The sequence below is a fragment of the Schistocerca serialis genome, chromosome 3, assembly GCF_023864345.2.
Source record: "Schistocerca serialis cubense isolate TAMUIC-IGC-003099 chromosome 3, iqSchSeri2.2, whole genome shotgun sequence".
NCBI lineage: Eukaryota > Metazoa > Arthropoda > Insecta > Orthoptera > Acrididae > Schistocerca > Schistocerca serialis.
Genome location: NC_064640.1, coordinates 202,481,611 through 203,635,043, shown reverse-complemented (window position 1 = coordinate 203,635,043; position 1,153,433 = coordinate 202,481,611). Strand labels below are relative to the sequence as shown.

At 42.7% G+C, this 1,153,433-nt stretch overlaps 1 protein-coding gene and 1 non-coding gene across 5 annotated transcripts; one reads left to right on the top strand and one right to left on the bottom strand.

Moving 5' to 3' along the window:
- Positions 1–186,176: 186,176 nt before the first annotated feature.
- Positions 186,177–1,039,788, bottom strand: LOC126469917 (ras-related protein Rab-3). 4 transcript variants are annotated; one of them, XM_050097304.1, is made up of 6 exons: positions 1,005,251–1,005,395; positions 863,877–863,921; positions 448,060–448,284; positions 222,518–222,636; positions 219,640–219,811; positions 186,177–187,868 (listed from the first exon to the last, which is right to left on the bottom strand). In XM_050097304.1, exons 1-6 carry the CDS (start codon positions 1,005,284–1,005,286, stop codon positions 187,722–187,724), a joined length of 744 nt encoding a protein of 247 aa, XP_049953261.1. In that variant the 5' UTR covers positions 1,005,287–1,005,395; the 3' UTR covers positions 186,177–187,721. The 4 variants fall into 4 exon arrangements, with proteins under 4 accessions (XP_049953261.1, XP_049953263.1, XP_049953262.1 ...); XM_050097306.1 differs by lacking the exons at positions 863,877–863,921; positions 1,005,251–1,005,395 and adding an exon at positions 1,039,717–1,039,788; XM_050097305.1 differs by lacking the exon at positions 863,877–863,921 and having other exon boundaries at positions 1,005,251–1,005,398.
- Trnat-ugu (transfer RNA threonine (anticodon UGU)) lies at positions 746,869–746,942 on the top strand. The gene has a single exon. It is a non-coding gene; the product is annotated as a tRNA-Thr (tRNA).
- Positions 1,039,789–1,153,433: the final 113,645 nt, after the last annotated feature.

Below are 1,153,433 nucleotides of genomic sequence, written 5' to 3'. Positions count from 1 at the left end.
TTGACATATTTTGCATCTTTTCATTCAATAATATCATGTGGAATACTGTTCTGGGGTAATTTATCATTAAGAAAGATAGTATTCATAGCTCAAAAATGTGCTGTAAGAATAATATGTGATGATCACCCATGCTCATCTGGTAGACACCTGTTTAAGGAGTTGGACATTCTGACTAGTTCTTCAGACTGTACAGGATACCTCATTAAGTTTATTGTAAATAATCCACTATAGTTCAAAAGGAACAATGATGTACACAATTACAATACCAGAAGGAAAAATGACATTCATTACTCCACATTAAGGTTGTCTTTATCACAAAAAGGGGCCCACATTGCTGCACCAAGAATGTGTGTTCTCTTACCCAGTGATATAAAACGTCTGACAGCCAGCAAACAAAAATTTAAAAATAAACCAGATATATTTCTCATTGGTAACTACCCCTATTCCACAGAAGAACTGAATGTGTAAAAGATAGCGGGCATCAATTACTAACTCACATCTGTCCTTTAATCAGACTGGAATCCATATGATCTCATTATGCACAGCATAAGTGAATATAGACACTGGAGAAAAGAACAGAAATTGATTGTGAAATCCATCATTTTATCACAGAATATCTAGATTTTATCTATTACATAGTTATCTTCAGTGCATATAACACTGACCATGACCATTGTTACACACCCGTGTGCTCTGCACCGCCAATGCTGTTCACTACATGACACTTTGGACTAATTATATAATAATACTACTAATAATAAAAGTAATAATAATATATTGGATTCAGATTTAAAAAGCACATTCCTCCTTTCTTCATTGTCCATTTTCATTGTCGATTCCACAATAAGCAGGCCCAGTTCATAAAGTCTGTGAATGGCATACTCAGTGGACCCTCCACTATTGAAGCCAACTGCTCTGAGCTACTAACACACAGTTTACCTGATTAACACAACTTTGCAGACATTTATATTACAAATATTAATTTTTGTTATGCAGTTAAAGCAGATATCAGTTCTATTTTGCGATGGTTACTCATAGTCTGGTATACACCGCAATTTTCCATTGTCTGTGAAGTGAGAGTGCAACCTGTCTCTGACCTGATTTGAGGTTCAAAACAAGATTCAAATATCTTTGTGATATTACATTGTGGACTTGGTGGATAGAATACAATCCAACCATACAGAAAATGCTAACATGACAGGCATTATGTATCTAATGCTTTGTTTTCAGTGTCTTTGAACCATATGTCTACTCAAAGCAAGACGTAGATTCGTACTATTTTGGTTTGTGGTATAATCCTGATGGCCATTTACTCTTGTCATCCACCTTTGTTCTTACAATTTTCATCATTTTTTTGAATTATGATTAATGTCTAAACCCTATACCAACATAGACAACTGGGAGTTTTGGACTTTTTGTTTTTAGGTGCCTTTTCCAACTGCATCAACTAAGGACCTTTGTGGCAGTACTGGAGTGGGGAGGGGGGGAAAGATTGCTCCAGTGCCTCAGCAATACAAGTAGCCATATTGTAGGTGCAACCATGATGGAGGGGTATTTATGGAAGCACCAAACATGTATGTTGTCCCTGATGAGGGACAGCAGCCTTTTCAGTTGTTGCAGGGGTAACAGTGTGGATTATTGATTGTACTGACCTTGTAAAGTTAGCCAGCATGGTCATGCTGTGATGGTACTGTGAACATCAGAAAGCAAGGAGAAGCTATAGCCATTATTTTCCTCTAAGGGCATACATCTCTTCTTTATGGTTAAATGATGAGGCTATCCTGGGTAAAACATTCGTGTGAAAATTAGTCCCCCATTCAAATCTCAGTGCAGGAACATCTTAGGAGGAGATAGTCATCAGGGGAAAAAAATTGTATGGGTCTGAGCCTTGAATGTTAAAAACCTTAATCAGGTAGGGAGGTTAGAGAATTTAAAAAGGGAAGTGGGTAGGCTGAAGTTAGATATAGTAGGAATTATTGAAGTGTGGTTGTGGAAAGAACAGGACTTCTGGTCATATGAGTACAGGGTTACAAATACATAATCAAATAGTGGTAAAGCAGGAGTATGTCTGATAATGAATAAGAAAGTAGAAATGTGGGTAAGCTACTATGAACAGCATAATGATGACATTATCATAGCTAAAATAGACACAAAGCTGGTCCCACCACAGTAGTTTAAGTTTATGTGATAACTATTTCTGCAGATGATGATGAGCTTGAGAGAATGTAAGATGAGATAAAAGAAATAATGCAGATAGTTAAGGAAGAGAAAAATTTTATTGTGATGGGAAACTGGAATTTGAATGTAGTAAAAGGAAGAGAAGAAAAATATGTAGGAGGTTATGGACTAGGGGAAAGAAATGAAAGAGTAACACAACTGATAGAATGTTGTGCAGAGCATAATTTAAACAATGGTGACACTTGGTTCAAGAATCATGTAAGAAGGTTGTATACTTAGGAGGGACCTGTAGACACTGTAAGGTTTTAGACTTCTTATACAATGGTGAGGCAGAGATTTTGAAACCAGATTTTAAACTGCAAGATATTTCCAGGGGCAGATGTGGACTTGGACCACAATTTATTGGTTATGAACCATAGATGAAAATTTAAGAAATTGAAAACAGATAATAAATTAAGACAATTGGACCTGGATAACCCGAAGGAACCAGAAATTATTGAGCTTTTCAAAGAGAGCATTAGGCAAAGTTCACTGAAACAGGGAAGTGAATACGGTGGAAGATGAATTGGTAGTTTTGAGAGATGAAGTGGGGAAGGCATCAGAGAATATGAAAGACAAGGCCGAGTAGAAATCCATGGATAATACAGGGGATAAAGAGTTTATCTGAAGAACATCTGTATCTACATGACTGCTGTATCATTCACACTTAAATGCCTGGCAGCCACCTTCAGACTCTTTCTCTGCTGTCCTACACAGCACACGGGAAAAATGAACACTTAAATCTTTCTGTACGAGCTCCAGATTTCTCTTTCCCAATATAGGTTGGCTACAGTAAAATATTTTCAGATTCAGAGGAGAAAGTTGGTGATTGAAATTTCGTGAAAAGATCCACCCACAATGAAAAAGTCTTTGTTTTAATGATTGTGGCCACAATTCACATAACATACCTGTGACACTCACTCCGTAGTTTGCGATAATACAAAACGAGCCACCCTTCCTTGCAATTCCTCAGTGTCCTTCAACCCTGTCTGTAAGGTGCATCTTCAAAGTGGTGTGTTAGTAAAATTTAGTTTTTAGTTTGCCTTCCACACAACATTATTTATGTGATCGCTCCAATTAAGTGCTTCGTAATTGTAATTGCTAGGTATTTAGTTGAATTCAAAATCTTTAGATTTGTGTGCTTTATCATGAAACTGAGGCAACGGCCTTGCCGCAGTGGTTACACCGATTCCCACGAGATCACCAAAGTTAAGCGATGTCGGGTGTGACCGGCACTTGGATGGGTGACCATCCAGGCCGCCATGCATTGTTGCCATTTTTCGGGGTGCACTCAGCCTCATGATGCCAATTGAGGAGCTACTCGACCGAATAATAGCGGCTTCGGTCGGACAAGAATACCATCATAACCACCGGGAGAGTGGTGTGATGACCCCTCCGAACCTCCTATCCGCATCCTCCACGGTTGGATGACACGACGGTCAGATGGTCCCGGTAGGCCACTCGTAGCCTGAAGATGGAGTGCTTTTTTTTAAATCATGAAACTGAAATGTAATGGTTTCCTTTTAGTGCTCGTATGGATGACTTCACACATTTCATAATTTACAGACAATTGTCACTTTTTATGCAACACATATATCATGTATAAGTCATTTTGCAATTGGTTTTGATCTTTTGATGACTTTACTAGACGCTAAATGACAGTTACACACTCAAATACTCTGAGAGATGTGCTCAGATTGTCTCAGGAACAGCAGACAGCCTGTAACACTTCCTTCGGGAATGCCAATATCACTTCTGTTTTATTCAATGATCACTAAGTACAGTGACCTTTCTGAGTGGAAATAACGAATCCAGTCGCATAACTGAAGCGATACTCCATAGACATGCAATTTGATTAGAAGTCTCATGTGAGGAACAGTATCAAATGCCTTCTATAGATCTAGATATGTGGAATCAATTTGGTATGCTCTGTTGACAGCACTAATTACTAGTACAAATGAAGCAATAGTTGTCTTTTGTGAAGGAATTTCGGAAAACTATGTATAATAACTCTCTCTTATTTTCGCTGACATTGGTAATATTACTATTGGTATCGCACAATGAAGGTCCTAATTGTCTTGCTGATGGTGTGCTTTACATGTGACCAGAATCTCTTTGGATTTTCTGTCAAGCATCTCATGTTGAAGTCTGTACTAAGTTTCGAATTCGGTAAAACATAGCTAAACTTGGAGATTTTATGTTCCTTTAAATTTCAGGGTGTATACGACACGGGATCACCGGAAATCCGGGAAAAACCCGGGAATTTTTCATCCAGGAGAAAACCAGGAAAAACCCCGGAATTTTTCTGAATTCCGGGAATTTTTCATTGTTTTAGCTTTCAGTTAAATTTTTGTAATTTTGACTGGTAAAAATTGATTCTGTAGCAAAGAATGTTACTCTATTCTGCTACTGGAGAATGATACTGCAGCAATAAAATATGAACGAGAGGGGAAAAAAATAAAACTTTAGTGGCAAAGCAAATGCGCCATTTGCAACAACAAAACACCGTGCACGCACAAACGTCTGCAAACAGCAAAAGTATGTCAAAGGCCTTAGGGCGAAGACTATGTAATACTTCGTAGCAGTAACCTGCTTTCTATGAGCGTGACGTCACAACGGACACATTAGGTTCGTTTGACCAGTTGCCAGCGGGCTCTTGCGCATGCCCAGTTGATCCGCTTATGAGCAATACCTTCTCCCGCTTCCCGCTACTTGAAGTGTGGCTGTTGGCTGTATCGGCAGCAAGCAGCCAGATGCTAACGAGAAAAATTCTTCTCACGCGGCCTAGCTGCCAGATTCGCGCATATGCAGAGTTCTCTGAGTTGTAATGGGGAGGGGGTTAGTCTCCACCTGACCCCTGTTTGCGTTAAGTGATTTTGCTGTTTCATCTTCGTTTACAGCTCCCACGTCAAATGAAAACAAAACGGATTTCTGCGGCCGGGAGCTAGCGATTGATTTATAATACGTTCACATAATTATGGAGGGCAAAAATATATTATTAGTTTCAGTTTTCTGATTTTATGTTATTTCCAAATTGTTAGCAGTCAAGCATTAATCACCTTGCAGAACAATGACGTTATTTTTGCCAGTTTGCTAAAGAAATTTGTCGTTATTAATCTTTCCGCTGAGGCAATCAATTTATTTGAAACAAAGTGTTTCGTTCCATAGCATTGGCTAGTTCCAACTGTTCGCTGAATTTCAAGTGCACGTTTTCATCTTCTGCCATGTATGGCATTATGCCATAATAAAAAACTAAATATGACATACTACAGTACTGTTACTCCAAGAAAATGTACATACCAAAAACCACACTGAAAAGCTTGATATCACTGTGAATCTCGTAAAAACCAATGTGCACTTCAAGCCGAATTATGCATTTCAGTATGGTTTACTAAACTTCGATGCTCTTGGAGTATCCTCTGACGTCCTGTTTCTTTTGTGGCGTAATGTAAGCTTTCTTAGTTCATATGGTTCAAATGGCTGTGAGCAGTATGGGACTTAACATCTGAGGTCATGAGTCCCCTAGAACTACATAAACCTAACTAACCTAAGGACAGCACCCACATCTATGCCCGAGGCAGGATTCGAACCTGCGACCGTAGCGGTCTCGCCGTTCCAGACTGAAACGCCTAGAACCGCTCGGCCACTCAAGCCGGCGCTCTCATAGTGCTTTTACATACGAATATGCGGGCTTCCAACACCACTGCAGCTGCGCACGCGCAATAAGGCCTCTCTTTCTGGCGCTCTCTGGCAACTGCTAAATCGAACCAACACTACTGGCCATTAAAATTGCTACACAAAGAAGAAATGCAGTTGATAAATGAGCATTTATTGGACAAATATATTACACTAGAACTGACATGTGATTACATTTTCACGCAATTTGAGTGCATTGATCCTAAGAAATCAGTACCCAGAACAACCACCTCTGGCCGTAATAACGGCCTTGATACGCCTGGGCATTGAGTCAAACAGAGCTTGGATGGCGTGTACAGGTTCAGCTGCCCATGCAGCTTCAACACGATACCACAGTTCATCAAGAGTAGTGACTGGCGTATTGTGACGAGCCAGTTGCTCGGCCACCATTGACCAGACGTTTTCTATTGGTGAGAGATCTGGATAATGTGCTGGCCAGGGCAGCAGTCGAACATTTTCTGTATCTAGAAAGGCCCGTACAGCACCTGCAACATGCGGTCGGGCATTATCCTGCCGAAATGTAGGGTTTCGCAGGGATCGAATGAAGGGTCGAGCCACATGTCGTAACACATCTGAAATGTAACGTCCACTGTTCAAAGTGCCGTCAATGCGAACAAGAGGTGACCGAGACGTGTAACCAATGGCACCCCATACCATCACGCCGGGTGATACCACAATATGGCGATGACGAATACACACTTCCAATGTGCGTTCACCGCCATGTCGCCAAACACGGATGCGACCATCATGATGCAGTAAACAGAACATGGATTCATCCGAACAAATGACGTTTTGCCATTCGTCCACCCAGGTTCGTCGTTGAGTACACCATCGCAGGCGCTCCTGTCTGTGATGCAGCGTCAAGGGTAACGCAGCCATGGTCTCCGAGCTGATAGCCCATGCTGCTGCAAACGTCGTCGAACTGTTCGTGGAGATGGTTGTTGTCTTGAAAACGTTCCCATCTGTTGACTCAGGGATCGAGACGTGGCTGCACGATCCGTTACAGCCATGCAGATAAGATGCCTGTCATCTCGACTGCTAGTGATACGAGGCCGTTTGGATCCAGCACGGCGTTCCGTGTTACCCTCCTGAACCCACCGATTCCATATTCTGCTAACAGTCATTGGATCTCGACCAACGCGAGCAGCAATGTGGCGATTCGATAAACCGAAATCGCGATAGGCTACAATCCGACCTTTATCAAAGTCGGAAACGCGATGGTACGCACTTCTCCTCCTTACACGAGGCATCACAACAACGTTTCACCAGGCAACGCCGGTCAACTGCTGTTTGTGTATGAGAAATCGGTTGGAAACTTTCCTCATGTCAGCACGTTGTAGGTGTCGCTCTGAAAAGCTAATCATTTTCGTATCACAGCATCTTCTTCCTGTCGGTTAAATTTCGCGTCCGCAGCACGTCATCTTCGTGATGTAGCAATTTTAATGGTCAGTAGTGTATTTCTAACAGTCTCGGGATAGCATTGCGATCTGTGGCTCGAAAAGCGTTACTTTCAAAGTAAACTTCTTTTTACGCAAGATGAATTATGTTAACTGTGAGGAAGTCGGATGAATTTCTTAAATCACAGAGCGTTTAAAACTGAACACTTTGAGGACCAGCCACGTCGAAAAATTTCGAACCCAGAAGACCAGATTTTTACGATATAATTTTAAATTTACTGGCACATTTGTGTGGTAAAGTATAACACACGCAAAATAGATCAATATTTCATGTGAAAGCGTAACTTCTCTTGTAGCTTATTAATCATCGAGACCAATATTATATGTGAAAGCTTAGCTTTTCTTGTAGCTATACTATGTATGTTAATGTAAACCATTAACTTTTCCTCTTTGTGTATTCACACTACGTAACAGTGATCTTGCTATTGGTTGACTACATCGCGTGTCCGATGCTCTGAATATCTGCTGTCATCGGCTGGCAATATCACGTGGCATGAGATATGACTGGCTTACAAAAGGACATCGCAATCTCGATTTCAACGCTCCGGAAACTAACGTGCTGTGTTTGGTGCAATTCGAATTAATACTTTCGTAATACGAAAATATGCAGCGTATATGTTGCTGCGCATCAAAACTTCTCTACCTTTTTTTTTTTCATCAAAAGTCTCTCCAAAACCCCCCCCCCCTGTTTTTTTTTTGTTTTTTTTTTCCTCGGGAAGTTCTACGCTAGTGTATAAAACGTTAATCATTCAAAGGAGTGATAAGTTTTACAGTTCCAAAGGAAAAATCTACAGAAAACCGAATGTCACTTAGCACGGAAAAAGTGTATTTTCGCCTGGGAAAAAGTATGTTTTTTAAACGGAATATCCGGGAATAATCCGGGAATTTTTTTTCCTTGTCCACGTATACACCCTGAATTTGCCATGCATTTTTCGTTGCTCCTATGACGGTGTTCTGACCTGTTTTGTGTACCATGAGGGATGAGTGCCATCTTTCATTCATTTATTCGGTATAAATCTCTCAGTCGATGCAGATGCTATTTCCGTGAATTTAAGCCACATCAGGTGTACACATACAGGGGTAGAAAGGCGTGGGGACTATCTCTTAGAAACGTGTCAAACGAATTTTTATCTCTCTTTATTTTTTTAATGGATATATTTGGTTTTTGCTTTTGCTGGTTTTGGATGTTGCAGTGGTCAGCCTCGCTACAGTGACATGTAGTCACTAATCTCTGTATACATACTAATGTTGCCTATTTGCTCAGGATTATTTGTGACTAAGAGGTCAAGTATGTTTCCATAACCATATGCACTTCGAGTGGCCTCCTGAACTAGTAGCTCAAAATAATTTTTTGAGAAAGCATTTAGCACAATTCCTAACTGAGGAGGAGAATATGTCCTATCAACCAATCTGATCTTTTAGTCAAGTTATGCCAGAAATTTCTTTTCATTAGATACGTGATGTACACATCTAATCCTTAGCATCTTTCCTAGCACCAATTTTCAAAAGGTTCTCTTCTCTTCTTGTATAAACTTTTTGTCGTTCTTGTTTCACTTCCATGCATGCATGCACTCCATAGAAATACCTTCAGAACCTTCTGAGCCCCTGATTCGTACCCTCCACTCGATCGTGTACAGAAGGTCCACAGTCGGTCGTGTCATCGATTCTCCACAGTGAGCTCTGCCTTCGTCTCACAAGCACAGTCTTTACCACATCAGATAGCTGCCCGAAACCAGGGAGACTATCTTCTCATCCAAAATGACACACCCTGTTAATACTAAAACAACCACCTTCAGCTTGGCATGGCATCCGAAAGCACTCATCCCACATTTGGAATGACTCCTCGTTGTATATACGGAGAGTGCATAGTGGATTTCTTTGCCTCCATGGTAGCCAAATACTTAAAGGGCTGGCTGGCCCTGTTATGTGTCTGACATTGGCACTCCCAGCTAACAGTAACCCCATGCACCGTGAATGCACAGATGTTGTGGGCTGAGTGGCTTCCTCTGGATCAGGGCGAGCGACAGCATCTGGCTTGGGATCTTTGTCAGCCACAGGTATCGCCCAAAACATGTTCGTCAGACAAACTTGGGAGGCTCATAGGAAAGTCTTGTTGTCTGCCACATCCAGAAATGTGGGGGCTCATCCTTAACACAGGTGGCAACTGGGACCGATCACAGTAGTGGATTAGATGACATGAAGAACGTGGTGGATGTACAGTCTGAGACATAAAACATTGCCGCCAGCTGGCTGCCGCAGTGACTTAGTTGCAGTCATTCAGGTGGCCAACATAACCGGCCACCCCTCAGAATACCAAGTCCGGCCATATACACGATCTGGCAACACTGTAGGATGCGGAAGTGTATGGAGAAAGTGCTGTCACCCTTCATTAGCCATTACGGCACTCTGTGTGCTCGCGATGTCGTGGTAAGCGTTGTGCAGTGTGGATATGAAGTCTCGATTTCGAGTCTACTCCTTTCCATATATTTTTGAATCGCATTTTGCTTTACTGCAACAGTTGTCAGTCTGATGGAACATCAAAGATAATTAGCTTCACTTTCTAACCCCCAGAAACCATTCCGTCAAACAGCTCGCAGCAGTGTCAAGATCAGTTTATGAGCAAGAGTTTCCTTCTCCACAGCGACTACCAGCTACCTGCTACCGGCTGACGGTCACACGCAGCTCGCCTCCGGACATCAGGTGCTTTCCGACTATAGTTCAATTCTTTTATCTTGGCGGTTCGCGCATGCCCACCGAAACGCGGGAGATTGCTGCATTGCCAGTTGCACGTGCCAAGAGAAGCAGCGCCATAGTATAGTTCGCAAACTTACGTTTAGGGGGGAGCACTCAGTTTATGAAGTAAAGCCACCATGGCCGCATTAACCCTTTCGCTGCTACAGAGATGTGCTCCCCGCATTCCGCGCTGTGCACGATTTTGTCATCACTGCACTGCTCGCCTGTGCAGACACATGGTGTTTCGACTGCTTTGACACACTTTATCATTCGATTTCACAAAAACTATTTGGCCCAAAAATTTGATTTTTACGCATCTTCTTGACTGATACCTTCCCCAATGACTTAATTTTGTTTCGATGTTCAACACAGTAATTGTGCAGCATTAGATGTAGTAAATCACTGCACAAAATTTTGAAGAGTTTGCAGAGGGAAAAGTTCATAGCGTATATTTTCCGTATGGTCGATTTTAGTTTCCACTAGAAATTTCAAAAAATTACATTCAAACGAATAAAATTCATTAAGTAAGACACTTTGATATTGTTTTTAAATAAAGAAAATATTAAGCACTGAACAAGGTTTGAACTTTTTTTTTTTTTTTTTTTTTTTTTTCATTAAAACATTTATTAAAAAAACAATGTTACACATTCCAAATACATACTAAGTTATACATACATGAAGTTATTTAAACAAAACAGTTTGATCATTTCAATTATGCTGACGTTAAGGAAAGACAACAGAACATTGTGTTACTGACTAAATTACCAGAAAGAATTACGTTAAACATTACTATAGGAAATAAACAATTACCGCTGTTCTTTATTGCGAAAAAGCGGTTAGTGAGAATGATAAAAACACCTTTCCTTGCCATCGCCTGAATTAGGAGGCTTATTGCTTGTTTGGTTTAATTAATTAAAAGAATATGAAGCAATTGGTATAAAGAATGCTTTTTCCAAGCTTTCTATAAAAGAAAGTCTGCTATCAAGACTTTGCTTTTGTTCAATTACTTTATTTATGACTGAAAGTTTCTAAAACTGAAGACACTTGTCCATGCTCTGCACTGCAGTCGAGTTCTGGCAACGTCGTTCCCTGTTCATTGGCTGACTGTGTTTTGTGACGTCAGATGCGCAGAACGAACCTAAACTCGGCCGCCGTCGTAAATGACGCGCACTTTAGGTGACCGCAGCGCTATGAGTGTATTTATTAAGTGCCATTGTCTTATTTGAAGTTGTAGTCTTCATTTTGCAGTTACGTTTTGGAGTTTCCATACTTGAAACTTGTGAATGTAAACACCTTAGGATTAATGGAGACCACTGAAAGGAAAACAGAAATGTTGAGTCGCCGATAGGCACACAAAAGAGGAAGACGACTTGCTAGCTTTCTGATTTTATCCTTTGACGAGACAGAGTAAAATAAATCACGCACGCACACACACAAGCCTATGCTGCTACATGGTGACAGCTAGACTGACTGTGAGAGGAACGACCGACAAAACTGTCACATGTTGCTACTACACAGTAACGCACTCTGCTCATTTCACAAACAAAACTATCCAGAATTTGTATGAGACGTCATTTGTTACACACGTATTCTTCTCACGTTATGCCCTCTAATGTTTTACCTTTCTCGCTCTTTAACGAAAAACAGTCGAAATAATTCCCTTCAGGATGAAACTACACTTCCAACCTGGTTTGACAACATTTTTATCTCAGGCTCATTAGTTTTCCACAGGTGTGGAACCGGTAAACTGCTGCCAGACTGTTTTAGGTAATGTGAGAGAACATACTGTTGTTGATAGATTTGTGTCTCAGGTTTGCTGTTGCATTCAACAAACTAATGGAAAACGCTATAATAATGTGCACTGTACTAATAGAAATGAAATACAGCGTATCACAATAACCTTACGTCGAAATTCCATTTTAATAAAATATAAGGTACCCGTAACCTACATCAGCACAAATTTGTAAGATATCACTCACTCTGCACTTTGAAACGGTCTATGTGTACTTGCTGTCCAGGGTCACTCTGAATGTGTATGAAAATCTGGCATTTCATAAACAAAATAATTACGATTCCCTTTTTGATTTTCGATCTGGTTGCCTGTAGCTCTGTCACAAAACTGCTAAAAATTTAACCTTCAGCGAGACAGGAAGCACAATGCAAAGCAGTCTTCGACTTATAGGCAACCATGTGACTAGAGAGAATTACGGCATACGTCTCTCCCGTATTGCCCAATGGGTGGCTAGGACTGCTAAAGCGGAACGTAAGGGACGAAACTGTGACAATTCTCGTGTGTAACGAGTTTCCTGGACTTGAAACCATAAACTGCTAACCTTATTTCACATCTTGTGTTAAAATCACTCAGATTATTCAATGTAAATTATAAAAATATATCTTCTGAATTTAGCAGCATAATTCTGTGCCATCCAGGAAATGACTCATCGGTCACAGAATTGCCAAACATATCATATGTTGTTGCCAAGATTGTTATACTACTACCAGGAAGGATGCCAGCCGATGTGATCCTGGGACAGGCTGGACAGTGACCATAGCTAGTGTCTCGAAGACATAGCTGCCAAGGGCCAGAATAGCCATAGAATACGTCAGTGAGTCTTCTTCGCTTTTCAAAATGGTTCAAATGGCTCTGAGCACTATAGGACTTAACATCTGAAGTCATCAGTCCCCTAGAACTTAGAACTACTTAAACCTAACTAACCTAAGGACATCACACACATCCATGCCCGAGGCAGGATTCGAACCTGCGACCGTAGCAGTCGTGCGGTTCCAGACTGAAGCGCCTAGAACCCCTCGGCCACCTAGACCGGCTATTCGCTTTTCAGGAGCTAGGTTTAGGGACTAGGGTGTAGTTGTAAACTCCTAGACTTTTCCAGCGATTTGTTGTTCCAGATAGACTGTAGTTACTAACAGTACTCAGATGCACAGATTGGACACTAAACGTCATAAATTAGTAAGTGTTACAATTGAAGGGCAGCTGTCTGTGAAGGATAGACCTTTCACATTATTTGTGTTTGTCTGCCTTAAGCCTACTAAAAGCTAAAAAGGTCACTCACCAGACTCGATTCACACTTTTGGAGAATTTCCAGTTGTTTTTTCGTAAACATTATGAGTAGGTAGCAGATGTTAGTAGGACTATATGGCGGTTTCTGGCTGAGATAATGATCTTAACGCATCCAGTGTCATATTACAAATACTTTGTCAGGTTACGAACTTGGCCTCTTTGCTTTGCTCACTCCCTCTCCCTCGGGAAACGATCGGAAATTCATCAGGGTCACCCAGGCAATTGTCATTTGACATAAAAATAGCAGGAGCCCCCTCTGAGCCAGTGAGAGTCATGCACCCTCTCTACACTTTCATCTTTTATAACTGGGACACTTGTACGGAAGTAGTTACTCAGGAGCTGGCAAGAAGAGGGAGAGGATGTGTTTATTTGCTAACCACAAATTACGTTAAGTCACGCCACGTTAGTCCTATTCGTTAATAACTATATTACGTGGTTCCAGTAGAGACCTCACCTAGGAAGATATGTAAGTACTCCGTTTTACATATTTTTCTCAATTTTACGTATTTTTACAGGTATTTCCAAAATTTTACGTATTTTGTCCACTAAACTAAAACAATCTCGATATGCCACAGACGTCATACTGTTGTCAGCTTTGGTCCCGGTTTATGTATCATTGCTAAGCTATCACTCCATTACTAGGGTGTAACATCATAGTGTTAGAAACGAACACATTGACATCACAGAGTATTTTGTAAGCCAAAGATATTCTTTAAGAAATAGCACACTACATTAATAGATTATGTGCTGTCATGGTAAAATTCTGGTACCTCCAACAAAAGATACCGTATTTGTAGCACACCTCTAGAGAGAATCGTCCAGTATCTGTGACAACCTCAGCGAAAATCATGTCACGTGCTGGAGGTTAGATCACCTCCCTCCGACTTCGACGTGCTGTGTGTAATCACGAACGCCGATAATCGCGCACACACAGTGCCCAGCAGTTGCTGAGAAAGTTGCAGTTCGTGCCTAATATTGATGGGCGAGAGATCTCCCGCTTGCGGTAATAATGGCAAACAGATCCCAAGACATTTGTATTTGTCAGACAATGCCGATATGGTGTGGGACTCCGCGTACGATCGTGGCAACTGGGTTGTGAACGGGGGAGACCCACATGTCAGTCTAACACTACGCCAGACCATCTCCCCAGGTGTGGTAGAGAAATTTGAACAACGCTATGTTTAATCTTCTCCGACCTAGCAGCTGTCGCAAATGACGCACAGTCATCCAAGAAGTGTGTGTCCCGCCACATCAAAATCTTCTGTAGATTGTGGATGCCTTTGGAGATAAACACTGCCAACAGTTTAAACACCAAGCACTCCTCTCCCCGCCCATCCATAATTTCCCTATGGATCACCTAGACAAACTAGTCATAACTCGCAGACATCTACATGATCACCAGAGGAAATATATGGGCTCCTGTGCCGATAAACACATTGCTAACAGTGCATTAATAATGAGTATCCCTTAAACGCGAGCAGGACTGGCACAACCACATTTCCACCCACTACACGGGTATATCGGAGAAAAAAATTAGCGACTAAAATACAATTCAAGGGCCACATCGAAGGTGGCGGATAGATCTGCCATTTATGTAACTCTCGTGGTGTTAGTATACGACGTCACTATAAGACTCACAGATAGCTGTGGAAATAATCATATATGACTTTGCCACGTGCAGATGTGTCTGAGAAATGGTCACAGTGCAACAAAAAGTAAACTCTTCCTACATGCAAAATCATAGACTCGCAGAGGTCACAGTACTATTAAATACGACCTCAGAGATCGAGCACCATGTAGTGATAAGTGAATCTTCCAAAGACCAGTTACCAGCGTGATTCAGAAATGTGAACAACACTCGCGACTTGTTGTCGAAGTGTTGCACATTGAAAAACAAGTTAACACCAGCAGGCAGAAGACCGCATTCGACGAGTCCAGTTTTGTGAATGGCTTTTACACCAAGTGGAAGATAACCAACATTTTATCAATTAACTTGATATAGACTGACGAATCTAACATCACTCGTGAAGGTCTTCAGCTTCCACAACAACCATTATTGGCCATAACACAAGATACATGTTACCCACGAACGTGGCTTTTAGGCAAGCTTTGGCATAAACCTGCGAGCTGGAATCGTGGGAGGAGTTCTTCTCGGCCCTTATTTATTGCCGGACAAGCTGACTGCGTCCCTGTATCGTACGTTTCTTTGTAATACTGTGCCTGACTCACTGGAAAACTTTCCACTTGACTTTCGGCGACAGCTATGGTTTCAGTATGTTGATGCCACACTTTGGAACGAATGTGCGTTAACTATTTAAATGAAACGTTTCCAGGAAAATGGATAGTTCGTGGAGGTTCAGTGTACTGGCCTCCATGTTCCCCGGAAATTAATCCACTATATTTTTATTTTTGGTGACACTTAAAGGGACAAATTTATAGTACTCCACCCATGGATGTACGCAACCTAATAGCTCGCGTGCATGGCACTTCAGCAAGGTGGATGAAGATGTGTTGCGTAGGGTATCGGAAAGTATGATCCAGCGTGCGACCAAGTTTCTGCTAATGGAAGGCGGTCGCTTTCAACATCTCTAAAGTCAACGTTGTTCATACAGGTAGGTACCGGGTCCGTGAAGACAAGCATGGGCTTCAAAGGTGTAGCATGGAATTTTTGTGTGCAACATAATGCGCACTCTAGCGTAGCCTACCTACTGTTTTTTGTGCCTAGTTGGATACAGATGATGTTACTGTATCCACAAATATTTTCTATTGGCCTTATATGTGTCAAGACGAAACAAAGTGGCCGTTTACATCTGAAGGAAGTTAATGTTATATCTTAATGTTTAAATAAAGGTAAGAGTAACAGAAGGAAACACACAAGATGTCGCATTGTGGAAGTGTAAATTGGATTCAATTTGATGGCTTTAACTGAAGAAAAACGCCTGGCGCGAAAACGATTTGAACATCGGCAAGACTGCATATTTCCCACAAATTACCTCTGAAGTTGGTCGGGGTGGATGTAATGCGATACCTGAATGAGATTTTCACTCTGCAGCGGAGTATGCGCTGATATGAAACTTCCTGGCAGATTAAAACTGTATGCAGGACCGAGATGATGACTGGAAAAGCGAGTTGCATATACCTGGTACCAGTGCAGTCAGCACCATATTTATCACAACATCCTGCTCATATGTGCAAGCGCTACAGATCTAGGTAGCACGAGGGCCGACATTGCCACTCTCAGGCTACAGACAAGCCTGAGAATACTGACTAGTCTTCGGTCATGCAACACCTCTCTCGCATGTCCCAGACAGAGAGTCATCTCATTGGCTCCAAGTAACCACGGAAAAAAATCATACACTGAGAGATGGGGTAATCACCGAGGAGTAACAATCTACAATTGTTTTCCAATGGCTTTCGTCTTATAAGCAGCACCGCCTCGGTCACAGCTCTGCAGTTGAAACAGTAGCCGAGGATCGTCCACCTGGCGCCTATATCAGAAGCAGCTGGTGATTTATAATGTTGACAGTGTGTGCCGCCCGGCGAAGACCTGTAACAGCCAGAAGAATAAGAACGTATGAAAATTAATTTGTATTACATTCCTGTGAGGTGCAGTATACGGTCTTATTAACAAAAACAAAACATTATTAACAAGAACGCTCCATACTTGTACTAATTACAGTTATATCAGCAAATGTTGGACGTTAAGATTTTACCACTTATCCGCCTCTCGCATATCTTTAGAGGGCTGACAACACAATGTTGTCTATCACAAATCAGGTAATATTGGAGTCTAATGCTTCTCAGTGTGATGGTCCCAGAGCCTGCCTGCACAGTGATATTTTATAAAGTTGGTTGCACTAGGAGAAAGACGTTCCAAGACAAATATGCAGTAACTTGGGTCATGTTTACTATGGTAATGGGATTCATTAAAAACAGCGTTCTGACAATGTATATAGTGTTACATTACGATCGATATGTTACAAGACAGACTTATACGCTGATTCCCACAAGAAGACAAAAGTGCTATGATCAACCAATGTGTTTTACACTACTGGCCATTAAAATTGCTACACCAAGAAGAAATGCAGATGATAAACGGGTATTCATTGGACAAATATAATATATGTGATTACATTTTCATGCAATTTGCGTGCATAGATGCTGAGAAATCAGTACCCAGAACAACCACCTCTGACCGTAATAACGGCGTTGATACGCCTGGGCATTGAGTCAAACAGAGCTTGGATGGCGTGTACAGGTACAGCTGCCCATGCAGCTTCAACACGATACCACAGTTCATCAAGAGTAGTGACCGGCGTATTGTGACGAGCCAGTTGCTCGGCCACCATTGACCAGATGTTTTCAATTGGTGAGAGATCTGGAGAATGCGCTGGCGATGGCAGCAGTCGAACATTTTTTGTATCCAGAAAGGCCCGTACAGGACCTGCAACATGCGGTCGTGCATTATCCTGTTGAAATGTAGGGTTTCCCAGGGATCGAACGAAGGGTACAGCCACGGGTCGTAACACATCTGAAATGTAACGTCCACTGTTTAAAGTGCCGTCAATGCAAACAAGAGGTGACCGAGACGTGTAACCAATAGCACCTCATACCATCACGCCGGGTGATACGCCACTATGGCAATGATGAATACACGCTTCCAATGTGCGTTCACCGCCATGTCGCCAAACACGGATGCGACCATCATGATGCAGTAAACAGAGCCTGGATTCATCCGAACAAATGACTTTTGCCATTCGTGGACCCAGGTTCGTCGTTGAGTACACCATCGCAGGCGCTCCTGTCTGTGATGCAGCGTCAAGGGTAAACGCAGCCATGGTCTCCGAGCTGATAGTCCATGCTGCTGCAAACGTCGTCGAACTGTTCGTGCAGATGGTTGTTGTCTTTCAAAAGTCCCCATCTGTTGACACAGGGATCGAGACGTGGCTGCACGATCCGTTACAGCCATGCAGATAAGATGCCTTTCATCGCGACTGCTAGTGATACGAAGCCATTGGGATCCAGCACGGCGTTCCGTATTACCCTCCTGAACCCACCTTTCCCATATTCTGCTAACAGTCATTGGATCTCGACCAACACGAGCAGCAATGTCCCGATACGATAAACCGCAATCGCGATAGGCTACAATCCGACCTTTATCAAAGTCGGAAACGTGATGGCACGCATTTCTCCTCCTTGCACGAGTCATCACAACAACGTTTCACCAGGCACCGCCAGTAAACTGCTGTTTGTGTATGAGAAATCGGTTGGAAACTTTCTTCATGGCAGCACGTTGTAGGTGTCACCACCGGCGTCAACCTTGTGTGAATGCTCTGGAAAGCTAATCATTTGCATATCACAGGCTCTTCTTCCTGTCGGTTAAATTTCGCGTCTGTAGCACGTCATCTTCGTGGTGTAGCAATTTTAATGGCCAGTAGTATATAAGGTTGCTGACTTAGTGGCAGTGACTCTTTTGTCACATTTTTTGGTAAACCATTATAGGTCCTGATTCTCATTTTGCTGTAGAATATCGAGGTATTGCATCCTACCATTACTGAATACATTGAAACTACAGTCGTCCACATTATGTACACATCCAGATACAAAAAGATGTATTCGAATTTTAGGATCCATAGCGAGAAAAGACGTCACGACCGAGTCCATCAGAGGTAGTATTTACTCACCTTCAGTACACAAAATTGCAGAACGATCTTAGGTATACATCTTCGGTAATTTTAATACGTCTGCTCGATAAACATCACCTCCCATACATATACACTCCTGGAAATGGAAAAAAGAACACATTGACACCGGTGTGTCAGACCCACCATACTTGCTCCGGACACTGCGAGAGGGCTGTACAAGCAATGATCAGACGCACGGCACAGCGGACACACCAGGAACCGCGGTGTTGGCCGTCGAATGGCGCTAGCTGCGCAGCATTTGTGCACCGCCGCCGTCAGTGTCAGCCAGTTTACCGTGGCATACGGAGCTCCATCGCAGTCTTTAACACTGGTAGCATGCCGCGACAGCGTGGACGTGAACCGTATGTGCAGTTGACGGACTTTGAGCGAGGGCGTATAGTGGGCATGCGGGAGGCCGGGTGGACGTACCACCGAATTGCTCAACACGTGGGGCGTGAGGTCTCCACAGTACATCGATGTTGTCGCCAGTGGTCGGCGGAAGGTGCACGTGCCCGTCGACCTGGGACCGGACCGCAGCGACGCACGGATGCACGCCAAGACCGTAGGATCCTACGCAGTGCCGTAGGGGACCGCACCGCCACTTCCCAGCAAATTAGGGACACTGTTGCTCCTGGGGTATCGGTGAGGACCATTCGCAACCGTCTCCATGAAGCTGGGCTACGGTCCCGCACACCGTTAGGCCGTCTTCCGCTCACGCCCCAACATCGTGCAGCCCGCCTCCAGTGGTGTCGCGACAGGCATGAATGGAGGGACGAATGGAGACGTGTCGTCTTCAGCGATGAGAGTCGCTTCTGCCTTGGTGCCAATGATGGTCGAATGCGTGTTTGGCGCCGTGCAGGTGAGCGCCACAATCAGGACTGCATACGACCGAGGCACACAGGGCCAACACCCGGCATCATGGTGTGGGGAAGTATCTCCTACACTGGCCGTACACCACTGGTGATCGTCGAGGGGACACTGAATAGTGCACGGTACATCCAAACCGTCATCGAACCCATCGTTCTACCATTCCTAGACCGGCAAGGGAACTTGCTGTTCCAACAGGACAATGCACGTCCGCATGTATCCCGTGCCACCCAACGTGCTCTAGAAGGTGTAAGTCAACTACCCTGGCCAGCAAGATCTCCGGATCTGTCCCCCATTGAGCATGTTTGGGACTGGATGAAGCGTCGTCTCACGCGGTCTGCACGTCCAGCACGAACGCTGGTCCAACTGAGGCGCCAGGTGGAAATGGCACGGCAAGCCGTTCCACAGGACTACATCCAGCATCTCTACGATCGTCTCCATAGGAGAATAGCAACCTGCATTGCTGCGAAAGGTGGATATATACTGTACTAGTGCCGACATTGTGCATGCTCTATTGCCTGTGTCTATGTGCCTGTGGTTCTGTCAGTGTGATCATGTGATGTATCTGACCCCAGGAATGTGTCAATAAAGTTTCCCCTTCCTGGGACAATGAATTCACGGTGTTCTTATTTCAATTTCCAGGAGTGTAAGTAGGGCATAATTTATTTATGTCACAACCAGGCGGACACTTTCAAGCAGATATGTAGTTGTTCTGTGCATTCTCAGATTTAGTCTCACTAGAATTTTCCATACCGATTTTCTTACGCCAAAGTGTCAGTCATCTGGATGTGCAGGATCGAAATGAAATGAGACGGTCGTGTCGCATTGATGGCCGGGAGGCCCCATCCGTGGAAGTTCGGCCGCTGGGTGCAATTTTATTTCAGGTGACGCCACAACGGCGACTTGCGAGTTGATTATGATGAAATGATGATGAGGACGGCGCAACACCCAGTCCACGAGTGGAGAAAAATCTCCAACCCTTCCGGGGATGGAACACGGGCCTGCTAGATGGTAGACAAACACGTCATCACTTCTTTTTTTGTCGATCTCATTTTGTTCCATATCGTTCATTGAATTTGTTCGGGGCGGACGTCCGATGACACCCGTTCAGGCTGTTCATTGATCCGTTCACTCAGTTTTTTTTGTTACAGAGGGTAGCTAACCCTCTGACCGAACACGCTGAGCTACCGTGCCGGCGTTACTCTGTTAAGCAGATGGACGTCCAGGATGAAATATTATGTATACAGCTCACAGTTTTGTAGATCATTGTAGGTCCTGAATGCCTTTTTTTTTAAGTAGAGTACCAACGTATTACATCCTACAGTAACGTTACGCATTTTAGGCGAGCTAATCGGCCGCCCATTATTGGTAAGAGATGAATTTGCTTGTACGGCTGAACGCTAGCGCCCCAGGTGTCAGTCAATACGTGCTGCGGAAGTTCCGGCTTCCAGCTAGGTGACTGGCACAAAGACTAGCAGCGTCGCTTGAAATGGAGAAAATTTCCAAGCTGGGAATTTGTATGGCTGTTACTCGCATACTATTTGTGCAGGAGATGCTCAAAGAAATGGCCGAGAGTCAGAGAATCCTAACAATGGGTAAATTACAGCTCTTAGAGACGCGACAATAACTCACATCAAATATAAATGCGAACCTGAATACATTTGTCATTTCAGAAAAATGAGGAGTATGTAGTGACACAACACTATCTCAATATCTTTAAAACTACAGAAAATAATATTTCACAGCAAGTAAACATTTTCACCATGACCCTCTGAATTAACACCTTTTAATGGCTTCATGCGATTTCAGCACATGTTATTCCAGATGATAGAATTGCACTGTACCTATCATCCCTGAAAGCTACGTGCCTGTATCTATTATTATTACTATTATTTTTTTAATTAACGACGTCTGTTACATCTTTTTCATTGTGCAAATGTTTGCGAGAACATCATATTCTCCATATTTGCACAGCTAATGAATGGAGCATAAATATCTCATATTTTGTCATACTTGTGTTTTTATTTAATGAATGGTGTACCATTGTGCCAGTAACTTTATTTAAATGTTGGATGCAAGTGCTATTAAAAAACTGTGCCAGTTTAAAAGTGATCAACCGCATGTGTTAGGAGACACCACAATTGAAAAGAGAAGCAAAACACACTTCAGGTAAGAAAGCATAAATAACTGTTTAAACAATACAATAATCTGTTGCCATTTTTTGTGAGCACAATTGCGCAAGAATGCTGGCTTATTTATTTATGAACCAACTATAACTTATATTTATTGTAAATGATATGAGTGCAACCAAATGTTTATGGCATTTCTTTATTTAAATATTGTGGTAATACATTAATGTAGTCTAGGAAGTAGTCAACTTGAATCAAATCATGTCTGTAGAGCTTAAGGACAATGATTTTTCGTTGGAATGGCCTTCAGCAAATGGAAAAGCAGATAGTAGCGGAACACAACAGAAGTCAAGTGGCAATTGGGACTTATGGAGTGAAGAGCCCATGGAAGCGATTTTGAACACTTTTACACGAGTTCTGGGGCCCTATTCTGTATCTTTATCGACACGCGTCCAAAGTGTGGACCGCTAACACGGTACCAAACACATCCGAAAATCGAGACGCATATGCTCTGTGGCATTATTTACCGTCTAGCCACCACGAAAAACATAAAGTGACATACATCCGTCCCTTGGACAGTGTACAAGAAACCACGGAAAGTAAACAGAATCAATTTCATCGACCATGATGATAATTATGAAGGCTTTTCTACGAGTATGCTATGACAGAGTACGACGCTCAATTGCGGAAATCGGACAACTGTGAGGCCCAAAGAAATGGTTCAAATGGCTCTGAGCACTATGGGACTTAACATCTATGGTTATCAGTCCCCTAGAACTTAGAACTACTTAAACCTAACTAACCTAAGGACAGCACACAACACCCAGTCATCACGAGGCAGAGAAAATTCCTGACCTCGCCGGGAATCGAACCCGGGAACCCGGGCGTGGGAAGCGAGAACGCTACCGCACGACCACGAGCTGCGGACACCCAAAGAAATAATAGCAGTATTCAGTTGTTTGGAGTACTCAGTATTGCAACGTGCCTGGTTTGGTATGCCACAAAAAGTGCCAACTGGTGATTACATATAACTAGCAACGGAATTTTAATTCAGTCTGACAGCTTCCTGTAAATGTTGGTGTGAGCATGTCACAAATACGCAACTCATTTGACCACGTTCAACAAGGACTAATGCTGAAAACTAATGGAAATGACGCCGGCCGCGGTGGTCTAGCGGTTCTAGGCGCGCAGTCTGGAACCGCGCGACCGCTATGGTCGCAGGTTCGAATCTTGCCTCGGGCATGGATGTTTGTGATGCCCTTAGGTTAGTTAGGTTTAATTAGTTCTAAGTTCTAGGGGACTGATGACCACAGTAGTTAAGTTCCATAGCGCTCAGAGCCATAATGGAAATGACAAACAAACAAAATAACACTGAAATGTAACAAATCGAAAATTACGCTAAGCAACACAATATCAACATTAAATTATGCCAAACTGTTCATCCATGGAGACTATTTACATTCTGCACCTTCTCTTCCCTTTGCAGTTCTCTTGTATCTTCATACTCTAACAGGTTAACATCGCTCATTCCGATAGTTTCTGCAGCATTGTTTCGAGCTGAGTCCGCAGCGGCTGTTTATCAATTCCTGTTTGAATTTTCTCTTCGCGACCCCTGCGATGGGTTAGGCGTTAGGTGGCCTCAATTCCACATATTCGGTACGTTGGTAATTCCATTGACCTTGACCGTTGTATGTCCTGCTATTGCTTTGCTGTTGGTCCCTAGAATCTTGTTGATCCTGGTTCGAGTTCTGTTGCTATCTCCAGTTTCCGTTTCGTAGGTAGTTGTTGTTGTTATGATTATAATTTCCTCGTCTTCTTCTATTTTCCATGATGACTGGTTATTCCCACTGAAGTTTGAATTTTGGTTTCGATTCGATCGATGTTTTCCCCCATTTCGTCCATCGTCATTCCTCTCTGGCAAATATGGCCAGTTACGCTCATTATTTCTACTTCTTTCCCGCGAGTTGTGAATTTCATTCACGTACTCGAGTTCGCACAGCGCACACTTGAAATCTGCGATTGGATGGTTGCATCAACCGATGAGCAGTTGCTAGTAATGTAAAGGTAACTTAAGGGGACCACACCCTGCCTATCTAACCCATGTTAATTTAGGCAAGTATTTGACCCATTTCTGAAAAAACTACTTGATGCAGGACCTTAATATTTTTACTGTATGTTACATGATGCTAATAGAGCCAACTGCACTAAAATCTGCTTTATCCATTTTATACTTTCTAAGAACTACTTTTTTAAATTTATGAACAAAAAATATTAAATTTTTTCTGCAGGAAATATATTTTGGTGAACTCCCTAATGGGGGAATATTAATTAATGTACCAGAGGTGGATTTTTATGTTATGCAGAGTCTCTGAAAATTTCATTCATTTATCTATGATAGTTTTTTTATATAATGGGGCATATGTACTGAAAATTTTGTTTGCAGAAAATTGACTTTAAAGAAAAAAATTTTGAAATTTGTTACTTACAGTTAATTAAAACTGCCCTGCTGCATATGATGGCCCGTCTTTGGCCTCTAGCAGATCTTCCAGCTTCTTTTTCACCTTCCTGGATGTTTGTCTTACTTTCTTTGCCATATTAGATGCAGAATTGTCTTCATCGGCTATCCTCATTTTATCGCAACGTTGCAGCCCAGTGATCATATTTTCACCAGGATTAATTCCCAGCTTTTTCAGTACCCAACACTTGCCGATATTACCACAACTGAATGTAATAACACCATCATGAACTCCTAGTTTCGTTGTATGCACGCCTACAAATACAGTTTTAGGAAGGCGGTTCCAAATTATGCTGTTGAAACATTCATTTGGGTTCTGTGTCTGCCCATGCAGACATTTCCTTAGAATGTCAGGATGAGCCAAGTCTCTGAAAATAAGTTTAATTGCTGTAATAACAGCAGCAGGAAGAGAATTCTGGTAAAAAAAAAATGGAAATGTCGTGTGGCTAGGGCCTCCCGTCGGGTAGACCGTTCGCCTGGTGCAGGTCTTTCGATTTGACGCCACTTCGGCGACCTGCGCGTCGATGGGGATGAAATGATGATGATTAGGACAACACAACACCCAGTCCCTGAGCGGAGAAAATCTCCGACCCAGCCGGGAATCGAACCCGGGCCCTTAGGATTGACAGTCTGTCACGCTGACCACTTTTTTTTTTTATTAAAACATTTATTAAAAAAACAATGTTACACATTCCAAATACGTACTAAGTTATACATACATGAAGTTATTTAAACAAAACAGTTTGATCATTTCAATTATGCTGACGTTAAGGAAAGACAACAGAACATTGTGTTACTGACTAAATTACCAGAAAGAATTACGTTAAACATCAAGAAAAAAAATTTTTTTAAGGCATTTAAACTTCAACCTGAAGAAGTAAAATCTGCACTTTGAATTACATGAGCTGCAATCTTTACAGAAGCATAATTTCTTTATGATGGATATCAACAAGTTCGTGGGATAATTTTAAATATAAAACAATTTAATAATCATATTAGGCAATTTCTGAAATACTTGAGAATGGCGGAAAGGAGATATATATTACATTTATCAGATAGAATCTCATGGTTTTAACCAATCGATAAGGACATTTCTATAAAAACTGTCTATTTCCAAATTTCTAGTATAACCAATAATGCACCTTCAAGGTATTGTGTTTTGACACTATTAGTCACACATCCCAATGTCACATAAGTTCTGTACATTAGCTTAAAAATTTCAAACACTACTCTCTGAAGTAGAAAAAGCACACATCATAAATATACTGTAAAATCGTAAATAGTATCCTTAAGGTAACTACAATACATCATTGTCAACACAGCCTTCTTTTTTATATTAACCAATGCCCATTCTTTCAAATACAATTTTTAACATATTGCCGAACTTTTTCTTGTGATTCGAATAGTTTCTAATTTTGTGGAACTCACACAGCATGTATACCTTGAACTCTATGAGGCTATCGGATCCTAATTTGTTAAGGACGTAGTTAATAAAGTTTCCCAGCAACCAGTACACAGCGTTACTTTTTGCTTCTGGGAAATAGCGTGCTTCAGGCCTGTGTATCAATGACAGCGATACATACTCAGGGGATGTTCTTGTAATCAGAGCTATTTGCTCCCGGATCCACTTCCAACTATTCATGTGACCACTCCAAGTATATCTATGAATTACTGTGTCAACTAGATGGCATTGTTGACATAAATTTGTTTCACAGAGTCCGATTGCATGCAGTCTTTCATTGGTGCAAACTATGTTGTTAACCGTCTTGTACCATGACGTTTTTATATTAGACGTGAGCACATTAGAACTAATGTTCTTCCAAATCTCAGTCCACTCAATGTTTGGAAATTGTCGTTCTATTTTGTTCCTTCCTTCGCTTTTCTTTCGTTCCCGCATTATGGCTCTCGATGTTAAGTGTCGGGACTGCCTGAGTTCGACACTGACATAACTAAACTCAACATAGAAAATCCTCACGTGCTGTAAGCGACTGTTGATATTCTGCACGTCAATCGGGGGAAGCAGGCTTGGAGGTTTAATGATTTCGAAAAGTTGGCTGGTTATGCTTTCTCGCGAGTCTCTTATTAAATTAACTTGCCTTTTGATAAAAAGAGCAGAGGCTTTATCCGTTATATCAGTTAATCCTAGTCCACCATTTTTAGGATCTAAAGTGGCTACTTTAGCAGGTACTCTGAACACTTCACCTCTCCACAAAAAGTTGGTGATTTTAGACATTATTCTCCTCGCTATCATTCTCGGTATTGGAAACAGCTGGGCAGTATAATAAGCCTTAGCAAGGATGCATGAGTTGATATACTGTGTTCTTTGAACTTGGTTCATATAACGAGTTAAATTCTCTACAATGGCTCCTTGCACTTTATCTGCTGCAACTTTCCAATTTAAAGCCGTCATTTTCATAGGGCATGCTGTCAGGGTGATCCCAAGTGTTTTATGTTGTGGGACTAATTTTGCCCACTCGACGTTTATATTATCAAAACCTCTGAGATTTAACATCTTACTTTTTTTTTCGTTTGCATTGGCTCCAGATGCTCTACAGTACGAATCAATCACTGTTGCTAGCGTGGTTACCTCATCATTGTTCCTTATAATGACCCCTATATCGTCAGCATAGGCTCTTATAACGGTTTTATTTCCTGATAATGTTAAGCCTTTTAATCTAGCATGGACATGGCGGAGGAAAGGTTCCAGCGAAATGGCGAAGAGCGACATGGACAGAGGACTTCCTTGAGGAACACCTCGTTGTATTTGCATCGGCCTGGATTGTTGACAATTCACCGCTATTTTAGCATTTATTCCAGTTGCTATGTTCTTAATCAACTGTATGACCCTATCGTTGAAACCTATTTTCTTCAATGTCTGTAGAAGATATTCATGATTTACTACATCGAACGCTTTATAAAAATCTAAAAACAATAAAGCACACTTTATATTTGTTACCGAAGTTATAGCAATGATATCCCTGAATTCCGATAGATTTTGAAAAATGGTTCTGCCTTGCGCACAGTTCTGATGTTGACTAATAATTTTATCTGTAAGGCATGAAATTCTCTTGTTTATTATTCTAGCTATTAATTTATAATCAGAATTCAGCAGTGAAATTGGACGAAAATTATTTAAATCTTTTTTTCCATTATTTTTGGGCACCAGAACAATTTTACTCTCCTTAAACTCAGCCGGAATCATTTTACCCTGAATAACCTCATTTACAATGTCCGTGATTTTCGCACCTACTATTGGCCAGTAACGGATGTAAAACTCTGCTGGCAGACCATCCGGTCCTGGGGATTTTTTTGGTGGTGAGGCGCACAGAGTCTCATACACGTCTTCTTCACTGACAACCTCTAGAAAATTTTCGTTGTCATCTTCTGTCAGCTGTGGGGCTAGGATGTCAAGGAATTCTTCCAAGGAAGCATCACTACTTTGATGTACAGAATATAGCTCGCAATAGTAGCGATAAATCTCGTTCATGATATCGTGCTGGGTTCTGAGAGTCGTACCGTGTTTTGTTCGAATTTCATCAATAAAAGTCCTTCTCCCGTTTTTCGTATGCTTCACTAAATGATATAGGGAAGTAATTTCATCTTCTGACACCGAATTTGCCTTCGATTTTATTTTCAACCCTTCCATTTGACTTCTCTTGATATTAAGTAACTTGGCTTTGACTTTTTTGATGTCTGCTATCCGAAGTGAGGAACCTGCGGAGACTTGATCATATAGATCTCTTAAAACGGAATAGTAATACTCTATAGTGCATTTCATTTCCCTTGCGCTCTGGGCACTGTATTGAATAAGAACTTTCTTCAACTTTGGCTTTGCCATTTTAACCCACCAGTCAATAGCAGTGGCATATCTACTACTGGCTCGCAGGCATATTGCCCATGTTTCTTTAATCAGATCTTCTAAATCATGATTTACTAACAAGGAAGTGTTCAAATTCCACTGATTCTTGAATCGGTGAACCGGCTGTCTTTTTAGATTTATGCAAGCTAAGACACTTGAATGGTCTGAAAAGTACGTAGGAATGGTTTCTACTTTTGTCACGGAAGTTTCAAGATTTTTAGAAATATATTGTCTATCAATCCTGCTACCTGATGTTGCCGTGACTTAAGTGAACTCAACAGTGGAGGGGTATTTGATTTCCCATATATCTTTTAATTCTAAACCAGTGACTAGTAGTTTTAGTTCACTTGAGAAATTAAAATTAGGTAACTGATCTTTTCGATTTAAAACACAATTAAAATCACCTCCTAGTAATAACTGTCTTGGCGATTTCCTTAACAAGTATATCAGGTCATCTTTGAAGAAACGTGCCCTGTCAGCTCGATGAGAACTTCCTGAAGGGGCGTACAAATTGATGATAGTCACATCATAGATATTTAGTCCTATTCCCCTTCCGGATTCCAGTCGTTCCACCTCGCTTACTGTAATCCCTTCCCTCACCAAAATAGCTGTTCCAACACTTGTTTCGGGAGACACATTTATGTAACTGACAAAGCCGGGAATTACCAACTCCGAAACTAGAACTTCTTGTAATAGGGCAATATCAGTCGCGGATTCGTACAGAAATTCCTTAAGGGCCGATAATTTCAAACCGGTCGTGATTTTATTTATGTTTATAGTGGTGACAGAATAAGATTGCGTCATTGTGTTTTCACTATGTAGTTGTTTTGATGAACTAATTTAGTTTCCTTTGGTTCAGGGTTCAGCTAAGCTGTAACAGTTTTCTCGGAAGGCTGAACATGGAATAACACTTCCATCTGTTTATTAGTTACTGTCCCGTTTTTTTCTGCTTCTGATGTTTTCTCTTGTAACGCAAGCAGAATGATTTCCTGGTAAACTTTCTGATTTTTCCTCCAGTGATTCGTGTACGACCGTTTCGGACTGAACATTCTTTGGGCTTGGGTCGCCCCTACCGGATTTTCCCTTCCCTTGGTTACGAGCTACATTCTCATTTGGTTGCGTCGGTATTTTACTTCGCGGCTTATCTGGAGCAGCAGCAGACGCTTTCACAATTTCGGTTGCCGGCGCCTGCCCTGAGGTGTTGACCGTGATTTCAGTTTGGCCACCACTTCCTCGTTCTTTATGAATTTCACTCACTTTCTGATCGAGGGAAACAAATGGAGACTGCAGTTTTGCAACCTCTCCCTGAATTTGTTTATTATCAGATAGATTCTGATCTTTGCAATCGCCTACTGCACCTGTTGTTTCTTGCAAATTAATGCTGTTTACACCCCCTTCATTTTCTGGTACCGTATGTGTATTATCTTTCTGTTCATTAGTTTCCATTCGCATTTTGCCTTCAGGTTCCTCTGCCTCCTCATCGCACTGTTTTTGCTTGCGTAGTGAGGGAGTGGGACAAGACAGCTCGTCCTCTGAACAACTATCAGTTATCTCCAGAGGTCGTTTTTTCGGTTGCGTTTCAGTTTCACGAGTAGTGGCAACAGGGTTTCCTTTTGTTGTTAACGGGGGAAATTGACTGTTATCGTGAAGGGACACATCAGTTTGGCCTGCTGCGTTAACATCCTCAACCAGTTGTTCCGGGCTATTCTTTGGTAACAGATCATTTAAGGTAAGCTTCTGACGCTGTATCAAATTACTTTTAAGAACAACAGTTCGCCGCGGACATTCCTGTCTGAAGTGGCCGGTTTCGTTACATATATGACATGTAGCTTCCTGACCTGTATAAACAATTTGTGCCTTATACCCACAAACAGTTATGTGGGACGGAATATTCGTCTTAACGTCCATCTCTACACTGCGGACACCGTTAAAGCACTGCAGTTTAAAGCGAGGCGACCATCTTTCATTTGCAATTGATTTAACGTCTCCGTAGTTTGAAAGAGCTTCCTTAATCTTATCATTTTCAATTTCAATGGGAAGATTCAAGACACGAACGGTTTTGTAATGAATGTCCGCTCTATAGATGGAAACCTTACTTTTATAACCATTTCTATGCACAAAATCTACTTCATAGCCCCACTTTCGTAACACTTTATCAACAGTCGAAGCACTGATTAACTTGACAAAAACACAGTATTTTTCCTGATCCAGTTGCCAGGTATGAACGGTTTCAGAATTTAGTCCAATTACCTGTGTAATCCAGTCATCTATTTCCAGGGATGTCGGCTGAACAGGACGGGATTCCTTGTCAAACGCAAATACCAGAGTATTCTTCCTGAGGTTTGTAGCCATGGTTAATTCAGCGAAGCAATTTCGGTTAAACAACCGAAATTCCACGTAGCAGCAGCAAGACCAGAAAGAGCGATCAGATCACAAGGAACAGGAACGAACACGGAGATTAACGGACGGACAGCACTCGGCGAAGCACAAGTACAGCGATGTAAGCGACCACTCAGCTACCGGGGCGGACAGAGAATTCTGGTGCGAATAAGATTCTCCAGTTGCCTGAGCCCTATTGTATTTGCACCACGAATTTTCTCCTGATAGACACAATTCATGTCATGGACGTAAGGACATGGACATAAGGAAGAATATGGCCCAAACATCTCTCTTCATTGCCTCCAGATTTTCTTTATTTCTCCTAATTGCCTGCCCAAAGTATACCTGCAAGTTTTCTACTTCAGTTTTAGTTAACCAGCCCTGTCAAGTCAACAATTTTCCATCTTCTAATTTTTTTTCCTCTCATATCAACAGTCAGTTTTCTCAACCTTGTTCCCAAACGTTTTTGAACATGGCCTACACATTCTATTTTGCTAATAATGGCATCTCCATATGGCTTAGAGTTCACCACATTGTTGTATGCCTAAATGTCACTATCACCCAAGTATTTGGTGTACTGTACACCTCTTGTTTCCACAGAGCGATGAAATGTTAGTTGTATTCCATGAACTTCCATACCACCACTTGTTCCTCTAAAATTAGCCACACAGTTGTGTTCTTAATGTTCATTGACTTTATAACATTTGCAATATTTAGCAATATTTAGACATTATCTCCACATCTAACACTTTACCAGTGTCTACAGTCGTGGCAGTCACTACTCCGTTCAGAGAAGTATGTCCTCTTTTCTGCCAACTTCCATCAAGTGCAACGGCAATATCCGAACATCCATCATTTTCTTCCGCTGCTTCCCTGGCAACCAGTTTCATGCTTTCCTCACTGACCTCACATACAGCTTTCTCTAATATTACAATTAGAAACATCGTTGCCAGGCGACATAACCTCTTGTACAGAAAACTTTCGAAACTTGTTTCCTCTAAATTGTCGTTTCTTGAAAATGCCTTTACGTGTCGTCGTCTTCAATAAAAACAACAAAACACATGTAAACAAGCACTGCAAACGTAAGTATAACAGCTACTCGCAATCACACTTGAACAAAACTAAATGCGTGTTTGAAAGCGTGAACAAAAGAATACCGACCGTTGCATTCCAAGGATAGCCAACAAAGTCGTGAGAAAAAAAAAAAAAAAAAAAAAACTAACGTGCAATGTAGGGGATATAAAGATCTAAAATATATGCAGAAAAGTGGGTGTGGCACATAAACATACGTGGTAGGAAAATGCTCTTTAAATGCTCGAAAATTTTTTTTTTCAACGGAGTCCTTTTCAGAGTACTTAAATAAAACGTTAATCTATGGGAATATGATGAAAACCGAAAATCGATTTTTTCGACCTGAACCACAGTTTGGTCCCCTTAATGTAGCAGTGCCTTATAATTTCCTTGGGACTGTACGGTTGATCCAAGAAACGGTTCTTCTTGACCAGGGATTCGAAGAATTTGAAAAGAATGCGGAATCCTGACGCTTCCAAGTCCTTAAATTCTTGGTAGGAGCGACAACTCTCCGCTCCACGAATATATTCTGCAATCGACCCTTCTAAGAAACCACAGATAAACTGGAGCTTGTACTTCAGTGGCCAAGATTCTGGTAGCACGTGATCATACTGTGCCATTCAGGTCTTTGGATATAGTGCGTTGTTTGACTCCTTGTACACTTGAAAATTCTGGATGGTCAAGAAAAGTTTGTGGTCGAAAGGTTCCACGTATCCGCCGTATGAATTTTCCTTCTCGTCTGCAGGCCTGTACTCAGCGTATCCGTGCCCCAACGATCCTCGTGCATTGTTATGGTATCCCCTCATGTTGACAGATTCTTGTAATAACGATTCTGACCTCCATAGACGTGCACAGTTGTTTCCGGGCTCGGTCTCTGACATGCTGCGTGTTACCGACGGAGCATTTCCTATTAAGCATTCCGCCACGGCAGAAGCATAATCCTGCTGCATTAGCCCAATGTGCAGGGGTGTGTCCACATATAGAAGTTCGGAGAGTCGCAAAACATTTTCTTCGCTTCTGTGATTCTCTCAATGGCGCTCTACCGGACGGGATTGTATTTGCAATTGCGCGACCCGCTGATGTGCCTGCTGAACGTCCTCAGCCAACTCGTTTTGTTGCGCGGCGACTCGGGTCGGGTGATCTTTAACTTCGGAGATTTCGACCTGTTTGATTTCTATCTGTTCAATTCGCTTCACAGCCTCACTCATTTTTTCCTGCGTTTCTTGAACTATTTTCTTACCTTGCTTTAGGATATTTGCAAGTGCCTTTTTTTTGTCTTACACACCTCAGTTCTTGACAGTTTAACTTGTTATTTGACCACTGATGCGTCCTTTCGTGTTACTTGCGCTACCAATCACGCTGTTTTGGCATTGCGCTTCGCCTGGTCCACGACCTTGCGCGTTTCTACTGTCGTTTTCTTGACATTCTCTAGCTCTTCTTGGATTCCTGCGATCTCTTTCTTGACTCCATCTATACTTTCTGTGACCCGTTATTATGACTAAACACCGAGCGAGGTGGCGCAGTGGTTAGCACACTGGACTCGCATTCGGGAGGACGACGGTTCAATCCCGCGTCCGGCCGTCCTGATTTAGGTTTTCCGTGATTTCCCTAACTCGCTTCAGGCAAATGCCTGGATGGTTCCTTAAAAAGGGCACGGCCGATTTCCTTCCCCATCCTTCCCTCACCCGAGCTTGTGCTCCGTCTCTAATGACCACGTTGTCGACGGGACGTTAAACAGTAATCTCCTCCTCCTCCTCTCCTCCTCTTATGACTAATTTGTGTCTTTCCTCTTCTTCCTCCCGTCTCTTTTTCTCTGCCTCTTGCCTCTTCCTTTCTGCCTCTTGCCTCTTCCTGTCTGCCTCTTGCATGAATTGCATGAGAGCCTCAAACTGAGATCCAACGCTAACACCTTCCGGTCTAGATGAACGAGATTCCATCATTCTATGACGTTTCGTTCGTGATTCTGGTCTACCTTTGTCACTGACGGTGCGTCTCGTACCAGCAGCCTGACTGAGACATGTCGTCATACTCTGCAGGTTCTACATTCGATATTTCTGCCGGGTCTGCAACCCTGAGAATCCTGTGTAATATCTGCCTGGTCACCGTTAATGATCTGACGTGGATTCATGAATAATTAAACACAATTACTTCCGCTACTCTGTAGCAAACGTACCTTGCTTCTTGTAAGCATGCACTCTAACTCTGACCCAAACGAATTTAAACACTACACATTCCTATGCCTCTCAGATTCTACTATAAATTACGCTCCCGTGAGCTATTGATTCCCAGTTCCTGACAACGAATTCAAATAACAGTACGCTTGCAATACTCACAAACGGAAATCTCAATCCTAACAAATCAGCACAACGCCGTTCGCCGTTAGAAACAAACAATCAAGCGACACACAAGTCACAACCACAACATGAAAATACAATAATTAAATATTAGTACTATGTCTAGGCGCCAGTAACGCGAATCTATTCTACCCAGTATACCACATTAAACACGGGGAACAGAAATTTCACTATGCAACGCTATCACAGAAGGTGCCATCAAACCGAGATCCTGGTAGGGGACGCCACAATGAACGGTAACACTGTTTGGACTATACAGGATGGTCCATTGATAGTGACTGGGCCAAATTTCTCACGAAATAAGCATCAAACGAAAAAACTACAAAGAACGAAACTATGCTTGATTGAAGGGGGGAACCAGATAGCGCTATGGTTGGCCCGTTGGATGGCGCTGCCATAGGTCAAACGGATATCAACTGCGTTTTTTAAAAATAGGAACCCCCATTTTTTATTATATATTCGTGTAGTACGCAAAGAAATATGAATGTTTTAGTTGCACCACTTTTTTCGCTTTGTGATAGATGGCGCTGTGATAGTCACAAACATATGGCTCACAATTTTAGACGAACGGTTGGTAACAGGTAGGTCTTTTAAATTAAAATACGGAACGTAGGTACGTTTCAATATTTTATTTCGATTGTTCCAATGTGATACATGTACCTTTGCGAACTTATCATTTCTGGGAACGCATGCTGTTACAGCGTGATTACCTGTAAACACCACATTAATGCAATAAATGCTCAAAATGATGTCCGTCAACCTCAATGCATTTAAAAATTAGGTGTAACGACATTCCTCTCAACAACGAGTAGTTCGCCTTCCGTAATGTTCGCACATGCATTGACAATGCGCTGACGCATGTTGTCAGGCGTTGTCGGTGAATCACCATAGCAAATATCCTTCAACTTTCCCCATAGAAAGAAATCCGGGGACGTCAGTTCCGGTGAACGTGCGGGCCATGGCATGGTGCTTCGACGACCAATCCACCTGTCGTGAAATATGCTATTCAATACCGCTTCAACCGCACTCGAGTTATGTGCCGGGCATCCATCTTATTGGGAGTACAGTCTTAGAGATGTCTCTAAATACAATTTCAAAAATATCGCTGAGTCGTAGCGAGCTTCAATTTTGCGATGTATACCGCCACACTTGAACACAGACTCTAAAAAGGTCGCGGCAGGTTCTGGAACACATTTGTGAAACCTCTCAGTCTTCATCCCTGAGACATTTCGCGCTTTTGCGGGAAATAGATCCCGAAACCGATATCAGCTGCAATATCCGATTTTACACCGCAAAATGACAATATTTGGAAGTCGAAATAAATATCTCTGTAACTCTAAACAGGGCACCCACCACTTTTCGAGTTTTAGCTGCTTGTTTGAAGCCGCTACCAGAGAGAGAAAGATTTACGAGTCCTACAGCTGTTCTGATGTTCATCACTTTTCTGAAACGCTAAGAAGGCTTAGCTTATATTTACTGCTGGAGTCAGGGATGTTAAGGCTCTTATATTTTACATTCTTCACTTCTCGAAGCGCGTTGGTGTCTAAGCACAGACGTGAAAATCAAAACAATTACGTATCTAAAAGTTCATGACATATTCGGGACCCCACAACAGATCGTGAAAGAAAACACAAACAGAATTCGAAGTAGTGTCCTACAGACGAGAAAAATGGCTCGAATTCTCGGTAAATTTTCGATGTCCTACAACCGCCGGTCTGGAGATGCTCTAAAGCCACAATGGCGCGCGGGGGACTGCATCCCGTCTGTCCAAACCGGAGAAGGGTAATCTGCTTGGGCTTGTCTCTGAATACCCGAACAAAGAAGACATCACGTGACTCTCAGACGTCGCAGAACTTTCCGTAGAAACCTTGCCCCTGTCTAGTCTGCAGAGGCTCCTATACCCCACACAAAGGATGTCTTGTGGCTCTCTGCCGTCATAGAACTTCCTTTGAACAGAGCATTCTGATCAGTGCTCACTGAATTTACCCGCCAAACTGCTGTTGCCGGTGTAGGAGCACTGTCCACCACTTCCTGCAGATGGACAAATTACGAGACTTTCAGCGTCAAACTATTTTGTACAGTCGAAAACCAGAGAGCAGTCCCATTGCACTGACAGTTAAACCCTGAAAAAATGGTCTACAGATTACGAAATACGGAAACACTATGTGTGCTTAGGTAAAGAGCGTGATTATGGTTTTGTAACTGCTACCGTGATGCTTTACACTGCTGTTCACAACATTCTTCCTCGACTACTATTGAGCATTTCCTGTAAAGAACATCATCTTTGCTTTGTCTTACTTTGTTATGCTAATTATTGCTATTCTGATCAGATGAAGTGCCATAAACCTGTAGTCATGCACTGCTTGAATGTATTACAGCGGAAGAAAAGCAATGTGTCAAACGACAACACAGGGATTCTCTTTATGACTGATGGTCTATGGGATATTGTCCACCTACAGTACAGGTGATGAGACTTTACACTGGTATGTGCAAGCGACTTCGATCACTGGCCACCTGCTCCAGTGGATCAATACATGTGTATTTAATACGATCGCCACATATACTCAACGCCAGCACACAGACGGTATTTGTTTCCCAATATATTGGAAGAGAGAGATGTGGTAAAATTTAACTGAGTTCTCTATCGGATGATGTTAGTGGAGGTTTTATAGTTCGTAGTTTTCCTCTGTTGGATGGTACAAAATAACAATAATAGAATGTTTGGGTGGCAGTCATGAATGCACCCTGAGGGACTCAGATCTCCTTTGAACGGTAGTACCTGTCTGTAGTATGGAGACGCACTGCAATGCAGTAGGAAAATCGTCGTTCCCATAACTGCTTGTACTGTCTTTTCTACTGTCTCATGTTGGAGGAGAAAGCTTTGTTTGGCGCTGGCCTTACACGCTGTGTACAGTTGGCAGAGCTACGACAATATGTTCCCAATTCCACCAAGCGGTCAGAAAACAGTCCTGTCACATTAACACAGCTCACTCTGTTTCTCCACGTGTTGCAGAAGGTGGTAGATATAGCACTCTCCGACTTCTGCTAAGTTCCGACTTAAATTGTGACGATCACATGGACAAAACTGCAGGGAGGGTGGGGTAGAGCGTGAGGAACAGCTAGAAGATGCAGAGGAACTGTCTAAAACCACGTTGGAATTTTATTGCATTGGGTCCTTAGCAGATAGGTTCGAAAAAGTGGACTCGTTTCGAGATATGAAAGTGCCACGAATATGATTCATTTATAGTGGCTGTAATCATTAAAAGACATCTCCATAGGATCCAGTGCAAGTATTTGGTTGAATGGAAATACTTGATTCCAAATCACAGACAGCATATATACTTAAAAGCGAAACACTGTAACTCTGAAAAGCCAATGCACTCGTCATAGGATTTGGTACATTTCTTACGACCTCAAGCTAGTGTTGCATTTTTTTTTGAGTGATTTGTCACATAGCTCACCATCTACTGTATGTGATCATTCTCAATCAACCATTATCCTCCCATGCCTATAGCCCAGTGGACATATCACACAACCTCTGACATGGCATCGAGATAGAGTGTGTTGCAAATACTGTTTGTTTGCGTGAGAAATATCTAGCGGCCTCATGAAGAAGTTGGGTATATTGGCTTAATACCACGTTCCTTAGTCTAATCACTTTCTAAATTCGGAGGGAATGCTGATTTTATTACGATCTTACACCGCTGGCGACGCACACCTGCGTTTTCATCCTGTTAATACACACCCCAGCGATCATCGTCTATATACGAGGGTGAGTCAAATGAAAACCTTTAATATTTTTTAAAATATTATTTATTGTATAGAATTGGTAAAAAGCTGTATCACTTTTCAACATAATCTCCCCCGCACTCAATGCAAGTCCTCTAGCGCTTACAAAGTGCATAAATTCCTTTAGAAAAAAATTCTTTTGGTAGTCTGCGCAACCACTCATGTACCTTGTGGCGTACCTCTTCATCAGAACGGAACTTCTTTCCTCCCATTGCGTCTCTGAGTGATGCAAACATATGGAAATCACTTGGGGCAAGGTCTGGTGTGTACGGTGGATGAGGAAGACACTCAAAATGCGGGTCTGTGATTGTTACAACTGTTGGACGGGCAGTGTGGGGCCTTTCATTGTCATGTTGCAATAGGACACCTGCTGACAGCAATCCACATCGCTTTGATTTGATTGCAGACCGCAGATGATTTTTTAGGAGATCTGTGTATGATGTACTGGTAACACTGGTCCCTCTAGGCATGTAATGCTCCAAAATGACGCCTTTTTCGTCCCAAAAGAGAGTCAGCATAACCTTCCCTCCTGATGGTTCTGTTCGAAACTTCTTTGGTTTTGGTGATGAGGAATGGCGTCATTCCTTGCTCGCTCTCTTCGTTTCCGGTTGGTGGAAGTGAACCCAGCTTTCGTCCCCAGTAACGATTCTTGCAAGGAAGCCATCATCTTCTCGTTAAAAGCGCCTAAGAAGTTCTTCACAAGCATCAACACGTCGTTCTCTAATTTCAGGAGTCAGCTGCCGTGGCACCCATCTTGCAGACACTTTATGAAACTGGAGCACATCATGCACAATGTGGTGCGCTGACCCATGAATAATCTGTACGGTATTTGTTCATCTGCACCATTCTGCCACCTACAGGCCATTCTCCACGCTGTCTGTAGCACGCTTACCAGCTTACAGGATAACGGCGTGAAATTTCGATTTGTTATTACAAATTTAAGGTTTTCATTTGACTCACCCTCGTACAATGTCGCTGTATTTGTGTGGAACACCACTTCATTCGGAGGTGATGCCATATCTCGATTTATAAAGCTTGTTTAGTTTTCAACATGATTCTTGTTAGCGATACTTATGTTCGCCCGTAGAGCCAGGACCACTTTTATGCAGGATGACAGTAACATAGTCATTGCGATCGTGTTTTTTAATAGCTGGTCGCTTCTAAGACGGTTACATGTCTCTTCCTCAGACACACCAGTACCATGCACAAGAAAAACAAATGAGACATCTCCATACATCGTGGATTTTCGCTCAATATTTTTTTCTTATCACCAGCACTCAGTTATTGGCGAAATATTATACTTAGTAGGGGAAGTATGATACACTTCTGGAAATGGAAAAAAGAACACATTGACACCGGTGTGTCAGACCCACCATACTTGCTGCGGACACTGCGAGAGGGCTGTACAAGCAATGATCACACGCACGGCACAGCGGACACACCAGGAACCGCGGTGGTGGCCGTCGAATGGAGCTAGCTGCGCAGCATTTGTGCACCGCCGCCGTCAGTGTCAGCCAGTTTGCCGTGGCATACGGAGCTCCATCGCAGTCTTTAACACTGGTAGCATGCCGCGACAGCGTGGACGTGAACCGTATGTGCAGTTGACGGACTTTGAGCGAGGGCGTATAGTGGGCATGTGGGAGGCTGGGTGGACGTACCGCCGAATTGCTCAACACGTGGGGCGTGAGGTCTCCACAGTACATCGATGTTGTCGCCAGTGGTCGGCGGAAGGTGCACGTGCCCGTCGACCTGGGACCGGACCGCAGCGACGCACGGATGCACGCCAAGACCGTAGGATCCTACGCAGTGCCGTAGGGGACCGCACCGCCACTTCCCAGCAAATTAGGGACACTGTTGCTCCTGGGGTATCGGCGAGGACCATTCGCAGCCGTCTCCATGAAGCTGGGCTACGGTCCCGCACACCGTTAGGCCGTCTTCCGCTCACGCCCCAACATCGTGCAGCCCGCCTCCAGTGGTGTCGCGACAGGCGTGAATGGAGGGACGAATGGAGACGTGTCGTCTTCAGCGATGAGAGTCGCTTCTGCCTTGGTGCCAATGATGGTCGTATGCGTGTTTGGCGCCGTGCAGGTGAGCGCCACAATCAGGACTGCATACGACCGAGGCACACAGGGCCAACACCCGGCATCATGGTGTGGGGAGCGATCTCCTACACTGGCCGTACACCACTGGTGATCGTCGAGGGGACACTGAATAGTGCACGGTACATCCAAACCGTCATCGAACCCATCGTTCTACCATTCCTAGACCGGCAAGGGAACTTGCTGTTCCAACAGGACAATGCACGTCCGCATGTATCCCGTGCCACCCAACGTGCTCTAGAAGGTGTAAGTCAACTACCCTGGCCTGCAAGATCTCCGGATCTGTCCTCCATTGAGCATGTTTGGGACTGGATGAAGCGTCGTCTCACGCGGTCTGCACGTCCAGCACGAACGCTGGTCCAACTGAGGCGCCAGGTGGAAATGGCATGGCAAGCCGTTCCACAGGACTACATCCAGCATCTCTACGATCGTCTCCATGGGAGAATAGCAGCCTGCATTGCTGCGAAAGGTGGATATACACTGTACTAGTGCCGACATTGTGCATGCTCTGTTGCCTGTGTCTATGTTCCTGTGGTTCTGTCAGTGTGATCATGTGATGTATCTGACCCCAGGAATGTGTCAATAAAGTTTCCCCTTCCTGGGACAATGAATTCACGGTGTTCTTATTTCAATTTCCAGGAGTGTAGATTCTCTGTGATTAGAAGGCTTATAAAGAACGTGTTGGGGCTTAAAGATGTTGTGGTCAGTATTACAACATGTGCAAAGAAAATGATTCTGTACTGTCGTAAGGGGCGGAATGGAATTGAAGTGAAGAATTGTGATTTCAGTACATTGATAGCTGTAAGGGAGGATGAAAGATTTTATGTGTAAAATTATGTCCAGTCATGAGGAGGACGTAAATATCTATATTTCCAAAGCAACAGCTGTCAGGAGGGGGTATTTCCATTACTTCGTTCATTGTGGAATGTCCTCAGATTGAACCGTGCGAGGTGGCGCAGTGGCTAGCACACATGACTCGCATTCGGGAGGACGACGGTTTAATCCCGTGTCCAGCCATCCTGATTTAGGTTTTCCGTGATTTCCCTAAATCGCTCCAGGCAAATGCCGGGATGGTTCCCTTGAAAGGGCACCGCCGACTTCCTTCCCCGTCATTAAAAAAAAATGGCTCTGAGCACTATGGGACCTAACAGCTGAAGTCATCAGTCCCCTAGAACTTAGAACTACTTAAACCTAACTAACCTAAGGACATCACACACATCCATGCCCGAGGCAGGATTCGAACCTGCGACCGTAGCGGTCGCGCGGTTCCAGACTCTAGCGCCTAGAACCGCTCGGCCACACCGGCCGGCCCCCGTCATTCCCTAATTCGATGAGACCGATGACCTCGCTGTCTGGTCTCTTCTCCCAAACAACCCAGCCCTCATCAGAGTGAGGCTGAAATCGTAATATTTAATTGTAAATACAGTGATAAGTACGTTGCTGGTTACCTAGGACGATTCTGCCTGGCGTGCGGGAGTGTGTGGAGGAGGTAGCCTGTGGCCAGAACAACTGACATTTCCGTCTTACAGCGGGAGCCGCCCAAACTGGAGAGCTTGGCGTATAAGAATGCAGCTGACCTAATCACGTCTCTCTCTAGGCGGGTGAATAGCGAACTAATCCTCAGTATGTGTTGGGCAGCCTTTGCGATTGCATGTGGTGTGAGTATTCTCCATGGAAATTTGAGAAGATCCAATACAGGCAAGTGTTTGGCCTGGACAATTATTCCCTCCCATGTAAACTGACCAGTTGACTGCTTGTGCTGCCATTCTACACGTTTCCCATATTTGTTTGGTTGAGAGAATATCAGTTGTGATGTGTGTTGTGTGCATCTATGTGGTGAAAAACAGGCGGAAGAGACATTTGCCGGTCCTCTAAACATGAGAAACACATACTATTATAAGTATTAAGACCATAGTTGACTTTGTTAAGTAGTAGGTTGATCTGGATTCTGTTATACCACTGACATCGGTGTTCGTTAGAAATACGAGTGGAACTACCAGTTTTCTCTGTTTCGTGTTTTCACGTAAAAGCGGCAATTGACTTGTGACCATTTGCGAGGTGGATGACCGACTGACCTCGTGGGATATCTAGTGCTGTGAGTACATATAGTGCGTGTGCTTATGTTTTCTGGGCTCTATCTGCCTCCACGGTGAATGTATGAGTGTTGGTGATCGATAGCTATATGCAGGAAGCAGAAGTAATGATTTTGTATGGTGCAGGATACGAAAAATGGTTCAAATGGCTCTGAGCACTATGGGACTTAACATCTGAGGTCATCAGTCCCCTAGAACTTAGAACTACTTAAACCTAAGGACATTACACACATCCATGCCCGAGGCAGGATTCGAACCTGCGACCATAGCAGTCGCGCGGTTCCGGACTGAAGCGCCTAGAACCGCTCGGCCACCGCGGCCAGCGCAGGATACGAATTGTGTTTACTACATCGATATGGTACGGTGTTACAGTCGTTTGCGGTGATATACCTTGATTGCATATTTGTTTCACGTCGAAAAATTCAAGCTTTCCTCGACAGTAGCAGAGCAGTATAATTGAGGAAGTATCTTTGGCGATAGTTTCTGTATTTCATAATATGTAGCCTACATTTTCAGGGTTTAACTATCAGTACAATATGACTGGTCTATGTTTTCGATCTGTGCAAAATAGTTTGTCGCTGAAACTCTCGTAATTTGTCCACCTTCAGTAAGTGGTGGACAGAGCTCCCACAGAAGCGTCAGCAGTTTGGTGGGTAAATACAGTGAAAACCAAACAGAATGCTCCATTCACAGGAAGTTCCATGACTTCAGAAAGTCACAAGACATCCTTTGTGTGGGGCACAGGAGCCTCTACAGATTGGTTCGAACACGATGGAGCCAAGGTATCTACGGAGAGTTCTGTGAAGTTTGAGAATCACGTGATGTCTTCTTTGTTCGAGTGCTCAGAGAGAAGCCCAAGCAGACCATCCTCCTCTGCTTCAGACAGGCGGGATGCTGTTGCCCACCGGCCATTGTGGTTTTAGAGCATCTCCAGGCTAGCAGTTGTAGGACATCGAAAATTCACCGAAAATTCCAGCCATTTTTATGGCCTGTGGGACAGTACATCGAATTCTGTTTGGTTTTATTTTATTTCATTTTTTTTAACGATGTGTTGTGGGATCCGAAATATGTCATGAACTTTTAGATATGTAATTGTGCTTCGAGAAGTGAAGAATATAAAATATAAGAGCCTTAACATCGCTGACTCCAACAGCAAATATAAACTTAGCCCGCTCGGCGTTTCGGATAAGTGACGAACACCACAGCAACTGTAGAAATTTTTCTCTCTCTGGCAGCGCCTTCAAACAAGCAACTAAAACTCGAAAAGTGGTGACTGTACTGTTTAGAGCTATAGTGATATTTATTTCGACTTTCAAATATCGCCGTTTTGGGGTGTAAAAGCGGATATTGCAGCTGATATAGGTTTCGGGATCTATTTCCCACAAAAGCGCGAAGTGTGTCAGGAATGAAGACTGAGAAATGTCACACATGTGTGTCAGAACCTGCCGCGATCTTTTTAGAGTCTGTGTTCAAGTGTGGCGGCATACATCGCAAAATTGAGGCAAACTACTGTGCCTCGATCTTTTTGAAAGTGTATTTAGAGACACGTTCAATTAGATTTAAAAACTCCTGATGGAGCTCACGCTGAAAGACAAGGGAGTGCTGTGGTATTTCCCACAAAAGCGCGTGAAGTGTCTCAGGGATGAAGTGTACATAGGCAGGGAAGGGGGAAAAGGTTGTTCTATTTTGCTTATGATGACACTGTACAGGAGGTCGTGCTGTCAGGACTCGTAAGTGGGCATCCAAGGCTGCCCTTCAATGAAAGAACAGAAAATGACCTAAAATATAGAGAATATATTTCAATGTATGGTATACAAGGTGCGCGCCTACGGAGGAAGTTACCAGGTTTGGGCCAGTGTAGGAGGTCGAACAACTAATTGAAGTGGGTAATGGAATGGAGGGTGGTGCATTTTAATTGATGTCCGTGGTCAGTCGTGAAACGCAGAGACGGAGGCTCTGCCTCTCACGAAAGATGTCTGTTCTGCTTGAGGTCTGGATCACAAGAGAGAGAAGCGGCTGTGTTCTGTACTGCAGAATCCTCCAGAGTGACATATGTGAACCGTATCCCACGCTAAAACCGATGGCGTGAATTTGCTAGCAGTTTCAGCAGAGACCTTAAGACACCTTTGTCAGCAGCTTTAACTGGACAGAACTGCCTCGATTCTGACAGGCAGGTAACTTGTGCCACATAGGCACAGCAGCAGTTGCTCTGGGAGAAAACTAGTCAAGATTTGACTGGGACTTTAAAAAACTTTTTTTTAAACCAATTACCTAAAATATTCCTTGACTGGCTGCCAACTTGTACAGAAGACTGGGAGGTTTCACATCACACCCTCATCCATTATCTTTTCTCTCCAATCATTGTGTAGGAGGCTATGGATACAGTTCTCAGCTATGTACTTGCGTGTAGTACACTTATTAAATTCATCCCTACTCATCAGCAGCATTTCCTCAATTGTACACATGGATGTTGCGCCGACTTGGGGGAGCGTCTTGCCTCTTGTGCTTTGCAAGACTGATTGTACACTTATCGAATGATTCACAGTTATAGCACACGCATTTATCAGAATGAGTTGTGAAGTGTAATTTAGCCCCATCCTGCTGCATCTTCATTATTTGATGAAGTGTATTCATCTTCTTCATAAATTCGCCAAATCTCATCATTTTCTAAACATCATGCAAGTGGCTATGGATACAGCCCTCAGCTGCAAGATTATAGCTAATATACTGGTTAAACTCCTCCTTCTCTAGCACAGATATCTCATCCACTGAACACGTAGTACACAGTAAACAATTATGCCCATCCTCTCAGGAAGCTTAGCACAGACTGAGCGAATACTCCGCCATTTTTCTCTGGACCGCCATCTTGCATTATGCCATAGCAGGGGAGGGGAGGGGAGAGGGAAGAGCTAACAGTGCCCTCTGGCGGTGGTGGTGTAAACCAGGTCAGTTGGCCTCTGCACATCAAAGCAAACACACTTGATGGGACTACTGTCTAGTGCTCAATCAATAACAACTCAAATTGTTTAAACAAACAATGTACCACACTGTATTCAAAATAAAGGCTTAGATCCATCCTATGTGTCAGCCAATCACAGACTGATTCATTTTCCCACTAATTTGCATTGAGTGAGGGGAGGGGGGGGGGGAGAGGCTGTTTGATTTAGGTTAGTGGAGGTAGCCCAACTGACCTATTTTGCAGCCAAAATTAGAATTTCCCGCTATGACGTCAGTGCAACATTTCCACATCTATGGCCACCATCTGGAAACGGCCATTTTGAATAAATTTGGCAACAATGTAGAGTGGGGCGACGCCACTGTTGCCCCACTACTATAGCAAGTGTGCCGTATGTCACGATCCCTCTTTTGCTTTATGCCCAGTGACACATGAACTGGCCACTGTCAGCCACCTACTCTCGAGTGTGGTTAGATCGATCAGATGTTGCATATCAAAAGATGTAGCGACACCATCTGGGTCACCAGGGGATTCCAACGGCACCAAAACCTAGATGTCGCCGCAGCTTTGAACATTAGCCAGAAGCATGTCGACGGTAGACAACGCAGCTTCTAGCTGTTTGTGGACAGCAGCCAATTCTCCCTGTGTCCGCTCACAACAAGCACAGTACCTAGCCATATCGAAGTGTGTAAAAAATAGATACAAGATTTCAAATTGTGCTACTGAGTTTGGAATGTACGCAAAATATGATGAGGAGAGTAAAGAAACACTAAAAATTGCTCTAGAGATTTCTCACTATACACTGAGATGGTAAGCTCTTAAACAGAAATATATGAAGCTTTACGAGACAGAGGCTATCGTTGTGGCTTGGCGGTTCATCCTTCAAGAATCAGGCACTGCATGGAGTTTGACAGCAACCCATACTATCACGCCACACTCAACTATAAGAAGAGCTATTGCGCTAATTTTAATTACCTGCTGACTCGCGAAGCCCCAAGTATGGTAGTTGTTCAACTGCCGGTAGGGGTATCATACTATCAGAAGTATGCAGTAGATACTCGAAGTCATAGTATAATCAGTGTTTAGAGACTGAAGGCGGCTGACCAGACTCCATGGTACTGTGATAGAAGGAGATATGTGGATTGAACTTCTGAACTATCTCATATTTGGAGACTGACTTCTGCTGTTACTGTAATAAGCGTCTCGCAGTACCGATAACCTCAGCAGTTTGGTCCCTTACGAATTCACATCTATCACATCTCGCAATTGTGGATGCATTCCTAGACCTCTGCTATTACATTTGTAAGTTGTGGCTGCTTGAAGTAGTGTGACAGAACTCCACCTGTATGCAATAGAGCCCTTTTTTCTTTGTTTTGACGTATTTCTTTTCTTGACCTCCTGGTTTCTTGTCTTGAGACTTGTTTCTTGAATTTGTTTCCTTTCGTGCGTTCAGATCTTCTTACTTGTGCTCTTCTGAGTCTTCTGTCTTGTTTTGGTACCAAGTTTGGTTTTAGGATGGTTCTACTTATGATAGTGTAAAGTTTTAAATGGAATCATTGCCCAAGTACAGAAGTTAGCGCTTCCTATACCTTTGTGTTTGCTAGCAAGACCTAGGTAAGAAGAGACATTGTCACATTAGAATATTGCCTTGTACCCACCTAAGTAGCCTGTTATTACTGATGAGGACTATAGACTGACGTAATTGTGGTATGAAACTTCCTGGCAGATTAAAACTGTGTGCCGGACCGAGACTCGAACTCGGGAACTTTGCCTTTTGCGGGCAAGTGCTCTACCATCAGAGCTACCCAAGCACGACTCACGCCCCGTCCTCACAGCTTTACGTCCGCCAGTACCTCGTCTCCTACTTTGTGAACTTCACAGAAGCTCTTCTGCGAACCTTGCAGAACGAACACTCGTGGGAGAATAATCTGGCAATTGTGGTAGTTTAACAGCGTCTGTCTCTTCTCATTTTTATCAGAATTGTGAAAATCTGCATATCCAGAGATCCGGGTCAGTGTGGCTTTAATAGTGCGCCCTTCGCATCCTCTTCTGACGCCGCCTGCCTGCACCCAGAATACCTGCTCCGCCAGTGGCGCACGCTGCGGCACAGATGCTGCCGCTCTGCTTGTCAAAGGCACTCCACGGGGGTTGCCACAGGCCACCTCCTTCTGGCCCCGGCGCATTTTTCTTCTCATGTGGTCAGTTGCATAAGAGCCCTTAGATGTCCACCCTGTCCCCATCTGGTCTCCTGTTACAGCCTCCTCTGCTTTCACTGTGTGTGTGTTCTGCTAGCTGCTAGGCTTTGGTCACCGTTGCTCACCCTCTCCAACATTCTACACACAAAAGCTGAGATGGTAACGTAAAATATCTCAGTAAATAAACTTAAAAGTGCTATGTACCATTTACAGTTAATGTTTCCCCTTCTAGTTTCATCTGTAGTTCCTTCTTTCCCATTCTTCGATTCCTGGTCATTCCCAGTTGTTTCTCCCCGTTATTTCTCAAGTCAGTTATGTCTCAAACCTTCTGAACATTCCTACATTGATTTTAAAATATTACACATGACAAATCTTGTTTTTGTACAGACTTACACTATATTATCCTTGTAACATTATAAGACTATTTTCTCTTCCTACCCGCATCAAACGAACTCTCTCCTCCTTCTTACCGCCATGTGTTTCCTCAAATAAACTTCCGCGCACTGCAAACAAGCCCTCTGAAACTTCAATAAAAGCCATCGCCCTCACTTCAATGGCTCTGAGCACTATGGGACTCAACTGCTGTGGTCATAAGTCCCCTAGAACATAGAACTACTTAAACCTAACTAACCTAAGGACATCACACACATCCATGCCCGAGGCAGGATTCGAACCTGCGACCGTAGCGGTCGGGCGGTTCCAGACTGTAGCGCCTTTAACCGCTCGGCCAGCCCTCACTTCAACACACTTCATAAAGTGGTCTTTTCATGTCGGTCTCTCTCGGTAAGAAATACAGTAATAATGAAGCCACTCTAATTTGACCAAGAAACACCTGACGCCATTACGTCATCCAAACTGGAAAATCTTAAGTTTTTGTTGTCTTTCAAATACACAGGTTACCTGCATGATCTGACTCCTGACGAAGATTTCGTCATATCGAAGGCAGTATTAAGTTCGTTTGCCTTCGACTTACGATGTTTCATTACACCTCTCTGGGTAAAGTGCGTTGTCCAAACGGTTGACACATTACTTTTCACTGAACTCATGTTTGCAGTACCTGGGATGGCCGCCCATTTTAAAAGAAACATAGCTGTCTTTAATTATACTGGTTTAAAAGTGCCCTGATGTAAGTATAGTGTTTTACACCTCAAACATCTTCATTGTCGTTATGACAGTTCTTCTGATATCCCAGATGAGCACATTTTAATATTTTCGTGCGTATGACAGTTCTTATGACACCCCAAATGAACATATTTCATTACTTTTCGTAAGTACTAACTTATCCTATAGTATTTATAAGTTCCTAATCTATTTACAATTTAATCTTAACATTTTCAGATGACTGCTTCCGATTTCTGTTTGGGGTACGTCTGCAATCATGCCCGCCTTGCATTCTCATCATATCTGTTCTCCTTCTTGGATTCGGTGGACAGACCTCTCTACGATCTGAACTTCGGGCTGTGTCTCATTTCATGCAGGCTCGTTACGCTGAAAACGCGACCCATCATTTCATTGACTTACTTTCCAGTTCCGTCCATTGTCATTTTGGTTTCAGAATTGTGAAGTGTTAAGGTGTGGCCTGGTCTCATTACCTTGTCAGCTGTTTGGTTTCTTAAAATTGCCCTGGTTATATAATTTCGCATTGACCAAACTTTGTGTCATGCTGTCGTCTTTTGTTTGTGCCTGTTCCTAATTCGGCACAAGTTCTACCTCACACAAAATTCCTATGAATCCCTTGACATTATCCACATATTATACTTCTTGAAGTACATGCGGATGATTTCGCTGTCGCTACATGGTAAATCGAGGTACTGATTCTTCTTGGTCACCTAGTCGAAAAACTTTATTGAGCATTTAAATCCAGAAGATTCCACATCTCTGTGCATCATAAGCTCGTGTTTTATTCTGTCTTGGGTGGTGCAAGACCATGAGGCGTCGCACTAGGGCGCGATCGCCAATTTGTCTATCAAAGCTTTTTGTATGAATGTATGTGGGCTCCAGTGTAAGCAGTCAGAATCTTATACGATTTGCAACGAGCGAGATGTGTCATGCAGACGTGCGTCATGACCAATGGCGTGAATGCAGCGTGTGCAAGTAGCGGAGAGGCGCTTACAGAGTAGTTACATTCTCTGGAACTGTAAAAGTTAATAACTGATCAAGATATAGCCTGAGGAACTTCATATTAGGTACATAACCTTCTGTTGTGTAAAGGATCAATCTATCAAAATCTGAAGTCAATAACTGTCATAATTTATAAGTTACAAAAAAAGGAAAGTCAGTAAAAATCGCAATTATCCGACACTTAAGAAACTATATATATATATATATATATATATATATATATATATATATATATATATATAGGGTGTTTCAAAAATGACCGGTATATTTGAAACGGCAATAAAAACTAAACGGGCAGCGATAGAAATACACCGTTTGTTGCAATATGCTTGGGACAACAGTACATTTTCAGGCAGACAAACTTTCGAAATCACAGTACTTACAATTTTCAACAACAGATGGCGCTGCGGTCTGGGAAACTCTATAGTACGATATTTTCCACATATCCACCATGCGTAGCAATAACATGGCGTAGTCTCTGAATGAAATTACCCGAAACCTTTGACAACGTGTCTGGCGGAATGGCTTCACATGCAGATGAGATGTACTGCTTCAGCTGTTCAATTGTTTCTGGATTCTGGCGGTACACCTGGTCTTTCAAGTGTCCCCACAGAAAGAAGTCACAGGGGTTCATGTCTGGCGAATAGGGAGGCCAATCCACGCCGCCTCCTGTATGTTTCGGATAGCCCAAAGCAATCACACGATCATCGAAATATTCATTCAGGGAATTAAAGACGTCGGCCGTGCGATGTGGTCGGGCACCATCTTACATAAACCACGAGGTGTTCTCAGTGTCGTCTAAGGCAGTTTGTACCGCCACAAATTCACGAAGAATGTCCAGATAGCGTGATGCAGTAATCGTTTCGGATCTGAAAAATGGGCCAATGATTCCTTTGGAAGAAATGGCGGCCCAGACCAGTACTTTTTGAGGATGCAGGGACGATGGGACTGCAACATGGGGCTTTTCGGTTCCCCATATGCGCCAGTTCTGTTTATTGATGAAGCCGTCCAGGTAAAAATAAGCTTCGTCAGTAAACTAAATGCTGCCCACATGCATATCGCCGTCTTCAATCCTGTGCACTATATCGTTAGCGAATGTCTCTCGTGCAGCAATGGTAGCGGCGCTGAGGGGTTGCCGCGTTTGAATTTTGTATGGATAGAGGTGTAAACTCTGGCGCATGAGACGATACGTGGACTTTGGCGTCATTTGGACCGCAGCTGCAACACGGCGAACGGAAACCCGAGGCCGCTGTTGGATCACGTGCTGCACTAGCTGCACGTTGCCCTCTGTGGTTGCCGTACGCGGTCGCCCTACCTTTCCAGCACATTCACCCGTCACGTTCCCAGTCCGTTGAAATTTTTCAAACAGATCCTTTATTGTATCGCTTTGGTTACATTAAACCTCCGTTGAAAACTTCGTCTTGTTGCAACAACACTGTGTTCTAGGCAGTGGAATTCCAACACCAGAAAAATCCTCTGTTCTAAGGAATAAACCATGTTGTCTACAGCACACTTGCACATTGTGAACAGCACACGCTTACAGCAGAAAGACGACGTACAGAATGGCGCACCCACAGACTGCGTTGTCTTCTATATCTTTCACATCACTTGCAGCGCCATCTGTTGTTGAAAATTGTAACTACTGTAATTTCGAAAGTTTGTCCGCCTGAAAATGTACTGTTGTCCCAAGCATATTGCAACAAACGGTGTATTTCTATCGCTGCTCGTTTAGTTTTTATTGCCGTTTCAAATATACCGGTCATTTTTGAAACACCCTGTATATATATATATATATATACAGGGTGAGTCACCTAATATTACCGCTGGATATATTTCGTAAACCACATCAAATACTGACGAATCGATTCCACAGACCGATCGTGAGGAGAGGGGCTAGTGTAATTGGTTAATACAAACCATAAAAAAATGCACGGAAGTATGTTTTTTAACACAAACCTACGTTTTTTTAAATGGAACCCCGTTAGTTTTGTTAGCACATCTGAACGTATAAACAAATACGTAATCAGTGCCGTTTGTTGCATTGTAAAATGTTAATTACATGCGGAGATATTGTAACCTAAAGTTGACGCTTGAGTACCACTCCTACGCTGTTCGATCGTGTGTATCGGAGAGCACCGAATTACGTAGGGATCCAAAGGGAACGGTGATGGACCTTAGGTATACAGAAGAGACTGGAACAGCACATTACGTCCACATGCTAATACCTTTTTATTGGTCTTTTTCACTGACGCACATGTACATTACCATCAGGGGTGAGGTACACGTACACACGTGGTTTCCGTTTTCAATCACGGAGTGGAATAGAGTGTGTCCCGACATGTCAGGCCAATAGATGTTCAATGTGGTGGCCATCATTTGCTGCACACAATTGCAATCTCTGGCGTAATGAATGTCGTACACGCCGCAGTACATCTGGTGTAATGTCGCCGCAGGCTGCCACAATACGTTGTTTCATATCCTCTGGGGTTATAGGCACATCACGGTACACATTCTCCTTTAACGTACCCCACAGAAAGAAGTCCAGAAGTGTAAGATCAGGAGAACGGGCTGGCCAATTTATGCGTCCTCCACGTCCTATGAAACGCCCGTCGAACATCCTGTCAAGGGTCAGCCTAGTGTTAATTGCGGTATGTGCAGGTGCACCATCATGCTGATACCACATACGTTGACGCGTTTCCAGTGGGACATTTTCGAGCAACGTTGGCAGATCATTCTGTAGAAACGCGATGTATGTTGCAGCTGTTTGGGCCCCTGCAATGAAGTGAGGACCAATGAGGTGGTCGCCAATGATTCGGCATCAGACATTTACAGTCCACAGACCAAACCACAACAGTGCACTACAGCCACACTCGTAAACACGGTCGTCATCGTAAACATGTCCCTGCAGATGCTGCTCGCCGACCGTGGCCCGTGTTTGGCTCTGAGCACTATGGGACTTAACATCTGTGGTCATTAGTCCCCTAGAACTTAGAACTACTTAAATCTAACTAACCTAAGGACATCACACACATCCATGCCCGAGGCAGGATTCGAACCTGCGACCGGAGCGGTCACGCGGTTCCAGACTGAAGCGCCTAGACCGCACGGCCACACTGGCTGGCTGGCCAGTGTTTGTTACAACACGCAACTGAACGTCAGAGATTTCAAGCGTCAACTTTAGGTTACAATATCTCCGGATGTAATTAACATTTTACAATGCAACAAACGGCACTGATTACGTATTTGTTTATATGTTCAGATGTGCTAACAAAACTAACGGGGTTCCATTTAAAAAATGTAGGTTTGTGTTAAAAACATACTTCCGTGCATTTTTGTATGGTTTGTATTAAACAATTACACTAGGCCATCTCCTCACGTTCGGTCTGTGGAATCGGTTCGTCAGTATTTGATGTGGTTTACGAAATATATCCAGCGGTAACGTAAGGTGACTCACCCTGTAAGTAGTTCACCAACTTCGACTATTTGAAAAGATATGATAACACCTTCAGTGTTTAGATTCAAATTTGGGAAGTTCTCATTTTAGAAAACCTTTCGTAATTTTGCTGTAGTAATAACTTCAAGAATTTCAAGTAGATATTTATTTTTTGTGTTAGGGTGAGTGTGAAAGAGAGTACTTGTGTGAGTGTATGCGGGACATTCGCCAGTATTAAATTTTCAGTTTGTAATTCTCTATAGGAATTCGCAAGTGTTCTAGCTTTGTATCATGGGAACGAATCCACCAGTGGTTCCCCTACTAGTGGATGACGGATGTCCAAGTATGTTTGAATATGTAACAGACAGCCAGAACGTTCGCGACAATATAGTTAAATTCCAGACGTAAAGTACAGCTTAAAGTTTATTTCATTTTATTTTTTTAACAAGAGAGGTTTAATGACGTCAATGAGCTGAGAGCAGTGGTTGGTTCTTGCTAGATATTGGCGCGAGCCGCACTCTGAAAGTCAGTTCTGATTGGTCGTGATTCTGAACAGCAAATAAGAAGTGAGACGGTTTTGCCACCTAACGCATGAGACAGAGGGGCTGGTAGAGGCAGAGAGACGAAGGAAGCGGTGGACTAGCTTTCGAAGGAGCTGGTCATGCTGGAAGTGTCCGAACGCATTATGTGTGAAATGAAGTGATATTTTGACTTCCGCGTTTTGGTACAGTGATAAATGTAGCTGGTGTTTACCATTAACTATTTGTGAAATTTTAAGATTCGAGAGATATTTTGCTCTGGAGAAAATCGCGTGTGTAAACTTTGAACTAAAAGCGTGGCGGTACTAAGTAAATTTATTTTACTTAGTATTTATGGCGAGCAAAAACTTTATTTAAAGACAACCACTGAATGCCGAGTGCAAAAGAAAATAGCAGTTTATTGACTGTGTTACTCTCGTAAATGATTTCGGAATTGGATAGGAAAAGTTCCGGCTGTTTGAGTGTGACGAGGACTGTGAACAGGAACTTTAATGATTTGAACTTATGTGGGCTGATGATTTTGCTCAATGCCAGTAAAAAAAATCCTAATGCGAGTTTAAAAGGACCTTTCAACTTAGAAATTTGAACAGCAATCCATTTCCGATTTATTCTTTAGAGTTGACAAGAGTATTTTCTGCTTTTTGTGCTTATAGCGGCCTCCGACGTGTAGTTATGATATCTTAGTTTCTTCAACACTGCTTTTTTGAGATCTCTTAAATAGCTGCAGTCAGGAGTTACGTGTGCAGATCTGCAGCAGTATCGAGGTAAGTGGACAATTTAGGTTGCAAATTCACGTCGTTGTGAGAAAGAGCCCGTTATGTCGCAACCAGTAGCTTCAAGAACACCTGTTTAAACTCGTCATACGTTGTGCATGACATTGTCACTTTTCGCATGGTCCCTGCAATCACACCTTCTAGATGCACAAATATAAAATGTACTTTTTTCTGCACTGGCCAATATTGAGGTATGGTTTCCCCAAACTGCTCTGGCTGATACAAGCAAGCTTTTGACACCAAATTAAATGAATAATTAATAAAACGGGATAATTAATTACCCTAACCCCCCCTGGGAAAACCTTCAGGCCTTCCCTCCCCTCCACCACCCTCTTCTTCTCTCCCCAACCTGGAAACAGGCGGGAGAAAGACTGAATCTGTGCTGGAGAGGAAGGATTTCACGATACGAAACTGAAATCAATCTGAATTAAGCCTAGTTTACACGTCTAAATTGAGTTGAGCCACTCGCTGCGTGGAATGAGTTGCACGCAAATTGTTTCATATTTGACTGTAGACACGGCGAAACCAGTATATACTTCAGTTTCGTCGTTTTGTGGGTTCCTGAGTCGTGCCTGAAATGAAAGTTTTGCAGCTGCACGTCACACGAGTTGTGATGGAGTTAAAGCTTGTCGCGTGGGATCGCTGCAGAAGGAAAAACGAGAAACATGTTTCGATTCGTGACTGTATGAAGAAAAGACATCAGCTCTATTGCTGAGCATCCTTTCTGAAATAATTTGTAATGGAAGACCCAAGAAGTTCATTTAATTATCTTAGAATGTCACCAGAACTGTTAACGTTCCTTCTAAATAGAGTTAATTGTGCGATAAGGAACAAAGATATTGTAATGCATGAAGCACTGTCGCCAGAACTGAAATTACATATCACACTACATGCATTACAATCGAGAACACTTGGCATGCTGTAAGATGCGGTTTCAGTTGGTGATGACGCTTTTTCATTAACACCAATAATTATTAACATTAACTGTAACAATTATTAACATTGACAGCAGTAATTATTCGAAGCAGGCCGCATTAAGAAGAGAATGGTTTGCAAACTTCTCTCTTGAAGATAGATCTGTACAGTGGCAATATTTCAAAATTCAAACATATGTCAATGGGGAGCACTGCTGCGACGTTTTAAATAGATGAATATTGAATAAAGACTGTAGCTTCTTGATTTGTGTGGCCTTCCCTCCTGTCAACAATATTCCTTAAAAAAAGGAGTCAGCCAACTCGACCGATGGGATTTTAGTCTTGTAGACAATTGCATTTCTACAGCTAGAATTACATTTGCTTGTATTTTTCTTAATTCAGTTGAATATGTGCTCCTAATTCAATAAATTTTACCCTGCAGTTCAAATATAGTCAAACTATCTATGTTCTGATCGCACATGACGGTCTCAGGAGTAGCAATATGTTGCTTATTTTTGTAATCGGCATCACTGAAAATCCACAAACACCTATGCAAAGCATATCTATCCAAAAAGCAAACATCATTCTCCATTCCCCACTTCATATTTCAGTTTGTATACATTCTACGAACACACATAACCTCAAAACCCATGCAGCTAGTGTCATCATAGTTGGAAAACGCCGAAACTGCTTAGTTTCACCTAGGAGCTGCGCAAACTCGTGGCGTGCATGTGCAGTGGCCGGTAGCGCAGTTGCCTGCAACCTAGTGTCGTCGTGTAAACTAGGCTTTACATAGCGGAGGATATATTGTTTATTTATAACACCTAATTTGCAGGGTCGGATCTCTCTTTTATTTGTTGCAAAATGCTCACATCCATCAACCACATGTCTGAATTGCATAATTACAATGAGGTAAATCCACCTAAGAGCTCTATCCTGATCCTATCCCAAACCTACCCTTTGCCATGTTAAACAATTTCTGGTAGACAAGGCAATGTGCGGAATATTGTTTATTTAAACAATTCGTGGGCTATGGGATGGTGTATGGGATACAGTTTACTTACTTATTTAAAGAATGTAATAGGAAACTGAGTGCAGTGCATGGAATACTGTTTATATAACAGTTTGTGGATGAGAAGGTAGTATGTAATATTTAAACAATTGCGGCGCTTTTTTATTCCGCTCACCAAAGGAATAACACCATGAAACACTCACCACACGTAATTACACTGTTACAGATCGCGCTAAATGTATCTAGCGAAAAAAAACTCCTGATCATGTATGACTGCCAGGCTGATCACACTGGCTACTACACACACTACCGGCAAGGGACCGCTACAACTGCTGGACCGCGCTAGTCATCTGCAAACCAAGCATCAGATAGCGGCATACCTTTGAAATTTGGTACCAGACTCACATCCCGACTCTCACTCTCCCTGTCTCAAGTTGTTACTTCCTGTTTGTGTGAACCAACATATGCAGACACACACAGACCCAGATGTCCTCCCCACCCCTCCTCCCTTCCATCGCCCCCCCCCCTGCCCCCTCACCACTCATGCAGACCTGACACTGGTAGTCATCATGTCACTTTGTTCTCACACTTCCACCGCAATGAAAACATGTAGAGGGTGGAATGAAGACATTGGAGGAGGAGGAGGAGATTACTGTTTAACGTCCCGTCGACAACGAGGTCATTAGAGACAGACCACAAGCTCGGATTACGGAAGGATGGGGAAGGAAATCGTCCGTGCCCTTTCTAAGGAACCATCCTGGCATTTGCCTGAAGCGATTTAGGGAAATCACAGAAAACCATCAGACTGACTGACTAATTAATTAAAATGATACTCTCTGTGTGGGACAGGTTTTCCTTGATTCCTGGTGGTTGATACTAGGACTGGAATATTGGGCATGGTTAGATCCTAAAACCACACAGTTTCAAAGACTACTCTTCCCTCCTCTGGATTTTCCTCCTTGCTTCCTATTGGTGGATATTGCCACAATTAGGTCATTTGGTTAGAAGTCCTTGACGATGGACATAGCTGTGTCCTTAGAAAATCTGTGGAGGGGTTTGACTGATTTGTGTGTTTGCTAGTAGAACATTTTTGCTGGTTCTAGGACTCTAAGACAAACTTAAAATAAATTCTATATTTTATAAATAAAACAACTGATTTTTTAGTTCTAGGACACTAGGACAAAATTAAAATAAATTCTGTATTTTATAAATAAAAAAACTGATTTTTAATTCTAGGACACTAGGACAACTTTAAACTAAATTCTGTATTTTATAAATAAAACAACTGATGTTTTAAAAATTCAGTATATTTAATCAATTAAACCGATTTTATAACATTAACTAACTATCTGTTTTTTTATGACATGATTTTAGCGCAATAATATGTATTAGTTAACAAAAGTAAGTATTTTTAAAAATTTTAAACTCTGCACAAGTAAATGAATGAAATTGTATTATTTAACGGTTCCTGAAGAGGGGCAACAGCCTTTTCAATAGTTTCAGGGGCAAAAGTCTGGATGATTGACTGATCTGGCCTTGTAACAATAACCAAAACGGCTTTGCTGTGCTGGTACTGCAAAGAGCTGAAAGCAAGGGGAAACTACAGCCATAACTTTTCCTGAAGGCATGCAGCTTTACTGTATGATTAAATGATGATGGCGTCCTCTTGGGTAAAATAATCCAGAGGTAAAATAGTCCCCCATTCGGATCTCCGGGCGGGGACTACTCAAGAGGATGTCGTTACCAGGAGAAAGAAAACTGGCGTTCTACGGATCGGAGTGTGGAATGTCAGATCCCTTAATCGGGCAGGTAGGTTAGAAAATTTAAAAAGGGAAATGGATAGGTTAAAGTTAGATATAGTGGGAATTAGTGAAGTTCGGTGGCAGGAGGAACAAGACTTCTCTTCAGGTGACTACAGGGTTATCAACATAAAATCAAATAGGGGTAATGCAGGAGTAGGTTTAATAATGAATAGGAAAATAGGAATGTGGGTAAGCTACTACAAACAGCACAGCGAATGCATTGTTGTGGCCGAGATAGATACGAAGTCCACACCTACTACCGTAGTACAAGTTTATATACCTACTAGCTCTGCAGATGACAAAGAAATTGAAGAAATGTATGATGAAATAAAAGAAATTATTCAGATAGTGAAGGGAGGCGAAAATTTAATAGTCATGGGTGACTGGAATTCGAGTGTAGGAAAAGGGAGAGAAGGAAACATAGTAGGTGAATATGGATTGGGGCTAAGAAATGAAAGAGGAAGCCGCCTGGTAGAATTTTTCACAGAGCACAACATAATCATAGCTAAAACTTTTTTAAGAATCATGAAAGAAGGTTGTATACATGGAAGAACCCTGGAGATACTAAAAGCTATCAGATTGATTATATAATGGTAAGACAGAGATTTAGGAACCAGGTTTTAAATTGTAAGACATTTCCAGGGGCAGATGTAGACTCTGACCACAATCTGTTGGTTATGACCTGTAGATAAAAGCTGAAGAAACTGCAAAAAGGTGGGAATATAAGGAGATGGGACCTGGATAAAGTGAAAGAACCAGAGGTTATACAGAGTTTCAGGGAGAGCATAAGGGAACAATTGACAGGAATGGGGGAAAGAAATACAGTAGAAGAAGAATGGGTAGCTTTGAGGGATGAAGTAGTGAAGGCAGCAGAGGATCAAGTAGGTAAAAAGACGAGGGCTAGTAGAAATCCTTGGGTAACAGAAGAAATACTGAACTTAATTGATGAAAGGAGAAAATATAAAAATGCAGTAAATGAAGCAGGCAAAAAGGAATACAAATGTCTCAAAAATGAGATCGACAGGAAGTGCAAAATGGCTAAGCAGGGATGGCTAGAGGACAAATGTAAGGATGTAGAGGCTTATCTCACTAGGAGTAAGATAGATACTGCCTACAGGAAAATTAAAGAGACCTTTGGAGATAATAGAAACACTTGTATGAACATCAAGAGCTCAGATGGAAACCCAGTTCTAAGCAAAGAAGGGAAAGCAGAAAGGTGGAAGGAGTATATAGAGGGTCTATACAAGGGCGATGTACTTGAGGAAAATATTATGGAAATGGGAGAGGATGTAGATGAAAGTGAAATGGGAGATATGATAGTGCGTGAAGAGTTTGACAGAGCACTGAAAGACCTGAATCGGAACAAGGCCCCCGGAGTAGACAACATTACATTGGAACTACTGACGGCCTTGGGAGAGCCAGTCCTGTCAAAACTCTACCATCTGGTGAGCAAGATGTATGAAACAGGCGTAATACCCTCAGACTTCAAGAAGAATATAATAATTCCAATCCCAAAGATAGCAGGTGTTGGCAGATATGAAAATTACGGAACTATCAGTTTAATAAGCCACAGCTGCAAAATACTAACGCGAATTCTTTACAGACGAATGGAAAAACTAGTAGAAGCTGACCTCGGGGAAGATCAGTTTCGATTCCGTAGAAACACTGGAACACGTGAGGCAATACTGACCTTATGACTTATCTCAGAAGAAAGATTAAGGTAAGGCAAACCTATGTTTATAGCATTTGTAGACTTAGAGAAAGGTTTTGACAATGTTGACTGGAATACTCTCTTTCAAATTCTGAAGGTGGCAGGGGTAAAATACAGGGAGTGAAATGCTATTTACAATTTGTACAGAAACCAGATGAAAGTTGTAAGAGTCGAGAGACATGAAAGGGAAGCAGTGGTTGGGAAGGGAGTAAGATAGGGTGTTAGCCTCTCCCTGATGTTATTCAATCTGTATACTGAGCAAGCAGTAAAGGAAACAAAAGAAAAATTCGGTGTAGGTATTAAAATCCATGGAGAAGAAATAAAAACTTTTAGGTTCGCCGATGACATTGTAATTCTGTCAGAGACAGCAAAGGGCTTGGAAGAGCAGTTGAATGGAATGGACAGTGTCTTGAAAGGAGGATATAAGATGAACATCAACAAAAGCAAAACGAGGAGAATGGAATGTAGTCGAAATAAGTCGGGTGATGCTGAGGGAATTACATTAGGAAATGAGACACTTAAAGTAGTAAAGGAGTTTTGCTATTTGGGGAGCAAAATAACTGATGATGGTCGAAGTATAGAGGATATAAAATGTAGACTGGTAATGGCAAGGAAAGCGTTTCTGAAGAAGAGAAATTTGTTAACATCGAGTATAGATTTAAGTGTCAGGAAGTCATTTCTGAAAGTATTTGTATGGAGTGTAGCCATGTATAGAAGTGAAACATGGATGATAAATAGTTTGGACAAGAAGAGAATAGAAGCTTTCGAAATGTGGTGCTGCAGAAGAATGCTGAAGATTAGATGGGTGGATCACATAAGTAATGAGGAAGTATTGAATAGGATTGGGGAGAAGAGAAGTTTGTGGCACAACTTGACCGGAAGAAGGGATCGGTTGGTAGGACATGTTCTGAGGCATCAACTGATCACCAATTTAGTATTGGAGGGCAGCGCAGAGGGTAAAAATCGTAGAGGGAGACCAAGAGATGAATACATTAAGCAGATTCAGAAGGATGTAGGTTGCATCAAACCAGTCTCAGGACTGAAGACCACAACAACAACATTATTAAAAAAATTTACACTGTGAAAGTAAGTAAATTAATTAAAATGTATTATTTAATGAAGTAAATTATTTTAAAAATCACATGGAGAATGTAAGTAAATAAATAAAGTCTATTAGTTAATGAAGTACATTATTTTAAAAATCGTGTTGTGAAGGTAAGTAAATAATTGAAATGTATTAGTTGTAACAAAAGTTTTAATAATTTTAGATTGTGAACATAAGTAAATAAATAAAAATGTATTAGTTAACAAAAGTAAATATTATTAAAATTTTCATTTTTTATTTTTTCTATCTTTCTTAAAATGTTTCAGAAATGTATATAAACATGAAGTTAACACTTTTATAAATTTTGTAGGTTTTTCATTCATTTATATAGAATAATTAAAAACTCTCAGTAAGTATTGTATGTTGTGAATCATATGTAAGATTCTTTTTACCATACATAATTACAGAAGCAAGTGTATCATTAGGAATTTTATCATTAAATGTTGCACAAAGTTTCATATTTGTTTTATGTAGTGCTATAACATTCTTTATACATGTCATATTGCTTACATAAATTGGATAATTACGTATAAAACTAAATGGAGTAGTATCAATATCTGATTTTAGTAAAGTAATTCCTTTAAAATCAAGAAATGCACCATACGTTTTTAGAAAATTATTTGGTGGATTAATATTCCACATCTCTTGAGGAAAAACTTCACTTTTAGTATTATATATATATATATATATATATATATATATATATATATATATATATTCTCTCATTTAACATGATCAAATAATGATGAATCAACGAACTGATTAGTTTTACGATTTGTCTGAAATACAACAGAAACAAATTAAGGCATGTAAAAGTCTATAGAGTTATAGTAATTTGTTATATCTAGTTCGAAATTGTCTTTACCAGATAATCCAACAACTTCTTCTGTTTGAAGTTCATAAAAAGGAATAGGAATTTTACGATTTATTAAAATATTTTCACATTGTTCAAGTTCATAATTTGGTTCATATTTAACAACAGGTACACGAATTTCCATAGATTCTATAACTATTTTTCCTTCTTTAGGAAGTGTATCTTTTATTTCAACACCAGCATCATTTTTATCAAACCAACGTAAAATTGCATCTCCAGAACATGAACTACGTGTAAAAACTACAGTTAAGTTTCCTTCAAACATAATTTCTTTATAATCTTTAAAAAATCCACCAACTAATGACAATGGATTATGTACTTCATTTCTTTTACTATCTATTTTTCTTGTATTAAGAATATGTCCTTCTAAACTTATTTTGTCAGTAACAGATGAAGTTAGATGTAGTAAAAGGATGTTCAATTCTAGATAATATATTATTTCGTTTTTTATTGTTATAAAGTCAAACAAATTAGTTACATAATTATCAATTAATTATTAGTTTAATTTTCCATTATAAGTTGAATAATCTCTACCATCATTTCCAATACTACAAAAATTCATGTATAACTGTGCATGATTTGGATGTAGACAACCATCACCAATATTTAGTTCAATTTCTGCATCTTTGTTAGGAAGATTTAAATTATTTTTAGTTTTTTCATTAACAGGAAACGAACAAAACTGATAACTTTCAATTTTATTCATGACTTATTAAGTAAAACTTTATTAAGATCAATTAAATTATCTTTGTCATCAGATATAGTAACTTGTCTATGTTGAACTGTATTAAAAATAGGAACATGTACAGGATAATTTCTTTCATAAGTTATTGTTTCACCAAACTCTGCATTATATTTAAATAAAGCAATAATATTAGTTTCTTTATGAAAAAGATCACTATATTTTACATATTTTCTGTCAGCAATATAAAAATTTATATTGATTAACTAAAAAGCAATTATTTTTGGAACATCTTAAGCTACAGCTTTTTCATTAGCATGAACAATTTGATTATTAAAAACAAGTAAACTCACAATACTATCTGCTATATCCATATACAACTTTATATCGCTTTCAATAACAATTCTGTTTAAAATTTCATCTGTTTAATTGTGTATATTAGGTTTTTTCAAATGTATAATTTTTTAAAAAATTTCACACTATATTCATCTACAGGAATTTATATTGTTTCTCCATCACAATAAAGTTTATTATTTTTTTTGTAATATTTGGTGTTAAAAAGTTGAATAAAAGGCTAATGAAACAATAGTATAATTATTACATATTGGAACAATTAATCGTTTTCTAAGTATAGAAGATTTATCACTAACTTGATATAATCTACTTATTTACTACTGAAAAAATTATTAATATACGACAAAATTATTAATAATAGAAAAAATTATTAATATATGACAAATATTAATAAATGAAAGAAAATATTTATAAATGAAAAAAATATTAATAAATGAACAGAATGGATTGGGAACCACAAGTAAGAATTTCAGAAAATAAGTTATAAAACAAGCATGGTAAACTTTTACCAAATACTATAAGATGTGCATTAGTTGGACTAAGTGGTTGTGGAAAAACAATGCTAATGATTGATCATTATATTTCAGCTTCACGATGGTTAAATTGTGACAAACTTAAAGATTTATATGTTTCTTCAAAAAGCTTAGAACAACCAAAATATCAAGAATTATTAAAGAATGTAAAAAAATTGAATAAATAATTAATAAACAAATTGTTAGATGTTTTAAAATAATGAAGAAATTATTCTATTAGATGATTGTGAAGAAAATGCAGGTGTTGTATTTGATGACTTTATATTGGAAAATCAAGAGATTGTAAGAGAATATTTTACGAGAGGTGGACAAAAGGTATAGATCGTTTTAATTTAGCTCAGTCTTATTCAAATGTACCAAAACACTCAGTTAAAGACAATTTAAATTTTTTGAATGTTTTTAGACAAGACGATACAAATTTAAATCGTATTTACCATGAATTTGTTGGTGGAGGTTAAAAGTTAAGTAATTTTAAAGAATTCAATAGTAATCGTTGGAATGATGAATTTGGATTTTTTAACAATAGAAATGTCTAGAAAACCAAATACTATGTTTAGAAATGAAATACAACAGTTCTTAGCAATATAAACATTAACAAACCTTAAACACCTAACTTTATCTTCACATTTGAGATTAACATTCACATTAAACAAAAATATAAACATGAATATTAACATAAACATAATCATAATTAATGTTTTTTCTTCAATAATAAATGTTTGCAAAGTATGATGAAAAAGTTGTTAGACAAGCTAAACGAAACAGAAAGAATTTTTAACAACTAAAAGAACAATTTAAACTTTGGAAAAATCAACCAAGAACAGAACATGAAAAATATAAAAAGGATGATCAACCTGTTATTGGTGCTATTGAATTAGTATAACAAGGTATTGAAGGTTTAGGTGATAATGTTTTAAAAGCAAATGAAGATAATAGGGAAGTTGAAATACAAATGACTCCATATCATCATATAGAAAATTTTGAAGTTTTATCACCAATTGAGAAATTAACAGATTGGTCTGATGATATTCTTCGAAAATATGATTATACATTAAGTGAAACAGAAGTTAAAGATACATTTAATAAATACCAAGAAGAAAACGAAACAAAAAGATAAATGAAAGTAAAAAGATGTTAGTGAAAGAATGTAAAGTATATTAATAATAGTGATGATAATGTATTTGATTTAAAACCTGTTGGTATGTTTAAATATGTTAGTAATTTTCTTGTAGAATGCAATGGAGATAAATTAACCAATGGTAAAAATTATATGAAGGCACAGATGGATTAATGAGACATATAACTGAAAACAAATTACAATAGATGATTTCAATGAGAAGTTTAATAGTGAAGATCTATCAAATAATGCAGATATATTATTAACTTCAGGAACTTTAAATTTTGATAATAATCAAAATAAAATAAGATCAAGTTAGGGTAATATATATTGATATTTAATAAAATCAATTGTGTATGAATATTTTCCACACTTAAGAAGAAGAACAACTATAGTCTCTTCAGAACAAAGTTCGCCTGAAAGACAAAACATAGGTGAAGGTTTAGTTAAAAAATATACAGATAAATCAATTGAATATGTTTGGTTAAATGATGTTAGACAATAATTGATAGATTAGCTGCAAATAATGGTTATCATAATGATAAAGTTAGTATGTAAAAATGTTAACAAAAAAAGTTAGTGGTTTTATAATTGGTAAGCCAAAAGGAATTCCATTATTAATTATAATTTTAAATAGTCTTCCACATACACTTTCGAAAAGTGATAAATATAGAAAAAGATTAGTAAATACTGTAATTTAAAAATTGTCATTGGAAGGGCATCCTCCAGGCTATAAATTATGTGGTAAAGGTACAAATATAGAAGAAAGATTAGCTAAAGGTGATAAAGGTATAAATCCATTAGATGAAGAGTGTAAAAAACATGATATTGCTTATAGAGATAATACAGTTTTAGAAAAAAGACATATAGCTGATAATGAACTTCAGTTAGCTGCAAAAGAATCTGTTCAAATTATGCTTCATTTGGTGAAAACGTTGCAGCAACAGCTGATAGAGGAATAATGTATGGAAAAAGAAAATTAGGTTTGGGAAATTAATGCTACTATTGATGAAAATGGTTTGAAATAAAAAAATCTGTATACATTTTTAAACTATACAAAAAACTTTAAAAATTTTTAACAATATAAAAAAATCAATACTAAATTCCTAAATATATTAATGAATAAATGCACAATTGATAATACTTTGCTGCCTAGTGGTAAAACTAAAACAAAGTCAATTAAATTAAAGTTAAGTAACGAACAATTAAATGCAATTGTACCATTTTTAATTAAACCACAAAAAATTAAAAGATAAAAAACTGGTGGTAATTTACTTATAACAATAGATATTCCTGTTAAAAAAATTATTGAATGTTTAACAAAAAAGAAAGATGGTAAAAAAATAACACAACATGGTGGTGGATTTTTACCATTAGTATTAGCTGCATTACCATATTTAACGGCAATTGGTTCGTTAGCTGGAGGATCTGCAGCAATTGTAAATGGAGTATTAAACAAAAAGAAAAATAATAGGGAATCAGAAGAACGAAAACGACATAACTTAGAAATAGAAAAATGTTGGTTAGGGAATAAAGAAAACAAAAAAATTTAGAAGTAATTGATAAATATCCTAATTGATTAAGTAATTTTGATATATACAAAAACTAACTAAACAATAAAAAATTAAATACTTTTGTGGTGTATATGTGATTGATGTATTAAAAAATAAACCATTAAAAACTAGATGTGTTACAGTAAATTTTGGATACATCTGATAATCCTGGTACTCATTTGATATGGTATTATTAAAATAATCATAAAAATTTTGTTTTGATTCATTTATTACAATATACCAAAACAATTACTTATCTATTTAGGAAAAAATTAACTATTTTACAATATAGAATTAATAATACATTTTGATGAAATAATATGTGGTCATTTATGCTTACTTGTTTTAAAATTGCGTTTTTTAGGATTGTAATTTTAATGATTTTTAGATTTAGTGAATGAATATTGTTGGAAATAAGATACTTCTAACTAAACAAGCTGAACAAGTATTTAATACACGTATATTCACTTTAGAAAAGATTGGAAAAATTGAAAAAATTGAAAATATTATTAAACAACTTCAATCATCAATAAATACAAAGGTAACTAATGGAATTAAACAATTTTAAAAAATTTATTCTATTTTTAAAATAACTAATGTTTATATTGGTTTTAAAAATAGAATACTTGCTATTGTAAATGATCCAATGGATGTAAAAGATGTAGTTAACAAACCGTATCTAGAAAAAGAGTATGTTAAATATCCAGAACACACTAGCATTTAAACACAATTTAATAACTTTTTACCACAAAAGATTTAATAATTTTCTTACAGAAAACGTAGATTATGTAGCTAAAATCATTAAAGAGATAAATAATCTTAAGGAAAAAGTACATGGTAAAGAAAAAATTGAAGTTACTTTTGCAACAAGTGGTGAAGTAAAAAAGTACGATTCTGAATATAATTTCATACTTAAAAAGATTATTGTTGTTGGTAAAAATATTAATAGATTTTTAAACTTTGATGATTTTAGGTAAACAAAGGCACTCCATCAATAATAGTACTAAAATCAAGTTTTTTCATTGTAACATTGAAACATTATGTTAAAACTGTTTCTGTAGATGTAAATATAACTGTATTTGGTGAAGTAAATTTGATAAATTTTTTATCTATATAAATGAATAATCACAATTCTTATTTAGTTCCTTAAGACGATCATATTTATTGTTTAAAGTTTACTGAAACACATAATCCACATAGAATAACAACTAAATATGGAAAACAAAGAACTAAAGATTTTATTACAATTTCTTAATTTAAAAAACATATCCATAAAAAAATTTGGTAGATGGCGAAGATTTAAATATTATCTTTGAAAGTATAGTTAATGAAATACATAAATCAATTTGAAGGAATTTTTAAAGAAGATACATTTTCTTTTATTATTGATGATTTATGGCAAGCTGATGTAGTTGAAATGGATTCAGGTAATTTAAAAGTAATTTCAAAGATAAACAAAGGTTATAAATATTTATTAACAATAATTGATGTTTTTTCAAAGTATGCATTTGGTGTGCCTATTAAAGATAAAAAAGCAAAAAATTTAGTTGATGCTTAGGAAAAAATTTTAATAGTTACAACACCAAATAATTTACAAACAGATAATGGTTAATAATACTTTAACAAAGAATTTAAAGAATTAATGAAGAAATATGGCATTTATGATTATTCAACTTTTTGAGAATTAAAAGCATCTGTTGTTGAAATATTCATCAGAATACATAAAGAAAAAATGTGGAAGTAATTTGCTTTTCAAGGAAATTGTAAATGGTTAAATTAAGTAAAAAATCTAATTGATATATACAATAATACAAAAATTCTACAATAAAAGTTAAACCAATAGGATTTCATGAAAAAAATTTCAAAATAAGTAACATTGTATCTAATGTAGAACCTAAATTTAAAAAAGTTGGCAAAGTTAGAATTAGTAAACTCAGAGGTCTTTTTGAAAAAAGGATATGCAGCTAATTGGTCAACAGAAATAGTAGAAATTACATATAAATTAAAAGATATAAAAGGAAATTTTTGTGAACAAGAACTACAGAAATCAAAATATCCAGATGTATACTAAGTTAAAAAAGTTTTAAAAAAGAAAGGTAATCAAATTTATGTTAAATGGTTACGTTTTTATAATTCATACAACAGTTGGATAAATAAAGATAAGGTATTTTATAACGAAGTAGCTTATTATTTAGTTTAGCAATAATTAGTTCTTAAGTAATTGCTTTTTTCAATGAATTAGTTTACTATTTTGTTGATAAATCAATTAGTTTTTAAACAATTAGATTTTAAATGAATTAGTTTACTATTTAGTTTAACAGTCAATTAATTTTTTAATAAGTATGCATTATTTCCATCAAATTTGATCATATTTTCCTTTAATAAATTCATCTTTTACTTTAATAGTTTCATATTTTCTTTTAATTCTATCATCGTTTATTTTAATTGTGTCAATGCTTATTTTATTCAATGTTTGTATTTTTGTAAACAGAAATCTTAGTGTTTTTTTGCTTTTTGTAAAAAGTTTCCATTTGTATAGAAAATATTTTATACATAAAAGATTTTATTAATTTTATGTAGAAATAATTTTATAATATTATAGATAAAAAATTTTATTACATTTGTAATAACTGTTAATGACCATATCATAGTGTATCTGCTTTATTTTCCAATACTTATCTTTTATTGTCATGAGGCCTTAGTGCTTTTTTTATTTACTCGAATTGTATGTATTTCATTTTTTTCACTTTTCATTAAATTAATTTTTCTGTATTGCTCTATATTGTTAAGGAATCTATGTAATCTTCTAAACTTCTTTTGTTTTTATCAACATATTTTTCAATTCCTTTAAATTTTTTCTCTTTTTTGTCACCAACTTTATAGCATACATTTTTTCTAGTATACCTCAAAATTCGTCACTTACTTTTCCATTGCATTCTTATTTCCTTTTACCAATTATGTTTTTGATTATTTGTGGAGTATTTTGTATGTTATCTGTTGGATAGTCACTTGTATTAAAATAATCAATCATTGATCTTATATCTTCATAGAAATCTTCAGTTTTAATGTTATAAATTTAACTATCTGTATCTAGATAACATAATTCAATATTTAGGTTCTCAACTCTATAGTCAAAATCCTACATTAATTCTTTAGATAAATTAAGTATACTTAATCCAACATAAATGGGTTTATCAAAGTAATTTTAGTTTTATACTTATGAAGATCTTCAAGATTTTCATTAAATATACTTCTACATTTGAAGTTTGGTTTAGCTACAAGTTTGTCACATACTTTACTATTTGAAACTAATTTTACAGCTCATCTATTTCTTATACTCTTCATTCTTTTACCAAATACATAGTTATTTATTAGTTTATAGCAATCTTTCTCAAAATTTTTTGTAGCTTTAGTTCTTAACTGTGTGTTTAAATCTATATACACCTTTAAACAATTTTTTTAAATTTAGAACATTATGTTTTTTTGGAAATTGCATTGCTACAGATAAATATTGTTGAAGATTTCTATAATATGCTTCTTAATTATATTTTTATTTAAAGTAGTTATAAATTTACTTTCATTTGTACCTGACACAATTTTGATTCGGGAGCTAACGGTAAATCATTATGTAAATCATGTAATTCTTTTGGATATTCTAAATCTTTTTCAAATATGTAACCATTTTCGCAATTTTTGTACAGTTAAAATTATTTCGTTCATCCCATTGAAATCCACTATATGGAAAATCTTGGTTGATAGCGTAAACATACAAACTATTTGCATCTAGATATGTTATTTAATTTGATATTTCTATATTATTAAAATCTTTTAAATATTTATTATTTGGTTTTAGATATCACTTACAAAATTGTGAAATTCCTCCTCTTATTCCCATTCCAACCATTAAAAGCAGATCATAGTCATATAATAATTCAAGTTCGTGTTCAGTAATTTTTAATATTGCATCCCAAGATAAACCTGGTGCTGTAAAAAATCAAGAAGGATCTAGATTATGTTTGTATACATGTTTTTCTATAATATTCATAAACATCATTTAACAATAATACATCAGTGTTCAGATACAAATCATGAGATACCCAATTTTTTTGGATTGAATTTTTCTCAAACTTATTTTGCATGCTCATAATCTTCATCAGTTATATTACAATCATTTCATTTATTGTAAAATATTGCTTTTGTTGGTATTTTTGTTACTTTAATTTTTTCCAAGAATCAATACAATCATTTGGACAAACACCTTTTCTAATTACTAAATTAAATAATTCTGGTGAAAAATAGTTATTAATATTTTTTAACTGAATTTTCTTTTAATTTGTTGAAAGTTTATCAAGTGATGGAAGCGTAAATGTAAATGCATCAACAAATCTCATTTTTAAGTTTTTAGTATTCTTACCAAAATTTATGTATTTATATTCATTGTTTGGTATTAGTTCTATTGCTTTATTATCATAACTAAGGTCTTTTACAGAAAAATGTTAATCATAACCAGATAAATTATGTACATAAATAGGTACAAAAGCAGATTGTTGTAGTTTTGAATAACAGTGGAGCAATGTATTTTCCAGTTATATGATCATGGTGACGGACTTCTTTATTATATTTACACAATTTAGAATTATCATGTATTTTGTTTTCTTCAAATGTAAGTGGTTTCATTTCTTCAATTTCAGAATAAATTTTTCCAAATTCTTCAGCTCACTGGTTTACACATTCAATAAGTTTTTTTTATGTCAATTTGGTCCTCTATAAACAACAGGGTCTTTACTTTCCATATATGAATTTTATGTAGTAACAAAATCCTCTTGGTTCATGTTTTTGATATTTCATTGTATTTGCTTATTCTGATTTCTTCCACAATGGTCCATATTTAAAAATTAACTGTCCAAATCAACATAAATAACAAATGGAAGTTTTTGTGTATATTGATAAATTTTAAAATAAACACATGTTCCTTTATTTAGGATTTTAACCTTTAATTTTTTATTTATATAATTTGGTGTACGATTATCTAATTCTCCTTTGCTATTGAAATGTAGTTAACGTAAGTCACAATCTTTGAACTGTGATGTACTTTCAAATAATCTTTACAAATCTGAAAATTTTTGTTTTTGCTGTAATTAAGATATGATTAAGGTCAAATACATCTATACAATTTTCAAAATTTATAGTTTTTAATATGTTTTCAAATGTTTTTTCAAGTAAGTATTCTTTAATTGTTTTTCCATCTCTTGTTTTCAGTTTTATAAATATATTTGTAGAAAATGGGAATATTCTTTTTAATGGTTTATCTTCTTTAGTTAGAAAAAGTTATTAAAATACGATAACTTTTCCCAATAATTATTACTTACTTCAGATGTATAATTTCTAACAATATTTGTTTAGGTTTATAAGTTTATAAATATTTGGTAACTTTATCCAAAAATTATCATTACTTCTGCCATATAATTTCTAACAATTTTTGTTTGATTATCACTTACTTCAGGCGAATAATTTTGAAGAATATTTGTACAATTTTCACTTACTTCAGGTGCATAATTTTTAACAATGTTTGGTAACTTTTTCCAAAAATTTTATCTTACTTTATATGTATAATTTCTAACAATGTTTGTTTGATTTTCACTTACTTCAGGTGTTAATTTTTAACAATAAAATTTTTATTTTCTTCTCTATTTCTAGCATTAAATGAATTATTTCTAATAATAAATCTAATTAAATGAGCTTTACGTAATTTGAATATCCTTGTCAGTTATTTATTCTACAAAATTCACGAAGACTTGCAACAGTAAGTTGTTGTAGCTGATAAGCAATGTATGTTTCCGTTTTGCTATTTTATTTATTACTAAAAATTTGTTAGATTTGTAAAGAAATTTTTTAAGAAAATGATAATTATTTCATAGATGGAGAAGAATTATTATTTAATAAATAATTATCCAAAAAAAGATAATTAGTTTAATATTTAGTTTAACAATCAATTAGGTTTGTTGATTTATTTAACTAATCAAAATATATTATTATTTAGTAAATAATTAATCATTAAGTTAATGCTTTCTAATCGCATATATATTCTAAAGGACACTTGTTATATTTATTATTATGTTTATGTGTAGAATTTATATAAAAGCTATTTAAATCTAATTTCTTGACAACCTTCACATTTCTTTGTGGTTGTAGATGTTTCTTCGGCTACAACTTCTTCGTTATTCATTGTAGAAGTAGATTTTTCTCATTATTCATTTTTAATGATGTTTTTGAATGTTTGTTACTTGGATTTCGTCCTAAATGTTCTTTGTAATAATATGTAGCAACACTTTTTCCACGTACAAAAGAATTCTATTTTTATTGTAATTTTTTACATGATATTTATTTGTACATGATTTACATATAGTTCTATAAGCATCTTTTGTATATTTCTGTAACTAATTTTTATAATTTTTACATTTTAAATATTTAATTAATCTAAACCATAATAATATGCTGCTTCACTATAATATAGTGCTAAAATGCTGCTTGATTTTCAGCATCAAACATAGCATTTATATGAATTATTTAAATTTTTTCTGGTACTTTATTTATGTTCATAGTTCAATAAAGTTGACAATTTTCTTTTTCCTTTAACCATTTATCAATATGTTCTTTATGAAAAATATGTTTGCAATTTGTTGTAACAAATTGATTATTGTTTTTATTACTTAAACAAATAGGACATTCAATATTTTTTTCAGATTGTTCAATTAGTTGATAAGTTCCTTTTAGTTTAGATTGCATTTCGTTTAGGTTCTTCATCTATAAGAAATAATTTTTTGATTTATAAAGAATGAAAAAGGATAATTTTCAATGAATCCTTTTGCCATAAGCTTAAAATTAAAATTTTTTAAAAATATGATGAATACAAACTTGAAATTTATTTTTGTAAAATCAATAAAAATTTTCTTTATAAATAGAAACTACTTTAATCAAGAAGCTCAACAATACAAGTATTTCTAAAGAACTTAAAAAAGTAAATGGGCTTGAGAGAAATGTTTTATATAACATTACGAACTGTGAGTATTTAAATATTAGATATGGAGAACAACTATGACCTGAACTTAATTATGATTTTGAAGGTATTTTAAAAAATAGATTTTCTGAATTAATTGATGATTTGATTTTGAAATAATTAAAAAAGGACAAATGAAATCGAAGTATAAAGGAATGGTGAAATTTAAAAATAGAAATAATGAATTTCGTGATATAGAGTTTTTAATCTAAAGTTTTTAAAATAATTTACTTTTGTTAAATAATTCAATTAATTTGTTTACTTACCTTCACAATTTAAAATTTTTAATATAATTTACTTTTTGTAACTAATACATTTTAATTATTTTTTTCTTTCACAATGTTATTTTTTAAAATGATGTACTTTATTAACTAATACATTTTAATTAATTTACTTACATTCACAGTGTACATTTTTAAGTTAATGTACTTTATTAAAATAATGTACTTTGTTAAATAACACAATTTGATTAATTTACTTACATTCACAGTGCAAAATTTTTAAAAATAAATTAGTTTTGTCAACTAATACATATTATTGTGTTAAAATCATGTAAAAATAGGTATTTAGTTAACATTATAAAATCGGCTTAGTTAAATAAATATACTGTATTTTAAAAAAAATCTGTTCTTTTATTTATAAAATACAGAATTTAGTTTAAAGTTGTCCTAGTGTCCTAGAACCTATTTATAAAATTCAGAATTTATTTTAATTTTGTCCTCATGTCCTAGAACTAAAAATTCAGTTGTTTTATTTATGAAAGACACAATTTATTTTAAGTTTATCTTAGTGTCCTAGAACTGACAAAAGTATTCTTCCCTCACTGTACAAATATTGGATATAATAAACTGATCAGTCGGGAATTTTATGTTGCGGTTAGGTTTTTAAAGTTCTGTATAGTCCCTAAGTTGGTCCTCTCAGCTACACCAAGATGGATAATGCGGAGGAAGAAGAGGAGGATGAATGGAGGAGGAAGGGTCTAATGAACTTGGCCCGCCGGTAAATACCTCCTGCTGTGGATTGTGTCCAGTACAACTGTAGTAGTAATAATGCGGTTGTTATCAATATGTCAAGTGGCAACACTTGTCAGTGATCGGTACTGAATCATCCTAAATATCCATGTACAACAGAACACTTGCAACACACGCGATCTCGAAGGCTGTCCAACGCATGCTGAGTATTAGTTCGCTAATCCCCTGGCCAGAGGGCGACACGGTTGTATCTGCCTGACCAGTTCGTGAGGCTTAGCGGCGGAGGAGGAAATGTCCATTCCTTCCAATCACTGGCTACCTGTGCTGTGCACCCAGATGGCTGGCAGAGTCCTCCTCAGAAATTAGCCACATATTTATCAATATAATTACAATCAAATATTTCGAACATAGTGCCAATCTGGTGACATTTGACAATGAGAGAATTATCTAAATACTTCCTCCTGACGACTGTGGGTCTGGAAATATCTATACCACTCTTATTACTGGACATAATTTTCAACATAATATCTTTCATCCCCCTTACAGCTATTGATGCTTTGATAATGCAATTTCCCATGTCAAGTATATAGTTCCCGTACAACCAGACGAAGTCATTTTCTTTGCACATGTTGTAACACTGACTACAGCAACATCATACTCTAACAGATACACATTTCCTGTTATCATTTAGATGTATATAGCATCTGAAAAAAATGATATATCCACACTCACGCCAGCTATGAGTCTCGATTCTCCTCAGTTCTACAAAATTATTTGACATTCAGTTCTTCCAGGCAATCAGATTCGTGAAAGCATGTGTTTTCAGTCAGCACTTTTTGAAGACTCTCAGGTGTTGCAAAACACAGGCGTCTGGCATGATGTGATAATCAACAGCACTCCCGCAGACAAAAGGCGTGGAAAAACATTACCGATATGGGTTGGGGTACTGTAATAAACTTCGCAGTTGATAGTGCAGTAGAGAACAGGTGAGGGTCCGTCTAGGGGAGCCTATGAGAGGACGTTCTGTGTATCCGTTTTGTTACAGCCGTGTTGGCCACACTGCTATATTGCGCAGCTGTTTACGAAATGAATCTGTCACCCCAGTGTGGTTGGGTATACTCCACAATGTGTTGAAATCACCATTTCATCATCATCATCATGTATTGTACATAACAGGCCATAAAGGCCCATGACAGAAAGCAAAAGCAATATTACAAACCTGAGTAACACACTATACAAAGATCACTAACCCAATCAGTGACACAGGAAGGACCATTGTTCCGATCACAGTTGCAGGTATTTCTGGCAGATGTTGTTTCACTTTCTTCTGTCCATTGCATCTTCCAGGGACGCTGTAGGTTCTACCTTCCGCAACGCCCTCATCACCTTGTCTTTCCCCCTAGTCCTTGGACGACCTGTTGGACGTCTTCCAATCAGCTGGGAATTAAACAATTGGTTGGGTATAGATTCTCCAGATCTTAAGACATGTCCCAACCACTGGAATCGTCGTCCTCTGATGGTCCTACCAACGTCAGCTTTCCCAAAACGTTGGTATAAGTCTTCTTTTTGCCTCCTTTCCCATCTTCCATTTTCTCTGTTGAATGTAAGCCCCTAAATCTTTCTGAGCACTTTCCTTTCAAATGCACAAATGCGCTCTTCGAGTGTTCGTGAAGTCGCCCATGTCTCGCTACCATATAACAGAACCGGTTATACCAGTATCATGTAAGGTTTGATCCTGCTGTTTTGTGAGACCAAGCATGACTTGAATAAGTTATTGACACTGAAGAAGTCACGATTAGCATTAATTATTCTCTGTTGTATCTCTTTCTCAAACTCGCTTTTATTAGATAGAATCGATCCCAGGTACTTAAATTTCTCTACTCATTCAAAATTGTGTCTATCTATATTGATAGTGGTAGGGAAGTCCTTTCAGCGTGAGATGATCTATATTTGGTTTTCTTGTTGTTGACAACTTATCCCACTTTGCTCGCCTCTTTCATGAACCTAGTGGTGTCAGACACTATTTGATTAAGTGGGTCTCCTACAATCACCAAATCATCCGCAAAGGCTAAGACTGTGTCAGTTCCAATCATATCCATCTCCCTGTCATTACCAATGTCACATTGTGCCTTTCCCAATGCAATGTTGAATAGCACTGGGGACAAAGGATCTCCTTGTCCCAAACCGTGTTGAACAGTGAAAGGCTCTGACATTTTGTTTCCAAACCATACTTGGCAGCTTGTATCTGTATAACATATTTCAATCACTTTGATGTATTTTCTTGTGGTGCCAAACTCCTGCATTATCCTCCATAATACCTTCCGATTAATGCTGTCATAGGCCTGTCGGAAATCTATATTTATGAGGTGTAATTCGCTATCAAATTCATAGTTCTTTACCATTAGCTGTCGTAGCGTAAAGTTGTGATCTGTGGTTGAGCGTCCTGCCATGAATCCACATTGATGTGATCCTATAATCTCTTGTAGAGAAGGTTTCAGGCGACTAAGTAACAGGGAGGTTAAGACCTCATAACCTCTCTCAAGTAGCGAGATTCCTCGATAATTGTCTACTTTTGTGGCATCTCCTTTTTTAAAAATTGGACATACAATTTCTCTCTTCCATGCAACTGGAATCTCCTCTGATGAACTGATTTTGACAATAAGCTGTCTTAGCGTCTCCAATAACACTTGCCCTTCGCTTCTAGTCAGTTCTGCACTAATACCACTACCACCTGGCGCTTTATTGGTTTTGCATGACTCTACAGTTGTTCTTATCTCCTCCACTGAAGGTTCAGGTACTTCCTCTTCCTCTGTATTTAACTCCCATTCTTGTTCTATACTTCCTTCTGAAGTTTCTACATTTAGCAGTTTTCTGAAATGCTCTGCAAACTGATCTGCTTGTTCCAAAGGAGGTACCACATTCCTTTCTTCATCTGTTAGGATTAAAGTTTCCTGTTTGTAGTCACCTCGAGCAAAAGCTGCCAACTTGAAAAAGCAGTGCTGTGTTTTCTTCGATTCCTCAACTGCCACCAATAGTTTCTTCCCACATTCTCATTTCTTCCTTCTAATGAGCCTGTCTGTCAGTCGTCTCACTTGCTTGTGAGTCTTCTGGTGGGTGATTTAACCACTTTAATCTCTTCTCCATTCTATCTTTAACAGCCGATTGGCATTCATCATTAAACCATGGTTTGTTGTTGGGTTTACGTTGCCATCCCAGTTCTTCCTTTGCACTCTGGATAACCACTTCCTTCAGTCATGTCCATACTCCTTGTACATTATCTGGGGCCTCTGTTGACAAAAGCGAGCCAGTGACTACCTTGGTATTGCTGCCTTACTTGCTCATTTGAAAGTTTGTCCTTATCATGACGAACTATTCCTTACCTTTTTTCTTTGCCATTTTATAGAGAGTTGTAGACAGATATTCAAAACTACTAAAAAGTGGTCTGAATTCATAACAGCACCACTGTATATTCGTACTTGCTTGACGCATCCACAATGCCTTCCATCCACCAATGCATGATCAATCTGGTTTTTCGTCTTAGCGTTTGATGATATCCATGTGGCTTTATGTATCTCTTTCTGTGGGAAGTAGGTGATACTAATGATCATTCTTCTAAGTTCAGCAAAATTTATCAACCTAACACTGTTATCGTTGGTCACTTCCTGTAGGCTATTCAGCCCAATTGTGAGACGATATTCATTTTCTTATCCAATTTGTGCATTGACATCACCCAGGACTAAACGGATCAAATGCCCCGGTAGTCTGTCAGTAGTGTCCGCCAAATCAGCATAAAAGTTGTTCTGTATCTCATCATCCGTGTCCTCCGATGGTGCATGACAGTTAAGAACGCAAATCTTGTGTGGTGATGCCTTCAGAATCATCGCACAAATGCGATCATTTATTGGGATCCATTTAATAACCGCTGAGAACACCTTGTTGTGAACAGAAAATCCCATTTCAGAGGTCCAATCTGGCAGTTCCTCATTGCTGTTGAATAATGTGTAGTGATCTCCAACCTTCATGATTCCTTGACAGAATCACCATTACCCATGTCAAATCTATCCTCCTGTTAAGACTAGACATACGTAATTTTTTACATGAGTAGTAGTCTGATCACTTATACATTCGGACCGCTAAGCTGTAGTTTGTGTTAGTACATATGACCATTATGCCGTGTTTAAGCGCTTAACTATTGTAGACCTAACACACAGATCTTACAAATTTCTCCACTAAGTTATCACTCCGAATGAAAAATACTAGAGTATGGCCATCTGGGGTTAATTTCAGGGGCCAAGCAAACATGTAGAGAAATGTTTGCATATCACAAAACTGTTCTGTATTGAGTTTAAGCACATTTGAAGTTGCTCTTGCTAAGCACTATATCTGTTTAACACTTTGGAGGAGGAGGAACCCGAGATAGATATGGTGCAGCTGGCAAAAACGGGTTTGTTAAAAAAAAAGAAAAAAAAAGAAACCTGTTACAAAGGTTTCGTTTGTTACATGTGCGACAGACAGTAACTTAATGATATATATTAAACATGTGTTTGTTTAGATTCTATAACATGTGTATTGAAGCTGAATTTTCAAAAGGAAACCTCCTATAGGCTTGAATACAGATAATGCTTTATTCCAAGCGTACAATATACTTTTGTTTGTGACTTCAGTAATCCGACTGTATGTAACTGAATAACCACTGTGAATCCATCGTCATTCAGTGTAGGACGTCTGTGAATAAGATGATGCTGTTTGAGGCTAGGAGGAACATTAGCAGCACCATATTTCTAGTAGTGAATCTGAACAGTGATAGTGAGTGTATTGTGCAAAGTATGGTCGTGGATGTTGAGATTCATGCTTAAATTATCTCTGTTTCAGAGCTGTTAAAGGTGAATAGTGACTGCACGACTCTGCTTTATTCAAGAACATGTATTTTACGACGGTTAGGCTTAAGGACAACGGATTCACTGGGAAAAGAGAATGTTACTGCTTAGAACACGTTTGAATTGGTGAAATCATGACATGTGTGTAATGTGCGCTTGGATATTTATATGAAATTGTTTAAAAATCGTTACCACTTGAACGCTCTTGATTACATGTTTGCTAGACGACTTATACCATTATTGTTGTTGCTGTTGTGGTCTTCAGTCCAGAGACTGGTTTGATACAGCCCTCCATGTTACTCTATCATGCGCAAGCTTCTTCATCTCCAAGTAACTAATGTGAAATCTGGTTTCACAGGACAGAGCGGATCAGGTTATAGTTGTGGAAAGGGGCCAAAATCAGTTACTGTCAGTTGCACAAAACATCCAAACTTTATTTTCCTAAAACACTGAATCACACATGCCCTTAAGAGCATTCAAAAACAATACAGCTGAAGGCCCAAACACAAGTTATCAAAATTGCCTTAAGGAATGCACACGGCTGAAGGCCTAAATTACAAAATTTTACATAAAAATCGGCTGAATGCCCACACTGTAGATAGAAGGACTGAGGGCTTAAGGCAAGGATAACAAGAATTTCAGATAGAGAAAAATATTCTCGGAGTTTGAAACAAGTGATTTTTTTCTAATTTTAATTTAAGACAGCTGAAGGCCTTATCTTAAAAATATTTGACATAAAAGCTCTGCTGAAGGCCACTTACTGAACAAATGGCTCTGAGCACTGTGGGACTTAACTTCTGAGGTCATCAGTCCCTAGAACTTAGAACTACTTAAACCTAATTAACCTAAGGACATCACACACAGCCATGCCCGAGGCAGGATTCGAACCTGTGACCGTAGCGGTCACGCGGTTCCAAACTGAAGCGCTTAGAACCGCACGACCACACCGCACTTACTGAACATAGAACAACTAATGGTTCTAATGGCTCTGAGCGCTATGGGACTTAACATCTGAGGCCATCAGTCCCCTAGAACTTAGAACTACTTAAACCTAACTAACCTAAGGACATTACACACATCCATGCCCGAGGCAGGATTCGAACCTGTGACCGTAGTGGTCATGTGGTTCCAGACTGAAGCGCCTAGAACCGCATACAACAAATCACGGCTTACGGCTTGGATAACAAAGATTTGCGATAGAGCAAAATTCCCCTTTTTTATTTAAAAAAAATTAGTTCAAACAAGAATCATCCAAGCTTTACCTTAAGACGGCTGAAGGCCTTATTTTAAAATTAAAACAAACTAAATTAATAGGCGGCTGAAGACCTCACACTGTATTTCAGACAAAAATCACAATCTAAAACCAACAGAACAATGGTGCTCAGAAGTGTTCAGGGGGTCGGCCGGAGGATGGCAACCCCACCCAGGGACGGTTGAAGGACCTACCAACAACCTAATCAATTCCGCTGCGCCGACCAACGGCAACGGAAAATATCAGCCGAGGACAATGATACCAGCAGCACTATGTCTTCAAAATTGGCGTCTAAAAACGGCCAAGGCACAATAACCACTCAAAAATATGAACAACACCAAAGACCGTCAAACTACACGCAATACGGACAGCATCAACACGGCGAGGAAAAACACACTGCGGAACACTACGCTAATGCCCTCGTCGTGGAGACTTCCTCGCTGCTCTGTCCCAACCGACCGACTGCCTACTCCAGTACGCAGACATTATTAACATAACTGCTCAGTCGAAATTACACCAGCTAGATACAGTTCCTCGAAAACACTTCCAAAAGAACTTGAACAATCGTTAAAGCAATCACTGTAGAACAACCAGGACGAATGACAAGTCGACACACACAGAGAACCCGAAGCGGTCGGTGACCAAATATACGTCGTCCAATGAGACGACCGACTGGACGACCAATCAAGGTCGTCCCCACTCAAGTCATGTGTGTCAGCAACAGTCGGCGAGTCTTGGCTGTCCGGACCTCACTGCAGCTCCACCCTTACTCAACTCCATGTCCGCTCGGAACTCGGAGACACGAAGACCCGGGCAGACTGGCTCAGACCCAACCATGCAGAGGTAACTCTTGCACATTGGCCACTCAACATCTCTGCACAAGGATGGGACCGATCCACGTCCAGCAAGATGACCAACTGTCGAGGCCCAGAAACTGTCAAAAGACCAAATACACGTCGCCTGATGAGACGACCGACCGAACGACCAACCAACGGTCGTTCCTGCTCCAGTCTCCTTCCATCGGACACTGAATGCGTGTCGCAAGTGGTCCGGGAGTACTGGCGGTCCGGACCTCACTGGTGCTGCGTCCCAACTGAACCCCTGACACACGAAAAGCCGGAAATACTAGCGGTCGCTTCAAAGATAATACTACAGTGTTCTTATCGATACTCGCTGCTGCTGCCACTGACGGGCAGGCAAGCCAGCAACTTAGTGACGCCAGTAAATCGAATAAGAAACGAGGGGACTGTTCTGTAAAGAGAAGCTGTCAAGCAAGAAACGGCATGAACACAAGCCACGTACGGCTCATACTGCAACCTACATCCTTATCAATCTGCTTAGTGTATTCAGCTCCTGGACTCCCTCTATGGTTTTTATCCTCCACGCTGCCCCTCAATACTAAACTGGTGATCCCTTGATACCTCAGAACATGTCCTACCAACCGATCCCTTCTTCTAGTCAAGTTGTGCCACAAATTCCTCGCCTCCGCAGTTCTATTTAGTACCTCCTCATTAGTTATGTGATCTACCCATCTAATCTTCATCATTCTTCTGTAACACCACATTTCGAAAACTTCTATTCTCTTCTTGTCTAAACTAGTTATCGTCCATGTTTCACTTCCATAATGGCTACACTTCATAAAAATACTTTGAGGAAATGACTCTCTGACACTTAAATCTATACTCCATGCTAAATTTCTCTTCTTCAGAAACGTTTTCCTTGCTATTGTCAGTCTACATTTTACATCCTCTCTACTTCTAACATAATCAGTTATTTTGCTCCCCAAATAACAAAACTCATGTACTACTTTAAGTGCTTCATTTCCTAATCTAATTCCCTCAGCATCATCTGATTTAGTTCGACTACATTCCACTATCCTCGTTTTGCTTTTATTGATGTTCGTCTCATATCCTCCATTCAAGACACCGTCCATTCTGTTCAACTGCTCTTAAAAGTCCTTTGCTGTCTCTGACAGTATTACAATGTCATCAGCAAACTGCAAAGTTTTTATTTCTTCTCCGTGAATTTTAATTCCTACTCCGATCGTTTCTTTTGTTTCCTTCACTGTTTTCTCATTATGCAGATTGAATAACATCGGGGATAGGCTACAACCCTTTCGCAATCCCTTCCCAATCGCTGGGAACTGTCATACTCCACAACTCTTACAACTGCCATCTGGTTTCTGTACAAATTGTAAATAGTTTTTTGCTCCCTGTATTTGACCCATGCCACCCTCCAGAATTTGAAAGAGAGTATTCCAGTCATCATTGACAAAAGGCTTCTTTCTTTCTTTCTTTTGCTACTGCCTTTATCCCGCATTGCATGCAGGGTCAGCAGGGTTAAGTACGGATTTGGAATGGTGAATGTTAAGGGTGGCCGCATGCCATTCCTGCCACCACGCCATACCCCCGGGACGGAATTAGCGTACCCCTGCTGTCTGGATCTAGCGTAAATCGTGAAATAGCGTGAATGTGTGCCAAATGTCTGCGAGTCGTGTAACTGAGGCGGGACGTGGGGACCAGCCAGGTATTCACCTAGTAGGATGTGGGAAACGGCCTAAAAACCACATCCAGGCTGGCCGGCACACCGGCCTTCGCTGTTAATCCTCCGGGCGGATTCGATCTGTGGCCGGCGCGCCTACCTGAGTCCAGGAAGCAGCGCGTTAGCACTCTCGGCTATCCTGGCGGGTTGACAAAAGCCTTCTCTAAGTCTACAAATGCTAGAAGTGTAGGTTTGCCTTTCCTTAATCTATCTTCTAAACTTATCTTAGTCAGTATTGCCTCACGTGTTCCAACATTTCAACGGAATCCAGACTGATCCTCCCCGAGGTCTGTGTCTACCACTTTTTCCATTCGTCTGTAAACATTTCGTGTTAGTATTTTGCAACAGTGACTTATTAAACTGATAGTTTTACATACTTTCTTTGGGATTCCTATTAATATATTCGTCTTGAAGTCTGAGAGTATTATACCTTTACCATTTGTTATATTACACAGATTCAGTTTGCTACCTGGCGTGTTTAAAAGGGATGAACTCATTTCAAAGTGTGAGACCTGCTTGAAACACTGTGAATCAAATGCGCGATGTCAGGTCGATGGCCCTCCATCAGTTAAGATGTGTTGTGTGGCTGTAAGCTGAAATGATCAATAATAAATCGTAATGTCTATTCTGTAGTCACAGCAGCCAAGTAAGATGCTACTACTTTCTTTAATAACCAATTGCTTTACTTCGTGGTTTCTGTTATGATGACCGTAGACTGTTCGTATTTGAAGATATTGCATTCACAGAAAATACTGGTATAAAAGAGACGTTCTCATCAAACACTGCATGGTCGAGTTCTTTTAAGGATGTGAAGTGCACAAAAACACAGAAGAGTGCAAAGTGGTCACCATGGAATTCACTGGTATCCCTTATAAAGGTATGGTGATGTCGCTTCGATTATTCGACCATCTAAGAGAAGGAGAAGTCTGCTTCTATTCGAGACGTGGAATTCTACTGCTGCCGTGCTCTCCATCGACTCAAGAAGATGTGTGAAAACAGTGTTATTGTATCTGGTTATGAAAATGTAAAATTACCTTTAAGTTGGATGAGAAATAAATGATTTTTTTTTACCTCACGATCTGTATATGATTTCTCTTCACCCTGTTCCCACTTCGATAGTATACGGATTTCTTGAAGCCCAGGAGTTCACGATAGGCGTAATCCCATGCAACCAATCTATATATTGTTATCTTCCATTCTAAATTCCACCTCCTTAATAGCACTCATCTTCAGAAAACTAATGTCATTTGTTTCATGCACATCCTTTATATACACAATGCAATAGGGGATAGGTGTTTTTTATTTGCAAACGACAAAGCCGTGTGGTAACGAATTTTTTCATTTATTCAATTCACACATATACAATTTGATTTTTGAGGTACAATTCAGTTCCTGCGGAACAGATCAGTTCTTGAGGAACAGTTCTTGAGATACGGTTTAACTCTGATATTTCAGTGCAGAGATACTTTTAACTCACGTGCTGTTAATGATAACTAGGAATTTTTTTCCAGTAGCTCTGCATGAGAGTATATACAAGTTTTATAAATCTATGCTAAAAACTGCTGCAGAGGTACATTTTTCTTACAGCAACTTAAGTCCACAGTCCGAATAGCAAAGGTTTTATAATAATTCTGATGGACTGTGAGTTATATACACCTAAAACCTAATCATTCTTTGACAGCTAGCGTCAGATGAAACTTAAAAACTTATTCTATTTACATAACGCACATAGTGCGTAGATATAGTCACATGTGTGTGTACACAGTACATATACGCTGTGTATGACTATATAAATATTTAGATGACATGAATTTGTTTATGCTTTTTAAAAATTTTTTGAAATGTTTTGTAATTTTTCTTTTCACAGAACATAGACACAGATGGTGTGCGTATATATATATAGCTCTCAGCTCTCTCTCTCTCTCTCTCTCTCTCTCTCTCTCTCTCTATATATATATATATATATATATATATATATATACAAATAATTAGTTGGGTTATGTCCTAGAAGAGTGGATTTAGACTAAACTTCATGTCCATTTCCCTGTTGTTTTCTCTTTACGTTCAGCCCAAACTTCCTTCATTCGTGTGCTGTGTTCTGTGTTTCTGCTTCCGTTCTTCGGTCCACTTTAGGTCCTGTGTTCTCTTCGGCTTCTCTTTTCTCCTGTTCGCCCAGTGTTGCTTCATCCTCTCGCTGTGTTCTTGTCGTCTCTGTTCGGTCCATTGTATTCGTTTGTTGTGTGGTGTCTCTTGTAGGTTGTTGTTTGTTTCTTCTGATCAGGTTCCTAAGGAGTGTTTTGTTTTGTATTGTTTCCTGTGTGATGTTGAGTTGTTCCATGTCATTTCTTACTTCATTCATCCATGTGTTGTATTTCCGTGTGCTAACCCAGTCCAAGATCTGTCTCGTTATCCTATATGGTGCCATTCTGCTGAGGTGTCCGTAAAACTGCAGTCTTCGTTTCATGACTTGGTCTATTATTTTCTCTGTGTGTTCGTATAGTTATTCAGCTGGCCTCTTTATCCGTATCCCGTCTTTTTACGTCGCCCCGAATATTTTCCTGGGAATTTTTCTTTCAGTCTTCTCTATCTGTTTGATTCGTGTCTGTCCATGTACTGCTGTGGTCTCGGCTGCATATAGTGCTTCTGGTAGCACCACCGTCTCGTAGTGTTGTAGCTTGGCCTTTCGAGAAATAGCTTTGTTATTGTAGTGATTCCAAGTTAGTCTGTGGGCCTTCTCTAGTTTCGCTCTTCTCTCTTCATTAGATACCTTATTTCTTCCTGTAATCTGCATTGTTTCTCGCAAGTACTTGAAGTTTTCTGTTCTGTGTATTGTCCCATATTTTATGTGTAGTGATGGGTGTTTTTGGGTGCTCATGAACTATGTTTTTTCGTATGATATCTGTAGTCCGGTCTTGGCTGCGATTTCGTGTAGTTCCTCTGTGGCTCTTTTTGTTTCTGTTTCTCGTACCGTTACGATGGCTAAATCGTCTGCGAACGCTATGCAGTTGATTCTTACTTTTCCTAGCAGGACTCCTTTCTGTGTTTTTCCCATTCCCTCACTATTTTGTCCAGTACTATGTTGAACAGCAATGGCGAGGGGCCGTCGCCCTGCCTGACTCCTGTTCTGATTTCGAATTGTTCTGAGAGCTCTCCACAGAAATTCCCTTTAGATGTCGTGTTTGTTAGTATTAGGTGAATTATGGTTAGCGTCTTCCTATCTACTCAGTACTCTTTGAGAATTTTAAGGAGGGTTTCTCTGTCTATTGAGTCGTACGCGTTCTTCAAGTCAACGAAGGTGATGGTATGTTCTGTTTGTGTTGCAGTACCATCTTAAGGTTCCATATCTGTCCAGCGTGATTACGAAACCCAGCCCATCAGGTGGTCTGTTTGCTTCTCTAATCTATTTAGCAGTGCTTTCGAAAGTATCTTATATGTGACAGGTAACAGTGACATGCCCCTAATAGTTGTTTGGGTCCGACTTATCCCCTTTCATGTGTAGAAGGTGTATCAGTGATATGCGCCATTCTTTCGGTATCTCTTCTGTTTCCCATATCTGTTTCATGAAGTTGTGTATCTGTTCTGTGAGATCCGGGTCTTGTAGCTTCCAGAATTCCACGATGACTCCATTCTCTCCTGGTGCTCTATTGTTCTTGAGGTTCTTGATGATTTCTCTTACTTCTTCCATCAATGGCGGTTCGCTATCTGGGTTTGGTGCGGGTTCCTCTGTGTCCAGTTTGTCTGTTCGAGATTCTGCGTTTAGAAGTTTCCCGAAGTTCTTTGCTAGGAGGTTACAGTTGTTCTTGGTATTGGTCTCTAGTGTGCCGTCCAGCCTCCTAAAGCAGACGTTCGGTGCTTGGTATTTCATCATGTTTTCTGTGAACGTCCTCTAGATATTCCTCGTGTTGTTCCTTGTGAATTCTGCTTCTATCTCTTCTAGTTTCTGTTTGTCGTAGTTTCGTATTTCTTTACGGATAATTTTACTTGTCTGTTTCTATGTTTTGAGAAATTCTTGCCAGTTTTCTGCTATCTTGTTGATATTGAACTTCTTCCTTGTGTTTATTCGTATTTCGATTGCTAGGTCACATGTGTGGTTCCACCAGCGGTGTTTCCTGGTACACGCTGCTACTGCTAATTTCACGGCTTGTTGAAGCTTTCCTGATAGCTGTTGCCAGTTTTGCGTTGTTCCCATCTTAATTTTCTCCAGTACTTTCTCTTGGTTGAGTGTTAAATATTCTGGTCTAGTCTAATGACCTTAGTTTTTCTGTTGTTTCCTCTTAGGGATTGGGCATGTCTTTATCTGTAGTATGTGGTGATCCGAATCAAAGTAGCCCTTTCGTGTGTCGATGTTCTGGATTTCCCTTTGTGCTTCTCTTTGTATTATGACGTGGTCGATTGGTAATTCTCTCTTGGCATTTGGGAGTATCCACGTGGTTAATTTTTTATGGGTTTCTTGAAGTTCGTTGACATCACTTTGAGGTCATGAGTTTCGCAGAATTCTATCATTTGCTCAAATGGTTCAAATGTCTCTGAGCACTATGCGACTTAAATTCTGAGAACTAATTAAACCTAACTAATCTGAGGACATCACACACATCCATGCCCGAGGCAAGATTCGAACCCGCGACCGGAGCGGTCGCTCGGCTCCAGACTGTAGCGCCTAGAACCGCACGGCCACTCCGGCCGGGTCTATCATTTGTCTCCCGTTTAGGTTTGTCTCACGGTGTGGTGTGTATCTTCCTGTAGGCTAATGTGTCCGTATTTTTGTTCTTTCCCTAGTTTTGCGTTGAAGTCTCCTAGAATAATTTTAGTTCGGTGTGTAGGTATTTTCTTGCTTATCTCCTCCATTACTGTCCAAAAGTCCTCAATGGCGACTGGTTCCTTCCTGTTGTGGTCATTTGTTGGTGCGTGTGCGTTTATGATCGTGTATGCCCTGTTTGCCGACTTAATGGTCAGTGTGCTGATTAATTCTTTGGGCGATGTGAAGTCTATTACTGCGTCTGTTATCGTCCTGTGCACTGCGAACCCTGTGCCATAGAGCCTGAGGTTCTTCCTCTGTACCGATGGTTTTCCCTTGTATATGCTGTAGTTCCCTGTGTTGAAATGGTCCTCATCTGGGAATCTTGTTTCTTGTAGTGAGCAAATTTTGATCTTGAAAGTGTCTAAAGTATCTGTGGGCTGTTTCATCTTGCCCGTCTTGATTAGTATGTTCACGTTGAGAGTTGCGATGTAGTGTTTCTGTTTTGTCTTGAGGGAGTTTGAGAAGCTCCGATTCTTCTCATGACGTCCATGAGCCGCCGGAATCCGATGCTCACGATTGTTCCAGTCTGTTGACTGGGGCCTAGGATACCGAAACTTTCCTCGGTTTTCCATCATGAGGTTTAGTGGTTGGATTTGTGACGTGTTGCCGAGTGCAACCTGATTTTCCAGATCAGGAAGTTGGTTGAGGCCACCACTAACATGTGATACAGACGACTTTTGTAGCCGCCGATTGTGGGAACCGACGCTGCTGACAGTTTTGGTCCGCCCCGAGTATTTCATTTCCTCGGTACCACCTATATCTAGGAGGTATTCCCCTATCCGCCAACTGGGACGGCGCCCGGTTGCGGGTCTATCAACCGTACACATTCCTCCCGTAAATAAATAAATAAATATTTATATCACACACACACACACACACACACACACACACACACACACACATTCTCACTCATTCTCTCCCTCTCACTCAGAATCCCCCTCCCCTTCTCTTGCTACAAGTGAATAGTGTTGAGTATGGGAGAGTTTCAGTCCAGTCATCACAAAGACCCTTTTATCGTCATGAGACGACAGGCTGATCTTAGACTGCAGCACAGTGTACCCCTCGCGTCTTCTTAATCGAATGCTAGTTTTCCATATCAAATGTGGCAGCTGCGGTGCAGCACCATGAACACCACTGCACAGCCACCGCAAACAGTCTTCGATAGAGAGGGCTCTCGGTGCCGTACAATGCACACCCTTAGCTTGCCTCTGGGTGGCACCTTACAATGTGTGATACGCATACATTTTTGACTCCAGACCTACAAACTCCACATTCGCCAGCATGCCAAATTCAGAAAAACGCAAAATCCCCAAGACTGGCTAAGTTTCACGGAAGCTCGAAATTTTTTGCGGACGTCAATGCGAGATGCTTTTAATAGTTTCCGCAATGAAATGTTGTCACAAAATATGGTAGAAAACCCAAAGAGATTCTGGTCGTATGTAGAGTACACCAGTGGCAAAGACAGTCAATACCGTCACTGCGCGATAGCGATGGAAATGTTACCGATGGTGGTGCCACTAAAGCGGAGTTACTAAATACAGTTTTCCGTAATTCCTTCACGAAAGAAGAAGAAGTAAATATTCCAGAATTCGAAACCAGAACAGCTTTTAGCTTGAGTGGCATAAAAGTAGATATCTTAGGTGTTGCGAAACAACTAAAATCACTTAAGAAAGGCAAGTCTTCCGGTCCAGATGGTATACCAATCAGGTTTCTCTCAGAGTATGCAGACACAACAGCGCCTTTCTTAGCAATCATATACAGCCGCTCACTTGACGAAAGGTCTGTTCCTAAAGACTGGAAAGCAGCACAGGTCACACCAATATTCAAGAAAGGAAATAGGAGTAACCCATTGAATTACAGACCCATATCACTGACCTCAATTTGCAGTAGGATTTTGGAGCATATACTGTATTCGAACATTATGAATCGCCTTGAAGAAAATGACTTATTGATACATAACCAACGCGGATTCAGAAAATATCGTTCTTGTGCAACATGAAGTAATGAGTGCTGTCGACAAGGGCTCTCAGATCGATTCCATATTCCTAGATTTCCAGAAGGCTTTTGATACCGTTCATCACAAGCGACTATTAATCAAATTTAGTATCGCCTCAGTTGTGTGACTGGATTCGTGATTTCCTCTCAGAGAAGTCACAGTTCGTAGCGATAGACGGTAAATCATCGAGTAGAACACAAATGATATCTGGTGTTCCGCAAGGTAGTGTCATAGTGCTGTGCCTAATTTATATAAATGATCTAAGTGATAATTTGAGCAGCCCCCTTAGTTTGTTTGCTGATGACGCTGTAATTTACCGTCTAGTAAAAGCATCAGACGATCAATTTCAATTACTAAATGATCTAGAGAGAATTGCTGTATGGTGCGAAAAGTCGCAATTAGCACTAAACAAAGAAATGCGCGAGGTCATCCACATGGGTACGAAAAGAAATCCAATAAATTTTGGGTATACGATAAGTCGTACAAATCAAAACACTGTCAATTCGACTAAATACCTAGGAATTACAATTACGCCCAACTTAAATTGGAAAGATCACATAGATAATGTTGTGGGTAAGGCGAAACAAAGCCTGCGCTTTGTTGGCAGAATACTTTAGAAGATGCGACAAACCCACTAAAGAGACAGCCTACATTACACTTGTCTGTCCTCTGCTGGAATATTGCTGCGCGGTATGGGATCCTTACCAGGTAAGATTGACGGAGGACATCGAAAAAGTGCAAAGAAGGGCAGCTCGTTTCGTGTTATCGCGCAATAGGGGTGAGAGTGTCACTAATATGATACGCGAGTTGGGGTGGCAGTCATTGAAACAAAGGTGTTTTTCTTTGCGGCGAGATCTGTTTACGAAATTTCAATCACGAACTTTGTCTTCCGAATGAGTAAATATTTTGTTGACACTCACCTATGTAGGGAGAAATGATCATCATAATAAAATAAGAGAAATCAGAGCCCGAATGGAAAGATTTAGGTGTTCCTTTTTCCCACGCGCCATTCGAGATTGGAATGGTAGAGAAGTAGTATGAAAATGGTTCGATGAACCCTCTGCCAGGCACTTACATGTCAATTGCAGAGTAACCATGTAGATGTAGACGTAGATCTTTCATAAGGTCGATAAATTTCCCATCTCCACAGCAACAAAGTTCTCATTGAATATGATGACCTGTTTAAAATCTGGTCTAGTGCTGAATTTTCTTACGCCCCATTGCCCATACCATTCGTGGGCTGTTTGCCTTGGCGTGCCTATGGAAACATTGGCAAAGTCCCCCACAGATCCTTCGCTCAAAGAAAAGAAGAACATCTGGATCAGTCAATAATTCGATGCCGTGCATCATTTTCTTGAGCATGGCGTCCCAAGACAACATAAGTGCCGAGTAATGAAAGGCGGGATCCAGAGAACATTTGGTTATGCATAGACTCTGGAATTTCTCGAAAACGTCCACAAGCTAGCACATATCTGCGTCCATGTAAAGCCATGCATACTCTTATCAAGTGATGATGTTGAATTCCCGCCAGACATACACAGCATCTTCGAACTCTGCATCCGTTATGGCATTGCCTGTAAGGTTGCTGGAGAATGCAGTTTGTCATGTAACCTGGTTTCGTAGAGGTTTGCCATAATATCCAGATACTCATGTGGGAAAACCCTCTTCCTAGTTACAAATTTAAACTTTTCGTGGGACTGCAGCTCGAGTAATGAGCATATCCTCCTCAGGTAGAGTTTCAATGAGTTTCTGGAGTGGTACCTACACGAAACATAGCGAGTCAAGGAAGTGGAGAGTAATTCTTGGCGTCATTCGTTTGGAGAATGAAATGTATTTCTCGACGCTCTCAGTTAGGGCACTAATCTCATTATTATCCATACTGAAATCAGGAAAGTGCTCAGCAATAAAGTGAGCGTGATACTCATTTAAATTATCAAAGGAAACAGGTATGTGCCTTGCTAACTGGCACTTCAGACTGCATGTATTGTGAGCTGCACCACAGAACTTCCCCATAAAAGAGGACAATGATTCCTATGAGGAGTTTCCGCTTGTCTATCTAATGGCAGCCCACAAATACGACAGTCAGCAGCATTATTACACAAATCTTCGTTCTCCTTTGATTTTGTCATGAGAACGTTGTCGCTGCAAATCCTATTAACTTCCCAAGAAAGTTTTCGAGCTCAGTGACAAGCCAAAATGCAAGATTATCCCTGACAATAGGTTTTTATCAGTTAAAACTCGAACAATAAGACGCTGCCGCATATGGTAAGTGTTTTTATGTGAAGGTAGTAGTATATGAGGCTGTTGGGTCACTTTCACTGCGGGTCACAGGAGCGAGGAGGCATTCAAAGCCGGCGTACATCACAAACAGGCATGGATTCTGATGGTGAGCACTCTTAAACATTGTCAATTTATTTTCCTCAGTAGACATAAAACATGTACTGGGTCCTTCGAAGCGCAATCTTCTACGTGCTTTGTGCTAAATACTTGCTCGTGGAAAAATAATTCAAACATTTTAAGCAAATATGCTTTACACAATCGTTGTTTGACAATTAGGAGGAAAGGAGCCAGGACATGTCTTTGATCCAAACATAAACATAATAGTCTTCCTTCTTATTTTTCTCATCAGAGAGTTACAGCATATTTACATACATCTTACGCTCACTGGCAAATTTTGAGAAATGGAGGGAGCCAAAAACTGTATGCTTGTTCTTCTCACCTGACTTGCCTTTCTCCAGGCCATAAACATGAACGGATATACCGGTATTCTGCGCCTCAAATTTACGCATGAGCCAGATTTTAATGAATAACTTGATACTGTCAAAGTTATGCTCCCTGGGGATAGTATCTTTAGGCACATGGTACATACCAGGACACTCAGAAGTATCCATGTAATTGTAATTTCTCTCACATGACACGACTGACCATGCAAAACAAGCCTGATGCTTTTTATTTTCGACATTAATGCATGCCCTCTTAATAGCTATACCTTTAGGGAGTTTCATATAGCTGGACGTCAGTTTACCGGATCATAGACATGGGTATGAATGCCCAGGTGTGGTATTCGGCTGAGCGCTTTAGCTGACCCCCTAACTTCCATCTCAGAAAACTTGGTCAGTTAGCTCTCAAGGTGGACTCACAAAACCATTCGTTGATTTATATGCTCGACGTTATCATGCGATTATCCCCCTCTCCCTCCTCCCCCCTCCCCCCCCCCCCACCTAGAGACAACGAATACTTGTCTCTTCAACGCCAGACGCAATTTTGGGGGAGGGGAGTGAGTGCAATAGTTTGATGCACAGTACTGCCCCGCATTTAATGGAATGGCTGGATACTGCGGATAACAGTCTTGAGAAGCTCCGTTTCCATGGCAGGAAGGCATCCTCTTCGAAACCCAACAGGATCCGGTACCCCACTGCCGAATTCTCGATTCTAGGGAACGAGATTTGCTCGTCAAAGGCATCTCCAATCACCAATTATTCTAACTGAAATATGGTGTGTCCGCAGCTCGTGGTCGTGCGATAGCGTTTTCGCTTCCCACCCCCGGGTTCCCGGGTTCGATTCCCGGCGGGGTCAGGGATTTTCTCTGCCTCGTGATGACTAGGTGTTGTGTGATGTCCTTAGGTTTAAGTAGTTCTAAGTTCTAGGGGACTGATGACCATAGATGTTAAGTCCCATAGTGCTCAGAGCCATTTGAACCATTTTTTTTGAAATATGGTGTGACTGACCTGATGTCCTTCACTTAAAGGACAGGAGAGGAAACTGCCGCTAGCCACAACTATCACTACTAAAAGTAAATGCCGAAGTCATTTGTAGTGAGGTGACGAGGGTTAAGTGCCCATACCTTGCGAGATCGGCGAGGACGAGAAGGTGGAGAAGGAAGCGACATTGTGGTATTGTGCCAGTGCGAGCAGCCCAGCTGTGGCTGTTGCTGCTGCTCCGACCCCGACTCGCTTGTGGGAGGGAGAGTGGCCCACGGATGCCAGAGCGGAGCTGGTGTGAGAGAGGTGGTGGGGGCTGCGGCAGTGGTGGCGGACGATTATCACATAGCGGGCCATTGCTTTGGTAAAGCAGGAATCGGCCCCGGTACCCATGCCAAAGCCACGGTGTGCTGAGGGAATTGTTCCCCTAACACAGCGCCCGTAGAAGAGAGAGGAGAGAATAACGAAAATTAAGTACAACATTCCAGACATCACTTTCTACTGCAAGGAAAGAAAGAATACTGGTTATTTGTAAATAAATTACCTATTTCGCTCTGGCTCCTTTGCATCTCTCTCAGATCATCCGACACCACCTCATGGTGACACAGCCCCCTTGCCATCTCCTCCGCCCATTGTGCCATATTTTCCTCGGCTCAAACGGTGCAGAGCCCCTGATCCATCTCATTGACACCACGTGCAACAGAAAAATATTGATTAAATAAAAAACCATTTTTTTTACAATATGCACCTACAGAAGATCTGAAATGGCTCCTACATGTTCTTAGTGCATACCCCTCCCTATTCTTCTTCTGCCAGGAAATCCTTTACAACAACAACAAAGAACATGCACCATATTACATATACGGTGAAATGTTTGTAAAACAGCAACATATTACATATACACAGTACTACGAAGGGGAAATTTGTATATACTACTCAAAATGCTGTTTTTTGGCTTTCAGCGGGCATATCCTGATACAGTAAGACGACATGTATTCCATACTACGAATTTCTTTGTGAAAAAGTTACATTTATCGATTTTGGTCCCTGAAAATCATCTAAAACAAACTCCGACACGGTGGTCGTAACGAATTACGTATACTATGAAGAGGAGGAAGAAAATACACTCCTGGAAATTGAAATAAGAACACCGTGAATTCATTGTCCCAGGAAGGGGAAACTTTATTGACACATTCCTGGGGTCAGATACATCACATGATCACACTGACAGAACCACAGGCACATAGACACAGGCAACAGAGCATGCACAATGTCGGCACTAGTACAGTGTATATCCACCTTTCTCAGCAATGCAGGCTGCTATTCTCCCATGGAGACGATCGTAGAGATGCTGGATGTAGTCCTGTGGAACGGCTTGCCATGCCATTTCCACCTGGCGCCTCAGTTGGACCAGCGTTCGTGCTGGACGTGCAGACCGCGTGAGACGACGCTTCAGCCAGTCCCAAACATGCTCAATGGGGGACAGATGCGGGGATCTTGCTGGCCAGGGTAGTTGACTTACACCTTCTAGAGCACGTTGGGTGGCACGGGATACATGCGGACGTGCATTGTCCTGTTGGAACAGCAAGTTCCCTTGCCGGTCTAGGAATGGTAGAACTATGGGTTCGATGACGGTTTGGATGTACCGTGCACTATTCAGTGTCCCCTCGACGATCACCAGCGGTGTGCGGCCAGTGTAGGAGATCGCTCCCCACACCATGATGCCGGGTGTTGGCCCTGTGTGCCTCGGTCGTATGCAGTCCTGATTGTGGCGCTCACCTGCACGGCGCCAAACACGCATACGACCATCATTGGCACCAAGGCAGAAGCGACTCTCATCGCTGAAGACGACACGTCTCCATTCGTCCCTCCATTCACGCCTGTCGCGACACCACTGGAGGCGGGCTGCACGATGTTGGAGAGTGAGCGGAAGACGGCCTAACGGTGTGCGGGACCGTAGCCCAGCTTCATGGAGACGGTTGCGAATGGTCCTCGCCGATACCCCAGGAGCAACAGTGTCCCTAATTTGCTGGGAAGTGGCGGTGCGGTCCCCTACGGCACTGCGTAGTATCCTACGGTATTGGCGTGCATCCGTGCGTCGCTGCGGTCCGGTCCCAGGTCGACGGGCACGTGCGCCTTCCGCCGACCACTGGCGACAACATCGATGTACTGTGGAGACCTCACGCCCCACGTGTTGAGCAATTCGGCGGTACGTCCACCCGGCCTCCCGCATGCCCACTATACGCCCTCGCTCAAAGTCCGTCAACTGCACATACGGTTCACGTCCACGCTGTCGCGGCATGCTACCAGTGTTAAAGACTGCGATGGAGCTCCGTATGCCACGGCAAACTGGCTGACACTGACGGCGGCGGTGCACAAATGCTGCACAGCTAGCGCCATTCGACGGCGAACACCGCGGTTCCTGGTGTGTCCGCTGTGCCGTGCGTGTGATCATTGCTTGTACAGCCCTCTCGCAGTGTCCGGAGCAAGTATGGTGGGTCTGACACACTGGTGTCAATGTGTTCTTTTTTCCATTTCCAGGAGTGTATATACTTACAGTGATGTAACTGCTGCTGTTACTGCCACTGATGCATCCGTCGCTGCTGCTAGTGGTGCTGATGCATCTCAGCGCTTTGTTCATCAGAGATTCGGTGGATATATGCTGAAACAATAAAACGACATGCATTCAATACAACGAAATTCTTAGTGAAAAAAAGAGGCAGTTTTCGATTTGAATCTGTACTTACCAGGTAATTCTACATCCTCCTCTAACGGTCTCTGCCGCTTTCCGCCACTGGCACTGCTGCTGCTTGAGGCTGATGAATGCTTCCTGTGGTGTCACCGCCAGACACCACACTTGCTCGGTGGTAGCCTTTGACTCGTCCGCGGTCCATTAGTACATGTCGGACCCGCGTGTCGCCACTGTCAGTGATAGCAGACCGAGCGCCACCACACGGCAGGTCTAGAGAGACTTACTAGCACTCGCCCCAGTTGTACAGCCGACTTTGCCAGAGATGGATCACTGACGACTACGCTCTCATTTGCCGAGACGATAGTTAGCATAGCCTTCAGCTACGTCATTTGCTACGACCTAGCAAGGCGCCATAGCATTGGATATTATTTTATATTGTGGTTATAACATGTACCGTCAAGAGCTATGTTCTCCAATTGTGGATTAAAGTTAAGTATTCCAAGAACTACGTTCTTTTCTTGATAGAATAACTCCTTTAACTGTTCCAGACCTCACGCCAATTTGCGTGAGCTTAAGCGCGTGCCTTTCGGCTTCCTCTCATTGTGACTTGGCTGTCTTGCCAAGTCACAACACTTCCTGTTAGATCAAGGACGAATCATACTAACAACTAACGCACACGAGCGAGAACAAGACAATCGACTTCACACAATGGATGGCGGCGAATGAAGGCAGAATGAGAATGGGTGTGGAGGAGGTAGGGTTTATGTGCCTTCACTGATTCAGCGTCAGCCAATACGAACACAGTATTCTGGGACACCTGAATCACCATTAGGCAATAGGAGCGCAGTATTCTGAGACAATTTGGTCTAGTGGTTTGAGGTATATGTGCTGCAACTGGAAGCATCCACTTGACATGGCAAAGGACGTCACCATGCACAAAGGGGACTGCTGCTGCAGGGTGACCTGGCTGCCAGACGGTCACAAAAAATGCAGCTTACATCCAATGTCGCAGGGCGCATAACTCTCTCAGGGCATGCAGAATGCATCGTGTAATTTCAATACTGATCGAAGTCATCGTATTCCAGCACATGTGACAAAACTTGTTTGAGAGAGCCTTTGTGGGATACAGCACCTTCTGGAAGTTATGGCTGAAAGTACATGCAGTATATTTTCGAATCTGACTGGCTGCAAGACTTGAACGTCAAATAACTCCCTAGAACTGAAGAGAATCGAGACACCTAGCCGATGTGGGTGCGGACATATCAATTTTTTCAGATGCTATGCATATTTAAACGATAAACGGAAATTTCTGTGTGTTAGAGTGTAAAGTTTCTGTGGTCAGTGTTCCGATATGTGCAAAGAAACTGACTGTCCGGTCGTATGGGAGGTGTAGATTTGATGTGGAAAATTGCGACTTCAGAGTATCGATAGCTGTAAGGGGGATGAAAGATTTTACATGGAAAATTGTGTCCAGTAATAAGAATGATATAGATATTGATATTTCTAGAGCCACAGTCGTCAGGAGGAGGTATTTACAATACTTTACTCGTTGTCAAATGTCGCCAGATCGTTACTACGCCCGCATGTCGTGGTCGTGCGGTAGCGTTCTCGCTTCCCATGCCCGGGTTTCCGGGTTCGACTCCCGGCGGGGTCAGGGATTTTCTCTGCCTCGTGATGGCTGGGTGTTGTGTGATGTCCTTAGGTTAGTTAGGTTTAAGTAGTTCTAAGTTCTAGGGGACTGATGGCCATAGATGTTAAGTCCCATAGTGCTCAGAGCCATTTGAACCATTTTTGTTACTATGGACGTAATATTCAATAATAATTGCAATGATAAATATGTGGCTGCCTGCCATGTGGGTGCGTGGCGGAGGCAGTCGGTGACCAACGGTGACGAACGGACATTACCGTCTTTAAGTACGATATCACAGTGCCTGTATTATACTGATTACGATGCATGCATGCATGGCCAAAGGACCGTTGCATTGTGATCAGAATAACACACGTACTGCAATGTCTTATTTATCTGCCGATACTGGGCACAAGCTTCCATGTACAACGTCTGACGTGTGCGGGAATAGACATAATGGATGTACGAGTATAGGTCGTAGACGCGTGGTTGACGGTATATTGGAGTCTTGGAAAACGGTGGCAACAAATGCAGCTTGACTCTCTGGCATGGGGCGCTCTGTGTGGACGTGGGAATATGACCGCGTGTTTCAGTGATCTCCGACATCTAACCGTCACACCTACTACTCCGGAATGGAACATGACTTAAGTGTGTGGTGTTTACTGCCTCTCAGTATATTCCTGCGGACTCTGTCTTGCACCGGAAAGGTGGGAGTGGTATTCGTTGTTGTTACTATGCTATCAGGTAGTAGACCCTTCCTCCTTCTCCTCCTCCTTTTCCTCCTCATTCATCGTCCTGGTGTAGCTGAGAGAACCAACTTAGGGATCATATAGTACTTTCAAAAAAACCAATCGATACGTCAGATTCTCGATTCATAAATTTATTGTTTCTGATTGTGCTATGCAAGGCCACATACCAAATCAACCCCTCTGAAGATTGTTTAAGGACATAGCATGCAACTAAGCTAAAATTTTCAGCAACCTTCAACGTAATGGACTTTCTACCAAATGGTCTAACTGTGCCAGTATCCACTAATAGGAAGGAAGGGAAGAAAAAGTAGAAGAGGCAAAGTAGGGTTTGGAAACTGCGCGGCTGCAAGATCGAATCCTGCCAAATATTCCAGTCCTAGCATCCACCAATAGGAAGCGAGGAAAAACTGTCCCACACAGAGTATAAATTTGATTAATAAGTCAGTAAATCTGATAGAGGAGGTAATATTTCCAAGACATCTACAACCTTCCATTTTCGGAAGGCCTGGGGATTTTCCAGGTATGTGCCGCTTAGTTCAGGACGAAGGAGGGGCTAGTATAGCACGCGGCAGATGTTATCCACTTCTTCTCAAATAATTTTGTGAAATCCGCTACAGGTGTGCATAGAAGTGGAAGTGTGAGAACAGAGGGATATGCCTACTACCAGCGACAGGTCTGCATTAGTGGCGAGGGGTGCAGGGGAGGAGGATGCCTTGTCACCAACAAATTGTTTAAATAAACAGCATTCCATAGACTGCAGTCCATTTCCCTACAAACTCTTTAAAAAAATAAGTGAACTGTACTCCATACACTGTCCTGCATCCCATAAATTCTTTAAATAAACAATATTCCACACGTTTCCTTGTCTGCCAGAAATTGTTTAACATGGCACAGTGTAGGTTCGGGATAGGATGAGGATAGAGCTCTTAGTTGGATCCACCGCAGTGTAATTACGGAATTAGTACATGTAGTTGCTGGATGTGAGCTTTGCCCACCAAATAAATGAGCTATCCAAGCCTTGCAAATTAGGTTTAAAAATAAACAATGTACCCTCTGCTATGTGATTCAGATTGATTTCAATTTCTTCTCGTAAGATCCTTTCCCTCCAGCATAGATTGAGTCTTTCTCCTGCCAGTTTCCAGATGATGGAGGAGAGGGGAGAGTAAGGGAGGAAAAGGAGGAGCTGAGGGAGTTCCAGGTGGGAGAGGGGGTAATTAATCGATCAATTTAATTAATTAGTCAATTAATTTGAATTAAAAAGTGTGTTTGTCTCGGCCAGGGGGAGGGGGGAGGGTTAGGGATTCCCAGAGGGGTATGGGAGGATGAGAGGGAGCGGGAAGGGTGGTTTTTCTTTCACAACAATGAATTATCCCCATAGGGTCAGAAATCAACCCTAGGGGATCATAAATCAATGAGCATAACAGCAGGTTAAGGGGAGGTTGAGGGGTTCATAAATCAATCAAGTTCGTCTCTGAATGTATGTTTGCCCCTTATACGAAAATTACCACACTACTGATCACTCCCCACTCTCTGCATTGCGGTTATTTTTCAGCAACCCGATCATGTAGCTGATAAAAAAGTACGCTGAAGAAAAGGCTCTCAACACTCTTAGTAATAATGAGTGGTCCCTAAACCTGAAAGAACTCGATGCTTTCATTGGATTACTCTGCATTTCTGGAGCATACGGTGCGCACGGTATTTCACACGAAGACTTATGGAGCAATACGTGGGGGCCTCCTTTCTGTCAATGAAAATATCAAGGAACAGATTTGAAGAAATATGCAGTCATCCCTCAGTTGTGATCGTAATAGCTCTGTGAAACTGTCAGATGAGCTGAAACAAAAAGGAACAAGTTTATTTGACACTTTTCGGACATCACTTAAAGAGGTCCATCCTGCCTTGTATGTCGTCAAGGAGGCAACGCAAACAAACTGACAAATTTTGCCTTGTTTCAGAAATATGGAATTTATTTACTGGCAATTGCACTGCCTGCCACAAGCCAGGCGAGAACATGAGTGTCGACAAGCAGCTGTACCCTTGCAAGTGCAGGTGCCCGTGCATGCAGTATATGTCGAGGACACCTGATGAGCATTGGATAAAATACTACTTTTTATGTGTTGCTGACAAGCGCTACTTCCTGAACGGCTTCCCTTATCGTGACCAAATTGCAACTTGTGATCCGAGCAAGCATCTTGATCACCATGTCGTTATGAATTTGGGACAGCCATTCCTCTGTTGTGGTAGTAGTATCACGACTGACAACTTCTTCGCCTCTCTGAAACTGTCGGATGAGCTGAAACAAAAAGAAACAAGTTTAATTGGCACCTTTTGGACATCACTGAAAGAGGTACCTCCTGCAGTGAGAGGCGGAGACGATGTATTTTACGTAACACATTTGTAAAGTTCAGACGACAGTCTTCCCACATTAAACCAATGGCAAAAAAAAGAGTCCTTATTCTCAGTGACATGCATGCTGAATGTTAGATAATTGAAAATGTTGAGAAGAAACTTCCAGAAACTACGAAGTTTTGGTCCGAGCTAGCAAACACCGATGGCGTGTGTGTTCTTGACCTTGGCATTATCAATGCTCACACAGTTTTTAAGTTACTTACCTCCAAGTAGATTTAGCAGAGAGGAGTCAATTTCCCCTTGCAGGCACTCGATTTTGGCGCTGGCCAACCTGGAAATCTGCGAAAGGCTCAAAATCTTCACCATTATTCTGGAGTAAAGTGGACAGTCACTCTCCGTTATAACTGATGCCTCTTCTATTTGAGTTGCGCTCTGCTAACTCCTTAGCTAAGATATCAAATGTAGCATCGCGTAAGGCATCCACCGTTCTACATAGGTGTGCACGTCACCAGAAAATTCTAAAAAAAAGCTATTTGGGCAGGAGTGAGAGTGTCCTACGTCTTGGAAATTCTGCAAAAAGGTGGTAACATTCTCGCCAGGTCTGCCTGAAAAGGAGGGTCACAAAAGAGACTGCAGGAAGGGTGCTAGCAACATTTGGTACATAAGATACCGCCTCCCCTGCAGCGGCTCTAGAGATGCTTGCTGTAATTCTACTAGCTGCCTGCCTAGTTTCACGTTCACGTTGTTGTATTAGATTAGCAACATGCTCCTGTAACTGAAATTTTTGTAGCAATAATGCATTAACCGGCTCTTGAAGTAGAGCGGCATTATGTACCTCAGCATTTCCAGCAGTAGCTCCTTATTGCCGTTCTGGCAAATCACGAGAGCGTGTATCAAGCATGGTTAAAAAATGGTTCAAATGGCTCTGAGCACTATGGGACTTAACATCTGTGGTCATCAGTCCACTAGAACTTAGAACTACTAACTAACCTAAGGACATCACCCACATCCATGCCCGAGGCAGGATTCGAACCTGCGACCGTAGCGATAACGCGATTCCAGACTGAAGCGCCTGGAACCGCACGGCCACACCGGCCGGCAAGCATGGTTACAAATTCTAGAGTCACAAACAAGACTTTAACATAAGAGAAAAGGTCTCAACGTGTAAATGAACAGGGAAACTTAACAGCGACGGATTCTGACGGCGGCAATCTGCAGAAAGGCAGCAGCAAGGAGTAGGCACGCATGGCAGCGAGACTTCTTCAGTTTTCCCCGCGTCAATTGAAGCAGCATGAAGAAGTATAGGTTCTGGCTCACTTTATGATAAGAAAACTCGCTCGCTCGTTCACTCGTTTTCCTATAAAAAAACTTACCAAAAACCTACACTTATGTACTGCTATCCCCACTTTATTAGCCATGGCTTACTATTTTCTTATAAAATTCAATTTGTTTCTGAAAATGTGATCGTAAGGAAGAAAACTTGACTTTTTATGAAAAAAAGATGATTGTAAGGAAAAAAATCGAATTTAAGAAAATAAGGGAAACGAACCCTGGCTTTCTATTTTCTTATAAAAACTTAATTTTTTCCGAAGACAGTGAATGTAAGATAAACATTTGAGTTTAAGAAAATAAGGGAAGCAAATCACATTATTACAATAAATCTTATTTATCCAAAGCTTTCCTAAATAAAATTTAGTTGAACGCAGTAGACTTAGTTTAAATAATAATTTATTCCCAAAAAGTGCAAAACCTTCAGCGCCTTTTGAAGAAAAGCCCCCGTTTTTTTTTTCTTTTTTTCTGAACGTCGCTGTTGGACTGCGGCTTGGACGCTAATTGTTGTCCACCATTCCACCCTTCTTCTTCCGTTGCATATTTTCCAGCGTGCATTGGTATGCACTGGATGAGCTGCTTCTTGATGGGTTCGAGCTGTGGACGACGTTAGCAGATAACAACAGTATTGGCCAGCCAAACCAGTTCACCTGTGCCCCGCAGGGCAACGAGATTGCTTCACAAGCCGTATACAGGGTGTTACAAAAAGGTACGGCCAAACTTTCAGGAAACATTCCTCACACACAAAGAAAGAAAATATGTTATGTGGACATGTGCCCGGAAACGCTTACTTTCCATGTTAGAGCTCATTTTATTGCTTCTCTTCAAATCACATTAATCATGGAGTGGAAACACACAGCAACAGAACGTACCAGCGTGACTTCAAACACTTTGTTACAGGAAATGTTCAAAATGTCCTCCGTTAGCGAGGATACATGCATCCACCCTCCGTCTCAGGGAATCCCTGATGCGCTGATGCAGCCCTGGAGAATGGCGTATTGTATCACAGCCGTCCACAATACGAGCACGAAGAGTTTCTACATTTGGTACCGGGGTTGCGTAGACAAGAGCTTTCAAATGCCCCCATAAATGAAAGTCAAGAGGGTTGAGGTCAGGAGAGCTTGGAGGCCATGGAATTGGTCCGCCTCTACCAATCCATCGGCCACCTAATCTGTTGTTGAGAAGCGTACGAACACTTCGACTGAAATGTGCAGCAGCTCCTTCGTGCATGAACCACATGTTGTGTCGTACCTGTAAAGGCACATGTTCTAGCAGCACAGGTGGAGTATCCCGTATGAAATCATGATAACGTGCTCCATTGAGCGTAGGTGGAAGAACATGGGGCCCAATCAAGACATCACCAACAATGCCTGCCCAAACGTTCACATACTGACGAAACTAAAATGAGCTGTAGCATGGAAAATAAGCGTTTCCGGACACATGTCCACATAACATCTTTTCTTTATTTGTGTGTGAGGAATGTTTCCTGAAAGTTTGGCCGTACCTTTTTGTAACACCCTGTATACAGTTGGTATTTCAGAAAAGATGTTGATTCGAGAACAAAAATGAGACGTCTGTTAGTGATTTCGTGAACCAGGAAACGGGCGTTTGATAGTACATCGCAACTTCTGTCCGTGGCGTTCAGTCAATCACGAGCCTCTTTAGAGACAGGAGCTACTATCTTATCTCGCTCAGTCTTCACCTCGATTCGGCAGCTGGCTTTCACTCTCTGTTACCGCTACCGTTGTGGTAACTGCTACTTCACGAAAGAGGCGGCCGCAGTTGCCGTGCGGTTCTAGGCGCTACAGTCTGGAGCCGAGCGACCGCTACGGTCGCAGGTTCGAATCCTGCCTCGGGCATGGATGTGTGTGATGTCCTTAGGTTAGTTAGGTTTAATTAGTTCTAAGTTCTAGGTGACTGATGACCTCAGATGTTAAGTCGCATAATACTCAGAGCCATTTGAACCATTTTTTCACGAAAGAACTGTTCAACCGATTTTAAAAATCAAAATGCTGCCACAATCTAAATGAAAAGGGATGTTCAAACTACATATGCAATTTTTCGGTTTAAAAATTCTCAGTTAAAATTCTGTGTTGCTTGTCGTAAGTGAGGTTATTTTTACAATACATAACTACATATGCTAGAGAATCTGCAAGAATCTTTTCATTAAAATTTGCAACTAATTTCATTGTTGTCTTCTGAGTTGTCACAATATTTTTCCTATGAGTGATGTTAATCACACAGGATAGTTCATTCCGAAATTATATGGACCTACATCAGTGTCTACTTCGATTAGTGTAACTCGTTTAATATCGAGAAATGCATCATATGCTTTGAGAAAATTAATTGATGGATAAATATTCCACATCTCTTGAAGCAAATCTTCGTTTCTTCTATTTTTCAGGTACATATTCTGTAGCTCAACATGATGGAATAATGAAGAGTCAAGCAACTGATTATTTTTACGATTTGTTTGAGATCCAAAAAATAGGAAATATCGCATATCAAACTCTACAGAGTATAGAAATTCGTAATATCTATCTCAAAATTTTTCTCAACAGTCATTCCAGCAACTTTTGCAGTTTTCAGTTTATAAAAAGATATGGGACTTTTAAGATTTTTCATTATATTTCCTCATTGTTCTTATTCGTAATTAGGCTCATACTTAACGATTGGTATCCGAATTTCAATAGAGTCTGTTACAAGTTTTCTTTGTTTCGGAATTGTAACTTTTATTTTGACTCCAGGCTGATTATAATTGGGCCATCTAAGAAGAGCATCTCCAGAAGTGGAACTCAAAGTAAAAATTACTGTAAGATCTCCTTTCTACAAAATTTCGTTATAGTCCTCAAAGAAACCACCAAGCATGTTCAGTGGATTAAGCGCTTCGTTTTGTATGAAGTATATGTCCTTCCATACTTATTTTGTCGGTAACAGATGAAGTCAAATACAATAAAACTGATGAAATGAAAGGATGTTCAATTCTAGATAAAATATTATTTCTATTCTTTGGGTTACAAAATCAAATAGCTTTGGTACATAATTATCAATTAATTTTTTATTGGATTTTCCATTGTATGTATGATAATCTGTATCATCAGTTCCATATTTGAGCATGGCTAGGATGTATCCATCCATCACCAATGTTTATGTTAATCTCTGTATCCTTGATTGGTACATTTAAATTATTTTTGGATATCTCATTCACAGGGAATAATTAGAAATCATAGCTCTCTATCTTGTTCATTATTTATTAAGGAATAGCTTTTATTAAGCGTTAGCAAAAAGTCTATGACAAAGCCATTTCTGAATAAAATGTTCGCAGTTTTTCAACCGCATCAATTCGAACAAAATCATCGAACTTCCGATGGCCATCTCCGCCACCGTTGTCAGGAGTTCTCTGACTGCCGGGGCTGTTTTTTTTTTTTCTTTATTGTATTTCAGTTCCCCATTGGGGCGGGCTGGCAGCAGCATATGCGCTGCTCTTCAGCCGAAAGACATAGAACAAACAATAGAAGACATTTAAAAATAACAAAGGAGAGAATATGGTGAACATAGATATAAAAAAGGGGGAACATCATGGAAGGCAATAGACAAAAAAAACGGGGTGACCGTAAAATGGAGATAAAAAACTGTGAAAACTGTTTAAAAGTAGCACACACACAAAGCCACACACTGCGACAATTAAAAGAACACAAGGCACAGTATGACTGGAGCATAAAAGGTATCGACGGATGGTGTAGCACATAACAAACACTAACGGCGAACCTCAAGGCAGTACACAATTAAAATCACACCTCTAGACGCACAGGAGAAACAGCACTAAATACAACACTGATGTGGCACACTGACGATGATCAAAACAGAGGATCTGCCAGGCGCAAGGAGATGAGGGAGACTGGAAGAAGGGAGGGAGGGGAAGAGATGGGGGAGAGGAGTGGGGGGCGCGCTGAAGAGGGCCAGGTAGGGAGGGATGTGGGAAGGAATAGAGGCAAGTATGGGGTGCAGGGTCCCAGGGGAGGGGGGCAGGAGGAAAATCCGCTCTGGGAGAAGGAGGGAAGAGGAAAAAAGGGGGCCCTGGGGAGGGGGGGGGGGGAACAAGGCCAGGTTATAGTTGGAAGGAAGGGTAGATGTCACGGCGAAGTTCGTCATCCGGGAGGGGGAGGCGTTGGAAATTGCCCTGATGAAGGAGATGGAGGGTGTGGTGGAGGAGAGAGGGAGGGATACAGCGATAGAAGCGCGGCAACAGGCGCGGGGTGGAGAGGAAGCAGGAAACCAGAGGGTGGGGGGGATCAAGCCTGCGGTCAATGTAAAGGATGCAGAGATGTTGGAGGAACAGGAGGAGGTGGAGGAAGGGGATCAGTTCATACAGGAGCCGTATGGGGGAAGGAAGGCAGATACGGAAGGCAAGGCGGAGCGCATGGCGTTCAAGGATTTGGAGGGCCTTGTAAAAGCGGGTGGGAGCGGAGATCCAGGCAATGCTGGCATAACAGAGGATAGGACGGATGAGGGATTTGTAGGTGTGGAGGATGGTAGAAGGATGCAATCCCCATGTCCGGCCAGACAGGAGTTTCAGAAGGCGGAGGCGGGAATGGGCTTTCTGCTGGACAGTCTGGAGATGAGGGGTCCAGGTGAGGTGTCAGTCAAGGGTGAGGCCAAGGTATTTCAGGGTGGGGGTGAGCTGGATGGGACAACCATAAAAGGTGAGGTAGAAATCATGGAGGCGAAAGGAGCGAGTGGTGCGGCCTATGATGATTTCCTGGGTTTTGGAGGGGTTGAGATGGAGGAACCACTGGTTACACCAAGTGGTGAACTGGTTAAGGTGGGTTTGGAGGGTACGTTGAGACCGTTGAAGGGTAGGATAGAGAGCCAGGAAGGCGGTGTCATCAGCATACTGGAGAAGGTGGACTGGTGGGGGTGGCTTCGGCATATCAGCTGTATACAAGAGATAAAGGAGAGGGGAGAGGACAGAACCCTGGGGGATGCCAGCCGTGGGATAAAAGATACGGGAGTTGGTGTTGTGGAGGGTGACATAGGAAGGACGGTGTGAGAGGAAGGAAGCGACCAGACAGACAAAATTGATAGGCAGGGTGTAGGTTTGGAGTTTAAAGAGGAGACCGGGATGCCATACACGGTCATAGGCATTTTGGAGGTCAAGGGAAACAAAAATGGCAGAGCGACGGGAGTTGAGCTTGAGGGACAGAAGGTGAACAAGGTTGAGGAGTTGGTCTTCAGCAGAGAAGGAGGGTCGGAAGCCACACTGGGTAAGGGGGAGGAGGTGGTGTTGAGCAAGGCGCTGATGGATATGGTGGGAGAGGATGGATCCAAGGACCTTACTGAAGACGGAGGTGAGGCAGATGGGACGATAGGAAGAGGTGGCAGAAGGGGGTTTGTCGGGTTTGAGGAATAAGAGGACGCGGGAGGTCTTCCACAGGTCACGGTAGAAGCCAGTAGAGAGGATGACATTATAGAGATGGGCGAGGACAGTCAGGAAGTAATAGGGGCTTTCTCAAAGGTGACGGTAGGTGACACAGTCGTGACCAGTGGCCGTGTTGTGTTTGGACTGGAGGATAAGTTTAATGTCTTGTGCTGTGATGGGAGTGTTTATGTCAGAGGGGGGCAACTGCCCCAAGTACTGGAGACTAGGAGCAAGTGGAGCGACTGAGGTATCGGCACGTTCCATGACGGTGGGGAAAGAGAATAATCAAAGTGGGGATCATCGGGGATGGAGAAGACCTCGGAAAGGTGGGAAGCGAAGTGATTGGCCTTACTGAGGTTGTGAGGAAGGGGGCGATCGTTATGGAGAAGGGGGTAGTGGGGAGTGGAAAGGGAACCAGTAAGGCGATGGAAGGTGGACCAGTACTTGGAGGAGTTGATAGGGAGGGTGGCGTTGAGTCATGTGCAGGTCTGGCGCCAGTCTCGGCGTTTCGTTGCTGTAATAAGGTTTCGTACGTGTCGCTGTATTTGCTGGTGACGTTGCAGTGTATCCCTGTCACAAGTGCGCAGGAAGGAGCGATAGAGGCAGCGGGATTCACGGAGGAGGAGGACAGCCCGCAGAGGGAGAGTGGGCCCGCGGAGGGAGAGTGGGACGGTGTGGGTGGATGGTTTTAGTAGGAACATGGGCCTCCACGGCGTCAGTAATTACCTTCTGGAAGAAGGACGAGGCGTGGATGATGTCATCAGGATGGCGATAGGTAAAAGGGTGGCTTTCGAGCCAGGTGGAGATGGAGTCCCGGTAGGCATCCCAGTTGGCACGGCGATAGTCATGGATGACCTTGGGAGGGGGTGCAGGGTGTGGAGCCGGAGGGGGGCGCTGAGGAGACATTATGGTGAGAAGGACAGGGAGGTGATCGCTACCTGTGGGGTCAAGGACGGCGACAGCGATATGCCCAAGGAGGTTGGCGGAGGCAATGACAACATCGGGGGTGGTGTCACTTTCGGGTCAGGTGTGCTGGGGAAGGGGAACAAGGTCACCTTGGATTGTGGAGAGGAACTGATGCCACCGCCGAAGGGCAGCAGGAGTGCGGCTATGGATGTTGAGGTCGGCGGCAATCACATAGTTGGAGAAGGTGCGGTCAATGTGCGAGATGAAGTCATAAGGAAGAGGAGCAGTGGAGCGGACATAGATGGTGGCACAGGTTATGGTGAGGGAGGGGAGGAAGACGCTAAGGATAAGGTGTTCTGTGGGGTCATTGAGGAGAGGCTGTGGCCGGACAGGGATGTGCTTAAGGAGGCCAATCGCGACTCCACCCTGCGCACGAGGACCAGGAGCGTCAGTGCGGTGGAGGATATAGGGAGAGGTGCGGATAGAATGGTGGGGCTGGAGAAAGGTTTCGTTCAAGAGGAAGGTGTCGACCTGGTGGTAGGAGAGGGTGTGCATGAGGAGGTATTTGTTGGAGCGGAAGGAGCGAATGTTCTGGAAGAGGATGCAATACTCGTGCTGCGCCATGGTGGGAAGGAGGGAGGGGGGGGGGAAGAGAGGGAAGGGAAGAGACTTAAACTAGGGTGTCGAGGCGGGTGAAGGTGAAGTGGGCTTGGTTGTGGGAGTAGGTGGCGAAGGTGTTCAGGTGGAAAACGGAGCGAGCAGCAAGGGAGATTTGTTGGAAGGTGTGGGGGTGCTGAAAAGGGTGATTGTTTTGGAGTACAACGATAAGGAACTGGATGATGTCCTCGGCCGTGGGGGGTGGACGGAGGGAATTGTTGGGATGGACAGGGGGATTGACGGGACGAACTGGGACTGTAAGCTCAGAGGTGGCTGGAGGGGGTTTAGCTTTACAGTTGTGGGAGTAGGTGGGATGGGGGCCATTGCAGGTATTACAGGAAGGAGGAGCAGTGAGGTTGGGGCAGTTCTTAAGAAAGTGGGAGGCCTTGCAATGGGGACAGGTTGGGGGGGGGGGGTTGCAGTTGGGAGTCAGGTGGTCAACGGTAGGATTGGAGAGGGGATTTGGAGGATTCGACAGGGTGGCGATGGTGGTATATCAGGGCACCCTGGGTGAGGAGATGGTCAATGGATGGGGCGGACTCAGAGAACACCCGCACGAGGTAGGTGGGACCAGAGGCATTGTGGATACGATGGGCAGAGCGGATTTCCAAGTCCGGGTGGGAGTTCAGTTCTGCCAACAATTCATCCTCTGTGGTCACCGGGCTGAGCTTGGTGATCACAGCGGTGGAGGTGGGGGGGCGACGGGGAGGCTGGGACTGACGAGGAGCGGAAGTGGAAAGGAAGGGTGTCAGAGAGGCGTGAGGGCCAAACATAACTCGTGGGAGTTTTTGCAGGAGGTCTGTGTGAAAGGATGGGGACGGGGACTTGATAAGGACTGAGTCCCTGTGGGGAATGAGTTGGGAAATGGGAGCACCAGGTAAGTACTTTCGTATCTCCATGGTGAGGGTACGAGTGTCGAGGAACTTAGGATCGGGAGTTGACAGGACAAAGGTGTGGAGGGTGGGAGCCGAGGGATGGGTGGCAGGAGAAGGGGTGGTGTCCATGGAGACGGCAGGGAGAGGGGGAGGTGGTGTTGACTTTTTGTGGGAAGGGGCGGGAGCAGAGTTGGTAATGACGCGTTTTTGGGGTTTTTTGGAGACTGGAGGCTGGGAGGAGGGGAGAGGAATGGGGAGGAGAGGGAGGTGGTGGGTAGCAGATCCCTGTGGCGTAGTGGAGGCGCCGGGAGAAGCAGCCGGTCCAGTGGTGGCGATGGTGGCTCGGCGCGACGTGATGCGTGCGGGAGATGCAGATGACAAAGTGACGGGGTGGGTGAGAGAGGGGAAGCCGACCACCTGAGGGGCGGCAGCAGAGGCGGCAACAGAAGCGTACGTGATGGCGGGGGTAGTAGTGGGAGCTGTTGAGGATGTGGAGGTTGCAGGAAGGGTGTAGAGGTGTGGGTATACAGCAGGGGAGGAGATAGGGGGCTGGGTAAGTAGGGGAAGGGGAGGGGAGGTGGAAGGAGGGAGGCCAGGGGCGGCACTCCAGGAAGTGACTGTGGGAGCGGGGGAGGGGGAGGTGTAGATAACAGTGGAGGTGGGAGTACTCATTGCAGACGAATGGCGACGGACAGACGGACGGGCAGCGGGCAGCGGCGGCGTCGTCGTCGTCGTCGTCGGCGGCGGCGGCGATGGTCGGCGACGAACAGACGGACGGACAGCAGACAGCAGCGGTGGCGGCGGTGGCGGCGGCGGCGGCAGCAGCGGGTACGGCGACGGCGATGGACAGCGAGCAAGCAGGCGGACGGACGAACAGCTACAGCAGCAAGCGGCGGGCGGGCGGACAGACAGACAGACAGATAGACAGACACAATCTTCGAAGACGGAGATTCCACCCTGAGAGTAGCCCAGGTTTTGCAATCTGACGCTTTCGAAGGAGGTTATCCAACCCTCTAGATGTGCCGGGGCTGTTACGGTCTCTCGCTTATATAGGCATGATGACATAATCAGCAGCCAATCAGAACGATCCAATGTGGCGCGCGCGCGTAAGTCGACCCCCGCAGATAGAGGAGCTATTGCCCGTGGCAGTACCAGTGACGTCAGGTGGCGCCAGAAGCAGGCGTCCCGTTCGAAATTGCCGCTGCCGCGTCGCGCGTCTGTCTCTGCTTTATTTCGATGTCCAACGACCGTCCCCATGCCCTGTTGAGTGTGTATCCCAGGTCTTTGTTGAAATTTTTGTTGTTTAAGCGAATCTCGGCCGCTTCCTTTATAACGGAGTCCCAATATGTAGACGCATGAGCCAACGCTTTTGTATTTTCGAACTGTATTTTATGTCCGTTTTTTAGGCAATGCTCCGCTATGGCCGACTTGTCAAGCTCCCTTTGTTTTATATGGCGCTTGTGCTCAGTACAACGCTCCGCAACCGTGCGAATTGTTTGTCCAATGTACATGCTGCCACATTCACAGGGTACACCATACACACCGGACACTCGAAGAGCAATGTCGTCTTTAACAGGGCGCAACGTATCTCGTATCTTGGGGGCGGGCAGAAACACTGGTCTTAGCCTATGTTTCAGCAGCAGACGTCCTAACTTACTGCTAGTTGCTCCACAGTGTGGCAGGAATACAGTCCGTTTGGCCTCTTCTACTGATTCACAAGGTGTCTTTCGTCGGCGGCCCTTGAAAGCATTTGAGATGTCTGTTTTGCTGTATCCATATTCCCCGAAAACACGTTTTAACTTCTGCAATTCAGACTGTAGGTGGTCGTCGTCAGAGATAATCTTGTCTCTATGAACCAACGTGTTCAGGACAGTTTTCTTGTGTACAGGGTGGTGGAAACTGTTGGCGTTCAAGTACCGATCAGTGTGTATTGGTTTGTGGTACACTGAATGACCAAGGTGGCCTCCTGCCTTCCGCTCAACCAAAACATCCAAGAATGGTAGCTTGCCTTGCTTCTCCATCTCAACAGTAAATTTAATGTTGGGATGGACACCATTCATATGATCGACGAACTGCTGTAGTGTATCTTCACCATGAGGCCATATCAAGAAGGTGTCATCAACGTATCGTAGAAAGCAAGATGGCCGTAATGTCGCAGTTTGCAGAACGTGCTCCTCAAAGTGCTCCATGAAGAAATTTGCGACTGCAGGAGATAGTGGTGATCCCATGGCTGTGCTGTCAGTCATCTCATAATATTCCTCGCGGTACAAAAAGTACGTTGTCGTTAGGACGTGACGGAACAAGGATGCGTGACAGCTACCGAGTTTCCGCCGCTCCCTGCACCACCTCCGACATGGCTCCGAGCCCGTACGTATTTCGGCTCGACGTTCCACAGTCTCGGTGACACCCACGCCCCCTCCCTCTGCGTCATCCACTGCTCAGGGTGGTACCTCCCCTGCCATCTTCCCCTGCAACCCGTCCCCCAGCCCCCTCTCCACCCTGTCGTGACCACGAAACCTTCAAAGCACCCGAATGTTGACCCTTCCCCCAAAATCTCCTCCGAGAAAACCCCTGATCCCCGTGACCCCCCCACCCTGTGGACGCGACCCTGACCCCGACCCTGATCCCGACCCCCGCCCCCGCCACGCCTGCCACCCACACCTTTGTCCTCTCCAATCCTGACCCTCAATTCCTCGATGCCCGCTCCCTGACCCTCGCCATCCGGAAATACTACCCCGATGCCCCCATTTCCCTTCTGATGCCTCGCAAGGACTCGGTCCTCATTAAACCCCCCAATGCTCCCTTCCACACTGATCTCCTCTGCCACATCCCCCGTATCCAATTTGGCCGATGGGCAACCCTCACCCCTACCACACCCCATCCTCTCCCAGTCAGCCTCGACCTCCCCGACGTCTACCGACCTTCACCGCTGTGATCACGAAGCTTAGCCCCGTGATCACGGAGGCTGAGGTGTTGGCGTAACTCGACTCCCGGCCTGACATTGAAATCCGCTCGGCCTGTCACATCTTCGATGATGCCGGGCCGACTTTTCTTGTGCGGATATTCACTGAATCCTCCTCCTCCATTGACCGCCTACTCACTGAGGGAGCCCTCATCTACAATCGCCATCATAAGGTGGACCCCTCCTGTTCCCCAGTCCAATCCTACCGCTGCCAATGCTGTCTCACATACGACGACCACGTTACCTCTGCCTGCAAGAACCCCCCTACTTGTCCCCACTGCAAAGCTTCACACTTCCTCAAGAATTGCCCCAACCTCACCTCTCCCCCCTCCTGCAACACTTGTAACGAACCACATCCTACCTACTCTTCGAAACCTCCTCCGGTCACCCCTGAGCTCACCGTCCCTGTCCGTCCTGTCGATGACCCCATCCACCCCAACAACTCGCTCTGCCCTCCACCTACTGCAGAGGACATCATCCGTTTCATCACCATTGTGCTCCAAAACATCCACCCCTTCCAGTGCTCCCACACCCTTTCCCAAATCGCCCTCACTGCCCGTTCCATCTTCCATCTTACCACCTATGCCACATACTCCCACAACCAGGCCAACTTCACCTTCACCCCTCTCACCATCCTCGTCTAACTCTCCCCTCCCATGGTACAACAACCCTACCGTATCCTGTACCACAACATTCGCTCCCTGCACACCCACAAACTCCTCTTCCTCCACGCCCTCCGTCAGCACCGCGTGGATGCCTTCGTCCTAAATGAAACCTTCCTTCAACCCCGTATCCCCGTATCTCCATCTCCACGGCTCCTTACACACTTCACCACACCGATAACCCGTACCCTCTGCCGCATGGCAGAGTTGCTATAGGCCACCTCAAGCCTGTCCGGCCCCAACCTCTCCTTAACAATCCTGCCAAGCATCTCACCCTCAGCCTCTTCTTCCCCACCCTTACCATCACCTGTGCCACCATTTATGTCCACCCTCGCACCCCCATCCCATACGATTTCCTGGCCCACATTGACCCACCTTCTCCACCTACATGATTGCCGCCGACCTCAATATCCACAGCCGTGATCCTGCTGACCTCCAGCAGTGGCATCAGTTTCTCACCACCCTCCAGGGAGACCTGGTTCCCCTGCCTCAGCACACCCGACCTGAATCCAACACCACTCCTGATGTGGTCCTGGCCTCTCCCAACCTCCTTGGGCGCATCACCGCAGATGTCCTTGACCAAATTGGCAGTGACCATGCTCCTGTTCTCCTCACTATCTCTAATCGTCGCCATCCCCGCAACGCTCCTCGCCCCAACGTCCCTCCTAAACTTGTCCATGATTACTCCCGTGTCAACTGGGATGCCTAATGGGACTCCATTCACACCCAGGTTGACGGCCATGACCTTACCCTCCGATCTCCTAATGACATCTCTTGCACTGCTGCCTTCCTGCACCAGACCTTGTCTGACGCTGCCGCCACCCATATCCCCACCAAAGCCATCCACCCTCACTGCCCCGCCCTGCCTCCACAGGCTGTCCTTCTCCTTCGAGAATCCCGCCACCTCTACCGCTCTTTTCTCTGCACTCGTGACCGGGATACACTTACCCGCCACCGGCAATTACAACGACACATTCGCAACCTGCTTACTGCGAAGAAACTCCATGCCTGGCGCCAGACATGTACGCAACTCAACACCACACTCCCCATAAACTCTTCCAAGTATTGGTCTGCTTTCCACCGCCTTACTGGGAACCGCCCCACCCTCCAGTACCCTCTCCTCCTTAATGACCATCCCTTTCCTGACAACCTCAGTAAGGCCAACCACTTTGCCTCTCACCTCTCTGATGTTTTTTCCATCCCAGATGATCCCCACTTTGATTATTCCCTCTTCCATGATGTCATGGACCGTACAAATACCTCTGTTCCTCCCCTTGCTCCTAGCTTCCAGTACTTGGGCCACACACCACCATCTGAACTTAACACTCCCATCACTACACAGGACATCAGCCTCACACTCCGCACTAAACGCAACACCGCTCCTGGCGACGACTGCATTACCTACCGCCACCTCAAACACTGCCCTCCCTCCTTCCTTTCAGTCCTTGCCACCCTCTACTATGTCATCCTTGCCACTGGCTTCTATCTCGACCTGTGGAAAACCTCCCGTATCCTAATTTTCTCCAAACCCAACAAGCCTCCATCTGATGCCTCTTCCTATCGTCCTATCTGTCTCGCATCGGTGTTCAGCAAGCTCTTGGAATCCATCCTTTCCTGGCGCATCCATCACCACCTCCGCCAAAACCACCTCCTCCCCAACACCCAATGTGGCTTTCGACCTTCCTTCTCTGCTGATGACCAACTCCTCCGCCTCACTCATCTCCTCTCCCTCCAGTTTAACTCCCGTCGCTCCGCCAATTTTGTCTCCCTTGACCTCGAAAAGGCCTACGACCATATCTGGCATCCCGGTCTCCTGTTTAAACTCCAAACCTACGCCCTTCCTATCAACTACATCCGTCTGATGGCCTCCTTCCTCTCCCACCGCCCCTCCTATGTTACCATGCATAATGCCAATTCCTACACCTTATACCCCTCTGCAGGTGTGCCCCAGGGCTCTGTCCTCTCCCCTCTCCTCTACCTCCTGTACACAGCAGATATGCCCCAACCCCCCCCCCTCCAGTACACCTCTTGCAATATGCTGATGACACCGCATTCCTTGCCATTGCTCCTACCCTCCAACGGTCCCAACGCCTTCTCCAGAATCACCTTGACCTTCTTACTGCATGGTGTAACCAGTGGCTCCTGAAAATCAATCCTTCCAAGACCCAGGCAATCATCGTAGGTCGTACCACTCACTCCTTCCGGCTCCTGAATTTCTCCCTTACTGTCTGCGCCCGTCCTGTCCACCTCATCCCCACCCTCACCTACTTTGGCCTCACCATTGACCGTCACCTCACCTGGATCCCTCATCTCCGCTCCATCCAATCCAAAGCACACAACCGCCTCCGACTCATCAAAGTCCTCTCTGGCCGGACATGGGGGTTGCACACCTCTACCATCCTCCACACCTACAAATCCCTAATTCATCCCATCCTCTGTTATGCCAGTCCTGCCTGGATATGTGCCCCCCCCCCAAATTCTATAAGTCCCTCCAGATCCTTGAGCATCATGCACTCCGCCTCGCCTTCCGTATATGCCTCCCGTCCCCCACGTGGATCCTCTATGATTTCATTCCTTTCCCCCATCTGCTCCTATTCCTCGAACATATCTGCATCCTCTACACCTCCCGCCGCCTTGATCCCCCTCACCCACTGGTTGCTCCTCTCCTCTCCCATCCCCGCCCCCTGCCATGTCTTCACTGTTGTGTCCCCCCTACCCTCCATCTCTACACACTTCATCTCCTTTCCCAAGGTGGCTTCCATCAACTCCCCCTCCCGGATGATGCCCTCTCTCCCTCCATTTATCCCTCCTATCAACTCTGATCCTCACTCCTCCTCCTTTCCTCTGTCCTTTTCCTGGGCTCCCTCTCCCCCCTTCCATCCTCTTTTTCCCCACCTCCCCCTCTCTCTGCCCCCTTCTCTCCCCTGAGTCCTCTTGCATTTCCCTCCTCTGCCTCTTCTTATTCCCTCTCGTGTCTGCCATGCCTCTCTCCCCCTTTGAGTCCTCTCCCTCCTTGGTTCCCCCCCCCTTTTCGTTTTTTTCCTTCCTCCCTCCTTGTTCTTCCCCCTCCTCCAGGTTCCCCCCCCACCCCATCTGCCTTTGGCTCGGGAGTGTCATCTTTGTGCCGCCATTTTCGTGCAGTGTTTTACAGTGAGTGTTCCATGTTGTGTTTTTTGGGAAGTGTTGCGAACGGCCATCATACTGTCGCTGGGTGTGCTTTTTATCTCTTGTGAACAGAAACCAGACTGTCGCCATGTTTTTTAATTGTGTGTGTACTATGTTACTTGTCTGATTCCTGTGTCTTTTGTTAACATTGCCAACCCCTTTTGCTAAAAGTCTGTAGGCCATAGAGCAGGCATAGAGCAGGCCCTGCCATCAGTGAACTCCTGACAACGATGGCAGAGATGGCAGAGATGGCCATCGAAAGCTCGGGGATTTTGTTCGAATTGACGCGGCTGGAAAACCGAGAACGTATTATTCATGTATGCCGTCGCGAAAGACTCTGAGGACATGAAGCCATTTATAAAACAACTGTCACACAAATCAATCAAAAATAATCATTATCATCATGTGCAGTTATTTCTAAATCATAAATGGAATCACTAGAAGGAATATATACAGGATAATTTCGTTGGTCCACCAGATTCTGCATCTGTCTTAAATGAAACAGTAATATTAGTTTACCAGTATCTCCAGCTCAAGCCGCATTATCAGTATGCCTTATAAACATTCTATCACCTACATTGAAATTTATATTAATTATTTGTAACATGGTATGCTTTTACTAAATTCCATACAATGTGAAATAGTAGGACCAAGCAGTTGTGGAAAACTGGCATTAATGATCAATAATTATACATTTTAGCCCCTGCTTGGTTAAACTGGAATAAAATTAATCATTTGTGTACTTGCTGTAAAAGTGTGGATCAACAAAAATATCAAGAATTTATAAAAATGAGCAAAAAACTGAAGACAAGCTTAATGAGTAGATAATATAATCTGCCACTATTATATGTAGAAAATCTACCTTTCAAACATAATTTAGATTGAACACCATTTACTTTAAAATAGTTTCTCCTTGCATACTGCTTAGAGGTATCAATATAAATAATCTCTTCTTCCTTCATGTCTACCACATTATCTATTACATTTTCTAAATACAAACATTTTTTCTTGTTTCCTTCTAGTTCTTTTTGTAATTGTTGTTATTCTTCTATTTTTAGTCTGTTTTCAAATAATGTAGCTTTTGTTTGGCTTGAATGGTTTTATATTCTTTTGTATATTTCAAGCAATCATAAAATAGTTCTTCAAGAGTGATATAATATTTTTTTTAATTTCATCAGCTACTTTAGTTCTTAAACTCATTACTAGGCTTTTGAAGTTTCTAAGAGGCAATAAAATGTATCTTTTTGTTACTTAAATTATTTGGCGTTATTTGTTCGATTTCGTTCTGCACGTATTCCTATTCTAAAGCTATTCGGTTATCATACTTTATGTCAGCATAATAGGTATTGTAATGTTTAAGTAATTTTACGAACTTCCTTTTACTATCATTAATAGTTTCTGCTGCTACACTCCTACTGGTTGAAAATGCATAATGAATAATGTTTAAAATATCATAAGTTATCAACACATTTTTTCTTAAAATAACCAAATCTGCTTAAAACAAGAACAACAATTTTGCTGATAATTGTTCTTCTGAATAAATTCAAAAATATTTATCATAGATTTTTCAGCATTCGATGTACTTGTGATAGTTGCCATAATAATTTTTATTTGATATTTTATTTTTTAGCTTTGTAGGGTTTGGGAAGCTAGATCCTACAATTCTGTAAAACCTTATCGATATTTCAGCAGTCCTTTTTCCTTCCACTATATTTCTTAATGAAACCTGTTTCTTTTGAACAAGATTACTAGGAGTAAAAACTTTCATTTCATTTTGAATGTATACATATTCTAAAAATTCTATGAATAAGATTTCATTACCTTTTACAAATTAAAAATAATTTACTTTGCACTATTTAAAAATACTGTGTCTGAATTGGTAGATCCTTTAATCCCATACTGGAAACATAAATTATCATTCATGATCAACGCATTCTTTTCCTTTGAACCAGCTGCTGAAATTTAATTGATAATTATTCTTTCGGATAAATTAAAATATATTCATCATAGAAGAAGAGAATGTATTGGGGTTTCTTCCACTTTATAAAGGAAGTATAAAAAATTTAAGTAATAAATGTAATTTATTTGACTGAATTGTAAACATAATTTAATGGAGATAAATTTAACAGAATGGAAACAAAATCAATCCAACTTGTTTAAAAATGATTTTATTAAATTTGTAACAGACATTATTGGGAGCAAGTGTTTTTATTTCACTTTGAGTGCATTCATAGTCTAATGCAAGAGTTTTATTGTATTTTATTTCAATCTATTCTAGATCATAATTATTTAATAATTGTATTAAATTAATTTTATGTCTTTTAATTTTCGTGAGAGTGTTACACCACTCGCTGAAATACCATAATGCATAAAACATAAAATATATTAATGGAAGTAGTCTTACATTAATTTCCATTTTACAAAAAACGATTAGAATACAGAAAATTAAATTAGTAGACTTAAATTCATTTGATTGAAATGTAAATGTAATTTGTTAGAATTGAATTTATTCAGTGGATCAGAAACTAAATTCATCCAATCTATTTAATAAGCAAATTTATTAGACTTCAAATAGACATTGATCCATTTAAGGTTTTCATTTTATATTCTAGAGCAAGTGAATTATCATGTTTTATTTCTGTGTATGGTATATAGTTTTGGTTGGGAAATTGGACATAATGACCTTAAAGCTGTCACTTTGAAATATTTGCCCTTGGGAATATCATATAAAAAATACAAAATACCAATTGTTTTTATATGTCAGTCAACAATTTGAAAGCTAGAGCAAAATAACTAGGAATAGAAGAATATTCTAATGTAAGAAAACAAGAACTTACTGATCATGTCTCTGAGACTAATGCACTGAATGTGAAAGATCTTATTAACAACAACATTAAAGAACTAAATTTGACTATAAAGGATCTAAGAGGTATAGCAATAGAATTAGGAAGTGAAGGGTATTCTAAATTAAAAAACGAGAAAACTTAATCCATTGATTAATTATAATATGTAAATTTGTGTTTTGAGAACTATATATAAACCTTGTTTGATAACAACTGAAACATATTAAAATAAAATTGTTGATCATATTGAAAGGAAAGAGATATATTGTAAAGCAGGATGGAATTTTATGGTTTGACTTTTTGCATTAACTGAAGATTTTTATGAGTGAATTTCAAGCTAAATTAGGTTGAGAACGTATGTTTATACTACAATGAACTCTATCTGAAGACTTTATTAGAGAAGTTCAAGATAAAATTAATTGGCATTTTTTATCAACTACACGAGTTTTTATATGAGGATTATCTGAGAAAATTTCAAGACAAATTAGACTGGAATGCATTATCATATCGAAACTTAACTAAAAATTCCCTAAGAGAATTTGAAGACTAATTAGTTTGGGGTATTATATCAAATAAAGAAAATTATCTAAAGATTAATATGAGAATTTCAAGATAGAACAAATTGGAATAAAACATTACAATGCAAATTGACTATCAATTTCATAAAGGAATTTCAAGATAAAGTATATTGGTATTAGAGTTCAAGGGAAAAATATTATCTGAAACTTTTATAAGAGATTATCAGAATAAAGTAGACTGGGCAGCAATATCCTCAAGATAAAAATTGTCTGAAGGGTTTATGAGAGAGTTTCAAGTAGAATAAAGTGGGATATTGTATCACCTAGGTAAGAATTGGCTGAAGATTTTATAACAGAATTTAAACAAGGTTAAATTGAATTACACTTTAAAATATCAAAAATTATTTGTATCATCCATTCAGAAAAGATAAAACCTCATGAAGTAATTGAGCAATCTTAAGGTAATGACTGTTCAATATGCTTAAATGATCAAAATAATTAATTTGTAGAAACAAACTGTAATCGTATTTTTCATAAAAATTTGATTGTAAATGGTTAACAGAACATGTTTCTTGTCCAATGTGAAGAAATGTTATTAAAGGAATGCAATTACAAATTTGTTGACTGAGGTCGAATACATCATTAATCATATCTTCTTGAGAGTAGTCATCCAAAATACACTCCTGGAAATGGAAAAAAGAACACATTGACACCGGTGTGTCAGACCCACCATACTTGCTCCGGACACTGCGAGAGGGCTGTACAAGCAATGATCACACGCACGGCACAGCGGACACACCAGGAACCGCGGTGTTGGCCGTCGAATGGCGCTAGCTGCGCAGCATTTGTGCACCGCCGCCGTTAGTGTCAGCCAGTTTGCCGTGGCATACGGAGCTCCATCGCAGTCTTTAACACTGGTAGCATGCCGCAACAGCGTGGACGTGAACCGTATGTGCAGTTGACGGACTTTGAGCGAGGGCGTATAGTGGGCATGCGGGAGGCCGGGTGGACGTACCGCCGAATTGCTCAACACGTGGGGCGTGAGGTCTCCACAGTACATCGATGTTGTCGCCAGTGGTCGGCGGAAGGTGCACGTGCCCGTCGACCTGGGACCAGACCGCAGCGACGTACGGATGCACGCCAAGACCGTAGGATCCTATGCAGTGCCGTAGGGGACCGCACCGCCACTTCCCAGCAAATTAGGGACACTGTTGCTCCTGGGGTATCGGCGAGGACCATTCGCAACCGTCTCCATGAAGCTGGGCTACGGTCCCGCACACCGTTAGGCCGTCTTCCGCTCACGCCCCAACATCGTGCAGCCCGCCTCCAGTGGTGTCGCGACAGGCGTGAATGGAGGGACGAATGGAGACGTGTCGTCTTCAGCGATGAGAGTCGCTTCTGCCTTGGTGCCAATGATGGTCGTATGCATGTTTGGCGCCGTGCAGGTGAGCGCCACAATCAGGACTGCATACGACTGAGGCACACAGGGCCAACACCCAGCATCATGGTGTGGGGAGCGATCTCCTACACTGGCCGTACACCACTGGTGATCGTCGAGGGGACACTGAATAGTGCACGGTACATCCAAACCGTCATCGAACCCATCGTTCTACCATTCCTAGACCGGCAAGGGAACTTGCTGTTCCAACAGGACAATGCACGTCCGCATGTATCCCGTGCCACCCAACGTGCTCTAGAAGGTGTAAGTCAACTACCCTGGCCAGCAAGATCGCCGGATGTGTCCCCCATTGAGCATGTTTGGGACTGGATGAAGCGTCGTCTCACGCGGTCTGCACGTCCAGCACGAACGCTGGTCCAACTGAGGCGCCAGGTGGAAATGGCATGGCAAGCCGTTCCACAGGACTACATCCAGCATCTCTACGATCGTCTCCATGGGAGAATAGCAGCCTGCATTGCTGCGAAAGGTGGATATACACTGTACTAGTGCCGACATTGTGCATGCTCTGTTGCCTGTGTCTATGTGCCTGTGGTTCTGTCAGTGTGATCATGTGATGTATCTGACCCCAGGAATGTGTCAATAAAGTTTCCCCTTCCTGGGACAATGAATTCACGGTGTTCTTATTTCAATTTCCAGGAGTGTATTAACATAATTGTGACAACAAATAATAGATAAATTTTCTCTCATGCTCTGATACAAATTTATAGACTTAGGACCATAATTCATTCTTAATATTTCTTCAAAATATGGAAGTCTATCTTGAATAATGAACAACTATTTTTATAAATTTTTCCTTCGTCTTCTGATAACATAATAATTATATTCATAGTCAGGCAATCTTAAAAGAAGTAAAGCTGGTCTTAAATTCGGATCGATTATTTGAGGAACAACATGTGGCACTAACGTATCTATGTCTCTGTTTCTTTCTTGTGCTATTTCTAAAGCATTTGTAACTTTGCCTTTCCTAATCGGCCTACTGGTCTGTGATATAACTGAGCATGATGTCATATGCCTAATGATATTTTACAGTGAGTAGGGCTGTCGTTACCAAAGAAAAATAACACCAGTTAGTTGGAGGAAAGTGTACAACAGGCTCTGCTGAAGGAAGAATCCATTCTAAATGTAGGCTAAATACTGATGATAATTTTGAAATGGGTGGAATATAGTCGCTCACGAACTGCACTGGGGGGAAAAGGGGTACCAAATAATGTTTACTACAAAAATCACTGATAACACAAGGAAAACAGTGATTAACTAACAAGAAGGAATAATTAAATGGTCTCTAGCCCACTAGGGCAATGAATCTCCAGAATTTTTTCAATCTTCATATTTGTCATTGACCATGCTGTGCATTGTCCGGACATTTAGTTTAGATTTTAAATATGTTACTTCTTTTTGTGCATAGTGTGAGGATTTTGTGGAGAAAAGCTTTACATGCTCGTGAATTAGTACAAGGGTACTGTCTGGTGTTGTCTTGGTGTTCAGGTTTTTCCCATGTTTATCAGCAGGTGTGATTCCCTTAAGTAGTAATTTACAGGTTCGAAACATGCACGAATTCGTCACTGCATGTATATTCAGGAAAGCTTTGTTGCAAACCAATTTCATTTCACTTTCAAGCATTATATGGTACAGAAACGTTGCATCCCTAAAGTTTTCACAACGTTCTGGATGAGATGTCCGAAGATGCCTCTGATTTACTTCCTTTCCTTCAATAAGGCGCTGTAGATGTAAGTGCTGGGCAACTTTGGTAGGAATATCTAGAAATTTTGCCAAAATATTATTGCATTGAATTACATCAATGGAATCACAGCATTTTGTTCTGCAGCTGAAAGAAAATTAATAATATAAAATTGGTGTTGCTGGTAATATTGATATTACTTACATCTATACAGTTTATTTCGGTTATTACAAGAAAAACAGATATTTGCCTGCAAGATTATCTAACTGCTTTCCCTTGAACATAATCTCCTCTGTTATTTCGATAAGGCCACCCTTTGCTATGAGCTGTCTTTACCTGAGTAGGATAGAAATATGTCCTACATTGGAGTATGAAGTGCATTGCACTCTGCATGACTAATATTTCAGAACCACATGGTTTTAACATTATAGCCTGGTAAAGTCTAGGGCCGTGTAGGCTTAGGAGGGAATGTGTTTATGTTCTACAATCGTTTCTCTCTTGCAAATACATTAATGGTGCTGGCCTCAGACACTTGAACAATACTTTAGAATTGATAGCACAGATGATTTACGTAAAATACTTCAAATTCCGTCTGTCTGGATGTACATCATGCATACACATGTTTCTCCTTAACTGTCTGTAATTTCACCACAGCATTCTCATACCTACTATATACTGGCGGTGAATACAAACCTCGCCAAGATGCATGCATCTGGAGAGATCTTGTGCACTTGGACTGATGTCGACAGAAAGACTGATGTGGAACAGTCTTTGCTGAACAGCATTTACAGACTCAGCGTGCACTGTTCCTTCATGAGATGTGAAACATAGCGGGTATAGTACCCACCTGGTCTACCCTACGGGAGGCCCTCGTCACACGTCATTTACATTTTACTTCTAGTCAGTTGCAAATTAAATCAGGGACAGTGCTACGGGGAGGGTAGGTCAAAGACAATGCGGGGAGATTTTCCAATCTCCAACTTTACCCTAAGAATGCGAAAATACACTGTGAATCACATCCACATTGGTGAAGATGGGCAATCGTAGTCGCAAATTCGCATTATAACCGAAGTGTTATAAATCTGTAGATAACCTAGCTGCATCGGTATAGGACCCTGTGTGGTATGTCCGAGAATTCACCAGAATGGAAGTAATGGATTGTCATTTATCTTCATTCGCGATATTTTATATGGAACACGCAAAGTAGTGGAGGAGTGGTCTGGCGATGATCCAGAAACTGATAAGCATGCTGCCGTGTCATTGGATGAAGTTGAAGTTACAGAAAAACTTTTAAAATTGCTAAAATTTATCGCACTGTCAACTGTGGTGCTTATTACAGTATTTCATCCCATATCGACATAGTCTTTTCCATCCCATCTGTCCACTGGTACGCAATGCCATCTAATAATCGACTGACATGACTTATTTGAGGTGGAGAGAGTCTTGGTGGATGCAACACCTTCTGGGGTTGGTCAGCATCAAAACAGTGATCGCGTACATGGCTGCATTACGAAGAATCATTGCTTTTGGTCTCTTCGAAATGGAGCACATAGACACCTCCTACCCCGTCACCATGGAAGATCAGATTAAATGTAGAGGTCAGGGAGCTGTTTGGAAACGCTCCACAATGTGGGAAAGTCTTCGAGTTTCTATGTGTTGTAATGTCCTCCACATTTTCGTGAATAAGGAACACCGCCACTGACTTTTATTTCATCCATCCTGTCTGTTGTGGGAGCAACATAGTTTACATCATGTAATGTACAGCTTTCTGTCAGACCCAATGGTGTAAAATCACACAGTGCATGGGTATGCCAGTAGTATGATCATATATCCAAAAAATGTAAAAAACTACATGAAATCGGTAAAAATTGAAGAAAACCTGGTATAATTGCGACAAATGGATGGGAAATACCTAAAATTGAGGGCAATACGACAAAATATGTTGGAAAAATGAGATAAATTGACCAAGAATACATAAAATCAGAGAAAAAGTACCATGAACTGGGGGGAGGGGGGTTGAGGTGGGTTGGTGGTACCTGGATACTCGACACCAAGAAAAGCTTAAAATTATGTGCATTCAAATGTAACCCTCCCCTATCCACATAGGGAAAGATCACCAGTCGTAATCGTAAGTTATGTACTATGGGCCGGCCGGTGTGGCCGTGCGGTTCTAGGCGCTTCAGTCTGGAACAGCGTGACCGCTACGGTCGCAGGTTCGAATACTGCCTTGGGTATGGATGTGTGTAATGTCCTTAGGTTAGTTAGGTTTAAGTAGTTCTAAGTTCTAGGGGACTGATGACCACAGATGTTAAGTCCCATAGTGCTCAGAGCCATGTGAACCATTTTTTTTCTGTACTATGATCGATGTGCTGTAAATATGTAGATAACCTAAATGCATCGGTATAGATCACTGCCTGGTTTACTTTGGTTTATATGACCGAATGGAGATACTGTACAGTCATCTATCTGCAATTGCAGTCTAATATATGGTAACTGCAGAGTAGTGCAGTGGTTGTTGAGCGCCAATACAGAAACTGGGAAGTATTCTGCTGTGTCATTGTCCGGCACTGAAATTACGGAACTGATAAAATTGTAAAAATGTATTGTACTATCAAATGCAGTGCTTATTATAGTACATCATCCCATATCACTGGTGTCTTTTTCATCCCATCCATCCACTGGTATACTGTTGATTAATACATAATAATTGACTGACACCACTTGTTTGAGATGGTGAGAGATTTGATGGAACACTGGACAACTGTCACTTTTCACTGTGAATCATGGTATTAAATGTAGATGTCATCACCTTCAGACAGTTGTTTGGATGTGTTCCTCAGTGCTTCAGACTCGTCCAATCTCCATATGCTGTGATGCCCTCTCCATTCTTTTTCACCAATAAGATTACAGTACCTCTTTTAATTTCTGCTACTCTGCATGAGTTGTGAACAGCAACTTCCAGCGATGGTCAGCACCAGAATGATTATAATGTAAATGACCACAAAACGAGGAAACAATGCTCTTTTAATTGGAACAATGACAGATCTGCAACCCTGTCACTGTGGAAGATGAGATTAACTGTATAGGTCATCAGCTTTGGGCAGCTGTTTGGAAACGCTATACAACATCGCAGTCTTCCAGTTTCCATATGTTGCACTGTCTCCCACATTTTTGTCAATAAGAAACATCGCCTCTGTGTTTTATTTCTACCATCGTGTGTACTGTGGCAGCAGCATAGGTTACACCATATGATGTCCAGCTTTCTTTGAGAGCTAATGGATTAAAGCATGTAAATATTGGTTTGGCACCTGCCACAGAACTCGAACTCTTGATAGAAAAAGAAAATGTATGGCACCGTACAAAGCTGCAGTCAAATACTGATTGGAGGTGTTATAGCTGAAAAATAATGTACACTACTGGTCGTTAAAATGGTTACACCACGAAGATGACGTGCTACAGACGCGAAATTTAACCGACAGGAAGAAGATGCTGTGATATGCAAATGATTAGCTTTTTAGAGCATTCACACAAGGTTGGCGCCGGTGGCGACACCTACAACGTGCTGACATGAGGAAAGTTTCCAACCGATTTCTCATACACAAACAGCAGTTGACCGGCGTTGCCTGGTGAAACGTGTAAGGAGGAGGAAAGCGTACCATCACGTTTCCGAGTTTGATAAAGGTCGAGTTGTAGCCTATCGCGATTGCGGTTTATCCTATCACGACATTGCTGCTCGCGTTGGTCGAGATCCAATGACTGTTAGTAGAATATGGAATCGTTGGGTTCAGGAGGGTAATACGGAACGCTGTGCTGGATCCCAACGGCCTCGTATCACTAGCAGTCGAGATGACAGGCATCTTATCCGCATTGTTGTAACAGATCGTGCAGCCACGTCTCGATCCCTGAGTCAACAGATGGGGACGTTTGCAAGACAACTACCATCTGCACGAACAGTTCGACGACGTTTGCAGCATTATGGACTATCAGCTCGGAGACCTTGGCTGCGCTTACCCTTGACGCTGCATAACAGACAAGAGCGCCTGCGATGGTGTACTCGACGACGAACCTGGGTGCACGAATGGCAAAACGTCATTTTCTCGGATGAATCCAGGTTCTGTTTACAGCATCATGATGGTCGCATCCGTGTTTGGCGGTATCGCGGTGAACGCACATTGGAAGCGTGTATTTGTCATCATCACCCGGCGTAATGGTATGGGGTGCCATTGGTTACACGTCTCGGTCACCTCTTGTTCACACTGATGGCACTTTGAACAGTGGACGTTACATCTCAGATGTGTTACGACCCTTTTTTCTACCGTTCATTCGATCCCTGCGAAACTCTACATTTCAGCAGGATAATGCACGACCGCATGTTGCAGATCCTGTACGGGCCTTTCTAGATACAGAAAGTGTTCGACTGCTGCCCTGGCCAGTACATTCTTCAGATCTTTCACCAACTGAAAACGTCTGGTCAATGGTGGCTGAGCAACTGGCTCGTCACAATACGCCAGTCACTACTCTTGATTAACTGTGGTATCGTGTTGAAGCTGCATGGGCAGCTGTACCTGTACACGCCATCCAAGCTCTGTTTGACTCACTGCCTAGGCGAATCAAGGGCGTCATTATGGACAAAGGTGGTTGTTCTGGGTACTGATTTCTAAAGATCTATGCTCCCAAATTGCGTGAAAATGTAATCACATGTCAGTTCTAGTATAATATAATTGTCCAATGAATACCCGTTTATCATCTGCATTTCTTCTCGGTGTAGCAATGTTAATGGCCAATAGTGTATTAAACTGCTTTTGAAAGAACAACACAGGGACCCTCTTTGTGATTGATAGTTTGTGGGATATGATCTACCTCCAATATAGGAGTTAAAACTTTACACAGGTCTATGCAAGCGAATTTGATCACTGGCTGCATTCTCCAATGGAGCAGTACTTGTATATGTAATATGCTCGATGTCAACATGCAGACAGTATTCTTTTTTTCGATACGTTGGAAGGTAAAATCTTATAGGAGGTTTTATTAGTGGGAGTGGTATGATTGGTTAAAGTCTGGACGCAGGTAGTTCGTAGTTTTTTACCTACTCTGGATGTTACAAAATAATTATGATGAGTGCACTCAAACGTAATAAATGAGTCTGTAGGTGCTGATCAGTAGCAGTATTTCAAACATCTGAAATCAATGTCATGCCCTCGTGCATGACAGTTTGGAATTTGAATACGTGGAATGCTCTCAAATGACGCCACTGATAAAACTAGTAGAAATCGATTGTATTCGTTCTTGTGGAGTCATGACTGTTTTTATTATTATCATCATGATTATGTATTTAAACATATGTATGCCGTGTTATTTCATACTTGATAACCTCTACTTATAAAGTAGACAGCACTTCAATTATAGTTCACTGTGGAATCCAGAAATGATAGTGTTTTTGTGATGATCAAATTGCTTACGAAACTACAATGCAAGAATCTGCTGTTATTTCAAATGATAGTTTGCTGGATTTGGACTTTTTCTTCAAATACAGGTATCAGAAACTCTCCGGGGAGGTCAGTAGAGGAGAGCTGAAATGTCAGATGTCAGCATGCAGAAGGCATTTGTTTTCGATGTATTGGAGGAACCTTAAAGGGTTCTCTACTTGGTGACGTTATGAGGTTCTATTGCAAGACATGCTCTCACGAGGTTTCTAAACGCTAATGTGCTATAGCATTGCATTGGTAAAACGGGACCTGCCATATTGTACAAAACGATAATGTCCTCTTGAACTATACTGTATTGTTGTTGAATGTAAAATGAGTGCGCTTTTTCCGACATGTGAGCAAATGGCGTGAAAGGCCGTATTCTGCAATGTTATTTCACTCGTCTGAAGTGTTTGTAATACATATGTACATGACAATTTACTTATAGACTCTGATTTGAACACGAGGGATGCTCTGAAACCAGGTAGTTTTGTCCATCAACTGAAAGAAATTGCTTAAGGTAAATGTTTTTTTCTAGCGTTTAAATTCTCGCTCTTTGTTTATTCTGATGAAAGTTTCGAAATAATGAGGACTTTTGCAGTGATCGCTAGTTTTCGCAACAAATAGTGGAAATTTTGTCTTTCGATTTTACGCAGGGTGGCCATGTATAGGAGATGTGAGATAAGATAATATATCTGTCAGATGTATAGCGCCGACCGCTACAATTTGGTCATCTGTAATCGGCGGTAGTACTGTAGTTTTTTTTGTTTTGTTTTTTACTTCTTTGGATGTCGCAGAATAACGGGAGACAGGAGGAAAGAAAGAGAAACGAATTCTATCCTGCAGTCGAACGGAAAAGAATGACTATATAAATACCATCCTATATTGATAATTCAACCATCTGGAAAGAATGTAATGCCCTCGTGTACAACAGGTTATAATTTCAATATATTGAATGCTCTCAAATTACAGCGATTTTGCTCATAAAACTGAAAGAAAACGGACTGCGCCTATTTTCGTGCGAACAGGACGTTTACTATCGTCGGGATAGTGTTATCTTTTTTTTAACAGATGATTGCTTATAAGAGGTGCATTGACGTTAAATACAATTGTTAAAGTTAAGTGTTTTCCATTGCAGAACAGCAGATGCTTGAGGGGCGTGGTATGCCAGCGCCATGGGGGACAATGCGAAGCAGTTGCGCTTGGGGTAGCCGTCATTTCTCCCACTTTGTTCTGTGGCCCACCGAAGTCGCGCCCTATTGTGTATGTCAGTATCGTTAGCGTTGACCCACCATCTGGACCACCCAGCCAGATGCTTCATTGGAGACGCATTCGAGTGAGGAAGTCATCTCCCACATACAGCAGGGGGCCGCAGTCAGTATAGGCAGTGTGCAGGAGCGGTGGCAGCTGTCCATTTGCAAAAGCGATCTGGAGAGTTCTCTGGAATTTCATTGTTGTTCCAGTCTTTCTGAGAAATACGTTTATTAACGGAGCGCAGGAGGTCTGAGTTCCGCATACTGTATCACTGCCAGCAGATGAATTTTTTTGTGGACCATCAGCGACAAGTAGAACAGTCCCCACCTATGGAGGGGAGAGGGACGGAGAGGAAGGGATGAAGGGAGTTATGAGTGGCTCTAAGTTGGTATGTTCGTGACCGCACATCGATGGAAACACTAGTGCAACTGTGGCCCCTATCTTCTGGTGCAATCTTTTGGGGCAATGACATTCCCTATTTCCCAGTACATGTGTTGCATTATGACCCATTGATTACGAGTGCTGGTATTTTTTTCACGACAATTTCGATGTGCATTTAGAACAGTGAAGCGTTTTCCATCAGTTGTGGTAGCATTTATTGGCTTTCCCGAATTTAGAATACCTGGGCTGCAAGGTGATTGTTGAGCAATGAAACGGGAGGCGTCTGTAACGAACTCTGACGTCAAACAGCGATACAAATAGTCCTCAGCTGTATGCTTACGGGCAATACACTGAAATCTATCCAGCACCAGCATCTCGTCTGTTGGACATGTTTCCTGCCAAAAATAAAGATAGTACCGTCCACTCCACCCTTTTTCCCACCTGCTTGTAGGTGAAGGGATCGTCCTATGTAGAGTTTGAGTATGTCTTTCACAAGTTTCGAATAGTATTGTGAAATTCTTTCCCAGCAGGATAACACCAGTTGTATGGCATCGTCAATTTTTGAGCTATGTTGCAATTTTCTTCGCTCCTTGTGTAGCACAATGCACATAGTTGTAAATTGGGACCGATCTTTACGGTTAATTACGCAATTCAGTTCCTCAACCTAAATATATTATTATTCTCGTGTCATAAACATACAGGTACATGACCATACATTTTACACAGTTATGATTAAATTGCTTTTGACCAAAACTTGGCACTTCCCGTGCATTTTCTGTTGCTTGTTGAAAATCATCTTCTGTACAGGAGACTGGGCACAATCGACATGTGCATGTGCCGAACAGTCTGTTCTTCTCCACAGTCACACCGAATATTATTTGGATCAGTGTATCCCCATCTTGCCAAGTTAACTTTTGCTCTTCCAACTCCAGATCTCAGTCTATTCAGGGACTTCCAAGTTGTCCATTCCACATCATTGCCTGGGGGGTGAAGCTTCAATAACTCTTTTCCTACCAGGGGGGAGGTAGGTCATAGCCTACCTTCTTCCTTCAGCAGTGGTTCTAAGTTCCTTTGATGCCCTAAGGAAACTCTTCCTTGAGTTCATTCGTTGCGGATGCGGTTCATGCCCATACACAGGATAAGTAATTTCCTGTTTCACTGCCTTTCTTTCCTTGCTCGCAGCTATCTCTCTTTGAACATGTGGTGGTGCTATTCCTACGAGATGGTAAAGCCATTCGACTAGAGTGGATTTCAAGCAGCATGTTATAATTCTGCAGGTTTCGTTGAGCGCTACTTCCACCTGTTTGGCATGAGTTGAATTATACCAAACAGGACAGGCATAATCTGCCGCAGAATAGCATAGTGCCATTGCAGATGTTCAGATTGTTTCAGGTTGACTTCCCCACTGTGATCCGGCTAGTTTCTGTAGGAGATAGTTCCTGGTGGAATCTTTCGACTTTCATTTCATGCAGTACTTTTTGAAAGTGAGGGATCAATCAAGTGTCACTCCTAGGTATTTTGGAGTCTCTTAGTTTTCCAGTTGGACCCCCAACCATACTATTTTCAACTTGCTAGTGGCTTCCTTGTTTCTAAAATGAAAATCACACACTTGGGTCTCTGAAGGATTTGGTTTAAGCTGGTTTATGTAGTAGTATTTGGATAGATCTTCAAGGGGATTCGTGAGGTTGCTCTACACTGATTCAAAATTTGTGCTCTGGGTGGCTAGAGCGAGGTCGTCAGCATATAAGAAGCTCCTGGTGTTTGTGGCTATAGGTTGGTCGTTAGTGTATACATTAAACAGAATTTGAGTCAAAACACTTCCTTGCGGGAGGTTATTCTTCTGTAGTCCCCATCGACTACGCTGTCCTTGAAAGTCAACGAAGAGCCTGCGATTCTGCAGCTGGGACGCGATGAGTCTGGTAAGACCTAAATCTTTCGTCAGATTGTAGACCTTGACTAGCAGTAGCTGGTGATTGACCGTATCATACGCTGCTGATAAGTCGACAAATGCCACTCCTGTCACCGTCCGAGCTTCAAAGCCATCTTCTATAAACTGTCTGAGATTTAGCAATTGTCCAATACAGCTTTTACCTGCACGAAATCCAGATTTCTGAGGTATAAGTGAGGGATGATAGACGATTTAAAATCGGTCTTTCCAGCAATTTGTAAAGATGACAAAGTAGTGCAACTCGTCTAAAACTCGTTGGATCATTTCCTTCTTTACCAGGTTTCAGCAAAGCAATCCCTCGACTCTTCTGCCATATCTTTGGAATTTGGTTTCCGCCTACACAGTTATCGAAAAGTTGGAGAATCCATTTCTTTGTATTTAAGCCGAAGTGTTTGATTTGCTCCGTTCGTATTTAATCCAAGCCAGTTGATTTGCCATTTTTACTTTGTTTGATAGCCTTCTGTAGTTCTTCCATGATGAATGATGGTGTAAGGTCATTACTCTCCTCTTGCCCTTCTCTTTGCAATTTCGGTTTTTGTGATTTGGGTGTTGGCTTCCCATTCACCAGTAACTGATGTGCTATTTGATTGGCAGTGATACTATGATGTGTAATGGTCTTGCCGGCCGCGATGGTCTCGCGATTCTAGGCGCGCAGTCCGGAACCGCGCGACTGCTATGGTCGCAGGTTCGAATCCTGCCTCGGGCATGGATGTGTGTGATGTCCTTAGGTTGGTTAGGTTTAAGTAGTTCTAAGTTCTAGGGGACTGATGACCACAGCTGTTAAGTCCCATAGCGCTCAGAGCCATTTGAACCATTTTTTTGTAATGGTCTTATTCGGATCATTGTTTAGGAGTCTCAGAAGTCTCCAAGCTTTATGGCTGTCTCTTTTCAGATCGAAGTCTTCTATAGTTTTTATCCACTTATCCTTTTTTGTCTCCCTTATAGGGGAAATAAGCTTGTTCCCTGCTTCCACAGTTGCTTCACTGAAAGGGTTTTCTTCATATAAGCAGCTGTTTTCCGCTAGTAGGTTGGCTTGGTCTGAAGTAAGCCTGGGGATATAAATAACGTACACTAACCTAACCTTCCTCACCAGCATCTGGACAATTTCCATGTGTTGGGAGATGCACATGGGATTTCTGCACAGGACCGGGGTTCGCGTTCCGGAAAGAGCCTCCACCATTTTGAGTTTCCCGCCAATTCCTGGATGGAGGGTGGGATGGGACATCAGCACAGCCCTGGGACAAAGAAATTCCCGCCATTTTTAAAATTACCGCCATTTTTTAAATTCCCACCATTTTTTGAATTTCTAACCAAAATTCGAAATTTCTTTCAACAGGGTAGGTGGGGGAGGATGAGGATGAGGGGTGAGGAGGGGGAGAGGGAAGGGGCAGGGACCCACATGCCGGATGGGGAAAACACATGGTGGTGGTGAGTAATTAATTGATCAATTTACTTAATTTACATATCAATTCGATATCAAAATTGGGGGCATAGCCCCATCACCATACGACTTTGGTATTCTCCTAAAAACACCATCAAAACCAGACGAGATTTTATTTTTGTGAGAATATACAATTTTCTTAGTTTTACATGGAGAAATTGGTGACACATTCATATTATTGGATTTTATGAGAAATGCTTTTTCAGTGTGGTGTTGTGATTTGTCTCTTGAATTGTTTTTTCTTGTATTTTCTACAATATTTAAGAAATGATTATTACATTTATTTGCAACCACTAACTAAAACATAGCCCCTCCATTCAGTTCAGTAGTGATGTTATCACGTTCTGTGGCTGGTTGTTCTGTCTCTCTTCTCGCTACATTCCATACAGACTTAAGTCTGTTGTGAGAATTACTGATTTCTGACGTTATGTGCATGTTCCCTACCTTTTTAATAACTTTTCTTAGCAATTGAGGGCAGTTATTATAATGTGATCTTATTGCAGGATTTATACTTGTTCTTACTGACAGACACATTTCCGTTTTCGTTTCACAAGAATCTTTAATCCTCCTACTGATCTATGGTTTTGTACATAGCTGTTTAATGTACTTTCTGATTATCTTTTGCAGAAAGCTATTTTCAAATAATTAGGTTAATTTGTAATGGAATGCATTAAATTTTGTATTAGCATTAAATTAATTATAAATTTAATACCAGGTCATCTCTTGTAAATTATTCTTAAAACTATTTACATCCAATCATTAATTATTATTTCTGCTTTCCACCGAGGAGTCTCCATACTGTAAGGCATTATCTTATCTATCTTGGCTGCATCATGGTCAGCTGTTAATAGGTAAGCGGTTATTTTCTTGCTTTGAATATTAGCAGATAAAATACTATCAGTTAGGTCCCTACTGTCTTTATCCAATCTCGATAAAATGTTAATTACTCTAAGATCCAAATAAGGTTTCCAGATCATTGTATTGTGAAAATGTAGACACTGTATAAACACAGACGTTCTAACTATGAATGATGTGAGCATGCCTCGATGGCTAAAATGACGATATAATATTTGGGTCCCTGTGCGGGAATCACGAATTGTGTGAGCATAATGGGTGTGACTACACGACAATTGAAAATTTCGATCGGTCCTGAAGGTGTGCTTCCAGTGCTTCGAATACTGGTTCAGCACATAATTTCATGTGTCACAAACAGCTGACGTCATTAAATAGTCGGACTATTTGAATCTACTTCGTAATGTTTACCACATGTACGTCTGAAATGCATCGTGTCGAGAAGTTGTTTTTCACACAGTACAATGAGCGTGAGCGGAATGAAAACGAAATGGAGGTGTGCAGGTGGTGTAGCTCGTGAACAGCGACGGATTTATCAAGGAACCCAAATTCTTTATTACATATTCGTGCAGTACGTAAAGAAATATGAATGTTTTAGTTGGACCACTTTTTTCGCTTTGTGATAGATGGCGCTGTAATAGTCACAAATGTATAAGTACGTGGTATCACGTAACTTTCCGCCAGTGTGGACGGTATTTGCTTCGTGATACATTACCCATGTTAAAATGTACCGTTTACTAATTGAGGAAAAGGTCGATATCGTGTTAATGTATGGCTATTGTGATCATAATGCCCAACGGGCGTGTGCTATGTATGCTGCTCGGTATCCTGGACGACATCATCCAAGTGTCCGGACCGTTCACCGGATAGTTACGTTATTTAAGGAAACAGGAAATGTTCAGCCACATGTGAAACGTCAATCACGACCTGCAACAAATGATGATGCCCAAGTAGGTGTTTTAGCTGCTGTCGCGGCTAATCCGCACATCAGTAGCAGACAAATCGCGCGAGAATCGGGAATCTCAAAAATGTCGGCGTTGAGAATGCTACATCATCATCGATTGCACCCGTACCGTATTTCTATGCACCAGGAATTGCGTGGCGCAGACTTTGAACGTCGTACACAGTTCTGCCACTGGACATAAGAGAAATTACGGGACGATGACGGATTTTTTGCACGCGTTCTATTTAGCGACGAAGCATCATTCACCAACAGCGGTAACGTAAACCGGCATAATATGCACTATTGGGCAACGGAAAATCCACGATGGCTGCGACAAGTGGAACATCAGCGACCTTGGCGGGTTAATGTATGGTGCGGCATTATGGGAGGAAGGATAATTGGCCTCCATTTTATCGATGGCAGTCTAACTGGTGCAATGTATGCTGATTTCCTACGTATTGTTGTACCGATGTTACTACAAGATGTTTCACTGCATGACAGAATGGCGATGTACTTCCAACATGATGGATGTCCGGCACATAGCTCGCATGCATTTAAAGGGGTATTCAATAGCATATTTCATGACAGGTGAATTGGTCGTCGAAGCACCCTACCATGGCCCGCACGTTCACCGGGTGTGACGTCCCCGGATTTCTCTCTGTGGGGAAAGTTGAAGGATATTTGCTATCGTGGTCCACCGACAACGCCTGACAACATGCGTCAGCGCATTGTCAATGCATGTGCGAACATTACGGAAGGCGAACTACTTGCTGTTGAGAGGAATGTCATTTCATGTATTCCCAAATGCATTGAGGTTGACGTACATTATTTTGAGCATTTATTTCCAAAAAATGTTCAAATGTGTGTGAAATCTTATGGGACTTTACTGCAGTCCCTAAGCTTACACACTGCTTAACCCAAATTATCTTAAGGACAAACACACACACCCATGCCCGAGGGAGGACTCGAACCTCCGCCGGGATCGCGTTTATTGCACTAATGTAATATTTACAGGTAATCACGCTGTAACAGAATGCGTTCTCAGAAATGATAAGTTCACAAAGGTACATGTATGACATTGGAACAACCGAAATAAAATGTTCAAATGCACCTACGTTCTGTATTTTAATTTAAAAAACCTTCCTGTTACCAACTGTTCGTCTAAAATTGTGAGCCATATGTTTGTGACTATTACAGCACCATCTGAAACTTCCTGGCAGATTAAAACTGTGTGCCCGACCGAGACTCGAACTCGGGACCTTTGCTTTTCGCGGGCAAGTGCTCTACCATCTAAGCTACTGAAGCACGACTCACGCCCGGTACTCACAGCTTTACTTCTGCCAGTATCTCGTCTCCTACCTTCCAAACTTTACAGAAGCTCTTCTGAGAACCTTGCAGAACTAGCACTCCTGAAAGAAAGGATACTGCGGGGATGTTTCCAGAATAAGATTTTCACTCTGCAGCGGAGTGTGCGCTGATATGAAACTTCCTGACAGATTAAAACTGTGTGCCCGACCGAGACTCGAACTCGGGACCTTTGCTTTTCGCGGGCAAGTGCTCTACCATCTAAGCTACTGAAGCACGACTCACGCCCGGTACTCACAGCTTTACTTCTGCCAGTATCTCGTCTCCTACCTTCCAAACTTTACAGAAGCTCTTCTGAGAACCTTGCAGAACTAGCACTCCTGAAAGAAAGGATACTGCGGAGACATGGCTTAGCCACAGCCTGGGGGATGTTTCCAGAATGAGATTTTCACTCTGCAGCGGAGTGTGAGCTGATATGAAACTTCCTGGCAGATTAAAACTGTGTGCCCGACCGAGACTCGAACACGGGACCTTTGCCTTTCGCGGGCAAGTGCTCTACCATCTGAGCTACCGCAGCACGACTCACGCCCGGTACTCACAGCTTTACTTCTGCCAGTATCTCGTCTCCTACCTTCCAAACTTTACAGAAGCTCTTCTGCGAACCTTGCAGAACTAGCACTCCTGAAAGAAAGGATACTGCGGAGACATGGCTTAGCCACAGCCTGGGGGATGTTTCCAGAATGAGATTTTCACTCTGCAGCGGAGTGTGCGCTGATATGAAACTTCCTGGTAGATTAAAACTGTGTGCCCGACCGAGACTCGAACCCGGGACCTTTGCCTTTCGCGGGCAAGTGCTCTACCATCTGAGCTACCGAAGCACGACTCACGCCCGGTACTCACAGCTTTACTTCTGCCAGTATCTCGCCTCCTACCTTCCAAACTTTACAGAAGCTCTTCTGCGAACCTTGCAGAACTAGCACTCCTGAAAGAAAGGATACTGCGGAGACATGGCTTAGCCACAGCCTGGGGGATGTTTCCAGAATGAGATTTTCACTCTGCAGCGGAGTGTGCGCTGATATGAAACTTCCTGGCAGATTAAAACTGTGTTCCCGACCGAGACTCGAACCCGGGACCTTTGCCTTTCGCGGGCCAGTGCTCTACCATCTGAGCTACCGAAGCACGACTCACGGCCGGTACTCACAGCTTTACTTCTGCCAGTATCTCGTCTCCTACCTACCTACAGCACCATCTGTCACAAAGCGAAAGAAGTGGTCCAACTAAAAGATTCATATTTCTTTACGTACTACACGAATACGTAATAAAAAATTGGGGTTCCTATTTTAAAAAATGCGGTTGATATCCCTCCCCACTCCTTACACACAGTAACACACTTCCTTTAACTACCAAACAAACGACTCCTTGAAGTATCAAGATGTGTTCTGTCAAATGGTGTGCTTTAAGTTTCTTTTCTCCACAACTGTCTCTGTACCTCTTCATTAGTTATTCTACCTACCCATCTAAATCTTCAACATTCTTCCATAGCACCGTAGGCCTGTTTCAAAATCTTGCACTCTCTTTTGCTCTGTGCATTATTCCACGTATGTACAAGCCTACGCTCTGGACAAATAATTTCGGTGATTTCCTAAGACATACATTTATATTAGAATTTAAATTATAAAGAAAGTTGTGTTAATGGAGCAATCTGCCTTTCCAACTTATCTTAACAGCAACTTTCAAAGGCCATAGTTGGGCCCCAGCTTAAGTCGGAGGGTTAAAACCGTCGGCAGTATGACCACCAGCCTTCAGCAGACCCGTTTGCTAGTCACGGCGGAAAGTACAGGAAAAGAGTGATTCTAACGATCCAGCTGCTGTGTTGTTACAGCTGTTTCGCACTTGTGTTGTTCGACAAGCTTGAGTTCTGATGTCGTCCTTCAAACGCCTCGCAGATTGAGCAGATGCAGCACACGATACTACTGAACTCTGCCCAAAAATATATTTCGACTATAGCGGGGTCATCTTACAGCACTAACTGGAGCAGTGGAGTACAAAACAAGTGGAGAGATTTCGGTAAAGGCCTAAATGGAGCTAGTACTTCAATAAAAATTCATCATTTGCCTAAAAACGTTGGGAGAATGTCTACTCTTTAGAGACGCTTCGGAGATGTTAACAATTTGTGAGTGGAGACCTAAATAATAGTGATGGAATTTTAACGAACTCTAGTCGGTCAATATTATTGGAAAGGTCTCTCTAGATAGCATAAAAGTATTTAGTCTGGGCTGTAAAAATAAGCGATTTGGATGTTGCTGGTTGTGTAGTTGCTCATAAGAAGAAAGGAAAAGAAGGTGGATGAAAAATGAAATAAGGAAAGGCACAGATTCTCACACGAAAACTTGATGAGACTTAAGGTTGAATAAAGCAAATAATTACCAGAACTTTCTACATGATGGAAGCTCAACATTAAATATACACAAGTGTGTAAAACTTATGGGCAGAAGTAACTTTCTCATGACACAGCACTGCTAAGTAAGGGAACTGGGACCAAACAGTATATTACCGAAGGTAACTGAAAGAAAGACGGAGTGGACGAACAGAGATGATTACGCTAAGGTAACAGCGTTTTATGATTGCTCGCTGGATATTTCAAAAGGCGAGACATGGTTCTTGATAGGATGTTTCATAACTGGGCGTGGATTTTAGGGTTTTAACGATATGGAACGAAGAGCGGGTAAATCGTATTAAAATTCCTATAAGGACCTAAATAGAACTTTCACTGTAAAAATAGGAGTTAAAGAGTACTTTTGGAAAACTCAAGGTTTTTAAATGGAATGTTTGAATTAATGCTAACGAAAATCAACAACGTGAATCTACACATTTTAAGGAAAGACATAACAAATAAACTTATAAACTGCAGTGAAATCAAGAAAGTGTACGGTGCAGTGTCACTTGTCTTTATAACTCGGCAATGTGTCAGCACGCTGCTGCATCGGTTGCACTTGAGTCTGCTCATTTTTATGGTTCTGAAGGTGTAAGAAATGTAGCCCGCTCTGAAATGAAACTGTACGAGGCACTGTTACCGTACTGTTGCTTTGAGAATCTGTCCACACACCGCTGCGTTGGGACAAACCCAATCATTCTTTACTTAAATGCTGCCTGACAATACAGAGGTATATTAAAGGAACAAATGGGTGACACTTAAGTTTATTTAATATCGTAGTTACGAAGTAAAGTGGCGTGGTGTGTTGGCCGTCATTGAGTAGTGCGTTTTACGTGTAACTTTTTCATGTCTAAACAGAAATCGTAAAAAAACTGGTAATTTACGGCAGTGGATTGGGGAAGACTCCACTTTCACATTCGACGGTCGAATAATTTTTCCCCAAGCCTGTCAAAAGCAAATAAATAAACACTGGTTATTTTTGTCATCGATTTTATCTACCAGTCGTCTTGCTAGCATTATTACCTCGAATATTTAAAATCGAAATTCAGAATTGGTTTGCTGACATGCAAATGCGCCTCAACTGAAGCTGCCATTTTACGTGATCACGTTCTCATTTATTAGTTACTTCCATCTTACTTGCGTTCTTTGTTTTAATTTTAGGTAAGCAACGATAATTTCATATTTCCTTCTGTATAAAGATTTCACAGCTCGAATTACGGGCTACTTTGGGAAGAAGAACAAATAACATATTTAACCATACGACAAGTAGTGCAGTATATAGCTTTAATCCAGACGTGCGTGAGGCTGTAGTGTTTGGAGTTATGCCATGGGACGTGTTAAAGAACCCCACTTTTATGGGCTTCGTTGAGACTATCGGCGGTCGCAAAATACAAGGTGAGTCGACATGGCGCAAAATATATTTGAATCAGGTGTGTGAAAAGGCTAATTCTGATGTTAAAACAGCCATTGGTGAACACTGTATGTGGCTTTTAGTCGACGAGACCACTGATATTTGTGATAGATTTGTAGCTAATGTCCTAGTGGGACAATTAGATTCCTCGGCACCAGGAAACGTTGTACGAGTCGAAGCGTGGAATGTCAGAAGTCTGAACGTGGTAGGCAAGCTAAAAAATTTGAAAATGGAAATGCTAAGGCTCGGCCTGGATATAGTCAGTGGCAGTGAAGTGAAACGGAAAGAAGACAATGATTTCTGATCAGACGAGTGTAGGGTAATGTAAACAGCAGCAGAAAATAGAATAACGGGAGTAGGACTTTTTATGAAGAGGAAAGTAGGACAGGGACTGAGTTAAAGTGAATAGTTCAGTGACAGTGTTGTTCTCATCAAATGGTTCAAATGTCTCTGAACACTATGGGACTCAACATCTGAGATCATCAGTCCCCTAGAACTTAGGACTACTTAAACGTAACTAACCTTAGGACATCACACACATCCATGCCCGAGGCAGGATTCGAACCTGCGACCGTAGTGGTCGCGCGGTTCCAGACTGAAGCGCCTAGAAGCGCTCGGCCACATCGGCCGGTTGTTCTCATCAGAATCGACAGCAAACCAGCACCGATAACAGTAGTTCACGTATACATGCCGACGTTTGCAAGAAGAAGATGAAGAGACAGAGAAAGTATGTGAGGGTATCGAAAGGGTTTTCAGTACGCAAAGGGAGATGAAACTCTAATTGCAATGGGGGATTGGAATGTCGTTGTAGGGGAAGGAGTAAAAGAAAGGATTAGGGGAGAATATGGGCTTGGTAGTAGGAACGAGAGAGGAGAAGGACTAACTGAGTACTGCAATAAATTTCACATGGTAATACCGAATATTCTGCACAAGAATCACAAGAGGAAAATGTATACTTAGAAAGGCCGGGAGGCACAGGAAAATTCTAGTTGGATTATGTCATAATCAGATAAAGAAATCAGATATTAGATTTTAAGGCGTACCCAGGGGCAGATATAGACTTAGATTACAATTTGGTAATGGTGAAGAGTACGCTTAAGTTTAAGAGGCTAATCAGGAAGAATCAATCAGCAAACAGGTGGAATACGGAAGTTCTAAGTAGAAGAACTGACTCAGCGTACAGAAGAGTCAAAACAAGCTTCGGTGAAATTAAAAGCAGTGGCGGTAACATTAAGAGCGCGCAAAGAGAATTCCACCGTTAAATGCAGAGGAGAGAACGGATAGGTGGAAAGAGTACATTGAGGGCCTCTATGAGTTGCAGGACATATTTTATGACGTGTTAGAAAAAGAAACAAGAGTCAATGGGTAAGAGATAGGGGATCCAGTATTTAAATCAGCATTTAGACGAGGTTTGGAAGACTCAAAATCAAATAGGGCAGGAGGGATCGATAACATTCCATCGGAATTTCTTAAACCATTAGGGGAAGTGGCAACATAGAGATTATTCAGGCTGGTTTCTAGAATGAATGAGATTGGCAATATGCCATCAGACTTTCGGAAATACGTCATTCACACAATTCCCAAGATTGAAACAGCCGATAAGAGCGAGAATTATCGTACAATCACCTTAACAGCTCATGCATGCAAGATGCTGACAAGAATAATATAGAGGAGTGTGGGAAAGAAAGTAGAGGATCCGTTAGATGACGCTCAGTTTGTTTTAAGGAAAAGTAAAGGCACCAAAGAAGAGGTGCTGACGTTGCAGTTGCTAATGGAAGCAAAACTGAAGAAAAATCAAGACACGTTCACACGATTGGTTGACCTGGAAAAAGCGTTCGACAGTGTAAAATGGTGCAAGATTTTCGATATATTGAGAAAAATACGAGTCAGCTATAGGGAAAGATGGGTAATATACAATATGTGCAAGAACCAAGACGGAACAATAAGAGTGGAGGATCAAGAAGTAAGTGCGCAACTTAAAAAGGGTGTAAGACAGGGGTGTAATCTTTCGCCCCTGTTGTTCAATCTGTACGTCGAAGGAGCAGTAACGAAAATAAAAAGAAAAATTTAAGAATGAAATTATAATTCAGGGTGAAAGGATATCAATGTCAAGATTCGCTGATGACATTGATATCCCAAGTGAAAGTGAAGAGAAATTACAGGAACTGTTGAATGGAATGAACAGTCTGAAAAAAGACTAAAGTAAAGAAAAGTAGCAGAAATGAGAACAGCGAGAAAGTTAGCATCATAATTGGTGATGATGAAGTAGATGAAGTTAAGGAATTCTGCTACCTAGGCAGCAAAATTACCTGTGACAGACGGAGCAAGGAGGGCATAAAAAGTAGACGATCTCTGGCAAAAACGACATTCCTGGCCTAGAGAAGTTTACTAGTATCAAACAAAGGTCTTAATTTCAGGAAGAAATTTCTTTTCAGGAAGAAATTTCTGAGAATGTACGTTTGGAGCACAGCATTGTATGGCAGTGAGACATGGACTGTGGGGAAGCCGGAATGGTAGAGAATAGAAGCATTTGGGATGTGATGCTACAGAAGAACGTTGGAAATTAGATGGACTGATAAGGTAAGGATTGAGGAAGTTCTCCGCAGAATCGGCGAGGAAAGGAATACAGGGATGAGCCTAAGCATTATGACCACCTGTTTAAAAGCTTATTTGCCTGCCTTTGGAACGAAAATCATCACTGATTCTGCGTATCAGTTATCCGACAGTTTGTTAGTGGGTTTGTGGAGGTATGTGGCATTAGATGTCTACGTACAGGCCGTATAATTCACGAAAATAACGAACCACTGATATGCGTACGCGGTGATGGCGGCTGATAGCGACCCCGATGGGATCCACAGGACTTACATCAGACGAATTTCACCGCCGAGACATCAACGTGAGTCCACTATAATACCCATAGCACGGCTCTGGTTCCGAGACGCGGGTAATTATACTGCCGAAAGGTGACATCGCCGTCGGGGATCAAGCACGAAGGGATGCGGGTGGTTCGCAGCTGTCAGCGTATCTTCGATTACTATCACAGGTGCCATGCAAGCGCAGGAGAATGTCTCCCACACGATAATACTGCTCCTACCAGCCTGCGTCCGTTGCGCGTTGTACGTTTCGAGCCGCAGTTCACTTTGATGACCAGCCTCCACCAGCTTGAACAGTCCCCTGCTGACATGCAGGGTCCAAGGATTCATGAGGTTGTCTCTATAGTACACGTCTATCCGCTGGATACAATCTGAAACGAGACTCGTCTGAGCAGGCAACGTGTCTCCAGTCATCAATAGTCCAATGTCGGTGTTGACAGGCCCAGACGAGGCGTATAGCCTTGCGTTGTGCAGTCATCAAGGGTACACAAGTGAGCCTTCGGCTCCGAGAGCCCATATCGATGATATTTCGTTGAATGGTTCCCCCGCTGACACTTGTTGATGGCCTAGAATTGAAATCTGCAGCAACTTGCGGAAGGGTTGCACTTCTGTCGCTCTGAACGATTCTCTTCAGTCGTCGTTGGTCCCGTTCGTGCAGGATCTTTTTCCGACCGCAGTAATGGCATAGATTTAATGTTGCAGATATTTGTGGTACAGTCTTGAAATGGTCGTACTTCTCATCTACCTCGAAGATGCTGTGTCTCATAGCTCGTGCGCCGACTATAATACCACGTTCAGACTCACATAAGTCTCGGTAACCTGCCACTGTAGCAGCAGTATCCGACGCAACAACTGCGTCAGACACTTGTCTTATGTAGGCGTTGCCGACCGCAGCGCCGTATTCTGCCTGTTTACATATCTCTGTATTTGAATACGCATGCCTATTGTAACAGTAACGTGCCCTGAAACACGCTAATGTCACCTCCTGAGAGGAGGTGTGTGTGTCTTAAGGAATAGGGTATCGGACTATAATTTCGAATTTTGTGAAGTTGACAGTAAAACCAAACGGGCCTTAACCTTGGGAGTTAACAGAAATGGTAAAATTATAAATGAATGAAAAAGAATGAACGGTCGCCAGCCTAATTAGACACATTAATTTGGAAATATACACTCCTGGAAATTGAAATAAGAACACCGTGAATTCATTGTCCCAGGAAGGGGAAACTTTATTGACACATTCCTGGGGTCAGATACATCACATGATCACACTGACAGAACCACAGGCACATAGACACAGGCAACAGAGCATGCACAATGTCGGCACTAGTACAGTGTATATCCACCTTTCGCAGCAATGCAGGCTGCTATTCTCCCATGGAGACGATCGTAGAGATGCTGGATGTAGTCCTGTGGAACGGCTTGCCATGCCATTTCCACCTGGCGCCTCTGTTGGACCAGCGTTCGTGCTGGACGCGCAGACCGCGTGAGACGACGTTTCATCCAGTCCCAAATATGCTCAATGGGGGACAGATCCGGAGATCTTGCTGGCCAGGGTAGTTGACTTACACCTTCTAGAGCACGTTGGGTGGCACGGGATACATGCGGACGTCCATTGTACTGTTGGAACAGCAAGTTCCCTTGCCGGTCTAGGAATGGTAGAACGATGGGTTCGATGACGGTTTGGATGTACCGTGCACTATTCAGTGTCCCCTCGACGATCACCAGTGGTGTACGGCCAGTGTAGGAGATCGCTCCCCACACCATGATGCTGGGTGTTGGCCCTGTGTGCCTCGGTCGTATGCAGTCCTGAATGTGGCGCTCACCTGCACGGTGCCAAACACGCATACGACCATCATTGGCACCAAGGCAGAAGCGACTCTCATCGCTGAAGACGACACGTCTCCATTCGTCCCTCCATTCACGCCTGTCGCGACACCACTGGAGGCGGGCTGCACGATGTTGGGGCTTGAGCGGAAGACGGCCTAACGGTGTGCGGGACCGTAGCCCAGCTTCATGGAGACGGTTGCGAATGGTCCTCGCCGATACCCCAGGAGCAACAGTGTCCCTAATTTGCTGGGAAGTGGCGGTGCGGTCCCCTACGGCACTGCGTAGGATCCTACGGTCTTGGCGTGCATCCGTGCGTCGCTGCGGTCCGGTCCCAGGTCGACGGGCACGTGCACCTTCCGCCGACCACTGGCGACAACATCGATGTACTGTGGAGACCTCACGCCCCACGTGTTGAGCAATTCGGCGGTACGTCCACCCAGCCTCCCGCATGCCCACTATACGCCCTCGCTCAAAGTCCGTCAACTGCACATACGGTTCACGTCCACGCTGTCGCGGCATGCTACCAGTGTTAAAGACTGCGATGGAGCTCCGTATGCCACGGCAAACTGGCTGACACTGACGGCGGCGGTGCACAAATGCTGCGCAGCTAGCGCCATTCGACGGCCAACACCGCGGTTCCTGGTGTGTCCGCTGTGCCGTGCGTGTGATCATTGCTTGTACAGCCCTCTCGCAGTGTCCGGAGCAAGTATGGTGGGTCTGACACACCGGTGTCAATGTGTTCTTTTTTCCATTTCCAGGAGTGTATATTTGAGAAAATTGGATATTAGTTATTGAGGTTACTTTTGTCGAGATTTCCCTTTGAATAGCAAACAGGGTAGAAACTCTGTACTGTGTGTAGCAGCATTTACCAATAACACACACACCAGTAAATCATGGGGAGCAAAATTGCACCGAGGTCATACTAATGACGGCCACAATCATTAGCATTACTTAATCAAAATACTGAAACATCACTGCATGAAGTGCAGAACTAATTTTGGACATGAGGGGCTTCTATCTTACCTGATATGAATAACACAAACAAAGATGAATAACATCTTAAATACACTGTTTAAGCTCCTCAGCATGTAGCAGTTTTCCTTAGTAACAGTAATAGATAGTTTTTTTCTTAATGGGACAATACGAAAGGGACCCATAAACTGGTATATTTTCACTAGCCAAGGTTCTTTGATTATTGCAAAAGTAAAAACTGTCTCTGAAAGCTAATCATTCACTTAAATTACTTTGAAAGGTAATAAAATGCATCTTCAAAAGGAACCATTCTTGATGGGTACCAAAACTACACTGTCTTTGAAAATGTGCACAACTTCACTTGTAATAGTACTACCGCAAATCGGTTCATTAAAGATTTATATGTACTTGTACTTGAATCACCTGTGAATCAGGTATTCTTGGCAGTAATATTTACACGATTTTGTACCGTAATTCTACAAAACTATATTTTATAATAAACTAAGGATACTTTAGCAAAAGCCTATCCAACTTCGCTTTTATGGTTGTAGCTATTAAATACCTAAGGTTTTCACTTTCCTGTTGATTGATCTTTAAATTTTTGTACTTAAACTTACTACCTTAACAATTTCACTTGGAGTAGTCCACAAACAAAGCATTGAAATTCTACTCTTACTTTAATTTTTGCTACTCCTTTTACTTTAGCCGATAACTCACTATTAAACACATGAATGCCAGAATTGTTCATTTAAATCAGGATACTCGGTTTTAATAGCACTTAGGTCAAGACCCTGCGTAGGTTCGTGATCATGATTGAAGTTATGGTTTCGAACACGAATTGAGGTTTTATGTGATTATTATTGAAACAACACAAAAATTAACTGGTCCATGTCGATATACATTACGTAACTGAATGTATGAAGTCTGCGAAGCAGTGGCGAAGATTAGTGGCAAGCGAAATGGCAGCTAACTATATTCACGGCTCATGTTGTACGAATGCTCTATAAAACCTCTTCTTGGCGTCTGATTTTCAAATATTAGAGTCATTCCATTATTCCGTGAATACCAAATGATAGCCAGATCCACATCCGAGGCAAATCCCTTCTAATGCAGCTTCCAACTGCCTCTCTTAGCACGGTCGAGGTGTACTGTGCTAAGGCTAGCCACACAATGCATGCTTTTCACACAAAGGAGCCTCTCAGTTCGACCGCCAAACCCACCTTTTACATCGCACCATGCCACTTCTGTTGCAGAGAGACTTCCCTACAGCGTTTACATGTTACAAATACAAGTGCCCTAAACATGAACCAGCTTTTAACAAACATACTTCTTTTATAAACATATTAATATTATAATAATTCGAAATTTCAACATATTCTTTTCCTATTTGATATATATATATTACAAAACTCTAATTTTACTGCCGTACATCAAGGAGTTCAAACAACATGGAATGCACACAAATTTGAACTAATTACTGCTAAAGAGGTAGAGAAAGTACTGTTATTATTTGAAAATAAAAACGCATTTGGATAGAATGAAATAGCTACTAGAGCAATGAAGACAACTTATAGTAGTATGTCAGGACCCAGATATGAAATAATAAACCAATCATTTGAAGAAGGATGCTTCCCAGATGCTCTAAACTATGTAGTAGCAAAGACATTATTCAAAAACGGCTCAAAGGAAGATGTAGGAAACTATTGCCCAGTAAGCCTTCTCCCAATATTCTCAAAAGTATTCGAAAAAGTTGCTGCAATCGAAATTCAAAATTTGATAGCAGGATCTAATATCACCACATTAAATCAGTTTGGCTTCCACAAAGGGAAGACTACAATGTGCCAACAATAAATTTTGTTGAGAAAATATGCTTATCTCTGGAGAAATCCCAAAAGTCACAGCCGCTTTCTGTGACCTTACAAAAGCTTTTGAATGTGTAAACCACTCTCTACTGGAAAATAAATTAGAAAGATAGAGATTAAACAGCAGCATTTTAAATGGTTCAAATCATGTTTAACATACAGAAAGCGAAGGATAGTTGTAACGTCAGGTACAGGAAGTTGTTTCTCATACTGGAAAATTATTTCACAGAAAGTCCGACAGGGTTCCATTTAGGCTCGGTCCTATATTTTGTTTCATGTAAGTGATTTACCTTTAATTATATCATCCCACTCAGCTTTATTTGCAGACAATGCATCTGTAGTCATTGAAAGTGTGTAGCACGATTATCATTATTACCAATAACTGTCTTATCTAACTTCTTTTTCTGTTTTTACTTATTGTGATTTCTGTATAACAATGCTCTTTGATGTAACATCCATATAAATGTTTTATTCATTATTTATGACCGTTTATGTAAGTGTAACTAATCTATGGATGTAATTTCAACTGTAATATACTGTGAAAGAATGGAAACGTTAAAACTTTACTAATAATCCTGGTTCATGTGTAGCACATTTAGGTTTGTAATCATGTAATACATGGAGGAAAGCCCATCTCTGACGAAACTGGCTTGGCGGAATCGATAAGGTCGATCTCATGGTCGAACTGCAAAACTCCTCTGTGGAATGACTTCAGCCAAAGCTAGCAGCAAAAGTATTCACATCTTGTGAAATAAACGAGGCAAGAAACATAACCTTGGATGTGGATGTAATTTGGTTAATTATTTATGACATACTTTGGTTTACTCTGTGCTACAAAAATTCGACGCTAAGAAGGGAATTTTCAGAACCTATAACATAGGAAGAGCCATGGATACATTTGCCACTCTTTTTGAATAGCACAGGAGAGCAGTACGGACACTACCTTCATGTCAAATTATGAGATGAGTACCATATAACTACATGGACCAGTTTTGTGGTTTCTTTTATCGTTAGTCATTTTCCTAGACACAGTCCTATCCCAAATGCTATGATATTTCTGCATACCCTATTATATTGAGCTGAAAAGTCATTTTAGTATACGTTCACTACAAATGGTTCAAATGGTTCTGAGCACTATGGGACTTACTATCTGAGGTCATCAGTCCCCCGTTCATTACAACTAATAAAACTAGCATAGTAGCAAATTTCATAATTATTCAGTGGGCTAAAGTTTCGAAATACCCCATGTATTTTTCATTAAAGGATAGATGAAGTTTAGCCAAAGTACAGTTATCAAGAAAATATTTAAAGTACTCAGCTTAAAGATCGTTTTCATTGAAATCTCAGTACAGGATTACAGTTACCCGAAAAGACAGTAATGATTCATGATAGTTACTGGCTAGTAGACAGTGTAGGGTCAGTATAACAATTATTATTGCGCAGGTGCGTAAGTAACAGTGTTTATGATTTCATGTGTATGTAATAAATAGCGTTTCTCATACAGCATTGTAACTAAAATATTCCGTCTTGATCTTTTCTACTGATAGACACCTACAGCGTTAATGCAGTGCACTTGCCAACCCTCTTACATTTGTATGCTATAATAAGCAGTTGGCTACATCTATTCAAACTATAGTACGTAGATCAAGGTATCAAATGTACCATTGGAGCTAACTAGTGTAAGGAAATAATGCTCATCGAGAATACAAATAATAATAGGAATGGAGAATGCAATTACCTGACAACCATTCCAAGGACAGTATCTTACAGTAATTAAGCTGATAAAAGAACATCTTGTCCAAGATAATATTGCTCCACCATCAGAAATTATTTACCTAGAGAAATCATTAGCTTTTCTACTTTATTGTACAGATAGTTAGTGTTACCGAGAGCCAGTTGTTGCAGTAATGGTTAATATTGTTTCTGTGTTGTTCATGCCAAATTACAGTTACATTGCATCATAAATCACGTAATTTCTTAGTGTTTATTTATTAGTTTAAGTATCAAGTAAGGGAAATAACAACAGTCAGCTTCCTTTATGAGACATACTAATATCTGGCACAACTTTGCCTAATCAGGCTGGCGACCGTTTCCTTTTGTCTAATTGCAGTTTACTTATTTAATAATAGACCCTTTGTTCAATTCACATTTGTTCTGCTACTGCTTCCCTTCGATAGGATTCTTTAGAGAAACAAAATATTTCTGATACCATTCTGTTATGCACAATAACGGTCAAATAAGTATCCTTTCATTGGAGTAACATTATCAGTGTACTGGTAATTCAGTAGTAGTCGGCAGCATAGTAAGTGTTACAACAGAAGAGAATCCCCAGAGAATTACTGACACTCTAAATAGTTTAGAAAAGTGGTTTGAGGTCAATGGGTTAACACTGAACATAAAAAAACCAACGAAAACATGGATCAATCAAAATTACATAGCTTGCAAATAACCCACGAAAAACTGGAACTTAGTAAAGTAGATTCTGTGAAATCCCTGGGAATGTTTCTACAAAAAAAATTATCCTGTTATTTTCATATAACTTACTTTGCAAACAAGCTAAACAGTGTGGCATTCACAATGACAGTATTGTCCCACGCATGTGGTATGAGGACTAGGAAAGTTGTTTACAACAGCTATTTTCAATCTATTGTGAGATATGGAATAATCTTTTAGAGGAAAATAAGTACTGTAAATAGGATATTATTACTTCAAAAAACTGTTATTAGAAATATGTCACATTAATCCCACAGATTCATTCCAGCCTTTATTAATGGATCTAAAGTAGTAACTATTTCATGTATTTACTGTTATGAACTGCTTATCTTTATACATAACAATCCAGAATTACCTATATAAAACTATTTTCGACATATGCATGATACAAGAAACAAAATAAGTTCATGTACCCATTCATAGACTAAAATTCTACTCCCACACTCCTCAGTACATGGTTTTATGATAGTTACAATAAATTAAAAGTGATAATTAATTTGTAATGATTTTTATATATTAAGATTAACTTTAAATGAGCTAACAAAAATAATTTCCACATAAACTTCATATCATTCTCTGTGATTCATAATGAGCCATTATCACCTGATATAAAGGCCTTTGAAAAGCTACCAGCAGAGAAAAAGCAAAACTAAAGTTTACGTTCGTGATATCATGAGACAACCAAGGAGCCGCCAGCACCAGCCATAGAGCGCCATAAATTATGAAGATGGCATTTACATATGCCAAAACCAGTTAATAAACGAATATTATTGCGATCTCGACTCTTCATTCTAACTGAAACCAAAACTTAAGAATTTTGTTCAAACAGGAAATAAAAGTAAAACATGAATTGCTAGGCATTCTTATTGCAAATTATTTGGTTATTTAGGTTCAGAGAGTAAAAACTCATGCTAGAAAAATGACAAATAACACTGGTCATTGTAAGCAGGCTCTTTTTACATCATTTAGTTGAACTGTAATTATTTAACACTCGTCAGCGTTGTCGTGTATAACTAATAAGGAAGTGTAAGATAAATAGCATGTACTTTGCATATCTGAGGAGTCAGCAGCCTTTTCTCTTTCAGATTAGTGTCTTTAGTGTCTTTACTATGTTTGTTTTAACCAGTGTAGGCACAAATGGGATATACCAGTTCAATAATCACTAAATGCATACAGAATTGGTTTCTGGCAGCTAATATTCTTTATTAATTCCTTGCTGCATGATCAATGTCTCTGAATGATTTGTAGGACATGATGATGAGGAATGAATATTTCAGTAGGTTGCTTGAACAACTAGAAAAACAGGACACAAAAATGTACTTCAAATGAGTAAGTATTCATATATGGTGTAATGTAATTTCTGTTCAAACTTATATGAAAGTTTATTAATTCTTTGTTGTTACACATATCAACTTATAAACTATAGTATGAGGATCTCTGTTGAAACAGTCTGCAGCAAACACAAAATTTTTGTGATTAATCTTAGCATGAGCAGTCTATTTTGAGAAAGTAGTTGATAGCAGAAATGAGTCACTGGTCAGGAATACGGTAATGCATGTTAATGTGTCTACATCAAGAAGATCACAGTGCACCAGTGTCTCAGATCACTATTTCTTTCAGCTAGAAAAGACTGATTTGCGATATTTGAACAAATAGATAGGATTTTTTTCATTAATGAATTCATGTGAAGCAGTCTGCCACAGTGTAAGAATACAGAGCTGTAATCAAGAACTTTATTATACTATTAAAAAGAAAGCTTTAAGTTTCATCCAATGACAACACTACAAGAAGTCAAGACAATTTAGAGTTCTCGAAGCAAGTTATTGGGAACACTCTCAATGTACAGATATGTGTTACATATACCAGTACTGTTGTTAAACTGACAGAGTACAACAAAAGCAGATTTCATATTTGAAATACGGAACATTGTCTATTACAGTTGTGCCTGAGCAAATAGATTTGCCCCTGTAGAGACCACAACATAAGTCAAGAGGCAGTGGCATGTCAGAGCTCTAAACTGACCTGCTAGGTGCAATCAAATGGTTCACTTGGAAAAGGAATGTCTGCGCAAGATAAGAATCTGTTATTACCTACATCACACTCTTACCCTGTCGCATATTTGATTTGTGAAAATATAGAAATATTGGCTATTTGAAAAAAAATGATCAATATTTATTTCCATTTGTAAATTATTAAAGCTGCAAGGTTTAATTGTCACATTTACTTATAGATTTATGATTACAGAGACAGTGGGTGACTGATTTTGAGGCACCTAGTTGTGTTGCATGGCCTTTCATCCTGATGCTGATGGTAACTCCTGGGACATAGACCGCTGAGAGAAATTATGTGTTGAAGAGTCATCATCACTCAACCTCTCAAAAATCTAGTAAACTTGTTGAAAATGGATCAAAATCCACCACAAAAATTGCTTGATGTCATCTCCAATGTGCTCATTATACAGAGGTTCGATTCATGGAGTGGTCCTCAAATCATTCTAACAAAATATGGAAGTGATGAGCTGGTGTAGCATCCTGCTAAACATGGAGATCACCTGTGAGATGCCATAGAACCAACAGCTGCCAAAGATTTCTCTATTGTCCAGTAGTGAGTGCTGACAAAAAATCACAACCACATTTCATTCAATGAATGCATCCCCTGCTCTGTTGGAAGAAGCATGTATTACCTCATTTAGCTTTCAGTGTACTTATATCCCGCCTATGTATTGTTAACCATCAGTGCAGGTGACCTGCTTTCACTATCTGAACATCTACCAGTAAGGTTGCCGCGCCAGTTCTAATCTCTCAGTTGTTTGTAGGTGATTTTTGTACCTCATAATGAAGGATCTAGGAGTCTATATCTGCACTCTCATTGTTGTTCAGAATTAAGCGTATGGGTAATTTATGATACAGTCTCTCCTCTGTTACCATCTGCGGGGGTAGTTGGTACTTTGTCAGCAGTATACACCATCTGACGAAAAGTCTCTGGGCACTTATTAGGGGATATTATTGAGGTTGGTATTGTGGAACTTAACCATGGACCAGGTTAGCTTGGATGCAGGTTTGCACAGATCCTTGAGCAGTAAGCCACTGGTCCTTTTATTTAACATTTTATTTTTCCAAACTGGTAAGGTTAAAATTTTGCTTCCATTGGTACTTGAACAAAGAATACCATTGGATCGTTAATATTTTCAAACCAATCCTATTTCAGTGCATGGGTTTTGGCCCTCAAATATTTAATAATTTAAAGAGTTACAAAAATTCTGAAACGAATCTCATGAAGGAACAATGAACTTTGTCCCTTAAAACAGTTAAGAATTTTAACAGTCACTAAAAATTTGTTTTTATGAAAGAACTCTAGACACCTGTTCCAGCCTTGAACACAGAGCACACGCATGCATTCGACAAGCACAACTTGCAGTTCCATGCTTTTACCCAAAAACTCGAAGTAACGGCCTATAGTCCATCGCCGACAATTGACAACCTAAGCGCCAAGTGAATTTAAGTGTTCAGTCAACCCGAAGAAACTCTACTCGAAGTATCCGACAAGTTCTTACCGTTAATCAGGCAGCAGAGACGAGAGCAAGACCAGAGCCTTCAGCACGGCGTGGTTTACACGTCCCACACCCTGATCCAGTGGGCCAGCAACAGAATGCTGCAACCTCATGTTTATATTCTGGTCAGTGGTGGTTGCAAGACTGCCTGCCTTAATGCCTGTCCATCTTAGGTGTTTAAACTACCTCATGATCCCGACAAGTGCAGGCTTAAATCACTGACCAGCCTACGCTCTGCTCTCTTCTCAAAAGACAAAAGAAGACCTCCTTTCCTCTCTTCAGAGCCACTTAAATCTATTCCAGACAGCAGCGCACGTCCTCTCACTACGAGCAGGAAGTGTAACTCCTCGCGCTAGTGGAGCCGACTCAGCGCATAAATCGGTACGTACGTATCAGTGGAGTGTGTCCACCTTTCGTCTTTATGATTATCTGAACTTCTCTGGCGACTCTTTTAATGAAGTGTCTGAATGTCTCAGGAGGAATGGCAGCCCATTCTTCCTCAAAAGCTGAAACAAGAGTAGGTAGTGATGCTGCACATTGGGGTCTGGAGCAAAGCTGACTTGCTAATCTATCCCAGAAGTGTTCCATTAGATTCAGGTTACGACTCTGGGCAGACTTGTCCATTTCACAAATTTTGTTGCCCACAAACCATTGGTTCACAAAAGCTGCTTTACGAAAGGGTGCAATCTCATGCTGACACAATCATCAACTTCAAACTGTTCCTCCACTGTATGCAGTACAAAGTGCTGTAAAATGTGTTAATTTATTTATTGTTCAGCTAATTCAATTTATACAAGATGTAGCCTCTTTAAGTTATTAAATACATTTTTAAGAAGTGTTTTCATGTACCTCTGTCCTCTGCTGTCTTCTGCCAGTTGAAGCCCGCAACCTTCCTGAGTTCCTTATCCCAGCGATCAGGTGGTCTCCCTGGTGGTCTTCGTTTTTCTCTGGGACTCCACTCACATTTAGTGTTTTCTTAAGTGTGATAGGGGCACCACCACATTTTAATACCGCCTACTCTGTAATTCACTGTTGCCACTAAACATGATGGCAGATATCATTCTGCAGGAATTCGAGAAAACCAAACCCTTCCGTTGGACTGATACATTGTATGGCATGATTCAGCATTCCATATCATTTCCTGTCATCCACTGTCCTGTGGTATCACTCTTTACACGATCTCAAGTGTCGCTTAGGACTGGCTACAATACATGTGGCCAATGATGCAGCGTTACGCGTATTTAGACGAGGTAATCGGTCGCCTGGAATTGCTGCGAGGTAAGGTGAATTTGATGCACTACCGAACACTAGCGGGCCCAGGTCTCAGGGAGCGCCGTGGCAAGCCAGGTGGAGAGATAATGAGCACTTCGTCTGAAGCGAGTAAATCCCAGAGCTGGGAATTTGAACGCCTGATGATCACATTGATTCTGTGCAGAATGTGGTCCAGAAAAGACGAAGTGTCAGACACTATCAAAGATGGGCAAGTAAAAGCTCTTTGAGATTCGACAATAACCCACATCAAATATTAATGCAAATCTGAATACATTTGCGATCTCCGAAAAATGAGGGGCATGCAGTGACATGACAATATTTCAGTATCTTTAAAACAAAAAAATGTAATATTTCACAATGAATAAACATTTACAAAGCAAACCCCTGAATTAACAACTTGTAATCCCCTCACGCGATTTCAACATACTCTATCTCAGATGATAGCATTGCACTATAGCTATCATTGCTGAAAGTTACGAATCTGTATCTACACTCATGCTCATAAATTAAGGATAATGTTGATACATAGTGAAACAACGCTCTGGTGGGCGGTTTGCGGGTTTAAATCACCTCGGTGTATGACCATGCGGTGCATTTGACCTGCGGTCGTGGCACGGTTGTTGTCTTGCAAACGTCCCCATCTGTTGACTCAGGGATCGAGACGTGGCTGCACGATCCGTTACAGCCATGCGGATAAGATGCCTGTCATCTCGACTGCTAGTGATACGAGGCCGTTGGGATCCAGCACGGCGTTCCGTATTACCCTCCTGAACCCACCGATTCAATATTCTGCTAACAGTCATTAGGTGTCGACCAATGCGAGTAGAAATGTCGCGATACGATAAACCACAATCGCGATAGGCTACAATCCGACCTTTATCGAAGTCGGAAACGTGATGGTACGCATTTCTCCTCCTTACGCGAGGCATCACAACAATGTTTCACCAGGTAACGCCGGTGAACTGCTGTTTGTGTATGAGAAATCGGTTGGAAACTTTCCTCATGTCAGCACGTTGTAGGTGTCGCCACCGGCGCCAACCTTGTGTGAATGCTCTGGAAAGCTAATCATTTTCATATCACAGCATCTTCTACCTGTCGGTTAAATTTCGCGTCTGTAGCACGTCATCTTCGTGGTGTAGCAATTTTTATGGCCAGCAGTGTATGTCATCTCTGTATCCTTCAAAGTGATCACTCAACATCTGATGCTGTTCACACCTCGTATGTAACATAACGGGCCTGGTAACAACACTAAACAAGAACAAAATTAATGCAGTTCGGGTGACTGTTCTACCTTAGACAGAGAATCGGTACTCTAAAAATCTACACATCCACTGACGGTGTGTTCATGTACGAAGATACATTGACAATCAACTATGTCTTGTGGGCAGGACCGGATTATCCATTAGGCGGTGAGTTCAATTGTCTAGGGAACTCGCAACGGCTAGGGACCGGAACCAGAGAAAAAAAAAAAAAAATATTTGAAAATCTTCGTTTGAATGAAATTTAAATTTGAAGATATGTATGTTACAAACATTCAAGGGCAATATTTTTGCCTTGTTTTTTTATATTACATCTTAATATTTCAGTGCATTTCGGAATACATTTCAAATTACTATAGAATAACATTTTATTTTATTGCGACGATTTGAATGCCGACTTATCAGAGGATGCCGCTGCAAGAGCAGTTTTTTTTAATCCAACGCACTACAAAAACTCTTTATTGTGAATGCACAATTACTGGTATGTGTATTAATTTTATGTGATTGGCAGTGCTGGTTCGCACGAGAAAGAGCATTGGGGAAGTCCCCGATTCGTTGGATACATATGTTGTATCACAAACAAAACTTTCGAAACACTTGCAGTTGCTTAAATTTCATTTTTTTCTGTAATTGTGATTTGCGAATTTTGCGACACTGGTTTATGTATTTGAAAACTTACAAATTTGGATAATAGTGCTAGATTTTTGTAAAGAATTTATTTTCTCTCCATTCGCCTAATAGGAAGGTGGGAAAATAATAAGTAATATAATGATATACAAAAAAATGGTTCAAATGGCTCTGAGCACTATGGGACTTAACATCTGAGGTCATCAGTCCCCTATAACTTAGAACTACTTAAACCTAACTAACCTAAGGACATCACACACATCCATGCCCGGGGCAGGATTCGAACCTGCGACAGTAGCAGTCGCGCGGTTCCGGACTGAAGCGCCTAGAACCGCTCGGCCACCGCAGCCGGCTAATGATATACATGTATAGGATAGGTAACTATCTACGTTCAGTTAATTTTATTTAAATACATAAATTATTGCTTATTTGTCAAATGTCTTTCGTAAATTCTAGGTCCACACTCTAGTCACACCATTATTTATCTTTCCTTTCAAGAAAAAAAAAAGTCCAAGGTACTCTAAAGGGAACACCAAAGTGGTTCGGGAAAACGTAAAAAGCTGCAAGAGCACCAAAAGCAGTCTGATGAACAGTTAAAGGCGACAAAAATTTTTTTTCAACTCGGATTTAGTCGCCAGTCAACGGAAAATGAGTCTTAGACGTCTCACAGTAGGTATATCAGAATGGTGGTGGACTCAGTAGCGATTCCTGTCTAGTGTTCTGAACATAATGAGCAGAATGAAGAAACAGCTACTTTAGTGGGTGCACAGGAAAGTTAGGCCGAGACCGAGGCCCAATTTCTACTCCATCTAGGAGCAGAATACCAGATTGACATTGGCTTAGGGCAAAATATTAGAAACGAAATACAAGATTTTTGGTGTACTAGAGATCCTAACGAATGAGAACACTTTGACTGTGATGTTTCTGCTTCAAGCTCACAATACGACGATAAAATTTTTTTTTTCCTCAACCTCTGTTTTTTCGGAAACATATATGTGGTGGTAAAATTAGCCGAGAGTGGCTCGTGTATTCTCTGTCTGCGGAAAAAGTGTACTGTTTTCCACGCGTTCTTTTCCCTGAACCCCAGAGCCAATCACAATTTCAAATTGGATTTTCTGACCGGAAAAAAAGCGTCGCACTGAATTTAGTCGCACGAGAATAGTGAAACGCTCCGAGTATGTGTACATACATTAATTGGTAGACGATATACTTGTGGATGAATCGACATTTAATTGCAAATTACATTCAATAAAGGAAGGGAATATTCAATGAACGCTTTACTAAGTGTGGTCTCAGTGATTAAATTTTTATCATCCCGTGGCTTATCATTTCATGATGATAATGAAATTCTTGGTTCTCAACATAATGACAACAGTTTGGGAATTTTAAAGTTCGCAGAGTATGACCCGTTCCGTAATTCACAATTATCCAAATATCGTAATTTAGGTAAGGGAAAACAATCATATTTGTCTTCAGCGATATACGAGGAACTTATTGATATATTGGGAAATAAGGTTTTAAAATTCATTGTTAATGAAATTACTGAAGTCAAATAATTCTCGATAAGCGTCAGTTTTATACTGATCAGCTGACTGTAATGCTAGGTACGTTACATCAAATGGAGAAGCAGCAGAATGTTTTCTGACGTTAATATCTGCAGAAGGGCACAAATAGGGAGAACTAGATACCATACTTTTAAATTTTTTATACCAATATAAGATTAATATAAAAACTTGAGGAGCCAGTAGTAGGGGGCTAAAGCCGCCACCACCTCACATTGCACTGCTGCCAAATTTATTCAAGATGACGGATCCAAGATGGCAGTGATAGATATGGCAACATCACAATGATGTGTTGGTGGCAAGTTCAAATTTTGGTGGGAAAATAGGTCATTTAGACTAACTCCACTAACCTAACCCAATCCCCTCCCATCCACCCCCTCCACAACAGAATGATGGGAAGTTCAAATTTTGACGGGAAAAATAGGACAACTTGGCCATCTCCACCAACATAAGATAATGGCGGAAAAAAGGGTCACTTGGGCTAACTCCACTAACTGAAGTCATCCGACTGCCACCTCTCCCTTGGAATTGGTGGAAAAGGGACTCAGCCTGTGCTGGGCTGCTGTATAGGGTGGATGTAAGTCTTTATTTTGCAGGCAGTGTAAGGTGTCAGGCAAATCCAACACCTTCCATGAAAACCCTGACATGATAAGCAAATCCAGTAGTATGTCACATAGCTCCGAATAAATCGTGACATTAAATTAACCAAAGTAATACGAGTAACGAGTGAGAAATTGGAATACCACAGACTAACACAAGAATGCCTAAATGCATGTCATACCTTCCCACCGTGAGACAGACGCAGTTCCGAGGGGAGAAACAGGAACAGAAGCCGAGAGCAGAACTGTGTTAAGATAGAAGGCCCTACGATAAGGGACGGACACCCACGTTGCCAGCTAACCGCTAGGACCACCACTCAGCCCATGTTAAAAGATAGAGCCCTCCAGAAGAACAGTATAGATCTTACGATAACACAAAAAGGGCCACTCCAGCCGCAAGTTTTAGCGTGAGACTTTTTTGCGTCTCTATTACGTTGCAAACGTAAAAAACATTGCCCCACCACGAAAAGTATAACGTTTCTCTTTGGACAGACACTATTTTTATAGGCGGAGCTTAAGGTTAACATTGAGACCCTGATTGGTCAGATGAAAACACAGCCAGATAGTTTTTTTTAAACCAACTTCGGTAAATTGTAGTAACGAGAAGTTAGGAGAGAGTTGCTTCGGAGACGGCGAGCTGGATGGAGCTGCTCCAGCCGCCGCCCCCTGACGAACACCGACAAGGTAATGAACGCACGCGATGCCGCATTTTGAGCACATAAGGCTTCACTCAGAACTGCAGAAGTCTCATCTGTTACATCCCCGTTTTGCGTAATACTAGTGTCGATCGTCAATTAAAGCTCATGGTATTCACATTTGCTATGTAAGTTAAAATCTGAAACGCGATGATTTTTCTGTTATATAATTATTGAGAAGCCACATCAGCCACTGTAATTTACGACAAGTTAGATAAGTAATTAAAGGTAATAGAGGGTCACTGTAGACCATTTTGATAGTTTTCTCTTTTGTGAAACTTAATTTAAACCTAGATTATAGATGTGATATGGCATAGGTCATCCTTCGATCCAATGTAGAACTTGGAAACCCATTCAGGGAATATTCGTTCACATTTTTGTTGAACGCAGTTGGTTTTTATCATCCTGTATTAAAACATTTCCTTTTATCAATAGTGCAATTTATAAACAATGTTTTGTGAGTAGAATAAAATTTCCAATGGTAAACTTAACTGCTTTTTCGACGTTATTTTACCAGCTAAGTAAAAATAGGAAAGCCTTGAACCCCTTCCACTAAATTTAGTTGGTATTAAGATTCTTTTACCGGGAGTGCAGTGGAGCTGACGCTGAAATCATTAAGTATTTGGTTATACCGTCGCTAGTCTCACTGAACTCTTCTGAACTCTACATGTCATGTGTGGTCTGGCGTCTCCTTACCAGCAACAGGTCCCAGGTTCAAACTAGTCAATTCCCTAAAAAACACGCTCAGAGCGTCGTTGCACGAAAGTGGTAGGGAGACACGATATAGAACAACAGTCAGACACCACGCAGAATCTTAGAGAATGGTGACTCTGCCAGGATGGTAAAATACCATGACTGAAGGTCGACCACATGCCTAACTAGGTCAGAAAAATATCCTGTTGAAAAATTTTCGTAACAAAAAAATTTTTTTTGAAAGGCATAAATAGTTGAAAACAGTAGCTGCAGCGATAGATAGTAATAAAGCATTTAATAGATAGTGAGACATTCTAGCACAGACAATAGCATAATTAAGTTATGAATTTTAATATTGTTCGAATTAAGTTTTCTCTCCAATGCAAGCGCACAGGTGGCGGATGCATCGTTGACAAGTTGGTTCTGACCCAAAAAGTAAGTGAATGGATTGTCAAGTCGTGTGTGCAAAAAGTTTATGAAACGCGTGAGATCGTATGAGCGCATGTTGACGCGAAGTAGGGCGCGTGAATTGCTTTTAAAACAGAAAATAAGGGATTCGGAAAGATTAGCAATGGCAGATCGAGACCTTGACCGAATTGAGGTAGAGACCCAACATGAAGATGGACAGAAAATAGAGGACAGTACAACAGACGATGCAGTATCGCGAGAAATAGGACAGATAACGCACCATAACGAGGTTAATGTACGTCAAGGCACAGAAAACTTAGGTCAGCATACGACAGAGGAGGAGGAAAGTAGAGAGACAGCCAATGACTTGCGTCTTGAATACGTAGAACCCATAGTACAAATAATCAGAGCTCCCTCACCACAGAGTACAAGGAATGCGAGCAGAAACGTGTCACAGCACAGTTCAATGCAATCGGTTGCGAACCAACACTTGGGCGAAAACACAGAGCGTAGGACGTCGGAAGAAAACGCAATAGGACCCACCAATCTGGCAGAATTATTACAACAAATTACGGAAACCATTACAAGGCAAAATAAAGACATAGCGAACCAAATTCAAATTCAGAATGCAGAAACCACGAGACAAATGCGTGAGATTAAAGAACAAAACAAAAAAATTCAGTTACACCTAAGTCATATTGAAGACGCTGTTGATTAACACACAATGATTGAGTGACATCACTTGTTTGAGGTGGAGAAAGAGTCTTGGTGGAGGTGCAACACTTTCTGGGGGGCGGCTACTACCGAAACAGTGATCACATACATGACTGCAATATGAGTAATCAATCGAAATGGAACACAGAGTCATCAGCTATCCTGTCACTGTGACAGATGAGTTTAAATGTAGAGGTCGTCATCACCTTCGGGGAGCAGTTTGGAAACACTCTACGACACCACAAATATCTTCCAGTTTCCTTATGTTGTAACTGTCTTTTATTTAAAATCATCCAGTGTGTGTGTGTTATGATAGAAGCAGCAGCAGCAACATGATTTACACCATGCGGCATCTAGTTTTCTGTGAGAGGCAATGGATCAGAACGTGTTAATGTCAGTTTAGAGCCTGACATAGACCTCAAAGTCATATCGGTAAAAACAAAATGTATGGCAGTGTACAAAGCATGTTACAGCAGAAAAGAAACAATGCTTAAAAAAAAGACAGAGGGTCACAGGGAGCGTCTCTTGCGACTTATAGTATAATCTATGGGATACGGTCATCCTCCTACAGTACAGGTGATAAAACTTTACACTGGGCTGTGCAATGTACGAGCGTATCAATACCTGCATATTTAATAGGATCGCCACATGTGCTTGATGCTGGTATGCAGATGGTATTTGTTTTCGATATATGGGAGGAGAGACATGCGATAAAGGTCTTATGGAGTTCTCTATCACATGAAGTTAGTGGAGCTTTTATAGTTTGTAATTTTTCTCAGTTGGATGTTACAGAATAACGATGACAGAATGTTGAAGTGATAGACATGAATGGTCCCTGAGGGACACGAATTTGCTTCAGACTGCAGTACCCATATTTAGTTTGGAGATGCACCACAATGTAGCAGCAAAATCCTCGTCCTTCTTCCAGTTCCTGAACTGTTTTTTATACTACCTCGTGTTGCAGGAGCAGGCTTCGTTTGGCACTGACCTTACACGTCGTACACTGATGGCAAAGCTACAACAACATGTTCCCATTTCCACCGAATGGTCAAAATACGGTCCTGTCTCACTAACTCAGGTCACTCTGTTTCTACACAGGTTTCAGAAGGTGGTAGATATAGCTACTCGGACTTTGCTCTGTTCCGACTTAAACTGGAACGATCACATGCGCAAAGCTGCAGCAATGGCAGCAGTTGTCAGAGGCATAGGGACTATCTAAAATTTAACTGTAACAGAGAGGTTCGAAAAATGTGACTCCTTTTGTCATATGAGAGTGCCAGAAATATGATTCACTAGTGGCTGTAATCATTAAAAGACTTCTCCATAGGATCCAAAGCAGGTATGTGGTTGAATGGAAAGACCTGATTCGAAATCGCAGATGGCACTTCCACTGGAGAGCGTAACACTAGAGATCTGAAAGAATTGTGCACATTGCTTATGACCTCAATCGGCACACCATCTATTGTTTGTGATCCTTCTCAATTAACCTTCCCTTTAACCCAGTGAATATACCGCAGAACTTCTGACATAGCATCGAGACAGGATGCGTTACAAATACAGGAGATATATCTCTCGGCGGCATTTGTTGCAAATACTGGCTTCATACCATGTTCCTTAGCTGAATCACTTTCTAAATTTGGTGATTTTGGCACGAGATTGGAACGTTAGCGACGTGTAACCACACTGTTGGTCTGATAATATACACTCCAGCGATCACCCTCTACAGGGTGGTCCATTGATCGTGATCGAAATAAGCGTCAAACGAAAAAATTACAAAGAACGAAACTTGTCTAGCTTGAAGGGGGAAACCAGATGGCCCTATGGTTGGCCCGCTAGATGGCGCTTCCATAGGTCAAACGGATATCAACTGCGTTTTTTTTAAATAGGAACCTCCATTTTTATTACATATTCGTGTAGTACGTAAAGAAATATGAATGTTTTAGTTGGACCACTTTTTCGCTTTGTGATAGATGGCGCTGTAATAGTCACAAACATATGGCTCACAATTTTAGACAAACAGTTGGTAACAGGTAGATTTTTTAAATTAAAATACAGAACGTAGACGCGTGGAATCAGCCGAGCGGTCTAAGGCGCTGCAGTCATGAACTGTGCGGCTGATGCCGGCGGAGGTTCGAGTCCTCCCTCGGGTATGAGTGTGTGTGTTTGTCCTTAGGATAATTTAGGTTAAGTAGTGTGTAAGCTTAGGGACTGATGACCTTAGCAGTTAAGTCCCATAAAAATAAAAAATAAAAAGACAAACAGAACGTAGGTACGTTTGCGTTTGAACATTTTACTTCGGTTGTTCCAATGTGATACATGTACCTTTGTGAACTTATCATTTCTGAGAACCCATGCTGTTACAGCGTGATTACCTGTAAATACCGGCGGACAGAGTGACCGAGCGGTTCTAGGCGCTACAGTCTGGAACGGTGCGGCCGCTACGGTCGCAGGTTCGAATCCTGCCTCGGGCACGGATGTGTGTGATGTCCTTAGGTTAGTTAGGTTTAAGTAGTGCTAAGTTCTAGGGGACTGATGACCTCAGAAGTTAAGTCCCATAGTGCTCAGAGCCATTTGAACCATTTTTGAACCTGTAAATACCACATTAATGCAATAAATGCTCAAAATGATGCCTGTCAACCTCAATGCATTTGGCATGTTGTATGGCGTTGTCGGTGGATCACGATAGTAAATATCCTTTAACTTTCCCCACAGAAAGCAATGCGGGGGGACGTCAGATCCGGTGAACGTGTGGGCCATGGTATGGTGCTTCGACGAGCAATCCACCTGTCATGAAATATGCTATTCAATACCGCTTCAACCGCACGCGAGCTATGTGCTGGACATCCATCATGTTGGAAGTACATCGCCATTCTGTCATGCAGTGAAACATCTTGTAGTAACATCGGTACAACATTACGTAGGAAATCAGCATACATTTGTACCATTTAGATTGCCATCGATAAAATGGGGGCCAATTATCCTTCCTCCAATAATGCCGCACCATACATTAACCCGCCAAGGTCGCTGATGTTCCACTTGTCGCAGCCATCGTGGATTTTCCGTTGCCCAATAGTGCATATTATGCCGGTTTACGTTACCGCTGTTGGTGAATGACGCTTCGTCGCTAAATAGAATGTGTGCAAAAAATCTGTCATCGTCCCGTAATTTTTCTTGTGCCCAGTGGCTAAACTGTACACGACGTTCAAAGTCGTCGTCATGCTATTCCTTGTGCATAGAAATATGGTACGGGTGTAATCGATGTTGATGTAGCATTCTCAACACCGACTTTTTTGAGATTCCCGATTCTCGCGCAATTTGTCTGCTATTGATGTGCGGATTAGCCGCGACAGCAGCTAAAACACGTACTTGGGCATCATCATTTGTTGCAGGTCGTGGTTGACGTTTCACATGTGGCTGAACACTTCCTGTTTCCTTAAATAACGTAACTATCCGGCAAACGGTCCGGACACTTGGATGATGTCGTCCAGGATACCGAGCAGCATACATAGCACACGCCCGTTGGGCATTTTGATCACAATAGCCATACATCAACACGATATCGACCTTTTCCGCAATTGGTAAACGGTCCATTTTAACACGGGTAATGATTCACGAAGCAAATACCGTCCGCACTGGCGGGATGTTACGTGATACCACGTACATATACGTTTGCGACTATTACAGCCCCATCTATCACAAAACGAAAAAAGTGGTCCAACTAAAACATTCATGTTTCTTTACGTACTAAACAAATATGTAATAAAAATGGGGGTTCCTATTTAAAAAAACGCAGTTGATATCCGTTTGACCTATGGAAGCGCCATCTAGCGGGCCAACCATAGCGCCATCTGGTGTCCCCCTTCAAGCTAGACGAGTTTCGTTCTTTGTACTTTTTTGGTTTGATGCTTATTTCGTGATATATTTGGCCCGGTCACTATCAATGCACCACCCTGTATATTTACTCGTGGTATTTGTCTGGAAAAAACACTTCAGTCGGAGGTAACGCCATACCACGATTTATAAAGCCAGTATAGCTATTAACTGGATACTTGTGTGCACATGTAGAACCAAGACTGATAGTGAAAGTAAAATGGTCGTTGCGATCGTGTTTATTTTTATTTTTATTTTTTTTTTTTTTACATCTGGCTGTTTGTAAGACGATTACTCATCTCTTTCTAAGACACAGTGATACCACTCGCATGAAAAACTTAGGATACATGTCCACCCATCGCTAATTTTCTGTCAGTATTATGTCGTATCGCCAGCAATCAGTTATTGGCGAAGTATTACAGTTAGTAGTAGGGGATGCGTGATAGGTTCGCCTGGAGCATCAGGCTTATAAAGTATGTGTGTGTGTTCCAACATGTGCAACGGAAATGACTATGACCAGTCGTAAGGAAGGTTTGGATTTGACTTGGAATACGGTGATAGCAAAGGGAAAAGTATGTCACATCATAGCCGTACAGTCTAACCCACTGCTTTCCGGGCGGGAAGGCATTACGGTCCCCTGGCACGAATCCGTCGGGCAGATTAGCGACGAGGTCCTGTGTGCCAGCCAGCCTGTGGATGGTTTTTAAGGCGGTTCTCCATCTGCCTCGGCGAATGCAGGCTGGTCCCCCTTATTCCGCCTCAGTTACACAATGTCGGCAATTGTTGCGCAAACACTTTCTCCGCGTTTGTATAAACAATGATTACTCTACCACGCTAACATTGGGTTACACTCGTCTGGTGTGATGTATTCCTGGGGGGGGGGGGGGGGGGTACCACTGGGGGCCGAACCACACAAAATAACCATGGGTTCGGTGTGGGGCGGTGGTTTGGTGGGTGGACTATTGTAGCCTGTTGTGGGGTTGTGAACCACTGAGGGCTACGGCGGGGACAAAGCCTCTCAGTTGTTTCTAGGTCCTCAGTTCCACACAACACAAGACAATACAATGTCACATCATAAGAATGGTATAGATATTTCTATTTCCAGGGCCACAGCCGCCAGCATGGTGTATTTCCGATACTTCGCACATTGTTGAATGTCGCCCAACTGAGACCGCGATCGTAATATTTAATTGTAATTATACAGATCAAATATGTATGTGCCTGGTTTTCTATGATGATTCTGTCTAGGGGTGCGTGGCAGGCGGCGGCGGTGGCCTTTGACGGAAATGGTTCAAGTTTCCCGCTAACGGCAGGAGCTGTCCAAATTGAAAGGCCTGTTGGGAAGCGGGAATGTAGCTGACTTAACAATGTCGTCCTCTAGACGTCCGAATAGCGAACTAATACTTAATATATGTTGGACAGCTTTCATGATCGCATGGAAACTTGAGAAAATTCAACATTGCGCTGGACCATTATTCCCTCCCATGTAAATTGTCTGGTTGACTGCTTCCCCACGTTTCACGCCTTTATTTAGTTGAGAGAACATCGACTGTGGTGTGTGCATCCAGCAGGTGAAAGACGTGTTGAAGACATGTTTGCTATTTCTCTAGGCATGAGAAACACCTTAGATGACTTTGTAAATTATAGGGGTGCTTTGGAATCTGTTATATAACCGAAATCGGTATTCTTTCGGTTTTTCATGTAAAGGTCTTCGCAGATAGGATAAGTTTCTAGTTAATGGTTTACAGCACGCTTCACCTCGATAAAGTTTTAGGTTTCTAGAGAAATAATTTCCAGTCTGTTTCTTTGGAATTATACTGTGCAAGCGATACTGCTATGCAAGCGATATTGCTATATGCTTGATATCGAGAAGTATCGTGTAAATTGCATAACATTCTGGCAAACCATGTGAAAATATGTGGTCCTGTAATTTCAGAGTCTGTAGATGGGTATAGAAAGCAAGCAAGCAAGCAAATAGGTCGGGGCCAGAAACAGTGACGCCTTTGTGCCGAGGGGAACCAACCCAGCCTTTGTACAACAGTCTTCTCGGTATATGTACGAGTGTCTGGTGGTCGCTACTGTGTGTCCTATGGTCAGGGAGGTATACATTCACCATATCCATAACTGTGAAGGGGAATGAAATATTTTTTTACGTGGAAAATTATGTTTGCTATAGATATTGAGATTCGTTCCAGAACCATGGCTGTCAATAGGAGACATTTCCAGTACATTGCTCGGTGTCAGACTGCAGCAGCAATCCTAATATTTAGCTGTAGTTACACTGGTAAATATGTGCCTGGTTCCCAATATTCTTGTGAGTCTGGAGATGACTGTGGAAAGCACAGCAGCAAGCAAGCAGGTCTGGCTGTAAACAGTATCTCAGCGAATGCTTTTGTTCCAAGCTGGGTCTTGCCCATCCTTTGTACACCAGTTCAGAGGGTCCAAGAAAGGTTCCGACTTATGATGATTTGGCTCACGGCTCTCCCTGGATGGGTAAATAGTCGCGTTCAGGACCCCATGTGTCATGTATATACTCTGCAGAAATTTGAGAGGGCGGGTGGGGGTGGGGGGGTGTCGTCCACGGCTGGCTAGCCTCTCTCTGGCTGACACATGCTTCTGTGGCTGTGGTCATGGGGCGCGTACGGCAGCAATTTCCTCCGTCGGCGCTACACTGTGGCATAGTGAGTATGTTAACTGTCAGTGCAATATGGCGATCTGTACAAAATAGTTTTACCTCTTAAAGTCTCGTCTGCAGTAAACAACGGTGGACAATTCTCTCACACCGGCAGCAGCAGAAGTTTGATGGGTAAATTCAGTGATGGGTGGGCTGTCCCATTAGGATTATCAGGAAGAATTCATTTTGTGTTCTTTGGGGCTATTTTTGTAAACAGGTCCTGTTAGGACAAGAATTTCCATGCAGACAAGCAGATACATCATGAAAGCTCGTACAACAACAACAATAACAAAACAGACTGTTAACTATTTCTACGACACTTGATGAATTCCAAGAAGGGGCTGATAAGTAACGGACCGGCTGTCCCGTTGAGATCATGTGGAAGAATGCATCCTATGTTTTATTCTGGGAAGGAAGCACTGCAAAAGGTTTCTGTAGCAGGTACAGATGGAGACTTGACTGGGACATCAGCGAAACAGTAAGAACCTTTTAGTGCGCCTGCGTGGGTGAGTCGCTACGCAGATATCTCTCACTTGGCAATTAGGCCTGCGCTCGACCAGCAGGTACGCATGGTCGCTGAGTAAACACTTACGCGGCGAGGGACGTTTCGCATGTGAGATGGCTGTCCTGTTAGAATCACTAGGGAGAACGCACCCTGTATTATTGTGGGAAGCATTGCAACAGATTTCTATAGCCCGTCCAGAGGGAGACTTGGCTGTTATTTACATAGACATGTCTTGTCCGTATAACACTGAGAACCTTTTAGGTGCGTCTGTGAGGGTGAGCCACTATGCAAACATCTTTATCGGCGCTGGACCTGCAGCTATGTGTCATTGCGCCAGCAATGGTGCTTAGCTGAACACGTGCGCATCCAGAGGGAGACTTGGCTATTATTTACATACCCAAAAATAGAAGCAACTTTCACCTGCTGGCTGTAGGCTGCAGTGGCTTGAGAGCAATGGCTTGCGTCCCTGGGTTCATCTCTCTGGTGGTGGCTCGCGTCTGGAGTCGGCGGCGTCAACGTGTGTGCGAGTTGGAACCTCTGTAGGGAAGAGTTCGCTGATATGTCGCGGTTGACGATAGTTCAAAAGCGATTTTACATGCAATGAGCGTTTGTGCACTTCATTATTTTCCGCTATTTAAGCGTTGTGAGCGTTACATATGCATTATTTTGACAATTTTACATGTAGTGAACATGCCTGTTGCATTATTTTGTGAATAGGTCTGTAGGCTGTGCTATGCATTATTTCATTAATTTATGAGTTGTTTGAGTGTCTGTACATAAGTTTACTGCATTATTTCGGTAATTTACGAGTAGTTTGCAGGTCTGTATGCTGTGTAGTGTGACCCCAAGCACATCAGAGCGAGTGTTTTGTATCAGTGTATTAAACAAACTACATGAAATCCATCGCTAAATAAATTGTTCCAAAATAAATAAAGTACAGTCCTTCCTATCCAGCAGCCAAGAACAGGCTGAGTCCTTTTCCCACCACTTTTCCCCCAGACCGCCATGGGACGACATCGTCCTCTTGTACCTGCCAAGGAATCGTATTAACTGAATTTTTTTTTAATATGGCACAATCAACTTTCTCGAATGTAATGACAGCATTTCAAATATCTAGAAGTCTGACCAGTACAAACACCTCGGGTGAACATAACTTTTCGAAATTAGAACTAATCAAGAACTGTCTTAGTTCATCAGTGTCTCAGAAACGTTAAAATTCGTTGGCGATAATGGTGACTGAAAATTATATATTGCAAAAAAGTCAGTTTTAAGGATGATTTAAAAGATTTCGTATCTTATAAATTTAAATGCATTGTACTTTACTAAATGCTTTTAAAAAATCGTATATTTTTCTTTCCTTTGTTTAAATTTTTTTGTTGAATAGGGTGACGGCATACTTTCATAATGTAGAAAAAATAGCGTTACTACGAATAAAATTGCGTTGTGGTAGAAAAAATATATTTTAGGAAGTAAGTAAAGGGTAAAGGGGCCCCGAGACGTGCATTGCCTTGGGGTACCAATATGGTTAATCAGGCCTTGCTTCACTTTTTTTGTCAGGCAGTGTATATAAGGCCACAAATGATGTTCTTCCTGCTCTAGCAAGAAATGTTATCATGCTGACACATTTCCTCATCACCTAAACGTAATAGTCATGGGCTCAAACTCTTAACTTATAAAATTTCATATTGTGCAATTTCAACAAAATAAATATGACCTACAGGTACCAAAACGAGAAATATTGGTTGAAAAATGGTATGAACATATATCCATTTACCGTAGAGGAGAATTTTTGACAGTACGGAAGTGTGCGAACTGGATGTTGAATATTGTATATGAAGAGAAGAGGTAGATGAAGAGAGAGCGAGAGAGAGAGAGAGAGAGAGAGAGAGAGAGAGAGAGAGAGAGAGAGAGAGAGAGACCTACGTTCTCCCAACACTTCAGATTGACTACACATGAAAAAATTGGAGCTCCATGCAGCATGTGATCAGGCGTGTGTGTGTGTATGAGTGTGTGTGTGTGTGTGTGTGTGTGTGTGTGTGTGTGTGTGTGTGTGTGCGTGTGTGTGTGTGTCCTGCTTGTGCATCTATATACATACTGCTGAATGCTTCCTTTCTACAGTCAGCAACTATTTTTACATGTAATATTCGTTGCACTCTCACAGACAACAAATATATACATACCATTTGATACATAGCAAGATGGAACAGCTTCAACTGCTGTGCTATAATGCCTAACATAGATACAGCATTTTAAATTTTTTCTCACCTAATCTGTGTACAGAATTTACCTGAACTCTCAAAATTCTTTTACAACCTGGATTTCTCAAATCCATCTCGTTCAGAGGGTAATTTTCATTTTATTGATGATCGCAGTACTAACATTCTGTATGAAAACGTTTTACTTCTTCGTTTACTTGAAGGCTCGTTTGATTGTTAAAAGCAATGACGATACACTACCTCAGGAAGAGTCTTTGAAGATGATCTTGGTAACCACAAACATTTCAGGAAGAAGAAAAAAAAGATTTACTTCAAGGAAATATTCAGCATTCAAGATTCAGTAAAAGTACATGCACTCACAAATTTTATCCTGCTAATAAGTGTTTATTTCAGGTTTGATATGACTTTTTTAAAATACTATTTTTTCTATGTAAAGAATATTTTATCTTCTTTCACAATTTTGTAATTTAGGAAGTATAACCATTTAAATGGTTGTTGTCATAAGAACCAAATAATTGATCGGAACCTTTCAAGAATCCACTTCTGGAATTTTGTAGTTATAGTTGTGGTGTTGGTTTCTATGATAATCATGGCATGACTTAACGGAAAGTACAGGGGGTGGGGAATCGGCCCAACTAAAACTTCACTTCTAAAAGTGGAGGCATTTAAGAAACATACAGCCGTATAGTGAAACAAAGTAAATTCATTCTTGAAGATTCGTGAATACTCTGTACAGTTCCTGTCTTTTATGCCATTATTAAGTATGTTATTGATCAGTATTTTAATATTTTATAAAAACATGTTTATGCAAATTTTTGAAAAGGTTCCACGGACTTTACAGCCGTCTGCCAATGCCAAGGCATAATAGTACCAGGTAATCATGTCAAGTCACTGTTAAACCACTACTGAGATTCACTAGTGACAGGCAATAGTCTTCACTAAGCGTTCATCTTGAATATTTATGGTCCCTCAGTATTAAGCTATACTTGAGTTCATTTAGTGTCCACTATTTATGAAAGGTAGTTAGGACGAACTGATATTTAATTGTCACTTCCAAACAGGGTACTGATTCAGTTTAATGAAGATAAATGAAAAATATAAACAGCAAGCTGATCATGTGCGAGGGTGCGAAAATAAATGTACATTAATGGCTGTGTAGGCTCTCTGCGGCCGGATTCAATTGACATAAAAGTTTTCTGAGTACCGTACCGCGTCATAAAGTAAGACAAGTGTACTGGAGAAACCACAGTTTCGGTCACGGTTACAGTGGCTTTCTTTCTGATCTACTAATGTGCCTTAGTTGTGAGGTGTCGCTTGTATGTTGTCATTGCCGAATTCCGAGCTTCACGCTATGCCACTATTTTAAAAGGTCATAGCTACGATCGCTCCCTTGAGGCAGAAAGAACAGGAACTTTATTATAATAGGTTGCTACGATGGAGGGAGTGTTGTCTACTGCCTCATGCATTGTTTTCTATGGCCGGTGCTCATCGAATGAGGCATGGGCTCCTGTTTTCCTCCTGCTGAACTCACTCGCCGGTTGCGCTTGCGTCACGTGTTGTTGATGCGGTATGTTGGACTCGAGGGGGGAGTGTTTCGCGTCAGTAAATCGCCTGGCTGCGCTGACGTCTCGGACCGAAAACTGACATCACGTGACCACACCCATCCGGCTTCAGAAAACACATGACTGCGTGTGATCTACCATTCTGAAAGTAGCTACTAAGACTTGTGCTACACTTGCCTACTTTCATATCGCTTGCTTATGCTCATTTAGCTTGCTTTCTTCGTTATATTTTGTTTCTGTTGTTTTATATTTGTTGCTGAAATTTACTTATTTTTATATAGCTTATGGTATTAAAGAGATGAACACAGTAAGCAGGTTGAAAATGATGCAGGCTGCGGCAGTGATTCGGAGATGAAGAAGCTTGCACGGACAAAGTAGTGCGGAGAGCTGCATCAAATAAGTCTTCGAACTGAAGACAATAGAAACAATGAAAAAATGGCTCTGAGCACTATGCGACTTCTGAGGTCATAAGACGCCAGAACTTCGAACTAATTAAACCTAACTAACCTATGGACATCACACACATCCATGCCCGAGGCAGGATTCGAACCTGCGGCGGTTCTAGGCGCTACAGTCTGTCGCTTTTAGACTGAATAAGTTTTAATATTTTTAACTTCGGTGGTTTGTATGTGCCAATGAACTACCTACGCCAGTGGTAGAGACACCTAGAAAAATATGAGAGCTTCGTGTCATACACAACGTACTAATAGAGAAATGTGTATGACATCTGAAGGGTTTTTACTTGGTTTAGACAAAAATTTATACAGCATTAAAATAATTTATTGGCATATAGTAATAATTACATTTGAAATGCTTGGAGAAATCTATTTAACGTAATCCATAAGTTTCAATACCGTAATACATTTCTCAGTATTTAATGCCTAATGATAATGAAATTCACCATTTACGTTACGTTACGTGTTGACTAGTGTTTAATCTTGAGTCTGGTTCTACAACGGGATCACGATCATGTGTTACAAAAATAGCAATCATACGCTTTCTTTCTGTCAGGTGAAAGTTCTTAAGCACAACTGAACTTGTTTTAATATCAGTGAGCCATTCTAGTATACTCGCAAATTTGTTTAGAGCATGCAGATAACTGAAGAATGGAAATGAGGAGAAATACACGAATTTTATAGCTATAAATATACGATCATATTTCACTCGAGCATAGAATTCTGTGTCAGCTATTCATCTGCCGTTTCAAGCAGAGGTATTCACCAGCTAGTTTCCGGTTTGAAACGTCAGCGCAACCAGGCTATTAATGGCGCGAGACACTCCCGACTCTGAGGGTGGCAGCCAGGATGGGGAAGGTTGTATCCATTCTGACAACAGGCTGCACATACAATAAGGGAGCACCGCCGGCGAATACATGCCGCCGCGCGGCCTGCGTCCAGCAGGAGGAAAACGGGAGCCAACGCCTCATTTTCCAGAGAGCACCAGTCATAGCAAACAGCACAAGAACCAGCAAGTTTTTAAGTGACGAGCGCAAGAAGCTATAAACAACAGCTGATCTCCACTCCCTGCAACGTAGCAACCTATTATAATAAAGTTTCCGCTCTTTCTCTCTCAAGTGGACAATTATACACTGCTGACCATTAAAATTGCTACACCAAGAAGAAATGTAGATCATAAACGGGTATTCATTGGACAAATATATTATACTAGAACTGACATGTGATTACATTTTCACGCAACTTCGGTGCATAGATCCTGAGAAACCAGTACCCAGAACAACCACCTCTGGCCGTAATAACGGCCTTGATACGCCTGGGCATTGAGTCAAACAGAGCGTGGAAGGCGTGTACAGGTACAGCTGCCCATGCAGCTTCAACACGATATCACAGTTCATCAAGAGTAGTGACTGGCGTATTGTGACGAGCCAGTTGCTCGGCCACCATTGATCAGACGTTTTCAGTTGGTGAGAGAGCTGGAGAATGTGATGGCCAGGACAGCAGTCGAACATTTTTTGTATCCAGAAAGGTCCGTACAGGACCTGCAACATGCGGTCGTGCATTATCCTGCTGAAATGTAGGGTTTCGCAGGGATCGAATGAAGGGTAGAGCCACGGGTCGTAACAAATCTGAAATGGAACGTCCACTGTTCAGAATGCCGTCAATGCGAACAAGAGGTGGCCCAGACGTGTAACCAATGGCACCCCATACCTTCATGCCGGGTGATACGCCAGTATGGTGATGACGAATACACGCTTCCAATGTACGTTCACCGCGATGTCGCCAAACACGGATGCGACCATCATGATGCTGCAAACAGAACATGGATTCATCCGAAAAAATGACTTTTTGCCATTCGTGCACCCAGGTTCGTCTTTGAATACACCATCGCAGGCGCTCCTGTCTGTGATGCAGCGTCAAGGGTAACCACAGCCATGGTCTCCGAGCTGATAGTCCATGCTGCTGCAAACGTCGTCGAACTGTTCGTGCAGATGGTTGTTGTCTTGCAAACGTCCCCATCTGTTGACTCAGGGATCGAGACGTGGCTGCACGATCCGTTACAGCCATACGGATAAGATGCCTGTCATCTCGACTGCTAGTGATACGAGGCCGTTGAGGTTCAGCACGGCGTTCCCTACTACCCTCCTGAACCCACCGATTCCATATTCTGCTAACAGTCATTGGATCTCGACCAACGCGAGCAGCAATGTCGCGATACGATAATCCGCAATCGCGATGGGCTACAATCCGACCTTTACCAAACTCGGAAACGTGATGGTACACATTTCTCCTCCTTACACGAGGCATCACAACAACGTTTCACCAGGCAACGCCGGTCAATTGCTGTTTGTGTATGAGAAATCGGTTGGAAACTTTCCTCATGTCAGCACGTTGTAGGTGTCGCCACTGGCGCTAACCTTGTGTGAATGCTCTGAAAAGCTAATCATTTTCATCTCACAGCATCTTCTTCCTGTCTGTTAAATTTCGCGTCTGTAGCACGTCATCTTCGTGGTATAGCAGTTTTAATGGCCAGTATTGTAGCTACGACCCTTTAAAATTATGGGATAACGTCATGCTCACTGATTGGCAATGACAAAATATAAGCGAAAGGCCACTGTAACTGTGGTCTAGTATAGTTATTTTACATTATGACACAGTGCGATACTCAGAAAACTTTGATGTAGACATAAATTCACACTGAGACTTCCTGGCAGATTAAATCTGTTTGCCAAACCGAGACTCGAACTCCGGACCTTTGCCTTTCGGTGGCAAGCGTGAGACTGTGAGGAGGAGTCGTGATTCGTACTTGGGTAGCGCGTGTGACCGTGAATACCAAAGATCCCAAGTTCGAGTCTCGGTCCAGCACACAGTTTTAATCTGCCAGGAAGTTTCATATAAGCGCACACTCCACTGCAGAGCGAAAATCTCATTCTATAAATATATATTGTCTGTAAGTTAAAAATCAGCGTTGTTAACTTTTTATTGAAAATTTTACCAACATCTCTATTCGTTAACCGAATCATGAAGAGGACATTGCACAAGCCACTAAAAAGGTCAGTAATACTGAATATGGACATGCATAAAATAAAGAATAATCTGTACATGTTCTCAATGTTGATGTGGGTAACAGGCTACAATTGAGTCACCATGCTGACATATTTTGGACTTCCAGCTGTCTCTTACTGCTGTGATCTGCAAAATAAATGCAAGGTGATTCTGTACATTTTTAACGCATACCATGGTATGAAATTGTGCTCTGGGCAGTACACCAAAAGAGAACAAAGCTATTACCTGCAAATACATAACTGAAGAACAAATAATGCAGGCAGTCATATATCATGCAGAGACCTCTTCAAAGAGACTTAATGTTCCTGCTTGATTCGTGTCTGATGATAAAAATAAAGTGTGATTTACACAAATACAGAAAGAGAGATGAAAAGAAATTACATTTTGATTTTCGTAACATGTCAAAGATTCAGATCGGGGTTTCATACTATGGTCTGATGATGTTTGCAACAGACATACGATAAAAAGTTTGGATAGCTTGCAAATTCAGAAGGAAATTCAAAATAAGTCTCATTAACACTTCTATTAATTATTTGATTATCAAGATCAATGGACTGGAGATGAGTGCTATTAATATAAAGGAGAACAATGAACACTGTAAAGAAAAGCAGATGTCCACCTTGGACAGTTACACTATGTGATCAAAAGTATCCGGACACATAGCTGAAAATGACTTACAAGTTCGTGGCGCCCTCCATCGGCAATGCTGGAATTCAATATGGTGTTGGCCGACTCTTAGCCTTGATGACAGCATCCACCGTCGCAGTCATAGGTGCTGGAAGGTTTCTTGGGGAATGGCAGCTCATTTTTCACGAAGTGCTGCACTGAGGAGAGGTATCGATGTCGGTCGGTAAGGCCTGGCACCGAGTCGGCGTTCCAAAACATCCCAAAAGTGTTCTGTGGGATTCAGGTCAGGACTCTGTGCAGGCCAGTCCATTACAGGGATGTTATTGTAGTGTAACCACTCTGCTACAGGCTGTACATTATGAACAGGTGCTCGATCGTGTTGAAAGATGTAATCGCCATTTCCGAATTGCTCTTCAACAGTGGGAAGCAAGAAGGTGCTTAAAACGTCAGCGTAGGCCTGTGCTGCGATAGAGACACGCAAAACAAGGGGTGCAAGCCCTCTTCCACGAAAAACAAGACCACACCATAACACCACCGCCTCCGACTTTTACTGTTGGCGCTACACATGCTGGCAGATGACGTTCACCGGGTATTCGTCATACTCACACCCTGCCATTGGATCGCCACATTGTGTATCGTGATTCGTCACTCCACACAACGTTTTCCCACTGTTTAATCGTTTACGCTCCTTAGACCAAGTGAGGCGTCGTTTGGCATTTACCGGCGTGATTTGCGGCTTGTGAGCAGCCGCTCGACCGTGAAATCCAAGTTTTCCCACCTCCCACCTAACTGTCATAGTACTTGCAGTGGATCCTGATGCAGCTGGGATTTCCTACGTGATTTTCTGGATAGATGTCCGCCTATTACACATTACGAACCTCTTCAACTGTCCGCAGTCTCTGTCAGTCAACAGATGAGATCAGCCTGTACGCTTTTGTGGTGTATGTATCAATTCACGTTCCAACTTCACTATCACATCGTAAACAGTGGACCTAGGGATATTTATGAGTGTGGAAATTTCGAGTACAGAAGTATGACGCAAGTGACACCCAATCACCTGACCACGTTTCAAGTCCGTGAGTTCCGAAGAGCGCCCCAGTCTGTTCTCTCACTATGTCTGATGACTACTGACGCCGCTGATATGGAGTAACTGGAAGTAAGTGGCAGCACAATGCATCTAATATGAAAAACGTATGTTTTTGGGGGGTGTCCGGATACTTTTGATGAGACAGTGTATGTCTATTCACGCAAATATTCTTCAGCCAGATGTACATAAAACGGCCTCTTAGTATAAATAGAAAATTGGTGATTTCTCTTCTAATTGTAGGTAATTGTTAACACAATTTGACAAACGGTTTCTGACATATACTTCTCTGTGTTAATTTATACTTCGATTTGCTATGTAATCCTGAAGCTGTTTAAGATGAAAGCTTTGGTTTACAACGTACATATGTGTGAATGAATGCTGTTTATGAGGGATAGAGGAGTGGGAACCTGGATTTATGGACTTCCTGCTTATGATTTTGCATGATAACTATTCCTATCTCCATAACACATATGTTTTACATGCACACACATATAAATGTGTCTACGTGTACAGATATACTTAAGAGCCAAAGAAACTTGTACACCTGCCTAATATCGTATAGGGCCCCCGCGAGCACGCAGAAGTGCTGCAACACGACATGGCATGGACTCGACTGATGTCTCAAGTAGTGCTGGAAGGAACTGACCCCATGAATCCTGCAGGGCTGTCTATAATTCCGTAAGAGTAAGACGGGATGGAGATCTCTTCTTAACAGCATGTTGCAAGGCATCCCAGATATGCTCAATAATGTTCATGTCTGGGGAGTTTGGTGTCCAGCGGAAGTGTTTAAACTCAGAAGAGTGTTCCTGGAGCCACTCTGTAGGAGTGCCGCATTGTCCTGCTGAAACTGCCCATGTCCGTCGGAATGCACAATGGACATGAATGGATGCAGGTGTTGAGACAGTACGCTTGTGACATGTCACCTTTTAGAGTCATATCTAGATGTATCAGGGCTCCATATCACTCCAACAGCACATGCCCTGCACCATTACAGAACCTTCACCAGCTTGCTCAGTCCCCTGGTGACATGCAGAGACTATGGATTCATGAAGTTGACTCCATACCCGTACACGCCCATCCACTTGATACAATTTGAAATGAGACTCGTCCGATCAGGCAACACGTTTCCAGACATCAACAGTCCAATATCAGTGTTGATGGGCCTAGTCGAGGCGTAAAGCTTTGTGTCATGCAGTCATTAACGGCACACTATTGGGCCTTTGGTTCAGAAAGCCCATATCGCTGACGTTTCGTTGATGGTTCGCATGCTGACACTTGTTGATGGTCAAGCATTGAAAGCTGCAGCAATTTGCGGAAGGGTTACACTTCTGTCACACTAAACGATTCTCTTCAGTCGTCGTTGGTCCCGTTTTTGCAGGATCTTTTTCCGGCCACAGCGATGTCGGAGATTTGCTGTATTACCGGATTCCTCATATTCACAGTACACTCGTGAAATGGTCATACGGGAAAGTCCCCACTTCATCGCAGTCTCAGAGATGCTGTGTCCCATCGCTCATGTGCTGACTATAACACCACGTTCAGGCTCACTTAAATCTTGATAACTTGCGATTATATCAGCAGTAACCATTCCAACAACTGTGTCAGACACTTATATAGACCACAGCGCCGTGTTCTGTCCTTTTACATATCTCTGGACTTGAATATGAATACCTATACCAGTTTCTTTGGAGCTTCAGTATGTACAAAAATGTTAGCGTTATGGAGGGTCACAGATAAAACCTGTTTCAAAAAATAGATATTGAACACATAGGTGTATTTATTGACTTTCCGTACAACAAACCTAAATGTCTACTGAATGTGTCAGCTTTGGCTCCATAGGTAGCTAAATAACAAGTATTTATATTTTTGCATAGTGCTCCTGTAATAATTGTTACCAGTGATTTCACAATGAGAAGGTTTCTATATCACAGTCAAAATAAAACATAGTGAATTGATAACATTAAGAAATTATTTTTCTTTGTGCATATGTTATACAGTTCTGGTAATTGATAACAGCTAATCAAACACAGTTGCAAAGAAACTAGGATGAATCCATTGGTAAATCAAACTGGAGAAACAATGTTAAACCCTAAATGTGAAGAAAATAGAGAAGTGACAGACAATGTCTTTTAGCACTATATTACCTACAACAAATTTTCAAGGGAGTAAGTTTACATGAAGATCACAGACAATTACTTTATTGCCAATTACCAAATTTGTAATGCCTCTTCTAAAGAATTCTTTGAAATGAGAAAGAAAAAAAAAGAAGATACTTCTGAAACTATTTAGTGACAAAAAAAATAGTATCTTCTATAGTCATATATAGGGCGAAAGTGTTAACAAAATCTTCATATACAATGACACCAGAATCAATAGAACAGCAGTATAGTTGTCATGAGAAGAATTGTTTCTCCATAGGGTTTCCAGTTCACATATATATTTCATTATGTGTCTTGTAGCTTGTACTGCAATTTTAGCAACAAAAGCTGGCAACAGCTTCGATGTTTTACTGTTGAGGGCATCCAGTTCTTTGGGAAAAGGTTGCTTAATGCATATTTGATGTTTTGTTTTGTGTTATATGGCATAGATTATTACAAACAACTGTCAAATTAAACTGATGTGCGTTAGTTTCTTAGGCTCCAGATAATATCACACAGCAGTGAATATGAAAAAGAGTCATTTTACTTATACTAAACTTGAAGAAGTAATGTGGATCGCTTTAGGTGAATGAGAAGTAAGTCATGGTGTGAAAAGCTATAATCTTCTACATTTTTTTACAGTGACAGATGTTCCATCAAATTTGAATAACAAGTTACGGTAAGCCAACAATATAAAATGCGGAAACTCTGATTGCAGCCAAGTTCTAAGGAGTGTTCAAGGCTATCTAGAAATTTGAAGTTGCAGCTTCTGTACCAGTCTCAGTGACCAAAGATTTTATGTCATATTACATCATACTTTTCTATTATTTTGTAATTCTGTTACTGGAGAACAGAACTTCTCATGACATAATGACACAGTCTACAATATCTTGGAGTTTACAAATGAAACTGTAAGAATTGAATTCACTTGGTTTTCTTTAGTAACAAGTTTTATGTACAGTGATGAAATGACTCTATTGCTTAATATTTACATTCTGTTGATAGGTCTTGAATACTGGTATTCATACTAAATTTGAATTTATGACAGCTGAAAGAACTTCATGGAAAGTTTTGACAAGCCTTATGATGAATATTGGGAGGTATCCTACTTAACAGACAGTTTTGTGAAACATGACTCTTTGTAACCCATTGTAACATCTTACTATTTACTCCAGACTCTTTTCACATCCTCTGTTACCTGTAGTACGTAACAACTTATGCCTGACATTATACATGAAAGTGCCAGAGCCCCAGGCTTCACCTATGGCGTAGCTCAAAGATTCAAATAAAATGATTTTGTGCAAAAAATAATTATTTTATTTAATCTTCTTTAATTATCGAGAAAATCTAATATGAAGAAACAAACAAATACCCATAGTTATCACCACAGTAGCTATGGTATCATTTGTTAACTGATTCACGCATTAAATTTAGTTTTTCTGTAAAATTATTGCCAACAAATATCCCAGTACTTCAAATTGTTATTAATTTTTGTTTACAGGGCACTGCCAGCAAACATTCAATCATTTGTGGAAGAGGATGTGTATTTGATGGAGAAACGGAGTGGGTCATGGTATTATGTACTTATTTGTTGTCATTAAATGTCAGAAAACACAGCTATGCATTAAATCATGAATCTCTAAACACAGAAGTGATGATAACCCCCTGAAAACGTAAATAACGTGCCAAACAATGAAAAAGAGAAAAAAATGAAAGCCATGTCACTATGCTGTAGATTTCTTCTTTTGTTTTTGTATCCCAGAAAATGCTTACATAGAAGATTTACTTGTTTTCCTGTTTCAAGTTTAAATTACATGTTTTGGGATAACTCTCCCTGCTGTCAGTTAAACCAATCAACCAGGAATGTAAATTTACATTTGTATGATTCTAGAATTCTACATTACATATTTATCTGTTTTTCTGTTAACATGGTGCACTGATTATGAGACTGTACACAATAGTTTTACTCAGTATATGTGGTGTTAGATTTCTAAACTTAGGTTTCAGATTTCTGCTCAACTATAGTGGACTACACTGCAGATAAATAGTCTGCACATACTAGATGTGGCTCACAGGCTATGGATGCCTAATAAACTGCTGATGAATAATTAAACTGATGGTGTTATTGATGTATGCTACATAATGAAAATTATAAATAATTACTCAATAAGGTGAAGTGCAGTTAAGTAAAATCATGAAAAACTTATATGGAAAAACAATTTTGGAAACAAAGAGTAGAAGTACATACATGTGATATGCAGCAGGAAACTCTTTCTAAATTGACAGAGGCAAACATGAAATGTAGAGATTTCCACTGAAGTTTGCTAAGAATGTTGCATAAAAGTTTCATGCCTGAGAAGGCATGAAGAACTCCAATTATTTTTACAACTGAAATATTAAACAATGCTATTCAGACAAAGAAATGAGCCTTCTCGCTTACTGACTTCCACAGACATTACAGATATCAGTCTTGAATGGTATAATATTTTTAATGACATCACATGTGAATATTTCTGTTGTGTTAGTGAATATCACAAAGGACATACAGGAGTAAATGTGTCAGTTAAATATAATCTACATAATTTTATAACAAAGCACAATGACAGTAATTGAAATAACGAAAGTAATATTAAAAATATTAGGGAAAACTGGGGTTAGTTGGCATAATGAGCTACTTGGCACACAGATACCATTTCCTGCCACAGTAGAGCTAGAATCTAGAATCATCCTAGTGGGAAGTAAATGTAAAGACGCATTATTCACGTTATCTTCAGTCTGCTTGGAAGTGTCATGATCCCTGTTTCATTAATTTTGTGATTGGTGAGTAGATTTTGTAAACGTAATTTTTGGTGAACTTGTAGATAAAATTGAGGTGCTACTGATAGCAGTTTTGAAAAAAGTGGTTGCCTGCATGTTTCAAAATCTTTAGTTTCTGATATTTGGGGTAGTGTGGTAACCATTTTGTTTTTGATATCTTAATGGGGCTAGCTGACATAGATAGGTATGAGGTCAGGTGGCACAGTATGAAAACTCATCCCACACCTGTGCCAACCAAACCCTCCATTATTGTTCCTTAAAAAAGAGAATTTCTGTGAAAAATGGACCAATATAGATCATCCCAGAAGAAATCTGTCCTATTCCCAAATCCAACCATGGCCTAAAAAGAAGTTGTACTGCTATTCTAGGAGGCAGTTGCATAAAATATAAAATCATGTTTGGAAGGACTAATGAGAAGAAAACACCATCCACAGTCAAGGAAGGTGACATGGCTAAGATTGACAAGTCCAAAAAGAAAAAACTTCCCTGAAAATACAGATACGATGTGCTTCTACAGTTTATGATGATGGCATGTCAAGCATTAGCTATACCAATAGTGATGATACCATGACCTTCCTTAACAATAGTTCAAAGGCTGAAGAACATCTCCATCTCAGCCTCCTGTAGTAGGGTGGTTCTCACTTAACCATTTTCCAAAGACATGGCTATAAGTCATATCAAGCAACACTATTAATGAATCCTTCACAATTTCGAGGGTCCCCTGACCGCATGAATACCTTGTAAATGACTTTTCTTCGTTTCTTGGTGAAGCACTATGTGTGCCATGGGAAGATCGCCGAAATAGATGGCAGTGAGATTCGACTGCCAGACACGGTCAAAAAGGAGATAAATTAGAAATGGCCAATTTATACTGTTATAAATACATTTAAGCAGAGTTTATTTTTGTTCAGGTATTATTTATTCATGAGAAATTTATTTTTTGTTGACTGTATTCTTTGAAAACGAAGTTACCACATATTCCAATAAAATAAAACATATTGTTCAAAAATTTCTGTATCTTTCTAATTATTCCTATCCATATCACATTATGCTCTTAAAGTTATGCCAACCAACCTCAGGTTATTTAGCATAGTTGCAAGCTTATAGGAAAAGTGTTCTTTGCAATACTTAAACACATATTTAATTAATGAGTCCTCCAAAATTTTGTAGTTAAAAAGTTAAGCAAACCACTACATTCACCAGAATTTCTTGAAGTGCTGAAAACAGGGTAGAAAAATTAGAAAACGAAAATTGCCCATGGCCACCTCAAACAATTAATAAAAATTAGCTCCTGGGGTGGAAAAAGTTTTACTTTCTGTTACCTAACTGGCTAATTGTTCAGTATCACAAGTAAAGAAAACATGTATGTTTTTCTGATTCATAAGACTGCACACTGTCCAGTAACTTGTAGAAATGGGCTAAATTAAAGTGAAATTGTACAGACATCAAAGTTTTGCATTTATAATTTTTAGATTTAGTTTCCTGTCACAATTTGGGAAATTTTCACATGTAGTACTATTTGTGGAATATATTAAATATAAGCAACATTGAGGCTGCTACTTTATGTACCAAATTTCTCTCACAACTATGATATTATATTTGTGATATTGATTGTGATGATTGCTAGACTGAATTATTATTACTGAACACTAAGAAGGGTCAAATGATTAACATATGTGATTCATTTGACACAACAGAATACAATAATGGAAGAAATAAATTGAATGTTTTATTATTCAGTTGTTCAGAATTAGACTATGTATTTGTGTACATTAGTAGTGGTGGATGCAGAAAAGTCAGAACAAAAGCATAATACTGCAGCTTTGGAATTATTAATAAAAATGTAGAAAACAAACTCCTCATAAATGTTGCTGAGATAATAACAACTGAGTAACCATTACAGAAATGATGAGAAGTGCAGAACCTAATTTTCAAGATACAGTTTTTTTATATTTTTACTAGAGATTATAAGTGCATTTGGATGTAAAAAAGTTACTTTACATTATGTTCCACTGTGATATTCATGGTCCTTGAAAATTCCTTCATGTGAAATGTATATGAGCTTAGTGGCAGTAAGTAAAAGTAATGACAGTGGAATGTTCTGGATGGAAAGTGTGTAATATTATGGGGTCACAGTACCACCTGTTTTGGAGACAAAGTGCTCATTTACAAAATACCACACAACCCCCTTCCCAACACACACACTCACACACACACACACACACACACACACACACACACACACACACACAGAGAGAGAGAGAGAGAGAGAGAGAGAGAGAGAGAGAGAGAGAGAGAGAGAGAGAGATAGATACAGAGTCACAGACAGAGAGAGAGAGAGAGAGAGAGAGAGATGCTGCTGAGGCTGCACAGTACTTGTTTAAGAAAGATGTATATATGAATGATGAATGAAGGATGTTCATTTCACAGTGAGGCAGGCATATCCATTCTTTTTGTGTGACTGTCTTTAACTAAGAGCTTCCATCTATAACGACAGTGGTGGTCTGTCATAGTAATATTTGTGTATGATATCCACTAATATTTGTACTAGATGGTCACTGAAGTGTGACATGCAGCAACAAAGCCAAACCAATTTAAGTGTAAGGTTTAAATACTGGATGTGTAAAAGATATTCTGTAAAATAATGTACATCATAGTACATGTGGTACATATATGTGAACTGCTAGAAAGAATTTATATAACGCAAATGTAGTCATAGAATCATAAAATCATCCTTTTTCCTTCCAAATACTGTGAAAATATATGAGACTATTAGGATATTATCTACATTTCTGAAAATAGCTTTCATATAACCTGAATCTAGATTCATAGTCAGCATCATCAATTTCTTTTTATATGTCCCACCAGTCTCTACAGGAAGACAGCAATTAGAGTCGGAGCAGCCTTTGAAGTAGTGAACTCATGCAGTAAGCTAAGGCACATATTTTGGGGTACCTACTCTATGTCATTCAAACAGTAAATGATTGTTGTAAGGAACAATAAGATCACACTGGAACAATAACTCACTCAATACAACTAATAAATATATTTTAAACAGTACAAACAAAACTATGCATATTTACACTCTTGCTTCCGGTTCAGCAAACTAATATGATTTTGCATTTAACAAAGGGCAGAGCTATATTTCCTGCAGACAATGAATACTGAAGTAAATGTTACGTACATTTTGCTGACTGCAGAATAAAAACTCTGATTAATTTTGATGTACAAGATATAACGAATTTTCTCAGAAAAGTGACCTGTATATGATAATATGATTTTCAAGATAGAATTATACATGAACTGTGAATTGGTCTGTTAACACTGTTGTTGATTTTTGAGTCAGATGCAGAAACATTATACATTGGAAAATTACCTATATAATGCAACATAATAGGTTTTATGTGTGTGTTATTCATCTTCACAAATTCAGACTGGCTAACAACTATATGTAATGAAATAAATTTCAGAAAATGTCATTTATACCAATATTTAATAATGAATTTCTAACTGTACACTGGTTGCATTTGTGGAAGGTTATTTTTATTACACAATTCAGCAATGAAAATAACATAAAAATTGTGTACTTGGTTTTTTAATGGCTGTAGTTCTTTGAAGTGGCTTGTTACCCATGTTATAGTCCAAAAGAACTAATAACACTTTTTTCCTTGACACTGAACACAAAGAAAGTCTTTTGTCTGTAGGCCTACATTTCAGGACATACATGAATAAAGTCTAAAAATATAGATTTGCTACCCCTCATGTATTAAACATACAATCAGTTTTATAGTCAATGATGTGCCACACAATGACATCAGGTGTTAATAGCTATATGCATTAATAATAGTACTCAATTGATGGTCTTGAGAACCAATTATAAAAAATAATATCTTTTACAGACTTGCGTCAACAAACCAGAGATAAAATAGAAAATGAAAGGTTCTGAATCAAACGTATACAGCCAAAGAACATTGTTACTTAAAAAATCTGATGAACACAAATGTTGTGATATAAAAAGTAATGGTACTTTGAATGTTTTTCAAATATTTATGTAAGTGGAAAATATTATCAAAAATGCTAAACATATTGAAGCTCTAAATATACCACATTTGTGACAACTGAATACTTAATATAACACAACAGTCCAAGCCACATAGATCAGGAAAATACACACACAGTGAGCACACAAAATGCTTTACATGCCACATACTACTTCAAACAATTGCATGGAAACAAATAAAGCTCTTTGCTGAAATATCCAGTAATAATACCTTGAATACATTGTTATTATACTGGGAGGTGAAGCTACTAACTGTTTGACAGTTCTACTTAAGGCCATAATACGAACATTTAATTTGTTTCTCTACACATTTGCATTGATCACTAGATACAGACAGGTAGAAATACAGAAGGACTTTCAGTGAAAAGAATTTCAGTTCTTCAAGAAGTGTGTATTTGATCTATGAAGCTTTTATCTTATTTCCGTCATAAACATTCTTGAACAATGCTCATTAATTATAAAAATTATATTTTATACCCACAAAATGTTTCCCAAGAAATTGACATCTCTCCATGAATATTATTCATAGTTTATTCCTCATTTTAAACAGAGTTAGCTATCATACTTACAACTGGCTGAGGTAACATGTTTGACATTAGAAAATACAGAACAACAAGAAACCTAGAAGCCAGAGATAATGGACAGTAACTACAATTACAAAGCAATAAAAACAGAAAACACATATTTCGATTTCAATGATTCAGAATGTATATATTCTTACACACAAACATTTTCTTACACTATTGTTTATTTAAGTATCATAGAATGCAGTCACCTTAATTACCTTTCTGTTATTGTATTCGTGTAATTCCTAAGTTTGGTTAGTTCTCATTATTTAGACACCTGGATAAATACACACTGGCACTTATCACTATTAAGAAATATTTTTAATCACATAACATATTTACTGTACAATTCTGTTTTAAATGTTAACATCCTTATTCAGGTATATTTAATTCCATATTAAATTTATTTCCCATTACATTGTGGCTGCTTATTTTGATTAATTTACAGTTCCAGAAGCAGTTAGCAATTGCAGCTTCCATTTTGTGGGCCAGCAGGTTGTTCTGTCAGACGTGTTCCTTTAGAGCCAGCATTCATGAGATTTGGATCCGAGTCCAGGCTCTCTGACATCTTGTCACAGATTATGTCTACTAACCGTTCGAAAACAGCCTGTGTACAGAAAAACAAATTTACATAGGAAATGTAATTTGATCATTGATAATAAATAAATTATAGTAATGATTTTTATTCTAACAAACAGACTTAAAAACTTTAGTCACAAATTTTAAATTGCAAGAAAACCTGTTAATTTAATTTAATTGAAGATGAAATACAACTGATGGCACTGATGTCCAGTATGAATCAAGAAATAAAAACTTTTTTCACTCTCAATTATTAGAGATGGAATAGACTTCTTAGTGTATACATTATTGTAGAACAGTTAAGATAACAAGTACTGTTGAAGTATTAGTAGAATAACTGAAAAAATACACGAGTCTTTGCGGGGTAAAAGTTGTACAAAATGAGGCCAGTGCCTAACGAAGTGATCAGATTCCTTAGACTCTCTCATACCACTGTGAACACATAAAATCTCTTTTAATGTATAAATTCACTAAGACGTAGTTACCTAACAAATTCTAGGACCTAAAAAACATTCATTTCCTCGTAGACATTTAAATTCAGCATAGAAAAAGTGTGGTAAATAAATAATCTTAACAGTTTATGGGCTCAGGGAGTGCGTGGACATCTGCAAAGTATAGAAGTAGAAATGTCACTATACAATCCTTAAGAGTAACTTGTGATAGTAGCATTCACACATTCTTTGGACACACATCACACCAATACAGTTTACCTAAAGCGAGTTGATGTAAACACAAAACGAGAAAGTGCAAGAAATGGCTAACATGTGATGCTGTGCCACAGTACTCAGTACAGAAGAATAGAGTGAGACGTATAGTAGGAAGTGACTACTTGTCATCACTCATCTCATACTACGAACTAGAAGTGATCTCTCGTCTGGGAGGCTAATCATTGCTCTGAAAAGAGTTATTGGAATAATTTGCAGAAAAATGCAAGAAACCTCCTGTCATAAACTTTGATCAGGTGGGAGCGTTTACTATTAACAATGAGAAGAAAAATACGAAGTGTACTTTCATATGTGGCTATTTAGACTTTGTGGCGTATCAAGAGATCATATTCTTGTCTGGTCACAAGCTGGATCAAACTGTCATCTGCACGCAATATTTCAGCAGTCCACATGGCCGCCATCATCGCGTGAGAAAAGCTAAGCCGCTCTCGCCTATAACTGATTCAAACCGTGAATGACGGAAACTTTATATGCAGCGAAAATACGAAGGTGCATGTGTTAAGGTGAAATGGGCAAGCGCTTAATTGTTGCTGCTGCCCCCTGGCGCAAGAAGAGTTGTAGTGCCTCCACTTGTGAATACTGTCGAAAAACCATATACCGTCAAAAATTATAACTCATAGACGGCCGATTCAGATGCCTTTCTTTCTTCATATCTGATAAGATTCCAGGTTTTACTTAGCGGGTTTATCTTTCAGCCTCATTTCGACAGATTCTTTTACAACACACTCTCAGTAACGCGAGGAGTCTGCAAATACGTGGGTCTCATTGTATAGCATCCTATGTCTACCTAAACCTCTTGAAGACACTTTTAGTTCTGTGGCCTTCCTTAAATACGCTGGGGAAAGTGTCTGCCAAGACAGCTAGGGTTTTGAAGAAACGTGAAATCAGATGTGTATTCCGTCCGCCAGCTAAGATTAGAGCACTTATTGGGTCTGTTAAGGACGACTTAGGTTTGAGGAAGCCTGGCGTTTACAAAATATCATGTGAGTACGGTAAAATATACACTGGCCAAACTATTCGTACCATCAATGACATGTGTTGAACATCATCGCCATACTTGATTATTACAACCTGACAAAACTGCGGTGGCTGAGCACTGTCTTACAGAGAGACTCAGGATGCTATACAATGAGACACAAGTGATTGCAAACTCCTAGCGATACTGGGAATGTGTTTGAAAAGAATTCGTCGAAATAAGACTAACAGATAATATCATTAAACGTGACGATAGATATCCGATAATTTACACTTGGAATCCTCTATTATCAGATATGAAGAAACATCGGCCGTCTGTGAATAATAATCTTTAACGATATACGGTTTTTCGACGGTATTCAGCAGTGGAGGTTCTGCAACTCCCCTTGCGCCAGGGGGCAGCAGTAACGATTAAGCGCTTGCGCATTTCACCTTAGTGCTAACGCCTTTTATTTTCGCTGCATATAAAGGGTCCTTCGTTCATGGTTGAATTACTTATCGGCGAGAGGGGCTTAGCTTTTCTTACCTGATGACGGCTACGTGGACTATTGAAATATTTTATGCAGGTGACAGTTTAATCTGGCTGAAGATCCAAGGAAAGTTTGATCTGTGTTATCATATGTGTGTAACGTGAGTTTTCATTTCTATGTTATGGAAATTCAGTGGAATCACTGAACTGATAAAACATAAAGTGTATTGGTACCACGTTTTTTGAGTGTATATATGAGGAACCTAGCTTTGTAAATCTGTTGTAGTCTATTTTAACGAAATAATCGTAACAGTTTATAGGCCCAGGTTGTGTGTGAACCGTTACAAAGTATTCGGTTTTGCAAAATACAAGAGAACAAACTCTAGCACTTGAAGAGTGAATAATTTGGAAATGGCATGTGTTGATGCTGTTTCGAGCACATGCTCTTGAAGACGTAATTACTGATACATACATACAAGTGCCCTGAATCGGTGGAAGTTGTGACCACAGACGAAACAGTGACACATCAGCAGTGACTGCAAGATGATGTGGAATTGGTAAGTTTACTAGCAAGTGCACAATGAAAATCCGTTGGTGATCACGTGTTGACATGCATCGATGCGAGTGATATTTGGATAAATTATTCGCGCGATTTGAATCGACCAGTACACAACGACCAAACGTGATCGAGGCAGTTTTTCGTATTCAACATGACCACAAAGATGCCATTAGCACACACGTTGCGAAGCTGCAAAGGCTTTTCGTTAATTGTGTAAGCACAAGGCAAATGTTTTTCTGATAGACTCTTAAGTGGTCGAATTTTATCCACACTACACAAAGAATATGACAATTCTAAAGAACTGTGAGACATGATTCTATTCACAAATCAAAGTGCAAACCTTTTGACTGAAAAATTATGCATGACTGAATAGTGTGATCAGAGTAGGTTTGAATCAGCTGCATTTGTTGCATGCAGTTGTCTTTGTAACACTATTATTGATAATACGTATATTTGTCTCATCTAATTTTTTTATCTGTTTTTACTCAATGTGATTTCTGTAACACCAAGCTCTTTGATGTATTATCGAGGTAAATGTTTTATTCATTACTTAAGTCAATTTATGTAATTGTAATTTACCTATAGATGTAATTTCAAAAGTAAGATGCTGCGAGAGAATGGAAATGTTAAACTTTACTTGTAGTACGGGTTACTGCATAGGACATGTACGTTTAAAACATGGTGGGAAGACCCTGTGCAACGAAACTGGCTTGGCGGGAATAGAAAAGGTCGACCTAGAAGTCGAATTGCGAAGCTCCATTATGGCATGGATCAGTCGGTGGCTGGCAGTCAATGTTTTTGCATCTTGTGAACGGAACGAGGCACGAAGAACAGCAAGATTATATAACATAGCCTCGGACGTGGAAGAAATTTGGCGTTCTACGAAAATCCGAAGCTAAGAAGAGTATTTCCAGATGTAATTATACAGCAAGAACCATCGATACTGTTGCCTCATTTGTAGAATAGACACAGCAGATCGACACAGCTACCATCTTCATCTCAAATTATCAGCTGAGTACTGTGTAACTGCATGGTCCAATTATGGGGTTTCATCCTATAGAATTTGCGTTGAATAGCCGTATTTTATACTTAGTCATTCACCTAGACTGATTCCTATCCACCATGCTTCGGCAATCCCGAGTATCCTACTTTACTGAACTGAAATGTTATTTCAGTTTCAGTAAAATTTCACTATAGTTAATAAACTTTGAGGAGTAGTAAATTTCACAGTTAATCAGTGAGCATACGTTTCGAAGAATTCCACGCAATTTTCGTGAAATGATAGTTAAAGTTTCACCAAAGATCAGTTGCCAAGAAAAGATTTATGATATTCAGCTTAAAGATTGCTTTTATTGAAATCCCTGTTTAGCATTACAGTTACATGCAAAAACGATGATACAGAAAGTTACTAGCTATTATACTTTCAAGGGCTGGTACAAGAATTAATTATTGTGCAAGTTAGGAAGTAACTATGTTTACAATTACATTTGTACATAATTAACAGTTTTTCTCATATTGTGTTTTGACTAAAATATTTAACCATGATCTGAGTGTATTGTTAGATTAGTATCTGGTTCCCTTGCTAATTGTTGAGCCAGATTTAAGTTCATATCACAGTTACAGCATTAATGAAGTGAACTTGCTAGCTATCTAACATCTGTATGCTATAATAAGCAACTAACTACAACTATTCAAACTATACCACATCTAAGTACTACATGTTCCATTTGAGGTAAATAGTTTAAGGATGGGAATACCCCTCGAAAATACAAATAATGATAGGAATAGAGAATGTAATAACCTGAAAGACATTTTGAGGATAGTATATTCCAATAATGAAGCTGATAAAAGAACTCTGTAAAACATAATTTATATATCAAGTAAAGTCAATCTCAACAGTTAACTTTCTTTATGAACCATGCTAGTACTTGGAGCAACTTTGCCTAATGAGGCCGCTGACTGTATCCTTCTACACAATTACAGTTTACTTTATTACTGACTGAACCTTGGTTCGAATCCCGTTTGTTTTGATATTGTTTTCTTTGGACAGAAATCTTTTGAGAGACAAAGAACAATCCAATAAATTGTCACGGTCTCAAATTAAGATCCTTTCACAGGATTAACATTATCGGTGAACTGTAGTAGTAGCCCATAGTGTTAGATGTGTTACCACGTGATGGGACATTCTTTAGCTTGTTGTACATACTTTTTTCTTTATTTTTATTTTAATTTTACACAGTGGGGGTGGGCTAGCAGCGGATAAAAACCGCTCTCCATTCAAAGGTTGCATAAACTTTATTTAAAGATTGTTAAAATATATAAAAGGCGACAATAGTACATAGTTATGTAAAATATACATAGGTGGTCGATATTGATAATTTTTATATAAAAACAAGTGACAATAAATGAGAACTTCGTCAAATACACATAGATACAAAATAATGATGGTTTTTAAAACTAGATTGACGATTTAATGTTACAATCAAAATATAGCTCTGATGAATTTGAATGATGAAACGGTTTAAAAATGATGCTAGGTGATACACGTAAATTTCGTCATGATGAAGGTGCAATTATGAGTATGACTATGAGGCTCTGTAGAATCGCAGGTGGCGATTAGAAGTCAGCAAGGTGGATGAAGGGGACAGAGAAAATAGGAGGATGGTGTGAGGCGGAGCGTTGTGATTAGGACTAGAAAGAGGTACTTATCTCGAGCAGGACATCACTGTTGAGGAATGGAAGTTGGTTAAAATGCCGACAGAAGAGGATGGATAAGGCATGACGGTGCATTAAGGGTCGAATTTGTATATAGTCGCGCAAAAGGACATCTGGATTTGTTGATAGTGGATTAGAATTTGGGTGTATGGACTGGATTTTTCGAATAGTGTATTGGATCCAAAAGTGCTCCAGGAAAAGGAGTAGGTGTGGGAAGTGGATGAGTTGGTACAGGATTCAAGATTAGGATGGTGGCCAATACAGAAAGCGAGGCACAGGGCAATCTTTCCAAGATTTCCAGGATTAAGTGAAGCAGAGGTCCAAGCAATTTTGGCGAAGGTTGGGAATGGGGCAGCAGAAGGGCAAGTAGGACGCCACCCCACATTGCATTGTTGGCGAATTTATTCAAGATGGCGGCGATATATGTGGCAATGTCGCAATGATGTCATGGAGGGAAGTTCAAATTTTAGGGGGAAAATAGGGCAACTGTGCTATCTCCACTAACCTAACCCCCTCCCCATTCCCCTATCCCCTCATCCCAAGAAAATGGTGTGAAAAATGGCAGGAAAAAGGTCAATTGGGCTACCTCCACTAAACTAAGAAAGTGATGAGAAAATTTTTGCGAGAAAATAGGTCGATTGAGCTACCTCCACTAACCTAAGTCATCCAACCACCACCTCTTCCTTAGAACTGGCGGGAAAAGGACTCAGCCTGTACTGAGCTGCTGGATAGGATGGATGTAAGTCCTTATTTTGCATGCAGTGTTCATTTAAACAGTCTGAGTTATCATAGGCAATTGTTCAATCCAGTGTGTTCACCATGGGAGTCTAGAGTCCACCTGACCTAGTACACATTTCCGCCACCAGAGGGCGCTGTCGTCCCTCCCATGTTGTCATCTAAGATGGGGGTCTGGGGCAAAATGGCGGGAAAAGGACTCAGTCTGTGTCCAGCTGCTGGAGAGAGACAGGAGTGTACTTCATTTATTTTAATTGGGAAGTTGGAACAATCTGTTTAGGGATGGGTTTCATGTAGTTTATTTATTACGCTGCTACAAAGCACTCACCCTGGTGTGCTTGGGGTCTCAGTAAATAGCCTACAGACCTGCAAACTACTCGTAAATCACCGAAATAATGCAATACACTGATGTACAGCCAGGCAAACAACTCGTAAATTGTCAAAATAATACATGTATAGCGCTCTGGAAAAACGCTAACTGATTTTAAGCTGTCAAAATAATGCAATGCACATCTTACAGGCGTGTTCACAAAATAATGCAGTTCACTGATGCCTAGACACATTCAGTACGTGTAAAATTGGCGAAATAATGCATGTATAATGATCTGCAAACACGCACACAACGCTTAAACAGCCAAAATAATGCAATGCACAAACACTCATTGCATTTAAAACCGCTTTTGGACTATCGTTAAGAAATTCGACTGTGACATATCAGAAACCGTTCTGTACAGAGTTCCAAGGCAGAATGATAACAGAATGCATTCTTCCTAGCGATCCTAACAGGACAGCCCATCCCACATGCAAGACGACTTTGGCCGCGCACTTGTTTACCTATTCACTGTTGCTGATGCAGATCTTTCAAAGCAGCAGGTCCAGTGCTGAGCGAGACGTTTGCATAGCGGCTCACCCTCGCAGGCGCAGCTAAAACTTTGTCAGTGTTATATTGACATCACATGTCTATGTAAATAAGAGCCATCTCTCCCTCTCCAAAATCGTTAAGTGTTGCAGAAATAGTTAATGGTCACTTTTGTTGTTGTAGGAGCTTTCGAGATGTCCCAGCTTGTCTGCAAGGAAATTCTTGTCCTAACAGAAGCTGTTCACGAAAATAGCCCTGAATAACACCGAATGCATTCTTCCTGGTAGTACTAACGAGGCACCACATCCATCACGTGTTATCCTTCCTGGAAATCGCGATGTCATGCTTTCAACAAACGTCTCCGAAACGGTAAACTTTCTCACTGCTATGTGAAGGCTCCTATGTCCCAGCACAAAGGTTGTCTTGTGAATGAATGAATGAAGAATTCTGATTGGCTCTTACTGAATTTGCCCGCCAAATTATTGACGCTGCCGGTGTGGAAGCAATGTCCACCTTTTTCATGCAGACAAGACTATTTTGTATAGATCTCCATATTGCACTGACAGTTAAACGTTGCAAAAGTGGTCTACGGATCGTCAAATACTTCCTCAATTACACTGCTCTGCCACTGGCGACGGAAGCTTGAATATTTCAGCGTGAAACCCATCTCCAACCTGGCTGTATATCACCACATACTGTTTTGATGTAGTAAACAAACAATTCATATTCTTCGCCATACAAAATCACCATTTCTGTGTCTTGCATATATCTATCGACCATCAGATAGTCTTACATTTACCGCAAAGACAGACAGCATAAGCAAATGGACCATATATAGTGCTCGCAGCACCTATGAGCTCAGTAGGTCATTCATAGCAGCCAATGGCCAAAAGTCATTTGCCCCCTGCAAACACACCGGCTTGTGTGAAATTTCCACTGGGAACACACATGTGGCCGAGCGGTTCTAGGCGCTACAGTCTGGAACCGCGCGACCGCTACGGTCGCAGGTTCGAATGCTGCCTCGGGCATGGATGTATGTGATGTCCTTAGATTAGTTAGGTTTAAGTAGTTCTAAGTTCTAGGGGACTGATGACCACAGCAGTTAAGTCCCATAGTGCTCAGAGCCATTTGAACCATTTTTTTGGGGGGGGGGGGGGGGTATGGGGTGGTAGCAGAAGCAACAACATGATTTACACCATGCGACGTCTAGTGTTTTCTGTGAGAGGAAATGAATCAGAACGTGTTAATCTCAGTTTAGAACCTGACACAGACCTCGAAGTCGTGAGCATAAAAACAAAATGTATGGCAGTGTACAAGTCGTGTTACAGCAGAAAAACAATGTTTCAAACAACAACACAGGTAGCCACTCTTGTGGCTGACAGTATAGTCTGTGGCATACGGTGTTCCTCGTCCTCCAACAGTATGGGCGCTGACACACTTTACACTGGTCTGTGCAAGCGACTTCAATCACTGCTCGCCTACTCCAGTGGAACAATACCAGTATATTTAATACGATCGCCACATGTGCTCAATGCTGCTACACAGACGGTATTTGTTTTCGATATTTGAAGAGAAAGAGAGATGTAGTTAAAATCTCATCGAGTTCTGTATCAGATGAAGTTAGGAAAGCTTTTATAGTTCGTAATTTTTCTCTGTTGGATGGTACAGAATGACGATGATAGAATGTTGGGGTGATAGACGTGAATGGACCCCGAGGGATGTAGATCTGTTTTGGACTGCAGTACCTGTATGATGTTGAGGCTTCCTAATTTTCCCAATAAGAAACACCACCATAACTGTTCGTACTGTCTGTATACTACCTTCTGTTGCAGAAGCAGGCTTCGTTTGGCGCCGACTTTACGCATCACATGTTCCTATTTCCATCGAATGGTCAAAACATGGTCCTGTCACACTGATTCAGCTTAGCCTGTTTCTACATGGACTACAGAATGTGGTAGATATAGCTCTCTCCGAATTCTACTCAGGTCTGACTTAAATTGGAATGATCAGACGCGAAAAGCTGCAGGGATAGCAGCACACAGTCTGAGGGGCAGTTGCATGGTGCCTAGGGATTATTTAAAATTTTAATTTAGCAGACAGGTTCGAGAAAAGGGTCTCGTTTCGAGATATGAGAGTGCCAGAAATATGTTTCACTAGTGGCTGTAATCATTAAAGGACTTCTCCATAGGATCCAACCCAGGCATGTGATTGAATGGAAAGACTTGATTCCAAATCGCAGACGACATTTCTACCAGAGAACGTAATACTAGAGATCTGAAAAGCCTGCGTACATTTCTTACAACCTCAATAAGCACACCATCTACTGTTGGGATCCTTCTCAACCAATCATCGCCTATAAGCCAGTGAATACATTGCAGGAGCTAATGGTTCAAATGGCTCTGAGCACTATGCGACTTAACTTCTGAGGTCATCAGTCGCCTAGAACTTGGAACTATTTAAACCTAACTAACCTAAGGACATCACACACATCCATGCCAAAGGCAGGATTCGAACCTGCGACCGTAGCGGTCGCTCGGCTCCAAACTGTAGCGCCTAGAACCGCACGGCCACTCCGGCCGGCCTCGCAGGACCTCTGATGTGGCATCGAGACACAATGCGTTACAAATACTGGAAAAAATCTAGTGACTGAATGAGGGAGTTGCAAGCACCAGCTTCATACCGCGTTCCTTAGCCAAATCACTTCATAAATTCTGTGATTTTGTTATGAGTCTTGGCGACGTGTAATTGCACTGTTGGTCTGATAATATACTCTCCGGCGATCACCGTCTATTTTCAGTGTCGCGGTATTTGTCTGGGAAAACCACTTCATTCAGAGTTAATGTCATACCTCGATTTATAAGGCTTGTATAGTTTTTAACACAGATATCGTTAGCGATACTTGTGAGCACCTGTAGAACCAAGACCATTTGTGATGGTAACATGGTCGTCGCGATCATGTTTTTAAGATCTGGCGGTTTGTAGAACGATTATGCCCCTCTTTCTAAGACACAGTGGTACCAATTGCAGGAAAAACTTATGAAACATGTCCACCCATCACTGATTTTCGCTCAGTATTGTTTCGTATCGCCAGCAATTAGTTATTGGCGATGTATTGTACTTATTAGTAGGGAATGCGTGACAGGTTCACCTTGAGCATAAGGCTTATAAAGTATGTGTGTGCGTGTGTATTGCGACATGTGGAAGGAAAATGAATATGTCCAGTAGTAAGGAAGGTATGGATTTGACGTGGAATACTGCGATAGCAAAGGGAATGGAAGATTTTTTTTCTTTTTTTTTTTACTTGGAAAGGTACGTCAAGTCATAAGAATGGTAAAGATATTTCTATTTCCAAAGCCACAGCCATCACCACGGGGTATTTCCGATACTTTGCTTATTGTCGAATGTCGTCCAATTGATTCCGCGCTCGTAATATTTAACTGTAAGTATAGCGATCAAATAAATATGTAGCTTGTTTCCTAGGACGATTCTGTATGGGGGTGCATGGCGCACGGCGACGGTGGCCTGTGATGGTAACGATTCACGTTTCCAGCTAACGACAGGAGCTGTCCAAATGGAAAGGCCTGTTGGGGTACAGGAATGTAGCTGACCTAACCGTGTCGTATTCTAGACGGCTGAATAGCGGCCTAACACTCAGTATGTGTTGTATAGCCTTCGTGATCGCATGTGTTCCCTGCAAAAATTTGAGAAGATTCAATATGGACGTGTATTTGCGTTGGACCATTATTCCCTCCCATGTAAATTGTCCAGTTGACTGCTTCTGCACATTAACCCATCTTTATTTGGTTGAGAGAACATCGATTAGGGTGTGCGTTGTGTGCATCTAGCAGATGAAAGACGGATGGAAGACACGTTTTTTGCTTCTCTAGATATGAAAACCACCTTAGTTGACTTTGTAAAGTATAAGGATGATTTGGATTCTGTTATATCACCGACATCGGTACTCGTGAGTTAAAATACCAGTTACATCTATTTTTTCCGAGTTTTCGCGTAAAGGTCTTCGCAGAGAAGATACGTTACTAGTTACTCTATGGTTTACAGCACGCTCCACCTCGCTAAAGTTGCGAGTTTCTAGAGAAATAATTTCCAGTCTATATCGGAATTATACTCCACAAGCGATATTGCTATGCAAACAATATTGTTATGTGCCTGATATCGAGAAGTATCGCAAGAATGCTATGATATTCTGGTAAACCTTGTGAAAATATACACTCCTGGAAATTGAAATAAGAACACCGTGAATTCATTGTCCCAGGAAGGGGAAACTTTATTGACACATTCCTGGTGTCAGATTCATCACATGATCACACTGACAGAACCACAGGCACATAGACACAGGCAACAGAGCATGCACAATGTCGGCACTAGTACAGTGTATATCCACCTTTCGCAGCAATGCAGGCTGCTATTCTCCCATGGAGACGATCGTAGAGATGCTGGATGTAGTCCTGTGGAACGGCTTGCCATGCCATTTCCACCTGGCGCCTCAGTTGGACCAGCGTTCGTGCTGGACGTGCAGACCGCGTGAGACGACGCTTCATCCAGTCCCAAACATGCTCAATGGGGGACAGATCCGGAGATCTTGCTGGCCAGGGTAGTTGACTTACACCTTCTAGAGCACGTTGGGTGGTACGGAATACATGCGGACGTGCATTGTCCTGTTGGAACAGCAAGTTCCCTTGCCGGTCTAGGAATGGTAGAACGATGGGTTCGATGACGGTTTGGATGTACCGTGCACTATTCAGTGTCCCCTCGACGATCACCAGTGGTGTACAGCCAGTGTAGGAGATCGCTCCCCACACCATGATGCCGGGTGTTGGCCCTATGTGCCTCGGTCGTATGCAGTCCTGATAGTGGCGCTCACCTGCACGGCGCCAAACACGCATACGACCATCATTGGCACCAAGGCAGAAGCGACTCTCATCGCTGAAGACGACACGTCTCCATTCGTCCCTCCATTCACGCCTGTCGCGACACCACTGAAGGCGGGCTGCACGATGTTGGGGCGTGAGCGGAAGACGGCCTAACGGTGTACGGGACCGTAGCCCAGCTTCATGGAGACGGTTGCGAATGGTCCTCGCCGATACCCCAGAAGCAACAGTGTCCCTAATTTGCTGGGAAGTGGCGGTGCGGTCCCCTACGGCACTGCGTAGGATCCTACGGTCTTGGTGTGCATCCGTGCGTCGCTGCGGTCCGGTCCCAGGTCGACGGGCACGTGCACCTTCCGCCGACCACTGGCGACAACATCGATGTACTGTGGAGACCTCACGCCCCACGTGTTGAGCAATTCGGCGGTACGTCCACCCGGCCTCCCACATGCCCACTATACGCCCTCGCTCAAAGTCCGTCAACTGCACATACGGTTCACGTCCACGCTGTCGCGGCATGCTACCAGTGTTAAAGACTGCGATGGAGCTCCGTATGCCACGGCAAACTGGCTGACACTGACGGCGGCGGTGCACAAATGCTGCGCAGCTAGCGCCATTCGACGGCCAACACCGCGGTTCCTGGTGTGTCCGCTGTGCCGTGCGTGTGATCATTGCTTGTACAGCCCTCTCGCAGTGTCCGGAGCAAGTATGGTGGGTCTGACACACCGGTGTCAATGTGTTCTTTTTTCCATTTCCAGGAGTGTATGTAGGAGGCAATCATAAAAGCTTTTCTGCGTTTCTAGAAAGAGTACAAGATGAATATCATTCCAAAAGTAATCGTGTTTCTCGCAAGAATAGTAGCACTCGGTCGTCAGGTGACAAGCGGCCCATGGGGTCCATCCGACCTCCGTGTCTTTCTCAAACGGAGGATGCGGATAGAAGGGTCGTGTGGTCAGCACACTGCTCTCCCGGTCGTTATGATGGCTTTCTTTGACCGGAGCCGCTACTATTTGGTCGCGTAGCTCCTCAATTGGCATCACGAGGCTGAGTGCACCCCGAAAAATGGCAACAGCGTACGGCAGCGTGGATGGTAACCCATCCAAATGCTGGCTACGCCCGATAGTGCTTAACTTTGCGTCCGGTATAGCCACTGCGGAAAGGCCATTGCCTGCGAGAATAATAACAACAGAGATAATCACGATGACAGCAAAACAAATGATGGCGATAGATATCGCGTTAATACGGCTCCAAGAGGTAGGGACAGAGGTCAAGGTACTTTAGCCGTTCGCGGTAGTACATTTGCACCGAGACATTACCACGACAGCAACAACATGGAAAACTGAAGACCCCGTATGTTGTGGGCCAAATTAACGCAGAAAGGTTTCCGAGGCCCAAACGCAAGAAACAGTACCGTCGCAGACGTTATGAATTTAGTGCACGAGAGAGCGACTCCGAAGCACCGCAGGATCCTGCAAATGAAGTGACATGTGTTCAGGACTGAGTCACGGTAGACAGGTCATGAAACGTACACTTGCTGGCGGACAGAATGCCCACCAGTAACGAATAAATCGTATCAAGCAGTTGTCCGTGTGGAAGTTGCAGTTACGGCAGCAGGACAGAATGAGGGCGTCAAAATAGGATGCAATGAACACGCTGCAGACGACTCCGTAGCAACAGAAAACCTGAATATATTCGTAGGGAAGAAAACAACAGCTTAAATAATGATAAAATTTGGAAATGAGTTGTCAGGCATGATTTGTATCAAGGGCTAAAGCAGTGCGAGTGGGAGGATTTCAAAAGGATGCACACGACCAGGTTAGGTGGTAGTGAAAGGAGGGAAGAGATCTCGACAACAGGACGTTGCCCGACAGCAAAGAAGGAAATGGAAATACATACACCGTGTATAATAAGGATAAACCTGATGTAAACAAACACAAACGCGATGATTCGTCAGCAGCCGTAGCTCTCGTACTAGTGTTATTCCGCTCTTGGAAGTAGGTCCAACTCATGCATTAGATATGTTATTACTACGTCACTGTAAATGAAACTTTAAGGCATTATGATTTATTACCAGCCATCAAAGTTTTTCTGAATGATACTGTAGCTACGTAATTTTGATTTAAAAAATCGTGTACAGTCACAGTCTCGGTAAGCGCTACTCGTGCTCTCATTGTCTCGCTGTTCAGATGCACCGCGAAAATGGATGACACTGCTTCTACCTTCTAGTGCAGGGATTCCCAAAGTGGTCGATATCGTCCCCTTGGGGTCGATATTGGTTTCCTAGGGGTCGACATAAACGAAAACTGATTTTGGGGGTCAACGAGGTCTAAAAATCGACCCCTATTAAATTAACACAAGTTCTTATTTAAAACTTTCAAGATAGTTAGGTACTGTATTGTTTATGTCGTGTTATGTGTACTAAGAAAATTTAATATTTTTGTAGGAAATAGCATTGTTGTAGTAATGTAAAGTCTCAAGTTCGTACAAGATGAAAAACTTGGCAAGTCTGTGTGGACAAGTTTGGCCATGGGGGTCTGAGGTAACAGTTCATTTTGGAAAAGGGATCACTTGTCCAAAATAGTTTGGGGGTCCCTGTTCTAGTGCAACACTCGCGCTGAACACCGCTAAAGGCTAGAAACAAGTTGTTCTTAATGTTTTTCACAACATTACAAAGAAAAATCAGCTTTGACGTTTTTCAAGAAACAATATACAAAAAATATTTCGGATATATTCGTGGCTTGACCGGTAGTGTCGTAGATTGATAACCAGGCGGGCAGGTGGGCGGAGGTTCGAAACCCGTTAAGATCCACAATTTCTTTGGTTCGGTTTGAATAACTAAATCATTTAAATATGAAATTTATCAAATATGTGTTAATTAACTCATACTTAACCATAATTTCTTCAAGAATAATGCACGTGTTCTAGTTTCTATTTACATGCCACACACAGAATTCTGGTTTTCATTGTATATAAACATTCTTAATTATCGATATATTATAAAAAATTGTTAAAGATTTTGAAGTTAAGACAACATTACACAATTAAATTTTTTGAACAAAAATGAAAAATCAAATCCTCTTTGTTTGAAATGCCCATTATTTTATGGGAAAGATGTGGTCTCACACGAACCAGAGTGATAAGCCTCGTAGAAACACGGAAAACAATTTTCACAGCGTTGTTCACACACTACAAATGATGCATTTTTACTGTTGTCACCTTAAAACTGCAATCTGAACGCAATAGAACTGATCTGGAGCCAAGTTAAGGCTTTGTCGCGTGAAATAACACGACATTTAAGCTGCCATACTTACTGGAACTAATGCACGAAGCTTTGTTACACGTCACTGCCGAACGACGGCGAAATGCAGAACAGCACGTCATAAAAGAGGGGGGGGGAAATGAGGGCTTTTTGGCGGCTTGGGATTCTGTTGCTGATCGCCTCGTTCTTAACGTAGCAGTACTGAATGTACCACATTCCTCGGAGTCCGATGACAGAAGTTCAGCGATTACCAGACGACCGACTGTAATACCTTCAGTGGCTTCAATATTAAACTACATGGTGAAATCCCAGCACACAACGCATGCAAACAAGTTACCGCTGTTAAAATCAGGAATTTTCATGACTCTCGTTTTTAATTGCAGTACTATGTTAGCTAAGATCGAGAGCACGTTATATTTTCCATCAGCTCACCCAATAAGCCTATCGCCTGAGTTTTACCATTATTTCCTTCTGATCAAAAGTTAAATGACAGTCAAGGCTATATTGTTCACTACTCGTATTTTTATACGTCTTTACTACGACTGTTCACAACACTGGTCAGTGCTTTCCAAGTTTAATGCCCTGGTGAAGCTGTTGTCCCGTATTATCACTGAGTCAACGCACAGCATAAAACGTATCCTCATTATCGTACTTGACTGCACTCGAGACAGCTTGGCTTCTGCTCCACGTCAAACGAAATCCAATGAGGTTCCAGCAAACGCGGAAGAATACATAGTGTAATGTTTAGATGAGGTTTATTTTTATGATGAACGGACTATACGAGGTGCATTCAAGTTGTAAGGCCTCCGATTTTTTTCCTCCGGAGTGGAAAGAGATAGAAACATGCGCATTGTTTTAAAATGAGGCCGCGTTCATTGTCAATACGTCCCAGAGATGGCAGCACCGTACGGCAGATGGAATTTTACCGCCAGCAGCGAGAATGAGAAGTGTTTTAAATACTTAAAATGGCGACGTTTTCCTTACTTGAACAGCGTGCAATCATTCGTTTTCTGAATTTGCGTGGTGTGAAACCAATTGAAATTCATTGACAGTTGAAGGAGACATGTGATGATGGAGTTATGGATGTGTCGAAAGTGCGTTCGTGGGTGCGACAGTTTAATGAAGGCAGAACATCGTGTGACAACAAACTGAAACAACCTCGGGCTCGCACAAGCTGGTCTGACAACATGATCGAGAAAGTGGAGAGAATTGTTTTGGGGGATTGCTGAATGACTGTTGAACAGATCGTCTCCAGAGTTGGCATTTGTATGGGTTCTGTGCACACAATCCTGCATGACGACCTGAAAATGCGAAAAGTGTCATCCAGGTGGGTGCCACGAATGCTGACGGACGACCACATGGCTGCCCGTGTAGCATGTTGCCAAGCAATGTTGACGCGCAATGACAGCATGAATGGGACTTTCTTTTCGTCAGTTGTGACAATGGATGAGATGTAGATGTCATTTTTCAATCCAGAAACAAAGCGCCAGTCAGCTCAATTTAAGCACACAGATTCACCGCCACCAAAAAAATTTTGGGTAACCGCCAGTGCTGAAAAAATGATGGTGTCCATGTTCTGGGACATCGAGGGCGTAATCTTTACCCATTGCGTTCCAAAGGGCACTACAGTAACAGGTGCATCCTACGAAAATGTTTTGAAGAACAAATTCCTTCCTGCACAGCAACAAAAACGTCCGGGAAGTGCTGCGCATGTGCTGTTTCACCAAGACAACGCACCCGCACATCGAGCTAATGTTACGCAACAGTTTCTTCGTGATAACAACTTTGAAGTGATTCCTCATGCTCCCTACTCACCTGAACTTGCTCCTAGTGACTTTTGGCTTTTTCCAACAATGAAAGACACTCTCCGTGGCCGCACATTCACCAGCCATGCTGCTATTGCCTCAGCGATTTTCCAGTGGTCAAAACAGACTCCTAAAGAAGCCTTAGCCGCTGCCATGGAATCATGGCGTGAGCGTTGTGAAAAATGTGTATGTCTGCAGGGCGATTACGTCTAGAAGTAACGCCAGTTTCATCGATTTCGGGTGAGTAGTTAATTAGAAAAAATATCGGAGGCCTTAGAACTTGAATGCACCTCGTAGTACAAAGATGACGACAGCGAGGAAAAGGGCACCACGCGAAGTACATAATACGATCGCAGTGAGGAGAATGGAAGAAGATAAAATCCTCAGCGTTGTCGACGAAGGATTCCTGACTAATGAACCGCCAGCAGAACAAACTGATGTCAGTAGACATGAAGAGGTAGATTTGGACGATTGCTAACGAATTATTGATGTTCACGATGACTACACAAAATACAATGTAAAGTCAGACGTCATTAGAACCAACGAAGACGACAGCTCAGAAGAAGAGCCTGTTGTGAAAGAAAAAGAACTAATAACATTAGGAGAAAACCATGATCCTGAGTATTTAAAACCAGACAAAAGTTGGGATGAGGAAATTAACAAGTGTCTCAGAAAAGCGATTCTGCTAGAATCGAAAAGTGACCCAGAATCGTCCGATATAGAAGATAGTTCGGATGAAGAATATATTGAAGCAACAGAAATCGAGGAATGCGTGACGAAATGTTGTTTTGTAACCATCAGATGAAGCTAAAATGTGTGTGAAACCTTATGGGACTTAACTGCTAAGGTTATCGGTCCCTAAGCTTACACACTACTTAAAAAAATTATCCTAAGGACAAACACACACATCCATGCCCGAGAGAGGACTCGAACCTCAGGCTGGGACCAGCCACACAGTCCAAACTTCAGCGCCCTAGACCGCTCGGCTAACCCCACGCGGCTCAAATGAAGCAATTTCAAAACAAAAACCAGAGGTAAAGACAGAACTAAGAAAGAAACTCCGGACGACGCAATATATTATGAAAAACGAATTTAAGTCGGGAAAGAATTTGCAATTCCAGAATCAAGAAAGCTCTCAGATACAATTAAAGGATATGTAGACAACAGCCCTTGGGATCAAAATTAGACCGCTTTAAAACTTGTTATGGTAAGATCTGGAAAAAGGAATTACACTGCGTACAGCAGTACATACTGCTATCATAATTAGGGGGCGCAGGGCAGGTTTATTTCCAAATTTAACTATTTGTTTGCAATGGACCGTTTCCAGTGAAAGGAACGCCTCACGCTAACGCATGCTATTTGGTGCGCCCTTGGTGTTCATAAGACAGTGGACTTGAATCCTTACGTCCACAGAACGGAATGAAAAGGTGAACTGATTGGAAACATGTCACGACTAATATGCATTGTATTATAATATGTTTATTCCTACAAACTGTGTTGTGCAACGTATGTTATACTGTTGTGAAGACTTACTGTAGTTGTTTTTCTAATATATGTCTATAAGTTTCAGAATGAAATAGGCATTCCAAAAAAAAGTTAAATGACATACTAAATGACTACACAGGATAATGAACTGTAGCTAAGAAAATGGACTGCCAATACGTGAAATGTGGTTCATAATTAGCCTACTTGCTAAAAGGATATACCAGGAATGGATGTTTAAGGGCTGTTTGAAATGGACTGCCAAAACTCTTAGTGGGCAGCCAAGTGTTTCTTTGTTAAAAGAAGATTTGTAAACGAAGGTATTGGCGCGAACTGTCTGAAGTAATGGAAGGGCAGTGAAAAATGTTATGATTATTTTAAATAGTGTTGTGTTATTTTGTTGAATTGCATGAAAATAACACAGCCAAAAAACCTATCTGGTGCAAATAACAATTTCTCCTCATTGTTTCCCCTGTACACAATATGAAATATTTTGAAAATTATAACTATTTCAAAAGTATCTACTTCCTCGAAAGCAAAGTAAATGGACAGCTTGAAGTTTCTGGTAAGCAACTGTAAACACTGGAAAAATTTTAAATAATGTTTATGTGAAAGCTCGTAAAATATTTCCTCTATTGTAGTTATGTATTATATGTTCTCTTCTATTCTCATGTGGCTATATAGATTGTTATCCATTGCCCTATGTAACACAGATTATTTTCTATGACTATATATGTTTGTCGGCCGGGGTGGCCGAGCGGTTCTAGGCGCTTCAGTCTGGAACCGCGCGACCGCTACGGTCGCAGGTTCGAATCCTGCCCCGGGCATGGATGTGTGTGATGTCCTTAGGTTAGTTACGTTTAAGTAGTTCTAAGTTCTATGGGACTGATGAACTCAGATGTTAAGTCCCATAGTGCTGAAAGCCATTTGAACCATTTTTGATATATGTTTTGATAAAATGTACGTAATGTTGTTCTTAAGTGAATAAGATGAAATTAGACGTATCCCTATCAGGAAACACCACTGAAACATGGGGCATGTGTTCGACTATTATCGATAATACCTACATTTGTCTCATCTAATTTCTTTATCTGCTTTTATTCATTGTGACTTTTGTATCAACAAGCTATTCGATGTAACATTTATCTCAGTGTCTTTTTTTCATTATTTATGCCAGTTTATGTAACTGTAATTAATTTGTGGATGTACGAGTAATTTCAAAAGTAATATGCCGTGAGAAAACGGAAATGTTAAAACTTTGCTTGCAATACTGGTTCATGCACAGGGCATGTAGGTTAGTAATCGTGTAAAAAATTAGGGAAGCCCCTCTGTAATGAAACTGGGTTGGCGGGAACAGAAACATCGATCTGGCGGTCGAAGTGCGAAGCGTCTTTATGGCATGAGTCAGTCGGTGGCTAGCAGTCGACGCTTTTGCATCTTGTGAACCGAACGAGGCAAGAAGAACAACAAGATTATATAGCATAGCCTCGGATGTGGAGGTAATTTGGCTTATTATTCATCGATTAATTTGGTTGGCTCTGTTCTACGAAAATCCGACACAACGAAGAGAATTTGCAGCGATAGTTGTAAAGCAAGACCCATGGATACTGTTGCCTCGTTTCTAGAACGGCCGCAGTAGATCGACACTGCGACCACCTTCATCTCAAATTATCAGCTGTATACTGTATAACTGCGTGGACCACTTATTTGAGTGCTTTCTCAGTAATAAGTTTGTGTTCTGTAAACTTCGCGTTGAATATCCTTAGTCATTCACCTAGACAGGTTCTTATCGAACGTGCTTCGATATTCCCGAGCATCCTACTGTATTGAACTGAAAAGTCATTTCAGTAAACTTTTGCTATAGCTAATAAACTTTATGGAATAGTAAATTTCTCAGTTATTCAGTGAGTACTCCACGTATTTTTCATAAAAGGTTAGTCAAAGTTCCATCATAAGTACAGCTGATTACAAAAGATTTATAATATTCAGCTTAAAGATTGGTTTATTGAAATCTCTGAACAGTATTACACCTACACGTAAAATCAATGATGATCCAGAAGGGTTACTGGCTGGTAGACTACGATGGGCCAGCATAAGTATTAGTTATTGCGCAGCTTTTGAAGTAACTATCACATGCAGTATATAATTAACAGTTTTTCTCACATTGTGTTTTGACTAGAACATTCAACCTTGATCTGAGTCTACTGATACTCCCTTGCTAATTGTGGAGCCATATTTAAGTTTCATATTACAATTAAGCATTAACCCTTTCACGGGCGCATTTTTCGTAGCAACTCAGCAAAGACATATTTTTGCTATCCTATTAGAATTGTGATTACCTGACTATATTTATTTTCGTGATTTAGGACCAAAAATTATGGTGGCACATTTATCACCACGGCACGTTTGTGAGGTATTAAACTGTGGTGGTAAAAGCATTTCCCACTTCCCTTTAGTGAGCTGTTACATGTCTCCATTACACGTAAAACAGAGCTTTCTGTTTTTACTTTATGACCTGAAACAGGTCACAATAATGTATACTGCAGGAGCGAAGCAATGTGTTCTGACAAAGTAGTGATCCCACGACAAAAAGAAACTGATTGTTGTAGCAGTTTTCATACACCTGGTGTAGTGTACTACCAGGAAGATGTCAGGCATAGACAGAGGTGGTAAGACATATTCCCAAAAGCTTTAGGATACCTCTAAGATGGTGTTAAGTATGCTTCCCACGGACCAAAAATGACAGATGAATTTCATAGTAAGTACACTTCCCAAGCCCATTCGGGAAATTACTTAAGTGGTAACCATACTTCTCAATAACCATTAAAACATCGTTATTTTGTGAGACATATACCTCCCACAGCCCTGAAGACTGTATTTCACAACAAACAGAAATTAAAGCTGGTGCAGCGGACTGCCGCTAGATGCCAGGAGCGTACAGAAGTGGCAACATGTATTCCCTTAACCACTGTACAGAAATACATTTAGTGGGAAGCATATCCCCCACGGCCCGTGAAAGTGTTAATGAAATGCACTTGCCAGCTATCTAACATTTGTATGCTATAATAAGCACCTAGCTACATTTATTGAAACTATGCTAGATCTAGGTACCACATGTTCCATTTCAGCTAAATAGTTTAAGGATGTAGATGCGCCTCCAAAATACAAATAATAATAGGAATAGAGAATGAAATTACACGATAAATGTTTCAAGGACTGTATTTTCCAATAACTGAACTGATAAAAGAACCTCTGTTCCAAGTTAATATTCCTCAACCATCAGTAATTATTTACTTACAATAATCAGTAGCATTTGGCTTGAATATACGGTTAGTGTTACTGAGACCCAGTTGTTGCAAAAACGGTTAATATTCCTTCTGTGTTGTTCATGCCAAACTACTGGGATAGGTCTTGGTGTCTCATCTGGAAAACATAACTTCTGTATCAAGTAAAGTCAATCTCAATAGTATCCTTCTTTATGAACCGTGCTAGTACTTGGTACAACTTTGCCTAATGAGGCTGGCGACCGTTTCCTTCTACACAATTACAGTTTACTTTATTACTAAGCAAACATTAATTTGATTTCCCTTTTTTTGCTATTGTTTCCTTACAGGAATCTTTCGATAAATGAAAAACCATCCTATATCTTTCTATTACACAGAGTCAAGATCAAAAGTTAAAATCCTTTCACAGGAGTAACATTATTGATGTACTGCTAGTTTGGTAGTTGTCAGTAGAGCTATATCTTAAGACGCAAATTCAGTGAAATTAAAGTGACTATAGTGGAAAATAAAAAAAAAATCTTCAACATGCAACAGGAAAAGTGGGCACGTAGCTATTGGTCAGCAGAGTGTTCGATGTAAAAGGCAGACAATAATAGTCACATCAATCAGACTGAAAAGGATAATGCATTTTGTCACATGTTTTTAGTACCACACTTGATAACCGTGTTGAAGTCGACAGTTAGTATTGTGACAGTACCACAAATCTCGTCACTATGAATAAATAATATTTTGCATTATACGCAATATTCGCTGTTCCTGGAAAGACTTAAATTCAGAAAAGAGATGTAAGCATGTTGGCTCGTGGACAGGGAACTGGGAAAATTCATATAAAGTTGAATGAAAAATGAAAAAATGCAAAGAATCATTCGTTCAAAGTTTGACAACAACGGTGTGCGCGGACATCTGGTTGAGTATATGAATGAGAGAGATGGTTTAAGAGCCTGGATTCTATCTCAGAGGAAGGTGGTACTACGTTAAAATGTAAAATTCAAGGCTGAAGAAATATTCCTGAATCTGAAGTTGCTCAATGTGCATCTGTTTACAGAGTCAGTTTAAACAGACTTCCAATAAGAGAAAGGTATCAGAAAATGTCAGCAATGACACGAGGACAGAAGTTTTAAGTGAAGAGGAAGAAGATTGCGATACACTGGTAAATTCCAGAGGAAGTCAAGTATTAAGTGGGAAATACAGAAACAGATGCGAAAAGAAGAAACCAAAATTGATGCCAAAACGAAATTATGTGTACAGGCTGGAACTCCTATCAACAGGCATAAGGGCCCAAGTTTGTATACTGAAGCTTTGCAATCTAGTAGTAGAGGTCACTGACTGGAGACCATACATGAAAAGTTGAAGTCCCTGAAAGAGAAGAATACTTAGGTATTGGTTGAGCGTCCAAGTGAGGCACAGATTTTGCAAAAATGATGAGTCTAATGCAAGAAAATTGCAGGAAAATGTAAGTTCGCTTCAGGGACCAATTTGTGGCCAAAGGAGATGTAGAAAGGCAGGGAATTGACTACGAAGAATTATTCAGCCCTGTTACACATTGTGATGCTATTGCAAACCGGTCGACTGCTACTGAGAAAATGAAGCTCGGCCAGTTTGACATCAAAATAGCGTTTCTGAATTGTGTAATCAAAGATGATGTATACATGGAACAAACTGAAGGTTTTGAAGATGATACTGGTCGCGTTGGTGTAGCGAAGAAAATTCTGTATTGTCAGAAAAAGACATCACATTGTTGCAACAAACAATTTATATACTTCACGACGAAAAATGGAACTTCCAAACAAGTGAAATCTCCTATAGTCTACGCTGCCAATGCAAGCACAGTGAAGTTGCATAAAAATCGAATCCCACCAGTTTCATGTCAAGGAAAGATTCTTGAACACACTGACGGGACTAAACAGGTATTGGGAACGATCTATTTGTATATATTAGCAATGAAACCAATAAGTATTACAGTCAAAATTGTAATAGAAGGAAACTGGATAAAAAATGCCATATTTGTCGACGTTACGGGACACGAACGTAGAAAATGGTTAGGGCTTGCTATCCTTATGCGAATTGTAAAAAAAGCAAGGATCGTTGATTACTGGTCAACGAATCCGTTGACAGACACTCCGATATTTCGCAAAACGATTCAGACAAATATTATAATTTTTATATTTTTCTGACAACAACAATAAACCGATAATGCCGACCGGCTTTTCAAAGTGCAAATCGTAATTGATTATTTCTCCAAGAAGTTTAAAGAAATGTTTAATCTAAGTCAAAACATCTCAGTTGATGAAGGAGTGATACCGTGGCGTGGATAGTTAAAGTTTAAAGTTTAGAATCCGTCCCAAATTACGAAATATGGCATACTCATTCGGATGCTGTGTGATTCGAGTACGGGATACATTTTCTCATTCCAGATATATTCCGGCGCTGGACAACCTTTAGCAAAAACAGTAATGGCACTATTGACACCTTCTTATGGAAAGTGGCATCACCTCTACATGGATAATTATTTTAACGGAGTAGAACTTTCAGAGAAATTACTTGAAAAGAAATTTCGAGTTTCTGTAACGATACGACAAAATAGAAGATTTTCGAAAAAATTAAAGCGCCCGAATGTCAATGTGTTTGAAGCTTGCCGTCAATGGAAAGGTGACAAACGGCCGGCGACAAGCCAAGTAATCCGAATTAGCGCTGCCGGCGCCAAGCGAATAAATTTGTACGAGACGGCAAAGTGTTACGCACAAGATGTCCACAGCATGACGAAGAAATTTGAAGATACGACACAGGAACGTATGAATTTGCGCACAGTGAAGGCAGAATTGTAAGAGGAACTACTGGCGTTACAAAAGAGCTAGAGGAATGCTCACAACCACATTGCCCTCTTACAACAAGTTACAACAACGTTAGTGACAACAGCAACATATATAACAACACTGACAACAACAACAACTGCGGCAACTGTATACTTCGTGCCTCCACCACGAAGTCTCGCTGTCTACAAGAGTATTCGGCTCAAAATGGGAGGGCAAGGTTAGTCCAGCTATAACGTAGCAAATTATTACGAATTGCAATCTTGCATTGAAGGTGTATCTTGCCGGGAAGCAGGGAGGAGAGCGGATTTTGGTTCTCACGCTGGCACAAGTGACGCTAGCTACTGGGCCGAGCGAGCAGTGTAGCGCAGTACGTTTATGAATGTGAAGTAGTACTATTAAATGTTAATCGATCTTTTTCATAATGAGTGTACAAAATTCTATGGATAATAAAACCAAACTGCTAAAGTTTCAAATCATAACTTTAATACTTTTAGAGATATAAATTTTTACCTAAAACACATAATAACCGTGCTGGCATTGTGAAACTGAGCCAGGGACTGAAATGTGTTCATCTATAGTATAAAATGAAACTACAACCACGATGATAGGTTCATATAACCAAATTTTCTGGAATTGTCTTTAGTTTCATTACCACATATTTCTGACGCAATTAAAAGTATGTGAGACCTTAATTTTTCCCGGCGAATCGGATGTTCAAATAACTTACGGGTTTGCTGCCGGGTGACGTCCTTGAGCACCGCCGATCAGCTCGCAGATAGTTGTCACCATCCAGCTCAGTTTGGCAGCTGAGCTATCACATCTCGAAGCCACATTTCGTCGGAATGGTTATAGTGAGAGGCTGTTGCGCTATCAGCCTCCTGTGCAACGGGTGAGTGACGATAGCAACGAAGTGGCACCTAAGTCAACGGCATTTTTGCCTTACGCAGGAAGCATTTCCAACAGGATTGGCCGTATTTTGCGGAAATATGATGTGAAATGTGTTTTTCGACCACCTTCTAAGATTAAGACCCTGTTGGCGTCCGTAAAAGATGATCTTGGTTTGCGTAAAGCTGGTGTCTATCGTATTCCTTGCAGTTGTGGCGTGTCATATAGTGGTCAGAGAATCAGGACTGTGGAAGACCGGTGTGTGGAACATAAGCGTCACACACGCTTACAACAGCCGAGCAACTCCGCTATTGCGGAACATTGCCTTGACACCGATCATCCTATGGAATACAACACGGAGATTCTTGCTTGCACGTCGAGCTTTTGGGATAGTGTTATTAAGGAAACTGTTGAAATCAAACTATCAAGCAACCTTATAAACAGAGATGGTGGATTTTGTTTAAATGCTGCTTGGAAGCCGGCTCTGTCTCTCATCAAAAAACAGAGGGACAGAATTAGTGCTACCTCGCCTGTTGATTAATAGTCTCCATCGGTATTTCTGATGTGGTTATCTTTGGTTGTGTGTTGACTCTACGGTTACTTGTTCTGTGTGTGGTATCTTCCTTGTTTCTCCTCTGTGAACCGAGGTATTAAATTCTCTTGCACATTGCATCCTCCTTGCATTTGTGCCTTGAGAATGGCAGGGTATGCTCCTGTCGAAATATCGGCGGTGGTCGACGACGTCACCCGGCAGCAAAGCCGTAAGTTATTTGATAATTAAAAGTAGTTTGGAAAATTATTATTTCATCGTGTTTTAGTTGAGTGAGTGTTTTGAAGAGACATAGAGCGAAGGGAGGACATACGTAAAGTGAGAATGTGATATTGTATTAAAACTACGTTAATGTGTGGGTGAGAAAGTTGTTGTGCAATAGGGGAATTTGTGACGTATATCCGAGTGAGCTTAATTTTGTAGGAGGCAGCCAGAAGGGACGTTGAGTATTAAATTCATTAGTTATTTATTATGTGGAAAGAAATCGTATTTTGTTTTCATTAAATTTTATTTAGTTCCGGAATTACGAGATTTCTGGTCGAAATTATATGTGGTAATCTATTGGATTACATTAGAAATACCGTGAGTATAGAAGTGCTCGAGATGATTTGATTGGCTTCTTAACATACTAGCCAATAAAAATTCAGCATTTTCTACGCGGCGCCCACACATTTGGTCTCCAAGAAGTACAGGTCTCTTAGAATTTGTGGGGACTACCATTCGCTAAATGCATAAATGGCACCAGACAGGGGCCCCACTACCAACATTCTGCATTTTTCTCATGCCTCGGCAGGGGCACCTGTCTTCTGTGTAATCGATTGCAAAAAAAGCGTAACCCCAGATACCCATGGCTCAGACAGCTGTTATTAAACTGCTTATGTTGTATGAGTTGGTTTTCACGCCATATGGTGTAAAAAACGTCGAGCAGACGTGGCAACACTTTGTCGATAAAATTTTAAGACTCTTCCTTCTTGTTGTTCATACGTCGATGATATTTTGTTTTTTTGTGGTGTCTCTAGTACAGTATTAGGTACATCTTCGCCCTTTGTTCTATAACCTTGATCGTCATTGCCTTGAGATTAATATGGACAAGTGACAGCTATGCCAGGAAGAAGTCATATATACAGTATGTGACACGTGGTTAATTTGTCTGGGGTCTGACCCACCTCAGAAAAAACAGCATTGATTCGAGTTCTGTCTCGGCTATGAACCCACGAAGAATTAAGAAGATTTTTGGGAACAACATTTTTTATAGGCGCCATCTGCCAGAGGCTGTGGCAACTCTAGCTCTTCTCAGAGACGCACTGGCAGGCAAGAACAAAATTGGTAATCAAATGCTAATGTGGACTACAAAATGCTCAGGGCCTTTGATAACATCAAACTGTCCCTCCAGCAGGCTGACTCTAGTACATCGCGTAGGTGAAGCTTGCTTATCTATCAGTACCTATGTGAGCGACATAGCTATTGGTGCAGTGCTTCAACAGTTGGTCACTGGAGCTAAACAACAATTACAGTTCTTTTCTCAGAAACTTACAGAGTTTACTGAGAACTGTTATCAGTGTACAAGAGAGTGTGTTATTTCAAATCAGAAGTGAAGGGTAGGCCCTTCACTATTTTCAGAAATCAAAAACCCCTAGCAGAGGCCGCACAGAACGTCACAAAGGACTGCCCCCCCCCCCCCCCCCCCCACACACACACACACACTACGTTCTCACAGTTTGGACAATGTAAGTCAGTTTACAATCAACATGTAACACATTAAATGGGCCGCCAATGGAGTGGCAGACTTGCTATCAAGAATCAATGCCCTTCCCTACGATGAACTTGCATCAGGGCAGGAGACAGATATAAAAATCAAAGAACTTCTGTAGAACACATTGATCAGCCTTCGTTTCAAGTGCTGTCGACTCCCCAAATCGGACAGACAAGTCTGGTGCGATATATCGCAGGGAAGTTCGAATGCTGGTTGCGTCACAGATGAGATGACTCATGTTTAATAATCTCCTCAACCTGTCACATTGTTTGGCAGGATGTGAAGCGTGATTAAGATGTGGACTCACATCTACATTCTGTGCCAATGCTGCAAAACAGATAGGCATGCTAGCCCAGAGCTCCACCACTATGACATTCCATAGGACAGTTTATAGTATGGACAAATGGATTGGTTCCTTCGGCTGCCTGATTCTGGTGGATTCAAGTATAGTTGTCGGCTGTCGATCACATCACGCACTGGGTGAAGCCAGTCCCTATACTGGACACTACAGTTGAGACAATGGTTAAGGCTTTTGCTCATGTATAGAGCTCGTGGTTTCGTCGTTCTGCCATCATAACAACGAACCAAGGATGGCAATTCGAGTCGGCATTGTTTAAAGAATTGTATAGCCTCTGTGGATTAAAACGTTTTCTCACCACCACTTACCATTAAAAGAGCAAAGGGTTGGTGGAGTAGTTATACCACGCACTTAAGACGTTGCTGATCTGTCATGGTGGACAATGCTCAGGGGCCCTTCCATGGGTGCTTTTTGGTGTTTGCAGTGCTTTCAGAGGACTTTCAAGCTTCACTGGCGATCATATATGGTGAAGCGGAGTTCACCGATTCTGTGTCATTATCTTATACAGCTGAACTGCCAACAATGGTTCAACGATTCAGACACCATATCCCCAACATCATAAATCCTCTTCTGGAGTGTCATAGATTTCCCAAGGTGACTTGGCGATGTGCGAGTATGTGATGTTATGTGATGACACTACATGGGCTCTTCACCAGACTCATCGTCTACCCCCCGCACTCACACTTCGGCCGCCATCTTCACTCCCCTCTCCACCCTAAATATTTCATCGCAAAGTAGAAGCAACTGTTACACCTTCACTTTCCCTATTGCTCCGCACAAGTCGCGTGGAGTGGCCGCTCGGTTAGAGGTTCCATGTCACCAATTGCGCGGGTTCTCCCACTGGAGGTTCGAGTCCTCCCTCAGGCATGGATGTGTGTGTGTGTGTGTGTGTGTGTGTGTGGGTGTGTGTGTGTGTGTGTGTTGTCCTTACCGTAAGTTAGTTTAAAGTAGTGTGTAAGTCTAGGGACCGATGACCTCAGCAGTTTGGTACATTAGGAACTCACACATTTGCTACGCACAAGAGGGGTGGAGGGCGGACTCTGTGGGGACTTCACTAGCAGGATGCGACTGAAATATGTAATGATGATGTTCAAAAAAGTGTCGAATACTTTCAGAGCTGGTAGTATTCATCAAAACAAGAAAAGTAAGTCCAATAAAGATGAGTCAGGAAATGCGTTCTTTATGTGGTAAACACGTCTTTACAGAATATATATATATCAGAATAAAGAATAGTGATGTTTGTTATATCTTTAGTGTTTAAGCAGTCTTATTTTGGACAGCGATGATGTTAGATGATAACGTGTGCATTGTTTCATTTAATAGCAATAAAACAGCAAGTGTACACCCAGTTAACGCTTCATTCTGCACGAGTCCTGCCATGGATTACTTACAAAGATACATCCGAAAAAACATAATTATTTTGTAGCAAAAGTATCAGTTGTAGGGATAGCCACTTATATAATTTATATTCATGTCAAATCGTCGAAATATTTACCATATGTTCTTAAGATGATGTTGGGAAATCTTGAAACTTTTTCCGATTGCGTTATCCGTTACCGACATGCATAAGCTAAAATTTTCTGCGCTTATACACCTAAAATATGCACGTAATATCCGGTCTGAGTCGTAATGTAGTTTTAGATGAAGTAGTGAACACATAGCAAGTGTTTTATGGTGATCAAAAGAGTTCTGAGATCGTCGAACTACGTTTTTAGTAAGAATTCGTTCACTGATAAAACTGTATGTCTCACTGTCTCTGTGTAATGGACACTTCACACGTATAGAAATATGCCCAAGGTGGTTCTGCAGTGGCATGAAATTGGCTAGAAAGGGCATTAATATATCGGAAAAGAACTTAAAACGACTGTCAAAAATTGTTTAAGACTGGAAAGACTGCTAAGGCGGAAAAGTATTTCTGATAACTTTTTTAACTCTTTTGACAAACAAATCATAAGCTGGGCATTTTTAATGAATTGTAATCGATAAGCAAAGTATCCAGAAAAAAATTTGAAGCAAACGATTTTATCTCAACCTTATATTATGCGTACTTATCTGATTCTTATATGTGTTAAAGTATACAAATGTGTCGAAGTATATAAGTAAACAGTCGAAACATTATTGACCTATACAATACGTTTCATATAAGCAACACACCCTGCTGCACCAGGGAAAAGAAGGGAACCAGCAGAAAAATGCACAAAGTAGCGGATATGTTCATGTCCTGTCTGACAGGGAAGTGGCGAACCAGCTGGCTCAATCCTCATTCCGCCTTCCTCTCCAGAAATTTTGACATGCGAACATATTCGCGGTTTTTTATGCTCAGAGAAAGAGTAGCAAAGAGGCAGTGACAGTGGAAGAGAGAGGAGACAATACCAGTGGGAGACAAAGAGAGAGGAGATAGTGATGGAGGGAGGGAGGGAGGGAGAGAGAGAGAGAGAGAGAGAGAGAGAGGAGAGGAGATTGTGATAGTGGGAGAGAGAAAGTGGCAGTGAAGGGGGCAGAGGTGGATGAAGACAATATCAGTGGGAGCCGAAGAGAAAGGTCATGTCAAAAAACACAGATGAATAGACACCATACATAGGCTTGGAGGGTCTAGACCTTCCCAGACTAGTGAACTTTAACATGTAGGTATGGGGTAGGCAGAATTTTGGTCCAAAATTTTAAACACGTAGGTAAAGGAGAAGAAATAGGTTGGAGCCCCAGAATTTATGAGCTTCTGTGATACGGGAAGACAGTAACAGTGGAAAACAAAAGACAAAAGGAGAGAGGATAAGTGAGAGAGAAGACAATGGCAGTAGTATACAATGTAATCAACGGAAGAAAAAGGAGACAGTGGGAGAGCGACATACATAGACAGTGGCAGTGAGAAGGAGATGCTGAGTATGAAGACTTAAATATAAAGAGGGACTGGGTGAAAGGTCTTAGAATGTTGTGTGTTAAAAAAGCGCGAATAAATTCGCAAGTAGAAATTTTTGTTGAGAAAGGTGGTACGAGGACTGAGGTAGGTGATTCCCCACTTTTCTATAAGAGTTTTTGAAGAGGCACATATTCGCCTTTTTGTGCCCCAACAGTAGCATTTTTCTGCTTTAAAAAAAAAATAAATATAGCAGTACATCAACGTAGCTCCATGCCCCTAACTACTACACTATCGATATGGAGAACTCCTACAGCTTTTGACAGCGTCTTTCTTCTTAGTATATCCTGATGGCTTTTGCCGCCAATATGTCATTCACTGATAAATTTTGAATAAGCCATAACTTTGAAACTACATACTAACATATGACGATATTATAAAATGAAAGCAGCAAAACAGCAAAATTCTTCAACTACCAATATCACGTTTTTCGTCATTTTAGTACAGTTAATTGTGCCAATACCAGCACGTTTTTGAGAGAACCTCGATGTGCTTGAATTTTGAAACAGCATCTAGTCGTATTCGTGGGAGTTGCTGGTGTCACTTGAAGCTAGTCGACTGCAATCGAGTTTGTGCGGTTTATGGAGGACACAGAACTTGCCAATAAGCCTCCTCTTCCTTACGCTTCACCTCTCTGCCACTCAATACGAGCTACTGCGCATGCACAACATTCGAGGCCAAATTGTGTCAGTCAGCACTGCGTCACCCTGTATAACATACTACTGAATTGTGTCCATCGTTTATATATAAAATTATTAAAGGTAACAACTTACTTTCACATTAATGTTCTCCTTAGCTGATGTTTCAAAAAATTCAATTCCCAGTTGTTCTGCAAGTTGCTTTCCTCTTTCAAAACTGATTACTCTTTCATCTTCCATGTCACACTTATTTCCAACTAGGATTACCTGTGCGTTGTCCCAAGAATATGTTTTTATTTGAGTCACCCTGCAGGAAAAATGGAGACATTAAACAAAATAAGCAGAATGAACTCTAGAAGCATTTCCCAGTGTCATTAACATCAAGCATATAAGAAAGAAAGTAGGGTAATCATCATATAAACTTAATAAACGTTTTACTTAAATATTTGATAATTGTTTACATTATTGAGAGGGGGGCGGAAGATAACTGTACTGATGTATGCACGTATTGTAAACAGGTTCACTAATTCACAACTTTCTTGTTTACATACCTGACAAACATCTGAATAAAGGAATGTGATTTAACTGATTTGTTATGATTCATTTTATGACATGCATACAAATGGTTTCTGTATTTACATCACTCAGATGTTACTCTCTTGTGATCTATGCATATCTTTTCCTTGCAACTGTTACCTGCTTTGCTCCACAATTTTAAAGCATAGTGTTGCATTGACTGGGCTAAATAAAGCACATTATTTAGTAGTTTGACTAATGTCCCATGGATCATAGAGCTGTACTCAGGATTTTAATTCTGAACATGTTAAAACATTGCCTGTAATATACATTTCAATATCAGCAATTAACATCGTAGGGAGACTAATCTGCGCATCATTATTTCCTACTGCTTTTAAATTATTTGATTAGTTAGGAACATCATTAGGCAATAGAGTTTTTTATAATAGTTATACAATCATAAATGTTTATTAGTATCCTGTTACAGTGTAATTTTCTAGAGCAGTTCGTTTCACAATGCTATTACTTACATATCCCTTCAACTTAATTTCTTTCTAATACGACAGAATATGGTGGGTCTCTTTCTCTCTGTGGTGTGTGTGTGTGTGTGTTTGTGTGAGTGAGAGAGAGAGAGATCCAAGAAAGTAATTTTTGAATGTGTAGTTCACAATGTAACTGACAAAACTACGTAGATAGCAACAGATATGGTTTATATATTCTAAAGTGTGTTGTACTGCAAATCAAAAATATAACATTCAATTTTTTAATGATTCCTTGCCACTCACATTTGAAATACGTCCCTACAGTGTAGGATGCAGTTTGGTCTTTGCTTATTTCACATAGTAAATTGTACCTTATTTGTATACATAAGATAGTTTTCTTTATATTGGGTTTACATCACCACAAAATGTTTATGTCCACATTACTGTGCCTATTAATTTACAACTAAAGGAAAATTCTGACTGTGCAGTACTATTTGCACTATTACTGGAAACCCCAGAAACATACAGAATCCAAATCAACAGTAGTACCTTTATGTACACATCATTTATACTCAGCAGTCAGATTTCCTCTAGTCTACCTTACCTTTATTTTATCGAAACAAGTAAAAAATTCAAAATTTGTGGAGTTGTGCAATTGAACATGAAGTCCTATGTTGTGATAAGCAGTGGAAAATCATGTACAAGATACATGTAAACGAAAACAATGATCCTCGTTCCAATTTATTTATTTATTTATTTATTTATTTGAATCAGTGATTCAGAATGGAAGAGAGGTACCTATCATGTTACACATGTTTTTGTTTGGAAGTCGAAGTTATTCCTAATCCTGCATGCTCAGTAAGGTCAAAATACACAGGATTAGCCTCAGAGGGAAGAATATAAATTTATGTATGATGTGCCTCATGGTTCGATAACCAAATAACTATTAACAAAATTCTAGGAATAGTGATGAAGCTACATTTTAAAAAATATAAGCAAATATGGAACATGATATTGTATTTGTTTGTTCTTGTAGTTCCGAAAGTGAAAGGAAACAATGATGTTTGAACAAATGGATCTTTTGGCCATGATACATATCGCTGACATTAAGGGTATTTCATTAGTTCTTAGATTTCTTTTTCTATAATTCAGGTTGATCAGATTCTTGTAACTTGATCTTAAATTATGGCAAAAACTAGAAAATTGGTGTGGTACCCGTGCATAGTCTTGAAGTTTACTATATTTTAGTCCTAAAAACTTTCATTAATCCGTTTGATTTTTTCAAAAGACCTTATTCTTCATGTGGTTCACTTCAGGACGAACAGATAATGGTTTCAATTTCTTTAAGATTTCATGAGTTTTCTGAATCAACTTGTTATGAAAATTGTTTAAATAGCAGCAAGAAATTACTTTCCAGTTTAGATATAACTGGGTAAACTGAAGTACATTCCCACTCACTCAGTCAAACAAGAAAACATTTGCTCTTACAGTCAGCAATGCAGCTCTATAAAACAGCTACGATCTTAAAGTTTTTAGCGTATTTTGGAATGTCTTTAATTTAATTTTAACTATAAGAAACATATACAAACATGTTTTAGATTCATATCATGTTAAACTTAAGTATACAATAATTTTCATGGAACTTTGTTTACAGAACAGAAGGAATGTTGTGTTCTGTATCTACCAACTGACATACTTTAGTTTCCTGTTGTAGTCCTTAAGAGCAGAAGTCAAAAGTCACTTGCAATCAGACTCATTTAACTGCACCTACCATATCATTATGCAACAGTACAAAACCACATCGTACTGATTTCATGATTATGAAAAATGTTGTGTGCTATGGTTCTCCTTATGTTACAAGCTAACAACCCTGTCACAACTGTGTATTGTTTCCTACTGCTAGTGAAGTCTCTTAAGGACTGTGTGGCCTGATGCACAAACAGATATGACAGTTCTATTTATATTCTTACCATCAGACAACATGGCTGTTTTATTTGCTGGTGTTGTTTACTTACCAGTCCTGAACACTGTTGAAAGATTCTTCATTGGTGATGTCATACATCAGTATGAAGCCCATGGCACCTCGATAGTATGCTGTAGTGATCGTCCTATATCTCTCTTGTCCTGCCGTGTCCTGAAATTAAAATAATCGTATGTTTGATTTTATGGAAGTAGACAATTTCTTCCAATGCAGTGCCACATATTCTACTAAGTCAGCAATGAAGTAAAGCATAATGTAAAATAGGTTTTCAGCTACAGTTTGATTGAATTGTTCTTTTTGAATTTGAATTAGTCTCTGCCTCCCCTACCAAAATGAGGAAAATTAACAAAATGAATGTATAATCAGAACATATCACTAAAATTTGACGCTAGGCCTATTACCAGAGCGTGTTGGAACATCTTGTATGGAGGTGTGAAAGAAAGAAACATATCGACAAATGACCACGCACAAATATGTCTCTTCTACTTCTTCTTCTTCTTCTTCGCGATAACTCCATCTTGTTTGGGATTCGCTGCACTCAAAATTTGGCAAATCTATCTTATTTGTGGCTGGATGTCATTCCTGTCACCACTGTTGTCAGTTACGGGTACTTAAGGGAGCAAAAGTCGTGTATGTAAATTGTGTGACCTTTGTTCTGTGTGTGATAGTACTTTAACTATTTAATGCACAAATATGTCTCTAATAAAATGAAATCTGCATGGTATGCTGTTAAAAGTGAAGCAGAAACAAATTCCACATATATTATGCAAATGTATGTACACTATGTAATCAAAAGTATCCGGACACCCCCAAAAACATACGTTTTTCGTATTAGGTGCATTGTGCTGCCACCTACTGCCAGGTACTCCATATCAGCGAACTCAGTAGTCATTAGACATTATGAGAGAGCAGAATGGGGCGCTCCGTGGAACTCACCGACTTCGAACGTGGTCAGGTGATTGGGTGTCACTTGTGTCATACATTTGTACGCGAGATTTCCACGCTCCTCAACATGCCTAGGTCCACTGTTTCCGATGTGATAGTGAAGTGGAAACGTGAAGGGACACGTACAGCACAAAAGCGTACAGGCCGACCTCGTCTCTTGACTGACAGAGACCACTGACAGTTGAAGATGGTCGTAGTGTGTAACAGGCAGACATCTATCCAGATCATCACGCAGGAATTCCAAACTGAATCAGAATCCACTGCAAGTGCTATGGCAGTTAGGTGGGAGGTGAGAAAACTTGGATTTCATGGTCGAGCGGTTACTCACACGCCACACATCACACCGGTAAATGCCAAACGACGCCTCGCTTGGCGTACGGAGCGTAAACAATGGACGACTGAACAGTGGAAAAACGTTGTGTGGAGTGACGAATCACGGTACACAATGTGGCGATCCGATGGCAGGGTTTGGGTATGGAGAATGCCCGGTGAACGTCATCTGCCAGCATGTGTAGTGCCCCCAACAATAAAATTCGGAAGCGGTGGTGTTATTGTGCGGTCTTGTTTTTCATGGAAGCAGGTTTGCACCCCTTGTTTTTTTTATTTTTTGACTGGCACTATCACTGCACAGGCCTACATTCATGTTTTAAGCACCTTCTTGCTTTTCGCACTGTTGAAGAGCAATTCGGAGTGGTGATGGCATCTTTCAACACGATCGAGCACCTGTTCATAATGTACGGACTGTGGCGGAGTGGTTACATGACAACAACATCCCTATAATGGACTGGCCTGCACAGAGTCCTGACCTGAATCCTATAGAACACCTTTGGATGTTTTGGAACGCCTACTTCGTGCCAGGCCTCACCGACCTACATCGATACCTCTCGTCAGTGCAGCACTCCGTGAAGAATGGGCTGCCTTTCCCCAAGAAACCTTCCAGCACCTAACTGAACGTATCCTGCGAGACTGGAAGCTGTCATCAAGGCCAAGGGTGGGCCAACACCATACTGAATTCCAGCATTACCGATAGAGGGCGCCACGGACTTTTAAGTCATTTTCAGGTAGGTGTCCGTATAGTTATAATCATATAGTGTATATATGAGGGTGTGTTGAAAAGCAACATAGGTTACTATGTAAAAGAAAGAGTATCCTGTGGTGTTTTGTTTGGCAGGACGTTCATTTCCCAGAATTCCAGAATTAATTTCGACCTAGGAGCTATGATAACAACAGTAACAGTCCCTCGGCTACAGTCTTACATAGTTTGGGAAAAGTTTCTATTTCAGCATTATTTTCCAATGTCTGTGTTTCCTTCTATTAAATACCTAAAAGATATTCATTTCCTCTTTTCTGGCTGTCAATATATTTAAAACGATCTTAAATTTGATGTTTGTTATATTTTATTCCTCATTTCTTCTATTCCTCTATGCTGCTGCGAAATGTTGTGACTGGTGATGAGAGCACCGTATTATGTGTGTGCGTGTGAGAGAGAGCTTCCTAGATCAGAACAACAAAGTAATTTAAATCCAGTTTTTAGAGAACAGCTATCACAGCGACACCATTCGGGGAATAACATGGGTCACACTTTCTGTCCTGTTCATCATTGCCATTTCACCCCGCCACCTCAGGCGTCACTTAGCAGTCAGCAGCAAAGGATACTTGCGGCCAGTGTCTTAATAGCTCCGGTTCTGTTTCGTTGTTTATGTGCGTGGAACGTTTAAGAATAGCTGAAGCCGGCAGTGGAAATGTCAAGCCCATTATGACGCTGCGAAAAGAACTGAATAAAAGGCGTAAATAGGGTAGTGTGCAAATGTACCCTTTATGGCACTGCACAGCTGTTACTACTGTGGGCATATTACGAGCGTGAGTTACTGCGATGTGGCAGTGTCACCCATTTCGACTCTGAACTGTACTGAACTGTCAATCACTTTGTTATTCTAATCAAGGATTTAGCTGGGCACTGAACGCAAATGACAAATAGAAAAGTAACAATAAATTAATGATGAAGTCGCTCCATCTGCTCTGTAGAATTTTATTTAGTCCACTACCGATTTCGGCTTTTTTTGTTAAGCCATTCGCAATTAGATCTGAAGTTGCCATACATACGGTAAATGTTAGTAGGTACATAACTGAAGATGGAGAAAATGTTTATGAACATATGGACTATAAAACGTGCGGGTTATAAGTAATGTCCAAAGGTTATAAAAAAACCTGGTAGATTTAAAAGTTTGTTTGTCTAATGATATCGCGAGAATTAGTCGTCTGAGTCTGTATTATTCACTCTAAGACATAAAAAACGAAGCATCACGAAGGAATTATCCGAATGGAACGGAAATCGGTAGATGTGATCTACATCTACAGACAAACAAATGATTATTATTTCAGAAAAATTGGTTGATTTGTTGAAGAGAAAGAGCTTCACTAATTAAGCTAGTCAATAACGCTTTGGTCCACCCCTGCCTCTTATGCAAGCTGTTATTGGGCTTGGCATTGATTGGGATACCGCTCCAAATTCTGTCCAATTAGCGCGTTAGATCCTCAAAATACCGATCTGGTTGGAGGGCTCAATCCGCGATGCTCCAAACATTTGAGGCGTCGCAGCTAGGGCGCGATCGCCAATAGCAAGTAAAAAAAATCCTAATGAAAGTTTAAAAGGACCTTTGAACTTAGAAATTTGAACAGCAACCCATTTCCGATTTATTCTGTAGAGTTCACAAGACTATTTTCAGCTTTTTGTACTTATAGCGGCCTCCGACGTATAGTTATGAAATCTCAGTTTCTTCAACACTGCTTTTCTGAGATCTCTTAAGTAGCTGCAGTCAGGAGATACGTGTGCAGATATGCAGCAGTGTCGAGGTAGGTGGACAATTTGTGTTGCAGAACTGCCGTCGATGTGTGAAAGAGCGCGTTACGTCGCACATTCTCAGTTGGGGAGAGATCCAGCGGCCTTACTGGCCAAGGTAGGGTTTGGCAAGCACGGTGACAAGTAGTAGAAAATCTCGCCCTGCGTAAGCTGGCGTTATCTTGCTGACATGTAAGCCTAGGATGGCTTACCACGGAGGGCAACATAACGGGGCGTAGAATATCGTCGACGTACTGTTGTATTGTAAGGATGGCGCCGACGACAACCGGTGTGCTACTATGAAAGGAAATGGCATACCAGACCATCACTCCTGGTTGTCGGCCCGTACGGCGGACGACATTAGGTTGGTATCCCACAGCTGTGCAGGGCGTCTCCTGACACATCTTTGCTGGTAATCAGGGCTCAGTTGGAACCAGTAGTCACCATTGAAGACAATTCCACTCCAGTCAATGAGATTCCAGTTCGATTGTGCCCTACACCACTGCAAACGTTTTGTCTGGTGTACGAGGTGTGGCTAGAAAAAAAACGGACTAGTACTGGTGAAACAATAAAACGAATGCAATAAGGCTGAAAGTCGCGTGGCCTGTCACGTGACTCTCGCTCCGCCAACTGCTCGAGTTTCATCTGCCTCCTGCACTCAGTCTGCCCGTGACGTCTGTTTTAAGTAGTTGACGTTTTGTCTGTGCGTCGGAAAATGTTGAGTGTACAGAAAGAACAGCGTGTTAACATCAAATTTTGTTTCAAACTAGGAAAATCTGCAAGTGAAACGTTTGTAATATTAGAACAAGTGTACGGCGACGATTGTTTATCGCGAACACAAGTGTTTGAGTGGTATAAACGATTTAAAGATGGCCGCGAAGACACCAGTGATGACACTCGCACTGGCAGACCATTGTCAGCAAAAACTGATGCAAACATTGAAAAAATCGGTAAACTTGTTCGACAAGATCGCCGTTTAACAATCAGAGCAGTGTCTGAGTTAACAGGAGTTGACAAGGAAAGTGTTAGGCAGATTCTTCATGAAAGTTTCAACATGAACAAAGTGTGTTCAAAAATGGTTCCAAAGTGTCTCACAATTGAACAGAAGCAACGCCGAAGAATGATTTGTTCTGACATCCTGGAAAACATTGAAAGTGATCCCATCTTCTTACAAAATGTTATTACTTGCGATGAATCGTGGTTTTTTACTTACGATCCCGAAACTAAACGCCAATCGATGCATTGGAAAACTCCTGGTTCTCCACGACAAAAAAAAGCACGAATGTCAAAATCGAAATTCAAGGCAATGATGATTGTTTTTTTTTGACATCAAAGAGATTGTGCACATTGATTGGGTAGCAGAGGGACAAACAGTGAATCAGCATTACTACATTAGCGTCCTGGCTACCCTACGTGAGCGAGTACGGAGAAAACGGAACGATTTGTGGAGAAAAAAGTCATGGATCCTTCACCAAGACAATGCCCCAGCTCACAGTGCGTTGTCAGTGAAGACGTTTTTGGCAAAACACAACATTCCCGTCTTAGATCATCCACCCTACTCACCTGATTTGGCCCCCTGTGACTTTTTTCTTTTCCCTAAAGTCAAGTCAGCTTTGAAAGGAACTAGATTTGAGACTGTTGAAGCAGTAAAAGAAAAAGCGACGGAAGTAATGTATGGACTTACCGAAAATGATCTGCAGCATTGCTATGAACAGTGGAAAATTCGTATGGAGCGGTGTAGAGACCGAGGAGGAGAGTACATTGAAGGAGATAACATGAAATTGTAAATAATTGTAAATAAATGTTTTTTTCCAGCATCAGTCCGGTTTTTTTCTAGCCGCACCTCGTACACAGGTCAATGTCATCCCCCCCCCCTTTCTATGAGCCACCTATTAATGTTTATCGTAGTCAGCCGGCCGTTGTGGCCGAGCGGTTCTAGGGGCTTCAGTCTGGAACCGCGCGACCGCTACGGTCGCAGGTTCGAATCCTGCCTCGGGCATGGATGTGTGTGATGTCCTTAGGTTAGTTAGGTTTCTAAGTCCTATGGGACCGAGGACCCCAGATGTTAAGTCCCATAGTGCTCAGAGCCATTTGAACCATTTATCGTAGTCACTCAAGCACGAGTTGCACGTCGGATTGATGATAATGTTGAATCTGGGGGTCTGAGTATTTCACTGACAGTTGCTTGGTCCTCTCGTTCTCTCGTCACTCTAGATCGATCGCTTCCTTCTTGCCGCTGCGTTCAGCCGTGGTTCACCCATTCCTGCCAACGTCGATGAATATGGGCATCGCTTCTATTCAAGTGTCAAGTGATTCGCCGGTTACTCCAACTGGCTTTTTTGAGCCCAACTACACGTCCTCTGTCAAATGCTGATATCTGTGTGTATTATCCATACGTCTGTCTGCGAGGCAAAGTTATTGCCCAACTGAGTTCACGGAATGCAATTCCCAAAGACTTTATGCTCTCGTAGCGTCATGTCCCCTGTTTACTATCTTTTCCAGCCGCACTGTGAAATTGCAATGCAGCGTCACACATTCATCCATCGGCAACCAAATTTTCTGTTTTCCATTTTCCATCGGTACCTCTATGAGTATGAATATGAGATCAATTTGTCTAGCTCCTTCGTGGTGGATCTTTTTTGTTGTCTTAGAGTGTACAATTATATACCTATATACAACTATTTTATGTAGGACAGTCCGCAGCTCGTGGTCGTGCGGTAGCGTTCTCGCTTCCCGCGCCCGGGTTCCCGGGTTCGATTCCCGGCGGGGTCTGGGATTTTGTCTGCCTCGTGATGACTGGGTGTTGTGTGATGTCCCTAGGTTAGTTATGTTTAAGTAGTTCTAAGTTCTAGAGGACTGATGACCATAGATGTTAAGTCCCATAGTGCTCAGAGCCATTTGAACCAATTTGATGTCGGACAGTGTCAGATCCTCTTGAGAATGGCTTAACAAAAAGACTCTAAAATGGCAGCGGACTAAATAAAGTTGTATAGAGCAGCTGGAGCGGTCTTTTCATTAATTAAACAAACAGTTGTGGAGCGCATGGTGAAATTAATAGTAACAATAAACTTTCGTAGTCGTTTTATTCCTCTTCTAGGTGATAGTATAGAAGTGATTTAGTAACAATGATCATTTCGGAATAATAAAGACTGCAATTTAATGAAAATACACCTCACAGCCGTATAAACACACTAATAATAAAATTAAGTGCTCCATAATAAATATAGACGTTCATTATTCATGTTCTGCCACGTGTACGCAGTAGCTATTCTTCAGTGCAACAGAGCGTGACCGTCAGGCGACACTTTTAAGGCAAAATTCCCTCTCGCGAAACCTGATATGAGCGATACCATCCGCCCCATCAGCATATTGAGCCGCTCAGACTACTCCATTCCTCTTGCCTCCACTACTGGAGATTCAATCTGTTCCTCACGACTGTTCTCCAAAATATCTGGCTGTTTGAATAATCTCATATTTTTCACTAGTCTCCTTTCCATACTTCTGTACATCACCGTCAAATAGCCGCAAAACATCCTTATTTCACTGTCTTCCATGTGGATACCTCTGTTTAATCTCACTTCCAACCAGTTCCTCGCAATATCACAGAATTGCAGTCAGTTTTAGGGAAAATGAACTATTATATTGGATTCATATCGAATGCTGCACAAATCGCAGCTCCGTTGCATCGTTTGCGTCGCTAGAATATCCCCTTTGTTTGGATAGATGAGTGCCAAGTAGCTTTTCAAAACCTTAAAGACCAAATTCCACCATTATTTGTATGGCAGAAAATTCTATGGATAACAAGCCTTTGCAGTCCTTGTTTCATGCGACTAAACCGGTTCCTGTACGAACTGCCGAAAAATTGCAACGATGGGCTTTATGGTTGCTTCAATAGCAGTACGAGATAGTATATTGCCCGACAGTTCACCATGGTAATGCGGATGCACTTTCACGTCTTCCAATTGGCCCTGATACTGACTTTGACGCTTCTGCTGCATCTTGTTGTCACATCGATGCTCAGGATTCTGAATTGCTTCAGTCATTTCCTCTGAACTACAGGAAAATTGCACAGGCCACGGAAGCTGATCCAGATTTGAACAATTTGCTAACATACATTTGCACATCTTGGCCTCACTCATTGAATAGCATAAAGAACTATGTAGTGCACCGATACTTTGCACGTCGGCATAGCCTAGCTGTACACCAAGGTGCAATTCTTGTTCAAAATGACAATGGACAGTCACGTGTGTTGATTCCTAAAACTTTGCAAAAAGAAGTGTTGCAGTTACTTCACCAAGAACACAGGAGGATTGTTTGTACTGAATAATTAGCTTGGCGATACTGTACTGACGTCCAAATAAAACAGATGACATCACACTGTCACGCATGTGCATCAATCAGTCCGCTCCGCCACAAAAATTCTCTCTTGGCCTAAGTCGCAATCGCCATGGCAACGTGTGCACATAGACTTTGCAGGACCTTTATGGAACACTTGTTGGTTGATTGTGGTTGACTCGTATAGCAAGTTTTCTTTTGGTGTGCCAATGAACTCGGCAACGTCACATAGCACAACTGAGGTGTTGTCATCGATTTTTTGCCTCGAAGGTTTATCTGACGAAATAGTGTCAGACAACGGCCCTCAGTTCACGTCAAATAAATCTGAAACATTTTGCGATCGCAATAGCATACAGCATCTAACTAGTGCACCGTTCCATCCACAGTCAAACGGCGAAGCGGAACGTTTTGTGAACACATTCGAGCAGCAGATGGGCAAACTTCGCTCCTCACACACCAGGGATCAAGCATTGAAACTGTTTCTCGCCTCTTATGTTCGCACCCACGAGTTGGACCATCCCCGGAGGAACTGCTTCACCGTCGCCGCCATCGGACACTGCTCCACCTGATCCACCCTCCTCAGCATTCAGCGCCGAAGGAAAGCCGCAAGTGTAGCTTCGCGCCGCATGATATTCTCTTTTACAGGGTTTCAAATGGTTCAAATGGCTCTGAGCACTATGGGACTTAACATCTGTGGTCATCAGTCCCCTAGAACTTAGAACTACACCGCTGGCCACCGTAAATGCAACACCCTGAAGGAAGCATCCGAATCAAGTGAAATTTACACCATGGGTTTGCAGTGATGAGATATGCAACTGATTAGAATTTCAGCGCAGACGCACATCACGCGCGCCTGTGGCGCCACCTCATAGCGCCATTTAAGGCTTGGCGATTGCGACGAGTGTACGTTCGGCACGTGTGTTTACCTTGTGGTTGTTTCACAAGACGATCAGTTATGCCTCGTAGACAGCAGCGAACATCGTTTTATCAAGTATCCGAGTTCGACAGAGGAAGGATAGTGGCTTACCGAGATTGTGGATTATCATACAGAGAAATCGCTAGTCATGTTGGACGAAACCAAACAACTGTAATGCGGATATGTGACCGTTGGGTGCAGGAGGGTACGACGGACCGACGTGGTCGATCGCATTCACCTCGGTGCACCACTGCACGTGCTGATAGGCAAATTGTGCGCATGGCAGTGACGTATCGCTCAGTGACATCCCGAACCATAGTACAGCACATTGCGTCTGTAACGCATCATCCAGTGTCTGCGTGTACCATTCGACGCCGTTTACAGCAGAGTGGTCTGTCCGCAAGACGTCCATTGCTTCGTCTACCATTGACGCAGAACCACAGACGTCTCCGTCGCCAATGGTGTGATGACAGACGGGTGTGGACGGCAGAATGGAACGACGTTGTCTTTACTGACGAGGTACGCTTCTGTCTGCAGCACCACGATGGTCGAATTCGAGTGTGGAGACACCGTGGAGAGAGGATGCTGGAGAGCTGCATTATGCACCGCCACACTGGTCTTGCACCGGGTATTATGGTATGGGGCGGTATTGGATATTACTCTCGCACGCCTCTAGTACGCATTGCCGGTACTTTAAATAGTCGGCGCTACATATCCGAGGTGCTGGAGCCAGTTGTCCTTCCTTACCTTCAGAGCTCGGCCACAGCCGTATTTCAACAGGATAATGCGCGACCACACGTGGCACGCATTGTCCAAAGGTTCTTCGTCAATAACCAGATTGAAGTGCTTCCCTGGCCGGCTCGCTCTCCGGATCTTTCGCCGATAGAAAACATGTGGTCCATGGTTGCTCAACGAGTGACCCAGATTACATCCCCAGCTGCCACACCAGATGATCTTTGGCAACGTGTGGAAGCTGCTTGGGCTGCTGTACCCCAGGAACACATCCAACGTCTCTTTGACTCAATGCCGAGACGTGTGGCAGCGGTGATCTCCAACAATGGCGGCTACTCTGGCTACTGATTCTGGCAGGAACCACATGTCACAGACGTCTGTAAACGTAATCATTTGATACTTGGTCAACATGTTATCTACGTGCTAACTCTTGTCTTTCTTGGTGTTGCATTTACGGTGGCCAGCAGTGTACTTAAACCTAACTAACCTAAGTACAGCACACACATCCATGTCTGAGGCAGGATTCGAACCTGCGACCGTAGCGGTCACGCGGTTCCAGACTGAAGCGCCTAGAAACGCTCGGCCACACCGGCCAGCTTTACAGGGTTTTTAGCGGCAGCAGACGGTGGGCGCGAGGCGAGATCGCTCATCGACTTGGCGCTTGCATGTATCTTGTTTGATGTCCAAATGGCTTGCAGCGCCGCCATCAAAATCAACTTTGCCTCTGTCATGTACACGATGATCTTTCTGTCTCTCTTCCCCCTGATTCCCAGGTCCAGAGGACAGCGCGGCCACAGCAGCCGCCAGAGGGTGTCTTCACGACACCGCAAGATGACCCCGTGGACGCGGAGCCTTCGCCTCGTCCACCTCCTCTCGTCCTACCGATGGAGCTGGAGCCACCCACACTGCAGCAGTCGCCGCCTTCTTCATCTGGTTCACGGCAGCAGGAGGTGGACGGGTACCCTTCTGGTCGTTTTCCGGGGGACGTTTCCGCCAGAGCGCAGGCCGGATGGCGGGGTACGGCCGGAAGCTTGACGTCCGCTGCAGCCACAGTTACCGGCCCGACGTTGCGCCCACACTCCTGCACTCCCCATTCCCTACACGACGACGGTCCGTGGCTTTGGCGGGGAGGAATGTACTGGCGTAACCACAAGCGCCGGAACGAAGAGGACGAACGGAATACCAGAGAAGGCGGTGAGGAAACGTCAGCCAATAGCCCGCTGACAAGGACCGTGCTGCGCCAGGAGAAACCTCTGCAAGAAGTGAATATAAGCGGCGCTCCCGCCAGCCTCCGCCTGACATTAGTGCTCAGATCGGCTCCGTATACGGACATCAGTGGACGGTTGTAGACTGGCACTCGCAGAACACGTTGTAGTGATCCACATCAAGTGCTTACTTCGACTTTGTCTATAGTGAAGACTATTACTGTCTGCATGTCATTTGCGACACATTTGTAAATACAACTGAAGTACTGTCAATTTGCTTTACAGAAATAAAACTACTAATGTTATTTGCTTGAATTGTTGTATAGCATCCCGAGAACGCAGCATACCTTAGGCACTCTCTATACGAGACGAGTAGGCAAGACCCAACCTGTGTTTAGAAATTGAGTGCTGATAAGATAAAATTTAGCAACTCCCATGGGACATAACACTAAAATTGTGTAATACTACCTCTAGCCATGATAATGGCTAAATATCCAAACATCTCCATGGTGCTCTCCGAGGGGTCTAGCAAGCCTGTGACCATTTGTGCTGCTATTGATTCTAAACATCAATACCATTTTAATTCTGTTTGGCACAGGCCCCAGAGACTTCACCGTATTTTATCAGTAACATACGAATGAACTGAAGTCTGCCACCTTATTTAACTATGGTACATCCTATGTGATTGTTCCGCTTCATATCAATACGACTTGGTACAACTCGGTATTTGTATGAACTGGCTGAGTCCAGTTGTGAGTTACTGACAGTGTAGTCATAAGGTACTAAGTTTCTTCATTTTGTGAAATGCACAATTTCATATTTATGAAAATTTGAAGCAAGTTTCTAGTCTTTGGAATCTTATCAATATCTGACAATGTTTAATTTTTTTTCGGAAAGTTATTCATTATACATAACTGTACCATTTGCAAAAGTGTGTCAATAACTCTTCAAACCTCTTACACGATGCTCCCTTCTTTCTAAGAGAGCTTCAGTCTAGTGACAAATTTCGGTTAATACCCCATACTATTGTACACTACTGGCCGTTAAAATTGCTACACCACGAAGATGACGTGCTACAGACGCGAAATTTAACCGACAGGAAGAAGATGCTGTGATATGCAAATGATTAGCTTTTCAGAGCATTCGTAAAAGGTTGCCGCCGGTGGCGACACCTACAACATGCTGACATGAGGAAAGTTTCCAACCGATTTCTCATACACAAACAGCAGTTGACCGGCGTTGCCTGGTGAAACGTTGTTGTGATGCCTCGTGTAAGGAGCAGAAATGCGTACCATTCACGTTTCCGACTTTGACAAAGGTCAGATTGTAGCCCATCGCGATTGCGGTTTATGCCCATCGCGATTACGGTTTATCGTATTGCGACATTGCTGCTGGCGTTGGTCGAGATCCAATGAGTGTTAGCAGAATATGGAATCGGTGGGTTCGGGAGGGTAATACGGAACGCCGTGCTGGATCCCAACGGCCTCGTATCACTAGCAGTCGAGATGACAGGCATCTTATCCGCATGGCTGTAACGGATCGTGCAGCCACGTCTCGATCCCTGAGTCAACAGATGGGGACGTTTGCAAGACAACAAGCATCTGCACGAACAGTTCGACGACGTTTGCAGCATGGACTATCAGCTCGGGGACCATGGCTGCGGTTACCCTTGACGCTGCATCACAGACAGGAGCGCCTGCGATGGTCTATTCAACGATAAACCTGGGTGCACGAATGGCAAGACGTCATTTTTTAGAATGAATCCAGGTTCTGTTTACAGCATCATGATGGTCGCATCCGTGTTTGGCGACATCGCGGTGAACGCACAATGGAAGCGTGTACTTGTCATCGCCATACTGGCGTATCACCCGGTGTGATGGTATGGGGTGCCATTGGTTCCACGTCTCGGTTACCTCTTGTTCGCATTGACGGCACTTTGAACAGTGGACGTTACATCTCAGATGCGATACGACTCGTGGCTCTACCCTTCATTCGATCCCTGCGAAACCCTACATTTCGGCAGGATAATGCACGACCGCATGTTGCAGGTCCTGTACTGGCCTTTCTGGATACAGAAAATGTTCGACTGCTGCCCTGGCCAGCACATTCTCCAGATCTCTCACCAATTGAAGACGTCTGGTCAATGGTGGCCGAGCAACTGGCTCGTCATAATACGCCAGTCACTACTCTTGTTGAACTGTGGTATCGTGTTGAAGCTGCACGGGCAGTTGTACCTGTACACGCTCTGTTTGACTCAATGTCCAGGCGTATCAAGGTCGTTATTACGGCCAGAGGTGGTTGTTCTGGGTAGTGATTTCTCAGGATTTATGTACCCAAATTGCTGAAAATGTAATCACATGTCAGTTCTAGTATAATATATTTGTCCAATGAAAACTCGTTTATCAATTACATTTCTTCAAGTACATTTCTTCTTGATGTAGCAATGTTAATGGTCAGTAGTGTAATTTATCAGACCGTGAGCTGTCATGCACTAAGTGAGTACCAGCTACATGTGAGGGTTGGAAGCTTCGCACAGAATAGGTTATGACCCGGCACAGGAATTAATTTGTTTTGTTTTGCTGTTGTGTGTAGTATAGGAGTAATTTTCCCACATTTTCTTTTATAAAAGCACTAGTAGAATCAGAAAGGTCGTGGAAATGCATGCTGCTACTAGGGATGAAACTGCCACTGTCTTAACACAGCGAGTAAAAACCAAGAGCAGAAAATAAAGACCTACGTAAGCAAGTAGAAACGGTACGAGCTGTGCTACAAGAATTGCAGTCAGGGTTAGGAGAAGCGAAGAACGCGTTAAGTGGGCCATCCTCTCTTCTCCTCTCTGCCTGCAGGCAGTAAATTTAATAACGCCTTTTTCAGGAAAAGCATCTGGGAATTTTCTTGTGTTCATTAAATATGAATTAACTACCGCTGAGTTGTGCGATTTAACTAACCAAACATGTTTGCGTATGGCTAACTTACGGTTAATGGGTGAAGCTAAAGCATGCGTAATGTATCATGAGATACTTAGTAAGACAGGAAAATTCCAGGAGTTAGCTAATGGTTTCCGACAGCGCTACCGAAACAAAACAGCACGAGATATTTGAGGGAGACACTGAACAGTTTAGTGCAGAAAACTAATGTGTCAGTGGAATCTTCTTCGGACAGAATTTCGAAGCTAAATGCATCAACAAACTAGCTGACGCAAAGAGCTCATGCAGTTACCGTGCGTGAAATTGAAAAATGGGGCTTTCGATGTTTTCTTACGGTGTATCTCCGCAGATATGTCACGGAAAGTCAGGACAGGAATCCATCTGACCTGTCCGAAGCTATTAGGATCGCAAAACGCTTGGAGGAAATAGATATTACGCCGAAAGGGCGTAATGGTCATCAGGTCGTCACTTCTGACGTTAACTGTTACAGATGTGGACGTAAGGGTCATCTGCAGAAGCAATGTCGCCAACCCGATTGGTATGAGTGCGGACAAGTCGGTCATAAGGTGCGGGATTGCAGGAACAAGCAACGAGGAATGCATCACGAGAAAAATGGGTTGTTAAACACAAACGGAAATGTATCGCCCGTCGGAAGGTATTCCCAGTATAACGGAACACTGCAAAGATGTATGGAGAGAACACTGCAAAACATATGTAGAGACGGACAGCTGCTTGTGAGGCGTAGCACAGTGCAAGGAACATAATTTTTAGTAGACACAGGTGCGAACGTGTCAGTCGTTAGTTAGGACCTCTTGGGTAGGAAGAGACTTGAGTCTCTATGATACAGGTTTTGTGGAGTAGGTGACAATGGTTAGCAGTCATTAGGGACAACACTGCTCGACTGTAACGTCGAAGCTAGGAGTTTTCGTGAGTTTATGGAAGTGTTGAAACTTCCTGGCAGATTAAAACTGTGTGCCGGACCGAGACCCGAGCACTAGAGCACTTGTGCGCGAAAGACAAAGGTCCCGAGTTTGAGTCTCGGTCCTACAAACAGTTGTAATCTGCCAGGAAGTTTCATATCAGCACACATTCCGCGGCGGAGTGAAAATCTCCTTCTGAAAACATCCTCCAGTCTGTGGCTAAGCCACGTCTCCGCATTATCTCTTTTTCCACGAGAACTAGTCTTGCACATTTCGCGGGAGAGCTTCCGTGAAGTTTGTAAGACTGGAGATGAGGCACTGACGGAAGTAAAGCTGTGAGGAGCGGTCGTGTGTCGTGCCTGGGTAGCTCAATCGGTAGAGCACTTGGCCGCGAAAGGCAAAGGTACCGAGTTCGAGTTTCGGTCCAACACACAGTTTTAATCTGCTATCAAGTTACGTATCAGCGCACAGTCTGCTGTAGAGTGAAAATAACATTGTAGAATATGGGATAGTTGTCAAATGTTGGGGAAGGTTATTCTGCTATTCTCGGACTACACGTTCTGGATACACGTCATGCCACAATCGATCTTTCGTGGAACAACAATTGAACTCATTGGAACTTTATTTCTACTGGGAACGACAACTGCAAGCCAGGAAGTATCGCATGGTACACCAATCACGAAGGTGCATTTGCGAACATATACGCTAAATATTGGTTCCCATGATAACGTAGCACCACGTAAACGAAAGTAGGTTTAGGTGCGCGTAGATAACGATCCACCCCAAGAAGTTTTGTGTGTGGCAGAATCACTACAAGGCAGCGAAAAATTAGATAAATTATATAGTTTGGTACGCAGAAGCATAGCACGCATTATTAATACTGTATAAATGAAGAGTATATGGTTCTTGTTAACATAGATAATTGTGACATGAACGATGTCAGTCTGCCTAAAGTCTCGATGATTGCCAGTTTAGATGTTCTACATGAAGAAGACATATATAGGTCATGTGGTGACCTGAGCCGCAAGCAAACCGTTGGTGCATCTGAATTACGTACGAAAGTGAATGAGTCAGTTGCAAGGTAGCGATGAAAGCGATGGAAGTTTTTTAACTACGGTTTTTATATTTGTTTAACACAAGCGGTCCTTTAACAGCGCCGCCTATTACGCATCATTTGCCCACAGGTAACAACGCCCCATTCTGTAGGAAACCGTAAGTGTTCCCAAAAATTTATTGATCAGGAACTAGCAGAATGGATATCAGAACACAGTGATAGTCTATGTAGTGCTAATGGCGTTGTTATTCCAAAGAAGTCAGCAGATAGCACTAAAACGTTTCAATTCTGTTGCGATTACAGGTACTTTAACGTCAACCGTCACTAACAACATTCTGTTCCCAATATTGTGGAGACATTGGACTATCTGGGTCAATGTAAATACTTTCAACAATGGGTCTAAGTAGCAGGTATCAACAACCAGAAGTAGTTCCAGAAGATAGGCCAAAAACTATCTTCACAACATCGTTAGATCATTACCAGTATCGGAGAGCGTCATACATGGAAGGACGTGTCAAGCGATAAGAGGAAGTCTTTAACAGACAGCACACAGCACCTCTAACGCTCAAGATCGATAAATGCCATTTTGAGCAAACAAAAGTTAAATGTCTTGACCATGCAGAAAGTGTAAAAACTGATTCCTACCTAATTTCAGCAGTCCGGGGCTTCGCAACACTGCAAACAACCAAACAACTTCAGTCGTTTGCAGGCCTATGGAACTGTTATAAGAAATACACTAAAGAGTTTGCAGAAATTGCTGAACCATTGAACTGACTGATGCAAAAAGGTGTAAAAACAGAATACACAGCAGACTCCATGATAGCGTTAAGAGATGTTGAAGAAAAAAATGACATCAGTTCCAGCTCTGATATTCCAAGATTTCTAAAACGAATTCGTCCTTTTGTGTGATACTATTAGGTCTACAACTTTGCTTCCACCGTTTTGCAGTAGACAGCATTAGTTGAAAGTAGTGGCGCAAGTCGTACGTCGTAAGTGTCATACAGTAAGCTTTGGCATTTAAGAGGATAACGCCATCAAAATATTAGTCGATTTTTGATTGCATCTTAAAGTTATTCTCGGCTGAATAAGTCAACTTACGAGCCAAATTCTCGTCATCTGCGGGAGGTTTTAATTTTCTGCTTTGATATGAAGAAATCTGCGGCTGAGACTCATAAAAAGCTGGGTAGGACCTATGATGAGACGCCTGTTAGTGACAGAAAGTTGCAGAAAATGGTTTCCATGCTTCAAGAAAGGTGATTTTGACGTTGAAGACCGGCATGGCCGTGAAAGAGAGAAAGCTTTTGCTGCTACTGCAACCGACGGGAACAATCACAGGAGATCGTTACCGAAAGCAATTGATGTGTTTGAGCCGATCACTGAAAGACAAACGGCAACAATACAGCGATACACATGAAAAGGTGATTTTGCAGCATTACAGTGATCGACCCCATGTCGCAAAACGCGCCAAAACATACCTGAGAACGTTGAAATGGGAAGTCCTACCCCACCCGCCGTATTCTCCAGACTGTGTTCCCTTTGACTACCAACTCTTTAGTTCAATGGCACACGACCTGGCTGCCCAGCGCTTCCTGTCATATGAACAATTGCAAAATTGGATCGATGCATGGATCTTCTCGAAAGACGCCCAGTTCTTCCACCGCGGGATTCGTATGCTGCCCGAAAGATGAGAGAAAGTAGTGGCCAGCGATGGCCAATACTTTGAAACGTAAATTTTTTGTAAGATGCTCACAATAAAGCCACGAACTTTGAGAAAAAACGGCGGAAGCAAAGTTGTAGTCCCAGTAGTAACAGTGCGCTAGGTTGCGTTCTCAGTTAAAATTTTGATGATAAAGAACATCCTGTGCCCTATGTGTCTAGACAACTCAACAAGGCAGTAAGGAATTAGTCTATGATAGAAAGACAGCTGCTAGCAGTTGTAATGTTACGAATATGTGGGCGGGTCGATTGGTCACCTGGAACTGGTATGAGGTGCAGTTTGTGAGGCTGAGCGCTGGAGCTCGGAGTGGCCAGCTCAGCCTAGGCGCCTCGGCGAGTCCAGGTGCGAGTACAATGGCTGACAGGGAGTGGCTAAATCCCATTACGGGGACTTTGGACGATGATCGGACACTTAAGAGGACAGGCAACGCCCCTGCAGTGGTAGAGTGTCAGACAAGCTGATAGATGGCTTCTTACAGCTCTGTGAAATTCGACAACAAATCACAGTTACATAATAAAGCAAATCTGAATACATCTCCCATCTCAGAGAAATGAGGCACATCCAATGACAACAATATTTTCAATGTCTGTAAAATTAAAAATATTAATATTTTAAAGGGACTAAACATTTTCGCAATGAACCTGTGAAATAACTTTTAAACGCTTATTTTGATTTCAACAAAAGGATATCTCAAATGACAGAATTACCCTGTACCTATCATCCATGAAAGCTCTGTATATGTACATATTTTATTTATTGTCTTACGATATCTTTTCCTCCCCCGAGAACCACGGACCTTGCCGTTCGTGGGGAGGCTTGCACGCCTCAGCGATGCAGATAGCCGTACCGTAGGTGCAATGACAATGGAGGGGTATCTGTTGAGAGGCCAGACTAACGTGTGGTTTCTGAAGACTGGCAGCAGCCTTTCCAGCAGTTTCAGGGGCAACAGTCTGGATAATTGACTGAACTGGCCTTGTAACATCAAACAAAACAGCATTGCTGTGCTGGTACTGTAAACGGCTGAAAGAAAGGAGAAACCACAGCCGTAATATTTCCCGAGGGCATGCAGCTTTAAAAATCTTGCGGTTTGCCGTGAACAGCGTAATTCTGTCAGAGACAGCAAAGGACTTGGAAGAACAGTTGAAAGAAATGGATAGTGTCTGGAAAGGAGGATATAAGATGAACATCAATAAAAGCAAAACGAGAATAATGGAATGCAGTCCAATTAAATTAGGTGATGTTAAGGAAATTAGATTAGGAAGTGGGACTAGATGAGTTTTGGTATTTGGGCAACAAAATAACTGAGGATGGTCGAAGTAGAGAGGACATAAAATGTAGGCTGATAATAGCAAGGAAAGCTTTTCTGAAGAAGATAAATTTATTAACATCGAGAATAGATTTAAGTGTCAGGAAGTCTTTTCTGAAAGTATTTTTATGGAGTGTAGCCATGTATGGATGTGAAACATGGATGATAAACAGTTTAGAGAAGAGAATAGAAGCGTTTGAAATGTGGTGTTACAGAAGAATGCTGAAGATTAGATGGGTAGATCACGCCACTAATGCGGAGGTACTGAATAGAACTGGGGAGAAGAGAAATTTGTGGGACAACTTGACTAGAAGAAGCAATCGGATGGTAGGACACGTTCTGAGGCATCAAAGGATCACTAACTTAATAGTGGAGGGAAGCGTAGAGGGTAAAAATCGATGAGGGAGACCAAGAGATGAATACACCAAGGAGATTCAGAAGGATGTAGAGTGTAGTAGCTACGTGGAGATGAAGAGGTTTGCACAGAATAGAGTAGCATGGAGAGCTGCATCAAACCAGTCTTTGGACGGAAGACAATAACAACATGATGTCTTTTATATCTCTCTTGTTCCGCAAAATTTTTGTCGGAACTTCGTATTCTCCACAATAACACAGCGAAGGTATTCAGCATGAATATCTCACATCTTGTCATACTTGTGTATTTATTTATGAATATGCTACTATTTTTTCAGATATTTATTTTACTATTGATTACAACTGCTAATACAAAATCATGGTAATTTAAGAAGTGGCGAATCCCATGTGTTAGTTGACACCACCTTTGAAAACAGGCCCAAAAGACGCTTCTGCCTAAATAATTTTTTAAACAATATATAACGACTATCTGTTGCCATTTAACGTGAGCTCACTTGTGCAAGAACACTTGTTTATTTATTTATGAACTGACCTTTATTTATATTTGTTGCACATAGTCTGATAGTGACCAAATGTTTATAACAGTTTTTTATTTAAATATTGCTGTAACAGACACCACACATTCATATAACTGATCCGTCTCGATGGGCAATGGCCGGCCGGGGTGGCCGAGTGGTTCTAGGCGCTACAGTCTGGAACCGCGCGACCGCTACGGTCGCAGGTTCGAATCCTGCCTCGGGCATGGATGTGTGTGATGTCCTTAGGTTAGTTAGGTTTAAGTAGTTCTAAGTTCTAGGGGACTAATGACCTTAGACGTTAAGTCCCATAGTGCTCAGAGCCATTTGAACCATTTGATGGGCAATGAATCCACAACCTTCACCGCAGATGAACATGTCGTTCGATCTCCAGTGGGAATCTAGACTTAGCGAGCATGGACGATGTGAAAGCGGACTAGAGATGGACGGTGCTAGTCAGGGGAAGATGCCGAGATAGTGCGTGCAACACAACGGTCTTCTAAGCAGGAGATCCTGGGTTCGAGTCCTGGTCTCTGACACATTTTCCCTCGGCGCCACTGATTTCGCATAGACCCCCGGTGCAGCTGATATCAACAGTTCCTTCCCTTTACTTTCCTTCTCCCATCTCTTCCTTCAGCTACATAATATTAGTTTACTCCAGGAAGTGGTCAAGTTGAGTCAGATCATGTCTGTAAAACTCAATAACCATGTAGTTTTCGTGTGGATGACCTTCAGTCAATGGAAAAGCAGGCAGAGGCGGAATACCGCTGGAATCAGGTGGAGACATTTTTTTCGTGTGGTGCTCTCAAGGGAGCGATGCTTGGCCATTCCGTTTAGATATTCAAGAAGACACTTTTCCGTCTGCTCTGGAAAAACGCAGGCCTGCTTGAGCTAATATGCGTGATTCGGTCGAATAAGTGATTGAGAGTGGGCGGTGAGCGTCCGCTACAATACTCTAACGTTTCGCGATTGCTTTACGGAACTGAGGTTAGACAGAGTATGAGTTTCCACTGTTTACCTCTTGTGAGTTAATTTGTAAATCATCATGTTGAAGTGTAAACTATTTTGAGCTGGTGAACATTTCGTGTATTGTGATCACGAAACGGACTTAATTTTCGCGGGTCTTGGACGACTATTTAGCTTGAGGATTCTGCTACCATTCACGAAAGGCTCTAACACAACATTCCTGCACTTGATAAGGCTATTTTCTATCTGTATTTTAAATGAATATCAGACGATCGCTTTCCATTTATTTGAGATGTACTTTCATGAATAACATTATTCAGCGTAATTGTTTGTCAGCTGCATCAATTACAGATGCAATTCTAGCCAATGCATAAACTATTTGACTGCATGATCACAGCTTCAGGTTATTATTTGCAGAGAGTTTGTTGCTGGACATGAAAGCAGACATGTGCGGCTCTACCTTATGAGCTTTTTTATTTTATTTTTCTAACTCTTAACGATCGATGTCACTGAGTATTTTCGAAGATCTCTCAGACTCCGCTTCAATGTTAAGTCGTCAGTTGTTTTATAAACTAACTAAATAGATGAAAATACTCTCGGAAATTGTGTATATTTACGTTGTAATGAATATACTGAGTGTCCTCCTTCGGATACTAAATATTTCGAGATGCTGTAGTGTGGCTCGCTGTAAAAGTAATTAAAAATCACAAAACGAAATAGTCAGCACATTTTCTTCACCCAGCGATGAAGAACTAAAGAAAAAGTGGCTGAGAAAAATTTTTCACTGACTTCCCAGAGCTGAAGAAACCTACAATATGCATAAAGCGTTTAAGTGAAGAGTGTATAGTAAAAACGGAACTGTTTTAGTTAATGGACAAGTGAAGATATTTGTAAGGAGCCATCTAAAGCTGAAAGCTGGTGCAGTCCCATTAATTTTTCCTAATGCACTGTGATACTTGACAACAATTAGTGCCTCGTGCAGAAGGTTATGTGATGCAGAAAGTGAAAATTTTGAAAAAGCTGTGGCAATGATCTTGGAAGATTATAGAGAATACGAAGAGCAGAATGCTATAAAAATTTGGGAGACATGTACAAATATTTTTCGTGTGCTACCCACATAAACAAGAAACAGTGGTGCTGTACTGAAAGTGAACAGAAAGTAGTAATGTGTATGTTATTGAGATCAGTGACGAAATACGCAACATTATTGGATCGATAGCTGTTAAGACCGACCTGAGTGTCCTCCTTTACTTGAGAAAGTATAAAACTTGCCAGCGTAAAGCACCAAACGAATGTGTGTCAGTAAGATCCAGTCAACCCCCGGTAGCTGAATGGTCAGCGCGACAGAATGTCTATCCTCCGGGCCCGGGTTCGATTCCCGGCTGGGTCGGAGATTTTCTCCGCTCAGGGACTGGGTGTTGTGTTGTCCTAATCATCATCGTTTCATCCCCATCTACGCGCAAGTCACCGAAGTGCCGTCAAATCGAAATACTTGCACCCGGCGAACGGTCTACCTGACGGGAAGCCCTAGTCACACGACATTTACATTCAGTAAGATCCAAGGATGCATTGTATAGTATAATTAAATATGTTGAGTCAATAATCTCTAAAGAATACGCTTAAACAAAAATTTCGAGATTCAGAACATAGCGAATGTTTTAGAGGAGGGTCTTCTACGTGATAGATGTTCACAGGTGCAATTATAGAACAGATCCAGTTTCTTACTAAATATACGAGGGTTGTGCAGAAAGTAAGTTCCGATCGGTCGCGAAATGGAAACCACTGGGAAAATCCGGTAAAGCTTTGCAAAGATGTATTGGGCAGTGTCTCTAGTATGCTCGTTGATCATGTCGCGTCGCTCTTTTCAGTTTTGAGTGAACAGTGAGCACGTAAAGATGCGTCACATAACACAACTGTCGAGCAGTTCCTTCTTCATGTCACTTCTCGGCCGCACACTGCACGGGCAATGAAGACGCTCCTGCAGCGTTTCCGATGAGAAGTGCTTGATCACCCGTAATACAGTCCGTAATTGGCTCCCCCTGAGTCTCATCTCTGCTTACAAGAACCGCTGGCTATGAAGACAAAATTTGTCCGCAGATAACGAGCTTCAGACCAGTGCAGATAACTGGCCGAAAGCACAGGCGGCTGCTTTCTATGACGAGGACATTGGAAAGCTGACACAACACTATGACAACACTCGAAGTTCGAGCGGCGACTATGTAGAGAAGTAGGTGGAAGGTGTACCTAACTGTTGCAAATAAAGCGTTTCTGGTTTTCACTGTGGTTTACATTTCGCGACCTATCGGAACTTACTTTCTGGACAAGCCTCGTAATAACAGTCCCAAGTACAGTGAATATTTAATGTAATTTTCGGTAAATAAATGTGTAAATGCCGTATGTGTTTCAGTCATTCACTCTCACTTCTCCTTTATGAGAAATATTTAAATCGGTCGCCCGCCCTCAGGACCTCAGTTCGTCTACGCACCTGACGATGGCGACATGTCTGATCGCCGAAATATTGTGCCCGTTGGACACTATGAACCGGCAGTATACCCGTGGACTGTTCGAGCATTACGGGAAGTATTCGAGATAAAAATTTTGTTGTCCCTGAAAGCCGTTTAGTAATTACAGATGGTTGTTATTAGTTAACATAGATGACGGTCTGGTGGAAGCCTATCTAGTAGCCTGTTTGGCAGCTAGCGTTCAAAGTATAAATAATATCTACTCTAGATGACTGAAGAATAGCGTGTGTAGTTAGTGTCAAGTCTGTGTTGTGCATGAGATAACAGAGAAAGGAGAGGTCAGACCCCATTGCTGGCATTAGCGCGAAGATTTATTAGCAAAAGGGCGATTATATTGGGTATCACTCAAAATTTGTGATCGGATTAAAGGTATCTTAGTAGAAAGGATGCAACATGTTATCTCGGGTAGTATGTGGTCGACAGAAGAACTAATAATTTCATGTGTGTCTTGGGGAAGCATGCTGGGATGCTTGTTGTTCTTGTACACTAATGAATTAGCAAACACTATTAACCGTAGCTCTGGTATTCCGGCACGGTAACTGTAAATACATCCACTTCATTAGAGAAATTTATTTCTGATTAAGAGTTAGCCGCCTCGGGGCATAGTGAGAAATTTGCAGAGCAGTTTTTAGTATTTCTTTATTCTCCTCGTTATATTTTGCGTTCATTCGAAACTCAGTAGCATCATTTCAGATCTCAAATCTATTTTTGCATACTACGGTATGGCTAAGAACTGTGGTTGTTGTGAGCGGACACAAGAAGAATTGGCTGCTGTCCGTAAGCAACTGGAAGCAGCGTTGGATACCGTCGACATGCTTCTCGCTAATGTTCAAAATTGTTACGCCATAGGGGCGCAGGTTACAAGAAATGTGACACCTTTGGTGCATTTGGAATCCCTTGGTGACCCGGATGTCGCTGCATCTTCTGATTCACTACGTCAGACCGGTCCGTCCTCAAGGAGGTCGCGCGGTTGGCTCCCTACGGCTTAGCAACAGGTACGAGTTGCTGCCTACTGTTGATGATAACTCTGAGCCAGCACGGGATGCCTCTCCTGTTGGGCCAGCGGCCGATTTTCCTGCCCAGTCCGAACAAGTGCAGAGGGTGGGTACGTTTGTCATTGGGAGGTCCAGCGTTAGGCGGTTGGTGGAGCCCCTCAGGGAAATAGCAGGCAAGGCGGGAAAGAATGCTAGAGTGCACTCGGTATGTTTACCGGAGGGCCTCGTCCGTGATGTGGAGGAGGCCCTGCCGGCATCTACTGACAAGGGAACCTCATGCACAATGTGAGCTGAGGAGCACCGTGGTCCCGTGGTAGCGTGAGCAGCTGCAGAACGAGAGGTCCTTGGTTCAAGTCTTCCCTGAAATGAAAATTTTACTTTATTTATTTTTGCATAGTTCGTTCATTGACGTCTCTGTTCACTGTAATACGTTTAGTGTCTGTCTTTTGCGACCGCATCGCAAAACCGTGCGATTAGTAGACGAAAGGACGTGCCTCTCCAATTGGAACCGAAAACATTTGATCGCAAGGTCATAGGTCAACCGATTCCTCCACAGGAAAACACATCTGATATATTCTATACGACACTGGTGACGGCATGTGCACCACATGACAGGAATATGTTGTCGACCCACCTAACTTGTACACTTGGCGATTCTTCTACCTTGCCCGATTTAGGTTTTCTTGTGGATGTGATAATCACTCCCAAAAAAGTGATGAAAACATAAGAGTTTGTCACATAAACTGAAAATAAAAAATTAAAATTTTCACTCAATGGAAGATTTGAACCAAGGACCTTTTTTTTTATTTTATTCTCATTTTGTTCGCTTTTGTTCGTTGCATCTGCTCGGGGCGGACGTCGTAAGACATCCGTTTAAGTTCGTTGTTGATCGATTAGCTCAGTTTTTTTATTACAGAGGGCTGCTAACCCTCTGACCGAGCACGCTGAGCTACCGTGCCGGCTAGGACCTTTCGTTCCGCAGCTGCTCACGTTACCACGAGACCATTGCGCTCCTGCGATCCTATTGTCCTTGATGTTGCATATGTTCCCATGAACTACTCAGTTTGTATATTTTGCTTATTTTTTCACAGTTCCACACAACTTCTTCCTGTTTTCTCAATTGATCTGTGTTCAGTTTTTCAAGGCCTATCCACTGTGCCAACTTATAACTAAATCTGAGGGGGGTGCGATGGGGAGGTTCCCTTGTGAGTGCACTGGGTGCAACTAGCTGCACATGTCGCACGAATGACGCCTACCGCTTGGGTTCTGAGGACATTCTCGGCTCCTTTCGGCGGATGGCTAATTTCGTGAAGGTAACTAGCATCGGACGCGGGGTGCAGGCTAAGCTGTCTGTTTGTAGCATGGTACCATGGGGTGATCACGGTCCGCACCTAGCGGGGTAGCTGCGCGGTCTCAGGCGTCTTGTCACGGTCCGTGCGGCTCCTCCCGTCGGAGGTTCGAGTCCTCCCTCGGGCATGGTTGTGTGTGTGTGTGTGTGTTGTCCTTTGCGTAAGTTAGTTTACGTTAGATTAAGTAGTGCGTAAGCTTAGGGACCGATGACCTCAGCAGTTTGGTCCCATAACACCTTACCACAAATTTCCAGAAATTGTTTGATCGCGGTCCTCTGGATTGGAACAGAGTAGAAGGTCTAAACCAGAGGCTCAGACGGCTCTGCGACGGTATCGGATGCGAATTTCTCGACCTCCGCTATCGGGTACAAAACTGCACTGTTCCCCTTAATAGGTCAGGCGTTCATAACATGGCGGAAGAGGTTACTAGGGTAGCGAAAGTACGTGTGGCGTGCACATGTTTTTTTTTTAGGTTAGAGAAACCCTGCTTGGGACCAAAGACAATTTGCCTGATAAATTAGCCAGAAAGTCCTTGGAGATCGTTCGTCGTCGCAGGTCATAGATAGAAAAGGTTAATTTGGTTCTAATAAACTGCAGGAGCATCCAACGAAAGGTCCCAGAATTAGTATCGCCTACTGAAGGTTGTAAAGCACAGACAGTATTAGGAACAGAAAGTTGGTTGAAACTGGACGTTAATGTCAACGAAATCCTAAGTTAAGATTTGAGTATCGTAAGGATACACGGTGGCGGTGGTGTTTATTGCAGTAAAGAATTCGATAAAATCTAGCGAGGTTATCACGGATTCCTATAGTGAATTAATCTGGGTGAATTTAAGTATCAAAGATCGGTCAAAAATGGTACTCGGATGCTCTTATAGACCGCCTGGGTCAGGAGCTCTAATGGTAGAGCGTTTCAGGTAGATCTTTCAGAATGTCGTTAGTAATTTTCCTGATCATGCCGTTCTAATCGGGGGTAACTTCAAATTGCCAAGTATAGATTGGGAGTGGCTTGCTATCACAACTCGTGCCAGTGACAGAGATTCATGTGATATTGTTCTGGATGTCTAGTACAAAAACTACCTTGAGCAGATAGTTAGCGAACCAACTAGTGGGCTACTTATCGAAACTGCTAACGCAGAGGAAAGTGTCAGTGATCATAAGGCTGTGATAGCATCAATGACAATGAATCTTACAAAGAATGTCAAGAAAGGTGGGAAGGTATTTTACTTAACAAGAGTGACAGGATACAAATTTCAGAGTATCTGAGCAGTTAGCATCAAATATTCGGTGATGAGGACGAAGATTTGGGGGACAAATGGAAAAAAAATACAAAGGCATCGTACAATTTGACCTAGACAAGTATGTTCCAAGTAAGGTCTTAAGGGATAAGAAAGACCCACCATGTTAGAAAATTGCTACGTAAACAGAGAGAACTTCATCTCAGATTCAAGAGAAGTAAAAACCTAGCCGACAAACAAAAAGCTGAAAGAAGCGAAAATGAGCGTGAGGAGAGCAATGACAAGAGCTTTCAGTGACTTTGAAAGTAAAACTTGGTCAACCGATCTGAGTAAAAGCCCTAAGAGGTTTTGGTCGTATGTAAAATCAGTAAGTGGGTCAAAATAATCTATTCATTCACTCAGTGACAATACTGACACCGGAAGATGGCAGAGCGAAGACCGAAATACTAAATTCGATCTTTCGGAACTGTTTCACAACGGAAGATCTTAACGCGGTTCCTCCTATCTATCGTCGTACGAACGTCAAAATGGCAGATATTGAGATAATAGATCGCAGCATTGAAAAGCAGCTACAATCGCTTAATAGCGGAAAAGTATCAGACCAAATTGGATACCTATAAGATTCTACAATGATTATCCGAACGAAATTGCTCCCTTTCTAGCAGTAATTTATCGTAGATAGCTTGAACAACGAAGGATACCTAACGACTGGAAGAAAGCGCAGATCTTTCCCGTTTTTAAGAAGGGCCGTAGGACAGATGAACGCAGTTAAAGACCTATATCGTTCACGTCAAAATGTTGTAGAATTATGGAACATGTTTCACTGTCGAGAATTATGACGTTCTTGGAAAAGGAAAATCTCCTTTATAAAAATCAACATGGACTCCGCAAACAGATATCCTGCGAAACTCAGCTTGCTCTGTTCCTCCATGAGATCCACAGTGTCGTAGACAATGGCGCTTAAGTTGATGCCGTGTTCCTTGACTTCAGGAAGGCATATGACACCGTCCCGCCCTGCCGTTTAGTGAAAAAGATACGAGCTTATAGAGTATCGGAGCAGATTTGCGACTGGATTCAAGACTTCCTTGCAGCAGAGCTCAACACGTCGCTCTTAACGGAACAAAATCGACAGATATAAAGGTAGTTTCCTGTGCACTCCAGGAAGTGTGATATGGACGTTACTGTCCACAGTATATGTCAGTGACCTAGTAGAAAGCGTCGGATGCTCACTTAGGCTGTTCGCAGATGATGCGGTTGTCTATAACAATTTAGCAACGCCAGAAGATAGTTACGATTTGCAGAATAACCTCCAGAGAATTGATGAATGGTGCAGGCTCTGGCAGTTGACCCTGAACCTAAATAAATGTAACATATTGCGCATACATAGGAAAAGAAATCCACTACTGTACAGCTATACTGATGGAAAACCGTGAAAACAGTATTCGCCGTAAAATTTCTAGAAGTAAGTATCCGGAGCGACCTTAAGTGGAATGACCATGTAAAACAAATAGTGGGAAAATCAGATGCCAGACTCAGACTCATAGGAAGAATCTTAAGGAAATGTAACTGATCCACGAAGGAAATGGTTTATAAGGCGCTTGTTCGACCCATTCTTGAGTTTTGTTCATCTATCTGGGATTCATACCTGATAGGACTGATAGAGGAGAGAGAGAGGTGATCCAACGAAGAGCGGCACGTTCCGTCACGGATCGTTTAGTCTACACGGGTGCGTTACGGAGATGCTCAACAAAGTTCATTGGCAGACGTTACAAGAGAGGCGTTGTGCATCACGGAGTAATTCACTATTGAAATTTAGAGAGAGCACTTCCCGGGAAGAGTTGGACAACATATTGCTTCCCCCTCGCGTAATGACCATGAAGAAAAAATTCGAGAAATTAGAGCTAATACATAGGGTTATCGACAATTATTCTTCACACGCGCAGTTCGCGAGTGGAACAGGGCTGGAGGGCTCAGTTAGTGGTACAAAAAGTATCCTCCGCAACTCATCAATAGGTGGCTTGCAGAATATGATGTAGATGCAGATACTCACTCGGCTGGCTACATTTTCGGTCTGAAAGCCTTCTCGCTGTCTGGATTCTTCATCATGGACAAGGTTCACGTCGTCTCTGATATGATTCTCTTCCAGGGACTCGACGGCCTCTGCCCTGCCTTTGCATCTGTACGCGAACATGGCCTGGCATGTACCACTGATTGCCTGTTTCATTTCTTTTTGCATGCAGACGAAGTGCCCCGTTTATGTTGGGCACGGCTCATTCCAGCCTCACTACAGGCAGCGGTTGAGGAAGAACTCTATCTCCCTCACGGAACTGTGGAGACTGAACCTGTTAAAACCACATCCCTTGTAGTGCTCAGGCAACTCAAAGGCTCGCTCCATCTACAATTAACGGCCGTAACAGGCTGCAGAAGCTTACTTGCAGATTCCACTGGATGAGGAGTCGCAACACATTAAGGACATCAAGTCTTCAGCTTATACAAATGCAAGCTCCTGCCGTTTGGGATCTCTTCCACTCCTGCAATCTTGCAGAGACACCTGGAAGAATGAACCATGTTCACCCGTACTTATGCTGTCTTGATCGCTTAAGTGTCACAGGCAATACGCATCAGGACTATCTGCGCAATCTTTGCACACTTTTTATTACGTTGCGTGATGCAGGGTCAAGTGTCGCTTACAAAAATGTCAATTTCTTAAGGAGAAAGTGGAATACCTATGAGAGTTGCACAATAGACAGGATCCAGCCCCCTGACCGCAACGTTGCCGCTATAGACTGTCTACCCTGCCTCCACAATGTACAGGAGCTGTAAGTTTTAGCGGGAATCGTAAATTATTATCCTAAATTCCTCCAACAAGCAAACCACATTATACATACGAATGATGACAGTACTGAGAAACTGACTGCCTATGGATCAAAGAAGCTGATACCCACTCAGAATAACTACCCACAGATTGAAAAAGAAGCTTTGGCGATTATCTTTTCAATTAAGGAGTTCAATGTTAACCTATTCAGGAGCAAGTTTACACCCTTTATGGACCACAGACTGCTGGTTGTGATTTTTGTGCCGCTCTCCGAGCAGACTCGCCAGCGGCTCCAGCGCGTCTTTCCTCAGCTCCTATAATTATACCATGAAGCACAACAAGCAAATGCGGATGCTCTCTCTCGTCTATCCATCTGATATCACCAGGCTTTTCAACAGGAGAAAATGTAAGTTTTTGACATAGACGCGGAACAGCGGTATGCCTTGGATGGGTTTCCCATTCCAACTACTCAAATCGCTGTGAACACTCGCCGCGGCCCTGTTTCGTGGTGAAGCATGCATTGTGTACTCCAGGTATGGACAATCTGTTTTTCAAAGAACACCAATCCAGGGCTCTGGGCCTGAGCTCGACTCTACACCGTTTGTTAGTCGTCTCCAATGTTCTGCTGCTTGCGCAGAGATGAACACTGACTGAGTCGTCATCCCGTCCACCTCACACACTGATGTCCTGCAACTCTTCCATTGTTCGCATTGAGGTATGTCATGGATATGGTATGTCCCTACCAAGGTGAGATGTACAGTGGCCTGGACTGAATAAAGATGTAGAGGTCGTAGTGAGCGGATATTCCATTTGCATCCAGCACAAGATTACTCTTCCCCAGTCGCCCCTGGGGCCACATTAATCAGGACTTTGTGGGACGTTTCTGGGCTCTGTGTATTTCATTGTTAAGGATTCTTTTTCTAACTAGCCATATGTGGTCACCATGGGGTCCACCACCACCAATCCCACACTGAATGCACTCATCCAGCTTCTAGCTATCAAAGGACTTCCTCGCACCACTTTGTCAGACAACGAGCCTATATTCATGGTGACTATTTAAAACGGTTCTGCATCTTCAGTGGCATCAAGCAGCTGTTTAATCCGCCATGTCACCTGTACACCAATCGCGAAGCAAAATGTAAAATTTAAACGACAAATGTTAAAGGTGTTAGGCACCTTCACCACCACAGCTGTGCTCACGATATTTTTGAGCACATGCAGTACCACCTCTGTCACGACAGTAGCCCGGCGGAGAACTTCCTTGGGTGGCAACCTCGTACTCTCCTCCAAATCCTGTCCCCACAGACACAAGAACTCCGGACCCAGCTTGTGATACACTATGTTCGAGGCCCTGCTGTGTGGGTACGTGCCTGTGGGACAAAACGTTTGTGGATGCCGGCTGTGGTAGTTGCCACCTGAGGGCAGCATCTTATGATGGTTGACACCGTGAGGGGTTTGCCTCACTGGCATACGAACCGACTACATCCGTGGCTACTAACTATACTGCCATCAGTTAATACATCGGATCTGGACAGTCCACCCTTGCCGATCCCACGCCCACATAGGTACAACTTGCGCTTCATGGGATGTGTTGCAGTTCCTGTGGACGCAGGCACAGAGTTGGATGTCTCAGTGGAGGATCTAGAGATATTATTGAGACCGCTGTGTATTACTCCTACAGAGAGCGTGAAGACATCATGCAGAAAGGCATTTAAGCAGTCATTCTTTCCGCACTGCTTATGCGACTGGAACGGTAAGATACACTAGCATGTAGTACCATGCTAACTACCCTCTGTCATGCACCTTTTTTAATTTATTGGCTTTTTGGAAGTTCCCATAAACCCAACTTAATAGTGGAATGTCAAGTATGAGGATAAGAACGTGAGCACAACGCAACACCCAGTCCCCGAGCGGAGAAAATACTCTACATCTACATCTACATTTATACTCCGCAAGCCACCCAACGGTGTGTGGCGGAGGGCACTTTACGTGCCTCCCTTTCCTGTTCCAGTCGTGTATGGTTCGCGGGAAGAACGACTGTCTGAAAGCCTCCGTGCGCGCTCTAATCTCTCTAATTTTACATTCGTGATCTCCTCGGGAGGTATAAGTAGGGGGAAGCAATATATTCGATACCTCATCCAGAAACGCACCCTCTCGAAACCTGGCGAGCAAGCTACACCGCGATGCAGAGCGCCTCTCTTGCAGAGTCTGCCACTTGAGTTTGTTAAACATCTCCGTAACGCTATCACGGTTACCAAATAACACTGTGACGAAACGCGCCGCTCTTCTTTGGATATTCTCTATCTCCTCCGTCAACCCGATCTGGTACGGATCCCACACTGATGAGCAATACTCAAGTATAGGTCTAACGAGTGTTTTGTAAGCCACCTCCTTTGTTGATGGACTACATTTTCTAAGGACTCTCCCAATGAATCTCAACCTGGTACCCGCCTTGCCAACAATTAATTTTATATGATCATTCCACTTCAAATCGTTCCGCACGCATACTCCCAGATATTTTACAGAAGTAACTGCTACCAGTGTTTGTTCCGCTATCATATAATCATACAATAAAGGATCCTTCTTTCTATGTATTCGCAATATATTCCATTTGTCTATGTTAAGGGTCAGTTGCCACTCCCTGTACCAAGTGCCTATCCGCTGCAGATCTTCCTGCATTTCGCTACAATTTTCTAATGCTGCAACTTCTCTGTATACTACAGCATCATCCGCGAAAAGCCGCATGGGACTTCCGACACTATCTACTAGGTCATTTATATATATTGTGAAAAGCAATGGTCCCATAACACTCCCCTGTGGCACGCCAGAGGTTACTTTAACGTCTGTAGACGTCTCTCCATTGATAACAACATGCTGTGTTCTGTTTGCTAAAAACTCTTCAATCCAACCACACAGCTGGTCTGATATTCCGTAGGCTCTTACTTTGTTTATCAGGCGACAGTGCGGAACTGTATCGAACGCCTTCAGGAAGTCGAGGAAAATAGCATCTACCTGGGAGCCTGTATCTAATATTTTCTGGGTCTCATGAAGAAATAAAGCGAGTTGGGTCTCACACGATCGCTGTTTCCGGAATCCATGTTGATTCCTACAGAGTAGATTCTGGGTTTCCAAAAACGACATGATACTCCAGCAAGAAACATGTTCTAAAATTCTACAACAGATCGACGTCAGAGATATAGGTCTATAGTTTTGCGCATCTGCTCGACGACCCTTCTTGAAGACTGGGACTACCTGTGCTCTTTTCCAATCATTTGGAACCTTCCGTTCCTCTAGAGACTTGCGGTACACGGCTGTTAGAAGGGGGGCAAGTTCTTTCGCGTACTCTGTGTAGAATCGAATTGGTATCCCGTCAGGTCCAGTGGACTTTCCTCTGTTGAGTGATTCCAGTTGCTTTTCTATTCCTTGGACACTTATTTCTACCCGGTAGGCAGTCAAAGCCGGGCCCGTTCGGTAAGAAATACGCTGCGCTGACCGCGCAGCTGCCGAGGCGGACGTACCATGTGCTTGACAGTGGTTTGAGGAGAGTGTATTCAGAAGTAGAAGGTGTAACGTATTGTATTGTATGTTAACCGAGAGCCTAGAAACGACGGAGAAGCTCCGTCCCCGCCGCAGCCGCAGTGGTCCACAACCCCATGACGACTCCCGCAGTCCACTTCACCCCTCCGCCGCCCCATACCGAACCACTCTTTCAGGGTTATTGTGCGGTTCGCCTAGAACCTCTCGGCCACAGCGGTCGGCTATTATCTTGGAATACATATTCAAATGCTAGGAAGCCTTTCCTGAAGATATTTGTGTGGAGTGTAGACTTGTACTCAGTTGAAACGTGTACGGTAAGCAGCGCAGACTAGAAGACAGTACAAGCTTTTGAAACGTAGTGCTATAGATGACTGCTTAAGATTGGATGGGTAGATCGAATCACTAATACGTAGGTACTGACTCGAATTGGGGAAAACATACATTTGTGGCAAGGCTTGACTGAAAGAAAGAGTCGCTTGATAAGACATATCCTGAGGCAAGAAGGAATTGTCAGTTTGGTAAAAGCGGGGGGGGGGGGGGGGGGGGGTTAAAGTTGTAGAGAGAGACGATGACTCGAATGAAGGAAGCAAGTTGAAATGAATCGAGCTTCTAGATGAAGAGACTTGCACAGGATAGACTATCATCAAGAGCTGCATCAATCGAATCTTTGGCAGTGGGACTAATAAGTCCCACTGCTCTTGGTTAGTGAAGGAATTCCCTACACTGAATCCGCCAAATGCCAAATATCTGGGGGATCACTTGGACAAACGCCTAACCTTCAAGAACCATATGGCATTCGTAGCAAACAAAACAGAGTGTGTTATCTACCTTATACCTCTCAATAAACATAAAATCGTCTGTAAAGAGGATAAAAAAGTCTCCTACTTTTTCCAGTAGAAACGTAAACGTTCTAAATCGGTGCTGTTACCACGTCAGCAATACAACCCGAGGTTGACATATCACGTACAACGCCAGAACAATCGTGCTCACACATTCATATATGTTTCACGTCAAATTTTATTGTAAATAATCTTTTTATTATTGTAATCTGTAAATTGTAACAGTGTTTTGCTGTTTTTTATAATAACGATGTACGTTGTCCAATAATTACGTATAAGAATCCTTGTAAACTTACCACTACTCAAAATTTAATTATGATCTAACTACTGTCAAACAAAAACTTTAATCTATGTGTATCTATTCAAATGTACCTTGCCATCTGGTCTGGCCTAATTACTATGTCATTTGTACAAAACGTTTATGTAGATGCGCGTAAGGACCCTCTGGTCGGAAACTTATGAAATAAATAGTCTTTTAGACACAAGACCACAACAACAGCAACAATGGAGAAGACGACGGAGAGTCATTTAACCGAAGAATGCATAGTTGTCGTTCTTCTCTCTCACGATATATGTATGTAATGGGACTGGTTTAAGACCTGTGCGATGTCGATGTTTCATGAAGTAAGAGTGGTTGACTCTCAGGCATGCGTCAGTGGTTGTGCAGGCACTCGGCTATTGGCAGCTGACATAACGGCAGTGAAGGTGGGGAGTATCTGTGTGCACTCCACAAGCCACCAAACAGTCTCTGGTGGAGCGCATTTCTGAAACCACTATCTTGATCCTCTCACTCTTTCAGATGACCGACTGTCATTAAGCGTCTGTATGAGTTCTAATATCTGTGGTCTTCCCGTCGTGTTCCTGGTCGTTCGGTGCAATGATTTATTCGTTTTATAGAAAAGTACACTCACGTAATTTTAGCCAGTAAACATCTACATAATGCTCAATGCCTCTCTTGGAGCGTTTGACATTGAAGCTTAACGAACCTCTCAATAGCACCCTCGCGCTTATCACATGAACCAGTGACGGAAGCTGTGGACGCACTCGGTGTTTTTGTTGTGGACTTCAGTCCGGAAACGGATTTGATGCAGCTCTCCATGCTACTCTATCTTGTGCAAGCCGCTTCATCTCAGAATAACTACTGCAACTTACATCCTTCTGAATCTTCTCCTGCATTCATGCCTTGGCCTCCCTCTACAATTTCTATCTCCCTCCCCCCCCCCCCCCCCCCCAATACAAAATTCGTCATCCTTTGTAGTCTCAGAATGTGTCCTATCGACCGATCCCTTCCCCTGGACAGATTGCGCCACAAATTACATTCCTCCCCAACTCTACTCAGTGTCTCCTCATTCCTTACATGACCAACCCACGTAGCCTTCATCATGCGTCTGTAGCATCACATTTTAGAAGCTTCTATCCTCTTCTTCTCCAAACCATTTATTGTCCATGTTTCACTTCCATACATTGCTACACTCCATGGGATTACTTTCAGAAGAGACCTCCTAAAACTTAGATCTATATTTTTGTAACCAAATTTCTCTTTTTCAGAAATGCTTATCTTGCCATTGCCTGTTTATATTTTATATCCTTTAATCTTCGGCCACTGTCAGTCATTTTGCGGCCCAAATAGCAAAACTCATCTACTACTTTAAGTGTCTCGTTTACTATTCTAATTCCTCAGCATTCAATTACACTCCATTATTCTTGTTTTTCTTTTGTTTATGTTGATCTTATATCCTTTCGAGACATTGCTCATTCCGTTCAACTCCTCCTCCAAGTCCTTTTCTGCCTCTTATAGAACTACGTCACCGGCAATACTTAAAGTTTTTATTTCTTCTCCCTGGAGTTTAATTCCTACTCCAAACTTTTCTTTGATTTCTGTTCCTGTTTGTTCACAGTAGAGACTGAATAACATGGGGGATAGGCTACAACACTCTCACTCCCTTCTCAACCACTGCTTCCCTTTAATGCTCCTGACTCTAATAGCTTCCATCTGCTTTCTGCACAATCTGTAAATAGCCTTTAATCCCTGCATTTCACCCCTTCTACCTTCAGAATTTCAAAGAGAGTATTCGAGTAAATACTGTCAAAACCTTTCTCGAAGTTTACAAATTCTGTAGACGTAGGTTTACTTAATCTATCCTCTAAGATAAGCTGTATGGTCAATACTGCCTTGCGGGCCCCTGCATTTCTCTAGAATCAAAACTGATCTTCTCCGAGGTCGACTTCTACCAGTTCTTCCATTCTTCTGTTAAGAATACGTGTTAACTTTTTGCAGCTATGACTTATTATGGTGATAGGTGGTAATATTCACATCTGTCAGCACTTAGTTTCTTTGGAATTGAAATTGTATTTTTCTTGTAGTCTAAGGGTATTTGGTCTGTCTCATACATTTTGTACATCAGGTGGGAGATTTTTGTCTTGTCTGGCTCTGCCAAAGCTATAAATAGTTCTGACGGAATATCGTCAACCCCCAGGGCCTTGTTTCAACTTAGGCCTTTCAGTACTCTGTCAGATTCCTCTTGCCGTATCACATCTCCCACCTCATTTTCAGCTACATCCTCTACCATTTCTACACTCCTGGAAATTGAAATAAGAACACCGTGAATTCATTGTCCCAGGAAGGGGAAACTTTATTGACACATTCCTGGGGTCAGATACATCACATGATCACACTGACAGAACCACAGGCACATAGGCACAGGCAACAGAGCATGCACAATGTCGGCACTAGTACAGTGTATATCCACCTTTCGCAGCAATGCAGGCTGCTATTCTCCCATGGAGACGATCGTAGAGATGCTGGATGTAGTCCTGTGGAACGGCTTGCCATGCCATTTCCACCTGGCGCCTCAGTTGGACCAGCGTTCGTGCTGGACGTGCAGACCGCGTGTGACGACGCTTCATCCAGTCCCAAACATGCTCAATGGGGGACAGATCCGGAGATCTTGCTGGCCAGGGTAGTTGACTTACACCTTCTAGAGCACGTTGGGTGGCACGCGATACATGCGGACGTGCATTGTCCTGTTGGAACAGCAAGTTCCCTTGCCGGTCTAGGAATGGTAGAACGATGGGTTCGATGACGGTTTGGATGTACCGTGCACTATTCAGTGTCCCCTTGACGATCACCAGTGGTGTACGGCCAGTGTAGGAGATCGCTCCCCACACCATGATGCCGGGTGTTGGCCCTGTGTGCCTCGGTCGTATGCAGTCCTGATTGTGGCGCTCACCTGCACGGCGACAAACACGCATACGTTCATCATTGGCACCAAGGCAGAAGCGACTCTCATCGCTGAAGACGACACGTCTCCATTCGTCCCTCCATTCACGCCTGTCGCGACACCACTGGAGGCGGGCTGCACGATGTTGGGGCGTGAGCGGAAGACGGCCTAACGGTGTGCGGGACCGTAGCCCAGCTTCATGGAGACGGTTGCGAATGGTCCTCGCTGATACCCCAGGAGCAACAGTGTCCCTAATTTGCTGGGAAGTGGCGGTGCGGTCCCCTACGGCACTGCGTAGGATCCTACGGTCTTGGCATGCATCCGTGCGTCGCTGCGGTCCGGTCCCAGGTCGACGGGCACGTGCACCTTCCGCCGACCACTGGCGACAACATCGATGTACTGTGGAGACCTCACGCCCCACGTGTTGAGCAACTCGGCGGTACGTCCACCCGGCCTCCCGCATGCCCACTATACGCCCTCGCTCAAAGTCCGTCAACTGCACATACGGTTCACGTCCACGCTGTCGCGGCATGCTACCAGTGTTAAAGACTGCGATGGAGCTCTGTATGCCACGGCAAACTGGCTGACACTGACGGCGGCGGTGCACAAATGCTGCGCAGCTAGCGCCATTCGACGGCCAACACCGCGGTTCCTGGTGTGTCCGCTGTGCCATGCGTGTGTTCATTGCTTGTACAGCCCTCTCGCAGTGTCCGGAGCAAGTATGGTGGGTCTGACACACCGGTGTCAATGTGTTCTTTTTTCCATTTCCAGGAGTGTATAATACTGCGCCTAAGTTCGTCTCCCTTGTATAAACCCCTTATTTACCGCTTCCACCTTTCAGCTTTCCCTTCTTTGCTTAGGACTGGTTTTCCATCTGAGCTCTTTATATTCATGCAGCTGCTTCTCTTTTTATCCAAAGGTCTCTTATTTTCCAGTACGCGGTATTTGTCTCTCTTCTAGTGAAATACGCTTCTAAATCCTTACATTTGTCTTCCAGGCATTCCTGCACTTTCTATCAATCTCATTTTTTAGTCGCTTGTATTCCCTCTCACCAGCTTCATTTGCTGCATTTATGTGTTTTCTCCCTTCATCAATCAAATTCAATATCTTCTGTGTTGGCCAAGGACTTAAACTAGGCCTTCTCTTGTTATCTATCTGATACTCTGTTGCCTTCACCATTTCGTGTCTCAAAGCTACCCATTCGTCTTCTACTGTATTCCTTTTCCCAGTTCTAGTCAATCGTTGCTTAATGCTCCATCTGAAACTCTCAAGAACCTCTCGTTCTTTGAACTTATCCAGGTCTCATCTTCTTAATTTCCCACCTTTCTGCAATTTCTTCACTGTCAACCAACAGATCATATCCAATACATTGTGTTTACTGTATGCATCTGCAGCTGAGAAGTCTTAAAATTTAAAATTAGGTTCCAAAATCTCTGTCTGACCATTATAAACTCATTTTCAGATAAAATAGAACATCTTGAACGCCTAGAGATAGGACGATCATTTGAGAACGGGTACATTAGTATGTTCTGAAGAAACGATTAGCACTTGAACCATGTCGGCTCCCGGGTTCAAGGCCAACATCGATATCGCGGCGCAACGCCACCGACCGGTAAAATATGTCCAGGGCTCTTGTTGTCGCTACAGACCGAGGGTAATGGATCAGTGTGACTTGGGCAGAGGTGCAGAATGCCTCGCAGACATATGTGCGAACCGTACCGTCAAATCAGTGAGTTTGAAACAGGGCGCATTATTGGCGTGAGAGAATGTGATGCATCCATCCGGTAAATTGCTACTCATGTGGGACGAAGAGATTCACAAGCGCAACGGGCTTGTGCAAAATGGTTCACGTCCATGACGAGATGGGTCAGGTCGCACTAGCCAGATCACCGCCGCAGAAGATCGACAGCTTGTCCGAGTGACATCACGGGTCAAATCTGCGTCTTCCTCGGCTCTGGCGCAACAGTGGAACAGTGTAACACATCGTACACTATCAGAGGTGACTGTCCGTCGCCGTTTAATATGGCATGGGTTACGTGAGCGTCGTCCAGCTCTCCGCCCACCTTTGATGAATGTGAAGAAATATGCTACACGGCAATGGTGTGTGGAACGACGTCACTGGGGACAGGAGTGACAGCAGACAGTGGTTTCGGACGAATCCAGGTTCAGTTCGTTTGAAAATGATGGCCGCGTTTTGGTTCTCCACAGGCAGGGGAGCGGCACCACAGTGACTGCATTCGCATAAAACATACAGCGCCAACTCAAGGCTTCATGGTGTAGGGTGCTATTGGGTACAACCACAAATTACAGATGGTGCGTGTCCTGGGCACTGTGACTACGTGAATGACATACTGCGACCCTTAGCCATATCCTTTCTGAACAACACCCCAGACGCCATTTTTCAGCAAGATAATGCACGACCACATATTTCTGCAGGAACACGTGCCTTCTCGGTGTCACAGGATGTCAGTCTTTTACCCTGTTCCGCCAGATCATCAGACTTGTTGCCAATCGAAAATGTGTGGGATATCTTGAAAAGACGAGAGCAGTGTTGTGACCAAATGCCAGCCCCACAGGTGAACTTTGGAACCAGGTGAATACAGCACGGATGGCTATACCAGATGACGTCATTTGCGCCTTATGCGTACCGGTGTCATCAGCCATGGAACATGTCTGCTAGGTACCAGGACACATGCTGAACCGAGATGACTGAAATGCTAATCGTTCCCGCAGAATATACTAATGCACGTGTCCTGTGAATATGAAGGTCCTATCTCTAATCGTTCGAGGTGTTCTGTTTTTAAAACATGAGTGTATAAACAGTATGAAACCTTCCGGTGTCTCCAAGTCTTTAGCACAGTACAGCCTTTTTTCATGATTCTTCAACAAAGTGTTAGCGATGATTCAACTATGCTCTGTGAAAATTCTACCAAGCGGTTTCCTCCTTCATTCCTTTCCTGCAGTCCATATTCTCCTAGTGTTCATTATCTTCCTTTTTCTACTATCCAATTCCGGCCCCCACCACTAATTTTCGTCTTGCTTAACTATCTGAATAATTTCCTTTATCACATCATGCATTTCTTCACTCTCTTCATTAACATCGAAGCTGCTTGGCATATAAACTTGTACTACTATGGTGGGTGTTGGGTTTCTGTCAGTATTGACAACAATAATGCGTTTAGTATGCTCTTCATGGTAGCCTACCCGCATTCCGAGAAGAAAGGTGGTGATTGAAATTTGGTGAAAAGATCTCGCCACAACGGAAAACGCTTTGGTTTTAATGATTGCCCCCAACTCGCTTATCATTCCCCTACTTCGCGATAACACAAAACGAGCTGCCGTTCTTTGTAGTTTTTCGATGTCCTCCGTCAATCCTATCTGATAAGGATCTCATATCGCACAACAATAATCTAGCAGAGGACGGACAAGCGTAGTACAAGCACTCTTTAGCAGACGTGTTGTGTCTTCTAAGTGTTCTGCCAACAAAGACAGTCTTTGGTTGCCATCCCCACAACATTATCTATGCGGTCGTTACAATTTATGTTGTACGTAATTGCAAATTGTGGGAATTTAGTTGAATATACAGTCTCTTATTTTTTGGGATTTATCGTTTAATCGAAATTTACGGATTTCTTTTCGTACTCACGTGGATGACTTCTCACTTTACCTTTTTCAGAGACAACTGCCACTTCTCGCACCATACAGATATTATGTCTAAATAATTTTGCAATTGGTTTTATTCTCTGATGAGTCTACTATACGAACGAAGGAGCGAAGATTAGGGCTTAACGTCCCATCGACATCGAGGTCATTAGGGACGGAGTACAAGCTCGGAATGTTTGAAGGGAGGGGAACGAAAATCGACCATGTCCTTTCAAAGGAACCATGCCGGCATATGCCTCGAACGATTTGGGGAAATCATGGAAAACTTAAATCTGGATGGCTGGACGCGGATTTGAACCTTCGTCCTTCCGAATGCGAGTGTCGGTGCGCTAACTACTCGTTTACTATACGGCAAGTGATAGAATTGTCTGCAAACAATCCAAGAGAGTAGCTCAAACTGTCTCCTAAATCGTTTATGTAGATTAGGAATAGCAGACGGCCTATAACACTGCCTTGGAGAACGCTGTTACCACTTCTGTTTTACTCGAAGATTTTCCGTCGGTTGCTGCGTACTGTGACCTTTCTGACAGGAAATTACGGATACAGTCGGACAACTGATGCTATACTCCTTAAGTACGCAATTTGATCAGAAGTCTCTTGTGAGGAACGATGTCAAAAGACTTCTGGAAATGAAGAAATACAGAATCTCCACCACCCCCACTCTGCCCATCTCCTCCTGCCGCTCTCTCTTTCCATTTGCTCCTCCCCTCTGTCCATTTGCTAATTTCCTCCCTATCGATCCCCTCCTCATTGCCGGCCGCGGTGGTCTAGCGGTTCTAGGCGCTCAGTCCGGAACCGCGCGACTGCTACGGTCTCAGGTTCGAATCCTGCCTCGGGCATGGATGTGTGTGATGTCCTTAGGTTAGTTAGGTTTAAGTAGTTCTCAGTTCTAGGGGGCTGATGACCTAAGATGTTAAGTCCCATAGTGCTCAGAGCCATTTGAACCATTTTTTGAACCCTCCTCGTCTCTTTCTTTCCCCATTTCCTCCCCGTCTCTGTTCACCTCCTCTTCCCCCTAAGTCTGCCTCTCTGTTCTTTCCTCTGTCTGTGTCCATCTCTTTCTCTTCCCTCTCTCTGCCCACCTCCTCCTCATGCCTCTCTCTGTTCATTTCCCCCTCCCCCTCTGTCTTTTCATCTCCTCCAGACCCCTGTCTCTGTCCATCTCTTTCTCTTTCCTGTCTCTCCATTTCCCCCTCCCTCTCTGTCTTTTCATCTCCTCCAGCCTCCTGTCTCTGTCCATCTCTTTCTCTTTCCTCTCTCTGCATTTACCCCTCCCCATATGTCTTTTCATCTCCTCTAGCCCCTGTCTCCCTGTCTGTCAGCCCCCTGTGTGTGCACCCATCTGTTTCTCTTTCCTCTCTGTCCACCTCCTCCTCATGCCTCTCTCTGTCCATTTCCCCATCCGCCTCTGCCTTTTAATCTCCTCCACCCCCCTGTCTGTGTCCATCTAGTCCTCCCCCCCCCCTCTCTGTCTGTCCATCTCCTTCTTCCCCCTGCTCTCTCCACGTTATTACGCTCATCCCAATAGTAGGCTTGTGGTTATAACCCCCACAGTATTTCTTTCCAGATCGCACCTAATATACCTAACAAATTTCATTTAAATCGTTCCAGGGGTTGAGGATGAGCTTTTTGCCCGTGGCTACGTTTGCGTATGCTCATGTCAAATTTGTTTAATGTATATTTAAGATATTTCAGACGTACTTGCACACATATTTCACCTGCATCTCTAGCGAATTCCTCCCTCCACTTTCATTTTCACGCAACTCAATGCTTATGACCTCGTATCTGCAGACCTGTGTGTCTGACAATGATATATTTTTCTTGGTACATTCACTGGTATGAGAGGATAGTGTCTGGGGAATGTGGTGCAAATAAAATTATTAGTAAATAAGTAATACGTTAAAATGTTGCACATGATGCAGTAGTTTTTTCCACGTCTCAGTGTTTATGACGTCACATCACCTGCACTATATGTCAAACAAAGATATAATTTTACTGGTACATTCAGTGATATACGTGAATGTTGCCTGCAAAATGTGTTGCGAATAAACTTAGCAGTTACTGGCCAGAATATCCCCTTCGGGGTTCGGCCGCCGTATTGCAAGTCTTTAGTTGACGCCGCTTCGGCGACTTGCGTGTTAATGGTGATGAAAATAATGATGAAGGACACATAACACCCAGTCCCCTGCTAGGAATCTATCCCGAGCCTCTTGCGTGGTAGGCGGTAATGCTACCGCTGCGCTACGGAGGCGGACAACTTAGTAGAAAAAAAAGTAATAAATTAAAATGTCATGCTTCAGGTGGCAATTTCACTTCATGAATAACGAAAATGTAGTAATCGAAAAAGTTTTTTTCCTTTTATCATTTTGTGGGGGTTGACAGCGAGAGAAAGTTTCGTAAAGGTTTGGAGTGTTGTGTTAAGTTCATTGCAACTTACCAAGTGCTCTAATTCTGAACTATTGTGTAACTAAAGTAAGAGTATTCGCGCGTCGTGGGCTACGCTGTTTTGTCACGCCACCGCTTTGGTAGCTAGGCGGTTCTTACTCCTACACCGATTCTGTCCAGACAATAATTGATACGTATACCAAGTTTAGTTGCAATCGCTCCAATAGTTTAGGAGGAGATGAGGAATACATTATATAAGCACATTACATATGTACACCCATTTGTACACTCTTGCTCAGAAAAATCAGAACACCTTGAACGACTAGAGATAGGATGTTCATATTCACAGGACATGTACATTAGTATGTTCCGCGAGAATGATTAGCATTTCAGTCACTTCGGTTCAGCATGTGTCCTGTTGCCTAGTAGGCACAGGGTCCGCCATGCGCCCTGATAGCTTGTTCCATGCGTGATGGCATCGACGCGTACAATCCGCGTTTAGCATACTGTCGTATAGCCACCTATGCTGAATCCACCTGGTTCCCGAGTTCATCTGTGGTGGTTGGGATTCGGCCACAGCACTGCACCCGTCGTTCCAAGATATCCCACACATTTTCGATTGGCGACAAGTCTGGTGATCTGGCGGGACAGGGCAGACGGGTAACATCCTGTCACTCCGAGTAGGCACGTGTTCTTGCAGCAACATGTGGCTGTGCATTGTCTTGCTGAAAATGGCGTCTGGCGTATTGTGCAGAAAGGGTATGGCTACGGGTCGTAGGATGTCATCACGTAGGTAACACCAGTCACAGTGCTCTGGACAGGAACCAGTTGTGATTTGTGGTTGTACCCAATAGCAGCCCACACCATAAGGCTTTGAGCTGGCGCTGTATGTCTTCTGCAAATGCGGTGACGGTGATGCCGCTCTCCCATCTGCGGCGAACCAAAATGCAGCCATCATTTTCTAACAAACAGAACCTAGATTCATCCGAAAACATTACCTGATGTCATTTCTGTCCCTAATGATGTCTTTCCATACACTATTGCCGTCTAGCATGTTTCTACACATTCGTCAAAGGTAGGGGGAGAAGTGGACGACGAGAACGTAACCCATGCCATAATACAAGGTGCATTCAAGTTCTAAGGCCTCCGTTTTTTTTCTCCGGACTGGAAAGAGATACACACATGGGCACTGTTTTAAAATGAGGCCGCGTTCATTGTCAATACGTCCCAGAGATGGCAGCACCGTACGGCAGATGGAATTTTACCACCAGCGGCGAGAATGAGAACTGTTTTAAATACTTAAAATGGCGACGTTTTCCTTACTTGAACAGTGTGCAATCATTCGTTTTCCGAATTTGCGTGGTGTGAAACCAATTGAAATTCATCGACAGTTGACGGAGACATGTGGTAATGGAGTTATGGATGTGTCGAAAGTGCGTTCGTGGGTGCGACAGTTTAATGAAGGCAGAACATCGTGTGACAACAAACCGAAACAACCTCGGGCTCGCACAAGCCGGTCTGACGACATGATCGAGAAAGTGGAGAGAATTGTTTTGGGGGATCGCCGAGTGACTGTTGAACAGATCGCGTCCGGAGTTGGCATTTCTGTGGGTTCTGTGCACACAATCCTGAATGACGACCTGAAAATGCGAGAAGTGTCATCCAGGTGGGTGCTACGAATGCTGACGGATGACCACACGGCTGCCCGTGTGACATGTTGCCAAGCAATGTTGACGCGCAACGACAGCATGAATGGGACTTTCTTTTCGTCAGTTGTGACAATGGATGAGACGTGGATGCCATTTTTCAATCCAGAAACAAAGCGCCAGTCAGCTCAATGGAAGCACACAGATTCACGGCCACCAAAAAAATTTCGGGTAACCGCCAGTGCTGAAAAAATGATGGTGTCCATGTTCTGGGACATCGAGGGCGTAATCCTTACCCATTGCGTTCCAAGGGACACTACGGTAACAGGTGCATCCTACGAAAATGTTTTGAAGAACAAATTCCTTCCTGCACTGCAACAAAAACGTCCGGGAAGGGCTGCACGTGTGCTGTTTCACCAAGACAACGCACCCGCACATCGAGCTAACGTTACGCAACAGTTTCTTCGTGATAACAACTTTTAAGTGATTCCTCATGCTCCCTGCTCACCTGACCTGGCTCCTAGTGACTTTTGGCTTTTTCCAACAATGAAAGACACTCTCCGTGGCAGCACATTCACCAGCCGTGCTGCTATTGCCTCAGCGATTTTCCAGTGGTCAAAACAGACTCCTAAAGAAGCCTTCGCCGCTGTCATGGAATCATGGCGTCAGCGTTGTGAAAAATGTGTACGTCTGCAGGGCGATTACGTTGAGAAGTAACGCCAGTTTCATCGATTTCGGGTGAGTAGTTGATTAGAAAAAAAAAAAATCGGAGGCCTTAGAACTTGAATGCACCTCGTAAACGGCGACGGAGTGTCACCCCTGATAGTGTACGACGTGTTACACTATTCCACTGTTGTGCCAGAGCCGACGATGATGCAGATCTGTTCTGGAATGCCATTCGGATGCGCTGTAGGTCTTCTGGGTGGAGGGAGGGGTGGGCGGTTGGGGGGGCGGGGGGTGAGGGGAGGGTTTGGGTGGTGCAACCGGACCCATATCGTCATTTTCTACGGCCTTCCGTGATCCATTCTGGACACACCCGTTGCACTGCCGAAACACTTGGTCCCACACGAGCAGCCATTTCCCGGATAGATGCATCACATTCTCGCATGCCAATAATGCGGCCTCTTTCAATCTCACTTATTTGACGCTACGGTTCGCGCATACATCTGCGAGGCATCCTGCACCTCTGCTCAAGTCACACTGATCCATTACTTTTGATTTATAGCGATAACGAGAGTTGCATTCACATTTAACCGGTATATTGATGTTCATGTTGAACCCACCAGCCGACATGGTTCAAATGCTAATCATTGCTGCAGAACATATTAATGTATGTGTTCTGTAAATACGAACGTCCTATCTCTAGTCGTTGAAGGTGTTGTGGTTTTTTTTTTTTTTTTTTTTTTTAATGAGTTTGCCGCGCGGGATTAGCCAAGCGGTCTAGGGCGCTGCAGTCATGGACTGTGCGGCTGGTCCCGGCGGAGGTTCGAGTCCTCCCTCGGGCATGGGTGTGTGTATTTGTCTTTAGGATAATTTAGGTTCAGTAGCGTGTAAGCTTAGGGATTGATGACCTTAGCAGTTAAGTCCCATTAGATTTCATACATATTTGAACATTTTTTTAAGGAGTGTATAAGAAGTATGGATATAATACTACTTCATCACGTTATATTTTAGTTTATTGTACAATCCTACACTCGTCCCCACATTGAATACGAATTCTTTCAAATCACCTCCCCATCATCTCATAAATCTTGACAAAACTGTACAATTCGCTGCTCCAGTTTTTCAACCTTAGCAACAGGATTGTTGTTAACATTGCTTTCGATATGACTACAGACATAAAAATCCAGAGGACTGAGGTAAGATGTTTTTGCACAAAGTGATCATCCCCAAGCAACTCTGAAACTCCCGTACGTGACGTTTCCTTGGAAAAACATATGAGCCAGTAAGACGCTCACCTAGTACTCGTAACCATACAGTCGTTGTCATCTCGCATACGGCTCGTCTGCGGACCAATATTTACTGAAACACTTTCGCTCCTATTATCGTTTTCTTACGTCCGTTTCACTTTTCATTATGAATGACTACTCACACTGTGTAATTATGAACTAATATGTTGCCTTTGATTAGGCAGTCGTCGCCACTTGGTTTCAGATTTTAGAGAAGTGTTAGTAGAACTTATTTTCACATATAATTTTTAAGGTGCGAGTTTAACTGAGAGAAACTTATTATATTCTCACCAGCTTGCATTTTTTCTTGAGCTTGACAACATTTTCTGTATGATACTGTAGGTTTGTTTATTTGTGAGTAACTGTAGGAAAAGTTACTTTAACGCATGCTTAATGAAGGTTTGGTGGATAGAGCAACAATAACTGAAAATAATTGGAATTTGTGTCCACACATCGCTTTCCCATACATACATTGAGTCCTATACTATCGGCAGCGGACCTAGGAAGATGATGTAGGGATTTCATACAGTGAATTCGCATGCAGGACGGATGGAATTAAAATCCAGCTTAAGATTTTTCCTTCTCTTAATACGGTAAAGGCAAATGCCGGGCTAGTTCCAATGAAATAAGACATGGTATTTTCCTTCTCCATCCTACACCATTCCGATCTTGTGATGCTTCTCTGATGACCTCGTCGTCAACGGCACGTTAAGCTCTAATTCAACCCCCCCCCCCCCCCCCGCGAACTTACTTTCGTGTAATACTACTACTCACATCTCCATTATTCATACTCATAACTTGCACCTGTATGCTACTATTTATTATTTGTATGTATCAGAAGTTTACACTACTCGTTCTGATTTGTTACTGTTTCCTCTTTTTGTCATACTCTTATACAGCTGCCGCAGTGGCTAGCAGTGGCTAGCACGCTGGACTCGCATTCTAAAGGACGACAGTTCAAATTCGTGGTCGGCCAACCAAACTGGGATTTTCCGTGATTTGCCTAAATCGCTTCAGGCAAATGCCGGTATGGTTCCTTTGTAAAGGGCACGGCCGATTTACTCCCCATCCTTGAGCTTGTACTCCGTCTCTAATGAGCTCGATGTCGACAAGATCCTTCCTTCTTATACAACTGATTTGTAATTTTATAGGAAAAAAGTTTGTTCTGTCCTTGTGCTTTGAGTCAATATTTTAAGTAAAGCGATGCAATAACTGTTAACACTAAATGCATGAAGCAGCATTAGTTATATCTTTGCCTTGTTTTGTTCTTCATAACTAAAATCTATGGTTGGGTACACTTTAGTAATTTTTGCACAGGTAACATCAGTATTCAAGAAAGGTAGTAGGAGTAATCCACTAAATTACAGACTCATATCATTAACGTCGATATCAGCAGATTTTAGAACATATATCGTATTCGGACATTATGAATTACCTCTGAGAAAACGGTCTATTGACACACAGTCAACACGGATTTAGGAAACATCGTTCTTGCGAAGCACAACTAGTTCTTTACTCGCACGAAGTGTTGAGTGCTATTGACATGGGATTTCAAATTGATTCCGTATTTCTGGTATTTCCGGAAGGCTTTAGACACTGTAACACACGAGCGGCTTGTAGTGAAACTGCGTGTTTATGGAATGTCATCAGTTATGTGACTGGATTTGCGATTTCCTGTCAGAGAGGTCACAGTTCGTAGTAATTGACGCAAAGTCATCGAGTAAAACAGAAATGATTTCTGGCGTCCTCTAAGGTAGTGTTGGAGGCTCTTTGCTCTTCCCGATCTATATAAACGATTTGGGAGACAATCTGAGCATCCGTCTTCGGTTGTTTGCAGATGACGCTGTCGTTTATCGACTAGTAAAGTCATTAAAAGATAAAACAAATTGAAAAACGATTTAGAAAAGATATCTATATTGTCCGAAAATTGGCAATTGACCTTAAATAACGAAAAGTGTGAGGACGCCCACATAAGTGCTAAAAGGAATTCGTTAAACTTCGGTTACACGATAAATCAGCCAAATCTAAAGGCCGTAAATTCAACTAAATACCTAGGAATTACAATTACGAACAACTTAAATTGGAAGGAGCTCATAGAAAATGATGTGGGGAAGGCTAACCAAAGACTGCGTTTTATTAGCAGGACACTTAGAAAACGTAACAGATCTACTAACGAGATTGCCTACACTACGTTAGTCCGTCCTCTTTTTAGAAAACTGTTGCGCGGTGTGGGATCCTCACCAGACAGGATTGACGGATTACATCGAAAAAAGTTCAAAGAAGGGCAGCACGTTTTGTATTATCGCGAAATAGGGGGCAGAGTGTCTCTAAAATGATACAGGATTTGGGATGGACATCAATAAAACAAAGGCGTTTCTAGTTGCGGAAGAATCTTCTCACGAAATTCCAATCACCAACTTTCTCCTCCGACTGCGAAAACATTTTGTTGATGTCGACCTACATAGGGGAGAAAATAACCATGACAAATAAGGGAAATCAGAGCTCGTACGGAAAGATATAGGTGTTCGCTCTTCCCGCGTGCTACACGATATTGGAATAATAGAGAATTGTGAAGGTGGGCTCGATGAACCCTCTGCCAGGCACTTAAATGTGATTTGCAGAGTATCCATGTAGATGTACATTTAGCTGATGGTCAGCTATTAAAGTGATTTCAGATTGGACTCACCATCTCTTGTGCAAGGATATCTGTCTGGTTTCGTTGATATTCAGCAGTTCAGATGGGACAGTAATTATATGGACTGCTATATTGATATGCTATGCTATGACGTGTGATTAAAATTTAATCTTTTGTAAGTATTACTTTACACAACCTATGTTTAACTGATTGGACTGTACGCATTTCTAGTTTTTTCTGTGCTTTGTTTGAATGCATGCAGATAACGTTACGATGATGTAAACGGTAACAGGTAGTTATAACAAAATACAATTAAACAGTTGCGTACCCCACATTAAAACAAACACCCTCGAGCTTGGTCGCGCGTTAACTTCATTTATGGGACGGTGCATCCTAATCAAGAACGACGTCCTGAGTTTTTTCAGCTAGGAAGTCTTTAACAGAATATTTGGTGTGCTGTTACTTTGTTTAGAAGGCGACGGCGCGAAACAAATTTAGACGCGTGATTGTATTATATTGCTGTCAGCCTCCGGCGCACGCTACAGGGCGTCTGACTCGGAGCTGTCCTGGAAGTAACCGATTTGTAGCAGTTCGTTGTGTCGCTGTGGTGCCAACTGCTGCTCAGATTACAGCTGCACATGCATCGAACACGATGGTCTTCCTTCTCGGTAGTGCCACGTGGCAGTCCGGAGCCCGGTCTTCTTGCGACCGTACATTCTCGTGATCACTCTCATATACAGTGGTTACATTCCTGCCGAGTCTTTCTGCAGTATCGCAGAAGGAACGTTCAGCTTCGCGTCCCCCTATTACATGACCTCGTTGAACCTAAGTGATGTGTTGATAATGGTGCCTCTGTCGCCTTAAAAATATTCCTGACTAACATCAACTCACCACGTCCAGTGTCCGACCCAGGTATCTGAGTGGTCACCGCGACGGACTGTCAAATCCTAAAGCCGTCGGCACACGGACCGTGCTGTCGAACGTCAACGTTGAGCGTGCCGAGTTCAACGCGCTGGTGAACCTACCCGGTAGCAGAATAGGCTTGAAATGAATGCCAATATGGCGACTTGTGCATACGGTAAGTGAGCCCCAGCGTGGTATACGCGATCGCAGCGCACTCCAGCGGCAGTTGTGGGGTGTTTCTAGTTCGTAAATCACACTGTTTACTTAAGGGGCGCCCGTAAAATTCCCACGTTAGCTCTACTAAAACGTACATTTCCTCCATTGTCCGTATGCTAGTCACGTTGTTGTATAGGTAATATACACAAATAAAAACTTCAATATCCATGTACATGTTTTAAGACGAAAAGGAAAGTACCATGTCCAAACAGTAAGGACACAGGCTTATACAGGGTGTTTCAAAAATGACCGGTATATTTGAAACGGCAATAAAAACTAAACGAGCAGCGATAGAAATACACCGTTTGTTGCAATATGCTTGGGACAACAGCACATTTTCAGGCAGACAAACTTTCGAAATTACAGTAGTTACAATTTTCAACAACAGATGGCGCTGCAAGTGATGTGAAAGATATAGAAGACAACGCAGTCTGTGGGTGCGCCATTCTGTACGTCGTCTTTCTGCTGTAAGCGTGTGCTGTTCACAACGTGCAAGTGTGCTGTGGACAACATGGTTTATTCCTTAGAACAGAGGATTTTTCTGGTGTTGGAATTCCACCGCCTAGAACACAGTGTTGTTGCAACAAGACGAAGTTTTCAACGGAGGTGTAATGTAACCAAAGTACCGAAAAGCGATACAATAAAGGATCTGTTTGAAAAATTTCAACGGACTGGGAACGTGACGGATGAACATGCTGGAAAGGTAGGGCGACCGCGTACGGCAACCACAGAGGGCAACGCACAGCTAGTGCAGCAGGTGATCCAACAGCGGCCTCGGGTTTCCGTTCGCCGTGTTGCAGCTGCGGTCCAAACGACGCCAACGTCCACGTATCGTCTCATGCGTCAGAGTTTACACCTCTATCCATACAAAATTCAAACGCGGCAACCCCTCAGCGCCGCTACCATTGCTGCACGAGAGACATTCGCTAACGATATAGTGAACAGGATTGATGACGGCGATATGCATGTGGGCAGCATTTGGTTTACTGACGAAGCTTATTTTTACCTGGACGGCTTCGTCAATAAACAGAACTGGCGCATATGGGGAACCGAAAAGCCCCATGTTGCAGTCCCATCGTCCCTGCATCCTCAAAAAGTACTGGTCTGGGCCGCCATTTCTTCCAAAGGAATCATTGGCCCATTTTTCAGATCCGAAACGATTACTGCATCTCGCTATCTGGACATTCTTCGTGAATTTGTGGCGGTACAAACTGCCTTAGACGACACTGCGAACACCTCGTGGTTTATGCAAGATGGTGCCCGGCCACATCGCACGGCCGACGTCTTTAATTTCCTGAATGAATATTTCGATGATCGTGTGATTGCTTTGGGCTATCCGAAACATACAGGAGGCGGCGTGGATTGGCCTCCCTATTCGCCAGACATGAACCCCTGTGACTTCTTTCTGTGGGGACACGTGAAAGACCAGGTGTACCGCCAGAATCCAGAAACAATTGAACAGCTGAAGCAGAACATCTCATCTGCATGTGAAGCCATTCCGCCAGACACGTTGTCAAAGGTTTCGGGTAATTTCATTCAAAGACTACGCCATATTATTGCTACGCATGGTGGATATGTGGAAAATATCGTACTATAGAGTTTCCCAGACCGCAGCGCCATCTGTTGTTGACAATTGTAACTACTGTAATTTCGAAAGTTTGTCTGCCTGAAAATGTACTGTTGTCCCAAGCATATTGCGACAAACGATGTGTTTCTATCGCTGCTCGTTTAGTTTGTATTGCCGTTTCAAATATACCGGTCATTTTTGAAACACCCTGTAGAAGTTCCATTACAAACAGTGCGATACAAATTTGCGATAGTTCTCCACATAAGATATACATTGTTTCATCATTTTAGTAAAACTCCAAGATCATTATTACTTGATCACTGTTCCTACCCGGTAGCAGAATAGGCTTGAAATGAATGCCAATATGGCGCCTCACAACTCCGTGCTGAAGGGAGATGGCGTGCATGTGACGTGGACGGCGTTGTGCCATCTCATTGGTCAACGCTCAGATGCACGCCCAGGATATCTGACATGCTAGATATTGCGCTGTACGTTCGGAAAGACTCCCGAACGTGCTATTCCACGCTATGACGTCAGAAACTGGGCACACTCAACGCTCAACGATCGGATGCACGGTCCGTGTGCTGACGGCTTAAGGGCCCGGATTCGATTCCCGGCTGGGTCGTAGATTTTCTCCGCTCAGGGACTGGCTATTGTGTTGTCCTAATCTCCATCATTTCATCCACATCGACACGCAAGTCGAAGAAGTGGCGTCAAATCGAAAGACTTGCACCCGGTGAACGGTCTACCTGACGGGAGGCCCTAGTCACACGACGAACGACAACATCCAGTCTCAAAGGTCATTAACACTCATGATCGTTAGAGCGTGTATTTAAAGCATAGCCGATATGCATCCTCATAGTGGAGCTACTAGCTTCAGTCCTATGCGAATGCTGCGAAACGTGAAAAGACGTAATCTTTCAGATATAGAAACACGCTTAGCAACTTTCGTTTATGACGCACAACTTCTTCTTGGTGCTGAGATTTTTTCGTCGGTGTTTACCCCAGAGTACTGTTAACAGCGTAAAAGCGTTTTGTAATGATAAACTACCACCTGCCATTTCGTATCCCCTAGGTCGAATGTCGAGGATGTGTTTGAGAGGTAGCACAACAACCATTATTTGATTGACCAGCAGCCGGTCGTCGGTTACGTGCTATTACTCTACTCGGATGCAGCCAGTAAGAAGCCCTGGTGATGGAAGAGTCTAAAATGAAGTATTCGCAATCTGGACACTCGCAACATTAAACTAACTATATGCTTCCCCAAAGTGTTTTTATATACGACTGACGCAACTGTGCGTACCTCACACATGGCTATACATTGTCTATCTGCGAAGAAAATAGTAAACATAATGCTTTCTGGGATATCTGCTAAAATATCGAACACAGGAGGCTCTGCTACCTATAACGTGTCAATACGCATCGACCTATAAATTGATATTAGCTGTGCAATCGGAAGTATGTGGCGTGCACTCCACGCGAAAGGATGGAACCTGATTATGACAGTGTACGACGACTACTTAACTAAAGCAGTGCATTCTATTGTTTATTGCATTCAAAATGTTCAAATGTGTGTGAAATCTTATGGGACTTAACTGCTAAGGTCATCAGTCGCTAAGCTTACACACTACTTAACCTAAATCATCCTAAGGACAAACACACACACAAACACCCATACCCGAGGGAGGACTCGAACCTCCGCCGGGACCAGCCGCACAGTCCACGACTGCAGCGCCTAAGACCGCTCGGCTAATCCCGCGCGGCTTTATTGCATTCTACTACTGATGGTACATATCTACTTCGTTCATATGTATGAACACTGTCGACTCCATAGCTTTATATTCTGTATTTTCAGATAAGTAACACAAGATGATTTCTTATTTTATTGGACGTAACAGCAAGGATTTTGCGGTATAGGGTGCTGTAAATAATTTTATGTATCTTGTATTGTTTTCGAGAGTATGTTAACAGTATTTTGTTCCATTGGCAGTTAAATGGTAAATGTGTCTGATGTGTTCTCTCAGTTGCAATGCATCGTACTTGATAATCATTAAACGATGAAAGCCGTTACTTAACACGGATTTATTTAACCAGTAGCTCGTAACACTTATGTTCGACATCGACTGTATTTTAATTTGTGCAAATCCTTGTTTTCTTACGCATAATGTACACTCTAAGAGAAAAAAAAAGACCCACTACGATGGAAGTCCAATAGGACTGAAGGCAATAGTTGTGATGTACATGTACAAACTAATGATTGCAATTTGAGAAAAAAATGGGTGATATATTCAGGGGAAAGAGCTTTACAAATTGAGCAAGTCAATAGCGCGCTGGTCCACCTCTGCCCCTTATGAAAGCAGTTATTCGGCTTGCACTGATTGAAAGAGTTGTTGGATGTCCACATGTGGGGCATCGTGCCAAATTCTGTCTAATTGGCTCGTTAAATCATCAAAATAAGGAGGTGGTTGGAGGTCCCCGTCCATAATTCTCCAAACGATCTCAGTTGGGGGATGGATCTGGTGACTTTGCTGGCCAAGATAGGATTTGGGAAGCTCGAAAACAGGCAGCAGAAACTCTCGCCGTGTGCGGACGGGTATTATCTTCCTGGAATGTAAACCCAGGTTGGCTTGAAGGACAACAAAATGGGACACAGAATACCGTCGACGTACCGCTGTGCTGTAAGCGTGCCACGGATGGCAACCAAACGGGTCGTACTAAAAAATAAAATGGCACCCCAGACCAGTAGTGCCGCGCAGGATTAGCCGAGCGGTCTAGGGCGCTGCAGTCATGGACTGTGCGGCTGGTCCCGGCGGAGGTTCGAGTCCTCCCTCGGGCATGGGTGTGTGTGTTTGTCCTTAGGATAATTTAGGTTAAGTAGTGTGTACGCTTAGGGACTGATGACCTTAGCAGTTAAGTCCCATAAGATTTCAAACAGATTTGAACCAGTAGTCCTGACTGTCGAGATGCATTGCGGGCAATATTCAGGTTGCTATCAGGGGCGTCCCCAGACACATCTTCGGCCTGGAGTCTTATTGACTGGAGTAGAATCTTCAGTGGTGGGTTCCGCTTCGAACTGAGCCCCGATGACCAGTGGAGATGTGTCTGCAGACGAGCCGGACAGAAGTGGGATACCAACCTGACTTTCGCCTGCCATACGGCCTGACATCCAGGAATGACGGTCTGGGGTGCCATTTTATTTCATAGCAGGGCACCTTTGGTTGTCATCCACGGCACCCTTACAGCACTGAGATACGTTGACGATATTCCGCACCCCGTTTTGTTGCCCTTCATGGAAAGCCATCCTGTGCTTACATTTCAGAAATATAATGCCCATCCGCGCACGGCGAGAGTCTCTACTCCTTGTCTTCGCGTTTGCAAATCCTACCTTGGCCAGCGAGGTGATTTCACAAATTGGGGAACAATCAAGAATGGGGTGCCGCAAGGTTCGGTCTTGGGTCCTCTGCTGTTCTTAATATATATTAATGACATGCCATTCTATATTCACGAAGATGCAAAGCTGGTACTTTTTGCCGATGATACAAGTATAGCTATCACACCCAACAGACAAGAATTAACTGGTGAAATTGTAAACGATGTTTCTCAGAAAATCATTAAAGTGGTTCTGTGCAAATAGGCTCTCATTAAACTTTGACAAAACACAGTATATGCAGTTCCACACAGTAAATGGAATGACACCATGAATAAATATAGACTTCGATCAGAAATCGGTTGCTAAGGTAGAATATTCAAAATTTCTAGGTGTATGCATTGATGAGGGATTGAACTGAAAAAAACACACTGAGGATCTGCTGAAACGTTTAGGTTCAGCTACTTATGCTATTAGGGTCATTGCAAATTTTGGCGATATACATCTCAGTAAATTAGCTTGCCACGCCTATTTTCAAAAATGGTTCAAATGGCTCTGAGCACTATGGGACTCAACATCTGTGGTCATCAGTCCCCTAGAACTTAGAACTACTTAAACCTAACTAACCTAAGGACATTAAGGACATCACACACATCCATGCCCGAGGCAGGATTCGAACCTGCGACTGTAGCAGTCGCGCGGGCCTATTTTCATTCTTTGCTTTCGTATGGCATAATATTCTGGGGTAACTCATCATTGAGTAAAAGAGTGTTCACTGCACAAAAGCGTGTAATCAGAATAATTCTGGAGCTCATGCAAGATCATTATGCAGATACTTATTTAAAGAGCTAGATATCTTCACTGTAGCCTCACAATATATACAGGGTGTTACAAAAAGGTACAGCCAAACTTTCAGGAAACATTCCTCACACATAATGAAAGAAAATATGTTACGTGGACATGTGTCCGGAAACGCTTACTTTCCATGTTAGAGCTCATTTTATTACTTCTCTTCAAATCACATTAATCATGGAAAGGAAACACACAGCAACAGAACGTACCAGCGTGACGTCAAACACTTTGTTACAGGATATGTTCAAAATGTCCTCCGTTAGCGATGATACATGCATCCATCCTCCGTCGCATAGAATCCCTGATGCGCTGATGCATCGCTGGAGAATGGCGTATTGTATCACAGCCGTTCACAATACGAGCACGAAGAGTACCGGGGTTGCGTAGACAAGAGCTTTCAAATGCCCCCATAAATGAAAGTCAAGAGGGTTGAGGTCAGGAGAGCGTGGGGGCCATGGAAATGGTCCGCCTCTACCAATCCATCGGTCACCGAATCTGTTGTTGAGAAGCGTACGAACACTTCGACTGAAATGTGCAGGAGCTCCATAGTGCATGAACCACATGTTGTGTCGTACTTGTAAAGTCACATGTTCTAGCAGCACAATCATGATAACGTGCTCCATTGAGCGTAGACGGAAGAAACTAAAATGAGCTCTAACATGGAAACAAGGTTAAATCTAACTTTGGCTCAGAAGGGGGTAAATTACGCTGCCACAAAAGTCTTTGATCACTTACCTAATAGCATCAAAAGTCTGACAGATAGCCATATAGCATTTAAAAGGAAATTAAAAGAATTTTTAATGGCAACTCCTTCTACTCATTAGATTTCCGGACACATGTCCACATAACATCTTTTCTTTATTTGTGTGTGAGGAATGTTTCCTGAAAATTTGGCCGTACCTTTTTGTAACGCCCTGTATATTCACTTATGAAATTTATTCACAATCGGAACGAATTCAAAAGTAATAGCAGTGTACATGGCTACAACACTAGCAGAAAGGATCATCTTCACTACTCAAGGTTAAATCTAACTTTGGCTCAGAAGGGGGTAAATTACGCTGCCACAAAAGTCTTTGATCACTTACCTAATAGCATCAAAAGTCTGACAGATAGCCATATAGCATTTAAAAGGAAATTAAAAGAATTTTTAATGGCAACTCCTTCTACTCATTAGATGAATTTTTGGATATAGTAAGTGGGTAATTTTCCCAACCCCCACCACCACAAAAAATAATTAAAAATATTAAGTGTCATGTAATATTTTGTGTAATGTAATGTCTTGTAAAGACACCTTTTATTAACCGGACACTTTCCACATCATTACGAAGTGTCGTATTCATGATCTATGGAACAAGTACTAATCTAATCTAATTTAATCTAATCTCTCCCGAATTGAGAACGTTTGGTGCTTTATGGGCAGCGTCCGACGATTAGCTTGGGATTTCGACGATCTAATGTGCCAATTGGAAAGACTGGCATGATATCAGTCATGAAGAGATCCAGCAACTCTGTCAATCAATGTCATGCCGAATAATAGCTTGTATAAGGCGAAAGTGGACCAATGCGTTACTGACTTTCTCAATTTCTGACGCTCTTTCTCTTGAATAAATAATTTTTCTGAAATTGTAATCACGAGTTTGGATGTACTTGCACACCACATCTACCGATTTCCGTCCAATTCGGATAATTCCTTTTTAGTGCGTCGCTTTTTTCTTGCCTCAGAGTATAGTATGTTCTTATTTTCTGTAAAGTTAACTAACATGGATTGATTTGTGCATGTATTCTGTAAAACTCTGTTTTTTTTTTTTTATAACGCCAATGTATTAAATTAATGTACGTAAAACTGGTTTATACATAGGACACACAAGTTTTCACATATGTAAATCGTGGAGCGAAATCCGTCCGTAACTAAAAACTGTAGGCAGCAATGTAAAAGCTGGACAGGTGCGAAATACCACGAGAAGCGTTCGTGGCACAAATGTTCGGTGCCGCGCGGAGTGGCCGCGTGGTTTGAGGCGCCATGTCACGGATTGCGTGGTCCCTCCCACTGTAGGTTCGAGTCCTTCCTCGGGCATGTGTGTGTGTGTGTGTGTGTGTGTGTTGTTCTTAGCATAAGTTTGTTTAAGTAGTGTTCAAATGTTTCAAATGGCTCTGAGCACTATGGGACTTAAATTCTAAGGTCATCAGTCCCCTAGAACTTAGAACTACTTAAACCTAACTAACCTAAGGACATAACACACACCCATGCCCGAGGCAGGATTCGAACCTGCGACCGTGGCGCCTAGAACCGCTCGGCCACCCAGCCCGGCTAAGTAGTGTCCTAAGAAGTTTGGCCCCTTAGGAATTCACACGCTTTGAACATTTGAAACAGTCGGTGTTCAGCATTCATTGAGTTAACCAATTTTGAACTAAATGAGGCAGGAATAGTTGCAAGATTGATTAATTAATTACGCCTCAGGTGCGAATATATATATCGGCTATTAGATCATGACGTTTATTGGTTTGCTCTGAATAACAAAATTCCGACGCCAAGAAGACAATTTATAGGGCGCTTTTACGTCAAGAGCCATTACCATGTATGACGACTTTATAACAACCACCATCTTCAGTACAAATAAAGCTTAGTATTATATTTATTTGCATGGACCCATAAGGTGCTTAATGTGGAAATAACAAGTGATATTATTTCAACTTTGTGTTAAGAACACTGAGTTACACTGCAGTCAATTACCTAGATAGCTTCCTTTTCCTGATTATGGAATAATTTCGAGTGTCCGAAATTACTGAACTGCAGAATCATTACTGTTTCAAAATTTTTATTAACTTTCGTGGAGTAGTAATTTTCTCAACTGTTTAGTTAATCTTTTGTATGGTATGCTCCACGTGATAAGTTAAGTGTATAGTTAATGTATTTCAAAAGAATGAGTGTTAAGAACAGGTCTGATCACAGTACATATGTTTAAATCTTTTTTAAAAACTTCGTTTTTTACTAAAAGCAACAGAATAGAATTGTGATTAGAAGAAGCATTTACAGATCTTTACACTTTAAAGGCCTACACAACTGTTATTTAGTTTACAGGTTTGTAATAGTACTCTCAATCTTCTATGTCCATTTATGTATGTACCTTTATTGTGTCTGGTCAGAAGTGTATGTACTTAACACATTCAGTAGACAGAAGAGTTTGTGGGTCCTCCCTCCAAACGTTGAGTCAGTAGTTCAGTAATTATTACAGGGAGAGCAAATATAAAGTGTTGTAATCATTTTCCAGACATCTGCGTTCTTGTAAATATAACTGGCTACAACTTGTTAAGACCATTACAGACTCAGGATCTCCATACTTCAGGTATACTCCGCACAGTGCAAAGAGAAACATGATTCACTTATAAACAAATAGCAATCACATTAGGTAGCATAATAGTTTGATAATTATTTCTACATATTACTATCTTTAAATAGCAAAGTGATAAAGCCACCGCATGTCCAATTTAGCTGTGCTCTTCCATTATTAAGGGCCCTACTATGCAAAGAACAGTAACTTTCCTGCTTTGAAACGGACAGTGTACGTTAGTGATAGATAGGTTGTTGCCAAGACATGTTAGGCTTTTATTTGTGTTGTTCATGACTAGTTATCTTACGAGTACTTGCTAGATTGTGCTATTGTTTCGTGTGAAATTGACAAAACAGATGTCAGTCCAACGTAAAATCATATACAGCAGTCGGTTTCCTTGATAAACTAACACTTTATTTACTTGAAATCACTTTGCCTAAGAAGGCTGGCAACCGTCTTTGATTCACATGCCTACAGTTTTGCTTTAAAACCACAATAGCTTTGGTTCGATTCTCTCTACTATAATTGCTGCTCCTTTTCAGAGCATAGTCTTTCAGTTGACGAAAAATAGTCCGATTCCTTCCCGTTAGTACACGCTTCCAGTCAAACTTTAAATTCCTCGCCGGCCGCTGTGACCGAGCGGTTCTAGGCGCTTCAGTCTGGAACCGGGCGACCGCTATGGTCGCAGGTTTGAATCCTGCCTCGGGCATCGATGTGTGTGATGTCCTTAGGTTAGTTAGGTTTAAGTAGTTCTAAGTTCTAGGGAACGGCTGAAAGCAAGGGGAAACTACAGCCGTAATTTTTCCCGAGGGCATGCAGCTTTACTGTATGATTACATGATGATGGCGTCCTCTTGGGTAAAATATTCCGGAGGTAAAATAGTCCCCCATTCGGATCTCCGGGCGGGGACTACTCAAGAGGATGTCGTTATCAAGAGAAAGAAAACTGGCGTTCTACGGATCGGAGCGTGGAATGTCAGATCCCTTAATCGGGCAGGTAGGTTAGAAAATTTAAAAAGGGAAATGGATAGACTGAAGTTAGATATAGTGGGAATTAGTGAAGTTCGGTGGCAGGAGGAACAAGACTTCTGGTCAGGTGACTACAGGGTTATAAACACAAAATCAAATAGGGGTAATGCAGGAGTAGGTTTAATAATGAATAGGAAAATAGGAATGCGGGTAAGCTACTACAAACAGCATAGTGAACGCATTATTGTGGCCAAGATAGATACGAAGCCCACACCTACTACAGTAGTACAAGTTTATATGCCAACTAGCTCTGCAGATGACGAAGAAATTGAAGGAATGTATGATGAAATAAAAGAAATTATTCAGATTGTGAAGGGAGACGAAAATTTAATAGTCATGGGTGACTGGAATTTGAGTGTAGGAAAAGGGAGAGAAGGAAACATAGTAGGTGAATATGGATTGGGGGACAGAAATGAAAGAGGAAGCCGCCTGGTAGAATTTTGCACAGAGCATAACTTAATCATAACTAACACTTGGTTTAAGAATCATGAAAGAAGGTTGTATACATGGAAGAACCCTGGAGATACTAAAAGGTATCAGATAGATTATATAATGGTAAGACAGAGATTTAGGAACCAGGTATTAAATTGTAAGACATTTCCAGGGGCAGATGTGGACTCTGACCACAATCTATTGGTTATGACCTGTAGATTAAAACTGAAGAAACTGCAAAAAGGTGGGAATTTAAGGAGATGGGACCTGGATAAACTGAAAGAACCAGAGGTTGTACAGAGATTCAGGGAGAGCATAAGAGAGCAATTGACAGGAATGGGGCAAATAAATACAGTAGAAGAAGAATGGGTAGCTTTGAGGGATGAAGTAGTGAAGGCAGCAGAGGATCAAGTAGGTAAAAAGACGAGGGCTAGTAGAAATCCTTGGGTAACAGAAGAAATATTGAATTTAATTGATGAAAGGAGAAAATATAAAAATACAGTAAGTGAAACAGGCAAAAAGGAATACAAACGTCTCAAAAATGAGATCGACAGGAAGTGCAAAATGGCTAAGCAGGGATGGCTAGAGGACAAATGTAAGGATGTAGAGGCCTATCTCACTAGGGGTAAGATAGATACCGCCTACAGGAAAATTAAAGAGACCTTTGGAGATAAGAGAACGACTTGTATGAATATCAAGAGCTCAGATGGAAACCCAGTTCTAAGCAAAGAAGGGAAAGCAGAAAGGTGGAAGGAGTATATAGAGGGTCTATACAAGGGCGATGTACTTGAGGACAATATTATGGAAATGGAAGAGGATGTAGATGAAGATGAAATGGGAGATACGATACTGCGTGAAGAGTTTGACAGAGCACTGAAAGACCTGAGTCGAAACAAGGCCCCCGGAGTAGACAATATTCCATTGGAACTACTGACGGCCGTGGGAGAGCCAGTCCTGACAAAACTCTACCATCTGGTGAGCAAGATGTATGAAACAGGCGAAATACCCTCAGACTTCAAGAAGAATATAATAATTCCAATCCCGAAGAAAGCAGGTGTTGACAGATGTGAAAATTACCGAACTATCAGCTTAATTAGTCACAGCTGCAAAATACTAACACGAATTCTTTACAGACGAATGGAACAACTAGTAGAAGCCAACCTCGGGGAAGATCAGTTTGGATTCCGTAGAAACACTGGAACACGTGAGGCAATACTGACCTTACGACTTATCTTAGAAGAAAGATTAAGGAAAGGCAAACCTACGTTTCTAGCATTTGTAGACTTAGAGAAAGCTTTTGACAATGTTGACTGGAATACTCTCTTTCAAATTCTAAAGGTGGCAGGGGTAAAATACAGGGAGCGAAAGGCTATTTACAATTTGTACAGAAACCAGATGGCAGTTATAAGAGTCGAGGGACATGAAAGGGAAGCAGTGGTTGCGAAGGGAGTAAGACAGGGTTGTAGCCTCTCCCCGATGTTGTTCAATCTGTATATTGAGCAAGCAGTAAAGGAAACAAAAGAAAAATTCGGGGTAGGTATTAAAATTCATGGAGAAGAAATAAAAACTTTGAGGTTCGCCGATGACATTGTAATTCTGTCAGAGACAGTGTCTTGAAAGGAGGATATAAGATGAACATCAACAAAAGCAAAACAAGGATAATGGAATGTAGTCTAATTAAGTCGGGTGATGCTGAGGGAATTAGATTAGGAAATGAGGCACTTAAAGTAGTAAAGGAGTTTTGCTATTTGGGGAGCAAAATAACTGATGATGGTCGAAGTAGAGAGGATATAAAATGTAGGCTGGCAATGGCAAGGAAAGCGTTTCTGAAGAAGAGAAATTTGTTAACATCCAGTATTGATTTAAGTGTCAGGAAGTCATTTCTGAAAGTATTCGTATGGAGTGTAGCCATGTATGGAAGTGAAACATGGACGATAAATAGTTTGGACAAGAAGAGAATAGAAGCTTTTGAAATGTGGTGCTACAGAAGAATGCTGAAGATTAGATGGGTAGATCACATAACTAATGAGGAAGTATTGAATAGGATTGGGGAGAAGAGAAATTTGTGGCACAACTTGACCAGAAGAAGGGATCGGTTGGTAGGACATGTTCTGAGGCATCAAGGGATCACCAATTTAGTATTGGAGGGCAGCGTGGAGGGTAAAAATCGTAGAGGGAGACCAAGAGATGAATACACTAAGCAGATTCAGAAGGATGTAGGTTGCAGTAGGTACTGGGAGATGAAAAAGCTTGCACAGGATAGAGTAGCATGGAGAGCTGCATCAAACCAGTCTCAGGACTGAAGACCACAACAACAACAACAAGTTCTAGGGGACTGATGACCTCAGAAGTTAAGTCCCATAGTGCTCAGAGCCATTTGAACCATTTTGAACTTCAGTCCGGAACCGCATGACTGCTGCGGTTGCAGGTGCGAATCCTGCGTCGGGCATCGATGTGTGTGATGTCCTTAGGTTAGTTAGGTTTAAGTAGTTCTAAGTCTAGGGGACCAATGACCTCACATGATAAGTCGCATAGTGCTCAGAGCCAATTAAACAAATTTTTTTAAAATTCCTTTCAAAGGAGCAACATTATTGGTGACTTGCTCTCGTAGTAATAACTGGTAGTATTATAAGCTCCAGTTTGTTCTGATATACATATGACCCTTTTCTAAAAAAATTGCGTCCTTAATATTTGTCCGACAATGGGAGTAGAGATGACGGCGTACAGATCCTGAATACTACACTTTTTGGTAATTCCTGCGTTAAAGTCGAAACTTCTCTGCAGTGTTTCATAGAGTATGGCATTTGACTTGCGTTCCATCCCGCCTTTGAAACCAAGCGAGGTGGCGCAGTGGTTAGCCCACTGGACTCGCATTCGGGAGGACGACGGTTCAATCCCGCGTCTGGCCATCCTGATTTTGGTTTTCCGTGATTTCTCTAAATCGCTCCAGGCAAATGCCGGGATGGGTCCTTTGAAAGGGCACGGCCGACTTCCTTCCCCGTCCTTCCCTAAACCGATGAGACCGATGACCTCGCAGTTTGGTCTCTTCCCCCAAAACAACCCAACCCAACCTTTGTATGGGAACCTTAAGCGTGGTGGCTATCTTGGTACTGTTCGAGAGGAATAGCATATGTATCAGCTCCAGGTTTCACCTCTCCCCTCTTTAAAAGTTAAAAAAAAAGCAAAAAGCACCACGCTACACTATGCAAGCACTCATTACAATCACATACGTTACATAGATATACTCAAGGAATTTTATGTGCAAGGCACCCAGCAGGTGTCTGTTAGTAGAAAGACTTGAATGAACACTTGCCAGCGAAAGGCAAAGGTCGCGAGTTCGAGTCTCGGCCCGGCATACAGTTTTAATCTGCCAGGAAGTTTCAGTAGAAAGGCTTGTTCAAGCATAGAGATCCACGGTTCCATCCTCGCTATTGCGGTGAGCACACAAGAAGACGCGACTTTGTACCACGTGGCACTATAGTCCATAGCACGTCCAGTAGTGTCTGTCTGTAGCGCCCCCTTCAGGGTGTGCGTAGAAAATTTAGCATTATTTCAGTGTTAGTTTAGCTATGGTGAAGGTATTTAGCCACTACAGTGTTCACTGGGGGCAGTGAATGTTTCTGTATATCTAGGATCTCAGATCCACGATGCACGAAAGTTTGATAAAGAAATAAAATGACGAATCGTCCTAGGCCGAGCCTCAGTGGTTACTAAGATCTGGCCGAACCGAGAAATATCCAAAACAACGAGGATGCATTTGATGGCGTCATTGGTATTTTCTATGTTCTGCGAGACCTGCACGGTGAAAACTAGCGACAAGAGCCGAATTGATGCATTCGAGATGTTATGTTTGCGGAATATGTTACATGTACCATAGGCAGAAAGAAGAAGTTAATATCACGAGAAATTTATCTTCCCATGTCAGTCAAAGATACTTACAGTCCCTTGGGTATATTTTGAGAAGAGCATGGGACAATTAAAAGAAGACCATCTTTCAAGGTAAAATCGAAGGCAGAAGACCACGAGGAAGTAGATGGTTGAATCAGGCGAGGAAGATTATGGGCCTGCCTTCTCACATTATGTTAAGGAGAGTTGAAGATCGCAGTGGATGGTGACTTATAGTTAAAGATTCAGTTACTTAGGAAATTAATGAAGAAATGAGGTCGTGACACTCAGCAGTGAGTGAATCAGTCACTGAATAAGTGTTTACGTTAACAAGTTACAGTGGTAGTTTTGCTTGCACATAAATAACATAAATACACTAAAAAAACAAGCGCCTCGAAGGAATTATTCGAATGGGACGGAAATAGGTATGCGTGATGTACATGTACAGACAAACAGATGATTACAATTTCAAAAATATATGTGATTTATTCAAGAGAAAGAGCTTCTCGAATTGAGCAAGTCAATAACGAGTTGGTCTACCTCTATCCTATATGCAAGCATTGATTGAAACGATTGTTGGACGTCCTCCTGGCGGATATCGCGCCAGATTATGTCAAATCAGCAAAATCCCGAGCTGGTTGGAGAGCCCTGCCCATAATGGTCCAAATGTTCTCAATTGTGGAGAGATTCGACGAACTCGTCGGCCAAACTAAGGTGTGGCAAGCACGAACACAAACAGAGACACTCGCCGTGAGCGGGTGGCCATTACCTTGCTGAAATGTAAGCCCAGAATGGATCGCCATGAAGGGCAATGAAAGAGCATGTAGAATATACCTTGGTCAGAGCTGGGGGATGGGAAGTGTATATTTTCGAAAATGATAGTATTTTAGGTTATATTTTACCGAGGCTATTATGAAACTAAAGTTACTGTGACCAGTCACAATATAATTCTGTATATACAAAATGGACATGAATTGTTTAGGAATAAAGAGACGAATTACCGAAAGGCAGCAGCATTCCGTCTTCGACAAGTATACGGACAAAAAGTACACAGGTTTGCTTTGCTAGCTTTCGGAATGAAATTCTTTTCTTAGGCTGTAGGAGAAACAAGCACACAAATACACACACATGCACACGCCTGTCTCCCTGCATTGTGCTCATTCGACTGGACATGAGGCAAACACGACTGGCAAGCAAGTAAGCATTGCAAACAGTGCAACAGGTAACGTAAAAGTCGTACATACCATAAATCCGTGTCTCGTTAGTTGACCAGGTATGGGAGATGATAAAGTTTCAGAATAAAAAGTGGGAATAAGAATGTATTGTCACTGGTAGAAACCATTTTTAATCTAATTATGACGCAATATGCCCCAGACGAAAAATCAAACTCCAATATATGTGAAAATGAATCTTCGTAGGGGAATGTCCGATAGTGGATTGTATCAGGAAAGAGTTGCTATTGACAGCAACTGTGCGAACTATGATGGAACAGGGCGACTCACGTTATTTTCGGTCAAAATAACACTGTATTTCGGAGTGGCGTCAAGTTCTATGTTCCTAATGAGTTTTTCGGTGCACGATTTTAAATCTGGAATATTGTATTTTATATGCACTAAGTAATATTAAATTTTATGCTGTATCTTTAGATAGAACTGTTATTCTTTATCAGTGGTTTCAAACCTGGAGGTAATTCTCCCTGAGGCACGGTGAAATTTTCTGAGGGGTTAAAACAAAAGCCTTTCTATCATAAAACTAAATTATTTTTTACAGATCATTCCCATTATTACTACACTACTGGCCATTACAATTGCTACAAAACGAAGATGACGTGCTACAGCCACAAAATTTAACCGACAGGAAGAAGATGATGTGATATGCAAATGATTAGCTTTTCAGAGCATTCACACAAGGTTGCCGCCTGTGGCGACACCTACAACGTGCTGACATGAGAAAAGTTTCCAACACATTTCTCATACACAAACAGCAGCTGACCGGCGTTGCCTGGTGAAACGTTGTTGTGATGCCTCGTGTAAGGAGGAGAAATGCGTACCATAACGCTTCCGACTTTGATAAAGGTCGGATTGTAGCCTGTCGCGATTGCGGTTTATCGTATCGCGACATTGCTGCTCGCGTTGGTCGAGATCCAATGAGTGTTAGCAGAATATGGAGTCGGTGGGTTCAGGAGGGTAATAAGGAACGCCCTGCTGGATCCCAACGGCCTCGTATCACTAGCAGTCGAGATGACAGGCATCTTATCCGCATGACTGTAACGGATCGTACAGCCACGTCACGATCATTGAGGCAACAGATGGGGACGTTTGCAAAACAACAAACCATCTGCACGAACAGTTCGACGACGTTTGCAGCAGCATGGACTATCAACTCGGAGACCATGGCTGCGGTTACCCTTGACGCAGCATCGCAGCCAGGAGCGCCTGCGATGGTGTACTCAACGACTAACCCGGGTGCACGAATGGCAAAACGTCATTTTGTCGGATGAATCCATCTTCTGTTTACAGCATCATGATGGTCGCATCCGTGTTTGTCGACACCGCGGTGAACGCACATTGGAAGCGTGCATTCGTCATCGTCATACTGGCGTATCACCCGGCGTGATGGTATGGGGTGCAATTGGGTACACGTCTCGGTCACCTCTTGTTCGCGCTAACACCACTTTGAACAGTGGACGTTACATGTCAGATGTGTTACGACCCGTGGCTCTACCCTTCATTCAGTCCCTGCGAAATCCTACATTTCGGCAGGATAATGCACGACCGCATGTTGCAGGTCCTGTACGGGCCCTTCTGGATACAGGAAATGTTCGACTGCTGCCCTGGCCAGCACATTCTCCAGATTTCCCACCAATTGAAAACGTCTTTTCAATGGTGGCCGAGCAACTGGCTCGTCACAATACGCCAGTCACTATTCTTGATGAACTGTGGTATCGTGTTGAAACTGCATAGGCAGCTGTACCTGTACACGCCATCCAAGCTCTGTTTGACTCAATGCCCAGGCGTATCGAAGCCGTTATTACGGCCAGAGGTAGTTGTTCTGGGTAGTGATTTCTCAGGATCTATGCACCCAAATTGCGTGAAAATGTAATCACATGTCAGTTCTAGTGTAATATATTTGTCCAATGAATACCCGTGTATCATCTGCATTTCTTCTTGGTGTAGCAATTTTAATGGCCAGTAGTGTATTTCGTAATACTATAATAGTGGTTACATAAGTTACCAATAATTACATTTTTTCAGGTACTGGCATTAACGTGTGACAGAACGTGATGGAGGTTACAACTTGTGAAATGAATGTATGTACGTCTTCTTCCTAACATAGGCCACTCACTTTTGTCGCAGATGTGTGATACAAAGTAAAACTAAGACACGTGTACCACGTATGCTTAAATATCTCATGAAAATGCCTTTTCCGAGTTGTAGATAGTTCCTGCAATGGAGGAGAAACTGCTTCATTATTCAGTTCACAACGGATAAACGAACTAATTGAAAGCACAACACAACTGTAAACAGAATAATGGCTACGATATTGCTGTAGGGCTTACACGGTATTATTATTATTATTATTAGTGGTAGTTATCATACACAAAGAACGAGAACCCCGAAGTCTTTCAATTTCCACCAGTTCAAAAGAAATGAGTCCAGCAAGCAGATGATTTACGAACAGTAAGGACAGCACATACATTTTAGCTTGGTTAATTTCAAATGGGGGTGCAAGGATGGGTGAAGCAAGGTCGATAGGGAGAAGCGTGGTGCAGAGGAAGTACGTTTTGTACTAAGTGTCTATCCACAATGTGGAGAGTTAGCTTTCTTTTGCCTTTTCTGGGAAGGATTTTTTGTTAGCTTCCGCGATGCACTGAGAACTGCTTCATCGTTCTATAAACAGATGATAGACATAAGCGGTAGAGACTGCATCATTGCTCATTAGTTTGTGGTTTTATAAAACACCCACAGAAATTAAATATAATTTATCTTTCGTCATTTCAAAAATGATGGGAGGGGGGGGGGGCTACTATCCAATATCAAAATTGCACTCGTGGGTAGCGGTCTCAAAAAGGTTAGGAAGCACTGCTAATCGACCTATTAGAATCGGTACAAGATAAAATGAATTTGTTGTACGGCTGCGTGATAGCGGAACCAGGTGTGAGAGCGCGTGGCGGCAGTTCCGACTTGCGTCACACGGCCGCCCCAGGCAGAGACAATGAGTAAAGGGGTAAATCCCAGAGCTGGCCATTTCGACGGCTGATGCGCGCATTGCCTTTGTGCAGAATATGCTCCAGGAAACGGCGGAGTGTCAGACGATCTTAAAGATGGCCAAGTTACAATTCTTTAAGATTCGACAATAACTCACATCACGTAATAATACAAATCTAAATACATTTGCGATCTCAGAAAAAATGAGGCAAGCCAATGACACGACAGTATTTCAATATATTTCTAACTATCAAACTTAATATTTCACAGTGAATAAAGATTTACACAGTGAACCTCTGAAATAACCTTTAATTGTTTCGTGTGATTTCAAGAAGCGATGTCTCTGGCGACAGCATTGCACTATAGCTATCATCCACGAAAGCTACATATCTGTATCTATTTCATTTATTGATTTATTAGGTCTTTTATAATTTTTATTACGCATATGTTTATCAGAACATGGTATCTCTATATGTACACGGCATATGAACACAGCATCAATATCTCGTATTGTCATCCTTTCGTATTTATGTAATGAACATTTACCATTTTGCTAGCAACTTTATTTAAATGTTGATTGCAAGTGCTATTAAATACCATGGTTGTATAAAAGCGGTCAATCGCCTGTGTCAGCTGACACCACTATTGTAAAGAGTGCCAAGACGCTTCTGTCAAACAGGCACAAATAATTATTTTAAACAATACTTTAGGACAGTCTGTTGTCATTTGCCGTAAGCACATTTGTGCAAGAATGATGGCTTATTTGTTTATGAAACAACTATTACTTATATTTATTGTAAATGATCTGAGTATAACCGAATGTTTATGATATTTCTTTATATAAATACGGCCTGGTGAATCTCTCGAGTATCGTGATCAGGAAATGGACGAAGTTCTCGCGTATCTTTGATGACTGTTTGGTTTGAGGATTTTGCTACAATTCTCGTAACGCTCTCAAAGCTAGCTTCGTTGTACTTGATAAAGGTAATTTCTGTATGTATTTAAACTGAATATCGTAGAACAACTTTATATTTATTTGAGATGTCCTTTCTCTGTCGTCTAACTGATCACAGACGTTAGAATAGAACCCGTTTTTATTAAATTAATCATTTATCTTTTATTTTACATTTCTACGTAATTCATTAAATCGCAGTTTTAGCCAATGCATCGACTATCTGACTCTAGGATCACAGCTACAGGTTATTATTTGTGGCGAACTAGCTGCGGGGCTTGAAAGCAGACGTATGCCGCTCGACCCTATGACTGCATCGAGCTGTCCTTTTCAAACAGAGCCGTGCATAGCCCAGGTGCCTAAGGTACGGGCAATCAGGCAAAGTCGCAACTAATTTTCTCGTATAGTTTGCTGTTTAGAAGAGTAACTACTTAGCAGTAACCATTCCGTACAGTCACAAATGGGAATGTCAAACTATATTGGAAAAAGAAATTTCGGGCTTTACCGGACAAAACAAATGGCATAAATCTTTTTACGGTTTTTGTTGTTTAAAGGGCAAAGATAGAAAAGTCGAGACACAAATGGAGGGAAATAACACGAAGGAAGCGTAGAAGAAGACAGACTTCATGAAACGACAATCGGCCGGCCGCGGTAACCGAGCGGTTCTAGGCGCTTCAGTCTGTAACGGCGAGACCGCTACGGTCGCAGGTTCGAATCCTGCCACGGGCATGGATGTGTGTGATGTCCTTAGGTTAGTTAGGTTTTAGTAGTTCTAAGTTCTAAGTGACCGACGACCTCCGATGTTAAGTCCCATAGTGCTCAGAGCCATTTGAACCTTTTGAAATGACAATCAGGGAATCGAGCGAGAACTATTCAGTTCCAAGAAGTATACTGGTTTGCAAAAGATAAGGGTGAAAAAACTTTCGCATGGCGTGTCACTGCCAAGTAGCAAAGGTCGTTGAAACTTGAACCATACACAATTTTTATTAAATTATGTGTGATAAGGTATAGTACAGGAGGTAACTGACATAAATACGAAATGAGACGAACAGAAATTACTCTTTTAATCAAAGGCCATAATTACACCGAAGTCACTGCGATTTATGGTTGTTCTCTGGACATTAAAAAAGACGTGTCATGGTTCTTAATAGGGTGAATGATCACCACGGACAACAATGCATGCTCTCCGATGTGCTCCCATGCTGGCCACACGTTGGCAAGGTGTACTAGTGGTACGGCGCTCTATTCTTCGACCAGCGTGGTTGACACCTACTAGTCCATGTGAACGTGTCGCAATACGTCTCCCCAACGCATTCCACTTGTGTTCGATGGGATTTATGTCGGGGGAAAGGGTAGGACAGCTCAATCGCCGAATATCCACTAGCTCCAAGAGCTTCCCCACCTGAGCAGTTCGATGTGGTCGCGCACTGATTCATAAAACTGAAAGCAGGCCGGAATATGTCCTGGAAATGGGCACATACGGAAGGAGGACAGTGTCACAATAACATTAGCCAGTGAGTGTGCCGTATTCAAAGATTTGGAGATCTGTACACCGATGCAACATTATGCCTCCCCACACCGTAACACCATAATGATCATGTTCGTCAATGGTCCTGAGGGTATTAGGCGCACCCACTTCTCACCATGTGAGGGTATGCGAAGAACCACTAGTCAAACTGAATCTGCTCTCGTCCGGGAAGAGCACATAACCCCTGTCCTCGGTGCAGTCGCTATGCTTTTGGCACCATCCCAAACGTTGCCGCCGATGTGCGAGTGTCATCGGAACACAGCGTCCTGGTCACGGGGCAAAGAGACAAATCCCAAAAATGGTTCAAATGGCTCTGAGCACTATGGGACTCAACTGCTGAGGTCATTAGTCCCCTAGAACTTAGAACTAGTTAAACCTAACTAACCTAAGGACATCACAAACATCCATGCCCGAGGCAGGATTCGAACCTGCGACCGCAGCGGTCTTGCGGTTCCAGACTGCAGCGCCTTTAACCGCACGGCCACTTCGGCCGGCGACAAATCCCAGGCACTCGCTCTGCCACTGACGAGTGTGAGATTGCTTGACTTACAGTCTAGTTAAATGTGGTTGCAAATGCCCCACTGTTTGACGTGGGTCACGTCTTCCTTGTTACAACCGAGCAGTCGTGTGCTGCTGCAGTTGATCACGTTCGACCACCTCCTCTCCTTCGGGCAGCAATGCCTATGGTTCGAAACATTCCCCACGCACGTGAAACAATGTCGTGAGCAACACCAAAATCCATAGCTACACCCATAGCACTTCGTCCTTCTTACAATTTCCCGATGATTCTCCCCCGTGTGAAGTCATCCAAATGTTGTCTCCGGCCCACGTTTCAATGAACAACACACTCACAGAGCACTGTAACTGCTATCTGATTGACACAAGCTGTTTTTTCCCGTTCCTTCAGCTGCCAGCCAATGGGCCAATCCCATTTGGCGTTAATGTCACCCTGACTTCACGCCATATGACCTCGCAACTTTCTGAGCACGAGAGCGAAATTTCAGGCAACATGCTGTAGCACTTTCATTCACTTCCACCGAGTAGTTAGTACGTTATCTTACTGTATCTACCTCGTCCTTAAGTTCTGCAGAGCAGTGTGCATCAGTACTTAATGTTTTACTTAAAAACGAATAAGTGGCCATGAAACCTGTTTCAGGAAATAATAGGTTTTCACGACAACCTTCAGTGATGAATAAGAAACATTATTATACGAGCAGATTAAAAATTTAGATAGCCAGATCATGCCTTTTGGTAAAGATGAGTTCTTAAAACTAGTGTAAAAACATTAAGAGCAAATGAAAACAAATCATTGGCTCAATAAGACAAAACTAAAAGGCGGTAGAGATTTCTAGTAAGATTTTACTACGAGACATGAACACTTAAGGCTGAGGAAAGTTGAATGTTCGAGTTTGGAGGGGATCAGCAGGTTTCAGCAAGGAAAAAACTGGCAGATTCTTCAACAAACTAGGCAAGTTGATAGGCAAGTTCAAGATCACATCGATTAGTATTCAATTAAAATATTTTTGCAACAAAAATGATTCTTTTAGACATTAAAATTGCATGTCCGATACAAACTTCCAAAATTTAAACGACGGAATGCAAAGGGTGGACAACATACTGAAGAATCGACAAACATATAACCTTTATTCATATCTGTGTCTTGATCACACATTACTGTACAGTTCAAAAATTGGGGTTACTGACGTCATCAGATCATTTAAAACAAAATGAAAAAAAAAACGCAGCAATAATAGTTTCAATTGGCTGAAGGCAAATTGTATAGAAAAAGTCAACGAGAATGTGATATGGTAAACGTAATTGGCAGCTATAGTCGGCAGAGGGCGCCAGTAACGAGGTAACGTACGTGTCCAGCGTCACACATTCAGTAGTTGTAAATAGGATGTTCATTGTCATTAATTGAAATGGACTCACATGGGCAAAATGTGTGTGTCTAACAATAAGACATAAAATATAATACAATATGTAGGGAAGAAAATCCATACTTAAAATTACAATAGAACGTGTTACAGCGCTACCAGTTGAAACCCTTTTGGAATGACAAAGTAAGTAGAACAAGACTTCGTGTGAAGGATGCTTAGATTAAACAGTAATTGAAATGAAATTATGGAATTATTGGCCAGGAGACCCAGTCTAGGGTATCTAATTAAATGTCTCGTTGGTCTATAGCGCATTCGGAGGACAATGCAGACGGCGCCGCCTCACGACCTGTCTGACTTTTTTTTATACTTTGGAGTGTCCTCTGAATGTACTGTCGACCATCAAGACTTTGAAATAAATGACTATTGTCTCATTTAATACCCTTTCACACAACTTCTTCTTTTTTGTACTTTGTCATGCTAAATGCTTTTTTATTACTAGATTCTTTACCGCTGCTACATGTGTTATTCTGATTTGAAGTATGGATTTTATTGCTACACATTGTATTATACTTTACATCCTATTGTTAGACGCACACTTTGGACATATGAAACCATTTTAATTAACAGCTATGAATATGCTGTTTTAAAGATCTGAATTTGTGAAGCTAGACATTTATGTTACATCAGCACTACCGCCCTCTAGAAGCTATAGATCGTATTACTTAGGTATATGATGTTTAGTTGAATGGTTCGCACGCTGATACTTGTTGATGGCCCAGCATTTAATCGCATACATTTCATTTGCAAAATTACTGACATTACTGGTATTATAAATTAATATTTCGGTGACTATTCCACGTTTTAACTCAGGAGGGAGAGAGAGAGAGAGAGAGAGAGAGAGAGAGAGCAGAAATATTAATTTATAGTACCAGTAACGTCAACGATTTTACGAATCACATGTATACGATTTTAACAGAATTTCTGCATTTTTACTGCTCTTCTTGAGATATATTTTTATTCTAAGCTCCCAATTTTTCTAACTTATTTGTAACAAATGGTTTCCTTTTGTGAACAATGATGTATTGCATATTACCCACAATAACATGATTTAGCTAAACTGGCGCCACTTCTGTGAACAACGCGCCTTTTATCTGTGGTGAGTGATATCAACCTTCAGTGCTATACAGGTGTCAAGCACATCTTTGACAACTGACAGATATATCAACGTGGATATCTTTATGGAAACAGCCTCCCAATACGTTATTACAGGCATCAAGAGATGTCACACATATACAACGATTAATTTAGTTTTTTCTACTGCTTTTTACGACTTTAAATATGTGACTACAAATACAAATGAGTCAATATGTGTAAGTTTCGTATTAATACATCATACATTTGGTTTTATTACGAATAAATAGCAGTAGCTATAGAATTAGCGATCGTATAGTGCTAATTATTTCCTCTACACGACGCTCTGGACCTCAATTAACGAATTACACAAAATTTTAAACGATTTTATGAAGTTGGCTGTAACATAGATGATGAACCATAAATGAATTAAATTCGTTTCTTGATTAGTTAAATTTAAAAGATGAATATTTGAAAATGAAGACTCAAAATGAGATGTAAGTCGTTCCCCATTGGCTGACGGCGATGCCTTACGCTCTGGAGCGGCCTCTCCCTACCCTATGTAACTCGTGGCTGCTTAGCCATCAGAATCAGTTACAATGACTGAGGCCTCCACAGCGGGTCACACGCCATCGCAGTCATCCACATGGGTAATGATGCGTCGTTTTAGAGCATACTTTTCTGTAATAATACACTTTTTCTTTTGTGATTACAGTGCAAACTCTGATGATGGCCCGTAACTAAAAGGCCGTAACCGGTCAGGAGTCAACATCGGCTGCGATCAAGACTGTTTTTAAATAATTTTAAGACAGTAAAAATCGCTGTTCTCCAACAACTTTAAATAAAATTATATCTACATCTACGTCTATATCTACATCATACTACGCAAGCCATCTTACGGCGTGTGGCGAAGGATACTTCTGTTATCACTAAACGTTCTCCCCTACGCAGCTCCACTCGCTCGAGTCATCCCGGAAAGTGCTCTCTTGAAATTTCAATAGCAAACTTCTCCGTGAGGCACGACGCCTCTCTTGCAACGTCTGCCTATGGAGTTTGCTGAGTTTCTCAGTAACGCTGTGGCGCCGACTAAACGATCCCATGACGAAACGTGCTACTACTCTCCGTTCGACCTTCTCTGTCTCTCGCATCATTCCTACCTGGTAAGGTTCCCATATTGACGAACAACAATCATTAACTGGTCCAACAAGCAGCTTATAAGCCACCTCCTTCGTGGATGAGTTACATTTCCTTACGATTCTTCCTATGGATCTCAGTCTGGCATCTCCATTTCCTACTATTTCTTTTACGTGGTCGTTCCACATACGACTTCTAATTGAATTGCGTGTCCACGGGGTATCATTTAAGTTGCCTCGATTCGCGATTGCCTGTCATAAATGTCACATTTCGTAATAATTGACGGATAGTCATAGAATAAAACTGAAGTACTATCTGGCGTTCGCCAGAGATGTGTTATAGGCCCTCTGTTGTTCCTGATGTACATAAACAATTTAGGAGACAAACTGAGCAGCCCTCTTAGAATGTTTGAAGGTGACGCTGTCATCTACCATCTTGTAAATTCTTCAGATGACCAAAACCAACTGCAAAATGATTTAGACATGAGATCTGTTTGATGTAAGAAGTGCCAATTGACCCTAAATAATGAAAAGTATCAAGTCATCCACACGAGTAGCAGAAGGAATCTGCTAAATTTCAATTACACGAGAAAACACACAAATCTAAAAGTTGTAAACTCAAGTAAATTCTTAGGGATTACAATTACGAATAACTTACATCGGAACGGTCACCTAGATGATGTTGTGGGGAAAGGACACTAAAGACTGCGATTTATTGACAGAACACACAGAAACTGTAACAGATCTGCTAAAGAGACTGCTTCACTACGCTTGTTTGCTCTCTTCTGGAGTACTGCTGTGTGGTGCGGGATCCGCATCAGGTAGGATTGACAGAGAACATCGAAAAAGTTCAAAGGAGAAAGCTCGTTTTCTATTAGCGTCAAACAAGGTAGAAAGTACTATTGATATGATACACAAATTGTTGTGACATTTATTAAAACAAAGGCGTTTTTCGCTGCGGTGAGACCTTTTCACAAAATTTCAATGACCAATATCTCCTCAGAGTGTGAAACTGTTTTTCTTAGCACCCACCTTCATTGGGGAAATGATCATCACTGTAAAACAGTAAAAGTCAGAGCTCACACGGAATTATTTAAGTTTTCTTTTTCCCGCGTGTTCTTCGAGAGTGGAACGGTAGAGCAGTAGCTCAAAGTTGGATCTATGAACCCTCAGCCAGGCACTTCCTTGTGAATTGCAGAGTAATGATGCAGATGTAGACGGTCACTCTGGTTAGTTACTCTTAGATATTTTGCGGCAGATACTGTTTCCAGCAGTTTGTCATCAATAGTGTACTTGTAGAGTAGAAAATTTCTCTTCCTATGTACTCGCAATATGCTACATTTATTTACGTTCATGGTCAAGTCAAGGAACACGTCATCAACCTGAGCGCCATTGTCTACAGAACCACGGATCTCATGGAGGAGTAAACCGAGCTGAGTTTCGCAAAATCTCTGTCTGCGGATTCCAGTTTCCATTACCATAACATAAATGAGGTTGTTCGGTTTACCGGTTTATCAGTGTGGACTGTCCACGTATCTATAAGGAATGGTGTACCACACAGTGTGTGGTTGTAATAAGATCCAAATCGACAGGGAGTGGAGGCGAGCATCACGCCTTGTCAATGGCACTCGGTTTCTGACTCGACAGGAAATGGTGCTCTCAGAGGACGCAGGTCCATCTTAACTACTTTGTGAGCAAACATCGCGAAGGGAATTGCGTGCAATGGACATTTTGAGTCGAGTACCTCGCATCAGACGATGCCTCACAGCAGCACAAAGAGCTGCATGGGCCAAAAAGTGCAGAAAGAGGACAGTAGCACGCTAGAAACGTCTATTGTGTTCCGATGAGTGGCGATATTGCCTCTTTTCAAGTTTTACAAGGTGCTGAGGGCACCGACGAACCAGTATGGCGTCTAGCATAGTGTGTGGAGGGTGCAGTTCAGGGTGGAGGTGGTTCTGTGATGTATTGGAGACACACCCCTCTTCGAGGATGGCAAAAGCCTTGTTGAAAGAACTACACGCGTACGCTTGTTGTTTGAAGAACATTCAGGCACGCTATCTCATCTCGTCTGGCTCGTTAACTCCCCCGATCTTAATTCCATAGGCAATGTGTAGAACTATTTGGAACAGCAGGTGAAACTTAACAGTCGACATCCCCGAAATTTCGTAGTTCTATGGGATCGAGTCATCAATGAGTGGCTTCAACTGGATCTGGCATACGTGTAGGAACTTGATGAGTCTCTTCCTTTCCGAACTGAGATATTTATCAAGGCTCGTGGCGGTATGTCTCCTGGGGATACAAACTTTTTGCCCGCCATATTTATTTTGAGGTTTTCAAGCTTATCTAGAGGCCAAGTATTTAGGTACATGAAGGAACACTGGGGTCTAATGTCCCACCTGGAACGAGGTCGTTCCGTGAACAGCAGCACGAAATTGTCCTTACTCTCTCGAAGTTCTTTGGCCATTAAAAGTCTCCAAATCGTTGGACTACGTTAATCTGCCACTGGTGATTACACTTTTTGCCATAACGCGCGTAATTTAAGTGAGATTAATAAAAGTTTCGATCGCATTAATTAGTGTCGATAACATTTTTAAACATCTATTATTGTACAGTCTGCTCCTCTTCTAACCCTTTAAGAGCTCACGTATAGCCGTAAGGAAATAGTCCTCACACTTATTAAAAATATTACAAAACTTCTGGTTACCTTATTTCACCGTGCATACCGAATCCGACAACATTCGTGTAAAACAACTCACACTCGGAAAACCTATATTTGATCAGACTAGCAACATCGATTCAGGTATAAAGCTGAGAGCCGGAAACGGTTCCGAAATTTGGTTTTCGTCTTTCGCAAGTTGTGTCGCATGTATAAGTGGCGATGTTGAGGGTTTTTCTCGTTGTAGTCATGAATGGAGCTTGGGAGAAACGACTGGTGATGTAACGCACAATCTACGGGTGGTAGTTTTATGTATGCGTAAGGAAGTGCCTTAGTATGGAATTGCAGCAGAGGGAAAATGATGGCGTACAATAAAGCACTCTGCATTAAGTAAAGAATTCTCCAGCAGGCAGACGAAGGTCTGAAGCGCCGTTGCTCGCTGGAGCAGCTTGTTACGGTACACTTCGCACGCTCTCTGAGGGGGCGTAATCCTCTGTCAACGCCGTAGGCCATATAGGGATTGTCACTTAAGCTCAAACAGAAGAGCACTTCTCTTAAAAGCCTTCTAGCAACGGTCGGCGTCGCTTTGGACGCAGCACTTCTTATCAGTAAGGCTCTCCTGCTGTGTAGGCTTTAGACAAAGTTGACAGATCCTGCAATTATTAATCTAAATATCCTTGCTCTTGCAACGCGACGAAGAGCGAAACAACGATTAATTACTTTTGTATTGGATTCAGAACGTGACTGTACTTCCTAAGCAACAACATTTTCGCCGGCAACTGTAAATATATTAACTGCCCACAACTGCAGTTTCTACTATATAACCATTTTGAAGTGGATGACGAAGTGCATCGACTTATGTCAAAAGGTAAAAGGCATCCACAAGAAAGTAAACACGCTAGACCATAGAGCGTAAAAGCAGTGAACAACACCTTGTGACCAGTACTCGAGGTGCTAGGAAAAACACGATGTGCGGCCTTGCTCTTGTCAAAATATAAAAGAAAAACATATTTAATGGAAAATAAATCTATATTTCGACGAGAGTGAGAGCGCGCAACAAGTAGTTTTTTCTGGAGTTTTGTTAGCCGAGAATAGATTAGATTACATTAATACTTCTTACATAATCATCAATTCGACACTTCGTAATGATGTGGAACATGTCAGTCTAACGAAAGGTTTCTTTATCTGTCACAGTTCAATTTTCTTAATAATTGTAAAATTATTAATTTATACCTAAAAATCCATGTATTGAGTAGAAGGAGTTGTCATTAAGAAATTCTTTTAATTTATTTTTCACTGCTTTTTGGCTATCTGCCAAACTTTTGATGCTATTTGGTACGTGGCCAAGGACTTTTATGGCAGCATAATTAATCCATTTCCGTGCCAAAGTTAGATTTATCCCAGAATAGTGAAGATCAGTCTTTCTACAAGTGTTGTAGCTATGCAGATTTCTGATGCTTTTGAACTGAAATGGATTATTAATAACCAATTTCATAAGTGAATATCTGAAGCTATTGTAAATATCCCTAGTTCTTTAAATAAATGTATACAAGATTCTGGGTGGGATCCAGCTATTTGTCTGATTATATGCTTTTGTACAATGAATAAATTTTTCCTGAATAATAAATTATTCCAAAATATGACGCCATACGAAAACAGTGAATCAAAATAGGCATAGAAAGCTAATGTACTGATACGTTTTTCGCCAAAATTTGCAACACTACTAATAGTACAAGTAGTTGAACTCACACGTTTCTGCAGTTCATCAATGTGTTTCTTCCAGTTCAGTCTTTCATCAATGAAGACATCCAAAATTTTGAATATTCTGCCTTACTTGCAGGCCTGTGTTGAAAGTCTATATTTATTAATGGTGCTACGAAAATTGCTGTTCAGAACTGAATATACTGTGTTTTATCAAAATTTAATGAGTACATTTCCAGAGGGCCACTTAACAGTTTACCAAAAGACAATATTTTCAATTTCCTCAGCTCATTGTTGTTTTAACTATACTTGTATCCTCAGAAAAAAGAACTAGCTTTGCATCTTCGTGATTGTACACTGACAACTCATTTTTGCACCACCTTGGTGCCGGCCGCGGTGGCCATGCGGTTCTAGGCTCTGTAGTCCGGAACCGCGCGACTGCTACGGTCGCAGGTTCGAATCCTGCCTCGGGCATGGATGTGTGTGATGTCCTTAGGTTAGTTAGGTTTAAGTAGTTCTAAGTTCTAGGGCACTGATGACCTCAGATGTTAAGTCCCATAGTGCTCAGAGTCATTTGAACCATTTGAACCACCTTGGTTTCGAGAGTTCCGGAACCTGTACAGAAAATTGGAAGAGAGATCAACATAAACATCATTTCCGCCCTTTTAATTGTTCATAAAAACCACACATTGCATGTCGTACCACCATACAGTGAGACCTTGAGAGGTGGTGGTCCACATTGTTGTACACACCGGTACCTCTAATACCCAGTAGCACGTCCTCTTGCACTGATGCATGCCTGTATTCTTCGTGGCATACCATCCACGAGTTCATCAAGGCACTGTTGGTCCAGATCCATCAGAGTAGTTGGTGGGTCACGTCGTCCATAAACAGCCCTTTTCAATTTATCCCAGGCATGTTCGATAGGGTTCATGTCTGAACATGCTGGCCACTCTAGTGGAGCGATGTCGTTATCCTGAAGGAAGTCATTCAAAAGGTGTGCATGATGGGAGCGCGAATTGTCGTCCATGAAGACGAATGCCTCGCCAATATGCTGCCGATATGGTTGCACGATCGGTCGGAGGATGGCATTCAAGTACCTTACAGCCGTTACGGAGCCTTTCATGACCACCAGCGGCATACGTCGGCCCCACATAGAGCCACTCCAAAACAGCAGGGAACCTCCACCTTCCTGCACTCGCTGGACAGTGTGCCAAAGGCGTTCAACCTGACCGGGTTGCCTCCAAACACGTTTCCGACGATTATCTGGTTGAAGGCATATGCGACACTCATCGGTGAAGAGAACGTGATGCCAAGCCTGAGCGGTCCATTCGGCATTTTGTTGAGCCCATCTGTACCGCGCTGCATGGTGTCGTGGTTGCAACGATGGACCTCGCCATGGACGTCGGGAGTGAAGTTGCGCATAATGCAGCCTACTGCGCACAGTTTGAGTCATAACACGACGTCCTGTGGCTGCACGAAATGTACTATGCAATATGGTGGCGTTGCTGTAAGTGTTCCTCAGAGCCAGTCCGTAGGTAGCGGACATTCACTGCAGTAGTAGCCCTTGGGCGGCCTGAGCGAGGCATGTCATCGGCAGTTTCTGTCTCTCTGTATCTCATCCATGTCCGAACAACATCGTTTTGGTTTAATCCGAGACGCCTGGACACTCCCATTGTTGAGAGCCCTTCCTGGCACAAAGTAACAAACGCGGACGCGATCGAACCACGGTATTGACCGTCTAGGCATGGTTGAACTACAGACAACACGAGCCGTGTACCTCCTTCCTGGTGGAATGACTGGAACTGATCGGCTGTCGGACCCCCTCCGTCTAATAGGCGCTGCTCATCCACGGTTTTTTACATCTTTGGGCGAGTTTAGTGACATCTCTGAACAGTCAAAGAGACGGTGTCTGTGATACAATAACCACAGTCAATGTATATCTTCAGGATTTCTGGGAACTGGGCCGGAGTGATGCAAAACTTTTTTTGATGTGTTAATATTAAGAACAATACTGGACCCAAGACTGAACCCCACGGAATAGCTTCCTACTCTGGGGAATCCTCTGATTGTTGTGCATTAGGTGAAACCTTTATTTTAGCCTTCTGCTCTCTTGCAGCCAATTATGAATTAAACCATTTGTGTACCTTGTCACTCATACCGCAATACTTACGCTTATCAAGAAGAGTTATATGGTTTGCACAATCAAAAGTCTTTGAGAGAGCACAGAAAATCCCAACGACTAATGTTCAGTTATTCACAGCATTTAATTTTTATTGTTGAAAGCATATATAGCAATTTCTATTGGAAAGCCTTTCTGAAAACAAAACTGAGATTTCCTTGGTACTTTATTTTTACAAATATTTGAAGCTATTGCTAAAGCTGTTACTTAATACATTACTTTTTCAAGTATTTTGGATAAAACTGTCAGTAGTGAGACTGGGTAATAGCTGCTGGCCTCAGACCTGTCCGCCTTTTTATGCAATGGTTTAACAATAACATATTTCAGTCTATCAGGAAAAATGCCATACTTCAGTTAACTATTAAATATGTGGCTGAGAATCCTACTTAGCAGTTGGGAACAAGTTTTTAGTACTCTGTCAGAGATGTCAACAATTCCATTTGAGCTTTTAGCTTTATTTTCTTAATTTCAGAAAGAGAAGTGGGTAGAATTTCAATTTTATCAAATTGCATAGCTGTTGCCTCTTCCATATACATTCTTGACTTTTCTAATAAACATCTGGATCCCATTTTCTTTACAAAATTAAAAAAAGATGTTATTAAAAATAGTTTCAACTTCTGTTTTTTGTTAATAACCTTTTCCTTCAGCTTGATGGTAACACAGTCCTCCTGTGCTCTTGGTTGCCCTGTTTTAATTTTATTATCAGAGGTATTGATCTCAGACATAATACATACCTTTCTGGACATCTTAATAACTTTCCTTAATATAGAACAGTTTTTTTTTACAATTTTTGACTGCTTCTGAACCATTACTCTTTCATGCTATTAGGTACTTTTCCCTTTTACGGTTACTACATATTTTTATCCCTTTAGCAAGCCATGTTTTTTTTTTTTACATGGATTCTTAGAACTATACCTCACTGTTTTCGTAGGGAAACTGTTTTAAAATATACGCACAAACGTATCATGAAATAAGCTATCATTTAAATTAGCAGCAGATTCTCAGTACACCTCACTCATTCTAACTGCTCCAAGCTTTCCCTAAAATTTGCAGTTGTTAAATCGTTAATTGAACGCACCATTTGGGAGGACTGTTCTGCATAACTATATAGAGATATGACATATACTGTAACTACCTGTGTATTGTGATCAGGAAGACCATTCTTAACAGGATAAATGTTTATTTGATTAAATTTATCTCGGTATACCAAATATTTATCTATCAGTTTGTCGCTTTCCTGTAATACCGGCGTAGGAAAATCGATAACTGACACCAAATCGAAAGAGCCGAGTAGTACTTCAGGGTCATTCTTCCTGTCAGAGTCTTTCAGAAAATCTACACCGAAATACACGCAAATTATAATTTTCTTGCCTCTGTCTGACCGACTGCGCAAGAAACAATCCAAATTTTTCGGAAATAGCTGAAAATTTCACAAAGGGGACCCATACACAGCTACAGCTATAAAAGTACTCGTACCATTATTTAATTTAAGTTCACATGCACATACTTCTGTATGTTGCTCTACACAATTTTTTTTATTTTCCAAATATTTCACACTATGATAACTTTTAAAATATATGGCAACTCCTTCTTTCTCTATATTATGTTTACTTACATGTGGTGAGAGATTATATCCACTTACATTTGCCTTTTCCACATCTGTAACTGCATGATGTTCAGACATATATAGTGCATTTACCTCATCCTCATTTCTACATCTCCTAAACAAACGAAAAGATCACTACTTTGTTTTCTTCTCCCTTGATACCCTAATACAATATACTAACATTATTTTTCACTGTACTTTTATGAGAATCTTGTGATATTTTAGTGTCTTCACTACCTGCCTGTCTGAGCTTCTCATTAAGCTTAACTCCTTTCGATGCTGAATTACTGGACACTGATCTTGGCCTAAAAAAAGAGGTACTCCCATGAATTGCTGCGCCCTCCCTCTCTTTCGGTATTTGGTATCCATCCAACCATCTTACTCTTCCTTTTCGTATTGAGATGCAGGCCTTTCCTAGAGAAATTCCATCTACCAACAGCATCAACAGAAACCGAACCCATGTCTGACGCAGTAGCTGCCTGGAGCAGCCAGTCGGACTCAATACTGAGATTGCTTGCAGAGCTGTTCAACTGAGGCTGATAATACCGCTTGGCAACAGTCTCAAACTCAGTATTTGTATGGTTCGTTGCAAAAATTATTTTTACCCAGTCACTCTCAGTGTTGTAGCCCTAATCCCCATCAGATCTGTTTCCTGCTCCGACCATTATCACAACGTGATCCTGCTTTTTAAAACCTTCTCACAATTGTCCTACACTCTCTACAACTTGGCTAAGACATGTGCTGGGCTTGAAAAAGTTAGTGATCTGGTACCTGTCACGTGATTTTCCTCGCAAACTGTAGCCCACACCTCTTCCACGGCTACTTCCCAGCAACAGACCTTCCCTTCTACTTTCTATATTTTTTAAACAGTTGGTTTTCTAATGACCTTCTTTTGAGAATTACCTACACCTAAGTCTACTTGACGTTCTTCCTTACTTAACTCAGGTAGCAATACAAATCCGTTTTCTGTGCCAATGATGAAACCGCCTGATAGTGTTCTCTTTCTGTGTCTCCTGTTCTCTGCTATCACTTGTCTTCACCCTTCTTCCCTCTTAACCTCATCAGTTTCTCCCTGGACTATCCAGTTCAGCTTTACGGGCTTTACATTTCCCTTATTGTTCAGCTATTTTCCTGTCCCTTGAACATGCTTTGCAATACCATGGAAGAATTTCATTTACTTCCGCAATTCGCATACCACTACATTCCTCCCAATGAAACCATTTGTTACAACAGCTGCATAGAACCCAAGATATAACTTCATTACGGTAACTCAAACACTTCGCACTCGTCGTTTACAATTTTTACTTACGAAATTTAGCTAAATAATAAACGATAATATTCTACTAACTACAGATCAGAGGAAACATTAAAGTTGTATAGCACATTAATATACGTATGTACTATTAATATTGTAACGTAAAGTACTTAAAATACGTTAATACACTAAACTTGCACACCCGAAAAAAAGGCCTAAAATCGCGTTAGTGCGATACGGACTACGTGTGTCTTTAAAAGAAATGATAGATAGAACTTTAAATCTTTAATTCTCCAAGTATATAAGGCTGTACTACGTACACTGTCGAAAAAAATGTACACCTGTAAAGACAGCGTCGATCTGATGATAGTATGTGTCACGTGGGGGACAGTAGATGTACTGATAATGGTTTCAACGTCGTCGGCCAACAGATAGCGTAGTGGCATAGCTACCACAACGCCATAAGTGACTACTTTTTAACAAGGAATGCTAACAGCTAGATGGTTCAGGTGGTGCAAATGTGTGAAGCAAGCTGGCAATCATGCCACGGAGACACACTTGTGCGTCCCACAGCCAACGGAACGAGTTTGAAAGGGGTCAGATTGTGGCGGGATGGTCCTCTCGGAGAACTGCCACACGTGTGGAACACGCTGTGTCAGTTAAACAAAGATGCTGGTATTAGTCGTCATGTGAACATTCTCACACCTGTAGGCCAGGTTCTGGACTTCCACGCCCGCCGAGGTCGTCGCATTGTAAGGCCAGCAGTCTCAGATCGCCCAGCTACCACAACACAAGTAAGTGAGCTTGTGAGCCCAGACATGTCAACATGAATTGCTGCGAACTGGTTACTAACAATGAGGCTGCAGGCATGCACACCTCCAGCCCATCTTCCACTCATGCCACAACATCGATGAGCATAGCTCGACTAGTTCAGTCAGAGGATCACTTGGAGTATGGAATGGAGCGCCGTGGTCTTCAGCGATGAAAGCAGATTATGCCTGCACGCAAGAGATGGTCGTTTGCGTGTACGCCGTAGAACTGGTGAGTCATGCCTCGAAGAGTGCGTTCGCTCAAGACACACTCAAAAATGGTTCAAATGGCTCTGAGCACTATGGGACTTAACATCTGTGGTCATCGACCTAAAACCTAACTAACCTAAGGACATCACACACATCCGTGCCCGAGGCAGGATTCAAACCTGCGACGTAGCGGTCACGCGGTTCCAGACTGAAGCGCCTAGAACCGCACGGCCACACCGGCCGGCCAAGAAACACTGGCCCCATCCCAAGCTTTATGGTTTGCGGTGCGATAAGCTGCAACTCTTATTAACCTTTGGCATTTCCGTAGGGGACGCTAAACAGCCCTCGGGACGTGCAGAATGTCGTTAGACCCGTTCTTTTGCCATTCTTGAAACAGGAAGTGATATGAAAGTTCCTGGCTGATTAAAACAGTGTGCCGGACCGAGACTCTAACTCGGGACCTACCTTTCGCCGGCAAGTGCTCTACCATCTGAGCTACCCAAACACGACTCACGCCCGGTTCTCACAGTTTTACTTCAGCCAGTATCTCGTCTCCTATCTTCCAAACTTTACAGAAGCTCTCCTGCGAACCATGCAGAACTAGCACTCTTGAAAGAAAGGATATTGCTGAATGGCATAGCCACAGCGTGGGGGATGTTTCCAGAATGAGATTTTCATTCTGCAGAGGAGTTTATGCTGATATGAAACTTCCTGGCAGATTAAAACTGTGTGCCGGACCGAGACTCGAACTCGGGACCTTTGCCTTTCGCAGGCAAGTGCTCTACCAACTGAGCTACCCAAACACGGCTCACGCCCCGTCCTCACAGCTTTACTTCTGCCAGTACCTCGTCTCCTACCTTCCAAACTGTACAGAAGCTCTCCTGCGAACCTTGCAGAACTAGCATTCCTGAAAGAAGTTTTAATCTGCCAGGCAGTTTCATATCAGCGCACACTCCACTGCAGAGTGAAAATCTCAGTCTGGAAACATCCCCCAGGCTGTGGCTAAGCCATGTCTCCGCAATATCCTTTCTTTCGGGAGTGCTAGTTCTGCAAGGTTCGCAGGAGAGCTTCTGTAAAGTTTGGAAGGTAGGAGACGAGATACTGGCAGAAGTAAAGTTGTGAGGACGAAGCGTGAGTCGTGCTTCGGTAGCTCAGATGGTAGAGCACTTGCCCGCGAAAGGCAAAGGTCCCGCGTTCGAGTCTCGGTCCGGCACACAGTTTTAATCTGCCAGGAAGTTTCATATCGGCGCACACTCCGCTGTAGAGTGAAAATCTCATTCAGGAAGTGATATGTTGTTCCAACAGGATAATGCTCGCTCACACTCTGCCGATGAAACGCAGCGTGCTCTGCACGACATGCAGTAGCTTCCCTGACCGGCACGATCTGCAGGCCTGTCTCCAGTTGAGAACTTGCGGGATATGGTGGAACGAGAAGTGACTGATGCGACCTGTCAAGCAACACATCTTAAAGAACTACGTGAACAGGTGGAGCAGGCGTAGGATAACTTATCAAACGACAGTATTGGCCACATGTACGATCGACTGGATGCCAGTCAGCGCCTGCATTGCTGCCCGTCGAGGCTACACCAAGAACTAATATGGGTTATGAGCATGGGTCGATACTTGGTACCTTAAACCGCTTGTGCAGTTGACCTGTAAATGCACTCATTTCACGTACTCCATACGCACTGTTGTAACAATAAATCTTGACTGAATTGGAAACTTATAAAATGTTGTACTAATTTCCAGCAGTATACAGGGTGTAAATTTTAAGTTGACAAACCAGAATAACTGGAAAAATAAGCTTCAAATGAAAAAATGTGTAGAATCCAAAGTTGATTATTTTCGAGAGGGACATCTGCTGGTGCTAAAATTAGCGCGCCACCCCAGCCCCCTGGGGGTGGGGTGGGAGGCAACTTTAAAATTTCAAATGGGAACTCCCATTTTTTATTGCAGAATCAGATTCTACATAAAAAACTATGTACATTTTGACTTAAACATTTGTTTTGATAGTTGGTAGTTGGCGCCGTAATTCAAGAACATCCATGTTTTTATGTAGAATCTGATTGTGGAATAAAAAAATGGGGGTTCCCATATGAAATTTTAAAGTTGCCTCCCACCCCACCCCCAGGGGCTGGGGTGGCGGTCTAATTTTAGTACCAGCACATGTCCCCCTCGAAAATAATCACCTTTGGATTCTACACATTTTTTCGTGTGAAGCTTATTTTTCGAGTTATTCTGGTTTGTCAACTTAAAATTTACACCCTATATATCTGAAACAAAAATAACCTAAATTCTACCCTTAACACTTACACAAACGTCTTAAGTTTGAGTAAACCTTCAACTGGAATGTAAGAAATCTGACACTTCAAAATGTTTTATTTTCTCGAAAAACGCCTTTGAAAAAGTGAAATCTTCAATACACGAGTTAGAATAGACGTTAATTAATTTCTTTGAGGAGTAATATTAACTTAATTAAGAGCCATTACGAAATTAAGCAGTTCATCTTCACGAGCTCAATAATCCAGCGTCTGCCGTCTTGGTCAGGCCTGCCAAGTCTCGAGTACTGGCCACACTGTGTTGATCACTGCTTTTATAGTTTATGACATTGTGTAATTCCTTCGAGAGCCCATTTTACTCTTAGACAAGTGCCGAGATTCTTCGTCATTTAAAAATGGCTAAATGCATGAAATTATAACAGTGGACGGTAAAGAAGCTGCTCAATAACACTCTTGTGATTTGTATTGTTTGTGCTTTTGATTAGAAACTGCTTCCTCGATCATCTTTCGTTTATGTACAGACATCTATATAATGAATGTTAAAGTAGAGCTGTATTCTTAGTCCACTTTAGTGGAAAGCGCTGCCACTTATCGTGAATGGGACAATGCCGCTCTTCTTTCTGTCATCACACCTCGAAGCCTAGAGTGTGCGCGCATTCTCACTTTGCGGCAAGGATTGTTACTGCAGGAAACTACGCTCAGAGTTCGAGATTCAGCCGTTATCGTGGGACACGAAACAGTGAAGACCTGCATCGTAGTAGTTGCCCGAGGCAAATATAACGTGCTGATGACCACTACGTAAAAACTACGGCTATTAGGTACCCAAAAGAGCATGGAAACAAGTTGCATGGTGCTACTGGGAGGGCTGTCCAAACATAGACTATACGAAATCATATCCACAAGAATAATTTAGCTTCTACGTGTACTATCCAGTCAACAGTTTATACCATTAGCGCTATGGTGAGCGAAGAAGATGGTTGGACAAGGAAACACCTGAAATTGAAATTGGATCAACGGCGTCTGATACTTTTCACCAAGGAGTGCATAATTTGTCTGCCCCTGATGATAATCACTAGGTATGTGAAGGTAGCCAGGTACCAATTCCCTTGTCAAACATGTTGTTCAACAGATTTAACAGGAAGGTCGGCCAGCATCGAATACTGATGTCGGACGCTCCTCTTCCCCACAGAGGATAATCTGAGGCATTGGATGATCGGGATCCTCCGGTCTATTGTCTGAGTCTAACGTCAATATTTCAGCACTGCGCTAAGTTTTCATGACGACAACACATGGGCACATCGCACCAGTTTCGTGAGCACCTTCTTCTATGAGGCACGAATTAACTCTGTGGAATGGCCTGCGGTATCAGCAAACATGAATCCAACTGAAAATTTCCACAAGATAAAATGTCGGTCATCAGCTGCGCAAGAAACCTTTATTTGGTTCACCTTCCCAACAGTTCATACTGCCATCTCTAATAGTAAAACACGCTCAAATCATTGCTAGGGCAACATCAAAATAAGAATCAGACGGTAGTGTCCTTCGCTACAGACTCAATAAAGGGGAGTGACGTCTCTAATAATATATCATACGTGCGTCGAGTGGCAATCAATTAACTGTCAAATTTCACATCGGACATGATATGTGCGAGAAAAGTCAACCATCAGACTGGTCAGTTTTGTGACTGTCGTTTCTCACACTCATCACACGTATCATATGGTTTTAGAGCAATCACTCTCTTTTATTGATTCTTTAGAAAAGGACACTACTGTCCGATTCTTATTTTGACGTTGTCTTATCAATGATTTGAGCCTATTTCACTTCTGAAGATGGCACTATAAACCGTCGAAATCGGTAAAGTGAACTAAATAAAGGTTTCCATGTGCAGCTGCCGACTGACTTTTTATCTTTGCGGAATTATTCTACACCTGCTGAACTACAGCTGTGAACGAAATAACCAACTCATAATTCTGGAGATTAGTTGAAACTTGCAATGCGTCGTTGTAGGAATCGTATCATACACTGGAGAGCCAGTTTCCAAGAGTGTCAGACGGTGCGTGTTACAGCAGATGACTCCAGCAATACGCTACTCAGTACTACCCACCAACAGATACTCATTTCACAAATGTGATCTTTTCAACAGACTTATTTCATTATTATTATTATTTCTTTCTTGTCTCAGACGTTACGTCTGGTTAAAAATGGAAGGTGACGCGGACCTTGATCAAGCGTGACTTCCTTTTAACTGTACGGTATATGTTACATTGCATTTAGGAACTTTCGGGTAATTGAACAAGTGTCAATAATTACAGATTTCTGTAGTTGTATATATAAGTTTGGATGTAGCTGTATTGCATTGATGTACTGGTGGATATTGTGTGGTATAACTCCTGTAGTTGATACTATAACTGGTATAATGTCAATTTCATCCTGATGCCACATGTCCTTGACTTCCTCAGCCAGTTGGATGTATTTTTCAATTTTTTCTCCTGTTTTCTTTTGTATTTTTGTTGTATTGGGTATAGATATTTCGATTAGTTGTGTTAATTTCTTCTTTTTATTGGTGAGTATGATGTCAGGTTTGTTATGTGGTGTTGTTTTATCTGTTATAATGGTTCTGTTCCAGTATAATTTGTATTCATCATTATTATCATGATGGCTGGGAATATTTCTTGGTAGTCAAAGAACATATAATTGATTTATTTTTTAATGGAGAACATAAATTTATTGCATGTGAATCTTTTAAAAATGAAAAACAAAAACATATTAGAATTTTTGAAAATAAAAAGAATTGTTAGATTTTTAAAATGAAAATTATAAATTTTATTAGATTTATTAAACATAAAAAATTTATTAGATTTTAAAAAAATAAAAATTTAAAATTCAAAATTTTTGTTGTGTAAGATTTTTAATTGTTTTGTAGTCTCTTAAAACCAAAATTTTTAAGTGATATATAAATTCAGTTAAATTTTAATGAATAAATTGATTTGAATGACCTCAGTTTTCTAGCCAAAAAGTTTTTCGGTGTTAGTAGATGTAAACTGCGTTGTCAGTTTTCATCTACTGATTGAGAATGAGCTTTCAGTCAGAGAGGCACAGTATAGAAGGACGACGTGGCGGTAAGGTTTCCCATCAAACATAGAGGTAAGATGACTTTAATTGAATTAAAAATGCGCCAATGTTAACCTTATGTCGTCCATGTTGGACTGTTGTGTGGAACCACTACAATAAACCTCGAAATAAAACAATTTTCTGCGACAGTCAGCCGTTTATTTCATTCCACAATACATTTCGAGGTTTACACTCGCATCTTCAAGTGCACCAGTATGTGCCAGTATTTCCAGATAGGGGAAGGGAAGGGTTTCGAAATCGTTCGGAATCAAATCCCAGATATCAAAATTGCGTCCGTATTCCAGGGTTTCCAATCACTTCAAAAGTGTGCTTGTATCCACCAACAGGAAATAAGGAGGAGGGTGGGAGGGGGGGGGGGATGATTCAAAAGTGTGCTTCTATTCCCTCCGGAAAAAGTGTGTTCGTACTGTCTCTGGAAAAAGTGCACTCGTACTTTCTGTGATACACTACTGTGGCGCAGCCGACATCCCTGGAAGTTAATCCTCGCTCATCTAGCTTCACCGGATTGTCGATACATCATCGAGGACACACGGAATTTGTGCCTCTGCAGCCTACCAACGTATCGTACATCGATCAGTTGTTGGTAGATGATTGTTTATTAATAATTAATATATACCTAAGTTTCAATTTAGGGGGCTTGTGTTTCATGGCTTTGAACATACTTTGGTGGTTTATAATTTCTGTAAAAGACAAACATCTGCTACAGAAGCTGAACGAATTATAAAATCTTTACCTTACAGGACAGCAGGCGGTCATTTTGACCAGTGCGATATTTTTTAGGTTTCATGTCTCAAACGTGTAATAATGGATTTTTACATCCGCTTAGCTTATTTTACTTCATTGGTGTTATCTCGTTCACTCTTTTCCTTTACATTTTACTTTGTTTAGTTGAGCAGTGGACATACTTTAGTTGCTATGCTCTGCCAGTGTGTTGCTATGCTGTGCGGAAGTTTAGCGCCCCTCATTATTATGGTTCATCGGTGTTTTCATTCACATGAGCTTTTACAATTCCACAAAATTTGGAACTAATTTTCAGGACCAGAAGTCTCGGCTGTACACAGTCCAGCATGGCTGCCGCAGATGGCCTATGACCTTGCCGGAATATGCGCACCGATAGTTTACAGAAAGACAACTGGAGGAAGTGTTGCCTGGCGAATGTTTCTTTCCAGATTAGCAGAAGAATTCTTCTCTTTGTATGTACGTTCAAGGGAAGAGCCTGTTCATACATTCACTGCGACTACTGAAATATGTAAGGCACCAGTGCGGAAGACTTGCCAATAGGAGAATGCAGAAGTTTAAACAAAACTAAAAATCTGCGTGTGCAGTGCAAGAAATTTATATTTGGTCCATGTGAGGGAAGTGTTCAGTACGAGTATGCAAAGTGTTTTGATAAAGATGGTGGCTCTGACTGCAAACATGCCATAGAGAAAGATAATGTTATTTTCTCGTAACTGGCACACAGTTTATGAAAATTTTTCTTTGCATTTTCTAATAAATATTTGTTTACGGCCTGTTTATGGTTTTAATTGAGGACAAGTCAAAAAGATAAAAAATGATATTTTATAATCACATGTTTATTTGGAGTTGTAAGTTAGTAATATAGCTTAGTTTCTGTGAATATTGTATATATGCTGGATTCCTTACTGATATTCTTTTTTCTTTAGTTAATTATAGATTCTACAGAAAAATTTGAGCAAAACACATCAGTAGAATGACCAAAATACACTAGCGACATTTAAAGACACCGTATTTAATTAATTTAAGAAGTTCAACTGAAAAAAGAAAGGTAAACGTCACCGGTCAAACTGACTTGTAGCGGTCCTTTCAGGTAGTTCGCTAACGCCGGTCTTCCTACTGTTAAACTGCACCAAATCGGCCCCACGAAGAAACTTGATTACGTACAGTCGCGAGACCATAGCTGGAAGACGGCGCACCCTAAATTTTTATTTCACCGTCTTTGCGAATGTGCCCCCTGCCACCAACACCGGACCGACAGATGACAATTCACCATCTGCATCGCCACCTATAAAGGACGATCATCCGAGCTCGAACACAAGACAGAACAGCAATGGAACCAACCACTGTTTACCACGTCATACGAGACCGTAAATAACGACGACGGGCCCCGATACAGGCCATCACTATTGCAGATGGCTGCAGCCTCACACCGCAGCGTGGTATTAGCGCAGTCTTTTTCGACCGTTATGCACTACTGTATTCAGCTCAATGTTCCAACCCAGCGACGGTGACAGGTGTCTCACGACTGGTTTATGAAATTCTTGCACAGGACTAACGAACTGAATTATTGGATGGAATTTCGGAAGAAGAAATTATCGACTACATAGGTAAAGGAGCGTCGAACAAGTCTTATGGCCCCGGCGGACTCCCAGTGGAGTCTCAGAGAACTTCTCTGTATTTAGTGGCTCGCAAGCTGACTGACATCTGTCGGTAGCTTATGTCCCACGTGGTGCTGCTCCCAGCAACCTTCGTTGAAGAAATGATTATACCAGTCAACAGTACATGATTACCGCCGCTGACACTCCTCAACTGCGACATGAAGATGCTCACCAGACTGTTAGCGACCCGCACACGGCCGACCTCACTTCACATCATCTCACCAGATCAGGCTTTCATCGGGGACATTAATTATATCCACACAGCACTGTGTCAATACCGTGACATGATAGCCCTAGCGAGGGCACGCCGCATCCCAGGATTGCTGGCGTCACTAGACTTCAGTGAAGCTTCAGAGCTGGTGGATCACGTGTTATTGACGTCCATTCTCCAACACATGTTGTACCCACAGCAATTCATAAACGTCGTGATGTGCTTCCTCAGTAGGGTGACTTCGACGGTGTTCTTCAACGGCTGTGTCACACAGTCTTTACCGATTTCCAGATCAGTGCGTCAAGGCTGCCCCCTGTCGAGCTTACTCTACGCTGTCGTAAATAGCAGGGAAAAAAAATGGAAATGAGCGTTTGGCGTCATTGGCCGGGAGGCCCCTGACGGGGCAGGTCCGGCCGCCTTGGTGCAGGTCTTATTACATTCGACGTCACAATGGGCGACCTGAGCGCCGGATGGGGATGAAATGATGACGAAGACAACACAACACCCAGTCCCTGATCGGAGAAGAGCCCCGACCCAGCCGGGAATCGAACCCGGGCCCGTAGGACGGCAAGCCGTCACGCTGACCACTCAGCTATCGGGGCGGACAATAGCAGAAAGAACAAGCTAAACTCAGAAGTACAGTAGAACATAAATTCTTAGCCAGAGCAGGAGAGATGCGTACGTGACCGTACGCAGCTACTGTTGTTCTGCAAACAAGGGCGGACTCTGTAGCATCACGGGGTTCGGAGTAAGCGAGGAAAATTGACCTTTGAACACAGTCAGTGAGGAAATATGCGCGTACGCCATGCACGTGTCACGCGTTACCGCGCGGTCAGCCCCACCCGTGTACATAAGGGTAGAAACTTCCAGAAGGATAGGTCGGTGCGCAAAGACGCCGATAAAAGGGCTACCCACCCTACTGAAAAGGTCTTTTGTTGGTTGCATAGTCACTGTGTGGCAAGGACTTTCTTTCGCTACTGCCTTTATCCCGCATTGTGCGCAGGGTCGGCAGGGTTAAGTACGGATTTGGCGTGGTTAATTTTGAGGGGTGGACGGATGCCCTTCCTGCCGCCACCCCATACCCCCCGGGACGGAATTAGTGTACCCCAGCTGTCTGCATCTAGTGTAAATCGTGATATAGTGTGAATGTGTTTCAGATGTCTACGAATCGTGGAACTGAGGCGGGACGTGGGGACCAGCTCGTATTCACCTAGCAGGATGTGGAAAACCGCCTAAAAACCACATCCAGGCTGACCGGCACACCGGCCGTCGTCGTTTGTCCGCCGGGCAGATTCGATCCAGGGCCGGCGCGCCTACCTGAGTCCAGGAGGCAGCGCGTTAGGGCTCTCGGCTATCCTGGTGTGTCACTGTGTGGCAGGGACTGGACGTAGAATCATCCGATGAAGTCGACACTTAGGCCGGCACGCTCGCCTCTGAACCACGAGACTTAGGCTCAAGGAAGAATAGGAAGTCTTATAACCAAATGTAGATACTTTTTATAGAGACTTGTACATAGGGAATGTCCCAGGGGGTGCTTCCAGTAATAGTAATCCCATTTCCCGCTTTATGATCCTCGGATCCCTGATATTCCTGTCGAGTTCCGTACTCTAACCCACTCAATAGCCTACTTTCCAGCCAAGCAAGTGAAGAGCAGGCGGCCCATTAGCAGAAGTTGTTGTCGACGTACCTCGTCGGTAAGATCCATGACGCGCATTCGTGCAGTCCTTCCTGTTCCCTCTCAGGACTCGTCAGTGGAACACCTCTCCTTTGCAGCCTCCGTCAACGGGTGTAACGTTACATGGCGTCACATTTCACTGTACAGTGTACGCAGACGACCTGGTGCTCGTGCTCCGCAATGATGATGATGTGACCAACGCATTAGAATGATTTGACACATACCGTGAGGCTTCCGACAGCTGTCTGAATGTAAAGAGATCGGTTACCATGTACATAGGCCTAGCGTGTGTTGACCACCTACGGCTTAGTGGTACTATCTAATGCGTTGGTGTAGAGTTTAACGACGGTATACGGCGCACTGCGGCTTGTGACTACCTCCGCTTGTTACAACAAATTCGGGTCAAGATCGCCAACCTTCGTCGACGGACTCTCGACATTTTTCAAAGATCGTACTTCGTCAGTATTTACTTAGCATCACGCATTCCACATATAGCGCATGTATTTCCAGTAATGTTAAAGATAGCTCGACGTATATTAGCGGCATTTGGAGGTACGTCAATGCCACCATGCTCTTCAGAATCGATTATGAATCGCTGACCCTTCCCCAGACAGAAGACGTCTCGGCCTAGTCCATGTCCACGACAGACATGGTCCTGTTCGTCGGTTCGCACATCATGCTGTAGCACTACAGCCCTGAACGTTTGATGGATTTGCTCCGTCCTCCCTTACGGCCCTGTTGAAGACGTAAGATATGCCCCCGCATGTCTACAACATCGGTCACCATGTCCGCAAGACACTACTAATGATGAAACAGGCGACGGCACGGGAGATGCATCGCGTCCTACAGTGGAGGCACCCACCGAACGTCTTGGACGCAAAGAACCCTGATCTTAGTTGCACGGTGGTCTGGCGGACGGTACACGCAATTATACTGGATACATAATTCCGATCAACATGGTACATCACTGCCAGCGGTAAGTAGGTCAGCCGGTCAGGGTGGCCGAGCGGTTCTAGGCGCTACAGTCTGGAACCGCAAGACCGCTCCGGTCGCAGGTTCGAATCCTGCCTCGGGCATGGATGTGTGCGATGTCCTTAGGTTAGTTAGGTTTAATTAGTTCTAAGTTCTAGGGGACTGATGACCTTAGAAGTTAAGTCCCATAGTGCTCAGAGCCATTTGAACCATTAAGTAGGTCACCCGACTGCGCTTCCGCAAGACACATAGAGCGGTCTCGCGGAAAGCAAAGTACCGGACCCGGACGAGCATCGTCTCAGATTTATGGTTCTTGGTGCAACACAAATTTGCATACTTTCTACGAGTAACCCCGAAACATTTGTATCTCGGCTTTTATTTTTTCCGGATGATGTGTATTACCCAAGCACCAAAACCAACACCGAGTTGTGGGTCTGTGAGCACGCAGCGAAATATTTATTTTATGATGAACGTAAACATGTAGTGGACTTTTGGAACTTCCTACAACAGCTTCATAGTAAGATTGTACAGAATCCAAAGTACAGGCAACATTTTTCTAATTACTTAGGGAGCGTCCTACCCGACCTCCCACGCACGTGGATCATCAACAGGTAGGAGAAGATACGCAGTGACTGAACTGACGATAACACGATCGGATATCGGTGGAATAACCTGCGACATGCGTGAAGACATACCTGGACGTCCAAGCGTAAGTTCAAATGGTACAAATGGCTCTGAGCACTATGGGACTTAACATCTGTGGTCATCAGTCCCTTAGAACTTGGAACTACTTAAACCTAACTAACCTAAGGACATCACACACATCCATGCCCGAGGCAGGATTCGAACCTGCGACCATAGCAGTCGCGCGGTTCCGGACTGAGCGCCTTAACCGCGAGACCACCGCGGCCGGCAAGCGTAAGTAGAGCAAGCGGCGCACTCCTCTGCATCGTACTACATCGTGCTTTCCCGTTTTCCCCTTAAATAACGCCCCGGGGTGATACAGTCCCGGGATGATTTGTTTTCTTTACTTACAAGGGAACCTCCCCATCGCACCCCCCTCAGATTTAGTTATAACTTGGCACAGTGGATAGGCCTTGATAAACTGAACACAGATCAATTGAGAAAACAGGAAGAAGTTGCATGGAACTGTGAAAAAATAAGCAAAATATACAAACTGATTAGTCCATGGACCATATAGGCAAAATCAAGGAGAACGTGAGCTCAGGAGCGCCGTTGTCCCGTGGTAGCATGAGCAACTGCTGAAGGAGAGGTCCTTGGTTCAAGTCTTCCCACGAGTGAAGATTTTACTTTCTTTATTTTTGCATAGTTATTATCTGTCCGTTCGTTCATTGACGTCTCTGTTCACTGTAGTAAGTTTAGTGTCTGTGTTTTGCGACTGCATCGCAAAACCGTGCGATTAGTAGACGAAAGGACGTCTCTCTCCAATCGGAACCGAAAACATTTGGCCGCAAGGTCATAGGTCAACCGATTCCTCCACAGGAAAACATATCTGATATATTCTATACGACACTGGTGACGGCATGTGCGTCACATGACAGGAATATGTTGTCGACCCACCTAACTTGTACACTTGGCGAATGGGTAAAAAGATTCTTCTACCTTGCCCGATTTAGGTTTTCTTGTGGATGTGATAATCACTCCCAAAAAAGTGATGACAACATAAGAGTTTGTCACATAAACTGAAAATAAAAAATTAAAATTTTCACTCGATGGAAGATCTGAATCAAGGACCTTTCGTTCCGCAGCTGCTCACGTTACCACGAGACCACGGCGCTCCTACGGTCCCAGTGTCATTAATGTTGCCTATCTTGCCATGAACTACTCAGTTTGTATATTTTGCTTATTTTTTCACAGTTCCACATACCTTCTTCCTGTTTTCTCAATTGATCTGTGTTCAGTTTCTCAAGGCCTATCCACTGTGCCAACTTATAACTAAATCTGAGGGGGGTGCGATGGGGAGGTTCCCTTGTTAGTGCACGAAGTGGTGATAGCAGCAAGTATTCTAGGTGCGGTAAAGAAGTGGGTCGCACTACTGATACCTCGTCACCTGCCCTAATCCGTTGGTGGTGAAGGATACACCGTGGCTGGCAGCTGTGGCCGAGCGGTTCTAGGCGCTTCAGTCCGGAACCGCGCTGCTGGTGCGGTCGTAGGTTCGAATCGTGCTCGGACATGGATGTGTGTGATGTGCTTAGGTTTGTTAGGTTTAAGTAGTTCTAAGTCTAGGGGACTGATGACCTCAGATGTTAAGTCCCATAGTTCTTAGAGCCATTTGATTTGATACACGCCGCGCGGAACTAGCCGAGCGGTCTAGGGCGCTGTAGTGATGGACTGTGCGGCAGATCCCGGCGTAGGTTCGAGTCCTCGGTCGGGCATGGGTGTGTGTGTTTCTGCTTAGGATAATTTAGGTTAAGTAGTGTGTAAGCTTAGGGACTGATGACCTTAGCAGTTAAGTCCCATAAGATTTCACACACACATTTGATACACCGTGGCCATGCCGCTACCCACCCTGTCATCCCCACCCCCCACCCCACCCTCCTTCCTACATTAAAATCTGTGTTTCTTTGAAAAATATTGATGTTAATTTTTCTTGCCAAACAGAAGCTTCCAAAAAAAGCAAAAAAGCCAAAGAAGAGATGTATCAATTTTTTCACCTTCGCGTAAAAAAAAAGGCATTTGGTTGGTGAGCATAGAACCTGTGTGCGATTCTCATGTGCATACTACAGTTTTTTCATTTGTATTGTTTTCTGTATCGAAACTGGTAGGAAAAACAGGGTCAATAAGGTAACCAATGGGGAATACTAACAATATAGTCAAATTTCTCAAACGACTTGGTTAGTAAATAATTGCAATTTTAATGCTGGTTGCCTTACAAGGCTCTTTCAATCACTCCTTCACATGTTCTCACCATCCTTGGTGCAATTTCATCTAATGTATACAATCTTCGCGTAGCTGCAGCGTTCCTTCCGAAGATTTGGTGGAAAAGAGGCTTGGTTCACATTGAAAAATGTTTCTTTACTGGGTATGGATTATGCTACGAATCGTCGTTTCATCCGCGCGGTTGTGTAATTCCCACTTTATTTCCAGAAGTACTTCGCAATTTTGAAACCTCCAAAGAAAGTTCAGCACCGCGTGTCGCTGTAATAGATATCGTGCGGTCGGCTGTCTGTGGTCTGTCATGACGAATTCGCAACACTATTACCCGGAATTGTTTTCAAACAGCGAGGATTATAGTTTTAATTCTTTATTATTCCTAGTTGTTTTCCGGCCAGTGTGGCCGAGCGGTTCTAGGCGCTTCAGTCTGGAAGCGCGCGACCGCTAAAGTCGCAAGTTCGAATCCTGCCTCGGGCATGGATGTGTGTGATGTCCTTAGGTTAGTTAGGTTTAAGTATTTCTAAGTTATAGGGGACTGATGACCTCAGATGTTAAGTCCCATAGTGCTCAAAGCCAATTGAGCCTAGTTGTTTGAGAAATTAATTTGACTAATTTGTTATTATTCCTTACTGATTACCTTATTAGACTTCCTATTCCTAACAATTTCGATACGGAAAAAATACACGTAAAGAAAACCGCAGAATGAAGTAGAGAATCGAACGAAGGTTCTCTGCTCCCCAGCTAGGTGCCTCCGTCGCTACGCCAGTGTAGCTTTTGTTTAAGAACGTTTTCTAATGGATGTATAACTGGCGGTCAAAGCAGTTCTTTTCCTCAATTTCTAGGAAAATATGCGTTTGGGGACCCCATGTATGGCTACGAAAAATGCTCGATTTTCAATTCTCTATCACTTCTGTCAATTCTGAGCCGTCTGCGCGTCATGAATTTTAGGGGCGGTTTTCTCAAAAGCGGAGGGACGCTGAGTCAAAATATCTTACGATCAGCCATGTCTGAGGCAATCTCCTTGTCAGTAAGACAACTTCTCAGTATCCAGGTCAGAAGTATTGTGAGATGCTGTTTGCCTACATCCATTTTTATACTCAGCAAAAAACTGCAAGGCGAAGGGTACATCGAACTAATATTACTGTTTTCCTTTCCTGATCCATTATCGTACTGAGAGAGGGAGAAATGATTACTTACATGCCATTTTAAGTTTCATTATATCTCTTTTCACGATCCATACGCAAGAACCAAGATGATCTCATAGCATTCTTCGAATATAGTATCTCTAAATTTATCCAAAAGTGTTTCGCAAGAATTACGCCGCCTTTCTTCCAGGGATTCTCTTTTGCGTCCCCCGAGCATTTTTATTGGACTTTGATATGGGCTGTACCAAGTTAGCAGCACATCTCACAATTCTTTCGATGACTGATTTCCCAGATCTGTTCTAAGTCTTCCATTAGCATCCCCTAGTACTCATTTCACGCGATCGTCCCATTTTATATCGCTCCGTAGTATTAGTCACACGATGTGACGTGCTCAAGATGTTGACCACTAATCTTGTAATCAGATACCACCGGGTTCTTTGTGTTTGAAATTCCGCGGAGTCACCTCTGGGCTTCGGTGTCTTGCAGGGTATCAAGTTACCAGGCCGCGGGGAGACGGCTGGAGAGTCTCGCCTCCTCTAACAATAAGCTCCTTGTCTTCGCAATCCGTCGAAGGCAGGGCGACAGGATTATCCAATGTAAATCAGTTCCTAAGACTGAACAAGCGGATTTTCCCGAGTTAAAGGTTATTTTTGTTTCAGAATTCTATTAATATTCTCGCACGAGTCGAAACTCCTACACCCACACGAGATGCGCTAAACTTACTAACGGAAATGAAAATATAATTTTAAAAAATCCTTTTGTACATACGGAACAAATGCATATTGTCTCTCGCCCCCTCCCTTCTCTCTCTCTCTCTCTCTCTCTCTCTCTCACACACACACACACACACACACACACACACACACACACACACAGGCAAACGCACGCACACGCACGAGCGTGGATGGATGACATATCTCAAGTACACATTCAGCAGTTGGTAATAGCGCTCAGTAGTTGACAACACCATCCAAAACACAACAAACGTTTATTTTCTAGTGCTGTGAAAACGAAATTCCGTTGGCAGCAAGCAGAAGAAGAACAGCTGGAAAACAGGAAAAAGAACAAATGTAGAAATGTCTACGATCACTACGTTATAGAGAAGCAGAGGGTGCAAGAACTGTTTATAGCCTCAATATGTTATGTCCAAACTGTAAAGCATAGTAATTTAAACACAAGTATATGTATATTCCAGGTCACTGAAGACACTTTACAAATAATAAAAGCGAAACGCGTACGACAACAAAAATTTGGTTTATTCCTTTGTGAATGGACGGATTTAAAGCAATAATTATAAACAGGAACTTAGCGAACTTGCGTTAGTATCCTCTGAAGTTGGTCTATAAATGCACTGTGACAAAACCAAGGTCACGATGAATGAATGGACACCAGAAGGAAGCACGAGAATACGTGATAAAAGTACACATCTGCGAAACGTCACAGAATATGTCTCTCTGGGTGACTTTTTAATATGAAAGGAGATTTCAGACCAGAAATATCTCGACATGTTAAATTAGGCTGGAAATCTTACTAAAAACACTCTTCAGTTGTCAAGTCTATGATATCGGCTGAGCTGAAGAAAACAGCTTTAGACCAATGCATAATACCAGTAATAATCTACGGTTGTGAGACATGGAGAGTGACTGAGTTCCTTGATAGGAAACTCGTAACAGATCAAAGAGGAATCGAAGGGTCAATGTGGGAGACGTAAAGAGGAATGATAGAAAGCTGTAGAAATCAAACGTCCGAAAAAGGTTAGTGACATCATAGAAAGAGTTAATTACCTGGAAATGGCAGTGGTTTAGTAATATTGCTAGAGGAAATGTTAGCAGATGGTCAAAACAAAATCTGGGTTGGAGCCCAATTCAACAAAAATAACAGAGAAGAAGACCACCTGTCAGATGTGGCAGAAAATTATGAAAGACAACTGGATTCAGTTGGCAACAAGAAACTCAAGACCGGCAGAAATGAAAGAACCTGCTGGGATCCTGTGTTGCACGCCGACTCAGTGAGACCACATCACCAAGTGATTGAATTGGCTGATATATATTTTGCGTATCTAATTTGTTTCGTTGGATTAGCATCTCCCCTATCACGATGCCAGTTAGAGGATATAGAGGGTGGTTATGATGGCGCAGCTACTCACGGTGTTCCAGCCTGGGCTGTAATTATCATAGTTCAGCGAAACTCGGTAGATATGCTAATTTGTTAAGGTGGAACCGATTTACGCTGCAAAAAAGTTAGTTCCAATTTTGGGCACCAGAAGCAAAATTGGCAGTGTACAGCAGCTCATCAACGTCTCCGTGTTCATATTGGACAACTTGTGAAAGCGGTGGTTAATAATAAATTCAACATTACTATCTTCCTCACTTGTTTGGCCTTTTCTGCCCACGTCCCATTCCTAATCCATTGCATATGGAAACGTTTCATACGTACTTTCTGCATTCAAAGCATCAGATTTGCATCTGGTGGCCAAAATTGGAACAAAATTGTTTCCAGCGTAAATCGGTTCTTCATTAACGCATTGGAATATCTACCAAGTCCCGCTGCCATACGATAATTACAGCACACACTGGACCTCTTTGAGAAGTTGCACTTTAATTATAACCACCTGGTACACGTCGAACAGCAGCATCCTACAACATGTGATTAGGGACAGTGATAGGTCGACTAGTAGACTGCACAACTGCAAATCAGAAATGGAACACACATTTGGTGTAATGTGGCCGATCATGCCTCAGCAGAACATCTGTCTGCCACTGGTTACCACGCATTTCCTGCCATCGACCGTCAGAAAGATGCGAAAATCGTAGATATAATGGTGGAACAAAGCGATACTCACTAACTTCAGGGTTTATAGTGCGTGTCTTGAAAAAAATTTAGAATACTAACTCATTCTGGGAAGTCGTCCAACAATTATTTCAAGGAAGTAATCTCTGCCGCTAGGCCACGACGAACAGCCAACGAGCATTTGTTCGCCAACAGACTGCAGAGGAAAAGCATAAAAACTGGCGTCAGCTGTACAGAGGGTGTCCTAGCGACAGGCGTCACCCATCCGCGCTCTGGAGCGTCATTTACTGACAATCCTGGACATCGTTTCTCATCCTAAATTTGTTCCTCAAGATGCCCCCATAGTCCCTCGAAATTTGTTAATATTGTATCGTTATAAAGTGTAGAAAAGTGTGCGTGTATAACAAACTCAGTTCAGATCTGTCGTCAGAGGCAACTACAGTGGAACTGATATGGTGCCCGCTAAATACGAAATATGCCGATAAACTGGATTCTCTTGTAGCTATAGTTCATGATACACACTATAAAGCCTCGTATCATACCGATCTATATAAAGGTGTGATGCGGCGTGCTTTAAAAAAGTTTCTATGGTACATTTGTTGTCTTTTTAGTTATAAATAGTATCTGAATGAAAGCTTGTTCGGTTTTTAAATACCACTGCCTTTTACAAGAGCCTCAAAGTATTTGTGCCGACAACCAGAAAGCGATGGAGAATGTGCTGTCCATAATCTCCAGTCTGTAAGTCCACAACTCAGTGAAACAAAAGTTCTAGGAGTCAGGAACTATGACGATAAATGAAAGTCTACTGTCGTTTAACAAATCAGTGTATTTAAGAGAAATTCACACCTACAATTAACATTTTTGCAGTTCATTGAAGTTTTTCTATCGTAATCAGCGCTCAACGTATTTCAGAGATGACTTATATTCGATGTTTCTAGTATTACTAATTATCAGTTCATTTGCTAATTAAGTACAGTAAATTGCTCACTTAAATGTGGCGTATAGGCTATGCCCCTTACCACGCGAGTTTCTACAATACTACGGGCGGCAGACGAATCAAAACATCGAAAGTGAAACAAAAGCTTTCCAGGAGGTACACTTTCACACATTTGCATAAAACATGAACACTACCTAATTCGACTGAAAAGCATTCAAATCAGTCGTCTTCAAAACCATCCGATGCTCAGTGTATGCGTACGCGGACGCGGACAGAATTACGACACATTCTGAGATGCATCTCTGGCAACTGACGACGATCGGATCACCTCCTATGCATCTACAGTGGTCCTTCTGCAGCCTCGGTGCTGCTTCCGACCGGACGACAAACAGAACACCTGTAGTTAGAACATCTTAAGCGCCTAAAGCAGTGGTCACAGGGCACTCTTTTTGACTACAAAATTTCACATATCGTTGTAAGTTGAAGACTAACAAGCACGCCAATTTTTCTATGATCGATTCTGTACTCTATGTACGTACTATAAAATTTTCCACGAGTTGTCTCTTAAGTAACGACTTCCAGAATCTTTCTATAGGAACCAAGTGTACATTGTGACCTCTGAACTGCTTCTAATCTACCGTCTGTACTTCTGTAACTCTACGTGATTATCTTCAAATTAGTTATAGCTCCATCATTACTTCATACAAACATAGCGATATTATTTCATCATTGTAACTTATTTCTAAGGACTAGATAATCTACTGTGTCATTGTGGTGTCACCGCCAGACACCACACTTGCTAGGTGGTAGCCTTTAAATCGGCCGCGGTCCGTTAGTATACGTCGGACCCGCGTGTCGCCACTGTCAGTGATTGCAGAACGAGTGCCGCCACACGGCAGGTCTAGAGAGACTTCCTAGCACTCACCCCAGTTGTACAGCCGACTTTGCTAGCGATGGTTCACTGACAAATTACGCTCTCAATTGCCGAGACGATAGTTAGCATAGCCTTCAGCTACGTCATTTGCTACGACCTAGCAAGGCGCCATTATCAATTGCTATTTATCTTGTGATGCATGTACCGTCAGACCGATGTTCACCAATTATGGATTAAAGTTAAGTATTCCAGAAGCTACGTACTATTTTTGCTACTATAAAGACCTTGTCCTGTTCCAGACCTCACGCCATCCTGCGTGAGCTTAAACGCGTGCCCTTCGGCCTCCCGTCCTAGTGGATTGGCTGTCTTGCCAGTCCACAACAGTCATATTTTTACCAACTGTAGCACAAGTGTCAGTTTTTACTTAACAACTTGAAAATCACAAGAAGTAAATCCACATAAATACCGTCAGTGTCTTTTTATATAAAACTGGAGCTTATTCCCGAAATTACAACTTTCTATCGTTATATTACACAGCCGTTGGGATCCAGAACGGCGTTCCGTATTACCCTCCTGAACCCACCGATTCCATATTCTGCTAACAGTCATTGGATCTCGACCAACGCGAGCAGCAATGTCACGATACGATAAACCTCAATCGCGATAGGCTGCAAAGTCGGAAACGTGATGGTACGCATTTCTCCTCCTTACACGAGGCATCACAACAACGTTTCACCAGGCAACGCCGGTCAACTGCTGTTTGTGTATGAGAAATCGGTTGGAAACTTTCCTCGTGTCAGCACGTTGTAGGTGTCGCCACCGGCGCCAACCTTGTGTGAATGCTCTGAAAAGATAATCATTTGCATATCACAGCATCTTCTTCCTGTCGGTTAAATTTCGCGTCTGCAGCACATCATCTTCGTGGTGTAGCAATTTTAATGGCAAGTAGTGTATTTTCCATCGCTGGCCAGTACTTTCTCCCATCTTTCGGGCAGTGTACGAATCCCGCGTCGAAAAAATTGTTCACCTTTTGAAGCGATCCACGAATCGATCCAATTTGTGACTTCTTCATGAGATCTGAGGTGTTGGTCAGCCAGCCCATGCGCTATTGATCTAAACAGGTGATAGTCAGAGGCAGCAATGTTTGGAGAATACGGCTTGTGGGGTAGGACTTCCCATTTTAGCGTTTCAAAGTACGTTATGACCTCTTTTTCAACGTGGGGTCGAGCGTTGTCGTGCTGCAAAATCACTTTATCGTGCCTCTCGCTGTACTGCGGCCGTTTGTCTTTTAATGCTCTGCTCAAACGCATTAACTGCGTTCGATAACGAGCACCTGTTATTGTTTCACTTTATTTTAGGCCGCGCGGGATTAGCCGAGAGGTCTGAGACCTTGCAGTCATGGACTGTGCGGCTGGTCCCGGCGGAGGTTCGAGTCCTCCCTCGGGCATGGGTGTGTGTGTTTGTCCTTAGGATAATTTAGGTTAAGTAGTCTGTAAGCTTAGGGACTGATGACCTTAGGAGTCGAGTCCCATAAGATTTCACAAACACACACTTGATTTTAACACCTTATAGTACACGACGCCGAGCTGGTCCCACCAAATGCGAAGCATGATCTTGGAGCCGTGAATATTCGGTTTGGCCGTTGATGTGGAAGCATGGCTGGGGTACCTCCATGATTTTTCGTCCCCGGTCACAATGCGATTTAGAAATCCCTTCCGTTTTTACCTCTGAAGCAACTGTTCACAAACACACAAACGCCGTTCAACGTCTCTTGGTTTCAGCTCACACGAGACCCAAGTTCCTTCTTTCTGAATCATGCCCATAGCCTTGAGACGTTTTGAAATCGCTTGCTGTGTGTCTCCCACTAGTCGTACCAATTCGTCTTGAGTTTGACGCGAGTATTTACTCAGCAATGTCTCCAATTCTGCATCTTCGAAAACGTCCCCTCTTCCACCACTATGCCGGTCTACGACGTTAAAATCACCGTTCTTGAAGCGTTGAAACCACTCACGACACGTTCTTTCACTAATAGCGTCCTTACCATACGTATTTGAGAGCATTCGATGAGTTCAGCCTCTATTCTCTTCACATTGAAACAAAGCAGTAACACCTCCCGCAAATGACGAGAATTAGGCTCGTAAACTGACATTTTCAAACAGGAACAACTTTATGATGCAGACACAAATCGACTAATGTTTGAATGAGGTTATGTTGACCGAGGTCCAAGCTAACTGCCTGACGTCTGCGATCTGTTTCTTTCGATCGCTACTTACCGTTGTCGCCATGTATCGGCAAACTGCGGAAGCAAAGCTGTACTCCTTGTATTCGACAGTTGTGAGTGATTCCAGTGACAAAGCCGTTTGCATAGTCAAACGAAACCGAATCTTTTCGTCTATTTACTAGTATTACAATAGTTTTTTTGTATCGAATGTCCGCTTTCGAAATCTTTGCTTAAGGCGGTTATTTGGAGGTCTGTCTGCGTTTAATAATATATCCTAAAGACACCATCCACCGTACACAACTGAGTCATTTGCTAACAGGTTCATAGCTACAGACATTATCTGCCAGGTAATTTATATACAGTGAAATATTAGGACCTCCTTCTTAACAGCGTGTTGGATCACGAAATATAGCCGTCACTTTATGTCTTACGGACTGGACAAGTCCGTGCCAGGTTTGCGGATGTATGTGGCACCATATGTCTATGTACAGGTCACGCAATTCTCTTAAATCACGAACCCGTGGTTTGTGAGCGCAGAGCTGGCGCCAGATTGCATCCCAAAACGTTCTCCATCGTTTTCGTGGTGGCCGAGACGTCCAAGTGAGTTTACTATCGCACTCGTCAAACCACTGCAGCACGATTCTGGCCTTGCGATGAAGCAGTTACCGTGGTGGGGCATGCCATCGCCGTTAGGGAAGAAATCGAGCGTGAAGGAATAATGCATGTGGTCTGCAATAACGTTCACCGAGTCTGCAGATACCAGTTGTCCCGCGGATGCCCTTCACGGCATAACACTGCCCCCAACTATCTCCACCCGTGGTGTGGTACACGTTCACCTGGATGAAAATCTGGACACGATCATCGATCTGGTGCAAGAAGAAACGCTATTCGTCCGACCTCGCGGCTCGTTTCCATTCATTCACAGTGTAGTCTCGATGCTTCCGTACCCACTGCCATCATAACTGATGACGCCGTGAGGTCAAATCAGAGTACAGAAGGGTCGTCTGCTGTGGATCCACATTTTCACCAGAGTGCGCTGAACGGTGTGCTCCGAGAATCATATCCCTGCACCAACATTGTACTCTCTTGTCAAATCTGCCACAGATCACCTCTTATCAGTCAGGCTCCAGCTCTCGGCTGTGGTACGAGTGCGACTACAGAGAGGCAAGTTAATGGTTTATCCTTTTCTGTGTTTTCCACATAGTATATTTATTAAATTTCTTGCGTGTTTCCCTATATAAGAGGGTTAATCTCGCGTTTTTGTAAGTGTACACTCACTCAGTCTTTTGCGCAATAATTACTGAACAGCCAGTTACGTAACTCTTCAACGCATCAGCGTCCATTGGTCACGCATCAGGAGGGTAGCAAGTAGCATACCTAGGATTGTCTGCTCTTATAGTTCACTTCTTCAGTTAGTCTTGCTAGAATGAGTAGGATGTGTGCATGATGGCCGGCCGAAGTGGCCGTGCGGTTAAAGGCGCTGCAGTCTGGAACCGCAAGACCGCTACGGTCGCAGGTTCGAATCCTGCCTCGGGCATGGATGTTTGTGATGTCCTTAGGTTAGTTAGGTTTAACTAGTTCTAAGTTCTAGGGGACTAATGACCTCAGCAGTTGAGTCCCATAGTGCTCAGAGCCATTTGAACCATTTTTTTTGTGCGGAAGCAGGAGGAGTTGGCGCAGTTCGCGAACAGCTGAACGTGCTGTTGGATACAGCCAGTCACCTCCAGCCAGCTGCCTCGGGGTGTAACGGTGGCGGAGAATCTGGCGCGTCGCATGGGACACATCAAGTGCCACTTGTGTTACCCAAGGGCTCTGCTTCCGAGGCACTTCCTAGTGCACGCGACGCGGTGGGTCCGCTCTCACAGGAGGGTGAGTGGCGGGTGGCAAGGCGTTCGCGTCGCTAGAGGCGGAGGGCCAATGAGGAGAATGGCCGCCTGACCCCACACGTTCACCCTGTGAGTGGACAGTTGGCCATTCCTTCAGCAGGATTCGAGCAGACACACGCCGGAGGGGTATATCGGTTATTGTGAGCTCCAATATTAGGCGCGTTATGGAGCCCCTTAGGCAGATAGGGTTCAGGGCTGGAAAGAAAGCAGTGTGCACTCGGTATGTCTGCCGGGGAGTCTCATACGGGATGTGGAGGCGGCCTTGCCGGTGACTATCGAGCGTGCAGGGTGCAGTCATCCGCGAGTTGTGGCTCACGTCGGTACCACGACGCTTGTCGCATGGGTTCTGAGGTGCTCCTCAGTTCGTACATGCGGCTGGTGGAGGTGGTGAAGACTGCTGGCCTCGCCAACGGGGCGCAAGCAGAGCTCGTGATTTGCAGCATCGTTCCCAAAGTTGCTCGGGGTCCTTTGGTTTGGAGCTGAGTGGAGTGTCTCAACCAAAAGATTCGTTGCGTGACGGCCTTGCTGTAGTTTCCTAGATCTGCATCATTGATTGGTGATTTATTGAACTCCCCTTGACAGGTCAGGGATGCACTACACTAAGAAACTAGCTGCTCGGGTAGCAGAGTACTTGTGGGCGTGCACAAGAGGCTTTTTTTTAAGGATAGGCTCCGATGAACACTCGCCAGTCGATTCATAGCAAGGGAAGTGAAATGGTGTTCAGAATAAAGACACTTAGACTATCACAACTTTATCAGTAAACTGTCGAATTATTCGTAATAAAGATCGCAAATTTACTGCCCTCCGCGAAAGTTCTCGCTCTCAAATTATTCTTGGGACTGATAGCTGACTGATACCCGAAGTTGAAAGCTCCGAGATATTTAGCGAGTCGTGGAACGTGTATCGGAAACACAGATTAGCGGCCATAGGAGGGGGAGTGTTCATTGCAGTTGACAAAAATATTGTCTCTATTGGGGTCGAAAATGAGTGTGACAGTGAAGCCGTTTGGTCGCGTATACCAGGTGTAGGTGAAACTAAGTTAATTGTTGGATGTTTCTACCGGCCACCCGATTCCGCTGTGGCAGTTATAGACTCATTCAAAGAACATCTGCCGTTAATAGCGCGTAAATACACAGATCATGCAATACTAGTTAGAGGCGACTTTAACCTGCCGAGTATAGACTAGGATGACTATGGATTCATTGCGGGGGGTACAGACAGACAGCCATGCGAAATACTTTTGAACACGTTTTCTGACAATTGTCTTGAGCAGCTATCTAGGCAGCCTCCACGAAATGGAAATATCTTAGACTTTGTAGCTACAAGTAGGCTGGACCTTATCGACAATGTCAGTACAAAAACGGGGACTAGCGAACATGATGTCATTATGGCATCTATGATTACGAAAGTAGTAAATAAGTCAAGAAATCTAGGAGAGTATTTCTGCTAGATAACCAGTTATCAACATCTCACTTAAAACAGTGAATTGGCGTCATTTAGTACTAGTAAGATGAATGTAGACGAATTATGGGCAAAGTTTAAGCAGATTGTAAATCGTGGTCTGGAGAGTTATGTGCCTAGAACGTGGATAAAGGGTGGAAAAGACCCGCGATGGTTTAATAACAAAATTCGGCGGATGCTGAGGAAGCAGAGGCTCTTGCATTCTAGGTTCAAAATGGAACGCACAAATGACGACAAGCGAAGGTTAGTAGAGAGTCGGGTGTCTGTGAAAATATCTATGAACGAAGCATGGAAAAACTACCACCTTAGCAAAAGATCTGGTAGAGAACACGAGAAAATTCATGTCATATGAAAAATCGCTAAGCGGGTCTAAGGCTTCCATTCAGTTCCTTGTTGACCAGTCTGGAGTGGCAGTTGAATATAGCAAAACGAAAGCCAAAGTTCTAAATTTCACTTTCAACAAATTACTCATGCAAAAGAACCGTACAAACATCCCGTCATTTGCCCGTCGAACAGCGGACAGACCCCCGTACAGACGACATAGATATAAGGACACGTGGCGTAGAGAAGCAACTTAAAGATTTGAAAACATATCACCAGACGCGCAAGGAATGCCAGTTCAACTTTACAAAGAGTACTCTACGTCATTGGCTCCCTACCTAGCTTGCATTTATCGTGAATCTATCGCCCAACAAAAAGTCGCAAAAGACTGGAAAAAGCGCAGGTGGCTTTAGAAAGCATCGCTCATGCGAAACTCAACGTGCCCTTTCCTAAAATGATACACTGATAATTATGGATGAAGGGCAACAGGCAGATTACATATTTCTAGATTTCCAGAAAGCACTTGAAACGATGCCCTATTGCAGGCTGTTAACGGAGGTACGAGCATATGGAATAACTTCACAGATATGTTAGTGGCTCGAAGCCCTCGTAAATAACGTAGCCCAGTTTGTTGTCCTCGACGGCGAGTGTTCAGGGGCAAGGGTATCGTCAGGAGTGCTTCAGGGAAGTGTGATAGGACCGCTGTTGTTCTATGTATACCTAAACGATTTGGGGACAGAGTGGGCAGCAATGTGAGGTTATTTGCTGATGATGCCATACGACTTAGACAAAATTTCCAGTTGGTGTGATGAATGGCAGCTAGCCCTAACTGAGGATGAATAGTAAGATTAAACCTTTAATGTTCGGATACAGTATTACTAGCGTCCTGCTTGACACGGTCAAGTCGTTTAAATATCCGGGCGTAACGTTGCAAAGCGATATGAGGTGGAACGAGCATGTGAGAATTATTGTAGGGAAGGCAAATGGTCGACTTCGGTTTATTGGGAGAATTTTAGGAAAGAGGGATTCATTCACCTGTAGCGGAGCCCGCGTTTAGGAAGTTGGTGGAACCTATTGTTAACTACTGCTGGAGTGTTTGGGATTCGTACCAGATCATATTGAAGGAAGACATCGAAGCAATTCAGAGGAGGAGTGCTAGATTTGTTACCGATAGGGTCGAACAAAACGTAATCGTTACAGAGATGCTTGGGGAACTCAAATGGCAATCCCTGGACGGAAATCAATGTTCTTTTCTGGAGACACTATTGAGAAAATTTATAGAACCGGCATTTGAAGCTGACTGCCGAATCATTCTGATGCCGCCAACATACGTCGCGTGTTAGGACCACGAAGGTAAGATACGAGAAATTAGGGCTGATACGGAGGCGTACAGACTGTCGTTTTTCCGTCGATCTGTTTGCGAGTTGAACATCTGGGGAAATGGCGAGTAGTTGTTCGGAGTACCTTCCGCCACGTACCTGACGGTGGCTTGCGGAGTATCTGTGTGGATATAGATGTAGATGTTATAGAGCGGGCAGGCCTCTGGCAGTCCCTGTTCTGTGATTAGACGTGGACGACCAACACCTTGTCACCAACTCGTGGCTTCACTGCTCTTCTACATCTACATCTACATCTATACTCCGCGAGCCACCTTACGGTGTGTGGCGGAGGGTACTTATTGTACCACTATCTGATCCCCCCTTCCCTGTTCCATTCACGAATTGTGCGTGGGAAGAACGACTGCTTGTAAGTCTCCGTATTTGCTCTAATTTCTCGGATCTTTTCGTTGTGATCATTACGCGAGATATATGTGGGCGGTAGTAATATGTTGCCCATCTCTTCCCGGAATGTGCTCTCTCGTAATTTCGATAATAAACCTCTCCGTATTGCGTAACGCCTTTCTTGAAGTGTCCGCCACTGGAGCTTGTTCAGCATCTCCGTAACGCTCTCGCGCTGACTAAATGTCCCCATGACGAATCGCGCTGCTTTTCGCTGGATCATGTCTATCTCTTCTATTAATCCAACCTGGTAAGGGTCCCATACTGATGAGCAATACTCAAGAATCGGACGAACAAGCGTTTTGTAAGCTACTTCTTTCGTCGATGAGTCACATTTTCTTAGAATTCTTCCTATGAATCTCAACCTAGCGCCTGCTTTTCCCACTATTTGTTTTATGTGATCATTCCACTTCAGATCGCTCCGGATAGTAACTCCTAAGTATTTTACGGTCGTTACCGCTTCCAATGATTTACCACCTATGGCATAATCGTACTGGAATGGATTTCTGCCCCTATGTATGCGCATTATATTACATTTATCTACGTTTAGGGAAAGCTGCCAGCTGTCGCACCATGCATTAATCCTCTGCAGGTCCTCCTGGAGTACGTACGAGTCTTCTGATGTTGCTACTTTCTTGTAGACAACCGTGTCATCTGCAAATAGCCTCACGGAGCTACCGATGTTGTCAACTAAGTCATTTATGTATATTGTAAACAATAAAGGTCCTATCACGCTTCCCTGCGGTACTCCCGAAATTACCTCTACATCTGCAGATTTTGAACCGTTAAGAATGACATGTTGTGTTCTTTCTTCTAGGAAATCCTGAATCCAATCACAAACCTGGTCCGATATTCCGTAAGCTCGTAGTTTTTTCACTAAACGTAAGTGCGGAACCGTATCAAATGCCTTCCTGAAGTCCAGGAATACGGCATCAATCTGCTCGCCAGTGTCTACGGCACTGTGAATTTCTTGGGCAAATAGGGCGAGCTGAGTTTCACATGATCTCTGTTTGCGGAATCCATGTTGGTTATGATGAAGGAGATTTGTATTATCTAAGAACGTCATAATACGAGAACACAAAACATGTTCCATTATTCTACAACAGATTGACGTAAGCGAAATAGGCCTATAATTATTCGCATCTGATTTATGACCCTTCTTGAAAATGGGAACGACCTGCGCTTTCTTCCAGTCGCTAGGTACTTTACGTTCTACCAGCGATCTACGATAAATTGCTGATAGAAAGGGGGCAAGTTCTTTAGCATAATCACTGTAGAATCTTACGGGTATCTCGTCTGGTCCGGATGCTTTTCCGCTACTAAGTGATAGCAGTTGTTTTTCAATTCCGATATCGTTTATTTCAATATTTTCCATTTTGGCGTCCGTGCGACGGCTGAAGTCAGGGACCGTGTTACGATTTTCCGCAGTGAAACAGTTTCGGAACACTGAATTCAGTATTTCTGCCTTTCTTCGGTCGTCCTCTGTTTCGGTGCCATCGTGGTCAACGAGTGACTGAATAGGGGATTTAGATCCGCTTACCGATTTTACATATGACCAAAACTTTTTAGGGTTCTTGTTTAGATTGTTCGCCAATGTTTTATGTTCGAATTCGTTGAATGCTTCTCTCATTGCTCTCTTTACGCTCTTTTTCGCTTCGTTCAGCTTTTCCTTATCAGCTATGATTCGACTACTCTTAAACCTATGATGAAGCTTTCTTTGTTTCCGTAGTACCTTTCGTACATGATTGTTATACCACGGTGGATCTTTCCCCTCGCTTTGGACCTTAGTCGGTACGAACTTATCTAAGGCGTACTGGACGATGTTTCTGAATTTTTTCCATTTTTGTTCCACATCCTCTTCCTCAGAAATGAACGTTTGATGGTGGTCACTCAGATATTCTGCGATTTGTGCCCTATCACTCTTGTTAAGCAAATATATTTTCCTTCCTTTCTTGGCATTTCTTATTACACTTGTAGTCATTGATGCAACCACTGACTTATGATCACTGATACCCTCTTCTACATTCACGGAGTCGAAAAGTTCCGGTCTATTTGTTGCTATGAGGTCTAAAACGTTAGCTTCACGAGTTGGTTCTCTAACTATCTGCTCGAAGTAATTCTCGGACAAGGCAGTCAGGATAATGTCACAAGAGTCTCTGTCCCTGGCTCCAGTTCTGATTGTGTGACTATCCCATTCTATACCTGGTAGATTGAAGTCTCCCCCTATTACAATAGTATGATCACGAAACTTCTTCACGACGTTCTGCAGGTTCTCTCTGAGGCGCTCAACTACTACGGTTGCTGATGCAGGTGGTCTATAGAAGCATCCGACTATCATATCTGACCCACCTTTGATACTTAACTTAACCCAGATTATTTCACATTCGCATTCGCTAATAACTTCACTGGATATTATTGAATTCTTTACTGCTATAAATACTCCTCCACCATTGGCGTTTATCCTATCCTTGCGGTATATATTCCATTCTGTGTCTAGGATTTCGTTACTGTTCACTTCCGGTTTTAACCAACTTTCCGTTCCTAATACTATATGCGCACTATTTCCTTCAATAAGAGATACTAATTCAGGAACCTTGCCCTGGATACTCCTGCAGTTTACCAATATTACGTTAACTTTTCCTGTTTTTGGTCTCTGAGGACGGACGTTCTTTATCAACGATGATAATGTCCTCTCTGGTAAGCCGTCAGGTATTTTATCGTTTCGCCCAAGGGGGGGTCCCTCTAACCTAAAAAACCCCCGTGTGCACGCCACACGTACTCTGCTACCCTAGTAGCTGCTTCCGGTGTGTAGTGCACGCCTAACCTGTCTAGGGGGGCCCTACAGTTCTCCACCCAATAACGGAGGTCGATGAATTTGCAACCATTATAGTCGCAGAGTCGTCTGAGCCTCTGGTTCAGACCCTCCACACGGCTCCAAACCAGAGGACCGCGATCGACTCTGGGCACTATGCTGCAGATATTAAGCTCAGCTTGCACTCCGCGTGCGATGCTGGTTGTCTTCACCAAATCAGCCAGCCGCCGGAAGGAACCAAGGATGGCCTCAGAACCCAAGCGGCAGGCGTCATTCGTTCCGACATGTGCTACTATCTGCAGCCGGTCACACCCAGTGCGTTCAATAGCTGCCGGAAGGGCCTCCTCCACATTACGGACGAGACCCCCCGGCAAGCACACCGAGTGCACACTGGCATTCTTCCCCGACCTACCCGCTATTTTCCTGAGGGGCTCCATAACCCGCCTAACGTTGGAGCTCCCTCTGTGACTGTCGGGACCTTGCCGGAGAATCGGCCACTGGCCCAACAGGCGAGGCATCCTGTGGTGGCTCGGAAACGATGTCATCACCACTAGGAAGCACCCCGTACCTGTTGGAAAGGGGTAAGGCAGCTGCCACGCGGCCAGATCCCACCTTCGCCTTTCGGCCAGGCACGCGCGAGCCCACCACTGTCCGCCATTCACCCTGGAGTGATGGCTGACCGGTAAGATGCTCACTGCCGGAAGACGCAGCGACATCAGGGGTTCCATGTGATTCCAAGGCCACCGAAGTAGGCATAGGTCTCACCACAGTTGCCCCAACGCCACTACGAGCCGACGCCTGCGCCTCGAGGTCGATGAGCCTAACAGACAAAGCCTCCACCTGCCCCCGAAGAGTGGCCAATTCTCCTTGCGTCCGCTCACAACAACCACAGTCCCTACACATGACTATGTTTACCCTACTCTATACGGTGACAAATTCCCAAGATAATCTTCTGATGAGCTACTCTGATAATCAAGAAACACTCACTGAAATACGAGACGCGAAAACTACGCTAGGTTTTCCCAGAAAAACTATTTAAAAGCTCAGCGCAGCAAATAAGTACAAAAACGCTTTATACAAACAGTACTCGCTGCTGCTGGTGCTCTCGCTCTGGCTGTCACAAGACAACTGCTGATTCAAGTGACTAGTGGCTAACGGCCGCGAAACAAACAAAAGACGGTTTTAGGGCGCTTTCTGTTCTAAACGATCAAGAAAACACTAAGAAATCTAACACGAAACTACGTAAAGTTTTATCAAGAGCTGTTAGTTACTATGCAGAGCAGATAAACACAAATAGAATCCCTTCCTTAGTGGAAGGTCGTAAACAAAATGCAAAATAAACGCTTTATACAAACAGTACTCGCTGCTGCTGGTGCTCTCGCTCTGGCTGTCACAAGACAACCACTTCCACAGAAGCCCACGACAGTATCACGCAAACATCCGACCAGGTTCGCCGTTTCCGAGATGCTCGCTCCCAGGCAGCTGTCTCTGACAATCTGTCCTTTGTGGAAGTCGGTTATGTGAATGGATTTCGCTTTTTGCTTCCCGTATTGTCGCCAGAGTCCTTCCCCATTCTTCTCTGCTCCACTTCTACACTCTCCTTCGCCACCAAGAAGCGTTCAGTATCGCAATGGGCAGTGGTCGTCATAATATTTAGCTCATTACTGTATTAAGTCTGGTCAGAAACAGTATGAAAAATTTGTAAAGCTGGTGCAGGGTAGATTGTGCTGAGAAATAATTGTTAAGAAAAAAATTCGATACGTTGTTGCGTTTCCGAGTCAACTGACATTGAAGTTAGCCCAAGCAAGCCATTGCGCGCAGAATGGAGCGGCCCGCCGTGTACAGTTAGTGTCAGTTCCACTCACAGCGTAGACGATAGCGCACGAGACTCGTCATCCTTTGGCTCGGGTTCAATCCTTACTACCATCCCATGTCCAATCTTTGTATCGCTCCCTCGTTCGGTTTTAGGGAACCAAACGACACGTTTGAGGACACCATCTCTTGCTGGTCGCTCCAATTCGGGCACTCAACGGCCTCTTCGGTGCTAATTAACTTGCTAACGGCGCAACGATCGAATGTTTTCTTCACGATTACTTCTCGGCGCTACCTACATGTAACGGATCGTGCAACCACGTCTAGATCCCTGAGTCAACAGATGGGGACGTTCGCAAGACAACAACCATCTGCACGAACAGTTCGACGACGTTTGCAGCAACATGGACTATGAACTCGGAGACCATGGCTGCGGTTACCCTTGACGCTGCATCACAGACAGGAGCGCCTGCGATGGTGTACTCAACGACGAACCTAGGTGCACGAATGGCAAAACGTCATCTTTTTCTGATGAATCCAGGTTCGGTTTACAGCATCATGATGGTCGCATCCGTGTTTGGCGACATCGTGGTGAACGTACATTGGAAGCGTGTATTCGTCATCGCCATACTGGCGTAGTGTGATGGTATGGGGTGCCACTGGTTACACGCCTCGGTCACCTCTAGTTCGCGTTGACGGCACTTTGAACAGTGGACGTTACATTTCAGATGTGTTACGACCCGCGGCTCTACCCTTCATTCGATCCCTGCGAAACCCTACATTTCAGCATGATAATGCACGACCGGATGTTGCAGGTCCTGTACTGGCCTTTCTGGATAGAGAAAACGTTCGACTGCTGCCCTGACCAGCACGTTCTCCAGATCTCTCACCTATTGGAAACGTCGGGTCAATGGTGGCCGAGCAACTGGCTCGTCACAATACGCGAGTTGAACTGTGGTATCGTGTTGAAGCTGCAGGGGCAGCTGTACCTGTACACGCCATTTAAGCTCTGTTTGACTCAATGCCCAGGCGTATCAAGGCCGTTATTACGGCCAGAGGTGGTTGTTCTGGGTGCTGATTTCTCAGGATCTGTGCACCCAAATTGCGTGAAAATGTAATCACATGTCATTTCTAGTATAATATATTTGTCCCATGAATACCCGTGTATCATCTGCATTTCTTCTTGGTGTACCAATTTTAATAGCCAGTAGTGTACTTTGAATGATACATGTGTAACCGATTTGTTTCATTAAATCCTCAAATTTTGGGGAAAAAACGGTGGAAGCGAAGTTGTACACCTTGTATTTAACAGTATCCTTTCGGAGAGATATAATGTGGGCAACTACACAATCTGATCAAAAGTATCTGGACACTCCTTTGTAATGCGGAATGATGTGAGGAGATGCGGACCCGGCAGTAGAGGAGGAGGCGAGGAGACTGAGAACAGCAACAGCAGAGTGAGTCGGTCTGCAGAACGGGGACTAGTCATTGGATGTCACCTTAGTAACAAATCCATCAGCGACATTTTAACTCTTCTGACTGCCAATTGGAAACGCTAATGAACAGCCTCAGCTCCTCACAAGCAAAACATTTCTGTAGTCAGTACTAAGCGACACCTGACGTGGTGTAAAGAGCAGTGGGTGACTGGAAACGAGTGATTTCGAGTGACGAATCACGCTGTACTCGGTGGTTCAAATGACTGTGAGCATTATGGGACTTAACATCTGAGGTCATCAGTCCCCTAGACTTAGAACTACTTAAACCTAACTAACCTAAGGGCATCACACACATCCATGCCCGAAGCAGGATTCGAACCTGCGACGGCAGCAGTCGCGCGGTTCCGGACTGAAGCGCCTAGAACCGCTCGTCCACCGCGGCCGGCTATACCCGGTGGCAATCCCATGGGGCAAATTCCGGAGGATTGTTACCTATTATCATGTGTACTGCCTTCTCCCAAATAATAATTCTTGCGCTCACAATAATGAAAAGAGCTACTACTCATAGGAGGCCAGAAAATGATACTCTGCACGAGTGGGGATCACCCGTTATCTGTTGCCCCTCTCAGTATGAGGTAGAAGCTAGGAATGTACACTCTATTCGCCGATGACTGCCACACATGGTAGATCCCACACCTTCCAATACAGGAAATCAGTCTAATCAAGTTCTCTCTTCTTCCACCACACGAGACAAGACCTGTCGACAGTTTTTTTTAATTGTGACGTAACGTCAAGCCCAGAAGAAGGGTATAAACGAAACACACCGTACAGTGGACCACAGGAAAGCCACTGCAGCTCTGGTCGAAAAAGCCGGTTGTATGCAGTGACAGCTATTTTACAACATGACGTGGCATCATTTCCAGCAAACCTTCGTGTTAACGTTACAGGAATGTTCCACAAAATGTGGCCCAAAAGGCAGAAATATTGGCCGTATGCATCGCGAAACCTTACTGAAATGGTTTGAAAAGATATAAAATGAATCGCGAAACAAATTCCTTTCTCCGAATTTCGCCTCTCGTAATACTACGGTAAATAAAATGTAAATGTCGTGTGACTAGGGCCTCCCGTCGGGTAGACCGTTCTTTGGGTGCAAGTCTTTCGATTTGACGGCACTTCGGCGAATTGCGCGTCGATGGGGATGAAATGATGATGATTAGACAACACAACGCCCAGTCCCTGTGCGGAGAATATCTCCTACACAGTCGAGAATCGAACCCGGGCCTTTAGGACTCACATTATGTCGCACTGACCACTCAGCTACCGGGGGCGGACAATACTACGGTAGAAAAATAAGATAAAGTTGGTCTTTACAATTGGATGTAGACAGTTTTTCTTCCACATTACCATCCACGAACAAAATAAGAAGAGTGGAAACTGAATTTGCTACGCCACGCACCATCCACCACACACCATATTGTTGCTTGCGGAATACAGATATAGGTATTATATGAAATTTCAAACTTCCACATTGCGGAGTATCCATTGAATAAGAGGTAGATGCACGTGCAGCTGTGTCCTCAATAAGCTCATACGTGTGCATCGAGCTCATACGTGTGCATCGGGCCAATGAAATCAGGGAAGTTTCATATTAAAGAGAATGGAAGGAAGCTGAGGGCCAGCCGTCGTCCTGGCAGCCAATATTCCGTGCCCGGGTTACGGCCCACCTCCGCGCCCCCCCTCACAGGCGCCCGACAGCGTCACAGACTTTTTTCCTTACCGTATTCAGATCAGGCGAACTCGTTGGCCAATACTTCCACATGCAGTGCCTGTTCGAGAACATTTCTCGGCACAGGCGACTTGTTATTCTTTCCCCCCTTCCTCCCACCAATTCCCTCTCACACTTTCACCCGCAACAGTTTTTGCTACTAACACGCACTTTGGCCATCCTCTCAGCTCGGCGTGCTACTAATTGTGATGGAAATCTTACAGTTATGGCATCTGTAAAGCTCCTGTCTGCGTGCTTCTCAAAACACTGCAGTATAATGTTGGACTTGTGGCGCCGACAGTTTGTGGTGTAATCCTATTTAGCTCGCCGTTTTATCATAAATCACAAATCAACTACGACAAATCGGCATATTCCACATCGGCTGCTGCAAATAAAAGCTGTTTTCTTCGTCATAAACTAAATTCTACGAAATAAAATTTGTACTGCACAAAACTACTTGAAATTAGCCGTCCTTTTGTATAAATTTACGTAGATTTAGGTACATGTGCATGACCATCTTCCACCAGCACCTGTTAAAATCAATTGTTGTTGGTTTCTTCGTCTTAACCTTGCTGGAAGTAATGAAAAAGTATTTACTCCAAACGCGTTTCGATTTTATTTACAAAACCTCGTCTGTGGTCATTTTGGAAATATGGATGCATATATTTGTACACAGTGATATAGGTTAACCCTTTCGTGAGCCGTGGGAAACATGCTTCCCCCTACAATGAACTCGCTCCTTGTCCCGTGGGATTCACAGTTCCCACCTCTGTACGGTGCAACCACCTAGTGAACAGTATAGGGTACTACTTCCAATCGAAGTTCCCGCCGTTTTTGCTGTAGCTTCGCGCAGAGGCACTGAGTGTTGCTCTGTAGAGGAGCCTTTCAGCGCTGTTTGCGTGGCATTTTGTGATTTTTTTTCCTCAAAGCTATAGTATAAGGGAAATACTTTTGATTTACCCAAATTTATGAAGAAAAACGTAAAATTGGAACGAGGAGAATTCCAGTTTGAAACAAAAGGAGCCATTTATGCAGTAAAATGGATGGATAACCGTCCAGTCACTTTCCTGTCCTCAATTCATGACCCATGAGAAACAGCCACAGTGAAAAGGAAAAACAAGGATGGTACTAGTGCAGAGATTTCTTGTCGTGTAGTTGTGGCAGAATACAACAAAATAATGGGTGGTGTCGATAAGTTTGATCAATTACGAGAAAGGTATGCTCTTGGCAGACATTCTGTAAAATGGTGACACAGAATATTTTATTTCCTGGTGGATGTTGCTGCAGTGAACAGTTTCATCCTGTGGAAAATAAGTAAAAGAGAAAGTGGACAGCATGATCAGCTCACATACAGGATCCATCTAGCCAGACTGATCGCTGGCTTCTCATCCCAAAAAAGGCGTGGACAAAAACCTGTCTTTCTGGCGAAAAGGGGTAAAGTACTTGAAGATTTTCGTCATGTGGCTGTAGGGGAGCATCAACCCATTTTAGGAGGAACCTACTGGACCTGCCGTCATTGTAGTATCAAAGCTGCGGAAAAGTGCACTCGCTGTGTTTATACATATTGTCAAATACCACTTTGCATAGACTAATGTTTCAGAAAATTTCATGGCAAGTAATTGTGAACAATCATTGTAACAAGAGAAGTAAATTTATCAAATAAATATGACATATATTGAAAAAGCTGTTTTTGTCATTTAACTCCAAGGAAGGGCAGTGGGAAGAATACTTCCCATCTTGTTGTGTGACCTCACTTTCACAGTTGGAGCAAATTTGATATTCTGTATGATAAATATACCTATCTGTTAACTACTATCTCATCTCTATTCATTAAAAAAACTGCTCAATAATTTTGCCAACGAAAGGGTTAAAAACAGTACTTCTTTATATAGTTGGCGTGCAATTTACTTACGGTGCTTCTGCCTCTTGTTCACATATTCTGCAAACCACTGCTTTTTCCTTCTTTGTTAGTGGAGGTTGAGGCGGAAGGAAACTTCGTTGTAGGTAATTATACACTTTTTGCCCTTTTGCACTTTCTCTTACGTTGCATTGCCATTATTTGCAATTCACCTCGCTTTAGAAGTAGAACTGCAGTTAAACGTGTTCGCCCTTAGCACAGTAATACAGTGTTTATCTTTCTTCATTTGTTTTTAGTTTCGGTTCTGAGCGATGCTATCCTGTCAAATATTTGTTTACATATTTAATTCGTATGGGTGTGGGGGATGCGTGAGTGGGAGGAGGGGAGAGAGAGAGAGAGAGAGAGAGAGAGAGAGACAGAGGGAGAGAGAGAGAGAGAGAGAGAGAGAGAGAGAGAGAGAGAGAGAGGGAGGGAGGGAGAGAGAGAGACAGAGAGAGAGATGGTGTAAGAAGAATGTCTGTGTGTGTGTGTGTGTGTGTGTGTGTGATAATCAGTGTGTTAGTGAGTTCCTAAAGTGGGCTAAGTGCAAATAACGACAACGCAGCGTAAGAGAAAGCGCAAGAGATGGTGGAAGAAGAATGTGTGTGTGTGTGTGTGTTAGTCAGTGTGTTTCCTAAAGTGCACTGAATTGCAAATAACGACAACGCAGCGTAAGAGAAAGCGCAAAAAGGTAAAAACTGCGAAGTGTATAATTACGTACAACGAAGTTTCTTCTGACATCAACCTCCGCTAACAAAGCAGGAAAAAGTAGTGGTTTGCAGAATACGTGAACAAGAAGCAGGAACCAAAATATACAAAGATATGTATCCGTATTTCCAGAGTGATCACAGATGATGGTTCGTAAAGAAAAGCGAAACGCGTCTGCTGTAAAATTCTATTTAATTAATTGCAGTAAACTTAAGACCGTGAATTGATACATGTATTTACTTTATTAGCTTACTTCATGAAGTTGAAGTTACCGTGTTTGGTTTATTTGTTATAAATTAACCCCAGCAATACTAACATATTTTGAAAGTGAGATCCAGCTCTTCTTAGCAGGTTTCCTGTGGAAGGGATTCTATCAAACAATCCTAAAAACCATGATATGAGAGCACTGCTTATCTTAATGGTGACACTTTTGAAGCAATTGATATATTTCAATCAAAGCAGAAAGTCAAAGAATCTCACTTCATATAACTTGTTTCACTTAAAAGACGATATTTTAATTACAATTCATTAATTAAAACATCGCTAATGACATACCAATAACTTTCAAAATGCCTTGCCTAGTCGAAATGCAATTTCAGTTTTGTAATCCTCTCGCCAAACGAAACAGTTTGGTTGACATCACGATAACATTCTGTTAGATTCTTGTTTTGGCTTTTTTCTAGTGATTTTCTTTTGTATGTTTCTAGCGTTTTCCACCCCTTTCAACTAGATTCAGTCGAAAGATTATGAATACAATTTGCTTACATCAGCACCGACCAATTGTGAAGCGGCACCGATGTTATTTGAATGCACTGAAGTGTCAGTATTATTAGTCACCAAAATAATTTAAATTTACGTAATAGGTAATTTGAATCATTAGACAAGTCGTAATTGTGACGTAGGGCTTGTGTGACGCCATAAGAATGACGTGACGAGCTTCTAGAAGAAAAGCAGCAGATGGATCGTTTTTAGCAGGAGCACTTGCGTCACACGACGGACGTACGTACGATTACAAAATGTCGCTGCACTGATTTTGTGAAGGATGATGCTAGCAACACTGACTCATTGAGGCAGTGCATCGATCTGTCGTTGTTTACTTGCAGAACAATAATAAACGAAACGAAATGTTTGTTTCTCATCTATACAACATAAATGTCGTCCCAAAGGTACATATACGAGGGTTGGAACTTAAATAGTGGCAACTATTTATTCACAACCGATACAAAATAGTTACATGTTTGAAGCTGTTACTGTCCTTCAAAGTAGTCACCAGCGTCGTGTAGAACCCGTTGCCAGCGATGGGGTGCCATTGGTTACACGTATCGGTCACCTCTTGTTCGCATTGACGGCACTTTGAACAGTGGACGTTACATTTCAGATGTGTTACGACCCGTGGCTCTACCCTTCATACGATCCCTGCGAAACCCTACATTTCAGCAGGATAATGCACGACCGCATGTTGCAGGTCATGTACGGGCCTTTCTGGATACAGAAAATGTTCGACTGCTGCCCTGGCCAGTACATTCTCCAGATCTCTCACCAATTGAAAACGTCTGGTCAATGGTGGCCGAGCAACTGGCTCGTCACAATATGCCAGTCACTACTCTTGATGAACTGTGGAATCGTGTTGAAGCTGCATGGGCAGCTGTACCTGTACACGCCATCCAAGCGCTGTTTGGCTCAATGCCCAGGCGTATCAAGGCCGTTATTACGGCCAGAGGTGGTTGTTCTGGGTACTGATTTCTCAGGGTATATGCACCCAAATTGCGTGAAAATGTAATCACATGCAGTTCTAGCTAGTATAATATATTTGTCCAATGAATACCCGTTTATCGTCTGCATTTATTCTTGGTGTAGCACTTTTAATGGCCAGTAGGGTAAATTTCCTAAAATGATTCTCGATGGTCAATTCAGTATTTAATTACCAACAACCCCGTACCAGTAGAAAAAAAAGGAAACACAGTACCCATAGTGAATCACGTTCCTTGTTACACAAGGTCGATGGCCGTGTTCAGATACATAGTCTTCCACACGAACAACTGCTCGGAACATGGAACGCGGCACGAACATTAGGCTGTGGGGGCAATGTCATACTATGGTGAATATTCACCTGGGCGTCCAGGAAACTGTGGAAGTAATCTAAGGCGCCATGCTAACTATGGACTACGCGAACACTGTTGCGAACTACCTGTATCCATTGCTGTTTTTTGTCTTTCCCGACGGCGATTACATCTTCAAGAGGATGACTGTTCATGTTACAAAGCAAGAATCGTGCTACACTGGTTTCAGGAGCGTGACAGTAAACTCACGTTGATATCTTGGGCATCAAATCCGCATGATCTGAACCAGATTGAACACATTTGGAACGCTGTCAGGTACCATCTCTGCGTCCAAACCCACCGGCTGGTAATTTATGGCAATTGCGAATTCACCTAGGGCCACGTACCCCCAGGAAGTTAGCAATGATTTCTCTTGTAAATTCTTTGCTGTATTGCGATCAACACACTACTGAGCAGATTGTCATAATGTTCTGGTCATCGCTGTGCGATGCGGTAGCGCACTGTTCTCATCAAAATGAAGTCAGGACCGAATGCACCCCGGTAAAGATGTACATGGGAAAGGGGTACATTGACCGGTGAGTGTACTGAGTGAGATTTGGAGTTGAACATCTTCTGTACCATAATTAGCAGTGCTTTCGGTATATGGTCTCAGTTTCATCGAGAGATGTTACTTGACTGTGACAGATCGGTGAAAGTTACTTTCGTCCCTACGTTTTGCGCGGAAGTGTAGAAGAGAAAGAGAAAGAGAAGATGTATCTGCCAGCGCCGCGTTTCGTCACTTGATCCGTTTGTAAGGACGAGAGCGTTACGGAGACTCGTCAAACTCTAGTCGCAGACACTACAATGAAGGCGTTGCCTATCACGGATAGGATTGCAGTTGAAATTCCGAGAGCTTACATTCAACTAACAGTTTGGCAACATATTACTTCCTCCCATGTAGCTATCGCGACGCTAAGAATCACGGAATTTACCGACAGCCGTTCTTCCCACGGTGCATTCGCAAATGGAAAACGGACAGGAGAAATGGTACACAACGTCATGTCGTACACACGTAATTACACATAAAGTACGTCCAATTGCAGGTGGTGATCCTCCGACCTTTGAACTGAATTACCAGACAACTGAATAGTGCAAATGTCAAACTAAGTGACAAATCTCACGTTTGTCAACAGAACCAAAAAACAATGCATCTCTTTTTGTAACTAACCTGTTTCCAAAAAAACTGAGATGGGGTTATGATACAACACAATTATGCCGCTAACCTTATCGCTGCAAAAAATTATAAGGAGAATTAAAAAATAAATAATGTATTAAGAACATTCTAGGTGTCATACCACGGAACCGGCTATTGCTAAGTGCTAATAAGAAAATTTTGTATCAAGTGCGTTAATACAGAGTCACTAGATTTTTTTGTGATAATGCGAAAATAGAAAATTAAGGGGGCATGTAAGGTCTGGGACAAGGACGGCGTTGTTGTCCTTAAGTAAAGAAACCAGCCAGTAGCACCAGCCTTGCATAATGCTCCTTTTGTAAACACACTGATCACCTGGGTGCATGTATTGTTTATTTAGGTTATAATTAATGGGCAATAACTGTTATGATAATCATCATAATTTATGGCGGCTTGTTTATCCAGGTGTCCTAGTCTTTTAGCTTAAAGTGATAACTATCATTATTAATTATGGTAATTTATGACAGAAAAATAAAAGACGCTCCCACTCTGCTGCTATTGTGCTATTGGTCGCTCCCTCCCCACCCCCACCCCCTCCCCCAGCACCCACCATCACCGCTTGCACTGCTCCTTAGGGTCATCTTGAGACTGACATTCTTAATACGGATTTCGTTGGAGCAATAATGCCATCACCACAAAGCATATTCAATTTCCAGCACGATAATGTGTCCCAAAGCTTTTTTTTTCTTTATTGTTATTTTGAAACCTGTTTACAGGCAGGCCTGCAGCAGCATACTACGCCGCTCTTTGGCTGCAGAGAAACACAAAAATACAAATGAAGACAATTAGAGAAAAAAAGATGGTGGACATATAAACGGAGACAAACACTTTTTAAAATACAAGGTGCCGTTTACGGGCGTAGAGTCCAAGATAAAATTGTTCAGACACTTGGACACAGACAGAGACGAAAATTGTCACATGTGAACGTAGGTGCACAAAACGAATAACACTGAACCACTTAATCACAAAACGACAGCACACACAGCACACGAGGCGTTGATCTCCAGCGCGCGAATGTTCACTAACCGTGTAAGAGTCCGGGGACCTGTCAAGAGAGGAGGAGGGGGGGGGGGGTGGGAGAGGAAGAGGGGAGAGCAGATGCCATGGGCAGGGGAGATAGGGGGAAGGGAGGAAGGGAGAGGGGAAGCCCAGGGGAAGAGGGGTGGAGGGAGGGGACGGGGGAAAAGGAAAGAGAAGGGAGGGAGGGTGCCTAAAGGAAAGGACACAGGAAGTGGCGAGGGGAGGATCAAAGTTGGTAGGAGGGGTAGATGGAGAGGAGGAGGACATCATCAGGGAGGGGGAGCTGGTGGAAGCCACCTTGGGAGAGGGTAAGGAGGGTGGAGAGATGGAGACCGGGTGGGACGTGGGAATACAGGCGCGGCAGCGGGCGGGGGTGGGAGAGGATGGGCGAGACTAGCAGGTGAGGAGGATCGAGTTTGCGGGAGGTGTACAGGATCCGTATCCTTTCAAGGAATAGGAGGAGGTGGGGGAACAGAATGAGATCGTACAGGATCCGTGTGGGGGAGGGGAGACAGATGCAATAGGCGAGGCGGAGAGCATGGTGTTCAAGGATTTGAAGGGATTTATAAAAGGTAGGGGGGGGGGGCGGAGATCCAGGCCGGATGGGCGTAACAAAGGATAGGGCGGATGAGGGATTTATATGTGTGGAGGATGGTGGAGGGGTCCAGACCCCACGTATGGCCAGAAAGGAGCTTGAGGAGACAGAGGCGGGAGCGTGCCTTGGCTTGGATTGTCCGGAGATGGGGTCCAGGAGAGTCGACGATCGAGGGTGACGCCAAGGTACTTAAGGGTGGGGGTGAGGGCGATAGGACGGCCATAGATGGTGAGATAGAAATCAAGGAGGCGGAAGGAAGGGGTGGTGTTGCCTACAATGATCGCCTGGGTTTTGGAGGGATTGACCTTGAGCAACCACTGGTTGCACCAAGCGGTGAACCGGTGAAGATGGGATTTGAGCGGGTGTTGGGAGCGCTGCAGGGTGGGGGCAAGGGCAAGGAAGGCGGTGTCATCGGCAAACTGGAGAAGGTGGACGGGGGGGGGGGGTGACGGCGCGTCCCAATGCTATCTACGAGTTTCTTAAATAAAAGAAGAAAAGTGTTATGGAAGGTAACACCTCGGTGCACCGAAAAGTACGCTCCTACTACTAACATCACAATGCGTAACCTGCAGTCGAGCGTAAAAAAACATCCAAATAACATCATGCTGCAGGAAAAAACGATAACCGCTCTTGCTACTCCAACATAACACTGGGGTGGGTTAGCAATGCACCTTATTTTCTTTGTACTCTGACAGTGCTTGAGCGTTGGCGGGCGAGTGAGCAGGTGATGAAAGCTGGCCTCTGTCGGCATATGTGCACATTAAAGGGCAATCGATACTAACCTCATACCTCTGCGAGGGATTTTTGAGAAAGTTGACCGTGAGATAACCTAATGGAAACAGAACAATCAAACTGGGATTCGTTTCCAAAACACTCCAGCAGGGTATAGCTAACAGAAAACAAGTGAGTCAGGGAGAAGATGTTCTCGCAGCACAAAAGTTGTAACATTACATATTAAAACCGGTCGCCAGCCTAATTAAGAACTGCCCCTCCAAAGTCTGTCCATGACTACCACCGTGCCAATTGGGATGCCTACCGGGAATCCATTGCCTTACAGGTCGAAAGCCACCCCCTCACTTTCCACCACCCTGATGACATCACCCATGCCTCTTACTTCCTTCAGAAGACCATCACTGACGCTGTGGAGGCTCTTATCCCTACCAAACTCATCCACCCTCAACGTCCTACGCTTCCTCCACAGGCCGTCCTTCTTCTGCGTGAATCCCGCAGGCTCTACCGCTCCTTCCTCCACACTCGTGACCGGGATACTATCACTCGCCACCGGCAATTACAGCGACATATCCGGAACCTCCTTACAGCAAAGAAACGCCGGGACTGGCGTCAGACATGCACACGCCTCAACTCCACCCTCCCTGTCAACTCCTCCAAGTACTGGTCAGCCTTCCACCGCCTTACTGGTAGCCATCCCACTCCGCATTACCCCATCCTCCATGACGATCGACCCTTTCCTGACAACCTCAGTAAGGCTAACCATTTTGCTTCCCACCTATCCGAGGTCTTCTCCATTCCTGACGATCCCCATTTTGATTACTCCCTCTTCCCCACTGTCCTTGACCGCACTGACACCTCTGTCCCCCCGTTCGCCCCTAGCTTCCAGTACTTGGATCGGCTACCCCCCTCCGACATCAACACTCCCATCACCATGCAAGACATCACACTCGTCCTCCGCTCCAAACGCAACACCGCCCCTGGTCATGATGGCGTCACCTACCATCACCTCAAGGAATCCCCTCCATCCTTCCTGTCTGTCCTTGCTACCCTGTACAATGTCCTCCTCTCCACTGGATTTTACCCTTACCTGTGGAAGACTTCCCATGTCCTGCTGTTCCCTAAGCCTAACAAACCCCCCTCTGCTACCTCTTCCTATCGTCCCATCTGCCTCACCTCCGTGTTCAGTAAGGTCTTTGAGGCCATCCTCTCTCGCCGTATCCACCGCTACCTTAACCAGCACTGCCTCCTTCCTCTTACCCAATGTGGCTTCTGGCCTTCCTTCTCTGCTGACGACCAGCTCCTTAACCTTACCCATCTTCTTTCCCTCCAACTTAACTCCCGTCGCTCTGCTATCTTTGTTTCCCTTGATCTCCAGAACGCCTATGACCGTGTCTGGCATCCTGGGCTCCTTTTCAAACTCCAGACCTATGCTCTCCCCATCAACTTCGTCTGTCTCGTTGCTTCCTTCCTCTCCCATCGTCCCTCCTATGTGACTATGCACAATTCCAACTCCCATACTTTCTACCCCTCTGCCGGCGTGCCCCAAGGTTCTCTCCTTTCCCCTCTCCTCTATCTCCTGTACACTGCTGATATGCCCAAACCTCCCCCTCCTGTTCATCTTCTCCAGTTCGCTGATGACACTGCCTTCCTAGCCCTTTATCCTACCCTTCAATGGTCCCAACGTACCCTCCAAACCCACCTTGACCAATTCACCGCTTGGTGCAACCAGTGGTTCCTCCGTGTTAATCCCTCCAAGATCCAAGCGATCAGCATAGGCTGCACCACCCGCTCCTTCCGCCTCCATGATTTCTACCTCACCATTTATGGCCGTCCTATCCACCTCACTTCTACCCTCAAATACCTTGGCCTCACCCTCGACCGCCACCTCACTTGGACTCCCCATCTCCTTACCATCCAAAACAAGGCTCACAACCGCCTCCTGAAACTCCTGTCCGGCCAGACGTGGGGTCTGCATCCTTCCACCATCCTCCACACCTACAAATCCATGATCCGCCCCATCCTTTGTTATGCCAGCATCGCTTGGATTTCCGCCCCTCCCCGGTTCTATAATGCCCTCCAATTCCTCGAACGCCATTCATTCCGCCTCGCTTTCCACATCCGCCTTCCGTCCCCCACGCGCATCCTCTATGACCTCATCCCCTTCCCCCACCTTCTCCTTTTCCTTGAACACATCTGCACACTATATATTGTCCGCCGCCTTGATCCCCCTCACCCCCTGGTGTCTCCCTTCCTCTCCACTCCCAACCAGTTGCCGCGCCTTTACCGTTGTGTCCCTCCCTCTCTCCATCTCCACACCCTCCATCTCCTTTCCCAACACGCCTTCCACCGTCTACCACTCCCGGATGATGAGCTTTGCCCTGACATCTACCCTTCCTACCAACTCTAACCCCCTCTTCCTGCCTCCTCCTCAGGGCTCCCTCTCCTCCCCCTCCCTCCTTCTGAGCGGATTTCCTCTCCTACTCCCCCTCCATCTCTTGTGCCTTCTTTCAGTGTCTCTGCGCTCCCTCCTGCCCTGTCTTCCCTTTTCCTCTCCCGCCCCATGTGTCTCCTGCCTCTTCGTTAACCCACGGTTGCCCCTCCTCTCTTCATCCCGCCGCTTCCCCAGCTGCCCCATGCTCTCCCCTCCTTTTCCATCCTCTCTGCTCTTTCCCTCGGCAGGTCCCACCTGGTAGTTTTATTCTTCGTCGTGTGTGCTCCAAGTGGGTTTTAAGTGTGTTGTTTCGGAGTGTTTTTAATACTGTGGCCAACTTTTAACCTGTGCATGCGCATCCAGTGTCTTCTCTGTTTTAAGAATCGCCAACTGCGTTTTTTTAACTTTCTGGTGACTTTTTTAACTGTCCCCAATGAACGTCTACATGTCAGTGTATTTTTACGTCCATTTTCTCCCCTTACTCTGTTTTATGTTCCACTTTTTTGCCTCCTTATGTATGTATTATTTTATTCTTGTTTTAGTTGTCATGTCTCTCGGCTGAAGAGCGGCGGATTGTGCTGCTGACAGCCCTCCCCTGCCCATATGGGGCAGGGGAATGAAATCACAATAAAGAAAAAAAAAACCTAATTAGGCATTCTTGTGTCAAGCAAAATAATAAAGCACAAGGCAGTGCTAAGACTAACCTAACCTTCCTTGACCCACACTACACTCTTTCCTGTTCATACTACAACACAGTAACCAAACCTTGCAAATAAATGTGCTACTAACAAAGAAATGGCGAATAAGATAGTAAACAGTAACATTAGCCTCTCAACAACACGCACCTTAAATGAACTAGGTAACAGTTTATAAAACTAATTACCTACGCACATGAAACTAGTAGCAATACTGAACAGGGAAAAAAAGCTTGAAATGATTCTAAATTTAAATCAGGGAGTCTGCTAATGATCATATCTATAACTTGATTGGTTAGTACAGGGTGTATGTCTATGCATAAGATACGTTGTCAGTTGAAGGTTTATATGAATGGAGTGAAGACCGTCAAATGCTAACAAAAAAAGCAACACAGCTAAGAGACAAGTTTTGTGATTAGTTTGTCTGTGGCGCGGGAGCTGTACCTTGGCAAATGGACAGAATCTACATAAATGAACTCAACAGCACGACCGCTAAAGCGAGAACATGTACCTACTATTTATCGTCATTATAGTTTAGTGGATGAAGTCTGCTTGGTGTTGTAACACCCATGTGAATATTAGCAAAATAAATAAATAAACGGCAGCTATTTTAAAAATTCATAACCTTTAGAATTTTTTCCTATTATAGAGAAAACCGAAGGATATCGTCCCAAGCATAATGTAGAAGGCTAAGGTCATGATTTTAAAAAGTAGAAGCACAAGCATTCAGTTTTCTCTGTAGTCATAATGATAAAATTATACCTGCGAGGATTTACGAATAAATATAATACTCAAATACATACAAAGGTTATTACACTCAACCTAGGACCGCTGCTCAAAATCTGGTAGGAGTGAAAAAATAATTACTTTCCAAGCATTTAGTTTTAACTGTTTATTGCTGTAAGCTTCAGAACTGGTATCCCAAACTGCGGGATGACGTTCAACTGCACAAATGAAATCTTCGGTATTCACTTGTGTGTCCAATAACTTCTGGCATTCTTTCAGTCCTTCTTTCAGCTTTTGTCGTGTGTACACTTTCACTCCTTTCCACAGTGACACTCTGCAGTTCACTAGACATACTGAAGCCAATGAAATAGTGAGCAGAAAAGTGTGCGAGGAAAACAGACTGCTCGACTAGCGAGAACTGTCGAACTACCGCAGCCTGAACAACAAGCGCTTGTCGCGCAGCCGGTGGTGCAGTTGACTGCGGCCTAGTGTAACAGGAACACAGCCTCCGGTAGCGTGCGTGGGTGGCCTAGTGTAACAAGGCCCTTACCCATGTTACTTTTATGATAACGTCCGCTTTTCTCTGGTGTGTGTGAGTAATGCTACATACTTCAATTTGTTCTTTGTAGATTTGTTTTATCATATTGCTGCAGCGAATGCATCCCAGGTTGAGCTCATCCCTCCTGTGCACTTGCTCGTCCCACAAGCTGACTTGTCGGCTGCAGCCGGTCCTGTGCTTCCACAACATGGTGAGTAGAAGCTTTCTTCTGAGGTTTTCTTAAGCATGTGACGTCCATGACACCGTTTCCGGCTCTAACTTCCCAGGACTTGACATAGCTTGTGACAGAATATACGTATGTAGCGATACATATTTCTTCTTCTTCTTCTTCTACTACTACTACTATTACTACTACATCATCTGCTCGTATTTCTTACGAGTTTCCCTTCTTTCTAGATATATACTGAGAATGACGTTCCATCTCAGACCATGACGCCATTTTCCTCTATTGCCTCACAGGGATGGGCGCGAATAATTGAAGAACTAATTTGTATATAATAGCAATAATTCATTCTTATTCTACAGTTACTCATGCTTGCATTAACTGCCTATCGACTGTTGTTCTTGGCCGTCCGTTGTGGTCAAGCGGTTCTAGGCGCTTCGCCCTGGAACCGCGCGACCGCTACGGTCGCAGGTTCGAATCCTGCCTCGGGCATGGATGTGTGTGATGTCCTTAGGTTGGTTATGTTTAAGTAGTTTTAAGTTCTAGGGGACTGATGACCTCAGATGTTAAGTCCCATAGGGTTCAGAGCCATTTGAATCATTTTGTTGTTCCTGTTTCGAGATGCTTTCGATAACAGTGAAGCGATTGGAGGCGACTCCATTCTCTTCCATCAGCTCATAGGGCTGGATCCGCCCCATCATAGATGAAGAGACATGTGAGTAATGCTTCTTCTTCTTCTTCTTCTTCTTCTACAATACCTTTTTTGTCATACCTACATGCAGTGCTTATAACACGTTTCATTGTTTGTAGCCATGCCCAACAGTAATAATAATGATGGAGATTATCTTGAGCTACTGACAAGAGGCAGTCCACAGGCAGACGAGATTGATACAAGGGTTCTATACAATGCAGACCAGTATATAACTACCACAAAACATTACTGTCATATGATTTTTTTTCGTTCCCAACATCGCTAAACTTGAAGAATTCTTCCTGATGGTCCCATCTGGAGGCAGACTTCACCCAGCGACGCCACCTCCTAAACCTTCGTTAATGCGCCCAGCGCCACCACCACCATAACGTGCCAGCCGGTTGTGACTGCACCCACCGCGACTGGTGTCGTCTACGACGCTGTCACCGTGACCCTACGGCGCCAGCACATCGCCCAGCGCACTCGTGGCGTCAGTCTTCACCTGCAGCACCGTCTACTAGTAGTCAGCAGCCAGTTAGTAACAGCTCCTTCGCTCATCCTATAGGACCGGCACTGGTGCAGGTCAGTCACACGTCAGAATTACAATACTCACAAGGGAACCTCCCCATCGCACCCCCCTCACATTTAGTTATAACTTGACACAGTGGATAGGCCTTGATAAACTGAACACAGATCAATTGAGAAAACAGGAAGAAGTTGTGTGGAACTGTGAAAAAATAAGCAAAATATACAAACTGGTCACCAGTCTTGGTCACATAGGAAACATAAAGGAGAACGTAAGCTCAGGAGCGCCGTGGTCCCGTGGTAGAGTGAGCAGCTGCAGAAGGAGAGGTCCTTGGTTCAAGTCTTCCCACGAGCGAAAACTTTACTTTCTTTATTTTTGCATAGTTATTATCTGTCCGTTCGTTCATTGACGTCTCTGTTCGCTGTAATAAGTTTAGTGTCTGTGTTTTGCGACCGCATCGCAAAACCGTGCGATTAGTGGACGAAAGGACGTGCCTCTCCAATCGTAACCGAAAACATTTGATCGCAAGGTCATAGGTTAACCGATTCCTCCACAGGAAAACACATCTGATATATTCTATACGAGACTGGTGACGGCATGTGCGTCATATGACAGGAATATGTTGTCGACCCACCTAACTTGTACACTTGGCGAATGGGTAAAAAGATTCTTCTACCTTGCCCGATTTAGGTTTTCTTGTGGATGTGATAATCACTCCCAAAAAAGTGATGAAAACATAAAAGTTTGTCAAATAAACTGAAAATAAAAGATTAAAGTTTTCACTCGATGGAAGATGTGAACCAAATGGTTCAAATGGCTCTGAGCACTATGCGACTCAACTGCTCTGAGGTCATCAGTCGCCTAGAACTTAGAACTAATTAAACCTAACTAACCTAAGGACAGCACACAACACCCAGCCATCACGAGGCAGAGAAAATCCCTGACCCCGCCGGGAATCGAACCCGGGAACCCGGGCGTGGGAAGCGAGAACGCTACCGCACGACCACGAGATGCGGGCTGTGAACCAAGGACCTTTCGTTCCGCAGCTGCTCACGTTACCACGAGACCACGGCGTTGCTACGGTCCCAGTATCCTTAATGTTGCGTATCTTGCCATGAAGTACTCAGTTTGTATATTATGCTTACTTTTTCACAGTTCCACACAACTTCTTCCTGTTTTCTCAATTGATCTGTGTTCAGTTTTTCAAGGCCTATCCACTGTGCCAACTTATAACTAAATCTGAGGGGGGTGCGATGGGGAGGTTCCCTTGTCAATAAGTGCAGATACGTTCAGGGAAGGGATCTCGTATGCCTGCATAGATAATTCTACTGTGGGCTACACAGACACTAACCTTTCCCTTAATGCATACATAGTATATACTGGAAAGGAAGCTCCCTAAAACCTTCAGAGATCTGTGTTATCCTGCCATAAAATGCGGCGCTGTACTATGCTGTAAACTAGCGCAATCCGAAAAATGCAGGAAAGATTGTCTTGTAAGGCACTCAGCCATATATGGTACTTGGATGTCCACATCCACGCATTTGACCCATTAAATGGGGGGTCCAGCTATATCAAACTTCTAAAGGATATAGCAGATAAAAAGGCATGTACCAATGTTAAGAAGCTCGATGACGAATTCTGCTCTGCACGGTCAATACTGATTTGTGAAAGAACTTTTAGTGATCAACATGAGCGTCCAAACACATATGGAATGAAAGATGTTTGTGGGCTTTTTAACTCTAACTGTATCTCATTCGTGTGGCACTGTGGGATATACCTAAATTCAAGAGGCAAAGCCTGCATTATTCAGCTCATGTTTATGTCCTGAAGAAAGATAAAAGTAATCCAGAAGAAGAGCACACTATTCAGGAAAAAGAAGAGTAAGCGAAGCACAAAGTTGCTGAACCGCTCTACCTATCAAAATTAGCTGGTCAGTGTTTTAAAAAGGTAGATTTTTGTTATTTTTCTAAGCACAATAAACAACAGTACATACGGGTCGAGAACATGTCTGACTCACTTTCAGCCCAAAAGAGTGAATGTTGTCGTACACGTCTTTATTGCACTAAATGCCTTAACTTTTTTTACTACGAGTGAGGGCCTAGAGAAACAGCTGATCGTGTGTTTCACCTAAGAAGCATTCCATGTGGAAATGCCAACTGAGGAAGAGACGTTTCTCAGGTGTAAGAATTTTCACCGCCAGGTGCGTTGTCCATTGGTAGCACATGCTGATTTCGAATGCCTACTTGCTCATGTGGCACACTCTGAGAGAGACCCCAGTGCCTCCCATACAGCTATCACTGAGCGTCATATACCATATATAGCTGCATATCAGGTTGTATGCATATATGATTCAAGTAACCATCATTTCAGGTCATATTTTGGGGATAATCCTGCGAGATAGTTGCTCACTGAGCTTGAAAATCTTGCATGGGAAGCTGATCACATTTATGGCACAAACATCCTGATGACCAAATCGCAGGGGAATGACGCCTTGTACGAGAAAGCTGCCAAATGCATATTTGTGGACTCCCTTTGGATAGAAAAGCGGAAAGTCCATGTAGAGACCACTGTCATCTGATGAGCAAGTCCCACAGTGCAGCACACAATTCATGCAACCTAAACTTCCAAGCGCCACACCACATACCCGTCTTTTTCCACAGTTTGAGCGTGAGTGATTTTCATTTCATCATTGAGCACATGTGTGATTTCAATTGATGCAACAATGAGGTTAGTGGCCTACCTGAGAATGTTGAGAGGTACATTTCGTTCTCCAAGCTTACGATACCGAACATCATGTTACAGTTGTTGGACTCACTTCGATTTATTCCTGAACTGCTTCAGAAACTTGTTGAGATGATGCATCAGGAGGACATGCATTTCACTAGAGCTGTATTTCCCGCTGATGTAATGTTTCACCTTGTGACACAGAAGGGGGGGGGGGGTTTCCTTAGGAATACCAGGATCATTTTCTCTGCCTCGTGATGACTGTGTGTTGTGTGATGTCCTTAGGTTAGTTAGGTTTAAGTAGTTCTAAGTTCTAGGGGACTGATGGCCATAGATGTTAAGTCTCATAGTGCTCAGAGCCAATACCAGGATCCTATGGAGCGACTCATACTCTTTTCTTAAAATGTATTCATACGCTGTCTCTCCCGCCCTTTTTAAAATTATATCAATTTGCGGTCTCTCTTGTCAACAATACTTTGGTGCAGACATTCCCTGCTACCACAATTATTTCCAATATGTATGTTGCCCAACATAAATGAGTTCACAAGTAACCTTGCAGGAAATGCCATAATGGATGCAGAGTATGGACATACAGTGTAGTTTTGTAGGACTTCAACATCTCTGATTTAGGTTAGTATGCAAAGCTTGTAAGACGTGTATATTTCTATTGTCTATTGTCAAACCACAATTTATGAAATATGTTTATATTTTATTAATAGGATTAAGTAGGAATAATTAATATTTGTCATGTTGGAAATAATTGTGGTAGCAGGGAATGTCTGCACCAAAGTATTGTTGACAAGAGAGACCGCAAATTGATATAATTTTAAAAAGGGCGGGAGAGACCGCGTATGGATACATTTTAAGAAAAGAGCGGGAAAGACCGCGCATTGATACATTTTGTAATGGTAGCAGGGATTGTCTGCACCAGAAAGCATTGTTGGGAGCAGAGGCAGCACTTTAGCGTTTGTAGGAAGTCAGTAGTAAGCGAGAAGTGAAGCAAGTCGGTAGCAGGTCTGAAGAGAGAGGTTGAGAGCAGCGGTGTGCCTGCCAGCCACTAGCTATGATTTACAAGAGATTATAAACGGGTGTACAGAGACATCAGCTAACTATTATAACAAGAGGAACTAATATTATTGAATTAATTTTTTGAGAAACTCAAGACTACTGAAGGTATGTTTGCGCATTGCTAGTTGTAAGATTATTGTAAAAAGTAAGTCCCATTTGAACGTTTGTAAAATCATTTCATTCAGAATATAATTAACTTTTGACAGAAATATTGCATTTCTAATTATAATCCATCCCAAAAACCATCAACGTAAAACTTTGCAAAATTTTATTGTTGTCAAGAAAAAGTTTAACTATGAATTACGCAACTTCAGTCAAATTAATTAAAGAATAACGTCAGCTTTGCTATTAAAGAATAACGTCAGTTTTGGTAATAAATACAGCCACTTAATATGAAAGCCCACCAGCAGCTAATAGAGTATAGTAAAACAGAGTAAGTATATTCATGTCGCAGTTCGATGTAGCAGTCATATGGCGATCCAGTAACAGTAAAATAGATAAGGAACAGTTTTGGGTTATTGCAGATGACGACTGAGGGCCACAACGACGACACGTTCTATGTTTCGTCGAAATAATCAGAAAATCACTTTTAATAAGCTGCAATTAAATTTGTATGCGAAGATAGAGAAAGAGAATAAATTTCAAAGGGAAGATTTCATTTGTTATTATTAAGCAAGAGATAGAAATCCTAAGGAAAGGTTTCATAGTTTATTGTAAAAGGGAAGGTTATCATTATCAAAAAAGTATAGAGGAGACGGGAAGGTTTCAAGCTATGTATTGACACAGACGTGTGACTACTAGCAGATATTTTCGAGAAATTTCAGAGTGCAAGCACGACCACATACACTCGATTCTGCATTCAATTACACCACACCAGGCTTTTATGGGATGCTATGTTGAAAAAGACACATGTCGAGACTGACATTTATTGGCCAAAGTCGACATGTTCCTCGCTTGATTCGTGGGCGACTTTGCCAATGTGTCCATAGCATGCCAAGGCAGAAACCCTGCGAATGGGTGGACAGTTGAAAGCATTTGAGGATGGGAGATACATCATGTACATTGATGTCATCAGCGTATATGGACACACCATGCAACAATATCTACCTGTTGGAGAATTTGATGGCTATCCAAAGACGACATCATCAGATTAGCTAATTTCACATATGTGGCAGCTAATTCTGGTGAAGGATACGTTATGGAGGCAGACATGGCATATCCTTCTAATTTGCGTTATGTGTACAGTGATTTGCCTCTATGTCCAGAACGCTTAGTCCCACGTAATGGCTTCTCCCCAAACTGATGAAAACGCTAGAGGAAAACAGATATGTCATGCACTATAGAAACCTCCAACAAAACATTAGTCTGGGATGGAACTGCTTATAGTCATCCGCGGCATCTCCTTCGAGCAGACGCGCTGGTTGAATGATTATATTTACGTTTATACCGAGCAGAGGACTCTCGAGACATGTTACTTTGAAAAAGTTTTTTTAAATTAATAGCTAATGCTTTTTAGGGAAAACCATGGATAATTTAAGAGACCAACGAAAAATTCATTAATTTGCTACTGGGAGGGGCGTTGTGGCACACAGGATTTTTAAACGGGCCACAGCCTTCAATGAAGGGCTACCCACTGTGGAGATCAGTAAATTTTCGATAAAGTTCGCGAAATCCGTTTATGGTGGTATCTGTATACTTGACTTTTCCAAATTCCACATGTATCGATTCCACTATGACTTTAAGAAGAAGAATTTCGCAGATCCAAAGTGTCAGATGGTTTCACCTGCTCGGTGAAAGGCTGAGATCCATGTAAAGTAATTAGATACTGTCCTGAAGAATTCGACACGTCCAACTATGCGGCCAATAATGCTGAAAGAATTATACCTCAAAACAAGACGGTTATCGCTCTGATGAAGGGTGAGGTGATTGGTTTACAGGTAGGGTCTCAGATCCAAAATGTACGCATACCATACACAGACAGGCGCCACCCAAAAGTGAACTAATGGTGTGCATTGTGCAGCCTTCTTGGCTCTCATGATTGATGATTACTTGGAGTGCCTCCTACCTGATTAGGATTCTTCTTCTTCACTTCCACATATGGAGCAAAAAAATGGTTCAAATGGCTCTGAGCACTATGGGACTTAACAGCTGAGGTCGTCAGTCCCCTAGAACTTAGAACTACTTAAACCTATCTAACCTAAGGACATCACACACATTGATGCCCGAGGCAGGATTCGAACCTGCGACCGTAGCGGTCGCGCGGTTCCAGAGTGAAGCGCCTAGAACCGCTCGGCCACACCGGCCGGCCACACATGGATCACCCGCAACATAAAATCGGCCTGTCACGTTATGACGACAAATGGTTCATCTGTGAGGAAGGGATCGAGACTTTCAAGTACTCACACTAATGGCTTAAGTATTATTAGTGTCTATATTTTGGTTTCACTGATCTCACACTGTCTTTCCTACATCAATACATTACAGAGAATCTCTATTATTGTATCAGTGAAAAGATGTTCTCGAGTATTGGGAAAGATGACAACTGCTTTACCAAAAGGTACTGCCAGGGGAGACGTCATTTCTAGTCATGTGATCAAAGACGATAAATACAGTACAAAGAATATTTCACACTGTAGCAAAGAAAACACTGTCTCTAAAACTGTAAAAGAGAACAACTGCGTCACTGAAAAAAGATTGCTATTGGAAATACAGTTTCTCATAGGAAATGTAACTAATCATTAAGAAAAAATTTGTCTCTAGTCAATGTGATGTATGTCTGTAACTTCAAATGGTTCAAATGGCTCTGAGCACTATGGGACTTAACAGCTGAGGTCATCAGTCCCCTATAACTTAGAACTACTTAAACCTAACTAACCTAAGGACATCACACAACACCCAGTCATCACGAGGTCTGTAACTTCTATTCATTAAGAAAAAGAATTTCTGATCATTGCTTCATATCTCTCTTTCTAGATAGAGAATTAGTGTATAAATATATCTAGTGAATAATCAGAGAAAAAAATTTTCAAGTACATAATTTCATTTACAAAAAGAAACCTATCACATATCCTTTTGGGTAGTACCACTGCATGTAAAAATTCGTAGTTGTTACGTAGCTTCGAGTCAGTTGGTAATAGAGGCAAACTCACTGTCTTTCTTAGTGCAAGTGCACACACTACTGACTGAGCTATTACGGCACTGAATCTTTACTTGAAAAAAAAAGTTCTATAATTTATATGGGTAATTTATTTTCTCTCTTAATTTCAGATAACATTTTGGGGAAGATAAACATATGTGAGTATGCACAGGTTTATCTGCCTACAGCAGGTAGAGGTGATACATCATACATGCTCTGTACAGCTTCAAAACACAGTTTTTTGTGAATACCTCCTCAAAAATGTTCTCATTAGTCAGCTTTGAAAGAGTGTGTCAAAAATTGCAAAAAATCTGTTAACATAATCTCACCATCCAACTTGGTTATTAACAGCCCACTGAATTGCTAAACTTGTGCACACAAAGTTTCTGAATGTCGCTTCCTGTATGTGGGTGCACTCTAAACTATCCTCATCATCGATAAATTTAATAGTTTTTGGATAGTCACCAACGCACACTGAGTAGCAGCCCAGTTATAGAGGGGACGCAGTTTGATCGTTAAACTGAGAAATACCTTTGAGAAATTCTCGCATAACCGCCACCTCTTTTATCACACATACCCCATTTACTAAGAAATACAGCAGTAATGTTTTAACTCGTAGAACTGTAGTCAAAAACTATTTCTTTAATATTTGAAGTGTTGTACAAGAGAATAAGAAAACTAAATTCTATAAAATACTTTCAGTACTGACTTGCGTTACTTACACACCTCCATTCTTGGAACTAGATTTTGCAAAATTCACTGCAGAATTCATTGTACTGTTTAGGAAGAAATGGCAGCATTTCAACAAGTCTTTCTATTTTGCGACTGATAAACACAGGTGGACCATCAGATGAAGTACGGCAAAGCATACATAAGCCATGGTCTTTGTTCTTACGAATACATTGACATTTCTCCACTCTTCTGTTGCAGAGCAAGAATTTTTAATTCCTATTTGAGATTGATGAGTATAAGACACTTTGACCATGCCTCATTTGGGTATCTTACACACCTGCATTGACAAAAATGTCTCAGCAGTATCATTAAAATAGAAGAGTTCAGTTTTATGCATTGGAATTAATGGAATGATTTCATAGCCTCACTTGACTCCACAGTCTCGTGCAAATCTTGAGAAACAAAGGCTTCGCTTGCCTTTCTTCTCCAACTTATTTTACATTTCTGAAACTGAAATTATCTCTTTCCATTACACAGCCGTTTTACTGACGCAAACAACAGCTTACATGCACTCTGCTCACTACAACTAAGTCCGCAGCTCGTGGTCGTGCGGTAGCGTTCTCGCTTCCCACGCCCGGGTTCCCGTGTTCGATTCCCGGCGGGGTCAGGGATTTTCTCTGCCTCGTGATGACTGGGTGTTGTGTGATGTCCTTAGGTTAGTTAGGTTTAAGTAGTTCTAAGTTCTAGGGGACTGATGACCATAGATGTTAAGTCCCATAGTGCTCAGAGCCACTACAACTAAATGGAGGAGACTGAGGTATGACAGTCGGAACTACGGAGGGATGAACTGCTTGGCACTAAGACCATGCGCCATTTGTTAATGAATTTTTAAAACATTTTTCCACGATCTGGCACTTGTAACAAATCTAGGGACATGCAAAAATGTGCCGAAAACGCAACAGCTCTGAATACACGCTTTGTGAAAGAAACGGCACTTAGTACGTCTGGCTCTTCAGTTATGGGAGGGACCTTCAGTTTAACGAGGTCTCCGAAACCCAAGAAATAAGGTGGTAACATATTGTAATAATGTCTTGTTTGCTCGTTATTTGTGCACGCCTTCAGTAGCTATGTTGTTATCTCTTCCTTGTGGCGTTGCAGCAAGCGTTTTTAGAACCAAAAACGCAAGGAAACGCTCGTTACTGGCAGTGAACGTAGAAGCGCGGTGCGACGAACGCTGGCAAGAGCACAAGGCCATCGACCCATCGGCTCCTGCTACTGGCCACAGGTGACGCGCCGCTTGCAGATCGATACCAGCAACCGAGATGGGGCGCTGTGACCTCATATGTCGCAAGAGAATCCTACCGTTCCATCACACGAGAGGCGCCAGGCAAGGTTGTTACCGTCGAAGAGCGTAGCGTTCCAAAGGATTGGAAAAGGGCACAGGTCATCACCGTTTTCAAGAAGGGACGTCGAACAGGTGTGCAGAACTATAGACCTATATCTCTAACGTCTATCAGTTGCAGAATTTTGGAACACGTATTATGTTCGAGTATAATGACTTTTCTGGAGACTAGAAATCTACTCTGTAGGAATTAGCATGGGTTTCGAAAAAGACGATCGTGTGAAACCCAGCTCGCGCTATTCGTCCACAAGACTCAGAGGGTCATAGACACGTGTTCCCAGGTAGATGCCGTGTTTATTGACTTCCGCAAGGCGTTCGATACAGTTCCCCACAGTCGTTTAATGAACAAAGTTAGAGCATATGGACTATCAGACCAATTGTGTGATTGGATTGAAGAGTTCCTAGATAACAGAACGCAGCATGTCATTCTCAATGAAGAGAAGTCTTCCGAAGTAAGAGTGATTTCAGGTGTGCCGCAGGGGAGTGTCGTAGGACCGTTGCTATTCACAATATACATAAATGACCTTGTGGATGACATCGGAAGTTCACTGAGGCTTTTTGCGGATGATTCTGTGCTATATCGAGAGGTTGTAACATTGGAAAATTGTACTGAAATGCAGGAGCATCTGCAGCGAATTGACGCATGGTGCAGGGAATGGCAATAGACTCTCAATGTAGACAAGTGTAATGTGCTGCGAATACAAAGAAAGAAAGATCCCTTATCATTTAGCTACAATATAGCAGGTCAGCAACTGGAAGCAGTTAATTCCATAAATTATCTGGGAGTACGCATTAGGAGTGATTTAAAATGGAATGATCATATAAAGTTGATCGTCGGTAAAGCAGATGCCAGACTGAGATTCATTGGAAGAATCCTAAGGAAATGCAATCCGAAAACAAAGGAAGTGGGTTACAGTACCCTTGTTCGCCCACTGCTTGAATACTGCTCAGCAGTGTGGGATCCGTACCAGATAGGGTTGATAGAAGAGATAGAGACGATCCAACGGAGAGCAGCGCGCTTCGTTACAGGATCATTTAGTAATCGCGAAAGCGTTACGGAGATGATAGATAAAGACAGTGGAAGACTCTGCAGGAGAGACGCTCAGTAGCTCGGTACGGACTTTTATTGAAGTTTCGGGAACATACCTTCACCGAGGAGGCAAGCAGTATATTGCTCCCTCCTACGTATATCTCGCGAAGAGACCATGAGGATAAAATCAGAGAGATTAGAGCCCACACAGAGGCATACCGACAATCCTTCTTTCCACGAGCAATAAGAGACTGAAATAGAAGGGAGAACCGATAGAGGTACTCAAGGTACCCTCTGCCGCACACCGTTAGGTGGCTTGCGGAGTATGGATGTAGATGTAGATGTAGAAAGGCGAAAGAAAAGGCTCCGAGCACAGTGGGCTACTTGGTACTGGGATACTTCCCAAGCGGCAAACACTATCACAATGCCCTCTGCTGGTGTCTAAGCGCGTCGGCCAAAAATCCTCACTTGCCTAACAGCAATATGGTGGCCACGATATGTCACTACAACGAAAAATAAAATACTTCCCGATTTTGATTCCACCTGAATCTATTATATAGGACATTCCCGATTTCTGAGAAAGACCGAAGCTAACTGTTTCCAAATCAGTGTCAGTTCTGGTTCAAATAGCTCTAAGCACTATGGGACTTAACATCTGAGGTCATCAGTCCCCTAGACTTAGAACTACTTAAACCTAACTAACCTTAGGACATCATACACATCCATGCTCGGGGCAGGATTCGAACCTGCGATCGTAGCAGCAACGCGGTTCCGGACTGAATCCCCTAGAACCGCTCGGTCACAGAGGCCGGCTTGTCAGTTCTGCTGTACCATTTCAAAACTCGAGTGATCCTGATGTTCACAGTATGATTTTGTATTACTTCTGCTCTATTTTCACTTATAATTTAGTCATTCCTCCCACTGTCGTGCGAAACAACGCCGTAAGATGCAGCAGAAATCGATTACTTAAATTTTAAGTACGTGCAATTACTAAAATGACGTTCCCCGAACAATGCTGAGGCTTCTTCAACAAAGTTGAAAGTTTGTTCAGACATGCCACTAATGCTGATTAAAATTAGTCATGAGCGAAGTAAGCTCTCATTGACTTTAAAATAATATGAAAATGTCGACGGCACTTTTCAATCGAAAGCGAAATGAATTTTTACACACTTGGGATCAGAAGTGGTGCAATACTTGTCAGCATTTATGTTGGCATTTGATGTCATTGAGATACATACTGGCAAGTGCGATATGTATTTATCTCAACACGAAATCAATATCTAATTTTCAGTGAAATTATCTGTACTTGTAGGTACTGCACGTGATCTGTTTTGACAACAGAGATATATATGCAAGGTGACAGACTGGTTTACACAGTCAAGATACGATCAACACAAAATATCTTTGTATCACTGAAGTTTCTGGTACGAGAAAAAAATCACGAGGGAGATAACAATATTTATAGCTGACGTAAAAGAAAGGGCAATTCTGTTTATATATGCGTCTTAAAAATAGGTACTGCAGTATCGTGCTCCTTATACGAAGCGGCAAAAAGTTATCGATTAGCATTCAATATGAGCTAGAATACATTTCTGAGTCAGTCAACCTGCTTTGGCTTTCCATACTTTATCTACTCCTGGCTTCCGCCACGACAAATATTGAGATTTTTCGGTATAGATATATAACACTTATCACACTAACTGGATTCTTTGACTACAAGTAAAATTGGTAGTGCGTTGACGTCAGAACACAAGAAAAGGGATAGGAAAGTAAGTAGACTGTCATTAAAAAGCACACACATAGAATTCTACATGTAACTGTCCATTTTTGTAGTCAAGAAAGTGGGCTCTTATAAGTAAGCCTAGGTAAACAAATAAATAAATAAAAACGTAATAGTGTACTGATGTCATAAGTTTCCAGTACAAGGTGACTCAAAGTCTTTGCACCGAACGTGTAGGTGTGATAGAACACGTCGTGAGGAACAACTTTTGTCAGAGGCAAAATGGCGCTGACGCTTGGCGTCTTTGCTAGGCCGAGCAAAATACTCACTAGGACGAGGAATTCCGCCTTATGCAAGACATCTTTTCAGTTTCGTTTTACCCAGACATGTTTCAGTACTTTTTGTGCTATCTTCAGTAGGTTATTTTATTTCCTTACCGTAAAATTGTTGTTCCATATTAACATTTAGAGAAACTTTTGGTACAAATATTTACAACTGTGAATGAATAATTGTTGTTTTACAACAACTGTTATACAACAATTTTTCATTCATAATTGCAATATTTGTACGAAAAGTTTCTCTAAGTGTTAAATATTAACAACAATTTTACAGTAAGAAAATAAAATAACCCACTGAGAATAGCACAATAAGTGCTGAAACATGACTGGGTAAAACGAAACTCAAAGGTGTCTTGCATAAGGCTGAATTACTCGTCCTATTTTCATAGAAAGCACGGACATAATAACTGCAACACCACAAGATGGTTACAAAATACTCAAGTTCCTCATTCAGTCTCAATCACTCTATGAACTTACTGGAGTAGCTAGAATGCGGATGTAGCACACCTGGGTAGCAGATCCAGCTAGTGCGGTCCCACCGAGCGTCTGTGGATTCAGTGAAATGACGCCTAATGTCACAGATGCTCCCATGACGTGGCGTGTCACTCAAAGATGACTGATTTAAAGACTTTGAAATACGCTATAGAAGTATTTTGCGTAACACCATGTTGATAAATTCATCGATCTGACAGTTGTTGAAAATGTTAATTTTATCTACGTGAAATAAATGTTTTTAGATAATAAATTATAACTGTGGATTCTGTAGTGAGCATAACAAAATTTATTCTAGTTTACTATATTCCATAGGCGTTTCGGTTCTGTTACGGCATCCTATGCGGTTTTCCGTTTATTTTGCCGTAAAAGGTAACTTATGTTAGACAAGCAGTTTTACTGACAATTTTCACAAACCGTGTGCCTTAGTAGAACGTTTGGCTGCTAGTCTTGGTTTCTGTCTCCTTTACTGTACGCGAAATTATAACAGAATTTGCAATCTGGATGTAATAACGCTTTTTATTTTGGCACAATTTCTGTGATACGGAGACTTACACGTAAATTTGGCAGTATCGTTAACTGTCCTATGTTTAATTATTGTGGTGTTTTATTTACTACTTGAGCTAAATTACCATTACAATTGTTTTCTTGGTTTGATATCACTGTTTTTTATCTTGGTTTGCAGTTTTTACGAATGTGAGCCTTATTGCGAACTATAAAAAGAATTAATTGTGTTGAAATTTGTCGTATTTGCAAGTGTCAGAAAAACGTTTTTAATATAAACCTGCAAAATAAACAAAATTCGTTTTGTTCCATTAATAATTGTTCCTTAGTAACATATTTCCCGCTTATGAGGCCATGATTGGAGAAACAAAAAATGTAAATGAAACAAAACACAATTTATTTGCTTTGCACCATAAAATATGAAAGTTTTCTGTTAAATAGCGACGAGAAAGTCCACGCATTATTTCTTTGGCATACTTTTGTTGCTTATTGTGGTGGTTTTCATGTTATGAAAACTCTGTTCACTGAATACAAAACATATATTACTGCAAAGTTTGGCATGAACTCATCTGTTTCTGTGTTCTGGGAATGTGGGTTGTTAGTCTATTTGAAACATTTATATCTGTGGCATGTTTTGTTTGCCTGTGGTCTGTACCCATAAGATATTCGGAAAACGCTGAATGAGAAATGTCACGTTTTACTGCTCTTATGTGATTTTATGTATAATGTCAAAGTTTCAACAAACACATTATGTAATGTGCCCTTTTGGAAAACATGTAATAATTTTTTGTTTTGTTTTTGTCGTCCATTTATATTTCACCATGTGTATGTCATCTTCCATGGATATGTAATTGCTTTTGAAAGTGTGCAGGCGAAGCTGCTACTCTTGTGTCTACTTCAATAAAATAGAAGCGCATTTGTTTGCTTGGACATAAACAAAATACTGTAATATTCAAACTCGTATACTGTCATCAAGAGACAGACACATATAGAAGAGACGTACCTTGTAAGTAGGCTGTATATGTTTTCTTATTTGCAATGTTACATAGCACTCAGTATGAAAATCACTGGCTGTGCTGTGTGCAGTCTGTGGCTAGTTTGTATTGTTGTCTGCCATTGTACTGTTGGGCAGCTGGATGTGAACAGCGCATAGCATTGCGCAGTTGGAGGTGAGCCGCCAGCGGTGGTGGATGTGGGGAGAGAAATGGCGGAGTTTTGAAATTTGTAAGACTGGATGTCATGAACTGCTATATATATTATGACTTTTGATGACTATTAAGGTAAATACATTGTCTGTTCTCTATTAAAATCTTTCATTTGCTAACTATGCCTATCAGTAGTTAGTGTCTTCCGTAGTTTGAATCTTTTATTTAGCTGGCAGTAGTGGCGCTCGCTGTATTGCAGTAGTTCGAGTAACCAAGATTTTTGTGAGGTAAGTGATTTGTGAAAGGTATAGGATAATGTTAGTCAGGGCCATTCTTTTGTAGGGATTATTGCAAGTCAGATTACGTTGCACTAAAAATATTGTGTGTCAGTTTAAGCACAGTCATGTATAATTTTTCAAAGGGGACGTTTCATATGGCGACCCTGCCAGGATACCTCACTGGAATCTTCTGATTTTTTCTTGTAGTTTATGTAATTAGTGCAGCCTTTGTTTATTGCTAGTGCTTAATTGTGAGAGAATTTCCTTTGTAGTTATAGGTTTTCATTCTTGTACAGTAAAACAGTTGTGGCATGCATGTATATTTGCACCAAGTATTTCGCAGCTGCTCTTGCAATTAACGAGATATTATTTTCAATGCTATGTTAATGTGTTTTATTATTTTGCTCTTCAAATTGTGCTTTTCTGTGTTGTCGTGTGAAATATTGTGACAATAATGGCGTGTGAAAAACGTAATACTAGGCTCCAAAGTAAACTGAGAAATGACAGTGAAGACGAAAGCAGTGTGTTAGCGCTACCATGTAATGAATTAACTAATGTTCAAAGTAGTAATTTGGTAATTGTGCATAGGGAAATGGAGCGGGCTGTAAATAATGGTGTAGACAGTAAAACAAGTAGTGAACAGGGAAGCATTATCGATCGATCGGTCGGCAACAGCTTGCCTCAGGATTCCGAAATGACAGGACACAATCTTGCAAATACTGCAGATTCAGGTTTTGGGTCCTCACCGTTTTCTCAGATAAGTCAAGACACATTTTCTGCTTGTCAAAATGTGAATGTTGCCGGTGCAACTTCACTGCCGAATAGCAGTGAGGAACATGTTTCAGACACCAGTACACTGTTATTACAGTTAATGCAACAAATGGGACAAAGGCTACAAAAGTTAGACACAACGCTTGAACGAAATCAGAAACAAATGGGACAAAATCTTCAAAAGTTAGACACAATGGTACAAAATCTTCAAAAGTTAGACACAATGGAACAACACCAGAGACAAACACAGCAACAGTTAGACACAATGGAACAAAATCAGAGACAAACACAGCAAAAGCTTCAAAAGTTAGACACCACACTTGAACAAACACGTGAAGATTTAACTACTGAGTTGCATAACATTGAATCGAAATGTCAAAAAGTCTGTAATGACGTAAAAACACAAATATGTGAGCATTTTTAACCTATTTTTTCACGGCATGAAAATGCATTACAGAATCACGAAGCAGCCACAAAAGAACTGCAAACTATTGTTCATGAAAATCTACATCTACATCTACATTTATACTCCGCAAGCCACCCAACGGTGTGGGGCGGAGGGCACTTTACGTGCCACTGTCATTACCTTCCTTTCCTGTTCCAGTCGCGTATGGTTCGTGGGAAGAACGACTGTCTGAAAGCCTCCGTGCGCGCTCTAATCTCTCTAATTTTACATTCGTGATCTCCTCGGGAGGTATAAGTAGGGGGAAGCATTATATTTGATACCTCATCCAGAAACGCACCCTCTCGAAACCTGGCGAGCAATCTACACCGCGATGCAGAGCGCCTCTCTTGCAGAGTCTGCCACTTGAGTTTATTAAACATCTCCGTAACGCTATCATGGTTACCAAATAACCCTGTGACGAAACGCGCCGCTCTTCTTTGGATCTTCTCTATCTCCTCCGTCAAACCGATCTGGTATGGATCCCACACTGATGAGCAATACTCAAGTATAGGTCGAACGAGTGTTTTGTAAGCCACCTCCTTTGTTGATGGACTACATTTTCTAAGCACTCTCCCAATGAATCTCAACCTGGTACCCGCCTTACCAACAATTAATTTTATATGATCATTCCACTTCAAATCGTTCCGCATGCATACTCCCAGATATTTTACGGAAGTAACTGCTACCAGTGTTTGTTCCACTATCATATAATCATACAATAAAGGATCCTTTTTTCTATGTATTCGCAATACATTACATTTGTCTATGTTAAGGGACAGTTGCCACTCCCTGCACCAAGTGCCTATCCGCTGCAGATCTTCCTGCATTTCGCTACAATTTTCTAATGCTGCAACTTCTCTGTATACTACAGCATCATCCGCGAAAAGCCGCATGGAACTTCCGACACTGTCTACTAGGTCATTTATATATATTGTGAAAAGCAATGGTCCCATAACACTCCCCTGTGGCACGTCAGAGGTTACTTTAACGTCTGTAGACGTCTCTCCATTGATAACAACATGCTGTGTTCTGTTTGCTAAAAACTCTTCAATCCAGCCACACAGCTGGTCTGATATTCCGTAGGCTCTTACTTTGTTTATCAGGCGACAGTGCGGAACTGTATCGAACGCCTTCCGGAAGTCAAGAAAAATAGCATCTACCCGGGAGCCTGTATCTAATATTTTCTGGGTCTCATGAACAAATAAAGCGAGTTGGGTCTCACACGATCGCTGTTTTCGGAATCCATGTTGATTCCTACATAGTATATTCTGGGTTTCCAAAAACGACATGATACTCGAGCAAAAAACATGTTCTAAAATTCTACAACAGATCGACGTCAGAGATATAGGTCTATAGTTTTGCGCATCTGCTCGATGACCCTTCTTGAAGACTGGGACTACCTGTGCTCTTTTCCAATCATTTGGAACCCTCCGTTCCTCTAGAGACTTGCGGTACACGGCTGTTAGAAGGGGGGCAAGTTCTTTCGCGTACTCTATGTAGAATCGAATTGGTATTGCCAGCTAAAATTGCAAGCTAAAATTGATTCAGTTGCATCTACCGATTCGGTTACACAACTTACAAAAACTCAGGAAAACTTAAAGGACACAGTAGATACAATTTCAACACAAATGGAGACTCTGAAATTTGGTTCAGAAAAACACACTGAGAAAATAAGTACACTATCAGAGAAAGTAGCTGAACTTTCAGATCAGTTCAATAACTTATCTACAAAGGTAGATGATGATCTGAATGACACAAGACCTGCAGCCTTTACTGACACTGAAGATTATGAACAAATTAGAAAATTCAAACAAAATCAAAATCAAATCAATACACTGTACAAAAGAGAAACCCGGGAAGTACAAGATCAGTTGGCAAAAGTAATACAAGAATTACATATTTCAGAGAACACTCGCACTCCAGTATGGGAAGAGGGACATAGAAATACGGAACAACCACAAAATAATAACACAGGACACTTCGGAAATTATGAAAGAAATTGGCAAGGCGCATTGAATTTTGAGATGGAACCGCCGAAACGACGTAACAATGAGCGTTGTGCGACTCGACGGCACGATGATTTTGACTATAAGCTGTTCATTACCACACGTAAATTCAAAACATTTAAGAATTCTGGCAACGACATTCATCCACGAGCGTGGCTTCATCAATTCTCTCATTGTTTTCCTCCCAACTGGTCATTGCAGCACAGATTAGAGTTTATGTATGGCTACTTAGAGAATGAACCAGCTGTAACAATGCGATCGGTCATTCACGATTGTCACAGTGAAGGAGAATTTTATCATGCCTTCCTCTCAGCATATTGGTCTCAAGCTACAAAAGACCGAGTAAAACATAGCATCATAATGATGAAACATTTCGAACAATCTGAATTTTCCAGTCAAACCCATACAGCCCCTCAGAATTCATCCGCATTTGCTTAATTAAACTACCTGAACATTTACGACATATTATTTTGGCAGGACGTTGCAAAGATGACATTGAAGCTTTTCAGGGACTGTTACAAGAACTGGAAATTGACACTGACAATTGCGGAACACGAAAACAGGAGCACAACAATTACAGGTGACATCTGTCACAATTCCGCGATGACAGAAATAATAACTGGACACGACAAGGCTATTCTCACAATGCAAATAGTGACCTAGACAGACACCACCCATATGACAACCGTTGGCAGAATAATAACTACAGAGAAAGATCGCACTTCCGTAGTAATGAATATGACAGAGATAACCACAGAAACAGACAATATGGGAACCAAAACAATTATTATCAAGGGAGACAGAATAACTTCAGACACAACAGTCCACCGTGCAGTTACGATTCAGGGAGAAATTCTCCACCACATGACCGACAAAAAATAAACTATGTAAACTACCGACAAAACGACAGACCTGAATTTCATCAGAACTGGCGTGGTTCAAACAGGGCAGGGCCCTCTCGACAAGGTGAATTTGTAGAAGTTAGATCTCCAAATCCTAATAACGACGCGCGCCAACAAAGAGACAGACAATGACTCGCACCGCAGGCAGCCACGTGCGCTGGCTGGCTGGGAGAAAAATAACATAGCTAACCTTGAGAAAAATTCCAGTATTCTTTACCGACGTATACCACATGATAATTGCGTTGAAGTTGAAACTCTGCGTACTAGGAAGAGTAAAGGATTGCACCACATTTCACATGTAAAACCGTTTATTGAAAGATAATCTGCTTTATAACTTAGTCTTTGCCATAAAATTTTTCACTTCACGTTACTAGTATGCTTTGTCAGACTTAGAAACTGTTAACATGCAACAATGTTTTGAAGTTCACTATCCAGTCTAGAACCTAGGGAACATATTTAGATAGTATTTACGAGTGCATTGTTATAGTGAACAGATGACACAGTGTTATTGTGTGTGTACATTCTTGCTTGTTAGTTGCACGATTACGTAACGACTATAAGGTTGACAATCTTAGAACATGTACCGGTACTGCTAATGAGATTTTAATGCAACATTTTGGTTTACCTGAAAATACATTCTAGATTTAAAGTACTTTCTGAGAGGTACCAGATGACACAGTGGTTAGTTTATTTGACAGTTACACGATTATATCGCGATGCTATTAATATGTGACACAATTTACATTGTTGCTTTTGTGGTGTATCTGTTTTATATCTGCACAGTTTTTCTGTATTATTCTGGAAAGTAAAAGATGTTTTAGTAGTAACTTTTCTGGTATAGCTACAATGAGACTGCCTTTTCCGTAGCACAACAATACGTTACAGCACAGTACTTTCTTCATCACGGCAATAAGCGTAATAACTAAGATATCTATACGCAAAGCATTTCACTTTGTTTATCATTAAGTAAGTACATTGGCTTCTGCAGAACTTAGCTTTCGGAGGACGATAGCTACGACACTTCCACAGAGATTATCTTACAACAAGACGCACAGTTTAGCGCTACAGTACACGTATTTGAGTGATTAATTTTGTACGTAAATCATTTATTTTTAAAGAAATTTGAAGTACAATGATACAAAGGTTTTCCGTGATACATTTCATTCCATTGCTGTAATCTGTAACAACTGAGGGTATAATTACATTAATCCTCAGGGGGGTGCACGCTTACTTTGTGTACCATGTGTTTGGCAAGCATAAGGAGCCCTAGCTAATATTGTATTTGTTTATACAACTTTACACTTCGGTACCATATTTCTCTAACACATAAATTACACAGCTATCTGATCATTTAACTGAGAGACAAACATTTTTTTTTACTACATCAGTGACACATGTTTACGCAATTACACAGTTGGATAATTTCATACTTATGAAATTGAATTTTGCCTGTACTTTGTGAACTGTTCATATTTTTTTGGAACCATTGTGATACTATGAGAGCTTTGAATGATGTATTTGATATGGGATCATGATTTTTATAGTTCGTTTGAGGCAGATGACACTATTTAAATGAGCAGAGAATTTTCTTTAAGTTTTGAAATTATTGCAGAAAGCTACAACGTTTTCAAGATTGGCTGAGGTGTTATGATGTTATTATTATGAGGACGATGTGTATTATGCTGCTGAGGTATGTTTATGACCAATAAGATGATGCTACCGTATATGAGGAATTTGATTATGCTATGTATTTCTTATGATGAAATATTGAAGAAGTGTCGACGAATATGTAAATGTGTAATAAAGTAAGGAGTAATGAACAGTGGTTAGGGTCTCTGATATGTGAAAAAGGATGTTGGAAACCAAGAATCGTACTTTAGGAATTATGAAATGTGTGAACATGCGTGAATGTATTACAATGCTGTCGAAAATATTTTGGACACTGTTGTATTTATAGGATTTTGTTTCTACACTTTTCTACTGTAATTTCTCGACTTGTGAAAATTTTATTTGTATATGAGACTGTCACTGTAGTGTAAACTGGTGTCGTAAATATTTCGGTAAGAAAGTTAAGTGACCACCTGCTCGTAATGCGTCATGGGCACCCAGCTGCGCGACAATCGCCTGGAAAAAAAGCCATTTGTGTGTGCCTTTCAGAGGCACAGGTGGAGAAAGAAAAAGGGGCCATTATTCTCTCTATTGACATTCCTTTGTAGAAAGAATCGCAAATACGACACGCTCAAACCTGAAAACATATGATTACACTTTGGAGCTCTCAATTTATGATATTTACTAAAATACCCAATGAAATGATGAGAAACATTTTTACATCTATTGTCTTTCTAGTTGAGAGATTGCTCAATTTGTTTAATATCTAGTTTCTAGCTACCCTGCAGCGTTGGTTAAAATAAAATTTTATAGATTTACTAATATAAATATTTTATGCCTACAGACCCAGTAAAGAACAACTTTATGATGTACTTCAAAAAAACAAAGGAGCACAAAAAGACATTTCCCTTCACAGGAATTGCATACAGAATTTTCTTTTCAAGTACTTGGTAATTTCTTTTGTAGAATAAATTGTGATGCATCACTCTAGAGTTAAGATGTGACATGGGTATTAGACATGGCCATCTTTAGTGTAATAATTTTTCTTCTTGAGCTTTGTCATGTTTAGATATAAGTTATTGCATTTGCTGCTGCTGTTTGCCATGCATAGTGCTACTAAATTTCACTTTGTATTACTCTGTTAAGCCAGTTTTACTACTGATTTATTTTTCTTGTTGCTGCACATTGGCTCATATTAGTTGTAATGTTGCATTTGCTCTGATAATTTATATATATATATATATATATATATATATATATATATATATTGCTGCTTGCTTTGCCAATTTGCATTTTTTTGTCATTGCTGTTTGTGTTAATTGTTTTGTGCTGCTGCATTGCCTTGTCCCTTAGTTTAGCATCTGAGCTCAGTAGATTTAAGTTAGCTTAAGATGGGGTAAGCTATATGTAAGAACGAGTTGTGATGAATTGGAAGAAATGCATTGAGAAGTTATATGAAAAAAGTACAGAAAGCAGGTATAGGTAGGATTTTCTTGGAAATAAATAATGAGGTAAGATAATGGAAAATAAATAATGAGATAAGAAATGTGTGAACATACAAATACAGAAAGCATTCTTGGATAGAATTTTTTTGGTGGAAACAAATGTTGAAATAGGAGGAAAGATCTATGGAATGAAGTTTTGGGTTGGACTGCAGTATCAAATGTTACACTGAAAACGAACCCTGTCTTTCCTTTTGTATTATTCCGCTATGTGTTTATGTACCCTTGTGTATTTGTCTTTTTCCTGTCTTTATGTGTTTAGCTGATGAGAGTTATGTTGTAGAATTTTTCTAATACTATGTTATTTTCTTCGTAAAGATGTTTAGACATTATTTATTCTGTTCTGTTTTAATGCTCATGTGTGAAGTTGATGTTTCGAAAGTTATTCTGATCTTTTATGTATGTACTCATGTCATAATTCCAGTAACACTGATGTATATGTTATTTCGATTCTTTTGTGAAGCCTGTAATACTACAAATGTTATCTGTATTGTTATGTTCTTTAATGATGTATTTTGTATCTTTGTTATTGTCTTCTTATGTTATAGAATTGTAATTGACACCACTTCATCAAATTAAGTAACTTGTAAGTTACATTTCACTGCACACGTTTCTGTTGGTCATAGTATATGGACAATATGCGAGAAGTGGGGACTGATAGTGTTTGGACTTGTGTCAATAATTCAGCAAGGGACTGATTAACAGCATTGCTGGTTCTAAGGGCAATTCCAAAAACTTTGTGAGTGCACAAGTGGTGGTTATGGACTTGCTATATTATCCGCAAGACTCTTCAATGGTGATTGTGCACCTGCACAGTCACAACAGACGGCTGCTGGCCATCTCTACAAGGACTACAGTGGGTCTGCATCTTTGATGACCCACCAATACCATTATTTCTACAAGGACTACAGTGGGTCTACACCTTTGCTGACTCACCAGTACCATTATTTCTACAAGGACTGCAGTGGGTCTGCACCTCTGGTGGCCCACCAATACCACAATCTCTACCAGGACTACAGTGGGTCTGCACCTCTGGTGGCCCTCCAATACCGTAACCTCTACCAGGACTACAGTGGGTCTGCTCTGTGATGACCTACCTACCAATATTCTTCAAAACCTCGACTGACTCTACGGTGGGTTTGTTCTATTGGGGCCCATTACCTGTCTGCATGTCAAGAGTCAGCACTGTCTTTCCGTTGGAAGGACAACCCTACTTCTTCAAGACTGCATGGAAATCCACTACTTCCGTGTGCATTGTCTTTTACTGCTCAGACTTTGAGAAAACAAACTGCAGTTTTACTGTGATGAATTATCAGGACTGTCTTTACGGACTAAGAAAAAATTTTAGCTTTTGACCAACATAAGTGTGTGCATTTGATTTCTTTGTTATTGTAATTATGAAAAATTTTTTCAAGTCATTATTCGCCACTGCCCAAAACAATTTGTGGAATTTTTTGTGGGGAGCATGGGGGCTATGTAAGTAGGCTGTTTATGTTTTCTTATTGGCAACGTTACATAGCTCTCTGTATGAAAATCACTGGCTGTGCTGTGTGCAGTCGGTGGCTAGTTTGCATTGTTGTCTGCCATTGTACTGTTGGGCAGCTGGATGTGAACAGCGCGTAGCGTTGCGCAGTTGGAGGTGAGCCGCCAGCAGTGGTGGATGTGGGGAGAGAAATGGCGGAGTTTTGAAATGTGTAAGACTGGATGTCATGAACTGCTATATACACTCCTGGAAATGGAAAAAAGAACACATTGACACCGGTGTGTCAGACCCACCATACTTGCTCCGGACACTGCGAGAGGGCTGTACAAACCATGATCACACGCACGGCACAGCGGACACACCAGGAACCGCGGTGTTGGCCGACGAATGGCGCTAGCTGCGCAGCATTTGTGCACCGCCGCCGTCAGTGTCAGCCAGTTTGCCGTGGCATACGGAGCTCCATCGCAGTCTTTAACACTGGTAGCATGCCGCGACAGCGTGGACATGAACCGTATGTGCAGTTGACGGACTTTGAGCGAGGGCGTATAGTGTGCATGCGGGAGGCCGGGTGGACGTACCGCCGAATTGCTCAACACGTGGGGCGTGAGGTCTCCACAGTACATCGATGTTGTCGCCAGTGGTCGGCGGAAGGTGCACGTGCCCGTCGACCTGGGACCGGACCGCAGCGACACACGGATGCACGCCAAGACCGTAGGATCCAACGCAGTGCCGTAGGGGACCGCACCGCCACTTCCCAGCAAAGTAGGGACACTGTTGCTCCTGGGGTATCGGCGACGACCATTCGCAACCGTCTCCATGAAGCTGGGCTACGGTCCCGCACACCGTTAGGCCGTCTTCCGCTCACGCCCCAACATCGTGCAGCCCGCCTCCAGTGGTGTCGCGACAGGCGTGAATGGAGGGACGAATGGAGACGTGTCGTCTTCAGCGATGAGAGTCGCTTCTGCCTTGGTGCCAATGATGGTCGTATGCGTATTTGGCGCAGTGCAGGTGAGCGCCACAATCAGGACTGCATACGACCGAGGCACACAGGGCCAACACCCGGCATCATGGTGTGGGGAGCGATCTCCTACACTGGCCGTACACCACTGGTATCGTCGAGGGGACACTGAATAGTGCACGGTACATCCAAACCGTCATCGAACCCATCGTTCTACCATTCCTAGACCGGCAAGGGAACTTGCTGTTCCAACAGGACAATGCACGTCCGCATGTATCCCGTGCCACCCAACGTGCTCTAGAAGGTGTAAGTCAACTACCCTGGCCAGCAAGATCTCCGGATCTGTCCCCGATTGAGCATGTTTGGGACTGGATGAAGCGTCGTCTCACGCGGTCTGCACGTCCAGCACGAACGCTGGTCCAACTGAGGCGCCAGGTGGAAATGGCATGGCAAGCCGTTCCACAGGACTACATCCAGCATCTCTACGATCGTCTCCATGGGAGAATAGCAGCCTGCATTGCTGCGAAAGGTGGATATACACTGCACTAATGCCGACATTGTGTATGCTCTGTTGCCTGTGTCTATGTGCCTGTGGTTCTGTCAGTGTGATCATGTGATGTATCTGACCCCAGGAATGTGTCAATAAAGTTTCCCCTTCCTGGGACAATGAATTCACGGTGTTCTTATTTCAATTTCCAGGAGTGTATATTATGACTTTTGATGACTGTTAAGGTAAATACATTGTTTGTTCTCTATTAAAATCTTTCATTTGCTAACTATGCCTATCAGTAGTTAGTGTCTTCCGTAGTTTGAATCTTTCATTTAGCTTGCAGTGGTGGCGCTCACTGTATTGCAGTCGTTCGAGTAACGAAGATTTTTGTGAGGTAAGTGATTTGTGAAAGGTATAGGTTAATGTTAGTCAGGGCCATTCTTTTGTAGGGATTATTGCAAGTCAGATTGCGTTGCGCTAAAAATATTGTGTGTCAGTTTAAGGACAGTCATGTATAATTTTTCTAAGGGGATGTTTCAACCTACTCCATAAGAAGGACAAACGTTTTTTGTTTTATGTAAAAAAAGACGTATAGCATTAAATCTACATTCTGGCAGTAGTCGCGATCTTTATGCTGACGTGCGAAACAGGTTATGTCAGAGGTAAAGTTGTCATCAACCCGAAGTACAGTGCTGCTGCAGCTGGCATGTCGCTCGCTTCTTCCGACCTTCGAACTGACTCTGGCAGTTACGAGGGGACCTACAGATAACCTGGACCCAGAAACACCGTAGGTCTCAACATTTTTAACGTTAACAAACATCTCCGGAGGGGAAACAAGTGGAAAGTGATACATAAGAATTCCTGGGCGGACTGTAACTCGATTGAGAGCTTTAGATCCATAGTCTGGCACTTAACTACTGAACTGCCTACCCATTATCAGTGTGTTCTTGGAATGTGGGTTGTTACTCTATTTGAAACATTTAGATCTGTGGCATTTTTAGCTTTCCCCGTGTGTTCACACTGCTACAGTAATTCATCCCAGCAACAACTTCAACATGATGGTGCTTCCTTCGAGCACAAGGGCACCTTTCCTTCTCGAAGTGTGGTTATTGTGTCGTAAGTGTACATGCTGAATGAAGATGGGTGCGTGTGGAGTTTCACTTTGTGTTCTGTGATGACGGTGATTATTATTATTATTATATTATTATTATTAGAGAGAGTGATGGGGGGTCGAGGGGGGGGACCAGACGCCGAGACACGTAGCCTAGTCCTCTCGAAAGAAAAGCTCCAAAGGCAGCAATCGAGATGAACTTTCCCGTTCGACAAAAGGATTACCATTGGTGACTCAGTCAATCAATTTCCGACACTTCGAAAAGATTTGGGGTTCATCCGAGAACATAAACCTGAGTCGAGTAACCCAAGACCGTAAGCTATCTCCACTTGCTGGTCTAATAGCCATGAAAATTTCTTCCACCGCTGGTTTGGTGTGATATGATAGGAATTTAAGGCTGAATAACAAGTACACTGTTTTTGTTCTACGGATCAGTAAAACAGAAACAGCGTACTTGTTATGCAACTTTAAATATGGAATTGATCCACAAAGAAAAAAACGGAAGAATCCGTAAATATGACAGAAATTAGCTATCTGAACTGCAGCTCTGAGGTCTTCTTGCGCAGGGTACGGACTTTACTTCATTCACTTCAGATAATCAGATTACGGAAGTTGTGTGAATAATTTCATACCGGGTGACGGCTGTCAACCATTCTTCCGATTTGCTTCGCTATCATTGCTTTCTTCTTAGCCGGTCGCCCGTGATAGCCTTATGGCCTGGTCAATTTTCTCTCTGCACTTGTAGCTAAATTCAGTCTTATTTTGATTTTATGGCCAATGGAATAAAAGAGTTTTGTTACGCATTTGAAACGAATAGTTATGCTTCTCTGCGCCTTACTTTTCGTAGTGTCTACTTTGTTTCTAGTTTTCCCTGCGTGTACACGTCAGTTGATATCAAATTTTTAGCTTCCCCCATATGTTCACACTGCTACAGTAATTCATCCCAACAACAACTTCAACATGATGTTTTTGTGTCATAACACATTTGATAATTTAACACATACATTCGGCAAGTATTAGGACAAGAATTTGAACATATGTTCCATCAAAAGTTAAAAAAACCTTGGTTTTTTAATCCTTTGTTGTGCGCCTCAGAAATGGGCCACTACTTTAAGTTTCATTTTATTTTTTTGTTTCATTTTTAATTTTTTTCATCTTTCAGACGAAAAATATTACTGTAGCATGTAAAAACTGCGGCATATATTCTTATTAAAACTGTGATTCGTCCGCTCCATGTGCAAAATATCTGGATTTCCGAACACTTTTTACACTCACTGTATTGCACTGAGACGTGAACACTGCGAAGACAGAAAGTGCAGTATTTTTAAGTCTTCGAAATGTGAGTTTGGAAGAAAATATAAGCAGTGGAAGAAAATAAAATTATCAACTTACGATGCAAAACCTGTCGCCGGTCGAATTGGCCGTGCGGTTCTAGGCGCTACAGTCTGGAACCGAGCGACCGCTACGGTCGCAGGTTCGAATCCTGCCTCGGGCATGGATGTGTGTGATGTCCTTAGGTTAGTTAGGTTTAATTAGTTCTAAGTTCTAGACGACTGACGACCTCAGAAGTTAAGTCGCATAGTGCTCAGAGCCATTTGAACCAAAACCTGTCCCCAGAGTAGAGTACACGGTAATATATGATAATGATGATGTGGTTACGATGTATATGCATGATGTACTAGGTCAGAGTAAGCAAGCTATCACCCACTAATTAAATCATTTAGTTACTACGCATTCATCATCAGTCAGGATTATCTGTTGTTTGAGATTTGTTGCAACAGACTGTTTTCGTCAGCAATGTTCACATTGTGAACTGCATTTGCTGTAATCATATGACATAAAATGTGTGTGTGTGTGTGTGTGTGTGTGTGTGTGAGTGTGGTTTCAGTAGGTTAGAATTAATAGTGCATCTGAAATTTAACAAATTTATTTGTGCCTCTCACAAAAAACACATTGTTTTTCACTATTTGCTATTTCCTGCACGAGAAATGTATCGGTAGTCCGACAGAAATAATCAGAAATTGCTTAGAGATGAAGCAGAAAGTTAATCTGTTATTCTGTTGGCGTCGTAAGCAAATCAGACAAGCACGCATGCATGCATTGTTGCATACCTATAACACCCGTACATGTGAAGCTGTCGCTTCATACCTCGGAATTCTATTTCCAAGGCATGAGAATTTATGAGTAGTGCACATAGGTTTATTCCCACTCGCCTTTTTTAAGCCATACTTTTTGCTTTTACGAGTGGCACGCTTTTCGTAACACTGTTTGTGACGTTCCGCATCTGGCCACTAATAAGCTTCGCGTTGCCAAATTTACCGCAAGCGTGATAATTTGATCCCCTGAATCGAGCAATACGACGCGAAGCCCTTGAAACTAATATCGGATTAAGCGTCCGCGAACTGCCTGGTTAGCAGCGTCACAGCAAACGGCAGGGGAGATAAAAACAGAGCAGTGAAGTTGCAAGAGCAGTGCGAGTAGATATGGACTGGTGCCATGCTTCTCTGTAATAAGATAAAAACTAACAATTTTAACTGAAAACGTAAAATTGTGTGTGTTTGATAATATTTATTTCGTAACGAAGCATCTTACTCCTGTTGTTCAGCACGATCGCTGTTATGAATCATCTGGAACTTATTCTGCTAAGAACTGGCGCAATTTATAGTTTAGAATGATAATAAGTCTGCCGCTTGTGGTCTCGCGGTAGCGTTCTCACTTCCCGAACACGGGGTCCTGGGTTCGATTACCGGCGGGGTTAGGGATTTTCACCTGCCTCGAGAAAACTGAGTGTTGTGTCGTCTTCATTATCAAATTACCAAATATGCAGCAACCAGTCGGGAAATAATGTTTTATTTATTCACTTTTGCAAATCAACTTCAACTGATTAACTGCCATCATCGGTGCTTTCAACCAATACGTGCCCTGAATAGTAATACTGTCTTAAGCAGAGGTCAATCATAAATTTGGCTTTGTAATTGACCTCTGCTTAAGACAGTATTACTATTCAGGGCACGTATTGGTTGAAAGCACCGATGATGGCAGTTAATCAGTTGAAGTTGATTTGCAAAAGTGAATAAATAAAACATTATTTCCCGACTGGTTGCTGCATATTTGGTAATTTTATGGTTTACGGTCGCTGCACGACTTGGGAACCACATGGAGCCCACCATACATAAGTCTTCATTATCATCGTTCATCACCATTACGGTCGGAGGAAGGCAATGCAAACCATTTCCAATAGGACCTTGCCTAGAACGCCGGTGCGGGTCTCCCGCATCTTTCCCCTAGGCTCTGTGAAGGAGTATGGGACTTCATCATCATCAACGATAATGAAGACTAAGTTGACGAAACCACAGAAAGAAAAACAGTCTTTTGTGTCCCTTAGCTCGTCAGTAAGTATATGTTACATTTTCGTTTCATTGTAAACTACAGCTGACAGACGTGATCAGCATTCAACGTGAATCATATTCTTATTTTATATTTCTGTTAGTCAGAAGCACTCGTCGACACCTAACTCTTTAATGTTTTTAGCCTGTCTATCCCGTTGTTTTCAGCTCCCCCAGATACCAAAATCCATCAGTTGTTTCTTAAGATTTTGCAGCTTATTTGTACAGTTTCATTCTCCACGTGCCGATTATACATTAGTTTTGTTATAGTGGATTTTGAGGTCTACTGTCAAATTTGAACTATTAGGTATCTCCATTAGACGAAGTCAATCTTCACTAAAGACAAATAACACAATGCCAGCAGAACGAAGGTGACACGATATGTTTCATTAATACGTATTCCTTCTTTTTTCAGTCTCTGTAGGGCTCATTGAGAGTAGTTTTGGTGATGTGGAGACGCTCCTCTTTCACCTCTGAGTTTCCCACTACACTGAGTAGTCTGATGGAAGATGTATTGATGTATGTATTCATCGGTACAATAACATAGGCTGAATCGATACTAAATGTCGCACTCGTTGTTAGCACAGATTTTATTCACTTCACTCAAAAGGTATCTTAAAACATGCGAATCCGAAAGAAATTATAACTGATATTCATTTCTCTGTTCTATAATTTCGTTAACGGCCTTTAAATTGTGGTGTCGTCCGAAGAACGAGATTCCATGTCGTAGTTGGTTCATCACAACAGAAGCGCAAGTAAGGAGAGTCGCAGCAACGAATGAGAGACGTCGACGCAGGCACGCCCTGTAGAGTTGCCAGAAGCGGCCGCTGCCGCTCCTGTAAGAGCGCAGCCGACTCTGCAGTCATCGATTACGACGGCGGCATCGTCTTACTTCAAATCCAGCAGCGCGGGTTACATTACAAACCAGAACTCTATCTCAAAGTTCATAGTCCTGTATATAAAAAACGCTAGGCCCTTATGGTCAAAACGGTAGAAAAATCTCATTACTAAAGGATATTAAAGACATTGTTAAAACAAACTTACTGAAAAAAAGGCACGTAAAATGTAGCTATTAACCCAAACATTCTATACAATGAAAGATCACTTAGATAACAGAGAGTAGGGATTGGATAAAATACATAACACAAATAATAATACGATAGTAAAATATCTAACAGTTCACATATTTTCACACTAGTTTTTTCTTCCGTTTTCATTCTATGAAAAAACTTACTCCCAGAGCTATGCAGTGTGTAATAGTAACAACTTATCCTCTTTCACATTTCACTCGTTATAGAGGTTTTAATGACTCAGTTTCTCATGTTAGGAAATGGAAGTGGCGGTGCACAACGTGGTCTTGACATCAACTGTTACTGTGTCCTGGATGGTTCCTTCTATAACTACTACTACTACTGCTACTGCTGCTGCTGCTGCTGCTGCTAGGTTTTTAAACATTTAGAACTCGGAAAATTTAGGCGAAAATCACATCTATTTAACCAATAAACAATATGAATTATGTTGAGAAATACGATTTAGAAAAGTTTCGTTACGCTTTTGTTGCGAGTGTAGATACTACTTAAAGTATTCCTGCCTTCTGTTAATGAAATTTATAGCCTCCTATTGAGAAAGATCAGATAGGATTTCCATTTTATTATATCACGCAAAATTTCGGCCTACTTAGCGATGGTCGGGATTTCAAATAACACCAGTTTTTTTAAGAAAAAGGAACAATAGGTAAGCTAAATATTCAGTTGTGTAACGAGAACATGCACTAGAGCAAGTATATAGAACAAAAGGTATTTAAATTTAACGCGATTTAGTCTTAAATAAGCACTTTTTGTGGCGGAAATATATCTGCGTATCTCATTTGGAGGCCACCTTGTCCAATTCATTATAGCTGGTGGTTAGTTTGAGAGCTACGACTGTCTGCCACTTAAGATGCGACTGTATGTTCGTTTCTGAGTAATGGTATGGTCACAAAACTGATGGCGGCTATAATGAAGTGCATAAGATATATGCTTGTTCTTGAGTCCTTATGTTGATAGTAATTCCGAAAAGCTTTTGTTTATTATTCAAATCGCAATATCGCTTCAAACATCAAATGATGCCGTGGACATACAGTCTTGGACGAAACTACATCAACTAAGATATGCATACCCAATGGAGTAGCGGATTTTGGTACGTACTAACAGGGGTTCGAAAAATGCCAGGAAATGAACATACGTAGATCTCACAATCCATCCAGCAACGTAGCTACATTTTTTGGTAAACCCGTTTCTTCCTGCAGTGATACTGAGAGCCATTGAAACGATGAGTGGGAATACGAAGCTTTTAATGATTAGCAATGAATCGTTTCGTAACGACTGGGAGGGGACGGCGCAGGGGGGGGAGGGGGGGGGGGAGTTGAACGCAGACGTGGTAAAAATGCAGGCCCAGAAAGGGAGTACAGAGAAGTTACACCAGCTTTCGTATGTAAACATTAACCTGAGGTGAGACAGACTTTATCACACTGTATAGAGTATTTCTGTACAAGGTATCACTAAAGACCTCTGCAAAGTTCGGAGGTCCTTTAGTTCTTCTAGGGAGAAGTAGGGTATGTGCCAGTGCTGAGTTTCAAACTCCCCGTTGTTATTTACTATCATCATTAATATCGTAAAACGCCATATTACACTCTATAGGCACTTACTACATTCGCCACATAGATATACATCTAGTACATTGGACATGGAGGTCACGGATCCCCACGTCCAGTAGAATGTCTATCTATGCAGTGTGCACCCCGCGAGCCACCACGAAGTGCTTGGGAGAGGATTTCTCCCATTGGGCCAGATATTAAGATTTTGTGCAGTCCCTAACAGAGCGACATGTGTGGGCTTGTAGTATATTCCTATACTCTTTACTTGATATTTGAAAGTAGGCCTTGGCGGGATAGCGTCTGTCTTCAAGCATCTGACAATTCAGGTTATTCAGCATAGACGTCGGTCAAACAAATCTGTGCCTATACGTGCAGCCCTCCTTTGTTTAGGTACAATGTGTCCTCCTAGACCTTTCTGGTATGGATATCACACATTTGTGCAATATTCTAGGATAGGTCGCACGAATCCTTTGTAAACAGTCTCCATTGTAGAATATAAGCATTTTCCCAGTACTTACAAATAATCGAAGTCATCATCTGTTTAACCTATGAATGAGCCTATATGATCATCCCATGTCATTGCTTCATCTATATATTTGAGTGTGTTACCTAACGTTAGTTTTTATTTTCATCTGACAAACAGTACAGCCACTGTACCTATATGCTCCCATCTGTGCTTTTACCTCATTTCATTTCTGTGAATCACGTCACTTTCTTTTCCCTTCTCTTTATGCACTGTGAGTTATCTCGTTTCTCATTTATTTCCCTTTACATACCTTCTCTCTTGTTCCTGCTACCACCCATAGTTTAAACCTACCTTTCCGTAATTTACATTTATTGTTGCCCTTGAAAGAATGTACATTGAGGTTTTTTTAAAAATTATTTAGATGTTTCAATGTTATATTCTATATGAGATTTAATTTGTAACATGCTTAATGCAAAACATTTGATGTAAAATATGCAGAATGCCTGGTACAGAGTAAGGAGGTAATCACAGCGTATTAGGTTCACGTTTTATGTTGTGCAAAATTTTACATGTATGAACATCTAAAAGAAATTCCTGCCGTTCCCAATTTTTATTTTTCAAAATCTGGTCGGATATTAATGCAACTTTTTCAAATCATACTGCATTATTCTCTATATACATAAATGATCTGACGGACAGGGTTACCAGCAATTTGCGGCTGTCTGTCGATGACTCTGTGGTGTTTGGGGAGGTGCGTTGTAGCATGACTGTAAGAGTATAAAAGATGACTTAGACAGAATTTCTAGTTGGTGTGATGAATGGCAGCTTCCTCTAAATGTAGATAAATGTAAGTTAAGCTGATGAGCAGGAAAAACATTCCTGTAACGTTCCTCTACAGCATTAGAAGGGTGCTACTTGACACAGTCACATCTATTAAATATATGGGCAAACGTTGCAAAGCGGTAGGAAATGGAATGAGCACATCAGGTTGCTAGCAAGGAAGGTGAATGCTCGACTTCGTTGTATTGGGATAATTTTGGGAAAGTATATCTTATCCATCAAGGAGACGGCGTATAGACCACTAGTACGACCCATTCTTGAGTATGACGACCTCGTTATTTATATGTGCAATGAAGATGAAGTTCGAGCAGACCTGATAGGGGTGGGTACTTACAGCGAAGCATCGGGCAGCTCCCTCAACGTGTCCACCAAATCCAAGGTCTTGCTCATAGTGAGGGCCTGCCGGAGAGAAGCGTCGCCCCCCTTAGCGTCGCCGCGATGGTTCGATGTCTTGGCATTGAATTCACAGCCGATCTCCGTCGATCAGCGACTATTAACGGTAGGCGTTTGCTGCAGACCACCAGAGCTAGCCTTGCAGATCATTGACTACGAGCCCTCGGCATTATCCAGTGAGCCGTATGTGTGAGCATCTATCATGCCTCCCATATACCACATGTGCCTCAAGTACTACCGGTCCCAACTCTCCTGGCCCGACGTCTATTGATGGCACTGGGCTCCTTCGTCAACTGAGGGATATTATTCAAAGTGCAATTTGACTGCCTTGCGCTCCCACCGGACCGTGGGACTAATACATGTGCCGACCAGAGTCACGGCGCTGTACATCAGCTCCCAACTCAAACTCTGGCATCGTCGCCCACAGAGCCTCACTGGACTCCTATTCAAAGACTTTGCGTCGCTCTCTTTGTCGGCCCCAGTTTTGATATCGACCATCCCATCCCCCTTTTATCATACCCGGCATTTTTCTTGAACTTCTGTTATGTCTACCAGTCTTTACCACTTACACGGTTGTTTCAAACTAAAACAGTTTACCAAGTGTTACAACAGTGCCTCTCGTCCAACAACATCCTGTCAGCGTGGTATATCGCAGTGAATGGCAAACAAGTTAACCGACATCTACTGCATCGCATCCATCTAGCTCACTCGCCCCTCTGCACCCGCTGTGGAGTGGACGACACAGACGAGCACCGGTTCCACTGTGGTCCAGCGTCCAATCTCTGGACAGTTGCGCGGCGTTCTTTGGCGTTTCTTACACGCCAAACACCCGCTCAGATCCATATCGGCACACTTCTATTCCCAGAGGGGACTTTTAAACCCATCACCAAAACTCACTCTGTGAACTGAATCTGTGACCACATGGTATGCTATCTTTTTAATTCTGGCCTTAAGTCAGTCCTAGGATATTGGAATTATCTCAACAAACGACACTGAGTCCTAACACGCAACCCACACTATCAGCAATACTTCTCCAATGTCTTAGGGAGCATGTTTAATGATCAGTCTCACAGCTGGAACGTCTAAGCAATGAGAAGTTGAGAACTAATCTAGACCTACCCGAACCGATAACAGAATCTACTCCCACTCAACGAGACGACACGTATGGACGTGCAGGCCAACGCAGGACCAGCTACTCAGTGCGCTCATATATAAAACGAAAAAAAGAAACAAAAATAAAAAACAAAAAACTAATTATGTTAGTATGCGATTGCAGTCTTTCTCGGCATATTCCAGTGGTGAATTCTTCTCGGGTAATCAGCCGAGTGGTGGTGTCGTCTTGTCGCAACGTTTAGATGAGTTTCGTACCCATCATCATCTGGCGACTTCGTCAGAAGATAGTGGGGACGAAACTCATCGAAACGTTGCGACAAGACGATGCCACAACTCGGCTGATAACCCGAGGAAAATTCATCACTAATTATGTTAAGTTTTCATGTCTCCCCTGTGGTTTCCTTTCCTTTATCCTTTCTCGTCCCATCGTAGGTCTAGGTTAGTCGTACTGAGAGTAGGATTAGATCGAGGCCAACGCCTGAAGTGGTGGTTTCTTTTTATTTACGCAAACGTGGCGGTGGCAGTTTTCCTTCTTTATTTTTGAGTCCCTTTTAGACTCCTCAGGGGGGAAAAAGGCGGTTAAGGCAATGGAATGTAGTGAAAAAAAGTGGTTAGCGTTCGAGCTTTGTAAGACGAACGTGTATGAGGTGACAGTTCGACTCCCGCTCAGAAAATTTCTGTAGCACAAGAGTAAATTCTGTGGTATTCAAAAAAGTTGCACCTACACTATTCGTTCTTGCTACATTAGCAAAGTCTCACCGCTGTGCAGGCTAACTGCCAAATGGGGCCTGCCTCTGTGTCTGCAGCTCGAAGCATCAAGCTGCAAAGTAATGGCGGGTAACTTACCAGATTGCATGTATAAGGGATTTCACAATACATACGTTTCTCAGGCATACATTTTCAGGAAAACTCTATGTTTTTCCTCATTTACTTGTCGATAGTTATAAACATGTATGTTCTAATAATTCAATTTAATTAAAAATAGTAAGTAGTCAAATAATACGAAATTCACCAAAACTTCATGCAAATAATCATGTTTTTTTATTTATATTAATAATACGACCACTGATGAAAAAAATACACATTAAAATTAAGTTTGAGCGAGAGTCGAACCGTCGCATCGTTTTAGGGAGTTGGAATGCTGACCACTTGACCACCGTGTTAACCTGCAGCACCCAAGCACAGATAAATCAGTTACACAATAGAGGCGTGAAACTTGCGTCGCGATTTTCTCGGAATTTCCAGAGTAGTGCACCTTAGTACTTGCACATTACGTTCTTTTAATGGCCTACTAAAGGTGTACGATTTCTGACGTAAATCTGTGATCCCAACATCGTAGCCTGTCCTTGTTAGTATATTTATGCTATTACGCACGCAGTCGTTCCCCGCTGCAGCCCACAGGATGTCGTCCTGACCTACTGCCACTAGCACCACTGCCTCAGCACCACCGATCCATATCTGGACAAGGGAACAGATATTCTCACAATCGCTGCCCACAGGATGTCTTCCCAACCTGCCGTAGCACAACCACAACAGTCAAGTCCCAGAAGAGTTATGATATTCGCTAACACATACAATGTAAATGTCAGTGGTTCTAAACGTGAAAATGTAAGTCTGGCACTTAACAATGACTCCCAAGTAGTAATAGAGGTAGAAAATGCACAACATGCCGGTGCTAAACAGCAGTATTCATGGTAGGAGAGTTACTACGTATACAGTATGAATATATACTTAAGAAGACGACTAACGAGTCTGACGCATCCCACATCCCTCTTGACATTTACATGTTTGCTTGTATAGTGTCAATAGTTTATGGGTACGGTGAGGTAATGCTAGACTTAACCTCATTTCATACGAATATATTAGGTCTACAACCTTGCTTCCGCTGTTTTCTTCACGAAGTTCTAGGCTTTATTGTGAAAAACGTACAAGAAATTTGCGATTCAAAGTATTGGCCTTCTCTGACTGCTACTTTTTCCCCATACGAATCCCGTGGCTGAAGAGCTTCGCGTCTTTTGAGATCCATCAGTCGTTCCAATTTTGCACTTATTCATATGACCAGAAGTGTTAGTCAGCCAATCCGTGTGTCACCGATCGAAAAAGGTGGTAGCCGGAGGGAGCAATGTCTGGAGAGTACGGCGGATGGGGTACGAATTCGCATTTCAACGTTTTCAAGTATGTTTCGACACGTTTTGTGGCGTGGGATGAAGTATTGCCATGCTGCGGAATCACCTTTCCATGTCTCTCGCCGTATTGTGGTCGTTTGTATTTCAGTGCTTGGCCCAAACACACCAATTGCTTTCGATAACAATCTCCTGCGAGTGTTTCAGTCGGTTTCAATAGATTCGAAAAATTTCTCTCTTCCACCGCCATGCAGGTCTTAGACGTCAAACTCACCATTCTTCAAGCGTTGTAACAATTCTCTGCACGTTCTTCCACTTATAGGTGCCTCGTCATACGTCTTACCCAGCATTTTATGAGTCTCAGCGGCTGATTTCTTTATATTAAGGCAGAAAATTAAAAGTTCCCGCAAATGACGAGAATTGGGATCGTAAGTTGACTTATTCAATCGAGAATAACTTTATGATGCAATCACAAATCGACTAATATTTTCATAACGCTATGTTTACCAATGCCTAAGCTTATTGCATGATGCTTACGACCTACCACCTGCACAACCACTTGCCGTTACTGGCATCTGTTACAAAATGGAGAAAAGGAAGTTGCAGACCTAATACACCTAAAACGTTCAAGCGCTGTTAAACTTAGAGACCTACACTGAAACGCCAAAGGAACTGGTATAGGCATGCGTTTTCAAACACAGAGATATGTAAACAGGCAGAATATGGCGTTGTTGGCGGCAACGCCTATATAAGACAACAAGTGCCTGGCGCAATTCTTTGATCCGTGACTACTGCTACGATGGCAGGTTATCATGATTTAAGTGAGTTTGAACGTGGTGTTATAGTCGGCGCACGAGCGATGGGACACAGCATCTCCGAGGTAGCAATGAAGAGGGGATTTTTCCGTACGATCATTCCACGAGTGTACCGTGATGAGAAATCCGGCAAAACATCAAATCCTCGACGTTGCTGAGGCCGGAGAAAGATTCTGCAAGAACGGGACCAATCTTATATGTAAAGCAATTTTATTTTGCTTGTATTGTCGTAGAGATGCTACTTATATTACGATATGCATGTATTTTAATAAGTAATACAGACATGAAAATTAAATCTATGATGTCTATTACTGCTGAACAGAGCATCCTGGCAATAGACATAGCCTACGGAATTTCTTACCACAGCTGTAGCTCCTAGCTTCTAACAAGTATTGCTTCAATAATATCTGTATAACCTTGTCCTTGTAAGCCGCCCCTACTATCTTATTGCTTTTTTCGATGGATATGGGTGATTAATACTTGTTGTAGTCTGACTGGTTAGGAAAATTAGCCATCGGATATTACTAAGTAGCCATTATAGAGGGCTAACTTACTCCCAAGGTACATGAACTGATACCAAAGTTCTGACTGTGAGCCTATGAAGCGTGCCCTATCTATTCAGCCTTCCAAAATATTCTATTAATAATCAAGAGGTTGTAATATGTGAACACTATGATACAATACAGTTACTTTATTCCACATTCGATTCAAATAACACGTCCTTGCTTGTTCTGATTGCATTCACTCTAAATTGTAGTCATTCATTTATCATGAGCCTGTACGAGTTCACCATTGGCGATTCATTACTGTACGATCGCCTTTCTTTACATAACAATTTCCCCTACACGAAATTTAAATTTGAGCTCGAAAATTCTCACTTTGTTCAGACACATACATGCATCCTACACGCGTTGTAACTCTGGTGCGACTTTCAGTATTCTTTCCACAAAATATTTCACTTTTATACACTCGGGATCTGCTCTGCTCGACTGACAGTATTCCGCAATATCACAAAACTAATTCACGAGCTCGCGGAACCTGCCCTGCAGGCTTGGTCAGGGTCGACTGACTCACTCCTTTGCGCTGGATGATCTCCAGGCCATCTCTCCCTTCTAGGACGATGGGGCATCGCCGTCAGCGATGTTGCTGTGCTGTAGCAAAGGAGCTTAAGGGTAGAGCCGATCCTTCAAGTACAGGATCGATATCTGTACCTCTACATCCTGTGAGACAGAGGTACACAAACCCAACAGCTTTGATAACAATGTGAGGTGCTCTCTCCACGACGCTTTCTGCACGTGGCACTACTGTGATGGAATAGCCAAAGGGCGAAAAATATGCTCAAATTCTGTTGGGCATCTGTACCCTGAAAAAGGCGCTTATTTGAGGCGTACAGAAGCAATAATCAAAGTAAAGATTTTATTTTACGAGAGTTTCGTATACTCTGACATTGCAGTGTAACGACTTGGTAAATTATTCGGTAAAATGTTAGTCCTGTAGGTGAACTGTATACGAGTCCTCGACAAATGTTCATTTATTTTTCCATACTTCGATTGCACGATTGTCATCATTTTCCACCTGTCGAGCTCTCACGACCTTATGTGTTGTAAACATAACTGAATTCGTCGCAAACTAATCCTCTATGAACTGCATAGGTTTGGACCAAAAGGCTTGGGGCACGCTGTATTAGGAACCAGAAACCAGCAACAGAAGTAAGAGTTTATAATGGGTACAGGAACATGTACGTGAAAATAATGGTCGATGAATAAAGGTTTGGGTTTCACGAACAGTCGACGGTGGGCATTAGACATGTAGCAAACATTCGTGTAAGGCAAGGATGAGAAAGGAAACACCTCTTCCAAGCAACTGGTCGATATTCTAAATTTGGAAATTTGTGGTAAATCCTGTGGGACAAAACTGCTGAGGTCAACGGTCTCTAAGCCTACACAGTACTTAATCTAACTTAAACTAACTTACACTAAAGACAACACACACACACCCATGCCCGAGGGAGGACCCGAACCTCCGACAGGTGGAGCCATGCGAACCGTGACAAGGTGCCCTAGACCGCACGCCTACCCCGTGCGGCGTCGATATTCTATTTACTCGCTTAAGGGAAACTACGAATCCGGATACACGGGTGTGGGATTGAACTTCTCGGCACAGATGAGACCCTAATTATAGTGCAAAATAACATCAGACCCGTTTTGACCTTGCGAAAAGCTACTACGACTAATAGTACCAATGTATAAACAAGACAAATGGCAGGGACCACTGAATATGCGCTAGTTCCGTAGGATCGCCATATTGATCGACGGCCTCGTTAATGTCGACCGGTAATGCAACTATTGTGCTCCTTTCACATCAACTCACTTCTCGGTGAGCATCAATGTATTATTTATGTCATTCCTCTCATACTCTTCGCAGTCAGTGACAGAGAATATCACTGGAGTTGCACACTTCAACACTTGCATCTTTGCTGGTGACCTACCTTCCACTATCATCGAAGATGAACAAGAGGGCATATGAAACCTGCCTGAAATAGCAACTGTTCACTTCCATACGTGGTCGAAGGAGTCACCATTTGAGTGGGATGTCTTGTTTATCTGTCGCATTCTCATTAGTTGCTCACGTAGGGGGGGGGGGGGGGGGGGGGGGGAGGAGGTTAGTACTGGTAGATGCAGAGACAGTTGAATGAGGTTGTGTTGGCACTGCTAAGGCCTTCCATCTACACGTTTTGCTTTTGTTTCATTTGTTACGTTTAAAAAAAGTAAAGCTGTGCTGGACTACAAGTTTGTTTGACCACTGCAATGTTGTAGTAGCGATGGTGGTGTGCCGTTGACGTCGTTCCACCTTGTAACAGACGCGTACAGCTAGTTAGAGGGGGACCTACATTTCAACATGTACGTCGAAATATGGCGCAACTTGACTCGGTTCTAGGCGCTACAGTCTGGAACCGAGCGACCGCTACGGTCGCAGGTTCGAATCCTGCCTCGGGCATGGATGTGTGTAATGTCCTTAGGTTAGTTAGGTTTAATTAGTTCTAAGTTCTAGGCGACTGATGACCTCAGAAGTTAAGTCGCATAGTGCTCAGAGCCATTTGAACCATTTTGACTCGGTATTATTGTTATTTTTGTCAGTGAAAGCAGCGATATGTAACAGAGTATTATAGGACTAACAGGGTACAGAACTCTTGACATTTCGTAATGCAGTGTGGAACTTTAGCCACTGAGTCACCAAGATATATTTCAGGAAGACCGTTACTAAGTTATTTATCAAACAGAAACTGCACTGAGCAAAATACTAGTTATAGCTGAATGATCTACTAATTCGAATAATTATCTAGATAGAAATTTATTAGAATAGTGCACATCTCTGCTTACCACTACACTTAACGCTTTCTTTCTCTTTCCGTTCATGTTGTCTGCTGTAAGGAGCCGCATTAGTTCATTTGCTCGAGCTACTCAGGAGAGCCTACGGTGCTGCTGGGTTTAAGTTTTTCTTTTTATTTACAAAGTTGGCAATTATAGCCTGTTGTCACGTTCCTCAACTTAAATCATTTTAATTTTTTCTGCCCAGTATATCTCTCTATGTCAGCGTGAATTTAACAGCAGGCTACAAGTGTGCAATATTTCATCAGGTGCCGGCCGAAGTGGCCGTGCGGTTAAAGGCGCTGCAGTCTGGAACCGCAAGACCGCTACGGTCGCAGGTTCGAATCCTGCCTCGGGCATGGATGTTTGTGATGTCCTTAGGTTAGTTAGGTTTATGTGGTGTCACCGCCAGACACCACACTTGCTAGGTGGTAGCCTTTAAATCGGCCGCGGTCCGCTAGTATACGTCGGACCCGCGTGTCGCCACTGTCAGTGATTGCAGACCGAGCGCCGCCACACGGCAGGTCTAGAGAGACGTTCTAGCACTCGCCCCAGTTGTACAACCGACGTTCATAGCAATGGTTCACTGACAAATACGCTCTCATTTGCCGAGACGATAGTTAGCATAGCCTTCAGCTACGTCATTTGCTACGACCTAGCAAGGCGCCATTACCAGTGTATATTGAAATGGAAATTATGTACAGTCAAGAGAGATGTGTACCAATTGTGGATTAAAGTGAAGTATTCCAAGAACTACGTTCTTTTCTTTATAGGATAATTACTTTACCTTGTTCCAGACCTCACGCCAATCTGCGTGAGCTTAACGCGTGCCTTTCGGCTACCTCCGAGTGGCTTGGCTGTCTTGCCACGCCACTACAGTTTAACTAGTTCTAAGTTCTAGGGGACTAATGACCTCAGCAGTTGAGTCCCATAGTGCTCAGAGCCATTTGAACCATTTCATCAGGTATACTTTCACGCAAATTTACTGTTTCACAGCTGTAAAAAAAAGGCCTTCAATAATATTCAGTATTCGAATATCACTTTAATTTTCATTATACATGGTCATATGCAGTCCCTGTGGGCAGAATGAGTTAAATGCACGTAACAGCTAACGCTGAACGCATAATGTCTAATGCCTAACGCATAACGCACAATGCCTAACGTTGATGCATAACGCATGGCGCATAACACCTACACACTATGCATAACGCATCACGCTTAGCACCCATCGCAACTTTTGGTCAAACATTCCTTATATTAGTTTCTTCAGACTACGTAAAACTTCCTGATTGTTTCTGTCGTAAACAAAAGGAAATGGAGATTGTAGATTTAACACATGTAGCGATGTGTCCACTTGGGTTGAATATCGCACCCACTTCATCCTGGAAGCAAATTTTCGACAGACGGGTACCATCAACGACATGCTCTTTAGATGCCACTGCGTTGTTCAGACCTTTTCGCTCAATTTAATATTCAACACATTGTCTGTTGCAAGTTATCGCACTTTTCGTTGGGCAAATGGTATCTATGAAATCAATGCCCTTTATATGAATCAAAAAACGTACATCTGAAGAACCTCAGAGCGTGTGCCGCCCATCGATCATTCTGTTCATGCCAATGCTTCAAACCTCCACAGCAATGAAAATACATTGTTTGATCACCATTACGCTCTTCTGCAGTATTGCTGTACAGTACGCGATCCTTACCAGATAGGACTGGCAGAGGACATCAACAAATTTCGAAGAAGTGTAGTTCTTTTTACTATCGTGAAATACTGAAAAGAATGTAACAGGCATGATAAACGAAATAGGATGCAATTATCAATAAAAATGCGTTTTTCTCTGCGGCGAAGTATTTTTATGAAATTTTTATCTGCAACTTTCATCTTTGAATGCCAAACTATTTTGTTGATTCGTAACTACATAGGGAGAAATTACCATCCTAGTAAAGTCAGAGAAACCAGAGCACAAGTGCAGAGGTTCAGGTGTTCATTTTAATTAGAGGGTGGAACGGTTGATAAATATTCTGAAAGGGGTTCCATGAACCTCCTGCCCAACACCTTATTCTGAACTGCGAAGTAATCAGATAGTTGTGCTCGTAAATGCTGTAATCTTCCATCGATGGTGTGCAAAAGGTTTTCAAACATTTGAAAATGCAATTTTTGGTTCAGGAGCCAACCTAGAAGCAGACTGTCGGGATATCATCAGCAAAATGTATTCTTGAGGTTACAAGGAATACGTTGGCAGGTTTCCCTGTAGGATACGCATTGAAAGGCTTTTTGGAGTTCTCAGATTTTGTATGGTTTGTTTCTTAAGTAAAACAACAGACACTAAAACCAATGAAATCTAGAAAATAAACAGCGTAAAGAAACAAACACTTGGTTATTTATGGTTTGTAAAAATACTGTACACAGCACACATGCTGTCCATTATTCTATTGTCTACGCAATCCACAATGCACTCTACAGCAAGAGTAATTACTAATATTAGCAAAGGAATGGAAGCTGACATCTTGTCGTACCTGAAGTGACGCATATAAACTACGCAACACAGTTAAGGATAACTTTATCAAAACCCAGTGATTGTCTACCACTGCGAAGTAGAAGTTTGAAATTTGGCTCATAGGTGTTTACAAAATTCAAACTCCCTCTGTAACGGTGCGAAAGCATAGCGCCTCGCGACGTCACCCCCGGGATGGACAACGCTTCAAACAGCAAGGTGCCGACACATGCGAAAAAGGGCTAGAGCTTAGAAGTTCATATGACATTTAAGGTAATTTCATATCACATTGACATCAAATTTCAGCACAGTTAGCACGATGGGAAGGTCGTCACATCCCCTCTTATCCACATTTCACCCGTTCTTTTGACGCCTCTGCGATGGAGGTCAGAAACGTGACGCCCAGCTTTGAAATCGGGCAGTTTGCGTACCGGTAACTGAGGAAAAGGCCGTTCACGGATCCAGTGCCTGTTTGCACAAAAGAAGGCAATCCAACGATCTATCGCCACTAGCCTTTAAAAATGAAATTGAATGACACAATAGAGGGAAGGAAATCTCAATATCTTTTAAGCAGTTGTGTAAGCGACGGGTAACGGAGATTTGCTATGAAACGACATTACAGTATCATGAAGAAAGAATTTAGAGATTTAGTTGACAATGAAAGAGCAAAACAATTACAGTGATCGTTGTACATTCGTTGTTCTGAATATCAACTAGCACTTTTGCTAAATTTGCAGGCATACACCACGTGAAGAAATTGGTGGTACGTGTGTAAAATTTCTGAAGTCGCACGCATTATTCCACTGTCAGTTGCAATAGTTTTCAATGAATCTAAAGGAAAAATATGGAGACTTTATACACTCCTGGAAATTGAAATAAGAACACCGTGAATTCATTGTCCCAGGAAGGGGAAACTTTATTGACACATTCCTGGGGTCAGATACATCACATGATCATACTGACAGAACCACAGGCACATAGACACAGGCAACAGAGCATGCACAATGTCGGCACTAGTACAGTGTATATCCACCTTTCGCAGCATTGCAGGCTGCTATTCTCCCATGGAGACGATCGTAGAGATGCTGGATGTAGTCCTGTGGAACGGCTTGCCATGCCATTTCCACCTGGCGCCTCAGTTGGACCAGCGTTCGTGCTGGACGTGCAGACTGCGTGAGACGACGCTTCATCCAGTCCCAAACATGCTCAATGGGGGACAGATCCGGAGATCTTGCTGGCCAGGGTAGTTGACTTACACCTTCTAGAGCACGTTGGGTGGCACGGGATACATGCGGACGTGCATTGTCCTGTTGGAACAGCAAGTTCCCTTGCCGGTCTAGGAATGGTAGAACGATGGGTTCGATGACGGTTTGGATGTACCGTGCACTATTCAGTGTCCCCTCGACGATCACCAGTGGTGTACGGCCAGTGTAGGAGATCGCTCCCCACACCATGATGCCGGGTGTTGGCCCTGTGTGCCTCAGTCGTATGCAGTCCTGATTGTGGCGCTCACCTGCACGGCGCCAAACACGCATACGACCATCATTGGCACCAAGGCAGAAGCGACTCTCATCGCTGAAGACGACACGTCTCCATTCGTCCCTCCATTCACGCCTGTCGCGACACCACTGGAGGCGGGCTGCACGATGTTGGGGCGTGAGCGGAAGACGGCCTAACGGTGTGCGGGACCGTAGCCCAGCTTCATGGAGACGGTTGCGAATGGTCCTCGCCGATACCCCAGGAACAACAGTGTCCCTAATTTGCCGGGAAGTGGCGGTGCGGTCCCCTACGGCACTGCGTAGGATCCTACGGTCTTGGCGTGCATCCGTGCGTCGCTGCGGTCCGGTCCCAGGTCGACGGGCACGTGCACCTTCCGCCGACCACTGGCGACAACATCGATGTACTGTGGAGACCTCACGCCCCACGTGTTGAGCAATTCGGCGGCACGTCCACCCGGCCTCCCGCATGCCCACTATACGCCCTCGCTCAAAGTCCGTCAACTGCACATACGGTTCACGTCCACGCTGTCGCGGCATGCTGCCAGTGTTAAAGACTGCGATGGAGCTCCGTATGCCACGGCAAACCGGCTGACACTGACGGCGGCGGTGCACAAATGCTGCGCAGCTAGCGCCATTCGACGGCCAACACCGCGGTTCCTAGTGTGTCCGCTTTGCCGTGCGTGTGATCATTGCTTGTACAGCCCTCTCGCAGTGTCCGGAGCAAGTATGGTGGGTCTGACACACCGGTGTCAATGTGTTCTTTTTTCCATTTCTAGGAGTGTGTATTACCTCAAAGTACGTTGGTTAAAATGGTTCAAATGGGTCTGAGCACTATGGGACTTAACATCTGTGGTCATCAGTCCCCTAGAACTTAGAACTACTTAAACCTAACTAACCTAAGGACATCACACACATCCATGCCCGAGGCAGGATTCGAACCTGCGACCGTAGCAGTCGCGCGGTTCCAGACTGCGCGCCTAGAATACGTTGGTTAAGTCAAGCAGCAGGCCTAAAATGAGTTTTAGATTTAAAACACGTTACTGTTGATTTTATGAACGAAAAATTAGTGCGGGAATGAAAACTACAACATCTGGAATGGATTGCAGACCTCACATTTTAAGTAGACTTGACTGCATGCTGCGTGCAGTAAGACAATGCAAAATGAGAATCAGCTAATTTATGATTTGATGAGGATGTATGCAAAAAGAAAATTTCGTTATAGAAGGGACACATTCTGACAAACTCACTGAAGTTCCTTAAGCTCACTGCTGTTAAAGAGAAGACGAGGTGTGAAGAATTCATTCTGTCCTTGAAAGAATTAGAAGGATAGTTTTCTAAAAGTTTTGAGGAGACCGCCAATCTTACATCTGTTTTCGAAACGATGCGTGTCTACATTCAGTAGACGGTGATAGTGAAGTGGAGTTACAGGAAAGATCACCGCGAAAAATAAATAAAAAAGCAGGGCTGTTTTCAAACATTTATTGCTTCCAAACTACAAAAGATAAAAACACAGTTCTAACGTTCCTGGAAAGAGCAAAGTTCAAATTGTTATGGATTCATTGTGAGCACCATGTGTTACACAACAAATATCAGAACGGTGGATCATTTCCAGCCATACACGAAGCAACTGGTCTTTCGTTATCGAATTCACAGCTTCAACAATGCGATGTCGCAGCCTTCCAAGAGAGTCAGTTCTAGGGTAGATAAAAAGGCGCTCTTTTATGTAACCCCACAGATAAAAGCCACATGGTGTGAGGTCTGGATACCTGGGAGGCCACTGGCGATGGAGTTCATCTTCTACTCCTCCTCTTCCAATCCAACGTCCCAGACCCAACACCTTGTGACTTTTAAATGTGAGATTATGTAAAAGGCTGCGTTTTTATCCCCCCCCCCCCCCGCCCCTATGACTGACACTCTTTAAAGTCTGTGACATCGCATTGTTAAAGAGCCGCGCGGAGCGGCCGTGCGGTTTGAGGCGCCCTGTCACAGACTGCTCGGCCCCTCCCGCCGGAGGTTCGAGTCCTCCCTCGGGCATCGGTTTGTGTGTTGTTCTTAGCATAAGTTAGTTTAAGTAGTGTGCAAGTCTAGGGACGATGAAAATATGGCTCTGAGCACTATGGGACTTAACATCTGAGGTCATCAGTCCCCTAGAACTTAGAACTACTTAAACCTAACTAACCTAAGGATATCACACACATCCACGCTCGAGGCAGGATTCGAAGCTGCGACCGTAGCGGTCGTGCGGTTCCAGACTGAAGCGCCCAGAACCGCTCGGCCACCCCGGCTGGCCAAACTGGGATACATCGCCATCGCTTGCCACGGTAATGATGCATGATACCCATACTAACAAACCCAACCTTGCATGAACTACTGCAGCTAGTAAGCCACTACTGCTCTTACTACCCATCCCACTGTCGCAGAGGTTTTCAAATTGCTACCCTCATTCGCGTTTCGTCCACTATCTATCACCTGATGGACCGTGTTAATGCGTAGTCTTACCCAGACGCACGGATAACATCACAGCCCAGCATCCTGTGAACCACCTATTAGATATTAGATAACTAAGATGTTGATGGAGGTGACAGTAGAACTTTTGGTCTGGTCACCACGTTGGTGCGGGCGTGGAGGGGACCCATCTCTATTAAAAAAAAAAAAAATACCTCATCCTGGAAGCAAATTTTAGACAGACGGGTACCCTCAACGACATGCTCTTTAGATGACACTGCGTTGTTCATACTGAAGCTCCTAGAACCGCTTGGCCACTGCTGCCGGTAGGGATCGATGACGTCAGCAGTTTAGTCCCTTAGGAATTCACACACATTTGAACATTTGTTAAAGCTGCGAATTCGATAACGATAGTCCAGCTGCTTCGTGTGTGGCAGGAAATGAGGCACCGTTTTGATATTTGTCGTGTCACACATGGTGCTCCCACTGAATGTATAATAATTTGAACTTTTATCTTTCCAAGAATGTTGAAGTTGTGTTTCTATCTAGTTTGGAAGCAATAAATGTTTGAAATCTGTTCCTTCTTTTTGAGTGGCCCTGTATATAAATGTAGCAGTATGGATAGATATATAACGAAATTCAGTTAACAGATCAACCAGTGTTACAATTAAGTCAATACAATCCACAGAAGCAGAAAAAGCACGCATTAACACGTCTGAGGTTCTGAAAGTTTTTCACCTTTAGATCCAAAGGGTACGGAATCAAGGTAGCGACAAAACTTATGGAGGAATAGCTGTCTTATGATTTCTTTACTGATTGTTCTTTTAGTTTCCTCGCCTTCTTTGGCTGCTAGTATCCTTTCATTTTTGAAATATCCTTAAATAAGGAGCATTATACACATATGTGTTTTTAACAATGAGTATATATACGAAAATAAGGAATAAACGGTTAAAGCGGCTTAAAGGTTAAAAAGTAAAATGTACCTGAAGACAAAATGAAAAATAAATTTCTAATGCCACTTGTAGCAGTTTCTTCTCTGTGGCTTCATACGCTGGAAAAAGCGGGTGTGTTTGTTCTGTTACATAACAAAAAATGCCAAACTAAATATCCCCTCCAGAATAATATCTCCTAAGAAAGGAAGTCATCTTGAAACATAAAATCTTCTGTATTCGTAAATTTCCGGAGACAAAATAAACTCTTCGAAGAGACTATAAAACTACATCTTCAATACGACGAACTAAATTCTTCTTATGGCTGAATGTATGATCCTTTTCCTATGGCGTCAGTAGAATCACTCGAAGAAAATTTTGAAAATTTGTCTTGTGCCGGTTTTCAGTCCCCAGTCCTGATTCAGTAGATACAAGCGTAAATCTGGGACATCAGGGATACTGTGGGAAAGCGTGTAGCAGATGAAGGGAGTCGCCAGGTATATGTAGCTCTTGTGTTTGGCTTCTGGGAAGAGTCGGAAGTCTAGTCGCAGAACGTCTGTGTTCTGCGTGACGTGGGGTGCAGTCCTATTTTGCACGTCCAACGCCAGACGTGCACTTCGTCTTTGCATACAAGTGTATGTGGAACCGTTGTCATCTCGTGTCACAATTCGCAGTAGGAACTCCGTGCAAGATTCATTCTGTGCCGCTTTTCTTGCGTTAGAACTATTTCAGTTACCAAATGGTACCATCTCCATCGGGCATCTGTTATTAGCGTATTGTTATGGATATTAGCTCAAATCAGCGTCCAGTCGCAAGACGGATATTTTTTCTTCAAAGGGCAAGATGAGGACGCTTGTAATATGGGGCGATACATCTGAGCAGTCGTCTTCTAGGAAATCTCGTCTTCAGTATAACTGTTTTCGAGATTATATAGTGCTATATGTTTGAGATGTGGGCTGATGTGGGCCATATCTACTGGCGGAGACATCTTGCGTGTGCGTGGCAGCTGATAGAGCCGCTTCGTGACGGTGTCCTCATTGGTCGTAAGTACTTTCAACGATCGCTTCACATATACAAGTGTAGCCAAGGCACGGATTCCTGGGTTGTTCAATCCGAGGCCTCCCATGTCGCACGGCAAAACTGTTGTTTTGAAGGGAAACTGAAAAATACTGAGGTTTAAAACGTACCAGGCAGCCGCTGTTGCAAGTCGTGTGACTAGGGCCTCCCGTCGGGTAGACCGTTCGCCGGGTGCAAGTCTTTCAATTTGACGCCACTTCGGCGACTTGCGCGTCGATGGGAATGAAATAATGATGATTAGGACAACACAACACACAATCCCTGAGCGGAGAAAACCTCCGACCCGGGCGGGAATCGAACCCTGGCCCTTAGGATTGACATTCTGTCGCGCTGACCACTCAGCTACTGGGGGCGGACGCTGCTAGAAGTAATCTCGTCATTGTGGTTGGCACTGGCAGGATGGTGCCACATATTGTAGTTTGAAGAGAGCGGAAGAATTAACTAATAAAGTCCTCTGTAGACGGTCTAGGTGTCTCGCGCAAGATTGCTTTTATTGTGGTAGCCAATTTTTATTATACATGTCCGGAGGCGGTGCCGTGACGTACATACCAAGCTGTTTTTCTGTAAGTACACAGGGCAGCCAGGTGTCTCCTGTGATGGATTCATTTTGACCAAGTGTTCAGCTGGCAGATTTATTGATGTTTAAAAGTGCGCTGCGGTCTGTTTGAAATTCTTCGAGAATACGCTTCGCGTCATCGACATCTCGAACGTTATCAGGGAGCACGCTAACATCATCGGCTTATGATTGGGCCATAGATTTAATACCATAAAACTGGAATCCGATCAGGCTGTGATGTAGTTTGGGCAACAATGTTTCTGTGAGTATCGTATAGATCGCCGTTGAGAGAGGGAATCCTCGCTTTATTCCTCTGGAGAGCGGCACGTATCCCGTCAATGCGTTGTTTATCACGAGCCTCGTGCGCCTACCCTTAAAACAGTTGTTGACAATATGCAGAACGTCGCGACTGAAGCCCATCGCTTCCATCCCCGTTGCTAAGATAGCTGCAGTCAGCTCTGTCATAAGCCTTATAAAGTCAAGAAAAGCTACAGCTATGGTAGTGCATGTCGTCGAGGTGAATGAGACGAGATCCTTGCACAGTACCAAATTGCAACAAAGTTTTTGATATCTCTATAAGAGGTGCCGTAGTCGTCCTGTAACTTGTCTACAAGCCTCCTGCGCGCCATGTACCATTGTTTCACAATGTAATATACAGACGCCCACTGTGGTGGCAAGTTGGTGACGTCACGTGCACGAATCTGGTGGCCGACGGCGAACTGTCTCATGAAGGTTGTAATTTTTCTTGTATGCACCGTATCTGGGTAATGTTATTAGGAACTGGCCGTAGTCCTTGCAAACTTCTCGTAAAGCTAGGAAATATAATTCCTGATTTTCTTCTCGCCACGTGCACGGATTCTGGCGCTATGTTTGACGCAGTAAGTAAGTTTCCCCTTGGCATAAACTGTCCATGATTCTAATCCCGTGACTTACCTGGGCCTGTGCGAAGCCATGTTTTGCTGACAAGATCTCACTTTCTAAACTTTTATCCCGTAAGAGACTACAGTTGAGTTGCCATCATCCTGAGCCTCTGTAAATTTTCTAAGGAGTGTGATTAAGAACGGTGTGGTAAGCGATATGATCGGTTAAGTTTGCTGGCAAATATACGCAGCGTCCCACGTCTGCTAAAAGATATTGCTGCACATATATTGGATCTATCCAAGTTGATGAATGCGGTGTAAAATGAGTATACGCGACCTCATGTGACTGGCGGTGGAACTACGTGTCGACTAACTGCCGTTCTGTTGCCAAAATTTGTAGTTCCTGACTGAAGTTAAAATTCGACGTTTGGTCGGTGTGACACAACACGAAGTTGAAGTCGCCTTCCGTAACACTGCGCAGGCACAAGTGGTGATTAAACTCTGCGATGTGACACTCTGTCTTCGCTGCTCTCGCGCTGGAACTGGAAGGTGTATATACATTAATGAGGAGTATATCACGGAATCTGGCCGCAATGCCTCCTCCGGTTGGTAAAATGGCCAGGAACATTCGATACCTTCTTTGTACAGAAGCACGGTCCCAGATTCAGTTTCTATATTGACAACGGCTACATAACGGGGTGCGTTTGCTATTAGTGGCGACACTGCATCCTGTAAGAATATATCTATGGCAGCTGTCATTAAATACTGTCTAACGCTGTGGATCTTATCTTGGGAGACGATTCTGTTAATGTTATTCTTCAGTTTCTCCCGGCGTATTTGTCGATCGAATAGTCAAAAAGTGGTTCAAATGGCTCTGAGCACTATGGGACTTAACATCTGAGGTTATCAGTCCCCTAGACTTAGAACTACTTAAACCTAACTAACCTAAGGACATCACACACATCCATGCCCGAGGCAGGATTCGAACCTGCGACCGTAGCAGTCGCGCGGTTCCGGACTGAAGCGCTTAGAACCGCTCGGCCACCGAAGCCGGCGATTGAATAGTCCACTGATGTACTGCCGGTTCATAGTGTCAAACGGGAATAATATTTAGGAGATCAGACATATACTGGACACTAGTGCGCACCGTTGAAGATCGTTACCGAAAATACCAGAGGCACACTCGACTGATGTATGCCAACAAGTCAGCGGCCGCAGAGCACTGTCTGTCCGAGAGTTACGAGATGAAGTACGAACGTATCAGGATCTCGGCACAGACTACCAAATACTGGGACAGCGCCGTTAGAGGGGCCATGTAAATTCATACCAGGGACGATGTCGTCAACCGAGATAGCGGCTATAATCTTAGCAAAATTTGGGAACCATTACTGAGTTTAGTTAAGAAGAGTCTCAGCAAACAAAACGTCTGGCGACCAGGGTGGACCGAGATCTTCCGTCAGCGCCATCACAGACCTCGGCGCTAGCGTCTCTGCGCGCCGATGCCGGAGCGGCTGGAGGGGGCAGCGGATATTAGTCGGCAAGACGCCCTCAGGAGCTCAGTTCGTCACCGCACCTGACGATGGCGACATGTCTGACTGCCGAAATATTCTGTCCGTTGGACGCTATGAACCGGCAGTACACCCGTGGACTGTTCGATCGATTCTGTTAATATTCAAAGTGGGAATCTTAAAAAATTGCATCGGACGTAAAAGGAAGTGATTCCGTCTGTCATCTTCGGACTGAAGAATCTGCGGTTCTCTCCCATCCTTAGACTTCTCCTCGAGCTGTCTATACGTTGCCTTCCTCGGATGTCGCATCTTGTCGAGATACCAGTGGCGTATCTCCAGGTACCCTCTATTCCCCGCCCCCCTCCCCATCTAGTGGTTGCCGGATATACCGTAAGTATCGTCCGCCTAGCTGACTGCTGACACAGCTGTTGATGTGTCTCCTGTCGATTTTTCAGAGCCACATCGCTTCCTGTTACTGTGTTTGCTGAGCATGTGGTTCGTGTGTTGAATTCTACTCACACCGTCGACGTCGTGGGTATATTGAAGAGGACTGCCGCTATACATGTTGCAGGAGACGTTGCCATTTTCGGTGGGAGGTGGGAGGGGGGGGGCTTTCTAGTTCACCTGCAGGCACCTGCGTTACTCGGCTTTGAATACACTAGGCACGGACATTTCCTGTGCAATTACAACGTCAGCGTGTTCGAGGTTGCCTCTCATACATGATTATCGCCCTGTATCCACAAATGACCAGGTACGATGGCATATGTCATTGCAATTCGATTTTAATTTGCCGAACACCATTCAAAACAGGGTACTTGTGAAACGACACTCACTTTTCGGCAATTTTGTTGATAATTTTGCCGTAGTACCTAGCAGAGGGGTTAATTTTTTCCGCAGTTACTTCGAATGACAACTCGAAAATTCTGACTGTTCTAACACCCATCCCAGCCCAGCACGAGCAACGAACACCTCACCTACATTACCGTCACTGTCGAAATTTTAACATGCCACTACATAATTCTATAACTTTATCCCACATTTCGGGATTTCGCAACATGATATACACCGTTCTGCTGACCATCGACAAGTGGATCCCAGTGGTATCGACTGGAGGTAATTTAACCACTTCATCTAGAAAACATTCTGTTTAAAAAAATGTTCGTCATGAGAAGCTACTATCAAAAATGAATTCCAAAGTGTCTTTCCTCTCTAGATGATACACGTTACTATCTAAGCATTATCAATAGGGATAACGAGTTGTTATGGGCCCAGCGACAGCGTTTGACTCATCACTAGCCCCAGCTGTGCAAGTAATCGACGCTGCCCGCACGTCCCACCGCCACGACAAAGAAAACCATCATAACGACCGGGAGTGCGGTGTGCTGACGACACGTCCCTCCTATCCGCATCCTCATCTCAGGATGACACGGCGGTCGGATGGTCCCGATGGGCCACTTGTGGCCTGATGACGGCGTGCATGTCATCCCGTAAGTGAGAATAATTGGTAATATTTCATCTAAATGACAAGACAATATCGAGTGAATTTACCATGACAAGACAATATCGAGTGAATTTACCATGACAAGACAATATCGAGTGAATTTACCAAAATAATTCTCAACCAAACCAGGAAGTAAATCGACGATGGCATACTTGCCAAACATATCCTACAATTGTCTAATAAAATCCAGATTGCTGCTATAGCAGTTTAGTGTTTTTATTGTGATGGATACATTTCGGCTACAATGCCATCTCCAGACCATCAGTGAAAAAAGTTACATAACATTATTTTATTTGATTATAATGTTGGTTATCTTATTTTCGGATGTAAAAACTTTGTACCTACGTCCATATGTTATCAGTGGTCGCGGTCACTCTGTACTTTATTACAATGTCGTGCAGATTTAGGACTGTTATGTTGTTGGCTCTGTTGTATTTTACTGCTGTTGTTAATCGCCCTTTCTCGTAATTCTCATAATTTGACGTTTTATCGTCAGATTTGACAGATATGGATCTTGAGCTGGCTAGCATCGGGGCAACGTGCCCACGGAAATGTGGCGTCGGTGGCTGCAAATCTATTGACTAGGAGCGTAAACACCTAATATAGGCCAAAGTGTTTTAATCGAGTGTCTGTAACTCTGACATGGGTCCAAAGTGCAATTACGAATAATGTCCAGGTGCACCAACTGCAACTCGAGCGTCATAAAAAAGATCACCGAAAATTATTTCGGCGGTTCTCCTCTTCTGTAGCTGTCATAGCTAATTTTTTTCTGCCTTAAACTGCAAACTAAAAAACTCATTCACTTGAAGCGATTCGCTTTTTTAGCGTCACCAGATGCTATTAACATTACGAGCAAGTAACACTTATATTAAAATTTTATACTTACGCAAAACTCTATTAATTCTATAAAAACCAACGAGATGACAAGTATCATCTAATTGTAACGATTACAATATAACCGCTGGTGATGCTTTGTCACTAACAGCGAAAAACGCCTGATGAATGAGCTTTTCAATTTTCAGAAAGCTTAAGATAGACAGGAACCAAAGTAACAAGAAGAGGTTACCCTAGGTGAGCCTGGGACGGAATTTCTACCCACTATCCCGAATATTACGCGATTTGCTCGTACTTTATGTATCAGTTGTTTCATACTTACGACCCCTCTAGGCTAACGCAACATTCATATTTGAATTATCGAAACGTAATTTTTAAAACGGACTGCTATTTTAAATATTACGACAGTGGACCACGCTGATTGTAATTTCATTCCGTCTCGGACACTACTGGAAACGCTTAAAACGCTTTCAAGGCGAACATCACCGTGTCTCCTGAGACAATTTCTCATCAGCTCTTGCTTAACTAATAAGTTGAGTGTCGCATAAAAAGGGTAAAACCAGAAGGATAAATAGGCACGGAGACGAGAAACTACACTCTTTACATCGCTGTGGAATGTCTGCCTGCTTAGCTGAGTGGTAACGTGTTTGCCTACCATGCAGCAGGCCCGGTTTCGAATCTCGGCGATTGTCACAGCTCGTGGACTGTGTGTTGTGTTGTCCTCATCATCCTTTCATCAGCATCACCAACACACAAATCGCCCAAGATGGCATCACCTGAGATAAGAGGTGCAAACCGGCCGCCGAACTTCCCCGTAGGGGCCACCAGCGAAGAACGCCACAGACGATCATTTCATTTCATTGCTATGGAATAACTTCAAAAAGTTAAGCATTGATAAGTCAATGGACTTAGGTAAAACATTTCGAGATGAAACATAAATCCTTTATTCATTACGTATTTCCGTTTTGAAATCGCCCCTACATGGTTAAAAAACGCCAAATACGTCTAAATGGAAATCTCTTCGAGTCGTTTTAAATACTTTGGTTACTCGAGCACGCAGTGGAAAGCGTCCGCCAACTGATACTGTCATCGTCCCAGTCCCACTGCGATGTAGTTCCCAATTAGCATTCTATAAATTTATTGAGAAGTTCAGCAACGATATGGTTTCAGGAAGAGGGTCAAAAAGAGAGAATAAAAGAGTCAACAAATCGCAGGAAATGAAACATGTCAGTTTCCACGGAATCAGTACAGTTCAGTCTTACTTTAAGAATCCTAGTTACATCAGAGTAGTCCAGTGAGATGGTGATTAATTTCTACACTCCTGGAAATTGAAATAAGAACACCGTGAATTCATTGTCCCAGGAAGGGGAAACTTTATTGACACATTCCTGGGGTCAGATACATCACATGATCACACTGACAGAACCACAGGCACATAGACACAGGCAACAGAGCATGCACAATGTCGGCACTAGTACAGTGTATATCCACCTTTCGCAGCAATGCAGGCTGCTATTCTCCCATGGAGACGATCGTAGAGATGCTGGATGTAGTCCTGTGGAACGGCTTGCCATGCCATTTCCACCTGGCGCCTCAGTTGGACCAGCGTTCGTGCTGGACGTGCAGACCGCGTGAGACGACGCTTCATCCAGTCCCAAACATGCTCAATGGGGGACACCTAACCTAACCTAACCTAACCTAACCTAACCTAACCTACATTTACGAATTTCACTGCCACTTATAGCAGTAGGCTTGACGGATTTTATTTATCTGATTGGATGTGTGACAGGATTTTCGCTGTTGATGTCATCCCCATCTGCTTCACGGACCACTGTGCAGTGACTGTTAAATTAAATCACGAGCGACATTGTTTCGATCGCCTTGGATACTGAATGTGGTGCGCTTGGATGATCCCTCACTGTATGAGCTGATTCGGGAAGTGTGGGACAGCAGCCTCCATTCAACTGCACGATACGCCTCCATTTTCGAATGGTGGATTCAACTACCAAAACCGAGGTCCCGACAAACGTTGATACAATTCTGCGCTGATAGAGCGCGAGAATTTCGGAGTGCCCAAGAATTTTACTATTCTCTCTTACGTGACCTTTATGAAAGTGCACCTCAGGCTCCGATACGGATTGCAGACGTCAAACGTGTAAAGGCGCAATTGTTATGGTTGAAGCGGCGTCAAATGGAAGGGTTAAGGCTGTGATAACCATGTTTCCGTAGTAGCGGACGAATTGACTTCTTTATATTACTTATTCAACGTCAAGCTCGTCGTCGACGTTCGTGTATCACGTCTCTCAAGACAAAGGACGGCAATCAGTTCTATGTTGGGCTGTATGAAGTATCCATTTCTGTTGATGCGTTATGCGATTTATTTGTTCAGGCTCTGGATCCTAGACTTACACCTGCTCAAAATGCTACGTTTCTAGAATCTTTTCGATGTGATTATGTCTATGACCTTATTGTCAGATCACCTTTTCGCAAGTCGCCATGATTGGATGGTACACACCCCATTACGTATTAACACTTCCCGAAAAACTATTATCAACAGTTTTTGTTTGTCTCCAAGAAGTCTTTGGGAAATTCGATCCTCGAGTCCCACAAAACGTAAACCAGCCGACGGAACGCAACAGCTACAAAATCTGGAAATCTCGCAAAAGAACACCGGTGTTTACACAAAGTATTGTCACGTTACATAAAATTGAAGCTGTTTCAGTACATTATTGACTCGTGGGCTGGAAAAAGCTTATCTCACCTTATATGACGGAATGGTTGTCAACGAAATCGGAATATCGAAGTGTTCAGCAAAGTAATTCCGCCAAAGTGCATGACGTTGTGTCAACCCTATGGGTATATTTTTTTATTGACGTGTAAAGAATTTCACACGCCCATTAAAACAGTGCCCTACTTTCACATCATAACAAAATGAAAGCATAAGTAGAAGCGATGAAGTTAATAACACGTATGTCTGTGTCCGTAGTCAATTGCAGGCTCCAACTTGCGAAAAAATGCTTTAATATGCTTGATTTGCCACGAAATTATTGCCGGAGCACGAGGTACTTAAAACGTTAAAGAAGTTGCGTTTCTTAATGATATTCACATTACAAAATATGAATGTGGCATATGTTTCTTTGCACTTTGCTGGCGGTGCACCGAATTTTCACGCTTTGAACGTTTTTATGATAGATACCGCCCTGGGAGGTGCACTGGTACTCTAATAGTATAAAAGTAAAAATCAAAGTGAAAATTGATGAACTAGGATTTATATGCTTTTCATTTTTAATTACTGTTAGCTACATCAGGTTATATTGGATTTGTGATGATCAAATCTAATTTTAATAATGTTTGAAATGTCTATTTATTTTGTAAATAATAATTCCATTATAATCCTCTATGTCACAAAGATACTGATCTCATTGATCTCTTATAGTTCCGTGACAACCAAAGGAAAAGGATAGCGTCATAAGACTGGATTTGATCATGGGGCGCAAAAATTCGAACCAGTCCTGTTAGCCACTATGCCACGAACTCGCTTGCTGTAGCAGTATGCAGTAGCATCAAAACTTTGACTGTCTCTTCTCGAAAACTATTGAGTGTTTGCATCTAAGACAAAATAAGTTTCCATTTATTTTAGCCCTTCTTTTACCAAACTATGTTTCTACTTGGTGCCCCTCCTTGTATGATATATTTTCAGGAAACTGTTGATGTAATTCTAAACCCGCACTTGGAACATTGAGTCCTTGCTGTATTTCCGCACCAGAAACATAATCGGCCAATGACTATGAGCTCCAAGTGTTGATATTGAGAGACTAATATACCAGCGAAATTACGTATAATGTAATTATACTTGTTAAACTAAAATGAAACACTACTGAGTCCGTGAAAAATGACATGTTTCATTGGCTGTAACTTGTGGACTTTTTTATTCTCTCTTTTCAACTCACTTCCTAAAACCACATCAATGCTGATCTTTTCGAAGACAGTATCTACATCTACATGATAACTCTGCTATTCACAATAAAGTGCCTGGCAGAGGGTTCAATGAATCACCTTCAAGCTGTCTCTCTGCCGTTCCACTCTCGAAAGGCGCGCGGGAAAAACGAGCATTTAAATTTTTCTGTGCGAGCCCTGATTTCTCTTATTTTATCGTGATGATCATTTCTCCCTATGTAAGTGGGTACCAACAGAAAGTTTTCGCAATCGTAGGAGGAAACTGGCGATTCAAATTTCATGAGAAGGTCCCGTCGCAACGAAAAACGCCTCTGTTTTAATGATTGCAACTCCAATTCACGTATAATGTCTGTGGCACTATCTACCCTATTTCGCGATAATACAAAACGAGCCGACCTTCTTTCTACTTTTTCGATGTCATCCATCAGTCCCACCTGATGCGAATCCCACACCGCACAGCAATACTCCAGAATAGGGCAGACAAGCGTGGTGTAAACAGTTTCTTTAGTAGACCTTTGCGCCTCTTTAGTAGACCTTTGCGCCTTCTAGTGTTCTGCCTATAAATCGCAGTCTTTGGTTTGCTCAACCCACAACATTATCTATGTGATCGTTCCAATTTAGGTTCAAATGGTTCAAATGGCTCTGAGCACCATGCGACTTAACTTCTGAGGTCATCAGTCGCCTAGAACTTAGAACTAATTAAACCTAACTAACCTAAGGACATCACACACATCCATGCCCGAGGCAGGATTCGAACCTGCGACCGAAGCGGTCTCGCGGCTCCAGACTGAAGCGCCTAGAACCGCACGGACACACCGGCCGGCCCCAATTTAGGTTATTTGTAATTGTGATCCGTAAGTATTTAGTTGAATTTACAGCCTTAAGATTTCTGTGAGTTATCGCTGCGACAGGAGTATGGTGAGATGACTAAGGGCTGGAGACGCACAGCGGAGTTCCTGCTGAGCAAACTCCTGCCCGACGACATCGCAGACACAGACACACCACAACATGCAGCACTGAGACGCGAAGTAGACACAGTATACACCACACCAACCGTCACCTGTCCATTTGCGCAGGAAGAAGTGGCGACAGCGATCTCAGAACTCAAAAACAAAAAGGCGCCTGGACCGGATGGTATCCACTCTGAGGTACTGAAACAAATTGCACCGCAGATCACCCCGTTTCTCACAACGTTGTTAAACGATGCATTAAGGCTGGGCCGTGTGCCTGCAGTGTGGAAGACCTCGAAGGTGGTTATCATCAAAAAGGCTCCAGACAAAGACCCATCAGACCCCAAATCATACAGACCAATTTGCCTTATCAATACACTCGGTAAAGTACAAGAAAAACTACTCTGCAAAAGACTACAAGCACACCGAACACTACGGGGACTGACACCACACCAATATGGCTTCAGGGAAGGGAAATCTATAGACGACGCAATTAACAGAGCGCTCCAAATAGTACAGGACACACCCTCCAAATACACACTTGCAATTATGATAGACATCTCAGGTGCCTTCGACAACCTCTGGTGGCCGGCCTTGTTCAAGAGGATCAGACACCTGCAGGTACCGGAGTCTCTGTGTAATAGTTTCATGGACTACTGCAGAGACAGAACGGTCGTTTGGCAAATGGACAACCAGAAAGTGATTAAATGAATTACAAAAGGCTGTCCACAAGGGTCGATCTGCGGCCCCATCTTCTGGGACATAGTTATAGAACCGCTCCTACAGTTACTAGAGGAGCACATCTTGACAGATGGAGCTGTCCCTTATGCTGATGATCTACTCGTCGTAGTTTCAGCAAATAACCGTGCCCAGCTAGAAGAAAGAGCCAATGGAACACTTAGGACAATAACCCAATGGTGCACAGATAATAAATTAAAGATAGCAGGAAACAAAACAATTTATACATTGCTAAAGGGTATGCTGCGCAGGAACCCAATAGTCAAAATCGGGGACACAAACATAAAAAGACTAGCAGTCACACGCCATCTAGGAGTATACATTGATGAACGATTGAACTTCCACGAACACATGCGAATATGCACAAACAAAGCAGAAAAGATACTACACAAACTGGCTAGGCTAAATTCGGAACAATCCAGACTACCCCTGTCAGTGACAAGAACATACCATTGCGCTCTCTTCGAGTCAGTACTATGCTTTGCTGCCAGTACGTGGGCCCACAGGTTAAATCTCTCAACCAACAGAACCATTGTACGTCGAGGCCAAAGAAGTGTTCTACTTCGACTAACAGGGGCATTCAACACAACATCAAATGACGCACTATGTGTCGTCATGGGAATTTTCCCCATAGATATCACCATCAGGTACCGCGCAGCAATGTACTGGCTTAGGATGGGGAGAATAGACCAGGTTCGGCAGATCACTGGTGTACCGATTGAGACAACACGCCAACTCAGAGCATGGCGAGTGGATACCTGGCAGAGCGAGTGGGCCAACAGCGATAAGGGCCGCGGTGTATACAACTTCTTTCCTGACATCCGGGAAAGACTAAAACTAAAACATATTGATCCCAGCCGCGGTATGGTACATTTCATCACAGGACATGGCCCTTATCACACGCACCTGTACCGCGTGAGTCTGCAGCAGACTAATAGATGCACATGCGGGGAAGAAGGTTCCCCTGAACATACTGTCTTCTTCTGCGGACAACGCACGAACATAAGACACACAGTACACATAAATCGCCTGAACACACAGAACGAACTACATGCCATAATACGCGACCCGGAAAGGTGAACTGAACTCAACAAACTAACGGACGAAATCTCGAAGATCCAACAAACAGAATACTTGCGCAACAGACCCTACCGAAGGCAAGTCGGTCCAAACAGACGTCACGATGCCCAGGGGGACACAGATATGATTAGCACCACGGGTGATGAAGAAGAAACAGATACAGACCAGGGCACCAACACAGATATTGAAGCGTCCAGCGCGGATGATCCATAGTGTCAACCAAGTCAAATTCAAAGAACAGAGTGGAACAACCGACAAGAGGTGCACAAGTCACACACAATCCTAAAAACAGATTGCACCTTATATATAAATAGTTAACAGCATCTCCATGTCCAATAAGAGCTTAAAGCTCTTCAAGGGACCTACGCCTTCCGTTAAGAGGCAGCGCACAGTCTGTATGGAAGGATCTTAATTGTGGTCCCTCTCTTTTGAGCCCAACCCGACGGATACCTATGGTAGATCGGGGAAAACCACCGCTCAGGCTGTATTGCTGGCGGGGCCGGAAGGTGCTAACAACCACACCACGTATCATTGTAAGTCTCATTGCCTCAGTGTGAACTGTTTGTACAACCAACCTACACAGCCTATACCTCAATCTCCACTATACTAAGAACTTCTCATCTGAAGCTTAAAGTTGGGCACCTCTTCAAGGGACCTACGCCCCCCTGGTAAGAGGCGGCGCACGTCCTGGATGGAAGGATCTTAATTGTGGTTCCTATCTTTTGAGCCGAACCCGACGGATACCTATTGTAGATCGGGGAAAACCACCGTTCAGGTCGTGTTGTCGGCGGGGCCGGGAGGTGCTTGCGCCTGATGTACTCTACTAGGAGCCTTGTAGGCTCAACACAAACCGTTAGCGTCATTACCTTATTACTTTTACCACGAGTACCCTTTCATTAGCAACTTTGAGCCAAGCACAAAATCAGTTACCTCTCTATTGTATATCGTAAAGAGTTTAGCAGGCTGGACACGGAGGCCTTAGTCTTAGTTTCTAGCTTTAACGTACCCTAATCTCTTCTAGTTAAGGTAGTTTTTAGGATGGTAGATGTTAAAGGCATGGTGAGCAACGGCCAGCGTCTTGAGGGTCATTCCAAGACCCGGGCCGCCGCCCACAACCAGGTGACGGGCAATATTATACCTATAACTTCTCTATTCAGTTCTCTTCCTTCCTTCTTTCTAAATATTTAATTTCGTTTTGTTTATTAATATCTTACTTGATTTTGTATTAGTTATAAGTTTTTCTAATGCACCACGAAAAAAAAAAGATATCAAATGGATCTAAACAGAGCCCGCCTCCACGTGGCGGGACACGGGCAACGGTGTGAGTGGGGACGGGAGCCGGTGTGGTGTTACTTTCAGTCACTGCGGACCCCGGACCCAGTCACAGCGGCTAAGTGGCAATATACGACCCACCATAAGAAATTAGACGGTGGGTCATAAAATATAAGTAGCTAGTGAAAAACAAAATCAAAATTTAGCCGATTTCTTTTAGTACTCATGTGAATAACTTCACACTTTTCTTTATTCAGGGTCAAAAAATGGTTCAAATGGCTCTGAGCACTATGCGACTTAACTTCTGAGGTCATCAGTCGCCTAGAACTTAGAACTAATTAAACCTAACTAACCTAAGGACATCACACACATCCATGCCCGAGGCAGGATTCGAACCTGCGACCGTAGCGGTCACGCGGTTCCAGACTGAAGCGCCTTTAACCGCACGGCCACACCGGCCGGCTTATTCAGGGTCAATTGCCACTTTTCGCACCATACAGATATCTTACCTAAATCATTTTGAAATTCGTTTTGGTCATCTGATGACTTTACAAAACAGTAAATTACAGCATCATCTGCAAACAATCTGATAGGGCTACTCAGATTGTCTCCTACGTTGTTAACACAGATCAGGAACAATAGATGGCCTATAACACTTCCTTAGGGAACGCCGGATATTGCTTCTGTTTTACTCGATGGCTTTCCGTCTATTACTACGAACTGTGACCTTTCCTACAGGAAATCACGAATGCAGTCGCACAGCTGAGTCAATATTCCACAGGCACGCAGTTCGATTAGAAGAAATTTGTGAGAAACGGTGTCGAAAGCTTTCTGGAAACCTAAAAATATGGAGTCAATTTGACATCCCATATCGATAGCAGTCATTACTGTATGAGTATAAAGAGCTAGTTGTGTTTCACAATAACGATATTTTCTGAATCCGTGCTGACTATGTGTCAATAAATCGTTTTCTTCGAGGTACTTCATAATGTTCGAATACAGTATATGTTCTTAAATCCTACAGTAAATCGACGTTAGTGATATGACCCTGTAATTCAACGGATTACTCCAATTTCCCTTTTTGGGTCTTGGTATGACTTGAGCAATTTTCCAGTCTTTAGGTACGGATCTTTCTGTGAGTGAGCGGTTGTACACTCCTGGAAATGGAAAAAAGAACACATTGACACCGGTGTGTCAGACCCACCATACTTGCTCCGGACACTGCGAGAGGGCTGTACAAGCAATGATCACACGCACGGCACAGCGGACACACCAGGAACCGCGGTGTTGGCCGTCGAATGGCGCTAGCTCCGCAGCATTTGTGCACCGCCGCCGTCAGTGTCAGCCAGTTTGCCGTGGCATACGGAGCTCCATCGCAGTCTTTAACACTGGTAGCATGCCGCGACAGCGTGGACGTGAACCGTATGTGCAGTTGACGGACTTTGAGCGAGGGCGTATAGTGGGCATGCGGGAGGCCGGGTGGACGTACCGCCGAATTGCTCAACACGTGGGGCGTGAGGTCTCCACAGTACATCGATGTTGTCGCCAGTGGTCGGCGGAAGGTGCACGTGCCCGTCGACCTGGGACCGGACCGCAGCGACACACGGATGCACGCCAAGACCGTAGGATCCTACGCAGTGCCGTAGGGGACCGCACCGCCACTTCCCAGCAAATTAGGGACACTGTTGCTCCTGGGGTATCGGCGAGGACCATTCGCAACCGTCTCCATGAAGCTGGGCTACGGTCCCGCACACCGTTAGGCCGTCTTCCGCTCACGCCCCAACATCGTGCAGCCCGCCTCCAGTGGTGTCGCGACAGGCGTGAATGGATGGATGAATGGAGACGTGTCGTCTTCAGCGATGAGAGTCGCTTCTGCCTTGGTGCCAATGATGGTCGTATGCGTGTTTGGCGCCGTGCAGGTGAGCGCCACAATCAGGACTGCATACGACCGAGGCACACAGGGCCAACACCCGTCATCATGGTGTGGGGAGCGATTCCTACACTGGCCGTACACCACTGGTGATCGTCGAGGGGACACTGAATAGTGCACGGTACATCCAAACCGTCATCGAACCCATCGTTCTACCATTCCTAGACCGGCAAGAGAACTTGCTGTTCCAACAGGACAATGCACGGCCGCATGTATCCCGTGCCACCCAACGTACTCTAGAAGGTGTAAGTCAACTACCCTGGCCAGCAAGATCTCCGGATCTGTCCCCCATTGAGCATGTTTGGGACTGGATGAAGCGTCGTCTCACGCGGTCTGCACGTCCAGCACGAACGCTGGTCCAACTGAGGCGCCAGGTGGAAATGGCATGGCAAGCCGTTCCACAGGACTACATCCAGCATCTCTACGATCGTCTCCATGGGAGAATAGCAGCCTGCATTGCTGCGAAAGGTAGATATACACTGTACTAGTGCCGACATTGTGCACGCTCTGTTGCCTGTGTCTATGTGCTTGTGGGTCTGTCAGTGTGATCATGTGATGTATCTGACCCCAGGAATGTGTCAATAAAGTTTCCCCTTCCTGGGACAATGAATTCACGGTGTTCTTATTTCAATTTCCAGGAGTGTATATAATTGCTAAATATGGAGCTATTGTATCAGCATACTCTGAGAGGAACCTGACTGGTACAAAATCTGGACCGGACCCTTGCCTTTATTAAGTGATTTAAGCTGCTTTGCGACACCGAGGATATCTACTTCTATGTTTCTCATCTTGGCAGTTGTTCCTGACTGGAATTCAGGAATATTTACTTCGTCTTCTTTGGCGATGGAGTATAGGCTACAAATTGGGGAATGTATCGCACTGGGACTGGCATAATGACAACATCAGGTGGCGGACAATCTATAACCCGATCTCAAGTTACTAAAGTGTATAAACAACTCAAAGAGATCTTGAATTAGACGTATTTATCATTTGTGAGCTTTGGAGTGGCGATTTCAAAGCGGACGTGCTTACAGGAGAAATGATTTAGGTTCCATCTCGAAATGTTTAATTTAGTTCATCATCCCATAGTGCTGAGCACTATGGGACTTAACATCCGAGGTTATCAGTCCCCTAGAACTTAGAAATAATTAAACCTAACCAACCTAAGGACGACACACGCATCCATGCCCGAGGCAGGATTCGAACCTACGACCGTAGCAGTCGCGCGGTTCCAGACTGAAGCGCCTAGAACCGCTCGGCCACTGCGGCCGGCTCATCAGCCACATTCCATCTCAATTCGTCGACTTATCAGTGCTTCAGTTTTTCAAGTTATTCCACAGTGATGTAAAGGGTGAGGTGTCTAGTGTCTATTTGTCCTTCTGGTTTTATCCTGTGTATGTGGCACTCGACTTGTTAGTTAAGCAAGAGCTGATGAGCAAGTGTCTCAGGAGACACGTTGACGTGCGTGTTGAAAGCGCTATTAAGCCTTTCCAGTAGTCTTCAAGATGAAATGAAATTACAGTTAGCGTGGTCCACTGAATCAGATCCGACCACAAGTGCCGTAATATTTAAAATAACAATTCGTTTTAAAAATTATGCTTCGATAATTCAAATCTGAATGTTGCGTTAGCCTGGAGAAGTCGTAAGTAAGAAACGACCGATACATAAACTACGAGCAAAATGCGGCAGCTCCATAGAAATTCCGTCCCAGGCTCACCTAGGATAACCTCTTCTTGTTACTTTGGTTCCTCTCTGTCTTAAGCTTTCTGAAAATTGAAAAGCCATCAGGCGTTTACCGCTGTTTGTGACAAAGCATCATCAGCAGTTGTATTGTAATCGTTACAGTTAGATGATACTTGTCATGTCATTGGCTTTTATAGAATTAATTGAGTTCTGCGTAAGTATATAATTTTAATATGAATGTCATATACTCATTGTTAACAGCGCCTAGTGATGCTAAAAAACCGAACCACATCAAGTGAATGAGTTTTTTGTTAGTTTCTTTAAAGCAGAAAAAAAACTACTTATGACAACTACAGAATAGGAGTGCAGCGAAATAATTTTCGGTTCTCTTCGTTTATGATGTTCGAGTTGCAGTGAGTTCGTAACTATGCTTGGCACCTGAATCACAGTTACAGATATGTGAATAAAACTCATTGGCCTGTACAAGGTATTTACACTTCTTTGGCCTATACTAGGTCCCTGTCAATACCGCGTTTCCATAATACAAGGTGCCGCGATTGCAGCCAGCTCAAGATTCACATCGTCTGAGCAGTTGTAGTCTGCCTGCAGAATTGGCAGCACTGTAGAATAAGTTTGGTAACTATGTGACCGTCAGTTTACAACAGAAACTTCAGCTAACGTCGCCATTTATGTAGCGAATTCCCTGTCTTGGCAATCATTGGTGCAATAAGGGAGCGAGGTGGCGCAGTGGTTAGTACACTGGGCTGACATTAGGGCCGGCCATTCTGATTTAGGTTTTCCTGATTTCCCTCAATCGCTTCAGGCAGATTCCGGGATGGTTCTTTTGAAAGGGCACGGCCGACTTCCTCCCCCATCATTCCCTAATCCGATGAGACCGATGACCTCACTGTATGGTCCCCTTCCTCAACTCAACCAACAGTTGTATGGCAGCTTAGCGGTAAAATGTTGGCCCTCCAATGGCAGGCAGACTGCCTTCGTCACGTGAGCGGCGAGGACGTCTTGTTTGCGTTTCGTGCGCGAGCGCGCGTCGTTTGTTTACTTCCTCGCCGCAGCTAGTGCTCGAGTCCGTTGTTATTGAGTCACTATGGCTCATTTCTAAAGAAAAGCTACCATCAAGATCAGATTTCAAATCGACCACGCGCCTTTGAAATCGAATTCTTCATTCGTGACGAAGTTCAAATAGCACATCGTCGCTATCATCCTCTCCAACACAAGTAGCGTCTTGTACGTCAAGACGGTCGAAGACGCGATAGCCGACCGCAGTGGCCGTGCGGTTCTAGGCGCTACAGTCTGTAACCGAGCGACCGCTACGGTCGCAAGTTCGAATCCTGCCTCGGGCATGGATGTGTGTGATGTCCTTAGGTTAGTTAGGTTTAAGTAGTTCTAAGTTATAGGGGACTGATGACCTCAGAAGTTAAGTCGCATAGTGCTCAGAGCCATTTGAACCATTTTTGAAGCGATATGTAACACTGTTGTGAGCAGATTTACGAACACTCTCAAGTCCAATAACTGCGATGGCCACATCGGAGCGGTTACCGTTGACCATACAGGACTGGATTACGCACGCTACGAAGTGCCGCCGGACGTAGCGACCACGGCTTCCCGACTATGTGGGACGGTAATTAGCCATGTGGCAGAATAATGGGACACCTTCGAGACGTCCCCGGTCCCCTGCGGCATGCGACAAGCTAAAATTGAATATGAATGGAACTCGAGACTAGGGCTGTACCGGCGTCTGCGTTTCTCCCTGAGGGGGATGTGGTGCAGGAACCTGTACACACACACACACACACACACACACACACACACACACACACACACACACACACACAGAAACCCAAGTCCGGAAACAGACGTCTCCAAGGAAACATAAAAAGCGATGCCGTAAGCCCTCAGACGATTGAGGCAGGCCGGCCGAAGTGGCCGTGCGGTTAAAGACGCTGCAGTCTGCAACCGCAAGACCGCTACGGTCGCAGGTTCGAATCCTGCCACGGGCATGGATGTTTGTGATGTCCTTAGGTTAGTTAGGTTTAACTAGTTCTAAGTTCTAGGGGACTAATGACCTCAGCAGTTGAGTCCCATAGTGCTCAGAGCCATTTGATTGAGGCAGGAAACATGGACGACACAGGCTCGATCTCACCTGTTGCTTTCCCTGACTTCGACACAGTCGTTGCACACAGCGGTTCCGAGACCAAGAAGTGGATTTCAGTAGTCGAGGAACTGAACAAAACGGTCCAACCGTTGTTTACACAGACTTGGTGACTACGTGGAAAGTAGTGTCATGTATCTGTGTCACTTTGAAGAGTAATGCAGCATCGAATAAAAATTACTTGTCCTGCCATAATAATGAGTAACAAACTTTTTGAACTGCCTTCGTGTTTCTCTCGGGATAGAATGCTGGGTGAAACCCGAGATGGAAAACTCAGATATATTTAGCGAGTCATGGAACGTATTTTGAAAAGACAGATTAGACGCCATTGGAGGGGGTGTGTTTATTGCAGTTAACAAAAATATTCTCTCTCCTGAGGTCGAACTTTAAAGTGAGAGTGAAGTTATCTAGTAGCGTATAGCAGGACTAAGTGAATCGAAGTTAATTGCTGGATTTTTTTATGGACTACCTACTCCACTATGACAATTTTAGTCACTGACAGAAGGTTTACTGTGAGTAGTGCTGAAATGCGCAGATCGTACAATATAAGTTGGAGGCGGCTTTAACATACCGAGTATGGACTGCGACATCTCTGAGACCGACCGAGGTAGCGTAGTGGTTAGCACACTGGATTCGCATTCGGGATGACGACAACCAACCCCGCGTCCGCCCATCCAGATTTAGGTTTTCGTGATTCCCTTAAATCGCTTAAGGCTAATGCCGGGATGGTTCCTTAGAAAGGGCACGACCGATTTCCTTCTTAATCCTTGCGTACTCCAAACTTACGCTCTGTCTCTAGTTATCGAGGGGACGTTAAACACTAATCTCCCCCTCCATCCCCACGTCTATGGATTCCCTGCAGCGAGTACAGACGGTCTATGTTGCAAGGTTCTTTTGAAGACTTTATCCAAAAGCTGTCTTTAGCAACTAGTTCGACAGCCATAGTTCAAATGTGTGTGAAATCTTATGGAACTTAACTGCTAAGGTCATCAGGCCCTAAGCTTACACACTACTCAACCTAAATTATCCTAAGGACAGACACAGACACCCATGCCCGAGGGAGGACTCGAACCTCCGCCGGGACCAGCCGCACAGTCCATGACTGCAGCACAGCCATAGCGACTTTGGTAACTATAGCTGATAAATCAATCAAGACGGCTAGGAGATTATTTCTTCCAGACGCAGCAGATAGACAATTATTAGCATTTCACTTAAACGTTGAATTGACATCATTGAGTTCCAGTATGACGGAAGTAGAGAAATTATGGGCAAAAATTAAACGAATTATAAATCATAATCTGCAGAAATACGTGACGAGTTAGTGGATTAAAGACAACAACGACCCACCGTGTATCAAAAACGAAATCCACACAATTCTGAGGATGCAGAGGATGTTGAACTCTCGATTCAGAAGGGAACACGCAAACAACAATAGGCGAAAGTTAAGAGACATTCGTGTGTCAATAAAAAGACGCATGCATTCATCATGCATGAGCAGCGCGTAATGTGACAGGGTACACAAATGCTTTAATTCATATTTGACTGGAAGAGAGCAGAAGGTTAAAATAAAGGGTTCATATAATGCACAAAAATCAGAAGATTCCTCAGCCTAGGGGGCTATCAAGAATGGGATTCCGCGGGCTTCAGTCTTGGGTCCATTATTGTTCTTAATATACACACATCGAAAAAAGTTTTGCATCACCCAGGTTCTCAGAACTCCTGAAGATATACATTAACTGTGGATATTTTATCACAGACACAGTCTTTTTGACTGTTCGGAGATGTCACTAAAGCCGCCCATAGATGTAAACAACCACGTATGATTAGCGCCTATTAGACGGCGGGGGTCCGACAGCCGATCAGTTCCAGTCCACCAGGAAGGAGGTACACGGCTCGTGTTGTCTGCAGTTCAATCATGCCTCGACGGTCAATACCGCGGTTCGGTAGCGTCCGCATTGTTACTTTGTGTCAGGAAAGGCTCTCAACAAGGGAAGCGTCGAGGCGTCTCGAAGTGAACCAAAGCGATGTTGTTCTGACATGGAGGAGATACAGAGAGACAGGAACTGTCGATGAAATGCCTCGCTCAGGCTGCCCAAGGGCCACTGCTGCAGTGGATGACCGCAACCTACGGATTATGGCTCGGAGGAACCCTGACAGCAACGCCAACATTTAGAATAATGCTTTTCGTGCGGCCACAGGACGTCGTGTTACGACTCAAACTGTGTGCAACAGACTGACTGCATGATTCGCAACTTCACTCCCGACGTCCATAGCGAGGTCCATCTTTGCAACCAAAAGGCGTAGTAAGGGCTGTACGATATGTGAATGCCATCCTCCGACCGATAGTTCAACCATATTGGCAGCATATTGGCGAGGCATTCGTTTCCGTGGACGACAATTCGCGCCCCCATCGTGCACATCTTGTGTGAATGTCTTCCTTCAGGATAACTACATCGCTCGACTAGAATGATCAACATGTTTTCTAGACATAAACCCTATCGAACATGCCTGGGTTAGACTGAAAAGTGCTGTTTGTGGACGACGTGACTCACCAACCACTCTGAAGGATTTACGCCGAATCGGCGTTGAGAGTGAGACAAAATGGACCAACAGTGCCCTGATGAACTTGTGGATTGTATGCTACTGGCTGATGATACACCCATCACCATCATCACCCCAGCGTGGACCCTCGAACTGGCAGCTACAAGCACCGCGGTCTGTCACAGATGGTTACCACCTTGTGCTACCTCATACCCACAGTCTGGAGTTCTATGTCTACTATGTCCACTTTGTAATCATTCACCACAACAATGTAGGAGTCACTGAGCAAATTTTTTTAATCAAAACCAGGTAAATCCTGTAGCTGCATTAGGCAGCTCTGTGGTTGCTGGCGCTTTTGTGGTAGGATCTTGCAGTCCTTCATTGATAACACTAATGCAGGTTATCAAACCCAGCTACCTTCCTTCATGCTTTTCATGCAGTGTTGGAAAGGGAGCTCTCTGATATCATCAATACTCATCGGTATTCTGCCATGAAGTGCAAGGCAATTCTGTACTGTAAGCTGTCACGTCCGCCCCAAAGAAGGCAGTATTGCTGGAGAGACAAACATCGTCAAAATTTGGGATAAGGATGATGTGATATCGAGGGGTGTGCCAATTCCAGAGTAATATGGAACTTTTAATGAGAGTATCATACTGAGCCATGTTTCTGATATCCATTAAAGGGGGTCTGGTAAGGCACTCAGCCATGTAATCGACCTTGATTTGTACTCACATGCTTTTGATTCAATCAATTCAGGGTCCAGTTTCAGCTCTCTTCCTCCAGATATTTTCGATAAATGCATGTATCAACATCCTGAATCTAGACGAGGAACATAAATACTGCTTCATAAGGTCGCTTTGCACCTTCAATAGAAATTACGCAAAGCATGTGTATCACGCAGATACGTACAAGACATCTAATGTCTGCAAGCATTATAACTTTGAAGGCATTTCATTCCTCATCACAATGCTAGACATGGGAAAATTCAAGAGGCAGAGCCCTAATTATTAGGTTCAAGTCTATGATCTGGATGTAGATAAGAGAAAAAGCGTGCCAAGAGATGTGAAGCATAAAGCAGTCAGGTCCTTCTACTGTTCCAAAGTAGCCTATCAGCGTCCCAGACACTTGGATTTTTCTCTATTCTCCAGAGTCAAGAAGCATCATTGCCTCTGTATAAAGAACATGTCCTGCCTACTTCCATCCCAATTAAGTAAAAATGAGCGCAAACGGTATTTTTATGCTGATGCCTCAACTATTTCACTTAGAGTGCTATTTAGAAAAATATCTAATTGATTCCTCGAGCCAGGGACCAGTACGTGTGGAAATGCCCACTGAGGATAAAAACTTCTTAAAGTTTAAGAATGCCCACCTCAAGAAACGAGGTCCCTTTGTTGTATATGCTGATTTCGAGTGCTTACTGGTTACTGTGGTACACTCTGAAGGTGATTCCACAGCCTCTCGCACCACATTCACAGAACGACATGCGCCATAAGTAGCGGTGTATCAAATTGTATTCTCAAATGCTTCTAGTCGCGATAAATTTGATGGCGATAATCCTCTGAGACGACTGCTTTGTGAGCTCGGAAAACGTGCATTGAATGTTAATGCTCTTTACAGAAAAACATTCCAAAGAGCAACTCGGAAGAGAAATGGTTCAAATGGCTCTGAGCACTATGCGACTTAACTTCTGAGGTCATCAGTCGCCTAGAACTTAGAACTAATTAAACCTAACCAACCTAAGGACATCACACACATCCATGCCCGAGGCAGGATTCGAACCTGCGACCGTAGCGGTCACGCGGTTCCAGACTGAAGCGCCTTCAACCGCACGGCCACACCGGCCGGCAACTCGGAAGAGAATGATGCATTATACAAATAGGCAGCTGAATGTCATATTTGAAGGCTGCCTTAGGACAGAAGGTGGAAATCCACATAGAGACAACTGCCATCGAACAGTGAAGTTCTGCGGCCCAGCTCAAAATGCATGCAACTTGAAGTGGTAATTGCCATGACACTTACCCATCTTCTGCCATAATTTGAGTTGATATGAACCCCACTTTTTTGTTGAGTACTTCGATAATTTTAACTTTAAGAACGACAAGGTTGTAACGTTACACATACGTAGGAGAATGATTTAGGTGCCTGGAGCAGGTGTGAGAGAAAATGAATTTGCTTGTGTGGCTAAGGACTAGCCGTGCAGCAGCAGGGCCAAGGGGGGGTCGTGTCCAGTACCGGCCAGACAGCGCACAAGGAGCAGCGTCATCAGAAATTTGCAAGTCGCAAAGCTGGGAATTTGGACAGCTGTTACTCGCATGGCTGTTATGCAAGAAAGGCACCAGTATGGTGGAGCGTCAGAGAAGCCGAAAGATGGCTTGCTATACCTCTTGAGAATCTATAATAATTTACAGTCAAATATTAATGCAAATTTGAATGCATCGGCGATCCTAAAAAAATGAAGTGCATCCAATGACACAACAATATGTCAATATCTTTAAAACTACAGAAGTCAATTTTTCCCAGTAAATAAACATTTTGCAATGAACCTCCGAATTAACAACTTTTAAAAGCTTCACACGATTTCAACATTCAGTATCCCAGATGATAACATTGCACTATATCTACGATCTCTGAAAGCTACTTATTTGTGTATTTTATTCCTTGATTTATTCCGTTTCTTATATCTTTTCGTTGTGCAAATGTTTGTCAGAGCATTGTATTCTTCACCATTACACAGCAAATGAGTGCAGCACGAATACCTGACATTTTCATGGAGGTCTGTTCCGTCTTTGCAACTAAATGAAAGGCAGTTTGTTTTTTGCCATGTGAGTTTCGCTTCTTGCATTTATGAAGTATCTTCAGTAGCCCGTAATACAAGGTTTGTTTTTATATATCTAATAAAGGCATTATGTAGTGGTTACAAGTATGTTACAATGTCACGTTTCCTAACGTTTTTCAGAGCAGAGACAACTTTTGTAGCACAAGTTTCGTGAGGTTAAATTATCGTCTGGTGTTTCCATTTCCAGTGTTGCTAGTCCATGTTTGTGGTCCCGGAAATGTGTTCATTCGGTCTCCATACTTCAACTCACCAATTTGTGGTGTTTTACACCCACGTTTATTATAAAAAATCACTCGCACTTTTCATTGTGTGATCAACATATGAGTGTTTACAGTGTGTAGTGTTGCCAACTGTGTGTTTCTCTTTCGTCTTTTGTTTGTTATAATGTGTGGTTTGATATTATTCGTTCGTTGTGTGTGTATGTGTGTCAATGTGTCATTTGTTGTGACAGGGCTTTAATCATCTATTTTTAAAATAAAATGTGTGGATGTGTTATTCTTTACATGGCTTGGTATATATCTGTGTGTGTGTGTGTGTGTGTGTGAGGGAGACACACACACACACACACACACACACACACACACACACAGAGACACGCGCACGCACACACACACACACACACACACACACACACACACACACACACACACACACAGAGAGAGAGAGAGAGAGAGTGAGAGAGAGAGAGAGAGAGAGTTAGAGAGAGGGGAGGGGTGGGGGGGAGGAGATTCACCTTTCTGTTTGTTATAGGTTTAGTGGCTAACATGATCAGTGAGTTACTGATTATATTAGCCACTCAATAAAATAACAAACAGAAAAGTGATACCTAACCAGAATAAATAATCAGTGGATCTTCCTCCCTGCTCCCTCCCCCCCCTCTCTCTCTCTCTCTCTCTCTCTCTGTGTTGCTGTGTGTGTGTGTGCGTGTGTGTGTGTGTGTGCGCGACACACACACACACACACACACACACACACACACACACACACACACAGATCATATATATACCGGTACATATCCACTGACATAAAGAATAACACGAGCGAGATGACGCAATGGTTAGCATACTGGACTTGCATTCGGGAGGACGATGTTCAACGACGCGTCCGGCCATCCTAATTTAGGTTTTTCGTGATGGTTCCTTTGAAAGGGCACGGCCGACTTCTTTCCACAACCTTCCCTAATCCGATGAGACCGATGACCTCACTGTTTGGGCCCCTCACCCAAATCAACCAACCAATCACAAAGAAGAACACATCGACAGCTTTTAAAAATAAAGAAAGCCCTGTCACAGTGAATGACTCATTCACACGTAACAAAACACACACACACACACACACACACACACACATACACATACACACACACACACGCACACACACACACACACACACACACACACAAAACAAATAAAAAATATCAAACTACATAAACAAAAGGCAAAAGTAAACACACAGTGACAGTTGACAACACTACAAACTGTAAACACACAAATGTTGATCACATAACTACACTCCTGGAAATTGAAATAAGAACACCGTGAATTCATTGTCCCAGGAAGGGAAAACTTTATTGACACATTCCTGGGGTCAGATACATCACATGATCACACTGACAGAACCACAGGCACATAGACACAGGCAACAGAGCATGCACAATGTCGGCACTAGTACAGTGTATATCCACCTTTCGCAGCAATGCAGGCTGCTATTCTCCCATGGAGACGATCGTAGAGATGCTGGATGTAGTCCTGTGGAACGGCTTGCCATGCCATTTCCACCTGGCGCCTCAGTTGGACCAGCGTTCGTGCTGGACGTGCAGACCGCGTGAGACGACGCTTCATCCAGTCCCAAACATGTTCAATGGGGGACAGATCAGGAGATCTTGCTGGCCAGGGTAGTTGACTTACACCTTCTAGAGCACGTTGGGTGGCACGGGATACAAGCGGACGTGCATTGTCCTGTTGGAACAGCAAGTTCCCTTGCCGGTCTAGGAATGGTAGAACGATGGGTTCGATGACGGTTTGGATGTACAGTGCACTATTCAGTGTCCCCTCGACGATCACCAGTGGTGTACGGCCAGTGTAGGAGATCGCTACCCACACCATGATGCCGGGTGTTGGCCCTGTGTGCCTCGGTCGTATGCAGTCCTGATTGTGGCGCTCACCTGCACGGCGCCAAACACGCATACGACCATCATTGGCACCAAGGCAGAAGCGACTCTCATCGCTGAAGACGACACGTCTCCATTCGTCCCTCCATTCACGCCTGTCGCGACACCACTGGAGGCGGGCTGCACGATGTTGGGGCGTGAGCGGAAGACAGCCTAATGGTGTGCGGGACCGTAGCCCAGCTTCATGGAGACGGTTGCGAATGGTCCTCGCCGATACCCCAGGAGCAACAGTGTCCCTAATTTGCTGGGAAGTGGCGGTGCGGTCCCCTACGGCACTGCGTAGGATCCTGCGGTCTTGGCGTGCATCCGTGCGTCGCTGCGGTCCGGTCCCAGGTCGACGCGCACGTGCAACTTCCGCCGACCACTGGCGACAACATCGATGTACTGTGGAGACCTCACGCCCCACGTGTTGAGCAATTCGGCGGTACGTCCACCCGGCCTCCCGCATGCCCACTATACGCCCTCGCTCAAAGTCCGTCAGCTGCACATACGGTTCACGTCCACGCTGTCGCGGCATGCTACCAGTGTTGAAGACTGCGATGGAGCTCCGTATGCCACGGCAAACTGGCTGACACTGACGGCGGCGGTGCACAAATGCTGCGCAGCTAGCGCCATTCGACGGCCAACACCGCGGTTCCTGGTGTGTCCGCTGTGCCGTGCGTGTGATCATTGCTTGTACAGCCCTCTCGCAGTGTCCGGAGCAAGTATGGTGAGTCTGACACACCGGTGTCAATGTGTTCTTTTTTCCATTTCCAGGAGTGTATAAGTGCAAATGATGTTCTATAATAAATGTGGATAAAAAAAACCGCCTGAAATGGGGGAACTGGAGTATGGGGACCGAATGAAGACACACAGAACGTGATCAAAAGTGTCCGTACACCTGGCTGTCCTCCATCGCTAATGCTGGAGTTCAATATGGTGTTGGCGCACCCTTAGCCTTGATGACAGCTTCCGCTCTCGAAGGCATACGTTCAATCAGGTGCTGGAAGGTTCCTTGGGGAATGGCAGCCCATTCTTCACGGAGTGCTGCACAGAGGAGAGGTATCGATGTCGGTCAGTGAGGCCTGGCACGAAGTCGGCGTTCCAAAACATCCCAAAAGTGTTCTATAGGATTCCGGTCAGGATTCTGTACATGCCATTCCATTACAGGGATGTTATTGTCATGTAACCACTCCGTCACAGACCGTGCATTATGAACAGCTGTTCGATCGTGCTGAAAGATGCAATCGCCATGCTCTTCAACAGTGGGAAGCAAGAACGTGCTTAAAACATCAGTGTAGGCCTGTGCTGTGATAGTGCCACGCAAAACAACAATGGGTGCAAGCCCCCTCCATGATAAACACGACGACACCATAACACCACCGCCTACGAATTTTACTGTTGGCACTACACACGCTGGCAGATGACGTTCGCCAGGCATTCGCCATACCCACACCTTGCCATCGGATCGCCACATTGTGTACCGTCATTCGTCACTCCACACAACGTTTTTCCACTGTAAAATCGTCCACTGTTTACGCTCCTTACACCAAGCGAGGCGTCGTTTGGCATTTGCCGGCGTGATGTGTGGCTTATGAGCAGACGCTCGACCATGAAATCCAAGTTTTCTCACCTCCCGCTTAACTGTCATAATACTTGCAGTGGATCCTGATGCAGTTTGGAATTCCTGTGTGATGGTCTGGATAGATGTCTGCCAATTACACTTTACGACCCTCATCAACTGTCGGCTGTCTCTGTTAGTCAACAGACGAGGCCGGCCTGTACGCTTTCGTGCTGTACGTATACCTTTCACGTTTCCACTTCACTATCACGTCGCAATCAGTGGACCTAGGGATGTTTAGGAGTGTGAAAATTTCGTGCACAGACATATGGCACAAGTGACACCCGAACACCTGACCACATTGGAACTCCGTGAGCTCCACGGAGGGCCCATTCTGCTCTCTCACGATGTCTAATGACTACTGAGGTCGCTGATATGGAGTACCTGGTAGTAGGTGGCTGCACAATGCACGTAATATTAAAAACGCATGTTTTTGGGAGTTTCCGGATACTTTTGATTACATAGTGTACCCAGGACCACACCACGTGAACAGGCAAGACTGGAAATCGTAAGTAACAGCAAACGATAATTTAACCTCACGAAAATTGTGCTACAAAACTTGTTTCTAATCTGAATAACTCATTTAGTTGCAGAGACGGAACATAACCTTTATGAATTTTGAAGCAACTAAGAAACGACAGGAAACGGAAAAAAATGATGTCACATTTTGTCATACTTGTGTATTTATTTAATGAATTGTTTATTAATTTGCTATTAACGTTATTTAAATGTTAATTATAATTAAGAATACAATATTATGGCAGTTTAAAAGAGGACAGCTGACAGCACCTTTGTAAAAGAGGGCCAAAAGACTCTTGCGACAAGTGAGCTTAAATAGTTGTTTAAACGATATTTAACGACAATCTGTTGTCATTTATCGTGAGCGCTCTTGCGCAGGAATACTGACTTTTTATTTATGGACAAACCTTTTTTAATATCAATTATGAATGGTATGAGCGTGACTGAATGTTTATAACATTTCTTCAGTTAAATATTGTTGTAATATATTAGTTTAGTCAAAGCGATCATGTTGAGTCAAATCACGTCTGGAGAGCTTAATAACGATGTATTTTTGGTGCGGTCGGCCTAGAGCCAATCGAAAAGCAAACAGTAACAGAACATTATGGAGGTCAAGTGGAGACTGGGACTTTTCAAATGAAGAGCTCAAGGGAGCGATTCAGGACACTTGGATGTTCGTTCCGGAAGAAGGCAGACCTGCCAGTGATAACGTGTGATATTCAGTCATGTCTGTGATAGACTCTGGGCGGTGAACGGCCGCTTCAGTACTCTAACTTTCGAAGGGACTTTATATTTCGAGAGGCCTGAATGTGCTCCACATTAGGGCTCTAACTTTTTCCGTTTGTATAACGGGACTCGTCTTCTCACATGTATTAATCTGTAAATCATTAAGTTGAACTCTGAACTTTTTTGAAATTGTTAACATTTCCTGTATTTTGATTAGAAAATGGACTTAGTTTGGGGATTTTGCTACCATTCTCGTAACTCTCTCAAAGTAACTTTATTGTATTTGATAAGGGCATTTTCTGGCTGTATTTTAACTGAATACCGTAAGACGACATCCCGTTTGTTTGAGATGTCCTTTCTTGAATAAACATTATTCAACGTAATTCACTGTCTCCTACATGAATTGTTATTAAATTATTCATTTAACTCTTATTTTGTGCTTTTGTGTATTTTATTAACTAGCAATTCTAGCCAGTTCATAAACTATCTGACTGCAGGATCACAGTAAATTAGCATGGAAGCAGACATACGCGCTCGACCTTGACTACATCGAACTATTCTTTTCAAACAGAGCCGTGCGTAGCCCACGTACCTAAAGTACGAGTAACCACAGATAACGACGCAGCTGGTTTGCTCGTAAGGGATGCTGTGTGAAAGAGAATCTACACTACGAGTAACTATTAGGTAACGTCGCAAGGTCGGTGTCATACCTGCCGATGTAGAAAAACACATTTCATTTTCCGAGCAAATCACGTCGGCAATATTATTCTGCTCCTCGGATATGCTACGATTCATGCACATACCTCTTCAGAAACTTGCTGAGACAATGCATCGGGAGGATATGCATATCACCAGAACTGCGTATCCCGATGATACAGTTTTTCAGTTTGTGACGAAGAAAGGGGTCTTTCCGTCTGAATATCTGAATTTGAAGGAGAGACTCGACGAAACCTCATTGCCTGGTATAACCACATCCACCAGCAACCACACAGGCACTGCCATAATGAATGTGGAGTACAGGCAAGCTGTGAATGTTAGGCAGGAATTCAATATCTCTAATTCAGGGAGAGAGTTGTACGTGGAGAGAGATGCGCGCTTGCGTGCAGATGTTTACGAGAAATTCCAGAGTGTATACCTGGGCAAATAAACTCTGGAACTTTCCTTCTATCCCGCCGTACGAGGCTTTTGTGAGACGTAATGTTAAAATAAGACACGTATCAACATCGAACTGTTGACCAGTGTTGATATGTTGCTTATTTTGCGAACTAGGGATTCCCAGGGGACTTTACCAGTGCATCCAAAGGTACACCAATATGAATAACCAGCGAATGAGTGAGGAGAAGTACAGACATCTGTCAATTTGAGTTACAACGTTTATTTGCATGAAAACAGTATCTAGTGCCGTTACTGCCATACCGTGCAACAAACTCTACCGTTTAGTGGGTTCTGATGGCTATCTAAAGATAATATCGTTGGTATGATCCATCGGGTGACTGCTGATGCTAATAGGGGTATGTTCTGGAGGTGGACCTGGAAAGTCTCACGGATTTGCGTGACCCGCTCAGCGACTTGTCACTGTGTCCGTAGCGCCTAGTCCTGCAAAATGGTTCCATCCCCAAGTTGATGCCAACAGTGGGGAATAAGCTAGGGAGACCAAATCTCCCTTATTTCTTGTGATCTCCCGTATCATAAAATTTTTTTTAATACTTCCGGCTCTAGTATATTTAATTAGTAAGGACTGTCATACAGGGTGGTCCATTGATCGTGACAGAGCCAAATATCACACGAAATAAGCGTCAAACGAAAAAACTATAAAGAACGAAACTTGTCTCGCTTGAAGGGGAAAACCAGATGGCGCTATGGTTGGCCCACTAGATAGCGTTGCCATAGGTCAAACGGATACCAACAACGTTTTTTTAAAATAGGAACCCCCATTTTTTATTACATATTCGTGTAATACGTAAAGAAATATGAATGTTTTAGTTGGACCACTTTTTTCGCTTTGTGATAGATGGCGTTGGAATAGTCACACACATACTGCTTACAAGTGTAGACGATCAGTCGGTAACAGGTAGTTTTTTTAAATTAAAATACAGAACGTAGGTACGTCTAAACATTTTATTTCGGTTGTTCCAATGTGGTACATGTACCTTTGTGAACTTATCATTTCTGAGAACGCATGCTGTTACAGCGTGATTACCTGTAAATACCATATTAATGCAATAAATGCTCAAAATGATGTCCGTCAACCTCAATGCATTTGGCAATACGTGTAACGACATTCCTCTCAACAGCGAGTAGTTAGCCTTCCGTAATGTTCGCACGTGCATTGATAATGCGCTGATGCATGTTGTCAGGCGTTGTCGGTGGACCACGATAGCAAATATCCTGCAACTTTCCCCACAGAAAGAAATCCGGGGGCGTCATATCCGGTGAACGTGCGGGCCATGGTACGGTGCTTCGACGACCAATCCACCTGTAATGAAATATGCTATTCAGTACCGCTTCAACCGCACGCGAGCTATGTGGCGAACATCCATCATGTTGGAAGTACATCGCCATTCTGTCATACAGTGAAACATCTTGTAGTAACATCGGTAGTACATTACGTAGGAAATCACATACATTGCACCATATAGATTGCTATCGATAAAATGGGGGCCAATTATCCTTCATCTCATACTGCCGCATCATACATTAACCCGCCAAGGTCGCTGATGTTCCATTTTTCGCAGCCATCGTGGCTTTTCCGTTGCCCAATAGTGCATATTATGCCGGTTTACGTTACCGCTGTTGGTGAATAACGCTTCGTCGCTAAATAGAACGCGTGCAAAAATTCTGTCATCATCCCGTAATTTCTCTTGTGCCAGTGACAGAATTGTACAAGACGTTCAAAGTCGTCGCCATGCAATTCCTGGTGCATAGAAATATGGTATGGGTGCAATCGATGTTGATGTAGAATTCTCAACACCGACGTTTTTGAGAGTCCAGCCCGTTGTACATTTTGATCACAATAGCCATACATCAACACGTTATCGATCTTTTCCGCAATTGATAAACGGTCCATTTTAACACGGGCAATGTATCACGAAGCAAATACCTTCCGCACTGGCGGAATGTTACGTGATACCACGTACTTAGGCGTTTGTGGCTATTACAGCGTCATCTATCACAAAGCGAAAAAAGTGGTCCAACTAAAACATTCATATTTCTTTACGTACTACAAGAATATGTAATAAAAATGAGGCTTCCTATTTAAAAAAGCGTAGTTGATATCCGTTTGACCTATGGCAGCGCCATCTAGCGGGCCAACCATAGCGCCCTCTGGTTTCCCCCTTGAAGCTAGACGAGTTTCGTTCTTTGTAGTTTTTTCGTTTGGTGCTAATTTCGTGAGATATTTGGCCCGCTCACTATCAATGTTCCACCTTCTATATGTTAATTTCACGAAGTGTACAAATACTTCAAATTCCCTGATCGACAGACCTTGAAATATTTTCGATCGTGCTTCTACAGAAGGAAGACTGTTTGGCCCAAGGTAATGTGAGAAGTACATGAATAATGGCATAGTCTATACTTCCAGAAAACCTACGCCCTTCCCATTAACTACGTCCGTCTGATCGGCTCCTTTCTCTCCCACCGTCCTTCCTTCGTCACCATCCATAACACCGACTCCTACACCTTTTTCCCCTCCGCCGGTGTGCCCCAAGGCTCCATCCTCTCCCTCCTTCTGTACCTTTTGTATACGGCGGACATGCCGCCGCCGTCACCCCCCGACCGCCTCCTCCAGTTTGCCGATGACACCGCCTTCCTTGCCATTGCCCCCACACTGCAGCGCTCCCAATGCCTTCTCCGATCCCATCTTGACCGGTTCACCGCTTGGTGCAACCAGTGGTTGCTCAAGGTCAATCCCTCCAAAACCCAGGCGATCATTGTAGGCAAAACCACCCCTTCCTTCCGCCTCATTGATTTCTATCTCACCATCTATGGCCATCCTATCGCCCTCACTCCCACCCTTAAGTACCTTAGCGTCACCCTCGACCGTCGCCTCTCCTGGACTCCCCATCTCCGGACAATCCAAGCCAAGGCACGCTCCCGACTCCGTCTCCTCAAGCTCCTCTCCGGCTGTACGTGGGGTCTGGATCCCTCCACCATCCTCCACACCTATAAATCCCTCATCCGCCCTATCCTTTGTTACGTCCATCCGGCCTGGATCTCCGCCCCCCCTTCCTTTTATAAATCCCTCCAAATCCTTGAACGTCATGCTCTCCGGCTCGCCTATCGCATCCGTCTTCCCTCCCCTACGCGGATCCTGTATGATCTCATCCTCTTCCCCCACCTCCTCCTCTTCCTTGAAAGGATATGGATCCTGTACACCCCCCGCAAACTCGATCCTCCTCATCCGCTTGTCTCACCAATCCTCTCCCACCCCCGCCCGCTGTCGCGCCTGTATTCCCACGTCCCACCCGGTCTCCATCTCTCCACCCTCCTTACCCTCTCCCAATGTGGCTTCCGCCAGCTCCCCCTCCCTGATGATGTCCTCCTCCCCTCCATCAACCCCTCCTATCAACTTTGATCCACCCCCCGCCCCCACATCCTGTGTCCTTTCCTTTAGGTACCCTCCCTCCCTTCTCTTCCCTTCCTTCTCTTTCCTTTTCCCCCTGTCCCCTCCCTCCTCCCCTCTTCCCCCGGGCTTCCCCTCCCCCTTCCTCCCTCCCCCTCTCTCCTCTGCCCATGGCATCTCTGCTATCCCCTCTCCCTCTCCCATTCCCCTTCCTCCTCTTCCTCTCTTGGCAGGTCCCTGGACTCGCACACGCTCAGTGAATATTCGCGCGCTGGAGATCATCGCCATCAGTGTTTCGTGTGTGTGCCTTCGTTTGTGTGTAGTGTTGTTCGCCGTCACGCCACCACCGTTCACGTGCCGCCGCCGTCATCGATGTTATGTGCACCGTGTCGACTAGTGTTAGTGATGTTTCTCGTCCAGCGTGAACGGCTCCATGTTTTTTTCGATTTTTAGTGCCTACATTTCTTGCCCACCGTTTTGACTGTCTTCTCTGTGCCACCTTTATGTACTACTTGTTGTCAAACTCAAGGCTGAAGAGCGGCGTATTGTGCTGCTGACAGCCCGCCTTTGTATAAGGTGTTTAAAATCACAATAAAGAAAAAAAAACAAAAAAAAAAATACTTCCAGATTGGTCGGGAGAGTGGAAACATATACTTCTTTCTCGGTCAGTACTGGTAACACGTGCATGTGCTCGCCTCGTAAGTAAAGTATGCCTGCTTTTTATATTTATATCTCCATTGTCACCCATTCGATATAGTTGTGCAGTTAAAATGTATTGTGAATAAATCTCCCTTAAAACCACGGTCAGACGTTGGTCATCTCCTTTAAAATCATGCTCAAATGTTTGTCACCCTAAAATAATTCTACTCTACAGGAACCTCCAGAAATGTCTCAAGTTGGGGATGAAACTCACTAGAATCACCCGCAGCATCTTCTTCGACCAGCGACCCTGGTTAAAGGAGTATGTTGATCTCAATACCTAGCAGAGGTCTCTCGTGACGTGTGATTTTGAAAAAGATTTTTATAAATTAATGAATAATTTAACTTTCGACAAAACCATGGAAAGTTAGAACCCACCGCGAAACTCATTTAGTTTACCGTGGGGATGGGCGTTATAGTGCATGAGATTACTTCATGAAGCCAAATTTTAAGCGGGTCACAATCTTCAATGAAGATCTAGTCACTGAGCAGATGGCTAAGGTTTCAGAAGAGTTCACGAAGCCTGTTTATATCGGTATGTGCGTTCTTGGCGTATTCGAACTCCACTTGTCCGTTCCACTAGGGGTTTGCTAAACCAAACTTCACTGATGTCAAGGTGCTTTATATCGATACAGATAGTTTCATAAACTAGGTCAAAAGCTGTGATCTATATGAAGCAATTAGATACAATACCAAGGAATTTAACACGTCTGGAGACGTGGCCGATAATCCTTACGCTTTAACACCACAGAACAAAAAGATTATCCTCCCGATGACAGACGATGTTAGTGGTTTGCATATTATGGAGTTTGTAGGGCACAGATACAAAATGTATGCATACCATATAGATGCAGGTGCCACCAGAAAACAGGCTAAGGGACTGCACCATGCCGCCTCACACGCTCTGCTAAACGAAAACTACAAGAGGTGCCTGCTTGGTGTTGATTTATCTCCTCATATTGTGCAGGAAGTAGTCTTTCGATCATTCGGCGTTGAGGTGCACATTGCAGTGCAACTGGAAGTCTGTCTGTCGCGAAATGATGACTAAAACTTCACTTGTGCAAATGAGATCGGGACCCTCCCGTTCTCTCACTATTCGCTCGAGAATAAATGAGCGTACCTGTGTGTGTGTGTGTGTGTATGTGTGCGTGTGTACACAGGGTGTTACAAAAAGGTACGGCCAAACTTTCAGAAAACATTCCCCACACACAAATAAAGAAAAGATGTTATGTGGACATGGGTCCAGAAACGCTTAATTTCCATGTTAGAGCTCATTTTAGTTAGTTTCGTCAGTATGTACTGTACTTCCTCGATTCACCGCCAGTTGGCCCAATTGCAGGAAGGTAATGTTGAGTTTGGTGCCTTTACAAGTACGACACAACATGTAGTTCATGCACGATGGAGCTCCTGCACATTTCAGTCGAAGTGTTCGTACGCTTCTCAACAACAGATTCGGTGACCGATGAATTGGTAGAGGCGGACCAATTCCACGGCCTCCACGCTCTCCTTACCTCAACCCTCTTGACTTTCGTTTATGGGGGCATTTGAAAGCTCTTGTCTACGCAACCCCGGTACCAAATGTAGAGACTCTTCGTGCTCGTATTGTGGACGGCTGTGATACAATACGCCATTCTCCAGGGATGCATCAGCGCATCAGGGATTCCATGCGACGGAGGGTGGATGCATGTATCCTCGCTAACGGAGGACATTTTGAACACTTCCTGTAACGAAGTGTTTGAAGTCACGCTGGTGCGTTCTGTTGCTGTGTGTTTCCATTCCATGATTAATGTGATTTGAAGAGAAGTAATAAAATGAGCTCTAACATGAAAAGTAAGCGTTTCCGGACACATGTCCAAATAACATATTTTTTTGCTTTGTGTGTGAGGAATGTTTCCTGAAAGTTTGGCCGTACCTTTTTGGAGCACCCTGTATATGTGTCCCTATTTGTGCCTGCAAATTGTATATATCATTATTTGTACCATCTATCTATTACGTGGAGCCGGCCGGGGTGGCCTAGAGGTTCTAGGCGCTACAGTCTGGAATCGCACGACCGCTACAGTCGCACTTTCGAATCCTGCCTCGGGCATGGATGTGTGTGATGTCCTTAGGTTAGTTAGGTTTAAGTAGTTCTAAGTTCTAGGGGACTGATGACCTCGGAAGTTAAGTCCCATAGTGCTCAGAGCCATTTTTTGTTACGTGGAAGTAGACACTATTGACAATACTGCATGTAGTTACCATGCATCCTGACACATCCTTCAGCCATTCTTCGCAGTGAGTCACGCACTCTTTCAAATACACCGGGTCCACTCGGACTGCGTCACATGCACTGATACACACTCCTGCAACGTCTTCACGTTGTCGATGGGTTGGGCACACACCAGTTCCTATAAACAAATGTCCCTACAGCTGGAAATCCAACGGATTCAGGTTCAGTGAACGCGAAGGCCATACCATCTCGACTAAACGCCTACGAAAAGTTACACTGAGGTACTGTCAAACGATCCGTAGAAAAGTATATGGCGCTGTATGGTGTAAAACCACAGTCGTTGTCTTTCTGGAGGGGTAACGTTCTCCATAACCGCTGGTGATCCATCGCGCAGAAATCAGTGATACACAGCACCTGTTAATCTGTCCGGTAAAGTGTATGGCTCTATGTTTCTGTCGCCGACAATTCGCGATCATACACTGATACTAAATCGGTTCTGATGCCTCAGCTCCTCGACTACTAGAGAATTTGTGTCTGTCGATATGTGCGTATTGTGGTAGTTTACTATGCATTCCGTTGTGAATCCTGCTGCATCTGTAACTAAAAGACAGGCCGTAAAATGTAGATCTTCAACGGTTCATAACTGAACGGGTATTACTTTGCGGAAACATAATTATTGGAACTTTTCTTCCAGTTTTGAACAATATGTGACAGTTTTTTTAAACAGCCTGTATACAGTATGTGTTTATGATCCCGTTACTTTCTACTGTTCATAACCATATCTGAGATTCTTGTCATGGCATCAGATTCGCTGGATTCGTCAACTTGCATTCACCCAATTGTCTTCCAGAACGCATCATTTACTCTGTCGCGGTATATACGCTGTTTTTAAATTTGCTGGCAGGTTAAAACGGTGCGTCTGACAGGGACTCGAACCCGGAACCCAGCCTTCGGCGGACGTTACTCTGATATCAAGCCAGGGCTCATGATTCGCCCTCACAGCTTTTCTTCTTCCAGAACGTGTCTCCGACTTTCCATGATAACGATGATGATGATCATAGGTTTTGTGGCCATCAGTGTATTAGTCACTCTCCAGGACGGAATTCTGTGCCATATCTAGTGAGACTATCACTGTTCGAAGAAAGGATATCAAATGGCTCTGAGCACTATGGGACTTAACTTCCAAGGTCATCAGTCCCCTAGAACTTAGAACTACTTAAACCTAACTAACCTAAGGACATCACACACATCCATGCCCGAGGCAGGATTCGAACCTGCGACCGTAGCGGTCGCGCGGTTCCAGACAGTAGCGCCTTTAACCGCTTGGCCACCCCGAAGAAGAAGAAAGGATATCATGGAGAAATAGTTTAGCCTTAGCCTATGAGATTGTTGCTAGGTTCAGATAGGTACTGGCAGACGTAAATCCGTGAAGGGGGATGACGTCGTACTTGAATAGCTCAATCGGTAAGAAAAGCTCTTGCGAAATGAAAAGTTGAGTCTTCGTCAGGCACACAAGTGTTAATCTGTGAGGAAGTTTCATTACCTTCCACGCTAAGATTTACCTTCGGCTATGCAACAAAACAACCACCTTAAATCTCGTTTCAAGAAGGAAATAAAAAGTTATCGAAGCTGCGGTGGTGGTATTTAATACTTTCGCTGTCATTGGGACGTATGTGCCCCACGACAGATTATCAGCGAACCAATGAGAATCTGCTGCGTGTTGTTGCCATGTACCATTTGTCAAACTGATTTGCGCAAAAACCGTTTCGCATCACATCACACGCAGGAAGATCGATGTGGTTATCACATGAGACACTCGAATTTGTATGTAATGATAAAGACCTTTCTATTTCAAGTAATAGGCCGAAATTTCATATATGATCATTGATACGATGCAAGTGCTTTTCTGAAAATATACAGCGTGATTCCATGATGATGTTACACATTTTCGTGGATAGATAAACGTAAATGTATCAGTTTGAGGCAAGAGACTCTGGTCCTAAAACGACCGAATGGAAAGTTATAATTGTGCGCAAGACCCCTGTCGGGTCTGAAGAGTGTCTGCCTGCGATACTGTTCAAAAGACACCGGGGATTTTAGAACGGGTACGACAGAACTTTGTGCGTTGATGCGATGGGTGCAGTGACGCTATAGGCGTCTGAACAACTGTTGTAACTGCAGCAGCTTGCGAAACTTGTGTGCGTAAATGGAATTCATTATTACTGTAACGTAAACTTAGAATTTTCGGTCGCTATGACAACAAATTACGTGCGCTGTTACTAGTTCTTCAACAGGGGAAATTATCTGAGAGTATTGGGGAGTATTCAGCGGGAATTCTGTGCGTCACGGTCAGGGTTCGGATGTTGGGGCCCATAGTTCGAGCGCTGCGTGAGGCTATGGCCGAACATGAATAGACTTAATTAAAATAACCACACATCAATGTCTTTCACTCAGAGAAAAGGAATGGTAGTGAAAACGTTACAGTAGCCTTAAATGACCCAATGAAACTACGAATAACCTAGCAATAATCTGAAATGGTTTAAATTTCTGCTCTAAAAATACATCGTCTCTTCTCTGGCCTCTTATTTGTTACTTATAACTATTTGCGCACTGGCTACGCGATACTGAGCGTTGCAAACTACACTACTGGCCATTAATATTGCTACACCACGAAGATGACGAACTACAGACGCGAAATTTAACCGACAGGAAGAAGATGCTGTGATAAGCCAATGATTAGCTTTTCAGAGCATTCACACAAGGTTGGCGCCGGTGGCGACACCTGCAACGTGGTGACATGAGGGAAGTTTCCAACCGATTTCTCATACACAAACAGCAGTTGACCGGCGTTGCCTGGTGAAACGTTCTTGTGATGCCTCGTGTAACGAGGAGAAATGCGTACCATCACGTTTACGACATTGATAAAGGTCGCATTGTAGCCCACTCGCGATTGCGGTTTATCGTATCGCGACATTTCTGCTCGCGTTGGTCGAGATCCAACGACTGTTAGCAGAATATGGAATCGGTGGGTTCAGGAGGGTAATACGGAACGCCGTGCTGGATCCCAACGGCCTCGCATCACTAGCAGTCGAGATGATAAGCATCTTATCCGCATGGCTATAACGGATCGTGCAGCCACGTCTCGATCAATGAGTCAACAAATGTGGACGTTTGCAAGACAACAACCATCTGCACGAACAGTTCGACGACGTTTGCAGCAGCATGGACTATCAGCTTGGAGACCATGGCTGCGGTTAACCTTGACGCTGCATGACAGACAGGAGCTCCTGCGAAGGTGTACTCAACGACGAACCTCGGTGCACGAATGGCAAAACGTCATTTTTTCGGATGAATCCATGTTCTGTTTACAGCATCATGATGGTCGCATCCGTGTTTGGCGACATCGCGGTGAACGCACATTGGAAGGGTGTATTCGTCATCGCCATACTGGCGTATCACCCGGCGTGAAGGTATGGGGTGCCATTGGTTACACTTCTCGGTCACCTCTTGTTCGCATTGACGGCACTTTGAACAGTGGACGTTACATTTCAGATGTGTTACGACCCGTTGCTTTACCCTTCATTCGATCCCTACGAAACCCTACATTTCAGCAGGATAATGCAGGACCGCATGTTGCAGGTCCTGTACGGGCCTTTCTGGATACAGAAAATGTTCGACTGCTGCCCTGGCCAGCACATTCTCCAGATCTCTCACCAACTGAAAACGTCTGGTCAATGGTGGCCGAGCAACTGGCTCGTCACAAAACGCCAGTCACTACTCTTGATGAACTGTGGTATCGTGTTGAAGCTGCATGGGCAGCTGTACCTGTTCACGCCATCCAAGCTCTGTTTGACTCAATGCCCAGGCGTATCAAGGCCGTTATTACGGCCAGAGGTGGTTGTTCTGGGTAATGATTTCTCAGGATCTATGCACCCAAATAGCGTGAAAATGTAATCACGTGTCAGTTCTAGTATAATATATATGTCCAATGAATACCCGTTTATCATCTGCATTTCTTCGTGGTGCAGCAATTTTAATGACCAGTAGTGTACGTAAAGCAGAGCAAAAGCACTGGTAGAAATGTTACGTCGTGTACTCACCCATATCTGCAGCTTGACACGCTTGTCGTGGCGGAACACCGTCTTCACTTTGAAGTCGATGCCGACCGTCGAGACGAAGGCCGATGTGAACGAGTCATCGGCATACCGAAACAGGAAGGACGTCTTGCCCACGCTACTGTTGCCGATGATGAGCAGCTTGAACATGTAGTCGAAGTTCTGGTCGGCGGCATCTTTCTGCCACTTAGGGTCTTGCCCGCCAGCCATCTGCACACACAAACCGACACCACGTCTTTAGACTTACCTCACAGAGCTGATGCACCTTTCTCGCTCTAATGGTAATTTTTTAAATAATTTCTTCCAGCTGTGTTACAAAATCTGTACAAAATTATTAAGTTAGATAAATACACAGTGAGGAGGTGTATAACGTATTATGAAACAAGAATACATAACATACAGTCCTAAAAGGTTCGAGAATGGATTAATAAAAAATAAAGAAGAGTTAACATGATGGTTTAGGTGCTCTACATAATCTCCCCTCAGATGAGTACAATCCGTACAACGTTTGTATAACCGTGTGAAACTATCTGAAAAGTTATTCCTCGGAATGTTGTTCAACTCGCGCTTCGCAGTGGTCCGACTGTCGGTCGTGTCGTAAGAGCGTTGACCCTTCACGTGAATTTCTGTACTTTGTTGCTTTGTGGTAAGTTAGTCACGTCGCCCGTGATGATTTTGTCCTGAAAGGAACTGTCCACGTTTTGCATGTGAATAAAGGTGCGGCAGACATCTAGGTGTCATTTTGTTCGGGATTGAAAGTGTGCAGCACAAACTCTGCACACACTTTTCTCTTCTTCAAGACATTGTGGAGTATGTTTTGAACACTTGATTTACAGCGACGCGTGACACATCAACGTTGACACACTACGGCCTCACGTCCACTACTTAACACTGCCTGCTCACAACTCACTGGTCGAATGCAAGTATGTTGTTTACAGTTGACAGTTCAAACTGCCACCGTTGTTACTGCGCTGATATCACATATGTTTTCTACGTGCAATATAATTACAAATCAACAATGTTCGGAATTTTTCGTTTACTTGTACTCTGAAACATTGCTTCTTGCCGAATTTCATTATTCTATGTCCAGGGGGAGTACCCTATCATTTATGATGAATAATTTTGCGAGTTTTTAAATATGTGACTCAAGTGGCCGTATCTTTTTATTGCAGTGACTTCGATGTTCACTTTTTTTTTACATCGCCGAGGGACCGTAGCCCTTAGTATTTAACATAAATTTGAACTTGGTATGTCTAGGCCTTCCTGAGAAACAGGGGTCTTAGCAAGTCAGACGCACGGGCAGGCAGACCGATGGACAACACGGCGATGCTGCCAGGGTTCCGTTGTTAGTGACAGAGGTACGGAGCCCTAGAATGAGGTATCCTAACGTTCCTTACACACATCCTAAGTGAATTTGTGCTTATGGGTGTGGAATGAGTCATAAAATCTCAAACATATTTCCGTTTACGTGGTAATATTAAAACATGCGCATATGCACACTACTGGCCATTAAAATTGCTACACCACGAAGATGACGTGCTACAGACGCGAAATTTAACCGACAGAAAGAAGATGCTGTGATATGCAAATGATTTGCTTTTCAGAGCATTCACACAAGGTTGGCGCCGGTGGCGACACCTACATCGTGCTGACATGAGGAAAGTTTCCAACCGATTTCTCATACACAAACAGCAGTTGACCAGCGTTGCCTGGTGAAATGTTGTTGTGATGCCTCGTGTAAGGAGGAGAAATGCGTACCATAACGTTTCCGACTTTGATAAAGGTCGGATTGTAGCCTATCGCGATTGCGGTTTATCGTATCGCGACATTGCTGCTCGCGTTGGTCGAGATCCAACGACTGTTAGCAGAATATGGAATCGATGGGTCCAGGAGGGTAATACGGAACGCCGTGATGGATCCCAACGGCCTCGTATCACTAGCAGTCGAGATGACAGGCATCTAATTTTTTCGGATGAATCCAGTTTCTGTTTACAGCATCATGATGGTCGCATCCGTGTTTGGCGACATCGCGGTGAACGCGCATTAGAAGAAGCGTGTATTCGTCATCGCCATACTGGCGTATCACCCGGCGTGATGGTATGGGGTGCCGTTGGTTACACGTGTCGCTCACCTCTTGTTCGCATTGACGACATTTCGAACAGTGGACGTTACATTTCAGATGAGTTACGACCCGTGGCTCTCCCCTTCATTCGATCCCTGCGAAACCCTACATTTCAGCAGGATAATGCACGAACGCATGTTCCAGGTCCTGTACGGGCGTTTCTGGATACAGAAAGGCCCGTGGCCAGCAAATTCTGCAGATCTCTCATCAACTGAAAACGTCTGGTCAATGGTGGCCGAGCAACTGGCTCGTCACAATACGCCAGTCACTACTCTTGATGAACTGTGGTATTGTGTTTAAGCTGCATGGGCAGCTGTACCTGTACACGCCATCAAAGCTCTGTTTGACTCAATGCCCAGGCGTATCGAGGCCGTTATTACGGCCAGAGGTGGTTGTTCTGGGTACTGATTTCTCAGGATCTATGCACCCAAATAGCGTGAAAATGTAATCTCATGTCAGTTCTAGTATAATATATTTGTCCAATGAATACTCGTTTATCATATGCATTTCCTCTCGGTGTAGGAATTTGTACGGCCAGTAGTATATACACCGATGGGGCAGAACATTGTGACCACCGACTTACTATTGATTTAAACTCGCCCAGGCGATAGCAGCGTCACTTGAAGAGGAATGACTGCTAGTGAGACGCAAGCACGATGCATATAGTATCAATGAGTTTGCTGTCCGTGTCTAGAACGAGGAAGGTCGTAAAGTGTACGACTTGGCAGGTGTTCGAGGACGTCGTGGGTTCGGCGGCCACCCCTCATGACAGATGTCGGACGTCATACGCTGGGCAGACAGGAAAAACAGGACAGGCGGCGAAATTTGGCGGAACTAATATCCGAATTTAGTGCTGGGCAGAGTACAAATGTGACTGAAGACAGTGCACTGAGTACACACTCCTAAAGATGGCATCCGTAGCCGACGACTCGTGGCTGTGCCAACCACAATATAGGTAACCAGGACTGAAATGGACACATGGCCATCGGCACTGCACGTTGGCGTAGTGGCAGCGCGTTGCATGTTCTGATGAATCTGGTTACCGTCTTCACCATGCCAATAGGAGGGCGCCAATCCGTCATCTTCCAGCTCCTTGACACCTGTACTACGGGACGGAGACAAGTTGGCTGTGGCTCCATTATGCCCTGGAGAACGTTTGCGTGGTAATCCGTGGGTGCAGTGGAGCTTGTGCAAGGCACCACTACGGCCTAGGAGTATCGCACACTGGTTGCATACTACGTACTCCCCTTCATGACAATCATGTTTCCCAATAGCAGTAGCATTTTCCAACAAGATAATGCGTCATGTCACAAGGCCAGGAGTGTGATGGAGTGGTTTGAGTAACACAGTGGCGATTTCCAATTGGCATGATGGCCCCCCAAGTCACCATATCTGAACCCTATCGAACACATCTGGGATGTGTTTGAACGTGGCGTCAGAGTTCATCGCCCCCCCCCCCCTCCCCAACCCGTAATTTACGTGAATTAAGTGACTTTTAAGTGCAGATGTGGCGCCAACTCCCTCCAGCGACCTACCGAGGCCCCACAGCTTCCAAGCCACGATGCGTCACCGCTGTTATCCGTGCCAAAGGTGACACACTGGCTATTTGGTGGGTGGTCATAACCTTATGGCTGATCACTGTGCAAAAGTTGTGTACGATAATTCCTAGGCAGTTGCAGCCAAGCATCACCATAAAGATTTAAAGTCACCAGCTTTGGTCCAAAGAGGTGTACATTATTCAGGAACACAAATTTTCAATAACTTGCCGGCAACCATAAAAGGATTTGCTAAAAGTTTAGTTTAAGTGGAGCCTGAAGTATTTATTAGTAGCTAACGCCTACTCCATTCACTAATTTCTTAGGAGAATCGATTCATGTGTATATTATCAATCACATCAAATAATTTGAGCGTTACGTAAAAACTGACTTCCGCATGTCTTCAGTGCAGTATTGTAAGCAATGTAAATAAGTGTGGTTTTCCCCCATCTTTCTCACAGTTGAATTCCAAAAAATTATATTTGTGGTGACTAGTTTGGACTACATTGTCCATTTTCAAAGCGTAGCCTTCGTTGTAAACGTTGACATACATTTCCACAAGTGCACACATGTGTAATAGCCATAAATGTCAATAATGCTTATACAAGATCCAATAACTTCACTAAGACCACAAATGACAGCTCCCTGCACTTGCTCCCATTTCACAAACTCTCAAAAATGTCCGGCGTGATGGCGCCTTCCACCACAAGAACTCACCGGCGGAAAAGACGACGACGTCGACCGACAAAGTCGAGGACGGACAAGCAGACAGACGAACTAGTGGCGAATTTCCCCACCAGCGGGTAGCCAGAATCTCCCATCGACTGTGGGGGAGACCGACCGCAAGCGGGAGGGCGGGAAAAACTGCCTGTTCCCAAGCAGACGCAGTAGCAGCCGACGGACGAAGTACGCGCTGCAATGCGGGACGTAGCTGGCGAAGCAACTGTGCATCCCAAAACCGTCACGGCGGCAGAAAAGGTTGCGTTTGCTGCCTTGTTGCAGAGAAGGAGTAGGCCTGCCGGCAGCTGGGACAACTGCGTGTAGAACTTGTTCGTGACCTCCGAGCACAAGAATCGGAGGCTGTTTGAAGTCTTCGTGTTCAAACATTTTCTTAAGCATCTGACTGCGAATAATTTATTGTCGAAGTCGCATTTCGGGCTCCTTAAGGGTTTAGATATAAAGAAGGCTATTTACACGTACAGTGAGAATGTACTTAATTCATTAGGTAACAAAATAGCGGCTACTGGCATCTACTGCGACCTGCCAAAGGCCTTTGACTGTGTGAATCACAGCATTCCCGTCAGTAAATTAGAATATTATGGTGTCACTAGCAGTTCTGCAAAATGGTTCGAGTCTTACCTAACTAACAGGAAACAAACGGTGTCGTTGCAAAATGCCTGTGGAGTACGCATCTGACTGGGGATTAATTTCATGATGTGTTCCTCAAGGTTCAATCTTGTGCCTGTTGAATTTTCTTTTGTATATTAAAGTCTCTCGTCTGTTACACTGCCAGATGCTAAGTCTGTCTTGTCTGCAGATGATACAAACATAAAATAAATAGCAATTCTAGCACAGATTTAGAAATGGTTGCTAATCAAATTTTCACTGACAGTATTTAACGGTTGAAAACTAATTCACTGTCTCTGAAGTTTGTAAATACCCACTATATGCAGTTCAGAAACTGTAAGAGATTTCCTTCCAGCGTGTGTAAAACTTCTGAAGGCATGCAGACAGAAGATCTTAACAGTGTTAAATTTCTGGGAATACAAGTCGATAATAAATTCAGTTGAGAAAGGCATATCACACAACTGCTGAAGTGCTTAAGCATGTCTGTATTTGCAGTGCTAATGATATCAGTTGTAGGAGATACAAATATTAAAAAAATGCCATACTTGACTTACTTTCATCCGGTCATGTCATATGGGATCGTATTCTGGGGTAACTCGTCAAACCGAGCAGAAGTTTCAGCATGCAAAAGCGTGTAATAAGACTCATTTGTGGTGTAAATGCAAAACCACCATGTAGAAACCTGTTTAAGGAACTGGGTATTCTAGTCACTGATTCTCAATAAATTAAGGCCTTAATGAAATTTGTTGCAAATAATATGTCTCTATTTCCATCCAATAGCTCAACACATAGTATAAAATCTAGGAGTAAGAACAATCTACATAAACACATAAAATCCCTTACCGTTGCCTAAAATATTCCTCATTCAGACAATGAATTAATTCTATAAATATTAGCAGTTCCAGTTTACTCTATTGTATTCACATATCTTGACAATCTCCGGACAAATGATCAGGGGACACTCAAATGTTCCATACTTTTGTGTTATACTTTCTGACATGTTCCACACCCACGAGCATCATCTCAATGTTGGGTCTATGGAAAGAAAACCGATTCTAATCTATTCCAATCCAGTTGCACACGTAAGTTATCTGTATGCCTGTTTGGCGAGGAAGTCAGGGTGCGTGAGACTGGGAGCTGTCAGCTGGATGATATTTTCTTAGATTTATCAGCACACAAGTCTGACTGCAGATAGGGTATTAACGCTTAATGCATATCCTGCAGTTTCAAAACTGCACGCAGCTATCTTACAGATTGTAGTGTGAATTAGGAAACTGGGACATTTGCCCTGCTATTTCAATGTTTCCTGTTAATTATACAGATATCAGATTAGACTAATTTGGGATGTAGCGATGTACCTAACAGACAGATCCAACATCAAGTCACTAAATAGCTCAAGTTGTTCTACGTGTGTAATAATGTTGAACGATGTATAACTCGGCGATTTTTCGGACCAAAAACCGTGCGACGCGTCACGTTACACACAAGATGAAAACGTGTCTCTATTAGTATCTGGATGCTTTTTGATCATATACAGTTTATGTGAAAAATTTTTACAACCTGTTCGCTGCAGCCACCAAGAGACGCGCTGCGACGTGTTCTTTACCACCCTCCAGTGCGTGTCCCAGATAACGCTGAGTGCCAGCTGCAGCCATATGCTCATGAGGTTGGCGTGTGTATGTGTGTGTGTGTGTGTGTGTGTGTGTGTTTGTGTACTCCTGTGCGTGCTGTAGCCCACAAATTAGTTTACTGCTGGTACATTCCTGCGCATTAATTAACGAATTATATCTCCCAACAATACATTGTTTATACAATTAATTAACTCGTTCAGGTACTTTCGCGGAGCATACAGGGTGGTCCATTGATCGTGACCGGGCCAAATATCTCACGAAATAAGCGTCAAACAAAAAAACTACAAAGAACGAAACTTGTCTAGCTTGAAGAGGAAAACCAGATGGCGCTATGGTTGGCCCGCTAGATGGCCCTGCCATAGGTCAAACGGATATCAACTGCGTTTTTTTTAAAAATAGGAACCCCCATTTTTATTACATATTCGTGTAGTACGTAAAGAAATACGAATGTTTTAGTTGGACCACTTTTTTCGCTTTGTGATAGATGGAGCTATAATAGTCACAGACATATGGCTCACAATTTTAGACGAACAATTGTTAACAGGTAGGTTTTTTAAATTAAAATACAGAACGTAGGTACGTTTGAACATTTTATTTCGGGTGTTCCAATGTGATACATGTACCTTTGTGAACTTATCATTTCTGAGGACGCATGCTTTTACAGCGTGATTACCTGTAAATACCACATTAATGCATTAAATGCTCAAAATGATGTCCGTCAACCTCTATGCATTTGGCAATAGGTGTAACGACATTCCTCTCAACAGCGAGTAGTTCGCCTTCCATAGTGTTCGCACATGCATTGACAATGCGCTGACGCATGTTCTCAGGCGTTGTCGGTGGATCACGATAGCAAATATCCTTCAACTTTCCCCACAGAAAGAAATCCGGGGACGTCAGATCTGGTGAACGTGCGAGCCATAGTATGGTGCTTCGACGACCAATCCACCTGTCATGAAATATGCTATTCAATACCGCTTCAACCGCACGCGAGCTATGTTCCGAACATCCATCATGTTGGAAGTACATCGCCATTCTGTCATGCAGGATACAGAGCAGCATACATAGCAAACGCCCGTTGGGGGCATTTTGGTCACAATAGCCATACATCAACACGACTAGTGGTTCTAGGCGCGCAGTCCGGAACCGCGGGACTGCTACGGTCGCAGGTTCGAATCCTGCCTCGGGCATGGATGTGTGTGACGTCCTTAGGTTAGTTAGGTTTAAGTAGTTCTAAGTTCTAGGGGACTGATGACCACAGAAGTTGAGTCCCATAGTGCTCGGAGCCATTTTAGCCATCAACACGATATCGACCTTTTCCGGAATTGGTAAACGGTCCATTTTAAAACGGGTAATGTATCACGGAGGAAATACCGTCCGGACTGGAGGAATGTTACGTGATACTGCGTACTTATACGTTTGTGACTATTGCAGCACTATGTATCACAAAGCGAAAAAAGTGGTCCAACTAAAACATTCATATTTCTTTACGTACTACACGAATATGTAATAAAAAATGGGGGTTCCTATTTAAAAATACGCAGTTCATGTCCGTTTGACCTATGGCAATGCCATCTAGCGGGCCAACTATTGCGCCATCTGGTTTCCCCCTTCAAGGTAGACGAGTTTCGTTCTTTGTAGTTTTTTCGTTTGATGCTTATTTCGTGAGATATTTGGCCCGGTCACTATCAGTGGACCACCCTGTATACCGTGTTAAGTTATGAGGTTTTGCGTGGAATGATTTCTCGCTTCAGATCGGCGCACAGCATTGAAGATGCAGGAAGAGGCAGTTGGCCACGGTAGTAGTGTGCGCGATCGGGTGTCAGCAGCACGAGCCGAGGCAGCAGTCGCGGGACCGGCTGGCAGTGCGGCTCCGTGACAGAGCAGCGGCCGAGACGAATACATCGTGCCGCGTTCACATCACGTCACTGTGAGGCATCGTGCAAAGTCGGCCATCCGGGTGTGGTTACGGTGTAGACTCTTTCTATTGGAATAAGAAGTATACACTTTGTACATACTCCGGTTCGATGAGCGCTCACATCCCCTAACGTCTATCAAAGAAACTAGACCAGGCAGGGTACTCCGTTGCGCTAGTTTTTGATAACAATCAGTCTTACACACATCTGACAGTCATTGTCTAAATTGGATAGACTGGCCGGGGTGCTCTTTAGTGCCAGATCAGTCTCGATTACCCTCCAACGCTTAACAGCCAGAGGGCTTCTCTCTCAATCCCACAGGGTGACCGTTTTACATCAGCCAGTGTCGAGAGCTCACATTAGCAAGGTGTGCCCACAATTTGGCAAAATAAAATTTACCGCCTGTTTGGTAAGTAGCTCTTACTGTCATCTTTTTCACACAATTCGTACTTTTATTTCGAACAATTTCTACAGACACATATGTTTTGAAAACAACTCCTTTGCACCTATCAGGGGCTTGTACAATCTACTGAATACAGAAATGGAAATGAGCGTATAGCATCTCTGGCCGGGAAGCCCCATTCGGGGAAGTTAGGCTGCCAAGTGGAAGGCTTATTTCATTCGACGCCCCACTGGGCGACTTGCGTGTCGGTGATGAGAATGAAATAATGATGAGAACAACACAAAACCTAGTCCACGAGCGAAGAAAATATTCAACCCCGGCCGGAAATCGAACCCGGCTAAGCAGGCGAACGCTGAACACAGTATTTATTCTCGAGAATTCCAGAGAACTGAAAGTTAGGTCATCAGCTAAATATGCGAACACAATGTACTTGAGAGATGAAGTGCAGCTAAATTATCTTTGTCCTACGTTTTCGGAGAGGTCATGCACATTACACTGAAGCAACAAAGAAACTGGCACACTTGCGTAATATCGTGTACGGGCCCCGCGAGCACGCAGAAGTGCCGCAACGCGACGTGCCATGGACTCGACTAATGTCTCAAAAAGTGCTGGAGGGAAATGACACCATGAATCCTGCAGGGATAAACCCATAACAGTACGAAGGGTGGAAATCTCTACTGAGCAGCACGTTGCAAGGCATCCCAGACATGCTCAATAATGTTCATGCCTGGGGAATTTGGTGGACAGTGGAAGTGTTTAAACTCAGGAGAGTGTTCCTGGAGCCACTCTGTAGCAATTCTGGACGTGTCGGGTGTTGCATAGTCCTGCTGGAATTGACTAATGGACACGGATGGATGCAGGTGATCAGACAGGATGCTTACGTACGCGTCACCTGTCAAAGTCGTGTGTAAACATATCAGGGGGCCCATATCACTCCAACTGCACACGCCCCACACCATTACAGAGTCTCCACCAGCTTGAACAGTCCCCTGCTGACATGCAGGGTCCATGGGTTTATGAGCATGTCTCCATACCCGTACACGTCCATCCGCTCGATACAATTTGAAACGAAACTCGTCCGAACAGGCAATTTCTTTCCAGTCATCAACAGTCGAATGTCGGTGTTGACGGGCCAAGGGAGGCGTAAAGCTTTGTGTCGTGCAGTCTTCAAGGATACACGAGTAGGCCTACGGTTCCGAAAGCCCATATCGATGATGTTTCATTGAATGGTTCGCACGCTGATACTTGTTGATGGTCAAGCACTGAAATCTGCAGCAATTTTCGAAAGGATTGCTTTTCTGTCACGTTGAACGATTATCTTCAGTCGTCGTTGGCACCGTTCTTGCAGGATCTTTTTACGGCTGCAGCAATGTCGAAGATTTGATGTTTTACCGGATTCCTGATATTCACGGCACAGTCGCGAAATGGTCGTACAGGAAAATCCCCACTTCACCTCGGAGATGATGCGTCCCATCGCTCCTGCGCCGACTATAACACCACGTTCAGAGTAACGTAAATCTTAATAACCTGCCAGTTTAGCAGCAATAACCGATCTAACAACTGCGCCAGAGACTTGTCTTATATAGGCGTTACCGACAGCAGCGCCTTATTCTGACTTTTTACATATCTCTGTATTTGAATACTCATGCCTATACCAGTTTCTTTGGCGCTTCAGTGTACATGGTATGTAACATAAACGTTGCCACAAAACAGCCGGATAGGAATGGCTGACTATAGGCTGGCACGTCTACGTGCAAAACTCTTTGATTGCGCTCTGTGGCTTGAATGAGCACACAGGAACGACTTGTGGATTTTTCCTCACATAAACAACCAGGGTCGTGAAACTTCTCGCGCCATCGGCGAATGATACGAAATGCGGGAGGTATAGTGCTGCACTCGAGGTGAAAATGACGCTGCACAGTTGTAAGTTAATGGCAGCTGTTTCCACAGAGGCCGTGTATCGCCATCTCGAGACGTAGCGAACGAGCGAGTTAGCTGCACAACCGCCGTCTCATAATTGATGCGAAGATCAATCGACAATTTCGATGCGTGGATTAAAATGAAGACCAACTGTCTATTTTCAGTTATGTAGAAGATATAGTCTTGTTAAGTCGGATTCTTGAAAAACGCTGTATAATAGCAGGTAACGAGTTGTCCATGTTTTGGTACTTGTCTAACTGAGCGGCCGGCGAGCAGCTAGTCAAAGACGCCCATATCCACCTGTTGCTGTGCTGTCTGGACACCGCCGGCCGGTGTGGCCGAGCGGTTCTAGGCGCTTCAGTCCGGAACCGCGCTGCTGCTACAGTCGCAGGTTCGAATCCTGCCTCGGGCATGGATGTGTGTGATGTCCTTAGGTTAGTTAGATTTAAGTAGTTCTAAGTTCTAGGGGACTGATGACCACAGATGTTAAGTCCCATAGTGCTCAGAGCCATTTGAACGATTTGTCTGGACACCTCTTCGTCTCATCAATGACACTGGAGTTGCCGAAGGTTTTCACCGCGTGTTGATGACATTTTGGGATCTATTTTTGACTCTCTCCTACCACTGCATCACCATCACCATCATCATCTTCATCATCATCGTTCAGAGACTGTTGAAACAACATCTGTGTCACACTGTTGAAGCAACATCCTTGTCTGCCTCTGGCCATCCGTAAGGAATAAAAAAAAGTGAGTATGATGTAACGTCCCATCGACGACGAGTTCTTCGAGTTTTATAAAGAGGGAGCACAGATTCAGCTCTTACAAGTCGCCGTAATTGTTTTACGAGCGCGAGTCCATTGTGTTAGCCGATGCCCCGCCTGTCTCAGTCGTGTCATCTGTATCACCACCTGTAACTAATACAGTCAGTGTCACTAATCTCATTTTGCAGTGTGGATATTCTGGGTCTCCCTCTTCATTTTAACCCGTGCATTTTCCTTCAAGTAGCCTATGCTCTTTGCAAAGCTATAATGTCGGATGAAAAGTCAATTCATTTTTATTGTTCTTCACTGTGTGATGACAATCAATGAACGTTAATTTCTTTTAGTACTGACTCACACGTCTCTGTTTCACTACAGGATATTTTAAAATTGGTTGCCTTGTGCTGGCCACAGCACCGACTAATCGATTAACTCCACTGAAATGAGTGTGTACGAACTTCTTTGAGATGTATGGATGCTTTCTTCAACGTGTATTGAGTGTATATGTGTAAGTAAGTAAGTCTTGTAAGTCTTTTGATACTTAGTAAATTATTTACTGTGCTCCTTGACAGTTGTTCGTTCATAATTGAGATAACTGGAAGTTCCTTTCATTATGTCCTACATTGGTGATCCTCTAGAACGTGGATGAACTAGTGACAAGGGAGTCAGAGCCATCACTGTTGTATTCTATTTCGAGGCCGTTTCCGATAACAGTCAAGCAGGAACATACACTAGTTTGTACGCTAACGGCTGCTACTTGGACCGCAGCTGCGCAAATAAGTCGTCACGGCAATCGGGACCTACATCACGCCTGGCTTCCGCCAAACACTGGTTACGTGAAACTGCCACCATTTTGATCGACAAACAGTGAATTGTTGTTTATTGAACTGCAAGTAATATTTTACAAACACAGAGCGCACTGTGACTTTGACAAAAATGCGTTAGCGCAACTACACTCTTCTCACATCAAAAATGCTGAGCATGTGCTAAATGAACAATCTATGCAGACCTGAAACAGGCTCTAATTGAACATTATTCTCTACCGCTCCATGAACGTCTCAAAAACTTGCTCTCATCCCATAACTATGTGCATCTGAAGACATCAGAACTGCTACGGGAATTACGTTCATTTGCATGAAAAGACTTTTTGAAAGACTGCTTTACGCTTTGTATGTCTGAAGAAGCTTCCCGGAAGGTTACGCCCTGAAATGATAATTAAATCAAGACCCTAAGCTGTCGACAGGCGTTGATATACATCAACGGGGACAGTTGAAAATGTGTGCCCTGACCGGGACTCGAAGCCGAGATCTCCTGCTTACAGGGCAGACGCTCTACCCATCTGAGCCACCGAGGGCACAGACGATAGTGCGACTGCAGGGTATTACCCCTTTCACGCTCCCCGTGGGACCAACATTCCCAGCTTAATGCCCACACACTACATTCGTAGTGCCCCTGCCCATTACACTCATTACTCGCGGCAGACAATCTACCGTAAGAGTTCGGGCAAGGCGTGTGCACCCAGCTGACCTCCTGACCTGCAAGCAACGCTGGATAAAGCGCGCAAACAAAATCCATGGACATAGAGGCCGCCACCTCCGTACGCGCCGTTTTCACCGTGACGTCATCCAGCCAATGAGAAGCTGTTCACTGCTTATAAAAGCGGAAGCCTCACCGGTCCACGACATTTAGTTTTACCCCTGACGAAGATGATGAAGGCAGTCATCGAAAGCTTGGGATTTTATCCAAATTTGGCGCGGCAAGTAAATCGAGAACTTTTTATGCAAGGACTCTGTCGCGAAAGACTTCGTAGTCATTTATTTATCTTGCACAACAAATGTCTCTATTTTTGCTGTACAAAGTTCTGGATTATGGTGTACGCATGCGTCAGTATAGACTAAATACTTTGCAATAATTTTATGTATTGAGAAAACTGGTATTGAATCTTTAAAAACACACGAAATTTCCTTAAACTTTGTAACGTTAAGGAAAATATCTTTACGAGAAAACCAGTAACTCTGGCCTGAACTAAAACGGCTTAGCAGATTGGAATCTTTTGTACACTCACTCGTGATTGAGTTTTGTGCTAAATCAGACGAAAACTGTAGTCCTGGTTTCTGCTGTAGGATCATATTATAAGCTACAGGGCAGCCCGCGGAAAGTAGTACATCTACATAATTACTCTGTAATTCACAGTTAACTGCGAGGCATTGGGTTCATCGAATCACCTTCAAGTGACTTCTCTACCGTTCCATTCGCGAATAGCGCGGGGGTCTGGGGGCACTGTTCAACCCTTTTGCTACCACGGGGACGTGTGTCTTCCACAACAGGTTTTCAGAGAACCGATGCGAATCTTCTGATATTATTGCTGTGGATCAATGTCCCACAGATAAAGAGAAGCGTGATAATAGTTTGCAGTATTCTTATAACTAGAAATTAAATTGCACCTGTAGGTTGTACCGTCTTCCAGTTTCAGTGTTAATCCTCTGCTCCGTGTTGTCGCATCGAATTAGTTGGTACTCGCAGATAGGCAACGCAATGCACAGGTTTGCAAAGCGGGCTGCTGTCGCGCATTCGTGTAAATGGACCGCGCGCAGGTATTGACGTTTACTGCGTCACAAGCGGTGCCCATATTGAGCACCTGTAAAGTGAGTTGGAGAAACAATTAATACACTGATCATGTCTATTTTATGTACATGTTGTAGTTTTTGCGCAGTCGTTTTCTGAAACCCCGAAGATATCTGTAGGTCTGCCCCTCTACATCTTAGAAAACAAAACCGTGATAAATATTTTTTTCGTGTTGCTACTTCTATGACATTAGTTGAAATAATCATATATTTATGTATTTCACACCGAAAACAGTGGTGGTGAAAGGGTTAAGACATCCTTACGAGCTACTGGCACTCTTTTTTTTTTTCTTTTTTCTATTAAGTAGACAGCTATGCATTTAATTTGACTCTTCCCCATATCATCTAGTACTGCACGGTGAGGTGACAGAAGTCATGAAATACCTCCTATTATCGTGACGGACCACCTTTTGCCTGGCGTAGAGTAGCAACTCGACTTGGCCCGGTCTCATCAGGTCGTTGGAAGTCCGCTACAGAAATATTGAGCCATGTTACCTCTACAGCCTTCCGTAATGGTGAAATTGTTGCCGGTGCAGGATCTAGTGCACAAACTGACCTCTCAATTATATCCCATATATGTTCGACAGGATTCACGTTGGACGATCTGGGTGGCCAAATAATTCGCTCAAAACAACCAGAACGTTCTTCAAACCAATCGAGAAGAAATGTCGCCTGGTAACATGGCGCATTATTATCCATAAAAATTCCATCGTTGTTTGGGAACATGTAGTCCATGAATAGCTGCAAATCATCTCCAAGTAGCCGAATATAACTATTTCCGCTCAATGATCAGCTCAGCTGGACCAGAGGGCCGAGTCCATGCCATGTAAGCAAAACCCACACCATTATGGAGTCACCATCAATTTGGACAGTGCCTTGTTGACAACTCGGGTTCATGGCTTCGTGGGGTCTGCACCACACTCGAACCCTGCCATCAAATATTACCAATTGATATAGGGACCTAGGATTTTCCAGTCGTCTAGGGTCCAACCGATGTGGTGACGAGCCCAGAAGAGGCGTTGCAGGCAACGTCGTGCTGTTAGCAAAGGCACTCGCGTCGATCGTTATTAACGCCAAATTTTGCCGCGTTGTCCTAATGGATATGTAGCTCTCATATTAATTTCTGTGGTCATTTCACGCAGTGTTGCTTGTCTGTTAACACTGACAATTCTAGGCAAATGCCGCTGCTCTCGGTCGTTAAGTGAAGGCCGTTGGTCACTTTGTTGTCCGTGGTGAGAGGTGATGCCTGAAATTTAGTATTCTCGGGACACTTTTGACACTGTGGATCTCGGAATATTGAACAGCCAATCGATTTTCGAAATGGAATGTCCCCTAGCTCCAGCTACCATTCCGTGCTCGAAGTCATGCGCCCATAATCGCGTTGGAAACCGTTTCACTTGAATCACCTGAGTACAAATGACAGCTTTGTGAGTGCACTGCTCTATTACACTTTCTGTACGCGATACTACCGCCATCTGCATATGTGCATATAGCTATCCCATGACTTCTGTCACCTCAGTGTGAGGCAAACATATGTGTAATAGATGTTGCCCCTTCTAAAAAGAAGTAAAGTTGTCATCAACCTGAAGACTGATTTTTACACCAAAGTGTTTTAGTAGGCATGTCTCTGTGGGAGATGGTATGCCATTGGCTTCCTCTCACCTTTGAATTAGCTTAACCAACTAGCTATAGTTGAATGTGGAGTAGGAAACACTGTGCAGCTTGGCATTTCTTGCATTAACAAATAATGCCAGAGGTGAAAGAAGCGAAAAGTGGCAGAGAAAAGTCCGAGACGAACCAGATATGGAACCCATGGCCTTTGGATTCCTAGTCTAGCACTTTGGCTGCGAGTCTCCGAGAGAGCTGCAGGAGTGAAATAATATGGTCATCAAAACAATAAATCACAGTTTTGCACACTCTGACCCAGGAAAACGTTCGTCATAACAGCACTGCACAATTGGACGAGTTCTCGTTATAGGAGGATAAAGTACGTGGTAGTTGGTCTAGGGGCTACCTAGCCCGAACATCCGGGCCGCGGCTCGCTTGCACACGATCCTCTGAGGAGGCTGAATCGATGGGATTCCGCGTGGTGGAGAGTACTGGGCGACGCACGCGCCATAGGTCAGAGGTCACGTCGCCACTGCTCGTTGCAAACTACGGCCGCTGTTCGGAGCTCCAGGCGAAGCTTTCCGTCACGTAATGAGTTAGGAGCCTCAGGAAAGAAACAATACGTGCCGATATATCCCAGTGCAGCTTACACGATTTAGAGCTCTGTAGGGTTTCCTGAGTCATTTCGGTAGCCAGTTCATAGACAATTTAAAGAAGGAAGCTACGAGAATGACAAAGTAGGGCAAGACGTGCACAAGGCAAAAGGGCTCTCTATAAAAAGTAACAGCTATTAACATCAAAAAATACTAACCTTAAGACCAGAAAAATTTTCGTGGAAAGATTGCTTTATGCACAATGTGTGAGCATGAGAAATGGAAAGTGTAAAAAAAATATAGAAATCAAATGATTAGAAGTGTTTTAAATCTGGTATTGCAGAGGACCGCTGAAAATCAAGTGGATTGGTCGAGTACGGCACGATGAGAACCTGTCGGAATTAATAGTAACCTTAAACTTTTTGCAAAAAATGGTTCAAATGGCTCTGAGCACTATGCGACTTAACTTCTGAGGTCATCAGTCACCTAGAACTTAGAACTAATTAAACATAACTAACCTAAGGACGTCACACACATCCATGCCCGAGGCAGGATTCGAACCTGCGACCGTAGCGGGCACTCGGCTCCAGACCGTAGCGCCTAGAACCGCGCGGCCACCGAGTCCGGCTAAACTTTTTTTTTTTTTCCACGAAGCATTCATCTATCAAGAAGAATTGGAAATCGTAGGTAAAAAAGGTGGGAGACGGTGGTTCATTGGTAGTAAACGCGAACTACGTCCACAAGCCTGGCACACCGACAGTACCGATCGTGGTGTCAGCCTCTGCCATTGGTGCCACTGGACGCGGTACGTACGGACATGGGATCAGCACTCCACTTTCCGGCCGTTCTCAGTCTAAGTCACGTGGAACCGCTACTACTGAGTCACATAGCTCATCAGTTGGCATCACGAGACTAAGTGAATCCCGTGACAGTCCACCCACCAAGGAAAAATCCCGAGAATTGAAGTTGGATCCTCCAGACAGCAGTCAGCCGCGCTTGCCACTCAACGGACGGTTCACTGGTAGAGTAGTGGTGATCTCGAAAACCTACTTGCAAACTTTCAAAAACCAATAATAAGTGGAAATTCTAGGAATACACCAAAACCCTCTACATACCGCTGCCATAGGGATCGCCAAGACAATAGCTGACTAATTACAGAGCACTTGCCACTCAACGGACGGTTCACTGGTAGAGTAGTGGTGATCTCGAAAGCCTACTTGCAAACTTTCAAAAACTAATAATAAGTGGAAATTCTAGGAATACACCAAAACCCTCTACATACCGCTGCCGTAGGGATCGCCAAGACAATAGCTGACTAATTACAGAGCACACAGAGGCGTTTAAGCAGTCATTCACACCGCGCTCTGTACGCGACGGAAACAGGAAGAAATCCCGATAGGTGGTATACGGGGAAGTACCCTCTGTCATGCACTTGGCAGTGGTTTGCAGAGTATAGAGGTAAGTGCAGAATGTGCCCTTCGACAAGTCAAATAGACAAAAGTGTAGTAAAGAACATAATGACACGGAGACACTGTAACAATACGAGTCAAGATAGATGTAACGGAACTTGAACAGCGTATTTGCCTCTATTGGTTACGGTAGAGAGATCGATCTTTCGGTCCTGTCTGTATATTTATACATAATGTTGCATGAATAAAGGCTGGGCGAGTGTAAAGCTATCGTTAAAAACGTTACGATTTGGCCCGTCATAATAATAACAACGTGCTTTTGAATACAATTAAAATATAACGGCGATACCTGTTTAGTGTTATTGGAAATAATATGTAGTAAATTAATGAGTAAGGTAGCCGATCCTATAAGAAGAGGTAAAATTGGGCATATTGAGGTGTTTTGCTTTATATCAACGAAGCCAATGATACGGCGTCATTTTTTCGTTTACTCTTAGAAATAAACAAGTAAAGAAGTGCTAATTGTGCGTTGTGAAAAAATATAGGGGCGAGTTTTAAATAACTACGGTATACGATTAGAGCAGCAAAAGGACAATTAGTTACACGAAATCGCGGATAGCGAAGTGTGGTCATTAAATTGAGTACACCTACAGGGCGGTCAATCCCGGGATAAATCTATACGCATCTCACGAGGGACGTGGTACTGAAACCGTTTTTTTTTTAATTATATGGCGGAGAGCGGGCTCCAATTTATGAAAAGTAGAAAAACGTTAACTTTTAACGAACTCTTAATAATAGCGAATCGGAGAGAAAAGTGTGTAATTGTCTTACGCCTAACAAACATTCGTGGAGGGCGGTGGCTAAACTAGAAGAGTCAATAACAAAATACTGTATCACTATCATTGACTGTTGGTGTCGAGCAACCAAAACTGTTCATCAAAGGGTTTCGATGGAACTTGGGAGTTAGGGTTCAGGCACTCGTATATACTCCACATCAGGGTGTGAATGAGTGGTGAATGCGAAATAAAACTGTGAACACAGTTACGTTAAATAAAACAGAAGAAACAAGACAGTTTGGTCGTATCTGTTATTATTCAATAAACTGTAACATTTCTTATCGTTGTACGAAGCCTTTATAGATGATCTTTATGACAATTTGCTTCGAAGGGATCTCGTTACGAGACCTGGTCAAGAGGGGGTAGTTCGTAGATCCTAACTACTGCAGCTATTCTGGAATCAGGTGCTACCGTGACCGTTATGTGTTGTCAATGACTTAAGGTTACCATATCTCATGCTCTAAGATCGACGCGCCTTTCCACTTGGTATAACGGTGCCTCACGGCAACAACGACAACGCCGACGACGAAGAACACAAAATGCTCGACAACATACTAGTTGTTGCAGAAAGCAGTAGTTGAACGGGAAAGACTCACTATGTCAGCTCTAGGTACGAGTACATAACACAAATCGTCAATGATGTAGGCAGCAGCAGTTATACTATCTGGGCAAACGTATCTGAACACTCGTATCTAACGCGGGACGAGAAGACGAACGGACTCGCCAGTATTAGAGGCGTTGTCGGTAGAGAAGCAGAAACAGAAGAATAGGACGGTCAGGAGAACTCAGAGACTTCGAAGGTCGACTAGTCATTCGATGTTGTCACCTAATTAACAAAGTCGTCAATCCTTCTACAGCTGGCCAAGTCGATTGTTGGTGATGGGGGCGTGAAGTGGAAACGCGAAGGAACAACCGTAGTTCAAATGGTTCAAATGGCTCTGAGCAATATACGACTTAACATCTGTGGTCATCAGTCCCATAGAACTTAGAACTACTTAAACGTAACTAACCTAAGGACATCACACACATCCATGCCCGAGGCAGGATTCGAACCTGCGACCGTAGCGGTCACGCGGTTCCAGACTGAAGCGCCTAGAACCGCACGCCCAACCGTAGTTCAACCGGCACCACACAGATCTCACGTACTGACGGAATGATGCCGCCGGGCAACTTGGAGGGTGGGTCTAAGAAATTGCATGAAATCAGCGGAAGGAATCACTCGTGAGACCAGCGGTCCAGCTAGCACAATGACTTTGCGTAGAGAGTTAAAAAGAAGCATTTAAATGTATAAATCGGGAAAGATATACAAATGCTGCGTAAAAAAGAACTTCGTGTTATTTGTTAATGTCCGTCTCGATCACATAAATTGTGCAGTTCACAGTTACTGGTTTCGGTCATTGTCATCCTCACATCTGTTTCAAATAGAAAAACAGTGGTGTAATAACTTAAGTTCCATTAGCTGAAGCAAAATCTAGAACAAGCCTAGTGATACATAAGAAAAAAATAACATTAATAGCAGGCCTACATACCTGTCATACAGTCCATAAAAATGTTCTGATGTTAGTCTCAAAGACAATATCTATATATATAGGTTCACAGTGAGTGCTGGTGATGGCCAGGTTGGGTCCGGTATTTATACGAATAACTGAGGCCAGTAGAGAGCACTAATGCTTTGGCAGATAAGTAATGAGTATGGCGTCTGACAACAGAACATGAACTGACGTACAATATGTAGAAATAAAATCCATACTTAAAACCCACGAAAACGTGTAAAAAAAGTAAATCACACATGTTTGTGTAAAAGTCAGAATAAAAAGTTTAAAAATAGCATCACGTCTATAAACAGAAAACTTTCAGCAAGACAAAACGATTAAATATAACTGTAAGTGTAAAATAATTAAGAAAACAAGCCTGCAGAAGAAGACCGCTGGTGGGCGGCTCACATGACCGCACGACAAATCGTTGCTGCGTGCGACGCTGCCCTAACAGCTTTCTGAAAACATCAAAATAAGCATTCGAGTTAAGCTCATTCTGGTCATTCAGCAGTAATCCCTGTTTCCGTTTTCAATGTACATAAATTCCATTTCTCCCAGCACGTTCAATAATAGTCTTTTGATGCATTTTGCGACACTTCCATATTATCCTCTGTACTTCTCACCACATTTTTTCTTTATTCAAATGTGTACCGAATGGGCTCTTATTTTTGCTCGTACATTGAAAATGGCAACCATAATTACTACTGAATGAACAGAACGAGTTTAATTTGAATACTTATTTCGATGTATTCAGAAAAGTATTATTTTAAGCAGTGTCGCTCGGCGCAACAGCATGGCGTGCGGTCGTGTGAGCCTCCCACCAGTGGCGAGGGGAGTGGGCGTTCTTCCGCAAGCTTGTCTGGTTCATTATTATGCAATTGCGGCTATGTTTAATTGTTTTTAATTGCTGTAAGGTTTAGATTTTTAGCTGTGATGTTACTTTTAAATTTTTTGTTCTGATATTTACGCATTTACGGTATATTTTATTTACTTTGTCAGGTTACGCCCTTTCTATTATTACTCTGTGCGGGTTTTATGTGGATTTTAAGTACGGATTTCATTTCTGTATATTGTACGTCCGTTAATGTTTTATTGTCGGACTCTCATTTTTCCATATGCAGTAGTTTTAATTAACGACTACGCATACTGTATTTCAATTACTGAATTTACGATACTGGTTGCTCACGTACACAAGCGTTAGCGGCCTCTGCTGGCCTCATTTATATAAATACAGGAGCACGCAGGCCATTATCAGCATTTAGTCTGTATCTATGTATATACACTAATGGCGATTAAAATTGCTACACCACGAAGATTACGTGCTACAGACGCGAAATTTAACCGACAGGAAGAAGATGCTGTGATATGCAAATGATTAGCTTTTCAGAGAATTCACACAAGGTTGGGGCGGGTGGCGACACCTACAACGTGCTGATACGAGGAAAGTTTCCAACCGATTTCTCATACACAAACAGCAGTTGACCAACGTTGCCTGCTGAAAACTTGTTGTGATGCCTCGTGTAAGGAGGAGAAATGCGTACCATCACCTTTCCGACTTTGATAATGGTCGGATTGTAGCCTATCGCGATTGCGGTTTATCGTATCGCGACATTGCTGCTCGCTTTGTTCGAGATCCAATGACTTTTAGCAGAATATGGAATCGGTGGGTTCAGGAGGGTAATGCGGAACGGCGTGCTGGATCCCAACGGCCTCGTATCACTAGCAGTCGAGATGACAGGCATCTTATCCGCATGGCAGTAACGGATCGTGCAGCCATGTCTCGATCCTTGAGTCAATAGATGGGGACGTTTGCAAGACAACAATCATCTGCAAGAACAGTTCGACGACGTTTGCAGCAGCATGGACTATCAACTCGGAGACCATGGCTGCGGTTATCCTTGACGCTGCATCACAGACAGCAGCGCCTAAGATGATGTATTCAACGACGAACCTGGGTGCACGAAGGACAAAACGTCATTTTTTCTGATGAATCCAGGTTCTGTTTACAGCATCATGATGGTCGCATCCGTCTTTGGCGACATCGCGGTGAACGCACGTTGGAAGCGTGTATTCGTCATCGCCATACTGGCGTATCACCTGGCGTGAAGGTATGAGGTGCCATTGGTTAAACGTCTCGGTGACCTCTTGCTCGCATTGACGGCACTTTGAACAGTGGACGTTACATTTCAGATGTGTTACGACCCGTGGCTCTACCCTTCATTCGATCCCTGCGAAACCCTACATTTCAGCAGGATAATGCACGACCGCATGTACGGGTCTTCCTGAATACAGAAAATGTTCGATTGCTGCCCTGGCGAGCACATTCTCCAGATCTCTCACCAACTGAAAACGTCTGGTCAATGGACGCGGATCAACTGGCTCGTCACAATACGCCAGTCACTACTCTTGATGAACTGTGGTATCGTGTTGAAGCTGCATGGGCAGCTGTGCCTGTACGCGCCATCCAAGCTCTGTTTGACTCAATGCCCAGGCGTATCAAGGTCGTTATTACTGCCAGAGGTGGTTGTTCTGGGTACTGATTTCTCAGGATCTATGCACCCAAATAGCGTGAAAATGTAATCACACGTCGGTTCTAGTATAATACATTTGTCCAATGAATACCCGTTTATCATCTGCATTTCTTCTTGGTGTAGTAATTTTAGTGGCCAGTAGTGTAGACACTGACGTTGATACTTGCATCAGAATATTTTTATTATATATGTGGCTGGTAGCCATGGCTGTTAATCGTATATAATTTGCTCTCCTTATGTAGCACAAGGCCTGTTGTAGATTTTTCTTCAGCTAACTGAACTTAGGTTATTGAACCACTGTTTTTTTCTATTTGTAATAAAAGTGAAGACGGCTGTGGCCGACACCGGTAACTGTGAATTGTACAGTTATTGTGATCAAGATGCACCTTCATAAATAAAGTGCCGTAACACGTTCACGGACGCATTTACAGATTTTGTGTGTTCGTCTGAGAACTTCATGTCTAACAACAACAAAAACTGTGGTTAATGGCGGCCACTTATGGCGCTCTCTAGTGCACCTTCCTTCACGTGAGTCTGAAATCAGTCACTGGACTGAAGTATCGATCATTAACCGTTGTGTGGCGGCCACGGCAGGGCGTGCGGAGTCTCGGCTTTGCTCGTTCCTTCCTGGAAGTATTCATGTATTACTGAAGTGTGGCAGTTGGCACAGCTCTCTTCGGTTCGGCAGAATCGTAGTGCCAGCTCTGTTGTCGTCCGGGGTGGACGAGCGGTTCTAGGCGCTACAGTCTGGACCCTCTCGACCGCTACGGTCGTAGGTTCAAATCCTGCCTCGGGCATGGAGGTGTGTGATGTCCTTAGGTGAGTTAGGTTTGAGTATTCTAAGTTCTAGGGGACTGATGAACTCAGAAGTTAAGTCCCATAGTGCTCAGAGCCATTTTAACCATCTTTTTGCCAGCGCTGTTTACTCTTCGCTATTTGTTCTGGTAAAATCGTGGCGTCGCCAGGCCGTTCACAGGTCCAGTGACTGATTGCACAAAAGGAGACAGTCTAGTGATCTATTGTCACAAGCCTTCAAAAATGAACGGGGATGACAGAAGAAAGGTTTGAGAATTCTCAGTATATAGGTTGACTCAGGTGTCCCTACCAGTGTCGTTTTATGCAGCATACAATGCTATATCTGGCCTTCAGAAACCCAGTGCGGGATTTTCATATTCTCTTGCCCTCTACGCTCGTATTACTAGTCCTACAGGAAAATGAACAGTACGCTTTGGCATAAAATTCAATGTAGTTAAATTTTGTACTAAATTTGTTAGTCAATTTGTATTATTATGCTAATGTCAAAAAATATAATCGTCATATGTTAATCATGGATCAATAAATGTATGTTATCAGCAGATCAAGTTTTATGATTTAGGAATTTACAGCACAGTTGTAATTAAATTGTCAAAGTCCTTCAAACAAACACTTAAGTGAGGCCTCCTGATGAATCCAGGATTTAAATTAACCCTTCCTGCAAGCGCCACAGCTATACTGATAATCATTCTTAGTGTTTCATGCGGGTATGCTACCGATTCCTGACCTCCGATGGTAGGATTGGAAACCAAATTTATTTGCCTATCCACGGAGGTTCGTAGCAAACTGCCAGTTGTATTTTCGAATACGCACGATTTCTCGTATATGACGCCCACCAACAATTTAAACAGAATGCAAATCAGAAACGTACCCGGGAAAGATCCAAAACCACATTCTCATGGCAAGGCAAGTATTCTGGGATATCATGTGAAGTCAGATATTTTTCGGACTGTCCTTCCCACGGAAAACTGTAGAAGAAATTTTCTCTTGCGCAGGTCTAGCAATAAATCAGAATTTCGAATGCTGGTGTGCAAAAAGAACGAAACGGCCGTTTTAGTAAGTGGTCGCCCAGACCCTCTGCGGCTGTTTAGGAACTTGAGAGGCTTCCGCCTCTCCAAGTTCCTAAGCCTTCTGACCCATATTGTCTGTACTGGACGCTAAGCCCACCTGCTCTGCGGAAAGCTTTTTCTCTTCCCGAGCCCCAAATAAGGCTGGCAGGGGCGACTCGTGTTCACTCCTGCCAGTGCGCTGAATTATGTTTCCGGGCTGCCGTTAGCGTGCCTGGTCAATGGGAAAGGCTGATTCTTCCTCGCAGTTGGGAGTTCCCGTGAGCCGAAAGCTACAAGATACAGGTCTTGTAAAGTCAAATAATGACAGGTTTTCCTAGTATCAGAGTACAGGTGAAAATTGCATTGCTGTTCCTGACCACTCACGTAGTTAAGCGTGAAAACAATTTGATCGAGAAAAGCAAAATATTGCCTGGATCGAAAGAGAGAATGATAGGGATACGCAAGACGTATGCAAATCACTGTATAAACATAAATAAAAATATGAAGTCTTCCCGGCACAGACCGACGTCTCACAATTAAATGGGGACTCACAAGGGAACCTCCCCATCGCACCCCCATCAGATTGAGCTATAAGTTGGCACAGTGGATAGGCCTTGAAAAACTGAACACAGATCAATCGAGAAAACAGGAAGAAGTTGTGTGGAACTATGGAGAAAATAAGCAAAATATACAAACTGAGTAGTCCTTGCGCAAGATATGCAACATGAAGGGAAGTGTAAGCTCAGGAGTGCTGTGGTCCCGTAGTTAGCGTGAGCAGCGGAGGAACGAGAGGTCCTTGGTTCAAGTCTTCCCTCGAGCGAAAAGTTTAGTTTATATTATTTAATTTATGATTATCACATCCACAAGAAAACTTAAATCGGGCAAGGTAGAAGAATCTTTTTACCCATTCGCCAAGTGCACAAGTTAGGTGGGTCGACAACATATTCCTGTCATGTGACGCACATGCCGTCACCATTGTCGTATAGAATATACCAGACGTGTTTTCCTGTGGAGGAATCGGTTGACCTATGACCTTGCGATCAAATGTTTTCGGTTCCCATTGGAGAGGCACGTCCTTTCGTCTATTAATCGCACGGTCGCAAAACACAGACACTAAACTTATAACAGTGAACAGAGACGTCAATGAACGAACGGACACATCATAACTTTGCGAAAATAAAGAAAGTTAACTTTTCACTCGAGCAAAGACTTGAACCAAGGACCTCTCGTTCCGCAGCTGCTCACGCTAACCATGGAACCACAGCGCTCTGAGCTCACACTCTCTTTAATGTTACCTATCTTGCGCATGGACTACTCAGTTTGTATATTTTGCTTATTTTTTTCATACTTCTACACAACTTCTTCCTGTTTTCTCGATTGATCTGTGTTCAGTTTTTCAAGGCCTATCCACCGTGCCAACTTATAACTAAATCTGAGGGGGGTGCGATGGGGAGGTTCCCTTGTCAGTAGTAATGTGTATTCTTTCAAATACATATATGTAGTCTACAGGACGATTTCCTCTCCCACCCTCCCTCCCCAAATGACCCATGGGCACTGCCGTTAGTGGGGAGGCTTGCGTGCCTAAGCGATACAGCTACCCGTGTCGGAGATGCAATCACAACAGAGGGATATCTGTTGAGAGGTCAGACAAATCTGTCGTTCCTGAAGGGGGTCAGCAGCCTTTCGGTACTTGTAGGAGCAACAGTCTGGATGGTTGACTGATGTGATCTCGCAACTTCAACCAAAACGGCCTTGCTGTGTTGGTACTGCAAACAGCTCAAAGCAAGGGGAAACTAAAGCTGTAATTTTTCTCTAGAGCTCGCAGCTCTGCTGTATAGTTAAATGATGATGGCATGGTCTTGGGTAACATATTCCAGAGGTAAAATAGTCTCCCATTCGGATGTCTGGGAAGTGACTACTCAGGAGAGTGACATCAGGAGAAACAAAATTGGCATTCTGCGGATTTGAGGGTGCAATGTTAGATCCCTTAATTGGGCAGGTAGGTCAGAAAATTTAAAATTCGAAATTGACCATTTCTGGTGAAGTTTGATGACAGAAGGAACAGGACTTCTGGTCAGGTGAATACAGGGTAATAAATAAAAAGTGAAATAGGGGTAATGCAAGCGTATGTTCAATAATGAATAAGAAAATTGGAATGCGGTACGCTATTATGAACAGCATAGTGAATGCATTATTGTAGACAAGATGAACGCGAAACCCACACACGCCCCAGTAGTACAAGATTATATACAAAGAGATGAGATTTAAGAAATTTGTGACGAGATAAAAGTAAGTATTGATGTAATTAAGGAAGACCAAATTTTAATAGTGATAGGGGACTGGAATTCGATAGAAGAAATGGAAGACGAGGAAAAATAGTAGGTGAACGTAGACTGGAGCAAAGGAATGAAGCATAAACCCATCTGGAAGAGTTTTGCACAGAGCATAATTTGATCATGGCTAACACTTTGTTTAAGAATCATGAAAGAAAGTTGTGCACTTGGAAGAGACCTGGAAACACCGGAATGTTTGAAATTGATTATGTAATGGTACGACAGAGATTTTGGAACTAGATTTTAAATTATAAGACCTTTCCAGGGGCAGATGTGGACTCTGACCACAGTTTATTGGTTATGATAGGAAATAAAGGAGGTGACACCAGGTATGTTGAAATAAGCGGAGGTTGTTTAGAGCTTCAGTAGGAGCATCAGGCAACGACTGACAAGAACAGGAGAAAGGAATACAATGGGAGACGAATGTGTAGCTTTGAGAAATGTAATAGTGAAGGCAGCAGAGGATCAAATAGGTAAAACAAAAAGGCCTAGTAGGAATCCCTGGAAAATTTAATTAACGAAAGAAGAAAATACAGAAATGCAGTAAATGAAGCAGGTGAAAGGGAATACAAAGATATAAAAAATGAGATTGGTAGGAAGTGCAAAACGGCTAAGCAGGAATGGCTAGAGAACAAATGTAAAGATTTAGAAGCATATATCACAAGGGGAGAGATTAAAACCGCCTACAGGACAATTAAACAGACCTTTGGAGAAAAGAAAAGCTGCTGCATTAATATCAAGAGCCCAGATGGAAAACCAATCCTAAGCAAGGCAAGGAAAGCTGAAAAGTGGAAGGGCTATACAGGGTGATCATTATTAAAACCGACAAACTGCAGGGACGGATTTCTGACTGGAAATGGAGGAACAAATTTTCTATGAATATGTGTCCGTAAATGCATCGTTGCCACAGTAGATGGCGCTGACGATCCAATGTTTCTCTGACCACGTGCTGTGGCTGGCTGGTTTTGATGAAACGGACCAGACAGCGAGGTTATCGGTCCCATCGGATTAGTGAAGGAATTCGGCCGTGCCCTTTTAGAGGAATCATCCCGGCATTTGCTGTAGCGATTTAGGGAAATCACGGAAAACTTAAATCAGGATGGCCTCCCGAACGTGAATCCAGTGCGCTAATGACTGCGCCAACTCGCTCGGTCACGTGCCGTGTGTTCCTCAAGTGTTACAGGCTGCGAGACTGGAAATGGAAAGAAAAGCATTTCGAAAGAAAAGCTTTTCTAAAGAAAAGAAATTTCCTACGATCGAATATAGAATTAAGTGTCAGGAAGACTTATCTGAAAGTATTTGTGCGGAAGCGAAACATGGACGATTAACAGAATGGACAAGAGAATAGAAACTTTTGACATGCGGTGCCAGATAAGAATGCCGAAGATAAGGTGGGTAGATCACGTAAATAATGAGGGGGTACCGAACAGAACTTGGAAGAAAAGAAATTTGTGACACAAGCTGAATAGAAGGGATAGGTTGATATGACACGTTATGAGATATCGAGGGATCATCAATTTAGTATTAGAGGGAAGTGTCGGGGGTAAAAATCGTATAAGGAGAGCAAGAGATGAACACAGTAAGCAGATTCAGAAGAATGTGAGTTGCAATAGTTACTCGGAGTCGAAGAGGTTTGTACAGGACAGACTAGCGTGGACAGTTGTATCAAACATGCCTTCGCACTGAAGACCACAACGACGACAACAAGAATAACATGTTACATTCTATCTGGTACGAAGTTCTTAATCTAGTGACAAGTCTGGTCCGATATTTGAAAAGCTCGTAAATAATGTAAAGACTACGGTCGCTGCAGGCGTCTTCTCTGCTAAACAGTGCCTCGCCATCATCTAGCAGACTTGGTAGTTGCCCTTCCAGCCGGAGCCAATTTATTTTCGTTCCCCAAAGAGCGGGCTGCTGTTCCACTAATTTATTGGCCGTCATCTTCGGCAGTATCGCCGCAGCTTACGTCCTAGCATTCCGCACTAGAGCTCCCTCCTCCCACTATTAGGTCTTGTTGCATCGACGTAACACGACCCACAGAAACAAGCTGTGCAGGTCTCCGATATCACCTAGCGTCCCTGCTAATGCACACTACATTTCATCCTACCTCACTATCGAATCTAGGCTACACTTGCTTCCATCTATCATAATATCTCTCAGAATATCTAATAAACATCCGGATGCTTTGTAGAACTATACAGGGTGGTCCATTGATCGTGACCTGGCCAAATATCTCACGATATAAGAGTCAAACGAAAAAACTACAAAGCACGAAACTTGTCTACCTTGAAGGGGGAAACCAGATGGCGCTATGGTTGGCCCGCTAGATGGCGCTGCCATAGGTCGAACGGATATCAACTGCGTTTTTTTAAATAGGAACCCCCATTTTTATTAAATATTCGTGTAGTACGTAAAGAAATATGAATGTTTTAGTTGGCTTTTTTCACTTTGTGATAGATGACGCTGTAATAGTCACAAACATATGGCTCACAATTTTAGACGAACAATTGATAACAGGTAGGTTTTTTAAATTTAAATACAGAACGTAGGTACGTTTGAAGATTTTATTCCGGTTTATCCAATGTGATACATGTACCTTTGTGAACTTATCATTTCTAAGAATGCTTGCTGTTACAGCTTGATTACCTGTAAATACCACATTAATGCAATAAATGCTCAAAATGATGTCCGTGAAATTCAATTCATTTGGCAATACGTGTAACGACATTCCTCTCAACAGCGGGTAGTTCGTATTCAGCACATGCATTGACAATGCGCTGACGCATGTTGTCAGGCGCTATCGGTGGATGACGATAGCAAATATCCTTCCACTTTCCCCACAGAAAGAAATCAGGGGACGACAGATCCGGTGAACGTGCGGGCCACGGTATGGTGCTTCGACGAGCAATCCATCTGTCATGAAATGTGCTATTCAATACCGCTTCAACCGCACGCGAGCTATGTGCCGGACATCGATCATGTTGGAAGTACATCGCCATTCTGTCATGCAGGGAAACATCTTGTAGTAACATAGGTAGAACATTACGTAGGAAATCAACATGCATTGCACCATTTAGATTGCCATCGATAAAATGGGGGCCAATTATCCTTCCTCCCATAATGCCGCACCATTCATTAATCAACCAACGTCGCTGATGTTCCACTTATCACAGCTATCGTAGATTTTCCGTTGCCCAATAGTGCATATTATGCTGGTTTACGTTACCGCTGTTAGTGAATGACGCTTCGTCGCTAAATAGAACGCGTGCAAAAAATCTGTCATCGTCCGTCCCGTAATTTCTCTTGTGCCCAGTGGCAGAACTGTACACGACGTTCAAAGTCGTCGCCATGCAATTCCTGGTGCATAGAAACATGGTACGGGTGCAATCGGTGTTGATGTAGCATTCTCAATACCGACGTTTTTCAGATTCCCGATTCTTGCGCAATTTGTCTGCTACTGATGTGCGGATTGGCCGCGACAGCAGCTATAACACCTACTTAGGCATCATCATTTGTTGCAGATCGTGGTTGACGTTTCACATGTGGCTGAACACTTCCTCTTTCCTTAAATAAGGTAACTATTCGGCGAACGGTCCGGACACTTGGATGATGTCGTCCAGGATACCGAGCGGCATACATACCACACGCCCATTGGGCATTTTGATCACAATAGCCATACATCAACACGATATCAACCTTTTCCGCAATTGGTAAACCGTCCATCTTAACACGGGTAATGCCGACCGGAGTGGCCAAGCGGTTCTAGGCGCTACGGTCTAGAACCGCGCCACCGCTACGGTCGCAGTTTCGAATCCTGCCTCGGGCTTGGATGTGTGTGATGTCCTTACGTTAGATAGGTTTAAGTAGTTCTACGTTCTACGGGACTGATGACCTTAGAAGTTAAGTCCCATAGTGCTCAGAGCCATTTGAACCATTCGAACACGGGTAATGTATCACGAAGCAAATACCGTCCGCACTGGCGGAATGTTACGTGATACCACGTACTTATGCGTTTGTGACTATTACAGCGCCATCTATCACAAAGCGAAAAAAGTGGTTCAACTAAAACATTCATATTTCTTTACGTACTAAACGAAAATGTAATAAAAATGGTGGTTCCTATTTTTAAAAAACGCATTTGATATCCGTTTGACCTACGGCAGCGCCATCTAGCGGGCCAACCATAGCGCCATCTGGTTTCCCCCTTCAAGCTAGACAAGTTTCATTCTTTGTAGTTTTTTCGTTTGACGCTAATTTCGTGAGATATTTGGCCCCGTCACGATCAATGGTCCACCCTGTAATACAGAAATACACATTTTACTATTATTCTTTCGACATTTTAGTGCAACAGAATGATACAATTTTCGATTGAGAAACAAAATCATAATGCAACATTGTGTTATTTTTTTAATCGTGATATCGATATGCTACCGCAACACTTTGTGCCGATTTTACGTTAAAGTACGAGGGTTGTCCAGAAAGTAAGTTTCGATCGGTCGCGAAATAGAAACCACACTGAAAACCAGAAACGTTTTATTTGCAACAGTTAGGTACACCGTCCCACTACTTCTCTACATAGTCGCCACTCCAACTTCGACTGTTGTCGTAGTGTTATACCAACTTTCCAATATCCTCGTCGTAGAAAGCAGTCGCCTGTGCATTCGGCCAGTTATCTGCACTGGCCTTCAGCTCGTTGTCTGTGGAAAAAATTTTGTCTTCATAGTCAACGGGTCTTGTGAGCAGAGATGAGACTCAGGGGGAACCAATTACGGGCTGTATTGTGGGTGATCAAACACTTCTCATCGGAAACGCTGCAGGGGCGTCTTCGTTGCCCCTGCAGTGTACGGCATACAATTGGCATGAAGAAAGAACTGCTCGACAGTTGTGTTACGTGGGATGCATGACACAGGCGAAATCTGTAACCAGGCCCTCATACTTGGCGGGAGACGCTATTCCCTACGCATCTTTACGTGCTCACTGTTCACTCAATACTGAAAAGAGCGACGGGCATACTAGAGACACTGCCCAACACATCTGCGCAAAGCTTTACCGATTACCCGAGTGATTTCCATTTCGCAACCGATCGGAACTTACTTTATGGACAACCCTCGTATGATGTACACCAGAAGCATCTAAATTAACAGCAAGGTTCACAGAGTCAGCCGTAAAATGTTGAATAAACAAATCCATCTAACTGATTCGAAAAGTCATGCGGGTGGACGCACCACACTGTTCACTCAAAACTGAAAAGAGTGACGCTACACGACCGATAAACCCTGCAGGTGTATGGAGGACGATCGATGATAGCCAACCAAGGGCGTCAGATTGTTGTAGATGTCGCGGCGCTCGTGTGTGGTCCGGCATTGTCATGCTGAAGAAGAGTGTGCTCCACGGGTGGACCAACTCCCCAAATTCGATAGTCGATTACAGCAAGAAGTTTCTCACAGGCCGACATAGCTACTTTACACATATCGATATTGTTAGTAGGGGTTTCTGTTTCATCGACCACTTTGTCTATGAGTTTTACGCCCACAGGTCGTATGCGACACTCGTCTCGTTTAGATACTAATACAAAAATTCGCATGTGTTCACAAGACGATCGCAGATAAAATGAACAGCCTTCTTTATTGACCTTCCAACAAAGAAGGGCAAGAACCAATTATGTGCCGCTGTTACAGATACGAATTATATCGTTAAGCAGGCAACAGAACCTATTAAATTGAGCGTAACGTAATAATGTTCTAGCTACTTGAAAGATATTGTTAAACAGAAACCACAGCAATTGCAAAAGACGGTTAAACCGCAATTTTTCGTGTCAGTTAGGGAGCACTGTACGTCCGTTGAATACCGCACTGTTTGTGATGCAATGAAAGCGGAGTCTAGTACGCAGACGTAGGAAGCCGTTTGTTTGTTGATCGTTTCCGGCAAGCGGACAGAAGCCAAACAGGAAATACCCGCGTTGGGTTTGTCAGACGGAAAGGAACCTGAGGACCACAAATACGGCAGTAACCCGCACTGCTGTACTAAACCATGCCATCGGACGTGAATAAACATGCCTAGTGCAGCGGAGCTTCAAAGATAACAATTCGCTGGAGTAACGAGCCGCTTGGTAAACACTACCGATTCTAGTTTGAACGACCGACGAACAACCGAAACAACGTTTACTGCCCGATCCACAACAGTTATTATTCTGGCAGGATTTTACTTTTTCTTTATGTTTTAATTTATCATCAAACACAACGTCGCAGTACTTCAATACTACGCTTGAGCACGAACCGACCGCTCGAGAAATCACAGATTAAACTCCACCATTAGATTGCCGTACCTTCTATCTTCATGATGCTTCTTTGAGTTATAAATGTACGTTCTATTAAAGTATTAACGTATTATTAATTCACGTACTATTAATTTTAATAATAATAATAATAACTGGGAAACACGGACCGCTATATCTTCTACGGTGCATATTCAAATGGTTCAAATGGCTCTGAGCACTATGGGACTTAACATCTGTGGTCATCAGTCCCCTAGAACTTAGAACTACTTAAACCTAACTAACCTAAGGACATCACACACATCCATGCCCGAGGCAGGATTCGAACCTGCGAGCGTAGCGGTCACGCGGTTCCAGACTGAAGCGCCTAGAACCGCACGGCCACACTGGCCGGCGCACATTCTAATTATGTAACATTAGCAACTAATAAATAAAGAAGAGATAGCGACCACGTTTCAGTCCAGTTCCCGAGCTTTTGTTCGTCCCGTGATCTACGGTTCTAGGCGCTACAGTCTGGAACAGCGCGACCGCTACGGTCGCAGGTTCGAATCCTGCTTCGGGCATGGATGTATGTGATGTCCTTAGGTTAGTTAGGTTTAAGTAGTTCTAAGTTATAGGGGACTGATGACCTCAGAAGTTAAGTCCCATAGTGTTCAGAGCCATTTTCTTTTTATCTACGACATATGTGAGTATTAACTTCACAACGAGCACTGGCGTTCTAATTTACTCTCGCAATAGCAATTACAGTTTAATATGATTTATTTTGTTTCTTAGGTATTTATTAATTGGCTAATTTTCTTCCTCCTTTCATCTCGGTGTTAACATTTTCTTTCCGAGATAAATTAAAAGATGGAAACTTTTTTGTCTTATTATAATATGTGAGCAGGGATCTAAATTCTCATTTGTAACCACTTGATAAATTATTACTGCCTCTAATGACCAAATAAAATAATTGTGCTGCTCAAGATATGGTTTTAAAGGACAATAATTTCGCCTTTGACTGTTAGTATTACCTCAGAGTAAGCAGAAATGTTTGTATCTACAAAGGGTGTTACAAGACGATACCGAAAAACTTCAAGAGGTTGCAGACGGTGCGTTGAGGAACAAATTGAGGATAGGAAATATAATCGAACGACACTGCAGAGCTTCGAAGTCATAGGCACCGCCGGAACGTTTCGCGATAGGCTGGCCGGTGAGGTCGAGCGGTTCTAGGCGCTTCAGTCCGGAACTGCGCTGCTTCTACGGTCGCAGGTTCGAATCCTGCCTCGGGCATGGATATGTGTGATGTCCTTAGGTTAGTTAGGTTTAAGTAGTTCTAAGTCTAGGGTACTTATGACCTCAGATGTTAAGTCCCATAGTGCTTAGAGCCATTTGAACCATTTGTTTCACGAAAGAACGGTGTTGTTTGTTATTCAGTCACCACGACTGATTGCCACGACCGCCATTGGATGAGATGGAGTTAGATACCGCTTGTCTCCTGTGTATGCGATGATCTGTTGCCTCTGTGGATGACGGTCTCGGACACGGGTTTCTGTTCGCAGTTTTTATTTTTCTCTTGGACCCCTCTAAAATCTCCATAGTTTTTCGGTATACGGTATGTAACAGAAAGGTACCGACAGTGTCCCTCGCGTTCCATGAATAACGGCAGAGTCTTCAAGAACTGGGCGCTTTTGTTTAATTTAAAGGAACAGAAATATGAATGGAAAGAAAAGAGGAGGAAACATCAGAGTATTCAATGTGGTAGATAAGTTTCAAAGAGTGAACATCACTATTTATTCAACTGTTACAAGAAATTAAATAAAATTAGAGAAGAAACGCATGCCTCCAACATTGTAGTGTGTGCGACATCTGCGTACCACTGACTGACGCATTCGCTCATAGATACCAGGCATATTGAGAACATCTTCACACGCTGCGTAAATCCTTATAACTAAGTCTTCCGCTGATTCCATAGGGGTTTCACACATCACATTCTTGAGATGTTCCCACAAGAAGTAGTCCAGCGGGTTGCGGTCAGGCGACCGAGAAGGCCAAGTTACAGGGCCACCTCGACCAATGTATCAATCTCCAGACTTCAGCTCTATCTGGGTTTTGGCAGCTGGACTGAAATGTGTGCCTACCCCGGCGTGCTGGAACCACATACGTCGACGAACTGCAAATGACAGCTCCTCCAGTAATTCCGGTACCACTTCTCGAACGAACTTTGTATATATATCGCGTGTGACTCGAGGAGCAAGCATGCAGGAACCAAGCTAGTAATCGTGTACCATGCCAGCGCATAAATTTGTGGAAATCTCTTCTCGATGACCTCGTACGTGGGTGGCAAGGGATTCTCTTCAGTCCAAATGTGTCATCTGTGTGCGTTGACACACCCTGACAGTTTAAGAAACCCTCGTCCGTGGGAGGGGAAAAAAAAACATACACAGCCTAATACTGCTGTGTGGCGCAAATCTGCAAAAGCTATTTAGCCCTCTTAGCGAAGACCAAAAATGTTCGAATAAGGGGAAAAATCGTGAATTCGCAAATGTTTGTACAGTGGTGAAAATTCCCACCGGTGTGGTGTTAGCGAGGAGGGCGCGGGCATTTAATCACATTTTCATATTTTTCTTGAATAACTGGAAAACCGCGGCTTCTAGGGCAAATACGGGGGTTGGAACTTTAATAGCGGCAACTCTTTATTTACAGCTTGTACAAAATAGATACATGTTTCAAAGTTTTACTGGCCTTCAGAGTAGTCACCAGCATTGTGGATAACCCGTTGCAGCGATGTGGAAGTCGTAGGATACACTTAGCAGTACCAGTTCTGTTGACGGTTCGAGCGGCGCGGTCTATTGCCCGACGAATTTGTAGCAGTTCTGAAGTGAATGCCGTGAAGTGTTTCCTTCAGTTTAGAAATCGACTTGAACTCACGAGGGCTTAAGTCAAGGGAATGCAGTAGGTGGTATAGCACTTAGCAACCCCATCAGTCAAAGCATTGTTCTGCAAAATGATGGTCAGGTCCTGCAGAAAGTGTCATCACTTCTGTTTCTATGCTGTTCATTTTCGGAGCACAACCTACGACCAGCTTAGAGACAGAAGTGATGACACTTTCTGCAGGATCTGACCATCATTTTGCAGAACAATGCTCAAGCACTTACAGTGCAAGCTGTTACTGATTTGTTTGACTGATGGGGCTGCTAAGTGCTGTACCACCTACTGCATTCCCCTGACTTAAGCCCTTGTGAGTTCAACTCGATTTCTAAACTGAAGAAAACACTTCACGGCATTCGCTTCAGAACTGCTACAAATTCGTCGGGCAATAGACCGCGCCGCTCGAACTGTCAACAGAACTGGCACTGCTAAGTGTATCCTACGACTTCCACATCGCTGGCAACGGGTTATACACAATGCTGGTGACTACTTTGAAGATGAGTAAAACTTTGAAACACGTATCTATTTTGTACGAGCTGTAAATAAATAGTTGCCAGTATTAAAGTTCCAACCCTCGTATTTCTACATACAAAATTAAACTACGTTAAAATTCCTGCAAAACAGGTCGTATCCGTTTTCTCTTTAGGGAAAATAGTTTCCGTGTTTCAGTGGATGGAAAAGTCGACGATTATTAATAATAATGTTTTAATGGTATAAAATAATAGTTAGTGTTAAATTAAGCGAGTTGGGAATAATTATAAAATGTGTATACCACGTCCAAGTGCAGCAGTGCCGTATTAAGAGATAAATTGTGTAGTGGGGTGGAGAGAGCGGGGGTGGAGCGCAGAAGCCTGAGGTGCCCAGACGGAAGAGCGAGCAGGTGATTCCCCACTCTACCTATCTCGCTACGTCACAAGAAGCAGCTACAGGGAGTTTCACAAAGTGGTACGAAACCTCCGCAGGAAACACTAGTGACAACGTTCAGACGTGCCGAGGAACGCTTATTTTACACAAAGTGTATTAACATTAGATGGGACACAAATATTAATTACTAAAAATACTAACACAAGAACCCATAAAGACAGAAACTACGTAAATCTCTGTACACTGTTCTACACAGCTAGTACGAAAATTGCTTCTTAGTTATCCAGTACGGAAGCTGTAGCGTTCTTTCGGGAAAGGCAACTACCCCCACCACTAGCACTGCTCGCTTTTCAGTTTAGAGACAGATTATATCTCCCTGAAACTTCCTGTCGAGTTTTCTTATGTGGGTAGACAAAGTAACCTCATTGATCTCGTGTTTATAAAGTGGAATTATTCTCAGTTTATTAAATGAGTACATTGTTTCAGCTGATAAGTAGCTGTCATGTAAAAACGTTCAACAACTGGAGTTATTAACTGTCTACTGCACTGAAGTGTCTGTCCCAAGTGTAATACGCTGTCAGTGTTTAGTCAACAACGTCGATTTCATTATCTGGACTATCAATGGTTGGAATACTTTTTACGGTATGAGGTTCATTTAGTGCACCACCCCTGTCTCAGCTCCCCAAACATCCGAAGAGTCCCAGAGCCATAAATTTTCACCCTCTGCAACAAAACTAGGTCAGCTAGGTATTATGAAACTTAAGATATTTCAATATAAGTCAAGCAACGCACTGCAGCGTATTATTGTTCTTGACTTCAACATTAACAGTCCCACTGCATCAGACATATTCACACCCATCATGGGAGATAAATTGCGTGTACGTCTTAAGTGGCACCACTCATAGCAGGACATACTGAAATCGCAGAAATTCCTAAATGGAAGGGATTTATGGGATCTACCAGTTATACAATTAATGGCGAGAAAAGTGCAGTAACTTTCTGTTCATTCATTAATTCACATATCCGCCCCCGGTAGCTGAATAGTCAGCGAGCGGGTTGTCAATCCATTGGGCCCGGGTTCGATTCCCGGCTGGATCGGGGAATTTTCTCCGGCCAGAGACTGGGTGTTGTGCAGTTCTCATCATCATCCTATCATCCTCATCGACTGCAGGTCGCCGAAGTGGCGTCAAATTGAAAGACCGGCACCCGGCGAACGGCCTGCTCGACGGGGGTCCCTAGCCATACGATTAAATAAATTAATTAATTAATTCACATAAAGTGACAACAAAATTACTTGGACTTACAATGCTCTGACAACAATAGACAGTAGCAAGGTGCCACATTCACCAATCCAATCCCTTTCCCACCCACACTAAAAAGGTCACCGACAACCTCAAACTTACATATCACGCACTTCTCAACCACTGTATATAGGAACGTATCAATACGTATTGTAAAGGTGTTCAGAGAGGGCACGTTGTTAGGATGGTGTTATGGAACATGTAGAGCGGCTTTCGGTGCTCAAAAAACATTATTAGCTAGTTAACTTATATTCGTTTACATTTACATGTCTGTGTCTTTTCGTCAGCCTCGGATGACGCCTTGTGCCAGTGATACAGTGAAATTCCACTGCCTCCTTTTGTCGGTTGGGATGGCTGGTTAGCAAGGCTTCTGCTCCAGCAAATCGGCTGCCGTCTTGCGGGCCAAAATCTGCCAGTCTGCAGGCGAAGCCTCAGCGTGAGATTATGCCCCACATTGTGTTAGAGGATCCTCGATCCCACTCTGGAAGATGAAGTTGACCTGCTGTGAGCGATAGGGTTCTGCCGGCCGTTGTGACAGAGCGGTTCTAGGTGCTTCAGTCCGGAACCGCGCTGCTGCTACGGTCGCAGGTTCGAGTCCTGCCTCGGGCATGGATGTGTGTGATGTCCTCAGGTTAGTTAGGTTTAAGTAGTTCTAAGTCTAGGGGACTGATGATCTCAGATGTTAAGTCCCATAGTTCTCAGAGCCATTTGAACAATTTTTTGAACCATTTGATAGGGATCTGCCACAAAGTCGGAAGTGGTGTAGTCAGATGATCCTGGCTCCACTTGAAAGGTAAGCCTTTGCATCCAGAAGTGCCTGCTACGATGATCAGGAGCAGAGACACCAGACGGCCCTCTCACCCAAAAGTGACGATCATCGTAGAGCAAGAAGCACCGCGAGATGTGCTGGTGTCGGAAAACCATCAATGTCTATCAGTGATGTGGCAGGCAGCAGCCAATGCAAAGACCCCACGAGTGGCAGGTCTAGCTTACTTGCATGTTGTCACCTCAGAAACAGCAAGCAGCGTGTTCACACTAAGAGCTGGAACATCTAATATACGATTTTCACTTCACCGTAATAATCATCGAATTGAGTGCTTCGATACAAATGCCATCAGTCCTCATGAGCAAATGAACTCAGAGCTGGCGAACTGCGGTAGTTAGGCAGACAGAAGGGAAACAATGATGTGAAGTTCTGACTGTTACAACCGTATATGGTCTGTTTCTTTACTAGTGGTCAGGGGACATCGTGCCACAGTGTTGGTCAACAATTTGTTACAGGCAATGTCAAGTCTTTGATAGCTGTTATTTCATCTGAGGATTTAGCTACACATACAAGAAATAATGAATCTCTCTCTCTCTCTGTGGGCTTTTGCTGCATGTGTAACTTGTGCCTGGCGATTATTGCCTATATAGCAACGTGTGCTGATGTGTGCAACCGATTCACAGTGTTGTTGTTTCTTTCTTCTGCAAAGTTTCATCACTATCTCACTATCTCACCTGTGGCTATGGTAGCGTGAACATAAGAAATGTTTTCCCCCTTTTCTACTCTGTGGCGTATCATTGAACTCTTCCACAAGAAATTCGTCCTAAATTTTAGTTTCTGTATCTGTTACTAAACTAGTCTGTACATGTTTTGTGTTTACATTTTAATATTATTCTGAGGTGAATCCTCTGGCTGCTTCTCCTGCTGAACCCTAAGCCTTCTAAGCATAGTCTGCATTAACTTACTTACGTAGCTTCACATTATCTTCCTGGTCTATTTTCCTACTAGTAATACACTTTATTCTTTCTACTCTTTATTCTTGTCGCAAGTATATATCCATTCCATGTGTATCTGATGCATTGGTGATTCGTTTAAAAAGGATATTTTGCGTTTTAAGCAGAAGTAAGCTTGACAAGTGACTATTAGAATCAGGATAACACTTTTTGTGGCCTCACCAATAGATATTAAGTTTTGGTGGTGTTTCCCACGATATTGCTTTATATTTTGTGCCATATAATCAACTGATAGTCTTCCATTTTCTGAGATGAACAGTTCATTTAAAGAGTGTAACGGACTGGAATCCAAGGTTTTGTTAAGTAAGGTTAGGTTCTGTAAAGGTAACACACGTCACAGTTCTTCCGGCCAATACGTCATTGGTCGCTAAAAGGTATTCATTTTTGTTCATGTGGTGGTAAGAAACCGTGTTCTAGCTATGCCACACTTGGTTCCGTTGATTAGTAATCTGCTATTTTGCAATTGTAATTGTGTCATCTCTGTTGATTTTCCGTTTCTGTAACAGTTGACAGTCACTGTTTCTGGTGAAAATCTGAAGCAAATCCAGTGGTCTCCAATTTTCTGGAAATAAGGCACGGGGTTAGTACTTTCCGCTCCATTCTACTACTTCCATTTTTTCCAAGAAATGCCTGTTCATAGCCGGCCGGAGTGGCCGAACGGTTCTAGGCGCTACAGTCTGGAACCGCACGATCGCTACGGTCGCAGGTTAGAATCCTGCCTCGGGCATGGATGTGTGTGATGTCCTTTGGTTAGTTATGTTTAAGCAGTTCGAAGTTCTAGGGGACTGATGACCTCAGAAGTTAAGTCCCATAGTGCTCAGAGCCATTTGAACCATTTTTTGCCTGTTCATCAGTGTGAACTACGCTGTCTGGATAAATGGTAATACTCTCTCTGATATATTTAAGTCTGCTGTAGGTATGTGAGTGAGAAAAAAATCCCAATGTTCAGTGGCTGTTTTCAAATCATACCTCCTCTGAATAAGTGTTGTAGTATTACGGCAAAGATAATCCCTCTGGACATCATCATTGGTACACTGCCAAAGGAAACAGGAATTACCATAAATCCCCCTCCCTCTTTTAGACCATTGTATATCACCAGAATCAAAGATAAGCAAACGGAAAACAATGTCAACTCAAGTATCCTAACATATACACTCCTGGAAATGGAAAAAAGAACACATTGACACCGGTGTGTCAGACCCACCATACTTGCTCCGGAAACTGCGAGAGGGCTGTACAAGCAATGATCACACGCACGGCACAGCGGACACACCAGGAACCGCGGTGTTGGCCGTCGAATGGCGTTAGCTGCGCAGCATTTGTGCACCGCCGCCGTCAGTGTCAGCCAGTTTGCCGTGGCATACGGAGCTCCATCGCAGTCTTTAACACTGGTAGCATGCCGCGACAGCGTGGACGTGAACCGTATGTGCAGTTGACGGACTTTGAGAGAGGGCGTATAGTGGGCATGCGGGAGGCCGGGTGGACGTACCGCCGAATTGCTCAACACGTGGGGCGTGAGGTCTCCACAGTACATCGATGTTGTCGCCAGTGGTCGGCGGAAGGTGCACGTGCCCGTCGACCTGGGACCGGACCGCAGCGACGCACGGATGCACGCCAAGACCGTAGGATCCTACGCAGTGCCGTAGGGGACCGCACCGCCACTTCCCAGCAAATTAGGGACACTGTTGCTCCTGGGGTATCGGCGAGGACCATTCGCAACCGTCTCCATGAAGCTGGGCTACGGTCCCGCACACCGTTAGGCCGTCTTCCGCTCACGCCCCAACATCGTGCAGCCCGCCTCCAGTGGTGTCGCGACAGGCGTGAATGGAGGGACGAATGGAGACGTGTCGTCTTCAGCGATGAGAGTCGCTTCTGCCTTGGTGCTAATGATGGTCGTATGCGTGTTTGGCGCCGTGCAGGTGAGCGCCACAATCAGGACTGCATACGACCGAGGCACAAAGTGCCAACACCCGGCATCATGGTGTGGGGAGCGATCTCCTACACTGGCCGTACACCACTGGTGATCGTCGAGGGGACACTGAATAGTGCACGGTACATCCAAACCGTCATCGAATCCATCGTTCTACCATTCCTAGACCGGCAAGGGAACTTGCTGTTCCAACAGGACAATGCACGTCCGCATGTATCCCGTGCCACCCAACGTGCTCTAGAAGGTGTAAGTCAACTACCCTGGCCAGCAAGATCTCCGGATCTGTCCCCCATTGAGCAGGTTTGGGACTGGATGAAGCGTCGTCTCACGCGGTCTGCACGTCCAGCACGAACGCTGGTCCAAGTGAGGCGCCAGGTGGAAATGGCATGGCAAGCCGTTCCACAGGACTACATCCAGCATCTCTACGATCGTCTCCATGGGAGAATAGCAGCCTGCATTGCTGCGAAAGGTGGATATACACTGTACTAGTGCCGACATTGTGCATGCTCTGTTGCCTGTGTCTATGTGCCTGTGGTTCTGTCAGTGTGATCATGTGATGTATCTGACCCCACGTATGTGTCAATAAAGTTTCCCCTTCCTGGGACAATGAATTCACGGTGTTCTTATTTCAATTTCCAGGAGTGTATATCCCAACATAATCCATGTACACCTAAGGTGTAAGACGTGTAGAATCCTCGTATTTTTCGCATAGAGCTAAGTTCATATGGTACATTACGCTTATTTTTTCCTTTCCTAGAAAACTCCTCTTTTTCCGGTAATGCTGAAGAAACCCGCGGTAATAGAGTAATCGCTCCTTTAAACGGCTTCAGTCTACTGACATGGACTACTGATGTCTCAGTCGGTAGTTGTTTTACGTTTCTCGGTGAAGTCATTTCGACGACCTGGTATGGTCCTTGTTACTTCGTTAAGAACTTTTTTGTTTTGCCCTTTGGGCTGTAAGTGTTTACTTGTAATATTCACTGGCCTATTCTGTATTGCAGTCTTTTACTTGCAAACTGCCGAGTATGCTCCTCATTTTCCATGTCTTGACATTTTATCCTCTAACAAACTTCTCAAAATTATTTTGTAAATTGTTTGGCCTGTTCAGCCTGTGCCGCTAATTTTGGTCGAATCAAGTAAAAGGCTTGCATGAAGGGCAACAACACGGAGTGTAGAAAGTCGTCGACGTACAATTGCGCTGCAAGGGTGCCACGGATCACAACCAAAGAGGTCCTGCTATAAAATGAAATGACAACACATACCACCACTCCTGGTTGTCGGGCAGTATGGTGGGCGACAGTCAGCTCGGTCTCCCACCATTCCCCGTGGTGTCTCCAGACATGTCTTCGCTGGTTATCGAGGCTCAGTTCGAAGCTGGGTTCATCACTGAAGACAATTCTGCTCCAGTCAATGAGATTCCAGGCCGAAGAAGTGTCTGGAAATGGCCCGAACAGCGTTGCGATGCCAACCTAAACGTCACCCGACACATGACGCGACAACAAGGAGTGATGGTCTGGTAAGCAATGTCATTTCATAGGTCGAGCCTTTCGACTGTCATCCGCGGCACCCTTACAGCACAGCAGTACGTCGACGATATTCTACGCTCCGTTTTGTTGCCATTCATGCAAGTGATCCTGGGCTTACATTTCAGCAATATAGTGCCCGTCCACAGACGGCTAGAGTTTCTACTGCTTGTCTTTGTGCTTACCAAACCTGACCTCGGCCAGCAAGGTAGCTGGATCTCTAGTCAGCTGAGGACGTTTGCAGCATCATGAGCAGGGCCCTCCAGCCCTCTCGGGATTTTGACGATCTAGCGAACCAGTTGGACAGAATCTGGCACGATATCCCTCAGGAGGACACCCAACAACTCTGTCAATCGGTCCCAAGCTGAATAACTGGTTGCATATGGAACAGAGGTGAACCAACGCGTTATTGACTTGCTCCATTTGTGAAGCTCATTTTCTCGAATAAATCATCTAATTTTTCTGAGAATGTAATCGTTTGTTTGTCTGAACATGTACATCAGATCTACCGATTTCCGTCCCATTCAGAGAATTCCTTCGTTTTGCGTCTTTTTTTTTTTCTTAGAGAGAATCTGAAACATATTACCTGCGATATTTTATTGAAACTTTCCAGCGCAATTTCTCAAAACAACTAGCTTGTCCCTTAGCACTGACATTATAAAGTGCATTATCAGCTATTCTTTTAAACTTGAGCTGAAGTTCTTCTACGCGTTCTTCTCCAGAGCTAAATTAAGGTTCATTAAGATATGACACTACTGCCTCTTTATCTGATGTGCAAGGACGCGGTAAGTCGTCTTGCTTGTTTCAGTTGTACTTTGTACTCTGGTAATAAAAATGGTTCAAATGGCTCTGAGAACTATGGGACTTAATTTCGGAGGTCATCAGTCATCTAGAACATAGAACTACTTAAACCTAACTAACCTAAGGACATCACACACATCCATGCCCGAGGCAGGATTCGAACCTGCGACCGTAGCGGTGGCGCGGTTCCAGACTGAAGTGCCTAGAACCGCTCGGCCACAACGGCCGACACTCTGGTAATCATTGTTGTCAAAACTGCCTCATGATCAGTGACACGTTTGAATGTGGACATCATCAAAGAGGTCGAGTCTCTTTGCCATTAGACGTAACGTATTTCCATTAATACTAGGTTTCTGAAATGCGTTATATTATGTCAGAGGAGGTGCTAACTCATCCGAAAACTGAACAGAATATGACGGGTATTCCATAGGGAGCTAGGACATCGTGCAGACTGCGGGGTGACCGTTTACTTCCGGTGCTAGCCAACTGGGCATTTTGCTTCGTTTGCCGTCCTGTCCCGTTGTTTATTTGGCATGAGGCCTGATGACGGTAGCCTCTAAGCTCATCCGCTTGCGGCTAGACCCCATGATAAATGCAGGCTCGGCCCCTGGAAGCGCGAGTCGCTGCAGCCTGCATAGTGCACCCTGACAGCGGATTTAGAATGAGCTACTTAACTTCTTTCATATATACTGTTACTGTGTTGTAGCTTATGTACAAAAAAAGATTCGACTACATCCTGGGGATGTATTAAAGATGTAAATATTTCAGAAATTTAACTGCTGTATGTAAGCTCTGTAAACGTTACTGACGTGGAATTTGTTGACTCTGCTTCACGTCACATTAAGTATTCTTGTGAACACAATTTTTTCATATCTACGGAGCGCAAACGGTGATCCGTAAAGAAGGCAATCTTAAACAACGTACGCGATTACGTAACATTAATAGTGAATTTAGTAACAAGTCTGTCACTTTATACATCTTGTTGCAGAAATTGGTATACTCTTCGTTGTCGTAGTTCCTCGCAATACGCAACACCATGAGAGGGCAAACGAGGAACTGCTTGCAAATATTGGACAAAGAGGAGCAGGTGGGCTCAGCCCTCATAAATATTCAAAATACGTTCGAGACTGCACAACATTGTCGACTAATAACCGAGACAAAATTAAACGGAATAACTTCACAAAGATGTGACTGGCGTGGAGAATATTTGACTAATTGAACCCAGGGCTAATGCTCAACAGAAACTAATGTAACATCGGGTGTGTATCAAGAAAGTACAAAAGGATGGCTCATTTCCCAACATACAAAACGTTCCATCAGACTCAGTAGCATTCTCAGATTATTCGCTAATGATGTTGAGTACAGGGAGGCATAGTCGCTCGATGTAAGGATTCAGAACGGCCTGAACAGTATTTCTGCTTGGTGTAACCTCGCGTGGGGACCTTGAGACTAGGATAATAGATTAGAGCAGTGATTCCCTAAGTGATCTATGTATAGCACCCCCCACCCCCCCCCCCCCCTTACCCTCCAGATGTAGAATCCAGCCTGCAAGGGATTGTGATATAACGCACATGCTCCAGAAATCAGCCAGAGAAAAGTTTTAAAATGTATCATGACAGTGGGATCCTGCTGGATGGCCTTTCCGGGTGGGCCACGTGCATCGACAAAGGAGCGACCAGCAGCAGACACTAGTACGGTTCTTTCACGTTAATAGGTAGCAAGCGGCCTGCTCTGCAGTGCGGTCCGGTACAATGACGTCTTTTGCCACAGTATGAAAAATGGCCATATTAAGTACTTCATAATTCTATAATAATCTGGTGTTCCACAATACAAAAAATCCGAACATATCAGCGTACATACAGCACTGAGACAAATTTATTAAGACTTTCATATTATAAATATAAAAAACTATATAAATTAGTTGAACTTACTTAAAAATATAACAGTCACTGCAAATTAATAACTGTAGAACATTTCATGCGATCTTTATGAATGAAGTATCGGATGATAGCTCAGGACTCCAGATACCAACGCTGAAAGTCACACATTGACACGTATTTTATTCGTTGAATTACTGCGTTTTATATCTTTTTATTGTGTAAATATGTCATATCATAGTATCCTCCACAGATTCATAGCAAATGAAAGCAGTGTGGCAATTCTCAGGTCTAGCCATATGTGACCATATTATTATTATTATTATTTTCGATTATTCCCATTTAAGAGAGCGTTTGAACTTGAATTCCTTTATGATGATTGTTTATGTTTTTTCTTAGCCCAAATTTTCATGTGTTCACTGTGTTGTTTCTTTCGCTCCGCTGTCCATTTGCATCCTGGTCTCTTCTGTGTTCTGGTGTCAAATTTATGTTTTTTGATGATGTTCCTGAATTCAGTTCTATTTTCTGCATCGTTTACTGATGTCTGAGGTCCTCTTCAACTTCTTTTATCCATATTATGTTTATCTCAATTATTAACTGTTTCTGAATGATAACAAAAGTTATGTTGGCCAGCCATAAAAACTTTGTAACTTAAGAAAGGTAAATGATGTGTAAGATTTAATACCATAAACAGATTGAGTATGAGAGGACGCATCAGTTGAGCAGGCAAAACTTACATTCCACACGTTTTAACGTGTATTCTTTATTCTTTGTTATAAGCACGTATGTGCTAGGTCATGTTTAATTCATTATGTCTATGTTTTTATGTATACAGTACTGTGTTGGTCCCTATAAAAGTGAGAGAAAATGATATTTAATTTAAGCCATATACCTGATTTGTAACTTTATAATTATGAAAATGGTTAATTTTATAGATTTTAGTCAACGATGATATTTGGTTGGGGAGTAAGTGTTCCTCATTGGAGTGAGAAGTGAAGCTCTCTGATATTCTGATTCATGGAGTGGCTCTTGGCAGCAAGGTGGGATTTCTGGAAGATGTAGAGAGCTGAAACATTTGGTATGGCGTGTGGTAAAGTGATAGTTCGGGTGGCTAGCGCTCGAGAGGACTTCAAAATTTGCTCATACTTAGTGAAATTCTGAGGCAAGTGGGACTTTGACTTGGGGAGTTAATATAAACTTTTACAGTGAGAGATTCTGATACGATTTGCTTGCTGTACTGGAATTGTTTTTGCCTCGCTCAAAGCATGGGACATTGTTATTTCTGTTAACTAGTGATGATTTATTGATTTCTGGGGAGTCTACTACTATTCCACCGATTCTTGAGCATTTTTCGTCGATATGGGTTCCTTATCAGGTGCCGCCCGGGGTGACCGAGCGGTTCTAGGCGCTTCAGTCCGGAAAAGTGCGACTGCTACGGTCGCAGGTTCGAATCCTGCCTCGGGCATGGATGTGTGTGATGTCCTTAGGTTAGTTAGTTAGGTGTAAATAGTTCTAAGATCTAGAGGACTGATGACCTCTGATGTTACGCCCCATAGTCCTCAGAGCTATTTGAACCATTTTGAACCTTATCAGGTAGTAATGGTAGGAGACAGAGAATATACAACGAAGAGCGGCGCGTTTCGTCCCGGGATAGTTCAACCAGCACGAAAGCGTTACCAAGATGTACAACAAACTCCAGTGTCTGACTTTCTTCCGCATTTATCGGTAACTGGAATTGTGAGTTAAATGTTTGGGAAATCTATCATCAAGACGAGTATAGCTGCGGCACAGCTTGTGATACACAAAGGTCAAACTGTCTTCGCGTTTGGTATTGCGTCTGTAGTGAAGACAGTATTCTGGATGCGCTGAGAATCTGTAGCCTCCGCTGCCCACAATCGCTGCTAGCGCACCTAGTAAAGGACACGACGCCTGACCCCGACGCTATTCTGCAGGGCTTAGGGATCGATCGGTTTCCACGTTGAGTCCAATACACTGCCTCAAGGTAGTCTTGAGAAGAGATTTCCGGGGACATCGAGCTGACGTGTTCAGTGTCGTTCCCTCCTTCTCCGCCCATATTCGCCCGGTTTGGCCGTCTGCGATTCAGACTGTACTCATACGTTCGGCGAGGCAAACTATACAGTCATACATTACGTCATATTTTGCTGTGTATTTTGCAGCTAGTTCAGAAGCTGGAAACAGCGATTTTTATATGACTTATTTATCGGTTGCTTTGGAACAGAGATATTTAAGAATAGGTTGATAACTATCAAACAAGGACATTGTGAATAATTCGTGCTTGGGTTATACATCTGTGCAGAGGAAACTGGTGATTGCATGTACATTATTCAGGGGCACTTTTGATTTGCGCAGTATTTTGCTTCAGTAAAAATTCCTTGACAAAAATGCAATATTACTGCACACATAGTACTGATATACTGTAATTCCGTCCTGGTAATGACTGACAGCTAACGAAAACAGCACAATAAGAAACATCGCAGATGAAAAACTTATAATTTGATCTGTTATATAAAACTTGGTGCCCGAGGAGCACGGTTTCTGTGCTTAAAGTATTTTTATCTAATTTCTTTTAAATTTCAATAACAAAAACAGCGTCAGATTTATTTATATGTCTTGCAGTCCTAAGTTTTCTTTGATACCAAACATAACACTGTTCATCTTTTTGTAATACTGTTTCTGAGAATTCTAAATAATCAGTTTAAAGCTACTTAAGACAGCACTAGGTATTTGGGCTCGCTGCCGTGACTGAAACTGCGAAATCTGTCGCCGTAGCTATATGATAGCATTTCGAAAACTAGGGTTTACTCTTATCACATAAAAGCATTTTCGGCACGTTTCTCATACATTTTTTGATGCTGAGGATATGAGACATTCACTTTGAAGTCTTTGCTCTAACTTAGGAATTTACACGCACCAAAAACAGTTTTGCATCACCTCATTTCCGAGTGTTCCGGAATCTGTACAGAAAAATGGAAGAGAGATCAACATAAACATCTTTTCCGCTCATTTTATTGCTCATGAAAAACGCACATTGCATGTTGTACCACCATACAGCGAGACCTTCAGAGGTGGTGGTCCAGATTGCTGTAAACAACGATACCTCTAATAACCAGTAGCACGGCCTCTTGCACTGATGCATACCTGTATTCGACATGGCATATTATCCACAAGTTCATCAAGGCACTCTTGTTCCACACTGTTTCACTCCTGAACGGCAATTCGGCGTAGATCCCTCAGAGTAGTTGGTGGGTCACGTCGTCCATAAAGAGCCCTTTTCAATCTATCCCAGGCTTGTTCGATCGGGTTCATGTCTGGAGAACATCCTGACCATTCTAGTCGAGCGTTGTCGTTATGCTGAAGGAAGTCATTCACAAGATGTGCACGATGGGGGCTTGAATTGTCGTCCATGAAGACGAATTCCTCTCGTATATGCTTCCGATATGGTTGCACTATCGGTTGGAGGATGGCATTCACGTGTCGTACAGCCGTTACGGCGCCTTCCATACCATCAGCGGCGTAAGTCGACCGCACATAAAGCCACCCCAAAACAGCAGGGAACCTTCACCTTACTGCACTCACTGGACAGTGTGTCCAAGGCGTTCAGCCTGACCGGGCTGCCTCCAAACACGTCTACGACGATTGTCTGGTTGAAGGCATATGCGACACTCATCGGTGAAGAGGACGTGATGCCAATCCGGAGAAATCCATTCGGCATGTTGTTGGTCCCATCTGTACCGCACTGCATGGTGTCGTGGTTGCAAAGATTGACCTCGCCATGGACGTCGGGAGTGAAGTTGCGCATCATGCAGCCTATTTCACACAGTTTAAGTCTTGACACGAGGTCCTGTGGCTGCACGAAAAGCATTATTCAATATGGAGGCGTTGCTGTCAGGGTTCCTCCGAGCCATAATCCTTAGCTAGCGGTCATCCACTGCAGTAGTATCCCTCGGGCTGCCTGGGCATGTCATCGACAGTTCTTGTCTCTCTGTATCTCCTCCATGTCAGAACAACATCGCTTTGGTTCACTCCGAGACGCCTGGACACTTTCCTTGCCGAGGGCCCTTCCTGGCACAAAGTAACAATGCTGACGCGGTCGAACCACGGTATTGACCGTCTAGGCATGACTGAACTACAGACAACACGAGCCGTGTACCTCCTTCCTGGTGCAATGCCTGGAACTGATCGGCTGTCGGACACCCTCCGTCTTATAGGCACTGCTCGTGCATGGTTGCTTACATCTTTGGGCGGGTTTAGTGACATCTCTCAACAGTCAAAGGGACTGTGTCTGTGATATAATATCCACAGTCAACCTCTACCTTCAGGAGTTCTGGGAACAAGGGTGATGCAAAACTTGTTTAATGTGTGTATAAAGTAGTTGAGCTCGGTTCCTCAATAGAAACGGTTAGACATACCTAACAAATCGAGAGTGGGAACCTATGTCTGGAAATGTCATCCAACACTACTACAGAGCGTCCGAGTTACAGGATTCGGCGTCTGCAACTGCGTCATCCCTTAGGCAGCAAAGCGACGGACCGTAGGCTCAACGTCTCGCAATTTTGTCTGTTAATCAGTGATCGTGATTGGTGTGTAGTCAGGCCTTGTCTCCTATGAATAAGATAGTCTGTTGCCTCGATGGATGATGGTTTCAAATATGGGTTTCCTTCTGCAGTTTATTTTTCTCCTGGAATCCCGTAAAATTTCCACTGTTTGTCGGTATTCAGGAAAAAACTAAACTGCAGTTGGAAATCAGTCATGCATCGAGGCAACAGAGGATCTCATTCTTAGGAGACGAGGCCCATCGAGGCAGCAGCTAGCTCCATTTTCTCCACTGGCGATCGTGGCACTCAGTCGCGATAACTGATTAACAAAATTCATTGCGAAACGTTCCGACTACAGTCCGTCAGCATAAGAGTCACGTGTGCTGCTGAAGGGGTGGCGTAGCGGTAAGCCCCGGAGCCTCTAACTTCGATGTTCTGCAGCATTGTCGGATGACGTTTTCAGACACTGGTTACTGTCCCCGATTTGTTCCCCAAAACACCCTCTACAACCCCTCGAAGTTTGTCGCAACATTTCTGGGACATTCTGGATAATAGCGGTCAGTATATCACAGCAGCAGGATAGCTACCGCCTGCAATCTGGCCACACTTTCTCAGTGTACTGCCTTACATGTGACGACACTGCAGGCGGAAATAACCTCTATCCAGATACTATACACGCTACTCTCTGAGCCAGCTTCCACAACGCTTGACTGGCGGGCCATTAGATATGCTAGCAACGTTACGAAGTGAATTTCTGTGTGAAAGAGGGGGAAAATGTACAGAAGCGGTTATTCTCTCGAGTGAGAACATATATCGCGCTTGGTGTTCACCCACTGTCTGGTCACATTTATACACTACTGGCCATTAAAATTGCTACACCACGAAGATGACGTGCTACAGACGCGAAATTTAACCGACAGGAAGAAGATGCTGTGATATGCAAATGATTAGCTTTTCAGAGCTTTCACACAAGGTTGGTGCCGGTGGCGACACCTACAACGTGCAGACATGAGGAAAGTTTCCAACCGATTTCTCATACACAAACAGCAGTTGACCGGCGTTGCCTGGTGAAACGTTGTTGTGATGCCCCGTGTAAAGAGGAGAAATGCGTACCATCACGTTCCCGACTTTGATAAAGGTCGCATTGTACCCTATCGCGATTGCGGTTTATCGTATCGCGACATTGCTGCTCGCGTTGGTCGAGATCCAATGACTGTAGGCAGAATGTGGAATCGGTGGGTTCAGGAGGATATTACGGAACGCCGTGCTGGATCCCAACGGCCTCGTATCACTAGCAGTCGAGATGACAGGCATCTTATCCGCATGGCTGTAACGGATCGTGCAGCCATGTCTCGATCCCTGAGTCAATAGATGGGGACGTTTGCAAGACAACAATCATCTGCACGAACAGTTCGACGACGTTTGCAGCAGCATGGACTATCAGCTCGGAGACCATGGTTGCGGTTACCCTTGACGCTGCATCACAGACAGGAGCGCCTAAGATGGTGTACTCAACGACGAACCTGGGTGCACGAAGGACAAAACGTCATTTTTTCTGATGAATCCAGGTTCTGTTTACAGCATCATGATGGTCGCATCTGTCTTTGGCGACATCGCGGTGAACGCACGTTGGAAGCGTGTAGTCGTCATCGCCATACTGGCGTATCACCTGGCATGATGGTATGGGGTGCCATTGATTACACGTCTCGGTGACCTCTTGCTCGCATTGACGGCACTTTGAACAGTGGACGTTACATTTCAGATGTGTTACGACCCGTGGCTCTACCCTTCATTCGATCCCTACGAAACCCTACATTTCAGCAGGATAATGCACGACCGCATGTACGGGTCTTTCTGGATACAGAAAATGTTCGACTGCTGCCCTGGCCAGCACATTCTCCAGATCTCTCACCAAAGAAATATATAAAATATGTTAGTATAATAATATTTTTTTGGGGTTGAAGCTCTTTTTTCCGTGTTTGGATAGGGTCCGCCTTTAACAAAACACAGTTTTGTTTTATAATCCAAACATGTTTCACTGCAGTTGCAGCATATTCAGCAAGTCAATGCTGCGGACAGTGGACATCGACATAGTTTTTCTGCAGGAGGTACGAAACAATACCCCTATAGAGTTTTATGGTTGTGACGCCTATCGTTGAACAGTGCCGATAGCAGCTGTGGCACAGCCATACTGTTACGAGAAAGAACATTGGTAGAAGATATGGTCAACCTACCACTGACCTGTGATGTTGCCCTTACCGTAGGGAATGTCAGCTTTGTTAATGTCTGGTTCGACGAACGGACATGAACAAACAACCCATTACACACAGGAAGTGACACTGCACTTTCGAAGTACCTTTATCAAAGTCGGAAACGTGATGGTACGCATTTCTCCTCCTTACACGAGGTATCACAACAACGTTTCACAAGGCAACGCCGGTCAACTGCTGTTTGTGTATGAGAAATCGATTGGAAACTTTCCTCAGCACGTTGTGGGTGTCGCCACCGGCGCCAACCTTGTGTGAATGCTCTGAAAAGCTAATCATTTGCGTATAACAGCATCTTCTTCCCGTCGGTTAATTTTCGCGTCTGTAGCACGTCATCTTCGTGGTGTAGCATTTTTAATGGCCAGTAGTGTAACATTTGCAGCATATTATTCATTTTGGATTTAATTGAGGGTTGAGAGCAGTAGAGGCAACTCGGAACCTTCGTATTGTGTGTGAGGCGAGTGTCTTTGAGCAATACACGTCAGAAAAGGAATTTATTATTTGGAGAAAGATCTTCTTGTCATGAATGATCTTCCACATTCAGGATGTCTCAATGGCAGACATATGTGACGAACTATATGTGATGAATTGCGACCTATGGTGCGTCGTTCAAAATTTGCCTTCAGTAGGAAAGGTTCAGAAGTCGCATGTAGAAGTATTCCATGCCAAATTCAAAGCAAAACTCAAAGCAGTGATTATTACTGCAGTCTTGCTTGAATGACATCAGTTCATATATTGAGCATTCCTATGCAGCATCATTACTGGTGGTAACTTCTTAAGACGAAATTTTAACGGCTGAGCCGTAACAATAGGAATTTACTCCAGAAACAGTCAGTGTGAATTCGTGTCAAACGAAAGCTGTGTTAACATTCAGTTGCAGTCTAGCTGAAGACATTATTTTTATCCTTTATGCTACAGAGCTACAAACAGCCACATCGAAGAACAATAAGGAAATCTTAAGGAAACTTCACATCACGGATAGTCTCGCTACTTCCAGTTCCTCATAGTGAAAGGCCTAAAACTTGTGATATGTAGCCAGCCGGTGTGGCCTAGCGGTTCTAGGCGCTATAATCTGGAACCGCGCGACCGCTACGGTCGCAGGTTCGAATCTTGCCTCGGGCATGGATGTGTCTGATGTCCTTAGGTTAGTTAGGCTTAAGTAGTTCTAAGTTCTAGGGGACTGTTGACCTCAGAAGGTAAGTCCCATAGTGCTCAGAGCCATTTGAACCATTTTTGTGATACTGCACAACTGATAGTCATTTTCCGCTTCTGCTGACATAACTTCTGGTATTTGTGAATACACAATTTTAATTATGAAATTTCACATTTCTGTACTAGAGTATGACACAGGAAGGCAAGCAAACATAGACGGTTTTGAACCTCAAAGCGAATAACATCTTACTAATTCACGCAAGGGTTTCAGTACTTCATGTTTTATTTAAACAGACTTTCGTCGTTAGGTTATCGTGGTTAGCTGTATTTCATTTATATCAGTACACTGCTTATTTTAACAGCGTTTTCATTACTTTATTGAATACAACAGTAAACATTAATCAGTCTCAACAATATATTCTCTCACCTTATCTAAAACAGTCTAGCAACATTCAGGTAGTTTACAGATTCCACAAGTGTAGAAGCCTACTAGTTCCAAGTTAAAGGTGTCGTCAAGCCAGGTCTTAGGTAGATTTTCGTCTGGAAAAGCATTTTCTTGAGTTTTGTTCTATAAGGAGCGGGAAAGGTAAACATTTGAGGGCATACGATCAGAATAATAAAAAAAATGGTTTAAATGGCTCTGAGTACTATGGGACTTAACTGCTGAGGTCATTAGTCCCTTAGAACTTAGAACTAGTTAAACCTAACTAACCTAAGGACATCACAAACATCCATGCCCGAGGCAGGATTCGAACCTGTGACCGTAGCGGTCTTGCGGTTCCAGACTGCAGCACCTTTAACCGCACGGCCACTTCGGCCGGCGGGCCACTAAGGTCGGCTCAGAATAATAACTGCGCCAGGGATGACTTCCCTAACAAACACATGGATAGTTTATTTTTTGAAATCAGCAGAGCGTGTTATCGTGTAGTAACAACACGCGATGCAGTTTTGTCTTTTGTTTTTCACCGCGCGGTTTTAGGCGCCATGTCACGAATTGCGCGGTCCCTCCCGCCGGAGGTTCGAGTCCTCCTTCGGGCGTGTGTGTGTGTGTCTGTGTGTGTGTGTGTGTGTGTGTGTGTGTGTGTGTGTGAGTGTGTTTTGGTTCAAATGGCTCTGAGCACTATGGGACTCAACTGCTTAGGTCATTAGTCCCCTAGAACTTAGAACTAGTTAAACCTAACTAACCTAAGGACATCACAAACATCCATGCCCGAGGCAGGATTCGAACCTGCGACCGTAGCGGTCTTGCGGTTCCAGACTGCAGCGCCTTTAACCGCACGGCCACTTCGGCCGGCGAGTGTGTTTTGTTCTCAGCATAAGTTAGTTTAAGTAGTGTGTAAGTCTAGGGACCGATGACCTCGGCAGTTTGGCCCCTGGCCCCTTAGTAATTCACACACATTTGAATACTTTTTTGTCTCAGTTGTTGGCAAGAACTACCAGCTACGATGGACACACCCCTGATGAGGAGACCCTACAGCACAACACCTCTTTTCAGCCACAAGATGCAATGTATGTTCACACTGACCTTTTCTCGAGTATATATCTCTTGTTATGACTCATCCGTTAATTTGTTCTTCAGAAGTAATCAAAAAATGGTTAAAATGGCTCTGAGCACCATGGGACTTAACATCTGTGGTCATCAGTCCCCTAGAACTTAGAACTACTTAAACCTAACTAACCCAACGACATCAACACACATCCACGCCAGAGGCAGGATTCGAACCTGCGACCGTAGCGGTCGCGTGGTTCCAGACTGAAGCACCTAGAACCGCTCGGCCGGCAGAAGTTATCATAATAGCATCGTAACTCGCCACCAATAACAATACTTCATAGGATTGCTCAGTGTATGAACTGATTCGTTCAAGCAAAAATGCAGTAAGAATGACTGCTTTGATTCTTGTTGCTTTGAACTAGAGCAAGGGATAATCCTACACCCGGCTTCGGAACCTTTTCTACTGAATGCAGGCATCACATGACGCATCAGTGGTCGCAGTTCGTCGCCTATGGTTACTCAAGTGAGTCCGCCATCGAGACTTTCGCAATGTGGAAAATCATTCATGACAGAACGATCTTTCTCGAAACAAGAAATTCCTTTTCTGACGTGTTCTGCCCAAAGGCACTTGCCTCATACACAATACAAAGGTTCCGAACTGCTTCTGCTGCCTTCAGCCCTCTATTAAATCCAAAGTGAATAATATGTTGCAAATGTTAGGCCTTTTACCACTTCCGAGTCTATTTTACAACACTTGAGCAACGTGCATACGTTTCAAGAACGCAGGATAAATACTAGAACTTCAAATAAGAAAATGGCAGCTGATAAACACACTCATAGCTCCACGCCGCGTTCACCTGGGTGACGGCGCCTGGCATTAGTTGGCGGCTGGCGTATGGTCGGCAGCCGCTGTAGAGCGAGGAAACACGCGAGCGTATACTGTTCTGATCTTGACGGAGCCACGAACTGTTTGGCCGAACAATTTATGGAAGTTTTTACTGTTACGGTAGGTTAAAAAAGTGAAGCCAATTATCTTTGAGGTACCATCAGACTGATAACTTTAGCAGTCAACCGAAATGAGATTTAAAAATACAGGGAATAGCGTTGAGTAGGACTCAAGAATTTATATATCATATTATATAACATAATAATACTTTTAAAGAGTTGAGAAAGTGTTACTTATAGTCTTTTTCCTTCATTAGGTTGTGGTCTTCAGTCCAACGACTGGTTTGATGCAGCTCTCCATGCTGCTGTATCCTGCGCTAGCCTCTTCATCTCCGAATAACTACTGCAACGTACATCCACCTGAATCTGTTCACTGCATGTATCTCTTGGTCTCCCTCCAATACTTAATTGTTGATCCCTTGATGCCTCAGAATGTGACCTGTCAACCGTTCCCCTCTTTTGGTCAGATTGTGCCACAAGTTTCTTGTCTTCCCAGTTCTATTCAGTGCCACCTCATTAGTTACGTGGTTGAGCCATCAAATCTTCAACATTCTTCTGTACTAGCACATTTCGAAAGCTTCTATTTTCCCTTGTACAAACTATTTATCGTCCATGTTTCACTTCCATACATTGCTACACTTGAGACAACTACCTTCAGAAAAGTCTTCCTAACACGTCAGTCTATATTCGATGTTAAAAAATTTCTCTTAGTCAGAAATGCTCTTCTTGTCATTGCTAATCTACATTTCACATCCTCTGTAGTTCGATTACCATTAGTTATTTTGCTGCCCATGTAGCAAAACTCATCTCCTACTTCAAGTGTCTCGTTTGCTTATCTAATTCCCTTAGTTTACTATTAAAAACAGTCTTGATCACAATTTATTTAGTACGGTGACCGGTTTCGACCACGACTGTGGTCATATTCAGACGAATGAGTAAGAACCTCCGTCTGCTAGAGAATCAAGACTGTTTTTAATAGTAAATGTTTGTAACATATAGATCACTGTTACTCCCATAATGTATTCAAAAGAAATAAATTCCCCTAGCATCACCTGATAATTCGACTACATTCCATTATCCTTGGTTTTCCTTTTGTTGATGTTCATCTTAAATCTTCCTTTCAAGACACTGTCCATTCCGTTCAACTGCTTTTCCAAGTCCTTTGCCATCTCTAACAGAACTATAACGTCATCGGCAAACCTTAAGCTTTTATTTCTACCCCCTGAACTTTCATTCCTACTCCAAATTTTCTTTGGTTTCCTTTACTGGTAGAATGGTAAATAAAAATATCTTTCATCGTTTTTCGGCCTTTTTCAAATGGCCATCGCCGCACGGGAACATTCTCAGCTCAATGACGGCTTCAAAGTTTGTCTTCGCGGAGACTTGTTGATTATTTTGTTCCAAAATCTGTTCATGTTTCATCCGGTGTATCGGTTTCAGGAGGTTTCTTTGCTGAATTAGCGTCTCTTAACTCTGAGCTCCCCACTCGCCGAGACCTTCGTACCACCATCTGGGCTGCTCCCGATGACGATGAATGTATTGTAAAACAGTAGAAATTAGGTTAATAGCTTCTTCCGGTTTATAGAATAGTTTATCGAATTAAAAATAAGAAAATAAAAAAGATATAGACGACTTCTTCTGTTGTGAGAACAAGGTTTCCCTCCAAGGAAGTTTCAAAACGAAACAAAAGAGCTTCTTATGTGAGTATTTTATAGGTAATGGTTGTTCCCTTTCCTGACACCATAAAAAGGACGTATGAGAAGAAATAAACCAACATATGTTTGATATTTAGGTCTTCTGTTTAGATTTGTTTCGTTTCAAAATGGTCACTAAGTTTCACATAATAGCACTTTTAAAAAGTTGCCAAAGCGTTTCTTACAGTATTTTTTCTTCATTAGGTTGTGGTGGTGAAGGACATCATCTTTGCTTTCTCTTCTTCGGTCATGAGAAATGTACCGATTGGACTTTTAGCCAGTTTACAGCATTCATTTTTGTACATTACTGGGATTCAAAAACTCTGCAGTCGTGATATTGTTGGGTGCTGTCCGGGTTATCCTGGCTAAGATTTGTCTGATGAGTTGCCAGATTTCCGTAACTGTAGTGTACACATATCTATGTTCTTCGGTATTCATTAAGCCGTAAGACTCACACGTTGGCGAAACCATTAGATAGATGGTGTGAAGTTTGTTTGGTTGCGACTTCCAGGTGTTACGTTAAGCTTTCACGTTTGTTGGTAAGTTACGGGCACTGATGTTTTTCCAGATTACAATGATAATGAGAGTAATTTTCTTCCATCACATTTTTGCTTCTAGCTTGCATTAGTTTCTTGTACATGTCTAACTTTTGTCATAGTCCTGCACGGACACTGGTTTGAATATAGCTAAATTCTATTAAAGACAGTTTAAAATGATAAAAGCCATTACGAACGTGCCGCATATCTATAGATGAGTACAAAGCAACCGTGGTAATTTCTTCTATAATCCGTTCATCATAAGAATAAACGCGATGTAAACAAACACAAACGCGATGATTGGTCAGAAGCCGCAGCACACGTACACTGGTGTTATTACATTCTTGGAAGTAGGTCCTACTAATGTATTAGATATCTTATGACTAAGTTACATTAAATGAAACTTTCAGATATTCAAATGTATTAACAGGCATCAACGTTTTTCTTAATCACGCTTTAGCTACGGAGTTTTTATTTCAAAAATCGTGTACAGTCACAGCCTCTGCAGTGTTGTGTTCTGAGCATCGCGTTGTTAATGCGTTGTATGAAAATGGCTGAGGCTGCTTTCTGTTCCTTAGTGAATCATGCGCGTGGAACACGGTTAAAAAGGGCCGAGAAACAGGCTGTTTTTAATGGTTTTCATAAATTTACGGAGATAATCGGCATTGAAGTTTTCCCAGCACTGTATATACTGAAGTTGATCTGCAGATAATCGCTGAACGTGTAGCGCAACCGGTTGTGTAATGGAATGTGAATTTTGTGCGATTATTCGTGCGTTGGTTCAGATCTCCCCAGGATCATTTTTTCTCGTCTCATTTTAAATGCCTACATCTCGTAATTATAAAAATCATCTTTTTTTATGAATAATGCAAGTCTTCTTGTTTCTAATTATATATAACGAAGTTCCTGCTTCCATTTCAAGTACAAATTCTTTTATATCGATGTTTTATGAAAGACTATTAATAAAAGTTGTTTAAATTAAGAAAACATAACAATTTAATTTTTAAGGCAAAAATGAGAAACCAAATCCTCTATTTGGACTATGTCCATCGTTTTATACCACAGAGGTAGATAAATATCGTAGAAATATGAAAAACAACCATTTTCGCAGCATCAAGCACATCATACAAATGCTGCATTTTTACACGTGCTACTGTACCATTACGGTGTGAACTCAACAGGACTGATCTGGAGCCAAGCTGCGGAAATTGGCCCGAGAAGTAACAAGATTGTTAAGCTGCCAGACGTACTGGAACTAACGCTCGCAGCTTTTACACACGTCACTGCCGAACGTTGGGGGAGGTATATAGAGCAGCTCGTCATAAAAGAAGAAGAAAAAATGCTGCGCTTGTTATCGCCTTCGTGGATTCTGTTGTTGATAGGCTCGTTATCAACGTAGCAGGTGACACTTCCAGGACTGAAATGTATTTCTCGGATTCGGATAAAGAAGGAACTAAGAGATTACCAAACGACTGACTGTAAGTAATACCTTCAGTGGCTTCAATATTTAACTATACAGTGAAATCGTTCAATACTCTTACGTTACACACAGCTTATGCAGAAAAATTACCCCGTGGCTAAGTCAGGAATTTTTATCATTCTAGTTTTTAATTACAATAGTACGTTAGCTAAAAACGATAACGTGTTGCGGTTTTCGTCTAGTCGTCTACGGAGCGTATTGTGGGAGATTTGCAGTGTATTATTTCATTCTGCTTAAAAATTAAATGATATTCGAAGCCGTGTTGCTCTTCTGCTCGTCTCTTTTTACGTGTGAGCCGCAGCTGGCCACGTAACTGCAGGCTAGCTGTACCAACTGGCCGGCCAGTGCTGTCCAAGGTAAATGTGCCGGTAAAGCTGTTATGCTGTATTATCGCCAAAGCAATGTGCGATTCACGCACAGCACAAAACGTATCTTTATTATCTTACTTGACAGTACCCGAGACAGCCTGACTACAGTCCCACGTGAAACGGAAATCCAATGAGGTTCCAGCAAACGCGGAAGAATACATAGTGCAATGTTTACATTAGGTTTATTCTTATGATGAACAGGTTATAGCAATTGGGACGTTAAACTGTGTTTTGTCGTCTTCCACAATGTATGTATTGTGCACACGAATAAAGCTTGTTGTTACATATCAACGCCAGTGAGTTGTAGCTTCGTTTTCAGCGGAGAGGATCAACGTGTCAGAGTTGACATTGAAAATGGGGGAGACATTGGTTAAAGCCTTGCCTTGTTTTTATTCGTGAAGTACCATATTCCAGTGCCTGTGTGAGTTCGATATACTCTGCAATGTCTTCAGACACGCACGCCTTCAGCGGTTAAGGCGACCGCTCGCGTAAAACGCGAGATTAGGGTTCGAGTCCCGATCTGGGACAAATTTTTATTGTTACCAATAAACAGAGCTGCTCGAGATTCACCATATTCACAAATGTGAATATAATTCTTGTACTGCAAAAATGTTTGGCTTATTAGCATCTGGTCGACCATTGTACCCCACTGTTTTTTGAACTGCATACGCAGTCACTGCGACAGCTGGAGTCGTCGCAGCACTTTTGAACTCACAACTGATTTGATGGGATTATTCGAGCCACCCTCGGCAAGCTGGACGGTCCTTTTCCGTCAGTACAAAAGGCCTATATCGTTTTGCTTTGGCTCTGATTGTTCCTTAGAGTTGCCACTTCACAGTCACATCAAAAGCAGTCGACTTGGATATGTCTAGAACGGTTGAACTGCCCCTAACTGATTCGTTACTTAAGTGGCATCCAATGACTAGTCCACGATCGAAGTCACTGAGGTGTAATCACCGAGCCCCGCTGACACAACATTCTCCGCCTCCTTTTATACTGGCTCGTTCGCTTCTCGTGGTTGATTCCGCATTACGCCACTGACACGCGTCACTTCCCCATTCCGCTTCCAGCCAGGATTTTGCAACACGCCAGCAATGCTCTCCGCGGTGTTACGCGACAGACGACGGTTTGTGTATGGCGTACGAGTGTTGCAGCCGCTTACGTCACGGACATCGACCGCAGTTTCAGATACGACCTGCGCCCAGCTGCGTGACGTCACACTGTGCTGTGCACATACCTATTGATTCCTGGCCGCTTCGCGCTGTGGCCGAACATATCGACCTCCGAATCTTTGTAACACCCACTCACTGACCTCCAACATGTCCTCCCCACGGACCACACGGTCACCGCATTCACAACCTCAGAGTGTGTGTCAGTGGATATCTGAAGATTGTGCACATATGTTTCACTAATTTAGATGTGAATCCCCTTCCGCCACAATTCTTTAAAGAATCCAACTACCGTGTATAAAACAGCTTCAAAGGTCTGATAACTTTAAAAATGAGTTAATATGTTAAATGTTTGGTGGTAAGCATGTAAAGCCTTTATGTATGAAGATTCAAAACCGCAATTATGTCGGTTTGATTAGTGTCGTATTATTCACCCATAGAATAATGAAAAAGTTTTGCCAGCCGCGGTGGCCGTGCGCTTCTAGGCGCTGCAGTCCGGAACCGCGGGACTGCTACGGTCGCAGGTTCGAATCCTGCCTCGGGCATGGATGTGTGTGATGTCCTTAGGTTAGTTAGGTTTAAGTAGTTCTAAGTTCTAGGGGACTGATGACCTAAGATGTTAAGTCCCATAGTGCTCAGAACCATTTGAACCATTTGAAAAAGTTTACGAAATCGTATCCACTGAACTATGTGTCGTACAGTGATATAATTTTGCAGGTACATTTACTGATATTTGTGGTTACTAATAATAAGTTACAGGGGCTTCAAGTCCCCGTTTCATGTCAAACTGATATGCAAATTAATTAAATCGAGCCGGCCGGAGTGGCCGTGCGGTTCTAGGCGCTGCAGTCTGGAACCGAGCGACCACTACGGTCGCAGGTTCGAATCCTGCCTCGGGCATGGATGTGTGTGATGTCCTTAGGTTGGTTCGGTTTAATTAGTTCTAAGTTCTAGGCGACTGATGACCTCAGAAGTTAAGTCGCATAGTGCTCAGGGCCATTTGAACCATTTGAATTAAATAGATCTATTAATTACGCCCCCCCCCCTCCCAACGCCAATCCCCAGTCCGGATGACGTCATGTAGTTTCCTCAAATGACACGTTGGTCCCCGCTCTTCCTCACCCCATCCCCACCCCCTTCAACACATACTGTATTGAAGGCGATTTCGAATTTTGGTGAGAATCTCGAATTTTTGCATGAACTGCGTATTTTTCCGGGAATATCTTCGTCTTAGGGCTGTACTGACTTCCCACTCCACCCTCCACCTGAGGACTGGTGGGAAATTAAAAATGGCGGTGCCCTTTCTGGGACTCGAACCCCGGTCCTTCTGGACAGAGAGACCAGGTGCACCCCCGGCATGTGGAAACTGTCCAAATGTGTGGGGAGGGGTGGGGTGGGCGGGGGAGGACAGCGGTATCCCCGTACGGCTCCTCTTATTTTGGGTGCCTTGAGCATCCGTGCGAGGAACCCGCACATCGGGAGCCATCTTCGGTCGTAACGGCGGAAAATCACCCACAGCGAAATTCATATCTGTCCGGTGGACGCCACTACCACAAGATTTCTCGGCCACTTATTCACTGTCATTGGAGACAAGGTCCGCCACGGTTAACTTACACCACTGTTCAAAAGAAGATCGCAAAACAGAACCGTATAACGCCGCTACCAAGAGCACATGTAAACGAAGACAAAGGCGAATTCAACGTAGTACATACACTCGCCAAGCACAATACGTCACGTCAGTATCTAACTTCCAATATTCACACCACTGTGACGGAGCGGAGGTAAACAACATGCCAACCGTACGGCGTCGCAAATGGAACAGGCCGCTATACCAGATTGCTCATGTACAAAATTTGATGTGTCAGTTAGCGAATATCAAAATCTGTGACATCTATGGCCGTACCTTTGGCTGCAGTGAGCTAGAACCTTATAATTTTTACACCGCCAAGGGGCCATAGGCATTAGTATTTGACATAAATTTCAAATTGGTACGTCTTCCCATTCTTGAGAAAAAGAGGTCTGAACAGACGAACAGAGAGACAAACGAAAAAAATGCAAAAAAATAGGTTTGAGGAAATAACTGAAAAACTAAATCAGAATGATCAGACGGGGAATTAAATCGCTATAAGAAGTTTTGTGTTAAGAACTGCATGTCAAAGGTGTTTCCTTCGCAGTTGACATCCGTATCAACAACTGAGGCGCCTTGCGGTCGCAACATACGAAAAGTGACCAAGGAAACTGCAGCTAGTGTTGCTACTGTACGAGAACGCCGCCCGTCTACACCCTGATGATGCCACAAATGAACCTATTCTTCAGCTTTTTCAGGAAAGCAAGCCCTATCGCACTTCTCATCTAGCGCTCTCAAACGTTCATCTTTATCACTCCTTGAACAGCTATGAAGAAAACCCTTCTGAGGACTAAAATGTTCTTAAAACCTGTACTGACGACATCTTTATCTCCTATGAAGAAAACCTTCTGAGGACGAAAATGCTCTTAAAACCTGTACTGACGACATCTTTATCTTCAAACCAGTAACTTTCTACAAGTGTGGAATCCAAAAACTGCCTGACCATCGTCAGACACCTTTAGTTAATTGGGGAAGGGGAAAGGGCGAGACACATTCTTGATGATTAATTTCTCTCTTGTGTTTTTCTGTTGTATTCAATAAATCAACGAGAAACGGTATAAAAATACGCTCTCTTCCAATGCAAATGAATTACAATTTACCAGGTTATCCTTACGACAAAAGCCTACTTTAATAAAAGAGATACTATGTGTAACACTAACCTCACAAAACATCATACATTAGCAAGATATTACTCAGTTTTGAGTCCAACATGGTCTGTGCCTTCGTGAAGTCCCTTGTCCTACCCAAGAACCATTTTGAGATTACTACGAAAACATACAAGCTTCGCAGTGAGAGTAGATGCAAAAAGAAATCCAGTTTAAAAATTATTCATTGCCACACAAAATCAAGTGACTCGTGTATTCACAAAAAACGATGCAAAAAATACAAGCTTTAACGAGGATGCAAATCACTATTTCTTAAATATTTCACCTTCAGATCTATGGGTACTAGAGCGAAACTGCAATAAGACTTAAGATGGTGAAGTTAAAATTTCCTTTATTGTTTTCGATCTGAAGCTTATAGTTCGGTAAGAGATGATGATGATTGGCTTGTGGGGCGCTCAACTGCGCTGTCTTCAGCGCCCATACGAAGTCCCAATTTTTACACAGTCCAGTTTTTTCCATAGTCCAATCGAGCCATTGTCACGTATGATGATGATAACGAAATGATCAGGACAATACGAACCCCCAGTCCCCGTGCAGAGAAAATCCCCAACCCACCCGGGAATCTAACCCGGAACCCCCTGATCCACAAGCAGCATCGCTAGCCGCTAGACCACGACCTGCGGACAGTTCGGTAAGAGAAGATGTAAAAATGAGATAAAGTCTTTAGGATTCCCCATAACGTAGCGTTCCCTGCTGCACTACCACGTAGCTACCGAGCCTGCACAGCACTGCGCATGCTCTCATGCAAAATGGTTCAAATGGCTCTAAGAACTATGGGACATAGCATCTGAGGTCATCAGTCCCCTAGAACTTAAAACTACTTAAACCTAACTAACCTAAGGACGTCACACACATCCATGCCCGAGGCAGGATTCGAACCTGCGACCGTAGGCTTTCATGCAGTATTGTTGATTAACAGACACAATTAGTAATTTTAAATATTAGATTTGTTATAGATTCTGTGTGGAATGATCTTCCTAGAGGCAAATAGATTTGACATCCCAGTGTTATATCGTAAGTGAGAATCATTCAGATTATTTATCGGAAATAACAAAGAACAATCTAATGAAGTTGGCAAGATAGTTCTCCACCACATCAGGAGGTAAAATAACGGTCACGTAGTTCCCAGACGTATTCTATAATGTTGTCAATTCTGTATCAGACTAGCGACAGGAGGAATACTTTTGCTAAGCTGAATAGCAGTTGGGAAGCTCGCCTTTCGAAGACGACGCTACGCCGGTGCTCTGAGTTAATTGGAAGCCGAAATAATTGAAGCGTAACACAATTATTTTGATCTAACACCCACAGACCGTAACTAGAGCATCGTATATAAAGAGCAGGGGGAATTATTTAGACGGTCCTAGATTTCAGTAGCTGTCAATTATTTTTCTCCGTCAAACTGAGGAACTCATTAGCTAGACGCGATTCGCTTCTTTTTATTTTCGAGCGTCACGCGTCGATACCGTGTAAACATTATGAGGAGATGGCACTTTTATTCTTTTGATCGTTAGGAGCTTACGAACAGTTTTTCTTAAGAATACTTTCATTGGCATGACAAAGTTTCAAATCGAGGAAGCGAAGTCGGATCCAAAACTCGAACAGCTGTCATCAGCACATGTAAAAAGAACATAAACTCTGACAGTATTGTCTGGAAGGTGTCTTTATTAAGAGAAACTGCCATTCCGTCTGCACTATTCAGAATAGCAAATATTATCATATACTTGTAGTGACTGCAATATAATCGCTGATATTGCTGCGATAGCGAAAGCGAAATGCGTCTGATGAATGGCCGTGTCTACATGCAGTACACTTCAGATGGAGGGAAAGCAAAATATCAGTAGGAGATCCAACAGGCAGAATGTGGAGTGAAGTTTCTACGCAGCGCTTCGTAATTGGCGAGACTTGTTTTACAATTCGCTTCTCATTTTTCTTGGATATCAGAAACTTCATGTGAGGATTAACATAGTGTAATTGTTAAAACAGAATATTACCTTCAGTAGTACTTGTGGCTGAATATGAATCAGTCGGTGACCCTAGTTTTATTTCCGATTCATCTTCTGATGACAGACAGAATGAGTCAGGACTGCTCTGAAAGTAATGTTGCCTGCCTTGTGAAGCTCTAAGACAGCATTATATCGGCTCACAATCAGAACTGGTTACAGACATGCACCAAACTCTACCTATTAACTCGTTGTTCACGGTCGTAATTTTTTCCTTTATTGTTATTTCATACCTATCGCCTCACATGGGCGGGGGGTGGGATATCAGCGGTACTATTCTCCGCTCTTCAGCCAAGCAAATTAAAATATAAACAAAATTTGAGGCGGCTTTCTATTTCAAATTAAAAATCAAAGACGCACAGTTAAAAAAACGGAAATACATACATTCTAAAAACACACTGCAGGAAGATGAAGTTCTTCTGATAAAAACACCGAAGCACTGCAGTTTCACTAAAAATCTGAAGGTCCTGCACTAGGATGAGAGATGTTACCGGAGGTGAGAGTATGTTCCATATTGTTGCAAGGTGTGGGTAGAAAGCTAGGGATCTGTTAGATAGTAAGAACTATGGAGATGAGAGGTAGGAACTGAGGTGGATAGTGGAAATACAGTCGGTGGGAAAGACAGAGGGTGTCGTCTGAGTAGAGCAGTGGGTGCAAGAGGAAAAGGATGGGGATGGATGGAGACGGAAAGGAGAGAGGAACCCTCATATGGAGTGGACAGGCGGGGAAGAGTTGATAGGAGGGATAAATACGGGGGTGGGGGAATCCCATTGCCTGGGAGAGGGAGTTGCACTGGGATATGATATGGAGTGTGTATAGGTATAGGGACAGAAGGATGTGTTTCTGAAGGCGCGGAAGTATACGAGGTTGGTGATCAAAGGGGAGACAATAGGGCGATTGGACTACGTCGTAATTCGTTGCTTGCAACATTTATTCTGTTAATTCCTTGGAGAACATTTTTGCACAGAAGCGAGTTGTCGTTTGGCGGCCCATCTCTCCCCCCTTTTTGCTAGTACGTCCTCACCCGTGCCAATTTCCGCTACTAACTACGATATGCAAATCTTGCATTTGAGTGCCAATGGCACCGCAGGCGGCCATCACTGATTGTGGTACAGCCTGTATAGAAATCTTACAGCTGTGGCGCTTCCTCCACCGCTCTCAGTTTGTCGCTCTAGGCGGTGGCTGGTCATTGCACATTTTTTACGTGTTACAATCAGATAAATAATCAGTTCACTGCCACCCGCGTTTCAATGTTCAGAATTTTACTAAAGGTTTGCAAGTCTTGCGTGAAAGTTCCAAGGTTCAAAAATGGTTCAAATGGCTCTGAGCACTATGGGACTTAACATCTATGGTCATCAGTCCCCTAGAACTTAGAACTACTTAAACCTAACTAACCTAAGGACAGCACACAACACCCAGCCATCACGAGACAGAGAAAATTCCTGACTCCGCCGGGAATCGAACCCGGGAAAAGTTCCAAGGAACATAACAAATTTTTGTAGGCTCAATCCTGTCTACACCTCACTTTCGAGGCACTATCGCCACTTCATAAGCTAATACCTGTTTACAAATGCTCAAAACAACTGCCAAAAGTCGAGGTAGTCAATGTTTTGTCGTAGTACAAAAATGTGTAATGTGTTCTAATTAATGGAATATCTCATTCTAAGACTTTTTTCACTTTTGACAATTTCTGTGTCAATTATATTTTCAATTGAAAACCGGAAAAGAATAGAATCCACTCGTTTCTGCAGCGAAGCTCCTCATTTCTCACTTTATCAGGAAGTGAAGTTTCGTCATTCTTCTGTAAAACCACAGCCCATACCCGATAAAATAATTTTGTCATCGTATTTTCTCCCAAGGATCTCACTAATTTTGAGGGAATGTCGTCCACTCAATACGGGTTTGAATGCTATAGCCGCATCCATTCTCTGGATCTACATGCCTGTGGTTGCCACATTCATGTAACATATAGCGGACAAATGGGGACGTGTTTCCTCTGCAAATGGCCACCTTAGCTCTAACAGTATTGGTGTCCTCATTTGAACAGTACAGAAAATTGACGTTAGCTGATCTCGTTTCTCCTACTCAGGAGATTCGTGCCACGTCGTTCCCGGGTGAAATGGAACAACAGAAGGACGCGCAGCTTACTGCTCCAGAATTTCGCAATACGTTCCTGAAATTGTTGTTGCCAAGCCCATCAGTATCCTTAGTGCAACATAAGAGACGCCGTACGCGGGATAGTGAGGAGTCGGATACATCTACACCTCACTCACTCTCCCTGAAGGAAGCTTGTGGGTTGATATCTTGTAGTGCTCAGTCCTACTTTCCTGACGGTGTCGGTGGTGCGAAGACAGCTGCTGAGACCTCCAGTGTTTATCCTAATGTTCCTCCCGTGGTTAGAGTAACTCCTTCGGGATCACCCAAGGGTAGGGAAGCCGTTGAGCCTTCTGGCGTTCCAACGATTCAACAGCAGAAAATTGAGCCGCCCATAGATGTGAATCTTCCCTTGATGTCACCCATTCAGGTGACATCGGAACGATCTACAGTTGTTACTCCCATGAAGGCAGTTGGTGGCCCTGAAGTCCTACCTGTCGACCCAGATGTTGCGATGCCTGGCCTCCCCATTGTGCTTCAATCTGAATTTCAAGGATCCCATCTTGCGCAGTGGGCCTCTGAGGCTCCTTGGTTGTCACCTATTTTGGTTAATGTTCAAGAATTGCCTACGTCTCCAACTGCAGATCCTGTATTGCCTGTAGTCGCTGTAAACAACGCGTCCAACCTGAGCGTGCGGTGGCTCCTAAAACGAAGAAACATTAAATTTCGAGCGGCGGGTGTGCAAGACCACGTTACCCCACCCACCCCCCACCCCCACATCACAGACACACACCCTCCTCTCGGAGTCATCAGTGGACTCGGCTATGGGCTTTCAGACACATTGATGACTTGATGAACTTGCCCAACAAATCGAATTTTGTTTCTTGTTTTAATGTATGCAGGCGTATACATTTCTTTCTTTCACTGTTAATCGCTTGGAATAGGGACTGAAGCTTGCTTCATTGCCTCAGTTTATCTATGGTTCCTGTGTGAATGCGGTATTCTTACAAGAAGATCAATTTACTCCTTTTTCTCTCCCTGGTTTTTCCTGTGTGTTTAATGTGGCTCCCGAACGTTCCACAGGAACTGCCTTGCTTTCTGGGGAGAGCATTCTCATTGAAGGGATTGAAGTTCTTGATAATCATAGGAGGAAATGATGTACTTTTCTTAACCTCACCTTGACTCTCCCTTATACACCGTTCGGTATTGGATGCACTATGGACGGTTCCCCATTTTATAAGGAAGCGGTGATTTATTTGTTACGGAAATGTCCACATAGTGGTGTTTAGCTGTGTGTTACGTTCTGTAAATCAGTCTCCCAATTTTAATTTCTGCATGCAACTGCAAAACTTAGTTCGTTCCTTGAAATTGGATGATGTTTGGGTCTGTAAACATCTGACTCTTCTCGAATTGATGTATTTTAGTACCATTTCTAGCAGTAGGCTTGACAGATTTCATTTATTTGATTGGGTGTGTGATAAGATTTTGACTGTCGATGTCATCCTCGGCAACTTCACGTACTGCTGTGCAGTGACTGTTAGTTTAAATCATAGGCGACACTCGGTTAAATTGTTTCGATTGTCTTGAATGCTGAATGAGGCCCCCCTCTAAATGGGTGACCCGGGAATTATGGTACCGCAGTCTCCGTTCAATTGCGCGATACGCCTCCATTTTTTGAATGGTAGGTTGAACTGGCAAAGCCGAGGCCCCGTCAAAAGTTGATACGATTCTGCGCTGATAGAACGTGGGAATTTCGGAGGAGGGAGGAATTTTACTACTCTTCTTGACGTGAAAGTGCTCACGAGCCTCCCCTGCGGATTGAAGACGTCAGGCATGTAAAGGCGTATTTGTTACGGTTGAAGCGGCGTCAAACGGAAGGGTTAAGGATGCGATCCAAACCAATTTCCTTGGTAGAGGATGAACTGACTTCTCTATATCATACGATTCGATATCAGACTCGTCGTCGACGTGCGTGTATCACGTCTCTCAAGTTTTTTTTTTTTTTTTTTTTTTTTTTTGTTCGGGCTCTGGATATTACACTTGCACCTGCTCATAATGCTGCGTTTTTAGATGCTTTTCAATGTGACTGTGCCTTAAGACCTTATTGTCAGGTCGCCTCCTCATAAGTCACCAGGTTTGGATGGCCTCTCATAGGTGTTTTACGAGGGTTGCCTAGAAAGTAATGCACATTTTTTTTTTCTCAGCCGAAAAAAACTTTTGGCGAACGTGCCAAGTTTCCGTCACTTCCGACAGATAGCGTAGATGTAGGAACGTTTCAAAATGGCGTTTGTAGATGATGTACGTTACAAGCAACGTGCCGTCATTGAATTTATCACTCCAGAGAAAGAAACTGCTGGGAATGGTCACAAACGCTTGTTCAAAGTCTATGGAGCATCAGCTGTCGACAGAGGTACAGTCAGTCACTGTGCATGGAGGGTGAGATCATCAGAAGACGGTTCTGCGGATCTCTACGATTTGCAGCGGTCGGGGAAACCATCCACGGCTGTCACACCTGTCACAGCCCCCTCGGACTTCCACTTGTTTAGGCCATTCAAGGATGTCACTGGTGGAGGACATTTTGAGGACGATGAGGAGATGATTCACACAGTGAAGCTGGCTCCCCCACCAGGACAAGGATTTGTACCGGCAGGTCGTACCGTCCTTGTTTCGCTCTGGAGAAAGGCCATAGAACGGGATGGACATTAGGTGGAAAAATAAGGTGTGTGGATAATACTTTCGTGTGTGTCATTCTTATTATGTTCAAAAAAGAATTGTTGAAGGAAAAACTGCTGTGCATTACTTTCTAGGCAACCCCTGTATTTGCGTTTTTGCTCGTTCATGGGTCCTACTTTTACATTGCTTTTGAACGACGTATTGAAAAGGGGGTTTGTGCCCGACACGTTTAAAGTTGGCGTAACTGTTTTAATCCCTCAAAGTTCTGGTTAGGCAGCAATTGATAAATTTCGCCCGATTACCTTATTAACTTCTGATTAGAAGACTGTGGCGAGGGCAGTGAATAGCTGGCAGTCCGCGTTGCTGCTGAAAGTTGTTGCTGACCATCAAAGTTGCATTCCCGGTCATACTATTCTGACCCCGATATCTGCATGTAGTGATATCGTATAGGTGGCAGCTGTTACTTCTGTTCCTGTTGCTCTGCCACTTTTGAATTTTTACAAGGCTTTTGACAGGTTCAGCCATGGCTTCCTATTGCAGATACCAGAAGCTGTCGGGTTCACAACTGACGCGGGCTACTGTATTGTCTGATTTGGTTACTGATATCCGAGCTTCGGTGGCTGTCAATGGCCAGCTGACACCCCCGATTAACATCTGCAGTGGTTTTCCTCAGAGAATTCCGCTTTCAGTGTCGTCGTTCGTTCTCTCACTTGATCCCCTTCTTCGAAGGATCGTCGCTCTGTTACAAGGATGGTAACTCCTGGGCGAGACGCATACACGAACGATGTGATGGTGTTGCTCCGTTCTCCTGCTGAGATTCCGTTGCTCAGGCGTGCGTTGGATGCCTTTTGCCTTGTATCTGGTGCTTGCACCAACGAAGGTAAATGTTGGCTTATGAAATTACGCGGTTTTGATAATTCTGTCATTTCGCTGGCGATAGTGGTCGATAGACATAAATCTTTGGGAGACGTAATTGATCGGGTTCCACTCCAAATATCAACACATAATTGGAATTCTTTCATGGAGAAAATACAAGGTGCAATCCTGGAACATGAACCGCGATTCCTAAACCTGCTTCCGATAGCTCGGATCCTAAATATCTATGACTTGTGCAGTGCATATTAAGTCGCTCAGATCTTGCGCCTTCCTGCGATGATAGCTAGGAAACTAAAACAGCTGTCTAGTCATTTTTTTGGGAATAATCACATATTTCGATTACGATACGAGGTGGGTGCGTGTGCATGTTTCCTCGGGATTTTGAGACTTTCAGATATTAAAAGTAGACAGTCTGTATTATTTGTTCGGCGCCCTGTGTTGACTGTCACTCGTGCAATCCACACATTCACGTCTCAGTTATTTTACTATCTGCGGCCGGCTAGTCTTGATCCGCTTGTCGATGATAGTCGATTGAACTTCCAGTTGAAACATATCCGTGGATTTTATACTGCTAGCAGCTATTTGGGGGCTGATATTCTAGAGAGGCAGCCTCTCGCTACCTCATTTTTGATAGTGCGCGGGAAAGGGATTGACTGTATGGCGCCTGTTGAACGGGCATCGCCGCCAAAATTCTGGGAAGACGGCGTGGATTCATCTTAGCCTTCCTATTGTATCAATGGCGGTGGCGTCCTCGTGGTATCAAGTGGTACACAACCTTTTGTCCACTAATGACCGCCTATATGCTATTGGACTTAGTGCTACAGATCATTGCACTCCTGCCACTGACAAGCTGCGACATAGATTTACCTGTCACGGTCTTGAATCGAATTTACATTGGCTTAAAAAACGATTAGAGTTTCTTACTTGATCCGATGAGGCTACATTTTTGGCCGATATCGTGTTGCGTCCAGACCACTACTACTTCCCAAGGGCTAAGTCCAATTCAGTTTATAGCTGTTTGGCCACTGTTCATTACATTGTAGATGGAGGAGCGATACGAACCCACTCTTTCACCAACATATGGCCACTGCATATAGGAAGTGTTTGCGTCTGCCACGGTATCGCTACTTATTCGCCAGTATGTTGAACCTTGTATTTCGTCGCCGAGGTATCGGTTCAGTTAGCCGGTGGTTGGGATATTCTAGTCATGGCCCCTTTTCAGATACATTGTTTCACAGTTTATTTCATTTTTGTGGTCCTGTTGCTCTTGTCATTTCAGAAAATAAAAAATAAATATATAAAACAATTAAACGCAGATTACAACTAGAAATGAAATTTTTCAAAGTGTAAAAGTGACTGTTCCATGTAGTATTAAATCCGAGTTTGGTTTTATTCTGTTTTGAGTAGCAATGTAATTTGAAATAATAGGAACTAGAAACTAGAAGCGTATGCCGAAGGTATGGGTTCGATTCACGCATCAGGAAACTACTTTTAGTCAGCATAAATAGACTCTCTTCATCTCTGGTAACGCCGGTTGAACAGTGTCGGGTTGCATCGTGGTTCCATATCCACATTAAACTTGATGTCCTTTCGCTATCTGCTGGAGGAGATGGTTGAAATGGCTCTAAGTACTATGGGACTTAACATCTGAGGTCATCAGTTACCTAGACTTAGAACTACTTAAACCTAACCAACCCAAGGACATCACACACATTCATGCCCGAGGTAGGATTCGAGCCTGTGACCGTAGCGGTCGCGCGGTTCCAGACTGTAGCGCTTAGAACCGCTCAGCCACCCCGGCCGGCAGGCTGTCACCAGTGAGCTTCCTTACGCGAGAGTGCCTTTAATTAATGAGCCAATCTTTAGATTTTGAAAGTAATTGTGATGGACTGGGATTCGAACCCAGACTCCTTTGAGATGATAGAGTTATATCGTTTCATTGTTTCTCCAAGACACCGAAGTCCTTAAGGCCTCCACGAAAGGCAGATGTCTGGGCTCAAAACCTGGTCTGGTACAAAAGTTTCACATCATGTCATTTCAAGCTGCAGCACGTGCACACCAAACTGCAAGTAACAAATAATTATAGCTTTCCACATCAATTATGTGGCGTTGCATTCGAATTCCCGTACAACTCAAAATTTTATGCCATGTCATTTCAAGTTTAAACCTTCGTACACTTTGTTACTTGTGACTGAAACCATATTCGTTGTCTTCCGCGGTTAATCTACAGGAACAGGAGTTGGTGGATTGGAATCTCGGGTCCCAGTCCACCACAGACGTTCGTAATGTACTTTCAAGTCGAAATGTGCTTCTTGAAATGTCACTTACTGTAACAAGTTTCTCTTTACTGGCATAATGCCTGTGTAATCTCTAATAACATATTTTCTGATATTTGCATCTGGATTGCTAGTCATGTATAGAAGTTATCTCTTGTGGCCTCTTGCAGTAACCATTTTGTATAGCCAAACGACTGTACCGAAAATAGAGCTGAGGAACTGCTAAACAGCTACGTTATGGTGGTTGCATACAAATCAGGTGAAACGCAATCCAGGTCGGTCGGATACTTTCGAGCACGACAGTACATTGGCGACGGGGACATTAGTGAAGGATACGACAAAACACGACACCTTTAGTCAGAGATTTTATCAACCACTATGAAAATTATGACGCCACACAATAGTGCGTATTATAATGCCTTTTACCGCAGTCAATCGTTGCACAATGATCAGTGGTTTCGTTCCTTACTTAACATCACAGATCAATCATTGTTGTAAAAGAGTCAGTTTCATATGCTGTGCAATCACCCACCAATCAAAAGAAACCTACCGGTAACTGTGTTACTATGATTAACATAAAAATGTTCTGCAAGTTAGTTAAGCTCTCCTTTGCGTGCTCCGTGGCACGTAAGGAAAGGTAGATATATAGGAAACGATTGTTATTCCTAGGCCTAATATGTCTAGCTCAGTTTGTGGAATAAGAACACAACGACCTACACCACTGAGTATTGAGATAGTTCATAATTCAAACGTATTTGTTTCTGACCGTATGTTGCTAGGAATTTTGTTTCTAGTGTACGCTAATACAATTTCCGGCAAGAATATGGAATAGTTTTGAAAAAAGAAAGGCCCTGTGTAGCATGCCGTAAATAATGATTCCAAAAACTAAATAGGGTGTTTCACGAGCAACACTATCTCTCTAACCAATTAAGTACTAGATATAATTTTATGTTACATGGAACCTTTTATTCGATATAGATTCCTAAAATATTTACTGCTCCTCCTGAAAGAACATGTATACAGAATGTAACAATTTACTTTCTTAACTATTATCTGGTAAAGCAAACCTTAGACGTGGCACGGTCAGAGGCACCGTCACATTTACACCCGAGAAATAGGGAGTGGAGGCAGTAATAGAATACAGTCCAGTAATTTTTACAAGTGAAGAACTGACACGCTACACGTATACACACTCTGATCAAAAGTATCCGGACACCTATTAGTGGACATTAATGTGGGGTGTGTTCACCTTTCGCCCTTATGACGGCTCAACGCTGCTGTGGACACTTTCAGTGAGCTGTCTATCTGTGGAGGAATGGCAGACCATTCTTCCTCAAGGGTTTGAAATCAGATAAGGTAGTGATGTCAGACGCTTTGGTTTGGATCGAAATCGACGATATGACTGATCACACAGATGGTCAGGTGGTGACTCTGGACAGGCCAGCCCGTTTCAGAAATATGGTTGGCCACAAACCATTGCCTCGGAGATGCTGCTTTGTCATGCTGATACAACCATCACCTCCGAACGATTCCTCTACTGTACACAGTACGTAATGCTGTAAGATATCCTTTTGCATTTAGTGTTTTCTTCATCGCAATAAGGGAATAGACCTACTAACAAAAATAAAAGGAATGTACTGTAACAACATTTTCTCAGTACTTCACTGTTGGCAACACAAATGGCGACAGGTAACGTTCTTCAGGGATTCGCCAAACCAGAATCTTTCCATAAGATTTCCACAAGGTATAGCTTGATTCTTTACTCCAACTCGATCACATTCATCCACTGTCCACTGACGTCCCTCTTTGGACCACCTCAAGCTTCGCTTAGTTTCTACTACGGAAATGTGTGTCTCATAAAGACCTACCGAGCATTGTACCCTTCTGTTCTTTTTAACTCTCTACGCACGGTCAGTGTGCTAGCTTCACTGCTTGTAGCACTTAGGAAGTCACGGGTGATACCTTCCGCTGATTCCATCCAGTTTGTATAACCACCCTCCGCTATGCGCCAGTACGTGAAATCTGCCTGGTCTTCGTTGAACTTTGGTTTTTCCTTGGAGTTTCCACTTCACAGTCACATTACCAGCGGTCGAATTGTGCAGCTTTACAACTGCAGCTTGAAATTTCTCTGATGGGTTATTACTCAAGTGGCATCCAATGAATAGTAAGCTTTCGAAGTCACTGAGCTGTCGTGAGCGATCCATTGCGCTGTTCCTGCTTCTCTGCTGACGACACGGTGGTTCTCGCCCTCTTTTATACTGGCGGGTCCGCCTCTCGTCATTTCTGGTGGTCACTTCCGTATTATACAGGGTGGTCCATTGATAGTGACGGGGCCAAATATATCACGAAATAAGCATCAAACGAAAAAACTACAAAGTACGAAACTCGTCTAGCTTGAAGGGGGAAACCAGATGGCACTATGGTTGGCCCGCTAGATGGCGCCGCCATAGGCCAAACGGATATCAACTGCGTTTTTTTAAAATAGGAACCCCCATTTTTGTTACATATTCGTTTAGTACGTAAAGAAATATGAATGTTTTAGTTGGACCACTTTTTTCGCTTTGTGATAGCTGGCGCTGTAATAGTCACAAACGCATAAGTACGTGGTATCACGTAGCATTCCGCCAGTGCGGACGGTATTTGCTTCGTGATACATTGCCCGTGTCAAAATGGACCGCTTACCAATTACGGAAAAGGTCGATATCGTGTTGATGTATGGCTATTGTGATCAAAATGACCGACGGGCGTGTGCTATGTATGCTGCTCGGTATCCCGGACGACATCATCCAAGTGTCCGGACCGTTCGCCGGATAGTTACGTTATTCAAGGAAACAGGAAATGTTCAGCTACATGTGAAACGTCAGCCACGATCTGCAACAAATGATGATGCCCAAGTAGGTGCGTTAGCTGCTGTCGCAGCAAATCCGCACGTCAATAGCAGACAAATTGTGCGAGAATCGGGAATCTCAAAAACGTCGGTGTTGAGAATGTTACATCAACATCGATTGCACCCGTACCATTTTTCTATGCACCAGGAATTGCATGGCGACGACTTTGAACGTCGTGTACAGTTCTGCCACTGGGCACAAGAGAAATTACGGGACGATGACAGATTTTTTGCACGCGTTCTAGTTAGGGACGAAGCGTCATTCACCAACAGCAGTAACGTAAACCGGCATAATATACACTATTGGTCAACGGAAAATCCACGATGGCTGCGACAAGTGGAACATCAGCGACCTTGGTGGGTTAATGTATGGTGCGGCATTATGGGAGGAAGGATAATTGGCCCCCATTTTATCGATGGCAATCTAAATGGTGCAATGTATGCTGATTTCCTACGTAATGTTCTACCGATGTTACTACAAGATGTTTCACTGCATGACAGAATGGCGATGTACTTCCAACATGATGAGTGTCTGGCACGTAGCTCGCGTGCTTTTAAAGGGGTATTCAATAGCATATTTCATGACAGGTGGATTGGTCGTCGAAGCACCCTACCATGGCCCGCACGTTCACCGGATCTGACGTCCCCGGATTTCTTTCTTTGGGGAAAGTTGAAGGATATTTGCTATCGTCATCCACCGACAACGCCTGACAAGATGCGTGAGCGCAATGTCAATGCCTGTGAGAACATTACGGAAGGCGAACTACTCGCTGTTGAGAGGAATGTCGTTACACATAATGCCAAATGCATTGAAATTGACGGACATCATTTTGAGCATTTATTGCGTTAATGTGGTATTTACAGGTAATCACGTTGTAACAGCATGAGTTATCAGAAATGATAACAAAGGTACGTGTATCACATTGGAACAACCGAAATAAAATGTTCAAACGTACCTACGTTCTGTATTTGAATTTAATAAATCTACCGGTTATGAACCGTTCGTCTAAAATTTTGAGCAATATATTTGTGACTATTACAGCGCCATCTATCACAAAGCGAAAAAAGTGGTCCAACTAAAACATTCATAGCGCCATCTGCTTTCCCCCTTCAAGCGAGACAAGTTTCGTTCCTTGTCGTTTGACATTTATTTCGTGAGATATTTGGCGCGGTCATTATATCAATGGACCACCCGGGTGTCCGAATAGTGTTCATCCCAGTGCCCTGCATAGCACATCTGAATTTTGACGGACACTTTTGCTCGCTGCTTTGATCTTGATTTTTCAATTTTTTACAAAAATCTAATGTAACGTGACTTTTTTTAATCGACGACGTCTCGTTCGCACATTATCACTCGTTTATACAGGCACCTTTTGAAACCAAATGTCATATACAAAACAATTTTTTCTTTGGATTCATCGCTGGCGTTGAAATCCAGTTCTGAGGGACAAAAGCTGGGAAGTTCCTGCAAAGCAGAGATTTTCCTTGTATTGTTGTTAACATAGCGCAACTTGCTGCTTAGTTATACATTTAACCATATCATCAGTGTGATCTGTACTGTGTGCACTTCGCTTCTTCTTCTTCTTCGTGACTGGTACTTGAAACCCAACCGATTAGCGTAATTTTCAAACTATCGATTTTCTCTGTTTTAAGATTTTGCTTGCACGCTCCTTCCTCTTTTTATCGCAGTAAATTTAATGACGTTAACAGCCAGCTGACGCGGCTGCCCGATTATTTTCCGTGCTTACACTGGGAGGCAACAACACGCACCACTTTGTACTGGAAGGTGACTGCACCTAGTCATGTCACCAAGTAGTTCCCGCTACAACCGGATTTACGATTCGCTTTCTCGAGTATTATAATGAGATTTACGTTGCACACGAAAGCAGTACCAAAGCAAAGTATAAAAAGGAAGACGTATACAAATATGATACCACACACCGTATTACGAACATGTAAATTGTGGTCACATGACGGTACGTGACGATTGAATTTACCTCACGTCTCTACAAGTCCCATGCACGTAAAAAAAAAGTGGTAGTGTAAGTGAACAAAGTCACAGAAGGTTAAATTACAAACTCATTTCAAGCTGCGATGTGCTGAAAATGGGCCGTAGCGACAGATGGTGTTTCAGGTACGGGTAATGTATATTCTCCGTGTGATGTAGTTGTCCGCCCGAACGTAGCTAAGCAACCCTTACTTTCAATCAAATGGCCGCACTACAGTCACTGTCGGCGGTAATTTTTTAAACTTTTCCTAAATCAATACACTGAAACACCGAGACAGTACAAAGTAGTGCAATCCCAGGAACTTCACGAAGCCTTACGAAACGCGAGCTATACTTCATAACTGCAGGCACTTCGCGTGTTCAGCTTGTTTTCGTGTATATACTATTAGCATGCTGTATATGCGAAACGGACGTTGGAACCAGTCCAGGTTGTTTCTCCGTGGTTGTTTGAAACAGCTAAAAACCAAACCGTACATTGTCCAGTGCACCGCACTAGCAGACTGCGGTTCCTATACGAGTTTTAAACAATGAAAAGCTGTCCCCGCAGCACAGATCGTTACCGCCCGCCACTTCGGTGCCGTTGGACTCTGATTAGGCTGGTCTGAATCCAGGCGATGTTATAAATGTTGACAGTCAGTATTCGGTCGGCAAGGTGGGGGAAAGGTGATGGCGCAAAGTTCCTCACCACTACTCCGGGCTAAGGTATTCTGCATTAAATTCCACGTCTTCCCACAGTTTCTCATTAAGTGAGGCCGAGGCCGTGTGACCTTGATGATGGTGATCCGTCCGTTAGTTGGTGGATTCTATTGACAGTAAAAGTTACGTTGTGTGACGTGTCAGTTAAAAAAAAAAAAGGATGGCAGAGACTATTCGAATCAACACACTATTCGATAATAAGTGTCTGGACACTTATTAGTGGACATTAATATAGGCTGTGTCCACCATTCCCCTTTATGACCTCTTGAACTCTGCTGGCGTATGGCATTGGTGGCCGGGAGAGCCCTCGCGGGGCGGTTCGGCTGCCGCTCCACAAGTTCTTTCACGCCACTACGGGGACTTGCAAGTAAATGAGGATGAAATGATGATGAAAAACACACAACACCCAGTCATCTCGAGGCAGAGAAAATCCCTGACCCCGCCGGGAACCGAACCCGGGACCCCGTGCGCTGGAAGCGAGAACGCTACCGCAAGACCATGAGCCGCGGACAGGCCTTTGTAGGAATAGCAGTCAATTCGTCCTCAAGGAATCGAAACTAGAGAAGGTAGTGGCGCTGAAGTCTGGGTATGAAGCGAAGTCTACGTTCTAACTCACCCCAAATTGTTACATTTTGTTCAGATCGTGACTCTGGGCAAGAGAGCCAATTTCAGAAATGTTATTGCCAACGGACCATTGCTTCACAGATGCTGCTTTATGACAGGGTACACTGTCATACTAATGGAAACAATCATTGCCTAGTCCGCAGCTCGTGGTCGTGCGGTAGCGTTCTCGCTTCCCGCGCCCGGGTTCCCGGGTTCGATTCCCGGCGGGGTCAGGGATTTTCTCTGCCTCGTGATGACTGGGTGTTGTGTGATGTCCTTAGATTAGTTAGGTTTAAGTAGTTCTAAGTTCTAGGGGACTGATGACCATAGATGTTAAGTCCCATAGTGCTCAGAGCCAATCATTGCCTGCAAACTGTTCCTCTACTCTACACAGTACACAATGCTGCAAATGTGTTCATATCATTCTGCATTTACCCTTTTCATAAGCACATCTCAACTGGGCGGAGAATACAGTCGCAGTGTGCCAGGAGACGTCCGGTTGTCTCTATGCTCTCAAAAAGATTCGGAAGGTATTTCCACAGGACTTGAAACGCCAGTCGTTCTACCGAACCTCCACTATTGTGATGAAATTCAACAAGGCATGAGTAGTGAAAACAAAAGACGGCTAGAACTAACCATGAATGCCTGTGTGCGTTACACCTGCAACATTCACCGATATGATCATGTTAGTGCTTCATACTCCCAGCTAGGGTGGCTGCGGCCAGACAAATTGCGTGACTACCACATTCTATGTCTACTTCACCTACTCCTCGTCGCGCAAGCACCCCAGTACCTTGCTTCAGAGATTAAACACCTTTCATGCCATCACAATCGAAACACGAGGTCACTCATATTTGGTATCCTAACTGTGCCCACTCACAAAACAAAAACTTTTGCAAACTCCTTCTCAGTTGCCGCTGTCCGCCTCTGGAACAAACTGCCCCTTACCTTGCGCAAAATTCAATCCCCTGCTGCTTTTAAGAAGTAGTTGAAGCATTTCCTACTATCATCCTCATAACGTTTTCCACAAAATTAGTGTACAAGGTCGATCCTCTACTCTGTCAAATAGCAAAGCTAGTGTCTCCTATCTTGCTCCTTTCTCTTCTTCCTCTTCATCTATTTCTATTAGCCACGCAAACTTCTTTTCCTTTATATTTCCTTAATTATGTTTCATCATGTCTCTATTCTTCTCCTCCCTTCACCATCAGTCTCCCTCATACTCCCTGCTACCAGCACTCCTATCTAAAATCTGTCTCTTTCATAATGTCTAATTATAACAGTACTTAGCATCTACGAATATAAACTCTATATGTAAGTATTTTTCCAAATCTGCCTATGTAATTGTTCATTTCACTTTTTGTACTAGATGAAGTTTAACATGCCTACTAAAACATCTGAATGTAAAATAAGTAGAATGCCTGGTCAGATGTAAGAGGGGGCCTGATGGCCCTAATCTTGCCAGGTTAAATAAATCAATAAAAAAACACATACTGCCCAAGAAAAACACCCCATACCGTAACACAACCTTCTCTTTCAGGAAATCGTCAAATCCAAGACCCTCAATCGGATTGAGAATACACTTTACAGTGGCGTTACTCTTTATACCATCTCAAGTGTAGTTTAGCATTAACTACAGAAATGTGTGGTTTATAGTGGGCCGCTCGACCCTTGTATCCCACTCTTATTAACTCCCTACGGCAGTCATTGTGCTAACTGAACTGCTAATACCTCTTTGAAGCTGACGGGTAATTCCTTCCGTTGATTTTTGCCATTTTTTAAACCACCCTCTACAATGCTGGACTGTCCTTGCCCGTCAGGACAATGTCTGCGTGGTCCTGGTTTAGCTGTGATTGTTGCTCGGGTTTTCCACTTCACAACTACATCACTACAGCCGACTTGGCGCATTTGAAAGGGTTGAAATGTCCCTGACAGATATGTCAGTCAGGTGATATCTAGTAGGTAGTTTGCATACGAAGTCACTGAGTTGTCCTAGCCGACCCATTCTGCTGTTCCAGCTTCTCTATTTACAACACAATTCTCCCCGCCTACTTGTATACAAGCGTGTCCCCGTTATGTGACAGCTAGTGGCCAGCTGCGCATTACATAGGATGTCCGGATACTTTTGATCAGACAGCAAATATTCAATACTAATTGTTTCTGTACTTCCCCCCTCCCCTTCCTCCACGCCGGCCCCCCCTCAACCATCCCCCCTCCCCCCACACACACATACGTGACGGATGTTTTTTTTTCCATGTACAAATTATCAAAGAGTTTTATAGTTGTGTACTACCCTCCTTTCTGTGAAATGGTTAGATCCACTAGAGAGAAGTTCAAATGGTTCAAATGGCTCTAACAAGGGAACCTCCCCATCGCACCCCCCTCAGATGTAGTTATAAGTTGGCACAGTTGATAGGCCTTGAAAAACTGAACACAGATCAATCAAGAAAACAGGAAGAAGTTGTGTGGAACTATGAAAAAAAATAAGCAAAATATACGAACTGAGTAGTTCATGCACAACATACGCAACATCAAGGAGAAGGTGATCTCACGAGTGCCGTGGTCCCGTGGTTAGTGTGAGCAGCTGTGGAATGCGAGGTCTTTGGTTCAAGTCTCCCTCGAGTGAAAATTTTAATTTTTTATTTTCAGACAATTATTATCTGTCCGTCCGATGCGAGGTAACTGCGCCGTAGTATGGGGACGCTACACCTAAACAAACTTCGAAACACACGACGTCAGTCGACTACAACGCACGGAAGAGAGAGTATTCCTCCTAACGAGGCTTCCTGGCTGGCAGTTGACTGTTCGCTACTTTGGACGAGAGTGCATTAAATACGTGAGACGTATTCCGTGGGCAATATGAATCCAGCAAATATAGCGGACGGACGGACAGATAATAATTGTCTGAAAATAAAAAATTAAAATTTTCATCTGAGGGAAGAGTTGAACCACGGACCTCTCGCTCCGCAGCTGCTCACGCTAACCACGGGACCACGGCGCTCTTGAGCTAATGCTATCCTTGATGTTGTATATGCTGCGCATGGACTACTCAGTTTGTATATTTTATTTTGCTTATTTTTTTTCATAGTTCCACATAACTTCTTCCTGCTTTCTCGATTGATCTGTGTTCAGTTTTTCAAGGCCTATCCACTTTGCCAACTTATAACTAAATCTGAGGGGGGTGCGATGGGGAGGTTCCCTTGTAAGCACTATGGGACTTAATATCTGAGGTCATCAGTCCCCTGGACTTATAACTACTCAAACCTAACTAACCTAAGGACATCACACACATCCATGCCCGAGGCAGGATTCGAACCTGCGACCGTAGCAGCCGCGGGGTTTCGGACTGAAGCGCCTAGAACCGCTCTTCCACAGCGGCCGGCTAGAGAGAAGTGCAGCTCACATTTTCTTCTAATACTGTTATCGTGAAAACATCTGTTGCCCTCAGAGGCTTTGCATGTACAATTTATCAAAAACGTTTCTAATTTTATACTACCGTCCTTTAAGTGCGAAAGTTAGATTGACCAGAGACACGGTCGTGAGTCGTACTTGGGTAACTTAGTCGGTGGAGCAGTTGTACGCGACAGGGAAAGCGCAGAGTTCGAGTCTCGGTTTGGCAAAGAGTTTTAATCTGACAGGAAGTTTCATATTATCGCACACTCCGCTGCAGAATAAAAATTTCATTATGGTAATAAAAAAGTTAACGCTGGCAGTACTCATAGTACTGCACCTGTTGCCAATAATAGTAATAGTAATAATAATAATAATAATAATAATAATAACTAATAAGCATAGCAAGATGACCAAACAATTCTGGAAGAACAAGAAAAATAACAGCCACAGGTCATAATTTGCTTTATGTCATCCTCTATGGGTCTAAACAAGGTAAATAAATAAATAATGAGTAATAACAATAATGATAGTGGCAGATATAGAAAGAATTTATAGGTGTACAAGATATATGTTTTCTTATATATCGAATTGTGGGGAAATGAAATTTCAGGGGACTGAGCCAGGTAAGAGAGTTGGTAAAGGAGGAAGATCTGGTTGAGAAGGTAACGAGTGTGTACAGAGACAATGGTAATCTCTATTGTTGTTTTACTAGATTGTCGCCGGCTGGACTGGCCGAGCGGTTCTAGGCACTACAGTCTGAAACCGCGCGACCGCTACGGTCGCAGGTTCGAATCCTGCCTCGGGCATGGATGTGTGTGATGTCCTTAGGTTAGTTAGGTTTAAGTCGTTCTAAGTTCTAGGGGACTGATGACCTCAGCAGTTAAGTCCCATAGTGCTCAGAGCCATTTGAACTAGATTGTCATTAGCTGTCTTCAAAAGATAAGAAAGTTATTCAGTTCTTTAATATAATGAGAGGAGTTATTCTAGGGTCGGGTTCCTGTTACTGATAGGTACTTCGAGAAATTGGCTGAACTCATCGAGTGGGGCAGAAAGGATTTTGCTCTGATGGGAACGGTTGTTTCTGCCATGTAGTTCGGGTAAAAGTGTTAAGATCGACGAAGTATATGAAGGACAATGTTCGTTGCTAAGACCGTAGAGAAGACAGGAGATATGGAAATCTCTGCACTTGTCTGCACGTAACCGGAACAGCTGTGCGTATCACAGTGAACATCAAAGATATGACGAACACACGCATTCATAACCATTTCCAGGCACCGTGGGTTTTCCTGACAAAGACCTTGCAGGATAACATTGCTGTACTCAGTAACTGAAAGTAAAAGTGGTTGTACAAGTTTTATTTTTCAGGAGGGAAGAGCTCTTTATATTTTTGTAGGGCATGGAGAGATGCTGATGCCTTTCTTGCACATTGCAGCTACGTACTGAGTCCAGTTTAGATTTTTATCTATAATTAATCCTAGACTCTTTGCTAAGAGAGAGAAGTTGGCATTTGTCAGATTTAAGATTAAAGATGGTAAGGATTCCCGGTGTGTCGGGCTAATCAGCCTAGAATGACTAAACAATACCGCTTTCGTTTTTGATGGGCTGCGTTTTTACCCTATACCCTATGCACATTTTGATAGTGCACACTGATCGGTAATGAGATTCTCAGTAGCTGTCTTCAGGTTATCTGGTTATGCACTTGCATACAACTGGAGGTCATCAGCCTAAATGTAGTATCTGCAGTACGAAAAAATTGATGAAATCATTTACGCACAATGAAAAGAGTATAAGACCTAATACTGAAGCCTGGGGGTGCCTGATACTATCTGCGTCCATTGTGGTGACTTTACGGTGCCGGACATGATGCATTGCTGGCGACATGTCAGGTATGAGCGGAACCATTGGACTGCACATTACGAGAAATTTAGGCTAGTAAGTTTGGCAAGTAAAACGTCGAAGTCGACAGTGGCACATGCTTTGCTGAAGTCTAAGAAAGCATAGGATAGTTGCCTCTTGTACGTTAATGCAAGCTTCAGGTCGTCCGTTACCTTTATTAAGGCAGATGTTGTGCTGTGATGGTTACAGAAACCTGACTATTTTTCTTCTTGTAGGTTGTTTGCAGTTTGCAGTTACGTAGTTTGTTAGCTGGTTGTGGACTATATATTGAAAGACCTTGGACAGTGTGGGAAGAATGCAAATAGGACAGTAATGATAGGGTGCTGCGACACCGTCCATTTTTGGTAGTGGCTTAATTAGTCCGTTGGGAAAACACATGTCGTTAAGGAGTGGTTGAAGATAACTCATAGTGGGCAGTAATGCGTCAATAGTAAGCTCCATCATTAGGATTATGATGCCATCATCTAGAGTAGATGCTGGCCTGATATGTATGATGGCATTTTGGACAGTATTTCAAGTAACACGCTTTTGACAGGAAACTTCGTGGCTACGGCCCATGAAGTAATCAATGAGTCTCTGTTTCGTTTATGGTTCAGTTGTGGTTGCAAGTAATGTTCAGTTCTTCACCTGGGCCAATATCAGCTGCGAATTTTACTTTGCCTATACTGAGACCATGCAGGTTTTTACCATAGGACAGCTGGTCCATTTCTGTTGTCGCTTAATGTATAGGCATGCACGAGTTCTGCATTTATCACAGCTTACCTGACTCTTCCGCTTCTGCTTATAAGGAATACGATTATCAGGAATGGTGTGTAGTTTCTATGCCCGATGCGCAGCGTGTCAGATTGATGAGCTGTTTTACTCCTTCAGTCAGCCAAGCTGCAGGTTTTCTTACTTTTCCGGTTTTTAGGGGAGCATATTTGTCATATAGTTGAGTAACTTTGTTAGTAAAGCCGTGAAGTTTTTAATTTTGTCTGAGAAAGGTTCAAATGGTTCAAATGGCTCTGAGCACTATGGGACTTAACTGCTAAGGTCATCAGTCCCCTAGAACTTAGAACTACTTAAACCTAACTAACCTAAGGACATCACACACATCCATGCCCGAGGCAGGATTCGAACCTGCGACCGTAGCGGTCGCGCGGGTCCAGACTGTAGCGCCTAGAACCGCTCGGCCACCCCGGCCGGCTCTGAGAAAGGAACGGAAGACGTCACCCAAACTATTTCTTGCGTCTCAGTTGCAAGTTCAGACAAATTTATGCGTTTGAAGTCTCGTTATGTAGTCAGCTTCAGTTTCAATCTGGAACATTCTAGCGAATATGTAATAAAAATTATGTCATGGGTGGAAACGCGAGATGCAGATATTTGAGAGATACAAATTATGGTGTATGGGGTTTGTTTGCAAACATATCTATGAGAGTGTGACTACTATTCGTGTGATGGGCAAGAGCAAACTGATATAGTGACACGTTTGAAGAAGAAACCATCCGCTTAAATTTCGTACTGGGAGGACTATTGTGTAGAAAATTTTTGTTAGTGTCACTAGCTATAGTCGTATCGTCATATGTCAATTAGCGTATTGAAAGAGCATTTTCGAAGAAGGCAGACCCTCCTACTTAAGAAGGTTTGTAAAGTACACTTATCAGGTACTTCCTGGTAAGGGATTTGATCTTTGCGAACGTATATTCCACTTGGAAATTGGAAATTTGTGGTAAGATCTTATAGGACCAAACTGCAGAGGTCTCTAGGCTTACTCACTACTTAATCTAACTTAAACTAACTTACGCTACGGACAACACACACACACCGGTGCCCGAGGGAGGACCCGAACCTCCGTCGGGGATATTCCGTTTGTTTGGATGTGTGAAGCACAGCAGATGACAAATCAGAGCACATGTACGCCACTACTCCACCCCCTCGCCAGTTACACCTGTCATGCATTGGAAAGATGTTGCCGATTAGACTTACCGAACTTCTGGGAATACTTGGTTTGAGCCAGGTCTCCGACAGAAGTATTGTATGGATGTCTTTGTCTTGAAATACATGGTGGAACTCTTCGAGATGAGCTGTTACAGATTGGACATTTTTGTATGCAATTTGATGCTTAGTGCGTTTGGGTGCAAGATTAGCGGGGATACCGTTGATGTACGTTACCGACCCTGGTCCACCGAGGGTGGGGGAACAATGCCTAGCGGGGCGCTCTGTGTTGGGGGAGCACAGGTTTCTGGAAGTGGGAGCGGCAGCTACCTTCACGTAGATGGGAGGCTTTGTGGCTGAGGGTAGCAGGCTTTCACAGCGGTCGTTAAACAGCCAATTGGTGTCAGGAACAGAAGCTCGCTAAGCTAAACTAGAATAATCTGTGCATGTCACTACTGAAAGTAACATGAACGAAATAAATACAAATTTCACTATTAATGGTTTTAATAATGAGTAGCAACATCGGCATAAAAGTAAACTCCTAAATGAAAATGAACGTAAGACAGTAAATTAATCTTCTGAATCAGAGCCCTTTCAGAACAGTGAAGTGAAACTGGACGCAGATGTTGTTGTTGTTGTGGTCTTCAGTCCTGAGACTGGTTTGATGCAGCTCTCCATGCTACTCTATCCTGTGCAAGCTTTTTCATCTCCCAGTACCTACTGCAACCTACATCCTTCTGGACGCAGATAAAATTCCTATTTTACTTCTATTAAAACGTACACTTCTTCCATGTCAACATGCTAGCCACGTTGTTATGTCCATAATATATAGAAATAAAAACCGCAGTATCCATGAACATGTCGTAAGACGAAAAGGTAAGTTCCATGGCCAGTCAGTGAAGACATCTGCTTATAAAACTTCACAAAATCGGAAAAAGTCACTCCTGAGAGAGAGCACCCACTTACATTTATTTACCACCGAATATTACAAAATATATTATTTATTAGTTTAATAAGAAAGTCCCACAACGCTACAGAAAATGCGAAGATGAAAAAAATATTGGATACGGCAAAACGTGGACCCACTACAAATTGTTTCGTAACTCGGGGCCACTAGCGACTATGCTACGCTGCACTTCTACAATGAATGACGTACTTTATGTTACGATCTTCTGAAAATGCGTTATTAACTGAAATTTAATTACAACGAATCCTACCAAGACTGACACGTTTTTGATGAATCTTCAGTGTGATGTTATCATAAAACAGCGCACTTTCATAACGTGCGAATTTATAACACGAATATAACTGCATATTAAATTCTTTAACAAGCAATATGACGTTTTATTACAAGAAATCATACCAGTACTGACGCGTTTTCGAGAGATTCTCGATGTGCTGGTGCTTAGAAACAGCATATATTCGTACGAATAAGTTATAATATAAAACCTATGAAATATTATATTTAACTGAGAAAGACAAAGACCATAGGGCGTCTCGCAAGTCCTGCTTGTGATGTAGAGAGCGTTCTTGTTTCTTATTTGTTCAACTTTTCGTAGCAAATTGGCAAAATATTGCAGAACCTATTTTGATGTAATGGCTCCTCAGCGTGGAATACAGGAAATGACCTCACAATATTCCACGTCAACGTTAGATAACTCGTCCCCTGTGAGGACGGCTTCAGATTCAGCTCACTGAGCCCTCCGGAAGGGCATAAGCGTTGTTTTCCATAGAACATACGTCCCAGACCTCTGCCGCATCGAGCTAACCGAAATTTCAGGTCTAAAATGCAAAATACTACAGTTTCAGAAACATTACTCGGTATCGACAGTTCTAACCCTGTATTGAAAATATTCGAATACTGCCTGAGAATTTAAGTTGTTTAATACAAGTACACTATTGGAAAATAAATTTCAGTCTACCTTTTGGGGCAACCCCACCTCAGAGACACAGTGAGTTGCGCCAGATTTGGAACTCCTGCAGAACTGGGCTGTTTCATATCGCATGTCATGTCTTTGGATGTCGCCGACGTTTCCCTGTAGACTTAATTTTACTCACAGTCAAACATTCAGACATTTGAAGTCTGAGCAGGCCATTTTCCATTTCACCGGACTATGGGTCCAGCGGTCTCTAAGCAAAGAGGAAAAATCGGACCGTAATGTAATAATGAAATAAAAACAGGCACTGGAAGAGCAGTGGTGCATAGTTACTGGAAAACGTGTGATACTCCCTTTGTGTGGGGTGCTGGGAAGTGGAAGAGCACGGCGCGTTGCAGAGATTCGTGCGGCCACAGCGAACACCTCTCCGTCTCTAGGCTAGTGGTGATCAAACGCAGCCGTAATCTGTGCTCTGTCAGCGCTGCGGATGACATCTGCTGCGCCGGCCGGCTCACACCCCGCCATTGAAAGAACAGAGCGCTCAGCGCACGCTAACGAGGTTCCTTTGACACGACTGCAAGTGTGCCTACGAGGACATACGGAGGAGAGGCGATTTTCTGTAGGAATCCTCATTTGCCCAAGTGCCTTCGGAATGTGACGGTGTAATTCAAAAACTAGTTACGGGAAGTTGTTTTGACAGTCACAGCATTTAAGCAGTGGGGGCGATGTTCTTGTCTTCGACCAGTAGAGACATAACCCATAAGATAAAATATCGACCAGTGCAAAAATGCTCCTATCGGAACACAAGAAAGGCAAACACGCTCCGTTTAGAAGACTGACTGAAATGTGGAGTACCAGTTGCCTCGTTCTACCTTTCTCAGCACCTTCAAAACTTTTCCAGACTGTTTTGGCTTGCGAACATATTCGCGCTCTTTTTAACACGCAACTCAGCTCTCACTGCCACAAGCTCCCGTGACTGTAACTCGCTCACACCCACCAGTCCATCGCTCATACCCGTCCAGTTCTTGCGCATTTTCACTCATTCATTGAGACCACTTCATTGTCATATCTTTGTGTCTCTTTAACTGTGACTATCTCCTGCCTCACGGCCACAGCCATGTTCGTTCTGTCCTAGTACTACTACTGTCTAATCTCATTATCACTGTCTCCCTCTCTTACTGCTGTTATCTTATTCATTCCTTCCCACTGCTGCTGTCCCTTCTCACTGTCACCATATCTCTCTTCATCGCTGTCGCTGTCAGACAGTCTCTCATTATCACTAGCTGTCACCCACTTCCATTTCTTCCTCCTCCTCCTCCTCCTCCTCTTTATTCGTCTCCCACTGGCACAGTCTCCTTCACTCTTTACCTAGCACTGTTCTCTCACAGTCGGCAGTGTTTCCTTCGCTCTTTCTATACCACAACCACCATCTACTATCTTCCAGTATTTATTACTCCTTCCCCCCCCCCTCACCCCCTCTTTCACACTTCCACAGTTTCTTAGCATAAAAAAGTACGAATATGTTCACAGGTAAAAAATTTTGAGTAAATTTTTAAAGGTGCTGAGGAAGGTAGAATGAGGCAGCTGGTCCCCCATTTTTCAGTCAGCCTTTTAAACAGGAACATTTTCGCATTTTTTGTGCTCCGGCGTTTTTCCACTGGTTCCTTTCTTTTCCCTGCCACAGCAGGACATGTCACTCAGATGAAAAGAACTTCGTGGGCCAGTAAAATTTTTATAGTTTACTTACGTGAAACTGAAATAACGCAAAACTAATTTTACAATTCAGACCGAATTTTACGTGCACAAAAACTTTGCATGTGATTCAGTACCGTGTGTGTGAATTCCTAAGGGACCAAACTGCTTAGGTCATCTGTCCCTAGACTTACACGCTACTTAAACTAACTTATGCTATGAACAGCACACACACCAATGTCCGAGGAAGGACTCGAACCTCCGGCGGGAGGGGCAACGAAATCCGTGACATGCCTCAAACCGTGCGGCCACTACGCGTGGTTATTCAGTACTACAACATGGGATTTCCAGAACCCTTCTTGTGTTAATGCAGACACTTTACAACTTATTTCTCCAATCTGCATCACTTTTACGCGTACATGTAAGGTAACATTAAGCCAGTGGGTTTGTTTATAAATTACTTTATGCTAGCAGCTACGATTTTCTTTTATTTATGTTTTACAGGACGCATTTCGGGAAATTATTCCCATTTTCAAGTGTGTATTTCTTTGTACTATGCCATTTTTCGTAATGTTTTCGATGTGTGAGGTCCTGCTTTGTTTTGTTGACTTCACTGCAACATATAAAAAACGCGCAATTTTTAGTTATTGTTTTTATATGTAGTTAGTGGCGAAATTTGGAATAACTTGTACTTACAGTTTTCGTATGGTCCATTTGCGCAGAGTCTCACACATGTTAAACATCACTCACAACTTTCAGTGTACAGCGAACAGTCGCAGTCGCAGGATTTCAAGAAAACCATTTATAATGGACAAAATCAGATAACTTTAAACCTCTGTACATCGAAAACGAGATAATATATACAGAAATTTTTCAAACTTGTACGAGATCGGGGTCTAACGATTATATCATAAACATTTCAGCCATTATCCGTGCGTAGGCGTCTTGCATTCCGCGGTTTCGATTTAGTACGAAAAAAACGGTAAGAAAACGTGTTTTGAGATTGTCTGCGGAAATGCCGATTAGCTAATAAAGACTGATGGCACTTCTAGATAGATGCCTAGAGAATGTATCTTTAAAACTTGAACAATTTGTTGCGGTTATTATTTACCTTTCGTCTCATCTAGGGTTGTACGTACGTATTGCACGTGTACATGTAAGGTAACTTTGAACCTCTGTATCTCGGAAACGGATAAGGATATCAAGAAAATATTCACTGTTGTTCGAGATCTGGATCTTAGAAATATATCGTAAAAATTTCAGCCATCTGCTGCGCATAGCCGTCTTGGGAAACGCGGCTCGGTTTTGGTACAAAAAGAAAAAGCTAAAAAGACTTTTTTAGAGGGTTTTGTAAACAACCGCCCATTAACTAATGGTGCCTGCATATGCACCTCAAGGCCACCGTAGACCACATCAGATGCAAAAACAGCCAATTGATATACTCCATTTGCCTAAGCAGGCGCAAGTAGCTTATATTCATACTTCGACCGTGCACTGTAGGATAGTGACACTAAGACGATCCTCTGTTGGTGTACAAATGGTTCTTGGCCCAAGGGCTATCCTACACACTCGACCTCACCTTTTTATCACCAATGAAACTCGAGGTATGCGTTCCGGAAGAATCGCATTCTTATGGGCGGCATTAGGTAGCGCATTTCGTTGCATGTGTATCGATAGTTGTGTTTAGACATCAATGGCACTGGTATAGAGAACAAATATTCGACAATGTCGTAGTATCATGCGCAATATCTGACTTCGGTTCTGGAAGTATAGGGTGGTAATTGGGGAAGGGTGGGGGACGATAACTTTTCACAATGGGTTTAGCGAGAATTAAAATTCTATATAAGGCGCAGTCAAATAAAAATGTAGTATACTGTTTATTATATCAAAAGTAATGGCCATAACTATCAATATATTTATTCCCCTATGAGACAAGACGGTCAGGGCCCGCCGGAAAAATATTTGCGGTTGCCCAGAACGACGTTCTTCCTGAGGGCGGGCCCAATGTTATTTCGACTACCCCGCAAAAGTTTCGCTGGGAAGCCCATACACATCCTCCATAGTCCTGATTTCTCCACATGCCATTACCGTATATCTGAAGCTATGAAGGAAGGCATTTGTGGCCGTTGGTTTGCTTCGAACGAAGAGATACCAGCCTGGGTACAATCGTTGTTCCGTAGGCAACCACAAACATTTTTCTAGGAAAGCATTGACCGTCTTGTCTCACAGTGGGATAAATGTACACTACTGGCCATTAAAATTCCTACACCAAGAAGAAATGCAGATGATAAACGGGTATTCATTGGACAAATATATTATACTAGATAGAACTGACATGTGATTACATTTTCACGCAATTTGGGTGCACAGATCCTGAGAAATCAGTACCAAGAACAACCATCTCTGGCCGTAATAAGGGCCGTGATACGCATGGGCATTGAGTCAAACAGAGGTTGGATGGCGTGTACAGGTACAGCTGCCCATGCAGCTTCAACACGATACCACAGTTCAGCAAGAGTAGTGACTGGCGTATTGTGACGAGCTAGTTGCTCTGCCACCAGTGACCAGACGTTTTCAATTGGTGAGAGATCTGGAGAATGTGCTGGCCATGGCAGCAGTCGAACATTCTCTGTATCCAGAAAGGCCCGTACAGGACCTGCAACATGCGGTCGTGCATTATCTTCCTGAAACGTAGAGTTTCGCAGGGATCGAATGAAAGCTAGAGCCACGGGTCGTAACACATCTTAAATGTAACGTCCATTGTTCAAAGTGCCGTCAATGCGAACAAGAGGTGACCGAGACGTGTAACCAATGGCACCCCATACCACCACGCCGGGTGACACGCCAGTATGGCGATGACGAATACACGCTTCCACGCGATGTCGTCAGACACGGATGCGACCATCATGATGCTGTAAACAGAACCTGGATTCATCCGAAAAAATGACGTTTTGCCCCTCGTGTACCCAGGTTCGTCGTTCAGTACACCATCGCAGGCGCTCCTGTCTGCGATGCAGCGTCAAGGGTAATCGCAGCCATGGTCTCCGAGCTGATAGTCCATGCTGCTGCAAACGTCGTCGAACTGCTCGTGCGGATGGTTGTTGTCTTGCAAACGTCCCCATCTGTTGACTCCGGGATCGAGACGTGGCTGCACGATCCGTCATTGGGCCTCGACTAACGCGAGCAGCAATGTCGCGATACGATAAACCGCAATCGCGGTTGGCTACAATCCGACCTTTATCAAAGTCGGAAACGTGATGGTACGCATTTCTCCTTACACGAGGCATCACATCAACGTTTCACCAGGCAACGCCGGTCAACTGCTATTTGTGTATGAGAAATCGGTTGGAAACTTTCCTCAAGTTAGCACGTTGTAGGCGTCGCCACCGGCGCCAACCTTGTGTGAGTGCTCTGAAAAGCTAATCATTTGCATATCAAAGCATCTACTTCCTGTCGGTTAAATTTCGCGTCTGTAGCACGTCATCGTGGTGTAGCAATTTTAATGGCCAGTAATGTATTAAATGTTATAGCGACTGCTTTTGGAATAACAAACAGTTTCTTTACTTTACTCTATGTGTCTCGTTTTCATTTGATTGCCCCTCACAATAAACAGAGAACGCAAGTACAGAAGAAAACTGCGCACCACACTAATAAATGTATCATACTTTGTTAATAAGCTATTGGCCATTAAAGTAACAACACCGTTAAGATGGACGCAACAAACGACAAATTCGCATGAAGTGTCTTACATGCTTGGGTATGCAAACGATTAGCATTTTTCCGTAACAGCTCAAAGCACATCAGATTAACGCAATCTACATTCATACATGAGAAAAGATAACACTGCCCACTTATCAGTCAGAAATCGCATTTTAATTATGGATGTTTGTAAGAAGGTCGAGTTATGCCTCGTGTGAGAAGAAGAAAAGTCTACCAGCACGTGTCGTGTGGGATCTATCACTATTAAAGCTCCGCACCAAACAGCGGCGAGCTCCATTACGTGCGGCCGACAACCACATCGTAGACCGCACCTTTCCGTGCGCGGACCGCTGCTAGCATCGCCGGCCGCAATCGCCGCCGAGCGCCCTTCAAACCACAGCGATTGGTCGGCCACCCATACTACTCAGCGACTGGCCACCCAGAATATACATCAACCCCAGCCGCCGGCTCCATTAACTAAGGAGCCTAATTTAACGCCGCTACTGACGTCTGCACGCCAGTTCTCATCGTGCTGTCTTCTGCTCAACTCGGAAGTGCTACGTTGCGGTGGATCTGCTGTTCGACGTCGATTTGACTACGCTCTGGACTTAGAATCCGCATTCTATATTGGAACTTGGACTTCGACGTTCATTACGCTGAACATGTCAACGGACTTCTGATTACGCCGGAATTCTCTATTTCACTTTGTATTGGTACTTGAATTACGTAACCATTACGGCAACTCACCTCAACCTCTCGATACCAGTAATATTCTACTGTGTTTCTGTAAAATAGTTAACATATTTCTGTGACAACATTCAGAATTGATTTCATTAATGTAGAGGTACTTCGATTCATCGATATGTATTTATTGCAATGATATTATTCTTATGTGCATTCTTTCTTTTGTCACTATGATCTTTGACGTACTTGTAACTCTAATTTTTTGGGCGCGTAAGCGGTTATTGGAGAGTCAAGCTTTGATCGTCATGTTAAAAAGACCCAAATTGTAGTCATGTTATGAAATGTAAACTTTAATAGTGAGGAAGATGTTTTCAATATGTTTTACATTGTGAAGTGACGTTTTGGAGTCCGCAGCTCGTGGTCGTGCGGTAGCGTTCTCGCTTCCCGCGCCCGGGTTCGATTCCCGGCGGGGTCAGGGATTTTCTCTGCTTCGTGATCACTGGGTGTTGTGTGATGTCCTTAGGTTAGTTAGGTTTAAGTAGTTCTAAGTTCTAGGGGACTGATGACCATAGCTGTTAAGTCCCATAGTGCTCAGAGCCATTCGAACCATTTTTTAATGTTTTGGAACGAGTTACGTGATATTGCAACAAAAATAATAAAAAAGAAGTGTAACTTAAATTCTGAGTGCTGATTACTTTTTTACATCACCATTGTCCTAACTTGCAAAAGTTTAATCTTATCTAACCTATGGACAGCACACAACACCCAGTCATCACGAGGCAGAGAAAATCCCTGACCCCGCCGGGAACCCGGGCGTGGGAAGCGAGAATGCTACCGCACGACCACGAGATGCGGACAAACACGAAAAGATGAGTGCCTAGTTTATCCATTATTTCAAGAAATGACTTTATTAACTGTGCTCTAATGACACCTGCCACATAATATAACTTTGTTGTTGCCCGAAAATTCAATATTTAGCAGCGTGAGCAACACTACAATCATAATAAATTTTTTAACTTTGTTGTGGTAGGGTTGTTAGAACTTGCACTTCCTGGACCTTGGTATAACCAGCATCAATTTACACTCCTGGAAATTGAAATAAGAACACCGTGAATTCATTGTCCCAGGAAGGGGAAACTTTATTGACACATTCCTGGGGTCAGATACATCACATGATCACACTGACAGAACCACAGGCACATAGACACAGGCAACAGAGCATGCACAATGTCGGCACTAGTACAGTGTATATCCACCTTTCGCAGCAATGCAGGCTGCTATTCTCCCATGGAGACGATCGTAGAGATGCTGGATGTAGTCCTGTGGAACGGCTGGCCATGCCATTTCCACCTGGCGCCTCAGTTGGACCTGCGTTCGTGCTGGACGTGCAGACCGCGTGAGACGACGCTTCATCCAGTCCCAAACATGCTCAATGGGGGACAGATCCGGAGATCTTGCTGGCCAGGGTAGTTGACTTACACCTTCTAGAGCACGTTGGGTGGCACGGGATACATGCGGACGTGCATTGTCCTGTTGGAACAGCAAGTTCCCTTGCCGGTCTAGGAATGGTAGAACGATGGGTTCGATGACGGTTTGGATGTACCGTGCACTATTCAGTGTCCCCTCGACGATCACCAGTGGTGTACGGCCAGTGGAGGAGATCGCTCCCCACACCATGATACCGGGTGTTGGCCCTGTGTGCCTCGGTCGTATGCAGTCCTGATTGTGGCGCTCACCTGCACGGCGCCAAACACGCATACGACCATCATTGGCACCAAGGCAGAAGCGACTCTCATCGCTGAAGACGACACGTCTCCATTCGTCCCTCCATTCACGCCTGTCGCGACACCACTGGAGGCGGGCTGCACGATGTTGGGGCGTGAGCGGAAGACGGCCTAACGGTGTGCGGGACCGTAGCCCAGCTTCATGGAGACGGTTGCGAATGGTCCTCGCCGATACCCCAGGAGCAACAGTGTCCCTAATTTGCTGGGAAGTGGCGGTGCGGTCCCCTACGGCACTGCGTAGGATCCTACGGTCTTGGCGTGCATCCGTGCGTCGCTGCGGTCCGGTCCCAGGTCGACGGGCACGTGCACCTTCCGCCGACCACTGGCGACAACATCGATGTACTGTGGAGACCTCACGCCCCACGTGTTGAGCAATTCGGCGGTACGTCCACCCGGCCTCCCGCATGCCCACTATACGCCCTCGCTCAAAGTCCGTCAACTGCACATACGGTTCACGTCCACGCTGTCGCGGCATGCTACCGGTGTTAAAGACTGCGATGGAGCTCCGTATGCCACGGCAAACTGGCTGACACTGACGGCGGCGGTGCACAAATGCTGCGCAGCTAGCGCCATTCGACGGCCAACACCGCGGTTCCTGGTGTGTCCGCTGTGCCGTGCGTGTGATCATTGCTTGTACAGCCCTCTCGCAGTGTCCGGAGCAAGTATGGTGGGTCTGACACACCGGTGTCAATGTGTTCTTTTTTCCATTTCCAGGAGTGTATATAATTTTCCATAAAGTGTTCATCTGCAACTTGGCGCTTGGTAAGAGACTTATTCGTATCAGTGTTGTGTCAATAAACCGTAGAACGGTGAAATATTTATTGTGTTATCCCTGGTTATAACATGTCGGAATTCTACACCGGTAGAATCGTGACCTATCTAGACAGCTATATTGTTGCTTGTTGGTTCGGATCCCACGACTTTCATGCGAATATGGAATCGATGGGCGCATGGCGGTCGTACTAGGCTGTGCAGGGTAGCCAGGCACGTAAGTGTGAACTGCAGAGTAGTCATGTACATGTAGATGTAGATGTCAACGGCCCCACGAAAGTTGCGGCACAAGGGCCACACATATTATTTGGTTTGCTGTGCAAGATCGTACAGTCACGCCACATAACTTGACTCAGGAGATGGGCTTGTTTGGGTTAGACAAACAGACAGTGCGACGACGTATGGAGCATCACGAACTGTCAGCATAGGGACTATTCTTGCGGATACTCTCGACGTGGAAGCAGAGAGAGGCGCGCTGACAGTGGTGGGCCCACTCAGTCTTGCGAGGGGACTTTCTGGGAGGAGTTATGAGCTCCCACTTCACCTGCTTATAGCGTGGATGGGCTCCTATCACACCCTAAAATTGTAGGTGCCAATACGGCCTCGTTTATGGAATATTGCCCGTTAAAATTTCGGCAGCTCTTTATATACTGAAAAGTATTCCTGGCATCTCCACCGACGTAAGCAGCAGTATCGCGAGACGGTAAACCGCAGTCTCGATACACGACGATCGTGCTGCTGTCGAATTCTGACCCGTGCTCGAAGGTGTATCTCCTCCTTACACGATGCATAGCACGAACCCTTCACATAAATCAATATTGAGATGAGATTTCTAAATGAGAAAAACGTTGTCTACTCTTTCCTTATGTGAGGCGATCAGAGTAAAAGTGGTGTAAGTCCACAAAAATTGTTTTTTGAGGACAGAGGCGTTGTACACTCTGTGTAATTGGACCTTTTCTGCAAATTTTTGAATGAAGACTTAGTTGAGCTGTATGGTGTCAGATAACAGCACTTCACTTGGCAACGGAAACAGCTGTTTATTATTTCACACCAGTGAAACAGGTCCACACTACACACAGCGTTTCGTAATTTTGTAGTTCCATTACTCCAAATAATCGTTACTATGTGCAGAGACGACAGTTCATAAGAAAATGAAGGTAAACTAATGTAATTCAAAACGTATTGCGAAACGTAGGTCACGTTATGATCACTTATATCATTTGTGTACATGGTTTGACAGCAACATAACCTGTTTTGAAACATTGTAAGGATGTATAGTCACAAAGCTGTACAGGACAAAATTGGTACATGAAAATGGCACTTGGTTTGAAGGAACTATTGCAGAAACCTCTTATGGAAACAAAAATCATTAAACATATATTCCCCGTTTCGGGGCATTCGTATCTACCAAATGATGCCGACTTTGGCTTGATAGCATTAAAGAGTAGGAAAGCAACTCATATTTATTCGCCAGATGATTGGTTAACCGTTGAGAAAGAATCCAAGAAGAAAAATCCATTTAAAATAACTCACATGGCGCGTACAGACTTTTCATCCACAAAGAAATTGGAAGCAGCCATTGTAAACAGTAAGAAAACCGTAGGTGGTCGCAAACTGAATTGACTAGACATTCAGTAGTTGAGGTACGAAAAGGGATGAGCAGATTCAGTAAAATTTAAAAACTGTCTCGGTCCTTACACACAGTTCTCTGAAATTAATTTAGTAGAGAAAGGTAAAGGAAGGCCGGCACGTCAGCTACCAGAATAAGACCGTCTCTACAAGTAGCGACGTGCAGTTACGGATGCAAAGAAGATGAAGGATATGCTTGATTTGCTGCCTTTTATTCCTCCCATATAGCACTGTTTCTTCAAATATAATTCTTGCATCTCAAATGCTCATCAAAAAGGGTTTGCTGTTTGCTGAAAATGACGCTGCGTCTGAAGACACCGATGAATTGTTCTATGTATGAATACGTAGGTAAATGTAGTCAACAGATGAATGGATATGTGAACATTAAACATGGAATTATTATATTGTTATTTGCAGGAGACTACTGAATTTTTCCATATATTCTATTTCAAACATTGTTGCAGTCTCCAATGTTTCTTCTATGTCCTCTACTTTGCATGAAATAAATGATGTACAATTATCTGTTGGAAAATAAAGTAAATTTATGTTTGTAAAGTTGATGCTGATTTTTTAAAATTCTGATATACCTAGTGATTAAAAAGTCAGTATAAATTTGAAAACTTAATAAACCACGGAATAATGTAGATAGAGAGGTAAAAATTGACACACGTGCTTGGAATGACATGGGGTTTTATTAGAACCAAAAAACAAAGGATTGCTACACGCGTGAAAGATCTCTTGCGCGCGTCGTTTGGTGATGATCGTGTGCTCAGCCGCCACTTTCGTCATGCTTGGCCTCCCAGGTCCCCAGGCCTCAGTCTGTGCAATTATTGGCTTTGGGGTTACCTGAAGTAGCAAGTGTATCGTGATCTACTGACATCTCTAGGGATGCTGAAAGACAGCATCCGACGCCAATGGCTCACCATAACTCCGGACATGCTTTACAGTGCTGTTCACAACATTATTCTTCGACTACAGCTATTGTTGAGGAATGATGGTGGACATATTAAGCATTTCCTGTAAAGAACATAATCTTTGCTTTGGCTTACTTTGTTATGCTAATTATTGCTATTCTGATCAGATGAAGCGCCATCTGTCGGAAATTTTTCGAACTTTTGTATTTTTTTGGTTCTAATAAAACCCCATGCCATTCGAAGCATGTGTGTCAATTTGTACCTCTCTATCTACATTATTCCGTGATTTATTGTTTTCAAATTTATACTGACTTTTTGATCACCCAGTACTTTTATCCTGCGATATCTCAGAAACACTTTCTCCAGACTTGAACCACTTGTATTTTGAATGCCTGATACACGGAATGTACATTGCATTGCACCTGCCCATAATCTGCAATTCTGCTGAAACACCGATTTCCATATTGAATCGTGTGGTATGCTTCACGACAATCATTTTCGCATTCTGCCTCACGGCCACGACTGCATTAAGTATGTACTGTTACGCCACTATCTTCCTATGTCGAGTCCACAATCCGTGATAAAGGCGGCAGGCTGCTTACCATATGCGCTGGGAAACGCTGAGCCCTCAGGGCGAAAGCCTCTGCTTTCGGTCCCAAGTGACTGCAGGCTACGGACCGTTGGGACCTGCCCAGCCCTCGTATGAGACGCTAAGTAGCACTTTTTCCTAATAGATCCGAGGCGAGCCAATATAAATACTGGCCATCCAGATCTCAAGAGTATCTCGTCTCGGCCGCTGCATACACTGAGAAGTATTCCATGCCGGCCATCGACTGATGTACGCTGCCTCTGCTAACTGCTGGTGCACGGGCCATACCCAACCGTGATGCTGCCATGAACTGAAGTGGTGCCTACCTGGGTGCGTAATCCGTATCTTTCCGACATTGTGTCGATCGTTTCGGTACTCAAGAGCACCGAACGGTCTAGTACTCGAATTACAGTCCCATCATTATTCAGTATGCATTTCGGTAGCGATACCGTTCGGGTCTAGAGAACCGAAGCGCTGTTGACGGTTCGCGTTGCGCAAGCCAATCAGAAGCAAGCGGCCACAGATCCGCGCATGCGCACTGCAGCGCGCACAGCGCCACGAACACAAAGCGGCTAGCAGACGACATAGGCGCGCTATTCTTCGCAGTACCGAACTTGCGTTTTCGCAGTACGAAGTGTTGCTAAAATACCAGCGGAAATGTCGGATGAAAATGAGGTTAGTAGGTTCACAGTTCAGTGACAGTGAAAGAGCGTTAAGGATTCCTATAGTGATTGTCGTTTATGGGTATTTTATTTGAAACAGTCCAGGACCGCGCGACTGCTACGGTCGCAGGTTCGAATCCTGCCTCGGGCATGGATGTGTGTGAGGTCCTTAGGTTAGTTAGGTTTAAGTAGTTCTAAGTTTTAGGGGACTGATGACCACACATGTTAAGTCCCATAGTGCTCAGAGCCATTTGAATCACTTTTTTTTATTTGAAACAAAAACAGCAACCCTGCATTTCCATGATTCTCAGCTGAAATGCATGCATGTTTCCATGCATGCATAATAACTATAGCGTATTTCACTGTATTCTGCAGATTGTCGTAAATTCCGCATTATGTCATCTTATTCTCATTCAAACTGACATCATGTTTTGGATTTTATGTTTCGGAAAATGAGTTAGGAATAGTGTGTAGAACCACATTGCACTAATACATCTATAAAAACACCGGAAAAATTGATTGAGAGTTTCAAAGAATAAGAAGATAAACAGAATGTGGTTATAACTCGCTCCTAAAAATGGTTAAAAGGCTCTGAGCACTATGGGACTTAACATCTGAGGTCATCAGTCCCCTAGAACTTAGAACTACTTAAACCTACCTTAACATAACATCTGAGGTCATCAGTCCCCTAGAACTTAGAACTACTTAAACCTACCTAACCTAAGGACATCACATACAACCATGCCCGAGGCAGGATTCGAACCTGCGACCGTAGCGGTCGCGCGGCTCCAGACTGAAGCGCCTAGAACCGCTCGGCCACTCCGGCCGGCAACTCGCTCCTAGAGATCCAAATGATTAAGTAGCCCACTTCCCTATATGTTACGTCAACGATTTCGGTCTTAAAAACAAAATTGAAAAGACGCGTTTTCGAAAGGTCCCGCAGTTCGTCGAAGTTTATAAGATGCATCTCATGAATGAAAATGTTTCGTATATGGTGCTACAGTCTAAAAATATTACGGCGTAGATCTTTCATCTCCGTCTGCTGTTGTTGAGGATTCGATCGCAGATAAAGACTGGTGACAAGCAAGATTATGAAGATGACTGCTGCCAGTTACATTCCCAGTAATTTAAGTTGTGCTCTTAGATTTATGTCTAATCGCATACTCGGAAATCGCTGCATATTCGGAAGAAATGGTGAATTATTTCTGACAAGAAAAAAAATAAAGGTCACTGTCGGTTGTTTCACTCACAGAAATTTCATCTCCAGCATTTTCAGATTTCGTTTTTTAAACACACGGGAATCACGAAATCATTACTGAGGAAGTGCGCTCTTACATGTAAGTAATAACAAATATTGCAGAAAATCTTAACTTACACGAATAACAATGTCTTAGAACGTGTTCCATATATGAAGAGGAAAAAAAAATCATGCACCCATCCGTGCGCGAATCCGTGTCTTTACGTGTAGCAATGCCGCGCGCGAATCACTTGGCTACGCTAAACAACAACTCTGCACTGCTGAATTCTTGTACTATTGCGGAAGAACGTTTGCTGACGTCGTTGCCAAACGACGCTGCGTAAGTCAGAAATACGTAATAGTTCGGAAGATTTCCAATATCAGGTTTCAGATAATTGCTTTCCATTGTTACTTGAATGTCGTTAACACGTTTCGATGATTACTAACTCACTACAGTCGCAGGTTCGAATCCTGCCTCGGGCGTGGATGTGTGTGGTGTCCTTAGGTTAGATAGGTTTAAGTAGTTCTAAGTTCTAGGGGACTGATGACCTCAGATGTTAAGTCCCATAGTGCTCAGAGCCATTTGAACCATTTTTTGATTACTAACTAAACCATTTGTGGGAAAAAGTACACATAGGCACTAGTAACGTCAGTTCATACTCATGTAATATACGTAAGCAGAGCCGATGTCTTGCTATTTAATGATCTTTAAGCTCTTATTTGCATTAAAATAACACGTATTTTGAGAGAATATTGACCGAAAACGTTTTCTGTTTGGATGTAATAATTCACAGTAACAACCTAACCTAACCATATTTCTAACAAAGGAAAATAGTCTGTCATGAACTCACTTTCCAACCGGATGCGTCGTCTGGTGATTCTTCAGTAACACAATCACTAAATCCAAAGCTAAAACCGCTAAATGTGTTTATAATAACAAATTACAGGCGTACATAAACACAGCTCACCGACCGACAGGGCCACACCGAAATCCAAAACCTCTTGGTACAATTGTCGTAAAATCGGTGGGAGGACCGTTCGGTAACAGGTCTCATAAGCTTACTGAATAGGATATTTCGGTAAAGAACCGAAAATGACGTCAATACCGAGACAAACTTACTACACCGATCGGTATGAACGATACAGAATAAGCCTGCCGGAGTGGCCGAGCGGTTCTAGGCGCTTCAGTCTGGATCCGGGCGACCGCTACGGTCGCAGGTTCGAATCCTGCCTCGGGCATGGATGTGTGTGATGTCCTTAGGCTAGTTAGGTTTAAGTAGTTCTAAGTTCTAGGGGAGTGATGACCTCAGATGTTAAGTCGCATAGTGCTCAGAGCCATTTGAACCATTTTTTGAACTACATAATGCATTTCACCGCGAGCGCTCACAACCCAGGCGGCTAGCGAGCGTGAACACTCTTGCCCGCGTAGCCGCATCCTTAACAGGCCTGCTGTAGTCTACGTCATGTGTTTCTAGGAATTAGTTTTAAGATATGCTGAAATGTTGTCTTTACTAATTTCTTATAACGGAGGGAAAAAGTGTGGATTTAATTGCATGTCATTTGCCGACGTTATCGCTGCAAAGATTTTGTATTCGATGTCCGCCCATACAGATTTTGACTCTAAGAACTTCTCAAGGCGAATGCTATGAATATTCAAGTAGAAAAGATTGGGCTTTGAGAGGGCCATGTCAGCCTTCGGTAGGGAAATTTTTACATATTTCAAGAGACATTTAGTCGACTTTGTGTAGTTTCCAAGGAAAAGCACGAAAAGGTAGTCTCTTTCAGTTCCCCATTAAATTTATTTATAATATTCACAAGATTGACAATGATTACATTCAACTACTTTTCAAAAGTTACTAATTTTTCGGTGAACCAAACTTTCTCTTCGTCACTGTAACTTCTGTGCGTAGGGCACACAAGTCAGAAATGATTTTAAGTTTCCATCAGTTTTGAGTTTCTTTAAAGCCTTTGCTACCGTTTAGTCAGCCTTCATTGCTGACCCTTTTTTTTCTTTTCGCATCAAAGTTGAAAATTAGTCAGTCACACTGGTGGCCGTGGTACTCTGCATCTTCTCCAAGATTTTTCACTAATGAGTGAACATTCAGATGAACTGTTGATACTAAAGTATTAATTCTTAGGTGCCATCCTCCTGAGACGCTATTAGTGCGATGGAGCCGTTCACTGTAATTTCACATCTGTCTTGGCAGATGTTCGTTATCGAGCCACTGGTACAAAAAATAGTCATAAAAGTCTGAAGCTTTTGGTTTCCAGGCGAGCTCTCCTGAATACACAGCCAACCATAGTCCAACATTTACCAATGGTTCAAATGGCTCTGAGCACTATGGGACTTAAATTTTGAGGTCATCAATCCCCTAGAACTTACAACTACTTAAACCAAACTAACCTAAGGACATTACACACATCCATGCCCGAGGCAGGATTCGAACCTGCGACCGTAGCGGTCGCGCGGTTCCAGACTGTAGCGCCTAGAACCGCTCGGCCACTTTCCGGCCGGCCCAACATTTACAGTGAAGATGTACTACAGCAGAACACGTTCTTATGTGACAGCGTATTTCCTCATTTCCTTACGTGTTGGAACGAGGCTGCAACTCTGAACTTGTTTCCACGTACATTGATTAAAATAATAATTGCAACCAATAATCTCTGTTCTAGGAAACAAACTGTTAGCTGCTTGGACGATAACAATTTCGAAGTCCACCATCAGAGATGCAGCGTTCCATCCATGAACGTTAGTTTTAATAAGTTTAAAAAATGTTCGTATGTTCCTCGCTTTTCATTTGGCAGCAAAGCTTAAACAACTGTAATTGTGCGTTTCCTTCCAAGAACTATTAACGTCGGGGAGCAGTATAAACAACTGTCCAATCTGCTTGTTTGAATTCTTGAACAATCCGTCCAGAGAGAATGATTCGATTGCTTCCACCATTCATTAGTAAATTATTTTCTTGGAAGAATTTTCTTCTAGAATCGGTGGGATTTTGTGTAGTTCCCATATATTTTCGCCTAATGAAATGCAACGATTGTTTCGTACTTCTGTGTGATGGTAACGATGTTACTAAGTCGTAGCCTCGGTTGAAGAGCTGCCCAACTTCAATTTAAACTGATGAAACTGTAGTGTGTTTCTTTTCCCTACTCCTTGCGGTGACAAAATGTATTCGCACTTCATTTGCTGCTTCATCGCCGGCCGACGTGGCCGAGCGGTTCCAGGCGCTTTAGTCTGGAACCGCGCGACCGCTACGGTCGCAGGTTCGAATCCTGCCTCGGGCATGGATGTGTGTGGGGTCCTTAGGTTAGTTAGGTTTAAGTAGTTCTAAGTTCTAGGGGACTGGTGACCTCAGCTGTTAAGTCCCATAGTGCTCAGAGCCATTTGAATATATATATATATATATATATATATATATATATATATATATATATATATATATATATATATATTTTTTTTTTTTTTTTTTTTTTTTTGCTGCTTCATCAGGAACACAAAAGTGGCTACCCTAAGACTGTGTTATTTGTTGTGGACAGTCTTCCTGTGCATTTATTCTTTTTAAAGTTTACACAACGCGGAGAGCGGAATGTTAAATGCAGAGATGAAGAAGCTTCCGCACGATGGAATAGTGTGGAGGGCTGCGTCAAACCAGTCTTCGGATTGAAGAACAGAAACAACAAAAACAACATTTCTTCAATATCCCACGAACCAGCACTCATCTCGTATTTACATATGTGTGGATGTACAGAAAAACACATTTTAGAGGAGTGTAGCTGAAAGTTTGGAAGAAGGGCGAAAACATGCTGAGGGTGACTAAATGCTCGTTCGTCCGTGATCTGGAATCTGTGGAACGTACGACGGGAAAAAAGAAGAGAGATAGAGCGAGAGAAATCTCGTGTTACGCATACCGTCTACAGCCATCTGTTTAATTAAAAATTCGATTAAGAACATAAAAGATTACTCCAAATTCGCCCGCTAGTCACACAATAAGCAATTACTGCCATGTCAGTTGATTCAGTTCCTGTACTGACCAAACTAAAAGTATAATGTTGGTAGAAAGACAGAAAATGAAGCACACAATATGTACGCTAATGAACCAAAATCGTTACGATTACTGGTCACTGTGAGATTCAGTGCCGTCTGCTGGTATTGCGACCGTGGCCAAACGTAAAAGTGGAGCAGAGACAATTACGAATCACTCTCATTACAATACGGGTTATAAATGGGGAAATCTACTGACATAAGCAGTTTTGACAAAGGGCAGGTTGTTATGGCCTGGCGCCTAGGTACGAGCTTCTCGCAAAGGGCAAAGACGGTCGGCTGTGTCCATAGTACTCTCGTGAGCATCTGTGGAAAGTGGACGAGTGACGGCGAAACCACGAGAAGGCGACATGATGGACATCCACACCTCATCACAGAATGTCGATGTCGGAGGCTTGCCCGCGCTGTAAAGCAGGATAGGAGGCGACTAGAGATGGGTTGTTCGCGAACTAACGGGTCCAAAGGAACCGTTCATCAAGATGAACAGAACGAGCGATAAACGAATTCTAAGGAACGGTCTTTCATAGTTCACTTCTGTCGCGGCTTTCAACTTATAGGTCCCGGGAACGGGAAACGGTCGGTCTCGTTCCCGGAACGGCACGTCGGCCGGTCTCGTTCCAGCCTCGGTCCTGTTCCCGTCTGTGTCTGCCTCAGTCTCGCTCGGCCGGACTCATCCTTCTTCCGTGGCCACTCGTCGCAGTTCCACTGCCGACTGCTCATAGTTAATTCAGTATCGAGTTGTTCGTTTCGTTCGCTGCACACGCCAATTCTAGATCTGTTTGAAACCTTTTTTGAACTCTGAACTTCTAGTTCTTTTCGTATTCTAATCAGCGTCCACGACCGGTAATTAAAATGCATTTTATAATTACGTAAATTACATAAAAATTACGTAGTATATAATACATACATCTTTTCAGGTAACAAAACGGCATATCAGCTTACTTCACTATTTCGATAAACAGCAGAAGATATACTTGTAAAAAGGCAAGATTTTTTGTTATTACACATGCAAAGGACGTCGCCACGGCACACACGAGTGGCCATTTTCCGTCTTTTTTTTGATACAAGGTAAAAGAGCATGTTCATTGTTATGGAAGGCAGACCGACTTACAACCGAATGAAGCCTGCGCTCCATAATCAGGTGTCTGGTGTCACATTTTGTAAAGTGAATACAGTAATTTCTAAAATATTATTTCAGTGATACAGGGTGGCGCTCGAAAAATCGGCCCCGAGTACTAGACTGCTCATTGTCGCCCACCAATCGTCCTCTACTGTTTCGAAGTTGTTGTTTTCATTAGCTTATTTGTTATTTCTTCACTGCCTAATTATTACATGTTTATCTATTCTCCTCGTAGCGGTCAACAAATCGTGCGTAATTGGCGAGCAGTCTGTACTCGGGGCCGGTCATTCGTGCGCCACCTTATATTATTTCACTGCAATCAGCCACACAACGCCACAGTCGGCTAATCGAGAGGTTTTGCAGAATCACGAAAATTACAACTGTGTCAGAATTCTGTTGTGAATAAAAACTCTTGCTCCAAAGTAATTTGAATCGCGCGCCAAAAACAAGACAACCAATCAGAGACTGTGCTCGACATCTATTGAGCAGCCCAGAGAACATCCCAGAGTGCCATAGAGAGCATCCCAGAGTGCCCCAGAGTGCCTTCCATCTTCGGTCACGTACGCTACTAATTTTCAATTTTTGATGAGAACCACATAGCAAGCACAAATGAACGTTGAACGTGTAAAAATGAACTGACCGAGCGGGGTGGCGCAGTGGTTAGACACTGGACTCGCATTCGGGAGGACGACGGTTCAATCCCGCGTCCGGCCATCCTGCTTTAGGTTTTCCGTGATTTCCCTAAATCACTCCAGGCAAATGCCGGGATGGTTCCTCTGAAAGGGCACGGCCGACTTCCTTCCCAATCCTTCCCTAATCCGATGAGACCGATGGCCACGCTGTCTGGTCTCCTTCCCCAAACCAACCAACCAACCAACCAAAAATGAACTGTTCTCAAAAAAGAGCGACCACCAGTGAAATTGTTCCCAAGGATGAACGAGTTTGCCCATCTCTAGCGGCGACCTGTGGTAGATATGACGACAGAGCACACCGCAGCTGTGTGTGGTACAAGTATTTCGGAGCACATATTCTTAAACATTGATCCACTGCAGCAGATACCTCTAAGTGATCCACTGTTGACTTACGACTGAAGTGGCCACGGGATAATCGAGATTAAATCGTGAATCGATATAAACGTTTGTCCCGGTCAGAGTAATCACATTTATTATTACAACAACTCGACAATCGTTTAAGTGTACGCCGTCATACGAGCGGATTGCTGCTCAAAAAATTCACCGCACCACGGACGGAGGTCGGTGAGGATAGTATTGTGCAGTGTGGGACGTTCACCTGGCCCTCTGTGGATGCAGTCCAAGGCTGTGGACTTCGTGAACGCTCATCCCTTCACGCTCGATATCTTCCCCGATGGTGACGGCATCTGCCAGCAGGATAACTGTCGGTGACACAGGGCCAGAATCGTGCACAGTGATTTGCATAGCACGATAGTGAACTCACGTCGATGTCTCGGCCACTGAATTCACCTGATCACAAGTTTACGGAATACATCTGACACATTATCGGGTGCCAACTCCGCGTACACAAACCACGACCCCTGTGTGATACATAGTACGACATATCTCCAAGGTGCCACCAACCACCTGACGAATCCGTGCTACTCAGAATCGCTGCTGTGTAGCCTCAAAAAGGTGAACCGACAGCCTGTTAGTGAGCTGAACATAGTGTTTTGGCTCATCAGTATACACATGTATGATGACGAACAAAGTATTTGTCGTGTCACCGCCAGACACCACACTTGCTAGGTGGTAGCCTTTAAATCGGCCGCGGTCCATTAGTATACGTCGGACCCGCGTGTCGCCACTGTCAGTGATTGCAGACCGAGCGCCGCCACACGGCAGGTCTAGAGAGACTTCATAGCACTCGCCCCAGTTGTACAGCCGACGTTCATAGCGATGGTTCACTGACAATTACGCTCTCATTTGCCGAGACGATAGTTAGCATAGCCTTCAGCTACGTCATTTGCTACGACCTAGCAAGGCGCCATAGCATTTGATAATTAATATTGTGAAGCATGTACAGTAAAGAGAGATGTTCTACAATTGTGGATTAAAGTTAAGTATTACATCCACTACGTACTTTATTTGCTACTATACATTCCCTTAACTGTTCCAGACCTCACGCCTGTCTGCGTGTAATTAAACGCGTGCATTTCGGCCTCCTCTAGCAACACGGTGTTGGCTCTTCTGCCAACACTTCAGTATTAATATATGTATTCTCGTTACATTATACTGGGTGGTCCATTGACAGTGACCGGACCAAATATCTCACGAAATAAGCATCAAACGGAAAAACTACAAAGAACGAAACTTGTCTAGCTTGAAGGGGGAAACCAGATGGCGCTATGGTTGGCCCGCTAGATAGCGCTGTCATAGGTCAAACGGATATCAACTGCGAGGGACCCCCATTTTTATTACATATTCACAAAGGTACATGTATCACATTGGAACAACCGAAATAAAATGTTCAAACGTACCTAAGTTCTGTATTTTAATTTAGAAAACCTACCTGTTACCAACTGTTCGTCTATAATTGTGAGCCATATGTTTGTGACTATTACAGCGCCATCTATCACAAAGCGAAAAAAGTGGTCCAACTAAAACATTCATATTTCTTTACGTACTACACGAATATGTAATAAAAAAATGGGGGTTCCTATTTTAAAAAAACGCAGTTGATATCCGTTCGACCTATGGCAACGCCATCTAGCGGGCCAATCATAGCGCCATCTGGTTTCCCCCTTCAAGCTAGACAAGTTTCGTTTGACGCTTATTTCGTGAGATATTTGGCCCGATCACGATCAATGGACCACCCTGTATAGAGATAACCCAATGAATAACGCCCTATACTCCGTGAGACTATTCAGACACAAAGCTGTTACAGCGCCAGAGGACTGACGTATTGCAGGGAGACCTACAGGAGGTCGAGGATTGGTGCTGCGACTGCCAGTTGACACTGAATATAAATAAATACACTATAGTGCGCATAAGAAGGCGAAGAAATCGACCACTGTACGATTACACTATTGGCGAAAAATTGCTGGAGAAGCAGCTACCGTCCAATATTCGAGCGATCTAAAGTGGGATGCCTATATGAAATAAATTGTAGGGAAAGCATATGCCACGTTGATCCATTGGAAGAATATTAAGGGGAAGTTTTCTATCTTTTGGTTCAAAAAAACCGATTTTTTTAAAATTGCATTTTGGATCCAAAAAAGTGTTTAGAATCCACCCATGAAACGGTTTTTCCTAATGTGGAACGGAAATGTTTGTTATTCGCGGCTGAACAAAAAAATGCACCCGCCTGAAATCGAACTTTTTCACGCACCAGTTTTTTTTCCTTCGGAGGAAGAGTTATTGTACTGGTGCTTGGGGGGAAACACACAAAATTCAAATGAAAGTTTGAATGCGTATGTTTGGAAGCTAGCCCCCAAGCATTTGCGTTCTGGTCCTAAGACTGTGGAGATTGCGATTTTCCTGGCAGTGAGCAGATTCGGCGATGGATATTAAGCAATTCTGAAGTCCATGACAACGATGGACGTCACCCTGTGAGTCTATTCGACGCAATTCGCCAAGCATTCGGACGACCACCGGATTCACGCGGCCGAAAACCGCTTGTCACCGGCCGTACGAGCGGCCCTGGAGCAGCGCAGGATGGCCCAGATTGAGCAGAACGCCCTCTATTAGGAAGAGAACGGACTAGTTTATGAACCCGGAATAGCAGATTGAACGTAAGTTTCATAATATTGCGTTTATATGTAGTCAAAACCTCAAACGCGTTTTTCTCGAAATGAAGCTTTTTTTATCGCGCGGTATGATAACTTCAAATCTACTGAACCGATTGGCATGATTCTTTGTTTCCGACGAAGCTAACTAAATTGTCTAGGAGTTGTACCACTTTTATTCCGATCCATCAACTATAAATATTTTTACTTCGCCGACGAAGTCGCAAAATCGATGGAAAAAACTTTTTTTTCAAATGGCCGCCATATTGTTTCCTATGGTCCAAATAACTTAAGCAAGGTTCAACTCCTAAAGAATCTTATATACTTCGCTAACGTCAACTCAATTTTGATTTCAGACAAGCCGGCTGACCTGTGACATACCACACGTGGGGGTCTACATCGAAATTTCAGGTCGAAAAAATTCCAGTTTGTAGAGGAAATATAAATAAACATTGTGACCAAATTTGACACTGATGTCTATAACACATCGCGAGAAAAGAATTCTCAAAGAACATGCTTTTTGCTTGCAAAGATAGTAAACCTCCCGTTAAGGAAATAGAATTCATCCAGAGAAGAAGTGCCTTATAAAACACTTGTTCGACCTATTCTGTAGAACTGCTCGTCAGTTTTGGACCCTCACCATGCTGTATTAATAGAAGACGTAGAGATAGAGAAGGTCCAAGAAAGAGTGGCGCGCTTCGTCACGCAGCTAGCCATAAAAATCCTGTGCTGGACACTGCAAGAGAGGCGTATACACCAGACACAGGTCAACTATTGAAATTCGGGGAGCACGGAGTTGGGAAATACATGACTTCCTCCCACATATGTCTCGCGCAATGACGGAAACAAAAAATTCCGGAGGTTTACAAACAAACATTCTTCCCACGCGCCATTCGTGAATGGACCAGAAAGTTATGGAAAATATAGTGGCACCAGAAATCCCCTCCGCCACACATCATAATGTGGCTTGCAGAATATATATCTAGACATTTATTTTGAGGCCAAAGCTCATGTGTTGGTGTTTGCATACCAATAAATTTGTTTTTAAGTGGGATCCGCCTTGAGCAAAACACAGTTAAAGTTACAGCATCATCAATTGGTTTTTATGTTCTTTCCTATTACCATGTGCTGTGGTTTTTGTGGTAGAATAAAAACAAACAAATGCCTGGCAGAAAGAAAAAAATGGTGTTTTGCTCAAAGCGGATGCCATCGAAATGGTTCAAATGGCTCTGATCATTATGGGACTTAACATCTGAGGTCATCAGTCCCCTAGAACTTTTTTTTTTTTTTTTTTTTTGTCATTAGTCTACTGACTGGTTTGATGCGGCCCGCCACGAATTCCTTTCCTGTGCTAACCTCTTCATCTCAGAGTAGCACTTGCAACCTACGTCCTCAATTATTTGCTTGACGTATTCCAATCTCTGTCTTCCTCTGCAGTTTTGGCCTCTACAGCTCCCTCTAGTACCATGGAAGTCATTCCCTCATGTCTTAGCAGCTGTCCTTTCATCCTGTCCCTTCTCCTTATCAGTGTTTTCCACATATTCCTTTACTCTCCGATTCTGCGTAGAACCTCCTCATTCCTTGCCTTATCAGTCCACCTGATTTTCAACATTCTTCTATAGCACCACATCTCAAATGCTTCGACTCTCTTCTGTTCCGGTTTTCCCACAGTCCATGTTTCGCTACCATACAATGCTGTACTCCAGACGTACATCCTCAGAAATTTCTTCTTCAAATTAAGGCCGGTATTTGATACTAGTAGACTTCTCTTGGCCAGAAATGCCTTTTTTGCCATAGCGAGTCTGCTTTTGATGTCCTCCTTGCTCCGTCCGTCATTGGTTATTTTACTGCCTAGGTAGCAGAATTCCTTAAGTTCATTGACTTCGTGACCATCAATCCTGATGTTAAGTTTCTCGCTGTTCTCATTTCTACTACTTCTCATTACCTTCGTCTTTCTCCGATTTACTCTCAAACCATACTGTGTACTCATTAGACTGTTCATTCCATTCAGCAGATCATTTAATTCTTCTTCACTTTCACTCAGGATAGCAATGTCATCAGCGAATTGCATCATTGATATCCTTTCACCTTGTATTTTAATTCCACTCCTGAACCTTTCATTTATTTCCAGGTCCACAAATCCTATGAAAGTGTCTTGATTTTTCTTTAGCCTTGCTTCCATTATTAGCCGTAACGTCAGAATTGCCTCTCTCGTCCCTTTACTTTTCCTAAAGCTAAACTGATCGTCACCTAGCGCATTCTCAATTTTCTTTTCCATTCTTCTGTATATTATTCTTGTATGCAGCTTCGATGCATGAGCTGTTAAGCTGATTGTGCGATAATTCTCGCACTTGTCAGCTCTTGTCGTCTTCGGAATTGTGTGGATGATGCTTTTCCGAAAGTCAGATGGTATATCGCCAGACTCATATATTCTACACACCAACGTGAATAGTCGTTTTGTTGCCACTTCCCCCAATGATTTTAGAAATTCTGATGGAAAGTTATCTATCCCTTCTGCCTTATTTGACCGTAAGTCCTCGAAAGCTCTTTTAAATTCCGATTCTAATACTGGATCCCCTATCTCTTCTAAATCGACTCCTGTTTCTTCTTCTATCACATCAGACAAATCTTCACGTTCATAGAGGCTTTCAATGTATTCTTTCCACCTATCTGCTCTCTCCTCTGCATTTAAAAGTGGAATTCCCGTTGTACTCTTAATGTTACCACCGTTGCTTTTAATGTCACCAAAGGTTGTTTTGACTTTCCTGTATGCTGAGTCTGTCCTTCCGACAATCATATCTTTTTCGATGTCTTCACATTTTTCCTGCAGCCATTTCGTCTTAGCTTTCCTGCACTTCCTATTTATTTCATTCCTCAGAGACTTGTATTTCTGTATTCCTGATTTTCCCGGAATATGTTTGTACTTCCTCCTTTCATCAATCAACTGAAGTACACTCCTGGAAATTGAAATAAGAACACCGTGAATTCATTGTCCCAGGAAGGGGAAACTTTATTGACACATTCCTGGGGTCAGATACATCACATGATCACACTGACAGAACTACAGGCACATAGACACAGGCAACAGAGCATGCACAATGTCGGCACTAGTACAGTGTATATCCACCTTTCGCAGCAATGCAGGCTGCTATTCTCCCATGGAGACGATCGTAGAGATGCTGGATGTAGTCCTGTGGAACGGCTTGCCATGCCATTTCCACCTGGCGCCTCAGTTGGACCAGCGTTCGTGCTGGACGTGCAGACCGCGTGAGACGACGCTTCATCCAGTCCAAAACATGCTCAATGGGGGACAGATCCGGAGATCTTGCTGACCAGGGTAGTTGACTTACACCTTCTAGAGCACGTTGGGTGGCACGGGATACATGCGGACGTGCATTGTCCTGTTGGAACAGCAAGTTCCCTTGCCGGTCTAGGAATGGTAGAACGATGGGTTCGATGACGGTTTGGATGTACCGTGCACTATTCAGTGTCCCCTCGACGATCACCAGTGGTGTACGGCCAGTGTAGGAGATCGCTCCCCACACCATGATGCCGGGTGTTGGCCCTGTGTGCCTCGGTCGTATGCAGTCCTGATTGTGGCGCTCACCTGCACGGCGCCAAAGACGCATACGACCATCATTGGCACCAAGGCAGAAGCGACTCTCATCGCTGAAGACGACACGTCTCCATTCGTCCCTCCATTCACGCCTGTCGCGACACCACTGGAGGCGGGCTGCACGATGTTGGGGCATGAGCGGAAGACGGCCTAACGGTGTGCGGGACCGTAGCCCAGCTTCATGGAGAATGGTACTCGCCGATACCCCAGGAGCAACAGTGTCCCTAATTTGCTGGGAAGTGGCGGTGCGGTCCCCTACGGCACTGCGTAGGATCCTACGGTCTGGGCGTGCATCCGTGCGTCGTTGCGGTCCGGTCCCAGGTCGACGGGCACGTGCACCTTCCGCCGACCACTGGCGACAACATCGATGTACTGTGGAGACCTCACGCCCCACGTGTTGAGCAATTCGGCGGTACGTCCACCCGGCCTCCCGCATGCCCACTATACGCCCTCGCTCAAAGTCCGTCAACTGCACATACGGTTCACGTCCACGCTGTCGCGGCATGCTACCAGTGTTAAAGACTGCGATGGAGCTCCGTATGCCACGGCAAACTGGCTGACACTGACGGCGGCGGTGCACAAATGCTGCGCAGCTAGCGCCATTCGACGGCCAACACCGCGTTTCCTGGTGTGTCCGCTGTGCCGTGCGTGTGATCATTGCTTGTACAGCCCTCTCGCAGTGTCCGGAGCAAGTATGGTGGGTCTGACACACCGGTGTCAATGTGTTCTTTTTTCCATTTCCAGGAGTGTATTTCTTCTGTTACTCATGGTTTCTTCGCAGCTACCTTCTTTGTACCTATGTTTTCCTTCCCAACTTCTGTGATGGCCCTTTTTAGAGATGTCCATTCCTCTTCAACTGTACTGCCTACTGCCCTATTCCTTATTGGTGTATCTATAGCGTTAGAGAACTTCAAATGTATCTCGTCATTCCTTAGTACTTCCGTATCCCACTTCTTTGCGTATTGATTCTTCCTGACTAATGTCTTGAACTTCAGCCTACTCTTCATCACTAGTATATTGTGATCTGAGTCTATATCTGCTCCTGGGTACGCCTTACAATCCAGTATCTGATTTCGGAATCTCTGTGTGACCATGATGTAATCTAATTGAAATCTTCCCGTATCTCCCGGCCTTTTCCAAGTATACCTCCTCCTCTTGTGATTCTTGAACAGGGTATTCGCTATTACTAGCTGAAACTTGTTACAGAACTCAATTAGTCTTTCATTCCATGTCCCAAGCCCATATTCTCCTGTAACCTTTTCTTCTATTCCTTCCCCTACAACTGCATTCCAGTCGCCCATGACTATAAGATTTTCGTCCCCCTTTACATACTGCATTACCCTTTCAATATCCTCATACACTTTCTCTATCTGTTCATCTTCTAGAACTTAGAACTACGTAAACCTAACTAACCTAAGGGCATCACACACATCTATGCCCGAGGCTGGATTCGAACTTGCGACCGTAGCAGTCGCGCGGTTCCGGACTGAAGCGTCTAGAACCGCTCGGCCACAGCGGCCGACTGACTGCCTTCGAAAAACTAATTTGTAGGCGTACATTTAGATTTATTAATGGAACAACGAAAGAGAGAATGAAAGAGAACGAGGAGTAAGAGCAGTAGTGTCCGTTCCCACTGTACAAGTCTAACTATTCAGTAGTGAGTATGACGATAGCGAATCACCGATTACTACTAAAAATGAGAGCAACATCATTACGTTTGTAATGATATCCCTGGTTCGGAGACAGAATAAGCGACAGAAAATACTCACCAACAAAAGTTCCGTGCGGAGCTTTGTGAATGTGTTTGAGCGCACGATACGAAATACCACGTATTTGTGCCACTTTGTTTATTTCTGTCCCTTCGCGAGCAAAGGCAAGGCTGGAAAGTAAAGGTCGCACGCGACGTCTTGCAGCAGTAGAAATCAATGATCCTGCGTGTACGACGAGACCTCGGTATCTTCTGCATCAGATCGTCGGCCACAGTTACACTCCCGCGAATCGCTCGAAAAGCGAGCGGCAGAGAATACCTTTCGTTTTACCAAACAGTCAACTCACTGCCCCGTCCGAGTGTGGAGCGTGTGCCAAATGACAGAGATTATTCCTAGGCCTTGGAACTAATACCTCAGCTACCGTGCGCACTGAAGATAAATGTTTATCGACTACACCTACGTACACACTTCGCAAGCCAGTGAAAAGTGTGTGGCAGGATTGTATACTTAATGCCGATATTATCGACTTTCTGTCCATTTGCGTACTACCCAAGAGAAAAATTACTGAGTATATGGTACACTGTACGCAACATAATTTCTCTTACCCCTGCGCGAGATATACGATAGTGAGAGCAGACCTGTTGCAAGTTCAATGTCTGCCGTCATACGTACTCCAAATGCCACAGCTGTACCCTTAGAAATGTTGGCACTGCCATCTTATATACTATTTCCTTTGCAAACGCACTGCACTTTCCAGACCCTTTCTAACAAACCTAACTCTTAAATTCCCAATTGCTAATACGGATTTTACGTGTTCGTCCCACTTCATATGGCTTCTTAGTATGTCATAAATATCTGAATATTGCTTCGTGAGCCGGCCGGAGTGGCCGTGCGGTTCTAGGCGCTACAGTCTGGAGCCGAGCAACCGCTCCGGTCGCAGGTTCGAATCCTGCCTCGGGCATGAATGTGTGTGATGTCCTTAGGTTAGTTAGGTTTAATTAGTTCTAAGTTCTAGGCGACTGATGACCTCAGAATTTAAGTCGCATAGTGCTCAGAGCCATTTGAACCATTTGTTGCTTCGTGCACCAGATCTAGTCCAATAATCTTGCAATCAGATACTCTTGGGTTTTTTCTCCTCCTTACGGTTCTTATCTTGCATCTATCCATATTTAAAGAAAACTGTTACTGTTTACACTAAGTGGAAATTTTACCCAAGTCTTCCTCTGTCGCATCGCCATCGAACATTTTGTGCTGACAACCCTATCTGAGATTGTGTGCCGGCCGAAGTGGCCGAGCGGTTCTAGGCGCTTCAGTCTGGAACCACGCGATCGCTACGGTCGCAGGTTCGAATCCTGCCTCGGGCATGGATGTGTGTGATGTCCTTAGGTTAGTTAGGTTTAAGTAGTTCTAAGTTCTAGGGGACTGATGACCTCAGATGTTTAGTCCCATAGTGCTCAGAGCCATTTGAGATTGTGTACATGGTATACTGACAATATTAGAGTTTCTATTATGCCTTTTTTAAGGCACACCTGACAATTTCGTTTAGTTCAAAAATTTGCCATCCAGTATAACGTACTGTGTCCTATTACTCAAAAATACATCGAGTCATCCGTATATCTGGAAAGATAGTCCGCATAATCATATCTTGGCTTGTATAACGGCCCAGTTACATAAGTTTTTCTCTATTCCCTACTAAAGTTCAGCTTCAAGTAAAAAAACGAGTATTAAATATTCAGTGATGGAAGAAGGGCGCAAGTAGGATAAATCCATTTAATATTAATTTTGCAAAATCTTGTTTCATTTTCACGTCTACGAACGTCCGAGTCACCATCGAGTCTTACATTCCGGGAATGCAGTGCCCGGGAAAATGAGGTGCTTGCGACAGAGGCATTTGTTCTGCACTGATAGGTTTATACAGCAGATGCTCCAGGCTGGGGCTATTGCAGTTTTGATTAATATTTTTAAAGATTGTTAGGAAGTTTAATACTACGAGGTGCATTGCCTGTAATATTATTCGACGAATGTATATTATTTTTTATGAAATACTCCACCGGTACTTGCAGGAGCATAAACATATTAAAAATTGAAGTACACGGTATTGGTGTCCACAATAATATTTTTTGTAGTTCGCTGTGTATTGGCTTTCAGATTTCTAGATCACCATAAGATGACATAAGACCAGACAGATAATTCACACAACATCAGCGAGAGTTTATAATTATACAAAGATTCTTTTAGGAAAGAAATGTGACACTTTACGACTATATATATCAATAAGAAAAACATAAGCATATTACAATGCATGGAGAGTCTATAAAGAAATGAACCTTAAACTATTAGGTTTATGAAAAAGTTAGTAACGTTTTTGTTTTTCGGGTTGATATTTCCGTAGCTATGGGTTCAATTTTATTTGTTGTCACTGTTGCTATTTGAGTGTTTCATGCTGTCATTTTGTCAGTTGGACATAGTGAGAGGAACTATGAACGCTAGAACATGGAGGGCCAAGTGGAGAAATCGGAACCTTTCCGAAATATTCTTCTGTTTGAGTTCTGTAGTGGGGTGACAGCAGCAGAGGTAGCCAGAAACATCTACAGTCGCGGAATCGAATAGTCTGAGAAAGTGACTAATTCCACCGCAAACTCAATGCAATGTCTATTAGGTACTCCTATTTTTTCAGGGCCTGGCAACTTGTTCGCTTTGAGCAGTCTTATTTGTTTCCGCACACTTATTACAATATCTCCACTTGTTTGTGAATGTGGCCAGCAAACATTGAAACTGCCGTCACGCGACCCAAGCCCCGCATGAAGAAACAGCGAATTTACACACCGTTTCCCGGTGACTGCCAACCAGTGCACATACTGTTAGGAACTGATCGTGTGAGGCAGACCGAACGAAGTCCTGGACCCGAGCTGTCAAGAAGGCACTGTGCAAGCTACTGTCAGCAACATAATGGTGTGGGCTGTATTTACGTGGAACGAATTGGGTCTTCTGGTACAACTGAACCAATAATTGACTGGAAATGATTATGTTCGCCTGCCTGGAGTCCATTTTCAGCCAAACAACGATGGAATTCTTACGGATGGCAATATGCCATATCACCGGACCAGAGCTGTTTGGGACTGTTTTGAAGAACAGTTCGGACAATTTGACTGAGTTGTGACCACCCAGATCGCCCGAGATGAGTCCCATCGAACATTTATGGGACATAATGGAGAGGTCAGTTCTTGCACAAAATCTTGCACCGGCAACACTTCAGCAATTAAAACCGGCTATAGAGACATCATGGCTCAAATTTTTGAAGAGGATTTCCATGCACTTCACCGGGCAGAAGGAGGGCCGACACGATGTTAGAAGGTATCCTATGACTTTTGTCACCTCCGTGTATGTACACTACTGGCCATTAAAACTGCTACACCAAGAAGAAATGCAGATGATAAACGGGTATTCATTGGACAAATATATTATACTAGCTAGAACTGACATGTGATTACATTTTCACGCAATTTGGCTGCATAGATCCAGAGAAATCAATACCCAGAACAACCACCTCTGGCCGTAATAACGGCCTCGATACGCCTAGGCATTGAGTCAAACAGAGCTTGGATGGCGTGTACAGGTACAGTTACCCATGCAACTTCAACACGATACCACAGTTCATCGAGAGTAGTGACTGGCGTATTGTGACGAGCCAGTTGCCCTGCCACCATTGACCAGACGTTTTCAATTGGTGAGAGATCTGGAGAATGTGCTGACCAGGGCAGCTGTCGAACATTTTCTGTATCCAGAAAGGCCCGTACAGGACCTCCAACATGCGGTCGTGCATTATCCTGCTGAAATGTAGGGTTTCGCAGAGATCGAATGAAGGGCAGAGCCACGGGTCGTAGCATCTGAAATGTAACATCCACTGTTCAAAGTGCCGTCAATGCGAACAAGAGGTGACCGAGACGTGTAACCAATGGCACCTCGTACCCTCACGACGGGTGATACGCCAGTATGGCGATGACGAATACACGCTTCCAATGTGCGTTCACCGCGATGTCGCCAAACACGGACGCGACCATCATGATGCTGTAAACAGAACCTGGATTTATCCGAAAAAATGACGTTTTGCCATTCGTGCACCCAGGATCGTCGTTGAGTACACCATCGCAGGCACCCCTGTCTGTGATGCAGTGTCAAGGGTAACCGCAGCCATGGTTTCCGAGCTGATAGTCCGTGCTGCTGCAAACATCGTCGAACTGTTCGTGCAGATGGTTGTTGTCTTGCAAACGTCCCCATCTGTTGACTCAGGGATCGAGACGTGGCTGCACGATCCGTTACAGCCATGCGGATAAGATGCCTGTCATCTCGACTGCTAGTGATACGAGGCCGTTGGGATCCAGCACGGCGTTCCGTAATATCCTCCTGAACCCACCGATTCCACATTCTGCCAACAGTCATTGGATCTCGACCAACGCGAGCAGCAATGTCGCGATACGATAAACCGCAATCGCGATAGGTTACAATGCGACCTTTATCAAAGTCGGGAACGTGATGGTACGCATTTCTCCTCTTTACACGGGGCATCACAACAACGTTTCACCAGGCAACGCCGGTCACTTACTGTTTGTGTATGAGAAATCGGTTGGAAACTTTCCTCATGTCAGCACGTTGTAGGTGTCGCCACCGGCACCAACCGTGTGTGAAAGCTCTGAAAAGCTAATCATTTGCATATCACAGCATCTTCTTACTGTCGGTTAAATTTCGCGTCTGTAGCACGTCATCGTCGTGGCGTAGCAATTTTAATGGCCAGTAGTGTAGATGTAACATACCATGTCCAGCAACGCCATTCAGCTACGCTACAGCGGAAACACCCCTTCGAACGCTGACTAACCGCAATCCTATCTCCTGTAAATGGAGGACGTTAGATGGAGTCTATTGCGTGTACGCCTGTCATAATAAGACTTTTGAGGTTTTCAGCGCAGGGACGGCAGAATTATCAGCCTCACAAGTGACGTTTGCTGGGTTGGCGGCATGTTTCGCTCACTAGTTTCGGCGCTCTGTAGCGACGAGGGATGTCGTTCCTGGATATGGGCTCCTCTCTTCAGTATTCTCGTGACATTCCTTGCAAATATTCCAAGGTCCTAAGTATTGTTTTGTTGCACCTCATGTGTCTAAACGTAGTTCCTGGTTCTAAATGTTCTAAATGGAGTGTGGTGATTGTTGTTTAAAAGAAATATGTGCGAGTGCTGAAAAGTAATGCCTCTGAATTTTTCATGTAGAAACTCTTAAAGCTTTCTAAGTAAAACAGGTCTTATTAACACTATACACCTTTGTTCTGCATGTCCACATATTCATTCCAGTTGTGACCGAGCTGTTCTAGGCGCTTCAGTCCTGAACCGCGCTGCTGCTACGGTCCCAGGTTCGAATCCTGCCTCGGGCATGGATGTGTGTGATGTCGTTAGGTTAGTTGGGTTTAAGTAGTTCTAAGTTCTAGGGGACTGATGATCTCAGAAGTTCAGTCCCATAGTGCTCAGTACCATTTGAACCATTTTGAACCCCGGATGTTAAGTCCCATAGTGCTTAGAGCCATTTGAACCATTATTCACTCCTCAACTCAATATAGTCACCCTGGCGACGAACACATTTCTCCAAACGAGAGACCACGTAGTTGGTACCGCCATTGTTGAACGTTCGACTTTGTTGCACCTCTTCATCACTATCAAAGTGAAGTCCTCGAAAGTGTTCTTCAAGTTTTGGATACAAATGAAAATCGAATGGATCCAAGTCTCTACTGTATGGAGTATGATGGACGACAGTGAACGCAACGCATAGGATTGTTGATGTTGCAGCGCTCGTTTGTGATCTGGCATTGTCATGCTCCGTGGGTGGACGAACCCTTCGAATTCTAAACTGGATTGCAGCACGCTGTTTCTCACGCACCAACATAGTGACGTTACACATCGCCATGTTACGTGCTACAATTCGGAGCCCTCCAGTGGCAGAAGGCTGCAAATGTACACAGTTTTAGGCGTTTCCAATTCACTCAATATTTACTGTTGCAACAGTGCATATGGAGTACATAGAATGATTACATTTACAAACCAATAGCACAAGCGGTTCTATATATCAGGTATCAACCCATGCGTGATGTAGCCTTTACGGGCAATAATGCAGGCGCTGATTCTGGCATCCAGTCGATCATACAGATGGCGAATACTGTCCTAGGATATGTTGTACCATGCTTGCTCGACCTTTTCACGTAATTCTTTAAGAGTTTTTGGATTACAATGTGCATTAGTCATTTCTCGTCCAAACATTACCCACATGCTCGATCGGATCCAAGTCCGAGGATCGTGCTGGTCTATGAAGTTGCCGCATGTCTTGCAGAGCATGCTGAGTTTCACAGGCAGTGTGTGGGTGAGCGTTATCATGTCGGAATAGTACATCACATTCCTGTTTCAAGAACGTAGTAAGAACGGTTCTAACAACTTTCTGAACTTACCGAGCGCTTGTTAGCGTCCCCTCCAGAAACACCAAAGGTGAACGAGCGCTGTAGCTTATCGTACCCTAGACCATAAGATCTGGGGTGGGGCTGGTTCAAATGGCACTTGGGACTTAACATCTGAGGTCAAAAATGGTTCAAATGGCTCTGAGCACTATGGGACTTAACTTCTGAGGTCATCAGTCCCCTAGAACTTAGAACTACTTAAACCTAACTAACCTAAGGACATCACACACATCCATGCCCGAGGTAGGATTCGAACCTGCGACCGTAACGGTCGCGCAGTTCCAGACTGAAGCGCCTAGAACCGCTCGGCCACTCCGGCCGGCCATCTGAGGTCATCAGTCCCCTAGAACTTAGAACTACTTAAACCTAACTAACCTAAGGACATCACACACATCCGTGCCCGAGGCAGGATTCTAACCTGCGACCGTAGCAGTCGCGCGGTTCCAGACTGAAGCGCCTAGAACCGCACGGCCACCGCGGCCGGCTGGGGTGGGGCCAGTGTGACTGGTACGAATGAACTCTACGAGACAGCGCCCACCATGTATACGAGGTGCGACAATAAAGTAATGAGACTGATGTGAAAAAAAAATGTTGCTTACCGATTTAGTCAAGTTTAGTGTTATCTCCATCAAAGTAGTTCCCTCCTTATTGCACACACTTTTTCTAGCGTTTCTGCCATTGATGGTAACATTTCTGTAACTCATCTTCTGTAATATCCTCCAAGACCCTCGTCACAGCTTTTTGGACGTCTTGTGTTGTTTAAAAATGGTGTCCCTTGACCGCCGTTTTGACTCTTGGAAATAGAAAAAGTTGCACGGAGCGATATCTGGTGAATAAGGTGGTTGTGGTAGTACTGAAATTTGTTTTGAGGTTACAAATTGCTGTACTGACAAAGCAGTATGGGATGGCGCATTATCGCGATGCAGAATCCGATTATCAGCAATGTTGGCACGGACACGAGGGACTCTTTTACGAAGTCTTTCTAAAATTTCTTTGTAGTAATATTGTTTAACTGTTTTTTATTTTCAAAAGCTTATTAATTATACAATGTTGCCCACCACCTTATGTGATTAGTGGGCCGTAATACTTCTACATTTATGCATTTTATTGCAGCTATTCTACGTATGATTTAGTAACTAGTTAGTAAGAGCACTATATGGGAACTACAATGGGCAAAGTAATATGTTATTAAGTGCTAAGTGGTAACCTAACTAACTATGGACTAGTCACTAAAGCCTGCAGCGTTACAAATGTGTCAGCTGAAAATATAAACCTACTATAAGGCCTTGCTCATTGAGCTAACCCCAATGAGCGTGCCCCTGACACTGGGCAGGCCATGGTGTTAGTCGCTGCAGGTTCCTATGAATAAAATCTATAAACTAGGTCCTACAACTAAACTTATCCTAAGGTCAAGATTGGGTGCGTTGTCTAAATCAGTGTGTAACTGCACCCCACTCCCCCTAGTCCCGAAGCGCGGCGGATTCTAGACTCAAGAAGTCGGCCTTTCCGCGCTCAGGCGGTTTGGGAATAGGGTACTAGACTTCATCGGTGTTTAAAGGGTCTTTGTAAGGTGCTAGTTTGGTTCTCGCAGGTAGTCCCTTAAGACTTTCTGTGATACCGCGTTAGCCAGTTCGTTGATAATCTGAAAGGTGTCGCGTTGTCTCAACAGTCTGAATGTGTCATTGTGGGGTAGTTGGTCTCGTAACACAGAGGCCACATCATTGAAAAGGGGGCACTCGTAGACTACATGGTCAGGAGTACCCTCCGGAACACCACAGTCACACGTGGGTGTCGCCTTTTTCCCGAATCGACATAAGTATGTCTGACAGGGTCCATATCCAGTGAGAAAGTGAATCAGTCCCCTGGTTGGTTCGAAATATGTCATTCCCATTCTTTCCCTGACATCTGGTAATAAGTAAAACGTTCTGCGCCCTGTTTCTTCGCTTTCCCATGAATGTTGCCACAGCTGATCCCCTCTTAACCTGATCTCAACTTTATTTTCAATCCTACTTCCTAGAATTTCCTCTATTTTATCCAAGTTCCCCTTTTTTGCCCAGTACCAAGCGGCCTGCTCTCGAATTTTAATATCTAAGGGGCAGAGTCCCATTATGACTAATAGGGCTCCTCCCGGTGTGGCCCTGTAAGCCCCCATTGATCTCATAATCATGTTCCTCTGCACTCTTCTCACTGTCATGGCGGGCACCACCCTCGTGAGCCTGTGTGCCCAGACTCCAGAACCGTAACCCACTATGGAGGTGAGTATGCTATTATGATATAGTTTGATGAGATGTGGTGGGAGGTGGAAACGTTTATGTCCAATGGAGATGAGGTTGTTGAGTACTTGTAAGGCTCTTTGTGTTACGGTTTCAATGTGTCTGCCAAATGACCACCTCTCATCAATGATGATGCCCAGGTATCGAGTCTCACGTCGTCTGAGAACTGGTGAGCCCTCTATCCTGACTGTTGGATTTCTGACTAGTTGTCCCTTTAGAAGGAGGTATGTGGACTTAGTTGGTGAAATTGTCATCTTAGTATTCCGGCACCAAAGTTGTAGTGTTTCTATTGCTCGTTCTATTTTAGGCTCTATGTCTTCTCGGCTCCAGCCGCCAACCAGTAGGAGGAGGTCATCGGCGTAGGCTATCACCTCTAGCACTTCATCACTTTGCTGTAATTTGTCTAGTAGAGGTTCCATGTGGATGTCCCAAAACAGGGGACCTAGTACGGAGCCCTGGGGACATCCCTTAGTGATTATTTTTCTTACCCTTGTGCTAGGGGATGATAGCCAGACCTCCCGATCCTCACAATAGCTCCTCAGACACCCATATAGCGGCCCTGGACACTCAATCTCCCGTAAACAGGAGAAGAGCGAAGGCCACCACAGGTTGTCGAAGGCGCCACTTATGTCCACCATGATGCCGACAACGTACTTGTACGGGGTAGAGCCACAGACCTCAGCCGCCAGGGCGATTGCATCAGATGCTGATCGCCCAGGCCTGAAGCCGAATTGCCTGCTGCTCATCCCGCACAGCACTCGGTGCGCAGCCAGTCTGTCAGCCAGCAGTCTCTCCAGAACCTTCCTAAGCAGATCAAGCAGGCAGATTGGCCGGTAGGATTTTGTTTCTGCTGGGTCTTTGTCAGCTCCTTTCTTGATGATCACTACATTCGCCCTCTTCCAAATTCGAGGGAACTTTTGCTGCCTAAGACATTCGTTATAAAGATGAGTTAGAGGGGCGACTATCTGGAGAGCCGGCAATTGCACCACCTCCGTTAACTGTTTGTCCAGGAGGCACCCACTCTTTATGAACAATTTCCTTGGAATCAAAGAAGCACATAAGCATGCATTTCACTTTTGACTTTGACATGCAAGCTTTTTTTTGGGCTGGGTTTTGTCTCTGGATCGAAATGAAAAAACCAACTTTCATCACCAGTGATAACATGGCTCAACAATTCTCTATTGATTTCCGTTTTCTCTAACAGATCGGCAGCCACATTTTTCCGTGTTTCTCGTTGTTGTGGTGTGAGATTTTTGGGGACCATTTTTGCACAAATCTTTCAAATGGCTCTGAGCACTATGGGACTTAACTTCTAAGGTCATCAGTCCCCTAGAACTTAGAAGTACTTAAACCTAACTAACCTAAGGACATCACACACATCCATGCCCGAGGTAGGATTCGAACCTGCGACCATAGCGGCCGCGCGGTTCCAGACTGTAGCGCCTTTAACTGCTTGGCCACCACGGTCGGCGCACAAATCTTTCTCATACCAAGATCTTCAGTTATTATTAGACGAACCGTTTCTCGATTGATGTTCAGTTCTTCTGCAATCATTTTCATGGATAATTTTCGATCAGATCGTACGAGTTCACTCACCCTGGCCAAGTTGACATCCATCCATGAGGTTGATGATCGTCCACTGCGGTCTTCATCTTCAACATTTATACTGCCTTCACTAAACATTTTACGCCAACGAAAAACTTGAGCTCTTAACATAACCTCCTCTCAAAAAGCCTTCTGAAGCTTACCGTAAGTTGTTGTCGCGTTTTCACGCAGTTCAACGCAAAAAGAAATGGCATACCGTTGCGCAATATTATGCGGTCCCATTTCCGTGACGAGAGACACAAACACGTGTTAACTTATTACAGCCCAACTCACGACTGAGCAGTTGCATCGATGTGCCACTTGGACAAGAAGCAGCTTACAGACCAAGGTCAAAGATATTGTGCCTACGCAAGCCATCAGGGTTGCCACATTTTGAAAGAAAATCAGTCTCATTACTTTATTGTCGCACTTCGTATGTTGTACTCACAAACGACTATCTCTTCCGTGCAGCTGGCCGCTGTGGCCTAACGGTTCTAGGCGCTTCAGTCCAGAACCACGCTGCTTCTACGGTCGCACGTTCCAATCCTGCCTCAGGCATGGATGTCCTTAGGTTAGTTAGGTTAAAGTAGTTCTAATTCTAGGGGACTGATGACCTCAGATGTTGAGTCCCATAGTGCTTGGAGACATTTGAACCATTATTTCTTTTTTTTTTTTTTTCCTTGCACGAGTCGTCCTCCTTGGAAAGGTGGCTTGTTTCAGATGTTTGCACCACACTGAGCCTTCTGGTTGTGAGTATTCCCTATTAAAGTTTAGACACAGAGTGTGCTCTGGTAGATATGCAACTACGCTATTTGTTGGCACACGATGCTGAAACCATTATCAATACATCTAGTATCTGCACAGGTGACATGCTGCCATTGGATCGAAATCGACATCCATTTTCTAGGTGTACTATTTTTATTCAGAAATGAATGTAGACATGAGGAATCAAATGTAGAATGTTAAATTTTATTTCATTTCAGAAGCCTTAATAGTTTTCACATAAAAAATTTACTTTACAACACGCTGTCGTACTTTCCAGAACGTATGTTTTAATTTTGCAACCAAAAATGCTTGCACTACAACTATAAGATGACTTGGACAGAATTTCTATTTAGTGTGATCAGTAGTAGCTCACTGTAAAAATCTGAGATAATGTAAATGAAGAGCAAAAACAATCCGGCAATCTTCAAAACCAGTATGAGTGGTTTGTTGCTTGAGACAATCACGTCGATTAAATATCTACACGGGACGTTGCAAAGTGACGTGAAATGGAATCAGCACGTAAGGTCTCTTGTAAGGAAGGTACAAAACGGACGCCAGTTTATTGGAAGAACTTTAGGATGTTAGCGCTTATCTATAAGGAAAAATGGTTCAAGTGGCCCTGAGCACTATGGGACTTAACATCTGTGGTCATCAGTCCCCTAGAACTTAGAACTACTTAAACCTAACTAACCTAAGGACATCACACACATCCATGCCCGAGGCAGGATTCGAACCTGCGACCGTAGCGGTCGCTCGGCTCCAGACTGTAGCGCACAGAACCGCATGGCCACTCCGGCCGGCTGAGGCACTACAGAGGAGTATTACTACATTCCTTACCGGTAGGTTCGATCAGCACGCGAATATTATGGAAATGCTCTTTGAACTCAAATGAAAATACCCGGTGGGGAATGTTTTTTTTGTTTTTTGTTTTTTTTTTTTTTTGCGAAATACCATAGAGAAAGTTTAGAGAACCGAAAGTTAGGACAGACAGCGGAACGATTATACTGCCATGTGAATTTATGTTCATCTAGCGTAAAGACCACGAACACAACATAAGAGAAATCATGGCTGGAACGGAAGCATATAGATAGTCATTTTTCCCTTTCTTCATCTGCGAGTGGAATGAGAAGAGGAATGACTAGCACTTTTAAAAGGTATCCTCTGCCATGTGCCGTATGGTGGTTTTCAGAGAATGTACTGAATGTAGATGTATAACTAATGAGGATGGCATGTTGCCGACTAGAATTGCTAAACATTTTCAGTCTCAGGTGGTAATATCTGTCACACATCTGTTTACAGAAACTGCTAAAAGAATAACATGGGTACATATTTTAATTTTCTAACGGCAACCATGTTTGTGCAGCAAATTATGGGGATTGCTGTCAGACTGATTATGCAGAAAACAATCTTTTCCTGCATGAATTTCCTTAGCCAAATATGTTTCGGCACGTTTTTCTTTTGAGATCTGGAAGCATATGTTTTAGGAAATAATTAGTGTATGCAAAATAAGGCTTCGGTGTATGAGAAATTACGCTTAAAACATTTTTATCCGTTGCAGTGATCTACCTTGTTTTCCTGTTGTTCATGCTTTGTTAACTGTTCAGGTGTCAAGCTACCTTTCCCGTTACTGAAGATATAAACCTTTATGTTTAGAGAAATAGTGCAGTACATAAAAAAGAGTTTAAGACCTAATTTTTCACTCAAGAATTTTCTCGTAAACGTGAAGCATTTTCAGAAACCAACAAAATGAAATATCCTGACCACGGCATTACTGTGCCAAAATACGTTAGTGCAAAAAAGTAATATAGTAAGATTTTGTTGTTTGCTTGCACTGGAGGGCAAACTCCAAACAGACGGCATCCGGCCACTGACATTGCCAAAGCCAGATTAACATGCTGACATGGCCAAGAAAAAGAAGAAGACGACTTGTATTCACTTACAAGTTTGGCAACCTGCGCCAATCGCTGAAATATATGTTGTAATTCAACAAGTGACTATCAGCTGTGATGATGCAGCTTAATGAAGTACCCCCCTCTGACCCCTCACTGAGCTCATTAGTCACCACGAACAATGTGTAAATTTGTCTTTCAATAAGCGTTAGTGTAGTTTGTCGTTTACGCAAAACAGATAACTGGAAATATATACTGCATTCTCTGACAGGTATCGACGTATAAAATTTATTTTGTGTATCTTACATCAGACAAATGACAAAATAGTAACCAAAGTAATGACTATCAGGACTATATGTTACGTATAATCGAAATTTACTTGAAATGCTGCTTAGGTCAAAGATATTTCAACCTGCAGGAACCGGGCAGCTATCAACTTTCTACATGCGATACATCTTTCATGATATAACTCTAGTTGTCGAAATATTTGCTCGTATAATGAGCCTAAATCGGACGTTCTTTCCCTCCATGAAGCAGACAATAAAATATGTGACGCGATAAGAACATATCTTGTATATGAATTGTGAATCGCAACAAACGGAACGCCATAAAATGTCTGTTGCAATGATTTGAGTTGGAGTGTAGTGAAATAACTCCAAACTTATATTCACGTAATAAAGAAGAACTTGAATACACAGGACGTCCTATTTGAAATATGAAAGCTACGTATTGAGTAATTATTGCATTACGATGTATTTGTTCGCTGCTACTCAATAAACCAAATTTTAGCAGCAGTTCAGTATTGACAACGAGCGAGATTTGCGTACATAAATTATTTGAGACGTCTTGTATCATTTGGTTGATAGGGCCGCTCCAGGATCATGCTCGCTGTGATGCAATGACTGCAGCATCGGGCACTGTGGTAACGGCTGAGATAATTTCCGCTGTGCCACAACACTGCAACTCAATCCAGTGAACCTGTCTCCGTGGGCAGGCTGTTGCTGATGCTAGAGAATCCCCAAAAAGCTCTGAAATGAAAGCAACGTTCCAGAAAGTATTATAGCGAAAATTAATGGGGTTCACTTGTGTTATTCGTTGTTTACGTGGTACTCATAGTGAACAAATACTCGAAACTCTTGCGTCGTATGTAAACGACGTCGTCGGTGAACGCGTCTCCGACTTAAACTTCCAAGAGCGTCAGTAGATATTTCTTTCTTTCGCGTACCACTCGCAGAATGAGAGAGCAGTAAAACTACATAAATTAAAGCTATATCGAGATTTGTCGTAATTGTTCTTCCCGCACACCACCCACTGAAGGAATAGGAGTGGTGTGCTGGTGGGGGGAGGGTTGATAATGTAACCTCCGCCACACACCGAAAGGTATCGCACGGACTACACATGCAAAAATTAATACTGTCTGTAGAAGTTATCACATGTAGTCAAGATAGGCTTTACGAGCCAGTGGGAGTAGCTTGGAGTTGGGTAAAATTAAATGACCGACGGAGAGAGTACGGTAAACTGTCGATCCAGCGCGTTCGCTCAGTCGACTACCTAGGGCTGGAACATCCTCCATATTTTGGATACGAAATGTATCATATATTTTACTTTTTTTCGTGATGAATACCTGAAAGTTGTTCCAAGTCCGCTTGCACACAGCACCAGTTACACCTATAAATGGCGTCACTGAGATATTCAGTAACGGAAGCAGCCTCTGGTGACGAAATCTGTGGAAAGATTACCCTACGTACTGAAGTCTCTTTGGATTATTGTCGGCTGGTGCGATGGGCCCAACGCTAAAGACATACATATCGACACAGCTCGCTTTTATGTGTGTCCATATGGCACTTATCCTCTTACACTAACATATGACAGCAGTTCGTTGCCGTGTAGAAAATGCCAAAACCTCTTTCATTGTCAACTGCTGAGTTACACTGCTTTATTCTCAACACTCCGAGCACAACTTATGTGAGAATGCTAGCAGTTCAGCAGAGACGACGATATTAACAATCAAGCTTACAGCTTACAATTTTATACTACAAGCTACAGGAACTGCTACGAGCAGGAGCAACGACTTCGGAAGAAACGGGCGAAGTCTCATTGGCGATGCAGGGGCGTGCTGCTAGAGCACTCTTATATACTTACTGGAGCGGCATTCGTCTGCAATTTTTGACCGAACAGTGCAATTACAAGGTAGACACGACAGCTGCGCTGTGCAGTAGGAAAAACATTAAACAAAAAACTGCAAGACTAACTGATATTTGTGAACAATGGAAGGCAATAGCAACGCGCCTACTGAAGGCGTTTCCATCGACAATTATTTTATTACATAAGACAACCGAAACGAAAATCCCACATTTCAAATGAATTGTTGTGTTAAATCTGAAAGTGTGAAGTGTGAAAGTATGGGGAACAGATTACCTAACGCGCCTAAACAATATTGTTGTGTTGCTGTAATACAAGAATGCATACAATTTACGCAAAGCAATAACAACTTAATTCTTAGAGTAAACGTAATCTATACGGACACGTTTTCCGCAGTGAAAGCACACTTAACGAGACAGTACAACCCACGAAAAAGATACTCTGGGAAAAAGGAAAGAAAGGAAATGGTGTTATATTGATCTGTTCGTATTCGCACGGAAGGCCTCAGATAGTGAGATCTGTCAGTCATGAAACGCTTCTTCTAAAGTCTGTAATGGGGAAATATGCTACGTATAACTTGTAACCAATATCTAGGACCCATATGGGCACCACTTTCTTTGCTGTTGAAATAGGCGAGAACACTTAACGAAAAAACACACCATGAGATGTGCAATAAAAGCAAATTTACGTGTGCCTGTTTCAGGATGTTAGAAACTGTAAGCTTGTGTCTGCCTGATGTCGATTCAGCGTTGTGACCCGCCAGTTGGAGCATAGTAATCAATATTCAGCTGTTGCCGAAAGGAACAGAATTGTTTCTGCTCACAGGGGTGTCACCAATAATGCACCAAATCATACATTTTAAATGTTTCAAGAGTTCTACGTATGTCAAAGTGTCGAATAATCTTTCATGAAAACTATAAAAACGTGGAGTTCAACATAGTCTTGTGCGAGAGATCGTGATTTAATACCTGTCTCTAACAGTTTTCAGTTGCTTTGTAGTTCAGTTTTTCCTTATGCATGCATCCTTTGAATGAGATAATCGCGAACCAGTACGACATATCGAATAAGGTATGAATCGAAATCGGCAGTAGCAACCCAAAATATTACACATATGGTGCTAGCTACAATTTTTGAAACAAGTGCTAGAAATATAAATGATTTATCTCATCGATAAAATGCTGTCTGCAATCAGATTCCACGAAAACTACAGACTTTTTCCGTTGCCGCCTTAGTGTTACGCTTCCCGCCTGACTTCGAACTTCTGTCGACTTGAAAAGTGTCGAAATTTTTGCGTGGAGGATAGAATTATAATACGCGAAAGTTAAATAATGGTTTCAGAGAGCCTGTCACGGATTTGAAAGGGACGGATAAATTTCGTGTATTTCAATTGTATACACGACACACAAAATAATTTCTCTGCTGAATACGTAAGTACTTCACGCTAAGTCAGTTTCATACGAACTGCCATTGATACAGTACTAGATAACAGTAATTTTTAAACCTAAAGTCTATTTTGAAAAACCACGCAATACTTTTGCTTATATTCGCAAAAGCAGGAGGCATTGGCCACAAAGGGAGTAAAACATACGTTAACTCTGTTAAATAAATGATCTGTATTCTCAAATAATACGCAGATCTAGTCAGAAAAATTATTTGCTTCGGGCACAACAGCGAATTCCCGTGTTTCGTGAGGCTCATTAGGACAGAAATGGTGCAAAAATATGTACTCGCAACTGGTAACACATGTAACAGCGTCTTACGTGGACATTTAATCATTATCATTCCCACAGAATTGAAACAGGCGTATGCGTATTCCTAGCTAAATGTTGCAACACAGTACCCTCGTGTTCAAATGACATCCGTGTTCGACAATCTCTACTGACGCAAGGAGGAGGCGTTATTGACGAAAACTGCTCGGTGTACGGGTCAACGAACACAGGGGATTGGCGGTTATAGGCGACCGTCAGAAAAGATCTGCAATGAGTTGCAGCTTTTTTTTGCAATGTCTGAGGTGCGAGAAACTTTTCCCGAAACCAGTTTACCGCCAAAATCGAGTACATCGGAGACTACGGCACATTCTCGAGATGCTATTCGCAACAGGTCGCGCAGTTGCAAAAAAAATGTATTACATTAACAATTATACAGTCGCCGCATATTTCTGAGCAAGGCTACGCAAGGATCTGAGAAAAATGTTGCATTGCGCGCGGCTAGGACTACGCGCAAAGCGCGTCGAAGGAGAACAGACCTGGTGATGAGTGCGCTGTGGTGTTCACCGACTGACAGACACGCCACGCACCAGCCGAATATCGCGAGAGTGCGTCGCGCACCCAGGTGTTAGTGACTGTCAGCAAAGCACGGCCGAGCACTGCGGGCTAATACGCTATCATAGTAACGTTACAAGATGGCGCGCGCTGCTGCTGCGCTCTAGTGGCGAGTGTAGCCAGCTGCTCCCCCCTGGTATTGATTTCGCAGACGGGTGCCCGCCCGCTACACGGCGCTTCATTCAGCCGCTCGTCAATGTATGCGGCCACAATCCGATCGAGTTAGCACCGCAGCCCAAATGCGACAAGTGCCACATTCCTCCCTCGCTTTGCACCTCTGCCCTAGTTACGCTCGTCGGGTTACTCGCGATATAAACCGTTTTTTTTTTTTGGAGAATCCGCTCACGGGCCTAGTAAACTAATCGGATAGAGCTAAGTAGTACAACCAGCAATCTGAGACGACTGGAGCCGAATATACTTTAACGTCACAAAAACGAAGGAAGAGACGAGCCAGAAAATCGATCGTGTCTCGATATCCATCTGTTATTATTATTCAGCGTATGGCTAATACAGACATATCATGGAATTAAATTACGTATACATATGTACATATTAACACACAAGAAACTTAAGTTTGTCTTTACAACTGAATATCCAGTCCTTCAATCCAGCGCACCGCATCTGGAGTTGCTAGCAGGAAGTCCTCTTTGGCGCCGTGATAGGCTCGAATCCTGCATTCACTGACAATGTGGTGAACAGACTGGTATGGAGCCCCGCAGTCACAGGCTGTCTGTATCAGGCAGCTTCTTCCACTTAAAGAGAGCATCCCTGCATCGGCCATGGCCGGTACGGATTCTGTTGAGAGTAGTCCAGGTCTTGCGTGGTAGGTCGAATCCACTTGGAAGTTTAGCACCTGAGAAGATGTTATGCAGGTGCTCATCTGTCACTGCTACCCACCGACCTTTCCATACTTCAAGAGGTTTGAAATCCTTAGCAACCATGTCAGCAGCATCGCACAGAGTTGGATAGCGTGATTTCAGTCTCTTACGATTTAAAAGCGGCAGGTCGCTGTGAACGGGTAGGTTAGAATTCCTGGAGATCTTGTGGAACTCTCTCATAAGGGCAGTACATCTGCGTAGATCAGGAGGCATTATACCGGTTAACAGTGGAAGCCAATAAACTGGAGTAGATATGATTGCGCGAGGTATTATGCGCACTGTCGTATTCAGCTGGGTATCAACAAGCCTTGTATGATGACTGTTCGTCCAAACAGGTGCACAATACTCAGCACTTGAGTACACCAAGCCCAGAGCTGAAGATCGCAGGGTGGTTGCTGAAGATCCCCAGGTAGTTCCGCATAGCTTATGGAGGATGTTGTTTCGAGTCCTCAACTTTTGAGCTAAGTTAAGAAGGTGTTGTTTGAAGCATAGTGTTCGATCCAGGATGACACCAAGATATTTTGGGTTCCAATTATGACGAAGAATTCTGCCTCTAAAACTTACTTCCAGTTTTACGTTCGCCAACCGGTTATTTAGATGGAAGCAACACACTTCTGTTTTACTCACACTGGGTTGGAGTCTCCAGATTTTGAAGTAATTATCTAATGCAGACAGGTCATTGGCTAGAATCTGTTCTGTTGTCTTCATTTCTTGGTGTTTTACGGCTAGAGCCAGGTCATCAGCATAGCAGTATTTTCTGGACGAAGTGTCAGGTAGATCAAATAGATATAGGTTGAATAGTAAGGGTGAGAGAACTGATCCTTGAGGCAATCCATTGTTCAGCTTCCTCTCCTTACTTATGTTGCTTCCAGTGATTACCTGGAACTTCCGATCATCTGTTGTAGTATCTTATAACAACTTCTCAGACCTAATGAGGTACCTCGAACAGAATTATCTCGACCGAGACAACTAGCTTGGTCCCGTAAACGTCGGTCTTGCGAAACGCAATTCGTTTTGTTCTCACGTGACGTCCTGAAAGCCGAGGATATAGGTAGAGAGGTGGATGCAATATTTGTTGTCTTTCGAAAAGCATTTGAATCGACATCGTAACAATGTTTATTAACGAAAGTACAGTTATATGGGGCAGTAACGAACTTTCTGACTGAAATGAAGATTTATGGTACGGGGGGCGCAGCATGTTATCTAGGATGGAGAGTCAGCGACAAATGTAAAAGTAACTTGGGGCGTGTCCCAGTGAAGTGCGTTGGCAGCATTGCTGTTTTCTTTGTATATTGATGACCTGGCAGTCCATTTTAATCAGATCTTTTGTAGGTATATAATGAAATAGCGTCTGAAAAACGCTGCACAAATAGTTGCTCATGAATCTATATTATTTCAAACTGGTACAAGGATTGACATCTTGCTTTCAATGTTGCGAAATGTAATATTATGCCCTTGGCTAAACACAAAAATGGGGTAAAAAGTTAGTCACGCTAATATCGTTTAACACCGACACTCTCGCTCAGCTGAAGGCCTTCCGTCGTCATTAGATGCCCTAGAGCTTGAAAGATTACCGTCAAACCTCCTTGCCTAGGGACGCCAGATGAAAGTTGATGTCGTCAAGCCCTGAATGAAAATTGCGCAACCGATAACTGGGGAGGGGAGCTTGAGAGCGCTACCTAGAGAGCGTGCCCTATTCTGTACGATACTAGGCAAGGGGCTGGAGGGCTCACACGCTGATGTGTGGGTCCCTGCATTCCATATCTTTTATTTTAAATGAATTCCTTTAACTTGACTCCTTTGTGATTTTTGGGGTATGTTAAAGATTGATGACAACTGATTATTTATTTATTTTAAACATTATCACTCGACTTTACAGCGGTTGCAGCAATTGACCCAGTTTACAGGTATTACAATTTTACAGCTTATAGCTCGGGTGTATTATATACTAATCTGCATGCACGTTTCTACGGGAAAGACGGACTTGCGTTGGTCAAATGTATACAACCAAAGTCTCCCAATATTTTACGTGGGACATCCACTACGTGAGGAGGATAACGGGCAAACTGGGGACCAGATACATTAACACTGGGGGGGGGGGGGGGGGGTCAAATTTCCGCAATTAAACGAGAACATTCATTTCCTTACACAATCCGAAGCTGGAAATAAAATAACTAGTGCACATATTCAAATACCCCTCCACGCGTGAACATCGAGAGAGACACACTGATGGCACGTCTACTCACTTACCCGTCTTCTGTAACACTCCCTGATATGGCGGGCACCCGGGGGTCTCCCTGGGCTGCGGTGGAGGGGGTGGTCAAACCACTTGGCCGTGACCAACCTCTCCACCCCAAATCTTGTGACACTGGAACATCTTTGACTTTTCCCTGCCTGTGCTGTCTCTCTGATCCCCTACCCAGGAGTAAGGTTGGCACTACTATACTACAGAACTACTTCCCAACTAAGATTTGGCCATACTTTATGGAAAAGTGTGAGGAGGATTAGGAAAGTTCATGTGCAGATTCACATTCACGTACAAGAAATCCATAATACACGACACATATAAATATATATTATGAACCCGTCCACATGGGTTCTGTTGCACCCGCGGCCGGCCGCGTCGTGCAATAAAACTGGCGGCGGAGCCGCCTCCGTTTGTATTTCCCGGTGCGAGCGAGCAGCGAAACCTGCTGCTTATGGAGCGGAAACTACTGTGCCGTTTCAAGCTACCAAACTGCAGAGATGATTCGATCTGGTGCCCCAAATAGCCCTAGAGAGTTTGTTTCGTTTTAAGGTAGGATCATTTATTGTGCTAGTCGAGGTGCAGTAGCACACCAGAGTGTTCGTCAAACCAGGAAAATTCGCGTGTACTCCAGTCTACACGACTGTTATTATCCTGGAAAGCGGGAATGTCCGCATAGAGGAATGGGCAATACTTGGTCACCGAGAATTTTGAAATGAATGCGTGGGCCCAAGTCATGGTACGAAAGACACCTCCAAACCATCATAGACACAGTCCCGGCTTTAACTACACGCTGCAAATTAAATGCAGCATTTGGCAGCTTGTGGGATCCACACCTTTCATCATTTGAAACGCGTCAAAACTGTGACTCTTCGGCCCACACTACACACCTCCAGTCGATTAATTTTCCGTCTGCGTATTGTAAGACGAGCAGCTGTATGTGCCACAGTGAGCAATGACCTTTCATGAATTACCCGAACCCAAATGTCCATAGCATGCAGTTCCCTTCGCAATGCTAGCTCGGAAATTGGTTGCAGGGGACGTTCATTAACTGACACCAGCTATTTCCATTGCGTTGGTAATTGATAAGACGTGGCGTTCGTTCCCAGTCTCTGGTTGTTAAGTTATTTTATGTTCTTACGACGTGTTATATGGCTGCCAGTTTTACGTACACCATTCCTTGCTTACAAATTGGACTGTCCACGATGATACGCGAACTTTCTCCAAGGTGTGGTCATAGGCACATCCATACAAAAATGCTCCTATGCCGTTCTGCTGCTGGCCGCGGTGGCAGCGCGGTTCTAGGCGCTTCAGTCTGGAACCGCGCGACTGCTACGGTCGCAGGTTCGAATCCTGCCTCGGGCATGGACGTGTGTGATGTCCTTAGGTTAGTTAGGTTTAAGTAGTTCTCAGTTCTAGGGGACTGATGACCTCAGATGTTAAGTCCCATAGTGCTCAGAGCCATTTGAACCATTTTTAGCCGTTCTGCCGCATATCTACTACACAGAAAACCATTCCACTGCCGTGATTGAAGTCAGCCGTGGTACGTTCCATAATCACCTGGTACCATCTACAGCGTTCCAAAGCGACCACTACGCTGTTTTAAGAGAATACTTAATATTTTACCAGCTGATATTAATATCCTATGACTACAATAGTCCAGCGGCTGTGGCCGAGCGGTTCTAGGCGCTTCAGCCCAGAACTGCGCTGCTGCTACGGTCGCAGGTTCGAATCCTGCCTCGGGCATGGATGTGTGTGCTGTCCTTAGGTTAGTTAGGTTTAAGTAGCTCTAAGTCTAGGGGACTGATGACCTCAGTTGTTAAGTCCCATAGTGCTTAGAGCCATTTGAATCATTTGACTACAATATAAATGAGTCATAATTGGAATCACTGAAATAATACATAAACCTGAATGCAATACTTTGTGAGGTCTTGAAGTAGTATGATCATACAGTATCAGTTTTAGGTAAAGACTTGATGGAATTTAGGACACAGGTACGGTGTGGGGAAAATGTAGTTAGTCTACGAAGGATATTGTTTACAAAAGACTCGTGCCACCCATCCAACAATATTGCTGAAGTGTGTTGGATCTGTACCAGATAGGATTAACCGGAAATATTGAACGTATACAAAGAATAGCAGCTTTGACTCTCTAGAGAGCATAACGGAAATGCCGAAAAACTTTAACTGACAACCCTCAACGAAAACCTGTTGACGAAGATTCAAGAACCAGAACTGAGTGACGAATCTAGGAATACATTAAAGTCTCCTTAATATTAGGGATCGCGAAAGCTAAATAACACAAATTACAGCGCGTAGAGAGGTATTTACGCAGTGATTCTTCCCGTACTCCTCACGTGAACGGGACTGCAAGATATTCTAATATGAAGTACAATGGGAAGTATCCTCTACCATAAATGCAGATGCAGTCCCTAGTTAGCCGCACGGTTAGCTAAACAGAACGAAAATAGCGTCACGTAGTTACAACAATTCACTTGGGAAGCCATAAACTATGAACATTTCCAGCAGCTCAAAATCAACAATAGTAGGTTAGCTACTGCTTTGCTGCAGAATCATTTTATCAGACACTACGTTTACTTCCAATGCAACGTGTGGAAGTCGAAACAAAATTAAAGAATCTGACTTGTGTTTACTTGTAAGGTCTGAATCGATTTTGCTATCCCTGTCGGTTTTCGGTTTTCCGAGATTCGATTGTTTTACACGAGTGGTGTCTGTAAATAAGACTTTTCGGTTTCGTTAGTTTCACCACTTTCGAAAGGGGGTGGTTCAAATGGTTCTGAGCACTATGGGACATAACTTCTGAGGTCATCAGTCCACTAGAACTTAGAACTACGTAAACCTAACTAACCTAAGGACATCACACACATCCATGCCACAGGCAGGATTCGAACCTGCGACCGTAGCGGCCGCGAAGTTTCAGACTGAAGCGCCTAGAACCGCTCGGCCACTGTGGCCGGCTTCGAAAGTGAGTTTATCAGTATTTTCGTGATACTTTTGATAACGAGAATTCTCCGCTATTTTTGTAAATCAAAGATCGACTGCCAGTTCTTGACTTTTACTGAAGCAATTGCTAAACAAGGAAGATGCATTGTTCACCACAAACGAAATTTTCCCGTCAGAAAAGTTGTTTCTTGTGTAACGCAACAAACGCTTTTGGCTACTATTTAAAATTGCTCGAAATTATCGGTCTCTTTCCATATCGATCAACATTTTTGGCGCTGGAGGCATTATCAAATGGTAATAGCGCCCTTAATGACCAGCTTCGAGATTCGAGGAAACCTAGCAGTGGATTATACCAATTTTAGAATTTCAGAAAAAAATATTGAGGAAGCAGCGAAAATGTCCATTCTACAGGGTAAACCGTTTCTTCCGATAGAAAATAAACCACCAGTTCGGTGGGACGAAGAGTGTCAAAACGCGGTGAAAGAACGCACTCAAATTATAAAAATATCAAGTGACAGTAGAAAACTACGTTGCTTTCAGTAGAGTGCATAAGAAACTGAAACGTCTCCTAAAGGACATGAAACCAAATAATTGGAAAGAATTTTACGGGAGATTAAATGCAATGACATCCATGTGTGGGGAAAAAATAAACTTATCGGAAAGGTTCAAATCCAGACGTCCAGCCGCATGACTTTTCGAATCGGTAAGATGGATTTGTTTATTCAACATTTTACGGCTGACTCTGTGAACCTTGCTGTTAATTTAGATGCTTCTGGTGTACATCATACGAGTGTTGTCCAGAAAGTAAGTTCCGATCGGTTGCGAAATGGAAATCACTGGGATAATCCGGTAAAGCTTTGCGCAGATGTGTTGGGCAGTGTCTCTAGTATGCCCGTCGGTCTTTTCAGTTTTGAGTGAACAGTAAGCACGTAAAGATGCGTAGGGAATAGCGTCTCCCGCCTAGTATGAGGGCCTGGTTAGAGATTTCGCCTGTGTCATGCAGCCCTCATAACACAACCGTCGAACAGTTCCTTCTTTATGCCAATTGTCGGCCTCACACTGCAGGGGCAATGAAGGCGCTCCTGCAGCGTTTCCGATGAGAAGTGTTTGATCACCCACAATACAGTCCGTAATTGGCTCCCCCTGAGTCTCATCTCTGCTCACAAGAACCGCTGGCTATGAAGACAAAGTTTTTCCACAGACAACGAGCTGCAGACCAGATAACTGGCCGAAAGCAGAGGCGGCTGCTTTCTCTAACGAGGATATTGGAAAGTTGATACAATACTACTACAAAACTCGAAGTTGGTGCGGCGACTATGTAGAGAAGTAGGTGTAAGGTGTACCTAACTGTTGCAAATAAATCGTTTTTGGTTTTCACTATGATTTCCATTTCGCAGCCGATCGGAACTTACTTTCCGGACAACCCTCATATCTTGGACGAAACGATAACAATAAGAGAACGAAATCGAGTGTTGTCGGTTCGCACAAGCAGGGTCCCTGGTCGTGACAACATCGTCTTTTCCATGCTGTATAATTTGACGGTATCAGAAAAACTGACCTGAGCAATATTTTTAGCAATTCCTGCTGCAGTAGGAATTACGCTCTTCAACTGAAGACAGTGCGAGATGCTCCAGTTTTGAAGCCTGTAACCCTCCGGATGAAATGTCATAAAGACGTATCGCACTACAGTCATGTTCATTGAAGGTGTCAGAAAGGGTAATAAAACATAGGATAGACTGGTCGTGCGGACATAACGTGCTGTTACAGATTGGAGAGGTGGGCTTTCGCAGAGCCTATGAAACGTTATTATAGCTTATTACAAATATCCAGCTTCGTCTCAGCAATAACAGGTTCCTAATAGCGGTTCATACGGATACGGAGAGAGCATATGGTGCAGTTTTTTTATTTAATGTCTTTCGGTATGTGCCCATACAGCCATCTCAACACTGAAAATAGGCTTCTACAGTTCGTTCTGACAATAGAGAGTACGTACTAGTGTAAGTCGTATGCTGGAACGAAGCTATATAGGATTAAGAGAGGACAGATTTAGATATAAAACAAATTTTACATCCACAGCATACTAAGACCAGTAAAGAAGACGAAAATGTAAAACGGGATTCACAGAGGCAGTAAGTTACAAAACACTAGTAACACAATAAAAATTGTTAAAAAGCCGTTGGTACTCATTCGCGCCGGCCGCAGTGACCGAGCGGTTCTAGGCGCTTCAGTCTGGAACCGCGCGACCGCTACGGTCGCGGGTTCGAATACTACCTCGGGCATGTATGGGTGGGATGTCCTTAGGTTACTTAGGTTTAAGTAGTTCTAAGTTCTAGGGGACTGATGATCTGAGATGTTAAGTCCCATAGTGCTCAGAGCACCATTTGAACTCATTCGGGATATTCCGAATTCAATCCATATTAATGACTATGCATCTAAATTAACAAGGAAATGTTTTTCGTATGTCCTGTAAGAAATGTTTCAAAATCTGTGGATAGATAATTGAATATTTGTACAGGTCGATACGTACCATCTATACACAACACGAGAACAGTATACATTAAGCAGATTTGTGTGTTACGGCCGTACATATGGATACTCCAACATTCAGGCATATACAGTACATACAGGAGGAAACGTTTTACATGCTGAGCGTCTCACATCCTGACAACATAGTCAGTGAACTGTGCTGCGTTCTTCTCCGGATTACCAAGAGCATTAGATTAGCAGCGCATGGAGCTATATCTGCATTTTGGCACTGTTTACGAATTTGTACAGTATTTAATATTAAATAGGAAAAACACTTCCTAATGTTCTGCAAAATTATATTTATTTGGTCACGAACCGGCTTTCGGCTTCTCAGGCCATCTTCACGTGACAACTGAATGTCGCAAACACAGATACTTGAAGATGACCTAAGAAGCTGAAATCCGGTCAGTGCTCAAATACATATAATTTTGAAGAACGTTAGGAAGTGTTTTTAGTTTTTAGTATAATTATCATGGTCTGACAAGCATCGACGGAAAATTCAGTTAATGTTGTATAGTATTTTAAACGTTGCTACAGCGTAAAAAGGTTTGGAGGCTGCTTGGGAACTGATGGCCGGCGCTACAGTCTGGAACCGCGCGACCCCTACGGTCGCAGGTTCGAATCCTGCCCCGGGCATGGATGTGTGTGCTGTCCTTAGGTTAGTTAGGTTTAAGTAGTTCTAAGTTCTAGGGGGCTGATGACCTCAGAGGTTAAGTCCCATAGTGCTCAGAACCATTTGAACCATTTTTGGGAACTGATGACCAAGAGCCCGAAGATTGCTTGTATAGACGTTGATGTGATACGTGTTTCGAGGACATTGTAGGAACATATGGTCTGGATCTTCCTTCTCTGCGCAAACTCATAGAGGGGTGTGGCTCAGGTTGAGCCGATAGAGGTGCATTTGAGCTTCCAGTGATTAAATTTCAGCCATGCCGTAACTGTCGTGAAGCTCCTCGAGATTTGTATCCTTTCATACCACGGTACTCTTGGAATCGTGGGATGCATTCGTGCGTAGTGGCTGCCTTTGATTTTAAATGTCCTCGACCATTGCTCATGCCAGTCTGATGGCAACAGCTTTCCGAGCATGAGTATCATATTGGTGGAAGGGAATTTTTCATATTTAATAGCTCCATCTATAAATGCTTGCTTTGCTAGGACATCTACGTGTTAATTTCCAGGTGGTCTTTCATCCATACCATCACGATGTTGCGATACAGTATAAGAGGACTTTTCCACACCTTGTGTCTGAATGCCTGCATATCTATAGACTCAGCCACCACGTGTGAAAGTTGCTTAGTTATCCAATAACGTCCTCTTACACAGTAGGATGTTAATTCCAGGGTATTTTCTTCAGAGGCCCATATTCGTTGAGAAAGAGCCGCAGGGGGAATTTCTTGCTGTGGGACATTCTTCGCAGTTTTCACTGAGGTTCTTCCGCTTCAACCAATAATGCATTTATTGGAGTTCACATGAACGCTCCAGTAATTATACGTAAGCTTTTGTTCTGCATAGTGTTGAGTCTTTGCAGCGTGCTGCCTGAAGCTGATCCGTAGCATATGTCTCCTTAGCCGAACAGTATCCCTAGTAGAGACCGATATAATGTCATCGCTGTCCACCAATGAGATCCCCACCATACCCCAATCGCAGCTCTGATGAGAGTGCAAGCCTTTTCACATCTATTAATGATATGTCGGATATGATGAGCTCATCTGAGTTTATCATCGCTAATCATCCCAAGGTATTAAGTTGTTTTCGCAGCTGGAAAATTATATTGTCCTATTTGCACCGTTTGGGGAAGTGGAATCCTTTGCTGAGTAAAAATCATTAGAGTGGACTTGCTATCAGCAATTGCGAGGCCACTTTCTGTACACCACTCACGCAGACGTGTGAGAGCGGTGTGAATTTTCAGTCGACAGGACTGAAGAGTACTGTTTTCGGAATAGATGCGTACTGTAATATTTGGATATCACTGGCAAAGAGGTCATGAACGTCTGCAGTATAAAGACTGAATACTAAGGGAGCCAAAACTGATCCCTGCGGGAGTCCTTTGCTAGTTTCTCTGGGTACTAGTGTAGCCCTGTGTTGCAAAATGATTGCTCAGGAGGCTTATAATGTTACGGGCGACTGGTTGTGGAATTTGCAGTTTTTCCAGTTTTTTCCCTAAGACGACGTTGTCGTATCCTTTCGTTAAGGCAACTATCATATAATTATTCCGAGACCCAAGTTGTTTCTTTGATAATATTTTCTTGATTTCTCACCACTATTCTAAACGGTGCTGTCTATTACCTTGCCCGAACACTGTTGTAAGGTGATTGGCCGATACGACTCGGGTTCGGGTTTATTACAGCCATTTCCCGATTTGTAGATGGGGACTACACATTTTTCCAGCAAATCCATTTGAATCTTTTGAGTCGATACACTACGGTAAATTTTGTGCAGCATCAGTTTCCCTATGTGAGGGATGTGTCGTAGCTTCTGCATCTGCATCTACATCTACATGGATACTCTGCAAATCACACTTAAGTGCCAGGCAGAGGATTTTTCTAACCACCTTCACAATAATTCTCTATTATCCACCCTCGAACAGCTTGCGGAATAAACGAACATCTGTATCTCTCCGTGCGAGCTCTGATTTCCCTTATTTTATTATGATGATCGTTTCTTCCTATGCAGGTCGGCGTCAACAAAATGTTTTCGCATTCGGAGGAAAAACTTGGTGACTGAAATTTTGTGAGAAGATTCCACCTCAACGAAAAACGCCCTTGTGTTAATGGTGTCCATCCCAAGCCTGTATTATTTCCGTGACACTCCCTACCCTATTTCGCGCTAACACAAATCGTGGTGGTCTTCTATGAACTTTCTCGATGTACCCCGTTAATCCTATCTGGTGAGGATCCCAGACCGTGCAGCAGTACTCTAACAGAGGACGGACAAGAAGAGTGTAGACAGTCTTTTTAGTAACTCTGTTACATTTTCTAAGTGTTCTGCCAATAAACGCTGTCTTTGGTTTGCCTACCCCACAAGATTTTCTTTGTTTTCTTTCCAATTTAAATTGTTCGTAATTGTAATTCCTAGGTATTTAGTTGAATTTACGGCCTCTAGATTTGACTGATTTAACGGGTTCGTTTTAGCGCTCGTGTGAATGACCTCACACTTTTCATTATTTACGGCCAATTGCAAATTTTTCTACCATTCAGATATCTTTTCTAAATCGTTCTGATGAGTTTAATGGACAACAATCGACAGTATCATCCGCAAACAACCTAAGACGGCTACTCCGATTGTCTCCTAAATCTTTTATATAGATAAGGAACAGCAGAGGATCTATAATACTACCTTGGGGAATGCCAAAAATCACTTCTGTTCTACTCGATGACTTTCCGTCAATTACTACGAACTGTGACCTCTTCTTCACAGGAAATCACGAATCCAATCGCATACCTGAGATGATATTCGATAATCACGCTATTTCACTACAAGCCGCTTGTGCGGTTCAGTGTCAAAAGCCTTTACGAAATCAATTTGAAATCCCATGTCAATAGCACTGAGCACTCCGTGAGTGTAAAGAGCTAGTTTTGTTTCACAAGACCGATGTTTTCTAAATCCGTATTGACAGTGTGCCAATAGACCGTTCTCTTCGAGGTAATTCATAATGTTCGAGCACAATATTTGCTCCAAAATCCCGCTGCATATCGATTTTAATGATGTTGTTGTTGTTGTTGTTGTGGTCTTCAGTCCTGAGACTGGTTTGATGCAGCTCTCCAAGTTACTCTATCCTGTGCAAGCTTTTTTATCTCCCAGTACCTACTGCAACCTACATCCTTCTGAATCTGCTTAGTGTATTCATCTCTTGGTCTCCCCCTACGATTTTTACCCTCCACGCTGCCCTCCAATACTAAATTGGTGATCCCTTGATGCCTCAGAACATGTCCTACCAACCGATCCCTTCTTCTGGTCAAGTTGTGCCACAAACTTCTCTTCTCCCCAATCCTATTCAATACTTCCTCATTAGTTATGTGATCTACCCATCTAATCTTCATCATTCTTCTGTAGCACCACATTTCGAAAGCTTCTATTCTCTTCTTGTCCAAACTATTTATCGTCCATGTTTCACTTCCATACATGGCTAAACTCCATACGAATACTTTCAGAAATGACTTCCTGACACCTAAATCAATACTGGATGTTAACAAATTTCTCTTCTTCAGAAACGCTTTCCTTGCCATTGCCAGCCTACATTTTATATCCTCTCTACTTCGACCATCATCAGTTATTTTGCTCCCCAAATAGCAAAACTCCTTTACTACTTTAAGTGCCTCATTTCCAAATCCATTTTAATGATACTGACCTGTAATTTAGTGGCTTACTCCTACTACCTTTCTTGAATATTGGTGTGACCTGTGCAACTTACCAGTCTTTCGTCCTTTCCGGTAGTCAGTACAATCTGGGCCAGGGGCAGCACCCTTTCCTTGGGAGAGCGCAAACTGGAGTTCTTTCAGCGAAAAGGGTTGTGTAGTGACGTTTCTGTCCTCTTCATATTCCGCCTCGTCTTCCTTTTCCATCACGTTGAATGGTACTATCACACACAAGAACGATTGTAAAAGTTTGTCGGTTGGTGGAAGTGTGTGTATATCCATCATTAGACCGTTTTCTATGTTCCTTAGCTACATTCCAAATACTGGTTAGTTCTGTTTCTTTGCAGATCATAATGCAGAAATTTTGCCACGACTTTCTATTTTTGTATTTGAAAATTTTCTTTACTGTAGGTTGTGCCTTCTTCAGAGCAATAAAGTTTGTGTCTTAAAAGACAATTTTGTATTTTCAGAATGCCTCCCTTCGTTCATTGATCACTGCGTCACATTCCGAATCTCACCAACAGGTTTATGACCTATGACCAGTCCACTTACGTCCATTTTGAGGTACTGAGACTTCCGCTGCTTCATTCGTAAGCAATACTAAGACGCCATAGTCTCTATCGGAATCTCCAGTTTCCATTATTGATTTCAGTTTTTCTTTCAGTAGTGTTTGGTGTAGGTTCCAATTGGTATTGTTTGTCTTCCGTTTCTGGCTGATTACGTGTCGGACAGTCTCCCTAGGTTGATCGTTTACTATAATTTGAACTGGTAAGTGGCCCAAACCTAAAGTATCTTGTATCACTATCCATGTTGTTCCGGTACACAGCGCAGGGGATGCTATGCTAAGGTCTACCATTTGGGCGGACTACTCGTGTTGGTGAGCTATCTTATAGTAACATAGGGTTTTCCGAATCTAGTACATCGACTAGCATTTTTCCCATTGCGTTGGCAGTTCTGCAGTCCCACAGTGTATGGTGTGTGGTGGCCGTGAAAGTCACCTGGTAGCAACAGGCGTCTCCCAATGGAGTCAATTATTGTTTTTAATTATTGTTTGGAAAGTCTGTCACCTAAGGTGCTTTTGCATGCTGAGACAAAATTCACATTGAGTTACTTGATCTGCAGAAAAATACCCACCATTTGCAATGGATCGTGTTTAGTGCCAGTACTGAAACGGGAAAGTGGATATCTTGTTTTAACACGAACGCTGCACCTTCTCCTACAATGGCAGAGTAGCCCAGGAGAGCGAACGGGGCGTTCGGTTTTAACCATGTTTCCGTGATGGCATGGATTTCTACGTTAGTTCGAGTAGAAAATGTCTAAGGCTGTATTTGTTTACGGTAAACGATAACAGCCAAACAGTTTCAGGATAAAGATTTATTGAAATCCTTGACCACGGTTTCGGTATATCTATAGCAAATATACCTTCATCAGAAGCAAAGATACGCCTGAACAGGAAGACACCTTCATTAGCAAAAAAACTTAGCAAATTAACTGAGATAGAAGAAAAAACAAACACTTATAGCTTTAAGTAACCATGAAAATTACAATTATTAAAATCACAAAAACTTTTAGTCACTTACTAAAATCACATCCTGCAGTGGAGATGCATAAAACAATCGTGCTAAAGGCGGTAGCAGTAGTTTAAGTTAAAATATCACCTCCATCTCCACAGCATAATTATGAAGAGATGGATCATGCGAACGCGGAATTTTAAGTATTTTTGATGACTGTTATTCGCGGTTTTGATGTGTATGTATGGTTTAAATTGATTCTGTTATGTTTTTTATTCATGATGACAGATGGTTTCGATTTTCTTCAACCTTTTGTTCGTTTTCGTAGTAGTATTAATTTGCGCGAGATTCTCGCGCATAACACTAGTGCCCTCTTTCGTTGGATATGTCCTCACCTGCTTGACACTAGGACACACGCTAATAGGTGTTCATATTTTCTATTGTATGCAGGTGTTTTAAATGGTTCTGATATGTTTTATTTATTAAGACAGAGGGTTTGAATTAGCACAGCCTTTAAAATTTGGACGCGCATGAGTATGTATCTCGGGTTTTAATGTGCGCGAGTGTCTCGCACCTACCACAAGTGCCCTCTCTCGGTGAAACTGTCTGCTCTACTGCTTCCACACCCTCTTCACTCTAGTTCACCGGCTAAGTACTGATAGTATGACGCGTTCGCATCGACCATCTCTTCATAATTATGCTGTGCAGATGGAGGTGATATTTTAATTTCAACTATTGGTACCACCTTTGGCACGATTGCAGGCTTTTGACAGGTGGTCACATTAATGTGAGTGGACAGAGTATATCCACGGGGGCTATGAATTTGAGAATCTGGGCTTGCCTTTCATGCGAAAACAACGAAACATAGATAAATCTCAGAACGACTTCCTTATTGTTTTCAGTGAACTTTTAAGGAAAACGGGAAGAATGACCATTAGCGAATATTTTGTCGTCAGGTATTGACTGTATTCGAGTGTCTTTACATTTAAAAGCTAGAGTGAGTACAGAAATCAACAAATTAACCAACAACGAAGGATATACGGACGTAACCAACCAGTTCAATTTTGGTACTTCCGTAAATATTTCAGTATCTATTTATATGTTCTCATCTAATAAACATACAGCTGCTTGTTGTTGTTGTGGTCTTCAGTCCAGACAGGCTTGATGCAGCTCTCCATGCTACTCTATCCTGTGCAAGCTTCTTCACCTCCCAGTACCTACTCCAACCTATATACTTCTGAATGTGTTTAGTGTATTCATCTCTTGGCCGCCCTCTACGATTTTTAACTACGACGCTGCCCTCAACTACTAAATAGTACTAAACTGGTGTCCCCTTGATGCCTCAGAACATGTCCTACCAGCCGATACCTTCTTCTAGTCAAGTTGTGCTACAAATTTCGCTTCTCCCGAATTCTGTTCAGTACCTCCTCATTAGTTATGTGACCTACCCATCTAATCTTCAGCATTCTTCTGTAGTACCACATTCCGAAAGCTTCTATTCTCTTCTTGCCTAAACTATTTATCGTCCATGTTTCACTTCAAAACATGGCTACACCCCGTACAAATTCTTTCAGAAACGAGTCCTTGACACTTAAATCTATACTCGATGTTAACAAATTTCTCTTCTTCAAATATTCTTTTCTTGCCATTGACAGTCTACATTTTATATCCTCTCAACTTCGACCATCATCAGTTATTTTGCTCCCCAAATAGTAAAACTCATCTACGGCTTTCAGTGACTCATTTCCTAATCTAATTCCCTCAGCATCACACGATTTAATTCGACTACATTCCATTAAACTCGTTTTGCTTTTGTTGATGTTCATCTCATATCCTCCTTTCCAGACACTGTCCATTTCGTTCAACTGCTCTTCCACGTCCTTTGCTGTCGTTGACAGAATTACATTCTCATCGGTAAACCGCAAAGGTTTTATTTCTTCTCCATGAATTTTAATCCCTACTCCGAATTTTTCTTTTGTTTCCTTTACTGCTTGCTGAATATACAGATTGAATAACTTCTGGGATAGGCTACAATCCTGTCTCACTCCCTTCCCATCACAGCTTCCCTTTCATGCCCCTCGACTCTTATAACTGCTATCTGGTTTCTGTACAAATTGTAAATAGTTTTTTGCTCCCTGTATTTGACCCCTGCCACCTTCAGTATATGAAAGAGAGTATTCCAGTCAACACTGTCTAAAGCTTTCTTTAAGTCTACAAATGATAGAAACGTAGGCTTACCTTTCCTTAATCTATCTTCTAAGTTAAGTCGTAGGGTCAGTATTGCCTCACATGTTCCAACATTTCTACGGAATCCAAACTGATCTCTCCCGAGGTCGATTTCCCAGTTTTTCCATTCGACTGTAAAGAATTCGTGTTAGTATTTTTCAGCCGTGACTTATTAAACTGATAGTTCGGTAATTTTCCCATCTGTCAACACCTGCTTTCTTTAGGAGTGGAATTATTATATTCTTCATGAAGTCTGAGGGTTTTTCGCCTGTCTCATACAGCTTGCTCACCAGATGGAAGAGTTCTGTCATGGCTGGGCTCTCCCAAGGTCATCAGTAGCTCTAACTGTCTTGTTTCGACTTAGGTCTTCCATTGCTCTGTCAAAATCTTCACGCAGTATCATATCTCCGATTTCATCTTCATCTACGTCCTCTTCCATTTCCATAATATTGTCCTCCAGTACATCGCCCTTGTATAGACCCTCGAAATACTCCTTCCACCTTTCTGATTTCCCTTCTTTGTTTAGAACTAGGTTTCCATCTGAGCTCTTAATATTCATGCAAGTGGTTCTCTTTTCTCCAAAGGTCTCATTAATTTTCCTGTAGGCAGTATCTATCTTACCCCTAGTGAGATAAGCCTCTACATCCTTACATTTATCCTCTAGCCATCCCTGCTTAGCCATTTTGTACTTCCTGTCGATCTCATTTTTGAGACGTTTGTATTCCTTTTTGCCTGCTTCATTTACTGCATTCTTATATTTTCTCCTTTCTTCAGTTAAATTCAATATTTCTTCTGATATCCAAGGATTTCTACTAGCCCTCGTCTTTTTACCTACTTGATCTTCTGCTGCCTTTACTATTTCATGTCTCAAATCTATCAATTCTTCTTCTATTTTATTTCTTTCCCCCTTTCTTGTCAATCGTTCCCTAATGCTCTCCCTGAAACTCTCTGCAGCCTCTGGTCCTTTCAGTTTATCCAGGTCCCATCTCCTTAAATTTCCACGTTTTTTTCAGTTTCTTCACTTTTAATCTACAGTTCATAAACAATAGATTGTCGTCAGAGTCCACATCTGCCCCTGGAAATGTCTTACAATTTAAAGCCTGGTTCCTAAATCTTTGTCTTACATTATATAATCTATCTGAAACCTTTGAGTGTCTCCAGGTCTCTTCCATGTATCCAACCTTCTTTCATGATTCTTGAACCAAGTGTTAGCTATGATTAAGTTATACTCTGTGCAAAATTCTACCAGGCGGCTTCCTCTTTCATTCCTTACCCCATTCCATATTCACCTACTACTTTTCCTTCTCTTCCTTTCCCTACTATCGAATTCCAGTCATCCTTGACCATTAAATTTTCGTCTCCCTTCACTATCTGAATGATTACCTCTATCTCATCATACATTTCATCAATCTCTTTGTCATCTGCGGAGCTAGTTGGCATATAAACTTGTACTACTGTAGTAGGCGTAGGCTTCGTGTCTATCTTGGCCACAATAATGCGTTCACTATGCTGTTTGTAGTAGCTTACTTGCACTCCTATTTTTTTATTCATTATTAAACCGACTCCTGCATTACCCCTATTAGATTTTGTATTTATAACCCTGTATTCACCTGACCAGAAGTCTTGTCCCTCTAGCCACCGAACGTCACTAATTCCCACTATATCTAACTTAACCTATCCATTTCCCTTTTTAAATTTTCTAACCTACCTGCTCGATTAAGGGATCTGACATTCCACGCTCCGATCCGTAGAACGCCAGTTTTCTTTCTCCTGATAACGACGTCCTCCTGAGTAGTCCCCGCCCCGAGATCCGAATGTGGGACTATTTTCCCTCCGGAATATTTTACCCAAGAGGACGCCATCATCCTTTAACCATACAGTAAAGCTGCATGCCCTCGGCAAAAATTACGGCTGTAGTTTCCCCTTATTTTCAGCCGTTCGCAGTACCAGTACAGGAAGGACGTTTTGATTACTGCTACAAGGCCAGATCAGTCAGTCATCCAGACTGTTGTCCCTTCAGCTACTGAAAAGGCTGCTGCCCCTCCTCAGGAACCACACGTTTGTCTGACCTCTCAACAGATACCCCTCCGTTGTGGTTGCTCCTACGGTACGGCTATCTGTATCGCTGAGACACGCAAGCCTCCCCACCGACGGCAAGGTCCATAGTTCATGGGGGGACAACTGCTAATCGTCGGTTAAATAAAAAAATTGAATAACTTCCTGGCCAGTCCACTTCTTGCTCTTTTCGTTTATTTTACGCAAAATCACATCAACGACGTTAACCAGCAAATTCTAAGGCAAGAAGAAACCTGCTTATTCACGACTCAAATGCGACAGTGTCCGAAACCCGGTTGTGGAACCTGCTCTGCGGCAGTCAGTACCGCACTTACAGAACCGATATTGGAATGTTTACATCATCAGATTCGGTATCAGGTATTTATATGACCAAAATTGATATTAGAATGTTCCAGAATTCGAATGAAGAATAGCTGCCAACATAAGTAACTTAAAAGTAGAAATTGCCAGAGTAGTGGAGCAACTTAAAGCACTTAATAAAAACAAGTCCTCCAGTCCAGACAGTATACCAACTAGGTTCCTTTCAAATTATGCTGATGCAAGATGCAATAACTCCATACAAAACACTCATAAGGCGGCCGGGGTGGCCGAGCGGTTCTAGGCGCTACAATCTGGAGCCGCGCGACCGCTACGGCCGCAGGTTCGAATCCTGCCTCGGGTATGGATGTGTGTGATGTCCTTAGTTAGGTTTAAGTAGTCCTAAGTTCTAGGGGACTGATGACCTCAGAAGTTAAGTCCCATAGTGCTCAGAGCCATTTGAACCATTTTTTGAAAACACTCATATACAGTCGATCACTCGACTAAAGATCGGTACCCAAAGACTGGAAAGCTGCACAAGTCACACCAATATTCAAGAAAGGTAGTAGGAATAATCCACTAAATTACAGGACCGTATCATTAACGTCGATATGCAGCAGGATTTTGGAGCATATATTGTGTTCGAACGTTATGAATTACTGGAGGAGAACGGTCTATTGACACACAGTCAACACGGATTTGGAAAACAGGTTCTTATGAAACCCAATAAGTTCTTTACACACACCAAGTGCTGAGTCCTATTGATAAGGGATTCCGTATTTCTAGATTTCCAGAAAGCTTTTGACACCGTACCACACAAGCGGCTTGTAGTGAATTTGCGTGCTTGGAATATCTTCTCAGTTATGTAGCCGGATTAGTGATTTCCTGTCAGAGATGTAACAGTTCGTAATAATTGACGGAAAGTTATCGAATAAAACAGAAGTGATGTTTGGCGTTCCCCAAGATAGTGTTACACGCCTTCTGCTGTTCCTTATCTATGTAAACAATTTAGGAGACAAAAAAATGGTTCATATGGCTCTGAGCATTATGGGACTTAACATCTGAGGTCATCAGTCCCCTAGAACTTAGAACTACTTAAACCTAACTAACCGAAGAACATCACACATATCCATGCCCGAGGCAGGATTGGAACCTGCGACCGTAGCGGTCACGCGGTTCCAAATTTAGGAGACAATCTGAGCAGCCGTCTTAAGTTCTTTGCAGATGATGCCGTCGTTTATCGTCTAATAAAGTCATCAGAAGATCAAAACAAATTGCAAAACGATTTAAAAAAGATATTTGAACGGTGCGAAAATTGACAATTGACATTAAATAATGAAAACTTGGAGGTCACTCACATGAGTGCTAAAATGAATCCGTTAAACTTCAATCAAATCTAAAGGCCGTAAATCCAACTAAATACCCAGAAATTAAAATAACGAACAGCTTAAATTGGAAAAAACACAAAGAAAATGTTGTGGGGAAGGCAAACCAAAGACTGCGTTTTATTTGCAAAACACTTATAAAATGTAATAGATCTACTATGAGACTGCCTACACTACTCTTGTCCGTCCTCTTTTGAAGTGCTGGGGGGTGGTGTGGGATAGTTACCACAGCACGTTTCGTATTATCGTGAAATAGGGGAGAGAGTATCACGGACATCCTACAGGATTTTGGGTGGACATGATTAAATAAAGGCGTCTTTCGTTGCGGTGGAATCTTCTTATGAAATTTCAGTTACCTACTTTCTCCTCCCAATGCGTAAATATTTTGTTGACTCCGACCTACATAGAAAGAAACGATCATCATAATAAAACAAGGGAAATCAGAGCTCGCACTGAAAGACATAGGTGTTCGTTTTTTTCCGGTTGCTGTTCGAGAGTGCAATAATAGAAAAATATTGTGAAGGTGGTTCGATGAACGCACTGCCAGGCATTTAAGTGAGATTTGTATAGTATCCATGTAAAGTTAGATGGAGATGAATATTTACATGAGCAGAGCTGATACTAGAATGGAATGTGAAATCGGTTTGTGGGAAAATGGAATTGGGCGAGCATGTGTACACTAAGATAGGTCGGATTTCCTGCTGGCGGTGATGAAATAATCGTCTCTGGAAGAGTGTAGCGAAATGAATGAAAAGTCAGTTGTGCAGTACGTCCATATTGACCACTGAACCGCAGTCCTGTTTACTTACTTTTACTTCTTCGTGTCCGAAGCTGTCAATTATTTGGCCCAATACTGGCCTAAGTCAAAAGCTTCAAGCCTGCTTAGACAGAGGTTGTCTAGGGAGCAAAGTTCAGGACGATTTTGGCATGTTAGAAGACGTTCCATGTTTTGCATTTCTCCACAGTCGCACTTATTGTCATTAGATTCTAATAGGCTGTATTTCATCAGATTGGTTTGGATAGAGGTTACACCAGTTCTGATACGGTTTAGCATTTTCCATGATCTGTAGTTTAATTCAGCACCACTTGGAGGATGTTCTGAAATAGGGTAGGCGACATGGGGTTCATCCAGTGTATTGAGGAACCGACATCTTGATTGTTATCTTTTACATTCATAAAGGCTGCCGTACAGTGGATGGCACTCAAATGCCTTTTTGAACTACTCGCTACGTTCATGAGTTACTCTACGAGATTTCGAATTGCTGAAACCTGAAGCTTGGTAGAGTTTTCCAGTGGAGTCGGCTTCATGCATCCTGTGACTAGACTACAGGTTTCGTTAAGACTTATGTCGATCTTCTTTGCATGCGCCGATGTAGACTAGACAGGGCACGCGTACTCAGGTGCAGGAAAGCAAAGTGCTAAAGTGGCGGTTCTAAGCACAGTACGTTTGCCACTACACTTACTGCGAGTTAGCTATCTGAGGATAATGTTCCTTGTAGCTACCTTAGTTCGGGTTTTTTCGCAGTGATGTTCGTATGTGAGGGACCTCTCAAGCGTTACTCCGAGGTATGTCGGCTGGTCTGTATGCTCAAGGGTAGACCCATTCGATTTAAAGTACAGCTTTCTATTTGCTAGGTGTGCGAGCAGGTAAAAGGTGCAAACTTTCGTTTTAAAGGGATTTGGTTTGAGGGAGTTGTCATCGTAATATGTTGACACAGCTTCTAAGGTATTCTCCAACTTTACCTCTGCTCCCACAAAGTTTCTTCCTTACGCTGTGATACTCAAATCGTCAGTATAGAGAGAATATCTCGTATCCTTGGGCACTGGTGCACGGAAGGAGCCTTTAAGTGTGCATTTCCATACGAAATCACCATAAGACTAGAAAATGCCGGCGCTCTCTGGAAATGATGTCCATAATGGCACCGACCAACCCTTCCATCACCGCAGAGAATCAAAATCAAATAAAAGGCATCTCAGTGTCAACTGTGGCTTATCGCTAGCCTGAATGTCGAAGGAATAACAAAGAACAAACAACACATAATTTCGCAGCTATGCCAAATGTATATAACTTGGCATACTGTGTCTACAAGAAACACACAGAGATTAATCAGCAGATAAGTCCCAAATTAATGGGAAGCATTTAGCAATAGAGGTACCACACACTAGACACGGCAATGTAATTTTCGTTAGATCTGACATGGCCTTAACTTCCATAGGGTAAATAGCAGTAAATGACACTGAAATCTTAACTACCGAATGCGTAATCTTCACATTAACATCTGCATAGAAGCCCCCAAGTTGTAACCTTAAGCTTATTATGCCAGACGATTTTAAAAACCAAAACAAAGGGTTTATCTCAGGTGACTTCAGCTGCTATAGTATAAACAGGGGCTACAACGAAACTGATGGCAATAGCTGTTTCCTAGAAGAATGGATGGAAGTGAATAACTTTTTTCTCCTACATGACTCAAAGCTGCATTAATCCTTCGTGAGTAAAATCTGGAAACTAGGTTACAACCTTGATAACCGCTTTATGAACAGCAACATCTACATCTACATCTACATTTATACTCCGCAAGCCACCCACGGTGTGTGGCGGAGGGCACTTTACGTGCCACTGTCATTACCTCCCTTTCCTGTTCCAGTCGCGTATGGTTCGCGGGAAGAACGACTGTCTGAAAGCCTCCGTGCGCGCTATAATCTCTCTAATTTTACATTCGTCATCTCCTCGGGAGGTATAAGTAGGGGAAAGCAATATATTCGATACCTCATCCAGAAACGCACCCTCTCGAAACCTGGACAGCAAGCTACACCGCGATGCAGAGCGCCTCTCTTGCAGAGTCTGCCACTTGAGTTTGTTAAACATCTCCGTAACGCTATCACGGTTACCAAATAACCCTGTGACGAAACGCGCCGCTCTTCTTTGGATCTTCTCTATCTCCTCCATCAACCCGATCTGGTACGGATCCCACACTGATGACCAATACTCAAGTATAGGTCGAACGAGTGTTTTGTAAGCCACCTCCTTTGTTGATGGACTACATTTTCTAAAGATTCTTCCAATGAATCTCAACCTGGTACCCGCCTTACCAACAATTAATTTTATATGATCATTCCACTTCAAATCGTTCCGCACGCATACTCCCAGATATTTTACAGAAGTAACTGCTACCAGTGTTTGTTCCGCTATCATATAATCATACAATAAAGGATCCTTCTTTCTATGTATTCGCAATACATTACATTTGTCTATGTTAAGGGTCAGTTGCCACTCCCTGCACCAAGTGCCTATCCGCTGCAGATCTTCCTGCATTTCGCTACAATTTTCTAACGCTGCAACTTCTCTGTATACTACAGCATCATCCGCGAAAAGCCTCATGGAACTTCCGACACTATCTACTAGGTCATTTATATATATTGTGAAAAGCAATGGTCACATAACACTCCCCTGTGGCACGCCAGAGGTTACTTTAACGTCTGTAGACGTCTCTCCATTGATAACAACATGCTGTGTTCTGTTTGCTAAAAACTCTTCAATCCAGCCACACAGCTGGTCTGATATTCCGTAGGCTCTTACTTTGTTTATCAGGCGACAGTGCGGAAGTGTATCGAACGCCTTCCGGAAGTCAAGAAAAATAGCATCTACCTGGGAGCCTGTATCTAATATTTTCTGGGTCTCATGAACAAATAAAGCGAGTTGGGTCTCACACGATCGCTGTTTCCGGAATCCATGTTGATTCCTACATAGTAGATTCTGGGTTTCCAAAAACGACATGATACTCGAGCAGAAAACATGTTCTAAAATTCTACAACAGATCGACGTCAGAGATATAGGTCTATAGTTTTGCGCATCTGCTCGACGACCCTTCTTAAAGACTGGGACTACCTGTGCTCGTTTCCAATCATTTGGAACCTTCCGTTCCTCTAGAGACTTGCGGTACACGGGTGTTAGAAGGGGGGCAAGTTCTTTCGCGTACTCTGTGTAGATTCGAATTGGTATCCCGTCAGGTCCAGTGGACTTTCCTCTGTTGAGTGATTCCAGTTGCTTTTCTATTCCTTGGACACTTATTTCGATGTCAGCCATTTTTTCGTTTGTGCGAGGATTTAGAGAAGGAACTGCAGTGCGGTCTTCCTCTGTGAAACAGCTTTGGAAAAAGGTGTTTAGTATTTCAGCTTTACGCGTGTCATCCTCTGTTTCAATGCCATCATCATCCCGGAGTGTCTGGATATGCTGTTTCGAGCCACTTACTGATTTAACGTAAGACCAGAACTTCCTAGGTTTTTCTGTCAAGTCGGTGCATAGAATTTTACTTTCGAATTCACTGAACGCTTCACGCATAGCCCTCCTTACGCTAACTTTGACATCGTTTAGCTTCTGTTTGCCTGAGAGGTTTTGGCTGCGTTTAAACCTGGAGTGAAGCTCTCTTTGCTTTCGCAGTAGTTTACTAACTTTGTTGTTGTACCACAGTGGGTTTTTCCCGTCCCTCACAGTTTTACTCGGCACGTACCTGTCTAAAACGCATTTTACGATTGCCTTGAACTTTTTCGATAAACACTCAACATTGTCAGTGTCGGAACAGAAATTTCCGTTTTGATCTGTTAGGTAGTCTGAAATCTGCCTTCTATTACTCTTGCTAAACAGATAAACCTTCCTCCCTTTTTGATATTCCGATTAACTTCCATATTCAGGGATGCTGCAACGGCCTTATGATCACTGATTCCCTGTTCTGCACATACAGAGTCGAAAAGTTTGGGTCTGTTTGTTATCAGTAGGTCCAAGATGTTATCTCCACGAGTCGGTTCTCTGTTTAATTGCTCGAGGTAATTTTCGGATAGTGCACTCAGTATAATGTCACTCGATGCTCTGTCCCTATCACCCGTCCTAAACATCTGAGTGTCCCAGTCTATATCTGGTAAATTGAAATCTCCACCTAAGACTATAACATGCTGAGAAAATTTATGTGAAATGTATTCCAAATTTTCTCTCAGTTGTTCTGCCACTAATGCTGCTGAGTCGGGAGATCGGTAAAAGGAGCCAATTATTAACCTAGCTCGGTTGTTGAGTGTAACCTCCACCCATAATAATTCACAGGAACTATCCACTTCTACTTCACTACAGGATAAACTACTTCTAACAGCGACGAACACTCCACCACCGGTTGCATGCAATCTATCCTTTCTAAACACCGTCTGTGCCTTTGTAAAAATTTCGGCAGAATTTATCTCTGGCTTCAGCCAACTTTCTGTACCTATAACGATTTCAGCTTCGGTGCTTTCTATCAGCGCTTGAAGTTCTGGTACTTTACCAACGCAGCTTCGACAGTTTACAATTACAATACCGATTGCTGCTTGGTCCCCGCATGTCCTGACTTTGCCCCGCACCCGTTGAGGCTGTTGCCCTTTCTGTACTTGCCCAAGGCGATCTAACCTAAAAAACCGCCCAGCCCACGCCACACAACCCCTGTTACCCATGTAGCCGCTTGTTGCGTGTAGTGGACTCCTGACCTATCCAGCGGAACCCGAAACCCCACCACCCGATGGCGCAAGTCGAGGAATCTGCAGCCCACACGGTCGCAGAACCGTCTCAGCCTCTGATTCAGACCCTCCACTCGGCTCTGTACCAAAGGTCCACAGTCAGTCCTGTCGACGATGCTGCAGATGGTGAGCTCTGCTTTCATCCGGCTAGCGAGACTGGCAGTCTTCACCAAATCAGATAGCCGCCGGAAGCCAGAGAGGATTTCCTCCGATCCATAGCGACATACATCATTGGTGCTGACATGCGCGACCACCTGCAGATGGGTGCACCCTGTACCCTTCATGGCATCCGGAAGGACCCTTTCCACATCTGGAATGACTCCCCCCGGTATGCACACGGAGTGCACATTGGTTTTCTTCCCCTCTCTTGCTGCCATATCCCTAAGGGGCCCCATTACGCGCCTGACGTGACAGATATGTTAAATATGTATATGAAGCTCTTCCAAGGACTCGACATAGGCCCATTGCAGTTCAAGTCTTCTCGGTAGTCAAATCTGTTATCATACCCTTTCAGAGATGATTCAACTTTAAGAAAGCCAGATAGATGGATTTCTCTAGGGAACTAGACGGGGAAATTAACGACATAAATCCCGTACCCGAAAACTGCATACTTTTGTACAAATTCTTCTTAAAGTGTCAAAAAAGCACATTCCAAGAGGCTGTAGACAGAACTTCGCCGCGTGATGTAGCCTCAAGGTCTGAGGCGTCTTGCCATGGCACGGGAAGCTCCCCCCGCCGAAGGTTCGAGTCCTCCCTCGGGCATGGGTGTGTGTGTTGTCCTTAGCGTTAGTTAGTTTAAGTTAGGTTAAGTAGTGTGTAGGCTTAGGGACCGATGACCTCAGCAGTTTGGTCCCTTACGAATTCATACACATTTGAACATTTGAACAGAACTTCGTACCAGGACTCTCTGGGGGGACCAAAACATCTTAAAGAAATATGGAGAATTGTACTCAAAAGACCCTTTCAGTGACAAGACAGCAGCTTGTGGCACAACTCCTATGACAGCACTAGGTGAAAAAGGCAAAAGAAATGGGTCGAAACCTTTGAGAAAATGGACATATCACGTAGCACAAAAACTGCATGGAATCTGATCATAAAACTCAATGGGGACCAAAAAGAAAGCTGAGAAATGGCTAAACTGACACCTAATCAAACTGCGCATCAACTACCTACTGAATATCAAGCCCAACAAAAATCTGAGAAAAGCAATTTACAAAGTGATGTCCTCACGCAAATCCACAACTGTTACCATGAGAGCCCTGATTAAAAGTGACTAAATGCAAGATAACACTAAATACGAGAAAACAGACCTGATACTAAATTGCCACATTGGTTGTAAACTTCTGGAAGCTGTCATTCGATTAAAATACCGAGACATAAAACTGTGAAAGTATGTAAAGTAGAAAGAACATGTAAAATCAGTAGCTGGGAAGACTAGCATTTTGCGAGCATTCTGGGGCCACATATCGGATTTTTTTAATATTGTTATTTTTTCTTGGTCATTAAACATTAACCCATAAACGATGGACATAAATCATAAGATACAATGAGCTAAAATACCACTTAGAGTACAAATACGTCAACTTTTACACATTAATATGACACAGATACAGTTCACTGTTCGCAGTCTAAGATAAATAAATAAAGTGATAAGCATTAACATTATATAGTCAGAACTGAATGTTCGCTGTAAAAATAAAAGTGCTTCAGTATTTTAAGAGAAGTAAGTATAGACTAATTCGAATAAAACATTTTATATGGTATATGTCTAAATGTTATTCATTGCAGTGATACAGCTGGTTACAGAGAGAAGCATTCATTTCCATGTTGGTACTCCAGTTGCTAAGGTCTTATTTATATACACTGCGCAGCAAAATCAAAAAATCGCTTCCTCGAAACCTCATAATTTCCTGCCATTTCGACGCATAAGTTTGAAATCTGGGTCAAAGGTGCACACAACCGTCTTGTGCAATGGTGGAAAAGCGAGGTGCCCTGCGACGTGTCACACAATGGGAAGGTTGTCACAGCCCCTCTTACCCACATATCATCCCTTTTGTTGACGCCTCTGCGATGGAGGTCATAACCGCGACGCCAAGCGTTGAAGTCACCGAGGAAAACATTGGAGACACGCTGCAGCTCAGAATCGTCGCGAAAAGTCCTCAGGGGCGTCAGTGAAACAATCCCGTTCCCTTGGCCCTTGATTCCTACACACTGCGCTGCAGAAAACAACAGTTTGCAGCGCCACGAGCAACTAGAAGACGTCATTGAAAACCTCTGACACTGTTGATATCTCTGGACGTTTCAATCATTCTGTACGGACATTGTGGGGCTGGATCCTCATAAAAATGATCGCACCCCTTTGGAATGCATCTTGACCGCAGTTTTTGCTGTCTTGTAGAGTTTGATACCACTAGGGACCGTTCACAACCATTCGACGAAATTTGAACGTAATCCGAATCAGCAATGGGTGCTTATGCTTTTCCAGGCTTCCTGTTTCGCCTCCTCCTGTGACGTGATCACGGATGGATGCGACATTGACACATCATTGACACGGCAAAACCCTCGGTGACACCCGCCCACCTTTACTGAGAATTTTATAAATGAACGTGTACTGAGAGAACTTGTTACGTAGTCCGAGGTACTTGCAGGTAGGCAACCACTTGACACACCTACGAGTCCAGTTATTAAAATATAATTTATTTACTTACTAAAACGTGACTAAAACTTAACATTTTATGTTTGCATGCAGTACCATTTTTCTATTATGCTCTTGACGGATGATGAACGCAATGTAAGTTCTAAGCCGGCCGGAGTGGCCGACCGGTTCTAGGCGCTACAGTCTGGTACCGCGTGACTGCTACGGTCGCAGGTTCGAATCCTGCCTCGGGCATGGATGTGAGTGATGCCCTTAGGTTAGTTAGGTTTAGATAGTTCTAAGTTCTAGGGGACTGATGACCTCAGAAGTTAAGTCCCATAGTGCTCAGAGCCATTGTTTTGTAAGTTCTAATGGCAGCAAGGATTTTTTATGTCATATAATTACAATATGAAAATTTCCGGACTTTTTCCTTCTTCTTGTACTGTGAAACCTAGATTCCTGCCAAATATTATGATGCTAGGTAAACGGGAAGTACCCTAAAGGTTTCGATGAGTGAGTTTGAGAAGATCAAAATACGTGACATAAATGGCCGTATCTTCTGATTGTATTGATTTAGCCGCGCGGTCTGAGGGCGCCTTGCCACAGCCACTGAGCTCAACAGCCAGTAAAATGGATAAATTACTGTCTCAGTTATTTCAAAAAATAAGAAGTACATGGAGCGTGTAATAATCCTAATGATTTTAACTATAGTTTACACTCGATTTTCGTTTCCATTTCGAGTGTATCACAAATCAAAACAGTTTCTCACTCTATTACGTCATAGCATTAAACACCTGGTCATTAAATGTAGTGCAGTCAGGCGATGATGAAGAATTTTTTGAAAGCGGTAATACCAAGAGACAATAAAATGTTTTAGTAATATGTCACGTGGGCAGCTATTATAAAACATATTGTGCCATAGAAGTACGAATCCTTCCAAACGTTGTCCACTGCTAAAACAGCTTTCAAGTAACTATAGATAAAAAGTTAAAAGAAAGCAAATTGTAAAGACAATTAAACATTTTTAATTGTATAGTTCAAGACAGAAAGTAGGTAGACAGATAGACAATAATAAAAATGATAGTATTCCTGCATAGGTAGCCATTCAGTTGCAATGATTATAATTGGAAAAAAAGTAATAATAAGATTCTTGTACGATTAAATTAATACTGTCTTGCTTTAAAGGCAGTTCCCAAACAATGAAACAATGCTATTTTTTACAACACAAGAAAGAAGGCACAATATATAAAAACCTATAGGCCTGTCAAGCACCTCTCACGAGGGGTAGACCTGGGTTAAGGCCATCCGATTCGGCTTATATTTGACAGGTCGCTTGTGTACAACATAAAATGAAAGACATTAAATTATTTTGGCTCAACGACTATTAGTTTCTGAGAAACCACCCCTAAAATTCATGACGTGTAATCAAGTCATAATTGACGGGGTTGATAGGTAACTTAAAACTGAACATTCTTCGCCAAATTATATCTGGTCCGCAGACATATATTTTCGTAGAAATCGAAAAAAGGTACTTTTCTGACTGGCTCTTATGTACCCACAGTGTAAGTGCTGCTAAATTAGAGGGCCATGAAATCTGTCTATGAATCATAGAACATGGCTTCCATTTCCAGATATATTCGGCAGTTTTTTTTTCATTTTTTTTTTCAGAATCGATATTTTAGGAATAGCAGGGTTAATAACTTAAATAAACAAACAATTAGTAATAACGAGGTAAACAAATTAATTTCTCAAACGCCTTGTGTTAGTAAAGAATTAACCTGTTAGGCCTCGTTGTATGAAAACAATTCCAAGTAAGAATTCTTCGAAGACGAGCATTTGACACACTTTATCATATAAAGGAGAAAAGCTAACCGTTGTCGCAGTTGAGAGTGCACATAATATTACGCATTCGTAAACGGCGCAACATTCCATCGCAGCGTCTGGAAACTTGTTGCCCGAAGATTTCCGTTATAAGAAACTAATGATGTAAGCCGTTGCTCGCTTTATTTATAAATATATGTCTGAGTGAAAGTACTCATGTACCACCATAATAAAATAAAAGCAGCGAATAGTAGAGGGAGTATGAATGAGCACAGTGGCGTATTTAAATTTACAAAACAGTAACAAGTTTTATTAAACCTTTAGTAACTACAACTGGCTGATAAATCTTACACAAAAATGAGAAACATAAGTCAGATTGGGAATGGTGTTGCGGGCTTTCAATTATGAAAATGAAATGGCGTGTTGGCCCTCAACTGCGTACCCTCAGACTCAAAGTTGAAATATTAAAAGTTTTGGCTGGTTTCGTTGTCTAGGGGCTGGGATACGCACTTGCCGAATTACAAGCCAAATACTGCTGAGTCTACAGTATATAATACGAATATACACATGAATCGAATGGTCGAAGGTTCCTATCACTCGGCAATCGTGAATGTAACGTAGAAATTTATAAATAAAAGATTGCAATAAATAAAATCTGCAGGTACTATCTTAACGACCTTAAATGATGAGTACGATAGTAGAAGTACTCTTGAGAATGTGGTATATTTCTGCAAAACACTTATTGGTGTCGATGGTCCAGCAATTAAATAAAATATAAGTTGAATAACAGGGAAACAATAGATTCCTACTGCACGTAATTAGTTATGAACGACAACATAGCTCACGAGATATTCACTTCTAAACGCATAGTATGTCTTCACTGTAGAAACCTCGGAAATCTCACAAGTCTGCACTCCGAAGTATTTGTATCTCTCGCGACCGCTCCACACTCCAAGTCTCTCTCGCCACCGTTCGTCCCTCGCGCCGTACTGTCCCAGACCCCTTGTGTCCTCTCCCGTAATCTTCTCCCACTTCCCTCCACTCTCCCCATTCACGAGCGCTACGAATGGCTAGAGCACTCTCACCATGTCTTCAAGTCAACGCATATTCACAATCATAATGAAACACATTCGAAATACTGGATTTACATTTAAATAACTTGAAATTAAATAAATATTTCTACGGGTGAACCATAAACACGCTCTAACACACATAATTAAATACATAAACAAATTAAATAAACATATATCAAAGGAATAGAGCAGCACTAAGCCTAATGTCTCTGTGCTTTTCAAAACACAGTAAATAATTGACCAATTTCTTCATGAATAATATATATCAGATATAAACGAAGACATAGTTGAAGAAATATATTTATGAGCATGCTGCTACCGTTTTTTCGTGTAACTGTGCAGTACTTATGGCCTGACGGGATCGATAGTAATCGGCCACTTTGACTTCCAATAACTCATGTGCTATTCAAGTTACATGCCTGTAATTTATACCAATTTAGGTTTACACTAATAGCTTTCTAAAGATATGTCGATCGACAAAATCGGAAGAACCGTTTAGATTTTGGAAATTCGTTGTTGGGTGTTACTTGTATATTTTATTGTCAGATACTAAACTTTAAACTAATAAAGATATTGAAAATATGATTACACCTTCAGAAGCGTCGTGCAAATAATGATAAGGTATATGTTTCTTTTTGAAGTATCATGATTCATCTGGGTACTATTAATTTCTATACAGAGTGTGAAATGGCTGCCATTAAGGTTTAACGAAGTCCGCCATCTTAGGCACTCCCAGCATGTCTCCTTCATCGACACAGCATCGTCATGGAATTGCCAGCCACACGGTCCCTGGACCCCGGCTAACGTTCGGCACTATGCAGTCGTCGATGAGCCGTGGCTCTTCGAGAGGCCCCAGCGCGGCCATGCCAACTCCGAACTTACAAGGGGAGGCCGCCAATTGTGAAATTCAGATTGGATTCATACTGCGCATAATAAAAGCTCATGGCCAGAGGTGTAATGTGGCAAAGCACCAAGAAGCAATTCTCAGCCGTCGTCGAGAAAATCAACAGTTAAAAGAAACCGTTGCGGTGAAATACTCTCTACGATTGAACGTTTTCTACAGCGTTGTGGCGCAGCGGTAAGCGCTCGGGTTCGTAATCCGAAGGTCGCCGGATCGAATCTCGCGCCATGCAATTTTCTTATTATTAGTTTTTTGTTATTCAAATATATATATATATATATATATATATATATATATATATATATATATATAAACTATTAATGAATTGCTTATGCATGCTGGTGAAGGCGGATCGCTCTCCAATTGTACCGCCTCCATTTTTCCGTTTGTTTAACAGGGTGTACCAAAGCTCTCACGTACGCACTGATTTTCGACGATGTTATAAATTGCGCTAGGGACCGCATCTACCTTCGTTCGAAGTTAGCACGCAACTACGCTGTTATGCGGCGGCTCGTTTCGGCCCATTCAAGATCTGTCCTTCAAGTGTAACGAGCGAGTAACGGAGTTTATATTTCATACCTGCCACAGAGAATTTGTGTTCGTGGGGTCTCTATTTTAATTCGAACGTTTGACTTACGCTATACGTATTCGTTTCGGAATATCGTTTCTACGTCTTCCGTTAACTATACGTGGTTAACATTATGAAGACAATTAATAACATTTGTGAAATACAACTTTGTTTGCGGAAAACATAATGATCTTCGAAGTCACCAGTTTTTCCGCGACAAACGACTTTCAACAACTTATTAAATGCATAATTGTTGCAACTGATTGCCGGGAATTATATATATATATATATATATATATATATATATATATATATATATATATATATATATATATATATATGTGTGTATATATATATACACATTTGAATTACAAAAAAACAAATACTAAAAAAAAAATTGCATGGTGCGAGATTCGATCCGGCGACCTTCGGATTATAAACCCAAGAGCTTACCGCTGAGCCATGAAGCTGTGGAAAATAATTAATCGTAGAGAGTATTTCACCACAGCGGTTTCTTTTAACTGTCGATTTTCTCGACAACGGCTGAGAAGTGCATCTTGGTGCTTTGCCACGTTACACCTGTGGCCATGAGCTTTTATTATGCGCAGTATGAATCCAATCTGAATTTCACAATTGGCGACCTCCCCTTGTTTGAATATTTTCAGGGCTCCACATCTCGCCCATTACCTCACAGTGTCTGAGAGGCAAAGCATACAATGGAATGGAAGCTATACAAATTCTCCCCTGAATTAATCCCTTTTATAACGCAATCTGACTTTGTTTACATGGATCTACGGTGAGGCCCAACTCTAGTCAAATGGAATCAACTACGGTCAACTGTCCTACAAACTACGGTTCACCTGAGGACAGGGAGCAGGGAGCGAATTAGCAAAACGAAACTGCCCCCACATTGCACAAACAAATCGAACAACCCTCTATTCATTGAATCATCACTCTCGACTGTTCTGTTTGCCTGGTTGCCTATCCAGACATGGCACAAGGGTTCCCACGCTGGCGGAGCCAGCTCCTACTTTGCATATCCTGATAGAAGCCGATCAGCGGCTTGAAACTTCAGTTGTCTGAAAAAAAGAAGATTATAGACTAGGAAGGCATCTTTATCACTGAAAGCATGGACACACTTTGGCAAAAAACGTGTACCCAGGGGGTATCAGAGTTCCTCATTCACAGAGTGATCTAATCCTTTCAGGCGGACCATTTCCAGTTTCTGAAAGAAATTTGTTAAGCTTCTCGGAATGTCATGCCCATGAAATACATGCTTTTGCCGCTCACTAAAAGAATTTAGCGACATCCTGGCGTCAGGGGAGAGTCACAGTCTCACCTCCACTAGACATGTATGCCCGTCAATCTCTCCGTAATGTCCCAGCTTCTAACATGAGAATGCATGGCGTTTTATGACCTTCCCACTACTTGCACAAGCTCAGTTTACAGCAGACTCTCTGAAATAGCTTCCTTCTCCCACTTTCAGCCATTCAACTGTTTTCCGTGATGGACAGGCGCCTGGCCCAGGTAAAATGTTTTGCAAACCAGTGCCCTTCTATCCAACACTAAGTGGAAGGAGGAGACTGCTTTGGTCAGATATCCCTCTAGAGGTAAGAGCCACAGAACACTGTTTCCCAGCCTCACACCCATAGCCAAGTCGCTGCACTCAGCATTTTCGGCCCCCAATTCATCTCTCTCCCTGTCTTTTGTCGCTTCTGCTATGACCCCTGGGGACAAACTCTATACAGGTTACATGTACAGTTACAAGTACATTCTGCCCATAATTTCCTCATCTAGAAAAAGTCAGTAACCAAACATATTAAATGTGGTACCAGGGAACACAGAGATCATCTCCTAAAATATGAATGTTAATCTGACTGACAATGTTGTTAAAGTGAGAGAGTGCCGTGCCTCCTGCCAATTAATTTGATCCTCAGGACATAGAAGATGTCAACCATTTAACCAACGTGTTAAAAATGTTTGTGTCACTTGCTACAAACCAGATAAATTGAAGAATTCAATTCACAAAATATATCTTGAGCACATTTTAAAAACGGATGTTGCTAATGTCAAGTTTTGTCTGAAAATGGGAGCCTGGTGTGGAAATACCAACACCATAATGTATGATCGCATGTTTATAGATTACTTGGGTCAACTGAGTTGCATGGTAGAAGTAATACCGCCAAACTGTAGACGTCTGTGCCAGCCATGTGGTGTTCATTTTTATCTTTAAAAACATTATTCCGATGCTTAAAAATTTGCGTCTGCTTCTGGTAACCCAGTGGGAATCGCGCAACCACGCGGACGCAACAAAAATACAAAAATTTACAGCATAATTCGTGACTAACTTTCAGCCGATTTTTCATACAATGTTACTGTATGCATGGTATGAGTCAAAATTAATTTGTGAAGAAGAAATATTTTAAAATGTAAACCATGTTTGTTTTCCTATGAATCTTTGGAGAGAAAAATGCAGTTGTTCGAACATTGCTGTCATTAGATGTTCCATATATGAGCTGCTCGGTGGACCACAGCGGTAAGCGCCATCGCCGTGTATTTTGCGGTAGATGGCTAATGACGCCACCTGTGGGATGCACGATGCAGTAAACTTAGTAGCAGTTCCAAATTCACTCAATAGATGTCACGGCGGAGCGTAATGGTAAGCGCCACTGTCTGTCTGTTGCGGAAACATAATGGTAAGTGACTGAGGGAATGGCGGTAAGTAAAAACATCTCCGAGATTATGGCAACAGTGAACATGGCAGAAGACGAGGAAAATACTTCCAATGATACTAATATCTTCGAGAGGGCACCAGAATACATTCCTAACGATTCAGATGACTCAAAGGTATGTTATTTTGTAAATATACTGTCTTTAGTACGTTTTACGAACATAATGGTAAGTGCATGTACATACCATTATGTTCCTGAAGTACAATTGAAAATTACCTTCGCCGACAAGTACAAGATGTGTACAGTCCAGATCAGTGGTGCAAGATCATCAAGAAGTCGGCTAAGAAGAATCCATTGCTTGTATATAATGTGAAAAGAGAGGATTTCTATCAAATACGACACTCTAAAGAAGCGTTTGTCTTCAGAAAGAAGACAGTTGATGGTCGAGATATCAACCTAAGGAAAGTATGTAGGTGGAAGGTGACCTCCGGATATCCATCATCTTTATTCATCAGCGAGACATTTTGTCATGACATTAGGCATGAAATTAGCTTCAGGAAACGTGGAAGGCAAGGACCAGTTCCTAACTTCGACTTAAATACAATGGGCCAAGGCTTATTGAAAAGAAGAAAGTTGCTGACGTCCTGTCGCTCCTAAATTACACACCTCCTGTCCACCATGGATTTTTCCTGTCACTAAAGCCAACAGTTTTGGATGAAAAATACATTAGTAATGAGAGCGATGAATGATTTTGAAGTTTCAGTACACTGTTGAAGACTTACTGCAAAATTTAATATGTAATGTTCTATCACTATATGTTGTTAATGGTGTATGGTAATGTAATAATTTTTGTATATTTCATTTGTTTTAGTCAGTTCTGAGTTTCATTTATGTCTGTATAGTAGAAGATAGATGTTAGAATCACTACAGAATAAAAGGACTGTTAAAAAAAATTATTCAGATTTGCAGATCAATTGAAACTTTAGATGCGCTGTATCTCGAAACTGTGATTTTGGCGCTTACCATTTTACTCCCACGAGCAGCTCATATATTTATGAAATATGCTGTTTTCAATTATCTATCGATCCCATCAATTACAAGTCAACTGTGTGTTTTGAACTTGAGGAATAATTCTCTCAAAATGGTGGGTTTTGGGGAGAAAATATCTTAGTGTATTTAATTTTAGGTTGTACGCAAGCGACCTTAGAAAAATTAGCTGAATGGGTTGACCATTTCTGAGGTCTTCCCCTTTTCAGCACTATAAAACATATTGTTGTTGTTGTGGTCTTCAGTCCTGAGATTGGTTTGATGCAGCTCTCCATGCTACTCTCTCCTGTGCAAGTTTCTTCATCTCCCAGTACCTACTGCAACGTACATCCTTATGAATCTGCTTAGTGTATTTATCTCTTGGTCTCTCTCTACGATTTTTACCCTCCACACTGCCCTCCAATACTAAATTGGTGATCCCTTGATGCCTCAGAACACGCCCGATCAACCGATCCCTTCTTCTAGTCAAGTTGTGCCACAAACTCCCCTTCTCCCCAATCCTATTCAATACCTCCTCATTAGTTATGTGATCTACCCATCATAGTAACTAAAATTATCACCAACCATGCACATGTCAATATTGGGTTTTAATCAAACTATGTGATAAACTGTCATCTGGAATGTATATAAAACAATGGACTATTTCTAAGTCATGAACTATATTCTACAATGAAGCAGTTTGTTTGAATTACCACCCTGGATGGAATTCACAGATTTTAATAACGATTATGATTCAGTTTCAAAAAAATCTGTAGTGGTAGCCACTGAGAGTCATTCAACCTACAAAGTTTATGTGATTAGTGGGAACAGTCAGACAATGTGCTTCCATAACATTAAAACTATTCTTAACAAACATAGATGGACTTTCAGAACCTTAAACTAGGAAGGAGAAGGGTCATAAATGGAGGGTCTCTGCCAGTTATAGCGGGAATTTTGCAGACATCAGCATCGGAATTCCTGGAATTCATGACATCACTGATCCATCCCCCACTCCCTGTAGCATTACACGAAGGGCCTTCCGGTGTACCGAGAAGTTGAAGCTCGCCCTCCCCCCCCCCCTCCCCCTACCCCCCTCTCCCCCAGAGCAATCTTCGAGCAAATTCAATTTTTAAAACTCGATTGCGCCTGGGTAGTCTTTCATAGAGTCTGCACGTACAGGGTGTTTCAAAAATGACCGGTATATTTGAAACGGCAATAAAAACTAAACGAGCAGCGATAGAAATACACCGTTTGTTGCAATATGCTTGGGACAACAGTACATTTTCAGGCAGACAAACTTTCGAAATTACAGTAGTTACAATTTTCAACAACAGATGGCGCTGCGGTCTGGGAAACTCTATAGTACGATATTTTCCACATATCCACCATGCGTAGCAATAATATGGCGTAGTCTCTGAATGAAATTACCCGAAACCTTTGACAACGTGTCTGGCGGAATGGCTTCAGATGCAGATGAGATGTACTGCTTCAGCTGTTCAATTGTTTCTGGATTCTGGCGGTACACCTGGTCTTTCAAGTGTCCCCACAGAAAGAAGTCACAGGGGTTCATGTCTGGCGAATAGGGAGGCCAATCCACGCCGCCTCCTGTATGTTTCGGATAGCCCAAAGCAATCACACGATCATCGAAATATTCATTCAGGAAATTAAAGACGTCGGCCGTGCGATGTGGCCGGGCACCATCTTGCATAAACCACGAGGTGTTCGCAGTGTCGTCTAAGGCAGTTTGTACCGCCACAAATTCACGAAGAATGCCCAGATAGCGTGATGCAGTAATCGTTTCGGATCTGAAAAATGGGCCAATGATTCCTTTGGAAGAAATGGGGGCCCAGACCAGTACTTTTTGAGGATGCAGGGACGATGGGACTGCAACATGGGGCTTTTCGGTGCACCATATGCGCCAGTTCTGTTTATTGACGAAGCCGTCCAGGTAAAAACAAGCTTCGTCAGTAAACCAAATGCTGCCCACATGCATATCACCGTCATCAATCCTGTGCACTATATCGTTAGCGAATGTCTCTCGTGCAGCAATGGTAGCGGCGCTGAGTGGTTGCCGTGTTTGAATTTTGTATGGATAGAGGTGTAAACTCTGGCGCATGAGACGATATGTGGACGTTGGCGTCATTTGGACCGCAGCTGCAACCCGGCGAACGGAAACCCGAGGCCGCTGTTGGATCAACTGCTGCACTAGCTGCGCGTTGCCCTCTGTGGTTGCCGTACACAGTCGCCCTACCTTTCTAGCACGTTCATCCGTCACGTTCCCAGTCCCTTGACATTTTTCAAACAGATCCTTTATTGTATCGCTTTTCGGTCCTTTGGTTACATTAAACCTCCCTTGTAAACTTCGTCTTGTTGCAACAACACTGTGTTCTAGGCGGTGGAATTCCAACACCAGAAAAATCCTCTGTTGTAAGGAATAAACCATGTTGTCTACAGCACACTTGCACGTTGTGAACAGCACACGCTTACAGCAGAAAGACGACGTACAGAATGGCGCACCCACAGACTGCGTTGTCTTCTATATCTTTCACATCACTTGCAGCGCCATCTGTTGTTGAAAATTGTAACTACTGTAATTTCGAAAGTTTGTCCGCCTGAAAATGTACTGTTGTCCCAAGCATATTGCAACAAACGGTGTGTTTCTATCGCTGCTCGTTTAGTTTTTATTGCCGTTTCAAATATACCGGTCACTTTTGAAACACCCTGTACATCCAGTATGAAGTGCCACCAGCTGCAACAGCGTCGATCAGCTGGGAAGAAAAACACTATCAATAAGTATCTGGCAGTTCTTTTCGTTGTAACAATATGATTATTACTACAAAACCCACCGATTTCCATGTGTATGTTACAGCACTCCAACACAGCACACGGGTGCAGCAGCTAGCTTATACTGCTTCTGTGCAACATTTAGAGAATTATGACATGTGTATTTTACAGACACATTGATCTATTGTGATAAATCAATTTGATATTGTCTCTTTCATGTGTTTATACCTACGTTTTTGTTGTTATTCTTGCAGATGAGGACGCAGACGTGATCCGCAATGCACTGGTACCTTTGGAACAGCAGCAGTCCTTCTCCATACGTTGTCTGTGTGCCCTATCGGACCAGTTGTCATTTCACTGTGCCATAGCACAGCCACAGCAGCAACCGTCCACAACCCAAAGAGCCTCTAATCCAAAGCTGGCAAAACTGCTGTACCCGGATATGGAGGTGTTTCTACTGGTCGAATCAGATCGTAGATCTTAAGAAAAAAATATCCTTTATTGCCTGAGCCACAACAGCAGCCATATACTTACAAGGGAACCTCCCCATCGCACCTACCTCAGATTTAGTTGTAAGTTGGCACAGTGGATAGGCCTTTAAAAATCTGAACACAGATCAATCGAGAAAACAGGAAGAAGTTGTGTGGAAGTATGAAAAAAATAAGCAAAATATACAAACTGAGTAGTCTATGCAAATCATATGCCACATCAAGGACAGCTTCAGCGCAGGAGCGCCGTGGTCCAGTGGTTAGCGTGAGCAGCTGCAGTACGAGAGGTCCTTGGTTCAAGTCTTCCCTCGACTGAAACTTTTAATTTTTTATTTTCAGACAATTATTATCTGTCCGTCCGTCCGTCCGATGCGATCACTTTTTTGGGAGTGATTATCACATCCACAAGAAAACCTAAATCGGGCAAGGTAGAAGAAACTTTTTACCCATTCGCCAAGTGTGCAAGTTAGGTGGGTCGACAACATATTCCTGTCATGTGACGCACATGCCGTCACCAGTGTCGTAAAGAATATATCAGACGTGTTTTCCTGTGGAGGAATCGGTTGACCTATGACCTTGCGATCAAAAGTTTTCGGTTCCTATTGGAGAGGCACGTCCTTTCGTCTACTAATCGCACGGTTTAGCGGTGCGGTCGCAAAACACAGGCACTAAACTTATTACAGTGAACAGAGACGTCAATGAACGAACGGACAGATAATAATTGTCTGAAAATAAAAAATTAAAATTTTCACTCGAGGGAAGACTTGATCCAAGGACCACTTGCACTGTAGTTGCTCACGCTAACCACGGGACCACGGCGTTCATGAGCTTGTGTTCTCCAAGATGTTGCATATCATATGCATAGACCACTCAGTTTGTGTATTTTGCTTATTTTTTTCATAGTTCCACACAACTTCTTCCTGTTTTCTCGATTGATCTGTGTTCAGTTTGTCAAGGCCTATCCACTGTGCCAACTTATAACTACATCTGAGGGGGGTGCGATGGGGAGGTTCCCTTGTTAGAATTTTTTGCTTTTTCACTGCCAAACAATCAGGAGGAATATGGCATGACAATGAGTGGCTATTAGTGTAATTGTCGTTTGTAAATTGACGATATCTATATATATGTCCTAAGTATTGACGACGTACCACTACTATATCGTCAAAAAACGTTATTTTGTAGCACTTAAGAAAACAGAACCAGTGCATCAAACGTAAACTATGATATACCTGTCTACAATCACGCACTGTTGCTCTCAGCCAGTAGCTGTGGGGCTCCACTGTTCTTAGGCAATTCACTCTCCATTATAGATCCGTTCACTACAGCGAGAGGATTAGGGTGTTGGTATCGAGATGGAAACCATTGTTACCAGGAAACAGGTCTTGCAAAAAAATGGTTCAAATGGCTCTGAACACTATGGGACTCAACTGCTGTGGTCATAAGTCCCCTAGAACTTAGAACTACTTAAACCTAACTAACCTAAGGATATCACACACATCAATGCCCGAGGCAGGATTCGAACCTGCGACCGTAGGGGTCGTGCGGTTCCAGACTGTAGCGCCTTTAACCGCTCGGCCACTCCGGCCGGCAACAGGTATTGCAGTGGCTTCCGTGTGCATCATAATTAAATACTCGACTAAACTCTCATTTCTACACTTCTCAGCCTGTCACTAGGCACACGCATTCTACGAAGTCTGTGATTAGTAGAAGTAGTGACGAAATACTTTTGCACGCCCCGTCTTGTCAGGACATTCCATCTACTAGTCGAATCAGATCGTAGATCTTAAGAAAAAAAGAACCAGTGTATAAAACGCAAACTATGATCTATCTATATCTTCTATAACTAGCTCTAGCTCTGCAGATGATGAAGAAATGTGTGATGAGAAAAAAGAAATTATTCAGATAGTTAAGGGAGACGAAAATTTAATAGTCATGGGAGACTGGAATTCGGTAGTAGGTAATGAAAGAGAAGGAAAAGCAGTAGGTGAATATGGACTGGGGTAAAGAATGAAAGAGGAAGCCGACTGGTAGAATTTTACACAGGGCATAACTTAATCATCGCCAACACTTGGTTTAAGAATCATGAAAGAAGTTTGTATATGTGGAAGCGACATGAAGACACCGGAAGGTTTCAGATTGATTGTATAATGGTACGACAGAGATTTAGGAACCAGGTTTTAAATTGTAAGACATTTCTAGGGCGGATGTGGACTCTGACCACAATTTATTGGTTATGAACAGTATATTAAAACTGAAGAAACTGCAAAAAGGTTCAGCGCGATTTGTAATCCACCGTTGGTAACAGCGTGGCCCATCCTTCACACACTTTTGAATATCCAAGAGTGCAGATATTTGCATCCACCCTTCCTATGCTGATTGGCAGATGCCAATGTGTCTGTCCTCGCGAATGACAACATCAGCTCGCTGCAACGTCTCAGGTGCGACAGCCGTGGATGGTTTGCTCGACCGCTGCAAATCGTAGAGCTCCGCCGAACCGCATTCTGAAGACCTCACCCTCCGTGTCCAGCGACTAACTGCACTTCTGTCGACAGCAGATTCTCCATAGACTTTGTGCAAGCGTTTGTGAATATTCCCCACAGTTTCTTTCTCTACAGTGAGAAATTCGATGACTACACGTTGCTTTTGTACGGTACAGCACCCACACACGCCATTTTGATACTGTCCTGCAGCTACGCTATCTGTCGGAAGTATCGACCGACCACCGTGTCACATAGGCGTCACTGGAAGTAGATGTAGAGGGCCACATGGGGAGCATACCGCTCTCCTGGTCATTGTCAGTTTTCGTGAGTTGAGACCTAGTTCTCCTCAATTGGCCACATAAGGGCTGAGGTCACCCCCCATCAGCACTCGGCAGTCCCTGACGGCCATCCATCCAAGTGCTAGCCAAACTCTACAGCGCTTAACTTCGGTGATCGTATGGGAAACGGTGTTACCACTGCGGCAAGGGCATTGGCCATGTGGCTACCTACCATTGCTATTCTACAGTAAATGATAATATATTCCTGTGTTTAAATCAATAAGTAAAACTTGCTCCATATATTTTCTGACAGCTTCTTTTGTTTTCTCAATTTTAATTTACTCATTCTTCATTTATGGCAGTTGTCTATGCCACATACTCTAGTTTTCCGTTTCTTGACTTCGATGTGCTCCATTTCCAGTTTTCTTTCTTTTTCTTTGTATAAATCACACATTAAACGTGCTTACGAGCTTATTACCCCAATAGGAAAACAGCAGAACCCTGTGAAACACCACACACGCACACACACACACACACACTGACATTTTACTGTATGCGGAAAGACTCCCAGCTGGAATATGAGAACAGGCTGCTGGTGAGCGCTTTGGCTCCCAAAGTCGTATAGCCATCTGAAACCTCAAGTTAACAATTCTTTTGCAATCTAACTGCAATTAAAAACTGTTATTCCAACGGTTTTAAACTCTGCAGACGGTTGTTATGTTAAGTGTACAACATCTAACAAGGGAACCTTCCCATCGCACCCACCTCAGATTTAGTTATAAGTTGGCACAGGGATAGGCCTTGAAAAACTGAACACGGATCAATCGAGAAAACAGGAAGAAGTTGTGTGGAACTATGAAAAAAATAAGCAAAATATACAAACTGAGTAGTCCATGTGCAAGGTAAGCAACATCAAGGAGAGTGTGAGCTTACGGGCGCCGTGGTCCCGTGGTTGGCGTGAGCAGCTGTAGAACGACAGGTCCTTGGTTCAATTCTTCTATCGGGTGAAAATTTTAATTTTTTATTTTCAGATAATTATCAAAGTTCAGGCACTCACACATAATCAACTTCGCTCTCCAAAGTACCAGGACATGTTCAGATTTGCTTGGACATATACAGAATTTGACGGTCTACGCACGGAAACATTTGAAAACGTAAAAAAACATATATTTTGACAGAGCACAGGGAAAACTGTGCGACTCTGAAACTGTTGCATTCATTTGATGCAGTTTATGTGACAAACTCTTATGTTTTCATCACTTTTTTTGGATTGATTATCACATCCACAAGAAAACCTAAATCGGGCAAGGTAGAAGAATCTTTTTACCCATTCGCCAAGTGTGCAAGTTAGGTGGGTCGACAACATATTCCTGTCATGTGACGCACATGCCGTCACCAGTGTCGTAAAGAATATATCAGACGTGTTTTCCTGTGGAGGAATCGGTTGACCTATGACCTTGCGATCAAATGTTTTCGGTTCCTATTGGAGAGGCACGTCCTTTCGTCTACTAATCGCACGGTTTTGCGGTGCGGTCGCAAAACACAGACACTAAACTTATTACAGTGAACAGAGACGTCAATGAATGAACGGACAGATCGTAACTTTGCGAAAGTAAAGAAAGTAAAATGTTCGCTCGCGGGAGGAATCGAACCACGGACCTTTCGTTCCGCAGCTGCTCACTCTAACCACGAGACCACGGCGCTCGTCAGTTATCATTGTCCTTTATGTTGCCTATCTTGCACATGGACTACTCAGTTTATATATTTTGCTTATTTTTCCATAGTTCCACACAACTTCTTCCTGTTTTCTCGATTGATCTGTGTTCAGTTTTTCAAGGCCTATCCACTGAGTCAATTTATAACTAAATCTGACGGGGATGCGATGGGGGGGGGGGGGGGGGGGGGTTCCCTTGTAAGCAAGTCCAAATGTAAGTGGAGCTATATAAATAATTTCTTGTTTTTTTCGTTCGTCCCATAATGCAGTAAACGGTCTCGATTACATTTCCCACCAGTACTCCAACGTATGGTTACTCAACATTGCTATTTATGGTAGAATGATAATATCTCCCTGTGTTTCAAGCGATATTTAGAGCTCGCCTTCGCATTTGCGAGCTATATTGAAACGCCTTCTTGTGTTTTGTCCTACACATAGGCGAATGCTATGACAGACCAACATGTGATCTAAAGCGACATCTTCCAGGGAATTAAATATATTCCCAGTAATAACGACCGATAATTGGTTGTAAAACTAGGCTCTGTATGGCTAAAGTTTCAATTATATTAACACGGCAATAGATTACAAAAACTACCAAAACATCGATACAGACAGTTGTGCTGTGGACAGTCTCTTGATGGAATTCTATGTTGTTCAGCTAGATGACTGTATATTCGTTGTAAACAAATAAGTCAAGAACGATTAAGATGATTATACCATGAAGCATGTACATTATTTGTGGTTACTATAGCTGGGAAAAGCACCACTGGTTTTCTTTGCTAGTGTTAAGATTAAGGACAAAATCTAGGAAGAGAAATGCAAAGAATATCTATACACCTCTGGAGACCTCACTGTGTTGCTGGCAAAGATATAGATAGTTAAAGGAGTCAATGTGTTTGACAGACTTAATGTGTTACCTCTTAAGAGCCTATATGCTGGACGCATGACTATGGTGTCACTTGTCGATGTGCTAGCTTAGTGCTCTAACGCTACAGCAGGTAACATTGTATGTGTAAATGTACTACAGCTCCACCACGCTACGCTCATGACAAATATGCATTCGTAAAAGATACTTATGGTTACCCGTTTATTCAATCAAATCTAAAGCTGACAAATAGTTGCGGTCATCTGCCTGTAACCTACGTTTTATGATGCATGAAATACCTGTAAACACTCAGGGAATGTAGACGTTGATGCTAAGGTGAAAATCACTGCTTCTTATTTCCCTAGCATGGTCTCTGAAAGAACACACTACACCCAATGTAGAAGTAGTGTGAGCATTATCTGTCAGTATCGTAAACAGTAATGAGAATGCAGTACAAACTATTAGCCACGTTGTTATGTGATCATGGAGTATCAGTAGGCATCAAGCTGCATTTAAGATATTGGGTATAGTCAACAATTCATGTGTGCTTTTTTAGCGTACAGAGGGTGTTTGTTTTAATTTGAGACAACTAAATATCTCGAAAACGACGCATCGTACAAAAAAAGTGTTAATGTCAGTGAAGGTGACATATATCTGTGCTACAGCTGGCCACCTCCTAACCACCCCTCCCATATGGGTGGTGTCAGTTTTGTATTTTCAAATGAGAAATACCTGTTTTTATTGCATATTCCGTGTCTACATCAAAATATACGTACGGTTTACTCAAATCATTGTTTTCCATTCGTGGTAAGTATTGCTGCAATCGACCAATGTCAACTGTGCCCGTTTTTGCAATTAAGAACCGACGCATTTGATTCTACATTTCATTTACAACATAAATGTAGACCTTTGTGTTCTAACGGTTGTTATTTATGTTCAAAATTTACTTCAGCGTTGCAAATTTGCTTGTGCAGTACAATATGCTTAGCCCTTTCAGGGTCTGTTTAGAAACTACATTTAGCATGATCCAGGTACAACGATGTGGATGTAATAGTTTCCTATTCCCAACGGGTTGTTTGATACCCTTGTGCCCGGGCATAGAGGTCTTGATATCTTTTACCTAAATCAGACATATTCATGGACCCCAAAGCAACTGATAAGAGATAACGCAAACATTATTATTGCCATCAAACAGGGTAATATGAATTTAAAACACATTTAGCAGGCACATGTAGGAACTGAAGTGACATTCGAGGATTTTATAAATTTATGTAGAGATTGCGGGCATCGTTCACAGTACAGATTTGTTATCAATAAAGCTAAACAGCTGAATAGGGCTGGAACTGTCAGGATGTCTTTAAAAGACGTTTGCACATGTGTGTGTGTGTGTGTGTGTGTGTGTGTGTGTGTGTGTGTGTGTGTGTGTGTAGTAATACACTGAAATGATTATGAGATCATACTTTATGGTATAGACAAGCTCGTAACATCATCTAACCACAAGCAGTCAAGAGTGGAAGGCAGATCATTCCTCTTCTACGTTGACGTGAAAACTGAATCACTCAATGACAGTATTAAGCGTCATACTACTAGATTTAAAGAACTCAACAAAAGTATCAAGGAGTTAAGTACTTATTCTCAAACCACTCTGGGGTTGAAACTTTCCTGGTAGATTAAAACTGTGTGCCGGACCGAGACTCGAACTCGGGGCCTTTGAATTCGCGAGCAAGTGATCTATCAACTGAGCTACCCAAGCACGAGTCAGACCCCGTTCTCACAGCTTTACTGCCGCCAGCACCTCGTCTCCCACCTTCCAAGCTTAACAGAAGCTCTCCTGCGAACCTTGCAGGAATAGCACTCCTGAAAGAAAGGATATTGCGGAGACATGGCTTAGCCACAGCAGGAGAGCTTCTGTAAAGTTTGGAAGGTAGGAGACCTGGTCCTGGCGGAAGTAAAGCTGTGAGAACGGGGAAATGTTCGACTGCTGCCCTGGACAGCACATTCTCCAGATCTCTCACCAATTGAAAACGTCTGCCTCGTCACAATACGCCAGTTACTACTCTTGATGAACTGTGGTATCCTGTTGAAGCTGCATGGGCAGCTGTACCTGTACACGCCATCCAAACTCTGTTTGACTCAATGCCCAGCCGTATCAAGGCCGTTATTACGGCCAGAGGTGGTTGTTCTGGGTACTGATTTCTCGCCGGCCTGAGTTGCCGTGCGGTTCTAGGCGCTACAGTCTGGAGCCGAGCGACCGCTACGGTCGCAGGTTCGAATCCTGCCTCGGGCATGGATGTGTGTGATGTCCTTAGGTTAGTTAGGTTTAATTAGTTCTAAGTTCTAGGCGACTGATGACCTCAGATGTTAAGTCGCATAGTGCTCAGAGCCATTTGAACCATTTTTGAACTGATTTCTCAGGATCTACGCCCCCAAATTGCGTGAAAATGTAATCTCATGTCAATTCTAGTATAATATATTTGTCCAATGAATACCCGTTTATCACCTGCATTTCTTCTTGGTGTAGTAATTTTAATGGCTAGTAGTGTATGTTACGTACTCAACCTATATGATTAACCAAGAATGCAATGCAGATCAGAGAAAGAGAATTCAAAAAAAAAATCCGTTTACTAAATCTTACGTTCTTAAAAACTACAGAACTAGACAGCCGTCAACCGACAGATATTAAAATTTAAGACCAGATATTACGAAAGGCAAAGGTATGTAAGAAAGTCAACAGAGGAGGGGTTAACTGTGCCAACAGCTCAAATACAAAAAGATTATGAAACATGCGTTAGCAGACATACCTCCCAGTGGCATTATCGACATTAAGAATAAGAAAATCAACAACAGATCACCCCAATATACTTATTACTACGATCCCTATGAAACAGTGTCTGCAGCTGAGAGTACACCACATACAAATGAAATTATTTTTATAATTTCTGAAATTAGAGAAAGACATACTATCGAATAATCAAGGAGAAAGTTGTTCAAAAAGAACTCCATAAACCAGCGTGCACGACATTTTCCCTCATAGGTAGGCTGTAATGCAAGGTTTGTATGACTTATGGATATGTGACAATATTCATGGGAGAAGAAATGTTTCAAATACATTTTACTGGTAATTGATATGTACTCTAAACTTGCTTGGGCTCTACTTGTGGAAACAAAGACGAGAAAGAGTGATGCACTGGTGTCTGGAAAACTACATACATCAAAAAAAGTTTTGCATCACCTCGGTTCCGCGAGTTCCGGAACCTGTACAGAAAATGGGAATAGAGGTCAACATAAACATCATTTCCGCCGTTTTTAGTGCTCATAAAAACCACACATTGCATGTTGTACCACGATAAAGCGAGACCTTCAGAGGTGGTGGTCCACACTGCTGTACACACCGGTACCTCTAATACCCAGTAGCATGTCCTCTTGCGATGATGCATGCGTGTATTCGTTGTGGCACAGTATCCACAAGTTCATCAAGGCACTGTTGGCCCAGATTGTCCCACTCCTCAACGGCGATATGGCGTAGATCCCTCAGAGTGGTTGGTGGGTCACATCGTCCATAAACAGCGCTTTTCAGTCTATCCCAGGCATGTTCGATAGGGTTCATGTCTGGAGAACATGCTGGCCACTCTAGTCGAGCGATGTCGTTATCCTGAAGGAAGTCATTCACAAGATGTGCACGATGGAGGCGCCAATTGTCGTTCATGAAGACGAATGCCTCGCCAGTATGCTGGCAATACGGTTGCATTGTCGCTCGGAGGATATCACTGACATATCGTACAGCCATTACGGAGCCTACCATGACCACCAGTGGCGTACGTCGGCCCCACATAATGCCACCCCAAAACGGCAGGGAACCTCCACCTTGCTGCACTCGCTGGACAGTGTGCAAGGCGTTCAGCCTGACCAGGTTGCCTCCAAACATGTCTTCGACGATTGGCTGGTTGAGGCATATTCGACAATTATCGGTGAAGAGAATGTGATGCCAGTCCCTTGTGCTCCACTCGGCATGTTGTTGGGCCCATCTTACCGCGCTGCATGGTGTCGTGGTTGCGAAGATGGACCTCGCCATGGACGTCGGGAGTGAGGTTGCGCATCATTAAGCCTATTGCGCACAGTTTGAATCGTAACACGACGTCCTCGGCTGCACGAAAAGCATATTCAACATGGTGGCGTTACTGTCAGGGTTCCTCCGAACCATAATCCGTAGGTAGCGGTCATCCACTGCAGTAGTAGCCCTTGGGCGGCCTCAGCGAGGTGTGTCATCGACAGTTCCTGTCTCTCTGTCTGTATCTACATCTGCTACATGTTCGAACAACATCGCTTTGGTTCACTCCGAAAAGCCTGGACACTTCCCTTGTTGAGAGCCCTTCCTGGCACAAAGTAACAATGCGGACGCGATCGAACATTGGTATTGATCGTCTAGGCATAGTTGAACTACAGACAACACGAGCTGTGTACCTCCTTCCTGGTGGAATTGAAAGGGTACAGTACCGCCCGACATTGGAAATAGGTACAACATACTTCATTATTTTTGTCAGAACAACACATTTTTTTGTAAAATAACTCAATTTCAATTAATACAGCGAAGCCGGATACCAGTGTGGGAAAGAATGACAATTTATTTATTTAATTGATCACATGTGCACTCCCACAAAATAAATCCCAACATCCAGTTTGGTGAGATCTGTGAAATGAATGAATGTATGGTCGTCTGCTAACCGCAGATAGTGAATGTGAATATATGATCATCTTTGAGACGATACTTTGGCCACCTTTGGTGGGACCAAAGAGATGAAATTTACCCGAGCTTTGAGCGCCTGAAATGTGGCTGACCAATACGGTAGCAAGGTGCTCCCCCACTTCAGCAGAGGTGCGAGAGGACCTGAAGAACGGCCATGTTTCGGCACTCTGCCGCTGGATCTTGTGCTGTTAAGACCTGTCTTAGTTGTGCTCCGTAAAGACAAAAGAGTGGAGACATGGTATGCATGTGGAATATTTAAGAGTAGTTTGAAATAATAATTTCTCTATTTCAGGAACTTTTGTGGGGAGAATTAAATGTCAGGCAGGTAATATTAATGGGATCGTAGTAATCTTCGGGAGTGACCAACGGTCACAATGAAACCACGTGTAGCAATAAGTTGAAATACTTCCGTGTGCTTAAGTTAAGCTGAATTACTAGCGTGTGTACTATAAGTTGAAATATTTAAGAAATAGCGTGTGTACCATAAGTTGAAATATTTAAGAAATGGCGTGTGCAGGACTTGAAATTAGAGACGAGTACTTCCACGTGGTGAGTACTGGGTGAGTCTCAATCTGTGTATGAGACAAAGGATAAAGAGAAGTACTCGTCCATGGTATCAGTTGAGGACTCGCGTGTGTGGTGAATATGTTCTTAATATTACTTTGCGTGATATGATTCCGTGTGACGCTAGATTCAAACTCTGAGAGAGAAGAAAGGTGAGTCGGCCGTCTATCCAGCAACGCCACTTGGCTTGCATTGCACAGGAAGACGTGCATATATCTCCAAAGTTCATAGCAGGAAAGTAGAATTACAAAGTGGGGCAGTGTCGTGTGAAACTGGGATAAATACTAATTGAAGTGGGAAAGCTGAAAGTGATAGTGTTGTGACTATTTATTGTATTGTATTCCATGTTGTAGTGTGGTGTATGTCATGTAATTTGGGTATGTGTGGTTTGCATGGGAGAGTAGCAAGGTAGTTCAAAAGATTAGTGGGTTATGCTTGTTCCTTCTGTACCGCTCGATCTGTAGGAAAGTTTCGTGATGATGATTGTGAGAGTCGAAGTGTGAGATATAATAAAAGAACCACCATCCTATCCAGAAAGTGCACTGTAGCGTTAAATAATTACGAGACCATAAGGTAGAGAATCACCAATGTAAAGCCATGCCCACTGGGCGGAATTTGTCATGTGTTATTGTTGTAGGTTATAGAATTTGTGTGTTTAGGTTATAGAATTTATCGGAATAAATAAGATAGTGAAAAGAAAAAGATTGGTGGACTTTTCCTTCGAATTGTATGTTGTCATGATGTCCCGAATTTATAATGTGTGCGCCATTCATATTCAGTGCGGTGGCCACGTGTTGATAAAAGCCGTTAAATAAAAGACAAAAAGAAAATATGGTATTGCCAGTGCGTAGTGAGCAGTCAGGGTTCTGTAAATTACTGATAATCAGATGTGCGTTTCTGTTGCGTATTATTCATACAGGAGGATAATTTGTAACTTAACTGAGAGTACGAGAGTTCATATTACTCGATAAATAAGAATGAATCCACTCGCTTGGCAGACCACTCATCTTGCAGGCCTGACTGCTTGATGCCACAGTATGAGCAAGGCATGTGGGTGCCTCTCAGAATAACTGGAACTGATCGGATGTCGGTCCCCCTCCGTCTAATAGGCGCTGCCCATGCATGGTTGTTTACATCTTTGGGCGGGTTTAGTGACAACACTGAACAGTCAAAGGGACTGTGTCTGTAATATAATATCCACAGTCAACGTCTGTGTTCAGGAGTTCTGGGAACCGGGATGACGCAAAACTTTTTTTGATATGTATATTACAGACAAGAACCAACTACACACGAAACAATCTACGAACAGATCATGGCGGTGAGTTATAGAATACGTATTTCAAGGCGGTAATGGTGCAGTATGCAATACATCACTATTCAACCTTCTCTCAGATGAAACATGTATTGTGGAGCATTTGTACCAGACAGTAACATGGCAAGCAGTAGTCAAATAGAAAGAAATTACAATCAAGCAAGACAAAACCATATATGCTGTGTACTCAACCTAACCTTCGTGGTTAGCTATAAGAGCGTCAAAAGGAAAACTTATTAAAATGCCTAGAATCCCATCATAGCAAATCACATCACGTGTATTCCTTCCCTCCTTAATTTCAGCCTTGGCAGGGCTTTCAGCGGTCGGTCCCTTGGCTGGGGGTGTGGCGGCTATCGCCAGAATAGTGAAAAAGGCGGAAAACACACAGAAGCAACTTGACGAAGCCAAAGGCATAATACTTTCGTGAAATCTGTGGCTATTGGAAAGGACTATATTTACAACTTCACAGGAGAGGGTTGGATTGTACAATAAAAAAGCCCGCGACACACATTTAGAAATATCGACTTCCTTAAGTTCGTCAAAAAGTTCTCTCTCCTACGATTTCATGCAGCGTTCATGCAGAATACATAACAGTAGATGAGAACCTAATGAACGCGCAGTTTTACGTTTTGATGTTGCGGGTGGCCCTGGAGCTCACTGGATGACTGATGTTAGAAGACTATCTCAAAACAGTGTTTACTATTTCGACTCATTTGGCGATTTGAGGTCTCCAGTATAATTACGCAGCTACTTTGATAGTAACCATGTATTTTACATTTTTACCAAAACTTCCATAAATACCTCTCTAGAAACTTACAGAGTAACAATTATTGAATTATATGAAATAAAGTCGTATAACTTCTGGACGGTTTGCGTTAGGACGTTCAAACTGCACGGTTGGGCGGGGCATGATGGGACTTAGTATGCACATGCATGGTTTGGTTCAGCAACGAAGCCCACTTTCATTCGGAAGGGTTCGTCAATAAGCAAAACTGACGCATTTAAGGGACTCAGGATCCGCACTTCGCGATTGAGAAGTCTCTTCACCCTGAACGGGTGACTGTGTGGTGTGTAACGTCCAATCACAGAATAAACGGTGTGATTTTCCTTGATGGCACGGTGACTATCGAACGGTACCTGAAAGTTTTGGAAGAGGAATTCATCCCCATTATCCAATGTGACTCTAATTTCGACAAAATGTGGTTTATGCAAGACAGAGCTCGAGCCCATCGAAGCAGGAGAGTGTTTCATGTCCTGGAGGAGCACTTTAGAGACGGCATTCTGGCTCTCGGGTACCCAGAGGCTACTGGCATGGGCCTCCATTGGCCGCCATCTCCTCCGGATCTGAACTCATGTGACTTCTTTTTGTGGGTCTATATTAAAGACAATGAGTGCAGCAATAACCCCAAAAGCATTGCTGAGCTGTAAACAGCCATTCAGGAGGACATCGACAGCATCAATATTTCGACATTTCAGCGGGTCATGCAGAATTTCGCTATTCGTCTGCACTATATCATCGCCAAGGATGGCAGGCGTATCGAACATGTCATAACCTAAATCTCAATATCTGTAGTGACGTTTACATGTTGAAAAAAGTGTGTGCACCCCGTAGTTTGTAACTAATTTAGGTTATTTTTCGTATAGTTCAGTAATTGTCACCCTGTACGTCTCATGTTCATCCTGATAGCTACAAGGATGATCTGAAAACGGTAATCCCGCACACCAGTTCGTCAGTTGAGTTTGAGGAGCCATATCATACATTTAACTTTAAATGGTCAAATTGTCGATTGTCAGTATTAGATGTGAATTATTTCACACCAGTCGAATACACAAATGAGGTCGGAGTATTGCGCTGATAGGCTTAAAAATGTACGACACAATACCAAATTTTAGTGCATCAAACAGCAATATACATCTGGGAAGTGGTAAAATTGTACAAGTATGTCACAGAGATTATGAAACTGATGATGCAAACAATTATTTAAAACAGGCAGCACCAGGTTTCAAGTCATGCTTGAACGTCAACATACTTAAAAGTGAAACAAGAATAACTTGACAAAGGAAAATTCAATCAGATCGATACTATGTAGGTTTCTCAAAGGAAACTGAATATATGAGTAACCATGTATTTGATTCTTTTTTGTACTAATGTTAAGCTTTTATAGTCCTTATACAGATTGTTTTTGGTTCTGGTATTATAATCGTGTTTTGCACTATTTTGTGTAAAAAGAGACATGTTGAACATGACAAAGGACATCAGTGAGTATATGTACTGAGAAGTGGTAGTTAGAATACCAAATTTCTTAAGGAGATCTCTGCATGATCATCATGATCATCTAGGACTGACACCAGATATAATTCGTAACACATTCCAATTCCTGTTTCAGGAAATAAGATGTGAACTGAATGGTGTAGAAATTGACGACACTGGGAATGTAGGCATCAAATCAATCTTAAAAACATGCGTTTCAGTGTCAAAATCAGACTTGAATGACTTAGAAAATACAGACTGGTTTACCGATAAACTGCCATCAGCAGATGAGTACAAGCGGTTTAGTGCTTGCATACCTCTCAAAATGCCAATGAAATACTTTGAGGATATGAAAGTGATATGATGATTCTGATTCTAATTAATGTGAAGCAGGAACTTATATTAGTAAGAAATGAAACAGACGACAATGCATATATCCAAGGTGTCAATGGAGAACAAAGCAAGACAGTGCTCAAGAAATAAATTTGGAAGATGCTCCATGTCTCTGCAACCAATGAAGAACGCTTGAAACATAAAAAACTTGGATCTGGAACTCAACTGCCTTTCAGTTTCAGACCATCGAAGCTGTTTGAATATCCTCTACTTCCAAGTTCTTCCTGTCGATCATGCACCATTTAGACATCAGTCCTATTAGGAAGACCTCAATCTATCATCCTCTCATTTCAGACCGTTAGGAATGTGAACCTCAAATGTGATTCGACTGAATTACACAACTGTAATTTAACAAACACTCGAGTACACTTAAATGCCGAATTTTACCCATATGACAACTTTCAGCAAGGTTGGTCTAATAATGTATAACGCCTGCTTTTTGATATATATGCTACGTTTTGTCCTGCATACTATGACAGTGAAGAGGGTAATGGGTGCCTGATCAGTCATAAGAAATCGAAGAATCTAGCTCCAATTCACATTAGAGACTGCTCCAAATTGAATGAAACACTGGACAAAGGTCCTATTGACGTTTCTATCGAGTTTTAAGCTTATAAAACCTTCCAGAAAACTTGGAAGTATGGGCATTTATGCTACATAGTTGGATCACCAACTACAGTCCACTTACTGCAATTGTACAGATACCTGTACAAATTGCTAGGTGTAGCATAACAACTGAACCATTCCACAGTGGAATCTCAAACTGCTAACCAAGGATTTCTTGACGAATATGAGCGTTTCGTATTCAGCGACGTCGTATTTTCCTTCACGAATGAGAGATGAGTTATCATAACATTTGCAACAATCGTGGCTCCAAACAAACCTTTCAAAGACATCAACGGCGTCAAAACGCATAAAAATGTGTCATGGTTTAGTTGATATTATCATGGCATCAACTGGGAGGAACACAGAATGATGTTTGAAGATCTTGTGACATTACTTCGAAATTTCGATCATACTGACTCAATTGTTTATGTGAAAGGTTATGGGAAATCTTCATCGATACATGATATTTTAGGAACGCCTCCGTTAAAGATCTACAAAGATATGGATGTCTTCCATAGCATCGTCTTAGGCTGAAGTAGACGAATATATGTACAATGGATAATGTAAAGGTGCTATTTAATTGGATTATAAATAAATTATTTTAAAACTAGCTCTCATGTCTTCTTATCGTCTTAGTTCCTAGTCACCCTCCACGTATGTAACAATGCTTACATGTATCCACTCCTGGCAAAAGCTGCAGTCACAGTGACATTATTTTATCTCCACCACCTCTCCAACACCACCACCACTTATCCACCGACCAACATTATATAAGATGGTTTAGCAGATGAACTTTCTCCTGGGTCTACTTCTAGCATATGTTAGTGTGGTGTCACCGCCAGACACCACACTTGCTAGGTGGTAGCTTTTAAATCGGCCGCGGTCCATTAGTATACGGCGGACCCGCGTGTCGCCACTATCAGTGATTGCAGACCGAGCGCCGCCACACGGCAGGTCTAGAGAGACTTACTAGCACTCGCCCCAGTTGTACGGACGACGTGGCTAGCGATACACACTGACGAAGCCTCGCTCATTTGCAGAGCAGATAGTTAGAATAGCCTTCAGCTAAGTCAATGGCTACGACCTAGCAAGGCGCCATTAGCCTTACATGGCTTGTAACTAAAGAGTCTCACTTGTATCTTCAAGAGCGATGTACCACACGGATGGATTAAAGTTAAGTATTCCAGAAGCTATGTACTTTTCTTTATAGCATTCATTACGTATCCTGTTACAGACCTCACTCAATCCTTCGTGAGTTAGCGCGTGCATCTTGGCCGCCTCTTTCAATTAGTGTGCGTAGTGTTGGCAAGTCTGCCGACACTACAGTTAGTGTCATGTGTACGCATCTCTCGCCGCAACGAAAATGACTTTGTTTTAATGATTTCCTCCTCAACTCGCGTATCTTATCGGTTACACTCTCTCCCCTGTTTCACGATAAAACAGAACGAGCTGCTATTCCTTGAACTTTTTCGAAATCCTCCATTAAATCTGTTTTGTAAGGATCCCATAGCGTGCAGCTATACTACAGAAGAGGACGGACCAGGTTCTTCAGCTGATCTGCTGCACCTTGGATGTGTTCTGCCTATAAAACGCAATCTTCGGTTCGCTTTCCCACGATATTTTCTGTGTGATGGTTCCATCTTAAGTTGTTGGTAATTATAACCTCTAGGAATTTAGTTCGATCGACTGCGTTCTACATTTATGTCATTTATCACGTAACGAAATTTAATGAAAGTTTGTTAGCACTCATGTGGATGACTTCACACTTCTTTTTCAGTATCAGTAGCGCCAGGGCCTGCTCAGATCATCAAGCCTCTGTAGGTCATTCTGCAAATCGACACAGTCTTCTGGCGTTGCTACTTTCTTGTAGACAACTTTATCATCTGCGAACAGTTCTGAAATGCTCCCGACGCTTTCTACTAAGTCATTTATATTCAGTGCAATCAGTAAAGATCCCATCATACTTCCTAGGGATACTCCAGAAATTATATTTCCATCTGTCGATTTTGTTCCGTTAAGGGCGACGTGTTGAGTTCCATCTAATAGGAATTCTTGAAACCAGTCGCAAATCTGGTCCGATATTCGGTAAGTGCGTTTTTTTTTCCTACTAAACGGCAGTGTGGGACGGTATCAAATGCTATCCTGAAGTCGAGGAACATGGCTTCAACATGAGCACTGTTGTCTACAGCGTTATGGATCTCATGAAGAAGAGAGTGAGCTGAGTTTCGCAACATCTTTGTTCTGCGGAATGCACGTTGATTTTAATAGAGCAAATTTTAGGTCTTCAAAAAGCGTCATAATCGTTGAACATAAGTAATGTTCCAGAATCATAAAATACACTGACGTCAACAATATAGACATATAATCATGTACATCTGTCCTACACCCATTCTTGAAAACGGGAATTGGCTGCGGTTTCTTCCAGTCGCTTGGTACCTTTCGCTGCTCCATCGATTTACGATAAACTGCCGATAGGAGCAAATTGTTTCGCTTAATCTTTGTAGAATCTTATAGATGTCTCACCTGGTCCTGATGCCTTCCCACTACTAAGCGATTGCAGTTGTTTTTCTGTTCCGCGATCGGTTATCTCAATATCTGCCATTCCGGCGTTCGTATAATGATTGAAATGTTACAATCTTTCGCGGTAAACAGTTTCGGAAGACCGAATTCAGGATTTCGGACTTCTTTCTGTTATCCTGCGTTCCGGTGTCACAATTGTCACTGAGTGAATGAGTGGCGAATTTCAGCTGCTTACTGATTTTACGTGAGACAGAAACCTCTTTAATCTGTGATAAAGCTCTATTTCTTTAAGTTGGAGTTTTCCGACAAGGCTGTTAAACCACGGAGGATCTATCCTATCCTTTGAGAACTTGTTAGGAACATACCTGTCTAAGGCCCAGTGAACGATGCTTTTGAATTTGTTCCATTTGTGCTCCGCGAGTTCATCCTCAGCCCTGAATATTTGATGCTGATTGCTCAGATACTCTGCAATTTGTATCATGTCAGTCTCTTGAAGCTAAAACATTTTCATATCTTTCTTAACATGCCTTGTAAAGACCGTTAGCATGGATCAGTGCTACCTTCCTTCACGTTAACTGATACGATAAATTCAGGCTGCCGGCCGCTGTGGCAGAGCGATTCTAGGCGCTTCAGTCTGGAACCGCGCGACCGCTACAGTCGCAGGTTCGAATCCTGCCTCGAGCATGGATGTGTGTGATGTCCTTAGGTTAGTTAAGTTATAGGGGACTGATGACCTCAGATGTTAAGTCCCATAGTGCTCGGAGCGATTTGAACCATTTGAAATTCAGGCTGTTTGTTGCTAGGAGGTCTAAGGCGTTACCTTTGCAGGTTGGTTCTCTAATTAACTGCTCGAAGTAATTTTCGGACAACGCATTGAGAGTAATGTCACAGGAATCCCTGTCTCTGGCTTTAGTTCTGAAGGCATCACTCTCCCAATCACTACCTGGCAAGTTGAAGTCACTCCATATTACATCGACATAATTAGGAAAAATGTTACCGATATTCTGCAAGACTACTTTCTAACTCATCCCAGAAGTGTTCCATTGGGTCCGGGTCGGGACTCTGGCCAGGGCAGTCCATTTCAGGAATGCTGCTGTCCTCAAACCATTGCTTCAGAAGTGCTCCTTTATGACAGGGTGCAATCATCGTGCCCTAACTGTTCCTCTGCTAGACACTGTACACGTTACTGTCTATCGATATTCTTTCGCGTTTAGCCTTTCCTTGAATCCAATAATGAAAATGTGATCATAGCTTTCTGCATCAAGAATGGATAGGTATGGTAACAGAGGAGAGTATGACTGCAGACACGAGAAGTATTGTTCAACAAATAACGTCAATGTAACAGAACGGCAAGAAGATACATTACCTGTTTCACTGCACCAACACAACGCGCTGTATTTTCTGTTGCCAGGCGTATGACAGCCATGCACTGCTTCCTGCTAAGTGACGAACTATTCCACAGGTATGCATGAATCAGTATGTAGCCTGCGCGTTTCTAAGCGAGCACAAGCTGCTTAGAGCACCAATGGAATTGCGTAATTTCCTATAAGAAGGTTTAACCAACCGACCGTACACTCGCTGCTTAGATAACGAACACTATATTTAGTGTCATAACTAATAACATTATTTATTATACTGAAATGTATATATTTACAGCTCTCGACTGTTCAGTCAGTCGTGTATGAAACCTGAAATAGTGAACATGTCAATGGGTACAGCGGCAAGGCAGTTGTCAATGATGCATAAGAAAAATTCCGTCGTTAATATAGAATATGCTAAATAATTTTTTTCCTTACAGACAAGGCACTGCCATTGCAGCAGACGCCTGATGCAGAAATAATATTGCATAACCGTACCTGCATTTTCAACAAATATGATACTAAAGTAGTTAGTGTGGGAAAGACGCTGGGTAGTGAATTCTACCAAGGGGTGGTACTTGAAAACCCACAATTTAGTGACATCAACGTAACATTATCTCCAGATGTGTGGAATCGTCTGTATGGTGCTTGAACGCAGTTCTGCTATGTTCTACGAAAATGCACTCCTCTTTCCCCCCTCCCCCTCCCCCATGATACTGATTACTGTAATCACACGAAGTATGGATGTGGAGCACATGCATCTATTCTTTGACACGAAAATTCAGATAATCGACACAAAAATTATGTAACTGGAAAATATTGTCGAGTCAGTAGCTAGAAAAGTTGAGATGCTGAACGACAGAATTGAAGAGATCAACGGAAGACTAACGGATGTGCTCAGCTTTATCCATGCAACAGGTAGGGAAGTTGTGTCCCATCACTACCAGTAATTTCAGAGTATGTATAAGTTGCATGCCATTACAAAAATCGGCTTAGTAAACAACAGCATGTCAGCGACAAAGCGTAAAGTTGTTGAAGCATGGAACGCTATTCGTCGGGTATTAAGGCTGCTAAAATTAGGACAGCTGCAGCGAGAACATTCTCTCTCAAAAACGTTTAAACCGGTAACGGTAAGGCCAAAAAGGCTATCGTAAACTACGAATGATGGTAGAAGAGCAGAAGAAGAAGGATCGAGAGGAAACACTATTACCGAATACGTTGACGGACATTACCGGGTTTATTAGACCTAATACTCTTAAAAACCTCAAGTTCTGACACATATCTGTCGAAAAAAGCAAGCATGTGCTGAAATATTTCGTATGATTAAAGCACATAGGCAAGGCAACAGCCCAAAATGGAGAATGAAAATCTGTAAAAATGAGAAATTCAATAACATTGTTAAACCTGCTTTAAATGACATATGTGGCACAGGTAAAGGCATTGGCATTCAGCATAAAAGACTGAGCACTCTACCTCTGCGGTATACATACTACGATGACCCAAACCGAGGTCACAGAACAGTTACAAATACTCACAGCGTTATCCACAGTAGGGAATATAGCTCACTCGAATGAAATCATACCAATTATTTCGGAGTTTCAAGAAAGACATGTCATCCGGTAATTGTGGAGACAGTCTTTCATAAGTTTCACAAACTTGCATGAATAACTTTCCCATGTAGACAAGTCTTAATGTGAGATTTAGGTGAGTTGTGACAAACCCGTCTCGTAAATATAAATCGATATTCAATGTGGGATAAAGGCTTCAAATATATTTTATTGATCATAAATGTGTATTCCAAAGTCGCCTGAGTCGTGTATGTGAAGGCAAAGACAATGAAAGATATAGTTCAGGCGTTTGAGCAGTTGCTGTAGATGGAAATGAATCGATGACCGGACGATCTTCAAGCCGATCATAGAAGTGAGGACGATGAAAAACTGCATGTGGATGAAATTAATCTTCTAAGGTCACACATAGAGCTAAACAGTCTACCACCAATAACTGAGTAGTATAGTAGAACTAGACAGTACGATAAAGACGAAGCCTATTGCTGTACATGATAATGGACTCCTAAATACTGTATACAGCCGTGTTAGTACGGTGTATTTGTGCAAGCAGAAATTAAATGTAGGTGACTTGGAAAATATTTTGAAATACAAAACTGCATTTGAGGAGTCTTACCTGCCAAAATGGTCAACGGAGAAACTGTTCCCAAACTGCAATGCACAAACCTGAGAACTTACAACTTAAAGGACAGAAATGTCGAAGGCACTATCAAAATGTTTTACAGTGAGAAATCACAAGAAAAATCTCCGAAAAATATTTGTTTCTTGTGGAGTATGTTGTAAGACGTCGAGAGAACAAGGCTTTTCTTAAGTAGCTTTAGGTAAGTTGAGTACACGTTCACGATTTAGTATATAAACAGGACACATATACACCAAACCATATCGTAGTGTGACATGAGTGCTAGGAAGTAAAGAGGTGGGGGTGGGAGGGGGGTGTGGTATTCTCGATAAAATAGCAGTTGAATTACATTTACCGGGATACAATTATCGTGGACCTGGAACAAAAAGCGTCTAGCTCATGGCAATAAGGAAATTAATGCACTGGACGACGCCTCCAAGGACAACAATACTGCTTATGCCACAAATAAAAATCGTTGTGCTCCAGGTTGCATATTAGCTGATAAAGCCAGGCAAATACATGGAAGAAAGGACGTAGGCATAGGCCAACGTATTGCAGCATTCACAGTTGGTAAAGCAATGCATGCAAAACTTAAACCGGGTGTTCGATTAAATTTTAGCAAATTATGAACGCAGCTCGTTGCACACTGAAGAAGAAAAAAACTGTAGGGAGTTTTAAAACAAATTACATCTAGTCAGCCGTGGCAGTGGATAAAAGTGGTGTGAAATGGAAAGGAGGAATAAAAAGGAGGCATGTTAAAATGGCTGGGGTGCTATTAATACCTAAGACATCAGGTGGAATAATTCTGTTTCTGATTCCAGAGCTCACAGGCCTATTAGCAGAAGGTTCTCGAACAGTCAAGAATGCACAAAACTCAGAGAAGCAACTTCAGGAAGCTATAAGGCATATTAGAGCAATGGAGGCCATCACTACCGGTAAATGACTCTATTTAAAACCATACAATAAAGGAATTCGACTGTTTGTATATAAAAAAAGAATCCTTCTACCTGTACTACCGGAGAGACCGCTTACCGATACAGACCCGCTTAAATTCATCAAGAAACTCAAAAACGCAAGATTTTGTGTAGTGTCTGTGTGGGATTGTTGCCAACAAAGATGTGGAACTGAAGGAATGTCGGACTATTAATTTGTGTGGGATTGTTGCCAACAAAGATGTGGAACTGAAGGAATGTCGGACTATTAATTTAATAATGGAGGGGTATATGGCACTCACTGGGTTCCGTGTGTTACAAGCAACCAAAATTCCATCGACTACTTTGACTGATATCGTGATCTGAGACCATGTGAGGAACTGTGCCGATACATTACGGACAAGAACCAGGTGTTCTACAGTTTTTGACGCTACCAAGAATCAATTCATAACTCTCTGATCATTTCTGTTTAATGTTTCTCCTGACAAATACTTAAAAATAAGCACCATATATATTACTACATTAGTTGAGATTTAGCTATGATGTCATACTCACTCACTTTAAAACAATGCTTGTGGATATTAAAAGTGAACTATTTTCCCCCAATATATCCAAGCAAGGCCGAGTGGAGCATTACATTGTTCGGTCTGGCACCATCTAACAGCGTACCTAAGATCACCAAGGCTAATACGAAACTACATCTACGAAGTGGTGATCTGGTGGTAATACTGTCTAATATGAGACTGACGATTTTCTACATCTGCATCTACGTGATTACTCTGCTATCCACAATAAAGTGCCTGGCAGAGGGTTCAATGTACCACCTTCATGCTGTGTCTCTACCGTTCCACTCTCAAACGGCACGCGGTAAAAACGAACACTTAAATTTTTCTGTGCGAGCCCTGATTTCTCTCATTTTATGGTGATGATCATTTTCCCCTATGTAGGTGGGTGGCAACAGAATGATTTCGCAATCGGAGGAGAAAACTGGTGATTGAAATTTCATGAGAAGATCCCGTCGCAACGAAAAACGCCTTTGTTTTAATGATTGCCACTCCAATTCACGTATCATATCTGTAACACTATATCCCCTATTTCGTGATAATACAAAACGAGCTACCCTTCTTTGTACTCTTTCGATTTCATCCGTCAGTCCCACCTGATGCGGATCCCACACCGAACAGCAATACTCCAGAATAGGGCGGACAAGCGTGGTGTAAGCAGTCTCTTTGGTAGACCTGTTGCACCTTCTAAGTGTTCTGCCAATGAATCGCATTCTTTGGTTTGCTCTACCCACAATATTATCTTTGTGATCGTTCCAAATTAGGTTATTTGTAATTGTAATCCCTAAGTGTTTAGTTCAATTTACAGCCCTCAGATTTGTGTGACTTATCGCATAATCGAAACTTAGCTGATTTCTTTTAGTACTCATGTGAATAACTTCACACTTTTCCTTATTCAGGGTCAATTGCCACTTTTCGCACCATACAGATATCTTATCTAAATCATTTTGAAAGCCGTTTTGATCATCTGATGGCTTTACAAGACGGTAAATGACAGCATCATCTGCAAACAATCTAAGACGGCTGATCAGATTGTGTCCCATGTCGTTAATATACACTCCTGGAAATTGAAATAAGAACACCGTGAATTCATTGTCCCAGGAAGGGGAAACTTTATTGACACATTCCTGGGGTCAGATACATCACATGATCACACTGACAGAACCACAGGCACATAGACACAGGCAACAGAGCATGCACAATGTCGGCACTAGTACAGTGTATATCCACCTTTCGCAGCAATGCAGGCTGCTATTCTCCCATGGAGACGATCGTAGAGATGCTGGATGTAGTCCTGTGGAACGGCTTGCCATGCCATTTCCACCTGGCGCCTCAGTTGGACCAGCGTTCGTGCTGGACGTGCAGACCGCGTGAGACGACGCTTCATCCAGTCCCAAACATGCTCAATGGGGGACAGATCCGGAGATCTTGCTGGCCAGGGTAGTTGACTTACACCTTCTAGAGCACGTTGGGTGGCACGGGATACATGCGGACGTGCATTGCCCTGTTGGAACAGCAAGTTCCCTTGCCGATCTAGGAATGGCAGAACGATGGGTTCGATGACGGTTTGGATGTACCGTGCACTATTCAGTGTCCCCTCGACGATCACCAGTGGTGTACGGCCAGTGTAGGAGATCGCTCCCCACACCATGATGCCGGGTGTTGGCCCTGTGTGCCTCGGTCGTATGCAGTCCTGATTGTGGCGCTCACCTGCACGGCGCCAAACACGCATACGACCATCATTGGCACCAAGGCAGAAGCGACTCTCATCGCTGAAGACGACACGTCTCCATTCGTCCCTCCATTCACGCCTGTCGCGACACCACTGGAGGCGGGCTGCACGATGTTGGGGCGTGAGCGGAAGACGGCCTAACGGTGTGCGGGACCGTAGCCCAGCTTCATGGAGACGGTTGCGAATGGTCCTCGCCGATACCCCAGGAGCAACAGTGTCCCTAATTTGCTGGGAAGTGGCGGTGCGGTCCCCTACGGCACTGCGTAGGATCCTACGGTCTTGGCGTGCATCCGTGCGTCGCTGCGGTCCGGTCCCAGGTCGACGGGCACGTGCACCTTCCGCCGACCACTGGCGACAACATCGATGTACTGTGGAGACCTCACGCCCCACGTGTTGAGCAATTCGGCGGTACGTCCACCCGGCCTCCCGCATGCCCACTATACGCCCTCGCTCAAAGTCCGTCAACTGCACATACGGTTCACGTCCACGCTGTCGCGGCATGCTACCAGTGTTAAAGACTGCGATGGAGCTCCGTATGCCACGGCAAACTGGCTGACACTGACGGCGGCGGTGCACAAATGCTGCGCAGCTAGCGCCATTCGACGGCCAACACCGCGGTTCCTGGTGTGTCCGTTGTGCCGTGCGTGTGATCATTGCTTGTACAGCCCTCTCGCAGTGTCCGGAGCAAGTATGGTGGGTCTGACACACCGGTGTCAATGTGTTCTTTTTTCCATTTCCAGGAGTGTAGATCAGGAACAATAGAGAGCCTATAACACTTCCTTGGGGAACGCCAGATATTACTTCTGTTTTACTCGATGACTTTCCGTCTATTACTACGAACTGTGACCTTTCTGACAGGAAATCACGAATCCAGTCGCACAACTGAGGTGATACTCCGTGGGCACTCAGTTTGGTTAGAAGACGCTTGTGAGGAACGGTGTCAAAAGCCTTCTGGAAATCTGGAATTTTAATGAGCGTATAAAGTGATTTGCACAAAGTTTTGAGCTACGTGCAAACATTAATACAGTTAAAACAGAGATATAAGCAACAAAACAGAAAATTAAGGACCAATATCCTTAACAATGGTTTGCTGTAGAATTCTTGAGCATATTCTGAGTTCGAATATAATACATTTCCTAGAGACCGAAAAGCTCATATTCACGAATCATCATGGCTTTAGGAAGCATCGCTCGTGCAAAGCCCAGCTTGTTCTTTCCTCACATGATATACTGCGAACTATGGATGAAGGACAACAGTCAGATTATATATTTCTGCATTTCCAAAAAGCAATCGAGACGGTGCCCCACTGCAGACTGATAACGAAGGTGCGTGCAGACGTAATAATGCAGTATGTTGTGCTCGGCGGCGAGTGTTCATCGGAGACAGGGGTAACATCAGTAGAGACCTAGGGATGCGTAATAGGACAATTGCTATTTTCTATACACATAAGTGATCTGGTAGACAGGGTAGGCAACAATCTGTTGTTGTTCCCTGATGATGATGTGATGTACACGGAGGTGTCGAAGTTAAGTGACTGTAGGCTGATACAAGATGACCTAGACAAAATTTCTAGTTTGTGTGATGAATGGCAGCTGGCTCTTAATGTAGAAAAATGTAAGTTAATGCGTATGAGTAGGAACAAGAAACCAGTAATGTAAGCATACGGAAATAGTAGTGTCCTGCTTGACACAGTCACGTCATTTAAACATCTGTGCCACACCTTACAAAGTGATATGAAACGGAACAAGCATGTGAGGATCGTGGTAAGGAAAGCGAATGGTCAGTTTCGGTTTATTGGGAGAATTTTAGGAATGTGTAGTTCATCAGTAAAGGTGACCGCATATAGGACGCTATAGCGACCTATTCTTGAGTACTGCTCGACTGTTTTGGATTCGCACCAGGTCGCATTGAAAGAAGACATTGAATCAGTTCAGAGGCCAGCTGCTAGATTTGTTACCGTTAGGTTCGATCAGCGTGCAAGTGTTGCGGATATACTTCGGGAGCACAAGTGGGAATCCCTGGACGGAAGAGGACTTTCATTTCTACGAAAACTACTGAGAAAGTTCAGAGAACCGACATTTGAAGCTAACTGCAGAGCGATCCTACTGCCGTGAACAAACATTTCGCGTAGGGACCACGAATATAAGGTACGAGAAATAAGGGCTCATATAGAGACATGCAGACAGTGCAGAATATCCTCGCTCTATCTGCGAATGGAACAGGAAAGGAATCGACTAGTTGTGGTGTAGGGTACCTTCCGCCACGCACCGTACGGCGGCTTGTGGAGTATGTATGTAGATGTAATAGCCTTCAGCCAAGAAGGCTCTACAGGATCGCTGCCAGGTTTCTGAAGCAGTCAAATACTGTCGTAAATATACTGACAAAATTTAGGAGTCGAATCAACAAGCAAATGTCCTGCCTGTGAGCACGATCCTTGTTGTAATGTCGCAACAAGTTCATAACTTAATGATACACTGTAAGATCAAAAGTATCTGGACACCCCCAAAACCATACGTTTCTCATATTAAGTGTATTTTGATGCCACCTACTGCCAGGTACTCCATATCAGCGACCTCAGTAGTCATTAGACATCGTGAGAGAGCAGAATGGGGCGCTCCGCGGAACTCACGGACTTCGAACGTGGTCAGGTGAATGGTTGTCACTTGTGTCGTACGTCTGTACGCGAGATTTCCACACTCCTTAACACCCCTAGGTCCACTGTTTCCGATGTGATAGTGAAGTGGAAACGTGAAGGGATACGTACAACACAAAAGCGTACAGGTCGACCTCGTCTGTTGACTGACAGAGACCGCCGACAGTTGAAGAGGGTCGTAATGTGCAATAGGCAGACATCTATCCAGACTACCACACAGGAATTCCAAACTGCATCACGATCCACTGTAAGTACTATGACAGTAAGGCGGGAGGTGAGAAAACTTGGATTTCATGGTCGAGCGACTGCTCATAAGCCAGACATCATGCCGGCAAATGCCAAACGAGCGTAAACACTGGACGATTGAACAGTGGAAAAATGTTGTGTGGAGTGACGAATCACGGTACACAATGTGGCGATCCGATGCCTGGGTGTGGGTATGTCGAATGCCCGTTGAACGTCATCTGCCAGCGTGTGTAGCGCCAACAGTAAAATTCGGAGGGGGTGGTGTTATGGTGTGGCGGTGCTTTTCGTGGAGGAGTCTTGCACCCCTTGTTGTTTTGCGTGGCACTATCACAGCATAGGCCTACATTGATGTTTTAAGCACCTTCTTGCTTCCCGCTGTTGAAGAGCAATTCGGCGATGGCGACTGCATTTTTCAACACGATCGAGCACCTGTTCATAATCCACGACTTGTGGCGGAGTGGTTACAAGACAGTAACATCCATGTAATGGACTGGCCTGCACAGAGTCCTGACCTGAATCCCACAGAACACCTTTGGGATGTTTTAGAACACCGACTTCGTGCCAGACCTCATCGACCAACATCGATACCTCTCCTCAGTGCAGCACTCCGTGAAGAATGCGCTGCCATTCCCCAAGAAATCTTCCAGCACCTGATTGAACGTATGCTTGCGAGAGTGGAAGCTGTCATCAAGGCTAAGGGTGGGCCAACACCATACCGAATTCCAGCAGTACCGACGGAGGGCGCCATGAACGTATAAGTCATTTTCAGCCAGGTGTCCGGATACTTTCGATCACATAGTCTAGATTACTGCACACCATCTACAGACGTGTTCCCACAGTGTGACTAGGATACAAAATTGTGGAGGTACCTGGCAGTGCAATACATCTCCCAGAGACTGTTCAGAAATTAGACTATCTGGCGTTGAATATCATACATCAAAGTGTAAACCTAGTAGACATTTTCAATGAGGAAATTGTAGTACGTCTTCATCTGAAGCAGCGTCATGTGTTTGAAGTATAAATAAACCACACATAGCTATCAAAAGACCACTTCGCAGTGGTACACAACGTGATAAATGTAAGAATTATGAGTTCCTTAAATCGACAGGCCTAACGCCTCGCAATGTCATCACTCGATATAACAGCTCCAGTTAAATATGACGATTGGATCATTCATCAGAAACATTTCTCCCACAAACTTCTTGTTTCAACAACTTTCAAGAATAACGATGAGATAAGATTTCTTATTTAATATCTAGATGAGTTAACACTTCCAGTCAACAGTTTTCTGTATTTGGAAGAAATATTTGTAATCATGAATAAGGATGGAAGCACTTTGCCACCAGCAACATAGCTACTTTCACGTATTGCATTCTCCTCTCTGTTTCAGGATATATGACATGAACTTAATGGTATCAGGCTCGACTGCACAAGAAATGATGGACCTAAATACATTCTAAAATGCAGGACGGTTTATAGATGGATCTATAGGTGCTCCCTTTACATCTACATCTACATCTACATCCATACTCCGCAAGCCACCTGACGGTGTGTGGCGGAGGGTACTTTCAGTACCTCTATCCTCGTATTGTTGGTGGGAAGAAAGATTGTCGGTATGCCTCTGTGTGGGCTCTAATCTCTCTGATTTTATCCTCATGGTCTCTCCGCGAGATATACGTAGGAGGGGGCAATATACTGCTTGACTCCTCGGTGAAGGTATGTTCTCGAAACTTCAACAAAAGCCCATACCGAGCTACTGAGCGTCTCTCCTGCAGTCTTCCACTGGAGTTTATCTATCATCTCCGTAACGCTTTCACGATTTCTAAATGATCCTGTAACGAAGCGCGCTGCTCTCCGTTGGATCTTCTCTGTCTCTTCTATCAACCCTATCTGGTACGGATCCCACACTGGTGAGCAATATTCAAGCAATGGGCGAACAAGTGTACTGTAACCTACTTCCTTTGTTTTCGGATTGCATCTCCTTAAGATTCTTCCAGTGAATCTCAGTCTGGCATCTGCTTGACCGACGATCAACTTCATATGATCATTCCATTTTAAATCACTCCTAATGCCTACCTTAGCGGCTGTATTCCACTCAGAACGTTAGTGGGATTTCATTTAGGATAATGCATGAGTTTTTTTGAACGCTAAATAGGAAATTATTCCAATTGGAAGTGCTATGGCTAATAACTCATACATTCAAGAAGCATCAGAAGAGAAAAATAAAATTGTGTTGGATAAATTGGTGTGGGAACTATCCCATTTGTCAGTATCCGTTGAAGAGTGCCTGAAACTTTTATGTGAGTTGCATGCAGATGCCCAGCTGCCATTAACTTTCTATTCATGGGAATTTGACGAGTAACCAGTCCTCAAAGAGACTTCCAAACAATCATGGACAATTATGGGATCTGTTCAATTACAATAGCCTCGATTTATTATTACAGCGCTGCAAACAGACAGAAGGGGGAATCGGAAAAAGGACTCAAGCGTATTTTATAACTGAAAGCTAACCAATGCAAGAGTGTACCTAATTCAGAGTATTTTCCATACTATAACTTACAGCTTGACCGGAAGAGTGACAATGATAGCCTACTGTATGATATTTATGCAAAGTTTTGCTCTTCTTACTATGAGAGCAAAGAATTTTGATGCATATTCAGTCTTAAGAAATTTAAAGAATTCGCGCCCTTAGCGGTGATTGATTGCTGAAGACAAAACGAATTCATTAAAAGCAGAACTATAGACATACTTATTGAGTTTGAATCATCGCAAACTTCCCTGAACGCACTGCAGGATACACATTATTGCTACAAGACCTAATGGTAATTTACATACCTCTAACAGGAATCGTAAAACATGTGGTATAAGTGTAGAGGTATTCCACTACATGCATCATGTCTCACACTGGCGTCTGAGTGTAAATGTCGTTGTGCATATACAGGGGATTCACGATAAGTGTGGACAGTTTGTGTTTAAAGATGATTTCTTCACGGCATTCTCCAAGACTGGACAGGTATTAACGAAGAATTCCACAACCGCTGCTTCGTCTAAACCATTTAGTACAATTCACTGTGCTAACACTCGTCGAACAATGACAGGAAACAGTGGGACGAGGAGGGAGAGTTGAACGAAAATATGGTGATATTGCGTCGAATCAATGACCATAGAGAAAGCATATTTTACGTCAAGGGCAGTGAAAAAGTCTTGTGTCTGCATAATATCTTAGGAGTGCATCAATGCACGATCTACAGGATTTCAGCTGCCCATCAATTCGAAGACTAAAGCAAATGTATGGTGACAGCAACAGATCTCTCTTTCACAGAGGATCACAGTCATGTAGAATTTTTTGAAACAAATTTCCGCCATTTGACTGTTAATTGTTCATTTATTTTACACAATCATGATTTCGGCTTTATAGCCATTCTCAAGTGCTTACCGAATTGAAAATTAGTGGAGCGTGCATAGCATACAGTGTCGGGCATAGGAACAAGACGTTACTATGCATTTCAAAACGTTACAAGTTAAAGTACGTCTGACCTGTCTGTGAGATATCATCGTCGAAAAAACTTACGTGTGGACTTATAGACCAGTTGTATTACAGGATACAAGTATATATCGAAGATACATAATATGGCTGACATTCGACTGTAAATATAACGATTTTAGATGTACAATAAAATTTTGATTTCAAAACGATCGCGTGGCTTCAGTATTACAAAATCGTGATTCATGTAGACTTACGTGAAAGATGTCACACCTGTGCAACGACTTACATGATCCATGTGAAATGGGGTGACTGCCACAAAACTCAGAAAATGAAAGATCCTGAGCCAGAACTGCTCAATGACATTCTCTACACATTCCTAAAATACGGCAGGTACAATAATAGTACACAGCTGTTCAATATAGGGATAAGGAATTGGGGGGTGGGGAGAAGGAGTGGGTGGTAAGGTGAGGGGCTTGTGAGAGAGTGTGAGGTTTGTGACAAAGGGGGAGAAGAGGACAGGTGATGGTGAGTGGGAGGTGTTGGGGGGGCTGACATATGGAACAGATTTGGTGGTGGTAAGTGGGCATGTAGAGGGGTAAGTAGACTACGATGTATCCGTGAACTATATTATACACCTGGCAATATACTTCATGTCTTAATACTTCCATAAAGAGGAGATCTGAAGCTCACAAATTTGTTCCATGATGACACATTGTAAGAAGCTGCTATGAACGTGTATTAAAAGTACATGTTAAGCATTTAGCTAAATAAACATCCACCTGCTCTTTCCTGGTAATACCTGTGGTAGTGCAGAGATCATGCGCCTCACGCAGTGGTGCCGCTTTGTTACAATTTCTTCAACTGTTTTGACATATGTCAGCTGATGAACAGAAGTGACGAATTCAGGTCACAGGAATATATTGGGTGTTAAATACGCCATCCTGAGTTGATGGTTTTACATTGTGCACAGTTTCAGCCACATTATGTATAACGATTGTGTGAAACAAACGAAAAATAATCAAGCAGCACTTATATGTGTGTTTCAGAGAATGTGCACATATTTTTAAGAACATGAGATTTGTATGTACTTCTTCATATTTTTCTCACCAACTCACTCTCAGTCTTCAAGCAAGTATTTTACATATGCCAGCTTTACTGTTCATGAATAGGTTTAGAAACTTTGTCTGTATTACGCCGAAATTGGAGGCAGTCCACAGCAATCTGGTGCCATATTCCAATGCAAGCCTCTCTGTATAAAGCAAAATGCTAATCGCCCAATGCATGAATTGATGTACACACCTCATATGGGAAGTGAACTGTTTTCTCCATGCTCAGTGCTGTCAGACAAGACCACATACTTGAAGTGAGCTCAGTGTTATCGTTGTTGGCCAACTGTGGGCAGTCAGCCCAGGGGCCATGTGCCATAACACTCATGTAGCGAAAATGCATTTGCTAGTGCTGTGGCATGATGGTGGTGGTTGTTGGGATGTTTAAGGGGGACTAAACAGCTAAGGTCATCAGTCCCCCTGCTGTGGCATGATCTGGTTCCAGAAGTTCCGTGTATGTGTGCTGCTATCAATACTGAATACACTGCACTCTCACTATTGCGGGAGAGGAATAACATGGTGTGATATGAGTTCCTGAAATTATGTGGTTGTGGGCTGCGTCTATACCATCTTGTGCCTTTTTTCTTTGCAGGATGCGTCGAGGTGATGAAATAAGGCGGTTTCACAAGCCGATGGAAGAAAAGCGTTGTGGTCTGATCTGCGTCCCCAAATTATGCAAGTTATTCTTATATACACTGACTGCATCCTCGCCGCTGCGTGGGAGTGGGTAGCGAACCTGAACATCATAGTACCCTAAAAATGTTGAATGTGCGAGGTGTCCACATTATCATCATATCATTCTCATTATGTATACTGGATATTGTCTCCACATTGTAGCCGTTATTCGCATCCATCCATCACCTGCTGACACCACAGAGGGATTACTGATACTCATCAACCACTTTTAAGTAGAAGAAGAAATCGAAATGTGAGGTTACACAACTGTTTTTAAGCACTGTTATATACTAACATTACAATGCAAGAATATGATGATATATTTTAAGATAGGACTCCTTCTTTGCAGAACCCAAACAGCATTTGTAGTGGGGACATCTATGTGGAAACTCTATCAAGGCTTTCATAACTACTTATAAAAGAGTTACTTATACTGAAAGTTACAAAACTAACAAAACTTTTGGGAAGGCAGTACTGGCTGAGCTATATGCTGCCAAGCTCTTTCTAACGCCGGAATTTTCAGACATGAATGTTGAGGATCTGCAGTTCTTAAACAGCAGTCATATGAGACTGTTCTTTTAGCTGCAGAGTAGGTGGTATAGCTATAGCTGTCTTCACAGGAGAGCAATAATCAGACACACACACACACACACACACACACACACACACACACACACACACACACACACAGATATATATATATATAGTTGTTAAAATTTGAACAGAATTTAGGCCTTAGTGAATCTCAAATTTAACTGAAATATATAGCTGTAGCAAAGTAACACATTTCGTTACTGTCTGTCCATACTAGTGATCTAATAATAATAATCCATGTAGAAAATGGACTGTCTGTAGGTGATGCTGCTCTTACTAATTCCGCTATGCAGACAAACATATGGTGTTAAAAGCGACTTTATACGACAATGTAGTCTGTTTTTATAACAATTATTTTAGTTAAGACTACACAGAGGTGGCGATGAGTAGTCAGCAAATCAGTTCATGCCTCGAATGAATGTATACCGTTGCACTGATGCCTCATCTAAGATCTTAATGAGCTGTAAATGACCGGGCTATGTGATGGATGTAGACACTGGATAGAGCAACATGAAACCAGTTTACTGAATGTGCAACATAGTATGTGTCTGAGGTGTAGAGCCAAATACTGCTGTCTGTATACACTTAAACATATCCCCTGGACTGATCGTTCTCTCGTATTCTGTTGAAGGTAGGAGCGTTGACACTGGTTTGACACATTGCAATTTCATACCAAGAAGTCCTAACTGGCCGTGACTTGCAGTTTCGACTTGCTGCCAACTAATCGACATATTACTCAACTGTACGACAAATATGCTCCCCTAAAAACCGGAAAGTAAGAAAGAAACCTGCACCTTGGCTAAATGAATTAAAACAACTCATGAATCTCAGAGACGCTGCACACCGGGCGTACAAACTACTCCCCATGCCTGAATATCATATTGCTTATAGAGCAGAAGCAGAACAAAGTCAGTCTGTCTGCGAGAAATGCAAAACTCAGGCATATCCATACATTAACCGACAACAAAAACAGGCCATTTGTCCTATGGAAGAAGACAGGTGGTGTTGTTAGAAGTAAAGTAAAAGCTGCAACTGATCCCATTGTCCCAGCCGAATAACTGACCTACCACTTCGTATTATGAACGACAACTGAACAACAAATGAAACAGAGACTCATTGATTACTTCAGGGAGGTAAACTATTGTAGCCCCAAAAAATTCTGTCTACAGCATAATACCTGCAACAACATAAAAAAAGAATGCATGTCAGATCAGCATTTACTGGGAATGATGGCGTTACAGTCCAGACTATGAAGCTTATTACTGACTTACCACTACCCGTTACAACAGATATCTTCAAATACTCCTTAATCACAAGTGTTTTCCCCAAGGCCTTGAAACAGTGTCTAGTTAAGCTATTAAGAAACGTGGATATTGCAACTGCATCCTCCCATTACCAACCTATTTGCATTTTTCCTGCACTGTCCAAGGCCTTAGAATATATAGTCCACATCGAGATAACAAACTACCTAACTACAAACGACCTACATGATGAATACCAGTCAGGTTTCCATAAACATCGCACCATAACATCTGCCTTAAGGAAGATAAGAGATGAGCTGAAGCTTGCCATGGATGCACAAGAGGCAACTATCAAGTGCTTCTTAGACTTCAGCAAAGCCTTTGTCATTCTCGACTTCGACAATTTACTTGCCAAACTTAGCAGCCTAAATTTCTCGCCGAGTGCAGTGCAATGGTTTCCCTCAAACCGGACGTCTCACCAGCAATGCGTCATATCCAGCACCATAAAGTCACAATGGAGGCAGGTAGTATCATGCGTCCCCCAGGATTCATTATTAGGTACTTTACTCTTTTCTCTCTATGTAGAGGATGTGTCATCAGTTTCGTCCTACTGCAAATACTACATGTACGCCGATGACCTCCCATTGTATCTAAATGAAAAACCTATAAACCTGAAGACAGGTATCGGGATTCTCAACACCGACCTGTTTGCACTATTACAATGGCTGCAGGATATAGGATAAAAACTCAACCAATCCATTGGCCATTCTAGGCTCATTAGCCCAATTTATTTGGAATACCTACCATCTTTAATCCTGAAAGGGACAAATATCAACTTCTCTCCCTCAGCAAAGAGTCTAGGACTCTTGTACTCAGGATGTAACAGCAATATGCAAGAAGGCGTCAGCATCTCCATATCCTTCAAAATTATAAAAAGCTATCCCCCCTTGATCTGAAAAAGAAAGTACTACAGACAGTTATACTTCCAATTGTTGATTTCAGCGATGTTATCCTGCAAAACTTTTCTCAGGAAACCTCACAGCGGCTGGAATTGGTTAAGAAAGTCTGTATTCGTTATATCTGTGATGTTCGACTTTTGGTCATATTTCACTGTCATATACACAGCTATCCGCGCTTCATGTACACAAGGACAAAGATTACCATATGCTCTGTCTTCTCTACTGTCTTATCAACGAACACTGGCCCTCGCATCTCTCCTCGAGCTTATCGCTCTTATCTAACAGCATGGCAGAAGCTCCTATACCCATCAGAACAAAATCCTTTCTGTCCCATTCCGTCGTTCATTCACATTTTCAAAGTGATTTCCAGTGGCAGGAAGTCGACTCTGGAATAACCTCAATATTCTCCCACATTATATTAGGGAACTGAATAACATCTCCAGCCTCAGAAGACAGTTAATAACGTATCTACAAAAGCAACAATAAGGAGTACCATTGCCATTGTAGCACTCATTATCCTCGTACATCCTTGTTTCCAACGATCTTCATCTTTTCCCAGTATACTTAGCTGGTGCAGTCTTCTTAAATTTGCTTTCCCCAGAACTCGATATATCAGAAAACATCTATTTTGTACACCAACCAACTCCTTTTTATATCTGCCACTATCGTTATCATTATTATGTCATCATTATTATTAATATTACTATTATAACTTTTAGTGATAGGAGCTGCAATATTATAAGTACTGCCAGCATTAAGTTTATGAGTTCATAATCCGTGCTATTTACTCACACTGCCACTTCTGACGCTCAGATCATTTTAACGCTGTATGTCATATTGCAACTGTTATGTCTGGTTTGACATATTGCAATTTCATACCAAGAAGTCCTAACTGGCCGTGACTTGCAGTTTCGACTTGCTGCCAACTAATCGACATATTACTCAACTGTACGACAAATATGCTCCCCTAAAAACCGGAAAGTAACTGTTATGTCTGTGTATACTGTGATGTAAAATATGTACTGTATGTGTTAAACCATGGTTAAATGTAAGAGGGGACCTGATTGGCCTAATCAGATCAGGTTAATTAAATAAACAAATAAAAAATAGAATAAATACTACACCAAAAAATACTCTACATGGTCATAAGCGGCACTCAAGTGTTCAGTGTAAATATGCAAACTGTATTTCCTCGTTGCAATTGCTACACAGCTACACACATCTCCAATACTTTGCCGCTGGATACAAATACCATTAAATAAGCTAATACTGGCTCACATAACTGACAAAAAAAATTGATTTTTCTTTAAAATATGTACAACCTGATCCTCAATAGCACATGGAGCACATAATAAATAATGATACTCCCATTTGTATCATACATATATATTTATTTACCACACAGCAATTTACAATTTATAATCACTCAAGTACAGTAGGCACCACTCATTGTATTTCAGTACCGAATCTGCTAATGTGTGTCCCACACTTGTATGTTGTTGCCCCTGCTGCTGCTATGAGTCCAGAAATAGTGCATTATGTAGTGCCTGTGCGTCCCTGTCTTTCAGTTCTGCTGGCACTGGATCAGAGGCTCTGGACTACAGATATCTCTTACTGATATGAGGGTTCTGGCAATACTAGTTTGCAGAACACATTAATGTCCCAATACAACAGTTCTGCTAGCATTGGATCAGAGGTCTGTTGGGCTGTAGGCATTTGCTGCTGATCTGATAGCTGAAACAATAATGGATCACAGAATACCCACATAACCTGCTCCAATAGTTCTGCTAGCATAAGAATCTTGTCAACTGAACACATGAGATCTTGATGGAAATACAGATGCTAAATGACAGTGCACATGCAATCGATCTTTAGCAGCAGAGGAAAATACTAACGTTTATATGCCTCCCTACTCAGTGGTGTGATCATGTCCGTTCTGATGGTAGCTGGGTGCTGGGTAGCATAAAATACTGCTCCGAATCGACTTGTAAAAATTGGCTGCATGATGAACTTGCACTGGGCAATGCAGCTGTGTGTGTGTGTGTGTGTGTGTGTGTGTGTGTGTGTGTGTGTGTGTGTGTGTGTGCGTGCGCGTGTGTGGGGAGAAACAGTGCTTCAGGAAAATGCGCGTAGTGCAGAGCTGGCTGGCTACATGGCACTCTGGTGCTGTACAGTCTCTCTATGTTAATTTATGGGTATGCATTAAGATGTGTGCTGGCACATAAATGGATTTAGGACACATGTTATTCCAATGACTTTTCTCTTATCCATCCTGTTAGTTCGACTAGCAGTTTTGGCGGTAAAGTCCCACATGTTTGGTGTGGATGCCACGTGACAGGGCGAATTATGTTGTTGATAAATGGAACTTTTTTGTTTGATGTAGGTATTGCGTTACTGCATAAAGAAGTAAAAGAGCAGCAGTGGTTATGTTTAAAGATATGGCGTGTGGTAAAAGTTGGTCTTTCTTTATGGTGGGGGCAAGGGTCCTAATTGTATTATCTTAACATCAGGCAACAAATCATACCAATTTTTTGTGCTGCTCTGCCACCATTTATTATGACTGGTTACATTTAACAAGGATGACATAATTCGAAACTTGGAAAGCTTACCAATGTAATCAGTTTTACACACAGATGTACACAAAGATCTCACTGTCTCACAACAGCAATGTGATTATGAATAACGATAAGATCATGATTGACTGTTTAATATGGATGATTTCCAATTGCAGAGTAAAAGCATATAATAAAATTGCTGAAACTGACCATGCATTGCTGTGACTCAATCTGTTTAAATGGAACTGAAAGGACAGAGAAAGCACACATTTCTAAAATTTTTTGAGACTGTATATATGTCCTACTCTCCTTCTCTCTGTCCCAGACCACTTCCTCCTCCCCCTCTCTTTGTCCATCTCCTCCTTCTTCCTTTTCTCTCTATCCATCACTTTCTCCCTCCCTCTGTCCACCTTCTCCTCCCACCTTTCTCTACAGCTCCTCTGCCCCCTCTCCCTGTCTGCCTGCTTAGCTGAGTGGTGGCATACTTGCCTACCACGCAGTGAGTCCGGATTCGATTCCCAGCTAGGTTGTAAATTTTCTCCATTTGTAGACTGGGTGTTGTGTCATGTTCCTCCCCCTCCTTATCATCATCAGTGAAGTGAAAGTCGCCCAATGTGGCGTCACCTGAAATAAGACTTGCAGCCCAGCGGCCGAACTCCACCGTATGGGGCCTCCTGGCCAACAATGTCACACGATCACTTCAATTTTTTACCCCCTCTCTCTGTCCATCTTCTCCTATCTGCTCTCTGTGCCTATTTCCCCCCACCCCTCTGCTCATATCCTCTTCCCCACCTCTCTGACCTTGAGCCTTGTTTACTGTTAGTAGTATTCTAATTATAAGCTGACTAGCCAGAAATACAGATTTCCTGTTTTCTGTGAAAACCGTCTATGAGAAAGAAAACAAAACAGCAGATTGTTGTGTATAGAATTTATGTTTAAAATATATATAATGAGAAAGAATATATACAAAAGAAACAATTTGTCTAATGTTTACTATTCATGCCTCATTTATACCACAGAGCACAGCAGATCATTTTCTTTCTCACAGCTAGGTTTAACAGAAAGCCTGTCCATCGTTGTTTACGAAATATATGGTCTATGGCTGAATTTTTAACAGAGTTTTGTTTAAAATTTGGCCCACGGGTGAACAGAGTTATCAGTAGATACGTGTTTGACCATGAGATACAATGAATAAGTGATTTTTTTAAATGCTAACAAACGGTGTTTACAATGTGCTTCCATGTGGTGCCAGTTAATGAATAACTTGTAGAATATCTGCTGTGTGGAGTTTAAGAACACTCTGCAGTTCATCTACCACTGTATAGATAAACCGTTCAGCCGAACATGATTATTATTACTATGTTCTGCCTGCTTATAGCTTTAATACAGTACACAAACTCAACCAAATATGTCGCAGAAGTGCCACACTGAACCAGGAGCAATATTCTTTTTTTAACACAATACCTACAAGCACTGCATCTCTTACGTACGCAATTCCGTATTTCACCATCTCGACAAGTCCCATAATAGTCAATACTTCTAGCAAACACTGACTTAGTAAAAATGTAAGAGTGTGTAGGGACAACTGAGACTTAAGGAAGAGCAAGTTCGGCGGCATATTGTAATGCAAATGCACACACAGGGCACTGAATGACATATTTCATCGTAGTAATGATTTCGATCTTGATACCTACATCCTAATCCTCTCACAGCAGAGTAAAGACCTATAATGGAGAGCAAATGCCTAAAAGAAGTGGAGCAACAGAGCATGAGTGATAAATAATTCAGATAATTTTGAGTACAGTCATTGTGACATTGTGATTAGCTGTTGCTTGAGTGCTGTTTGGGTGAAGACCTACGCTCAATATCAGTCAACTCATTATTTATACTGCCCATGCCTTTTCCTGCATTTACACACTAGGCAGATACATACACATCTGCACGAAGTGCTCAATTTTTTGCTTTGGTACGTTTGCATTTCGATGTGTACCACCAGTCTTTTACTAATATCAAGATATGGTACCACTTCACTAGTAGTTTGTTGATTATGACATTACGTCATTATTTTTTATATTTTCAGTGCATTTTACCATGGTGTAACTTTGGCGAATACGCTAGAATAAAATATGATGCTGGCTGTCATAAAATATTATGCCAGTGTAACACTGGTGCATGCATCATATTTATGTGTGTGTGTGTGTGTGTGTGTGTGTGTGTGTGTGTGTGTGTGTGTTTGCATGCTGTTATTGGTTGACAGGGTTGAATAATAACAAGAATTTAGTACATGTTTTATTTACATATGTATAATGTCAATGTACAGTAACAATAAAGTAATAGCGCTCATTGTCATACTACATTCCTTTCTGCTTGCTTTGAGTCCAAGTACACGCAATGTACTGGGTGATCAAAAAGTCAGTATAAATTTGAAAACTGAATAAATCACGGAATAATGTAGATAGAGAGGTACAAATTGACACACATGCTTGGAATGACATGGGGTTTTATTAGAACCAAAAAATTACAAAAGTTCAAAAATGTCCGACAGATGGCGCTTCATCTGATCAGATTAGCAATAATTAGCATAACAAAGTAAGACAAAGCAAAGATGATGTTCTTTACAGGAAATGCTCAATATGTCCACCATCATTCCTCAACAATAGCTGTAGTCGAGAAATAATGTTGTGAACAGCACTGTTAAGCATGTCCGGAGTTATGGTGAGGCATTGGCGTCGGATGTTGTCTTTCAGCATCCCTAGAGATGTCGGTCGATTAAGATACACTTGCGACTTCAGGTAACCCCAAAGCCAATAATCGCACGGACTGAGGTCTGGGGACCTGGGAGGCCACGCATCACGAAAGTGGCGGTTGAGCACACGATCATCACCAAACGACGCGCGCAAGAGATCTTTCACGCGTCTAGCAATATGGGGTGGTTCTAATAAAACCCCGTGTCATTCCAATCATGTGTGTCAATTTTTGCCTATCTACATTATTCCATGGTTTATTAAGTTTTCAAATTTATACTGACTTTTTGATCACCTGGTAGGTGACTGCTGCTGTTGTTTGTGGAACACCTCCATATCCTGGTCTAGCATCTGATTAGAGCTCTTTGGGCTGCAGACAGCAGCTGCTGTGGCTGTGCGATGACATAGATGAACGACACCAGTTCCGAAAAGTCAGACAGACATCTTGAGGATCTAGTGTGTTGCAGAACACTTCTGTGTGCTTGCCTGTAACAAAAACAAAAAACCTGATTACGAACGTTATTAACTTACCACAACAGGCCAGTGTATCTGTAAAATACACACACATGGAAGCTGTAGCACATCACCTGCCATGTCGGGATTCTACGATGTGTGAATGGAAATTCGTGTGTTTTTGTTAGTAATAACCATATTGTTAAAATAGAAAAGAAATGACAAATACTTACTGTTAGACTTCATTTGTCCATTTCATCGCTGCTGCTGGTGTTATCGCTTCATATTGCATGGATGTATTGACAATCCAACTATAAATATTAAAATTTCTCGAAAGCGGGAGGGAGAACCTGCCTGAGCTTGCATGTAATTCATGCCCTGAGACCTCTCGGCATAGTGCCATTGCCTGAGTACCGGATGCTGGTATCAGCGATCCTGTGAATGCTGACGCTGATGTCAATTCCAGAAATAACGATGCTGGTGTCAATGAGTTTCTGCCCAGAACTATTGATGATCCTGTGCTTATGTGATACTTTTTCTGTATATGTAAATCATGATTATTCGATATGACTAGCCTATCACCACATCAAAAAAAGGTTTGCATCACCTCGGTTCCACGAGTTCCGGAACTTGTATAGAAAACTGGAATAGAAATCATCATAAACATCATTTCTGCCCTTTTTATTGTTCATGAAAACGAAACATTGCATCTATTACCACCATACATTGAGATCTTCTGAGGTGGTGGTCCAGATTGCTGTACACATCAATACCTCTTATACCCAGTAGCACGTCCTATTGCATTGATGCTTGCCTGTATCCCTTCGTGGCATACTATCCACAAGTTCATCAAGGTACTGTTCGTACAGATTGTCCCACTCGTCAACGGCGATTCGGCGTAGATACCTCAGAGTCATTGGTGGGTCACGTCGTCCATAAACAGCCCTTTTCAATCTATCACAGGCATGTTCGATAGGGTTCATGTCTGGAGAACATGCTGGCCACTCTAGTCGAGCGATGTCGTTATTCTGAAGGAAGTCATTCACAAGATCTGCTCGATGGAGGGGCGAATTGTCGTCCATGAAGACGAATGCCTGTCCAATATGTTGCCGATATGGTTGCACAATCGGTCGGAGGATGGCATTCACGTATCGTACAGCCGCTACGGCGTCTTCCATGACCACCAACGGCGTACGTCGGCCCCACATAATGGCACCTCAAACCACCAGGGAACCTCCACCTTGCTTCACTCGCCAGACAGTGTGTCGAAGGCGTTCAACCTGACTGGGTTGCCTCCAGACACGTCTCCGACGATTGTATGGTTGAAGGCTTATGCGACACTCATCGGTGAAGAGAACGTGATGCCAATCCTGAGCGGTCCGTTCGGCATGTTGTTTCGCCCATCTGTGCCGCGCTGCATTGTGTCGTAGTAGGGAAGATGGATCTTGCCATGTCGGGAGTAAAGTTGCGCGTCATGCACCCTATTGCGCAAAGTTTGAGTCGTAACACGACGTCCTGTGGCTGCACGAAGGACATTATTCAACATGATGGCGTTGCTGTCAGTGTTCCTCTGAGCCATAATCCGTAGGTAGCGGTCATCCATCGCAGTAAAGCCCTTGGGCGACCTGAGCGAGGCATTTCATCGATAGTTCCTGTCTCTCTGTATCTCCTCCATATCCGAACAACATCGCTTTGATTCACTCCGAGACGCCTGGACACTTCCCTGTTGAGAGCCTTCCTGCCACAAAGTAACAATGCGGACGCAATCGGGCTGCGGAATTGACCGTCTAGGCATGGTTGAACTACAGACAACACGAGCCGTGTTCCTCCTTCCTGGTGCAATTACTGGAACTGATTGGCTGTCAGATCCTCTCTGGTCTAATAGGCGCTGCTCCTGCATGGTTGTTTACAAATTTGGGCGGGTTTAGTGACACCACATCAGTGCACACTCCTATGCAGAGCAAAAAATTCATCCTGGAAAGACACCGAGGCTGTGGCTAAGCCTTGTCTCCACAATATCCTTTCTTACAGGAGTGCAAGTCCTGCAAGTTTCGCAGAACAGATTCCGTCCAGTTTGCAATATAGGATATGAGGTCCGGTGGAAGTAAAGCTGTGAGAATGAATTATGAGTTGTGCTTAGGTAGCACGGCTGTCACAGCACATGCTTGTGAATGCCCCCAATGTCAAGTCTCAGTTTGGACAAAGTTTTAATCTGCGATGAAGTTCCAACAATTACCATATTTTGAAGCTGAAAGTAATGATGAAATTTGAAAAATGGTGAAGTTAAACAATTTCATTTCTCAATGTAGGCGAGGAACCAGGGAGAAATCACCGTAAGTAAAAAGCAACGTACTGTTAACGAACTGTTTTTTTAGGTTAAAAACAGATCCAACAGTAAATATCTTTAATTACAGACCACTGATGATGCTTTACCTCAACAAAGCAAGATACATACGGTGGAAAAAGAGATATTTTCTTGTAGTTTCATCGACAGAATGAAAATACCCTCAGGAATTGAAAGAAATATTTCTGTTTTCAACTGACATATTTGAGAAACAAAGAAAAAGAAAAACAGTTAATCAGTATCTAGTTAACAAAGCATTTGACAGTAGATGACGAACTGTTAACATAGTAAACAATCTTAATTTACTTAACCCAATTTTATTTTTGAACGCAACAAAATCAAAACTTATTGAAATAGTGAAAGAAAATTTAAAATTACATAGTAGATTGAATTTAAATTTGATTTTTTTGTGATTATAAAATGTTATCAGATTAAAAAAAACAACAGGGAACTCATCTGCAGTGGAATGAATGGAAGAGCTTTAATTAATTGGAATAAAAATGAGAAAAAAGAAATTCTCTCATGAATGTCCAAATTTCGAATTCGAGAATCTGGATGGAATTCACATCGAATTATTCAATCTCTTAGTATTTGATAAATATGTCCCATGAAGACATTCATCATACACTGAGCAGCCATAAAAAGGAAAAATAAAGAAATTTGTGTTAATGAAAAAAAAATGATCAAAGCTATTTCCTGTGGTCTACAAAATTCACATATCATCTTACAGACAAAACTGTTGGTAGAATTACAGAACATATGGACAATATACTGGATATTGAGCAGAAGTGTGACAAATTTCAATTCCCCTTTACACTTGAAGATATTTCCAAAATCAGGACTAAAATATATCTATTTATGTTCACTCATCTGATGAAAAATCTCAAGTATATCCATTGAAAATAATTAAATCTAAACACAATTAGCTTATCAATCCATTACATTTTAAAGATGAAAATATTTGACATTATTGATGGATAATAAAATATCTCTGTGGTGTCAACGCCAGACACCACACTTGCTAGGTGGTAGCTTAAATCGGCCGCGGTCCATTTAGTACATGTCGGACCCGCGTGTCGCCACTGTGTAATCGCAGACCTAGCGCCACCACCAAGGCAGGTCTCGTGATACGAGAGAGCACTCGCCCCAGTTGTACGAGAACCTAGCTACCGCCCAGTTGTACGAGAACCTGGCTACCGACCAGATGTACGAAGCCTTTCTCTCTCATTAGCCGAGAGACAGAATAGCCATCAGCTAAGTTAATGGCTACTAACTAGCAAGGCGCCATTTGTATCAGTGCCTATAGCTTACGAGTATTCAAGAGAGATGTATTCCAAGGACTAATTAAAAGATAAGTAATAAGCATCTACATACTTTTCTTCTTATTCATTTATAAGTTCTCCTGTTCCAGTACTTCACGCCCATCTGCATTAGTCTCGCGTGCCTTTTCAGCTATCTCAACTTCACGGTGTCGGCCCAGCTACCGACACAACATTGGCGACGAGCAAAAGAGTTTGTATTAATTCGTTTGTGACATTGGCGACGATTTAAAGTGTTCTGATTGCTTACATTTAATTGTGTCATGGCTTCGCCACATTCTCCAGATGTACTGTCCGAATTTTATCGCTTGCAGAATCAGCAGACGCAGGCGTTACTGGATGCCCTTGGACAGCTCGTCCAGGGTCAACGTGCGTTGCACACCGATGCGGCCGCCGCCGCTTCTTCGCTACCGCTGCCACTAAACGCTGTTGCACCTCCCTTTCGACCATACGTGGCAGCCGATGAGACCTGGCACGAGTGGTCTCGCCAGTTCAACTTTCACCTCGCTGCCTACAGAATTCAAGGTAATGAGCGGCAGCCGTTTTTGCTTTCTTGTGTCGGTGTGTCCACATACCGTGTGATAGTGAAATTGTTTCCCCGACGCGACGTAGCAACTCTGTCCTACGAGGAAATTTTGTCTGCATTAGATGCCTATTTCAAAGAAACAGTTAATGTGGTTGCAAAACGGTATCCGTTCTTTCGTACAAAATGTACGGCCGGTCAAACTAATAGGGAGTGGGTAGCAACATTGCAAGGACTTACTAGGGACTGTGCCTTTGAATGTGACTGTGGTCTTTCTTATTCAGATACAATGGTGCGTGATGCAATTGCACAGAACGTTTCTGATGTTCGCATACGGGAGCAAATTTTGAAACTAGTTAATCCCTCCCTTCAACATGTGATAGACATATTGGATAGACAGGACACACTTGACTGTGCTCAGGAATCTTTTGAAACTTCGCCAGCCGTGTGTAACATTAACCGGCCCGCTGGACGCGCTGCGCGGCCCGGTAACCGGGCCTCGTGCACGTCCGCACAACTGCCATCGCACAAACAAACGCAGCTGCCGCCGCGCGCTCAGCCACGTGTGCCGCGCCAGCCCACAACTGTAGTGAAATCATGCCCGCGGTGTGCTACTAGACATTCGCGTGTACATTGCCCGTCACGCCAAGCTATTTGCTTTTTCTGCAATAAGAAAGGACATGTTCAAAGTGTTTGCCAGAAAAAGCTCAGATCAGACAATCACAATCATTCCAGGCCCTTTGCTTCGCGCCGGAATCGAACCAAGGACACTCAGGCTCGTGGACCTTCGCCTATGGACATTCATGTCGTTAATTCCACTTCGTCCAGTGACGCTTTAACTAACAGTGACTGTGATCGTCCCACAAAAACTGTGCGTCGACGTCGCCGGAAATCACGTCAATTAGCAAGTGATTCTGTACCAGTGTCTGTTCCAATTGCACAAAACAGTCGCTCTTGTCGTCAGCAGAACAATAAACTTTTTGTGGACTTAGACTTTGAAGGCAAAGTGATACCATTCCAGCTCGATACCGGAGCTGCAGTTTCATTGCTCAATCATGACACGTACAAACAACTGGGCAAACCTCCGTTGCGTTCCGCAAATGTTAAGCTAACTACATATTCCGGACAGAAAATTCCTGTGTTAGGACAGTGCAGCCTTCTTGCAACATACAAGGGACAAACAAAACTTGTGTCATTTTACGTTCTTCGTTCTTCTTCTGCAGTGAACTTATTTGGTCTTGATTCATTTCAGTTGTTTAACATGTCTATTGTAAATCAGGTCCTATCAGTGAATCAGACTGTGCCTACAGACAGTGTTTCTCGGCTGTGTGACGAATTTGCAGACATTTTTGCACTGGGCTTAGGTTGCGCTAAAAACTATGAAGCACATTTAGAACTGAAGGTAAACGCGCAACCGAAATTTTTCAGGGCGCAATGTTCCCCACGCATTGCGTGATGAGGTCGCAAGAACGTTACACGATCTCGAATCACAGGGTGTAATTGAACGTGTGCAAGCTTCTCTCTGGGCCTCACCCTTAGTAATTTTGCCAACACCTTCCGGAAAATTGAGACTTTGCGTGGACTTCAAGGCCACAGTGAATCCACAGCTAGTGACTGCTACTTTTCCTTTGCCCCGCCCGGAAGATCTTTTTGCTAAACTGTGCCCGGGAAAATATTTTTCAAAGTTGGACCTAGCCGATGCGTACTTGCAAATACCGGTGGACGACGAATCCCAGCGCGTATTGGTGGTTAACACGCATCTTGGATTGTACCGCTTCAAAAGACTGCCATTCGGGTGTGCATCCGCGCCTGCCTTGTTTCAGCAATATTTACAAACTATTTGTGCGTCGGTCCCTACTGCAGCAAACTATCTGGACGATATAGTTATCTCCGGACAGACAGAAGAAGATCATCTTGCGAACTTACGAACATTATTTCAGGTCTTGAGGCAAAATGGTCTTCGCTTGAGGAAGGACAAATGTGTGTTTTTTGCTCGTGACTTACCATACCTGGGACATGTCATTAATGCCCAAGGCATACATCCGAGTCCAGAGCACCTCCGTGCCATACAAGAATTGCCTTCCCCTCAAAATGTGAAACAGCTACAGAGTGTGTTGGGTAAAATTAATTATTACAATAAATTTGTGCGCAATGCCTCTTCCATTTCAGCTCCGCTTCATCGCTTACGCCGTAAAGGTGTTCCGTTCGTCTGGACGACGGAATGTGAACGCGCCTTTCGCCAGTTGAAATCGGCGTTGCTTTCTAATACTTGCCTTACGCCATTCGATCCCCAGAAACCCCTTTTGTTGATGGTCGATGCATCGGATTTCGGGATCGGTGCTGTGCTTGCGCACAAAGTTGGCTCCCATGATCGCCCTATGGCCTTTGCGTCCCAATTGCTCTCGTCTGCGCAAAGAAATTATTCACAGATAGAGAAAGAAGCTTTGGCTCTCGTGTTTGGTGTTACTAAGTTCCATGATTTCTTGTATGGTCGTCACTTTACCATCATCACAGACCACAAACCTTTGACATCGCTTTTTCATCCGACCAAGCCTGTACCTCCACGTACAGCGCAGAAATTCATTCGCTGGTCTATTTTCCTCTCGCAGTACCGCTACGATATCTTGTATCGGTCCACTGCTAAGCACGGAAACGCCGATGCGTTGTCCCGTTTGCCTGTTGCTGAGGATAAAGCATTCGATTCTTCCGAACTTGCTTGCATGTTCATTGATTCGGAAACCGATGAAGTGGTCGAATCGTTTCCGATTGATTTTCGTCGTGTCGCTACAGCCACAGCTGCTGACCCTGTCCTTGCTACTGTTTTACGTTTTGTTGCTACGCAATGGCCTTTGTCAAAGTCTCGGATCGAGAATCCGTTGGTTCGCCGATTTTTTGCTCACAAGGAGAGACTTTTTGTTCGACGTGGTGTTTTGTTGTTGCGTTCTGATAATGATCAGTCCAGAGTCGTGGTCCCACGTTCGTTACAGTCCTCTGTTTTACGGCTTCTTCACCAAGGACATTGGGGTATAGTGCGAACGAAACAACTTGCTCGTCAGCACTGTACTTGGTTCGGAATCGATGCTGCGATTACGAATATGTGTTCTTCGTGCCCGGCGTGTGCTGAACAACAGTCCGCACCGCCGCGGAAAGTCTTTGCGTGGCCAAAAGCCACTTCCCCTTGGCAACGCTTGCACATTGATTTTGCTGGTCCATTCTGGAATGCTCGATGGTTGGTTCTGGTCGACGCCTTCAGTAATTTTCCTTTTGTTGTCCGGATGTCTTCCACGACGTCCTCCGCCACCATCCAAGCGTTGTCTGCTATCTTTTGCATTGAAGGTCTTCCGCAGACTATTGTTTCCGACAATGGCCCACAATTCATGTCCGCAGAATTTCAGTCATTCTGCCAGGCCAATGGTATTCAACATCTGACATCCGCGCCGTTTTCGCCTCAGTCCAACGGTGCCGCTGAACGATTGGTCCGGACTTTCAAGTCACAGATGTTGAAATTGAAAGAGTCGCATTCTCGGGAGGGCGCATTGTTGCTCTTTTTGTCTTCGTATCGCTCTCAGCCCCGAGATGGTCGCTCGCCGGCTGAGTTGCTCCACGGTCGTCCTCATCGCACCTTGATGTCTTTGCTGCATCCGCCGCATCAGGTTCCTGTGCAGCGGCAGACTCCTGCTTTTGCTCCAGGCGACGTTGTATTTTATCGCAACTATCGAGGTTCACGGCGTTGGCTTGCAGGGCGCATTCTTCGCTGCCTCGGCCGCGCGATGTATTTGGTTTTGGGGGCCTCTGGTGAGGTGCGTCGGCATCTCCATCAGCTGCGCCTCTGTCGTCGCTCGGGTTCTGCCGCTCCCCGTCTGCTTTCAGCGACGGTGCCGTCCGGTCAGCGCCCTGGGGACCCATCTACTGGCTCGCCTCATCCCCAGGTGTTACCGACGATGCCTTCCATTTTGCCCGATGGCGACGCGCCGCCGCCGCCGCAGCAGCAGCAGCCGCCGCCGCCGCCGCTTGTTCTCCCGCCGGCGCCGCCCGCATTCGACGCTTCGTTGCAGCCGCCAAGCGCCTCCCAGGGTCACGCGCCGCCGATCGCTTCCCGTGACCAGCTGTCCTCCGCCATGGAACTCCCGCCCGCTCCGGACCACATGACGTCATCGCGCGTCGGCTACCCCGACGCAATGGAACTTGATCCTTCGGTCCCTCCTGTCTCTTTACGGGCGCATACACCGCATGTTGACGTGCACCCTGGACTAGTTTTTCAGGCGTTTCCTAGCTCCCCTCGGACCGAATGGCCGGGTGCGGGTGGCACAGCCTCGCCTGTTGTTAGGCTCCCCACCTCATCGCATACGTCAACATGTGGTCCTCCCCACGGCGGGCGGAAGCCTTATCACACGACCGTTCGCCGATTTGCGGGGGAGGAATGTGGTGTCAACGCCAGACACCACACTTGCTAGGTGGTAGCTTAAATCGGCCGCGGTCCATTTAGTACATGTCGGACCCGCGTGTCGCCACTGTGTAATCGCAGACCTAGCGCCACCACCAAGGCAGGTCTCGTGATACGAGAGAGCACTCGCCCCAGTTGTACGAGAACCTAGCTACCGCCCAGTTGTACGAGAACCTGGCTACCGACCAGATGTACGAAGCCTTTCTCTCTCATTAGCCGAGAGACAGAATAGCCATCAGCTAAGTTAATGGCTACTAACTAGCAAGGCGCCATTTGTATCAGTGCCTATAGCTTACGAGTATTCAAGAGAGATGTATTCCAAGGACTAATTAAAAGATAAGTAATAAGCATCTACATACTTTTCTTCTTATTCATTTATAAGTTCTCCTGTTCCAGTACTTCACGCCCGTCTGCATTAGTCTCGCGTGCCTTTTCAGCCATCTCAACTTCACGGTGTCGGCCCAGCTACCGACACAACAATCTCAACATTAGTTTGAGTGCAGAGAACATGAGATGTAGAAGTGAAATTTTATGTAAAATGTGTTTGATGCAATTTGTTAATAATGAATAATGAGAGAAACACGTTCCAAATTGTTTAGTTAATAAATTTGGATCAGCAGTTAATAATTTATAAATAAGTTTTAAAAATTGTCAACATAAATGCAAGTTCCATTGGTTAATTACCCTAATTTTGAAAGTTTACTTTCAAAAATGGATAATTGCCAGACTTATCCAGAAAAACATATGCTATAAAATATCAAAAAATGAACCAAGTGGTTTTTGTTATTACATTAAATACATGACAGGACATTATAAAAATCCAGTTGTATGTTATGGCCCAAATTGTCATAAAATATTTATCGAATGTGTGAAGAAAGAAGCTTAAGAAATTGGTGATTTATATTCTGAAATTGAGAATTGAAACCACTATCATCTCAAGAATAAATGAGATGTAATAAATTAAAAACTTCTTCAATGGGTAGATGAAATTACTCACAATAAACAAAAGACTTCATCATCATTTCTGGAAAAGATATAAGAAAATTATCTAATTTACAACTCAATCATCAAAGTTTTGTACCAATTGATTTACATAATTTCTTAAGATATGGCTCTCATTTTTCGTGAAAGCACTATGTTATGATAAAAACAAATAGATTGAAAGCCAAATAACGGAGATGTATGTATTTAAGTCGGTAAGAAATTGAAAATTACATTTATTGATACATTAAAGTTCATAGCTTCACATCTCGAAAACTTCCATCAATTTTGAGAAAAGATCAAATGAAAAATATTAGGAACTTTTTCAGAATATTTAGTAAATTTAATAACCCAAAAATGGGTTTGTCCTTATGGTTATATGGACAGTTGGAAAAATTTTTAAGAAACAGAACTTCCATCAGAAGAAAAATTCTATGCTAAATTAAATGAAGGCGATATTAATGGGGAAAATTATAAACACAAATCAATTTAAGAAAAATGTAATATAAAAATCATGGTAAATATCATGATTTATATATTAAAACTGTTGTTTTGTTGTTATCTGATATTTCCAAAAATTTTAGAAAATCTTGTACAAAGTCTTATGATTTACATCCATCATGGCTTTTATCGCACCAGTTTTATGTTGGGATTCGATTTTAAAAATGAGGAAAGTTAAATTATAGTTATTTGGTGGTTATGGTGTGATTGTAAAGACTGAAAAGAATTAAAGGCAGTATATCTCATTGTTGTAAAAGTTATGTTAAAGCAAATAATAAATGTTGGAAAAATTAGCACTCACATATGAGGTCACATTATTTAACACACACACATATATATATATATATATATATATATATATATATATATATATATATATGGAAATAATTGATATTTTGGAAAGTTGTGGTGAGTTCCTATGTGACCAAATTGCTGAGGTCATCAGTTCCTAGAATACACACTACTTAAACTAACTTATGCTAAGGACAACACACATACCCATGTCGGAGGGAGTATTCGAACCTCTGATGGGGATGGGGGGGGGGAGATACATGAACCATCACAAGATGCCCCAGACCATGCAGTTACCCTGTGTGGCAATATCTAATATGGTTGGGCTATTAGTCAACATTTGACATATGATGGATTTGAATGGGATAATTCAAATAATCTTGATTCTAAAGAAATAAGTGAAGCTGCTGATAACTCAGAATACGGGTATATTTCTGAAGTAGATTTAGAATATCCAAAAGTTTACATGATGCACATAAAGATTTACCTCTGAAAATAAAATTGTGCCTGGGTGCTAAAGATAAAAGTTATGAACAACACCAAATGACAAAAATATTTTTTTTAAGTTCCCTACAGAAATATTTAACAATATTTGTCTCATGGAATTAAAACACCAAAAAGATATATGGTTTTATAATTTAAGATCAATCTGACTGGTTCAAAAAATATACATATTTGTATAGAGAAATGAGGACAAAAGTGTAAAATGATTTTGTGTAAGATGTCTGCAAGTTAATGAATAACTCCGATTTTGAAAATCAATTGAAAATATAAGCAACAGAGTGGATATAAAATTAGTTTGAATTGAAGAAAAGTGTGAAAACGGTATAGCAAAACAAAATTTCAGTGGAAGAACCACATTTAATGAAAATCATGCTGCAATTCATATGAAAAAGATAAAAATTATGTTCACAAAAAGAATTTATATTGAAATGAGCATAGTCGATTCAACCAAAGAATTAACATATAATTTTCAGTATAATTTTATGAAACCAAAATATGGATATAAAATTTAACTCTGATATCAAGTCAGTGGCAGTAACATTTATAATATAGGAAGAGTAGATTTTATGAAGATATGTAGAAAATTCTTAACACATCTGATACAAGTGATAGAAAAGTACTCTGTAAAATGGAAGATGAAGGTAACAGAATAATGATGGAAGAATTTTATAGTTTCAGCTCAAAAATGTATGCTTTTGTTAACTGGTGGTACTCAGGAACAAAAATCTAAAGGAGGTAAGAAATATGTTGCAAAAAAATTAGCTTACTAAACAATAAACTTTAATAATACTGAATAATATAGAACTATGAATTTAATCAAAACTAATAAAGATGTAAATTATTCTGTTGAGATTAATAAAATAACTTTGAAGTCTACATGATGATAAAGCATATGTTTTAGAAAATAATACATTACCATATAGATGCCATAAATTGTTTAATTACATAAAATTTGTACTTAACGTATTTCCAATTTTTATAAAATTCACATTTAATATATTTATGTTTTCCACTGAAGAACTAATTAATGACATGTTGTTTGAGTCTTACGCTTTATATCCAGCATTTATGATCATCTTTTTAGCTCTTAACATCACTAAATTTGAAGATCTTATCATAGTTCTCAATATAGAATGCATATGTGATGTTTATCATTTTTGTAGATTTATCAGCTAACACCTTGGACATTTCTTTTAAAATATATTCTGTGTAAAAATTTTCTTACTCTTCCAGTACATTGCAGAGACCTATTTATATTGAAAAAACACTTTTTAATACAAAAAATTTTTATTTAAATAAAAACATTGGAGAAGTGAAAAAATTAGTTGTTGTTTTACTGAGTTTTCCATTTCCTTATCTATATTTTAAAGAAAAATATAACTGAAAGTGAGGATACAATTTGAAACTTTAACATCTAGAGTTCATGCTTGAAATTTCACAGTTCCTCTTTGTAATATTTGGGACATATGTGAAAAATCTTTGGACAAATAATGGAAACATTGGAAATTATGGTGAAAATACTTGAAAAACGTTGAAAAGCCCTTAAAACTTTGAAAATACTTGAGAAAGGGGTAATTTATTCATCGTCTTATATTAGAATATGGAAGTATATAAATGCATGTTCTGGATAATTTTTCCGAAACTGGAAAGAAAGATAATAGGTTAGATGAAATTCCAAGGAATTTTCTGAATTCAGACGATTTTGGAAAAGAGAGATAGAACATATGTTTATATTCTACTAGAGGATACATATACTTGGATTTGTTACTTGAATTGGAGAATCACTTAATTCTTTTTATTTATTTCTTTTGTCTTCATTTGCGTTCAGGTAAGTCTTGATGTGCCCTATTTTGCTTATTTTGTTAGATTTTGTGTGAAAGAGCAATCTGATGGCGATTACCTTTCCTGAACTTGAACCAGCATTCTATGTTAACTTACTCTAGTGCTTTAAGCATTATGGATCTATAGATTGTTGAATTCTCATCAGCATGAACTTGTGATTTGAGTGGAGAAATTCCTATGGGATTTTATATCTTTTCAATGGCTTTCTCTTTGTGTCTAGTAAAATGGCCTTTGTTTGGCACAACCTAATGTGTTCATGATTTCACTGCTAGTAACCTGTATCTTGTATTGTGTAGTAAGACTACATATATGGTACAGTCAAATAAAAACGGGACATATGTAAAAAAGTAGTAATCTCTTCAGTATTTGAAATATAATCCTCATTACTATCAATAAATTTATACCATCGTCAGAAAAGTCAGTGACTTTTTGGAAGAATTTTTGCTGTTTGCCTACAGAATCATGATTTTACCAAGGTGTGCACCTCTTCATCTGAAGTAGTCAGTGGCCACAAATGAATTTCTTCTGGGCTCCAAATCTATGGAAGTCACATGGCGAAACATAGGGGCTGTATAGAGGTCGTCGATTTTTGAACAAAGAGGTGCATGTCTGGGTATAATCATGGACCCATAGACAACATCATTTTTCCATGAAGGCACTGACTGCCTTGTCTCACAGTGGGATAAATGTATTAACTGATACGGCAATTGCTTTTGAAATAGTAAGCAGTCTACTTACATCTTTCAGTCTGTCTCGTTTTCATTTGGCTGCCCCTAATACAGGGTGATTCAACTGCTCCTGCCGCTAAGTATCATGCAACCAGCAACTCTTTCAAATACTGTGTGGAAGATATTCAAATTCTCTCGCTGGCTGCGCACGAACTGTTAGTCCGCCAGAAAAAATGAATGGGACCTTTCTGTAGGAAATTTAATGTAGTTAAATTTTGTACTGGGACGCATTTTCGCTAGAGGCTGCAGTTTTCGAATTACTCAAGAAAACGTGCAAAAAACCTTCCGACACCTTTTTCTTGAATAACTGGAAAACTGTAGACGCCACTGAAAACACATTCCACTACAAAATTTAACTATGTTAAATTTCCTACAAAAAGGGCCTGTTAATTTTGGCACGAGACTAATAGTTTCCAACTAGCAAGCTAGAGATTGAGAAAATCTTGTGCATGGTAACTGACGGCGTTGCGGACTGCAAGAAATCCAGCGGTAGGGGCAGCTGAATCACCCTGCATATGAATTCCACTTATTCTCTGGTGACTATTTTTTGATTATTTAAGAAATGTTTGCAACTGTCTTTCTATGCTGTAGCTTTATCCATCATTTACTGCATTCACTCTTCATTTATCTCAGTAACATTAGAAAGTGAAATAAACCATTATCCAATATTTTCAACTGCGTGAATGAGAGTCTGATTTACGTTATTTTCCCCACCAACAGCGCTTATGATGTCTCCAACTCAAGAGAGTGTAAATTGCAAATGAAGCTTGTATCCAAGTGATTTATCATTGAGTAATCAGTTATGACTAAATAAACCTTTCTGCACCACGGACATAGCGTACTGAGTGTATTTCAAAAAGTTATTGTTACAATTATTTGGCGTTAGATGAATGAGTGTTCGTCATTCGTGATAAAAGGAACCCTATTGATTACATAAACGATCTCGTTGTCACCCTTACTTTACCCATTCCGCCCCTCTGTATTCTATCTCAGAGAGATCAGCGTACAGTAGGCAGAGAATGAAGAGAAATGTGCAGTACGACAGAATCTAGCGCTATTTGCGATACGTCACATTCTCTGGTATGCTCGTCAAAATTCGCGTTACCCGTTGTGTCAAATTTTAGCACACTTCAATTACCGGGTCATAGCCGTTGTGCTCTTCATAATTCATTCAAACAGTTATGCTAGTTAGCGAATGCCACATGTCCGGAAGCACACCTTCTCGACAATATCTACACGAAAAATTAAACCCCCTAGTTCAGAATCCGTGCACTGATTCTTTTCATCATCAACACAAGGCATTATAGTTTCTTACAGCCACATGTCACTACTATTTTTCACCGTAATCACCAGATGTAAACAACAGTTGGAACGTTCTACCAATCGTTTAGTTCCTTGATAACTGAAATCCACTCCTCGATCTCAGAGCTATTCGAGAACCACCGTCTGAACATCCCTCCAAATATTCTTTCAGCGTGCCAGAAAGGTGCAAGATCTGGACTGCATGGCGTATCAGTATGGCCCGCATCTATCAAGTTGTTGACATTATTTTATAAGTCTGCAAGCGATTTTGTGTTTGTTCCACACAGCGTCAGAATTTTAGTGTTAATCTATGTGCAATTTAGACATTTTGCCCACAAGAATCGTATTGTTCCGAGTTCTTCAACTTCGCAGTACGTTTACTGCTGCCGCGCCATTTCGATCGCACACTGTGATGTACATGTTATCCCCACCGAAGTATAACTGTGTCTGCACGATCCGCAACATGTACTGTCTTTTGACAATGCGCCACTCGTTTTGCTCAATAGTTTCAGCTTGTTTCGACAAGCTTAAAATAACCCCTAGGTACCATAGTAGGGCACAAAAGATACTCTCCAAAGCTTCTTGTGTTTTGTGCCTTTCCACAAGAAAAAATATGCTGTGTTTGTTTTGAAAATACGTTTACTGGAATCATGTAGGTGGACATACTGGAGATCTAGCTTTTCCCGCAATAGCAAGAACATGTCGAAACTTTCATTTTACGATGGGACGACGCACTAACTTGCTCTCTCCTGTATCGAAGAACGTATCTTAAAAAAAAAAAAGATTGAGTCTAGATATCACGTTGCTCCATTGGCCTCCAAGGTCGCTGGAGATCACAGTATTGATCTTTTTCTTTTTGTGGGGTTTTGTGAAAGGCTCCATCTATGTGGTTCCCCTTAAAGCAAATTTGGGTTAATTGCTTCACCGCATAGCAACCGCAATGAATGCAGTAATTCTAATCGTGTCGCAGTATGGGACGACCCTGACTACTGTTTAAATGTCTGTGGTGTACCAAGTGGAGGGCACATTGAATATTTGTGAAAGTTAAACCAGAACTCTTGTCCTAAAGTTAGTTGTAAAATATGTTACAATGTATATGAATGCAGAAGAGATAGCCATGTAAACTCAGATGGTTCTTTTGAAAATAAAAACTTCGTAGTTCTACATGAAATTTAAAACTTACCCAAACATTCTATCTTGATTCATATGGGAGATATAGCTTTCTCTGAAGCAGCCTCTGTTTTCGCAGCGCCAAAAACATTACGAAACGGAGTGCTGCAGTGGCGCACCACCTTCAGCTGCGGCGCAATTTCTATGCTAACAGACACCAGCGCCCTCCACGCCCAACGATAACGTTGAGACAGACCAGTAATACGGACGTGTGCTAACTGCGCACTTCCGCTATTACACCGCATTCTCGCCCGTTCGTTTTATCCGTCCAGCATTCCATTTCACTGAAGCTGAATATTGGGAGTGGTTGCTTCGGAAGGATCACAGCCGATTTTTCTTAGCGACTCCTGTCCAATCCGAGTTTGTGTTACATGTTTAATAGATTCGTCGTTGACGGAGCATTAAACTTCATTCATCAGACCTTCCCATTTCTTTGACGATTCATCTGAGAAGGAAATGCACGACGAGGATACTTGGTAGACCCTCAGCACGCTGCCCACTGACATTGTGGAACTTAGTGCTTAAGTAAAATACTTATCACGATTAGCACGGTTTTCGAAAGTATAATATGAGGGCTGTAGGTCCAATGGTGCTGAATTTTACAACTCACTGTAATTGTATCGATTCTGTAGCCCAGTGAGCCAATATCCAGATCTTCTGCTTCTCCACTTTTAATTGTCCTTCTGTTTTGATATAAATGACTAAAATAATAAAAGTAAAATAATCAGCTATCAGCATAATTATATCCGTGGTTTCCTGTGATTGTCTATGGACACTAAATTTATAACAGTAATTAATTTGCAATGCGTTTCGAGCCAACGTTGCTCATCTGCACGCATCATGGAATATAAAACACATTTTTGTTCCTTGATGCCTGAGGATCAGCACTGGTGGATCGAAATTCGTCGCCAATAAATTAATGTTAACAGATTAAAGGTCATCAAATATTGTGACTGGGTATGGTATATGCATATAATCTTAAACAATCAACAACAAAAACGATTTGACCCTAGTTCCACTGAAAATTTTAATAGCGTAACTACTGCTAATCTCACACCTCAAAGATTTTGTGAATAAAATATAGCCATTGTAGACATTTCCAAGATCGAGTGGTTCTGTCTGAGACATTGTCTTTTCACAACAACTGCAGCAATATCGATACATCTAGACAAAATACCAAACTGCTGCAGAGACAGACGAGTAGCTACTAAAGTAGGAGAATACAAATAAAATTCAACGTTGGCAAATTGCTGCATGGGATCTATTTTCAAAAATACTTTTTATTTTATTAAGAATTCTCTTCATGTCACTGAGTGGACTTACAAGAGTTTTGCTGTTTTGACTCTTATGGGTCACCATCACAACTAAAATTACAGAAAAGATGAAATGTAAAATTACTGTCAAATACAAAAAAATAATTTCAATACAACAAACAAAGTTGCAAAATATCCCTTTCTAACGTATCAAAATATGTACCATCCAATCAGAATAAATATTACTCCACATAGCAAAATCACGACACTCGTTATCCAAAGAAGTATGTGTAAGTGATCGTGAAGCTAGATACAAACAGAAACTGACAGCCTAACTTCAGTGAGCCTGAGGAAATTTTCCTGCAAGGGGCGCAGCTGTCGGACGTTTAGGGGAGTCTTTACTGCATACCATAATCATCAACAATACAACAAAATAATGGCTACAGCAGTGTGTACGTCACACACCTAAGAAATTATATATCGTTTCTTTATACAGAGTTTCTTAAATCGAAACAGGAAGTCAATTTGTAGACAAGGGAACACACATAGCGCCACACTCGTCAAACAGAAGCACTACATCAGCAATCGTCTACAAACAAGCACATGCCAGACCAAACAAATGGTCTAAAGCAAAAACTTATAATAAAACCAAATTTATCTTTCTTTTAATGAAATTTTGTCAAATTTTACATGAATATCATAAGTCACAAATAGTCTAAAAGCGAAATTGAATAACGAAACCAACGTTTCATCCTTTTCGTAACGAAGTTGTATTTTAAAATGAAATCACGGTAAAAACCACTAACAACATTAAGAAACATTAAGCTCTTAATGGCTTACAATGTATTAATCAACACATTTTTCACCGTAAGTCGGATCCTTCTTTTTTTTTTCACCACGTGTCACTAAGGAGGGGTATTGCCCTAGGTAGTCATGAGGAATGATAATAGGAAGGAAAAGTACACCCTAACGTATACAACCGCAATAGTTACCTAGAATACTGCAGCATTAAATTCTTAAAGCGTTATTAACTTAAAATAATCCTCACAATCCGATTACCGGGCACCGCCAACTCTGCACTGGTAATTCGTTAACTATATGACTTCCCTGTAAAATGCTGTATCGCAGACAACAGTGTACGAAAACAAATCTAAAATCATCCCATTACTCTGAATTAAATTTTATTTACTTATACTAATTAGTCTCGAGAGCAGTAACCAGTTATCCCAGCAAATCACACATTTACAATGGAAGAGCTGTCATCCTTCAAAGTTGTCTCATACATGAAGCATTGGTATAAAATAATCCACGCACAAATCAGAAACATAAGTAGAAAATGCCAACGGGGCAGCTAATAGGGGGCGGGACTGGTTGGAGGGGGGAATTTGGGGTTTTTCTACTGTGTTTTGTTGAATGCATCCAAAGGAAGTCATGATTTCTGCTATGTTTAGTTCCGTAGTGTGTATGTAGATAATAAAACATACAAGAGGGAAACCGTTATGTACATATTAATGTCTGTGGCAGAAAACCCTGTTATTACTCTCGGCCATCATGATAACAGTGAAAGTAAGTTATGTACACCAAAAGCATCGTGATAACAACCAACGTAGGGTTCATGCATCTCTGGATGTGCAATAGCGACCTATTTCGTTTATTTCAAGCGTCCGCTTTGCTTTACAATTTCTCAGGATGAAACTGATGTACTGTGATGCAACCAACGTCATTATTTTTGTGATTTTTCATGTTATTGATGGCGTAAGTAATAATAAAGAGCGTTCATTAAAAAAACGTAAGTTTGTGTTCAAAATAATATTTGCTTACGTTTTAGAATATCTAACAGCACTTCCTTTCAAGAGTCCCTGACTTACATTCATACCTGTGAAAGTCGTTTCTCAATATGTATAAATGATCCAGAGATATCTGAGCTGAAGTACAATTGCAGATATTTTTATGTTTAGTATTTTAACATGCACTCTCATCAGTGTGTTGGTTGTTTTTCTCTGTGTTGGACAGTCTTCCCACAAACACATCACTTAATTTATTACACAACACGTGACCTGCTGTCCAGGAGAAAATAAGAAAATAACCATTAATGACATGTCCTTGCCACATGTACTTGGAGGTATTAACCATCATAAAAATGGCTTGTAATAGCTGTAATTACTAGTCCGCAAATTTATTATTCTTATTCTTCTTATTATTATTCTTGTCTTTTTCCTTTTAGTAAAGTGTGTGAACTTGAGCCAACCACAGCTTCACTTCCTTTTCTTCCAAAATCTCTTCACTAATTCACTGTGTTTTTTCTTCCTATCATCCGCTCATTTCTTCTCTGCTGTTCCTTTCGTTGAAACTGATTCAAATTTATGTTTTTGATTTTAATTCTGAACTGTTTTTTGTCCTCAATTTCGACTTCTTTTGTCCAGTTTGTCTTTACTTAGCTTGCATTACCAATGTTAAAAACATTTTTTTGTGAGTCTGTTTTTAATCCATTATAATCACACACACACACACACACACACACACATATATATATGTGTGTGTGTGTGTGTGTATGTGTGTGTGTGTGTGTGTGTGTGTGTATGTGTGTGTGTGTGTGTGTGTGTGTGTGTGAATAGAGATCAACATAAACATCATGTCCGCCCTTTTTATTGCTCATGACAACCACACATACCATGTTGTACCACCATATAGCGAGCCCTTCAGAGGTTGGGGTCCAGATTGCTGCACACACCGGTACCTCTAATACCTAGTAGCACGTTCTCTTGCACTGACGCATGGCTCTATTCGTCGTCGTCCATAAACAACCCGTTTCACTCTATCCCAGGCGTGTTCGATAGGGTTCAGGTCTGGAGAACATGCTGGCCACTCTAGTCAAGCGATGTCGGTATCCTGAAGGAAGTCATTCACAAGACGTGCACGATGGGGGTGCGAATTATCGTCCATGAAGGCGCATGCCTCGCCAATACACTGCCGATATGGTTGCACTATTGGTCGAAGGATGGCATTCACATATCGTACAGCGGTTACGGCGCCTTCCATGAGCACCAGCGGCGTATGTCGGCCCAACATAATGCCACCCCAAACTACCAGGGAACCTCCACCTTGCTTCACTCGCCAGACAGTGTGTCTAAGGCGTTCAACCTGACCGGGTTGCCTCCAAACACGTCTCCGACGATTGTATGGTTGAAGGAATATGCAACACTCAACGGTGAAGAGAACATGATGCCAATCCTGAGCGGTCCATTCGGCATGTTGTTGGGCCCATCTGTACCGTGTTGCATGGTTTCGTGGTTGCAAAGATGGACCTCGCCATGGACGTCGGGAGATAAGTTACGCATCATGCAGCCTATTGCGCACTGTTTGAGTCGTAACACGACGTCCTGTGTCTGCACGAAAAGTATTATTCAACGTGGTGGCGTTGCTGTCAGGATTCCTCCGAGCCATAATCCGTAGGTAGCAGTCATCCATTGCAGTAGTAGCCCTTGGCCGGCCTGAGCGGGGCACGTCATCGACAGTTCCTGTCTCTTTGTATCTCCTCCATGTCTGAACAACATCGCTTTGGTTCACTCCGATACGACTTGACACTTCTCTTGTTGAGAGCCCTTCCTGGCACAAAGTAACAATGCGGACGCGATCGAACTGCGGTATTGACCGTCTAGGCGTGGTTGAACTACAGACAACATGAGGCGTGTACCTCCTCCCTGGTGGAATGACTGGAACCGATCGGCTGTTGGACTCCCTCCGCCTAATAGGCGCTGCTCATGTATGGTTGTTTACATCTTTAGGCGGGTTTAGTGACATCTCTGAACAGTCAGAGGGACTGTATCTGTGATACAATGTCCACAGTCAACGTCTATCTTCTTGAGTTCTGGGAACAGGGGTGGTATATATATATATATATATATATATATATATATATATATGAGAGAGAGAGAGAGAGTTAGGAGTATAAGTGCAGATATTTTTATTGGTGACTGAGGACAGTGTCCTGAACAGCATTATGTGCGTATTTACTTCATTTGCAGACTGATTCTTGTAATTAATACGAATAGGTTGGCTAGCACTTTCAAGTACATGAGGCAAGAGCAAGCTGTTAATGCTTATTTTCCCCTGGGCAGCAGGTCAGATGTTGAAGTGTGGACACGTGTACGCAAAACGGTTAGTTTATACTGACAGATGTAGACCACTTAGTGATCCAGTTACCAACATGCAGAAAACATTAGGTAGTGTTTGATGTGTTTGCAGGAGCACTGTTAGACGTAGAGAAAAAACAAGTAAAACACTGAATTGAGTACATATTAAAGTAGAAATGATCAAAATATCTGCACTTATACCCCCAACATATACACAGGAACGTCACAAACAGTCTGAAAGGCTTTTAATGCCCTTTGCAGTGTAAGCCGCGCTGAGGAATAATTGTTAAGAAAAAAGTTCGATATGTTACGCTGTTTCTGAGTCAATTAGCACTTAAGTTATCCAAATTGGCCTTCGCACACGCAAATTCAAGCGGCCAGCTAGATACAATTAGTGTCAGTTGCTCTCATAATGTCGATTACATTGCAAGAGACTGCTTATTACCTTACTACCGGCTTATGTTCAATTTTTATATCGACCTCTTGTTTAGTTTTAGGAAACAAACAGAGAAACAAGTTTGGCGATACAGTCTCTGGCGAACCGCTTGAATTTGCAAATACATCGCATTTTATGTATGTGTGTGTCACTCATCAGTTTCATGAAGGCTGTAAGACACTGTGAATACAAAATTACTCAGTATCTTGGTACAAAAGTTCCACACCAATCAGCTAGTGCTCCTGTTGCTCACTACACATCAACTGTCGCACCAGCTCATGCGTTCCAGTTAGAAATGGAGCAGTGTTTGTAAAGAGCAAATAAATGTTTGGCTTGGATGTTTAGAAATTTCAGTTTAAAAAATTTATTTATGTTTAAGAATCGAACATAATAATTTTTTAAATTATATTCAAACACAATTTATAGTAAAAAATATTATTATATTCGTTATACATTAACAACGTTATAAATAATTCTTAAATTTCTTTAGTTTGCGGTTTCTAATTTTTATACATAATAGTAATTTTTCATTTCATCTTTTCTGTATTTTAAGTTTTCATGAGACTCTTAAGATTCGAAACGTTAAACTGTTGTAAGTCCATTCAATGTGATCGAGTGAAGTGTGAATGAAAAAGACAACCGTGTACTCAGTTATTAAAGGAAACGTATAAATATATAACCATTTTACTGCAGCATTAATGAGCCACAACTGAAATTTCTCACGTAATATAAACACCTTGAGGTATCAATGTGTGAGCATATGAAACTGGATAATGACATAGTTCCACTCTAAGTAGATCTAATTGCTGAATTCCATTTATTTGTAAGAGCCCTGGCAAATTACTACAAAACAGTTTGTTTTCAAAGCAATACTTGAATACTGCTATAGAGTATGGAATTCAACTTAGGCTGGGTTGGGTTGTTTGGGGGAAGAGACCAAACTGCAAGGCCATCGGTCTCGTCGGATCAGGGAAGGGCGGGGAAGGAAGTCGGCCGTGCCCTTTCAAAGGAACCATCCCAGCATTTGCCTGGAGTGATTTAGGGAAATCACGGAAAACCTAAATCAGGATTGCCGGACGCGGGATTGAACCGTCGTACACCCGAATGCGAGTCCAGTGTGCTAACCACTGCGCCACCTCGCTCGGTCAACTTAGGCTGGACTAGCTAACTATTTTAGTAGTTACCACAGTAGCTCTTTGGTCTATTATACGATAACTATACTACACAGGTAAATCTCCACTGAACTTTAAGCTTCTTTTGAACAAAGCACTTATTTACTCGTCATTCTTATATCGCCTTTTCTCCGAACTTGCAGTTGACTTACCCGTCGTGTTACAGTGAGACCTTAAGTTTAGCGTGGACTCCCAGTAATGGTGCAACTTGGCGTTTTTCACATATACAATTCATTTCAATCGCGGGAGGAAGGATAAGTGTAAGAAAAAATTTTAGAACTGACTGGGGATTGAGCCGTGCACCTTTGTTTTTGTAGCCTGTTTTTGCAGTTTTGGGTAAAATTGCCACGTTCCTTAATTAAATTCCAATAAATTAACACTTCCAGCCAATCTAAATTAACCCTAATCTAGAAATGAGAATACAAGTTTGATTAAAATTAATGTCAGTGATCGCCACGTCCAGTTAGTAGATTTCTACATCTACATCAACATGGATACTCTTCAAATCGCATTAAGTTCCTGGCAGAGGGTTCATCAAACCAGCTTCACAATAATTCTTTATTCAAATGTTCTAATGTGTGTGAATTCTTAAGGGACCAAACTGCTGTGGTCATCAGTCCCTAGACTTACACATTACTTAACTAGCTTGTGCTAAGAACACCACACTCACCCATGCCCGAGGGAGGACTCAGGCCGGAGGGGGCCGAGCAGTCCTTGACTTGGCTCCTCAAACCGCGTGGCCACTCGGCACGTCAATTCTTTATTTTTCCAATCTCGCACAGCGAGCGGAAAAAACGAACACCTATTTCCTTCTGTGCGAGTTCTGATTTCCCTTATTTTATTATGATGATCGTTTCTCCTTATGTAGGTCGGCATCAACAAAATATTTTCGATTTCGGAGCAGTTAATAACGGATGGATGTAAGTTCCACAGAGCTGATCCAGAAAGAAGCAGAATTTTTACTTGCACATGATTTTGAGCACCAATGACTGTTACCTTTCCGGGTGCCAACCGATCCAGTCCATTCTAATTCTGCAAAAATTTCCTATTCATACTCATTTTATACACAATTAACTAGTAGTATGAGTTTTTAGTGTTGGAGTTCAGAAAAAAGCAGCTCCTGACTCCCAGCATCTGTCCTATCTCGCGTTATTAGCCAATCTGGTCTCCTGCATGTACACTCAGCGATTTCTCTTGCCCAATGGTATTAGCCACTATTATTTCGTAGCAGAGTCAATAACAAGGCAAATACTTTGGCGCCAGTCTGACGACTGTGGGTCCTATGTAGTTAAGCACAAAATCTCTGAATGGTCTCCCGTCCTATTCCGCTTCCGAGATTTCTCTCTTTATATTGCTTCGGGCCTAGCATTACAGTGACTTCCTAGGGCGTCGCTGTCTCATTGTCTGCTCGTGATGTCCCTCTCAACCGCCAGCGGACCGCTCGCATTAAAACACGATACGTAGGCTTCCCATCGTTTTGAACACAACATATTCGGTGCCTCTGTGATGCAACTTAGCCCACACACAAGACACTGTTTCGACTTTCTACTTGCTCTTCTCATCCCCTTGGCGGCGTTAGTTACTTGAAAAGGCCTGCGGCCCATCTAATGCCCGGACACTGGCTATTTCCCTCTGCTTGTGTACCCTCTGCCAAACATGTACTTCATAAGACTCCCAACCGCAGTTAAACAGATTTTTAGGAGAAGAATTTGGTATGGAAATCTGATTTCTGACTTTCCCCAAGGTAGTGTCATAGGTCCTTTACTCTTCCTTATCTGTATAAACGATCTAGCCGTCTTAGGTTGTTTGCAGACGATGATGTCGTTTATCGACTAGTAACATTATCAGAAGATCAAAACAAATTGTAAAACGATTTAGAAAAGATATCTGTATGGTGCAAAAATTGGCAATTGAACCTAAATAACGAAAAATTTGAGGTCATCCACATGGGTGCTACAAGGAATCCGTAAAATTTCGGATACACGATAAATCAGTCAAATCTGAAGGCAGTAAATTCAACTAAATATCTAGGAAATACAATTACGAGCAACTTAAATTGGAAGGAACACATGGAAAATGTTGTGGGGCAGGCTAACCAAAGATTGCGTTTTATTGGGAGGACACTTAGAAAATGTAACAGTCCAACTAAAGAGACTGCTGGTCCTTCCTCTTTTAGAATACTGCTGCGCGGTGTGGGATACGTACCACATAAGATTGACGGAGTACATCGAGAAAGTTCGAAGAAGGGCAGCACGTTTTATATTATCTTGAAATAGGGGAGAGAGTCACTGAAATAATACGGGATTCGGGGTGGACATAATTAAAACAAAGGCGTTTTACTTTGTGGCAGAATGCTTTCACGAGACTCATCAGAGGGCGCTTCAGCCAAGACAGGGACTTCGATTCCATGCTCTAAGGCAGACCAAATGATTCTGAATTTTCAAAATCCACAGTTGCCACTCGCAGGCACCGGTAGCGTTAAGTTTGGTGAGCCAGTGCAGCAGTCACAAATCAGGTGGCAGTAAGTACATGGAGTGTATTTGTGTATAACTTGAAGTCTGCAGCAAATTATGGTGAATAGGGTTTTCTTGTGACCATTGCTTCATTCAGCAGTTCGATGAAACTCCCTATCTTATCATCTTGTGAGTTACTACTGCACCCATATTTCATGTATGCCAGCCGCATTAATAAACTAAATTTATTAATATATGCATCGGGAGGCGCATGTAATTAAATTCATGTCTTTCATGGTGGAGCAAGCTTATTATCGGTAGGATCACCTGGTACAGCTCATTCTGACATCCACAGGGGTAAGTTGATGGCTCAGCATTGGTACTGTCCCGTTACTGTCACTCATGGTACATTGTGTTTTTAGTATCAATGACGCATTGGCTATGTTTGTAATCTGTAAAAGTTCCGAGGATCTTCGGAATGGATACAGCTGAGTTACTTTATTTTCTGGTAAACATCCTTCTTTTCCTCTTTCATAAAATGTTGCTATTAGTTTTGTAATGTTTGAATGATTTGTTTGTGTGGTTTATTCAGTGGTAGTTCAAACATACTTGTACTTCAGTTTTTCTGCCAACTTGATACCTTGGGTGAATGTTTGGCAATGAGTAAGTTGAAATCAGAAATACATCTGTAGTAGAGAGTGCTAGTAGTAGAGAGTGTAGTAGAGAGTGCTTTGAGACCCCCTGGGTGGCTCAAAGAGACGGTCAGGCAGTCTCCGCCATTTTTGGCATTCGGATTCCAACTTGGTAAGGGAATAGACGGATTCTGTGGTCGTCTAAGATGGTTTTAATGGTACAGTTCAGAACGAGGTATGTTATGGTTAAGATTACTTAACCGTTTTTCTCAGGTCTGTTTCAGTTATGGTAATGCTGAGACTATCTTCTTAGTGATTTTCCACATAAATTCAGTGATACGGACTTCTTAATGGTATCTTCGTGTTCATTTCAAACCAAGCGGATGTGCGTAATTAAATGGTGCCTTCAGCACATTTTGTGTACACTGACTTTATATCGTGATGTGTTTCCGATTATTCATTTTATTTAGTTTTTCGTGTAAGACCTTTTATCATTTTCTTCTTTGTGAAATGGGCCTGGTGTCTTCATCCTCTAGGTAGTCATGTGGAAGCAGCCACTCTAATAAAGAAGAGGTAACTTATAACTATTTCAGCTCAGGTTTTCATGCGTGTGAACAGCGTCAAATATATAAGCATTTTTTTGTGTGATGTTAACTGATTAGGTTTGCTAAGTTTTGTATGGTCTTTGTCGTCATGCATCCACGTGGGCACGACTGGATGGACAACGAACCGTACCCGTCTTAAATAAGTTAAGGCTAGGTATTACGTATGTTACGTGTGCAATTTTGGTTATGATTCAAGAACGATCCGAAATGGTGAGTACTAACTTCCACTCACCCACGTGGGGGTGGCTGTACAGTCAATGAGCCCTGATTGCTCTCGTAGATATTCATGTTAGACAATGCGTTTGATCGTGTGAAGTTTTATTAGGATGCAATTTTGATTAATAAGCTATTCTATGCTGTGTATTTATGTCTTCTTTGCTCCTCGTGTTCCTATAATGCAGTATGACATTACATGATCACTCTTCCCGCTAAAACCAACCTGGTCCGTTACCTGCCTTGTAAGCATATTCATTAGAAATGAATAGACTTCTTTGTCTGTATCGCATGAATATGCATGTAATGCATCCAGAAGAATTTTACACCCACCAGTAACGTGTCTTGCTACCTAATATACTCATTCCATGCATCCTAATTTCGAAATAAATTACGAGATCATTTACATGTAGCTACTGAGTGCCCTCAGCGCCTTAGATACGTATTGTTTTATACTAAAAATTTGGCTGTGTCCTTTAATAAATAGCCTGTTGTTCACGTTGTTAATTGCAATGACTGTACCGCATCTGATAATTCAATCCTATGCAAATTTACCCCCATGAAGGAATCATGTTTGAGTTAATAAATATTTACTTTCCTACATTATGCTGAAAATATGCATGTCGGACAGAAGTGTAGTCATTCGCAATACGTTATTTTCTTTGGTTGCTTGTTTCCCTTTAGCGTTATCCGTTGTGCTAGTTATTTTATTTCATGGTCAGTGTACTTGATTGTTTAGTAACTATTTGGCCCAACCTTTCTGTTTTCTAACAAGCATTGACTCAGAAAAGATAGCGTGATCGTAAGGAGTTTCCGAAATATTCATTCGCTCTCTCGTACCACTCTCCCTGGCACCGACAAGATTAATTCTATCTACTATCCACGCATGCACCCATATGACCACACAGACAACCCCTTCTCAAACTCATATAGAAAACTGTCGAAGCCTGCCATGATTTCGGTTACTTGTGATCTCCTAATTTAGAGATCTCAACTTTTACTTTCAGTTAAATTTCTTCGTCTTTTCCTTGACAGTCAGCGCAGTGCAGAAAGAATTCCCATTGCAACCTTAATAATCATTGAACTAATGAAATTAAACTATCAGTAAGTTGCTGTTGCATAGCTAAACGATGTACTTTCTTTCAATAAGAAGAGGTGGGTTGTATTAGTCGATCGTTGTCCAGTTGAATATCGTAGTTTAACTTTTCTAGATGTTTCATACACTTGTAAGTATCGTTTATACACTGCGCAAAATTCATCGAAGATTCTGACCTACTTATGAAGAAAAGTGTACCTACAGCAACAAATGCAGTCAAATAGTAAGTGAAAAAATGATGACACATCACATGTAAAAAAATTTATTTTGTTATGTTTCTGAACTTCCACTGCTATGAGAGTGAATGCTGAATCCTTCCTGGTCGTGCTGACAAAGTATTATGAATTTATTTGTTAAGGTTTAGGCAGTGGAAATTAAAATGTCCTGTGGTGCCTCTCCTGCTACAAGTAATTTTTTGAAATGCTGTTTGCTGTTAAAATGTACACATGCAGTTGTTAATACATCTGATTAGATACGTTTGTTTACATTATCAATATCCGCATTTTAAGTAAAACGATGGGTTGTATTCGTATAGATTTCTCGGCCATTATACACGTAAATTAGATTTCCACACATCCAGAACCGAGTTCGAAATCTGACTGACTAGTACAGTGAAATGTGCTGACACTGACGGTACCTGAACCTGCCCAAATGCAGCATTGTTTATTCTGTTAGGTCGAACAAAGAAACGAAAATAAGAACAAACCTTATGAGTGTTGATCAGAGAGTAGAAAGTAGGTACTGAACATCTTGTTTTCCCGAGAAGCGGATTACTGTTGTGTCAAACCATTTTGTTGCATCCAAAGAAAAACTGAGTATGGCATTACGTCGATTCCACAGTCCAATTTCATGTCAACGGATTATTCAAATTAAACGTTTTCATGTTAAACGATTGTCACTGCACTAACTTCAAAACATGATGACTTGGGGTGTGATAAAACTGCCAACATAATGTCTACAGTGCAGTAATAATTCACAAAGAAACAGGTTCGCTTATTTGGCTGCCATAAATCAACAGTAACAATAATCGACAACCGATTTAGAGAAAACATAAAACAAACCTCGGTGTGAAAAAGTTATTTACAACACATTGTCTGATATTGAATTTGTTACGAAGAAATAGAAGAGCATCAACACTGTCTGGGTCCAAAAGTGACTGTCGTGCACTTCGACTAAAACCTGCAGAACTAAAATTTCTCTCTGTTGCAAAGTTGGCTCACTGTACATACAAACATTTTCTGGCGATCTTCTGGAGAGTCGGAAACATTTGTCCATTTTCATTCCAAAAAGAGCCACATTTTCGACCAATTTATAATTCTGGTTTAAATACGTGTCTACTGTCGTCAATATCTGCATACAAAGCAAACTTCAGTACTTTTATTCGTGATGACAAAACATATCGTTTGGCAAATCAGAAGAACGTAAAAGTACTACTGAAAACGAAACCAAATGTTCCGTTCTTAAAAATATTTGAATTATTTTCCAGCATTGCAGGTCTTCGCCAAAGTTGCTCTTATATTCTACCTGGACAGTCCGGCAAACAGTTCACGTATACTTGGCTAGTCTTTAGACGAGAATAAACCTGAGATGACCATCTTTTCTGCGGTAGAATTTACGTAGTTTTGTTTGGTAGACGGTGCTTCACGCGTAAGCATCCTTTTGTGACTCTTCCATAACTTCATGCCTCTGAGATTCAGACATTATTTTCAGATGGGGAAATGGTGCCCATACGAAAGTAGCTAGCTTGTTGTACCTTTTCCTCTGCATAAATTTTCAGACGGATTGGCAAGATTTATTTCAGAGGCTTCTCCGTCTTTAGATTCTTTACTTAAGTGTTTCAGGTACGTGTCATTTTCCATGGCAACAGGAAGTGCAGTGTAGGCAAGTTTCCCGTTTCCTGTTCTGAGGTTTCCTTGAAGAGATGTCAGAAATATCCCTGCTTTACAGTTCCTGAAATACACTCCTGGAAATGGAAAAAAGAACACATTGACACCGGTGTGTCAGACCCACCATACTTGCTCCGGACACTGCGAGAGGGCTGTACAAGCAATGATCACACGCACGGCACAGCGGACACACCAGGAACCGCGGTGTTGGCCGTCGAATGGCGCTAGCTGCGCAGCATTTGTGCACCGCCGCGTCAGTGTCAGCCAGTTTGCCGTGGCATACGGAGCTCCATCGCAGTCTTTAACACTGGTAGCATGCCGCGACAGCGTGGACGTGAACCGTATGTGCAGTTGACGGACTTTGAGCGAGGGCGTATAGTGGGCATGCGGGAGGCCGGGTGGACGTACCGCCGAATTGCTCAACACGTGGGGCGTGAGGTCTCCACAGTACATCGATGTTGTCGCCAGTGGTCGGCGGAAGGTGCACGTGCCCGTCGACCTGGGACCGGACCGCAGCGACGCACGGATGCACGCCAAGACCGTAGGATCCTACGCAGTGCCGTAGGGGACCGCACCGCCACTTCCCAGCAAATTAGGGACACTGTTGCTCATGGGGTATCGGCGAGGACCATTCGCAGCCGTCTCCATGAAGCTGGGCTACGGTCCCGCACACCGTTAGGCCGTCTTCCGCTCACGCCCCAACATCGTGCAGCCCGCCTCCAGTAGTTTCGCGACAGGCGTGAATGGAGGGACGAATGGAGACGTGTCGTCTTCAGCGATGAGAGTCGCTTCTGCCTTGGTGCCAATGATGGTCGTATGCGTGTTTGGCGCCGTGCAGGTGAGCGCCACAATCAGGACTGCATACGACTGAGGCACACAGGGCCAACACCCGGCATCATGGTGTGGGGAGCGATCTCCTACACTGGCCGTACACCACTGGTGATCATCGAGGGGACACTGAATAGTGCACGGTACATCCAAACCGTCATCGAACCCATCGTTCTACCATTCCTAGACCGGCAAGGGAACTTGCTGTTCCAACAGGACAATGCACGTCCGCATGTATCTCGTGCCACCCAACGTGCTCTAGAAGGTGTAAGTCAACTACCCTGGAGAGCAAGATCTCCGGATCTGTCCCCCATTGAGCATGTTTGGGACTGGATGAAGCGTCGTCTCACGCGATCTGCACGTCCAGCACGAACGCTGGTCCAACTGAGGCGCCAGGTGGAAATGGCATGGCAAGCCGTTCCACAGGACTACATCCAGCATCTCTACGATCGTCTCCATGGGAGAATAGCAGCCTGCATTGCTGCGAAAGGTGGATATACACTGTACTAGTGCCGACATTGTGCATGCTCTGTTGCCTGTGTCTATGTGCCTGTGGTTCTGTCAGTGTGATCATGTGATGTATCTGACCCCAGGAATGTGTCAATAAAATTTCCCCTTCCTGGGACAATGAATTCACGGTGTTCTTATTTCAATTTCCAGGAGTGTAATTTACGTGCTAATGTATACCAATTTAATACACTGCTCTAGAAAAGTTTGCAATACTATCATAATTGTAGTCTACGATACTACAGGTCTCATTAACCTAGGCACTTTATACATTATCCAGTTACAGTCCATATGTTGGTCGGTGCTTAGTTGTTGTTGTTGTTGTGGTCTTCAGTCCAGAAACTGATTTGATGCAGCTCTCCATGCTACTCTATCCTGTGCAAGCTTCTTCATCTCCCAGTACCTACTGCAACCTACATCCTTCTGAATCTGTTTATTGTATTCAGCTCTTGGTCTCCCTCTACGATTTTTACCCTCCACACTGCCCTCCAATACTAAATTGGTGATCCCTTGATGCCTCAGAATATGTCCTACCTACCGATCCCTTCTTCTAGTCAAATTGTGCTACAAATTTCTCTTCTCCCAAATTAGTATATCCGTAGATTTCCATCTATGGCAATTTGACTGGTTCCTAATACCTTGAGGGGTTCCTACAAGCGGTTGTAAGGCCCTACAGACACGAAGTTGGTGACAACTTCATCCTAGTCGATGACAATGAAAGACCTAACCGTACTCTAGCAGTGTCTTGGTATCTTCAAAGGTACAACACCAACTAAATGCATTTGCCAGGACAGTCCACAGACATTAACGCAGTTGAGCATGAATGGGGCTGGTTGAAGGTGGCATCTCCGTAGCATCCGAATCCACCTGTCAATTTCCAGCACTTCAATGCAGCTGCCATTGAGCAATGGGACCTCATACCCCAAGATAAACTTGATGGCCTCATCCAGAGCATGCCTCGCAGAGTGGAAGAACTCATCTGTGCAGGGAAGAGATATTTACTACTAAAGACTAATAATCATCAATAAAGATGTTCACTCCTTTTGTTTCAAGAGGTACACTTTGGAGAGAGCCTGCTTTGCTTTGCAATGATTTTTATAACTAACCAAAAGAAATTATGTTTATTTTGTTAGTAAAGTATTGTACAAACTCAATGGGTGTATTATAAGAAGTCATTGTAATAAGCCCTATCATATTTCTAACTTTTGTTGAGGTGTGTATAAAAACACAACACTGTACACACGATCAGAACAGAAATCAGTTCCTCCATCAACCTGATGTCAATTCCTTTTATTCTCTTTGTTTATAAAATCTCAGAGAGCTTTTTACACAATATTGAATACTGCCTTTTGACCAATTTAAGCATGGTCAACCGTGTGTTCCAGTGAGTATCAATGGACTGCTCCAATGTTCTGTCTAGCCTATGAACAAGATCACTTTGCTTTACAAATGTTACAAAGTCCTTCACTGCAGCCAGAACAAAATGACGTTGCGGGCAGTTGGATGACATATACTGCACATTAAACGCATTTCTTTGCATATGTTCAGCACACGACAGGAATAAGTCAGTCTAGAACATTTACAAAGAGCAGTGATAGTGTTAGTACCTTTCTCAGTCATCTTTGAGACCATTCTCGTGAATAACAAAGGAGATAAAACGTCTGAACAATTCCCTTCCTATATTTTCACCGGTTTTAAGCATTTTCACCGGTTTTAAGCTCGTCTGGAAACCGGGTTGTAAACAAGAAGTGTGATAGCATTCACCTCCGTTTACGTAATACATTTCTTCAGGCATAATTTCCTTTCTAAGATTTTTCGCTTTTTCTGTGATGTGTCGTCAGGCGGTTGTAAGATGAAGAATAACAGCTACCAAGGATACCTTTCTGCAAGTCGCTGCGGTGTCGACCAATCTCTGAGTCAGATCCAAATATACGTTTTGTGTCGTCTCGTTTTTACTGTAGGCTTGTACCATGGAAAGCAAGGAAAGGATGTTGTTTGGTTACCGGTATCCTCTTTCTATAGCACAACTGCATGCATGTATTAACACTGTTCTTTATTAATCAAAACAGAAAGTTACTTATCTTAATTTAGTCCATGTGGTAAAAGCTCTTATGTAATAGTCCACGTTACCATCAATGCTGGTGAAGTACACATCCACTATATACAGTACTCTGGTCGCTATGTGCTGCCGGAGACTACGACGCTGTCTGTAACTGAAACTGACAGGGTTGTGACTGAAGACTTGACTCGGTGACTGACTGGATGACTGACTGAAACTGACTTGGTCCTCCGGTCCGTGGTGGCGATCTAAATAATGGTGGTCGAGAAGGCGTTGGCGGCGCCTTTCTTGCGAGTTTGTCTTTGGCCTCTGTCCTGATAGTAAAGTTCACTACACTCCACAAAACAAACATAGTTAACACTGTTGTCATCATCATCTGCTATAGACTTAAACACTACCAAATAGAAATTTTGGGATTTGGATCAGGCTCTATGGTTCTGTACTCACCAGCCATTATTTTTGTTTTATTTCCTGTTTTATTGACTTACTTTCCTTTCTTTTCGGACCATTTGCAATTTCCGCACCCATCTTCTATATAGTAGGAAAAACATGAAAGGCTATTACGCCATCACTTTTATTTGACAAATAATAAGACAAAGTATCTTTGAAAAAGATTAAATACAAACTTTTGTAAACGATATCCTAGAATTTATTAACGATTCATGTCTCATTTATTTGCCTCCATCGCAATACGAATGCTACTAATTGTGTAGGAACAACTGTGTTACAAAGTATCTATTTTAGAAGCATGAAGACGTCTCAATGTTGTACAACTGCTGCCATCCTGGTTATAAAAATTAATGAAGCTAAACTGTCTGCATGAAAATGGTCGAGGCGATTAGTGTCACTAGGGAAGGCAATTAAGCAGTCGTTGTGAGGAAAGATAGCATCGAAGTACGAAGCAATATGTTGTAAAATACAGAATGGCAGTTTTTCTACGAGCGCTTCTCTAGAGATTAATAAAAAACGTCGTACGCTGCTTGGACAAAATATGTCTGTTTGTGGATAATAACACAAAGACCGCAATACGTTGAGGATGGAAGATAGTGTCTGTCTGGTAACTACCTAGATTGCATATGAAATAATACGAATATATATGAGAGGAAAAAAGCCTCAGAAAAAGGTAACGAAAATCTACAAAAGAGGGGGAACGAACTATTGTATGACTGCGTACATCGAAGCAATAAAATCGGTTAATTTATAACTGAATGATGGCTGCAGGTGCATCTAATGAAATTAATAATAGTTCTACGCTATAGTACGAAGACAGGTGAATACGTATCTAGAGATGTTTGTCATTGTTTTGACGCAAAGTCGTTAATTAAGATAATTTCTTTTGATAAATACCGACATAGATCTCATGCAGACTCTCTCAGTTCACAAATAACGCCAAAAATGTCTGTTGTTCGTTGTCTCCAGTAGCGAATTCCTCAACGTATTTTCCTGACTGAACGTATTTGCCTTTACTTCTTTAAACAAATAATTTTTCAACGTATATCGATTCGAGTTCCTTTCACAATAACCATGGTAAACTTTTAGTATCGAATTGTGGCCACATTATCTTTGTTTCACATTCCATGCGATATTTCATATGTTTCATATTAGCATCTCTATCTTCTGCCATAATGCATACAGCGTTAGAAAATGATCGTTGTTATTGTTGTTGTTGTTGTGGTCTTCAGTCCAGCGATTGGTTAGATGGAGCTCTACATGCTGCTCTATCCTGTGCAAGCTTCTACATCTCTGAGTTACTACTGCAACCTACATCCTTCTGAATCTGCTTAGTGTATTCATCTCTTGGCCTACCTCTACTATTTTTACGCTCCACGATACCCTCTGATACTAAATTGGAGATTCCTTGATGCCTCAGAATGTGTCTTACCAACCGGTCCCTTCTTTTCGTCAGGTTGTGCCACAATTTCCTCTTCTCCTCAATTCTATTCAGTACCTCCTCATTACTTACGTGATCTACCCATCTAATCTTCAACATTTCTAAAGCTTCTATTCTCTTCTTCTCTAAACTATTTATCGTTCACGTTTCACTTCCATACATGGCTACACTCCACACAAATACTTTCGGAAAAGACTTCCTGACTCTTGAATCTATACTCGATGTTACCAAATTTCTCTAATTCAGAAACGCTTTCCTTGCCATAGTCTGTCTACATTTTATATCCTCTCTACTTCGACCATCTTTAGGTATTTTGCTCCCCTAATAGCAAAACTCATCTACTACTTTAAGTGTCTCATTTCCTAATCTAATCTCCTCAGCATCACCTGACTTCATTCGACTACAATCCATTAACCTCGTTTTGCTTTTGTTGATGTTCATCTTATATCCTCCTTTAAAGACACTGTCCACTCCGTTCAACTGCTCTTCCAGGTCCTTTGCTGTCTCTGACAGAATTACAATGTCATCGGTGAACCTCAAAGTTTTTATTTCTTCTCCATGGATTTTAATTCCTGCTACAAGTTTTCCTATTGTTTCCTTTACTACTTGCTCAATATACAGACTGAATAACATCGGGATAGGCTGCAACCCTGTCTTGCTCCCTTCTCAACTACTGCTTCCCTTTCATGCCCCTCGACTCTTATGACTGACATCTGGTTTCTGTACAAATTGTAAACAGCCTTCCGCTCCCTGTATTTCACCCATACCGCTTTCAGAATTTTAAAGAGAGTATTCCAGTCAATATTGTCAAAGGTTTTCTCCAAGTCTACTAATGCTAGAAACGTGAGTTTGCCTTTCCTTAATCTATCTTCTAAGCTAAGTCGTAGGGTCAGTATTGCCTCGCGTGTTCTAACATTTCTACGTAATCCAAACTGATATTCCTCGAGTTCGGCTTCTATTAGTTTTTCCATTCGTCTGTAAAGAATTCGTGTTAGTATTTTGCAGCCATGACTTATTAAACTGATAGTTCGGCAATTTTCCCAACTGTCAACACCTGCTTTCTTTGGGATTGGAATTATTATATTCTCATACATCTTGCTCACCAGGTGGTTGAGTTTTGTCATGGCTGGCTCTCCCAAGGCTATCAGTAGCTCTAACGTTGTCTGTTCCTGAGGCCCTATTTTTGACTTAGGTCTTTCAGTGCTCTGACAAATTCTTCACGCAGTATCATATCTTCCATTTCATATTCATCTACGTCCTCTTTCATTTACATAATATTGCCCACAAGTACATCGCCCTCTATATACTCCTTCCATCTTTCTGCTTTCCCGTTTTTGCTTAGGACTGGTTCTCCATCTGAGCTCTTGAGATTCATACAAGTGTTTCTCTTTTCTTCAAAGATCTCTTTAATTTTCCTGCAGGCAGTATCTATCTATCTTACTCCTAGTGAGATAACCCTCTACATCCTTACATTTGTCCTCTCGCCATTCCTGCTTAGCCATTTTGCACTTCCTGTCAATCTCATTTTTAAGACGTTTGTATTCCTTTTCGCCTGCTTCATTTACTGCATGTTTATATTTTCTCATTTCATCTATTAAATTCAATATCTTTTCTGTTACCCAAGGATTTCTACTAGACCTCGTCTTTTCACCTACTTGATCCTCTGCTGCCTTCACTATTACATCTCTCAAAGCTACCTATTCTTCTTCTACTGTATATCTTTCCCCCGTTCCATAATGCTCTCTCTGAAACTATCTACAACCTCTGGTTCTTTCAGTTTATCCAGGTCCCATCTCTTTAAATTCATATCTTTTTGCAGTTTCTTCAGTTTTAATCTACAGTTTATACCCAATAAATTGTGATGAGAGTCCACATCTGTCCCTGGAAATGGCTTAGAATTTAAAACCTGGTTCCTAAATCTCGTTATATAAAGTCTTATGTGTTCATGATGCCAAACTTACAACTTTTTTTTCTTCTTAATCCATATACATGTAAGACGTCACATTAGGATTTCTTACAATCGATTTTGTCATATCCAGCTTCAGACACTACAAAAACTATACCTAGTTTCAGAAACCTTGGTATGCTAAAATTAATATAAAATCTTTTAGATAACTACACTGAAGCGCCAAAGAAACTGGTATAAGCATGCATATTCAAATATAGCCGGCCGTGGTGGCCGTGCGGTTCTAGGCACTTCAGCCCGGAACCGCGTGACTGCTGCGGTCGCAGGTTCAAATCCTGCCTCGGGCATGGATGTGTGTGAAGTCCTCAGGATAGTTAGGTTTAAGTAGTTCTAAGTTCTATGGGACTGATGACCTCAGATGTTGAGTCCCATAGAGCTCAGAGCCATATTCAAATACAGAAATACGTAAACAGGCAGAATACAGTGCTGCAGTCGGCAACGCTTATATAAGACAACAAGTCTATCAGTTGTAGAATTTTGGAACACGTATTATGTTCGAGTATAATGACTTTTCTGGAGTCTAGAAATCTACTCTGTAGGAATCAGCATGGGTTTCGAAAAAGACGATCGTGTGAAACCCAGCTCGCGCTATTCGTCCACGAGACTCAGAAGTCATAGACACTGGTTCCCAGGTAGATGCCGTGTTTCTTGACTTCCGCAAGGCGTTCGATACAGTTCCCCACAGTCGTTTAATGAACAAAGTAAGAGTATATGGACTATCAGACCAATTGTGTGATTGGATTGAATGGTTCCTAAATAACAGAACGCAGCATGTCATTCTCAACGGAGAGAAGTCTTCCGAAGTAAGAGTGATTTCCGGTGTGCCGCAGGGGAGTGTCGTAGGACCGTTGCTATTCACAATATACATAAATGACCTTGTGGATGACATCGGAAGTTCACTGAAGCTTTTTGCGGATGATGCTGTGGTACATCGAGAATTTGTAACAATGGAAAATTGTACTGATATGCAGCAAGATCTGCAGCGAATTGGTGCAGTGAATGGCAATTGAATCTCAATGTAGACAAGTGTAATGTGCTGCGAATACATAGAAAGAAAGATCCCTTATCATTTAGCTACAATATAGCAGGTCAGCAACTGGAAGCCGTTAATTCCATAAATTATCTGGGAGTACGCATTAGGAGTGATTTAAAATGGAATGCTCATATAAAGTTGATCGTCGGTAAAACAGATGCCAGACTGAGATTCATTGGAAGAATCCTAAGGAAATGCAATCCGAAAACAAAGGAAGTAGGTTACAGTACACTTGTTCACCCACTGCTTGAATACTGCTCAGAAGTGTGGGATCCGTACCAGATAGGGTTGATAGAAGAGATAGAGAAGATCCAACGGAGAGCAGCGCGCTTCGTTACAGTATCATTTAGTAATCGCGAGATGATAGATAAACTCCAGTGGAAGACTCTGCAGGAGAGACGCTCAGTAGCTCGGTACGGGCTTTTGTTAAAGTTTCGAGAACATACCTTCCCCGAGGAGTCAAGCAGGATATTGCTCCCTCCTACGTATATCTCGCGAAGAGACCATGAGGATAAAATCAGAGAGATTAGAGCCCACACAACGATGGGACACATCATCTCCGACTTAGCGATGAAGTGGGATTTTCCAGTACGACTATTTCACGAGTGTACCGTGAATATCAGGAATCCGGTAAACCATCAAATCTCTGACATCGCTGCGGCCGGAAAATTATTGTGAGCAGTTTCTAAATACTGTGCGGAGCAGCGTGGCCCGCGTACTGACGTCACGGTCTCAGTTCGTCCTACAGTTCATTGCTCGGAGCGGAGCACTCCAGTAAGGTAGCCCAGCCCGGACCATGAGGTGACGTTTCGCCTGCGAATCCTGACGCCCAGTGCGAAGCAGTGCGGGGCCCGCTCGGGAGGCGGGCCGCTTCACACGATTCTGCGGGAAGCAAGCTGGTGGGACAAGGCCATCGCGTGACACGCAACTCCGCACTGTACCGCTATGAGCTGACACAAATCTAGCATTCCGGGGAGCAGCATAGCAGAACGGTCGCTTACCTGAGGCTATGAGTCACTGGGCCACTTGGTTGTCGCCACGGAGTGTGCAGGGACCACCCCAGGGTGCTGCTTCCAGTATGCCACGGGCACTCTTTCATAAAATGGTTCATATGGCTCTACGCACTATGGGACTTAACATCTGAGGTCCTCAGTCCCCTAGAGTTAGAACTACTTAAACCTAAATAACCTAATGACATCACACACATCCATGCCCGAGGAAGGATTCGAACCTGCGAAAGTAGCGCAGTTCCAGACTGAAGCGCCAAGAAAAGCTCGGTCACAGCGGCCGGCGGCACTGTTGCAGCTGACTGCCTGATGCATAGCAACAAAAGAGCCAGACATGCTGCATTGCATCAAGTTGATAATCACGTTTACGGGAAATATTCATTTTATATTACTCACGTAATTCAACGAACTCATCTTCACTTGTATCATACATTAAATTATGACAACTATGAACTGCGAACGAGGTACCGAGCATAAGACACAATTTATGTGTAGTACCGATAAACTGTAGACAGATATGAACACTATTTTTTGTCTAGCGCAAACGTAGACTAGGTGAAAAGGAACAATGTAATGCCAAGCAAGTGAAAGGACACTATAATAACGGTCAAGAACGACAACATGTGCAACATTACTGAACGATGTAACGTTATGATCATCTAGGTAAGCTATTCGGCTGTCGAGAATTGCAACGAAGAAGGTACGACTGAACGCTAACAGGCCAGGGGTTGAGGGTGGGCCGCAGCGGCCGCTCCAGGCCATTCCGGGACGAAGACCAGATGTGGTTAAATCCCCCCCAAAAAAGGAACTGGACAATGGTCGCTCGCTTAGCAGAATGCGGAATGACCAGCAATGGTGGACTCTGAGACAAGGTGAAAGATGGTGTCTTACAGCTCTTTGAGAGTCTGTAATAATTTACAGTCAAGTTTTAAATGCAAGTCTGAGTACATGGGCGATTTCAAAAAAATGGTTCAAATGGCTCTGAGCACTATGCGACTCAACTTCTGAGGTCATCAGTCGCCTAGAACTTAGAACTAATTAAACCTAACTAACCTAAGGATATCATACACATCCATGCCCGAGGCAGGATTCGAACCTGCGACCGTAGCGGTCACGCGGTTCCAGACTGAAGCGCCTTTAACCGCACGACCACGCCGGCCGGCGGGCGATTTCAGAAAAATGAGGCGCATCTAATGACACATCAGTAACACCGAATTCTTTAACACAACAAAAATAACATTTCACAGTGAATAAACATTTACACAACGAACCTCTGAATTAACAACTTTTAATCGCTTCATGCGATTTTAACATGGGATAACTCAGATGATAGACTCGCTCTTAGCTATCATCCCTGAAAGCTCCACGTCTGTATCTATTTCATTTATTGATTTACGATCTCTTTCATATCCTTTTCATTAGGCAAATGATTGTCACACCATCGCATTCTCCTCGTTTAAGCAGAAAATGAATACAGTATCAGTACCTCATATCTTGTCACGCTTGCATTTTTTATTTAATGAACAACTTACTAATTGGTCAGTGACTTTATTTAAATGTCGATTCCAAGTGCTATTAAAAAACTGTGCTAATTTAATAGTGCTCAATCCCATGTGTTAGCGGGCACCACAATTCAAAAGAGAACCAAAAGACGCTTCTATTAAGAAGGCATAAATAATTACACTGAAGTGCCAAACAAAACTGGTATAAGCATGCGTATTCAAATACAGAGATATGTAAATAGGCAGAGCACAGAACTGCGGTCAGCAACGCCTATATAAGGCAACAAGAGTCTGGCGCAGATGTTAGATCGGTTGCTGCTGCTACAATGATTAGTGATCAAGATTTAAGTAAGTTTTAACATGATGTCCCATACGACCATTTCGCGAATGTACCGTGAATATCAGGAATCCGGTAAAACATCAAATCTCCGACATCGCAGTGTGCAGAAAAAGATCCTGCAAGAACGGGACCAAAGCCGACTGAAGAGAATCTCTCAAGAACACAGACGTGCAGCCCTCCCTCAAATTGCAGCAGATATCAATGTTGGACCATCAACAAGTGTCAGCGTGCGAACCATTCAATGAAACATCATCGATATGGGCTTTCGGAGCCGAAGGCCCACTCGTCTACCCTTGATGACTGCAAGACACAAAGCTTTAGACCTCGCCTGGACCCTTTAACATCGACACTGGACGGTTTATGACTGGAAACATGTTGTTTGGCCGGACGAGTCTCGTTTCAAATTGCATCAAGCGAATGGACGTGTACCGGTATGGAGACAACCTCATGAATCCATGGACTCTGCACGTCAGCAGGGGACTGTTCAAGCTGGAGGAGGCTCTGTAATGGTATGGGGCGTGTGCAGTTGGTGTGATATGGGACCTCTGATACGTCTAGATCCGACTCTGACAGGTGACACGTATGTAAGCAGCCTGTCTGATCGCCTGCATCCATTACTGTCCATTGTGCATTCCGACAGACTTGGGCAATTCCAGCAGGACAATGCGACACCCAACGCGTCCTGAATTGCTACAGAATGGCTCCAGTAACACTCTTCTGAGTTTAAACACTTCCGCTGGCCACCAGAGTCTACAGACATGAACATTATTCAGCATATGTGGGATGCATTGTGATGTGCTGTTCAGAAGATATCTCCACCCCTTCATACTCTTACGGATTTACAGGCAGCCCTCCAAGATTCATGGCGTCAATTCCCTGCGTCACTACTTCAGACATTAGTCGAGGTCATGTCACGCCGTGTTGCGGCATTTGTGTGTGCTCGCGGTGGCCCTACACGATATTAGGGAGGTGTACCAGTTTCTTTGGCTCTTCAGTGTATTCAAATAATAATTCGAATCCGTTGTCAGTTAACGTGAGCACATTTGCGAAAGAATACTGCCATGTTTAATATTGGACAAACCTTTATTTATAATTATTGTAAATTATCTAAGTGTGTCAGAATGTTTATACCATTTCTTTATTTAAATATCGTTGTAATATATTAGTTTAGTCCGGGAAATACTCAAGATGAGTCAAATCATGTATAGAACGATGTATTTTTGGTGTGGATGGCCTGCAGCCAATGGAAAAGCGGGGAAGCCGAACACTGCGGGATTTAAGTACAAACTGGGACCTTTCGAGTGGAGAGCTCAAGGGGGCGATTCTAGACACTTTATACCGAGTTCTCGAGGGAGACATCCCTGCCTGCAGTAACGTGCGTGATTCGATAGTGGAGGTGTTTGATTCTGGGCAGTGAACGGCCGCTGTCATACTACTGAAGGGACGTTATAATTCGAGACGTCTGAAAGTGCTCGAGAGTATGACTAACTTTTTCCGTTTGTCATACCGAAATGCGCATAGACTGAGTATGAGTTACTGTTGCGCGTGTTAATTTGTGAATCATCAATTTGAACACTGAACTGTTTTGAGCTGGTGAATCTTTCGTGTATTGTAATCACGAAATGGACTTTTCGCGAGTCTTTAATGACTATTTAGTTTGGTGATTTAGCTACCATTCTCGCAACGCTGTGAACGTACCGTTAGTGCATTTGATAAGGGTATTTCCTCTCTGTATTTAACTGAATACACTAAGACCACTTCCTATTTATTTGAGATGTCCTTTCTTAAATAAATATTAGTCAACATAATTCTCTTTCTCCTATATCAATTACAGATGTTGAGAGTAGAATCCTCGTTATTAAATTATTTATTGTATTATGTATTTCTGTGTATTTTATTAACTCGCAGTTCTAGCCAATGCATGGACTATCTGATGCAGGATAACAGCTACAGGTTATTATTTCAGCGAATAAGCCGCGGGACATGAAAGCAGACGTGCGCGGTTCGACCCTGTGACTACATCGAGCTATTCCTTTTCACGCAGCCGTGCATAGCCCCGTACCTAATGTACGAGTAACTGCAGGTAAAAGCGCAACTGCTTGCTCGTATGGGATGCTGTTAGGAAGAGCAGCTACACTCAGCAGTAACCGTTAGTTACTGTCGCGAAGACTGAACATTTGCAAATAAAATAAGCTTGTATACAGCTGAAATAATCAAGAACAGTGGTGACCAAGTCTTAGTCTTGAACAGTTTTAATGAAGACGGGATGTGGTCATAAACGATAAAAATATCTGATTGAGTGAATGTAGGCTGATGCATGACGAGAAGATGGCAGAAGAAAGTTTGTGTTGAGGTGAATCTTGCAGACTCAGCAGACAATTACGCGAAACCAACTCTACACTGAACCGTGATTAGAAATCTTACTTCCTTCTCTCGTGCTGGATTGCTGACAGAAACTACGTTGCGTCAGGAACACATCGACAAACGTCGAATCAGTGTGTAATCTGTCTTACAGGGACAGATTAATAAAGCTTGAAGTGTTAAGTGTGTTGTCTATTTTGTTTCACAAGGACAGGCCTATTGGACTTCATGTTCCCAAACAACAATGGAATTTTTAAGGCCGGCCAGAGTGGCCGAGCGGTTCTAGGCGCTACAGTCTGGAACCGCGCGACCGCTACGGTCGCAGGTTCGTATCCTGCCTCGGACATGGATGTGTGTGATGTCCTTAGGTTAGTTAGGTTTAAGTAGTTGTAAGTTCTAGGGGAGTGATGACCTCAGCAGTTAAGTCCCATAGTGCTCAGAGCCATTTGAACCAATTTTTTGAATTTTTAAGGATGAAAATGCGCCATGTCACCGGGCCACAATTGCTCGCGATTGGTTTGAAGAACATTCTGGACAATGCGCGCAAATGATTTCTCCACCCTGATCGTACGACATAAACCCCTTCGAACATTTATGGTATATAATCGAGAGGTCAGTTCCTGCACAAAATCCTGCACGGTGAACGCTTTTGCAATTATGGACGGCTATAGAGGTAGCATCGCTCAGTATTTCTGCAGGGGACTTCCAACGACTCTCTGAGTCGATGCCACGTCGAGATGCTGCACTACGCCGGACAAAAGAAGATCCGACACGATATTAGAAGGTATCCCGTGACTTTTCTCACATCAGAATAAAAGGAAATACAGCAACAATTTTTCCATGTAATACTGGTATACACAAGCAAAACTCGACAGTTATTTTTATATTGAACAAAAGTAACGGAATGTAGTGTTTAGGAAAGGGACATTAATGTGGAAAACAGAAACGAACAAATTAGGGTGTGTTGTATAATATCTGTGTAGTATGTGTGTAGCTATTCGAACTTCAGGAATGGGTGACATTTGGGTTCTGCATATTACCCTCCCGATTATTATTGTAACAGGTATTTGCGATTAATTTCATGAGCAGTAACCCCCCTACATCTACATCTACATTTATACTCGGCAAGCCACCCAACGGTGTGTGGCGGAGGGCACTTTACGTGCCACTGTCAATACCTACCTTTCCTGTTCCAGTCGCGTATGGTTCGCGGGAAGAACGACTGCCGGAAAGCCTCCGTGCGCGCTCGAATCTCTCTAATTTTACATTCGTGATCTCCTCTGGAGGTATAAGTAGGGGGAAGCAATATATTCGATATCTCATCCAGAAACGCACCCTCTCGAAACCTGGACAGCAAGCTACACCGCGATGCAGAGCGCCTCTCTTGCAGAGTCTGCCACTTGAGTTTGCTAAACATCTCCGTAACGCTATCATGCTTACCAAGTAACCCTGTGACGAAACGTGCCGCTCTTCTTTGGATCTTCTCTATCTCCTTCGTCAACCCGACCTGGTACGGATCCCACACTAATGAGCAATACTAAAGTATAGGTCGAACGAGTGTTTTGTAAGCCACCTCCTTTGTTGATGGACTACATTTTCTAAGGACTCTCCCAATGAATCTCAACGTGGCACCCGCCTTACCAACAATTAATTTTATATGATCATTCCACTTCAAATCGTTCCGCACGCATACTCCCAGATATTTTACAAAAGTAACTGCTACCAGTGATTGTTCCGCTATCATATAATCATACAGTAAAGGATCCTTCTTTCTATGTATTCGCAATACATTACATTTGTCTATGTTAAGGGTCAGTTGCCACTCCCCGCACCAAGTTCAAGTTGAAGAAAGCCAGTGTGCGCTCCGTGCGCATACCAGGTGGAGTCATTCCAGACCTGGAATGGGTCCTTCCAGAGACCATGAAGAGCACAGGGTGCAGTCAGCTGCAAGTCGTGGCTCATCTTGGTACCAATGACGTGTGTCGCTTTGGGTTGGAAGAGATTCTCTATGGTTTGAATAGCTATCAGAATTGGTAAATGCAGAATCTCGCTTGGCAGATGAAAGCTGAGCTCACCACCTGCAGCATAGTCGACAGGGCTGATTGCAGATCTCTGGTACAGAGCCGAGTGGAGGGTCTGAATCATCGGCTCAGATGGTTCTGCGACCGTGTAGGCTGCAGGTTCCCCGACTTGCGCCAAAGGATGGGGAGATTTTGGGTTCCGCTAAATAGTTCAGGAGTCCATTACACGCAGGAGGCGGCTACATGGGTAGCAGGGGCTACGTGACATTGACTGGGCGGTTTTTTAGGTTAGAGGCCTCGGGGAAACACAGACGGGGCTTCAGTATTCAAGGGTGCAGGTCGAACACAGGAAGAACGTAAATGTAGGATCCATTGGTATAACTGCTGTAAATTGTCGAAGCTGTGTTTGGAAAGTACCAGTAGCGCTCCAGGTGCTAATAGAAAGCACTGATGTTCAAATCGTTATAGCCACTGATAGCTGGCTAAAGCCAGATGTAAGTTCAGGCGAAATTTGTGCGTGGCCTAACGGTGTTCAGAAAGGATAGGCTAAATACAGTTGGCGCTGAAGTGTTTGTTACTGTTAAAAGTAGTTTATCTCTTAATGATACTGAAGTAGATAGTCCCTGTGATTTAGTATTGGTAGAGGTCATTCGTAGGTATCCGAATAAACTAATAACTGGATCCAACAATTGCTTGAAGGTTCAGAGAAAATTTGAGTTTATTTCAAACATGTACCCGACTCACACAGTTATAGTTGGTAGTAACTACAATTTGCCCTCAATATGTTGACGAAAGTACATCTTTAAATACGGAGATACGCATGAAACATCATCCGACATTGTGCTAAACGTGTTCTCTGAAAATTATTCCGAGCAGTTAGTTCATGAGCCCACTCGAATACTAAACAGTTGTGAAACTACACTTAACCTCTCAGCAACAAATAATCCTGATCTAAGAACGAGAATCAAAAACAGATATAGGGATTGTCGTAACGAGACTAAATACCGTAACTCGTAAATCCTCCGAAAATAAACGAAAAATATATCTATTCAAAGAAGGAGAAAAAAATTCGTTTGACACCTTCCTGAGAGACAATCTCCAATCCCTCCAAATTAACAATATAAGCGTAGACCAGATATAGCTTAAATTCAAAGAAATAGTATCGACAGCAGTTGAGCGATTTATACCAAATAAATTAACTAACGACCGACCTGATGCCCCTTGGTACACAAAACAGGTCAGAATGCTGTTGCAGAAATAGCTAAAAACATGTCACATCCAAACGAACGCAGAATGCCCAAGATTGACAGTCTTTTACAGAAGCTCGAAATAAAGCGCGGACTTCAATGCGAGATACTCACAATAGTTTCCACAAAGAAACTTTGTCTAGAAACCTGGCAAAAAATCTAAAGAGTGTCTGGTCGTACGTAACGTATGCTAGCGGAATGACACAATCAATGCCTTCCCTGCGCAATAGCAATGGAAATACTATCGATGACAGTGCTGTTGAAGCAGAGTCACCAAAGAAGACGAAGTAAATATCCCAGAATTCGATTCAAGAACAGCTGTCGAGATGAGTAACTTAGAAGTAAATATCCGTCTTCCGCTCCTGACTGTATAACTATTAGGTTCTTTCCAGAGTAAGCTAATGCAATAGTTTCGTACCTAAGAATAATACACAACGGTTCGATCGACTAAAGATACGTACCCAAAGACTGGAAAGTTGCACAGGTCACACCAGTATTCAAAAAAGCAATAGTGGTTGTCCACTAAAATACATGCCATATCATTAAAGTCGATATGCAGCTGGATTTTGGAACATATACTGTGTTCGAGCATTATGAATTACCTCGAAGAGAACGGTCTATTGACACATAGTCTACACAGATTTAGAAAGCATCGATCTTGTGAAACACAACATTGATTTCTGGCGTTCCCCATGGTAATGTTATAGGGTCTCTGCTGTTCACAATCTACGAGGGGCGTTCAGAAAGTAAGCTCCGATCGGTCGCGAAATGGAAACGACTATGAAAATCCGATAAAGCTTTGCACAGATGTGTTGGGTAGTGTCTCTAGTATAACCCCAGTTAGCATCACGTCGCTCTTCTCATTTCTGAGCTCGCAGTGAGTGCGTAAAGATGTCTAGAAAATAGTGTCTGCCGCCAAGTACGAGGGCCTGGTGAGAAATTTCGCCTGAAGCTATGCAGCTAACATTACATAACTGTCGTGCTGTTTCGTCTTCACGACAATTCTCAGCCGCATTCTGCAGGGGCAATGAAGATGCTCCTGCATCGTTTTCAAATGGAAATGTTGGATTACCCACAATACAGTCCGCAATTGTCTCCCCCTGAGTTTCATCTCTGGTCACATGAACCGCTGTCTTTGAAGACAACATTTTGACACAGACAACGAGGTGTAGGCCAGCGTGGAGAATTGGCGGAAAGCACTGCCGGCTGCCTTGTATGATGAGGCTATTGAAAAGTTGGTACAACGCTATGACAAAAGTCTAAGTCAGAACGGCGACTACGTAGAGAAGTAGCTGAAAGGTGTAGCTAACTGTTACAAGTAAAACATTTCTGATGTTCACTGTGGTTTCAATTTGGCAATCAATCGGAGCTTACTTTCTGAACAGGCCTCGTATATAAACGATGTAGGAGACTCTCTGAGCAGCAGTCTATGGTTGTTTGCAGATGATGCTTTCTTTTATCGTCTAGTTAAGTCATCAGCGGACGAAAAAAATTGCAAAAAGACTTAGAAAAGAGGTCTATATGCCGCGAAAATTAGCAGTTGACCCTAAATAATGAAAAGTGTGAGGTCATTACAATCAACTTTAATTGGGAAGTACACATAGAAAATGTTGTGGGGAAGGTGAAACAAAGACTGCGTTTTATTGGCGGAACACTTAGAAGACGCAGCAGACCTACTAAAGAAATTGCCTACACTACGTTTGTCCGTTCTCTTTTTGGAGTAGCGCTGCGCCGTGTGGGCTCCTTAGCGGGAATTAGGGGATAGAAAGTCACGGACATGATACAGGATGTGGCGTGGTCATCATTAAAACAAAGGCGCTTCTCGTTACGACGGGATCTTCTCACGATATTTCAAACACCAACTTTCTTCTCCGAATGCGAAAATATTTTGTTGACGCCGACCTCCACAGGGAGAAACGATCATCGTAATAAAATAAAGAAAATCAGAGCTCGCAGGGAAATATTCAGGTATTAATTTCTTCCGCGCGTTGTTCGAGAGTGGAATAATAGAGAATTAAAGTGAAGGTCGTTCGAAGAACCCTCTGCGAGGCACTGAAGTGTGATTTGCAAAGCATCCATGTAGATGTAGCTGAAATGATACATACGAAGTCTACATTTCACTCGAAGGAACTTGCCCATCGCGTTATTGGTGCTATAAAAAAACATGACATGACTATCAGGGCACCTAAGACGAGTCTTAACGTCATGACATTAGAGTTGACGAGAAAAATCAATGGGGAATCCAAGCAGCATAATATTATAAACTGAATAACAGCCAAGTAGTAGGTTGTCTGACACATTTATTGGAGCGTAAAGATGGTCAATATTTCGTTTTTTCCGTTCGTGGATAATATGCGAAAGCATTAAACGATGAGAGGCTTGCGTAATATCTTTATGAGCCAAGAATTGAAAAAACATTTAAATATAGAACTCATGCAGAGTAAGACTATCAGTTTTGCTTTCATTAGCAATAAGAATACTTAGTGGATGGAATTATGTCAATATATATTTAAAATTCCAGTGACAGTTGCAACATTGCAGGGCATACTATAGTCATTTACTCAACACTGCTCGAAAAGAAGTAGGCGATGTAATTCGCATGTCTCTAAAATTTATGGCATCTGTGGTGTATGACAACGAGCAAAGTAAGCAATACTCAAACTCGCACACACGTCGGACATCACCTGCTATTAGTATAGAAAACTGTTTAAAATGCAGGAGCCTATGTCGTTTGTAGCTGGTGGGCACGAGGTGTACAACGCAATGTTTTGAGAGAGCTACTATGGAAAAAGTGTGATACCGTGCTGCGTAATGTATTAAACGGTTATTTTCTCAATAGTTTCTTTTCTCGTGTCACGTTCGTGTTGTATGTTTTACACTACTGACAATTAAAATTGCTACACCACGAAGATGACGTGCTACAGATGCGAAATTTAACCGACAGTAAGAAGATGCTGTGATATGCAAATGAGTAGCTTTTCAGAGCATTCACACAAGGTTGGCGCCAGTGGCGACACCTACAACGTGCAGACATGAGGAAAGTTTCCAACCGATTTCTCATACACAAACAGCAGTTGACCGGCGTTACCTGGTGAAACGTTGTTGTGATGCCTCGTATAAGGAGGAGAAATGCGTACCATCACGTTTCCGACTTTGATAAAGGTCGGATTGTAGCCTATCGCGATTGTGGTTTAACGTATCGCGACATTGCTGCTCGCGTTGGTCGAGATCCAATGATTGTTACTATTCACAATATAAATAAATGACCTTGTGGATGACATCGAAAGTTCACTGAGGCTTTTTGCAGATGATACTGTGGTATATCGAGAGGTTGTAACAATGGAAAATTGTACTGAAATACAGGAGGATCTGCAGCGAATTGACGTATGGTGCAGGGAATGGCAATTGAATCTCAATGTAGACAAGTGTAATGTGCTGCGAATACATAGAAAGAAAGATCCCTTATCATTTAGCTACAAAATAGCAGGTCAGCAACTGGAAGCAGTTAATTCCATAAATTATCTGGAAGTACGCATTAGGAGTGATTTAAAATGGAATGATCATATAAAGTTGATCGTCGGTAAAGCAGATGTCAGACTGAGATTCATTGGAAGACTCCTAAGGAAATGCAATCCGAAAACAAAGGAAGTAGGTTACAGTACGCTTGTTCGCCCACTGCTTGAATACTGCTCAGAAGTGTGGGATCCGTACCAGTTAGGGTTGATAGAAGAGATAGAGAAGATCCAACGGAGAGCAGCGCGCTTCGTTACAGGATCATTTAGTAATCACGAAAGCGTTACGGAGATGATAGATAAACTCCAGTGGAAGACTCTGCAGGGGAGACGCTCAGTAGCTCGGTACGGGTTTTTGTTAAAGTTTCGAGAACATACCTTCACCGAGGAGTCAAGCAGTATTTTGCTCCCTCTTACGTATATCTCGCGAAGAGACCATGAGGATAAAATCAGAGAGATTAGAGCCCACACAGAAGCATACCGACAATCCTTCTTTCCACGAACAATACGAAACTGGAATAGAAGGGAGAACCGATAGAGGTACTCGGGGTACCCTCCGCCAAACACCGTCAGGTGGCTTGCGGAGTATGGATGTAGATGTAGATGTAGACTGTTAGCAGAATTTGGAATCGGTGGGTTCAGGAGGGTAATACGAAACGCCGTGCTGGGTCCCAACGGCCTTGTATCACTAGCAGTCAAGATGACAGGCATCTTATCCGCATGGCTGTAACGGATCATGCAGCCACGTCTCGATCCCTGAGTCAACAGATGGGGATGTTTGCAAGACAACAACCATCTGCACGAACAGTTCGACGACGTTTGCAGCAGCATTGACTATCAGCCCGGAGACCATGGCTGCGGTTACCCTTGACGCTGCATCACCGACAGGAGCGCCTGCGATTGTGTACTCAACGACGGACCTGGGTGCACGAATGGCAAAACGTCCAGGTTCTGTTTACAGCATCATGATGGTCGCATCCGGGTTTGGTGACATCGCAGTGAACGCACATGGGAAGCGTGTGTTCGTTATCGCCATACTGGCGTATCACCCGGCGTGATGGTATGGGGTGCCATTGGTTACACGTCTCGGTCACCTCTTTTTCGCATTGACGGCACTTTGAACAGTGGACGTTACGTTTCAGATGTGTTACGACCCGTGGCTCTACCCTTCATTCGATCCCTGCGAGACCCTACATTTCAGTAGGATAATGCATGACCGGATGTTGCAGGTCCTGTACGGGCCTTTCTGGATAAAGAAAATGTTCGACTGCTGCCCTGACCAGCATCACTACTCTTGATGAACTGTGGTATCCTGTTGAAGCTGCATGGGCAGCTGTACCTGTACACGCCATCCAAGCTCTGTTTGACTCAATGGCCAGGCGTATCAAGGCCGTTATTACGGCCAGAGGTGGTTGTTCTGGGTACTGATTTCTCAGGATCTATCCACCGAAATTGCGTGAAAATGTAATCACATGTCAGTTCTAGTATAATATATTTGTCCAATGAATACCCGTTTATCATCTGCATTAGTTCTTGGTGTAGCAATTTTAATGCCCAGTAGTGTAGTTAACTTATTTAAAGCAAAATATAATTGCCCTCAGCTGTCGCCATTCCGCATCTCCACAGCGACAAGTTACGTTCCTCTAGCAGCGTATTTCTTAAATTTTGTGCGTGATTTTCTGTTTAATAGGATTCATCTAGCGTTTTAACTGTAAGCGTAAATTCTAGCAGTCTGTGACGCAGTTTTCATTTCTTCTGAGCAGTCAGCTAAACAACACATTAAGGCATCAGCGTCCATTGGTAAGACCTCAGAAGAGTAACAAGTTGCATATCTTGGTTTCTCTCTACTTTTATAGTTTTTTCTTCAGTCTTGTTAGGATGGATAGGATGAGTGTATACTGCGTCCTTGACGCAGGAGGAACTGGCCGCCATTCGCGAACAGTTGAATGCGCGTTTGGCTACGGTCAGCCGCCTTGAGGCTGCTGCCTCGGCGTGTAGCGGTGGCGGATAACCTGGTGCGTCACACGGGACACATGCGTCACGGGCTCCGCTGCCGAGGTACCTCCTAGTGTACCTGCCCTGTAAATGAACAGGTGACCGTTCCTTCAGCAGCATCAGAGCAGGTACACGCGATCAGGAGTTTCCTAGCAATCGAGAGCTCCAACGTTAGGTGCATTATGGAGCCCCTTCAGTGGGCAGTGTTGAGGGCTGGAAAGAAAATCTGTGTGCACCCGGTGTGGCCGCCGGGGGGCCTCATCCGAGACGTGGAAATAGCCTTGCCAGCGGCCATCGAGAGGGCAGCTTGCACTCGTCTGCAAGTTGTGGCACACGTCGGCAGCAATGATGCCTGTCGCATGGGTTCTGACGCCATTTTCATTTCGTGTAGGCAGCTGGCGGAGGTGGTGAAGGCTGTTGGTCTCGCGCACGGGTGCAAGCGGAGCTCACCACTTGCAGCATTGTTCCCAGAGTTGATCGGGGTTCTTTAGTTTGGAGCCGAGTAGAAGGCTCCAACCAAAGGCTTCGTCATCTCTGTGACAGTCTTGACTGCAGATTTCGAGACCTGCGTAGTCTGGTGGGGAATTGTAGGACGCCCCCTGATAGGTCATGGGAGCACTACACAAAAGAAGCAGTTACTCGGGTAGCAGAATACTTGTGGAGTGCACATGGTTTTTTTTAGGTTAGGCGGTAATTTGAGGTACTCTGATCAACACTCGCGAGTCGATAGGCAAATAGCGAAATCAGATGATGATGTTTGGTTGGTGGGGCGCTCTACTGTGCGGTCATCAGCGCCCGTAAAAAGTCCCAATCTTTACACAGTCCAATCTAACCACTTTCACGAATGATAATGAAATGATGAGGACAACACAAACATCCAATCCCAGGGCACAGAAAATCCCCAACCCCGTCGGAAGCAGAACCCGAGACCCCGTGATCTAGAGGCAACAACGCTAATCACAAGACCACGAGCTGAGGACATAGCGAAATCAGAACGCGTTCAGAGTAAAGATACTTCGACTGTCAAACTTTTATCAGTAAACTGTAGAAGTAGTAACAAAGTTCCCGAATTTACTGCCCTCCAGGAAACTTCTCGGGCTCAAATTATTCAAAATGGTTCAAATGGCTCTGAGCACTATGGGACTCAACTGCTGTGGTCATCAGTCTCCTAGAACTTAGAACTACTTAAACCTAACTAACCTAAGGACATCACACACATCCATGCCCGAGGCAGGATTCGAACCTGCGACCGTAGCAGTCGCACGGTTCCGGACTGCGCGCCTAGAACCGCGAGAGGCTCAAATTATTCCTGTCGCCGAGAGCTGTATGAAACACAAAGTAGAAAGCTATGAGATATTTAGCGAGTCATGGAACGTATATCGGAAAGACAGATTACACGCCATAAGAGGAGGAGTGTTCATTGTAGCTGACAAAAATATTGTCCCTATTTAGATCGAAATTGAGTGCGTCAGTGAAGTTTTCTGTCTCGTTTAACAGGTGTAGCTGAATCCAGTTTAACTGTTGGACGTTTTTACCGGCCACGCGATTTTCCTGTGACAGTTATTGAGTCATGCAAAGAATGTCTACGGTCAGTGATGCGTAAATACCCGATCATACAATACTAGTTAGAGGCAACGTTAATGTACCAAGTACAGATTGGGACTTAAATGTGAATTGCAGAGTAATCACGTAGATGTAGATTTAGATGTAGATGTTGAACGGATTCGCAAAATTACAGACCAATATCCCTAACTTCGGTCTGCAGCTGAATTCTTGAACATATTCTCAGTTCGATTATAATACATTTCCACGACACCGAAAATCTTATGTCCTCGAAACAGCACTGTTCTAGAAAGCATTGCTCTTGCCACATGCATCTTACCCTTTAATAGGGGTCCTTTAGTTTGGAACCGAGTGGAAGGTTTCAACCACAGGCTTCATCATCTCTGTGACAGTCTTGACTGCAGATTTCGAGACCTGCGTAGTCTGGTGAGGTACTGTAGGACGCCTCCTGATAGGTTAAGGGAGCACTACACAAAGGAAGCAGTTACTCGGGTTGGAGAATACTTGTGGAGTGCACATGTTTTTTTTTAGGTTAGGCAGTAATTTGAGGTACTCTGATCAACACTCGCGAGTCGATAGGCAAATAGCGAAATCAGATGATGATGTTTGGTTTGTGGGGCGCTGTACTGCGCCGTCATCAGTGTCCGTAAAAAGTCTGAATCTTTACACAGTCCAATCTAGCCAATCTGGCCATGATCTACTCCGAATTTCAGGTGAAGGGCAGCAGGCAGAATTCCATATTTCTAGATTTCCAAAAAGCATTTGACGCTGTGCCCCACTGCAGAGTGTTAATGAAAGTACGAGCTTATGGAATGGGTTCCCAGATATGTGAGTGGTTTCAAGACTTCTTAAGTAAGAGAACCCAGTTTGTTCTCCTCCACGGCGAGAGTTCATCAGAGACAAGGGTCTCGTCAGGACTGCTATTATTTTCTATATAAATAAATGATCTGGTGGACCAGATGGGCAGCAATCTGCGGTTGTTTGTTGATGATGCTTTGTTGTACGGGAAGGTGTTGAAATTGAGTAAGTGTAGGAGCATACAAGACGACTTAGATAAAATTTCTACTTGGTGTGATGAATGGCAGCTAGCTCTAAAGGTAGAAAAATGCAAGTTAATGCAGATGAGTAGGAAAAACAAACCCATAATGTTCGGATAGTTATGATACTGCGTGAAGTGTTTGACAGAGCACTGAAAGACCTAAGTCGAAACAAGGCCCCGGGAGTAGACAACATTCCATTAGAACTACTGACAGCCTTGGGAGAGCCAGGCCTAAGAAAACTCTACCATCTAGTGAGCAAGATGTATGAGACAGGCGAAACACCCTCAAACTTCAGAAGAATATAATAAGAATGGAAAAACTGGAAGAAGCCAACCTCGGGGAACATCAGTCTGGATTCCGTGGAAATGTTGGAACACCTGAGGCAATACTGACCCTATGACTTATCTTAGAAAGTAGATTAAGGAAAGGCAAACCTACGTTTCTAGCATTTGTAGGCTTAGAGAAAGCTTTTAACAACGTTGACTGGAATACTCTCTTTCAAATTCTGAAGGTGGCAGGGCTAAAATACAGGGAGCGAAGGGCTGTTTACAATTTGTACAGAAACCAGATGGCAATTATAAGAGTCGAGGGGCATGAAAAGGAAGCAGTGAGACAATGGAAGGGAGTGAGACAGAGTTGTAGCCTATCCACAATGTTATTCAATCTGTAAAGTGAGCAAGCAGTAAAAGAAATATAATAAAAATTTGGGGTAGGAATTAAAATCCATGGAGAAGAAATAGAAACTTTGACGTTCGCTGATGACATTGTAATTCTGTCAGCGACAGCAAAGCACCTCGAAGAGCAGCTGAACGGAATGTACAGTTTCTTGAAAGGAGGATATAAGATGAACATCAACAAAAGCAAAACGAGAATAATGGAATGTAGTCGATTTAAATCGGGTGATGCTGCGGGAATTAGATTAGGAAATGAGACGCTTAAAGTAGTAAATGAATTTTGCTATTTGGGGAGCAAAATAACTGATGATGGTCGAAGTAGAGAGGATATAAAATGTACACTGGCAATGGCAAAGAAATCGTTTCTGAAGAAGAGAAATTTGTTAACATTGAGTATAGATTTAAGTGTCATGAAGTATTTGTATGGACTGTAGCCATGTATGGAAGTGAAACGTGGACGATAAATAGTCTAGACAAGAAGAGAATAGAGTCTTTCGAAATATGGTGCTACAGAAGAATGCTGAAGATTAGATGGGTAGATCACATAACTAATGAGGAGGTATTGAATAGAACTGGAGAGAAGAGAAATTTGTGGCACAACTTGACTAGAAGAAGGGATCGGTTGGTAGGACATGTTCTGCGGCATCAAGGGGTCACCAATTTAGTATTGGAGGGCAGCGTGGAGGGTAAAAATCGTAGAGGGAGACCAAGAGATGAATACACTAAGGGGATTCAGAAGGATGTAGGATGCAGTACGTACTGGGAGATAAAGGAGCTTGCACAGGATAGGGTAGCGTGGAGAGCTGCATCAAACCAGTCTCTGGACTGAAGACCACAACAACAATGTTCGGATACAGCAGTAGTACTACTTGACATTGTCAGGTCATTTAGATATCTGGATTTAATGATGTAAGGCGATATGAAACAGAACGAGCACGTGTGGATTGTGGTAGGCAAGGCTAATTGTTGACTTCGGTTTATTGGGAGCATTTTAGGAAAGTGTGGTTTATCTGTAAAAAAAGAGCGCATATAGAACGCTGGTGCGGCCTATTCTTGAGTACTGCTCGCGTGTTTACGATCCGCACTATGTTGGATTAAAGGAAGACAGGCGTAGGCATACTGCTAGATTTGTTACTGGTAGGTTCGAACAACGCACAAGTATTATGGAAATGCGTCGCGAACTCAAATGCGAAGCTCTGGTGGGAAGAGACATACTTTCCGAGGATCATTATTGAGAAAATTTTGAGAAGCAGCATTTACAGCTGACTGCAGAACGATTCTACTGCCGCCAACACACATTTCGTGAAAGAACCACGAAGATGAGATACGAGAAATTAGGTCTCATACGGAGGCACATAGATGTCTTTTCCCTTGCTCTATATGCGAGTGGAACAGAAAAGACAATGACTAGTAATAATAGAGAGTGCCCTCCGCCACGCAACGTACGGTAGTTTGCTGAGTGTGTATGTAGACGTAGATTTAGATAATTGAAGAGTGGAAATGTCAAACTTTCCATTTGCCTAATCTCACATTGTCAGAATAGTAAAATTCAATGCAGTTTATTTATGTAAAAAATTATAAAGTATTCTCACATCATCAGTGCTACACAATAATAAGACAAATTACGAAATACATAATCTTTTTAGAACTTTGTAGATCACATACAGGGAAATGACCGATCCTAAATGCCAATCAGAATGTTGTTTGCTTCAAGCATCATTAATACTGTGGCACAACGTTTTATTTGGAATATACAAGTATAGAAATACAGCAATAATTTTTAAATAGTAGAGTAGTAGTCAGCAAAAAAAATTGTCATATCTTTTAAATTTATTACAGGAGTATAACGAAATTGAATTCAAGGAAAAATGTTACCAGTGTTAACTTCCGTTTTTTACACAACTCCATTCTTGGGGTATGTGGGAGGAAGTAATTTGTTGCAGCTATAGAGACGATCTGATTCAGGCTATGGTCCATAACTGGTCTGTCTAGCTCGGCTAAACCAGTTAGTGCCCTCTTATTCTAGAATATATCACACGCCGCGTTGCAGGGAATGATTTAAGTCTATTGGGCACGTTATTCCCTCTAGCTATTATCCACATCGATATAGAATTTCAGTGTGTGGTAAATCACTTTAACAAGGTCCTGCAGTGAGGAAAATGCTTCCCATAGGGAATGGCTTAAGGGGAGCCGAAACGATGAAAATGGGAAAATTAACGTTTTTGGGTTTTTCATTATAAAATTATTTGGAGTTTTCTGATGAAAACAAATCAAGTTTCACTCTTCCACGTGAATCCTAAGTGTGTTTTTTATCGCTTAAAAGTTGAGGCACCTCGCTTCGCTCCATAAATGGCCGTAGCAAAATGGTGTATTATCTCTGACGGCACCGCTCGCTGTCTTTAGACATTGTTCCTTGGCAGAATACGCCAGTGTTTTGTTTTCCAACGTTGTAGGCCTTGATCCCTGTGACAAGTGAATGTTCATATCCGTAAACATAAACGCCACGCCGTGTTTGTTGACTTGTGAAGTTTTCTATGTGTCTGATGTTTGGCTCAGCAATTTTGCATATTTGGCGAATTTTAATCGTATCTGTTTTACGTATTTGGCTTGTGGATATAAATAAGCCCTGTTTCGAAATCGAGTGTATAATAAAAGACGCAATGAGTGGAAGAAGAAATCCTTTGTTGTTTCAGAGGGAGGTGCTGTTCCGTGTGCTTCACCAACCACTCCAAATCTGTGTGAGAAAACTTTTTCTAGGAAGAAACTTTTTGACAGCAAATAGAAATTTGAAAACTGTGAAAGTGACAGTAATCATGTGAATGAATGAATGAAATAATTAACATTTCCTTGTTGTCTAATATTTTAAAACATAATGTATTATGCCAATAGTACAAAGAAAGAGGACTCGAATTGAAAATAATTTCACACATTGATTTGGCATGTAAAATGTTACTAAAGTGTGACAAATGTGGTGGGGAGGTTTCGTTTCATAATTCTAACAATATTCCTTCTAGTAGTAATAATGGAAAGAACATTTATGACATAAATGTTAGGCTAGTGTATGGTTTGTATTGCATAGGAAAGGGCAGTGCTGCAGGAAAAATGCTACATGGAATTATGAACTTGCCAAAACCACCAGCCAAGTTTGGATTTTATAATGAATTGGTGGAATCTTCTGCTGAAGATGTTGCCCAAGTAACAATGAAGAAAGCAGTTGAAGAGGCTGTGACTAATAATGGAAATTGTAGAGATTTAACTGTTGCTTTAGATGTATCATGGCAGTGTAGAGATCATAAATCACTAAATGGAGTCATGACAGCTACCAGTGGAGACAGTTGCAAAGTTATTGATGTTGCTATTCTCTCCAAACATTGTAGATGTAAGGGCAATACCAAGGTGGAACATAATTAAGGTTGCGAAGCAAATTTTCATGGTGCAAGTGGAGCGATGGAAGTAGGGAGAGTGAAAAGAATTTTTTGCAGGTCAGAGGAGTGGTATAATGTACGATACACTAATTCTCTGGGGGATTGTGATTCTAAGGGGTATAAAACTGTAGAGGAACTCAAACCTTATGGCAGTGAAATTCACACTAAAAAACAGGAATGCACTGAACATGTGCAGAAATGCAAACTGAAGCAGATATTAGGATCCCAGAAGCATAGTGATTGCAAGACCCTTGGAGGAAGAAGGAGACTGACAAATGAAACAATTGACAGATTGCAGAGGTATTATGGTTGAACCACTAGGAAAAACACAGGAGGCACTGAGCATATGAGGAAAGCAGTATGGGCATTATTTTTTCATACTGCGCCCACAGCGTGCACTATGTCCCACAGATAATGACTCATGGTGTAAGTACCAAACAGGAAAGTAATATGACCATAAACACAATTTGCCAAATGCTGTAACTGATGTAATTAAGCCCATATTTAGAGATTTGTCACAGACAAATTTATTGGAAAAGTGCCTACAAGGGAAAACACAAAATTCCAATGGAAGTGTGAACAATTTAATTTGGATTGGATTTCAAAAACAGTGTTTGTACAGATAAAAATATTGCACTTCGGAGTGTATGATGCAGCTGCAACGTACAGTGCTAGAAACATTATAAAATGTGATTGGTTGAAAGGTTTAGGATTCCAACAAGGGCACAACACCATTTCCACAATGCGCCTAATTGGCGAAGAAAGACTAAGAGGTGCATCAAGAAGAGATAAAAGTCTACAACATGCAGGAAAAGGGAAGAAGAGACGTGCGAAAATAAATATAACACTAGAAAACGAAGAGGATGCAGATAATCCATGATATGGAGCGGGAAGGTATTAAAAAACTTTGGAAGCCATTTCCCACAAGTTTCAGATTTTCATATTTAAGGAACATTTTCACAAAAACTGCTAATAGGAGATGAATCAAAATTGTACACAATATAGTTTATTTCATTTCCGTCATTGTTATAACGAATTGTAAAAAAATATTGTATATTTAAGGAGAGTTATAGAAGATACAAAATTTTAGAGAAAGAGTTGGAAATATTTTTAAAAAAATGTAAAACAAAAGCCAATAAATATTTCATAACAGGGCAGTACAACTTTTTAGAGAAATACTCATTTAAAATATTGTCCAAATATCAGTGCCATATGTTTAATGATTTAAGAAAAAATATATCTTGTATTTGCTGAAAGTAACATCGCTCCCCTTAAGCTACATATTTTTCTTCACACCTGTGGAATAACTTTGTTTGTAGGAAGCAATTCTGAATATGTAACATCTATATTTTACGGTATTGTGGAGAACAACGTCGTGGTTTGGGAAAAAATATATGTCTCCAACTTTAATATGACACTTATGAATAATACACGTGTCATCTTTGTTTGAGTCTGTATTCCAGGCAACATAATTAAAATGTCTGAAAACTTAACAATAATCAGTCTATATTTATGCAATTTTTTAGTACAATACATTCCGATTAATGGAAAGAAATTTTTATGTATGTAATGTTTTCACGTATGATGTGAAGTGGCTGCTCATATGATACAGGCTCATGCATTAAAGTTGATGACAAGAATAATATACACAAGAATGGAAAAGACAACTGAGGATATGTTAGTCGACGATCAGTTTTGCTCTAGGAAAGGTAAAGGCACCAGACAAGCAGCTGATAATGGAAGAGAGACTGAAGAAAAGTCAACACAAGTTCATAGTATTTGTCGACCTAGGGAAAGAGATCGACAGTGTAAAATGGCACAAGATGTACGACATCCTCAGAAAAATTGGCGTAACATGCGGTGAAAGGTGGGTAATATACAATGTATACAAGAGCAAAGAGGAAAAAATAATATCACAAGTTGAAGAACGAAGAGTTCTAATTAAAAAGGGCTTAAAACAGGGATGTAGTCTTTCACTCCTAGAGTTCAGTCTACGCATCGAAGATGCAATAACGGAAACAAAAGAAACTTTCAAGAAAGGGATTAAACTTAGAACGTAATATGAACGATAAAATTCGCTGATGCCTTTTTTATCCTCAGTGAAAGTAAAGAAGAATTACAGTATCAATTGAATGGAATGAACAGTTAATGAGTACAGAATATGGACTGAGACTAAATCGAAGGAAGACGAAAATAATGAGTAGTAGCAAAAATTACAACAGCGAAAAACCTAACATCAAAATTGGGGATCATGAAATAAACGAAGTTAAGGAATTCTGTTACCTAGGCAGCAAAACGAGGATAAACAAAAGCTAAACGAGGATAGTGGAGTGTAGTCGAATTCAATCAGGTGATGCTGAGGGTATTAAATTAGGAAATGAGACACTTGAAGTAGTGGATGAGTTTTGCTATTTGAAAAGCAAAATAACTGATGACGGTCGGAGTAGGGAGGATATAAAATGTAGACTGGCAATGGCTAGAAAAGTGTTTCTGAAGAAGAGAAATTTGTTAACATCGAGTATAGATTTAAGTGTCAGGAAGCCCCTTCTGAAAATATTCGTCTGGGGTGTAGCCATGTATAGAAGTGAAACATGAACGATAAACAGTTTAGACAAGAAGAGAATAGAATCTTTTGAAATGTGGTGCTACAGAAGAATGCTGACGACTATGACGGTAGATCATGTAACTAATGAGCAGGTACTGAAAAGAACTGGGGAGAAGAGAAATTTGTGGCACAACGTCACTAGAAGGGATCGATTGGTAGGACACATTCTGAGACATCAATAGATCACCAATTTAGTACTGGAGGGAAGCGTGAGGGGTAAAAATCGTAGAGGGAGACCAAGAGATGAATATATTAAGCTAATTCAGAAGCTGTAGGTTGCAGTAGTTATTCGGAGGTGAAGAGGCTTGCACAGGACAGAGGAGCATAAAGAGCTGCAGCAAACAAGTCTTTGGGCTGAAAACCACAACAACAGCAGGCAGAAAAATATGAAACTTCCTGGCAGATTAAAACTGTGTGGTGGACCGAGACTCTAACTCGGGACCTTTGCCTCTCGCGGGCAAGTGCTCTACCGGCAGATCTAATCCAAGCACGACTCCTCACACCGCGTCCTCCCAGCTTTACTTCCGCCAGTAGCTCGGTAGAGCACTTGCCCGCGAAAGGCAAAAGTCCCGAGTTCGAGTCTCGGTCCGGCACACAGCTTTAATATGACAGAAGTTTCATATCAGCCCACACACCGCTGCAGAGTAAAAATTTCATTCTGGGAGGCAGGAAAATAACCCATAATGGATGGAGCAAGGAGGACGTAAAAAGCAGACTAGCACTGGCGGAAAGGACATTCCTGGCCAAGAGAAGTCTACTAGTATCAAACATAGGCCTTAATTTGAGGAAGAAATTGCATGGTAGTGAAATGTGGACTGTGGGAAAACTGGAACAAAAGAGAATCGAAGCATTTGGGATGTGGTACTACAGTCGAGTGTTGAAAGTTAAGTGGACTGATAAGGTAAGGAATGAGGAGGATCTCAGCAGAATCGGCGCCGAAAGGAAAGGAATATATGGAAAATACTGAAAAGAAGAAGGGATAAGATGATACGACACCTGTTAAGGCGTCAGGAAACTTGTATGATACTAGAGGAAGCTGTAGAGGGTAAAAACTGTAGAGGAAGACAAAGATTGGAATACATCCAGCAAATAACTGAGGATGTAGCTTGCAAGTGCTACTCTGAGACGAAATGGTTGGCACAGGAGAGGAATTTGCGGTGGTTCACTTCAAACCAGTCAGAAGTCTGATGACTCAATAAAAATTTTCAAAACTTCAAGTGCCGGCGAGCATCTGCCGGAAGAGAGGCAAGCGTTTGTATGCGCGAATAAAAGACTCTAAAAGTAATAAATACAATAATATCATTAAATATGCTTTAAAATGTATATGCATAGCGCAGGTGAAGACATTCACACACAACATAAGGGAATGAACACGCTGCCTCTGAAGTACATGTACTACTATGACTGGAATGAAATCAGGGAGCATGTACGTCTGCTCACAGCATCAGCTGCAGCAGGGAATACAACAAAAACGAATAAAATTATACCAACAGTTTCAGAGTTTTGAGAAGATATCGTGCCAGCCATTCATCAGATTCACAAGCTGTAATGCAAAACATTCCCCCAAAGACACATCCAGGTATGGGTTTAGATGATTTATAGCAAACTGATATCGTTGATATGAACCAATTTCATGATCGAATAAACAGTCCAAATACAGTTTAATGGTCGTAGATACACATTCAGATTTCGCCTGGGTCCTGCCACTGAGGAGAGACAGGGAAGAGGTTGTGTCGGTGTTCAAATAACTATTGCAGATGGGGACAAATCGATATTCTGACAATGTTCAATACGACTACGGAGGCGAATTTCACAACAGACAAGTCGGTAATGGAACTATACGGAATAAACCACTACTCGACGTTACCCCACATGAAAACGAGTATTGTGGAACATTTGAATAGAGCTACAAAAAATTGCACAGGGATCATATTTAATCTTCAGGAGTCAAACAAATGGTTTTACTGTGTCCCACAAAATAATGAGCAATATAATCGAACTAGACATAGTACGACGAACATGAGGCCTACTGAACTACATGATAATGGACTCCTAAATATGGCATACAGTGGATGAAGATGATGGACCTGTGCAAGTGGAAATTCAGTTCAGGTGATTTGGTGCCTATTTCAAGATACAAAGCTGCATTTGAGAAGTCTTACACTGAACTGCCAGAAGTTTTTACACAGAGGAATAACAGAAAAGCTCTGAACCACATGTGTTTCTCAAAAAGCATGTTATTAGACGTGAAGGGAATGAGGGTTTAGTGAAGTGGCCCGGCTTCCCGTCAAAGCACAACATCTTGATCTTGGTGAACTTTCACCATTTGTTACATAAACAGGACGCATAAATTTCAAACCACACAGGAAGCAAATCAGAGGTGGTGGTGGCATTGTAGTTAAGTTACGACTTGTACTGAATTCATCTGGATACAACTACTGTGGATCTGGACCAAAGGCGAAAAAATATCTAACCCTTGTCGACAAGGGAATTAATATATTAGACCATGCCTACAAGGAACACAATAGTGCTTACATAACAAATAAAAATCGTCACGTTGTAGATCGAATATTAGCCGATAAAGCTAGGCAAATACCTGAAGGAAAGGACGTAAGCTTAGGACAATATATTGCAACATTCCTAGTTGACAAAGCAACACATGCCAAACTTAAATTGGGTGCTGGAATAAATTTAAAACAAATAATGAGCGCTGCTCACTGCACACTAAAATATTGAAGCTGTAAGGTGTTAAAAATGCATGTAGTTTGTGGAGGTAATGGCTAAATGCGCTTTGAAGCAGAAAGGTAGAAAAAGTCGAGTAAAAATCCAGTGGTTCTACCAACACCTAAGACATCTGAAGGAATCATACCGTTTCTAATTCCGGCCCTTGCAGGTTATGAGCAGCCAATCCTTTGGCCAGGGTGCTACCGCCAAAGCCCTAACAGTAAAAAACGCAGAAAACCCTCAGGAGTAACCACTGGAAGCTAAAAGGCACAATAGAGATATGGTGTCTATAGCTGTCAGTAAAGCAGTATATTTAAAACCATAAAGGAAAGAATGTAGAATGATTATAAAAAAAGCTTTCTTATTATACTATCAGACAGACCGCTTTTCAATACAGATCTACTTAAATTCGTCAAAATCGCGAGATTTCCCGGGGTATTTACATAGAATACATTACAGGAGGAGATGTGGGAATGTAAGGGATGTGGGACTGTCAATTTAGATGTAGCAGGAGCATATAGCGCTCACTGGATTTCGTATGTTAAAAAAAATTGCCATCTACTACTTTGACTCGTATAGTAATTTGAGACCAGCAGAAGAATTGCGCCGATACTTTATTGACATGAATCAGGTGTTCTAAAATTTTCGACGCTACCACATCCTTGTGGCATTTTGTGGCCATTTTGCCTAACGTTTATCCTGGCGGATGCATAAAATGAAACACTATGCACACCACTACATTAGCTGAGATTTATATTTGATGTCATACATTTTTACCTTAACAAACCCCTCATTAATATGAAGAGTGAACTATTTTCCCGTAATAGTGCTTAACAGGGGGAGGGGGCGGGAGTGGAGCATTGCATTCATCATTCTGCAAACGAATAACAGCGTACCTGATATCACCAGAACAAGAAGAAACTTCATCTAGGTGGTCATGAAACTGTGGTAATACCTCTCGGCTCATACGATGCTGTACTTGAATGTGTATGTAGAATATTTTGCACAAGGCTTTGAGTTACATGGAAACATTAGTACCCATAAAGCAGAGATAAAGACTATACAACAAAGAATAGACTATACACACGAAGAGTCAATACGATCACTGCTATATTTTCTTGAGGGGCCAGGTGTTGGAGCATACTTATAAAATTTAACAATCTATAACACTAATGTGCCGTGAAACACGCTAATGTTACCCTCTGAGAGGACTTCAAAGTTCGACCGTGGATGTGTCTAGAGGAAAATACTTTCGAGTTTTGTGAAGTTGACAGGAAAACTAAACGGGTCTTAACCTTAAAAGTTAACAGAAGTGGTAAAATTATAAGTGAATGAAAAAAAAAATGAATGGTCACCAGCCTAATTACGCCCATTAATTTGGAAATATATATTTGAGAAATTTGGATATTAGTTATTAAAGTTACTTTGGTTGAGATTTCCCTTTGAATAGCAAACAGGATACAAACTGACCTAGTGCACTCTGTTCTGTCGGTATCAGCGGTTACCAATAACACACACACACACCAGTATTTTATGGGGAGCAAAACTGCACCGAGCTCATACTAATGACGGTTACAATCATTAGCATCACTTAATCAAAATACTGAAACATCACTGCATGAAGTGCAGAAATAATTTTGGACATGTGGAGCTCATATCTTGATTGACATAAATAACTCAAATAATAGATGAATAACATCTTAAATACACTGTTTAAGCTCCTCTACATATAGCAGTTTTCCTTAGCAACTGTAATAGTTCATTTTTATGAACAGCAGGACAAAATGATGGGGACCCATAAATTGGTATAGTTTCACTAGCCAAGGTTCTTTGATTATTGCAAAAGTAAAAACTATCTCTAAAAGCTAATCATTCACTTAAATTACTTTGCAAGGTAATAAAATGCAACACTGGGCTTAATTACCTTCAAAGGGGACCATTCATGATGGGTACCGAAACTACACTGTCTTTGAAAATGTGCATAACTTCACACTTAATGGTACAACCCAAATCGATTCATTAAAGACTTATACGTATTTGTAATTTAATCACCCGTGAAGCAGGTATTCTTGGCAATAATATTTACACAATCTAACACTGTAATCCTACGAAACTATATTTTATAATAAACTAAAGATACTTTAGCAAAAGCCTATCCAACTTCACTTGTATGGTTTTAGCTTTTAAATAATTAAGGTTTTCACTTTCCTATTCATTGATCTTTAAATTTTTGTACTTAAACTTCCTACCTTAATAATTTCACTTGGAGTAGTCCATTACCGAAGCATCCAAATTTTACTCTTACTTTAACTTTTGTTGCTACTTTTACTTTAGACAAAAGATCACTTTTATACACATGAATGCCAGAGTTGTTCATTTAAATCAGGATACTCTGTTTTAGTAGCACTTAGGTTAGGACCCTGCGTAGGTTCGTGATCAGGATTGAAGTTATGGTTTCGAACACGAATTGACGTTTCATGTGATTATTTTTGAAACATCACACAAATTAACTGGTCCATGACAATATACATTACGTAACTCAATGTACGAAGTCTGTGAAGCAGTGGCGAAGATTAATGGCAGGCGAAATGGCGGGTAACTGTACTCACAGCTCTTAATGTGCGAATGCTCTATAAAATCTCTTCTTGACGTCGGATTTTCAACATATTAGAGCCATTCCATTATTCCGTGAATACCAAATAATATCCAGACGTACATCCAAGCAAATCCCTTCTAATGCAGCTTCCAACTGCCTCTCTTAGCACCGTCAATGTGTACCGTGCTAAGACTAGCCACACACTGCATGCCGTTCACAGAAAGGAGCCGCTCAGTTCGACAGCCAAACCTACCTTTCACATCGCGCCCTGCCACTTTCGTTGAGGAGGACTTCCCTACAGCGTTTACATGTTACAAATACAAGTGTCCTAAACATGAACCGGCTTTCAACAAACATACTTCTTTCATAAACATATTCATATTATGGTATAACAACGTAAAATTTCAACATATTCTCTTGCTTTTTTCATATATACATACAAAACTCTAATTTTCTTGCCATAAATCAAGGAGTTCAAACAACACAGAATGCACACTTCATAAATTGCAGATACAAAGTTACTTAAAATAAACTTACTCCAAATCGATGTAAGTGTTACAAGTCGATTCAACAATTGGATATTCAGCCTGTTATTATGATCTGTGTAGAGTGTAATATCGCAACGAATTCATATCTTAATGATAGATAATTCACACAATCTACGGGTTTCTTCTTACAGTGAGTCCAGGCTACAAAATCATGGAAGTGACTAGCAATCCAATATACCTTCTAGGGTGTGTTCAGACATTAGACCGTCTTGAGTTAATATCACAGTTTAGAATGGGAATCTAGTCGATTTTCGTGGTGACGAAATTGAAGTACATCCTCATGTGAAGCAGCATGATGGATATAATGTGTAAGAAAAATGCAATAGCATGGGCGAATTACTAGTTTCTTAAAGCGATAGGACTGAAACTACGCAACGACGTCGCTCAGTATAACAATTCCAATTCAATATGATTATCGGATCATTCTTCACGAGTATTTCTCGCTCAAGCCTTTTGCGCTGACTATCTTTAACAAAAACTCTGAGATAAGAATTCTTATTCAACATCAAGGCGAGTTAATACTTCCAAGCAACAGTTATCTAAATTTTGAAGGAAGACTTACAATCACAGAGGAGGATGCAATGGTTTTGTCATCAACAGCACTGCAGCTTACACATGGTTCAATAAATGAGATACGAACTTAATAGTATTGAGCTCGATAACACAAGAAACGTTGGAATCATTTCAACCCTCAAAATATACGTCCCCGTATCAACTCTGGACCAGCAAAAATGAAGGACGACTCATATATGTACCTACAGATGCCCCCTTTAGCGTCTGTATCCCGCTCCAAAATTATAATGTGCTTCTTTGAGGCTAATACATGAGCCTTTATAAATGCTAAACAAGAAATGATTCTAATTTGAAGTGCTACAGATAATAACTCTTGCTCTTCTTACTATGAATGCGATGAATTTTGTTTTATGCTAAGTTATAAAAGTTTAAAGAATTACCATCTATAGTGGTGACGATTGCTCTAAGCAAAATCAGATGGTGAAATCTGGAACTATGGACATACGTATCATCACTGTAGACATTGAATCATCGCAAAACTTCCCTCCAAACGCTGGAGCGTATGTGCTACTACCCCATGTCGCCTCATAAACTACTCACCACTGAAGAATCGTACAACTGTTTGGGACTTTTATTCATCCATTGAGGGTGTTGTTTCGCCAGTGTGCGTTAGTCAAATGCAGTATTTCAGAATTCACTAGTAAATCGTTTTGGAAACATTGCACTTGCCGGGTATTGATGTTTTTAAGAATATTAGTTCCAATGAACCGGGTGCTCTCTCAAATTCCCTATCCCCAACATGTGTTATGAGCTTGGTTTAGCTTTTAAGGCTCTGTCCAAGCATAAATGGCTGATCTGATCTCATCCTGCAAGTCGCATCTATTTCACTAGCACTGTGATGGTTAATATAATCAGTAACAGCATATCCTTCTTCCTCCTCTTCTTTTTCTTCTTTTCCTTTTCTATCTCTGTCTCTCTGTCTATCATGTGTGAGAGGTATTTAATACCTTCTGTTACGTTCTGGAAAGAGAATGATGTCCGTCCTACTGTCCTAATATAGCAGCTGTAAGCTCCAGTGAACATCATCGCTGAGTTTACGTTTTATGGACACATTATGCGTAATAAACAGGTTTTGAGATAGTGTACAATTAATATACTCTGGCACTAGCTGTGATGTTGGGTTGTTCTCCTCTTTCACTCTTCCAGCTCAGATTCTTGTCGATGGACTTGTTCATTCGTGTCCCCCATCAGGGATTTGTGCAACTCTACTTTCGTTACTGTTCGCTTTATAAAACCGTTTTGTTAATCGCGCATTGAGACTTTTAGATTGTGTCATTCAAATACTTCTCATCTTTTGTAGTTGTTTCCTAGACAATGCCGTCCTATTCCGTTTATCTTATGCTGTTTGCTTCAGACTTTCTATCAATGTATAGGCATATATTAAGGTGACAAAATTCACGGGATAGGTATATGCACAAATACAGATGGCGGTACTATCGTGTACACAAGTTATAAAAGGACAGAGTAACGACGAAGCTGTCATTTGTGCTCAGCTGATTCGTGTGAAAAGGTTTCCGATGAGATTATGGCAGCACGACGGAAATTAGAAGACTTTGAATGCGGAAGGGTACTTGGAGCTACACGCATGGGACTTCCATTGGGGAAATCATTGGGTAATTCAGTATTCGGAGACCCACAGTGTCAAAAGTGTGTCGAGAATAACAGATTTCAGATATTACCTCTCACCACAAATACAGTGGCTGACGGCCTTCACTTAACGACCGAGAGCAGCGGCGTTAGCGTAAAGCTGTGAGCGCTATAAAAACAAGCAACACTGCGTGAAATAACAGCAGAAATCAATATGGGACGTACTACGTACGTATCTTTAAGGACATTGCAGCGAAATTTGATGATAATGGACTATGACAGCAGACGACCGACGCGAGTGACTTTACTAACAGCACGACGACGTCGCCTGCAGTACCTCTCCTGGGCTAGACGACGGGAAAACCGTGGCGTGTTCAGATGAGTCCCGATTTCAGTTGGCGAGAGCTAATGGTAGGATTCGAGTGTGTCACAGATCCCACGAAGCCATGGACCCAAGTTGTCAACAAGACACTGTGCTAGCTGGTAGTGGCTTCATAATCGTGTGGGCTGTTTTAGCATGGAATGGACACTGTCCTGATTACGTTTGGCTACATGGAGACCATTTGCAGCCATTCGTGGACTCCATGTTCCAAAACAACGATGAGGTTTTTACGGATGACAATGTGCCATGTCATCAGGGTGCAGTTTGTTCATGACTCGTATGAAGAACATTTTCTACAGGTTTAGCGAAATAATTTGGTCACCCAAATCGCTAGCATGTTCATGGCCTATAGCACACTGACACAGCAACGTGCTGGTACACGATTTTTTAAGCAGAATCTTCTCGAAGTTTCGTCTATATCAACCATCATTCAGTTTTCTCGTTTCTCCAATGACAAGAAAGCGATACTGTGTGTTTTGCAGGTAATCTTTGGAATCGTGGAATATATCTGGCTCAAGCAGAAGGTACTGAGTTTCCCAATATCACCAAATACGATGACACTCTTGGGATTAACTTTCTCAGGACGTGGAATATTGCCATTTTCGCTGAATGTCTGGTATGTACTCTGTCGACGCCATACAAAATCTCCTCTGATAGCTGAAATAATATTCCTGAAAATATATAAACATGTTCGAAATAGACCCCCTCAGGTTGTGTTAACAGTGATAGAACGACACTAGTGTTCCTGCAGTCAGATGTCTCAATAATTATAGAATGTATGTTATTGGAAAGTAGAGATCCATTCTGCCGGCCGAAGTGGTCGAGCGGTTCTAGACGCTACAGTCTGAAGCCGCGCGACCGCTACGGTCGCAGGTTCGAATCCTGCCTCGGGCATGGTTGTGTGTGATGTCCTTAGGTTAGTTCGGTTTAAGTAGCTCTAAGTTCTAGGGGACTGATGACCTCAGAAGCTAAATCCCATAGTGATCAGATCCATTTGAACCAGTTTTAGAGATCCACTCTTCTTCTTCTTCTTCTTCTTCTTCTTCTTTTCAGCGTCACTGCAGGATCAGTCAATTACTATGAGGCTCTTTTGGCGAAGGCGTTTGATCTGCTCAGCAATGGTGATGACCATATAATCACATTAACATACAGGGGATTTTATAGGTTTTTTATCTATTGTCCTTTCAATACAGCGGGATATATCAACATACTGAAATATGAGCATAGTTCTGTGCCTACATGTGGCGTGGTTGCTTCGTACATTTTAAGCTGTATTGATGCACAACATGAACTGAGCGATGGTTTCTTCTGGTGGATGAGAAGTTTTGCGTGCTGACTGCAACAGATTGCTGCATATTTTCTCACAGAATATATGGACATACGTCTGCCAGCTGTATTGCCAGTATAGAGCAAACTAAAACGTGTAACTAGTGTACTTTAGAGTTTTAAAAGTGTCGTTTTATAGATGGATGTACTTTCTCTCGCTATACAGCTTAATTATTTGTGGGAAGTCCCTTGCAGCGATTTCATGATCACCGAGTATCACTGACGGAGAGCACGCATTTCCGCATTTCCATGGAACAATGAGGCAATCTGCATTGGTGTCTTGCACAGACACAGTCACTCATCCATGGACAACATGACTTTGGTAACACCATATCGCGGATTTTCGAAAACCCCCACCAGATGGAGGTCATTATCCACAATTATTCCCATAATGAAGTATTTGCTGCTGCTGATGTTAAGGCTGTAATTCAGTTTAAAAAACGTTAATTTCACGTTGGACAGATTCTCCTCATGTGAAGGCTGTCCTGCTATGTGTTTCGACATTTTTACCCTTCCAGAGTTCTTATATGACTGAATGAATGAATTATCGAACACTGCACATATACTTAAAAAAACTTGTGTGCTTAATCATCACAGCTTAGGGTTATTGTTTTTTCTTTATGACTCAAGTCGTCTATCCAAAATGCTACAGTTACTATAGGTATTGTATTGTCTCTTAATTCACATCTGAATACTGACTGTTATTACAGAAGGAATGAGGGATACAGCAAAGCCACGCTGCCAGCTCTGCTTGAGAGGTGGCGTGGTGGCGGGGAGCGATGGCCATTGTTTCAGTAAGCTTTGTGTGTAGGGCTGGGAGGAGGTGGGCAGCAGAGAGACAAGACTTGTGGCTGGTGAGATGGAGGGGTGAGGGGGGTGGTATGTCTCTGCCAGCCCACTCCACCCACCGTGGGTGTTCATAGTAGCAGCAGCAGCAGTAGTGGCGTGAGTCATGTCATTGCTCAGCATGCACACCTCACCACTACTCAGTGTGGCCCAGCAGAAGCCGTGATGATAACATTCGATATGCAGCAGTACTTGTGTGATAACTGTTTTTGTAGCATGGTTCTCCTTTGGACAAACTCAGCTATAAAACATTTGATTGAAACACCTGGGGAAATAATATCACTTCTGTATGTGATTTTTTTTAAAATTTACACACACACACACTCTATATATATATATATATATATATATATATATATATATATATATATATATATATATATATATAGGGTGAGTCACCTAACATCACGGCTGGATATATTTCGTAAACCACATCAAGTACTGACGAATCGATTCCACAGACCGAACGTGAGGAGAGGGGCTAGTGTAATTGGTTAACACAAACCATAAAAATATACACGGAAGTATGTTTTTTAACACAAACCTACGTTTTTTTAGATGGAACCACGTTAGTTTTGTTAGCACATCTGAACATATAAACAAATACGTAATCAGTGCCGTTTGTTGCATTGTAAAATGTTAATTACATCTGGAGATATTGTAACCTAAAGTTGACGCTTGAGTACCACTCCTCCGCTGTTCGATCGTGTGTATCGGAGAGCACCGAATTACGTAGGGATCCAAAGGGAACGGTGATGGACCTTAGGTACAGAAGAGACTGGAACAGCACATTACGTCCACATGCTAATACCTTTCTATTGGTCTTTTTCACTGACGCACATGTACATTACCATGAGGGGTGAGGTACACGTTCGACGTGCGTTTCATAGGACGTGGAGGACGCATAAATTGGCCAGCCCGTTTTCCTGATCTTACACCTCTGGACTTCTTTCAGTGGGGAACGTTAAAGGAGAATGTGTACCGTGATGTGCCTACAACCCCAGAGGATATGAAACAACGTATTGTGGCAGCCTGCGGCGACATTACACCAGATGTACTGCGGCGTGTACGACATTCATTACGCCAGAGATTGCAATTGTGTGCAGCAAATGATGGCCACCACATTGAACATCTATTGGCCTGACATGTCGGGACACACTCTATTCCACTCCGTAATTGAAAACGGAAACCACGTGTGTACGTGTACCTCACCCCTCATGGTAATGTACATGTGCGTCAGTGAAAAAGACCAATAGAAAGGTATTAGCATGTGGACGTAATGTGCTGTTCCAGTCTCTTCTGTACCTAAGGTCAATCACCGTTCCCTTTGGATCCCTACGTAATTCGGTGCTCTCCGATACACACGATCGAACAGCTGAGGAGTGGTACTGAAGCGTCAACTTTAGGTTACAATATCTCCGGATGTAATTAACATTTTACAATGCAACAAACGGCACTGATTACGTATTTGTTTATATGTTCAGATGTGCTAACAAAACTAACGGGTTCCATTTAAAAAAACGTAGGTTTGTGTTAAAAAACATACTTCCGTGCATTTTTTTATGGTTTTTATTAACCAATTACACTAGCCCCTCTCCTCACGTTCGGTCTGTAGAATCGATTCGTCAGTATTTGATGTGGTTTACGAAATATATCCAGCGGAAACGTTAGGTGACTCACCCTGTATATATATATATATATATATATATATATATATATATATATATATATATATATATATATATATATCCCATTCATTCTGTTCTACAATACGTTGCAAGTAATTGATTTCTATAAGCCTCAAATTCACCCTGAATCTTATTCAAACGTAGAGAAGCGACGACATACATGGGTATTCTCTCTGTATATTCTGCTTCTACAGATTCTCTACTTATGGGGCCAACTGTTGTAGACGCTGGCGCCGGAGTAATACAGGCATTTATACATTGTTCTGATTCCTTTGTCTTTATTCTATGGTAACGTAAATAATTTATAAAGCCATTTATGCAGCTCTGACACATGGGCGCCAGCGATATAATCTGTCTGTCGCGCCCACCGGAGCGTTGTTTCACCATGTATCAGCATTATCCGTAATTTATGAGCATGAGTGTTGAACACATTGTTACGTAATAACTCCCACGTGAGAAAAAAATTTAACAACACTCACTGCTTCAAATACTGTCGCTACCAGAAAGTTTTACTTGTAATGTGACAGAAGGAAGACAGCTGCACTGCAGGTAGAGGTATCGAAGAAACCATTGGTAGATCAACAATTCAATATTTTTACAATATTCTGAAATATTTCAGTAAAATCATGAATGTTAGGTTTTTTCTCAAGCGCGAGCGATTGAGGGTTAAGTACTATCCCTGGCACCACGAATATCTGAATTACAGGAAGTAATGTTTCACATCCTGCTTGCTCCTGTCAACAGCAGATGGCTACACTGTAAAAGCTCGGTCATTGTACCACTATTTCGTACTGCTACCAATCGATTGTTGCGCGGTTAAAAAACGCAACAGATTTGTAAATTAAATATTTTCCACATCTAAAATGTTGAAACATTCGAAAATGTTTCCAAAATAAGGAGGCATTGTAAAATGTGCTATGTTTGCTCCGAGTAGCCAGGACCTGCTTGAGGCTATTACAAGAAAAAACGCTATAAGACTCAAATCAATGAATGTGATGTCACAATATTGTAAACATAAGTCTGCAATGTAAAGGGAATCACGAGTTAGTTCACATATACACATATTCGTCAAAATAGTGTCGAAAATTCGAAGGTATGTACCCCAGTGCTAGATTTCCACTGCTAATAGCAGTTGACATATGAGAATGTAGGTATAATAATATTATAAACGCTTAATATCAAATCCTCAACATATCATTCGTGTTCAGACTTCCAATAAGTAAAACTTATACAAAATGGCTGTAAATGTAACTAGGTATGGTACCTCAACATTGCAGTGTATCACAATGATAGCGCCGGTTCGCAGAGGAGAAGATATCGACGTTGCAATGCACAGAAAACAGAGACACAATAATGTGATTACAACAGCAATAGTGGTGTGGAATTACCAACAACGACGAACATACGTAATTATATTCCGTAACAGAGCAGTTGGAAACCAAGGTACAAGTTGTGGTGCACATTCGCCGTCTGCACCTGGAAGTAGCTGAGTGTTTGGAATGTACAATTGGTAATGTAACTAGTATGACATCACAACTTCGGTGCGGGGCCCATATTTCTCTTGGGCTGTCACAGCTCAGTAGCCAGAACTATTGTACTGTCGCTGTGCTTTTGAGCAAATACGAGGGCAGTTCAATAAGTAATGCAACACATTTTTTTCTGAAACAGGGGTTGTTTTATTCAGCATTGAAATACACCAGGTTATTCCCCAATCTTTTAGCTACACAACACTATTTTTCAACGTAATCTCCATTCAATGCTACGGCCTTACGCCATCTTGAAATGAGGGCCTGTATGCCTGCACGGTACCATTCCACTGGTCGATGTCGGAGCCAACGTCGTACTGCATCAATAACTTCTTCATCATCCGCGTAGTGCCTCCCACGGATTGCGTCCTTCATTGGGCCAAACATATGGAAATCCGACGGTGCGAGATCGGGGCTGTAGGGTGCATGAGGAAGAACAGTCCACTGAAGTTTTGTGAGCTCCTCTCGGGTGCGAAGACTTGTGTGAGGTCTTGCGTTGTCATGAAGAAGGAGAAGTTCGTTCAGATTTTTGTGCTTATGAACACGCTGAAGTCGTTTCTTCAATTTCTGAAGAGTAGCACAATACACTTCAGATTTGATTGTTTGACCATGGGGAAGGACATCGAACAGAATAACCCCTTCAACGTCCCAGAAGACTGTAACCATGACTTTACCGGCTGAGGGTATGGCTTTAAACTTTTTCTTGGTAGGGGAGTGGGTGTGGCGCCACTCCATTGATTGCCGTTTTGTTTCAGGTTCGAAGTGATGAACCCATGTTTCATCGCCTGTAACAATCTTTGACAAGAAATTGTCACCCTCAGCCACATGACGAGCAAGCAATTCCGCACAGATGGTTCACTTTTGCTCTTTATGGTGTTCGGTTAGACAACGAGGGATCCAGCGGGAACAAACCTTTGAATATCCCAACTGGTGAACAATTGTGACAGCACTACCAACAGAGATGTCAAGTTGAGCACTGAGTTGTTTGATGGTGATCCGTCGATCATCTCGAACGAGTGTGTTTGCACGCTCCGCCATTGCAGGAGTCACAGCTGTGCACGGCCGGCCCGCACGCGGGAGATCAGACAGTCTTGCTTGACCTTGCGGCGATGATGACACACGCTTTGCCCAACGACTCACCGTGCTTTTGTCCACTGCCAGATCACCGTAGACATTCTGCAAGCGCCTATGAATATCTGAGATGCCCTGGTTTTCTGCCAAAAGAAACTCGATCACTGCCCGTTGTTTGCAACGCACATCCGTTACAGACGCCATTTTAACAGCTCCGTACAGCGCTGCCACCTGTCGGAAGTCAATGAAACTATACGAGACGAAGCGGACAAGAAATTTCCGGTTTTTTCAACCAAAATTGGCCGAGAAAAAAAAATTTGTTGCATTACTTATTGAACTGCCCTTGTAGAATGTTGTATAACATATGTGACTGCTTGCAATGCTTGCTCTGTAATCGTATAATCATACAATCACATGTGTTTCTACCTAGTTATGCGCAATACATTAAAATTGTTTATGCTGAGGGCCAACTGAGAAATTCCTACATCAAGTGTCGATACTCCACAGGCCTTCTGTAATTCGTTACAAATTTACAGCATTGCGACTTGTCTACATATAACAGCATCACCCACGTCTGACGATTAACTGTGGAGTTGCGCTGCAGTTATCAGTGTGTTGGGTGATTCTGCGAGTATGTTTCAAACATTGTTTTCAACGAAAAACAGTGGCCTGTTGTGCAGCTGCGAGTTGTACTAACCACTACAGACAACGAAAAAAGTTAGTAATTAAGTTTCATATACGAGGGTTATACGGAAAGTAAGGAATGATCGGTCGCGAAATGGAAACCACGGTGAAAATCCGATGAAGTTTAGCACAGGTGTGTTTGCCAGTGTCTCTAGTATGCCTGTCGATCGCGTTACGTCGTTCTTTTTAGTTCTGAGCACACAGGGAGCACATAAAGATACCTGGAACAATAGTGCCTCCCGCCAAGTACGAGGGCCTGATGAGAAATTTCGCCTGAAGCTATGTAGCCAACATTACATAACTATCATGCGTTTTCTTCTTCAAGACAATTCTCAGCCGCTTTCTGCAGGGGCAGTGAAGATGTTTCTGCATCGTTTTCAATAGGAAATGTTTGATTCTCCACAATACTGCCCTTAATTGTCTCCCTCTGAGTTTAACCTCTGCTCACATGAACCGCTGGCTATGAAGACAACAGTTTGGCACAGACAACGAGCTGTAGGCCAGCGTAGAGAATTGGCGGAAAGCACTGACGGATGCCTTCTGTAACGAGGGTATTGGCTAGTTGGTTCAACGCTACGGCAAACGTCTAAGTCGGATCTGCCACTATGGAGATAAGTAGCTGGAAGTTGTAGCTAACTGTTGCAAATAAAAAAGTTTTGACTTCCACTGTGGTTTCCATTTCGTGACCTATCGTTCCTTACTTTCCGAATAGCCCTCGTACATCCTGGGAACAATAACTTGAAACAAAAATGGATAAATACTTGTAAATGTACCAATATATTTGCAGCTGATAATACTCGTGTGTGCTCAGCTGATTCCGATTATGAAAGCAATTAGAAAAGTGAACTGTAGAATTTTCCTCCGAAACTTAAGCTGAAGCTTGACGCTGTTCTAGCTCTATATCTGCCATCCACCAAAGTTGATTTACGGAGTAGTTATGAGGCTAAAAATGAGAGAAAAATTCGGGCACAAAAACAAAAGTCAGCGTACAGAAGGAGAAGAGATTTTTAAGGTAAGTAAACTACCAAGTCACGAAAAAACTGCTAGTTGAGGAAACTATAAAAACACAGAATTCTGTAAACGTGACAATGTGCGTTCGTGCCAACAATTTGAAATTATGCGTGAATAAATATACACTCATGGAAAAAAATCTCAACACCAAGAAGAAGCTGTGCGGCATAAACGAAAGTTGGTAGGCGTGTTTCTACAACTGAAACATGATGTCTATTAAAATAGCATGTAATAGAGTCATGACAAAGTGGATGTTCCTTCTACGATGTTGCAGAATGACTTGGCAGGAATGTAGCCACGGTACACGACTCCTGGCAGCAGTGGTCACGAGAATGTACGGTCGCAAGAAGACCGGGCTCCGGACGGCCACGTGGCACTACCGAGAGGCAAGACCATCGTGTACGGCTTATGGCTCTGGCGCATCCTATTGCATCTTCAACAACGATCTGAGCAGCAGTTGGCACCATAGTGACACAACGAACTGTTTCAAATCGGTTACCTCAAGGAGAGCTCCGAGACAGAAGCCCTGTAACGTGCGTTTCACTGACACCAAACCACTGCCATCTGCGGCTTCAGTGGTGTGAAGCAAGAGCTCATTAGAGGGAAACATGGAGGTCTGTTGAGGGCCTGCCACTAACCAGTCTGCGTGCTGGACACACTGGAACTACGATTTCGTTTGACAGAAGCAGCAATCTCGTTCTTATCAAATGACTGCAACTCTGTACGGCAATTTGGTGATTCGACCTGTTGTGCTGCCATTCATGAACAGCATTCCAGGATAATTGAACACTCTCTGCAGAGTGTCGACATGTTCGATCAACAGTTCTGTCAGGTCCTGCAGAAAGTGTCATCACTTCTGTCACTAAGCTGGTCGTAGGTTGTATTCCAAAAAGGAACAGCAGAGAAACAGAAGTGATAACACTTCCTGCAGGAGCTGACCATCATTTTGCAGGACAATGCTCAAACACGTACAGTGCAAGCTGTTACTGATATGTTTGACTGATGGGGCTGCTAAGTGCTATACCACCTACTGCACTCCTCTGACTTAAGCCCTCGTAAGTTCAACTCGATTTCTAAACTGAAGGAAACACTTCACGGCATTCGTTTCAGAACTACTACAAATTCGTCGGGCAATAGACCGCGCCGCTCGAACTGTCGACACAACTGGCACTCCTAAGAGTATGCTACGTCTTCCACATCGCTGGCAACGGGTAATACACAATGCTGGTGACTGCTTTGAAGTTCAGTAAAACTTTGAAACACGTATCTATTTTGTACGAGCTGTAAATAAATAGTAGCCACTATTAAAGTTCCAACCCTCGTATAAAACAAAAAGCTCAGAATTGTTGCTGTCATACAGTATTAATTTATTTAGTTAACTGGTTCCAGCGTGCAAGGCCGTCATCATGCTGCAACCGACTGTCGCTATCCAAGAAGATCAAGTACTGATTATCAACATTGGAAATGTATGGAGAGCTAGGTTCAGACGCATATTAAACGCCATCTTTGATAGTGTGATAGAAACGCAATGTAAAATGTTAAATATATGTGAAGCGAACTATCTAGGTAACATTAAGACGAAACATCGGGAAAAGAGTGTGTGTTTGCATATATTAATTTCTAAATTTGCGCATTACATTATTAGAAACATTTGCTAAATGCGCAATCGCTAGTACTGACTGCTTTAGTCACTTTCCGTATTTTGACAGACCCTATTGAAGTACAAATATCAGATTTATGGTTCTGTTCCCTGTACTAAATCTGTTATACGAAGTGGGCAAAATAAAATTGACCCGCAAACTATTTGCAATAAGATTGACGCGAGGTTGACCGTTGTCAACGAAAATCAATGAAGGCGCTAGAAGTGGCCACAATTGACGTCCATGCAGCCAAGTGCTCGATTTATCAAACTGTAGACACGCTTAGGAGCTTTGCCTGAGAGATAGCAGCAATAGAGTATTCAGTGCGCGTTTTCAGTGTTGTGTGTAGGTCCTACAGTGCATGACGATTATCTGAGTACACCTCACCAATTTACCCACGGGTAAAATACACAGGGAGAGAGATCAGGTGAGCGAATTTGCCAGGAGTTTACACTGCCTCTGCTGATTGTCCTTTCCTCACCGAACACCTCACGTATTTGTGACTGGATTGTCAAGACGGTATGTGATGTTGCTCCGTCTTGCTGAAAATGTCAAATGGTTCAAATGGCTCTGAACACTATGGAACTTAACATCGGAGGTTATCAGTCCCCTAGAACTAAGAACTACTTAAACCTAACTAACCTAAGGACATCACACACATCCATGCCCGAGGCAGGATTCGAACCTGCGACCGTAGCGGTGGCGCGGTTCCAGACTGAAGCGCCTAGAACTGCTCGGCAACAACGGCCGGCCGCTGAAAATGTCCATACGGCCATTCATCATCAGTTTCTGGACATACTCATTACCTTTAACAGTTTGATGAAATAATCGTGTCACTATGCGAGCGCAGGATATTATGCACCAAACACCAATATTGAGGTTATGCAACGGCACTTCAAAGTGCTGATAGAAATTTTCTGTTGCATAATGGCAAATGATCTGTGAGTTCGCATACCCTGGCAGCTAAACTATGCTTCATCTAAAGGAATGAAAAACTGAGGATCCACAAGTCCCGGTTCCATTTTACTCAGAAACCCCCGGCAGAATTCATCAGTTCCTCTGTACGCTTTAGCTAATTCACAATTGTAAATTTACAAGAATATACATGCAGATACTGTCTGATAATGTTTCGACACCATCATCTCTTAATTCTCACTTCACAGATAAACAGCGTTGAGATTTCGTTGTAGTTTGTTCCACGCTTTTCTTCACTCGGGCAATGTTTTCTGGTATTCGAACTATTTTCGGATAGGTATAGTTTTCATTTGCTACGGAGCTCGTGTTGCACCTATTTGCCACAGTTCCGCACGCGTTTTCCACCTATTGTCCTTTATATATACTTCGACAATGAACACATGCTGTTTCGTCTCGAGTACCATTTTGTGTTCGATTCAACTGGTCACTATGCACTAAGCTTGTCTTATTGGCTCACACGAAAAAAAAATGGTTCAAATGGCTCTGAGCGCTATGGGACTTAACATCTGAGGTCATCAATCCCCTAGACCTTAGAACTACTTAAACCTAACTAACCTAAGGACGTCACACACATCCATGCCCGAGGCAGGAGTCGAAGCGCCTAGACCTGCTTGGCCACAACGGCCGGCACAGACGAAAAGGCACAGCCAAGTACTCGAGGCAGAACATGAGGAAATGTGCATGTGGCAGCACCCGATAGGTGCTTCGTAATACTGGGTTGCCGCATTTTCTGTTATGGACAAGTTCTGTTCATTAATACACTACTGGCCATTAAAATTGCTACACCACGAAGATGACGTGCTACAGACGCGAAATTTAACCGACAGGAAGAAGATGCTGTGATATGCACATGATTAGCTTTTCAGAGCATTCACACAAGGTTGGCGCCGGTGGCGACACCTACAACGTGCTGACATGAGGAAAGTTTCCAACCGATTTCTCATACACAAACAGCAGTTGACCGGCGTTGCCTGGTAAAACGTTGTTGTGATGCCTCGTGTAATGAGGAGAAATGCGTACCGTCACGTTTCCGACTTTGATAAAGGTCGGATTGTAGCCTATCGCGATTGCGGTTTATCGTATCGCGACATTACTGCTCGCGTTGGTCGAGATCCAAAAACTGTAGGCAAAATATGGAATCGGTGAGTTCAGGAGGGTAATAAGGAACGCCGTGGTGGATCCCAACGGCCTCGTATCGCTAGCAGTCGAGATGACGGCATCTTATCCGCATGGTTGTAACGGATCGTGCTGCCACGTCTCGATCCCTGAGTCAACAGATGGGGACGTTTGCAAGACAACAACCATCTGCACGAACAGTTCGACGACGTTTGCAGCAGCATGGACTATCAGCTCGGAGACCATGGCTGCGGTTACCCTTGACGCTGCATCACAGACAGGAGCGCCTGCGATGGTGTACTCAACGACGAACGTGGGTGCACGAATGGCAAAACGTCATTTTTTCGGATGAATCCAGGTTCTGTTTACAGCATCATGATGGTCGCATCCGTGTTTGGCGACTTCGTGGTGAACGCACATTGGAAGCGTGTATTCGTCATCGCCATACTGGCGTATCACCCGGCGTGATGATATGGGGTGCCATTGGTTACACGTCTCGGTCACCTCTTGTTTGCATTGACGGCACTTTGGACTGTGGACGTTACATTTCAGATGTGTTACGACCCTTGGCTCTATCCTGCTTACATGGCAGACGCTCTATCCATCTGAGCTACAATACATATGTAGAATTGTGGACAGTCGGGAATTTGAGTCTCACGGGAAGCGTGCAAGGGATAAGTCCCTGCAGTCGCGCTACTCATCTGTGTCCTCGGTGGCTCAGATGGATAGAGCGTCTGCCATGTAAGCAGGAGGTCCCGGGTTCGAGTCCCGGTCGGGGCACACACTTTCAGCTGTCCACATCGAGGTATATCAACAACACCTGTCGGCAGCTGAGGTTTTCATTTAGTCATAATTTATTCCAGGGAAAAGCTGCACGGTCATCAACAGTAACTGTTCTTTCGCGAACAAGTTACTGTCTTCGTATATATAATTACATGTCAGTCATAAATATTTTCCAGACAACTTTCATTTTGCCTACCGTGTATCTGACGTGGACCTCAATAAATTATGTATTTTAGCTACTTGAAAGGAACAGTTCTGAATACCTTGCTAGTTCGCTATTGTTTTATGGGGCTGTGACGCCGTTCACTTAGGTTTTCAAGTAGTCTTTGACAGTCCTGCTAGTCACTCACTTGGCAACATGACTTTGCCTCATTCGACTACACTTTGTGTTATAATTCTGCGGTTAATAGACTTTTGTTTCGCATGTTGAAGAGTGGACGGGAAACTGGATTTCCATTTGTTACGAAGGAGCTTCAGATCCTTGTCAGGGTACCCAGACTGGGGTTTTCTACGGTTTCCCTAAATCGCTTAAGGTAAATGCCTCGATGGTTTCTTTGGAGAGGACAGATTTAACTGTTAATCCTTCCCCAATCTGGGCTTGTGTTCCGATTCTAATTGCCTTGTCATCGAAGGGGCCAAGAACCCTAATCTTCGTTCGATCCTTCAAATCCTCTTAACTTTTCTTCAAAATAAAAAACACAATACGTGATGTCGATATTCCCGCTGTTTTGCCGATTTTTTAGTGTAATATAGAGGCAAAGATTTTGGATTTCTCTATCCTACTCTGCCCCGATAGCACCCAATTTATAGTCACACGACCGGCGGTAAGGCAGAGACCGGTGGAACCAAGAGGAGGTTCCTGAGGTCGATGAGGGCGTTGTCACGAGCTGAATGGCTAACCAGATCATAGTAAAGTCGTCTTAAGCATATACAACAGTCCACGGAGCAAACCAAATCACAAATGTGTAACACGCAATGTCAAAACTCTACTGTTGGATGACGCGTAACTAAAGGCTTCAGATACTAGAACGAGACTGACTGGCAAGTACTAGGCCGGGGTATTCACAACAGTCTTACGTCAGCCTCGCGCAGGGACAAGCTGCGACTTCAGTATGTTTCTCTCACCAGTTATACTCAGGCTGGCGAGGAATCTGAAACACTGTCTGATACTAATAAGATAATTGTAGGTAAGACATTAAGCAAAGTACGATAACTGTGTATCGAACGACTGAAGACCATCGGTCCCATATCCCAAGCCACAACACACTTGTGTAAAATGGTGTAACATCGATATAAAATAGTTACGAAATCAAATGGTTCAAATGGCTCTGAGCACTATGGGACTTAACTTCTGAGGTCATCAGTCACCTAGAACTTAGAACTACTTAAACCTAACTAACCTAAGGACATCACACACACCCATGCCCGAGGCAGGATTCGAACCTGCGACCATAGCGGTCGCGCGGATCCAGACGGTAGCGCCTAGAGCAGCTCGGCCACACTGGCCGGCAACGAAATCCAGAGAGACTTTCGTATGACCAGCATCAAGTGCAGACATTGTTTGCTGAGCCTCAAAAGAACTCAACTAATTAACTTAAAAATTATGAGAACTTGCTTAATAGCTTGCTGGTCCACCTTTGGGACGTAATACGGCAGTGATTGTGCAAGGCATGGATTCGAGAATTCCTCGATAGATTTCCGGAGATATATAGCTCAAAATTTTCCGAACCAGGCCACGCAATTCCACTACATTACGAGCCGGCGGTTTGTGAGCGAGTTGGCGTCCCAGTTGTGTTCCATTGGGTTGATATGAGGCAGATTTGACGGCAATCTCTTCCTGAAACCACTCTAGCGCGATTCTGGCCTAGTGTCAAAGACAGCTATCTTGATGCAAGATGTCATCGTCGTCGGGTAAGGCATCAAGCATGAAGTAGTCGCTCTCAGGAGGACTAGGGTTTGAATCCATGGCCAGCCATCATGTTTTGCGTTTTGTCTAGTTCAGCTAAATGTTTAACGCGAATAAATCACCTAATAGTATCCGATTACATGATTAGTGGCGAACAGACGGAATACATCACACAGATTATATACATAGTGATGATACTAAAAAACGATTCGAAATAGGACAAAAAAGTAAAATCCGCTGTAACGGAATCGAGTCATATATAAAGATTTGGGGGAGGACTTCTGGGTAAGTGAATTGCTTCTGAAAAGGAAATCGTATACGGAACTTTAAGAGGCTGGATAATCGCTAGTGCAAGAGAGAGGTTCACACATGGCTGTGCACCTTTCCTCACTCGCTTGCATCTTATACAACATCGTCTGCATCTGAATGTTTCTGTTATGAGGCTTGTTGCACGGCTGCTTCCCATAAGCACCCAATGCGACTAAATCAGTATCCATTGCACCCCAGTGATTTCCAAAGCGTTCTCTAGACCATTTGCAGAGTAAACTCATCCGAAAGACAGAGCTACAGAATAAGGATAGCTGCAGTTGAAACAGCTACTAGCAGAGAAAATATTGCAATTTGGACAGCGCCAAGGACATTATAGAAAACGCATTTAATGTCCTAGATCAAAACAAATAAAGCTTAATAAATAATAATTATGTTAATAAAAATAAATGCTTAACATAACGTGTTATTAAATAGGATTTAAAAGTATAAAATAATTTCTCCTAGCCCCATACAGGCTGCTAACGCCATACAAATAAATTATGAATGTTTGTGATAGTGAATTTTTGAGAGTTATGAAATACTTATAAAATGATATATACATATATACAAAGAAAGCAGGTGTTGACAGATGTGAAAATTACTGAACTATCAGTTTAATAAGCCACGACTGCAAAATACTAATGCGAATTCCTTACAGACGAATGGAAAAACTGGTAGAAGCTGACATCGAGGAAGATCAGTTTGGATTCCGTAGAAATGTTGGAACACGTGAGGCAATACTGACCCTACGACATTAAGGAAAGGCAAACCTAAGTTTCTAGCATTTGTAGACTTAGAGAAAGCTTTTGACAACGTTTACTGGAATACTCTCTTTCAAATTTTGATGATGGCAGGGTTAAAATGCAGGGAGCGAAAGGCTATTTACAATTTGTACAGAAACCAGATGGCAGTTACAAGAGTCGAGGGGCATGAAAGGGAGGCAGTGGTTCGGAAGGGAGTGAGACAGGGTTGTAGCCTATCCCCGATGTTATTCAATCTGTATATTGAGCAAGCAGTAAAGGAAACAAAAGAAACATTCGGAGTAGGAATTAAAATCCATGGAGAAGAAATAAAAACTTTGAGGTTCGCCGATGACATTGTAATTCTGTTAGAGACAGCAAAGGACCTGGAAGAGCAGCTGAACGGAATCGATAGTGTCTTGAAAGGAGGATATAAGAAGAACACCAACAAAATCAAAACGAGGATAATGGAATGTAGTCGAATTAAATCGGGTGATGCTGAGGGAATTACATTAGGAAATGAGACGCTTAAAGTAGTAGAGGAGTTCTGCTATTTGGGGAGCAAAATAACTGATGATGGACGAAGTAGAAAGGATATAAAATGTAGACTGGCAATGGCAAGGAAAGCGTTTCTGATGAAGAGAAATTTGTTAACATCGAGTATAGATTTAAGTGTCAGAAATTCGTTTCTGAAAGTATTTGCATGGAAGTGAAACGTGGACGATAAATAGTTTAGACAAGAAGAGAATAGAAGCTTTCGCAATGTGGTGCTACAGAAGAATGCTGAAGATTAGTTGGATAGATCACATAACTAATGTGGAGGTATCGAATAGAATTGTATAGAAGAGAAATTTGTGGCACAACTTGACTAGAAGAAGGGATCGGTTGGCAGGGCATATTCTGAGGCATGAAGGGATCACCAATTTAGTATTGGAGGGCAGCGTGGAGGGTAAAAATCGTAGAGGGAGACCAAGAGATGAATACGCTAAACAGATTCAGAAGGATGTAGGTTCCAGTAGGTACTGGGAGATGAAGAAGCTTGCACAGGATAGAGTAGTATGGAGAGCTGCATCAAACCAGTCTCTGGACTGAAGTCCACAACAACAACCCATATATAACCGATCCATGAATAGGTCACCTCCTAACTATTATCTGTTGCATGTGATCCACGTTTTTTTTATGAATCTTACTGCCGGTCGTTGTGGCCAAGCGCTTCAGTCTGGAACCTCGCGACCGCTACGGTCGTAGGTTTGAATCCTGCCTCGGGCATGGATGTGTGTGATGTCCTTAGGTTAGTTAGGTTTAAGTAATTCTAAGTTCTAGGGGACTGCTGACCTCAGATGTTAAGTCCCATAGTGCTCAGAGCCATTTGTACTATTTTTAAATCTTACAAGTATTTTGAAAGCTCTTAAAATTCACAATCGCAAATTAACAGAACTATCTGTATTGGGTTAGGAATCTGTGTGGGGCTAGTATAAACTATTTTATACCTTTTAGTGTCATTTAAAATGTGTCAGGTTAAACTATTGTTTTTATTTGAATAACTGTTTCCCGCTTTTAGTCTTGTTTTAGTATTGCAAACTATTGTGACTGTAATCTGACAAGGATAAGGAATGACTCAAAGAATCAGCAGCGAGTGGCCGGCCAGGGGCTGTCAACAGCGGTTAGTTGAATGTGAACTGGTCAGCAACAAGAGGTAAACGAACAACGGAGATGGCATGGCAGGATAACAAAATTCAAACGAGTAATTCGTGAGCGAAAACCTAAGCTGTAGAAAAATCTCAGAGCAAACCAATGGCGTGTAATCAGAAAAATATAAGAGTGCAGGGAATACACAACTGAAGGCAGAGTTGCGGCGCAACTAGCTTTATAGACTAACTGGCTGGCAAAGTGGGCATGGCCCTGCAGCGTCACCAGGCAAAATGTAAATGTCGTGTGATTAGGGCCTCCCGTCGGATAGACCGTTCGCCGGGTGCAAGTCTTTCGATTTGACGCCACTGCGGCGACTTGCGCGTCGTGGGGGATGAAATGATGATGATTAGGACAACACTAGACCCAGCCCATGAGCAGAGAAAATCTCCGACACAGCCGGGAATCGAACCCAGGCCTTAAGGATGGACATTCTGATGCGCTGAGCACTCAGCTACCGGGGACGGACAACATCACCACGTTAGTTCAACAGAGGCGACACTAGTGCTCACAGCTGTAGCAGTGCCGTGTGTCGGCCGTCAGCGAGTTCCACACATACCGCCCATCATGCCAGTCCTGCAGGGCACCCGACATGTGAGACGTTACAAATCCTTCTTACCCCCACCCCTTTAGGAGCTACGTGGATCAGATGATGACACAAGCATACTAATCAAGAGCTCAAACTCACTCTTATCAGACACACCTTAGGTGACTGATGACGAATGTTTGTGGTTCACAGCTAATAGTTGAAGCTCTAATTTCACACAAACTCAATCAAGCAGCACCAGTAGTAGATATTAATGGTCATACACTATATAAAACACAGTAAGTAGAATTCCTTTCAATCTAACTGGATGAAAAGCTAAAATAAAAAAACACATACATAAACTAATCAAGAAGCTCAATTCAGTGTGTTGTGCTGTTACAAGCCTCTCTCGTAGCGTTCACGTAAAGGCAAGAGTGTTGGATTATGTTGTATATTTTGTCTCTTTGTTGCCTCATGGAATTATATTTTGAAGCAGTGAGTCTAAAGAAGATAAAGTATTTACTCAGAAAGAGCAATAAGTAATAGTATTGTGTAAGGTATATGACCATAAGTCAAAGTCTTTTTAAGTATCTTTGAATTCTTACCCACTTCCCAACACATTTACTCCTTAATGATTTTCTTTTGCTGATAAAAAAGCAGTTACAGTTGCACTATGATTTGCACAATCACAATACAAGACATACAGATAATTTTCATGGAGACCTCGCCTACATCTCTAGGATTCCAAACAAAGTTAATTATTCTGGCGGGAAAATATTCAACAAATTAATATCTAATATAAAGTAACTAATCGAAATTGCAATCAATTAAAAACGAAATTAAAAACATTTCTGAGCAGTCACTACAAATTATCTGTATCTCAACATTGTGACGATTATTGAACTATATGAAATAAAATCGTCATAATTTCTGAACGGTTTGCGTTAGGATGTTCAAACTGCACGGTTGGCCGAGGGCCATAGTGGAAATTAGTATGCGCATGCACGGTTTGGTTTAGCGTCTGAGACCACTTTGATTTGGATGGGTTCGTCAATAAGCAAAATTGGCGCATTTGGGGGACTCAGAATCCGCATTTCGTGATCGAGAAGTCTCTTCAGCCTCAACGTGTGACTGTGAGATGTGCAATGTCCAGTCACGGAATAATCGGTGCGACAGTCCTTGATGGCACGGTGACTCCCGAGCGGTACGTGAAGGTTCTGGAAGATGATTTCATCCCCATTATCCAAAGTCATCCTGATTTCGACAAAATGTGGTTCATGCAATACGGAGCTCGGCCTCACCGAACCAAGAGAGTGTTTGATGTCCTGGAAGAGCACTTTGGGGACCGCATTATGCTCCGGGGTACCCACAGGTCACTGGCAAGGGCCTCGATTGGCCGCTATATTCTCCGGATCTGAACACATGCGACTACTTTTTGTGTGGCTATATTAAAGACAAGGTGTACAGCGATAACCCCAAAATTATTGCTGAGCTTTAAACGTCCATTGAGGAGGTCATCGATAGCATCGATGTTACGACACTTCAGCGGGTCGTGCAGAATTTCGCTATTCTTCTGCGCCACATCATCGCCAATGATGGCAGGCATATCGAACATGCCATAACCAAAATCTGAATATCTGTAGTGGCGTTTCTAAGTTGGATAAAGTGTGTGCACGCCGTAGCTTGTAACTAATTTACATTTTTTCATATAGTTCAACAGTTATCACCCTGTAGATACAGAAACTGAAAAGTTATTTTAACTACATGGAAAGTAACAGTGTTCTTTGAAAAGCAGCATGAAAATATTTAGGTACTATAAACAGCATTTATATGCCATTGTAATGAAGTAGTGTTAAGCTACCAATAGCATACATACAGATAACTGAGGAGGCACAAGCTTATTCAGAAAAGCAGCTTTCTAATTTCCTCTATTAAATTTAACGGTTGTAAGAATGAGTCGCATTAAGCAGTACAGGTATAACACAGTATACAGCTACAATTTCTATGATTTCCTTGTCTTATGTTAATGTATACCTTGACTCGTTCCACATCGCTGAAGGTTTCCCTTTCTTGATGGAATCCACAGTCTACGATGGATAAGTGATTGAATTAATAATCACGCTAGTGCAATCAACTGTAGACCATTCTTTCAGCATCTGGAGTGTGTCAGAATTTCTCCGGAGTTCCCAGAAGAAATGCGACCTTTTTCCCTCAAGAACATGTTAGATAAATTTAGAAAGTAAGTTTTAGTGGAAGACTATGCGACAGTTCTGCTTCCTCCATCGTATATTTGGTGTAGGGATGAGGCAAATACTGAATAGCGTGCGTATACAGAGTCATTTTCCCCTCACACAATACGCAAGTGGAATAGAACAAAAATCGCCTAAACTGGTAGGAAGTACCGTACACCATGTGTAACTTTAGCTATGGAATCATTTTCAGGGGGGTGGGGTGGGGGGGGGGTTATACTGCACATAAAACATGGAAACAGTCTTCAAACTGCAGTGTAGGACCATTTGAATAATTATCAAAAATAGTAACTGAGCACCGTGTCATGATCTTTCCAAACAGTTGGAGATTGTAATTGAAAAATGTGAGTACACCTACCAATATGTTATTCATTCGAAGAAGAACATCGGCGATTGGCTCTGAAACAGCAGAATTCATAACCATGTAACAAGATCTACCGAGCGAGGTGGCGTAATGGTGAGCACACTGGACTCGCATTCGGGAGAACGACGGTTCACATTCCAGCCCGCCCATCCAGATTTACTTTTTCCGCAATTTTCCTAAATCGCTTAAGGCAAATGCCGGGATGATTCCTCTGAAAGAGCACGCTCAATTTCCTTCCTCATACTGCCCTAATCCGACCTTGTGCTCTGTCTCTAATGATATCGTTTTCGACTGGACGTGAAACCTTAAACTTCCTTCCATCTTTCTTGTAGCACGAGCTAGACTGAACTTGTATTTATCAAAAATAAAAAATACAAAACAGCTTTTCCACAAGGAAATGAAGCTATACAATAAAGCGCCTAAGGAGAATAAGGAGGCAACTAATATCCAAATGTTTAAAAAATCAGTAAAAGCATACCTCTTCAATAATTCATACTAAAACTCAAGGATTGCTTAGTTAATACGAAACAGAGAATGGTAAAAAATTAACATTATTTAAAGATAAATAATTGTCACTCTACAGTGAACTGTCGTAGTTGAAAGAATATTACAGCAAAATTCTACGCCCAAGGTCTGTGATGCGTTATTCTAACCTCTCTCCATTTTCTTGACCTCAACATCTCGTTCACTGTGGTGAGAGGTGCTGACTAAGCTTTTTTCTGGCGGATAATGGGGACAACACGAAGAATTCAAAAATGGTTCAAATGGCTCTGAGCACTATGGGACTTAACTTCTGTGGTCATCAGTCCCCTAGAACTTAGAACTACTTAAGCCTAACTAACCTAAGGACATCACACACATCCATGCCCGAGGCAGGATTCGAACCTGCGACCGTAGCGGTCTTGCGGTTCCAGACTGCAGCGCCTTAACCGCGAGACCACCGCGGCCGGCACGAAGAATTCAATAGAATAAGATATCTATAGTCAAGGTTCTGACGTCAGCCGAAAGAGAGAGAGAGAGAGAGAGAGAGAGACAGAGAGACAGAGAGACAGAGAGAGAGAGAGAGAGAGAGAGAGAGAGAGAATGTAGTGTAGTGTAGTGTAGTGTGCTTATTTTGTGGCGCAGTGATCAGTGATGTGATACAAATGAGCACTGTGTCATTGTTAATGTTACTGTGTGCATCACGTTGTTAATCTTTCAGACACTGTTTCCCTTTTTAACTAAGATGACATGTCTGATATAATTTTGTAAATGATCTACGGGTTAATAAACAACTACTTAACTAACGAACTAACTAACTATAAAGTAGCTTGTGAAGATTATATCCACACCTGTCAAAAATTAGACAGGTTATTAAAACCCAGGATGGTAACATTGGAGCGCCGCAGATGCTACAGAAGTGCATGGCAGCGAAGTGCCGTGTGTAGCAATGCTAGCTGTTCAGAAATGATGTACCACTCGCAACCACGCAACGCAGTATAAAACAAAGATCCTAGGCGACAGGGACCCAAGACGAATATCGCGCCGTGTCAATATCAATTGATTTCTAACCCTACATGAATACTGTTGTCGTCAGTGAATCCAGTTCCTTCCGAGAGCGGATCTAGTGGCTCACCCACCAGCCAAATATGTGGCCTATTTAAAACGTTTCGAAAACCCCTGCATTTGACGATGCAGTGATGACTCTTTCTAATGCTGATCTTCATTTATAATGCGCTGCAGAGCCTACGAGAGCGCGGAGGAACAGAGTGTCTCAGTTAGCTGAGAAACCATTTTTCTTCAAGTAAGAAGGCGAATTCTGACACGTTCCCTTGAAGCATATCGATTGGCGTAGGCGCGACGTGTACTGCTCCTGGAAGTCTTCCAGTCCTCGGAGAGACGGCAGGCCAGTAGCAGAAAAAGCTCATTTGCACGCATTCAGACTTGCGCAGGACTCTTTACGGAACGTGAAGCACGTCACAAGTCCACGCGTTTTACGAAACTGCACATTTCTGTTGCTAGTGCCGTGAAATACAACACTGCTATGTAAATTAAAACAGCTTGATGCATTCGATACTTACCTAACACCCGTTACGAGGGATAGTTGACGTGTCTGGTGAAAAAGATAGTAATTAACGCAAGAGGTTATGCAAATTGTGTTGCGTAGTTGCTCAGGAATTTGTTTATAAACTCATTATTGTCCGCCACAGCCGCTGCTTAAGTATTTTATTCCAGTATCGGTTAAGATCACAATACCTTACATCGTAATATCACATGAAGTTACAGGTAAAGTCCCGTTCTTATATAGCATTCGCTATGAGGTCGTTACTGTTCGTCATACTAAAAGAATATCTGCATACACTGGTACCGACAAGCAGGGAAATACATTCGTAACAAAACGATACGACAGAACAGATATCAGTTATGTGGTCACGGGTCGGGAAACGCTGCGCCCAGCGAGCATAACGTGAAGTGGTTTTATAATAAAATCGAATGTGATCAACATACAAAAACTGCGTCATATCTAAACAAGAGAATATAAAGCAACTTAGAGTTTCTTAATTGTGACCCACATAACTGAATGACTGGAGACTTACTGGGTTAAAGGAAGTATTCCTCCACGACCTGCTCCAATATTCGGCTGAAATAGTTTAGGGAAAATTATTGGAAAATTTTATCGAGATGGCCTATTATTTTAAAGTAACTATAAGCCTCGTAAATACAAATCTTCGCTGGTTACTGTTATATCCTTTCGGAGGCCGCTTGAATTCAGCTTATCTCACGAAATGGAAATCACAAGTATTGATTCTGAATGTGTTCACAGGTGTACGCTTGCGACAGTGCAGCAGAGCTAATTCCATCTGCAAAATCGATGACTAGCACTCAAGACAGGTTGTTATCGGACACATGAATTTTAAATGTGCCCATCAGACCTGGCAGAACTAGATGCCAACTTCACGTTCTCTCTCGAAAAGCAGTCTCTAAAATTCGTGATATGACAGAAGACCTCTGTAGTAAGAACTCCGCACCAAAAGGCTCGAGGAAGAACATTCAAAATCTTGTTTGGAAAAACCGAAGCACGATCTGAAAGACAACTGCAGTCGTTACAGTCTACAATAAGGCCCCAAGATAGAATTTATGTAGAAACAATGGGTTTGTGATAGTGAAAGTGCACTGATAACACGTGTAGTGGTTGTTTTGACGCAATAAAGTTGAGGGGGCATTTTTTCGGACTCATAGTCTGAAATCACGACTTACAATTTCGAGAAGAAGAAAACAGTGACTGGTAATCGGAGATACTACGAGCAGAAGCGTTGACCAGCACACATTTACCCATATACTGATATTTCTATCTGGAGAATGCCCCTGGCGACACATTAGCCATTACGATGTCAAAAGTACACATGTTGTGCTGAAAAATCGTTAAACTTTTATTTTCTTGTCTATACTTGGCTCTATGTGACTACGGGAGCTAAGTGTATTCTGGGACAGATAATTTATTCAAAACGGCAGCTGGGTTTTCCCCACTTCCTGGATATGGCGGGCAATTTTGACAGGAAATAGGTTCAAATGGCTCTGAGCACTATGGGACTTAACATCTGTGGTCATCAGTCCCCTAGAACTTAGAACTACTTAAACCTAACTAACCTAAAGACATCACACACACCCATGCCCGAGGCAGGATTCGAACCTGCGACCGTAGTAGGAAATAGGGAATTGGGCTACCTCCACTAATCTAAGTTCTCACTGCCCCCTCCAATGACATCATCCACCCCCAGCACTCTTAAGACATCACCTCTGGAAATAGCAGGAAATGGTCAGTCTCTGTACAGCTGCCCGAGTGAAACATTCAAATAGTTCACTTTATTTATTTTTGGTGGCACACGGTAATTCTGCACTGGAGAGCCAGGTAGCGTATTTAATTTATTTATTCATTCATAGCTCACGTGGGCTACCTCCAGTAACCTACGTGGAAACATTTGTGTTCGCATCGATGTGCAGGAACCGACTGAGCTCGTTTGCACTACATCTACCAGAGGCCACAGATGGCTCCCCCGCCTCTCTCCCCACTCCTACGACATCACCCACCCTGGAAACAGCGGTAAACTGTGAGCCTCTATCCAGCTGCCAGAGAAGATGGTTAGGTTAGTGCACCTTATTTGTTTTTGGTAGGATACTGAAGTAAAGATCGCTACTAATTACACATCTATATGCATAGTGCTACACAACGACTGCATAAAATCGCAGTACAGCTCCAAATGGACGATGTCACACAACTGGTGCTACCCTACTGGAAAACATTGCAATACCATCTGAAACTAGTAGCAGACAGACTCAAAATAAATAGTAACTCTACATTGGGCGCTCTCTTTGCCTACAAGTCGAAATAAATCTATCTGCCCCACTTGTGAATTGGCAGGAAAAAGACTCAATCTAAAACGATAGTAGAAACAACCCCCTAAACTGGTATGCAAATAGAAATGAGTTTGAATGAGGTCGTGTAATAGGGCTACGAGAAGCTGGATGTCCCTTCTGTCATACTGCAGAAGGACTTGTCAGTAACATGACTGCTGGTAGTGGTGGGCATGGGAATGTATGGTCGCAAGAAGATTAGGTTCCTGGCACTACTCAGAGAGAAGATCATCATATTTGGTGTATGGCACCGGCGCATCGTACTGCATCTACAGCAGCAATATGAGCAGCTGTTGGCACCACAGTGACAGAATGAACTGTTAAAAATCGGTTACTTCAAGGATAGCTCCAAGCCAGATGCCCTGCAGCATGTATTCCACTTACCCCAAACCACCTCCTTTCGCGACTTCAGTGGTGTCAAGTGTGAGCTCATTGGAGAGCAGGGTGAAGGTCTGTTGTGATTTCTGGTGAAATATGGTTATGGAATTGAGCACATATGGGTCATCATCAGACGACACCTCCAGCATCACCCACAAATAGCATTAACCATCCCTCTATTGACTGACCACATGCAACAGGCATGTACAACACAATGCATGCAAGTTTGCAAGCCTGCATTCAAATGTCTGGTTGTTACACCCGTTATTAGTATACCAGCATCTCATATTTGCCATGGCTTATCTGACACTGACATTAACCTGTGCTCTGCAATGTTACTCACTTAAAATGTTACCTAGACAAATGTATTCTCGAATATTCACTACTCTACATTATTTATTTTTTGGTGCAGTGGTTTTTCCCATCAGCGTATCTTCCAAAATATCTGAAACTTAATTGGTATCTACCAGCCTGAAAAAAAATTGTCTACATTCCACTCTGTTTTCTTTAATAAACGGTTCACTACTTTAAACTTGGTGTAGTGGTAATCATTATATTGAACTCGAATGCTGTAAGATTCAGTTGAATGTCTAATTGAACTGCAAAGGTGATTAAAAACAAAAATCAGTGCTGGCTGTCCTTACGGCTCAAGATAGGGACTTGTATATTGGGATGACAATATAAATGGTGCCACTACAATGGATGGGACAGTTGTTGACACAGATAATATTCACCATGGATTTCAGAGATAAGATGGAAGAGAGAGTGGGTGAGGCACTCGAGTAGTTGCGGTAAATGAGAAATATCTGCACAAAAGACCTGTTTATTGCTGCTTATGGACAGACTCTCTGTAACCAGAAATCCTACTGTCAGGAGGCATTCCTATAAATAAAAATATTGTCAGCAAATGTCTAAGAATGCTTCTAATGAAGGAGTAAATTTTTCTATTCGCTTAGCTAAAGTTCGACTGACAGCAGTTGAAAATATGCATATGATAGTTAGTGTCAGTGTTGCAGATCACAAGATTCCACTGCACCCTCTGTATATACCATAACGCCATGTTTGTCCCCATAGTAAGCTTTGTGGCGAGTACATGGACACATCCACTTCGACTGAACAGCTACAGGAACACAGAGTAGACAGAAGCACAGTGTTCTCCTGAGACTCAAGGGAGCTTACAGGACAACATCGACTGATAAAGCTGTTTCAATCTTGGGGTATACCGAATCAAGAAAACTACAAAAAAAAAATAGCTCTGAGCACTATGGGACTTAACTTCTGAGGTCATCAGTCCCCTAGAACTTAGAACCACTTAAACCTAACTAATCTAAGGACATCACACACATCCATGCCCGAGGCAGGATTCGAACCTGCGACCGTAGTGGTCGCGCGGTTCCAGACTGTAGCGCCTAGAACCGCTCGGCCACTCCGGCCGGCAAGAAAACTACAAAATATGTACATTGTCTCACAAAGAAAATTAAGAACCCAGAAGGCCTGGTCGGATTTCATGTAACTACGAACAAATACACACCATCAGATGGTATGTAGTAATTAGTGTTGTAATTCACTTGTACAGGTAGGATGGCAAGGAGAGTTCTGGTCAAAAGCGCCAATGTAGCGTAAGTCAGCATGTAAGGTGGCAGCTTGAATGAATGTTAATTTAGCACCTTACATGAGATTTCACACTATGTAACAAGTAGAAGGATATGTTATCTGACATACTTCGGCGATAGTGAGCAGATTTGCCTATCAAAATGTACAGTATGTAATGCAAAGAGATGACACTCGATTCGACGGTATTAACACAAAAAACCCACATCCTGCATGTCAATGAGCAAAAAGTGAAAAAAGCTCCTAGAAGAAACGTTTTAGTCTGGGGGCAAATGTGAGTTGCGCCGTCATGGCCTGCATACAACGGAGGGTTTCTAAGAGGGGTTGGTGACCCGTTGTGAGAGAGACAACGAACGTGCCGGGCGATACAGGGAGGGCAGGTAGCGGCCCAGCGCTGCTTGCGACAGAGAAATTCTTTAAAAAACGGCATTGGGGAATTTCCAGATGGATACAAACAGACCAGCAATGCAGTTGATCATGTGAAAGGCCAGTGGAAAGCTCGTGATGTATGTACGAGTATGTAATTTTCAAGCGTCGGGAGCGGGCACAAAATGTCTGATTGGCTGAAATAAACTCAGAAGGAGAAAAAGGGGTGATGTTGAGATGCAGTTTAAAGGTAGGCCCTTTCCGATTGGCAGGGGTAGTTTCCACAAGATGAAAGGAACGCTCCTATTGGTCCAAAAAAGCCGTGACATGAAGCACAAGAAGACACAGGTGGGGGACAGTTTGCTACGAAACACACAATACTGAAAAATTCGGGGACTCTCCTCTGAACCAGCTTTAAATGCAGAACAGGGCACATCACTCTCTGTACAACGCCAAAAGAGGAATTTTTGTGTGAACTCTGCATTCACTTTGGCTGACATTCAGCTAGAAATTAGCTGAAGAGTCATTGAGATCTGACATTGAAGAAACAAAACAGCCACGTGGTTAATTGTTCTTGTGAGAACTGAGAGGCCATTGAAGTATACATGCTGCTCCATCTATGCACGTGTATCGCCATATTTTCCAGACTGGGGATGAGTGCATGTTTTCTCGCCTAACGAGAAACATAGGACAGTTTCAGCTGATAAAATCAGTAAAGATTTTGATTAGTTTTTATAGAATTTTCAGAGGGCGAGAGCAGACATGCAGACAACAGCACATCACATGTCATTGGAGGGGGCAGTGAGAACTTAGATTAGTGGAGGTAGCCCAATTCCCTATTTCCTGTCAAAATTGCCCGCCATTTCCAGGAGGTGGGGAAAACCCAGCTGTCTTTTTGAATAAACTATCTGTCCCAGAATACACTTAGATCCCCTAGTCACATAGAGCCAAGTATGGACAAGAAAATAAAAGTTTAACGAGTTTTCAGCACAAAATGCCTACTTTTGACACCGTAATGGCTGATGTGTCGCCAGGGGCATTCTCCAGATAGAAATATCAGTATATGGGTATGTGTGTGCTGGTCAACGCTTCTGCTCGTAGTCTCTCCGATTACCAGTCACTGTTTTCTTCTTCTCGAAATTGTAAGTCGTTATTTCACACTATGAGCAGTTACGGTAGCTAGGACAGTTGCAAAGTCTAAGAGAAGGAAGAAGGTTCTGCTGTTAGGTAGTTCTCATGGTAGAGGTGTAGGCCAGCAGTTGCAGGAAGTTTTGGGGAGTGAGTACCAGGTCACCAGCATTGTGAAGCCTAATGCAGGATTGGCTCAGGTGACTTTTAACATAGGGGGGTTATGTAGGGATTTTACTAAAGAGGATCAGGTAGTGATTGTGGGTGGGGCTGGTAATAGTATTGATAGGGATGGGGAGTATGACATAGATGGTGACCTGGAAAAGATAGCCACTCAGACTGGCAACACGAATGTGCATTTCGTGGAACTGTTTCAGCGTCACGATCGGCCTCATCTTAATACAGCCGTCAGGCGTAATAACATGAGACTTGGGGGTGCGCTGATGACAGAAGGCATGAGTCACATTTCAGTGGTGTCGGTGGAGTCTATCAGTAGGACGGGTTTCACTAGACATGGCCTGCACCTCAACAGGTATGGGAAGGGGAGGTTGGCAAAACTTGTAGGTGACAGCATAGGTGGGGGTGGTGGGATCACTCATGGGAAAATTCCGGTAGTTGTGGGTGTTAGAGCTGTACCTTTTTTAGATTGAAGTCAGCTGATAGGTATTCCTGCTTAAGGGAAGTCTCTCTAACAAAGAAGCCACTTTCTACAAAGCTTGGGTATCCGATTAATGAGGGAATTAGTATATTTCATCAAAATATACAAGGCATTAGAGATAAAGTTAGTGAACTGCTTATAGATGTTGACTCTGAAATTATTGGTATATCTGAACACTTCTTAAATAAGGAGATAATTCAGAGGCTTCCTTTACCAGGATACAGGTTGGCTGGCAGCTTTTCTAGGAGCTCTTTGCGGTGTGGGGGAGTAGCCATGTATGTGAAAAACGGTATCCCATTTGAGTCAATTGATGTTTCAAAGTACTGCACTGAAAAGGTGTTTGAATGTTGTGCAGGTGTGGTTAAATTTAGTGGAGCTAAACTTCTTACTGTTGTTATTTATAGATCCCCAGACTCCGATTTCACAACATTTTTGCTAAAGCTAGAGGAGGTTCTTGGTTCACTTTATAGGAAATACAAAAAGTTAGTTATATGTGGTGACTTCAATATTAATTGTATAAGTGATTGTGCAAGGAAAAGGATGCTGGTAGACCTCCTCAATTCATATAATCTTATGCAAACCGTATTCTTTCCAACGAGAGTGCAAGGGAACAGTAGAACAACCATAGACAATATTTTTGTTCATTCGTCATTATTAGAAGGGCATTCTGTTAGCAAAAAGGTGAATGGCCTTTCAGATCATGATGCACAAATTTTAAGCCTAAAAGATTTTTGTGCTGCAACACATGTTAAAGATAGTTACCAACTTTTTAGGAAAGCTGATCCAGTTGCTGTACAGACTTTTGTAAACCTTATCAAGGAACAAGAGTGGCAAGATGTTTATAGTGCTGATACAGTAGACGATAAATATAATGCTTTCCTCAAGACTTTTCTCATGCTCTTTGAAAGTTGTTTTCCGTTAGAACGTTCAAAACAGGGTACTAGCACAAGCAGGCAGCCTGGGTGGCTGACTAAAGGGATAAGAATATCTTGTAGAACAAAGTGGCAATTATATCAAAAACGTTAGAAACAGTCAAAATCTAAATACAGCAGCCCATTACAAACAGTATTGTAAGGTGCTTAAAAAAGTTATTAGGAAGGCAAAAAGTATGTGGTATGCAGATAGAATAGCTAAGTCTCAGGATAAAATTAAAACCATATGGTCAGTCGTAAAGGAAGTGGCTGGTCTGCAGAGACAGGTCGAGAATATAGAATCAGTGCGTAGTGGGGATGTCCGTGTTACTGATAAGTCGCATATATGTAGAGTACTTAATAATCACTTTCTGAATATAGCAGGTGAACTAAATAGAAACCTAGTCCCAACAGGGAATCATATAGCGCTCTTAGAAAAAAGTGTTCCGAGACTGTTACCTGAAATGCTCCTCCATGATACTGACAAGAGGGAGATTGAGTTAATAATTAAATCACTAAAGACCAAGAACTCTCATGGATATGACGGGGTATCTAGCAGAATACTGAAGTATTGTTCCACATATGTTAGCTCAGTACTTAGCCATATCTGTAACTTTTCCTTTAGGAGTGGTCGGTTTCCTGACCGATTAAAGTACTCGGTAGTGAAGCCACTTTATAAAAAGGGAGACAGGGATAATGTTGACAATTATAGACCTATTTCTATGCCATCGGTGTTTGCTAAAGTTATCGAGAGGGTTGTATATACAAGGTTACTGCAGCATTTAAATTCACATAATTTGCTGTCAAATGTACAGTTTGGTTTTAGAAATGGCTTAACAACTGAAAATGCTATAGTCTCTTTTCTCTGTGAGGTTTTGGACGGATTAAATAAAAGGTTGCGAACGTTAGGTGTTTTCTTTGATTTAACGAAGGCTTTTGACTGTGTTGACCACAAAATATTACTGCAGAAGTTGGAACATTATGGAGTAAGGGGAGTAGCTTACAATTGGTTCGCCTCCTACTTTAAGAACAGAAAGCAGAAGGTAATCCTCCGCAATATTGAGAGTGGTAATGATGTTCAGTCCCAATGGGGCACTGTTAAATGGGGCGTTCCCCAAGGATCGGTGCTGGGGCCACTGCTGTTTCTTATTTATGTAAATGATATGCCTTCTAGTATTACAGGTGATTCAAAAATATTTCTGTTTGCTGATGACACCACCTTGGTAGTGAAGGATCTTGTGTGTAATATTGAAACATTATCAAATAATGTAGTTCATGATATAAGTTCGTGGCTTGTGGAAAATAATTTGATGCTAAATCACAGTAAGACTCAGTTTTTACAGTTTCTAACCCACAATTCAACAAGAACTGACATTTTAATCAGACAGAATGGGCATGTTATAAGCGAGACGGAACAGTTCAAGTTCCTAGGCGTACGGATAGATAGTAAGCTGTTGTGGAAAGCCCATGTTCAGGATCTTGTTCAGAAACTAAATGCCGCTTTATTTACCATTAGAACAGTATCTGAAATAAGTGACATTTCAACACGAAAAGTAGTATACTTCGCATATTTTCATACGCTTATGTCATATGGTATTATTTTTTGGGGTAATTCTTCTGATTCAAAAAGGGTATTTTTGGCTCAAAAACGGGCTATTCGAGCTATGTATGGTGTATGTTCGAAAACCTCTTGTCGACCCCTATTCAATAGTCTGGGAATTTTGACATTGCCCTCACAGTATGTATTTTCTTTAATGTCGTTTGTTGTTAGCAATATTAGCTTATTCCCAAGAGTTAGCAGCTTTCACTCAGTTAATACTAGGCAGAAATCAAATCTGCATGTGGAATGCACTTCCTTGACTCTTGTGCAGAAAGGAGTGCAGTATTCTGCTGCATCAATTTTCAATATGCTACCACAAGAACTCAAAAATCTTAGAAGTAGCCCAAACACTTTTAAGTCTAAACTGAAGAGTTTCCTCATGGCTCACTCCTTCTATTCTGTCGAGGAGCTCCTGGAAGAGCTAAAAAATTAAGCAAATTCCAGTGTTACATTCTTGGTTTTCTTTGTTTAAACTAACGACTTGTCATCTGAATATGTTTCTGATATTTCATTTTATCTGTTTCTACAATCGTGTTATAATTTCATGTATTGACTCGTTCCATGACCATGGAGACTTCTCCTAAATGTGGTCCCACGGAACAATAAATAAATAAATAAATAAATAAAAATAAATAAAACATGCCCCCTCAAATGCTGCTTGCAGAGGCGTAAAATTGTTGGATCACCAGCTTGCATCCACTGTGAACTCGAGCAACCTTGAGTAATCTTTTGCTCATCTTCTCACAAAAACTAACCATCCTCTGTAGACTTGATTGACATCTTAAATGGTACTGAACTCAGAATCGGAATTGGATGATTTGTCGTAATATTGGCCAACTTCACTGTCTAAAAGTAACAAAAAATCTTGTAGAGCACCTTCTATTTAAATTTTATGTTGTTGTGTTCAGTGTTATTTCTGCTAAACAGGACGTAATGCGTTGTATTGACAACTATTCTGAAATTGTTCTGTCACAATCTATGTAAATTCGTTTGCTTCTTTGACAATAATATAGAAATTAAACCAATTTCACAGCTAAACACCGATGTGCTCTGTCATAGAATAAGGGTACACTCCTGACCTCAATCATTTATCCTACTGACGCTAACGCACTCACAGGGTACTTTTGCTGATATCTAACAAATGTGAACAGGAGTGGAGTGTCAGAAGCACTTTCAACTAGTGCAAAAGAATGGAACTGCACAAGTCATATTTTGCTGACACAGCATCGGCACTCTATCTCCAAGGCAATATCAGAAACCATGGCATCAGGTCATGTGGCATAGACAAACAGAGAAGGAGAGGGGAGGGGAGGGGAGGGGAAGGGAGGAGAGGAGAGGGGAGGGGAGGGGAGGGGAGGGGAGGGGTGGGGAGGGGAGGGGAGGGGGGAGATGCTAGGTATCATGTTACTTCAGCATAAGAACTTTGTCATCTCCATGGCCATTCCAGGAATTATGATCATCATCCTACCCATCCTTGTGCCAAGACCATGGAAGGGAGGGCAGGGGAGTGAGAGGCCCCCCATGCCCTGAGGCCCCCCACGCTCCACGCTCCTCCCACCATCCCACCTCAAGCACCTAATTAGTTACATTCAGTCTGTCTATTTGCCTACTTACTGTATATTGAGCTAACATGTATTTTTTGCAGTTATATCCTAAGTGAAAGTTAAGAAGAATTACATGATCTGTTGAGTGGAATGAACAGTATGATGAGTGCATAATATGGACTAAGTAGATGAAGTTCAGGAATTCTACCACCTACGCAGCAAAATAACCAATGATGGACAGAGCAAGGAGGACATCAAAACCAGATTATTACTGGCAAAGAGGGCATTCCTGACCAACAGAAGTCTACTAGAATCAAACATAGGCCTTAATTTGAGGAAGAAATTTCTGAGAATGTACGTTTCGAGAGCAGCATTGTGTGGTAGTGAAACATGGACTGTGGGAAAACCGGAACAGAAGAGAATCGAAGAATTTGAGATGTGCTGCTACAGACGAATGTTGAAAATTAGATGGACTGATAAGGAATGAGGAGGTTCTGCACAGAATCGGAGAGGAAAGGAATATGTGGAAAACACTGACAAAGAGAAAGCACAGGATGACGGGACATCTGTTAAGACATCAGGGAATGACTGTCATGCTGTTAGAGAGAGAGCTGCAGAAGGCAAAAACTGTAGGGGAAGACACAGATTGGAATACATCCAGCAAATAGTTGAGCACATAGGTTGCAAGTGTTACTCTGAGATGAAGAGGTTGGCACAGGGCAGGAGTTCATGGTGGGCTGCATGAAACCAGTCAGAAGACTGATGCCTCAAAAAAAAAAAATTGGTTTTAGGCTAGTTTTACATCGAATTATTTGGCCTAACTTCTAAAATGTCAACTGTAATTAGACATGGAAATGTAGTATTATGGTATATACCCTAGAATTTTGGACATTTATTTCTGATACATGTGTATATGTAGAAATTAACTTGCACTTTCTTTCACATTGCAGATGTATGTAGCGTCACACTGAGTCTTATACGGTTTTTTATGTGTATTAATATCAGTTAGTCCCTCGATAGTACTTTTTGCACAGTCTATGCAGAATTTTACAATTTTTAACGTCTTAGACGTGGGAAATAATTAATTTACGACCCTGTTGTGTTTTACCGCCACGTGTCTGACTGCAAACTGTTATTATTTTACATACCTTCAGTAGGCCTGTTTCATTTTTAATGATAGTAATAATTGGCCATCAGTACCATGTTTATATCTTTTGCAGTGAGTAAAATGATGCATTACCTTTGTCGCAGCTTATATGGTGCCTGAGAACAGTTCAAATGTAGAAATATTTAATTTGAGGGAGTATTGTGACGTTTATCAGGAGGAGGCCTAATCAATTACATTCAGTCTGCATATTTACCTGTGTAGCGTAGTACTTTGAGCTAACAAGTATTTTTCTGCAGTAATAAGACTGGTCAGGTTGTTTTTACAAAACAGAATTGTTAAGTGTACACTCTCAAATGTCAGTTATTATGTGTGGAAATCTGGCCCTGGGGTACATGTTTTATAATTTTAGACAGCAATTTGTCAGATATGTGTATATTTGCAGATGTATTTTTGCGGTATTGCGACATCACATCAATTGATTTGAATCTTACAGCGATTTTTCATGTGTTAATCTCAACCAGCAATACAAACATCGTAATTTTCGTGCTGTCGACATATTATATGGACATTTTAGAACTTTTTTAACATCTTGGATGTGGAAGGTAATTAATTTAAGACTCCAGTGCCGTTATTTAACTGTGCAGCGGTCTACTGGTGTCAGTAAGAAGTTGTGGTTGAAAGGTTGAATATCCCTCGATTTCACATTTCAGCCATCTGCTGGTGGTAGTAATCACTCGTTTTTGTACAGTACTGCCACATGCTGGTGACAGGAGCAAGCAGAAAGGAAACTGGACTTGCTTTTATTTCTCACTTTTAGGGTTCGTGGGGTAGTATGTAAGATAAAAGTCAGTTTCAACAAATACAAATTCGTAATTTTTTATTTGTATTTCATAAATAAATTTTAGTTTTTGATTGTTTGTAGAGAAATATGCTATCTACTCATTCCAATATTCCATGCCAAGTGATTTATAGCTTCAAATGAAATTTACAAATGTGCTTGATGACTGGTGAGTCAGTCTTTAAACGAATTTTTGGGAGTCAGTAATGCAAATATTTCTGACAATTTTTGCAACAAATTTCGTGCTCAGGGTGGGTGGGTGGTGCATGAGGGGCCTCTCACTCCCCTACCCTCCCTCCCATAACCTTGACATGTGGCCAGATGTGATGATGCCAGTGTCGCGAACCGTGGAATGGCCTTGGAGTTAAGAAAGTACTTATGCTGATGTGACATGATATCTGGTTGCTCTCCCCTCCCCTCCTTAACCTTGGTGCGTGGTCAGATTTCGTATTTCCTGGTATGGTCTTGGACATAAGGAAGTACTGGTGCTGCTGTCAGTGAAATATGACATACACAACTGGATCATTTCACAGCAGTTGAAAGTGTTGACTTGCGCTGTCTCAGCATTTTTGGCCAGAACTCTCCTTGCCACTCTAATAGTTTTGTCATGTTTACTGTCATTACCACACCTGAAATGGTATATAAAGAGCGTGATCAGCGTCCGAATTTGAGTGATCACTGCAAGAACATGTGGGATGCCACACACTTGTGTGAGACAGTATTAACAACACATCACATAGTTTGAAAGTGATGTGGGTTACAGTCTGGCCTGCTGGTCGAATCGTGTTGTATCCAGATTTGTGAGACATTCAGATATGACAGCAGCACGGAGTTGAACTGCATGAAAATGTGAAGGCAGCATTCTCATTTTTAAGTTTGCCATCGACGACATCTAACCGCCAAAAGAGAGGATCGCCGAACGGTGCACCAATCACATCGCAACCCCTTCACATCTATGCCTGACATATGAGAACAAGTAACGGACCCCTGCCACACTTTCTGTCTTCTAACAACATTTGGCTGAAGTAGTGAATTACCATCCTGTGCATACGCCGCCGTTAACATACAGTAACAGAAACGGTTGCGTTTGGAGGGGTGCTGTGACTGGGAAGCATGGACCGGTGATGAATGAAGTTACACTGTGTTCAGCTATCAGTCGCGATTCTGAACTATCACAGATGACAATCTCCGGTCAGTATTATGGCGAACTGGGAAGAGGAACCAATTTTCGAATGGCAGGCGTCTCTACGAACTGTCTGCGAGATTGTGGGGATTTTCCATGGCCAGTGAGATTCTCAGATCTGTCGCCGATAGAATATGGGCCCAGTTTGGAAGCCAACTACGCCCCAGTGCCACTATACAGCATATGAAGCACAAGCTATTACAGTTGCTAAACCTAATCATTTGTTAGACATAATTAGTGCATGCATCCAGAACAGAGAGGGTGAAACATCATACTGATAAGTCTGTTCATACTGTCAACTTCCTTGTAAATTTGATTCGCTTTTGTAATCACTGAAATAACATGAAATACCCTTTCAACCCGTGAAGATTTTATATCCTCCTCCCCTTCTAGGTATTTCTCCTTTTTTGCCTGGCAATGTAGCTGTGTTATACCTGTTACGCCGACACTACGTCTCACAGGTTCCGTAATCGCATATAAAGACAGCTTAAAACTCTAGAAATTGAAGAGTAGCAACTCGAGTGGGTCGGAAGAGAGAAACATACACAGGACGTGTCATAATTAACTGCAAAAACTGACACAGGTGAAAGTACGTGATAATAAAAGCAAAAACATTCAGTAAACATGAGTTCACAAACGAATTGTTTGTGAGATAATTGCGAACGTGAGGTTACGAGGCCCCACTGACTTCAGTATGAGATACTGTCCATGTTACCGTAAATGTTAATAAAACAATGAGTCGTGATTGCAAAACATTTTATTCGTTGTAACCGGTTTCAGTCTTTGGAGATTATAAGCAGACCATTAGGTGTATCTGAAAATGAAATATAACCTCCTTTAAAAGGAGATCAGGAACTTAAACACATCAAAAATATGCAGAATAGATAATAAAAGTTAATATGAAGTACAAAAATTGATATCCTTTAGCGATCTGCGGAGACGGCGAGACGAGCCAAACATGCCGCGCGGGATTAGCCGAGCGGTTTTAGGCGCTGCAGTCATGGACTGTGCGGCTGGTCCTGGCGGAGGTTCGAGTCCTCCCTCGGGCATGGGTGTGTTTGTTTCTCCTTAGGATAATTTAGGTTAAGTATTGTGTAAGCTTAGGGACTGATGACCTTAGCAGTTGAGTCCCATAAGATTTCACATACATTTGAACATTTTTCGAGCCAAACATATTCCAAAAGGCACGTTTGTCCACTGCTGAGTGACGTAAGACACTATGGCCCTACGATCGTCATGATCGCGTAGGGTGCCAATGAGAACTATACATTATTAACATAAATTATTAACACCAAGGAAAGTAATTGAGTAAAATGAAAAATTAAGAAATATAAATCAGTAAGATAAACTTCATTAGTATTGCTCGTCAAACACATTAAACACATTTTTAGTACAATGAAAAAAGGATAAGACGGAAACCAACAAAAATCAGTTACAGTTACTCGAACCGCTATCAATGGACAATAAATCAAATTTATAGATCGTAGAGTCTTAGTAAAAGATTTTTGGATACTAACCGACGCACAGATGTATACAAACGAGCCATCAGTTGCCGTGGAAGCGAGTGGCCTCGAGTCAAAATGGTTCAAATGGCTCAGAGCACTATGGGACTTAACTGCTGAGCTCATCAGTCCCCTAGAATTTAGAACTACTTAAACCTAACTAACCTAAGGACATCACACACATCCATGCCCGAGGAAGGATTAGAACCTGCGACCGTAGTGGTCGCGTGGTTCCAGACTGAAGCGCCTAGAACCGCTCGGCCATTCCGGCCGGCGCCTCGAGTCCATCGATGAATCGTGTCACTGGCGGGGCAGACGTCCATCCAAAGATTTACCAACAAGGAATGCTGTCAGTCACCATGGAGACGAAAGCAACGAAGCGTGCCGACTTAGCGTCTGCTGCCATGGAAATAGCGGTAGAAAACTTGATGGTAGTTCGATTACTGTAATTGATTACTGCTGGTTGTCCTTGTTATGATTTTGTCGTTTTATTACAAATGTGTTTAATTTGTGTGACGACTAATACCGACTTATTTGACTTATTTATTTATACTGTCTAATTTTTCATTTTATTTAACCACTTTTCTCGATGTATTTACATACGCAAACATCGTATAGTTGTCACTGGCGCTCTCTGTGATCATGTGGAGACGATAGATGGAGCTTCGCTTTTATAATACACAGCCCTTTTACGCTAGTCAGCAATAGCCGAACGTGCCTTCTGGCATTCGTTTGGCTCCGCTCGCCGACTCTGTAGCTCGCTTAAGGGGATGAATCTTGTGCCGTATGGGAGTTCCGGCGAGCTTTTTTCTCGACTTTGGTCGTGGTGGGCTACAGTTTTAATTTGAAAGACCCACCGCCTCCAACCGTTGCGTTCTGGGTAAGCGGGCAATGCCTTGTAGCGTTAGCCAGCGGCGGCCCGACGAAATGGCAGTTAGTCTCCGCAGTTGGTTTGCAATGAGCTATCCAAACGTCGTTGTCCTTGAGAGTTAGTACAAGTGGTTTTGTTTTTTGAAGTTTTTATTTTGGTCGATGTCCTTTTAAAGACTGCTTAGTTAGAGATCGCTGATTAACTCGATAACCTTACAGCCGTCGATGTTTGCACGTTCAGTGATGATGTGCTTTTCTGCTGGTGTTAGCTGTTGTTAAGGGAAGAAGAGGAGGAATTACGAATTTGTTGTTGTGCTTTCGTACTTTTCCTTGAGAGGAACTGATTTGACCTTTTTTAAGCTATGGTTATTGTAGCTCTAATTGTTCTTTAAATCTTTATTAAATATTTATGTGCTTTTAAGCGCTGTACCAATTAGCTTGGCATCTATTAAGTCTGGTGTGTCGATAAAACGTCCTTGTCATTCTACTGCGTGCAAGTCCGTCGGTGTTCCTAATACTCATGAGGAGCGGGTTGGATTCTCGTATAAGCATATGCCATGAAGGGGCTTGCTTTTGGTTCCAAGTATTTTCTTTAATTGCGTGTTAGTAGATAGTAATAGGGTCATGTTGCATGTGGTTATGTGACAGTGCATCTAGATTTGAGAGGACTTAGTCTATCAAACATTTCTAATACACTACTAAGCATTAGTACTGCCATTTTTTTTTTTACCACTAAGTTTGAGTAACTGTTCGTGCTTCAGCAGGTTTCCGTATTAGGTTTATCTGCGGGGATTATTGGGTTTTGAAATTATTAAGTAGGGCAGTCATTAGGGTTTCCAGCTAGAGAGGAAGACTGTCGTAGTTTCACTCTTGTTGTGTTTTGTGAAAACCCCTACGATTTTCTTCCCTCGAGTGATATGGCTAGTCACGTGTAGGGGTTGCTTATGTCAAGAAGCGAATGAAGGGCAAGAAACAACGGAAACCATGTGAGAATAGCATGTATACGGCCCAAGATGACATAATGTGTTTTGCTTGTGGCAGTCCTGTCCACCTAGCCCGCAGCTGCCCTGTAGGTCGAGGGACGGGACTACAATTATAAAAGTTGAAAAACTCATCCCGCGTGACGACTTTTGTAGAAGTGTGGACTGGGTCAGTTACAGACACGAAGCAGGGACAGTCTTCCACATATGTAATAGGGAAATGTCGTCCTACCTAAGTAAACATAGTTTTCCTTGTTTTAGTACCCAAACGTGGTTTGGAGATATATCTCCATCGTCAGTGATTTCATTTACGCTCTGCTAAATAACACATAAAGAATTAATGTAATATAATGCATAACAGTTTTTGAGGTTCAGTACTTAAGTTAATAAAAGTACCTGCAGAAATATTGACAGAGAAAATAAGAATTTACCTTAGTATTACATATTGATGTTCAAGTGGGTGTCTGATATTTGCAACACAGGTATGTTTATTGACTTCCAGTATGTCATCTGTAATTAATAAATTGTTATCAATGTTTTGTTATGTGATTTGCAAATTTCAGGTCTAATATTAAACTATCACTTTTTAATTATTGCAATATTGTCAGTATTTTATGTTGTGTTATAAACAAAGTTTCGCAGTTAACATAAAAAGCTGGTCAAAGAGTAAAATCGCGAATCATTGTTTCCAGTACAATATAATGAGAATAGTACTGTAATAAAAAATTAAAAAACGTAAAGAACTCGATAATTTCTTATTAGGTCTAAACTTTGGCAAAATACGTAACAAAACGTTGATAAACCCTTATTAACTCTGAATGACATACTTGAAGGCAATAATTAAAAATGTGTAGCAAATGTCAGCCACATGAACACCAATATGCAATACCAAGGTATATATTTATTTTTCTTGTTAATATTTCTGTCAGTGCTTTTATTAATATATCTACTATAACCTCAGAAATTATTATGTATTATAGTACATAAGTTCTTTGTCTTTTTACAGAGAGTAAATTAAACCACTGAAGATCGAGAAACTTGTCCGAAATATGTTCAGCTACTAAAAGAGAGTAATTTTGTTTGCTCAAGGCACAACCACATTTCTGTATTACATATTAAGTAGCAAACATGGATAAGGAAAGAGCTTCAATCACAAGACGATTAGCTTCCATGTATATGCTGTAACGTTAATGAGCCAATTTGTGGGTTGGTGGATTCTGGCAGCATTGCAACGACATTGGACCTGTAGTGGGTTAGTAAAAATAATAGTTTGCAAATGGAAAGGAAACTGAACGAGAATAAATTTAAATATTATCAGTTAACAACATCTAGATGGAGCTTAGAAGTGTGTTGATAGTCTGTTTGGGATACAACGCGTTGTAGCGAGCCCCGATCCCATAAGAGGTAAAAAGAATCCAACTTAAAAATTGTTCCGTGAATGCAACTAGGAGCTGGCAGCCAGAGCCCGCCAGAGCGTTGCGACATTGTTTGAACAAGTAGTCCAGCCAGCTGACATACTGGCGCCCAGCGACAGTGCTTGTATACACAGATGTAGGGAGGCACGCACTGCGTAACTGACTCCAGCCATGTCAAGTACAGAGAAATATCAGCAGAGATGTTCTAGAACCTCCCTAACATTGTATGGTCCAAGAAAGTGACCTATACGAACAATATAATTCCGGGTCCATCTACAACCTGGGGGCGAGCAGGTCCATAGTAGTGGAACATTACCCTTGTGTCATTCGTCACTCAGTCTCAGACTTAGGACTATTTGTTAATTTTGGCATGCTGCTGTTTCTAATGAAAGAGATTCTGAGGAATACTTAGCAGACTTACATTGGAACGAATTCAGGGCAAGTTATGTAGGCCTAATTAGCTAAGCATACCATACAGCAGTACCCGGAGTATAATTCCATATCACGGATCCACTCTGACTTTTATTTCTCTTCTGCTTCCTTGAGATGTAAACTGAGTTCTGTACTTTGAAAAACATGCAGCTTGTAGCCGAGCCACTGTCGGAGAACTACAAGCAGTCCAAAGCTACTTTCTCTCAATGGACTAAGTGAACTGAGGTAAGAATCGCTGCCCCCTGTAAGTTGTCCTTCTAACTCCTTCTTGCGACACGACAGGGACGAAAATGTGCCAGGTGTGGGGTTTAATAGTTGGCCATTGATCGAGTTGGGTGACCAGTTAAACTGAAAGGACATCAACATGCCACAGAGTACAGCGATAGGTATAGGTAAGAATGGTAGTTTCGTAGAAGTCACCCCAAAATGAAGTTAGGAGAACAGCTTTAAAATAAAGTATTTTGTAACCTAGCTACGATCGCGAGCTAGAGGCTTGCCAGACCATGGACCACAGCTATCACCGCAGAAGTGCCATTGCGAGCCAGAGGCACGCACGACTAAGCACAGCATCAACTTGCAGAGTGATACTGTCGTGAACTAGAGGCTCACCATACCAGGGACCAGCAAGCAGGAGAGAAGATGCCGCAACTGTCACATGACCAGTAGCGATGGAATGTTAGTAAACACGGAAGCCACCACAATTCCAACAATACCGCTCCTGACGATGTAGACCCACAATCCTGAGCTACATTCAAGCCATTACATTAGTGCCTAGGAAATTCGATGGCAACAGAGAACAATTATTGGAATTTCTAGACATCTGTGATAGTGGCTAAAATGGTTCAAATGGCTCTAAGCACTATGGGATTTAACACCTGAGGTCATCAATCCCCTAGACTTAGAACTACTTAAACCTAACTAACCTAAGGACATCACACACATCCATGCCCGAGGCAGGATTCGAACCTACGACCGTAGCAGCAGCGCGGTTCCGGACGGAGGCGCCTAGAACCGCTCGGTCACAGCGGCCGGCTCTGTGATAGTGCTTATGAGTTGGTAGACCCTAGAACTAAGAAGGTGTTCTTAAAGTATATCATAGGAGAAATCATTTGGTCAACCCATAGTAAGCTATAAGGACATAATCACATGGACCCCTGGTCTGCAGTGCGTGCGATCTTATTAGACAGTTAAGAAAATAACAAACATTAGATTTTTACTCCTGTAAATTGTTTGGTAGTAGACAAAGATGAACTGAGACTGTGGTTCAATTAGCTGCACAAGCAGTCACAATGCATTTTCTTTTTAGAGAAATAATGAAACCTTAGATGAATGTTCCAGGAGCAGTGCGTTGATAGGTTAACTCGGCACATCTGTATTCATCCAGTCACTATATGACAGGATGAAGACAGTAATATGAGCACAGGGAGATTTCCCCTTGTACACAAGCCAAGTCGGGGACTTGTTTAACATGTCATCGCGCTGGGCAATAAGCCTGAGATTGCATGGGAAAAGATGAAAAGATGGCAAACTACTGTGCAAAGAGCTTACAGGGAAACAGACACCGGACGTAATGTGAGAGTCATATAACGCTGTATCTGGAATTATACTTGTATGTACCGGGGAATGCACAAGTAACAATATTTACATCAAATTATGATATACAGACGTCTGTAAACCGTAGGTGAACCTAGTGATGGAAAGTGGTGTCCATGTTAGCTTAATGAAAGCAACATATTAAAAAGGGGAAAACCCTGGGAACCTTGGAAAGCCATTTCCATTCGTAGTACTGTCAACGAAGAAACTCAAACCAAAGGGAGAGTTAAGATAACTCTATATTCTAAAAAGGAACAGAACGTGTACAAGATTTCCAAGTCGTAGGAATAAATATAGACCTACCTGATACGTCCATATTGATTCTGCTCTAGTTACCATCACTGCCTCCGAGAGGTTCCTGGGTAGACGCGATATCTGACTTGAGTAGTTTTCAAATATTGGTGCGTGAGGTGGGGATGAGACACCCATGTCTGACCTACAGTAGGGACGGGTCAATAGCGTCTAATGGTTGTGCACCGGTATTTTAGTCTTGTGCTGTGAAAAGCTCAGGGGTGTGACAAGTATGGGTCCTGCAGAGTTTGAATGAGTATTTTGCCAATCTTCTGCATTGAAACTATATAGCCACATCGTATGCTACATTTGGTTGGACTTTCCTGCCAACAGATTTTTGGTTAGCTCGCTCTATGTTGATATGAGGAGCGCTTAAGTTTACTCCTGTTAGCTGTTGAAGTGGAAAGTTCGGCACTAGTAGTAGAGCTATGTTTACTTATATACGCTTGTGAATTAAAGAACTGTAGAGTCATGTCTGGCAGTTCTATTTGAAGTTTTGTAAAACTTGTTGATCTGACGTGACTAAGAGATCGCTGTGCCAGGGTGTGTGCTGCCAGGCGATTTTTTAAATAATGTTGCATGTGTTGATACCAAAGGTTTCTTCCTTGTTGTAGAACCTTTGTCATCTGTCATTTAAATCTGGTGCGTCTGGGTATGCCTAAAGCGTCACCAATTTTTACAACATGGCAGCGAACACTGTCAGCTCATATGGAAGAAAACCAGCGGCCGCGTCTAAAATGTAAACCGGTATTCTAGTTATAGTTTTTTCCCGTTTAAATCACTTACTCTGGTACTCAGCAGTGTAAGTCGTGGGAAGATGCTGGTTGGTTGGAATGCGCATAGCAATCAGTTATACCGCGTTGTGAGTAATTCAAACTAACTGTCTTTCCTTGCTTGCCTGCTTATTTATTGCTTATCTGATATTTAAAGTTTAAAATTTTTTGCACTTATCTTTAATCTGAATTGGATCTGAATGCAGACAGCCGTCTCTATTCAGTCTCTAGGGCTTAACGTTAAAACTTGTTGATTCTCTAGTCAAGTGCTGTTAACTGACATGGAAGAAGTGTCTTCAATATTTAACTCTGCTTAATGCCTTTGTCTGTGTGTTGACAGCTGACATTTATGTAAACTATATTTTTTCCAGTACTAGCTAAGTAGAACTGACAGTTGAAATGTGAATTTTTCTTTTAATATATTTGCTGTTTAATTAAGTGCAACAACATGTTCCTTTATCTGAAATTTTTTAAACAACAAATGTCTAGTCGAGTTCTGAATGTAAACAGCTCCGGTTATTTCTTGCTATTTAAGAATAATAATTTTTTAAACTTTTATTTAATTTAACTGCTGGTGTAAACACCGCCATTTACTGATGAATAAAGGGTATTTACAAAAGATGTGGTGAGATTGGTAGCGCCTGTCAGTGGGTGTAAATAGGGACTGCGCCTTTGGATTGTTTATGGTCTGCTTGCACAAGGCAAACAATTATTTGTTTGACTGTGGTTTATCTATCTGTATCTTGTAGTGTGTCATGTGTGAGCTTTTTTAGAAGTATTGTACAATACGGAAGTTGAAACTGCCCTTGTTGTTGTTTGATAGATTGTTTAATAAACTGCTTAAAATGTGCTCAGTGTTTTACCACACAAGGGCCAAGTCCAACCTGGTGAAAGGTTTTCCCACCGTGTATCCTCAAATTCCATACCACTACTCTTCAATGGTCTATTAGCACAAGACTACCTGGACCAGCACCACACACTAACGGACTACGCACTTTGAAGACTTATGGTACAGGATAAGTGGATAGAGCTATGAGAAGCCGAGGAGGATACAACTGTAGCAAAGTTACTAATACTGCAGGTACGGACGGCGATGTAAGAGGAGCAAACTCTGTATTTGTGCCAAGAAATGGGGATTAGGAAACACTAAGTGCACAAGTCAGGAGAGTACGATGTCACTGAGTCAAGTGAACAAGGGATCAATAATCCAGCTGTGGGCTACCACACACTCAACGAGTCGAAGTTTACTAACGAAAGTTGACTCCGGTAATGGCACGGATAATGAACCATTACTAAGACAGCCACCACGAAACCATTACTGAGACAGCCACCACGAATGCTGTCACAATAGACACTTACACCGCCAGCAGACAACAGAGGAAATAGTTGTGAGAGAGAACTCGACCTGCGCAAAGGAGTGACAGAGGACACAAGGTAATAAGTAAGAAACTTGCAGGAAGTGATACTTATCAGCGACAACAGCAAAAAATAAGTCCTGATAGGATTCTGCGAAGTATGCTTTTTCAAAGTTATGCTAGCTTGCATCCAAGGAACGGAAGCTATAATACTGAAGCAAGAAATTCGACTTGCTATCTACATCCCAGAAGCATTTGTGACCGTGCAAAACAGAAGCTGCATTACTAGCGTGCTGATCACTCACGAAGAAGGAGTGTGAATATGAACCTCTGAGGTACCCCCAGAGCCAGTACCTTCCCCAATCAGTTGTAAAACCTGGCACTTGAAACCTGACACAAAAGGCACAGTTAAATTGAGACAGAGTTTCGTACGGGAAAACATGTCAGTAGATCGTTTAAACCAAGAAGAGAGGCAATCTATTGAAGAGTTGTGCGCCACCTACGACAACGTATTCCACTTACCTGGAGATGTACTAACATACCGCCTCGGTGAAGCATAAAATACCTCTAATAGCCAAGGTGGAATGTATGATTATTAATCAAAGACATCACTGGATTCTTCACCCAGAAGAAAGCACTACAAAAGGAAGCTGACAGTATGTTAGCTGACAGATAATACCACCCAGTATGTCCTTACGGAATAATACACAAGGAACTAAATGCTAGTCAACAGCGGAAGTGGAGAGTTACAGCCAGTTACAGAAAACTAAGTGAGAAATCTCTCAACATGGTATGCCCTCTTCCATAAATACATGAAATCCTAGATAGACTACACAAAGCCACATACTTTTAAACGCTAGACCTAGCCAAAGCATGTTTGCAAGTGCCGGTAGGGAAAAAGGATCAGGAGAAAGCCTCATTTAGCACGCTCAATGGGCATTTTGAATACAACAAAATGGCAATGGGGCTAAAGGCCATTCCCCCAACGTTTCAAAGGTTAACGAATATGGTGCTAACAAGATTACGGGGTAATCAACTTTTCATATATCCAGATGATATGGTTGTTGTAGGATCATCACACAAGGGACTTAAGGCCTGTCTTGAAGAGAAGTTCAAATACTTAAGATCGGAAAATCTAAAATTTCAATAAGGTAAGTATGAATTTTTGAAGAAAGACGTAATCTTTTTGGAGGATGTGTTCACAGCCAAGAAACTTCATCCAGACCCTGCTAAAGTCGAATCAGTCAAACGACATCCACAACATAAAAATGTGACACAATGAAAGGCATACCCATGTCTCAACGGATGTTATAGAAACATCCTAAGTAGCTTTAGAAAAGTAGCTAAGGCATTGTATGAGTTGTTGAAGAAGAGAGTCCTGTATAACTGGGAAGACACACAAGAAGAGTTAAAAGAAAAACAGATAAGGCCAACAGTACCGCAATTTCCTGGCTTTGAAGAAGGCTTCATGATGACCACAGACGGAAGTCAGTATGCAACTGGTGCAGTACTAAGTGAGGGCCAAATGAGGAAGGATCTGCCAGTAACATTCATCTCACAAACTCTCAAGAGGGCAGAACAAAACTATAGTACAGTGGAGTGGGAGCTACTCGCAATTGTGTGGGCAGTAAAATATTTTAGAGCCTACCTACTCAGCAGACGCTTTAAAATTTTGATCAATCACAAGCCATTTATATGGCTGGGCAGTATTTCCTATCTATCCTACTGTTTAATAAAATTTAGGTAACAACTGGAGGAGTCTGATGAGCAAATCCTATGTAAAGAAGGCAAACACAATCAGGTAGCAGATGCCTTATCATGCATTATAAATATACGTGAAGTAACTCATGAATCTACACCAAGTGCAAGAGAAAGTGTGGAATGTACCAAAGATTACGCAGCACAACTGAGGCTGCAGCCTTGACACATGGGTGGAGCTGGCTGTAATTGAAATAACAGCGATATTGGACGACAAAGATCATCAGACACAAGAAGTGCAGTCAGAAGTTCCACAGGAGAAACTAAAAACTGTGGAATGGTAACCTGTATTGATTGTCGAAGAAAAATTACCCATTCAAACACAAACGCACATTTCTCCAATTACAGGACAGCAAGGGAAAGGTAGGACATACTGGCATGTAAAGCAGTACTCTAACTGGCCTGTGATGAAGACAGACATTGAGCAGTTCATTTGGGAGCGCAATTGTTGTCAGATAAACAAAATTATGGAAACTAACAGCAAGCAACAGCTAGAATTAACTTCTACTCCAGAGTTCATGTTTGAGAGATATGATGTGGATATTGTTGGTCCCGTTCTCCAATAAAATACAGGTAATCGATATATCTTAACCTCCCAGGATTCTTGGACAAAATTTGCTTTGGAAAAACCCATAGATAGACAGGACATGTATATCACCATCGCGTGAAAGCTAGTTGAGAGCGTTGTCCTGAAATTCAGGATACCAGCGTCGTTGCTGACTGGTATGGGCAGCAGTTTTGTTAGTGATACCATGAAGCTTACGTTTAAGTTACTGTTAATCGTTAAAATAAAAACTGCCAATTACTATTCCCAAACAAACAGTGCAATAGAGTGAACACACCGAATGTTAACTGAAATGTTCCAACACTGCATTAACAGAGACCTAGCCAGATTGGGACTATCGGATGCCATATGCCACTTTTGTGTATAATACTACTCCCCACAGCACAACAGGTATGCGCCGTTTGAACTATTCTTCAGTAGGAAATGCAATCTACAGGGCTTACTGCCACTAAAGCCTTCTACTGGTATGTACAATTACCACGACTCACTGAAATACGCCAGAGAATGTAGTTGCTTTACCAGGAAGTATAAGCAACCACCCAGAAAAGTAAGTAAAGAAACAAAGCACAATTTGACAGAACTGAAAATCACAAAAGTTAAAAAAAGTGATGCAGTACTCTTATTCGATGAGAGCATGAGAAGAGGCCAACCAAGAAATTTGGATAGTCAGTGGAGGGGCCCTATACAGTAGTCATTGTAAAAGGACTCAATGTAGTCATTTGAATGAAAGGTCAGAAATGTATAAAGGTCGATGCGAATAGACTGAAGGAATTCTTTGGATTCCAAATGGCAGGAGTATGGGACATATCGGGATTATTAATTTTCGGAGGTGTGACGGCCAGCCTAGCAGACCAAGTGGAGACGCCACGACACATACAGTTGCATCGATTCCCCAGGAATTCTCTATGATAACCAAAGAATGGTTAGTATATACAGTACACCAAGGGCATATTTTAGGTTATTTTAATTAGAAATAATTGCTTGATTAGTTTGAGAAAACACAAGAAGCAGCAGCCCATGCGGCATTACATTGTATAACTAGACTGTATGCTGTGTAGTTAAGTACCATCAATTATGAACATGCACAAAAGCTGTAACATGGCACGCAGAAAAAATAAACTGAGCTAAAGAGTTGATATGTCAGTTGGCTAGACATGAACATTTCCAATCGAGAAGAGGAATTTTGAATTTCATTGGCGAGAGGAGCAAAATCCTGTTCAGTACTCTGTAAGAAGAGGACACGCCGATTTTCAAAGCAAAAATATATGTTATGGAAAAACAGCAAGGGGTACTCTTAAGGTTATAAAAGCAGAAAGTGATGATAGTAAGACCATCCCTAATGAGTTTCAGTCAGACCGTCAATGCTGTCACGAATACTGAGCAGATAATAGCAAACGGAATTCGGAAATTATACATGCATGTAGGGGACTTCGAGAATAGTGTGAGTAAAAAGATGCATAAAGCCATGATTTGGATAACGATAACTGAACAGTTAGTGCAACTAACTGTGATGTTTAACAGACTAGAAAGGAAATACAATTTTTTGATTACAGAGGACCAGGGCTATCAGCTGCTATGTATCACAGACTTGATCGATTTTAGGACGGCTGTACTACTAAATGTACATGTTCTGGCGTACGCCTTCGCCAGCACGCCGGTCGGCACTAGGAAACATTGTATAACAGACGCTGAACTAGGCGCGCCTGTGACAAGAGATCAAGACACGCCCCAGGCTACGGGCCGGTAACGCCCACCGGGCATCGCGCATATAGGCCGCCGCCGCCGATCGAGCTGTTTCAGTCTCTCAGTCTACATCTACATCTACATACATACTCCGCTAGCCACCTAGTGGTGTGTGACGGAGGGCACAATTCGCGCCAAAGTCATATTCCCCCTCTGTTCCACTCGCGGAGGGAAAAACGACTGTCTGAACGCCTCAGTACGAGCTCTAATTTCCCTTATCTTTGAATGGTTATCATTGCGCGATTTGAATGTTTGTATTAATAATATATGCTCTGCACCCTCGGTGAAGATCGGATTTCGGAATTTAGTGAGCAGCCCTTTCCGTTTAGCGCGCCGTCTATCTGCAAGTGTGTACAACTTCAAACTTTCTATGAGATTTGTAACGCTCTCGCGATGGCTAAATGTACCAGTAACGAATCTTATCGCTCTTCTTTGGACCTTCTCAATCTCTTCAATCAGACCCAACTGGTAAGGAGTCACATACTGACGAACAATACTCTACGACTGGACGAACTAACGTATTGTAAGCTATTTTCTTTGTTGAAGGACTGCATCTCTTCAGGATTATACCAATAAACCGCAATCTAGAGTTCGCCTTCCCCGTTACTTGTGTAATCTGATCATTTCCATTTGAGATCATTTCGAACAGTCACAACCAGATACTTCATGGATGTTACCGCTTCCAAAGACTGGGAATTTATTTTGTACTTGTACATTAATGGGGATTTTTCGCGTTGTTATACGCAGTAGGTTACACTTACTAATATTGAGAGATAACTGCCAGTCATTACACCACCCATTTATTTTCTGCAAATCCTCATGGATTTGTTCACAACTTTCGTGTGATACTACTTTCCTGTAGACTACAGCAACATCGGCAAACAGTCTAATGCCGCTGTCAATGCCATCAACCAGATCGCTTATGTAATTCGTAAAAAGCAGCGGACCTATTACGCTGCCCTGGGGAACACCTGAAGTTATGCTTTTTTCTGTTGAAGTAACCCTGTTCAGGACGACATACTGCTCTCTTTTATTTGTTAGAAAACTTTCAATCCAACCACATATGTCATCGGATAGACCGTAAGCGTGCACTCTTTGGAGCAAGCGACAGTGCGGAACTGAGTCGAACGCCCTTCGAATGTCGAGAAATATGACATCAACCTGGGAGCCGGTATCTAGAGCCTGTTGTATGTCAGGCACAAAGAGGGCCAGCTGTGTCTCGCATGACCGCTGTTTCCTAAAACCTTACTGGTTTCTGCAGATGAGCTTCTCAGTGTCTAGAAAGGTGATTATGTCTGAACACAAATTATGTTCCATGATTCTACAACAAATCGATGTCAGTGAAATTGGCCATTAATTATGTGCATCCGATTTTCTACCCTTTTTATAGATTGCTATGATCAGTACCTCAGTACGTCGTATCGGGAGTCAGTTCGCATTGCACCTCAATATGTCGCACTGTGCTCTAGTCTGTCACAGTGACAGTCGTGGTCTCGCTCCTTAGCTAGATGTGAGGGAACGTTAGTCATTGTATATAGATGTGATATGGACACCGATAAGATTCAATAATTAGTACCTGTTATCTGATTGCTGTTAATCACATAACTTCAGACTGGACATCATTGAAGTTAAGTACTCAATTGGTTTCTGTAATAAAGTGTATTTTAACCACGTGAGCATTTTGTGTTGTAGTGAAAGGAAACCGGCCACCCACCTACCATACTACCCTCTCTTCATCCAACCAGGAACCACAAAACATTACAAGAGTGCAGCATAACTGTCCAGTGACCATTTCATCTATAAGAGTGTCACAGCTAAGCGTCAAAAATACTAACATAAATTTTGTACTCACAACAACTTACGACAATGAAAGATGTGAAACACACATGCTACAGCCAGTGAAAGAAATATCTAGACACTGCACTCTAAAGTACATTGTATTGAACAAACGTATCTGGACACAGATACAAAACAGTGCTTGGCTATTCATAGTCCCTAAGGATAAACAAACAACCGTCCTATGTAGCGAATTACCGACTACTGACTTATTCATGAGAGGTATGGGTAAGTTAAGTTTTTAGGAAACTGTAAAGGATATGGAGCACAGATAATTCTGCAGTCGAAACATGTGACTTGTACGACTGTAAGTAACGAGAATATTGTACCAGCATTAAACACAATAGTACACTGTTGAGTAACTGAGGAAGAGAAAGAGAAAATATCAAATATACCAGTGTTATTATCTTTAAAGCACGTGGTCTGTCAGGTGGATGATTTGAAGGCAACAGGGGATAAGATAGATGAATGGACAAATGAAATTGAGTTTCAACATAGAATGACATTCAAAGGATGGTCCATGAAACAGTAGTCTGTGTGGGGATACTCCGGATCTGTTATTGTATATTTAATAATAATAGTGTGTTGCTTATGTATATATTGTAAGTGTTGTAAGCATTTTAATAAAAGTGTGTGCAAAATTATGAGTCAAAGCTGTTGTGCTTAAGTCAGTGTAACAAATAACGTTGCAAACAGAAGTTCCTCAGGATAAATTGTTAAATGTACCCCTCTCACCGACCCGAAATGCATCTATACTACATCTACATCTCCGTGAATACTCTGAAAATCACACTTTCGTGCCAGGCAGAGGGTTCATCGAACCACCTTAACAATAATTCTCTATTATTCCAATATCGAACAAAGCGTGGAAAAAACGAACACCTATATATTTTTTTGTGAGCTCTGATTCCCCTTATTTTATTATGATTATCGTTTCTCAGTATGTAGGGAGGAGAAAGTTGGTGACTGAAATTTCGTGACAAGATTACTCCGCAACGAATAACGCCTTTGTTTTAATGATGTCCATCCCAAATCCTGCATCATGTCCGTGACACTCTCTCCACTATTTCTCTGGACTTTCTCGATATACTCTGTTAATCCCATCTGGTAAGGATGCCAGACTGCGCAGCAGTACTCCAAAAGAGGATGGACAAGCGTAGTGCAGGCAGTCTCTTTAGTAGATCTGTTACATTTTCTAAATGTTCTACCAATAAAACGTAGTCTTTGGTTTGCCTTCCCCACAACATTTTCTATGTGTTCTTTCCAATCTAAGTTGTTCTTTGTTGTTATTCCTAGGTATTTAGTTCAGTTTACGGTCTTTAGATTTGACTGATTTATTGTATAACCAAAGTTAACGGATTCCTTTCAGCACCCATGTAGATGATCTAACACTTCCCATTATTTACGATCAATTGCCAATTTTCGCACCACTCAGATACATTTTCTAAATCTTCTTGGAATTTGTTTTGATCTTCTGATGAGTTTACTAGAGGATAAACGTCAACATCATCTGCAAACAACCTAAGACGGCTGTTCAGATTGTCTCCTATATCATTTATATGGATAAGGAATAGCAGATGGCCTATAACACTACCTTGGGGAACGCCAGAAATCACTTCTGTTTAACTCTATCACTTTCCGTCAATTGCAACGAACTGTGACCTCTCTGACAGAGCCGGCTGGAGTGGCCGAGCGGTTCTAGGCGCTACAGTCTGGAACCGCGCGACCACTACGGTCGCATGTTCGAATCCTGCCTCGGGCATGGATGTGTGTGCTGTCCTTAGGTTAGTTGGGTTTAAGTAGTTCTAAGTTCTAGGGGACTGATGACCTCATCACTTAAGTCCCTTAGTGCTCAGAGCCATTTGAGCCATCTCTAACAGAAAATCACGAATCCAGTCATATAACTGAGACGATATTCCACAAGCACGCAATTTCACTACAAGTTGCTTGTGTGGTATATTTTGCAAATCTAAAAATACGGAATCAATTTGAAATCATTCGTCAAGAGCGCTCAGCACTTCGTGTGTATGAAGAGTTGGTTGTGTTTCCCAAGAACGACGTTTTCTAAATCCATGTTGACTGTGTGTCATAGTGGTGAGAACGAATTATTCGAGTGTGACATAAGATCAGGGAACCATTCACCACTTCCAGAGAAGGTTCGGAGAGACGAGAGTCCAACTCCACCGAGAACTATGGAAATGGATCCGCTTACGCCAATACTAGACCGACTAAAGTTACTCACAGATAAAAGTCTCAAGCATAAACTGACAAAGATTAAAAGAAAGGGCTACTCTGCTAAGCTATAACAATATATATATATATATTAGCTCAGTCCACAAAATGATCAATCAGTTACGTACAACATTGTCTCGATGTATATCTAAACAGTTATAGGTTTCTTCTTTATTAGTCTAGCATATATATACGTAACTGATTGATCATTTTGTGGACTGAGCTAACGAGAATTATACATACCTGCGGGAGTATGTGTGTGAATTGTAACCAGAACGAACTGAATAAATGTCAAAAGTATTCATAAACTAATAATAATGTTGTACTAAAGACCGGATTTATTGTCCTGTAACCTTATTACCTATTAAGTGTTACGTAAGCTTACCATAAAATTGATAATCATGTAAACTGTAGAGTTGATAATCATGGTAGGACATAACTATGCAATGGAACTGAAATAAACAAATGTATATTCCGAAAGCCCTTATGACAGGACAAGTAAAATTTTATAGCCTCTGAGGACAGAGTCTGCAAATTTTTTCATTGGGCATGGGAGGTGTCATGAACCCCGATCCCGTAAGAGCTAACTAATTCAGAAATTATTCCGAGAATGCAATTGGGAGTGGGAGGCAGAGCCAGTCGGAGCGTTGCGAGATCGTCTGAACAAGCAGCTTAGCTTGTCAAAATACTGGCGCCCAGCGACAAACAGGACTTGTACACACAGATAAAGGGAGGCGTGCACTACGGCTCCAGCCATGGCGAGCACAGAGAAACGTCAGAGGAGATGTACTTCCTAATACGGTATAGGCCAAGAAAGCGACCTTTATGAACAATATAAATACAGATCCTTCTGCAGCCCAGGCTAGAGCATGTCCACAGTAGTAAGGAGGCACTACCCCAGCCACCCGGTCTCGGATTTAGGACAGTTGGTTAGCTTTGGCATGTTTCCATTGCTACTGAAATCGCTTGTGAGGAATAGCCAGCAGACTTATATCAGCATGAATTCGTTGACATGGAATTAGCTAAGGAGATCTTGCCGTACAGTAGCGCCTGGAGTAGAATTCCATTATCATGAATCCAGTTCGACTTTTATTTTCCTTCTGCTTCCTCGAGATTTACACTGAGTTCCGTACTTTGAAATACATTCAGCTGTAGCCGAGTCGCTGTCTGTGTACTCAAGGAGACCACGCTACTTTCTCGCGTCGATTGTGTCGACTGAGGTAAGAACCCTGTCTTTTGTAAGATGTCTTTTTATCTATCTCCCGGGACAAGACAGTTTTACGTGGAAGGTTAAAGATAGGGCAATCGGTAATTTGTCAGTTCCTTTTACTACTGGCCCAGGTGTTATAAGTAAGGTCAAGGTATTTGTTGACTGATTAAACAATAGTTATTATTTCAGGTTTGCTCAAAATGTCAGCTTTGCATTGTACGAACGTCAACTCGATCTACCACACGGAAATACCACACAGGTGTTTGGGGAGGCGACGCCAGTAAGTGAGGTGTCACTGATGAGTTTGGAGCATTTGAGCTAACAGATCAAGTTCCCAGTAGGAAAGCCCCATATCGATTATCACCCCCTACAGGAAAGGACTTAAAAGACACACTGAGACGATGTTAGATCAGGAGGTCATTATGCCCTCAAATCGCCTTTTGCGTCACCGATATTTTAAATCCCTGAGGTAGGGGAAGGCTCAAGACCGGTTGCAGATTATAGGGAACTTACAAAAAAGGTAATTCTTTGATCTGTTCCGCCTTCTGATCTTCATTCGAGTTTCGCTTGGTTCAAAGGTTCACTGCTGTTAAAAGTACTTGTTTTCAACCTGGCTCATAATCAGATCCCCTTACACAGTTACTCTAGGGAAGTCACTGCATCCATTATAGGCTGGAATTGATTTGAATTTTTAACGGTGCCTTTCGATCTAGCCCCTTGAGTGGCAGTCTTGTCACAACTCATAGATTCCATTTTCTCAAATGTTAAGTCTGAGTTTGTGTTCCAGTGTCTTGACGATTTGGTTGTGTATAGTGGGACTATGGAGGAGCACTGGAACCATCTTTCAGCTCGGGACAGATAACAAGGCATTCAGCTGGGTCCTAGACTCATAAGTTTGGGAAAATGGTGCAATGGACTACCCAAATATTGGCATTTAAGTTTGAGGTTGTGCACTGAAAACCAGGTTGCCGATGGTCTTAGTAAACTGATAACCAGTAAAATATGATATTACTAAGAAAGGCTTCTGATACCGAGCAAGTTAATTTAATTTTTGACTACTTTCCATCACAGTCTGTAGGGATTAGGCAGTATCGAGACCAAGACTTTGTCATTGACGTCATTAAAGATCGATTAAACAGACAAGTTGGTGCCCGTTTTTACACCTAAGGGTTGGGTTGTTTGGGGGAGGAGACCAGACAGCGAGGTCATCGGTCGCATTGGATTAGGGAAGGACGGGGAAAGAAGTCGGCCGTGCCCTCTTAAAGGAACTATCCGGGCATTTGCCTGGAACGATTTAGGGAAATCACGGAAAACCTAAATCAGGATGGCCGCACGCGGGATTGAACTGTCGTCCTCCCGAATGCGAGTCCAGTGTGCTAACCACTGCGCACCTTCTTCGGTACATCTAAGGAACAAGTGTTACGCTGCACAGCGAAAGCTGATGGGAAACCTAAAGTGTTAGTACCAACGGAGATAATTTCGAACATATTTAAATATTTTGATGAATTCCCGGTGGGTGGAGCCCTTGATTATTTACGAACCTAGGAAAAAATTTGCAGGAAGTTTATTTGGAAGGGTGCAGATAGGGACATTAAGGACAGAGTAAGGAACTGTCAAACTTGTGCTGTGAGTAAACAAGTATGAAACAGCAAGGCCGGTTCCCCGACATACAATGTCCACATAATGCATATGTGGACATTGCAGGTCCATTGTCCAGAAATCACAGTGGTCACAAGTATATTTTGGGCTCTGTTGACGCGTTTTCCAGATTCACCTGGTTGTTTCCCAACAGGGGCGCTACTGCACAAGCAGTGCTGCAATGCTTACAACAAATACTTACTGTGAAACTTCCTGGCAGATTAAAACCGTGTGCCCGACCGAGACTCGAACTCGGGACCTTTGCCTTTCGCGGGCAAGTGCTCTACCAACTGAGCTACCGAAGCACGAGACACGCCCGGTACTCACAGCTTTACTTCTGCCAGTACCTCGTCTCCTACCTTCCAAACTTTACAGAAGCTCTCCTGCGAACCTTGCAGAACTAGCACTCCTGAAAGAAAGGATATTGCGGAGACATGGCTTAGCCACAGCCTGGGGGATGTTTCCAGAATGAGATTTTCACTCTGCAGCGGAGTGTGCGCTGATATGAAACTTCCTGGCAGATTAAAACCGTGTGCCCGACCGAGACTCGAACTCGAGACCTTTGCCTTTCGCGGGCAAGTGCTCTACCAACTGAGCTACCGAAGCACGACTCACGCCCAGTACTCACAGCTTTACTTCTGCCAGTACCTCGTCTCCTATCTTCCAAACTTTACAGAAGCTCTCTTGCGAACCTTGCAGAACTAGCACTCCTGAAAGAAAGGATATTGCGGAGACATGGCTTAGCCACAGCCTGGGGGATGTTTCCAGAATGAGATTTTTACTCTGCAGCGGCGAAACCCTACATTTCAGCAGGATAATGCACGACCGCATGTTGCAGGTCCTGTACGGGCCTTTCTGGATACAGGAAATGTTCGACTGCTGCCCTGGCCAGAACATTTTCCAGATCTCTCACCAATTTAAAACGTCTGGCCAATGGTGGCCGAGCAACTGGCTCGTCACAATACGCCAGTCACTACTCTTGATGAACTGTGGTGTCGTGTTGAAGCTGCATGGGCAGCTGTACCTGTACACGCCATCCAAGCTCTGTTTGACTCAATGCCCAGGCGTATCAAGGCCGTTATTACGGCCAGAGGTGGTTGTTATGGGTACTGATTTCTCAGGATCTATGCACCCAAACTGACTGATAATGTAATCACATGTCAGTTCTAGTATAATATAATTGTCCAATGAATACCCGTTTATCATCTGCATTTCTTCTTGGTGTAGCAATTTTAACGTCCAATAGTGTATATGAAATAAAATCGTCGTAACTTCTGAACGGTTTGCTTTACGACGTTCAAACTACGCGGTTGGCCTCAAGGCATAGTGGGAATTAGTATGCTCATGTATGGTTTGGTTTAGCGACGAAGCCCACTTTCATTTGGAAGGGTTCGTCAATAAACAAAATTGGCTCATTTGGGGACTGATAATCCACATGTCGCGATCGATATGTCTCTTCGCCCTCAACACGTGACTGCGTGATGTGCAATGTTCAGTCATGGAATAATTGTCGCGATATTCCTTGATAGCACGGTCACTACCTAATGGTACTTTAAGGTTTTGGAAGATGATTTCATCCCCATTATCCAAAGTGACCCTGATTTCGACAAGATGTGGTTCATGCAAGACGGAACTCGATCCCATCGAAGCAGGAGAGTGTTTGACGTTCTGAAGGAGCACTTGGGGGTCGCATTCTGTCTCTCGCGTACCGCCGGCCCTTGTGGCCGAGCGGTTCTAGGTGCTTCAGTCTGGAACTGCGCGACCGCTGCGGTAGCAGGTTCGAATCCTGCCTCGGGCATAGATGTGTGTGATGTCCTTAGGTTAGTTAGGTTTACTTAGTTCTAAGTTTAGGGAACTGATGACCTCAGATGTTAAGTCCCATAGTGCTTAGAGCCATTTTGTTAGTGTTCTAGAACGGAAAATATCTTTGAAAGAATCAATGAGCTCGGTTCAGATTTATTCAGTACTAGTAAATGTATTGAGGAATGATTTACTGCGAGTCACAGTGGACAGTGGGGCGACTTTTCTGACACACGCAGTGTCTAACTTTTATAGCTGCCGAAATATGATACCGACTTTTTTTATTGGTATTACATGCTCTTTTCTGTATTTATACAGGGTCTCGGAAGATAGTTTCGACGAGATAACATTTGTGAAACTTGATCAAACAGAATCAAAAACCACTGTCTAGCCGTCAAGAGAAGAGGTCTTACGAATATTTGCCATAAATGCATCGAAACACGGAACTCAGGCACGTGTCCTATGTTGTATCGGGAAGACAAATTGCCCGCGAAGATATATAGATTTTCACAATGTATGCGACAGTCTTTACGGCGAATGTCAGCAATCTGTCAGAGCAGTGGTGCTGTTGTATGCTTGGTCGTGGCAGCCCTTACAATCTGTCTTCACAAAATTTGCAAGTGGCGAGAACTGACAGCGTTAATACGCAATCCACATGGAAAGTGGCTTCTAATTACAGTGCGTGCCTATGGTGTATCGCCTCAATTGTGCGACTGGATTCTTGATATCCTGTCGGAATGATCACAGTGCGTAATAACTGACGGGAGGTTATCGAGCAAAACAGAAGTTACATCTGGCGTTCCCCAAGGAAGTGATATAGGGACTATGTAAACTATTTGAGAACCAACTGAGCAGCCATCTTAGATTGTTTCCTGATGATCCTGTTATTTACCGTCTATTAAACTCATCAGAAGACCAAAACTAATTGAAAAATGATTTAGACAAGATGTCTCTATGGCACGAGAAGTGGAAATTGATCTTAAATAATAAAAAGTGTGAGATCATCCACAGAAATACTAAAAGAAATAAGTTAAACTTTGGTTACACATAAAATCACAGAAAGCTAAGAGCTTCAATTCAATTAAATACCTAGGAATAACAATTACGAAAAACGTAAATTGGAACTATGACGTAGACAATGTGGTGGGCAAAGCGAACCAAAGATTGCGTTTTATTGGTATAATACTTAGAAGATGCAACAAATGCACTACAGAGACTGCCTAAACTAGGCCTGTCCTTCCTCTGATAGAGTTTTTCTGTGCAGTATGAAATCCCTACCAGATAGACTGACGAAGGGAATCGAAAAAGTCCAAAGAAGGGCAGCTCGTTTTGTATTGTAGCGACGTAATACGGATGTAATACGAGAGTTGGTGTGGCAATAATAAAAACAGAGGCGTTTTCCGTTGCGGCGGTGTCTTTTCATAATATTTAGTCGACACCCACCTACATACGGGGAAATGATAACTGTAATAAAATATGAGAAATCTGAGTTTCCACGGTAAGAGTTAGTGGTTTGTTTCTCTCGCCCACTAGAGTGGAACGGAAACAGACCAAAAGCGGCTCCATGGACCCTCTGCCAGGTACTAAAATATGAACTGCAGAGTAGTCAAGTAGCTGTAGAAACGCGGCAGCTTGAATATGCGAGTAGGACCAGCAAAATGTTCTACGAATATTTCATTCCTACGCATTTCATCGTTTGCACATTTCACTTCCTCAGCAGTTTCATGGCAGTGAACTTCAAAATGGGTTACAGTTCTCCACATGACGCCTAAGAAAACTGCAAAGTCATGTGGCGTTTCTATGCAAATTTTTGTTTACGGATGGAACATATTCTACAGATCGTGGGAAAATCGATCATTGCAGTATGCAGTACCAGTTAGATGGAGATCCATGTTGGCTGAAAGGAGTTCATAAACAACTGCTTTGGTCTGTCAAAGTGTGGCGTGGGTTTGTCAAGAATCACATCATTGGTCAATGTATTATTGACAGGACTTATCCACGGTCCATTCACATTAATATGACCACCGCCTATGTTCGATGCCAACGTGCAATAACCACTCGCAAATGGCAGGTGGCAGCACTAGCGGTGGAGGGCATATAAGGCTTGCCTGGGGAACACGAAAATCAGTGCAGTCGTTGCCGTAATACGGAAAAGGAGCAATTCATCTGACGTTCAAAAGGGCATAATCATTGGCTTTCGGGTCACGGGTGGAAGAATTTCCGAAACGGGTAAGACTGTAATCCATTCGCGTGCCACCGTGATTAAACTATACCGCGCATGGCAAAATGGCTCTGTCCAAAACCGACTCCGAGGCAACTGTGTTGCACCACAGGCCACAGATGGCAGGGGTGAACGATGGCAGCGGAGATGCGTAAAGGCGAATAGATGTACAAATATTGAGCAACTGACCGTTCATTTGGACCAAGGGATAACCAACAGTGCCTCCTCAAGGACCGTTCAGCGAACATTGCTGCATTTGGGCCTCCGCAGAAGGCGTCTCGTTTGTGCAACCATGCTGACTGTTGTTGATCGGCGACTAAGGCAGGGATTAGCGGATGTGAACTGATTGGCGACAGGTGGCCTTTCTAGATAGATCATGTTTTATGCTCCATCAGACAGATGGCCGTTGGCGTGTACGGCGTGAAACGTCTGAAGGCAGGAAAACCTGCAACAGTCGTCGGTAGGGTCGAGACCGAGGGAGGGAGCGTTATCTACATCTGCCTGACGGTGTGTGGCGGAGGGTACCTTGAGTACCTCTATCGGTTCTCCCTTCTATTCCAGTCTCGTATTGTTGGTGGAAAGAAGGATTGTCGGTATGCCTCTGTGTGAACTCTAATCTCTCTGATGTTATCCTCATGGTCTCTTCGCGAGATATACGTAGGAGGGAGCAATACATTGCTTGACTCCTCGGTGAAGGTATGTTCTCGAAAGTTCAACAAAAGCCCGTACCAGGCTACTGAGCGTCTCTCTTGCAGAGACTTCCACTGGAGTATCTATTATCTCCGTAACGCTTTCGCGATTACTAAATGATCCTGTAACGAAGTGCGCTGCTCTCCGTTGGATCTTCTCTATTTCTTCTATCAACCCTATCTGGTACGGATCCCACACCAGTGAACAGTATTCAAGCAGTAGGCCAACAGGGGTACTGTAACCTACTTCCTTTGTTTTCGGATTGCATTTCCTTAGGATTCTTCCAATGAATCTCAGTCTGGCATCTGCTTTACCGGCAATTAATTTTATATGGTCATTCCGTTTTAAATCACTCCTAATGCCTACTCCCAGATAATTTATGGAATTAACTGTTTCCAGTGGCTGACCTGCTATATTTTAGCTAGGATCTTTCTTTCTGTGTATTCGCAGCACAATACACTTGTCTAAATTGAGATTCAATTGCCATTCCCTGCACCATGCGTCAATTTGTTGCAGGTCCTCCTGCATTTCAGTACAATTTTCCATTGTTACAACCTCTAATATACTACAGCATCATCCGCAAAAAGCCTCAGTGAACTTCCGATGTCATCCACAAGGTCATTTATATTGAAACTTCCCCTTAGAAAAATTATACATGACTGTGCTTAAACTAACACACAATATTTTTTTTTTTTTTTTAGCGCAACGCAATCTGACTTTCAGAAATCCCTACAATAGAATGGCCCTGACTAACATTAACATATGCGTTTCACAAATCGCTTACCTCACAAAAATCTTGGTTACTCGAACTACTGCAATACAGCGATCGCCACTACTGCCAGCTAAATAAAAGATTCAAACTACGGAAGGCACTAACTACTGATAGGGATAGTTAGCAAATGAAAGATTTTAATAGAGAACAAACAATGTATTTACCTTAATATCATCAAAAGTCATAATATATATAGCAGTTCATGACATCCAGTCTGACAAATTTCAAAACTCCGCCATCTCTCTCCCCACATCCACCACTGCTGGCGGATCACCTCCAACTGCGCAACGCTACGCGCTGTTCACATCCAGCTGCCCAACACTACAATGGCAGACAACAATGCAAACTAGCCACAGACTGCACACAGCACAGCCAGTGATTTTCATACAGAGCGCTACGTGGCATTACCAATAAGAAAACCTAAACAGCCTACTTACAATATATATTGTGAATAGCAACGGTGCTACGACACTCCCCTGCGGCATACCCGAAATCACTCTTAGTTCGGAAGACCTCTTTCAATTGAGAACGACATGCTGCATTCTGTTATCTAGGAACTCTTCAATCCAATCACACAATTCGTCTAATAGTCCATATGCTCTTACTTTGTTCATTAAACGACTGTGTGGAACTGTATCAAAGGCCTTGCGGAAGTCAAGAAACACGGCATCTACCTGGGAACCCGTGTCTATGGCCCTCTGAGTGTCGTGGACGAGTAGCGCGAGCTGGGTTTCACACGATCGTCTTTTTCGAAACCCATGCTGATTCCTACAGAGTAGATTTCTAGTCTCGAACATAATACGTGTTCCAAACTTCTACAACTGGTCTGGTGAATGTTTTCGTGGTGTACCCTGGGTGATCTTGTTATTCTGGAAGGCACACTGGATCAACACAAGCATGCCGCTATCCATGGGGATCATGTACGCCACTATATGCAGTTTGTTTTTCCTCTGTACCATGGCATCTACCAGCAGGAATAGGTAATGGATCACACAGCTCGGGTTTACGTGCGTAGTTCGAAGAGCAACAGGATGAGTTTACCGTATTCCCCTGGCCAACAGACTCCCCGTATTTAAACCAAATCGAGAATCTGTGGGACCACCTCGATCGGACTCTTCCCGCTACGGATTCTCATACGAGAGACCTAGCGCAGCTGGACACAGCACTGAAGTCGGCATGGCCCCACGTCCCTGTCGGTATGGTCCAGAACCTCAGTGACTTTACAAATGCTGCAAAAAGTGTTTATTCAGTCTTTTGAGAGGTGGCCACATTAATGTGACTGGGCAGTGTGTAACCACAAGTAGACCACAAGTATGTACGATCCCTAACAGATATATATATTGGAAGATATCCCATTGGACATAACATGCCGAATGTGTAGTCCATTCTGCACATAATTAGTCTTTCTTAACGGAACATTTGGAGATCATTGGTGGTTCAGGAAACACAAAATGGTGTACACACTTTCCATATTTGACAGCTCTGGGCTTTTATCTGCAGGAAAAGTATTTCAATCTCAAAGAAAGCAGGTGTTGATTGATGTGAAAATTACCGAACTATCAGTTTAATAAGTCACAACTGCAAAATACTAACGCGAATTCTTTACAGACGAATGGAAAAACTGGTAGAAGCTGACTTCGAGGAAGATCAGTTTGGATTCCGTAGAAATATTGGAACACGTGAGGCAATACTGACCTTACGTCTTATCTTAGAAGAAAGATTAAGGAAAGGCAAACCAACGTTTCTAGCATTTGTGGACTTAGAGAAAGCTTTTGACAATGTTGACTGGAATACTCTCTTTCAAATTCTAAAAGTGGCAGGGGTAAAATACAGGGAGCGAAAGCTATTTACAATTTGTACAGAAACCAGATGGCTGTTATAAGAGTCGAGGGGCACGAAAGGGAAGCAGTGGTTGGGAAGGGAGTGAGACAGGGTTGTAGCCTCTCCCCGATGTTATTCAATCTGTATATTGAGCAAGCAGTAAAGGAAACAAAAGAAAAATTCGGAGTAGGTATTAAAATCCATGGAGAAGAAATAAAAACTTTGACGTTCGCCGATGACATGGTAATTCTATCACAGACAGCAAAGGACTTGGAAGAGCAGTTGCACGGAATGGACAATGTCTTGAAAGGAGGATATAAGATGAACATCAACAAAAGCAAAACGAAGATAATGGAATGTAGTCGAATTAAGTCGGGTGATGCTGAGGGAATTAGATTAGGAAATGAGACACTTAAAGTAGTAAAGGAGTTTTGCTATTTGGGGAGCAAAATAACTGATGATGGTCGAAGTAGAGAAGATATAAAATGTAGACTGGCAATGGCAAGGAAAGCGTTTCTGAAGAAGAGAAATTTGTTAACATCGAGTACAGATTTAAGCGTCAGGAAGTCGTTTCTGAAAGTATTTATATGGAGTGTAGCCATGTATGGGAGTGAAACATGGACGATAAATAGTTTGGACAAGAAGAGAGTAGAAGCTTTCGAAATGTGGTGCTAAAGAAGAATGCTGAAGATTAGATGGGTAGATCACATAACTAATGATGAAGTATTGAACAGAATTGGGGAGAAGAGGAGTATGTGGCACAACTTGACAAAAAGAAGGGACCGGTCAGTAGGACACGTTCTGAGGCATCAAGGGATCACAAATTTAGCATTGGAGGGCAGCGTGGAGGGTAAAAATCATAGAGGGAGACCAAGAGATGAATACACTAAGCAGATTCAGAAGGATGTTGGTTGCGGTAAGTACTGGGAGATGAAGAAGCTTGCACAGGATAGGGTAGCATGGAGAGCTACATCAAACCAGTCTCAGGACTGAAGACCACAACAACAACAACAACAACAACAACAAAGGTCTACGAGCAAACATCGACAACTCTCGGAAACATGGAATGCAGTGTAAGACGGGACTGTTTTGTGATAAGTCGTGATGAAATTCAGTACGCAGTATTGTTTGTCTGTAGTATGTATCTACTGAAGATTTTATCATCAAGAGCCAGTTGCTGATAATTTGCTGAAGTGGCGAACATGTCTCTGATATGCGCACCGCGCTGTCCGCCTCTTTATGCGGCACGTTTCCTGTGGCGGGGCGACCGAGCCTGTATCATCAACGTTGAGCCGTGAGGCAAGAATGCGCACAAAGGAAGGTACAATGCAGAGGAGCGGTATTGTAACTCCTTCACAGCTGAATTCGTTCCCAGCCACAACCAAGCACAATGGTGGTTCTACGCCTGTGCTGGTTCGCTTCCCGTTCTACAATGCCGTCGTGAGGTTGGGCATGAGCCGTGTTTGCAGGATTATGATAATCAGTCTGTTTCACGAGTTCATAGAGAGAAACCAGAGCTCATTCCAAGTTCCGTTTTATACATATCTTAACAAATACATAGTAGAATGATTCCCAAAACTTATAAGAGACACAAACACACAAAGCATGTCAGCGAAAGAGACTGCCTGCACTACTAAAAAATTTTTTTTGGAAATTTGTGGTAAGTTCCTATGGGACCAAAATGCTGAGGTCTTGGGTCCCTAGGCTTACATACTACTTAATCTAACTTAAACTAACTTACGCTAAGGACAACACACACACCCATGCCCGAGGGAGGACTCGAACCTCCGACGGGGGGAACCACACTACTACAAACTATTTGTTTCGATGTACTGAGATGTCATAGAGGCGGCAGAATTTAATAATGAAAGACGGATTAGGTATATTGTATACGAAATTTCTAGGACAGAAAAAAACATACAAATTAGACTTTATTAATCAGTGCTTAATTTTTATTATTAATTTGATGTATAATGCTGGATAGGGAAGAGATACAAAATAGTTCATGATGCCCCGCACGTGTAGAGGCATTTTCCATATCTTTTGCGGATCTTCATTCTACGAGGTGCATTCAAGTTCTAAGGCCTCCGATTTTTTTTCTCCAGACTGGAAAGAGATAGAAACATGCGCATTGTTTTAAAATGAGGCCACGTTCATTGTCAATACGTCCCAGAGATGGCAGCACCGTACGGCAGATGGAATTTTACCGCCAGCGGCGAGAATGAGAACTGTTTTAAATACTTAAAATGGCGACGTTTTCCTTACTTGAACAGCGTGCAATCATTCGTTTTCTGAATTTGCGTGGTGTGAAACCAATTGAAATTCATCGACAGTTGAAGGAGACATGTGGTGATGGAGTTATGGATGTGTCGAAAGTGCGTTCGCGGGTGCGACAGTTTAATGAAGGCAGAACATCGTGTGACAACAAACCGAAACAACCTCGGGCTCGCACAAGCCGGTCTGAAATCATGATCGAGGAAGTGGAAAGAATTGATTTGGGGGATCGCCGAATGATTGTTGAACAGATTGGCTCCAGAGTTGGCATTTCTGTGGGTTCTGTGCACACAATCCTGCACGACGACCTGAAAATCCGAAAAGTGTCATCCAGGTGGGTGCCACGAATGCTGACGGACGACCACATGGCTGCCCGTGTGGCATGTTGCCAAGCAATGTTGACGCGCAACGACAGCATGAATGGGACTTTCTTTTCGTCGGTTGTGACAATGGATGAGACGTGGATGCCATTTTTCAATCCAGAAACAAAGCGCCAGTCAGCTCAATGGAAGCACACAGATTCACCGCCACCAAAAAAATTTCGGGTAACCGCCAGTGCTGAAAAAATGATGGTGTCCATGTTCTGGGACAGCGAGGGCGTAATCCTTACCCATTGCGTTCCAAAGGGCACTACGGTAACAGGTTCATCCTACGAAAATGTTTTGAAGAACAAATTCCTTCCTGCACTGCAACAAAAACGTCTGGGAAGGGCTGCGCGTGTGCTGTTTCACCAAGACAACGCACCCGCACATCGAGTTAACGTTACGCAACAGTTTCTTCGTGATAACAACTTTGAAGTGATTCCTCGTGCTCCATACTCACATGACCTGCCTCCTAGTGACTTTTGGCTTTTTCCAACAATGAAAGACACTCTCCGTGGCCGCACATTCACCAGCCGTGCTGCTATTGCCTCAGCGATTTTCCAGTGGTCAAAACAGACTCCTAAAGAAGCCTTCGCCGCTGCCATGGAATCATGGCGTCATCGTTGTGAAAAATGTGTACGTCTGCAGCGCGATTACGTCGAGAAGTAACGCCAGTTTCATCGATTTCTGGTGAGTAGTTAATTAGAAAAAAAATCGGAGGCCTTAGAACTTGAATGCACCTCGTATTTCATTACAAGGTTAGTAATTCTCGCCAGTTTGGCATTTTGCGGCTAAAGTTAGCCCCTGTGAGAACTTGGACAGTGCCTCGCACACGGATAAACAAGAAAGACAGTTTCAACTGACCTGAGCAGCCTTACAAAACCTGTGCAAATGAAGACTGCAAAAAGAAGCATCTTCCTGCACAGTCAGCTGCCTTCTTAACTGTGAAGATTTTAAATAATACCTTAACCTACCGGCCAGTCTAATGTTACTGGTTGATCTTCTACAAGCAACACACGTTTCCTGCTGTTAGTACAATCAACCTCCATGTCATATGCACTTACACTTTAACCGCCATGTTGCAAAAGTTTAACTAAGTTCTTACAGTCTTAAGAACTTAGGAAAGTCTGCTAATTTTGTCAAGCAAAACAGTTTATGATCTAGTTACTCGCTAATCACCACAGTCAGATACATCGAAATTACGATAATAACTGGTAATTACGACCACATCCAGACCACTGTAGCCTATCCAACATTTCACTGCCACGTACCATCACTAGACAAAATCTCTTACGCTCGCCCTCAGTTTTCATGTTTGATTTCTATATTCGTATGTTCCCTGTCCTCTTGTACGTAGCCGGCCGCTGTGGCCGAGCGGTTCTAGGCGCTTCAGTCCAGGACCGCGCTGCTGCTACGGTCGCAGGTTCGAATCCTGCCTCGGGCATGGATGTGTGTGATGTCCTTAGGTTAGTTAGGTTTATGTAGTTCTAAGTCAAGGAGACTGATGACCTCAGATGTTATGTTCCATAGTTCTTAGAGCCATTTGAACCATTTTCTTGTGTATAGATCTTGTTGTGGGTTGGCAGGAGAGCCAACACCGGATATGAGAGGAAGCCGAAAGGCACGCGTTTTAGCTGACGCAGGCTGGCGTGAGGTCTGTAACAGGACAAGGAAATTAGACTTTAGAGAAACGGACATAGCTGTGGAATACTTAACTGTAACCCATTAATGATGAGCGTCGCTCTTGACTGTACATGATTCAGTATCAATAGTAACTGGTAATGGCGCCTTGCTAGGTCGTAGCAAATGACGTAGCTGAAGGCTATGCTAACTATCGTCTCGGCAAATGAGAGCGTATTTTGTCAGTGAACCATCGCTAGCAAAGTCGGTTGAACAACTGGGGCGAGTGCTAAGAAGTCTCTCTAGACCTGCCGTGTGGCGGCGCTCGGTCTGCAATCACTGATAGTGGAGACACGCGGGTCCGACATATACTAATGGACCGCGGCCGATTTAAAGACTACCTCCTAGCAAGTGTGGTGTCTGGCGGTGACACCACAGATCTTTTCCTTATTGACCGAGTGCGGTCCCTTAACAGATTATTAACTATAGTCACAGCATGTTTTTCACTTATTCCAGAGCTTTACAACTGTTTAATTGAGGCTGTAGTCGTCTGTTATTCAAGTAGAGTTGTGCTGTCCACACCTGTCCTTCATATCAATCACGCTCGGCCATCATCAGAATGGTCAAGAATGAGACCAAGGCAAATTATGCCTGTAGGAGGACAAGCGCACATCTGTAATGCTTCACTAACTCAAGGTATTTTCCCAGACAGGTTAAAATATGCCATTGTCAAGCATCTCTACAAAGAAAGGGGACACCACAGATGCCAATAATTACCGGCCAGTATCGTTGCTCACAGCATTTTCAAAAATTGTCGAGAAAGTAATGTACTCAAGAGTGATTAGCCATGTAAGCAGTAATGGGATACCTAGTAAATTACAGTTTGGATTTCAAAAATGCTGTTCCACTGAGGCAGCAATATACAGTTTCAGTGAACACATAATAGAGTCTTTAAATAGTCAAATGTCACCAATAAGAATTTTCTGTGACTTCTCCAAAGCATTTGATTGCGTGAACCACGACATTGTGCTACAGAAATTACAATTCTATGGCATAAATGGTAGGCTACAACATATGAGCGGTTTAAGTCATACCTACAGAACAGGAAGCAAAAAGTTGCTTTATATAGTTCAAGAGATTTATGGAAGTTCCCCACTTCATCTAACTGCGGTGAAATTATATTTGTGTTCCACAGGGTACGATCATGGGTCCCCTTCTGTTCTTGATATATGTGAATGACCTCCATTCTTATCTGAAACAAGAAGCTAAACTGACACTGTTTGCTGATGATACAAGCATCATTATTAATCTGGTAAAAGAAACTCCAATAGAAAATGATACAAATAATGTATTTGGAAAAGTTATTGATTGGTTTTCTGTAATGGCCTTGCTCTGAACTTTGAAAGAACACAGTAAATCCAATTTTCTACTGCAAGGAATACACTTCCTTCAATAAATATAACACATCAGCAGAAGTCAGTAACCAGGATAGAGCATACTACGTTTTTTGGCGTACATATAGATGAGAATCTTAATTGGAAAATTCATATTTTGGATCTCCTAAGGCGATTAGGTTCATCAACTTTTGCAATCGGTCTAATTGATAATTTTGAGGATATAGAAATTAGCGAGCTAACATACTTTGCATAGTTTTTACTCTTTGATGTCATACGGATTAATATTTTGGAGTAACTCAACAATTAGGCAAAAGTCATTCACTGCTCAAAAGAAAGTGGTCAGAATAATGTGTGGGGCTCACAGTTGCACATCTTGTAGACATCTCCTGAAGAGGCTCGGTATTCTCACAACAGCCTCACAGTACATTTACTCAGTAATGAGATTTGTTCTCAACAACATGGACCAGTTTAAAAACAACAGTGACATTCATGATTATAATACCAGAAGAAAGAAAGACACTATCCTCTACTTAACTTATCTTTGACACAGAAGAGGGTAAAATGCGCTGCTGTAAAACTTTTCGATAGATTACCAGATGAAATTAAAATATCTGACAGACAGCGTAATAGTTTCAAGAAGAAATTGAAATCATACCTCCTTGAGAACTCTTTCTATACCACAGATGAATTCTTGAATAGGAATAAATAAATCTATATGTACACTACTGGCCATTAAAATTGCTACACCAAGAAGAAATGCAGATGATAAACGGGTATTCATTAGACAAATATATTATACTAGAACTGACAAGTGATTACATTTTCAAGCAATTTGGGTGCATAGATCCTGAGAAATCAGTACCCAGAACAACCACCTCTGGCCGTAATAACGGCCTTGATACACCTGGGCATTGAGTCGAACAGAGCTTGGATGGCGTGTACACGTACATATACCCATGGAGCTTCAACACAATACCACAGTTCATCAAGAGTAGTGATTGGCGTATTGTGACAAGCCATTTGCCCGGCCACCATTGACCAGACGTTTTGAATTGGTGAGAGATCTGAAGAATGTGCTGGCCACGGCAGCAGTCGAACATTTTCTGTATCCAGAAAGGCCCGTACAGGACCTGCAACATGCGGTCGTGCATTGTCCTGCTGAAATGTAGGGTTTCGCAGGGATCGAATGAAGGGTAGAAAAATGGTTCAAATGGCTCTGAGCACTATGCGACTTAACTTCTGAGGTCATCAGTCGCCTAGAACTTAGAACTAATTAGACCGAACTAACCTAAGGACATCACACACATCCATGCCCGAGGCAGGATTCGAACGTGTGACCGTAGCGGTCACACGGTTCCAGACTGAAGCGCGTAGAACCGCACGGCCACACCGGCCGTTGAAGGGTGGAGCCAGGGGTCATAACACATCTGAAATGAAACGACCACTGTTCAAAGTGCATTTAATGGGAACAAGAGGTGACCGCGACGTGTAACCAATGGCATCTCATACCATGACGCCGGGTGATACGCCAGTATGGCGATGACGAATACACGCTTCACCGCGATGTCTCCAAACACGGATGCGACCATCATGATGCTGTAAACAGAACCTGGAATCATCTGATAAAATGACATTTTGCCATTCGTGCACCCAAGTTCGACGTTGAGTGCACCATCGCAAGCTCTCCTGTCTGTGATGCAGGGTAACGGCGTCAACGGTAACCGCAGCCATGGTCTCCGAGCTGATAGTCCATACTGCTGCTAACGTCGTCGAACTGTTCGTGTATACGGTTGTTGTCTTGCAAACGTCCCCATCTGTTGACTCAGGGATCGAGACGTGGCTGCACGATCCGTTACAGCCATGCGGATAAGATGCCTGTCATCTCGACTGCTAGTGATACGAGGCCGTTGGGATCCAGCACGGCGTTCCGTATTACCCTCCTGAACCCTCCGATTCCATATTCTGCAAACAGTCATTGGATCTCGACCAACGCGAGCAGCTATGTCGCGATACGATAAACAGCAATCGCGATAGGGTACAATCCGATCTTTATCAAAGTTGGAAACGTAATGGTACGCATTTCTCCTCCTTACACGAGGCATCACAACAACGTTTCACCAGGCAATGCCTGTCAATTGCTGTTTGTGTGTGAGAAATCGGTTGGAAACTTTCCTCATGTCAGCACGTTGTAGGTGTCGCCACCGGTGCCAACCTTGTGTGAATGCTCTGAAAAGCTAATCATTTGCATATCACAACATCTTCTTTCTGTCGGTTACATTTCGCGTCTGTAGCACGTCATCTTCATGGTGTACCAATTTTAATGGCCAGTAGTGTATAATATATGCATTTTGTGCCATTTGAGAGAATGGGGTGGGCAATAAAAATTTTAAGCTCAAAAAAAAGAAACGTTCATTCATGTGTGCATTTCTTACGCACTTGGCACGTTCCACATCAGAACGGTTACCGTGAGATTGATCAGTGGAACACGTAACTAACTAACTGCCTTGGGCGACGTCGCGATAGCGAGCTGGGATAGTGGTGTACCAGTTTTAAGTCAAGTCAGTGGACGCATGCACCGTTCTCACAATATTAGTCCCACTGATCTCGTTACAGCGTAACGAAATAGTTCGAGGTTGAAAGACAGTAGCACGCCAACATGACACGACAAATAGTTTCTTAGTAATACTAGCAGTCTCGTTTCTTCTTCGTCAGTACATATATAAATATTAAAAGGTTTACCCATTCCTAATGCAGTTCATTTGATGGAATATACACTGACCTAAAAAAAGCGCAACACCAAGAAGGAGTTGTGCGACATCAACTTAAGCTGCTAGGCGTGATTCTTCATTTGAAAATTAATGTTTATTCAGATTTCGCGCCAGTCGCGTAAGAGTGGCGCTAGTAGCACCACCATGAGGATGCTAAACGGGTTTGCTTCAGATACACCCTGTAACGGTCATGAACATTAATTATCTTTGAGACTGTACGTGGTGAGTAGATGTTAGTCAAGAATGCCTTTGAGGTGACAAAGACGCCATTATTAACACCTTACTGAGTTTCAACGAGGTCGTGTAACAGGGCTGTGGGAACCTGGATGTTCCTTCTGCCATACTGAGGAAAGACTTGGCAGGAACGTAGCTACTGAACACGATTGCTATCAGCAGAGGTCACAAGGACGTACGGTCGCAAGACGACCGTGCTCCGGACGGTCACGTGGCACTACGAGGTGCATTCAAGTTCTAAGGCCTCCGACTTTTTTTCTCCGGACTGGAAAGAGATAGAAACATGCGCATTGTTTTAAAATGAGGCCGCGTTCATTGTCAATACGTCCCAGAGATGGCAGCACCATACGGCAGATGGAATTTTACCGCCAGCGGCGAGAATAAGAACTGTTTTAAATACTTAAAATGGCGACGTTTTCCTTACTTGAACAGCGTGCAATCATTCGTTTTCTGAATTTGTGTGGCGTGAAACCAATTGAAATTCATCGACAGTTGAAGGAGACATATGGTGATGGACTTATGGATGTGTCGAAAGTGCGTTCGTGGGTGCGACAGTTTAATGAAGGCAGAACATCATGTGACAACAAACCGAAACAACCTCGGGCTCGCACAAGCCGGTTTGACGACATGATCGAGAAAGTGGAAAGAATTGATTTGGGGGATCGCCGAATGATTGTTGAACAGACCGCCTCCAGAGTTGGCATTTCTGTGGGTTCTGTGCACACAATCCTGCATGACGACCTGAAAATGCGAGAAGTGTCATCCAGGTGGGTGCCACGAATGCTGACGGACGACCACATGGCTGCCCGTGTGGCATGTTGCCAAGCAATGTTGACGCGCAATGACAGCACGAATGGGATTTTCTTTTCGTCGGTTGTGACAATGGATGAGAAGTGGATGCCATTTTTCAATCCAGAAACAAAGCGCCAGTCAGCTCAATGGAAGCACACAGATTCACTGCCATCAAAAAAATTTCGGGTAACTGCCAGTGTTGAAAAAATTATGGTGTCCATGTTCTGGGACAGCGAGGGCGTAATCCTCACTCATTGCGTTCCAAAGGGCACTACGGTAACAGGTTCATCCTACAAAATGTTTTGAAGAACAAATTCCTTCCTGCACTGCAACAAAAACGTCCAGGAAGGGCTGCGCGTGTGCTGTTTCACCAAGACAACGCACCCGCACATCGAGCTAACGTTACGCAACAGTTTCTTCGTGATAACAACTTTGAAGTGATTCCTCGTGCTCCCTACTCACCTGACCTGGCTCCTAGTGACTTTTGGCTTTTTCCAACAATGAAAGACACTCTCCGTGGCCGCACATTCACCAGCCGTGCTGCTATTGCCTCAGCGATTTTCCAGTGGTCAAAACAGCCTTCGCCATGGAATCATGGCGTCAGCGTTGTGAAAAATGTGTACGTCTGCAGGGCGATTACGTCGAGAAGTAACGCCAGTTTCATCGATTTCCGGTGAGTAGTTAATTAGAAGAAAAATTGGAGGCCTTAGAACTTGAATGCACCTCGTAGAGAGAGGGAAGACGTATGGCTCGCGCATCATACTGCATCTAGAGCAGTAATTTGAGCAGCAGTTGGCACTATAGTGACACAAAGAACTGTTACAAACCGATTACTTGAAGGACAGCTCCGAACCAAACGCCCTGTGGTATGCGTTCCACTTACCCCAAATCACCGCCATTTACTACTTCAATGGTGTCAAGCAAGAGCTCACTGGTGGGCAGGGTAGAGTTCCGTTGTCTTTTCTGATGAACGCTGGTTCTGCCTCGGTGCCAGCCATGGCCGTATGTTGGTTAGAAGAGGGCCAGTTGAGGGCTTGCAGACAGCCTGTTTGCACGTTACAAATACTGGACCTAAACCTGGAGCCAAGGTCTTGGCTGCAGTTTCGTATGACAGCAGGAATACTCACGTGGCTATTCCACGCATCCTTACTGCAAATCTGTACGTTAATCTGCAGATTCGAACTGCTGTGCTGGCATTGATGAACAGCATTTCAGCAGGTGTTTTCCAACAGGGTAACGCACGCCCACTTATCGCCGTTGCAGCCCAACATGCTCTACAGAGTGTCGACATGTTGCCTTGGCCCGCTCAATCACTACGGCTGTCTCTAATCGAGTACACGTGGGACATCATCGGACGACAACCACAGCGTCATCCACAAGCAGAATTACCGTCCCTGTATTGACCGACCAAGTGCAACAGGCATGGAACTCCATCCCACACTCTGACATCATGCAGCTGTACAACACAATGTGTGCATGTCTCCATCCTTGCATTCAACATTCCGGCAGTTACACTGGTTGTTAATGTACCAGCATTTCAAATTTGCAATGGCTTATCTCGCGCTTGTGTTAACCTGTGATCTTGCAATATTAATCATTTAAATGTGTTACGCACACAAATGTATTCCCCAAATTTCATTATTCTACGTTAATTATTTTTTCGTGTTTCGATTTTTTCCGTTACTGCATGTCATCTGTTGTTAAGAGTTATTGGTAAAGCATCATAAGCTTTAGAGGGGCTCAGACGTCCCCGTGTGGATATGTTACTCAGGTGATATCCAATGAATAGTCCACGTTCGAAGTCACTGAGGTGTCCTGACTGACCCATTCTGCTATTACTGCTGCTTCATTGACAACACAGTACCATCCGCCTCCATTTATACTGGCGTGCTCACTTATCGTGATGTTTAGAGGTCAGTTTCAAATCACATAGACGTGTCCGGATACTTTTGATCAGATAGTGCATATTTCTTAAATGTTGCATTTCATTTCTCTGTAGTCTGCAAGCAATAGTTGACTGTTTTCAGTGGTTAGAAAAGGTGATTATTATCACGCCTTCAGCCACTTAAACAATGCCTCGACGGGTCGACGATTCCTATGGCACGATGATGTACAGTAAGCAGGTACGGACTTTTCACGCAGCTATAGACGGTGTTTTCCCAACGGGTGTCTTCAGCCTCGTGCATCGGATCTAGAGATGAATTCTGCGTGGATTCTTGCTCTCTCGTTTCTCAAAAAAACAGTGGGACAGGTTTATGCTACCACACGCATTGATTATTAATTTCACTATCGATAATTTAAGACGTCGGCCGTCTTTGGCTTGTGATGGCGCTAATGTTTACAGTGTGTGTGTGTTATCTTTACGAAGTTTCTGCGGGAACCAAGGTTTTAAATTCACTCGCACAGCGCTTAGGTGCTGCAGTTTTACCTTCAAAATGGTAGGGTGTGATCCTGTCGAAATGTCGGTGGTTGTCGACAATGTCACCCGGCTGCATTCTCGTTAGTTATTTGAATTTGTCAGATGGTTTAAATGCCCTATAATCGCAGTTAAAACAGACTACAAGAAAGCAACGAATCTGCACATTTTCACAGCACAGTATTTTCTTTCTCGCAGTCGGCTTTAACAGAAAACCTGTACATTGGTGTTTAAAACAAGTATATTACATGTCCGTCTAAATGTTTATTAGAGTATTGCGTCAAAATTTCAAGTAAGTAGCTCCAGAAATTTTTCAAATATTGGTCAACAACTTTTTCCTATTATACAGGGTGTTACAAAAAGGTACGGCCAGACTTCCAGGAAACATTCATCACACACAAATAAAGAAAAGATGTTATGTGGACATGGGTCCGGAAACGCTTAATTTCCATGTTAGAGCTCATTTTAGTTAGTTTCGTCAGTATGTACTATACTTCCTCGATTCACCGCCAGTTGGCCCAATTGAAGGAAGGTAATGTTGACTTCGGTGCTTGTGTTGACATGCGACTCATTGCTCTACAGTACTAGCATCAAGCACATCAGTACGTAGAATCAACAGGTTAGTGTTCATCACGAACGTGGTTTTGCAGTCAGTGCAATGTTTACAAATGCGGAGTTGGCAGATGCCCATTTGATGTATGGATTAGCACGGGGCAATAGCCGTGGCGCGGTACGTTTGTATTGAGACAGATTTCTAGAACGAAGGTGTCCCGACAGGAAGACGTTCGAAGCAATTGATCGGCGTCCTAGGGAGCACGGAACTTTCCAGCCTATGACTCGCGGCTGGGGAAGACCTAGAACGACGAGGACACCTGCAATGGGCGAGGCAATTCTTCGTGCAGTTGACGATAACACTAATGTCAGCGTCAGAAAAGTTGCTGCTGTACAAGGTAACGTTGACCACGTCACTGTATGGAGAGTGCTACGGGAGAACCAGTTGTTTCCGTACCATGTACAGCGTGTGCAGGCACTATCAGCAGCTGATTGGCCTCCACGGGTACACTTCTGCGAATGGTTCATCCAACAATGTGTCAATCCTCATTTCAGTGCCAATGTTCTCTTTACGGATGAGGCTTCATTCCAACGTGATCAAACTGTAAATTTTCACAATCAACATGTGTGGGCTGACGAGAATCCGCACGCAATTGTGCAATCACGTCATCAACACATTTTCTGTGAACGTTTGGACAGGCATTGTTGGTGATGTCTTGATTGGGCCCCATGTTCTTCCACCTACGCTCAATGGAGCACGTTATCATGATTTCGTACTGGATACTCTACCTGTGGTGCTAGAACATGTGCCGTTACAAGTACGACACAACATGCGGTTCATGCACGATGGAGCTCCTGCACATTTCAGTCCAAGTGTTCGTACGCTTCTCAATAACAGATTCGGTGACCGATGGATTGGTAGAGGCGGACCAATTCCATGGCCTCCATGCTCTCTTGACCTCAACCCTCTTGACTTTCATTTATGGGGGCATTTGAAAGCTCTTGTCTACGCAACCCCGGTACCAAATGTAGAGACTCTTCGTGCTCGTATTGTGGACGGCTGTGATACAATCCCGCCATTCTCCAGGGCTGCATCAGTGCATCAGGGATTCCATGCGACAGAGGGTGGACGCATGTATCCTCGCTAACGGAGGACATTTTGAACATTTCCTGTAACAAAGTGTTTGAAGTCACGCTGGTACGTTCTGTTGCTGTGTGTTTCCATTCCATGATTAATGTGATTTCAAGAGAAGTAATATAATGAGCTCTAACATGGAAAGTAAGCGTTTCCGGACACATGTCCACATAACATATTTTCTTTCTTTGTGTGCGAGGAATGATTCTCGAAAGTTTGGCCGTACCTTTTTGTAACACCCTGTATATAAGCTCATAAATTATATGTATTGAAAAATATGTAGCATATGGTTGTCAACATGTTTATTAGATTATTGCGTACAAATTGGAAGTAAACTAATCAAGAACTTTTCAAGATTTTTGCTAACAGTGTTTCCTCTTTATATATCATTATTTATATACTTACAAACCGCATGTTTAGAAAAATACGCAGCTACGTTCGTCTAAACATTTATTACACTATCGTTTAAAAATGTGAAGTAAAAGATGTAAAATTTTTAGAGATTTTTGCTAACAACGTTGCCCCTTTAAATATAGCCTAGGTGTGTCTGAATGTTTATCAGAGTACAGTCTAAACATTTGAAGTAAATCGGTGAAGGTGGTGAACGTAATGTGATAAAAACCAATCGTGATTGGTAGCATATTTAATATATAATGCAGCAAAGTGATGATATTCATCCCTCCAACAACTCTCTACTGAAGTTAAACATTACTGAAGTTGTTTAATCTCCAGATACCCTCTGCGTCGCACACAGTACGCCAGTTAAAATTAAATTCTTTCGTAAAGCGCACTATATTTCGTGTGAACGTTGACTGAAACATTTTATTTTATTTTTTTATTGCTTTCAGGCAAGGTTCAGTTTCTTGATAAATTATTCCACATAATGAAACGAACACAACATTTATCTAGCTTCATTACAAAATATGAAACACAATGTATTAAATAAAACCAAAATATACAACGTTAAACTGATAATTAGGTGAGAAAAAATTATTCTGAGAAGTATGTTGGTCTGACTGCACCACTATCATAAAATACACAATTTAAGAACGAAATGTTACTATATAAGCATAAAGAATTATACATAATGAAGCATAAGAAATGCTCTCAAATTTTACAATTTTCTTGTCAAAGACGGATAAAATGTGAAACGTATTTGGCAACGGACCCATTCATGGAGCTAAGAGCTCCTCGAAGAGAAAAATAAGCTTTTATTTTGGAGATAATGTGCAGTGTAATTGTCCTCGTATTATTATACTCATTACATTTTATTAATATATGTACACTGCCCTCTTCAGTGGTGCAGGAATTACAGTTTGAAGAGGATAGTAACTTTAGCAGAAGTCTCATTTTGTTGAAGCATCCTGGCACATTAAAACTGTGTGCCGGACCGAGACTCGAACTCTGGACCTTTGCCTTTCGCGGGCAAGTGTTCTACCAACTGAGCTACCCAAGCACGACTCTCGCCCCGGCCTCACACCTTTAATTCCGCTAGTACCTCGTCTCCTACCTTCCAGTCAACTGTCTGGAAGATAGGAGACGAGCTACTGGCGGAATTAAAGCTGTGAGGACGAGGCGACAGTCGTGCTTGGGTAGCTCATTTGGTAGAGCACTTGCCCGCGATAGGCAAAGGTCCCGAGTTAGAGTCTCGGTCCGGCACACATAGCCAGGAAGTTTGATATCAGTGCACACTCCGCTGTAGAGTGAAAATTTCATTCTAGAAACATCTCGTTTTATTAGTACACATGTAACTAAAACTTACTGAATAAACAAGAGCTGTTTGTCATTCCTCGAAGTACCGACTGATTTACAGACCCAAAACAACCAGTAACAATCAGTTTCCGAGCAGGCCAGACTAGCTTAACGAAGAAAAGGTTAGGAACACTGATTTAGCATTATTGCTATCTAAAACAGTACAAGTTGTTGTTGACGAGTCCTTGATTTAAATTAACCTAAAGGAAATGAAGTAAATTCCGATATTAGTTCTCAAAATGATCTTTTCTTAGATGTATTATGTTGTTACTTTGAGTCTCTGCGTTTACATCTCATAAGTAAACAAGAAATGGATACAATTTTACTCTCTCCAATTCTGGTTCCAAGATATTTTTTTTTTTTTAGACAGAGTGAACAGCATACATGGAAATTTAGAAAATGAGAAAGAGGAAGGTAATTTGAGTGAACAAAACGCAAAACGAAGAACATAACAATAAAATCACGACCAGTTCTGGTGAAAATATATAAATGCACATGACAGAAATGACTACTGGAAAAAATCAAGATGCAGGGTATTTCGTTGTTCAAATGTGAAGTGTTCTGAATATCAGTTCTTTTCTCTTATTTCAGAAAATAATTGTTTCAGGAAGTTTGACTCTTCATAAAGTATTTCTGGTTTGAAATTTTACTAACTCGTAATGAAATTTTCTTGAGCTTTTCATTACACTTTTTATCTCAATAAATAACAACGACAGGACTTCAGCACTCTTTCCTACGTCTGAGCATAAGAAGCTTTTATCACATTGGGAAACTAAAATATTTGTTTTTATCTTTATGTCATTCAGTCTCGATAACAACGCAATTTATAATACGTGATGTGTAGCGCACAAGAGTAGTCTTCCTAAAACCGTTGTTAATAATTTACCGCCGTCAGAGGGACTAATAGGCACATTAAAGCTTGTTTCTTTCAATTTACTATGTAGACTTCACGTCTATTAGAAGCTACACTCACTATTTGCAGTGACTGAAAAATAATTCTCCTTATTCGAGAAACCTCAAAAACAAATAATCTAAGTAGATCATTCTATCCGGCTGGTAAATGTTAAATGCTTTAAAATTTATTTACCTTCCGCATGTTATCGTCTCGTGCATTTCCACGAGGCTCAGAAAAGAGTCTACGGCCCATCAATATCGTCTCCTCTGCTCAGAGCTATTTTAAGATATCCGTATTTGATTTTATGTCTGCCATGTGGCCTGCTCTTAATTGCTACAAATTCTAATAAATATTCTTTGCATTTCAATAACAGCTTGTTTCATATTTATGCGTATTTAGGCTGTAAATCTCGTACTGGGACACACTGAAGGCTTACGAAAGCGATGCTTACTTACGAGGAATCCGCTTACGACGCACTGCCGCTTCTTAACACGAAAGCCCTTTCAAGCGCTCAGAATTCCAAGCAGCGTGGGTGGAGGTCGATGCGATGCGATGCGAGCAGCACAGAAAAATGTTTTTATCGTCGCGGAGAAGAACGCAGCTTGCAGGCAGTGGGATGTCGGATCGAACTACAGCAGTTTAGTTTCGCCGTAGAACGAGCCCAATTACATTGAGCATTGTTTTCTTCTTTACGCCGGGGTCATCAATCGTTTTAAGTAGCACGCGTACCCGTTCTCAATTAACTGTTGGATATATTCCAATCTGTGTCTTGAACCGACAATTGTAGCCGGCTATTGGTGCCTCAAGTACCATGTAAGTTATTCCCCCTGACGTCTTACACATGTCCTTTCATCTTGTCCCTTCGTCTAGTAAGTGCTTTTTACCTTTTTACATGTTTCCTACAGTCTTTTCTGCAGAACACCACTTTATTTCTTACCTTATCAGCCCATTTGTATACTGACGCGCTCCCAAGACATCACACGTTATCCTTTCTTTCATCATTATCAAGACCGTCAGGTAGTCAACATGACGATATTAACAACATTCTAAACTGTAGTCAGTACACAAACCTTTGTGAAAAGTACGACGACAAGAAGCAGAACTCTCAAAAAATCATTTGCACCTTCATAATTAGTATACTTGTGTTTTTTATAGGAGACCTCGCTGCCTTTACTCCTTTCATCACAGGAAATCGCACCGTACAACCACCCGTGTAATGGAAATGAACTTCAACCTGCATTTCCAGTGCAGGTCTCGCGTGAGCCATCAATCTGAAAGTGAAGCTTGTGTAAACATGTACCCAGCATGATCCAGAAGGTCATTTTTAAGCTTAGATCGAGATCGTGTTGTGACTTTACGGTAAGAAAGAGTATCAACGGGGGACGGTGCCGGTCGAATTGGCGGATATCACAGCAAGTCATTTGGAGCACTCAGCCCCTATCATGATGCACAAAACGTTAAATAACTGCTTCGTAGCGATTGCGCGAGATCGGTATCATCAGCTAATGACTGCCATCCACACATTACGGCTGGTGGTTACCACGAGCAGAATGAAACACAAGTTGGCGCTGCCTTTTTGAGGACAACTTGCTGTTCTACAGTACGCGGCCGTCCAACATGATCAGTCTAATCCAGAGGTGCCCAAACTTTTCCTCTGACTGAACACTTTGAGAATTGTGGTACTTTGATGCAACATCTTGTTTATTTTGAACGTGAATAAAAATTTTTAAAAATTATAAAAATTTGTTTTATGCAGTGATTATTTCTTTTTTAAATCATAACTGATAACACAGATATCATAACAATTTCTTTAAAAAATAATTAGTAACGTTAAAATGTCGAAAAAAACCGTCATTTCACCAATAGTTTTACGCGGAGCACTTACTCAGTTCCCGCAGAGCACAAAGTGGGAAGTGGCCTTGCAGTTCTGGGCGCTACAGTCTGAAACCGCGCGACCGCTACGGTCGCAGGTTCGAATCCTGCCTCGGGCATGGATGTGTGTGATGTCCTTAGGTTAGTTAGGTTTAAGTAGTTCTAAGTTCTAGCGGTCTGATGACCTCAGAAGTTAAGTCCCATAGTGCTCAGAGCCATTTGAATTTGGCAAATAAATTCCTAAGGAACGAAACTGCTGAGGTCATCAGTCCCTAGATTTACACACTACTTAAAGTAACTTTAACTAACTTATGCTAAGAATAACACACACCCATGCCCGAGGGAGGACTCGAACCTCTGGCGGGAGGGGCCGCGCAATTCATGACATGACACCTCAAAAAGCGAGGCCACTCCGCGCGGCACTGAAATGAAACCTGAATCAAACGTGTCGAGTGAGTATTTTCGAAACAACTTGTATTTTTCTTTTTTAAACCATAGTGTCATTATTATTTAACATAAAGTTAAGATAAAAATAGTGGACATAAAATATCGTTTGTTGCAGAACACTACACAACACGCTATAACAGCGTACGGCAAATGAATAAGTAATAGGAGTGTGACAATCACTGTAGGGAAAGTTAAAGCGAAAACACATTTTGCCACTCGACACAGCAGAGCCGGCTGCTGTGGCCGAGCGGTTCTGGGCGCTTAAGTCTGGAACCGCGCATCCGCTACGGTCGCAGGTTCGAATCCTGCCCCGGGCATGGATGTTTGTGATGTCCTTAGGTTAGTTAGGTTTAAGTAGTTCTAAGTTCTAGATGACTGATGACCTCAGATGTTAAGTCCCATAGTGCTCAGAGACATTTGAACCATTTGACACAGCAGACGCGGTGTTCAGCCTGAATCATTTCTGGTTTCCAAAAAACCAAAGTCAGTGAAATGGTATTTTTTAAAATATCTAGTGCCTGAGAAAGGAAGTGAAGCACTCAGGACAGTAGGAAAGGAAATTAAATGTGATGGGATGAGAAGACTTGTGGTGCTATTTCGGTGGTTACAAAATCGAGGCTAATTTACGAAGAGCCTGGCGCTAAATGTCCACTTTTCAGTATGACATTGCTCCCCCTCTGGTCTGGGTGTAAGCACTGATTTGGTTGGGAAGGATGTCATAAGTAGTGGAGAGACGGGGCTCCAAAACGCAATTCTCATACCAAATTGATATGCAAATTAATTAAATTGATCAATTAATTACCTCCCCCAACCTTCTCCCTCCCCCCACCCAGATGACATCATGAGTTTTCTCAGCTGGCTTATAGGGCTCCGTCCCAACCCCCTTCCGCTGACCCTCCCCCACCTACCCTACTGGTGTGAATTTTTAGTTATGATGACAATTTTGGAGAGAGTAACGAATTTTTGCGAGAATTGCGAATTTTGACAGAAATTTTGAATTTTGGAGGGAATTTCGAAATTTGGTGGGAATTTCTTTGACGACCCCCCCCCCCCACCCCAAAAGAGAAAACGTGGGAAATTAAAAATGGTGGTGCTCTATCTGGAAATCGAACCCTGGTCCTGCCTGGTCCTGCTGGATGGAAAGCACAAGTGCTCCCTCCCCCCCCCCCCCCCCCCCCCCAATACATGTAAACTGTATAGATGCAGGAGAGGAAGGTTAGTTTAGTGCACCTTATTTATTTTGGATAGGAAACTGAAGTAAAGATCGGTCCTACCTACGTAATTAATCATAAAGGTCGGTCCTAATTACCCAACTATATGCAAAGCACTACACAACCAGTGCCTAAAAAAGCAATACAGCTCAAAAATAGACGATACCATACAACTGGCGTCGCCCTGCTGGGAAACAATTTCACAATACCACTCGAAACTTGTGGCAGACATACTCAAATTATACCCTTCACCTACAAGCTGCTGAGGAAAAGGATGGAGTGGGAGATACCATCTTTATTTTTTTGGTGGGAAATATGTTCAAGTGACGAGATGCGGGTGTCACACAGAGAGGAATTTAATATGTGTATTAGCTGTAAGCATGCTACAGACGCCTCTTAGACAATCATGCTGCAGCCCAGGTAATCGTAGCCAATACACGCTACTGCAACTGACGTAAAATGCTTCACTGCTCTAATTACACATCGTAATTGTTGTGAAAAAAGATCAGCAGTCGTAATCAATAGGTCATAATGCAACACATGTACTGGGGAAGATCGTTGTCCCAAAAGATTGCAGAGAGGGTGGCAGTTCAACTGCATTCTCCTTTGACATTTCGCCAACACTAAAGGATGTAAATTAGAGATAAATGAGAGTCGCCCTCCCCCTACCCCCCCCCCTTCCCCACACGCCGCCCTCTGGTCGGGGCACACCTGCCTAGGGCAGCCACACACAGACAAACACTTTGAACCGTCCCACATCATACCCACTAGTCCCAACCGTTCTGAATGTGAAAACACTGCTCTGTAAAAATTGTATTTAACCTCAATGCATGTCTTATAACCAAGCATCTACTAAAAAGAAATACACAATTGCAATGGTAGTTAATGTCCTCTTTCCACAAAAACAGGTGCAGTCCATTTTCTTTTAGTTTCGTGAGCAAAGTCAATGTAGTTTTTGCATCTGACTGCAGGATACACTTCGCATCTTATTATTTTGTGATATCCAACGAAGTCCACTGCCACCGACTACAGATGACTGAAATTCGGAGGTTGGGCTATAAACTTCCTACACATGTCCACTTTGCATAAAATCGGGAAGGAAAAGTTGCACTACTTTGCTGTGAAATCTATTGATCACGACACGACCTGACAGCATCTCTCGCATTCAAATCAGTGTCTGTTAAATACACTGTAATGCACGTATGTATTACAAACATTCAGACATGTGAAATAACATTAGAGAATACAATCTTTCATGCCATTTCCTCACATGTGGGAAAAACACAAGTATGTGTTACAAAAACCCACGTAGTTTACAGGGGGAGGAGAAGTGTTAAAAATAAATGCAGCCAGAGCATAATTTTTAAGCTTTTCTCAGTCTTGAGTGTCTGGGTACCCCAAACATACCTGAATCCCCTACATATCATGGTACGTTTACTCTAATTTTATGCATTCTTACTCAACTTACGTAATGTTGCAAGCTTTTTGGCTATTTTACACGTTTCGTCGTATTTCCCTCAATTTTACGTGTATTCCATCGATTTGTCATAATTATACCAGGTTTTCGTAGATTTATACCGAATTTATGTCATTCTTTCATATTTCTTCGATAATTTTCCATATGTATATTGACATATTGCTGGCTACCCATGCGTTGTTTGATTTTATATGAGGATTTTTGCGTGTGCTACACACCAGCCTATTAGAAAAAACCACTAATTCCTTTTCTTTATGATCTACATGCATGCATTTTGGATAGGAAGATTATGAGAAGTATACTAACAGTCGCCTCATACCTAGACGAGACTCAACGAGCGTTGCAGATTGGATACTCTTAGTCTGGAAACAAATCCGTGTACTGCTACGACACATCAGTGAGCTTGTCTACAGAGTCGTGTAGCGATGCACTTGATGCAAACTCAAAGTCTGGCACATTTCTACATGTTCATCTGTCTTCCACATATACACTCCTGGAAATTGAAATAAGAACACCGTGAATTCATTGTCCCAGGAAGGGGAAACTTTATTGACACATTCCTGGGGTCAGATACATCACATGATCACACTGACAGAACCACAGGCACATAGACACAGGCAACAGAGCATGCACAATGTCGGCACTAGTACAGTGTATATCCACCTTTCGCAGCAATGCAGGCTGCTATTCTCCCATGGAGACGATCGTAGAGATGCTGGATGTAGTCCTGTGGAACGGCTTGCCATGCCATTTCCACCTGGCGCCTCAGTTGGACCAGCGTTCGTGCTGGACGTGCAGACCGCGTGAGACGACGCTTCATCCAGTCCCAAACATGCTCAATGGGGGACAGATCCGGAGATCTTGCTGGCCAGGGTAGTTGACTTGCACCTTCTAGAGCACGTTGGGTGGCACGGGATACATGCGGACGTGCATTGTCCTGTTGGAACAGCAGGTTCCCTTGCCGGTCTAGGAATGGTAGAACGATGGGTTCGATGACGGTTTGGATGTACCGTGCACTATTCAGTGTCCCCTCGACGATCACCAGTGGTGTACGGCCAGTGTAGGAGATCGCTCCCCACACCATGATGCCGGGTGTTGGCCCTGTGTGCCTCGGTCGTATGCAGTCCTGATTGTGGCGCTCACCTGCACGGCACCAAACACGCATACGCCCATCATTGGCACCAAGGCAGAAGCGACTCTCATCGCTGAAGACGACACGTCTCCATTCGTCCCTCCATTCACGCCTGTCGCGACACCACTGGAGGCGGGCTGCACGGTGTTGGGGCGTGAGCGGAAGACGGCCTAACGGTGTGCGGGACCGTAGCCCAGCTTCATGGAGACGGTTGCGAATGGTCCTCGCCGATACCCCAGGAGCAACAGTGTCCCTAATTTGCTGGGAAGTGGCGGTGCGGTCCCCTACGGCACTGCGTAGGATCCTACGGTCTTGGCGTGCATCCGTGCGTCGCTGCGGTCCGGTCCCAGGTCGACGGGCACGTGCACCTTCCGCCGACCACTGGCGACAACATCGATGTACTGTGGAGACCTCACGCCCCACGTGTTGAGCAATTCGGCGGTACGTCCACCCGGTCTCCCGCATGCCCACTATACGCCCTCGCTCAAAGTCCGTCAACTGCACATACGGTTCACGTCCACGCTGTCGCGGCATGCTACCAGTGTTAAAGACTGCGATGGAGCTCCGTATGCCACGGCAAACTGGCTGACACTGACGGCGGCGGTGCACAAATGCTGCGCAGCTAGCGCCATTCGACGGCCAACACCGCGGTTCCTGGTGTGTCCGCTGTGCCGTGCGTGTGATCATTGCTTGTACAGCCCTCTCGCAGTGTCCGGAGCAAGTATGGTGGGTCTGACACACCGGTGTCAATGTGTTCTTTTTTCCATTTCCAGGAGTGTATATCCCAACCCATAACTGTGTTCTGACACATGCAGTCAGATACAGATATTACCTAAATGTGGTTGGTTCTCGCAAGCAATGTTATTCCTTAAGTATTAAGAAGAAGATTCAATGCGTTTATCAGACTTAAGCCATTCCCTGGAGGGTTCTGTAGGAGAGTGGACAGATGCCACATGTATCACCTATAACAGTATGAGAGGGGTGTATTCGAGAGACTTGGTGTTAGGACCAAACTGCTACATGATCCTACACATGAGCAAAACTATGGAACATCAGACCAGGACTTCTTTGTGCAAGATGACTCCTACGAGAGCCGTACAGGTGCAACTGTAAACAGCAGTAAGACTGTTACGTCTCGTTTGGCTACTGATCGTGGTGCTTATTCCCTCGGAAGAAGTTGCTGCTTCTTGGTGTGCATTTTCGAACACCATTGCGTGGGCGGTACCTCAATGTATCAGCTATCGGAAGTATTCATGTCAGTTTCTCCTCGCTCTGTTTCCTAGTGAGCAATAACCGCATACGTCAAAACTGATACCATTACTAATGATAAGCACAACTGATGTGGGAAGTGTGATTAAGGTTACGTACGTTTCCGACTTAAGACGTATAAAAACCATTATTTTCCTGAGAGACAGAACAGCACTCTCCTGACTTTGTTCTAGTTGGTTTATAAGCAGTTCGAGCGGCGAATATACTCTGACAATGCCTTCCTAAGACACCAGAAAAGCGTAAAAGAAAGTAGTTCTATTGTTTTAAATTTTGTCACTGTAGTGATTGGGGGAGGAGGAAACTTGTAGATGCGTGTGTCCACTGGGCCTGATCACGTAGTAGTAGTAGTAGTAGTAGTAGTAGTAGTAGTAGTAATAGTGATTGGGGATGGAACCTTGAAGGGTGGTTGTATGTCTGATGTTGGACAAATATATGGTGCATTAGAGTATTAAGAGCGTTGCATTCCGCACAACTATTACTTTGGAAACCATATGGCTTTAACAAAATAGTATTTTTAGGCGCAGAACCACGTACCCCTAGGAGTATGTGTTTATGCTCTATGATCATTTCTCTCATGCTTATACCTTCCTGGTACTGCCTCCAGAGAGTGGAATAATACTTCAGAATTCGTAGCAGAGTTGATTTACGTGAAATGTTTCAAACTCCTTCCGTCTTGAGCTCTTTCGTGTATAAACGACACGTTTCTTCTTAACCGTCTGTTATATCACCGCAACACTAACATATCTACTATACACCGATAAGAGATGCTACCTTCCTCGAGATGCACGCATCCGGAGAAATCTTGTGCATTTGGATGGGTGCCATGGGTAAGACTGGTGTGTAACAGTCTTCACTGAACAGCAGTTACGGTCACAGCTCGCCATGTTCTTTCACGAAATATGGAATGTAGTGGGTGTAGGACCCTCATACTTCTGGTCAGTTGCACATTAAATTGGCAACAATGTTTCATGGAGGATTGGCCAAGGACAATGTGGGAGGGATTTGTCTATCTCCGACTTTATCCTACGAATGAGAGAATACTCTGTGATGTCCATCCACACATGGAAAGACGGCCTGCCGTAATCGTAAATTCTGCACTATGATCGATGTTGATGGAGATTTGTGGATAGCTTAATTGTAACGGTATAGTACCCTGGCTGGTATACTTTGGTGTATATGGCCAAATGGATATACTACGCAGTCATCTATCTGCATTCGCAATCTAGTATATGGTACTTGCAAAGAAGTGGAGAGGTGATTTAGCTATGATACGGAAATTGGGACGCAAGATCCTGTGTCACTGGCTGGTGTCGAAATTACAGAACAACTGGCAAAATTGCTAAAATTGATCGCGCTATCAACTGCGGTGCGTGTTACAGTACATCGTCCCATATGATCAGTGAGTGTCTTTCCCATCCCATCTGCTCACTGGTACGTTGTTCATTAGCACATAATGATTTTCTGACACCACTAGGTTGAGCTGGAGAGAGCGTTCGTGGAACATTGGATACCTGTTACTTGCCTCTGTGGAGCACGGAATTAAACGTAGAGGTCATCACCTTCAGGGTTGTCTGGACGCGTTCCTCAATGCTACAGACTCATCCCATTTCCAGATGCTGTGATGCCCTCCAAATGTACTTTTTTCATCAGCAAGATAACAGTACCTCTGTATATTTCTACTACCTCACACCTGTTGTGAACAGCACCGTCCAGAGACGGTCAACACCAGAACAGTAATCATGTACGTGACTGCAGAATGAGGAAGCAATGCTCTTCTAAACGGAACACTGAGACATCCGCAAAGACACCACTGTGGAAGATGACATTAACTGTGTAGGTCATGACCTTTGGGTAGCTGCTGGAAACGCTCTACGATGCCATGATGGTCATTTTCCATATGTTGCTATGTCTTCCACGTTTTTATCATTGAGAAACATCGCCTGTGTTTTATTTCTACCAACCTGTGTGTTGTGACAGCTGCATAGTTTACGCCAGGTGATGTTCAGCTTTCTGTGAGAACCAATGGATCGAACGTGTTAATGTCGGTTTAGCTTCTGACACATACCTCTAAGTCATGGCGGAAAAACACAGTGTATGAAGGTGCACAAAGCTATAGTCATACAGTGTTTGGATGTGCTGTAGCCAAGAAAACAATGCATTAAACTGCTTATAAAGGAACAATATAGAAACCCTCTATTGTGATTGATAGTCTGTTGAGTATGGTCTTCCTCCAGCACAGTCATCAAAACTTTGTGCTGATGTGTGCAAGTGACTTTGACCACTGGCTACCAGGTCCAACGGAGCGATATGTGTATATGTAAGATACTCAAAGTCAACATGAAGACTGTATTTGTTTTTTGATATATCGGAAGAAAGAGACACGCTAAAATTCTATGGGATGTGGTGATCGGTAATTTTTGTAGCAAAACAGTGCAAGTTTTCCTTCTCGATTTTACGCAGGTTGGGCATGTATACGGAGTGTACAGCCCAACCTCTCAATTTCGGTCATCTGCAATTGGCGGTGGTGCACTTCGTTGGATGTCGCAAAATAATGAGATTCGAATTGTATCCAGCAGTCAAATGTAAAAACTATACCAACTTTGCTCATAAAACTAAAAGAAAATGCACTGTACCAATTTTTGTGGGAAGAGGGCATGAATTATCACCACAATTGTGTTTTCCTTTTTAATAGATGTTTGATTATAAGAGATGTACTGACGTTAAATACAATTGTTATAGTGCAGTGTTTCCACATTCAGAACGACGGGCACTTGCGGCGACAGTGTGGGGATGGTCCAGTGTGGGTGTGTGGTCGACCTAGGCAGCTGTGACCCAACAAGGGAGCGGCGTGTGGGGTGGAGCGCCCCTCATTTATCTCTAACTGTTTAGCTGGATTTTCATCCTTTTAAGCTGGCGAAATGTCGATGCTTGGACCGTTGCCTCAAGGCAGGCTGGGTGCCGTTGGTCCGCCGGGGAATGGCCGAAAAGAGCAGGGCGCAGCACACGGTTGCAGTAGCAGCTGGCCATTCGAGAAGGCCCGTGTCTCTATAGGTGGAAGAAGAGAGGGAGAGGGACGGATGAGGGGAGGTATAAGTGCCTCTAACTTTACTAGTTCTTGGCCGCACACTGTGGAGAATGCACGTTCAACTGCGGCCGCCTCTGCAACCTTTTGGGACAAAGATTATACCCAGTACCTGTGTTGCATTACGACCCACTGATTATGAGTGCTGCCTGTTTTTCACAGCAATTTCGATGTGTAATTAGAGCAGTGAAGCATTTTTCATCAACTTCGGTAGTGTGTATTTTCTTCGATTTTCTGGGCTGCAAAGTAATTGTCGAGCATGTGCCTGAAGCGAACTCTGATGTCAAACAGTGATAGACAGCATCCTCAGTTATATGCATACAAGTAATACACTTATTAAACTCTTCTCTGTCCAACGCCAGCATCTCGTCAGTTGAACATATTTACCACCAAAAAATAACTTATTAAACTCCTCTAAGTCCAACAACAGCATCTAGTCAGTTGAACATATTTACCACCAAAAAATAAAGATAGTACCTCCCACTCCACCTTTTTCCCACTAACATGTAGGTGACGGTTAGAATTTGAGTACGTCTGCCACTCGTTGCGAGTGGTATTGTCAATATTTTTCCCAGCAAGATAACACCAGCTGTATGGTGTTGTCAATTTTTGAGCTGTATTGCGATTCTAGGCACTCCTTGTGTAGCGCTATGCATATAGTTGTGTAATTAAGACCAATCCTTACGATTAATTATACACTCCTGGAAATTGAAATAAGAACACCGTGAATTCATTGTCCCAGGAAGGGGAAACTTTATTGACACATTCCTGGGGTCAGATACATCACATGATCACACTGACAGAACCACAGGCACATAGACACAGGCAACAGAGCACGCACAATGTCGGCACTAGTACAATGTATATCCACCTTTCGCAGCAATGCAGGCTGCTATTCTCCCATGGAGACGATCGTAGAGATGCTGGATGTAGTCCTGTGGAACGGCTTGCCATGCCATTTCCACCTGGCGCCTCAGTTGGACCAGCGTTCGTGCTGGACGTGCAGACCGCGTGAGACGACGCTTCATCCAGTCCCAAACATGCTCAATGGGGGACAGATCCGGAGATCTTGCTGGCCAGGGTAGTTGACTTACACCTTCTAGAGCACGTTGGGTGGCACGGGATACATGCGGACGTGCATTGTCCTGTTGGAACAGCAAGTTCCCTTGCCGGTCTAGGAATGGTAGAACGATGGGTTCGATGACGGTTTGGATGTACCGTGCACTATTCAGTGTCCCCTCGACGATCACCAGTGGTGTACGGCCAGTGTAGGAGATCGCTCCCCACACCATGATGCCGGGTGTTGGCCCTGTGTGCCTCGGTCGTATGCAGTCCTGATTGTGGCGCTCACCTGCACGACGCCAAACACGCATACGACCATCATTGGCACCAAGGCAGAAGCGACTCTCATCGCTGAAGACGACACGTCTCCATTCGTCCCTCCATTCACGCCTGCCGCGACACCACTGGAGGCGGGCTGCACGATGTTGGGGCGTGAGCGGATGACGGCCTAACGGTGTGCAGGACTGTAGCCCAGCTTCATGGAGACGGTTGCGAATGGTCCTCGCCGATACCCCAGGAGCAACAGTGTCCCTAATTTGCTGGGAAGTGGCGGTGCGGTCCCCTACGGCACTGTGTAGGATCCTACGGTCTTGGCGTGCATCCGTGCGTCGCTGCGGTCTGGTCCCTGGTGGACGGGCACGTGCACCTTCTTCCGACCACTGGCGACAACATCAATGTACTGTGGAGACCTCACGCCCCACGTGTTGAGCAATTCGGCGGTACGTCCACCCGGCCTTCCGCATGCCCACTATACGCCCTCGCTCAATGTCCGTCAACTGCACATACGGTTCACGTCCACGCTGTCGCGGCATGCTACCAGTGTTAAAGACTGCGATGGAGCTCCGTATGCCACGGCAAACTGGCTGACACTGACGGCGGCGGTGCACAAATGCTGCGCAGCTAGCGCCATTCGACGGCCAACACCGGGGTTCCTGGTGTGTCCGCTGTGCCGTGCGTGTGATCATTGCTTGTACAGCCCTCTCGCAGTGTCCGGAGCAAGTATGGTGGGCCTGACACACCGGTGTCAATGTGTTCTTTTTTCCATTTCCAGGAGTGTATAATGGGGACCGATCTTTACTTCAGTTTCCCATCCAAAATAAATAAAATACACGAACCTAACCTTCCTTTCCTGAATCTGTACAGTTTCCATATGTTAGGGGTGCACTTGGGCTTTCCACCCAGAAGGACCAGATTTCGAGTCCCAGAAACGGCACCGCCATTTTTAATCTCCCGTCAGTTCCCGGGTGAGGGTGGAGTAGGTCGTCAGCACAGTCCTGGGACAAAGAAATTCCTACCAAAATTCCAAACTCCCACCAGGATTCAAAATTCTCGCCAAAATTGGAAACGGCCGTCAAAATTCGGAATGGCCGTCAAAATTCGAAATTCCCGCCAGTAGGGTAGGTGCAGGCGGTGGAATGGGTGGGTGGGGGGGCGCGGGTCCCATGTGCTGGCTGAGGAAAACACATGATGTCACGAGGGGATGTCCTGTGAGATTTCCCTCAACCACGACCAGACGGGACCTCTAGTCACGCCAGATAGTTTTCCATACTGTAATATCACGGGTAACAACGCCGCGCTTCTCCAAAATATTGGAAGAATGAGACCTCTCCCCAAGTCGCCACAGTACTCGGAGACGATGGTCGCATAATGTAGTGCAGGAGGGCGATTCATCGCTGAATATAATGCGATGCCATTCATTAGCAGTCTATACTTCTCGGTCACAGTACTACTCCACATGCAGCTGTCTGTAATGTGCTGATAACGATAGCCTACGCATAGGACGGTAATTCGCTAGTCTGGCTGCAGCTAGTTTCGGACCAATGTTCCGGAATGATACAAAATGTTACAGGGAGACCACCGCTTGTTCTCGGATAGCAGGTATAGATGTGAAGGGGTTACGATGAGCTCAGTGCACGGTACGGCATTCTCCCTTGTGGCTGTCAGAAGTGGTCGACCGTACCCTCGATGACAAGTATACCTGCCTTCACGTTTCCGTGCAGTCCAACATCGGGCAACTACATCAGATGCTTATGCCCCACAAATCTAGATACTGCATAACACGACGAGCCAGCTAAATTAAGGCCCACAACAAGGTCCGTTTCAAGCTCTGCGTGCTGCCGATAATGCTGTCTCACACAAGTGTATGGCATCTACGTGTACTTCACAGTGACAACTCAGTACCTGATACTGTTCACGCCTCTTATATACCGTACAAGTCCTGATAACAACGGAAACCCGAACAACAGTAATGAACTCTGGTGGTCGTGCTACCTGTCACAGAGTCGTATTGTGCACTGAGCACATCGTAACCCCTTCATATCTCTAATCATTAACCCAATAAACGAAGGCCAAAAAAATGCCGAATGGTGGAAAAGCTTCGCGTGGTTTTTATCTAATAGCTCGAAACTCGTGGCATCTAGCGAAAATGTTTCGCGGTTCAAAATGAAACTGCATTAAATTCCCTACAAAAAAATGATCTAACCATTTTTATCTACCGCTAATAGTTCCCTCGTTAAAAGGGATGAAAAAATCGCTAATTACTGAAAACAGTTTTTAAAGACATAGGATTTATGTATATTGGTAAATGACATCGGTTAAGAACAAATATTTCTGTACCACATCTAAGTGCAGTAGAATGGTATTAATGGATAAATTGAGTTCTGGATGTGTAACAGGATGGAAAGGCGGGAGTGGAGGTTAGAAGTGTGAGGGAAGGTAAGTGCCAGATTGTCGTCATGGACTTTCCTCCTTCATAAGTCTGCAGAATGAAGATCGAGCGGGCAATATCCCATTCTATCTTCCGCACTACGTTACAAAAAGCAATTACTGGATGGTATATCTAACCTTCCACAGCTAGCCTTAGACGCAGTTGTCACTCGAGGAGAACGCGCGCGTGCATAGCGGTCACGAGTATGAATGGTGGGAGCTGGTAGGCTGTAGCCGAACGAGGCGCCGCACAGCTGGCCAAATCCGAACCGAATAGAAAAGAAAGTTGGCGTTCCGATTTTAACCCCACGAAATCTTGTATAGATTGCACTGGTGTAGACTTGCCCGGTGCTGCATTGTTCCCAGTCTCAAATCAATACGATACATGCCGTGACAGTTGACCGCAAACAGTGAATCGGACAACGACACATTTTTCAAATATCGTTTATGTGACCTGTTTAATATATGACAGCGATCAGCCTAGTTATCAGAATAAAAAAAGATGGGTAGTACTCCTCATGGTACGTTTATAACATTTTTAGCTGGTGTAAGGACGCAATAGACTTAAAACTTAACTACTACCGATAAAATCCGGAATCTTTGGCTAAAAATTTCCTCTGCGTGGCTGCAATTTTTGTAAATTGCCTTTCTATTACCCTACTAGTAAGGTTAACGAGCTCAGTTGTTTGCGTATGTATTTGCACATTTTTTAGTGGGCGTCATTCTTCCAACGTGTGGCAGTGCCACACGGTAAAAGTAGGTCGCTCATTATAGCAATTATCGCACGAACTACTATCTGCACAAAAAAAGGCATCAGTGCATTCTGTAGAATTTGTGGGCAGTTGTTCACACATATAATCATAATTTTTTCGCAAACTGTCAAGTAATTTTTTGTAAGGAATTAAAATTTCTCCAAGTAATATTGTCCATTTTTCGTGACACAGTGCAGAACTATTCAAATTTTGTACAGAGAACTCAACAAGTGTAACATATCTATCAAGAACTCTGAAGAAGCGTATATTTTTCGAAATTCAGGGACCAAATTCACCGGAATCGCAGTATTCTGCGATGATGGTCTAAGCCGACATCAGTCCACGTAGTTTTGATGCAAGGATATGCCACAATCGCAGCTGTTCCGTTGCCGATTTGTTGGTTTTCTCAAGATGCGCAAGAAACTCTGAATAAGGATACTCGGCGTTACCGAGAAGATTTTACAAGCTACTATTTCCGTGAGAAAACGATGAATGTCGTATTTCTGGCATCTTCAGACACATTCATCTCGAGAGTCCAGAAGATGACAATTGAAGAAGGTAAACAGATACCACCTGAGGTAAAAGATCTGCTTTTCGAACCATCTCCCAGTGAAAAACCCGACAGCGACCGTTCTGAAAGCAATGATACAAGTGATGAATATGACTACGATTTCGAATGAAAAATGTAACATGTCGAATAAGACATTTCAGTACCGCAATTTCGACTTCTAATTCGTTATCAGCGACCTCACAATACTTTATACCCGATGTTTTACTGTTATCCGCTAAATTTATTATTTTTAATCCGCCAAACTCGATTCATCATTTTGAATTTTGTAATTCCGACATTGGATTCCTAAAAAGCGGCCCAAGGAGTCCAAAAACACAGTTTTGTAGGATTTTATATCAATTTTTCTGTTATGTCTAGGTTCTGAAGCGAACTTAGCCCACTGTGAGCCGTGAGAACGGGAAGATAGAGACTGCATCTTGCAGCTATTGTGGACGTTATACGAGCTGAAGTTGCCCTGTGTGTATGCAGGGTGATGTTGCTTCTGAAATACTCTCATATTTGATAGGTCTACACTAAGATCAATTTAGTTACGCTGTAGATGAATATCCCTGGATAGTGGTGTCTAATCGCAACTTCATTCTGCTCCATAACAGAAAATAGCTTGCTTTATACAATAACGAAAATTTAAAAACAGTTTAAAGAATCAGAGAATAACTAAGTAACTACAGACTTTTGTAATGATGGTCAGTCTAGGACTGAAAAATTACAATGCTGTTATTTTTATAACACCGTCTACTTTATTGATTCAAATTTACATATACGAATTATACAACCTGAGGAAACAGAAATCTAATAGGCCTACGAACAAAATTGTCTCGAAGTTATTCTGTGTTAGTACTGTAATTACAATGAATTGTCAACATACAATCTAATCGTTTTGGATCAATTCTGTTTCGACTGTCCGAAATAAGGTTCCCCGTCAACTGAAATATCTTTCGTTAGCCACATTTGAAGCTGGAACGCAAAAATTTCCTCTCGCTGAATTAGCTGCTGTTAACCTTCCACCTCTCAAGCGGATAGCCGACTTCACCACTATCCATTCGGGTTAAATATAAGTACAAGTAAACCTCAGCGGTATATTGTGTACAACGTGGCCCTCCGAAAACAGAATAAGACATTACTGTAACGTTATAGTTTTGTCCTAGCTTACCTGAAACTGATATTTCATCAGAAATATGACGGACAGAATTTTACTGCCTCATCTATATCATTTTTATTAATCGGATGGGCGACCACAGAAATGTTATTATTCAGGGCGACTCACCTCTGTCAGGCAGAGACAGCGCTCGTAGTACCTGTACTTCGTAGATCATAATACGACAGTTGCACCGTACCACCAAAATACGATTTTCATTTGCTGGACTCGCAGACTGTGGACTGATATGACAAAGTCCATGGGATAACGATTTGCACGTATGAATATGGCGGTAGTATCGCGTACACAAGGTATGAAAGGACAGTGAATAGGCGGAGCTGTCGTTTCTACTCGAGTGAATCATGTGAAAAGGTTTCCGACGTGATTGGGGCAGCACAACGTGAATTAACAGACTGCGAACGCGGAATGGTCGTTGGAGCTAGACGCATGAACATTCCATTTCGGAAATCGTCAGGGATTTCAATATTCCGAGATCTACAGTGTCAAGAGTGTGCCGAGAATACCATATTTCAGGCATTACCTGTCACCATGGCCAACTCAGTGTTCGACGGACTTCGCTTAACGACAGAGGGAAGAGGCGTCTGCGTAGACTTGTCAGTGCTAACAGACAAGCAACACTGGACGTACGACGAACGTATGCGTTAGGATAGTGCGGAGAAATTTGGCATTAATGGGATATAGCAGCAGAGATCGATGCGAGTGCCTTGCTAACAGTACGACATTGCCTGCAGCGCCTCTCCTGGACTCGTGACCATGTCGGTTGTACCTTAGGCGACTGGAAACCCGTGACCTAGTCAGATGAATCCCGGTTGCAGTTGGTAAGAAGGTTCGAGTGTAGCGCAGACCTCACGAAGCCATGGATCTAATTTGACAACAAGGTACTGTGCAAGACGGTGGAGGCTCCGCAATAGTGTGGTCTGTGTTTACACGGAATGGACTGAGTCCTCTGTTCCACCTGAATCGATGACTAACTAGAAATAGTAACGCTCGACTACTTTGAGACCACGTGCAGGCATTCATGGACATCATGTTCTCAAACAACGATGGAATTTTTATAGATGCCAGTGTGCAATGTCAGTGGGCCACAATTGTTCACGACGGGTTTGAAGAACATTCTGCTGTTAGTGCGAATGTTTTGACCACTCAGATCGCCTGACATGATAACCACCGAACACTTATGGGACATAATCGAGAGGGCGATTCGTGCACAACATCCTGCAACGTCAACACTTTCGCAATCGTGTACGGCTATAGAGGCAGCACGGCTCAATATTTCTGCAGGGGACTTCCAACGACTTCTTGAGTCCATGCAACGTCGAGTTGCTGCACTATGCCGGGAAAAGGAGGTCCGACGCGATATTAGGAGGTATCCAATGGCTTTTGTCACCTCAGTGTACATTAAACAAGAAACTGTACCTCTGTACCTACAAGACTTAAGTTACAAGAACTTTCCAGTTTGTACATACACAACAAAACAAATGAAGCGTAGCACACTTCTCGCCTTCCAACATTTCCGTTGCACTTTTCATTGGCTTTAAAAATGTCTCGAGGTCTTTTGTAGTGTTGTTATTTTAACCATTAGATTTTTCAGAAACACCCTTCTCTGCAGTCAGTTCCATGATTTTATCCTACTGTGTAACTACAAACTGTAGTAGTCTAAACAGGCAATTCACTTAGTATCCATTTCTCGCTTCAAGTTTATCTGAATTCATGACGTCAGTTTTCTTCACGAACTAGATAGTATCTTTGGCAGCATAAATCGTGGAACAAACCACTGTGTTCAGAAGTTTTATAATGCTAAAAGAGTTTCAGTGCCTTGCATATACACTGAGTTGACAAAAGTCATGGGATATCTTCTCCGAATATTGAGCCATATGCCTGCATTGCCGTCCATGATTGCGAAAGTGTTGCAGTTGCAGGTCATTGTACACGATCTGATCCCTCGATTGTGTGCCAGAAATGTTCGGGATTCATGTCGGGCGAAGTGAGTGGCCAAATCATTCGCTCGAATTGTTCAGATTGTTCTTCAAAACAATCGCTGCGAGCAACTGTGGCGTGGCGACATGCTTGGAAACATGAAATACATGAATGGCTACAAATGGACTCCAAGTAGCCGAACATAAACATTTCCTTAAGGACAGAAAGCTGAAGTAATGAATTACAGTTTCTGCCAAGGCTTTGGTACAAATTTTAATTCATTGCTTTAGCTTCTCTTCTTACCGGAGATAAAGTTGAGATTCATAATTCTTTTTTTTGTGTCCAGAAAAATGTAGATCCATCAGAACACTCACCATTTCCAGCCAATGACTGGTTCGGTTGGACCAGAGGACCCAGTAAATGCCGGCCGGAGTGGCCGAGCGGTTCTAGGCGCTACAGTCTGGGGCCGCGCGACCGCTACGTCGCAGGTTCGTATCCTGCCTCGGGCATGGATATGTGTGATGTCCTTAGGTTAGTTAGGTTTAAGTAGTTCTAAGTTCTATGGGACTGATGACCTCAGAACTTAAGTCCCTTAGTGCTCAGAGCCATTTGAACCATTCGAACCCAGTAAATTCCATATAAACACAGCCCACACAATTATGGACCCTCCAAGAGCTTGCACATTGCCTTGTTGACAACTTGGATCCATAATTTCATGGGGTCTGCGCCACACTCGAACCCTATCACCGACTGTTTCCAATTGAAACCAGGTAACATCTGATGAGGCCACGGTTTTCCAGTCGTCTAGAGTCCAACCAATATAGTCACGAGTCCAGAAGATGTGCTGCAGGCGATGTCGTGCTGTTAGCAAAAGTACTCGCGTCAGTCGTCGGCTGCCACAGCCATTAACGCCAAATTTCGCCACTTTGTCCTACTGGATACGTCAGTCGTGCATCCCACACTGATTTCAGCTGTTATTTCACGCAGTGTTGCTTGTCTGTCAGCGCTAACAACTCTACGCAAAGGCCGCTGCTCGCGGTCGTTAAGTGAAGGCCACTGGACACTGTGTTTGAAATTTGGTATTCTCAGCACACTCTTGACACTGTGGATCTCGGAATATTGAATTCCCTAACGATTTCCGAAATGGAATGTCCCATTCATCTAGCTCTGAAACGCTGCACTGGACTTGCGGTACGTTTCGGTGAATCTGAATTCCCCTGACAGCAATCACTTTAACTAGTAAACCCTCTACTTGACTACCTGTCCCATGTGTCTGCTAAATTGATTTTGCTCGTCAACTATGTTCGTTGTTGATAGCCTGCATTATCAGTTATCATAATCCAAATGAACGTGAATGCTGAAACAGTGTTAGTGAAATAGTGGCACTGTCATTTTTTTGTCAACTGCTGATGGGTGAGATTTATAAAATATATATAAAATTTTATAAAAGTTATGAGACGTATTCATTGTTTATAACAGTTATGGCACAAGTTTATTAATTAGAATAAAACTGGACAAAATACATGTTAAGTGTCATAACTAAAACAAGCATGATCTGATGGTGTCACAAATATGCAATGAACAACCGACAACCCCATGTGGTGATTGGTTGGCAAAGACTAAGGTTTACCTGATTGAACTATGGATAATGCAGTCTGAAATTATCTGACAATGAATAGACCTTGATGAACTTATTCTACACAGAAGTTATACTACGTTGATGTAGCTGAGAACAAGTAGCCACATTGTGATCTTGTTTGCCCTAACAAGCTGGAGCAGCAATACAATACCCCTTTTCTTGATGTGTGGCTCTGTCTCTGGTGATGGTCATGGTTCAAGTGTCTGCAGAGTACCGATGCGTGGCGCCTGTAATTCCCTGTCATGGACATGAAATATGCATAGTCGCAGCAAGCAGTTTATTAGATAGAACACAATAACTCTCTAACACAGTCCTGAAATCTCGGCAGATTCCAGCGTCTGACACACCCACTAGCCAGTCATGCCATGGACTAATTTGACTCACTTACATGGCAGTGTGCACAAGGAGATGAAACGTCAAGGCAGTATACCTGTCACAAATAAGATTGTCCTCAGCACAGCAAATTGTCTGAGATGATTTAGGTCTAAACTGCCCCTCACCACAGGTTCCCCAGTCAGGACCAGTACTAGTACTCTCAGGGTAAGTGTCCCAATTGCACCCCACTAATAAAAAACGTCAAGAACAGTATCCTCTTGAGATCGGAGTCTGAATCAGAAGATCCACTCCAGCACGGAGTCTGAATCAGATGACCAGTATTTCCTCTCCTCACTTTCCGTCAAACCTCCGTAAACTCCGCAAAAGCACTCGCTCAACTGCACTCATAAGGGTTTCGTGCCAATCATAAGACTCCACGAGCTCCATGTCTCCCTTCTAACTCACCTGCTCTACTCATCGGCCAATCCTAATCAAAGTTAACAATATTTTTCTCTTTCCAGGAGAAGTGGCCCTGAGCCGCATATTCCCATGCAGAACGGAGGAAACGTCGTGCTCACAACTTATCTTTTCCTATGGCCGCTTTATGCAGCGTTTTACACTCCTGGAAATGGAAAAAAGAACACATTGACACCGGTGTGTCAGACCCACCATACTTGCTCCGGACACTGCGAGAGGGCTGTACAAGCAATGATCACACGCACGGCACAGCGGACACACCAGGAACCCCGGTGTTGGCCGTCGAATGGCGCTAGCTGCGCAGCATTTGTGCACCGCCGCCGTCAGTGTCAGCCAGTTTGCCGTGGCATACGGAGCTCCATCGCAGTCTTTAACACTGGTAGCATGCCGCGACAGCGTGGACGTGAACCGTATGTGCAGTTGACGGACTTTGAGCGAGGGCGTATAGTGGGCATGCGGGAGGCCGGGTGGACGTACCGCCGAATTCCTCAACACGTGGGGCGTGAGGTCTCCTCAGTACATCGATGTTGTCGCCAGTGGTCGGCGGAAGGTGCACGTGCCCGTTGACCTGGGACCTGACCGCAGCGACGCACGGATGCACGCCAAGACCGTAGGATCCTACGCAGTGCCGTAGCGGACCGCACCGCCACTTCCCAGCAAATTAGGGACACTGTTGCTCCTGGGGTATCGGCGAGGACCATTCGCAACCGTCTCCATGAAGCTGGGCTATGGTACCGCACACCGTTAGGCCGTCTTCCGCTCACGCCCCAACATCGTGCAGCCCGCCTCCAGTGGTGTCGCGACAGGCGTGAATGGAGGGACGAATGGAGACGTGTCGTCTTCAGCGATGAGAGTCGCTTCTGCCTTGGTGCCAATGATGGTCGTATGCGTGTTTGGCGCCGTGCAGGTGAGCGCCACAATCAGGACTGCATACGACCGAGGCACACAGGGCCAACACCCGGCATCATGGTGTGGGGAGCGATCTCCTACACTGGCCGTACACCACTGGTGATCGTCGAGGGGACACTGAATAGTGCACGGTACATCCAAACCGTCATCGAACCCATCGTTCTACCATTCCTAGACCGGCAAGGGAACTTGCTGTTCCAACAGGACAATGCACGTCCGCATGTATCCCGTGCCACCCAACGTGCTCTAGAAGGTGTAAGTCAACTACCCTGGCCAGCAAGATCTCCGGATCTGTCCCCCATTGAGCATGTTTGGGACTGGATGAAGCGTCGTCTCACGCGGTCTGCACGTCCAGCACGAACGCTGGTCCAACTGAGGCGCCAGGTGGAAATGGCATGGCAAGCCATTCCACAGGACTACATCCAGCATCTCTACGATCGTCTCCATGGGAGAATAGCAGCCTGCATTGCTGCGAAAGGTGGATATACACTGTACTAGTGCCGACATTGTACATGCTCTGTTGCCTGTGTCTATGTGCCTGTGGTTCTGTCAGTGTGATCATGTGATGTATCTGACCCCAGGAATGTGTCAATAAAGTTTCCCCTTCCTGGGATAATGAATTCACGGTGTTCTTATTTCAATTTCCAGGAGTGATTTTGATTTTCTATGAAGCTCTAAAGTGAACAACACATTCATCATGGACACCATTATCTGGACGGCTTGAACGTTAACGCGTGTCCAACCAGGTGCCTCGGCTAAACCAAGAGAAGTGCTTGTATGCCCCAACGTAGAGCATTTCAGAGCAGCCATAAATGTTGCATTCCTCCTAAAATTGTTCCGAAGGCCTGAGGCTTTCCAAAAAATTCTGCAGGCCGAGGGACGACACTACCTGACGGCTTCCTTGATAGCATCCTGTGCATGGTGAACATGGAAACTCGCGAATTTTTGTGGCCACCATCCCCATTCTCAATGCTGCCGTAACACGTCGGCTGGGCAACCTAGATTTCTCTCACGCCCCTGGCCTTTGCTGTGGCAAGGGCGCCTAACAGATAGGTCAAGATAGGCCGTTTTCGTGCCTCATCGACCGAACGCATTGTAAGTACACCATGGGAGACTTTCATAGGCCCAGCATTCTGTCAACAGTAACTGCTTCAAGATGTTCCTTTCCTTAACAGCTTGTGTACAAATGTGTGTGAAATCTTATGGAAGTTAACTGCTAAGGTCATCAGTCCCTAAGCTTACACACTACTTAACCTAAATTACCCTAAGGACAAACACACACACCCATGCCCGAGGGAGGACTCGAACCTCCGCCGGGACCAGCCGCACAGTCCATGACTGCAGCTCCTTACACCGCTCGGCTAATTCAGCGCGGCCTGCATATGGCTTTTAAGCCCCAAACCTCCACCGCGAGATTTACTGTTAAATGACCACACTGCCTGCTTGTTCTCAACTCCAGAAAAATACTATTTGAAGAAGAGCCACCATAATGATCCTGCCTGCATTAACAATGTATGTGTTTCCATCAATACCTGCTCATGCTGATAACTTCCTGTCGTCTCACAAACACGAATCTTGGGTGACAAATCAACATGGAATTTTACCCTTGAATATGGAGAATAGTGAGAGAGTAACTCTTCCTCTCTCAGCTCCATGTTCAAAATCTGTTTTTACCATTGTGCAGCCATAATCACGTAGAAACCTTGTCACCCGACTCACCTGATTACAAATGACAGCTCCACGAATGCACTGTTCTTTTATACTTCGTGTACACGGTATTAACGAGGTTGCATTTGTCCATATCGCTTTCCCATGACTTTTGTCATCTCAGCGTATTTGCGCCTTAGTAAGTGACAAATGAAACCTTATTAAGATGCTGGAGATTTACTCCTTCGTTAAATAATGTTTTCCTGATACGCTTCTTCGTGCATTCTCCAGAATTTTTCGTGTTAGAAAAATGAGTAGCCACCAACACCATATTTCGCTATGTCTACTCTTTGATTAACCTAGAGAGAAATAATAAAAGGTAAGCCGCGCGGAGTGGCCGTGCGCTTAGAGGCGCCATGTCACGGATTGCGAGGCCACTCCTGCCGGAGATTCGAGTCCTCCCTCGGGCATCGGTGTGTGTGTGTGTGTGTGTGTGTGTGTGTGTGTGTGTGTGTGTGTGTGTGTGTTGTTCTTAGCATAAGTCAGTTTAAGTGGTATGTAATATACTAAAGATGACCTCAGCAGTTTGGCTCCTTAGGGATTAAAACACATTTGAACATTTTGAACAATAGAAGGTAACACGTTTTCCGATATGTATCTGTTCACTTATGCACTGCAGATGCACATGCATTCAAGCGTGCGTCCTGGACAATGTTGGGCATTGTATTCGCCCGTGTTTCATGCACTTGTCTTTCAATGTTTCGTGCTACAGTCGTTCTTGATGTCCACATGTTCCAGTTCTGACCAATTTTCATAAGCTCCTGACATAAAGCGATAAATTCTCCACCTGATTTTAACGCAAATGATTGAAAACCTCTGGCACTATTTCTAGTCACTTTTTAGTTCCCGTAGCTTTCGCTGAAACTGTAAATGTTTCGAACACACACTTTGTAGTGTTCTGCAAAACATATGTCTTCAGATGTGTGGTAGGAGGCCTTTAAGGCAAAAGGGCAGAGCTTCTCACACCAAAGAGTCATGATTTCCATCCTTATCAATTACTGGTGAAAATCTCTGTCAGACTCTGTTACAACAACCGACAGTGACAACTCAATATATAGTGTTTGACGGTGATGAAGATGAGGAAAAAGAAAACGTGTAAGTGGTTGCAAATGACAAACTGTGGAACAAAACAGTCACTATAGAAACACAACACATCAGAAAAACCATACCATGTGGTAAAAAGATGAGAAATAAAAGCCCACTGAAGATGCTGCAACTGCAGTGAAACATTTTTGGGTTAAAAAACAAAATTGTGTTTTGCTAAAGGCGGACCCTATCCAAAAACATATGTATTGTTAAAGCAAACACGGAAAAAAGAGCTTCAACCCCAAGATGATTATTCGTAGTAACAGCATATTCTTTTCAATCAAGTTTTGCTTTCACAATCTCCTTTGTCTCCCACCCATGTGCCACAATTCTGGCCGGCCAGAGTGGCCGAACGGTTCTAGTCTGGAACCTCACGACCGCTACGGTCGCAGGTTCGAATCCTGCCTCGGGCCTGGATGTGTGTGATGTCCTTAGGTTAGTTAGGTTTAAGTAGTTCTAAGTTCTAGGGGACTGTTGACCTCAAAGTTAAGTCCCATAGTGCTCAGAGCCATTTGAACCATTTTTTTTTTAGCCACAATTCTGGAGTGGGCGACTGAGCGGCGACTGGGTAACTACATGATCGGTCAATTGAAGCGTGCAAAAATTTTAGAAACGAGGGCTGTCAGCCATCTACAAGCATTGAAATAAATCAATGGTAGAGGCTGAAAATATGTGGCAGACCTGGAATGGAACCCGGATGCTCTGCTTCTTTAAAACCTTTACCTTAATCCCCTCGGCCATCCATACGTGCTTCTGATGGGACCCAAATTTTCAGTCTGTTACGTGCAAGTAGCGCCGCTATCCATTATCCCCCTGCTCTCATCGTTGCGCTAAGTCCGACAAACAGACACTACTGTTCTATAGCTACGATCGGATATGACTTGCGGTACTCTTTGTGTGGATGTAGCTGAACATCCGAATCCCTGAAGGACTTAGCGCAACGCTATGAGCAGTGGTGGTAATGGATAGGGGCGCTACTTGCGCCTAACAAGCTGTGGATTTGGGTCTGAAGGGAAACGTGTTCGGATCGCCGAGACAGTTAAGGCAACCATTCTAGAGAAGCGAAGCATCCAGGTTCGACTACCGCTCCAGCACAAATTTTCAGCCTTCACCCCTATTTACTTCCATGCCTGTAGATGGCTGATGGTCCCAATTCCTAAAAATCTTGCAACGTATACAATGTGCATGTATTATGATTACTAGGGCATGCCATTTTATTACTTTACGCAGGTCGTAGTGCCCCACACAGACCTCTTAGCTAGTACTCACGGCCAACATCATTCAGCAAAATTGTGGTATGCAGTTGAGGCCACAGGCATTGTTGCCCATGCAGCACCATGTGGAGATGTGGCTGTGTACATTTCCTTTTTCTGCACTTTGTTGTTATCTTTTATTTACTTCCAGCAGTTTCACTTACTTTTTAAATAAAAACATGGGAATTTGGAAGTAGGAAATTATAAATTTATTATATGATTTAATAAAAGAAGGCAGGAAAGAACAGATATAGATATCCCTTCACCATTACCACCAGGGGAAGAGGACTTGGTATTGAACTTCAAGTCCGGCGTCCAAATGTGGTATTACCCTTATTAATATTATCCACATGAAAATCACCCTTCAGTCCATGCAGATCTAATCTATGTCGGTGTTGTTTGTTAGAGTGCTGTGAGAACTGATGTTTGTTTGGTAACATAACAACTATTAGTATTAGGTTTGTTAGTAAACAAAATTTTCATGGCTTTGGAACAATATCCTGCCTCAATGCAATCTAGTTAATTTATATACTGTTCGAACGAAGCTGTAGGAGAAATAACAAGCCACCATTAACCTATCATTAATCTTGTAAAAATATTTTTGTAGAATAAAACTAAACTTTTTTTGTATATTGGACTCGTTAATTTTGTATAATTGCATAATAGCCGGCCGTGGTGGCCAAGCGGTTAAAGGCGCTACAGTCTGGAACCGCGCGGCCGCTACGGTTGCAGGTTCGAATCCTGCCTCGGGCATGGATGTGTGCGATGTCCTTAGGTTAGTTAGGTTTAAGTAGTTCTAAGGGACTGATGACCTTAGAAGTTAAGTCCCATAGTGCTCAGAGCCATTTGAACCATATTTTGCATAATAGGCATGATCTGTTTCTGTTGCGTATTTATACTGTTGAAAGGTCTCTGTTGGATTCCTTTCACGTCAATTTCTTAAATATGTTGTCATTTACGGCATAAATTCCTCTTCTAAATTTACTGTGGTGTTTCTGACTATCTGGGAGGAGACTGAGCAGTGAAGCGTGTTACTTTTACACATAAACAAGAACGATCTGTCACACTACTACACTTTAAAACACAGTTTATATGTAATTCATGTCACACAGTCTCATACGGAACCTACATCCGCTTTCTTTTATACACTGTATATGATAAGATACTGTCATCCCCCTTCCCTTCTGTGTGAGAGGATGAATAAGCAAATGTATTTCTAGTTGCATGCGTGATGGTAGCAGACAAGCCTGTCTGCTAGAGAACAGTAGGACCAAAGTCGGAACAGGTAGCTACGCTTTCTAAAAGCAAAGAGGTTTCTATTGTTAGTATGGTCCTGCCCGTCCCTTGTCATGTTGGTATAGGAAGCTGCCTCTCTGGTCACTTCCGTTTGTATCTGTGGAGCACCCTCAGTAGGGGCCTAGTCAGTCTGTCCACGGCGAGCGTCTGAAGTGGTAAGATCTCTGGCTAAGCGCGTGTCTGCTAAGTCCATAGGACAATGGATTTGTTGGACAATGGATGGACAAGTTCAGCCTAACTGAAAATTTAATCACCTTTATTTCAGGTTTAGCTCTAAAATATCTAATGGTATCTTAAATTGCAACGCAGTGTAATTCGAGTGTGAAGTTCAGAGTATATTCCAGTAGTTGCTTTGTCACTACTTTGTGAGTAAAGTGGAACCACGTGTTGAGCAGTAACTCTAACTAAGATCATCACTCTTAAATGCGAATGTGGGTGAGATTATAACGTCTCGTCTTGACAATATTTTTCAATATAGCAACTTTTCTTTATGTTCAACCCACGTGGGGTGTACTTTGTGAGACCAGTACCACGTGCTTATAATATTGTTTGACCCATCAGGTTAATAGTAAGACGATAGTAACCAGTTCGAGGTTTTCCTTTTGTAAATTGTGTTTCGATGTAATTTATTTAACTTATCAAAATAATTGTGGAGTTACACTCTTTGTGTAAACCAAGTTGACCACGTGAAGCATGTGGTGTAAGCATCAAAGTAGCCCTCAGCTACTCTTTTCGGGAAGATTTCACAGAGAGTTAGTATGAATTTAGTATACCAGTGTGTGGTAATTTCATGACGGACGGGATTGCGCTACGAACGTAACTTCTTTGGGTGAAAATTGAATCGGTTGGTTGTTGTTAATTTCCTCTTGCATATGTTTCAACATTCTTCGTGTGTTATTTTATGAATGCAGTGTTGTATGCAGTCTCCCAATCTTGGCTCCATATTTGATGTGTTCCGTAAGATTACAAACTCACATTTTCACAATCCTAAATAAGGCACCAGTTTAGTTATGAATCAAGTTTAATATGCTGAAATTTCAATGATCAATGTTAAAATAAATTTCCAAATATAAACTGATTTATTTCTTTTTATTTAAATTCTCTTTTATATATATATATATATATATATATATATATATATATATATATATATATATCACCGGTTGTCGTATGACTATTAAAAGATTATAATTAATGTTAGTCTGGTTGGGAATTTGGTAAGCTAGACTGGATACCTGGTGAAACAGTTGCTCAGTAATGCAAGGTTAACTTCCCCAGACAGCACACAGCTTTTAACCCGCTTTTATTGTCTATCAGCACCGCTTTCATAACAAATTAATGCAACAACATTACACTGTTTTGATTTTACCTGCTTACTTCATATTAAATTTATATTACATTCATATTGTTACATTTACAATGATGCGTTCATTTATATAACTACTTAACAATATTGTGTACAGGCTTAACGTGAATTCTAGAGCAATATCTATCCACGGACTATTGTAATTACTTCACTTTTAATTAGATTCGTTCATAATAAGATATGAACTGCAATCTTTGATTAATGTTTACGTGAATAATTGTGCATGTTTTACGTTTTATGTGATGTATGTTCAGTGTCTAGCTTACGTCATTGTTGTTACTGTCACTCGTTTCTTTGTCAGTACCGGAGCTACTCGAGCTATCTGTGTCGGTCTGTCTTCGTCTTCTGCGCCTTCTATGTTGATGAGTCTGTTTGCAGATGTCATGTTGTGCTTTTGAGATGTAGTTGGCGATTGCGTTCAACTGTGTCCATGTATCTGGGTTCCTCAATGCATCATATAGTGTTATGTGTACTATGTTTTACGTACGTGCCTGTATATAATGCATTTCAAAAGAAAATGTTCTGGGGAACCAATTTCGCCTTATGTGGAACGACTGCTTTCTGAAAGTGACATGCGCTGCAAGTACGTGGGACAAGGACCGTGGCCAGTCACTAAGTGAAAATGCCTCGGCTGGGGTTGACATGACGCAACCGTAACGACTCCCTGATATTTGGTAAAAATGAATAGACTCGACGGCCCTTATCACTTTCGTCCCACTCTATTTGCCAAGTGTCTACACTACATTTGTTTAGTTGGCACCTATCTTCTATGTTCTGCCCAGTGATTTGCAACACTCTCTCAGGTCTATCCATCTTCAGTCAGTATGTTGCAGCCCGAAATCTGATGCTTATATCGATCGGATATATTCCAAGCACCACACACAGCGTATCGACTGATAATCGACAGATAATCTAAGTAGCACTCTTTTCTGCTCTCGCCTTACAGTGATCCTGTTCATGACGAAAGCGAGTCTATGTGACCATGTACTAGTTGCAAAGCTCAACATCGACTAGAAAAGTGCACAGTGGTGCATTCTTATGAATGTGAGTGGTATTCTGTGTCGTGTCGAATTTAATGTCGTGTAACTTGTAAAGAATACTTTCGGCATTGTTTGTCATTAGTCGTATGTGTTCGATATGTCTTTCGTCAGTGTGTTCCCCAAGATATCTAGTTACTACTTCGCGTTTTAGGTTTGTGTTGTTTATTTTAATTGCGGGGTATTTTTGTAGTAACACTTTAAGCATTATGTATGCTGTCTTTTGTGCTGCTGTGGATAATTTGTTTTGGTGGCACCGTTGTTGTATTGTGTGTTGCATAACATTGGTCTTGTTTCCCAACTTTGCTCTAGTGTTGGTTGATATCACAACTATCAGGTCGTCAGCATAGCAACGATCCCGTCTGAACGTTGGGTCTGCAGATAGAGTCTTGTGGACATACTTTGGTAATCCATTTTACAACCTTGCGACTACCATCTTTCCCCTAAGCCACTTTGTTTCTACAATAGTCTCGGAGGAAATTGTATAGGGATACGGGTACCTGAAGTTAAAGTAACTGTGCAAACATTGCTGGCCACCAAATATTATCAAAGGCGCCAGCAATGTCAATAAGAATCCCAACTGTGTGCTTCTGTAATGTCTGTTATACGATTTGGAAAGCCCGATTAATTGCGTCGTCAATAGAGTTTCCCGCTCAAAAGCCAAATTAGTGCTGACTAAGGCTATGGAGTTCCCTGTGAGCTTGGAGGGTGTCACGCAGAAGCTTCTCATCGACCTTAGCCAATGTAGGCCTATTTGACACGCAAATTGGCCGGTCCGATTTTTGTTTTAAGGATCCCTATCTGCGGCTTTTTTAATAATTACTGTGTTTGCTGTTTTCCACACTACAGGCACTCGTCCCAGCCTCAGGGCATCATTTGTTAGATTTGTTAAATATGGGGTTATGTGTGGTGAGACCTGACACAATGTTTCCGAGAGGATATGATTGGTCCTGGTGCTTTCTTGTTCTTGAAGCCAGTAATTGCTATCGCGACCTTCTCTCGCGCAAACGGGCACGTGATTGTTTCTGTAGTGTAATTCATATACGTTGTCTCCCTAAGGTGTGTGTATGCTAGAGTATTTGTTCCTGGACCGTCATCGGGGAGGAGTTTGTCGAGCAGATATTGTGCTGTTTGTCTCCATCCCCTTGTCATAGTTCCGTTATCCTACCTTAGCGCAGCGAGGACAAGAAGGGACTTAATTTTCTCTGTTATAAGTCTGTATGGGATTCCCCGTGTGCTCCGTTGCCGATGTGTTGTGACGTAGTGTTCTCAGCGTTCTTTTCCAGTCGTTATTAGCACGGTTTGGAATGTAATTTTCGCGTCCCTGTATTCTTGTATTCGATCTGTCTGTCCCGAGTGGTAATTGCCTTCCGGTACAGCTTTCTCTTGCGTCTCATATCCTGTAAGTCTAGATAGCTCGGACCTCCAGGGAGCATCTGTCTCACGCTGGTTAGTGAAAGTCGGTATGTATTTTTCGTTGGGCAGTTTGTAATATTTGCTGAAGTCTGTATGCCATTAGATCTACACTTTCATCTACGTTTTCCACCAGTTTATCTCTTACATAGTTTTGAATCCTGTACCAATTTGCCCTGATTAATATATATTTGTTTGATAATGGTATATGATGTGTTATAGTCTTCGTGTCAGTGATTACTGCATTATGATCACTTGTCGTTATATTCAACTTTGTTGTTAAGTGACGTTTCTGTAAAATACGCTCCTATAAACAGCCTCTGAGAAATGCTTAATTTAGCCATTTTTATTGCACTCAGAACCTGATGCTAGTCTTGACCGTTGTATTTATTTATTTTATACTGCCTTACGCGTTTCGACCTCAGCCCATTCTCAAAGGCTCTGCTAGAGAAATACATGAAAGGGTATGAGTGGAGAAACGTTGGTACAGTTACATAAGACGTAGATTATAAAGAAGGAAGAAGCAAGCACTCGGTGGACAAACATTGATGAAAGACATAAAATGTACATCGTAAAAATGATGAAGAGAGATAGAACTCACCAAAATATCTTTAACACATTCTAAGTTAAAACGAAATTGAATCTGTTAAACGTGGATACAAAGTGTCTGGTCTACATTACTTGATGACGTCTCAGTGCAAACTGACTCTCTGTTCACATCGAGGTATTAAATGAAGAGCATCGCCAGATGGCAGAACTATACAGCATTTATGAAAATCATATATTTTGATATATGTATTTTATCAATGTTTTTTAACTGGATGCTTGTTTCTTCAGTTTTTATGATATTTTTTCACTGATATCCTTTCATGTATTTTTCTTGTAGAGCCTTTGCGAATAGCATAATGCCGAAACACGTAAGGCACTTTAAAATTAATAAATACGGTGGTCAAGACTAATATCAGTTTTTGATTGGTGCTGTCTGTTGTTGAAAGCATATTGTGAATAATGTAGCCGTGTAGTAGACACCTCGTGGTGAATTAATGAATGATCACACGGTTACTGCATTTCTCTGATCGTTAATTGAGTTACTGGTAGACTGCATAAATCTCTTCCACTCAGGAATTGCTGGGGCTTGTAGAGTGAGATACACTGAGTGGAGTCACTTACTACACAGCTACAGAATATTTTGGAATGTGGTTGCCAATATAATTGATGAAACAAAACTGATTATGGTTACAACAGTAATCTGCTGTAATGCGTTGCTTCACTTGGGTTGAAATATCTGAAGTTTCATAACACCTAGGTGACTTACTTCTGTTACAGAATGAGCTAATTTAAGCCTCCGTACCTCTTCACATGTTAGTAAGGATGAGGCTGGCGTGATACAGTTGATATCCCTACGCTGTGAAAAGTATTGCAACCGTTGCTAGTGGAGAGAATCACACTGACATTATGGACTACATATTGGTAGCATGTTACACCTGAGGCAGGCTATTCATGTGGTAGACAGTTGACAGATGTGGCTGTTGAGATATTTTGCATAAGAGCTCATTTAACAACTGCAAGAACTCACTTAATAAACTGAAAATAACTTCACTATATAAACAGGAACTCAGTGAAGTTATTTTGTCTACTCATATAAGAGAACTGGGCGGAATATGTTGGGGACGCAAAGTCTGTCTGAAATGCTGGGGAGCATAATCTGTAGCCGGCCAGAGTGGCCGTGCGGTTCTAGGCGCTACAGTCTGGAACCGAGCCCCCGCTACGGTCGCAGGTTCGAATCCTTCCTCGGGCATGGATGTGTGTGCTGTCCTTAGGTTAATTAGGTTTAAGTAGTTCTAAGTTCTAGGCGACTGATGACCTCAGAAGTTAAGTCGCATAGTGCTCAGAGCCATTTTGAACCATAATCTGTAAACTGAAAAGCGATCAGCAATCACAGTGAGGCAAGTTGCCTTTCCCAGAAGAGTGCTACAGCTGCCGTACAGCGTGACTAAGAAACGGTTTTCCTCTAGTACTGTAAAACTGTCTGCACAGATTTGCGTAGATTATGTCCAAATGTGTTTCCTGCGCAAGTATTATTAGTAACTCATACCTGTTTTCCATCAAGTGTTAACACACTTAGCGGAAAATGAATACCCCCGCGCATATCTGCACACTGTGTCCCAGTGGATCATAAGGCGAGCTGCGGAAGTGTCGGTATAACTTTGTGAAACATCCTCCAGCTGCTTTTTGTGGCGTAGTGTGGTAGACATAATGGGGAATTAGCTGCTCGCTCTTCATTTTCCGGATTTACGAAGGAGGGAAGTGTATGACCACAATCCGGTGACCTAGTGATTCCCTCAAACTTCTATCATTCATCCCCGGCTTTCCGTCCTGTACACCCCCAGAAAAATTTAAACCTTAATACAGGCCTACTGCACTTAGATGCGGTAGAAACACTTAATATTTGTTCTTATCCCACGTTTTTTAAGTCTACATTATTTTTATAACTTTAAAAAAGCTTTTTTAATAATCTGCGATTTTTTCATCGCCTGCAACGCTAAAACTATTGGTCGCAGCTAAAAAATCAATGGGATCTTCTTTGTAGAAAATGTAATATTGTCTAATTTTGTACTGGGCAACGGCCTTGTTGCAGTGGATACACCGGTTCTCGTCAGATCACCGAAGTTAAGCGCTGTCGGGCGTGCCCAGCACTTGGGTGAGTGACCATCCATGCGCTGTTGCCATTTACCGGGGTGCACTCAGTCTCTTGATGCTAACTGAGGAGTTACTCGACCGAATAGTAGCGGCTCCGGTCAAAGAAAACCATCATAACGACCGGGAGAGCGGTGTGCTGACTACACGTCCCTCCTATCCGCATCCTCAGCTTAGGATGACACGGAGGTCGGATGATGAGCCACTTGTGGCCTGAAGACGGAGTGCTTTAATTTTGTATTGGAAATCATTTTTGTTATAAGCAGTTGTTTTCGAGATATGCAAAAAAAAACCTAAGAATGTGACCTTTAAACTCTCTCCACCCCCCCACCTCCCCGCCTCCTCCACGTTCACATCCCATCACCCAGAATTTTTAGTATGTTATTCATTACACTCCTCCCTGCCACTGTACAAAAATTCGTGACTACACGAATTTTTCCCTAAGTTTTCCTTTGTTGACTGGACTGAGTTTTTTACAAGGGATCCCAGCAAGAATGGTCCACATTCAGAGATATGACTGGAAAGATCTTTCGAAGCAAAAACGTACAGAGAACATGAGCTCTAAAATGCATACTCTAAGAGTTATGAGCACTACTTCTTCTGCAAGCTCTTTGCTTTCCATATATTTGGAGGTGGTAGTATGGACCAAAAGAAGAAAAAAGTATCCAACACACAGAGACTCTAAGGTGTATGCCCTAAAAGCTATGTTTACTAGGATTTTTTACTTCAAATGGTCGTTCCTGTCATTCGATGAATATTGACCATTCCTCCTGGGATGTACACAATGGTGTGTACGTGTATGTGTAACATCCAACATTGTCTTTTCGGTGTTTCGCTGTTCTTAGGCATTGTATATTTTCTCTGCTATTTCACTAACACCCGTCTTCGTGAGTCTTCGTGAATATCTATTACACGTCGTTCAACAGGCAAATCACATTATATTACCGAATTACTGTTCGGATTACTGTCAAAAGTATTTGCAACAAAACAAAATTTTAATAAACACATCACAAAAAATCTAAACACCACCTATATACTATCTTGTTTTGTTTCTATTCTACACACTTTCAAGGTTTTGTGGGTGTCCAGAAAGGCTGCGAGTCTTACCAGTCCCTTGTCGTGCACCGTAATATAAGAAGATAAAGTATATCTAATCCGGTCTACAGTCTTCTGGTGCTGCGCATCTCAGCACTGCTCGAGTCTTCGTAAGTCCATATTGGTTGGCGCTGTTGTAATTTTTATTCTAAATTCTACACACTACATACATATCATTGTACAAAACACCAAAATATGTACTGGTAACATTTAAATACAAAGGAACAGGTATCGGTGGGCAGAGGCCAAGCAAGGAAGCTACGGGGGCTTAATTTTTTGGAACTCTGTGTGCAGCTGTAGCCACTGTTGAACACAGTTCTGAGCCTCTTAGAAGTTTATACAAATCTTCTGAGGGAAATCACTCGCCCTAGCGCCTGCGCACGGTGGACAAAGTAATACTATCTGCTCTTGAGTCAGCCTGTCCGCAGTTAACCGTTTCTGACTGTCGCTTCCTAATTTTAAACAAATACTGCGGGTACTTACCATGGTCACTAATAAGATGTACCTTGTGCTGACATGGATTAAGTGTAATCTTTTCCTGACGTCAGGTAATATGCTATGAACTGTTCCAGCTTCTTTAAGTTCTCTACGAAATAAACCTGAGTGAACGCATTCTAAAGACGAGTTCGATAGCGAGGTTAAAATTGTGGTGTCACCGCCAGACACCACACTTGCTAGGTGGTAGCTTAAATCGGCCGCGGTCCATTTAGTACATGTCGGACCCGCGTGTCGCCACTGTGTGATCGCAGACCTAGTGCCACCACAAGGCAGGTCTCGAGAGACGATATAGCACTCGCCCCAGTTGTACGAGGAGATTGCTAGCGACCATACGGACGAAGCCTTCCTCTCATTTGCCGAGAGCCAGTTAGAATAGCCTTCTGCTAAGTCCATGGCTACGACCTAGCAAGGCGCCATTAGCCTTACCTACTTTGAGAGTTATAGTATAAATGTCTCAAGAAGAATGCTGTAGTCATCAAATAATAAAGTTAAGTATAAAGCAGCTACGTACTTTTCTTGCTACCATTCAATAGTTATCCTGTTCCAGAATTGACTCCCGTCGGCGTGAGTGTGTACGCGTGCCTTTCTATCGGCTACCCGTCACTGTGGACTGGCTGCCTTGTCAGTCCACTTCAAAAATAAAATTTAAAACAGGACAAAAGGGCAAAAGGACAGTAAACAATATTTTAGAAGTATCGCGGAGAGCACGGTTGCTGCTGCTTTAAAAGGAAAGGGTTTTTATTCAATTTGAATCTTTGTATATCAATGACTTTGTTGCTGTACAAATATGTTATAACTGTTGGGGCTTCGGTCACCCATCGAAGCGTTCGACAAGGATCCAGTATGCGGGAGATGTGCAAAACTGGGACACAAAAAGTCAGAATGCAGGCAGGAGAATCTTGTAGGCTGTATACCATCCAAACACAGAACTAGAACAGACGATAAGGCAGGGGGGCCATATAAACAGCTCTACGGAAGACAAATAGACCGCACCAAATACGATGTTCTGGAAAACATCCATTAATGAGTAGTGCTACCATAACCGTCAGAAGCCCATCCCCCTAACACACGCAGGTCCAGACGTAACTAATAACACAAACAGGCAAAGGTACAAATCGCCGTCGACTAGGATGAGACGCTGGCGGCGAGCCGTTGCCTAGCGGCAACGCATGGAGTTATTACAGCCCCCAAATGCAGATACTAATACTAATGTAGAACCTCATTTCTAGGAGACAATACAATTTAAGTGCTTCAGCATTACCGACTATATAGACGATATGTGCATGCAGGGAACAAACGAATATGAAGTGGGCAGGCAACTGAAACATCGCCTGTTTGATTGGGCCATCTTCCAGACTGGTCTCCTTTTACGAGTTCACGAACTGGAAGACGAAATACTACGAGACAGTTCAGAGAAATATAACGACGTCCTTCAACATCCTGAGAATGAAGATGTCACGGAGTTCACAGGAAATCCAACACCAGAGGCAAACACAAAGACAATGAACACTAACGGCACAACAAGTAGAATATGACACAACCAAACGTAGACCCTATATTACATCAGTTCGTTTTGTCTACGGGGGTAGCACACACAGTCACTACGAAAAATAAAACAGTAAGTTAGCTGAACAGGAAGACACATCCTGCACCGGCACAGCACCAGACACAACCACCCCAGAAACGGACATACAACAGTCACCATTCACGAACAAGTCCGTGGAAGAGATCAAAAACGAGTCACTATCAGGGGAAATGCTCAGCGAAAACACATCAAACTCCACACTACCAGAAACCATAAAGCACGAGAAACATGCTGCACTGCAAAATTACTCGAAATCTGAGCAACAAACAAACAGTCAAGAACACCAGCCAGACACAACCAAGGGCCCCCAGCTGAATACCGCTAATCACGTAAATTACGGACACTTAGAAGCTAACCTACGAGTTAGCAGACTAGAAACAAGGATATATTTCAAGCAGCTCTTCGCTATATAATACGAACTAACCATGAAAACGGGGATAAAATCTGCTTCCCAACTATATAACAAACTGACAGGATGATCCAAGCGTTGCCAACGAACCCCAAGGAACTACATAAGCTTTTAGGGGAGGCATATACGCGAAGGGGAGAGGGCCTAAACCTAGGGAAAGTATACAACGACTTCGTGAGAGCACATGGACATGTGTTTCTGGATTTTAAAGAAACCACACCCAAGTGTTTTCCCTTCACTATATATCTTTTATGAAGGTAATACAACTAAACTGCCCTAGTACCCTAGTAAACGTCGAACTAGGTAGGCTCTTGGAAGAAACAAAAGCAGACATCGCCTGCGTTCAGGAACCTTTTCTGCGAAGCGGGAAGATTTCAGGGCTCCCCTTACATTACATCACAATAGCAGGAACACCAAACGCGACAGCCGTGTTAATAGTAGTTACTAAAAACCTCATAGTAACACAGATCACCCAGTTTTGCTCTGAACACATAGCCACAGCAGAAATAACAGACGGACAGGATGTATGGCTCATGTCGGCTATTTACCCTCAGTATTCGTATGATATAGAACCTTCCTTAGACAAAATAAAAGACATTGCACGACACTCAGAAAGAAAAAGGCTGCTCATTCTGACCGATATCAACGCAAACTCTCACTTGCGGAACTCAGATAGAACTGACGACGGAGGACGTTGTAAATGAATGCAACCTCTTCATACTGAATAGGGAGGGTCAGCCACCGACCTATCGCGGAGACGCCGGTGATGTAAGTAACATAGACCTTTCTCTAGGGAACGCAAAATCTCTTTCACTAGTCAACACATGGAAAGTATTGGATACAGCCACACACAGCGGCAACAACGCAATCGTCATAACCACAGACAGATATGTCAATACACATAACATGGACCATGAACAGCAGCATTTACTCATAGGAAGAGCCGACTGGCAAAAAGTTCGAGATATTTTTGAGGCGCCGTCACTAAACATGTAACGCCGGAAATGCATATCCTCCTATTTCCATCTATTGTACTGTAAGTTTTTTTCCTTATTTTGTTACCTGAATATATGACGTTTCTGTGCCTTTTTACATTGTAATTGTTTTACTATTTGTATATATATATATATATATATATTTATGCATTTATGTCGATGTATAATTGGTTTGTTTCGTAAATATTATTTGTATTTTTACGCTGGGTCTTGCCTAGGGAAAACTGCTATCGAACGATTACATCGATAGGTCGTGAGAAGAATCAAAGTGTGTAGGATCTTTGGTAGTGTGAACTCTGCCGCGTGGAGCGCGGGCAGGGCAGAGAGAGTCTGGCGGGAGTAGCGAGTGGAGCAGGTGTTGTGTGACGCTCCCGCGAGTTGCCGCGCTTTCGGGGTTTGGCAGCATGTAATTGCGCTCGACTCGCGATGATAGTTTCTGACATGGTGTCGCGGACGGGAAGTATTAGCTGGCGCACATCAAGAGCCCGTTTCGCCTGGTGACCGTGTCGAGAAGAAGGCGCGCCAACATCCAGCTTCTGCAACAGCGACGGCCGACAATGAGTGACTGTCGCCACCTCCTCGATCGACGGCTTCAAACCTTCAATCAACCAACAAGGAAGACTAAAAGCACGTAAAGTTTCAGAACTGTATGGCAGACCTCAGCTTTTCAAATTGTTCCATTTGCCTCGCAAAATTACAGCAACTTAGCATGAACCTTTGTTGCTCATTGTCCCAATTGCATTGCCAAGCAGGGTCCCTTCCTTTTCCGAAATGAGCCCGAGGGTCGTTGAAATTCAAACGCCAGCATCATTCGATTTCACTGCTTTAATTTCAAAGTTCAGCTGGCTACAATAGTTAGATTACACAAGCACAAATTAAGAGTGCGAGTTTTGTTACCGTATTTTAGCTTACCTGTGACTGCAGCTCAGCTTGGTACGTACTAAATTTTACTATTGTTAATTGTTCAGAATCGTTTAATTCAAGTTCAAAGTTAAATCTCTTCTTTCTAAATTGCGTAGATTCAAGTAGCTTTAGAAATGATTGTTGAGGTAGTCCAAGACTAACTGTATTTCGATGTGCTTCAGAAAGAAAGCTCACTATTAACTTCAGTCACTAAATTAACTCTCGATTTTCCGGTTTCATTAATTCTTTTGCTAAATTAAATGTAGCGAAATTTATTACTTCTGACAAACTTTCAGTTTTCACGCTACACGTGTCAACCTTCAGTTGCCACGCTTCTAGTGCTAATTATATGTGTAATAACCTTTCTTTTTCAGTTATTATAGTAATTGTCCATAGGACTGGCGGCCGTAATTTCCCCCAAATCTCAAATATCTAATTACCGCTAGTTGATTGTTAACGTAACGGCCGCACATTTACTTTCTTTATTAACTTTATCCCTATTTCAAAATTAATTTCCACCAGTTTCACTTGCATTTGTCCTTTCATTTAGATGTAACCCTTTCCTCCCTCTTTACCGACAGGTTAACTTCGGTGACGATTGCTTTTCCAAAATTCCCATTAGGTACACGCGGTTTCATTTTTCACTGTCATTAAGGTCGATAAGTGAGGGGGAGGTTACACGTGGCGACCGTGACAGGACTCGAACCTGCAATCTTCGGATTTGAGGTTATTCTGGACACGAATTTTGCATTGTGCAAATCTCGTAACAAAGTACTGGTTACGAAGTGGTCGATATGTCGGCGAGAATATTAGTGTGAGGAATCCTAATTAGATTTGATATTTGTTATTTATATTGGAAATTATTAAAATGAGTGAAGGCAACAATTACCAAAATTTGGTAGACTTGGATGCAGAACAATCGGTCGAACAGTGGGAAACGCGCACCGCGGTACCCATTGTTCAGGGGCAGGCGGCTAGCATGAAAGACGCGACCGCCGAAACGCAACAAAGAGTGGAAATGGAATTCCAAACTTTAGAAATTGTTTCGGAATCGGAAGTGAAAATCAAATCTGAATCCCTTGATGACGAATACGGGGGGCAATTAAAGAGGAAGCCGCTGCGGGAGTAAAACCGGTAGTTTCCGGGAATTTAACTGATTTATTGAATGTTTTGATTAACGCAATCAGGAGTCAATCGGCAGAAATTAAAGCTCTGTCTGCCAAGCAAGAAGCTCAGGCTGCCAAGCAAGATGATCAGGCTGCCAAGCAAGAAGCTCAGGCTGCCAAGCAAGAAGCTCAGGCTGTCAAGCAAGAAGCTCAGGCTGCCAAGCAAGAAACTCAGGCTGCCAAGCAAGAAGCTCAGGCTGCCAAGCGAGTAGCTCAGTCTGAAAAAATTGAACGAATGCTAGACAATCAGAACAAATCTATTAATGTTGTTAACAACAATGTTGAAGTTGTTAACACAAAAGTTGATAAAATCAAAGACGATATTGTCGTGATTAATACCGAAATCGGTAATCTTAAACAGGAAATGATAGGCGTTCAGGCGGAAATTGCAAGCATAAATACTCGTTTTGATTCCGAAATTAGCAGAATCGAGAAAAGTGTAGGAGACGCAGTTGCTCCGATCATCGAGAATAAGGTGACGGAACAAATTCAATTAGTGAGGAAAGAGGATCAACAGAAGGTGGAAACTTTAAAGGCTTTAGTATCCGAAGTAGATACCAAAGTGACGAAGCAGGCTAATACCTGCGAAGAGAAAAAGAGGGAAGTGGAAACGCTTGCGACAACCACTTGCCAAGTGATTACGAGGGTGTCGGAATTAGAAAGGAAACTTGACGAAAAACAGAGCTATGTGCCAATCTGTGCACATAGTACGGAGTTGTTGACGAAAGAGGAGCGGTTCGACCCCTTGAAAAAAGGCGGTATACACCCGACGGATTTCATTAAAAATTGTGAAAGAGTTTTACCCAGATCATGGACTAATGAGAGCAAAATTAATGCGGTTATTGATGTGTTGGCTGGTGATGCCGAGCGTTGGGGCTTAAACCTCAACATTACGAACCTGACTTTTGACGAGTTTAGAAATTTGTTTCTGGCTGAATACTGGTCAGAGCAGAAACAGCAAGGTGTCTGGCGCGAATTTGTCGTATCGAGGCCTTTCGATGCGAATTCGCGCGTTTCGATGAAGGAGTTTTGTGAGGGCTGGATCCGCAAGTTGGAATATTTGCGTGACCGCCGCTCGGAATCCGAAATAGTCTGGGAACTCTACAAGAAGCTTCCAGATGATACAAAACGATACGTAGGAAGCAATTACAGGACAATCAATGATTTCCTGGAAAGAGTGGAGGACGAGGACAATTGGCGCAATAATCGCGACAGTGGCAGAGGCCGTGGTAACAACAACGGGTACCACAGCAACCACAACAACGATAACCACAGGAATAATGCATACCGCAACCATGGCAGCAATAACAATAATGGTTCGGACCGTAATAACAATCGGTACAATGCAAATAATAACAGGAATGACGGAAACCAGTATCATACTAACGTGATACGGGCTTCACAGAATAGTAATAACGCCAGAGGGTGTGATCAGCCGCCTCAGCAGCATCCGGAGAGCGTATCTGCTGGGACGAGACAGGGAAACCATTAGCCGCGCCGGTGAGGGGCCGACCAGGCGTGGAGAAATTTTGGCGGCCCAATAACAGGAGAAAACCCAGGTGTCGTCGTTATGAAAATTCCGTGTGGAATAATCAACGGCGGGAGAGTGTGCCAGTGTTAGGAGAAAGGAGTGCGCCCACAAGTAGTAGATCAACTGTATACACGGCAGTAGAAAATACATTCACTGTCAGTGAGAACAATTTAAGTAGTGTGCCGGAAATCGATTATAAAGGGGCAGCTGTAATACCCACAGCGGAACTGGAAATTGACTTTAAGAATGATTCGCAATTGTTGAGAGAAGATCAGATGTCGGATAACACGTCCGTCATTGAGAGAGGGGATGCAGAGAGGGATGAGGTCTGGTTAAGGCAGTTCGGTCGCTTATACGACGAACTAAGAGATTATAGGGGCCTGTACGGGAGAAGCATTTATGGAGAGCGCGGGCAGAATTTGCCGCGTCTCGTCCCACAGGAAGATAGTATTTGTGAAGTGATGGAAAGTTCTGGCCCTAACCGGCAGACTTTACCAGAAATAGTTGATGTTAATGGGGAGCACGAGCAAGATTCGTCGTGTTTCGTCCCGCAGGAGTTAGATGTTGAAGTAGTAACGGGAAGTTCTGGCCCTAACCGGCAGACTTTACCGAAAGTTATAGTGACAGAAGTAGCCGACCCATCCGACGCAAACCTCCAGTTTAAACGTTGCGAGAGTATTAAGGAGAAAGATTACGAAAATTTTAGTGATAGCCGGACACGATTGGTAGAAAAGCACATAGATTACAGCGTGTATGAGGTTAGAGCTGACATTATACAGTCAGACGATAGCAGTGTGTGTTGCGCAGATCCAGAGGAAGTAATTGCAGATACTACTGGGCACATTCCTCCAGGTAGATTGGCAGATGAGATCGGTCTGACCAAAGAGGAATCAACGAAGGTGACAATTAGTGAATCGATAGCAAAGCAACACTCACTAGTTGACGAGTTACAGGATAAGGTTTCGGTATTGGAGGCGAAGCTACAGACTAAGCCTCAGGACAAACGTGTTGAAATTAAAACTGTATGTGAACAGAGGCTGAAAAAGCCGCCAGATAAACCGGATTTAGGATCAAAGCCGGATGGTTTTTTTCTGGAATGACCTGGATATAGACGAGGATTTACTGTGGGAAAATAAAGAAACAGTCGAGGACAAGTGTAGACAGATAGTAGTGTCTGTTAATATGCACGACCTACAACTAAACGTGTTGATTGACACCGGTACAGAATTGAGTGCTGTATCTGGGAAAATATTTGAGTTACTGAAAGACAGACCCGGCATCGTAGTTATGCCAGTAACAGGAGTGAAAATTATCGGTGCTACTGGGAAGGCCAGTAAACCGGTCACAAAACAGATTTTTGTCAACTTCGAGATATGTGGGGCACGATTTGAACAAGAGTTTGTCGTCGTGCCAGACTTAACTACGGAAGTAATTATCGGGTTAGATTGGCTATTAAAGTACCGTGCAGTGATTAACTGCGAAAGCAAAACTTTGACATGTATGTCACTAGATAAAACAATAGTAGTTAGCTTTGACGAGGCAGGAGACGGTGTGCATAGGCAATACCAGCCTATACACATTGTTAACTGGCCGGATGACATTGACATAGGAATGAGTTTGAACTGCCGTAACATGAGGAATTTCGGCATTGACAAAAGTGTAGAAAGTGAATTGGAAGAGGTAATCAAATTCCCTCCACGGATTGACATTAGTATTGGTGTGAAAAAAGATCGTTTGCGAGAAGTAATGAAGCTAAGAGCCAATGCACGCATACGTCGTCATGACGCTAAAGCGCGTTATGCTAAGGTTGCAATCGGAGATTCAGTACTTGTAAAAGCTCATGAGAAATCGAGCGAGATAGACAATGAAATCTCTAAATTTAAGTTTGTTAAAGAAGTTGTAATTAACAAGTAATTAAATTTTACTAAATGATTTAAGAGAGAGTGATTATTAATCAATCGAAAAATCCAAGCTGCTAGTTTAAGTTTTCAGCTGAGTCACAGCAGATTAAGCAATGTAAATATGATTTTGTAACTAGCTGCAAGATTTCATGAATATGTGTCTTACTAGTCATTGCCGATGTACTTAGACGCTGTTTTAAGTTTCAGGCTAGTACATGCGTGTGATGATGGACAGTGTTGAGTTATCCACTGTGATAGTATTAAGGGACTCCTTGAGATTACTCGGGAGTAAGTTTCTCCCAAAGAATTCAGTGAAGCGGACGTTCTGGAAATGCCGTTACACAGGACGAGTGAGATCAAGCGTGCCGCACAGGCGGGCGCAACAATACTGGCGAGGCGGAGTCGTTGTCGGCTCTTGTGCCGTTGTCGGCTCTTGTGCCGCTGTTGGCATTCTTTGTACTTGCGAGTACGAAAGGCGGAATAGCTTTTCTTCCCTGACAGCTGATGTGAAAGAATTCTGCCACAATATTTATGTTTTTTTTTCGATCTGATGTGTGTTATTTTCTTGTTTAGCGTTTAATGGACTCCTATGACGAGAATATTAATTATAAAAGGGTTACGTAAAAATGTGTATTCTATGTAATTAATTATTAATTTGCGTATTTTGATCTACCTGTTTTTATGACCATGTACTCTGATTAATTTTGTAAATAGTATTCCATTTCTTGATAGTGTTGCGAATTTTAATGATTTTGAAGTAGCTAAACCATTTTCTATGCTTTCTATGAATTTTAATATGTTGTCAACCTTTTTTATTTTGTGCAAGATGACAGAGTGGAATAAGATTAGGACTGTCTCCACTCAAATTTTATGGTCTAAAAATTGATTTATGCTTAATTAGACGAATGCTAAATTTTGATGATGTTTTGAGCATATGCATTTCCGCTGTTTCTTTTTTGGGACATTTTCTGAGTCTGATTAGGTTACACGAACATCCTCAGACAATGTGGGGCACGTGTAACGCCGGAAATGCATATCCTCCTATTTCCATCTATTGTACTGTAAGTTTTTTTCCTTATTTTGTTACCTGAATATATGACGTTTCTGTGCCTTTTTACATTGTAATTGTTTTACTATTTGTATATATATATATATATATATATATATATATATATATATATTTATGCATTTATGTCGATGTATAATTGTTTTGTTTCGTAAATATTATTTGTATTTTTACGCTGGGTCTTGCCTAGGGAAAACTGCTATCGAACGATTACATCGATAGGTCGTGAGAAGAATCAAAGTGTGTAGGATCTTTGGTAGTGTGAACTCTGCCGCGTGGAGCGCGGGCAGGGCAGAGAGAGTCTGGCGGGAGTAGCGAGTGGAGCAGGTGTTGTGTGACGCTCCCGCGAGTTGCCGCGCTTTCGGGGTTTGGCAGCATGTAATTGCGCTCGACTCGCGATGATAGTTTCTGACATGGTGTCGCGGACGGGAAGTATTAGCTGGCGCACATCAAGAGCCCGTTTCGCCTGGTGACCGTGTCGAGAAGAAGGCGCGCCAACATCCAGCTTCTGCAACAGCGACGGCCGACAATGAGTGACTGTCGCCACCTCCTCGATCGACGGCTTCAAACCTTCAATCAACCAACAAGGAAGACTAAAAGCACGTAAAGTTTCAGAACTGTATGGCAGACCTCAGCTTTTCAAATTGTTCCATTTGCCTCGCAAAATTACAGCAACTTAGCATGAACCTTTGTTGCTCATTGTCCCAATTGCATTGCCAAGCAGGGTCCCTTCCTTTTCCGAAATGAGCCCGAGGGTCGTTGAAATTCAAACGCCAGCATCATTCGATTTCACTGCTTTAATTTCAAAGTTCAGCTGGCTACAATAGTTAGATTACACAAGCACAAATTAAGAGTGCGAGTTTTGTTACCGTATTTTAGCTTACCTGTGACTGCAGCTCAGCTTGGTACGTACTAAATTTTACTATTGTTAATTGTTCAGAATCGTTTAATTCAAGTTCAAAGTTAAATCTCTTCTTTCTAAATTGCGTAGATTCAAGTAGCTTTAGAAATGATTGTTGAGGTAGTCCAAGACTAACTGTATTTCGATGTGCTTCAGAAAGAAAGCTCACTATTAACTTCAGTCACTAAATTAACTCTCGATTTTCCGGTTTCATTAATTCTTTTGCTAAATTAAATGTAGCGAAATTTATTACTTCTGACAAACTTTCAGTTTTCACGCTACACGTGTCAACCTTCAGTTGCCACGCTTCTAGTGCTAATTATATGTGTAATAACCTTTCTTTTTCAGTTATTATAGTAATTGTCCATAGGACTGGCGGCCGTAATTTCCCCCAAATCTCAAATATCTAATTACCGCTAGTTGATTGTTAACGTAACGGCCGCACATTTACTTTCTTTATTAACTTTATCCCTATTTCAAAATTAATTTCCACCAGTTTCACTTGCATTTTTCCTTTCATTTAGATGTAACCCTTTCCTCCCTCTTTACCGACAGGTTAACTTCGGTGACGATTGCTTTTCCAAAATTCCCATTAGGTACACGCGGTTTCATTTTTCACTATCATTAAGGTCGATAAGTGAGGGGGAGGTTACAAACACTGTTCAAGGCAGTATAGATTACAAAACGCATGTACTGACAGAGGTCCTACAAAGAGCACAGGAAGCAGCTACCACGGGCAAAAGCTGGGTGGGGACAGAAACAACCGTGGTCGACGGAACTGGCGAGATTAAGGAAGGATTTACGGGACAAAAGAAAGTACTACCAACAAGCAAAGACAGCTCCTGAAAGACAGATAAGACTTGATCTGTATCGTGACGCTAAACGAGAACACCAAAAACAACTAAAGACAACAACGCAAGACTACTAGACCAATTTCATCCAAACCCAGCTACAGAACGACATCTGGGGACAACCTTTCAAAATAGAAACAGAACGAGTTAAGACACCGATAGTTCTGTCAACACTAAAACAAGCTGACGGCACAATGACCAGAGGATGGAGAAGCACAGCAGAATATCTTCTGAACAGGCTCCTCCCAGATGACGACCCCGCACAAGACGAGCGACATCACGCTGACCTAAGAGAAAGTATGAGGCAATCATACATCAATGACAGTGTAACCATACCATTCTCACAAGAAGAAGTTGCGACGGGAATCAGCAGGATTAAAAACCGAAAAGCACCCGGCCCAGACAAAATACTTTCAGAAACATTGAAACGAACAGTAACACAAATCACACCTTTTCTTACTAACATGTTCAACGAGGCACTAGTAACTGGCAGGATTCCAAACCTCTGGAACACTACTAATGAAGTAATAATCAGAAAATCACAAGACAAAGAACTAACAGACCTCAAGACGTACCGACCGATTTGCCTATTAGACACTCTCGCCAAGGTACAGGAAAGGCCCCTGTGTGACCGCTTACAATTGCACAGAAGCCTCCTCGGGTTCCCCATCAAGCATCAGTGACAAATACGTGGCGGCCATACTAATCGACATAGCTGGGGCTTTTGACAACTTGTGGTGGCCATCCCTCTTCACCAGGTTAAGGGAAGTGAGGCTATCAGCTTCCCTCTACAATAGCCTCCTCGACTTCTGCAGAGGCGGAGTGGCGGAGTGGAGGGCTGGTACACGCAAGGTTGTCAAGAGAATAACGAAAGGATGTCCACAGGGCTCGATATGCGGACCAATGTTCTGGGATATCGTTATCGAGCCCTTGCTGAACACGCTGCGCGGTGACTATAGGGTAAGAGGCTTGGTGGCGTACGCAGATGACCTGCTCGTAGTGGTGTCAGCCAACTCTAGAACAGCACTAGAGGCAAAATGCACGCAACTGCTTCAGAAAATTAATATTTAGTGCAAAGAAAATAAATTAAAAATCGCTCCCAACAAAACTGTATATTTACTGCTCAGAAGGACACTACAGAGGAATCCAATTCTAAAATTAGATAATACAAGCATACATAGGAAGCAAGCCACACGTTATCTAGGACTGTATCTTGACGAAAAACAGATTTTCAACTATCACATCAAACTGACAATTGACAAAGCCTCAAAAATTATGCACAAACTAGCAACACTCAACACAACTCAGTATAAATTACCTATTAAGAGCATAAGGACCTACCACATTGTGATATTTGATGCCATCGCATGCTTCGCCGCAAGTGCGTGGGCTCACAGACTGAACATACAGATTAACAAGACAATTGAAGACAAAGTCAATGTAGTGTAATCCTGAGAATGAGCGCAGCCTTCAAACCCACATCACTAGAGGCACTTTGCGTTGTGATGGGGACCTGTCCTATAGACATAACCCTCCCGCCGGAGGTTCGAGCCCCTCCCTCGGGCATGGTTGTTTGTGTTGTTTCTAGCATACGTTAGTTTAAATTATATTAAGCAGTGTGTAAGTCTAGGAACCGATAACCTAAGCAGTTTGGTTCCTTAGGAATTCACACACATTTGAACATAGACATAACAATATGGTATAGAGCTGCCCTTTTCTGGCTTAAGAGGGACAGGCTTGATAACGTCACCGAAATTACAGGAACCAACATTATGAACAAAACACAAATGAAACAATGGCAAAATCAAACATTGCAGGGAGAGTGGGACGCATCCGACAAGGGAAGTCGAGTATACTCTTTCTTTCCTGACGTGTGCGAAAGATTACAACTGAAACATGTCGACCCCAGCCGGGGGACTGTCCATTTCCTGACAGGCCACGGGCCATATCCGATACATTTAAACCGTGTGGGACTAACGATTAAATATGCGTTTGCGGAGAAACTGGGACACCAGAACATGTCACACTTCTATGCAACACGCTTGCACAAGTGAGACCTATACAGAACGACAGTGACACCGCCAGAATAATACGTAATTCCGATGACTGGAACACAATAAATAGCGTAGCCGATATTGTATCGAACACACTGCATGAAGAATACAAGCGCCAAAACCATTATGGAAGAAGGCGTAGACAATCAGAAACAACACAACAAACCACATGGGAGGACACAAACCACAAGGGAGGACACAAGATTCCGAAACCGAGGAAGGAACCAACACACTAAGTGAACATGACTCAGAAGGGATCAACACGTAAGGGACCCAAGCCAACAACGCATGACACTGCATGCCACAACACAGTCACAAACAATACAACAGGCAGTAAAAATCATAAAACAAACAAACACCGACACCACATACTAAGACTCTAGTAATAACGTAACGTCGCTTGGGAGGAGAAGGCTCGAAGAATTCTATTCTGAGTCTCCTACTCCCCAATGACATGTTGCATAGCGTTCAAAGTATACTGCACACAAGAAGTAATGTATTGTTTGTTTTATTATGTGTAGATAGAAGTATATCCTCTTCTCTATTTAAAGCTACAGTGAATTAATTTTCTACATCAAATATATTTTCTAATAAAGTACGTATAAGACTAAAAATGTAATGTATTAATTTATTTAAGGAATAATACATTCAGGTAGCAACGAACTACATTCTATTTCTATTAACAAATTTACAAACATGAGTGTATTTCTCACGTAAAGCTAAAATTCATGTTTTCCATGCATCAAATATTCAGTCAGTATTTAATCTGTTTAATACCAGGCGTATGTATCTAAAGTATCACGTAGAATATACCGCAACTACCAACAATAGGACAAACAAACAGCTGCTGGATAGAATGTAGTGTTCTGATTTGCAACACTCCCAGGAATATGCCAATACACGCAAACACAGTAAACATACATTAGCACAAACCATTTCAGATGAGAATAGCTTGAGGTTGTACCCAGACCTTCTCACCTGAAATAGATAGAAATAGGCCATTACAAACCAACATGCTACAAGGCTGTATTACACATCCAGATACAGTATATCACTTCCCTCTACATACTGTAAATTATTTTCACCACACTTATTTTATTACATTTATCTTTTTATTTTTCTTTGACATTTGCTTAGTATAAATTATATTCTCATCAACTAGGCAGAAACAAGTTATATAGAACCATTTTAACAACTGTTAACCACTCAATTCGCTCTAAGCTTAGAGAAATTTTTATGTATTATGTTCTTTATATTATAAAATGAGAAGTGTTTGCTATTGGATTCCGATGCATCCGATCCATCTTACATTTCCAGGCGGTGGGTTACTCTATACTGTTAATGAAATAAATAAATAAATTTTTAAGTTCGCCCCACTCACGCTGCCATTTATTTGCCAAATTCAGATGGCTCTGAGCACTATGGGACTTAACATCTGAGGTCATCAGTCCCCTAGAACTTAGAACTACTTAAACCTAACTAACCTAAGGACATCACACACATCCATACCCGAGGCAGGATTCGAACCTGAGACCGTAGCGGTCACACGGTTCCAGACTGAAGCGCCTAGAACCGCTCGGCCACTCCGACCGGCATTTATTTGCCTTCCCGAGTCTTAGACTACCATTCTAGAAACTATCGTTTCGAAGTCGCTGTTTACGTCTCCACCGCGCAGCCCCTACGAAGCAGCTATTATCTTCTAATTACATCGAGTGGGCGTACTCCAGAAACGACAAACAACGCTTCAGCCGGTGTAGTCCTGAGAACATTAGGAGCAGACTTGGTTGCACTTACCAAACAGTATCGCAACAGATGCACCCATACACTGGCTCCAAAAATGACTACTGCATTGAAGATGGCGTCATGACACACACGTACTGCTGGCATCGGTATTCTACAGTATAGGCACGGACTATCACGAGCACAATTTTGACTGAACTGGCGTAATTGTGGACATATGCGACAAAAATTCATTTTCTCATCAATACGCAAACCCACAGAAGCTCACCGAACATTATACTATACACCCCTTTAAAAGAGGAGACTGGCCGCTTTATAACACTGTAGGACTGGTCACATGAGTCATAGCAGTTAAATGTTGTGTAGCCCCCCCCCCCCCCCCTTCAAGAACGGAAAAACTGGTAGAAGTCGAATATCAGCTTGGATTCTGGAGCAACGTTGGAACACACGAGACAACACTGACCTTAAGAAAAGACAAACCTACGTTTACACCATTTGTAGATTTGGGGAAAGCATTTGACAATGTTGACTGGAATATGTTCTTTAAATTTCTGATGGAGTTGGGTAGAATTCGTGTAGCGAAAGGTAATTTCCAACTTGTACGGAAGCCAGACGGCAGATGTAAACAGTGGTTGAGACGGGATTGAGACAGGGTTGTAACCTATCCCCGATCTTATTGTGTCTATACATTGAGCAAGCTGTGAAGGAAACCAGGCGAAATCTGGGAAGGGAATTAAAGTTCAGAGGGAATAAATAAACACTTTCTTCTGTCGATGACTTTGATGCTTCTGACAGAATTACAAAGGACCTGGAAGTGCAGCTGAATAGAGTGGACGGTGTCTTGGAAGTGAAATATATGGTGAACATTAAGAAAAGCGAAATGAGGATGTTGGAATGTAGCGAAATTCAGTCCGGCGATGCTGAGGGATTTAGATTAGGAAATGAGACACTTAAATTAATAGATAAGTTCTTCTATTTGGGCAGCAAAATAAGGGATGATGGCCGAAGTAGAGAGGATATAATCCTATAATCCGTAGTTTATCTTTTCTGAGGGTATCTGTGTGGAGTATAGCCTTTTATGGAAGTTAAACGTGGACAATAAACAGTTTAGACAAGAAGAGAATAGAAGCTTTTGAATGTGTGTTACAGAAGAATTCTGAGTGTTAGGGGGAATGCTCAACAAATGACGAGGTTCTGAATAAAATTGGGGAGAAAAGAAATTTGTGACACAACACGACCAAAAGAAGGGATCAGTTGACAGGACACATTCTGAGACATAAAGGAATCGTCACTTTAGTACTGCAGGGAAATATGGGGGGTAAAAACTGCGGAGGTAGACCGAGAGACGAGTACAGTAAGCAGGTGTAAATGGAAGTGGCCTATAGTACTTATTCGGAGATGAAGAGGTTGGTAGAGGATAGAGTAGCTTGGAGAGCTGCATCAAGTCAGTCGTCGGAATGAAGACCACAACAACAACAACACAAGAATCAGTTAGCAGTCATCTCTTTTCCCCACTTTGTCACACACATGAGCACCTTCATATATCCTTTACCTCCCGTAAACTAAACGTCAACAACCCCATTGTTTTCCCCCTAATTACGAAACATGCCGTGCTGCCGCTCCTTTATCGACACATCTCACAAACTCTACACTTACACACTGGCTATACCCTCTCCCACCACAATGTTAACAGACTCCCACTTCCTGACATCCGTCCCTCGTATCAGATTTAAGCCGCTACCTCTATTCCTTCCCTATTTTTCAGGGCTCCCTTTCCTTCCTTATCTTTCCTCCTCTTTACCTTAGCCTGCCCCCCACCTGTACCTTGAACCCGGTGTTTTCCGACAAATCGTCCTCCCGCATTCTACCTGTCCACTCCACGCAACCTACGTGTACCACATATCTCAACAAATATTTAACAGCCCCAAAGAACCAAACCGTATTCCCTCTTCTCACTACTCCTACCATATTCAGGTCACTCCCATTAAACAGTAGTGAAGTACAACGCACTGAAGTGTTTGTTTTAAATTTCTCACAACTAATTATCTCTGTTTCTAAATATCAGACGACGGTTTCCTAAGTCTTATTTTAAATATCACCAATGAAAATCGTTTTTAATTTAGTTTAAAACAATTTTGTGTAGTTCATCTATTTCAAAAATACACTCCTGGAAATTGAAATAAGAACACCGTGAATTCATTGTCCTAGGAAGGGGAAACCTTATTGACACATTCCTGGGGTCAGATACATCACATGATCACACTGACAGAACCACAGGCACATAGACACAGGCAACAGAGCATGCACAATGTCGGCACTAGTACAGTGTATATCCACCTTTCGCAGCAATGCAGGCTGCTATTCTCCCATGGAGACGATCGTAGAGATGCTGGATGTAGTCCTGTGGAACGGCTTGCCATGCCAATTCCACCTGGCGCCTCAGTTGGACCAGCGTTCGTGCTGGACGTGCAGACCGCGTGAGACGACGCTTCATCCAGTCCCAAACATGCTCAATGGGGGACAGATCCGGAGATCTTGCTGGCCAGGGTAGTTGACGTACAACTTCTAGAGCACGTTGGGTGGCACGGGATACATGCGGACGTGCATTGTCCTGTTGGAACAGCAAGTTCCCTTGCCGGTCTAGGAATGGTAGAACGATGGGTTCGATGACGGTTTGGATGTACCGTGCACTATTCAGTGTCCCCTCGACGATCACCAGTGGTGTACGGCCAGTGTAGGAGATCGCTCCCCACACCATGATGCCGGGTGTTGGCCCTGTGTGCCTCGGTCGTATGCAGTCCTGATTGTGGCGCTCACCTGCACGGCGCCAAACACTCATACGACCATCATTGGCACCAAGGCAGAAGCGACTCTCATCGCTGAAGACGACACGTCTCCATTCGTCCCTCCATTCACGCCTGTCGCGACACCACTGGAGGCGGGCTGCACGATGTTGGGGCGTGAGCGGAAGACGGCCTAACGGTGTGCGGGACCGTAGCCCAGCTTCATGGAGAAGGTTGCGAATGGTCCTCGCCGATACCCCAGGAGCAACAGTGTCCCTAATTTGCTGGGAAGTGGCGGTGCGGTCCCCTACGGCACTGCGTAGGATCCTACGGTCTTGGCGTGTATGCGTGCGTCGCTGCGGTCCGGTCCCAGGTCGACGGGCACGTGCACCTTCCGCCGACCACTGGCGACAACATCGATGTACTGTGGAGACCTCACGCCCCACGTGTTGAGCAATTCGGCGGTACGTCCACCCGGCCTCCCGCATGCCCACTATACGCCCTCGCTCAAAGTCCGTCAACTGCACATACGGTTGACGTCCACGCTGTCGTGGCTTGCTACCAGTGTTAAAGACTGCGATGGAGCTCCGTATGCCACGGCAAACTGGCTGACACTGACGGCGGCGGTGCACAAATGCTGCGCAGCTAGCGCCATTCGACGGCCAACACCGCGGTTCCTGGTGTGTCCGCTGTGCCGTGCGTGTGATCATTGCTTGTACAGCCCTCTCGCAGTGTCCGGAGCAAGTATGGTGGGTCTGACACACCGGTGTCAATGTGTTCTTTTTTCCATTTCCAGGAGTGTATTTATTCCGTCTTTGTCGGTCTTGGCTAGCACTTGGATGGTTGGCAATCTGTGTTTGCCGAACGCTGTTGGCAGGCGGGGTGCACCAACCCCTTGTGAGGCCAATTGAGAAGGTACATCTACATCTACATTTATACTCCGCAAGCCACCCAACGGTGGCCACTGTCATTACCTCCCTTTCCTGTTGCAGTCGCGTATGGTTCGCGGGCACAACGACTGCCGGAAAGCCTCCGTGCGCGCTCGAACAACACCGACTCAAAGGAAGGCCTCGGCGCTTGTTGGTGACGTCACGTCAGCTAGGCACGGCGAACGCCAGGTCTGTTGCAGGCAGAAACGCCTGGGCGTGCTTATCACTATAAATCTCTTATTTTTGGACAAAATGTTTGGTATTGTTTTGGATTCTGTAGTTTTATTTAGATGAAAGATTTTCTTACTTTTGTAAAGCTACAAATCAAGATCATAGTTCTGTATTACTGAATCCTGTCGAAACAAACGTAGATCAATATGAGAAGACGCTTTGCCACATTGCCAGCTTCGGAAATTTTACATTCAAGTAACTATTTTACTTGATCCATATTGTTATCGAAACTTACCCCAACCCCCTTACAATGAACTTGTTTCTTTTATTTATTGATTTATTTTCGTTTGACATCGTCACCGGAAATGTGAACTAATTTACATGTGTAAATGTCCAACTGTTGCCAGTCATTAGATTACAGTCGTTTTCAACGAAAGGAATTCTAAACAGGAAACAAAATACCTTCATACATCGAAAATACTGCTGAGCTTAAACTTTTTTAAACATGCGCATTAGAAAAGATAAATATTCCCCTCTTGAAACTGAAAGGAGAAACTTTATAAGATAAAAAAAATTTATTTGATAAAACAAGTATTTCTCTTTTGCCTCTTCTTCTGTCCCCCACCCCATCCCCAAACGTGTACAATCGCAAGATTAACATTCAGTGCTCCTCACCCCATAGTCAAATAAGATACCTAAAGAAGAGCACCAATATGTTCACAGTTTCTTGTAAAAGCAAGTCAGTACAAACGTAACTTCCTCAGATTTACAAATAAGGTAAAGAAGTACGAATTCTGTTGCTGCTGGACCATGAAGTTGTTTTTGTATGTCAATCGTTAAAATAGATGGAAATTTAAGTTCAGGAGTACACTATTTGTTTAGAAGTGTAATGAATTGCACAATTAATTGATTGCAGAAATCTCTCAGAACGATGTGTGTTGGTCAACTACCGCCAATAGTTTCACATTTTCCTGTGTCAGAGAGGGAGACACCACCATTATGAGTATGCCTGCAACAGACCTGGCGTCCGCAGCTCGTGGTCGTGCGGTAGCGTTCTCGCTTCCCGCGCCCGGGTTCCCGGGTTCGATTCCCGGCGGGGTCACGGATTTCTCTGCCTCGTGATGACTGGGTGTTGTGTGATGTCCTTAGGTTAGTTAGGTTTAAGTAGTTTTAAGTTCTAGGGGACTGATGACCATAGATGTTAAGTCCCATAGTGCTAAGAGCCATTTGAACCAACAGACCTGGCGTTGGCCGTGCCTAGCTGACGTGACGTCACGAACAAGCGCCGAGGCCTTCCTTTGAGTCGGTGTTGGCTCGAATCTGTCTAATTTTACATTCGTGATCTCCTAGGGAAGTATAAGTAGGGAAAGCAATAAATTCGATACCTCATCCAGAAACGCACCCTCTCGAAACCTGGACAGCGAGCTACACCGCGATGCAGAGCGCCTCTCTTGCAGAGTCTGCCACTTGAGTTTGCTAAACATCTCCGTAACGCTATACGCTTACCAAAAAGCCCTGTGACGAAACGCGCCGCTCTTCTTTGGATCTTCTCTATCTCCTCTGTCAACCCGATCTGGTACGGATCCCACACTGATGAGCAATACTCAAGTATAGGTCGAACCAGTATTTTGTAAACCACCTCCTTTGTTGATGGACTACATTTTCTAAGGACTCTCCCAATCAATCTCAACCTGGCACCCGCCTTACCAACAATTAATTTTATTTGATCATTCCACTTCAAATCGTTCCGTACACATACTCCCAGATATTTTACAGAAGTAACTGCTACCAGTGTTTGTTCCGCTATCATATAATCATACAATAAAGGATCCTTCTTTCTATGTATTCGCAATACATTACATTTGTCTATGTTAAGGGTCAGTTGCCACTCCCTGCACCAAGTGCCTATCCGCTGCAGATCTTCCTGCATTTCGCTACAATTTTCTAATGCTGCAACTTCTCTGTATACTACAGCATCATCCGCGAAAAGCCGCATGGAACTTCCGACACTAACTACTAGGTCATTTACATATATTGTGAAAAGCAATGGTCCCATAACACTCCCCTGTGGCACGCCAGAGGTTACTCTAACATCTGTAGACGTCTCTCCATTGAGAACAACATGCTGTGTTCTGTTTGATAAAAACTCTTCAATCCAGTCACACAGCTGGTCTGGTATTCCGTAGGCTCTTACTTTGTTTATCAGGCGACAGTGCGGAACTGTATCGAACGCCTTCCGGAAGTCAAAGAAAATGTCATCTACCTGGGAGCCTGTATCTAATATTTTCTGGGTCTCATGAACAAATAAAACGAGTTGGGTCTCACACGATCGCTGTTCCCGGAATCCATGTTGATTCCTACAGAGTAGATTCTGGGTTTCCAGGAATGACATGATACGCGAGCAGAAAACATGTTCTAAAATTCTACAACAGATCGACGTCAGAGATATAGGTCTATAGTTTTGCGCATCTGCTCGACGACCCTTCTTGAAGACTGGGACTACGTGTGCTCTTTTCCAGTCATTTGTAACCTTCCGTTCCTCTAGATACTTGCGGTACACGGCTGTTAGAAGGGGGGCAAGTTCTTTCGCATACTCTGTGTAGAATCGAATTGGTATCCCATCAGGTCCAGTGGACTTTCCTCTGTTGAGTGATTTCAGTTGCTTTTCTATTCCTTGGACACTTATTTCGATGTCAACCATTTTTTCGTTTGTGCGAGGATTTAGAGAAGGAACTGACGGGAAGGTAGCGACTCTGGTCACGAAAAGTGACATCGACCAGGAGAGAGGACGCTGACCACATACCTCTCCGTATTCAAATCCGGTGACCCCTATGTGCCGAAGATGACACTGCGGTCAGTCTGTACTGTTGGAACTTCGAGGCCCGATCGGATGGAGTTAGTTACTTGTTTCATCTTTGTTGCTTTTAAACTCTTTTATCTAACGAATGGAGTACTGTTCCTCTGCCAGCCACCCTCATTCCTCTGGCAGGAGGGAATAAAATTTTGGTGTATCAGCTTGTATTGCCAAATATGTCTACATAGAATGTAGTATCACTAGCAGGCTTGCAACACGGTGTAAGAACAATGGTTGCAAAAAGATGCTAACCAGAGACAAGTGTCCCGCTGTGTTAATGATAATGGGTTTGAATCACGACAGGAATTGCTGACATCAGTAAAACCAGGCGTATCTCAACCAGCTTCAGAGCGAGCGTTCCGAGGTGAACTGCGCTCAATGGCCGTTTGGAGCGGGCACCTCGCAATGGGTCGTTGCTGACAGCGGCATATAAAGAAGTAAAATAAAAAAGCAGGAAATGAACCAGGGATTTAGAAGCATATATCATTATGTGAAAGATAGATACTGCCTACAGAAAAATTAAAGAGGCCTTTGGAGAAAAGAGAACCATCTGTATGAATATCAAGAGCTCAGATGGAAAATCACCCCTAAGAAAAGAAGGGAAAAGTAAAAGCTGGGAGGAGTATATAAACGTTCTATACAAAGGCGATAAACTTGAAGGCAATATTATAGGAGTGAAAGAGAACGTAGATAAAGATGAGATGGGAGATCTGATATTGCGAGAAGAATTTGACAGAGCACTGGAAGATCTAAGTCGAGACAACGCCCCAGGAGTAGACGACATTCCGTTAGAACTACTGACAGCCTTGGGAGAGCCAGCCATGACAAAACTCTTCCATTTTCTGAGCAAGATGTATGAGACAGGCGAAATACCCTCAGACTTCAAGAAGAATATAATAGAATTTGAAGCCATTTTGACTATTTTTCGACCGTGACTGACTCAAGAAATATGTAAAGCTTTTTTTTTAAATTACCGCTACCAGTCACAAACTTTGTCAACTATTGTATTAGTTATTTATTTACCAACATATTTCGTGGGTTAAACCACATCTTCAGGTTAAATGGCATTACAAAAACAACTTTACAATAAGATCATACTGATATTGCACAGTCTTTCCGTAAATGCTGTGGTCATCCTGTGGAAGAAGAGAAAACTTAGTAAGAGGCGATGTCACTTTGGAAGCTGGACTGATGTTTGCACGAAAATGTTTTGTAACGGTCACTCACTTTGTGAAGAAGAAAAAAGAAAGAAGAAGAAGAACAAGCCTGTTTAGACTTAGAGACAGCTTTTCACAGTGTTGAATGGAATACTCTCTTTCTATTTCTGAGGGTAGCAGGGGTAAAATACTGGGAGCGATAGGCTATTTACAACTTGTATAGAAACCGGACGGCACTTATGAGTCGGGGGAGCTTGAAAGGGAAGCCATGGTTGAGAAAGGAGTGAGACAGGGATGTAGCCTATTGCCGATGATATTCAATCTGTACATTGAGCAAGCAGCAAAGGAAACTAAAGAGAAATTTGGACTAGAAATTGAACTCCTTGCAGAAGAAATAAAAACTTTGAAGCTTGCCTATGGCATTGTAATTCTGTCAGAGATAGAAAAGGAATTGGAAGAGCAGTTGAACGGAATGGACAGTTTCTTGAAAGGAGGACATAAGATGAATATCAACAAAAGCGAAACGAGGATAATTGGATGTAGTCGAATTAAAACAGCAAATTCTGAGAGAATTAGATAGGAAACGAGACACTTAAAGTAGTATCTGTGTTTTGCTATTTTAGCAGTAAAGTATTTGATATTGCCGAAGTAGAGACGATATAAAGTGTACACTGGCAACGGCAAAGAACAGCGGTTCTGAAAAAGATCTGTTAACATCGAATATAGTTCAATTATTGAACCATATGAAATAAAATCGTCGTAACATCTGAACGGTTTGCTTTAGGACGTTCTAACTGCACTGTTATGAGAATTAGTATGCGCACGCGCCTTGTTGTTGTCGGCCATTTGTATGTGAAAATGTCATGGTACAGCAAGCCTGAGTGCATAGCGTATGTGAAGGCCTACTATGCGAGCAGTAACAGCCCAATTGTGGCTCAAACGAAGTTTGCGACCGAGTTCAAGGTGAAGACAACCGGTTCAAGAGTGCTAACAATCAAAAATTTGATACGCAAGTTTGAGGGAACAGGTAGCGTCCGTGATGACAGTGTTGGCAATGTCAGTCCTCCAAACAGGGTGAAAAAGCTTGAAAACTTCGAGGAGATACCTGCTGTGTTTCAAACCAGCCCCAGGAAATCGATCAGACGAGCTGCACAATAGGTGGGAATCTACCGGAAGACACTGGGACTAATTATTGTTGAAGACCTGCATCTCTTCCCATACAAAATCCAAACCCATCAGCCATTAAGCCCCAGGGCCATGGAACAGCGATTGTGTTTCGCCAACACTATTGTCGACAGAATTGACAAACAGGACTTTGATCTGGTTTAGCAATGAAGGCCACTTTCATTTGGATTGGCTCGTCATTAAGCAAAATTGGCGCATTTGGGGGGGGACTGAGAATCCGCAATTCGCGATCGGGGTGTCTCTTTAACCTCAACGAGCGACTGTGTGGTGTGTAATGTCCACACACCGAATAATCGGTGTGATATTCCTTGATGCCACAGTGACTACCGAACGGTACGTGAAGGTTCTGGAAGATGCTTTCATTCCCATTATCTAAAGTGACCCTGATTACGATAATATGTGGTTCATGCGATACGGAGCTCGACCACATAGAAGCGGGAGAGTGTTTGATGTCCCGGAGGAGCACATTGGGAACCGCATTTTGGCTCTGGAGTACCCAGAGGCCACTGGCATGGGCCTCGACTGGCCGCCATATTCTCCTTATCTGAACATATGCGACTCCTTTTTGTGGGGTATATTAAAGACAAGGTGTACAGCAATAACCCGGAAACCATTTCTGAGCTGAAAACAGCCATTCACGAGGTCATCGACGGCATCGATGTTCGGACAATTCAGCGGGTCATGCATAATTTCGCTATTCGTCTGCGCCACATCATCGCCAATGATGGCGGGCATATCAAACATGGCATAACCTAAATCCGTATATTTGTTGTGACGTTTCCACGTTGAATAAAGAGTGTGCACGCGGTAGTTTATAACTAATTTAAGTTTTTTCTTCATATACTTCAATAATTTTCGCTCTGTAAATTCGGAATGTTAGCCAAAGTAGCCTTGAACGTGATGAAAGGATATAAGAAGACGAAACTACATCGTAGCTACCACTGGCGCTATGGTTAGAGGAAGATGGTTTATCATCATCGGGCTGGTGGACCTGCAAGTTATCTGCAAGCAACTGTGCACGCTCACCGGTGCCCTGCCATCCCTAGAGCTACTGCAGTAGGCGATACCCGCAACCATTCTCACCGCCACAGCTCCTGCTATTGCCTGCATTACGTCGCAACACATCGCATCACGTTTTCTGATACACCGCGCCGGCATTGCTCGTCGAGGTCAAGCAATTAAGTCAAGAATATTTAAAGTATTTGTTGACTGCTTCTAACAGGCTATTAAAAATGGAATATAATGATAAGGATGATGTGAAAGTTAAGATGGAACCAGTCTCTAACGATAAATCCTCAGAATTCAAAGTAGAAATTAACAAAGACGGTTCTGTCAAAGCAATAAATCCAAAATTTGCAGGTGATTTGCTCAAAGTGAAGTCGGAGGTAAATTCCAATGTTACTGCCAAGTTAGAACCAGTAATTGAATTTGAAGTCAAAAAAGAAAAAGTAGAATTAATAGAGTTATCAGATAGTGAAACTGAGTTCAGTATTTCTGAAATTCATCAAAGTCAGGGTATGCTAGAAATCCCTTTAAAAACAGTGGAAATGCCAAGTTGCAAGGTAGAGGCACCAAATTGGATGCAATTACTGTTTTCTAAACTTGAATCGCATAATGAAGAATTGAACAGTAAGACTGAATCTATAATCCATTCATCATAAGAACAAACCTGATGTAAACAAACACAACGCGATGATTGGTCAGAAGCCGTAGCAAACGTACACTGGTGTTGTTACGCTCCTGGAAGTAAGTCCTACTTATGTATTAGGTATCTTATTACTTAGTTACGTTAAATGAAACTTTAAGATATTCTAATGTATTAACAGCCATCGACGTTTTTCTTAATCACGCTTTAGCTACGTAGTTTTTATTTCAAAAGTCTTGTACAGTCACATCCTCTGCAACTTTGTGCTCTGACAATCGCGTTGTTAATAGACAGTATGAAAATAGCTGAAGCTGCTTTCTGTTCCGTAGTGAAACACACGCATGGAAAACGGTTAAAAAGTACCGAGAAATAGGCTGTTCTTGACATTTTCATAAATTTACGGAGTTAATCGGCTTTGAAGTTTTCCCTGCACTGTATATACTGCAGTTGATTATCAAGTCTACATTGAACGTGTAGCGCAGTTGGTCACGTAATGGAACGTGAATCTACTCCGTTAATTCGTGCGTTGGTTCAAATCTCCTCACTATCATTTCTTTCTTGTTCAATTTCAAATACCTAGAGATTGAAATTATAAAAGTCATCATCTTTTTTATGAATAATGCACGTCTTCTTGTTTCTAATTACATATTGGACGCGAAATTTCTATTTTCATTTAAAATACAAATTCTTAATTATCGATGTGTTATGAAAAACTGTTCATAAAATTTGATTAAATTAAGAAAACATAATTTAATTTTAAGGCAAAAATGAAAAACTAAATCCTCTTTATTTGGACTTTGTTTTGGATATGTAGGTGAAAATATTCAGTGATTCTGGAACTAATTTTCTCGACAACCACCGTGCAAAGATTGATCATTGGCAATGTATGATTTGATTTCACTTGTCATTAAAGATTGATCAGCCGGATAAACTACAGGGAAGGTAGTGTGGGTCCGTTTGGATCGGATCTATGTTTCAAGGGCGTTAGCGATATCGACGGTGGACGCAGAAATATGGCCGACAGCGTTTACAGACCACGAGGCATATATTTTTACTGCTACCCTCGCTAGACAGCAGGTGTGGAGACGGAGGCGTAATTGGAAGATGAACGTCTCCCACCTGCGTGATGCAGAAAGCCAACGCATGGTGGAGCACGCGTGGCATGGCTGCCTCCGTCGACGATATTCTTACGGTTCTGTCCTACAGAGATGGATCGAGTACGCGAAGCCTGCTTTACGGAGGACGATAATAGGTTACGGGCAGGAGGTTTCTCGATGGCCGCGCACGAACACTGACTTTTACTTTACGGCCCTCCGGGAACTGTTCGCTCAACCACCCACACCAGAACGCCAGACGGCCTTCCACCGAGTCAAGGCGAAGCTGGTAGAACTTGCGACGCATAGGATGGCGGATCCGATGATATGCCCGAGGTCGCAGGATTGACTGCTCAACGAAGTTCCCTCGATGCTTTATGAGATAAAGGAAAGAAGAAGAAGAAGAAGAAGAAGGACGTTAATCCATGAGATCGATCTCGGCGATGTCCGTCGTTTTTCAACACAAAGGGGCGTGGCACAGGCGTTCACGGATCATTTTAGCAGATTTTATGCGAGCAACGGGGAGGGCCAGAGGGAGTTGGGGAACGTCTTTGAAGAGATCCCAGACGCGACAAGTGTGAACGGGGAAGCGGACGTGTTTTCTGAAATTACGTATGAGGAGCTGGAGGAAGCGATTACACGAGATGCCTCCAACAATTCCCCAGGTCCAGATGGATTCCCGTTGGAATTTTACCGTGCCTTTGTGACCATTATGACACCGATGTGGTTATGAATGTTTAATGAGCTTCTGCGGAAAGAAGTACCGATTCCCAAAAAATTCACGGAAGGGCTCATGATCCCGATACCCAAACCACGTGGTGGTAAACGACCTTGTGATTATCGCCCTTTGCACCTCCTTAATAGTAACTACAAAATCTTTATGCGCATACTGGGCAATCGTATCAAAACATCGCTGGCGGATCGAATACGTGCCTATCAGACTTGTCTTGGCGGCATCAGTAATATCCACACAGCCTTGGGAGACTATCTTAACGTCGTCTCCCTCGCGGCTGCATGACGCCTCTGGGGGGCACCGGTTGTTGTAGATTTCGATCACGCTTTTGATCGAGTGGATCACGTGTACCTCGCGGCGGTGATGAATAGGATGGGTGTCTCGCCATTATTGACCACTGCAGTGATGCGGCTGTTGCACGGCGCCAAATAAGCGATGGTGATCAACGGAGGGAGAACAAAGTATTTTAAGATCTTAAGATCAGTCAGACAGGGTTGCCCCTTGTCGATCCTCCTATATGCGATCGCCTTAGATCCGTGCCTCGCAGGCCTTCGCCGCTGTCTTAACGGCATCTATCATTCAAACGTAGAGCATATGAGGATGACATTGTGTTCCTCGTCGAACATGAAGGGGAGACTCTGTCAGCACTGGATTGGCTCCAGACATATGGGATGACAGCTAGCAGCGAGGTCAACTTCCGAAAATCACAATTCGTGCATGTGGGGCGTGGACTAGAATCAGCAACGGAAGGACCCTTACCTGTGGTGCAAACCGTCCGATGTTTGGGTATCGCCTTTCATAAGGAGACGGCGGGAACGGCTGTGGACAACTACCGATGGCTGTTGCTCAGAGTCCGCACGTCAGTACGACTAAACGCCTTCCGGTCGATGGATATGCTGCAGCGAGTGTCACTCGTCAACCTTTAACTCGCTTCCATGATGTCCCACCTGACACGGCTTCTCCCCTTGATGCGCACGATGGCTACGAGGATTCAAGCTGCTTTTGGGTACTATGTAAGCCTGGGACAGCTCTTTAAGGTACAGTACAACACGCTTAACCTCCATCGCGAGAAGGGGGCGTTGGTTTAGTGAACGTGCACGAGAAGGCGCCTGCCATGTATATTAATACTATGCCAAAATGGTGGCGAAACAAGAATCAAACACTCGCTTACGGCGACGATTATCGAAGAACTAGTACCAACATCGCATCTTCCCCCGGTCAGTGTCGGTCGTATATCGCCCCCGTTAACGTATGTGCTCACACGTCCCGGAAGTCGACATCGAAGGACGTGTACCATCTGCTTCTTCGACAGATCGCCCTGAACAGGGTGAAACGGAAACATCCTGCCGTTAATTGGTATGTGGTGTGGCGCACGGTGCACCACCCCCATCTATCTACAACATTCAGGTCAACATGGTACATTGTAGTCAACCGGAAATACGCAAAGAATGGCAAAAAGTACGCAATACATTTGGCGGATTCGCCCGTGTGTCAGCAATGCGGCATGCTGAATATGGACGACCATCGGCTGGTCTGCGACGAGGTGTTGGCTGTCTGGACTCTAGCAAGGAAGATAATAGCATTCATGCGGCGCACTATATATACAGCAATATCTTCTGACATAGTATTTTTTCCATAGAAAACTTATTTTCCGCGTTATAAGACGAATGCACTGGCGTGGATCACAGGTATGACGCTCCATTACATACAGTAAATAGAGACACACGTCTCAACGTACTGCATTACTGGCAATAGTTGCCAGATGGCCACACAAAACTGTTACGGCTACGAAAGTACAAGAACTGGTATGCAAATTTCCTAGGAACGGTTTTTGCGGACCCGCCATATACTCGGGGTGTGCCGCGTGAGCGTGCTGTCGTTGTGAAACCGACCAAGTAAAGTGATCAGCTAAGGAAAACTACGCGAGTATGCCACCCAGGAAGAACTAACACTTGCACGGTTAGCAATGGAATGTTTCTTCGAATTTTGTTTAAATATCTATAAATACTTTTTTAAGGGTGCTCGAAGTGGCTCCACTTGACTTTGTTGTTAGAGCACTTGCCCACGAAAGGCAAAGGTCACGAATTCGAGTTTAGATCCGGTAAAAAAGCGCGCACTCCGCTGAAAAGTGAAAATTTCATTTTTGTTTAGGCTTATTGGAACCATAAACTGGCCATTTATGTTCCCTTCATGGACTATACTCCTTCGTATAAAACATTGCTTCTTATGCAGAATATCATTATTTGAACTTGCTGCGATATACTGTCATCTAATGTAACACAAATCAGTTTCCCTGTACCTTCTGGTGTTCCGTCTTGTGAAACAACCTTTCATGAATGAGATTTTCACTCTGCAGCGGAGTGTGCGCTGATATGGAACTTCCTGGCAGATTAAAACTGTGTGCCCGACCGAGACTCGAACTCGGGACCTTTGCCTTTCGCGGGCAAGTGCTCTACCAACTGAGCTACCGAAGCACGACTCACGCCCGGTACTCACAGCTTTACTTCTGCCAATACCTCGTCTCCTACCTTCCAAACTTTACAGAAGCTCTCCTGCGAACCTTGCAGAACTGGCACTCCTGAAAGAAAGGATATTGCGGAGACATGGCTTAGCCACAGCCTGGGGGATGTTTCCAGAATGAGATTTTCACTCTGCAGCGGAGTGTGCGCTGATATGAAACTTCCTGGCAGATTAAAACTGTGTGCCCGCGAAAGGGAAAGGTCCCGAGTTCGAGTCTCGGTCGGGCACACAGTTTTAATCTGCCAGGAAGTTTCAACCTTTCATGAACTTGAACACAGTTTATTTAGCGCTACCCTAGTGATGGGAATACCTTGTGATATAGAAAAGTTTGCAACTGCTGTACACATTGGAAATTAATTCCTGCTGAGTTCACCTGTTTGATGTCAAACGTCGATTTTAGCATGAGGCCTAACAAGGGCTGGCAGCTGCGGCCTAGCGGTTCTAGGCGCTTCAGTCTGTACCCGCACTGCTGCTGCGGTCCAGGTTCGAGTCCTGCCTCGGGCATGGATGTGTGTGATGTCTTTAAGTTAGCTAGGTTTCAGTAGTTCTAAGTCTAGGAGACTGATGACCTCAGATGTTAAGTCCCATAGTGCTTAGAGTCATTTGAACCATTTTGAGCCTAACCAGGAAGTCTAATCCGAGTAAATCCTGTCCCACAATTGGGAACACGTCGATTTGCTCATGAAAACATGTACATCCTGCCATAACCCGAACTGTGCTTTCTCTGCTGAATCTATTCTATTATCTCCTACTGTGTTCAATCTGTAACTCGAAGTTCTCAGTCTCCTCTTGTCCACGAGGCCGAGACTCGCAACCGATATGTGTGTCCAGTGTCCACTAGGAAGTTACACTCTCTATTATTTACCAAAGCTGACAAGCAACAATCCGTGCCGGCCGTTGTGGCCGAGCAGTTCGAGGCGCTTCAGTCCGGAACCGCGCGGCTGCTACGGTCGCAGGTTCGAATCTTGCCTCGGACATGGATGTGTGTGATGTCCTTAGGTTACTTAGATTTAAGTAGTTCTAAGTCTAGGGTACTGATGACCTCAGATGTTAAGTCCCACAGTGCTCGGAGCCATTTGAACCAACAATCCGTCTCTATGTATGCTTTCATAGTACTGCGTTTTACTGGGAATGATTCCTGATGGAATGAGCATACTCGTTAGCATTCAATGGTTTCTTTCCCCGAACGCGATTGTGGATGCTGTCACGCCTGTAAAGCTTGTAACTACGGACTCAACTTTTCATTATATGCTTTCTGCTGCTCACTGTCATCTAACAACTTAGAAACTTGCTCTGTGAGAGCAGCTATCGTCTCATTAGTGCCATCTGTCTGTGTTTGCACCATGTTTGTGCATTTTACTTTTTCGTTTCTTTTGCGAGCAAACTACTATAACTCTCAAAATACAAACTACAGTTGCAAGAAACAATTTTACTTTATTCTATGTCTAACGACAGTCCAGTGGCATTCTCTTCAATCATCTGCTGAGTGACGGCACCTCCTGCATGTAGTGCATGTAGCAGGTATGAATTTATCGGAAGCTGCAGTGGAATCTAGGAGACTCAAAGCTGCCTGAGGTCATTGTGTAAACTACAGCTTCGGCCAGGACCTCGTGGTCTGGTGGGTAGCCTGCACGCCGATCCATAGGCACTTCCTGTTCGGCATATCGCTGCGAAGATCTGAACGTGATGCATGTGTAATTGATACACATACCGCCTTGAGACGGTTTGTCTCTTTTTGGTCACTGGCCGCACTGTCACATCACATGGACTGCGGTGTCACATACAGTGAATTCCTGATTTCAGGATGTACGCTGACCCTGGCCCGCCAGTTAGGTAGGCCCTCCGGTCTGTATGAAGCTGAAATATCAGAGCAAGTCATGCTCTGCACTGGACTGGTGGTGGGGGACCCATGATCCATCCATCAATGGCAGCTGCAGCCTTGGACTCTGGTATCAGTTATCCGTGTTTAAGGAACTGTTTTCATAGTGTCAGGCAATGAGAGAGTTTTACTGACATAATGTGACAATACTGGAATAATCCCACTGAAAATATTACAGAGAGTCGAGTGCGAACGACATGGACACCACGGCTCCTACTGAACGACTGCCTCAAAGCTAACTGGTTGGGGTATTTGGGGTGTTTATGTGAAACGGTGCTACAGAAGAATGTTGAAGATTAGATGGGTAGACCTCATAACTAATGAGGAGGTATTGAACAGAACTGGGGATAAGAGACGTTTGTGGCACAACTTGACTAGAAGAAGGGATAGGTTGGTAGGACATGTTCTGAGGCACCAAGGGATCACCAATTTAGTATTGGAGGGCAGCGTGGAGCGTAAAAATCGTAGAAGGAGACCAAGAGATGAATACACTAAGCAGATTCAGAAGGATGTATGTAGGCTGCAGTACGCACTGGGATATGAAGCAGCTTGCACAGGATAGAGTAGCATGGAGAGCTGCGTCAAACCAGTCTCAGGACTGAAGACCACAATAACAACAACAACATGTTAAATGGGAGGGGGGTGGGGGCGCTTTGCCCTGAGACATGATTCGCGACGGCCAAATTGGTCCTGTTTATTACGAGTGGGCGGCGGTCTCTGGCTCTGCTAAATTTGCTTAACAGGTACGACTGAGTACCGTAACTGCTCTGTCAGGTCCCTGACAGGCGTTGGTTGCGTCCTATCTAGTGCATCCTACTTAATGGTTCAAATGGCTCTGAGCACTATGGGACTTAACATCTGAGGTCGTCAGTCCCCTAGAACTTAGAACTACTTAAACCTAACTAACCTAAGGACATCACACACATCCATGCCCGAGGCAGGATTCGAACCTGCGACCGTAGTGGTCGCGCGGTTCCAGACTGAAGCGCCTAGAATCGCTCGGCCACAGTGGCCGGCCATCCTACTTAATATTCCAAGGCCAACAAAGGCAGTTTGGTGTGTGCTTCACTTAGACTTTTCCACTCATCTCGCTCGTAATCACACACAAAAGTGTCGATGTCGCACTCTTGGTGACCGATTAACCGTATCGAAATGTTTACGCCTTGCTGTTGGCTTGTGTTGACACATCCCTGCGCTGAAGCAATGCTCAGCGGTAGGGAATTATTAATCTCCTGTTTCTGTACTATCTCGGTGTGCAAGAATTCCGAACGCTTGCATAGAATTACCTTACAGGCGATCAAGCAACGATCGCTGAAATGTCAGTTACGTTTAGTTTAATGCGTGTTCCGTGGGTCATAATCGCGACAACTTGAATGATCTTGAACGTGTCCAAAGGTTTCTAAATAAGGTAAATTTTCTCTGTGAAAATATGACTACATGCTAGTGAACTGCATAAAGAATTTTTTGTTTTAATCTTAAGCTACAACAAAATTTGATAAATGTAACACTACTGTATACACAATACCTATTCGGAAATTAATCGATGGAATAGTAGTGGTCAAACAAAAATGATTTCAATTTATTTTTAAAACTTTCGTCATCTGCCAGCGCCTTTAATTCACAACGAATGTGTTCAAATAATTTCATGGCTGTATACTTTGCTCTTTTCAATGCAAGTGTAAGGTTATATTGGGGACGGTGAAAGATGTTCTTTTTAATTGTGCTATACTTATGAATATTACTATTATTTTTAATTCATGCCTAGTTCTTCATAAAGAACTTCATCATCTTCTTCTTTTTCTTCTTCTTACTCCTCCTCCTCCCCCTCCTCCTCCTCCAAGGACTGGGTGTTGTAGTCAGCTGCTCCAGTCTCTACCATCCATCCATCACTTATGAGGTCAACGTAGTTCTCTCTTTCCATTTCGCCGCTAATTCATTATCGTTCTTGGTAACCTATTTTCTATCATAATATGAACACTATGTTTCCATTACGGTTTCTTCTCTTTTGTATTGTCATTAACTGAAAAGATTTTTAAATTGTTTCATTTATTATTTTATGCATTTTATTATGGCCCCTTACACATCTCATGACGTTCACCTCTGCTGTCTGTTTTTTTCTTTTTACTACTGTTCATGATTCGGAACCATATACAAGTGTAGCTACCGCCATACCTAATAGAATTTTATTTGTGTTTCCTTTCTTATTTTTCTTACTAAGGTCATTCCAATTATTCTGCACAGAGCTTGATATTTATTAACCTTCTTCTCAATACACTTGTGATAGTTAAAACTAATATCACATCCTAGGCAACTGAAGTAGGATATTTGTTCTAAAATCTACTCACTTAATATTATCTTCGATCTGACGGGGTTCTTTCCCTTGAAAGTAATTTTATTGTTGTATTATTTGCAGGTATAGTTAAGGCGGAGTAAATATACCATTAAACAGTCTATTATAGGCTGTTGACCAGATAATCATGCAGGAAACAAAATAATTTACAACAATCGTATCTAGACTGAGCTGAAACGAACTTCATAAGAGAAAGAACTGGTTGTGTGTTGTAGCGTATCAAATACATTGACCAGTTGCCCTCACGAAATTGGAGCATAGACACCATATATTACTCTTAAAGCAAGTTTCTGTGAGTATAAGCACCCCAGAGAATTACTCCATATGACATCAGTACATCAAAGTATATCAAAATAAGCTAATTTTCGGAAGCTTTCATCACGAAAATCAGCAATTACATGTAGACTAAATGTTCATAAACTTGTGAAGAGTCTTTAATACGTGATTTTCAATTCAAGTCCTGTTGAATATACTCACTCAGGAAATTTGAACGTTCGGGTGTACATATTTCCTTGCTCTAGCGCAGTATTGTTGTTGATGGTTAGGTATATTGCCTTATGTAGTATTGTTTGAACAGTGTTACTTTCCATAAGTTAAGTTATCGACCAGTCTATAACACAGTTAAATATTTCATTTATTACTCGTTCTGTCGCTGCAGGTCCGTTGAACACGATTATGATGCTCGCATCGTTCACAATGAGCTCACTATTTCTGCTTTATCAGCGTAAGATGAAAAGTCATTTACATGTACCAAGAGCAGGAGTGGTTCCAGAACTGAATCCTGGGTAACGTCTGAAGTTATATGTAAATAAGTTTGAAATAATCACATATTTTGACATCATAGATTCATTAAATTCAGCAACGTCATCTACATCTACATGGTTACTCTGCGATTCACACATAAGTGCCTGGCAGAGGGTTCATCGAACCATTTTCATTCCACTCTCGAATGGCGCGTAGGAAAAAGGAACAACTAAATCTTTCCGTTCGAGTCCTGATTTCTCTTATTTTATTATGATGATCATTTCTCCCCACATAGGTAGGTGTCAACAAAATATTTTCGCATTCGGAAGATAAAGTTGGTGATCGAATTTTCGTAAATAGATCTCGCCGCAAAGAAAACCGCCTTTGTTCCAGTGACTGCCACCCCTACTCGCGTGTCATGTCAGTGACACTCTCGCCCCTACTGCGCGATAACGTGAAACGAGCTGCCCTTCTTTGCACTTTTTCGATGTCCTCCGTCACTCCTACTTGGTAAAGATCCCACACCGTGCAGCAATATTCCAGCAGAGGACGGACATGTGTAATGTAGGCTGTCTCTTTAGTGGGTTTGTCGCATCTTCTAAGTGTTCTGCTGAAGTTAGCAGTGACTGGGAAGTGGTCCGTACTTCTCATTTGCATTCGATTTCTATCGATTAACTACCCCCATCAGTCAGTTTGCCGAGAGTCTCCTTCGAGTGTGAGAATAGTACGGTTGATCAATGAACTGACAAGAAACAACGCTGTGTCTGCCACGACAGAAGAGCTCCGGCGGCAGCATAGGAGCCTGTCTGGCGGCAAAACAAGGCGCCGGCTTCGATTTCCCCCGCCTCCCCGGCCCCCGCCCCCGCAGTGTCAGCGCTTCCTTTGGCGCCTAATCGATTAGCTGCCGCTGGCCGAGTGAAGGAGCTCTCCAAATCACAGATGTGCAGCCTCCGTATTCCAAACTTGCCAGGTACCGCTCTCACCTGATGCGCTGCCCGACAATAGCCCAGTGTTTTAATTTCTAAATTCCGTAGGGACGGGCTCTCACCGTCGGCTTAATCCAAACATGTAGTAGCTACCTTTGTACACTTTTTAGACTTTCGCCTGCAGCCAACCCTGTTAAATATATTTTCTGATCCCATTTTTAAGAGGTGGATTTCACTTTGTATGTACTCCAGTCTTTCTCCGAAACTACAAAAATTACTCCGGACAGTTGAGGTTGTTTCAAGTGAGAAACATTTTCCAAGGTACAACATGGACAGGTGCTTAGAAACAAATATTACACTGAAATTTAAAAGTTTCACCATCGAGAAAATCCTGTCAGTACTGCATTTAATCCACTATCTGTTACATTATTTCTCTAATACACACCGATAATCAGTAAGCGAAATTAAGCAAAAGTACCATCAGAAACCAATTACGAGTTAAATAAATTTTGAAATAGAAGCTACTGGAAACTAACAAAGTTTCCATTTTCAAGACATGTAAAGTTGTTAAGATATTAGCAAAACGCAGTTAATTTGTAAGCATCACATGTTCCATGGTAAAAGAGCTCTTTCTGTTTCAAGGCAGAAGATGGTGCACGATCGACGAAATGTGGCTTAAGTGAGCACATGTCATATAAATGTATAGCATTTTACTCACTATACAGTTACTCTGTAATTAACAATGTATTCCAAATAGCTTTAAATATATTACACAGCACTTCAATGATTAGGACTCGAAATATTTACAGATGCTGCACAAAACACAACCTCATGTCTAACAACAACAAAACTGTAGAAAATAGAGCAAAGTGCTTAAGGCGGTCTCTAGGGCGCATCACTTCATGCAGTTCTAATACCAGTCACTAGACTGCAGTACCGACCAAAACGAATCATCTGTTCCTAAGTACACTATGCTATAGATAGAAGATTCTCCTCTTTTTAACAACCTAACTTTTGTCATGTTTTATTTCATCGCTTTTTTTTACTGTAATGCGTCTTATTCCTTATAAGCACATTAGAGACTATAGCGATTGTATACCCCTTTATTTTAAGTTGTTCAATTAATCATTGAAGAATATGTGTATGCCTAAAGTAGCGACATCTAGTAAACTTGCAACACAAACATCTTGTGGCTACTGTAGGACAGCTTGTTATGAACAGTAGTCCTGCTGACAAGATGACTCTTGCATATGCTGTTATTTAAATATATTTGACGATGCTGGTGTTAATTTTGTGTTTAACATTTGACGATGCCACTACGGCTGCAGTACAGTAGGACATGTTTTTATAAAACACAAATGTACATGTATATCAGTAGTACTTCTTATTATGGTCTATTTTACTGTTTTAAGCTTTAGACAATCTGCTAGTGTATTTATGTTGTCCCATATTTTGTTGCAGATCTGAAGATGGGCATTATAGACCGAAACCGGTAGTGTGATGACAAAAAATTTGTAGCCATAAACGTAAAGGAAATGTATTTTATATTCGGGTCACTGTTTTATTCGCGACCATGTCGCAGCTTGTGAAACTTGACTGTTACATATAAAATTCACGTGACTCTTTATGTAAGCTTTTCTTATTATTTGCTGTTACGAATACTGAATTAACGTTACAATGAGTATCATACAATGTTTCTATTACTATCACTATAACATTTAGATATATACCTGCCTGCTATTCTACATGTAGGAGATACTTAGGGCATTTTTTAAATTCTCGTTCGGAAGAAGCGAGAAAGGAGGATTATTGTTTAACAGCCCGTCGATAACGGGGTCATTAGAGCCGAAGGTCAAGCCCGAATTGTTTTAAGAATGGGAAAGGAATTCGGCCGTGCACTTTCAAAGGAACCATCCCGGCATTTGCCTGGAGCGGTTAATGGAAATCACGGGAAAACTAAAACTGGGTTGTCGGACGGGGATTTAAACCGTCGTCCTGCCAAATGAGATTTAAGTGTGCTAACTACTGCACCACGTCGCTTAACACTCTCAGTCGGGTATTCCGTTACTGGGAGAGAAAAAAGAACCATAGATATTCGTTATTTCAAACTACACTCCTGGAAATTGAAATAAGAACACCGTGAATTCATTTTCCCAGGAAGGGGAAACTTTATTGACACACTCCTGGGGTCAGATACATCACATGATCACACTGACAGAACCACAGGCACATAGATACAGGCAACAGAGCATGCACAATGTCGGCACTAGTACAGTGTATATCCACCTTTCGCAGCAATGCAGGCTGCTATTCTCCCATGGAGACGATCGTAGAGATGCTGGATGTAGTCCTGTGGAACGGCTTGCCATGCCATTTCCACCTGGCGCCTCAGTTGGGCCAGCGTTCATGCTGGACGTGCAGACCGCGTCAGACGACGCTTCATCCAGTCCCAAACATGCTCAATGGGGGACAGATCCGGAGATCTTGCTGGCCAGGGTAGTTGACTTACACCTTCTAGAGCACGTTGGGTGGCACGGGATACATGCGGACGTGCATTGTCCTGTTGGAACAGCAAGTTCCCTTGCCGGTCTAGGAATGGTAGAACGATGGGTTCGATGACGGTTTGGATGTACCGTGCACTATTCACTGTCCCCTCGACGATGTGGTGTACGGCCAGTGTAGGAGATCGCTCCCCACACCATGATGCCGGGTGTTGGCCCTGTGTGACTCGGTCGTATGCAGTCCTGATTGTGGCGCTCACCTGCACGGCGCCAAACACGCATACGACCATCATTGGAACCAAGGCTGAAGCGACTCTCATCGCTGAAGACGGCACGTCTCCATTCGTCCCTCCATTCACGCCTGTCGCGACACCACTGGAGGCGGGCTGCACAATGTTGGGGCGTGAGCAGAAGACGGCCTAACGGTGTGCGGGACCGTAGCCCAGCTTCATGGAGACGGTTGCGAATGGTCCTCGCCGATACCCCAGGAGCAACAGTGTCCCTTATTTGCTGGGAAGTGGCGGTGCTGTCCCCTACGGCACTGCGTAGGATCCTACGGTCTTGGCGTGCATCCGTTCGTCGCTGCGGTCCGGTACCAGGTCGACGGGCACGTGCACCTTCCGCCGACCACTGGCGACAACATCGATGTACTGTGGAGACCTCACGCCCCACGTGTTGAGCAATTCGGCGGTACGTCCACCCGGCCTCCCGCATGCCCACTATACGCCCTCGCTCAAAGTCCGTCAACTGCACATACGGTTCACGTCCGCGCTGTCGCGGCATGCTACCAGTGTTAAAGACTGCGATGGAGCTCCGTATGCCACGGCAAACTGGCTGACACTGACAGCGGCGGTGCACAAATGCTGCGCAGCTAGCGCCATTCGACGGCCAACACCGCGGTTCCTGGTGTGTCCGCTGTGCCGTGCGTGTGATCATTGCTTGTACAGCCCTCTCGCATTGTCCGGAGCAAGTATGGTGGGTCTGACACACCGGTGTCAATGTGTTCTTTTTTCCATTTCCAGGAGTGTATTTTCACTAACCTTACAGCTATATTTATCAACTATTGCTATTACTACTATTATAACAGCACGCACTACTATGACATTAGCAAACTACTATGACAGGTATAAAAAAGTGCTATTACAGCTACCACTACCATGATTTTCATGCAGCTACGGCTGCTACTGAAACTTCCGTTACTAACAAACACAAACATTAAAATGAATGTTGGTGTGGTTCCTTTTAAAAGGCCACGGCCTACTTTCTCCCCAGTTTCTTCTAGTGTGAGCTTGTGCACCGATGGTGATTAATTCTAAATTTCCTTCCCTCTTTTCCAAAATCTAACTATGTCACATAAAACTACCAGATGGAAACTGCGCTTCTGAAACCCGCTTAAGTCATCAGTTCATAGAAGAGAAGTGCACATCGAAGAATAGGTCGCCAGTTTGTGCTACCAGTGAGAAAAGAGACAGTTAAGATAACCATCACATAGACGTGGCCGCATGTTAGAGGCTTTCGTATTATGTTAATCATAGACTCTGACATCCAGACAGATAGTTCAGGGAAGAACGAGAAAATGTACGAAATGCGCCGATTACAGATAATTGCTTCTGCACTTTGGAATTAAACAGACCATAACATCTTGCAGACACGTGGACACGAAAACTTAAAGTGACATGCAGAATGAGAAGGTAGGATGTTCATACATTTCAGCTGAACATACAGATGAAAATTTTAAAGGAAAGAGACGTTTTATTGAGCTTCTCAAATATCTAAGTTTAGAAACTATGGCTGTTTGCACGACTACTATCAACATCTTAACAAATTTTACATATTTCCGTTATTAATCCTAGCAATACCGACGTTTTTCCGCAACGCGTATTACCAAGGGGAAAGGGAGTACTTTACGCCCATACTAAATAGATTACAAAATTTCATGAACTGTTGCTGAATTTCACTCACAACACACTTTTTAAAAGGATACTGATGTGTACGTAAGATCCTGAACCCGAAAATATTGAGTGTGCCATTCACTTTGGAAAGTAGCATCTACATTTAAATTATTTATTTAAATTTATATTCTAAAATATAAAGTACCTGACTCGATTACAATATTTAAAGGTGGGATTAAAGTATCCCCAATTCCTTTCTATCCCTTGGTATTGCGTGGGTTAATGCCTTAAGCCTGTAATTTCTGAGGCAACTCATCACTTTGAACAAAAGTTCTCATTGCACAGTGGGAATAACACGTATTTTCATCCTCAGTCGTGTTGTGGGCATCTTTTCAATGAGTTAGGCATTCTAGTTGCATAATATAGTCTCTAGTGAAACTCATTGTAAATAATCCATCATAACAGTAATGTCCACAGCTACGACACTATAAGAAAATAAACGATCTTCATTAAGAATTACCATATCAGTCAATGATTCTGGACTACTCCTTTTTTCTGTTGACATGTTTTCAATTAATAACTAGTGTCGTTAGTAAATATATGAGAAAGATGTTTATTTCTTTTTTACGTTTGATTATGTAACATGGATAGTGCGATGGATCAAATACGCTCATGTTTACTAAATTTAGGCCGCTGTACTACTGCGATCTGTAAATAGGCAGTATATACCATCACAAGCTAATAAATCATGTATATTTAAATTATTTTTAGTATCTCGTGACGTGGTTTATGCATGCTACAAGAAGATCTGCCCACGTAACCACGAACAATAGAAATTTATTATTGACACAGTAAATACATCCTGAACAGCAACTGAACAGTTTCTGAATGAATGTAACTAAAATATCGTCCCGAATTGATGAGAAACTGCTCTACCCAACAAAGTTCTTGAAGGTACTGTTTAGTACACAATCTGTCACAGTAATAAAAGTCTGTATGTGTTACACTACAGATGTCTCGGTTATGACTGGCGCGAGCTGCACTCTGACGAATGACAGTCTATGAACGTCGGTGCCGAGCTCACGAACTGGAGCTGGAACTTGCCCACTCGCAGACTGATTGGCGAGCTGCTATGCGGCGATTTATACAGGGTAGTCCATTGATAGTGACCGGGCCATATATCTCACGAAATAAGCATCAAACGAAAAACTACAAAGAACGAAACTCGTCTAGCTTGAAGGGGGAAACCAGATGGCGCTATGGATGGCCCGCTAGATGGCGCTGTCATGGGTCAAACGGATATCAACTGCGTTTTTTCTAAATAGGAACTCCCATTTTATTAAATATTCGTGCAGTACTTAAAGAAATATGAATGTTTTAGCTGGACCACTTTTTTCGCTTTGTGATAGATGTCGCTGTAATAGTCACAATCGTATAAGTACGTGGTATCACGTAACATTCCGCCAGTGCGTACGGTATTTGCTTTGTGATACATTACCCGAGTTAAAATGGACCGTTTACCAATTGCGGAAAAGGTCGATATCGTGTTGATGTATGGCTATTGTGATCAAAATGCCCAACGGGCGTGTGCTATGTATGCTGCTCGGTATCCTGGACGACATCATCCAAGTGTCCGGACCGTTTGCCGGATAGTTACATTATTTGAGGAAACAAGAAGTGTTCAGCCACATGTGAAACGTCAACCACGACCTGCAACAAATGATGATGCCCAAGTAGGTGTTTTAGCTGCTGTCGCGGCTAATCCGCACATCAGTAGCAGACAAATTGCGCAAGAATCGGGAATCTCAAAAACTTCGGTGTTGAGAATGCTACATCAACATCGATTGCACCCGTACCATATTTCTATGCACCAGGAATTGCATGGCGACGACTTTGAAAGTCGTGTACAGTTCTGCCACTGGGCACAAGAGAAATTACGGGACGATGAGGTATTTTTTGCACGCGTTCTATTTAGCGACGAAGCGTCATTCACCAACAGCAGTAACGTAAACTGGCATAATATGTACTATTGGGCAACGGAAAATCCACGATGGCTGCGACAAGTGGAACATCAGCGACCGTTCGCAGCTCGTGGTCGTGCGGTAGCGTTCTCGCTTCCCGTGCCCGGGTTCCCGGGTTCGATTCCCGGCGGGATCAGGGATTTTCTCTGCCTCGTAATGACTGGGTGTTGTGTGCTGTTCTTAGGGTAGTTGGGTTTAAGTAGTTCTAAGTTCTAGGGGACTGATGACCATAGATGTTAAGTCCCATACTGCTCAGAGCCATTTGAACCATTGAACCATCAGCGACCTTGGCGGGTTAATGTATGGTGCGGCATTATGGGAGGAAGGATAATTGGCCACCACTTTATCGATGGCAATCTAAATGGTGCAATGTATGCTGATTTCCTACGTAATGTTCTACCGATGTTACTACAAGATGTTTCACTGCATGACAGAATGGCGACATACTTCCAACATGATGGATGTCCGGCACATAGCTCGCGCGCGGTTGAAGCGGTATTGAATAGCATATTTCATGACAGGTGGATTGGCCGTCGAAGCACCATACCATGGTCCGCACGTTCAGCGGATCTGACGTCCCCGAATTTCTTTCTGTAGAAAAGGTTGAATGATATTTGCTATTGTGATCCACCGACAATGCCTGACAACATGCGTCAGCGCATTGTCAATGCACGTGCGTACATTACGGAAGGCGAACTACTCGCTGTTGAGAGGAGTGTCGTTACACGTATTGCCAAATGCATTGAGGTTGACGGACATCATTTTGAGCATTTATTGCATTAATGTGGTATTTATAGCTAATCACGCCGTAACAGCATGCGTTCTCAGAAATGCTAAGTTCACAAAGGTACATATATCTCATTGGAACTACCGAAATAAAACATTCAAACGTACATACATTCTGTATTTTAATTTAAAAAACCTACCTGTTACCAACTGTTCGTCTAAAATTGTGAGCCATATGTTTGTGACTATTACAGCGCCATCTGTCACAAAGCGAAAAAAGTGGTCCAAGTATAACATTCATATTTCTTTACGTACTACACGAATATGCAATAGAAACGGGGGTTCCTATTTTTTTTAAAAAAAATGCAGTTGATATCCGTTTGACCTATGGCAGCGCCATCTAGCGGCCCAACCATAGCGCCATCTGGTTTCCCCCTTCAAGGTAGCCAAGTTTCGTTCTTTGTAGTTTTTTCGTTTGACGCTTATTTCGTGAGATATTTGGCCCGGTCGCGATTAATGGACCACCCTGTATAGCCGTCCCGCGGAGGAATACTGCGAAGTCGTGCTTGTATCATGGGGCCCGCTAGTGTCAGCAACAGGAGTGCTATGGAGCTCCCAGATGAGCTGCGGGTGCTTCACAGGGTGGCAATCAGTGGCTCTCTGCTGTGAGAGTGATAACCGGATCGTATGACGACAACCACGGAGGAGATGCCGAAGCCATCTGACTGTGAATTCTGCGGTTGTGGCAAGGGCGACAAACGAAGATGCGCCACTATTAACTGACCGCTCCCCTGTCATTTCGATAGATGATATGCAAATTACCTAGGGAACATGACATTATCTGTCGCATCAATGGCGCACTATTCATTTCACGAAGTGATAGCACACTAATTTTGATTTACTCAGAAGCCAAAACGGCCTTCATCCACTGAAAATATATTAGGTAGAATATAAACTGTTTGAGTGAAAGTGTTTTTCGTGTTTTATTTACGTCTTGTAACTCTGACCAAATTCAATTTCATTTGAAAAATTGTTGTTCAGATACTGATACTTTTGTTCAACTGTTTCCTTGTTTTCTGTACACGAGTGTGTTTAGGTTGCATAATTTGGTTTAAGTGCCCTAGGGGGCTTTCAGGCTTTATTCATGGTGTCAGCGTTTTCACAAAATCTGCACTCTGTCATAAGTGGTATGTTTAGACGCGCCACGGAACTGTGGGGTAGTGGGAAAACATTCTATACTATGCTGAATCACGATGCAAGGTGTGAAATTCAGAAAATTGGAAAACTTGTTTGCCAGATAATTTATACTAGGTCAAGAGCTGCCTATCAGGCTAACGTGGAAAATTTTATGGCGTTGTTACTCCCTAGACCCCTGGACGCCACTAAATCCTCGTTTTTGGATTTCTTTTAAATAGCAGTATTTGAAACCTCCTGCGAAATATGAATGTCCCATACAAATTTCTACAACTGAAATGATGCCATTTTGCTATTTGACCTCCAACAAATTTTAGTCGTTTAGCCAGCTAAAAGGTATTCAGATTGTTTAATATGATCATATTATATGTAGGCAGATTTTTAAGACGATAATACTATAAATATCAAAGTCGTAGGTTTTACAAAAAGGTTTCTACCTTGCTAGTGCGTATAAAAATTGATTTACATTCTATCGAAAACGCAAATGTATTCACTTAATATGAAAAAATTACCAAAGAGTACTCTGACCACTTGAAAGTGCAAGTTCTGATTAATAATGCGAAAACGTAAGTCGATTGGCGTGATACGGAAAGTGAAGCACATATTTAACTCAATTGCACCACATCCGTGCTGTGAAACTGGAAGTAAATTATGTATACTCAAAGTACAGATATTTAATCTACATGTAAAGACTAATGGTATAACTTTCAGAGGAAACCAGCGTTGCCACGTGCATACATAACGTTTACATGGGCTTTAAAATACGCATTTCTGTAAACCTAATTCCCAAATGCAACTTCAGGTTGGTCATATAAACACATGCCAACATCGATTCAGGAAATGCGTCTTTGGTAGACGGATTTCAGCTACCGCAATCGGTTTTCGCTGGAAGTTAAAACACTAGCGAATTTGAGTCGTGATTGGGTTGCAAGGCTGGTACCAGATTTTTTTTAAAATTTTGGTTAAATTGGACGAAGTAATTTGAGTGAAATGAAAGAAAAAAACTGGTATTGAACTGATCGGAAAGACATTTACTTCCTTAACTTAATTGGAAAGAAGTACAGTATGTGATACAGAAAGAATCTCATAAATGTTGAAATATTTACTGATTTAATATAATCGAACTGGTAAAAAATCCTATCTTGCGTATCTGGCCACTATATAAATTGTTACTCCCACTCTCACTCTCGCCTTTAGTAACAAACACTCTCACACACAATAAAACGGCGGAGGAAAACACATTGGCTAAGTCTGTACACACGGTTAGCATGCACCATTACTCAACAAGAGTAATACAAGCTTTCAAAAGATTCCAGTGTAATAAAGTTCCATCAGCAACCATTTCACTTTATCCGCAACCCGCGTGGTCTAGGTAGACATTATAAAAGTTTCGAACAAAAAATTCTGCTGATAAAAAGTTTAAACATTTTTTTCTTTAGCGGTCGCTCCCTTATCCTCCTTAAGAGTTACAACAAATCTATTAGTAAATCGTTCTATCTCTGTAGTTAATGCACTATTGGTCATTAAAATTGCTACACAAAGAAAAAATGCAGATGATAACAAGGTATTCATTGGACAAATATAAAATATTAGAACTGACATGTGATTACATTTTCACGCAACTTGGGTGCATAGATCCTGAGAAATCAGTACCCACAACAACCACCTCTGGCCGTAATAACGGCCGTGATACGCCTGTGCATTGAGTCAAACAGAGCTTGGATGGCGTGTACAGGTACAGCTGACCATGCAGCTTCAATACGATACCACAGTTCATGAAAAGTAGTGACTGGCGTACTGTGACGAGCCAGTTGCTCGGCCACCATTGACCAGACGTTTTCAATTGGTGAGAGATCTGGAGAACCTGGATTCATCTGAAAAAATGATGATTTGCCATTCGTGCACCGAGGTTCGTCGTTGAGTACACCATCGCAGACGCTCCTGTCTGTGATGCAGCGTCAAGGGTAACCACAGCCATGGTCTCCGAGTTGATAGTCCATGCTGCAAACGTCGTCGAACTGTTCGTGCAGATGGTTGTTGTCTTGCAAACATCACCATCTGTTGACTCAGGGATCGAGACGTGGCTGCATGATCCGTTACAGCCATGCGGATAAGATGCCTGTCATCTCGACTGCTAGTAATACGAGGCCGTTGAGATCCAGCACGGCGTTCCCTACTACCCTCCTGAACCCACAGATTCCATATTCTGCTAACAGTCATTGGATCTCGACCAACGCGAGTAGCAGTGTCGCGATACGATAAACCGCAATCACGATAAGCTACAATCCGACCTTTATCAAAGTCGGAAACGTGATGGTACGCATTTGTCCTCCATACTCGAGGCATTACAACAGCGTTTCACCAGACAACACCGGTCAACTGCTGTCTGTGTATGAGAGATCGGTTGGAAACTTCCCTCGTGTCAGCTCGTTGTAGGTGTCGCCATCGGCGCCAACCAAGTGTGAATGCTTTGAAAAGCTAATCACTTGCATATCACAGCATCTTGTTCCTGTCGGTTAAATTTCGCGTCTGTAGCACGTCATCTTAATGGGGCAGCAACTTTAACGGCCAGTAGTGTAGTATTACGGAGGTATTGATAAACTCACTTTATCATTTTGACGAAATTAAGACATTAGTATAAAGGCACCATTCGTGTATACCAACCGATGCTCGGAAAATTTCTGTTTCATCGGGTTAGCAAAATCTTTTCACGAATAGCACGTAAAAACGACATCGAAAATCGGTTTCCGGAACTCAGTTTTCTTCTTCTGGAAGTTATGTTGCATATAAACGCAGATACAGACAGGAGCAGGAAGAAATATTTTTGGACAGGGGTTGGGGAGGGTGAGAGAAGCACTAAGTTTCATCTACCTTATTCAGTGCTGTCACTACAGGGACGGTGTATGTTTTCGTACCCAGCTTCAACGAAATATCTTCGAAACCGAGAACCTGTCAGCAAAATACCACGTTCCTGATGAAACGATTTATCAAATGTTACGTTAAGTATTGGCATTATTAGACCTTAAGGTAAAGGAGACCATGCAGATATTTGGAAAGGAAATTAAAGTTCGAAGTGACAGAAATAAAAATTTTGCGGTTTGTTAATGTCATTGCAATTCTTGATGAGACAGTAAACAAACAGAGAGATTATTTTATGGAATATATTAGATATTGTCCTGTAAACAGGTTACGAGATGAATAGCGAAAACAAATTTCAAAAACGTTAACGCAATGCAATCGCATTAAATGAGGTGATGCTGAAGGAATTAGATTACGAAACGAGCCACAAGACGTTATAGAGGAGTTTTGCTTTTCAGGTAGACGCGAAATTTAACCGACAGGAACAAGATGCTATGATATGCAAATGATTAGATTTTCAGAGCATTCACACAAGTCTGGCGCCGGTGGCGACACCTACAACGAGCTGACATGAGGAAAGTTTCCAACCGATTTCTCATATACAAACAGCAGTTGACCGGTGTTGCCGGGTGAAACACTGTTGCGATGCCTCGTGTAAGGAGGACAAATGCGTACCATCACGTTTCCGACTTTGATAAAGGTCGGATTGTAGCTTATCGTGATTGCGGTTTATCGTATCGCGACACTGCTACTCGCGTTGGTCGAGATCCAATGACTGTTAGCAGAATATGGAATCGGTGGGTTCAGGAGGGTAGTAGGGAACGCCGTGCTGGATCTCAACGGCCTCGTATCACTGGCAGTCGAGATGACAGGCATCTTATCCCAAGACTGTAACGGATCATGCAGCCACCTCTCGATCCCTGAGTCAACAGATGAAGACGTTTGCAAGACAACAACAACCATCTGCACGAACAGTTCGACGACGTTTGCAGCATGGACTATCAGCTCGGAGACCATGGCTGTGGTTACCCTTGACGCTGCATCACAGACAGGAGCGCCTGCGATGGTGTACTCGACGATAAACCTCGGTGCACGAATGGCAAAACGTCATTTTTTCGGATGAATCCAGGTTCTGTTCACAGCATCATGATGGTCGCATCCGTGTTTGGCGACATCGCCGTGCCGTTCTAGGCGCTTCAGTCTGGAACCGCGTGACCGCTACGGTCGCAGGTTCGAATCCTGCCTCGGGCATGGATGTGTGTGATGTCCTTAGGTTAGTTAGGTTTAAGTAGTTCTAAGTTCTAGGGGACTGATGACCACAGATGTTAAGTCCCATAGTGCTCAGAGCCATTTGAACCATTTTGACATCGCCGTGAACGCACATTGGAAGTGTGGATATGTCATCCCCATACTGGCGTATCACCCGGCGTGATGGTATGGGGTGCCATTGGTTACACGTCTCGGTCACCTCTTGTTCGCATTGACGGCACTTTGAACAGTGGACGGCACATATCATATGTGTTACGACCCGTCGCTCTACCCTTGATTCGGTCCCTACATTTCAGCAAGATAATGCACGACCGTATGTTGCAGGTCCTGTACAGGCCTTTCTGGATACAGAAAATGTTCGACTGCTGCCCTGGCCAGCACATTCTCCAGATCTCTCACCAATTGAAAACGTCTGGTCAATGGTGGCCGAGCAACTGGCTCGACACAATACGCCAGTCACATGGGCAGCTGTACCTGTACACGCCATCCAAGCTCTGTTTGACTCAATGCCTAGGCGTATCACGGCCCTTATTACGGGCAGAGGTGGTTGTTCTGGGTACTGATTTCTCAGGATCTATGCTCCCAAATTGCGTGAAAATGTAATCACATGTCAGTTCTAATATAATATATTTGTCCAATGAATACCCGTTTATCATCTGCATTTCTTCTTGGTGTAGCAATTTTAACGGGCAGTAGTGTATGTTTTGGGAGGTGTCCGGATTCTTTTGATCACATAGTGTATTTAATCATTTATATTTTAGTAGTAAATGATGGTTTTGTAAATTAATTATCGAGAAATGTGCTATCTGACTGCAGTAGATTCTGTGTGACATGGCGCCAGACAGTTTCTGTATGATGGGCACAACTGCTTCATGTGTCTACAACGCAATTTTGTAAATGCCTCTATGACAATGGTTCCTCATAGCTCTACAGATGGCTGTTATTTTCACCTACAGCTGTTTACACTTCACAGTTGAAAGCAGTCAAAAGCGCTGCCATGTGTCAGGGATTTCCTTAATTTAACTCAACCGTAGGTGTGGCTTAGTAGCACACAATAAATGCATTAAGTCTTTATGTCTGATCCAGCATTTTTTCACGTTTCTCAGTGTTTATGGCATCATAATTCTTGAACTGTGTCTCATACAGTGTCATGTTTGTGTAGATACATTTAGTGGCATATGCGGATAATGTCGCTGAAATGTGTTGCGAAAAGAGTTTGTAGCAAAGAAGTAATAAATTTACCTGTCATGAATGATGTGGCAGTTTGTCACGCATCTCATTGCCTATGACCTTATATCTCTTGAACTATAATATGTAGGGGATTCTTACCCCAACAACGATTGTTGTCTGACAGTAAGGGATATGTGTGCCAAATTTGGTTGAAATTGGTCCAGAGGTTTAAGAGGAGATGTAGCACATACATACACAGATACATACATCTAATTTCATAATACATATGGACATAGTGTATATACACCACACAAATATTCAGTTTGTTTGTAATATCGTCCAAGCAATTATTTCTATATGTTTTGAACTCACTCTGAATCATATTCAAGTCTAGAGGTGGAATTACTTACATAGGAATTCCTTCAGTAAATTCGGCTTCCACAGATTTTATAGTTATAGACTCAACACTTACATTCCATGACACTGGTTGAATACAAGCATTTACATACTGTCCTATTTGCTTTACATTTACACTATTCACACGCAAGTCCGCTACGAAGTCACAGTTTGAAACTTTGACATTTGACTGCAATTTCTAGCACAAAGTATAGATCATACAAATTCAGAACACCTGAATGTTTTAGTTATATATTTGTGTCCCCTAGGTTAGCTCAGAACAGCTTTATTGGACATATCAGCTATTGAAATATTTCGTTCAAACACAGGAATTTCAATTTATGTATCTGATGGATAATAATCGGTCATCAGTCTCTACTCTATATACAACCAATTCCACAAGAAAGTGTGCAACGTTACCTTTATGAAATAAAAGACACTATTATAAATATATGTTCACATAAAAATACATATTATTACTAATTGCACAATTACTTAAGAGTTTATCCCATCGCCGTCATTATCGATTATAGATTGGCATCTTAGCCCTCTCTCCAGTAAATCATCCAAGTTTCCAACCTCTAAATAGTGTTTGACCCACTTTGCAATGAATGTCTTTGACTTTCTCAGAACTTTAGCAACAGCCCCATCCCTTTGAATGATTTACACATTTGGATGATTTTCACACTTCAGATGCTTTGCACTCAAAAACACACAAAACAAAACATTCAATTCTCACACTGTTTATCTATACACTGTGCGAAAGCGCGTTGATGACAGATTCGAGACCACTACCAGAGATGTCGCTACAGACGTTACATTTAAAATTATGACACGCTTTCTTGTGGAACTGGCTGTACTCCCTCCTGTTACTCAGCTAGTGCCACCCATACCACGAATACTACACTTAAGCACCAATTCATTAAACAATTTCCACTTCTATATCTACTTCAACGTCATTGTTATGTCCCAGGCTTACATTCACATGTTTAGAGTAACTAGCAGTCACAATGTACGTGTTGGTGAATATTAGTACTCTTATGGGACTTAGCTGAGTCTCGACAGACTGAGGTAGCTCTAGTGGTGCTACAAGATAGTTTAACGACAGGAACTCCAATAAATCCAGAAGTTTGTCTTTGAGCTGCTGTTGCGGCAGTGCTTACAATAGTATATTTAACACCCGAGTGTTCACCTCCAGCACTTCTAATATAGTGCACAGCACTGCTGGAATAAAAAATAATAACGAAAAGTACATCTACATCTACATCTACATCTATACTCCGCAAGCCACCTGACCGTGTGAGGCGGAGGGTACCCTGAGTACCTCTATCAGTCCTCCCTTCTATTCCAGTCCCGTATTGTTCGAGGAAAGAAAGATTGTCGGTATGCCTCTGTGTGGGCTCTAATCTCTCTGACTTTATCCTCATGGTCTCTTCGCGAAATATACGTGGGAGGGAGCAATATACTGCTTGACTCCTCGGTGAAGGTATGTTCTCGAAACTTCAACAAAAGCCCGTACCGAGCTACTGAGCGTCTCTCTTGCAAAGTCTTCCACTAGAGTCTATCTATCATCTCTGTAACGCTTTCGCGATTACTAAATGATCCTGTAACGAAGCGCGCTGCTCTCCGTTGGATCTTCTATATCTCTTCTATCATCCCTGTCAGGTACGGATCCCACACGGTTGAGCAGTATTCAAGCAGTGGGCGAACAAGTGTCATTCCATTTTAGATCACTCCTAATGCCTTCTCCCAGATAATTTATAGAATTATGGAATTAACTGCTTCCAGTTGCTGACCTGATATATTGTAGCTAAATGAAAAAGGATCTTTCTTTCTATGTATTCGCAGCACATTACACTTGTCTACATTGAGATTCAATTGCCATTCCCTGCACCATGCGTCAATTCGTTGCAGCTGCGTGTTCATATTAACACTTGAACATTACGCATTTAAATTACTCCAAAACGAAAAGAACCCAGCATACTATGCGTACAGAACAGTACTGATACATCACAACAGCGGATCGATGGGGCGGTCACCAAAGTTGTTATTGCTACTGTACCTATGAAGAATGTTGTGGTACACACGCTCCATCCCAGCTTGTGTCTCTTCAGTTCATAATGCAGCGGCCAGAATTCGAACCAGCAGCTCGTCCTCTGTCTCTACGTGAGTCTGGTAGCAAGGCATACGTTGAATGACATCAGGTCTGCATCTGACGTAGTACACATCATTCTGTCTGCCCTGCTGCATACTAGGAGAAGCGACTCTGATACTTTTCTCTTTTCCCCAGCAAACATTAACGTTACACATCTGAACTGAAACCGTCGTGGAACGTAAATGGCACGTTCCCGGACACGGGCTCCCACTCGAGATACTATGTATTGACTCCCCTCCACAAGTTCCACAAACTTGTAACAGGCATTTACGAACACCCTGAATAAGTCGTCCTCTATCGTCCTCCACTCAGTCAGCGACGACACGCCATAGCATCATCAGCAAATGGCTGCGGGTTGCTGGGCATCCTATACGGGACTTTTACCCTCTGAGGGGAAACGGGATGGCAACAGGATGGGAAACCAGCCAGGCCTTAAAGTTACTGTGCAAAATCCGAACCGTTCCGTCGCTGCGTCTATGCGGGTCCAAGGCACAAGAGAAAGAAAAGGATTAGATTACATTAGAACTCTTGGAAGATAACGATCCAAAAGCACACATCACGTATTATAAAAGAGCGCCATATAATTACATCAGCGTCCGAATGTTATTCGGTCACGACCTCAGTCGCCAGACTACAATCTCGTAGGTAATTTTAGGATCAAGCTGGGTAGTATGGTCAGGAGTTACCTCTGACAAGGGAAACTCCCCTTCCCCCCCCCCTCCTCTCCCCTAGATTTAATGGTAAGAGGGCCCAGTGTACAGCCCGTCAAAAACTGAACACAGATAAGTATAGAAGAATATATTTATAAATGACTAATAATAGTATTATTAACTAACGGAAAAATATTGACTTTCAAACTTCTTCTGCTTTCTGATTGATCAGTGTGATTGTGTTTCATGATAGTCCTTTCAGCACCAAATGCAAACGTCAAACAGTCCCTACTGGGTAAGACTAAAGTGAGGTAGGCTAGGATAGGGGAGGGGAGGGGTGGAAGTGGCGAGGGTGACCTTGACATGTGTCGCTAGTGGCCTTGAACACAACTGCATCAGCTATAACATAACATCAAAAGTCATTTGAAGGTTGGCTCGTTCTCTCCTTGTCCTCTACTTATACTGACTTCTCTCCTACTCGCTATAGTTCCGCGAATATGACGAGTCTGAGAAAGTTGACGCTGCAGTCACTTTCTACTCGTCGACTAGTTACCTCTTACTGAAGCGTGCGTTAGTGTAAGACGCGGTATGACGCAATACAGAAGTTGAGATCATGTTCTTGCTGTACTTGTATAGCACTGACTGAGTGAAAGTGATGGACTCTCGAGATCAGATGGCCTCTAACGAAGCTTTATTTTGTCAGGCTGTTGAAAATTTAAAACGAAAATTAAGTGACAGAGTGTATTATAATTACAAATGATCTCCAGAAAAAAACGAGTGATATCCGGAAAAATTTCGAAAGTACAGTCCACGCTGCAGATGGAAAACATACCAAGTTTGTTCTGTGCAAACGAAATGATTGTACTTTTGTTTATTCTATCTCCACCATGAGAGAACGTATGTTTTCCATGAAACGGGGCACAGAGCAACGAATCTTATGTATCTGCAAACATAAAGTGCGCTATTTGTGATTATGTGACACATGTACTGCGAAGATCTTACGGCACTGAGTATGGTTTCATGGCTGCGGCTTCAAACATCTAGCCCCAACCACTCATTTCTGTAGAAGCTGTAGTGGGTTGTGAAGTAGTTGTGAGGACTATACTACCTCATCCGACTACGGTTAAGAATCGAGCAATTCCCACTGCAGACGCTATGTAAAAGGTACTGGTTCCGCGAAATACTGCTGCTATTAGCGATAAAAGAGTTTCTTTCCAAACTGAAATGTGGATGGATGATGCACGCAAAATAAACTACACTACAGTGACTGTATCCTACATTAGTGCAATACAACATGTGAAGAATAAAGTACTCTTTCCACACTAATTTCTTTATGAAGAAAAAACGGCAAATAAACTCACAAAATATTTCAAGCAAGAGATCGACGTCCGATAGAGCACTTTGTTAGGCATGCTGGATTTAGTACGTGATACTCTGATCGAGATCAAAGACCTGCTCCCACAAAAAGTGTTAACAGAGTATAGATTAACAGACCCTAAATGAACTTGTCATGTTCCTCAAGCCACTCAAAGAAGGGAGTAACGATCTAAAATGAGACAACTATCCAACTCTCCATTTGCTGTACGGTGCTCAGTGTTTAAATACTTCAATTAACAACTATATACGCCGATTATTCTATGCTCTTAAAACATGACTACAAGTGAATGTTGCTACGGATTTCTACCTCTGTTCTTCTAGTAACTCGTGGTTCACATGAAAGTATGTCAGATCCTGGTGCATCTGTTGAAATTCCAGAGGTATGTGAGAAGTCTGGACCATGCGGACTAACACTGCGAAAGAGAAAGATGTAAGAGGGGAAGCTGATGTTCTCGGATGATGAAAAGTACTTAAAAAGACAGTACTTTCGTGGCACGTGTAGCTATGAGTACCCTATGTATTCCAGCGTCAAGTGGATCTTGTGAAAGGAACTTCACTGCCCCAGGTGTGGTGGTTACCGAGCGTCGCTGCCGTCTCGACTTTAATGGTGTGGGTGACGTTTTATTGGTTCACAGCAACAGTGATCTGTTAATACTACTGACGTAGATTAACTGTTGTCGATAGTGTTCAGATATTAAACTAATATTATGTCATAATGTTATTTAAATTTGACGATACTTTCCAATAGTCTCGTAAAAACGCCTAATTTGCGGACCATCTCTCTCAGCAGTTTCTTAAAGTTCCAACAACCTACGACACAGTTTGTTGCGTTACTCATAACGGTCGTTAAATGATGCCAGGCTGGTTTTCAACCCACGCGGCTGGAAACAGTAATTTAAAGCCATCACTCTGGATGCGCAAGATAGGATGCTCTGTATAACTAATAAGTGCGTCATTAGTGCAAGTCTTTTTTTTTTAAGGTAACCTGAGTTTGTAGGCTAATGACGTGTTGTGTAGGGTATCATTCATTTCTGTAATTTTTCAAAGACTGCTGTAAATTTATTCTAATATTTAACATCTATTCAAAGAAACCATCTCATCCTCGTACACACTGTTTTCTTTTATTGCCGTCACAGTTTCGGCAATCTGTCGAAAGTGTGTGTCTGTCAACGTAACTGTTAGACGTTCTTTGAATAGAGGGCGTATACTAAAACAAATTTACAGCAGTTTTCGAAAACGTTACATTCAAATACACACACACACAGACACACACACAGAGAGAGAGAGAGAGAGAGAGAGAGAGAGAGAGTTTATTAGCTTAGCGCCTGCTGCGTCGCTCGCGTAGACTGTATGGTTCGAACACAACTTGTTTTTTTTTTTTTCCTTTAATCGAATTTTTATGTTGTTACGCCTATTTCTCATGTGTAAATCTACGTACTATGCAAACAGTGTATGTAGTCCACACAAACTAACCTGCAGACAGGGTAATAAAATTTAATAAAGCCATTCTTCATAAAAGATTTGCACTTTTTTAATTTAATTAAAGTTATATATTCTTACATTGATCGTGCACAAAGCAACAATCAAGAAACAGCGTTGCTGGTCCTCTCAAACGAATATAGTAAATGTATTAAAGATCCGCTTCTTTTTTTTCTATGCATTTCTGATGGATCCAATTTGTCAGCTGACAGTTAAATAGCTTTTTTTGATTTAGTTTGTAGTGGACTAAAACGGACAATCGATATGGAGCGAGTGCAATCATTGATTCATGAATAGCTGTGATATAAAACTAGATTTGTCTTTGTATTGGACCAAGTTTTCATGGGATTTGGTAATTAGTATGGTGTTGGTATTACTACTGTGTGCATTGAAGAGTATTCTACATTATGTATAGTGGATAAATACAGTAAAGTGTTGATTACTATTATAGTCGTGTGTATTACGAGTGGATGCCGAAATCAGGGTATCTCGTACTCAACAACACGAAACATTCTCTTCGAGCGGGCGCGCAAGACAGTGGATCCCAATACAACTGCCGTGAAGACGGATTGCCACGACCCGCAGTCCACCATTATGCCGCAGACAGCTGTTCCAAGTACCAGCACAGGCTCAAGAAACGACAATAACAACTATAACACAAAAATTCCGCCTTTCTCGCCTACTATGGAGCAGCCCCGGATCTACGATATATCCGAACCAGGGCGTCTGAGGTAGGAAGTCAAAACCTTAAAAAAAATGATTTTCAAAAATATGTTCATTTTGTAGCGCACATCTTTCTGAAGAGTTTGATATATAAAACATATATGTTAGAGGAAATGTAAGAAACGTTGTTTGGTCTTAAGCGTGCCAAAGCGCAGTGCCACGCCTCTTCACACAGCATTCTCCTATCGCACGTCACTTTATTTCGCTCTGTGGAACTCAAATGTGTATTTTTTGTAATGGAAGCCATCAAACTTATATTCAGTACAGTGGAAATTAAAACGTCCTGTGGTGCCTCTCCTGCTCCCAGTCGGCCAGTTTGACATCCTACCCCTCTTTAAAAAAAAAAAGAAAACCCACAATTAATACTGAGTGGGATTATTTGTGACCGGGAGAATAAAAACTCTTCAGAAAATTTGCACTCTTTATTGCCTATTAGCTAATAACTTTCTCTTTTGTGTATAGAAAATATAAAACCAGTAAAAACAAGAGACAAGCAAGACAGTACACATTTCTTCAATTCTTAGGCCCCACCATTTTTTTTTTCCTCTCTAATCTTGCTACAGTTTTACACGGCGTGCCTTCCCTTCTGCGAAAGAATCTATTACTGTATCTAAGTTCTTCAAGCGTTTTGCTACATGAAAAATCAAAATGCAGATGTCTAATACTGAAAAGCTGTAATACGAATAGTACCCAAGACTGGTCTAGTTTCTCGTTTTGATTACGTCTGTTTTCTCACTGTCTGCTAAATAAAACGAAACAGGCCATTCTAATATTGCATCAGTTGTAGCTCACGCCAAATAAGCGAAACGTTTTTGGCACAAATGGACTTTTTATCTACCTCATTTACATACATAACACGACAAATTAGGATTCACGAAGTACCAATATCAAATGCCTGTTACACCTACTACAAGCAAAACGTTTTATGTTAGGATATAGTTTCACACTTCATTCAAATGCTCCAGTTTCTCAAGAGTAAGATCTAAAAGTAGTAGTAGTAGTACTAAATGTTTATATAAATTTGGAGTCGTCATATTCTTCCATATAATTTTTTGTGATGTCCTCGATTCTTCTCCATCCTCGTTCTAACAAATAATCTTGTCATCGCTAATTCTGTAAATATTCCTGCCATTGTCAAAACTTTTTCTCCGGTTAACTTCACTAACCCTCCCAGAATCAACAATTCAGTTATCCCGCGTTTATTCTCCTGTTACGCGTTATTACGTGTTCGTACAACACGTTCTCCGCGCTATTCCGAGAACAGATTGTAAGCGACTGCTAAACGGAGACTGTACAACTAGCTCTTAGTAGTGTAGCGATCTGACACAAATTTTCTGTCAAAATTTCATTTTCTTGGATACACCGAGAAGATAATATGTAACGTTTACCACCTGTTGTTCCTGTGCGTCGTTTATTTCCACTCTGGTAGTCTGAAACTATGTACTCAGCTAATAATTATAACGACGCTTATCATTCGCACACCCAATCAATGTCTGCGTGAAAGTTTTTTATTTCTAGATGCGACGGGTATTCCCATTGCAGAAACATCACGTACACTATGCATGCATTCAAAAATCAACTTATGGTTCGTTCAGACATCAACGAAGAATGTGTTCAAAAATGTTCAAAAACCATCAGGGATGCGTTTCAAAATCGCAATAATAATCGATAGACAAGTGTGAACTGGACGCTAGGCGTTTTGTGAAACAAGATTTTTCCTTCAAGAATATGAATCTGGCGCCCCCCTGAAATTGCCGCCCGGGGCAGATACCCCGGTTTGCCGCCCCTCCCCCCCCCCCCCCCTCCCAGATTACAGAACAGTTTACATTGAACATATCACAGTTGGAGTTAAATGTAATCGAGTAGTTAGACGATATTCTACATTAATGATTTAAAGAAGTTGTTCTCCAGCGTTTAGTGCTACTGTCTGAATCAAGGGTAGAAAAAAATTAATTAGAGTGAAGCGTATGCCGGTGATGCTCCGTCCCAAGTGCTTCGCTCGTTACGTGCAACGGTGGGCCACTAACTGCTATCAGAATAGTCTTGAAAACTTTTCTGGCTTCGAATACTGTCACAAAACGCGATGGCCGTTCTTGGAGCTTCTACAGCGCTCTCCCTTCATGAATTGACACACAAAGCAGATGCGGTTGCGACTGCAGGCACAGATAATGCCAACTGTGCTGCTGTGAATGTGGATATGGCGCGAGGCCGCAGACCGCGCATTGTGACCACAGATACCACAGGGAGCCCCACGTAGCCAATCGGGAACGACGGGTGTCAGCAGCGCGTCCACTCGTCAGGATTTTTCACAGCGCCTAAAAGGCAGAAAGAATGCAACGGTTTCAGCCGTCACCCATCCCACTCGATTATTTATCAAAGACAGTAAGTCTGGTGCACTTTTCCTAATAGACACTGGTTCAGGAATCAGCGTTTATCCAAAAATTCTTAATGATCTGGCAAACATGACGATCTTCCTTTTCTCACAGTTGCCAACAGTTCCGCAATCAGAAGAAAACACTAACTCTAGAACTAGATGACAACATTCGCCCTACATGGACATTTGTCATTGCTAAAGTGACTGGGCCAATTTTAGGATCTAATTTTCTCCGACATTTTGCAATTGTCTCAGATTTAGTGCATCGATGCTTAGTTCAAATACCTCTCCATCCGAAACTCACTACCGCATCGGAGCGATACCGCTTTCGGTTGCACGAAGATTTCCGGGCTATCCGCGTCGATTATACAGTAGAAGAGCTACCGTCTCAATGCGGAGCGCACACGTGTGCGCTACGCGAGAAGAAGACACTTATTCGCACTAAACAATCGAACATTCGGAGCTGAAGAGACCCGCAAGGAACTTGAAGCACAAGTTTCTGAGATCCAAGGACTGCGTTCTGGGAAAAGGTCGGCCTCTCGTCAATTATAAGACGAAATTACGAAACTGCGAAGGAAAATTTCCATACCGCAAAGGAGTTAGACTGCATACGTGAACGACTACGGCGCCTGCGCTGCGTCGTTACGGCGCCAGACGGTGGCGCAGATTCTTTTCTCGCTTCCCTATCCAAAGCCGCCTGTGCTTCGGGCGACGAGCTTGGCCAACAGCTCCTGTATGAGTTTCCTTTTCTGATGGAGCCGGTGTTGGCCAAGATCAACAGAAGTCGTTCCTCTCAACACTTTCTTAGGGCAACACCGGGTCAGCCGATGGCTTTCAGGCCGCGACGTCTGTCTCCCAATAGGGGTGGTCCAGCGGTTCTAGGTGCTAAAGTCTGGAACCGCGCGGCCGCTACGGTCGCAGGTTCGAATCCGGCCTCAGGCATGGATGTGTGTGATGTCCTTAGGTTAGTTAGGTTTAAGTAGTTCTAAGTTCTAGGGGACTGATGACCTCAGCAGTTACGTCCCGTAGTGCTCAGAGCCATTTGAACCATTCGTCTCCCAATAAATTGTTGTTATGTTTGCCGCAACTCTCCATGCTACTCTTTCCTGGGCAAGCTTCTTCATCTCCGAGTAACTACTGCAACCTACATCCTTCTGAATCGGCTTAGTGTATTCATTTCTTGATCTCCCTCTACTATTTTTACCCTCCTCGCTGCACTCCAATACTAAATTTGTGATCCCTTGATGCCTCTGAGCATGTCCTACCAACCGATCTATTCTTCTAGTCAAGTTGTGCCACAAATTCCTCTTCTCCCCAATTCTATTCAGTACCTCCTCGTTAGGTATGTTATCGACCCATCTAATCTTCAGCATTTTTCTGTAGCATCACATTTCGAAAGCTTCTATTCTCTTCTTGTCTAAACTATTTATTGTCCATGCTTGACATCCATACATGGCTACACTCGATGTAAATGCTTTTACAAAAGACTTCCTAACACACTATACTCGATACTTTTACAAAAGACTTCCTAACACTCTATACTCGATGTTAACAAATTTCTCTTCTTCAGGAACGCTTTTCTTGCCATTGCCAGTCTACATGTTATACCCTCTCTACTTCGACCATCATCAGTTATTTTTCTCCCCAAATAGCAAAACGAATCTACTATCTTACGTGTCTCATTTCCTATACTAATTTCTCAGCATCACCTGTTTTGCTTTTGTTGATGTTCATCACATACTCTCCTTTCGAGACGCTGTCCATTCCGTTCAACTGCTCTTCCAGATCCATTGCTGTCTCTGACAGAATTACAATATCATCGGCAAACCTCAAAGTTTGTATTCCTTCTCCATGGATTTTAATTCCTACTCCAATTTTTTTCTTTTGTTTCCTTTACTGCTTGCTCAATATACAGATTGACTAACATCGGGGATATGCTACAACCCTATCTCACTCCCTTCCCAAACACTGCTTCCCTTTCATACCCTTCGACACTTCTAACTGCCATCTGGTTTCTGTACATATTGTAAATAGCCTTTCGCCCCCTGTGTTTGACCCCTGCCACCTTCAGAATTTGGTACAGGTTATTCCAGTCAACATTGTCAAAAGATTTTTCTAAGTCTACAAATACTAGAAACGTAGGTTTGCCTTTCCTTAATCTATCTTCTAAGCTAAGTCGTAGGGTCAGTATTGTCTCACGTGTTCCAACACTTCTACGGAATTCGAACTGATCTTCCCCAGGATCGGCTTCTACCAGTTTTTCCATTCGTCTGTAAAGAACTCGAGTTAGTATTATGCAGCCATGACTTGTTAAACTGATAGTTCGGTAATTTTCACACCTGTCAACACCTGCTTTCTTCGGGATTGTAATTATTATATTCTTGTTGAAATCTGGGGGTATTTCCCCTGTCTCATACATCTTGCTCACCAGGTGGTAGAGTTTTGTCAGGGCTGCCTCTCCCAAGGCTACTAGTAGTTCTAATGGAATGTTGTATACTCCTGGGTCCTTGTTTCGACTTAGGTCTTTCAGTGCTCTGTCAAATTCTTCACGCAGTATCATATCTCCCATTTCATCTTCACCTACCTCGTCTTCCATTTCCATAATATTGCACGCAAGCACATCGACCTTGTACAGACCTTCTACATACTCCTTCCACCTTTCTGCTTTCCCTTCTTTGCTTAGAACTGGTTTTCCATTTAAGCTCTTTCTCCAAAGGTTCCTTTAATTTTCCTGTAGGCAGTATCTATCTTACCCCTAGTGATATATGCCGCTATATGCCGCTACATCCTTACATTTGTCCTCTAGCCATCCTTGTTCAGCCATTTTGTACTCCGTGTCGATCTCATTTTTGAGACGTTTGTATTCCTTTTTGCCTTCTTCATTTACTGCATTTTTATATGTTCTCCTTTCAACAATTAAATTCAATATCTCTTATGTTGCCCAAGGATTTCTACTAGCCCTCGGCTTTCTGACTACATGATACTCTGCTGCCTTCACTATTTCATCTCTCAAAGCTAACCATTCTTCTTATACTTTAGTTCTTTCCCCTGTTCCTGTCAATCGTTCCCTAATGCTCTCCCTGAAACTCTCTACTACCTCCGGTTCCTTCAGTTTATTCACGTCCCATCTCCTTAAATTCTCACGTTTTTGCAGTTTCTTCAATTTTAATCTGCAGTTGATTGTGGTCAGAGTCCAAATCTGCCCCTGGAAATAACTTACAATTTAAAACCTGGTCCCTAAATCCCTGTCTTACCATTATGTAATCTATCTTAAACCTTAAAGTGTCTCCAGGTCTCTTCCACGTATACAGCCTTCTTCCATGATTCTTAAACCAAGTGTTAGCTATTATTAAGTTATGCTCTGTGCGAAATTCTACCTGGCGGCTTCCTCTTTCATTTCATACTCCCATTCCATATTCACCCACTACTTTTCCTTCTCTTCATTTTCCTACTATAGAATTCCAGTTCCCATGACTATTAAATTTTCATCTCCCTTAACTATCTGAATAATTTTTTTCTCTCATCATACATTTCTTCAATCTCATCTGCAGAGCAAGTGGCATATAAACTTGTACTACTGTGATAGGCGTGGGCTTCGTGTCTATCTTGGTCACAATAATGCGTTTACTGTGCTGTTCGTAAGAGCTGACCCGCGCTCCTATTTTTTATTCATTATTAGACCTACTCCTGCATTACCCCTATTCGATTTTGAATTTATTACCCTGTATTCACAGGACTAGAAGTCTTGTTCCTCCTGCCACCGAACTTCACTAATTCCCACTATATCTAACTTTAACCTATCCATTTCCCTTTATAAACATTCTAACCTACCTGCCCGATTAAGGAATCTGACATTCCACGCTCCGATCAGTAGAACGCAGTTTTCTTTCTCCTGATAACGACGTCCGCCTGAGTAGTCCCTGCCCGGAGATCCGAATGGGTGACTATTTTACCTCCGGAATATTTTACACAAGAGGACGCCATTGTCATTTGACCATACCGTAAAACTGCATGCCCTCGGGACAAATTACGACTGTAGTTTCCACTTGCTTTCAGCCGTTCACAGTACCAGCACTGCAAGGCCGCTTTAGTTAATGTTACAAGGCCAGATCAGTCGATTATCCAGACTGTTCCCCCTGAAACTATTGAAAAGGCTGCTGTCCCTCTTCAGGAACCACACGTTTGTCTGGCCTCTCAACAGATACCCCTCCGTTGTGATTGCACCTACGATACAGCTATCTGTATCGCTGAGGCACGCAAGCCTCCCCACCAACGGCAAGGTCTATGGTTCATGGTGGGAGGCCCGGTAAATTATCCGCAGCAAAAGAGGAATTCGATAACATGATAGGTAATGGAGTCGCATCGAGATCACATAGTGCGAGGGCAGCCCCATTGCAAGTGGTAAAGAAGAAAAACGGATCATGGCGAATCTGCAGAGACGACAGGGGTTTAATAGCTCGCTGCCTCATATAGCTGACCTTAATGGTGACCTATAAGGTGTTTGTCATTCTAGTGTTGCTCACTGTGCTAAGGCATTCTCACAAATATCTATGACTAGAAAAAAAAAACAAAAAAAAAAACAAAAAACGTTGGGACCATGCTCTTTGGCCTTTTATAGCACGATAGCATGCCTTTTGGCCTAGGAAACGCTCCACAAACTTGACAACGTTTCATGCATGCGTTCCTGCAATGCCTGCACTGCATGGACGACGTGTTTTTACTCTCGAAAACCAAGGAGGAGAATGTTAAGCATCCGTATACTTTGTTCAAATCACTAGATTGCTATGATGTTACGATTAATAACGACAAATATGTTTCGCAAAATAAGATGTAAAGTTTCTCGACTATACCGTATCACGCCATGGTATCTCTCCATTTCCCGAAAACATGACATATATTGTAAATATGCCGCCTCCTTCTACGTTAAGTCGCCTTACACATTTGCCGGGGATGTTAAATTATTACAGAAGTCACTTGCCACATTTCACAGAGCTGCAGGAACCGCTTAACGAATTCCTCACAGGTAAAAACACATCCGGTAGCAAGATGGTTCCATGGACTCCCGAAGCTAGATCTGCATGTAGCGACCTAAAAAATGCATTCGTGAATGCTACATTGTTGTCACATTTCGTTCAGAACGCGGCAGTGAATTCGCGGCTTGACCCAATTCAGACGGCGCTGGGCGCCGTGTTACAATGCGTCACAGCGAAATGGCAACCTCTGGCCTTTCTTTTACAAAAAGCCTGTCCGTACAGCACAAACAACGGAGTGTATGTGACAGGGAACTCCTGGTTATATATCTGGCTGTCAAACATTTCCAGCAATTTCCTAAAGCGACAAGTATTACAATTTTTACAGATCGTAAACCTCTGATTTCCATATTCCAAAATGTTACCAACCACAATTCACCACGTCAAATTCGCCAAGCAGAATTCATTGCCCAGTTTTTGGCAGACGTGCAACACATCGCAGGGCAGGATAACGTTGTGGCTGACAGCTTGTCGCACAACTGTGCGGTATTTTCCGTAATTAACTTGGCTGACGTGGCAGCAGAACGAGATATGGACGGCTTCCTTCAGCAGTGTCTGACCGCCTGCCACAGCAGCACACAAAGAAATGGATTTGGCGCGACACTTTAGGAAACAAGTTACGTCCGTTTAACCCACCAAAGCGGCTCAATGTTGCACGCGATGTCAAAGTTGTAATGTTTCCTGGCAAGGCTTTGCTCTGGTGGATGACTTCCCCTCACCTTCAAGGAGATTCTCACACTTGCATTTTGATGTTGTAGGTCCTCTTCCCTCTTCAGAATGCTGTCGTTTTCTAGTTATCATAGTAGACAGATTTAATAGGTGGCCGGCGGCTGTCCCCACACCAGATATTTGATCAGTGTCTCTCACCGGTACATGGATCTCTACTTGGTTCTCCAGGTTTGGCATTCCTCAAATTATCACTACCGACATGGGTAAGCAGTTTGAATGCCAACCCTTTGAGCCCATGAAATTATGCAGATGCAAATATATACGAACTATGAGCTACCATCGCGCTTGCACGGGATGGTAGAGCGTATGCACCACATCCTGAAAGCTGCCTTGGTCTCCCGTGCGGAATCCTAGACGACAGCACTACCATTAGTGCTTCTAGGCTTACGCACAGTAATTAAAGAAGACTTAGGATGTTCCTCTGTGCAATTGGTCTATAGAGAGCAATTGAAAGATAATTTTTTCTTACTCTCTCCTCCCCCCCCCCCTTCCATACCTACCAATCTATAGGTTAGGGAACATGCCACATTTTTGTACATCCTACAAACTTATATGCAACTCCTTAAGCCCGTCAGTCCGTCGCGACTTCCAGAAAGACTTTTTCAAATGTGAGTTTTATGGATGAGAGATGACCCTGCTAGACCTCCTCTTTCCCTTAAAGGTCACTGACAGGTGAGTCAAAAATTTTGTAGTTGAAAAAAATGGCAAAGGAGACACAGTGTTGATTGACTACCTTAAACCAGCATACTCCGAAAGATGTCTATACGAACCATGCAATGAAAGGGCCCAAATATTATGTTTCCTACATCATATGTGAGAGAAGCATAGACGCATTCATCCCCGTGAACAAACTGAAAAGACAGACTGACAAGCAAGTACTCTGTCGACACCCCACGGTCCGGGGGGGTGGGGGGGGGGGCAGGTTTTCAATTTCAGTCCAGTTGGGGTATCGATGGACCAAGTGAGTAAACGTACTATGCACACGAATTGGCGAGCTACAGCTCCCAAAAATGGGGGCACGATGTGGCGGAAGAAGAGGGACTATCGATATGGAGCAAGTGCAACCATTGATTCACCGAATAGCTTTGATATAAAAACTACATATATCTTTGTATTGGACAATATGACATATGTTTTATTTTTGTTCTTTGGTAATTACTACGTTGTTGAGATTTCGACTGTGCACACTGAAGAGTGTTCTATGTATAGTGAGTAAATACAGTAAAGTGTTGACTACTATCATAGTCATGTTTATTGCATGTGGATGTTAAATTCCCTAAAATTCTACACACTGCATCACCTTTTAAACTTTTCAGGCTAATTAAGGCTATATAAGCATGGTCTTCTCTGAATGCACATCTGACCAAAAAGCTATTCTGGTAGTGGAGTCGGAGTTTTTTGTTACTCCTGCCTTTTGAATTCGTGTGCTAATATTCCCATAAAGATTCTCATTCCGAAAGACATTTTCCTTTCTCTGTAACAGATAAGTCATACACTAACTTTCATAGTTTAACTTAAAATGTTTTCACGTAACGAAATACTTACATAATAATTTTTGTCAGTTAGACCGTCAGAGAGAGCGGATCGCTAATTCCTGCTGCTACTAAGGCGAGTACACCATTCGCTTTTTACATATTTTTACGAGCTTTAAACAGGAGCGACTTATTTTCAGTTATCTGTACAGTTACGAGTTTATTTTTGTAATTTCTTGCGTGTTCGAGTGCTTACTAGGCACAACGTTTTATTTCAATAACAGCGTAGTGTACAGTACCGCCTTTGCTATCGACCGTTGTATCGACTATAGTATCGTGCAGGCTTTTGTTTGTTTGGTTAGAACAGCTCAGTGTCAGTTAGACCGTCAACGAGAGTTCACCGCTAGTTCCTGCGCCTACTAAGGCGAATGCACCGTTCACTTGTGACATATTTTTACGAGCTTCAAACAGGAGGAGTGCAGTAATGGATAGGAACTGTGATTGCTGTACAGATGCGAGCTGAGCTGGCGACCCTTCGCTCACGGCTTCAGCCTGCGTTGGCTTCCGTCACACAGCTTGAGGCTGGGGGATGCGAGGGACGTCGAGCATGTCCCACGTGTCCTCCGATCGGCCCACTGCTGTGACCTCCTGGGGTACTGCCTGCACTGAGGCTGACCCCTCACCCGTGGTCGAGTGGGAGATCATTCCAAAATCTGGCAGGCAGCGAAAAACTTTCCGTGGGGCCGATCGTAGGGCCTTCCCGGTTCGTTTGAGGAACAGGTTTTGGGCGTTATCTGTGGCTGACGATGTCTCTGAGCCGGATGCAGTCGTCCACCCCGTTCCAGAGGAAGCTTCTCGGCCCGCAAGGTCTGGGCATTCACAGAGGGTGGGTTTGCTGGTAGTTGCGAGCTCCAACGTTAGGCGCGTAATGGGGCCTCTTAGGAACATGGCTGCCAAGGCGGGGAAGGAAGCCAGTGTGCACTCTGTGTGCATTACGCGGGGAGTTGGGGGTTGTTTGGAGAAGGAGACCAGGCAGCGAGGTCATCTGTCTCATCCGATTAGGGAAGGACAGGGAAGGAAGTCGGCTGTACCCTTTCAAAGGAACCATCCCGGCATGTGCCTGGAGCGATTTAGGGAAATCACGGAAAACCTAAATCAGGATGGCCGGACGCGGGATTGAACTGTCGTCCTCCCGAATACGAGTCCGCTGTCTAACCACTGCGCCACCTCGCTCGGTCATTACGGGGGGAGTCATTCCGGATGTGGAAAGGGTGCTTCCGGACCTTATGAAGAGTACAGGGTGCAGCCAATTGCAGGTGGTGGCTCATGTCGGTACCACTGACGTGTGTCGCTTTGGATCGGAGCAGATTCTGTCTGGTTTCGGGCGGCTAACGGAAATGGTAAAGACTGCCAGTCGTGCTTCCGGGATTAAGACGGAGCTCACCATCTGCAGCATCATCGATAGGACCGACTGTGGTCCTTTGGTACAGAGCCGAGTGGAGGGTCTGAATCAGAGGCTCAGGCGGTTCTGTGACCGTGTAGGCTGCAGATTCCTGGACTTACGCCATCGGGTGGTGGGTTTCCAGGTTCCGCTTAATAGGTCAGGAGTCCACTACACACAGGGGGCGGCTACACGGGTAGCGGGGGCTGTGTGGTTTTTTAGGTTAGAGGGTCTCAGGGAACCACAGAAGGGACGTCCGTCTAAAAGTTGGCAGGTAAAACACAGTAAGGTAGTTGTAGAAACGATTGGTATTGTAGTTGTAAATTGTCGTATCTGTGTTGGGAAAGAACCAGAGCTCCAAGCCCTAAAAGAAAGCGCTGAAGCTCAAATAGCTGGAAATATGTTCAGCCGAAATGTTCTCAAACGATCTAACAGTTATCAGAAAGGGTAGATTAAATACAGTTGGTGGTGGAGTATTTATTGCTGTCATGGGTAATTTGCCTTGTAGCGAAATTGAAGTAGATAGTTCATGTGAAATAGTATGGGTAGAGGTTATACCTGACAATCGGACTAAACTATTAATTGGATCATTTTACCGACCCCCCGACTCAGAAGACATAGTTGCTAATCAGTTCAAAGAAAACTTGAGTCTCATTTCAAATAAGTACCCCGCTCATACAATTATAGTCGGTGGTGACTTCAATCTACCCTCGATATGCAGGAAAAATTATACGTTTAAAGCCGGCGGCAGGCATAAAACATCATTTGAAATTGTACTGAATGCTTTCTCAGAAAATTATTTTGAACATTTAGTTCATGAGCCCACGCGAAGCGTAAATGGTTGCGAAAGCATACTTGACCTTTTAGCAATAAATAATCCTGGACGAATAGTGAGTGTTGTGACGAATACAGGGATTAGCGACCTCAAGGCAGTTGCTGCTAGGCTGAATACCGTAACACGTACAACCATCAAAAAGAAACGCAAAGTATATCTATTTAAAAAGCTGATAAAAATGCTCTTAACGCCTTTTTAAGAGACAGTCTTCACTCCTTCCGGTATGATCATGTAAGTGTAGAAAAGTTGTGGAATGTCTTCAAAGAGATCGTATCAACAGCAATTGAGAGATATATACCGCATAAATTAATAAGTGATGGTACTGGTCCCCAATGGTACACAAAACGGGTCAGGTCGTTGTTGCAGAAGCAACGAAAAAAGCATGCCAAATTTAAAAGAACGCAAAATCCCCAAGATTGGCAAAGTTTTACAGAAGTTCGAAATATGATGCGTACTTCAATGCGAGATGCTTTTAATAATTTCGACAACGAAATTTTGTCTCGAAATCTACAGAAAACCCAAACAGATTCTGGTTATACATAAAGCACCCAAGTGGCAAGACGCAATCAATACCTTCACTGCGCGATAACAACGGCGAAGTCACTGATGACAGTGGCACTAAAGCAGAGTAAATAAACACGGTTTTCCGAAACTCCTTCACCAAAGAAGACGAAGTAAATATTCCTGAATTCCAATCAAGAACAACTGCCAAGATGAGAAACATAGAAGTAGATATCCTCGGTGTAACAAAGCAGCTTAAATCACTTAATGAAGGCAAGGACTCCGGTCCATATTGTATACCAGTCAGGTTCCTCTCAGAGTATGCTGATAAAATAGCTCCATATTTAGCAATTATATACAACCACTCGCTCACAGAAGGATACGTAACTAAAGACTGGAAGATTGTTCAGTTCACACCAATACCCAAAAAGGGAAGTAGGAGTAATTCGCTGAATTACAGGCCTATATCACTAACGTCGATTTGCAGTAGGGTTTTAGAACATATACTGTATTCGAACATTATGAAGTACCTCGAAGGAAACGATTTATTGACATATAGTCAGCACGAATTCAGAAAATATCGTTCTTGTGAAACACAACTAGTTATTTATATATTTATACTCATGAAGTAATACGTACTATCGACAAATGTCAAATTGATTCCATATTTTTGGATTTCCAGAAGGCTTTAGACACCGTTCCTCGCAAGCGTTTTCTATTCAAACTGCGTGCCTACGGAGTATCGCCTGAGTTGTGTGACTGGATTCGTGATTTCCTGTCAGAAAGGTCACAGTTCGTAGTAATAGGCGGAAAGTCATCGAGTAAAACAGAAGTAATATCCGGCGATCCCCAAGGAAGTGTTATAGGCCCTCTATTGTTCCTCATCTATATTAACGACATAGGAGACAATCTGAGTAGCTGTCTTAGATTATTTGCAGATGATGCTGTTATTTACCGTCTTGTAAAGTCATCAGATGATCAAAATGACTTACAAAATTATTTAGATAAGATATATGTATGGTGCGAAAAGTGGCAATTGACCCTGAATAAAGAAAAGTGCTAAGTTATTCGCATGAGTACTAAAAGAAATCAGCTAAATTTCGATTACGCGATAAGTCACACAAATCTGAGGGCTGTAAATTTAACTAAATACTTAGGGACTGCAATTACAAATAACCTAAATTGGAACAATCACATAGATAATATTGTGGGTAGAGCAAACCAAAGACTGCGATTCACTGCAGAACACTTAGAAGGTGCAACAGGTCTACCAAAGAGACTGCGTACACTACGCTTGTCCGCCCTATTCTGGAGTACTGCTGTGCGGTGTGGGATCCTCATCAGGTGGGACTGAAGGATGACATCGAAAAAGTAAAAAGAAAGGCAGCTCGTTTTGTATTATCGCGAAATAGGGAAGATAGTTACACAGACATGATACGTGAATTGGAGTGGCTATCATTAAAACAAAGACGTTTTTCGTTGCGACGGGATCTTCTCATGAAATTTCAATCACCAGTTTTCTCCTCCTATTGCGAAAACATTCTGTTGGCACCCACCTACATAGGGAGAAATGATCATCACGATAAAATAAGGAAATCGGGGCTCGTACGGAAAAATTTAAGTGCTCGTTTTTGCCGCGTGCCGTTCGAAAGTGGAACGGTAGAGAGACAGCATAAACGTGGTTCATTGAACCCTCTGCCAGGCACTTTATTGTGAATAGCAGAGTAATCACGTAGATGTGTAGACGTATCCCCTATTTCACACCCTTAGCGGTTGATTTCGAAAAACAAGGTATATTTTTATTCTCAGGTGAAAAGTAAAATACAAATTTTCGTAGGTTTAAAACTTTCTAGCAGATTAAAACTATGCCAGATCAGAACGCGAAGTCTGTACCTTTATCTTCAGGAGGCAAGTGCTCTACCGACTGAGTTACACAGTCACAACGGAGGACATGTCCTCACGGCTTTAATTTTGGGTCTGGCACATAGTTTTAATCTGCTAGAAAGTTTCATATCAGTGTACGCTCTGCTGCAGAGTGAAAATTTCATTCTGGAAACATCACCCTGGCTATGGCTAAGCCATGTTTCCTCAGTATCCTTTCTTCCAGGAGGGCTGGTCTTGCATGATTCGGAAGAGAGCTTTTGTGAAGTTCGGAAGGAAAGAAACAACGTACTGGTGGAAGTAAAGATGTGAGGACCGTCGTGTGTCATGCTTAAGTAGTTCAGTTTGAAGAGCACCGTCCCCCGAAAGGCAAAGGTTCCAAGATTGAGTCTCGGTCTGGTACACAATTTTAATCTGCCAGGAAGTTTCAAATCAGTGCACACTACACTGCAGAGTGAAAATTTCATTCTGGTTTGATAGATTCAGCTTAAAAATGCTTTCAAACTTAAATATTCCTATAAAAAATTCATCCCCTTTTTCGCCTCCTTAGGTGTTGCATTTCCAAAAATAATGAAACAAGTATTTTTTTATTTTCAACCGACAGGTCGGATACCAATTTTTGTAGTTCTAACTTCAAAATTGCCTTAATAATGGCAAATACCCCAAAAAAATTTCATTCCTTATTTCACCCCCTTGCAGATGTAATTTCGATAAATCGGTTCTCAAATGATGTCGACAGTGCTAGATCAACACCCTGGCTAAATTTAAGGTTGCTGTCCTTAATGGTTTGGACTCGGCGATGAGGGGTCTGTGAATCAGTTGGGACATTTCCTTTACTTACAGAGATTACAACTACGCCAGAAAGGTTGTCGGGCAGTAAGTATATAATGCTACCCGTGCCAATCTGGAGCGGGTCGATAGTTATTTACTAACACTGACCGGTTGACAGTGAAGGTTCACCTAAAACTTGCACTGCAAATATTGCTGAAATGGAAAGTACTATTGATGCACAGTTTTCACAGAAGGGTTGGTAGTCAGAAGCTTGCATTGTTATCCAATCCACAGATTGCAATAATACTTACAAAGTGCAATTTTTGTACAAATGTGCCATTTTTAAATGGAATAATGTCTATTGACATTAACAAACTAACAGTAGGGTAAATTAGAATGACAGTAGTGTTTGTTGCTGGTTTCTAGTGCGAGTCTTTTATTTTATATCATATTTTGAAAAGTTACCTCACCGACATTTGTACAATACCTGTGCTAGCACACAGCAAAGGCTAACACCAGTGCATACAATAGTTACGTGGATTCTGACCAGTAACAAGACAACTGACCATCACAGGTTGTGTTTAAACTACCACCAGCAGTGGGAACACGTGCTTCCAGACTGGTATGGAACAACAGCTGCAAACATGCTAGCATTTCTGCAGAGAGATATGATGTCATAAACGATGAGATGTCTTCTTGCATGACGTTTAAATTGATTAGTTCTGTGCTACTAACTCTATTCACATATGCCGATAAATGCACCTAATTATATTATGGTATCTCACACAGTTCAGGAGATACAATGTTATAATCACTGAGATATGTGAAAAACTGCATCATGCATGACACTTAAATTTATGACTACTTGGCTAATAACTTCATTCGAAATATATTTTGCAGACAGTTTCCACACATGCTGCTGATTGTACCTATACAGATATATCATTGTACAATACATACACCACATCGTGCATGGAGCTTTAATAAATTTATCCCATACTACTAAGACACGCCCACAGTCGAATCAACTTAACGAAATCCCTGACACCTGGCAATGCTTTCGACAGGTTTCAACTGCAAAGCACAAATGGCTGTAGGTGAAAACAATAGCTATGAAGTGGTGTTGCATAGATACGTTTACAAAATCACTTTGTAGACACATGAACCAGCTGCGCTCAGTGTAGATAAACTGTCTGGGATCATCTCATACTGAGTCTACTGGAGGAGTACATATAAGGTTTTTTTTCTACTAAAAATTGGCAAGATGAAAATCTGGGCAATGCTGGGGTTCCCAGCTCCTGTATCTATATAAAGCTGAGCATATGTATTAATGTGTAAGAACTCATCTCATGCGCTCAGGCCCTTGGATGAAGTGGACCAAATGTGACACACAAACTCCTTGCTCCAAGAATATAAACACAGAGGGAGTTTACAACAGTCTAGCTCCAGTATTTAGAGAGGTACAGTGCGACCATACGTGTTGTATGGGAATGTGCATGTGGTGTGAATGATGAAATAAAATAGGATCTCTCTCGTCAACTCGCTGAAAATCAAAGTTCTAAACTGTCCACAAGTTTTATATCAGCTTGCAACCCCCATATTCTACTGCACGAAAATATTTACCTACACATTACACAGTACAAACACTTCAACGGGCCCCCATAAATGTGGTTGAGCTTACAAGTTCGCTTACGTTTCGTCTATGGGCCGCCAACTCACACTCGTCACATTGTACCTTATGTCCCACAAAAGTACTTAATGTGAATCCAGGAAGGATATGTACGCACCCATGTATTTTTTTTTTTTTTAAGTTTCACAAATACGAGTTTATTTCTAATAAAAACACAGAAAAATTGAAAGTCACAGTTCACAATAAATTAATTTCAGGCCCTGACCGAGTTTCTTAAAATTCTTGTTGTGGTTGAATGAACTACGATTAATTTCGTAAGATACCGTTAAAGTTCCACAGTATATCAGACTATAAATTCCACCATGGCTACACACTGAAACCGTATAGGTGCGGCTTGTATCACACACAACCCGAAAAGTAACAAGTTCATCAGATGCCGGAAAGTATCTATGTCCGAAAGTAGGAACTCTGAAGAAATGGGTGCTGGCTATTTCACCACTCCTCATATAAAAGTTTCTTCTAGCATAGGCTAACACAATTTGACCGCCTCCTACGGCGTGCGAACCTAGACACCCCTCCAAATTGCAGCTGTTCACCCAGGGAACCTCGGTCCTGCATCAATGAAGTCAGTTAAACCACTGAAATTCTTAATTTTAACCTATTATTCACATATGATACGTCAAATCACACAGATATTTTTCGAGAAATATTATGCTGTTACCAATTTTCTTTTATCTACCATAGTTTATTTGTAAACAATTATTTCTATGGTTTTCCTCCGTTTTCGGATTTATAAGTGTAAATATTAACAAACAATTTAAATTATGCATTAAATAATTTGCTATTTATCTGAAGTTTACAGTAATTACACTACTTTTAATGTTTCTCTATTTATTTAGTAAGAACAGGTGTTTTTAATTGCGCGAAATCTACTTTTAGGCCCCTCATTTAAATATGTGGATAATTTCAGTAAATTTACTATCACAGTCCGATACAGTTCTAAAAGATGTACCCGTAGGCACCTTGTTTGTTGCAATCGGTAATGCATTGCCGAGATATTCATTTTTACAATTCAGGAATCATTTATAATATTTAACTTACAGTAACTTATAAACTAATGCAGATATCTAAGGCGCGTCTTCGCACGTATAATTGTCCATCTTTTTCTCCTCAGATGAGGATTAAATTAAGCCCAAAGACAACTCCATCTGTGGAGCTTAGTGTGAAACTGGCCCTACATGTGCTCCTGTCAAACTGATTTCAGCTGTCAACACGAATATTGCCCAATCTTGACCGCCACCTGTGCGTCTGTGTTCACATGATTGTGGTTGAATGAAGTATCTCTTCCCTTTACAATAGGCTGTGGAGTTAAAACAGACGTGTGTTTTTTAAGCCCAGCCATACAGGCTGCCCTGAACAACAGGTGACGTGTTTGGGAATAGTATCGACCAGCCTTCAGCCTTACCGACCTGTTTTGCAGAGGAACCTATACGCAGACTGCTGTTCATTGCAGCCTGTACATAACGAGGAAGAAAAGGGTTTCCTAGCCCTTGGCATATAGGTTATGCTGCACGAGAGGCATGTTGCAGGAATAGTGCCAGCCTGGTTTATCAACTCCTTTTGCAGGGGCTACACGTGTGGGTGAGCAGGCTTGGTGGGAGGTTGAGATGGATAGAGGAGGAAATGGGGAGAGAAAGGGGGCCAGAGGGCATGAATAGGAAGAGAGCGGGGCAAGGGAGGATGGATAGGAAGAGAGCGGGGCAAGGGAGGATGGATAGGAAGAGAGCGGGGCAAGGGAGGATGGATAGGAAGAGAGTGGGGCAAGGGAGGATGGATAGGAAGAGAGCAGGGCAAGGGAGGGTGGATAGGAAGAGAGCGGGGCAAGGGAGGATGGATAGGAAGAGAGAGGGGCAAGGGAGGATGGATAGGAAGAGAGTGGGGCAAGGGAGGATGGATAGGAAGAGAGTGGGGCAAGGGAGGATGCATAGGAAGAGAGTGAGGCAAGGGAGGATGGATAGGAAGAGAGCAGGGCAAGGGAGGGTGGATAGGAAGAGAGCGGGGCAAGGGAGGATGGATAGGAAGAGAGCGGGGCAAGGGAGGATGGATAGGAAGAGAGCGGGGCAAGGGAGGATGGATAGGAAGAGAGCGGGGCAAGGAAGGATGGATAGGAAGAGAGAGGGGCAAGGGAGGATGGATAGGAAGAGAGAGGGGCAAGGGAGGATGGATAGGAAGAGAGCGGGGCAAGGGAGGATGGATAGGAAGAGAGTGGGGCAAGGGAGGATGGATAGGAAGAGAGTGGGGCAAGGGAGGATGGATAGGAAGAGAGCGGGGCAAGGGAGGATGGATAGGAAGAGAGCTGGGCTAGGGAGGATGGGTAGGAAGAGAGTGGGGCAAGGGAAGATGGATAGGAAGAGAGCGGGGCAAGGGAGGATGGATAGGAAGAGAGAGGGGCAAGGGAGGATGGGTAGGGAGGGGGGGGGGAAGGAGGAGATGTAAGTCACAGATAGAATGGGAGGTTGATAGGGACAGAGAGAGGGGGGTGGAGGGGCTGGACACAAATATGGGATATATAAACTGAAGAAAATTCACTGATAACCAATCATTATTATTAAATAGTGATCCACCCTCGATTCACTCAGGTGGCATTAAGTATAGATGGCCGCACAACTCAACTGCTGTAGTGATAATAAATTATGCCCTAATCTTCCTTGTGAATTAGTCTATCTATCAGTGAAAATCGAATCAATGTCCCTATGGTAGCGCACAAGATTAAGTACCTCCTGTCGCCAGGCTAGTAGATGAAAGTTAGGCCTTGTTATGTCGCATACTGTCCCATTAACTAACAACCCCCAACTCTCAGTTCTAACTGTCTCCTTCCCCCGTGACCTTCCTCGATCGTTGCAACTCGCTACCACTCCCAGCGCAGTCCTGGTTACTGGAACAGAGGTCTAGATTCCACAATATCCCTCGATCATCCTGTATCCTTGTTTTGCCCACGAACACGAATAGCTACACTGCACATGTGCTTGGTTCACTTGGGCTAGAAGCATTGTAATCTTCTCCCTCGGACACTGTCGCAGCTCCTCCTCTGCCAATACGACATGCCCGTCCTCCTCTTCAGAAATCACTAGTACACCTCCTGTCCTCACCTGCACAAATTTCCCTCTGTGGTTCCCATTTCACTGGACAGGGATGAATGATATAACACCCAAATTGTGCATGCCTGCCTGTTCCTGGGACCCTAACCAGTACGTACAGCCATGCCTGGTCAGTCCTCACATCTAGCTATGCCATCTCATAATAAAAAGGTAAACTTTTCCGACTGGACTCCATTAGCAGTCACAGCTCTGACAGTTGTTCCTCCTGAACTTCCCTCAACCCCAACAGATACTGTTCTGGCGAAAACCAGATGGGACTCAACTCCTTGTGCGAAGTGTGGTGCACAGCCTCTTGCAAGCTCGTAATTTCCATTCTCACGTCCCAAACACTGTCCGCTAGTATATAGAACATTTCCGGACATTTTGCCGCGTCAGTTCAGAGTAAAACCTCGACCTTTCGACGATTACCTCGATCGTCTCTGTCAGGAACAACTAACTGTCAAAACTGCTGCTGTGGTGGCCTTATATATTCCATAGACGACTTTTGATTGGTCGGTAATTACGTAACGCTGTCCAGCTAGCGTCAACGTCTGCGCTGGTGGCGCCACCGCTCCTGCAGTAGCGTAAACATTGCGAAGAATATATCTGCCTCTTATCTACTTTGAGAGCTTGCTTCCATGTACCACCAAGATTACATCCGCTGTCACGGTTGGAGTTGTTCTCACGCTTTCTTATTTCCTCAACCTCTTCAATTACTGCTTATCCGTATGTAGGAGCCTGGGACAAAACTGTAGTTTTGCAAACATTATTTTTTGTTTGTATGTGGGACTGTGCTCAGCAAGTGCAGTTTTCTCCTGTTCTCGACTTTTAATATGCCACTGACGTTCTATACAGCGGTAAGAAACGGTACGGGTGGACTGACCGATGTAAATGCTTCCGCATTCGCAAGAGATGTTATAAAGCCAACGGATCCTGAAGCCGAGACTGTCCTTAACAGGTGGTAGCATCACCATTATCTTCTTAAGAGGTCTGGAAATAGGTCTTGTACCTCGTATTCCCAGGATTCTGACTATTTTGCCGGATGTAGCGCCACAGAAAGGAAGGAATACAGTCAATGGCTCATCACGTGAATGTTCAACATTTTGACGTTTCTTTTTCTTGAAGAAGGCTAACTTCATATCACATGAACCATAGCCGTTCTTTCGGAATACGTTCAGTTGATTAATTTCGGAATCCAAGTGGTCAACGTCAGAAGCAGTTTTTGCTCTGTTTACTATTGTACGTAAAACTGCTCTCTTCTGAACTGGATGATAAAAAAACTGGTTGCTAAGATACAAGTCGCCTTGCGGTACACTGAGTGGCCGAGGAGCCCATATGACTTTTGTTGAACCAAAACATCTAAAAATTGTAGCCTTGCTTCTTTCTCTGTGTCGACAGTGAACTATATTTTTGGGTGCATACTGCTCACCTATGTTCAAGACAGTGCTCAAGTGCTTCTACGCCGTATGGCCAGGCCATAAACTTATCGTCAACATAATGATAAAATGAAGATGGACGAAAGGAAGCCAAATTTAATCGATGAAGGTAATCACTGAAAGCTCGAGATTTTACCCGTAACTGACGCGAAAAGCAGTCCGAGAATGTTTTATACAACAGTGCCGTCGCGAAAAACTTCGTTGTGACTGTTCGCTAGCGATTGCAGCAGTCTTGTCACTGTGACTCTTGCATCCAGCAGATCTACCCGTACCTACAAGATCCTCAGGTCTCGGTTCACAGCATCACCTGATGCCTTTGCATACTCCATCATCTTACATGTCAGTTTCCGAAACGTACACGTATTGTCCAACACTCTTCTCTCCATGCTCGCTCTCTGCGTGGTGTGCCACTTCACCACGACTTGTTATCCTCTGCCTACTCCTCCACTCACAGTGACTGCTTCAGCTCAATCCAAAGTCCCTCCTGTCACCATAGCGAATGCTGCCCAACAAACACTACTTGCTAAATATGCTCTCGTAATTGCTCATATGACTTATGTAACTTCTCACACTTGCACAAAACTTCCCCAAATACTCCTCTGCTCTTGGTTACCCGTCGAAAACCAGAAAATACCTTCTCCAGCCTCCCTACTTCGGCCGCTGGTGGCCGAGCGGTTCTAGGCGCTTCAGTCTGGAACTGCGCGACAGCTACGGTCACAGGTTCGAATCCTGCCTCGGGCATGGATGTGTGTGATGTCCTTAGGTTAGTTAGGTTTAAGTAGATCTAAGTTCTAGGGGACTGAAGACCTGAGATGTTAAGTCCCATAGTGCTCAGTGCCATTTGAACCATTTTGAACCTTCCTACTTCATTCCCGAATTACCATGCTCAGCGTCCTTTGATGGCTAGCAATCGTTACATCTTCTCGTCTCGCAAACAGAACTCCTCCCTCCAGTGGCACAACAGGGGTCCCACTCGACCCGAGGTGAAGAGGTACAGCATCGCCCCGCCTTGCATTCTTCTCATCCTCACTCTCAGCGTGCAGCAACCTGAGGGCAGACACTATCCTCATACTCTCTCCCCATCAGAAAGCTTCTGTCACTGGTCAGCATTTCATATTAAAATAGAACTACACAAGCCCTTACTCTAAAAAAAAAAAAAAAAAAAAAAAAAAAAAAAAAAAAAAAAAAAAAAAAAAAAAACTTATTCGTGCACCCTTAACATATATTTCAACTCGTATCTCACACATAATACCCGAAATAATCCCTTCTTAAATAGGTTCATCTATACTTTTACATACATCGTTCCATTTCTTCCTTTTTACCTCCGTCTCCAGTTCCACTCAGACTACTCCTGGGTTCGAAACCGGAGCACGTTTGAATGTGAATGGTCGCAGGCGTCCAGTATGCAATGTTGTCGACCTTTCCGGCAACTGTAACCTACCGTTGATTGGTGACGTAGTCTCTATCACGCGGTAGGCTCCTCGGTATCTTGTGACAATCATCTATGTTTTACTCTTCCAATGGGGTAAACTCCTTGTGCATTTTACAACTCCCTCCGGTTTCTCTAGTGCCTTTGTGTTTGCTTCTACACCCCTTTCAGTATGTCTCTTACTGCTCTTACAGGGTGTTTCAAAAATGACCGGTATATTTGAAACGGCAATAAAAACTAAACGAGCAGCGATAGAAATACACCGTTTGTTGCAATATGCTTGGGACAACAGTACATTTTCAGGCAGACAAACTTTCGAAATTACAGTAGTTACAATTTTCAACAACAGATGGTGCTACGGTCTGGGAAACTCTGTAGTACGATATTTTCCACATATCCACCATGCGTAGCAATAATATGGCGTAGTCTCTGAATGAAATTACCCGAAACCTTTGACAACGTGTCTGGCGGAATGGCTTCACATGCAGATGAGATGTACTGCTTCAGCTGTTCAATTGTATCTGGATTCTGGCGGTACACCTGGTCTTTCAAGTGTCCCCACAGAAAGAAGTCACAGGGGTTCATGTCTGGCGAATAGGGAGGCCAATCCACGCCGCCTCCTGTATGTTTCGGATAGCCCAAAGCAATCACACAATCATCGAAATATTCATTCAGGAAATTAAAGACGTCGGCCGTGCGATGTGGTCGGGCACCATCTTGCATAAACCACGAGGTGTTCGCAGTGTCGTCTAAGGCAGTTTGTACCGCCACAAATTCACGAAGAATGTCCAGATAGCGTGATGCAGTAATCGTTTCGGATCTGAAAAATGGGCCAATGATTCCTTTGGAAGAAATGGCGGCCCAGACCAATACTTTTTGAGGATGCAGGGACGATGGGACTGCAACATGGGGCTTTTCGGTTCCCCATATGCGCCAGTTCTGTTTATTGACGAAGCCGTCCAGGTAAAAAAAAGCTTCGTCAGTAAACCAAATGCTGCCCACATGCATATCGCCGTCATCAATCCTGTGCACTATATCGTTAGCGAATGTCTCTCGTGCAGCAATGGTAGCGGCGCTGAGGGGTTGCCGCGTTTGAATTTTGTATGGATAGAGGTGTAAACTCTGGCGCATGATACGATACGTGGACGTTGGCGTCATTTGGACCGCAGCTGCAACACGGCGAACGGAAACCCGAGGCCGCTGTTGGAACACCTGCTGCACTAGCTGCGCATTGCCCTCTGTGGTTGCCGTACGCAGTCGCCCTACCTTTCCAGCACGTTCATCCGTCACGTTCCCAGTCCGTTGAAATTTTTCAAACAGATCCTTTATTGTATCGCTTTTTGGTCCTTTGGTTACATTAAACCTCCGTTGAAAACTTCGTCTTGTTGCAACAACACTGTGTTCTAGGCGGTGGAATTCCAACACCAGAAAAATCCTCTGTCCTAAGGAATAAACCATGTTGTCTACAGCACACTTGCATGTTGTGAACAGCACACGCTTACAGCAGAAAGACGACGTACAGAATGGCGCACCCACAGACTGCGTTGTCTTCTATATCTTTCACATCACTTGCAGCGCCATCTGTTGTTGAAAATTGTAAATACTGTAATTTCGAAAGTGTGTCCGCCTGAAAATGTACTGTTGTCCCAACCATATTGCAACTAACGGTGTATTTCTATCGCTGCTCATTTAGTTTTTATTGCCATTTCAAATATACCGGTCATTTTTGAAACACCCTGTACCAACTCATGGAGTGACACTCTTGCCCCTTTTGACCTTAATCATATCAAATGGCAATGGCAATTTCCTTACGTGCACCACATAGTGTGGACAAAACCCTGTAATATTGTGTACATTTTAGCTCTACACAGGCATGACAAAAAAAATGGTTCAAATGACTCTAAGCACTATGGGACTTAACATCTGAGGTCATCAGTCCCCTAGACTTAGAACTACTTAAAGCTAACTAACCTGAGGACATCACACACATCCATGCCCGAGGCAGGATTCGATCCTGCGACCGTAGCAGCAGCGCGGTTCCGGACTGAAGCGCCTAGAACCGCTCGGCCACAGTGGCCGGCCAGGCATGACAAACTAAAGCTATATTTCCCAGTCGTTACTATGTAAGTTCACATAGAAACTTAGCATACTTCTGATTATCCGATACACCCGTTCCATCCTACCATTCGACTGTGAGTGAAGAAGACTTGTTCTTAATTTCTTCACACGTAAGAAGTAACATAATACCTCCATCACGTCTGACATAAATTTTGTCTCTTGATCCATAATCATTATCTCTGGTACCCCAAACTTAAGTATCCACCTGTTGAACAGTAACCGCACTTTCGTTTGGCATAGTAATCATCTACATCAACATCTACATACACACTCCGCAAGCCACTGTAGTGTGCATGGCGGAGGGCACCCTGTACCACTGCTTGTCATTTCCCCTCCTGTTCCCATCGCAAATAGAGCGAGGGAAAAACGACTGTCTGTACGCCTCTGTATGAACTCTGATTTCCTCTATCTTATCTTCGTGGTCCTTACGCGCAATGTATGTTGGCGGTAGCAGAATCATTCGGCAGTCACCTTCAAATGCTGGTTCTCTAAATTTTCTCAATAGTGCTTCCAGGAAAGAAAGCCGCCTTCCCTCCAGGAATTCCCATTTGAGCTCCTGAAGCATCTCCGTAATACTTAAGTTTCGTTCGAACCTCTGTGTAACAAATCTAGCAGCCCTACTCTGAATTGCTTCCTGGTATGGATTCCAAACACTCGAGCAGTACTCAAGAATAGATCGTACCACCGTCCTATATGTGGTCTACTTTATAGGTAAACCACTCTCCTAAAATTCTCCCAATAAACCGAAGTCAACCATTTGCCTTCCCTAGCACAGTTTTCACATGCTCGTTCCACCTCATATCGTTTTGCAGTGTTACGCCCAGATATTTAAACGACTTGACTGTGTCAAGCTGAACACTAGTAGTACTGTATCCGAACATTACAGGTTTGTTCTTCCTACTCATCCGCATTAACTTACATATTTCCACATTTAGGGCTAGCTGACATTCATCACACCAATTGGAAATTTGTCTAAGTGGTCTTGTATCCTCCTACAGTCACTCAACTTCGTCACCTTACCATTCACCACGGCATCATCAGCAAACAACCGCATTCTGCTGCCCACCCTGTCCACCAAACCATTTATATATACAGGGTGTTACAAAAAGGTACGGCCAAACTTTCAGGAAACATTCCTCACACACAAAGAAAGAAAATATGTTGTAGGAAAGCAGCCTACTCACGCTGTATAAAATTCACATCAGTCTTTCCATTGTGTGCCAGCCAGTCCGCTGTAATTAGCTCTGACGTCATAAATGTTGCGCAATACTTTAAAAATCAAGTAAATAACCTGAAACGTTTCTAGCATGTCAGGAGTAATACTAAATCAATATGGGTTGTATATCAGTTCAATAACTTTAACCATTTTCCAAATTTGGATATTTTTCTGTAAAAATCATTGGCGCAACAGAAAAGAACTAGAAACTTAAAAATTTATGTTAAGATTCCTCTTTCATAATAATTTAGTAGAAACAGTATTCTGGATCTCACAAATTAAAATTTTAGTTGAAATTCATGATTTTCTAGTTTTTGTCTTAAAAATTAAGGAAGCAAGATACATTAAGTAGGCTAATAAATAAGGCTAGGATGTTTAAATTTAAGTAGAAGGGAGATCCGCTATAATCATAAAGATGCGAGAAGTTTCAACTGAATAACTATAAAACTATAGCGATAGTGTATCTCCCAAGGGCAAGTTCAGAGCTCATCTACTGCATGTAGTGTAATTAAATTAATTCTCTCGCCAAAAATATTTGACTTAGCCACATCAGACTTTAATTATGATTACTTACCTGTGTGCTGATTGCACATTTAAATTGAGAGCTTCATTGGCCATCAGCAAAGGAAGCAATGATTTATTCGATAACTTAAAGTGGTGCATTACTAGCCCAGCGGCTAGTCGGGAGAGCGGATTTGATCAGGCGTTCCCTTAGCCGTCCGCACCGCGGCTTTATATATAAGAACGCTGCGCGAGAAAGAAAGGCCCCAGTTCTCTCCAGACGCTGATTAGCGCACCACCTGTACCGGGAGTCGCGTCGCGTCGGTATCGTTGCTATAAACAGCCTCGGATGCAGTAATAAGTTACTCAGGATATGCGTAACCATGAAATCGTTTTCGAGTAAAGTGTTAATTCTGGGATGACCTTAATGATCTATCTTCAGTTTGCGTATGTCGTATTTTCACGTGCCTCCGCGGGACAGACTTTCTACCATTATTTAGCGTGGCGTTTGATGAACATTATCATCAAATTATGGCGAGCATTCACTTAAACATTTAGTTTGAACAGTTATAGTTGCATCAGTGCATTAGACTCTGAACTGCTCTGGTAGTTGGATTGTGTGGATTCTTTTTGGTCTGTGACTTTCAGAATATAGTGAACATTTTAGAGAAAATGGTTTTTGATTATGAATCCCAGACAATCTCCTAATTCCTCAGAGCTATAAGCTGTAGCTATAAATGTATTTCTTAGATGAAGTGGGCACTAGGAATTCTAATTACAGGCTTCACGTTTTGCTAATCACTTTCTGGTTGCCAATATTGTAGTTAGAGAGCCAGTGTTGAGAACGGCAAACAACAGCATTAAATAAATAAAAGGAACATTAAATAACAAAAAATTCCACCCCCGACCCACAATGTTATGTGGACATGTGTCCGGAAACACTTACTTTCCATGATAGAGCTCATTTTATTACTTCTCTTCAAATCACATTAATCATGGAATGGAAACACACAGCAACAGAACATACCAGTGTGACTTCAAACACTTTGTGACAGGAAATGTTCAAAATGTCCTCCATTAGCGAGGATACATGCATCCACCCTCCGTCGCATGGAATCCCTGATGCGCTGATGCAGCCCTGGGGAATGGCGTATTGTATCACAGCTGTCCACAATATGAACACGACGAGTCTCTACATTTGGTACAAGGGTTGCGTAGACAAGAGCTTTCAAATGCCCCCATAAATGAAAGTCAAGAGGGTTGAGGTCAGGAGAGCGTGGAGGCCATGGAACTGGTCCGCCTCTACCAATCCATCGGTCACAGAATCTGTTGTTGAGAAGCGTACGAACACTTCGACTGAAATGTGCAGGAGCTCCATCGTGCATGAAACACATGTTGTGTCATACTTGTAAAGGCACATGTTCTGGCAGCACAGGTAGAGTATCCCGTATGAAATCATGATAACGTGCTCCATTGAGCGTAGGTGAAAGAACATGGGGCCCAATCAAGACATCACCAACAATGCCTGCCCAAACGTTCACAGAAAAGTGTTGATGACGTGATTGCACAATTGCGTGCGGATTCTCGTCAGCCCACACATGTTGATTGTGAAAATTTACAATTTGATCACATTGGAATGAAGCCTCATCCGTAAAGAGAACATTGGCACTGAAATGAGGATTGACACATTGTTGGATGAACCATTCGCAGAAGTGTACCCGTGGAGGCCAATCAGCTGCTGATAGTGCCTGTACACGCTGTACGTGGTACGGAAACAACTGGTTCTCCCGTATCACTCTCTATACAGTGACGTGGTCAACGTTACCTTGTACAGCAGCAACTTCTCTGATGCTGACATTAGTGTTATCGTCAACTGCACGAAGAAAATGGTTCAAATGGCTCTGAGCACTGTGGGACTTAACAGCTGTGGTCATCAGTCCCCTAGAACTTAGAACTACTTAAAACTAACTAACCTAAGGGCATCACACACATCCATGCCCGAGGCAGGGTTCGAACCTGCGACCGCAGCAGTCGCGCGGTTCCGGACTGAGCGCCTAGAACCGCTAGACCACCGCGGCCGGCTGCACGAAGAATTGCCTCGTCCATTGGAGGTGTCCTCGTCGTTCTAGGTCTTCCCCAGTCGCGAGTCATAGGCTGGAATGTACCGTGCTCCCTAAGACGCCGATCAATTGCTTCGAACGTCTTCCTGTCGGGACACTTTCGTTCTGGAAATCTGTCTCAATACAAACGTACCGCGCCACGGCTATTGCCCCGTGCTAATCCATACATCAAATGGACATCTGCCAACTCCGCATTTGTAAACATTGCACTGACTGCAAAACCACGTTCGTGATGAACACTAACCTGTTGATGCTACGTACTGATGTGCTTGGTGCTAGTACTGTAGAGCAATGAGTCGCATGTCAACACAAGCACCGAAGTCAACATTACCTTCCTTCAATTGGGCCAACTGGCGGTGAATCGAGGAAGTACAGTACATACTGACGAAACTAAAATGAGCTCTAACATGGAAATTAATCGTTTGCGGACACATGTCCACATAACATCTTTTCTTTATCTGTGTGTGGGGAATGTTTCCTTTTTGTAACACCCTGTATAGAGAACAACAGCGGTCCTATCACACATCCACTGAGCACCCCTGATGTTACCCTTATCTCGAATAAACACTCGCCATCGAGAACAACATACTGGGTTCTATTATTTAAGAAGTCTTCGAGCATCTCACATATCTGTGCACTTATTCCATACGCTCGCACTTTCAACAGCCTGCAATGGGCCACCGTGTCAAATGCTTTCCGGAAATGCCCTTTATCCATAGTTATCGGTATACCATGTGAGAAAAGGGCAAGCTGAGTTTCTCACGAGCGATGCTTTCTAAAACCATGCTGATTCGTGGACATAAGCTACGTAGCCTCAATAAAGTTTATTATATTCGAACTGAGGCTTCTGTAGCAAACAGAAGTTAGGGATATAGGTCTGTAATTTTGCGTTATTTTTCTTATATACTGGAGTCACCTGGCTTTTTTCGGGTCGCTTGGGACTCTGTGCTGGGTGAGAGTACACGATAAATACAAGTTAGGTAAGGGGCCAATGCTGTAGAGTACTATTTGTAAAATCGAACTGGGATTTCATCTGGACCTGGTGATTTATTTGTTTTCAAATCTTTAAGTTGCTTCACTACACCAGGTATGCTTATTCCCATGTCGTCCATACGAGAGTCTGTCCGATGGTCAAATGACGGTATGTTTGTACAGTTCTCTTACATGAACGATTTCTTGAACGTGAAATTTAAAACTTCGGCTTTTGTTTTGCTATCTTCAACTTCCACACCAGACTGGTCAACAAGGGACTGAATGGAAGCCTTAGACTCGCTTAGCGATTTTACATACCATCTACTGCTAAGGTGTGACGGTGGTAGTTGTTGTATGCTTCGCGCTTAGACCTTTTCACAGACGCATGAATCTCTGCTAACCTTCACTTGAAGTCGTTTGTGCGTTCACTTTTGAACCTAGAGTGCAGCAGCCTCTGCTGCCTCAGCATCTTACGAATTTCGTTATTAAACCATGGTGGGTCTTTTCCATCCTTTATCCACTTACTAGACACGTAACTCTCCATACCACCGCGCGGGGTAGCCGTGCGGTCTGAGCCGCCTTGCCACGGTCCGCGCGGCTTCCCCCGTCGGAGGTTCGAGTCCTCCCTCCGTCATGGGTGTTTGTGTTGTCTTTAGCGTAAGTTAGTTTAAGTTAGCTTAAGTAGTGCGTAAGTTTAGGCACCGATGACCTCAGCAGTTTTGTCCCCGAAGACCTTACCACAAATTTCCAAAATTTCTCCATACCACGATTTACAATCTGCTTAAACCTTGCCCAAAATTCCTCTACATCAATCTTACAGGAACTAAGTGATGTCAGTTCACCGTCTAAGTAAGATGTTAATAACTGCTTATCGGCTCTATCTAGCAGGAACAACACTCTCCTAGCTTTTCTGTCTGCTTTATTAACTTTCGTTATCATAGTTGCTATAATGACATCATGATCGCTAATCCCCGTTTCTATCCTGCCATTGTCGATAAGATCCGACCTATTTGTAGCTACAAGGTCTAAGATATTTCCATTGCGTGTGAGCTGCCGAGCTAGCTGCTCAAGAGAATTTTCAGTAAATGTGTTCAAAAGTATTTGGCATGCCTGTCTGTCTGTACCCCCCGCAATGAATCCACAGGCATCGCAGTCTATACTCGGCAGGTTAACGTCGCCACCAACTAGTATTGCTTGACATGAGTATTTACGCGCTATTGACCGTATACTTTCTGTGAATGACTCTAGAACTGTCACAGTGGAATCGGGTGGTCGGTAAAAACATCCAACAATTAACTTAGTTTCACCTACACCTGTTAGACGCGACCAGACGACTTCACTGTCACACTCAACTTCGATCTCAATAGAGACAATATTTTTGTCAACTGCAATGAAAACTCCTCGTTTTATGGCCGCTAATCTGTCCTTCCGGTAAATATCTCAGAGCTCTCCACTTCGAGTTTCAGCCAGCTCTCAGTGCCAAGAATAATCTGAGCGCGAGAACTTTCCTGAAGGGCAGTAAATTCTGGAACTTTATTACGAATACTTCGACAGTTTACTGATAAAACTGTGATAGGTGAAATATCTTTATTCTGAACGCCGTTTGACTTCCCGTGCTATGAATCGACTGGCGAGTGGTCATGAGAGCACCCCCAACTACCGCCTAGCATAAGAAAACCTCAGGTGCATTCCACAAGTACTCTGCCACCAAAGTAGGTGCGTCCTTTGTGTAGTGCACCCCTGACCTATCACAGCGAAGTCCTACAAATCCCCACACGATTTGGTTGAGACCCTCCCAAGGCTCCAAATCGAAGGACCCCGATTAACTCTGGGAACGATGCCGCAAATTGTGAGCTCTGCTTGCACCCCGCGGACGAGGCCAGCAGTATTCACCACCTCCGCCAGCTGTCTGTACGAACTGAGGATCACCTCAGAACCCACACGACAGGCGTTGTTGGTGTCCACGTGAGTCACAACTTGCAGACGACTGCACCCTGCATGCTCAATGGCTACCGGCAATGCCGACTCCACAACTAGGATGAGGCCCCCCGGCAGACACCGACTGAACATTTGCTTTCTTTCCAACCCTGAACGCTATCTGCCTAAGAGGCTCCATAACGCACTTAACATTGGAGCTCCCAGTAACCAGTAAACCCCTCCCCCCGTGCGCCTGTTCGGACCCTGCTGAAGGAGCCGCCACCTGTCCACTCACAGGATGAATGAGTGAGGCCATCAACTTTACATTCTAATGGAAGCGATCTATTACCATGGGTAGCGGCAGCCGCCGAGCCGAGGGGACACGCAGCAGAGCAGCAGCAGCAGTACTTGTGTGATAAACTGTAAATTAATTTAGTCTTTGTTTTTTGTTCACGTGCTTCTGCAAAGAAATGAACTGTACGTGTGTATTTTATTGTGTACACAAGTGGTTAGAAAATTAATCGTAGATTTTGTTTTTGCGTAAGTCTCGTGAATACCCTTGTGTAGGGCGGCTTCCTAGTGTAAATTTTCCTTATAGAGAAATTTATTCCTGTTTAATAGTTTACGGTCTCAGATTTAAGTGAGGTATCTGCACACCAACTTAGTGTTATTTTATTCTACTTTGGTATATTTTGAAACTCAGTATCGCCATTTCAGACCTCATATCTAGTTTATACACAGTACGATATGGCTAGGGACTGTGCTTGTTGTGAGCGGACACAAGGAGAGTTGACTGCTGTCCGTAAACAGCTGGAAGCTGCGTTGGCTACCGTCGACAAGCTTCTAGCTGATGCTCGAAGTTGCGGTGACGTCGGAGCGCCAGTGACGAGATCTGCGACACCTTTGGTGTCACTGGAATCCCCTGGTGGTCCGGACGTCACTGCGGCTTCCGATACGCAACTCTGACCGATCCGCCCTCACTACACAGTGGGTGGCAGACAGTGGTGGGCCGCCCGGAGTGGCCGAGCGGTTCTAGGCGCTAGTCTGGAACCGCGCGACCGTTACGGTCGCAGGTTCTAATCCTGCCTCGGGCATGGATGTGTGTGATGTCCTTAGGTTAGTTAGGTTTAAGTACTTCTAAGTTCTAGGGGCCTGATGGCCGAAGGAGTTAAGTCCCATAGTGCTCAGAGCCATTTGAACCATTTTAGACAGTGGTGGGTTCGCGTGTCACTGGGTGGAAGGCGAAAGAGGGAACAGGCTGTGCGCTGCCTCCCTACGTCTTAGCAACAGGTACGAGGTGCTCCCCAGTGTTGATGATAACTCTGGGCCAGCACGGGATGCCTCTCCTGTTGGGCCAGCGGTCGATTTTCCTGCCCAGTCCAGACAAGTACAGAGGGTGGTATGCTAGCAATTGGGAGCTCCAATGTTAGGCGGGTGATGGAGCCCCTCAGGGAGATGTCAGACAAGGCGAGAAAGAATTCCGGTGTGCATTCGGTATGTTTGCCGGAAGGTCTCAGTCGTGATGTGGAGGAGGCCATGCAGGCGGCTATCGAGCGCGCTGGGTGCAACCGGCTGCATGTAGTGGCACATGTTGACACGAATGACGCCTGCCGCTTGGGTTCTGAGGCCATCCTCGGCTTCTTTCAGCGGCTGGCTGATTCGGTGAAGTCAACTAGCAACGCACGCGGGGTGCAGGCTAAGCTGTCTATTTGTACCATCGTACCCAGGTTTAATCGCGGTCCTCTGGTTTGGAACAGAGTGGAAGGTCTAAACCAGAAGCTCAGACGGGTCTGCGACGGTATCGGATGAGAATATCTCGACCTCCGCTATCGGATGCAGAATTTTAGGGTTTCCCGTAACAGGTCAGGCCTGCACTACACGCAGAAAGCGGCTACTAGGGTAGCGAAGTATGTGTGGCGTGCACATGGGGAACAAACACGATTTGCCTGTTAAATCAGCCACAGCGACCACAGAGAATCTTGGTCCTCGCAGATCAGAGATAGAAAAGATTAATATGATTTCAGTAAACTGCAGGAGCACCCAAGAAAAGGTCCTAGAATTAGTATCGCTTATTGAAGGCTATAATGCACAGATAGTATTGGGAACAGAAAGCTGGTTAAGCCAGAAGTCAATAACAACGAAATCCTAAGATCAGACTGGAATATTTATCGTAAGGATAGTTTAGTCGCCAATGGTGGCGAAGTGTTTATTGCAGTAAAAATTCTATAAAATCCAGCGAGCTTATCATGGATTCCGACTGTGAATTAATCTGGGTGAATCTCAGTATCAAAGAACGGTCAAAAATGATGATTGGATGCTTTTATGCATCACCTGGGTCAGGATCTGTAGTTGTAGAGCGCTTCAGACAGAGCTTGCAGAATATTATTAGCAGTTTTCCTGATCGTGACGTTGTAATAGGGGGTGACTTCAACTTTCCAGGTGATTGAGAGTGTTATTCCACCAAAACTGGTGCCAGAGACAGGAAATCGTGTGACACTGTTCTGGATTTCTTGTCTGAAAATTACCTTGAGCAGATAGTTAGAGAAGTAACTCGTGAGGGTAACGTCTTGGACCTCCTGGTAACAAACATACCTAAACTTACCGAATCAGTTAACGTAGAGGAAGGTATCAGCGATCATAAGGCTGTGACAGCATCTATGACGACGGGTCCTACAAGGAATGTTAAGAACGGTAGGAAGATATATTTGCTCAACAAGGGTGACAGGATACAAATTTCGGAATACCTCAGCTGTCAGCATCAAATATTCGGCGATGAGGACGAAGATGTGGAGAACAAATGGAAAAAATTCAAATACATCGTTCAATATGTCCTAGACAAGTATGTTCTGAGTAATATTTTAAGGCATGGGAAAGATCCACCGTGGTTTAATAGCCGTGTTAGAAAATCGCTACGTAAACAAAGAGCACTTCATCTGAGATTCTAGAGAAGTAAAAATCTAGCTGACAAACAAAAGCTGAACGAAGCGAAAATAAGCGTAAGGAGAGCAATCAGAGAAGCGTTTAATGATTCTGAAAGTAAGACGTCAACCGACCGAAGTAAAAACCCTAAGAGATTTTGGTCGTATGTAAAATCAGTAAGTGGGTCAAATTCATCTATTCATTCTCTCAGCGACCACACCGGCACCGAAACAGAAGATAGCAGAGAGAAGGCCGAAATACAGAATTCGGTCTTCCGAGGTTGATTCACCGCAGAATATCGTAACACTGTCCCTCCTTTCAATCGTCATGCGAACGTCGAAATGGTAGATATTGAGCTAACCGATTGCTGAATTGAAAAGCAGCTACAACCGCTTAGTAGTGGAAAGGCGTCAGGATCAGATGAGATACCTATAAGATTCTATAAAGATTACCGAGCGAGGTGGCGCAGTGGTTAAACACTGGACTCGCATTCGGGAGGACGACGGTTCAATCCCGCGTCCGGCCATCCTGATTTAAGTTTTCCATGATTTCCCTAAATCGCTCCAGGCAAATGCCGGGATGGTTCCTTTTAAAGGGCACGGCCGACTTCCTTCCCCGTCCTTCCTTAATCCATTGAGACTGATGACCTCGCTGTCTGGCCTCCTTTCCCAAAAACAACCCAACTCTATAAAGATTATGCGAAAGAAATTGCTCCCCTTCTAGCAGTAATTTATCGTAGGTCGCTTGAGCAACGAAAGGTACGTAACGAGTGGAAAAAAGCGCAGATCATTCCCGTTTTTTAGAAAGGCCATAATACAGATCCACACAATTACATATATATATCGCCGGCCGGAGTGGCCGAGCGGTTCTAGGCGCTACAGTCTGGAACCACGCGACCGCTACGGCCGCAGGTTCGTATCCTGCCTCGGGCATGGATGTATGTGATGTCTTTAGGTTAGTTAGGTTTAAGTAGTTCTAAGTTCTAAGGGGCTGATGATCTCAGAAGTTGAGTCCCATAGTGCTCAGAGCCATTTGAACCATAGATCTATATCGTTGACGTCAATCTGTTGTAGAATTATGGAACATGTTTTATGCTCAAGGATTATGACGTTCTTGGAAAATGAATGGCTCCTCTATAAAAATCATCATGGATTCCGCGAATAGAGATCCTGCGAAACTTAGCTCGCTCTGTTCCTCCATGAGATCCACAGCGCAGTGTCAACGGCGCTCTAGCTGATGCCATGTTCCTTGATTTCAGTAAGAGATTTGACACCGTCCCTCATTGACGTTTAATGAAAACAATACGAGCTTACGGAGTATCGTAGCAGATCTGCGATTGGATTCAAGTCTTCCTTGCAGATAGAACTCAACACGTCGCTCTTAACAGAACTAAATCGACAGATGTAAAGGTAATATCCAGAGCACCACAGGGAAGTGTGATAGGACCGTTGTTGTTCACAATATATATAAATGATCTAGTAGAAAGCGTTGGATGCTCTTTAAGGCTATTCGCAGATGATGCAGTTGTTTGTACCAAAGTAGCAACGCCAGAAGGTAGTAAGAATCTGCAGAGCGACCTGCAGAGAACTGATGAATGGTGCAGACTCTGGCAGTTAACCCTGAACGTAAATAATGTAACATATTGCTCATACGTAAGAAAAGAAATCCACTACTGTACAGCTACACTATTGATGCGAAACAGCTGGAGACAGCGTCTGCCGTAAAATATCTAAGCGTAACTATCCAGAGCAACCTTAAGTGGAATGACCATATAAAACAGATAGTGGGAAAAGCAGACACAAGACTCAGATTCATCGGAATAATCTTAAGGAAATGTAACTCATCCACGAAAGAAGTGGCTTATAAGGCGCTTGTTCGCCCGATTCTTCAGTATTGGTTATCTAAAAAATGGTTCACAAGGTTCTGAGCACTATGGGACTTAACTTCTAAGGTTATCAGTCCCCTAGAACTTAGAACTACTTAAACCCAACTAACCTAAGGACATCACACACATCCATGCCCGAGGCAGAATTCGAACCTGCGACCGTAGCGGTCGCGCGGTTCCAGACTGTAGCGCCTAGAACCGCTCGGCCACCCCGGCATTCGGGAGGACGATGGTTCAATCCCGCGTCCGGCCGTCCTGATTTATGTTTTCCGTGATTTCCCTAAATCGCTCCAGGCAACTGCCGGGATGGTTCCTTTGAAAGGGCACTGCCGACTTCCTTCCCCATCCTTCCCTAATCCGATGAGACCGATGACCTCGCTGTTTGGTCTCTTCCCAGAAACCACCCAACCCCCAAACCTGCTTTAAATGCTCAAACGTCTCTACCTTCCTCTCAGAAAAAATTTTGCTACCTGAAACAGCTGACTATCGGACCAACCACCCATACTCACCGACGTCTTCAGGTCCTCCACCAACGATATCATATCCTCTGATGACCTTCCAGAAAAGGGACTGACGAAAATACACTCGCCGGCACAACTCTGGGTTCTTTGGTTTGGTCCGGAAGGAGACTGGGCGGAACTATAACATATAAAATATTAGTTCACTGTGTTACAATACAGATATGAAGATTTACTTAACTTTGTGCAATCAGTTTCCACAGGAATGTTCTGAGTATTTACAAGTATGTCAAAATATTAAAATATCACTTGATACTGACAAATTTACGATACTGTTCATTTGAGGAACAACTGGCATAATATTCTCATAAGTCGGCCGTTGTGGCAGAGCGGTTCTAGGCGCTTCAGTCCGGAACCGCGCTGCTGCTAAGGTCCCAGGTTTGACTTCTGCCTCGGGAATGGATGTATGTGATGTCCTTAGGTTAGTTAGGTTTAAGTAGTTCTATGTATAGGGGACTGATAACCTCAGATGTTAAGTCCCATAGTGCTCAGAGCCATTTGAACCAATATTCTCATAATCTTCCGAATAAGAAATTTAACACATTTGTGGTGTATCTAAGAAGAGACTGTGGTTCCTCTGCTGAGCCGTTACGAAGCTCTAGCAGGCGTTTCTGATTCGTCGCTACGGCACGCAGTGAATATACTCTTCTGTGGTTTCGTTGCGATGTGCGAACCTTGCTATGGCACCCAGCTTTTCGAACGACGCCATACGTATTATCTGCTCCCCACTGTGCAACAACATGAAACAATTATTGAACAGCCTCCCGACTAATAACACTCTGTGTCTCTGAGTCTGCCACTGCAATATTTCTACATCTACATATAGGTGGTTGAATGGTTTTTGGGGGAAGAGACCAAACACCGAGGTTACCGGTCTCATAGGATTAGGGAAGGATGGGGAAGGAAGTCGGCCGTGCCCTTTCAAAGGAACATCCCGGCGTTAGCCTGGAGCGATTTAGGGAAATCACGGAAAACCTAAATCAGGATGACCGGACGCGGGATTCAACCGTCGTCCTTCCGAATGCGAGTCCAATGTGCTAACCACTGCGCTACCTCGCTCGGTCATCTACATTTAGATCTACATGACTACTCTGCAGTTCACCTTCAGATTATATCTCTCCTGTTCCACTCTCTAACAGCATGAGGGAAAAATTGACACTGAAATCTTTCTGTATAAGCTCTGATTTATTTTATTTTATTACTCTGATCATTTTCCTTGTGTAGGCTGGCGACAATAAAATGTTCTGCCATTCTGAGGAGAAAGATGGCGACAAACTTTGTGAAAAGATCCTGCTGCAATAAAAAAAGGATTTGTTTTAATGGTTGCCATCCCAACTCACTTGTCATATCCGTGACAGTCTCTCCCCTATTTCGCGATAATACAAAACGAGCTGCCCTCCTTTCAACTTTTTCCACGTCCTGCATCCGGATTCCGTACAGCACGGTAATGTTCTAGCAGAGGACGAACAAGCGTAATGTAGATAGTCTCTTTATTAGACCTGTTGCATATTCTAAGTGTTCTGCCAACAAAGAGTAGTCTTAATTTAGCCGTCCCCACAACATTATCTATTTGATCGTTCCAACTTGAGTTGTTTGTAATTGTGATTCCTCGGTATTTAGCACAATTGGCAGATCTTAAATATTGTGTGGTTTATCGTGTAATCGAAATTTAACGGATTTCTTCTTGTACTCACGTGGATGACCTAACAATTTTCTTTATTCAAAGCAAACTACCACTTTTCCCATCACTGGTTTCGATCTTACGATGACGTTACTAGATGGTAAATCACGGCATCATCTGCAAAAAATTTAAGAGGGCTGCTCAGATTGTCTCCTAAATCGTTTAAGTAGATCAGGAACAGCAGAGGGCCTATAACACTTTCTTGGGGAACGCCGGATATCAATTTGGTTTTACTCGACGATTTTCCTTGGATTACACCTTGTACTCCTCATTCACACACAATATAAATACTGTCAAAATCTATATTTTTTTCTACTTGTACATCAGCACTTCGTCGATGTATGGAGGCGACCACCCCCTCGCCCATCCGTGGAGAGAGGTGTGGTAGCTGTGCAGGCAGCTGCAGCTGATTGCAACAGGTGGTCGCGCCCTGCTTTGCTGATGCCGGAACTCAGAGCCTGGCACGCACTCCTGTTGCGCGAGTTACAGCACCGATGTCAGTGGCGCGTGGAGACGGACAGGAGCTGCAAAGACAGCCAAACCTGTGTACTGAATGCCTGCACACGGGCGGCGAAAGGGATTCAACCCGTCGCTGCGGCTGGCGGTTGCATGTTGTCTCCTCATCCGGCGTAAGCCCTTCATGCTGGTAGAATGCAGGGCTGCGAGTGATTCTGCAATCGACAGCTATTTATTCCAGACAGCAGTGCATCTGTTCTCCAATGCGCCGCTTCTGGTCACGTAATCGGAAACAATTCCATTGCCTGTGTTGCCACGTTACAATGAGCGAGCCTAGGACACGTCACATTAATTGAACATCGTTGTTGCCTTAGCCGTGCTCACGAGCTATCCATGGGTAATGCAATATTCCACCGCACCTTTTCACAGATTTTTCCCTGAAAGCCGTCGCTGCTGGTATTGAGGCAAACGGCTGCTTGAACATTCGCCGCAGGTCCTTAGTGGCAGTATTATGCCGAGACCTGCGGTGGCGTGACAGCAATACACTGCATCAACAGTATAGTGGACCACCTGCATCGTTTCATGCTTCGTACCTTCCCTGATGGTGATGGCATCCTCCATCAGGATAACAGGCCAAAATCGTGCTATAGTTTTATTATTATTTTTTTTAATGGTTCTGAGCGCTATGGGACTTAACATCTGTGGTCATCAGTCCCCTAGAACTTAGAACTACTTAAACCTAACTAACCTAAGGACATCACACACATCCATGCCCGAGGCAGGATTCGAACCTGCGACCGTAGCAGTCGCGCGGTTCCGGACTGAGCGCCTAAAACCGCTAGACCACCGCGGCCGGCGTGCTATAGTTGTTTGAGGATCATTACAGTCAACTCTTGTTAATGCCTTGTCCCCAAAATTCATCTGATCTGGACCCGATGTACAGTACACATCTGGGATGCTATCAGGTGTCACCTCTGTGCTGATAAACCACGTCCCGTAATTTACGGGAATTACGTGCCTGCCTAGCTGAGTGGTTTGCCGGCACGGTAACTCAGCGTGTTCGGTCAGAGGGTTAGCTGCCCTCTGTAATAAATAAAACTGAATTAATGGATCAACGACGAGCAGATAAAACGAACAAAATGAGATTTAAAAAAAGTGGTAACGTGTTTGCCTACCATGCAGTGGTCCCGTGTTCGATTCCAGGCTGGGTTGGAGAGTTTCTTCACTCATTGGCTGCGTGTTGTGTTTCCCTCATCATCACCGACACGCAAGTCGCCCAATGTTGCGTCACCTGAAATAAATCTTGCAACCCGGCGACCGAACTTCCTTTTTTTTTTGCGTGACCTTTGCGTAACACCTCGCACCGTATTCTTCCAGAAACCGAACTAGGACTTCTTGAATCCATTCCACCCGGAAACGTTGTTGTATTGCGTTCCAAATATCTACTAACATGCTATTAAGGAGGTGGTCTTAATGTTTTGGCTCATCAGTGTATATTTGTAGAATTTCCCGAAAACGATACGTTAATTCTCGGCACATTCATCCAGAAGAGAAACAAGTACAAAATGCAATTGGCAAGGATCAAATTCAACTAACATCGAAATATTATATTTTAACAAATAACAATAACAGGAGTTGAACGTCAAAAACCGTTTGAAAATTCCAAGATTTTGTATAAAAAAACCGACAGACGGGAAATCAGAACTGTAGATTTGAGAATTTATTTATGAAATGGGAGGTATACCAGACAAAAATAAGCAAGTATTTTGGTATAATAGGAAATACTTAGAAGAATGTAGAAGGGGAAGATAGGTTCAAGTGACTGGGGTGGATAAACTGTCAATTGCATATAATTTACCGTCTGCTGCCCACCGAGAAGTGTTCACGCTAGATCTAACGTACAAAGTTATTGCTGTCAGTGAATTTGGCAGAGAAAGCATGTTCCCTTATTGTTGAGTAAAAACTTTTATGATTTGTACGATGTAAGGCAACTTTCCTCTGTGAATCATTAACATCGACTTGGTGTCAGATCGGGAAAAGTAGCCGTATTACTCGTTGGGAAAAGTGCACACAGTGTTTATCCAAAAAGAGTTACTCACTACCATATATCACCCATGACACTACAGGTCATACCAACTTCTAAACACTTTTATACAGGGTGGCCCATTGATCGTGACCGGGCCAAATATCTCACGATATGTATACAGGGTGGTCCATTGATCGTGACCGGGCCAAATATCTCACGAAATAAGCGTCAAAGGAAAAAAAGCACAAAGAACGAAACTTGTCTAGCTTGAAGGGGGAAACCAGATGGCGCTATGGTTGGCCCGATAGATGGCGCTGCCATAGGTCAAACGGATATCAACTGCGTTTTTGAAAATAGGAACCCCCATTTTTTATTACATATTCGTGTAGTAACAAAAGAAATATGAATGTTTTAGTTGGACCACTTTCTTCGCTTTGTGATAGATGGCGCTGTAATAGTCACAAACATATGGCTCACAATTTTAGACGAACACTTGGTAAAAAGTTGGTTTTTTAAATTAAAATACAGAACGTAGGTACGTTTGAACATTTTATTTCGGTTGTTCCAATGTGATACATGTACTTTTGTAAACTTATCATTTCTGAGAACGCATGCTGTTACAGTGTGATTGCCTGTAAATACCACATTAATCCAATAAATACTCAAAATGATGTCCGTCAACCTCAATGCATTTACGTTTAACGACATTCCTCTCAACAGCGAGTAGTTCGCCTTCCATATTGTTCACACATACACTGACAATGCGCTGACGCATGTTGTCATGTGTTGTCGGTGGATCACAATAGCAAATATCCCCACGGGGACGTCAGATCCGGTGAATGTGCGGGCAATGGTATGGTGCTTCGACGACCAAGCCACCTGTCATGAAATATGTTATTCAATACCGCTTCAACTGCACGCGAGCTATGTGCCGGACATCCATCATGTTGGAAGTATATCGCCATCCTGTCATGCTGTGAAACATCTTTGTAGTAACATCGGTAGAACATTACGTAGGAGATCAGCATCCATTGCACCATTTAGATTGCCATCGATAAAATGGGGGCAATTATCCTTCCTCCCATAATGCCGCACCATACATTAACCTGCCAAGGTCACTAATGGTGGCAGAGCGGTTCTAGGCGCTACAGTCTGGAACCGCGCGACCGCTACGGTCGCAGGTTCGAATCGTGCCTCGGGCATGGATGTGTGTGATGTCCTTAGGTTAGTCAGGTTTAAGTAGTTTTAAGTTCTAGGGGACTGATGACCTCAGAAGTTAAGTCCCATAGTGCGCAGAGCCATTTGAACCAAGGTCGCTGTTCCACTTGTCGCAGCCATCGTGGACTTTCCGTTGCCCAACAGTGCATATTATGCCGATTTACGTTACCGCTGTTGGTGAATGACACTTCGTCGCTAAATAGAGCGCGTGCAAAAAATCTGTCATCGTCCCGTAATTTCTCTTGTGCCCAGTGGCAGAACTGTACACGACGTTCAAAGTCGTCGCCAAGCAATTCCTGGTGCATAGAAATATGGTACGGGTGCAATTGATGTTGATGTAGCATTCTCAACACCGACGGTTTTGAGATTCCCGATTCTCGCGCAATTTGTCTGCTACTGATGCGCGGATTAGACGCGACAGCAGCTAAAACACCTACTTGGGCATCACCATTTGTTGCAGGTCGTGGTTGACGTTTCACATGTGGCTGAACACTTCCTGCCGCGCGGGATTAGCCGAGCGGTCTGGGGCGCTGCAGTCATGGACTATGCGGCTGGTCCCGGCGGAGGTTCGAGTCCTCCCTCGGGCATGGGTGTGTGTGTGTTTGTCCTTAGGATAATTTAGGTTAAGTAGTATGTAAGCTTAGGGACTTTTGACCTTAGCAGTTAAGTCCCATAAAATTTCACACACATTTTTTTGAACACTTCCTGTTTCCTTAAACAATGTAACTATCCGGCGAACGGTTTGGGCACTCGTATGATGTCGTCCAGGATACCGAGCAGCGTACATAGCACACGCCCGTTGGGCATTCTGATCATAATAGCCATACATCAACACGATTTCGACCTTTTCCGCAATTGGTAAACGGTCCATTTTAACACGGGTAATGTGTCACGAAGCAAATACCGTCCGCACTGGCGGTATGTTACGTGATACCACGTACTTATACGTTTGTGACTACTACAGCGCCATCTATCACAAAGCGAAAAAAGTGGTCCAACTAAAACATTAATATTTCTTTACGTACTACATGAATATGTAATAAAAAAATGGGGGTTCCTATTTTAAAAAACGCAGTTTATATCCGTTTGACCTATGGCAGCGCCATCTGGCGGGCTAACCATGGAGCCATCTGGTTCAAGCTAGACGAGTTTCGTTCTTTGTAGTTTTTTCGTTCTTTGCTAATTTCGTGAGATATTTGGCCCGGTCACTATCATTGGACCACCCTGTATGCCAATGTATCATCGGTAATTCTGTCTCTTTGTGACGATTTTGATCTATTTATATTATTCCAAGCCGTCGCTATTCTGCTTTTTTTTAATCTGATACAAATATTCGCTTGGAAACGTTCTGCTCCAGCAGGTTGGTATTGTCTCAGATGCGAAAATCAGAACAGCATGCATGGGATACTTTTGCGATGGTACTGGTCACATTATTTCCCAAGTAATAAAGGTGACCACTTCGTAAGTCTTCAGAAAAAAATCATTCAGATCCTATTTATTACTTTCTTTTCGGCTTAGGAATATTTGGTGTGATACCTTACAATACGCTGATCAAAATATGTAATCGGCAAGCTCCTATTAATAAGCACGATTTAGTGAAAATTCAGTTTCCTATAGGGTGGCCACTTTAATCCAGAAAAATAGCGAGAGAAAAGAAAATCTCACATGCAGTCAGTAAGTTCTCAGATCCGTAAAATGAGACAACGAAGACGGAAATAGGTTAATGGAAAATACGTGAACCACCTTCATTTTTCTGATGACAGTACCCTGTTTGACTTCAATATTGACAAACGTTAACAAATAATGGAAGAACTTGTACAGCACATTTCACAGTGGGCCTGAAGACTGAAATGATATGTATTCATCATAATCAAAAAATAAATACAAATTAACAACGAATTTATAGCATGTCTCAATGATTTTTTTTATATTACTACCGACTAGGACTGGATGGACTGTGGGACCAATAAACAGAGGACTAAAGTTTCTGGGAGTGCTTTTGGTGAAACGAACAGTTAACAAAACTTAAGCTTCCAATGACCTGAAAAGAAAAGATGAAAATCAGTATGTTTCATCACTATTGTTTGCGTCCACAGATAAGTGGTCAGCGTGGCTGGACTGCCTTGTGGAGGACGGTTTCGATTGAGTGCACTGTCTGGGATTTTTCATTGTAAGATGGCAAGAACTATGCCCCTTACATGAAGTCATTAAAGATCACCTAACTCACGTTGAGCGAACAGTAGGGCTGAACAAAAATGACTGACAAGGCACAATGCATCTTGTAGAGGGTATAGTATGGACGTATTGGAATAATTAATATCGGGTGATGGTTTTAAAGTAATTCACATGACACGAAAATTTGTGGAAACGCGTCGATTTACTGGAGGCTAGTTTATCCCAGGGAAGTATTCAAGTGACCGTGGCCGGCTGGGGAGCGGCAAAGGGAAGCGACAATAGGCAGCTTAGGGCGGCTCAAGCTCCGAGAAAGCGGTAACGGGGCGCGGCCTCCAGCTGCCTTAAGATAAGTGACAGTGAGTGGGTGGTTGACCCCATGCTGGTGTACCAGGAAGCAGACGGAGAACTTGTACGCCTGTTGATAAATGTCCGTCGTCCCGTTTTCAGTGAAACATGCGAGAAAGCCGCGCAAAGCTACGGTGGAGCGGTCAACAGAGGCCAAAATATGCGTGTTCGTGACTATAGCAACTTCACGCTGAATTCACGGTCCACAGAGTCTGAAGTAAATCAGGTGAAGAGCGACAGAATGAAATACGCCGGCCTCCGATGGGAATGTAGGACCAAGGAATCTGAAGTACTCTCCTGGGGGTCAGAATTCCGGAAAAATTTGTGTTTTGTGCAGACGCTAACCTTGATGGATGGCCTGGGAGGAGCTAAATAGCAGAAGTTGAGAGGAAGGGAAATTTTGTGGGAATTTGTTCACTTCCCAGAGCAGGCATTGGCCGGCGCTGGGAAGCGACGCATAATTAATGCGACTTGCACTGCAATTGGCGTAAGTGATTTTGCTGGAGGGGAAACTGAGGCGAAGAGCGGACTGGGAGAAGTCTCCGTAGGGGTCTTCCGTTCCCAGCTTGCCTAGAGTGCGGACGTGGCGTGCTTTACTCAGCTTGCCTGAGAGAGAGTGAGCATCTCTGCAGTTTAGGACTTAGCAAACGGAACGATTGAGCTTGGAGATAGGAAGTTTTGATTCAGCTGTGTACTGAGCAAGATAGCTAGGAGTGAATAGATGAGCGCAGCCTTGCAGCACCACGAGGTCGGCCGACGTCCGCATAACGACGCCGCTCCGCCACGCTGTATTCGGTGGTATTGCGCCCGCTCCGGCCACTGATTAATTTGTTGGATCACATCGGCAAAGTTTCCACGAGGGTTTCATGGGCCGTGTATTGTAGAATTCTTCTCGCACTTCGCATTACACCTGGGTCAGTCAATAGGAATTACTTTTGAGTTATTGCGCTTTACTCCACGCAAACGCAATTTATTACCACTGCCTGGTAGGAGAGTCATGTAATGTGATGATTGAAGGTCGTTAGTTAAAATAAATTTGTGCTAATCGACTGCATCTGTTTTCAATCAAGTAGCTGAAATCCCCAGTCATTTTCTTAATTAATTTTATGTTCAACATTTGCATTTGGTATTCAATAGCTGAATATAACATCAATGTGCACCCCTTTTTAATTAAAAGTGATCAATTCTTAATCAATTAATGTCAACACTGCCACCGCAGTTCAGTCAGGAGTCACAGAGCCTTATCACTTTCTTTGCGTTATCCGATATTGCGGCAGGCTCTGAGCACTATTTGACTTAACATCTGTGGTCATCAGTCCCCCAGAACTTAGAACTACTTAAACCTAACTAACCTAAGGACATCGCACACATCCTTGCCCGAGGAAGGATAAGAACCTGCGACCGTAGCAGCAGCGCGGTTCCGGACTGAAGCGCCTAGAACCACTCGGCCACAACGGCCGGCTACACACACACACACACACACATTGGTTTTCATTGTTATACGCTTTCGTTGGGTCACTGGACAAATTATCAATTCGGACCACGTGCCTCGACTTACTTATAACATACGGAGCCGAATACAGTGTGGTTACAAAGTACGTGACTGTAAAGTTGGGAAAAAAAAGAAATTTTGAGCTGAGGTACGAAGAGAAAACCTGTTAAAACATCCTACGCAAGTTGAATTCTAACACAATTGTGTAGTACAAACAATATTATTGTACTTTTTTAGCTGTGAATTATTGTTTATCCTAAGACAACTCACTTGTAAACCTACAATGAGATGTTTTGACAGAAGCATGAAAGGCGTCTGATGATGAATTGTATCATTTTTAAACCGTTGACGGTACTTTTTCAATAAACAAACCTAAAACCAATGTATGGCTGGTTGTTGCTGTACACCATCAACAATTTGTACCACACGATCTTTTAATGTGAATGCTATTCAGAGACAGAGGATTGCTCAGAGGTCAATGAACAGATGAAAGCTTGGATTTACTAAGACCCTCGGGAACATAAAAAAATGAATCAGAGGACAAACTCGAGTGAAAGTCCAATTATGGTTGTAATAAAAATGCAGTGGAGATGTGTAGGTCGTGTAATCACTTGAAATGTTGGTGGGAAGACCAAGCAAATTCTTTACTAGATTCCAAGAGATAAGAAGAGCTGACAGTTTAATGGATGATACGGTGAGGAGTTTGATGTCATTAGTGAGCACTTAGAAAAGGCATGGCTGTCTACCACCGGAGTCCTTAGTGCATGGGCCACTGTGTCTCCATGTCTACACCTACATTTATGTATATAATCCTCAAGCCACCTTACAGTGTATTTTGGAGAATGCTTCTAACACCACTATCGTTTGCCTCTCCCTCTTTTAGTTCGTAATTTTGAGAGCGACCGCCAGTAAACCGTCCAGATGAGCACTAATTTCTCTGATTTTCTTCTCGTCAGAGGTAATATGTTGGCTGGCTCTGCTCTGAATTTCGATACACAGTTCTTCTCTTATAGGATCTATCAGTGGAGTTTGCTAAGCATTTCCATAACGCTCTCACGCTTACTTAATGGTAGTAGGTTTTTAATGCTGGTTCTGGCTTTTAGAGAAACACTTATCCAGTGTCAGATTATACATCTTGTGTCAGGTTACACACTTTGGTTCTTTATATTCAAGGACACCCCAACTCCATTCCCACTTGGGAGCCACTGGGAATTAAGATCCCCTCGGGGAACCTCAACTCCCTCACCTTCACTCCCACCCCCAACACCTCCTTACTGGACCAATGAGAGTGAAGCACCACCTCCTTATATTCATCTTTTACAACTGGGCCACTTCAGTCAGTGGTGTTCACTCTAGAGCTGGGAAGCATAGGGAGAGATTGTAGGCTCTGTGTATTTGTAATGACAAATTAGTGTCACTATATTAAGCCATATAAGTACTCTCATTCTTCCACAGTTTTATGAATTTATTCACGTTTTCTACATTATTTCGTACCTTTCACACATTTTGAAATTTTTTCCGTATTTGACACAATTTTACATATTGTTCCACATTTCTTCATATTTCATCCTATTATAAGAGCTCCTTCCAGCTGTTACTGACGCCACATAGACATCATGATCGTCTCAGCCAATCACAATGCAGCATGTTCCTGAATTATTTATCATTACTTAGTCACCACTACATTACTACTCTGTGTATGTGATGTCATAATATATATGGTAGAAACGGACATGATGGTAGAAAAAATGGTCTCACATCGTATGAACGATGCCATAGCAAATTCTATAAGCACCAAACCAAAGATACTTTATGTATAAGAAATACCAAACCACAACAGACAAACCACGCCCGGGTTCCCGGGTTCGATTCCAGGCGTGGTCAGGGATTTTCTCAGCCTCGTGATGGCTGGTTGTTGTGTGCTGTCCTTAGGTTAGTTAGGTTTAAGTAGTTCTAAGTTCTAGGGGACTGATGACCGTAGATGTTTAGTCCCATAGTGCTCAGAGCCATTTGAACAACAGACAAACCCCTGCTAAGCCACCACCACATTACTTGACTGTGTGACATCATGGGAAAATTCTGATGATTCCAACTGAAAATACGGTGCATGTAGCACAGTGCTACAAAATATATATTTAGAGACGTAGCTGACCAGTATCTCCAACCACCCCAGTAAGAAAGTGTCGCCCATTCGCGTAGACCCAACCCTCTAATGCCGACGTGGTGTATAGCCACAAACACTTCTCCAACTCAGAAATGGCCAAAAAAGTCGCATTATTATACATGTAATCCTCTCCAATCTGGTTGCTGGCACGAAAGCACTGCTTGTATAATTAGCTTTCCCGAGAGACCTCCCTACCATAGTGATAATGGAAACAGATCCCAACATGTCGGTGGAAATATCAAAGACTGCTACAAATATACACCTGCATTACGAGATCAGTATTGCAAACAGCTTAAGCGCCAAGCACTCCCCTCCTCTCCGCCTTTCTCTCTGGACCAATGAGAATGAACCTTCCCAAACTAGCATTTATGCGTCGGTGGTGTCAGTCTCGGTAAGCCAGAGCTCCTAGGTGGAATGAAGACGGGCAACACGATATGAGCTATTCCATAATTATTAGAGAGAGTGTGACATTGCTAGAAGACAAATAAAAAATTCAAGTAGCAGAGCTATCAAATCCTCTGTGACTATCGCACTGGCAAAGTTAGTTTGGAATTTCCTTCAAACATGGGCAGGACTGGCGCAGCTGCTATATCCCCTACCCATGTGAACCGTATGGGACACATCGGCAGAAACTTAGAAACAAAAATACAATCCCGGAAACGTTCTAACGCCGGGTGACTGACCTTCCAGGTATCTCAGGTAGAATAAAAAGACACGAAACTCTCGTAATATTCATCCAGTCACACACACACAAACAAATGAGACTGAGTAATGGCCACAGTGCAGCAAAAATTAAACTATTCTTCCATACAAAACCATAGGCTAACAGAGGTCAGAAAATGCACGTAGTTTTTTTAATGTATAATCTAATTCTGCAATAAAAAATATGGGGTTTCCCATTTGAAATTTTAAAGTTGCCTCCCGCCCCACCCCCAGGGGCTGGGGTGGTGGGCTAATTTTAGCACCAGCAGATGTCCCCCTCGAAAATAATCAACTTTGGATTCTACACATTTTTTTCCGTGTGAAGCTTATTTTTCGAGTTATTCTGGTTTGTCAACTTAAAATTTATATCCATTATAATAAAAGGCAACCTTAGAAATCTGTAGATTTAACGCACGGCCTGTCTATAAGCATATTCTCCCAAAGACTCAGTTACTATTACCGTATCACCAACGAGTTTCAAATTGTGAACAACAAACACTCATGTGACCGCTGGAAAAACGGATTGTACATATGTGAAAACAGTAAAATCACCACTTATATTCTCAATTCCCGTGATCACATCACGGGTCCAAGTAGTGCAGGGACACTACCGCGACGACACTCCCTGCATAAATCAAACTCCTAGTCCCAGTGAAGAACTACAACAGCCTCAACGTGTGGGCACTGAGGGACAGCAATTGGGGGGGAACGTCCAATGCTAACTGATGAAAGGGGGAGGAGCTCATCGACCAGTGCGTCTGTCCAGTTAACAAGTTATTCCTTCCCCTCCTCCCCTCCCCCCGGGAGATCCCATGCACTGCGAGTGACGTCTCTAACTGCAAGAAGACGGTGCTTGGTAGTGTTTGCAGCGGCCCACGTGTCGAAAGTGCTCTACAGTCAGAGAACTCCGTATGAATAAAATCTCTCTAAATTTTTTTCTTATTATACATCTCTCTAAATACTGAAAATTATACCATTAATAAGATATTACTAGCGGCAGTAGAGTTTACCTGCACAGCAATAATTTATAAAGTCGGTTGCACTAAGGAATAACGTTATGCGACAAATATGCAATACCTTGTGTCACGTTTACCAACATAATGGGACCATTAAATATGCGTTTCGTCTACTTACGCATTGGTAAATAACGGCCGGTCTATCACAAGACAGCTCACACACTATTTCCTACGAAGAAGGAAAGAAAAAGAACTACGGTCAATTCATATGTTTCATAAGGCTACTGGCAACTTTTTCTAACAATGGATCTTTTGGTACCTGTAGATATGCTGTAACACACCAATTACTAAGTAGAAGACTTCTCCCAAAACCAATAAAGTAATGGTGGACTTGTTACTAATGGATGCATTCATAACTTTCGGAAATACTACTGTGGACCGACAGGCGCAACCTGCGTAGGATTAGAGAAAGATTGGGAGTTTTACAGGTAGACGTTTCCTCTCCAGATCTGTTTTCGTGACACAGGATATATAGCTGTGTGTGTTTTAAATAACTCTAGAAACAGACGTCACTACGCGTGATCCTCTTATAAGCAACAAGCGAAACATAGATTGATTCGTAGCGTTTTATAACGCTTGCCAGTGTGCAAGGACAATCTAATATTTGTTCGGAAATATACGTATGAAACACTCAACTGACAATAAAACAGGCTACAATATACTCTTCATGATAATCATAGCCCACATGTACTAATCCAACATTATACACTATGTGATCAGAAGTGTCCGGAGACCTGGCTGAAAATGACGTACAAGTTCTTGAGGCCCTCCATCGGTAATGCTGGAGTTCAATATGCTGTTGGCCCACTCTTAGCCTTGATGACAGCTTCCACTCTCGTAGTCATACGTTCATCAGATGCTGGGAGGTTTCTTGGGAAATGGTAGCCCATTCTTCACGGAGTGCTGCACTGAGGAGAAATATCGATGTCGGTCGGGGAGGCGTGGCACGAAGTCAGCATTCCAAAACATCCCAGAGGTGTTCTATAGGATTCAGATCAGAACTCTGTGCAGGCCAGTCCATTACAGGGATGTTATTTTCGTGTAACCACTCCACCACAGGCCGTGTTTTATGAACAGATGCTCGATCGTGTTGGAAGATGCAATCGCCATCCCCGAATTGCTCTTCACCAGTGCTTAAAACATCAATGTAGGTCTGTGCTGTGATCACGACCACACCATAACACCACCGCCTACGAATTTTACTGATGGCACTACACACACTGGCAGATGATGTTCACCGGGCATTCGCCATACTCACACCCTGCCATCGGATCGCCCCATTGTGTACCGTGATTCGTCACTCCACACAACGTTTTTCCACTGTTCAATCGTCGTTTGGCATTTGCTCGCGTGATGTGTGCCTTATGAGCAGCCCCTCGACCATGAAATCCAAGTTTTCTCATCTCCCGCCTAACTATCATATACGTGCAGTGGATGCTGCTGCAGTTTGGAACCTCTGTGTGATGGTCTGGATAGATGTCTGCCCTTTACACATTACGACCCTCTTCAACTGTTGGCGGTCTCTACGCTTTTGTGCCCGCATCTCGTGGTCGTGCGGTAGCGTTCTCGCTTCCCACGCCCGGGTTCCCGGGTTCGATTCCCGGCGGGGTCAGGGATTTTCTCTGCCTCGTGATGGCTGGGTGTTGTGTGCTGTCCTTAGGTTAGTTAGGTTTAAGTAGTTCTAAGTTCTAGGGGACTGATGACCATAGATGTTAAGTCCCATAGTGCTCAGAGCCATCTACGCTTTTGTGTTGTACGTGTCCCTTCACGTTTCCACTTCACTATCACATCGGAAACAGTGGACCTAGGGATGATTAGGAGTGTATATATCTCGCGTACTGACGTATAGACCAGTGACACCCCAATCCCGTCTCCGGCCATCCTGATTTAGGTTTTCCGTGATTTCCCTAAATCGCTTCAGGCAAATGCCGGGATGGTTCCTTTGAAAGGGCACGGCCGATTTCCTTCCCAATCCTTCCCTAACCCGAGCTTGCGCTCCGTCTCTAATGACCTCGTTGTCGACGGGACGTTAAACACTAATCTCCTCCTCCTCCACCAGTGACACCCAATCAATCACCTGATCACATTCCAAGTCCGTGAGTTCCGCGGAGCGCCACATTCTGTTCTCTCACGATGTCTAATGAGGTCGCTGATATGGAGTACCTGGCAGTAAGTGGCAGCACAATGCACCTAACATGAAAAAGTATGGTTTTTGGGGTGTCCGGATACTTTTGATCACATAGTGTATGTGTCCCAGACTGACGAGCAATTACCTTATTTTTCGTAACACACCACGAAAAGCCTAAACATGGTATTCATGTGATAATTACAAATCGATGGGTAATTCTAGGTATTTGTTTACAACACCATAGTGAGACCAGCGCTACATTGTGGAAACGTAACGCTTCTGGAAAGGCTGTGTTAATAAGGATCACAGCTGCCACTGCATTCTCTAGGAAGTAACATACAGACGAAATGATTTCTATCACCCAGCAGAGAAACATTAAATTCCGCTAGTAGATAGTCTACATAACAACGGTTTGTGTGTGCGTGCGTGCGTGTGTGTGTGTGTGTGTGTGTGTGTGTAATCGAAACCAATGTTAAAATTACACACTGATAAGGCAAAATATTATGACCATTGCCCACCTCGAAGTCCGATGCCGCCTGGTGGCGTTGCGGACACGTGATGCAAATGGGGAAGTCCATTGTGAAAAGAGACTCTGACAAAGGGCAGGGGCAGGTTATTGGGCAGAGCCTGTAAATAAATGGAAACGTCGTGTGGCTAGGGCCTCCCGTCGGGTAGACCGTTCGCCTGGTGCAGGTCTTTCGATTTGACGCCACTTCGGCGACCTGCGTGTCGATGGGGATGAAATGATGATGATTAGGACAACACAACACCCAGTCCCTGAGCGGAGAAAATTTCCGACCCAGCCGGGGATCGAACCCGGGCCCTTAGGATTAACAGTCTGTCACGCTGACCACTCAGCTACCGGGGCGGACGGCAGAGCCTGTGAACGAGTATCTCGAAAACGGCGAACTGGTCGAATGTTCGCGTGCTACTGTCGAGAGCATCTACGGAAAGAGGTAGAAGGACAGAGAGACTGCCACTAAGCACTAAATGGTTGGACGTCCATGACTCTTCACAGAACGTTAGGTTCGGAGGCTTCTCTGATCTGTGAAGTAGGATAGGTGGTGGTCTGTGGCATCTCTGCCGAAAGAGCACAATGCTGGTGCACGCACGAGTATTTTGGAGCACACCGTTCATCGTACGTTGTTGAATATGAAAGATCGCAGCAGACAACCCCTGCGTGCCCATATGTTAAGCCCACGACATCGTCAGTTACGATTGCACTGGACACGGGACCATCGAGATTAGACGGTCGGTCAATGGAAACGTGTTGCCCACATTTTTGCTACACTAGGTCGATGGTCGTCTCCACAAACGCCGTCATCGAGATGAACGGCGGCTCAAAACGTGCAGGCTGGTGGGAGCAGTATTATGCTACGGTAGACGTTCCTGCACTTGCATGGGACCTGTGGTAGTAATTGAAGTCAAAAAAATGGCTCTGAGCACTATGGGACTCAACTTCTCAGGTCATTAGTCCCCTAGAACTTAGAACTAGTTAAACCTAACTAACCTAAGGACATCACACACATCCATGCCCGAGGCAGTATTCGAACCTGTGACCGTAGCGGCCTTGCCGTTCCAGACTGCAGCGCATAGAACCGCACGGCCACTTTGGCCGGCTAATTGAAGTCACGCTAACAGCTGTGAACCTCCTGCACCCTTTCATGCTTGATGTCTTCCCAGACGGCGATGTGATGTTTCAGCAATATAACTAACTGTCCGTGTCTCGGAGCCAGAATCGTTATAAATCTGACAAATTAATGGTATGAGAAGGAAGAATCATTAGGAAAACTACAGGTCCAATAAGAAGCAAGGAAGTGTGGAAATTAAGAAGCAACGATGAAATAAAATACAGAAAAAATTACGGAAACAATAACAGAAAGAAGACTGATATGTTTTGGACATTTATGCATGGCGAGTGAGAATAAGCTGACAAAACATATCTGCAGACATCTGTGGGATAAGAAAGTAACAAACTGAACCTGAGAAGTTACAAAGATTTAGAAATACGCAACATAAAATCAGAAGAAGCAGCAGAGCTATTTTCAGATGATAAATGTTAAACTAAGAGGGATTCCAAGGCAGAAATTTGGAAATTTGTGGTAAGGACTATGGGACCAAACTGCTGAGGTCATCGGTCCCTAGGCTTACGCATTACTTAAACTAATTTACGCTAAGGAAAACACACATCCCCATGCCCGAGGGAGGACTCGAACCTCCGACGGAAGGGTCCGCGCGATCCAAGGCAGAACCAGCAAGAAAACAAGTGTGAAGTCGTCTGATGAAAGAGAAAAGAGGTGTGATGAAAACATGACATAATTTGAATGTAAATGAGTAGGAATTGAAACTGCGGCGTGGTTTCTTACTTGCCAAAACGGGACGGAAAGAAATGCTGTAAAAATTCATTATTAGTTTGACGTTCTTGAGGGTGAAATAAAACACTTCTCTTGGCTTTTACAATTAAAGAATTTTAATATTATAATCTGCATTCAAAAACCAACTACCCTATGCCAGCATCTCATAAATCATGGGGCTTTTACAATTAAAGAATTTTAATATTATAATCTGCAGTCAAAAACCAACTGCCCTATGCCAGCATCTCATAAATCGCAGGAAGACTATTTGCGAGGCATGATGGTAGAGAAAAATTCTAATATAAGCTATTGTAAAAATTCCATGATTTCAATTCATATTTACCCTTTACATTGATGTAAGCAAGTTACATCTTGTAGCGACTATTTAGGCCCGCAGCAATTGCTCGAGGCGATCAGTCCATTTACGGAAATGAATACTCGGTTCATAACAATTTGATCCCATTGCTAGTACACACTCGTGTGTGCTGACATTGTACAATCACTATGCAGTTAATACGCCCACTCATTGTTCCGTGTCTGCATACTGATAGGGGAGTAATCACTACTCCATCAGCGCCCCACAAATTATCCATCGAAATTTACATTTCACGGGCAAGTTTCTAGATGCTTATTGATGAAAATTCTCGCAAATGATCCAGCAGTATTCCTAACTTACCCTCGAACTCTACCGTGCAGACACCTTACTCAACACGACATTAAATTCCTAACAATTAGGATGACAAATGATGTGAAAATTATTTCTGTAGAGTTTTTCAATTTCCTGGGCTCTACATCCTGCTACATTATATTTAAATGTAAGTCTCAGATTTCCTGTAAGGGATAATGCTCCATCTTGGTCAACCAGTCTTGCACTACTAACAGTGGTAAGCTCCGTGGACACACCACATACGACTGTGTTTTGATTTTAAACGAAGCGCCACCGGCGTCGATGCGGCTGGCAGTCGTTTATTATGAAACAGAAGCATTTTATAAACAAGTGACTCACACGCGTTGTTCATTCAAGACCTCGTAGCGCCTGAAAAATCAATTTCCTACCATCGTTGCCAGATCGGTAAATATTCAATTTAAGATCCTCTGCAGTGTGTACAATTATGACCACAAAGGTTTGGGGTTTTGGGTATAATGACAATTTAAACGATTGGCTGGTGATAATTTGTGTGTGTGTGTGTGTGTGTGTGTGTGTGTGTGTGTGTGTGTGTGTGTGTGAGAAAGAGAGAGACCTCTACGTCACATGGAGAACGTTTTTATGCCAATTCTGTCACCGAAGACGGCGACACGGTAACTCGAAACACATCTAAGTTACGTATCGCCGACTCACAACGCGGAGGTTCGATAAAGAATAGATGCACGTAATCAGTATACGCATCAATGATTAACATACGTTGTTACAAAGCTACTAAACCCATACCGATATCACATTAAAATCATTTTATTGTAACTCGCTATTACCAGTTTATGTCCCGATGTTCATCATTGTCACTTTACTTTCCTTTAAAGGAATGTTACTCTATAAGAAAAAAGAATAAACTATTCCCTTTATAATTTTCGGTCGTTATCATCTAAAATGTTTCTTTTTTTACTGCAGGAAAGCTGAAACGTGCCTCGGAGCTTCGGTAATGTCGCAGCACATTCGACAAGCGGCCGCGGACGGAATCGACGCACTCTCTGCGACGTGCTGCGCGATAAACAAGTTACGTACATTACGTACTGCTCCACGCAGTTCATTGCAAACGTTTATCGGCAGACCCAGATTAGTTCTTTCCTCTGCTACACATGTAAAATTAATGTAAATAACGGTCGTCAGTCTCGTTTTGACCCGCGAGGTACCGTTAACCTTTCATCAGTCGAAAGTTAATACTTGAAAGCCCTACGATAAAGATTCCGAGGTGCGACCACTGGACTGGAATATGACACACCGCTACTAACAACTCCCGACGATAATCTCCAAGTAACAAAACAGAAATACAACTCAATGTCAATATAGGGAAAAGTCGTACTGAAGGAAATTTACTGACCCGAATGAACCATAGTCAAATACGTCACTTTTGTCCGACAGCACCTACGCTCTGCAGTGAGGCTACCTTTTACGAACAAGTGGCCGCTGACTAATGTGCGACTCTGGCCCGAAAGTGTCTAAGCAGATGTGCACGCGAGTGCACTTTCGCTTTGTAAGCTTTTCGTGTTAGAAAACTAGCCTCGTTCATCACGAACGATCAGTAACGCCAGACTTCAGAAATGAGAAGCACTTTAAACAGGGCTCACGACTTACCAACGAGCGCTGCTGACCGATTCGCCAGTTTCAAGAGCTCCCATCTGGTCCACCAAATTATTGAACTATAGGCCTTTCAGCCAGTCAGAACGAAGAGTAGAATGTAGGCCCTATCACGAAGCATTTCCTTCTCCTGCTTACAGCTTGCTGCCTATTGACAGAAAATTAAGAATTTTTTCTACAATAGATGTCGAAACACCGATCGCTATGGGAAAATGAGTACCTGTGAGACGGCCGTGTAGGATTTGGCCACGACCTATTTAGGACGGCCTGGCCCATCTTCAGGCCGAGCAGAAATTTCCTGGAAACTGTCTGAGGCGACAAAGCTAGCATATAAGGGTGACCCGGAAATGACGTGCTACACACCGCGGCTACCATTACTAACTTGCTGCAGCAATCGCATGGCCAAAGTTTTGTTTGAAACTAGTAATTCCAAGGTATACTACAATTATTTCAATATCTCATCCACTTGGTGGTTGCTAGTTATTTCGCAACTTATTAATTTATTTAGCACGCGGAAAAATCATAGAAAAACGTGTTATGTGTTAAACACAAAATAAGATTTTAAACAAACATATGAAAATTTTAACAAATTTGTTTAGAACTACAAGAAGGGAACATTTGGAGGTAGCATTAATTTCACTATTCCATCATAACCATCATAACCTAGCGCCTTAGGTGACGTCCATTAGCCGGCCGCGGTGGTCTCGCGGTTCTAGGCGCTCAGTCCGGAACCGCGCAACTGCTACGGTCGCAGGTTCGAATCCTGTCGCGGGCATGGATGTGTGTGATGTCCTTAAGTTAGTTAGGTTTAAGTAGTTCTAAGTTCTAGGGGACTGATGACCACAGATGTTAGGTCCCATAGTGCTCAGACCCATTTGAACCATTTTTTTGACGTCCATTAATTACGTGAGCACAATTGTGGAGGAAGGACTCCGGTAAAATCTCACCAAATCTCGTTTAAAGTAATTGGGGGGGGGGGGCATTTAAAATCTCACATCAGCTTTTTAATATAATAGGGTGATTATATATATAAAATCACCCTTCAAATTTCAATCACCCAAGTGCTGAACAAGAAAGTGGGCATCATACCTACACACATTGTAAAAGAAAACGGGTATATGGCGGTAAGTGGCACGGCAGCTGGTGCTTCAAGCTGCATGCGTTGTGAGGTGGGCCACAGAACATCCCCGTTAAATGACACTGGTCTCTACGTGGAGTTTCCACTTGTGCATCCAGCGGATGGCCAAAAATAAGAGAATCAACTGCCATCTCGTACAAGGCATTAGTCTACTGCTAGTCGGTCATGGGATATTGTTGGGATAAAACCCACCATCATACCACACAAGATTTTCGTGCTCAGTGAGCAAACATCTCACAGAATTATCTCCGATATACGATTAGAATCATGTGAGCATACGAGCTGGTACGCTTTTGCATATGGCACAGGCCGTTCTGTTAAGATTGTTTGTGAGACAGTGGGTCCACCTTCACAATGCACCCCAAGAGGTAAGTGGCACTCGAAGTCGTCGTATACGATGAAGGAACGTCGCTCCTGGTGATGGGCGCTCTTGAACTACACTACTGGCCATTAAAATTGCTACACCACGAAGATGACGTTCTACAGACGCGCAATTTGATAGGAACAAGATACTGTGATATGCGAATGATTAGCTTTTCAGAACATTCACACAAGGTTGGCGCCGGTGGCGACACATACAACGTGCTGACATGAGGAAAGTTTCCAACCGATTTCTCATACACAAACAGCAGTTGACCGGCGTTGCCTGGTGAAACGTTGTTGTGATGCCTTGTGTAAGGAGGAGAAATGTGTACCATCACGTTTCCGACTTTGATAAAGGTCGGATTGTAGCCTAACGCGATTGCGGTTTATCGTATCGCGACATTGCTGCTCGCGTTGGTCGAGATCCAATGACTGTTAGCAGAATATGGAATCGGTGGGTTCAGGAGGATAATACGGAACGCCGTGCTGGATCCCAACGGTCTCTTATCATTAGCAGTCGAGATGACAGGCATCTTATCCGCATGACTGTAACGGATCGTGCAGCCACGTCTCGATCCCTGAGTCAACAGATGGGGACGTTTGCAAGACAACAACCATCTGCACGAACAGTTTGACGACGTTAGCAGCAGCATGGACTGTCAGCTCGGAGACCATGGCTGCGGTTCCCATTGACGCTGCATCACAGACAGGAGCGCCTGAGATGGTGTACTCAACGACGAACCTGGGTGCACGAATGGCAAAACGTCATTTTTTCGGATGAATCCATGTTCTGTTTACAGCATCATGATGGTCGCATCCGTGTTTGGCGACATCTGGGTGAACGCACACTGGAAGCGTGTATTCGTCATCGCCATATTGGCGTATCACCCAGCGTGATGGTATGGGGTGCCATTGGTTACACGTCTCGGCCACCTCTTGTCCGCATTGACGGCACTTTGAACAGTGGACGTTACATTTCAGATGTGTTACGACCCGTGGCTCTACCCTTCATTCGATCCCTGCGAAACCCTACATTTCAGCAGGATAATGCACGAATGCATGTTGCAGGTCCTGTACGGGCCTTTCTGGATACAGAAAATGTTCGACTGCTGCCCTGGCCAGTAGATTCTCCAGATCTCTCACCAACTGAAAACATCTGGTCAATGGTGGCCGAGCAACTGGCTCGTCACAATACGCCAGTCAATCGTGTTGAAGCTGCATGGGCAGCTGTACCTGTACACACCATCCAAGTTCTGTTTGACTCAATACCCAGGCGTATCAAGGCCGTTATTACGGCCAGAGGTGGTTGTTCTGGGTACTGATTTCTCAGGATCTATGCACTCAAATTGCGTGAAAATGTAATCACATGTCAGTTCTAGTATAATATTTTTGTGCAGTGAATACCCGTTTATCATCTGCATTTCTTCTTGGTGTAGCAATTTTAATGGCCAGTAGTGTACAAGAAACTTTTATCCTCGGTAAGCATTTCCCCACGTACCAGTTCCTGGCTCGAGCAATCACTCGTGATAAAGGAGTTGAGGCATCTAGAGCAAAAATGCAGCGTATCACAATGTTGAACTGTTATGAAGTCATCCAAGCATTGGAATGAGCTCTATAAATTACAGTAAAATTTAAAATGCCTGTACAAGCCCTTGGCTTAATGTACTTACCAATAACGTAAGGAATCAACACGTGGTCACCTGAAGCATTTGAACACAGTAAAACTGACAACCAATTATTGTTTTCTTTAAAAGCTTTGGCGCACTTTTCATGTTTACCCATCAAAGTTGAACTAGACAAACAATGCCAAAGTGGACCTGTTTCATTGTCACCGTAGAGCTGACTAGCATTAAGTTATGGAGTTTAACCAAATTGCAAAAAAATTCTTTGTATTCTTCAGCTGCAGTTCGATCTGCCGATAGTAGCTCCCCATCTATTTCAAGCTTCCGAATTTGACGACGAGTTGTGAATCGGTATAGCCAACGGTAAGAAAATATACATTCAACTTATGATAACTGCAAACCACCATCGTCTCTTCCTTTTTCCATAACGTAGGTTCAGTTACAGGTTTTTCTCCAGATCTTTTGGCACAAAACCACTGGTACCAAATTCCACCCAACTGACCTAGGTTGGGCTTTTTCGAAGTTTTTCGTGATTCAGAGTCTTTTAATGCATCTTTCTGTAAGGCAGACTTTTGAAGTTGACCTTTATTTTTTTAATATCATACTTAGTTGAAGAACCAACATTATATTCCTCCATACTATTATTTTTATTCTCACCTTTCTCAATCCGATTGATGATGTCAAGCTTTTGTTGTACCATAAGGGTAACATGTTTACGTTTCACGTACACTTTGTTTTGAGAGGTGCTCGGTTGGGGAAACATTCCTACAACACTATGCAACGCTCTTCTAATTGCGACACAGTACAGCACAAATCGTGATTACACTTTAAAACACAACTTTTTAACTGATGTTGACAAGTGGTACAGGAAAGAAGCTGTCTAACAGGTGACTGCTGGCACTGTATGCCTCGAAATTGTTGACCACTGCCAGGCGTGACCGAATTCCGCCGAACGCCACCGAAATATTCAGTGTGTATTAAGATATACCGTATTACTTAACGTGCCGGACACTCGGATACCGGATTAATGTGCATCTACTGTAGTAATGGAAGATAATGAGAACAAATTGTTCTATGCCAGCGAGGGATTACGGGAGTGTTGCACAAAGTCCTGCAGCATCGAGCAGCTGCTGTCACACAAAGCATGCACACGATATCTGGAAAGACAGCCGTAACGGTTGTATCAAGGCGTTACTAACCTCCTGTGCGTGTGTGTGTGTGTGTGTGTGTGTGTGTGTGTGTGTGTGTGTGTGTGTGTTTTAAAGCATGATACAAGAATTGTTTATAAATCGCTCTGTGGTATTTTACATGAGCCCACCACCAGAACGAGATTGCGTAATCAATTTGCACGTTGAATGATTAAAATTATAGACAGATAGAGCATATTTTGGATTAGATCTCCACATTGCAAGCAGAGTAGTCGATAATTCGTATCGGTAGCAAAAGCACAATTGTGTAAACACTCAAGATGGTAGCACTTTCGGTCTACCGTTTAAGTGTAGATGTAACTACACTCTATTTTACGTGTGTATCCTCCTACGTCGATGCCCCAAGGCTAGGGGGAGTATGAATGTGATTTTGTTCTGTATACATAATGTTATTGAAAGAACCAAAACGAATGCCGACGGCAGAAATTCGCATTAAAGGCGCCCAGATCAACTTTATATCAAGTGGTTAACTGATTATTTAAGTAATAAAGTAATAATAATAATGTATGACGGTAAAATGTTAAATATCAAAACCATAGGATCACGACAGCAGCTTGGAGGCTGGCAGTTGGAGCTATCGAATGACCCTGAATAATCAGCAGTGCCGGGCCAAACTTTCCACAAAGCGATGACGAGATAGGGGCAGTATCTGCGCTGACTGAACCTTCAACCGTCTCCTTCCTACATGTGTTCACTCTTCTAAAAAACACTCGACTGTATATCTGGCGAAAGCAGGATATATCCAACAACTGATAATGCTGGAGAAAACAGTCGAAAAAAAAATTGGTTAAATATAGAATAAATGGTTTTAAAAATTAGACGAACGTTGAGAAATAGTATTAGGTGCTAATCTAAGTCGTTTATATTAAATGGATGCTACCTGTGACTAGCAAATTTCTCATGATTTTATCTACAATAACGTCAGCATGCGATCCTTGATGGTCACTAACCCATGAGAGGTGCTGCAGGCGATGTCCAGCTGTTAGCAAAGACACTCGTGCCAGCCGTCTGCTGCCATAGCCCCTTAATGCCACATTTCGCCGTATTGTCTTAACAGATACGTTCGTCGTACACCTCACATTGCTTTTATGCGGTTATTTCACGCAGTGTTGCTTGTGTGTTAGCACTGACAACTCCGCGCAAACTTCTCTGCTCTCGGTCGTTAAGTGAAGGCCGTCGGCCACTGCGTTGTCCACGGTGAGAGATAAGGTCTGAAATTTAGTATTCTCGGCACGCTCTTGACACCGTGGATCTTGGCATATTGAATTTCCGTTTCTAGCTGCAACTACTAATCCGCATTCAAAGTCTATTACTTTCCGTCGTGCGGATATAATCACGTAGGAAACCTTTTCACATGAATCACCAGAGAACAAATGACAGCTTCGCCTATGCGCTGCCCTTGTATACCTTTTGTACACGACACTAACGCCTTCTTTATATGCGCATATCGTTATCCCATGACATGTTTACAATTTCTAACCAACAACGGCCGTCACTGGCACCTGCTACAGACGCAGGACGGTGCACCAGAGCCATACGCTGAACACGGTGGTTTTCCCTCTCAATATTGCCATGAGGCCATACGGAGCCCGGTCTTCTTGGGACCGCAGATTCCAGTGACCACCGTTGCCAGCAATCATGTACAGTGTCTACATTCCTGGATTTTTTTTTTTTTTTTTTGCAGTATCACAGAAGGACCATCCAGCTTCTCGTAGCCGTATTGCACGACCTCACTCAAACTCTGTGACGTTTTGATAATGGCGTATTTCTTGCTTTAAAGGCATTGTTGATTAACATCAACTCACCGCATCCAATCTCAAAGGTAAATAATGCTTACAGCTGTTACAGCGTGAGCCGAGCGGTCTAGGGCGCTGCAGTCATGGACTGTGCGGCGGCTGGTCCCGGAGGAGGTTCGAGTCCTCCCTCGGGCATGGCTGTGTGTGTTTGTCCTTAGGATAATTTGGATTAAGTAGTGTGTAGGCTTAGGGACTGATGACCTTAGTAGTTAAGCCGCATATGATTTCACACACATATGAACATTTTTTTTGTTACAGTGTGTATTTAAACTAAATCTGATTCGCATCCGCATAGTAGCGCTGCTATCAAAGCTCTTATGCGATTGATTCGAAATTTAAATAGACATCTTTCAGATATAGAGACACGCCTATCGACTTTCGTTTATGTCGCATAACATCCTTCTTCGTATTACAATTTTTTCCCGTGTTCAAGAATTCATGTTACATGCTTTTAGAGATTGTAGAGGGGACTTAGTAGATCAAGTTTTACATAGCAATTCATGTGCGGAAATGTCAACCAACGGCGCTATACGGCGTCAAAGTTATAGGTGCCGGCGCCTGGAAATGTCTTTATATATAGGGTGATTCCGTGATGATGTTACACACTTTCTAGGATGGTGAAGAATGATAAATGTATCAATCTGAGGTAATGGTCCCTGTACTGGAAACGGATGAGTCGAAAGCTACAAGTGAAAACCGTTCCCAAACCTCTGACAGTGGAATACATGTACTGGTACTGTAGAGTAGGCAACTTTCAGAGTTAGTAGTATGGATCAAAACAAGGAAAAATGTCTAGTAATCGTGGGCTGTAAAATGAATACCTTCAGAGCTATAACCACCTGTTCAATGGAGGAGATATGTTCCACAGTAGCGAAGATGATCAAGTGCTCGTAACTCCTCAGGCATGCAGTTTAGAGCCCATATTTACTGGACATCTTTTCCTTGTTTTGGTTCACGTTACCACCTCTGAAAGTTGCCTACCTTACAGTCATAGCAACAACAGTACCAGTACATTTATTACACTGTCAGAGGTTTTCAGTTACAGTTTTCGACCCATCCGTTTCCGGTACAGGGACCCTTACCTCAAATTGATACATTTATCCTTCTGCATCATCCTAGAAACTTTGTAACATGTCACGGAATCGCCCTATATGTACATACATCTACTGGCGTCGACGCCTAAAATTTGACACTCTGTAGCGTCGTTGGATGATGCTTCCGGACATGGATTCCTGTGTAAAACTTCATCTATTAAGTCTCCTCTACAAACTCTAGAAGTGTGTAACATGAATTTTGAAACACAGTAAGGTGACAAAAGCCATGGAATACCTCCTAATATCGTGTCGTACCTCATTTTGCCTGGCGTAGTGCAGCAACCCGATGTGGCGTGGAGTCAACAAGTCGTTAGCTTTCCCCTGCAGAAATATTGAGGCATGCTGCCTCTATAATCGTTCATATCTGCTTAAGTGTTGCAAGGGCAGGATGTTGTGCGCGAAATGAGTATCGATCATGTCCCATAAATGTTCGATAAGACTCATGTTAGGCCATCTAGGTGGCCAGATCATTGCTACAATTGTCCAGAATGTTTCTCAAACCAGTCGCGAGCAATTGTGGCCTAGTGACATTACATCGTTCTTTAAGAACATGAAGTCCATCAACGGCTGCAAATATACACAGAGTGCGGCACTTAAATCCGGAAAAATTTCATTTTGAATTTCCCCTTCATATCGTAGTTCCGCCGGAGGTCGCAATTGGCGTTCTTGAAAGCGATAGGCATCTAGTACACAGTCAGAGCTTCAAAAAGGCCGAGATGTTGCGGACAAGAGCGGAGTACAACCGAAGAGCTCCGATTATCGAAAGTCTTCCTGCTGAACGTTCATTCACTGAAATACACTCATGCTCATAAATTAAGGATAATGCTGATACATGGTGAAACAACGCTCTGGTGGGCGGTTTGAGGGTTTAAATCACCTCGGGGTATGACCATGCGGTGCATTTGACCTGCGGTCGTCGCACGGTGGCGCTGGCAGCAGTCCACATACGCAGAGGTGTGTTGGTGCATGTCAGAGTACAGTGTAGCGAGTAAGTGTGCAGACGTTTTAAGACGTACTAATGGTGACTGTGTGTTGAAAATGGCTCAAGGAACACATATTGATGACGTTATTAGGGGTAGAATACTAGGGCGACTGGAGACTGGTCAAACACAGCAGGTCGTAGCATGGGCCTTCCGTGTGCCACAAAGTGTGATCTCAAGATTATGGAAACGATTCCAGCAGACAGGAAACTTGTCCAGGCGCTACAGTACGGGACGTACACAGTGTACAACACGACAAGAAGATCGATATTTCACCATCAGTGCCCGCAGACGGCCACGGAGTACTGCAGGTAGCCTTGCTCGGGACCTTATTGTAGCCACTGGAACAGTTGTCTCCAGACACACTGAACAGACATGGTTTATTCGCCCGGAGACCTGCAAGGTGCATTCCATTGACCCCTGGTCACAGGAAAGCCCGTAAAGCTTTGTGTCAAGAACACAGTAAATGGTCATTGGAACAGTGGTCCTAGGTTATATTCATGGACGAGTCCAGGTATAGTCTGAACAGTGATTCTCGTCGGGTTTTCATCTGGTGTGAACCAGGAACCAGATACCAACCCTTTAATGTCCTTGTATGGAGGTCGTGGTTTGATGGTGTGGGGTGGGGTTATGATTGGTGAACGTACACCTCTGTATGTCTTTGGCAGAGGAACCGTAGCAGGTCAAGTGTATCGGGACGACATTTTGCACCTGTATGTCCGCCTGTTCAGGGATGCAGTGGGTCCCACCTTCCTCCTGATGGATGATAACGCACGGCCATAGTGGAGGAGTACCTTGAAACAGAAGATATCAGGCGAATGGAGTGGCCTGCCTGTTCTCCAGACCTAAACCCCATCGAACACGTCAGAGATGCTCTCGGTAGAAGTTTCGCTGCACGTCTTCAAACCCCTAGGACACTTCAGGAGCTCCGACAGTCACTGGTGTAAGAATGGGAGGCTGTACCCCAGCAACTACTCGACCACCTGATCCAGAGTATGCCAACCCGTTGTACGGTCTGTGTACGTGTGCATGGTACTCATATTCCATATTGATGTCGGGGTACATACGCAGGAAACTGTGACGTTTTGTAGCACATGTGTTTTGGACCGATTTTCTCAACTTATCACCAATACCGTGGACTTACAGATCTGTGGCATGTGTTTCCCTATGTGCCTATGCTATCAGCGCCAGTTTTGTGTAGTGCCATGTTGTGTGGCACCACATTCTGCAATTATCCTTAACTTATGAGCATGAGTGTAGTTCGATTCTCCGGGTATCCGAGATCAACTATTTACGATATTGTGGCCAGGTATAATGCTTCGGAGAAGTCTGGGGTGGCCATGTGGCCATGCCGCCACATTTCGAAAAGCGACAGGCTGCCACAAAGGAAGTTTGTCTTCAAGTTTTGACGAATGTCGTGAAACCGCGGATGGTAACTGTGGCCTCGGGGTGACAACATGTCTTTCAACAGGACGGTGCACCGGCTCATACGAGCCATTTAGTCCAAAACTGGCTTTTGGATGATGTTGCCATGTTCTGGTCAAAGGAGTGCTAGCCCCCGAATAGCTCGCACTTAAAGCCCATTGACTGCTACGTTTGGAGCGTAGTCGAAAGAGCTACCAATAAGACGAGGAACCCTAACGTCGCATCTCTACGTGCCGCTATCGAAGCAGCATTCGCGAATATGGACGGCGCTGTTTTAAATATTGCGTGCGATAGCTTCAGGACAAGATTGGAGGCGCTCATTGCGGCTGTCGGAGATTATATCGAGTAATGTTATTCTTGAAAGATAGCACTACTTGCATGTAAAAGGATTTTCATTTTCAGTTGTATTTTGTTTCAATAAATTTGACGTAAAAAAAAACACAGGTTTGATTGGTCCGCATTTTATGTAGTACGTTTATTTTAACTAAAGACATTGCGATATCTCTAAAACTATACATCGAATCAAAAAGCTTATAATTCCAATTTTTTGTCTCGGCGGGGGGACATCCAAAACATTGCCACACCCGACCCGCCACCCACTCCGTGTATGCGTGGTGGGGGCAACTTTGAAATCTTCAGTGCGAACGTCCGTTTTTTTATTGCGGATTACGATTCTACGGCAAAATGTAGATACGTTTTGACTGAAGTCTTTCCGTCGTTTAGCTACAGATGGTGTTCTAATCGGAAGAATACAAATGGATACACAATCGTAATTTACGACATGCCACTCAATGGCTCTTGAATATCCAATGGCACGTGGGACCCCATCTCCATGGTGCGAGGGTGCGAGGGTAGGACAGGGCAGTATTTCAGAACTTCTAATTGGAAACCCCATCCGAAACGTTGTATTCCTTCCACCTATCGAACAGGGGGCTACTCTAGCGCCACCGTGAACGTGTAGCGAACTAAGACGTATCACAACAGCCAGAACACTCCGATCGGAGCTCACGTATCTTGCAGACGTAGAACAAATAGCGGCTCTAAATATTAAAATACTTGCGCAGTGTTTATTGCCTGCACACTACCTATCATTTGGAGAACAGACGTGTAAGTGGATGACTAAACTGAAACGATCCTGATTTCTAGAGAATGTAAGAGAAATGTTGAGGCTGCTGTTGCCTTGTATGACGAGCGTTTTCCAGAGAAAGCTCGCTCTCATTCATTTCTTTAGAAGGTTGTGAAGCCTTTATGTATCATAGTAGTGTACAGACTGGCAAAGGGAAACGAAGCAAACGTGTTACAGGAGACGCTAACGAAATAGATATACTAGCGGCAGTGCATCACAACCCACGGATAAGGCTCGTCAAATGAATATCTGATGTCTGAGAACATTTTAATTTCAAAGGCGTCCCATTCCCCAAAATACCCGGTTATTCAATTCATGTATACACACAGCATAGTACACGGCATTTTTGCTCTAGATGCCTAAACTCGTTTGTCACGAGTGAGTGTCTTGACCGACAACTCATTGATTATTCGAGCCAGGAACTGATACGTGTGGAAATGACTACTGAGGATAAAAATTTCTTATAGTTAAAAAAACACCCATCACCAGTAGCGATGTGCCTTCTTTGAATACGCCGATTTCAAGTGCCTCCTAGCTTCTGTGCTGCGCTGTGAGGGTAACCCCACTGTCTCCCATGCAATCTCCAGATAACGACATGTGTCATATGTGACAACATATGACTTTCTATGCTCATATGGCACCAACTGTGACAAATTTGATCCATACGTCATACGAAAATCCTGCGAGATGAGTGCTCGCTGCGATCGAAAAACTTGTGTGCGAAGTTGATGGAATTTATCGGAACAACATTCCCATGACTGACTCGCAGAAGAATGATTCTTGACTTCCGGAAAGCGTTTGACTCGGGACCCCATTACAGACTCCTAACTAAGGTACGAGCATATGGGATTGGTTCCCAAATATGTGAGTGGCTCGAAGACTTTTTAAATAATGGAACCCAGTACATTGTCCTCGATGGTGAGTGTTCGTCGGAGGTGAGGGTATCATCTGGAGTGCCCCAGGGAAATGTGGTAGGTCCGCTGTTGTTTTCTATCTACATAAATGATCTCTTGGATAGGGTGGATAGCAATGTGCGGCTGTTTGCTGATGATGCTGTGATGTACGGAAAGGTGTCGTCGTTGAGTGACTGTAGGAGGATACAAGATAACTTGGACAGGATTTGTGAGTGGTGTAAAGAATGGCAGCTAACTTAAATATAGATAAATGTAAATTAATGCAGATGAATAGGAAAAAGAATCCCGTAATGTTTCAATACTCCGTTAATAGTGTAGCGCTTGATATAGTCAGGTCGATTAAATATTTGGGCGTAACATTGCAGAGCGATATGAAGTGGGACAAGTATGTAATGGTAGTTGTAGGGAAGGCGGATAGTCGTCTTCGGTTCATTGGTAGAATTTTGGGAAGATGTGGTTCATTTGTAAAGGAGACCGCTTATAAAACACTAATACGACTTATTCTTGAGTATTGCTCGAGCGTTTGGGATCCCTATCAGGTCAGATTGAGGGCGGACATGGAAACAATTCAGAGGTGGGCTGCTAGATTTGTTACTGGTAGGTTTGATCATCACACGAGTATTACGGAAATGCTTCAGGAACTCGGGTGGGAGTCTCTGGAGGAAAGGAGGCGTTCTTTTCGTGAGTCGCTACTGAGGAAATTTAGAGAACCAGCATTTGAGGCTGACTGCAGTACAATTTTAATGCCGCCAACTTATATTTCGCGGAAAGACTACAAAGATAAGATAAGAGAGATTAGCGCTCGTGCAGAGGCATATAGGCACTCATTTTTCCCTCGTTCTGTTTGGGAGTGGAACAGGGAGAGAAGATGCTAGTTGTGGTACGAGGTACCCTCCGCCACGCACCGTATGGCGGATTGCGGAATATGTATGTAGATGTAGATGCCTTACACGAGCATTCAGTTGATTGTCATACACTGAATCGCCAAAGAAATTGGTATAGGCATACGTATTCAAATACAGGTATATGTAAATAGGCAGAATACGGCAGTACGGTCGGCAACGCCTATACAAGACAACAAGTGTCTGGCGTAGTTGTTATATCGGTTACTGCTGCTACAATTGCACGTTATCAAGATTTAAGTGAGTTTGAACGTGGTGCTATAGTCGGCGCAACGAGCCACGGGACGCAGCGTCTCCCAGGTAGCGATGAAGTGGGAATTTTCCCGATCGACCATTCCACGATCGTACTGTGACCATCAGGAATCCGGTAAAACATGAAATCTCCGACATCTCTGGGACCGAAAAAGGATCCTACAACGGGAGAACGACGACTGAAGAGAATCGTTCAAAGTGACAGAAATACAACCCTTCCGCAAACTGATGCAGATTTCAATTGTGGGCCATCAACAAGTGTCAGCGTGAAAACCATTCAACGAAACACCATCGATATGGTCTTTTGAAGCCAAAGGCCCACTCGCGTACCCTTGATGACTGCACCATACGAAGCTTGGACCCTGCATGTCAGTAGGGGACTGTTCAAGCTGGTGGAGACTCTGTTGTGGTGTGGGGTGTGTGCAGCTGGAGTGACATGGGACCCCTGATACGTCTGGATACCACTCTGACAGGGGACAAGTATTTAAGCATCCTGTCTGATCACCTGCATCCATTCATGTCCATTGCGCATTCCGATGGGCTTGGGCAATTCCAGCAGGACAATGCGACACCCCCACACGTCCAGAATTGCTGCAGAGTAGCTCCAGAAACACTCTTCTGAGTTTAAATACTACCGCTGGCCACCAAACTCCCCAGACATAGTCATTATTGAACTTATTTGGGATGCCTTGCATCGTCCTGTTCAGAAGAGATCTCAACCCCCTCGTACTCTTACGGAATTATGGACAGCCCTGCAGGATTCATGGCGTCAATTCCCTCAAGCACGATTTCAGACATTAGTAGAGTCCATATTAAGTCATGGTGTGGCATTTCTACATGCTCACGGGGGCCCTCCACGATATTAGGCGGGTGTACCCGTGTCTTTGGTTCTTCAGTATATTTATGGACAGCCGTTGCCTAGAGAAGCGGAAACAATTGCCATCCAACGGGGAAGTTCTGCGGCGCAGCTCACAACTCGTGCCACTTGAAGTAGGAGCTGCCATGCCACATACCCGTCTTCTTTCACAATGTGAGCAGGTACGATGCCCACTTTCTTGTTCAGCACTTGGGTGATTTCGGTTTGAAGGGTGATAGGGTCAGTGTCATTCCTGATACTGTTGAAAAGTGTATTTCTTTTTCCAAGAGAATCACGCCAAAAATATTGCCCTCGTTCCTGGATTCGCTTCGCTTCATGCACGCGTCCATTAAGAAACTTGCTGAGACAATGCAACAGTAGGACATGCATGTCACCAGAGCTTCATATCCTGATGATGCAAAGTTTCAGCTTGTGTCGATGAAGGGAGTCTTTCCATACGAATACCCGGATGCGATAGAAAGACCCCACGAAAACACATTACCAGAAATAGCCACATACTCCAGTAAACTAAGAGGAACTGCCATAACAGATCTGGAGTAAGTGCAATTTGGTATCACTGACTTAGGAAAGTATGCAAGATTGTACACGAACATCGCTGTACAACTGCTCGCTGACATTTTCGAAAAATTCCAGAGCGTGTGACTGGGAACATAATCTATGGATCCTGCCTTCTATTACACCGTGCCACCGTGGGATGCAGTATTAAGAATAACACGCGTCAGCATGGAACTGTCGACTGCTGTTGACGTGCTGATCTTCCTCTAATGCCGGATTTGTGGTGGACTTGGGCAGTGCTTGCAGAGGTATGCAAAGGCTGATAACCCACGAATGAATGAGGAGTAGTACAGGCCATCTGACGATTTAAGTCACATCTTTTACTTCGATGTAAACAACCTCTCTGGTATGTCATGCAACGAAGTAAGCTATCGAAATATCGAGAATTTTATTCAAATTGACACGGCCTGATAACCGAGAAGATTTTATTCAAACAAAGTAATCCCTTTGGAGGCTTCCAATGGATGTCCAAAGGGGAAATCGCCAGACTGAAGGAAAAGATCCATGACGTAGCTAGGCATGCGAGTGAGGGATATCTACTGTACGTAGAACTGCCATATTCCACCCATTTGCACGATGTGCATAGTGACTTGCCACTGTGTCCGGAGCGCCAAGTCCCACAAAATGGTTCCGTCCCGAAGCTGCTGACAACGCAAGGAAATAAGCAGCGATGTAGTCTGTACTACAGAAACCTCCAGCTATATCTCAGATTGGGGTTGGATCTCGTTAGTATAACCATGGCGTATTCTCCAAGCCGCATTGCTGGTTGAAGGAATACATTGATAAAAAAACGTACAGTCAAGTCATAAGGCACGAATGGCTGGAAGACCCTGAAGTGCATGTTGAGCCACCTAACTGGGCAGGTTTTTCCTATCCTCCGCGCCTGCAGGCACATTTCGTTCGCGAGGTGTAATATGTGAATATATCTGTTAAGTGCAGGTAAGTGTAGTGTTGTATCGTGTTCATGTTGGATATGATGAGGGAAGGGAGAGGGGGGGAATGCGCTGCCGGCTTGTAGCAGAGCAGCAGCAGCTCAACATCCCCATCAACACTGTCACGTGCCATCAGTTCATAAGGTGCTGCGGAGAGGTTTGGAATTGAATCCAGGGCACAGTATAACATTCTTTGTTTATAGTTCATTTAAATTTTTATAATTTTTTTTTTTTGCTTTAAAATTTTCGCATATTGGTGTTATATTTTCTGTAGATGTAAAGCCAAGTGTGCTACTCTGGAATTTGAAGTTCTTTGCATTGTATGTGAGTAATGTCTGTAAAACTCAATGTAAATTGTTTATTCCGTTAAATAACTTTCTGATGACATTTTGTATTTAAAAATATTAGTGTGTATAAATTGTCCATGTCGATGTAAATTTGAAAATTTAGGAAATGGTCACGCTTAGGAACAATGTAAGAAATAGGTGTTATGTAAAAGCCAGTGTGCTTTTGTTTGAAACGAAAGTGGCTCTGGGGAGCGGAAAAGGTGGCAAGGGCGAATTGGCGCGCTACATAGAGCAAGTGCGGGAAGTAAGTCACACAGTCCGTAAGCAGCACTGATTGAAGCAACATCATTGTGCAGTAGGAGAAGGTCTGCCTGCAAATTTGCACAAAATTGCCTCGGATGAAAACTGCAAACGGCTTAGGGCATACCTGCGAGTTGTTGAAAAAAAAATGGCTCTGAGCACTGTGGGACTCAACCTCTGAGGTCATCAGTCCCCTAGAACTTAGAACTACTTAAACCAAACTAACCTAAGGACATCACACACATCCATGCCCGAGGCAGGATTCGAACCTTCGACCGTAGCGGCCGCGCGGTTCCAGACTGTAGCGCCTAGAACCGCTCGGTCACCCCGCCGGCTGCGAGTTGTTGAGCTACTGTATGTAAAATTGAAAGACGCCAAGAAGAGAAATTGAGCCATACAGCAAGTTACTTGCAGGCCGTACTTTGGGTAGCGTAGCCGTCAAAATTGTTCGCAATACCCAAGCCTACGGCCACCAGATAAGATTTATTTGTGTTTTCACTTTTGTACAGCGTGAACCATTAATTTAAACTGTGTTTCAATAATCATTCTTGAGCTTCAAAGAAACTGGTTCACCCTGTTGTTTCATCCTAATCATATATGGGGTTCTTTCCTGGTGCTTGATTAATCTGAGTATCTTGTTTTACAAACTTATGAAGTGCCAAGTTAATATAAAGAGACACAGTGTAAATAATGAGAAAATTTCCTTAACTATTGCAAAGTGTTATAATAAAAGTTTGCTTACGCAAAATTCAGTCGGAGTGAAGTAAAGTTACTAGAATCTATTAAATGACTATACAGAGTTAGTTCAAAGAATAATAGCTTTTGAAAATAAATTCCAGTAAGAAAGAGGTTTTCATGAAGTAAAATGTTCAGTAAAAAAAGTGTGTGCCTTAGTATCTAAGTATTTTCGTATTTAAGTTTGTTTATTATGGAAAGTGCTTTTCTTAAGGTCCCCCCTGACCAATTGTTTTTAGCTTCCTTGGAGTTATCTACTGGCTGTTTTTTCTTTTAAATACGTAATGTATGAGAGTGTAGTAGTCAAAAAGAAATTCCATTGTCTGCAGCAACATTGCTTACGTTTAGTAATATTTATTTGAAGAAGCAACTTAAACAGTTTCAAGAAAGTAGGCAAAATTCATACTTCTGCTTTTCCCATACATCACCTTTTCATTGTCTGGATAGGATGGCGACCGATAGTACATATTTTAAACTACTAAATGAACTTGGCACTGAGTTGCCCTAGTTTCAATATAATATTATTCATACTGTGTTTCTTTCTAACCGCAGGATAAGATCTTAGGAAAAGAATTGAATGCTCTGATTTACTTATCCATTAGACACAACAAACGATCAAATACTGTAAAAAGGGTATCTCTATTGTTTAGCTTTCCTTATTAACAGGACTATCTTCCCATAGTGTGCTTTATCTGGAATCTAAATTAAATTTAGTAAGAGAGTTATATGTGGCAACATGGAGACAGGGCTTTCTGTTATTGAGGTAAAAGGATACTAAACTACAATAGTAGTGGTAGGGTTATATGTGGCTTTTCCCGTGACAGGACTGTATGTTCTGTTGGGGTATAGCATACGTGGCGCCTGGTGACAGGACCTTTTGCAGCAGTTAGGAGTCCATAAGTAGTTAAACACAGTTATACATTTTATAGATAGGTAGGACTCTTTCGAAACAAGTATAAAGGTCTCACGGGCACGAATTTGTTAAAGCAGTTAGGAGAAAGGTACAGAGTATAAATTATTATATAGGTGGTTTAAGCAATTATTAAAAACGGATAAAGATAAGTACATGCAGTATAGAGATATAAAGGAGGAGGATAAGTGTGATGACACTTCTGTAAACAGCTTTCAGGAGCAGGACAGAGAGGAAACGATTTTACTGGTGAAAAAGCAGGTATAAAATATTGATTTGGGGGATGAGACTTCTATGCTGTTCAGTCCAGCTCAGGTTAAGAAAGAGATAGATTCAGAGGAGGAAGACAAGGGGCTAGACAATAATCAACAAAATGAACAACAACCAATTGATTTGTATGCATTACTACACAGTATGCAAACACAGCTGATAGCACAAAACAAGAACACTTCAATTTTAAACGAAAACACTGCCAGTATAAACGAAAAACTTAAGAAACAGAGTGAACGAATGTAAAGGAATGACCAAAAGTTGGAGAAAGTTAATAACAAAATAAGTTTTCTGAGTGAAAATGAAGAAAGGTGTGAAAGATTTAGGTGAAACTGTTAGCAATAAACAGGCAGAAATTGTGGACATTAATGACAGGTTTGAAACCATAGTAGAGAAAATACAGGAATAGGTCGAACCTATGGTAGGGTCAAAGGTTGAGGAAAAGCTTTCCCACGTTAAGGAAGCAATAACGAAAACCAACGAAGACCAAATTTCTCAATTGAGAATGACTGTTCAAGAGACTGAGAAAAACCTAGAAAGGAAAGTGGAGCATTGCGAAGAAAAGTGTTGCAATAACACTTCCAGTATACCAGAAAAAGTTAGTGACCTAGAAAGAAAGATTACATGTAATGGCCCTTTTGTGGCTGACAGAACACCAATTTACAAGGTACTGGAGGACGACGAAACATTCGACCCTTACCGAAAACACAGTGGTTTAAGCACTGAAGCAATGACCTTCAGTGAATTTAGACAGTCGTTCTTGGATGAGTATTGGTCCCAGCAGATACAAAATAGCCTCTGCTGTGAGTTTACAATGGTGTGAATGTTCGAAGGTAAAGGCCGAATGAACATGAAAGAATTTTGTGAATCATGGTATAGGAGATTGGCTCACTTAAGGAATCGATGGAGTGATTCCGAAATCGTATGGGAACTCTGGAAGAAATTACCAGAGGATTCCAAGAGCTATGTAGGCAGTGACCACCTTATTTTTCTGCATTTTTAGGAAAAGTGATTGACGAAGATCACTGGCCAGATAACAATTTCCGTCAGAATAATAACTGCCGGAATGAAAGGAATGATTGGAATAACAGCAATGGTGAGGAGAATGATAACCAGAATAACGTTAATACTGTTCAAAGAGGAAGAGCCAGAGGAAGATTTTCCTCTAAACATCGCGGAAGAGGACATAGGCCGCGAAATAACTCGCATAGAGAGGAGTTAAACTACACTTCTGGAAATTGAAATAAGAACACCGTGAATTCATTGTCCCAGGAAGGGGAAACTTTATTGACACATTCCTGGGGTCAGATACATCACATGATCACACTGACAGAACCACAGGCACATAGACGCAGGCAACAGAGCATGCACAATGTCGGCACTAGTACAGTGTATATCCACCTTTCGCAGCAATGCAGGCTGCTATTCTCCCATGGAGACGATCGTAGAGATGCTGGATGTAGTCCTGTGGAACGGCTTGCCATGCCATTTCCACCTGGCGCCTCAGTTGGACCAGCGTTCGTGCTGGACGTGCAGACCGCGTGAGATGACGCTTCATCCAGTCCCAAACATGCTCAATGGGGGACAGATCCGGAGATCTTGCTGGCCAGGGTAGTTGACTTACACCTTCTAGAGCACGTTGGGTGGCACGGGATACATGCGGACGTGCATTGTCCTGTTGGAACAGCAAGTTCCCTTGCCGGTCTAGGAATGGTAGAACGATGAGTTCGATGACGGTTTGGATGTACCGTGCACTATTCAGTGTCCCCTCGACGATCACCAATGGTGTACGGCCAGTGTAGGAGATCGCTCCCCACACCATGATGCCGGGTGTTGGCCCTGTGTGCCTCGGTCGTATGCAGTCCTGATTGTGGCGCTCAGCTGCACGGCGCCAAACACCCATACGACCATCATTGGCACCAAGGCAGAAGCGACTCTCATCGCTGAAGACGACACGTCTCCATTCGTCCCTCCATTCACGCCTGTCGCGACACCACTGGAGGCGGGCTGCACGATGTGTAAGTAGGCTGTTTATGTTTTCTCTATGTAAGTAGGCTGTTTATGTTTTCTTATTGGCAACGTTACGTAGCGCTCAATATGAAAATCATTTCTTATTGGCAACGTTACGTAGCGCTCAATATGAAAATCACTGGCTGTGCTGTGTGCAGTCTGTGTCTAGTTTGCATTGTTGTCTGCCATTGTAGTGTTGGGCAGCGGCAGCTGGATGTGAACAGCGCGTAGCGTTGCGCAGTTGGAGGTGAGCCGCCAGCAGTGGTGGATGTGGGCAGAGAGATGGCGGAGTTTTGAAATTTGTCATGAACTGCTATATTTATATATGATGATATCAAGGTAAATACATTGTTTGTTCTCTATTAATATCTTTCATTTGCTAACTATCCCTATCAGTAGTTAGTGCCTTCCATAGTTTGAATCTTTTATTTAGCTGGCAGTAGTGGCGCTCGCTGTATTGCAGTAGCTTGAGCAGCGAAGATTTTTGTGAGGTAAGTGATTTGTGAAAGGTATAGTTTAATGTTAGTCAGGGCCATTCTTTTGTAGGGAATTTTGAAAGTCAGATTGCGTTGCGCTAACAAAATATTGTGTGTCAGTTTAAGCACAGTCTTGTATAATTGTTCAAAGGGGACGTTTCAGATGTTGGGGCGTGAGCGGAAGACGGCCTAACGGTGTGCGGGACAGTAGCCCAGCTTCATGGAGACGGTTGCGAATGGTCCTTGCCGATACCCCAGGAGCAACAGTGTCCCTAATTTGCTGGGAAGTGGCGGTGCGGTCCCCTACGGCACTGCGTAGGATCCTACGGTCTTGGCGTGCATCCATGCGTCGCTGCGGTCCGGTCCCAGGTCGACGGGCACGTGCACCTTCCGCCGACCACCGGTGACAACATCGATGTACTGTGGAGGCCTCACGCCCCACGTGTTGAGCAATTCGGCGTTACGTCCACCCGGCCTCCCGCATGCCCACTATACGCCCTCGCTCAAAGTCCGTCAACTGCACATACGGTTCACGTCCACGCTGTCGCGGCATGCTACCAGTGTTAAAGACTGCGATGGAGCTCCGTATGCCACGGCAAACTGGCTGACACTGACGGCGGCGGTGCACAAATGCTGCGCAGCTAGCGCCATTCGACGGCCAACACCGCGGTTCCTGATGTGTCCGCTGTGCCGTGCGTGTGATCATTGCTTGTACAGCCCTCTCGCAGTGTCCGGAGCAAGTATGGTGGGTCTGACACACCGGTGTCAATGTGTTCTTTTTTCCATTTCCAGGAGTGTAAATAACGCAAACGTTGAGGGTCGGACTGACTCAGGAACAAGATACAGGAGGCCCAACGCAAGAAATATTCTCGACATAGACAGAGAAGCTTCGATATGCTGCAGTACGGTGCAGATGAGAGGTCGGGCACTAGACCTGCCTTGACAGATGGTACTGCAGGTAAATCACGGTCGCCTAGCAACGGACGTATTTCATGCACTAACAAGCCGCTGTGGCAGAGTGCTGTAACAAGAATTAATTCTATAGCAGTGCAGACGGAGAGTGACGTCACAGGGCAATCAGCTGAGGCTGTGAGTAAGCCACTAGAGGGGGCATCGCCCCCTGTAACCAATTCAGAGGCTACGGTCCGACAACATGCAGTAACTGAGATGGAGGAGTGTTTGAATGGAGTTGATAATTGGCGTACACAGATGAGTAATCTGTATGACGGTATAAAGAAGTGTAACTAACAGGAAGACAGCGCGTTACTACGACCGGAAAGGAGGTAAAGGGGAAAGGTTTAATGTCTGAAGCCAAGCAGAGTACGTGAGCTGCCAATACAATTGAACCAAAAGCACTGCGCAGAGGATGCGTGTCGCTAATGTTAGGGAAAATGAAGAGGTAGTAAGCATGCACAAAGTAGGAGATGCAGATTTACACGTTGCTGAAGAATCATTCCGTGACAACGAATCTGCGGATACAGTTTCTGTTATTTACAAGCCTGATTTGAAGGAATACGAATTTGTGTGATTCATAGAAATCCACAAAGATTATAAAGTTTATGAAATGCAAGCTGATGACGTCATGGACGATAAGGAAGGCAGTTCTGATGAAGACGAACTACCAACAGAGAAAAACAATCTGCCTGCTACAAAAGATAAACAGGAGGAACTCGTTACTATAGAACGAGTACAGAAATGCATGAATTACGTGACAAGTGATCTAGAGTTCTCATAGAAATTAAAAGGGCTTTCATGTTAGAAGCCGATAGTGATAGCAAAGACGCTTGAATAAAAATGAAGAAACCAATCAATCTAGCGATTCAGAATCGGAGGAAACAAAGCTTACTGAAAAAACTCTGTCTGATAGAAATGAGAATACCAGAGAATGAGGATATTTCATGTGAAAAGTTGCCGAAATTGGACAGTAAAAAGGAAAAATAAGTTAGTCAAGAGGAAAGAAAATCTGTAAATGACGAGACCTGTGAAGAAGCAGTAATCTCAAACAGGATCCGAAAGACATAACAGATCCTAAGAAAAAAGAAACACCGGAAGAAATGATTAGTAAACAGCAAAAATTAAAGATCATAAAGGATACTTCAATTGGCAAGAAGGAAGAACCACTCTACTTAGAATGTAAAGAAATAAATATCATTTTATGGGGAGACGTAATGGTAGACCAAGACTTATTGCGGAGAAACAAGAGGACAAGGAAGTGAAAGTGATGAAACAAACCATAATCACGATTGAGGTTTATAGTTACAAAATTAGAGCATTGTTGCACATTGGTTCCTAGATTAGTGCGATGTCTCAATGTTTCTACGAATACGTTAAAGACAAGCCAGTAAAAGTCGTAATGACAATACAGGGAATCAGAATAGTGGGCGCGATTGGAAGAGAAAGCAAACCGATTAAGACCCAAATTTTGATAGAATTTGTAATAAAGGTTCGTCCTTTTACTCAGTATTTTCTGGTGATTTCGGAACTTAGCACCGAAATAATTATGGGCTTAGATTGGCTACAGAAACAACAGGTAATCATCAACTGCGTAAATGAAATTGTTAGTTTGATGAGTGAGGAAGGTACTGTGAACACAGAGTTCGAAGAAACCGATGAAGATCTTGATAAAGAATTTCAATCTATGATGATGGAGATAGATACTAATACTGAAGGATTCTCAGAAGTGTTTGAAGCTTATCACGTAAGAAGCATCAAAAGTTTGGACCAGATGTTAGAAGAATTTCGTAAAATTGTCACTGACATACCATATTTGAATCCAGTGCAGAAAAACGAGTTACTAAAAATATTGGATCAAAATTACAGCACGTTTTCAGATACTACTGGTAGAGTGATAGATTTTGAGTATCACATGGAAATTCTGCCACATAAACCGTTTTTCATTCACCCATATCCGGTACCAACAGCGAAAAAACGGGCCGTTTGAGCCGAAATTGACAAGATGCTTGAATGGGGAGTTATAGAGCGTGGCAACAGTGAATACAATAATCCACTGATTACTGTAAGTAAGAAGGACAGCGGTGTAAGAGTTAACTGATGCCAGGATTTTAAACAAGACAGTGAAGAGGGAAATAGATTGTCCTGAGTCACTAGGTGAAATGTTGCAGAGGTTCTATGATATCAAATATTTATCCAGCTTAGACCTGATGGCTGGGTACTGGTAGATCGCGTTAGATGCCGATTCAAGAAAATATACAGCTTTCCTTTTTGCTGGCAAGTGTTATCATTACAAGGTGGTACCATTTGGTTTAAATACATCAATTTCTGTGTTCATACGTGCTTTGGATTGGGTGTTAGGAAGGGCATCGATCTGTAGACTCACAATTTATGTGGACGATTTGTTGACAGCTACTCAAGAATGGAGGGAATATTGCGGTTTATTGGAATAGGTATTTGTTGCATTAGAGAAAGGAGGAATGACACTGAAGCTTAAGAAATGTGAAGTAGTGAGAAAAGAAATCAAATTTTTGGGACATATTATTACCACAGAAGGGATACAGAATGACGCTGAGAAGCTAAAAGCTATCGAAAGATGTCCCCCTCCAAAGAACAGGAAACAGTTAAAAGTTTATTTCGGATTATGTGGGTTTTATAGAAAATTTGTAAAAGGAAAATCTTTTAATAGTCAAGATTTAAACAATTTGTTACCAAAGAATAGTATATTCGTTTGGACAGCTCAATGCCAAAGAGATTTTGAAGAAATAAAAAGGGAATTACTTACAGATAACATATTACATCATCCTGACTTGTCATCGCTATTCCACATGAGCACAGATAGCAGCAGGTATGGAACTGGAGTAGAAGTCTTTTAGGATGTGGAATCTGAAGGGGAAATTGTTCACAAAACCATTTCCTCCGCAAGCAGGACATTAACAAAATATGAACGAAATTATACTATTTCAGGAAAGGAGGCGTTATTTATAATTTGGGGATTGAAGAAATTTAATAATTATTTATGGGAGCACAAAATTATTGTACATAATGACCATAAAACTAACATTTTTGCAGGCCGTTGAACCAGAGACTATCCTGTTGGCCTTTATATTTACAGCTATACGATTATGAAATATTGTATGTGAAAGGAACAAGAAACCAAATTGCTGATGCACTGTCAAGGCTACCTAAAGGCAATCAACAGATCAATTTAGAAACCAATGAGGATGGAACTTTTAAAATGATGTACTTAAAAGAAGTAGGTAGTAGCAAAAGAATAGCCAATATATGTAAAAATATTAGGAGATTGCAAACCGAACATGGAGTGTGGAAATCAATGAAGGCCAAATTTGACAGTAATGATTGTCCACAAATACCAAAAATGTACAAAACATTTAAAGGGGTACTGTTTATTAGAAAAGGCAAGTCTGTTGACTATCACAGTTTGAAATAGAATTATTGATTACTTTCATACAGCATATGGACATTTTGGGGGGAGAGGGGGGGGGGGGAAGCAGTGCCAAGAGAAAATTGCAAGTGTTGTCAAAACTGGGAGTAAGGCTTTGAAAAAGGTTACAGAACGTTTAAAGTCATGTGACGTTTGTCAAAGGGCTAAAGTGGCCAACAATACCAACAGAGATGCTACGCAGAGTCTCAAACCATTAGATAACACGGAGCTACTGTCTGTGGACCTATATGGGCCCCTACCTAAAACCACTGGAAATTTCACTTACATACTAGTTATTTCAGATGTATTTTCAAAATTTACTAAACTGTATCCAATCAGGAAACCCACAGCTAAAGCAGTTTTCCGTAAAATATTGGAATACTTTAATGAGATAGGAATACCAAGGAGAGTTCTATCTGAGAATGGTCCTCAGTTTATTTCCAAATTATGGTTAGAAGGAATATTACAAAAAGGAATAGCCTACCATCTATCTAGTAATCCAGTAGCATGCTATATGCGAGAATTAGGAAGACTATGCCGGACATACTGTCACCAAAACCATAGACCTTAGGGCGAATTTATTCCAAAATTTGAAGATTAGATTAGAGTAGTACTTGTTCCATAGATCATGAATACGACATTTCGTAATGATGTGTAACGTGTCAGGTTAATAAAAAGTGTCTATACAAGATATTACATTACACAAAACATACATGACACTTAATATTTATTTATTTTATTTTATTTTATTTTTGGGGGGGTTGAAGAAATTATCCATTTACTATATCCAAAAATTCATCTAATGAGTAGAAGGAGTTGCCATTAAGAAATTCTTTTAATTTCCTTTTAAATGCTGTATGGCTATCTCTCAGACTTTTGATGTTATTCGGTAAATGACCAAAGACTTTTGTGGCAGCATAATTTACCGCCTTCTGAGCCAAAGTTAGATTTAACCTTTCTCCTAGTGTTGTAGCCATGTACACTGCTATTACTTTTGAATTCGTTCAGATTGTTTGTGGTGTCACCGCCAGACACCACACTTGCTAGGTGGTAGCTTAAATCGGCCGCGGTCCATTTAGTACATGTCGGACCCGCGTGTCGCCACTGTGTGATCGCAGACCTAGCGCCACCACAAGGCAGGTCTCGAGAGACGATATAGCACTCGCCCCAGTTGTACGAGGAGATTGCTAGCGACCATACGGACGAAGCCTTCCTCTCATTTGCCGAGAGACAGTTAGAATAGCCTTCTGCTAAGTCCATGGCTACGACCTAGCAAGGCGCCATTAGCCTTACCTACTTTGAGAGTTATAGTATAAATGTCTCAAGAAGAATGCTGTAGTCATCAAATAATAAAGTTAAGTATAAAGCAGCTACGTACTTTTCTTGCTACCATTCAGTAGTTATCCTGTTCCAGAATTGACGCCCGTCGGCGTGAGTGTGTACGCGTGCCTTTCTATCGGCTACCCGTCACTGTGGACTGGCTGCCTTGTCAGTCCACTTCATTGTTAATAACAAATTTCATAAGTGAGTATATATGTTTTGAGGCTACAATGAAGATCTCTAGCTCTTTAAATAAGTGTCTGCAGGATGATCTTGGATGAGCTCCAGCAATTATTCTGATTACACGCTTTTGTGCAATGCACACGCTTTTACTCAATGATGAATTACCCTAGAATATGATGCCATACGAAAGCAGAGAATGAAAATAGGCGTGGTAAGATAATTTACTAAGATGTATATCGCCAAAATTTGCAATGACCCAAATAGCATAAGTAGCTGCACTCAAACATTTAAGCAGATCCTCAGTGTGTTTTTCCAGTTCAACCCCTCATCAATGCATACACCTAGAAATTTTGAATATTCTACCTTAGCTACCGATTTCTGATCGAAGTCTATATTTATTAATGGTGTCATTCCATTTACTGTGTGGAACTGTATATATTATGTTTTGTCAAAGTTTAATGAGAGCCAGTTTGAAGACAACCACTAAATGATTTTCTAAAAAATATCATTTACAATTTCACCAGTTAATTCTTGTCTGTTGGGTGTGATAGCTATACTTGTATCATCAGCAAAAAGTATCAGCTTTGCATCTTCGTGAATATAGAATGGCAAGTCATTATTATATATTAAGAACAACAGAGGACCCAAGACCGAACCTTGCGGCACCCCATTCTTGATTGTTCCCCAGTTTGAGAAATCACCCGTTTTTTTGCATATTATGTGAACTGCTTACTTCAACTTTCTGCACTCCTCCAGTTAGATATGATTTAAACCATTTGAGCACTGTCCCATTCATGCCACAGTACTTGAGCTTATCTAGAAGTATTCCATGATTTACACAGTCAAAAGCCTTTGATAGATCACAAAAAATCACGACAAGTGACTTCTGGTTTCTCAGAGCATTTAATATTTCATTAGTGAAAGTATATAAAGCATTTTCCGTCAAAAAACCCTTCTGGAAACCATCTGACATTTTGTTAAAACTTTATTTTTACAAAGGTGTGAAGCTACTCTACAATACATTACTTTTTCAAGAAATTTGGATAAGGCAGTCAGAAGAGAGATTGGGCGGTAGTTGTTGATATCAGACGTATTCCCTTTTTTATGCAGTGGTTTAACAATGGCATACTTTAGTCTATCTGGGAAAATACCCTGCTTCAGAGGGCTATTACATATGTGGCTCAGAATCCCACTTATTTCTTGGGAACAAGCTTTTATTACCCGAGTGGAAATGGCATCAATTCCTTGTGAGCTTTTATTCTTGAGAGAGTTTAGTATCTTCCTAATTTCAGGAGGAGAGATGGGTGGAATTTCAATTGTATCAGATGATGTGGGTAAGGCCTCTTCCATTAACAGCCTTGCTTCTTCTAATGAACATTTAGATCCTATTTTCTCTACAACATTAAAAAAATGATTATTCAAAACGTTAACGACTTCCGGCTTGTTGTTTATCAAGTTTCCATTCGCTTTGATGGTGATGCCATCATCCTGTACTCTTGGTTGCCCTGTCTCCCTTGTAATAATATTCCAAATTGTTTTGATTTTGTTATCAGAGGTATTAATCTGAGACATGATGCACATACTTCTGGACTTTTTAATAACCTTTCTTAATGTAGCACAGTAGCTTTTATAATATTCGGCTGTTTCTGGGTCATTACTCTTTCTTGTTGCTAGATACAGTTCCATTTTGTGGTTACAAGATTTTTTTAATCCTTCAGTAAGCCAAGGTTTTTTGCATGGTTTCTTATAATTAGATTTAACTACTTTCTTGGGGAAACAGTTTTCAAATTCTCTTACAAGTGTGTCATGAAATAAGTTATATTTTAAATTAGCATCAGGTTCATTGTACACCTCATCCCAGTCTAACTGCTGCAGATTTTCTCTGAAATTTCTAATTGTTGAGTCATTAATTGAACACACAAATTTGGAGGGTGGTTTTCAATTACTGAGGGGAGCTATGTCATGTACTGTAACTAGCTGTGCATCATGATCAGAAAGGCCATTCTCAACAAGATAAGAATTTATGTTTTTTAACCTATCTTGGTCTATAAAAGTGTTATCTATCTAGGTGCTGCTGTCCTTTACTACCCAAGTAGGAAAATTAATGACATATGTCAAATTGAAAGAACCGAGCAACACTTCCAGGTCACTCTTCCTATCACACTCTTTCAGTGAACCAACATTGAAGTCCCCACAAATAATAATTTGTTTTCCTCTATCTGACAGATAGCACAACAAGGCAGCCAAGTTTTCCAGGAATAAACTAAAGTTTCCTGAAGGGGGCTATATACTGTTACAATTATAAAAGAGACCTCCTTCAGTTTAAGTTTACAGGCACATGCTTCTATATCTTGTTCTAGACAAAACTTTTTTGTATCTAAGCTTTCTACACAGTGATAACTTCTGACATATATGGCAACTCCTCCTTTCACCTTATTCTCTCTATTGATATGTGCAGCTAGTTTATAACCACTGATATTTACCTTTTCCTTATCAGACACCATGTGATGCTCAGACAGGCATAGTATATCTATTACATTATAAGATTCAATGTCATCTAGACAAACCAGGAGCTCATCTACTTTACTCTTGAATCCCGGGATATTTTTGTGAAAAATTGTAACATTATTTTTTACTTTACTTTTGTGAGAATCTACTTTTTTCTTTAATCCACCAATATTTTGATTAAATATGGTAACATTATTATTTACTTTCCTGTTGTGAGAATTTTGTGAGTTTTGGACCTCTTTAGTACCTGCCTGCCTGAACTTCTCACTGGACACTGATATTAGTCTAAAAAAGTGTCCCCCCTTATGGATTTCAGTAACAACCCTGCCAGTTTACCCTTCCCTTTCCTATTGAGGTGTAGGCCATGCCTTGTGAAATCCCATCTATAGCCATCCATAATTGCGAAAGTGTTGGCGGTGCAGGATTTTGTGCACGAACTGACCTCTCGGTTATGTCCCATCAAAGTTTGATGGAATTCATGACGGGCGATCTGGGTGTCCAACTCATTCCCTTGAACTGTCCAGAATGTTCTTCAAACCAACTGCAAACATAAAAATATCAATAAAAATTCTATTGTTGTTTGGCAACGTGAGGTCCTAGAATGGCTGCCAGTGGTCTTCAAGTAGCCGAACATAGCCATTTCCAGTCAACTGTCGGTTCAGTTGGACAAGGAGACCCATTCCATTCCATGCAAACACAGCCCACACCATTATGGAGCCACCAGCAGCTTCCACAGAGCCTTTTTGATAACCTGGGTCCTTGGCTTCGTGGGGCCTGCACCGCAGTCGAACCCTATCATCAGTTCTTACCAACTGAAATCGGGACTCATCTGACCAGACAACGGTTTTCCAGTGGTCTAGGGTCCAACCAATACGGTGACGAGCCCAGGAGAGTGCGCTGCAGGCGACGTCGTGCTGCCAGCGAAAGCACTCGCGTCGGTCGTCTGCTGCCACAGGTCATTAATGTGTTGACCTGGTGAGAGGCTATTACATTAGTTATTCGTGTATATGGGTGTCAAAGCACCTTCACCTTCATACTCGTCGAGAAAACTACAGACTGTATAGGTGCTGTGGTATACAAATATGTTGCAAATAGGCGCCTGCGTCTATATCTCAAATCTTAATACATTGATCATGTGATCGTTAACATGAAGTTCCATTGGTGGCTCTACCTGCCAGTGAGTGACATCGGATCCCTTGCTTCCCTGCCTGCTTTACACCTATGACCGGTGAACGTCATCTGAAAGTGTGTGTAGTACCAACAGCAAAATTCGGAGGCGGAGGTGTTATGGTGCGGTTGTGTTTTTCATGGAGGGGGCTTGCACCCCTCGTGTTTCGCGTGGCACTACCACAGCACAGGCCTACATCGATGTTTTAAGCACCTTCTTGCTTCCCACTGGTGGACAGCAATTCGTGGATGGCGATTGCGTCTTCCAGCACGATCGAGCATCTGTTCACAATGCATGGCCGGACATACCTGTAATGGACTGGCCTGCACAGAGCCCTGACCTGAACCCTATAAAACACCTTTGGGATGTTTTGGAACGCCGACTTCGTGCCAGGCCTCACCTACCGACATCGGTACCTCTCCTCAGTGCAGCACTCCGTGAAGAATGGCCTGCCATTCCCCAAGAAACCTTTAGAAAAGATTGCTGTATGGTGTGGCAGGTGGCAGTTGACGCTAAATAACGAAAAGTGTGAGGTGATCCACATGAGTTCCAAAAGAAATCCGTTGGAATTCGATTACTCGATAAATAGTACAATTCTCAAGGCTGTCAATTCAACTAAATACCTGGGTGTTAAAATTACGAACAACTTCAGCTGGAAAGACCACATAGATAATATTGTGGGGAAGGCGAGCCAAAGGTTGCGTTTCATTGGCAGGACACTTAGAAGATGCAACAAGTCCACTAAGGAGACAGCTTACACTACACTCGTTCGTCCTCTGTTAGAATATTGCTGCGCGGTGTGGGATCCTTACCAGGTCGGATTGACGGAGGACATCGAAAGGGTGCAAAAAAGGGCAGCTCGTTTTGTATTATCACGTAATAGGGGAGAGAGTGTGGCAGATATTATACGCGAGTTGGGATGGGAGTCATTACAGCAAAGACGTTTTTAGTCGCGGCGAGATCTATTTACGAAATTTCAGTCACCAACTTTCTCTTCCGAATGCGAAAATATTTTGTTGAGCCCACCCTACGTAGGTAGAAATGATCATCAAAATAAAACAAGAGAAATCAGAGCTCGAACAGAAAGGCTTTGGTGTTCGTTTTTCCCGCGCGCTGTTCGGGAGTGGAATGGTAGAGAGATAGTATGATTGTGGTTCGATGAACCCTCTACCAAGCACTTAAATGTGAATTGCAGAGTAGTCATGTAAATGTAGATGTAGCTGTAGATGTAGATGTTTCACCCGATTGGACATATGCCTGCGAGAGTGGAAGCTGCCATCGAGGCTAAGGGTGGGTCAACACCATATTGAATTCCAGCATTACCAATGGAGGACGCCAAGAACTTTTAAGTCATTTTCAGCCAGATGTCTGGATACTTTTGATCACACAGTGTAAGTGTCGGATTAAAAAATATATTATCTAATAGCCATCTAGTGTCTGTCTGCGTCTTACAGTTTTAATGTTTAACTAAATTATGGCGCTGTACTACTTGTTTTAGGGTGTGTTATTGGTGTATTTTGTTAAAATATACCACTATGCTACTCGTTAGTCGTTTAAAATCATGTGTGTACATATAGCTTAGAATGGAAATGTAGGGGTATTTGAAAAGAAAAACGATCAACAAAAGTCGTAGCAAAAAGCGATATGATGTAGGTCTGCTTATATAAAAAAATAGTCATGACGTCTTTATGTTATTTATTAGTTAAATACTGTATGGGTTGCGACTTTTGATCAGTATTTATAGCAATGCAAGGTGCCACGCAATGGTGTGCTTAAATGACTGTCTTGTGTTAGGCCTTAGGCGTTAACCATTAGGCGTTTAGCGTTAGCTGTTTCATTTATTTGATGCCTCACTATGCTTACAAAGCGTGCAAAATCTTATATAATAAAAGTTTATTTTTGCTCGAATTTTCGTAGAGGTCTTTCTTATATTAAGATGAGCTGCATTTCAATAAGTGATACAGACGTGAAAATTTCCACTATAGTATACAGGGTAAATCAATTAAAACACGAACCTCAAATATTGCGGAAACGGAAAGTGCTGTTTATGTGCGGTTTTCACAGAATGAATTTGTAATCAGGTGATCATATTGTTAGCCAATACACAGATTGTAATAATTCCTAGAATGTGTGTTTTCTGTGCAAACATACAATTTTAAGTGGAACAATGCCTACTGACATTAACAAACTAAAAGTAGAGCAAATTAGTATGTCAGTCGTGTTTGTTGCAGGGGTCTAATGCGAATCGTTTATGAGATATCGGCTTGCCGTTGTGGCCGAGCGGTTCTAGGCGCTTCAGTCCGGAACCGCTCTGCTGCTGCGGTCGCAGGTTCGAATCCTGCCTCGGGCATGGATGTGTGTGCTGTCCTTAGGTTAGTTAGGTTTAAGTAGTTCTAAGTCTAGGGGACTGATGACCTCACATGTTAAGTCCCATAGTGCTCAGAGCCATTTGAACCATTTTTTATGAGATATCGTACTTTCAAAAGTTTCCACATCGGCCCTTGTTTGTGGCACTCAACCTGCGTAGTTGCTAGGAACGATGTTATCATGTTTGCTTATGATGGGATTTCGTGTTCCTTGAGTGCACTGTGACTTGTTAGTCAGTTACTCTCTGACAGCCCAAGCAGCAGATGATGAGTTGACAATGGTATTTACCAACGTAGAAAAAGCCGACATGCTCATGGAGTGTGGAGAGCGTACAAAGAATGCAGTTCGTTCTTGTATGGTGTATGCAGCAAAACATCCCAAGAGATGTCAACCATCTTGGAAATTATTTATCAACCTCTTCAACCAGTTATGTGAAAGTGGTGGTGTAATACACAGAACTCATAACAGAAGGAAACAACTGACAACATATGAGCAGGAAATTAACGTTCTTGCTACTGTTGCAGTTGATCCACATCTCAGCTCCCTCACAAACACACGAAGAAGTGGCACGTCAGGCAAGTGTTCTACGCATTCTCCATCGACACATATTCCATCCTTGTCATACCTCTCTAAATCAGGAGCTGCATGGGAATGTTTATAAGAATCGTGTTAACTTCTGTACATGGGCATTAAGACAGGGTACTCCAGATGTATCATGTATATTGTTTAGTGATGAAGCCACAGTACCAACCATGGGCAGATAAACTGCCGAAACATGCACTATTGGTCTGCTGACAGTCCCTGTTGGCTTCATCAAGTGGAGCGTCAGTGTCAATGGAAGTGTGGTGTGGGGCAGTGAACCTTCAGCTCAAAGGACCGTTCTCCATAGATGGAACACTGAACGTGCACAAGTGAACACACAATTTTCCACAGATGCTAGACGACTTTCCTCTGCAGACTAGGAGAAACCTGGGCATGAACATGTGTTGTTCAACCCATAGTACATGAAGAACTACAGCATGTCTTCACGAATTGTTCCCAAATCATTCAATTGGACGCACTGGACTTGTACCTTGGCCAGCCTGTCCCTTGGATTTGACGCCTCTAGACTTTTTCTGTGGGGAAAGATGAAAGACACTATCTACAAGGAAGCGTGTACTGCCACTGCCAGTGGCCATTTTAAACGCAACCAGTGGTGGTCAATTTTCTCGTTACTGGTCAGAATCCGTATAACTAGCGTATGGACTTATGTCGTTCTTTAGTTTGTGCTACCACTGGTACTGAACAACTCTCGGTTTGGGAACTTTTCAAAATACGATATCTCGTAAACGAATCACGTAAGAATCCTGCAACAAACACCACTGACATTCTAATTTACTCTAATTTTAGTTTATTAATGTCAATAGACATTTAAAAAAGTATATGTTTGCACAAAAATACACTTTCTATGTATTATTACAATTTGTTGACTGGCTAACAATATGAGCCCGTTACTACCAATTATTACCAATCCATTGTGTGAAAACCAACCATTAATAGCACTTTCCATTTCCGCAATATTTCTGGCGCAAGTTTGAAGTGTGTCACCCTGTATATTACTGAAGAACAGTACAACCCCTCCTGATCTGTCAACGAAGGTTGACTGCTGACTTTCCTACTAGAGCTTCCAGCGGTTACAATTCCTGACGAGAGAGAATTACTCCAGTATGCTCAATAATAACTACATAGTCCAGTCCTATGAGACAAAGCTACACACATCTGCACTTTAAGCGACATGAGTTGGCCTTGCCATGAGGCTGGTTGGCCCTGCTACTCAGCGAGTCTTTGTTTCAGCTGCCTGTCATGGTTCGCACAAATACATGCAAATGCAACAGCCAGCACAAGGCAGTCCACCATCTCTCCATACAATAAATTAAAAGCGCTAGTTTGCTTTTGTTCTACAGTATTAATTTATTGTGTTAGACGATTTTCGGCTCACAAGGCCATCATCAGACATTTACTGACTACTATCGCCAAAGAAGTTACATGTTAGTAAATGACACTGGATAAGCGGTTACACACCTAGACTGAAGCACTAACACACAGTAAATGGCATCTTTGACAGTGAGGTGGTAATGCAATGTAGAAAGTAAAAAGTTGGACAATGAACAAATATAAAACGAGTAAACAGGAAAAACTTACACCAAACTGGAAAAGCATGCCTATTTAACAGTTTATATTAATAAACAAAAGGCCAGCCAAGAAACTCATGCCAGCAGCTGTTCGTGTTTCAAATTCTGGAATATTTCATTCGTCTTCCCTGGTGAAGGAATTCCGGAAAACTGCGTCCAATAACTCCGCTTTAGCGGCACAGTCGTCGGTAACAGTACCATCGGCACTGCGCAGCGAAGGTATTGACTGCGTCTTGCCGCTTGTGTACTTTACATACGACCAGAATTTCTTCGGATTTTCTACCAAATTTCGAGACAATGTTTCGTTGTGGAACCTATTAAAGGCATCTCGCATTGAAGTCCGTGCCAAATTTCGCGCGTCTGTAAATTTTAGGCACTCTTCGGGATTTCGCGTTCTTCTGAACTTCGCATGCTTTTTCCGTTGCCTCTGCAACAGCGTTCGGACCTGTTTTGTGTACCACGAGGGATCAGTTCCATCTCTTACCAATTTATGAGGTATGAATCTCTCAATTGCTGTTGCTACTATATCTTTGAATTTGAGCCACATCTCGTCTACATTTGCATAGTCAGTTCTGAAGGAATGGAGATTGTCTCTTAGGAAGGCTTCTAGTGACACTTTATCCGCTTTTTTAAATAAAATTATTTTGCGTTTGTTTCTGGTGGATTTGGAAGAAACGGTATTGAGCCTAGCTACAACGACCTTGTGATCACTAATCCCTGTATCAGTCATGATGCTCTCTATCAGCTCTGGATTGTTTGTGGCTAAGAGGTCAAGTGTGTTTTCGCAACCATTTACAATTCGCGTGGGTTCGTGGACTAACTGCTCGAAATAATTTTCGGAGAAAGCATTTAGGGCAAGATGTTTTCTGCCTACCACCGGTTTTGAACAAGTACTTTTGCCAACATATCGAGGGAAGGTTAAAGTCCCCACCAACCATAACCGTATGAGTGGGGTATTTATTTGTTACGAGACTCAAATTTTCTCTGAACTGTTCAGCAACTATATCATCGGAGTCTGGGGGTCCTCTACTCTACTCAGTCTCCTCCCCTTCTATCTCCTCCTCATCCCTTTATCCCCACCATGCACCCCTCACCCCTTTCCTTACATTTTCCTCTCCTTTTCAGCCCCCACCCCTTCGTCGTTCGCCAACCCTCACTGCCGTGATCACAAAACTCAGCCCTGTAAGCACGGAGGCAGAGGTGTTGACTGAACTGAACACTCACCCTGCCCTGGAAATCCGCTGTCCCTACCTTCCTCATGCGTATCTTAACTGAGTCTGTCTCCTCCATCGATCACGTCCTCACACAGGGAGCCTTGATTTTCAACGGCCGCCACCCCGTTGATCTGTCCAGTTCCCCTCCTCAATCCTACCGCTGCCGGCACTGTCTCCAGCACAACGAGACCTCCTCACCCAAAAGTGCAAGAAATCCCCACCTACCCCCCTTGTAAAGCTTCCCACTTCCTTAAACAGTGTCCTAACCTCGCCTCTCCCCCTTCCTGCAACGCCTGCAACGAACCCCACCCTGCATCATTTACAATAATAGCCATAATTAGCAAGCAATATCATCAATTATATTTTTTCTAATGAATAACATGATGCACTATCCGTGTCCCGCCCAAAATGGTGCTTGAGAACAATATAAACGTGCGAATATTTATTTGAGTGTTTATTGTGACTTACATCAAGAATAGACCTTGTGTGCCTACCTGCTTAGCGTAGTATTTAAGCTAACACACATTTTTTATGCAGTTATCAGCGTGGTCAGGACAGTTTAATTACATCGATTCCATCGGTCTATCGTGTACAAAGTCAACTGTTATTACCCATGGAGAACTAGGACTGGAGTACATACTTTACAATTTTGGATGCTAATTTGGCGGCTATGTGCGTACTGGAAAATAACTTGCACTTTCTTTGCATTATAGACACATTTTTGCAGGTGTTTTAGAATATTGTGACACTTGCCAGGTATCATTCATCTTTTACGACTCTTGTGTCTTTAGCAAAGCGTTCTACAAACATACAAGGTGTACAAATTTGCTTCCGCCGATTGCCGAAAGGTGGCGACAACGGTAAGTAGCGATCGAAAGAAACAGATCGCAGACGTCAGGCAGTTAGCTTTGGACCTCGGTCAACATAACCTCATTCAAACATTAGTCAGTTTGTGTCTGCATCATAAAGTTGTTCTTGATTGGATCAGTTTACGAGCCTAATTCTCGTCATTTGCGGGAGGTGTTACTGTTTCGTTTCAATATGAAGAAAACAGCAGCTTAGTCTCATCGAATGCTCTCAAGTACTTATGGTAAGGACGCTATTAGTGAAAGAACGTGTCGTGAGTGGTTTCAACGCTTCAAGAACGGTGATTTTAATTTCGTAGACCGGCATGGTTGTGGAAGAGAAAATGTTTTCGAAGATGCAGAATTGGAGACATTGCTGAGTGAAGACTCGCGTCAAACTCAAGAAGAATTGGCACGATTAGTGGGAGTGACACAGCAAGCCATTTCAAAAGGTCTCAAGGCTATGGGCATGATTGAGAAAGAAGGAACTTGGGTCCCGTGTGAGCTGAAACCAAGAGACGTTGAACGGTGTTTGAGTGTTTGTGAACAGTTGCTTCAGAGGCAAAAACGGAAGGGATTTCTACATCGCATTGTGATCGGGGACTAAAAATGGGTTCATTACGATAATCCCTAAAGGCAAAAAATCATGGGGATATCCCGGCCATACTTCCACGTCAATGACCAAACCGAATATTCACGGCTCCAAGAACATGCCCCGCATTTGGTGGGAACAGCTAGGCATCGTGCACTATGAGGTGTTAAAACCAAGTGAAACAATCACAGGTGCTCGTTACCGAATGCAATTAATGCGTATGAGCCGAGCATTAAAAGACAAATGGCTACAATACAGCGAGAGGCACGATAAAGTGATTTTGCAGCATGACAACGCTCGACCCCACGTTGCAAAAGATGTCAAAACGTACTTGCCGGCCTGGGTGGCCGAGCGGTTCTAGGCGCTACAGTCTGGAACCGCGCGACCGCTACGGTCGCAGGTTCGAATCCTGCTCCGGGCATGGATGGGTGTCTTGTCCTTAGGTTAGTTAGGTTTAAGTAGTTCTAAGTTCTAGGGGACTGATGACCTCAGATGTTAAGTCCCATAGTGCTCAGGCCATTTGAACCAATTGAAAACGTACTTCGAAACGTTAAATTGGGAAGTCCTACCACACCCACCGTATTCTCCAGACATTGCTCCCTCTGACTATCACCTGTTTAGATCAATGGAGCATGGCCTGGCTGACCAACACTTCCGATCTCATGAAGAAGTCACAAATTGGATAGATTCGTGGATCGCTTCAAAAGTTGAACAATTTTTTCGACGCGGGCTTCGTACGCTGCCCTAAAGGTTGGAGAAAGTAGTGGCCAGCGATGGAAAATACTTTGAATGATACAACTGTGACCAATTTGTTTCACTAAAGCCTCAAATGTTGGGGAAAAAACTGCGGAAGCCAATTTGTACACCTTGTAAAACGAACATTTATCGTTTTTACCACTGCAATGCACTTTTTCCAAATTGGAGCCACCTACGTGTGACAGTGTGAACAACTCTTGGAACAAAGAACGAACTAGGCTCTTTTCTACAGAGGCGCCATCCAAGAGTGGCAGTGAGAACAACTCATGCTACAAAGAATGCTACAGTGGAGCCATCTGTTGTGACAGTAAGCAACTGAAATGTAAAACAGGATGTGATTTAATTTCCCATTTAATAGGTTTTCAAGATATTATTTACGGTAAAAATCATGTTCAGTACTCAAAAATGGTTCAAATGGCTCTGAGCACTATGCGACTTAACTTCTGAGGTCATCAATCGCCTAGAACTTAGAACTAATTAAACCTAACTAACCTAAGGACATCACACACATCCATTCCCGAGGCAGGATTCGAACCTGCGACCGTAGCGGTCGCTCGGTTCCAGACTGTAGCGCCTAGAACTGCAAGGCCACTCCGGCCGGCATGTTCAGTACTATATGTTCTTAATTCATTATTTATATTTTATGAATGGTGATTTTTAATTATATACAAAGAAATAGGCAACCTACTCATTACGATATTCCATGGCGAACAATATGTAGCTTCATATGAATTTTGCCTATGTGGCCTGTAGACCAGTCCTTAAACAAATTTTTGTAAGTCAGTAATGTAAACATAGTTGGCAAAATTTTCTTTATTTTAGGTAATTAAGATACATATTTGGCATTATATGTTAACTTATTGTCATGATGTCACCAGATCTCAGCTTGACCACTGCGCTGCATGCAACTGCCTGCCGGGTGCAGGGGCAGGTGAGCGGAAGAGGGCTCCCCCCTCCCCCCTTCCCCTTTCTATGCCCCTGCTCCCTCTCCCCCTCCCTCTCTCCCACTCCATGGCCTTGACACATCACTGGATGCAGTGATCCTGATGTCATGGTTCCTGGTATGGCCTTGGAGATACGGAAATGCTGATCAAGATGTCAGCAGACTATAACAAGCGCAAATTCGTGAGGTTTCCGAGAGTAGCCTCTAGGTCGAGGTCAAGGTTGGCTTCTGCACGCAATGCCATATTATTTAGGATTAGTAGAAGAGATCGCAAACATCAAAAGAAGAGATGCACGTTTTCTCGCGATTTTTGCAGTAAGCGCTAGAGTCGTGGCGATGCTCGTTAAACTTCATTGGCATACGCTGCAAGAGAGGCGTCGCACATCACGAACAATCTACAGAGAAGTATCGAAGAATACGAGCTTATAGGTAGGATTATCGAAAGCAGTTGTTCCTATGTACTATCTGCAAACAGAATAGGAAAGATGGAACGTGAAAATAGTATGAGGAGTATTCTCCATCTCAGGTTTAGACGATGGATAAGAAAGCTAGCTACAGAAATAAAATCCAAGATAACTGAATGCCATTCATGGGTGGATATATAAAGCTATTTCTTTTATTGTGTGTTATAGTAATCCGATTATTTGGGGCTGACCTTTAAGAGCAGTACAAATGTGCAGAGAAACAATGACAAACTCGGTAAAACCAGGCCTCATTACTGTTTGTTTAATGCAACTTAAATTAGCGGGAGGTTAACGATTATAGTTTGTCAGTCAATGGTACTCTCTACCCAAGAGCATTTATATAACATATAAGCACAATTTTAAAATATTAAAATCATAAAATATCTATATAATTTTTATTATTTAATTGGTGGTGTTCGCAGATGTTAAAACACGTTTACAGTGCAAATATTTACGGTAGTTTTTACAAGGAGGGTGAAACCACCTCATTACAATGCACTGTCTTAAGTTGCACAACCTGCACCACAAAAAAATAAGTTGGGAATAAGGAGGTTAAGTAATGCTATGAGAAAGTGTAATCTGTGGCTGTTAAGAAAGGATATGAAAGATATGTAGTTGTAGTGTCTGTAGCATATTACGATTGTTAACTAGGGAGAAAGATAAAAATTGCTGAAAGCAAGTTTACAGGATGTAGGCAAAGAACATTTGACAATAAGTGCCCCTAAAGAACTTTTAAATATATAGAATCCAAAATTTCTCAGCTAATTTTGGCACAAAAAAGTAGCATGAAGACTAAAAGTCTCTTTTTAATACAAAATACTCTCCAGTGGCAGCCTATGTGTATAAGTACGTTGCCTGAGCAGCATAATCTACTAGCAGAATCAAGAAGCCCCAGCAAAGTTAATAAGTCAAGAAAGGAAGGTAATGACGGACCGCTAAGAAAGAATAACAAAATGTGCTAAATGTAGGTGGAAACGAATGAAAGAAACAGCATTCATAAGACTTAAAAGCGCGCATAGCCTTAGTACACTGGTCTGTGGTACTGACACACTGTGATGTCATGTTCTGTTAATTATAAAGTTGTCAAAATGAAGAGAGTTTGTTCCTAAGTCATTGGCATGACACATTTATTTCTAACGTTTTGGACAAATGTTTTTCCATGATATACAAGGTGTAATGGATATAAGTGCAGTTATTTTTATATGTGGTACCTTTATACGTACAAACATCAGTGTGAACGTCTTTTTTGTGTTGAACAGTCTTCCCACAAACTTGACGTTTTCTGCATAACAAGAACTGCACCACTCAATGGAAAACACCTGTTAGTGGAGACTAACCATTTTGCTTCCAAGTGTCCACACTTCAACATCTGACCTGCTGCCCAATGGAAAATAAGCATTAATATCTTCCTCTTCCCACATGTACTTGGAGGTACTGACGAACCTAAAAACATACTACTCCTAATAGCTATAATTACTAGTCTGCAAATGAAGTAAATACTGATTTAATCTCCAGTACACCATCCTCAGTTACCAATAGAAACATCTACACTTATACCTGCTACACTCTGTATTACTCTAAACTGCATTTTCTTAGAGGCTATGTTAAAGCGATGCACTAACCACCGATGTAAACAAATTCCTGCTATTATATTAAGACATTTTAGATATTTTATTGTTAATATCATTAAAGTCTAGGCATCTGTGGCAGGTTATAAGTGGGGTGACAGCAAGCTGCATTTGGCAGGGGAGAGGACAGTAACAAACTGTGGACCTCCGCACCCAAACCTAACACGGCATCACATCTTTGAGGGAGGGAGGGAGGGGCATCTAAAGAATAGATACGGAAGTTGAGAAAAGAAGAACCTAGTGGAGGACATGGCGTTCAAGTATGCAGCTAGCGATTAAAATTTCAATATCATGAAGACACTGCTCAGTAAACGTCAAACTGGCACAATACATACTATATGTTTGGATATCCAAACGATTATCATTTCAGTGTAACCGCACAAAGCAATTAACAGTAACGCCATCTATATTCTGTATATAAGGAAGGACTACACAGAGTGTTATTCATTCAGAAATTGCGTTTGTACGTTTCATATTTGTAAGAAGAGAGTATTACGCCACGTATGAGATGGAGAAACGTCTATACAATTGTACAGCGGTAGGATTGTGGCCTACGAAGACTGCGGTTTCTCGTTCAATGATATTGCTACTGCTGTTGGTCTGGATCTCAGACTATCATGCGAATATAGAAATTATGGGTTCATAAGGGCCATACTCACCGCCATTCGGAATCCCAGTGGCTCCACAAGACTCGTGTTGGAAGGAATCGATGCACTCGTCTATGCAGTATCGTACAGCCACGTCACGTACCGTGATTTAGCAAATGCTCTTGTTTGCTGTACGACACACAGAGTGCGACGAAAATGCTGCCAGATTGGTTACCTTCGTTATAAAGACGCAGCGCATAGCGTGAGGGAATGGAGTGTCATTGGGTAGTCAATGTGTTCAACTGTGGTTCGCATAGCCGGTAATTCAGACAGCAGCCGCTACATTTCTGACATGTTAAGACCGGTGGCTGTGCTGTATTTTCGAGGTGTGACGACGTTATATTTCAACAAGATAACGCAACACCGCATGTCGATAGTAATGTCCTAACCACAATCGATACATATCGTTTTCGGCTGTTTCCCTGGCCAGTACGTTTGATCGATATTTCACCCAATGAAAAATCTCGTTCCGTGTTGCCGAGAGACTGTCCCGCATCATTCACCAGCCGCTACGGCGAAGCAGCATTCGATGATGTACTAGTCTCTGTCCTCCACTCACAGTTCAACTCTATGCTCAGCCAGTTTAATGCCGTTTTTGATGCCTAAGATGGCACCCGTTTGTACTACATTTCCACCCCAAATTCCCCCAAACTACAAATTTAATCGTGTATTCTTCCTACTGTCTTGTTTATGCACACTTTGCACAATTGCGGTATTTTCTATACTTCCTGATACTCCAACTTTAATAGCCAGCAGTGTATTTGGAGGGGGCATCTTCTGACTGTACACACCTTCCATGAGAGAAATCGACGATGACCATTATCGAGAACAACTCTGAGGACAGACTGAATCGTTTAAGAAAATTAAAGCGAATTAGCGTATTGGCCCTTGCGAGTGGCCAGTCATGAGAGAAGGTTTGTGGGACTTACGGAACGCAGCTGGTTCTGCCTGTGACTGTACTGCATGTTACGTCCGTACTGCCCGCTGCCTCTTGGCTCTCCCCGAAGCAGCGCTGGCGGAAGCGGACGCACGCTGACCACAGGCCTCGATTCCTGGCTTCCGTGCTCTCATCGACACGCCAGGGTTCTATCTCTCCGTATTCCTCCAAAACCGGTATAATGGCACGGAGATGGTCTCGCGCTCAGTACTGAAAAAGTACTTCGTTAAGTTTTACTGCATGCGTTGTCGCGGTTGTATCAAGATTTTGTAGATTTTCAGCGTCAACCACAATGTTCAGTAACATTAATCATACTTATTATACGTTTCGAGAGATCACAGCCCGATCATTAGGCAAAACATATGCCAGGCTGAGAACTCGGATGAGAGGAATAGCTGCAAAATAGTCACATTTCTGTACTATGACAGAAAATCGCGAAAGGTGGAAAAATTTGTTTTTCAGACCAAGAACATATCGGGACATAAAGACGGCATGACCGAGAAAAAAAGAATAATAAGTTTGAAAATTGCGGTCTGTACAAAACTCAATGTTCTGCCAAGTTACAGGACAAATGCGATGAGCGTTTATAAATATATATAATGACCATAAAGATGCTATCAGGCTTAAGGAATATAAACATTCAGCTGTAGCTATTTAAATCCATTTAGTGAGTCATCACCTCAGAGAGATCGTAGACGACCTTCAAGCATTGCATTGTTGTTTGTTGTTGTTGTTGTGGTCTTCAGTCCTGAGGCTGGTTTGATGCAGCTCTCCATGCTACTCTATCCTGTGCAAGCTTCTTCATCTCCCAGTACCTACTGCAGCCTACATCCTTCTGAATCTGCTTAGTGTATTCATCTCTTGGTCTCCCTCTACGATTTTTACCCTCCACGCTGCCCTCCAGTACTAAATTGGTGATCCCTTGATGCCTCAGAACATGTCCTACCAACCGATCCCTTCTTCTAGTCAAGTTGTGCCACAAACTCCAACCCAATTCTATTCAATACCTCCTCATTAGTTATGTGATCTACCCATCTAATCTTCAGCATTCTTCTGTAGCACCACTTCTTGTCTAAACAATTTATCGTCCATGTTTCACTTCCATACATGGCTACACTCCATACAAATACTTTCAGAAACGACTTCCTGACACTTAAATCAATACGCGATGTTAACAAATTTTTCTTCTTCAGAAACATTGCACATTGAACGCAAACGGAAAAGCGGGATCTGCTAGATGAATTTGGTAAGGAAGGAATAATCAGTCGCAGGCTCATTGGTTTTTTAATATACTTGCATATCTAGATTTCAACTACAGATATTCATCTTCAGTGCTAAAATACAAGGAAATTACAGAAGAAGAACTGATTTACATAAAACAGTAACTAAAACACCGCGTTATCCAATAGCACTGAGCCTTTCCACTTACCATTTGAGTGAATTATATTGCAACAAACTTGCAGCAGTATATGTCACCACATAACTATACAGGTGTATAGGCAGAAGGAAACTGAGGTGGTTGTTTACAAAAACGGATGGCAACTTCAGATCGCGTCACGTAGTGTAAATAGTACCCTCTATATTTCAAAAACCAAGCAAACCAGTTTCTTTACAATACAGTAGCTTAAAACCGTTCTTTCTGAAATAAAATCCTCAACTATATTTGCACATCAAGAAACGTCAATTTACAATGTGTTTAATCATACGATCGTTGTTGAGCGATCTAAAACCGAATTTAAAAGGTCATTAATTGATTCATAGAACTGTCTCCTGCAGAACTGTTACGTCACACTCCTAATAAAAAAAATTAAAAAAATAAAAAGTTCCGAACATGGTTTTCATAAAATATAGTTATATACCAAATGGAATTAGTCAAAAGCTGAAATCTAGTTCAGTCGATAGTATTACAGTGGTTAAGTGATCCACTAAGTAATTAATTTAAAATAAATATAAAAGGTCACACAAATCTCTTTTTGACCTCTGTTAATATCATAGTAAAATACTGAGATCAACATGACAAGGCCACTTTAACCGCGTACAATTAATAAAAACATTCCAACGCGCTCTATTGGCGTAAATTTCTTATGTAATGTATGATGTAGCTCTAATTGTGGTGCGCCACTTCCAAAGAACGATGTAACACACTGCATTATACATAGGCCCTAGGACTATCGGTTCAATAATGTTGTACCTGTTTATAGTATAACCGATACGGCATTTGATGGAACCAACAAAATGGTTGACAAACGGATCCACTGACAATAATAATGTGTTCTCACAAACTACCACGCCCAGTGTTGCCAAATTAAAGGCAGACCAAAATTTCGATATTAGTTCCCTCCTGGGTCATGACGTCTCCTACCCTGAAACAGAAGACCTTCAAAGAGCTCCCAAAATCAACTGCTCCTCACAATCACCTGCTCATTGAGCAGGTAAATGCCGGATGACCTCGGATTGCAGTATATTTTCATGTCCTCCAGGAGTTCCATCAAAATTGCCCTTTTCAGTTAATAGTATTGTGAGTGTGGGGTTGATCTTCTATTCTGTTATTCTGCGCAACAGATTAATCTCAGATGTACCCTTTACCCTGTGGCTCCTGCAAGATGCAATTTCCACCCTCACACTACTACAGAAGTCAGGCAGACGCTCCTAACGTTCTAAAGAAAAATGCCTGAAAAACTTTCAGCAATAAGTATCTTCTGGAGTCGTCCGCAGGAAATGACACAAAAATTCACAAAATTTCTTACGTAACTAGTGGGATACTTGGGTACTGGAGTAGTGCTAGTTAGTGTAAGAAAAACATGAAACTAACGAAGATTATTATTTATTTTGCAAAAATTCTGAGAAATCACAATGGCACTTTTAGATATGAATTGAACAAGTTATATCCTGGGTCTTTTCGGAATGTGAAGTTCCCTCTCAAGGATAGGATTCGCTAATGAAATTTCTATACAAAGTTTAAGATTGTTATTGACTTGGCAGAATGGCTGAGAGGCGCGCCTACTCAACTTGAACAATTATCCTTTACAATGTTGCTAGGTACGGTCGAGGCTGTCGCGTGTGAAATGCAGTGAAGTGTACTGTTGTGTAGGAAATATGGGGCTCGCAATAGCTGTAGTGCACAATACCGTAAGCTGTGATTACTGCTGTCTGCGCCGCTCTCTGCTGACAAATAAGAGAACTCTCGTTCTATCTGGATTGACCTTCGCCAATCAAAGTCTCCCTACGCCTTGATGAAGTCAAGGATTCCTATTCGCCCCTAGTCTAACTATTGGCGTGGTACACCGGTCATATAACCAGTCCACCATGATGCCACTCAAAAATTCGCTCACAGGCGTTTAACTATAACTCCATCTGTTCACACCGCACAATAAGTGTGTTGGCCAACACAGTTAACAACGCTTAATCGCAAGGACTCAATATAGAGTCGCACTTCGATTCGCTTTTGACAGAGGTGCTCTCCCAGTGAAGTACTGAGGAGAGACTTGTTCCTCGCTACAAGAGCGACAACGGAACGGCGCCTCTCCACACCAGATGTGAAGGGGTATATCTTTTGGTCTCTTCCATTACTCCTTCAGCTCAAGGCATCAGAAATATTGTGTGCCAATCAGCATTGCTGTTGTAAAACGGGAGAATGACATTTCATTTAAGGCGACCAATCCGGAAATCTGTAGTATCGGCGTTTGGCGTTTGCTGTCTCCGTGTGAAAATCTCTGAAACTGCGTGCTATGTGTAAAGAATGCGTAGGTTGGATGCTCCCACACAATGTAGCGGAATTTTCTTTTAAGCCGAACATGGGGTCGTTCCCCCTTTCACTCAGGCACACACTGTCTGCTCCACGGGCGGCCGAGGTTGACTCATCCTCTGAAGGGACCGGCCTCCTGTTGTGTGGTCTGCCTCTCTCAAACTAAAAGCTCCTGTGACCGTTGTGTCTGGAATGTATGTGTGTACGCCAGCCTCGAGTATTTCAACCCCAGTGCGCACTTGTTATTTGCATATTGTTTACATGAATTCATACAACATTGACTTTATCTTATCGAGTTCAGGTTCGAATGAAGCGTCTTGATGTGCGGAATATGATTGTGAGGGCGGAATATGTAAGCAATGAAGGTCAGGAGACCACGACGTCTTACAGTAAGTGTAATAATCTGACACCCAACCTCGGTGATGGAAGTGTGTGTGTGTCCTCTCTCAACCAAGTGGGCAGCGTACCTGGATCTCTCAGCTATATCCTGCCTATTCAGAACTAAATACTCACCTAACCTGAATTCAAGTCTTCTACCTGCCTGTCCCATATAATATGTCTCACAGTCTGGACATTCTATCCTGTAAGTAGTGAGATAATGACAGCATCACCCCACTCGGAATTGTTGCTAGATTTATACAAGATGACAGATCCAAGATGGCGGCCATAGATGTGGCAACATCGCAGGGATGTCATGGCGGGAAGGCAAAATTTTGACGGGAAAATAAGTCGATTAGGCTATCTCCACTAACCCAAATACACCAACCCTACCCCTTCCCCCTACCCCCTCCAATCGCGCATCTGGAAATGTGCGATAAAAGGACTCAGTCTGTACTGGGCTGCTGGATAGGATGGACTTAAGTCTTTATTTTATATGCATTTTGGTATACTGTTTATTCAAACAATTTGAATTGACATAGATAGTAGCTCCATACACTGTGTTCCCCTTGAGGCCTAGAGACCAGCTGACCAAGTTCACAGCACCATCACCACCAGAGGGCGCTTGCAGCCCTACCCCCTCCCTCTCATCAAGTAATCCAAGATGGCGGTCTGGGGAAAATGGCGGGAAATTCGCTCAGTCTGTCCTGAGCTTCCCAAGAGGACAGACAATTGTTTACTGTATACTGTATGTTCAGTGGATGAGATGTCTATGCTGGAAAAGGAAGAGTTTAAAGGGTATATTAGGTGTAATCATGCAACTGAGGACTGTGTCCATAGCCATGGAAAGCAACGATATTTGGTGAACGTATGAATAACATGAATACACTTATAAAATGATGAAGATGTAGAAGGATGGGGCTGAGTTACACTTCACAACTCATGCTGATAAATGTGTGTGCTTAACTGTATATCATTCGATAAAGCCCAGGCATTTACCCACCCCAGCACATGGCCTCTTCCAGCAGGCACGAGGACTCTGGGGCAGGGACCACACCAGGCTCACAGCGCCAGCATGCAGTAGCTGCAGGACAGTCATACGATAAGTACTCCCTGTCGCTATGGAAATACCCGCAGCCTCCCACCTGACCCCTGGCGCATGGACACCCATTGTCATTGAACGTGAACTGCTTCAGGAGTTACTACATATGGTGTTTAAGCAATATGCGGAATATTGTCACATACATCATTTGGAGATGTCACAGGAACTAAATGTACCACTGCACAAAAAGAGAGCTTTGTAGGAGACGCATGAATATTTAAACAATTTGCGAAGTGATTTTACAGGTTTTATTCTGAGGAATACCATCACCACACTTGAACATCGACTCTAAAAAAATGGTCGCGGCACACTTGTGACCATTCCTGAGACACTTCGCGCGCTTTTGTGCGCTATACCACAGCCTTCCCTCGTCGCTAACATGGGCTGCTTCAGCAGTTACTAAATCAAACTAAATATGTCTCTAAATACACTTTCAAAAAGATATCTGCACAGTAGTTTGCTTCAATTTTACGATGTATACCGCCACACTTGAATACAGACTCCAAAACGACAGCGGTACACATGTGAAACGTCCCTGAGACACCTCACACACTTTGGTGGGAAATAATCGGGAAAACGGTACAGCTGCAATATCTGATTTTACACGCCTAAACGATGATTTGGAAGTTGCAATAAATACCTCTGACTACAGCTGTAAACAGGACGCTCACCACTTTTCGAGTTTTAGCTGCTTGCCAGAGGTAGAAAATTTTTTTGAGGCCTACAGCTGGCGGTGGTGTTCATCACTTTTCTGAAACGCTGCGTGGGCATAGTGTAATATTTGCTGTTGGAGCCAGGGATGTTATATTCCTCACTCCTAGAAGCACACTGGTGTCTAAGCACAGATGAGAAATTCAGAACAATTACACAAACAATTCAAAGCACTGTCCTACAGAAGAGAAAAATGGCTGGAATTTTCGGTGAATTTACGATGTCCTACAACTGCTTGTCTGGAGATGGTCTAAAGCACAATGGCGTTTGAGGACAGCATCCCACCCGTCAGAACCAGAGGAGGATGGTTTGCTTGGACTTGTCTCTGAACACTCGAACAAAGAAGACATCACATGACTCTCAGATGTCACAGAACGTTCCGTAAATACATTGCCCCTGTCTTGTTTCAACCAGTCTGTAGAGGCTCCAATGCCATACACAGAGGATGTCTTGTGGCTCTCTGACGTCATGGAACTTCCTGTGAATGGAGCATTCTGAAACTTGCAGGTCGTGGTTGACGTTTCACATGTGGCTGAACACTTCCTGTTTCGTTTAATAACGTACCTATCCGGCGAACGGTCCGGACACTTGGATGATGTCGTCCAGGATACCGAGCAGCATACATAGCACACGCCCGTTGGGCATTTTGATCACAACAGCCATACATCAACACGATATCGACCTTTTCCGCAATTGGTAAACAGTCCGTTTTAACACGGGTAATGTATCACGAAGCAAATACCGTCCGAACTGGTGGAATGTTTTTTTTTTTTTTATTGTTATTTTGAAACCTGTAGTACAGGCAGGCCTGCAGCAGCATACGACGCCGCTCTTTGGCCGCAGAGAAACACAGATATACAAATGAAGACATTTAGAGAAAAAACATGGTGGACATATAAACGGAGACAACACTTTTTAAAATACAAGGTGCCATTCACGGGCGTAGAGTCCAAGATAAAATTGTTCAGACACTTGGACACAGACAGAAACGAAAATTGTCACACATGAATGTAGGTGCACAAAACGAATAACACTGAACCACTTAAGCACAAAACGACGGCACACACAGAACACGAGGCGTTGATCTCCGGCGCGCAAATGTTCACTAACAGTGTACGAGTCCGGGGACCTGCCAAGAGAGGAGGAGTGGGGGAGGGAGGGAGAGGGGAGAGCAGATGCCATGTGCAGGGGAGACAGGGGGAAGGGAGTAAGGGGGAGGGGAAGCCGGGGGGAAGAGGGGTGGAGGGAGGGGATGGGGGAAAGGAAAAGGAAGGGGAAGGGAGGGAAGGAAGGGGAGGGAGGGTGCCTAAAGGAAAGGACACAGGAAGTGGGGGGGGAGGATCAAAGTTGATAGGAGGGGTAGATGGAGGGGAGGAGGACATCATCAGGGAGGGGGAGCTGGCGGAAGCCACCTTGGGAGAGGGTAAGGAGGGTGGAGAGATGGAGACCAGGTGGGACGTGGCAATACAGGCGGGGCAGCGGTCGGGGGTGGGAGAGGATGGGTGAGACAAGCGGATGAGGAGGATCGAGTTTGCGGGAGGTGCGGAATGTTACGTGATACCACGTACTTATACGTTCGTGACTATTACAGCGCCATCTATCACAAAGCGAAAAAAGTGGTCCAACTAAAACATTCATATTTCTTTACGTACTACACGAATATGTAATAAAAATGGGGGTTCCTACTTTAAAAAACGCAGTTGATATCCGTTTGACCTATGGCAGCGCCACCTAGCGGTCCAACTATAGCGCCATCTGGTTTCCCCCTTCAAGCTAGACAAGTTTTGCTCTTCGTAGTTTTTTCGTTTGACGCTTATTCCGTGAGATATTTGGCCCAGTCACTATCAAGGGACCACCCTGTATACCACGAAGACAGATCGATTCCCAAAACATAAGCATGCACATGCACTGTATATGCAGCCGTAGTACTAGATATTAGCAAGATCGGTTGGTCAACAGTCATGAGTCAACTACTCACCACACACACTAGACCGATGCGCGATCACAGCGCCCTCCACGGACTGTGGTCACTCTCTGAACTGGAGTACAAAGCCTGGGCTGGTTCTCCCGGCACAAAGTTGTTACTGTTTCCGGCCCTGACCTGCTTGTCTGCTTTCCTGCTTGCTGTCATGCTTTCTACACCCATCTCCAGACACTAGGATTACAAGAACAGATGTATTTTCACATGGTTCACTAGAGTATCATACCATTTACGCGGTAGTTCTCAATGTCAGCCACATAGCAGTACACTACCGATCGCTTGAACAGTATAATTCCAAAGATAAGGGGATTATATGTCTAGAAACCCAAAACTTTAGCGAGGTCATTACATGGGACATGCTGCAAATCACTGAGTAGCTACAAACTTATCTTGTCTGCGAAGATCTTTTAGTGAAAACTCGGTAAAAATAGAGTACACTGGTAGTTCCACTCGTATTTTTTGACGAATACTTACGTCAATGATCTAACACATTCCAAATGACCTTGTACTTTACAAAGTAAACTAACGTGTTTCTCGTGTTAGGGAACCAGCAAACGTCTCTTTCACCTAAATTTCACCATCTCGATGCACACAACACACATCATAATCGACGTCCTCTCAACCACATAAAGACGGGAAATGTGTAGGATGGCAGTAAAAGCAGTCGACCAGATAATTTACATGAGAGGGAATAATTGTCCAGTGCAAACTCACGCCCATATTGAATCTCCTGAAATTTCCTCGGATAACACCTCCAACACACACATTACGAAGGCTGCCCAGCACATTCTGAGCATTAGTTTGCTATTCAGGCACCTAGAGGGCGAAGTGGTTAGGTCAGCTGCATGTTGTACCCCAGCCTGTCTAGTTCAGACAGCTCCTGCCGTAAGCTGGAAATGTCAATCGTTCCCATCACAGGCTACCGCCGCCACGCACCTCCCGCATGCCACGCAGAATCATCCTAGGAAACCAGCCACATATTTATCACCGTACTTACAATTAAATATTACGGATTCAACCTCAATCTGATAACATTCAACAAGGAGCAAAGTATCTGAAATACACCCCCCCCCCACCCCCACCCCCACCCAGCTGGTTGTGGCTCTGGAAATATAAATACCTACACACATCAAAAAAGTTTTGCATCATCCCAGTTCCGAGAGTTCCGGAACCTGTACAGAAAATTGGAATAGAGATCAGCATAAACATCATTCCCGCCTTACTTATTGCTCACGAAAACCGCACATTGCATGTTGTTCCACCACACAGCGAGACCTTCAGTAGCAGTGGTCCAGATTGCTGTACACACCGGTACCTCTGATACCCATTAGCACGTCCTCTTGCATTGATGCATGCCTGTATTCGTCATGGCACACTATCCACAAGTTCATCAAGGCACTGTTAGTCCAGATTGTCCCAGTCCTCAACGGCGATTCGGTGTAGATTCCCTCAGAGTGGTTGGTGGATCAGGTCGTCCATAAACAGCCCTTTTCAATCCACCCCATGCATGTTCGATAGGGTTCATGTCTGGAGAACATGATAGCCACTCTAGCTGTACGATGTCGTTATCCTGAAGGAAGTCATTCACAAGATGTGCACGATGGGGGCGCGAATTGTCTTCCATGAAGACAAATACCTCGCCAACATGCTGCTGATATGGTTGCACTATCGGTCGGAGAATGGCATTTACGCATCGTACACCCGTTACGGCGCCTTCCATGACCACCAGCAGCGTACGTCGGCCCCACACAATGCCACCGCAAAACAGCAGTGAACCTCAACCTTGCTGCACTCCCTGGACAGTGTGTCTAAGACGTTCATCCTCACCGGGTTGCCTCTAAACACGTCTCCGACGATTGTCTGGTTGAAGGCATATGCGACACTCATCGGTGAAAAGAACGTGATGCCAGTCCTGAGTGGTCCATTCAGCATCTGTACCGAGCTGCATGGTGTCGTGGTTGCAAAGATGGACCTCGCCATGGACGTCGGAAGTGAACTTGCTCATCATGCAGCCTATTGTGCACAGTTTTAGTCGAAACACGACGTCCTGTGGCTGCACGAAAAGCATTATTCAACACAGTGGCGTTGCTGTCAGGGTTCCTCCGAGCCATAATCTGTAGGTAGCGGTCATCCACTGCAGTAGTAGCCCTTCGGCGGCCTGAGCGAGGCATTTCATCGTCAGTGCCTGTCTCTCTGTATCTCCTCCATATCTGAACAACATCGCTTTGGTTCACTCTGAGACGTCTGGACACTTCTCTTGTTGAGGGCCCTTCCTGGCACAAAGTAACAACGTGGACGCGATCGAACCGCGGTATTGACCGTCTAGGCATGGTTGAACTACAGACAACACGAGCCATGTACGTCCTTCCTGGTGGAATGACTGGAACTGATCGGCTGTCGGACCCCCTCCATCTAATAGGCACTGCTCATTCATGGTTGTTTACATCTTTGGGCGGGTTCAGTGACATCTCTGAGCAGTCAAAGGGACTGTCTGTGATACAATATCCACAGTCAACGTCTGTCTCCAGGAGTTCTGGGAACTGGGGTGATTCAACACTTTTTTTGATGTGTGTGTATCTTCCTTATGACTGGACATAATTTTACACGGAAAACTGAGACACCTGTAACGGGGCTGAAAGAGTTTACATGCAAAATCCACACCTCCCATTACGACAGGACATAGTCATTTTATTTGCACATGTTGGAACACCGATCACAGCACACATATTTTATAAGCCCACTGATGACACACCCCAGACTAAGTATAATACATCGGCAATAACTGAATGCTGGTGACACCAAACAGTACTGAGTGAAAAATCCAAAATGGATGGACGTGCCTCATTACTTTCTCTTGTGGGTGGTACCAGTGTGTGTCTTGTCTTAGGAAGAGATATGTAATCGTCTTATAAGCAACCAGCTATTAAAGAAACACAATCACAACGTGTATGTTACTGTCGCCTTCATAAAAAGCGGTCTTGGTTCGACCGGTGCACACACGTACTGCTAAAGACATCCAAGTTCAAAACTATACAATCTTTATAAATCGAGATATGGTATTGGTTTTCCACACAAAAAGCGCAACATTAAATATAGATGGTGAACGCTGGGGTGTTTATTAACAGACCGAAAGCCCAGGTGCACGTCGCCGGCGGTGTAAGCTCATAATCGCCAAACTTAGAAAGTGTTTCGGCCTAGGAACATGGTATTATGCCCGTATAAAACGCCCTCATGCCGCTACTAGATATTTCTCACGCTAACAAACAGTATTTGTAACGCATTCAATCCTGATGCCACGTCATAGGTTCTGAGATATATCCACTGGGTTATAGATGTGGAAGGATGATGGTTGATTGAGAATGAACACATGTAGTAGATGATGTGCTATATGACGAATCACTTAAAAAATGCAACGCTAGATTGAGGTCGTAATAAATGTACAAAGTCCTATGACCAATACACTGGCTTTTCAGATGTATAGTGTTAGCCTTTCTGGTAGAAATCCTGTTTGCTATTTGGGATCAAGTCTTTCCATTGAACCACATTCCTGCGTTTGATCCTTTGGAAATGTCTTAATGATTACAGCCACTAGTGAATCATATTCTTGGCGCTATCATATCTCGAAATGAGCCACTTTTGTCGAACCTATCTGCTACAGTAAAACTCCAGCGTGGTTGTAGATAGCCCCAATGCATCATGTAACTACTCCTCTGTCTCTGCCCCGCCATCCCTGCAGCTTTGTCCATGTGATTGTTCCACTTCAAGTTTCAACTCAGCAGACGTTGGAGAGCGCTATATCTAAGACCTTCTGCAACCTGTGGAGAAACAGGGTGAGCTGAGTTAATGCGACAGGACCATCTTTTTTGCCACTCAGTGGAAATGGGAACATGTTGGTAGCTCTGCCAGCTGTGTTCGATGTGTAAGACCAGTGACAAACGCAACTTCCCGCAACATGAGGTAGTAGAAAAGGCAGTACAAGCAGATACAGGAACTGGAAGGATGAGGATTTTGCTACTGCATTGTGATCTGTCTCCAAATTGCAGTCCAAAGGAGATCTGCACCCTTCAGGGTGCATTCACGTCTGTCACCCAAACGTTCTCTCTATCATCGTTAGATTTTACCATCCAACAGAGATAAACTACGAACTACAAAAACTCCTCTAACATCATCCAATAGAGAACTCGAGAAGATTTTTTTACCACATCTCTCTCTCTTCTGATGTATTGCGAAACAAATACCGTCTGTGTGCTGGCATCGAGCATGTGGTGATCCTGTTGTGACTTAGCACGACAGCCAAGTCACAACGAGAGGAAGCCGAAAGGCACGCGTTAAGCTCACGCAGATTGGCGTGAGGTATGAAACAGTTAAAAGGAAATGAGAACTTAGAAAATGGACGCAGTTGCTGTAATACTTAACTTTAATCCACATTTGTAGAACATCTCTCGTTACGGTACATGCTTCATAATATTAATTATCAACTGAATACGGCGCCTTGCTAGGTCGTAGCAATTGACGTAGCTGAAGGCTATGCTAACTATCGTCTCGGCAAATGAGAGCGTATTTGTCAGTGAACCATTGCTATGAACGTCGGCTATACAACTGGGGCGAGTGCCAGTACGTCTCTCTAGACCTGCCGTGTGGTGGCGCTCGGTCTGCTATCACCGACAGTGGCGACACGCGGGTCCGACGTATACTAATGGACCACGGCCGATTTAAAGGCTACCACCTAGCAAGTGTGGTGTCTGGCGGTGACACCACAGATCCTATTAAATATACACAGGTATTGATCCACTAGAGCAAGTGGCCAGTGATGGAAGACACCTACACAAATCAGTGTAAAGATTCATTGCCTGTACTGTCGAAGGACCGTATCCCACAGACTATCAGTTGCAAGAGAGGGTCCCTGTTTTGTTGTTTGAGACACTGTTTTTTTTCTGCTGGAACACGTCAAAGCAGTGTATGACTACAGTTTTGTACAACGACATACATTTTGTTTCTTCCCCTATAACTTTGAGGTCTGTGTCAGGTTCTAAACTGACATTCACATGTTTCGATCCATTGGCTCTCACAGAAAACTGGACACTGCACAGTGTAAATTATGCTGCTGCTCCCACAACACACACATAGGATGACAAATAAAAGACAGTCACAACATATGGAAACTGGAAGAGCCTTGCAGCATTGTGAAGCATTTCCAAACAGCTGTTTAAAGGTGATTAATGGCCTCTACATTTAAACTCATCTTTCACAGTGACGGGATAGCAGATGGCTTGATTCCTCATATTGCCATCATGTATGTGATCACTGTTTCGGTGCTAACAATCCCCCACCCTGAAGACTCTTTCTGCATTTCAAACAAGTGGTGTCATCCAGTAATTATGTGGTAATCAACAGCATACCAGTGGACAGATGGGATGGAAAAGACACCATGATGTTTGGTTTGTGGGGCACTCAACTGCGTGGTCATCAGCTCCTATACAAAACCCCAATTTTTATACAGTTCAATTTTTACACACTCCAATCTAGTCACTGTCACGAATGATGATGGTGGTAGTGATGATGAAATGATGAGAACAACACAAACACTCAGTCTCGGGGCAGATAAAATTCCCAACCCGGCCGGGAATCAAACCTGGGACCCTGGGACCCAGAGGCAGCAAAGCTAGCCAATAGACCATGAGCTGTGGACATAAAATAGACCGTCAATGTACTGTAATAAGAATCACAGCTAATAATGTAACCAATTTTAGCAATTTTATCAATTTTTCCGTAATTTCTATGCCGACCAATGACATGGCCAAATGCTTCCCAGTTTCTGTATCATCGCTAAACCACCCGTCCATTACCTTGCGAGTACCATATACTAGATCTCACAACTATCATTTCAGAATGGAATCTATGGGTTCAGGAGTGCCATACTCAACATCATGCAGGATCTGAAAGGCCCGAGCGAAAAGAACTGGAGGTCACAGACACATCCAGCTTTCGGTCATGTTGGATCGAACAGCACATCACTTCTCATTGGACAGCAAGACAACTATGCACACGGCGGTCTATGGTCACTTAGTTAGTTCGGAAGGAAGGAAGACTGTCCTTTAGGAAGGAGTCAAGTGAATTTTTATCTGCTTTTTAAAAGCATATATATTTTGTGGTTATTCTTAGTGTGTTTCGATTCACGGTATTCAGTCTCGCTACGACGAATATGTGGTCACTAATCTCTGTATCGTCATAATGCTCCATGCTTGCTCATAATTATTTGTTCCTAAGAGGTCGAGTAAGTTTTCGCAGCTCCCTGCCGCCGTTGGATAAGCAGCTGCAGCAGCAAGTCGTATACTCCTAGCTCACTCATTTGATACATAGTTTAATTCTTAATTTCTTTGCGTGTTTTTGGTACTTGCATTGTTTAATTCATAAATTTCGGGCGTATTATAGTATTTGAGAGTTGTAGCATCGCGTTTTAGTACCTGAATAGTGTAAATTCGCGTAGTCGTTTGTCTTCTGTTTTTGTTTTGAACGGCCAGTGTCGGTTGGTCACAGTCAGTGTGCTCCCTGCCGCCAATGGATAAGCAGCTGCAGCAGCAAGTCGTATACTCCTAGCTCACTCATTTGTTACATTGTTTAATTCTTAATTTCTTTGCGTGTTTTTGGTACTTGCATTGTTTAATTCATAAATTTCGGGTGTATTATAGTATTTGAGAGTGTAGCATCGCGTTTTAGTACCTGAATAGTGTAATTTCGCGTAGTCTCCTTCCGCCGCCGAGCAGTGTCAGCAGTGCGCAAGTAGCAGCATTACTGCATTTACTAGGCAATCTTGTATTTTAATAACCGTTTAAATTTTGTCGATTTGTTTGCGCTCTCTGTAGATTAGTTCAGACGTTATTTGCAAAACAGTTTTTAGCATGGATAGGGACTGCAACTGCTGTGTTTGGATGCAGGCTGAGTTGGCATCCCTTCGCTCCCAGCTTCAGGCAGTGTTGGCTTCGGTCACACAGCTTGAGGCTGTTGCCAATGGGCATCACTGTGGGGGTCCGGATGGGGGTTTGTCGGGGACGGCCAGCTCGTCCCACGCATCCCCTGATCGGACTACGACTATGGTTGCCCAGGATACTGCCCGCATTGAGGCTGGTCCCTCACCTGTGGTAGAGTGGGAGGTCGTCTCAAGATGTGGCAGGGGGCGAAAGACATTCCGGAGGGCTGAACGGAAGGCCTTTCCAGTTTGTCTGACGAACCGGTTTCAGGCTCTGTCTCAGGCTGATACTGATCTTCGGCCTGACATGGCTGCTTGTCCTGTTCCAGAGGTTGCCCCTCAGTCTGCAAGATCCGGGAAGTCGCAGAGGGTGGGCTTACTGGTAGTTGGGAGCTCCAACGTCAGGCGCGTAATGGGGCCCCTTAGGGAAATGGCAGCAAGGGAGGGGAAGAAAACCAATGTGCACTCCGTGTGCATACCAGGGGGAGTCATTCCAGATGTGGAAAGGGTCCTTCCGGATGCCATGAAGGGTACAGGGTGCACCCATCTGCAGGTGGTCACTCATGTCGGCACCAATTATGTGTGTCGCTATGGATCGGAGGAAATCCTCTCTGGCTTCCGGCGGCTATCTGATTTGGTGAAGACTGCCAGTCTCGCTAGCGGGATGAAAACAGAGCTCACCATCTGCAGCATCGTCGACAGGACTGACTGCGGACCTTTGGTACAGAGCCGAGTGGAGGGTCTGAATCAGAGGCTGAGACGGTTCTGCGACCGTGTGGGCTGCAGATTCCTCGACTTGCGCCATAGGGTGGTGGGGTTTCGGGTTCCGCTGGATAGATCAGAAATCCACTACACGCAACAAGCGGCTACACGGGTAGCAGGGGTTGTGTGGCGTGGGCTGGGCGGTTTTTTAGGTTAGATGGCCTTGGGCAAGTACAGAAAGGGCAACAGCCTCAACGGGTGCGGGGCAAAGTCAGGACATGCGGGGACCAAGCAGCAATCGGTATTGTAGTTGTCAACTGTCGAAGCTGCATTGGTAAAGTACCAGAACTTCAAGCGCTGATAGAAAGCACCGAAGCTGAAATCGCTATAGGTACAGAAAGCTGGCTTAAGCCAAAGATAAATTCTGCCGAAATTTTTACAAAGGTACAGACGGTGTTTAGAAAGGATAGATTGCATGCAACCGGTGGTGGAGTGTTCGTCGCTGTTAGTAGTAGTTTATCCTGTAGTGAAGTAGAAGTGGATAGTTCCTGTGAATTATTATGGGTGGAGGTTACACTCAACAACCGAACTAGGTTAATAATTGGCTCCTTTTACCGACCTCCCGACTCAGCAGCATTAGTGGCAGAACAACTGAGAGAAAATTTGGAATACATTTCACATAAATTTTCTCAGCATGTTATAGTCTTAGGTGGAGATTTCAATTTACCAGATATAGACTGGGACACTCAGATGTTTAGGACGGGTGGTAGGGACAGAGCATCGAGTGACATTATACTGAGTGCACTATCCGAAAATTACCTCGAGCAATTAAACAGACAACCGACTCGTGGAGACAACATCTTGGACCTACTGATAACAAACAGACCCGAACTTTTCGACTCTGGATGTACAGAACAGGGAATCAGTGATCACAAGGCCGTTGCAGCATCCCTGAATATGGAAGTTAATAGGAATATAAAAAAAGGGAGGAAGGTTTATCTGTTTAGCAAGAGTAATAGAAGGCAGATTTCAGACTACCTACTGTTCCGACACTGACAATGTTGAGTGTTTATGGAAAAAGTTCAAGGCAATCGTAAAATGCGTTTTAGACAGGTACGTGCCGAGTAAAACTGTGAGGGACGGGAAAAACCCACCGTGGTACAACAACAAAGTTAGGAAACTACTGCGAAAGCAAAGAGAGCTTCACTCTAAGTTTAAACGCAGCCAAAACCTCTCAGGCAAACAGAAGCTAAACGATGTCAAAGTTAGCGTAAGGAGGGCTATGCGTGAAGCGTTCAGTGAATTCGAAAGTAAAATTCTATGTACAGACTTGACAGAAAATCCTAGGAAGTTCTGGTCTTACGTTAAATCAGTAAGTGGCTCGAAACAGCATATCCAGACACTACGGGATGATGATGGCATTGAAACAGAGGATGACACGCGTAAAGCTGAGATACTAAACACTTTTTTCCAAAGCTGTTTCACAGAGGAAGATCGCACTGCAGTTCCTTCTCTAAATCCTCGCACAAACGAAAAAATGGCTGACATCGAAATAAGTGTCCAAGGAATAGAAAAGCAACTGGAATCACTCAATAGAGGAAAGTCCACTGGACCTGACGGGATACCAATTCGATTCTACACAGAGTACGCGAAAGAACTTGCCCCCCTTCTAACAGCCGTGTACCGCAAGTCTCTAGAGGAACGGAGGGTTCCAAATGATTGGAAAAGAGCACAGATAGTCCCAGTCTTCAAGAAGGGTCGTCGAGCAGATGCGCAAAACTATAGACCTATATCTCTGACGTCGATCTGTTGTAGAATTTTAGAACATGTTTTTTGCTCGAGTATCATGTCGTTTTTGGAAACCCAGAATCTACTATGTAGGAATCAACATGGATTCCGGAAACAGCGATCGTGTGAGACCCAACTCGCTTTATTTGTTCGGAGACCCAGAAAATATTAGATACAGGCTCCCAGGTAGACGCTATTTTTCTTGACTTCCGGAAGGCGTTCGATACAGTTCCACACTGTCGCCTGATAAACAAAGTAAGAGCCTACGGAATATCAGACCAGCTGTGTGGCTGGATTGAAGAGTTTTTAGCAAACAGAACACAGCATGTTGTTATCAATGGAGAGACGTCTACAGACGTTAAAGTAACCTCTGGCGTGCCACAGGGGAGTGTTATGGGACCATTGCTTTTCACAATATATATAAATGACCTAGTAGACAGTGTCGGAAGTTCCATGCGGCTTTTCGCGGATGATGCTGTAGTATACAGAGAAGTTGCAGCATTAGAAAATTGTAGCGAAATGCAGGAAGATCTGCAGCGGATAGGCACTTAGTGCAGGGAGTGGCAACTGTCCCTTAACATAGACAAATGTAATGTATTGCGAATACATAGAAAGAAGGATCCTTTATTGCATGATTATATGATAGCGGAACAAACACTGGTAGCAGTTACTTCTGTAAAATATCTGGGAGTATGTGTGCGGAACGATTTGAAGTGGAATGATCATATAAAATTAATTGTTGGTAAGGCGGGTACCAGGTTCAGATTCATTGGGAGAGTGCTTAGAAAATGTAGTCCATCAACAAAGGAGGTGGCTTACAAAACACTCGTTCGACCTATACTTGAGTATTGCTCATCAGTGTGGGATCCGTACCAGATCGGTTTGACGGAGGAGATAGAGAAGATCCAAAGAAGAGCGGCGCGTTTCGTCACAGGGTTATTTGGTAACCGTGATAGCGTTACGGAGATGTTTAATAAACTCAAGTGGCAGACTCTGCAAGAGAGGCGCTCTGCATCGCGGTGTAGCTTGCTCGCCAGGTTTCGAGAGGGTGCGTTTCTGGATGAGGTATCGAATATATTGCTTCCCCCTACTTATACCTCCCGAGGAGATCACGAATGTAAAATTAGAGAGATTAGAGCGCGCACGGAGGCTTTCAGACAGTCGTTCTTCCCGCGAACCATATGCGACTGGAACAGGAAAGGGAGGTAATGACAGTGGCACGTAAAGTGCCCTCCACCACACACCGTTGGGTGGCTTACGGAGTATAAATGTAGATGTAGTAGATTTACACTTTGAATGGGTTTCCGAATTAGCTATTCAGAATAATTTCCGGAGAAAGCGTTTAATGCGATTTCGGAAGATGTTTAATGTCTATCACCGACTCTGAATGTGTATTTTCGCCAACATATCCAGGGTAGATTGAAGTCACCACCAAGTATTTATTGTATAAGTGAAGTACTTACTTGAAATGAAATTCAACTCTTCTTTGCGCTGCTCAGTAAGATCATTGATTCGGGAGATCGGTAAAAAGGAACCTATTATTAATTTATCCTGGTCGTCAAGTTTAACCTCTGCCCTTACTAACACACAGGAGCTATCTACTTCAATTTCGCTTCTACACAGACCACTTTACACAGTAACAAACGTGCCACCACCAACTGTCATCAATCTATCCTTTCTGAACACCGTCAATTCCTTTGTAAAAATTTCGGCTAAACTCATCTCGGCTTTAGCCACCTTTCAATACCTATAACGATTTGTGCTTCAGAGCTTGCTATTAGCTCCTGGAGCTCTGGTTCTTTCCCAACAATACGATAATATATTACTACAATGCCTATTTGTCAACCCTTATCCTGTGTTTGGCGTGCACCCTTTGTGACTAAAACCTTTTCTGTTCTTTACCGAGATTCTCTCATCTAAAAAACCGCAGTCCACTCCACACAGCCCCACTACTCGTGTACACGCCTCCTGTGTGTAGTGGACAGCTGACCTAACAAGCGGGACCCGGTATCCCACCAACCTATGGTACAAGTCGAGGAATCTGCAACCTGCACTGTTTCAGAACCGTCTATGTCTCTGGCTGAGACCCTCCTCTCAGCTCTGTACCAAGCGTCCACAATCGGTCCTGACGTGAAAATAATTTACTCAGCATGCCACAGTTCGGATTCCAGAAGGGCTTCGACTGAGAATGCTATCTACACATTTCCCCTTCAAATACACTCCCACATTGACACCGGTGTGTCCCATGCCTTAAAATATTACTCAGAACATACTTGTCTAGGGCATATTGAACGATGTATTTGAATTTTTTCCATTTGTTCTCCACATCTTCGTCCTCATCGCCGAATATTTGATGCTGACAGCTGAGGTATTCCGAAATTTGTATGGCTCTGAGCACTATGGGACTCAACTGCTGAGGTCATTAGTCCCCTAGAACTTAGAACTAGTTAAACCTAACTAACCTAAGGACATCACAAACATCCATGCCCGAGGCAGGATTCGAACCTGCGACCGTAGTGGTCTTGCGGTTCCAGACTGCAGCGCCTTTAACCGCACGGCCACTTCGGCCGGCGAAATTTGTATCCTGTCACCCTTGCTGAGCAGATATACTCGTATCTTCCTACCGTTCTTAACATTCCTTGTAGGACCCGTCGTCATAGATGCTGTCACAGCCTTATGATCGCTGATACCTTCCTCTACGTTAATTGATTCGGTAAGTTTAGGTATGTTTGTTACCAGGAGGTCCAAGACGTTACCCTCACGAGTTACACTCCTGGAAATGGAAAAAAGAACACATTGACACCGGTGTGTCAGACCCACCATACTTGCTCCGGACACTGCGAGAGGGCTGTACAAGCAATGATCACACGCACGGCACAGCGGACACACCAGGAACCGCGGTGTTGGCCGTCGAATGGCGCTAGCTGCGCAGCATTTGTGCACCGCCGCCGTCAGTGTCAGCCAGTTTGCCGTGGCATACGGAGCTCCATCGCAGTCTTTAACACTGGTAGCATGCCGCGACAGCGTGGACGTGAACCGTATGTGCAGTTGACGGACTTTGAGCGAGGGCGTATAGTGGGCATGCGGGAGGCCGGGTGGACGTACCGCCGAATTTCTCAACACGTGGGGCGTGAGGTCTCCACAGTACATCGATGTTGTCGCCAGTGGTCGGCGGAAGGTGCACGTGCCCGTCGACCTGGGACCGGACCGCAGCGACGCACGGATGCACGCCAAGACCGTAGGATCCTACGCAGTGCCGTAGGGGACCGCACCGCCACTTCCCAGCAAATTAGGGACAATGTTGCTCCTGGGGTATCGGCGAGGACCATTCGCAACCGTCTCCATGAAGCTGGGCTACGGTCCCGCACACCGTTAGGCCGTCTTCCGCTCACGCCCCAACATCGTGCAGCCCGCCTCCAGTGGTGTTGTATGCGTGTTTGGCGCCGTGCAGGTGAGCGCTACAATCAGGACTGCATACGACCGAGGCACACAGGGCCAACACCCGGCATCATGGTGTGGGGAGCGATCTCCTACACCGGCCGTACACCACTGGTGATCGTCGAGGGGACACTGAATAGTGCACGGTACATCCAAACCGTCATCGAACCCATCGTTCTACCATTCCTAGACCGGCAAGGGAACTTGCTGTTCCAGCAGGACAATGCACGTCCGCATGTATCCCGTGCCACCCAACGTGCTCTAGAAGGTGTAAGTCAACTACCCTGGCCAGCAAGATCTCCGGATCTGTCCCCCATTGAGCATGTTTGGGACTGGATGAAGCGTCGTCTCACGCGGTCTGCACGTCCAGCACGAACGCTGGTCCAACTGAGGCGCCAGGTGGAAATGGCATGGCAAGCCGTTCCACAGGACTACATCCAGCATCTCTACGATCGTCTCCATGGGAGAATAGCAGCCTGCATTGCTGCGAAAGGTGGATATACACTGTACTAATGCCGACATTGTGCATGCTCTGTTGCCTGTGTCTATGTGCCTGTGGTTCTGTCAGTGTGATCATGTGATGTATCTGACCCCAGGAATGTGTCAATAAAGTTTCCCCTTCCTGGGACAATGAATTCACGGTGTTCTTATTTCAATTTCCAGGAGTGTAGTACAAGCCCTAAATAACAAATTATCGCCAGTTGGGTTTTTTTTTATCCTTCCAAGGCATTTGACTGTGTGGATCATGTCACACTCTTAGAAAAACTCAGGTTTAAGGAATTCAAGGCTATACACACAGCTGGTTTGAATCATACTTAACGAACAGAAAGCAAAAAGTTGTGCTGAATAACACAAATAATGTTGGGAGGGTGGTAAATTCTACTGAATGGGGAGTTATCACAAAGGGGTAGCATAGGGTTCAACTTTGGGTCCTCTGCTGTTCCTTATTCATGTGAATGACCTCGCACTTAACGTTCAACAAGCAGAACTAGTACTTTTTTAGATGACACGAGTGTTATAATAAATCCCATTCCAGAAAAAGCAGCTGAAGATATTGTTAAGGATGTCTTTCAAAGAATTATCAAGTGGTTCTCAGGAAATGGACTCTCCCTTAACTTTGGAAAAATCACTATATCCAGTTCTGTACACCGAATAGAGTCATACCGACAACTGATGTAGCATTTGAACAGGGCTCAGTTAACAGGATAGATTTCTCAAAATTTTTGGGTGTTCACATTGATAACAATTTGAACTGGAAGAAGCATATTACTGAGCTTCTAAAACAATTAAGTTCAGCTTCTTTCACTCTTCGTATAATCGCTGGTCTTGGTAATAAACAGATCAGCCTCCTGACGTACTTTGCATGTTTCCACTCAATAATGTCTTATGGAATAGTTTTCTGGGGTAACTCACCACTTACACATAAAGTATTGATTGCACAAAAGAGAGCACTGAGAATAATTAGTGCTGTTCACCCAAGGACGTCATGTGGCACCTATTCAAGGAGTTAGGTATTTTAACTGCACCATCAGAGTACATATATTCGCTAATTAAATTCGTTATAAATAATCCATCTCAGTTCGCAAAGAACAGTGATGTTCATACGTACAACACTAGAGGGAAAAATGACCTTTCCTATCCGTTATTGAAGCTGTCAGTTTCTCAAAAACCAGAACATTACTCAGCAACAAAACTCTTTGATCATTTGCCCAACAACATAAAGTGTCTGGCAGGTAGCAGATCAAGTTTAAAATCTAGTTTAAAATCATTTCTTTTGGACAACTTCTATTCCATGGACGAGTTTTTGTTTGAAAACTAGTAAAAAAAATTGTACCTCTAAATGTAGTTGCATGTGTACAACTAAAAATTTCAATAATATTAATATTATCACTATTCATGTGTCTATATATATCTTGTAATCTGACTTGTTCCACATCATATCGATGAAATAATCGTAAAAATGATCTAAGGAACATTACATAACTAAACTAAAGTGAAACTAAACGACCGTGCTACATACGGTGAACTGGGTGTTGTGTGCTGTCCTTAGGTGAGTTAGGTTTAAGTAGTTCTAAGTTCTAGGGGACTGATGACCATAGATGTTAAGTCCCATAGTGCTCAGAGCCATTTGAACCATTTGAACATACGGTGATCTATGCCTTCATCTCGCAGGAAAGCCTTGCAGTTTTTACTACTTCAGATACCTGCCGGAAACCAGAGAGAATCTCTTGCGATCCAAGTGACAGTGCGCTTTCCATGGTATCCAGAAGGACAAGTTCCACATGTGAGATTACTCCCGCGGTATCCACACAGAATGCACACTGGACTTCTTCCTCTTCTTTACCGCCATGTCCTTGAGGGGCCCCATCTACAGTAAAACATCTGAATATCGGAAATCTATGGAGCAAATAAAAATGTCCTTTTTTTAATTGTTCGCTATTCAGAAATGAATAAAAATACAGTATAAATACAATGTACAGTATATAGAAAAGTACAGTATATAGAAAAGTGCGGTACTACAGTACACTTAGAATATTTTCAGGGCGCGACGACTCGCCCGTTACCTCAGAGACAGAAGACAGGGGACCGATGACCATAGCAGTCTGGTCCCTTTAATCCCCCAAACCAACCAACAGAAAACAGTACTGATTTGCAGAATGACCTGCAGAAGATTAATGAATGGTGCAGGCTCTGGCAGTTCATCCTAAACGTCAATGAATTTGACATGTTATGCATTGTAGGAAAAGAAATCCACTACTATACATGTACATCATTGATGACAAAATGCTGGGAACAGAATCTTCCGTAAAATACCTATAAAGTAACGACCTGAATTGGAATGACCCCATAAAACAAATATTAGGAAAAGCAGATGGCAGACTAAGATTCATAGTTAGAATCTTAAGGAAATGTAGGTCAACCACGAAGGAAGTGGGTTATAAGGCGCTTGTTTGGCCGATTTTTGAGTATTGTTCATCAGTGTGATATCCTTAGCAGGTAGGACTGACAGAAAATTGGAAATTTGTGGTAAGGTCTTACGGGACCAAACTGCTGAGGTCATCGGTCCCTAAGGCTACGCACTATTTAATCTAAGTTAAACTAACTTACGCTAAGGAGTACACACACACTCATGCCTGAGGGAGGACTCGAACCTCCGATGGGGGAAGCCGCGCGGACCGTGACAAGACGCCTAAGACCGCGCGGCTACCCCGCGCAGCACTGACAGAAAAGAGAGAGAGAGAAGATCAAACGGGATGGTTTAGCTGTCGCGAGAGCGTCGCGGAGATGCCCAACAAACTCCAGTATCTGACGTTACAAGAGTGCCGTCCTGCATCACGAGGAGGTTCACTACTGAAATTTCGAGTGCTCGCTTTCCGGGAAGAGTCGGATATATTACTTCCTCCCACATACCTCTCGCTAAATTACCACGACAAGAAAATTAGAGCTAATACGGAGGATTACCGACAATCATTCTTCCCACGCGCCATTCACAGAGTGGAACAGCGTAGGAATATGAGAGGTACCAAAAGGACCCTTCACCACACATAGTTAGCTGGCAAGCGGAAAATGATGTAGATTTAGATGCAGTTTTCACTGTCAAAAAGTAAAACAAGTGTTCTCATATTCTCCAGTTACTGTTATTTCTGTTTTCGTTTCTCTACGATCCACTTTCCATTCCCATGTCTTCATTACTTGTTCTATTATGGTCGTCTTTCTTCCCCTCTCTCACCACTTCTATTGCGTACACTGCTGCCTGTGCCCTTCGCTTCAGTCTACCTACCAGCAATTCTTCTTTGCTTCTTTTTCATTTTCATGAACGAGTATAAGCTTTGTTTTTTCCTGGTGTACCTATTACTGTTCTCTCTATTTACGATTTCTATATATTTGAGTCCATATTAAATGAAATAATTCTTATATGTATTGTAATGAACATAATGTAAAAGAAACCGACGTAAACAGAAAGTGCGAACTATGAACACCTTGACCGAAAGCTAAGAAGATAATACTCCAGTGTTCCCACGGCTGTGGGATGTGCTATGAAAATTTCATCCTTACGCGAGCTATTTTCAGTACAGAAAAATAGCCATTCCTGCATATGAAGAATGGTGTGAGCACATGATGGCTGTTTGGTATGTCTAACGTTACTGAAATTTTCCAGTTGGAGATCGTATCACATAACCTGAGGACTGGCACGTGCACCTCATCGTTATCTTTAGGACTTTGAGGTTAGGCATGAGGATGCACCTTACCGATAGATCACGAAATCCAGTGTCTCAAAAACGAGTGGTGATGACATAGATTCAGAACACTAGTGTGGCAAAAAGAGTAGGCGCGAAGCTTTTCAGGAAGACTAACACGAGAAATCCGTAGGATTGTTCGACTGACTGACGCACAGATGGACGACGGCAACTGAAATACGTGAAGGGGTTACAGTCAGAGTGGCACCACGAACCGGCCAGAACAGATTACTGATATCTGGTGTGAGATCTGTAGTTATAATGCGTCGTTTACTACGGAGAACATAGACTTACATTGTACAGAGCCACCTGCGGCATTGAGTGGCATTATGTGGTGATTAGCATGTCCACAACGTTTGAAACATACCGACAGGTGTTTCACAGTGTGCTGAAGGTAGCTTCTGTTTGACGTCAACGTGTCTGTAGATGACCTAATGAAGTTCATACGAAGCAGCTATTCTCGAGATCCACGCCTCTCCAACTTGTGCAGTCACCGTGTGGGGGAGCTATAGCATATGACAGCAGGACTGGATTGGCAGTTGTTGAATAGAGGCTGAATGCCCTTCACGAGCAGGATACAAAGTGGCATATTCCAACAGGATGATGCAAGACCACCACAAACGCCTTGAGGTACGTGTGGGTCCTTGGCTGGACTGAGAGCATGTGTGGGATGCGATGGTAAGACGAGTACTTTGATACCTAACTCCAGCCACAAGTCTTCACGAACCGATACAGCATGTGTTTGTAAGAAATTCCTCAAGATGACATTAGGAAGCTGTTCGCTTCCACGCCACTACGAATACAACTGCCCTTGCCGGTCACAACTCGCACTGATTTTTATTACGGACTTCATTCCGAAGAGAATGAAGGTTTAATTATTATGTTATGTGATTAGTGTGTCCAAAACGTTTGATACATATCGACAGGTGTTTCGTAGCGTAAAGCTTGCCTTTTCCGTGATTCTACACTATTGGCCATTACAATTGCTACACTAAGAAGAAATGTAGATGATAAACGGGTATTCATTGGACAAATATATTATACTAGAACTGACATCTGATTACATTTTCACGCAATTTGGGTGCATAGATCCTGAGAGATCAGTACCCAGAACAACCACCTCTGGCCGTAATAACGGCCTTCATGCGCCTGGGCATTGAGTCAAACAGAGCTTGGATGGCGTGTACAAGTACAGCTGCCCATGCAGCTTCAACACGATACCACAGTTCATCAAGAGTAGTGACTGGCGTATTGTGACGAGCCAGTTGCTCGGCCACCATTGACCAGACGTTTTCAATTGGTGAGAGATCTGAAGAATGTGCTGACCAGGGCAGCAGTCGAACATTTTCTGTATCAAGAAAGGCCCGCACAGGACCTGCAACATGCGGTCGTGTATTATCCTGCTGAAATGTAGGGTTTCGCAGGGATCGAATGAAGGGTAGAGCCACGGGTCGTAACACATCTGAAATGTAACGTCCACTGTTTAAAGTGCCGTCAGTGCGAACAAGAGGTGACCGAGACGTGTAACCAATGGCATCCCGTACCATCATGCCGGGTGACATGCCAGTATGGCGATGACGAATACACGCTTCCAATGTGCGTTCACCGCGATATCGTCAAACACGGATGCGACCATCATGATGCTGTAAACAGAACCTGGATTCATCCGAAAAACTGACGTTTTGCCATTCGTGCACCCTGGTTCGTCGTTGAGTACACCATCGCAGGCGCTCCTGTCTGTGATGCAGCGTCAAGGGTAACCGCAGCCATGGTCTCCAAGCTGATAGTCCATGGTGCTGCAAACGTAGTCGAACTGTTCGTGCAGATGGTTGTTGTCTTGAAAACGTCCCCATCTGTTGACTCAGTGATCGAGACGTGGCTGCACGATCTGTTACAGCCATGCGGATAAGATGCCTGTCATCTCGACTGCTAGTGATACGAGGCCGTATTACCCTCCTGAACCCACAGATTCCATATTCTGCTAACAGTCATTGGATCTCGACCAACGCGAGCAGTAATGTCGCGATACGATAAACTGCAATCGCGATAGGCTATAATCCGACATTTATCAAAGTCGGAAGCGTGATGGTACGCATTTCTTATCCTTACACGAGGCATCACAACAACATTTCACCAGGCAACACCGCTCAACTGCTGTTTGTGTATGAGAAATCGATTGGAAAGTTTCCTCATGTCAGCACGTTGTAGGTGTCGCCATCGGCGCCAACCTTGTGTGAATGCTCTGAAAAGCTAATCATTTGCACATCACAGCATCTTCTTCCTGTCGGTTAAATTTCGCGTCTGTAGCACGTCATCTTCGTGGTGTAGCAATTTTAATGGCCAGTAGTGTATGTAGAATGCCTGTTTATGCGTAGGAGTGGGCCTGATGGTCCTCATCATGGCAGGATTAATAAGTGAATACATAAACGTATAGCTACACCTTCGTGTGATACAATGTAATGTCGTTTTTCTTATAACATAGTAGTGAATGTAATTATTCACTGTAATCATTTTGTTGTTACTGTAAACACACCATCGAGGAGACTTAATGGTATACGTTTACCATTAATGAGCGGCAGCGGCGGATAGCTAAGTCGTCCACTGCCTCGCATCTTTTTCACTGGGTCCCCACTTGCTTCGGCAGAACACTGACGTAATCACATCATCCGAACGAGCATTTCGGTCCTTTATGAATCCGACGTAACAGCCTCGTGTTGCACACTCTATCACAAGTCACGTCCTCTCCGAATGCTGTTTAACTCTGTAATTCTGCGTTTATTTGCGATTTGGGGCCATTCACGGTGAAATAAGTGGAGAATATGAAGAATTCGGATGAACGGTCAGTTCAACAGATATCCAAGATGATCAAAGAAATCCTCTTTTCAAACCGAGCCAATTCCCAGAACTTCAAAGCCAATAATAATTTTACCTGTATAAATACGTGACTGATTACGACATTACATCACAGTATGATAATTGCTATTTTCCTCTGTTAGAACGCTGATAGCGTGGTTTTCACAAAGAGCATCAGAATTCGAACATATCTTGTTTTTTCCCTTAAAACTTACACATTCGTATTACATTTGTGAGAACCGGAAGATTATTCTATAATCACAGAAACATTAGAACATAATATGCTGTGATTCTGAAGGTCTGAAGAATTACCAACAGTCTTTGTAAAAATAAAACTGTGGAAAACGCCTTTAAGAACGAAAACTTTTGGCACACTGAACTGTACCCGTAGAATAAATACAGCGCAGGGTGTGCACTCAGGACACGACCATGGCTCAGATATTCGGTCCCAGCGTAATGAATTCCCCAACTGTGGCTTTCGTGAGATTGTTTACTGTCGCGTAGCTGCTTGTGCAACTCGTCATTGTTCCCAGCAAAACTCTGCGTTGTAAGTGCAATGAATTCGATAAAACGTGATTATGCGCTAAATAACAATTAGATACTTTCTCCTTCTCACTCGTATCCGTCATTATTCTTGCCTTTGATTGTAGTAAGTGGAACTAGCAAACTCAGGAACTTCGCACACCGCAACACCGCGTTCTGACAGATGTATGATAGATAGTCATCCCTAAAGAAGAGGTCCGGAAATAAACCATAAAAGTGACTCAGCTTGTTTATTCTGAAGTAATACACAATTCATCAACAGTTGTAGAGTTTCAACACCTGTTGTTCATGTCTGTGGCACGGTGCACTTTATTTTGTTGTATTATACAATCCAGTCTGCGTTATTGTGAGTATTTTCGTACACTATTCAAATTTTTCCGTCTTATGTTTGTAAACGCGTTTGTTTTATGGGCAGTACATACACAAAATACGCGTTTAAAAATGTAATAGTGAACACCAGATGAAACTTCTGAAATACGCACGCAAATGTACTGGACTGTATGGGAGAACAAAGTACAGCTGACCTATGGCACAGGTGTAAAGAAGAAACCACGGAAGAAACTTCAAGAAAGGAATATGCGAAATGCGTGTGGCGGACATGTAAATGTCCTTCTATTTAAGCGCATAGACGAACCAGGGAGAGTAAAAAGATATTCATAATTTTTCACAATGTTCGCTTTTAATGTCATGGCAATTCTTTTATCGAACAGCTAAACCAGCACATTACACATAGCCGCAGAGTGAATTTTAATTTGTACTCCATTCTTAATTTATTTAATTATAGAAAGCCTTTCGTGTCTCGACTAAGGCACCATAAAAACGTTTCTTTTTAACTTGACTCAGTCATAATCACATAAATAATTCGGGACTAGAATAATGGTATATTTACGGAGCACTACGGGTACCTCTTTCTGCTAGGTGTGAGTACTTCACTAACCTTTGACCGCTGTTAACATTGATGTATATATTTCAAATTTATTATACCAGTGATACAATTCACAACCGCGCTAAATAAATGAAAAGCTGTAATTTACTTTTTTTTTTTTTTTTTTTTTACTCTAAACCCATAACCATGTTCCACGACCGCAGTTAGGAATAATAGTATTCTTTCGTGTGTGTTATACGGAGTGTAACAATGAAATTAAATGTCGATGCCAATTAACTGAAAATTTCAGATTTTACCCTGTTCTTCTGATTCAGGACGAACATCCAAGCACCACTATTTTGCTACACCACGTTACTATCAACAACACAATTTTTGTACGAGTTGTAAAAAGTATGACCACAAAATTGTATACTGATGCAAAATAATTGAAAAATATGAAATTTTGTGCTGTTCTTGTGACCTACGTAGAAATTTCACAGTTCAGGAATGATTGTGTTCTGCTCGAAATCCAGTTTGTGGCGACAGACATGTGTAGCGTAGTTCCTACGCGTATATTAGGTTGAAGGTGAGAATTTGGTTGTGAGTTAATGAAGGCAACGAATGCAATTTCGAAATAAGCATGTGTAGCATAGCACGAAGTTCACGTTTGTTCTACATTTAACGTACTTTTCATTGTACATTAGCAAACCTCAAATGGAGATTAAGTAAAGCTATATTACATGATTAGCAAAAAATCTCCGACGAGTTTTTTTGTGCATATTATGTACGTACGCAGTATGTCAATTACGAAAAGTTGAAAAGGGGAGTACTACGTGGACACCTACGAAATTAACAACACGCAACAAACTGATGAGGCTGTGGAGGCTCTTACTACTGCCGTCCAAGACGCAATGACTGACGCCATTCTACGGACAACACCAAAAAGACACTCGACGGCCCTGCCCCAGGAAGGAGCCGCCTCAGGAGAACTGGTAGCGTACCAGGCACCCATTCTGTAAACTGCACCTCAACAGACTCCAGGGTATAATACGGGACAAAATACAAACATTTAGAAACGAACAATGGGGACATAAACTCGCAGGTCTAGATACCCCACGTCCTGACGTGTGGAAGTTAGCCAGACACTTCACCAGGGAGAAACATTACATTCCCACTCTACAAGGGCCAGACGGCCCAGCTTACTCCGCGACGGAGAAGGCAGAGATTATGGCCACAACACTTGCAGCGTCTTGCATCCCGAATCTGGCTCCTTCAGATCCGGTATTTACAATTGAAACGGACCAGGAGGTTACACGACTTGTAGCTCAGCCCACGCGCGACGAAACTAGACGTACTAGCACAAATGAAATTACATGGCTATCAAGTATACCAACTCTAGGAAAGCCCCTGGGCCTGATGGCATTCAAAACCGAGTCCTCCAGGAGTTCACGGATAGAGACGTAGAACACCTTGCACACATAACGAATGCCATCCTAAAACATCAACACTTCCCTGACTTTTGGAAGGTGGCCAAGGTCCTGATGTTCAGGAAGCCAGGGAAAGACCACTCCCTCCCACAAAATTACCGTCCCATGAGACTGCTGTGCTCGCTCAGCAAGATTGTTGAGAAGGTAATATTAAAACGCATCACTAGGCACTGCATCGCCAGTAACACCCTAAGACCGGAGCAATTCGGCTTTAGGAATCACCACTCAACACAAGAACTCCTCCGCGTAGTCGAACATATAATACACGGCTACAACATGAACAAAGCCATACGGGCCGTGTTACTGGACATCGAAAAAGTTTTCGACCGTCTTTGGCACAACGGCCTTATACGCAAACTAAGCGAAGCTTATTCCCCAGACGGACTCTTACGTCTCATACACTCATATCTCACGAACAGATGTTTCAACACTGACGTGCAGGGCAAACAATCGACACAACACGGTATCCAAGCTGGAGTAACCCAGGGAATCATCCAAGAGCCCGAAGGGCCCATCTTGTTCAACCTGTACATTAATGACTTCCCAGCAACACAAAATACAACGTTATCCTTCTACAATGGTGACACAGCCATCCTTGCGCAAGACTGGAAACCATCGAACATTAATTCACGAATACAGACGGCACTCAGACCTGCCGAGCCTTGGTTGGAACGATTGCGTATTGAAGTAAACGTCACCAAGTGCGAAACAGTTCTGTTCACACGCAGACCGAAACTACTGCGCAAACATCAACACAGTAGACAGAAACCACTACATACACGCCCAATACGTTTCCGAGAGAAAGTCAGATATCTCGGTGTCTGGGACCGGAAACCTACATGGGGTGGGGGGTGGGGACCACATCGAATACGTTGCCAACAGAGCGCACGATAGACTCAAACAACTCTACCCAATGCTCAACAGCGAAAGCACACTGAATAGGAGGGTGTCGAGGTCCATATACATGACACTGATTAGACCTCTGATGACGTACGCAGCTCCCGTCTGGGGATATGCAGCTCCTACACGCCTGCACCGCCTGCAGATCAAGCAGAACAAAGTGCTACGTATCATTGGCAACGCTCCGCTCTACACACGCACCGTGGATCTCCACAGTGAGTACCGTCTTGAAACCCTCAAGGAAGTATTCAAGAAACACGACTATACAGGAACTCGAGACACTAACAATCCTTTAATCCTTACTCTGGGAAACTACGATCATAGCATAAGCAGCCAAAGACACTACTAGCTAGGGCATAACAATCTATGGCAAGCTGACATACACCGACAAGCGACAAACGTCGGCAAGCCCCTGCATATCAGCAACGCTGACAGGATATACCAGCTGCTATTAAAGCCGACCAACAGGCTACGGCCTGGAAACCCACGAGCTCGGCCACTGACGCACAAACAAATTGCCAACATCACCCTACATTGTGCATCTGATATATGGCCTATCGGACACAAAACAATGACGACCCTAACTGTTACAGGTTTGCTGACGCTGACCCAGAGATCAACACCGGCACCGAGCGGCAGCCGCCGAGTAACAGCACCGCACAACGTCAAAGGTATCGACATGCATGATACTCACTACGAACAAAGCCTACCCTTGAATGACATGTCGCAGGCAGCAAGACATCCGCTACTGCTCTTACTACCCGACCTATCGCAGAGGTTTTTTTCCCTTGGCCCTTGCCTTGGCACTTTTTTCCTCTGCCCTTCCAACTGCTACCCTTCGTTCAACTTTCGACCAAATCTATCCCCAGATGAGCGTGTATTAATGGTTAACCTTAACCAGACGTACGCAAACATCGCAGTACCCACCCGACATCTCACTTTAGTGAAAACTAACCCTTATGCAGAGGTGGCAGTTGACCTTTTGAGTTGGCCATCATGCCGGTGTGAGCGTGGAGGGACTGCACCTCTTTGGAAAAAAGCTACGTAACTCTTACTAGACCCACTCTGAGGTGCTACTATTTTACTGCAGTACAGTGTTTTTACCTTCGATAGCACAGGGTGTTTCACAGATTCATCCAATTTCTCAAGACTGTATCTTCTACATGAATGAAGTCGCAAACTTGGGGAAAACACCATCCGATTGTACAAGGGCATATCTTTTACATGCATGCACACACAACCTTGAGGTGCCTTTTACAATTACGTTTAGGGTCAAAGTTTTCATTTACCTTTCACAAACCTCTGGTGTGCTCTCCACTGGACGGAGTGCTCTCCACTGGACACACGATAGGCACGAAACATCCAAACGAGAGTCAAACTCCTCCCTCACTTTTGCGAGCTTGTCTGGAATTACTGCATTCACTGCTTTTGCTATATCGCATCGGATTTCAACCGACGTTTTTAGGAGAGGTGGCACATCCCGTATAATTAGGCGACACTGGAGTCTCATGCTGTAATGCGAGATTCGTACGCCAGTCCATGGCTGAGGCAGCTCATCGGTTATAAATTCTCTTAATGTAGGTTCCACTGCAGCTGTGCGTAGTTCCGTTGAAAATTCAAATTGTCGGCATGCTCTCGCTATCGTAGAAAAAGTCAGATCAGCAAAATATTCAGGAAACCGATTCCTGTAAGCGTTTCTCCGCGAAAAAGAACTGGCCGTAGTTCTTATCCAGAAAAAGAGCTCAATATACACAAAGCTTTGGAAAGTCTCCGCCGTCCTCGACTGTGATACATGGCTGCTTTGTTTCCTAGATTCTTCAGTTGTGGTGGTTTATGTTTCAACCTAAATGAAACATAGCCTCGTCATTAAACACTAACTGTGAAAAGAAAAACTTCTATGAGGTTTTGGTAAGAGTTACGTAGTCGTTCCCGCTCGTATTTTTCATAGCTGATGTACGATATATGCACATATCGCTGATACGAAGGACTGACATCGAGATCAACCGAAATCGATATTTTCATTACGTTAATCGTACTTGCTAAATCTGTTGGAACACTTTCCGCAGTCGTTCACAACTAATCAAAAATGGTTCAAATGGCTCTGAGCACTATAGGACTTAACATCTATGGTCATCAGTCCCCTAGAACTTAGAACTACTTAAACCTAACTAACCTAAGAACAGCACACAACACCCAGCCATCACGAGGCAGAGAAAATCCCTGACCCCGCCGGGAATCGAACCCGGGAACCCGGGCGTGGGAAGCGAGAACGCTACCGCACGACCACGAGATGCGGGCACAACTAATCAAAAAATATGACTTGCAGATAATCAAAGAGTGTCAACAACTTTCAACCATCATCAACAATGTTTCTCTAGAGCCAGCAACTGTCTCAATAACGTTTTACAGAAAAAACGTACTGCACTAATAAGTTTTATTTATAGGAAACGACGCGTGTCAGCAGTTTATTCCAGTTTTCAGGTACTGTAGCAGTTTACATTGTTATTGTAAGTGATGTCAGTGTGTGTGTTGTTCCGCTTCTGTTGTCGCGCAGTCCTTTTATGGCCTTAAACTATAGTGCCTCCTTCATCACTCAGAAACTTTCACATACGCAAACCATGACGGTGCAGCCACTACGATTTAACGTAAAGAACACAGTGTGATAGATAACCACACTTGAAAATAGGAATAAATTCCTGAAACGTGTCGCACTAGGCACGAAATCCCGCGACTAGTGCGGTAGTATAATACGGTACTTACCTGGCGCGGCAGCAGTACGACGCGTCGCGCCATGGGCCTGTGCTGTGACTGCGCCGTTGTTTCCCTTCCGCCTTCCTGTGGCGCGCTTATCGCCCGCCGCACGCTGCCAGGCGCTCGCTGCCAGCTGTTCCTCACGTTATTACGACCGCCTAGAACCACACCTGCTGAGTCAGCGCGCCCGCCACCAATTCCCGACGACACATTGCGTTGTACGCGTACCTTACACAGGATTTGTAGCTACTGTGAAGCACGAAAGGATCTAGGAACCGCTCACAATTTTTTTACATTGTAGGTGACATGTCAGAACGATTTCTGATCAAAACCAGTGCTCGGCAGGGCGACAGTCGGCCGTCCCGATGATAGGGTAGGGGTGGGGGAGGGGCATAATCCCCGGGGCCCAATCCTCATGGCGGACCCAAGTCTCAAGGGCTCGGATCACACAGGGTGCAAATTTGGTAAGTAGTAGCCTGCTATTGCAAAATAAATTTTCTATTATACACTACTGGCCATTAAAATTGCTACACCACGAAGATGACGTGCTACAGACGCGAAATTTAACCGACAGGAATAAGATGCTTTGATATGCAAATGATTACCTTCTCAGAGCATTCACACAAGGTTGGCGCCGGTGGCGACACCTACAACGTGCTGGCATGAGGAAAGCTTCCAACCGATTTCTCATACACAAACAGCAGTTGACCGACGTTGCCTGGTGAAACGTTGTTGTGATGCCACGTGTAAGGAGGAGAAATGTGTACCATCACGTTTCCGACTTTGATAAAGATCGGATTATAGCCTATCGTGATTGCGGTTTATCGTATCGCGACATTGCTGCTCGCGCTGGTCGAGATCCAATAACTGTTAGCAGGATATGGAATCGGTAGGTTCAGGAGGGTAATACGGAACGCCGTGCTGGATCCCAACGGCCTCGTATCTTATCCGCATGGCTGTAACGGATCGTGCAGCCACGTCTCGATCCCTGAGTCAGCAGATGGGGACGTTTGCAAGACAACAACCATCTGCACGAACAGTTCGACGACGTTTGCAGCACCATGGACTATCAGCTCGGCGACCATGACTGCGGTTATCCTTGACGCTGCATCACAGACAGGAGCGCCTGCGATGGTATGGTCAACGACGAACCTGGGTGCACGAATGGCAAAACGTCATTTTTTCGGATCAATCGAGGTTCTGTTTACAGCATCATGGTGGTCGCATCCGTGTTTGGCTACATCGAGGTGAATGCACATTGGAAGCGTGTATTCGTCATCGCCATACTGGCGTGATGGTGTGGGGTGCCATTGGTTACACGTCTCGGTCACCTCTCTTGTTCGCATTGACGGCACTTTGAACTGTGGACGTTACATTTCAGATGTGTTACGACCCGTGGCTCTACCCTTCATTCGACCCCTGCGAAACCCTACATTTCAGTAGGATAATGCCCGACCGCATGTTGCAGGTCTTGTACGGGCCTTTCTGGATACAGAAAATGTTCGACTGCTGCCCTGGCCAGCACATTCTCCAGATCCCTCACCAATTGAAAACGTCTGGTTAATGATGGCCGAGCAACTGGCTCGTCGGAATACGCCAGTCACTACTCTTGATGAAGTGTGGTATCGTGTTGAAGCTGCATGGGCAGCTGTACCTGTACACGCCATCCAAGCTCTGTTTGACTCAATGCCCAGGCGTATCAAGGCCGTTATTACGGCCAGAGGTGGTTGTTCTGGGTACTGATTTCTTAGGATCTATGCACCCAAATTGCGTGAAAATGTAATCAAATGTCAGTTCTAGTATAATATATTTGTCCAACGAAAACCTGTTTATCTTCTGCATTTCTTCTTGGTGTAGCAATTTTAATGGCCAGTAGTGTATAATAAATAAAAGAATTTACTCCTGCACCAGCATGACCAATCTAGCTCTTCCTTTCCACTTCATTTCTTTAGTTTTATGAGTCATACAGGCCAGCTGCATACAATGCTATTTTGCGTTTGATCTTGAATGTACTACATTTCCTTTAGAAATCATGCATTAATACCATCTTCTACAATTCTGTTTCGTGTTAATGTTGAATGCACTGTATTTTCTTTAGATATCGTTCACTAAAACAACCTTGTATGGAGTTGAAAATGTGCTTTCTTCTTGAAAATCCTAACAAAAAAATTCCCCAACAAATGTACACGGTAACAGCTGTGAAACGTAGTTATAATTTGATAGGTTTGCCAGCAGCATTCAAAGATAAGGCACTTCTGATTCCATCATAAGGTGTTTTACTCGAAAAACGAGTATACAGAAAATATTTTGCATTCTACAGTAAACACAAATAAAATATTCCTGTTTGTAGATAGTCGTCCTGGAAAAGCAGTAAAAGTGAAGAAATGGGCTGACGTGAAAGACGTACATTGGAGATGCTGATACTTGTTCGTCCGTAGAATAGCCAACTCACATGGGAACTCTCACGTTACTTGACATTATTTCTTGGGCAACGACGGTCGTCCTTCAGACTCAGCTCAGAAAATTGGAGATGCAAATAATTGAAATTTCCTCGGAATATACCAGCTCCTAAATCACTATGATCCATTTCCTGTAAAACACATTGGCAGCGGCATAGCCCAACAAAAACATGGAAAGCAGTTACAAGAGCGTTATCTGTCAAATTTATTTCTAGTTGTGCCCATCATGTCGTGGGTGCCATCCTGGAAGAGAGAGAAAATGAGAAGTATTATTCCAATTATTATTGATGCAACTCCTGATTCAAATCATATTGAACAAACAATATTCGTCTTGCGTTATATTTGCTTCAATAAGGAAACTGATGAATATGAAATAGATGAACGGGTTCTGGAATGCATATATTGTGATCAGAAAGCGAGAGTTGCTATTGCACATTTAATTGCACCAGCACTTGTGAAACACTCAGTTCCTATTTGTGAATGCTGCGGACAAGCTTATGATAACCGAAGGAATAGTAGAGAATCTTACAAAGCAGTTCAGTTACATTTTCTTCAGTGCAATCTTCCTGCAAAATTTTCCATGTGTACTTGTGATAGCATTATATTGAGTTTATGCACGAGAGTTGTCATAAAGCAGATACTTTTTCAGAGTGATTCAACTTCTTTACAACTTTCCATAACATTTTTCTGGATTTGTGACAGCATTGTCAATATGTAAAACTACCCACGTTTCGACCATTTTTGTTGCCAGTGGTTATGGGATAAAACTAATAGATAAAACTATGGCGACAAAGAATTAAGGCAATAGAGGAGAGCAGGAGGAAGCACAAAACATCGCTCTATTACCAGATGTTCAACGGGCGGTCAAAATTATCCCCCAAGCATGCATCAAGCCGATCTTTCAAAGTAGCAACAGAGTAAAAGATGTTCTTCGCCCAACGAAAGACGCAGTTGACAAACCACATGCTACTAGAGTTTACGAAATCAGGTGCGAATGTGGAGTAGTGTATGTAGGCGAGATGGGGCGGCCCATCAGCACAAGGATATCTGAACACGAAAGATGTATCCGACTAAGACAACACACCAAGTCAGTGGTGGCAGACTACCAGGATGAGTGCGGCAAACAGATTGATTTTGGTGAAGCTCGCGTACTAGCAAAACAGCTTCTTACTTTCAGGAGGAAGACTAGAGAGGCAATAGAAATAGCCAAGCGACCCGCCAATGTGAAGAGAGAAGACAGATATCGACTTCCGACGTCTTGGCTACCAGCAATTACAGCGTTGCAGGACGACAGCTCACGTGAAGCTATACACACAGGCGCGCGGGATACCGCAGCGGCCGTAGGTACACTCGTGGACAAAACGAGCGAGGCCCCTCGCCTTTTCGTTATGCTGATCCGCACAGCTTTAAAGTCTGCTACACAGCATAACAGGCAAGGCGAAGAAGTGCTACCAACATACTATGCACAGGCGTGAAATTGAAAAACTATCCGAAATTTGTCAAACTGTTTCCAATCATGTGTAAGATTATATCAATGTTGATTTGTGTGTTAAACACAACACGTAAATATAAGATATAAATGAAAGAAGAAACACTAATTAGTATCAACTGTACTAATAAAAATGAATTTCAGCTTATCGAGATAACATAACTGTTTTAGTAAGACAAAGTACCCCAAATCGATACGAATTAGCAAAGTATTATGCGCATTCGGCTGCGAAACGGTCTGTGTCAAGGTTCAGACCAGTCATACTGGAGTACCGTTGCTGACCTACCATGAAAGTACGCAAATTCAGCAACGCGTGAAGATTCATAACGAAATGCAGTAAAAATCATTCAGTGCCACACTGAAGTCAGTTCAATTACTGACGGAAACGGAAAAAGTAGGCAGTAACGAGTATGAACTTCTATAGAGTTTCATATTGACATCCACAGGGCACCAGTACAGAATAAAGATAGCAATAAAACGTATTGGGGGCGCGAGAATTTCTTGAAATTACTTTACTGAAAGTCTATCTGCCTCCATCGAGATTAGAACCGAAAACAAACCAGACCTCCCTTCCAGTAGTAAACACCTTTCACTAAGCTAGCAGACAACCCAGGCAAACAGCCCTCTATTATTACCCCAAACATGATAAAGCCGGCAATTTCGCAATGAAAATGGCAAAATGATCTGCAGTTTCTGTTGCATAGAGCTTTATGGACTCAAAAACATGAATTTTTACCTTTATGTCACCGCTCATATGACAATCACTGGGGATGTTTATCGAAACATCAAAATACTGTTATTAGCGAGTAAATTTAGTAGGATAATTCTGCACCACCCCAGGAAATAATCGGTGACATAGCTGCCAAACGTATTCTACAATGTTTCGAATTCTCCACAGCCAGAAAACATTCATTAGCCGAACTGTTTCTTAAGCAAGCTACCAGTGGGAACGCTCGCACTTCTAAAACGCGGTGGCATTAATACTGGGATCTGGATAACCACGTGTATAGGCAAATGGATTTTATTTGCATTCCTGTAAACGTGACTTGGATCGAAAGCGTTTATTTATGCGGCACTGATCTTCAGTAACTGTCGTAGCTATTTTCGTTGTTAGGATTTCGTCACCTAAATCGGTAAAAATGGAACCCTACTAGTCTCACTTTCTTGACCGGCTATCTGTCTACCAACCCTTAACACCCGGTTACTTCGAGTACGGGTAGACATAATAAGCGGAAATATATCGCACTTCCTGCGGTATATTGTCCCTTGGTGGTGTAAAAATGTGAGCTATGTCAACGCAATCTGATGATACGGCCCTTTATGTAAAGAAAATTTACGCGAAAGGTCAAAAAATGGCTCTAAGAACTATGTGACCAAACTGCTTAGTTCATCAGTCCCCTATACCTAGAACTACTTACATCTACCTAACCTAAGGAAATCACACACGTCCATGCCCGAGGTAGGATTCCAACCTGTGACTGAAGCAGCCGCGCGGTTCGTTACTGAAGCGCCTAGAACCGCTCGACCACCGCACCCGGCGAAACCTTTTTTACCTCGTGTATAATTATAATATATACTGCCTAGTGAGGATAAACTGTATTCGCCAGCAACTCAGATCGTTTTATCAGGGAACTTTTACGATGCTAGATTCAAATTTTGTTTGAAGTCGTCTGCAATATCCACTTATAAACAACCTAGGAACGTCGTATGCGGTATCCACTTCTAAGGACGCTGGCAGATACTGGAGTACCATAACAAGTAGTTAAGAATTTATTGTTATTGGTCTTTTATTTCAGTATCAATTTAACGCACCTAGGTGTTTGTATATAGCTGAAAATAATGAAGAAAGAATCAATAAACAGCAAAGAACTTCGATGTTCAAATCAAATGTAACTCACACGTCGCAATTACAACATACTTTCGTTGTTACGTCTACATGACTACATCTACAGGATTTCTTTGCAATCCAGACTTACGTGCCTGGCAGAGGATTCATCGAACCACCTTCGGAATATTTCTCTACCGTCCCACTCCTTAACAGCCCTGAATCACACTATTATTATGGTCATTTCTTCCTGTGTAAGTTCACGAGGAAATAATGTTTTGACATTCAGAACAGATGTTGGTGATCTAAATTTCGTGAAAAGATCTCGCGGCAAAGAAAAACTCTTTTGGTTTCATGAATGTCACCCCAATTCGCTTATCAAATCTGGGACTCTCTCTCGCCTATTTCTTGACATTACGAATCGTGCTACCGTTCCTTGGACGTATTTTGCGTGCACCGTCAATCACGTCTGTCAAGGATCCCATACCGCGCAGGAATACTATAGCAGTGGACGGACAAACGTAGTGTAGGCAGTGTTTTCAGTATACCTGTTGCGTATTCTTAGAGTGTGGCCAATAAAACGCAGTCTGTCGTTTGCCTTCCCCACAAAAGTATGTTGCTGGCTTAATCATGTCTGGGGTAATAATAGAGGGTTGTTTGCCTGGGATGTCTGCTAGCATAGTGAAAGGTGTTTACTACTGGAAGGGAGGTCTAGTTTGTTTTCCGTTCTAATCTAGATTTAGGCAGATAGACTATCAGTAAAGTAATTTTAAGAAATTCTCGTGCCCCAGTACCTTTATCCTGTACTGACGTCCTGTGGATGTCCATATGATACTCTTGTAGAATTTCATAGTCGTTACTGCCTACTTTTTCCGCTTCTGGCAATAACTGAATTGACTTCAGTGTGGCACTGAATGATTTTTACTGCATTTCCTTATGAATCTTAACGCATTGCTGAATTTGCACACTTTCATGGTAGGTCAGCAATGGTAATCCAGTATGACTGGTCTGAACCTTGACACAGACCGTTCGCGGCCGAATGCGCATAATATTTTGCTAATTCGTATCGATTTGGGGCACTTTGTCTTACTAAAACAGTTATGTTATCTCGATAAGCTGAAATTCCTTTTTATTAGTACAGTTCATACTAATTAGCGTTTCCTCTTTCATTTATACCTTATATTTACGTGTTGTGTTTAACACACAAATCAGCATTAATATAGTCTTACACATGATTGGAATCAGTCTGACAAAGTTCGAATAGCTTTTCAATTTCACGCCTGTGCATAGTAAATTGGTAGCACTTCGTCGCCTTGCCTGTTACGCTGTGCGGATCAGCATAACGAAAAGGCGAGGGGTCTCGCTCGTTTTGTTCACGACTCTACATCAGTACCGGCGCGCCTCAGCCGGCGTTAGAAAGTACATCTACATCTACATTTATACTCCGCAAGCCACCCAATGGTGTGTGGCGGAGGGCATTTTACGTGCCACTGTCATTACCTCCCTTTCCTGTTCCAGTCGCGTATGGATCGCGGGAAGAACGACTGTCTGAAAGCCTCCGTGCGCGCTCTAATCTCTCTAATTTTACATTCGTGATCTCCTCGGGAGGTATAAGTAGGGGGAAGCAATATATTCGATACCTCATCCAGAAACGCACCCTCTCGAAACCTGGCGAGCATTCTACACCGCGATGCAGAGCGCCTCTCTTGCAGAGTCTGCCACTTGAGTTTATTAAACATCTCCGTAACGCTATCACGGTTACCAAATAACCCTGTGACGAAACGCGCCGCTCTTCTTTGGATCTTCTCTATCTCCTCCGTCAAACCGATCTGGTACGGATCCCACACTGATGAGCAATACTCAAGTATAGGTCGAACGAGAGTTTTGTAAGCCACCTCCTTTGTTGATGGACTACATTTTCTAAGCACTCTCCCAATGAATCTCAACCTGGTACCCGCCTTACCAACAATTAATTTTGTATGATCATTCCACTTCAAATCGTTCCGCACGCATACTCCCAGATATTTTACAGAAGTAACTGCTACCAGTGTTTGTTCCGCTATCATATAATCATACAATAAAGGATCCTTCTTTATATGTATTCGCAATACATTACATTTGTCTATGTTAAGGGACAGTTGCCACTCCCTGCACCAAGTGCCTATCCGCTGCAGATCTTCCTGCATTTCGCTACTATTTTCTAATGCTGCAACTTCTCTGTATACTACAGCATCATCCGCGAAAAGCCACATGGAACTTCCGACACTATCTACTAGATCATTTATATATATTGTGAAAAGCAATGGTCCCATAACACTCCCCTGTGGCACGCCAGAGGTTACTATAACGTCTGTAGACGTCTCTCCGTTGATAACAACATGCTGTGTTATGTTTGCTAGAAACTCTTCAATACAGCCACACAGCTGGTCTGATATTCCGTAGGCTCTTACTTTGTTTATCAGGCGACAGTGTGGAACTGTATCGAACGCCTTCCGGAAGTCAAGAAAAATAGCATCTACCTAGGAGCCTGTATCTAATATTTTCTGGGTCTCATGAACAAATAAAGCGAGTTGGGTCTCACACGATCGCTGTTTCCGGAATCCATGTTGATTCCTACATAGTAGATTCTGGGTTTCCAGAAACGACATGATACTCGAGCAAAAAGCATGTTCTAAAATTCTACAACGGATCGACGTCAGAGATATAGGTCTATAGTTTTGCGCAACTGCTCGACGACCCTTCTTGAAGACTGGGACTACCTGTGCTCTTTTCCAATCATTTGGAACCCTCCGTTCCTCTAGAGACTTGCGGTACACGGCTGTTAGAAGGGGGGCAAGTTCTTTCGCGTACTCTGTGTAGACTCGAATTGGTATCCCGTCAGGTCTAGTGGACTTCCCTCTATTGAGTGATTCCAGTTGCTTTTCTATTCCTTGGACACTTATTTCGATGTCAGCCATTTTTTCGTTTGTGCGAGGATTTAGAGAAGGAATTGCAGTGCGGTCTTCCTCTGTGAAACAGCTTTGGAAAAAGGTGTTTAGTATTTCAGCTTTACGCGTGTCATCCTCTGCTTCAATGCCATCATCATCCCGGAGTGTCTAGATACGCTGTTTCGAGCCACTTACTGATTTAACGTAAGACCAGAACTTCCTAGGATTTTCTGTCAAGTCGGTACATAGAATTTTACTTTCGAATTCACTGAACGCTTCACGCATAGCCCTCCTTACGCTAACTTTGACATCGTTTAGCTTCTGTTTGTCTGAGAGGTTTTGGCTGCGTTTAAACTTGGAGTGAAGCTCTCTTTGCTTTCGCAGTAGTTTCCTAACTTTGTTGTTGTACCACGGTGGGTTTTTCCCGTCCCTCACAGTTTTACTCGGCACGTACCTGTCTAAAACGCATTTTACGATTGCCTTGAACTTTTCCCATAAACACTCAACATTGTCAGTGTCGGAACAGAAATTTTCGTTTTGATCTGTTAGGTAGTCTGAAATCTGCCTTCTATTACTCTTGCTAAACAGATAAACCTTCCTCCCTTTTTTTATATTCCTGTTATCTTCCATATTCAGGGATGCTGCAACGGCCTTATGATCACTGATTCCCTGTTCTGCACTTAAAGAGTCGAAAAGTTCGGGTCTGTTTGTTATCAGTAGGTCCAAGATGTTATCTCCACGAGTCGGTTCTCTGTTTAATTGCTCGAGGTAATTTTCGGATAGTGCACTCAGTATAAGTCACTCGATGCTCTGTCCCTATCACCCTTCCTAAACATCTGAGTGTCCCAGTCTATATCTGGTAAATTGAAATCTCCACCTAAGACTATAACATGCTGAGAAAATTTATGTGAAGTGTATTCCAAATTTTCTCTCAGTTGTTCTGCCACTAATGCTGCTGAGTCGGGAGGTCGGTAAGAGGAGCCAATTATTAACCTAGCTCGATTGTTGAGTGTAGCCTCCACCCATAATAATTCACAGGAACTATCCACTTCTACTTCACTACAGGATAAACTACTACTAACAGCGACGAACACTCCACCACCGGTTGCATGCAATCTATCCTTTCTAAACACCGTCTGTACCTTTGTAAAAATTTCGGCAGAATTTATCTCTGGCTTCAGCCAGCTTTCTGTACCTATAACGATTTCAGCTTCGGTGCTTTCTATCAGCGCTTGAAGTTCCGGTAGTTTACCAACGCAGCTTCGACAGTTGACAATTACAATTCCGATTGCTGCTTGGTCCCCGCATGTCCTGACTTTGCCCCGCACCCGTTGAGGCTGTTGCCCTTTCTGTACTTGCCCAAGGCCATCTAACCTAAAAAACCGCCCAGCCCACGCCACACAACCCCTGCTACCCTTGTAGCCGCTTGTTGCGTGTAGGAAAACAACGCCACGTCACAACTGCCACCTTGTTTTCCATTCGCCGATCTCCAACAATCACAAGCAGCAATGCAAACACCAATCAGAACGTCGCTTTTCCGCCAGTAAAAAGCAATAATAAAAACACCAATAATCAACTTCTAATATCCCCCCCCCCTTCCTTCATCCTTAACAGCCTATCAGAATTAGATAACAGCCACGTCTGCAGGTATATAAGAAACAAAGTTTTCTCATTCGGCAGTAAACAAAAACACCCTGAAAAAGGTCACTCGCAACTGACTGAAACGTCAGTAGTTTTACATATTGGTATTGCGCTCACAAACACCAGAAAATTTTTATTGAGAGTGACAATGGCCGCGGAAGCCTACCTTTATATTCTTTACAACTTTTTCAGTAGCAGTCCACAACGATGGTAACACTTCTGAAAGAGTGTGTTGAAAGTTCTTTATTCTTTATGTCTGATAACCGTTGGAGTGCTCAGGTTGATGCTGCAACGCCAGTTGCAGCTTACTTGGATAAGATTGCCATTGCTGTTGAGACTCTCAGTAAGTTAAATTTGTCAACTGAAACACGTTCTGTGGTACGGCTTATTTTGGATTATGTGAGATCATTCAAGTGTTTAATCATGGCATCGATTTAGCTTAAGCTGTTAGAACCAATTGACTACAGAAGCAATTATTACAAGCTCGAAATACTACCACTGATGTTGAGGTAGGACACTGAGTGCTTATTGAATAAATTGACATAGCTTGTCGAATATTGAGACAATTCCCCTTGATCTGAAGTTGTTGCCAGTGCAATTATTTCAGTTCTGAATTTCCAGAACTGAGCACTAAGAAGAGGAAATAATTTCATTATGAAACGAGGAATGAAGTGACAGGTGGGGATCCAAAGGCTTTATTCGTATTTTATGTCATTATTGGCAATCTAGTGTCTAACTTAAAATATAAAGCATTTAAGATTTTAGATGAAACATTTGGGTTTTATGGAAATACTCAAAGATGGCTGACGATCACTTCGCTGAGTTGGTTGGTTGATTTGTATCAGGGAAGGGGACCAAACAGTGATGTTGTAATGTTGTTGCATTAATTTGTTCTGAAAGCGGTGCTGACATTCAAGACCATAAAAGTGGGTTAAAATCTGTGAGCTATCTGAGGAAGTTAACCTCGCATTACTGCGCAACTGTTTCACCAGGTATCCAGTCTAGCTTACCAAATTCCCAACCAGACTAACGTTAATTATAATCTTTTAATAGTCATACGACAACCGGTGATATATATATACAGGGTGAGTCACCTAACATTACCGCTGGATATATTTCTTAAACTACATCAAACACTGACGAATCGATTCTACAGACCGAACGTGAGGAGAGGGGCTAGTGTAATTGGTTAATACAAACCATTAAAAAATGCACGGAAGTATGTTTTTTAACACAAACCTACGTTTTTTAAAATGGAACCCCGTTAGTTTTGTTAGCACATCTGAACATATAAGCAAATACGTAATCAGTGCCGTTTGTTGCATTGTAAAATGTTAATTACATCCGGAGATATTGTAACCTAAAGTTGACGCTTGAGTACCACTCCTCCGCTGTTCGATCGTGTGTATCGGAGAGCACCGAATTACGTAGGGATCCAAAGGGAACGGTGATGGACCTTAGGTACAGAAGAGACTGGAACAGCACATTACGTCCACATGCTAACACCTTTTTATTGGTCTTTATCACTGACGCACATTCACATTACCATGAGGGGTGAGGTACACGTACACACGTGGTTTCCGTTTTCAATTACGGAGTGGAATAGTGTGTGTCCCGACATGTCAGGCCAATAGATGTTCAATGTGGTGGCCAGCATTTGCTGCACACAATTGCAATCTCTGGCGTAATGAATGTCGTGTGTCCTGCTGGGAAACCCGCCTGTTTACAACTAGTCCTCCTCCTCACTGCTCCCGCTGTCTCGTAAGAGTTTGGCCGGTTCGTTTTCACGTTCTCAACTGCAGTCACAGAAATTATTCATCATAGTTATGTGATTACAAAATGTCATACATAATACCGCTTAGTATTGTCTTTCACAATTTTTAAGAACAAAAGTGAGACTTACTTTTTTTTTGCAAAAAAAATTTGCATGAATCGACAATATAAAAATAAATGTTAAATGACTTGAGAATATAAAAAAATAAAAGTGAAATGAATTGACACTATAAAAATAAAATTAAATGAACTGACAATATAATACCTAAATCCACATCACTAATGTGGTTCACTTGCGTTTTAATAAATCAAATGCTACTTATTAATTCACTAAAATGAATAGGATTATGCCTTGTGCAAGTATAGGTCAGGACAGCATAGGGTTCACATGTTATGTTATTTACACACACACACATGCACACCTGTTGTCTAGGACAGCATAGGGTTCACATGTTATTTACACACACACACATGCACACCTGTTGTCTATACTACAAACTAACTACCCATAAACATGTATTACTCAAAATTCTACTTCAATCTACTACTAGTTAATCCAACAAGCTACTTCAATGCTACTTCAACACAGTGTTTATACCACTACAACATTGTTCTAATTCGTCCTCTTCTTGACGCTCGTGGCATATCTCTTGTCACATGATAAATATGGAGAAACTTTCCTTAAACATACATGGTAAAAAGAACAATGGTTATTTGCACGCCAAAACATTTATACCAGTTGACACACCTGATAAGAGACTCTCAATTATACATATATCATACTCATATGTTTATACATAAAACAGTAAGACAATTTCATCTAAAATTACGTTATCACAAGAATTAATCACACAGAAGACTCTGAGAAGGGTAAAAATGTCTTCATTATACAGGTTATACTACATTTTCTTACCCATTTCGTTCCTTCTTTAAGTTACCTTTCGCTGGGAATCAGTTATTTCGCCTGTGGTGGTCATTCTGGATTCATTTCTCATGAATGGCAAAATTGTGGTCACCTCTATTCTGTAAAACAGTTTCATCTTAACATATTGAACTTACAACAGACACAAAAGATCCGAACCCTCCTGTAGTTTAAATGACAAATGTTTTGCTTCATCCTTATTACATTAAACCAAGCTTTCTTCGGTCCCATAATCAAAATTATTTAACCTTCCTCTACCTTCAAGAGGGACATTTCTTCAGTTCAACTCATATAGGCTGCAGTGCATCCCACACCAGCGAAAACAGTAAGCTGTAATGCTCACAGTATCAGCAAAACGCATAAACGTCACTTTTCTAGGACAGGTATTAAAGCAGAATAATTTTTCAGGCTCTGGCTCAACATCAGTCGAGACTACAAAAAGCGTCCATATTTCTGTTCCATTCTCCATTTGCTGAAAAACTGCTCGTATTTGACTACCACAATAATATTTCAGGGCCACGTAAATCACACAAACCACAATTCTTCTTTCACCTTGAAGGGAATCAATATACTGACGAAATCCACAGACAGCACTTCACATACTCAGCTATAAAGAACAAAAAAGACATATATCATCAGTATTAACATATCATCGCATATTGGGAAGCCAATGGTTAAACAATCGTATTATTGCATCCTGTTTTCAAGATTCTAAACTTACTCATTCCTTTCTCAGAGTTCTCCTATTTTAAAATATTCATACAGCACGCATACTATAGTAAGATATCCTCATTTATACTGACAGATATAGAATAGTAATAGATAGATAGTAGCACTGAAAGCAGAAAATCGGAAACAAGAAACAGCTGGGGACCTGGGTTTGCCAGACCCATAGTACCCACAGATCGGATATTCCCCTGAGTTTTGCATTAATTCAACACAGACCTTGCTTCCCTCAGGAGCACTCTTTTCAATTTACACAAAAAACCATAAACAGCGTTTCACTTGTTCACAAAGAAACCTTTTATCTTCACATTTGAACCAACCTAAATCCTAATTGCACAAAGGAAAAATACCACAAACATCACTTCAATCAATCACATAGAAACATCTATATCATTATTTTTACCAACATATTATTCAAAATGCATATGTCACAAATGTAACCCAATCAATTCATTCTCCTCTCTATACACCCTATGTACTCATTTGCCATGTCACTCATTTGTTCCGATTGGGCGCCTTCTGCGCTGATCATTTGTCATTGCCGGTTTTGTTCATTTCAATTTGCTGGATTATGTCTAGGGTTGGCCGGCCGAATTTCGTCATCATGTGGTGCTCCGCCTACAATCCTATTCCCACCGTGTTCATCGTAGTATCGATTCTGGTTGCCGTACCTGTAGCGTTCACGATCTTGTCCACGTCCTCGATCATTTCCATTGTTCCATCTGTGTTCGCGACTGTTACCCCGGTTTCTATACGGCCAGTCCCGATTATTGTTCCGTTCGCGTTGTGTCGACCAGTCACGCCGTTGATCAGTACTACGGCCACGACTGCGATCAAGCTGCTGTGCCCCGTAATAACTTTGTGCCTGATTAGGCGGGCATTCTCCTGTATTGTATTCCAACTCTTGGATAAGTGTCTTAAACGTTTCCACGTCCTCTTTGCATCGTCCCGCAAGAATGACGTGGCGCAAGTGCATCGGCAATTTGGTGATGCATATCCTAATTAGTTCCGCAGGCCCGTATGGGTCGTATAGAAATTGATTTACCTGCAGCATGTGATAGGCGTGCTGGGCTGCCGTAACCAGACTGGTTCAAATTTGGCAGGATAATTATGCCATGCTTGACCCTATCTTGTGCCGCTTCCGACCAATAGGCGGACAGAAAGGCTTGTCGAAACTCCAGAGTGGAGTTGCAGTGACGCGCTGCCGACCTCATGCGAATCGCCGGTTCGCCTTCCAAATAGCCACACATATATTCTATCTTACGTGAACTTGCCCAGTCGGGGGGAAGACAGAACTCAAATTGCTCGAGCCATGCTCGTGGATGTATTCCTTTTTGCGAATTTCGAAATATCTCAAACTTTCTCACCGTAAGGAAATATTTGAAATCAAATCCCCGCATTTCCTCCCGGCGAGGCCCTTGAATGTTACTATTTTTCTCATGCCTGCCACTTAAAATACATTCTTCCCTGTCGTCAAAATCTCCCTCGTGGCCGGAGTCCCTCTCTGCACTGTTCGTACAGCTATTTTTAGTGCTATTGGCGAGTTCGGAATCACACCCCTTGTGGCTTTCCAGATGCGCCACGCGTTCTTGTAATTCACCTGTTACAGCTTCTTGCCGCCTGTTCACTTCGAACTGTCCCTTCTGAAATCTAAGAAGCGAACGCACTTCTTCAGTCTCTGTGACCACAACCAGTGTAGTATTGTTATCGCTCTCCGTCACCTTCATCGTGCTTACGATGTCTGCTAATGCCACAATCTTATCGTGTATTTGTCTGTTGTCCTCCGCCCCAGTTTGCTTCAATTGTTCTACTTGCTGTTCGAGTGCATGAATCGCTTGACTGTTGTCCGCTACTGTGTTGCTAACGGACGCGGGACAATGCGTTTCCGCCTCCTGAACCCTGGAGAGTACCTGCTGGCGTTCCCTTTGGAATTTCTCTCTCAACGCTTGGAAATTCCTAAGTAGCTTTTCCTCGCTCTCTTTCGATTCCGCATCGCGACTCCGCTTGCCTTATTCTAAGGCTTGCAGTCGATCATCGATTTGTTCAAGTGTACGGTCTAATTCTTTCATAATATCACTTTTTATTTCACATGCCAGATTGTTTATTCTTTGTGAGATATCATCGGACACTTTCTGCATCGACTTGTCGACTTTATTTGTCTGCTGGATTAGTTTTTCGTCTATTTGTTTGCCTAGCTCTTGGATCGATTTTTCAGATTTCTCTGCGTTTTCTTCATTTTGTTGCAATAAGGCTTTCATGAGTTCTGCCAAATCAATTTGGTTAGTTGGAGGCAAATTAATTTCTGGCTCTGATGTGAGCCCGTTCGTCCTGTATTGCATTTCCTCTGAAGTATTCCCCAATGCATTTTCGGAACCGTCCGACGCGTTAATATTCGAAATCAAATTATCCCCTTGGTCCATATTGCTTAAGTTGTTGGACCGCCTACTTTTAGCTTGGTTACGTGTCTGCATTAGTTCAATTTATACCCGGTACGCAACACACCAGTCAAAATAAATGTATCCCCCAAAAATTACGACAGTCACACGAAAGGTACCCAATCTAGAACGCACTTTTTCACACACAAAACAAATTTATGTCTTTGATCGAAGTCAGTGCAATTTACAAGCGAAAAAAAATACACACACACATAAAACACACAAATATAGAAAACAAAACTAGACAAACAACGCAACGCCGCTCAACAACGCCGTGAATCTTTTGAAAGTCTGCTCAGAAACAACGCAGAAGTTGTTTGAGCGCTACAGGGAAAAAACATTAAGATTATACAACGCTCGCAATCTAACATTTCAGAGATTCCAGAGTCTTGCGGAATCACAGAACAGGGTCGCCATGTGTAATGTTGTTATGTGTAAAGTTGTTGCAATAATTTATTCTGAAAGCAGTGCTGACATTCAAGACCATAAAAGTGGGTTAAAACCTGTGAGCTATCTGAGGAAGTTAACCTTGCATTACTACGCAACTGTTTCACCAGGTATCCAGTCTAGCTTACCAAATTCCCAACCAGACTAACATTAATTATAATCTTTTAATAGTCATATGACCACCAGTGATATATATATATATATATATATATATATATATATATATATATATATATAAAAGAGAATTTAAATAAAAAGAAATAAATCAGTTTATATTTGGAAATTTATTTTCACATTGATCATTGAAATTACAGCATATTAAACTTGATTCATAAGTAAACTGGTGCCCTATTTAGGATTGTGAAAATGTGAGATTGTAATCTTACAGAACACATCAAATATGGAGCCAAGATTGGGAGACTGCATACAACTCTGCATTCATAAAATAACACACGAAGAACGTTGAAACATATGCAAGAGGAAATTAATCACAACCAACCGATTCAATTTTCACCCAAAGAAGTTACGTTTGTAGCGCAATCCTGTCCGTCATGTAATTACCACACACTAGTATACTAAATTCATACTAACTCTCTGTGAAATCTTCCCGAAAAGAATAGCTGAGGGCTACTTTGATGATTACACAACATGCTTCACGTCGTCAACTTGGTTTACACAAAGAGTGTAACTCCACAATAATTTTGATAATTAAAATAAATTAGATCGAAAAGCAATTTACAAAAGAAAAACCTCGAACTGATTACTATCGTCTTACTATTAACTTGATGGGTCAAACAATTGTATAAGCACGTGGCACTGGTCTCACAAAGTACACCCCACGTGGGTTGAACATAAAGAAAAGTTGCTATATTGAAAAATATTGTCAAGACGAGACGTTATAATCTCACGCACATTTGCATTTAAGATTGATGATCTTAGAGTTACTCATCAACACGTGGTTCCACTTTACTCACAAAGTAGTGACAAAGCAACTACTGGAGGATATTCTGAACTTCACACTCGAATTACACTGCGTTGCAATTTAAGATAACATTAGATATTTTAGAGCTAAACCTGAAATAAAGTTGATTAAATTTTCAGTTAGGCTGATCTTAAGAAATCCATTGTCCTACGGACTTAGCAGACACGCGCTTAGCAGGAGATCTTACCACTCCAGACGCTCGCCGCGGACAGACTGACCTGCGCTCCTACCGGGCACGCTTCCCAGATGCAAACGGAAGTGACCAGAGAGACAGCTTCCTATGACAACATGACAAGGGACGGACAGGAACATACTAAGAATGGAAACGTCTCTGTTTTTAGAAAGCGTAGCTAACTGTTCCGACGTTGGTCCTACTGTTCTCTAGCAGACAGGCTTGTCTGCTACCATCAAGCATGCAACTAGAAATACATTTGCTCATTCATCCTCTCACACAGAAGGGAAGGGGGATGACAGTATCTTATCATATACAGTATATAAAAGAAAGCAGATGTAGGTTCCGTATGAGACTGTGTGACATGAATTACATATAAACTGTGTTTTAAAGTGTAGTAGTGCGACAGATCGTTCTTGTTTATGTGTAAAAGTAACACGTTTCACTGCTCAGTCTCCTCCCAGGTAGTCAGAAACACCACAGTAAATTTAGAAGAGGAATTTATGCCGTAAATGACAACATATTTAAGAAATTAACAAGAAAGGAATCCAACAGAGACCTTTCAATGTCATCGGTCCCATCGGATTAGGGAAGGAAACCGGCCGTGCCCTTTCAAAGGAACCATCTATTCGCTGAGTTATGCAAGTTATTTATCAATAAATATTATAATGTCATAACAGATTTAGAGGATGAAGTTAAATACTTGAAAACAATTCATACTTAAATTACATTACTTTGGAACCATTGGAACTCTTTAATGAGATGCACTGGTTTAAAATTCTAAGCTTGTTTCCGCAGATTTGCGCAAAATTTGAACTCTTTCAGTGACTGTAAAGTTATCTCAGATCAACTGTGCGCCGGCTGGGGTGGTCGAGTGGTTCTAGGCGCTACAGTCTAGAACCGCGCGAGACCGCTATGGTCGCAGGTTCGAATCCTGCCTCGGGCATGGATGTGTGTGACGTCCTTAGGTTAGTTAGGTTTAGGTAGTTCTAATTTCTAGGGGACTGATGACCTCAGATGTTAAGTCCCATTGTGCTCAGAGCCATTTGAACCATCAACTATGCATCAACAACGTCCCACAGATTTGGGAACCTTGGCAACTGATCATAATTTGGCAGGGCAAGTAGAGTATTATGCTGTGATTAAAATATTTCCTCAACGAAAGACTTCCAAACCGCCATTTACACTATTATAGTCAAGTAAGTTGTAATACGGTAGTCGTTGCAGGACTCACTGGGGCTTACATGCGAATACACTGATGTCTGTTTAGTGACATGTGTGGGCACGAGTGGAGTCAGAACACTCCTATCGCTCTGTTTGTTGGCACCACACATTTCCTCAATGAACAGATCCGTCTTTTGTTTTACAGTGGAGTGAAAGTAAAGCAATTTAAAAAATAAAATGAAATGGAGCAAACATATACACTGAAGATCCAAAGAAACTGGTACACCTGCCTAATATCGTGTATGTCCTCTAAGAGCACGCAAAGTGCCGCAACACAATGTGGCATGGACTCGACTAATGTTTGAAATAGTGCTGGAGGGAATTGACACCATGAATCCTGCAGAGCTTTCCATAAATCTGTAAGAGTACGAGGGGTGGAGATCTCTTCCGAACAGCACTTTGCAAAACGTCCCAGATGTGCTCAATAATGTACATGTCTGGGGAGTTTCGAGGCCAGTGGAAGTGTTTCAACTCAGAAGAGTGTTTCTGGAGCCACTATGTAGCAATTCTTGACGTGTGGGGTCTTGCGTTGTCCTGCTGGAATCGCTCAAGTCCGTCTGAATGCACAATGGATATGAATGGATGCAGGTGATCAGACAGGATGTTTACACACGTGTCGCCTGTCAGAGTCGTATCTAGACGTATCCAAGGTCCCTAATCGCTCCAATTGTACACGCCCCACACCATTATAGAGTCTCCAACAGCTTGAACAGTCCCCTGCTCACGTGCAGGATCCATAGATTCATGAGGTTGCTTCCATACCCGTACACGTCCATCTGCTCGACACAATTTGACACCAGACTCGTCCGATGAGGCAACTGTTTCCAGTCATCAACAGTCCAATGTCGGTGTTGACAGGCCCAAGCGATTCAAATGGTTCTGAGCACTATGGGACTTAACATCTGTGGTCATCAGTCCCCTAGAACTTAGAACTACTTAAACCTAACTAACCTAAGGACATCACACACATCCATGCCCGAGGCAGGATTCGAACCTGCGACCGTAGCAGTCGCGCGGTTCCGGACTGAGCGCCTGAACCGCTAGACCACCGCGGCCGGCAGGCCCAAGCGAGATGTAAAGCTTTGTGTCATGCAGTCAAGGGTAAACGAATGGGCCTTCGGCTTCGAAAGCCCATATTGATGATGTTTAGTTGAATGGTTCGCACGTTGACACTTGTTGATGGCCCAGCATTGAAACCTGCTGCAATTTGTGGAAGGGTTGCACTTCTGCCACGTTGATCGATTCTCTTCAGTCGTCGTTGGTCCCGCTCTTGCAGGATCTTTTTCCGGCTGCAGCGAAGTTAGATTTGATGTTTTAATGGATTCCTGATTTTCACGGTGCACTCTTTAAATGACAGTACAGGAAAATCCCTACTTCATCGCTACCTCAGAGATGCTATGTCCCATCGCTCGTGCGCCGACTATGAGACCATCTTGAGACTCATTTAAATCTTGATAACCTGCCATTGTAGCAACAGTAACCGATCTGAAAACTGCACCAGACACTTGTTGTCTTATATAGGCATAGCCGACCGCAGTGCCGACCGCAGTGCCGTATTCTGCCTGTTTACATATCTCTGTATGCCTATACCAGTTTCTTTGGCGCTTCAGTGTTTTTATTGTAATTCATTATTGCGTAGTTTCTGAACCTGAACATTTGAAAGTTTGTCAGCCGGATCAGTTTTCTCGTTTGCCTTGTACATCATGGTTGAGCTATCTCCTAGTTCCCTACTTCTGGTGGTTTTGGGCTTCTGATAATAGTTTTCGTCACTACTTTTGAAACAAATTTATTTCAGTTCTTTCAGTCTCCTATTCCATGAAATAGTCATGACGTTAGTACTCTTTCTCGATATATTTAACGTTTGCACACTCATTCATGATTCACATGACTGTTGTGTTAGTTCTCTCAAACCTGTAGTGGGAAATTGGAGACATGATTGACGTCTATTTCTTTAAGTACATTCCAAATAATTTTGACTAATAGAACATTCTACAAGGTGTATCATAACAGCTATTACTAGTTTTGTGAAATAATAGAGGGCATGAAATTTTCTCAATAAAGCAATATCTAATATGCGTTGTTTTGAACTTTCACAGCGATGAAGGATGCCATATATTGAAACAAAAGTGCTGGAAAGACTCCATTGCAAAACAAGTTTGAAATTTGGAGCATGATCTTTGCAAGGGCACATTTATATGAAATTATTATAATTAATTACAAAGACAACTACAAATATATTTGTAAATACTATTTAAATTTGTTGCTAACGCGATCTGCTCTAAATATGATCGAAAATGTGTGGAAAGCAGAAATGTGAATACAGAAAATGTGCTCTGAAACAAATTACATACTGTAGGCAGAAAATTTTACTTTCAGTATCAGTTCTTGTAACTAGGAAGCCTGTCTGCGCACTTTCAAACAAAAACAATGTTACGTATTATAATACCCGCAACTGAGTAAACAAATTTCACAGAAGATATACTGTGACTTATAACAAATTAACTTCAGTAGTTCATGACAACTGAAACAAAGGCATCTAAAACCTGAGTGATGAACTCTGGCTTTGTAAGATGGCGTGGTCTCCTGATCTTCATTTCCAACCTTGCCATCGTATTCTGTGTATCAAGACGTTTCATTTGAGCCCAAACTCGACAGGGTAGAGTCAATTTTATATGTTTCCATTTAATCGATATGCAAATCTAATAAATAAATCGTAAGGGCGCACCAAGATTAAAAAGTCGAGGCTGGCATACACAAACATTCAAGACACGATGGCCACAGGAGTTTTTGTTCGGCAGAGGCAACCAGCCCACTGGAAAGTCTGTAGGAGGGTCAGTTAGCATTCAGCTGTGCCAGCCGGCCGACCACCCAGGGACCAAAACAGTTATTTTTTTTTTTTTTTTGCCAGAGAAAATGGATAATGGCCTACATGTTCACCTTAAAAGCAAAACCTGCTGCACTGTTTGGGAGAGCCCCAGCATACGCATTTTTTTATGGACCTAGTGCACAGTTTCAGAGTTCTCACAGGTGGACAGTAAACGCCTAATGCAGATGGTATATATTTCCGGATTGGTCGGCTTAAACAGAGCGCCATTCTCCTGTTTGTAAGAGTAAAGCTGATTGGCGGACTATTTCTGACACAATGAGCCAGAGAAGTGAGGGAAAGACAGCGGATGATATACTTTTTCGCTTTTTGCGTGGAGAGAGGTCATTCCGGTGACGCTCTTGAAGTGGGAACACATAGCAGGAGCGAGTGCGCTCGTGCGTGTACGCTGAGAGCGAGGAATAAAGTCTATACTCAGTACTGCACTGAGAGAGCACCTCTGTCGCTAGCGAATCAGAGTGATACTCTATATTGAGTCGCTCGCGATTAAGCATTTGTTCACTGTGTTGGCCGCGACAATGTGCAGTGTGAACACAGACAGAGTATTAGTTAGTGCCTGGGAGCGAACATGGAGTGGCATCGTGGTGGACTGGTTATCTGACCGGTGTACCACGCCAATAGTTATACTAGGGGCAGTTAGGAGTTCTCGACTTCATCAAGGCGTAATGAGAGTTCGATTGGTGAAGGTCGATCCAGATAGAAAGAAATAGTTTTGTTATTTTTCAAGGGTGAACGACGCAGGCAGCAGTCATCGCAGCTCACAGTATTGTGCGCTACAGAGTAGGCGAGCCCCATCTTTCCTCCATTAGAAATAACATACTTCATTCACATCACTCCATTACATTTCTCTCGCGACAGCCTCGACTGTACTTAGAAAAATTCAATCGGATAATTATTCAAGTTGAGTAGGCATGGCTCTCAGCCATTCTACATCTACATCTACATCCATATTCCGCAAGCCACCTGACAGTGTGTGGCGGAGGGTACCTTGAGTACCTCTATCAGTTCTGCCGAGTAAATAAGATTCTTAAAGAAAAAAGGGATAAAAGAGATTTCCCACACTTTGTATACAAATTTCATTAACAGGATTACTATCCATAAGAGGTAACCTTCTATTCCGAAAAGAAATTTGTGTATCAGTTTATAAATAAAAGTTTCACTTGATTTTCACAGATTTTGCAATAAATAATATTTTCCGTTCATTTAATGTTTTTCTTGCACTAACTAGTAAGACTCCAGTACCCAAGTATCCCACTAACAAAATAGAATATTTTGTGTCTTTTCCGTACAGCGGGCGACTGCAGAAGATATTTATTGCTGAAAGTTTTTCAGGCATTTCTGTTTGGTACGTCAGGAGCGTCTGTTTGACTTCTGTCGTAGTGTGGGGTGGAAATTGCTTCTTGCAGGAGCCAAAGGGTACTTCTCAGATTAATCCGTTGCGCAACTCGTCAACATAACACCTACGCACATACAGCTTTTGTATAGAAAACTAAGCATATACAGACTCTGTATTATTTATAAGTACCAGTAATGGTTACATTCTTGTCCTCTACGACATCAGAAAATTAGGAGCACTTACTGTGATACACTTGTGCGTAAACGTTCTGCTCTGCGACGGAGCACAAAATGGCGAATATGTTCCTCTTGAAAAGACTGACAGAATAGTCAGGAACCAGCTGGCTCAGTTCTCATTCCGCCCCAGAACGTCCTTCTATCCGGTCTCTCTTTGTAGCGAAGCCTTCATACGCAGCATCTCCCTCTCACTACCACTGCCTGTCTCTACCAGAGTCTCTGTTTTCTTCCATTGATTTACAGTACATTCCACTACACTGCCCCCTCTCACTTAATCTGTCTTCTCTTGTCTCTCTTTGCCACTGCCACTTCCTCCACAATTTCTCGGCAGTTCACAAATCCTGGAAGGGTGGGTCCAACCTAATTTTCCCCCATAGTCACGTGTTTACAATTTCAGTCCAAAACAACGTACCCTCCCCCATACTTATGTGTTAAAGTTTGCCTGACTAGGTGGATCCGCCTCCCCCCCCCCCCCCCCCCATACCTGTGAAAGATATCTAATCATCTTATTCATTTCCACTGTTTCCTCTCCCTCCATGCACCTCTGTCTATCTCTTTTACTGCCACTGTCTTTCACTGACCATCAACATCTCCTTTCTCTTTGGATCCCACTGCTACTGTCTTCATCCATCTCTCTTTCTACTTCACTGACACACTCTCTCTCTCCCACCAATGCTGTCTCCTCTCTCTTCCAGAGTCACTGTCTCTCTGCTACTCTCTTTCAGCATAAAAACCGCGAATACCTTCCTATGCCAAAATTTTTGTTGAGGGAGGAGGGATAAGGAATGAGTCACCTGATTCCCTACTTTTCCGTCAGAATCTTTTGAAGAGGAATATATTCACCTTTTTGTGCTCCGACAGGAGCATTTTTTCACTGGTTCACTTATTTTCCCTGCTACACCGGCGTGCGTACCATATACGAAACGAATACTATAGGTCGGTAAAGTTTGTAGGTATACTTCGACACATTTATATATCTTGACACATATAAGCAACAAATAACTGCCCATAATATGTTAACACAAAATCGTTTGTTTTACGCTTTTTCTCGACGCTTTACTCAATGATTGCAATTCACTGAAAACGGTCACCTTATGCCTCTTATCATAAAAGATTAAAAATATTATTAGTAATATTTTACTGAGTTTCCACTCTATCCAGTCTCAAACAATCTTTGGCAGTCAATTTAAGTTATTTTTAGACTTGTCAAGATCCTTTTTAGCCTCCTTATTGTTATTGCAGTATCACTTTGGGCATACGTGTATAGGCGTGAAGTGTACGTAACACAGAGACAATGCATCATAAAACTTTATTGGTGAAAATAAATGATGGCTAAAAACAGTTTTGTACCTAAGAATCCTAGCAGTGACCTTAGAACCCTTTCCATGTGTTTACTATGTCATTTAAAATAACATTTACGCCTCAGATTGGATATTAGGTGCATAATTTACAGCACCAGTACAACTTTGAACCTATGGATTTCGGTAACAGATAATTATAAAGAAAAAAGTTTCAAAGTTCCCCTGGAATGTCATCTTAAGAACAAGCGGTAAAATTTTCGATGATCTGCCATCAATAGAAATTATAGAATTTGTCATACCCACAACTGGTATTTTTCGTACCCAAAGATCGTGGTTTTTAGGAGTTTTCTCAGGAATCACCGATGAACAAACGTTGCTTCTGTAAGCCGCCTACGTCCATCCTAGACCACATGCAATGCGAAAAAACCAACCGATATCCACAATTTTCCTGGCCTGGAGAAAATGAGTAGCGTTTAAATTATGACCCTCTGCTGAGGGATGGATACAGTATGCCCGTTCTCTCATTAGGTATAATAATGGTCGGTAGGTCAAAGCTTATTCAAAACGCTTGAATGCTTGTCTCTGTGATGACTAGACACCGAGATATGGCCCCATGAGAAACCGCATTTTCGCGAGCAGCTTTTTGAAACATATTGGTACTTGTGAGGATTTATTTACTGTTTAATAAAAAATTATATTTACTGTAAATTTCATCCCAACGATAATGTTAGTGTATCTTCGATATTCCCCGAATTGCATTATGTTTACATAATATCAAACTTTCTGTAGAATAAAAATAAATTTTGGTGGCAATGTTTGGACATGGGGCAAAATCACAAATCTTGCCCCGGACTCAGTCCTGGCTGTCAGCTACCCCGACGGTCTGTCTCCTAGCCTCTAACCTAGGATCCAAAACTAATTTAAGCCCCTACGATTTAGAGGACTGAGAAACGACACCCAAATTTCTTACCTAATTTTCGCAGATGATTTGGCAATAGTACAATACTAGCAGACGTGTAGATGACTGCAATTAAACAGGTAGACTCTTAAGTAATGTGCTGAAAGAGCTGCCTTCCAAATATCCCTTCAAAAACCAAGTACATTTGCTTAAACATCCTACTCAATAACTGATCACAAAATATTAACAAATCGGAGAGTTCCATACTTCAGGTACTTAGGCAAAATCCTTGAACCTACAGGGGGAGAGAAAAAGGCACAGAGAAGTCGGATGCAGAAACTTTGGAGAGCTTACGGTAAAATCTACAAAAAAGAATGTACAAAGTATTTCTATAAATGCGAAAGTCAGGCACTGTAACACAGTTATCAAGCCTGAAGGATTGTACACTAGCGAAACGCTTACATTCCGTAAAAAGGTGACCTGGATGACATACTAAAAGAAGAACATAAGAAACATATCAGCCCCAAAAGGACAGAAGACGGATGCAGACTACAATCCCGAAAAACAATCGAACCTTTCGATACACATTAGAAAAAGAAGAAGAAATTTTACGGGCATATCCACAGACTTACAACAAGAAGATTCATTCAATAAATTGCAACATACATAGAAGAACACAAAACCGTACTCTAGATCCAGCAAGTCAAAAGGGATTTAGAAAAGGCTCAAGTAATTCCACCAGAAAGCTTCAACAGCCGCCTATAAAAACATCAGACCGTGGAACAAATGGACTGACGAAAGAAAAAGAATACACGGAAAAAATTGACAGCTGCTTGGAAACTCCGAAGATTGCAACATAATACATTTGCTTGATCTGATAAGATGCAGTCGCACCTAATAATAATAATAACAGTAACTATATATAAAATTTTCATGTAATAAAAAATTGTGTTTTGTGGCTGTGCCCTCTTGTAATATTTTGTGGTTCCTGGCTGGGTGAGGAGAGGGTGGTATGATAGGTGGGTGGCCGGTTTCCTCTTTCTAAAACACTAAAATGCACATTTGGTTAAAATACACTTTATTGCAGGAATCAACTGAGTACTTAACTTCAATGATGGCCAGTCTGAAGTTCTGTGGTTAACAGCAATTAGGTAACATGTACTAATTCTTGAATCCTGTCTGTGTCCACACCACAACTTTATACGATGACTAAAGTTCCCTCACAGCTAGCTAAGGTGCAAGGCGACTACTATCACTGTGGACGACTAGAGCACTGTGCGAAGCATTGAGATGCAATGCGAACTGAGTCCCGATGCGACGTACTGAGGTACTGAGATTGAGACAGGTCGGTTGGTGGCGGTGGCCTATATGAATGCTACCCAGGGGGCTTTATCGGCTTGTAGCCTGGGGTTATGTCTCGGTCTTCTCTTTTCATAGGAGTTTTAATATTTCTAAAATTTAAAGAACCTCTCTCGCACCGGCCTGATTTAGCTTCACTGATCAGGATAGTAAAAAACACGCGTATATTAAGGGAATTTTCATTGACAAAGCAGGCTTATCACATTCACACAGTTCAGTACTGTTCTATCCTGATTAAATTGAGCTTAACTGAAATTCCATAAGGCAGTGAAGCAATTTCGAAGTCTCGGTGCGACGAAAATTGTCAGTCGATCTCCTGGAAACATTTGTAATAATTATTAATTTTCGGTGATCACATGGGGAAGACCGGAGATCTACTGGTAAGACCGTGTTAGCCTATTTATTTGAAGTAACTGGATATCTTGAGCATACAAAACGGCAGGTTCGTCCAGTGTAAATCAGACGTTCCCCACTGCTCCCGTGCAACACAGCGTAGTAAGCAGACACTGTCAATAATAATAATCCGTTAAATAATACGCGAACACACTTACTTTTAGTTTAGTTCATGTATTAAATTCCTTCTCATACAGAATCTCATCAAGATATCGACTAGCTCAACAATACATACATATACATCCTTCTTTCACGACTAATCGGCAAGAAGTCCCCTATTCTTTTTCCTAAGAGAAAACATAGATAGCAGAGAAGGTATTCCATGGAGTAAATGGACGCTCCAAGGAATAATTGGGCTTGGAACTACTTTGCATTGATAATCGGTAAGATAAGAAGAGATATTTCGAGATATGTACTGAGTTATATAATTTATAAAATTTCTGAAAATATCGTGGAGAGACCGCTGCAAGAGACATTACAGAGTGCTTACTTGAGCGTGTGCTATACAAAGTTTTCTAGTGGCGACCGGTGTGCTGGCAAGGTGTACGCCAGCACATTCCTCCCCCGGAAACGCCTCACCGTCGTCGTCTACTGGAGACGTGAACGACAATTGGGTGGAGGAGGGGGGGGGGGGGGGGGAGACCAGAAGCTGGACATAGAAATCAGCCTGGAGCTGTAGCTGTGGAGGATGGCGTACTCTTGGATGTACCCCGCCATCTGGATTGCGAGAGCTGAGGAACGTCCTCACAGAACCACTGCTCAGGATGAACGTCAGCAGTAGGGTAGTGGGGTTACGACTACACTTTTGATATCAAATCAACCACGCACCCGCCCACCCCCACCACCGGATGACGTAACGTGTTTTTCTCAGCTTTCATGTGGTCCCCAGCACTCCCCTTCCCCCTTATCCAACCTACCCTATTGGTGGAAATTTCGAATTTTGGCAGGAGCCTCTTTGGCTCAGGGCTGTGCTGACGTCCCACCTCATCGCCTCCCCCAGCCAGGAATTTGCGGGAAGTTAAAATTGGTGGTACCCTTTCTGGGACTCTAACCCCGGTCCTCCTGGATGGAAAGCCCAAGTGCACTCCTTCAACACAATTATACCACCACAGGCGCTTGGAATTGACGGGAAATCAAAAATGGCAGTGCCATTTCCAGGACTTGAACCCTCTGATTCTACTGGATGGAAATCCCAAGTGTACCCCCCACCCCCCTCAAACACCAGGAAACTGTCCAGATGCGGAAGAGGAAGGTTAGGTTAGTGTACTTTATTTATTTTGGTCGGGAAACTGACGCAAAGATTGATCCTAAATACATAATTAATAACAAAGATCGGGTCTAATTACACAACCGTACTCATAGCACTACACAGAGGATGACACGCGTAAAGCTAACATACTAAACACCTTTTTCCAAAGCTGTTTCACAGAGGAAGACCGCACTGCAGTGCCTTCTCTAATCACCGCACGAACGAAAAAATGGCTGACATCATCACGGAATAGAAACGCAACTGCAGAGGAAAGTCCACTGGACCTGACGGGATACCAATTCGATTCTACACAGAGTACACGAAAGAACTTTCCCCCCTTCTAACAGCCGTGTACCGCAAGTCTCTAGAGGAACGGAAGGTTCCAAATGATTGGAAAAGAGCACAGGTAGTCCCAGTCTTCAAGAAGGATCGTCGAACAGATGCGCAAAACTATCGGCCTATATCTCTGACATCGATCTGTTGTAGAATTTTAGAACATGTTTTTTGCTCGCGTATCGTACCATTTCTGGAAACCCAGAATCTACTATGTAGGAATCAACATGGATTCCGGAAACAGCGATCGTGTGAGACCCAACTCGCTTTATTTGTCCATGAGACCCAGAAAATATTAGATACAGGCTCCCAGGTAGATGCCATTTTCCTTGACTTCCGGAAGGCGTTCGATACAGTTCCGCACTGTCGCCTGATAAGCAAAGTAAGAGCCTACGGAATATCAGACCAGCTGTGTGGCTGGATTGAAGAGTTTTTAGCAAACAGAACACAGCATGTTGTTATCAATGGAGAGACGTCTACAGACGTTAAAGTAACCTCTGGCGTGCCACAGGGGAGTGTTATGGGACTATTGCTTTTCACAATATATATAAATGACCTAGTATATAGCGTCGGAAGTTCCATGCGGCTTTTCGCGGATGATGTAGTATACAGAGAAGTTGCAACATTAGAAAATTGCAGCGAAATGTAGGAAGATCTGCAGCGGATAGGTACTTGGTGCAGGGAGTGGCAACTGACCCTTAACATAGACAAATGTAATGTATTGCGAATACATAGAAAGAAGGATCCTTTATTGTATGATTATATGATAGCGGAACAAACACTGGTAGCAGTTACTTCTGTAAAATATCTGGGAGTATGCGTACGGAACGATTTGAAGTGGAATGTTCATACAAAATTAATTGTTGGTAAGGCGGGTGCCAGGTTGAGATTAATTGGGAGAGTCCTTAGAAAATGTAGTCCATCAACAAAGGAGGTGGCTTACAAAACACTCGTTCGGCCTATACTTGAGTATTGCTCATCAGTGTGGGATCCGTACCAGGTCGTGTTGACAGAGGAGATAGAGAAAATCCAAAGAAGAGTGGCACGTTTCGTCACAGGGTTATTTGGTAAGCGTGATAGCGTTACGGAGATGTTTAGCAAACTCAAGTGGCAGACTCTGCAAGAGAGGCGCTCTGCATCGCGGTGTAGCTTTCTGTCCAGGTTTTCGAGAGGGTGCGTTTCTGGATGAGGTATCGAATATATTGCTTCCCCTTACTTATATCTCTCGAGGAGATCACGAATGGAAAATTAGAGAGATTCCAGCGTGTACGGAGGCTTTCCGGCAGTCGTTCTTCCTGCGAACCATACGCGACTGGAACAGGAAAGGGAGGTAATGGCAGTGGCACGTAAAGTTCCCTCCGCCACACATTGTTGGGTGGCTTGCGGAGTATAAATGTAGATGTAGATGTAGAAGGATGGCATAAAATCGCAGTACAACTCAAACTGATGATGCCATAGAACTGGTGTTATCGTACTGGGAAAAAATTTCGCGATACCACTCGAAACTAACGACAGACACACTCATACTTTACCTTACACCTACAAGCTGGCAGGAAAAAGGTAGGAGTGTAAGGTACTATCTTTATTCTTTTTGGTGGGAAATACGTTCAAGTGACAAGATGTTGGTGTTGGACAGAGAGGAATTTAAAAAGTGTATTACTTGTAAGCTGTTTGACGTCAGAATTTGCTACAGATGCATGCTCCATAACCATCCTGCAGCCCAGGTAATCGAAGCCAGTACACGCTACCACAACTGATGGGAAGAAAATGCGTCACAGTTCCAATTATACTTCGAAATTGCCGTGAAAAAACCAGCACTCGTAATGAACGGGTCATAATGCAGCACATGTCTTATGGAAAATCATCGTCCTAGAAGACTACAAAGGCGGTGGTAGTTGAACGTGCGTTCTCCTCGATGTACAGTCACAAACTGCCGAAAACCGAGGCCCTCTCAGCCCCCCCCCCCTCCTTCCTTTCTCCATGCAACCACCGACCTAAGGAACTGCCGAAAACCGAGGCCCTCTCACCCCCCCCCCCCCTCCTTCCTTTCTCCATGCAACCACCGACCTAAGGGAAGGACACTTGCTTCTTCAAACTTCCAAGTGTTCCGCTGACACCTCGCGGCGCAGGCAGGCCGCTCTCCGCCCTTTGCTGTCACTTGTCTATAGTGCTGGCCGCATCAGGAATTCAGTTACCCTCTGTGGTCACTCACCATTTGGCCGCCGTCTTAAGGTGACGCTCCTTCGCCAACACAGTAGCGTGTATAGTCAACTAAACAATAGGAGGTAAAGGGACTACCGCCTCAAGTGCAACTCGTTCATCTAAAATACAGCGAGAGAGCCTCCAAGCGCCGCCCCCTGGGCAGAAAGCGGCTGTACCCGGCGACCGCTCACAGCAGACGCGCCCCCGCTGCCCCCCCTTTTGCGGGTGTAAGTAAGCTGTTTAGGTTTTTACGTTGGTAACGCCACGTAGTGCTCTGTATGAAAATCGCTGACCGCGCTGTGTCCGGTCTGTGGCTGGTTGGACTCATTGTTGGAATATTCGCTTGTGTACTGGTGGGCAGTTGGATGTGAACAGCGCGTAGCGTTGGGCAGTTGGAGGTGAGCCGCTGCAGTTGTGGATGTCAGGACAGAGATGCCAGAGTTTTGAGAGCGGACGATCTGGACGTGTGTCCGTTAGAAAAAGAACATTTTTAAGACTGGATGTCATGAACTGATATATATATATATATATAATGACTTTTGAACACTATTAAGGTAAATACACTGTTTGTTCTCTATCAAAATCTTTCATTTGCTAACTATGCCTATCAGTAGTTGGTGCCTTCAGTAGTTAGAAGCTTTCATTTAGCTGGCAGTATTGGCGCTCGCTGTATTGCAGTAGTTCGAGCAACGAAGATTGTTGTGAGGTAAGTGATTCATGAAAGGTATAGGTTATTGGTAGTCAGGGCCACTGTTTTGTAGAGATTATTGAAAGTCAGATTGAGTTGTGCTAAAAAATATCGTGTGTCAGTTTAGTGATGATCAGAATAAGTGAAGAGAGAGCTTTCTGAGTACGTTCAGTTTTGCTCAGCTGTTTGAAAATCAAATAACATGGAAGTTTACCACCACAGTCATTCTTAATTTTTGAAGGGGAAGTTTCATACGTCGACCCTTAGCCGAGGATGCCTCACTAGAATCCTCTGATTTTTTTCTTGAAGTTTGAGTAATTAGTGTAGTTATTGTTTATTGTTAGGGCGCAATTATAGAGAGAATTTCCTTTGTAGTTGGAGTTTTTCATTGTTGTACAGTATAACAGTTGTGGCATGCATGTAGATTTGCACCAAATATTTCGCAGCCGTGCTTGCAGTTAATTAGATATTATTTTAAGTGCTATTTTTATGTGTTTTCTTATTTTGCTCTTCAAATTGTGCTTTTCTGTGTTATCGTGTGAAATATTTTGACAATTATGGCGTGTGAAAAACGTAACACTAGGCTGCAAAGTAAATTGAGAAATGACAGTGAAGACGAGAGCAGTGTGTTAGCGCCACCGTGTAATGAATTAACAAATATTCAGAATAGCAATCTGGTAATTGTGCATAGCGTAATGGACCAGGCAATAAATAATGATGTAGATAGTGAAACAGCTAGTGAACAGGGTAGTATTGCCGATCGATCGGTCGGCAACAGCTCGCCCCAGGAATCCGATATGGTAGGACACAATTTTGCAAATACTGTAGATTCAGGTTTTGCGTCATTACCCGTTTCTCAATCAAGTCAAGACACATTTTCTGCTTTTCTAAATGCGAATGTTGCCGGTGCAAACGCACTGCCGAATAGTACAGAGCAACATGTTTCAGACACAGTGAATTGTTATTATAATTAATGCAACAAATGGGATAACAGCTTCAAAAATTAAGAATGACTGTGCTGGTAAACCTCTACGTTATTTGATTGTCAAACAGCGGAGCAAAACTGAACGTACTCAGACAGTACTCTCTTCACTTATTCTCATCATCACTAAACTGACACACAATATTTTGTAGCGCAACGCAGTCTGACTTTCAATAATCCCAACAAAACAATGGCCCTGACTACCAATAACCTATACCCTTCATGAATCACTTACCTCACAACAATCTTCGTTGCTAGAACTACTGCAATACAGCGAGCGCCAATACTGCCAGCTAAATAAAAGATTCTAACTACTGAAGGCACCAACTACTGATAGGCATAGTTAACAAATAAAAGATTTTGATAGAGAAAAAACAATGTATGTACCTTAATAGTGTTCAAAACTCATAATATATATATATATATCAGTTCATGACATCCAGTCTTAAAAATTTTCTTTTTCTGACGGACACACGTCCAGATCGTCCGCTCTCAAAACTCTGGCATCTCTCTCCCCATATCCACCACTGCTGGCGGATCACCTCCAACTGCCCAACGCGCGTCCAACTGCCCAACACTACTCAAAAGAATATTGCAACAATGAGTCCAACCAGCCACAGACTGCACACAGCGCAGTCAGCGATTTTCATATAGAGCACTACGTGGCGTTACCAACATAAAAGCCTAAACAGCCTACTTACACAGTCACTCGCAATATGCAGCATGCCTTGAGGCCGCGGTCCTAGACAACACAAACGGGATATTTAGTAGCACTACCCCGCCCATCTGGAGAAAATTCCTCATGGCTATTTCAAAAGTCAGCTGTTTGCAAAACACGAAGCCCCTGCCGCCTAAAGGGCAAAAAAAAAAATTTTTTTTAAATAAAGAAATAAATAAAATAATAAAAAAAAACTCTGAGCACTATGGGACTTAACATCTGAGGTCATCAGTCCCCTAGACTTAGCACTACTAGACCCTAACTAACCTAAGGATATCACACACATCCACGCCCGAGGCAGGATTCGAACCTGCGACCGTAGCGGTCGCACGGTTCCTGACTGAATCGCCTAGAACCTCTCGGACACAGAGACCGGCGCCTAAAGCGAGTGCAGCCTCACGCTAGCATCCCTCAGAACCGTGATAAATGACTGCTATTCCGACTGAGGGAAAGCCGTGGCATGTTAGGGAACTGCCAGCAGCAGCCCGCCATTCTGCGCTGGACTATTTAATATCAACGTGACTCCTATAACAAAGCAAGTATTAAAGAGAAACACAACCGCGACTATAATAAATGTCGTTCTTCCACGAAAACAGGCAAAGTCCAATTTATTTTAGTTTTATGAGAAGAATCGGTATAGTTTTTCCGTTTTCAGTTTACAATTCGAATCTCATTTTTTTTGTGACGTGCTGGCCTAGGTGGCCGAGTGGTTCTAGGCGCTCCAGTCTGGAACCGCGCGACCGCTACGGTGGCAGGTTCGAATCCTGCCTCGGGCATGGATGTGTGTGATGTCCTTAGGTTAGTTAGTTTTAAGTAGTTCTAAGTTCTAGGGGACTGATGACCTCAGAAGTTAAGTCCCATTGTGCTCAGAGCCATTTTAACCTTTTTTGTGACGTCCAAAAAACTGCACCACCACCGATCACAAATGATCAGCAGAGACATGTCCACCATGTGTAAAATCAGGAAAAAAAATCTTCTACTATTTTGCTGCAAAAATTACCGATCACTACAGACTGTCTTCGTTATCTCGAAACTGACATCTGTGTAAAGAAGAAGCGTGAATTTAAATTCCATAGAAAGAAATCAATATTAAGCTAAGTATATCAGCTTGTTGAACAAATTACACGACCTGAGAGCGTCTTTCGCGTCCATTGTCTCTAAATGAACTGTCATGCACGTGTATATTACAACTATTTCAGACAATCTTTCACGCCATTGGCACACGTCGGAAAAAGAACATTCATTTTATCTTTGATGACAACAAGCTATAATTCAAGAGAACGTAGCTGTTTTGTACAGACAGGTCCCCTTTTACCAATGCGGTGCTATATCATACTAGCACTTACGAAACAAATCGTGAGAGCCGGTTTCGCCCTGTGTACGTGGGAGATTTAACGAAATTTCGAAGATACCGCCGCTACGGAAAAAAAACGCCTGCCAAGAATCATTCCGTGGTGCCCTAGCCATCTGTTCCACCCGCCAGGAGGCAAGTCATTGATATCAATTTGATAGGCTAAGTAATTAAATTGATCACGAGAGTCAGTTTGCATGGCGAGTAATTTTATTTCAGTAGTCGGCTTACACTCACTAGGTAGGTCTAACGGGAATCCGTGGAGGGAAGACGATGTACTTTTCGAGGAACACTATTCGGAAATGACATCTGAAGCTGACCACAGATGGATTCTACAGCCCACAACATACATTTCGCGTAAGCAGCGCACTATTAAAAACACGATCATAACGGGTATGTTACCATCACCCTACATAAAAAAGCGGTCTTGTGTCTACAGGCACACACGGGTCATTGATAGTGTTACGCTTTCTGGTAGAAATGCTGTCCACGATTTGGAATCAAGTCTATCCATTTAACCACATATTTGCGTTGGAACCTGTAGAGAGTGGTGAATCATATTTGCGCCAGTCTCGTATCTTGAAAAGAGTCACCTTTCTACGAACCTATCTGATAAGGATCCAATACACCAATAACTCCCGCGATGTTGTTTAGACAGCCCCTCTGCATCTTGTAACTGCTACTAAGTCCCTGCTCCCCCTGTAGCTTCGTCCATGTGATCATTCCCATTAAAGTCGGACCTGAACGGAAGTCTGACGTGAGACCACTATATCTAACACTTTCTGCACCCTGTGGGGAAACAGGACGAGCTGAGGTAATGCGACATGAGCGCGTTTCGACCATTCGGTGAAAATGGGAACATATTGTCGTAGCTCTTCCAACCGTTTACACTGTGTATGGCCAGCGCCAAATGAAGCTATCGCCTGCAACACAAGGTAGTAGGAGAGAGTACAATCGGTTATGGTTGTGTTTCCTGTGGGAAAAATTAGGAAGACTGCACATCATACATGGTATGGAGGAGGGACTAAGATTTTGCTACTGCATTGTGACACATCGGCCGGCCGGGGTGGCCGAGCGGTTCTAGGCGCTACAGTCTGGAACCGCGAGACCGCTACGGTCGCAGGTTCGAATCCTGCCTCGGGCATGGATGTGTGTGATGTCCTTAGGTTATTTAGATTTAAGTAGTTATTAGTTCTAGGGGTCTGATGACCTCAGAAGTTAAGTCCCATAGTGCTCAGAGCCTATTGAACCATTTTGTGACACATCTCCAAACTACGTACAGGTACTGCAGTCCGAAGGAGATCTGTGTCTCTCAGAGTGCATTCATGTCTATCACCCAAACATATGTGGCGATCCTATTAAATATACAAGTTCATTGGAGCAAGTGGTTCGTGATCGAAGTCGCTTCCATAGACCGGTGTAAAGTTTCATCACCTGTCCTGTAGGGTGACCATATCCAACAGACTATCAATCACACGAGAGGGTTCCTGTATTGTTCCTTCATAAGCAATTTAATACATTGTATTTATGGTTGTAACACACCCAATCAGTGAAGATCGCCATACACTTTGTATTTTTTTTTTTTTTCTACCTTGACTTAGAAATCCGTGTCAGCTGCTGCTAAACCGACGTTAACATGTTTCGATCCTCTGGCTCTCACAGAAAGCAGAGTATCGCATGGAATAAACTATGCAGCTACCACAACACAGGCTGGTAGAAATAAAACACCGCAGCGTGGCCTGAGGCATCTTGTCGTGGTCCTCGCGGTTCCCCCCATCGGAGGTTCGTGGCCTCTCTCGGGCATGGGTGTGTGCGTGTTGTCCTTAGCATAAGTTAAAGTTAGATTAAGTAGTGTGTAGGCTTTGGAACCGATTACCGCAGCAGTTTGATCCCATAAGACCTTGCCAAAAATTTCCAAATTTCCAAAAATAAAACAAAGGCGATGTTTGTCATGGACAAAAATGTGCAGACATTGCAACATATATAAACTGGAAGACTCTGCGATATTGTAAAGCGCTTCCAACAGCTATGTGAAGGTGATGACCTGTGCAGTTAATCTCATTTTCCCCATCGGCGGGGTAGCGGATGTCTCGGTGTTCCATTTCGAAAAGCATTGTTCCCTCATTTTGCACTCATGTACATGATTACTGTTCTGGTGTCGACCATCACTGGAAGGTGCTGTTCACAACACACGTGGGTACTGCTACCGTATTGGTGAAAAAATAAAAACATGTGAAGGGCATTGCAGCATATGGAAACAGGACCAGTCTGTGGCATCGAAGACCGCTACCAAACAACTGTATAGGGGTGATGACCTCTACATTTAATCCAGTGTTCTGCCTAGGCTCCCTCCATCCAACTGAGTGGTGTCAATCATAATGAGGTAATCATCAGTGTACCTAACGGATGGTTGGATTGGGAAAGACACTGTCGATATGGAATGATGTACTGTAATACACATGGCAGTTGATAGCGAGATCAGTTTCACCCAGAAGTCGGAGAGAGCTATATCTGCCACGTTCTGCAATCCATGTAGCAACAGAGTCAGCTGAGTTAATGCTATAGGACCGTGTTTTGACCAATCGGTGAAAATGGGAACATGTTGTCATAGCTCCACCACCCATATACGATGTGTAAAGTCAGCACCAAACGAATTCTGCTCCTGCAACATGACATAGTACACTACTGGCCACTAAAATTGCTACACCAAGAAGAAAAGCAGATGATAAACAGGTATTCATTGGACAAATATATTATACTAGAACTGACATCTGATTACATTTTCACGCAATTTGGGTGCATAGATCAGTACCCACAAAAACCACCTCTGGCCGTAATAACGGCCTTGATGCGCCTGGGCATTGCGTCAAAGAGAGCTTGGATGGCGTGTCCAGGTACAGCTGCCCATGCAGCTTCGACACGATACCACAGTTCATAAAGAGTAGCGACTGGCATATTGTGACGAGCCAGTTGCTCGGCCACCATTGACCAGACGTTTCCAATTGGTGATAGATCTGGAGAATGTGCTGGCCGGGGCAGCAGTCGAACATTTCCTGTATCCAGAAAGGCCCGTACAGGACCTGCAACATGCGGTCGTGCATTATCCTGCCGAAATGTAGGGTTTCGCAGGGATCGAATGAAGGGTAGAACCACGGGTCGTAACACATCTCAAATGTAACGTCCACTGTTCAAAGTGCTGTCAATGCGAACAAGAGGTGACCGAGACGTGTGACCGATGGCACCCCATGCCATGGTCTCCGAGCTGATAGTCCATGCTGCTGCAAACGTCGTCGAACTGTTCGTGCAGATGCTTGTTGTCTTGCAAATGTCCCATCCCCATCTGTTGACTGAGGGATCGAGACGTGGCTGCACGATCCGTTACAGCCATGCGGATAAGATGCCTGTCATCTCGACTGCTAGTGATACGAGGCTGTTGGGATCCAGCACGGCGTTCCGTATTACCCTCCTGAACCCACCGATTTCATATTCTGCTAACAGTCATTGGACCTCGACCAACGCGAGCAGCAATGTCGCGATACGATAAACCGCAATCGCGATAGGCTACAATCCGACCTTTATCAAAGTCGGAAACGTGATGGTACGCATTTCTCCTCCTTAGACGAGGCATCACAACAACGTTTCACCAGGCAACTTCGGTCAGCTGCTGTTTGTGTATGAGAAATCGGTAGGAAACTGTGGTGTCACCGCCAGACACCACACTTGCTAGGTGGTAGTTTTAAATCGGCCGCGGTCCATTAGTACATGTCGGACCCGCGTGTCGCCACTGTGTGATCACAGACCGAGCGCCACCACAAGGCAGGTCTCGAGATACGGAATAGCACTCGCCCCAGTTGTACGGACGACGTAGCTAGCGATGCACACTGACGAAGCCTCGCTCATTTGCAGAGCAGATAGTTAGAATAGCCTTCAGCTAAGTCCATGGCTACGACCTAGCAAGGCGCCATTAGTAACATTGCATGTATCTATGGAGTCTCACTTATATCGTCAATAGCGATGTACCAAGGATGGATTAAAGTTAAGTATTCCAGCAGCTACGTACTTTTCTTTATAGCATTCATTACGTATCCTGTTACAGACCTATCTCTTGCCTGCGTGAACTAAATGCGTGCCTTTCGGCTACTTCCGTGGCGTGGCTGTCTTGCTACGCCACAACAGTTGGTGACGAGTCAACAAAAAAGGGTCTTGTTCTTTCTAATTGCTTACATTTACTTGTGTCATGGCTTCGCCGGATGTACTGTCCGAATTTTATCGCTTGCAGAATCAGCAGACGCAGGCGTTATTGGATGCCCTTGGCCAGCTCGTCCAGGGTCAACGTGCACTGCAAAACGATGCGGCCGCCGCCGCTTCACCGCTACTGCAGCCACAACATGCAGTTGCACCCCCATTTCGTCCCTATGAACCAGCTAAGGAAACATGGACGGAGTGGTCACGCCAGTTTGGATTTCATCTCGCCGCCTACAGAATTCAAGGTAACGAGCGGCAGCCTCATTTATTGGCGTGTGTAGGGGTGCAAACGTACCGTGTGATAGTGAAATTATTTCCCCGACGCGACGTAGCAACTCTGTCCTACGAAGAAATTTTGTCGGCGTTAGATGCCTATTTCAAAGAAACAGTTAATGTAGTGGCAAAAAGGTATACTTTCTTTCGTACAAAACGTACGGCCGGTCAAACTAATAGGGAGTGGGTTGCAACATTGCAAGGCCTTACAAGGGATTGTGCTTTTGAGTGTGAATGTGGACTCCCTTATTCAGATACAATGGTACGTGATGCAATTGCACAGAACGTTTCTGATATTCGCATACGGGAACAGATTTTGAAACTCGTCAATCCCTCCCTTCAACAAGTGATAGACATATTGGATAGACAAGACACGCTTGACTTTGCTCAGGAATCATTTGCAACTTCGCCAGCCGTGTGTAACATTAACCAGCCCGTCGGGCGCGCTGCACGGACCGGTAAACTGCCCTCGCGCACGTCCACGCAGCTGCTGCCACGCTCTAAACCAGATGTGCCACGCCAGCATTCAAATGCAGTGAAATCATGCCCGTGGTGTGCTACTAGACATTCGCATGAAAATTGCCCATCACGCCAAGCTATTTGCTTTTTCTGTAATAAGAAAGGACATGTTCAAAGTGTTTGCCAGAAAAAGCTCAGATCAGACACTCACAACCATTCCAGGCCCTTTGCTTTGCGCCGGAATCGAACCAAGAATACTCAGGCTTGTGAACCTTCGCCCATGGACATTCATGTAGTTAATTCCACTTCGTCCAGTGCCACTGTCTCTAATAGTGACTGTGTTCGTCCCACAAATACTGTGCGTCGACGTCGCCGGAAATCGCGTCAAGTCGCAAGTGCTTCTGTACCAGTGTCCGTTCAAATTGCACGCGAAAGTCGCTCTTGTCGTCGGCAGGACAATAAACTTTTTGTAGACTTGGACTTTGGAGGCAAAGTGATCCCATTCCAGCTCGATACCGGAGCTGCAGTTTCATTGATCAATCACGACACGTACAAACAACTGGGCAAACCTCCGTTGCGTGCCGCGAATGTTAAGTTACATAGTTATTCAGGACAGCATATCCCTGTGTTAGGACAGTGCACTCTTCTTGCAACATACAAGGGACAAACAAAACTTGTGTCATTTTACGTTCTTCGTTCTTCTTCTGCAGTGAACTTGTTTGGTTTAGATTTATTTCAGTTGTTTAACATGTCTATAGTAAATCAGGTCCTATCAGTGAATCAGACTGTGCCTTCAGACAGTGTTTCTCGTCTGTGTGAAGAATTTGCAGACATTTTTGCACCGGGCTTAGGTTGCGCTCAGAACTATGAAGCACATTTGGAACTGAAAGTCAACGCGCAACCGAAATTTTTCAGAGCGCGCAATGTTCCTCACGCATTGCGTGATGAGGTCGCAAGAACATTACACGATTTAGAATCACATGGTGTAATTGAATGTGTGCAAGCTTCTCTCTGGGCCTCACCCTTAGTAATTTTGCAGAAACCTTCCAGAAAATTGAGACTTTGTGTGGACTTCAAGGCAACAGTGAATCCAGAATTAGTGATTGCAACTTATTCTTTACCCCGCCTGGAAGATCTTTTTGATAAACTGTGCCCGGATCAATATTTTTCAAAGTTGGACCTAGCAGATGCGTACTTGCAAATACCAGTGGACGAGGAATCCCAGCGCGTCTTGGTGGTTAACACGCATCTTGGTTTGTACCGATTCAAAAGACTGCCATTCGGGTGTGCATCCGCCCCTGCATTGTTTCAGCAATATTTACAAACTGTTTGTGCGTCGGTCCCTACTGCTGCGAACTATCTGGACGATATTGTGATCTCCGGACAGACAGCAGACGAACATTTAGAACATCTCCGAACATTATTTCAGGTATTGCGGCAAAATGATCTCCGCCACACACCGTTGGGTGGCTTGCGGAGTATAAATGTAGATGTAGATGTAGACAAATGTGTGTTTTTTGCTCGTGACTTACCATATCTGGGACATGTCATAAATGCACAAGGCATACATCCCAGTCCACAGCACCTCCGTGCCATACAAGACTTGCCTTCGCCGCAGAATTTGAAGCAGCTACAGAGTGTGTTGGGAAAAATTAACTACTATGCCAACTTTATCCCGCATGCCTCTTCCATTTCAGCTCCGCTTCATCGCTTACGCCGTACAGGTGTTCCGTTCGTCTGGACGACGGAATGCGAACGCGCCTTTCGCCAGTTGAAATCGGCGTTGCTTTCTAATACTTGCCTTACGCCATTCGATCCCCAGAAACCCCTTTTGTTGATGGTAGATGCATCGGATTTCGGGATCGGTGCTGTGCTTGCGCACAAAGATGGATCGCATGATCGCCCTATTGCCTTTGCGTCCAAATTGCTCTCGTCTGCGCAAAGAAATTACTCGCAGATAGAGAAAGAAGCTTTGGCTCCCGTCTTTGGTGTTACAAAGTTTCATGATTTCTTGTATGGTCGTCACTTTACCGTCATCACAGACCACAAACCTTTGACATCGCTTTTTCATCCGAACAAGCCTGTACCTCCACGTACAGCGCAGCACTTCATTCGCTGGTCTATTTTCCTCTCGCAGTACCTCTACGATATCTTGTATCTGTCCACTGCTAAGCACGGAAACGCCGATGCGTTGTCCCGTTTGCCTGTTGCTGAGAATAGAGCATTCGATTCTTCTGAACTTCCTTGCATGTTCATTGATGCGGAAACCGATGACGTGGTCGACTCGTTTCCGATTGATTTTCGTCGTGTAGCTACAGCCACAGCTGCTTACCCTGTCCTTGCTACCGTTTTGCGGTTTGTTGCTACTCAATGGCCCTTGTCGAAGTCGCGAATTGAGGATCCGCTGGTTCGCCGATTTTTTGCTCACAAGGAGAGACTTTTTGTACGACGTGGTGTTTTGTTCTTGCGTTCTGATAATGATCAGTCCAGAGTCGTGGTCCCACGTTCGTTACAGACCTCTGTGTTACGGCTTCTTCACCAAGGACATTGGGGTATAGTGCGAACGAAACAACTTGCTCGTCAGCACTGTACTTGGTTCGGAATCGATGCTGCGATTACGAATATGTGCTCTTCTTGCCTGGCGTGTGCCGAACAACAATCCGCACCGCCGCCAAAATTCTTTGCATGGCCGAAAGCCACTTCCCCTTGGCAACGCTTGCACATCGATTTTGCTGGTCCATTCTGGAATGCTAGATGGTTGGTTGTGGTAGATGCCTTCAGTAATTTTCCTTTTGTTGTCCGGATGTCTTCCACGACGTCATCTGCCACCATCCAAGCGTTGTCTGCTATCTTTTGCATTGAAGGTCTTCCGCAGACTATTGTTTCCGACAATGGCCCACAATTCATGTCTGCAGAATTTCAGTCTTTCTGCAAGGCCAATGGTATTCAACATCTGACATCCGCGCCGTTTTCGCCTCAGTCAAACGGTGCCGCTGAACGACTGGTCTGGACTTTCAAGTCACAGATGTTGAAGTTAAAAGAGTCGCATTCTCGGGAGGACGCGTTGTTGCTCTTTTTGTCATCGTATCGCTCTCAGCCCCGAGATGGTCGCTCACCGGCTGAGTTGCTCCACGGTCGTCCTCATCGAACCTTAATGTCTTTGCTGCATCCGCCGCATCAGGTTCCTGTGCAGCGGCAGACTTCTGCTTTTGTTCCAGGCGACGTTGTATTCTATCGCAACTATCGAGGTTCACGGCGTTGGCTCGCAGGGCGCATTCTTCGCTGCCTCGGCCGCGCTATGTATTTGGTTTTGGGGGCCTCTGGTGAGGTGCGTCGGCATCTCAATCAGCTGCACCTCTGTCGTCGCACGGGTTCTGCCGCTCCCTGTCTGCTTTCAGCGACGGTGCCGTCCGGTCAGCGCCCTGGGGACCCATCTACTGGCTCGCCTCATCCCCAGGTGTTACCGACGATGCCTTCCATTTTGCCCCATGGCGACGCGCCGCCGCCGCCGCCTCCGCCGCCGCCGCCTGTCCTCCAGCCGGCGCCGCCCGCAGTGGACGCTTCGCTGCAGCCGCCAAGCGCCTCCCTGGGTCACGCGCCGCCGATCGCTTCCCGTGACCAGCTGTCCGCCATGGAACTCTTGCCCGCTCCGGACCACATGGCGTCTTCGCACGTCGGGTACCCCGACGCAATGGCGGTCGACCCTTCGGCCCCTCCTGTCTCTTTAAGGGCGCATACACCACATGTTGACGTGCACCCTGGACTAGGTTTTCAGGCGTTTCCTAGCTCCCCTCGGACCGAATGGCCGGGTGCGGGTGGCACAGCCTCGCCTGTTGTTAGGCTCCCCACCTCATCGCATACGTCAACATGGGGTCCTCCCCACGGCGGGCGGAAGCCTTATAACACGACCGTTCGCCGATTTGCGGGGGAGGAATGTGGTGTCACCGCCAGACACCACACTTGCTAGGTGGTAGTTTTAAATCGGCCGCGGTCCATTAGTACATGTCGGACCCGCGTGTCGCCACTGTGTGATCGCAGACCGAGCGCCACCACAAGGCAGGTCTCGAGATACGGAATAGCACTCGCCCCAGTTGTACGGACGACATAGCTAGCGATGCACACTGACGAAGCCTCGCTCATTTGCAGAGCAGATAGTTAGAATAGCCTTCAGCTAAGTCCATGGCTACGACCTAGCAAGGCGCCATTAGTAACATTGCATGTATCTATGGAGTCTCACTTATATCGTCAATAGCGATGTACCAAGGATGGATTAAAGTTAAGTATTCCAGCAGCTACGTACTTTTCTCTATAGCATTCATTACGTATCCTGTTACAGACCTATCTCTTGCCTGCGTGAACTAAACGCGTGCCTTTCGGCTACTTCCGTGGCGTGGCTGTCTTGCTACGCCACAACAGAAACTTTCCTAATGTCAGCACGTTGTAGGTGTCGCCACCGGCGCCAGCCTTGTGTGAATGCTCTGAAAAGCAAATCATTTGCATATCACAGCATCTTCTTCCTGTCGGTTAAATTTCGCGTCTGTAGCACGTCAACTTAGCGGTGTAGCAATTTTAATGGCCAGTAGTGTATGAAAGACAGTACGAACAGTTACAGTGGTGTTTCTTATTGGGAAAATTAGAAGACTTAACATCATACAGGTATTGCAGTCCAAAGCAGATCTGCATCCCTCATGGTTCATTCACGTCTATAACCCAAACGCTCTATCATCGCAATTCTGTAGCATCCAACAGAGAAAAATTACAAACTACAAAAGCTCCGCTAACTTCGTCCTATAAATTTTTATTTCATCTCCCTCTTCCGATATATTGCAAACGAATACCGGCTACCTGTCGGCATCGATCGTATGCAGCTCTTATATTAAATACAAAGGTATTTAGCCATTGGAGCATGTGGCCTGTGATCGACGTCACTTGCACAGACAAGTGTAAAGTTTCATCGCCTGTACTGTACGAGATCCATCTCCCACAGGTTATCTGTGGCAGGAGAAGGGCCCCTGTTTTGTTGTTTGATACATCACTTTTTCTACTATAACACGTTTCTGTACTGCAATACATTGTTGTTTTTTTTGCCACGACTTCGACATTTGTCAGATTTTAAAGTAACACATTTTGGACCATTGGCTCCCCTAGAAAACTAGACATTGCCCAGTGTAAATCATGCTGGTGCTGCTGATCCCATAACACACCCACACACTGGGTGATTGAAATAAGAGGCAGTCACAACACAAGGAACGTGGAACAGTTTTTAGGCATTGTGGAGCAGTTTCCTAACTGCTATCTGAAGGTGATTGATGACCTCTATATTTAAACTCATCATTCACAATGACAGAATAGCTGATGGTGCTGTGTTCCGTTTGATTGATTCCTCATATTGTTGCCATGCACACGATCTCTGTTTCGGTGTCAGCCATCCCCGGAGGGTGTTGCCTTCACCACGAAGATTCTTTCTCCATCTCAAACAAGTGATGTCAGTCAGTCATTATGTGGTAATAAACAGCGTACCAGTGGATGGTTGGGATGCAAAAGACATCGTCAATGTACTGTAATAATAAGCATCAGAGTTGCAAGTGTGATCAATTTCAGCAATTTTATCGTAATTTCAACACCGACCAATGATGCGACAGTATGCGTACCAGTTTCTGTATCATCGGTAAACACCCCTTCCACTACTTTGCGAGTACCATCGCGAATGTAAATAGATGACTGTGAGGTACGGTCATTCATTGTTAATTCTCGAACATACACGCCAAAGTATACCAGACAGCGACCTACATACCTCTAGCGCTTCCATCATAGCGCTTAATTTACGACCTTTCTCTATGTGGATGGGAGCTACAGGGCATTCTCGCATCCTTAGAAACAAGTTAGAGACCGAAAGATCTCTTCGCACTTTCACCAACGCTCCCTGCAGCACTGGCATCGATTTAATCTGCACCTGACCAGAAGTAGACCGCTACATTCCACGTTTAGTGTAGGAACAGTGTGATTCGAGACTGTAGCTGCTGTCCTGCATCCATCCAAGAGCACAAGATTTCTCTTGATTCGTGAATGTCGAGGAGGTTAGCACCCCTTATCAGTGTAAAGCAGATATGATCTGTTGTGATGATATAACAGACGGTTGAGAACAAGAAGCGGGTTGTTTTTATGCACGATGGAGCTCCAGGCAGACGGATTTAGCTGCATTGTACGTAAATAAAGTACGCTATAAATTCTAAAGTATCGTTCTAGTGTCTGGGGTCGTACCCAGAAGGTGCTGCTAAGAGAGAACATAAACACATGCACTCTTAAGGCTACAAGGTTCTGAACTTAAACACGCTATAATGTTAGATCGTTGCGGTTTCCGAATTATTAGTCGTATGCAATGCAAAGCAGTAACTATCCCAATGTAAGAAACATATTTCAGAGCATAACATACATATTCCTTACAGCTTTTTCTACGATAAACTATGATAATAAACTGTAAAATGAAAAAGTACTTCCTTAAAACATCGATTCCTTGTGAGACATGTATACAATATAGCTTTCCAGAGGTGCATAGCCCCCACTGATCACATCCGATCACAGTCCAGAAATTATACTATGCTCGCATCAGTCCTATATAAAATGATCGTTAGTACCGGAGAATGCCTCATACAAATAAAGATACAAACGCATAGCAGCAGTGTTTGACATGTGAAATTATATGTCATGCCGTCACTAACTCCGTAAACAGGACATCTGTCAAGCAGATGTATACACGGGGATTGTAGTACCTCACAAACACTTGTTGCTAACTTAGAATCACCGTAGTTATGAAACTGAAGACTCGATTTTATGTCCTAGATGTGGTAGGCGAATGGAGTACGTCGCATAAATCTTCGTTCATCTAGAGGAATGTGTCGGAACAGGCTGGAAGTCCTCTGATGACCGAGAGGTTTGCTGTTAACGGTCGCAAGTAGGCAGTGCTCGAGGAGGAGGAGGAGGAGGAGATTAGTGTTTAACGTCCCGTCGACAACGAGGTCATTAGAGACGGAGCGCAAGCTCGGGTTAGGGAAGGATGGGGAAGGAAATCGGCCGTGCCCTTTCAAAGGAACCATCCCGGCATTTGCCTGAAGCGATTTAGGGAAATCACGGAAAACCTAAATCAGGATGGCCGGAGACGGGATTGAACCGTCGTCCTCCCGAATGCGAGTCCAGTGTGGTAACCACTGCGCCACCTCGCTCGATGCAGTGCTCGAAGTCGCCAAAGAACACTCGTTGTATGAGAGTTGAACGCTGTTTATGTCACACAACTGATACATCGAAACAGAACGATGGGGAAAAAATGGTCAAAAGACCAGCAGCAACATGTCCCTCTCTCTCTAGACTGCATCATTAGTCTACCATTAAACCCTACCATGTTACAACTCCATCTCAGCCGATCACTCCATCCACTTTGTCATCCTTAACGCATATGCAAGTAAGTTTAGGGGCAGATGGTTTCCTTTTTTTCCAGGAAAGCATCAAAGACAGCAGTCAACTCGAGCATGTCAGTATTACCTCAATAGACACTAGAATGTTGCCTCGATGAAAAATAAGATTGTTTCCCCGGTTCACGGTGCTTCCATCTCAACATGTTCCTGTATTCCTCTTGCTGTGGTATACTCGTTCCCATGTACAAGAATTGTTCTGCACCCATCAGAGGACATGCAAGTACTCCCTCAATTTCCCCGCATTTCGACGTATTTTCTCTCAATTTACTTGTATTTTCCGTCATTTTATCGATTTTATGTCACTTCTATCCATAGGATCATGACATCACTTTTCGTTCTGTGTTCTAAAATTGCTTGTAAATGTAGTACAGCTACCAACACCTAGCACAAATGCACTATTTTTCTGGTCGGACGGCATAGTATAGCACTGTACTCGAATGCAACCAGTCACCTCCAACTGCGTATTTTATAGTTCCAGCACGTTTGTTCTATTTTATGTATTTGTGTAATTGTGAATGTGTTGCAGAAGGCTGTCGATGAGGAAGATCAGATTAACTGTACAGGTTATCAACTTCGAATAGCTGTTGGAAGCGCTCTGCAATACCGCTAACTCTTCCAGTTTCCATATGTTGCGATGTCTTCCACATGTTTGTCAATAAGAAACATCGCCTCTGTCTTTTATCTCTACCAGCCTGTGTTGTGGTAGCTGTACAGTTTATGCCATGTGATATTCAGCTTTCTGTGAGAGCCAGAGGATCGAAACATGTTAATGTCGGTTTAGCAACAGCTGACACGGATCTCTAAGTCATGGTAGAAAAAAAAAAAAAAAACGCAAAGTGTATGGCGGTCTACACTAATTAGGTGTCTTACAACAAAAAATACGAAATATTAAATTGCTTATGAAGGTAGAATACAGGAACCATCTCGTGCGATTGATAGTCTGTTGGATTTGGTCACCCTACAGTACAGATGATGAAACTTTACACCGGTCTATTTCCACCGAGTGGTCGAAACGCGGCCATGCCGCATTAGCACAACTCGTCCTGTTTCCCACAAGGTGCAGAAGACGTTAGGTATAGTGGTACCAGACTTCCGTTCAGGTCCGACTTAAACTGGGATGATCACATGGACGAGGCTGTAGGGAGGGTGGGGCAGAGACTTAGGAGCAGCTACAAGATCCAGAGGAACTGTCTAAAAACAGCGCGGGAGCCCTTGATGTATGGGATCCTTAGCAGATAGGTGAGAAAAAAGTGACTCTTTTCAAGATACGAGAGTGATGCGAAAATGATTCACCAGTGGCTGCAATCATTAAAGAGATTTCTCTACAGGATCCAACGCAAATATGTGGTTAAATGGATAGACTTGATTCCAAGTCGTGGACAGCATTTCTGCCAGAAAGCGTAACACTATCAGTGACCCGTGTGTGCCTGTAGACACAAGACCGATTTTTATGCAGGGTGATGGTAACATACCCGTTATGATCGTGTTTTTAATAGTGCGCTGCTTACGCGAAATGTATGTTGTGGGCTGTAGAATCCGTCTGTGATCAGCTTCAGATGTCATTTCCGAATAGTGTTCCTCGAAAAGAATATCGTCTTCCCTCCACGGATTCCCGTAAAACCTACTTGGTGAGTGTAACCCGACTAATGAAAAAAAATTACTCTCCATACAAACTGACTCTCGTGATCAATTTAATTACTTAGCTTATCAAATTGATATCAATGACTTGCCTCCTGGCGGGTGGAACAGATGGCTAGGGCACCACGGAATGATTCTTAGCGTGCATTTTTTTTCGTAGCGGCGATATCTTCGAAATTTCGTTAAATCTCCCACGTACACAGGGCGAAACAGGGTCTCACGATTTGTTTCGTAAGTGCTAGTATGATATAGCATCGCATTGGTAAAAGGGGACCTGTCTGTACAAAACACCTACGTTCTCCTGAATTATAGCTTGTTGTCATCAAAGGTAAAATGAATGTTTTTTTCAACGAGTGCCAATGGCGTGAAAGATTGTCTGAAATAGTTGAAATATACACGTGCATGACAGTTCATTTACAGACAATGAACGCAAGAGACGCTCTCAGGTCGTGTAATTTGTTCAACAAGCTGATAGAATTAGCTTATTATTGATTTTTTTCTTTGGAGTTTAAATTCTCGCTTCTTCTTTACACAGGTGACGGTTTTGAGATAACGGGGACATTCTGTGGTGATTCGTCAGTTGGTTGGTTGGTTGGTTTAAAAGGGGGGAGGGGGAAGGAACCAAACTGCAAGGTCATCGGTCCATTGTTCCCACTAAAATAATTTCACAGGGGAAAGAAGAAACGCAAGAAGACGTACAGCACAATAACAGGAGAAAGGAAGAACATGAAGGACAACCAACACGGCTATGGACAAAACAGGAAAAGAAAAGCACAGAGAGAAGCAAGAAACAGGTAGAAGGGATAAAAACAAGAGAGCAGATTACCGTGGCTTGCTGACCATGAGAATAAAAAGGAGAAGCCAGCCACTCTGCAACACGTTAAAACCTCCACCCTAAAAGCAATGGAGTGGAGGACACAGAGGGACAAAGGACATGCGCTAAAACTTTGAACAAATGACAGAACCCACCTTCACGAATAAAATGTAGAACTAAATTAGCCGATGAGGAGTTGTCAGCTAAAATTAATGGCAACGAGTCCAATAACTGAAGAGTCCGTCGCAGGGCAGCCAAAGAGGGACAGCTCACCAAGATATGGGCCACAGGCAGCCGGGGCCGCACCGATGCTGAGATTGGTCATCATGGCGCAATAGGTAGCCGTGTGTCACCCAAGTGTGGCCGTTGTACAGCTGGCAGAGAACCACAGAGTCCCTGCGAGAGAACCACATGGAGGACTGCCACACATTCGTAGTCTCCTCAATGGCACGCAGTTTGTTGTGCGTGTTGAGGCTATGCCATTTCGTCTCCCAAGGCCGCAAAATCTTGCGGCGTAGTACTGAACGCAGGTCAGTTGCAGAGAAGCCGATCTCCATAAGCGATTTCCGAGTAGCCTGTTTGGCTAGCCTGTCAGCAAGTTCGTTGCCTGGGATTCCGACGTGACCTGGGGTCCACACAAACACCATTGAACGACTGGACCGTTCCAGAGCAAAGATGGATTCCTGGATGGTCGCCACCGAAGGATGACGAGGGCAGCACTGACTGATAGCTTGTTGGCTGCTCAAGGAGTCAGTACACAGAAGAAACGACTCCCCAGGGCATGAACGGATGTGCTCAAGAGCACGAGGTACAGCCAACAGCACAGCAGTGAAAACACTCCAGCCATTGCGCAATGAATGCTGCTTAGTACGTCCTCCATGGATATACACTAAGCCGACGTGACCATCAGCCATCGAGCCGTCGGCGTAAACAACTTTGTGGCCTCGGTACACGTCAAGAATCGAGAGGAAGTGACAGCGGAGAGCCGCGAGGTGAACCGAGTCCTTAGGGCCATGTGAAAAGTCCAGGTGAAGCCGCGGCCTAGGTGTACACAATAGAGGTGTACGCAAATGGACCTCAAGTATAGGTGGTAAAGGCAATGACTCTAGTTCAGACAGAAAGGATCGGGCGTGAACTGCAATTGTAAGCCCCTGACCTGGGCCGTCGATGAGAGAGATGAACCACCGTGGGTGGGAAAAGGAGGCCTTAATTCGGATGTGTAAGAGAACTACGAACATGTTCAACGTAACTGGCAAGCAGTTGCACACTCCTGACCTGCATTGGAGGGACTCCAGTCTCTGCCATGCCGCTGGTCACCTGACTCGTCCTAAAAGCTCCCGTAGCTAGTCGAATGCCATAGTGGTGCACTGGGTCGAGTAAACGCAACACTGAGGGCCGAACCCTAAACCAGAGTCCCATAGTCGGAATTGAAAAAGGGTTGTGTAGAGTTGCAACAGCGTAGAACGATCTGCACCCCAGCTGGTGCTGCTCAGGCAGCGGAGGGCATAGAGGTGTTTCTAGCACTTCTGCTTAAGCTGACGAAGGTAAGGAAGCGGGCGTCGAAAACCAGTCCTACGAGTCGATATGTCTCCACTACAGTGAGGGGATCGCCAGTAAAGTAAAGTTCTGGTTCTGGATGAATGGTGCGAAGCCGACAAAAGCTTAACACACGACTTTACGTCCGAAAACTGGAAACCGTGGGCTACAGCCCATGATTGCACCTTGTGGATGGATCCTTGTAGGCGCCACGCAGCAACACCAGTACTGGTGGAACAGTACAAATTGCAGAAATCGTCTACATACAGGAAGGGTGAGACGGACGGCACTACAGCTTCTGCTAGACCGTTAATGGCCACTAAAAGTAGAGATCACTCAATACAAAGCCTTGCAAGACCCTATTCTCCTGGATATGGTAAGGGGGGGGGGGGGACTATGGGAGGCACCAACTTGGACACGGAAAGTAGGAAGCGACAGGTAATTCTGGATAAAAATCGGAAGCAGGCCACGGAGACCCCACTCGTATAATGTGTAAGAATATGGTGTCCACGGGTGGAGTCACACGCTTTTTGTAAATCAAAAAAGATGGCAACAAGGTGTTGGCGTCTGGAAAATTCTGTTCGGATGTCAGACTCGAGGGACACAAGATTATCAGTGGTAGAGCGACCCAGCCAGAAAACGCCCTGGCACAGAATCAGTAGGCCACGTGACTTCATGACCTAACCCAACCGCCGACACACCATACGTTCCAGCAGCTTACAAAGAAAGTTGGTGAGGCTGATGGGCCGATAGCTGTCCACATCAAGCGGGTTTTTGCCGGGTTTGAGCACAGAAATGAAGGTGCTCTCCCGCCAGTGCGATGGGAAGACGCCATCGTGCCAGATCCGTTTGAAGATCATAAGGAGTTGTCGCTTGTAGTCAGACGGAAGATGTTTAATCATCCTGACTGTGGATCCGGTCTCGCCCAGGAGCTGTGTCGGGGCAGTGTGCAAGGGCACTGAGGAGCTCCCACTCTGTAAATGGGGCATTATATGGTTCACTGTGGCGTGTAGTGAACGAGAGGACTTTCCTTTCCATCCTCCGTTTGAGGGTGCGAAAGGCTGGCGGTAATTCTCCGACGCAGAGCTGCGAGCATGGTGCTCAGCAAAGTGCTCGGCAATCGCGTTTGCATTGGAAGATAACATGCCATTTATGTTAACACTGGGAGCACCTGTTGGGGTCTTATACTCTAAAACTATTTTGATCTTTGCCGAGACTTGGGAAGATGACGTATGGCACCAAATGGTCGAGACATATCTCTCCGAACACTACTGTTTCCGTCTTTTAATAAGCTGGCGAACGCGGGTATGGAGCCGTTTAAATGCTATGAGGTGCTCCAGGGAAGGGTGCCACTTATGCCACTGTAGAGCTCGCAGACCCTCCTTAATTGCCTCAGCGACTTCCGGCGACCTTCAAGCGATCGTCTTTCGCCCGGGGCACCCTAAAGAACGACGGATCGCGTTTTCCGCCGCAGAAACGATCGTTGTTACATGCTCAACCACCACATCGATGTTACCATGTGGGGGAGATTCAACGGTGACATCAGAAGTGGAACCGTCTCAGTCTGCCTTGTTTAAAGCTCATCTGGACAGCGTCCGTGGGCCAGACGCTGGGGCAGTGACAGGAACATGGGGATGTGTTCACTACCACACAGGTCGTCATGTGCTCCCCAGTGGAGAGATGGAAGAAGGCCAGGATGCAAACCGAGAGATCAATGGCTACAGAAATGTGTGGGGGCGCCTGTATTTAGAGGCAGAGGTCGAGTTGTGACAGTAAATTTTCGACATCCCTGCCTCGACCAGTAAATACAGTGCCACCCCACAAGGACTTATGAGCGTTAAAATTTCCCAAAAGTAGGAAAGGTTTAGGGAGTTGATCAATCAGTGCAGCCAATGTGTTCAGGGGTACTGCGCCATCTGGAGGAAGATTTACATTGCACACAGTTATTTCCTGTGTCACCCTTATCCTGACAGCCATAGCTTCAAGAGTGGTTTGAAGGGGCACAGGGTCATTGCATGCTGAGTTCAGGAAAGACACAAGTTCCACCTAACACTATTATAGTCACTACGGTTCTTGTAATATCCCCTGTGGCCACAGAGGGCAGGGGCCCCTCATTTCCGGGAACCAGGTTTCCTGAAGAGTAATGCAGATATCAAGTGTAAAGCTTAAGAGTTACCATAGCTCAACCAGGTGGTAGTAAAAACCACCACAATTCCACTGGAGGATGACGTTATCGTGAGGCTGGGAAGGCATGAAGCATGCAAGAAGGCAGGTTTGCGACGGAACTGTCTCTGTGTTTCTGTGTCACTGAAGCAAGCTGCAAATTGATGTTCACCTACCTCAGATCGGCGTCTTCTCAGTGTCCTTCACTCTGCTACGTAGATACTTACAAGGTGATAAAGAAGCAGCGTTGATGAAAACAGCACCTAATATCTACAATTACTGAGGCCGCGTAAATCTCGTTATGATTGTTCCTGTAAATATTCTTAATAAATTTTCGTTTAGAACACTGTGTCCTGATCTTCATTGAAAGTTCGGAAATCTGGTAAAATTAATTTTATTTTCTTTGCTTAAACATGTGTCATCAGCCCACATTTAGTATGCAAAACTGCTATTGTAAGTTCCCAGTCTATGTAACACATAAAGCAGCTAGAATTCCCCTAAGTCCATTCCAAGAATAATCACGCTAATATACAGTCACTTTCTACACATAACGTTGATTTCTTACATAATTCATTCAGTGGATTTCTTTCTCAAAGATTTGCTCTCCAAATATATTCTGTAGTAGAATACAGAACATCACCATGCGGAATTTTCTAAGTCCAACAAGTCACATGCGTATATCTCCCGAACAAAAATATCCCACAGCTCTCAGTCTTTTACAAAATGTTCATAGCAACAAAAGCTACCATTACAAATCCATCTGAATATTTCTTCATCTTACACATTTTACGGACAGACACATTTACCATGACCCTTGAGTCTCAAAAGCTAGTCCACGACTCCCTCAATGCCGTTGCTCACAGCGCATATACTACTTGATATAGCGCGGGACAGACTTCATTCTGATTGGTTGATCAAATGAACAGCCAATCAGATCAATCTTTCAAGATCATATTCGCACCTAAACTGTTCTGAACCAATCACAACATCAGTTTCATAGGCGTCACTTCGACAAGAAAATTATTACTATAATGTTTATTAGTTGAAACTAAACGAAAATTAATCTTGAGATAACTTTAGGAAAACATTACTCTACAAATAACTATCCTGGCGGTCTTCTTACATAACAAGTACGCTTGGACATACGTCATCAGCAATGTGAGTACAAACATCTTTCCCACACTATGATTGCGTAATGCATTACATAAAATTAATCTTGAAATTTAACGTACGTCCCACATAACACTCTCACTCACTCTCATTTACTCCCACACCGACATAAGACACAAATAATAATTTCGTCTGAATTTTATGTTATGAAAATGAAAAAGTTTTGATACGAAAATCTCAATTAATTAGTTCTGCACGCTGAGAGTTCTGTTTATGTTTTCAAATAATACCAAAAGATTAACTACTATAGTTCCTAACTGAATTTACTTTCTTAGGTGTCGTTTAAGTACTTTTTAATGGTTTTTTATATCTCCAAAACTATTATAGGTAGCGGTATCAAATTTTGACACAATGTTCGTCTGAATAACAAAAAGTCATGTGCGAAATTTGGAATAAAACAGATAATATTTAACATAGTTATTTAGTTTTTTAGGTGAGGTGAATAAGTGAATTCAGTATGCGCCACAGTGAGCATTCTCACGGTCGTCTTTAGCGACAGGTATGGCTATGATGCATACGGCAGGCCACAAGTCGGCCGCCGCCGAATGCTACTATGTTGCAGGCTTCCAGAACAACTTGACATAACGTAACAAAACTTACTGCAAAAATCTGCAGTCGCGTGATATCTGCGACGCTACACACCACCTAAGAAACTAAAAATTTTCCTGCTCATATTTTTATGGTTCTTACAATTTTTTGGTGTAATGTTTGCCTTAACTACACCTACACTTCTCAAACTGTTTTTACCAAAAAAAATTTTTCATTTTATCCAATTATTTAAATTACATAACATCTCAACATGATACATCTATTTTCATCAATTGTTAATGGCTAGGGCTTGATGACGTACAGGAAATTAATTTTACAAAAAAAATTATTTTTCATCAGCTGAAAAGAAATAACGCATCTAATGTTCTTACAGGATTCTTTTCAATTTAATACTTTGTTGTTCAAAGAACGACTTTAACAAAATTCAACTATCAATATTTTTTCAAAATTCTTTATATTTTCAAAACTTTCATGAAGAAGATTTTTTTACAAAAGTTTTTGAAACAACAAACTCTTTTTTAAATCCAATTCTTACAATTAAAAAAACACTAACTGTTTCGTCTCTTAATGACGTCTAAAAACTTTACTGAAAATCTAGTTGAAGCATTATGTCGTCTGTAACTACCACACTAGATTTTTGACACTTTGGGGGGTGTTCAAATGTTTTCACTAACGAAGTTTAATGAGTAGGGGTCATAAGCACACTTGAATCACAAAATGGCTCATCACTGATGTTTAGCGTCCAACTCTGTCTCAACCTCGGGTTCTCTCTCAGCACCTGTAATTTACAGTATGTCTCAACGTCCATTCTCAATCTCTACATCCTAATACTAACACACACACATTTATCCTAATAGATAATATTTCTTAATGCTTGCCTCTCAGATTCAAAAGTTAAATGTAAAACTTTTTAAATAAATTTTTTTTCAAAATTTGTATCCAAATTTTACTCAAAATTTTTTTCAGGCAACTCATATTCATTATTTATCCAACATTTCTGTACACTTAGCATTAATGAACTCAGTGAAAAATGAATTAACTGTTTCTAAAAACTTCAGCAGCACCCAAAACTGGCACTACTACTGAAATATTTTTACAAAATATGTTGGTGATTAAGCAAGTTACTGTTACAAAATTGGCCGATTCCAAATTTGCTCTTTCTTAACCCTCTTTCAGAAAAAATTCACTGCTGGAATTTACACAAATAATCTATTATACACCAAAAAATAAATCATTAAATATACTGCAAAATTATTTCTGCCACCCTCTGCGGCTCTGAAAAATATCATTACACATTAGGTAAAGAAATACAAAACTATTGAGCACTGAAAAACATCCAGGCCACCTCCTGCAGATCTGCAACACCTCATATGTACACTATATACAAAGAGAAAAACAATTTTATAAAATCACTGAAATTACTCTTGCCCACTTCAATAGCTCAGAGGCACATCTTACCTACTACTATTTACAGAGAATACATATTCTACAGAATAGTCCTTATACAAGTACTGAAAATTATCTTTGCCAGTTTCTGTGGCTTTAGCAATACACATTAGACACATCATTTATAAAGAGCATACACTCTTATTGGCAAAGAATACCAAAAGTTCTTATGGAGAATACTGAAACTAACTGCAGTCAACTTCTGTGACTCTTCACCTCTCGTACACAATATTCAAGAAAAACACAAAAAGTGCTTATAGAAAAACACTAAGCATGACATGCCAACTCTCTGTGGCTCTCCAACACATCTCATACACTATATTCAAGAATAATATACCTCACTAAAATTATTAAATACACTTAAGTACACCTCTGTAATTTTCAAAAGACAACAATTACAGAATTTCCTTTCATTTGTTTAGCAGGCAATCTTCTCTTGCCTCTAAACATATTACTTTTACATCAACATTTCTACATGTCACAGACTTTGGAAAATTAGACACATTAAGCTCATGTCTGTGGCTTTCAGAACATTTCAAATCCTAAACTTTACTTACTTAGTAGGCAATTCTCTCTTGCCATTGCTGAACAGTCACGTTAAATATTCTTTTCCTCTCATTTCCATTCCTCTTGCACCCTGGTTAGTTACTTCTTAGTCATGTTATTTACTCCAACTACTCTCAAAAACTGTCTTTCTTTTGTCTTTACTATACTCACTCTACCACTCCATTTCTATCCTTGTACTACAACTATTTATTGATAGGGAAGAAGGAAAGATGATAGCCAAAGTTCTGAATGTTGAAGAGGAAGGTTGATAACACGAAAAGGAAGGAAAGTAGTATTGTCAACAACTCGGAGCGCCTGGTGATCGTCAACCAAGATTGTGTGCCCCTTGAGGCTTCTTAGTTACTGCTATTTATTTGCTGCTCCATGAAATATCTCTTTAAATCAAGTATGTTTTTGATTCCCAATCGCTTAAATGATTTTATTTCAACAGGACCAACTTCTTTCCCTTCTCCATCTTCATCAATCTCTTCAATGTTTACCGTGGTTCTGCAAAAGCGTATTGGCAAGTCTCTGAGAATGGACCCTTTTTCTCCAACAAAAGGAATGGATATAGTTTCCCCTCGTACTTTCATTACACCTCAATGTTTCCGAAATCTAATCTTCCTTTGTATTTCTGTAGAAAGTCGACACCTACCAGCATCTCAACACTAAGTCCTTTAATAACCAAAAAGTTGTGTTGCAACTGAACCCCACCTACGATAATGGATATCATTAACTCTTGCTTCATTACTTTTTTGCTTGTTTAACCCACTTCCTGGCATTATCACAACTGCTTTACTTTCCCGGAGAGCATTCACAAATTCCTGTGAGACTGCACAAATTTCAGAAACACTGTCAATTAAACAAGTAACTTTATCATTAAATATAAGGACTTCAATAATAGGTTGTCTAGGATTTATTTTTAGACATTGAGTTTCAGGTTTGTCTACTAAATCATGCACCACCTCTCGTCTGTCGAAACCTACCCCTCTTGTGGAAATAAACCGTACACTTAGAGGATCCTCTTTCACCTTATTTCTACTACTACTACTAGCCTCTTTCACTAAATTACTCATAATGGAAAAAGCATCTCTGTCTTTTACCTCCTCTCCATCTGAAATACATTCTGTTTGTGGAGCCCTATCCAAGGTGTTGACAGAATTATCTATATTACTTCCTTTTTCTTCCTCTCCTGATTCCTCGTCTTCACTTTCTGAAATAACTCCACTTACTTTATTCAAAAGCTCCTCAACACTGTCATCCTCTTTCTCCTGCATTTTCATTATATTAATTCCACAGTCTCCAGGTAGCCTCTCACCTGTTCTGCAGTGCTGATCCTCCCCCACGTCCTGATCTACATATTTACTTTCTGAAATAAGTTCATCTTTAAAATGGTTCTGCTGATATCTGTCTGAACTTTCACTCTCAATAAATGCTACTTCCTTTTCTAAAGAAATAAATTGTTTAACAGTATCACTCTCCTTAGCCCTCCTATTTTTGTTAATATTATTTTCAAACTACTGTTTAATAGGTGCTTTCTTTACACAGGGCGTTGCTAGCGGGTTTAGTCTATACGGTTGCAGTCTGTAAGCGCCAGCCTCCTCACAGACCGCTAAGGATTTCCCTGACGTGTGATATTACTGCCTGTGACGTAGCTACCACCTGACAGATGTCGCGTATCCATTACGTCATTGTCTCTCAGCTGACTGCAGTTGGCATGTCGGTCTGGGTTAACGAACCTGCCTCTACCGGCACTTCCCCTTCCTCTATAACTGTTCGCCCGCGGCACTGAAACCATGTTTATATTGACGTCCGCTCGGTTTGCACTGGATCTAACGGGAGGCCTATATTCCCTCGTAACACTTTCTTCTTCCTTTAAAAGGTTCTAAACTCTTTCCAAATAATGAACAAAACGGTCAATGTCATCCCTGGGAGCAGAAATGATTTTATTCCGCCAGTACAATGGCAACTTATTTTCAATGCCCATGATTTTCTGTTCTATCTCAGCTTTTGAATTTAAATATGACAGTGTAGCCACCCACTTTCGCACAAACCTTTTAATGCTTTCTTTCTTAGGATCGTATTTTTCCCCTGACCAAAACTTATTCAAAACTTCTATTTGCTTTCTCTTCCTCCAATATTCTTCAAAGAATGCCTGCTTAAATTCCACCCGACTGTCCAATTTATGCCTGCCGGTGTGGCCGAGCGGTTCTAGGCGCTTCAGTCTGGAACCACGTCACCGCTACGGCCGCAGGTTCGAATCCTGCCTCGGGCATGCATGTGTGTGATGTCCTTAGGTTAGTTAGGTTTAAGTAGTTCTAAGTTCTAGGGGACTGATGATCTCAGATGTTAAGTCTCATAGTGCTCAGAGCCATTTGAACCTTTTTTGTCGTATTTATCTGAAGCTAAGTTACCCCTAATTCCAGCTTCCCCTACTAGATTAGGAGTAATGAAACCCATTTTTTGTTTATAGTTAGACTTTTTAGGTAACACATCTTCAAAGTCACTCCAGAATTCTTTCCGATGCATATTCTTATTTGGATCAAATTTCAGAAATTGGCGATGCGTTACATAGGCAATTGCCGTAGATTCCATGACACAATTAAACATTACACAAACATTATGTCTGTTACCATTCTGTTCAACTTTTGTTAGTCTTCTCTCATGGTTACCTAATTGTTCATTCACGCTAGTACTAAACTGATGAATGTTAGTTTCTAGGTTAGTGAGTTTACTAGCCACTTGTGCTCCAAACTTTGTACGCATATCTTTCCCTTCTTTAATTTTACTTTCTAAGACAGCGTGGTTAACCTAAAAATAATTTTCTCCACTTCGTACACGTTCATGAATTTTACCCACTTCTAAATTTACATATTCTTTGAACTTTTCGCTATTCTCAGCAACCTGCTTAATCTGGGAAGTTAGTTCACTTTCCACTGTTACAACTGCAGCAATACATTCTTGCCTGACCTGATTAATATCACTCTTAATATTATTGCCAAACAGAGTCAGGTCATTTTTCCACGATTCCCTCAAACTCGAAATTTTATTTTCCATTTTGGATTCCATTTCTACAACCTCACTGTGTAACTAATTTATATCCAAACCTAGTTTATTCATTTTAGTATCAGTATCAGAACTTATTGAATATTTAATTTCTGAACCCATTTGTCTCATTTTGGAATCCATATGACCCCTTTTCCGTCAATATTTGATCCCATTTCTTTCATATGCTGTAGAATATTCGCAAACATATCTGAAACACGTCAGAAATTGACACTGGTTCCTGTTGCGTTTTAGGAATAGCTACCAGTAGATATTTAACACCGGCTTTACTGCGCTCAAATCATTTTCTTGACCAGAATGAGAAGGTAATGACTCAGGCAAACCACTGTCATTTGCTTGTGATACATCAAACTGAAGTTACCTATCATGGAATTATCTAGATAGTCTACATCGCGTAAATCTACCTTTAGTTTTCACCTACTAGTTTCTGATTACTTTCTGCCATGATGCAAAGTTTTGACACACGCACAAACAATGTAGTAGAACACTTATTTTTATACATGAAGATAGTAACTGTTCTCGAATGAAGAGATACCATTGATGACCGTGCAGATTCTCTAGAATAAATGATAATTAATTTAAATCTCAGCTGCCGACAGGTGTTGTTGATATACCTCTTAGTGGACAGCTGAATATGTGTGCCCCGGCCGAGACTCGAACCCGGGATCTCCTGCTTACATGGCAGACGCTCTGTCCATCTGAGCCACCGAGGACACACATGAATAGCGCGACTGCAGGGACTTATCCCTTGCACGCTTCCCGTAAGACCCACATTCCCAACTGTCCACAATCTACATACGTAATGTACCTAATAGATATTTGCCCATCCACTCATTACTCGCACACACTAAGGTGATGATTCCCGTAAGATCAATGTGTGGGTAGCTTTTGGTACATTACTATTTTTGAGTCAGTTTACCGAGCAAAATAAAAAAAGTACACTGAACTAACCTCCCTCTCCCGCATCCGGATAGTTTGATAGTTTCCAGGTGTTGAGGGGGGGGGGGCGGGGGGGGGGGTGTTACATTCGGGCTGTCCATCCAGGAGGACCAGGTTTCGAGAGTCCCGGAAAGGGTACCACCAATTTTAATTTCTCCAATTCCTGGGTCGGGGGTGGAACGTCAGCACTGCTCTGAGCCAAAGAAATTTCTGCCAAAATTCGAAATTTTCGCCAGTAGGGTAGGTAGCTGGAGGGCGGAGGGGCGAGGGGGCTGCTGGGGCCCACGTGCAGGCTAAGAACACGTGACATCATCCGGGGGCAGGGGTGGGCGTGGTCGGGGGCGGGATGTGAGTGGTTAATTGATCAATTTAATTAATTTGTTCGAAGTCACGCGACGTGAACTGAGGTCCGCTGCCCGTAATAATCACTACAGGCAACCCTTCAATGCAAAAAATTTAGGACAACACTTGAATGGTGCTACGTGACGTGGCAGAGTTCATAGACACCGCAAATGGAAACTTACTAAAAGAGTCTAGCACAATAAGCCAACGAGTGTTCCAGAGTGGTCCCCCGAAGTGAATGTGAGCTCGCCGCCATGGCGATTGAGTCTTACAAGGGGAGGCCGCCAATTGTGAAATTCAGATTCGATTCATACTGCGCATAATAAAAGCTCATGGCCAGAGGTGTAATGTGGCAAAGCACCAAGATGCACTTCTCAGCCGTTGTCGAGAAAATCGACAGTTAAAAGAAACCGTTGCGGTGAAATACTCTCGACGATTAATAATTTTCTACAGCGTCGTGGCGCAGCGGTAAGCGCTCGGGTTCGTAATTCGAAGGTCGCCGGATCGAATCTCGCGCCATGGGATTTTTTTTATTATTAGTTTTTTGTAATTCAAATATATATATATATATATATATATATATATATATATATATATATATATATATAAAGTATTAATGAACTGCTTATGCATGTTGGTGAAGGCGGATCGGTCTCCAATTGTACCGCCTCCATTTTTTCGTCTTTTTTAACAGGGTGTACCAATGCTCTCCCGTCCGCACTGATTTTCGACAATGTCATGAGTTGCGCTAGGGACCGCATCTACCTTCTTTCGAAGTTAGCAGGCAACTACGCTGTTATGCGGCGGCTCGTTTCGGCCCATTCAGCATCTGTCATTCAAGTGTAACGAGCGAGTAACGGAGTTGATATTTCATACCTGCCACAGCAAATTTGTGTTCGTGGGGTCTCTATTCTAATTCGAACGTTTGACTTACGCTATATGTATTCGTTTCGGAATATCGTTTCTACGTCTTCCATTAACTATACGTGGTTAACATTATGAAGACAATTAATAACATTTGTGAAATACAACTTTGTTTGCGGAGAACATAATGATGTTCGAAGTCGCCAGTTTTTCCACGACAAACGACTTTCAACAACTTATTATATGCATAATTGTTGCAACTGATTGCCGGGAATTATATATATGTGTATATATATTTGAATTATGAAAAACAAATACTAAAAAAAATATATTTGAATTATGAAAAACAAATACTAAATAAAAAAATAGGTTGCATAGGGCGATTCGATGCGGCGACCTTCGGATTACGAACCCGAGCGCTTACCGCTGCGCCACGACGCTATATAGAATTATTTATCGTAGAGAGCATTTCACCGCAACGGTTTCTTTTAACTGTCGATTTTCTCGACAACGGCTGAGAAGTGCATCTTGGTGCTTTGCCACATTACACCTCTGGCCATGCGCTTTTATTATGCGCAGTATGAATCGAATCCGAATTTCACAATTGGCGGCCTCCCCTTGTTAGCCTAAGCTGAGAATGCCTGTGACAGAGGCGACTGGTTGTCCGCGCATGCGCGACACTGTGACGTCATCTGTTCAATGTGGCGTCCATGCCCTGCCAAGTACAGTGCCAGCGCGCTAACTGTACAATTCCCCAATGTCCTTGGTGAAGCAGTTGTAATAAATCCTTCAGCAACTCTGTTGTACTGAAAGGTTATGCCGACGACCAAAGTATCGGCGCACTACCGAGTTCTGAATACTTTTCAATGAGCGAGGGCAAGATGCGCGAATGTAATGCAACAAAATCTTCAGATCAGGGTCCACTTCCGTGGCCTGTGCAATTTTTCTGTAGTTCAGTGGAAAAGATTGCAGCAGTTCAGAGACCTGCACATCGATCTGGCAACAAGATACGTGAGAGAAATCAAAATTAGAGTCGGAGCGGATTGGAAGCAGAGAAGGGACGTCAGCATTGCCACGCTTTGCCATAGATCTGTACACAATTTCATGCTGATACTGGGTAAGAAGAAAAGTCCAACGTTGCAATTTTTGAGCAGTACGTGTAGGAACCGGCATTGACGGATGAAACAAGGACTGCAAGGCTTGTGATCCGTGTCTAAATAGAACTTGCGAGCAAACAGTCAATTTGTAAATAATTGCACTGAGTTTGAGTTAACAACTTTGAGGCAAAAGCGATAGGTTTATCTTGTGCACCAATTCTGTGTGAAAGCACAGCGCCGATTCCGTGAGAGGAAGAGTCTACTTGCAAAAATCACTGGTTTTGCAGGATCAAAATGTACTGAACATCTGTTACTGAGTAAGACATTTTTGAGTTTCCGAAATGCATCGGGACACTCTTTGTGCCACACTAAAGGCACATTTTTCCGACGCAAACGATGCAACAGAGCCGCGATCTGTGAAGCTTACCAAGTTCAGATAAATTGCAGGTCACGGATTGCAAAGAAATGAGATTTGAGGGGATGCACACCCAGGCTGTTTATCACATGACCGAAGTACTGTAGTTCTGTCTGAAAAAGAGTCACTTTTAGAGACGACACTTAAGTCCTGCATCTATCAACCCTCGAAAAAGATAACGCAAATTGGCGATGTGTTCTTCTGGCCTATAATATCGTCAAGGTATTTCGAACGTAACGGCACTTGAGCAGTCCGCTGTTATAAGTAATGTTGAAAAATGGTGGTTACAGAGGCACTGCCGAAGGGCAAACTCAAATACTTGAAGAAAAATGGCTCTGAGCACTATGCGACTTAACATCTGTGGTCATCAGTCCCCTAGAACTTAGAACTACTTAAACCTAACTAACCTAAGGACATCACACACACCCATGCCCGAGGCAGGATTCGAACCTGCGACCGAAGCGGTCACGCGGTTCCAGACTGAAGCGCCTAGAACCGCACGGCCACACCGGCCGGCAAATACTTGAAGAGGCCTAGGTGTGTATTAACAACAAACACTTTGTGATTCTTCATCTAGTGGTATTTGCAAATAAGCATCACGCAAATCTTAGAAAAATAATGGCCAGCACCATGCCTGTCCTTAAGTTCCTCAAGGCGAGGCAATGGATAAGTGCTAATTATCGTCTGTGGATTGAGTGTAGCTTTGTAGTTAACACAAATGCGAATGCGACCAGAAGGCTTGGGCACCAAAATTGAAGTGTTTTTTTTTTTTTTTTTTTTTTTTTTTTTTTTTTTTTTTTTTTTTTTTTTTTTTTTTTTTTTTTTTTTTTTGCTATGTCTCGGAAAGCAATGGGAATGGGCTGAGCTCGGAAATACTTGTGTTTAAGGATAATGTGCGCTACAAAGTTATAAGCTTTTCTTAGTCCATCGCCCGCATCTCGTGGTCGTGCGGTAGCGTTCTCGCTTCCCACGCCCGGGTTCCCGGGTTCGATTCCCGGCGGGGTCAGCAGGGATTTTCTCTGCCTCGTGATGGCTGGGTGTTGTGTGATGTCCTTAGGTTAGTTAGGTTTAAGTAGTTCTAAGTCTTAGGGGACTGATGACCACAGATGTTAAGTCCCATAGTGCTCAGAGCCATTTGAACCATTTTTTTCTTAGTCCATCAGGAAGAGAGCTCAGGAAATTCCTTACGCAATCTAGCTACACTGTCTTTTGGATTAAAAGCAGTCACTGAAAGTACATTGTCTTGGATGTTAAGGACAAACAACTCAAACGAATCTCAGCCAAAAATATTTTCACTGTCTCTTGATTGCAACACAGTAAATTTTACTGTCCTAGTGCGAGATTTGTAAGTGGCAGGCAAATTACACTGTCCAAGTACTGGGATTTCCTGTCCCTGGTATGTAGTGACGAGGGTACTAGATTTTGACAGGCGTGGTAAGCCTAATTGATCATTCGTGGCACGATTAAGCAAAGTTACAGAAGCACCTGTGTCCACTGGAAAGTCAACGCGACGACCAGCAATTAGTAATGTTACAAATAGTTTGTTGGAATGGCATCGCACTGCACTGGAGCGAGATGAGGGCTCAACCTTACTTGAATTACCACTAGAACCTGTAGTTGGTTTTGAAAACACAGCATTCACAGAATGTGCATGGGACCTATTACTGCGAGAGCGGGCAGAATTGGCGCAAGCAAACTGCCTGGACATGGCCTTCCTTTCCACATGAGTAACATGTTACGCTGCGCGACGGACAATCTTGTCGCTTATGGCGAGCTAGACAGCGAGGGCAAGACTTTACTAGATTTACAGGTCTGGCTACGTGTTTACTAGGCTGTCTATGCGTTCGTTGTGGCGGCTGAGTGGGGCGGTCGTGGTCAAGAGGTGACATGACCCGACAAATCGGAACCTGATCAACTTTATCGGCGGCTATGGCGCCGAAATCGAATTGTTCTAATATTGTGCAACACTTGATGGTGCGAAAGCTCTGAGTACTTGAGACTCTGTTCTCTAATTCTGCTGTCTGCCAGATAGTATGTGAACGCATCACGGGTCATCATCTCACTATAAAAGTTGCCACAACTACACTTGAATTTACACTTTTTAGTGAGACCCTAGAAGTCGCTATACCACTCACGGTACGTCTTTTCCGGCTTTTTCTTAAAGCGAAAGAACTGAAATCTGGCTGCCGCGACCTGAATTTGCTGTTCGTAACACTGACTTAATGCACCTACTGCTACACCATAGGAAAGTGCGTCGTTGGACGACGTAGGGAAGAGTTTTTGAATTAAGTGAAACACAACGGTTCTCGTGACCGACAGGAAATAATGAGATTTCACAGTACCTTGGATTCGTTCGACTTTACAGTGGAAGAGGGTGAGAGATATTCGAGTCATTCCTCATCGTTTTCGTCGAAGTGCCGAAATGGTGGAATGTTGTTTGGTGGCACTTGTCGAATCGGTTGGGCAGCCGACGCAGCTTGTGCTGTACAGTAAACAGCAATGTGGCGATTTGCTCGTTCTGAAACTGAAAACTCTGATTTAGTTCCAGAGCAGCAGTCTGCTGCCGAGGCGCAGGGGCAGGGGGTGGAGGGAGAAGGGCAGTCATTCTAACGCTAACAAATTACAGGAAAATATGAAAAGACAATTAGAAAAGCGATGTGCAAAACGTCTGAAAAGGGAAAGAGATTAGTTCTGCAGCTCCCCTCCTGTAGTACATGCAACAACAAAAACAAATTAACAAACAGAATCACTGTAACGACAGCTCCCCTGCAACTACCTGGAACACATGAAAAGCAAACAAAGCTTGTTGATCAAACTCGTCGCCACTTGTTGTGGCTGTGACCTCTTGTAATGTTTTGTGGTTCATGGCTGGATGAGCAGAGGGTGGTACGATAGGTGGGTGGCCGGTTTCCTCTCACTACAACACAAAATGTACATGTGGTTAAAATACACATTACCAATTGAGTACTTAACTTCAATGATGTCCAATCTGAAGTTTTGTGAATAACAGCAATCATATACCATGTACTAATTCTTGAATCTTGTCCGTGTCCATATCACAACTATATACAATCACTAACGTTCCCTCACAGATAACTAAGGAGTGAGGCGACGACTACCACTAGAAGACAAGAGCACAGTGCGACGTATTGAAGTGTAACGCGAACTGAATCCCGATGCGACGTACTGAGATTGAGAGATTGAAGCAGCTTGGTCGTTTTTTTCTTCTTCCTTTATTGGATTTCGATTCCCCCTCAGCCCGCATCTCGTTGTCGTGCGGTAGCGTTCTCGCTTCCCACGCCCGGGTTCCCGGGTTCGATTCCCGGCGGGGTCAGGGATTTTCTCTGCCTCGTGATGGCTGGGTGTTGTGTGCTGTCCTTAGGTTCGTTAGGTTTAAGTAGTTCTAAGTTCTAGGGGACTTATGACCACAGCAGTTGAATCCCATAGTGCTCAGAGCCATTTGAACCATTTGATTCCCCCTCCCCCCAGAGGGGGGGAAGGGAGGGCGGGCTGGCAGCAGCACAGTACGCCGCTCTGCAGCCTACTGAAAAGTTAAAAAAACAGAATTAAGAGATATAACAATAAAAACAGGCGACAAAAAGGCGACTGTTAAAAACTGAAACAAGGCGAAAAAGTTGCGAAAAAAAATGTGAAAACAAAAGGTTGGTAATGCTGATTAAAACACACAGTAAGTAGACAGGCACAATTAAAAAACACAGTGACAGTCTGATTTCTGCTCGCAACAGCTAAAAACATACCTAACGACAGTATGGTGACAGGGGACGCACAACACTGAACACTCACTTAAAACAGCACAATAGAGGCGACACGGCTGCAGATGGGGGTGGGGGGGGGGAGAGGACCCGGACCGAATAGGGGGGGATAAAGGGGGAGGAGAGGAAAAGAAGAAAGGGGGGAGCCAATGGAGGGAGAGAACGTAGAAAAAAGGGGGCAGGGCAGATGCGAGAAGGAGTGGGGAAGGCAGTGGAGGGGAAATCAAAAGGACTCAGGGGAGAGAAGGAAATCAGAGAGAGGTTAGGTGAGGAAAAGAAAAACAAGATGGAAGGGGGAGAGGGTGCCTGGGAAAAGGGCAGAGGGAGGGAGAGGTAGGTGAGGATCAAAGTTGATAGGAGGTATAAATGGAGGGAGAGAGGGCATCATCTGGGAGGGGGAGTCAATGGAAGCCACCTTGGGAAAGGATATGAAAGGTGTAGAGGTGGAGGGTACGGGGGACACAACGGTGAGGGCGTGGCAGAGGATGGGGGTTGCAGAGGGGAGGAGCAACCAGGGGATGAGTGGCATCAAGTAGGCGGGAGGTATAGAGGACGCGAATATGTTCTCAGAAAAGGAGCAGATGGGGGAAAGGAATCGGGTCATAGAGGATCCGCATGGGGGACAGGAGGTGTATACGGAAGTTAACAGTATAATATCGAATTGCACAATCACCACTATCAGTATTTCACCAAGCTCCATAGTAGTGAACACACGTCTGGCTATCTGAATGCAGAGCGTGTAAATGACGGCCATGCTGTTTCCGTCTACCTTGCGGAATTCGATGTTTCTATTTTCTTGATGGAGGCGTTTCCCACTTCCTCTTTCCTGTGCTTTGTTAGTTCACTTGTGGACTAACGAAGCTTGTGGGATTTGTTCCTGACAGCAGGTACGTTCAGCCTATTTACATCACAGTAGTTTTACTGATCAGACTGCAAGTCCATCCACATAGGCAGTCATCTCAAAAGTGTCCTGACTTACCTGTAGCTTGTAATTTCTAGAATTCCTTGCCATTTCCGATACTCCAAGTTTTCATGTTACTTAATTGTCTGAAAGCCATTTGTGGAGACACACTACTAAAAACAATTAATAGGGTTGAGGGTGTTCATGACGCCCTACCCTCCTTCATTCCGCGTCCGCTCTCGGAAACCTCTCACAAGACTAGTGGATTAAACTGTGCAAATATTTGCAAGCACTCCGGACAAGAAAGAGGTTACGCTAACACCGTGGTGATGGCCTCAGTGCGGCGCGGAAGACAGTCCAGAATTTTCCTCATGTTTGCCCTATACAGCTGATGTCATTCATTGACGATTAGAGCCCGCAGAACTGAATAACTGTAAGGATATTCGTTGCTACGTTGCAGCTGCTGATCGAAATAGCCTCAGACGGTTTCTATATGGCTGAGCGGACTAGTCGAGGAACGACACAGTCACTGAGCGCTCCTCAAACCGGGAATGTATGTACAGTGCCCTATTGTTACCCTGGAGTACGTCAGAGTCCGCAGTATACTCTTCGTGAAGATGTAGAAGAAACAGCAAAAGGTGGTCGTCGTGAACGTTGAACATTCTGATTCATATTCACAGTAATACGAATTAACTGTGTCAAGTGATGGAATGAAAACCACTTTCAAAATGTGACAGAACCGCCTCCAATCTGAACTACACTGTCGACACACTGGGCTGTCGGTGCAATAGACGCCTCATATCATTTGAAAAGAGGAAAAATTGCTACTCGCCGGACCAAAGTATGCGCCTCTAGTCGGCTCCTAATTTCTGTGTTATTTAATCTGTGGGGTGCGAACTTCTTCACGTGCTGCTGTTAGTAATGGCCTTTTACGTAGCAGCCGACACAAGTTTTTGTTGCATGCAGTTATCTTCTGTTCATTTTTGGGATTTTGGGAAACTGTAGTCTATAAGAGGTGGTTTACAAAACACTCGTGCGACGCATCCTATAATATTACTCAAGTGTGAGGGACCCATACCAGATAGGTTTGATAGTATTAGCAAAATTTCTACAGCATTTTTAAATTGCAAGACTTTTGCCTGGATGGTTTAATGGTGGGTACCAGCATCTGTCTTACCTGTGTGTACCACAATGCCACATGCTGATTTTGGAGAAGGCTGCACAGGTAGAAAGTGATGAAATTTATTAACGGTCATAGCTTAGTGTGTTAGTGCCTCTTCGGATACCGATTGCCTTTGATGTCAACTTAGGTCACTGTCTAGTCACATTGTAACTATTTGAGTGGATAGTAGGTTAGATACTGTGTTGACATTGAGGTAAATGGAGGGTACTTATTGTTAATTAAAGCTACTTTCATTATAATAGCTTCATTAGATGACTGTGTAAACTAATTACATGCAACGTGATTAATTCAATCCGTAGTACAGTAATAACAGAAGAGGCAATTTTGTGTTGTTTCTCACTGCAGATTGCTAATGCTTAAATAACAGAAAAAGCGACCGTTAGACGTTTTGTTAATTTGGTTCAGTGCTCTTCATCTAAGCTGAGAGCCAACAACGGTCGCCAGCAGAAACGGCTGCGCGGAAAAGATTCCTTGCTTGACTATTCCAAGTTACGTCGCGAGCCCTGTGGACTTCATTCAGCGAGCTGAACGCATGTCGTCATTTGTATCACTTGCGGTCAGTAGCGACATGCATACACTTGCAAATATCGACTTCATACGCAAATGAACAAAATTCACGTACACTTATGCTAGGGTTTTGTATTTTTATCCACTACATATTGTTTCGGTGATGAATTAAAAATAGTTCCCATTCCCCTACTCTGACCAAGGTTTTCAGGAGATCTCCCTTGCTTGTAAGGCAAAAACCGGAATTGTAAATCTCATCCCAAAGATTCCCAGTTGGGACTCTCCTTTGCCACTTACCATTCGACTGGAATTTGGCTCAAAAGACCTTTAATTTACAATGGGACAGAAACCAAACAGCCCACTGTATTTTTAGCTGAAGAGGCTAAAAATTAAAAAGATAAATAAATTGCCTCTGTCATTTCGCATACGCTTTTAAGTCTTTCTTGTATGCTCCCACTGTTGGACTTCGATCTGGACTTTATTCATTATGATATTGGCTGTTCTGTACAGACAGTTTTCTCATAGTTGATTTGAAAAGTCGCAGGCAGGTTTTCGTAGGTATGTAGCTCTAAATGTCTGTGGACAGGTCGCAAAATTCTAGGTGAACACAGGTCGGTGGTTTGCGGGCACGGGACTGCTGTCCGTTAGTGTCCCTGTTCTGTTCGCTCTATCGCGATCAGGTCATCCAAATTTGTTGGCTCCTCAAACCCATGCTGCACGATTGTAGCGTTATGAAGCGTGAATAGTTACCCCAATGGAAGATGCCATTGCTATCGGGGAAGACATCGAGCGTGGAGGGACGCAGCTGGTCTGCAATACTGTTCACGTAATCTACGAATGTAATTGTGCTTTCGATCTCTATCACAGGACTCGTGGAAGCCCAGGCGATGTCTCACTTACCATAATGCTGCCCCACAGCCTGCTTCCACGCGCGAAGAATGTTTTCAGCAACCATTCGCCTGGACGAGGTGTGTCTGGACACGATCATTGAACCTAGAGTTCCAAGAAACGTGAGTTCTACACTCATGCCCATAAATTAAGGATAATGCTGATACATGGTGAAACAACGCTCTGGTGGGTGCTTTGTGGGTTTTAATCACTTCGTGGTATGGCCATGCGGTGCATTTGACTGCTGGCAGCAGTCCACATACGCAGAGGTGTGTTGGTGCATGTCAGAGTACGGTGCAGCGAGTAAGTGTGTAGACGTTTTCAGACGTGCTAATGGTGAAAGTGTGTTGAAAATGTCTCAAAGAGCACATATTGACGACGCTATGAGGGGTAGAATACTAGGGCGACTGGAGGCTGGTCAAACACAGCAGGTCGTAGCACGGGCCCTCCGTGTGCCACAAAATGTGTTCTCAAGATTATGGCAACGATTCCAGCAGACAGGAAACGTGTCCAGGCGCTACAGTACGGGACGTCCACAGCGTACAACACCATAAGAAGACCGATATCTCACCATCAGTGCCCGCAGATGGCCAAGGAGTACTGCAGGCAGCCTTGCTCAGGACCTTACTGCAGCCACTGGAACAGTTGTCTCCAGACACACAGTCTACAGAGGACTGAACAGACATCGTTTATTCGCCCGGAGATCTGCAAGAAACATTCCACTGACCCCTGATCACAGGAGAGCACGTCAAGAACACAGTACATGGACGTTAGAACAGTGGTCCGAGGTTATGTTCACGGACGAGTCCAGGTATAGTCTGAACAGTGATTCTCGCCGGGTTTTCATCCGGCGTAAGCCAGGAACCAGATACCACCCCCTTAATGTCCTTGTATGGAGGTCGTGGGTTGACTGTGTGGGGTGGGATTGTGATTGGTGACCGTACACCCCTGCGTGTCTTTGACAGAGGAACTGTAACAGGTCAGGTGGATCGGGACGTCATTTTGCACCAGTATGTCCGCCTTTTCAGGGGTGCAGTGGGTCCTACCTTTCTCCTGATGGATGATAACGCACAACCCCACCGAGCTGTGATCGTGGAGTAGTACCTTGAAACAGAAGATATCAGGCGAATGGAGTGGCCTGCCTGTTCGTCGGACCTAAACCCCATCGAGCACGTCTGGGATGCTCTCGGTTGACGTATCGCTGCACGTCTTCAAGCCCCTACGACACTTCAGGAGGTCCGACAGGCACTGGTGCAAGAATGGGAGGCTATACCCCAGCAGCTGTTCGACCACTTGATCCAGAGTATGCCAACCCATTGTGCGGCCCGTGTACGTGTGCATGGTGATCATATCCCATATTGATGTCTGGGTACATGCGCAGGAAACACTGGCGTTTTGTAGCACATGTGTTTCTGGGCGGTTCTTTCAACTTATCACAAATACTGTGGACGTACAGGTCTGTGTCGTGTGTGTCCCCTATGTGCCTATGCTATTAGTGCCAGTATTGTGTAGTGCCAAGTCGTGTGGCACCACATTCTGCAATTATCCTTAATTTATGAGCATCAATGTATGAACAGAGTACACGTTGCCGTTGATCCAACGTCTTATCATGACCATAGTGTGTCCACTGCAATTGTAATTGACTGCGTCATCGAGTCAAAATCAGAACACGAAGGAATCATCTGCTGTAGGTCCTCATTTCAACAATGTGCGCTAGACAGTATGCTCCTAAACGCTCGTACTTGCACTGACACTGTACTCTATCGTCAGATCTGCCACACATTGCTGACTGTCCCCCTTTATAGAGTGGCCCAGCCTCCGACCTACAGCATTCTGTAACGAGGCATGGACGTCCAACGCCTTGTTACCTACTTGCGGTTTTGCAGTCCTTCAACCTCTCTCCGTAAATTCTGGTGACAATAGCACATGAACAGCTGACCGGCTTTGCTGATTGCAAGTTGCTCGCGAGGCGTCAAGCCATATTCATCACCCTTCGGTTAAAGTCAGTGGATTTCTCTGTTTGCAGCCCATATCATCGCTATGTTTTCTCTTTGGAATTTGCTCCGTTTATATTGTTTCCTTACCGCGTTACATTCCCTCATTGACACCAAACAGCACACAATCGCGTAATGGGCCGCGGTAATAACGTTTTGGCTGATCACTGTATTTCCAGATGATCACAATGATAACATCATCTTCAGTTATAACGCCATATTCTGCCATCATCAGTCATTTGGCATACATTACTTAATAAGGTTCTTCTCAAACTTTCTCCATGAGCTTGGGTCTTCAGCTTACCTTCACTGTTGTTCCTGCATGTGCTATGTCGTCTGTTCATCTTTTTATATGTTGCTCCTGCATGTTTTCTAACATCTTCTGTACCTTGTATTAAGTCATTATCTTAGTCTTTTCTTATCTCTTGTATTCAGAAGGACAGCGGTTCACATCTCCACATGAAAACCCAGATTAAAGTATTCTGTCGTTTCTTTAAATTACTAAATCGGGATGGATCCTTTGATAAGAACATGACCAGTTTCCTTTTTCATCCTTCTAATCCAAACAGTCGGTGTCAGTGCGTTTAGTCTTAATATTATTTTTTTCTTATCTCTTAGTATCTAGCGAAGAACTTCTTCAGGTCCATGTGCCTGCCTTCATCTCCCTACCACATACACTATATGATCAAAAGTATCCGTACACCCCCAGAAACATACGTTTTTCATACTAGGTGCACTGTGCTGCCACCTACTGCCAGGTACTCCATATCAGCGACCTCAGTAGTCATTAGACATCGTGAGAGAGCAGAATGGGGCGCTCCGCGCGACTCAACGGACTTCGAAAGTGGTCACGTTATTGGGTGTCAATTGTGTCATATGTGTGTACGCGAGATTTCCATACTCCTAAACATCCATAGGTCCACTGTTTCCGATGTGAAAGTGAAGTGGAAACGTGAAGGGACACGTACAGCACAAAAGTGTTCAGGCCGACCTCGTCTGCTGACTGACAGAGACCGCCGACAGTTGGAGAGGGTCGTAATATGTAATAGGCAGACATTTATCCGGACTATCACACGAGAAATCCAAACTGCATCAGGATCCACTGCAAGTACTATGACAGTAAGGCGGGAGGTGAGAAAACTTGGATTTCATGGTCGAGCGGCTGCTTATAAGCCACACATCACGCCGGTAAACGCCAAACGACGCCTCGCTTCGTGTAAGAAGCATAAACATTGGACGATTGAACAGAGGAAAAACGTTGTGTGGAGTGACAAATCACGGTACACAATGTGGCGATCAGACGGCAGGATGTGGGTATGGCGAATGTCCGGTGAACGTCATCTGCCAGAGTGTATAGTCCCATCAGTAAAATTCGGAGGCGGTGGTGTTAAGGTGTGGTCGTGTTTTTTTATGGAGAGGGCTTGCACCCCTTGTTGTTTTGCGTGGCACTATCACAGCACAGGCCTACATTGATGTTTTAAGCACCTTCTGGCTTCCCACTGTTGAAGAGCAATTCGGGGATGGCGATTGCATCTTTCAACACGATCGAGCACCTATTCATAATACACGGCTTGTGGCGGAGTGGTTACACGACAATAACATCCCTGTAATGGACAGGCCTGCACAGAGTCCTGACCTGAATCCTATAGAACACCAATGGGATGTTTTGGAACGCCGACTTCGTGCGAGGCCTCACCGACCGACATCGATACCTCTCCTCAGTGCAGCACTCTGTGAAGAATGGGCTGCCATTCCCCAAGAAACCTTCCAGCACCTAATTGAACGTATGCCTGCGAGAGTGGAAGCTGTCATCAAGGCTAAGGGTGGGCCAACACCATATTGAATTCCATCATTACCGATGGAGGACACCACGAATTTGTAAGTCATTTTCAGCCAGGTCTTCGAATACTTTTGATCATATAGTGTACATCCAGTATGTAGTATCAAAGCATATTACTCAGTGAGAAGTGAAATCACCATTCATATTGTCACGATAAATGAGAAGGTCTCCAAAATTATGGAAAAACTTGTAAGACTTGCCACTACAAGCTTTAAGATGCCGATAGGGAAGGTTACGATCTTACAATATTTACCTCTGTCATAAATTTCGCAGCAATTGCGTGGGTTTCTAAAATGTGACATGGTAGCTCTATCATGACACTCCGACGTGCACTGAGAAATGTACTCCTATGAATAATTACATGGTATAGTTCCTTCCCAGCAGAGGCAACGTCGGTAACGCTCAGTGTGTCCCGATGGAGTGAATGCTGACCCAAGTGTACTTACATGTGTTTCACTTACAAGGGAAGTACCACAAAGTGAATGACTAAAACTCAATACTTATTTATTTATTTTTACTTCAGCGATATATCTGTTCTACCCAACATCAGTCTCTTTTATCTATAGACCTCAGCACACATTAACAATTGACATTTGAAGATTAATTATTCTTAAAACTACATAAGCACAGGAAGCTGAAGAAAAACTACAGTTTAAGAAAAAAATGGATCAAATGGCTCTGAGCAGTATGGGACTTAAGAGCTGAGTTCATCGGTCCCCTGGAACTTAGAACTACTTAAACGTAACTGACCTAAGGACATCACACACATCCATGCCCGAGGCAGGATTCGAACCTGCGACCGTAGAGGTCGCGCGGTACCAGACTGAAGCGCCTAGAACCGCTCGGCCACACCGGCCGGCTACCGTGTAAGAGACACTTATAACCAGCATACTGTTACACAGTGGAACAGTTCATTTTGGGAAGACAGATAATTTCTAAATTCACCTTCCGCAGTGGGACCAGTGTATCAACAGTCGCGACGTGTGTCGTAAGCGAGTACTCTTGGAGAGCAGACCGGTAGAGACAGCTAGGTCAGCAAGACACTGAGTGACTGTCAGCGATTCAGCAGGAATTGTGCAACATACAAAGGTAGACGAGGCACGGTGAGCCTCTGTAACGTCATCCGAAAAGTACGATTCGCTTTGCAACTTCACTCACTGTAGGTTTGTCTAGAGGGACAATGTACCAAAACGAATTATTGAGCCATGAGAGAGACTGCTGACAGCTAGGAATAAAGGAGGACGTTCGGTCATTGAATGACGCCTATTATCAAAATGTCCGCCCCCGGTAGCTGAGTGGTCAGAGCGACAGAATGTCAATCCTAAGGGCCCGGGTTCGATTCCCGGCTGGATCGGAGATTTTCTCCGCTCAGGGACTGGGTGTTGTGTTGTCCTAATCATCATCATTTCATCCCCATCGACGCGCAAGTCGCCGAAGTGGCGTCAAATCGAAAGACTTGCACCCGACGAATGGTCTACCTGATGGGAAGCGCTAGTCACACGGCATTTACATTAGCAAAATCTCTTCGCCAACCATAATCAATACTTGGAGGAATGCGCTGTGCTGTCTTACAATACATTTATTCACTACCGGTTTCAATCGTGGACTGTCTCTGAAAAACTCCAAGCCTTGCCTTGCTCTCTTCCATTTTTTGCCTTGTTTCGCCTATTTCTCGTTAAGTTCCCAAGTGGTGAGGGCCAATTAAGGTCATTGGAGTATTGAAATCTGGAATGAGAGCTCTGGTTTTCTTTAGAGAGAAACGGGGTGACAGGGCTGGCGCACTTTACCAGGGGTGGGCGATGTGTGGCGCACGGTTACCTGAAGGACTGAAGGACAAGAGCAGAGTACGGTCCGCTCGTCGCACCACAGGGGGTGCCCGGCGTTTCCGCCTTTTGTAGCGAGGCGAGCAGGGAGTCTGGGACGCGGCCAGCGCCTTGCAAATCGATTTGTGCACTGGGGCTCACCGCTCGCCCACCAGACGAGGCTGTAGGGCTGCACTGTGTGCGTCGCTTTGGAGAGTTTTAATGTCTACGTCCACGGGGGTTCGACAGCACAGCGCCCACATAGGCCACTACCGTCCAATGGCCAGATGCAGTTTCAGGCCTACGCCGTCTGATTGGTGGACAGGTATGACGTGTGCTGACGCAAAAGAGTGCACTCTGAATCCGTGATAGGTGGAAAATTTGTTGTAATGGTTTGCAGGAGAAAGGAGTGGCGGAATCTAAGATTACGATTGGCAGCTGTCTCTGTAAACTCCCACGATTGGAGATTTTCCTGTGCGGAGGGAACAAGGCGCTAATCTTTCGGTGTGAAGTCTAAGTGAGGAGTTCAGTGGATTCGCTTCTAGACGGCGGGAGAAATCGGTCGTGTTTTGCATCTTCACTGCCAGAACGAACGCTAGAGTTCTTCTCTTCTGGTCAACGAAAGTGTAGGTGATTGAAAGAGTCGGAAGTATTACGGTCACGGTAGTCTGGGCGGAGCCTGTCTGTTACGTGCGGACCGCCACTAAGAGCAGCTGCAACGTCAGCCCTGTGGTCCGAGTTGTCGTCGCGCGGCCAGTCTTGCAAGTGGTAATGTATTTGCTGCACCGGCGCAATAGGGACTTGTCTAATTCAAACTTGACCCCTTCCAGCTTATGCTGCCGCCTTGTCGCCATACACACACACACACACAAAAAAAAAAATGGTTCAAATGGCTCTGAGCACTATTGGACTTAACTTATGAGGTCATCAGTCCCCTAGAACTTAGAACTACTTAAACCTAAATAACCTAAGGACATCACACACATCCACGCCCGAGGCAGGATTCGAACCTGGGACCGTAACGGTTACGCGCTTCCAGACTGTAGCACCTAGAAACGCTCGGCCACCTCGGCCGGCCGCCATAGAGAGCCATCTGTATCAAAGGCTCTCATTCCAGATCAGTATTCTTCGGAATAGTCAGTGGTAACGTGTTAAGACATACCCTCACTCACAAAGTTTGTAGGGCTCCATAACTTGATAGTCGACCGCACTCCTGCATGTGAATTCCGCCAATATCTCATTACCCAAGTTACAATGTTATTATTTATATTACATTCAACATTTTTGTCTTGTAATATTTTATGAATTCTCTCGCTAATTTGCTTTGTGATACCAAAAGCTTTGTATTATTTAATAGTTGGTCGGTTGTTTGGTTTGTGAGAGGGAACCAAACAGCGAAGTCATCGGTCCCATCGGATTAGGGAAGGACGGGGAAGGATGTCGGCCGTGCCCTTTCCAAGGAACTATCCTGGCATTTGCCTGAAGCGATTTTATGGAAATCACGCAAAACCTAAATCAGGATGGCCAGACACGGGTTTGAACCGTCATCCTCCCGAATGAGAGTCCAGTGTGGCAACCACTGCGCCACCTCGCTCTGTATTTATTAGTTGAATTCCACCTTCATTAACAGTGCCCTTTGTCAGAAACTAGTAATCAGCTATTAAATTATCATAAATAAAATTATGTCGAACGGCAGCTCTTAAACTGATCACAAACTGGTTCAAAATGGCTCTGAGCACTATGGGACTCAACTGCTGAGGTCATTAGTCCCCAAGAACTTAGAACTAGTTAAACCTAACTAACCTAAGGACGTCACAAACATCCATGCCCGAGGCAGGATTCGAACCTGCGACCGTAGCGGTCTTGCGGTTCCAGACTGCAGCGCCTTTAACCGCACGGCCACTTCGGCCGGCGATCACAAACAGGGCCATATCATATTTTCTGTTGCGTGATAGGAACTGTGGTAGTTAAAGGGGACGGGGGTTGTGTGTATTAACCTAACTAATACGGATATCTTTGACGAATTTGGGTGACATGTCCACCTCTCAACTCCAGCGCCTCGCATTATATGGCAATCTGTGCTTAGGATCTTTCCACGTTGGCTATGAGAGGTAGTCAGCGTTGAATAAAGTTCAGTTTTTTCTCTCCCTTCATTTATTTTAACTCCGTGGTAATAAAAGACACTAGCGCGACTTAACTAATCATTATGTTATTCTTTTTATTTAGCTGTGGTTTGTTTTCGTATGGATGTCTGCACCACATTCCATCTTTTCTGTGTGTCGATATCCGACGTTTCTAACAGAGCTGTGGATCCATTTTGTAGGGGATGATAAGTAATTATATAAATTCATGTGACAAGTTTTATCGGGAAACTAGGAAGCGTAGTACAAATTTTAAAATTTTTACCACTTGTCGTGCACTGCAAATTTTGTTTGCTGTCTATTCGCGTGAATGCTGACACGAAGTAAGGCTAGGTTGTGACGTAACGGGAGTCAGTCCAAAAGGTGTAACGTGATGGACAGAGCAGCAGTTACGAACGAAAACGGGTCAGCGGATGAGACGGTTCACGTTCCTACGGAACAGGATGATAGACACACTAATGTGAGGTAAGATTCAATAACTGGTCGCGAGTGGAGCGGTGAATGTGACAATATGGGAGAAGAAGGAGAACGAACCATCAAAGGGCCAATCTTGCCAAGACGATGTAGTAGCGCACAGGAATCGCGTGTCATGTCACCAATCGGTGGTTCTGAGCGCCAGCAGGAGTCAAATTTACTATGTCAGATTTTGGGGAAAAAAAAGAATCAGAAAAAAAGAAATGCAAGAATTAGAGACGAAAGGTGAGGAGACGGAGAAGAGACGTCAGGAGGCAGGAAAAAAGATGGGAAGTCGACTAGAGAAAATCTATGACTACCTAACGGTAGTGGGCAAGATTATTAGCGAGGCTAAGGAGTCTTCGTTACCAGGGCCGAAGCGGCAGTCGGCAAAAGAACCGCGGCAAAGACAAATAACAGTGCCACGAAATTGAAGTGTACTTCAAACATTAATGCGTTTGCAGCTGAATCCTTCAAAATGCAGGGACAATAGCATGTGGTGGATACCTCACAACGACTAACGAGTGTAGAAGAACATGTTGCGGGCACCTCGCAGAAAATACTGAGAACAGAAACGTCTTTTTCAAATAGAACGAGCAGGTCAGAGGGGTGCTTTGCGCTCCGACCTCACGGGAGCGGCAGAGAGAATAGGATGCTCACTGTGTGTGGAGTCAGAAAGAGAAAACGCATCACAGTGACCTCTTGTACAATGCCGAGCTTAAATACCAGAGTAACGCACGGTTGGTCGCTCATTACAATCGACCAGAGGTATGGATGTGTGACTCGGGGCTTAGCGAGAGCGCAAGCCAAGGAGCGGACTTCGATTATAAGCACTTCCTGTCGTTGCTAAAATTCCACAATTTTCAAGAAAACGGAAATTCGCCCCATGCAAAAGTTTGGCTGTCTCAGTTCAGCCTCTCATTACCAGGGTCGTGGCCACTAGAGGCAAGACTGTAAGTTATCTGCAGACATATTGAAGGTCCATCAGCCGAGAAAATGCTCGGGGTGGCAGCAAACTGTCGATCATTCCGAGAAATCAAAGGCGCGTTTCTCGAAATATACAGGCCACTGGAAACGCAGCACCGAATAAAACGAGAAATTATCCTATGCCCAGACCTTGAATCGTCAGAGTATGAGTCCTACAAAATTACTCGATAGGCTAATAAAAAAGAACCAGGTTCTGAACTAACAATTTTCTTTCCTTTCGTGAGACAGCAATCTGATAATCCTGTCTTTATCAAGTATGAGTTGAGGTCCACAGAGGGACTAGGCTCATGTCGTGTTTCGATCACGACTGATACACCTACGGAGACTTCCTGTGACGGCTGATGCAATATCCTGTAGAACAGTCTACCTGTGATGAGCTGCCTCGCCACGATGTGAGCCACTTGCTCCGACTGCTGGTACTTCTAACGATGCAGAAGGATGCCCGGTGCCGCCCACTGGTACCTATCCTCGATGCATCTTCTGAAGGACATTAGCCTGATGGCCCTTGCCACTAGACGCATCTTCTGAGAGCGTGACCACACCGATGCTAACTCGCATCCCTGGACCACTGCCACGGAGGAAGATGATCCTTGTGAAGTGAGTGGAAGGGTGAAGTGTAAGTGTGTGATGTGTTCTTTATTTTGGTACTACCAATGGCAAACCATAGTCCTGCAAAAAATAGTCCCCCACCCACTATGTTAAGACAAGTTGATCGTACCCCAATATTGAGACCTTAATGAACTGTGTCTTGTAATATTTCACAGTCTTGGTGTTGCCAAGCTTATCATTCCCTTACCTATTTCTCCTTGTTTAGTTTCTATACAATAGAGGGCATTGGACATATGATATCTTTCCTCGCCCCTTAAGCTACTAATCACTAGTTTTTATTTTTTTATTTGACAGGTTTTCTAAAATAATTCGTCAAAATAATTCTAATTTTTAACTTCAGTTATTGGTAAATCTATTAAGAGGGATTACTTCAATGGGAAGCCTCACCTGGACGATTTCATACAACACTCGCTGTCAATACCTTTTTATTACTGAAAAATTAAATCCTTTTTTGTGTTTCATTCTGGGAATGTGAATTTCTTATGTGTATTTGATGCCACTGTGGCAACGTATTTAATTCTGTTGCGTATTTTGTTGTGATGTTATTGTTTTGATCTTTCGAATTGTCTCATATAATGTGACATATAATTATGATTGCTTATCACCACCTACAAAATGTGACACTGTATATGTGGTGTCACCGCCAGACACCACACTTGCTAGGTGGTAGTTTTAAATCGGCCGCGGTCCATTAGTACATGTCGGACCCGCGTGTCGCCACTGTGTGATCGCAGACCGAGCGCCACCACAAGGCAGGTCTCGAGATACGGAATAGCGCTCGCCCCAGTTGTACGGACGACGTAGCTAGCGATGCACACTGTCGAAGCCTCGCTCCTTTGCCGAGCAGATAGTTAGAATAGCCTTCAGCTAAGTCAATGGCTACGACCTAGCAAGGCGCCTTTAGTAACGTTGCATGTATGTAAAGAGTCTCACTTGTATCGCCACAATTTCCAGATGTACCAAAAGGATGGATTAAAGTTAAGTATTCCAGAAGCTACGTACTTTTCTTTATAGCATTCATTACGTATCCTGTTTCAGACCTCACGCCATCCGGCTTTAGCTTTGCGCGTGCCTTTCGGCTTCCTCTCATTGTGTCTAGGCTGTCTTGTCTAGACACAACAGTATATATGCCACACAAACAGTGATAATGTTTCATTGTGCTCTCAGGTGTATGATTGCTGAATATTTGCTGTAAATGTCTTGTATCAAGTGTTGAATGTCAGCCGAAAATTGCATCAGCCACCTGCGTTTAAGGGGGGGGGGGGGGGGGGGGGGGAATGTAATGGATTTTGGTCCAAAAAAACGATTTTTCAGAAATTTTATTTTCTTGATCTACACAGTTTAGTCTATATTGTGTGTGAATTTTAACGTGATAGCATCTTTAGAAATGCCTTTAAATTGTTAAACTGATTAACTCTACAGTGATGGCCACTCCCACCTTTTCCGACTTTTGGGAAACTGCTTGCTTCATCGGAATTTTTGTCAGTGTGAAGGCTATTTTCTTTCGATATCTTTGACTGACATCTATATCACTGGCTGACATCTATATCTTTGCCTGTAAACTATCTTGCATGTGGTTTATTTACGTTTTGACAATACTAACGCATATTAGTACGTGGAAGGTTGAATTCGCAAACCTTTACGTGCAAGTCAAGGTTTATGAATAATGGGTGGTGGAAAAACTGTGTTTATGAAACCGAGGTTTCATGAAAATCGGCTTACCAACAAAAAAGAGGAAGCAGCTCGAAATGAAGAACGTAAGCCCTCAGCTTCAGCATCGAAACTTGAGGCAGGAGAATTGTACAGGTGCGTGAATGATGTTAATATGCATTCCACTGGATTCAGAATTATTGATTTAGAGCTTCTTTGCCAGGCTGTAAAGTTTTCATGTTCATGTGTTAGTTGCAAAAATACAAAATGCATGATTGTTGTTGAAGAAAGAGGAGTGGGAATAGCATGTGATATTAAATTAATTTGCAATTCGTGTGGCTATGACTTTCATTTTCCTCCTCCAAAAAAACTAACACTGGTACCTATGAAAGCAATTTTAGGTTAGCATATGCTCTGAAATGCCTTGGACAGGGCAGGGAAGGAATTAATTTATTGTGTTTCTGAAGATGCCTTCACCTTCTGCAAGGTTTGAAAAAATTAATAAATAAATGTCTGATGCTGTATGCGATACTGCCAAAGTTTCTATGAAGAAAGCAGTGGAGGAATTGGTGGACATAAACCAAAAAGAAGTAGATCTTGGGGTAGATATCCATGAAAGTGAATCTCCTACAAATGTTACTGACCTGTGTGTGTCTGTAGATGGGACCTGGATGAAAAGGGGTCACACATCTCTGTATGGAGTTGCATCTGTTATTGGTATTGATTCAAGTAAAGTTTTGGATGTAGAAATTATATTTAAATACTGCCACCAGTGTGCAACAGGGAAAATGTCCAACAATGAAGACAGTGAGAAACTGTGGCAATAAAAGGATGCAGCAGCATGCTCTGAAAATTATAGTAGCTCAAGTGGAGGCATGGAGGCTGCTGCAGTTTTGAGAATGTTATACGGATCTGGGGACCAGTATGGCGTTAGATACACTAAATACCTTGGTGATGGGAACTCCTCTTCGTTCAAAGCTGTAAGAAATAAAAATCCGTGTAATACAACAGTAGGAAAGTTGGAATGTGTTGGCCTCATACAAAAGAGGCTTGGTGGTAGGCTTCGTCGCTTGCTAAAAGAGAAGAAAGGTGAAGTACTTGAGGATGGAAAACCAACAGGAGGAAAGGGCAAGCATACTCTGAAAGAAATTGATTCTCTTCAGTTATTTTATGGGAGAGTTTTCAGGAAAAATACACATTGTTTAGAGGAAATGAGGAGTACCGTGTGGGAAATTTTTTTCCACAAACTATCTACTGACCAAATAGCAATGCACAATCTCTGTCCGAAAGATGATTGGTGTAAGTTCAACAACAGAAATGAGACGTATTCACATAAACACACATTACCAGAACCTGTTATGAATTCAATAAAGCGCACATTCAGGTTTCTCGCAAATCCTGATTTATTGAGTAAGTGTCTTCACGGAAAGACACGAGATGCAAATGAAATCCTCAATGTTTTAATTTGGATTACATGCTCAAAAATGACATTCTGTGGACTTGAAGTACTCAAAATAGGTGTCTATGATGCAGTTTTATGTTACAATAACGAAAATAATGGCAGAATTGAAGTGCTGAGGAGAGATGGTATAGATCCTGGTGTGTTTACAATAAAAGCATTTTACACCATCGGCGAAAGCAGGATCAAGAAAGTTAGCAGATCAGTGTCTTACCTGTAAATACAGGCCAGGACGATTCGAAGAGGAGAGAAGAGAAACCTAGAGGATGAGGAGTGTCAATATGGAGGATTTTAAAATTGAAGTAAGCGTATTAGATGTAGAAGTATGAGAAGACAATATTTTACCTTATTTTCTCAGTTTTACACTTTTTACATTATTAAAAGTCTTTTCTCAAAAAGTATATGCGCTAATGCTATGAAATTTTCAGGAACTGTTCGAAACCTGTTTCTGTCTCCCTGGAACTAAAAAATACGAGATAATGCAATTTGCATTCTGATTTTTAGATGATTATATGTAGAAAAAAAGTTAATTTTGAATGTGCAAAATTAAAAGCTCTCTTAATGATACAGTTTTTGCCATAAATTAATAACTGTAGGTCAGTATTTTTATAACCATCTCAGGACACTACAATAAAAGTTTCAGATTAATTGCATGATTGGAATTTGAGTTATAGCTTTTTATAGAAAAGACAATAAAAAATTAAAAAATTCGAATTTCTTACAAAATATTAATCGTGCATATTTTATTTTTCTGTTAAAACGCAGCTCTTTGGCTTTAAACATGCGAAATTATAGATTTGTACATTAATAAATATGGCTGTAATGATTTTTTAAATAAATGGTTACATTTTCCTTTACAACTCCCCTTAATGTACAATCCTCATTTGGTAAGCGATATTGTACATGTGTGAGTCAACAGAACAAAGACAATTTTCTTCTTGGAGGATGATAAATGTGTTTGTGTTGGGTATACAAAAAATGAATTTTTAATTGTTTAAGAATGTTATTGAAGTTGAAGAGACCAGGCGATCCTATACTATCAGCAACTTCCAGCATGGCCTTCTGCCAAGAGCCCAACTGTCATTTGTGTGGATGACTTGTCCATTGAGTGCTTGTGGTACCCCTGAACATAAGTCTGCGTTGGGTGAGGTGTTGTAGTTAGTGGGAGAGAAAGTTTGGCTGAACAGTTAACTCTTCCACCTATCTTCATGGTCTTGCTAACATTCTTTGACTTGATTAAGACGAAATGTAAGTTCCAACTTCTCAGATTTTTTTATGTGAATGTTACACTATGCTAACATTAAGTGAGCCAATCACTGTAAAACAAAATTCTTGGTGAGTGAGGGGCTACGAAAGACGCCAAGCTCTCATGACTTATCCCCTTCCATTTTTTGCCTTGATTCAACTTTTTCTCGTTAACTTCCACAGTGATGACGGCCAATTAAGGTCACTGGAGTGATAAATCTGGAATGAGAGCTTTGATTTTTTTCAGAAAGAAACTGGGTGATGGGGTTGGCGCCCTTTGTTAGGCGTGGGACGATGTGTGGCGGCACTGGTATATGAGTGACATGAACAGAGTACGGTCCACTCGTCGCACCACAGGGCGTGGCTGGCGTTTTCGCCTTTTGTAGCGAGGAAAGCATGATGTCTGGGACGTGACCAGAGCTGAGGCCAGCTCCTCAGAAATCGTTGTAGTGCACTAAGGCCCGCCGCTTCCCTACCAGACAATGCCGGATGACTGCATCGTCTATGTTGGTTTGGAGAATTTTGATGTCTGTGTCCAAGAGGAATCGACAGTATGGTGCCCACAAAGACCGCTACTATCCCACGGCCAGAGGCAGTTGCACGCCTAAGTTTTCCTGTGCATAGACCGAAAAACGGCATCTGAATGGTGGATTGGTGTGAACGTGTGCTGATGTTGTAATGGTTTGGAGGGGAAAGGAGTGGCAGAATCTAAGAGTATGTTCGGCAGCTGTTTCTGTAAACTCCCACGATTGGAGATTTTCCTGTGCATTGGGAACAAGGCGCTAATCTTTCGTTGTGAAGGCAATCTGGGGTGCCCAATGGATTCGCTTCTGACCGGCTCGCGGGATCGGTCGTGATCTTCACTTTTGATCAGCCAGACTGAATGTGATCACAAGAAAAAAATATTTAAATGTGTGTGAATTTTTAAGGGACCAAACTGCTGAGGTCATTGGTCCCTAGACTTACACACTACTTAAACTAACTTATGCTAACAACAACACACACACACCCATACCCGAGGGAGGACTCGAACCTCCGGCGGGAGGGGCCGCGCAGTCCTTGACAGTGCGCCTCAATCCGCGAGGCCACTCCGCGCGACTGATCACAAAAGTCAGAAATATTACTGTCATGGTAATATGGACAGAGACCGTCTGTTACCATTTGGCGACAAAAATCGGTTATTGTTTGTCGTTTCACGCTTGCGCTTTTGCTGTCTGGTCTTTATCCACGGGTGCAGACCACCACTGAGAACATCTACATCTACGTCTACATCCATGCTCCGCAAGCCACCTGACGGTGTGTGACAGAGAGTACCTTGAGTACCTCTATCGGTTCCCTTCTATTCCAGTCATGTATTGTTCGTTGAAACAAAGGTTGTCGGTATGCCTCTGTGTCGGCTCTAATCTCTCTGATTTTATCCTCATGGTCTCTTCGTGAGATATACGTAGGAGGGAGTAATATACTGCATGACTCCTCGGTGAAGCTATGTTCTCGAAACTTCAACAAAAGCCCGTGCCGAGCTACTGAGCGTCTCTCTTGCAGAGTCTTCCACTTGAGTTTATCTATCATCTCCGTAACGCTTTCGCGATTACTAAATGATCCCGTAACGAGGCGCACTGCTCTCCGTTGGATCTTCTCTATCTCTTCTATCAACCCTATCTGGTACGGATCCCACACTGGTGATCAGTATTCAAGCAGTGGGCGAACAAGTGTACTTTAACCTACTTCCTTAGTTTTCGGACTGTATTTCCTTAGGATTCTTCCAATGAATCTCAGTCTGGCATCTGCATTACCGACGATCAATTTTATACGGTAATTCCATTCCAAATCACTCCTAATGCCTACTCCCAGATAATTTATGGAATTAACGGTTTCCATTTGCTGACCCGGTATATTGTAGCTAAATGATAAAGGATCTATCTTTCTGTGTATTCGCAGCACTTTACACTTGTCTACATTGAGATTCAATTGCCATTCCCTGCACCATGAGTCAATTCGTTGCAGATCCTCCTGCATTTCAGTACAATTTTCCATTGTTACAACCTCTCGATATACTACAGCATCATCCGCAAAAAGCCTCAGTGAACTTCTGATGTTATCCACAAGGTCATTTATTTATATTGTGAATAGCAACGGTCCTACGACATTCCGCTGTGGCACACCTGAAATCACTCTTACTTCGGAAGACTTCTCTCCATTGAGAATGACATGCTGCGTTCTGTTATCCAGGAACTCTTCAATCCAGTCACACAATTTGTCTAATAGTCCACATGCTCTTACTTTGTTCATTGTGGGGAACTGTATCAAACGCCTTGCGGAAGTCAAGAAACTCGGCATCTACCTGGGAACCCGTGTCTATGGCCCTCTGAGTCTCGTGGACGAATAGCGCGAGCTGGGTTTCACACGATCGTCTTTTTCGAAACCCATGCTGATTCCTACAGAATAGATTTCTAGTCTCCAGAAAAGTCATTATACTCGAACATAATACGTGTTCTAAAATTCTACAACTGATCGACGTTAGAGATATAGGATGTAAATGTAGATGTAGAAAATCTTGTAACTCCTTTCTCCAGAAAAACGTCAGAGTATGTGAATCCGTTCATAAGTGATGTCTAGGCCACGACCAAGTTTTCTTAATTGGTCGGAGAAGGTGTGTTTGCATACAGCTGAGCATCGTCTCATGGGTGTGCGAAAACTTCGGTTTTGTATCCTGAGGGCTCATGCAAATTCTCCACATTTTCAGAATTAGCTGTTGCATTAGATTTTCAGGAGACAGAATAATGTCCGATTGTTTAAGATGATGTTGAACACACTGACACAGAAAGTGAAAGAAATAATAGAGGAGTTTCCGACAGAATTCGGAGGATAAGCGTACAGACTTACGAGATATCTCGAAATCTGGAGGAAGACAGGGTGCTACTAAAGGAGGCACAGAGTAGGGCTTTGGATGTTTTCCTGAGAGTCATTACACCTGATTTTTCATGACGAGTGTGAACGAAGAACGCTGAGGATCTAGCGATAGAACTTCGGGTTGCGACGCACGTGCAAGAGATAGACAGTGTGAGTAGAATACATGGGGATAGTAAGTCGTAATTGTCAGTGTTTTCGGCATAAGGCTTGGGAGAGTAGGGCTGAAAGTTAGGAGAAAGGGGTAGACGGGAAGAAACCGTTAAATAGCAAAGGGAATGTTCCTGCCCCCGGGAGGCATTCCCAGCTTGACGCAGTACAGGCAGGGGCGGATTGTTGCTTGATGGTTTGGGTGAAAAATAAGAAGTGCAGAGTTTTAGCAGACACTGGGGCACATGTACCGATTGTCAGGCTGAGTCTTGTGAACAAGAGGGGACTGGAAACTCCGATTGTGCACAACAGGGGATACCAAGTTACATTTCGTACGTCCAATGCAGCTTGAGGTAGGGAATGTGTGGTTCCATGAGCAGATGGAAGCGTTACCACCTTTGACGCAAGGATTTTCTGCAATACTTATGTTAGACTTTCAGGTTAGGTACCATGTTAAAATTAACCTTTTGCAACACACACTTGAACTCAATGGGAATGGGAACTTGTTCACGTTAAGTACGGCAGCGAGTTTATAAGTCGCAAGGTACACTCATTGCTAAGTTACCAACAATACAAGTACATTAAAAGTGATTCTGCATGAAAGAATGCTGGTAGGTCAGGAAAGTTGATCTGGGTACAGGTGGGCATTGATGTACCACAACAGGGTTTATGCGTGGTAGAACTGCTGCCAAGTAACGATGTGTTAGACAAGAAGCATTGCTTTGCTCAGAGGGGTATAGCAAATGTGAGGGATGTAAATGGGCAAGCTGTGATACCGATAAGCTTTGACAGCTTTGCGCAAGAGGAAGTGGATCTCCCAAAGGGATTGGTAGTTGCTATGATAGAAGTTATAGAAGAGGAGTCCATCGATAATTCGAAATTAGATTACGAATCAAACAAACCGTCAGCGCATCTGCATTTGCGGAATAAGGTTGGTCACTTGAAAGGGGATGAACACAAAAATTGAAGCATTATTATTGAAGTACAAAGATTTGTTTGAAATGGAAGGACCTTCGCCAACTACACAGATAACACAGCATCACATTGTAACAGGGAACCGTGCGTTAGTGTACCGCAAGCTGTACAGATTGGTGAAGCATCTCCAACGGGTAGTGGAGCAACTAGTAGATCAGCAGTTAGCAGATGAAATAATTCAGCACAATAATAGTCCATGTTCAGCAAGTATGGTGCTTATTCTGAAGAAGTCACTAGAGGGATTGAGGAAGTACCATTTTTGTTGTGATTACAGGTACTTGAATGAACAGACAGTGACGGATGCATACCCAATTCCGAATATTACCGAGACGTTGGATAACTAGCAGCAATTTAAGTAATGGATTTGCCAGATCAAGGTAGATCCAGAAGACAGACTGAAGACAGCATTTATGAGCCATTCTGGTCACTACGAGTATCCTAGAATGCGTTTTGAATTGAAGAATGCGCCCATTATGTTCCAACAGTTATTGGATTGAGTTCTTTGCAGTCTAAAACCCAAAAGGTTCATGGGTTGCCTCGACAAAATTTGTTTTCTAAACATTTGGACGAGCACACAGAACGATTGGAAGAAGTATTTGACAGGTTAAGATCTGCGTGTCTCACACTTAGCATCAACAAGTGTTATTTTGCTCACACCCAGGTGAATTACCTGGGGCATATTATCTGCCAGGACAGAGTAAGGACAGATAGTCATCTCACTTCTGCTGTATGTGACTTTGCAACTTCACAGACAGTTATTGGGTTGGCTAATTACTCTCGAAAATTCGTCAGAGGATTTGCAGAGGTTGCAAAACCCCTGACCACACTACTAAAGAAAGGTGTAACTCTGCATCGGACAGCGGAGTGCAAGAAGCATTTTAGAATTTGAGATAAGTATTGACATCCTAGTCTGAATTTTCTGGATTTTACAAACGAGTTCATACTGCCATGTGACATAATCAACCGTACTCAGGGGGCTGTTTGAGTTAGAAGCTAAGTGGGAATGAGCACCTAATAAAGTTTGCATTTCGTCGGATCTATAAAGCGGAGACAACTGAAAAGGAATTACTAACTGTGATATACAACATTTCGTATTTTCGTTGCTACTAATGTGCACGTACGTTCAAGGTATTGATGGATCGTGCATCCTAGAAATGGTTACTTGGGTTAAAGAACCCTTATGTTGGCTTATGAGATGGTCTTTGAAATTGAGCGAATTCAAGTATGACGTAATCCATAAACTTGGGGTGAATCATGCAAATGCGGATAAGTTGAGTAGAGAAGTTGTGGTATCACAGGTGTTGGGACTAAGTCTAGCTGACTGGAAGAAAGCACAAGTAGCTGATGAGGAATGTCAGTTGTACAACAAACAGTCACAGTCTATAATAGAGGGTAGGTTGCTCTGCAGCTCGACAAAGTGCGGCTCGTGCATCATCATTCCAGCTGCGCTTCAAACGGAAGTTTTGCATCAAGCACATGATCACATACTTCTGGGTTAAGAAGGCAGGAGAGCAATAGAGAGAAGAGACGCAGGAAAGTTTTGGTGGAGAACGCAATGGCAAGATATGGAGCAGTATGTCTAGAACTGTATTCCGTGTACACTACTTGCCAACTTGAGTTATCAAAAAATTCAACGTCATAGATTACCTGAATCAGTTCAAATGATAGGGGTTTATGTCTTTGGATCCTTTAACAAGAGTTTAATGGAGAACAAATATTTGTTGATGATGATCGATCTTTTTCGAGATATTTGGTGATTTTGGCAATATTGGATCAAAAAGCAAGAACAGTGCCATAGGCTACTGTCAACAATTGGTTCTCGAATTCGGGGTGCCAGAGACCATAATTACAGACCAACAAACTAGTTTTATGGCTGATCTGATGAAACAATTATTCCAATTATTAAGAGTCAAGAAATTGCGTACCAATCCATTTGATGCACTAGCAAATGCATGTATGGAGCAAGTACACCGCAAAATAATGAAGATGTTGAATTACTATGTAAACAGGTAACACTGGTACTAGGACATGTATATAAGTCACGTCACATGAGCCTATAATTCTGAAGTCCACATATGGACAGGACTATCACTATACAAGGCCATCCCCTTCTGATGTGCTACAGCCAGAGTGAGGTGCTGAAGGCGAGCATGTGAAGCAGTTCGTGAGAACATAAAAGGAAGTTTGGCGGAAGGTGAAACGGGCATACACAAAAGCATTACAACATCAGGTGTGTACAGGTTTACCAGTGAGCAAGCTATGGCAGTATAGGAAAGGACAATGGGTTTTGTTAACGAATCTGTATAGCCCAAAGGATGAGACTAAGAAATTCATAAGTTTCAGGGGCCATAACAAGTGGTAGAAATGACATCATCACTGAATGTCTAATTGCAGTAGCCTACTAAGACTTCTGTAGCCCATGTCAGTCACGTAAAACCTTTTCAGGGTGTAAATGATGTGTTAATTCAAGCATCTTCTTCTATACAAAAAGAGAAATAGCTGTCTCATAAAGCCAGAGAAAGGTATAAACGCCATGTAAGATATAGGTTCTCTTGATTTGCCTTGTATTAGTTTTCTTTGTTGTTCAGAGAGGGAAAGGGATTCACTGACAATTCCTTTTCCTAAGTGGTGCCAGCGATGATGCTCAGAAGGGTTATTATGAGCAGGAATATGGGACTAGTAGAATACAGAATCTACCACTGGAAACAAGAGTCTTGTTCTCGAGGTAACCTGATGTACTCCTCACGAGCCATAAGTGGTCACTGAAGCTTACACTCAACATATGAGAGGTAAGGAACGAAGTACATTGATTTCAAGACATGTTTTTAAATTTGGTAACTGAAGTAACAAAGAATCGGATGTTAGTAGATATACAGGATGAATATCAGCAGCTAGAATTTCCTTTTAAGGGGTTAAGCGCTCAGTTGCAGCAACTGATAGAAGTCATTCCAAAGACATGGGTAAGGGTGAAGAAGGGTTGCTTGAATGCAGGGGGTAAACTTCGCAAGGACGTGTTTCGGACAGCTGAGAGGGAAGATGTCGAAAACTTTAATAACACCACAGGGGAAGTACAGGAAATGGAGAGTAAACCGGAAAAATAGTGCTTTACCGACGATCAACATTATATGATCATTCCATTTTAAATCACTCCTAATGCGTACTCCCAGATAATTTATGGTATTAACTGCTTCCAGTTGCTGACCTGCTATTTTGTAGCTAAATGATAAAGGATCTATCTTTCTGTGTATTCGCAGCACATTACACTTGTCTACATTGAGATTCAATTTCCATTCCCTGCACCATGCGTCAATTCGCTGCAGATCCTCCTGCATTTCAGTACAATTTTCCATTGTTACAACCTCTCGATACACCACAGCATCATCCGCAAAAAGCCTCAGTGAACTTCCGATGTCATCCACAAGGCCATTTATGTATATTGTGAATAGCAACGGTCCTATGACACTCCCCTGCGGCACACCTGAAATCACTCTTACTTCGGAAGACTTCTCTCCATTGAGAGTGACATGCTGCGTCCTGTTATCTAGGAACTCCTCAATCCAATCACACAATTGGTCTGATAGTCCATATGCTCTTACTTTGTTCATTAAACGACTGTGGGGAACTGTATCGAACGCCTTGCGGAAGTCAAGAAACACGGCATCTACCTGTGAACCCGCATCTATGGCCCTCTGAGTCTCGTGGACGAATAGCGCGAGCTGGGTTTCACACGACCGTCTTTTTCGAAACCCATGCTGATTCCTACAGAGTAGATTTCTAGTCTCCAGAAAAGTCATTATACTCGAACACAATACGTGTTCCAAAATTCTACAACTGCTTAGTTCACAAGTAATTCACAACAGTGCTACAATGCTAGTGGTGTTGATAAAAAGCAGAACAATGGCAGCTATAAAGAAAGTAAACATTGCATTATATCTACAACAACAGTTGCAGAAGCGACATTTCATCAGAAAGGAACCGAAGAATTTGGCAGAGTGAGAAAGATGTGACAGATGAAATGTTAGCTTTTCTACAGGAGCATCAGTTGAATGTGTGGTGTCCTATATGCTCGACTGTGTGAACAGTGATGATGATATGTGTATAAAAAGCGAAAGTGATATTGAAACAGGAATTGAGCAACACAGTTCATCATAGTAGTATATAAATCAGAGTTCAGACACAAAGAATTCCAGGATATAAATCAAAATTCTAGTTTCGCCATATCCTCCCACCAAAAATTCATCTATATTCATAAAACGAAATCCTCCTTAAAAATATAAAAATATAATAAATTTTATTCTTTATAAATAAGAGCCACCAAACCTCATCTGACTATATCTATTTAATGCAATTTTCATTTAAAATTTAAAAATCTAACATATTTTATTCTTTATAAATAAGAGCCATCAAACCTCATATGTCTACACCCACAATAGAAAAACCAGCTAATAAATTTTTCTCTTGATAAATGATATCTGTCAAACCTTAGCTATCTATGACATCCATTGAAATTTGAATTAAAAAACCCAAAGGTACATTTCAAACATAAATGTTTTAACTCTGAATTGCTAAATTTTTTCTATATAAATAAAAGCATAACAAAAATATACTCCAAAGCTGAGCTATTTCAAAAATTAGAAAATTATAGTAAAAGAAAATATGGATTAAGTTACAATTAATTAAAAAATTATTCTAAAGAAAACGGTTATTTAAATCTAACTAGACAAGATCTGATGGAATTTATTGATTATTATAATAAGAAAGAAATGAAAAAAGAAATGAAAATGGGAGAGCTAAGTTTCACAAATATAAAAGAACTTTGATCAATTTGTAAAATAAAAAAAATTAAATACTTATTGCAAATATAGTAAAAAAGTAAATCAATGTTTACAAATCCTATTGACAATATTAATAACAATGATAGCGATAATGAACTGAATAAAAAGATCTGTAAAACACCTTCATAAAAACGGTAAAATAGGAAAATTGAAAAATGATTCTAAACTTAATAGAAGTCCATTTCTTGCTCTTATCAAAAGATCTGAAAGTAAAATTAATAATAAGAATAAAGATTTGAATAAGTAATCTGTAAATAATCTTCGCAAAATCAGTGAAACGAAAAATTTTTAAAAAACTTAATAAACAACAATTAAAAAATCTTATCAAGAGATCTCAGAACAGTATTAATAATAATAATAATCATTATGAGAATTATTTTCAAAACCATCTAGTGGATAAATATCAAGAAGTGAAACGAAAACGTTGTGAGAAAAATGTACCAGGTTTCAATTCTCTAGATGATTAATTTTTTTTAAATCACTCTAACGAATTTATAGAAAAGTGTCTGCCTTCAAATCAAAAATAATAACATATGGAATTAATAATAATAATATTGATGAGCCTCAAGAATTTTGTAAACAAATTAAAGATGAGATAACCACCAAATTAAAAAACATTTTAATACAGAGGAGAGCAATTAAAATTAAAATGAAATTTCATAGTAATTTTAAAAGAGCAGATGAAATAAAAGAATTTAACTTCACAAAAACTAATCAGGTTATATTAAGAACAACAGATTCAGAAGATATTTATCAAAAATCAATGGTTACACCATTAATTAAAGTGGAAGAAATGCAAAGGAGAAAATTTTGGTGGTCTTTATTTTATATAGATAATTCTGAATTAAGTGTTAATGGGCAAAAATCTAATTTTTGGTTCTCCTTCCATTGATTTACCAAAAGTAATAAAGATGAAAAAGCTGAAGTTAATGTAAAAAACACAGATCAAAAATATTTTCTTTATTCAATAAAATCAGCTTTATACCCAGCAAATCATGATGGAGAAAGAGTTAGTACATATAAAAATATTCTATTAGAATTAGATGAAATTATTGAAAAAGAGAAACTTAATTTTCGTCTTTATTTAACAAATATTCCAAAATTTGAAAAGAAATCAAATATTTCAATTAATGTTTATGCGTATGAAAGCAATGAAGAAAAAGAAAGAGTAATTGTATATCCTCTTTACCATACAAAAAACAGAAAAACATGTTAACCTTCTTTTAATTCGAAAAAAATAATTTCCATTGTTGCTAAATAAAAATTATATCTAGAGTAATTAGTTCTCAAGCAAGCAGACACAATGGTAAATTTATCTTTGTGATAGATATTTAGGAGATTTTCATTCACAAGAAAAGTTAAACAATCACGAAATCATCTCGAATCGGGTGTGCTGCCGATGGTACCCGTTTATCGAACACAATATTTCGACGTCGTACTTCAGTGTCTTCATCAGGTGCTCCCTGTGACTGAACGATAGGCTAACCACGTCCTGTGTTTACGTCTGGACGGTGTCTGGCTTTGCCTACGCCGTCTGCTCCCGCTGCGACAGTGTCGGTTTGTCGCCAGGTGTCTCATCATCCATCTGTGCCCGCTTCCGCTGTTTTCCCTGGTGGCAGCCGTTTCATGGCGTTCCCTACTAGGTCCGCGCCCGCCAGGCGCGTTCTTTGCACTGTCGACAGGCTGCGTTTGCTGTTGGTAACCATTCGACTTTCTCCAGTGCCCCTGTCACTCCTTAGGTCTTGTGTTTTTTTCCATTGTTTTTGTAATAGATCCAAAGCTGAGTTCCACGCCGTACTGAGTTGGTATCCATCTTCCCGGCTTATCAAGTTCTCTGTCATCTAGATTTCGATCGATTCAGTGATGACGCTGTCCAAAAATTTGGGGGTCTGAGATAAGATCCTAGTTTTATCGTAATTAATGGTGTGCTAAAGTTCCAAGCAATGTTCTGCTATTGTCGATTTAGTGGCTTGTCGTAGCCTGGTATGCCTTTGGTGCACTTTACATCTTATGTCAACGGTCCTGGTGGTCTGGCCAATGTAAGACATACTGCTTTCACATAGTATATGGTAGATACCAGGTTTTCTCAATCCCAGATCATCCTTAACCGTTCCAAGAAACACCCTGATCTTGTTTGGTGGGCAGAACACACTCTTGATTCTGTGATTTTGCAGTATTCCGCTGGTCGTAGCAGATATAGATCCTGCATATGGTAGAAAGGCTACCCTCCAGGTCTCTTCTTCTTGTTCTTCTCTCTCAGTATCAGGTCATCTAGAGGGATGTACCGCCTTGTGGATGTCCCTTGTTGAGTATCCGTTGTCTGCGAACACTTGCTGTAGGTATTCTAACTCTGCTGCCAAGCTGTCTGAGTTGGACAGTGTTTTGGCTCGGTGAACAAGTGTTCTCAGCACCCCATTCTTCTGTGCTGGATGATGGGAGATGTCAGCCTGTAGGTATAAGTCAGAGTGTGTGGCTTTTCTATGCACACTATAGCCTAATGTGTCAGATCACATCACATCACATAGAGTTTAACATCGACCTATTTCCTATGTGGAGGCCAATTTTATGAACAGGCTGAAGGAGTGGCAATGTGTAGTGCCTTATCTAAAGTAGTGGCAAATCTGTTTATGGGGAGATTCGAGGATGAGACACTTAGGACCACTGCCTACAAGCCGAGCTGTTTCTGTAGGTACATTCATGACACGTTTGTCATCTGGCCACATGGTCACGAAAAACTGCACGAGTTTCTTGACCATTGGAACTCGAGACACCCCAGCATTAAGTTCACAATGGGACTAGAAAATAATGGTCAACTTCCTTTCCTGGATGTATTGGTGAAAAGGAAGACAGATGGCACATTAGGCCATAGTGTGTATAGAAAACCTACACACACCGACTTATACCTCTAGGCTGAGAGCTGCCATCATCTGGCACAGAAGTATGGGGTGCTTAGAACACTTGTTCACCGAGCCAAAGCACTACCCAACTCAGACAGCTTGGCAGCAGAGTTGGAATACCTACAGCAAGCGTTGGCAGACAACAGATACTCAACAAGGGACATCTGCATGGCGCTACATCCCTTCAGACGACCTGATACTGAGAGAGAACAACAAGAAGAACAGACCAGGAGGGTAGCCTTTCTACCATATGCAGGATCTATATCTACTAAGATCAGCAGTAGCACAGTATCAAGAGTGTGTTCTGTCCACCAAATAAGATCAAGGTGCTTCTGGGAACAGTTAAGGATGATCTGGGATTGAGAAAACGTGGTATCTACCATATACTATGTGAATGCAGTATGTCTTACATTGGCCAGACCACCAGGGCCGTTGTTATAACATGTAAAGAGCACCAAAGGCATACCAGGCTACGACAAGCCACTAAATCGGTAATAGCAGAACATTGCTTGGAACTTGAGCACACAATGAATTATGATAAAATCAGGATCTTATCTCAGACCCTCAAATTTTGGGACAGCGTCGTCGTTGAATCGTTTCAAATCTGGATGACAGAGAACTTGATAAACTGAGAAGGTGGATACCAACTCAGTACAGTGTGGAACCCGGTTTTGGACCTATTACAAAAACGACAGAAGAAAACACAAGACCAGGAGAATGACAGGGGCACTGGAGAAAGTCGGACAAGTCACCAACAGCAGACGCAGCCTGTCGACACTGCGAGGAACATGCCTGGCGGGCGCGGACCTCGTAGGGAACGCCATGAAACGGCTGCCACTGGGGAAAACAGCGGAAGCGGAAGCGGACGGAAGACAGAACATCTGGAGACCAAACGACACGGTCGCAGCGGCAGCGGACGGCATAGGGAAAGCCAGACACCGTCCAGACATAAATATGGGACACTGTTAACCTGTTGTTCAGTCAGAGGAAGCACCTGATGAAGGCGCAGAGGTACGATGTCGAAATATTGTGTTAGATAAACGCAGACCACCGGTAGTACACCCAGTTCAACAAGATGTCACAAAGTCGTGGGTAAAGTCTAAGAACTTAAATCACGAAATTGACTGTAAAGAATGTAAAGAAGTAAAAATAGATGTACCTTTTAAAGGATAAAAAATTGTATTTGAAAATTATAATCATACATTAAGGGTACCATTGGTATTTTACGCACATTTCGGAGGTTTATTAAAAGATATTAACTCTTCTCAACTATAGCCTGAAAAATCTTGTATTAATAGATATCAGAAACCTTTACCAATTTAATTCAGTTACTATGTTAAATATTCTAATGAAGATTACAAAATTCCTGTTATGTATACTTTTAAAGATGCAGCTAAAGAATTCGTTGAAAGGTTAAAATTTAGAGAAATTGCTAAAATATAGGGACAAAATATTCCAATGATAATGGCAACTGAATATAAAACACTCCTTAAAAATTCGGAAACTTCTGTTATTTGTGAAAAGAAAAATACTAAAGGAGAAACGAAAGTAAAAGATTACTGTCATTTAACAGAAACGTATTGAGGACCTGCACATGAAGATTATAAACTTAATTATCAAAATCCTTAATTTATTCCACTTTATGTTCATAATTTAACAAATTACGATGTTCATTTGTTGTTCAAAGAATTAACAATAGATAATATAGATATTTGTGTTATTCCAAATAATGAACAAAAATGTACTTTCCAGAATGAGATTTTCACTCTGCAGCGGAGTGTGCGCTGATATGAAACTTCCTGGCAGATTAAAACTGTGTGCCCGACCGAGACTCGAACTCGGGACCTTTGCCTTTCGCAGGCAAGTGCTCTACCAACTGAGCTACCGAAGCACGACTCACGGCCGGTCTCACAGCTTCACTTCTGCCAGTATCTCGTCTCCTACCTTCCAAACTTTACAGAAGCTCTCCTGCGAACCTTGCAGAACTAGCACTCCTGAAAGAAAGGATATTGCGGAGACATGGCTTAGCCACAGCCTGGGGGATGTTTCCAGAATGAGATTTTCACTCTGCAGCGGAGTGTGCGCTGATATGAAACTTCCTGGCAGATTAAAACTGTGTGCCCGACCGAGACTCGAACTCGGGACCTTTGCCTTTCGCGGGCAAGTGCTCTACCAACTGAGCTACCGAAGCACAACTCACGCCCGGTTTGGAAGGTAGGAGACGAGATACTGGCAGAAGTGAAGCTGTGAGACCGGGCGTGAGTCGTGCTTCGGTAGCTCAGTTGGTAGAGCACTTGCCCGCGAAAGGCAAAGGTCCCGAGTTCGAGTCTCGGTCGGGCACACAGTTTTAATCTGCCAGGAAGTTTCATATCAGCGCACACTCCGCTGCAGAGTGAAAATCTCATTCTGGAAACATCCCCCAGGCTGTGGCTAAGCCATGTCTCCGCAATATCCTTTCTTTCAGGAGTGCTAGTTCTGCAAGGTTCGCAGGAGAGCTTCTGTAAAGTTTGGAAGGTAGGAGACGAGATACTGGCAGAAGTGAAGCTGTGAGACCGGGCGTGAGTCGTGCTTCGGTAGCTCAGTTGGTAGAGCACTTGCCCGCGAAAGGCAAAGGTCCCGAGTTCGAGTCTCGGTCGGGCACACAGTTTTAATCTGCCAGGAAGTTTCATATCAGCGCACACTCCGCTGCAGAGTGAAAATCTCATTCTGGAAACATCCCCCAGGCTGTGGCTAAGCCATGTCTCCGCAATATTCTTTCTTTCAGGAGTGCTAGTTCTGCAAGGTTCGCAGGAGAGCTTCTGTAAAGTTTGGAAGGTAGGAGACGAGATACTGGCAGAAGTGAAGCTGTGAGACCGGGCGTGAGTCGTGCTTCGGTAGCTCAGTTGGTAGAGCACTTGCCCGCGAACGGCAAAGGTCCCGAGTTCGAGTCTTGGTCGGGCACAAAGTTTTAATCTGCCAGGAAGTAAAAATATACTTCTTTTAGAAAACATACTAGAGATGGATAAACATTAAGACTTTTACATACTTTTAAATTTATGGCCTTAAGTATTGATAAATTATCTTCTTATCCTACAAAAGAACAATTTAGAGAAACACCAAAAATTTTGAAGGTGATCAGTTAAATACAATTACTAAAAAAGGAGTTTATCGTTGTAAATATATAGATCATGAAGAAAAAAAACAAGAGACTGAATTACCTAAGAAAGAATGTTTTTATTCATGACTTAATAAAGAAAACACTTCTCATGAAGATTATAATCGAGCAAAAACAGTTTGGAAAAAATTAAATATTAAAAATTTAGATCAATATACAAGCTTATATAACAAATTTGTGTATTAATTTTCGTGGTTATTTTCGAAAATTTTAGTGATATATGTATTAATTCATATAAACTTGATCCATCTTGGTATTTTCCTGCGCCAGGATTATCTTGGAATTCTGTGTCAAAATGATTAAAAATAAGGTAGATTTACTTCTTGAAAAAGAAATTCGAGAAGGAATTTCTCAAAGTATTAAAAAAATATGCTAAATCAAATAATAAATAAATTTTGAGCCAAAATGACGATAAAAATATATTGGTTGTTTAGATGCAAATAAATAACATGGTTTTTTGACCATTGAAAGCTTTCAGTTGACTAGAACCAAAATGTTTAATTCTGAAATAATACTTAAAATGTCAGATGATACGAAATATGGTTATATTTTAAAAGTAAATTTAGAAAAAAATAAAAATGAATTACATAAAGATTACCATTTGCACCTGACAGATGGAAATGAAGTATTAACAACATTAAATAATAAAGAAAAATATGTTTTACATTTAGAAACCATTAACAATGTTTAAATCTTGGATTAAAATTAATGGAAATTCTTAGAATCTTATCATTTTAACAGTCAGACTGGTGGAAGAAATACATTGATTTCAATACAGAAATAAGAAAAAATACAGCTAACGAATTTGAAAAACATTTCAACAAGTTAATGATTTATTCAGTATTTGGAAAAATTTTAGAAAATATTAGAAAGAGAAAAGATATTAAAGTAATACTAGATCCAATAAAATAAACGAATTATATTTCAAAAGACAAAAATGAACATACAACTGCATTTGCAAAAAATCTAGTACCACTTCATATGGAAAAAAATAAAATAATATTCAATAAGCCAATTTATATTGGAGTGAGTATCCTAGATAAATCAAAACTAAAAATGTATGACTTTCATATTAATGTTACATAACCAAAATACAGTGAATATATTGATTTATGTTTTTTGGATATTGATTTATTTGTTTATGATAAAAGAACTCAAGATGTTTACAAAGATACGAAATCGATGATAAACGAAATTGACACAAGTGATTATCCAAAAGACAATATCTATGGAATACTCCAAGTAAATAAGGAAGTTTAGGAAAAACTAAAGGTTAAAGTTGTGCTTATAAAGTTGGAGATAAGGAAACGAAAAAATCTAAATGAGTTAAAAATCTGTTGTAAAAAGAGTAATTAGTTTGAAATTAGTTTGCAGATTCAAAAAAGTGTTTACATAACAAAATGAATTAATATAGAAAAATGAATTTAATTAGATCTTTAAAACACAATCTGTATACAGATAAACATAATGAAATTCTTTTAAGTGTATGATAATGTCTTATATTACAAGATCTAATTAATACATTAACATTATAAATTAAACCAAAATAAAATAATATATAATGTCAGTTTCTATTGTGAATAAACAGTTGCACAGAAGATTAAATAAAACCAATAATTAATTAGTTACTAATATTTTTTCGTGATATGGTAATTCTTTTGTTTTTCCAGATACATTAATCAAACATATTTCCCACAAACATTCAAATTTTCGATAATATCTTTCTTTATGTTTTTAATAACGAAAATCTATTTTCTCTTTTTTCAATTGATTATGGTCACAGTTATGCATATATTTAGGAAAATTTATAATTAACTTTTTATAATTTTCATAAATAAAAGTTTTTTATTCCAGTTATTAACAAGTGGTTTTAAATGTTCATTTTTATTTTTCCTATATTCTTTTTGGTTTTTTTTATACAATTAAAATTACAAATTTTTGAAGGTGTAATATGTTTTGTCATTTTCATTTAATTCTGAATTTCCTTCTCTAGATTGCATAATAGACAAGTCATTTTATTTCTGCTTTCCATTTATAAAGAAAAAATTAGCAAATAAATAATTTTTTACCTCATGTGGTTCCTCAGGCAAATGATCGGAATTTAATATCTTCTTTTGCTATTCTTCAATTATATAATTTTAATTATGAATATTTTGTTATTCAAACACAACATACAAATGCACAAAATCAAATATACATTATCAGAAATCGACATCTTAATTGTGAAGACGTTTAAGGAATTAATTATGAGCCAAATTCATTAAATCTATATCAGTGCATGAAAGAAACTTCAAGAATTGATTATCATCGAAATTATTTCACTACTTTGAATAATTTTCACGAGAACAGTTGTATGAAGACGCAAATAACGTAGCATACATTTCATAGGACATAAACATCACTTCCAAGTACTTTTTCACGAATAAAATTTTACATAATATTCATATAGATTTTTTTATACACCTCATTGACAAAAAGAATTAAAAATATCAGATTCCTTTAATTTATATTTAAAATTTTCAAATAATTTCGACATTACATCGTTTTTGTTGACTTTTTTGACTATCATAATATGCTCTATCTACTTTAATAAAACAATAAGGATATTGAAATTTATATTCGATACCAAAATTGTTTAAATTTTCAATATACATATGAATTTTTTTAAATGTTTAAAAAATTACTTTAGTCTTATTTACCCATCTATTGTGTGATTTATCAAAACCTATCTGTTTGACATATACTTCATTACCTATGTTATTTAATACTTTTTCAGCAAGATAGATATCTGGAAAATTTGTTTTCAATAGTTCTTGTTCATAAGAATTTCCTTTTATTTGTACACCATTTAAATCATTTAATTTATATGTGATTGGATTAGAATGAATATCATCTTCAACTTCAAACATTTCTATTGACCAGTTGGCAGCATATGCTTTTTCAAAAATTGCTTTTAATTTACTTAATCTTACTTTATCACATATTTTATATTTAGCATCACTTTCTAATAAGTTTGTTACATACATAGTTTACAATAAGATGTTTCCTAAATTTCTTTGTTTACATCTTTCCATTTCATTCTTTTTGTCAAATAGTAATATCGAAACTAAGTCAACACAACTATAATTTTCTTGAAGAGAAAATTTCTTCCACAGTTTTTGTTTTAATGTACCATGAAATTGTTAGCAACAGATGGTTTTAATTCACTAAAAGGTGAACGATTATTAAAGTTAAATTTTTTTCATTGATTATTGCAATTTTTCATCACAAAATTCTGTTCCATTATCTGTTTGTAAATTTTTTGGTCATTTATTCTTAAATTTTTCGTAGGAATCGACTATATTCTTACTAGCCTTATCTTTAACTGGAATAGCCCAAGCAAATTTTGATATGACGCCTATAATAGTTAATAAGTATTTATATGTTTTATCTATTTGTAAAATGTCTTTTAACTTTCCAGAATCCATTTCAACTGATGCAGCTTGCTATAAATCATCTACTTCAAAAGAAATTACATTTTTTCCTTCAAACTTTTTCTCATTGGCATATGTAATTCATTAATAATTTGTTCGCAGATACTTACTGCATTATCTGCAAAACGTTTTTAACTAATTTACTCCCTTTACTTTAAGCTTTCGAAATGTGGTGGTACAGAAGAATGCTGAAGATTAGATGGGTAGATCATATAACTAATGAAGAGGTACTGAATAGGATTGGGGAGAAGAGGAGTTTGTGGCACAACTTGACTAGAAGAAGGGACTGGTTGGTAGGACATGTTCTGAGGCATCAAGGGAGCACCAGTTTAGTACTGGAGGGCAGCGTGGAGGGTAAAAATCTTAGAGGGAGACTAAGAGATGAATACACTAAGCAGATACAGAGGGATATAGGATGCAGTACGTACTGGGAGATGAAGAAGCTTGCACAGGATAGAGTAGCGTGGAGAGCTGCATCAAACCAGTCTCAGGACTGATGACCACAACAACAACAATTTTAACATACTGCACAAAGACCTGCTATTCTTTCTCTTCCATTTTTAGTTGTTAATCTGTGACAATTACGTGTTTCAATAACCTTTTTGCACTTCAAACTGTAAATGATATTCTCATTCTTCATTTATATAGAATAAAAAATAATTAAATTATTTCAACTAATTAATTAGCTTTAAGTCAACTGAAACAGTTTTAATATTTTAATCTTACAGTCTGCAATTTTGATTTGTGTACTATTTTAATTGACTGAATGTCAGGGCTTATTTTGTAAAGTTTGTCATTCTAAGATCAAAATAATTAGTGTTAAATCTATGTTTATGCTTTCATCAACAACAACAAGTTTTTTAAGAATAAAGTCATACTCTTTGAAATGGTCAATTTTTTGCTCGCCTCCATTCATAAAAGTAAATTAAATTATTGGTTTGTCATATACTGTATTTTAAGATCACTTAACTAATTTAAATATGGAGTTAAATCCGTTTTAATGACATAATTATTCAGCTTCATTATGATACTTGTATATTCAGGTTTTGTAACAAGATATGATAACTCACTCTGTAAAAAACATGTGTTCACTGCATGTTATACATCCATTGGATTATTAACATTCGTATTTCCCCTACGTTTAAAACTAATATAACCTCGAGTCACTTTACAGATTCTTTCTTTAATTATATTAATTATTTTTGAGTCTACTGCGGATTGAATATTTTTGATCGAAATTCTTCACATTGTGCAAAGTCAGTAGAAAACCGCGCTAACTCTTTAATTTTTGGTTCTAATGATTGAAAATCTTTTATATTTTCATATTGTTGTCGAGGTTATCATAATTTTTTTCCAAAAATGTCCATATATTAATTTAAAAATATAATTAAACTTATAATTCATACATAATCGTTTATAACAAATCAACAACAGTGACCACATACTACTTCATCAAAATTCTTTACTAGGTCATTGTTATAATATAAATCATTTTTTTCTAAATAATTTACTGATTCTTTTGGCGTATTTCCCAGAAATGAAGCAAAAACAAATTTTATACCCTTATTCTTTTTATAGCAAATCCAATGAGTACCATTATGGTCAGAGACTTCTAAATTAACTACTCCACATCCTAACTTTTTTTTGCTTTGTTTGGTAATCCATCACTCATAAAAACTCCATAAAATATTTAATTTTTAGTTGTTTAACTAACTCTTCTATGTCAAAATTAGATAAAAGATTATTAAATTTTGTGATTATTTCTTTGAATTTTTAATTCATTTTGTTTTTCCGTTGGTAGATTGAGTATTTTTTGTTCTTTTTTATTTTTATCGGCTTTTCTGTTATTTATAAATGCATTTCCAACAGCTGCACTTCCATCAGCTAGTGAACCAATAACAGATAAGTATGGTAAAGCTGCCAATGTTAATGGTAAAAATCAACTTTGGTTTTCCATTCCTTTCTTTCTCATAACACACTTACTAATGTTTTTCACAAAACGAAAAGCTAAGGGTCACAAGTAAACTTCCCCTAGTTTTTTTCTTTACCTTTCTTTTTTTGAGCATCGGTTAAGAATGGTTCAATACTATATAATTGCTCATTATTGAGTTTCGGTTTAATTGATTGTGGTTAAATTTTGCCACTATGTAGCAAAGTACAATCAATTGAAAAATTATTGATTTATATAGATATATATTGATGTAGATTAAAAATTAATAAAGAATTTTTTTATAACCAAATCCATTTTCACCCACACCTAATCCCATACCTAAATTTCTCTTTCCATACATTATCCAATTAATGACAGTTGACACTATTTTTTCTAGTAATGAAGCATCTGAAACATGGTTTCTTTCTTTTGCAAATAATTGAAGTTCTTTTTTTAGCTTCATGTCTTTTTTCTAAATCTTTATTATCTTTATAAGCAGTATCATGTTTTATACAAGCTTCATCTAATGGATTAATTCCATTATCACCTTTAGCTAATCTTACTTCTACTTTGGACCCCAGAATGCAAAATCGATAGCCTGGAAGATGCATTTCAAACGGAAGTTCATTAATTAAATTATTAACTTATCCTTTTCCATATTTTACACATTTCCAATATGTGTGTGCAAATTATTCAAATATCTAATTCAATATGGAATTCCTTTTGGATCATTAACAATAACATCACAAAATTTATTTGATAACATTTCAGTTATTCCAACTTTTTCATTATGATAATTTTTATTTTCAGCTAATTCTTCTCCATGGATTACTGCTAATCTATCAACTAATTGACACTCGTCATTTGTCCAAATATATTCAACTGGTTTTTCTGAAATTCTTTTTCCTAAGCCCTCATCAACTTTCTCAACTGAATCAATAATATTTCATGATTATTTTCAATAAAAGCAGTAATTTTTTAATTTATTTTATCTTCAATTTCTTCATTTTTTATGAATTGTTGATAATTTGGTTATCTAAAATTTTGCATGAACATATAAATCATAAATTTTTTCCAGTTTAACGATCCTGTTGCTAGAATATTATTATCAATCATTAGTGCTATTTTTCCACAACCACTTGGTCCTATGACTGCACATTGAATAGAATTTGGTAAAAGTTTACTATGTTTATTCTTTTATTTCTTTTCTGGAATACTTATTTTTGGTTCTCAATCTGTTATTTATTTACATAATTTGTATAAATATAATATGAGTAGATTATTTGAATTGATTGATAATTCACCTGCTCTGAAAAATAGATTAACTGCTCCAATAATAGAAACTTATAAAAGAGCCTCACTAGTTTACTTCTATTTGAGTTTATTAACTCAAAATATTACATCAAAAAATAATAAATTGTATACTAACGAAAAAACGATAGAAATTCCAGTTGGTCAGTACAGTTTGAAAAATTTATTCAATCGAAAAAACCTAATATAAGCATTAAATAAGAATAAATTTTAAATAGAATTGTTACTGAAAGTAAGTGATATTAAATTATTTGTACATTAAGAAGATTGTCTCTCTAAAATTGTTGAATTTACTAATCAAGTTATTGAATTTTATGAAAAGACTGTTGCTAAAGATGTTTCTAAAATTATTCCATTTGAATTAATTAATATAAATTGTAATCTATCTGATGGAATGTTTGTTAAACATAATAATCATTTTCATAAAGGAGCTAATATCGATTCTTCATTTCGGCCAAATATTGAATTTGGAAGACCAATAATTTATAAACCAAATCAACCTATAAATATTCCAATTTTTGATACTATTCAGAATTTAGAAGTAACTATAACTGATGAAAATTATAATTTGATTGACTTCAATGGTGTTTATATAACAGTAATTTTGAAAACGAACTTATGAGTTTTTCCATTAATAAATCATGAAAAATATCGAGAGTTATCAATTTTACTCGTTTCCTGTTAATGAGAAAACAACAAATAATTTAAATCTTCATAACAAGGAAACATAAATTAATGTTAATGCTGGTGATTATTGGATTCATTCTAAATGTTCACAACTTTATATTACATTTGATGTTATTCATGTAGATGGAACAGATTTTTCAGCATACAATGGTAAATCGAATATTAAACTAATTGATAATTATGTATGAAAATTGTTTGCTGTTCTAACAATTTAAAAAGTAAACAATACTTTATCTAGAATAGAACATCTCTTTATTTCTTCATTAACTGTTACTTGATTAACTTCATGCCTATCAAATATATTAAATATGGAAGGACATGCTCTCAACAATAATATTATAAACAGCTGACCAGTTGCAATGGATAAGGAAATTCTTTACCTAGCTTTCGAGAAATAGTAATTTGTCTTCTTCAGAAGGTAACAATTTTACATCAGTAAGCCCGCATCTCGTGGTCGTGCGGTAGCGTTCTCGCTTCCCACGCCCGGGTTCCCGGGTTCGATTCCCGGCGGGGTCAGGGATTTTCTCTGTCTCGTGTGATGGCTGGGTGTTGTGTGCTGTCCTTAGGTTAGTTAGGTTTAATTAGTTCTAAGTTCTAGGCGACTGATGACCTCAGCAGTTGAGTCGCATAGTGCTCAGAGCCATTTGAACCATTTTTTACATTAGTAAGGACTAATATACCATCGCCATTTTTACAATTGTCACATAGATCCATGTGTCAAAAGTAAAATATAGCCCTAGAATTTTTAAAAACTAATAAAAAAATAACAATTACCTAAATGATTCTTGTTTATTCTGTCATGTAAGATTATAGAATACCGATGCAACAAATGGAAGAAATGAAATTGTTTCTCAAGAGTTATGGAATCTCGATCTGTTAAATAATTTTTTAAAAGCTTACAATGCTTTTAGAGTTTTTAAAAAATAACCCAGTTAAATAACAATGTAAATGCAGGTCCATTCAGTTTTATTCTAAATGCTCCTATCTATGTCATAAATATTTCTAGATGAATGAATGTTGTAACTACTCAAAAAACGAAAATGAATTATGTATTTTTTTAATTAAAATGTAACTAATGATACAAATGCGTATGTTATTATGTGTGGTAAAAAGAATTTGACTTATGATACACAACATAGAATGATTACTGAAAAATTTTAATTACATAAATAAATAAAATATTAAAAGTGTTAAACAAATTTTAACTTTATGTTTTCATCTCCTGCCAAAATATTTTCAGAAAAATAAAGAAGTTCAAAACTGTAAAATTTAGTTTTTCAGTAATTAAAACATTGACCATAAGAAATGAATAGTTCCTTTATTAAGTGTTTCAGTTTCTGGGAACTTAGTTTTTTCTACATAAATGAAACCAAAACAAAATGGACGAAATTTATATCATAGAAAATCTAATAGGTGAAATTAAAAGTTATAGTTACAGTTGTGCAGAAGTGTTCACTAAATTTTTGGGGTTGAAAAAAATAAACCTTACAATATTACAACAGCTGATATTTTGTCAACTAAATATGATCAAAAACATTTATTACTTTTGGATGATAAATATCAAATTACTCTTCCAGATCGTTATACTAAATTATTTTCAGAAGATGATGATAAATTACAGAAAATTATTTATTGAGGTAATAAACAGATTAAAGATTGTTCAGTTTGTGCTATTGAGTTTGAATGAATTTTTAGATTTTTCATTTCCCTTTATAGGCCATAAATCAGGGGTCTTGAAATATTTTTCAATTTAATTTTTTAGGATTTAATTTTAGTTGAATAATTTATTTTTTATTTAAATGAAAATTTCGATTTGAGGTTATAGATATAGGAGCAGGTACCAAGCATAATTACATATGTCAAAGATCATCAGCAGCATAGGAAAAAGTAACTATGAACATAATTTTGAATATGTCTGCAACAGTGCAACCGTGTAGTGAATGAGAGTAAGTGTGTGTGTGTGTGTGTGTGAGTGCATGTGTGTTTTGTGTGTGTGTGTGTGTGTGTGTGTGTGTGTGTGTGTGTGTGTGTGTTTTCTCGTTATGGGCGTTCAATGGCGATGTTATCAGCGCCTTGACACATTTTAAAAGTAATGAATGTGAATAACATGGCTAAAATTGTTGCATATAGTGAGAATAAAACCTATAAAATGACACTCATACACTCATTCCACCTCACTCGCATTCACTCACACAGTCACTCTATTAAATACACCTTAAGACAATGGAGAAAGCATGAAAGGTGCTACACCGAGGATTAAAACAGAAGTAAAACAACAGAGGAGCTAAAACAATGGCACAATGATATGGGGTTGGCTGACCACTTACAAAATAAATGGGTGAGCCAGTCACCCTGTTAACACATTAAAAGCATCTCCCTACTGTTTTCAGAAACAAGTTGGACAAATCACGAAACTTTAAAAGTCTCACCTCATTTGTTTGAATGTCACTTAAAATAAAGGGCAGTTCTGCTGGAAAATCTGGCGTGCCCCTTGGTCCGAAAATAAAACACAGTCTATTAAAATGTGCGCCCGCATCTCGTGGTCGTGCGGTAGCGTTCTCGCTTCCCACGCCCGGGTTCCCGGGTTCGATTCCCAGCGGGGTCAGGGATTTTCTCTGCCTCGTGATGGCTGGGTGTTGTGTGCTGTCCTTAGGTTAGTTAGGTTTAAGTAGTTCTAAGTTCTAGGGGACTGATGACCATAGATGTTAAGTCCCATAGTGCTCAGAGCCATTTGACCCATTTTTTATTAAAATGTGGTGCACAGTGATTTATTTGTACGCTACAAGCACCACACTCTGGAGGACTGTCGTGTGGGAGCAAGAAGCCATGCGTCAGAAGACTGTGGCCTATGCAAAGACAAGCGTGGAGGGCCTCATCCCATTTTCGTGGCTAAAAGGAAGCCCTATTGGAAGACTTAAGATAACGAAATTTCAAAGAAATCATCAACTTGACGAGCCACATCTAACTGCCGAATCTGCCCGAAAATTTGTAAATGAGATAATCAATCTTTTCGCATCGTTCAGTAAGGAATTTTTTTTCAACTCATACCAATCAGGATTTGAAGAGGAAATGCATATGAAGAGAACCCTGGAAGGTAGAGGTTCCAAGAAAGTTTTACCAAGATCAAGTAACCTCAATGCCTTATCGAATTCGTATAGAATTATGTCGATTGCTAATCTGGATGGTAAATTGGCTGGAAGGTTATTTAATGTGATGTGAGAAGTAGGAGGTGCTCTTCCCTATACGATTCTTTCTCGTGTGCGTGATCTTGTAAGGACAGTAGAGAATACTTACGTCACAACCAGAAAGAGTGTGAAAATGAGTGTAAGAGAACAACAACTGTAGTATGAGCACTAAATTTTGCTTATAGCTTATCAAAATAACTTCCTTTTGCTTGATGCCTGGTCTGCGTATAAGGATCATACTCCCTTAGAGCAAACTATCTCCCCTGAAAAGTGCGTAGCATTGCAATACATAGCGTCTGGATGTTCGCTTTTTCCGTGCCTACAAAACATGTTATTCTACTGTTTGCAGCTACACCTTAACTGTTTCATATTCGGTTGCACGCCATCACATTCCATCAGTTGTCATCATCCCATTCAATCAACCCAATTCTCTATGCATTCTTTACGAGTGGATACCTAGCTGAAGGTCTTGGACGGTTTGTAACTCCGAAGGAGTTTGCCTTCGATCATGATAGTGGGAACCTTTGTGATCACTGTGGTGCCCGATTGTTCATTCTGTGTTCGTGGTTTAGTCTATTTTGTGACGTGTAACACATACATCCCATAGAAGGTTGATATCTGCACCTCTCAGACACTTATTTTTTGTCCCCCTCCTGACACACATGGTTAGTCATTAGCAGCTAATATTTTCCTGTGATAAATGTTAACACAACTCTTTCAGATGAGCCTTACTAAAGACTCAACTTGCGACCTCGAACTAAAGAGGTCCCTTGTAAGTATCAAATAGTCTGTTTCCAAATAAACGCGCATTTCCCGAGTTAATTCTTCCTTCACTTACCCTCTCCCGTGTTGCCATTAATAACATGTAACTATCCCCATTTGTATTGGAAAAGCAGGAAATGCGAGGGCCTAGTTGTGTTCTGCTAGACAGCTCGAAGCACTTCGCTTTGGGGCACACTTTTGCAGAGAGAATGAAGGATGATAGAAGTGATTTGCCAGAATATCGTTATCCTAATGTGGATGAAACTTGTTGTAAAACTGAGACCTGAATTATGTGGATTAACGTTTGCTATTGAGTGTGTAGTCATCATGACAAACAGTAGCATCTGACTTACATTTTATCAAATAACAATAAACGGTTATAACAAATTTGGTACGTTGGATTGTATGTCAGTAATTAATCAGATTATCCTCCAACTGAACTGGCGCAATTTCTCGTGGAATTGGTACTCACTTTCTCGCACCACATCTCTTACATCATGTCCCATCTGCTGTAATTTCAGCTGATCTATGGAGTGAATCTTGGGAAGGAATGTTATCGCTCCAAAGCCAAAGATATGACATTGTATACGAACCAAGTCATGCTCTTTTTTCTTAAACATTTAATCACAATGAAAGCTGATACCGAGCCACATGTTCCCTTGGGCGAAGATGAGGACGTGTTTAAAACCAACATTTAGGCTAGCTAGCGTAATCGAACCCATAGACTTGGTTCCTGTCTCTCGGTTGTCTATCCTGTCTGACAGGCCTGCACGTTAAGCCACTTGGGGACATCAGCGTTAGTTTGTAGCCACCACGGTTCTCGATTTCCGAACTATCTTATCACATGCTCTCCTTCGAAGAAAATTTATATGTCGAATCGTTCTTGCCTCAAAAGAGCCAGTCAACAGATACAGGCTGCACGTGCACACTGGCAGGATGCCTACTAAGTGCGCTTATTCACTGACAGAACAAACAATAGGGTCCACTAGAGACCACAGAGACCTACAATATTCAGGACTGTCATGTGAAAGTTTTTGCCCACTATCTCTGTCAGACGTTAGGATGAAGAAAACTGTTTGGCATGGCAGGTCAGTGATGGTTTCGTCGAGAGTGAAGATTTTATTCAAATTGTCGTGTCTACTAGTTGTAATACTTATGGTTGACATAGCAACTGATATATTAATTTAAATGTAAGACAAGTGCAAGATAGTTGTAATGTCACTAATTACACTTTTCTTTATACTGACATTGTTAATGTAAGTGTAGTTCTGCTACCAAGTCCTTGAGGAAAAATTATATGTTTTAGCAAATGTAATAAGGAGTAGTGTCAAAGCTGCCACGGAGCATTGCTTTAACAGCTAAGAATCCATAGTTGCAATTGTGGCGACATGAGGGTCACAATAACAGCGCACAAGGGAATTGCGACGCTAGGATAGCCGAACGCTGCAGTAAACCGTAACAGTGTACCACGCGGCGGTAACCGTGTAGGCAGCAGGGCGATGTTATCACATCAGGGCAAGTGACTTGTCATGGGCGACGGGACTGGATGCCGGGTTTTAGTGATACAAATGTAAGCCAGAGATATATAAATAAATCTAAATTTCAGTGCAGGTATCATTTCCCATCGTCGTAAGCCAGCAGCACCACCATGACGCCAGAGCTACGCTAGACACTGAGATGACTGGATATCGCCAGCAGAAGCCCTGAGTTCGACACTGCCCTGTGCCAGCTGCCAGCACTAAGTCCTTCACTGGAAAAAACCCAACCGTCCCACTGATCTGCCATCTGTGCCTGCTAGTGCTTAGTGAGACTTGACTCCATCACACCAGCCGCCGTCGGGCTCCTGCCATAGGGCAGCGAGTTGTATGCCGCACACAACCATCGTCACGCATCACTGTGCTGCACTGAGTGGAATTGGGGCCGGTGTGGGCGAGGAAAGTAGCGTGATGCTGGCGTTATAGGCCTTGGCCTCCAAAGGTTGCAGGCTACTGTAAGCCTACTGCCAGCAACACAGTTCGACAGCTCAGCAGTCACGGTGGAAGCCA

What these genes read in the sequence shown, in the direction of transcription:
- LOC126469917 (XM_050097304.1), bottom strand. Translation starts at nt 1,005,286, where the DNA reads ATGCAGTACAGTCACAGGCAGAACCAGCTGCGTTCC. An exon ending in AGCTATTCTCATCTGAAATG is followed by an intron (nt 448,285 to 863,876) that starts GTTTGTGCTAAT and finishes TTGTGTGTGCAG; the next exon opens with ATGGCTGGCGGGCAAGACCC. An exon ending in AGGAGAACATTAATGTGAAA is followed by an intron (nt 187,869 to 219,639) that starts GTAAGTTGTTAC and finishes TTCTGTACACAG; the next exon opens with GCTGTTTTCGAACGGTTAGT.